Source organism: Mustela putorius, unplaced genomic scaffold, assembly GCF_011764305.1.
Source record: "Mustela putorius furo isolate JIRA1106 unplaced genomic scaffold, ASM1176430v1.1 tig00003927_pilon_pilon_pilon, whole genome shotgun sequence".
NCBI classification, from domain to species: domain Eukaryota; kingdom Metazoa; phylum Chordata; class Mammalia; order Carnivora; family Mustelidae; genus Mustela; species Mustela putorius.
This window is the reverse complement of record NW_025422072.1, coordinates 2,471,312-3,624,744: the sequence shown is the minus strand read 5'-3', so window position 1 is coordinate 3,624,744 and position 1,153,433 is coordinate 2,471,312. Positions and strand designations below refer to the sequence as shown.

The window sequence follows — 1,153,433 nt, the reverse complement described above, 5'->3', positions numbered from 1 at the left end:
ACAAACAAACTAAAGAGTTCATGACCACTAAATCAGCACTGCAAGTAATATTAAAGGGGACTCTTTGAGTGGGAAAGAAAGACAAAAATCAACAAAGACTAGGAGGAACAGAGAAAATCTCCAGAAACAGTGACTTTATTGGGAATACAATGGCACAAAATTCATATATCTCAGTAATCACTCTGAGTGTAAATGGACTAAAATCTCCAAAGTCGTATCAGAATGGATTTTTGTTTTTAGGTTTATTTATTTATTTATTTGTTTGTTTGTTTATTTATTTATTTATTTGACAGAGAGAGATCACAAGTAGGCAGAGAGGCAGTCAGAGAGAGAGGAAGAGGAAGCAGGGTCCCTGCCAAGCAGAGAGCCTGATGCGGGACTCCATCCCAGGACCCTGAGATCATGACCTGAGCCAAAGGCAGAGGCCTAACCCACTGAGCCACCCAGGTACCCCTGGATTTTTTTTTTTTAAAGATTTTTATTTATGTATTTGATAGACAGAGATCACAAGTAGGCAGAGAGGCAGGCAGAGAAGGGGAAGCAGGCTCCCCACTGAGCAGAGAACCCGATGTGGGGCTTGATCCCAGGACCCTGAGATCATGACCCAAGCCAAAGGCAGAGGCTTAAACCACTGAGCCACCCAGGTACCCCTGGATTTTTTTTTTTTTTTTTTAAAGATCGATCACTATGCTGCTTACAAGAGACTGATTTTACATGTAGGCTACCTACTGATTGAAAGTGAGGGGATGGAAAACCATCTGTCATGTTAAAGGATGTTAAAATTAGGGTAGGGGCGCCTGGGTGGCTCAGTGGGTTAAGCCACTGCCTTCGGCTCAGGTCATGATCTCAGGGTCCTGGGATCGAGTCCCACATCAGGCTCTCTGCTCAGCAGGGAGCCTGCTTCCCTTCCTCTCTCTCTGCCTGCCTCTCTGCCTACTTGTGATCTCTCTCTCTCTCTGTCAAATAAATAAATAAATAAATCTTAAAAAAAAAAAAAAAGAAAGTTAGGGTAGCCATACTTATCAGACAAACTAGATTTTAAACCAAAAACTGTAATAAGAGACAAAGAAAGCCACTAAATCAGAGTAAAGTCTCTATCCAACAAAAAGCTCTAACAAGTGTAAATATTTATGTCCCTAACTTGAAAGCACCCAAGTATATAAATCAATTAATAACAAACATAAAGAATCTCATGGATAATAATACAACAATAGTAGGGGACTTTAATACTTCACTTACAGCAATGTACAGATCATCAAAACAGAAAATCAAGAAGGAAACAATGGGTTTGAATGACACTCTGGGCCAGATGAATTTAACAGATGCATTCAGAACAGAATAGGAAACACAGAAAGAGACCCATGACTATATGGCCAACTAATCTTTGACAAAGAAGGAAAGAATATCCAATGAAAAAAAGACTCTTTCATCAAATGATGTTGGGGAACCTGGAAAGTAGCATGTAAATGAACGAAACTGGACTACTTTCTTACATCATACACAAAAATAAATTCAAAATTAATGAAACACCTGAATATGAAGCAGGAAACCATCAAAATCCTAGAGGAGAACATAGGCAGTAACTTCTTTGACCTTGGCCATAGCAACATCTTACTAAATATGTCTCCTTTGGCAAGGGAAACAAGAGGAAAATGAACTATTGAGACTTCAGGAAGATAAAACTTTCTGCATAGCAAAGGAAACAACAAAAGTAAAAGGCAGTCTACAGAATAGAAGAAGATATTGGCAGATGACATATCTAAGGGTTAGTATCCAAAAATCTATGAAAAAAAAAAAAAACAAGAACAACAACAACTTTCCAAATTCAACACCCCAAATCCTAATAATTCATGTAAAAAATGGGCAGAAGGCAAGAATAGGCATTTTTCCAAAGAAGACCTCCAGATGCCCATGAGACACATGAAAATACGCTCAACACCATCCATGATCAGGGAATACAAATCAAAACCACAATAAGATACTACCTCACACTGGTCAGAATAGCTAGAATTAACTCTGAGAAACAGTAGATGTTGGCAAGGATATGGAGAAAGAGGAACTCTCTTATACTGTTGGTAAGAATGCAAACTGGTGCAGCCACTCTGGAAAACAGTTTGGAGGTTCTTCAAAAAACTAAAAGCAGAATTACCCCACAACCCAGCAATTGTACTAGTAGATATTTACCCAAAGGATACAAAAATACTGATTTGAAGGGGCATGTGCACCCCAATGTTTATAGTAACGTTATCAGCAGTAGTCAAATTAGAAAGAGCCCAAATGTCCAACTGATGAATGGAAAAAAGGATATGGCATATGTATACAATGGAATATTACTCAGCCGTAAAAAGAATGAAATCTTGCCATTCATAATGATGTGGATGGAGCTAGAGTGTATTAAACTAAGTAAAGGAAGTCCATCAGAGAAAGCAAAATACAATATGATTTCACTCATATGTGGAATTTAGGAAACAAAACAGATGAACATAGGGGAAGGAGAAAAAGAGAGGGAAGCAAACCTCTATAAGACCCTCTTTTTTGTTGTTGTTTACAATTTTATTTATTTATTCTAGAGAGAAAGAGAGAGCCAGAGAAAGAGCAGGGGTAGGAGCAGAGGGAGAGGGACAAGCCCCAATGTGGGGCTCCATCTCATGGAGCTGAGCTGAAAATGAGTTGGATACTCAACAGACTGAGTCAACCAAGTGCCCCAACTGTAAGACTCTTAACTATAGTGAACAAATGAGGGTTTCTGGAAGGGAACTGGGTAGGGGATTGTCTAAATGGCTGTTAAGGAGGGGACTTGTGTCGACCACTGAGTGTTATATGTGAATGATGAATCACTAAATTCTACTCCTGAAACCAATTTTAAAAATGTTAAAAAAAAAAGTACCCTACTGAGATGCTCAATTTTTTAAACCCTTAAGCTGAGATAGGGCTAGAGACAGAGATAGATTAAAATGAATGGAAATAGAAATACACAGACATATTTTTTTTCTAGGCTTTATGAGTAGGGACTTTACTTATCACAAAGCCACTTGCCTAGATATAAGCCTGCTTATAGTCCTAAAGCCCTCTTTAACTAAGTATGTGGTAAAAGTAAGGATTTGGAAGAAAAATTATGTGCAATGGAAATGAAATCAATTATCAGAAAGGTGTTAATATACCTACTTTATATTTGAGCGAACTGTATCAGAAAATATGGCCTGCACCTGAAATTACATTGTACTTCCCTATCCTTCTATATCCTGTATTTAATTTGCAAATCCAGCTGTAGGCTGAGTAGCTAGAGAATAATACACTTCCTAATACAGACACGAGGCCTACTTTTAGTATCTGCTCCAGCTTGATGACAGTAGAACACATTCAATTTATTCTGGGTAATACAGAACCCAAAAGGAACCAAAGTCAGCTGAACTATATTTTCTTGTTTCCCCAGTGTCACCAATATCACCAATGAAAATTAAAACACTTATTCTTCTATTAGAATAAGAGGTGGAAACACAAGTGCCAATTTTTCAGGGTTGCAGAAAGTACAATGACCTTTATTATAGGATTAAATAAGAACAATGGGAAAGGATTACAATCATTATCCCCATAGTTATGTCTTCTTTTATACTTAAGATGCAATTATGTATTTTTCTTTCTCCTTGACCATATTTTAAAGTTTGTCTCTTTTATTTTTAATCTTTTTTTTTTCATTTCTGATACTGATATTGACCATATGGTATTATATTTAAGAGCTTGAAAACTACTTGTTTGGACTACCACATGTTCAACTTTTGTAAATGTTCCATGTTTGTTTGGAAAGAATGTGTATTCTGTTTTCAGTTATGTGACTAAGCTTGTAAATAATCTAGACAGTTATTATTTTTATTCAGATTTTCTGTATCTCTAGTTACATTCTGTTACTGAATATGGTTCCAACAGTTAACTTAAATTCTTACATTGAGATTAGGAATGTATCAATTTTTCCTTTTTCTACCACTTTTGCTGCATGTGATTTAGAATGATATTCTAAGAGCATAAAGGATTTTAATGTCATAGCTTCATGAGATTTTGTTTTATTTTGTTTTAAATTATTATTACATTTTATCCATTTGGGTGTTTTTTGCATGGTTAAATATATTTTAAAAATCTGTTCAAGTGAGTCTAAGGTATTTTTTTAATCTTAGTAATTGCTTTATTTTGTTATGATAGTATATTACTTGAATAAATTTTTAAATATAAAAACATTCTTGTATTCCTAGAATAAACCCCACTGAAGCTTCATGAAATTTTTTAAGCTAGGTTTTGTTGCTAATATTTACTTTAGAATATCTATAGTTATGCTTGATATTTACTATCAAATGGCCTATAATTCCTCTATCTCATAGTAGCCTTTTTAAGTTAGAATTATAAAATGAGATGAAAAGACCTCTTCTATTTTCTAAAATAGTCCTTTTTTAGAAATACTTAGTTTTACTGATTTCTAGGACTTGGTTCAAAAAATATGTGGATTTAGTGGCTTTCTGGTTGACAGATATTTGAGAAACAGCTTCATTATTAAAGTGTATAAACCTATTCACATTTCCTTTTTCTTCTTGATTCTCACTAGGTAAATTCCAGCAAATTGGACAATAGTTTCTGTCTAAGTTCTTGTTTAGTGGCACAAACCCTTTTATTTATCATTGTGTTTTAAGGTCCTTTATATTTCTTTGTAGCTATGTCCACATTTTTGTTCATTTTTCTAGCTTTGTCTTTTATCATTTTGGGGTTTTTTTTGTTTTGTTTTTGTTTTGGGTTTTGGGTTTTTTTTTTAACCTAAGGTTTGTTTATTTTTGTTAGAATTTTTAGGGAACAATTTTTGACTCGTAGTCCTCTCAACTCTTTGATTTCTACTCCTTAGTTTTGACTCCTAATTATTTCCTTCTTTCTACTTTGTTTATCCTGTAGCTCTTTTCCTAGACCATGATCTTATTTTTATTAGTATTTTTTCTAATATAACTATGTATGACTCTAACATGTGTAAGTCCTGTTGTAACTATCATCTGTGTGTGTGCATGTATATATATTTCTAAATTTCTATTTTCATTGTATTGCATCAAAAGATTGAAATGTTCATGACATAAATTCTCTAAAAGTTCTTGAGGTTTTGTATGGAAACTGTCCAATTCATGGGCAAATTCTGTAACTTTTTCCTCTATGTTTATCAAAGTTATGTATTATCCATTCTGTCCATTAAGTCAAACACATTAATTTTAGAGCAAATGTTCTCTGCCCTTGTTCTTCCATTTCAATGTCTAAAAAACTGTGCTAAAAAATCCATTTGTGATCAAAATTTATCAAATAGTCCCTGTAATTCTATTTATGAGATTATATTATTTTATATATTTTAATTAATCATTCTCATGTTTTATGTATATCAAAGAGAAACGAAAATTCACAAGTTGCCTCATAAACATAAAAGAAGACCTCACTATAGGGACAGTTATCCCATCCCTTTTTCATTGTTCATGTTTAATTCTGTGCATCTGTACATGTGTTTTTGTTCTTTACTGAATCATCATGTACGGGCTACTTTTATCCCTAATACTGCCTTTTACCTTAATTATAATTATGTTTCATAGCTGTATTGTTCTACATTGCTTTTGGGTATAGTTAACTCATTTTCTTTCAATTTCAGTATTTCTTTGTACTTGTACTTTAGTTAAGATCCTTATAAATGTGTTGATTTTGTTTCTAGATGAAACATGACAAACATATTCTATTAGTGATTTATTGCCTTTGTATACATATTATATACTGTCATATTCATATTTGTTCCTATAATCTTTGGAATTTCTGCTTCCCAACTTTTTACTCTGCTTTTGTGTTTTCTATTTTATCTGCCTTCTTTGTAGATACTTAAGACTTTTAAAATTCAATTATTTCCCAACGATTACTCTGAAAACTGTGTATTCTTTTAGTAGCAATCTTTTAGTAGCAATCGTAAATTTTAAATATACAATTGTTACAACAGAGAATAAAGTGAAATAATATCTCCACTTTTCACTTAAATAATACAAGAATCTTTGAACTAATTCTATTAACTATACTGTACTTAGTGAATGTTACATTCTGTTGTGGTCCTTGTGTGCTATATCCTCAAATGAGTAATTTTATTGTTTTAATTTTTTATATTTATATAGAATGTGTTTTTTTATTTGCTTTTACTTTTTTGTTTATATTTACTCTTTTTGTCTTAATTTATGTCCTTCTTCTTGAATGACATGCATTAGTACTATTTATTTATTTGGTTTTTTGTTTGTTTTTAAATATTTATTTATTTTAGAAAGAGAGCACATGCAATGGGGGAAGGGCAGAGGGACAAAGAGAGATAGAATCTCAAGCAGACTCCGTGATGAGCATGGAGTCTGAGGCAGGGCCCTGAGATCATGACTTGAGTCAAAATCAATAGGCAGTTGCTTAACTGACTGAGCCACTGGGTTAGTAATTTAGTAGAACACTCATCAGGGATCTGTGAATAGTAAACTCTTCCAGTTTTTGCTAAGATAAAGAAGAAAAGTCTTTTTTTTTTTTTTTTGGATGATAATTAAATTGAGTATCATATTCAGTGTTGACAATTCTTTTAGCACCATGAAGACTGTAATCCTTGAGTTCTAGATATATTGTTGCTTACACTATAAATACAAGTATTACTTCTTTGGAGGTGATCTCTCATTCTTTTTTTTAAGAACTTCACTTTGATTTTGGAGCTCTATGGTCGCATCATATCTCTACTTAAGGATTTCCTGGCTGAACACCTTCTTTCCCTCCTTCTTTCCCTCATTTTTACTTGGTTTGATACTTCTTATTTCTAGATATGATGACTAATGTCTTTTGAAAATCCCAGAAATTTCTGAGGTGCCTGGGTGGCTCTATAAAGCATCGGACTCTTAGTTTAGGCCCGAATCATTATCTCAGGGTCCTGAAATGAAGCCCAGAGTCAGACTCTGAGCTCAGTGGGAAGGCTGCTTGAGATTCTCTCATGCCTTCTCCTTCTGCTCCTCCTCCACATGCATACACACATGTACTAGACTCTCTCTGTAAAATAAATAAATCTTTTAAATAAATAAATAAATAAATAAACAAAAAAAAATCCTGGAAATTTCTAAGTATTTGTTCTTTTCTATTATTGCTAATCTTACCTTCTGGAATTCTTGTTAGACATATGATGGATATTTCATTCTACTTTCAGTTATTATTAACACATCATTCATAATTTCTATCTCTGTCTTCTTTTAGTGTTTTCTCACTCTTTCAACATACTGTTTAATTTGTGGCTTTACTTGCCTTAGAAAATTTTAATTTGTGGAATTTCTATTTCATACTATTGAATTTTAGGATAATTTCATTTTTCCTCCTGGATGATTTAATTCTTTTTTTTAATGTCTAAACATCTTCAACAAATGTATTCAATAATCTCTAAGAGTTTTGTTATATAAAGTTCTTAGAGTCAGATAATATCATGGCTGGCTGTCATTCATGATAACTTATTTTCTAGTGTATTTTGTAATTTTTAAATATAAAGATCATTTTAGTAATACTTAGTCTGTGGTAAACCTTTTGTAGCTTGGAGATATATATTACACATACATACATATCAGGTCTTCTTTATTTTATTTTATTTTATTTATTTCCTATCAGGTCTTCTTTATCCATTCACCTGCTGATGGATACTTATGCTGGGTCCATATATTCACTATAATAAATAATACTGTAATGAACATGAGGGTGGATATATATTTTTTCAGGTTAGTGTTTTTATTTTCTTTGAATAAATTCCCAGAAATTGATTAATGGATCATATAATAGTTCTATTTTGAATTTTTTAAGGAAACCATACTGTTTTCCATAGTGATAGCACCAATTACATTCCTTCCAGCTATACATATTAGTTCCTTTTTCTCTGCATTTTCACCACAACTTAGTAATTCTTACTTTTTGGATATTGGCCATTCTGACTGGTGTGACATAATATCTCACGGTGGTTTCAACTTGCATTTCCCTGATGATTAGTGACATTGAGCATCTTTTCTTGTGTCTCTTGGGCCTCTGTAGGTCTTCCTTGGAAAAAATGTCTATTCATGTTCTCTGCTCAATTGTTTTTTTCCTCTATCCAATTTTAATTGGATTATTATTCTGTTGTTTGTGTGTGTTGGACTATAGAAGTTATTTATACATTTAGGGTATTAACCCCTTAATAGATATATGGCTTAAAAGATTTTCTGTCATTCAATAGGTTGCCTTTCATTTTGTTGATGACTTCCTTTGCTGTGCAGAAACTTTCAGTTTGACATAGTCCCACTTGTTTATTTTTGCTTTTGATGTCAGATTCAAAAATCTTGCCAAGATTGATGTCAAGGAGCTGACCACCTATGTTTTCTTCTATGAGTTTTATGGATTAGATTTCACATTCATGACTTTAATCCATTTTGCTTTAATTTTTATGTATTTGTAAGATAGTAGCCCAGTTTTTCCAGCACCACTTAATTAAGAGTCTGTCCTATCTCCATTTTACATATTTTGGCCCCTTTATCATAAATAAATTAACCATAAATGAGTGGAAGTATTTCTGGGTTATCTATTTTATTCTATTAACCTATATATCTGTTTTTATGTTAATACCATACTGTTTTGAATACTTTGTAATATAGTTTGAAATCAGGGAGGTTGAAACCTCCACTTTTGTTTTCTTTCTCAAAGTTGGTTTCACTATCCTGAGTCTTCTGTGACAAATTTTAGAATTGTTTACTTCTGTGAAAAATGACATTGAAATTTTAATGGGGATTGCCTTGAATCTGTAGACTGGACAATTAAATACTATCAATTCTTCCAATCCAGGAGCATGGAATATCTTTCCATTTATTTTTGTTGTCTTCAATTCCCTTCATTAATGTCTCATAGCTTTCAGCATATAGATCTTTCACCTTCTTGGTTAAATGTGTTGTTTGATATTTTATTTCTTTTGATGCAATTATAAATGGATTTTTTTCTTTCTGATACATTGTCATTACTTCATAGAAACAACCAATTTTTGTATGTTGATTTTGTATCCTGCAACTCTATTAAATTTATTACTTCTAACAGGTTTCTTTTGGTGGACTGTTTGTTTTCTATATAAAATAGGTCTTCTGCAAATACTAAGTTAATTTTTCCTTTCTAGTTGTGATCTCTTTTTTTTTCTTATCTAATTGCTATGGCAAGGATCTCCAGTACTTTATTGAATAAAAGTGGTAAGAGTTGACAGCCTTGTCTTCTTCCTGATCTTACTGGAAAAACTCTCAGATTTTCACCATTGAGTATGTCAGCCTTTCCTATATGACCTATTAGGTTGAAGTACACTCCCTCTATAACAATTTTGTTGAAAGTTTTTATCATAAGTGAATGTTCAATATTATCAAATGCTTTTGCTGCATCTACTGAGATAATAAAAAATTTTATCCATTATTTTGTTAATGTCTTCTATCACTTTGATTTATTTGTGGATGTTGAACCAGACTTAATTCCCTAGTTCTTTTAATAGCTGTTGAATTTCATTTGCTAATATTTTTTGAGGATTCTTACATTTATATTTTCAGAGATATTGCCCTGTAATTTTCTTTTCTAATGGGTCTTTGGTTTTGATAACAGGGTAGTGGTAGGCTTGTAAAATGAGTTTGGAATTGTTTCTCCCTCATCTATTTTTAGAAGGTTTTGTAAAAGATTGGTGTTAATTCTTTTTTGAATATTTGATAGAATTAACCAGTGAAGCTGTCTTGTTCTATATTTTGTTTGCTGGGAGGTATTTGATTACTGATCAATCTCCTTACTAGAAACAAACTAATTCATATTTTCTATTTATCCATTATTCACTCTTAAAATATTATATATTTCTAGGAATTTATCTATTTCTAAGTTTTCTAATCTGTTGGCATATAATTTTTCATGGTAGTCTATTATCATATCTATATTACTATGATATTATTTGTAAATGTTCTCTTTCCTTTTGATTCTAATTCAGTACTCTTTTTTTTTAATATAATTTTTTATTTTTTATAAACATATATTTTTATCCCCAGGGGTACAGGTCTGTGAATCACCAGGTTTACACACTTCACAGCACTCACCAAAACACATACCCTCCCCAATGTCCATAATACCACCCCCTTCTCCCAAACCCCCTCCCCCCAGCAACCCTCAGTTTGTTTTGTGAGATTAAGAGTCACTTATGGTTTGTCTCCCTCCCAATCCCATCTTCTTTCATTTATTCTTCTCGTACCCACTTAAGCCCTTATGTTGCATCACCACTTCCTCATATCAGGGAGATCATATAATAGTTGTCTTTCTCCGCTTGACTTATTTCACTAAGCATGATACGCTCTAGTTCCATCCATGTTGTCGCAAATGGCAAGATTTCATTTCTTTTGATGGCTGCATAGTATTCCATTGTGTATATATACCACATCTTCTTGATCCATTCATCTGTTGATGGACATCTCGATTCTTTCCATAGTTTGGCTATTGTGGACATTGCTGCTATAAACATTCGAGTACACGTGCCCCTTTGGATCACTACGTTTGTATCTTTAGGGTAAATACCCAATAGTGCAATTGCTGGGTCATAGCGCAGTTCTATTTTCAACATTTTGAGGAACCTCCATGCTGTTTTCCAGAGTGGCTGCACCAGCTTACATTCCCACCAACAGTGGAGGAGGGTTCCCCTTTCTCCGCATCCTCGCCAGCATCTGTCATTTCCTGACTTGTTGATTGTAGCCATTCTGACTGGTGTGAGGTGATATCTCATTGTGGTTTTGATTTGTATTTCCCTGATGCCGAGTGATATGGAGCACTTTTTCATGTGTCTGTTGGCCATCTGGATGTCTTCTTTGCAGAAATGTCTGTTCATGTCCTCTGCCCATTTCTTGACTAGATTATTTGTTCTTTGGGTGTTGAGTTTGCTAAGTTCTTTATAGATTCTGGACACTAGTCCTTTATCTGATATGTCGTTTGCAAATATCTTCTCCCATTCTGTCAGTTGTCTTTTGATTTTGTTAACTGTTTCCTTTGCTGTGCAAAAGCTTTTGATCTTGATGAAATCCCAATAGTTCATTTTTGCCCTTGCTTCCCTTGCCTTTGGCGTTGTTCCTAGGAAGATGTTGCTGTGGCAGAGGTCGAAGAGGTTGCTGCCTGTGTTCTCCTCAAGGATATTGATGGATTCCTTTCGCACATTGAGGTCCTTCATCCATTTTGAGTCTATTTTCGTGTGTGGTGTAAGGAAATGGTCCAATTTCATTTTTCTGCATGTGGCTGTCCAATTTTCCCAGCACCATTTATTGAAGAGGCTGTCTTTTTTCCATTGGACATTCTTTCCTGCTTTGTCGAAGATTAGTTGACCATAGAGTTGAGAGTCTATTTCTGGGCTCTCTATTCTGTTCCATTGATCTATGTGTCTGTTTTTGTGCCAGTACCATGCTGTCTTGATGATGACAGCTTTGTAATAGAGCTTGAAGTCTGGGATTGTGATGCCACCAACATTGGCTTTCTGTTTCAATATCCCTTTAGCTATTCGAGGTCTTTTCTGGTTCCATATAAATTTTAGAATTATTTGTTCCATTTCTTTGAAAAAGATGGATGGTACTTTGATAGGAATTGCATTAAAGGTGTAGATTGCTTTAGGTAGCATAGACATTTTCACAATATTTATTCTTCCAATCCAGGAGCATGGAACATTTTCCATTTCTTTGTGTCTTCCTCGATTTCTTTCATGAGTACTTTATAGTTTTCTGAGTATAGATTCTGTGCCTCTTTGGTTAGGTTTATTCCTAGGTATCTTATGGTTTTGGGTGCAATTGTAAATGGGATTGACTCCTTAATTTCCCTTTCTTCTGTCTTGCTGTTGGTGTAGAGAAATGCAACTGATTTCTGTGCATTGATTTTATATCCTGACACTTTACTGAATTCCTGTATAAGTTCTAGCAGTTTGGGAGTGATTTTTACTATTGAAGTATAGTTGACATACAATGTTATATTAATATAAAGTGAACAACATATTTATTTGACAATTCTATACATTATTGAATGCTCGCCACAATTACTGCAGTTGTCATCTGTCCCCATACAACATTATTAAAGTTTTGACTATATTCCCTGTACTGTACTTTTCTTTCCTATAACTTGGATATTTTATAACTAGAAGTTTGTTCATTTTATTCGCTTTTACCCATTTTCAAACATCTCCCCACTCCCTCCATTCTGGCAACCATTATTCATTTCTCTGTATTTATGTCTGTTTCTAGTTTTTGTTCATTCATTTTTAAGTTCATTTGTATGTTTTTTACATTCCACATATAGCTGAAGTAATATGGTATTTGCCTGTGTCTGACTTACTTCACTTACCATAATACCCGCTAGGTCTCTCCATGTTGTCATAAATAGATAATTACTTTTTATGGCTAAGTAATATTCCAGTGTGTGTATGCAGGTGTGTGTACAAACAGTAATACAATATACCACATATTCTTTATCTATTCATCTATTGATGGACACTTAGCTTGCTTTCATATTTTGGCTAATAATACTTCAATAAACATGGACATGCATATGTCCTCTCAAATTAGTGTTTTGATTTGCATTCCTTTGGCTAAGTACCTAGTAGTGGGACTATTGGGCTATATGGCAGTTCCATTTTTAGTTTTTTGAGAAACCTCCATACTCTTTTGCCCTGTGGATACACCAATTTGTATTCTCACCAACAGTTCACAAATGTTCTTTTTCCTCCATATCCTTAGCAACACTTAATTGTTTCTTGTGTTTTAAATTTTAGCCATTCTCACTGGCTAAAGGAGATTTATTACCTTTGTTTGGACTTGCATTTCTCTGATGATAATTGATATTAAGCATCTTTGTATGTGCCTGTTGTCCATCTTTATGTTTTCCTTGGAAAAATGTCTTTTCACATCTTCTGCCCCCTTTTTAATTGGATTATTCATCTTTATGGTGTTGAGTTTTATTAGATCTTTCTCTATGTATTGGAGACTAACCTTTAATCAAATTTGTAATTTGCAAATATCTTCTCCTATTGCATATATTGCCTTTTAGTTTTGTTGATTGTATATTTCACTGTATAGAAGCTTTTTATTTTGATGTGGTCCCAATGTTTTATTTTTGCTTTTGTTTCCCTTCCTAAGCAGGCATATCTAGAAAAAAGTTGCTACAGCCAACGTCAAAGAAGTTATTGTGTTCTCTTCTATGATTTTAATGTTTTCAGGTCTCATATTTAGATCTTTAATCCATTTTGAATTTGTTTTTGTGTATCATGTAAGAAAGTGGTCCAGTTTCTTTCTTTTACATGTAGGTGCCCATTTGTCCCAACACCATTTGTTAAAGAGACTGTCTTTTTTCCCCATTTTATATTAATTCCTCATTTTTTGAAGATTAATTGGCCATATAATTGGGTTTATTTCTGGGTTTTCTATTCTGTCTCATTGATCTGTGTGTCTATTTTGGTGCCAGTACCATACCGTTGTGATTACTATAGCTTTAAAATCTAACTTGAAATCCAGAATTGTGATGTTTGCACCTTTGCTTTTCTTTTTCAAGATTGCTATGGCTATTTGATGTCTTTTATGGTCCCATATATATTTTAGGATTGTTTATATTGTAGTTCTGTAAAAAGTGTTGTTGATATTTTGATAGGGATTGGATTAAATGTGCAGATTGCTTTGGGTAGCATAGACATTTTAATAATATTTGTTCTTCCAATCCACGAACATGGAATATCCTTCCATTTCTTTGTGTCATCTTCAATTTCTTTCTTCAGTGTTTTTTTTTTTTTAATCTTAAAAAGATTTATCTTATTTGAGAAAGAGAGAGAGAGTATGAGCAGGAGAAGGAGCAGAGACAGGGGGCAGAATCTCAAGCAGACTCCCCACATTTCATGGTTAAATCCCACAACCCTGAGATCATGATGTGAGCCAAAATCAAGAGTCAAATGTTCAACCAACTGAGCCAATGAGGCACCCCCTTTTCATCAGTGTTTTATATTTGTCAGAGTACAAATCATTTACCTCTTTGCTTAGGTTTAATTCCTGATATTTTATTATTTTTGGTGCAGTTGTAAATGGGATTGCTTTCTTAACTTCTCTCTCTGCTGCTTCATTATTGATGAATAGAAATGCAACAGATTTCTGCACATTGATTTGTATTCTCTGACTTCACTGAATTTGTAATCACTTCTAGCAGTTTTTGGGTAGAGCCTTTAGGGTTTTCTATGCATAATATAATGTCATCTGCCAATAGTGAAAGATTGACTTCTTCCTTACCAGGTTTTTTGTTTATTTGTTTGTTCGTTTTAATAACTGTGGCTAAGACTACCAGTACTATGTTCAATAAAAATGGTGAGAGTGGACAACCTTGTCTTGTTCCTTACCTTAATGGAAAAGCTCCAAGATTTCCTCATTAAGGATGTTGTTAACTGTGAGATTTTCTTTTATGACCTTTATAATGTTAAGGTATGTTTCCTCTAAGCCTAGTTTTTTGAGGTTTTTTTTGTTTGTTTGTTTGTTTTTGTTTGTTTTTTTTTTAATCACGAATGGATGGTGTACTTAGTCAAATCCTCTTTCTGTGTCTATTGAAATTATCCATATAATTTATGAAAATGAAATATATAATAATTATGAAAATTTATGATAGAAACCATATAAGGTTTCTATGCTTTTTCTTACTAATGTGAAGCATTACATTGATTTGCAAATATTGAACTACCTCTGCAAACCAGGAATAAATCCCTCTTTATCATGATGAATTATTTTTTAATGTATTGTTTGATTCAGTTTGCTAGTACTTTTTTGAGGATTTTTGCATCTGTGTTCATCATGGATATTGACCTGTGGTTATTTTTATTGTGGTGTTTTTATCTGGTTTGGTTATAAGGGTAATTCTGGCCTCATAGAAGAGATCTGAAAGTTTTCTTTCCTTTTCTATTTTTTGTAATAGTTTGAGAAGTATAGGTATTAACTCTTCTTTAAATGTTTGCTATAATTTGCTTGCAAAGCTTTTGTTTGGAGTTTCCTGATTACTAAGTCATTTTTTAAATTTTTTTATTTTTCCTTTTGCTGACAATCTGTGTGATCAAATGTTCTATTTCTTCCTGTTTCAGTTTTGGTAGGTTATATGTTTCTAGGAATTTTTCCACTTCTAAGTTGTCCAATCTTTTCATATATAGTTTTTCATAATATTCGCCCGTAATTATATGTATTTCTGTGGTGTTGATTGTTATTTCTCCTCTCTCATTTGGTTTATTAAATTTTTTCTCTTTTTTTTAATTAGTCTGTCTGAGTTTATGATTTTTATTGATTTTTTTAAGGAACCAGTTCCTGTTTCATTGATCTGTCCTATTATTTTAGTTTCTACATCATTTATTTCTGTTCTAATCTTTATTTTCTTCCATCTGCTGGTTTTAGGTTTCCCAGCTCCATTTGGTATAAAGTTAGGTTGTTTATATGAAATTTTTCTTTCTTCTTGAAGTAGGCCTGTATTGCTATAAACTTCCATCTTTGAACCACTGTCACAGAACCACAAATATTTTTGACATGTGTTTTTATTTTTATTTGTTTCCATGTATTTTTTTAAAATTTCTTGTCTTAATTACTGGTGACTCATTCATTGTTTAGTAGCATGTCATTTAACCTTCTTGCATTTGTGGTCTTCCAGATTTTTCTTGTGGTTGACTTCTAGCATTATGATCAGAAAAGATGCATGGTGTGATTTTTAACTTTTTGAATTTGTTGAGGCTTGTTTTGTGGCCTAATATGTGATTGATTCTGGAGAATGTTCCCTTTGCACTTGAAAATAACATGTATTCTGCTGTTTTAGGATGGAATGCTCTGAATATATCTGTTAGATCCATTTGGTCCAGTGTATCATTCAAAGCCATTGTTTCCTTTTTGATTTTCCATTTATATGATCTCTCCGTTGATTTAAGTAAAGTATTAAAGTCCTTTACTATTATTGTATTGCTATCAACTTGTTCCTTTACGTTTGTTACTAACTGTTTTATATATTTGGGTGCTCCCATATTGGATGCATAAATATTTATGGTTGTTAGATTTTCTTGATGGATTGTCCCCTTTCTTATTATATAGTGTCCTTCTTGGTTTCTTGTTACAAGATTAATTTTAAAATCCATTTTCTGTAATATAAATATTGTTACTCAGGCTTCCTTTCACATTTGCATGATATTTGTTTCTCTGTCCCCTCATTATCATTCTGCAGGTGTCTTTGGTCTAAAATCAGTCTCTCGTAAGCAGGATATAGATGACTCTTGTTTTTGGTCTGTTCATTTGTTTTGTTTTTAATCCATTCTGTCATCATATGTCTTTTATTTGGAATGTTTCATCCATTTACATTTATAGCAGTTATTGAGAGATATTTATTAGTTGTCATTTATTGTCATTTTATTATTTGCTTTGGGATTGTTTGTGAAGATTTTCTCTGATCCCTTCTTATCTCTTTCTCCTACATGCTTTGATATATTTTTTTGATATATCTTTGATATATCTTTAATGATATATTTGGATTTCTTTCTCTTTATTTACATATTTATTAGTGGGGTTTTTTTTAAAGATTTTATTTAGTTAGAGAGAGATTGGAGGAGAGGCGAGAGCAGGAGGGAGAGGGAGAGAATTTCAAGAAGGCTCTGTGCTCAGTGTGTAGCCTGATGTGGAGTTCTATCTCAGAACCCTGAGATCAACCTGAGCCAAAACCATGAGTTAGACGCTTAACTGACTGAGTCACCCAGGCACCCCTTATTAGTGGATTTTGATTTGTGGTTACCATTAGGTTTTATATTACCTCTTCTGCATATAGCAGTCTATGTTAAGCTCATGGTGTTTAAGTTTGAGAGACCATTCTTCACTCCTCTTCTTCCTACATTTTGTATATATATAGTCATATTTTACATCCTGGGTTTTGTTTTTTGTTTGTTGTTTGTTTGTTTGTTTTTAGAGTCTTGATTGATATTTTGCCAAAATATTTATTTTCACTGCTTTTGTGTTTCCTATGCTCATATTATCACTTTTGATCTTTCCTTCCAATCAAAGAGTCCCTTTTAATATTTCTTGGAGACCTGGTTTAGTGGTCATGGACTTCTTTGCTTTTTGTTTGACTAAGAAATATTTTATATCTCCTTCTATTCTGAATAATAGCCCTATTAGACAGAACATTGTAGGCTACAGATTTTTCCGATGCAGGATTTTGAATATATCATGCCATTCTCTTTTGGCATCGAAACTTTCTGCTGAAAAGTCCCCTGATAATTTTATAGGGGTTCCCTTGTATGTCACTATCTTCTTTTGTCTTACTGCTTTTACATTTTTTTCTTTATCATTATGTTTTGCCATTTTTAATTATGTCTTGGTGTGGATCTGCTTTTGTTGATTTTATGGGGGGTTCTTTGTGCCTCCTGGATATGGATATCTATTTCCTTCCCAAGATTAGAGTAGTTTTTAGCCACTGTATGTTCAAATTAATTTTCTTCCCTCTTTTTACTCTCTTCCTTGAAGTAAGGTGGAGTGTTTAAGTTCCCTACTATTATTGCATTACTGTCTGTTTTTTTCTTTTGAGTCTGTTAAAGGATGTTCCCATCTTAGGTACACCGATATTTACACTAGTTATGCCCTCTTGTTGGATCATTCCTTTTGTCCTTATAAATGATCCTTCTTTGTTATATTCTTTGTTCTAATGCCTAATTTTTCTGATATAGATGTTGTACCACAGCTTTACTTTCTCTTCCATTTGTATGATAAAAGAATTTCAGCCCTTCAGTTTCAATGCACATATGTATTTAAGTCTGAAAGTAGTCTCTTGTAGGAGAATATACATGGATGTTGCTTTTTAATCCATTCATTCACCCTATATCGTCGCCCTCGGCCTGCAAGAACGACAATCAGTCTGGTATGGTGTTAATGCTTCATCCGTTTATTTCGTCAACTTCCTTAGCTTATACGCGGCAGGGTGACCAATAAGGGGCCAAGCAATGGGGAGAGCCAATGAGAGGCCTGTTACTATGCTGATTAAATTTGAAATAGCCAATGACTATGTCCTCCTTTACGCAGGCTTCACCAGAACATTCGTTGTTTACTTGCAGCGTATTTTGCTGGCAGTGAGCAAAGCGCCATCTTGTAATGGCGGGGACTTTCCCAGCTGGAGGCGGTCCCCGACATCTCCCCCTTTTTTATTTTATGGCAGAGATTGTGCCTGTCTTAGGTCGTCAGTAGAAGAAAACATCCTTACCCGTCATCTGACACAAGATATTGATGATCTCTGTCCTGTCTTAGGTTGGTATGTTTCTCTACTGATCTTACCCGTCTTTGACTACCGATCTAGCATGCTTAGCCATATCTGGGGAGATGTCCCAGCCTCTATTGACATAAGGGCTTGTACTATAGCTTGGCTCTGCTCTCGCTGCTGTGTTCTCCATTGGCGAACCTTTCTGAATAGAAGCAGAATGCCAATAAGAAGGAGGACAAGAAGACCAATTGTGTCAGCCCATTGTTTGGTGAACTGGAACATATTGCTGAATGTTTGAAATAGCTCTGTGAGGGAAGCTGGTTGCACATGCATACTATTTACTCGAGTTATCTCAGCCTGAAAGATTCGTGTGAAATTTTGAAAATCGTCAGACCAAGCACCCTGCAAATACTGGGAGAGCTGTTGGGAGGAATTCCTGGCCTTATTAAATTGAATTTTACAGGGGTAACACGCATGACAACCACATATATCCCTATCCGTACAAGTGTTATACGGTGGTGGGGCACTAGGGGTTGCTGTGGGCAAAGACTGTAAAGGCTCAGGTTTCTGCCCCATCTTTCACTTTAACTCCTCCCCTGACATTTCCTCTTCCTCTTCGCTAGAACTGTTTCTTTCTGAAGCATGAGATGACCATTCCTCTTTAACTTCCTCAAGGGCCTCAGCTCCCTCCTGAATAGCTGACTCACATCTCGGCTTATGTCCCCCAAGGCATCCTCTGACCAGAGTCCATATAGCTAATGTTCCTGGCGGCAATGGTTTGCTTTTATCTCTTTTCTTAAGATCCTCTCCTAAATGGTCCCATTGCGGAATATTTAACAAACCCTCATCCAAAAACCAAAGGTGCAATGGTTTCCACTGTAATTAGAAATGCTCTGGCGGTTTTTGATTTCAGAGGTGCACCGTTGGCTTTGAGAAGGTCCTTTAAAGAACCCTCCAATCTAGATTTTGATAATTCAGAACCCATCTGGCCGCTTAGGTTAATTTCACAAGCGATAAGTAAATCCCGGCTCTATGGCCGCCCCGCTCCTTGTTGCGGTCTTGTAAAATCCTGGCTCTATGGCCGCCCCGCTCCTTGTTGCGGTCTTGTAAAATCCCGGCTCTATGGCCGCCCCACTTCTTGTTGCGGTCTTGTACAAGATTCCCACCACTTTGATCGTGGTCCCTTCCCCGCTTACCTGCGGTTTTTCTCCTTGCAAGGTTTACTACTCGTTAACAATTCCTGGGTTTCGGCACCATTTGCTGCCTTCAGCCTGCAAGAACGACAATCAGCCTGGTATGGTGTAAATGCTTCATCCGCTTCTTTCGTCAACTTCCTTAGCTTATATGCGGTAGGGTGACCAATAAGGGGCCAAGCAATGGGGAGAGCCAATGAGAGGCCTGTTACTATGCTGATTAAATTTGAAACAGCCAGAGACTATGTCCTCCTTTAGGCGGGCTTCACCAGAACGTTCGTTGTTTACTTGCAGCGTATTTTGCTGGCAGTGAGCCAAGCGCCATCTTGTAATGGGGGGGACTTTCCCGGCCAGAGGCGGTCCCCGACACTATATATTTTGGTTGGTGTATTTAGTTTAGCTATACTTAGTTAGTTAGGGCACCTGGGTGGGACAGTCAGTTAAGCTTCTGCCTTCAGCTTAGGTCATCATAATCCTGGAGGCCCAGGATTGATCTCTCCATCAGGCTTCCTGCTTACTGGGGAGTCTGTTTCTCCCTATCACTCTGCCTCTCCCCCTGCTCATGCTCTCTCTCTCACTTACTTACTCTCTCTTCTCAAATAAATAAATAAAACCTTCAAGAAAATAATTAGTGATAGGTATAATACTTATTGCCATTTTCTTTCTTGTTCTATGGTTATTTTTGTAGTTCTCTGCTCCTTTCTTTTTTCTCATGCTCTCTTTCCTTGTGGTTTGATGGCTTTTTTCGTATTATGTTTGCATTCCTTTCACTTCATTTCTGTGTATCTGTTACTGATGGTTTGTGTATGGTTAACATTAGGCTCATGTATAACATCTTATGCATATAGAAGTCTATATTAAGTTGGTAGTTGCTTAAGTTTTCACCCATTCTAAAAGCACTACATTTTTACACCCTCCCCCAAATTTTATGTATGTGATGGAATGCTTCATATCCTTTTATTTTGTGAATCCTTTTATTTGTATAGACATAATTGATTTTTACTACTTTTGTGCTTTAAGCTCTGTACTGGTTTTATAAGTGATTAATCTACGGATTTTATTATGTTTTCATTTACCTGTGAAATTATCTTCCTTTCATTATTTTCTTACTCCTGATTATGGCCCTTTCTTTCTACTCAAAAAAAAAAAAAAATTCCCCTCAAACTTTATTGTAAGGCTAGTTTAATTATGATGAACTTTGTCTGGGAAATTCTTTATCTCTCTATAATGAATGACAACCTTGCTGGGTAAGGTGTTCTTGGTCCAGGCTTTTTATTCCTTTCAGTACTTTAAATATACCATGTCGCTCTCTTCTGGCCTGTACAATTTCTGCTGAAAAAAAATCAGCTGATAGCCTTATGGTGTGTCCCTTGATTGTAACCATTTTCTTTTCTCTTGCTGCTAAAATACTCTCTTTATTCTGACTTTTGACATTTTATCATTATGCATCTTGGTTTAGACCTCTTTGGGTTAGTTCAGCGTGGGACTCATTGTGGTTTTCAAAGCCAAATGTTGTGGAGATTTAGCTTCCCAGTACAGGTTCCCTATGCCTTTGGTGACTGAGATGTTGTCTGTTCCTCTCTCTCTCTATGCATCTAGTGTTCTTCTGGTTTGTGGTTAGTCTTGTCAGGGGTTTGGTTTCCAACCATGTTTTTGTCCCTTCTACACTTTTGGATGTGGTCCCCTTTTCATGAGTCACTGTGGAAAGTGTTCTGTTAGTCTTCAGGTCATTTTCTGAGTTACTGCCCTGATGTGTCTCTTATCTCATTGTTTCCATGGGATAATGATCTTCTATTCCACCATCTTCCCAGAACTCTAAGAAACTAGATCTTAATTGTTCCCAACAGAAAAAATAAGTGATATTTATGGGACCGAATGTAGGTGGCAGCAAATGTTATAATGGTAACCATATTGTGATATATAAATGTATCAAATCAACAATTGTACATCTTAAATTTATGCAGTGTTTTATATCAATTTTATCTCAATAAAAATAAATTAAAAAATTAAACTATAGGGTGCCTTAAATAAAATTTAAGATGCTAGAAATATTTATAATGTTTTTTAATTCTCCATTTTTTAAAAATAAATGTACTAGTTTTCCCTTTCCTTTTTTCCCTGGATTTGTAATATACTGATAACCTCTATATAGAAATATAGTTTAAAGGGGTGCCTGGGTGGCTCAGTGGGTTAAAGCCTCTGCCTTCGGCTCAGGTTGTGATCCCAGTGTCCTGGGATCGAGCCCTGCATCGGGCTCTCTGCCCAGTAGGGAACCTACTTCCTTTCCTCTCTCTCTGCCTGCCTCTCTGCCTACTTGTGATCTCTGTCAAATAAATAAATAAAATCTTTAAAAAAAAATAAAACTATAATAACTTAGATAATAACATTTATTTTTGTATTTGACCTTAAGAGCTTTTAAAGAAATATTTCATAATACTTAATTGATGAGCTAAAAATTCCTGTTTTATTAAAATTGTCTTTTAGTAGTTATGCTATGGATTTTATGCTGGAAGTCAAATCAGAGAAACTGAAAAGTACACATGTTTGAAAGCAATGTAGCACACATTTAGTTTTGATAGTATGAACAAAAACTAACCTTTTCTAAGGTAAAGAAGAGGTAAATGTGTGTTTTAGAATTATTTAAAGTGCTCAAGTTTTCTATTATTTTAACCTATGGCCTATAATTTTAGAACTAAAATGTTAATATGCTAAGAACAAAGGTTCTCTCAGTACAGTTAACTAGGTCACATTGTACCTACTAAAGCATATATTTTATGGTTGACATTTTAACAACATCATAATATCTATCTATCAGGAGATTTGACTATAGTACCTAGACTCCAAGAGAGGAAGAAAATTAATTTCCACTGGCATTGTATTCAACCCAGGTAAGCTTATATGACAGAAAACAGGGAGTAGTTGAAGAAAACTTAGAAATTGGGGGCATTAGGTATATGTGTCCTAGTTTTGTTAAGCACTTTATCATTTTTTTCTATATTGAGGTTATCAGTATATTACAAATCCAGGGAAAAAAGGAAAGGGAAAACTAGTACATTTATTTTTTAAAAATAGAAAATTAAAAAACATTATAAATATTTCTAGCATATTAAATTTTTAATGAGTTACTACATCATAAATGTTTCCTAATTTTTTTAAAGATTTTATTTATTTATTTGACAGAGAGAGATCACAAGTAGACAGAGATGCAGGCAGAGAGAAAGAGGGAAGCAGGCTCCCTGCTGAGCAGAGAGCCCAATGTGGGACTTGATCCTAGGACCCTGAGATCATGACCTGAGCCGAAGGCAGCGGCTTAACTCACTGAGCCACCCAGGCGCCCACCTAAATATTTTTCTTATTTGTTATTTGCATGAGAGTTTCATGTCCTAATATGTGAATTTCTACATACAGACACATCAGTTTTCTTTGTTCTATTTAGGTTAAAATACATTAATTTGAAACAGCATAACTTTTTAAGAGATATTTATATTAACGGAGAGTGCTCTTTTAATTACTTGCCATTTATTTAAATCATCCCTCTATGTGTTTCTGTGTCTTAAATTGTGCATCCATTTGTCATTGGGAAAACATATATTAAGAACCAACAATATCTCACACACCATATTAGATAATAGGGACACAAACACAAATATGATCACTTATGTCATCAAGACTTTTACAAACTGATGAAGAGAAATTTTTTAGAGTGGTTATATTTACCACACCATATTACGTTTTTTAGGTTTTCTCAAATATTACCTTAGGAGTAACAATGTAATAAATATTCAAAGTTCCTGTAAATAGTGTCCGTTTCCTTAACTGTCATATCATAAATTGGGTATTGTATAATTAAACATTACTAGCTTATGCAGAAAATCTATATAATATAAACATGAAAGCAGTGGGTCTGGAATGTGACTCCCCCAAAATGAGTAACACATAATAAGTTAGACCACTTGTAGTTAGATGCAGCACAAAGGGAAATGTGCTATGATCTGACTTGAAAGTAATAGTAAGTAAAAATTGAGGACAACTAAAAAGATGGCTACTATTTTAGTGAGGAACTATGGTGTTGTGTTGAATATTCTAAAACAGTGTCAAATTTTTATTTTTACTGGAGAATTTCAAACATTTTTTATTTAGAAGTGTGATAAATTGACTATTGATAGATGGATTTAGATATTGTTATTTCATAAAATTATTTTTTTCACAAATAACAAGTATAAATATACTTCTTTTTTCTTTAAAGATTTTATTTATTTATTTGACAGACAGAGATCACAAGCAGGCAGAGGCAGGCAGAGAGAGAGGAGGAAGCAGACTCCCTGCTGAGCAGAGAGCCCGATGTGGGGCTCGATCCCAGGACTCTGGGATCATGACCGGAGCCAAAGGCAGAGGCTTTAACCTACTGAGCCACCCAGGTGCCCCAATATACTTCTGTTTTGTAACCCTGGAGATTCTGTATTTCAATAATTTGTTAATCACATATGGTTTTAAAAATGAAATGTTAAACATTGTATCTTTGTGAATGAAGAAGTGATGATTTCTGATGTCAAGGAAAATTATGATAAACCTTAATATTCACAGTAGTTCTTAGGATTTCTAATAGTTTATATAGTGTATTTAAAAAACATAAATATATATTAGGTAAAGTTATATAATCTTAAATTCCCCATTGTAAATAAAAATCAGTATTTGAAGAACTAATTACAATTTTTTTTAATTTTAGAGGAATAAAGCTTTGGAATAAATATGCATATGGTTATATGTGTAAAACAGAAAATAAAACAGAATTATAAAAAATTTTAAAGGTGTTTGTATATGTTTGTATATACAAATAAAATATACACTTAGTTTATAAATTAAAATTAAAGCAGAGGAAACAAAAATAGTTTATCATTTAGAAGCTATCTTGATTAAGTCTTTCACTTCATTGGTGAGAATCACACTGAATTCTCACCATTTAAGTAAAAGGTTGTAGGTTGATTTTCAGTTGTTTAGAACATTGTTAATTGCACAAGGTTATGGATCTAATTGTATGAAGCAATTAGCTTTGCATGAAAAAAAATCAACATCAACAACAACAAAGCTGTTCTACCAACACAAATCGCTCCATTAAGTGCGGTCAGCCATCCCAGGAAAGCAAGGCAATGGTCCCAATGGGATGGGTGCAACATATTTTCTCTCCTGGAAGAACAATTAAATACACATTTCCAGCTGTTGGCAGTTCAGCAGTGGCATCTTAATTTAAGAAGACATCTTTGAAAGAGCAGTAGCTAAGGGGGAATAATCTGTGATGAAACAGCAGGCATGAAAGCCAAATTGAACATGATAAAAATGTATAGAGTCATAACTATCCACTACTTAGAAACCTCAAGCCATGTGAAAATTTTGGACTTCCCATCAATCCCAGAGCCTTGTTGAATCTCAGCCGTGTTTTGGAATTCAGAAAGCACTGGATCAGTTCAGTCCTGCTGTCTATAGAAAACAAACCAAGGAAGCACACCAAGAAATGCCACTGTATTTATTTGTAACTGTAGGTTTACTAATAGTTTTAGTATCAGGACATTTCATTAGTTGTCCAATTCCCCTCTATGACTATTTTTATTCCATCCAGCTCTACTCTTTGTTTTAACCTAAAAGGTTGGCCCCTTTGAACTATATTACTCAAGTTGCTTTGCAACTGTCTTCCTATTGAGTATGGCAAATGGGTAACACAGGAGATCAGAGGGCAGAGGAGAATCAGGTTTTAGTATTTTTGCTTTTCTTTCTGTGCTCTGAGCCACAAAATACATGTAAATAACAGATAAGTTGCCACACTCTGGAGGCTCTGCCTTGCTTGTCCAGGTGGACCTCAGAGATCTGACCAAAGAAGATGAATAAAGTTGCTCAATTTCCTTTCTTCCATAATGCATTGATCTAATGTCATTTTCATTCTTCTCCTGCTCTTGCCTCATGTTCTTTTTTCTTTCTGGCATACTTACATAATTATGAATTTTAAAGTATATTTCATTAAAATTTTCATTCAAGAAATTTACATATAGAAAATTGCAAAAATTTTAAGTATCAGTCAGATGAATTTTCACAAAATAAACACATTCATGTAAGCATTTTACAGAATAGGAACTAGAACATCCCCTAGAATCACAGAGGCCTCCTTGTATCCCCACATCACTACTCCTAAAGATAAAGAATATCCTGGTTTTAATGTCAGATATTGGTTTATTCTTTTTGAATTTATATAACAGGATCATATAACATATATCATTTTGCATCTGGCTTCTTGCACTCAATCTTGTATTTCTGACATTCATCACCTTCCCTCATTCTATTTCATTGTCTTCCTCTCTCTTGTAAAAAGAAAGAGAAATCATTTAAAAATCTAGACTTTTTTTTTTTTTCATTCTCTTTTTGCTGAATAGTCATAGCATAGAATTCTTTTCTTGTTGGGTTTTATTAAAGTAACTTCCAAAATTTTCAGCCAGTTACTTGCAGACACAGATACCCATTTTTCTTGCACTTTAAGCCCTTTCTCCAAGCTGTGAGTATTATCTGATGATTTCATTATTATGGACTTTCCACACAGTGTTCAAACCCGAGTTCAAAGTTTTCCTTCCTGGCACAAGTTTTGTAGCTTCATGCTTCACTCAACTCCAGTAAAAAACATGGCAATCTTTTTTAGCTTAACTATAGTTAACATAACATATTATACTAGTTTTAGCTATGCAACATAATGATTTGACATTAATAAACATTATGAAATGATGACCGCAATAAGTTTAGTCACTGCCTGTCTCCATATAAAGTTATCACAGTATTATTGACTCTATTCCCTAGGTTGTACTTCACATCCATGTGACATTTATTTTCCAACTAGAAGTTTACACATATTAATCCTTTTCAACTATTCTACCTATTTTTAACCCCACCTTCCTCTAGCAACCACCAGTTTTATGTACTTATGACTTTGTTTCTATTTTCTTTGTTCATTTTTTTCTTTGTTTCATTTTTTTTAGCTTCTACATGTAACTAAAATCATGGTATTTGTCTCTTTGCTTTATTTTTTTCACTTAGTGTAATACCCTGTACATCTACCCATCTTTTGACAAATGGCTAGGTTTCATTCTTTTTTATGGCTGGGTAATGTGTGTGTGTGTGTGTACACACACCAATTATATGGGAGATGCCAGGAATGGCCCCCAATTCCTGTACCGATGGATGAAAGATTACTTCAAACTTTGCTGTGAAAGAGAGAAGAAGGCAAGGAGGTCAATGCTCAGAGATGAAGACCCTTTGCTTTTCTTTGCTCTTGCTTTTATTGTTCCTTCAGGATAATCACAAATCTTTAACACTGTTTCTCAAGCATTGGTGTGTGACAAAGGGAACTGGAACTAGGAGGATCTGTTTATGGGAAAGATACCAAAAGCTAGTCTACCTGTTCTAGGAGTTCTGCTAAACATAGCCTAAGGGACAGTGGGTACATCTCTTTAGATCACAGGGCTGCTTTTTGGGCTAAGAAAGCTTCTTGGAAGGCAACTCCCCACAGCATTCCTACAGCAGAATATAACACGTGCCTTGGCATTCGAAAGGCCTATGCCCTACTCCAAAGCCTTCCCTTACCCTCAGTGGCCTCAGTGTTACATTTTAGCAAGCCAGGTATTGTGGATGATTTCATGATCATCGTTAACCCCAACAGGGATGCAAATATTGTATAGAATACAGTATCGCTCTGTGTGTGTGTTATCTTCTTGATATATTCATGTAACAATGAACATTTAGGTTGCTTCCATATCTTGGCTGTTGTAAAATATTCTATAATAAACTTAGGGATGTGTATACCTTTTCAAATTAATGTTTATATTTTCTTTAGATAGATAAGATGTTTTCTTTAGATAGTTATTCCAGAGGTGGAATTACTGGATCATATGGTATTTCTATTTTAATTCTTTGAAGAACTTCCGTACTATTTTCCATAGTGGCTAAAAATGTATATTCTCACCAACAGTACGTAGGGGTTTCCTGTTTTCCACATCTTTGCTAATATGTTATTTCTTCTCTTTTTGGTGCTAACCATTCTGACAGATGTGACATGAAATCTCTTGTGGTTTTTATTTGTACTTCCTTGATTATTAGTGATACTAACTTTCTATTTGTCTATTAGTCATGTATAAGTCTTTCTTTAGGAAAATAGCTATGGGTCTCTAAGTACATTTTTAAATATTATTGGGTTTTTGGTGTTGAGTTGTATGAATTATTTATATATTTTGAATATTAACCCTGTATCAGATACATCATGTACAAATATCTTCTCATATATAGTAAGGTGCCCTTTCATTGTGTTGATGGTTTCCTTCACTGTGAAAAAGTTTTTTAGTTTGATGTAGTCCCATTTGCCTATGTATTTTTTGTTGTCCTTCCTTAAGAAACAGATCAAAAACTATTATTGCTACGACAAACATCAGAAAGTTTACTGCCTATGTTTTCTCTTAGGAGTTTTATGGCTTCAGGTGTTACATTTAGATCTTTTATTCATTTTCATATATGGTTTAAGAAAGTGGTCCAGTTTAAGTCTTTTGAATGTGGCTTTCCAATTTTCCTAACACCACTTATTGAGGCAACTGTCTTTTTCCTACTGTATATTTTTACCTCATTTGTTACAGATTTACCATATAAGTGTAGATTGTTTCTGGGCACTTTATTCCATTCCATTGATTTGTGTCTTTTTCTGTGTGAATACCATACTATTTTGATGACTATAGCTTTGTAGTATAGTTAGAAATCAGGGAACCTGTTACCTCTAGCTTTGTTCATCTTTCTCTGGATTGCTTTGGCAACTTGGGATATTTTGTAGATTTTTTGTTGTTGTTTGTTGTTTGTTTCTTTTTTGTTTTGTTTTGTTTTTAGGATTATTTGTTTTTTAGGATTATTTGTTCTAGTTCTGTGAACAATAACATCGGTATTTGATAGGGATTGCATTGAATCTGTAGTTTCCTTAGTATGGACTTCTACCAATATTAATTCTTCCATTCCATAAGCATGGTATATCCTTCCATTTATTTGTGTCATCTTAAATTTCTTTCATTAATGTCTTACAGTTTTCAGAAAATGGGTTTTTCACCTCCTTAATTAAATTTATTCCTACGTATTTTATTCTTTTGGTTGCAATTGTAAATTATTTTAATTTCTCTTTCTGATAGTTTGTTAACAGTATTTCTATATACTATTTTCTGTATATATAGCAACAGTTTTCTGTATATTGATTTTGTATCCTGTAACTATACTGAATCTAGTATAATATCTTGTGCAGGGAGTGACAGTTTTACTTCTCCCTTAAAATGTGGATGCATTTCTTTCTTTTTCTTGTCAAATTGCTGCAGCTTGGACTTCCAGTACTATGTTGAATTGTTGAATAAAAAGAGAGCTAATGGTCAACCTTGTCCTTTTTTTTTTTTTTTTTTTTTAAATCTTAAAGTAAAAGCTTTCAGGTTTTCACCAGTGGGTAAATGTAAACTGTGTGTTTATCATATGTGTATTATAATGTTGAGCTCTTTCTTCCACACTCAATTTTTGGGAAGTTAGTTTTTTTTCATAAATGAATATTGAATTTTGTCAAATGCTTTTTCTACATGTGCTGAGATCATATAATTGATATCTTTCATTTGGTTCATGCAGTGTGTCATGCTAATTGATGTGCAGATACTGAATTATCTTTTAAATCCCTGGAGTAAGTTCCACTTTATCATGGTGTATAGATGTTTGTGTTTGTTGTTGTTGTTTGTTTGTTTTTTATGTATTGTTGAATTTGTTTTGCTAATATTTTATTGAGGATTTTGTATATATTTTCATCAGGGATATTGCCTGTAATTCTTTTGTTATTGTTTTGTGTCTTTGCCTGGTTTTGGTATTAGGTAATGCCGGCCTTGTAGAATTAATTTGGAAGTGTTTATCCTGTTCAGTTTTTTGGAATAGTTTTTCAAGGAAAGGAGGAATTAATTCTCCTTTACATGTTTGTTAGATTTCACCTGTGAAGCCACATGACCCTGGACTATTCTTTACTTGCAGTTTTTTCATTACTGATTTAATTTTATTGAGACATGTTTTTTGGCCTAATGTGTTATGTCTTGGAGAATGTTCCATGAACATTGATAAGCATGCATATTCCTTTCTGGATGGAATGCTTCTGAATATATCTATTGACTTCATCTGGTCTAATGTGTCATTTAAGGCCCCAGTTTTCTTTATTTTCTGTCTGGGTGAAATATTCATTGGTGGAAGTAAGGTGTTAAAGTCCCCTCATATTGTATTCCTGTCAATTTCTCCTTTTATGTGTGTTAATATTCAGTATAATAGTTTAGATCCCCCTATATTGGGTGTAGAGATATTTACAATTGTTATATCCTCTTATTGGGTTGATCATTTTATCATTATTGTTTCTTCCTCTCTTGTTATGAACTTTGTTTTTAAAGTTTATTTGTCTAAGTATTGCTGCTCCAGTTTTCCTTCATTTCCAGTTGCATAGACTATCTTTTTCCATGTTTATTTTCAGTCTGTATTTGTCTTTGGTCTTAAGTGAGTCATTTATAGGCAACTTACTGGTGGATCTTCTTTTTTTTTTTTTTTTTTCCTTGATCTTTCCAGCTACCTTATATCTTTTTTTTTTTTTAAAGATTTTATTTATTTATTTGACAGAGAGAAATCACAAGTAGACGGAAATGCAGGCAGAGAGAGAGAGAGGGAAGCAGGCTCCCTGCTGAGCAGAGAGCCCGATGCGGGCCTCGATCCCAGGACCCTGAGATCATGACCTGAGCCGAAGGCAGCAGCTTAACCCACTGAGGCACCCAGGCGCCCAACCTTATATCTTTTATTGGATAATTTAGTCCATTTGCACTTAAAATAATGATAGACATGTACTTATTGCCACTTAATTGTTTTTTGGTTGTTTTGTAGTTCTTCTCTTGCTCTCTTCCTTTGTGAATTGATTAGTTTCTTGGTGTTATGTTTGGTTCTTGCCCTTTATGTTTTGCATATCTATTACAGGTTTTTGGTTTGTGGTTACCATGAGGTTTACATACAAAACTCTACGTTTGTAACAGTCTATTTTAAGTTGATGATTATTTAAATTGAAACATATTCTGAAAGTGCTAGATTTTTACTTTCCCTCCCCATATATTATGGTTTTGATGTTATATTTTACATCTTTTTAATTTTGTGTAATCCTTAATAATCCTTGCAGAAATAGTTTTACTACTTTTGTCTTTTAAACTCCATACTAGTTTTATGAGTACTTTATCTACTACCTTTACTATATGTTTGCTTTTGCCAGGGAGACCTTTTTCTTTCATAATTTTCTTCTAACTATAACCTCTTTTTCATCCACTTATGTCTCTTTAACATGTTTTGTAAGGTAGGTTTTGTGGTGATGAACTCATTTGTCTGGGATATTATCTGTATTTCAATTCTGGGAAATAAACTTGCTAGTAAAATAGTCTTGGTTGTATTGTTTTGTTTTGTTCTGTTTTTCCAACTCTTTGAACATATCATGCCATTCTCTTCTGGCATGGAGTTTCTGTTGGAAAATCATCTTCTAACATTAGGGGTTTATGTCATTTGTATCTAGGTGCTCTTCTCTTACTGCTTTTGGATATCTATCTTTAATTTTGACTTTTTAATTATTTTGTGTCTTGGTGTAGACCTCATTGGGTGCATCTTGGTTGTGACTGTGCTTCCTGGACACACATGTCTGTTTCCTTCTACAGGTTAAGGAATTTTTTAGCCTTTATTTCTTTAGATAAGTGTTTTTGCCCCTTTCTCTTTTTTCCCTCCTTCTAGAAAACCCTTAATGCAAATATTAGTATATTTGATATCATCAAGTGGTATCTTAAAATATCCTCATGTTTTAATTTTTTTATTTTTGCTGTTCATTTGAAAATTTTTCTTACCCTGATTTCCAAATTGTTGATTTATTCTTGTGTGTAATTTAATATGTCATCAATTCCCCCAGGGTATTATTCATTTCAGTTATTGTATTCATCAGTTCTGACTCATTCTCTTTGTTTGTTTGATTCTTCAATGTCTTAAATTCTTTTTTCATCAGTTCTTCTTTGAACATTTTTCTGAACATTACTTTAAATTCTTTGCTGGATTGTTTATCTCAATTTCATTCAATTGTTTTTGTTTTGTTTTATTTTTCGTGAAGTTTTATGTTGTTTTTCATTTGGAACATACTCCTCTGTCTCTTCATTTTGTCTGACTCTCTCTGTTTTTATGTAATGGGAAGCTGAGCTATGTCTCCTGGTCTTTATGTAGAGTTTCCTGTGCGACCCAGAAACTCAAACCTCTCTGATTAGGTGCTGGCTAGACCCAGGTGCTCAAGTGATATCCCGTGTGTGGGCTGCATATACCCTTCTTTTGTAGCTAAACCACAACTACTGTGGATGTGCTGGTAGAAGGGATGGCCTCCAGTGCAGCTGGCTGTAAGGTCAAGCCACAGCTGTTGGGAAAATGCTGGGAGGATGGGTCTGGCCCTCATGGGCAGGATCCACTTTGGTGTAGTGTTAGCCCAAGTTGGGGCCAACCCCTTGGGGTGGCAGAGTGGGAGGCACTTTAAGGTGTACTGGTACTGAGAGGGCTTCCCACTGGATGCAGAGATACAGCTTTGGGGTGTATCTTTCTCAGCTGGGGCTGCCTACCAGGAACAGGAACTGCTTTGGAGGCTTACCTGCCTGGGCAGGTGGGTTAGGCATGACAGGTCCACCGGGGAATAGTGGGGAGGGTGAACAATGCTAAAAAGGTAGATGGAAAGTATCAGAAAGAGTGCCTGGTAGTGCCAAGTCAGCTAGGTAGGAAAGTGAAAAACTGATGTCTAGGAGCATGTCTATTCCTGGAGAAATTTCCTATAGATCCTTGTTTGTCCAGCACATGCCATGAAATTAGTAAGTCTCCTTTATGTATGGTACAGAACCTTTTCAAACTGCTGCCTCTTTGCTGGATCTTGGAGTGAGTGATTTTGGGTGCAGGTACTTTAAAAGTTGAGTCTTGGTTTCCTATTGCCTTCCAGCTCTCCAGGATTTAAGTCCCACTGATTTTAAAAGCCAAACATTATGGGAGCTTTTATTCTTTATTCAGTCAGGGATGTCTTATGTAAGTAAGGCTTGAACCTCTCATTTATCAAGGAATATGCTTGAGTTTGTGATATCCCTCCCACTAGTGAGGTTTTTGTGCCAAGAATGTTTGCTCTGAATAGACCTTATCTTTGCCCTTCCTAAATGCTTTAATATGTTTATAAATACATACATACATTTATTTACTTATTATTAATTTATCTATATTTAAAACATTTTTAGTTGTGAATGAGCTGTTCTATTAGACTTCGTTCTCAGAAAAAGTCTGAGAAATACAAAAATACAACTATATGTAGTTGTATTTTTGGTGAATCTGTGGGAGGAGGTAAGCTCAGGTGATTGTGATCTCTCAAAATTACAGTGATGTTTTAAAACCTTTTTGCATCCCAAAGAAGTTGAACTACCTTTTATATTACTTGTTACATTCTCATTCCAGAGTCTCAATGTCATCATATGCCCAAGTCTTTCTACCATTTCAGTCATAGTGAACATCTTTACTCCCTTTAAGGAAACAATGCAACCTTCTGTAAAAATCAATGGATTTTGTTCAGTGAGTGTATCAGTCACTCTCTGTTGATTCCTGTCTGGGTAACAAAGACAAAAAAATTTTTGTGGTTATCAACATAAAAACAAAGAAAGAAAGAAAGAAAGAAAAAGAAAGAAAGAAAGAAAGCGAGCACTAGAATACAACTTTGGCTTCCTTATTGAACTATCCACTCTTGAGCTTTACATTACCTAGAGGCTCTGATACTATCACAGTATTAGCCATAACCTCATCTCTCTCCACTATTACTACTCACGTAAGGTTAAGGCCCATTAATCTCTACCAGCTTAAATATACAGTTGTGCTTTCCTGATTAAAGCTAGTGATTTATAGTAAGATAAGCAGACATGGTATTACAGCAAATTTTTCACACTGAATTCTCTATTCTTAAGTTTTTATTTTAAACTTGGGGAAGCTTAAGAATATAGTTCCTTATAAGAAAGTGAGATCATCCATTATCAGATCAGTAATACATATAGAGTATTATGATGGTCAAAAACATTAATTAAAATGTCTATTATAAGGTAATTCAAAACCCTATCATACTAGCAATTGGATTTTCCTTTATTTTTCCAGTATTCCCTCTTTTTTCTCTATTCCCATATAACCCCTCTATCTGTTCTTACATTATCCCTACCATAGTCCTAAAGTTACATTCCTTTCAGGTTCCATTTTCTTTAGAAGTTACATCCATGAAAAGAATGATCAATTTTCTAATTTAAATGTTGAATAAAGAAACTTAAAATCTTCGAAGAGATATAAAACAAACAAACAAAAAATCTTTGCAAACTTGAGCTGCTTCCCATGTCTTACAATTGTTGATTTATCATAACAGTTTGTTTCTTTACTCCTTTTAAACATGAATAAAGAGAAGAAATGTGTGACGACCTAAAGTAACATCCTGCTATATCTGTAAACATAAGGAATTTGAACTGGTTTAAAAATGTGACTTAATTAACAATCACAATGTCTTACAATATAAGTTTTCAAAATGTAAATTTTTTAAGATCAATTTTTCCCCAATACTTTCTCTATGCCAATTTGGAGGGCTAATTTTGAAATAATAGATAGTAAATTAGATGAATCACTTAAAGCTGATATGAGGAAGATAAGTATACTTGGGTGAGCTACTAAAAATCATCAACAATGAAAAGGAGATACAAACAACACATTCTTTCTCAGTAGTAGTATCAATCACATATTTATTCTGCTTCCATATAGACAAAATAAGTAACAAATAAAAAACAGCACCATACAGGCTAAGTAAAAAGTTTATGTGATGTATTAGGTAATTCATGAAGGACTTCATGGACAAAATATGAGTTGTAAAGAGCATTTTTCAATTGAGTAGTGGGAGGAATAAGGACTGACATATAGAGTATAAAAGTGTAGAGACAATAATGAAATCAACAACAACAACAGAACAGTCAACTACATGGTTATATTTGAAAATGTGTTTGTTTACCTCAATGCTTCATCCCTAAATATATGTAAAGATAAATGAGCAATTTCCTAATGATAACATGAAAATAGATCTGATACATTTTGGAAGACATTTGCCTCAAACACATTTATTATGATTTTTCAAGATAAAATAACTTTGTATATCATGAAAACATTCTTATGTGACTTGTAAATCCACCTGATAAATGTTAGAAAATACCTTAACATATTCCATTTTCTCTCAAGTAGTATTCTTTGATTCTCTTAAAATCTATTTCCAAAATATACATTTTAGAACATCAAAAGGTTATGCAAATACAGGTAGAAAATTAATCTTGAAAACTCAAGGAGAAACTGTGGCCTTCTATTTGAATTTGAGATTTCTAATAGAAACACAGTAGAGTAAATTCAAAGAACATTTTTTTTTTTTTGTCTACTTCAGTAAGCTAGTTGGAAGACCTTCAGACAGTGAAATAAAGGAATACACACAGGATAGTTTCCATATTCACATACATAAAATTAGGATATGACAACAGAGAATATACAGAATTTTAAATTGTATGAAATTTTATTAGCCAATATAATATTTCAGTTGGCCAGAAACCTTCATTTGAATTCCATTATTATCTTCAAAAGCATTCTCATTATGGAACAGTGATATAAATATGTACATTTCCCAAAATACTTTGGGGAAAAAAAATGGCAAAAGTCTATCTCTTTTAAGATAAAGTTACTAAACACTAAGAAACAACTCTTTTCAAATTCCAGTAAAACAGGGATAAACTACAGGGCTGTTGAAGGGCAGAGGGTCCATATACACTAGGGAGTATTATGTCTCCATCAGAAAGGATGAATATCCAACTTTTGTAGCAACATGTGTGGGACTGGAAAAGATTATGCTGAGTGAAATAAGTCAAGCAGAGAGAGTCAATTATCATATGGTTTCACTTACTTGTGGAGCATAACAAATATCATGGAGGACATGGGGAATTGGAGAGGAGAAGGGAGTTGGGGGAAATTGGAAGGGGAGGTGAACCATGAGAGACTATGGACTCTGAAAAACAATCTGAGGGGAATGAAGTGGTGGGGGGGTGGGAGGTTGGGGTACCAGGTGGTGGGTATTATAGAGGGCACAGATTGCATGGAGCACTGGGTGTGGTGCAAAAATAATGAATACTGTTATGCTGAAAATAAATAAATTTAATTTAAAAAAATACCAAAAAAAAAAAAAACTACAGGGCAAGTTAGCCATTGACAAGACTACAAAATCAGTTGCGTATGTGGCCAGAAAAGGAAGCAGCATCTTAGGCAGGCAGTAGGAACATTAGCCATATTATTGTCATTTAGAAAATGGGAGTTAGAGTAGCTATCCCTTCAGACACCAAATATCAAATGTCTAAGGACATGCCCAAAATAAAATGCACATGTATGTATCAGTCAGAGGCAGATATTACTTCACACTGATAACTAGTGAATTTCAGTGTAGATTTATGACAGGCTTTAAGATATCTTAAGACATTGCTTGGATTCTGTCAGTGATCAACAAAGAAAGTGACCACATGTTAACTCAATTTTCAAGCTAGTGCCTATAATTTTTTCTAAGGACAAGGGACAAATAAACAATTCTCTTAAGAAATGAATGTTTTTATTATAATTAAGTAATCCTTTAAATTTTATAATTCTCTTAATTCTGTTATGTTTAATTCCTTTATTTTATACTTCTACAAGAATAATTTCTCCAACCTTAATAAGTATAGCAATACTTATTATATATACTGTATATACTGTATATAGCTATACTTATTATATATACTGTATATAGCTATACAAAAAATATTTGCATGCTTTGTCAGTCCAGTGAAAAATCTACAGTGAGCTCCATTATATTATGATTAAAAGTTCACTCTACATAAACATATTCTGTGGCTATACAATGTTTCCAAATGCTATATTCTGTGTCCCCATATTTTTACTCCAACTAAAATAAATATTTTTTTAAAAATACTACTAATGTAATATCACTATCAACCATATAAAAATAAAGTCTTATAAGGAAATGACATAAACAAATGTATGACAACAAACTAGATAACAGATGAAATGGATAAATTCCTTGCAAGACCCAGATATACCAAAACTAAGTCAAGTAGAAATAGAAAACCTGAATAGACCTATAACAAGTAAAGAAATTGTATTCATAGTTTTAAAAACTTACAACGAAGAAAAGTTCAGGTAGATGGCTTTACTTATGAATTATACCAAAAATTTAAGGAATTGGTGTCAATTTTTCATAGAGAGTCCCCCCCCCAAAAGAACACATTTTTACTCATTCTATAAGGGCAGTATTATAATAATACTAAGGTCACACAAAACATCATAAGAAAACTAAAGGCTGATCTTTCTTTAGCATATAGACACAAAAATCATCAATAGTACTACAGTAGCAAACTGAAAATAACAACATATAAAAAAGGATTGCACAACATAACCAAGTGAGGTTTATCCCAGAAGTGTAAAGTTGGCTTAACATACCAAAATCATATAATGTAATAAGCCATATTAAGTAGAATAAAAGCCAAAAGCCACATGATCATCTGAATATATATATAAAAATAAGTAGACAAAACCTGACACCATTCCACGATAAAAGCACTCAATAAACTAAAAATAAAATTTTCTCAATGTGAAAAAGGACACCTATTAAAAACCCCCAATTAATATTATACTTACACGTAAAAGATTGAATACTTTCTCCTCTAGATCAGGAAAAAAGACAAAGATAACTATTTTATCAATGTATTCACATCACACTGGAGTTTCTAAACATAGTAATTAGACAATAAAATGAAAGAAAATAAGAAAATCATCCAGACTGGAGGGAAGAAAATATTATCTCTATTCACAGGTGACATGAGTTTGTACATACACACATACACACATACACACACTCTCTCTCTCTCAGGAATCCTCCAAAACCTCTTGGAATTAAAAAGGTAACTTAGATTATAGAGCCAAGATCAATATATGAAATCAATTATTTTCTATATAGTATGAATGAGTCATTCTGAAAATGAAATTTAATAGGAATTCTGCTTACAATAGTATTGTAATGAATAAAACATTTAAAAATCAATTTAACAAAATAGAGATTTGTTTTGAGAACTACAAAATATTGAGAGAAATTAAATGACAAATAAAATGTACCCCATGAATCAAAACATTTAATATTGTCAGTGATGGCAGTGTTTCTGACATTGACATGAAAATTAAAATTCCTATAAAAATCTCAGTTTTCTTTCATAAACTAACAAGATGATTCCAGAATTCATATGGAAATACAAAGGACCCCAAAGGGTCAAAACTATCTTGAAAAGGAAAAATAGAGTTGGAGGACATACACTTCTTGATATTGAAATTTATTATGAAATTATAATAATATATACAATGTAATATATTTATAAACCAATGGAATATAGTTGACATTCCAGACATAAATACTTACATTTATGGTCAGTTTTTAACACTAAGCACTTTTTAAACTTTTTTTTAACTTTTTTAAATTTTTTTAACACTAAGCACTAAGTGAAATTGAAAGTGAAATTTTAAGTACTAAGAAAATTGAATGGAAACTAGGCTTTTTAAAAAATGGACAACAGGATATGCACATGGAAAAGCATGAAACTGAAACCATTTCTTACACCATACATAAAAATTAACACAAAATGGACCATAGATCTAAATGTAGGTGCTAAAACTATAGAACTCTTAGAAGAAAACTGAAATCTACCTATTTGATTGGTAAAGCCTTTTTATAATATAACACCCAAAGCACAAGATGAATTGAACATGAAAATTAAAAGATATTGTGCTTTGAAGTAATCTTTAAGATACTTCCAAGTGAAAAGACAACTCATATAATGGCAAAAATCTTTTCAAATCATGTCTCATGAGGAATTAGCATCTGTAATATATAAAGAGCTCTTACAACTCAATAATTTTTAAAAAATCCTTGTTTCCTTGTTTTTTATTAGAAGTACAAAATAAGTGAAAAAAGAAAGGGAGTAAAATGTTTAAATTTGGATTTTAAGAGACACTTTGTTGGTGCTGTCAGTTACGCAACTGCCTCCTGGTTTTGACTCAGGTCATGATCTCAAGGGCATAGGATCAGACCCAGCATGAGGCTACATGCTCAGTAGAGAGTGTGCTGGAGATTCTTTCTCCCTCTCTCTCTGCCTTTCCTGTTCATGCTCTCTATAATCTTTCTCTCTCAAATGAATAAATCTTTACAAATAAATAAATTTGGATTTTAAACTTATTACAGCCAATGGCAAGATACATGGTATATCTTGAAAAAGGGGGTGACATATGTAGGACGGAGGGAAAGCCTATTAATGCTCAGAAGGTAAAGAAGTAAGACTAAGGTAGTCATCTATGTGGGTGGTCAAGACACAGGGATATGAGTAGAGAGGAAGGCAGTGAACCAGAAACCAAGTTGTTCAATGAATAAGTGGGAGTGACTGGGATGTTACATGGTGGAAGAAACAATCAGAATTTTAGGAGAATTCCAGGAAGGATCAGATAGTAGCCACTCTATACATAAGTGAAATCATATTTGTCTTTCTCTGACTGACATATTTCACTTAATATTATACTCTATAGATCATCCATGGGGTTGCAAAGGCAAGATTTCATTCTGTTTTGTGGTTGAATAATAGTTCATTGTATATAAATACCATATCTTCTTTATCCACTCATCTATAGATAGATACTTGGGTTACTTCAATAATTTGGCTATGGTAAATAATGCAGCAATAAATACAAGGTTCATACACTTTTTTTCAAATTAGTGTTTTCATATTCTGTGAGTAAATAGGGAAATTATTGGATCTATGGTAGTTCTACTATTTATTTTTTTATGAAACTCCATATTTTTTCCCCACAGGGTTGCACCAGTTTACATTCCCACCAGTAATATACAATAGTTCCTTTTTTCTCCATATTTTTGCCAACACTTGTTGTATCTTGTATTGTTGACTAGCCATTCTAACAGATGTGTGGTGATATCTCATTGTGTTTTTGACTTGTTTTTCCTGATGATTAGTAATGTTGAACTCTTTTCATGTGTCTGTTGGCCATCTGAATACCTTCATTGGAGAAATACCTCTTTATGTCTTCTGCCCATTTTTAAGTTGAATTATTTGGGAGTGTTGTTTTTTGTTTTTGGTTTTGGTATTGACATATAAGTTCTTATATATTTTTAATACTAACACTTTTTTATATATACCATTTGCAAATCGTCTCTCATCTAGTAGGTTGTCTTTTACTTTATTGGTTGTTTCCTTTGCTATGCAGAAGCTTTGGGTTTTTTTAAATGTTGTCCCAAACGTTTATTTTTGCTTTTGTTTCTCTTGCCTCAGAAGAAATAACCACAAAAAATATTGTTATGACCAAAATCAGAGAAATTACTATCTGTGCTCTCTTCTAAGATTTTTTTTGTTTGTTTGTTTCAAGTCTCACATTTAGGTACCTAACCATTTTGAGTTTATTTTGTGGGGTGTAAGGAAGGGGTCCATGAGGAGAGAAGATAGCAGAGAGTAGGGGACCCTATTTCAAGCAGTCCCCTGAATTGAGCTGGTATCTTCTGAACAATTTTGGACAACCAAGAAATCAGCATGAGATGTAAAGAGCTATATCCGGATCTCTCCAAAAAGAATATCTCTGGTAGTTGGTCTCAAGGTATGAAGCGAGGAGCCATGATTCTACAGGCTGATATCAGAAGATAAACTGAAGATGGAAGGAGAGTCTGGGATCCTGTGCCATTGGAGCACGGAAGTCTCCCATGCTGAAAACCAACACAGACTTGCAAACTGGTAGCAGTGGGCAAAGGACGTTAGGGCAGTCTCTCAGAATAGAACCTGGAGCTTCAGGGTCATATGTGTGAGCCAGGGGTGCTTGCACTTTTAGAAGCACAAAGGGATGTTCCCATACCTGGAAACAACAGCTGGGAGTGCTGCTGTGGGGCACACAACCCAGGATGCTGCAGTTTTTAACAGTACAGACAGAAACAGAGACAGTGTAACCTAGAGAGCTCATTGAGAGAAGACTGTGATCTTTCTATTCTGAGACAGAGGTCTGGATACAGTCACTTCTGTTCTGACTCTGGGAAGAGATGTGGAAAGCTGCCAGAGAACAAAAGCTCCCCCCAAAACAGTTTTCACTGAGCCCACACTGCCCCCCAAGGAGGCAGGGCAACTCTGCCCAAACAGGGTTGCCTGAATAACAGCACAGCAGGACCCTCCCCCAGAAGACAGGTTGCAAGAACAAAAAGTTGACAACTCTAATATTCCTATAAAACAGGTGCCTCTTGCTTGGGTTGTGGTCAGTAATTTGGACTCTGTACTTTCCCTTAACCATCCCTCAACAGAATGACTAAGAGGAGAAACCCCCAACAAAGCAAGGATTTAGAGACTGGTTTCTGCCACAGAACTAATGGATATGGTTATAACTAAGATGTCGGAAATTGACTTCAGAGTAACAATTATCAAGGCAATATCTAAGCTTGAGAAAAATAGTAATGACAATATAGAATCTCTAAGAACAGAAATGAAATCTAATCATGCCAAACTTAAAAATGCTATGAATGAAATGCAGTCTAAATGGATAATTTGACAGCTAAGGTAAATGAAGCAGAAGAATAAATTAGTGAGATAGAGGATAAAATGATAGAAAATAAGGAAATTGAGATGGCATGGGAAAAATGAATTAAAACCCAAGGAATCAAACTGAGAGAGTTCAGTGACTCAATGAAATGTTCCAATATCAGAATTATTGGAATCCCTGAGGGGGTGGAGAGAGAGAGAGATGTCTAGAAGATATACTCAAGCAAACTGTAGCTAAGAACTTCCCTAATCTGGGGAAGGAAACAAGCATTCATGTCCAAGAGGCAGAGATGACTGCTCCCAAGATCAATGAGAAAAGAGCAATGTCACAACATATAACAGTAAAATTTACAAATCTTAGATCCAAGGAAACAATCTTGAAAGCAGTGAGGGGGAAGAGATTCCTTACCTATATAGAGAGGAACATCAAAATAACATCAGACCTGTCCACAGATACCTGGAAAACCAAAAAGGGCTGGCAAGACATATTCAGGGTACTAAATGAGAAGAACATGCATGCAAGGATACTTTATCTAGCAAGGCTGTCATTTGGAATGGATGGAGACATAAGGAGCTTCCAGGACTGGCAGTAACTGAAAGAATATGTGACTACCAAGCTGCTCCTGCAAGAAATATTAAGGGGAGTTCTATATAAGAATTATAGTTAGAGATACAGTATTAATATTAATACAGAATTAATTAATTAGTCAGCTAATTAATTAATTAGTATTAATACAGAATTAAGTTAGAGATACAGAAGGACACTGCATCATGCTAAATGGGTCCATCCAACAAGATGATCTAACAACTGTAAATATCTATGCCTCCAACATGGGAGCAGCCAACTACATAAGCCAACTGTTAACCAAAATAGAGAGACATATTGATAATAATACACTTATAGTAGAAGATCTCAATTCTCCACTCTCAGCAATAGACAGATCATCTAAGCAGAAAATCAACAAAGAAACAAGAACTTTAAATGATGCACTGGTCCAGATGGACCTCATAGATACATACAGAACATTCCACTTTAAAACAACAGAATACTCATTCTCCTCAAGTGCAGATAGAACTTTCTCCAGAATAGACCACATACCACATCATAATAATGTCTCAACCAATACCAAAAGATTGACATTATTCCCTGTATTTTCTCAAAGCATAATGTTCTGAAACTGGAACTCAATTACAAGAAAAAGTTTGGAAGAAACTGAAATATTTGGAAGCTGAAGTCCATCCTGCTCAAGAATGCTTGGGTCAGCCAGGAAATCAAAGAAGAAATTGAACAATTCATGGAAACCAATGATAATGAAAACACATTGGTCCAAAACCTATCAGATATTGCAAAAGTGGCCCTAAAGGAGAAATATATAACCATCCAAGCCTCACTCAAAAAAAAGAAAAAAAAAAGAAAGAAAGAAAGAAAAAAGAAAAATCCCAAATACACAAATTAACTTTTATGCCTGAAAGAACTGGAGAAAGAACAACAAATAGAACCTAAGCCATGAATAAGAAGAGAAATAATTAATATGAGAGCAGAGATCAATGAATGAGAAACCAGAAATATGATAGAACACATCAACAAAGCTAGAAGCTTGTTCTTTGAAACAATTAATAAGATTGATAAACCACTGGCCAGATTTATTCAAAAGAAAAGAAAAAAAAAAACCAAATTAATAAAATTATTAATGAAAGAGGAGATATCATGACTAACACCAAGGAAATTGAAACAATTATTATAAATTATTAACAATAACTATATGCCAACAAATTAAGCAACATTGAAGAAATGGTTGACCTCCTGGAAACCTATAAACTACTAAGACTGAAACAGGAAGAAATTGACAGCCTGAATAGATGAATACCCAATAAGGAGGTTGAAGCAGTGATCAAAAACCTCCCAGAAAACAAGAGTCCGGGACCTGATGGATTCTCTGGGGGAATTCCACCAAATATTCAAAGAATAAATAGTACCTATAATCCTAAAGCTATTTCAAAAACTAGAAACAGAAGCAAAACTTCCAAACTCATTCTATGAGGCCAGAATTATCATGGTCCCCAAAGCAGGCAAAGACCACATCAAAAAGGAAAATTTCAGACCAATATCCCTGATGAATATGGATACCAAAATTCTCAACAAGATCATAGCTAATAGGATTCAAAAATACGTTAAGAGGATTATCCATCACAACTAGATGGATTTATTCCTGGAATGTAAGGGAATTGAACCTTCAACATTTACAGATCAACCAGTGTGATAGAACACATAAATAAGAGAAGAGAGAAGAACCATTTCATCCTCTCAATTGATGCAGAAAAAGCATTTGACAAAATATAGCATCCTTACACCCAATTAAAACTCTTTAGAAGGTAGGGACAGAGGGAACAATCCTCAATTTTATAAAAAACATCTATGAAAAGTCCACACCGAATATCATTCTCAATGGGGAAAAGCTGAGAGCCCTTCCCTTAAGATCAGGAACATGACAAGGATGCTCACTCTCACCACCATTGTTCAACCTAGTACTGGTAGTTCTAACAACAGCAATCAGACAACACAAAGAAATAAAATGTATTCAACTGGGAAAGAATAAACAAATTCTCTCTCTCTTCATAGATGACATGAAACTTTATGTGGAAAACCCAAAAGATTCCATCCTCAAACTACTAGAACTCATAGAACAATTCAGTAATGTGGCAGGATACAAAATCAGAAGTCTGTTGCTTTTCTATACACTAACAATTTAACTGTAGAAAGAGAAGTTAAGGAATCTATTCCACGTAGAATAGAACCAAAAACTTAAGTGTAATAAACCTAACAAAAGAAATAAAGGACCTATACTCTAGAAACTACAGAACACTTGTGAAAGAATTTGAAGAAGACCCCAAAAGATGAAAATACTTTCCATGTACATGGATCAGAAGAATAAACTTTGTTAAAATGTCTGTGCTGCCCAGAACAATCTATACTTTCAGCACCATCCTAATCCAAATACCAATGGCATTTCTCAAAATGCTAGAACAAACAATGCTAAAATTCTTATGTAACCAGAAAAGACCCCGAATCACCAAGGAAATGTTCAAACAGAAGAACAAAGCTGGGGGCATCCCATTGCCTGACTTCAAGCTATACTACAAAGCTGTGATCACCAAGACAACATGGTATTAACACAAAAACAGACACATAGATGATGGGACAGAATAGAGAGCCCAGATATGGACCCTCAACTCTATGGTCAACAAATCTTTGATGAATCAGGAAAAAAAAATCCAATGGAAAAAAGACAGTGTTTTCAATAAATGGTGTTGGGAAAATTGGAAAGTAATATACAGAAAAATGAACCATTTTCTTACACCATACACAAAGATAAACTCTAAGTGAATGAAAGACATTAGTGTGAGACAGTAATCCATCAAAGTCCTAGTGGAGGACATAGGCAGAAGCCTTTTAAACATCAGCCACAGCAACTTCTTTTAAGACATGTCTCCAAAGGCAAGGGAAACAAGAGCAAAAATGAACTTTTGAGACTTCATCAAGATAAAAATCTTCTGTACAACAAAGGAAACAGTAAACAAAACAAAGAGGTAACCCATGGAATAGGAGAGCATATTTACACCAATGACACTATAGATAAAGGGCTGATATCCAAGATCTATAAAGAACTCTCAAACTCAACACCCCCAAAAAACTAATAATCAAGTCAAAAATGGCAAGATACATGAATAGAAACTTCTCCAAAGAAAGGCATACAAATGGACAATAGACACATGAAGAAATGCTCAACTTTATTAGCCATCAGGGAAATTCAAATCAAAACCACACTGAGATACTATCTTACACCAGTGAGAATGTCAAAAATCGACAAGCAAGAAACAGTAAGCGTTGGGGAAGTTGTGGAGGAAGGAGAACCCTTATAGTGTTGATGGGAATGCAAGTTGGTACAACCACTTTGGAAAACAGTATGGACTTTACTGAAAAAAGTTTAAAATAGAGCTACCCTATGATGCAGCAATTGCACTACTGGGTATTTAGCCCAAAGATACAGATATAGTGAAAAGAAAGGCCACATGCATCCCAGTGTTCACAACAGCAATGTCCACAATTGCCAACAACTCCTGCCACAACTGTGGAAGGAGCCAAGATGCCCTTCAATAGATAAATGGATAAAGAAGATATGATCCATATATACAATGGACTATTACTAAGCCATCAGAAAGGATGTATACCCAACATTTGCCTCAACATGGACGGAACTGGCAGAGATTATGCTAAGTGAAATAAGTCAAACAGAGAAAGTCAATTTATCATACAGTGTCACTTATTTGTGGAACATAAGGAATAGCATGGAGAATATTAGGAGAAGGAAGTGAAAAATGAAGGGGAAGAAATCAGAAGAAGAGGAGGTGAACCATGAGAGACTATGGACTCTGGGAATCAAAATGCAGGTTTTAGAGGGGATGAGAGGGAAGTAGGGGTGATACCTGGTGGTGGGTATTGAGGGCACATATTGCATGGAGCACTGGGTGTTATACACAAACAATGAATCATGGAACACTACATGAAAACTAATGATGTACTGTAGGGTGACTAACATAACATAATAAAAAATTATTTTAAAAAGGGAGTCCATTTTCATTTTTTTGCATGTACCTGTACAGAAGCCCTAGCACCATTTGCTGAAGAGACTATTTTTTCTGTTGCATATTCTTGCCTCTTGAGCATATAATCACAGGTTTTTCCCTGGCTTCTCTATTCTTTTATTGATCTATGTATCTATTTTTGTGCCAGTATCACACTTTTTTTTTTAATTTATTTATTTGACAGACATAGATCAGAGAGCGAGGAGGAAGCAGGCTCCCCACTGAGCACAGAGCCTGATGCGGGACTCGATCCCAGGACCCTGGGATCATGACCCGAGCCGAAGGCAGAGGTTTAACCCACTGAGCCACCCAGGCGCCCCTGTATCATACTGTTTTGATCACTATAGCTTTGTAGGATATCTTGAAATCTAGGATTGTGACACCTCCTGTTTTGTTCTTTTTCAATATTACTTTCTATTTGGGGTCTTCTGTGGTTCCACACAAATTTTAGTATTTCTTCTAATTCTGTGAAAAGTGTTGTTTGTATTTTGATAGGGATTGCTAAATCTGTAGATTACCCTTTAATATGGACATTTTAACAACATTAATTCTTCTAATCCTGAAACATGAAACACCTTTTATTTTGTGCTGTCTTCAATTTCTTTCATTAATAGTTTATAGTTTTCAGAGTACCAAGTCCTTAAATGTCCTGTAACATTCCCTTAATTGTCATTTTCTCTACTTCCTACATGCCCAGTTAACTATCAGATTTACATGTACCAACATGCCATTGTTCTGTAATCAGTATCTTTGCACAATAATGATCAATATGGCAATGTGAGTAATGTAATTATTCCTCATTTTATTGATGTAGCATTTGCTTTGCTTCATGGAAACAGGCATAAGAAATCAGTATTTCAGCCTAGTCAATGGGTATCTAGGCAATTGCCCAATACATTTTTATTTTCTTGGGTGACATTTAATTGCTGAGAAATTACAGTGTCAGTTTATATCTAATGGTTCCACATATATAAAAGATTGTTTACACTGCTAAATAAATTCTGCTATTAAATTTTTGCATACAATGTTTTATTAAAATAATCCTTTTGTTGATAGTACAATACAATTATCCATTCCTGTTTGGTTTGGAAATGCATTTTATTGCTTAGAAGTTTTTTTAAGTTATCTCTAATAGATTACTGATAGGAAATGTAGATAATTATTAAACCATTAAACTATTGAAAGCTCCAAATCTATTTCTACAAGGAGTTTCTTTTTTCATCTCAGATATATTCCAGAATAAGCATAGTTTTCTCTGATTTTACTTTATTATTTTCTTAAGGGGATAAAAGTAGCTTACAAGTTTGTATTCTTACACTTAACCTATTAATTCCATTTATTGACTATGTATTTTTTATTAGAGTATTTGTTTTGTGCTTCAGATTTCTTTTCTTTAAAATTCCCTTTATCTTCATGATTGTTGTATATGCATAGAGAAAATGCTTACCTACAAATTGGAATACATTTATCAAGTTTCTATATAGATATTGCTTTTCAATTTAAATCTCAAAGAATTCTAAGGAAAATGTGAAAATATTTATGTAAAATATAGGTTAGAATTATCTGGCCTCAACCAGTACAAAAAGACTGCTTTTTTGCCTGATTTGTGACACAGCATGTGATAGATTCTGGGGAATGATCCATGTGCGCTCAAAAAGAACGTATAGTCTGTTGCTTTAGGATGAAGTGCTCTGAATGTACCTGTCAACTCCATCTGCTCCAGTTTCATTCAAAGCCATTATTTCCTTGTTGATTTTCTGTTTTGATGATCTATCCGTTGCTTGGAGTAGGATGTTAAAGTCCCCTACTATTATTGTATTGTTATCCATGAGTTTCTTCATGCTTGTTATCAATTGATTTATATATTCAGGAGCCCCCAAATTAGGGGCATAAATATTTATATTTGTTATAACTTGTTGGATAGGCTCCTTTATTATTATATAGTGCTCTTCTTCATCTCTTGTTGCAGTCTTTGGTTTAAAGTCTAGTTTGTCTGATATAAGTGTGCTACTCTGGCTTCCTTTTGATGTCCATTAGCATGATAGATTGTTCTCAATCCCCCTTACTTTCAATCTGGAACTGTCTTTAGGTGTAAAAGACCCGTAGGCAGCATATAAATGGGTCTTTTTTTTTTTTAATCCATTCTGGTATGTCTTTTGATTAGAGCATTTAGTCCATTTATATTCAGAGTAATTATTGATATTTATTTAGTACCATTGTATTCCCTGTAAAGCCATTGTTTCTAGAGATTTTTTCTGTTTTTTTCTAGCCTTTGTTGCTTTTGGTCTTTAATATTCTTGCAGGGTTGATTTAGTGGTCGAAAACTTCTTTACTTTCTGTTTATCTGAGAAACTTTTCACATTTTCTTCTATTCTGAATGGCAGCCTCGCTGGATAAAGTACTCTTGGCTGCATATCTTTCTCATTTAACACTTTGAATATATATCATGCCACCCTTTTCTGGCCAGCCACATTTCTGTGGAGAGATCTCCTGTTAACCTGATTTGTCTTCCCTTAAAGTTTAGGGATTTGTTTTCCCTTGCTGCTTTCAGGATTCTTTCCTTATCTTTGTTTTTCACAAATAGTACTGTGATATGTCTTGATGTTGCCCAGCTTTTGTTGATTTTGATGGGAATTCTTTGTGCCTCCTGGATTTAGATGTCTGTTTCTTTCCCCAGATTAGGGAAGTTTTCAGCTCTTATTTGTTCAAATAAAATTGCTACCACATTTCCCCTGTTTTCTTCCTCTGGGACTCCTATGATATGAATATTATTGTGCTTTATGAGTCTCTGAGTTCCTTAAGTCTACATTAATGATATAATACCTTTCCTTCCCTCTTCTCTTCAGCTGCATTATTTTCCATAATTTTTATCTTCCATATCATGTATTTGTTCCTCTGCTTCCTCCATAGTTGTTTTAAATTCTGGTTCAGGAATATTACTTATATCCATTTTGATTAGTTCCCTGACTGTGACCTCTTCTTGTTTTTTCTTTTGAGATGAAATCCTCCATCTTAGAATTTTATCTAGGACTTTGTCTTTTGTATGTTAGGAAAGCTGTGCCTCGTCTTATTTCCACTGGAGCTGAAGGTTTACAGCACTCTATGGTCAGTAGACCTGGTGCATGTGAGAAGTTTGTGCTGGTCTTCTGGGGGTGGTGGCCACTGCTGCTGCCAAGAGATACCACTCTCAGTCACCCTTGTGAGAAAGGCACCTACAGAATACAGTGGGGCAGAGCTTGGTGTAAGCAGTTCAAGCCTCCACTGTGTGTACTCTGCTGTTCCTTGAATTCTGTCTGTGCTAATGGGAGGGTTTAAAAATGGCCTGGGTCAGCTCTTTTCCCTAGAGAGGGGAGTTTGCTTCAGCCACTATTCAGGAAGCCCTCAGAGAAGACCAAACAATCTTTCCTCCTTCTCCCAGGCTTCTTTATATCCCAGCATTCATCTGTCTGTATCTGAGTCATCTTCCTGCCCAGTGGTACAATGCTTCTGTGTTTTATCTCAAATATGTGACTGAGTTTCAAAACTCCAAATTTTAGGGATGCAGTTTCATGTGGACCAGCACTGTCTTCTGGGGAGGGTCTTGCTGGGCTGTGGCTAGTACCAGTTAGTCCCAGAAAAGCACTCACATGACAGTGCAAGGGCTTGGATTTTATGGTAAAGCATCTCAAAAAGCTGTTATCCAGGTTAATTTACCTCAGCAGCCATCTCTGCCTGTATGCTAATGAGTGGGACAGCTCAATGGCATCTGCTGACTCTTCTGTTACAAGAGAGGCAGTGCTACCTCTCCCAAATGCACTCTAAGAAGGGGGAACTGTCTCTCTCAGTGTGACTCAGGGGATTGTCAGAGCATGCAGTGTTCTACTGCACCCCTGCCCTACTCCAGGAACACATTTATACCTGCCACACTTCTACCTGTTGATGGCAAGGACTTCTAAAACTTTAGTCTTTGAGCTCCAACTACTTGTAAAAACTTATGGTAATCAGACCCTCTCATTTTCTCCATCAGTGGTTTTGAGAAAGTGTTTTTTCTTGTATAGTCCCCCACATGCTGCTTTATCTCTCTCTTTCTCCATGATCAGTGCTCCCTCCCTTCCTTAACAGCTGTGATTCTTTTCTCCCCCAAATTACACCACTGCACCTCCTATTTCCCTGGATGTGGCCTCCTTTCTCCCTCTAGCTTTGCAGTTAGTTCTTTCAGCCCTCATGTCAATTTCCTGGGTGTTCAGAACGATTTGATAATGATCTAGTTGTGTTTCAAGGACAAGGCAAGTATAAGATCCTCCAACTACTCCACCATCTTAACTCATCCTCCACAGATTCTTAAATACAGAAAAAAAAAACTAGTGGTTTCAGGGAAGGAGGTATATGGGAACCAGTGAAATAGATAAATAAGATTAACTATACACTTATCATAATGAGCACTGTGTGATATATAAAATTATTGAATCTTTATATTGTTCCCCTGAAACTAATATAACACTTTATGTTAATTTACAAAAAACATTGCTCCAAACAGTAAAAACAATATAGTAAAGGTGAAGAAATTCATTTCAGACTCATCCCAGTGGGTCTAATTAACAAGGGTGACCTGCATTGCAAAATAATCTGTCAATACATAATAAATAAGATATTTATGATAGAAATAAGCAAGTTTAAACTAACCTGATTTTTTTTAATTAATTAATCTATTTATTTATTTATTTATTTATAGAGATTTATTTATTTATTTGACAGAGACCACAAGTGGGCAGAGAGGCAGGCAGAGAGAGAGGAGGAAGCAAGCTCCCCACCGAGCAGAGAGCCCAATGCAGGGCTCAATCCCAGGATCCTGGGACCATTACCAGAGCCAAAGGCAGAGGCCTTAACCCACTGAGCCACCCAGATGCCCCTAAACTAACCTGATTTTTTTTTAATTTATTTACCTTGTGTAATAAATTAAACAAACTTTATTATAAATATGTAAATCACTAAATTATCAATTTCTCTTTTTACCAAATGATCAATTTAAGTATATTTTTATTTTATTATAAAAGCATAATTATGTATATGCTTTAGTTGTTACTTTCATAAATATAGCCAATTTATTTCCAGGAACTAATCAGACAGAAAATGATATAGGACTTCGGGAATAAAGTGGATAGCCATTTTGTTAAAAAGCCTGCATTTTCTGATTTTTCTTCCCATAATTTTACTAAAACAAAATATATACTAAGAAAACAATAACTTTATATGTCGGACTCCAGTAGGTTTTGCGGGCTGACAGGCACGAGGAGAGCGTCCGGGCCAGCCGGTAGCTCCCCTTGGGGCTGAGGGGGATGGCGAGTGTCGCGAGTCCAGGTGCATTAACGAACCACACCAGACTCGGGAGATCTGTCGAAGCAGGATCTCACTTTATTGAGTGGGGTTGCAGCTTATATTGGGTAGGGGATGGGAAATGAGGTCAGCGGGGAGAGAGCCTATGGGGTTTGGTTACGTAGTCAGTAACTGAGTAGGGTGTGTTGGGCAGGAGGAGGAAATATCAGAGATATGCGGAACCGAAACCACCACGTTGGCGCCAATACTGCCACGGTGGCCTTTTCTAGCCAGAAGAGAAGGCAGGCCAGCGCCATCTTTGCTGTGCCCAACATTTATAGCCATTCCATTCCCACAATTATGAATCTTAAAATAGTGAAGAATTTTAGAATGTATAATATACATGGGATCATAGTGTCAGTGAATTGAACTAGAATTTAAAAATTTATAACCCCATTTATCAAAGAAGAGAAATTTCAAAATGTATTTGTTGAAAAACTATATCATAATGTTACAGGTTTACTGGATAGTAAGAGGAGAAGATATAAAGCAAGTAGGTCAGTAATTAGAATATTATTTAAAGGGTTGGAGAAACTCATATTTGCATCCAGGAAAAAAATAACAAATAAAGCTCACAAACCGTAGTTAAAGAATATTACACTATACAGAGCTAAATGCATAGTGAACTGATAAACTTGGGCATTTACACATTTACCTGTTGTTTTCTCCCCACATCAAATTACTGGTCCAAGGTGCCTGAAATTAGAAGAGCTGCCATCAGAAGATATGTCAACAGTGACTGCAGGAAGATAAATTTAACCCCTAAAGGTCAGGCAAAATGAAGAACAAATTAGCATTGCAGTCATAATATAGAAAATTATATGGAGGGAGAAACCCTGAAATATAAGCTATGATAGAATAAACTAAATTTACCTGGGATTTAAAAACAAGCCGCCACCACCACCAATAACAACAAGTGATTTGGAACCAGAGAGACTGAATTTCATCAACCCCATCACCCCGTATCTCTCCGCAAGAGAAAATGGAGCAGTGCTCTGTGAAGAGGTAATACCTGCTTTTCGTCCATTCATGTTGTCACTAATAGCTCCCCACCAAGCTATTAGTGATTTCATTTTGTATGGCTGAGTAATATTCCATAGAGTATGTGTATTCACTTTCTTTATCCATTCATCTATTTCTTAAAAGATTATATTTATCCAACAGAGAATGCAAAGGTTTCTACAAGCAGGCAGAGCAGCAGGCAGGGGAGAGGGAGAAGCAGGCTCCCCACTGAGTAAAGAGTCTGACTCCCCGCTTAAACCTAAAACCCTTTGATCATGACCTGAGTTGAAAGCAGACATTTAACTGACTGAACCACCCAGGCATCCCTATCCATTCATCTACTGATAGACACCTCAATTGTTTCTATGTCTTGGGTATTGTAACTACTACAATGAATGTAGTTACATCTCTTCATTTTGGTGTTTTTGTTTACTTCAGATAAACCAAGTACAATTGCTGGATTTTATGGTGTTTCTGTTTTTCATTTCCTGGAGAACCTCTATAATGTTTGGTAGTGGCTGTGCCAGATTATATTCCCAATATTTTCTTCACATCCTAGCCAATCCTTGTTATTTTTTTTTTATAATAGCCAGTATGACAGATGTGAGGTGATATCTCATTGCAATTTTGATTTCCCTGATGATTAGTGACATTGAACATCTTTTCATGTGTCTGTTGGCCATTTGTATGTTTTCTCTGAAAGAAAAAATCTATTCAAGTCCTTTGCCCAATTTTAAAAAGATTATTTGGCTTTTGATATCAAGCTACTTGTGTTTTTTAGGTATTAATTCCTTACTGTATGTATGAAATACAAATACAAATCTCTTCTCCCATTCAGTAGATAGACTTCATTTTCTTGATTGTTTCCTTCTCTGTGCCCAGATTTTTTGTTTATTTTTGTTTTGTTTTATTTATATTTTGTTTTTGTTTGTTATGTTGTTTCTGTTGCCTAAAGAGGCCAATCCAAGAACATAGTGCTAAGACCAATGTCAAAACTCACTGCCTATGGTTTCCTTTAGTAGTTTTATGATTTCAGGTCCTACAATTCAAGTCTTTACTTCATTTGAAATTATTTTTGTATATGATATAGAAGTATAACAGTATAATTCTTTCACATGTGGCTGTCTAGTTTTCCCAAAACCATTTATTGTAGAAAGTACTTTTCCACATCACATATTCTTTCGTCTTTGTCAAGGACTATTGACCATATTTGTGTAGACTTTTTCTAGATTCTCTATTCTATTTCATTGATTTATATGCCAGTACCATATGAATTTGATCACTACAGCTTTATAGTACAGTTTGAAATCAGAGAGCATAATATTGCCACCTTTATTCTTCCTTCTCTATTCTTCTCTCTTTATTCTTCTTTTCTCAAGACTCTTCAGCTATTTGGGGGTCTTCTGTGCTTCCACACAAATTTTAAGATTATTTGTTTTAGTTTAAGATTATTTGTTTAGTTTTGGTATTTTGATAGGGATTACATGGAATTTGTAGATTGCTTTGGGTAGTATAGACATTTTAACAATATTTGTTTTTCCAATGCATGAGCTTGGTATATTTTTCCACTTATTTGTGTCTTCTTCAGTTACTTTTACCAGTGGTTATAGTTTTCAGAGTACAGGGCTTTCACCTCATTGGTTAAATGTATTCCTAGGTATTTTTATGCAATTGTAAATTGGATTATTTTAATTTGTCTTTCTGATAGCTCATTATTAGTGTAAAGAAACAACCAATTTCTGTATGCTAATTTTGTATCTGGTTATTTTAATAATTTATTAATTCTAATAGTTTTTAGTGGATTCTATATATAATATATTTTATAGAGTATAGAATAGAGATTTGAAAGAATAGAATATAGAGTCTAGAAAACATTTATATGTATGTATGTATATAGTATATATATAATCATGTCATCTGCAAATAGTGACAGTTTTATTTCTTTCCAATTTGGATGACTTTTATTTTTTTCTTAATTGCTATCAATAGAATTTCCAATGCAATGTTGAATGAAAGTGATAAGAATATATATCTCTATTTTGTGCCTGATCTTACAGGAAAAATTTTCAGCTTTTCACCATTAAGTAAACTATTAGCTACGGGTTTGTCATATATAGCCTTTTTATGTTGAGGCACATTGCTTCCAGACCCACTTAGTTGAGAGTTTGTATTAAAAATGGGTATTAAAAATATTTTAAAAAATTAATGTTGAATTTTGTCAAAGGATTTTCTGCATCTATTGCATCTATTAAGAAAATCATGATTTATATCTTCCATTTTGTTAATGTGGTTTATCATGTTGACTGACTTTCTGTTGAACTATCCTTGAATCCCTAGAACAAATCCCATTTCCTCATGGTATATGATTCTTTTAATGTATTGTTGAATTTGGTTTGCCAATATTTTATTGAAGAGTTTTGAATCTATGTTTATCAGGATTAGCAGCCTGTAAATTTCCTTTTTTATGGTGTCTTTTTTTTTTTTGTTTCAGTATCAGAGTTTTGCTGTCTTGGTAAAAATGGGTTTAGAAGCCTTCCTTCCCCTTGAATTTTTAAAGTAATTTGAGAAGGAAAGGTAATAACTTTTCCCTAAATGTTTAATATAATTCATGTATGAACTCCTCTGGTCCTGTATTTTGTTTTGGGAGAGTTTTTAAGTTACTATTTCTACTTTATTACTTATAATGGTCTATTGAGATTTTTCTATTTCTTCATGATTCAGGCAAAAAAGATTGTGTGTTTATATGAATTTATCTTCTTTTTTTCTTGTCCATTTTGTTGATGTGTAATTCTTTGTAGTGATTTCTTAAGATTCTTTGTATTTCTGTGATGTCAACTAGAACTTCTCTTTCATTTTGCCTTGTATTTATTTGGGCATTCTCATGGGCATACTCTCTTGATGAGTCTGGCTAGGGGTTTATTGATTTTGTTTACCTTTAAAAAAAAAAAACAGCTTTGTTTACATTGATTTGTTCCATTGTGCTTTAAATCTTTATTTCACTTATTTCTTCTCTGGTCTTTATTTGTTCTTTTCCTCTACTGCCTTTGAACTTTGTTTATTCATTTTTATTTGCTATTTATTGTTTATTATTTTAAATTTATTTAAGGTATAATGTTAGATCATTTATTTGGGATCTGTTTGTTTCTTGTGGTAGGCTGGTATTGTTAAGTACTTCCCTCTTAGAACTGCTTTTTCTGTATCACATAGATTTTGACCCATTGTGTTTCCATTTTTTTTTCATTGTATTTTATTTTGTTTCTTTTCAGTGTTTTAAAATTCATTGTTTATGCACCAGACCCAGTGCTCCATGCAATACATGCCCTCTATACTACACACCACTAGGCTAACCCAACCCCCACCTAACCTCCCCTCCAAAACCCTCAGTTTATTTCTCAGGGTCCACAGTCTCTCATAGTTTATCCCTCCTCTGATTTCTCCCAACTCACTTCTCTCCATCTCCCAATGTCCTCTGTGCTATTTCTTATGCTCCAGAAGTAAGTGAAACCATATGATAATTGAGTCTCTCTGCTTAATTTATTTCACTCAGCATAATCTCTTATAGTCCTGTCCATGTTGATACAAAAGTTGGGTATCCATTCTTTCTAATGGAGACATAATGCTCCATTTTATGTATAGACCATACCTTCTTTATCCATTCATCTGTTGAAGGGCATCTTGGTCCTTTCCACAGTTTGGCGACCATGGCCATTGCTGCTATAAACATTGGGGTACAGATGGCCCTTCTTTTCACTACATCTGTATCTTTGGGGTAAATACCCAGTAGTTCAATTGCAGGGTAATAGGGTAGTTCTGTATTTAATTCTTAAGGAATCTCCTCACTGTTTTCCAAAGTGGCTGCGCCAACTTGCATTCCCACCAACAGTGTAAGAGGGTTCCCCTTTCTTCACGTCCTCTCCAACACATGTTGTTTACTGTCATGTTAATTTTGGCCATTCTAACTGGTGTAAGATGGTATCCCAATGTGGTTTTGATTTGAATCTCCCTGATGTCTAATGATGATGAACATTTTTTCATGTGTCTGTTAGCCATTTGTATGTCTTCTCCAGAGAAGTGTCTGTTCATGTTTTCTGCTATTTTTTTTTCCGACATGATTATCTGTTTTGTGTGTGCAGAGTTTGAGGAGTCCTTTATAGATCAGCCCTTTTTCTGTAGTGTCATTTGCAAATATCTTCTCCCATTCTGTGGGCTGCCTACTTGTTTTATTGATTGTTTCTTTGGCTGCACAGAAGCTTTTGATCTTGATGAAGTCTCCAAAGTTCATTTTCACTTTTGTTTCATTTGCCTTTGGAGATCTATCTTGAAAGAAGTTGCTGTGGCTGATATCGAAGAGGTTACTGCCTCTGTTCTCCTCTAGAATTTTGATAGATTCCTGCCTCACATTGAGGTCTTTTGTCCATTTTGAGTTTATCTTTGTGTATGGTGTAAGAGAATGGTTGAGTTTAATTCTTCACATAGATGCCCAATTTTCCTAGCACTATTTATTGAAGAGACTGTCTTTTTCCACTGGGTATTTTTTTTTCCTGTTTTGTCAAAGATAATTTGACCATAGAGTTAGGGTCCATATCTTGGCTCTCTCCTCTGTTCCACTGGTCTATGTGTCTGTTTTTGTGCCAGTACCATGCTGTCTTGATGATCACAGCTTTGTAGTGAAGCTTGAAATAAGGCAACATGATGCTCCCAGTTTTGTTTTTCTTCTTCAAATTTCCTTAACAATTTGGGGTCTCTTCTGGTTCCATACAAATTTTAAGATTGTTTGCTCTAGCTCTTTGAAAAAATGCTAGTGGAATTTTGATCGATGGCATTGAAAGTATAGATGGCCCTGGGCAGTATAGACATTTTAACAATGTTTATTCTTCTGATCCATGAGCATGGAATGCTCCGCTCTGTAGTTCTGTAGTTCCTCGAGAACAGATCCTTTACCTCTTTGGTAGGTTTATTCCCAGGCATCTTATGGTTCTTGATGCTATAGTAAATGGAATGGATTCTCTAATTTCCCCATCTATATTTTCATTGTTAGTGTATAAGAAAGCAACTGATTTCTGTACATTGATTTTGTGTCCTGCCACATTACTGAATTGCTGTATGAGTTTTAGTAGTTTGAGGGTAGAGTCTTTTAGGTTTTCCATATAAAGTATTATGTCATCTGTGAAGACAGAGAGTTTGACTTCTTCATTGCTAATCTAAATAAATTTTATTTCTTTTTGTTGTTTGATTGCTGTTGCTAGGACTTCTAATACTATGTTGAACAACAGTGGCAAGAGTGGGCATCCTTGTCATGTTCCTGATCTCAAAGGGAAGGCTGTCAGCTTTTCCCAATAGAGAATGATATTCACTGTGGGTTTTTCATAGATAGATTTTATGAATTGAGAAATGTTCCCTCCATCCCTATACTTTTAATTGTTTTAATCAGGAACAGATGTTGTTATCTTACCAAATGAGAACCATGTGGTTCATCTCTCTTCTCTTATTGATTTGTTCTATCACATTGATTGATTTGTGAGTGTTGAGTCAGCCTCGCATCCCATGGATAAATCCCACCTAGTCATGGTGAATAATCTTTTTAATGTACTGTTGGATCTTGTTGAGAATCTTGGCATCCATATTCATTGGGGATATTGGTCTGAAATTCTTTTTGTTGGTGTCTTTGTCTGATTTGGGGATCAGAGCAATACTGGCTCCATAAAAAGAGTCCAGAAGTTTTTCTTCTGCTTCTATTTTTTGAGAAAGCTTCAGGAGAATAGGTATTATTTCTTCTTTGAATGTTTGGTAGATTTCTCCAGGGAATCCATCAGGTCCTGGGCTCTTGTGTTTTGATCACTGTTTCAATCTCATTACTAGATATTAGTTTATTCAGGTTGTCAATTTTTTAAAAAGATATCATTTATTTACTTGACAGAGATCATAAGTAGGCAGAGAGGCAGGCAGAGAGGGAGGAAGGGAAGCAGTCTCCCTGCCAAGCAGAGAGCCCAACATGGGGCTTGATCCCAGTATCCCGGAACCACCTGAGCCAAAGGCAGAGGCTTTAACTCACTGAGCCACACAGGGGCTTCCAGTTTGTCAATTTCTTCCTGATTCAGTTTTGGAAGTTTATAGGTTTCCAGGAATGCATCCACATCTTCTAGGTTGCTTAACTTATTGGCATGTAACTGTTGATAATAATTTCTGATGATTGTTTTTATTTCCTTAGTGTTAGTGTGATCTCTCCTTTTTCATTCATAATGTTATTAATTTGGGTCCTCTCTCTTTTCTTTTGGATTGGTTTGGCCAATGGTTTATCAATCTTATTGATTCTTTCAAAAAATCAGCTTCTAGTTTCGTTGATATGTTGTACTGTACCTCTTGTTTCTATCTCATTGATCTCTGCTCTAACTTGATTATTTCCCTTCTTGTGTGTGAGGTTGGCTTAATTTGTTGTTGATTCTCCATTTCTTTATGGCGTAAAGAGAGCTGGCATATTCTGGATTTTTATGTTTTTTTTTGTTGTTTTTTTGTTTGTTTGTTTGTTTTTATGGAGGCTTGTATAGCTATGTATTTCCCCCTTAGGACTGCCTTTGCTGTATCCCATAGGGTTTGGACCAAAGTGTGTTTATTCTCATTGGTTTCCATGAATTTTTTAATTTCTTCTTTGATTTCCTGGCTGATCCAAACATTCTTAAACAGGTTGATCTTTAGCTCTTTTATTTGTCTGAAGGTATGATTTGGTTTGCTTTATTTCTTTTTTTGACCCATTTGTTTTTTAGTAATACGTTTAGTTTCCATATTTGTGAGGGTTTTTTTTAAATATTTTTATTTTTGATTAGTTTTCTGGTTTCATACAACTGTGATTGGAAAAGGTACACGTTATGATTTCAATTTTCTTGAATTTATTGAGACATTTTTTATTCCCTAGCATGTGATCCATCCTCGAGGATGTTTTATGTACAGTTGAAAAGGATGTGTATTCTGTTGCTTTTTGATAGAATATTCTGTATATATTTGTCCACCTAGTCTAATATGTCATATAAGGCCAATGTTTCCTTATTGATTTGTTGGGCGACCCCTTTATCACTATATAATGTCCTTTTCTTTTACAGTCTTTGTTCTAAAGACTAATTTGTGTGATATAAATATTGCTACTCCACCTTTCTTTTTGTTCCCATATGCATGCAATATTTACTTTCAATCTGTGTGTGTCTGGATCTGAAACATCTCTTGTAGGCTGCATATAGATGAATCTTTTTTTTTTTTTTTTTAATTTTAATCCATCCAACCTCCTTACATCTTTTGGTTGGGGCATTTAGTTCATTTGGATTTAAAGTAATTTTTAAAAGATTGTAATTATTTATTTGAGAGACAGAGAGAGAGGATGTGTGCATGAACAGGGAGAGATGGAGAAGCAGACTCCCCACTGAGCAAGAAGCCTGATGTGGGGCTTGAGCCCAGGACCGAGATCATGACCTGAGCTGAAGACAGCCACATAAGCAACTGAGCCATCCAAGAACCCCAAATTAATTATTAATAGTATGAACCTATTGCTATTTTATTCATTATTTTCTGGTTGTTTTGTAGATCTCTATTCTTTTCTTCTTCTCGGTTTCTTTCCTTGTAGTTTGATGATTTCCTTTAGTTTTACATTTGGATTGTTTTATTTATTTTTTTGTCTATCTATTATATGTTTTTGCTATTTGGTTCCTATGTAGTTTATATGCATTGATGTCTATATATACCAGTCTATTGTAGTATATACCGGTAATATTGTAGTTGATATTACTATTTTTGTCTTTTAATCTCATTCTAAATTTTTAAATGACTAATCTGCTGCCTTCCAATATATTTTCATTTAATGCTGATATTTTTTTCTTTTATATATTTTTTAAAGATTTTATGTATTTATTTGTCAGAGAGATAGAGAAAGTACAGGCTGGGAGAGTGGCAGGCAGAGGCAGAGGGAGAAGCAGGCTTCCTGTGGAGAAAGGAGCCCGATGTGAGACTCGATCCCAGGATGCTGGGATCATGACCTAAGCTGAAGGCAGCCACTTTACCGACTAAGCCACCCAGGCATCCCCATATTTTTTCTTACTTCTAGTTATGGTATTTCTTCTCCACTTAAAGAAGACTCTGACATTTCTTGTAAGCCTTCTTCATTGGTAATAAACTCTTAGTTTTTACTTACCTGAGAAACTATCTCACTTTTAATTCTAAATTAAACCTGGCTGGCTAGAGTATTCTTGGTTGTAAGGTTTTGCTTTTTAGCATTTTAAATGCTATATATAAATATATATAAATATATATATATATATATTTATATATATATTTTTTTTTCCCTATGCTCTTCTGTCATGAAAAGTTTCTGCTGAAAAATCAGCTGAGGATCTTATGGGGTTTCCCTAGTATGTGACTCTGTTTCTCTTACTAATTTAAGATTTTCTCTTTGTCTTTAACTCTTGCCATTTAAATTATATAATATGTCTTTGAGTGGCTCTCATTGAGTACTACATGTTTGGGTCTGTCTGTGCCTCTGAGACCTGAATGTCATTTCCTTCCCCAGATTAATAAAATTTTCAGATTTTTTTTTTCCAAATAGGTTTTCTGTCCCTTTATATCTCTCTTCTCATTCTGGGATCCCTATAATGCAAATTTTTGTATGCTTGGTGTTGTCCCAGAGGTTCCTTAACCTATCCTCATTTTTAAAATCCTTTTTTTTTTGACATTTATCTTGGGTGCTTTCCAGTATCCTTTCATACTGATTACTCATCTGCATTGTCTAAGGTGCTGGTAATTTCCTCTTGTGCATTTTCATTTCAGTTACTATATTCTTTAGCCCTGATTGGTTCTTTTTTTGTATTTTCTATGTCTTTATCCTTTCTGAGTTCATCCATCCTTCTTTCAAGACCAATGAGTATCTATGATCATTACTTTGTACTCTTAATCAGGTAGGTTGCTTATCTCTGTTTCATTTAGTTTTTTTTTTTTTTCTTTCTTTCTGAGATTTTGTCTTATTCTTTTGTTTAAAACACTTTTTTTCTGTTGGGGCACCTGGGTGACTCAATGGCTTAAAGCCTTTGCCTTTGGCTCAGGTTATGATCCTGGGATCCTGGGATCAAGCCCTGCATCAGGCTCCCTGCTCAGTGGGGAGCCTGCTTCCCCCTCTCTCTCTGCCTGCTTCTCTGCCTACTTGTGATTTCTCTCTCTCTCTCTCTCTCTGTCAAATAAGTGTTTAAAAAATAAAATAAAACACTTTTTTCTGTCTCCTCATTTTGTTTGACTTTCTGCATTTGTTTCTATGAATTAGGTGAAACAGCTAATTCTCCCACTGTTGAAGGAGTGGCTTAGTATAGGAAAATCACCATGTTTATGGGGCGGGCTTGTTGTCTTTGGCTGTCTGGAGCTGAAGTCAGTTTGGACAAGGTTGTCCCAGGGCCTCTGCACAGGGGGCATCCATATGGGGTAGGAGGAGCTGGAGTGAGCATGAGCCAGGGTTTCCCATTGTGCTTTGTGCTGGAGTTACCCTGGTGTGATGGCTGGAGCTGGAGTAGACATGGGGGTCTACTGGGGTACTCTGCATTGATACCACCTTGCAGGACAGTCAGAGCTCAGGCAGGCATTGTCCAGGCCCCATTGGGGACATTGTCCTGGCAGAACTGCTAAAAAATGGGATGGGATCAGGCTATATATTCCCAGGCACTCTATGCCTAGGAAAATAGGCATACCTATACCTATGCCCTGGCTGGATGAGCTGGATCTGGAGCAAGAGCCAGTTCATGTCAGGGCTCCTGGACACTCTACATTGTAGCTACCCTGATGGAATGGCTGGAGCTGTAGTGGGTGCCAAAAACCTAGAGATAGCTGTAACTTCATGGTTTACAGATCACACTGTGCTGGGACTACTTTGGTAGGACAGCTAGAAGTGGGGCAATCATGGAGAGTAAGCTGCCTTGGGAGATGTCTGGAGCTAGTAGAGGCTAGGGACCTAAACTTGCTGAATTGATCCTCATAAGCTACTTAGGAAACCTGGACTCTGCTACTATCTGTACAATCAAGGCAGAGAGGGAATATAAACCTTTGCTTGCCAATGCCCATGACTCTAGAGAGGTTTCAGCAGCTCTCCCATAATTTGGAAGATGCTCTGGGATTGGTAAGTAAATTTCCTTTAATCTAGTTTTGCCTTTTAAACTGCTAGCAGTTTGGTTTTCTTGCTGTGCCCCAGGGCTGTACAACCCTCATTGATAACCCTCCCTGCTGTGGGTCCTAGCATCAGAGGGTAAAGTTTAATCTTTGCCATTATATCTCCATCTCTCCTACAGTTTGGCTCTTCTATTTTTTTGTGTTGAATCTATTTAATTAGCCCTTCTTTCTTCTTCATAAAGAAGTGATCTATATGCAACTATAAATTCCGTGTGCCCATAGGAGGAGGTGAGTTAGATTCTTCTTATATCACTGTCTTGGACCACCTCCTCTGTCAAAACAGAAGATTTCCTGTTAGCATAAGAAAATCTATATGTAATTTTGAGGTCTTGCCATAAGTTTACCACAAAAATTATATTTTGCATAAACTTTGTATTTATGTTTTTAATTTTGTAGACATTTAAAGTGTCCAGAAATATGGGTCACAAGAGAACTTAAGAATTAAAATCTATTGTCCTAGAAAGACCATATGCGTGTCTGTGTGGTCTGCATACCACTGAGGAAAAGTACTATTGAAACTTCCTTAATCACCTACAATTTTTAACAGTTATTCTTTTTCTAATTTGAGATTTCCAATAAATGTAAGAATAGACAGTCACTGTATAGATCCTAAACATGCATCTGTAAACAGGAATTATGTGTGGCTTAAAATAATTGAACATTAAAACCTGGATAACAGTATCTAATAGGACAAATAATGTGACAGATTATCTTTGTACTCTTGCTCTCATCACTGAAGTCTCCACCATTGAATACTTCTTTTCACCTTCTCTTTAAATTTCCAAGGAAGACGGAAGAAAGAAAAAAAAAAGAAAGAAAGAAAGAAAAGTTTACTGGAGAAGAACACTGATCCTTCATAAAAACTTAAACATCGACTTAATGTTTGAAATTTTGCAGCCTGTAATTTCCAATCAGATTGTTCATTACAGACTTGAAATAGCTTATTGCTTTTACTTACAGCAAAACACTTATTGACTACTTAACTGGATCCAAACATTGATAGACATTCAAACAACTGGGATGAAGACAAAATATCTACTGTTACAGAATCTGATAGTCTAGTTGGAAGGAGTAGATTTTAACAAATAAATCATCATTTATTTAGAGAGTAATAAGTAGTGAAGAAAATGTTTAAATCAGTTAAATGGAGAGAAGTATATTAGAAGCTAATTTCAATTGGCTGGTGGATAGTCTTTTTTTTTTGAAGAGATGTCTTCTAAAGCAAAGCCTGGAGAAACTAGTCATATGAAGCAACATGGCACTGCAGCCCATGAGAGGATCAGGGGCAAAGACCCAAATGCAAGAATGAAGTCAATGTGTTCTTGCAATGGAAATAAGCCAGAATGTTTGCAGTATGGTGAGCTGACGGCACGGGTACCAAATAGAGAAGATCCAAGATGAGAACATGGTTTCTATTTACTCAAAATCATCTTTAAATGCCTCCTAGGTGAAGTAGATCCTGTATAAGAATTATTTTATCAGAGTATACCTTATAATCTAGATCTCTGTGAGTGTTGTAATAGCTTAAATTTTGGGCCAACTAAGAAATTTTTAGAGTTGTTGCCTCCATTCTTATTTTCATAAAACAAAAACTTCATGTTTTGTCGAGATTTTCAGTACTCTAGAAGCTCCATGAGGCCTAAAATATGACACCAAAGTGCATGATGAAATTATTAAGGTAAATAATGTTTATGATCCTGATTATTTTTATCTTAATAAGGTCCTAATATTTCATTTTTGTTTTTGTTTCCCTTGTCTCCAGTAATATTGAGAGTAAGAAGTGGCAATGGCTGAGGTCAAAGAGGTTGCTGCCTGTGTTCTCTATGATTTTGATAGTTTCCTGCCTCATAGGTCTTTCATTCATCATTCATTTTCAATTTATTTTTGCGTATGGTGTAATAAAATGGTCCAACTTCTTTCTGCATGTTTCTGTCCAGTGTTCCCAACACCATTTGTTGAAGAAACTATTATTTCCCCATTGAATATTCTTTCCTGCTATGTCAAGATTAGTTGACCATATAGTTGAGGGTCCATTTCTGGGTTTTCTATTCTTTTCCATACAATCCTTATCATTTTTGAAAACAGCTTTCAAATTTGTATTAGTCTGTCTCACTTAGGATATGTAGAGTATTTTGTTTTCAGTGTAAACAGTTTATACAAATTTAATAGGCAAAAATAGCCACATTAAAATTATAGTGAATATTCACATATATTTCCCACTTATATCATAAGTTGATAACATTTTTATCCACCGAGGAGATATATTAAAATCCATAAATTTAAGTAGAAATATATGTATCAAACTATAAATTACAGAAGCCTGTATATGCCTTTAAATTTTTTAATACATTGAATAGTTGTAATGATTGTAAACTATTATGAATCCTATATTTAATGTTTTAAATTTAATTTTGTTTATGCAAATGAAATAATATAAATTAACAAATACTATAAAAGCAGAATTCACATTAAGAGCTATATTCTTAATATAGGCACAGTCTTTGACATTGTGGGATTTCTAGTAGATTCTTTTTTTCTTTTTTTTAAAGATTTTATTTTTATTTATTTGACAGACAAAGTTCACAAGTAGGCAGAGAAGCAGGCAGTGAGAGAGGAGGAAGCAGGCTCCCTGCTGAGCAGACAGCCAGATGTGGGGCTTGATCCCAGGACCCTGGGATCATGACCTGAGCCAAAGGCAGAAGCTTCAACCCACTGAGCTCCCCAAGCACCCCTTTCTAGTAGATTCTTACTAAATTATTCAGTTGAGAAAAAAATTAAGAAAAAGAGTAATCACAAGTACAATGTCCACATGATATTGAGGCAAATCCTGGTGTCTTGTTGTTGGTTTTTAGTGTTTTACATTTCTGGGAGAAAAGAATAAGAAGTAGTTTAAAATCATTGGAAATCCTGCCTAGTGACCTAACATCCTGGGGATTTAATGGAATTATTTTCCAGAGCTAGATAAACCCTATAAAGAAATTCAAAATGCAAACCTAGATCCAAGAGTTCGCCACAAAACTACTAAATATGGCCTATTAGAACACACAGCCAGGGCACCTGGGTGGCTCAGTCAGTTAAACGGCGCCTTTGGCTCAGATCATGATCCCAGAGTCCTGGGATCCAGCCCAGCATTGGGCTCTCTGTTCAGTGGGAAGTCTGCTTCTCCCTCTCCCTCGGCCCCTCCCCTGTGCGTGCTCTCCCTCTCTCTCTCTCTCTCTCTCTCAATCTCTTTCTTTCTCTCTCTCTCTCAAATAAATAAATAAAATAAAATAAAAACTATAAAACAAACAACAACACACAGCCTACAGAATCAAGTGTGCTTAGATAGGCCACTCTAACCATAGCATTTATATATAAGTGAACAAATTTAATTTTCAAATTATTTTTTAAATTTTCAAGTGGATAATAGATGGAATTTACAAATACATATATTTAGTATGAATAGACACATTAACTGAAAAGAATTATTAGGAAACAGCATTTTATAAGCAGCTGAGTGCAAATGCTAGTCATTAGATGATTTCAATTAATCACACAGAATTCTTTGTTGCAGTTCTAGAGGGACCATTAAAAATGCTAATTGGGAAGCATCAGTATGAAATGAAAAAATAGATGAGGAGAACAAAACATCCCAGAAATATATTTTAGAACATGCATTAATGATTGCACTAATTTAATTTAGAACAAAAGCTATGGGGAACTTACACACATAGGAAAGAGTAATTTGTTGCACAAACAGGTTAGGGCAAACACTGAGTATAAGTGAGTATTCTTCTATGAGATGCCATATCTTCCAGAAAAGGTAAAAATTATATTTATTTAATAACTTCTATAGCAATCCCATCTTATTTTCATAAAATGTTTTTTCAAAATATTTTATATACTACTGTTCTTTCAAAATGAATAGAAAAACACTTTTATTTTTAACTATACACAAGTGGATTGAAATGGAACTCAAGAAAAATATAAAGGTTTGCTTGGATTTTTTTTTATAGGTATATAATTTCATAAAGCCACTCCACCTTTGAATATAACTTATATCCTGGTCTAAAATGCATATCAAATTGCCAAGGGTATTTTATCTTAACATCATTAAAGTATGAAAAATGAATATTATAATAGAAGAACCAGTCTATTTTTTAGTATAATTCTGTGGAATAATACTATTATGTTAAGATGAAAATTCTGTAGGTTCTAGGCTTTTATGCATAAGGTCCAAGAATAAGGTAATATAATAAAACACAGTCTTTTAGCATCTTTTTATGATTAAGTTCAAAGTCTTGGGTACTAAAGGGTTTAAAATTATTTTAAGTTCATTATAATAAAAGCTCACCCATGGATAATTTTCTCAAACACCTTAGGGAAGAAGTAAGAAAACAGGGGGTTTTATCCAATCTTGAAAATTATTCTTTTTGAATAAAAATATGTAACAACTAATGCTTAACATCTGCACATATAATTTCTCTTCCAAAAAATTTATTATTTTGTGCATAACCATTATGAAAAAAGAAGGGTCTTTTTACCTTTAAAAAAATTTTTATAGAATCACTAGGCATGGCTTTTAGTGACTTTTTTATTTCCAGAAGTCCTAGTGGAATATTTTTCTTTCCCATTTATTACTATAATTAATAATATTTGAAGTCTTTATAAAGTATTTCTTCAGGGAAATATAAAATGTGTTAGTATTTTTCAAATCTACTCCTTGAAGCAGAAATATTTCCTTAATAATTTAAAAAATTAATCATATACAACTTACCCTTTATTCAAGGTCAGTAGGATGATTTGGTGTTAAAAAAACAGGATTAGAATCAAGATTTTCCCATGAAGTGTCTCTTCATAATGTGTACAACTGCATTACTTTTTCCTCTCATTGAACCCTATAAAGGAGTGTAGGAAATCTTGTGAAACAAAGAACTGGCATTATAATATTGTGATCTTGAAAGCATTATTTTATCCTCTTGGTAAAGGAAAATAAAATCAAACTCTTGTCACATCTTATAGGGTCATTACAAATACAGAAGTAAAATGAACTGAAAACCCTAAGTATATTTATTAAAAATGTTGTAGTATCTATCCCTACTGTCAATGAGCAGTCAGGCTTTGAATTGGAAACAGAATCTAGCAAGAAGGACTGGAGGCAGACACAAAGAACCACTTTCCTTTCCTATGTCCTATTTCCACTAAATCAGGCATTTCTGGTAACACCAAGAGAACAAGGACAATCACTGCAGAGATCATTCTTTGTTACCTCTGTTACCTTTATTACTGCATGAACACTGGAGCTGAATTTGTGGGAAGGCAAAGGAAATATTGGTTCTTAAACTTAATCATGCCCAGATAAAAAGCAACTAGAGGCTAGATCTAACCTTTAGGTTGATAAATCTAGGCTGAGAAGCATGAGCAATTGTTCATAATTGCCAACCATAATTCACAAATGATATATTCAAATAATTCTATGTCTATTTTGCCTTTAGCAAATTATAAATGGCCCCATAGAAATTTTTTCATTGAAATTTCTCAAGTTACTTGATTATGCAACCTAAATTGACAAAAAAAAAAAATTCAGGCAAGTATGTTTAATTTATTATAGCAGCATTTAAGAATTTAAAGTGCTAGTGAAAGCTGAAACAGTTTTAATTAAAATGACTTTATATTAACTTACATGGAAACAACATATAAGTAATAGAATAAGTTAAAAATACAGAATTCTTATTGCATCAAAGCTGCTGCTCCTATCACAAGTTCTGGCAAATGTATAGTTCTCAGAAGTAAATTTTACGATTGAAAATCAAGAGGAGGGATTCTTCAGTCAGTTAAGAGACCAACTCCTAATTTGGGCTCAGGTCTTGATCTCAGGGTTGTGAGATCAGCCTCCTTTTGGGCTCTGAGCTGAGTGTGGAGCCTGCTTGAAATTCTCTCTTTTCTCCTTCTAGCTGTCCCCACAACCTTCTATTTCACTCTCTCTCAATAAATAAATAAATAAATAAAAACCTCAAGGGAATAATTATATTTTTATATTCACCATAATCAACAGGAGTTTAAACAAATAAATGTAATAAGAGAATGGCTTGTGAAATTTTAAGTGCAATGAAACAGTGAAATACATTGCCCCAAACAAGACAACGAAAAGTAAATTAGAGTGCTCCTCTGGTGATCACAAAGTTTCAAAGTACCATTATTTTCAAAGTGTTCTTGTCAGCTAAATAATATACTTGTCTTGTCATTGTTGAATGAAAAATCCATGTTCCCCCTTTCTCTCTTATCCAATTATTATGTTTTCAGAGATTAGAATCATGTGGATTTCATATTATAATATCAGAATGAAATAGCATTTGCATTTCTAAATTTGCCCTCTCAAAGTTTGAGCAGCTGATCACCATTTAACAAAGCATGCATCGTCCCTGATTATTTCACTATAAATCTAATGCCAGGCAAACAGATGTATGGGGCTGCTTTGTCACATAATCAGACTTTTTTTTTTTTTTTTACAGAAAAGTGTACATACATTTTATAACAGATGTCCTACATACATAGTTTGGTTTGTACATAGGACTTGCCTTAACAGCAGCATTTGCAATTTTTTCTATATACTTAAATCAACAAAAGTAATAACTGAAAACAAGTTTTACTCATGCATGGAAGTAGAGAAAGAGCTATTGACCTTATAGAATTGCAGTGTCTAGACAATGTCATATCTTTGAAAATGAATTTACTATATTACAAATTATACTTAATATTTAAAGCATATTATCTGATATGCTGATTCAGTAGGCAAAAATATGTTGCTTGAAATTTCTTCCTATAGCTCTTAAAATAATTGAGACAATGTACACACACACACATACAAACACACATACATACATAGAATTGAGTATATTTTATAATCCCAAAGAACTAGGAACAATTTATTTACCTTCTATGGGTTTATTACCTTCTATGGGTTTTTTTGCATGTGTGTGTGTGGTTAGCATTTTTTAGCAACAAAATATATAAACATTGCCCATATATGGCTATTCCTCAATCAAGAATAAATGAGTGATTTTGACTTATACATCTTCTATAACTTCTATAACAAGTCAAACAGAGAAGTCATTACAACTTTGTGCTAATGATTCTAACACATTTTTGAAGTTTCAGAACAAAAAAAAATCTGAACCCATGTCCTCCAAGAAATTTAACATTAAAGTTTAGGACTTTATATTGTACAGGTTATTTACATCTCCACATTTTAATATGTTTAATTCAGATGTTTAGCGTTAGTGGGCCTTTTTAAGTCTTTATTCTTGTATCTATTTTATTTCAATATTCTTTGACATGATTTATTTTTTACTTGTCTTTTTGCTTGGTTTAGTTTTTTTTTTTTAATTAGTTTTAAATAAAATGGAGAAAAATATACTCATACTCTGATTATCCATGCTGGGCAATTTTCCTCCATTTTTAGCCCCTCAAAAGACCTTCAAACATATCTGAAAGCCTGACACCTAAATGCAAAGCACATAATTTTCTGCCCAATTTCAGGTTTAAATTATTTCCTGTAAATATAATCAACCTCCTCTAAGGTTAATTCAGAACAGCGAAAGAATTTTTTTTTTCATATTCAGAGCTACCATTTTAGTATTAAAAATAAAAAATATTACCAATTTACACAATTACTTTATACCAATCTATACCTAACTACACTTTCACTTATAACCCCTATGACTTGAGTAGATAACTATATCCAGGGAAATAGAGGTAAATCCATGCATTCCGTCCAACTTAAGGTGTCCTTAAACTGCTTTCCAGTGACTAAACAAACTTGGAAATGTGGAAATTCAAACACTTGGGTGCTAAAGACCACCCTGCTCAAGAATGTTTGCGTCAACCAGGAAATCAGAGAAGAAATTAAACAATTAATGGAAACCAATGAGAATGAAGACACAAGGAACCAAAACTACGAGATACAGCAAAGATGGTCTTAAGGGGGAAATATATAATCATTCAAGCCTCACTCAAAAAAATAGAAAAATCCCAAATACACAAACTGTCTTTACACCTCAAAGAACTGCAGAATCCACAACAAATTAAACTTAACCCATGCACAAGAAGGGAAATAATTAAGATTAGAGCAGAGATCAATGAATTAGAAACCAGAAATACAGTAGAACACATCAACAAAACTAGAATCTGGTTCTTTGAAAGAATTAATATTGATAAACCACTGGCCAGAATTATCCAAAAGAAAAGAGAAAGGACCCAAATTAATAAAATGAGGGTGCCTGGGTGGCTCAATTGTTAAACATCTGCCTTTGGCTCAGGTCATGATCCCAGAGTCCTGGGATTGAGTCCCGTGTCAGGCTCCCTGCTGCCTTTCTCTTTCTGCCTTTCTCTCTGTCAAATAAGTAAATAAAATCTTTAAAAAATAAAAATAAAAATGAAATTATGAAAGGGGAAATACCACAACTAACACCAAAGAAATAGAAACAATAATTATAAATTATTATCAGTAACTATATGCCAATAAATTAAGTGACCTGGAAGAAATGGATGCCTTTTTGGAAACCCATAAATTACCAAGACTGAAACAGGAAGAAATTGACAGCCTGAATAGACCAAAAACCAGTAACAAGATTGAAGAAGTGATCAAAAAGTACCAAAAAACAAGATTCCAGCACTTGATGGAGTCCCTCGGGAATTCTACCAAACATTCAAAGAAATAATACCTATAATCCTAAAGCTATTTCAAAAAATAGAAACAGAAGAGAAGTTTCCATTCTTAATCTATGAGGTCAGCATTACCATGATCCCCAAACCAGGCAAAGACTATCAAAAAGGAGAATTTCAGACCAATATCCCTGATGAATATGTATGCCAAAATTCTCAAAAAAGATCCTAGCTAATAGGATCCAACAGTAGGTTAAGAGAATTATCCACCATGACCAGTTGGGATTTACCCCCGGGATGCAAAAGAAGTTTAACATTCATAAATTAATCAATGTGATAGAATACATTAATAAGAGAAGCGAGAAGAACCATTTGGTCCTCTCAACTGATGCAGAAAAAGCATTTGACAAAATACAGCATCCTTTCCTGATTAAACTTTTTAGAGTATAGAGATAGAGGGAAGATGCCTCAATTTCATAGAAACCATCTATGAGAAGCCCATAGCAAACATTTCTGATTTAGTTTGGAACATCATAATTTCTAGATATTTCTTCATTCCTTCTAGGTTGTCTAATTTGTTGGCATGTAATTATAATTCTCTATTTCTGTGGTGTCATTTGTTATTTTTTCTGTTTTTATTTATTTATTTTGACCCTGAGATCATGACCTGAGCCAAAGGCAGAGGCTTTAACCCACTGAGCCACCCAGGTGCCCTACATCTTTTTATTCTTAACTTTGTTACTTATATTTATGGCCTTTTCTTTTCCATTTAAAAAAGTCCTTTTAAGATTTCTTATAAGGCTAGTTTAGTGGTGATACATTCTTTTAAATTTAGCTTTCTCTGGGAAACTATCCCTCCTTCAATGTTGAATGATAACCTTGCTAGGTAGAATATAACTGGTTGTAGATTTTTTTGGTTATTTTTGGGGGGATGGTTTTGTTTGTTTGTTTTGTTTCATTTTTCCTTTCAGCTCTTTGACTATATCATGCCAATCTCCTCTAGCCTGCAAAGTTTCTTCTGAAAATCAACTGAATGCCTTATGGGGTTTCCTCTATATATTTATATATTTTATATATAAATATATTTATATATTTTGCTTCTTGCTGTTTTTAAAGTTTTGTCTTTTTTTTTCTCCAAGTTTTTATTTAAATTTCACTTTGTTAGTATATGGCATAATATTACTTTCAGTTGTAGAATTTTGTGATTCAATATTTACATACAACACCCAATGCTCATCACAACAAATACACTCCTTAATCCCCATATCTATTTAACCCATCCCCTCTACCCACCCCCCTTCTGGAGGTAACTATCAGTTTGTTCTCTATAGTTAAGAGTCTGTTTCTTGGTTTGCCTCCCTCTCTCTTATATTTTAATCTTTTCATTAAAGTTCTTACTTAGTTCTTCACTCTTCTTTCCAGGCCAGTGAGCATTTTTAGGATCATCACTTTAAAATATTTATCAAGGATATTGCTCATCTCTATTTCATTTTGTTCTTTTTCTAGATTTCTGTGTTGTCTTCAATCTTGTTCTTTCATTTGGAACATATATTTTTGTCTCCTCATTTTCTTCCTGTGATTGTTTCTATGAATTATGAGGAATAGCTACTTCTCCTAAACTTCAATAAATAATCTTATGTATGGTTGTTCCCTGTGTAGTCTATATGGGTCTGGGGACCTAGCCAACTGAAGCTGTGGCTGGGGTCCTGGGATACTTTGTGCTGGGGCGCTACTGGTGGGATAGCCAGAACTGAAGTACTCACGGCCTGGGGTAGTCCTGGGATTCTTCACACAGAGTACCCTAGCAAAATAGCTAAAGTTGAAATGGGTCCAATCCAGAGGGTGCCAGGGCTCTTTGCACCGAAGGTACACTGGCAGAAGAGCTAAAGATGAAGTAGGCATGGGCTGGGGCAGTCCCTGGGCTCTCTGCATAGCAAGCATCATAGCAAGCATCTCTGCATAGCAGCTAAAGCTGAAGCAGGCTTTCAAGCAAGGGTGTCCTTGGGCTCTCTATACAGAAGGTGCTCTGGGAGGACTTCTAAAGTTGAAGTGGAGGCAAGCTGATATGTCCTACAGTGCTTAGCACAGACGGTGCCATGGTGGTGTGGCTGGAGTCTAAGGCTGGGTGAGTGACAGGGTGTCAAGGGTTGTTCCATACATGGGTTCTCAGGCAGGGCAGCTGAAAGTAAAGCAGACATGGGTTGGGGTTCTTGGGGTTCTCTGTGCAGGGGACACCGTAGTGAGGTGGTTGGAGCTGAAGCAAGAATGAAACACAATGTCCCAAAGTGATCTCAGGTGGTAGTGCCCTAGAAAGCCAACTAGAGCTAAAGTGGTATAGGCCTAAATTGTCCCCGGGTGCTTTCAGTCTGTTGAGATTTTTGGAGCTGCTAAGAGTGTCCCAATTGCAAATGCTGGGACCACCTTGATGGAAAGGCTGGGGCAGGTTTGGGCTAGAGCCTTGGCGTTCACTGAGACAGTAAGGCAACTAGGGTACCCTGACCCTGCTCTCATTTGTGCTGTCAAGGTAGAAGGAGAATGTACCATGGCACTTACCAGACCCTCAAGCCTGGAAAGAATTCTAGCAGCCTCCTCACCATTTGTCAGGATTATACAACTGTTTCTTTTTTTATGTTCCAATGGCTTTTTAAAACCATGTTTTGTTGTTTTGTTTTTCTGCGCTCCAAGGCAGATGCATCTGCTCATGTTTCCTTAGTACAATTAGTTAGTACTAATTAGTTAGTACTATTGTTAGTTCCTTAGTACTATTCCACTACAGTTCATAGCCTCAGGAGTGGGGATTCCCTTCATTATCATGTCTCTATTTTTCTTGCTTTTCTGTATGCGGTCCATCTTTTGTTGTGTAAAATCTTTTCAGTCAGTCCTCCGTTCTTTTTCTGGATGAATTGCTCTAAAAATAAGTGTAGATTTGGTGTGTCTGTGAAGATGAGTTCAGGGTCTTCCTATATCACTACCTTGGACTGGAACACTGCATCACACATTTTTTAGTTTTTACATGAGGAAGAATTCTCTAATTCCTGTCATTTAAGAAATACAGGGTTTTTTTGTGGGGTGTGGGGTTGCCTGGGTGGCTCAGTTAAATGGCTGCCTTTGGCTCAGGTCATGATCCCAGGGTCCTGGGATTAAGTCCACATTGGGCTCCTTTTTCAGCGGGGAGCCTGCTTCTCTCTCTGCCTCTGCCTGGCCTCTCTGCCTTCTTGTGATCTCTCTCTCTCTGACAAATAAATAAATAAATCAAAAAAAAAAAAAAAAAAAAAAAAAAAGAAAAGAAAGAAAGAAAGAAATACAGGATTTTTTTTTATCAGATTTTCTTTTGTAAAATTTTGTTATTTCCATATCTCAAGTAGGGAATAAGTTTTAATTTGGATATTCTACTTTTCTTTGCCTTCATTTAACTTTTATTTTGTTGCCTTCTACCCTGTTAATCTCATGTTATTCTCTTAATTTTTAAAACTTTTTTGCTTATAGTTTTTGAAGTGAAATACACAGCAAAATGGACTCATTATAAGGCCTCAATTCTATGTGTATTGATGCATAAATAAACCAGTGTAACCACTACTCATCTAAGATATTAAATAGTAACATTACTCTTGAAAGTTTCCTATTCTAGTCAATCATCACCCAACAAAGGCAACTAGCTACTGTTCTGAATTCTATCTCTATGGATTAATTTTGCTTGTTCCAAAGCTTCATATGAATGGAATCATACAATGTTTATGGTGTCTAACTTTTTTCTCCCAATATACTGTATTTGAAGTCTATCTATATTGTGGAATACATCACTAGTTCATTCCTTTATATTGTTTTATAGAAGTCCATTGTATGAATATACTTTAGTTTGCTTATCTATTCTCCTTTTCATAGATATGAGTTGTTTCCAATTTGGGCTAGTGACAATAAAATTTTTGTAAATATTTCCATAGAAGTAATTTTGAGGATATTCATATTTCTCTCTCTTGAAATTCCTTTTGAGTAAATAACAAAGATTGAAATTGGGTTAATGATACCTAACAGTAGATAAAAGATGGCATATTATCACTTTATTAGAAACTACAACTTGCTCCAAAGTGGTTGTACCATTTTATCTTTCCATAAACAATGTATGAAAGCTCTAGGTGCTGCATATCTTTACCCATATTTGGTATAGTTTATCTTAATTTTAGCCATTCTAATGAATCTGTAGTTTTCTCTCACTGAAGTTTTAATTTTAATTTCCTTGATGACTAACAGTGTCAAGCATATTTTCACATGCTTATGGTCCATTTCAATATTTTTCTCTTGAGAAGTGTCTAATTGTTGTGCCTATTATAGATATGTAAGATTGTAAGATTTATTTATAAAATTAATAATAATTTAAGATAGAAGTTATTTGTCAGATACATATACTGAAAACATATGCAGCCTTTTAATTTTTTTAACAATGTCTTTCAAAAATCTAAAGATATGTAACATGAGTATTGAAATTTACTTTATTTTTATTCTTTACTCTCTTAATGTGATAAATTTGTTTTCAAGTGTTAAATAAACTATGCATTCTTGGGGTAAACCCCACTTGATCAATATATAGTTTGTGATAACTTTATTGAAATGTTAATTTGGCTACTTCACAGTCTAAATTTTTAGTCAAACAATAATCTAGGTGTTGCTATGAATGTATTTTATAAGTAAAATTCTGATAATCAGTTGACATTAAAAGTGAGGGGGATTTTGTTGAATACAATTTTCCCTTGCTGGTACTGACTGAACCCATTAGGAGACCTTAAAATCTGAGTTGACATTTCCTATGAAGAAAAAAGAAATTCTGTAGATGCTACTTTAGCCTATGCCCAGGATATTGCATCCTGCTCATTATCTTCCCTGCCTTCCTGACTGCTGCTGAATTTTTTATTTACTTAGCTGGCTCTAACAAATCATGTAAACTAATTACTTTTAATACCAATATCTATTATCTTCCTATCCAGCAATCTTTCATTTATCATCTATCTAATATCCTATTGGTTCTTTTCCTCTGGTTGAACTCTGGTTGATACAAATGTGTACTTTATATGCCACTAAACTGAATATGCTATTATCTTGTATAGGATTTTTGCATTTATTTTCATGAGTTACTAGTCTTTAATTTTCTTGTGCTAACTTTGTCAAAGTTTAGTATACAGTTTATGCTGCCACCTTATAATTCTAAAAGAGGTTTTGAAAAATTGCTTTTATTTCTCACTTGAACATTCTATAGTATTCTTGAGTAAAAAAAAAAAAAAAAAATTGTTCCGGAATTTTCTATGTAAAAAAAAAGGTTATGACAAATTTAAGTGCTTTTTAAGATACAGATAGAGCTTTACAGATATTCTATTATCCCTTGTATAACTTATGATAAGTTAAATGTTGCAATAAATTTGTCCATTTTATCAAAGTTGTCACATGTATTAACATACACTTTTTCACATATCTTTATTATTACTGTAATGCCTGTAGAAACTGAAGTGATGTGTCTTTTTTTTCCCTTGATCAAACTCAGTAGGTGTTTGTCAAATTATTTTTTAAGATTTTATTTATTTATTTATTTACACACATAGAATGTGAGCACAAGTAGGGGGGAGTGGCAGAGAGAGAGGGAGAGTTAGGCTGCCCCCTGAGCAGGGAACCAGATATGTGTCTCAATCCCGGATGCTGGGATCATGACCTGAACTGAAAGCAGATGCTTAACTGACTAAGCCACAAAGAGATCCCTGTCAAATTTTAATATTTTAATTTAATTTAATTTAAAAATTTTATTTATTTGTCAGAGAGGGAGTGCACAGCAAGGGGAATGGCAGGCAGAGAGAGAAGCAAGCTCCCTACTGAGCAGGACCCCAAAGTTGGACTCCATTCCAGGGCCCTAGGATCATGTTCTGAGCCAAAGACAGGCACTTAACTGACTGAGCCAACCACGTGTCTATTAATAATTTTTTTAAAGTATCAAGATTGGGCTTTTTTTTTTATTATTTTTATTTTTTTTAAAGATTTTATTTATTTATTTGACAGAGAGAAACCACAAGTAGTCGGAGAGACAGGCAGAGAGAGAGAGGGAAGCAGGCTCCCTGCTGAGCAGAGAGCCCGATGCGGGACTCAATCCCAGGACCCTGAGATCATGACCTGAGCCGAAGGCAGCGGCTTAACCCACTGAGCCACCCAGGTGCCCAAGTTTGGGCTTTTAAATTTTCTTTATTGTTTTTCTTTTTGGTTGTTTTTTTCTTATTTATAGTCCTTTAGTTTATTTTTTTTCCTTTTTTAAAATTTTTTTGGATCAATGACTGTAAGACTTAACTAATATAAATATTTAAAACTATAAATTATATAGTAAGTGCTACTTTATTACTTCCCATAAATTCTGGTATATCATTTTCAATATAATTCAATTCAAAATATTTTGCAATTTCCACTCCGATTTCTTCTTTAATGTATCAATTATGTAAAAGTATATTTGAAAAGAGTATCCACAATTGTTGGATGGAGTAGTCTATAAATCTTAAGTAAAGTTGTTTGAGAATACCATCCAAATGTGTTTTATTTTTACTGACTTATCTCTTTTATTTTTGTTTTCTTCATTTCTCAGGGAGATATTTGAAAATTTCCTACTACAAGTGTACATTTCTAAATGTCTTACTTTATTTCTACCTATGTTTGCATTTTTAGTTAGTAAATTCTGTTATAAGTTTTGTAGAGCTTTATAATTTTATATCTTCATGATAAAATGCCTCCTTTGTCATCATAAAGATCTTTTTATATCTGATAGTACTCCTTGTCTTAAAGGCTTTAAGGCTTTACTCCTTGTCTTTAAGGTTTTTTTTTTAATCAGCTTTAATTGATCTTAATAGAGTTATTCAGCTTTCTTATGTTTACTTATGTTTGTATAGGATATCTTGTTTATATTCTTTTGTTTTCAACCAATATCTGCCTTTATATTTAATGTCAACTTCTTATAGATAGAACATAGTTAGGTGTTGCTTTTCTAGACTATCTGATAAAACACCTTCTAATTAAAGACTTTAGTTAATTTATTGATGTGATTGGTATAAAGAAGGTATTTTATGATACATTTACTTTCCTCAATTTTCCTTTTAATTATATTTCTTTATATTCTTTTTTCAGCTTAGCTCTTCAAACACAGGTCTGTATTCTCCCTTTTAATACTGGGCATTAAATAACCTGATATTTTTGTTAGGCTTATAAATATCATTCAAAAAATTAAACTATTACAGAGAATCTTTTTAATTACTATTTCCCTTCAATTACTTTATATCTGAAGATACAAGAACAAAGGGAAAAAAGAAAATATAAAACATAGATGATAAAAGGACATTTCATATACAGTTTAATATGAATGGCATCCAAGAGAAGACAAATACTATTGCCAATTTATAATAATTAAACAATAGTTAGATTAATCAGATATTCATGTTGCCCTTATTCAGAATAAAATAACATTTCCCCATGTGTTCCAGTTGGTTATTTGTGTGCTGTCTCTGCTGCCGTTATCCTTTCTTCATTTTATAGTTGGTCAAGACTGGTGCTAATTATGCATTTTCCCATAGGCAAATGCTGGATAGTTTCATTCTTAGCTTTTATAGAACTCCATGGCCTATGAGTAGTTGTTCTCCAGAAATTATTAGGACACACTGATTTAATTGATCTTTATGGGCCCCTTTTTTATTTTTGTATTTAAGACCTCTTCTGTGTTTTTTCTTTGTGATCAACCCAAGGAAGCAAATTGAAAGTGAGCATGATGATATCAAAGAATACATTTTCAAGAATAATTAAAAATAGTTATTATACAAACAAACAATATATGTCAGAGATTTTTTTAACTCATTAATTTAGGAAACAAGGTGATAAACTGATTCAGAGGACATTTGAAAAACTGAGAACTGTTGTGCACTGAACAAAAAATGTTGGATTTTCAGGCTATGTACAATCCTGGGTAACACCCTAAAGGGCCATAAACCATATCCTTTGATTATAGTTTCAACCCCACAGGAATTGTTTGCTTCTGTAAGGTAACATGTAACATTAGAAAATGTGGACTCTGATAATAATAAAGAACATGTCAAAAAAAAGATTCATTACACTAAATATTTCAATAATTCTTGGATATGATCATTAACAAATGCTCTAATATAATATTGAAAACATGTATAATCACATTTCTATCTTATTTCTAAGTTTTTCATATTTTTTCTTAGTAGCCATGATGCCACAATCTATGTTATGAAGACTAAATAATATGTGAAATGTTTTTGTATCATAAGGCTCAAAATTGCAAAATGCTGTTTTTAGTAGGTTATTACTATAAATACACAATATGCCAAAAGCAAGCTGGACATAAAAGAGTCAAGTTAGAGTTAATCTGTCAATATATTTTTTTCTGAGATCCTAAAACAGAGGGATTGATATCCTTGATAACAGGATGGTAACTGGGACATCATATGCACAAAACATTACAGGAACCATAAATCTTTTTACTACTCTTTAGAGAGATGGTGCAAAGTAAAATTGTTTTATCTTCATTGTGAAAATGATGCTCAGGAAAAACTGAATTTCCTACTTTATTAGTTCAAAAAATAATATGTTGAGCCTTAACAACAGACCCTGTGTGTCCTATTGTGGGGACAAAGGGAAATAAGATGCCCCATCTCTCTGTAATCTTTGGTAAAACGTCTATAGAGATCCTCTGCTCAGTTTTTAGTTGGATGTTTTTTTTTTTTTTTACTATTGAGTTATATGGGTTTTTCACATATTTTGGATGTCAACTTTTTATCAGATATATCAATTGCAAGTATTTTCTCCTATTCAATATTTTTTTCTTTTTATTTTATTGTTTTATTTGTTTTTTTTAAGAGATGTTATTTATTTATTTGACAGAGATCACAAGTAGGCAGAGAGGCAGACTGAGAGTGGGGAGGAAGCAGGCTCCCCGCTGAGCAGAGAGCCTGATGTGGGGCTCGATCCCAGGACCCTGAGATCATGAACTGAGCTGAAGGCAGAGGCTTAACCCACTGAGCCACCCAGGTGCCCCTATTGTTTTATTTGTTGTTCAGATTTTTTTCTTTGTTAATTTTTTTGAAGTTCCACTGGTTTATTTTTGCTCTTGTTGCCTTTGATTTTGGTGTCAAATCCAAAAAATCACTGCGAAGACCAATGTCAAGGAGTTTATCACCAATGTTTTCTTCTAGGAGTTTTAGAGTTCAGGTTTTACATTCAAGCCATGAATCCATTTGAGGTTAACTTTTGTATATGGTGTTCAATAATGATCCAGTTTTATTCTTTTGCATGTGACTGTTCAGCTTTCCCAACATTATTTATTGAAGAGACTGTCTTATTCCCAGTATATATTCTTGCCTACTTTGTTATACAATTAATCAATAAGATATGCATAGTTGGTTTTTTTTGGGGGGGGGGGCGGATAAGGCTATTTTATTCCACTGAACTGTGTGTCTGCTTTCCTACAAGTACTGCTTAAGAAACTGTACCTTTGAGGTATAGTTTGAAATCAGGGAGCATGATACCTTTAGCTTTGTTCTTCTTTCCCAAGATTTTTTTTTTTATTATTCCAGGTCTTTTATGCTCCCATATACATTTTAAGATTGTTCTACTTCTGTGAAAAATGCCATTGGAATTTTGAAAGGGAGTGCATTAAATATGTAGATTTTTTGGGGGTAGTATGGATATTTTGACAATGTTCTTAAAATTTATGAGAATAGACAATCTTTTTACTTGTTTGAGTGTTTTTCAATTTCTTTCATCAGTGTTTTTCAAGGTACAGGTCTTTAACATCATTGGTTAATTTTTCCTAGGTTTTGGGTGTCTCAGCCTACTAAGCATCTGCCTTCAGCTCAGGTCATGATCCCAAAATCCTGGGATTGAGCCCCACATTGGACACCCTACTCAGTGTGGAGTCTGCTTCTCCCTCTCCCTCCCCTGCCATCATGTGCTCTCTCTCTCCCTCTCTTTCTCTCTAGCTTTGCACTCTCTCAAATAAATAAATTTGAAAATTTTTTCCTAGGTTTCTTTTATTCATTTTGATGGAATTGAAATGGGATTATTTTCTTAATTTCTCTTCTTGCTACTTTGTTATTAGTGCATAAAATATAACAGATTTTTTAAAGATTTTATTTATTGACAGAGAACACAAGTAGGGGGAGCAGTAAGCAGAGGAAGAGGGAGAAGTAGGCTCCCTGCTGAGCAGGGAGCCCAATGTGGGGCTCGATCCCAGGATCCTGGGATCATGACCTGAGCCAAAGGCAACTGCCTAACTGACTGAGCCACCCAGGTGTCCCTATAACAGACTTTTATATGTTGATTTATATTCTCCAATATTATGAATTTGTTCATTTATTCTAAATTTATGGTGGAGACTTTAGTGTTTTCTGTATTTAATAACATGTTATCTGTGAATACTGACAATTTTACTAATTTCTTTCCAAATAAGGTGACCTTTATTTATTTTTCTTTTCTTTTTTTTTAAGATTTTATTTATTTATTTGACAGACTGAGATCACAAGCAGGCAGAGAGGCAGGCAGAGCCAGAGAGAGAGAGAAGCAGGAGAAGCAGGCTCCCTGCTAAGCAGAAAGCCCAATGCAGGGCTCAATCCCAGAACCCTGAGATCATGACCTGAGCTGAAGGCAGAGGCTTAACCCACTGAGCCACCCAGGAGTCCCCTTTATTTATTTTTCTTGTCTTATTGCTCTGGCTAATACAGCCAATGTATTGTTGAATAAAAGTGAAAAGAGTTGGCTGCCTTGTCTTGTTTCTGCTGAGTATTATATTAGCTTTGTGCTTGTTATATATGCTCTTTCTTATGTTGAGGTACTTTCCTGCTATACTAACTTTTTGTGAGTTTATAACATAAATGAATGTTAAATTTAATTCAATGCTTTACTGTATCTACTTTGATAATAGTGATTTTTATTCTTCATTTTATTTACACATTGTGTATTACATTAACTTATTCACAGATGTTTAACCACACTTACATCCCTGAAATAGATCCAACTTGATCATGTCATATGATCCTTTTAATATAATGTTAAATTCAGCTTGCTAATGTTTTGCTGAGAATTTTGTATCTATCTTAACCAGGGATATCAGCCTGTAATTTTCTTTTATTTTGCATTCTTGTCTAGCTTTGGTATCAGTGTATGCTGACCATACAAGAGGAATTAAGAAGTGATCCTTCCTCTTCTATTTTTTGAAAGAGATTGAAAAAGATTGGCGGCATTAGTTCTTCTTTAACTGTTCATTAGAATTCATTAGTGAAGTTGTGGGGTGGTGGATTTTTATTGTGGAGAGGTTTATGATTACTGATTCAATAATTTTACTGGTAATTTATCTATTTGAATTTTCTATTTCTTCATGATTCAGTCTTGGTTGTATGTGTCTAGGATTTATTCATTCATTCTAGGTTTTGCAATTTTTGGTGTATACTTTATCACAGTATTTTCTTTTGATTTTTGCATTTATGTTCTATCAGTTGGAGCATCACCTCTTTCTTTTCTAATTTTGAGTCCTATTTTTTTCTTACTGAGTATAGTTAAAGGTATCATTTTTAAAATCTTTTCAAAAAATTAGTTTTTAGATTTTTTATCTTTGCTAGTATCTTTTAGTCTCTATTTCACTTATTTCCACTATTATTATTATATTTCCTTCCTTCCACTAAGTTTGAGTTTCACATTTTTTTTTTTGTAGTTCCTTCAAACTACTTTCATCTGTCTGGTAATTATTTTTAATTAGATATTGGACATTGTGTATTATACACTGTACAGACCTTGACTTTGAAATGTATTGATTTATATTTTAATAGGGCACTAAATTTCTCTTTGGTCAGCTTTAAGGTTTTCATGTTATTTTTTTATTTTTTAAAGAATTTATTTATTTTAATTAACATATAACATATCATTTCATGTGTACAGGTTTGCAATTGATCAGTCTTACATAATATCCAGTGCTAATTACAATATATAACCTCCCCAAAGTCCCTCACCCAACCACCCCACCCCTCCCCCTTCCTCCGCTCCAGCAACCCTCAGTATGTTTTCTGTGATTAAGAGTCTCTTATGGTTTGTCTCCCTCTCTGGTTTCATCTTGTTTCATTTTTTTTTTCCTTTCTTCTCCTATGATCCTCTGCCTTGTTTCTTAAATTCCCTGTATCAGTGAGATCATGTGATACTTGTGATGTTATATTTTAAAATATTTTATTTCTTTATTTGGCAGAAAAAGAGCACAAGCAGGGGGGATGGCAAGCAAGGGAGAGGGAGGAAAAGACCCCACCGAACAGGGTTCCCAGTGTGGGGTTTGATCCCAGGACCCTGGAATTATGACCTGAACTGAAAGCAGGCACTTAACTGACTGAGCCACTCAAGCACCCCATAATGTTATTATTTTTTAAAGATAGTTCTGTAGAAATACCAAAACGTTAATCAATCTCTTTTACTTGGCAGGATGTTAACACTAAATTCTGTTTTCATTATAATAGACAGTGGCAAAGTATCTCTTCTCAGTATTTGACTCCTCCAGAGAGCATTTTTCACAGGCTACCTTGGAATTTCTCCCCTTTTTTTCTTAGGGGGGAAAGGGTGAAAGAAGAAGGAGAGAGAGAAGCTTAAACAGGTTCCCTACCCAGCACAGAGCCTTGCACAGGGCTTGATCTCACAAACCTGAGATCATAACTTGAGCTAAAACCAAGAGGTGGACGCTTATGTGAAGCTCAGTGATCTGCAAAGAATTTGATTTGCAGCTTATATGCAGATATTGGAACTATCCAAGCTTTATATCTCTCCTTTCACTTCCTCCTCCTCTCTTAAAGTGTAGATACTCTGACAACCTTATGCTCCATCTCTGACCTTGGTCTAAAAATAATTTTGATTTATATTTGTGTTCTATTATTCTCCAGTCATTCCAATAGGCTGAAGAATGTCCTCTGATAAAAGCCAATTAAAATAAGACGTCATATAGTGCTCATTCCTTCTTTCAAGAATTGCATCTGTTCAAGTTTCTACCTACTTTTGTATACTCATCAGTGCTTTCAAACAAAAATTTGTACATTCTCCAGTGTTTATAGTTGTTATCTAATACAAGCAGCTCTGATATTACTATAACTGGAAACTTTATTGATTTATTCATTTTACCTTTCTGTTTGCTTTGATTTATTTTAAATTTATTTTATTTCATTTTTTTTCAGTGTTCCAAAATTCATTGTTTATACACCACACACAGTGTTCCATGCAATATGTGCCCTCCTAAATACCTACCACCTGGCATACCCAACCCCCCCAGCCTCTCTCCCCTCCAAAACCCTCATTTGTTTCTTAAGAGTCCACAGCCTCTCATGGTTTGTCTCCCCCTCTGATTTCCCCCATCTCTTCATCTCCAAATGTCCTCCATGTTATTCCCTATGCTCCACAAGTAGGTGAAACCATGTGATAATTGACTCTCTCTGCTTGACTTATTTCACTTAACATAATCTCCTCCAATCCTCCATGTTGATACAAAAGTTGGGTATTCATCCTTTCTGATAGAGGCATTATATCCCATTGTATATATGGACCATATCTTCTTTATCCATTCATCCATTGAAGGGCTTCTTGGCTCTTTCCACAGTTTGGCAACTGTGGCCATTGCTGCTTTGAACATTGGGGTACAGATGGCCCCTTTTTTTACTACATATGTATCTTTGGGGTAAATACCCAGTATTAAAATTGCAGGGTCATAGTGTAGCTCTATTTTTAATTCCTTAAGGAATTTCCACAGTTTTTCAAAGTGGCTGCACCAACTTGCATTCCCATCAACAATGTAAAAGTGATCCCCTTTCTCCACAACCTCTACAACACTTTTTGCTTACTGTCTTGTTGATTTTGGCCATTCTGACTGGTATATGGTGGTATCTCAATGTGGTTTTGATTTGAATCTCCCTGATGGCTAATGATGATGAACATTTTTCATGTGTCTATTATCCATGGTTTATTTTAAATTAAATACATGTAACAATGGGGAAAGTAAGGGAATGGGTAGAGTAACAAAAAAATTGCAGAACAAAATACTTAATATGTTTTTGGCTGAGGCATGGAGGATATGATGACCCTTCAGTCACAATTTCTTTAGGACAGTCTATTTTACTTTAAAGAATTTACATATGTATTAAATAAAACCCTCGTTTATTTTGAAATTGCATAACTTTGTGCCTGGATAAATGCAGTGTAGAATTAAGTCCAGGATGATAAAGTATCCCAGTGATGCATTGTAGAAATAACTCTGGTATTCATCGATAACACAATAAAACAATTGTGCAATCATTATGGACAAAAAAAAACTCATCCTAATATTAAAGAGTTATGGTAGTTAACCTTTCATTATTATTTGCTAAAGAATTATAGAATCTTACCCAAGTACTTTTGAATTGCTTGATAAGATATAAAGGTTATATATAATAGTGAATATTATCTCCATTTAAAAATATTTCTACTAAAGTGGACTGACTTTTTTCCCTATGTAAGAAAATAAGTAGGGCTTCTGAAAATTTAAAACAAACTATCCAACTACTTCATGTCTAATAGCCTAAACATATGACTTTCTATTATAGCAGTACAGTATGCAGCACAGGATAGTGATTAAAATTATGAACTTCAGAGCCAAAATCTATTGGCTTGAATCCTGATTCCACCACTTCCATAGAAGTGTGAGACTAAGCATATAAATTATCCTCCTTGTGTGTTGGTTTCCCATATATAAACTGGTGAGTACAATAATATCTACATCATAAGGTTGATGTGATACATAAATAATCATTTAGAATAATCAGTGGTACACAAAAAGTACTATACAAATATTGCAATCATAATTTTGTGAGATATTCCAAATGGTAACTAATTTCACTTCTCTTTTCCAGAGACTTAGAATGTCATGAGACATGTTATGGCCACTTACAGTCTCCAAGCTCTATTTGATAGTAAATTAGTAGTAAATATTTTCATAGCTCCTCAAAAAGTTTATCTTTGCTGAAGAAAATAATGGTTTATACATTTATTCTTTCAGTCAATATTTGTTGATTACTTATTCATAGAGAGCAAAAAAAAAAAACTGGACCCCAAATATCTACCTCATGGATTTTGTATTATAATAGGAATCCAGAAAATAAATAAGATAAGCAAGTCATACAGCAATGTGTGCTAAAAAGTAAAAAAGAAGGGAAAGGTCAGAGGGAGTATTAGGAATGATAGTAATTACAATTTTAAAACAACAAAATTGATTAATCCATTTTACTAGAGATTTTATGTCATTTACATCCATTCTACTTTGTTATACATGGATTCATAAAGTAAGTTATTTTGTGAGTACCAGCACACTCCTTAAATCAATTCTGGGTGGTAATTAGTTACAAAGTCTGCAAATTGTTAGGTATATGATTTCTCTAGTTACTTAATTTCTCGAGGTTCAGTTTCTCTGTCTTCTAAATTAGGAACAAACCTACCATATACAGCTGTAACAACCAAATCAAAAAGAGAAAAATTGTTTGGAGACCTCTAGCAACATGGATAGCAATGCGTTTTGGAGAACCCCAACATTTACTCTTGAGAATGGCCTCCTTATTTATTTACCAAGCCCCTTATTTTTCATGAACTCTTTGACAGGAAATATTCTAAGTGCTCTAAAAATACTAACACGTTCAATCTTTATAATCTCTCAATTAAGCATTTGTTATTCATCCTCATTTTAGGGATGAGGAAACTAAGACACAGTAAAGTTAACTATCTTGTCCAAAGTGACAAGACTAGTAAGTGGGACAGAAACTATTCCATAGTAAATTTTCCTGAACTTTCTATTATTCTGAACAATTGGAGAGGGAAAAAAAAAAAAAAAACCTCCCTAGTTTTGGCAGACCAATTAGGAAAAGGCAACATGCCCTTCCTGCTGACAGTCCTGTGCGTGGGATGGAATCTATTGAATGGAGCTTAAATAGGATTTCAGTCCTCATCAATTTCTTCTTGATTTATGTATTCTGCTGGTCCTTAAGAAAATTTTACACAGTCCTGAGCCACCAGCGCACATCACCTGTATGTAATGATTTTTTTCTTGTGAGAGACCTGAATAGTATTATACTTGATCCCAAACAAAGTATACCAACTGTCAATACATCCCTATCATTTGTCACTTCTTACTTGGAACAAAAGATAAATTTGGACTTGAGGAAGAATGAATAATATTTGTGAGTTCTAAGCTTAAAGTTCCTTGTGTACAAGCATTTTTTGGCTTACCCTTTAGAATGTATCCCCCCTATTTAGTAAGAGGCATCCTCTTGTATTTAAGATCAAATAAAGTCAAGAGGGAGAGAAATTATATGTCTTTGTCTAAACAATGTCTACCAGGAATAGGCTTGGGGGAGAGTTGAACACCACGTAATCTCTTTTCCTATTCTGTTGAGGAGAATTTTTAATTTTTTTAAAGAGCTTATTTCTCCCCCTTCTAAACCAGAGGTCCTGGACCCTGTTTTTTTCTTTCTTTTTTTTTTTTTTTTTAAATTACTCTACTTGTAGGATACTTTTCTTTGCTATGGTAAACACCAGAATATTTAAATGGAAATGCTGAAGATGTGGCCTAAGTATGATTTTTTTTTTAAAGTTTCTGTATAATCCAGTAATTCCACTACTGGATATTTACCCAAACAAATAAAAACACTAATTCAAAAAGATATATGCACCCCTATGTTTATTGCAGCATTATTTACAATAGTAAAGATATGGAAGCAACTTGGGTATCCATCCACAGATGAATGCATAAAGAAGATGTGGAATGTATATACAATGAAATATTACTCAGCCATAAAAAATAATAAGATCTTGCCATTTGTGACAAATGTCCTGAAATCCTAGCTCATAGTTATTAAAAGGATCAAAGTATCATCTGGTGCATTTAGCGGAGATACCTCTAATTTCTTTGAACAAAGAGTTCTTAGTGCAATGCTTGTCACATAGGATGCCTGCAATGAACAGCAGTAGTTATTAACAGTTCTGCATAAATCATTCTCAAAAGTATTTATTTTCTATTAAATAGTGATGACCATAAAACATTTGTAACTCCTTTAGAGATGCCTGGATGACACATTCCACTGAGTGGTCAATTCTTGGCTTAGTCTCAGGCTGTAATCTCAGAATTTTAAGATCAAGACCCATCCAGGTCTGCAGTCAGTGTGGAGTCTGCTTTGGATTGTCACTCCTTCTCCCCCTCCCACTCATGCTCTCTTTGCCTCTCACTCTCTCTCAAATGAATAAATAAATTTTTAAAAAATTAAAAAATTTTAAATTTAAAAAAAATTTTAAAAATTGTGTAACTCCTTTATGTCTTCTTTGAAAAACTAAGAAAATTTTCAAGAAACCAGTTAGGTCTATTCTTTATGTCCATTGTAAGATGTCCTGTTTCTTGACATGATTTATTTGCTTATTTACATGATCGTTGGTTTTGAAATCAGAACTATACAGGCTGAAATATGAGTATATACATAATACAAATATCATGCTGTCAAATATTTATTAAATTTAAAACAATGTAGGAACAATGGTTATATAGGGATGAAATTTATTAAGTGGTTACATATGGGTATATTTTTGTGAAGGGGCAGTTTAATAGCCACAGAAAGAGATTTCGCTGTTTTCTACTTCTTCAAAAATTTTACGAACAAAAGCTTCATTATCCAACTCATAACAATTAATATTATATCTGGTAGTTTGGAAGATAGAATTAATAGAATGTCAAAAAAGAATTAAATCAGAACATATCACACCTGATTTCACATTTCATATGATGGCCTAACATTATAAAAAAGTTTTTATGAATATTGTCGCCACTGTAACATTTTATTACTGGAATTCAATTTAAAAACATGGAGGCACATGGATGGCATCTGACTCTTGATTTTGGCACAAGTCATGAGATAGAGCTCTGTGGCAAAGAATCCACTTGAAATTCTCTCTCTCCATCTCCCTTTGCCCCTTTCCTCTCTCTCTCTCTCAAATAAATCTTAAAAAAATAAAAATAGAATATTGAAAACATGGGTTTTCCTCTAAATCAGAGTAATGATGAAAATAAACCTCAGCATACTAAAAATTATAAAAAGTAAATAATTTATATGTGTATTAGGATTCTCCAGGGAAACAAAACCAAAATGTCTGTGTGTGTATATATATGTGTGTATATATATACACACATACATATATATATGTGTGTGCATGTGTGTGTGTGTATATATATATATAGTTGTGTGTGTGTATATGTGTATACATGTATACATGTGGATATATGTATACATATATGTGTATATATCTATGTGGCAAAATCTGCTGTTTTGAGGCAATAGGATGGGAACCCAGGAGAGTCTGGTGTAGCTCCAGTCTGAGTCTGAATGAGAATCAGGAGGGAAAATGATATACTTCCATTCAGAAGATCAGAAGGCTAAAGGCCCAGGAAGAGCTGGTCCTTGAACCCAAAAGCAAGAAAAAGTCATTGTCTAGGATCAAATAAAAGTCGGGTAAAAAGAATTCTCTCTTATTTAGGAAGTGGTCAGTCTTTTTTTTTTTCCTTTTATTTTTAATTAAGTATAGCTCACATACAATGTTATATTAGTTTCAGGCATACAACACAGTGAAAAATATGTTAAGCAACACTTACCAAGATAAGTATACTCACCATACAAAATTACTACAATATTATTGACTATTTTCCTATGTTGTACTTTTCATCCCTGTGACTTATTTATTTTATAACTGGAAGTTCATGCCTGCCAGTCCCCTTCACCTATTTCACCCATCTCACTACCCCTTTCCCTCTGGCAACCACCAGTTTGTTTTCGGTATTTATTAGTCTGTGTTTTTGGTTTCTTTGTTCATTCTTTTGTTTTTCAGATTATACATAAAGATGAAATCATACAGAATTTCCTACTTCTGACTGATATTTCACTTATCGTATACCCACTAAGTTAAACCATTTTGTCATAAAAGGTAAGATTTAATGCTTTTTATGGCTGAGTAATATTCTATTGTGTTTTACACCCCAACTTCTTTATCCCTTCATCTATCAATGGACACATAGGTTGCTACCATATATGTGTTATTATAAATAGTGATACAATGAACATGTGCATTTTTCTTTTCAAGTTTTCTTTGGGTAAATACCCAGTAGCGGAATTATTGGGATACATGGCATTTCCATTTTTAGTTTTTAAAGGAATTTATGTATTGTTTTCAATAGTGGCTGCACCAATTTATATTTGTACCAACAGTACACAAGTAATCTATTTTCTCCACATCCACATCCTCACCAACAATTTTTACTTTATTTTTTTGTACTATCACTTTGACTGTTATAAGGTGATATCTCACTGTGGTTGTGATTTGCATTTTGTTGATAATTAGTGGTGTTGGATATCTTTTCATATATCTTTTGGCCACATATATGCCTCCTTTGGGGGAAAAAATATCTATTAGGCCCTCTACTCATATTTTGATCAGATTGTATAGGCTTTTGTTTGTTTTATTTTTTGATGTTGAGTTTTAGGAATTTATATATTTTGGGTTGCCTAAAATATTATTTGTAAATATCTTCTCCCATTCAATAAGTTGTCTTTTCATTTTGTTGATGATTTCCGTCACTGTGCAAAAGTTTTTTAAATTGATGTAGTCCCAGTTGGTTACTTTTTTGATTTTGTTTCCATTGCATGAGAAGACATATCCTGAAATACTGTGCTAATTCTGATGTCTGAGAGTTTACTGCCTATATTCTTTTAGGAGTTTTATGGTTTCAGGTTTCACATATAGGTTTAATGAATTTTTGTTAATTTTTGTACGTGGTGTAAGAAAGCAGTTCAGTTTTTCCAATACCATTTATTGAAGACATTGTGTTTTCCCCATTATATATTCTTGTCTCCTTTGTCATGGTTAATTACCATATAAGTATGGGTTTATTTCTGGGCTTTTTCTTCTGTTCTATTGATCTATGTCTATTTTTGTGCCAGTACCATACTATTTTTATTACAACAGACCTGTAGTATATCTTGAAAACTAGGATTTTAATACCTCCAGCTTTGTTTTTCTCTATCAGATTGCTTAGATATTCAGGATATTTTTTCATTTCATAGAGATTTTAGGATATTTTTTTTCTTGTTCTCTTGATGTTTGGATAGAGATTGTGTTGAATGTATAGATTACTTAGGGTAATATGGACACTTTCGACAATATTCATCAAATCCATGAGCATGCTATATCTTTCCATTTGTTTATATCATCTTCAGTTTCTTTCATCAGTGTCATATATTTCAGGGTACTGTACTTTTACTTCCTTGGTGAATCTTATTTGTAGTTGTTTTATCACTTTGGGTGCAAGTGTAAATGGAATTATTTTCTTAATTTTTCCTCCAGTCAATTCATTATTACTGTATAGAAATGCAATGGATTTCTGTATATCAAATTTTTATCCTGCAACTTTACTGAATTCATTATCAGTTCTAGTAGTTTTTTGATGGAGTTTTTAGGATTTTCTATGTATAGCATCATGTTTTCTGCAATAAGTGACAGTTTTATTTCTCCCTTACCTTTTTGGATACATTTTATTACTTCCTCTTGTCTGATGGCTGTACCTAGGACTTACAGTATTATGTTAAAAAATAGTGTGTAAAGGGACATTCATGTCTTGTCCTAACCTCAGGGTAAATGTTCTCTGATTTTTCCCATTGAGTATAATGATAGCTGTGGGTTTTCATAAATGGCCTTTATTATGTTGAGGTATATTCTCTCTAATCTTTGTTGAGGGTTTTTATCACGAATTGATATTGTATTTTGCCAAATGCTTTATCTGCATTTATTTGAATGGTCATATGGCTTTTATCACTTTTATTGATGAAATGTATCATATTGATTTTTTGGCAAATACTGAACCACGCTTGCATCCTAGGAATAAAGCCCAATTGATTGTGGGAATTTTTTTAAATGTATTATTAGGTTTAATTTGCTAATACTTCATTGGGGATTTTTGCATATGTTAAAAGAGACATTGACCTGTAGTTCTCATCTCTTGTGGTGTCATTATCTGATTTGGTATCAGGATGCTGCTAACTTCATAGAAGGAATTGCGAAATCTTCCTTCCTCTTCTATTTTTGGAATAGTTTGAGAAGGATAGGTATTAACACTTTTTAAAATACAGCTTCACTGTCTACCCTGGACTTTTGTTTGTTGGGAATTGATTACTAGTTCAATTTCATTGCTAGTAATCAATCTGTTTAAATTTTCTATTTGTTCCTGATTCAATTTGGAGAGGTGATATATTTCTAGGAATTGATTCATTTCTTTTATATTGTCTTAATTTGTTAGCATATCATTTTCCATATATTTCCTTAAAATCTTTTAATATATTTTTTTAAGATTTTGTTTATTTATTTGACAGGCAGAGATCACAAGTAAGTAGAGAGACAGGCACAGAGGAAAGAAAGCAGGCTCCCTGCTGAGCAGAAAGCCAGATGTGGGGCTCAATCCCAGGACCCTGATACCATGACCTGAGCTGAAGGCAGAAGCTTTAAACCACTGAGCCACTGAGATGCCCCAGTATTCCCTTAAAATCTTTTGTATTTCTGTGGTTTCCTTGGCTGTTTTTTCCTCCCATTTCCAATTTTTTTTTTTTTTAGTCCCTTCTCTCTCTTTCTCTCTTTTAATGAATCTCACTAGAAGTTTATCAATTTTGTTGATTTTTTCAAAGAACCAGCTCCTGGTTTGATTTTTTTTTAAGTTTCTATTTTGTTTATTTCTGCTTTAATTTTTATTATTTCCTTCATTCTACTAGTTTTGGGTTTTGTTATTATTTTCCTAGTTCCATTCTACTTAAAAGCATGTTGTTTATTTGAGATTTTATTCTTTAGGTAGGTCTATATTGCTATACACTTCCCTCTTAAGATACATTTTGCTGAATCCACAAATTTTGGTCCACTTTGTTTTCATTTTCATTTGTCTTCATGAGAGGTTTTTTGTTTTGTTTTGTTTTTGTTGTTGTTGTTTTGTCTTTGATCTCTTGGTTGACTCATTCATTGTTTAATAGCATGTTATTTACCCTTCCATGTCATTGTGTGCTTAGAGATTTTTTTCCTGTGGTTAATTTCTAGTTTTATAGTACTGTGGTTAGAAAAGATGTATGGTATTACTTCAGTCTTTTTGTTTAATTTGTTGGGACTTGTGACCTAATATGTGATCTATCCTAGAGAAAGCTTCATGCCACTTGAAAAGAATATGTATTCTGCTGTTTTAGGATGGAATGTTCTGTTAGATCCATCTGGTCTTATGTATCATTCAAAGCCACTATTTCCTTGTTTCCTTGTTTTAAAGTTTTTTTGTCAAATATAAGTATTGTTATTCCAGTATTCTTTTCAATTCTATTTTTATAATAAATGTTTCTCTATCTCTTCAATCTGTATGTGCCTTAGGTATGAAATGAGTCTCTTGTAGGCAGCATTTAGATGGGTTTTTATTTATTTATATGCTTACTTACTTATTTATTTACCATCTGTCTCTGTGTATCTTGATTGGAGCATGTAGTCTATTTACATCAAAGTAATAATCATATGGTTCCCCTCACATGTGGAATTTAAGAAACAAAACAGAGGATCATAGGGGAAGGGATGGAAAAATAATTTAAGATAAAATCAAAGAGGAAGACACACTATAGGAGACTCTTAATCATAGGAAATAAATTGAGGGTTGCTTGAGGGGAGGGAAGTGTGGAGATGGGGTAACTGGCAATGGACATTAAGGAGGGCACGTGATATAATGAGCACTTGGTATTATATAAGACTGAGGAATTCTACCTCTGAAACTAATAATATATTATATGTTAATTGAATTTAAATTTAAAAAATCAACTGAATTTAACTCTACCTCTGAAACTAGTAATACATTACTTGTTAATTAATTGAACTCTACCTCTGAAACTAATAATATGTTATATGTTAATTAATTGAATTTATATTAAAAAATCAAATAAAAAATTAAAAACAGTTTAAAAAACAACTAACAATTCAATCGTTCATTAAGCACTTTAGGAACCCAGGATTGCTATGTAAATAGATATATTTTCAAAGCTACCAATAAAACCATTCTGAATAGTCAAATGCATAAATCATTACAGTAATTATACTTCTAAATATTACAATTAATTGAAATTGAATTTTTCTGCCCATATATTTATAATGTCCTTTCAGCAACACTTTGAGATTTCAATAGGGTAAACACCCATGAAATATATTTTAGAAAGAACTATGTTTTAGAAAATAGTCACCAACGGTTATTAGTTGCTAAGGAAAGAGAAATCAATAAGTGGAAGAATGTTCTATCATTCAACAGTATTATTATGAGTGCAGAAGTTGTGCGGTTTTATAGGGGAGAATGAAATGAGTTTATTTTTAAATTTTTTTAGATGTTATCTTTTTTATTTATTTGTCAGAGAGAGACCACATGCACATAAGTAGGGAGTGTGACAGGCAAAGAGGGAGAAGCATGCTCCCTGCTAGCCAAAAGCCTGATGCAGCACTCAATCCCAGGACCCCATGACGTGAGCCAAAGATAGACACTTAACCAACAGAGGCACCCAGATGTTGCTAAAATGAGTACCTTTAAAAAAATTTTTTTTAAATAAATTGAATTATCTATACAAAAAAATTACTGAGGATAAAGGTAATAATTGATATGTGTATAATTATTGCCATTTTGTTACTTGTTTTATGGTTGTTTTTGTAGTTCTCATCTGTTCCTTTCTCTTCTTGCTCTCTTTTCTCATGATTACTTAGCTTTCTTTAGTGAAATACTTGGATTCTCACTATTTATTTTTTATGTATCTATTATTGTTTTTGATATCTTGTTACCATTCAGTTTGTACATAACATCTTCTGCATTCAGCCATCTATATTAAGCTAACGTTTGCTTAATTTTGAACTAATTCTTATTCCCCTCCCTCCGGATTTCAGACATTTGGTATCATATTTTACAGCCTTTTTTAAAAATTTATTTTCAGTGTTCCAGAACTCATTGTTTATGCACCACACCCAGTGCTCCATGCAATACGTGACCTCCATAATACCCACCACCAGTCTCACCCAACTTCTCACCCCTTTCCTCTCCAAAACCCCCAGTTTGTTTCTTAAGAGTCTACAGTCCTCCATGGTTTGTCTCCACCTCCAATTTCCCCCAACTTATTTCTCCTCTCCATCTCCCAATGTCCTCCATGTTACTCCTTATGCTCCACAAATAAGAGAAACCATATGATAATTGGCTCTTTCTGCTTGACTTGTTTCACTCAGCAAAATCTCTTCCAGTTCTGTCCATGTTGATACAAAAGTTGGGTATGCATCCTTTCTGATGGAGGCATAATACGCCACAGGCAAAGAGGGAGAAGCATGCTCCCTGCTAGCCAAAAGCCTGATGCAGCACTCAATCCCAGGACCATGTCTTCTTTATCCATTCATCCACTGAAGGACATCTTGGTTCTTTCCATAGTTTGGCAACTGTAGTCATTGCTGCTATAAACATTGGGGTGCAGATGGGCCTTCTTTTCACTACATCTGTATCTTTGGGGTAAATACCCAGTATTGCAATTGCAGGGTCATAAGGTAGCTCTATTTTTAATTTCTTAAGGAATCTCCACACTGTTTTCCAAAGTGGCTACACCAATTTGCATTCCCACCAACACTGTAAGATTCTCCACATCCTCTCCAACACATGTTGTTTACTGTTGTTGATTTTGGCCATTCTAACTGGTGTAAGGTGGTATCTCAATATGGTTTTGATTTAAATCTCCCTGATGGCTAGTGATGATGCACATTTTTTCATGTGTCTCTTAGCCATTCATATGTCTTCTTCAGAGAAGTATCTGTTCATGTCTTCTGCCCATTTTTTTTTAAGATTTTATTTATTTGACACAGAGAGAGAGAGAGATCACAATTAGGCATAGAGGCAGGCAGAGGAGGAAGCAGGCTCTCTGCTCAGCAGAGAGCCCGATGCGGGGCTTGATCCCAGGACCCTGAGATCATGACCTGAGCCAAAGGCAGAGGCTTAACCCACTGAGCCACCCAGGCGCACCTTTTCTGCCCATTTTTGGACATGATTATCTGTTTTGTGTGTGTTGAGTTCGAGGACTTCTTTATAGATCTTGGATATCAGCCCTTTTTACTGTCATTTGCAAGTATCTTCTCCGATTCTGTGGGTTGTTTCTTTGTTTTGTTGACTGTTGGCTGCGCAGAAGATTTTGATCTTGAAGAAGTCCCCAAAGTTCATTTTCACTTTTGTTTCATTTGCCTTTGGAGACATATCTTGAAAGAAGTTGCTGTGGCCAATGTCGAAGAGGTACTGCCTATGTTCTCCTCTAGGATCTTGATAGATTCCTGCCTCACATTTAGGTTTTCTATCCATTTTGAGTTTATCTTTGTGTATGGTGTAAGAGAATAGTTGAGGTTTATTCTTCTATGCATAGCTGTCCAATTTCCCCCAACACCATTTATTGAAGAGACTGTCTTTTTTCCACTGGAGTTTTTTTTTTTTTTCCTGCTTTGTCAAAGATTATTTGGCCATAGAGTTGAGGGTCCACATCTGTGCTCTCTCCTCTGTTCCACTGGTCTATGTGTCTGTTTTTGTGCCAGTACCATGCTGTCTTGGTGATTACAGCTTTGTAGTCAAGCTTGAAATCAGGAAACGTGATGCCGCAGTTTTGTTTTTCTTTTTCAAATTTCCTTAGCAATTTGGGGTCTTTCTGGTTCTATACAAATTTTAGGATTGCTTGCTCCAGCTCTTTGAAAAATGCTGGTGGAATTTTGATCAGAATGGCATTGAAAGTATAGATTGCTTTTACAGCCTTTTATCTTATATTTTTCTTGACTGATTTTTTTACAGATATATCTCTTTTTTAATTTGTTTTTGTGCTTTCCCCCTCTTACTTGTGGTTTCATTTTCTTTTTTTAAGATTTGTTTATTTATTTTAAGTGGGAGGGACAGAAGGAGAGTGAGAGAGATAATCTTAAGCAGGCTTCATACCTAGCACTCAGCCCAACACGGGGCTCCTTCTCACATCCTTGATATCATGACCTGAGCTGAAATCAAGAGTCAGACATTTAACTGACTGAGCCACCCAGGTGCCCAGTTGTTTTTTGTTTGTTTGTTTGTTTTCTTTTTTCCCCACTCAGAGCTCCCCTTAACATTTATTGTGGCACTGGTTTTGTGGTAATGAATTCTTTTAACTTTTTAATTTTGTTTGAGAAAACTCTTCATTTCTCCTCCTATTCTGAATGATAACCTTGCTCAATAGAGTATTCTTGGCTTCAGATTTTTTCCCTTTCAGCACTTTGAATATGCCATGGCACTCCCTTCTAGCCTGCTAGTATCTGCTGAAAAACTAGCTGATAGCCTTATGGGGTATCTTTTGTGTATAACTGTGTTATTTTCTCTTGCAATCTTTAAAAATTATCACTACTTCTTACTATTTTATTTACTGTGTATGTTGATGTGGATTTCCTTGGGTTGAATTTGTTAGGGGATCCCTGTGCCTCCTGAATATGGATCTCTGTTTCCCTCCCCAGAGTTAGGAATTTTTCAACTAGTATTTCTTCGAATACATTTTCTGCCCCCTTTCTTTTTTCCTGTGGGATCCCTATAAATGTAAATATTATGTTCGACGGTATTACTGAGTTCTCTAAGCCTATTCTCATTATGTGGTATTTGTTTGTCTCACCTGGTCAGCTTGCTTTCCACTGTTCTATCCTCTAGATCACTGATATATTACTTTGCTTCCTGTATTCTACTATTTATTCCATTTATTGTATTTTTAATATCCTTTATTGAGTTTTCACTGATTTCCTCGACACTTTTCTGAAGTCTAGTAGTATCTCTTTGATCATTACTATCATTACTTTAAATTCTCTATCAGGCATATTACTTATTTCTTTTTTGCTTAAGTCTTCTGCTGTGATTTTTTATCTTGTTCCTTCCTTTGGGACATTTTTTCCTCTGTCTCCTCAATTTGTCTTCCACTCTTTATCTCTTTCTTTGTGTAAGGAAATTCAGCTATAATTTCTGCTCTTAATGTAGTGGCTTTATCAAAAAGAAGTGCTATAGTGCTGCAGTCCTGGGCCAGATGCCCTGAAGTGTGGTGGCTACCAGGCACAGTGATGCTGGCTGCAGGAGCAACATCTGTGTGTGTAGCAGCTAGGCATGGTACCTGATGTCTGTGCATGCAGTGGCTGTATAGGACATGTGACATATTAACAAAATTTACACTGAGCCCAGGGCAATGAGGTTATGTGGCTTGGAATGGGTATTTCCTCAGGAGAACTTATGGGTGGGGCACATTTATCTGTGCAGCAGTGGCTCTCATAGTTGGCAATGTGTTTATGCTAGAGGGTGGAGAGGAAATTGGCACCTGTCAGGTCCTTTTTTTTCTATGAGAAATCACCCAACATGCTCTGAAATTCCTATAAACAGATCTCTTTTCCATTTGTCCCAGATACTAAGTAAACTATTGCTTATGTGTTGCCTCTCAGAAGGCTATTGTCTCTACACATGTAGGAACCCAGCTATCACTGGCTCTACTGGCCCACACAGTGCTTAGTCAGCTGACTTTCAAAACTCCAGGCTCCACATCCTGCTGGTTATACAACCTCATAGATCTCATCCCCTCTGGTTTTCAAACCTAGAGATTATGGGAATTTGTCTTCCTTGTGTGGGTTCCCTGGTGCTAGGGGCTGTCTTTCCCCTCACCACACCTGCAGTTCCCTCCCTCCTGTGGGCAACTCCAGACCACAATTTCTCCCCTTCCTAAACTCACAAATGTAGCTTCTTTTTTGTTTTGTTGTAGAGTTTGTTCTCCCAGTTGTCAGATCACTTTTCAGGTTATTTACTTGATGTAAATGATATCTAGTTGTAAACATTGGAAGGAGTAAGCTTAGGGTCTTACTCTGCCATCTTTCTAAGCTCCCTTTATTGATTTTGTTTCCTATTGCTTATAATCTCTATTTCATTTAATTTTCCTCTGGTGTTCACTCCTTTCTTCTTTCTACTAATCTTAAAATTTGGTCTTTTTAAAGTCCCTTTAGATTGTTTCAGAGTTTTCTTGTCTCTTGATGTAGGTCTGTATCTCCATAAACACCCTTCTTAGAACTATTTGCTGCATCACAAAGATTTTGAACCATTCCATTTCCATTTTCACTGGTACGATGGGTTTTGGTTTTTTGTTTTGTTTTGTTTTTGCTCTTGCTCTGATTTCTTAATGTCCCATTAATTGTTTTATACCAAGTTGTTGAGTCTCCATATGTTTTTTCTCCATTTTTTTGATATTAATTTTTAGTTTTATACCATTGTGTTCAGAAAAGGTGCTTGTTATGATTTCAACCTTTGTAAATTTATTGAGACTTTTTTTGTATCCTAATATGTGATCTAGCCTGGAGAATGTTTCATGTGTACTTGAGAAGATTATATATTTGTTCCTTTTGTGTGTATTATTCTGGATATATCTGTTAAGTCGATCTGGTCAATGTGTAATTCAAAGCCATTGTTTCCTTATTGATTTTCTATCTGGATGATCTATCCACTTGATGTAAATGCCATGTTAAATTTTCCTATTAATATATCACTGTGAATTTATCTTTTTGTCTGTTAATGCTTGCTTTATATATTTATATGCTTCTATATTAAGTGCATATATATTTACAATTTTTATGTCCTCTTGCTGTGTTGGTCCTTTTATCACTAGGCAGTACTCTTTGTCTCTACAATTTCTGTTTTAATATCTTTTTCTGATAGGAGTATTATTACCCCAGCTTTTTTCCACTTGCATTTGCATGGAATATATTTTTCTATCTCTTCACACTTAGTATGTGTCTTTAGTACTGAAGTGAGTCTTCTGTAAGGATCACAGAATCCCTACACAGTTGTTTTTTTTTTATTTAGTCACCCAATTTTTTTTTAATTAGAGTGTTTAGACCATTTACATTTAAAGCAATTATTGATAGGTATGTACTTATTGCCAGTTTCCTAATTGTTTTCTGGTTATTTTTGTGGTTGTCCTCTATTTCTTTCTTCTCTCGTTCTTTCCTTCTGATTGATGACTTTTTAACATTATAATTGAACTCCTTTCATTTTGTGTCTTTATTATAGTTGCTTGGTTTCTGGTAACCTTGATTCCATCCATATCTTATGTGCTCATAGTGTATATTAAGTTTATGATCACTTATGTAAAACACATTCTAAAAGCACATTTTTACTCTTTTCACTCCACATTTTATGTATATGATGTCACATTTTACATCTTTTTATTTTGTGTATCCTTAAATAATTTTCATAGACATTAACTTTACTACTTTTTTTCTCTTAAACTTCATACTAGCTTTAAATTTGATTGACCTACTACCTGTACTGTATGTTTGCTTTTACTAGCAAATTTTTCCTTTAATAATTTTCTTCTAATTATAGTCTTTAGTTTTTGACTTAAAGTTTCTTCAACATTTCTTGTAAGGGATGTTTAGTGCATCTAGGAAACTGTTTATCTCTTCTTCAATTCTGAATAATAAACTGGCTATGCTGAATATTATTTATTATATGTTTTTTGTCCATTTAACACTTAAAATACATAATGTCAGTCCCTTTTATCTGCAAAGTTTCTGTTGAAAAATCAGCTGATAACCTTATGTGGTTTCCCTCATAAGTAACTGTTTTTACCTTGCTGCTTTTAATCATTTTTCTTTGATTTTTTTCATTTTAATTATGTTTCTTGATGTAGATCACCTTGGGTTCATTTTGTTGGGGTTCTCTGAGTATCCTGAACCTAGATGTCTATTTTCTTTCCCAGTTTAGGAGAGTTTTTAATGAATATTTTTTCAATTAAGAATTTTTTAATTCAAATAAGAATTCTAATTTAAATCTTATTACAGTTAATATTGTAGATTTCCCTTAACCTAATTTTTTTTTAAACTTTTCATCTTGGTTGCTTTCCACTACCATGTCTTACAGCTTGCTGATCCATTCTACATCCTCTAACCTGCTGTTGATTTTCTCTAGTCTGTTTTTTATTTCATTCTTTTAATTTATTTGAAGTAATTTATTTGAAGTAATTTATTTCATTACTTTGAAGTAATTATCAGGTAGGTTGTTTCTCTCCATTTCAGTTAGCATTTTCTGGAGGTTTAATTACTGCTTTTTAAAGAAAAAATATATATATAATTTTAAATATTCTATAATTATATAAATTCTATATAAAAATATATAATTTATATAAATTATAAAAAATTCTATAGAAATTCCTCTGTCTTGTCTTTTACCTAAGTGTCTTTATCAGTTTCTATATATTAGGTAGGTGAGCTGTGTCTCATTGTATAGAAAGTAGTGTCCTTATAAAGTATGTATTCTGTGATGCCCAGTAGTACAGACTCCCCCATCTCACCAATGGCCACCAACTATAATGGATAGAAAAAACACACTAAAAGGATAATGAATTTTTGCTCTACACTTACTAGTTTATTGTTCATGAGGATATTACTTGGACAAGTTACTTAATATTTATAATCTTCTATTTTCCCTTGGGCAAAAAGTGGAATAAAACAACCTACTTTACGAAGTTAGTATTGAGATTATTAAAAATATATACATAACTTCCTCTGAAGTTAAGTATCACTGATTTTCAAAGCCAGTTGTTATAGGGGCTTATCCATATGGCAGGCTCTCAGGGCTAGGGGGTGACTGGAACATAATTTGTTCCCTCTTGCTCTTCCATTCCTGTGCTGTCCCTCCATTTGTGTGTCATTGCGCAGGACTTTGGTGCCTGAGTACATTTCTGCCTTTCCTCACCCCCCCCCTTTTTTTTTCTTTTTGAGAGAAAGGGAGAAAGCAAGCATAAGCAGGAGGAATGGCAGGCAGGAAAGCAAAGTGTTTCTCCAGAGCAAGAAGTCTGATGTGGGGCTTGATTCCAGGATCAAGGATCATGACCTAAACAGAAGGCAGCCACTTAACTGACTGAGCTACCCAGGTACCCCCTTTCCTACCCTTCTTGATGTTGGTTTCACTTTATACTACTATTAGCTGTGGAAGATTAATCTTTAGGTTGTTTTTAGAAGGAGTTGAAATACTTGTAGTCATTACCTCTGTCTGAGAGAAGGTGAGCTCAAGATTCTCTTATTTGGCCAGCTTTCTCTCACTCCCCAGTTTTTGTTTTTTTTGTTTTTTGTTTGTTTGTTTGTTTGTTTGTTTCTTCTATTGAAGCTTTCTCTTCTTTACTCACTCTACCAATTTAAATGTTAATCTCATCGAGAAACACCTTCACTTCAGAATAAGTTTGACCAAATATCTGTGCCTGTAATGCCCCAGCCACATTCACACATAAAATTAACAATTACAGGGGTGCCTGGGTGGCTCAGTGGGTTAAGCCGCTGCCTTCGGCTCAGGTCATGGTCTCAGGGTCCTGGGATCAAGTCCCACATCGGGCTCTCTGCTCGGCGGGGTCCTGCTTCCTTCCTCTCTCTCTGCCTGCCTCTCTGCCTACTTGTGATCTCTCTCTGTCAAATAAATAAATAAATAATATCTTTTAAAAAATTAACCATTACAATATGTTTACATAACATGCTAAAAAATATTGAAAATCTGAGACAATTGTTTATATTTATAGACAAGAATGTAATGGTTAATAGTGTGATTATAAACTGAGTTGACTTTTTGACTCTGGGTCTACTTCCTCTCCTGTCAATCCTTCTTGGTATTGAGAATACCACTAATTCTGTAATGATTTTGTTTGGTCAGCATCCATATGATGTACTAATCCTTCAGTTACCTCTATGTTTATGGAAATGATGCCCATATTTTCTGGTCTGAATAGCTTCATTTGTAGGGAGATAACTAAATTTGATAACCCCCCTAAATCCTGTGTTCCTTATAATCTCTAAAGGAAGATGTATATGTCACCTTCTATTACTATGAGAGGTATTATGTATAGAAAAACCACACTAAACGCCAAAGGCAAGGGAAGCAAGGGCAAAAATGAACTATTGGGATTTCATCAAGATCAAAAGCTTTTGCACAGCAAAGGAAACAGTTAACAAAATCAAAAGACAACTGACAGAATGGGAGAAGATATTTGCAAACGACATATCAGATAAAGGACTAGTGTCCAGAATCTATAAAGAACTTAGCAAACTCAACACCCAAAGAACAAATAATCCAATCAAGAAATGGGCAGAGGACATGAACAGACATTTCTGCAAAGAAGACATCCAGATGGCCAACAGACATATGAAAAAGTGCTCCATATCACTCGGCATCAGGGAAATACAAATCAAAACCACAATGCGATATCACCTCACACCAGTCAGAATGGCTAAAATCAACAAGTCAGGAAATGACAGATGCTGGCGAGGATGCGGAGCAAGGGGAACCCTCCTACACTGTTGGTGGGAATGCAAGCTGGTGCAGCCACTCTGGAAAACAGCATGGAGGTTCCTCAAAATGTTGAAAATAGAACTGCCCTATGACCCAGCAATTGCACTATTGGGTATTTACCCTAAAGATACAAACGTAGTGATCCAAAGGGGCACGTGCACCCGAATGTTTATAGCAGCAATGTCCACAATAGCCAAACTATGGAAAGAATCGAGATGTCCATCAACAGATGAATGGATCAATACGATGTGGTATATATACACAATGGAATACTATGCAGCCATCAAAAGAAATGAAATCTTGCCATTTGCGACAACATGGATGGAACTAGAGTGTATCATGCTTAGCGAAATAAGTCAAGCGGAGAAAGACAACTATCATATGATCTCCCTGATATGAGGAAGTGGTGATGCAACATGGGGGCTTAAGTGGGTACGAGAAGAATCAATGAAAGAAGATGGGATTGGGAGGGAGACAAACCATAAGTGACTCTTAATCTCACAAAACAAACTGAGGGTTGCTGGGGGGAGGGGTTTTGGGAGAAGGGGGTGGGATTATGGACATTGGGGAGGGTATGTGCTTTGGTGAGTGCTGTGAAATGTGTAAACCTGGTGGTTCACAGACCTGTACCCCTGGGGATAAAAATAAATGTTTATAAAAAATAAAAAAAATTAAAAAAAAAAGATCATGAAATTTTGCTCTACACTTACTAGCTTATTATTCATGAGTGTATTACTTGGACAGATTACTTAATATTTAAAATCTTCTATCTTTCCTTGTACAAAAAGTGGAATAAAACTACCTACCTTACAAAGTTAGCATGGAGACTAGTTAAAATAATATATATAACATTCCTAGCACAGGGCCTGACATGTAGTCAGAGTATTGACTGTGTAAATATATTTTAATAGAAGATTCTAAGAGGGCTATCTTTTTAACTATAGGTTCTTATCTATAGATTTTTTTTCATTTTAACATATATCTGAAAATATCAAACCCACAATAATATTAAATTACAATTTTTGTGACTCTTCAAATAATTGTATCATAATGAAGCCAAATGAGTAAAAAAAAAAATGTTTTACTTTGTTTTTGTATTTTTAGATGCATGTAAGCTCTCACATAATCTTCTCATTCAATACCATCAATTGTTGTCAAACTCAGAAGATAGTGACTAAGATTTCAGGTTATAATAATATCACAGGGAATAGTACAGGCTTTGTACGTGTTTCAATTCTCTTGGTTTCTTAAACAAACAGATACTAAATTTGCCACTAGACTCAAAAACAAGTCATCAGTTATTGGCCCTATTCCAGCATATAATGAAACAAATTCCAGACCTCTCTCAGAGTAATTTTTATTTGCAATCCAAAGACATAAGGCTGCTGTAGTTAGATGTTAATAAAAGATCTCAATGCAGTCAAGCAAAGTACAGTAGGAGCAAGTCTTTAATAAGGCAAATGGGCCAGTGATCTGTCATCTGGCAACTGAAAGGAGAAATAACACAGAATAGAATTATAAAGCATGGTTATACTTACAAATTACAGATAATATTTTTTCTGAGAATTTTAGGAAAACTAGTTAGAAAAATAAGTCATATAAAAATGAAAAAATTGAATTCAAGAATATGGTGAAAACTCTGTTATCTCAATCCAATTAATTCATATTTTTTCTTTAATGAACTTGCAACTTCCATCATTTATTATTTCCATTAAAAGAGGAGTCTGAGTGATAAGCCCAACATATAATTTAGAATTTATGCCTCTAAATTGAATCCTTATATTACATGGTTACTCAAGCCAGATGTATGTTGAAGTAAGGAATAGCATGTAGAAGATAATAGGCATCATTATTTGAACTAATTCTCCTAAGGTAATTGTATTGGTGACCACATGGTTGAGGTAATGTTTATGGTTGGCAGTGGCCAATTAAATTAACTAAATGCAATTCTTTTCTAATTTGGACAATTTCATTGAGGAATAAAGTTAATTTTTTTTTCTGGATTAAACTGTTGTACCAGTAAAATATGGATAAAATATCTACTTTTATCAAATTAAAAAATACTAATAAGAAAACCCAAATCTATGTGTATTACTTTTGAGAATGTTTATATATTCCATTTTCATAATCAGTTATGTAGGAATGCATAGCCCAAATTTTATATCTACAAAGGCAGACATTTTTTTTTAACTTTAAAGGTAAATAAGAAAATTTTCTTGAACTCATACTAATGGGCACAAGATTGTATCACTGTCATTTTTGACAATGCTTAAATATTTATAAATGACTAAAACTTGTATTTATCCATTGCAAAAGTATAAACCATTGTGGAAGTGGCTCACATCTTAGGGGCTCTACATGAGGATATTAAACCTACTATCAACTAAAAGAAATAAAATAAACAGTTAATTATGGAAAGCATGAACAATATGAAGAAATTTTATGTCAAAGATTAAATGGTATTTCATAAATAGAAAACAAACATTTATGCAAAAATAAATAGAATCACAATTCAATTTCTATTTAAGATCTAGAACTCAACATATATTGGTAAACATTAACATATAAAAAATAAAATGTGTAAATAAGAATATTTTCTACAGAAGTTACATCATAGAATATGGCAGAGTAGGTTATTCTAGGAACCAACCCCCCCACTGGAACAATTATGAAGTGACAAAGACTGACAGATTTAATTTTGGGGAATACTAGAATATTTTCCAAAACTTTAATCAACCAAATGACTACTTAATAAAGAAAAGGGCTGCTCATTTTTAGTAAGAGAGTGTTGCAGTGTTCTTGCTCAACAGCTCAACTGTCTCCCATTCACCAGCATGGTGGTACATGAGATGGTAGCCAGGGTTCCTTCCTGGTATCAATTGCTTGTTCTAGAGGGCTAACATGGACATTGTTAAAATACTGTAATTGTTCATTTTGATATGTCTGTATTTCCTTCAGGAACTAGCACAGAGGCTGGCTTTTATTTTGCCTCCTCCCACTCTTCTCAGATTGGAGTGGCTTTTTAAGGAGCCACATATGTTGAAATATTTAAAGATATATACTATCCATGTCCATATGAGGTAGGAGACAGCAAACAATAAAAGTGGTAGAAAGTGCCAAAAGCCCCAGAAAAAGAAGGTAGGGGAAGAAGTCACTTGAGGAAATAAGACCTCACAGGGCTGACACAGATATTGAGGTAAGAGAGAGTACAAAGTACACACATGTTCAAAAAAGACATGCAAGGACCCTGTGCTTGCACCTTTGGTGGAGTGTGGGATCCAAGAAAGGATGAGGAAAGACAGAGCTACAGACTAATCATTAAGGAGTGCCCAGCTCATAAACAATTTGTAAAGACCAGGTAAGTTGTATCTTTCTCTTTCTTGGCTCAAGACATCTAAGGAAATTCCTGTCAGGTCACTGGCTGCTGCAGAGGTAATAAATAACAGACTTTAGTGGCCATACATGACAGGGAATATAGGCTTTGTAAAAAGCTTTAAAAAATGGACAGAAAACTAAAGGAAAATATAAAAACAATTTATGAACAAAAAGAGATTATCAATAAAAATAGAAATTATAGAAAGGAACCAACTAGATACTCTGGAGCTGAAAAGTACAGTAACTGAGATTTTTTTTAAAAGCGTAAATTTAAGCACAAGTATATAATCAAACTTGAAGGTCAGACCACTGAGCAGAAAAAAAAAAAATGAAAGAAAGAAAGAAAGAAAGAAAGGAAGAAAGAAAAGAAAAGAAAGAAAAGAAAAGAAAAGAAAAGAAAAGAAAAGAAAAGAAAAGAAAAGAAAAGAAAAAAGAAACAACCAAAAGACATGCGGGAAACATTTAAGTGTATCAGCATATGTATTATGGGAGCCCCAGAAGAAGTAAGTGGCATACAGATATATTTCACTTTATATAATTTTGTTATATGAGTATCTCAGTTAAAAAGAATATTTTGCACAGATGCTATTTTCCAGAATAACTAGCCAATGGAATCTAATTTGGGGGAAAATGCAAATCAAAATTGAGGAATTTTCTATAAAATAATTGATATGTAATCTTCAAAAATGCCAAGGTTGTGAAAGTCAAGGAAATATGAAGGAATTCTTCCAAACTTAAGAGACTAAAGAGACATGACAAATAATAAATTTATTGTATCATTCTGAATTGGAATCTTTGTTATAAATGACATTATTTAAATAATTGGGTATTTTCTAATACAGTCTGTGGATTAGATGAGTTTCCTTGATTTTGATTGTGGTACTTCGGTTATGTAGCTGTGTTCTTTTAAACACATATGAAATTTTCCAGGGATAATGGCAGAAAATGTCAGTGTGTAAGATACAGAGAGAAACAGTGTTCTAAAATGGTTAAAAAAAAAATAAGTCTAGATGAAGTGAATAATAGGTGTCATTAGTTGACACCAATAAGTTGGAGGTGCTGTCGTCCCCCTACAACATAATGCATGTATTCCTGTGTTGCATCAGTCTAAATCTTGATTTTGCCAATATGCTTGCTTTTGCAACTTAGTTCAGTTTCTTGGTTATAACAACTATCTTGATTTTAAAAATTAAAATTTATATATTAACTCCAGGATTTGTCTCTTAGCACCAACTTATCTAATTCCTTGCAGTCATAATCACTTCAAATTTAACATTACTCAATCAATGAATGAATAGACTAGTACTTACTGAATTTCTATATGGCAGGTGTAATGCCAGGTACTAGGAATATATTACTGAACTAGATACTACATACCTAGTGAGCTGAACTTTCATGAAGCTAACTGCTTTGTTACTTTACTTTCAAGGATTTCCATACTAATATCCATACCCCATAATTTCATCCAGAAATCTAGGAGTTATCTTACTTTTTAAACTTTATCATTCTATACATGCATTTTATCAAAAAAATTTTCTAGAGGTGTATTTTAATGTGCTTTGATCCTGCCTTTTTCCAATTCCTGTGATTTCTGCCATAATTTGCCACTAATTAGAATTCTCCTTCTAGACTTTCTCAACAACATATAAATTCTGTGTCCTATAATTTTGCCTAGCTTACATGCTTTTTTTTTACACTTAATCCAGACTGATTAATTTTAACTAAAGCTTTAGTCATTTTCATTTACTAAAATGATCTATTATGTCTGTGTTGCATAAGAAAAATGTTATATAATTAGTTGAAACAATTCTCTATGCTAATCTCCTTTATATATTCCTCCAGATGTTATATTCTCCAGATGTCACTTTTTAAATATGCCTTTTCTAGCAACCCTTTCTAAATTTTCATACCTCACACACATTCACTATCTCTTGTATCACTTTATGCTCATTGTAGATTTAATCATCTAACAAAATATGTTTTACTTATTTCTCTTGACTAGTGACAGCCTTCCTCTTCTCATGGTATAAGATGATGAAGACAGAAATTTTTGTCTGTTTGGGTCATTGTTGAAACTTCAGTTCTTAGAACAATGTCTGATATATGAGAGTTAATAATTGTTAACTGAATGAATTTCATGAAAACTTTATAAAGCATTTAAAGAAAGATTGTTTTGCATGAAGGAGGAGAAATAAAGGCCATAAATATTCTCTCTCCAACCCAAAGCCAATCATGACTCTTGGACTTAAGGTTCCTTAGAGGAAACACTTGTCTAAGAGTTTATTAAGTTAAGACCCAAGTCCCTTGTCTACATTTCAAAGTATCGCTACCGCCGCTATCTTTGTAGTTCATAACCCAGTGACTAAGAATGTAGGATGTCTTATGGTTCCTGCACAAGCCAGGATACTCTACGCCCCATGCTCAGTCTATACTCCATTTGCAAATATATTTGTATTTATTAATTTTTCCAAGTTTTAGGCCTGATATCATCCCAGAATTATTTGTACTTCATAGTATGCTGTAATATCTATTTCTATGATGTCACTCAAATTTCTTTCTATTCTGGTATCATAGCACTTAAATATTATATTGAAATATTTTTTGCTTTGATTAGAGTCATAGTATTATATTCAAAATGAGGACTTAAATAATTAACATCTAATAGATGTTAAATAAACATTTTTCAACATCTTAAACAATTGGCTTTTATAATATACAAAATACTATATTGGTTATAAATGAAGCATTAATATAGATTGTAGTTTTTCAAAAGTTCAAAGGTTTGGTTTAGAAGTAATATTAAGCATCATTGTTTTCTCCATCCAAATACTTTACCAACACAGCATGCATGTATATCCTTAGAAACATTGAACAAAAATATCCTACACAATTTATTACATGAATTACAGAATTAGTATGACTCTTCTTCACAATAACACTTTTATTTCAATAAGTGAAAGGGTGCCCATTCTATAATGCCTTAAGTGTAGGTGTAAGAACATTAGTAATATAGATATTTCTAAGTAAACTATCTGCAAGCACTATAAAGCATATTTTGATATAAGGATCTATTATTTAAAATTAGCAATATCATCCACTCTCAAACTGGGGAAGATTAAGGAAAAACTGAAAAAAATTGAGCTAAGCCACTTTATATAAAGTATCTTAGTCAATACTCTTAAAAAGTTAATGTTTTTGTATATTTTCTAAACATAGAAAAAGTAAAATTCAAAAATTGTAGTATTTTATACTTTTCCCAAGACTATGCAACTCATAAAGGTCAGAGCTGTGATTCTCATCCAGATTTATCACATTCCAAAGCTGTTAGCATTTCTAATCTTTAAAAGTATTCCTTTAATAATAATAATAACTGGTGCCTTAAGATAATGAACATATATTTCCCATGCGTTATTTTATTCACATAAACATCCATGAGGTAGGGACTGTCTTATATCAGAATCATCTTCATTTACAGGATGAGGAAATCAAGATAAAGAGATTAAATAATTTGCCCTATATAAATGGAAATTGACATCATTCACTTAGACCCCTAAAACATGTGTCCTTATAAATATATACATAAACAGTATACTTCAGTCTTTTTTTGAGGGAAAAAAAAAACTTGTAGGCCCAGAAATAAATGTTGAACAGGTTGATTCAGGTAATGACTAAAACCAAATTTAAATAAAAGGTATCTCAAGAAAAAAAAAAAAAGGAATCTCAAGGTATTTTATAATTACAAAAACAACAAAATAACCAGTATTCTCATGGTAGAAGCAAAATTTCAGCAATATTCAAATAAGAAATTAAGGAAATATTTTAATAGCACTTATTTTCTAATATTTTCTAATTATAATTTATAAATGTGTTCTTCTTATTGAATATAAACATCAGGAGGACAGGGGCAATCCTGTTTGGTTCCCTGATACTTCCAACCATAGAGAATGCTGATGCCTGACACATAGTCAAACTCAAGTATTTTCTGATTCTATAATTGTGGGAATAGACATTATAGTATAGTTGAGATTGAGTTAAAATGTCTTTCTACTTGCACAACATATTGAATGGAGCACTGGGTATTATACATAAACAACAAATCTTGGAACACTACATCAAAAACTAATGATGTCTTATATGGTGACTAACATAACACGATTAAAAAAAAAAAGAGTAACCTAAAAGGTAAAATTATAACCAGGGAAAAAGTGTTTCATATAATAAATATAAGAAATTTCAAAGTCACTTATGATCTGAAAGTAAAGGCACTATTAGCTTTTTTTAAATAATTTTTTTAAAAAATTTTTATAAACATATAATGTATTATTAGCCCAAGGGGTACATTTCTATGAATCGCCAGGTTTACACACTTCACAGCACTTACCCTCCCCAATGCCCATAACCCCACCACCCTCTCCTTACCCACCTCCCCCCAGCAACCCTCAGTTTGTTTTGTGAGATTAAGAGTCTCCTATGGTCTATCTCCCTCACAATCCCATCTTGTTTCATTTTTTCTTTTCCTAACCCTCAAACCCCCCATGTTGCATCTTTACTTCCTAATATCAGGGAGATCTTATGATAGTTGTCTTTTTCTTATTGACTTATTCTGCTAAACATAATACCCTCTAGTTCCATCCACATTGTTGCAAATGGCAAGATTTCATTTCTTTTGATGGCTGCATAGTATCCCATTGTGTGTGTGTGTAACGCACACACACTACTTCTTTATCCATTCATCTGTTGAAGCACATCTAGGTTCTTTCCCTAGTTTGGCTATTGTGGACATTGCTGCTATAAACATTCGGGTACATGTGCCCCTTCGGATCACTATGTTTATATCTTTAGGGTAAATACCCAGTAGTGCAATTGCTGGGTCGTAAGGTAGCTCTATTTTCAACTATTTGAGGAAACTCCATGCTGTTTTCCAGAGTGGTTGCACCAGCTTGCATTCCCACCAACAGTGTAGGAGGGTTCCCCTTTCTCTGCATCCTCCCCAGCATCCGTCATTTCCTGACTTGTTAATTTTAGCCATTTGACTGGCGTGAGGTGATATCTCATTGTGGTTTTGATTTGTATTTCCCTGATGCCAAGTGATGTAGAGCACTTTTTCATGTGTCTGTTGGCCATCTGGATGTCTTCTTTGCAGAAATGTCTGTTCCTGTCCTCTGACCATTTCTTGATTGGATTATTTGTTCTTTGGGTGTTGAGTTTGATAAGCTCTTTATAGATTTTGAATACTAGCCCTTTATCTGATATGTCATTTGCAAATATATTCTCCCATTCTGTAAGTTGTCTTTTGGTTTTGTTAACTGATTCCTTTGCTGTGCAAAAGCTTTTGATCTTGATGAAATCCCAATAGTTCATTTTTGCCCTTGCTTCCCTTGCCTTTGGTGACATTCCTAGGAAGAAGTTGCTGCGGCTGAGGTCAAAGAGATTGCTGCCTGTGTTTTCCTCAAGGATTTTGATGGATTCCTTTCTCACATTGAGGTCCTTCATCCATTTGGAGTCTATTGTTGTGAGTGGTGTAAGTAAATGGTCCAGTTTCATTTTTCTGCATATGGCTGTCCAATTTTCCCAACACCATTTGTTGAAGAGGCTTTTTCCATTGGACATTCTTTCCTGCTTTGTCAAAGATTAGTTGACCATACAGTTGAGGGTCTATTTCTGGGCTGTCTGTTCTGTTCCATTGATCTGTGTGTCTGTTTTTGTGTCAGTACCATATGGTTTTGATGATGACAGCTGTTTAATAGAACTTGAAGTCTGGAATTGTGATGCCACCAACTTTGGCTTTCTTTTTCACTATTCCTCTGACTATTTGAGGTTTTTTCTGGTTCCATATACATTTTCACAATATTTGTTCTTCCAATCCAGGAGCATGGAACATTTTTCTATTTCTTTGTGTCTTCCTCAATTTTTTTTCATGAATACTTTATAGTTTCTGAGTAAAGATTCTTTGCCTCTTTGGCAAGGTTTATTCCTAGGTATCTTATGGATTTGGGTGCAATTGTAAATGGGATTGACTCCTTAATTTCTGTTTCTTCTGTCTTGTTGTTGCTGTATAGAAATGCAACTGATTTCTGTGCATTGATTTTATATCCTGACACTTTACCAAATTCCTGTACAAGTTCTAGCAGATTTGGAGTGGAGTCTTTTGGGTTTTCCACATATAGTATCATATCATCTGCAAAGAGTGAGAGTTTGACTTCTTCTTTACTGGTTCAGAGACATTTTATTTCTTTTTATTTTCTGATTTCTGAGGCTAGGAATTCTGGTACTATGTTGAATAACAGTGGTGATAGTGGACAGCTTTGCTGGGTTCTTGACCTTAGCAGAAAAGCTCTCAGTTTTTCCCCATTAAGAATAATATTGGCTGCGAGTTTTGCACCAATGATTTTGATGATATTGAGGTATGTACCCTGTATCCCTATACTTTGAAGAGTTTTTATCAAGAAAGGATGTGTACTTTGACAAATGCTTTTTCAACATCTGTTGAGAGTATCATATGGTTCTTGTTCTTCCTTTCATTAATGTATTATATCACGTTGATTTTCAGATGTTGAACCAACCTTGCAGCCCTGGAATAAATCCGTGGTCATGGTGGATAATACTTTTAATGTACTGTTGGGTCCTCTTGGCTAGTATTTTGGTGAGAATTTTCACGTTTGTGTTCATCAAGGATATTGGTCTGTAATTCTCTTTTTTGATGGGGTCTCTGGTTTTGGGATCAAGGTAATGTTGGCCTCATAAAATGAGTTTGGCACTTTTCCTTCCATTTCTATGTTTTGAAATAGTTTCAGTAGAATAGGTATTATTTCTTATTTTAATTTTGATAGAATTTCCCTGGAAAGCCATTTGGCTCTGGGCTCTTGTTTGTTTGGAGATTTTTAATAACTGCTTCAATCTCCTTACTGGTTATGGGTCTGTTCAGGTTTTCTATTTCTTCCTGGTTCAGTTGTGGCAGTTTATATGTCTCTAGGAATACATCCATTTCTTCTAGATTGTCAAATTTGCTGGCATTGAGTTGCTCATAATATGCTCTTATAATTGTTTGTGTTTCTTTGGTGTTGATTGTGATCTCTCCTCTTTCATTCATGATTTTATTTATTTGGGTCCTTTCCCTTTTCTTCTTGATAAGTCTGGCCAGGGGTTTATCAATCTTATTAACTCTTTGAAAGAACAAGCTCCTAATTTTGTTGATTTGTTCTATTGCTTTTGGTTTTCTATTTCATTGATTTCCACTCTGATCTTTATTATTTCTCTTCTCTTGCTAGGTTTAGGCTTTTTTTGTTGTTCTTTCTCCAGCTGCTTTAGGTGTAGGGTTATGTTGTGTATTTGAGACCTTTTTTGTTTCTTGAGAAAGGCTTGTATCGCTGTGTATTTTCCTCTCAGGACTGTCTTTGCTGTGTCCCACAGATAGTGAACTGTTGTGTTTTCATTATCATTTGTTTCCATGATTTTTTTAATTATTATTCAATTTCCTGGTTGACCCATTTATTCTCTAGAAGGATGCTCTTTAATCTCCATGTATTTGGGTTCTTTCTAAATTTCCTCTTGTGATTGAGTTCTAGCTTCAGAGAGCATTGTGGTCTGAAAGTATACAGGGAATGATCCTAATCATTTGGTACTGGGTGAGACCTGATTTGTGACCTAAGATGTGATCTATTCTGGAGAATGTTGCATGTGCACTAGAGAAGAATGTGTATTCTGTTGCTTTGGGATGGAATGCTCTGAATATATCTGTGATGTCCATCTGGTCCAGTATGTCATTTAAGGTCTTTATTTCCTTGTTTATCTTTTGTTTGATCTGTCCATTTCAGTGAGGGGAGTGTTAAAGTCCCCTACTATTATTGTATTATTGTTGATGTGTTTCTTTGATTTTGTTATTAATTGGTTTATATAGTTGGCTGCTCCCATTTTAGGAGCATAGATATTTAAAATTGTTAGATCTTCTTGTTGGACAGACCCTTTGAGTGTGATATAGTGTCCTTCCTCATCTCTTATTATAGTCTTTGGCTTAAAATCTAATTGATCTGATATAAGGATTGCCACCCCAGCTTTCTTTTGTCCAGCAGCATGGTAATTTTTTTCCACCCACTCACTTTAAATCTAGAGTTGTCTTTGGGTCTAAAATGAGTTTCTTGTAGACAGCATATTGATTTTTTTTTAATCCATTCTATACACTGTGTCTTTTGATTGGGGCATTTAGCCCATTTACATTCAGGGTAACTATTGAGATATATGAATTTAGCGCCATTGTGTTGCCTGTCAGGTGACTATTAATATATATTGTCTCTGTTCCTTTCTGGTCTACTACACTTAGGCTCTCTCTTTGCTTAGAGGACCCCTTTCAATATTTCCTGTAGAGCTGGTTTGGTGTTTACAAATTCTTTTAGTTTTTATTTGTCCTGGAAGCTTTTTATCTCTCCTTCTATTTTCAATGATAGCCTAGCTGGATATAGTATTCTTGGCTGCATGTTTTTCTCATTTAGTGCTCTGAATATATCATGCCAGTTCTTTCTGGCCTGCCAGGTCTCTGTGGATAAGTCTGCTATCAATCTAATATTTTTACCATTGTATGTTACAGACTTCTTTTCCTGGGCCTCTTTCAGAATTTTCTCATTGTCACTAAGACTTGTAAATTTTACTATTAGATAATGGAATATGGACCTATTCTAATTGATTTTGAGGGAGGTTCTCTAAGCCTCCTGAATTTTGATGCTTGTTCCCTTTGCCATATTAGGAAAATTCTCTACAATAATTCTCTCCAATATACCTTCTGCTCCCCTCTTTCTTTCTTCTTCTTCTGGAATCCTAATTATTCTAATGTTGTTTCATCTTACGGTATCACTTATCTCTCAAATTCTCTCCTTGTGGTCCAGTAGTTGTTTGTCTCTCTTTTGCTCAGCTTCTTTATTCTCTGTCATTTGGTCTTCTATATCACTAATTCTCTCTTCTGCCTCATTTATTTTAGCAGTAAGAGCCTCCATTTTTTATGGTACCTCGTTAATAGCTTTTTTAATGTCAACTTGGTTAGATTTTAGTTCTTTTATTTCTCCATGCCTTTTTCAAACCTGGCTAGCACCTTGAAAATCATCATTCTGAAACATGGATCTGACATATTACCAATGTATGTATTGATTAGGTCCCTAGCCTTCAGTACTACCTCTTGTTCTTTTTTTTTTTTTTTTTTTTGTGGTGAGTTTTTCTGCCTTGTCATTTTATCCAGGTAAGGATATATGAAGGAGCAAGTAAAATACTCAAAGGGTGGCAAATACCCCAGAAAAATGTGCTTTAACCAAATCAGAAGAACGCCAAATTGTGGGGGGGGGGGAGAAAGGGGATAAAAAGAAGTTCAGAAAACAATATTAAAAAAAATAAAACAAATAAAAATATAAAAAAGAAATATATATATATATTAGACTGGTGATTAGAACAGGGTCACCCACTTAATTGTGGGAGTATTTTGATCTCTTAGAAGAAAGCACCTCCCAAAATTTTAAAGAATGAAAAACATATATATAAGGGTAAATGCAATGAAGGGATGGAATATGATTATAAACATGAAAAGTTTTTTAATTAAAAAACTTTTCTCAAAGAATAGTTGATAAATAAGTTGGTTGGGAGAATAAAGAAAAAGAAAATGGAGAGAATTTTCTCCAGCTGGAGACTAAAACAAATCCCTGTGATAGATTTAGGGTATATTTTGATCTATTAGAAGAAGTTGTACCCCAAATTTTTTAGAAGAAAAAACCCTATGTGTATACAAAAAAATAAAGTTAGATACAATGAAGGATAAAATATGACTATAATAATGATGGTTCAAAAATATATATTTTTTTAATGAAAGGTATGTTAAGATAAACTAGTTTAAAAAAAAGTTAAAAGAGGAAAGGATAAAAGTTAAAAAAATTTTAGCAGAAGAAAAAAAAAATTTTTAAATTTAACTTTGCAGGACTAAAGAATCATGGGGAGAAAATCATGAATTCCATGCTTTGTTTTCCCCTTCTCTGAAATTCCCCTGTTCTCCTTGGAAAGTGAACTTGGTCTTGGCTGGATTTCTTACTGATCTTCTCAGCTAGGGGCCTGTTGTAGTGATTCTCAAGTGTCTTTGCCCAAGGCAGAAGACCTTGTCAGGGGCCAGGCTAAGTAATTTGCTTGGGTTAGCTTTTGGGAGCTATTATTCCCTGAACGCACTTTCCGTAGATTTCTGGAGGACGGGAATGAAAATGGTGGCCTCCTGATCTCCGGCCAGTGGAGCCAAGAGTTCAGGGCCCCAGTCCTCAGTGCGCCCTCAAAGAAAAGTGCTCAATCACTCCCGTCTCCCTGGCCTCTGGCAGCACTCCGAGCTCACCCAGCCTGTGACCAGGCTTCTCTGTCTCTGGCACACAGCCCCATCTGGAGTCTCTGAACCCTGAAAATCCCTGAGCTCTTCCAGAGGCATCTCCCCTTTTTTGTGGGGTCCTTCCCTACTCACAGCACAGTGGCCTGTGCCATGGATCACGATAAGGTTACCCTGAGCTGAGATTTCACTCCTCAGCTCCATCTCTGTAGCCAGCTTCCCTGCTCTAATACCTGTGTGCTCTGTGACACTCAGAAAATCCCAATCTTTCTGTGTCCCTGTAGGACCTGAGGCCACACTGTCTTCACATGGGCTTCACCCCAGCTTAGCCTCTGGAGTGAAGTCCCTCAGAACTTTTAAAAGTTCTGATTTTGTGCTCCATTGCTCCATCACTTGCCAGGAGCCAGCCCCGCCCCCCACGGTCTATCTGCCCGTCACTTTGGATTCACTTCTCCACATGTCCTACTGTTGGGTCTGTTATCAAAGGAATGAGACTGAGACAAGGTTACACAAAGCCTTATTCTATGCCAAGCATTAGAAGTCAGACTGACCGGCCAGGGCTGCCTCCAAAGAGAGCGACGCCCCTTGGTCTTACAGGCTAGTTTTTATAGGGCACAATCACAGACATCTACATATATATGTGGCTTTGGCTGATTGGATGTCTCCTACCTGTGTGTTTTAGTAACGGTTACCTGGAACCGATACTATTAACTGTTGAGACGTTTATTAAACAACAAAATGGCCTTGTTTTAGGTATGTGTTTTAGTAATAGTTACCTGGAACTGGCCTTGTTTTAGGTGTGTGTTTTAGTAACAGTTACCTGGAACCGAGAACAGTAACTGCTGAGGCTTTTATTAAACAACAAAATGTCTACCTAGGCAACATGGAGTCACTATGGCTAAGTAGGCCCAGGCAGGCCCTAGGGGGTTAACATGTTCTAATGTGGAATTGAGCCCAACACTACCTTTCAGAAAGTGTTCAATTTTCTGTTCCTATAATTGGTTCTCTTCTTCTCTTCAATCTCCTGTTGGATTTGTAGGTGGTCAGAATGGTTTGATAAGTTATCTAGCTGATCCCCTGCTACCTGATATCACCTCAACCTGCTACTTCTCTGCCATCTTGACTCCTCCTCCCCAGTTTTTACCCTGTACTGTAAGCCTGAGAAATTGTGAAAATTATATTCGATAAAGTAACAAGGTTTAAAGGTTGAGCTTACCTTACAATAGCTAGTATTTATATGGATCTGAACATCCACTATTATACAAATATGGGCAATATAGATCAAATATAGAACATCATTTATCAGATAAATAATATCTGATATCTGTTAAATAAAATTTATCTGTAAATAAAATAATACCTGTTAAATAAAATTATCAATAAAAATAAAAATATGTCAGCCTAGCAAATTATATAGGATAAATATATAGGAAATGTATTAAATATCTCTGAATATATAGGATAAAAAATAACTATTAATGAACAAGTATATTAAACAAATAGGCTAACCTAGAGGAAATGGATATGCTCCTAGAAACATAGAATCTTCCCAGACTGAATTAAAAAGAAATAGAAAATCTGAACAGACCCATTACTAGAAAGATTACATTAGTAATCAAAAACCTCCCAAAAAACAAAAGTTCAAGACTAGATGATTTCACTGGTAGAAATACCAAACATTCAAAGAATATCAATATTATTTAAACTCTTCCAAAAAATAGATGAGAGAACACCTCCAAACTCACCTTGCAAGTCTGACATTACCCTAATACCTAAACCAAACAGTATACAAAAAAAAAAAAAAAAAAGAGAGAGAGAGAGAGAGAGAGAAAGAAAAGAAAAGAAATTACAGGCCAATATCCATGAGAAACATAAATCCAAAAAAATCATCCATAAAATAATAGCAAACTAAATTCAATATATTAAAAATATCATACATTATCAAGTAAACTCCATTCCAGTATAACAAGGATGATTCAACATCTATATATCAATCAATGGAATCTACCACATTAATAAAATAAAGAATGAAAATGATATGATCATCTCAATAGATGCAGAAAAAGCATAGACAAAATTTAACATCCATTTATAATGTTTTTAAAAACCTCCACAGTTGGTATAAAATAAGTACCTCAACATAAAAAGGCTACATATGATGAACCCACAGCTAATGTCGGACTCAACAGTACAAAACTGAAAGCTTTTAATCTAAGATTAAGAACAAGACAATACTTACTCTCACTACTTTTATTCAATATAATATTGGAAGTCCTTGCTGGATAATTAGGCAAGAAAAAGAAAGAAAAGTCATAAAAAATCAGAAAAGAAGATGTAAAGCTGTCACTATTTGCATATGATGTATTATGTATGAAAACCTCTTTAAAAATTTAACTTGCAGGATACAATATCAATATACAAAAAAATGCATATACAATATATGCATTTCTATATACCAGCAATGAATTAACAGAGAAATTAAGAAAACAATTACATTGATGATTTTATCAAAAATAAAAGAATAAATTTAACTAAAGAAGTGAAAAGCCTGTTCACTGAAAAATAAGATACTAATGAAAGAAATCAAAGAAGACACAAATATTCCATATTAGATTGGAAGAATATTGTTAAAATATCCATATGACCCAAAGTAATCTACTGATACAATGTAATCTCTGCCCAAATTCTAATGACATTTTTCATAGAAACAGAACAAATCATTCCAAATTTTGGTGGAACTATAGCAGATCTCAAAAAGCCAAATGATTCTGAGAAGGGAGAACAAAGCTAGAGACAGTATGCTCCCTCATTTCAAAATATCTTATAAGAAACATTAATCCAAACAGTATGGTATTGGCCTAAAAATAAATAAATAGGATAATGGAACACAAAAGAGAACCCAGAAATAAACCCATGCATATTTGTTCAACTAATTTATGATGAAGAAACAAAGAATATATAATGCATAAAAGACATAAGTAAATGATGATGAGAAAACTGGACCACACACTTATATCATACACAAAAATTAATTAAAAATGGATTAAAAACTTGGACATACCTGGAACCCTAAAACTTCTAGAAAAAACAGAGTTGGTAATCTCCTTGACATTGAGTTTAGCAATGATTTTTTTTTTGAGTTTGATACTAAAAGGCAACAAAAGTAAGAAAAAACAAGTGAGATTATATCACACTAAAAAGCACTTTAAAATATTTTATTTATTTATTTATTTATTTATTTATATGGGGGGAGCAGAGTAAGAGATTCTCAAGTAGAGCCCACATGAGTGTGGAACCCAATGTAGGACTCTGTCCCATGACCCTGAGATCATGACTTGAGCCAAAAATCAAGGGTTAGATGCTTAACTGACTGAGCCTCCCATACACCCCAAAAACTTCTTTACAAAAACAAAAACAAAAACACCTTACAGCAAAGGAAGCCATCATCAAAATGAAAAGGAAAGATACTAAATGACAGAAAACATTTGTAAATCATATATCTGGTAAGGGCTTAATAACAAAACAAAACAAAAGAAAAAAACAAAACAATTTGATTATAAAATGGGCAGAAGATCTGAAGAGACATTTTTCAAAGAAGACAAGATCGCCAACAAGTAAAAGATGTGCAATATCTCTAGTCATCACAGAAATGCAAATAAAAACCATATGAGATATTATCCACACCTGTTAGTTTGGTTATTACAAGAAATAAGTGCAAAGAGACAAGAAATAAGTGCAAAGACGTGGAGAAAAAGACACTTTGTGCACTGTTTGTTGGAATGCAGATAGCTTCAGCCATAATGGGAAAAAATATGGAGTTCCTCAGAGTATTGAAAATATTACCACCATATGATTCAGCAATTCCACTTTTGGATGTTTAAATAAAGAAAACAAAAACATTGGGACGCCTGGGTGGCTCAGTTGGTTAAGCAGCTGCCTTTGGCTGGGGTCATGATCCCGGCGTCCTGGGATAGAGTCCCTCATCCGGCTCCTTGCTCAGCAGGGAGCCTGCTTCTCCCTCTGCCTGCCATTCTGTCTGCCTGTGCTCGCTCTCTCCCCCTCTCTCTCTCTGATAAATAAATAAAATCTTTAAAAAAAAAAAAAAGAAAACAAAAACATTAATTCAAAAGATATATGCACCCACCCTATGTTCATCTAACCATTGTTTACAGTAGCCAAGACACGAAAAGAACCTAAGTGTCTACTGATGCTCAAATGATAAAAAAAATTAGGGGGTGTGTGAGTAGAATATTGTTCAGTCATGTAAAAGAAAGTAATTGCCATTTGTCATGATATGAATAAAGCTTGAGGGTATTATGCTAAATGAAATATGTTAGAGAAAAGAAATATCATATGATCTCACTTGTATGTGGAACCTTAAAAAGAAAATTGAGTTCCTAGATACAGAGAACAGATTGATGATTCCCACAGATGGAGGTAGAGGGAGACAAAATGTGTGAAAGCAGTTAAAACTCTAGTTATGAAATGAATAAATCATGGTGATGCAACATACAACATGGTGACTATAGTTAATACTACTGTATTATATATTTGAAAGGTGTGAGAGTTGCTGAGAGTAAATCTAAAAATTTCTTATCACAGAAAAAAAATGCTTTTTATATATGTGGTAATGGTTGTTAACTGGAGTTACTGTGGTCATTTTACAGTATATATAAATATTGAGACATCATGTTATATATTAATCATACCTCAATTTTTAAAAATCCCCTAACCCAAAGTTTATATATATATATATATATATATATATATATACACACACACACACACACACATATTCATTTCTGAATGAGTTATTAGGAAATCCAATAAAGAATTATAATTAGAAAAATAACACTATTTTTGGAGAGGTAGATAATAGGAATTATAACCTAAAAAAGTATACTTTTCTTCATGGAGCAATAAAAATAGAACTTCGAACAGAGAGAACAATGGATTGATGCCAACCAGATGTGACAATGCATGGTAATTTCAATGAAGGAAAAGTTTTATTATCTAAGTTAGCAATATTTAATTCATCCATTCTCCAAGTATTTATAGAATCCTATGTATAACAGACCATATTGTAGTTACACAACAATTGTGACAGTACTTCTCCCCTCGTATCTACTTTTGATGGCTATATATTACTATGAATAGAAATGAATTTGTCTTCCTAAAATGTAGGTTGATAATCTGTTTCCACTATATAAAAAAATGCAATTAATAGCTATATATTTTCATAAATTCCACTCTGGAAAAATAATAGTCTGCATAGTCATTCATATAAGTATTCCACTAAGTTGAAAGCACTAAACATTTAGATATACAGTATGATCTAAATACAAGCAATCTAGCCCCCCCCCAAAAAAAGTATATGACTCTTCCACTCAGACTAAGTTCTTATTAGTCTCCATGTTAATATGAAGCATTTTTCCAACTGTAAAAGGTAAGGAACATTCATGTTCTACACCATTTGGCTCTTTCTAATTCATCAGGAACAAAATGGTGCCATTACATAATATTGCTTTTATTTATATCTATACTCTCAAATGGATCTTTCAAATATAATTTAAAATGTGCTCAAAACCTAAAGGCTTAATTTTTGTAAAAAACTGGATATAGTTAGAAATTTTAGCTGAATTAATTTGATAATAAGACTGAGGTCCATTGCTCCAATATTGATTAGTTGTGTTAATTTAGGCAATTTATTAAGCCTCTCTAAGCTCAATTTAGCCATTTTAAACAAGGGAAATATTTCCTAACTCATGGGACTGTGGTAAGATTCAGTATGATGATCCATGTACAATCCTTAGACTGAGGCATAATAATTAGCCTCAACAAATGCCAACTATTATTTTAAGTGTCTTCTTAAAGACATATCTTTCTAATAGTCGAGGTAAGACCCCAATAATTGGCATGGTAATTATGTATCATAATTACAAAACATATTTGCTTTCAAAAAATTCATCTATTGAAAGCAAAACAAAGACTCCAGGTATTTAAAACCAAGAACACATGGAGGATTGAGGAAAATTTTTAAAAATTATTTTAAGGGCCGGTGTTACCAAGGTGGTGAAGTAAGAGACCTATCTCCCATTTCCCCACAAAGATCAAAAGTTAGCAAACCATAAATCAAAATAGCTCTAGGAGACATTAGAAGTTTACTTTAAAATCTTCAACACTGTGGAATAAAAGATGGAAGGGAGAATGGGGTTTCCCAGCCTTTTAGGACACCATATAAAAGACTCACTTTTTTTGTTTTGTTTTGTTTTCCTATTCAGAGATCAGTAAAGTTGAGATGCAGAGAGAGAGTGAAACAAGGAAAAAGAACATGGGGTTTCCAGTATCAGCAATGCAGTAGAATTAACTGCAGTCCCCAATGACTTATTATGAAGAGAACCCCAAAGTTTTAAACACAGAAAGGCACCAATGGCTACCACAGCTGCCTCAGAGCCCCATACAGTTTTCATGGATTTTCACCCCACAGGTATTCACATTCCAGACATCAGCCACCTGCATCCCTCCTCCCCACCCTCAACCCCTGCCAGTGATCTACAGCTATAGCCAGCCAAGGCCTCTGTAGCTGTATAAGTGCAAAACTCCAGCCAACACCCTCATAGAGGGTGCTGTGCCCCCTATCACTGTGGATGCATGCTTGGAGCTATTGCTTCCAGCTGTTTACTTGTATGCCACTGACCTCGTTCTCATCATCAGTTACATCCACTGGGTACATGCTAGTGACAAGATGTTGTAGCCATGGAATTGTATGCTGATAGCCAAAGTCCCCACAGCTGCATGTCACCTTGCATTTGACCCTATATTTAGTCTGCACCTCTGAGCACACAAACAAGTAGCACCCCCAGCTACTCACCTACCCAACCTGGCCCAAACCCCACCAGTAGCTTTCATCTCTGTGTGCCCATGGTCAGATCCTGCAGTCACAGTAGTAGATGCCAACAACAAAAACACGCATAGCTCATTGTAAACCCACCCTGATCCTCTCTCTTATCCTAGGAGTATTCCACTGTGCTTACCTGAAGCTAGCCCCTTTAGCTGTGTGCATGCATACCTTTGTGGTCCTTCCTCTGGCTCAGTCATCTGTCCTTTGTCTGTACTGCTGAGCTATCTTACAAATAGCCCTTCTCAGCTATGCATGTGCACCCCATTGACCTTACACCCATCATTGGCTTCCATTTATGTGTGAACATGGGGTAAGATGTGCAGCCACAAGAATGCATACAGCATCCTGGGCTCCTGCATCTGACAGTGCATTCTACATTGACTCTAACTCTTGTTGCTGGCCCCAGCCCACAGCACTATGTGTACATCTGCAACCAGCCCCTGCCACTATAGAGAAATCTTCAGCTGACCCCTGCAGTTTACTGTGTGCACCCATTCCAGCACTACAACTGCCTGCTCTGCTCTCTAGCAACTAGACCTAAAAGTGCCAGCCACTGAAGATCCCTCACAGTGCTCATCAAATGCCATGCAGTTGTGATGTGGATTTCAGTGGTTGGAACTAATGAGATATTAAGTTCCTCTGGAATCAGAGCTAACACACACACCAGCACTTGTTATCCCACACCACTAGGCCTGGTTTCAAAGTGTTCTCCAATGTGCCCCTGTTAGAGGTGAAGGTATTTCCCACCAAACTCCATCAATAATGTCTGGAAGAGCTGACCCCTTCATATGTGTAGAAATTTATTCAAGGCTACAGCGATCACAAAGAATCAAAAACATGACACCATCAAAACAATACACTATACTTCCAGTAAATGACCCCAAGGAAATGGAGATACAAGAATTATCTGACAAAGAATTCAAAGTAATTATTCTAAAGATACTCAGGAAGCTATAAGAGAACAGAGATAAAGAGTTTGATGAAATCAGGAATATAAAAGAAGAAGAGAAGAAGAAGAAGGAAGAAAGAGAAGGAGAAGAAGAGAAGGAGGAGGAGGATGAAGGAGGAAGAGGAAGCAGTGGCAAAGGGGCGGGGGAGGAGGAGGAGGAGTGGTGGGAGGGGGAGGAGAAGGAGAAGAGGAAAAATAAGTTGTTCAACAGAGAGATAGTAAACATAAAAGAAACCAAACAATGTTTGGAGCTGAAGAATACAGTGACTGAACTAAAGAATGCAATAGAAACTGTCAACATCGAAATGAAACAAAACAAAAACCTTCAATATCAGACTGGACCAGATAGAAGTATATATCAGTGGACTCAAACACAAATCATTTGAAATTACCCAGCAGTAGAGCAAAAAGAAAAATGAAACAAATGAAGAAAGTGTATGGCACAGCATTAAAAGAAGCAATCTTTGTATGTTTGAAGTCCTAGAAAGAGAAGAGAGAAAGAAAGCAGAAAGCCTTTTTAAAGAAATAATGGGTGAGGACTTCTCAAACTTCTGGAGAAATTTGGATATCCAAGTTCATGAAGCTAATGTGTCACCCCATAATCTCAATCTAAAATGATCTTCTCCATAAACATCATAATAATAATAAAGCCCAAAAGAGAATTTTAAGAGCAACAAGAGAAAAAACTATTTCACTCAAGGGAACCACCACAAGACTATCAGCAGATTTCTCAGCACTAGTTTTGCTGGCCAAGAGAGAATGGGATGATATATTCAAAGTGTTAAATGAGGGGTCCTTAGGTGACTCAGTCAGTTAAGTGTCTAACTCTTGATTTTGGCTGAGGTCATGATCTCGGGGTCATGAGACTGAACCCTCTGTGCTGGGTATGGAGACTACTTAAGATTCACTCTCTCCCTCTGCCTCTGCCCCTGCTCACTCTCAAAAAAACAAAACAAACAAACAAAAAAAAAACAAAACGAAGTACTGAAAGAAAAAATATTGCCAACCAAGGAAACTTTAGCAAGGATGTCCTTCAGATGAAGGGAAGATAAAGACTTTTAAAACAGAAGCTGAAAGAGTTCATCACTAGATATGCTTTACAAGAAATGCTGAAAGAAGTCCTTCAAGCTGAGACAGTAAGACACTAAAGAGCAACATGAAAACATATGAAAATATACCCAAATAGGTAAAGATAATTATGTATGTAGTCAGATGTTGAATACTCTAATACTGTAACTGTGGTGTGTTACTACTTACATATGGTATAAAGTTTAAAAGCAAGGATATTTTAATAGATTTAGCTACAAGAACTTGTTAATAGATACACAATATAAAAATATTTAAATTGTGATATAAAAAAGGTTTTGTGTGCAAAGTTAAGTAGATATGCACTTAATATAGACTATTAAATCAAGAGATTTCAAGTAAACTTTAGGTTAACTTCAAAACAAAAACCTATAACAAATACAAACATGATAAAAAACAAAATACAACTACAGAAAATCATTAGATTATAAAGGAAGATTGTAACAAAGGAACTTCAAAATGGCCAACAATTAACAACATGGCACTAGTAAGTCCTTACTTGTCAATAATTACTTTAAATGTAAATTGTTTAATTCTCTTATCAAAAGAGATAAACATAAAAAGGGGGGCACTTTACGCCATCTAAGAGACTCATTTCACATTTAATGACATACACAGGCTCCAAGTAAAAAAATAGCAAAGTATATTCCATGCAAATTAATATCAAAAGAGAGCAGGGGATACTATATAACAGACAAGATAGACTGTAGTCTAAAGTTTGTAATGAGATAAGGAAGGTCATTAAATAATGACAAATGGATCAATTCATCAGGAAGATATAACAATTATATATGTACTTTATACTGGAATACCTAAATATATTAATCAAATACCAGTCTGAAGGGAGTAATAGATAACAAAATGTAATAGTAGGATACTTCAATATCCCACTTTCAACAATGGATAGATTTGACAGAAAATCAAAAAGGAAATATTGAACTTGAACTATAATTCAGACCAAATGGACCTAACAGAAATATACAACACATTCCATCCAATAGCAGTAGAATATATGTTCAAATCTTCAAAGATTGAATCATATAGCAGAAATTTTTCTGATCACAATAATACAAAAGCAAATATCAAAAACAGGAAAGCTGGAAAAATCACAAATATATAATACCAAACAACACATTTCTGAACAACCAAAGGGTCAAGGATGCTATCAAAAGAGAATTTTTTTTTAATCTAGAAAGAAAATTAATGTACACCCCACTGAAATTCACCAAGGAGGACTCAGAGGGAAGTATATAAAGGCCTCCATCAACTAAGAAACATCTCAAATAACAACCAGATTTTATAACTCAAAGAACTAGAGTAACAAGACCAAACTGAGCCCAAAGTTAGCAGAACAGGACACTTAAAGAGATGCTTCTCTAAAAAAGACATACAAATGGCCAACAAGCACACAAAAAATATTCAACTTTGCTAATCACTTCACAACTGTTAGACTAGCCATTATCAAAAAGACAAGAGATAACAAATGTTAACATGGAGAAAAAGGAATTCTGGTGTACTGTTGGCAGGAACATAAACTGCTATAGTCACTCTGAAATACAGTATAGAGATTCTTTCAAAAAATTAAAAATACAACCACCATAAAATAAAACAATCTTACTTTTACTTATATATGTGAGTGAGATTAAATCATATCTTGAAGTGATCTGTGTATTTCCATACTCATTGCCGCATTATTCACAAATGCCAAGATATGGAAAAACACATACACAATGGAATATTTTTCAATGATAAAAAGGAAGGAAATCCTGCTATTTATAATAGCCATGAATGGAACTTGAGGGCATTATTAAGTGAAATAAAAAAACTTGAGAACATTCATTAAAAAAAAAACAAATTTGAGGGCATTCATTAAGTGAAATAAGTCAATACTTATTATAAGTGATCAATACTGTATGAGCTCATTTATACATGGAATCTAAAAACATTGACTCAGAAACAGAGTAGAATGGCAATTGTGAAGGACAGAGAGGTGAGTAAAATGCTGAGCTGTTGGTCAAAGGGTAGAAACTTTCAGTTAAAAAAATGAATAGATTCTGGGAGCCAAATATTAAAGCATGGAAACTACAGTCAACAATACTGTATATATACTTGACTGTTGTTATAAGAGCAGAGTTTTAATGTTCTCAGAATAGCAAATAAATAATAATTATGTGAAGTGAAGGATATTTTCATTAACCTTATTGTGGTAAACACTTCATAACATATATGTGTATCAAATTAGCGCATTGTATACCTTAAATTACATAATGTTATATTTCAATTATATCTCAATAGAAAAAAGAAATAGAAAAATTAATTTAGATTAACTGGATTTTTGTCTTATTTTACCCTTTCCTTCAGAAATCTATTAGTCCAGCAATCATCTACTGTTTATTTGACATCTGTTTACTTTTTTCTTCTAGAAGAATATTTTCCCTGTATATAACTGACAATGCCATTCTCTTCTCCCTATATAGGGATATCCTTCAACAATTAAAATTTAGAAGTTAAATCATATGCCCAATGAATATTTGGAAAAATTTAACTTCCAATAATATATGGTTTATTCAGCAAAAGACCGAAGCATGAATAGTAAAATGGAAATTTCTACTTGAACAATATGGTGGGGTGCCTGGGGGCTCAGTGGTTTAAGCCTCTGCCTTTGGTTTAGGTCATGATCTCAGGGTCCTGGGATTGAGCCCCACATGGGACTCTCTACTCAGCAAGGAGCCTGCTTCCCCCTCTCTCTGTCTGCCTGCCTCTCTGACTACTTGCGATTTCTGTCTATCAAATAAATAATAAAATCTTTAAAAAAAAAAACAAAAAACATGGCAATGACACTATTAAATTGCACATATATATTCTGTAATCTTATGGACACTAGATGATGTAATGTTAATGTAGAATAACTCTAACAGGTTAAAAAGGGAAGAGTGAGCAAAATGAACTTTGAAAGCTTTTTTTTTTCTTTTCAGCATAACAGTATTCATTGTTTTTGCACTACACCCAGTGCTCCATGCAATCTGTGCCCTCTCTAATACCCACGACCTGGTTCCCCCAACCTCCCACCCCCCACCCCCTTCAAAACCCTCATATTGTTTTTCAGGTCCATAGTCCCTCATGGTTCACCTCCCCTTCCAATTTCCCTCAACTCCCTTCTCCTCTCCATCTCCCTATGTCCTCCATGCTATTTGTTATGCTCTACAAATAAGTGAAACCATATGATAATTGACTCTCTCTGCTTGACTTATTTCACTCAGCATAATCTCTTCCAGTCCTGTCCATGATGATATAAAAGTTGGGTATTCATCCTTTCTGATGGAGGCATAATACTCCATAGTGTATATGGACCATATCTTCCTTATCCATTCATCCTTTGAAGGGCATCTTGGTTCTTTCCACAGTTTGGTGACCGTGGACATTGCTGCTATAAACATTGGGGTACAGATGGCCCTTCTTTTCACTACATCTGTATCTTTGGGGTAAATACCCAGTAGTGCAATTGAAGGGTCATAGGGAAACTCTATTTTTAATTTCTTGAGGAATCTCCACATTGTTCTCCAAACAGGCTGCACCAATTTGCATTCCCACCAACAGTGTAAGAAGGTTCCCCTTTCTCCACATCCTCTCCAACACACGTTGTTTCCTGTCTTGCTAATTTTGGCCATTCTAACTGGTATAAGGTGGTGTCTCAATGTGGTTTTAATTTGAATCTCCCTGATAGTTAGTAATGATGAACATTTTTTCACGTGTCTGATAGCCATTTGTATGTCTTCACTGGAGAAGTGCCTGTTCATATCTTCTGCCCATTTTTTAATATGATTGTCTGTTTTGTGTGTATTGAGTTTGAGGTGTTCTTTATATATCCTGGATATCACCCTTTTGTCTATACTGTCATTTGCAAATATCTTCTCCCATTCCATGGGGTTGCCTCTTTGTTTTGTTTACTGTTTCCTTTGCTGTGCAGAAGCTTTTGATCTTGATGAAGTCCCAAAAGTTCATCTTCACTTTTGTTTCCTTTGCCTTTGGAGACATATCTTGAAAGAAGTTGCTGTGGCTGATATCGAAGAGGTTACTGCCTATGTTCTCCTCTATGATTCTGATGGATTTCTCTCTCATGTTGAGGTCTTTTATCCATTTTGAGTTTATCTTTCTGTATGGTTTAAGAGAATGGTCGAGTTTCATTTTTCTACATATAGCTGTCCAGTTTTCCCAGCACCATATATTGAAGAGGCTGGGTTTTTTTCCAATGTATATTTTTTCCTGATTTGTCGAAGATTATTTGACCATAGAGTTGAGGATCCATATCTGGACTCTCTACTCTTGTCCACTGGTCTATGTGTCTGCTTTTATGCCAGTACCATGCTGTCTTGGTGATCACAGCTTTGTAGTAAAGCTTGAAATCAGGTAACATGATTCCCCCAGTTTTATTTTTGTTTTTCAACATTTCCTTAGTGATTCGGGGTCTCTTCTGATTCCATACAAATTTTTGGATTATTTGCTCCAGCTCTTTGAAGAATACCGGTGGAATTTTGATCGGAATGGCATTAAAAGTATAGATTGCTCTAGCAGTATAGACATTTTAACAGTGTTTATTCTTCTGATCCAAGAGCATGGAATGGTCTTCCATCTTTTTGTGTCTTCTTCAATTTCTTTCATGAGTGTTCTGTAGTTCCTCAAGTACAGACCCTTCACCTCTTTGGTTAGGTTTATTCCCAGGTATCTTATGGTTCTTGGTGCTATAGTAAATGGAATTGATTCTCTAATTTCCCTTTCTGTATTTCCATTGTTAGTGTATAAGAAAGCCACTGATTTCTGTACGTTGACTTTGTATCCTGCCACGTTGCTGAATTGCTGTATGAGTTCTAGTAGTTTGGGGGTGGAGTCTTTTGGGTTTTCCATATAAAGAATCATGTCATCTGCGAAGAGAGAGAGTTTGACTTCTTCATTGCCAATTTGGATACTTTTTATTTCTCTTTGTTATCTGATTGCTGTTGCTAGGACTTCTAATACTATGTTGAACAAGAGTGGTGAGAGTGGGCATCCTTGTCATGTTCCTGATCTCAAAAGGAAAGCTGTAAGCTTTTTCCCATTGAGGATGATATTTGCTGTGGGTCTTTCATAGATTGATTTTATGAAGTTCAGGAATGTTCCCTCTATCCCTATACTTTGAAGAGTTTTAATCAGGAACGGATTCTAGATTTTGTCAAATGCTTTTTCTGCATCAATTGAGAGGACCATGTGGTTCTTCTCTTATTAATTTGTTCTATCACATTGATTCATTTGCAAATGTTGAACCATCCTTGTTGCCCAGGGATGAATCCCACCTGGTCATGGTGCATAATCTTTTTAATGTGCAGTTGGATCCTGTTTGCTAGGATCTTGTTGTGAATCTTAGAATCCATATTCATCAGTGATATTGGTCTGAAATTCTCCTTTTTGTTAGGGTCTTTGCCTGGTTTGGGGATCAGGGTAATGCTAGCTTCATCAAAAAAGTCTGGAGGGGCGCCTGGGTGGCTCAGTGAGTTAAGCCGCTGCCTTCGGCTCAGGTCATGATCTCAGGGTCCTGGGATCGAGTCCTGCATCGGGCTCTCTGCTCAGCAGGGAGCCTGCTTCCTCCTCTCTCTCTCTCTGCCTGCCTCTCTCTCTTCCTACTTGTGATCTCTCTCTGTCAAATAAATAAATAAAATCTTTAAAAAAAAAAGAATTAAAAAAAAAAGTCTGGAAATTTTCCTTCTGCTTCAATTTCTTGAAACAGCTTCGGGAAAATAGGTGTTATTTCTTCTTTGAAAGATTGGTAGAATTCCGCAGGGAATCCATCAGGTTCTGGGCTCTTATTTTTTGATCACTAATTCAATCTCGTTTCTAGGTATTGGTCTATTCAGGTTGTTCATTTCTTCTTGGTTCCATTTTGGGAGTTTATAGTTTTCCAGGAATGCATCCATTTCATCTAGGTTGCTAAGCTTATTGGCATATAACTGTTGATAATAACTTCTGATGATTGTTTCTACTTCCTTGGTGTTCGTTGTGATCTCTCCCTTTTCATTCATAATTTTATGAATTGGGGCTTTCTCTCTTTTCTTTCAGATTAGTGTGGCCAATGGTTTATTGATCTTATTGATTCTTTAAAAAAACCAGCTTCTAGTTTCATTGATGTGTTCTACTGTATTTCTGGTTTCTACCTCATTGATCTCAGTTCCAATCTTGATGATTTCCCTTCTTATGTGTGGAGTTGGTTTGATTTGTTATTGATTCTCCAGTTCTTTAAGGTATAGAGACAGCTGCTGTGTTCTGGATTTTTCAGTTTTTTGAGGGAGGCTTGGATGGCTATGTATTTTCCCCTTAGGACCGCCTTTGCTGTATCCCATAGTTTTGGACTCAAGTGTCTTCATTATCATTGGTTTCCATGAATTGTTTCAGTTCTTCTTTGATCTCCTGGTTGACCCAAGCATTCTTAAGCAAGGTGGCCTTTAGCTTCCAGGTGTTTAAATTCCTTCAGAACTTTTCCTTGTGATTGAGCTCCAGTTTCAAAGCATTGTGATCTGAGAATGTGCAGGGAATAATCTCAGTCTTTTGGTATCAGTTGAGTCCTGATTTGTGACCCAGTATGTGGTCTATTCTTGAGAAGGTTCCATGTGCACTTGAGAAGAATGTGTATTCTGTTGTTTTAGGGTGGAATGTTCTATATATATCTAGGAGGTCCATCTGGTCCAATGTGTCATTCAATGCTCTTGTTTCTTTATTGATTTTCTGCTTCGACGATCTATTTCTCAAAGAGGTGTGTTAAGATCTCCTACTATTAATGTATTCAGATCAATATGACCCTTTATCTTGATTAACAGTTTTCATATGTAATTGGCTGCTCCCATATTGGGAGCATAGATATTTACACTTGTTAGATCATCTTGGTGGATAGTCCCTTTAAGAATTATGTAGTGTCCTTCTGTATCTCTGACTACAGTCTTTAGTTTAAAATCTAATTTATCTAATATGAGAATCGTTACCCTGGCCTTCTTTTGAGGCACATTGGCATGAAAGATTCTTCTCCATCTTTTCACTTTCAGTTTGGGTGTATCATTAGGTTCAAAATGGGTCAACATATGGATGGTTCCTGTCATTTTATCCAATCTGCAACCCTGTGTCATTTTATGGGCACATTTAGGCCATTCACATTGAGAGTGATTATTGACAGATACTTTTTTATTGACATTGTGTTACCTTTGAAGTCTTTCTTTCTGTAGATTGTCTCTATATTTCTGTTCAATGCTATTCTTAGGATTTTTCCTCTTTTATAGAACCCCCCTTAATATTTCCTGCAGTGTCGGCTTGGTGGTTGCATAGTCTTTTAAGCTTTGCTGGTCTTGGAAACTCTTTATCTCTCCATCCATTTTGAATGTCAGTCTTGCTGGATAAAGTATTCTTGGCTGCATGTTCTTCTTATTTAGTACCCTGAATATATCTTGCCAGCCCTTTCTGACTTGCCTGGTCTCTGTGGACAGGTCTGACGTTATTCTGATGGGCTTTCCTCTGTAAGTAAGGAGCCTCTTTGCCCTAGCAGTTTTCAAGAGATAATACCTACAATTATGATTCCTCAATTTGACTATCAGGTGTCGTGATGTTTTTTTGGAACCTATAATCTTGGGTGGAGACTGTTCAGCCTCTAGTACATGAACGCTGGTTCCATTCATAAAACTGGGAAATTTTTCATGAAGAATTTGTTCCACTATATCTTCTAGACTTCTTTCTTTCTCCTCCCCTTCAGGAATTCCAATAATTCTGACGTTGGAACATTTCATGGCACCATTTATTTCCCTGATTCTGTTTTTGTGGCTTCTAAGCTGTTTTTTCCAGGCTTCTTCCTGATCCTTTCTCTCTATCTGTTTGTCCTCCAGATTACTAATTCTATCTTCTAAGTTACCCTAGCTTTTAGAGAATTTGATTAGATTGAAACTCATTGAGAGCATTGTGAACCTCATCCCTGGTAGCTTTCAGCTCTGCCCTAACATTGTGGTCACTTTCAATTCTGCCCTAATCAGTTCTGTTTGGTCATCCATGGCTTTCTCCAGCCTAGCTATTGCCTGGATAATTGTTAGCCTGAATTCTCTTTATGACATATTGTCTATGTTGATAGCCGTTAGCTCTGTTGCAGAAAGCCCATCCTCTGTATTTTTCTTCTGTTGGGCATTCCTCCTCCTAGTCATTTTGGTGAGAGATGACTGAACAGATGTAGCTGGATGTATTGACCATGGTGCACTCAAGGTGCACCCTGGAACGCTTCTGAGCAATCAGGGTTCTCCACCCAAATGAGAGAAAAAAGAAAAGAAAACGAAAAAGAGAGAGAGAGAGGAAAAAAAGGGAAGATAAAAGAGAAGGTTCAGCCCAAATGGGCCCCAAGATAAGGTTGATGAAGTATACAAACAAAAACAAACAAAAAGACTGATAAAAGTATATGACAAGAGAAAAAAATACATATATATGCAAATAAAGGTAGAACCTCATCAAAAAGAACCCCAAGTATAAGATTTATATACTATCAGGACAAACACAAAAACACAGAAACACTGGTGGAAGAAAAATATGGGAGAGTGGTTATAAATTCTCAGTGTGGGTGAGGAAGGTTGTTTTGATTCTTCCTGGATATATCTTGATATCTTTGTTAAAGGACCCAACTTTCCTAAGATAAAGGGAGATCAAAAATTCGCTTACCTATAGGGGTAGCATTGATTGGGGAAAGGAGATTACCTTGAAGTTTAACTCTACATGAATATTAGAAAGTAAAAATAAAAAAGGAATAATATAGACTAAACTAAACTAAAATTTAGAAAAAAAAAATTAAAAAATAGAAATGCAAAATAAAAACACAGATGTATGTATCAAAAAGTTATTATGGAATTTGATGTACTGGACATCTCACTGTGATAGTAAATAGGTTAAAAAATTATATATATATATATATATATATGAACCAGTATAGTGGGAATGAGTTAAAAATAAAAGTTGTATCCATGAATTAGTGGTGGTTGTTCTCTTGTAGTTGTTTTTTCTTTTTCTTTTTCTTTACTGGTTGGTTGTCTGGGGGAGGGGCCTGCCACATGGGTTTTCAGTCAATGATGTTCCCTGAGTTAAGTCCTCCCACCCCCCTCAAGGGGGTGGGCTCTGAGGAAACTGGTTTTTTTCAGGCTTTTGTTCTCTGGAGGTTTTTATGTTTGTTCACTTTCCCCCCCCCTCTTGCCTTGACTACTCTTGATGGTTTTTGTAGGTTTAGAGGAAAGCAAACTGCACCCTGACCTCCCTCTCAGAGAGAAGCCTCAGCCTGGTCCCCTGTGGGGCCTGCAGAGCCCGTAAAATTTCCCCCTTGGCCACTGGCAGAGCAGGTTCTGAGTCGCCGTCCCTGGGGATCTTCTGCTTGTACCCAAAACCATGGCAGTGGCGGCTGTCTGGGCAGCTCCAGACTGCCAGAGAGGTTCCAAGCAGCGATCACACACTGAGATTTTCCTGCTGGCCCAGGATGGGAGTGCCTGGGCTTTCTGGGTCTAAGAGCGCTGGGCCTGTGTGCACCTCTCTCACCGGGAGGCTGTGGGTCCTGCGCGCATGCCCAGCTCAGCCTCCGTGCACATCTCTCAGGGGAGGGAGAGGGGTGCGCGTTTCTCAGGCTCTGTAGCACAGCTCCATATTCTGCTGTCTGGCGAGGCTTCCAGCCCCTCACAGGAGCCGGACCCCACGCTTCTTGGGTGCTCTGCCAGCTCAGGGACCAAGACCTGGTTTCTCTGCCACACTCTCTCTGGCTTAGCACCAGGGGAGGCTGTCCTGGGTCCGGGGACTTAAGCCCCTGTCCCTAGCCACCCTGATTCCCACAATTTCCTCCCCCCGCAATCCTTTGCTCTTTTGGAGTGCTTTCAACCAGTCTCCAAGTTAATGCTTGTCCCCAGACACAGGGCACTCTTGATTGTATTAGGGGGTATTACTTTCCAACTGCTCGCCTCTGGTGGCTCCCTCCCCCTTTTGTTTATCTTCTGATATCTGTCCCACATTCCCACTCTGCTTTACCTGCCCACTGGCATCTTCTGTCCCTGTAGAGATCCAGACGTGTATAATTCTGATCTCAGGCTGATTTCATAGGTGGTCGGAGTTCTTTGGTAGGTAATCAGCTCACTTTAAGGTGCAGGTTGAAATGGCGCCTCCTCCTACTTCCCCGCCATCTTGTCTCCTCCCACTTTGAAAGCTTTTTAATAAAAAATCCACAGTTGACATGAATTGTCCTTTACTCCATTTCCAACAAAAATATCAACTACAAGAGAAGAGCAATAAGTTATTTGAAAAGTTCTGCATTTGAGATTACACATGACAAGAACCAATTTTTAAATACTTATTTTTTATAATTCCTAATCACTACCATGCAAAACTAAATTATGATGTCAGTAAGTGTCATGTATTTATAAACTGATTCTCAATCATGGTCATCCTTTATAAATATCTCTAATTTGAGTTTAAACAAGTCTACAAGATTCTTTCTGATGAAAATTAAAATAAGCTAAGCTCCTAAAATAAAATAAAAAATCAAGAACAATCTGGTTTAATTGACTCAGTTCAAACAACTTTAAAAACTTTAAAAAATAATTAGAGCTTGAATTCCCCCACTAAAACATATCATGTAATTTTAGAATAAAATATGCAAGAACTGTCAACACTATTATGTAAAATGCCACTTATAATTCTCATAATATTCCTACTCTACTATTATGCATGCCTTTATTTTAAGAGGGAAAACTGAAATCTATCATTGACACTGGTCATCAACTCCAAACTATTCTTTTACAGTTGTTGCAACAGAGGTTACAAAAATTATATGAATGAAGAAACTAAATGTTTTTCTACTGCTGGACTGTGGAAGAAAAAATTTTGCTGTTTGTATTTTTATCTCATCCTTTTTGACTTCTGCTTTTATTTGTTTCATGTTATGCAACTTTTAGTAATATAGTGCATTGATATAACACATAAAAATACATACATTTAAAGAGGTTCACTAAAATAAATAACTGATAGAAATGCATGCTTTAAAAATTTAGGAGGGCCCTGGACTAAATAATTATCCATTTATTTCCAGAAGTTTTATTTAAAAAAAAAAAGGTGAAGGTTATGTTTTGTTCCATCTTTACCTCAATTTTATTGCCACTTTCTGCTAGCTCCTAGCTCCTAATATTCTATAACACAGAAGAAAGAGCAATCTCTTTAGTAGAGAAACCAAGCTTTACTTTATTGAACTATAGTCTACAGTTCAAACTGACTTGTCAAACTTTCAACATCCCAATCTATATTTTTAATACACTTTTTGTTTAGAGACTTCATCCATTTTAGATTAGTGACTAACCTGCATAGCTATGTTTTAGTTCATTGACTTACTCTTTGTGGAAAGCAAAGGTGTTTTGAACAAGAGGAGATTTTGGAGAATCAATGCCTTCATCTTTGTTTTTCAAATTTATAAGCAGATATTCAGCAAGTACATTTAGGGAGAGGGAGGGACAGTGACAGAGAGGCACCTCTATTTCCTAACACTTTTAACCAAGCTAAGCCACTCTTATTTAGTATTGGGAACCTCAAATAAGATTTTAATTTTAAAAATCTTGTCACAGAAAAAAAACACATCATAGTTATCCTAGTTTTATAAAATAGAGCTTTACTCAGATAGGCCACTCTATTTTGGCTCTATATTTATTATTTTTCTCTTTCTTTCTATTTCATATAAGAAATATATTTTCTAAAATTATAACAAATATTATTATTTCACTTTAACAATTTTTATTATACATGCTAGAAAGTATATTTCCTGAGTTCAAAAAATATGTTATTAATATGTATAAATATAGCACACATTTTGGATGGTTTATGTGGATCCAATATAGTCAAATGTTTTACTAGTCTACAGTTAACCTTTCTTATATCCGTAGCTGATAACCTCAGAAGTAGTAAAATGCACATGATATATTTTTTCATGCAGAAAAATAATTTTAGTATATAATTACTTAACAAAATTGGAGATGTGCACATCAACCTTGAAATTTTGGGGTGCCATAAATAAGCTATTTTCAAAATTCCCTAGAAAATGTCCATTTATTTTTTTCTTATAACATGATGTGTTTAAAACTTAAGGCCAAAAAGTAGGGTAATTTCTAGAAACAAAAACTTCTTTTTCAGTGTGATATATATCACAAAAATATTAAAATAAAATTATTGTAATTATCATAGAAATTTGTATCTTTCTTCAGAAACCATGTTTTTAATATTTATATGTATTTTCTCTGCCCCTTCTTGCTGTTACTGAAACTTAGCTACCTTTTCTAAAAGGGGAAAACTACAAAACCTTGTAAGACAGATCTTATTATCCCCATTTTATAGATTAGCAAACTCAGGAAACATGAATGAAAGGAAGTTCCCTAAGAATATCACAACCAAAATCTCTAAGAACTGATATTCAAATCCAGATTATCCAGTTCAATAACAGAAATAATTTTCTATGATAGCAAGCTGACTCATATATTGCTAGTTCCAAGAAAATGTTTACTCTTAAATATTTAGTAGTATTTTCCTACCATATACCTACAACTAAATGGTGTTTTCAGACAGATACAAATATTCAGGAAAGGGGCGCCTAGGTGGCTCAGTTGGTTAAGCGACTGCCTTCTGCTCAGGTCATGATCCCTGAGTCCTGGGATAGAGTCCTACATCAGGCACCCAGCTCCATGGGGAGTCCACTTCACCCTCTGACGTTCTCCACTCTCATGTTCTCTCTCACTCTCTCTCAAATAAATAAAATCTTTTTAAAAAGTAAAGTAAAATATCCAGTAAAAATATCATCACTATATTTGAAAAATATTAGTGAGGGATATGTGTAACTCATTTGAGTCACTAGAAAATATGATAATATTTTATACAGTAAAGGTGTCAGATTTCTGAGACTACACTGGAAATTAATAGTCTACATTTCTCTATTCATCGTCTTAAAAAATTTATTCTATAAAATATATATACCTACACAGAGTATATAGAAAATAAATATATAATTAAAAGAATATCAAGTAAAGAAGACCCAAGCATCTATCACAGAAATTAAGAATTAGAATTCTGTCAATACCTTTGAGAAACTTCTTATCTTCCATCCTATGAAATAGTTGTTTCTTTCCACAAAGTTGATTGTTTTTCTTGTTTCTTATTTCTTTGAATTTCTTTTGCACTTACCAACTTTGTATGTATTCCTAAATAATGCTTTTATCTATATATGACTTGGTATTTACATAAATAGAATGTTACTATATATTTTTCCTAATTCCTTTATTCATTCAACATGATTTTTCTGAGAATAAAACCTATTGGTGTGTATTGCTGTACTTCACATTATATTCTTTTTTATTTTAATTTATTTAATGTTCCCTCCTAGTAGACATTTAAGTTGCTTTCATTATTTTTGTAATTTAAAACAATGAATTATGAATATTTCTTAATATCTTCTGTTGTATTTTTGGGAAAGGGTCTCAATTATATATCTTGTAATAGAATTGCTAGGTTATTGGTATGCACATCTCCAATTTTATTAGGTTATGTCAAACTCTGTCTAAATTGTGCCAGTTTATCCTTACATTAGTAGTGATTGAGCATTCATGTGGTTTCAATATTCAATTAAAATTGGTAATGTCCATATACACTATGGAGTATTATGCCTCCATCAGAAAGGATGAATATCCAACTTTTGTAGCAACATGGGTGGGACTGGAAAAGATTATGCTGAGTGAAATAAGTCAAGCAGAGAGAGTCAATTATCATATGGTTTCACTTACTTGTGGAGCATAACAAATATCATAGAGGACATGGCGAATTGGAGAGGAGAAGGGAGTTGGGGGAAATTGGAAGGGGAGGTGAACCATGAGAGACTATGGACTCTGAAAAACAATCTGAGGGGAATGAAGTGGTGGGGGGGTGGGAGTTTGGGGTACCAGGTGGTGGGTATTATAGAGGGCACAGATTGCAATGGAGCACTGGGTGTGGTGCAAAAATAATGAATACTGTTGTGCTGAAAATAAATAAATTTAATTAAAAAATTGGCAATGTCAGACTTTTTATCTTTTACTAATCTTGTAGGTTAATATATTATTATGAATTTAATTTACATTTTCCTGACTATTAGAGGTGCTCAACAACTTTTCATATATTCACTAGCCATTAGCATTTTGTCTACTATGAAATACATACAAATTCATCATTTTCTATTGGCTTCTTTATTCAATTCTTAATGATTGATTTTTAAAGGAATTCTTCCAATATTTTAGGTAATAAACTGTTACCAGATATAGGAGTTGAAAATATCTTCTCACAGTTGTCTTACAGTATTCCTTGACAGAAATTCTTATTTCTTAAGAACTTTTTTTCTTGCATTAAAGACTGTCCAGCTTAAATACTTGGTATAATAGTGTATGATATATGTCTTCATATACCACCAAATGCTCCAGCTTTCTCTAAAAGTTTTTCACTTCTCTCTGAAGTTACATATTAATAAATGTATAAAGTAGATGCCATAGTAACATTCACATGGGTCATTCTTAATAAATGAATTTCCTACCCTCTTTCCACTAACCTCTTTTTCTCAAAACTACTATAACCTTTCTCCTTTCCTTCTTGCTTGATATCTTTATTTCCATAAAGATATGGAATAGTTTATTCTCAAATCCTTAGCTATCACATGTTTTCCTTAAGTCTCTGAAAGTTTGCTTCAGCTCTCAGCACTCTACTAGGCTTGTAAAGGTCACTAATTAACTACTACTATTTGGAAAAATGTATTAGCTTTTTCTTAGAACCCCAACTTTTCAGGCATCTATTACGACTGTATGGCATTTGATTCTATGGAAAAATCAGCCTAAAGTCTTCATAGTGGGAAGTCTTTCTTCACTGTTCCTTCCTGTTGTACCTCTATATCTCTAAAACTGTCCTGTATATATCTATGGGTTTTTTTCTTTAACTACATCTTAGATGTAGTTATTTTGCCTTTATCCCTTTTGTCATTGACCTTTTCCCCCCCATTCAAAATTTTAATTTCTTTGGAAATTTTCTCTACTTATATGACTTAATCTGTCAACTTGTAGAATTAGAGCATATGGAGAAGCTCTTGGGATATACTAAGACATAAACAAGTATTTCATAAATAAATGAATAAATATTGGATATCTCTACCTTCAGGCTTGACTGCACTCTTTCACTAAAAACATTTTTATCTCCCCAGTTGAATTTCTAAACAGATTTTATACAGAAATATCAAACTAGTCAATTAATAAACTCAGTAGTGTCATCCCCAACCTCCTCTTTCTCATATCTTAGCTGTTGAAAGCACAATTACCATTATCATATTTGGTCACATGAAATCAGAACTCAAAATTTGACAGATACACTGGTACTCAAGAGAGCCATATATTAGACTACTTTATATTAGAACTAAAATAAATTCATTTAATTCTCCAGAGTGCAGTACTTAATTTGCTGTACTTCAAAAAAAGGCAGCCAGCTTGAAAAATTCTTAACATTCTTTATCGAGGATTAAACACTGGCTTATATAATTCAGGCATATAAATAATTACACAAAATATTTACATGAAATTACAATTTAACCATTACATTATGTTAACACAGTACACTCTCTTGCACATTTTTTAGTAAAGATCAAAACAAGATATTATTTTCAACCTTGAGATATTGTAACACTTAACTAGTTTATATTTTAATAATATTAAAAATTTAAAAATAACCAATAAAATATTTCCTTAGGAACCATTTTATGAGTTTTGTTATAAATTCTCTTCTATTATAGATGTATTTTTCTAACACTCCAGAATCTAGAAGAGTATACTAAGGTAAAAGGTTAGTAAATATGAGTGTTTATTGAATTGTTTCCTTCAAGAAAGTATTCACACTTTCTTTTTTTCTCCTTTACCTGCTATCTAGGAAACAATATATACAAGCAAATTGCATAAATATATAAAATTAATCTATACATTTAATTAAGGTATTCTTCAATACAAACTTTTTTTTCAGAAATTAGTTTCCCAATAAAAGTATTTTTGAAGAACTTGTTATTCATCAGCATGTGCAACAACTTATTTAAGGAGAACCTTAATTAGAACTTTTTTAAATTTGGCCTAGACACCTTCTCAAACATCTTTTATATGATTGATTTTCAACTATCAATTCAGCACTCAGGCCATTGGATTATCCTTCAGATCACACATGTTCATAAATGAAAAGAAAATTGTTATAGGGAACTTTGCTCATCATTTCCAAATCATATGATAACATCTAAAATTTCTTATTTCTAGTCTCATCCTTGGATTTCTCAATTTTGAGCACACAAAACATCTGCTCAATAAAGCTGTATGATTTAAATTGAATCCACTTATGTTGCCTTCTCTCTTTGCTATTTGTCTATTTAATAATATTTCTGGCAAAACATTAACAAAATGAAGGACAAAAGCCACAAAATCATCTCATAGATGCAGAAAAAGAATTTGACAAAACTAAACTTCCTTCATGATAAATACTCAAAAAAGTGCATTTAGAAGAATATACCTAATATAATAAAGGTCATACATGAAAACCCACAGCAAACACCATACTCAACAGTGGAAAAACTGAAAATTTCAGCATGTCCAGGTTTTTTTTTTTTTCAACATAATACTAGAGGCCTTAGCCCCAGCAATCAGACCAAAAAAAAAAAAAAAAAAAAAAAAAAAAAAAAAAAAAATTAGCTGGGAGAAGAGCTAAGATAGCGAGCAGAAGGAGGACCATATGTTTGCTTTGCATCTTGATCACAGCTAGATAAATATCAAATCATTCTAAATACCCAAGAAATCAATCAATCTCAGGACTAACAGAACTGCATAATTAGAAGGAGGAAGGAGGCCACATCATGGAAGGTAAAGGGTGCAAGAGATGTAGTTTAGGGAGAAATGGATTGTGGGTACTGTGGAGGGGAGGGAGCCCTAGCCACAGAGAGAGGAAAGAAGAGAGGAGAGTACAGGGGATTCCATAAGGAAAACACTTCCTCAAAGCCATTGAAGCCACTTAATAGTGAAATACTAAATTCTTTCCCACTAAGATAAAAATCAGGTCTAGAATAACAATTATCATTTCCTGTTACTAGCTTAGTACTGAAGGTCCTAACCTGTGCAATAAGGTGAGAAGTGTGAGTAAAGAGACTGAAAAGAAGAAAAACCCATTTGACACGCACAAGACACGCACACAGAATACTGCAACACATTTCTGTAAAAGGCTAAAGATCTAAGTAAACAGAGAGATATACCATGTTTATGACTGAAAATTTTTATTACTCTTAAGATAGTAACTATTGTTTTTAAGATTTTAAAAATTTATTTTAGAGAGCACATGGGGGGAGAAGCAGAGAGAGTGTGAAAGAATCTCAAGCAGACGCCCCACTGGGTGCAGAGCCCAATGTAGGGCTCAATTTCCTGACCCTGAAATCATGATCTGACCTAAAATTAAGAGTCAACGCTTAACTAGCTAAACCACAAGGCATATCGTTCTAAGTTATCTATCCAAAACAATCACAATCAAACCTTTCAGGTATTTTGGTACAAACTTAGAAATATATTAGAAATTCAAGGAGTCCAGAATGGTCAAACCAAATTTGAAAAGGAATTAAAACTCACTATAAAGATAGACTTAACAAAACAGTGTGGTACAAGTTTTAGAATAGTGCACATATATGTTCAAACAAATTTCTACAAAAGTGGCCATGAAATTCAATGTGAAAAGATAGTCTTTTCAACAAATGATTGAAAATAACTAGATAAACAGAGTAAAAAAGAAACTTTGGCCCTTATAACATGCACAAATATTAATTGTGATGATATCATAAGCCTAAAAATGAAAAATATGAATATAAACATTTTGAAGACAACATAAGGGAAGGTCTTTATGACCTTGGGTTTAGCAAGTATTTCTTGGATAGGACACTAAAATCATTACCCAGAAAAGAACACTTTGATATATTTGATTTTATCAAAATAAAGAACTCAGCCTCTTGAAAAACACCATTGAGAAAAAACAAAATAAGTTATATGCTGGAAGAAATTATTTGCAAATTCATAATCTACTAAAGGACTCATAACCAGAATACATATAAAACTCAAAACTCAAAAAGGAAAAATTTCAATAAGAATGTTTAAATTATTTGAGCAATCTAAAAATAAAACTTTAAAAACTCAATTGCATTAGTCACCACAAAAAGTAATATAACTACACATATTTTTAGCAAACAAAAACTGTAGGATTGGGGCACCTGGGTGGCTCAGTGGGTTAAAGCTTTTGCCTTTGGCTCAGGTCATGATCCCAGGATCCTGGGATTGAGCCCCACATTAGGCTCTCTGCTCAGCAGGGAGCCTGCTTCCTCCTCTCTCTCTACCTGCTCTCTGCCTACCTGTGATCTTTGTCTGTCAAATAAATGAATAAAATAAAAAAAACTTAAAAAAAAAAACTATAGGATTTGTATATAGAAAACCTCAAATTATGATGAGAGACAACAAAAAGACCTAATTGAAAGATATATCATTCTCATGAGTTGGAACACTAAAATCTGAACAATTTAATTCTTCCCAAATTAATTTATATATTCAAAACAATCTCACCTATAATCACAGGAGTCTTTTTTCTTGTAGATAATGCAAATCTGATTCTAACATTCACATAGAAATGCAAAGAGGTCAAAATTAAGATATTTTGATGAAGAACAAATTTGGAAGACTTAATCAGAAAAAAAAAGATTTATCACCAAAAAATTTAAAGGATGGGCAATACCAAATGTTCAAAAGGAAATATAGTAATAATACTACCAAAATTGTAGGTAGTGAAAAGATACAACTATGGTGGGAAAATATCTGGCTTTTTTTTTTTAAATAGAGCTAAATGTGTACTTACTCTGTGGATCAGAAATTTTCATTCTAGATGATTGTCTAAGAGACATAAAACATATACCTACAAAATATGATCAAGAATATTATGCTGAGTGAATAACCCTTACATCCATTTTATCTGGTTCCTCACATTCAAATTTTACAAAATAGTACAATGAATCTATAATTTTAAAGAAGAGAAAAGTAATTGTTTCTTGATGCTAATGGCAGACATTGACTTGGGAGTAACATGAGAGAAAATTTTTGGTGATAGTAATGTTCTAAATCTTCATAGAGGTTTGGGTTACTAGATGAATTTGCCAAAACGTACCACATAGCATGCAATATTTGTGTATGTTACTTTATGTAAATTTTATCTTAAAAGAAAAATGAAAACTGAAGATATCATACTCAATGATATATATACATCCTAATATAATTATGGTAAAGTTTACTGATATTTGCAACATACTTTGATATTTATCAAAACAGTAACATGGATTGACACATGGGTAAAGGGATTCATAGTGAACAACAACAACAAAAAAGTGACAAATCAATTCTAGTAAAATGTAACAGTAGAATCCAGCCAGTGGTTATATGAGGAATCACTGTAAAAATTTTTCAACTCTATGTATTTGAAAAATCCTTAACAGCAAGTTGGAAAATTATGTTTAAAGATAGAAAATGATACTTGTAAAATATATGTATGATAACAAATCTGAACAGACCAATTACTATTAACAACATTAAATTAGTAATCAAAACACTCCTTACAAACAAAAATCCAGGACCAGATAGATTGAAAGGTGAATTCTACCAAACATTTAAACAAACACTTACAGAATACCTGTTCTCCTCAAACTACTCCAAAAAAAAGAGAGAGAGAGAGAGAACAGAAAGCTTCCAAATTCTTTCTCCACAGCCAGCATGAACCTGATACTAAAACCAAAGACACTGCAAAAAAGAGTAATCCTTGATGAATATAAAAATCCTCAACCAAATATTAACAAATTAATTCAGTAAGACATTGAAAGACTCACTCACTACAATCAAGTGGAATTTATTCTAGGGATTCAAGGATGGTTCTATAGGATGGTTCTATTTCCACAAATTAATCAATGTAATACATTACAGTAAGACAGGATAAAAACCATGTGATCATTTCAAAACATGCAGAAAATCATTTAACAAAATTCAACATCCACTCATGATGAAAACTTTCAACAAAGTGGGTTTAGAGGAAACATAATAAAGGCCATATATTATAAACCCATAGTTGGCATTATATTAATAAAGAAAAACTAAAAGTTTTTTCTCCTAAATCAGGAAAAAGACACGATGTCCACTCTTCCTGCTTTATTCAACATAGTACTGGAACTTCTAGCCATAGTAATCAGACAAGAAAAATAAATAGAGGGCATTGAAATTGGCAAGAAAGAAGTAAAACTTTCACTATTCACAGGCGACATGATAATATATATAGAAAACACTAATGATTTTGCCAAAAAGCTGTAAAATGAATTTAGTAAAGTTGCAGGATACAAAATCAATACACAGCTATCAGTTGCATTTCTATACATTAATGATAAAGTAGCAAAAAGATAAATTAAGAAAACAATCCTATATGTAATTACACCAAAAGAATAAAATGCCTAGGAATAAATTTAACCAAAGAGATGAGAAATCTGTACCCTGAAAACTATACATATTGATGAAAGAATTTGAAGATGATGGGCGCCTGGGTGGCTCAGTGGGTTAAAGCCTCTGCCTTCGGCTCAGGTCGTGATCTCAGGGTCTGGGATCGAGCTCCACATCGGGCTCTCTGCTCACCAGGGAACCTGTTTCCTCCTCTCTCTCTCTCTGCCTATCTCTCTGCCTACTTGTGATCTCTGTCTGTCAAATAAATAAATAAAATCTTTAAAAAAAAGAAAAGAAGAATTTGAAGATGACATAAACAATTGGTAAAATATTCCATGCTCATGGAATATCATTAAAATGTCCATACTACTTAAAGCTATCTATGGATTCAATGCAATCTCTATCAAAACAACAACATTTTTGAAGAATTAAAACAAATAATCCTAGAATTTAGGATTAAATTTAGAATTAAATCAACAAAAGACCCAAAGACCCAAAGTTATCTTGAGAAGGAAGAACAAAGCTGCACATATCACAACACCAGATTTCAAGATTTATGACAAATCAGTAATAATCAAAATTGTATGGTTCTAGTGCAAAAATAGGCATATAGATCAGTAGAACAGGATAGAAATAAACCCACACTTATAGAGTCAATCTATGACAAAGAAAGAATATCCAATGGAAGAAAAGTCCTTTCAATAAATGGTGCTGGAAAAACTGGTCAGCTACATGCAAAAGAATAAAACTGAACTAAAGACCTAAATGTGAGGTCTGAAAATATAAAAACTTAAAGAAAACATAAGTAATAATCTCTTAGACATCAGTAATAGAGACATTTTTTTTTTTAAATACATCACTCAGGGCAACAGAAACATAAGCCAAAGTATACCACTGGAATTATACCAAAATAAAAAGGTTTTTGCATAGTGAAGAAAACCATCAACAAAATGAAAAAAAAAAAAACTACTAAATAGGAGGAGATATTTTCAAATAGCATATCTGATAAGAGGTTAATATCTAAAATATGTGAATAACTCATACAACTCACACCCGAAAGACAAACTTCTGGTCAAAAAAATAAAAATAGGGGCGCCTGGGTGGCTCAGTGGGTTAAGCCGCTGCCTTCGGCTCAGGTCATGATCTCAGGGTCCTGGGATCGAGTCCCGCATCGAGCTCTCTGCTCAGCGGGGAGCCTGCTTCCCTCTATCTCTCTCTCTGCCTGCCTCTCCATCTACTTGTGATTTCTCTCTGTCAAATAAATAAATAAAATCTTTAAAAAAAATAAAAATAAAATAATAAAAATAAAAATGGGTGAAGGACATGAATGCACACATTTCTAAAGAGGACACATAGACAGCAAACAGATACATGAAAAGAAACTAAATATTACCAACCATGATGAAAAAGAAAATCAATTTCACAGTGAGATATCACCTTACATGAGTCAGAATGGACAGTATGAAGAAAAAAAAAAGAAATAATAAATATTGGCAAAGAAACCCTCATGCACGTTAGTGGGAATGTAAATTGATGTAGTCACTCTGGAAAACATTATGAAAGTTTCTCAAAAACTAAATCTAGAATATAAATAGAAATATAAATCTAGAATATAAATCTGTGATATAATTCCACTTCTGGGTATTTACCTGGAGAAAATGAAAATAGTAATCTGAAAATATATATACACCCCCACATTTATTGCAGCATTATTTACAATGGCCAGAATATGTAAACAACATAAGTGTCTATCCATAGATAAATGGATTAAAAAATATGTGGTGTATATACACAGAATGAAATATTACTCAGCCATAAAAAAGAATGAAATCTTGCCATTTATGACACCATAGATGGACATAGAAGGTATTATACTAAGTGAAATAAGTTAGAAAAAGACAAATATAATATGATTTCACTTAAAAAAGGAATCTAAGAAACAAAACAAACAAGCAGAATCAGGCATATAACTATAGAGAAAAACGTGTTTACCAGACAGGAGGGAAATGAAGGGATAGGAAGAGGGAGTGAAGGGGAGTCAGAGTTACTAGCTTTCAGTTTTGGAATAAGGAAGTCATGGAGATAAAATATACAGCATAAGGAATATAGTCAATGGTATCATAATAGCAATTTATGGTGACAGATTGTAGCTATGTTTGTGGTTAGAATCCCATAACATATAGAGTTACTGAATCACTATGTTGTATACCTGAAACTAATGTAACATTGTTTGTCAACTATACTTCAGTGAAAAAGAATATTTTATAGCAGCTTCAGAAAGAACACTACAGTCTATTAACATGTGAATAGATAAATAATTTGTGTTTTTTTTTCAAAAAGGATAGACCAATGTGATAAGCCACAACTTAGATGAATCTCAAAAACATTACCCTGTGCAAAGGAAGTTAGATTCAAAAAGCACACCACATTGTTCTACTTATAAAAAACTCCTAGGCAAAACAAAACTAGTTTACAACGACACAAAAGAGATCAGATTTGTTCAGGCTGGAGATGCATTGAACCACAAAAGAACTGGAAAGAATTTGGGGGAATAATGCAAATATCTTGTATCTTTATTGTAGTAAAGATGTCCATCCCTCAAAACTCATTGAAATACACACTTAAAATGGGTAGATTTATAAAATGAAAGTTACACCTCAGTAAATTTGATTTCAGAGAAAAATCTACATATTTGTGCCAATGTTCTGTATAACTTTTCAAGTGGTAATGTAATTGTTTCTATCTTTTAACCCTTTGCTGAAGACTAAAATTACTCCAATGTGTTGATATTTTCTCATGAAGTCTGAAGCCAGTAATTTCTTAGAGCTCAAGCCATGTTCTCAATAACTGATTTAACCAAGTACCTTTCTCTTTTCTCCTTTGTAATAAGAAGTGCTAAGTTTTCAGTCCAGCTAATGGGGTACTTCAATGTCTCCCCAAACCCTGCATCACTCAGATGCTTTCTCTCAGAAGCATGTGACATAGAGTTCCCTGGAACTAAAAGATAGAATATTTTGGCTTATGAGGCACTAAGATGTTTAAATAATGAAGCTGTGTGGAGGACAGGGACACAGTTGGCACTCAGGAATGTCTAGAAGTATAATTTCCAGAGCTCATTCATCACTTTTTTTGTTTGTTTGTTTGTTTGTTTGGGTTTTTTTGGTGAGTTGGAGTATTTGTGTTTTTAGTTGTTTTTTTTTCTCTTTTTTCCCCTGAATTTAGACACTGCAGACTGATTATTTCAACTGTTTAAGACACAAGGCTGTTGAATTTTCCATAACAAAATCTTGTGACTTCACCAACTGTTGACAGTATCAATGTTCTCTTTGTAACAGCACTCCAACTAGTCTGAAGGGTTAACTTGCTTCAAGTTAATTCATTCCTTACTTGCTGGACTAAGTCCCTACACCCATAGCAGACAGAGACTACTGGCCTTGAGGGGAAGGATCAGACCTTTCCCAGGCCACAGAGGCTAGTGCGTCTGTTTGAAGATGCCTTGGCTGTCTGATTACACCAGCAATTTTTTTTTCTAGCAAAATACTTTTCTTTTTTCAGGTCACACTAATGATTTTATTAATCTCCCACTGTGTATTATAAATCTTGTTCTCCTTTGCAGAAAGAACAAAGTACTCCTGCATATCACAAAATACAAACTGGACCCCCTTCACACAGTCCCCAAGCACTGAGTTCACATTTGTAGCTGTCACTATCAAATCTCATGAAATCAAGAGACATTGCAGGCCTCTGCACTCCCTTTGCTGAATAACTTCCATAAAACCTTCTTAAAACTCCTGGACCAGGCAGAAACTTCTGAGTTGGCTTTTCAAAAGGAGACCAGCAGCTTGCCGGTTGTGGTCTCTGAAATAAAGCTCAAATTTCTTTCCAGTCAAAACTCATCTCGTGAGTTTTGGCCTTCCTAGAAATAAGCAGCTGAAATTGAGTTTGATAACATCTTTAGTCCTAATTGCTGAAATCCCAAGGAAGGATCTCTTTGGCCTAGTTTACTTCACGTAAAAACTATGGTCTCATTTACTCTGTCAGGGTAGCATGAGGTCTTGACATATTTGGTATCCCCAGTGACAGCTTTAAGGATACCAGGGTTGAAAAATTAAAAAGCATTTATGCTTTAAGAGGGGTATCTGCTTGGCTCAGTTAAGTAACAAACTCTTGATTTCAGCTTAGGTCACAATCTCAAGGTCCTGAGATGGAGCCCCACCTCTGACTCCATGCTCAGTGGGGAGTTTGCTTCTCTCTTTCTCTCTCTCTCTCTCTCACTTTCCCTCTGCCCCTCCACTTTGCTGTAAAAAATACTGGGGGAACTATTTTATATAAGCTCATGGATATGGTATATTGCCATATATTAAATATCCATTTATTTATCCAAGTGTTTATTAAGACAGAAAGATTAATTTATCCAAGTATTAAGATAGAAAGTCTCTTTGTTCATTTTTTTGTCAAAATCATATGGAAAACACTTGTGAACCTATGCTGGGGAAATGACAAGCATAATAAAATATTTAAATTCATTTTAAATATTAACATAAATTAATATTTATAAGTAAAACCATATTTTAGGGGCAACTGGGTGGCTCAGTGGGTTAAAGCCTTGGCCTTTGGTTCGGGTCATGATCCCAGGGTCCTGGGATTGAGACCCACCTCAGGCTCTCTGCTCAGCAGGGAGCCTGCTTCTTCCTCTCTCTCTCTCTGCCTGCTTATAATCTCTGTCAAATGAATAAATAAAATCTTTAAAAATATATATATTAATCATATTAGCAATGGAAGAATGAGCAACTTAAAATAATATAAAACTAACAGTCTGGGAAAGGAAAAATCTTAGAGTAAGTAGAAGTAACTAAAGGAAATGTTCCAGTATGAACTTTGGATTGGGGAAAAATTAAGATCTAGTTTTAACTCAACAATTGGTTATTTATTCTTCTACAGTTTTAATCTCTGGAAATGTTTCATATTCCAAATACTAAGGAACTTGGAGTGGATGACCTTCAGAATTCCTATTACCGAGATGCTATTATTATTAGCCTTTCACCCTCTTCTCGTAATAATAGTAAATGGAATGTACTTGGGATTATTTCTGAAGACGCCTACTAATGTGCTGAAACATGTTAAGAACAGAATATTTTAACTAGGTATTCTCTGATAAACAGAAAGAGGCAAGATCAAATTTCCATAAGAAAATATTATTTAAAGCCCATATTATCACAACTTACTTTTCCTTAACTTTTCCATATTTCCCACATCACTTTTTGCTCTGAGTCATAGAGTTGGTCTATCACTTTCATAGAGTACTATTCTATAAGATGAAAACAATCAGAAAATCCCTCATCAATAAACCTTTATTATTTTTATTATTTCAGCAATATTTTTGCATTGCTTAAGTTAAATGACTGGTATTGTATCATAACTTGACTTACTGCTCCATTACTCTTTCAGTAGGTAGTAAATATGAGAAAAGTACTTTTACTGTAACTATAACAGCAATTTTAGATGTTGAAAATTTTTGTTAAAAATTTGGTAATGCTTGGGGCGCCTGGGTGGCTCAGTGGGTTAAGCCACTGCCTTTGGCTCAGGTCATGATCTCAGGGTCCTGGGATCAAGTCCCGCATCGGGCTCTCTGCTTGGCAGGGAGCCTGCTTCCCTCTCTCTCTCTCTCTGCCTGCCTCTCCATCTACTTGTGATTTCTCTCTGTCAAATAAATAAATAAAATCTTTAAAAAAAATTTGGTAATGCTTTATTTTAAGCTACGTCCCTTTGGGGGAAAAAATCCATTAGAGATATATTTCTGTAAGTTTTGGTTTTTATTTGTTCCTTGAAGTATCTCTATGAAAACATAATCCAAAGAAATTAAAACAAGTGTATTTTTTTTTTTTTAGCAGCAATGTGTTTCTTGTATATTGCATATTCATACCCTTTCTGGAATGTGAGAAGATACAGTAAATATATGCTAACTATATACAAATCATATATTTTGGTATTTATGGAGAAGTTACTTGTTTTCTAAATATATATGTAAATTCAAAATATTTTCTGGTTCTTATTTAAGAAATGGAAACCCCATAGTTTTAAATAAATGCTATGTGAGTCTTTATTTTCATCGTTCCTTTTAATCTTGATCTTACACCAGCTAAAATAAGGCTTTCAGTTGTATTTTTAAAACACATTAAAGTATAATGTTTCTATGACTTTAAAATTTTCATCAATTACATGAATACAATTCTGATTTCATATATTTAATTCTACATTAAATTTGGGTTAAGCATAGAGAAGATTATCAACTTTAATATCCATTAACTTATTCTCCATTACCTAGAATCAGTTTTTGTCATTCAATCAATCTTTGCCCAACTATGTCAAACAGAATTCCTCTGAGTTAAGCATTTTTACAAAAAATAATGTATTCCAATATTTCAATATTGAAAATACTATTTGGTGATCCTTAAATCATTATTGCTTCCCCAAAATGATTCCAGCATAACATATTATTTTGAAAAAGACTTCAGTGAAAAATTAATTGGTTAGCAACTTTTGGTCAGGAGCAACTACCCAGTAAGAAACTTATAATCAGGGGGAACCTGGGTAGCTCAGTCAGTTGAGCATCTGAATTTGGTTCATGTCCTGATCTCAGAGACCTGGGATTGAATCAGGTTCCCTGCTCAGCGGGGAGTCTGTTTGTCCCTCTCCCCTTATCCTTATCTGCATTCATGCTCTCTCTCAAATAAAATATATTTTTTTTAAGAAACTTGAATTTCACTTAGCATAATGCCATAAGAGACTCTTAATCTCAGGAAACAAACTGAGGGTTGCTGCGGGGTAGCGGGGAAGGAATAGGGTGACTGGGTGATGGACACTGGGGATAGTATGTGCTATAGTGAGTGCTGTGAATTATGTAAGCCCAATGATTCACAGACCTGTACCCCTGAAGCAAATAATACAGAATATGTTAATAAAAAAGAAGAAAGAAAGAAAGAAAGAAAGAAAGAAAGAAAGAAAGAAAGAAAGAAAGAAAGAAGAAAGGAAGAAAAAAGAAAGAAAGAAAGAAAGACAGACAGACATGTAATCAGGAAAACACAACAACCTTTAAATGAATTACAAAAAGCAGAAAGCAGTGTTTCTATCCTGTTACACTGCTATTTGAGGGGCATATTCTTCCTACTGCCCTAAATCAAATAGTTTGGGCTTAGCTAACAGGACTCATTCATTCCCTTATAGTTGGAAGGAAACCTTTTAAACTGCAGGACAAATTTCTTTGGAAGCATCTTCCACTGTTTATGGATGGTACTTTAGCATTTAATTTTAAGTGTTCTGATTACTCAGAAATTACTACCACCAAGAATAAACAAAGCACATAAAAATTCATGTAAAGAATTATATGTTTGGATCAGCATTCTATGAGACAGGGCTTCAGAGTATAGCACCCTAGTAATTAAACATCAGTGCTGTAATCAGTGAAAATCCAGACCTCTTTGATCTTCCAATAAGCAATAATTTGCATAGTAATTTACATAACTAAACTGTGAAAATCTTTCTTTGAAGTTGGTAACCATGTACCTGGAAAAAAGTTGGTTTCCTTATTTATTATACCCAGTTTAACCAGTTAGCAGATTTGTCTATAAATATAGTTTTTTAAAAGAAGTATAGTGAACTAAAGTTAATTTAATTCTCTCTTACATAAAGGAAAACTAGAAGAATGTAGTCCAAGGAAAACTCTTCTGAGTAATTATCTTTCTGCTCTATAGCCAAAGGCCTGACTTCAGTTCTAAAGATCACTATATAATCTAAGACGAATTCTAAAGATTCAGTCATCAAATGAAAAATTTGCAGGCCAGAAAAAAGAAAAGAAGTTACTAGTGGAAATCCTACAAGTTGCGCTGTCTCCCTAAAGCACCTTTCCTAGGAATTTCCATAATACTTCTTTTATCTCGCTTAAAATTACCTATTTTAGACTAAATTCTTCTTTTGTAGGACTTGGTTGAAACCAGCAAAACACTTCCTATTCGTGATGCTGTAATGACCTACAAAATCCACTAGTGCCACAGAATTGATGGTCATATAGCTGAAGCTTGTTGTCTTTGCAAGGATATAAAAATGATAATTTTTATGCATTAATAATACTTCACAACTTAATTCATTATCTTCTGATATTTTGTAATATAGACTAAACCCTAGTCTTTATTTCCTTCATAAGTAAATTGTCTAGCATTTCTGTCTGGTCATTTAATAAGATGTTATTGTTACCATCGGAAAACAAGTATCTGTGGCATGACTATCTTAGCTGGCAGGTCATGAGCCATTTTGTTCTGTAACTTCAAGATCTACTTCAAGTCACAAAAATTGTTGTCTTTTATGAATTATATGGTTTATATTGTGTTTCATGTGTTTATACATGATCTTGGTGAACTGAGATTATTAGTTTGGAACTTTCTTGGAACACTGAAATTCAGCTCAACTTCTGCACAGCAAATTCAGTTCAAATAAAGAGGTTTCCATTGTCTACCTGTTTTTATCACCTACAGTAATTTTATTGACTTCCTAAAATGAGTGAGGACTCGTAACTGAGTGAGACTCTAACTGTAGTTCTTCTATTTACCTAACATGACACCACCATTCTTAAAATAAGAGAATTTCTGAAATTGTCAACTTTATTATGCTTAATTTTGTTCTATTTGACCTCAATTTGTCAGAAATACCTAGAAATTTGTCCTTTAGAGTCTTTATCATTTATTCATTTACAGTGAAATTATAAGAATTCTATTTTTATATTTTTAAATAATCTTTTCAGGTAGGTTTTCAAAATGACATGGTTAAACACCTGTGCTTAAGTTTTTATCTTGTTGGAAAAACTAAATCTGTAATCAGTAATTCTTAATTTTAATTCTCTTAATTTTATTATTCTGGCACGTTTATTAACATAATCTCAGAATATGAAAAAGATGTACTACTTTATTTTTTTCATTATTTTCTTATGATATATGTGGTCTGTTTCTGAACCTAATATAGTTCAGCTGATCTATTTTTCTATCCTTATTCCAAAATCATACCTAAATTGGCTATTACAGTTTTATAGCAAGTTTTAACAAGTAGTATATAATTCAAGTTTGTTTTTATTTTTTCAAAATAGTTTTACTATTCTAGACCCTTTTTGTTGTCATAGAAATTTTAGAATTATCTTGTCAATTTCAGTTAAAAATATTTTTGGCACTTTTTAAAATTTTAAATCCTATAGAGTCAACATAGAGTGTTATATAAATTTTTGGTATATAATATAGTGATTCATAAATTCTAAATATCATTAAGTGATCATGATAAAAGTAGTCTTAATTTCCTTCATCTATTTCACCCATCTCCCCCATGCCTCTCCCCTGTGGAAACTAACAGTTTGTTCTCTACGCATTGAGTCTCTTTTTTTTTTTCTTTTTTTTTTCTTAAATTCCACACATGAGTGAAATAATATGGTACTTATCTTGCTCTGAGTGATTTATTTCCCTTAGCATTATACTCTGTAGATCCATCCATGTTGTTTCACATGATAAGATTTTATTCTTTTGATGACTGAGTAATATTCCATTATATTCCATTTTGTATATATTATATATGTTATATATAATATATATTATATAGCTGCTTATGTAGCTGCTTCTTTATTCATTCATCAGTTAATGGACTCCTATAATTTAGCTATTGTAAATAATACTGCAATAAACATAAGGGGGCATATATCTTTTTAAATTAGTGTTTTCATGTTCTTTAGATGAATATCCAATAGTGGAATTACTAAATCATATGGTAATTCTATTTTTAACTTTTTGAGGAAACTCCATACTCTTTTCCACAGTGGCTGTACCCGTATACATTCCCACTAATGATGCAGGAGGGTTCCTTCTTCTCCAAATCCTCACCAACACTTGTTGTTTCTTGTGTCTTTGAGTTGGGAATTATGGTACATGTGAAATGATGTCTTATTGTCATTTTGATTTGCATTTTCTTAATGATGAGTGATGTTGAGCATCTTTTCATATTCCTATTGTCCACCTGTATGTCTTCTCCAGAGAAATGTCTGCTGATGTCTTTTACTATTTTTAAATTGGATTATTTGGGGGTTTTATGTTGAATTGTATAGATTCTTTATATATTTTGGATACTGATCCTTCACTGGATATATCATTGCAAATTTATTCTCTCATTCAGTATGTTGTCTTTTAGTTTTGACTACTGTATCATTTTCTGTGCAGAAGCTTTTAATTTTGATCCCATTCCAATAATTTAATTTTTGCTTTTTTTTCCTAAACCTTAGGAGATATATGTAGAAAAATGTTGCTATTCACAATGTTTGAGAAATTACTGCCTGTGCTCTCTTCTAGATCTTTATGGTTTCAAGTCTCCCATTTAGGTCTTTAATCCATTTTGAGTTTGTATTTGTGTATGGTTTAAGGAAGTGGTCCTGCTTCATTCTTTTGCATGTAGCTTTCTAGTTTTCCCAACATCATTTGTTAAAGAGATGATCTTTTTCCCTTTGGTTATTCTTTCCTGCTTTGTTAAAGATTAATTAACCATATAATTGTGGGTTTATGTCTGGGTTTTCTATTATGTTCCATTGATCTATGTGTCCATTTTTGTTTCAGTACCATACTGTTTTGATTACTAAAGTTTTATAGTATATCTTGGTATATAGAATTATGATATCTCCAGTTTTGTTTTTCTTTTTCAAGATTATTTTTGTTATTAGGAGTCTTCTATGGGTTCCATACACATTTCCAGGTTACTTGTTCTAGTTCTATGAAAATGTTTGGTGTTTCATACCAAGTGCAATAAATCTATAGATGATTTGGGTAATAGACACTTTAACAATGTTTGTTCTTCCAACCCATAAGCATGGCATATCTTTCAGTATGTTTGTATCATCTTCAATTTCTTTCAACAATTTTTTATACTTTTCACAGTACACATTTTTCACCTTGTCAGTTGTTTATTCCTAATTATTTTATTATTTTTGATGCAATTGTATATGGGATTGTTTTCTTAATTTCTCTTTTTGCTGCTTAACAGTCAGTGTATAGAAATGTGATGGATTTTTGTACCTTGATTTGTATACTGTGACATTACTAAACTCATTTATCAGTCATTTTAGGATGGAGTCTTCTGGGATTTCAATATACATAACTTGTCATCTGCAAATAATGAAAGTTTAACTCTTTTGTTGTGAATTTGGAGGTGATTCATTTATTTTTCTTGCCTGATTGCAGTGGTTAACACTTACTCATAAATATGAATGGTGTGACTAGACATCCTTTTCTTCATCCTGATCTAGAAAAAGCTCTCTGTTTTTCCTCATTGAATGTTAGCTGTGGGTTTTTCACACATGGTCTTTATTATGATTAGCTATGTTTCCTCTAACCCTACTTTGCTGGGGATTGTCTCCTTTATTTATTTGACTAGATGTACTTTGTCAAATTTTTTTATCTGTATCCATTGAAATGATTATATGGTTTTTGTCCTTTCTTTTATTGATGTGATATATCATGAATGAATTCAAATATTTTACATCCCTTACAACCCAGGAATAAATCCCACTTGATCATGGTTAATGATTTTTTTTAATGTTGTTGGATTTGGTTTGCTAGTATTTATTTAAGGATTTCTGCATCTATATTCATCAGAGATATTGGCCTCTAATTTTCTTTTCTTTTGTTTTTAGTGTGTTTATCTATTTGGAGTATCAGGGTAATGTTGGCCTCATGGAAGGAACTTTGAATCTTTCCTTCTATTTTTTTTTCTTTTTGTAATTGTTTAAGAATAGGTATTAACTCTTCTTTAAATGTTATGTTTTCATTTTCATTTGTCTCCATGTTTTTTAATTTCTTCTTTATTTGTTGATTCATTTATTGTTTAGTAGAATGCTATTGAATGTCTATGTCTTTGTGGTCTTGCCAGATTTTTTCTTGTGATTGATCTTTGATTTCATAACACTGTGATCAGAAAAGATGTATGCTATAACTTTCATTTTCCTTGAAATTATTGAGACTTGTTTTCTGACCTAACATGTTATTATTCTGCAGAACATTCCATGTACACGTGAAAGTGTGTATTGCAGCTAAAGACCATCCTGCTCAACTGTGATTGGGTCAACCAGAAAATCAAAGAAGAACTTAAACAATTCATGGAAACCATGGGAATGAAAACACCTAAGTCCAAAACCTATGGGATACGGCAAAGGCAATCCTAAGGTGAAAATGCATAGCCACCCACGCCTCAGTCAATAAAAATAGAAGAATCCTAGGGGTGCCTGGGTGGCTCAGTTGGCTAAGTGGCTGCCTTTGACTCAGGTCATGATTCCAGGGTCCTAAGATTGAGCCCCGCATCGAACTCCCAGCTCAGCAGATAGCCTGCTTCTCTCTCTCCCTCTGCCTGCCGCTCTCCTTACTTGTGCTCTCTATTTTTCTATCAAATAAATAAATAAAATATTTTTTTAAAAAAATACAAGAATCCTGAATACTTAAACTATCTTTACAACTTAAAGAACCAGAGAATCAACAACAAATTAAGCCTAACCCATACATGAGAAGGGAAATCATTAAGATTAGAGCAGAGACTAATAAATTAGAAACCAAAAATACAATATAACACATCAACAAAACTAGAAGCTGGCTCCTTGAAAGAACGAATAATCTGATAAAACACTGGCCAGACTTACCCAAAAGAAAAAGAGAAAGGGCCCAAATTAATAAAATTATAAATGAAAGGGGAGAGATCAATGAAAAGAGAGAGACTAAAACCAAGGAAATAGAAACAATGATCAGAAATTATTATCAACAGCCATATGCCAATAAGTTAAGCAACCTAGAAGAAATAGATGCATTCCTGGAAACCTATAAACTTCCAAGGCTGAAACAGGAAGAAAATGACAACCTGAATAAACCAATAAACAATGAGATTGAACCAGTGATCAAAAATCACTGGTGGGTCTCCAGGGCCTGATGGATTCCCTGGGGAATTCTACAAAACATTTAAAGAAGAAATAATACCTGTTCTCTTGAAGATGTTTCAAAAATAGAACCAGAAGGAAAACTTCCAGACTCTTTCTATGGGGTCAAAATTGCCTTAATCCCCAAATCTGGGAGAGACCCCATCAAAAAGGAGAATTTCAAACCAATACCCCTGACTATGAACTCTGAGAAACAAACTAAGGGTTTTGGAGGGGAGAGTGGGAGAGTGGTGGGGCATGGGTGAGCCCAGTGTACCCCTAATAATGGATATTGAGGAGGGCACATATTGCATGGAGCACTGGCTATTATATGCAAACAATGAGTCATGGAACACTACATCGAAAACTAATGATGTACTGTATAGTGACTAATATAACATAATAAAAAATATGTATTCCATTGTTTTAGGATGAAATGTTCTAAATATATCTATTAGATCCATCTGGTCCAATGTGTCATTCAAAGCCTCCTACCATTATAATTTTCTGTTTTTATGATCTATCCCTTGATGTAAGTGGGAAGTTCCAATCCCCTACTATTATCATATTACTATTGATTACTTCCTTTATGTTTATTATATATTTGGGTGTTCCATAATGGGGGCATAAATATTTACAATTGTTATATCTTGTTGGATTGTCTCCTTTATGATTATATAGTGTCCTTCTTCATCTCTTATTACTTTTTTTGTTTTAAAATTGATTTTGTCTGATGTAAGCTTTCTTTTCACTTTCATTTGCATAAAAAATATTCTTCCATCTCTTCACTTTCAACCTGCATGTTTCTTTAGGTATAAAACAAGGCCCCTGTAGACAACATATAGTTGGGTCTTGCTTTTTTTATCCATTCCATCACCTGATATCTTGATTGGTGTGTTTAGTCTATTTACATTCAAAATAGTTATTGATAGGTATGTCCTTTTACCACTTTGTTACTTTTTTATGTTTTTTTTTTAATAGTTTGTTCCTTTCCTCTCTTGTTCTCTTTTCTCACAGTTTACTGGCTTTCTTAGTAATATTCTTGGATTCCTTGCTCTTTACTTTTGTGTATCTATCACTGGTTTTTGATTTATGGTTAGCATTAGGTTTGTATGTTATATCTCTTTATACAATAGTCCATATTAAGTTGATGGTCACTTAAGTTTGAACCCATTCTTTATTCCTCTCCCCACTATGTTTATGTTTTTGATATCATACTTTTTTTTTTTTAATGAATCCCTTGACTGGTTTCTTTAGATATACTTAATTGTACTGCTTTTGTGCTTCCTTCTTTTCTACTCTTTCTTATCATCTTTTGTCTCCATTCAGAGTCCCTTTTAACATTTTTTGTAGAGCTTGTTTAGTGGTCATGAGTACTTTTAGCTTGTATTTGTCTAACAAAATATTTTTCCTTCTATTTTGAATGATAGCTTTGTTGGATAAGATATTCATGATTTTTTTTTCTTTCATCACTTTGACTATATCATGCCATTCTTTTCTGACCTGCAAAGTTTCTGTTGAAAAATCAGCCAATAACCTTATGGGGTTTCCATTTTATATAAGTGTTTTCTCTTGCTGCTTTTAAAATTCTATCTTTAGAGTGCCTGGGTTGCACAGTCAGTTAAGCATCTGACTCTTGGTTTTAGCTCAGGTCATGATTTCCAGATCCTTGATCAAGCCCTCCATGGGGCTCCACAAATAGCACAGAGTCTGCTTAAGACTCTCTCTTCCTTTCCCTCTGTCCCTTTCCCCATCAAATAAATAAATCCTTAAAAACATAAAATAAATTATTTCTTTATTGTTACTTTTGTCACTTAATTACTATTTATTTTGGTGTGAGGCTCCTTGGATTGATTTTGTTGGCAGCTCTCTTGGCCTCCTGGATCTAGATTTCTGTTTACTTTTCTAGACTTGGGACACTTTTAGATATTATTTCTTCAAATAAATTTTCTGTTCCGTTCTCTCTCATCTCCTTCTGTTCCCTGAAATCTTTTGTTTGGAAAGCCAGCAGTCAGACCAGATATCTGTCCCCAACCCACTGCTGGGGCCATAGTCAGACTGGTATGTCTGGCTATCATTCCCTCTCCTCTGGGCAAGAGTCACTTTGGAGTGATGGTGGCCCCTGTGCTGTTTGCACACTCCCTGGCTTGTGACACCACTTTGCATGGGCTCCAACACAGGGCATATTGGAGGGGGAAGGGCTGTAGGAGAACATAGGAACAGAGGCATGGTGTTAGCAAGAATTGTATGGGTCTGCTTTGGGAGGGAACATGGAGTAGAGGCCTGGCTGGAGGGGGTGGATCTTCAGGAAAATGCAGGGGTAGGGTGTGCTGTCTAAAATTAGGTAAGGAATATGGGACGCCTGGGTGGCTCAGTGGGTTAAGCCTCTGCCTTCAGCTTGGGTGATGATCTCGGGGTCCTGGGATCAAGCCCCACGTTGGGCTCTCTGCTCAGCAGGGAGCCTGCTTCCCTTCCTCTCTCTGCCTACCTCTCTGCCTACTTGTGATCTCCGTCCGTCAAATAAATAAAATCTTAAAACACACACACACACGCACACACATTTAAAATTAGGTAAGGAATATTGGCACCATGCTGGATCCTGCAGATGTCCCTGAATCTAGGCTGGGGGGCAAAGGGTGGGAAATAGTGCCCACCAGCTCCTTTGTTCTTGGAGTGTCTCCCAAGGATCCCCACCCGTATAGCACAAGCTCTGAGATTAGTAAACAACTCTCCTTCCAGTGTACACTATGGTTTTTTCAAACTCGTATTTATATGCTGCATCTCAGTGAAGCTGCTTGTTGTGTTGTCTCTTTAAAGGCAAGAACTCCACCCTCCCAGCTCTTCCAGAGCTGAGCCCACCATTTTTTTTTTAATTCCAGTTGTTAAGTCCCATTGATTTTGGGGTCCATCTGGTTTCCAAACCCAAATGTTACAGGGATTCAACTTTTCTGTGTGGATTTCCTACACCTGGGATGCCTGGGATGAGGGACTGTTCTCCTTCATTCCTTCATAGTCCTTCCCTCCAGTGCATAGTCGAGAGGCCTGTTTAGCTTCAGACTACATCTCCATCTTTCTTATCCTCCATGATGTGGCCTCTTCTCCACATTTAGTTGTGGAGAGCCTGTTCTGCCAGCCTTTGGGTAATTTTCTCAGTTATTTACATAGATGTGGGTGTTATCTAGTTGTATCCATGGGATAAGGTGAGTTTAGAGTCCTCCTACTGTGCCATCTTCCCTGAAATTCAATTGCTGGTATTTTAAATTTGATAATTATGTTAAATCTATATCATTTTAGAGATAATACTGTAAACATTATTGACTATCCCAAACTATGAACATTGTGTTTCTCCCTATTTATTTGGGTCTTTAATTTAATTTCTATTAAAAAATATTTTCATATATTTTAATGTAGACATCTTGTATATCTATGGTTAAATTTATTCCCACATGCTTTATATGTAATTATTAAAATACTGTATTGCAATTGTATTCTCCATTTTTATTACTAATATAAGAATATAAATTTGATATTTATACTGAATATATATTTTAAATCATTATGTTAATTTATAAATCACATTTAAAATATCTTTATGTATCCTTATAGGTATAAATCATGCTTCTGTTAATAAAAATGGTGTTACAGGTTACCTTATCAAAATTTATTCATTTTATTTTATTACGTGTCTTTTTCTTGCTTTATTGCACTATTGCACTGACTAGGACCTGAAGTCTGATATTTAATAGAATATATAAAAGCAGACATCATTGCTTTAGTCCCAGTCTTGTGGGAAAGCAATCAATAGATCAGAATTAAGTATACTATTAGCTGTGGGATTTTAGTATCATTTATCAAATTATAAAAATTATTTTCTTTTTTTTAGAATACCTTTATCAATAATGGGTGCTAAATTTTGTCAAATATTTGCTTCTTTGTCTATTGAGGTGGCAATATAGATTTCCTCTTCATCATTTTAGTGAAATAAATTATATTGTTTGATTTTAGGATGTTAGACTAGCCACTCATCCTTGTGATTAATCACACATGATCATGGAGATATATATATATATATATGAATAACTTTATATATATCTATGTATCTATAGATATATATTATATATAATATATAACATATATAATTTCATATATATCATATATATGAAATTGATTTTCTTATTGCATAGATATATAGATATAATGAAAGTTATTAGTCTGCCATTATAATTCTTTTTTTTTAAGATTTTATTTATCTATGACAGACAGTGGGGTAGGGTGTGCTGTCTAAAATTAGGTAAGGAATATGGCAGGCCTGGGTGGCTAAAAAAAAAAAAAGAAGAAGAAGAAGAAGAGGAAACCCATATCAAGTATTGTTTTAAGAGGCCAGCATTACCTTGATACCAAAACCAGACAAGGACATCACAAGAAAAAGAAAAAAAAAAAAATACTGGCCAACATTCCTAATAAACCTAGATGCAAAATACTCAAAAAAAGTTAGCAAACTATAATATCCAAAACAATCTAAAAATTTAATGCAAAGGAATAATTTAAAAAATGAAAATAGGTTAAGAGAGTGTAGTGACATCATCAAGCATAGTTACATTCACATTATAGGACTCCAGAAGGAGGAGATAGAGAAAAGGGGGCAAAAAACTCATTTGAAGAAATAATAGATAAAAACCTCTTTAACCTAGGAGGAAATAAAATCCAGAAATTCAGATCCAGGAGGCAAAAAGTTCTCCCTACAAAATGAACACAAGGATCATGATCCCAGGATCTGGAATCAAGCATGTCAGGCTCCTTCCTCAGCAGGGAACGTGTTTCTCCCTCTCCCTCTGCCTGCCATTCCACCTGCTTGTTCTCTCTCTCTGTCAAATAACTAAAATAAATAAATAAAAATAAATCTTAAAAAAGTCAACAAATTCTAAAAGTTAAAATCACATCATAGTATTTTTCCAACCACAAGATTTCTAGTTATGAAACTAGAAATCAACCACAAGAAAATATCTGACATGACCACAAATACATAAAAGTTCAATAATATGCTACTAAACAATGAATAGGCCAACCAGGAAATCAAACAAGATATTTAAAAAAAAATGGAGACAAATGAAAATGAAAACAAAACAGTCCAAAATTGTATGGATGCAGGAAAAGCTGTTTTAAAAGAAAAAATATACCAATACAAGCCTACCTCAAGAAGAAAGAAAATCTCAAATAAACTACTTAACCTTACTATTAAAGGAGCTAGAAAAAGGAAGACTAACAAAACTCCAATATCAGTAGAAGGAAGGAAGGAAATAAATATTAGGGCAAAACTAATGATATAGAGAGGCTCCTTGGTGGCTCAGTGGGTTAAAGCCTCTGCCTTCGGCTCAGGTCATGATCCCGGGGTCCTGGGATCTCGCACCCTATAAGGCTCTCTGCTCAGCAGGGAGCCTGCTTCCTCCTCTCTGCTTGCCTCTCTGCCTACTTGTGATCTCTCTTTCTGATTCTGTCAATTAAATAAATAAAAATCTTTTCAAAAATGATATAGAAACTAAAAAGAATCAATTAACAGATCAATGACATCAGAATCTGGTTCTTTGAAAAGAAAAAAAAATTGATAAACAGCCAAACTCATAAAAAGACAGAGAGAACTCAAGTAAATAAAATTAAAAACAGAGAGGAGAGATGACAACTGACATCGCAGAAGTATAAGAAATTATTATGAAAAGGTATATGCCAACAAACTGGACAACCTAGAAGAAATATATAAATCTCTAGAAATATATAACTTCCCAAAATTGAATCAAGAAGAAATAGAAAATTTGAACAAACCAGGTAGTAGCAATGAAACTGAATCAATAATCAAAAAACTCCCAACAAATAAAAGTCCAGGACCAAATAGTTTCACATGTGAAGACTACCAAACATTTAATGAAAAGTTAACACCTATTCTTCTCAAACTATTCTAAAAAAAATAGAAGAGGAAGGAAATTCTTCCAAATTCATTCTATGAGACCAGCAATACCTTCATCTCAAACCAGATAAAGACACTACAAAAAAGAGAAGGAGGAGAATTATAGGATAATATCTGATTATGATAGATGCAAACCTCCCCAATGAAATATAAGCAAACAAAACATAAAAAATCAAGTGGTGTTTATTCCTGGGTCAAATGGTATTTATTCCTGGGATACAAGTGTGGTTCAATATTTGCAACTCAATCAATGTGATAAATCACATAAACTAGAGAAAGAATAAAAATCATCTGATAATTTCAATAGATGTAGAAAAAGCATTTGACAAAGTATAACATCTATTCATAATAAAAATTCTTAGCAAATTATCTTTACATGAGTTATACATTAACATAATAAAGGCCATATAGGAAAAGCCCACAACTAACATCATACTCAATGATGAGAAACTGAGTCTTTCTTCTAAGATCAGGATGAAGACAAGGATTTCACTCACAACACTTTTATTCAACACAGTACTGTAAGTCCTAACCACAGCAACCAGATGAAAAAAAATGAAATAAAAGGTATGCAAGTTGGTATGGGAGAAGCAAAACTTTCATTATTTGCAAATGACATGATAATGTATACAGAAAACCCTAAAGATGCCACCAAAAAACTACTAGAACTGATAAATAATTTCATGAAGTCATAGGATACAAAATCAATATATAGAAATTTGTTGCATTTCCATTCCTGAGTAATGAAACCTCTGAAAGAAGAATTAAGGAAAAAAAATCTTACTTATAATGCACAAAAAAAAATGAAATTATAATACCTAGGAAGATGAAAGATTTTTCCAAAATCTTAAAACATCAATGAAAGAAATTGACAACACCACAAAGAAATGAAAAGATATTCATGACTAGGAGGGCAAATATTGCTAAAATCTCCATAGTTATTCAAAGAAATCTACATATTTAATGGACTCCCTATCAAAATACAAATAACATTTTATACAGAATTAGAACAAATACTAAAATTTATATTGAACCACAAAAGACCCTGAATAACCAATCTTGTAAACAAATAAAAAAAAAAAAAAAAGAAGAAGAAGGGAGGAGGAGGAGGTAGAAGAGGAGGAGGAGATGGAGGAGGAGGAAGGGGAGGAGGAGTAGGAAAAGGAAGAAGATGAGGAGGGGGGAGGAAACTGGAGGTATCATAGATTTCAATAATCCCAGATTTCAAGCTACACAACCACGCTGTAGTAATGAAAACAGTATGGTACTGACACAAAACCAGACACATAGGTCAATGGAACAGAATGAAGAGACCAAAAATAAACCCAAGATTATATGGCCAAGTAATCCATGATAAAAGAGGCAAGAATATACAAGGAGGAAAAGACAGTCTCTTCAACAAATGGTATTGGGAAAACTAGCAATCACTTTCAGAAGAATGCAACCAGACCACATTATTATAACATACACAAAAATAAACTCAAAATGTATTAAGGATCTAAAGGGAAACGTGAAACCATAGAATTCCTAGAACACATAGGCAGTATTTTCTGACATCAGCCATAAAAATATTTTTTCTAAATATGTCTCCTTTGGCAAGGAAAACAAAACCAAAATTAAACTATTTGGACTGCAACAAAATAAAAAGCCTTTGTATTGTGAAGAAAACCATTAACAAAACAAAACAACAACAACAAAAAAACACAACCTAACAAATGGGAGAAGACAGTTGCAAATGATGTAACTGACAAGGGGTTAATATGGAAAATATATAAAGAACTTATGCAACTCACCACCCAAAAAACCAAATATTCCAATTAAAAAATGGACATGAGACACGAATAGACAATTTTCCAAAGACATACAGATGACCAAGACACATGAAATGATCCTAAACATTACTCTTCATCAGCAAATGCAAACTGAACCCCCAATGAGCTGTCATCTTACACCTGTCAGAATTGTTAAAATCAAAAAGACAGTAAGTAACAAGTGTTGGCAAGGATATGGAGAAAAGAACACTTGTGCACTGTTGATGGTTATATAAGCTTGTACAGCCATTGTGGAAAACAGTATGTAGGTTCCCAAAAAAATTAAAAATAGAATTACCATATGACTCCTCAATTCCACTATTGGCTATTTACACAAAGAAAAATATGCTAATTTAAAGAGATATATGCACCCTAAAGAGATATATGCACACTTTATTGAACCAGTTACAAAGAGCCAAATTATGGAAGTGTTTATTAACAGATGAGTAGATGAAGTGAGATCCACTCATCTGTCAATAGACACTTAGGTTACTTCCATAATTTGTTTCCATAAATATATATAATTTATATGTATTATACAATATTTACTCAGCCATAAAAAAGAATTAAATCTTGACATTTGTAATAGCATGGATGGACTTAAGGGATAAAATGCTGAATGAAACAAATCTGACAGAGAAAAATAAATACCACAATTTTACCCTTCTGCGGAATTTAAGAAATAAAACAAATGGACATAGAAAAAAAGACAAGGGAAATAAAAGACTTTTTTTGGTTGGGCTTTTTGTTAAAAACAAAACAAAACAAAACAAAAACAGAGTCTTAGTTATAGAGAACAAAATTGTGGTTAGTGGAGGGGAGGTTTTAGGAGATGAGTGAAATAGCTGAAGGGGATTAAAAGTATACTTATGATGAGCACTAAGTAATGTACAGAACTGCTGAATCATTTTATTGTATACCTGAAACTAATGTAACAGTGTATGTCAATTATACTTCAATAAGTTGATTAGCAAGTAAAATTGAATAATATATTAAAAAGATAATACACCATCATCAAGTGAATATTATTCCAGAGATTCAGGGATGGGTCAACTTCCCCAAATCAATCAATGTGACACATTACATTTAATAGAATGAAGGAAAATAATCATATGATCATGTCAATAGATACAGATAACTCATGGACAAAATTCAACATCCATTTATGATAAAATTTCTAAGCAAAGTGGACATAAAGGGAACATACCTCAACATAATAATAGCTATATATGACAATGTCACAGCTAACATTATACTCCCAAGATTAAAAAAAAACAAGGATGTGCACTTCTGCCACTTTATTCAACATAGTATTGGAAGTCCTAGCCAGAGCATTTAGGCAAGAAAAAAAGAAAGAAATTAAAGGCATCCTAATTGGAAATAAAGAAGTAAAAGTGTCACACTCTTTCCCAAACACATAATATTATATATCCAAAACCCACAAGATTTGACTTAAACATCTTAGAATAAATAAATTCCTTTAAATTCAGAGATGTGTGGGTGATGCAGTCAGTTAAACATAGGACTCCCGATTTCAGCTCAGGTCATGAACTCAGGGTGGTGGATTTGACCCCTAGAATGGGCTCTATCCCAGAGTGTGGAGCCTACTTAAGAGACTCTCTGCTTCTGCTCCTCCCTCTATCAAATAAACAAATATTTTTAAAAAGTAATATAAAATTACAAGACACAAAATCAATATTTACAAATGCATCAAAATTAATAAAATATCTTGAAATAAATTTAAGCAGATGAAAGATGTGTATTCTAGAAAACACAAGACATTAGTAAAAGAAATGGAGGAAGACAAAAATAAATAAAATAATTCCATGCTTATGATTGAAAGAATTAAAGAATAGTTAAAATGCCCATATAACCCAAAATAATCTATGGATTCAAGGCAATACCTATAAATACCATTAACATATTTCATAGAGGTAGAACAAACCACCTGAGAATTTTTATGGAACCACAAAACACTCCAAATAGCCAGACAATGTTGACAATGAAGACAAAGCAGGAGGATCATGCTCCCTGGTTTCAAACAATATTACAAAGCTACAATAACCAAAAGAGTATGGCATTGACATAAAAAATGACACATAGATCAAAAGAACAAAAAAGATCCCAGAAATAAACCCATTCAGACATGATTTATTGACAAAAAAGTTACCAAGATGATACACTGTTTTACACTATATATAAAAACTAACTCAAAATGGATGAATGTAAACATAAGACCTGAAACCATAAATCTCCAAGAAGAAAACAGGGGATAAGATCCTTGACATCACTCTTAGTGCCAAATGCCAAATGCTTGTGGATGATTTTCTGACACCAAAAGCAAAGAGAGCAAAGGCATAAAGAAGTGAAACTACAGCAAACTAAAAGGCTTCTGCATAGCAAAGAAAGCAATCTAATTAAAAGGCAATCTAATGAGGGGTGCCTGGGTTGCTCAGTGGGTTAAGCCGCTGCCTTTGGCTCAGGTCATGATCCCAGCATCCTGAGATCGAGCCCTGCATCGGGCTCTCTGCTCAGCAGGGAGCCTGCTTCCCTTCCTCTCTCTGCCTGCCTCTCTGCCTACTTGTGGTCTCTGTCTGTGAAATAAATAAATAAACTCTTAAAAAAAAAAAAGCAATCTAATGAATGGGAGAAAATATTTGCAAATCAGATATCTTATGAGGGTTAATATTCAAAAAATATAAAGAACTTATACATCTCAACAGAAAATAAATAATTCAATTACAAAAAAAAATAATCCAATTAAATGTTGCAGATTCAGAACATCTGAATAGACATTTTCCCAAAGAAAACATGCAGATGGCTAACAGACATGTGAAAAGATGTTTAAAATTTCTAATCATCAGGGAAATGCAAATCAAAACCACAACAGGATATCACATCACACCCACTAAAATGGCTTTTAAAAAGACAATAAGTAACAAGTGTTGGTAAAATTGTGGAGAAAAGAGAATACTTATGTACTTTTGGTGGGAATATAAATTGAAAAACAGACTGGTTTCCAAAAATTTTAAAAATGGAGCTATTAGGGGTGCCTGGGTGGCTCAGTGGGTTAAGGCCTCTGCTTTCAGCTCAGGTCATGGTCCCAGGGTCCTGAGATCAAGCCCCGCATTGGGCTCTTTGCTCAGCAGGGAGCCTGCTCCCTCCTCTCTCTCTCTGCCTGCCTCTCTGCCTACTTGTGATCTCTGTCTGTCAGATAAATAAATAAAATCTTTTTTAAAAAATGGAACTATCAGTTGGAGAAAGGTAATTATCACATGGTTTCACTCATGTGAAACCATGGTTTCACTCATTTTTACTTAAATTTGGAATTTAAGAAACAAAACAGAGGATCATAGGGGAAGGGAGTGAAAAATAAAAGAAGATGAAATCAGGGAGACAAACCATAGCAAACTCTTAACTATAGGAAACAAACTGAGGATTGATGGAGGGGAATGGGGTAACTGGGTGTCGGGCATAAGGAAGGCACTGAGTGTTATATGCAATTGATGAATAATGTTGGGTTGGCAGAAAGGGCTACTTAAGATGGCAAAAGTTCCCGCCACCAGACCTGAATAAGATGACAAAAGTTCCCGCCACCAGACCTGAATTCGGACAGGAGAACAAAGGCCCAAGCAGGAATCTGAGACCCCCACCCCGGGCTCCTGTGGACCAATGGGACCCCGATGAGCAGGCGAAATATCCAAATAAGGGAAACTTGCCAAAAGACCCCTGAGCTCCCCTTGAGACCCCTTAAAAGCCCCCTCCTCCCTTGGGCTCGACTGCCACCACTCTGTATCCAGAGTCGCGAAACCTCGCCCGAGGGTACCCACCTCCTCCCAGTGCAACTTTTCTGGATCCCCTTCTCCTGAGCCCTAAAACTTCACCGGAGAGTGTTTTTAATAAATCTTGCCTTGCACCCACTTTGCCTGGTGTTGTGTTTATCTCGTCAGAAAAAACTTTACAAAAAACTGAACTCTACACCTGAAACTAATGATACATTATATATTAATTAATTGAATTTAAATAAGATTAAAACATAAATTAAAAAAATAAAAAATTAAATTATCATGTGATCCAGCAATTCCACTTCTCTGTTTACCTGAAGAAAATGAAAACACTAACTCAAAAAGATACATGCACTCACATGTTAACTATAACATTACTTATAATAACCAAGATATGGAAACTATCTAAATGTCCACTGATGGACATTGGGGGCGCTTGGGCGGCTCAGTTGTTAAGCCTCTGCCTTCAGCTCAGGTCATGATCCCAGGGTCCTGGGATTGAGCTCCACTTCTCCCTCTCCTACTCCCCCTGCTTGTGTTCCCTCTCTTCTTGTGTCTCATTCTGTCAAATAAATAAATAAAATCTTAAAAAAAAAAAAGTGTGTGTGTCTGTGTGTGTGTGTAAAACACACATAATGGAATATGATTTAGCTTAAAAAAAGAAGGAAATCTTGCCATTTGTGACATGGTTGGACCTTAAGAGCATTATGTTTAGTGAAGTAAGCCAGAGACAGATAAATACTATGTGATTTCACAAAACCCAGCTCATAGATACAGAGGACAAATTGGTGGTTGCCAGAGACAAGAGATGGAAGTAAAACGGGTGAAGGAGTTCAAAAGATAAAAACTTCCAGCTATAGGGGCGCCTGGGTGGCTCAGTGGGTTAAAGCCTCTGCTTTCGGCTTGGGTCATGATCCTAGGGTCCTGGGATCGAGCCCCGCATCGGGCTCTCTGCTCGGTGGGGAGCCTGCTTCCTCCTCTCTCTCTGCCTGCCTCTCTGCCTACTTGTGATCTCTCTCTGTCGAATAAATAAAATCTTAAAAAAAAAAAAAAACTTCCAGCTATAAAATAAATATGTCATGGGGTTATTAAATATAGCATGGTAACTATAATAAATTATACTGTATTGTATATTTGAAAATTGCTGAGAGTAAATCTTAAAAGTTCCCACCACAAGAAAAAAAAATGTACCTATGTATAGTGACGGATATTAACCAAACTTATTGTAGTGATCCTATTGGAATATATGCAAATGTTAAATTATTACGTAGAACATCCCCAATTATGTTATATGTGAATTGTACCTCAATTAAAAAATTAACAATGTCTTGTATCCAATCAAAATAAAATAGGCATATAAAATATCAAGAAGATATAATTGATAACTATAGGAAAAACCATGGGAAACTGTGGACTCTGAAAAACAAACTGAGGGTTTTGGAGGGGAGGAGGGTGGGGGTTGGGTGAGCCTGGTGGCAGATATTAAGGGGGGCACATATTGCATGGAGCACTGGGTGTGTTGCATATAAACATGAATTTTGGAACACACACCAAAAAATTAAATCAGATTAAATTAAGAATAAATAAATAAAATTAACAGATAAGGACTACAAGACCACTATTAAAAATATTATAAATATGTTCATGGGTAAGTCAACATTAAAAATAACTTAAAATGATGAGAAATAGAAAATGTTTTTAAAGACCCAAATAAAACTTCTGTGCCTAAAAATACAATATCTAAAATTAAATATACCAACTTGGATTTACAGAACAGACGTCATAGAAGAAAAGACGAGACCTTGAAGACATAGCAAATGATTTACAAGGGGAAAAGGACAGACAAAATTGATAGAAGTGAAGTGACAAATGAAGCAATATTAAGTAGTGTATTAGACATGTAACAGAAATCTGAAAATGAGGAGTGAAAGAAAGAAAAATATTTACAAAAATAGTGGCCAATGTTTTTCCAAACTCAATAAAGATTATAAACTCACAGATCCAAGCAGAAGAGAAAGATAAATGCAGAACAAAAAAAAAAAAAAAAGAGGGGTGCATATTATTGAAATTGTTGCATATAGTTGAAAGAGTATATTGTTAAAAGATTCTTAGAGTGTACATCAAATGTGTCAATTTATTTAAAGACAGACACTGGTAAGGAAAAATACCTATTATAAACAAGAACAAATAAAAAAATAAAAACTTCACTTATATTTGGAGCCTTAAAAAACAACAGAAATGAAAAAACAGAAAAAGCAGAAACAGATCTATAAATACAGAAAACAAACTGGTGGTTGCCAGAGTAGAGGGAAATGTGTGATGGGCAAAATGAGTGATTAAGAGTAAGAGATACAGACTTCAAGTTACAGAATAAGTCAGGTGGATGAAAAGTACAGCATAGAGAATATAGTCAATGGTATTATAATAGTGTTGTATGATGACAGATGGTAGCCACACTTGTGGTGAGTTGTTAAATCACTACATTGTACACCTGAAAATAATGTAATATTCTGTGTCAGCTATATTTTAATGAAAAAAACAAATTAAAAGAAAACTAATTAATCAATAGAGATAAAATCTTAAACAAATTAAATTCATAGAAAAGACGAGGCAAAGAGAAAAGGGGAAACAAAGTGAAAGTAAATAGTAAAATATCGATTGAAATTGATCATAGTAGTAATATTAATGTAAGTGGACTAAAAACACAACTTACATACTTTAATTAAAAATTATTGTACTGCTAAAATATGCTAGCCATCATCTGAGCTTTTGGGGAGTCATAGTCTTTCTGTTGGTGGGCCTTGCCTTGGTGTTGATGGATGCTGACTGATCAGGGTAGGGTAATGTTTGCTCAATTTGGCATGGCTGTGGCAACTTCTTAAATAAGACAACAATGAATTTTGCTCCATTAACTAATTCTTCCTTTCAAGAATGACTCTCTGTAGCATGCAATGACATCTGATGGCATTTTACCCATAGAACTTCTTTAAATATTGAAGGCAAATCTCTTAAAGCCTGCCACTGCTTTATGAACTAAGTTTATGCAATACTCTAAATGCTTTGTTTCACTTCAACAATCTTTACAGCATCTTCACCAGGAATAGAGCCCTCTCAAGAAACCACTTTGCCCATCCATAAAAAGCAACTCCTTGGGGCACCTGGGTGACTCAAACAGTTCAATTCACGCCGTGATCTCAGGGTTGAAGATCAAGCCCAGGGTTGGACTCTGCTCTCAGCTTGGAGTTTGCTTGGGATTTTCTTCTTCTTCCTCTGCCCCTCCCCCAGGTCACACATGCACTCTCTCTCTAAAATAAATCAATCTTTAAAAAGCAGCTCCTCTTTCATTCAACTTTTATCATGACATTGCAACAACTCAGTCACATTTTTCAGTCTCCATGTCTAATTCTAGGCCTTTTCTATTTCCACTATATCCACAGTCCAAGTCTTGATTCCTCACAGTCATCCATAAGAGTGGGAATCAATGTTCTCCAAACCCTTGTTAATATTGATATTTGGACCTCTTGCCATGAATCACACATGTTTTTAATGGCATTAGAATGGTGAATCCACTCCAGAAGTTTTCTAATATACTCTGCCCAGATATGTCAGAGGAATCATTCATGGCAGCTATAGTCTTACAAAATGTGTTTCTTAAATACTGACTTAAGGGACGCTTGGGTGGCTCAGTTGGTTAAGTATCTGCCTTCAGCTCAGGTCATGATCCCAGAATCCTCAGATCAAGTCCTGCATTGGGCTCCTTACACAGCGGGGAGCCTACTTCTCCCTCTGCCTGTTCTGCCTGCAGCTCTCTACTTCTGCTCTCTCTCTCTGACAAATAAAAAAATAAAAAATCTTAAATACTGACTTAAAAGTTGAAATTATTTCTTGATCCATGGGCTACAGAATGAATGTAGTGCTAGCAGGCATGGAAACAAAAATAATCTCGTGCATATTTTTATCAGAGTTCTTGGGCGACCAGGTGCATTTTCAATGAACAATAGTATTTTGGAATAAATATTGTTTTCTGAGCAGTAGATCTCAACAGTGGGCTTAAAATATTCAGTAAACCATGCTGTAAATAGATGTGCTATAATCCAGACATTATGGTTCCATTTATAGAGCACAGGCAGAGTAGATTTAGCATAACTCTTAAAGGCCCTACAATTTTCAGAATGGTAAATGAATACTGTCTTCAACTTAAAATCACCAGCTGCATTAGCCTCTAACAAGAAAATCAACTTATCTGTTGAAGCTTTGAAGTCAGGCAGTGAATTTCTCTCTCTAGATATGAAAGTCCTAGATGGTCCCTCCATATGTATTTTATATGTATTTTATTTATTTATCTGAGAGAGAGAGAGCATGAGCAGAGGGGAGGGGCAGAGGGAGAGGGAAAAACAGACTCCCCACTGAGGAGGGAGCCTGATGCAGGACTTGATCCCAGGACCCTCGGATCATGACCTGAGCCAAAGGCAGAAGCTTAACTGACTGAGCCACCTAGGTACCCTGATGGCCTCTCCTTCCAATGAAAACTATTTCATCTACGTGGAAAATCTTGTTTTAGCCACTTTCATTAGTTATCTTAGCTAGATCTGGTTAACTTGCTGCAGCTTTTACTCATCATTGCTGCTTCACCTTGTACTTTTATGTTTGGAGATGGTTTCTTTCCTTAAACCTCATGAACCAACTTCAAGTATTTCTTCTTTGTCTACCGCACCTCTTTCAACTTTCACAGAATTGAAGAAAGTTAGGGCCTTGCTCTGGCTTATGGCTGCTTGGATCCTCTATCCAGACTTCTAAAATTTTCTTCATATCAGCAATAAGACTATTTCGTTTTCTTGTCATGTGTTCACTGAAATAGCACTTTTAGTTGACTTTAATAACTTTTCCTTTGCAAAAGCTAACTGGTCCAAGAGGCCTGGCTTTTGGCCTATCTTGGCTTTTGGCATGCCTTTTTCACTAGGCTTAATTATTTCTAGCTTTTGACTTTAAGTGAGAGATGTGAGACTCTTCTTTTCATTGAACACTTAGAAGCCATTGTAGAGTCATTAACTTGCCTAATTTCAATACAGATATATATCATGGAATAGGGAGGCCCGTGGAAATGGAGAGAAATGGGTGAAAGACTGGTCAGTGGATCATTTGGACTACATACAATATTTATCAATGAGGTTAACTGTCTTATATGTCCATAGTTTGTGGGGCCCCAAAACACAATAGTAACATTCAGGATCACTGATCATAGGACAGCATAGCAAATATAGTAATAATGAAAAAGTTTGAAATATTGTACTATTTACTAAAATGAGACACACAAAGTGAGCAACTGTTGTTGGCAGAATGATGCTGATAAACTTGCTTGACACACAGTTGCCACAAACTTCTATTTGGAAAAAAAAATACAATATCTGCAAAATGCAATAAATTAAAATGAGATAAATCTGCATTGTGTTCTCTGATTGCAATAAGATTAAAGTGAAAATTAATGTCAGAAATATATATGGAAGATATATAGGGAAAACAAATATTTGGAATTTAAATAATACCCTGCTCAATAAGTTCAATAAGTGCAATAAGTGCTCAATAATACCCTCCAAAAATATCAAGAGAAAATTAGAAAAGAATTTAAACTGAATTAACATAAAAATAGAATAAATCAAAAGGTGTGTGAATAAATAAAATCATGTTTAGAGGGAAATTTATAGCAATCAGTACTTGTATTAAAAAATAAGAAAGAGGGGCACCTGGGTGGCTCAGTGGGTTAAGCCGCTGCCTTCGGCTCAGGTCATGATCTCAGGGTCCTGGGATCGAGTCCCACATCGGGCTCTCTGCTGAGCAGGGAGCCTGCTTCCTTCTCTCACTCTCTATCTGCCTGCCTCTCTGCCTACTTGTGATCTCTGTCTGTCAAATAAATAAAATCTTTAAAAAAAAAAAAGAAGAAAGAGCTAAAAATCAATGATCTCAGCATCTACCTTGAGAAACAAGAAAAAGAAGAGCAATTATACAAAAAGTGAACAGATGGAAGGAAATAATAAAAACAGGAGCAGAAATTAGTGGAAAAGAGAAAATCAATGGAGAAAAATCAATAAAACCAAAACCTATTTGTTTGAAAAGATTAGTAAAGTTGATAAGCTTCTAAATAGCCTTATCAAACATACAAAACAGTTTTCCCAGTTGTGTGACCTGAATGTAGTTAATTGACTGAAGGTCATATATGTTATTTGATTTTATGTAAATTGAGAAGGTAACTTAACAAGCCTATCTTCTATCCAGTATATCAGACTTAGTGAAAATAGTGTAAGACCGGTTTGAGTAGACATAAAATCATGCAACAACGAAATAGTTGCAGATATTGGTGGTTTTGAGCATTCAAAACAATAGGTGTTGTGTGGAAATAGTAGCTTTCTCTGAATATATTCAAGTTGGCTGAGCTGCAGAAGTATTAGACCTGCTGCATGACTACAGAGAACATGAATAATACAAGTGCATGAAAGATAAAAAGAACAAATATGGGTCCCTAAAGAACAGAATTCTGTATTTTCTGAATTCTTACTGCACACTATTTGACATTCTTTTGTGGTGTTATCACACTTCTGTTACAACAACTTGTATAAATACCATCACCTTAAAGGGAGAATAATTATTTAATTTATATTTCCCACAGCATCCATATCGGACACAGAATTACAGTTTGTGGCTAAAGATTTTTTAAACAATGGATCAGTATTGCTATTAAAAGGGGAAAAAGGGGGGACAAAGGAAGAGAAAGAGGGGGTAAAGGAGGAAGGGAAGGAATCGAAAAGTAGGATAATTTGACAGTTACTCAGCTATCCTCAACAGAAAAGTTCAGGCAGAGCTGGATGACTTTTGGTTTATCACTAAGGTCACAGAAGGAGTGAATGGAATGTTATAAGGCTATGTTTCACAAATTCTATAGTGGAAACCATTGCTACTTAAAATCTGACCCCTGCATTGTTGCCAGTCAACACCTGTGTGTTTTTGAAACCTGATGAGATGAAGTACACAAAAGGAGAGTAAGTATGTAGGAATATTTATAGTAACTGGGTAGGTTAATTTTTATGTCTTTTAGATCTAATTATAAAAAATGGGAACTTGTATTTTGTATGTCTTTATTTTTATTGTACTGTCGGAGGCAGGCCCCTGGCCAGGGCAGCCTCCACCATTAAAAGATGGCGCCTGGCTAGTTGCCAGGTTAGGATTGCCTCTTGAGACTAAGCGGAACGCCCAAAGAGGAAGTAAACAGCATTGGTTGCTAGCGAAGTTGTTCGTTTAGATGCACAGCCTGATTCGCTCCCTCCTGTACCCTGCTCGCTGATTGGTCATGTAAGCGTATATAAGTGTGTAGACTTGCGGAAATAAAGAGGGAGAAGATGCATCCGAACCAGGGCATCTTATCGTCCTTGCGGGGCGAGGGTGATATTGTACTTTACAAAAGTATCAGCCCACACAAAATAGGTTTGTTGTTGTTTTTTTTTTTCTGTTGTAAAACAAAAACGTCTCCCCAAAATATTTTGTCCTGTGAGTATTCCATGACAAAATGAGTTCAGGGGCATCTGGGTGGTTCAGTGGTTTAAAGCCTCTGCCTTCAGCTCAGGTCATGATCTCAGCATCCTGGAATAGAGCCTCTCATTGGGCTCTCTGCTCAGCAGGGAGCCTGCTTCCTCTCTCTCTCTCTCTCTCTCTCTGCCTGCCTCTCTGCCTACTTGTGATCTCTGTCAAATGAATAAATAAAATCTTTTTTAAAAAATGAGTTCAAAAAAGGTTTTATTGTGTTTTTCTTATATTTTTACAGAGCACTTTGAAATGTTAAAGCCTGCATAATCTGGATCTGCCTCTTTAGTTTTGTTAACCCAGGATTTTTAAAGCCTTTTTGAACTCAGAATTATTTTCATAGTAGTACTATTGAGATCCTGGGGGAAAAGTACTCAGAACACACATTTAGAATTATGATATCATATTTATGAAGTTTCCAAATTTGTGACATTTTAAAGATCATGTCAAAATGTTAACTCTTTCCAAATTTTTAACCATATTGAAAAGCTTTTCAATTATTTATGAGAAATCAGTTGATGTGTAATTAACTGGAAATTTTTTGGTCAACTTTTCTATGCCCAGAAATCAACTGATTCTCCTTTCAAATAATAAAGTTATATATATACATATATAGTTAAATTGCATGCCATATGTTTTATATGGCAATAGGTTTAAATAATAATTATCTTAAAAATTACAAATAGAAAATACAGTTGATCCCTGAAGAACACCAGGGTTAGAAATGCTTAACACTTATTCAGTTTTGACTCCCCAAAAACTTAACTGCTAATAGCCTACTGTGGACTGGAATCCTTACCAATAATATAAATAATAATTTAACATATGTTTTATTTGTTATTTGTATTAAATACTAATTATAACAATAAAGTAACCTAGAGAAAAAGAATGGCATTAGGAAAATCATAAGGAAGAGAAAATAGATTTATAGTATTATACTCTATTTATTTAAAAAAAAATCTATGCATCAGTGGACCTGCATAGTTCAAACCCATGTTGTTCAAGGGCCAACTGTAGCTTATTGCTTCTTAAGTATATTTTTAACTAGATAATAAATTCAGAACACAAACTTCATAATAATAAGCTATATTTTATCATTTATAATTTTTAAATATATTTTATTTCCATCTAAGTATATTTTATATTTATATTTTAAAATAATTCTAAATTGTCAACACTCAGCTTTCATATGAAATCATTTTTCTAATTGCTTTTGATAAACTATTTTAATATCTTAATATCTCTCTCCGAGGATAGCACTTCTATTTATTTGGTGACTTCTTTTCTATATGTTTTAGAGAGTTTATCAATGTCCATTTTTCAATGTTCATTTTTTCCAACATCAACTATGTATACAATTAAAAAAGAAAGTCAAAGGTATAACATAGTCTTCCATAACTTCTAAAGTATCCAAAATGTAAAATTATTAGAGACATTCTCTACCCTCACAATTTTCTTTTCTTTCATGAGATAAACTTTGAGAGCTATAAAGACTGCTGGAAAATTGCCAAGTATAATTAATTAGTAATGGTAGATGTTACATAGTTGAAAAAAAAACTTTAATTTGACCCACTAATCAAAGTTAGTTTCTTTCTCTCACTTTTTATATTACACATAAAATTATTATCCTTTGTAGAAAGATTTTATTTCCTTTTCATATTTACTTGATCTAGTAAAGGAATTAGAAAACAGAAAATCTTAGCATAAAATATATTATGGTTATAAAATATTCTGTGGCCACTTATGAATTTTAAGATTGATTCATTAAAATTGGCTTGGCTACCTGTATATAATATTTCAAGTTCAGAAACAATGATTTATGCCAAATGGATCAAACAATCCTAGTCAAATTTTGAGATTTGTTCAAGGAAGGGGAATATTTCAGAAACTTGGGATTTAAAATAATTTTAACATTGTTAAATCAGTCTTTATTTTTTAGGAAGAAAAAACAAAAATAAGAATTTTTCTTGTTACCGTCTGTGAGACACCCTTGAAAGGAGATAGTGACAAATAGGTATATATCTATGTAATATCTGCATTCAAGAACAAGAGAAAAGAGACGGGATTGTTTTCAAATCAAGTGTTAGAAGTGTTAGATTTATTTTATATATACACTAAATTAATATACACTAAAGAATAGATTCTATGATTTGACTAAATATTGCCAAAGCTCTAGTAAGTTCTTGAGAATTGGAAGTTTTTTCACATTGTAATAGAAAATATAACCTCTAGGTAAATTTATACCTACAGTTCCACCTAGTAACAAATGACTCAGATGTGAATCTTATGTCTGTAACTTACTAAAAATAACATTTTCTTACTAAACTTAAAGTGAAAAAAATCAAGATAAAGACTTTGCAACTACTGCCAGTTCTTAAGGAACTATTTATTTCAATCCTCCTTTGGCCACTGGATTTGATAGAAGAGAAGGTTACACAGTTACTCTGAATTACTAATTGAGTATAATGTATCATTATTGCTTTATAATTGAAGAAAAGATTTTTTTTTCCCTTTTCTGGGATCCAAAATACCAAAAGGAGCATTTTCCCCCACCTCCACAATAAAAACATAGTTTGGCCTATGAGAAATACAAGATGTGGATACATTTTTTTTTTTCTTTTTCAAATCTCAGAAAATAAATCACATTTTGTATAATTATGTCACTGGCCCACAAATCTTCACTAATATGGTATGTTTAGAAACTCTAGGCCATAGTGGTTTCATGTGCAGAATTTGAACTCAAAGAGATACTGGGGTTAATGTAGAGCATGAAATCATCCATAATCCCTGGCCTGCTAAAATGTAGCACAGAGGCCACTGTGGAATGGGAGGGTTTCAGAGAAGGGTGTAGGCCTTTGGAATGCCTGAGGCCTGTGTGACCACTCTACTGTAGGAATACCTCCCACAGTTGCCTTTGGGAAGTTTTCTCAGCTCAAAGAGCCCACCCTGTGATTTAAGAGATGTATGCATTGTCCCTTAGTGTCTGTTTAGCTTAACTGGTAGAACAGAGTGATTAGCATATCTTTCCCATAAACACACTCTCCCAGTTCTTTCTAGTAAGACCCTTTGTCACGCATCACTGTGCTTGAGAAACAGTGATAGGGAGTTGCTATTATCCTGAAGAACCAATAAAAAGCAGGAGCAAAGAAGAGCAAAGGGTCTTGTCTCTTAGCTTGACCCCTTTGCTTTCTCCTCTCACAGCAAAGTTTGGAGTAATTTTTCATCCCTGGGTCCACGGTCCATTCCTGGCCAAGAGACTTAATCAAATTCTGGTTCTATGAGCCATTGTAAAAAGCATAAAAGTTATAATAATTCATGATCATACCAGTTATAGGTATTGGACATTTCTTACTGACAGTCTAAATATGAAGATCAAATTAGATAATGTATACAAAATACTGTACAAATCGTAGTGTATGATATGAAACTAATTTTACTGTAGTTCTTTTAATATTGTTAATATTCACCAATATTGTGCTAAGGCCTAATATGTGCTTATTTAAACACTCTATTATGCTACATAGAAAAATTTATTTCTGTATTAAGTATGTCATATATGTATAAAAAAATATTTTTTGTAAAGATTTTACTAATCTATTTGAGAGAGAGAGAAAGCATGAGGAGAGGAAAGGAGAGGCAGAGGGAGAAGCAGACTGCCCTCTGAGCAGGGAGCCCAACATAGGACTAGATCCCAGAACCCCAGGATCATAAGCTGAGCTGAAGGCAGATGCTTAAGTGAGTGAGGAGTGAGGGCCTGTTGCATTTTGATGTGAATTGTTTTTCATTTGTACTTCCCATACTTGTATAATGCTGAATTTGAAAGAGTTGATGCAATATTAGCTATTGTTTCAATAAAATATTACTTTATATAGGGGCGCCTGGGTGACTCAGTGGTTTAAAGCCTCTGCCTTTGGCCCACATCATGATCCCAGACTCCTGGGACTGAGCCTCCCATTGGGCCCCCTGCTCAGCAGGAATCCTGCTTCCCTCTCTCTCTCTTTCTGCCTGCCTCTCTGCCTGCTTGTGATCTCTCTCTCTCTCTCTGTCCATCAAATAAATAAATAAAATCTTTAAAAAAATATTACTTTATATGATTTTTAAAAGGTATACATGTGATGATCATCAAGTTAATTAATATTCCCATCACCTTGCATAGTTACCTGTGTGTCTGTGTGTGTGTGTGTGTAGTGAGAAACAAGCTTTATTTTTAGCAAGTTTCTGGTATATAATATTATTAACTATAATCACCATTCTGCTCCAATAGATCCCCAGAATCTATTCATCTTATAACTGAAAAATTGTACCGTTTCACCTTCATCTCCTCACTTCCCCTTATTACCAGCTCTAGGCAACTTCTATTCTGATTCTATGAGGTTTCTTTTTTTTTTTTTTTTTTTTTTTTTAGAGTCTATCTATAAATGAGAATTTAAAAATGAGTATTTGTCTTTCTATGTCTGGCATGTTTCATTTAATATAGTATCTTCTAGGTTCAATGGAAATGGCAGGATCTGCTTCCATGTTACCATTGAGTAATACTCCATCATACATGACATTGTCTCATCCATTCATCAGAGATTGTTTCCATATCTTGGCTATTGTGAATAATGCTATAATGAATATGGGACTACAGATATATTTTTTGAGACACTGATTTCATTTCCTTTGGATATGTACCCAGACGTGGGATTGTTGGAACACATGAAAGTTTTATTTTTAATTTTTTTTATTAATCTCCATTCATTTTCCATAATGGCTATACCAATTTAGATTCCCACCAATAGTGTACAAAGGTTTTCTTTTACAACAGAGAAGCTTTTTAGTTTGATGAAATCCCATGATTATTTTTGCTTTTCTTGCTTATACTTTTGGTGTCAAATCCAATCATTGCCCAGACTAAGGTTAAGGAGCTTTTCCCCTAGGTTTTCTTCAAGAAGTTTCACTGTTTCAGGTCTTACATTTAAGTCCTTATTCCATTTTGAGTTTGGTATAACCCATTTTCTGAATGATATAAGATAAGGTATTTAATTTCAGTCTTTGCATGTGGATATTCAATTTTTCTAACACCATTTTTTGAAAAGACCACTATTTCTTTATTGTTTATTATTAGCATCCTTGTCAAAGAGTAGCTAAATATGCATGGGTTAATTCTGTTCTCTAGGCCTTTGTGTGTCTGCTTTTATGCCACTACTATACTGTTTTAATTACTATAGCTTTGTAATACAGTTTGAAATCATGAAGTATGTTGCTTCCAGCTTTGTTCTTTCTCAAGTTTGCTTTAGTTATCAGAGACTTTTTTGTGTGTGTGTGGTTCCATATTAATTTAAGGATTGTTTTTTCTATTTATGTGAAAAATGCCATTGCAATTTTCATAGGGATTGCATTGAATGTGTTGATTGCTTTGAGTAGTGTGAATATTTTATCAATAATCGCTCTTCTAAACCATGAACACAGTGTATTTTTCCATTTGTATCTTTTCAATTTCTTTTATCAATATTTTATAATTTTCAGTGTACAGAACTTCACCTTCTTGGCTAAATTCTTCAGTATTTTATTCTTCTTAATGTTATAAAAGGGATTATTTTCTTAATTTCTTTTTGAATTGTTCATTGTCTATAGAAATGCAACTGATATTATATATTAATTTTTATATCCTGAAACTTAAACAAGTTTATTAGAGTTTTAACCATTCTTTGATTTTTTTTTTTAAGATCTTATTTATTGACACAGAGAGAAAGCACAAGCAGGGGAAGCAGCAGGCAGAGAGAGAAGCAGGCCTTTTACTGAGCATGGAACCTGACGTGGGGCTTGATCCCAGGACCATGGGATCAAGACCTGAGCTGAAGGCAGATGGTTAAACAACTGAGCCCCTCAAGTGACCCTTTTGATGGTTTTTGATAGTGTTTTCTATATGTAAGATCATATCAGATGCAAAAGGAGACAAATTTAGCTTCTTCCTTTCTGAATTATTTCTTTTCTCGCCAAATTTCTCTGGCTAGGTATTCCAATATTGTACTGAATAGAAATGGAGATAGCAGATACCCTTGTCTTATTCTGGATCTTACAGGAAAAGCTTTCAGCTTCTTACATTGATTAGCTGTTGGCTCATTATATTTGGACTTTACTATGATGAGGTCCATACTTTCTATACTAATTTGTTTAGTTTTTATCATGAATGCATGTTGACTTTTCTCAAGAATTTTTTTTCACATCTATTGAGATGATAATATGGTTTTTATCCTTTATACTGTTAATATGGTATATCGTGTTTATTGATTTGCATATATTTAACCATCCTTGCATCCCAGGGATAAATCCCACTTCATTATTTCTTGTAATGTGCTGTTGAATTTGATGTAATAATATTTTGTTGAGGATTTTTGCATGATATTAGCCTGGAATGCTATTTTTGTGAAATAACCTTGTCTAGCTTTGGTATGAGGCTAATGCTGGCCTCATAAAATTAATTTGCAAGTATTTATACCTCTTCAATTTTTTGGAAGAGTTTGAAAAGGGTAGACAAATTTTAAGTGATTAGTAAAACTCACTCATGAAAGTTTCTTGTTCTGGGTTTTTCTTTGTTGGGAGGTTTTTGATTACTCCTTCAATCTTCTTGCCCCTTATTGGTCTGTTAAGATTTTCTATTTATTTATGATTCAGTCTTGGAAGCTTGTAGGTTTCTGGGAATATATCAGTTTCATTTAGGTTTTGTAATTTGTTGGTTTATAATTATTTATAGCAGTCTCTTACACTCCTTTGTATTTCTGCAGTATCAGTTGTAATATCTCCTTTCTCATTTATAATCCAGTCCTTTCATTACTTGGCAGTCTTGCTAAAGATTTGTTAATATATTTATATTTTCAAGAAACCAGTTCTTAGTTTGTTTATCTTTTATATTGACTTTCTAGTCTCAATTTCATGTATTTATGCTTTAATCTTTATTATTTCCTTCCTTCTGCTAAATTTGGGCTTAGTATTTTGTCCTTTTTCTAGATCCTTGGAATAAGTTTGTTCTTTTGTTAATATAGGCATTTATCACTATAAATTTCCCTTATAAATCTGCTCTTTCTGCATCCCATATGATCTGACATTTATATTTTCATTTTTGTCTATCTTAAAACTTTTTCATTTCTTTCTTGACCCATTGTTGTTTAGGAGTGTGATGTTTAATTTACTCATTTGTGGATTTTTAAATTTTCCTATTATTTATTTATAGATTTATACATAGTGGACAGAAAAAATACTTGACATGATTTCAAACTTAATTTGTTAAGACTTGTTCTGTACCTCAACATATAGACGATCTTGCGGGATATTTTTTTATACTTGAGAATAATGTGTATTCTGCTGTGTTGGATGGACTGTTTTGTATACGTTTGATAAGTCCATTCGATCTATAATGTTATTGAAGTCCAATGTTTCTGTATTGATTATCTGTTGGGAAGATCCATTCATTTATGAAGTTGGATATTGAAGTTACCTATTATTGTGTTGCTGTCTATTTCTCTTTTCAGTTCTAATAATATAGATAGAATATTATTGTACACTTTTTTTCATTCATTAAGCCACTGTAAGGATTTTAATAGTATGCATGTAACCAGGTTTGCAGATATGTATGGCTCCCCTTAGGTCCCTAAAAGAGCTCCAAACAGGTCACTGGGGGAAACCTGGGTAGGCAGTAATGGCCCCAGACTACAGTTCAGAGGAGCTGGAACCAAATCATAGGGCTTTATTATCTGCACTCAGACCAAAGCCAGCAGTCCTATCTCCAGGTTCAGATGAGTGTGTCTTCTTGTGAATTTCTGAGCAAGCAGGATCACTTGTAGATTGTAGCTGGGGTGGGATGGAACTGAGTTACAAGGGCATTTCAGAATCTTCAATTGGATTAGACCAAACTAGGGGGTTTACCTTAGAGCTGGGACAGCTGTGTCTCCTGCCTGGTTTTGGACTGGCAGAGCTAGAAGTTAAGAGGGGCGAGAGCTGGGTCACAGGTGGCCCTATGGTCCACAGTGAAGAACCAGGTCTTGGTCTGTTACCCAGGGTATGGATGGACTCCTGCTGAATCCCTTGGCTAATGGTGCCAGTGGCAGAACCAAGGCCAAATGGGGTTGTAGCCTAGTCCACAGAGTGACAGAATTCTGTCTGTATCTAGGTGTACAGTCAGAGAGTTTGTCCCCTGGGCACAGATCTGCTTCCTCAAAATAGACTGTCTTGGTCTTGGCTTCCCCAGAATTTCACAATCTCCTACCTTGATCTTAAACTTCCCACAAAGACATTTTTTTTTCCCCCTGTGGATGGCTGCCAAATTATTGTTGCTGAGGGAAAATACAAGTAGGAAATATCAGTGCCATTTTGTCACTGTCTCAGATGTTTTGTAAGTATCTGTCTTCAATCTTATAATAGAAACTAGAAAAAATTACAGTATAATCCAAGCCAATACATAATAAGTTCCAAAATGTCTGTAGTTACAATTAATGAGGCTTTAAGTAAGTAGCATCTTCATGGACAAAATGGAACTTTCATTCTCTGAATGAAGTATTTAGTTCATATAATGAAATTCCTTTATTTCTTCTCTTCTTTTCTCTAACTAAAACTGTCAGCAACAGATATAAATTTTAGCTATAAAGTAAGATATTTTTTACAAAAAGGTAAGTAAATATTTCAACTTTGTAGCTTTAGCAGCCATGCAAAATTTCAAAAAAAATCTGTGTTCACTAGACATGAACAGATTTAAGTAAGTATATGCTTTCCTGAATAGCCCTGCCAGGGAATCTGGGCCTTCTACTAAAATGGGATTGCCATTTGAAGCAGGTGGATTCTGCTATTGTTTTAGACTCCTCCTTTCCTTCTCTAACATCTTTCAGTAATAAGACTTTAGGTAAGAACAACATAACCTCTTTATTCAAGTGTCTCAATTCCTCTTTGAAAGTCTTTGACCAAGTAAGACAAACCATCTTGAGATATGCTCATTTCTTAGAAAACAACTTCTTTAATCTGTGTATTTTTAATGAACTTAAAATATCTGTTAAAACAACTAGGCACATGGGGCACCTGGGTGGCTCAGTGGGTTAAAGCCTCTGCCTTCGGCTCGGGTCATGATCCCAGGGTCCTGGGATCGAGCCCCGCATCGGGCGTCTGCTTGGCAGGGAGCCTGCTTCCCCCTCTCTCTCTGCCTGCCTCTCTGCCTGCTTATGACCTCTCTCTCTCTCTCTGTCAAATAAATAAAAATATCTTAAAAAAAAAAAAAAAACTAGGCACAGAGGGAGGGTTATAACAAAGGTTAGAGAGACCACATAGAGAACAACAGGAGAGACAGAGATAGAGTAACAATGGAGACCACATTCCCAAAGCTGCAAACTTCAGTAGGGAGAGCTATCACTGAAGAACCAGTGCAGGTTTATCTGCCCTGAGGTACAGAAAAAAAAGCAACAGTTTAAAGGGAAACTAACTGATAAGTGAACTAACCCTAAAGAGTCCACCAAACAGTGGGGTTAATACCTGGAATTCTCTCCAGGGTCAAAAATACTCACCTTAGCTCTACCTGTCCCACCAAGCTGCCCAAATGTGGTACATACCAGGAAACTCCCAGTCTGCACCCACTACAAACCCAGCCATCTTGCCAAGGCAGCACAGGCAAAAAGCACCCAACTGCACCCACTTCGTTTTCAGCTGACTTGTCAGGTACCCCCTGCAACAGATAGCCCCAAGGAACAGCACCTCAGAATCCACTCCATCTTCTGCCACCCTGTCATGGTACCACCTGTGTGGAATGCCCCCAAAATCCCAAACCCATGCCAGTAAAACTCAGCTGGCTACCGAAAGCCACAAGGCATACATAGTCTACATAGTGTATGTTACTATAAAAGGCCACCCATTCAAGACTGGAAGAGTGTTCATGTAACCACATAGAAATTTAGACAAAACAAGGAGACAAGAATATGTTCCAAATAAAAGAACAAAATGAAACATAAAAAGGAACTAGTAACATGGAGATAGGCAACCTACCTGATAAAGAGCTCAAAGTAATGCTGATAAAGATGCTCACTGGACTTGAGAGTGTAATGGATGAACTCAGTGAGGACTTCAACAAAGAGACAGAGAACATACAAAAAGAGCCAATCAGATTTGAAGAATACTACAGTGGAGAAAAAAAAAATGCACTACCAGAAATCAACAGCAGATAAGAGGATTTAGAAGAAAATATTGCCAATCTGTAAGACAGAGTAATGGAAATCACCTAGCTGAAGAGCAGAAAGAAATTTTTAAAAATATGAAAACAGGTGAAGGAACCACTGGGACATCAAGCATACTGACATTTGCTTTACGGAGTTCCCAGAAGAAAAAGAGAAAGGGGCAGAAAACTTACTTGAGGAAATAACAACTGAAAACTTCCCTAACTAAGGAAGGAAGCAGATATCTGGGTCCATGAATCACAGAGAGGTTTGAACAAGATAAAGCCAAGGTCTACACAGAGATAATAATTAAAAAATCAAAATTAAAGGTAAAGGGAGACTCTTAAACATAGCAAGAGTAAAGCAACTCATTGCAAACAAGGGAAACACTCTAAGATCATTAGCTGAATTGTCAGCAAATTTTGCAGCCCAGAAAGGAGTAAAACGATATATTCAAAGTACTGGAAACAAAAATCTTGTGACCAAGAATACTCTATCCCGCAAGGTTATCATGTAGAATTGAAAGAGAGATAATTTCCAGACAAAATTAAAGGAGTTTATCACCACAAAACTGGCCATACAGAAAATGCAAAAGATTCCTTAAGATGGAAAGAGGAGAGGCATACTCAGAAATAAGAAAATTATTAAAGACAAACGTTTCACGGATAAAAGCAAACGTATAGTAAAGGTAATTAGTCAATCACTTATAAAGATAATACGAAGGTTAAAAGATAAAAGTAAAAACAATAACACTAAAAATTAGAGAACTCACACAAAAAAGATAAAAAATGATATCACATACATAAAACATGGGGGCGGGGGATAAAAATGTAGTGCCTTTTAGAATATTTCTGACCTTAGTGACCAGCAACTTAATATAGACTGCTATATGCTTAGGATAGTTTTTGTCTTTTGTTTTTTGGTTTGTTTGTTTGTTTTTTAAGAGAGAGAGAATGTATGTGTATGCATGAGCAGTAGAGTAGGAACAGAGGGAGAAAGAAAGAATTTTAAGCAAGCTTCATGCCCAGCATGGAGCCTCCTGCTGATCCAAAAATCAAGGGTCATACACTTAACCAACTGAGACATCTGAGGACCCCAGTGCTTAGGATGTTTTATGTGAACCTCATGGTAACCACAAACCAAAGAGCTTTAATAGATATCAAGCAATCAATCAATAGGAATACAAGCATAATATTAAAGAAAATTGTCAAATCACATGGGAAAGAACAAGAAAAGAAGGAAGAAATGACGACAAAAAAAAAAAAAACAGGAAACAAAAAAATGGCTCTAAGTGTGTACCTATCAATAATTACTTTAAATGTAAATGATCTAAGTGTTCCAATCAAAAGACATAGGATAACCAAATGTATAAAAAAGAGCCATCTATGGGTCAGTTAGAAAGTGAAGTGATTAAATGTGTGTGTGTGTGTGTGTGTGTGTGTGTGTGTATTCCAAGCAAATAGAAATCGAAAATAAAGATTGCCATAGAATATACAACATAGAAAAGATAATCTCTTTAACAACAAACAGTGTTGGGAAAATTGGGCAGTTACATGCATGAGAATAAAACTGTACCACTTTCTTACACCATATACAAAAATAAGCTTAAATTGGATTAAAGGCCTAAATTTAAAATCTGAGGCCATAAAATTCCTAGAAGAAACCATAGGCAATAATCTCTTGGACATTAACTTTAGCAATATTTTTCTGATATGTTTACTTGGAAAAGGGCAACAAAACAAAAAGAAACAATTGGAACCATATCAGACTGAAAAATTTTTACACAGTGAAGAAAAACATCAATAAAACAAAAAGGTAACCAACTAAGTGGGAGAAGATATTTGCAAATGATAGCAGATAAAGAATTAATATCCAAAGTATATAAAGAACTCATACAACTCAACATCAAAACAAACAAACAAAAAAACAAAAACAAATAATCAAATTTTAAAAATGGGCAGAGGACCTGAACAGATAGTTTTCCAAAGAAGATATCTGCCAACAGATACCAAAAAGATGTTCAACATCACTTATCAGCAAGGACATGTAAATTGACACCACAGTGAAATACCACCTCATATCAGTCATAATGGCTCATATTAAAAAAGACAAGAAATAACAAGAATTTTTTAAAAAGAACAAGAGGGGCGCCTGGGTGGCTCAACGGATTGAGCCTCTGCCTTCGGCTCAGGTCATGATCTCAGGGTCCTGGGATCGAGCTCCGCATTGGGCTCTCTGCTCATCAGGGAGCCTGCTTCTCCCTTTCTCTCTCTGCCTGACTCTCTGCCTGCTTGTGATCTCTCTGTCAAATAAATAAATAAAATCTTTAAAAAAAACTTTAAAAAGAATAAGAATTGGCAATGATGTAGAGAGAAGGGAAACCTCATATACTATTGGTAAAATGTAAATTGGTGCAGAGAATATATGGGAATATAATATGAAAGCTCCTCAAAAAACTAAAAATAAAAATACCATACTAATCAGTGATTTTATTGCTGGGTTTTTATCCAAATTTTTTTAAAAAACTAATTCTAAACTATGTATGCAACTATGTTGCAATGATTATTGCAACATTATTGACAATTGCCAAGAAACATTGGTGACTTAAGTATCTATCACTAGATGAATGGATAAATAAGTCAGGATATATATACACAATAAATTTTACTCAGCCACAAAAAAGAATGAACTTTTGCATTTGTGACAACATGGATGGATCTACAGATTAGTACACTTATTGAAATAAGTCAGAGAAAGAAACATTATGTGGCTTAACTTATTTTTGGATTAAAAAAAAAAAACACCAAACAAGAAACAGACTAATAAATACAGAAACCAAAACTGTTAGTGGCCAGAGAAGGAGCGGTGGGTAAGGATCAGTCATTGGGATGGATGAAACAGGTGAAGGGGGTATGAAGAGGTAAAAACTTTCAGTTATAAGTAAATCATGGTAATGAAAATACAGCATAGGGAATATAGTAAATATTATATTAATAACAGCATAGAGTGACAGAGAGTAACTAGCCTGAACATAATGAGCACACTTAATGTAGTAATTATCAAATTGCTATCTAGTACTCCTGAAATTAACATTGTTTATCAACTATACACCGATAAAATTAAATATACCAACAATATTTTTAAAATTTTTAAAAAGCTAAAAATTAAACCCAAAATAGAACTCTGTACAGACAGAACACATCTTAAACATCTATGTTTATTTTTAGAACAAAATTGCTCATTTTTTCTCAAGAGAAATGTAGTAATGTAGATAACTAGCAAGATAAGTTGTGGGTTTTGTATAGTATTTGTCAGTTGCCCCTTTAATGGTCACTGTAGATTAATTTAGTCACATGACTACAGACCACAACATTACCTTCAGATGTTTTATGCTGTACTGAGATCAGCCTCAGATAAAATTGTAACATTGGTAGTTTATCTTTAGCCCCTGTGCATGTAACTGCTTCTTTTTTCCCCTTCAGTTATCCCTCAAGATATCTCTATTGTGTTCCCTCATAGTCTTACTCATAATTTTCAGTAACTAGCAAAAATTAAACCAAGAAAATAATTTCTGCCAAATTATAGTTGATAGAGCTTATTTTCTAACCCTTTCAGAATGTATTTATTTATTACTTTGTAATGTGTAAGTAAAATACTTAAGACTAAGGTTTATTTCCTTCAAATCAATATATTAGTAACAACATTTTCATTATCACGTTCTGAGATTTGAGGTAATAATTTTGGGCCAAGAATATTCTCAGTAGGCACAAAACCAAGCCCCCTAATTCATCCATTCATAAGTCAAGGCCTAACCACAATTACTCTCAGGTTCTCCAAACAGGATATTTATAGTTTAAAAAAAATCCTATTCAGAGGATAGGATATCCACTAAATGGTAAGCATCAAGGAAATAGTTATCTTTGTGAACAAATTATTTTCCCTTATGATTTATATTTAGTAATATATACTTTATACAACTGGGCTAAGAGGAGATGAGGGTGACTTAGAGACTGAGCTAATTAAGTTCACGAATGAATGCTAGAAAAGTGATGCCAGAAAACTGACATTTGTTAGTGAAATCCAAGAGGCATATTGCTTTCAGAACTTTCTGGAAGTTGTTAGCAAAGATTTAGCATAGAACCACTGGTAAAACTAAAAGCAGTACTCCTACTCTGAAGTAGCTAGGATACCAATCAGGAAATTTGGCCTGAAAGAACATAACTGAAATTAGCTGAAGGATAGGGTATTGGCTTGGTCACAAGAACTAGGGTGAGAGCCAAATAGTAAGAACTTTGGTCAGAATCAATATGTTCTAAATCTCCACTCCTGTCCATGATGTAATTCTAGGGAACCAGATTTACATTTAAGTCTTAAATAATAATAAATGGGATAAATACATGAAACAAAACTTGTCAGATATTGGACAAGTAGCACACAAAAATTACCTTTGAAAGATGCTGCAGTGCTTGATGTCTCATGATTCACTAGTCTCTTCACTAGTTTGTGTCATTTTTTTATACTTGTGTTTTATTTTTAAAGCCTCTTGCTAGGTTTAGTAATCTCTTTTGTGGTATCTTAAGTACTCTTAACGCCATCCATTATATTTTGTATCTAATTTTAGTGTACTGAGCATCTCTAGAGGTTTGATTTGAATCTTATATCTTTCATATCTATTTGTCATGCTTAAGATTTTTGTGTTCCTCTTGACATAAGGATATTAACACAAATTTAACATCCTGTGTACTAATTCTATCAACTGTGTTAGTCTGGGTCTGTTTTTTGTTATTTATCTTTCTCTTCATCGTGTGTTATATTTCCCTCCTTTCTTGAAAGTCTACAAATTTTTTTTTAAAGATTTTATTTATTTATTTAACAGACAGAGATCACAAGTAGGCAGAGAGGCAGGCAGAGAGAGAGAGGAGGAAGCAGGCTCTCCGCAGAGCAGACAACCCGATGCAGGGCTCGATCCCAGGACCCTGGGATCATGACCTGAACCAAAGGCAGAGGCTTTAACCCACTGAGCCACCCAGGCGCTCTGAAAGTCTACAAATTTTTCTTGCATGTCAGACATTGAAAATATTATACTTCTGAGTGATGGAGTATTTAATTTTGGAAAAAGTAAGTTGGAGTATTAATAATAACTAATTTCAAGATAATATAAAATTATAATACTCAATAGAGTATTTGTTTAGAAATAGATATATAGAAAAATGGAACAAAATCAAGAGCCCTGGAATAGATTTATAAGGTTTGTACAATGATTTTCAAAGGTAGTGAAGACAAATTTTAATAAATGATGTTCAACAAAGACAGTATTATAAGCAAGAGAGGAAAATTGGAAGTCAAATGTTTAAAAAGAACCTCAAATCTTAATTTACATATTATGTAATAAGTAACTTATTATATATCACAGACTTGATATAGGTGCTAAATATATTAAACTTCTAAGAGAATATATAAAACATGTGATTTTAGGCAAACATTTCTGATACAATAACACACATATAAAGTATTAATTAAGCCCTAAATATAATCACATATACCCATCTACAAAGGAGGCAGAGAGAGATTTCACAGAGACAGAAGAGGATGGAGCAATATGAACATGGAGGCAGTCATCTAAGTTTTGGAACTTTAAGCCAAAGCATGAGAAGCTGAAAGAAACAAGGGAAAGGGGGCACCTGGGTGATTCAGTAGGTTAAGCCTCTGCCTTTGGCTCAGGTCGTAATTTCAGGGTCCTGGGATTGAGCCCCATGTCGGGCTATCTGCTCAGCAGAGAACCTGCTTCCCCCTCCTCTGCCTGCCTCTCTGCCTACTTGTGATCTCTCTCTCCATATCAAATAAATAAATAAAAATCTTAAAAAAAAAAAAAAGAAACAAGGAATAGAATCCACATTAACCTCCACAGAGAGAGAACATGCCTTGATATAGACTCAGACACTTATTTGGGGGAAAAAAAAGAAAAGAAGCTGATTTTGGAATTCTGGTACCCAGAACTGAGAGAGTAATTTTCTGTTATTTAAAGCCATCACGTTTGTAATAATTTGTTACAGCAGCCAAAAGAAACTCAAGAGTTTCCCACAAAGTTACCCACTTTCAAAGATTTAAGTACATTTTCTATTCAGATATGATTTTGTTTGTTTCTGTTACTTTTATTGTCGATTCTTTTTTATTTCAATTTTTAATTTAAATTCTTGTTAATTAACATATATGGTAAAATTGGTTTCATATATAGAGTTTAGTGATTCAGTGCACATACATACATACAATACTCAGTGCATCACAAGTACCCTCCTTAAAATCCATCACCCATTTAGCCCATCCCTACAACTTTTCTAGTCTTCTCTTCTAAAATTAAACTATGAAATTCAGTTGCCAATGTGACATTTTCCCTTGGAAAAGTTCAGTATTTCCAAAGCTAAACATCTTCTCCCAAAACCTTACCTATTCCCCTGCCCCCCCACAGCTTTTCTACTTAGTTGATACCAAAATCCATTGATTCTGTTACTTAGACCAAGATTTTTACCAGCATCCTAAAATCTTATCTCCTATTCACAACCAACATCCAATGTGTAGGGGAATCTAGCGATCCCTACCTTCAAATTATATCCAGAATGTGACCACATATCACTATATCTGCCACTACTACTAATTTTGGTTCAAGTCACCATTGTTTCTCACTAAGATTAATAAAATATCCCACAGCTTTTCCTGCTTCTAGCCTTATTCTTCTTTAGTCACCCAGAAAAAAATTAGTTATCTTTCAAAAACATGAATAAGATCAAATCATTCATCTGTTTAAAATGTTTCTCAGTTTCCCTAAAAGGAAAGGCAATGTCTTCACCGTGGCTTACCTGGCAGGTCCTACTTGATCTGGCTCTCCGTTCACTTTTCTAACCTCCTCACCACTGTTCTTCCATTCTTCCTTTATTAAATCCCAAACACACTGGCCTCCTGGCTGACCTCTAATACCCTGCCTGAGAGCCTTTGCTCTCACTATTTCATTTACTTGGAATGCTCTTCACATTCATAGCGTTCCAAGTCTGTGCTCAAATTTTAAATTCACAATACAGTCATTCTAGACCACTCTGTTTAATAAAATAAACACCACCACAGCTGCCATATTCAGTTCTCCTTACCTTATTCTTTTTTTGTCCCTTAACACTTAGAACCTTTTTATAAACTTGTTAATACACTTATTTGATACATTTTTTTGCTCATTGTCTCACTGATACTGGAAAGCAAGCTCCTTGAGTATAGAATTTTTTGGTCTCTTTCTCAATGAATCACAAGTGAACAGAACAATGGATGCATCAGAATAGGCACTCAAATACTTTTTGAATGAGTAACTTAATAAATGAGTTAACATTAAAGTTAGACCTAGTTCTCTGTAATTTATTCTTCTTTAAGTAAACTATTATGACAAATACAGGATCTGACAGTATTTCTTGACTGTAAATTTGTAAGAAATTAATTTTGCTATAGGTCTACTCAATTTATATATAAAAAGCACTATCTTATTACTCAACACAATTATTCTGTTGTTTGAACATTTGGATCCAAATTCTCTTCAAACTATTCGAAGATATTATAAAATTTTCATTTTTTCAAGTCAAAGGACTAAAGCAGGAACTTGCTAAACAATAGTGTGAAGATGTGAAATAACCAATAAACTCCCAGAAAGCTTCTATTCATTGAAAGAAGTACCGTAACATATTAGAGACTCTGCTGACTTTAGATTCTTACCCCACACAAAAACTCAAATCGGATTAAGAACCTAAATGTGAGACCTGAAACCATAAAAATTCTAAAGAACACATGTAGTAATTTCTCTGATATTGGCCATTGTATCATTTTTCTAGATATGTCTTATGGGGCAAGGAAAACAAAAGCAAAAATAAACCATCAGGACCACATCAAAATAAAAAATTTCTGTACCGAAAAGCAAGTAATCAACAAAATTAAAAGATGATCTACTGAATGGGAGATGTTTGCAAAAAACATCCATTAAAGGGTTAGTATCAAAAATATACAAGGAAGTTACACAATACAACACACCAAAAAACAAATTATCCAATTAAAAAATGGGTAGAAGACATCAACAGATATTTCTTTAATGACATATAGATAATCAACAGGACATGAAAAGATGCTCAACATCACTATTCATCAGGGAAATGCAAAACTATAACTAGATATCGCCTCATACCTGTCAGAGTGGCTAAAATCAAAAACACAAGAAACAAGTGTTGGTATGGATGTGGAGAAAAGGAACCCTCCTGCACTACTGATGGAACTGCAAACTGGTGCAACCATTATGGAAAACAATATGGAGGTTCCTCAAAAAATTAAAAATAGAATTACCATATGATGCAGTAATTGCACTACTATTTACACAAAGAATACAAAAACACTAATTCAAAAAGATATATGCACATGCCTATGTTTAAGAATCATTATTTATAATAGCGAATTTATGGAAGTAGCCCAAGTATCCATCAATAAATGGATGGCTAAAGAAGATGTGATAATATATACATACGGAATATTTCATGGCAATAAAAAATAATGAAATCTTGCCATTTCCAACAACATAGATGGATCTAGAGACTATAATGCTAAGGGAAATAAATTAGTCAGAGAGAGACAAATACCATATGATTTTACTCACATGTGGAAGTCATGAAACAAAACAAATGAGCAAAGAAAAGAGACAAACCAAAAACTGACTTTTAACTTAGAGAACAAACTAATGATTACAGGGTCGGGGGTGGGGGGTAATGAATGAAATAGGTGAAAGGGATTAAGAGTACACTTAGCATCATGAGTACTGTGTGATGTATAAAATTACTGAATCATTATATTGTACACCTGAAACTAATATAACAATATATGTTAACAACACTGGAGTTAAAATAAAAATTTTATTTTTTTTCTTTTTTTTTTTAAATTTTTTATTTTTTATAAACATATATTTTTATCCCCAGGGGTACAGGTCTGTGAATCACCAGGTTTACACACTTCACAGCACTGATCAAAGCACATACCCTCCCCAATGTCCATAATCCCACCCCCTTCGCCCTAACCCACTCCCCCCAGCAACCCTCAGTTTATTTTGTAAGATTAAGAGTCACTTATGTTTTGTCTCCCTCCCAATCCCATCTTGTTTCATTGATTCTTCTCGTACCCACTTAAGCCCCCATGTTGCATCACCACTTCCTCATATCAGGGAGATCATATGATAGTTGTCTTTCTCTGCTTGACTTATTTCGCTAAGCATGATACGCTCTAGTTCCATCCATGTTGTCGCAAATGGCAAGATTTCATTTCTTTTGATGGCTGCATAGTATTCCATTGTGTATATATACCACATCTTCTTGATCCATTCATCTGTTGATGGACATCTAGGTTCTTCCCATAGTTTGGCTATTGTGGACATTGCTGCTATAAAAATTCGGGTGCACGTGCCCCTTTGGATTACTACATTTGTATCTTTAGGGTAAATACCCAGTAGTGCAACTGCTGGGTCATAGGGCAGTTCTATTTTCAACATTTTGAGGAACCTCCATGCTGTTTTCCAGAGTGGCTGCACCAGCTTGCATTCCCACCAACAGTGTAGGAGGGATCCCCTTTCTCCGCATCCTCGCCAGCATCTGTCATTTCCTGACTTGTTGATTTTAGCCATTCTAACTGGTGTGAGGTGATATCTCATTGTGGTTTTGATTTGTATTTCCCTGATGCCTAGTGATATGGAGCACTTTTTCATATGTCTGTTGGCCATCTGGATGTCTTCTTTGCAGAAATGTCTGTTCATGTCCTCTGCCCATTTCTTGACTAGATTATTTGTTCTTTGGGTGTTGAGTTTGCTAAGTTCTTTATAGATTCTGTCCTTTATCTAATATGTCATTTGCAAATATCTTCTCCCATTCTGTCAGTTGTCTTTTGATTTTGTTAACTGTTTCCTTTGCTGTACAAAAGCTTTTGATCTTGATGAAATCACAATAGTTCATTTTTGCCCTTGCTTCCCTTGCCTTTGGTGTTGTTCCTAGGAAGATGTTGCTGCAGCTGAGGTCGAAGAGGTTGCTGCCTGTGTTCTCTTCAAGGATTTTGATGGATTCCTTTCTCACATTGAGGTCCTTCATCCATTTTGAGTCTATTTTGGTGTGTGGTGTAAGGAAATGGTCCAATTTCATTTTTCTGCATGTGGCTGTCCAATTTTCCCAGCACCATTTATTGAAGAGGCTGTCTTTTTTCCATTGGACATCCTTTCCTGCTTTGTCGAAGATTAGTTGACTGTAGAGTTGAGAGTCTATTTCTGGGCTCTCTATTCTGTTCCATTGATCTATGTGTCTGTTTTTGTGCCAGTACCATGCTGTCTTGATGATGACAGCTTTGTAATAGAGCTTGAAGTCCGGAATTGTGATGCCACCAACGTTGGCTTTCTTTTTCAATATCCCTTTGGCTATTTGAGGTCTTTTCTGGTTCCATATAAATTTTAGCATTATTTATTCCATTTCTTTGAAAAAGATGGATGGTACTTTGATAGGAATTGCATTAAAGGTGTAGATTGCTTTAGGTAGCATAGACATTTTCACAATATTTATTCTTCCAATCCAGGAGCATGGAACATTTTTCCATTTCTTTGTGTCTTCCTCAATTTCTTTCATGAGTACTTTATAGTTTTCTGAGTATAGATTCTGTGCCTCTTTGGTTAGGTTTATTCCTAGGTATCTTATGGTTTTGGGTGCAATTGTAAATGGGATTGACTCCTTAAGTTCTCTTTCTTCTGTCTTGCTGTTGGTGTAGAGAAATGCAACTGATTTCTGTGCATTGAATTTATATCCTGACACTTTACTGAATTCCTGTATAAGTTCTAGCAGTTTTGGAGTGGAGTCTTTTGGGTTTTCCACATATAATATCATATCATCTGCGAAGAGTGATAATTTGACTTCTTCTTTGCCAATTTGGAGGCCTTTAATTTCCTTTTGTTGTCTGATTGCTGAGGCTAGGACCTTTAGTACAATGTTGAATAGCAGTGGTGATAATGGACATCCCTGCCGTGTTCCTGACCTTAGCGGAAAAGCTTTCAGTTTTTCTCCATTGAGAATGATATTTGCGGTGGGTTTTTCATAGATGGCTTTGATGATATTGAGGTATGTGCCCTCTATCCCTACACTTTGAAGAGTTTTGATCAGGAAGGGATGCTGTACTTTGTCAAATGCTTTTTCAGCATCTATTGAGAGTATCATATGGTTCTTGTTCTTTCTTTTATTGATGTGTTGTATCACATTGACTGATTTGCGGATGTTGAACCAACCTTGCAGCCCTGGAATAAATCCCACTTGGTCGTGGTGAATAATCGTTTTAATGTACTGTTGAATCCTATTGGCTAGTATTTTGTTGAGTATTTTTGCATCTGTGTTCATCAAGGATATTGGTCTATAGCTCTCTTTTTTGGTGGGATCCTTGTCTAGTTTTGGGATCAAGGTGATGCTGGCCTCATAAAATGAGTTTGGAAGTTTTCCTTCCATTTCTATTTTTTGGAACAGTTTCAGGAGAATAGGAATTAGTTCTTCTTTAAATGTTTGGTAGAATTCCCCCGGGAAGTCATTTGGCCCTGGGCTTTTGTTTGTTTGGAGATTTTTAATGACTGTTTCAATCTCCTTACTGGTTATGGGTTTGTTCAGGCTTTCTACTTCTTCCTGGTTCAGTTGTGGTAGTTTATATGTTTCTAGGAATGCATCCATTTTTTCCAGATTGTCAAATTTGTTGGCGAAGAGTTGCTCATAGTATGTTCTTATAATAGTTTGTATTTCTTTGGTGTTAGTTGTGATCTCACCCCTTTCATTCATGATTTTATTTATTTGGGTCCTTTCTCTTTTCTTTTTGATAAGTCTGGCCAAGGGTTTATCAATTTTATTAATTCTTTCAAAGAACCAGCTCCTAGTTTCGTTGATTTGCTCTATTGTCTTTTTGGTTTCTATTTCATTGATTTCTGCTCTGATCTTTATGATTTCTCTTCTCCTGCTGGGCTTAGGGTTTCTTTCTTGTTCTTTCTCCAGCTCCTTTAGGTGTAGGGTTAGATTGTGTACCTGAGACCTTTCTTGTTTCTTGAGAAATGCTTGTACCGCTATATATTTTCCTCTCAGGACTGCCTTTGTTGTGTCCCACAGATTTTGAACCGTTGTATTTTCATTATCATTTGTTTCCATGATTTTTTTTCAATTCTTCTTTAATTTCCCATTCATTCTTTAGAAGGATGCTGTTTAGTCTCCATGCATTTGGGTTCTTTCCAAACTTCCTTTTGTGGTTGAGTTCTAGCTTTAGAGCATTGTGGTCTGAAAATATGCAGGGAATAATCCCAAACTTTTGATACCGATTGAGTCCTGATTTACGACCAAGGATGTGATCTATTCTGGAGAATGTTCCATGTGCACTAGAGAAGAATGTGTATTCTGTTGCTTTGGGATGAAATGTTCTGAATATATCTGTGATGTCCATCTGGTCCAGTGTGTCGTTTAAGGTCTTTATTTCCTTGCTGATCTTTTGCTTGGATGATCTGTCCATTTCAGTGAGGGGAGTGTTAAAGTCCCCTACTATTATTGTATTATTGTTGATGTGTTTCTTTGATTTTGTTATTAATTGGTTTATATAGTTGGCTGCTCCCACGTTGGGGGCATAGATATTTAAAATTGTTAAATCTTCTTGTTGGACAGACCCTTTGAGTATGATATAGTGTCCTTCCTCATCTCTTATTATAGTCTTTGGCTTAAAATCTAATTGATCTGATATAAGGATTGCCACTCCTGCTTTCCTCTGATGTCCATTAGCATGGTAAATTCTTTTCTACGCCCTCACTTTAAATCTGGAGGTGTCTTCAGGTTTAAAATGAGTTTCTTGGAGGCAACATATAGATGGGTTTTGTTTTTTTATCCATTCTGATACCCTGTGTCTTTTGACAGGGGCATTTAGCCCATTAACATTCAGGGTAACTATTGAGAGATATGAATTTAGTGCCATTGTATTGCCTGTAAGGTGACTGTTACTGTATATGTTCTCTGTTCCTTTCTGATCTACCACTTGTAGGCTCTTTCTTTGCTTTGAGGACCCCTTTCAATATTCCTGTAGAGCTGGTTTGGTGTTTGCAAATTCTTTCAGTTTTTGTTTGTCCTGGAAGCTTTTAATCTCTCCTTCTATTTTCAATGATAGCCTAGCAGGATATAGTATTCTTGGCTGCATGTTTTTCTTGTTTAGTGCTCTGAAAATATCATGCCAGCTCTTTCTGGCCTACCAGGTCTCTGTGGATAAGTCAGCTGCCAATCTAATATTTTCCCATTGTATGTTACAGACTTCTTTTCCCCAGCTGCTTTCAGGATTTTCTCTTTGTCACTGAGACTTGTAAATTTACTATTAGGTGACGGGGTGTGGGCCTATTCTTATTGATTTTGAGGGGTGTTCTCTGAACCTCCTGAATTTTGATGCTCGTTCCCTTTGCCATATTGGGGAAATTCTCCCCAATAATTCTCTCCAGTATACCTTTTGCTCCCCTCTCTCTTTCTTCTTCTTCTGGAATCCCAATTATTCTAATATTGTTTCATCTTATGGTGTCATTTATCTCTCAAATTCTCCCCTCGTAGTTCAGTAGCTGTTTGTCCCTCTTTTGCTCAGCTTCTTTATTCTCTGTCATTTGGTCTTCTATATCACTAATTCTTTATTCTGCCTCATTTATTCTAGCAGTGAGAGCCTCCATTTTTGATTGCACCTCATTAATAGCTTTTTTGATTTCAACTTGGTTAGATTTTAGTTCTTTTATTTCTCCAGTAAGGGCTTTTATATCTCTTGAGAGGGTTTCTCTAATATCTTCCATGCCTTTTTGAGCCTGGCTAGAACCTTGAGAATTGTCAATCTGAACTCTAGATCTGACATATTACCAATGTCTGTATTGATTAGGTCCCTAGCCTTCGGTACTGCCTCTTGTTCTTTTTTTTCTGTTGAATTTTTTCCATCTTGTCATTTTGTCCAGATAAGAGTATATGAAGGAGCAAGTAAAATACTAAAATTGTGGCAACAACCCCAGGAAAATATGCTCTAACCAAATTAGAAGAGATCCCAAATCATGAGGGGGGCGAAAGGGGATAAAAAGAGGTTCAAAAAGGAAGAAAAGAAAAAAAAGAAAAAAGAAAAAAAAAAGATAAGAAAAGAATTAAAAAAAAACAAATAAGAAAAATATAAAAAAGAAAATATATATATATTGGATAATCTAGTTTAAAAACGTTAAAAAAGAAAAAGGTAAAAGTTAAAAAAAAATTTACCAGAAGGCGAGAAAAAAAAAAAAAAAAACAAAAAATGAAAAAGAAAAAAATCAAATTAATTGCAAGACTAAAAAAAAAACCACAGGGAAAATCCATGAGTTCCGTGCTTTGCTTTCTCCTCCTCTGGAATTCTGCTGCTCTCCTTGGTATTGAAACCGCACTCCTTGGTAGGTGAACTTGGTCTCAGCTGGATTTCCTGTGGATCTTCTGGGGGAGGGGCCTGTTGTAGTGATTCTCAAGTGTCTTTGCCCCAGGCGGAATTGCACCACCCTTAATAGGGGCCAGGGTGAGTAATCTGCTCAGATTTGCTTTCAGGGGCTTTTGTTCCCTGAGTGCTTTCCATAGATTTCCGGAGGATGGGAATACAATGGCGGCCTCCTGGTCTCCGGCCCGGAGGAGCCGATAGCCCAGGGCCTCTCTCCTCAGTGCGCCCTCAGAGAACAGCGCCCAGTTACTCCCGTCTGCCTGACCTCTGGCCGTGCTCCGAGCTCACCGAGCCTGCAACTGTTTCAAGGTAAGACCGAGCTGTGAGCTTACTGTCGGCTCTGTCTCTGTAGCCGGCCTTCCCGTTCCAATACCCACAAGCTCTGCCACACTCAGACACCCCCGATCCTTCTGTGACCCTGCGGGACCTGAGGCCATGCTGACCCCGCGTGGGCTTCGCCCTGGTTTAGCCTCTGGAGCGATGTCCCTCAGCGGAACAGACTTTTAAAAGTCCTGATTTTGTGCTCCATTGCTCCGCCGCTTGCCGGGAGCCCGCCCCTCCCCCCGGGGTCTATCTTCCCGTTGCTTTGGATTCACTTCTCTGCCAGTCCTACCTTTCAGAAAGTGGTTGTTTTTCTGTTTCCAGAATTGCTGTTCTTCTTCTCTTCCATCTGCCAATGGATTTTCAGGTGTTTGCAATCTTTAGATAAGCTACCTAGCTGATCTCTGGCTAGCTGAAGTAGTCTCAGCCTGCTAATTCTCCGCCATCTTCAAAAATTTTAAATTTTTAAAAATTAAAATAATCTGCTGACCTTTTACACAATTATATGACCACTTAGTCAATACAAATACACTACTGAAATTTAAATTCACCCAGGGAGAACTATTGGAATTAAATAATAAATGTATTTTCATGACAGTACGAAATTGTTTTCAGTTTTCTGATAAGTACATTTGGAACAAAGAAAGCAGAACACAGTGACCACAGTGAATGCAGAAAGTGAGCACAGTACAGTTCACTTTAAAATTCTACAGTAACTCAGTATAAAATTATTAGAAATCTATAAATATTGTCCAGCTTGCGATCAAACAGACATAATTAAAAGTTGTGGGATAGAATGACATGCTACTTTCCATGGTCTTTTCATATTTTAAGTTTTTATATACAATTCTTTTTTTTTTTAAGATTTATTTATTTATTTATTTGACAGACAGAGATCACAAGCAGGCAGAGAGACAGGCAGAGAGAGAGGGGAAAGCAGGCTCCCCGCTGAGCAAAGAGCCCACTGCGGGCCTCGATCCCAGGACCCTGGGACCATGACCCAAGCCAAAGGCAGAGGCTTTAACCCACTGAGCCACTCAGGCGCCCAGTTTTATATATACAATTCTTAAAAAATGTTTTTTAAATGTTTAAAAAGGACTATGGAGGCATTATAATCCTTTATAATTCAGGTTACTAACACCGGAAATTCTAGGATACATTTTCTTAAGGTTTTGGACTAAGAATATAAACGGTATTTGTACTTCTTTCTGTATTGCATAGCACCTACATGGAGCCAAACACATAATTGATATTTAATGAATATTTATGAAATAATGAATGAGTAATGACAGTTACTTTGACATATACCTGAGTTTTTTAACCTTAGTAATACTCACATGAGTTCTTGAAACATGAGATTTTTTTTCAAATAGCTGCTTTTTAAGTACCTATTCCTTTAGGGCAGTTCTATTTTAACTACTATTCACCGCAGCACACTGATTAATCCCATTAACACTCCATCTATCCTTTTGCCCAAATTCTATTTCTCTTTTTTCAAACATAAAGGCAATTACAGTAAATTTCTCTATCCATTTATATCAATGATTTTACACATTGTTCTTAAATAAGGTACCATCTCAATATTTAAGATTTCAATAAATTTTAAGACAAAGAGACTTACCGTAACTGGAAAGTAGAAGTGAAATCTCTTGGTATGTAATTATATAGTCTTCAATTCAAGGTCTTTTTCCTAAGGATGAGCGTAAAAAAAAAAAGGTAAACATTACTTAATGTACTGGATTGAAGCATATTCACCAAAACTTCACTTTCTTCCTGGAATCTCAGAATGAAATCTTATTTGGAAATAAAGCCATCGCATATGTAGTTAATTCACTTAACATGAGGTTATGTTAGAGTAAAGTAGGCCCTTATCAACGTGACTGCTGTCTGCTGTCATTATAAGAAGGCAAAAAGAGACACAAAAATGGGCGCACAAGGAAGACAGTTATGTGAAGACAGAGGGAGTTGGGGATGATGTATCCACACATAAAAGAAGAGCAAGAATTACCTGAAAATACCAGAAGCTAGGATGAGACAAGAAAGCCTAGTGCCAATACCTTTGTTTTGGATTTTCAGACTCCAAAACCCAAGAGGATAAATTTATTTTTTTTTTTAAACAACCCAGTCTGTGGTACTCTGTTATGGCACCCTCAGGAGACTAATACATTTAGTTTTTGCTTAATTTATGTATAATATGATATTTTAAAATTTTTATAGTCACCTCATCCCCTCCTATAACCCTCAAGCTACTACACTATACACTAGGAAACTTGTCTTCTGTTTCAAGAAACATGGCATATATGCGGGACATGACTGACTATATTTCAGTGATTAGTCACTTCAAGTCTGAGACACTGAGGAAATTCATTATATTAGAAAACATTTATCTATAAATATTTACATAGAAATTCTTTCATATACATGTATTTACATATAAAACAATTCAAACAGATTATCAAAAACAAAAATACTTGAAAATTAAGTTTTTCCTCTTGAGGACCTTTGAGTCACAGGGATAGAGAGAGACTCTCGGAAGGTAATCCAATGACAATAAGTGGCTTGAAAATTGAAAACTCCAATTCTAGATCTAGGGTTGTAATGCAATAATTCATACAACAGATAGGTTCTCAAATTAAGAAATGAACATATATCAGTGCGCTATTTTCATATTTTTCAAAATTTATTTCATCCCTCCACCTCAAATGACATAGTACCCCCACATGTTAGTCACTTTCCTCCCCTCAAAACCTGTATTTTCAGCCTAGAAAAATAGCTTAAAAAAGAATGAGTAAAATATGTTGCCAGACATTATTTTTGCCATGAAAACATCTTCTTTATATATTCATTCCATAAAAAATAGAGAGAAAATGAATTGTACTCTAATAAGATAAACTGGTTGTATGGTTTTTTTAGAAACATTGAAGAAAAGAGTTTGTATTCTGCTCTAAACAGACCAGAAATGATTTTTCCATCACTCAATCCAGAAGATCCAACCCTGCTGAAGAATTTATAGACCATAGAGAGGAAACTGGATGATTATAGCTATACTACCATTTGCATTGTATTATCGATGTATAACTACTGATTTCTTACAAAGTTACCTCAAGTTATGCAGGAAAACATGTTTTTGTTGTCCTTCTTTATCCAATAACTAGGTATTTTTGAATTGCCCTGTTACTTGTACACTAAAAAAGCACTTATGCATCCTCGTGTTTATTTTTTCCTATCAGTACACATTTCTGCTACTTCTTTGAAGTCTGAACAAAAGTAGTGGTAGAATATGCTAAAAAGTATGATGAGACAGTGAATTAGTGGAGACTAGAACTAAAATCCCTGGTGGGCTTACAGAAGAAAGACATCCAGGTTCTTATCCTATAATCATCTTTCTTTGTTATATTTTACTCAAGGATAGTATTCATCTAATATTCCAAAAATTCTTTTAAAAAACTTTCAACACTATAATCCAGTATTTCTAGGCACAATCTTATATCCTGAAATTAATCCACTCTTAAGCAATTTTAAAGCAAGTTGAATATCGAGTTGTATTTGACTATGTCTTTTGTTGTCCATATTTGGCAAAATGGCCGTAGACATGTAATGAGGAACTCATGATCACATAATTCATGCTTTTCTGGGTTACTTCTGATTATGGCCTATTCTCTTTCATATCTTTTAAAATAATCTTGAAATTAAACTAATGCTGTGTACAATACCCTCCTTTAGAATACCTTCTACAGCAAGAAAAAAAAAAAGGTAAAACTGAATTAAGATTTTTTTTAGGTAAAAATATGAAACTACATATAAGTGAAATAATAGATGAGAAAGTGCTTTGTATACTATAACGTGCTATTTTAAAAGCTGGTTGTAATAATGATTGCAAACACAACGCATATTAAACCTATAGTTTAAAAAATGGTCTTTATGATATATTGGTTTATCAGTAATTTTTAATATCTGATATTCATAACCATTAATTAATGAGTTTAGGACATATAACTATAAAATTAATAAAAACTTTCTGTTAAATATGTACTTTTCTAAGCTTTATGTTAGTTGATGTGAAACATTTCATTGAATATTCTCTCTTTGTAAATCCTGCTAGAAATTCTGAAGCAATTCTTTCTATGGAAATGTTTGTTTTAAATTTGAACCACTGCCTCTCCTATACAACAGAACTTAAGTCTTTATGTTGTAAGAAAATTTTAGAGAAGAAATTTGGAAAATGTTGAATACAGTATTCTGAATTTTCAGATTCTATTATTATTAAACATAGATTTGCTTTATGGGTGCCTTTCTTTTATGCTGGAAACATAGAATAAATATCATAAGTTGAAGCTTTTACCTAGTGAAAAATTACTTCTCATAATACAATTGTCTCTATATGATATATGTGTACCTCAGTCTCGGTATTGTAAAATTCAATGATTTAATGGCAATAAATGTACATATGGCAAGTATGCAGCTAGCCATTTCCAGTTGTTCATAACGTTAAGACACAAAGGGATATATATTACTGAAGAAATATACAACCATGTTGTAGTTGGAGGTCCCAAACATAATATTTACTTACCTATGTGATTTTTTAAAGATGTTGTAAATATGCATTAAGTGACTGTAATCAGTCAGTACTTGAGTAGCCATGAGAAGCTTGCTTATTCCATTTTTAAGTAAGGCATTACCAATGGTTATTTTAGGAGATAAAGTTTATTTGTTAAAATTTTAGCCATTGAAGGAGATTTTCGCCTTAAAAGGATAACACAGAGTTTTGTAAAATGTGCAATAAAATCTCTCTCAATTTAACAGTTCTCTTTTTGCCTCAAACAGCCCATGAATGAATTCTTTTAGAATACTCATCATGTTTAGATAGGATCAAATTCAGTTTATTCTTTGGCAATGATAAACATAAAGCAAGCAATTAACATAAAATGAAAAATTCCAGGAGATGGGTTTTATAATTTTGTGAAAAAAATCTATTTATGTAAACTTGTATTTCTAAAGAACATGTTTTAAGTGTATATATATATATATATGTTTACTTCAAAACCATGCAATTTAGGACTTAATTAGTACATGATTAGATGCATTTTGCATTGCAGGTTTATTTGGTAGAAAACTCAGTGGTATAAACTTTTTAGATTTCACAGACTAAGAGATTTGACTGTTTTGTAAGAAGTTGGGATTCCTCCAAGGAAAAAGTAGTGTCTAGAACAAGCCCATTTTTATACATTAGGCTCTAGCCATTAATCTCCTACAAAGCTGAGTTTAGCAGTTCTCATTAGATTTGCTCCCTATCACATAGACATGATAATTTGCAAAGGTTAAATTGAATCACAAGCCCTAGCCCACAGTTTCATCAAATCTGCTCCTTTACTGTCATAACAGCATCTTTTCCAACTAATTAGGTCACTTTTTTGCTTCCCATTTTTAATTTGCAGATAATATCCAGCCTTTCCTCTGCAAGTTATACATCTTTCCCATTATCAATGCCTTCTCTCCCTATTCATAGTTATATTACCTCCACTGGCTGACCCAGACTCCTCCATAGACTTCTGACCTGATGTCAACTCTGTGTTTGACATGGGGTTACTACATACTTCTATACTTGCTCTTCCTCTACATTTTAAATATTTGTGCTTATACATTTGAGCTCTAAATTTGATTTCCACTGAGCCAATAAAATTTCCCTTCAAATCTGCTCTACCTCCAGAAATTCTTATCTGTGCAAATGCAGTAACATCTACACATCGTACAAGCCAGGAACTGATGTTTATTCTTGTGGCATCTCTCTCTCTCTCACTCTTCTCTATATTCAACCAGGCTCTGTTTAGCTTATCTATTATTTCTTTAAAAAAATGCTCTTTTCTTGATCCCCATTAAGGATAACTTTAAGTCCTATAAAAGTTTCTCTGGAGATCGGTCAAGATGGCGGAAAAGTAGCAGGCTGAGACTACTTCAGCTAGCAGGAGATCAGCTAGATAGATTATCTAAAGATTGCAAACACTTGCAAATCCATCGGCAGATCAAAGAGAAGAAGAACAGCAACTCTAGAAACAGAAAAACAACCACTTTCTGAAAGGTAGGACTGGCAGAGAAGTGAATCCAAAGCGACGGGAAGATAGACCCCGGGGGGAGGGGCCGGCTCCCGGCAAGTGGCGGAGCAATGGAGCACAAAATCAGGACTTTTAAAAGTCTGTTCCGCTGAGGGACATCGCTCCAGAGGCTAAACAGGGGCGAAGCCCACATCGGGTCAGCGTGGCCTCATATTCCACAGGGTCACAGAAGGATCGGGGTTGTCTGAGTGTCGCAGAGCTTGTGGGTATTGGAACGGGGAAGATGGCTACAGAGACAGAGCTGAGGAGTGAGCTCCCAGCTCGGGGTTACTTTGAACCAGTCACAGGCTCCGTGAGCTCGGAGTGTAGCCGGAGGCCAGGGAGACGGGAATAATTGGAAAGAACCTAGATGTCCATCAACAGATGAATGGATCAAGAAGATGTGGTATACATACACAATGGAATACTATGCAGCCATCAAAAGAAATGAAATCTTGCCATTTGCGACAACATGGATGGAACTAGAGCGTATCATGCTTAGCGAAATAAGCGGAGAAAGACAACTATCATATGATCTCCCTGATATGAAGAAGTGGTGATGCAACATGGGGGTTTAAGGGGTAGGAGAAGAATAAATAGAACAAGATGGGATTGGGAGGGAGACACACCATAAGTGACTCTAAATCTCACAAAAGAAACTGAGGGTTTGTGGGGGGAGGGGGGTTGGGAGAAGGGGGGTGGGGTTATGGACACTGGGGAGGGTATGTGCTTTGATCAGTGCTGTGAAGTGTGTAAACCTGGCGATTCACAGACATGTACCCCTGGGGATAAAAATATATTATATGTTTATAAAAAATTAAAAATAAAAAATTAAAAAAATAAATAAATCTTTTTAAAAAAAAGTTTCTCTGAATTACTCATAGTAGTCTGTAAGTTATATTTTGTCTTCCAGACGAGTCCATACTATATCTAGATTTTGAAAAGTAAAATATTTGTGGTACTTTTGCATTTTTATAAATCTTAAAGAGTTCCATGTTACTAGTAGAATTTCTTTAAAAGGAGGATAATACCATTTGTGATCATATATAGATTTGCCTTTACTGGCACTTACACTTTGCCTTAAATTATTCTTCCATCCATGGCAGAATTTTAAAGACTTTAATGTCTCATTTAAAATGCTATTCCTTCCAATCTTCAAATATTGTTCCTTCCAGTTTAGGGTAAATGCAACTGTTCCTAAAAGACATTCTTGTTCCTTGTAGAGTAAGTGAAAGATAATTCTAAAAGTTGCCATACTGTACTTATTTCTACATAAAATTAAGTGTATAAAATTTTAATTTCTTGTTTACTTAGTCATCTCTTATTTAATACACAGGCTCATTGAGGGACGGGATAATTCTTGTCATCATTAAACTTCAGTACATGGCAATGAACTGCTGGCACCAAAAGAAGAAAACAGTTGCTAAAAGTTTGATGATTGAATGAATTAAAAAATATTCAAATTTAAGATACAGATAGCTACTGTGCTTAAGATACAGTGCCTACTTTTTCTTCCAACTTTGCATTAAAATACTCAAGACGGATTGATTCAGTGTGGGGTATAATTTAAATGCCACTTAGATGACCACTTACACAAAGGATGAAAAAACAAGTAAATATATATATACTAAGTATTGAAGAACATATACATTGGGTATGGAAATATAGTTATATAGCTATGCACACATGCATAATAAAATTAATCAATTTAGATAAGATACATTGCAAATGAAATTGCATTTAAAAAACTAAAACCAAAAACAAAACACCTGGGGTCAGTGCACAAAAGGTTGTGCACATTAAAAAACAAAACAAAACGGAATTTACTACAATCCTAGAAAATTACCTTGTCTGAGAGGACACATGTTGGAGGGTCGGTCAAGTGTTCACATTAAAGACACCATGTTCTCTCTTAATTTTGGTTGTTGTGGTTTTCAGTTATAGAATTTCTATTTGGTTTTTATAATACTCTCTAATTATCTGCTGAAAATCTCAATGTTGTTTGTATTTCATTTGTGCATATTAAGCACAATTAGTTTAATGTCTTTTTGTAAAAACTTCATTATCTGGATCCCCTGAGGTTCTTTTCAATTATCTATTGTTTGTTATGGTTTAGAATCACATTGTCTTATTTCTTGATGTGTCTGGTTAGTTTTGATTGAGTGGTGGATATTGTATATAAAAGTTACAGAAATAATTTCAGGCCCAGAATACTGTTATTTTATTTCAGAGAATTGGCTTTGCATTTTCCAGGTCCCTGAGGGAGAACTACTATCCAATTCAAGGACTGAGAGAATATAAAGCTAAACTATAATCTATGTTAGATTATTTCTAGTTCTGGTTCACCCTTATTCCTAGGATACAACCTCTGTCTCCACTCACAGAAAGTATATTCATTAACACATCACTTGGCAGTTCCTTCACTTTAACATCTAACTCCTAGCAATATGGGGTTGTCAGAATTGCTTCCAAAATTTTCAGATTATCAGTCCAGTCTCTTTCAAAATGGTCAAATGTCTCCAGGATAACAGCAGAACCAAAAGACGTGCTCATGTCCCTGGGTCTCTAGACTCTCTTGGATCTTGACCCAGTATTTCCTCACTATCTTGGTCTTCTCCCATGCCTTCATGAAGTTATGGCCATAGCAATACCTAGTTTATGTCTAGGTTTGATCTATATGTATTCCACTCTTCCATTTATCCTTACCAAAGCATTAGTATAAATAGCACAGTTCACCATTACTAGAATAGAAATTCTTAAATTAATCTTAAATAAAAATTTCCCTATGGATATTTTTTAAGAATTGAGTTGTCTTTACATTCCTATAGAACATCTCCACATTTTCTTTTACCAGATGCTTGCATATATTTCTCAGCTTGTTGCTTTCTGGCCTACACAAGTAGTGTAAATTCGCAATCCAAAGAATTTGAGACTTAGGCTATAATTATAATTTAGGTTATAATTTCATAGGTAAAATATTTTTTCTGATCTAGAGTTAAACAGAAATATAGAAAAGTCTTGCTGTGCTACCAGTGGTAAATCCCTAGTGTTTTAAGGTTTTATTTCCCTCCCATCACCTTCTATACAATCAAACAAAGTTTTGTTTTGTCTCTCAAAGAAGACTTGAAAACCAAACCCCTTAGTTATCAAACTGGAAATCCTCCAGAATGGCCTTAGGGTCAGTTTAGGCATTCAATCACTATTATTTTGGTTTATATGGGGTGTTGTTGTTGTTGTTTTGGGGTTTTTGTTTTTTGTTTTGTTTTGTTTTGTTTTTTTGACAGACAGAGATCACAAGTAGGTAGAGAGGCAGGCAGAGAGAGAAATGGGGAATCAGGCTCCCTGGCAAGCAGAGAGCTCAATGCGGGGCTCGATCCCAAGACCCGAGATCATGACCCAAGCTGAAGGCAGAGGCTTTAACCCACTGAGCCACCCAGGCGTCCCACTGTTGTTGTTTTTAAGACTCAGAGTTTTGCTTAGCTTCTGGGACACTCAAAAGGTCAATTAAAATATTTATGATGAATTTTATCTGGGGGTCTATTTATATTTTATAACAACAGCCTTTTCAGATTAATTTATCTGATTCATTGTTAGAACAGGCAGCCTATTAAAATGTTTGTGTATAATATAATTTTATTATAAAACAGCAATTAACTATTAATATGAAGAGCCACAAAGAGTCACAAATTTCAAAGAAATCAAAATGACACTGGAATATCAGAACATTACTTAACATACTTTCAACAAGAAATCATAGTGAAAAAGTTAATATTGGTCAATGGATGCATTGGCTGAACAACTAGATTTACAGGATCAAACTTGAATCCTGTTAGGATTGCTTGACCCCAACTCTCTTAAGATTCACCACTGCAGGGGCTAAGTTGGTTAAGCCTCTGCCCTCAGCCCATGTCATGATCTCAGGGTCCTGGGATCAAGCCCCACAGGGGGCTCTCTGCTCAGTGGGGAGCCTGCTTCCCCTTCTCCTTCTGCCTGCCTCTTTGCCTACCTGTAATCTCTCTGTCAAATAAAAAATTTTTAGAAAAATTATCCACCATTACAAAATCTCAGAGATTATCAATTCAGGAACTTCATATTCACTCCTTACTCAGTGGAAATTTCTGAGAGGAGTCCACTCTTCTGCTCCCTAATCACACAGTGATGCTGCCACTTATACTACCCAGTTATCATAGGTACCTTCATCCCCCCATTGATTTAGAGAGAAAACTCCTAGGGTTTTACTAATTCACCAATTAAGTAAGCCTATCAGACAAGGGGTTGTCTTCTTTTGGTATTAGATGATATTAGAAGTAAAGTCTGAGAGTGTCCTGGATACAGTTTACTTAAGTTGTGGTGTTTTAATGTATTCCTCTTGGACAAAGAAGAAGGGCCAATTACATTTTATTATGCAGAAATACATTTTTCTCCACAGAGATAACCAGTCAATGGGAGCAGGACAAATTTCCTTTTCAGTCACTAAAGATGTTTTATGCAAATGCTGCAAGGTCATGGATATTTGTTGAGTGGGTGTACAACTAGACAGTGTGGTTGAAAACTGAAAAGAAGGACCCTGCCCATTCCAGGCCAAACATTAATGTGCATGCAAAAGAATTCACATCTTCTCTGTTGGTAAACATCAATCTGATACAGAATTATTCTAGTTTAGGATGAATAAATCATTAGCAACAACCAAGAAAGGGAGAGAATATTTTGTAATGTAAGAGAAAGGGAGAATTTCTCTAAAGATTGACAGACAAATTATACATTCTTATGGTTTCTTTTTTTCTAGGAAACTAAACATTTAGAAAGCATCTACTTTGTACAGCTTTAATACAAATACAAGATGTAGCTACTGTGACACACGAGATTAAAGATTAGATTAAAAAACAATGGACTGAGTGACTCAGGGTATAGAAGTAAAAATGAGTTCCAATAAAGACAGAAAACAAATGAAAAGTATCTAAAATATCAAAATTACATTCCCAGTAAGAGTCCTTATAAAGGAGAATCAACACTGGAGAGAAATGAGTGACAAAATGAAAAAGCTTCCTAAGAATCCAGGGAAAATGAAATAGAGATGAAAGTTAAATAGATGATAAAAGAGGAGGGCAGGGAATGGAGACCCAAACCATGATTTACAGTGCTGCTGAGGAAGGAAGACAAACAAACAGAAGTAATAAGTGTAAGTATAATCCTAAAAAAAAAAAAAAAAAATCCTGTGAAAGAAAATCACTCTGCAGATCATTGTCTTCTGAATATTATAGGAAAGAAACAAATTTAACCCATGACTAGGTTTTCATAGAACTAGAGAGGCTTTAAAAATAAGCCATTGTTTTTTTTTTAAATAGAGAAAATATCTCTTTATCAGAGATAATATACTTAATTCATTGATAAGGAAAATTAAAATAAAAATATTAGCATATATATGTCTCACTATTTTCTAAGCATTTTGCATATCTCAATTCTTATTAAGATTACATATAAAGTTGACCCTTGAACAACACAGGTTTGAACTGCACAGGTCCATTTAAACAAATTTTTTTTTATTTTAATCCAGTATATAATGTTAGTTTCAGGTGTACAATATAGTGATTCAACAATTCTCTCCATTACTCAGTGCTCATCCTGTTAAGTGTACTCTTAAGCCCCCTCTCCTATTTCACCCATCCGCCTACCCACCTTTCTTCTGGTAACCCTCAGTTTGTTCTTATTATTAAGAGTGTTCTTTGGTTTATCTTTTTTGTTGCTGTTCATTTGTTTCTTATATTTCACATATGAGTGAAATTATATGGTATTTGTCTTCCACTGACCGACTTACTTCACTCAGCATTCTATCCTTTAGATCCATCCATCCATGTTGCTGTATATGCAAAGATTCCATTCTCTTTTATGGCTAATAGTCCAGTGTGTGTGTGTGTGTGTGTGTGTCTGTGTGTGTGTGTAATCATTACCTATCTATTCATACATCAATCAATATTTAGGCTACTTCTATAATTTGGCTATTGTAAATAATGGTGCAATAAACACAGGACAGTATATATCTTTTTGTATTAGCATCTTGTATTGTTTGTGTAAATATCCAGTAATGAAATTACTAGATAACATGGTAATTCTATTTTTAATTTTCTGAGGAACCCCAAACTGTTTTCCACAGAAGCTGCACCAGTTTCCATTGTCACCAACAGTGCACAAGGGTTCCTTTATCTCCAAATCCTCATCACACTTGTTTTTTTTTTTTTTTTATTTTAGCTATTCTCACAGGTATGAAGTGATATCTCTTTGTGATTTTAATTTCCACTTCCTTAAATGGTGAGTGATATTGAGCTTCTTTTCATGTATCTGTTGTACATCTCTGTTTTCTTTAGAGTAATTTCTGTTCATGTATTTTGCCCATTTTTAAATTGGATTATTTGTTTTGGGTAGTTTTTTATACATTTTAGATGCTAATCCTTAATCAGATATGTCATTTGCAAATATCTTCTCCTCGTAGGCTGCCTTTAGTTTTATTGATTCTTGCCCTCACTGCACAGAAGCTTTTTATTTTGATGTAGTCCCAATCATTTATTTTTGCTTTTATTGCCCTTGCCTCAGAACACATATCTAGAAAGACGTTGCTATGGTCAGTGTCGAAGAAATTACTGTCTGTTTTTCTTGTAGGATTTTTGTGGTTTCAGATCTTACATTTAGGTCCTTAATCCATTTTGAGTTTATTATAGTATAAGAAAGTGGTCTAATATGCTTCTTCAACATATAGCTGTCCAGTTTTCCCAACACCATTTGTTAAAAGGACTGTCTTCTTCCCATTGCATATTCATGCCTCCTTTGTCTGAGATTAATTGACCATATAATTGTGAGTTTATTTCTGGGTTTTCTATTCTGTACCATTCATCTATATGTCTATTTTTGTGCCAGTACCATACTGTTTTCATTACTACAGTTTCAGAGTGTATCTTGAAATCTGGGATTGTGATACTAGCAGTTTTGTTCTTTTTCAAGATTGCATTGGTTATTCAGCACCTTTTGTGGTTCCATACAAATTTTAGGATTATTTGCTCTAATTCTGTGAAAAGTGCTGTTGGTATTTTGGTAGGGATTGCATTTAAGCTGTAGACTGCTGTGGAGAGTATATTTATAATATACTCTATATTATATAATTATATTATATAATATACTCTATATTATAAATTATAAATTTATAATTTATAATATTTGTTTTTCTCATCTATGAGCCTGCGGTATCTTTCCATTTGTGTCATCTTCAATTTCTCTCAATATCTTATAGTTCTCAGAGTACAGATTTTTCACCTCTTTGGTTAGGTTTATTCCTAGGCATCTTATTATTTTTCATGCACATATAAATGGAATTGTTTAATTTCTCCTTACACTCCCTCATTATTAATGTATAGAAATGTAACCAATTTCCGTATTTGATTTTGTGTCCTGTAACCTTATTGAATTCATTTATCAGTTCTAGTAGCTTCTTAGTGGAGTCTTTAGGGTTTTCTATATATACTATCATGTCATTTGCAAATACTTCCTTACCAGTTTGGATGCCTTTTATTTTTTTCTTGTCAGATTGCCGTGGCTAAAACTGCCAGTACTATGTTGAATAAAAACGATGAATGCTGGAACACTGAAAAGAAATAAAATAAAATGGAAAAATGTGGTGAAAGTGGATATTCCAGTCTTGTTTTTGATCCTAGGGGAAAAGCTCCATTTCTCCCTTTTGAGAATGATCTAGTTGTGGGTTTTTCATTTATGGCCTTTACTGCCTTGAGATATGTATCTTGTAAAGCTACTTTATTGAGGGTTTTTATCATGAGTGAATGTGTCCTTTGTCAAATCTTTTTCTACATCTATTGAAATGATTACATTTTTTTTCTTTCTCTTGTTGATCTGATATGTCACACTGATTTGTCAGAATTTAACCACCTGTGTATTCCAGGAATAAATCCCACTTGATCATGGTGAATATTTTTTAAGGTAATCTCAGATTTAACTTGCTAATATTTTGTTGAGGATTTTTGCATCTATGTTCAGAGTAAAGTTCTCTTTTTTGTAGTCTTTTTCTGGTTTTGGAATCAGTATAACACCGGCCTGATGGAATGAATTTGGAAGCTTTCCTTTTTCTTTTTTTTTTTTTTAATAGTTTGAGAAGAATAAGTTTAAATGTTGGTTTTCAAAAATTAAAATACTGAAAAATATTTGAAGATTTGTAACAATTTGAAAAAACCAACAGATATACGAATAGAACAGAAATACTGAGAAAATTAAGAAAAAGGAAGGTATGTTATGAATATATATTGTGTGTAAATACTAGTCTATTTTATCATTTATTATCATGACATATACACAAATCCACTATAAAAGTTAAAATATATCCAAACTTAAGCAAACACAAACCATACATGGCACCATTTACAGTCAAGAGAAATGTAAAGAAAGATGCAATATTAAGGGGCACCTCGGTGGCTCAATAGATTAAACCTCTGCCTTCAGCTCAGGTAATGATCTCAGGGTCCTGGGATCAAGCCTTGCATCTGGCTCTCTGCTCAGTAGGGAGCCTACTTCCTGCCCCCCTCCCCCGCCTGCCTCTCTGCCCACTTGTGATCTCTGTCAAATTAAAAAAAAAAAAGATGCAATATTAAATAACCGCATACAATTAACTATAGTGTATACTGTATTACCATAATTTCATAGCTATCTCTTGTCACTTTTGCAGTGAGCTCAAGTGTTACAAGTTTTTGCCTAAAATACCGTGTGATGCTAATTATTTCCTTGTGAGCAGTTCATCTTCTCAGTAAATTGTGTATCACAGTAAAAAGCTCTTTCTCATGGCTCTTGTGTATTTTTTCATCATGTTTAGTGCAATTGCTTAAAACTTGAAAAACATCATGGGACCCATACAAAGTGTCACTAGTGATTCCCAGGAAGCAGAGAAAAGTCACATCGTTACACGAAAAGGCTGAATTGCTTGATGTGTACCATAGGTTGAGGTCTGTTGCTGTAGTTGCCCACCATTTCAAGAAAAATAAATCCAGCATAAGGACCATTGTATAAAACAAAAAGAAAATTTATGAAGCCATCATTGTTGCTATGACAGCAGGCCTGAAAACCTTGCACTATCTCACATTAAAAATCTAGCTTTTATGTAAGCACAGGATTGCTATAAGAAAGGCAGACCTTTAGATTCTCCTTTGATTCAAAAAGAAGCAAGAAGGTAAAAGATCTAAGCTGGAGAACTGAATGCCAGCAAAGGATGGTTTGATAATTTTGGAAAGTGGACTGGCTTAAAAAAAAAAAAATAGGAAAACATAAGAAATAACTTCTCCCACCAAAAAGCAGCAGATGTTATTTCCCAGACACCATTAAGAAAATCACTGAGAAGAAAGGATATCTCTGACTAAAATATTTTTTAATGCAGATAAAAGTACCCTATTGGAGGGGCGAGGAATGCCACAAAAAACATTTATTAGTAGGGAAATGCAGCAAGCACCAAGATTTAAGGCAGGAAGGAATAGGCTAACTCTACTGTTTTGTGCAAGTGAGATCAAGTTTATGCTCATCTACTAAGTTGCTAACCTCCCAGGCTTGAAGGAAAAGATAAACAGTGGCCAATTTTCCATTGTACAATAAGAAAGCCTGAACCAGTTTATCTGAACTGGTTCCATCAACGTTTTGTCCCTGAGGTCCATAAACACTTCACCATTAAGCAACGGCATTTTGAAGTTCTTTTGATATTGGACTGTACCCCTGGCCACCCAGAACCTTACGAGTTCAGTATCAAAGGTATCAAAGTGGCCTACCTGTCCCCAACCACAATATCTCTAATTTAGTCTATAAGCCAGGGATCAAAAAGGTGTTTAATGCTCATTACACACAGTATTCTATGGAAAGGATTATCAATGTTACGAAAGAGAACGGTGATGGAGAAAAACATTTTGAAAGTCAGGAAGGATTGAAGATGCCATCATTGTTATAGAAAAAAGCCACGAAAGCCATCAAACCTAAAACAAATTCCTGATGGAGAAATGATGTCCAGGATGTCATTAGTATGGTATAGAAACATTTTAGAGAAATTCAAATCAAAAAAGCCAAATTGAAGTTAACAAGTTTTCAGAAAATGACAGAATGTGCCTTCCTTTCCTGCCTCCCCTACCTGCTCTACCACTTCAGCCTCTGCTACTTCTGCTGCCCGACACAGCAAGACCAATTCCTCCCCTTCCTCCTCGACCTACTCAACGTGAAGAGGACACAGATGAAGACCTTATGATAATTCCTTTCCACTTAATGAAGAGTAATTTCCTAAGTATTCATCATGTAGAATCATGTGCAAGACTTGTGGCAAAGTGTAGGCTATTCTTATTTAGGGATAAAGTGAGTGATATTTAATGTAAAAATAATAATTTATTCATCTTCTTACTGTTTTATAACTTTGCTTTCAAAGAATTACCTTACCATACAGTTTGTCTCTCATATAACTAGAGAATCTGCCTATCAGACTATCAAGGCAAGTGATTTCTTTAGTATAATAATGTTTCCAATACTGGATAATAAATATGACTAATACTGCATATAAAAATTTTATAATAATTCATGCATTAGGCTAGGCTACCATTGATACAAGGAGATCAATTAGACTAGGCTTTAATAAAGCAACCATATTGCTATTTCTTCATTATCAATGCACAAGTCTCAGAATGCCTGTAAATATGCATTTCTTTTTCATATTACCTTTTCACTTTTGAGGTCTATTTTTAATTATTCATATAACATCTACAGTGTTTTGTACTTATAACACAATATTGATGTAGGTACTGACTGACAATTTATCCTATAAACAGATGATGTAAGTTTGTTGTATTAATAAATACAATGCAGCATTATAAATTCATTTTTTCCTCATTTTTTTAAAGATTTTATTTATTTATTTGACAGAGAGAGAGAGAGACAGATCACAAGTAGGTAGAGAGGTAGATAGAGAGAAGCAGAGAAAGCAGGTTCCCTGTTGAGCAGCGAGCCCGACGCAGGGCTCAATTCCAGGACCCTGAGACCATGACCTGAGCTGGAGGCAGAGGCTTAATCCACTGAGCTACGCAGGTGCCCCTCTCCTTGTGATTATCTTAAAACATTTTCTTTCCTCTAGATTGTCTTATAGTAAGAAAACAGTAGATAAGACATGTAATATAGTAAATATGTGTCAATTGACTATGTTACCGGTAAGACTTACAGTCAATAGTAAGATATTAATAGTTCAGTTTTAGGGGAGTCAAAAGTTGTATATGGATTTTCCACTGCCCAGGGTGTTTGTACCCCTATCTTCAGCATTGTTCAAGGGTCAACTGCAATTTTATTTCTCACAAGAACCCTAAAATATAGGCATTATCATTCCCCTTATTGTATAGAAATGGGTAACTGAAGGCCCATTTGCACACAGCCAAGAAGCCAAAATTGAAACTAAGCAAAATACTTCCAAAAACTGCACTTAACCACTACAGCATATCATCTGAATGTTTTAAATATCTTGAGAGATATTGAAAACAAATTATAATTACAAGATATTAAAACAAATGTTTGTTAATAAATATACATAAAGAGGATTTTAATTTCTAATAAGCAGACTCAGATTGAGATTATATAAAACTGCATATTTCAATTTTAGTCAGGACTCTTTTTCTTCTAGTAGCAGAAATCTAACATATAAAATTTATTGGCATATTAATAAAGTATTCATCTTCACATTGTTTTATGACTTTGCTTTCAAAAAATTATCTCACCATACGGAAGGTCTCTCATGTAATTGGAGAATCTGCATATCAGCCTATCATCACAGGTAAGTGATTTTTTTAATGTGACAGTGTTACATTTTTTTAAATGACAATTGGGAAGTACAGAGATGCAACTGGTTTGAGATAGAATGGAATCCAGTGTCTCAAAAGCAGCTTTGGGACACAAGGGCTCTTCGTCTTTCCCTTCCTTTGCCACTTCTGACTTCATTCACTGGAGAGCTCTCTCCATGTGGTGACCAAGATGTAAACAAGCCAAAACTAGAGACCTAAAAGGTAGTAGTAATGAGTGATTCACAGAGAAAGAAAGGACTCTCATTGGCCCAATTACAGCTACAAATCCTTCTCTGAACCAGTTGCTGTGTGGGAGTCACAGAGCCAGCCCTGTGGCAGAGAAGGTAGAGTAGGTAAGCCTCTGTGAGCAAAGCAGGAAGCTTTCTCACAAAGGGAAGGAAAGAACAGCAAACCAGAACAGTAACAGATGTCCACTACAACTGCTCATTAGAGTGCCAAAGTGATATAAAAAATTTTAAAGAAAAATGATGAGCAAAACTCATTAAAAGATAAAGCTAATTGGAATATTAACATTAGGAAAGGATTCAAATAAAAAGCACAGATGTGACAAACATTTACACTGATGAAGGTTAAATTTAAAATGAAAACGTAACATGTATAGGCCTCTGTTAAATAATATAGCAAGAAAATATAGATTGGAAGACCAGCATGGGAAAAAATGACAAATTGAGAGAAATGCATTTGGAATGGAAAAACTAAAAACACAGTAATCATTCTGTGACAGGTCAGGTAGAAATAAAGACCAAGTGGGCTATATAACATAAGCAGTAAGGAGACATGTTAATATTTATTTTGAGCTTTCTTACCCAACATAGAAACTATGTCATTAATTTTCCCGAAGACATTTTCAGAAATAGGTCATAAGCTGAACACATAAAAGCAATCTCCAACTGTCTAAAACATAAATCTTACAGACTAGAATTAGACATTCATGACAAGTATATTTGAATAGTTTCAAACATTTGAAAATTCAAAAATCCTCCTAAATGAATTATTGGGCAAAATAAAATTAAGTTTACCCCTAACTCCGAATTTCCAGGCTTTGATGATTTGAAAAGAAGTAATGTAAGTATATTAAGTCAATGAGGCCATTATTTTAAAATTAAGTGAAAGCATCGTTTATTTATTTACATTTCAAATTAATGACCAACTCAACAGATAAAAATGTTCAAGTATTTTGAATCAACTTAATCAATTAATCAACTTAATTGTATATTTTTAAAGCCCTAACACCTTTTATTCCATATCATGACTTCTAATATGTAAAATAACCTAAGTCTTCAAAATTAACTCTTTCCAAAGAATTGATGTTTATTAGAAGGTATCATTTGTGACGAAAAGGTCAATAAAGCTTGGTTAAGAAGGATGCATTAAGAAGGTAGTCTAATTGAATTTTGTGGTAACAATTAATACAAAGTTGGAAAAAATTTTATCTTACCTTTCCTCTAACTTTCACACATTTATCTTTACTTTTAGATATGATGGCATTTTTCTTCCAGATTGCTCTAAATTCCTAAACACAATTCATTTCCCAAATGAATTTGACAAACCCTGTAACTACTAGAGGGCAGTAAAGCCTTCTACATGCCCACGAGATTACCAAAACAATTAGTCCCTTGCAAAACCACATGGGGAAAGTGTATGATGCAACTTTCAGCTTTATTCATGCTTAGTAGTAAAATCTATCTGAGGAATCAATTTGGTTCTAATATTTACGCTTTAAACAAAACCCGATCACTTGATCCATCCAATCAATAAGTAATTAGCAAGCCAACCAATTGTAATTAGGTTACAAATTGTTTAAAGTGGTGTATTCCCTTTTAAGTAGCAGATATTAACATTCTCCCCATACAATTCTCTACTCAAATTATTTTAGGACTTTCTTTAAAATGGTCATTGGAAAGTAAACAATTGCCTCATTTAAGATGTCATGACAAATATTTACTATAAAATCGTGTATCTAGCAAACTTTTCAACATTTAATTACTCATAGGAGAGAAATACCAAAAACAGAATTTTCATGCTTTGAGGAATATATGTAAAAATGATTTAGTTGCCTAGCAACACCCAAAAAAATGAAGAGGAGAAACTTTGTATACTGTTTAGCCATTTTTTTTTTTTAAATGTTATTCCTGTCATGCAGAGTATTAGATCAGCGTGCCTTGTGAACAGGATTTTAACAGTCAGGAGATGTGACTGTGTTTAAGATTCCTTTTTCCAGTCACTAGTTCATTGTCAGCGGCAGCTACAGAGTAGCTTTATGTGCATTCAGAGACCGCCAGGAAATTAGTTCTGCATGACTAAGTCAGCACTGTAGCTAAGAGAACGAGGAGCACTCATTTCCTTAAGCAATTGTTTATTCCTTGTTGTGATAACAATATTAAATATTACAATTCCTGTGTAAAAAAATAATCATGCCGTTAGAATTCATGTAAAAACCAAGTCAAGCCTAAAAAAGTGACCCACACCATAGACTTAAGGTTTAAATGTAATTTGCTGGGCTTTTCTTGGCTTTTTTGTTGCATTCCAAAGTGCTTGATAGCTCATTTAGTGTCTTCAAGCCTTCTTCTAAACTACATGAAGCAGTGAAGTAAAATGTCAGTGAAATGAATTCAGGGAAAATGCACATTTAGAACTAGCAGTAGCTAAAATTAAACTGATCTTTAAAATTAAGACAAATGTTTTTGTTTCTATGGTTTTAAGGGGGATGGGGGGGGAGAAGCATGGCATTAAGATTATCCTCTCTGTACTAATTAGCCAGGAGGCTATACCCCAAAGTAAGTTTACTTCTCCCTTTGTGCTTCATTCCTGGCCCCTTCCTATCCACAGTCACCCTGCACATACCCTTACCCCAAATCATTCATGTTGTTCTTCCTGTAACAAGACATTATAAAACATTCTTATACTCAGTCCTGTAGATTAGATACTGTTTCCAAACTAAACACTGACTTGTTTACCTAAAGAATGCTTTTGCATATTCTTTAAGATTGAGAGGATTCTCCTCTCCATTACCACACACTATACATGCAAATACAAGCCTGAAAATAGTTTGAATTTTTAAAATACGTTTCCTAATCCTATATCAAAATATGACATATGTATTCCCAAAATATTATATACTCTTGCGTGTACGCACACATGACTTTGAGTTTGGACAACATACCCTTGCCTGAACCTAAAGGTGTATCTCATTTAGAATTTAAGACCTAAGAGTTTTCTGGGGGAATTTATAGGTATTGTAAGATAAGATTCCTATTTTAGGTTCCTCAGTGTACATCCACGTACACTCCCCTCCTTGGCTGCTGTGAGACCACCTTGCCCTTGCTGTGATCTCCTTGGCAGAAGCTCAGCAGGAGCTAGAGGTGCTGCAGAAACAGCTGGGAGAAAGTGAGCACTTCCTGGCACTTCCTGCTGCATTTGTGTACTTTGGCATGGCTGCTCCACCCCGTATGGCCCTGCATAGCTTTGACTTGGTGGCGGAGTTTTTTAAAAATGACATAGGGTGTGCACATTGCCAGCAGAAGATTGAAAGATGGTCCAGCTTGCTTTTTTGGGAAACACATTTATTGTTGTCTTTAAAAAAAAAAAAAAGTAAAACTCCCTTTTAAGAATTTCCACAAAAATTTTAGCTGTTACTTTTTAGACCTAAGAAACTGATCTGACTATAATCTAGAAAACAGCTAAGAAATCAATAACTTTTATTAAGCACTTATTCTACTGTTGGAACTTTGCAATCGTGAAAATAAAGAAGTCAATGACACAGTTCTTATCCTGAACCTTGTTCTTTTAACAAGATAGATACCACTTTACCCATCTGTCATAATCCTTAGTAGAAAAATATAAAAATATGTCAAGAAAAACCAACTTGTGAGATTTTGTAATAGCATGAAGAATAGAACAGAACTTCTGCATAACCATATTTTTCAAACTAATCAAATTCTATCTTTTTTTTTTAGTCAGATTCTATCTTATGATGGAATGACAGGCTTCTTAACTCGGGAGAATCAAGAGATGTAATATATTGTTTCTGTCTAGTCACAAATACTAGCGAAAAATAGAGAATATGGTTTACTATGAACTGTTTACTCTAATGTTAGAAATGGAGTAATCTCAGAAATAAATGTTAAGTAATATGTGAGCCCAAGGAAGACAGAAAATTCCTATTAAGATTAAGATCAGTTGCTTAATTTAAACTTGATAAATGGCAAAGTAGCAGGGAGCTATTGCATAGCAGTCACAATATGAGTTGCAGCCAACACCCAACTAAGGAACGAGGAGAGATTAGTAAGCCACAGTCCAAATCAGACAAGGAGATAAGGTCATAAAATAAAGGACTAAAAATCGAAGCCAATAGAATTTTGCAATTTGTGCCACTTTCTATAGAGCTGAATCCTAATTTTTAGTTCATGATCTGAGAGCATCTAAAAGATACTCTCCTGACTATATCAGAAATGAAGTTAAATTTTGAAGAACTAAAGGGGCATCACAATTCACTTGGTGAAAAAGAATAAGCTTGTTCAAAATATTAGGGCCAGTCCACAAAAGAATGCAATTTAAAACAATACCAGGTAAGTCAAATTCTCAAGCTTGTGATACTAGTGCTGGAATGGGTAAAAAGGAATGATACAATCAAGATTATCCCACATTTTACCTAGAATGTACACTTATAAATATAAAGCTAGAAAGTGAAGATAGGAATGGAATACTTCTGATATTCTTTAACTCCTAACACATGTGCAGTGATGATCTACAAATATCATCACGTATGTCCTTAGTAGGTATACAAGCTATATCCTGCACAAGGACACTTGTCTGAGAGGGTGATTGTGGACTGAAATCCACCTTTCATTCTGTCTTGAAGGTGTGGGACCTGACATGGGGCTCTATTGGCCTTTTTTTTTAGACATATTTTATCCAATTCTCTGGTCAGTCAGTGGAGGCGCAAGACTTTGTTCACTCATAAATCTGTTCACTTGTGTTTTCTCTGTCCTTCCTGCCATTATGTAATAAAGAGATCAGCATTTTGTACTGAGATACATTTTTACATATGTTGTCTTTTATTATGAGGAGACATTGACACATAACTTGTCCTTTCATAACTATTCAATTTATTCTTTTTAACACTTTTTTTAAATTTTTAAAGTAAAATCTGTTTAGTTCCAGCATAATTTATAAAGATTGTATCTAACAATAAAAAGTTGGTTCTACTTTATATGCATAGAAAAGTAAAAACTTTGATTTTTATCTTATTTGAAAATTAATATTTTTATCTTGTTAAAAAAAAAGCTAGTCAAATTATAAGAATGAAGATTTCCATGTTAGCTACAAAGTTTTATTTTCTGGGTAAGACTTACATAATTCTTGGAAAAGGGAAAGAAAAATATCAATTAATGCATGCAGTATAATGGAGTGTTATTTCATATCACCAGCCAGTTGATGTACTAAATAGAGGCATTATGCTAAGAACTGTTCACAATTTCAACTTTAAAATGGCTCTAAGCTCATTAGAAACTGACAATCTGTTGTCATAAGTAATCTCTACAAGGCAACTGTGTGACAAGACTTTCAAACATATTTACTTCCAAAAACATAATCCAAATTATAAGATTTTAGAGCTCTGCCTGAGAATGTAAAGATCCTAGTGATAAAAAGATAGGAATTTTATTGGGAGAAAGGTAAAACAAATGGTGCAAGGAGTCTGCAGCAAGTGGAGACTGATGATTGAGTTGGATTTTTAAAGAAGAGAAAATAAAAAGATGAAAAGATAAGGAGAAAGGCATCTTCACCTACACAAGTAGACCAAAAAAAAAAAAAAAAAAAAAAAGTCCCGTTTTCTCACTTGAGTGCTATTTTAACTTAATTGTGTTTCATCTCTACTTATTCCTCTCCAGCAACATCTGTTACAGGAAGGCTCAGCAGATAATAAGGACTTAAAATTCTACCCTGATCCTTTGTGATGCTTTGGTTGAGTCTCACACATAAAGGTGAGCCATACTTGGGAACTCATTCATGGACCTCTTGCCTTTCTAGGAGCAAGAACAGTTACTAGGGCAAGCCCTTGTTAGATGTTACTTCCTGATTTCTGCCACTGTCATTCTAGCCTGCTGATTACTTCTTTTAGAAGATGGGATCTGGAGGTTCACAAAAGATTGTTCACGAAAGCAATGAAAACTCAGCGACCAAACTCACATGTGGTAAGATCTCCAGGAAAGTTACTGTCTGTAGGAGGTTTGTGTTTTGGCCCAGAACTATTCCTGTGGCCATTTGAGTTTGTTACAATACTGTATAATGCAACAACTACTACACAGTAACATCATGTGTATTTCATTTACAATAAGGTGAACACATAATAATCTAGGAGAATATACACAAACACAGCAAGTAGAAAATGAGCCTGATACTGAGGTTATGAAAAAAGGAAAGACTCCTTGATCTCTAACTGCAAAAAAGAAAATCAATATACTCATGTTACCATGCTTATTCATAAAAGGAAAAACTAAATGGACAATTATCTTTTCAGGTATGTTGGAGGTATTTGGAAATGTATGAGTCTGGTCAAATAGAAATCAGTGAATTCAATTATAGAATTTGTGTAACTATAGGATTACGCTTTTGCTGGATTAGAGCTATGTAATGCTATATAATGGGATGTTTTGTGGATAGATATTTACTTGTTTGATTTATATTTATAAAGATCTACTGTTAGATCTTTATAAATTGGAGTTTTGGTTGTATAGATCTGTAACAGGGGAAGCCAAAAAAATGGTATTAAAAAAAGGAAGTAAAACCTGCAATAGACCTTCAAGTGTACAAGATTCTTCAAGTTTTTAGTAACCATCTCCATCTTGACCCACCATAGCTCATATACTTTGTTCACATATCTTAGAACTTGAGACACTAACAAAATCCTATATTACCAGTTACTTTGATGTCCTTTAGGTTTCTAAATGTTCAAAATCAAAACTCCCCCCCGCCCAGCAGAATCTTGATATTCCATCAGGAAATTCTTGTGAGTTTTCATCCATTATCTGAATGAACTGTGGAAATAATTCCTTGTTTTGTCTTTGGTAGGTGCACTAATGGGCATGTGATAGGCTCATAACCCTTGAAGGTAATGGTGTGAAACTACTCCACAGCTGACTAGAGAAATACAGACCCCATTTCAGCTCCAATCTCTTGATGGTTGCAAATCATACACTTTTTCCTATCAGAGTGAAACAGTCCTACAAAAAATATTCCTTAGCTTTCACTTTAAAGAAGAATTTTGAAGTATCATATTTTAAAAATAACTTTCTGGCCAAATAACTACTTTGTATACAAAATAGTTCATATCTAAATATCGAGTGATCATGAACAAACCAGAATTTTTATTCCAATCATAAAACTTCCAAATAATTATAATAGCAATGGCTTAACACACACACACACACACACACACACACACACTCTCTCTCTCTCTCTCTCTCACTAAGCACTACACAGTGTGTTTTACATATTTTTCAATGCCCTCTCGAACAAGCCAGAGTTGGTGTCCCAATTGGGTCCCCATTTTAGATACATATAAAATTATTATCTCGCTAAGTATCTTGTTCCAGATTCAGTCAGAGTATATGCTCCATCTTGTGGAAACACTACTGTTTGAATTGCATAGTGACTTCATATCATAATTTTACCTTCACTGTAGTTTTATTAAGTTTGAAGCAAGTCTGATTGTTAGCATAGACTAATTCTTATAAAGCAATAAATTGCCATTCTTTAATTACAAAGTTCTTTGATTTATCAGCATTTGAATCATTTCCTTTGAGAGAGGTTAATTGAAGAAAACTTATACAGCAGATTCCACAGTGTATGTTCTCTGCCTATCCAGGAAAAATCTGACTTATTTCTCACCCTAGCAATTACAATTTAATGTTTTATTTTCACGTTATTGTATCCAATAACTGCTATATTTCTTGTTTTCAATAAGCCACATTTTATTTTTAATTATCTATTTTTTAGGGCTTTACAGGGAATTATTATATCTGTGATCTAACTACTTTTTTACTCTCTCATGAGATGGATTGAAGAAACATGTATCCATCAAAAAACTGCTGACTAACAAAAGAACACAACAGGAAGTATATCTCTATGAGCCAGAAAGATTTCAAATGAGTGGAGAGAGTATAGTACATCTCTATTTTCTTAGAGCCACTCTCATTTATCCTCATAACGCTAACCTTTACAGAGTTAAAAATATGAAGGCATTGAAAAATGATCGGAATAAATGATAAAAAAAAAAAAAAACGATTCTTTAAAGCCCTGTGGTGAAACAAAATTTTATACAATGGCCTAAGAAACAGAAAAATATATTTAAAGTGGGAGGGGACAGTGAATACATCTACAGAGTAGATAAAGACTCTGGAAAGTGGATAAATTATTAGCAGGAGCTTTCATAGCACATCCCCAACTCTACATCAAAATAAAAAAAAAAATGTGGAAAAAAAGTCATGAGAGGTTTTTGAGGTAACTAAGGAATTTTTGTTTGAAGCCTATATTTTTCAGCTATTATTTCCCGCTTTGTCAGAGAGAATAAGCAACTCAAATATTTGAATCAGGAATATTTAGGGAGTCAACTATATAATTAATAAACTGTTTCTACCTATAACAGACCTGTTAAAGGGGTCTATTTTGAGGGAGACAAATAGGGGTTTGAATCTTGGTAACACTATTTTAAATTACTTAAGCCTTTTGAACCAAGTTTCCTTATCTTAAAATGGAGGCAATGATATTTACCTCATGAATGTTGTCATAGATTGAATAATTAAATAGAAAATGCCAAGAAAATTAAAGCACAAAGGAACAATGAAGAGCAAAGCCAGCATCCCTCACCATCTTGCTCCCTGGCCAGTCTATCCTTTTTTTCAATATTTTACTCCCTTGTGAACATCTCCTATGATAAGACATGAACTCTGATTCACACTGCCCTCCCAGGAGGACTTCCTGGGCAGAGAATATCTGTGAACCTACACAGACTGAATAAAAGAAAGGAGGGGTAAATATTGGAGAGAATAAGTAGGTCTGATAGACAGGTCATTTGTAGCTATTAGGCATCCAGGGGGATCTCCTGAAAAGCCAAGGAATGAGAGCAGAAGTGCAGGTAGAGCAGGAAGGATGGTCACAAGTAGTCTGAGATTTTGGAAATAAAGTCAGGAATGAATATATTATTTTTACTGTTAAATACGTAGCATCACTGCCATTAGAGAAACATATATAATACTACTCCCTCCAAAAATAGATACTGTTTGCTGTGGGGACTCATTAGCAAAGAATGTCATAGTGAACAAACATCTATCATTGCTCCCAGTCCAAAAAATGTAATATGTACGTAAATGAACTACTTCTACACTGAGCACAAGGTCATCCATATCTACAGTTACCAGACACTAGAGCATAAAGACAAGAAAAGGCAAAACTGGGAGAAGAGAAAAAAAAAAAAAAACAGGAAAATGCACTTTAAGTGATAATTTTAAAAGGAAGAGAAGTTAAAACATAGGAATTCTGCTTTAAAACTAAAATTATTATTTAGGAGGCTTGAGTGACCCATGATTTCTATATTAATATAAAGATGTATTTTCATCTCAGTAACACAACTTAGGCACTCTTTAGCCTGCTTTAGCCTCTGCAAAGTTGTATGAAGTAAAAACCAGACATTTCACTCAAATTTATACTGTCTGCCTTCACCTGAGTGATCTGTTTTACTTCCTACCAAAGTTTGGTCTTCTAATCCACATTGAAAACCACCTAAAATGTCACTTCATACGTTTTGAATTAAGCAACAGGGGTCAAAGCTTAGATCAATTTCCCTAGAAGAGTCTGAGACAGAAATTCTTACACCTGTGATGTCTAGAGGGCTTATTCTCAGGAACAGATAGTGAGGGTGTGAATGGAGCTGCAACAGGAAAGGGGTGAAGTGAGGGAAGGGTGTAGGTTCAGGGGAAGTCTAGCCTCAGCCTGATCCCAGTGGAGCTCTAGAACATAAATTGCATCACAGATTCTGTTTCCCATGAGGCAAGGGCCTCTGTAGTCCAGCATCAACCAGTCAGTCAGTCATTTCCCAGACTCGCAGGGAGTGAGGCCTGCTCCAAAAGCCAAAGGGAGTACTCTTTGGGTACAAGGAAGGCTGCAGAATGTTAAACTCTTAGCAAAACCTGCAGCTGCATGAAAAAAAAAAAAAATCCCCAGGACTCTGGGTGAAAATCAGATTAGTGTCAGCTAGAGCCATTATCAAAAGAATCTAAAAAAAAAAAAAAAAAAAATCAAAAGAGATTCCTATAGACACTTTAAAATTAAAATGAAATAATTTTTGTGTGGCTTAGAAAGGGGGAAGACACGGGGAGAAGAGAAAGAAGAAATTTTCCAGTATCTTTAAAGTCATTTTTCAAGGTTTTAACCTTGACTTCTCAATCATATGACTTGACAGTGTTTGGGCCAAACAAAGATAAGGGGTCTGGTCTTCAGACTTTCTGATTTTTCTGGCCCTTTTCTATGTGGATTATTTTTCAAGTGTCTGAAGATATAGACATTATATCTTATAATAATAGATATTATTCTTGAATCTCCTAATGATCTTGGGAAATAAGTAGTGCAAATTATTTTATAAGTACACAAACCAAGACTGGAGGAAATTAAGCTAAATGAAATAAGTCAAACACATAAAGTCAATTATCATATGGTTTCACTTATTTGTGGAACATAAGGAATAACATGGAGAACATTAGGAGAAGGAAAAAATAAAGAGGGAAGAGGAACCAGAGTGGGAGATGAACCATGAGAGGCTGTGGACTCCGGGAAACAAACTGAGGGTTTTGTTGGGGAGGGGGAGACAGTTAGGGGATGGGTGACCCTGGTGATGGGTATTAAGGAGGGCACAGACTGCAGAGCACTGGGGGTTTTCCATGAACAATGAATCATAGAGTACTATGTTAAAAACTAATGATGTATGGTATGGTGACTAACAACACAATTTAAAACAAACAAACAAACAAACTAGAAAAGCCATAGTCTAATGCTATTCACACCATCCCTAAGTGGAAATTCCAAAACCTGAACCCAGATTCTTCACATGTAATTAAAAAATATTCTTCCCACATTGCTACAACCTCCACTTCAAAGATGTTTTAACGTTCAATATCATGTATTTTTAAAAAAATATTCTGTTGGCCAAACATCTCAAAAAATGATCCACTCAAATAATGCTTTGAGATAACTCCAGTGAAACAAAGAGACAAAGTACCTAGAATCAAATGAACAACATTCAAAACTACATTTATTATTTACTATTTACATTACCATTAATTAATGCTCAACTTTAGTTTTTTTCCACTGAAAAATTACAGGTAGAAATAACATCTATGCCCCTGAGGTTGGTTGAGCTACATTTGTAAGAGATAAAATATTTGCATATTGTAAAATACTATAAGGTATTATTATCATCAACTTTATACAGAAAAGATCAGAGCATCTTGTCAGACACAGTTGTTTTAAGATGACCATTACACTAAGGCTTTAGATCTAGCATTATTCAGAAGACTTTAAGATTCAAGGACCAGACCTAGGTTTATGATCAGACAGTATCTTGTCCATCCTAATTACAGCAAAAGAGGACTCTTCTTTCATCACCTGGGGCTTAAGGCTACTTTGATACCAGTTAACACACTGAGACCCAAAGTATGTGCAGAACTTTCTTAATGAATTTCCCTGCCCAGCCCCCCCTTTTATTTTTTTAGGTAAATGCATGATTTGCTGCCTAAATAGCATAGTTTGGTGGTACCATTTAACTCCATTTTTCTGAAGAAAATGTTCACATTCTGCAGCTTCACTTTCCCTGTGACCTCAATTAAAACTGAAAATAGAACTTATAACCATATTTGCTGGTCATAAAATATGGATACCTATCAGAGTTTTTCTTCAAAGTAAAAAGAATGAATGTTGAGGTTTTAAAAATGCATGAAATGCCATATTTACAATGCATGCTTAGTATAAATTATTTTCCCCCATGACAGTGAGTTAGAGATTTCAAAAACTGGATTAGATAGTACAATACTTCCCCCCCTTAATCTCTCCATCAGTGGCTCTGGAGATTAATGAATAGTTATTCCAGCATTCTGAGCTGTTTCTAATCATTATCACAAGCCATCATTGGCTCTAAAAATTCTTAAGTGTGTTAATACATTTAAAATACAGAAATATATTTTGACAAGTTGTCACTTTCTTAAAGCATTTGAATTCAAACAGTATTCTATTTCAAAGTTATCTAAAGCAACCATATCTCATATTATTTTAATCAAAATAAAATGTATGTTTGGCTTAAATAAAGTAACAAAAATAGTGAAATATATGAAAACTATATAGTTGGTAGTAGAGGAAATATTTTACCCCCACATATAGAAATAGGTACTTGAAATACACATAATCTCTACTGTTTCCCTGTTTGTCTGAATTGGACCCAGCGGGGGGTGGCTGTGTAATAAAGTGAATGACTGAAGATGGCTTAAGCCTCTACCATCTTAAATTTTATGAATAGTAATTCAAACTGCAGCGTAACACATAACTCAGCTTTAATGAAAGAGGAAGGCAGAAACAGGCCGAGATGCACAAAAAGAGAGAGAGAAGGAGGGAAAGAAGGAGCGAGACAAACACAGAGACAGTCAGCACAGAGACCCAGACTCCTGCGCCCACATGCACAGAGAGCGAGCGAGAGAGACACACTCTCACACAGAGACAGACGTGCAGAGAGACAGACTTTGAACCAGATCAAATCGTCATTTTGTCACAACATTTTAGTACTTGAATTCCTGCTGGAATAATTCTAAATATTGCAGCAAGGACACTAATTCTGTGGAAAATAATTCTATAATGACTTTTAAATATTTAAAGGTTGATGCCACTCTCTGATGTTTTCAAAGAAAGGACTCTTCTAAATAAAGCATTTTAACATTGATAGCATCTTCAAAATAAACAAATTCATATATTTAAGTCAGAGTTGGTAAAACCAGTGCTTCTTAACTCTCAGAATTTAGCCTCTTTCTGCCCTCCTCATCCATACTTGAGGCGAGGATTTAAGAATACAATTATATTAGTTTTTTAAATCCTAAGGACAACACAAAGCTATCCTAGTGATCTTAGAATCTCCTTTTCTGCTACTAGTTTTTCAGACCTCCATGTTTATCCTAGCTTGAGGGGAGAGTGATACTGTCCATACAGCCTAAACCAAGTCCTTTGTTCTTTTGTTCTAGTTTGAAATCAGCAAGTACAAAACAATAAGAATTCTATAAGAGATCGGGCTTATATTGGCATAGTAGCATATTTTTTTCAAGTATCATGTCAAACCAGAAGAGAAAAATTGTGCATTAGGTCAAAAAGAGAATTTTCATATCTATCTATTTGCAGCACAGACACTTAACTCCCTGTAGTCACAGAATTGGGTAATTATTCTTTTTGTTTTTCTAACATATGATGATCACATAATCAGGTGTATTTTGGCCTTGATAAAGTCCAAATTGACGCTTTTTAAGGACAGTATACTAGAGCAACTATTTAATGATGTAGTTGTTTCCATCATCAAGACATCTTTTAAACCTAGAAATTCCCTAGTGGATATTGCTAATTGGTTTGTAGATCTCAAATGAATATCATTATATATTTTGATTATTTCCATAAATCAGTAGAAAGACAAATTTCAAATGAGGAGACAACTATTAATTCCTCCAGTTGGCGGGAATAACAATAAAAACATTAATTCTTCTAAATTAAAAGCTCATGAATTTAGTAGCATCATAGGTAGAATACCTAGACAGGATAAGACAAGCTGTTTGGTACTCAATTATTTTTTCTGTGACCAAGAAATTATTATTAACATTCTCCCATCATATTAGCCTTCTCATATCTATTAGTGGATATTGTATATTCATGGAAGTAGCATTCCTCCTCCCTTTCCTTAGGTAATAATACTATTCGTACAAATGGCACATGAAAGTTTAAGAACATACTTTAACTACAGTGTGTTCAACATAGAGGTATCACTCCACTTGGTTCAGATTTGTATTTGGGGAACTGCACTTTCATATCAATTATAAATCCATGCTGTATCTTCCTGCACATGATTAATTCAAATCCCACACTCAGAAACTGTATCTCAATTGGCTTTTGAGCAGCACATTTTACAATATAAATTTTTTGGAGATTTCTGTTACATATGTGATATTTTTCATGTTTTTTTAAACATAGATTATAAATATCTTGAACCATGGTTTGGTTTTCAATTCCACCAAGGAGAATAACTCTTAATCCCCCTTTTTAAAATTAATTCCCCATACTTAAGGTTCCATTCTGTTATATAGAAGCTATAAAATAATCCTCTATCCACAGTCATTTGATTTAGGGATTGTGCTTGTGCCACGTTTTGTTATTGAAACATCAAAGGAGTTCTCTCTCGGTTTGTAGCTCTTGATCATTGAAGTTCAGTGTAAATCACGGTTGGTATAGGGATTGGTTATTTGCCTTTTATAAAAATCATCATTTATTACCTTCTAACCTATACTCTTCAACTTCTCTGTATGGGCAAACATTTAATCTTATGTCTGCATGTAGTTTTTTCAAAACATAGATTATTGTTTTTTAGGTTTGTATTTTTAGTTTTTATAAAGACTAGTGTGTTACATAGCTAATTCTTCCTCAGCTTTTTCACTAAGCACTGTGTTTTTAAGATCTGCCTGTGTTGACATGTGGACTTCAAAATCAGTTGCTTCTAACTGCAGAGAAACATGACATGCATCAGGCACATTTTACTTCTTTACTCCCTTGTAATGGACATCCAAAGCGCTTCCAACTGCTCACTTCTACAAATAACTTGCTGCAAGTAACATACACATACATAATTCCCAAAGGATCTGTATAAAAATTACTCTGAGGCGTATTCAGGAAGGCAATTGATGAATAAACAGTAGCACACTTTTCTGCAGAATGGCTGCACCCATCTACAGTTCCACCAGACCATTCCCAACACCCATACAATCACAATTCTTTCCACTCTGGCTTAGGCTAAGAATGGTATAATGAAAGCACAAGGTTTGTTTGTTTGTTTCTTCTTCTCCCTAAGTTTTCATTTAAATTCCAGTTAGTTAATATATGCTGTACTATGAGATTAGTTGTACAATGTAGTGATTCAACACTTCCGTACAACACCCAGTGCTCATCACTACAGTGCACTCCTTAAATCCCCATCACTTATTTAACCCATCCCCCACCCAAGTTCATTTAAATTTGCATTTATATGAAATTACAATAACACTGAAATCTCTTCATAGACTAGTGAGATTTGGGGTTTAATTTTCTGTTCATTCTTTTTTCATAGTCATCTGCTCATTTTCTATTTTGGATGCTTTCTTCACTTTAGTAAAGGAATGACTAGCATATTCAAGATATATAACATCATGTTAGTTATAAACAATGTCTTCTCCCATTCAAGCATCTATAATCTCTTTCACTACATAAAATCCTCAATTTTTAAATAATCTCAATAGACTTTTCCTTTATGATGTGTGCTTTTGAAGACTGTTTAGTATTTCCTCCTACATTGGTCAGAAGGATACTGCACATATAGATATTTAAGTCATCTAGCGTCCTCTTTTCTTTAAGCAATTTTGTTTATTACATACAGTTCATGCAATTGCTCAGAGTTAATAGGTATAAAAGTGGGGAGGCAACATTGAAAAAGTATAAGAAATATTGAGTCATATAAGTTCTTTATATATTTTGGATGCTAACCCTTTCTAGATACACACACACACACACACACACACACACGCAAACACATACAATGAAATATTCAGTCATTAAAAAGAAAAAAAATCTTGTCATTTGTAACAACGTAGATGGATCTAGAGTATAATGCTAAGTGAAATAAATCAGAGAAAGACAAATACCATTTGATTTCTAAAACTCATATGTGGAATTTAAGACATGAAACAAATGAACAAAATTTTTCTAAAAAAGAGAAACAAACCAAGAAACAGACTCTTAACTATAGAGAACAAACTGATGGTACCAGAGGGGAGGTGGGTGGGGGCATAGGTGAAGGAGGTTAGAGGGTACACATCATGATGAGTACTAAGTAATGTACAGAATTGTTGAATCACTGTGTTATACACCTGAAACTGATTTAACAGTGTATGTTAACTATACTGGAATTGAAATAAAAGAAACAAGTATAAGAGAAAGTTATAATAACTGATAATATATAAATTTTATATAATTTTATAAATTTTATAAAAACAAGTTGGTGAGAGAATTATTTTTAACCATTGCATTTCCTAAAACAAGTTTATCTTCAGATTTTTGCAGATGTATTCTAAAACAATTATAAGGATAAAGACACTTTGTGGGCGCCTGGGTGGCTCAGTGGGTTAAGCCACTGCCTTCGGCTCAGGTCATGATCTCAGGGTCCTGGGATCGAGTCCCGCATCGGGCTCTCTGCTCAGCAGGGAGCCTGCTTCCTCCTCTCTCTTTCTCTGCCTGCCTCTCTGCCTACTTGTGATCTCTCTCTGTCAAAAAAAATCTTAAAAAAAAAAGACACTTTGCAAGACTATGCATGAATTCAAACAGATTTCAACCAGTATTGTGGTGACAATATTATATAGAAAGATAACTCATCATTAGAACAAAATATATACTTCTTGATATGAACAAGGAACTCAAAACAGTATGCTTCCCTCCTCCACTAAGCTTTTCCTCTATTCCTTTTCCCTGAAAAATATATTTAATATGGATAAGAAATTAATGTTATACATAATTCTTTTATGATAATTTTTTAAGCATTGCTCCTAATCTCCTAATAGTGAAATAAAAGAGATTTTTAAAAAACCTTAAGTATCAGGCTGCCTGGGTGGCTCAGTGGGTTAAAGCCTCTGCCTTCGGCTGTGTTGTGATCCCAGCGTCCTTGGATTGAGCCCCATGTCGGGCTCTCTGCTCGGTGGGGAGCCTGCTTCCCCTTCTCTGCCTGCCTATCTGCCTGCTTGTGATCTCTGTCTGTTAAATAAATAAATAAAATCTTTAAAAAAAAAAATCTTAAGTATCACAGCCAAGTCATTTATTTAAGCCTCGACATAATAAGTGAATGTCAATTTATCTTTGGAAAGTAATAAGCTACATATTTCATCAGATCAAACATTAAACATTGGCACATAATTAATGACACTTAAAATTCTATAGGAGCAATAAGGCAATGATAAAATCCTAAATTGGCTCAATATACAAAAGATAATTAAAGGAATAGTATTGAATATAAGAAACATCATAATTATTAAATATACTGAAATAATTTTAATAACATTTTATTAGGAGCTAACTTGCTTTTATAGCCTCAAATTTTCAGTTTATTTTATTTTTATTTGTGCATGTAGGAAGAGAACATTGAGGATAACCATGACTGTTGAAAGTTGAAAAATAGTTTTAATAATTTTAGAAGAAACTATTCCAAAGGTAGATTAAGTTTAAAAATTAAATTAAAATTCATAATTGTAAAAAGTATAAGGGCAAGTTATAATAACTGGGCATATAGTTTTATTTGTTTTGTCTTTAGTTTGGGAGGAAGGTTAAGGCAGCTTTATAGCCACAGGAAAGATAAGAGCTCTACTTGAGGAATGAAATATTTCTTTAGAATAGTTACACTATTTCTTTTCATTTTTAATTTCAAGCTAAACATGTTAATCTCCAGTCACAGTCTTACTCTTATACCAGATATTTTTAAATGCTTTGTGTGATTTTCTACTTCTTTTTCTATATTGGAAAGTTAGTTTTTATTAACCAAAGAAAAAGCTAAGTAAGCAAAATGATAATTTCTAAATTTTGCATTTTTATTTTCCAGGTTTCTGTAAGCCCAGTATTCCATAGCAGTGTGTGTGTGTGTGGTGCTTTTTGTTTGTTTTTGTAACCTTTGAATCATTCTTCCGGTTATATTTGAAATGAATGTAAAGGTGCACTTTATACTATCTCTGGCTAATTGCCAGTCCCAGACACAGCTACCACTGTGGAAGGAAAAGCTGTCATTTGAAGCTCAATGTGAATAAACATGGCTCCCACTGGTTACCGGGGTTAGTTGATTAAAGACACATGTGAGAAGTTACCTCCTTCTGCCATCACAGCTGCATGCATGTTTTGTTTTCTCTGACTCTTTCATCAAAGATTGTGGCCTTTATGGTAAAGGCAGACTTGTTTGTTGGTCAAGAGACAAACAGTAGTTGCAATTCTCTGACAGAATTTTTAAGTGAACTTAAGGAAAACATGCCTGCACCAGCAATCAGATAAAATCAATTGAACCAAATAACCTACTACAGTAATTTCGCATTGCTCCTTTAACAAATTACCACAAAGTTGGCAGATTGGATAGGACATTTTATTACCTTATCTTTTGGGAAGTCAGAAATCTGACAGATGTCTCACTGACCTAAAAATCAAGGCATCATCAAGACTGCATCAGAGCTGTATTCTTTTATAAAGGCTTTTGATAGATATGTTCCCTTACCTTTTCTAGCTTCTAGATGCTGCCGGCATTCCTTGGTTTGTGGGAGCCTTCCTCCATCTTCAGAGCCAGCAAAGGTAAATAGAGTCCTTCTCACATACAAACACTCCCGGCTCCTCCAGAGTCACATCCCCTCTGACTTGACTGTCTCCTTAAAAACTCTTAAAAACTCTTCTGCTTCATCGGGCCCACGTGAAAATTCAAGCTAATCTTCCCATCTCAATTTCAGCTGATGAGTATCCTTAATTTCACTGTAACCTTAATTCCATCTTGACATGTAACAACATTTCACAGTATCTGGGGACTAGGACATGGATATCTTTGGGTGTCATTATTCTGCTTCTCATGTCTGCTATATATTTGAAGCTGATATTTCACAAAGTTTATAGCACCTGCTGCAAAATATTGTTGTACTCATCAATATTCATTAATTCAGTAAATTTTATTTCAGACTATTAAGTGGTTAGTACTTGATATGCAGCAGAAAGCAAAATAAACATGCTCTTTTCCCACCCTCTTGAATCTATTGCCTACAACAATTCTCTGCCAAAACAAAACAAAACAAAAAGAAATTGTATGAATGATTAATTATGGGCTGATTATTCTCTCTGCTATAGATCTCTGTATATAACTTCAAAGAATTCCTGATATTAAATCTGTAATTGGTAAACAGTATTCAAATAGCAAAACTCTCTTAATAAACTGTGTTTCTTCATTCAAATGAGAATACAGACTACAAATAAAGGATTTTCTCTATATTTCAATCAAAAAGATCTAAAGACACCCTATAGATTTTAAATGGATATTACATTTTATTAGAAAAGTTGTATTTCCTTGAGCTTTGTGAAATCTGTTTTGGATTCTTAAGCTTTAGCACTTCTTTCAGTAAATTGGAAATAAACTATAAAACTTAGTACTTGGAAAAGACCTGTAGTCTTGTTCTGAAATTTAAATGTAGTACTTAATTTTTTCAACTGTGATTTTCCACAGGGATCCTTTCCTCATTACAATACAAATAAATGACAAATTCTTTCAGTGGAGCCTCTAAATTAAGAATTTGTTTTAATATGCATAGGCCATTGGACTAGGTAAGGAGGGGAAGAAGATAAATATAACAAAAATAATTTAAATTACTTCAAAATAAAAGAGTGTATCACCAAGTAGCTATTGCTATATATACAGTCACAAAATCTCAATGGCATACAAAAATAAGTATTTATTTCTCATACATCTTAATCCATTTTAAGTTATAATTCCAGATGTATTGGCTCCTCACAGCCTATCCATCTCTGGTCTACTTAATATGTTTTCCGGCAGAGTCGTAGGATGAAGGAGCAGTACTACTTAAGGGATGCTTTTTTCATAGGAATTACAGAAAAAACAAGCTATAAGCCCACTGTGTAGGCACATTCCAAATTTTGCTTACATCATAACTGCTACAATCCATTGGTCACAGCAAGTCACATGACCAAACCCAGAGTCAAGGGGCACATTTAACCTACCATGGAGCCAAAAGGACATCTGGCCAAATCCAACATATGTTGAGATAAGAGCACATTCCACTCAAAGGGGGAGTAGGAGGAGAGTAAATATTGTCCAAACAGTAACTTAAACTATTACAGCTTTTGAAACAAATACTCAGAAACAACATTCTTACATACTTTATTAGGCACAGGAAAATGAATGGATATATTTATCACTGGAAATATATAAGTTCTGTGATACAATTATTTAATATAAGTTGGGGATATTGATCATGAAGAAGTCCTTGTTTTAATTTGTTTTGTTGCATAACAAAATATCATAAGCAGGAATTACTGGATCATATGGTAATTCTATTTTTAATTCTTTGAGAACCTCCATATTGTCTTCCACAGTGCCTGCACCAATTTGAATTCCCACCAGCAGGGCACAAGTGTTCCTCCACATCGTCACCATTGCTTGTTATTTCTTGGCTTTTTTTTTTTATTACTTTACCAAAGAAAACAAAAACACTAATTTGAAAAGATATGTGTACCCTTATATTTACTGCAGCATAGTTTACAATAATTAAGATACAGAAACAACCCAAATATCCATTCATAGATGAGTGGATAAAGATGTGATATACAGGGATGCCTGGGTGGCTCAGTCAATAAAGCATGTGACTCTGGATCTCAAAGTTGTAAGTCCGAGTCCCACAATGGGCATAGAGATCACTTATAAATAAAAATCTTAAAAAAAGAAGATGTGATATACAAACATGGATATATAATGGAATGTTACTCAGCCATTAAAAAGAATGATATCTTGCCATTTGCAACAACATGGATGGGCCTAAATAGATGCCAAGTTCAATAAATCAGTCAGAGCAAGACAAACACTATATGATTTCATCCATACATGGAATTTAAGGAACTAACAAGTGGACAAAAAAGAAGAGTTAAAAAAAAAAAAGACAAATACAGAGAATTGATGCTTGCCAGAGTGGGGGTAATTTAGGGGATGGGTGAAATAGATAAGGGGTATTAAGTATAGACTGTCTTGATGATCACTGAGTAATGTATAGAATTGTTGAATCATTATACTGTATGTCTAAAACTTATATAGCACTGTGTGTTAATTATATTTCAATTTTAAAAGAATGAAAAATATATATATCAGAAGCTGGATGGCTTACACAACAGATATTTATTTTCTCACAGTTCTGGAAGCTGGAAGTATCAGAACAGGAGTAAGCATAGTCAGGTTCTGTTGAGGGCTTTCCACCTTGCTTTCAGATGGCTGTTTTCTTGCTGTGTCCTCACATGAAGGAGCACAAATCTGATCTCCTTCTCTTCTTACAAAGACAAAAGTTCCCTTATGAGGGCCCCATGTTCATGACCTCGCCTAAACCTAATTATTCTTAAAGGTCCCATTCCAAATACGATCACATTCAGGTTAGGGATTCAATATATGAGTCTGGTGGAAAGGATACATTCAGTCCATAGCAACCCCTAAAGAGAGGACTCTGAAAAACAAGTATCTCCTCCTTTCCAAAAGTTCACATTAAGCCATTTCACTTTTTAAAAAGATTTACATTAGTTTGTGTTAGCCAAAAGGAATCTGAAGAGGATTTTCACTTTTATGGAAAAAAAGTTATAGTGCTAATACAGGTCTTTTACAAAAGCAAAATGTCCTAATGGAGAAAACTGTACCTAAAAAAACTATATATGCATTTTTCCTTTGACCCAGATTGTAGTGGAGGCCACTTGTAAGTATTTATCCATGGAAATATACCTCCACCTTTGTTGTGAAAAGTCACAATACAAAATTATTTATTGTGGCATTATTTGTAATTTCAAACATTTCAAATATTGAAATTTTGGGGGGCCTGGGTGGCTCAATCGTTAAGCGTCCACCCTCAGCTCAGGTCATGATCCCATGGTTCTGGGATCGAGCCCCACATTGGGCGCCCTGTTCAGCAGGAAGCCTGCTTATCCCTCTCCCACTCCCACCCTTTGTCTCTCGCTGTCTCTCTCTGTCTAATAAATAAATTTTTTAAAAAATTTAAAAAAACAATCTCAATGCTAATACTTAGCTAATTGACTAAATATACTGTGATATTCATGCAACCAGGTACTATGTAGATGTTTTAAAAAAGAAAAAGTAATAATCCATTGGGGGGTGTGTGTGTGTGTATACCACATCTTTATCCATTCATAAAAAAAGAATGAAATCTTGCCATTTTCAATGATCTGGGTGGAACTAGAAAGAATTATGCTAAGCTAAATAAGTCAGTCAGAGAAAGAAATATACCACATGATTTCACTCATATGTGAAATTTAAGAAACAAAACAGGGGCGCCTGGGTGGCTCAGTGGGTTAAAGCCTCTGCCTTCAGCTCAGGTCATGATCCCAGGGTCCTGGAATCGAGCCCTGCATCCGGCTCTCTGCTCAGCAGGGAGCCTGCTTCCTCCTCTCTCTCTCTGTCTGCCTCTCTGCCTACTTGTGATCTCCGTCTGTCAAATAAATAAATAAAATCTTTAAAATAAAAAAAAGCCAAAATTTGAAAAAAAAAAGAAAAGAAAAGAAAAGAAACAAAACAGAGAAACTTAGGGGAAAGAAGAAAAAAAAAGAAGGGCAAACCAGAAAACACTCTTAACTATAGAGAACAAACCAGATGTTACAGCAGAGGAGGTAGGTGGGAAAGGGTTAAATAGGTGAGGGGTTAAATAGGAAAGGGTTAAATAGGTGAGGGGGGGTGGTCAAGGAGGGCACTTAATGTGTAACAACACCGGTTGTTATATGCAAGTGATGAATCACTAAATTCTACACCTAAGACTAATATTATGCTGTATTTTAACTAATTGAGATTTAAACAAAAACTTGAGGGGGTAAAAGAAAAGAATGAGGAAAAGCTCTATGAACTGATGTAGAATGATATCCAGGATCATTATATATTTTAAAGAGTCAAATTGGAAAGTGGTTATAAATATGTTCCATTTTGTGCAACGAAGAAAGAGAAATGAGGTTATATGTGAATATTTGCTTAATTTAAAAAAAGAAATACTGGAAGGATAAATTAGAAATTAGTGTAACTGGTTAGAGTGTAGGCAGTTTGTGAGAATGAAATGGAAAGGACAGGGAAAAGAATGAAACAACTTTGAACTTGCCTCATTATATAGTGACTTTTTAACAATGTCAAAATTTTACATATTAAAAGAAAAAAAATCAACAAAGATGGAGGTAAACATTTAAAATTCAATAGAAACAGAGCCAAATTAACCTAACTGCATATGAATTGACAACATACATAGAAGTAATTTTGTATACAAGTACAGATTTTCTTCAATTTTTAGTGGAGTTACATCCTGATAAATCCATCATAAATTGAACATACATTTAATATACTTAGCCTACTGCATATCATAGCTAAGCATAGTCTACCTTAAATGTGCACAGAACACTTATATTAGCCTACATTTGAAAAAAATAATCTAATACAAAACCTATTTGGTAATAAAGTGTTGAGTAGTTTATGTAATTACTGGATGCTATAATGGAAATGAAAAAATAAAAGTGTTGTATGGGCACAGAATGATTCTAATTGTAGTGGTTGCTTACAATTGTGGTTACATGACTGACTGAGAACTGTGGCTCACTGCCAATGATCAGTATAATGAAAAATATCTCACTATATGTAACTAGCCTGGGAAAAGATCAAAATTCAAATTTCAACATTAAGTTTCTATTGAATACATGCTTATGTGGCAGCACTAGTTTAAAATTTATAAATTTGAACCACAATAAGTCAGAGACCATCTGTAATGTATACAAATAATATTGGCCACAGTTCTCTTACTGCACAGCTTTAAGAAAACTAGTGTAAAGACAAAATGAACTACAGAAATTTCTGAACCATACTTGGGTGAATGGGCAGTTGTGTTTTAATTCTAAAACCACTTTGTAACAACACAAGAATGAATGAATAAATATATTAATAATGTTTAGGACAAATGTTCTCAATGTGAAAGAAGAACAATATAAATAAGAAATGTAGGAAGGAGAGAAAGAACCTAGTAAATGACTTTGGACATGGAAATATCAACATGAATAATCACTTTGCCAGCTCTGATCACTGAAAGGGTCTAGCAGCAATTATATCTCAATAGCAATACACATATTCAGTGTCCATATTTGGTTTACTAAATGCTTTTCACCAAAATAAAGTGGGAGAGGGGACAAGAATTACTGGAGAAATGGCAGATTCCAAGACTGTGTTTGTTGTGAAAAGGGCAGGTCCAGTAAGCCTGGACTCTCTTGTAGCTATATTGAGAGTAAGGAACTACTCAACACCTGAAGATGATGTATCACAAGGTAGAAGCTGGCTTGGAAGTATTTCTATTTAAAACACTTTGAGCATCAAAAATAATAATGACAGTAATGGAGTATCACACACCAAATATCTGCATGTGTGCACGTGTGTGTGTGTGTGTTAACAAAGTCATTTGAGATACTCAAAAAATACAATGGAGAGAATAAGGAGAAGCTGTTCGTTACAGAAAAATGATGAACAATAAAAATAGAAAGAATGACAGATTAAAAACTTCTATAAAAAACATTAAAATAATAAATGATATAGAAAGGAATCATCAGTTGATACTAAGACCATTAGGTAAATGATTGTTGGGAAATAGGATATTCACATCATCTCAAAGATTTCATATTAATATATTACTTATTAATTAAAAAGAGAAAAGAATACCTTAGAAATGAAAAACCTGTCAGACATCTCAATCAACCCTTGAAATTAAAACTTCCAATAATAGAACATACTGACATTGTGTGTCTCCTGCTTTGATATACTGAGAAGAACACATTCCCTATTTAATGTTATTTCCAATGAATATTTAATTTGAATATCATAAGGTACTCTTCAGACAAATTCATACTGAGGGACATTCTATAAAACAAGTGGTTTGATTTTGTTTTTAATGCCAACATCATGAAAGGTACAAAAGGAAGGGAGTGACTCTTCTAGATAAAAAGAGATTGTACAACTAAACTCAAATTACTCAAACAACTAAACTGCTTTGTATTTCATTGGATTCTGGATATATTTTTTAAAGCTGTAAAGATTATTATTAGAAAAATACAAGTTTTTAAAAAATGAAATTACATTAGATTTCTGTATCAATATAAATACTTTATTCTGATAAAGTAGTGATGTTACATGTATATTTCCCATCACGGCCAAATATCACGTATTACATATAATACAATGTTTATGAATTATTAAAGTCTTGGTAATGTCTGAATGTGATCAATAAATAACGTTTTTTAGGACCTATTATATACCAAGTCAATAATTACCACAAGGGAATTCAGGAGCATGTGAAAACCTCTATACTTGCTAGCTAAGAAATTAGCTAGTCAGGGAAACAATAGACAATAATATTGATAATATTTTAAAAAGTCAAAGTCCATGGTATAAACTAGTGTTTCTTCAAAAATTGTCTGTACCTATAAATCACCAAAAATCTTATTAAAAGGCAGTCCCTAATTAAGTAGTTCTAAAACTTGACCTGAGATCCTATATCTCTAATAAATTCTGTTCTTTGGATCACAATTTAAGTAGTAACTATATTCTCTAAAAGTTTTAGAAGACAAAGTATTTTGAATTAGGGAAAATAAGAGTCTTCTTGGAGGAAATAAATCTTGGTATTTTAACTTTTTCAAAAAATGAAGGGCAAAAGTAAAGATAAAAAGGTATTTTTAATAGCATTATTCATGTATTCACTCCTTACCTTTGGTATTTTCTCAGCATCTAGCATGTAAAAGGCACTGTGCACAGTCGTGAGGATCATTTTGGCATATCTCACAGTGTCTTATGTGGAGGAGGAACTCATGAATATATTGATTAAGCTCAATGTAATTTATGGCAAGAAAAGACCTTGAAATAAGAATTGGAGAGAGAAATTACAGTGATGAAATTGTGGGCTGGTAAAATAAGTAGTTCTGATTTAAGAAGCATAACTGTACCTATGTGGATAGGGTGAAAAAAGATTATGAATAATCTTAAAAGATTAGTAGAAGAGAGTACATTTGATTTGGTTAAAATTTTCTGAATTAGAGAATGACATTCTAAAAATCATGTTTTAGGACAATTAGTTTGACAATAAAAGTAATACATTTTTCTTCCAAGATTTTAATCAAATTCTAGTTAGTTAACATATAGTGTAATATTGGCTTAAGGAGTAGAATGTGACTTATCACTTACATATAACACCCAGAGCCCATATAAATGCCCTCCATAATGCCGATCACCCACCCACCTCCCTCCATCAACCTTCAGTTTGTTCTCTACAGTAAAGAGTCTCTTATGGTTTGCTGCCCTCTTTGTCTTTATCTTATTTTATTTTTCCTTCCCTCTGTCTATGTTCATATGTTTTGTTTTTTAAGTTCCACATGATGGAATCATATGGTATTTTTCTCTGACTGACGTATTTCGCTTAGCATAACACACTCTAGTTCCATCCACGTCATGGCAAATGGCAAAATTTCTTTCTTTTTGATGGTTGAATAATATTCCTGTGTGTGTGTGTGTGTGTGTGTGTGTGTGTGTGTGTGTGTGTATCTCCGCTGGAATATACATATATAAAATCACATTTTCTCTGTCCATTCATCAGTTGATGGATATCATTAGGGCTTTTTCCATTATTTGGTTATTGATATAGTACTGCTATAAACATTGGGATGTATATGACTCTTTTAGTCAGTATTTTTGTATCCTCTGGATACTAGTAGTGAAACTGCTGGGTCATAAGATAGTTCTAATTTTAACTTTTTGAGGAACCTCTATGGTGTTTTCCAGAGTGGCTGTACCAGTTTGCATTCCCATCCACAGTGTAAGAGGTTTCCCCTTTCTCCACATCCTTGTCAACATCTGTTTTTTCCTGAGTTGTTAATTTTAGCCATTCTGACAGGTGTGAGGTGGTATCTAATTGTGGTTTTGATTTGTATTTCCCTGATGATGAGTGATGTTGAGCATTTTTTTATATGTTAGTCAATTTTATATCTTCTCTGGAGAAATATCTGTTCATGACTTCTGCCCATTTCTTAAATGGATTATTTATTTTTTGGGTGCTGAGTTTGATAAGTTCTTTATAGACTTTGGATACTACCCTTTATCCTATATGTCATTTGCACATATCTTCTCCTATTCTGTAGGTTGTCTTTTGGTTTTGTCAACTGTTTCCTTCACTGTGCAAAAGCTTTCTATCTTTATCTAAAAATAGTTCATTTTTATTTTGTTTCCCTTGCCTTTGGAGATGTGTCTAGCAAGTAGTTGTGTGGCCTTTCCTCTCCTCTAGGATTTTAATGGATTCCTGTCTCATGTTTAGGTCTTTCATTCATTTTATATTTATTTTTGAGTATGGTGTTAAGAAAGTGGTCCAGTTTCATTCTTTTGCATGTGGCTTTCCAGTTTTCACAACACCATTTGGATTTTTTTTAAGATTTTATTTATTCATTTATTTATTTATTTGAAAGAGATCAGCTGAGGTCAAGTTGGGGGAAAGGGCATCAGGGAAGAGCAGGGAGAGAGGGAGAGAGAGAAGCAGACTCCCCTCTGAACAGGGAGATGGACACATGGGGCTCAATTCCAAGACCCTGACATCAATACCCTAGCCAAAGGCAGACACTTGACTGACTGAGCCGCCCAGGCTCCACCTACTACCACTGGCTAAGGAGACTGTCTTTTCTCCATTGGATATTTTTTCCTGCTTTGTCAATTAGTTGACTGTATAGTTCTATGTCCCTTTCTGGGTTTTCTATTCTGTTCCATAGATCTATGTGTTTGTTTTTGAGCCAGCACCATACTGGTTGATAGTTGCAGCTTTTTAGCCCAGCTTGAAGTCTGGAATTGTGATGCCTACCATTCTGATTTTCTTTTTCCACATTGTTTGGCTATTCAAGGTTTTCTGTGATTCCATACAAATTTTAGAATTGTTTCTTCCAGCTCTGTGAAAAATACTAGTGTTATTTTGATAGGGATTGCATTAAATCTATAGATTGCTTTGGGAGTATAGGTATTTTAACAATATTGTTCTTCAAATCTAGAAGCATGGAATGTTTTTCCATATCTTTGTTTCTTTTTTAATATCTTTCATAAAGTTCTACAGTTTTCTGAGTACAGGTCTTTTACCTCCTTCTTTAGGTTTGTTCCTAGGTATCTTGTGATTTTGGGTGCAGTTGTAAATAGGACTGACCCCTTGATTTCTCTTTTTTCTGCTTCATTATTGTTGTATAGAAATGCAACAGATTTATGTACATTGGTATTATGTCCTGCAACTTTGCTGTATTCAGGTTCTAGCAATTTTTTGGTGGAATCTTTGTGTTTGTACATAGAGTATCATGTCCTCTGTGAAGAGTGAATGTTTGTCTACTTCCTTGCTGATTTGGATGTCTTTCATTTCTTTTGTATGATTGCTGAGCAACAATGGTGAAAGTAGAAACCCCAGTATGTTCCTGACATTAGGGAAAAAGGTCTCCGTTTTTCCCCATTGAGAATGATAGTAACTGTGGGTCTTTCATGTACGACCTTTAAGATGTTGAGATATGTTCCTTCTCTCTACTTTTTTGAGGCTTTTTATCAAGAAAGGATGGTATATTTTGTCAAATACTTTTTTTGGATCTCTTGATCATGTATCACTTTGATTGATTTGTGGATATTGAACCACCCCTGCAGCCCAGTAGTAAATCCCACTTGATCATGATGAATAACTCTTTTTTAAAATTTTTATTTATTTATTTGAGAGAGAGAAAGAGAGCAAGCCCAAGTAGGGGGAGTGAAGAGGGAGAAGCAGTCTCCCCACTGAGCAGGGAACACCAATGCAGGACTTGATCCCAGGTCCCTGGGATCATGACCTGAGCCAAAGGCAGACACTTAAACAACTGAGTCACCCAGGCGTTCCTGAATAATTCTTTTAATGTGCTTAGGGTTCAATTTGTTAGTATCATGTTGAGAATTTTGGCACCCATTTTCAGCAGGAATAGTTGTCTGTGATTCTCATTTTTTATTAGGATCTCTGTCTGGTTTTGGAATCAAGGTAATGCTGACCTCATATAATGAATTTGGAAATTTTCCTTACATTTCAATGTTTTGGAACAGTTTCAGGAGAATTGGTATTAACTCATTAAATGTTTGTTCAAACTCCCCTGGAAAGCCATCCAGCTATGGACTCTTATTTGTTAGGAGATTTTGATTACTGATTCTATTTCTTTGCTGGTTACATGTCTAGTCAAATTTTCTATTTCTTACAGATTCAGTTTTGTTAATTTATATGTTTCCAGGAATTTATCCAGTTCTTCCAGATTGCCCAGTTTGTTGGCATATAATTGCTCATAATATTCTTTATAATTGTTTGTATTTCTGCAATGTTGGTTGTGATCGCTCCTCTTTCACTTGTGATACTATTTATTTGGGTCCTTTCTCTTTTCTTTTTGATAAGACTAGCAAGGGGGTTATCAATTTTGTTAATTCTTTCAAAGAACCAGCTCCTAGTTTCATTGTTCTAGGAGCTGTTCTACTATTTTTTATTTTATATATCATTAATTTCTGCTCTAATCTTAATAATTTTCCTTCTTTTGTTGGTTTTAGGCTTTACTTACTATTCTTTTTCCAGATCCTTTAGGCAAAATATAGGTTGTGTATTTGAGACTTTTCTTGCTTCTTATAGAAGGTCTGTATTGCTATATACTTCTCTCTTATGACTCCCTTTGCTATGATTGTGTTTTCATTTTCATTAGCTTCCACGTATTTTTTTCATTTCTTTTTTAATTTCCTGGTTACCCATTCATTTTTTTTTAGTAAGATGTTCTTTATTCCTCATGTATTTGTGGATGTTCCAATTTTTTTCTTGTGATTAACTTCAATTTCAAAGCATTGTAGTCTGAAAATATGCATGGTATTATCTCAGTCTTTTTGTGCTAGTTGAGGCCTGATTTTTGGCCCAGTATGTGATATTCTGGAGAATGATCCATGTGTACTCAAAAAGAATTTCTGGGTGCCTGGGTGGCTCATTTGGTTAAGCGACTGCCTTTGGCTCAGGTCATGAACCTGGGGTCCCTGGATGGAGTCCTGCATCAGGCTCCCTGCTCAATGGGGAGTCTATTTCTCCCTCTGACCACTGCCCAAATAAATAAATAAAAATCCATATATATATATATATATATATATATATATATATATATTCTGATGTATTCTAGCTGCTTTAGGTTGAAATGCTCTAAATATATCTGTTAAGTTCATCTGGTCCACTGAGTCTTTCAAAGTCATTATTTCCTTGATCTTCTGCTTAGATGAGTCCATTGTTATGAGTGGGATGTTAAATAAAGTCCCCTACTGTTATTGTATTATTATCAATGAGTTTCTTTAAATTTGTTATTAATTGATTTCTATATTTAGCTGCTCCCAATTTGGGGACATAAATATTTACAAATGTGTTTTATTTAAGATTTTATTTATTTATTTGACAGAGAGAGCACACATGAGCAAAGTGAACAACAGAAGGAGAAGGAAAAGCAGGTTGTCCACTGAGCAGGGATCCTGATGCAGTGCTCAATTGCAGGACCCTGGGACCATGACCTGATCAGAAGGCAGACAATCAACAGGCTGAGCCACCCAGGCATACAAATATTTAGAATTATTAGATTTTCTTGTTGGATAGACCCCTTTATTATGATGTAGTGCCCTTCTTTAACTCTTATTACAGTCTTTGGTTTAAAACCTAGTTGTCTGAGGAACACCTGGGGGCTCATTTGGTTAAGTGTCCAACTCCTGATTTTGACCTAGGTCATGATCTCGGCGATGTGAGATTGAGCCCCTCAATGGGCTCCATGCGGACTTGGAAGCCTGCTTAAGATTCTCTCTCTCCTTCCTTCACCTCTTACCCCTCCTCCATCTTTCTCTCTTCCTCTCTAAAAAAATTAAAAATTTAGTTTTTCTGATATAAGTATAGCTACCCCAGCTTTCTTTTGATGTTTATTAACATGATAGATGGTTCTCCACCCTCTTAATTTCAATCTGGAGGTGTCTTCGGGTCTAAAATGAGTCTCTTGTAAGTAACATATCTATAGAGTTTTTTTTAAATCTATTCTGATATCATATCTTTCGACTGGATCATTTTGCCCATTTACATTCAGAGTAATTATTGATAGATATAAATTTAATGTCATTATATTATCTGTAAAATCGCTGTTCCTATTGATATTCTTTGTTCCTTTGTTGCTTTTGGTCTCCTTCTACGTTCAAAGTGTCCCCTTTAATATTTCTCGCAGAGCTTATGAACTCCTTCAGTTTTTGCTTCTGTTGGAAACTCTTAACTCACCTCCTATTCTGAGTGAGAGTCTTGCCGGGTAAAGTATTCTTGGCTGCACATTTTTCTCACTCAGCATGTGGAATATATCATGCCACTTTCTTCTGGCCTGGCAGGTTTTTGTGGACAGATCTGCTGCTAACTTTATGTGTTTACCCTTTTAAGTTAAAGACCTTTTGTCTGTAGATGCTTTCAGAATTCTCTATCTCTGTATTTGTAAGTTTCACTATGATATGTCTTGGTTTTGACCTTTTTTTCATTATTTTGTTGGGAGTTCTCTGTACCTCTTAAACTTGAATGCCTGTTTTCTTCCCGAAATGAGAGAGGTTCTCAACTATAATTTATTCAAAAAAACCTTTACCCCATCTTCCTGTTCTTCTTCTTTGGGGACTCCTACGTTATGGATATTATTGTGCTTTATGGAACCACTGAGTTCCCTAAGTCTATATTCATGATCTGATACTTTTCTTTTCCTCTTGTTTTCAGCTTCATTATTTCCATAATTTTAGTTTCTATATCATGTATTCATTCTTCTGCTTCTTCCATCCTTATTGTGACTACATCCAATCCATTTTGCATCTCAGTTATAGCATTTTTTATTGGGGCCTGAAGAGTTTTGGGGCCTTTTATCTCTGTAGCAGGGGTTTCTCTGGTCTCTTCTGTTTTATTTCAAGCCCAGCCAGTTTTCTTATGATTGTTTTTCTAAATTCTTGTTCAGATATATTGCTTATATCTGTTTTGAGCAAATGCCTGGCTATGATTTCTTCTTGATCTTTCTTTTGGAGAGAATTCCTCCATCTTGCCATTTTGTCTAGGTTTCCATCTTTTACATCTTATGAAAGTTTGCTTTATTTCCTGTTCCAGAGGGTAATGATATATTAAGAAGGCATCATACACTGTCCAGGGCCTGGCACTTTGAAGAATTGTTTCTGGTGTATGCTGTGTGCACTCTGCTGTTGTGTTTTGGCAACTCTTTTCCACAGGTTAGCCCTTTGCAGAGTTCCTCCTTGCTTACAATAGGGAGCATTTGGACCTTTAACTAGGTGTGCTTTGTTAAAATAAGCCTGATTAAGGAAAACAAACAAACAAACAAACAAAACCGTGATCTAAGAAGAGAGGAGAAGGAACAAAAAAACTCAAATGAGCAAACAAAAAACTGTAAGTCTAATTTCAAAAAAAGAGAAAAGAAAAAAGAAAAAAAAGGAAGGCTGATCCAAAAGATGAGAAAAGGAAATTGAAAAACAACCAAACCAACAAACAAAACACTGTAAACATGATTCCGAAGAAAAAAGCCGGGGTAAAGGGTCTTCTTTCCCCTAGAACTGAAGCTCATGCTTCGGAACACTCTGATCAGTAGACTAGGTACATGCAGGGAGCCCGTATTGGTCCTGTGTTGGAGAGGCCCACTGCATTGGTTCAATCATACCTCAGTAGAGATGCCTCTGCAGGGCACAGCAGTATGGGTTTTGGTATAAGTAGCTCCAGCCTCCACTGTTGATGTTGTGTTGTTCATTGAAGTCTGACTGTCCTGGGGGCAGGGTAGGAGGTTGGAAATTGGCATCACCGTACCCTTTTGTCCCTTGGGAGAGGAATTCACACCAATCACTGTTTAGGAAGCTTTCACAGAAAAGAAAAAATCTCCCCTCCTGTGTCTCAGGTTTCCTTCAATCCCTGCCCTCAACCTGTCTATGCCCAGTACATCAGCACACTGCTGCCCTGTGTTATAGTTCTCAGACATGTGTTTAGGATTCAAAACTTCAAATCCTAAAGGAGCCAGCAAGGCACAGATCTTCTCCCCTCCCCCAGAGGAGAACCTCACAGTACTGTGCCTGGTCTGTTTTCTCTCTTTGCTGACTCCAAAGCAGTCACATGACTATGCAGGTGCTTGGAGTCTATGATGAAACACAGCAAACCTGTGACCAGGTTGTCTGTCCTCTGCATGTGCCTCTGTCCCCTGCTATTGAATGACCTCTCAATGACACCCACCAGTCCCTTGTCCTTGGAAAGGCAATATACTCACTTCCAAATGTACTCCAGGAAGGAGAATGTTCTCTCCCAGTGTAGCCCAGGAGATCTCCACACCACACTGTCCACCATCTGCTCCCAGGTCTCTACCCACCCTCTCCCCTGGAGCACCATTGCCCACCCTACTTGACTTAAGTTAGCACAGATTTCTAACACCTCAGAATTTGGGCTCCACTGTTTGAAAAAAACTTGCCATGGTCAGTTCCTCCCAATTCCTCAGTCAATGTGTTTGGGGGAGTGGGTTATTTTTTTTTTTTTTTGGCTTTTTGTTGTTGTTGTTTTTTCAGGTTTTTTTGCATGAACCCAAATGCACTACTCTCTCCTTTTTTCACCCTCTCTCCCTGTCTTCTCTCAACCAACAAAAAGTAGTCTTGATTGGAGAAAGGTAAAGGGGAGTCCAATTGGAAACTGTTGCATAATCCAAAGCAGTCATTCCTTCTTCTAATTTATCAATCTTTTCCTTGTTTCAGTAATTTTCTTTGACATTTTCTCTTTTGTCTATATCAAAGGTTGGGGGGCAGGGAGTTATTCTAACTCCAGGGCAGTAGGGCATTTGTAAAGGTGAGACCCTCATTATCTTTTCATTTTCCATGCCAAAATTCTTATATGTACAAGCAAGTTTTATTTAATTTTTAAAAAGAATTCTTTCTAAGTTGACTTAAAAAAAACTTAATGTCAAAGCTAAACCACCATGTTAATCATTTTAATCAGTTTCTTTCTTGAATCATTGATAAACTTTAATTAGCTACACAATTATTGATGTTAGCTTGTTAGGAACAAATATTTAAAGGCCTCTGTGCTACACCTAAGCCTGTTAGTAAATATTCACATGTATCTTGTGAATAATTTCTCTCTGCCCATGCCTTTCATTTTCATTTTCTTCCTGCTATCTTTTGATAAGTAAAATTTATAAATTTTTAAGAATAATGACCTGCTTTTCCATCTAAACCTAGTAAACTTGAAAATTGTCTAGGAAGTTCTGGAAAATAAATGAAAAATGTGAAATTTTAATTGCCACATAAAAACACATTATAAAGTTGAATGGTTTAAACATACTGATTCTTCCAAGAGACTCAATAACATATAAATATTTAGAAATGGAAATGTTGCATTTTAGGTATCTGGGATCCATGCATAGTCCTAGAAATAAGTAGCAAAGGATATTGGTTATCTGTTAGTATATAACAAGTTACCATAAATTTGGTGGCTTTAAAAAAGGGAAATAAATTTCACAGTTTCTGAGTGAGAAGTCTGGGCAAATGTTATTGGGTTCTGTGTTCAGGATCTCACAAAGGCAAACTAAAACTGCAGCCCAGGCTACTATCTTAATTAATGTTCATGGCCATCTTTCAAGCTCACTGGTTGTTGCAGAATTCAAAGGCTTGCAGGTATTGGACTGAAGTTGTTCAGTTACTGTCTCTGATAAATGACCCTCTCCACAAGATGACATAGTTGCTAACTCTATGACAACAGGATAACATGTTTCCTCTTTAGTCTCTCTGACTTTTTCCATTTCTGACTATTTTAAAGGCTTCACCTCAGTCAGACTCGTCTAAGATAATCTTTGATTACTTTAATTGATTAGGAATACTAATTACATCTGCAAAATAACTTTATCTTGCCTATGACCCAATGCAATTACTGGGGTGTTTCTCATCTTATTTATTGATGTCACGCACAATCAAGGGTTGGGATTGTATAGGATTTGTACATGAGGAAACTGTGGGGAGGTGGGGAAATCAAATAATTAAAGAGTTAGAAGAAAATATTTGTAAACATTTAGTCCATCCTATTGTGGAGTAAAACATTCTCTGAACATAAAAAAAGTGGGGGGATCATTAAATAAAGAAGATAATAAGGGCACCTGGGTGTTGTAGTCAGTCAGCTCAGATTTTGATCTCAGTGTCATGAGATGAAGCCCTGCCTAGGGATCCACAATCAACCTGGAGTCTGCTTGAGATTCTCTCTCCATTTTCCTCTTTCCTGCCCACTTGTGCTCTCTCCCTCTCTTGAAACTAAGTAAATAAATCTTTTTTAAAAAGGAGATAATAGATTTGTTAACAAAATTATTCTTAATTATGTAAATTAATTAAAAATATGGCAAAATTTGAAAAACTTAAAAAATATTTTTATATTTATACTCTAAATAGTTCATAAACAAATATCTCTTACAAATAAACAAGAAAAAATAATTTAAATAGGAAAATAGAGTAATTACATGAACAAGAATCTTAAAACATAAAACATCATACTAGCTCATATTCATATTGATTTAACTCTTCTATGTTCTGTGCTAAGTACATGCTTTCTGTTAATCTTCCCAGTGAATTTGTGATGATATAATATTATTATACCAGCTATAAGTTGAATTGGGTCCCCTCCAAAAAGATATGTTGGAGTTCGAACACCCAATACTTCAGAACATAAAATTATTTGGAGATATGATCTTTATAGACTCAATCAAGTTAAAATTAATTCATTAGGGAGGACCCCAATTCAATATGACCAGTGGACTTATAAAAAGAGAAAATCTGACACAAAGATAGACATACATAAAATAGAGAAAATGTGAATAGATACAGAGAAAACAGCCATCTATAAGTCAAAGTAAGAACCATCAAGTCTAAATGAGGCCTCAAACAGATCCGTTCCTTGTAGCCTCTCAAAAGAAACAAATTCTACTGACATCTTGACTTCAAATCTTTAGTTGTCAGAACTGTAAGAAGATATATTTCTGTAAACTAACCATTTGTGGTACTTTGTTACAACACCCTTAGCAAATAAATGCAACACCTTTTATGTATAAAGAAAAATGAGGAGACACAGAAATATGTCCCAAATGAAAGAATAAAACAATATCATAGCAAAGACATAAGTTAAATGGAGATAAGCAATATGTCTGATGGAGAATTTAAAGTAATGATTATAAGATGCTCACTGGATTTGAGAAAAAAATGGAGGGCATCAGTGATATCCTTAACAATGAGATTTAGAAGAATGAATCAGAGATGAAGAGCATAATACATGAAAATAAATAAAGTACATGGGATAAATAGTGGTCCAGATGAAGGAGAAGAAAAAATATCTGTGACCTGGAGGACAGAGTAATGGAAAGTAATCAAGCTGAGCAGGTGAGAGAGAAAAAAATTATGCAAAATGAGAATAGACTTGGAAAATCAGCAATACCATCAAAACTAATAGCATTCACATTGAAAGGATCCCAGGAGGAAAAGAAAGAGAAAAGGGGGCAGAAAATTATTTGGAGAAATATTAGATGAAAACTTCCTGAATCTGGGAAAGGAAATAGAAATCTAGATCAAAGATGCACAGAGTTCCCCAACAAAATCAGGCAGAGAAGATCCACACCAAGACATAATAATAAAGATGCAAATAATAATAATAATAATAATAATAATAAAGATGCAAAAAGTAGTAATGACAGAATTTTAAAAGCAGCAAGGAAAAAAAAGAAGTTACATGCAAGGGAAACTCATAAGGCTGTGAATAGAGTTTCCCACAGAAATTTTGCAGGCCAGTGAAAGTGTCAGAATACATTCAAAGTGTTGAAACTGGGATGCCTGGGTGACTCAGTCAGTTAAGCATCTGCCTTTGTTCAGGTTATGAGCTCAGGGTTTTGGCATGGAGTCCAGCATCAGGCTCCTAACTCAGTAGGGACCCTGCTTCTCCCTCTGCCTACTGCTTCCCCAGCTTGTGCTCCTGGTTGTTCTCTCTCTGACAAATAAATAAATAAAACCTTTATTTTAAAAAGTCCTGAAAGGAAAGAATTTGAAGCCAAGAATACTCTATTCAGCAAAGCTAGCATACAAAATAGGAGAGATAAAGAGTTTCCCAGATGAACAAAAGTTAAAGGAAGTCATGGCCATTAAACTAACCCTACAGAAATATTACAGGGGACCTTTTCAGTGGCAAGGAAATTCTTTAAGCAGGATTAGTGAAAGAAGGGGCACAGAAACAGTAGAAATAAGTATATCTGTAAAATCAGTCAAGGAACCCACAAAATAAAAGGCTGGAAGTAAAAGAATGTAAATACCTTAAATGTGGAAAGGGGAGGAGTAAAGAATGGGTTTAAACTTAAGCCACCATCAACTTAATATAGATGGCTATATACTGAGGATGTTGTATATAAACCTAGTAATAGCTACAAATCAATAACCAATAATAGATATGCAAATATAAAGAAAAAGAAGTTCAAGTATGTCACTTTAGAAAGCAAACTATTCATAAGAGAGAGGAGCAAGAGACAAAAAGATCAGAGAAAAACTACAGAGGCAACCATAAAATAAGGAACAAAATGCAATAACTATATACCTAAAGAATTGCTGTGCATGTAAATGAACTAAGCACCCATCCAAAGACATAGGGTGATGAAACGAATTTTCAAAAAATAAGTAAATAAGACCCGTCTATATGCTGCCTACAAGAAACTCACTTCAGACCTAAAGACACATGTAGACTGAAAGCAAAGGATGGAGAAGCATTTATAATGCAAATGGATGTAAAAAGAGAGCTGGATTAGCAATACATTGGAAATAGACTTTAAAACAAACAATGTAACAAGAGACAAGGAAAGACACTATGTAATCATAAAAGGGAAAAGCCAAGAAGATGACATAACACCTATATTTGTACACTCACCATGGAGATACCCAAATACTTAAAGTAGTTAATAATAAACATAAAGGAAGTAATAAATAATAATATAATAATAGTAGGGAATTTAACATCTCACATCAAGAGACAAATCATCCAAACAAAAAATCAGCAAGAAAATAATGATTTTGAATGACACATTGAACCGGGTGGATTTAACAAATACAGTCAGAATATTCCATCCTAAAACAGCAGATACACTTTCTTTTCAAGTGCACATGGAACATTGTCTATTAATAAATGACAATGTTAGGCCACAAAACAAGTGTCAACTTCAAAATATCAAAATCATTCCATGCATATTTTCTGACCACAGCACTATGAAACTAGAAATCAACCACAAGAAGAAATCTGGAAAGAGCACAAACTTACAGAGGTTAAATAACATATTACTAAACAATGAATGGGTTAACCAAAAAAATCAAAGAGAAAATTAAAAAATACATAGAGATCAATGAAAATGAAAGCAAACAGTCCAGTATCTGTGGAATTCTGCAAAAATGGTTCTAAGAGGAAAATTTACAGCAATACAAGGCCTACTTCAAGAAGCAAGAAATATCTCATATAATAGCCTAACATTACAGTAAAGGAACTAAGAAAAAAAAGAACAAACAAAACCCAAAACCAGTAAAAGAAAAGAAATACAAAAGATTCAGACAGAAGTAAATGAAATAGAAACTAAAAATCTAAACAAAACAAACAACAACAACAAACTAGTAAAACAGATCAATGAAACCAGGAGCTGGGTCTTTGGAAAAAATCAATAAAATTGATAAACCTTTTGCCAGACTAGTAAAAAAAAAAAAAAAAAAAAAGCAGAATTGAAAGAGGAGAAGTAGCAACCAATAACAAAGAAATACAAAAGATTATAAGAGAATATTATGAAAAAGTATATGCCAACAAATTAGACAACTTAAAAGAAATGGATAAATTACTAGAAACATATAAACTACCAAAACTGAACTAACAAAACTCACAACAAACAAAAGTCCAGGACCAGATGACTTCATAGGTAAATTCTAACAAACATTTAAAGAAGAATTAATACCTATTCTTCTCACATGGCTCCAAAAATAATAGAAGAGGAAGAAAAACCTCCATATTCATTATATGAGGCCTACTTTATTACTCTGATACCCATACCAGATAATGACACTACCAAAAAAAAAAAAAAAAAGAGAGAGAGAGAGAGAGAATTAGAGGGCAATATCTATGATGAAACATGGATGCAAAAATCCTCAACAAAATATTAGCAAAATAAATCCAACAACACATTAAAAACATCATTTACCATGATAAAATGAGATTTGTTTCTGGAATGCAAGGATGGTTCAGTATTTCAAATCAATCAATGTGATATCTCATATCAATAAGAAAAAGCATAAGAGCCATATGATCATTTAAATAGGTGTGGAAAAAACTTTTGCTCAAATACAACATGCACTCGTGATAAAAACCCTCAAAAGAGTAGGTATACAAGGAACACACCTCAATATAATAAAAGCCTTTTATGAAAAACCCACAAATAACATCATACTCAATGGGGAGGAAATGAGAGTTTCCTATTAAGGTCAAGAACAAGACAAGGATATCCACTGACACCACTTTTATTCACCATAGCACTGGAAGTCCTAGTCACAGTAATCAGACATGAAAAAGGAATAAAAGGCATCCAAATAGGTAAAGAAGTAAAATTTCCACTATTTGCAAATGATACCACATATAAAAAATCCTAAAGATTTCACCAGAAAAAAACTACCAGAACTGGTACATGAATTCAGTAAGATTGTAGGAGGCAAATCAGTCTACAAAAATCTGCTCCATTTCTATACACTATTAATGACACAGAAGCAGAATAAATTAAGAAAGCAAGTCCATGTATAACTACATTAGAAATAAAATATCTATGAAAAAACGACCAAGCAAGTGAAAGACCCATACTCTGAAAACTATAAAACATTGATGAGAAAAATTGAGGACAACACAAAAAATGGAAAGATAGTCCATGCTTGTTAATTGGAAGAACAATTATTATTAAAATGTCTATACTACTCAGAAAAATCCACAGATTTAATGCAATTTCTATAAAAATACCAACAACAATTTTCACAGAACTAGAACAAATTAAGTAAAATTTGTATGGAAACATAAAATCTCCTGGATAATCAAAACAATCTTGAGAAAGAAGAACAAAGCTGGAAGTATCACAATTCCATATTTTAAGATATACTACAAAGCTATAGAAATTAAAACAATATGGCATAGGCACAAAAATAGGGGACATTAAACAATACACTCTTAACCAATAGGTCAAAGATAAAATCAAAAGGAAATCAAAAAATCTCTTGAACAACCAAAATGAAAACACAGCATACCAACAATTATGGGTTACAGAAAGCAGTTTTAAGAGGGAAGTTTTTTTTTTTCTTTTTAAAGATTTTATCTATTTATTTGACAGACGGAGATCACAAGCAGGCAGAGAGGCAGGCAGAGAGAGAGGAGGAAGCAGGCTCCCCGCTGAGCAGAGAGCCCGATGCGGGACTCGATCCCAGGACCCTGAGATCATGATCTGAGCCGAAGGCAGCGGCTTAACCCACTGAGTCACCCAGGCGCCCCTTAAGAGGGAAGTTTATAGTGACAAATGTCCATATTAATTTAAAAAAAAAAGTCATATAGCCTAACTTTACACCTCAAGGAAGTATAAAAGGAACAATACATTAATCCCAAATGAAATGGAGACTAGAAAAACAATAAAACAATGAACAGAATTAAGAGCTATTTTTTTTTTGGAAAGGTAAATAAAATGGACAAAACTTTAGCTAGACTAAGAAAAAAAAAAGAGAAGACTCAAACAAAATCACAAATTAAACAGGAGACATTACAACTGGTAACAAAGAAATGCAAAGTTTCTTATATAAATATGAGAAACTACTGTGAACAATTACATGCCAACAAGGTTATCTATTCATAATTATACATCAACTAGGTTATCTAATAAATTTGAAACATATAAAATCCTAGAAGTATACAACATACCAATACTAAATCATGAAGAAGAGAAAATATGAATGGACAATAAGGACTAAAGAGATTGAATCTATAAACAAAAATTTCCCAGTAAAGGGAAATCCAGACCAAGTGCCTTCACTGGTGAATTCTACCAAACATTTAAAGAATTAACACCAATTCTTCTCAAACTAGTCCAAGAAATTTAAGAGTATATACTACATCCATACTCATTTTATGATGCCAATATTACCTTGATATCAAAGCCAGACTTATGCACTATAGAAAAGAAAATTACAGGCCAATGTCACTGATGAATATAAATTTATATTTTTAGTGTCAACCTGATTTTATACATTTTCTTAAGAGTAGTCTGTGCCTCCTGGATCTGGATGTCTATTTCCTTCCCCATATTAGAGGAATTTTCAGCTTCTATTTCATCAAATAAATGTTCTGCCCCCTTATCTCTCTTCTTCTTCTGGGGCTCCTTTAACAACAAATGTCATGACTTTTGATAGAGTCCCTACATCTTTTCTTATGTTGCATAATTCTTTATCTTTTGTTCAGCTTTATTATTCTCCCTTCATTATTTTGTCTTCTAGGCCACTAATTTGTTCCTCTGTTTCTTCTAGCCTGCTATTCATTGCACCAAGTTTGTTTCCAATCTCATTTATTACCTAATATCCAATATCCATAAATCAATGAATATATGTAAACTGAGGCACTTATCTATTAGTATTATGTAGCTGAGTGGCATCTAAAACTTTTAATCTCCTATAAAGTGTTATAATTTATAAACCAAAGTGATTTAAACATGTATACAATCTGTATTGACATATATCAAATCATAATTTATTTGAGGCAAAAAAAAAATAAAGCACATTAGTCTGATAGAGACATAAAGAGTTACAAAGAAAGAAATCATGTATAAATATAAAGAAGCAATGGGTGAACATAACATGTAATTTATTTTCAAGAAAAAAATGACATTAAAATACCTGACCTTTATTAATAAGGCGATAAAATTCTTTGAAATTGTCAAGCCATAAACACAGATTGGAAAAGGAAAGTAAAATGTGCTTAATTATCATGGTATTTGTTAAAATGACATAGTGAGTTCTATGATAAAAATTCAGATACCTATTATTAATATAGTAAAACCTGAAACAATTACCAAAGGACAGCTTCCAAGAGCTCAAGAAAAATAGAAAACCGCTCTTAGAGCAGAAGGCATAGTAGAGTCCTGGAACTACTGAATATTTTTATTTGTTTATATGGAACCTCAATGTTGGTTAGCACAGTTGTCTCTGACTTTATCTTTCATCAACAACACTTCTCACCTAAGCTTCCTTCTCCATTCCTGAGTTTTGTCTTCGAAAACTTTGCACATTCTTATGGCAAAAGTTGCTTAACCTTGTGCTCTTCAGGATTGATATACTGGCTGTGAATCATAATGCCTGGTATATAAATATGGAGTATTAGTCAAACCTTCTGTGTCTCAGTTTAGACATTTGTAACAAGGTTGGACAAACTTCTGTAAAGAATCAGAGAGTATTTTAGGTTTTATAGGTTATACTTTTCTTTCAGGGTACATTGCACTCCAAAGCAGCCATAAAAAATATATAAATGACTGGCACAGTTATGATCCAATAAAATTTTATTTACACAAGTGAGTAATAGGCCAGATTTAGCCCACAGACTATAGTTTGCCAAATCCTGATCTATGAAATGGGAATAATAATGCCAGTCCTAACTCTTTCACAGGGTTAATAAATACACAGGACTGGACTCCTTCATAAACCATAAATTGCTATATTCTTGCATGATGTTATTATTAGTGACCTTATAAATTTAGAATTCATTCTACGAGATACTTTTATGTTGAAACATCATATTATGATCCTTCAATACCATAGCAAATAACTTCACTCACATCCATGAGCAGCTTGATTATAAAATCTGCTCTATAATATTGAAATACAAAATCCTAGATTTTTAAATCTAATTTTAAGTGTAAAATATCAATGCTTCACCTATGAAGAATATATAGCATAAACACACCACTGTACTTAATTTGATTAATAAACATATGAAAATGGATTAAATTATAAAAAGCAATGAAATTAATGATACAAAATTAAGAATATATAATACAACACACTTTTTTACAGTGGTACCTTAGAGAAATACAATGTTCTGAAATGAATTTCTATCAAGAGTCCTAAGAGATGAGTCTATCCATTTAAATAGATTTTAATTCATTCTAAATTATAATTGAAATACAAAGCACATGAGATGACCACATTAAAGAGTCATTGTTGAGCAAGATGGAGCTTGATGGCAGTTTTGCTGTCTGCTTGGGAATGCTGAGCAGAGACAATGGCACTTTTGCTAGGAAATCTGGAAGAGCATATTTTATGGACATCTCTGAGGAGCAATTAAATTAACTGAATTCAATTAAAAATTGGCTTAACATCAAGAGGATATGAACTTAGCCAGGAGAATAGAGCGATGTATTAAAATTTTTTCTTAAACCATAGACTTTGAGGTAAGAGGTGGAACATCACTCTGACTCTTTCAGATGCTATGTCGAATAAGGTTGTGTTGTTGCAATAATTACAAATCACTTTAATAAGCAAAGACATTCAGGAATTATTTCCAAGTCACTACTTCAAAGGATTAACTAAGAAACTAAGTAAGGACCTAGCCAATGTATTTGGTTAGAAATCTTTTATACTCCACTGAATTCATTCTGATTACAATTTGTTTGACAGAAGCTAAATGTGCCTTAATCTACCGATGTGATACATATACTTTTCTAAGTTAATCATTTTGGTCTAGTTTATTATCATGATTTATGTATTTTTTCTACTTTACTGTTTCTTGTGTTAGCTGTATCAAAGCATACACAGACACCCCACACACACACATACACATGCAAACACACATATGTAAGAAATCGGGATTTATGGAGACTATGCCAAGATGATTGTTATTCTGTTATAAACATGTAGGTGAGTAGATAACAAGAATTACATATGGCCTTCTGTTTTTTTGTGGGTTTTTCTGGTTTTTTTTAAAAATTTTATTTATTTATCAGAGAGAGAGAGGGAGAGAGCGAGCACAGGCAGACAGAGTGGCAGGCAGAGGCAGAGGGAGAAGCAGGCTCCCTGCCAAGCAAGGAGCCTGATGTGGGACTCGATCCCAGGATGCTGGGATCATGACCTGAGCCAAAGGCAGCTGCTTAACCAACTGAGCCACCCAGGCGTCCCTGCCTTCTGTTCTTAATGTGAAATTTACTATTAAGTAATTGGACACCAAGGATGATGAAATGGATGAATGTTTCTCTTCCTAGGTATTTTTATATTTACTTATTAAATATATGCTATTAATGTTTAAGTTTGATTTGTGGACCCAGTAGAAATGCTTGCTTTTAGTGTAGACAATAATAAACTATCTTATTTAATATTATTTATAAAACATTATTAAAATAATATAAATGAAGAAATATAAATGAATAATTATTATAATTATTGGATATATTAAATATATAGAAAAATGTTACATTATTGGTAATAGTGTAGCAATAAAAATATATTGCTCAATATTGTGTGCCATGGGCTATTTACTGTGCTAAGCATTTTAGTTTCATTTTTTTCATTTATACCTCACAATAACTTTACAAAACAAGTATTTTTACTATCTCCAACTTATACTGGAGGAACTGGGTATAATAATCAGTACTTAACACTCCTTACTATTAGTCCTACAACGACTCTATTAGGTGAACATTATCCTCCCCATTTTACTGATAAAGAAACATGTTCAGAAGTTAAGAAACTCAAATAAATGGTAGTACTACAAATTAAACCCAGTACTCTGATTTCAGAATTCACCTTCTTAGCCAATACAATATGCAAAATAAGATCAGTCATATCAATATCAATGTTGATCCTGATTTTGTTATATAAGATTGAAATGATCCTTATAGCTGGTACTAGAACATTGCTTGGGGAGGAAGTATCTTATTTTGGAAAACTACATTGGTGAGCTGCCTGGGGGTAAGATCTCAATACAGGGGTACAGAGATATGATTGAAAACAAGATAATTTTTCAGTCATGTTTCTGGAGAGGAGGAGAGAAAATATGCAAGAGGAAGATGGCTATATGATTAAAAGGAATTTTAATATAAGTTTCTAATGTGGAATGTCAAATTATGTGTTGTGGGATTTCTGGTGTAATTACTCCACAGATGGGAAATTGAATTTTAAGCATTTTTTTTTAATGTTAGTCACCATACAGTACAACATTAGTTTTTGATGTAGTGTTCCATGATTCATTATTTGTGTAATACCTAGTGCTCCATGCAATATGTTTCCTCCTTAATACCCATCACCGGACTAAGCCAACCTCCCAGCCCCCCCTCTAAAACCCTTAGATTGTTTCCTGGAGTGCATAGTCTTTCATGGTTTGTCTCTCCCTCTGATTCCCCACCTTCAGTTTCCCCTTCCTTTCCCTAATGTCCTCCATGCTATTCCTTACATTCCACATATGAATGAAAGCATATGATAATTGTCTTTCTCAGCTTGACTTATTTCACTTAGCATAATCCCCTCCAGTTCCATCCATGTCGATGTAAGTCATGGGTACTCATCCTTTCTGATGGCTGAGTAATATTCCATTGCATATATGAACCACAACCTCTTTAAACATTCGTCTGTTGAAGGACATCTTGGCTCCTTCCACAGTTTGGCTATTGTGGACATTACTGCTATGATCATTGGGGTGCAAGTGGCCCTTCTCTTCATTACATCTGTATCTTTGGGGTGAATACCTAGTTGTGCAATTGCTGGGTCATAAGGCAGCACTATTCTTAACTTTTTGAGGAAATTCTACACTGTTTTCCAAAGTGGCTGTACCAACTTGCATTCCTATAAACAGTGTAACAGCACTCCCTTTCTCCACATCCTCTCCAACATTTTTTGTTTCCTCTCTTGTAGATTTTTACCATTCTAACTGGTTAAAGGTGATATTTCATTGTTTTGCTTTGAATTTCCCTGATGGCTAATGACATTGAACATTTTTTTTCATCTGTCTGCTAGCCATTTGTATGTCTTCTTTGAATAAATGTCTGTTCATGTCTTCTGCCCATTTCTTAACATGATTATTCATTTTTTGTGTGAGAATTTTTTAATTTTTAAGTGTGAGAATTTTTTTAAAGACCTCAGATACCAGTCCTTTGTCATTTGCAAATATCTTCTCCCATTCTATGGGTTGCCTTTTAGTTTTGTTGATTATTTTCCTTTGCTGTGCAGAAGCTTTTTATCTTGATAAAGTCCCAAAAGTTCATTTTTGCTTTTGTTTCCCTTGCCTTTGGATACATGTCGTGAAAGAAGTTGCTGTGGCCAGTGTCAAAGAGATTATTCCTTGTGTTCTCCTGTAGGATTTTGATGCATTCCTCTCTCACACTGAGGTCTTTCATCCACCTCGAGTCTATCTCTGTGTATGGTCTAAGAGAATGGTAGAGTTTCATTCTTCTGTAAATAGCTGTCCAATTTTCCCAGCACCATTTGTTGAAGAGACTGTTTTTTCCACTGGATTTTTTTTTCCTGCTTTGTTGAAGATTAGTTGGCCATAGAGTTGAGGGTCCATTTCTGGGCTCTCTGTTTTGTTCCATTGACCTATGTGTCTTTTTTTGTGCCAATACCATGCTGTCTTGGTGATCAAAGCTTTGTAATAAAATGTAAAATCAGGCAACATGATGCTACCAACTTTATCTTTTTCAACATTTCCTTGGAAATTCAGGGTCTTTTCTGGTTCCATACAAATCTTAAGATTGTTTGTTCCAGCTCTTTGAAAAAATGCCAACAGTATTTTTATAGGGATGGCATTGAAATTATAAATTGCTCTGGGCAGCACAGACATTTTAACAGTGTTTATTCTTCTAATCCATGAACATGGAATGTTTTTCCATCTTTTTGCGTCTTCTTCAATTTCTTTCATAAGTATCCTGTAGTTCCTAGAGTACAGATCTTTTACCTCTTTGGTTATATTTATTTCCAAGTATCTTGTGGCTTTGGTGCTATTGTAAATGGAACTGGTTCCCTAATTTCTCTTTCTACAGTTACATTATTAGTTTATAAAAAAGCAACTGACTTCCGTGCTTTTTTTTTTTTTTTTTTTTTTTTTTTTTTACCATGCCACTTTACTGAATTGTTCTGAATTCTAATAATTTGGGGTTGGGTTCTTTTGGGTTTTCCACATAAAGTATCATGTCATCTGCAAAGGGGAGAGGGTGACTTCTTCTTTGCCAATTTTGATGCTTTTCATTTCTTTTTGTTGTCTGATTGCTGACCTTAGGACTTCTAGTATTATGTTGAACAGTAGTGATGAGAGTGGGCATCCTTGTTGTATTCCTAATCTTAAGAGAAACTGTCTCAGCTTTTCCCCATAGAGAATGATACTCACTGTGGGTTTTTCATTGATGGTTTTTATGAAATTGAGGAATATTCCCACTATTCCTGCCCTGAAGAGTTTTAATCAGGAAAGGATGGTATATTTTGTCAAATGCTTTTTCTGAATCAATTGAGTGGATCATAAGGTTCTTGTCTTTTCTTTTATTAATGTGTTCTATCCCATTGATTGATTTGCAAATGTTGAAGCACACTTGGAAGCCCAGGAATAAATCCCACCTGGTTGTGATGGATAATACTTTTAAGGTAATGTTGGATCCTCTTGGTTAGGATCTTGTTGAGAATTTTAGTATCCATATTCATCAGGAATATTTTCTGAAATTCTTCTTTTTGATGGGGTCTTTGCCTGGTTTTGGGATCAGCTAATTCTGGCCTCATAGAACAAGTTTGGAAGTTTTCCTTCTGTTTGTATTTTTTAAAACAGCTTCAGGAGAATAGGTATTATTTAGAATTTAATACTAAATGTAAACTCTTTTTCAATGATTATTAACAATCTGCTGTCTACTGTAAACACATGGCAGAAATTTAATTTTCTAATTACTTGGGTTTTATTATGGAACCATTCCATTATACTGTCAAAGTCATATACTTTGACTGTTTTTCAGAAGGTTATAAGTAATTTGACATTAGCTAGAAATATTCATCTCAGGATAAAACTTTATATTCAAAGTCTCATCTAGCAAACTTTTTACTCACACAGATTAAAAAAATGAAAATTGTTAACATGTGTCTTGCATCCATTCTTATGTAAACCTTAAAAATAAAATAATCATTAAATAATCAAAATTGGAAAATAAGTTTAAGATTACAGCACCAGTTTACGGGGGGGAGAGGAAGTAGGGAGAGGGTGGTGGTGTTATGGACATTGAGGAAGGTATGTGCTATGGTGAGTGCTGTGAAGTGAGTAAAAACCTGGCAATTCACAGACCTGTACTCTTGGGGCTAATAATACATTATATGTTAATAAAAATTTAAAAAATTATAGTACCATTGTCTTACATGTAGTAAAATTTAAAGAGATATTTTGATAGTTTGCTATTTCTTCCATTGTCACTGAAATAAATTTGAGTAATATTTTTCTGAAGTTTTTATTCATTTACCCAAGTTTGACTATATAAAATCATTCAGCATAATTAGGAATATATCTGAATGGTGGTATTATACATCACTAATAAATATATGCTATAGTCACATATGGGAACAAATTTATGTATATTTACTGCTTTAAAAAATTCATGGCCTGTCATACAAGAAATATTCTTTAAAATAATTTAAATATTTTCAGAATTTACTAATACCCAGTCAGACTCCAAGGTTTACTGCCTAAATGTTACTATCTCTAGAAAACTGTTTACTCAAATATTTTTCTTTTGTTTTTCTTTTTTCAAATATTTTTCTATGGTGGAATGTTTTTCCTTTTCTTTCTTTTTTTTCTTTTCTTTTGCTTTCATGGAAGAAAAAAATATATAGGTAAATAAGCTTAAATAATAATATTTTAATAATTAAACCATATACACAAAGTGTATATATATATATATATATATTATATACAGTAATATAATATGTATATTAGCTATTTTTAACTTCTCCCTGCGGTGTGTAAGGAATGTTTGATACAGCAAGTAGTGTCAAATCTAAATTAAATACAAGTAAATGACAATTACATTGTGCAATGTGAAGTCTTTCTTCATTCTCTCTGCTCAGTACTGTGTTCAATGATCCAGGTCAAACTTTTTCTTTGCCTTGAGGTCAGGAAACTTTTATATTTGTAATTATATCTTCAGTCATATAAATATGCTTGTAAACTGTGCCAAAAGTCACCAGCCATTGAGGTTCTTCTCATTTTCTCCATCATATTTGACACCTCTCATGTGATCCTTATTCATGACAATCAAATGAAGTAAGTAGTGTTGTCTTAATGACTAATTTTTTTTAATAATTTTTTATTTTTTATAAACATATATTTTTATCCCCAGGGGTACAGGTCTGTGAATCACCAGGTTTACACACTTCACAGCACTCACCAAAGCATATACCCTCCCCAATGACCATAATCCCACCCCCTTCTTCCAAACCCCCTCCCCGCAGCAACCCTCAGTTTATTTTGTGAGATTAAGAGTCACTTATGGTTTGTCTCCCTCCCAATCCCATCTTGTTTCATTGATTCTTCTCGTACCCACTTAAGCCCCCATGTTGCATCACCACTTCCTCATATCAGGGAGATCATATGATAGTTGTCTTTCTCTGCTTGACTTATTTCGCTAAGCATGATACACTCTAGTTCCATCCATGTTGTCGCAAATGGCAAGATTTCATTAATTTTGATGGCTGCATAGCATTCCATTGTGTATATATACCACATCTTCTTGATCCATTCATCTGTTGATGGACATCTAGGTTCTTTCCAAAGTTTGGCTATTGTGGACATTGCTGCTATAAACATTCGGGTGCATGTGCCCCTTTGGATCACTACGTTTGTATCTTTAGGGTAAATACCCAAAGGTGCAATTGCTGGGTCATAGGGCAGTTCTATTTTCAACATTTTGAGGAACCTCCATGCTGTTTTCCAGAGTGGCTGCACCAGCTTGCATTCCCACCAACAGTGTAGGAGGGTTCCCCTTTCTCCACATCCTCGCCAGCATCTGTCATTTCCTGACTTGTTGATTTTAGCCATTCTGACTGGTTTGAGGTGATACCTCATTGTGGTTTTGATTTGTATTTCCCTGATGCCGAGTGATATGGAGCACTTTTTCATGTGTCTGTTGGCCATCTGGATGTCTTCTTTGCAGAAATGTCTGTTCATGTCCTCTGCCCATTTCTTGATTGGATTATTTGTTCTTTGGGTGTTGAGTTTGCTAAGTTCTTTATAGATTCTGGACACTAGTCCTTTATCTGATATGTCATTTGCAAATATCTTCTCCCATTCTGTCAGTTGTCTTTTGATTTTGTTAACTGTTTCCTTTGCTGTGCAAAAGCTTTTGATCTTGATGAAATCCCAATAGTTCATTTTTGCCCTTGCTTCCCTTGCCTTTGGCGTTGTTCCTAGGAAGATGTTGCTCTAGCTGAGGTCGAAGAGGTTGCTGCCTGTGTTCTCCTCAAGGATTTTGATGGATTCCTTTCGCACATTGAGGTCCTTAATCCATTTTGAGTCTATTTTTGTGTGTGGGGTAAGGAAATGGTCCAATTTCATTTTTCTGCATGTGGCTGTCCAATTTTCCCAGCACCATTTATTGAAGAGGATGTCTTTTTTCCATTGGACATCCTTTCCTGCTGTGTCGAAGATTAGTTGACTGTAGAGTTGAGGGTCTATTTCTGGGCTCTCTATTCTGTTCCATTGATCTATGTGTCTGTTTTTGTGCCAGTACCATGCTGTCTTGATGATGACAGCTTTGTAATAGAGCTTGAAGTCCGGAATTGTGATACCACCAACGTTGGCTTTCTTTTTCAATATCCCTTTGGCTATTCGAGGTCTTTTCTGGTTCCATATAAATTTTAGAATTATTTGTTCCATTTCTTAGAAAAAGATGGATGGTACTTTGATAGGAATTGCATTAAAGGTGTAGATTGCTTTAGGTAGCATAGACATTTTCACAATATTTATTCTTCCAATCCAGGAGCATGGAACATTTTTCCATTTCTTTGTGTCTTCCTCAATTTCTTTCATGAGTACTTTATAGTTTTCTGAGTATAGATTCTGTGCCTCTTTGGTTAGGTTTATTCCTAGGTATCTTATGGTTTTGGGTGCAATTGTAAATGGGATGGACTCCTTAATTTCTCTTTCTTCTGTCTTGCTGTTGGTGTAGAGAAATGCAACTGATTTCTGTGCATTGATTTTATATCCTGACACTTTACTGAATTCCTGTATAAGTTCTAGCAGTTTTGGAGTGGAGTCTTTTGGGTTTTCCACATATAGTATCATATCATCTGCGAAGAGTGATAATTTGACTTCTTCTTTGCCAATTTGGATGCCTTTAATTTTCTTTTGTTGTCTGATTGCTGAGGCTAGGACCTCTAGTACTATGTTGAACAGCAGTGGTGATAATGGACATCCCTGCCGTGTTCCTGACCTTAGCGGAAAAGCTTTCAGTTTTTCTCCATTGAGAATGATATTTGCGGTGGGTTTTTCATAGATGGCTTTGATGATATTGAGGTATGTGCCCTCTATCCCTACACTTTGTAGAGTTTTGATCAGGAAGGGATTCTGTACTTTGTCAAATGCTTTTTCAGCATCTACTGAGAGTATCATATGGTTCTTGTTCTTTCTTTTATTGATGTGTTGTATCACATTGACTGATTTGCGGATGTTGAACCAACCTTGCAGCCCTGGAATAAATCCCACTTGGTCGTGGTGAATAATCCTTCTAATGTACTGTTGAATCCTATTGGCTAGTATTTTGTTGAGTATTTTCGCATCTGTGTTCATCAAGGATATTGGTCTATAGCTCTCTTTTTTGGTGGGATCCTTGTCTGGTTTTGGGATCAAGGTGATGCTGGCCTCATAAAATGAGTTTGGAAGTTTTCCTTCCATTTCTATTTTTTGGAACAGTTTCAGGAGAATAGGAATTAGTTCTTCTTTAAATGTTTGGTAGAATTCCCCCGGGAAGCCGTCTGGCCCTGGGCTTTTGTTCGTTTGGAGATTTTTTAATGACTGTTTCAATCTCCTTACTGGTTATGGGTCTGTTCAGGCTTTCTATTTCTTCCTGGTTCAGTTGTGGTAGTTTATATGTTTCTAGGAATGCATCCATTTCTTCCAGATTGTCAAATTTATTGGCGTAGAGTTGCTCATAGTATGTTCTTATAATAGTTTGTATTTCTTTGGTGTTAGTTGTGATCTCTCCTCTTTCATTCATGATTTTATTTATTTGGGTCCTTTCTCTTTTCTTTTTGATAAGTCGGGCCAGGGGGTTCTCAATTTTATTAATTCTTTCAAAGAACCAGCTCCTAGTTTCGTTGATTTGTTCTATTGTTTTTTTGGTTTCTATTTCATTGATTTCTGCTCTGATCTTTATGATTTCTCTTCTCCTGCTGGGCTTAGGGTTTCTTTCTTGTTCTTTCTCCAGCTCCTTTAGGTGTAGGGTTAGGTTGTGTACCTGAGACCATTCTTGTTTCTTGAGAAAGGCTTGTACTGCTATATATTTTCCTCTCAGGACTGCCTTTGTTGTGTCCCACAGATTTTGAACCGTTGTATTTTCATTATCATTTGTTTCCATGATTTTTTTTTCAATTCTTCTTTAATTTCCCGGTTGACCCATTCATTCTTTAGAAGGAATGCTGTTTAGCCTCCATGCATTTGGGTTCTTTCCAAACTTCCTCTTGTGGTTGAGTTCTAGTTTCAGAGCATTGTGGTCTAAAAATATGCAGGGAATGATCCCAATCTTTTGATACTGGTTGAGTCCTGATTTTGCACCGAGGATGTGATCTATTCTGGAGAATGTTCCATGTGCACTAGAGAAGAATGTATATTCTGTTGCTTTGGGATGAAATGTTCTGAATATATCTGTGATGTCCATCTGGTCCAGTGTGTCGTTTAAGGCCTTTATTTCCTTGCTGATCTTTCGCTTGGATGATCTGTCCATTTCAGTGAGGGGAGTTTAAAGTCCCCTAGTATTATTGTATTATTGTTTATGTGTTTCTTTGATTTTGTTATTAATTGGTATAAACCAATTTGGCTGCTCCCATGTTGGGGGCATAGATATTTAAAATTGTTAAATCTTCTTGTTGGACAGACCCTTTGAGTATGATATAGTGTCCTTCCTCATCTCTTATTATAGTCTTTGGCTTAAAATCTAATTGATCTGATATAAGGATTGCCACTCCTGCTTTCTTCTGATGTCCATTAGCATGGTAAATTCTTTTCCACCCCCTCACTTTAAATCTGGAGGTGTCTTCAGGCTTAAAATGAGTTTCTTGGAGGCAACATATAGATGGGTTTTGTTTTTTATCCATTCTGATACCCTGTGTCTTTAGACAGGGGCATTTAGCCCATTAACATTCAGGGTAACTATTGAGAGATATGAATTTAGTGCCATTGTATTGCCTGTAAGGTGACTGTTACTGTATATGGTCTCTGTTCCTTTCTGATCTACCACTTGTAGGCTCTCTCTTTGCTTAGAGGACCCCTTTCAATATTCCTGTAGAGCTGGTTTGGTGTTTGCAAATTCTTTCAGTTTTTGTTTGTCCTGGAAGCTTTTAATCTCTCCTTCTATTTTCAATGATAGCCTAGCTGGATATAGTATTCTTGGCTTCATGTTTTTCTCATTTAGTTCTCTGAAAATATCATGCCCGCTCTTTCTGGCCTGCCAGGTCTCTGTGGATAAGTCAGCTGCCAATCTAATATTTTTACCATTGTATGTTACAGACTTCTTTTCCCGGGCTGCTTTCAGGATTTTCTCTTTGTCACTGAAACTTGTAAATTTTTACTATTAGGTGGCGGGGTGTGGGCCTATTCTTATTGATTTTGAGGGGCGTTCTCTGAACCTCCTGAATTTTGATGCTCGTTCCCTTTGCCATATTGGGGAAATTCTCCCCAATAATTCTCTCCAGTATACCTTCTGCTCCCCTCTCTCTTTCTTCTTCTTCTGGAATCCCAATTATTCTAATATTGTTTCGTCTTATGGTGTCACTTATCTTTGAATTCTTCCCTCGTGGTCCAGTAGCTGTTTGTCCCTCTTTTGCTCAGCTTCTTTGTTCTCTGTCATTTGGTCTTCTATATCACTAATTCTTTCTTCTGCCTCATTGATCCTAGCAGTCAGAGCCTCCATTTTTTATTGCACCTCATTAATAGCTTTTTTGATTTCAACTTGGTTAGATTGTAGTTCTTTTATTTCTCCAGAAAGGGCTTTTATATCTCTCGAGAGGGTTTCTCTAATATCTTCCATGTCTTTTTCGAGCCCGGCTAGAACCTTGAGAATTGTCATTCTGAACTCTAGATCTGACATATTACCAATGTCTGTATTGATTAGGTCCCTAGCCTTCGGTACTGCCTCTTGTTATTTTTTTTCTGTTGAATTTTTTCCGTCTTGTCATTTTGTCCAGATAAGAGTATATGAAGGAGCAAGTAAAATACTAAAAGTGTGGCAACAACCCCAGGAAAATATGCTCTAACCAAATTAGAAGAGATCCCAAATCGTGAGGGGGGCGAAAGGGGATAAAAAGAGGTTCAAAAAGGAAGAAAGAAAGAAAAAAAAAAGAAAAAGGAAAAAAAAGAAAAGAAAAGAATTAAAAAAAGAAAACAAATAAGAAAAATATAAAAAAGAAAAAATATATATATTAGATAAACTAGTTAAAAAACGTTAAAAAAGAAAAAGGTAAAAGTTAAAAAAAAATTTAACCAGAAGGCGAGAGAAAAAACAAAAAATGAAAAAGAAAAAAATTAAATTAACTGCAAGACTAAAAAAAATCACAGGGAAAAAGCCATGAGTTCCGTGCTTTGCTTTCTCCTCCTCTGGTATTCTGCTGCTCTCCTTGGTATTGAAACCGCACTCCTTGGTAGGTGAACTTGGTCTCGGCTGGATTTCTTGTTGATCTTCTGGGGGAGGGCCCTGTTGTAGTGATTCTCAAGTGTCTTTGCCCCAGGCGGAATTGCACCACCCTTATCAGGGACCGGGGTTAGTAATCCTCTCGGGTTTGCTTTCAGGAGCTTTTGTTCCCTGAGCGCTTTCCATAGATTTCCGGAGGACGGGAATACAATGGCGGCCTCCTGGTCTCCAGCCCGGAGGAGCCGAGAGCCCAGGGCCTCACTCCTCAGTGCGCCCTCAGAGAACAGCGCCCAGTTACTCCCGACTGCCTGACCTCCGGCCGCGCTCCGAGCTCACTTAGCCTGCGACCAGTTCAAGGTATCACCGAGCTGTGAGCTTATTGTCAGCTCTGTCTCTGTAGCCAGTTTTCCTGTTCTGATACCCACAAGCTCTGCGACACTCAGACACCCCCGAACCTTCTGTAACCCTGCGGGACCTGAGGCCACGCTGACCCCGCGTGGGCTTCGCCCCGGTTTAGCCTCTGGAGTGATGTCCCTCAGTGGAACAGACTTTTAAAAGTCCTGATTTTGTGCGCGGTTGCTCCGCCGCTTGCCGGGAGCCGGCCCCTTCCCCCGGGGTCTATCTTCCCCTCGCTTTGGATTCACTTCTCCGCCGGTCCTACCTTTCAGAAAGTGGTTGTTTTTCTGTTTCCAGAATTGCTGTTCTTCTTCTCTTCGATCTGCTGATGGATTTTCAGGTGTTTGCAATCTTTAGATAAGCTATCTAGCTGATCTCTGGCTAGCTGAAGCAGTCTCAACCTGCTACTTCTCCGCCATCTTGACTCCTCCCCCCGACTATTTTTTTTTAAATACTGGAACTCAGATGTGAAGTGACTTATCCATGTTTACACAGTCATTAGGAGGCTGACTCAGAATTCAAACTTTAGTCTGTCTTAAAGTTTATCCTGCTCACTAAGACATTTTAGTTATCTTTGAACTGTAGGCCTTGACAATAGTCTTTGAATTATTTAAAATATTGTACACATGTTTCTGGAACAAAGGCACAACAAACATTCTTCTTAAATGGTTGCATTAATAAAATCCTATTAGTTCTTTGACTAGCCCTCTTTTACGTCAATGAATTTCATCCACAATTTTTCATTAATTACTTTCAAAGTATACCCATCAAAACAAAACAAAACAAAAATTAATCTCTCTAGGCCCAGACAAAATGGTTTACCAGGATAGCTCCACATTGTGTGAAAGTTCCCACTCTTAGCAGCTATAATGCAGGTCCCAGTGCAGAAAGATAAACAATGCCTAGATTTTATCATCAAGTATCAGACAATAATGCCATGTAGTTTTGTTGGTATACTCTAATATAACAATAAAAATATGTACTTTGGAGAATTAGATGAATAATTATCTCATTCAAAAATTAAGATAAAAATATCAAAATAGACATTGTTTTGGAAATGGTAAGACTAGACCATAAAATACCTAGCATTCCTTCTCAGCTCTGGCTAGATAACTGTGGACAATTCACTATTGATGCCCACGTCTCAGTTTTCTTATCTATAAAATGAGAATCTTGAACTAAACCATTCTTTTCCAAACTTGTCTGATCATAAGAACCACTTGGGGTCATGGTTACATAAATAGCCTGGAATACCAATAGAATAAAAATCTTTGAGGAATGGGTTTAGGATTGTGTACCTAAATGAATATCCCTGTTGCCACTGATGATGGGACAAGTTTCAGAAACACAAAATTGAAATGTTTCTAGTGTTGGTTATAGTTACGAAGATCTATCATTCAATATTTCTGTGACAAGCTTTTATGTGGAAAAATTGAGAGTAAATAAACCAAATGATTGATCATTGCCAATATGTGCTTTATTTAGACTTTTTTCCAGTTTATAAATTATTCTCTTGAGGAAAATAAAATATAGCTTCATACATATTCTGTTGTTACTGGGGCACTAAATGAGAACAGCATGAAGAATGAAATCTTGAGTAAAATAAAGTTGCATGTGTGAAACATGAAATCCTTTCTATGTTTAATGTCTTCAGTTATTCTGAAGGTAACGTTTGTTCAATAAGGATGCTTCACTTTTAGCCTATGAGGAAACTGAATAAGCTGAGATGGACCTGCATTTTTATATCTTAATAATAGATTAAAGTGAATTTTTTACTAGTTCTCATTCAGTTTGATTCAAGGGAAGCACAGAGGGAAAAGATTAATAAAATCCATGCTGAATCTCCTTCTCTTTCCTATAAAGAAAATATCTTCTATTTCTTATAAGGAAAATATGAAGATGCATTTAAATAACTGATATCAAATTAGCAGTTTGTTTTTCCTTTTAACTCACTGAATAATTTCTTAATAATTAATGTTTTAAGGATTAAAAATGTTACCTCAATATTGTGCCTACAATCTGGACAGCATCAACTTCAGAGCAATACTGAGTGGACTCTGAGATACAGAAAAATTATTTCAGATGTTAACACTGAAAGTCAAATAAGGTGGTTTAAGTGGCTTTTGAAAAAAAGAACAGTCTGGGAATTGTTTGCCAATTTTTCCCTTAGTAGAGCAACTAAAATCATAGAAAGAGAGTGTTGATATGGAAATGAAAAATTTGCATGAGATTTAACCTCCATAGTAAAATCAAAAGAGAACTTATTTTTAAAAATTCCTTCTCTATAAATTGGACCTGTCCAATTCTTCATGGTATTAAAAATATATAGTATTTATATAAATAAATACTATATATATATAAAAGTATATATATATATAAGTATATATGTATATATATACACACACACACACAAGAGATTTAGTAAACAAATTGCCTTCCAAAAAACTGAAAATTTTTATACATCACTTTATCTTTAAGGCAAAATATTTTTTAAATATTAAAAAAATATATCACCCCAGATGGATTAATTTAAGCCAAAATTCTGAGAGACAGTCAGTTGCATCACTAGGAACTCTGAGACTTAGATAAAATTTTGTAAGGATATTTTTTTTTCTGTCTCTCTCTCTCTTTTTAAGATTGTATTTATTTATTTGAGAGACAGAGTGAGCAAGAGAGAGAGCACAAGCAGGGACAGAGAGAGAAAGAAGTAGGCTCCCCTGTTGAGCAGCAAGCCCTATAGGACACAGCTGAATCCCAGGACCCTGGAATCATGACCTGAGCCAAAGGCAGATGCTTTGATGAACTGAGCCACCCAGGTTTCCCAAAATTTTGTAAGGATGTTAAAAAGAGAGAAAAATGTCCACATAAAGAAAGATAAAACAAAAAAGTTTATATATGTAATAATAACAGCAAGTCTGAAGAAAACTTTGTTTATGGCACAGTAGGTTTAAGTATAAAAAAGACAGAGGGAAAGTAACTTTATTCTACTCCTATTTCTATTTTCTTGTCTACCAGAAAATGAATGATCTTTCACTTTGAAAGTATGGTCTTGCAATGTTTAACAGAGATGATACTCCAGAAATTAAGAAAATAGTAAAAGAACCCTTAGATATTTTATATTGATTCAAATGTCCTCATCTAGAAAAATCACATCACAGTATATGTAAAGAAAGTATAAAAGTTCTTTTGAAAGCTTTTCAATGATTTTTGAAAAATCTTGGCAAAGAAGTGAGCGCAGAAAAATAAGACAGTTTCAGACAGTAGACACTGACTTTACTTTAAAAGGGGGAAAGAACTTATTTCTAGAAATCATAGTTTGATGAATTAAATACTGATCCCTGGAAAAATTATTGAATAAATTACTTAATAGATTGTTTGTGAATATATAAAAAACAAAATGGTAAGAAGTAGGAATCAGTCTGGATATACTAAGCTATGCTGGGATGTTATAAGAGAAGAATGTTGTAGACATAATGCGAATGTTTCTTATTCCAAAATATTTAACATCATCTGGCATATTCCTGGAAAGGGAAGATTAGCATGGGTTTTTCGGCTAAACAGCAAACTGTAACAATTAAAAGAATATCAATTAGCCAACAAATTTTTATGGGATGCTGTCCCAAAGGCTAATACTGTGGCATAAGACAACATTCTGGCCCTCTAAATATGTATATTCTAATAGAAAAGATTCTAGTTGTATGTTACTGGACACTGTATGTAAATGGGCTTATTTAACACTGTCCACTAACTTGGAAAAACCCACAAGATATGGAGGTATCATTGATTATGAAATAATAATTAAAGTTTTGAATGATGTAATCCACTAAAATGTCCATAAACAGAGTGTGCACCTTGTATCATACATTCTTTATATTCCTCCCATTGACAGAGGTGATTGCATCATGAACTAGAGACATTATTGTTAAATGCCCCTTTTCTTCTTCCACAGGCACCTTGAATCTGAACAAGCTTAGTGAAAGCTTTGACTAATAGAATAATGTCAGATATGATACTGTGCCAACTTCCAGACATAGGCCTTGATATACTGGCAGCTGTCTTTTTCTGAATACTGACTCATGGAAGGCGGCTGCAATGCCATGTGTAAGATCAAGTAAGCCTATGGAGAGGCCCATGTGAAGAGGGACAACAGCTCCTGCTGGGCTCCCAGCCAATAGCCAGCACGAAATGTCAGTCATGTGAGTAAGCCTTCTTGGAGGTGGATTTTTCAGATACAGTTGAACTGTCTATCCCAGACAATTGCAAGGCACAGAAACAAGGTTTCCCACCGGAAGAAGTATGCATATTTATGACAAAAGCAAAGGGCTGGTATTATTTTATCATGTTCTTAGAGTCCCTTGTGACTCTCTCTTTTTAAATATTTTATTTATTTATTTGGCAGAGAGAGAGAGAGAGACCATGAGCAAAGGGGAAGAGGTAGGGAAAAGGGAGAAGGGGGCTCCTTGCTGAGCTGAAGTCAGATGCTTAACCAACTGAGCCACCCAGTTGTCCCACCCCCTCACACACACACACACACACACAGGATAAAAAAATCCAATTGTTTGTATGTCCATATATATATATATATATATATATATATATATATATACACATACACACACATACACAAATATATGAATAAATAAATAAAAACAAATAAATAACTCCATCAAGTATTATAATTGACTGTCACTTCTATATGAGCCAGCACTATACAGATTCACTAATAGATGCCTTTATTCAAATACAGTCATCCTTACTATATCAAACCATTGACAAATTCTATTGATTTTACCTCTAAATGTCTTTTGGATACTGTTTCTTCATCTCCATTAATGCCACCAATGTCACTAATATATTTTCCTCCTCACTTGTTTCTTCACATCCATTCTTACCTTCCTCAAATCACTCCTCATACTGAAGTGAGAATGAACTGTCAAAAATGTAAATCTGAGTAATTTATTTCTCTGTTTGCCATCCTTTAATCAATATTGCTATTGAAATAAAGACCCACTGGTTTTTATCCTAATCTTTATCAACAAATTCAATTCCCACTGACCCCTTCATTCTTTTTCATTCTTTTTATTCCCCTCAACCTTTCTTTCCTTTTCTAGAATGTGTTCTGTTCCTTCCTACCTCCATACCTATGTTTCCCTAGCCTGGAATGACTGGTAGTCTCTTACTGTCTTTCAGATCTCTGATCAAATGCCACTCCTCGCATAAATGTTCTCTGCTCTCTCATCCCAGGTCTCATATTTCCCTTCTCCCACCATACACACTCCACACCTCTCATAGCATTATACCTTTATCCTCTGAAACATATGACTCATTTACAAGTTATAATTAGGTAATAGCTAACTTTTAATTAGCTATCTCTACCAATAGAAGCAATCATCACAGGGGCAGGGATTATTCCTGTTGCCTCTTAAACATCTTACAATGTGTCTTATGTGGAACATGTGCTTAGTAAATATGTGTTAAATACATCAACAATTAATTTATTTTTGGGAGTTGAAAGCTTTTTTGTCCTCATATGGAAAAGCATCAGATATTCATCCTTGTAACTACAGAGTTTGGCCAACTAGATACCTAGTGAATGTTTGTTCATTTGAACTAAACAAATAGATATTTTTTTGTTTCTATACTGGAAAGTTAAAATATGAAGTTCTTTTAACAATTATGACATCAAAGAGGTGTGACAAACTGAGACAAATCCAATGGAAAACAGTCATAAAGATTAGAGGCTCTGGAGACCAAGTCACATGAGAAAGGTCTGAAGGAAATAAAATGTTTGGTCCAGAAAAGAGACAACCCTAGTTGTGACAAATATATATTACATAGTTGCTAAAATTATACAGTTACATAAAATGACTCCAATGGAAAAAGCTAATGCCAGTATGTGGAATTTACCATGTTGCAAATTTCGACCAATTCCTTCACTAACTATTTATTAAACAGTTACAATGTGCTTTGCATTATGTTAGGCAAGAGTATATTGTGATGGGCCAATGAGGAGAACAAATAAAAAGCAATAAAAAATTAAAAATGAGCAAATATTATAAAACAGACAAATAATTATCTTGAAAGAGAATATAAGAGAAGAGACCACACATCAGGTGGTTTAATAAAAAAGAAAGCTTCTTTAAAGAGAGAATTTTTGTTAGTAAGAATGCAAACTGGTGGGGCCACTCTGGAAAGCAATATAGAGATTCCTCAAGAAGTTAAAAATAGTACTATAATCAACAATAACCAAATTATGGAAAGAGCCCAAATGTCCATTGTTTGATGAATGGATAAAGAAGGTGTTGTGTATATATACAATGGAATGTTACTCAACCATCAAAAAGAATGAAATCTTGCCATTTGCAACAATGTGGGTGGAACTAGAGTGTATTATGCTAAGTGAAATACAGTCAGAGGAAGACAAATACTATATGTTTTCACTCATTTGTGGAATTTAAGAAACAAAACAGATGAATATAGGAGAAGTGAAAAACAAGAGAGAGGGAACTCTTAAGAGAATCTTAACTATAGAGAACAAACTGAGGGTTGACGGAGGGGAGGTGGGCAGGAAATGGGCCAAATGTGTGATGGATATGAAGGAAGGTACTTGTGTTGATTACCGAGTATTATATGTAAGTGATGAATCACTAAATTCTACTACTGAAACCAATATTACACTTTATGTTAACAAACTAGAATTTAAATAAAAAATTGGAAAAGAAAAAGAATTTTCAAAAAGAAATCTGAAGGATGAGACAAGTATAGCCAATGAATGTCATCCCAACAGCAAGAGAAAGAAAGATCATTCCTTATATAGGAAAGCTATATATAGGGGGGGGGAATGGTGTCTTTTAGGCACAGAAAAAGGTTAATACAACTTGAGCATCATAAGTAAGCAGTAGGGTGGCTCAGGATGAAAGCGAAACAAGCATCAGATGATGCAAGGCACTGTGGGCCATGATTAAGGGGTTGGATTTATTATATGTGCCACTAGTAATAGTGTTAAAAAAATGAAACAAAAAGATTTTCAACATTTTTTTGAAAGGACCTAATTTTTTTTCCCTTTGACCAAAATTGATTGAGAGTAAATTAAAAAAGAATATTTAACACCAGGTGGGAGGTTATTACATGAGGCTAGGGAAAAGCTACATGCTTTGGAGAGAAAGATGGCAGTGAAAAGGAAAGGAATGTTAGAATTGAAATGTATATGTTTGAAGTGGGTTAAAGGTTTAGTTTCTTTCCTCCCCAAATTCATATGTTGACTCTCTACCTTTAGTATAATAGAATGTGATTGTCTTTGGAGATAAAATCTTTAAAAAGGTAATTGAATTAAAATGAGGTGTGGGCCCCCATTCAATCGGACTGGTGTCCTTATAAAAAAAAAAAAAGAGAGAGAGAGAGATTGGGAAATGCAGAGACACCAGAGGTATAGCGACATAGTGGGACCACCATGAGAAGAAACAGCAAGAGCATGGCCATTTGCAAGCCATGAAGAGATCTCAGAGAAAATCCACTATGCTGTCACATTGACCTTGGATTGTAGTCTCCACAACTGTGAGAAAATAAATGGCTGTTGTTTAAGCCATCCAGGTTGTGATATTTTGTTATGGCAGTCCTAGCAAACTAATAAAACATGGAACAGGTAGCATTCATCAAGGGATTGAATGTGAGAGTGATAGAAAAGAGGCAGAAAGCAAAATTCCCATGTTTATAGGATGAATAATTGGGTGGGATAGTGGTATTATTTCCTGTGATGGGAAGATGGAGGGAGAACACATCTTTTTGGAGTAATCAGTTTTGTTTTGATTACCTTAAATCTGAAATGACTGTGAGACTGAGAGATATGAGACTGTAAGATATCAATCAGATAACTGACTACCTAAAAATCTAGCGCTCAGAAGAGTTTTTCTAGCTAAAGAAATACATGTGTGTGACTATGTGTTTGTATGTAACAGTGTATGTGCATATACATTATTTTTTTATTTTATTTATTTATATATTTATATTTTAATTCCAGGATACTAAACATAGATTATTATATTAATTTCAGGTGTACAATGTAGTGATTCAGTAATTCTCTACATTACTCAGTGTTCATCATGATAAGTGTACTCTTTAATCCCCATCACCTATTTCACCTTCTCCTCACCTATCTCAGCTCTGGTAACCACCAATTTGTTCTCTAGAGTTGAGTCTGGTTTTTTTTTTTTTTTTTTGGTTTGTTTCTTTTTTTCTTTGTTCATTTGTTTTGTTTCTTAAATTTCACATGTGAATGAGATTATATGGTATTTGTCTTTCTCTGACTGACTCATTTCACTTAGCCCACTCTCTAGATCCATTCATGTTGTTGCAAATGACAAGATTTCATCCTTTTTATGGCTGAGTAATATTCCATCTCCAGAGAAGACATATAGATGGCCAACAGACACATGAAAAGATGCTCAATATCACTCATCATTAGGGATATGCAAATCAAAACTATAATGAGATACATCACCTCACACCTGTCAGACTGGCTGAAATAAAAAACAAGAAACAATGGGTGTTGGCAAGGATATGGAGAAAAAGAAACCTTTATGCATTGTTGTTAACAAAGCTAACTGGTACATCTATTGTGGAAAAGATGATGGAGGATCTTCAGAAAATGAAAACTAGAATTAGTGTATGATCCACTAATTCTACTACTGGGTATTTACCCAAAGAATATGAAAACACTAATTCCAAGAAGATATATTCACCCCTATGTTTAGTTTATTGCATCATTATTTACAATAGCTGCTTTATGGAAGCAACCCAAGTGTCCATGGATAAGTGAATGGATAAAAAAGAAAAGGTGTATGTATACAATGAAATATTACTCAGCTGTATATACTTTCTTATAGTACCATTTGGTATTAAAGGATGTATTAGATCACTAAGGGAGAGATGGTAGAGAAATGAGGGAATTAGATTTAACAGTTATCCCTAAGGAACTGGCATTTTATGGTCAAAAACAAAAAGTGACTGCAAAGTCAGTGAGGTCTAGAAGGGTATGGTAAAACTGGAATCAAGATGGAAAGAAGTGGTATAGGAAGAAAAATAGTGTTAAAAGTCAGAGTAAATGAAAAAAGAAATTTACCTATGAACTTGGCAACATGAAGGCCTTTAGTCACCTTGGCCAGAACTTTTTCAGTGGAACAGTGAGGCTGGAAGCCAATTAGAAGGAATTGAGAAATGAGAAAGAAGTGAGGAAATGAAGTAGTTATGATAGACTTTTTTAAAAGATTAGTTATGAAGGGGAAATAAGAAATAAGGATTGTTAATTAAAAATTGTTACAGAATGGCCATATTGCTTTAAAATATCTGCATACTGATATAAATGATCCAAGAGAGAGGGAAAGATTTTTGGTTGTGTGAGAAACAATAGAAATCTAAGATACCTATGGAGGGCATAGCTTTTGAGATAAGAGCAATATCTCTGTAGAGACTATAAGAAAGGAGAAAACAGGCAAAGACATAGGTTTAATGATTTTATTATGTAAGATGAGGGAGTTCCCATATGATTACATCTGTTTTATAAGTGAAGAATAAAGAAAGTTATCAGAATTGAAGAGTCGAAGGGAAGATTTAATATTTAATAATCAAGGAAAAGTTACAAAATATTCATTGGGTATAATAGGAGAGTGAGCTCATAAGTGAAAGTTACAAGTGACAGCCTTTGTGGTGAGGCCATATGAACCTGGTGATTATGAATACATTGAGACATCAGGTTGCCTAAGGGTGTGAATTTCTTCACCAGTGTTGTTCTTCATGGGTGTGGCTCAGAGTCAGTGGTTGAGTACAGTACAGTATGCACAGTGATTCAGCCATGGAAATGTAACAGAAAGTTGAAAGTCATAAGTAAATTATTATAATAATTGGCTGAAATCCACAGAATATGCATTAGTTACCTATGGTTATATAAAACGTTATCCCCAAACTTAGCAATTGGAAACAATAAACATTTGATATCATATAGTGTCTGCAGATCAGGAAACCAGGAGCTGCTTAGCTGAGTGGTTCTCATTCAAAGGCTTTCATGAGGCTACTACCAAGATATTGTCCAGGACATCTCACAATCTCACTTCCAAGTTCACGCACATAGCTATTGACAGGCTTGGAAGATAAGCTTCTAATCTAAGTCACTTGTGGTTCTCCATAGGGCTGTCTCACAACAGGGCAAGGGGCTTAACCTCAGATGAGTGCTATAAGGAAGAGTGAAAGAGCTCCCAAGATGGAAGACAGTCATTTTATATCCTAAACATGGAAGCGACATCCTATCACTGCTGCCTGCTCAGTAGAAGCTAGTATCTAAAGCTAGCTTACTCTCAAGTGGAGATGATTGCACAAAGGCATGAATAACAAGAAGTAGGGATTATTGAGGGACATGTTAAGAGGCTGCCTATCACAGTGGATAAGGAGGAAAGAAAAGACAGGAGAAGAAAATAGTGGGAATGGATTAAAGATCTGAATTTTCTGGAAAACTTGACTCCATGTGGTCATTGACCAGGTGAGTTTACAAAAGTAGGAGACAATAGGTATAGAATTGGAAAATTAAATTTGAAATATTGGAGGTGGTGCAGTCATTGGTTATGACCTCTTTAGTTTAAGACCACAGGAAAATGTGGTTGAGTTGGTATGAAGGAAATACAGAAATTGATCTGAAAAGATAGACATATGCCATATAAGCCGTCTACATGGATGCTGAAAACATGAGAAGACTGGAAGCTGGATGGAGAGAAAAACTGAGTGGCTAAAAGATTGCATGAATAAAAAGCAAAATTTGTAAGTCAGTAAGAAGAGAGCAAAAAGGAAGAGGTGAGGCTACCAAAGGAAAATTATATAACCTCCAAGAAAAAGGGATATAAAAGTGAGATAAGAAGTAAATATTCAAAACCAGTAATAAGCAACAAAGAAACCCCATCTACCCATAAACCCAGTTAATCAGAATATGGGAGAAACATGCATGTTCCACTTGACATGGTTGCAAGAGAATGCCATGTCCTCACAAAATAACAGGCTTTAGTCAGCAGAAGATATAGAGAGAACATTCTGCATAAAGGTGTGTTGGGATAAAAGAGAAAAGAGATCTAAAAGTCCAAGTGAGGGAATCTGGTGGGAAGAGAAATGGTACGAAGAATGAGTCAGGACTGGTAAGGTACAGAGCTGGAGAGACCCAAGAGTTCAGAAATAATAGGTGATCAATAGACCTCAATCTCTGGTGTTGATTCAGGTCAACAGATATGCAGGTCCTTACAACTTAAGTTCTTATCATCATTGTTCATAGGGTTGGGACTCAATCCAAGAGGGGAAAAAAAAATTGATCACAGTGAGGGAAGGCTAAGAATGTAATGAGTTGTCTGCATTAGCAGGTGGCAGCCCGGAAGGAAGGGTAAAGCTGGTAAAGCTATGCAGGTCTTAAAAATTAAGACAGAGTATAGCATTTCCAATGTTTGAGTGAAAGAAACTGTTTTGATTCTTCCCAGCCTAGAATTTTGTTGCATTTTTCTCTCATTGCTTCCCTGCCTTGTGAGATGCCTTGTTTTATTTAGAAGATATGAAGAGGAACCATAGTCAAGCCCTTTCCTGTAAGAAACCAAAGTCCAGAGAGTACACAGTTTCTTGTCCATAACTAGATATATAACTAGTATCAGATTCAGGGTAAAAATGAAGAACCTTCATTTCTAGTTTATTTGAAATCCTAGGAATTAAAGGAAGAGGTATAAATATAGCAACTTTTATATAAATAAGTAGATAAAAACTACTGACAAGGGAACAATTGGGGAGTGAATTTCTATTTAACCGCAAACATATTCTGAGCTTCTGAAGTCATATTTTCCAAGACACTTGTACAACACACAAAAGTGACATTATGTGTTACCTTACCCATGGCATTTCCTGAATCCCAAGTGAAGTCTTGGTAATTGATGGCTAAAACCTTTTACCAATTTAAGTGTTTTACATGTGTCATTGTAGAGGGAAAGAATGGTAAAAATGGAAATTTGATGCAAACGGCCTCTGGTTAAAAACTGCTCTGGCAGGGCACCTGGGTGGCTCAGTGGGTTAAGCCTCTGCCTTCGGCTCAGGTCACGGTCTCAGGATCCTGGGATCGAGCCCCGCATCAGGCTCTCTGCTCCGTGGGGAGCCTGCTTCTCCCTCTCTCTCTCTCTGCCTCTCTGCCTCTTTGTGGTCTTTCTCTCTGTCAAATAAATGAATACAATTAAAAAAAAAAAAAAAAAAAAACAACTCCTCTGGCTATGAGTGGATGGGGCAAGGTTGGACTAACTAGCCCAGGATAACCATCATTTCACATATCCCTTTGTTCTAGTCTACCCTTCTTCTTCCTTTTTTTTTTTTTTTTTTTTTTTTTTTTTTTTTAAGGACTTCTGTCACGTAGTTTCTATTCTGGGATGTCCGATTAGAAAATGGTCAATTTGTTTTTAGATAGGGAACTGAGAAGAATCAGCTTTTTTCCTGAGAAATTTCATTATTTCATAATAAGAAGAAAGAAGAAGGGGAAGAAGAAGAGTAAGGGGAGGAGGAGAAAGAAGAATATGGAGAAGTTCTTTCAGTTCATAGTAAATATGCTAACTTTAGGCATAAGGTACGCACTCACCCATTTAATCATGTAGTATTTTGATCATTTATTTTATTTTATTTTTTTAAGATTTTATTTATTTGTTTGACAGACAGAGATCACAAGTAGGCATAGAGGCAGGCAAAGAGAGAGAGGGGGAAGCAGGCTCTCTGCTGAGCAGGGAGCCTGATGTGGGGCTCCGACCCCAGGACCCTGAGATCATGACCTGAGCTGAAGGAAGAGGCCTTAACCCACTGAGTCACCCAGGTGCCCCTATTTTGATCATTTATTAACACAAAATATTAATATATTAGTTGACCATAGTAAATAATAGTTAAGGTTCATATCTCTGAAGTTGTTACATTAATTTCCTTTCATTTTGGAATTAGTGGTTTTTCAAAGTCTGTGGGTGTGTACTGGAGACATTAAGTATTGAAAAATTAAAGCGTATTGAAAAGGAATAATCTACAAACTTATTTGTGCTTTTCTTTACATTTTTAAATTTTATTTATTTCTTTTTTATTTATCTTACAACCCTGAGCTCAAGACCTGAGCTGAGATCAAGAGTCGGACATTTAACCAACTAAGCCACCCAGCTGTCCGTTTGTACTTTTCAAAGCCTTACTGAAGAAAAGTTCTAAAATTTGAAAGTGGTAATATATTAATATTGCAAGACTATGAGAGAAAAGGGTGAGGGGGAAGAAAACACTTTCTAGAACTAAGTAAGCATATTCAAAACATATTCTTGTCATTTGAGTCCAAGAATTGTGCAGGTGATACTGAATTTAGCAATGATCCTGGAAGATGGGGCTCTTTTTTTCCCCCCCAAAGATAGAAGGAGAAAACTGCAAAAAATAAAAAGCAACGAAAGAGTAAGATTATACTTGGAAATCTCATTCCTCTGAAGTAATCTTTAAAAATGTATAAATAGTAGGAGAGATACATTTAAAAGACTTCAACTTTACATGCTTGGGCCAATTTTAAATACAAGTTTATATTCTGATGTGTTAACACTGGTTTCTTAATAGTCCTTTTGAAAGTTGGCAAGGAAACTTAAGTGAAAATTAGTTTATACAATTAATCTGGAAGTTTGGGGGTGAGACTACTTTATTACTAAAGAAAATTAAAAAGGAACCTAGTGAAACCATGCTTCCAAATACATGTGTAATAACTGAAATATAAATGAACACATCATATATACATGTATGTGAATGCACTTAATATAAAATGTATGCATATATACACACATGTATACATAGTGTGTGTATGTGTAAATTATGGGTCTGTGTTTGTATACATACCAACGTATGTACACAGATACAGCCAGGCACGTGTGAGAGGCAAATGAAGGCTCATAATTGTAATCTGAAATGGTGACTTTTAAAATGTATTAAAGCATAAAAACAGACCAATCTCAATAGGGAGGAAAGGACACAGAGAGGCTACAGTGTGTAAACTGCTGCTCTTTTTATTGTTGGGTCAGTATGTCAGCGGTGCTTTCACATGGAACATAGTGCAGACATGAATCAGGGTGGTTCTTCCTTGCTTTGCCTTTGGATTGTGCTGTTGTCAGGGTCCAGAGACCAGATTCTCCATATATGATTCTTTTCGTGATTCTTGATTATGACCCCCTGAGGAAGTCAGACCAGCCTGGGGTTACTGGAGATGGTGTCTTGCTTGGCGTATTTATCATCCACAAATCATCTGCTATAAATATACCTCAGCAGGATCATCATTAGGCTGGCTCAGTAGCCTGCAATTTATGAAGGTTATGGGAAACAGTGTGAAGGGTGAAGTGCTTTATTAAGGGTGGCTTTCTCCCTGACCCAGCCCTGTGTTCTACTTGAATATAAATGAACCTGGGAATGAGTACTCCTTTCCATTTAGGATTAAGTCTTTTTAAATTGTCCCTTTCAGCTGTTATTCTTATGTTACTGTGTCATGACTTTAAGATTTTTCTAAGAAACATCAAAAGCACAGTGTTTGAAGATAATGTGAGAAATTACTAGATGCAAGATAGATATATATCTAAACCTCACATTGTTTCCTCTCCTTTTTCCCATTTTGGAGCATTTGTCATTAATCTCTATATTCGCTTGTGGCAAAATAACAGAACTGACCAAAATGTCTTGCAAATACCATAATTATAATCTCTACGGAAGTTGAAATAGAAGAAAGGTGATTCTCCTTTGTATTGCTGAATGTTGTTTGTTTTTAAAAGAAAATGTTTTTGCTTCAGACACAATGTTTTGGATTATGCCCTAGATATAAATCTTATTTTCCTTTCACATTCCCCTAAATGAATAAAAAATATTGTAATGAACCAAAAATGACACAACACCAACGCCACACAGGCTGCTCTCTCAGACAGTGAATGTTCCTGGAACATGGTTAAAGCTTGTTGGTTGGGGAATGATTAACTGTTTCCCTTACAGAATGTTATTCTGAACACTTGTCCTAGAAGAGAAAGCCTTGAAGAGGGTCACTCCATTAATATGTATTAAGAAGTAAAGGGCCAATTTTAATATTTCAAACAACTTCAGTGAATAAAAGATCATTGGCACCTTTCTGTTTTCCCTGTGGTCCTCTTTTAAAATGATGTTCTTCACTCTCCATTTGCCCCAAGGGAGAGGAACAACAAGAGGAAGAAAAATGCCGAAAGAGTACAGAGAAAAAATGATGGAAATCTGTTTTATTCCACTTCACCTGCTGCTTAAGCCACTCACCCTTAGAAAGACTGAGACACTTTATATATGAATTACCCCTTGCGGTCTGCCTCACCATATTACCACACTATTTTGCCACTTGTTTTGCAAACCACCAACTGCGTTTACAAGTAGAGACATAATCAGTAGGCGAATGACCTTTTGCAGCATTGTATCTGAAGCTCGCTCATCAAATGCTTGTCAGCCAACGGTCCAGGGGGCTAAATAAAGATGGGGAAATTTATCTTTTTTTTTTTTTTTTTTTTTTTTTTTTGGCTGCTAAATTGAGACTCTGGTAGCCTTTCCTCCCCATTTCCCTCGTTTTCTTTTTCTTTTTTTTTCTACCCCTGTCCACAAACCTGTTACTAGGGAAACTTGAAAAGGAATCAGATACATTAAGAAAACAAAAGTTTAGACCCCACAACCACGATCCCATTGCCATGCAGAAAGCAATGCAAGATGCCCAACCTCAGTCGCCGCACCGCGGTCCTGACAAAGTCTGTATCTAGCCAGAACAAATAAGATGTTAATTGCAGCCTCGCTGAGAAAAACTAGTATTGTTCCAGCCAGAGGGACACGCAGCGTTTCAGGAGCCGAGATATGCCCCCTCCGCTGAGGACCGGATCAATTCATCTGAATCCCGGTGCTGAAATGACAGCTCTTCAGCTGCGACAAGTTCAGGCTGAAAGAAAGAAAGACGATCAAGTCCAGTATTTACTTCCCACCGGGCAGAGTCTCCTTCCAGTCCTCCGCACCCCCCCTAGTGAGTTTCTCTTACAGTCGGTCGCCGCCAGCCCCAGCGGTGGGAACTGAGGATGCAAAAACCTCCCAGACGCAGAAAATACTGCTTTCGGGACGTGCTTGGTTTTGAGTAGCCGTGACGTGCAGGCTCACCGCGGCCCTGGCTGGAGCACCGAGGAGCCCCCCCACCTCCCGCCCGCCTCTCTCCCGCCCTCCCGCCGGGCCTCCCTCCTTTCTCACCCCGCCGCTTTCCCTCCTCTTCTCTCACACACACCCGCCCGCGCCCTCGGGAGGCACCACTCCGGGAAGGCACAGCCGGCGCGCCGCGCTCCTCGAGCCTCGGGCCGGCCGCCGGGCGCACGGCACGGGCGCCAGCACGGGGCGCGCGGCGCCCGGGGACGCGCGCGCGCACGAGCACGCGGGAGACCGGCGCGCGCCGCGCGCGCGCACCCCCGGGGACGCGCACCCCCTCCCTCGCGCGCGCCCCAGGGAGAGCGAGCGCCGCGCGCCGGCGCGCACACCCGAGACAGAGCTTTACTATCTCGCTCCCTCTCGCGCCCCTCCTCGCTGGGCATTCAAACAGCTTTCCGACATCACCAGCCAAGGATTTTTTCCCCCCTCTCTTTAGTCGCGGTCCGTCCATCAGTACCTGCGGGGGGGAGGAGGAGGAGGAGGAGGGAGGAAAGCGGAAAGAGGAAAAAGCATAAGCTTGAGCCTTCCGATCCGACCACGAATACTCCTGTAATAAACCCACCGCCCCAACAAATCTGCCTTAGCAGCCGCTGCTGTCGCCGGTCACTTCTCGTCTCAGCGCTTTCTTTGCTTCTTGGCTATTCGGTTTGTTGGGGGTGGATTTGATCAAACAGATCCTCGCCTTTAAGCCACTTGCATTTTTTTGTTTGTTTGTTTCCTCAGAGTCTCTCTACGGGGGGCTTCTCCCCCGCCCGCGCCCCCCCCCACCTCCGTTGGAGGTTGGATTCAGTTGGATACGGCGTCAGGCTCCGGGGTCCTGGGGGCTTTTTTCTCCTACCGCTCCCCTCTTTGGATCCCCCGCCCCCATCTTTTGCTTCTCTTAAGTGTGCATTTTAAAAAATAAATCCTGATTTTTGAAGCTGAGCCGGGGAAAATGGGCAACGGTGATTGGGACCGAAGGGGAGTCTCTCCGTCACTGTTGCTGGGACGCGTGCCGGTGCTGGTGTCTTAGAGCAAGAGCCTCCCTGAGCTTTCGGAGTGGAAGGTAAGGAAGGGGGTCCGGGGTCACCTTCCCTCTGCCAGGGGTCGCCGGCGAGGAGCTCTCCGTCTAGGTGTGTGCGGAGGGAGGACACGGAGAGGAAAGGCTGTTGCTGGCAGATGGAGGGGCTGCGAGGAAACCCGACTGTCTGCATTTACTTAAACGCCGCAGTTGAAAAGTTAGAGAAGTCTGTTTTTCCAGAGATGTGCTGGGTCGGAAGGAATAGACAGGGAGACCTAGAAAATCTGAGGGTTGTGTGTGATCGGGGTGATTTTATGGGGAGAAATTTTTAGGTTAGAAGGAAGTTAAGAGAAGGGGAGGCAGTGGGTCTTCTATTGGGGGAAAAAAAAATAGTGGAGTGATGGCGCCGTCTATGTTCGACTAAACTAAAGTGTCACCCAGAAAAGCAGTTTTTGAGAATAGCTAAACTAAATGCCGGTTTGCTTCTCAGCAGGCGACAAATAAATAAATAAATAAATAAATACAACATCCTTGAGACCTTGGTAGCCGTCCCTTAGACACCCCCCACCCCATTCTTTCTTTCTTAAAAAAGGGAAATACAATTGTTTGAACTGGCCCTGCAGTCGAGGGCGGGGGTTGGGGGAACGGCAGAGTTCAATGATTCATTTTTGATTCTTTAGCATAAAACAAGGCTCCGTATACCAAGGCTTAAGGATTAAAATAAAGAGCATTATGTTGAGGGGGCTCTCTTGAGCAAGCTTGAAAGTGAAATCAGAGCTATTTCCTCACTCTTTCTAATCCTTGATGAGCACAGCAATGCAGACATGCGCTGTCAAATAAATGGAAGCAAAAGTACCGGATTTCATTAGGAAAAGAAATACGACCTCTTTTTGAGTTACCTCTTATAAAATGAAGCCCCCTTTCATGGATGGAATTCCTAATTTAGACACTTATTGTCACATTGGCTCTCAACGCCTACACTCTATCCTGAAGAACACTGCGCAGACCTGCATTGCCTGCAAAGTGCTACAGCAAAAAAAGAGGAAATTATTTCCAAAATTTCCTGCAACTTTACCAATTTTTTAACCTTTAAATGCTCATTGCTTTATTTTATCAAGAAGAAAATGCATTATTCATTGAGCTGTATGCTTGAAAGAGAGAACGCTGTTTTGATAGTCCCAGCAGTTCTGATGTTATTTTAAACTGCTGCTATATAGAGATTTAGAGTTGGGGCTGTTTTCTCCTATATCAAGACATAGAATTTGAATTATGATCTGGAAAATGCAGATCTATCTTCAGGGACTTCGGTCACTGGTATTTGTGTGCATGCGTTGGTGTGTGTTATGCAATGGGAAGGAAGAGGGTTTTATCCTTTGGTTCAGAGAGGACCCAGGCAAAGACATGAAAACTCTTAACTGTCTATATGTCTGTATGTCTGTCTCTGTTTACAGAACAGTGGAAGAGACTGCAGCCTAAAGACTTTTATAATTAACTTGGCATCACTTTTCTCAGCTCAAAGGCTAAACAAAAAAGCAGTGTCATTTATTCTAAGAAATAACTTCTTAAAGGTTAAAGCTGAAAAAATTCGAGTTATTTTTGGATAACAACTTACAGAGGTAAATATAACCAAGGATTACTTTATTATGCAAGGCCAGGTTAAAAAATATAAAGAAAAGGAGCTTTGGAGCTCTTGTTGGAAAGAGAGCAATTCAGTAATTGAAATCTGCTAGGAAAGAAAATGCTCATGTCTTTTATCTACCATGTGTAAATCTTAAATTACAGTAGATAACTCTAGATAAAATAGCCCTAATTAAAAAAAAAAAAATTAAAAGGCTGAAGCCGGCTCAATTACTGTGGTTCTGGGATTTTTTCATTGACATCGCCTTTGGATACAGATACTAATACAGTGATCCACTTTATGTATCCCAAGAGGGCATGTCACATTGAAATGACTGCCTTAAATCCTGGTTCTCACTGGTGATGTTGAACAACAAGTCTTTCCCCTGTATCTACCCATCTATGCCCTTTCTCAGATGATGGTTTTAAAATTCTATTAATCCACATGAATGCCAGTGTTTTTGCACAGGAATTCCCATCAGTTCACATGGTGGTCCCTGCAAAGACAAGTATGGACATTTGGGAGATGATGTTTCATCCTCAACAAATTATCTTTCATGTTTTTTAAAATTGTGGTTATCCTTTATAGAAATTGCTTTCCATATTTAAGATAAAAGAAATAATGTGATGACAGCTGTTCCTAGATTATCAGATTAGATTTTGTGTGATGATGTTTACTGTAGGCCGAATGAGAGAAAATGTTGTATATGTTGCTTAAAAATATTTCAAAAATTAAAATTTAGGTTATGATATTTTAAAAATATATGTTTTCCTCTTCTTTCAATAGAATCATAATTCACTTGGAGGACATCCTGGTAGATAAATTAGAGCATTCCTGTTAATCATCTATTAAATATTATTTTTAAATTGAATGTGGGGAATTTGGCCATTGTGAATGACCACGTGAGGGCGCTGTTCACACAGCAACAGATAATTTCCTAGCGTTATAAAATAAAAAAAAAAAATTACCTGCCCTTCTTTTAACAAGGATTTTTTACTGAAATCTTGAAAACAGCTGGCTGTAATATTGGAAGGAGTTTCTTTTTTAAATGTGCGTAGACTCCTACTTGCATTTTACTTTCATTGCCATTTTTACAGGCCAAATGACATAGGATGAAGGCTGTTCGTAACCTGCTGATTTATATATTTTCCACCTATCTCCTGGTTATGTTTGGATTTAATGCTGCCCAAGACTTCTGGTGTTCAACTTTGGTGAAGGGAGTCATTTATGGATCGTATTCTGTAAGTGAAATGTTTCCCAAAAACTTTACAAACTGCACTTGGACGCTGGAAAATCCAGATCCAACCAAATATAGCATTTACCTGAAATTTTCCAAAAAGGACCTTAGCTGCTCTAACTTTTCCCTCTTGGCTTATCAGTTTGATCATTTTTCCCATGAAAAAATAAAGGATCTTTTAAGAAAGAATCATTCTATAATGCAACTCTGCGATTCCAAGAATGCTTTCGTTTTTCTACAGTATGATAAAAATTTTATTCAAATACGTCGGGTGTTTCCAACCAATTTCCCAGGATTACAGAAAAAAGGGGAAGAAGATCAGAAATCTTTTTTTGAGTTTTTGGTATTGAACAAGGTGAGCCCGAGCCAGTTTGGTTGCCATGTATTATGCACTTGGCTGGAGAGCTGCTTAAAATCAGAAAATGGGAGAACGGAATCATGTGGGATCATGTATACAAAATGCACCTGTCCTCAGCATTTGGGAGAGTGGGGGATCGACGACCAGTCGCTGGTTTTGTTAAATAACGTGGTGTTACCCCTGAATGAGCAGACCGAGGGCTGCCTGACCCAGGAGCTGCAAACTACCCAGGTCTGCAATCTTACCAGGGAGGCCAAGCGACCGCCCAAAGAAGGTAAGTGCCCAGCAGAAAGGGGGAGATGGGAGGGAGGGGTGTTGGGAAATGGCATTAAGATGTGCTACTTCAACACAAGGGCTTAATCTTTGGTCTTTAACTCTCTCATCTTGTGCTATTTCAACACAAGGGCTTAATCTTTGGTCTTTAACTCTGTCATCTTTGAAGTCTTTTGATTTGTGATCTTCACTAGTGAAGGTCTCTTAGGCTAGTTTTGGGTTCCAGGATTTTAGAATGGGGCGGCGAGGGTAGGAAAGCCCTCATCAAGATGCCCTGGTCGTGTGTCAAAAACGTGGAGCCAGTTTGCAGTGGAGGTTGCTGAGGTGGGGGCGGGGGTCTTTATTGGCTGCAGCCCCTCGGGGAGAATCTACCTCTTCACCATCACGCTCTCAGACACATTCCTTGAAAGGGATTTGTAGGATATCTACTTGATGCTACAGCCCTGTAAAAAGTACACTTCCCTTCCTCTCCCCTTTGCCCTCTCTGTCTCACTGTGTCAACCAAAACCCCTTTAGCTGTACTGCCCCACGTGGGGGAAGCAGGACTAAAAGATGACACAAACTCAGTAAAGTGCCTGTGTGGACTAAATGACTTTCAGACACCTGAAGACAAGCGTGTCCCCCTCCCCGACGGCCCTATAATTGAAAAAAAAAAAAAAAAAAAGTGCTTCACACAATAAATCCCGTGTGCTTGCTCTTTCAAGCGCAAACTCTGGGGTCTCCTTGCTGTGAAGCCACTTGGAGGCAGGTAGAATTAAAGCACAGGCTGATCTTGTAAAACCTCATTGCCCTCTTGCGTGATTTTTGCTCTCCTTGGTCCCTTGTTGATATACACGAGGAGCGTGTCAGAGATGAACTGGATGGAACAAATAGTGCAACGGAAATGCAGAGGAAAAAGAAAAAAGTACAGGAGTGATTTATAGCTTTCTCCCAGTCCCCAGTGGGGGAGCTACTAGAGTATTTCAGATTGTGGATTACGTTTAATAATGCAAGAAAGCTGACATATTTTTGAGAAAAATGACTTTCCTGTTTGGAAGGTTAACGGATGTGTTCCATTCCTTTGAGGACAGGGCTGATGCGTATTCCTTCTCCATCCCCCACCCTGCAACTAGAGAGTGTGTTGATTTTTTATGCAGGAAATGTTTTCTGATTGCCACAAAGATCCCTGTCTGTGGAAAGGGACAGCCAAGCTCCAGTCCCTCTTTCCTCCCCCTCCCCCAACAGAAGTTGTCTTTGTGGCCAATATAAAATTGACACGTTGTTGGAGAATTTTCTTTAAGAGTAGCCAAGGCTTTGTAAGGGGTGGGGGTGGGAGGGAGAGAGAAGGGCTTAACTAGCTAGATGCGGTTTCTCTGCTGAAAGCAATTTGGGGGATGGGGATTATGGAAGAGCAATAGTACACGGGGAGAAGATGTGTTAGAAGATAAATGCAGACTAATGGCAATGAGAGAGGGTTGAAAACCTTTAAGATTTCTACAGGTCAGTGTTTCACTAACAGCTGTGGCTGAAGAAAACAAAGTGGTTTTAAATTACAGGAGTTCTTTTCTCTAGTAAAAATCCCAGAGAAGCACTTCCAACTGCAGGGATGGTATTTAACACCATTTAAAACTAATTAGTGTCCCCTAGAATAAGAAGCTACAGTACACACAGAAAATGTGATGCTACAGGCTGGCTAATAAGACAATTAACACCAGAAACTAGTATTTGTCTGTTTGTTTTATTGCTGTTTTAATAAAATCTAGAATCTCTTTTATCGGTGGTTAGAATTCTGTCATGAAATTGCCCGTGAGGAGTGGGAAAGTGAATCTAGTTTTGGAATTTTTTTTTTATGAATGGTAGCAAGTCACGAAAACAAAGTTGTGTGCGCATTAAGCATGATTTTCAAAGATTTTGCAGTTCATGATCGTGAGATGTAGGTTGAAACAGTGCTAGGATTTACAGAAGTTGGACTCGATTGTCATTTGTTTTGTAAATGAGTAAGAATATGAGTGATTTTAGACATTCGATGTATAACATGTGGGACCATGTCTATGTCTTTTGGCTAATTAGCTGGCAAAATGAGAAAGGAATAGCTCCAAAATAAATAAGTGATTATGTTAAAATTGTTATCGTGTTAATAGAACTGAACTAGGAAAACTTTATATAATAGGAGAAGAATATATGCTGTATCAGTAAAATGGAACAGTCTGTATTCTCTTTATTCTAAATGTGTGTCCTTTAATTGTTTGGGTATTCTGAGTCAGAAAGGTAAGGATAAGTAATTCCTGATGACATAATTGTAGCTGATGCGTTTATAAGTAGTTCTTATATATTCAGCATTCCTTACCTCATTCAAAGAAGACCTTTTTGACTATGCCATGTTGTAGGAAAAGAACGTGAAAATTTTGCAGACTCTTAATTTAGTAAGATTTATGCAAAATATATTAAATCTTAAATGTTTTATATAAATGCTATGTAAAATCTTATGAAAGAATTATTTAATACCATTTCAAATAAACTACCACATAAGGATATTAACAAGGTTAGAGGTTAATAATTAGATACAGTTATGCTACTCATACTTAATTTTATTCCAAAATGTCTTTACTTTATATGGTAACGTGTAATCCCAGGTTTTAAAATAAGTCTTTAAAAATTCTACTTACATTTTACATTAATAAATGATTTCCATTTTCTATAGAAAAATAGACTATCCTATAAGTCATTAAGGGAATAAATACACAATTATTCTCCATAGTTTTTCTTTTTCTTTTTCTTTTTTTTTTTTTGCCATAGTTTTTCTTCACTTCTTTTTTATTCACTGTAATAAGTACTGAAAACCTTGAGTGGAAATATTTTCCACATCCATTACATCACAGAAGTGGCACAAATTGGACAGAAGACTCTTTACATGCAATAGATGCAATTCTAGGTTGTTTTGTGCGGTGCTGGTGGTGATGGGAGTGGTGTACCAAATGCTGAATATTTTGAATGTGTCCATTGAAATCACAAAATCATATTTAGTTAGTATTTGAGGAAATTATAGGCTCCCAGGACTGAGCTGTTAATTTTGTTGACGTAGGATTTCTACTAAAATGTCTGTTAATAATACATTCATGTACTGAAGAATTTCATAGCCAGAAAACAGCAAGAAGAAAACTACCACTGTTTGTAGTGATGACACCAGCGATTACAAATGTGATCTTGAATATATTCTAAACGTAAATAATTGGACTGATGTTTTATTAAAGTATTAATTAGTTAAGTACTAATACATTTAAGTATCTTGTTTTTTAAGATCATTTTTGACATATTTGAGGATGATATATGATTGTAAAAACTTAGTTGCCATTCCCCAATTTTTATGTGAAAATTTGAAAAACAAGTAAACCGACAAAATGAAGCCTTTTAAAATAATGATGTCTTATTTCAGGCAATATAAAAAAAACTGTCTAAATTTAATGTATATAACTTTTTTTTTTTTTTTTCTTAAAGAAAGCTCAAATGATATTGCTGTTACCTGGTTTTCAGATGTAAGTCTGGGAGGTACTGGCTTGTATTCTTGAGGCCTTTACTAGATTTTATAGGACTTTTTTTTTTTTCCTACCATAGATGATTCTGGATTAGTTAAAATATATTATATATAGAAATACTAGTTGAAATATAAGACGTGCTATAAGATCTTACTTCTTACCACTTCACCTAAAATAAGCTACTAAAACAGTTTTGGCAGAAAAATTCTCTACCAGGGTATCTAAGTCACATAATAAACCTTAATGGAACCTTTGTTTCCTGCTTACATCAATGGTGCTACTTATGTGGAGGGAAATTGGGATCGCTGTATAGATTCCAGGAAATCTGAACACACATACTCATTTGTCTTTTCACTTTGCCTGTACTAATCCTTGATATTCTGTCACCCAACAGGAAGACTCACTATGTGCCTGTGTAAAATCTAGCCCCGGGTTGTGTGTGCATCTAGAGCAATTTGTGTCTCAGTGTGTTTTCATTTCTTTCGACTCTTGCTTTTTTTTACCCTCAGAACGGCTCAGCACCTTTCACCTTCCTCTTTACTGTCCTTGAATCTTACTTCCTTTGTAAATGCCATGATCCCACACACTCTACTGGAATGTAGAAGGGCATATTGAGTCTGTTGTTCCTTGAAGATGCAGAGCCTGAGAGTTTCTCTGCCCCTTGGCTGCATCCCATAGTGCTCTGCACGAACTGTACTTCTGTTCTAGCATTTATCATGCTGCGGTTTGCGGTGTATTTTCTGTTTATATTTCCGTCTCCCTCCATTAGACCTGGGAATTCTTCAAGCATAAAGAATGGGTCTTCAGTTGTCTATGACATTCTTAATAGAGCTTCAATAAATATTGAATGTCAAATGATCAAAACAAAAAAAGATCTCAATAGGAAAGATAGCAATACTTGGGCTACAATCAAAAGAATAAAACTACCTCATTTGGGGAAAGAGGCCACTTTTTACTTTCTGTCTTTTAGGGGAAGATGGCTACCATTTATTTATTTATTTATTCCTATTCCATTAATGTGTTATTTATGCCAGTTTCTGATCTCAACGTATTATTTAACATCACTTTTTAAACAAGAGGATGGAACCATTAGAAAATATTCTTAATTTATATATAATATATATATTACAAGACTTGTGGTTCATATAACTTTCTACATATGACTATCTACAAAAACAATGGTAAGAAAATGTGCCAGTTTCTGTTTAACTCTTTTCATTTCTCTTTATGTATCTCTTTTCTGACTCTAGCATTACTTCTACAGTAATGACATTTCCCAGTCCTCTCTAGCCGTTTGAAGACAAACATGCAAACTCTTTCCAAGAAAGAGGGAAGGAGGATTTGCATGTCAAGTTCAGTGCTTCTGTTATTCACTCCTATTTAATAATCTGTAACATGTAATAAGAGTAGAATATCATTAAAATTATAGTCCTGATCAAGTAAAATGCCATAATTTTCATTTTTGCCATTTTTGAATTTTGACAAACAATTTAGGATATCTTATCTATCTATCTGTTAATAAAACAAAATTCCATTATATGGCAACCTATTTTTTGTGGGTGATAAATTAAAATAGTAACATGAAAATTTGTGTGTGGGGATGCCTGGGTGGCTCAGTCAGTTAAGACTGACTTAACTGAGTCAGTTAAGACTATCCCACCTTTGGGATAGCCTTTGGCTAGGTCATGATCCCGGGGTCCTGGAACTGAGTTCCTCATCAAGCTCCCTGCTCAGTGGGGAACCTGCTTCTCCCTCTCTCTTTGCCTCTCCACTTGTGCTCTCTCCCTCTCTGACAAATAAATAAATAATATCTTACAAAAAAGAAAATTTGTGTGTGTGCACATATGTTCCATGCTTGTACACATCTGTCAAGATATGTCAGTGGGTTTTATGATAGTTGTAGATATATGTACTGTAGGTTGGGTTTTTTCCTAAAATTGACAAGGAAATTAAATTTATTTAGAGTTCAGCTTCATGCTTTACCTTCTGGACTTCATTTCCTAATAGAAGCAATTTTATTGTTAAACTGAAGGCTTTTTATAAAATATAATATTCTTTAGAATAACTGGCATACATTACCTAAAGTCATGTGGCTGTTGGATCTCAAATCAATGTTCATTAAAAAAATAAACTTTTCTTATTTTTCAAAATATCTTTGCTGGGTTTTAAAATCTACTGTTTCGAGTTTGAATCTACTCTTCCACATCGTAATTGTTACTCCGTATTACTACTTTCCCCTTCTCAGATTGTTAGTGATGCTTATTTCTCAGGGTGTAGGAGAACAGGAAATGACATCATGTATTGAATTTGAAGAACCTAATAAAATTAATGGCTTGGAATATTTTAGTTCCTGTCAGCTCTGTGGAAATTTCCTCCCAAATCAATTAACTAATAAAAATCAGAGAGGTATGCAATTTTTCTAAGTATATCACTTCATTGAAATGCAAGGTATTTGGGTGTACACTTGAGTCCTCTGAATGACTCAGCCTCCTAGTAGCATCCATCTTCAGTAGTAGAGTGTTGAATTAAACGAGATTGAACATGTCAAACACTTGGTCCATTGCTCAAGTTATAGTAGGCCCTCAATTCAGTTTTTGAATGTCTTTTTTATTCCTTTGGCTATAAACGATAGAGGATTAATAATAAATAATGAAGCAGACTGTCATTTAATTATTTGAACTTGTTTAGGAATTTAAGGCATTTAACAAAGGGTCATTAAGCATCTTGAATGTTTGTCTGTTTTGTATTAGATACAGAAAAGGTAACATCTCAGTACCTGCGTGTTGATGGAGGCATGACTAATATGTCAAATAGATCAAGCTAGTGGTGTGTGAGTCATCCTAGGTCTGGGAAGATGTCCTTTGGATATCATTGCTGATAGCCTGCAAATCCATTTAAATTAAACAGTTTCATGAGTTTTTTACTCTTTGCTGCATTATGCAAAATGAAGTTCATGTTTTGAAATGTATTTTAAAAAAGAATTATTGTGAAATATTATCCCATATTAAAATATTTGGAAAAAAGGTAGGATCACTGAATTGTGGTCACATTCCAGTAAGCCACAGGGTTCCCCCAAATGCTGATATATTCAGATACTGAAAAGAAAACAAAATTTTTTAATACTCATTTAAAGATTCTGACCTTTTCTTGAAGGAAAACTACAAAATGTGATCCATAAGACTCCATGAAGTGCTAAATGCTCTATGTTCAATTATCTTTCAACTACCATTCAGAAATTTTGCTCACTTGCAAAGAATGACCTAGCTATCTGTTAAAGGTTAATAAATAACACATTTCTGCTATAGACAGAAAGTATAATAAGTAACAAGTTCATAATGAATACATTAGTAGGGAGCTGTTTCTTTCAAAATTAAGTAAATAGGAATCTTTTCTGAAATCTTCCATGTTTGCTGATATCCATTTTCACTATAACCACGCCCATCCCCATCACATAATCATTAACGTTTGGAACACCTAGAACATGAAGGTAAAATAGCTACTGTTCAGTTTCTACTATGTTAAATGAAATAATTTGCCTGCCAACCTAATCCTGGATATTATATTCTCTGAATATTTCTTCTGGATAATAAGTTTCTTTGGGAGTATTCTGTTGTTTAGGAAGACAGAATAACTATATGAATGGAAAAGACACTAGAATACTGATGGGACCAGACGATAATACAGTCGACCCTCAAACACCAGGGAAGCTATAGACACAGTTGAAAATCTGCATCTAATTTTCGACTCCCCCAAAATTTAACTTCTAATAGGCTGCTGTTGACGGGAAGCCCTACCAATGATATAAATAGTCAATTAACGTATTTTGTGCGTATACACACACAGACACATATGTTGTATTCTTTTAGCAAGCTAGAGAAAAGAAAATATTATTAAGACAATCATAAGAGAAAATACATTTATGATGCAGTACTGTATGTATATAAAGAAATCTGAGCGTAAGTGGACTCCTGCAAATTCAAGCCCATGTTGTTCAAGGGTCAACTGATTAAGAATACAACTTAGATACACTTCAACAGAGTAAAAAGCATTAAAACATTTGGGGAGTCAACCAGAGAAGGCTACCTTGATGAAATTACTTTTTAGCAATAAATATGTTTAGGTGATAGAAACGTCACAGAAATATTCTCTCTCCTGGATAATTCATGTTGGGTGGGTGTTACACGGTATTTCTTTCATGACATTTCTACTGGTATTCCTCACTTTTAAGGTAATTTTTTAAAATTTTGATAATTTAAAAAAATTAATTTCTATGCTTGTGTATCTAAACAATCTGATTTTCAGTAAATGTTTTAAAGAGAAGCCTCCTCTAATACCACTCCTGAGAAAAACAAGGATGTAAAGCATTATAATAAGCATCTTATAAATTTAAAGAATATATTAAAATCTAACATTGAGAAAATGCTTTTCCAGGCTCTGTTTTCCAGGCTCTGTTGCATATATTATTTCAAGAATAATTGTGTGAAACACATATTATTTGTTCCATTGAACATATAGAATACCCTAAAGACTATGGTTTTCCTTTCTCTAAAAATTTAATACAAATTGGTTCAAATGAAAAACTAGAGAAGTTCTCACCGTCTCTGGAGTGCTTGAATCTGAATCACAAATTCTCAGATATATGAGGGACTTTAGGTGTTAGGTTGTCCAAATCTTACCTGATTAATGGATTCCCAATCTGCAAATATATGATGGGAACATTATTTCAGCTGAATTTGTCTTTTTGGAATTTATATTTAATACCATTTCTCTAACATGAAAGAGGCACAGTCATTTAGGACTGTGTGACAGTTCTACTATTTGATTAAAAATATATATATATATATATCTTGTATCTAGCCAGATAATAATTAGAGTATACTTCACTATACTACTTAATACAGAGTAGTCTTTACAAATTAAAGCTTTGATCCATTAGACTTTTGTTCTTGTGGTATATATTATTTAAATAATCTGATGTCAATCTCACAGAATAATTTTCAGTCTAAGCTCCTTAAATTTAAAGAGCGGTGTACTTCAAGTTCAGAGGCTGTGTGGATTTACTAAGACGGTTTAGTAACATCTATCTTGGATTTTCATTTCAGTTTCATTTTCTAGGGAAATCTGTGTTTTGGGGGGGAAAGCATGTCTTACATTTTTTAGTTATTCTATGTTACACTGAGAAACAGTTTGTTGAGGGTGCTAGAAGAGAGAGGTGCAGACTCCCTTCTTCTGTTGAAGGTCAGCGCTTCAGTGAGGCGGGCTTACCCTTGGACCTCTGGCAAACCCCTCTCCTCTCATCCCTTTTGCCTATGGGGAGTATGGCTCTCTGCTGTTTCTAACCCTGAGTGCTGTGCTCTCTCTCCTTGGTTTCGCCAAGCACTATCCATGCCTTAATATTTTCTCAAATTATCTTAATTGAGGACACCATTTTACCTTACTGGGACCCTGACTAGTATGGGGGTATATAATTTTGGTGGTGAAGTGGTTTCTGATTACTTTAGAGCATGGTCGGAAAACAGCATTTTAAGTTTCGAGCCTTTCTTTTAAGGGGCTAAAGGTCTTACATAATTATTAGCCCTTTCGCAGATTAGCATATAAACCAGCTCAAGTAAAGGGGGAAATAATAAGAATTTAAAGAATTGAGTTAATGAAAATTAACATCAGTTGGCCATGTTTTTGGCTCAGTTGAAATAGTATTTTTTTTACACTTAATCCTCTCTCAGAATCAACGTGTTTATAACTACTTGAATTTAGGCCCTACAAGTATTTTTGTATATATACTTGTTGGTTTGTGGATTACTTAGCTAATTCTTAAATTACATAATACATATACATTCATATTCATATACAACATTTTCAGCATTGATATGACCCCAGAACATTTAAACTGGCCTGAATATTTAAAAAAAAAAAAAGTAATTGTGACTTGGTCATCAAAAACAAATGACTTCAAGGGCGCCTGTGTGGCTCAGTGGGTTAAAGCCTCTGCCTTCAGCTCAGGTCATGGTCCCAGGGTCCTGGGATAGAGGCCCCCCTCCTCTGCTCTGCTCTGCAGGGAGCCTGCTTCCTCCTCTCTTTCTGTCTGCTGCTCTGCCTACTTGTGATCTCTCTCTGTTTAATAAATAAATACAATCCTTAAATAAATAAATAAAAATAAAAACAAATGACTTCAAGACTTAAAACATACTGAGAGATTAAGATTTTGTTCTAATTTTATATCATTATGATGTAAGTAGAAGTGGAAATGATGGAAAATGTAAAATGAAAATAGAATTTCAGTTTCATTTTGCCTATTGATTTCACTATCCCCCTCAAAGCAAAATAAGAAGGCACACAGAAAGCATGTTTTTTCTTTGTTTCATTACAAAAACCGTATCGAGGCATCTAAGTTTGCCCTTGTAGTTTCATAATAAAAATTACAGTTTTTTTACTTTTTTCTCCATGTTAGTCTGTTTGTTGCCTTTCACATCAAGGAAGGATCCAAGAGAAAAAAAAAAAGAAGTACTTTCCAAAAATTATGTGGAAACAAATTATGTTGAAACAGAGCTTTATGATTTTTCTAAATAAGTAATACATAACAAATATTTTTTATATACTGGATGCTTTTGGAAATATTTCTTCTTATGTAGCTAGTCAAAATAATTGTAATGTGGAAAAGAGGGCACCTTGGGAAGACAAAAATCTGTTTATGTAATCTTTCTACATAAATCTGGCAAACTTTCAAAGATCTGCTTCTGCACTGTAGACTGAGAAATTTGAGTTTACTTTGGCTTCTCAGAGAGGTCAGCTTTCTTTATAGATATGTCAGGCTGTGGTCAGCTCTCTTTGGCTGGCCTTGGTTTTTGAAACTTGTAGGGCAAACAGTGTGTATTTTTTAATACATGTGCCGGAGCACAACTGCTTAAAAAAAATTCAGTAGGTTTTACTTTCAAATATGATGAAGTAAATAGCTGTGAAGCATCATGGTTCCATTTGCACAGCAGAGAACATTTTAATCCCATTCTTTGTAATATATTACAATCTGCTCTCTTAAAAACCTATGGCTTGGGGTGCCTGGGTGGCTCAGTGGGTTAAGCCTCTGCCTTAGGACTCAGGTCATGATCTCAGGGTCCTGGGATCAAGCCGTGCATCACATCTGGCTCTCTGCTCAGCAGGGAGCCTGCTCCCCCCTCTCTCTCTGCCTGCCTCTCTGCCTACTTGTGATTTCTCTGTCAAATAAATAAAAATAAAATCTTTGAAAAAAAAGAAAAAACTATGGCTTTTTTCTGTCTTAGTGATTTCTCTGGACTTTTCTGATGACCATATTTTGGTGTTCAATTGGTGATAAGGGCATAAATGAGTTCCAGGCATAATAAATATGATGTGTACTTGTGCCTGGCCTCTGGATCCAGAGACAACAGAAACCACAGAAATGGAGCAGAGGAGAGAGTTTGGAGGCAGAATAGAAGTTGATCCGCTAAGTTGTAAGAACTGATTAAGGTGAAAGAAATAAGTACATGTAGAATGTGAATTAATACAACATTTCCTTTTTCCTTAACAGTGGAATATTTTTTCTAAATAAAAGCCAATATTATTTTTAAAAGGATGTATTTATTTATTTGTAAAGATGATTTATTTATTTATTTGACAGAAAGAGACAGCAAAGAGAGGGAACACAATCGGTGGGGGGGGGGGGAGAAGGAGAAGCAGGCTTCCCGTAGAGCACGGAGCTCAATGCAGGGCTCCATCCCAGGACCCTGGGATCATGACCTGAGCTGAAGGCAACTGCTTAATGACTGAGCCACCAGGCACCCCAAGATTTTTTAAAATGGAGCTGATTTGGTAGAGGTGGGAAGGAGGCCCAGAGCCTGGCCTCATCAGTCTCCTTTCTTCCTATGTTGGTCCCAGAGGCAACTCTGCTTGAAAAACCATTGCCGAACTCTAAATCTTAGAAGACTCCATGTGAAGCTACATAAAAGAAACTTTCTTCCTCTGAGGAACTAAAATATTTAGTGTTTTGATCACCAAGAATGTGTAAGAACTGTCATTTTGTTTTTATTGCATTTTGCTTAGAACAAAATTCTTTATTTGTTTGGAATCCATACGTCTGTGGCCCATTTATCCGTGCTTAATTTCTCTCCAACCCCTGCTCCTTCCCATTCAACACTCTAAAGTTTGCCTGGGTCTAACTCTCCAACCTCAGGAAAGCCTCAGTCCATTCCGTCCTGCTTTTCAGGCATCTCTAATGCCTTGTGGGGATATTCATAAGCTGACTGTTACTTTTCTGCCATGTCTCATCCAGTTTGCTGGTCATTTGCTACCTTCTGCCAGCCAGTAGTGTTTCTGCCTATGCTTTACAGAGACCTCATGTGATGAACGCATTCCGTGTTTAGACCAAAGGTGAGATCCCCATCCTTTCTGTTTTTTCTGTCACACTCCTTGTATGAGACATGCTTATGACCCATTTTAGTGCCTGTCATATAAACATTTCTTACAGAGTTTCTCTGGGATCAGTTAGTCCTGATCCCTGATTTCTCTGGGATCAGTTTGTTCCGCCCCATGAGGAACTCAGGATGAATGCCACTGTTCATTTTTTCCTTCTAGTCATCCAGGTTCCAAACATCTTCTACTGTAGGTTCCCAACCCTCCTACAGTTTTGCTCATTCCTATTATGCCTCTTGCTCACATTCTAGCTTGCCCAGATAAAAATGAATATTATTTGAACTCTTTTGACTCTTTAACTTTAGTTGATAACTACTCTTTAACTTTAGTTGATAACTACAATTTTAAATCTTTATAAATGTAATATATTTGGTGCTATGCATTCTGACACTCTTCCATGTTGTTTGGTTATCCCCAAGTAGTTCAGTTGCAAACTGTCAAACATCTTGGAATGAATAAGGATAATAGGGTAGTGCAAATTATTTTGAGTTCCATTGATTGTTCACATATAAGGGATATCCATAACTGAAAACAGCTTATTAAAACAACAGTGAAAAGTTTATTAGCATTGGTGTTCTATCGATATGAATGGATAATTGAGGTGTTCTTGAGGTTCTTCATAGTGCTAGACTTCTCCCATTCTGGGCACATGGAGGAATTGTGTTTCTGGTTGGGTGGACAAGAACATGAAAATCTCTTTCTCTCTTGCATGGAAACCTGTCCTTGAAGAGAAGGTGCACCTCTGTCATCCAGAGTCCTTGAATGTCTAAAATGAGAGGAGGCCTCTACCTTATGCTCTTACTGATCCTAATATTTGTGAAGCATGAGCAAGAAAGAACTTTTTCTGTTTTGAGACACTGGGAATTTGGGGTTTGTCTTTGTTACTACAGCCTAACCTAACTTGTATAACTGAAACAATATCTGGTTGTGGAGGGTAGGGGAGTAGTTGTGTTGACTGGTGTTGCTAAAAGTTGATTAGGCACATTGGTAACATATATTGTAATTCAAATGTAATGATATGACGGCCATGTCAGTCAATGATATTTTGGGAGGAGAAACTCACCCAAATATTCCATAATGTACTCTGGGCAGCTGTATTTGAATTTATTGCTGGCAACACTGTGGAACTCATTTTAGATAATATTTATCAATGTGTTACTATTTTATGTTTTAGCCCAATTAAAATTAATACTAAAATAACTGGAGTAATCTTATGTTTATATTACAAGAGACCATTCTTTTGTCATTTATTTAAAAAGTTGTTAGGTTTTTCTACATTTTCAGACCTACCCAGATCGGAGAGGGTATTGTGGTAGTCTTTTGCTGAGTCATAATTATCCCAGAGAATGTGAAGTAAAAAAAAATTCGTTTTAGCATAGCAGTTCTTGCTGAAAGGTAAAACTTATCTAGCTCTCTCTCCCTTACCCCTTCCTCTCTTTTCCATCCCTCCCTGTTTTTCTGTTACTTCTTCTTCTTCTTCTTCTTTTTTTTTTTAGATACATAGGCTATGATTTAAATATGTTGATCTAGATTCCTCATTGCAATGATTTGTAAAGAATCCGTTATCAATATATGTGTAGGTGTTTTTGGTAAACAAATATTTCTATGGTAGTTCACGGGGAGCTTGTAATCACTTAGTAAGCATTGCTTCATTAATCTTAACAGTTTTCTTGCGAGTTTAATTATAGAGCAATAATTAACCTTCCCTTTGAGTACGTGGGTTTTTGTCACATTGAGAAGTATTCTTAACCTCCTGTGAGAGACAAGAGGGGAAAAGTAGGTGGCTGTGAACTATAAACAAGGCTGTGTGAGTTCCTTAGTGGAGAGTGAAGAGTTCTTCCCAATGTTAGTATGCACTGGCAAGTTTTGCTCTACTGGGCTGTGCCTTCCATTATTTTTCAGGCTTTCCCCTTCTCAAGAAGCTTGGATTATGGTATGCTCATTAATTATAAGAGACACACTTCAGGATTCAAAGAGGGTTATAGAAGCCATTGAGCAACTGAGAAATTAAAACAGAAGCAAAAACAAAAGCTTTCTTGTTGGTTTGTTTGTTGTTGTTTTCAATCTTGTGTTCTGAAGAAAATCCAGGGATGGAGGGAATGATCAATTCCCTTCCCACGTGTTCATGTTGGTAGGCAGCATGCACAGGTACACGTACTCAATGTGCATTTATGACATTAAATAATCACAAGTATTTTATATATATAATTATTTACTAAAAATAAATCTAACTAGAGTGACTTATAAGGAGATCATAGGAATGATAAAAATAAAAATACTTTTTGCAATGGAAGCTTTAAACTTGAAGTTAATCTTGAATTCAGTTGTAGTGTTTTTAGTAAGTAACATTCAGAGCAATATTCCATGGATCTCGGGTAGCAGAAACTAAAGTTTTACTTAGGATTTAAGAGCAAATCACTTGCCAAGCAGGTTTCTAAAAGTTAAAAACAAATGTCAATTTCAAAAGTAGGGGCTTCTGGGTGACTCAGTCCATTAAGCGGCTGACTCTTGATCTCGGCTCAGGTTTTGAACAGAGGATCTTGAGTTCAAGCTCCACATTGGTGTGGAGACTACTTAATTAAAAGGAAAAACAAAGTAAACTATTTACTTTTACATTTCTGAAAAATTCACGAATACCATAACAAATTAATACCCTTTTACATTCTCTTTACTCATTGATTATTTTCTTCCTTTGGAACTTAGTTACCCACTAGGTCCTACCCATCCCAGAGCTGTATATTTAATTTCAGATTTTAAATATTTCCCCATAGAAAGTAATTGCATAGTGGTTGAATCAGACCTCCTGAGTTCAGATCCCATTTTCTCTGCTTTAGACTGTGTGGCCCGGAGAATTATTACACACTTTTCTCACCCTTGGCTCCCTTTGTCTGTGAAGAGGTGATTATTACAGTGAGGTGACTAAGACATTGAATAAAGTAATTAATGTAAAATACTTAGCATGATTTTTGGACTGTATAGAAGAGACTCAGTAATTGTTAACTTGCACTAATTGGACAATTCTGGAACTCTTTACTGCATTAGATTTCTTTAACACAATAAATAAAATTGTGATTCATGATAAAATAGTCAATTTGTTTCATTGACCCCAGAGAAATGAAAATGCCTCTGGATCATTCAGTCTATAGAAGTGTACTGTATTCTATCTTTAATTTTTTTACTCCCTCTGAATATCCATGTTCCTGAGAAAAAAATCCAAGCTAAGTAAGCTACCATGTCTATTCTCCTTTATACCTCATTTCAGAAATGAACCCCCTTGTTCATTGTTCACAACATCAACACTTTTCCTTTTAAAATGGACTGGTCAGTGATATTTACAGATTGTTTAACAAAGCGTAATTGCCTCAACTGACTTTTTCCTGAAGACCCAGATCCACATTAATCAAGAAGCAGTGTTGATTTTGTCCTCCTAAGCAACTCCATCCTCTGAATATTTTCCTGAAAATACATATGTCCCTTTGGTCTAGTCCTTTCTTCATAATATTGCGGTTTAAATAAATAAACCAATATGAATTTATTGGTTAAGTCAAGTGTAAGTCTATATCCTGATTTCTTTCTAAGGACTGATACACATATTAAAATGAAATAAACTATAGTTTATGTCTTGATCTTCAGTGAATCCCTTTTTCCTTCTGAGCAGAGTCAGATCTCCTGGGAAAATGTCTTGCCTGCTGTCTGCTTTTTAAAAATCTGTTTTAAGGCCCAATGTAAGAAAATATCAACACAATATACATCCATATTATATTTTCTAAAAGATCATACTTTTTTACTTTCAATTTTTTAAAAAGATTTATTTATTTAAGTGACAGAGCTTGTGAATGGGGGAGGGGCAGATGGGGGGAGAGAGAGAGCATCTCAAGCTGACTCTGGACTGAGCGTGGAGCATGACCGGCTTTATCCCACCACCCTGAGATCATGATCTGAGCCAACATCAAGAGTCAGGTGCTAAACCAACTGTGCCACTCAGATTCTCCTTTGCTTTCAATTTTATCCAACTTTTACTTTTGTCATTACAAACAAGAAAACTAGCGATGTGACATTTGAATTTCAACTGGCTATAGTCTTTTGTATTAAAAGGGCACTTGGATTGGAAGATTGAACGACTGCCTTCTGGGTGAGATTTGCCACTGCTGTCTGGGTAACTTTAGACAAGCCATGTCACCTCTGAGGGAGCTTCACTTTACTCAGATGTAAAAATAAAAATGACTGTCTGAAATGCCTAGAGCTGCATGGAGAGTCCAACTGTACTATACATGCAGGCCCCTTAGAAAAGGAGAAGCAGTGGGGCACCTGAATGGCTTAGTCGGTTAAGCATCTGCCATCAGCTCAGATCATGATCCTGGAGTTGTGGCATGGAGCCCCAGAATCCCACATCCGGCTCCCTGCTCAGCCGGGGATCTGCTTCTCCCTCTGCCCCTCACCCCATTTGTGCTCTCTCTCTTTCAAATAAATAAATAAAATCCTAAAAAAAAAAGAAAAGAAAAGAAAGAAAGAAAGACAGAAAAGGGGAAGTGGCATCCAAAAATGTTCTTATTATTGTCAATATTAACTTGTAAATGTGATTAGGTTTATTAGTTTAGTTCATAGTATGCATATGAAATAATGGTCTTGTCCTCTGATGATCAGTATCACAAATTGTTGGATGGATTGTTAGACTTGATATTTTTAGGTAAGACTCTGATCATCCGTCATTGGGAAAACACTCTACTCCCTTGGTTTTCCTTTTTCTTTTCTGAGGAGGCAATAACAGTTTGAGCTTCACATTCAAGCATTTCAGTTTGATTCCCAGCCCTGCTTTCTACTAGCTTTGTAACCTTTGGCCATTTACTTCATGTTTGTGAACCACATTTTCTGTGTCTGTAAAAGAGACATCATCTCTCTGCCATTTTTTAAAAATGTAGTCCATACAAAAAAACAATAGTAAGACTAATAATGTGATGGAAGTGGTCAGTTCTCTTAATTCAGTTTACATGATTGAAAACCTTGAATTTTAGGCTGCCGAGAGTAAATTCAAGTATGACTTCAGTTGTGTTCAGCTCTAGCTTTCCTCACCAGCAGATGAAGATCAGAAATACAGTGAATCACTTCATTGTGAGATTCTACTCTTATGTTTGTCAGAAAACATTAGAAAACAAACACATCTTTTCTTGCCTTTTGTTTCTTTGGAAAGTCAAGTGTTAGCATTAGAGGAGAATGAGGCCAGATGAGTGCTGGCCAAAAAGAAACTACAAGTTGTAATCTTACAGAACTACTTATTTTCTTCTAGGACACAAAGGCTACATATAAATAAGCAAAGGTTTCTGTGCCATGTCAAGTAATGAAAAGTTAAATGTATAAATCTTTAAGGAATATAAATTAGGTAAATTTTGCATCATGTCAATTTTGAAACTGACTGAAATATAGAAACATGTTCATAGACCTCCATAATTTCATGGAGTGTTTTTGTATCTGTTCTAAAAAGACCACAGATTGGAATCCATACTTTACAGGTCACAAGTAGGAATGTTTCGGAGGACAAACGTGTTCTAGCAGCCAGCCAGTTTTGATGGGATTACTCATCGGATTTAGTAGATAAAATGCCTACAGGTTACTTTTTTAAAAAGATTTTATTTATTTATTTATCAGAGAGCCCGAGCAGGTTGCAGGGGAGAGGTAGAGGCAGAGGGAGAAGTAGGCTCTCAGTTTTGTGCTTTTCACCAAGCATAGCAAACTTAAGAGGTGACACTATATTCAGATTTTTTTTTCTTCCATAACTTATTTTATTGTAAATTTTTCTTTTTTTTTTATTAATTTTTTATTTTTTATAAACATATATTTTTATCCCCAGGGGTACAGGTCTGTGAATCACCAGGTTTACACACTTCACAGCACTCACGAATAAATGAAACAAGATGGGATTGGGAGGGAGACAAACCATATATTCAGATTTTTAAACAAACCTTGCTTAATTTAGGTTCTGTCTCCCTAAATATTTGACTTGTAACTTTCTACAACTGGCATTGAACAGTTTAACCCCTAATGTCGTAAACTTAGTTCTGTTAACCTTCCATTGGCGGGGAAAGGCTACTTTAGAAATCCATTAATAGAAGTTTACCACAGAGCGTGGAGATTAGTAAGGAAGTCACTTAAGCAAGGAAGGCTGAGGTGAGGCCCAGAATCACGTTGAGAAGGGAAGGAGCCGAATTTGACTCCCTTCTCTTAATCCTTATAATGTATTGCCACTCTGTAAAGATAAATATTTTTATCTTTAAAAATAAATACAGATAATATTTTTATACAGATAAAAATACTATCTGTAAAGATAATATTTTTCAGTAGTTCCAATGGTGCTTACCTCATGCAATCCTTTGTAACTACAAGATGTTTTAAAATAGCGTAAAGTTTTATCTTAAGCTCTCCAAAATACATTTCCTCACATGTATTTAGTAGCCTCACATCTCGATGCTCCTTCCAACTCTCAGTCTTTTCCAAACTGTAGACTGTGTGTAGATCCTCACCATTAAAGAAGCTTCTTCTTTAACCAAGTCCATTATTCAAGACCTCTTCAATCTAATCTCTCCCAGGGAATTGCCAAGTGATTAAAATGGGAGTGTTGATTTGACCTGCTCTGAGACGTACGATGCTTATAAAACACTTTTTACTCATAAATATACATATTTTTGAATTTTTACATTTGCAATTGATGTAAATATTCATTTAGGTGTAAGTGTAGCTGTTTTTAATATTTTCTGCTATTAAAAATATGAATTTCTTAGGCTTCAAAAGTATAGATGGCGAAGACTTTGATTTAATTACCTTGAACTTCACTTAGCACCACATTAACACAATAAGGTGCTTAATCTTTCCTATAATTACCATCATAGGAGATCAAAATAAAATTAGAATTACAATGATCTTTTCTTGTTTAAATTAATGATTTTAAGTTTGTAAGATGCCATTTACATTAGATAAAAATAGTTTAGAGTTAGATTAAGCATCTCTAATACTAGAAAATACAGCATACTTATAAAAAGAAACAGAGGTGAAAAGTTCATTCTCTACTTAGGGAATATATTATTTAATCTTTGTCTTTAAATTAATTTTGTTAAGTTCTTTTTAAATTCTCAACTTTATTTGCTTAGGCATTGAAAATGAGTGCTATCCACTTGGGAAAAAGAATAGATCCTGATCCATTCTGATTAAAATCATTCTTTGAATTTTCTTACTTGTGATACTCAAAATACTGAAAATCAAGCTGATGCCAACTTTTCTTTTTGAATGGTAGAGATTCAATGTTTTGGAAATGTAAGGGTTTCTTGGGAGGAAGTAATCAAAACAAAATTACTTTTCTTCATAAAAAGAACAGCCATTCCATTTATTCTAAGAAGGGGAATTCAGAGACTTTATGTAGGTCAATGTCAGTCATAAAACAAAAAAAGGAAAAGATAACTGAAAAATAATTATCTGAAAAGTGCAGGTATATTAGAGGATTTAGGATTTATTTCCATTTTTTCTTCATTTATTTTGTGTTTTCTCAAATTTCTTTCGCATTAAATGTGCTAGGAAAACATTCTTCAATAGGTAGAATTTTTGTCTGTGTTTCTTATTGATTTTTATACATATTACATTTTTATTACAACACAAGTATACCTCATATTCTGTCAGCTGCATAATTATTTTTATACTTTATATATATATATATATGTATTTTTTTAATAAACATATAATGTATTTTTATCCCCAGGGGTACAGGTTTGTGAATCGCCAGGTTTACACACTTCACAGCACTCACCATAGCACATACCCTACCCCAATTCCTTATATCAGGAGATCATATGGAAGTGGAGATATAATTTTAAAAAGTATTATCTTTTAATTCCAGAATTCTTATGTGAACTTTGTAGGAGAACTTTAGGTACATGATTAAAATATTCTAGAATTTGCTTAATTTAACAGATTAAGAAGAATTTAAGAAAAACATTCCCAGGCAATTCACTCATCTTGAACATTTGGTTAACAGCTGGAGTAATGAAAGTTAACCCAGCAGTAACCATCTTTTACACTGATCCCCCATGCACACACAAACACCAGGATGGATTAACTACTATTAATTCTTGCTTTCTTTTGCTATAAGGATTTGCTTAAAAAAAGAAAAGAAGATTTGAGACTCCTTAATTGGACAGTATCAGCTGAAATGTATATGTAAAATGTACATAGCTGATTAATATGAGATTCCGATTTCATTAATAGAAATTGAAAAGAGAAAGCTAACTCTTGATAGTTGACACAGATAGTTATGATTAAATTTCTTTGCAATTTATATAAACACATTTTAGACAATAAACAGTATTATAGTAATAACCACTTTCATATTTCATACAACCCTAATGTTGACTTGATTACTAGATAAGGGCTGAGCACACACCTTTTAAGATGTTTAATATATTTGTTAGATCACAAAGTTTGTATGTATAATATATAATAAGTATCTATAGAATTTTTTTAAAGATTTTATTTATTTATTTGACAGGCAGAGATCACAAGTAGGCAGAGAGGCAGGCAGAGAGAGAGAGAGGTGGAAGCAGGCTCCCTGCTGAGCAGAGAGCCCGAGCGGGGCTCGATCCCCGGACCCTGGGATCATACCTGAGCTGAAAGCAGAGGCCCCAACCCATTGAGCCACCCAGGTGCCCCTATAGCATTTTTTAATACTGCAAGTTTTTACCTTCTCAAATGAACCTATTTGTATGTATTAATCTTATTAATCTTTTTTTTTTTTTTTTTTTTAGATTTTTAAAATCTATTTGAGAGAGAGAGTGGGAATGAAAGAGTAAGAGGGAGAGCAAGAGCAGGGTCAAGGGTCAGAGGGAGAGGGTGAAGAAGTCTCTCCACTGAGCAGGGAGCCCTAGAGAGCTGGATCCCAGGACTCTGGGATCATGACCTGAGAGCAAGGCAGATGTTTAACGGAGGGAGCCACCCAGGCGCCCTATGTATTAATTATTCTGTTTCCACTTAGTATGTTTATAACTTTGGGGTGCTTTCATTAAAAATGTTAACTGAGCTTGTATGCTCAGATCCCAGTGGAAAAGTAAATTTTGAAATTTAACCTAAAAGATAATAATAATACTCCATTATCAGAAAACATCAGAGTTGGTGAATTATCCTTTCAAATTCCTCAAAATGATTCAAACTGATACCAGTCCCTTTAAAAATTTTACTCCTGTGTAAATCTCTAGCTGTATGTAAGGCTTAGTTAATAGAGTGAAAACAAAGATAAAGTTGAAATTTGTGTAAAATAAACTATAATGAACTTCTTTTAATTGGTGCCTGAGTGGCTCAGTCGGTGAAGTGTCTCCCTTCGGCTCAGGTCATAATCCCGGAGTCCCTTGGCTCAGGTCATGATCCCAGAGTCCTGTGGATGGAGTCCCATGTTGGGCTCCCTGCTCAGCGGGGAGTCTGTTTCTCCCTTTCCCTCTGTCCTTCTCTGCACCCATGCTCCCTTTCTTTTTCTCTCTCACTCTCTCTCTCTCAAATAAATAAAATCTTTTAAAAAATAAATAAATAAAATGTTTCATCTCTAACTACATGCTTTGATAGCATAGCAAGATTAGCAAGATATATTATTTCATAGTTACTTTCATAGTAATTCTAGCTTTTAAGCTCTTGTCAAGGAATAGGAATGAGTTTTGCCAGGTGCTTCTTCTATTTAGCAAAAAGTGAATTTAGTTCATCCCATACAATGGTTGTAAAGGCATATAAATAATTTATATGAGATAAGTTGAATAATTGACTGAAGAAAAATCACAGTTCCTGGTGTTGTCCTTTTTCTTTGTCTAAGATCCTTTTGTAAAAGTAAGATCATATGAAGATGAACGTTTATATAATAGTTCATAAGTATGTAACCACTAGCATACACATAGTGTCTCAGGGTTCTATAGTCTACTGAGTTCAATTATTTTATATACAAAAATGTTTGTTTTATAACTTTATTTTCTAAGAAGTATCTCTAGGTATGCCATAAGCTAGAAATGGCAAGCAGGTTGCATATGCTATGTATTTTTTTTTAAAGATTTTATTTATTTTTTTGGCAAAGAGAGATCACAAGTAGGCAGAGAGGGAGGCAGAAAGAGAGAGAGAAGCAAGCTCCCAGCTGAGCAAAGAGCCCATTGAGGGCTCGATCCCAGGACCCTGAGATCATGACCCGAGCCGAAGGCAGCGGCTTAACACTGAGCCACCCAGGCGCCCTGCATATGTTATGTCTTCACCTTGAAATTAGACTCCTATAATACAAATTAAGAATATATTCAACATATGTCAAAATGAGAGGAATATTTAAGAATTTTGCAATTAGGGGTACCTCGGTGGCTCAGTGGTCAAGCATCTGCCTTTGACTCAGGTCATTGTCCCAGTGTCCTAGGATCTAGCCCCACATCAGGCTCCCTGCTCAGAGGGGAGCCTGCTTCTCCCTCTCCAACTTCCCCTTCTTGTGTTCCCCCTCTCACTGTGTCTCTCTCTGTCAAATAAATAAATAAAATCTTAAAAAAAAAAAAGGGAAAAAGATTTTTGCAATTACTGGGAAGAAGAAAACACTGTAAGTAGTTAAAAATAGAAGACCCATGTGGCCCATGGCCATTAGGATTAGACTGGGGTTTTAAGGATGGGCAAGAATATAATTTAGAAGAAGGAAATAGCTTTAAAAGCGGTTACACAGGAAATGTTTATGGACTATTTTGAAAAGTGTAGAAATTGGATTATAAGAGGTCTGAGCGCACACAGACTTAGGTGGGACAGATCAGAGGGTACTTTATTTAGGCTAGGCACCTTGGATTATGATCTGAACGCAGTGGGAAGCTTTGGAAGGAATTTGATAATGGTGTGAAGCACCCGAGTAATCAGGAAGAAGGTAGAGGTTAAGTGTAAGCTAGTGGAGTTAGACTATCCGGGAAGGGATCTATGTACCAGACATCTTGAGGGGACTAGTGATGGCACTTATGCAGTAATCTAAAGATAGTATGACTCAAACAGTAGTAATAGGAACATAACGATGAACAACACTGGGATCACTTTGAGATATTTAAAATAGCACGGGGTGATAAATTTTCAAATGAAACACCAGAAGGGAAAAGTAAAAGGCCTGAGTTAGGATGATTATGGTTTGGGTTCAAGATAGGAATTTGCAAAGAGGACAGTTCAAGTTGAGTAAAGTGGGGTTCAGAAGTGATGAGTCGGAGGTTTTGGCAGATAATTAAATTGGCAATGTCCTGTGAAAAAGCAAATAGATGTTCATATTATAGCTATGGGGCTTGCCACATAAATGATTAAATAAGTGTAAGGGGCTTAGATGAGTTCTTTTCATATAATGCATGTTTAATAATTTTGGAGAAAAAATATTAAATAATTACAGAAAATAGCCCAAGTTAATTTTCAGAAGAATAATTTGTTTCATATGATCAAAAATGAAAATTACCTGAGAGAGAGAATTGAGGTCCACAGGATAGAGCAAGATCATTGGGACCCCTCCAGAGTAGTCGGGGAATGAGAGGTTAAAAACAGGATCCTGAGGATTTAGAATTTTTGGTAAGGACTTTAAAGCTGTCATCATAGGACATACATTTTAGAAGTTGTATTTTTTTCTCAAAGCATTGTAAAATCTAATGTTGAAAGTCATGGTAGTACTATGTAAGGCAAAAGGAAAGCCAAGAATAGAATAGGAAGCTTTTATATATATTATAGATGTTTCATATAATGTTAAAATATAAAATCTCATAGAAAGTATATACCACAATGTATCATATATAAGAATACCATTTTATTCTTGTTAAAAATCTATTATGTGTGGGGCTGGGTGGCTCAGTGTGTTGAGCGTCCAACATTTGTTTTTTGGCTCAGGTCATGATCTCAGGGTCGTGGAATTGAATCCCACATACATCTCTGCACTCCACAGGGAATTTCCTTGAGATTCTCCCTCTCCCTCTCCCTCTGAAGCTCTTCCTCTCTCTAAAATAAGTAAATGAATTTTTCACAAAATCTGTTATGTATCACAAAGGAATCATGAAAATAGTGCTTTTTGTCTTTCTTTCTTGACTATTTCACAAATTAACAATAAGACCACTAGTCTAGAACTAGTCACTTAAAGGAGAAAATGAAAAGACAAAAAAATTAACACCTGAGATTTTAAGAATTGATTTTATTTATATTGTGAAGTAAAGTTGCATTTCTTTTCAGATATGATATGATCTTGTTGGTCAGAGACAATATTCATTACATCTAGTTCATCCGCTTTTAACATGTTACACAAAATCTAAAATGGTTAAGAAAAAATTTAAACAACTTATAATTTCTTTAGCTTACCTCTGTTATTCTAATTCATTTTTCTAAAGTTTCGAAAATAAGAAAACCATTTAGATTTTTAATAGAATTTTGATATTTTGATGGCTTTATTGTAAATACGTTATAGTTTTTGAATATCTATGTAGAACTATAACTGCCATTTCCCTATCAGTTTTATTTTGGAAAGATGTTGGAAATAGTGCTTAATTTTGGAATCAATTTTTTTCTTTTTAGAATTTTAAAAACGTATGCTTTATAAAAAATTTGCATAATGAATTATGTAGAAACACAAATCACACTTCAGTATTAAAAAAAAAAACAACTTTGTATTTATGAGTCATTTTAGGGATTTTTTTTAACTTGAAATTGATAGGATTAAATTATCATCCAAGCCCATACAACCAGTTTTTTGCCTTTTAAATTGCCTGTTTGTTGAGATTTACCATTAATATCCATATGTTCTTCCCATAGAAGGAAGTGCATTATAGGAATTCAGAGTTATGAAGGAAACATTTTGTCTTTAAAGAAGATAGGATTCAGAAATTCTTGCTTAAAATTTTTGCTTTCATTCTTTGGAAGTCATTAATGGCTTTGAATAGCAATAATTTTAAAATAGAAATTCTGCAGCTATCAATGAGCAAATTGCCTTGATTTTAACATGAATTAAAAATGAAGAGCTGAACAGAGTATCTGGCCTTCCACTATTTCTTCTTCATCTAGAAACTTCATTATTAAATACGTGAAAGACAAAGATAATTCAAATATTTTAGTATACTACAGATGTGATCTTTAGAGTTAACATTATCTATAAATTACAAGTAGCTTAACTAAAACATCTGCAGTGTGGCAGTTTCTGTGCAATTTAATTTTCACTAAAAGCATTAGAGTCAGTGAGAAAATCACCCAGTCAGCAGAATGAACATAGAAATTCCATTCGTGGAATAAAAGGGTAATTTTAAAATGGAGCAAAATAGTCTGAATGATATTTGTCATTTTGTTAATGATCATTGTTCTTATTTGTCCCAATTTATTTTATTTCCCCTATGGTATACATTTATAAATTAGAATAAGCACATTTTTTAATATTTTATAATGTCATTACTACATAAAGCTGTGTCATTCTCAAAATCTGTGTCTTTTTAGTCATATGAAAATGTTTGAGGTATGTTTGATAATAAGGATAAAATATCTTCTCCCATTGGTGTCATGCTGTTCTGGCCCACATGAGGAAACTGAGGGCAAGAGGTTTTCTGTATTGCTCAAGACACCCTGTAGCATAATGGTGTTGATCTTCCCAGAGGCAGTCTATGTCCAGGGCATGGGCCATTCACAAGCATTTGCCTGCCTCAAAATATTTGTTGAAAAATTACATAGGGAGAGGGCCTGTGAGTCAGTATTTTGGGGCTGGAGTGTGGTTGCTAGTGAATAAGTTGGAGCAGCTTCCATCAGAATTTATAGTCTTCTGTACACTCTTACTGTGTCTTTTTAAAAATTCCTTTCTGCTGGTTGCCTGAGATCATGTCTCTTGGTTTTTGTTGTTGATATGCCTAATCTGTGGATCAGATTGGATCTTTAAGTCAAGGGATTGCCCTTCTCCACCTTCACCAGATAGGTGTCCCCTCTGCCCTCTCAGCTGGCCAGGTTGCTTTAAGGAACTCTGATTCTTGCATGTTGGGAGAGAAGTGAAATACCCCTCCATACCAACACTTTACATTTCACAATACTTAGAAGTTGTCTGTAGTTGGTGTTGAAAATGGAGAGTTAGTATTTCCCTTTAGATGGGTTTCATTGTGTCCATTGGGTTTCAAGGATTGAGAGGGCTTAAAAAAGATGCCGATCCTCTGTAGTCTTTAACTGTGGTCCGAAATATTTTTCTTAAAAGCATTTTATCTAGGCTAATATTATAACATCTTAGTATAATTTATATACTTCCTAGGATAAAAACAAAGTAATATCTATTGCACACACCTGTGTTGAAGTTTAATGAAGCAGGCAAACATGTGCAAAGTGTTTCACCAAGTACCACATACCTGATAATGTTTAGCTGCCATGAATAACGTTATCATCACATAGTTGGGGCTTTTGTGGGGAGGAGAGGGCTGATAGTAAATCTGTCTTTGTTTGGATTTTCCTTTAAATTTTGAATGATTTCAAATTAAGAACTCCGTTAATACTTTATTCTGAATGTAATACTTGGTGAAATAATTCTAGTAATTTTATTTATTTATTTATTTATTATCTCTCTCAGAGAGAGAGACAGTGAGAGAGGGAACACGAGCAGGGTGAGGGGCAAAGAGAGAACCAGGCCTTCTGCTGAGCAGCGAGCCCAATGTGGGCTCCATCCCAGGATCCTGGGATCATGACCTGAGCCGAAGGCAGATGTTCAACCATTGAGACACCCAGGTGCCCCCAATAATTTATATTTAATCATCAAAGTGGAATTTGCTATCAGTATAGTCACATAGTGAGCTTTGACATTATTATAAGCTGCAGTTATATGGATATAAATTTATATCACAAAAGCATCAATATATTAGTATCTAATTTCTGTATTCTTAAATTGAGCAATGCAGCACAATTTCTTAAAAGCTTACTTAACACCAACTGATAGAGGTATTCTTAGGTTCAGTCTAGTGTCATTTAATTATTTATGGATGTATCTCAGCCCAGCTGGAACATACTTATAGGTTTTAATTACGCCAACCTCAGATGAGATACTAACTTTCTGTGAGTCTTATGTTCTGCATTATTAAATATCTCACAGATAACTTCTAGAACCATAAATGAGCAGACCTGAATTTGTCTGGAGAAATGTTTTAATGTATCAGCATTGTGTTTAAGGCTTTTTAAAATTTAAATGTTTTCAGTCAGCGCATGGGGTAACAAGTTCTCTTCATACTGTGCCACTCATTAATAGTTTATGTGCAGCTACTTCATACGTTTATGTGAGGTGTGTGACCACTGAAGGAATTTGGGGTTTTGACTCCTAGACCTTATATATCTTCGTCTCTTCCAGCTTTAAGTATTTGTGTGTCCATGAGACACACATGGACAGTGTTCCTCTTTAGTAGAGAGTTGAAGAACCACCTTCCCCATCCATTGTACTCTTTCATGGGTACCTGCAACTGTCATATTCCTTTTGAGGGGAATGGTTTTTCCTGTTTTGATCATGGTCTCAGAGAATAACATATTACTGTTTTTTTTAACATGCTTGATACTTTAACGTCTGTAAAGATATCTCAAGAAAAAAAATGTGTATTATTAATTCACTGTTAAGAAAGTAGCAAATGTTGATTTTATCTTCTCAATGTTGTCATTTGCTGTTTTCATTATATTGTATAGAATAAGGTATTTTCATTTTTATTAAACTAGTTTTTGAACACTTGTGAATGTCAAAACTGTAACTTATTTTGAACTTCAGAAGCATATTTGGATGACTACTCCTTAAAAAAGTAATGAATAAAAGATCTTGACATAAAAGTTATAGAATTTTGGTAGGCTAATGATCAAGATAATGAGGTGATTTAAAGGGAAGTGGCCTATACTCTTCAAAAAAAAGACCCAACTTAATATTAATATTTTTACTATTTTATAAATATGAAGTCGACCAGCTACCGTCAGTAGATCTGTTCGGAGTAATTAGAGTTGTGGTTCATAATCGATGACAGGACTTTATATACAGTTAGTCCTTTTTTTGTTGTTTTTCAGTTAGGGAGAAAAAGGAATATAACTGATACATGAGGACCAAACATGGTCTCATTAGCTGAGATCACTTTTCAGTCCTAGAATGACTAAGAATATAGTCATTACTTAAAAGGGGGACTTTGATAAGATTTAACATGATCATCTGCTCATAGTACAATAATATTAAAAATTCATTATTACAAATTTAAGCAAAACACATCACACTACTTGGTGGTTTTCATGTCTACTAAAACTTGATTTGAATGTGAAAACATGAATTTATAGGTAGTTCTGTGCTTAAAGTCAGCAGTTCTGTGTCCTCTGCATTATTAAATATCTCACAGATGAGTTCTAGAACCATAAACGAGCAGACCTGAATTTGTCTGAAGAAATGTTTTAATGTATCAGCATTGTGTTTAAAGCATTAAACAGCATTGTGTTTGAAGCATTAAAACAAGGCAAGAGGCTCATAACATAAACTTTAGGAAATATGTCAATATAAATTTACATCATAGAACTTTAGAGAGTCAGACAAACAATTATTAGAATTAATATGTGTTCCAGATAAATATTTAAATCAATATGATAAAAATTATTTTCACAATGAAAAAATAGCAAAATTTTACAACTGTGGCTACAGAAAACCTTAATAAAAGTGTATTAAGAATATTTGAGGAGCATCTGGGTGGATCAGTCAGTTAAGTGTCGGCCTTTGGCTCGGGTCATGATCCCAGGGTCCTGGGATCAAGCCCTGTGTCAGACTCCCTGCTCAGAGGGGAGCCTGCTTTTTCCTCTCCCACTCCCCCTGCTTGTGCTTTCTCTCTCTCTGTCAAATAAATAAAACCCTTTAAAAAATTGAAAAAAATGCAATATTTTGGTAAAGAATACATTTTTTAATGGAGAAATATATTTTCTTAGAGGACATATCTAAGAATTATAAAAAATGTTAATTTTTTTCAAAGTTATATTATCATTTCAGTGGATTCTTTTTTAGAGGGGGAGAGAGAGAGAGAGGAAGAGGGGGAGGGGCACAGAGAGAGAGAGATAGAATCTTAAGTAGGCTCTGTGCTCAGCATGGAGCTTGACATGGGGCTCCATCCCTCAACCCAGAGATCATGACCTGAGCCAAAATCAGTGGTTGGATGCTTAACTGACTGAGCCACCCAGGCGCCCCATCATTTCATTTTTTTAATAGAAAGTCTTGAAAATTTTATTATGATAATTTTTTTTCAGTAAGAGCTCTGAGGGAAACTCAATTATTAAGTGATTATAAACCTATAAGAAAAAAATTATAATTACCCAAGAAATGACATATCAGCGAAATTTAATACAAAGCCTTAGGGACCCTAGTATAAATTGGAACTTAATATTTGATAAGGCAAGTATCACAAACAAATACAGATGGAGTTAGCTATTCAACACATGGAATTAGAGAGCTATTTGGAAAACTACAACCTTAATTTTAAATTCTCCTGCCAAAGGAAAGGGAAAATAAAAAGTCTGGATGGGTAAAATGGGTCATTGGGTTAAATGCAAATGTATAATTATAAAATCTGGAAGAAATTGACATTTAAATAACTTCAGGATATTTAACCTCAGGGGGAAAAACAGATGCAAATACAAAATAAATGCTTAATAAAACTGACTAGCAAAAAAGAAAAAGGGAAAAAGCATATTAAAAATTTTATAATCAAACATAAAAGCCAATCTAGTAAGTGAAGTGTTTCTGGGTTCTGTCAGCCGCTGTAGCAAATTATCAAACCTGAGAAGGGAGTCTTAGGAACTCTGATTTTTAGCCAGTTAGTTATAAATGCAGATAACAACATGGGCTTGTGATTGGCATCTCAAATTTGTATATGGGGAACAGTCTTGTGGGACAGAACCCTTTAACCTGTGAGGTCTGATGCTGTCTCTGGGCAAATTGTAGGACACTTAGCTGGTGTTCCAAGAATTGCTTGTTGGTGTGTGGAACCCTCCTCTCACTCCACCACCACTGCCCGCTCCACTGAAATTGGTACCAGAACCTATTAAAGAGGTATAATAAAGGTTGCACTATAATCTGCCATATCTACCTCAGTAAGAATAGGCTCTTTTTTCCTTTTGGTAATTGTTTTCACTTTTGTGAATTTTAAGACTATAATTTTCTATACAGTTTGATAAAGGAATCTATCATTTATTATACTTTTGAAAATAAGATGTAATCTGTCTTTAAATTCATAATTGATTAACTCAAATACCAAGCAACATAGCACTTATTCTCTAGGACCAAAGTTTCCTGCAATTTTCTTTTTGAAGAAATTTGAAATTGTAAGAAAGCCTTATTTTTACTCAGTCTTTATCTCCATTGTCTGCCTAGCTATTGCTAAATTCCTTTATATATGTCAGGGCACACATGCAAGCTATTCCTTCTGCTAAGGTCTCTAGTTTCCCTTCTCCCCACCTCCAAAGTATAACTAACATATACTCATCCTTGAGTCCCAATCTAAATACCACTTTTTAAAAAGATTGTATTTATTTAACACACAGAGAGAGAGAGAGAGAGAGAGAGAGAGAGAGAGCACACACAAGCAGGAGGAGTGTCAGAGGGGGAAGGAGGAAGAGAAGCAGGCTTCCCACTGAGTAGGGAGCCTGATGTGGAGTTTGATCCCAGGACCCTGAGATCAGGACCTATGCTGAAGGCAGACACTTAACCAACTGAGCCACCCAGACACTTCCAAATATCACATTCTGAGGAAGACTTTCCTTTATTCCCTGAACTTTGGCAAGGTCTCCTCTTGTAGGATTGCATATTACTTCGTTATGATCTGAGGGGGAAAATGTTAAGTCCATTCATTTTAAGAAAGAAATACCTGCCAAAGGGACTAGCACTATGAAAATACTTAATAAAATATAGCTGAATGAATGTATAAGGCCTGGTCATACTCTGAAGAGTTGTCATCTTCCTATCCTCTGTCAGTGAAGAATTCATCTGCCTGGTCTAAAGGGACATGGGGTTTCTGAGTTGAGCTTGTCTTGGAATGGGGTTACTGCCTGTGCATTAGAGACTGTGATGGTTAATAGTATGCGTCAACTTGGCCAGGGAGTGGTACCCAGTTTTTGTCAAACACCTAGCTCAATGTTGCTTTGAAGGTATTTTTTAGATATGATAAATATCTAAATCACTGATTACTATTGCCATAATGTGGCTGGCCCTCATCCAATCAGTTAAGGCTCCAAGAGAGAAGATTGAGAGGTCTCTTGAGGAAGAAGGAATTCTCACTCCTGATGGTCCTCAGAAAGGAACTGCTACAGCAACTCTTCCTGGTCCTCCCGCCACAGACATGCCCTGAAGATTTCATACTTGTCAACTCCATAGTCCCATGAACTAATTCCTTAAACTGAACCTCTCAATCTCCCTTCCTCTCCTGTACACACACACACACACACACACACACACACACACACCCCTACTGGTTCTGCTTCTCTGGAGAGCCCTGACTAATACAGAGAGAGCAAATGGAGGGAAGCAAAGGAACTTTTGCTTGGATTTCTACTTACTATTAGCTATTTTAATTCCCATAGAAACCCTGGGAAGTGAGTTTAACTATTATTGCCATTTAGCAGAAGAAAAACTCAGTCCCAGAGAAGAGAAGATGTACTGCCGTATACAGCATAAAGCCATCCTGAGAACCTCACTGTGTCAGTCTTCAGGCACTGCTATTCATAGATTATCTTGCTGCCTGTTCTCCCTGAGAGGAAGGGACCGTGAATCCTTGAGTAGCCAGAGAGGGCAGTTGTCTTAAAGTAAGAGAGCTCTGGGAATAGAAGAGGGCAAAGAATAAACTCTTAAACGTTATTGGGAACCTAACATGATTGTCACTTGGGTTTTACTAGCAGTTTTTTCCTCTTACTTCCCTGGGTTTCAGAGATGACAAAACAAATTCCCTGAGGGAAAAAAAAGTAGTATTTTTCTAGACCTTTATTTATTATTATTATTATTATCATCATCATCATCATCATTATTATTTACCTATTAGTGGATTGGAAAAGGTTTTGTTTCTTTTTTTTCCCTTGTTTTCAAAATTATTGTTTCATTCCCTTGAAGCAGGTCCCACACTCTGATATTTCGTGTAGGTTGGCCTACAACAAAGCTTTACACTACATGGAGGGTGTTTAGGAACTTTCTACTTATTAGGCATTAGTAACCATTAGGAGACCCAATTGCTTGAAGAGTGGCCAAAGTCAGAGTAGCCTTAGGAAGGAAATGTAAAATTACTGCACTTCTTTTTTTTTTTTAATTTAATTTAATTTTTAAAAAATTTTTTATAAACATATAATATATTTTTATCCCCAGGGGTAAATTACTGCACTTCTTATACTCTAAAATATATACATGTAAAAGGAAGAGTTTTCTGATATTAATGTGCCTTCTTTCATTTTTGTTTGGCATTCTGTCAAATATCTTAGATGAAAATATGCATCAGGTGCAGTATAACATGATTATAAAAGCAAATCATTTTAGAAGATGTGAGACATAGAAGATTTGGCAGAAAAGACTATTTTTTTCCCTGAAATAGTTATAAATAAATAGTTATAAATAAAAACAGTTATAAAGAAAAAAAGTTACAATTTAAAAACTACCAATATACAAATAGGTACAAATAAATACTTGGGGTCACAGAAGGAATTCAAGTAAAAATCTTATTTTTGTATTTTTGAAAAGTTTATCATCTATTAGGGATGGAAAAGAAAATATGAAGGGCTAGCATTTTAATGCATCTTGAGAGATGCAGCTCTTGGTTAATCATGCAAGGGGAAAAATGATTTCGAGTTTAGGTGATGTGTGAGGAAGAACTTGAAGGATACCTGTGATTTCAGTGTATTTCTTTAGGAGAGACCCTTCTAGGCAGTGGTATAGCCCGGTGCAAGGATGGAAGCACAAAGAGCAGAAGGGAGAAGAGAACTACGTTCACTGGCACCAGACATGAAAATAGTAGCTCAGGAAGGACCTTCTCTGAAATACTAGAACCAATTAAGCAAAATAGGCAACATAGGTATTTTTAGTTTCAGAAAACAGGCATTTTTCCAAAACTGTATTGGTAAAGCAGAGGAACATTCTCAGGGTTCATAGGATTAGTGAGGTTTTGTCTGGGACAGAGAGTATGGATCAAGAGTAAGAGATAAAAAAATTTAGTTTGGATTTAGTCTGACTTTAAGCTGTGTCGGAAGATGTCCTCATTCTGGTTAATTTCGCAAATTTTGAAATTTAATATAGACCAGTCCTAACTTGAATGCTGTTTAGTTGCAAGCAATTGATTGTCAGGTACTCATTTCCAAACCCATGGTTAGAAGATGCTACGGTAGCTAGGAATAAGATAATCCCCATCCTCCTTAGTCTGATACATTGACATTCCCTCTTCCCAGCTAACATCATAAAGCTGGTAGTCACTTCAAAACAGAAGAGAAAATAATGGATGTGAATAATTGGTAAATTATTGCTATGAAATTCGAGTTTAGGCTTAAGACCAGTAACCAAAATAAAATGTAAAGAAGGAAAGAGGTACACAAAAGATTTAAGGTGAGAGATATAAAAGATTAAGAGTAGAGAGGAAAAAGAAACATTTTAACAGGGCTTAGAATCCAAAATACAGTATTTGGGAGCACCTGGCTGGCTCAGGCAGTAGAGCATGCAGATCTTGTCTCAGGGTTGTGAGTTTAAGCCCACTGTTGGACCTAGAGCTTATGTTTTAAAAAATGCAGTAGAACTAAGAAATAAAGATAAAAGTTAAAAGTAAGAGAAAAATCAAAGTGAATTTAGAGGCTTAAACATGGATTTAAGGTGGAGGGCATAGAACAACTCACGGGAAAAGCTGAAAACCTAGCAGAAGTGAGATTAGAAACAGAAACAGCAGGAGCAAAGGGATGGAGACCAAAGATCTGCTGAGATATCGGTGCTGTGGTCTTCACTCCGGCTGGTGGTGACTTCTCCAATTCATCTTCCCCTATGGGTGCACCTGGAGTCCACCTTTGTGGAACAGCCCTTAGGGACCTACCCCCTTACCTTGTACCCATTTCCTCCTAGAAGGGGGAGCATTAGGTGAGGTCTTCAGTGGCTTTGTAATTTGGAACCTTTCCTAATCACCCAAACCCAATTAGCAGTAATTGAAGAACCTGTTTTATGAAAGTCAGTGCTCCACTCTGATGACTTTCTTTTTTTCTAATTAGATTCATCCTAATTTAAAAATTTTATAGAATTATGCAAAGGCCCGTTCTCTTTGCCAACTCATCCTTTTGTTTTCCACTGACCAAAACATGTTTATTTTTCTTTCGCCCATTTTAGCGTTTGTATTAAAATACTTTGTACATATTTATTCAGAATGTTTTGACCTAAATAGTACCCTCCTTTAAAATCATTTTCCAACATTTTGTTGTTTGTTCCCTACATGAAAGTGTGTCATTTTTACTGACAGTGTTATCTCCCTACAATGCTAATGCTATAATGAAAGTGTAATAAAACTAACTCATAGCCAAAGAACTGCTGTTTAAGCACCTACCTACGTTGTGAATCTCTTTCAAGCTACATTATTATGCACTTGCTTTTGTTTTCTATTTCTGTAGTCTTCCATTCCCAACTAGATTGTAAAGTCCCCCAGGACAGGGACAGTATCTTACCGTTTTTATGTCCTCCATAGCTCTTGGTATAGTGCTGAGTACAACGTGCTTTTTAATGTATGTGCCTTGAATTAATGACACAGTGCTTAGGAGCATATAACTTGAGTCATATGACATCTCTAGGTTACCAAGGACTTTAAGCTTACTAAACCTGCACTTAAATGCAAAGAGCTTCCTCAAAAGGACAAGTTTTTTCTGAATTCCAGTAGTTCCTAATTCAACGTGCCAAAGTGATGCTGTTCATTACTCAGGAGCCAAGCACTTCAGAATATTGTTTATTCTAATTGCATTTTGCTGTTTGATTCTAGAAATCTTAAATAAATCCTATTGAGTGCTTTTTTTTTTTTTTTTTTTTTTGGCCAGGAGTACACAGAAAGAGTAAGTACTCCATACATTAAATTTTGGCAAGAATGCTTACTTTATATTGGCAAGGCTTTGTTGTTTCTTTTATGTAGATATTTGTGTTTCTTTAAGAGCCTCACAACAAACCAAAACAGTATGTGTATTATGTGAAACTGAAAGTTTATTTTTTTATGCTGCATATAGATTTCTTAAATAATAAAAGATATGCTGTCTTCAGTACATTTCTACTGGCTTTGGTTCAGTATAAATCTTTGATAACTCTCAGTTTTCTGAAGAATTACTTTTCTTTAAGTTATTTTCATCTTGTTCAGGGTCTAGCACAGAATCTTTTTCATGGGCCATCACTACTCTTTACCTTTTATGTCTTTTTCCTCACCAGAATGTTTCAAGGGAGCATTCAGAATTTATTGATATAAATGGGCTACATAAAAAGAAGCATCCAAAGTTTTTTTTCCTTTTACTTATTTACTACATAAAAATTAAAAGAAAATTTGATGGCATGAGGTATAATATTAAAAAACTAATATTGATAATCTATCCATTAATAAATCCATCATAGAAAAAGCCATCTTGTCTCTTTAGGGCATGTTAAATCAAAGGAAGGGCCAAAGTCTCCTTACTCCTGAATGATCTTTGCTTTTTATTTTATTCACCAATTTAAAATATATTCTCAGTTATTTTCATATAGATAGAATCCTTAGAAAACACACAGGGCAGTGTCCACAGTGTATTTTGTTTGCCTCCCAGTGTTTCAAAAATTAAGTTCATTTCACGTATAGCTCTGGATTATTATTTTTCCTGAAAAAAAAAAATCAAAAGCTTCAGAAACACTAGACTAGCATTTCCACAAAGCTTTGTCTGGAGACTGGAACCTGTGCTCCCTTTAGAGGGGCCATACCCTCCTCCATTGCCTAACACGCCCACCACCCTCAGGAAGTAGAACCCAAAGGCACGGCTACTCTAGCCCCCATGGCTCCCTGCTGTAGAACATGTAAAAGTTAGTATAGAGAATAAAAAACTGCGATTTAAGAAAAGAAAGTCTGAATTGGAGTGAGGATGTCCTCAGAGGAAGGTTAAGTGGAGTAAAAGATAGGAGATTGGGAAATATACCCAGGGTCAGATCGTTAGTTTCAGGATTCTTGCCTGTTGGATCTAACACATTTTGACTCTATCTTTTTTATGAATTTCTCATTTCATTAATTTTATTATGATTTTTAATATGCAAGATTGTTAGTATCATAACAATTTTAACACTCCACTAATTCCAGGATTCAGTTAAAATCTAGAATTAGCAAATTAAAATAGTAATGCTACTAATTCTAAGAACAAAATCAAAGGAACATTATAATAATAAAAAACAATTTTGAAAGGATATTATTTCAAGTTGTCCAGCAACTTACCTGACAGATGTTTTGGTATTAGGCACACAAAGGCAAATAATAGCTTTTCTTAACTTGGTTTCTTTTAAATTTATAACCGAGTTTAATTCCATGTTAGGAGTTTTACATTTTCCATGAAACTTCTTTAAATATTTATCCTGGGATTCTCTAACTTTCAGATTGCATGGGAGGCACTTGTATAAAATGAAATATTTGTTAAATAACTATGAAAATATTCAAGTCTACATGAAGAAATTCCCGAGATTGAAAGTAGAGTAGTTTGTGTAACATTTGTGTTGAAACAAACTCCAAAGTTCTAGTGGCTGAACATACAGAATTTCACTTTTTGCTTATGTAACAGTTTCGTGAAGGGGTTCCTTGTTTTGGGGTGTCTTTCCTTCAGAAGGTGATACTAGGATTCATGTTCCTTCCTTTAAGGCTCTGCATCCCTTTGGGAAAGGGTGCCTTTTGCATCCAACCAGAGCAAGGGGAAAGCTTGCAGAGAAAGCACACCTGCTTCTTATGGGCTAGAATTGCTACTTCTGCTCACATATGTATTGGCAAAAATTAGTCTGAAACCTAAGTCTGTACTGATCACAGTGGCTCTGATAAGCAAGGAGTCAACATTATTTTCAATAGAGAAACTAGTAAAAACAACTTGAGGATACATTAAAAAACAAGACATCATCAAAACACTTAAGGAATGCTATAACAAAGAATGAAAAATATTCGTGATAGGTATTTTGTTGTCAGATAATTATAGGAAGAGGAAAAAAGAGTGCAACAAAAAGAAAAGAAAAATCTTTTTACGTACCTGCTAATATTGGTAAGTTTTCTTTGTATAAGTATCTATTCAGGTTGTTAGCCTGTTTTTTTAACTTGGTGATTGATTGATTGGTTGATATTGAGTTGTTTGAGTTCCTTATGTATTTCGGAGATTGAGTCCTTATCAGATATAGAATTTACAGATATTTTCTCCCATTTTGTTAGTTACCCTTTCACTCTGTTGATTGTTTCCATTGGTGTGCTTAACAGTTTGATGAAGTCTCACTTGTCTATTTGCTTTGGATGTCATATCTGAAAGAGTTATTGTCCAGACCAATGTCAAGAGCCTTTCCCCTGTTTTCTTCGATTGGTTTACAGTTTCAGATCTTACGTCTAAGTCTTTACTCCATTTTGAGTTTATATTTATGTATGATTTGAGTTAAGGGTCCAGTTTCATTCTTTTGCATGTATCTATCATTTTTCCCAACACTATTTATTGAAGTGTCTATCTTTTCCCCATTGTGGGTATCCATTGACTGCAGATGGGTATTTTTTCTGGACTTTTTATTATGGCCCGTTGGTCAGTATATCTGCCCTTAATGCCAGTACAATATTGGTTTGATTACTGTGACTTTGTAATATATTTTGAAACCTGGAAGTGTAATGCTTCCAGCTCTGTTCATGTTCAAGATTACTTTGACTATTCTGGGTCTTTTGTGGCTCCAGGTGAATTTTAAAGGTGTTTTTTCTGTTTCTGTAAAGGATGCCATTGAGATTTTGATAGGGATTATATTGAATCTGTAGAGCACCATATGTAGTACAGACATTTTAAACAATATTCTTTCAATTCATGAACAAGAGCTATCTTTACATTTATATATGTCTCCTTTAATTTCCTTCATTGATGTTTTATAATTTTCAGTATATAAGTCATTCAACTCTTTGGCTAAGTTTATTTCTAAGTATTTTCTCCTTTTTATTTGTTATTGCAAATGGAATTTTTTTTTCTTAATTTCCATTTCAGATAGTTTGTTGGCAAGGATGTAGAGAAAAGGGAACCCTTGTACACTGTTGGTTGGAATGTAAATTGGTACAGCCACTATGGAAAACTACTTGGGAGCTCTTAAAATAAATAAATAAATAAATAAAGCCACCATATTATCCAATAATCCCACTTCTGGAACTGTTGAAATTAGTATCTTGGAGAGATCCACACTCATGTTCATTGCAGCATTATTTATAAGAGCCATGATATGGAAACAACCTAAATGTCTGTTGGCAGATGAATGAAAAAGAAAATGTGGAAAATATACACAAAGAATATTATTAGGATTATCTTATATTCTTCTTAAAGAAAAAGGAAATCTTTCCATGTGACAACATGGGTGAACCTTAAGGGCATTATACTAAATGAAATAAGCTAGACACAGAAAGACAAATATTATATGATCTTACTTCTGTGTGGGATCTGAAAAAGTGGAACTCATAAAAGCAGAGAGTATAATGGTGGTTACCAGATGCTGTGAGTTAGGGGAAATGATGGGAGTCGTTGGTTAAACAAATTTCAGTTGCGTAGGATGAATAATTTCCATAATTCTGAAGGGAAAACTGGGTCATTCCAGAAGCAAGTGAGTTCCCAAATTACACAGGTTGATTTGTACTTAGAACCAAGGATTGTCTGCATCCAGAACCTAAACTCTTCCAGTGACACCACTCTGATTACTCATCTCAGAACAAGTCACATTGCAAATCAGTTCATTATTGTGTGGACAAAATGGTGACAGTAAGTTAGAAGGAAGTATCTATGATATATTTTGTATGTAAAGTTCTAAAAACAAACGTGTTTCCAAAGAACTTTTTGGAGAACATATTTTAAGTTAAGTACAATCTATTGACACTTAAGTGAGAAAATTCCAATTTCTTGGAACATTTATATAGATGGAAAAACACATTTCATGACTGCTACATTTATAACCACAGAATCAAGGACTCTGTCAGAAAATAACTATGCATTTTTTCTTGCTTATTATTTTTTAATAAACTTTCATGTTGAGTTATTAGTTGCTCTATTAGTCTGGGTTCTCCAGAGAAACAGAAACAATATAATATAATATAATATAATATAATATAATATAATATATAAATTTTGTGTATATATGGAACCAATAGAATAGATATAATAAGGAATTGGCTCATGTAGTTCTGAAAGTTGAGAAGTCCCAGCATCTGCAGTCAGCAAGCAGGAGAGCAGGTGGTTTAAGTTCCAGTTGGAGTCTGAGTCCAAGAGCAGGAGGGGGAAAATGTCCTACTTTGGAGACAGTAAAGCAGAGAGAACAAATTCTGGTTTTTTCTATTTAGGCTTTCCATGGATCAGATGAATTCCTCTACTATTGGAGAGAACAATCTGTTTCACTTATTCTACTGATTCAAATGTGATTCTCATCCAAAAACACCTTCACAGACATACCCAGAAGAATGTTTAATTAAATATCTGGACATTATGTGGCCCAGTCTAGTTGACACATAAAATTAACCATCAAAATTTCTAGGAAAATTTGCATCGGTAGAACTGTACTAAACCTTTAACATATATCATAAATATAATTAACCAACTCATTTTCAAAGCAAATAAAGGATGGAGTGCTCTATTTCTTTAACCACTTTTACCTAAAAATGCTTTTCTTTTTCAAGATTTATTTTTTTCTTTGTTTTTTTTCTTCTTAAATTACAAATCCAAGATCAGAAAGTTCATTATAGAAGTAAACTAGACTCAGATACCTTATGGCCAGGTATGTAATAGTAATGATAACAACCAAAGCAACAATAATCAGGGCATGATCAAACTAGACACAGGATTAGTGCACTTTAGAACTTACTTTAATGTTAATTTAATCAAGGAGAGAGTCTATAGCTATACATGTCAAATGAAGCTATTGACAAGTACCATATTCTTCCCCCCCAATAGGCTTTTGTCCCCTCAAGTTTTTATTTAAATTCCAGTTAGTTAACCTACAGTATGGTATTAGTTTCAGGTAATTTAGTGATTCATCACTTACATACAACACCCAGTGCTCATCACGAGTGCTCTCCTTAATCCTCGTTACCTATTTAACCCATCCTCCACCCACCTGCCCTCCCCCAACCCTTAGCCTGTTCTCTATATATAGGAGCCTGTTTTCTGATTAACCCCCACCCCCCACCCCATATATTCATCTGACAAGTAACATATTCTTAAACTGGTCCTAGGAATCTATGCCTTTACCTTGTCTGGTGTGATAGCTGGATTGACGAGTTGGTTCAAAGTGAGAAAATAGGCACTGATAATATAAAGAAGAGCTAGAGAAGGCAGGGAGATCAAATAGTAGGAAGTTACTGCGAGATTTTTTTCAGTCAAGTGAGGGAAGTTCCTCTGTCAAGGCTGACACCAAGGATTTAAGGAAAAAATCACTGGGCTGTGTATTTGGGGAACCTAGTGGCATATGGGTATCTTTCTATTCAACACTTAACAAGTGAAGCTCTGTTCCCTGAACCCATTATGGGTCACTTATATCTTTACTGACCTTCGGCCACCTTTCACAAGAATCACTTGAAAGTGATATTTCAAACACTTTGATGATAAGGAAGTACCTAAAGTGTGCCATTAATGCAGTCTGTTTTACTTGAAGTAATTTTATCTTACTTTGTTTTTTCCCCCAACTCAGTAACATTCCTGAAGACAAAGCTATTACATAGATGCTGATAATAACCAGAGTGGCCCAAAGATTGAAATTAAACCTAAGAAAATAAATTCAGAACATTAAATTATGTTAATGTTGCTATTTACATTGATAACTTTCAGTTGTGCAATGTACTACAAAATTTAATTGGCAGGAAAAAAAGTTTAGAAACTCATGGCCTACCACGAACCAGATGAAGTTTCAGAAGCATTAATGAGTTATTAATAATGAACATTTATAATAAATAATACATAATTATAAATAATAACACAATATAGTATTAATAAATAATTATAACTTCTCAAGAAATTTATGTGACTATCTGGTCTTATATGGCTTATCTGGCAGTGCTACTTTTTAATCATAAAGAGCAAAGGAAGAAGTCATGAGAAAATAGTTAGGTATTTAATTTATATTTGACTCTACAAATTAAAATTTTTTGATATATACCAATCACCTTAAATGAAATAAATGACAGATGACACATAAGTAGTTGACTCAGTGGTTTCTAGAAACCAAATAATTAAATATTTTTAAATAACAATATCCAATGCTGATTAGATTAAGGCTTAAGATACACATTGCTAGAATATGTAAGTTGCTTTACCTGTCCACATTGTTAAATGAATTGGTTCACAGTTCTTTTTTATGTAATTTCTCTTACAAAAATAGCCTGAGATATTAATATTTTATGTTGGTAGTATTTAGAATCTACTGCTTTGGAAACTGAGTACCCAAACATTGGACAGTAATTAAATTATGATATATCATAAGGCAATATATGACAACTACAAAAAGAAGATGATATCAAAAACTTTTTTGTTTTTTTTTTAAATATATTTATTTATTTATTTGACAGATCACAAGTAGACAGAGAGGCAGGCAGAGAGAGACAGAGAGAGGGGAGGAAGCAGGCTCCCCGCCGATGCAGGGCTTGATCCCAGGACCCTGAGATAATGACCCAAGCCAAAGGCAGAGGCTTTAATCCACTGAGCCACCAGGCTCCCCCAAAAACTTTTATTAACATGGTAGATTTGTTTACATCATAATTATTAAGTTTTAAAAAGCAGAATAACAAAGATATATGCATTAAAAACCATCATGGTGACTATTTTAGACCGTGGAATTATGAATTTTTTTTTCTTTTACATGTTTTCTATTTTTAAAGTTTTCCACAGTGACTTTGCATCATATCAAATACATATTTATATTAAGACTATTGGGTGAGTCACTGGACTCAAAAGACTAATTTTGTAGCCTGGAGGCTGGGGTTGTATTGATATGACAGGGCCTTTGGTTTCCACTCAGAGTGAGATTTGGCATCGATGGAGGGTTGTGAGCAGAGGAGTGATACTGTCTGGCTTACATTTCTAAATACTTGCTAACACTTCCTTGTTCTTGACCTTTAAGGTGATTTCTCCTGTCTGTGAAAATCTCTTATACAAGGCACAGCAAATGCAATGACCTATACGTATTATGTATTATGCAGGCACAACACTGCGTGAAGGGGGCCAGGTGTAAGTGTAAGGGAATGCCTACACTGTATGAGTAATGGGGGCCCCAAGAATGTGTCTAGAGGGGACATCTGCTTCCTAGGTCCGAGTGATTGCTGTCATTTGGAAATGTAGCAAGCATTACCTGATCTCACAGATTATGAAGAAAAGCTAAAAATCTAGACTTTCTTGTTAAAAATTTTGACTTTCAAATTAAAATCTAGACTTTCAAATTAAAAATTTTGCAACATGTGGCAATCCTGACATGGAGTAAGTGCAGCCCTGCAATGTCGCTTTCAGACTTTGTCTTGTTCTCGTTCACAGTGCCTTAGAAATTTATAATGTTCCACTATTGTTTCTTCATAGCTCTCCTGTAGGCCCTCCAGTTTTCTCTGGCTTTATTCTACTTTGTTTATCTACCTATCTTATTTATTGATATGCTTTGTTCCTGAGCCCTTACCCAGTGCCTTTCCTGGCTATTTGCTTCTTAATTTTAATTCCACTGCATTGCTTGTTATAGTTCATATTAAATCAGTTTTAAAAAGGAAAAGAAAGCTCAACCAGTATTTTCAAAATCTTGTTAGTTCAGAGGCAAAAAAAGATAAAAAGAAGGTATATTTTTTTAGACCCTCAACAGCCTGATGCAGAATATGGACATTTCTTAAGATTTGATCTTACATTTCATAATGGGGTCATTGAAATCTGAATTGAGATGTTTGGCCTACTTTTAATTAGGCCCTCTCTTTTAATATAACCTTTATTAAAAGGGACTTGATTTCCATTGGGAGAAAAATGAGAGCAATGCGATATAAATTGCAAGAATAAAAATGTGAATATAGGGTAATTTTCCCGAAAAAAATTGAGAATGTGTTTATAGTAGATAAAGACTAGTTATACATAAATAGATTATTTTTAGTAGTAGAGCTGATTCCATATACCATATAAATATATAGTTCAATTTAAGTTAATATTTATCATTAAAATCACCATAAAATTCTTTTTTAATAATCAGTATTTTTATTTTTATTTTAAAGATTTTATTTATTTATTTGACAGAGATCACAAGGAGGCAGACAGGCAGGCAGAGGGAGAGGAAGGGAAGCAGGCTCACTGCTGAGCAGAGAGCCCGATGTGAGGCTCGATCCCAGGACCCTGGGATCATGACCTAAGCCAAAGGCAGAGGCCTTAACCCACTGAGCCACCCAGGTGCCCCAATAATCAGTATTTTTAAATAGAAGCCTATAGTCTTAAAAAATAGAGTATACTTTAAAATATAGAAATGTGGGACCAAGGAATGTTTGGAATTGTCTCCCACAGTCATAGGATGCTGGGATGACATGTTGGACAAACATGGGATGAAACTACGTGAAGAAAGAGATCACGCGTCACTCTTTTACTCCACTTTGAACACAAATATTGGTACCACTTACATGCTTCACTGGAAGACTGAACAGAAAAAACTCAGATGAAAGAGCTTCACATACCTGAATGTTGAATGTCTCTAGTCTGAAAGTTGAATTTGTATTTCTGTGAATCCCATTAACTGGACAGTTCCCACAAAGACAGGCAGTGTTGAGTCAACTTATTCAGTGCTTTACTTCTGCATAAGTTAAGGAAAACCTCCAGTATTAAGAACCCAAATGAAAGGGAGCTCAGAGGAAATGAAGAATTTCAGAGACAAAAGAACATATCAAGAAAGCTACCAATTATTATTCTGAAAGAAATAAAAGAATATATTGCATCTCTGAAACAAAATGAGAAATATGAAAAATTTAAACAAGAAGAACTCTTAGGAATTAAAAACATGAGAAGCAAAATAAAATTTCAATATATGAACTTAAAATATAAAATTGAAGATGATAGAAAGTTGAAAAAGTACAGATATGGACAGTGAGGAAAAAAATTAAAAATATGTAGAATCAGTCTATAAGATGCAATGTTGGATAGCCACTTTAAAAATAGAAAAATATCATGGGCAAAAAAAAAAGCAATTTTTTTTTTTTAATTTTAGAAATGAAGAGTAAAGGACATGGTATCCAGATTTGGTCCCATTTCCCAGCATAGTAAATTGTGGGGTGGGGGGGGTATATGAATTACAGGTACATCATTATTAATTTCTAACCTTTATGAGTAAAAGAAAGATCTTAAAATTTTCCAGAAAAACAAAACAGAAAAACAGGTAACACATACACAGTAAGGATACTGGGGACTTATAATGTCATTTAATAGAAACATTACAGACTAGATATAAAATAAATTCCTTCAAATTTTCATGTGTAATGATTTTTCTTGGAGAATTCTATTCAGGGACTCCTGGGTAGCTCACTCAGCTAGTCAGGTCAGGTCATACCTTCAGTTCAGGTCATGATCTTGGCGTCCTGGGATCGAGTCCTGCATTGGGCTCCCTGCTCAGTGGGGAGCCTGCTTCTCCCTATCCCTCTGCATGCTGGACCCTGCTGCTTGTTCTCTCTCTGTCAAATAAATAAAATCTTTAAAAAAAAAATTTTTATACTAGCCAAATAATATTCCAATATAAATGTTGACTGTTGACATGTTAAGTCCAAAACACTGCAAAAAGTTGCCTCCTGAGGCATCTGCATGGCTCAGTTGGTTGTGTCAGACTCTTGATTTTGGCTCAAGTAATTATCTCAGGGTTATGGGATCAAGCCCCACGTCAGGCTTTCTGCTGCCATGGAAACTTCTTGGGGATTCTCTCTCTGCTCTTCCCCATTTCTCTCTCAAAAAAATGTAAAAATATCACCACCCAGTATTCTTTCTTATGAAGCATCTAGGTGGCATAGAGTAGAATGTAATGTAAACCAAGAAAGGGGAAGATATGGGATCCACAAACAGAATTCAGGGAGTGGTAAAGAGACTTTGCGAACTAAAAATAATGAGAAGTGCTATATGGTAATCTGTATCACAAGCAGTCAGCTCTGAAGAAATTCCTAGAAAAGATTGCTCTAAGAGAAGAATACCTTAGATATTGGAACCTAAAACTACAGAATTCCAACTTAAAATTCTAAGACCTAGCTCAAATGTGATTTCCCTCTAATTTTACTCAATCCAGAAACAAATTAGTAACCCCTCATCCCTTCCATGTATTTACTAATTCATCATAGTTGGTCATGTAACACTGGATGGTTTTAAGATGCTTCTTCTTCTTTTTTTTTTTTTTTTAAAGATTTTATTTATTTATTTGACAGACAGAGATGACAAGTAGGCAGAGAGGCAGGCAGAGAGAGAGGAGGAAGCAGATTCCCTGCTTAGCAGAGAGCCCGATGCGGGGCTCGATCCCAAGACCCTGAGATCATGACCTGAGCTGAAGGCAGAGGCTTTAACCCACTGAGCCACCCAGGTGCCCCTTAAGATGCTTCTTTGTGTCCATTCCTAATCCACAGAATTCTAAGTCACTAGAAATAGAGGTTTCATTTTATTTATCCTGACAACATTAGGGCTTCTGGGAGAGATCATGGTATGGTAGGTCTTTAAAATTTGGCTACATGCTGGAGAGCATGTATTTGGAAAGTGTTTGGCTGTTATTTCAAATTCAGAAAATATTTCACTGTGGAATATTTAAACAGAGCTCATTTTATAGTCATTAACCTAACCACAATAGCTAAATCTTGAATAAAAGGTAGATTCTATCTTATGGTGTTAACTCAAAATAAAAAATGTTAATTGTTTCCATGTACCAGTGTATATATAATATAGGTATGTGTATATGGATAAAACTTTCAAAAGAAAAATATGTGAGGGCGCCTGGGTGGCTCAGTGGGTTAAGCCGCTGCCTTCGGCTCAGGTCATGATCTCAGAGTCCTGGGATCGAGTCCCGCATCGGGCTCTCTGCTCAGCGGAGAGCCTGCTTCCCTCTCTCTCTCTCTGCCTGCCTCTCCATCTACTTGTGATTTCTCTCTGTCAAATAAATAAATAAATAATCTTTAAAAAATAAATAAATAAAAATATGTGATGTAAAATTTAAGTATCTTTCTCCGTAACTACTTCTGCTAATAGAATCTTATTTTTCTCTGACTCTGAGTTGATATTTAGGCCTTTTCTCATTTATTTAGAACATTAGAAATTTTGCCAAATGCATATGAATACTTTCCTATTACAATATTTTCCTAATGCACATTATTGTGTGTAAGTATATATGTGACTCCAGTCTACTAAAAGTCATTGATTGCATTTTATGTTTCAGAAAGCATATATTTTTTAAAAATCACTTCTTAATTTTTAGAGATAGTTTCTTAGATTGTTATATTTTCCTGAGAAGTAGAATCTTTTTAATGAGAGGATATATTATCTGCAGTTCTTCTCCCAGCTATAAATAATTCAAGAAAATTGGAACCGAATAAATAAACTTAGTGCATGCTAAGTACAATTTTGTTGGTTACTTGGAGAAAATAAGAATTCAGATGTAATTAAATATTACATTAGGAATAGATGACAATAAAATTTAAAGTTGTTATACAAGAATTGCTATGTTTGAGGGCGCCTGGGTGGCTCAGTGGGTTAAACCGCTGCCTTCAGCTCAGGTCATGATCTCAGGGTCCTGGGATTGAGTCCCTCATCGGGCTCTCTGTTCAGCAGGGATCCTGCTTCCTCCTCTCTCTCTCTCTCTCTGCCTGCCTCTCTGCCTACTTGTGATCTCTCTCTGTCAAATAAATAAAAATAAAATCTTTAAAAAAAAAAAAAGAATTGCTATGTTAGAGGTGGAAATTTAACATTTCTGTACCCCTAATTTTAAGAATAAAAAAGTTTTTGAAAACATTTTTTGGCTAACTGGATTGTGGAAAACTGTGGGATTTCTCTTTCTGTAGGTCTTTAAATATAAGATACGTTTTCAGCCATGGATGTTTGTGAAAAGTTGTGCCCATGCAATGGAAGTGAGCTAGCTAACTAAGTCTTGTCAAAGAAAAAAATTATGCAGCCATACTGGTTTTATATTTTTGGTGAAATCCTGCACATTATTAACCAGCATTATTTACTGATTCATGAATAATCAACAAACACATATTGTATAGTGTAATTATTGTATACCACTCCCCATGAATCTTACCTTTTAGAGAAGATGTCGAGTATGTAACTTACACAAATCGATATAAAAGTACAAATTTTGATACATTCTTTGAGGGAGAAAGAGAGTCTTACGAGAATGCAGATGTACTTTAATTTGCCTGATTTTCATGTGTAGAATATCTGGAGTTCCCAAGCTCATTTTCCCACTGCACTAGCATTTATAAAATGCCTTTTTTGAGGTACATTGTTCACTAAGGTACACTTACCTTTTAGGGTAAGAACAATGTAACTTTTCACCCTTCCTGCCAAATACATGTAGAAAGAGAAATATATTGTTATCTCTATTTGTCCCTTGGGAAGATTGAGTCAAAGGCAGATTGAGTAACTTGTCAAAAGAAAACTAAATTGTGAAAGCTGGAGCTCTTAACATCTGGACCAAGTTGTCAGGGTTAGTTTATGGATAGAGAAAGAACCCAAGAAATTCTACTCCAACCTCATCATTTTGTCGATGATAGAATTTAGATCAGTGAACCTGCCCACACTCAGAAAAGTACAGGAGTTTAACTAATACTCAGGGGACTCAGTTTTAAGCCTGGTGTTGTTTGTGACCTTATTTTCTGATCCATAAGGGTGACTTCATTTTTAATTTTTTAAATATTTTATTTATTTTTATTTTTTTTAAAGATTAAAAAAAAATTTAGGGGGAGAGAGAGAGAGAATCTCAAGCAGGCTCCCCACTGAGCACAGAACCTGTCACAGCGGTTCCCTCTCAGGGCCCTGAAACCATGACCTGAGCCAAAATCCAGTCAAATGCTTAATTGACTGAGCTACCCAGGTGCCCCTAAAGATTTTATTTTTAAGCAATCTCTACACCCAGTGGGGGGCTTGAACTTGCAAGCCTGAGATCAAAAGGTTCTACTGACTGAGCCAGCCAGGTGTTCCAATAAGGTTAGATTGGATTAAGTCTGTTTTTTAAAGTTTTAGCTTTTCTTTACATTTAAAAATTCCATACTCTAAGAGATGATTTTCTCTTCACTTACCTATGTTTAACTGGGTTAAATACTTGCTATTCACCCAAACATGTAAGATCTCAAAAGGCTAAATCCCTAAGATTATTTAGAGACATGACTTTATCTTTCTCCTCATGCTAGGATTTCTACTAGAGAGAAAGAGAATACATACAATTCCACCTACTCCAATGTGCTCTTTCCAAAACGCCAAGATATTTCATACTCACTTAAGTTTATAGCTTATATTATCCATTCCACTGATTTTTATGCAGTCACATGCTTCACAGTGTGATTATGGCAATACATCTTTTGTTGCGATCTTGATTTTCTATGAAGAGCCTGTTCTAAATTTATATCCCAAATAATCCCAGTAAAGTAAACTATGCAGTGGATGTTTACATAGTTGGGATACACTAAACATAAGCACTCAATGTTTAAGTTTTTGAAAATAAAACCTTTCTTTTCCATGTATTGTTTTCATTCTTTAAAATTTTAGAAACAATTGTTTTATTCATCTGAATTTTATTAACATACTATTGTTAATTGTGGGTTAGACATGAGTGCGAGGAAATATAGACTACTTCCTCTTAACAGAAATATATATTTTGTTAATATTAGGGCTAATGTTAACCGAGCTTCAACATTAGCAGGGAAACACCAGGAAAACAAGACAGATTTCGTGGGATCTGGAACCTTAACCAATTTTAAAGTCCTTTTTAAAAAGAAAGAATACTGAAATACCACATTTAAGTCAAGGAAACGAATTCATAAGAAAATGCAAATTGCATGCCACAATCATTATGAAACACAAAACAATACTTTAAAAATTTTAGTAAAGTGAAGACAATTTTTTCCCTCAAGTTTTGACTGCGTACTTTTTAATCACTTCTTCATAAGACATCAACTTTATATTTTTTCTCCTAAGGAAAATTGAAACTTAATTCAGTCTTCCATCTAGCATGTATTTTATTACTTATAGTTGAGATTAAGAAAACATACACCTTTGCACAAAAACACATTTGCCATTTGTGGTACTTCTATAGTTTTTTTTTTTTTTCCTTTAAAAATTCATGTGTCCTGATAAATTCTATTTCATACAATTCTCAACGATAAGAGTGAGAGTATGGTATGTTTTTAAATAACTATATTGCCAATAGCTGAGAACTTCTGTTTTAACTAAGCATTGATGAGAACCAGATCTCTACTTGGAGTTTTATATGGGCCTGAAGATTGGGATAATTTCGCACAGAACTCAAGTCATAGTCTATACCTTTCCCAGTCTTTTTTTTTCCCTACTACCACATGGTTCTACTGCTAGGCATGGTAGGAGATGTTCTTAATTGTGATAAAACCCTGTCACAAAGTTGGAAATTAACCAGTAGGGGGGTTCCAGGAATCCATCCTTACTTTGGGGAGAATAGCAATAATGGATTGATTACATATGGAAATGAGTATGACTACTTAAATAGATCCCACAAAACCCAAACTAAATGGATAGCTGGATCTCAAACTGCCTGTGGCCATTGTATTGACACACAGCAATACTCTTAAAACTGCTTGCAATTAAAATATCTAACGTCTGCAAATTTTACTAAAATAAATTACCATACAAACTTGTTGCTAAGTTCCCTCACAGGGCCTTACTAGATCCTTGCAGATGCAGGGCCCAGATGCTACAGATTCTGAGTTTGCTGCACTGAGTCTCTGGCTTCTGAAAGCTTAAAATCAAATTTACAATCCACCTTTATCACGTAGAAGGACCTGATTTGAATATAATTCTGAAATCTGATCTTTTCTTTGGCATTATTTACTTCTTCCATTAATGATTTTCCATTGTTATGCTTATTGCTTATTTTATTTTGTCGCAATGTATATTTTTTCCCAAAGAACTTTGTATTGAAGTCCCAGCAAAAAACAAACACCTTCCAAGTGTTTCCCTGAGGAAAGTTTAAGGAAGGGCATATTTACAGAAGTGTGGTCAGAGTTCATCTACGCATGAGGGATTAGCAGGAGTAGGAGGTTGTCAACTACAGGACACCTGACAGGGAAAACGGAGGAAGCTGTGAAGCCTGAAAAAGTTCAGGCCCAAGCAAGCCCCTAGCCTCTCCACCCCCAGCTTAGATCTCCTGGAGGTGCCTCCCAGCTGACTGCTGTAAACAGGAAGCTAATAGAGAAGGGACTCTGCACGTTGCAGTTCATAGGGTACAAAGCAGAGCAGACAATGAATATAGTAGGGAAACAAACCAAGATTAACCAGTGTAGGTCTCGTATGCCCTTATAGTAAGATCTGGAATTACGTAGATTACTGTTTGATTATCGGGATACATGTTTATATGCGTTTCTAACATTATGAGAAATCTCTACTGCTAATTAAAACTCCATGGAAAAGAAGGGAAAACTGCTAGAGGGTTTTTTTGGTTCGTTGGTTTTGTTGCTTGTTCCGTTGTTTGTTAATGGAGGTTAAAGAAGCAGAACCATCAAAAAAAAAAAAATCTATAAGGTGCCTGAAATCATACAGTCATGTGGTACTTGGGCAATTATTGTTAAACATGTTTGTGAAAAGTATGTGTTCTCAAAGTGGGGTGAATTCTAATTTAAGCACAACATAAATCATTCTGCAAACAAAAGTTCAGAACAGTTTCCTCGCCTGTAGAGTGCACAAACCTCGTCTTCACCATGTATTCATCTGCCATTCCTGATCCTTACCATTACAATCCCTGTATCAGTGACTTCCTAGAATCACTCCTTCCACTTCTTGGCATAGTCCCCGTCCAGCATGTCCGAGGTGGCAGTTTAAGAGGGTGTGACAGTGAAGCCCTTCTCAGTTAGGGAGAGGCAGCCTCGCCTTTCCTCCTCTGAGTTTGTGAACCTGCAAACTGAAATGAAGAGAGCAATTAATGAGCTTATAAATCATAGCCTTTAGTTGCTACTTAACCGACAAGAGCAATGGGTGGGACCTACCCAGCTCGGGTGGGTGTGGGAGAGGTCTGTACCTGAAACTGTGGGGACATAGTACCATGTGCCTCTGTTGGTTTGTATATTTTGAGGCATGAAAGCACAGCTTTACGGGCTACAAGTTTCTCTTCTCAAAATTGAAATTGTGAGAGGAATAACTCCTCTTTGAGTGACATGATACCAGGTTTGTAGCTGGCAGGATGAACGTTTCTGCCTACTGGTATGCTCTCCATAAACACGATCAAGTTCCTTTATATTTTAAATATACAGAAAAACTGAGAAAAGTTTGCATTCCTGAATAATTCTAACATCAGTTTTCATGGAGTTATGGATAGAGGGTAGATTCTTGATTTAGGAAAGCTTAGTTTAGATTCATTTTACCAGTTTTGTAAAGTTAAGGTTAACCTGGAAATCTGACTTTCTTCATTTATAATATGAGGTTGAATAACAGTTACCTGATATAAAGGATAAAAAATTTACAGGAGTTAAACTAATTCTGACTTGGTATCTAGCATATAGTTAACACCACATATAACAGTTTCCTTCTTTCATCTTTTCTCCTGCTTTATTATTTTATTTTTATTTTCTTGTTTACTTCATAGAGAACGCATAGTGGGTTACATTTTTCTCAAGGAAAGGAAGAAATTATTCAAATACATAAAAAAATACTAATAATCGTCTCATAAAATGAGTAGGATCTTTCTTCCAGACAACTAGTTACTTTACCCAACAATGCCACATGGTTTTACACATTTTAGGGAACTTCATAAATGTGTGCCAAAATTTTTTTCACTGATTTTGTTTCATGTGTTACTCCTGCAGACTTTAGGATAAAATAGATTAAAATACATACAGGTTTAGATATAATCACATGCCCATCTTAGTACTTGGGGCATCCATCCAGCATGTATTTGATTGGCTTGTAACGAAACTAAAGGTGTTTACAGAGTACATGGCTTTTTTTTCCTTGATTAACTGCCTGAATTGTGGTAGACATGGCTGTAGGTTTCGCATTATGTTTTCTTTCTTCTTTCTGAAAATAGCCATCGGCTTTGGAAGAGTGCTGAGTTACAGCTGCATGAAAATACCAGGGCCTTGCAACATGGATGTGGCATTTGATCGATTGATAAATGAATGTGCAGTGTCTGAGTTTTATCCCTCTCAGGGAAATTTTAAAATTGATGTGACTTTGGCTAGCAGCAACTTACACACACTGTTGGAAGCTTCTTTATTACCAAGTATTTGAATTAGTGGACTCCCCAGATTGAAGACTTTAAATTTATTTAAATTTATAATTTATTATATACCCACCTAAGTGTAAATGATTTTAAATGTGTTGATTCTTTAATTGCCACTCCCTTATCCAACAATTTTAGCTACTATGGCAGTCATTGGAAAGACATTAATTTAGTCTGATTTAATTCATATTTCTCATATTTAAAATAAATGTGTAGGTATACATTTCAGATCACAGATTATTTCAGTACAAAGCTAGTTACAGGTGTCAATGTTGACAACTCAATAATATTAGTAGGCATTTAAAGTGCCAACTTCTCTTTCTACTCTGCTTGACAGTACTATACTAAGCCTTAATTAAAATAACCATGATTTATAAATATGTAAATAAATTTAGCTTCCATTATAGAAAAATACACATCTGGATTGTTTATACATTTCAAATGCATTATCTTTTCCTAACAGATACTAATGAATTCAATAAAAGAAGCTAGGTCCTAATTCACAAACATATTATTAGTGTCTAGAGGATTGACAAAAGAATGACCATATTTACACAATTATACAACTGTGTACATACATATTCATATACACAAAATCTATGATGAATTAATTTTAATATTTCAGACCATACTGTATGTATGAAAGAAGGAAGATTTAATATCTATTCCTAAAAATAATTTCAGATATATCCCTAAGAAATTTAAAGCAGTGTAAACATTTTCTAACATTTTCAGTAACTGCAAAATCTCTTGAAATCAGTTTTTAGAGTCCATTAACTTTCATGTCATTTAAAATGCTGTTTACATATGGAATAACTACTTTGATTATTCTCTAGAAAGGCAATTTGGCGTTTAAAGCAATAAAATCTGCTTTCTTCCACATTTAAATTTACAGATGGAAAAAAAATACTAGTACAGCAAGCTAGGATACTGAAAAAAGTATAAGTGGCTCAAAATATATGCTCCTTCCTTCCTACTTACCTACCTTTAAGAAGTGAGGCAATACTTTTAAATACTACCTATGTTACACTGTTTCTGGACCTTGGTTTTTTAAAAAAAAAAAAAAAGAAAGAAAAAGCAAAATATACCATGGGTTACTTAAACCTGTACTCTAGGTACCCAAAAGCCCATGAAATACTCATTCACCAGCAGTGGTCCTTAACTAATGCTAAAATTAAATCAGCAAGGGAAGCCTTAGGGATATTTTGAAGTGGTTGTTTGAGACTAATATTGTCTGCTGGAGGTCATTGAACATTTCATTGCTGTGTTGTGTTAGTACAATTTTGAAATTGATAGAATTTTGAAATTCGATATCACTGTTTAAAAGTCTACCTTTTGACTCTACTACTTTGAACTGTGGGAAAATGATTTTTCCTACTGCATAGGGGGTTGTAAAGAGAAATGAAAGTGGTAGCTATTAGTGTAGAGACAGTTGGCCCCTTAAAAATTTTAGTAATGAAATAATGTTTTTAAAAGAGCTCTTAAAATCACACACTTAAAAACATATACTAAAAAAAAGTTATTGGGATTTCTGTGACTCTCAGCTCTATACAATCAATTTAAGGAAACATAGAAGCTGAAAACAGACAGAATGTTCAATTTTAACTGTGAGCTTAAGGAAGGAAATAATAGTGGGAAAATGCTCGAAGTCAAATTTTTCCTAATAGAAATCTCTACTCTGGTGACTTCAATGAATAATACAGTACGTTGACCACACTTTTCTCAATTTGTCCCTATAATTCTAAATGCATTTTTTAGGCTTATGAAAATTGATTTCACAACAAAAAGAATGAAAAAAAAAATTGTCAGGCTTGGGCTATGGCCATCTTTTGAAACATACCCAAGTGTATCATGATCTAGTGAAGTGAACATTGCCCTTCTGTATATTTTAGACATGGTCTTCCATATTTAAGATATTTCAAATTATTGAAAAGATATTGCTAGAAACTTCCATGTTAAATAACAGAAACCAGTTAACTGGAACATGACATATTATTTTTCCCTGATATTCCCTAGTAAGAATTTTAGAATTGCCTAGAAGTAAGTAATGCATGATATCTTATATTCTCAGTGTTTCTTTTCTCTAATGTGAACTGCTCTTTGATTTTCATGCATATTTATTCCTATGAATTACCAAAACATTTTTTTCATCCTGAACTTATGATATCAGCAGGACTGGATGTTCTATACTAATTGACAAATTAGATGGATATTAATCACCAGGAACACATGGCATCTACCCCCAAATTTGGAAAGTACTCAAAAGTATCATTTGCGAATTTTGGAATGTTAACAAAATGGACTCTTTTTTTGCACAAGGCATGATGCCAAGGACCTGGTGAATTGACATATTGAACCCTATTTATAAGAAAGTATAAAGGATATGAATATCATTTTTTGACTTGGGTGGTAAGACATATATATCCATTTGGAATCACCATCCACAAGAATGACAGAAACCCAATTTCAGTGAAGTTCTGATACAACATTTCTCCCTCAATTGCTTAGGATTCATCCAAATTCAGGGACAACCAGGGGAAGTGGGGAAGGGGAAAATGTGTGTGGGAAAACTACCATCTTGGTTTCAAGTTCTCTGTCTAGGCACATAGAAGTCTGCTAGAATGTTAATCATACCCTATGGCCCTCAATTATTTTTCCTGTAGGTAACCCAAGAGACAGTTTGTGTTCTCTTCAGAATGTCCTCTTAAGTTCTGATCCTCTCTCCTTTTTCATGGTTGGCAATAATTTAGAAGATTCCTCTAAATTTCTGGATTCCTCTCTACGTCTCTAAGAGTTTAAGCTTTTAGAAACCAAAGTCAGGAGTACTCTTTGCTTTCCTGCATTGGGCTATTTTATAACTCTTGTTATGAGACATTAGACACAGAATAGCCTATTGTCAGTGCTATCCAATAAAACTTGTTGTGATGATGGAAATATTCTCTATCTCTATTATTCAGTGTGGTAGCTACTAGCCACATATGGCTATCGAGCTCTTGAAATACAGTTAATGTGATGGAGAAACATAATTTTTAATTTTATTCAGTTTTAATTAATTTAAATTTAAATTGCCCCATGTGGCTAATGTCTACTATATTGGATAGGACAAGTAGCTGCTTAAAAGTAGAAAAATGACTAAGGGGAGAAATATGAAGCTTCTAAAAAGTGGCTGTAGTTGCAAAATATCACAAATTCCTAAAATCGTATCTGGGAAGTATTGAATGGCATGTTGAATTTGAATTTTACTCATTATAACTCAGATTGCCTGTAAGGGGAAAAAAACAAACTAAACTAAACTAAACTTTCAGGGAGAGAGTTTTTCTGAGTAAATTTTCAGTCTTTCATAAGAACTCTCACCTTTTCTTTCTAAGATGCCATCAGGCTATAAAAGAAGGCCCATGGATATGCTTTCTGGTGATGGGGAAGGGGCTGCTTGATTGCATACCATTCTTAGGGTCTCTTGGTCTGCTAAAGTCTCAGTTTGGGCAGTGTTGGGTCCATGGTCAAAGGAACGAGACTGATACAAAGCGAAAGTCAAGCAAAGCTTTATTTCACGCCAAGCACTGAGAATCAAAACGACCATTCGGGGCCGCCTCTTACAGAGAGGGAGACAACCGCTCCCATCCTCACAGACTAACTTTTATAGAGCAAAGGCCATGTAGTTGAGCCTGGCCACACACAGGTGGCCAACGAGATTGCAATACACAGAGAAAGCTGCATAGTCATGCTAAGTCACACACGGGTGGCCAATTGAATTACAATTCACCCCCTAGTAGCTATTTGAACTAGCCTATCACCTTGGTCAGAATTGGCGCCCAAAAGGCGCCCAGAGGTTGGGGCCCACACTCCTTGGTAGCTAGGGAGACAGTATGCGCACTTTACTGATTGGATGTCACCACCTGGCCTGACTCATCCCTGCATTCGGTCTCTGTTACCTCCATCTGACTTGACCCACCCTTGTATCTGGGCTCTGTTATCAGGGACTGGTCGACCATATTTTACTGGTTTCTCGGACTTTCTTTTAAGTAAGTTCCGGTGGGGGGGGGCAAGGTCAATTTAAGTTTTACTGCATAAACAAAATCACTGTTTAGCCAGATGGAATCGCTCTGGCTAAATAGGCCCTTACAGTGAGGTGTGATGATTGGACAGTGGCTTCACCCCTGCTATTAACAGTCCATGATAAATAGGACTCCTGGTCGGTTTTGTTGTTAATTTTATATATTTATTTGACACAGAGAGAGAGAGATCACAAGTAGCCAGAGAGGCAGGCAGAGGTGGGGGTGGGGGGAAGCAGGCTCCCTGCTGAGCAGAGAGCCCCATGCGGGGCTTGATCCCGAGACCCTGAGACCATGATCTGAGCCAAAGGCAGAGGCTTAACCCACTGAGCCATCCAGGCGCCCCCTTGGTCTGATTTTAAGTGTTCTTGCTGTGGGTGTCCTGTCCGGGTTTGACCATAATGTTGACAGGATCAAATTGCTGGCTCTGATAAAGATTTCTGACAGTCCAGATAGTTTCTGCTTAATTTCTCAGTGGTTTGGATTCTACAGAATCCAAAATAGCTGCCTATGCCACATTAAATGTGGTGGCAAAAAGGAGCCAAATGCTCTTGGATTCTCCATTTGCACATCTGGAATTTCTGTTGTAGATTTTCTCAGCCCCTTGCTGTATTTGGCTGAGCCCCAAAGTGGTATTTTTTTTCAGGTTCTGTTTGTTTATCTGAATCTTCCCTACCTCTCCTCTGAAGGCTTTCCATTCCTGCCTGGGCAGAACTTCTCTTAAATCCTGTTATCAATGGTTCACAGTAAGCTTTTATGATCCAAATTAGTCAAGCTTGAATCTCAATATTTAAAAGGGAACTTTCAGAATCTCTCATTTTCTCTTTAAGCAAAGCCTGTCTTTCATGATTATTGTGTCACTTTGGAATCAACTGCCTATTTTTTAAATTAAAAAGTTAATATTGATTTTTTTCCTACATTAAAAATACAAAGAATATATACAATAATGTTAATAATGCCATCTATGAATTTTAGATTTTAAATTTTCTATACTTTTATGTATTTTTGAAAATTGACATTTGCTACTTTTGTATCCTAACAAAACAACATCTAAAAGGGAAAATTATGAAACATCACAAAACTGCGCTTTAAAGTAGAAGTACAAATCACAACTGAATTAATGTATTAAACTCTTGGGTATGATATATTATTGTTCTGACAGAACAAAAACTCCCTATGAACTTCTTTTAAAGACATTTAAATTTATAACAAGAGTATAATATTTCACATATATGAAAAATTCTGATTATAAACACTTACATAATCTTTGTTCTAATGGTGATAAGTAATTAAGGAGCATTTTTTAATCTGACTCCAAATAGTTGAACATTAAATTGTTTTAGAGATTGTAGTGTGTATAGGTCCCTTAATCTAGAAAATTAGCCATTTTTTGTATATTATAGGAGATCAACATGAAGCAAATTTAGTCAAATTTTAGTTAACATTGCTTGTGCCTTTGCTTTAAGGAAGCCTGGAAAGCCCCAGGACCTTTTGATTAATCAAAGGGATCTTTCTTTCTCCTGTAAATTTGATTCTATTATGTAAATCTCTTGTAGTGCAGTTCTTTTTACTCTTAAAGAATTATCACCTGTTCTCTTTAGTCAGATTAGTTAGTGGGAAAAAAATGAAAAAACCTCTGGTGACCAGAATCATATGAAGTTACTCTCTGAAGAACTGAGTGAGGTTTGCATCATACCTTGAGATCAAAATGTTCAACCATGATTTTTATGTTTAAACAAATACAGCTTTTAATATTTCTATCTCAAAATTAACACCATTCTTTTTTTGTGGGACATCATTCTTGAGTTTATATTGACAAAGATAAATTTCATGAAATCACTATTCCATTTTATTTAACCATTTGCTTCCTGGTTCATTTTAGAATGGACCTCTTAAAAAAAAGATTTTAGATATTTTTGGCAGTTAAAATTTTTGATATGGTCTGTTTTTGATCATCTTTTATTTGCTATCCTGATCTAAGTGGCAGCTGACTGACTTTTTCTTCTTAGAGCATATAAACTTCCATTCACTCACATTATTCTTTTAAAAACACATGAAATATGTTTCCATGCTGATTTGCTTTTTTCTGTCATTTATTTTTGTTTTAGGAGGTTAAGTCCTTCATAATAGCATTCTTTGGTGCTGATTATACTGTTTATTTACATCTTTTTTTTTTTTTTAAAGATTTTATTTATTTATTTGACAGACAGAGACCACAAGTAGGCAGAGGCAGGTAGAGAGAAGAGGAAGCAGGCTCCCTGCTGAGCAGAGAGCCCAGATGCAGGGCTCAATGCAGGCAGGGCTCTATCCCAGGACCCTGGGACCATGACCTGAGCTGAAGGCAGAGGCTTTAACCCACTGAGCCACCCAGGCACCCCTATTTAAATCATTTTTTGACTTTATTTTTTGTAGAGCAGTTTTAGGTTTGCAACAAAATTTAGAGGGAGAAACGGATTTCTTATTAACCCACTGCCTCCACACACGCATAACCTCCCCCAGTGTCAACATCCCTAACAAGATTGATGTATTTGTTTTAACTGATGAACTTATATTGGTACATCATAAACACCCAAAGTCCATTCCCTCTTAGTGTTGTATATTCTATGTGTGTAGATAACTATTGTAGAGAATATATTCACTAGCTTGTGTTCTCTCTATTCATTCTTCCACCGCCAACCTTGGCAAACACTGATCTTTCTACTGTCTCCATAGTTTTTCCTTTTCTAGAATGTCATATAGTTGAAGTCATACAGTATGTAGCTTTGTTAGATTAGCTTCTTTCGCTTAATGCTTTTATGTTTTATCCATGTCTTTTCGTAGCATGATAGCTCATTTCTTTTCAGTGTTGGATAATATTACATTATCTGGATCTACTCACCCCCTGAAGGATATCTTAGTTGCTTCTAAGTTTTGGCAGTTATGACTAAAGCTGCTATAAACATCTGTGTAAAGGCTTTTGTGGGACTTAAGTTTTCAGCTTCTTTGGGTAAATACCAAGGAGTACAATTTTTGGATCATATGGTAAAAGTATGTTTCGTTTTGTAAGAAACTGCCAAGCAGTGTTCTAAAGTTGCTGAGCCATTTTACATCCCCACTGGCAGTGAATGAGAGTTCCTGTTGCTGTATGTCCTCATTAGTATTTGGAGTTGTGAGTGTTCCAGATTTTGGCCCTTCTAATAGGTCCATAGGGATTATTTTATTAATAATTTAAATCATCCTAATGGAATGACTTAGGGATTTGTTTCATAGTGGTGATCACTGTTTAGAAAGGATTCATCCTTCTTCTCTTGTCCTTGTCTTCTATTCAGTGAAAAATACCATGTAGCGTGGTTGTTCATTCTTCTAGTGCACAGTGCCATTGCTTGCCACCTGTCATTTAATCTTTAACATTTGGTAAGACAGATACCTTTCATCGTTTTCCATATTGCCCTGATTCCTAGACACATGACTGCTTCTTTCCTATTGAATATTTTCAAAGGCCAGAGAATTTGCAGGCAGAGGAACTTGGGATTGAATTCTGGCTCCACCAATTAATATTCAAATATTCTGAAGATTAGTTATAATATAAACTTGAATTTCTTTTTCTTTGTCTGTAAAATTGGATTAGTAATGTAATACCAACTATTTAGGGTTGTCACAAAGATCAAATGGATATATAGGATCATAGATAAATATGGATATAGATATAGATATAGATAGACTATATATAAGTTACTGAGTATAAAATATTGTTAACTATTATAAAATATTATGATGCTTGTCATTTGCATTGACTTTATAACAAATGGATTAATAATTATATTTTAATTTTTCTGAATTGTCTTTCAGTTTAGAACAGTTTTAAATTGAAGGCTTTTTATTTGATTGATAGTGAGCAAAACTGGGAAAGGTCAGCAAATCAAAGAAAAGCAAGTCTTAGAGAAAGTTTAAGTGAGGCAGTAATCATTTAAGAATGTGAAAGATTGGGTGCCTGGGTGGCTCAGTGGGTTAAACCTCTGCCTTTGGCTCAGGTCACAAACTCAGGATCCTGGGATCAAACCCTGCATCAGGCTCTCTGCTTGGCAGGGAGTGTGCTTCCTCCTCTCTCTCTGCCTGCCTCTCTGCCTACTTGTGATCTCTCTCTGTCAAATAAATAAATAAAATCTTAAAAAAAAAAAAAAGAATGTGAAAGATTATAGCACAAAGAATAGAAACCAATGAGAAAAGACCAAAAAGAGCTTCAATTACACCACGAAGAATTGAAATAAGTTTTTCACAATAAATATAAAACTTTCATTCATAGATAAAATTGCCTATTAATTGCTCTATTTTGTTTATTTAATCATCTTATCTCATTTGCTTCATTTATTCTATTCATTTTTTAAATTTTCTTGTTTATTTTAACTAACATCATTGTCTTACCGCATGACAAACATAAAGCATCATCTTTACCTTTCTGAAGGTTAGTGATGGGCACAGGGGCATTAAAAAACTTGGGAATAAAGAGAAATGGGATGAAAATATGTTCGGGAGAGGATGCTAGGAAAACAATAAAACAATAAAAATAAATAAAAATAAAAAAAAAATAAAATAAAAAATATAGAGGTATTTTGGGTTTGGGTAAGGTTCATTGAGGAGATAATGTAATTTGCCTTTGTGATGACCACGTAATACGAAGCAAGAAGGACTGAGAACTGAGATAGGATCAAAGATGTTGCTTCAGACTTGTTGAGTCGGAATCTTTCATAGGTAGGTCTGGACACATATATTATTTGTGCAAAGCTTCCCAGGATATTCTGATGGCTGTCAAGTGCTCTTTTTACTTCAACAAAAAAGTCTCTAACTTTTCTGTGGTTTTGTTCTCCAGAAAAAAATTTACAAAATGAATACAAAAGTATATTTTTACAAAAAGAAGTATTTATTTGTAATAAAATATTTCCTTACCCACAATGTATTTTGGACTATAAATCCTGAAAAGTTGAGTCCCATAATATGAAGAAACATAAGTTTTTCCCTATTTAACAGTAACTGGGAAAACCTATTCTTTGAATGAAGAGTTTCCAATTTGCAGATGCTTCAGGCTAATAAATCTTATCAGATTGGTATATCTACTTGTATAAATTACTGCAATAGAGAGAAAAAAAAAATCCCAGTCATGTTAATGAGATAATTTTAAGGGTAAACCTAACCAATTTGTTCCTAGAAATTTTCAGAGATCAGTATTTCAAAAATTTTTATAAAGTCAAATAGATATTCTTGGTATGTAATGATTTATTTTGAATACTGGCATACGGGAATGAAACTATATAGTTTGGCTGATGAGAGTTTTAATATGTGGAATAATTTTAGAAGAAGCTGAACATTTATTGTCTGCAGTAGCTGGTGATATTGGATCACATTTGCTTCTAATCAGAGAATCCCTTCTCTTACTATTCCATAAGTTCCTTTGAATGGGCATCTCTCATTTGGATACCCAAATCAGACCTGTTGGCATGGACACAATCACAGAAAGAATACAAAACCCCCTAACTGTGTGTTAGAGTGAAAAAAGAAGAAAGGTAAAGAAAATGATCGCACATCACTACCCAGAGCCATCAAGCAAGACAGCAGAGCTTCCTACCCTGTACCCGGCTTTGAGCTGTCTTCCCAGCTGTGGGGACATGGACAAGTGAGACACACCGGAGTTCCCCTCTGCCAAGGAAGGTAGAGTTAGTGTTTCCAGCAGAGGGCAGTCTTCCACACTTGCTTATGTGAGGTGCCTCTGGTTTTCAAAGCCATGGGCACTCTTGACCTGTTACTCCAATTTTTCCTTTATCAACTAATGGTGAAGATATCCACTGCCATTTTTAGGAAATCAGTAAAATGCACAAATTCACATATACACAAACAAACCAGGAGTTAAAGCAGACGGAGAGGTCAAAGAAAAAGTATACGAACAGGGTATGATCACCGTAATGCAGAGTCGGATGTTTGTATGAATAACGCAAAAGCCCATAGAGGTGTGTGGATCAGAGAGCAAGGACAGAGTGTGGTCCTGAAGGTGGGCTTTAGTGTGGAGGCACAGCAGGAGTTCCACGTTCAAAATATTCGTGCTCATAGCAAATTTTCAAGTAGGCATTTCATAGATATACCACCAAATTATTTATATTTCTTAAAGGCAAATGATACATTCTTTTTTTTCCTCAAGTAGGTCTTTTTTCAAAACAGAAAATTTCTGGTTTTTACTTACTGCAATTAGTATGAGAAGAGATTAAAAAGAAAATCTCTGCTGAGTTGGATTCAATTAATGTTTCCCAGTCATGGAGAAGTATAAAAGAGATCTGCTATATTTTTTCTCTTCTAACTTCTGCCATTAAAACAAATATGTAACTATAATCAATGTTACTTTGTTTTGTTTTCAACCTGTTTGTTTTTTTTTCTCACCCACCAACATCTAAACAGTTCAGTTAGTATAAGAAAAACAAGTAGAAAACCCTTCTATAAACCAATTATTAGTTATGAAATTGAGCAACATTTGGATCTTTTCCTCCTTTGTAACTAAGATAAATAATTTTAACATTTTTTAGATTTAGTCCAGGAATTCTATAAATCAGATCACATGAAGGAAGTAGGTATCCTAATTGATACTTTTATTATGCTGAAGAAGCATGAAAAACATTTTGAAATAATTTGAATAAGCAGTGGAACTTCCCAGTATGATGCTGTCATTTATTTATTTATTTATTTATTTATTAAAGATTTTATTTATTTATTTGACAGAGATCACAAGTAGGCAGAGCAGCAGGCAGAGAGAGAGGGGGAGCAGGCTCCCCGCTGAGCAGGGAGCCCAGTATGGGCTGTGAGATCATGACCTGAGCCGAAGGCAGAGGCTTTAACCTACTGAGTCACCCAGGTGCCCCTATTTATTAATTTATTTTTTTATCAGCCAAAGAATGGCCTCTGAAATAAATCTTACAGTGTTGAAAAGGGTACTATATTAAAACGAAGAAATCAGTTCTATTAGTTGGATATTTCACAGCCAATGACTACAGTAATAGTCATTGTAATTTCAGATTAATTCATTGGTCAGGATTGACAAATAAACCCAAATCTTTGCTAGTTCCTTCTGGCCTTTTTAGCCACAGCCATGAGTCTCCACTCAAGGTTTCTTCTCCACCTGGCCCAAATGAGATCCTACCGTCATACTCCAAAGAGGGCACCAGGCTGAACAAGCACAGCATATGAAACCTATTCACCTTTCTCATATTTTTTGTGTATATATAATACTCTCTCTGTATCTACCTTTACATATATAAAATACTATGCAGATATCTATGTATATAGTAAAATAATCAGAAGGAAAAACGCCTCTCTATGCAAGATGTTTGTTACTATGATTATAGCTCTGTAACCTCTCAAATTAACAGAGTATTTCCTTGAAACTTGTTTATTTTATTTAATGATCTCATTTTTACTGCATCTTGGTTCAGGGCCCTTGATGGACTGCTTGCAAAACACAGGTTTATTTTTCTCCTGTGCTTTGAAAGCCATTTAAATTGGCTGTTCATTATTGTTGTTCTGCCTCAAAAAAGGAAATCACAAGTTTCCCAGCTTAAGTGCCGCAGACAATGGCAACAGGACAATCCTCCTTTTTCACATTTGTTCATTGATCCAATCTCTCTATAAAGATAGAAATAGTGTTCATAAACACTTGAGGTCTTTGGTTTGTGTTAAATTTTTCCTGAACTACAGGAAGAAAAAGAGATGAGGGAAAATTGATTCTAGCTTGACAAGATTGATAAATAATCTTAGAGTCTGTGAAATTTAATTTTAGATATAGTCTTTCAGTGAACTTGCTCAATTCATCAAATTATACTTAAACTTCTTAATGATCTGAGTAGAGGTAAAGTAGTCTGCAGTCCCTCTGCCCGACGGAATAGAGCAAGAGCAGCCTAGGATGGGATCTGACACTTAAAAAGCAAACCAATGCACTGCTTTTTGTCAAATGTTGCAACGTCTTAGTATTTTAATTTCATTAATAAGAATGCATATAAAGCTGAGATAATCCACAATCAACCAAAATAAAAGAACCTATCTATGGTAATAAATAAATATCTATGGTAATATTTTAGTCTTTTGGAACCACTCAGAGTGGTTTCTGTTTTCCTAATTGGACTCTGACTGATGCATTTGACTGAATTATAAAATAAGTAGGATTTACTTTTATTTTCTGGATACACATATATGTAATTAGAACATGCATGCCATTTGTATCACTTCTGGCCATTACTTCACACAGTATTTAATTCACATAGATCTATGATTTTTGAAATATTTTAAACGTGGGCTTTTAGCAATATTATTGAAAATGTTTTGAAGTGGCTGTAAGGTTTTTAAAAATAACTTCAAGATGTGAATAAATGCAGGAAGCAGATGTACAATTCATTATCGTCAATGTATTTATTTATTTATAGATTTATTTATTTATTTTAGAGAGAGAGAGAAAGAGAGACCATGAGGGTGGGGAGGTGCAGAGGTGAAGGAGGGATAGTCTTAAGCAGATTCCATGCCGAGAGCTCAGAGCCCTATGCAGGGCTCGATTTCATGATCCTGAGATCATGACCTAAGCAGAAACCGAGAGGTGGATGCTTACCTGACAGAGTCACCCTGGTGCCCTGTATTTTTACTTTTTTAATATTTTATTTTTTCAGTGTTCCAAGATTCATTGTTTATGCACCATACCCAGTGCTCCATGCTACATGTCCCCTCCTTAATACCCTCCAGCAGGGCCACCCATCCCCCCCACCCCGCTCCCCTCCAAAACCCTCAGTTTGTTTCTCAGAGTCCACAGTCTCTCATGCTTCATCCTCCCCCTCCAATTTACCCCAATTTACTTTTCTTTTCCTTCTCCTATTGTCCTCTGTGTTATTCCTTATGCTCCACAAGTAAGTGAAACCATATACTTGACTCTCTCCATTTAACTTATTCCACTCAGCATAATCTCTTCCCGTCCCGTCCATGCTGATACAAAAGTTGGTTATTTGTCCCTTCTGATGGAGGCGTAATACTCCATTGTATATATGGACTATATCTTTTTTATCTATTCGTCTGTTGAAGGGCACCTTAGCTCTTTCCACAGTTTGGTGATTGTGGCCATTGCTCCTATGAACAGCCCCAGTGTATTTTTAAATGTATCAGAAATAATATGGATTGATGATTGGTTAGAAAGATTAGTAATGGATAGATACTTAGAAAACAAGTATAGTAAACGATTAATAGTGGAATGTAAGATTCTTTGAACTTTGCTATAGGTTTAAAAATGTTCCAGATAAAATAATAGAAAAATGTAAAATTTTGTGGATTCCAAAACGTTTTTTTTTTGACATCAGAATCAATGATGCAGTGTTCTTAATACTTTCGCTCTTACTAATTTGGTAAAAATTAACAAGAAGCTTAAATAAAATTTAAATAGTCTGTCCCATAAAATATCATTATTTATGGGTCATCCAAGGACTATAACTGAAATTTTAGGAGCATCATCTTATTGTCATAAGGTTCAGATTCAGACATGAAATGTAAAAAATTATCATTATTATTCACTTCACTAATTTTGTAAAATAAATTATGACTATAATTGGGAACCTTTCCTATTATAAAGATTTAACTGATATTTTTATAAATTCCTAAAATATTAAATACAAGAAGCCTATTCATTAAGATTAGTATATTGCTCTTAAAATACTCCATTTAAAGAAAGCCTTTCGGGGCGCCTGGGTGGCTCAGTGGGTTAAAGCCTCTGGCTTCGGCTCAGGTTGTGATCCCAGGGTCCTGGGATCGAGCTCCTTGTCAAGCTCTCTGCTCGGTGGGGAGCCTGCTTCCTCCTCTCTCTCTGCCTGCCTCTCTGCTTACTTGTGATCTCTGTCAAATAAATAAATAAAATCTTTAAAAAAAAATAAAATAAAGGAAGCCTTTCCATGAAGCTTATAAGTGTTGTCAATATATAAGTCAGTCACTAATAACTGTTTGATCATTTATATTTTACCATTGAACAGTGTTTCACTATTTTAAGGGTAAGTTGTTATAAAACCCTGTTTGCATTTATTTTTTTAAATTGGTGTAAATTGACGTACTGTGTAATTTTAAGGTGCACAGCGTATTGATTTGATGCATTTATGTTGCAATATGGTTGCCTTTGTAGGGTTAGCTAATACCTCTGTGGTGTCACATGATTATTAATTCTTCTCATTGTGGGAACGCTTAAGATCTAGTCACTTAGTAAGTTTAATGTTTATAATACAATTTTCTTGCTTATAATCCTTGTGTTGTGTATTAGATCTCCAGGACTTATCTATCACATTTTTATCCATTCATCCACTTATTTACACTTAGGTTGTTTCTACGTGTTGACTATTGTGAATAGTGCTGCAATGAACATGAAAGTGCTGATATCTCTTTGATACCCTGTTTTTATTTCCTTTGGATATACACCCAGAAGCGGGATTGCTGGATCATGTGGTAGTTCTGTTGTAATTTTTAAGAAACCTCCATACTCTTGCCTATATGTCTGTTTTTGTTTTTGTTTTAAGTTTTTATTTATTTGACAGACAGAGATCACAAGTAGGCAGAGACCCAGCGAGGGGTGGGGGTGGGGAGCAGGCTCCCTGCTGAGCAGAGAGCCCCACCCAGGGGCTCAATCCCAGGACCCTGAGACCATGACCTGAGCCAAAGGCAGAGGCTTTACCCCACTGAGCCACCCACATGCCCCTGTATGTCTGCTTTTAATTTTTTTTTTTTTAAAGATTTTATTTATTTATTTGACAGAGAGAGATGACAAGCAGGCAGAGAGGCAGGCATAGAGAGAGGAGGAAGCAGGCTCCCTGCTGAGCAGAGAGCCTGATTTGGGGCTCGATCCCAGGACCCTGGGATCATGACCTGAGCCGAAGACAGTGGCTTAACTCATTGAGCCACCCAGGCGTCCCTGTCTGCTTTTAATTTAAAGGTATCCCAAGTTGTTTCTTTCTTTCTTTTTTTTTTTCTTTTTACAAAATATATGAAAAATACTCCCTGGAATATTGAGGTAAGCATAGTATTATTAAAACATCAAGGCTATTAAACTCATATGTATCTTTGCTGTTGTAGAAGTTTTGCTCTGTTTTTAGATTTGGGGCATTTAGAGAATAATGCCAACCTGATTATCATTCTCAAGTGAGCTTTCAAGAGTTCATTAAAAGTTAAGAAGAGAACAGCATGCTCTAGGAAGCAGCTATTTTTAACAGCTCCAAATTTGAATTCACCTACTTTGAAGCTTTTCACTGTTTTTAGAAAATATTTCTATCAATAATTTTTAGATTACAAGTCTATTGAGGTCATAATTTGTAGCCTTTTATTGCAATGATCTCACATTTTTGCATCCTGCAGAATTCATGAAGAACAAATTATTTCACTTCAAGAGCAGTCTAAATAGAGAAGCAGAGTATACAGGTTTGCTCTGAATAAACAAGCAAAAAAAAACCCCGAAATGTTCAGTTTAATTGGGAGTCTACAAGTATGTATACTTATGCATTGATTTGATAAATGGCTGCTAAGTATTTTTGCCATATGAAAGCATCACATTATTAAAAATGAAAGTTTAGGGACATCTGGGTGGCTCAGTTGGTTAAACATCTGACTCTCGATCTCAGCTCAGGTTTTCATCTTAAGGTTGTGAGTTTAAGCCCTGCATTGGGTTCCACGCTGGGTGTGGGATCTACTTTAAAGTAAAGTAAAGTAAAGTAAAACATAAAATTCCATTAAAAAATAAAATCCTATAACAAGCTATAATCTAAATTAAAGTGAAAAAAAGTCTTGAAAGATATCACATCTTTTTAGTAATTTAGCTATGTCATACACAGTATATTTTTAAATGTATATACAACTCTAATCACATCAATACAAATTATAGAAACACTACAAAAATATTTTTATGATTACAAATACATTTAAGAATACTTATGAGAAAAAATGATGCATTTTTGACATATTATCTGGAGCAAATCACAAATCTCTCAGCTATTGTTTGCCTTATCTAGTATGTTCTTGCCTCTCTTACTTGCCCCCCTACTCTTCACTCTTGGTACCAGCTTAGTTGTACTACTTCCCTGTGCCTGAAGATTGGCTTAGCTATGTTTTCCCCCCACCCCAATATAGCACTCTATACTACTTTCTACAGTGTTTACTTGTGTATTTTCTCCACTAGAATTGATGCTCAAATCAGGGATGAATTTGTTTAATGGTCATTCATTGCTATTTATGGCCCCCCATGCTAATGAATTGGCATAATTGATTTATTCTCTGAAGCTTCCCTCTCTAAGTGTCATTCTAATATAAATTGGCATTTCAATGGTCTTGAAAGGGAGCAGACTAATTTCAAGAACTCCCTATCTTTATTTTTTCATAATATATGTGTTTATTTGAGAAATCACAATGCAGCCAGTCTAGGTTAATTATTCTAGGTCTGTGTCAGCCAGATGGAAATGGGAAAGTTTCCATCAGAGAATATTTAATAAATGGGGTTATTTAGAGGAGTGGGCAAGATTACGTTTACCAGCCCGAGCTTCGAAGCACTTGAGAACTAGTATTAAAGAAAAACAGAACTGGCAAAAACAGATGTTACTGAGGAACTATTGCAAGAGAGAAAGTGGGACCTCAGTATGGAACTGGGCTCAATTCCAAATACAACATGGAATTGGTAGCTAATATGCAAGGTGGGTGTCAGTGGATGGAAAATTACTGAGAGTGAGAAAGAGGGTGTCTAGCTAGTCTGACTCCATGGATTTCTTGCTGAAGGTAGGCTAGGGTGATCAGATACCACCTGGGGCATGGTGAGGCTAAGGAATTTGACCAGATGTCAAGGTGATCAGATGTGGGTGGATTTCCTGTAAACTGAGATTACAGAAAAAATGATAGAGAAGTCTAGAGGTTGAGAACTAGTTGAAGAGAGCGTTCCAGGAGGCTGACTACTGGATCATATGGTCGTTCCTTGATAAAGGAGAGAGCCTGCCACCAGCAATAGAGAAAATGTTGCTATCTCTAAGCCAGAGGCAAAAGGAAAGGACGTTGTAGGAGCGAGAGCTTACAAAATGTAGTCATTGCTAAAATTGTGACCCAGTAAGGAGGGAGCTGGACATGGGGAGGATTGGGCAGTGAAGAATAAATACCCAATGGGTCAACCCCAATTGGGGACCATTAAGCAAGGGAGCCCAAGTGTAGAGGTCAATCTCTCAGGCATAGAGCAAGACAGAGGAGGGTAAATGGAGGCTGCAGGGATCAATGGGGAATAATCAGCACATGTTTTAACTGGCAGATACCTACTTTTAGATACGTTACTCATTTTCTCTTAGCTTCTTTTCTCATCAATGAAATGTGAACAATAAAACCTAATCCCTAAGTACAAGATTAAAGGAAAGAAAAGATATGAGCCATGGTATATTACATTAATATATCCATCCCTAGGATTTCCTTGTTCATGGTGTTCTGGGTGTGGACCAACAAAAACTACATCGCTCAGGTTCCTAAACTTTGAACTTTCTTCTGGTTTGAGAGTTAATACATACATTGAAAATATCAAGAATGAGCTAAAGAAGTAAAAGATATGGCAATGTAGTTAAAGCAAAAAAAAATTTACTTTGGTGAACATAAAATTTTGCTATACCTAGCCTACAAGGAAGAGAAATTCGTTGCGAATAATGGAGGTGACTGTATGTGTTCAGCATGTCTCATCTCTGTTTGTGTGGCCGCAGTGTGTTTGAACATAGGCTGCGAGTGAGGCTGGACCTGATCATATTTTGGCTCTGCTACTTACTGTCTTTTTGACCTCGGGCAAGTTACTTAATATCTCTGTGCATTAATTTCCACATCTATGTAATAGGGATAATAATATTATTTGTTATAGGCTAATATGAGATACATAAATTAAGTTCTGAGAACAAGTCCTGGGACGTAATAAGCACTTAGTACATGTTAATATCACAACAGGGATATGTAATTTTTTAATGCATATATAACGTTATATCCACCCATAATTTCAATTATAATTACGATTGTGTTGAACAAAGAATTTGCTGACAGTGACTATACTAGTGACTAAAAGCTCATCTGTTTGCTTTTGTATAGCCCATTTGACCTGATCATCTGTTAGATTTTACTATAATTGGTCTTAAAACAAAGCCAAAATAGAGTTTAAATCACATCTTCTTGAACTGATTGTGTTCCATAGATAATTTCTTTCCTAGTACCTTGTCTGCATTATATATCCATATAATTTAAGAAACTCCTGTAGTTAAATATTTTCCGTTAGAGTGAGGTAAAACTTTTTGTAATGTCTATATGTATATGTGTATGTATTTGGAATGAAAATTATTTCAAATATACATAATTTATAATTACAAAAATCATACTCAGTGAAGAAACAAATGAGTTTGCTTTTACCCTTGTATCAATTGCTTCCAGTTTGAGTGTTCAGTTAATATAACCAATCAAATGGGTTGAAGATTAAACTATAATTTCTTGTAAGTATGAGATAAATTGAGTAATTATACTTATAAATTACTGAGAAATCTTTGTTCTCATTCAAAACAAATTCATCGAGTTATTATAATCACATTAACTAGTACAGTAAGTGGAAGGATAAAATGGGGTGAATTATTTCTAGGAAGAACCCCAGCAATGTAAAACTGTAAGAGATTAGTTTGACCTTCCCTCTCCCAACCCCACCTTGCCCTGATTAGAGAGTGGGCCTGCCCAGGGCCTCAAGAGGGATGGCCAAAAGGATGGGGCAGGAAGGTAGGACAACCAGATTAAGTTAGTTCTCTCTGGAGATCTGAACAGGAAGGTTAGAGAGCCTCAGGGGCAAAGAATTTGTGCAAGTGGAAGTCTGTGTCGAGATGCAGTAAAGTCAAGGCACAGAAAGAAGCAGAGACAAGGAGCCAAGGTAGCCTTGGAGATTGAGCAAGGGCCAAAGAGACAGACTATCTGGAGATGGTCTAGTAAGTTTGAGGCCAGTGGTACCTTGTATACTTGAGATCCATGAGATTTTTATGTAAATCTCCAGAGCTGAGTCATATTTTTCTTGTCCCCGAGGCACATTTGACTACCTGGCTCCCTCACTTTTTAACCCCATGAAATAGGGTGAAACCCCCGAGCTGTCACTCTGTCTTTCTTTCTCTGAGAGAGAGAGAGAGAGTGAGAGGGAGAGAGAGAGAGAGAGAAACCCAAGGTAGACTATATTTTTCTCCTTCTGATTATACAAAATATTAAAACATTTTCTTGGACCCCAAAGCCATTTACCCCCATGCCCAGTGGCCAAGGCCACCCTAACCTGAGCTACTTCTGTGTATTCTGTCCCCTATTCACATATCTCTACCAAAGAAGATAATTTACTTCAGTGAGATTTCTGAAGGGCTCAGTTCATGGATGCGTACAGTTTGTAAAGTTAATAGAAGTTTAGATCATCCTACATTGTTAGGTCTTTAAAACACACAAACTAAAGATACTTCTAATTAAAAAGGTCTTGAATTTAAAAGATCCTAACCGATGACATCTGTGCCGAATATTTAAAAATATATATATTTTGAATTATTTCAAGAATGGCTAATTAAGAACAAGATAATGGCTTGTTGTTGATATATATCGGATTTGAAGCTTCATTTGATTTCATTTTTTAAACAGTTTTGTCCTACAGAAAATTAAGTGAATATTTCATACTTGCAAAATGTATCTTATGAACTTCTGAAACTGAGCTTTTTTTAGAGCTTGATTAATGTCAATGCCTATTATCAATCTGTACCTAATGTCATTTTCCTGCTTAATAGCATTGAAATCAGAAAAAAAAAAAATCCTTATACCTCACTCGTTGGCACATACACTGGGGTTTTGATGAAAGGAAATGCATTTCACATGCACTGTTTGAGTAAGGATTTGTTTAAAATGTAGGTTGTTCTACTTTAAAGCTCAATGCTCTGGACATTTTGAACCTTTTGCTTCATTAACTGCATTCATTCTAAAATACCTTTCAATTTAAAACAGGAGATAATTGTAATACCTTGAAGCAAATGAGATGTTATTGCAATAATTAAATCCAAAATGAGATGCAGATACTTTAGACCTGCCGCTGTTTCAGCTAGTTAATAGCAAATAACATTTCCATTGGTCACACTGATTTCTTTCTTTTCCAGTTGAGATGGAGTACTGCATACTAATCGTATTCTAATGTGTTTTACAAGAGGTAAAATGTGTATTAAGCTCTATCACACTATTTCAAATTAATTTAACTTGACAAAAATTATAATAATTATATGACATGATGCTTTCATCCCACACAAATATGCATCCTATTTAAGAAAATAATTTTACATAACAATAAGATTACTTGAATACTGAGTGCATGTTTTTCCATTAATGAATCTGTTGGTCAAATCAGAGAGCTTTTTCTTAGTTCTCTCAAGCTTCAGAGACTTTTAGTGCTTAAGATGTGCCTCGGCATTTCAGCTGGACGTGCAGGGCCGGTTGACGTGGTGGGATGTGGGATGGCTGTGTGGAGAGGAGAGAGCAGCTCTTCTCTTTGAATAGCGTGAGTTGGGGAGGGGAGAAGAATATCATTTCCAACAAGGACACAACTATATTAAAATATTAAACTGGGATGCTTTATTTGTGTCAAACTGCATACGCAAAGGGAAGTTTCTGTTTATAGAAATGACCTAAATTTACCCTTTCTCTTAAAAAACTACTTAAGGTAGATGGATTTTTCTTTCAGTGAAGATTAGTATGCTCTTTGGTTTCTGAGAAACTGAAAATCACTATGTTCTTCCTTCCCTTCATTTTAGTTCTTACTTATGGTGTTCCTTATTGCTTTTCCCTTTCTTTTATCTTAAGTGTTACTTTTAAATCATAATAATGGTAATAATAGTAATAACTGACATGTATTAACACCTACTGAACACTCACTGGGTGCTCGCTTAATGCTTTGAAAGATTGCTTAATCCTCACAATAAACATATAAAATAGATGATCTTATCTGTCTTTCATAAGCAAAAAAAAATACACAAGTAGTATCTTTTAAAAGTATTTTGAATACCCCAACTCTTATCAGAAAAACCAGGGAAACCTCATTTCCTGGAAGTCCCTTTCTTCCCCTGATTCTGTTCGGATATTATGAATTGCTTCTGCCCCAAAGCTGGTGCAGTGGGTTTCCGTTTTCTTGCCTCGGGCTCTCCATGCTTGTACCTGTACTGCCACATCTTTTATTTTGGGTGATTCTTGGTATTTTGCTCTTGCCTTTATTACTAAATTTTGTATTGAGTTTGGCATTTTTCAATGACTAGTGCCATCTGTTATTTGGTTTTATCTGACCCCTTTCTTCGTTGCTGATTTGCTTTTGCTGAGTATTTAAAGAAGAACCAGATTCCATTTCCTACATCTACACTCTTTTTATAATATTTCTGCCTTAAGACAGAACCTTCTCTCCTCCTGCCAAAAGGAACTTGAGGGCATACATGGGTAACGGTCCCCGTGCACCACCCTGGACCCTTCAGCATGCATCTCCACTGACCTTCCTTAAGGTGATTCTTTTGCAGAAACCACTCACGATTAAAGGGTCGCCCTGGCTCCTACCCTAGTTTCAGAGCCTGAGACTTGGAGATAACTATTTGTCCACTGTTTCTCCTGGTTTTCTTAGGATAGATTCAGCGGGGTGTTCTGTAGGGAAATTGAACTCTGAAGGTGTGCATGGGTAGTTTTGTATCCTTCTGAGGGCTTGCCTCCCACAATAATTCTTTTGGGGGGGCAGGGAGAGATTCCTTTTTTTTTCCTTCTCCCCTTTTATTTCTTGAACTAAATACAAGATTTTGGTTGGGGGAGGGAAAACTATCCTAGTTCCCATTATTCCCTTTCACCCTTAAACTGCTATGAATTGAACCCCAGTAATTCTGCATATGTGTCTTTCTACTCTTTGTTTTTCTACCCAGATCAGTGTCTTCATCCTCATGCAATGAGGGCAAGTGATGCTATCTTTATCTTTCCAGATCCCAGATCCACAACTCAAGACCTTATTTCTTTCTCTTGCCAAGGATGTGACCTGCTTATCTCTCTCTCTCTCTCTCTTTTTCACCTTTTATGACACTTTCTTTATCTTGAACTCCTTTCCCCTTCAGAACACTGATAAGCTGTAATTTCTAATCCATCTTTTACAATGCAGTTTTCAAAAACAGCACATAAAGTAATGTCTAATTTGTATGAGTTTTTATGTTTAGCTCATAGAAAGTAAACAGAAATTACAAAGTTGGCAGATAATGACAGTTATGGAAATGCCAGTCCTCTGAAGGCTTAATTCAAAATGAAATGGGAGCTAAGTGTGCTTTCTCATCCTGAGACTAGAAATCCCTCATTCCTGAGATTGCCTCTTGACTTTCTGCATGGGTGTTCCCCTGCCAGCCTCTGGTTTTTATCTGGGGTCTCAGCCAACCCAGCAAAACAATGAGATTTTTAGCTCCAGGAAAACTGAGGTTGACTTGGCTGCTGCATCAGCTGTTAGCCCACCTGGTCCAGAGAGTGCTTGTTGGCCCGCTTTTCACTCTCTTTAGTTACTCTAATTCATTATTCACACTCATGGCTTCAGTTACCACAACTACTATCTACATAGTTACTCCTCACATGACCCAAAGAAGCAACTTGCTTGGCCCTAAGTAGGTAAGCCTAATTAACATGGAAGTTTTTTGTGAGCTGAGCACCATGAAAATGCCTTACCTACCTAAGGTGAAGTTGTGTTGGAAGGAGTGGCTTCTGGGGGAACCTAATTTGTTGGGAAGCCATCGTTTTAATGTGACTATGTCTGAAAGGTTCTGTCTGTTCTTGGCTTGATATATGCTATGGAATTAAATACAACTTGGGGGTGAATATTCATAAAAAGTAAGAGCCAAAACTCAAAAAATAATGACCGAGACCAAAAATATCATGAATAAATTTATTGACTTCCAAAGTACACTAAAATTTTTATGAAACAGAAGTTGAGCAGAGGCTTAATTTATGTGGGAAACATCATTATTTTGCAACTTATCTGAGTTCAGCTGAGATAAAACCTTTTAATAAATAAAGAGGCAGCAATTTTTGGTGACTATGAATAAGAAGGCAAAGGGCAGAGCTATATTAGCAATTTTGGTCTTGATCTACACCACAGGCATTTCAATAGCTACTATTTCAAATTCATTTTAAACTCTTTTTTTTTTAATTTTTGCATTTTAATAGCTTTGCTTCTAACACTAGAATGCAAATGTGAATTTTTGCCTGTGGCATATTTTATTCCTACCTTGTCAAAATCACTGGGAATCTACATTCTGATAATAGTACTCTCCTGCTCTTTTCAGAGCTCAGGGGAAGAAGGAATGTAGGGTAAAAGTGAGAGGTAAGGAAAGGACTCTTGGGAAAATGAGGCCAGAGATAGAGACAAAGAAATCGAAATACAAGAGGAAGGATTAGGAAGAAAGGAGACCCCAGAGAGAGGCAAGGAAAAACAAATTGAAAAGCATGAAAGAGAAGTTCAGTAAATTATGACTTTGGATAGTTAGACTAGCTGATTGGATTTTGCTTTCTCCCATTTACTTGGATAATAAACATTCTCAACTTCTGTTAGTACTGTTTGGAATGCTCACTGTGTTACAGTTAAGGACACTCCTTTCTTCCATGGAAGGAGCTTGCCACCTTGAATTTTCAGAGTTCAAAATTTTGATGTTTTTTTAAATAAATCTTAATGAATATTGATGGTTTTGCTAACGGATGAAAGACTTTTTATATAACTTTATTGTGGAATTTTACAGATTTTGGTCAATTTATTACATGTACTTAAATACCTCTTTGACATTCAAACACTGACAGAAGATCTCTCTCTCTTACTTTGTTTTGGTTTAGCTTTTGGATTATTAAGGTTTCCTTATACTAAAATAGTTGAAGGTTATACTTTGAATCAGCAGATATTTTGTACTTCTCAGCCTTTCCTTTCAATTCAAACTCAGGTTTATGTCTAATTAGGGATGACGTATGGTATGAACAGCAAAAACAAAATGACACCTTGATGGCCCAGAAAGGTAAATGGATTAGGCACTTCCTCACAATTTTCGATTTTTGTGAGCATATCATTCAAAGAATGTTGTTCTGAATCAAATAGTCAGAGTGTCACCGTTTGTCTACCTGCTCCCACTGCAGACACTGTCAACCTCATATCTGAAAGATTCCAATTTCCTTTTCACTGATATCCTAGAGTTCAAGCTTTTCAATTCTTATGCATATTTTATATAACAAAATCATTCTAGAGCAGTTTTGTCTCGTAGGTCTTGACCTCTGTTCTGTTTCTCCCTTTCAGGTTCTCTGTCCATTGTTTTCTGAATCAAATAGAAGTTTTCAATTCTGCCGTAACATGTTCATTTGCTTTGCCAGCTTCACTTCTGCTGTCATTTCCCACTGTGATTCCTTCATGTCTGTGATTCTTGTTAACAGATTGCCTTTTTTTACCCCCATGTTATAACTGCCTATCTAGTATCTTTTCTTCAGGGTACTCCAAGGGTAACAAAAGGTAGCTCCTCTTTTAGTTACTCACATAGCTTTCTACCCCCCCACCTTTTTTTTTTTTTCCTAATGTGAAAGAGATTTGGGAAAAGTAAAGTGCAGGCATGAAGTCCTTGAGACAAGAGAGAATGGCATCCAGTTCAGCAGAGAAAGAGTATCTCTCTATCTTTATCCAAGTTAAAATTTTATTTTTACTCCTAGAAAGTTGAAAGAAATATCTCTTTACTTGGAACATTTTATGTCTGCACTTTATATATATAAATAATAAATACTATGTAATCATTACATAGGCATTATTAATAGGTATTATAAAAATTGCATTATAATGATTACTTAATTTAATATTTATGATTAATTATATTTATTCTACATTTAAAATAGAAATAGTATATTTTATATAAAAGGATCATTATGGAACAATTTTTATTAATTAAAAGGGCGGTAAAAACTTGGTAGCTGATGTTTTAAAATAGTGGTTTTTTTTTTTTTTGGCAAAATACAATCTAAACATTATATACCTTTGTTCTTATCTATAAAACATAAACAGTTGTTTGGGAATTTCCATGAGATATTTGTATGCCTTGGTGGGCTGAAGTTGTACTTCAGACTCTAATTGCTGATAAAATCTTTTGAATTAAAATATCTTTAATTATATATTATTCACAGTAGTGTGTGGGTAACCTAAGCAATATTTTTTTTTCATTTCAAAAGACAAGAACATGTAAGAGAAAACATATCCAAACAATTAAGAAGTTATTCAACTATGCTAAGAGGTTTTTTGTCAGAACATTATAGCACATACTCTATTTTTCAGACTCTTCAAGTCATGTGGTGCTATTGACAGTGTTTACAAAAGTTTCGTCACCAAATGTGGTAGTGGGATGGCTGATGCACAGGGTGTGTTAACCACACCGAGGCTCATTTGTTTATCTTACCTCATGAATAATATGGAAAAAAATGACAAATATTGGCAAGGTAGGAAAACACAGCTAGATTGAATGTTCTATGTACCACAATACGATTGGCATGCTGAAAAGTTGTTTTGAAAGTGTTTTAATGTGAAATGTACATGTCATCATGATCAAGAGGAAAATACTGAAAACTCTAGCTCAGCAGGAACACTGCTTCTCCTACTTCTCCCTTGTATTACCTTTCTCACTGTCTCTCTCTCTCTCTCTCTGTCAAATAAATAAATAAAATCTTAAAACAAAACAAAACAAACTAAAAAAAAAACCCTCTGTGGAGCTACCAACTAGAGGTTTATAGAAACTACTACACTTCCTGGTAATCCATTCAAGTCTAAAATGGCAGGCTGTGAAGCTATCAGCTTTATAGTTTCCGATATGGCTTGTTTAGGAATAACAATGAGTCATATCAAAGAGATGAGGAAATATGAAAACATTGGTTTTTTTTGGAGTCCTAAATATCTCCTATTATGATGCAGTGAAGGTTTGAAAATATATAGACTTTGGAATTAGATTTGAATATCCTTTTTCCTGAAACTCCCAGCTTTGTAATTCTTGATAAGTAAATTTTCAGAGACTGAGTATTCATAATAAAGTTAATATGATCCATGTCTCATTTGAGGATATACGGAAAATCAAATTAACCAATGCATATAAAGTGTATTAAAAAGTGCAGAAAGTAGTAGTTAACTTTGTTGTCATTATAGTTTTGCATTAAATAATTCACTTTTTGTGGCACTTGTGTGGCTCAGTCAGTTAAGCATCTGACTCTTGACTTCAGTTCAGGTCATGGTCTAACGAGTCCTGGGATCAAGCCCCTTGTTGGGCTCTGCACCCAGTGGGGAGTCTGCTTGAAGATTCTCTCCCTCTGTCCCTCCCCACACTTGTGCATTTCTCTCTTTCTCTCTCAAATACATAAATAAATCTTAAAAAAATCAATTCCCTTTTATTTATTATAAAATATTAAAGACTTTGAGCTATTTATTTCATGAAAGACCACAAGCACTATGATGAAACTATAAGTCTGTTAAGAAAATAATTGGAAAGTATTTTAATATTAATACCGATTATACCACTGTACATTGAAATTGCATGAGAGACTTGAATGGATTACCAGGAAGTGTAGTAGTTTCTATAAACCTCTAGTTGGTAGCTCCACAGAGGTTTTTTTTTTTTTTTTAGCTTGTTTTGATTTGTTTTAAGATTTTATTTATTTATTTGACAGAGAGAGAGAGAGAGAGACAGTGAGAGAGGGAATACAAGGGAGAAGTAGGAGAAGCAGTGTTCCTGCTGAGCAGGGAGCCCAATGCTGGGCTTGATCCCAGGACTCTGGGATCAGGACCTGAGCCAAAGGCAGATGCTTAACGACCCAGCCACCCAGGCTCTGCATCTCTGCAGAGTCTTTAGGACACATCTGCTATTTATTTTATCCTGCTTCTAGACCCCTTCTATGTAGGGACTTGTGAAGAAACAGGTTTCCTGATGTTTATCAAGCCCCAGTTGTCTGTGAAATCTTTTCACTTACTTTTCCTTGGTTATTTTTCACAATAATAACTTTCATTTGGCAAATTAGGGCCTTTAAAATAAATGGACAACTGAGGGATTGAAGAGGTTTGGAATTTTATGACTGGAGTTTCCCCCAGTCATCGGACTAATAAATGATGTACCTGTTCTGGAGCTCATTCTCATTGCATAGCTCATTTTTCCATTAATCTTGTATGCTATTTCAAAGATTATGATTTATCCATGCTTCTAAAATTGTAAAAGAAAGAGACGAAATGACTTAGTAGCTGTGGGGGCAGCTAGTGTACTTGGTTTCAAGCATTCCACTTGGTGCTTTACATATATCATGTTAAATCTCACCTGGACTCTCTCAGTATTTTTACTCCTTTTAGTATCCATTAGTATACTATTGGCTACAATTAGCAGAAAATACCTGAACTAAAAGTTGTATAGTAAAAATGCAAGTTATTTTACAAAATAGTATGTTCAAAAGTAAGAAGAGGAATGGTTATTGGGTTGATAACACGAAGGATCAATGATTCCTCTTTTATGGAATGTTTTGTTGTGGGGGATGTTGACAGAATTTGGGATTTAAAACATTATGAGCTCCAACTAGGTGCCAAGCATTATCCCATCAGGATTGGTATTATAGATTAAATAAATAAACTAACGTTCAGCTAGGTCAAAAGAGTTAAGGTTACACAAATCTAGGCATCTGAATCCAGGTTTTTCTGATTTTAAAATCTGTGTTTTTTCTGGTGGATGCACAACTATTCCTCCATTTGCTTTGGGAATCCCTGGAATTAATCTATTTATCTGTTTCCATTAATCTAGAGGGTAGATTTTGACTTGCTCATTTTGTGTATGTAGATATGTATACATATATCTACATATATACAGTATGTATATAGTATAGTATAATATACATACCGTATATGTATACTATATGCATATATACATGTGTACTATATACTATATACAGTATATAGATAGTATATAGTATAGTATACTATACTATACAGCATAATATATATACACATTGTATAGATATGTAGTATACATATATACACACAGATATCATTTTATATGAAGATATGTGTTATATGATATAGATATAATGCGGGGAAATAGTATAGTCTATTTGAGTAGATTCGAAATCTCATTATCCTTCCTGATCCACTGCAACTTCTTAGTATGTCCATGCTCATTATGAAAGAACCATGAAAATAATAAAAATCTAAAGTTGTGGACCCAGTTATACTGGTCCTGTAATGCAAACTGTTTTTTTCATATTTATTTGTACATGGTAAAATCTGTATCACAGTTAGTTTTCCTTTCTTTTTTAAAGGTGTGGTGGAACCAACTCATACCAGCTCACAGAGCTAGCATTTTTTTCCAAATACTCATTCAAAGACATCACACTGACAGCTTGAAGTCACACATAGGAGTGTCTATACCACAGAAGTTGGCAAACACCACATATTAGAGCTTCCTCTTTTCTTCCTTACCCATCTCCCATCTTCTGCCCGGGAGAACCAGCTGTTACACTTTTTCAAACTCCTCACTGCTTTTAACTCTTAAACTAGGAAGTCTGCTGAAGTATTTGAAAGATTTGTGACAGTATGCATCTAAGCAAAATATTTTACCCTCCTGTTCCCTAGAGATAAGCTCTGACTTTTGCAAGTTATTTACTGCCTCTGAGCCTGTAAACTTAAGATTTAAATATTTTTCTTTATTGTAGGACTTATTAATTTTCTCATGTTCTTTATTTCCATGAAGAGACCTTGTGATAGAGCCAGCTTTCTTCATTTCTCACTTAGGTGCTTATCTTTCTCCATGGGATATTCAGCAGTCTTCAAGTTCTACCCAAGAATGTTCTCTTTTTCAAAAACTGCCACTATATTTTATAACATATTTATAAATAAATTGCTTCAGTTTGCCTTGAACAACCTTTCAATAAAGGACAATCTTAAAGGGAAATTTTTATTTCTGCCGTATCAACAGTTTTAAATGTTAAGTATGCTCAGCTCTTAAGAAGGTTCTTATAGCAACAGACTTTACATAATTCACAGCATTTTATAATAAATCCAAATTTAGAGCCCCTATAATACATGCTATTATCACCAATTCAAATCATACTCAATAAAAAGCCTTCACATTAAAAAATGATAAGAATTTAGAATGCTGCATCATAACAAATTCTGGTACAAGTATCTTAGATTTTCAAGATAATGAAAATAAACGTTATTTTATAGGAAGTCTGAATAGGTAAGAGAAATAATGAGTTTTAGTTAATGCAGATTGAAATGAGTGTTCCTACTGACCACTCACTTGGGTCTAAGAAAGCTCTTGGACTGGAAAAGGACTTGAAACATCCAGGTTTTTTTTTGTTTTGTTTTGGTTTTGTATTTTTGCTAACTTTAGTTTTTATTTATTTGTTTATTTTTAAGTAGGCTCTTTGACCAGTGTAGATCCCAATGAAGGTCTTGAACTCACAGCCCTGAGACCAAGATCTGAGCTGAGATCAAGAGTCAGTTGCTTAACACTGAGCCACTCAGGTCCCTAGGTTTTGTCTATTTAAAGTAATTGCCACATTTCTATTGACAAGAGAGATCTTCATTCAAAGATGTTAAAAGTGACCTAAATTTTTTCTTATGATTTTATAAGTTGATAAAGCCAAAGTGTCTATCTGCCATGTTATGTAAACTTTATTGATATGTCTCAAAAAGAAATACGGAGCAATTCCATTGGACAGATGATTTGGCCAAGAAAACGTGAAGTGAGGCATGGATGTGAGTGAGAATAATGGTAAGGGGTTATATATTTCATTGCATTTCATTCCAGAGACCCAGAAAAGGGACTAATTGAAGTATAAAAATTCATCTATGGGATGATGTGATGATCACAGTCTTATTCTGTGAATTGAAATAAATTAGAAGGGAAAGGAACTTCTTGCAACCACTTGAAACAGTGAATAGTGAAGTTTTGGAAACCTGTTTCAAGAGAGGATGAATGCAGAAGACAGGCTCAATAAAAATTGTAAGACAATTCAGCCTGTCTTAAATGTTTAGCTTGTTTTAATGTTAAAACTCTTCAGCAAGTCTAAAATGATTAAGGAAATGTATTTAGAGATAGTTTAACGAACCATATATGTCAATGGTTCTCAGGTGTCCATGTGCTTCAGAATCACGGCGGCGCTTGCTCAGACTGGAGATGTCTAAGCAGTATCACAAATCTGAAGTGCAATTTTTGGTGATTGGGGCCCAGGAATCTAAATTTTAAGAAACATAGATGATGGAGCTATGTATGGGCCAATAGGAGAAATCTTGCTTTCTGCTGACGTTTGGAAAGGACAACCTCGTATAGTTTTCAAAAGAATGGTTGCCTCCTACTGATATGTGTTCTGCTGCCTCTGTCAGCCCCAGTTACAATGATCTACCATGGACTCATTAAACAAGTCCTGTGCTGTTAAGCCTTTTGTCTTTTCTCACGTTGTTTCCTCTTGCAGAAATTCTCTTCTCTCTGTACTTACTTATTGAGGTCCTTTTCATCTTTTTAAGACCCACTTCAAATTTTCCCTCTTCTGGGAAATTTTCCCCACTTCACTCAGTCAGAATCTATCACTCAAACCTGTGTTTTCATAAGACGTTGGACATACCGCATTTATCCCAGTGAATCTTGCATCTATATAGAGTTCTTCGCCTGTTATGGAAGTGCTTATCTATCAGGTAGAGCAGAGGTGGGCAAATTGTGGTCTGCGGGCAAATTCCAGCCCACGGCCCATTTTGTAAATAATGTCTTATGGGAACACAGCCATGTCCATTTGATTACACATTGCTAAGACTGCCTTTGTGCTATAACAGCAGAACTGAGTAGGGATGAATGGTTTTCAAAACCCAAGATATTTACCATCTTTAGAGTTTGCCAACCCCATGCTGTATTAATATACTAATTATGTATTAACACTTAATGGAATATTTTGTGGAGATTTGGTACCCTATAAATAATATAAAATAATTGGTGGAAGAATGAAGAAATAGTTGGGAAATATATGCCTATTATACTAATAAAGGAAATAGAAACTCTTCCCCCATTCTTGCCTTAGTTTTGAGGTCCTTGTTCTTGATTTGATTCAGTGCTCCAATAGAGCTTCCTGAGAGGAAGGGAAGTCTTCTCAGTCTGTGCTGCCTAGTTCAGGAGCTCTGCCGCATGACTGTTGAGCACTTGACATGTCACTTATGTGATCAGATAACTGAATTTTAATTTAATGTTAATTAATATAAAATTAATTAAGATATACTAGCTAGTGGATGCCTTATTAGACAATTTAGAGGAAGCAATAGACAGATTTATACATTATTCCACCTAAAGACAAATGGCATGAAATGAGAGGGAGAGGAAGAGAAGAGAATTGTTTAATAAAATCCATAAGAGAGCTCTGATGCCTCTGTTTTGTTAATTGTTTCCATTTTTTCTCATGGTCTTTCTGTACTTGCGTTGATTAATTGGCATTAATGGAAAGAATAAATGGTCGGGCACCTGGGTAGCTCAGCTGGTGGAGTGACCGACTTGGTTTTGACTCAGGTTATGATCTCAGGGTGGGGAGATCAAGCCCTGTGTTGGGCTCTGGCGCTGGCAAAGAGTCTGGTTGGTATTCTCCCCTGTCCATCTGCCCCCTCCCTCTACTTGCTCTCTCACTCTCTATCTCTGAAATAAATCAATCTTAAAAAAATAAATAAATAAAGGTAAATGGTGCCAAGATACAAGTGAATGAAGAATGAATAATTTATCAGTTCTACATGCGGGCTTGTTTGCTTATGCTGAGGTTGAGCATGAAGTAGCTGTAAGGCACAGAGAGAAGGGAGGGAGAGGCTGGCCAAGGGCTTCGGAGGCATTATCACTGGCAGTGAGGCAATGGAGGGCTTTTTTGTTTCTCCGACTTATTTGTGCAGTTGTCATCAATCCACCTGTGTTTATTAACTTTAATTAAAACTTCTTGTGCATATGCACATATTTGATAAGAATCCCACAGCTGTGGAAAAGTGCAAATTCAAGGAATTGGTTCTGAATTGATGTGTTTAAACCCATACACCTGCTTTGGGGCAGAGGCACAAGACCTATCTAGCATACGATGAAATGGAGTAGGGTGGAAGGGAAGTTGTTTCTGATGTTGCCTTGCAGAATCTAGGAGCAGTAACACACACACTGTTTTGTTTCACTGAGTTCTTAGAATTATCTTATCGAGCAGTGTAGACAAAGCCCAGTTTATCCAGATTTTTTTTCTTTTAGTAGTCATATTAATGTTTTAAGTAGTTAATTTAATATGGTGCTCAAGCTCTCTGAGAGTTTCCCATCTCCGTATATCTTTATACCTATATCTCTATTTGTACCTATATAAATTTAGATATTGTATATATCATAAACACATATAGAGATATCTGTATCATTTGATGTGTGTACACACACATATATATTTAAAATATATTTATGTATACTTTTAAAATAAAGTACTCTGCTCTCCTCTAAATTGCCTAAGCAGAGCAAAGGAAGGGAAGACCATATTTTACTTCATTATTAAAAAAAAAAAAATGTTAAGTCTATTTTAAGTGAATCTATGTACTGGAAGAGGTACAATCCCCAATATTAGGTGAACTCTCCTTTTCCAATGTGAAGATCTTTAAATTGGGGAGGGGAGAAAAGGACAACTGAATAAATGTAGAAATGTAGAGTAAGCATTTTTTTAACTTATGATATTTAATTTATTAATATAATCAAACGATCACATATTTTTCTTTATTCCCATTTATGAAACGACTTTCTTCATTCTTTTCATATGCATTTCTACAGCTGTGACTACAGCATTACCAGGGTTATTTATATAATGCAGATTTACAGTATTATCACTTCCAACCTAATGATTTGAAATATAGGCCTTTTAAAATCATGTGTGATTTTATTCCAAGCCACAAGTATTCATTTTCATAAAGTAAGAATTTACAAAATTGATCCTGAAGTTCGTAAGTGCCACGAAATATTACTGCTATTTAAAAGGTGAGGTTATACTGCTTGGAATAATGAATGAATTTGTGTCAATTTTTTTCCCCTTTTTAAACCAAATCTATCAGATTACCTCTGTATTCCACACCATCATTGCTTGAGTCATTTCAGGCTGATGTATGTTTCCAAATAACACTTTATTTTGAAAAATAAAGTGACTAGTGATTACCCCATAATATAAAGCAGTGTGTGAAGGCTCAAATGTCACTCAACTCTCTCTTTCCTAGGGGATAATTTTAGGGAGTGGCCCCCCATCTTGTCTATATTTAATTCTTACTTATGGTGAGGTTCATTTAGAAATGAGGCCAAGGGGCGCCTGGGTGGCTCAGTGTGTTAAGCCACTGCCTTCGGCTCAGGTCATGATCTCAGGGTCCTGGGATCGAGGTCCATATCGGGCTCTCTGCTCCGCAGGGAGCCTGCTTCTCTCTCTCTCTCTCTCTGCCTTTCCATCTACTTGTGATCTCTCTCTGTCAAATAATTAAATAAAATCTTTAAAAAAAAAAAAAAAATGAGGCCAAGAAAACAAACAAAAATGGCAAGGAAAAAATATAGACATTCCAAGGAGAAAAATGTGTGCAGCAAAATGTTTCTGAAGGCATGGTGTTTTCTAGAGGGTTACTCTGAGGTCTTTCGAGCTCTCATATGGCAGCATTCTTTTAGTGAATTTTTTTTTTAAGATTTTATTTATTTATTTGACAGAGAGAAATCACAAGTACACTGAGAGGCAGGCAGAGAGAGAGAGAAGGAAGCAGGCTCCCTGCTGAGCAGAGAGCCCGATGCGGGACTCGATCCCAGGACCCTGAGATCATGACCTGAGCCGAAGGCAGTGGCTTAACCCACTGAGCCACCCAGGCGCCCCTAGTGAATTTTTGCTGTAATCAAATAACAATGCTTGTAGATACTAAACATTCTGTCATATAACCAAATTATGTTGTTCTGATTTTATGCTCAGCTAGCAAACTTCTGATAATTTGGCTTCCCACATAGTTTGCTTATGAAAAGATAATATGAAGATTTGACTTGTGGAAAGATAACATGTTACATGGAGTCAGTCTTTGGATGGTTAGATTAGACCCCACGTTTGCCTCTATGACTTTGCCTTTTGCCTATTTTTCCCAGGTTGAGCAGCTCTCTGTTAACTGGTGTTTTCTAACTTCAGAGGTTAATACGTTCATTGAAGTTACAACCAAGCTCTTCCAATCTGGGAAACATTTGGCCCCTTCAGGATGACTTTTTATAGCTTCTGTCTTATCTGTTAGATGATGGGCTTGACAGTTTGTCTCAGAAAGTAGTCTTATTTTCTACTTAGATGAAGCCTCTGTAATCCCTGGAGAGAAATGATTGTAAATTGTGTTGTCTTTCACATAAAAAATTATATGTATATAATTATATATATGTGTGGGTGTGTGTGTGTATATATATATATATATAGGCAAGTGGAACTTACCTATAAGGAAGTGAAATGATGCTGGTCTTATAAGTTTACTCAGGAGCAAGGATAGGGATCATCTTTCATCAGTACTTATGAACTAGATATACCTCAGAACTAAGACATGTAATTGTAAGATTGCTAAGATAGACTACAACATGAACTCTTCAATACTAACACTCATTTTTTTTTCAAGAAACATGTTGAATACTTACTGGGTACCAGATGAGGTGCTATGTGGTAAATATATTTAAAAAAATAAAAACCAAGTAGCTCACCATCTGTAACAGTGGTTCTCAACTGGAGGTTATTTGGGAATGTTTGGAGAAATGTTCGGATATCACATCTCAGGGGAAGTGGGGATGTTGCTAAACATTCCACAATGCACAGGACAGCCCTCTATATCAAAGAAATATCCAGTCCAATAGTTCCAAGGTTGAGAAAATTTGACCTAGATGTTAAAACAAATGTAAGTAATTTTTTTTGCATGACATATTAGTGTCTCTAACAGAAGTACATGTGACATGTTAAGGGAGCAGCCTGGGCAGAAATGTTGTTGTTTTTGTCCAATTGATATTTATTTTATATTTTGCTTATTACAAACTGCTCCAGGAAAAAGTGAAGTCTCCGCAAGTATTTTCAAGATTCATAGAGATGTCATGTTATCACGTTAGGAAGCTCAGCCTCCATACTTTGATTCCTTTTAGCTTTTATTGCACAGATTCCAAATCCTGACTAGAAACAGATTTTAACTGTAGCACAGAGAATATGAAATTAATTTAGAAGTTCAGTAGACTTCTACTGACTTTTGGGAATTGGCAAATATAGGTCAACTACGTGTCAGTTCTCTAAGCCTCAATAGTTTATTGTTGTAGGAAGTATCTAATTTAATAACATCTTGCTTATGGTGAAAATAAGCTTTTCTACCTTGTGGGTGCTACCAACATCTTTTAAAATAGTGATAAAGGGGCGCCTGGGTGGCTCAGTCACTTAAGTGGCTGCCTTCAACTCAGGTCATAATGCTGGGGTCCTGGGATCAAGCCCCACATGGGGTGGGCTCTCTGCTCAACGGGCAGTCTGCTTTTCCCTCTCTATCTGTGCTTTCTCTCTCTCTGTTGTTCTCTTTCAAATAAGTAAGTAAAATCTTAAATAAATAAATTAATTAATAATAAAATGCTTCATACCCAAAATAACCCACAAAGCTGTATTAGAAGTAAGCAAAAATAAATAACATTAAAATTTTAATCTGATACTTAATTTTAATTTATTTTTAATCTGCCAAAATAAGAGAATTGATTACTGACTTTGCACATACTTTTGTTTTTTAGATTTATAATCTTGGCATATCCAGCCTAATGCAAATAACAAATAAGCACAAATAAACATGAGTAAATTGTCTGTAAAAACTCGTATCTCTTGATAAGTTATTACGAAGAGCCTTTCTCATTCTTCTCTGTTTCTTTAACTTTTGCCATTAGGGGAAAAAAATCCCAGAATCATTACTTAATTTATCAAGAAAATGCTTAAGTAGTTTATCAGACATGAGGAATACAAACAAGAGCAAGACATGATCTGTGCACGTGCACTTTACAGAAATGCAATTATAATCAGTATAACAAAGGCACCAATACCGTTACCATACATACCAGAATTTCTAATGCTGTCTTAATGCTTAATGATCTGACCTATAGTCTCCACAAATATATTTATATTTGTCAGACCTCATGGCTGTGCTATTGGGAGCCAGAGAATTTAGAAACCAAAGAGATATTCACAGATTAGGAAGTGGTTGGAATATTCTAGGCAGAAGGGATGGGATGTTCAAGGCACTGTGGTATGAACATACATCACAAATTCTACCAAGAGTAAGGCTGTGCCCTGAGGCAAAAATGGAATTTTAATCTCGGTTTTGAAATATGCTGCAGGATATATTGAGAATTTTAGGGTGTATCTCATATGCAATTTAAGGTCTTGAGTTTTTAAAGAAATGGGAATTATGTGATCAGATTTTTTGGTTTAGAAAGATAATTCAGACAGTAGTTCATTTGATGAATTAGATAGAAGAAAATAGAATGATGGTAGCCTATGTGCTGAAGATCCAAACTAAGCCAAAAGGTGATACTACCCAGAAGGGTGTGTTTCTCAATAGTGTTCACATCACACATTGAATGGACTTGATGGCCAATTGCATGTCAGAAGTAAGAAAAAACAAGAACTCAGGAATGGTGCCCTGGTTCTAGCCGGAGTGACAAGGAGAATTGAGACTGCAGAACTCTTTTGAGAGTAAGGATGGTTTTTCGTTGCCTGTCTCACATTTAGGGAGCAGCCTGATCTGATCCTAGGAGAAAATACAGAGTGGGAGATGAGGATTTACGATTCATTAACAACTACCGATGGTGGTTCTGATGCTGAGGGGATGAGGCTGCAGGAGTACAGGGCACAGTGAAAAGGGGGATATTTGACAGAGTTAAGGAAAGGACTGAGGAAAGGAGCCAAGAGTCTGAAATTAATTAAATTAATTGAAGAAATACAGAGTCTGGGAAAGTGCTGTCATAGTAGTCAGAAAGGAAACAGAGGAAGGCTGGAGGATTAACAACAGTATTAAATTTTGCAGAAAGTCTAAGAAAGATAGACTGTGAAAGAGACCATCAGTTTGGCAACTAGGAAACTATTAATAATATTGACTATAAATTTTTCCACAAAATATTTGGAAAAGAGCCAGAGTGTGAGGTTAGGGTAAATGTTGGAGGGTTGCTGTTTAATTAGTCTCGGTGAAGATTATTTATCAAATACTGTATGCTATCAAACATTATCTTTTATTCCATGACTGGTTTTTTTAATCATCTTAAGAGAAATATTTCATCCAAAGGTATATACAGCCACATAAAAGAAAGAAGAGGGATACTGGAAAGGGAGTTTGTAGATTATTATCTACCTACTCAATTTAGAGAGAAGGAAATTAGAATAAAAAAGGTTAAGTGTCGTATCCAATACATGCACATAGTCATCTGCAAAACGGAGTCTGGGATTGGTCTCCTGATTCATGGTCTGGTATATTATCCATTACTCGGTGAACAGAAAGATAGAGGTCATTTCTATGCGGAGAAAAACAAATGAGCTGTGTCATTGAAGAAATGTTCTGCATGGTTTCCTGCCATCTGTCTTAATGCTCAGTCTGGGCTCCCAGGAATTGAAACTGCTGAACTGCATTTAGATGGACCATGTGACAGGGCATGGAAAATATTTTATTTGGAGGGCTTGGTTATTCCCATATGTGGAATATGGAAGATACAAAATACTCAGGGCAAGATTAAGACCCTAGAGCTACGGAATTTTTGAGGACTGACTTTGATTCTGGACCTTTATGTCTTCTTGTTAGATCTGCTGTATCTATGCATGTTAAAATGCTATTGGAGTAAAATAATAAACATTGCCTTTAGACAGAAAAATGATAAAGCATACAGAGCACTAGGGTGGAAGTCAGGTTACTTTTATTTTACGCCAAGTGTGATACTTTGTGCCTGATTACTTCACAGTTTCTGAATCTCAGCTTCCTTATTGGACTAGGTCAAGGTTTGGAACTGAAGGTCTTTTGAAGTCACTTGAAGACTTGTTTGGTCAATCCCAGACAACTTTTGGAGTTTTGGTGTCCTTAACCAGAAATGCTTTCTCTAGGATACCTGAAATCCTCTCATAGTATGTCATGACCTCAGTAAGCATTTGGCTTTCTGAATCCTGATGTCTACTTCTTTTTCAGTTCAGCCATTCAATGATTCTACAATAAAAGGATTCAGAGTTGGCAGCTTTGTGGAGCCAAATCTTCAAAGTATTAAATTACTATGTTGAAACTGTCAAAACAAATGCCTTGAAACTATATCTGTGCGACAACAACAAAAAACAAATATAAACCTAGAACCGTTTGCCTGGCTTCTTATTTGTTGCCCATAACTTGCAAACTCCTGGGAAAAAAACTAACCTTTAGGTTAAAGAAATATATATATAATTAAATGTAATTAAGGTAATTCAAAGGTTATCAGAGGAATTGCACCAAGGTGTGATCAGTAGGATGTTCTTCGTTGATTGTGTTTAAACAGCCTTTCCAAATTACTTTCAGTCCTATTCTGTAAACTAGGGAGAAAAAACCAAAGTGATATACATGGGAAATCTGTGGTGGTACATTCTAATTTAACTCACTCTTTCCAAAAGTCCCTTTTAAGCTAAGGCACAATTTTCCTCATAAGGAATCACTGCAATTCTATATTTTCTTTCATGGGGACTTTCTCAATTTAATTTTAAAGGGCTCATAAGAGTTGTTTTATATATGGAACATTGGGCTTTAAATTCTAGAGAGGCATATGTTGAAAATCCAAATGTCACATGAAAAACTAGAAAATTGGTGCTAAGAATTATTTGTGTGAATTTACTTAAGTGTATTACATCCAGCCTGTTGACAAGGGGTCTTTCTGGGCAATAAGATGGTTGTCATCTCAGTCAGACGACAAAAAAACAATTCTCCAGAGTCCAACTGAACACCTTCAGCAAGGAAGACTGTTGAGCTTTTAATAGTTTTTGAAAATGAAATAATCAGGCATTTATTTGTCAGAAGCTTAATACAAATATATTTCATTTGATTTTATCTGGGCATTTTTATTGAATCTTACTCAATTTGATTTTTCTGACTCTTCTGTGAGAATGGCTTTTTGCTTGTAAGTTTCACTGAAATTGACATTTTGATGGTTTAACACATTAATGAAATTCCTAGAAGATAGACTATGTTCTTTGAAAAATAAAATATTGACAGAGAACACTAAAGGGACATTTTAAAGTACATTTTTCTTTCCCTTGCAGCTTGATGACATATTTGCTGCTGTTTGGTAGTTCCCTAAGCCATACTTGCCGCTACAGGTCCAGATGATACTTGACTTTGTTGCACTACATCTAGATTTATGTATGCAGATTAAGTTCTTGGCAATCTGTGAATACCACCAAACCTTCATCTCCCCGTCTAGCAATATGGAACCAAAAAAAGTACTTTCTGAAACTATGAAGGGATCTTTTCTACAGCCACTGAATCTTCCAGACCACACACGGAGTCTAATTAGCTACACAAAATTCTTTATTTTATTAAAAAAAAATCCCACAAATACATACATATAAACACTTTCAGGGCACAGTGTCAGGCACTCTCCTAAATTATATGTATATTTTATTTCATTTGTTCTAGATAGTGTCCTTAGGGTATAGGGTCTATTATTAGACCTCTTTTCAGATGAAGAAATGAGGCACAGAGTCACATAGCCAGCAAGAAGAGGCAGAACCAGGGTTCAACAAAATATCTGGCCCTCGGGATTGCTGAACCTAACGAATAAACAGTGCTATAGCTCCGACTTAAATGGCAGAATACTATTTAGGACTGTAGTTCTCAGCCAGACAGTATAATTATCAGAAATTCGTATTCAAGTCAGAATTTTGCAATGTACTATTTTTTTCCATTAAGAAGACATATATAAGCTCTTTCCCTTTTCATTAGTGAGTAACAAATTAAGCTATACCACTCCGACATAGGCAAGAAATTTAGAGAATGTAAGGATAGAATAATCCAAACTTAAACTAGTAAGTAAACTGAGAATTTTTTTTTTTTTTTGCATTGTAATCAGGTGAAAACAAACAAAACAAAACAGCATTAACAGTATAATATTAGTCTGCCCACAGGAGTTCTTGTTCTTCTGCCTGGTTGCCCTTCTCTGAGCCATGCGCTTGGATGGCAGAGCTGCTGTGAAAACTCTTCTTGTTAGCTTTGATGCTAAATCTAGGAGTCAGTACCCAGGGAAGAACCTTTGAGTGAATAATCAGGAAAATACGGAGTCACTTTGGAAAGTGTAATCCTGAATTTAAAATCCTTTCAACATGCTCAAGTTGTCCTAAAAAGTACTAAGTACCAAAAAGCTTCTGTTCTTAATTGTAAAATACTTTTTATTCTTATATATTTTTAATAACCTTGATTATACTAAGGAGACGATTCACCATGTGATCTAGATAACCAGTTTGGGAGTGTTCTATCTAGTGTTGGAGAGCACGATGTAAACTGGATAAAAGTCCAAATGACCAGTATGCAGCAGACTCTGGAGGGATTTCTCTGGCTCTTATAGATCTATAGCCTGAATTTTCTATGGGGTTTTTGTGCTCTAGGGCAGGCAGTTAAGGGCACTGAGCCAGGCTGGGGTCATGAAGCATCCCTGAGAATCTCTTTCCCATGCTAACTACTTACAGAATCAGAGCCAAAGTTTCAATGATTGTTGTGTGGTTGTTGCAATTACTGTTGCTATTATGGTGGCACTTTTCAGAACAGTTAACATCAGTGCTGTGCTGAGGGAAGCATAGTCAGATAATGGCTTTTCTCCTTGCTTTATTGATTCTCCATTTACAAATACACATTTTTCCCACTATATTCTTACAGTATGGATCCATTTCTAGAAGCCAAAAGTCTGTTGTGCCAAGTTATAAACTGGCAAAGCACTGTTCTCAGCCCTGGGAATACAAAGATGAATAAGAAACTGCCTTTGCCTTAGAGTTTACAATCTAGTAGCAAAAGAATGTTTGAAATATAAGGCAATTGGTATTTGAAAATAAGGCTGTATTTTATTCCATTTTTTAAAAAATTTATTTTACCAGAGTTTTCGTATACAGAAATACTAAAAATTGAAAGTACTACTACAAGGCTTGCAGTGAAAAATAGCAATTTCCTGAGACCCTCCCCAGAAACAGCTATATTCAGCTCATTTGGCTCATTATTCTGATGTTCACCTCGAGATTTCTATTTTTTATAAACATATAATATATTATTAGCCCCAGGGGTACAGGTCTGTGAATCGCCAGGTTTACACTTCACAGCACTCACCATAGCACATACCTTGCCAATGTCCATAACCCAGCCACCTTTCCCTACCCCACTCCCCCTGGCAACCCTTAGTTTGTTTTGTAAGATTAAGAGTCTTTTATGGCTTATTCCATTTTTTTACTTGTCTGTCTATATGATTAAATAATGAAATATTGGAAAATGGGGCCACTGTTCTGTTCCCCTTTATATGTACAGGGCCTAACCCATTTACAAGCTTTTACAAAACAGAATCAGGTGAACATCTAAGTTCTTATGTTCAATTAAATGTACAGTAAATTAGGATTTAAAATTTTAGTTAATTTTTAGCCAAATACTATCACGTGACCTCACACAAGTCTTTTGGCTCTCTATACTTTTTGAAACATCCATAATAAGACAGAGAATGAAATTAATCCCCTAAAAGAAGTAAACTTTTATTTGTATATAATATCTGCAGTGCTACACAGAACCTACATATTATCATGTCTCTTTCCTCTAGAAATTTGTATTTTAAGAAGGAATTATGACACATATCCAGCAAACATCCAGTATGGATGATGACTCAGGCACTGTGGAACCTAGAAGAAAGAATTAGAAAATATGGACATATAAATATTGCAATGTTCCACCTGGAGGAAATATACATGCAATTAACTCTTAGTTATTACAGGACTGTGAGTTATAGAGTTACCTTTCATTTTTTCCCACTTGTTGTTTTTGGCCATTGTTTGGCTTATCCTTGTAGCAGGTGAACAGGAAAGGAGGAAGTGAAACTTGAAAGACAATTCCATAATTTTTAACCACTCAGTTATAAGGAGAAGTAGTAGCAGAAGTTGCTAGAACTGATGGTTTAAATGAAACTTTTTAATTATATGTAGCTTTCCATGGTGCATAAGTATTCTTGTGTTCAGTTAATCATAAATCCATAGTAACTGTTATTCTAAATGTTTGTCTGCAGATTGAGACAATACATTGTTCTCTAGAACAGCTACTTGCTTTGAGATCATTCATAGGCCTCAGGGTTTTGGTAGAATGAAGAAAAAATCTTGATTATCCAGAAAAGCAAGGAAAAACTTCTTTATGGAGAAAACAAGAAGGAGTTAATGATTTTTCTGAACTGTGGCCAAACAAGTAAGTCAAGTTACTACAGGTCTATTATATTTTCAGCAAGTTACTACAGGTATATTATATGTTGTATTATTCTTATCAAAAAGAAATTTAACTTCATTAGGGCTTGATTTAAGTCATTTCTATTTGAGTTATAAATAGGAATATGAAAGATACTTTGATGCAGTAACATAAACCATAACATAATTATAATTCAATGCATACCTTAAGCTCCATTTCAAGATGTCAAGATGAGTCCAACCCAAATTATACAAAAAGAGCCACTGCGGAAAAAAACACTTAAAATTTTAATCTATAACATTAGATATATGATTTACAAGGCTGACATTTATATTAAAAAGCTTAAAGTTTAGAACATAAATGTTTTAAAAGTTTGTATCCTTCAAATAAATATATTTTGTACTTTCTAATATGTGTCATTAATGTTCAAACTTATAATTTTTATACACATTTTGGATTACTGAGGTTTTAGTTACACACATAGTTTAAAACATACACTGACGCAGTTTAAAACATACACTGACATATGCTTAAACCAAGTTATTTTTATTTGCAGTAAATCAATGAATCATATTATCTTAATTACCTTACAATATAAAATATTTAATTTCAAGGATGAGAAAGAAATGAGATCTCTACATTTGGATATTACTCATTTATAGACAGGTGGATTATATTATCATAATATACCAAAATTGATCATTGTTGATAAACAGAATAATGGGCTTGATTAAATTAAACAGTATTCCTTAACAACTTAAATACACACATATACACATATGTATGTGTATATAGATATATACATACATACATACATACATATATTCAGTGCTTTCAGGTTGTTTTTCTACAATTTTATTGTTGATGAAGTAAAAAAGTATCAGAAGTACCTATATGGGTATATTTAGGTTATCTACTCATGAATGTACTATATTTTTGTAAATCAATTTAGTTTTATTATTACTCCTTATAATGAAATAATTACTTATGAAATAATTGGTCTTTTGAAAATAATTTTCTTTTTTTTTTTTTTTTTTCACATTGAAAATAATTTTCTAATCTTAAAATTTTGCTCAATTACTGGCTTAAGTGGGTAATATTAACTATTTTTAAAAGAAATTTGTTTCTAGTTATAAAACTATAACTAGATTTTAACAACTATATTCAACTATAACAACTTGAAATTCAGCAGTGACTACAGAAGATTAAAGACCATGTTCTCATATCATATGCCCAGTGATAAAACTGCAGTGTGGTACTAAAGAGATGATGAGTAAGATGAGGAGAAGGCCTGAGGAATTGGAAAGCAAGAGGTTCAGGATAACTTTGCAGAGTATTCCACTGAGGAGAAGCAGATTGAAGTGTAGGAGGTCTATGTGGGAGATGAAGGAGACTGTGAGGTTCCACTCTCATTGTGTATCAGATTTTTTGTGAAACCTAGGGCTCTCGCCTAAAGATTATATTCCTATGGTCTGTGGTGAGTCCTAGGTGGCATTACTTAAAAGCCAGATATTTTTATATGTGCATCAAGGTGAAAGAAAATTATTCATGTTTTCAAACTTTGGAGAGCATCAAAACTACCTGGAAAGCTGGTTAACAGCAGCTAAAGCCAAAAACACGTTACTGGACCCCACCCCAGAGTTTCTGACTCAGTCAGTCTGGGCCTGGACCCAGATTTTGAGTTTCTGGTATTATCTCAGGCTATCATGATGCTGTTGGTCTGCAGACCCCACTCTGAGAACCACTACTCACTATCCCATGAGAAACTTGGTTTTAAGGTGTAAGAGAGTGCTGTTCAGTAATTAGAAAGGGTACTTTCTCAAATCCTCCATGAAAGAAGTTGGTATCATAAATAGATATATAAACATACACACTTGAAAATAATAAACTTATAGAAATATTTTTGTGCTAGAATATAGTTAAGAAAGAGTAGGATATAAAAAATGTCACATGGGACTTGAGAAGGAGGGACCTGTTAATGGTGCTGTATATCAGAGAAATATAAATCACAGGTGGAAATGAGCATAGAGTGGTTTTGAGCATTTCCTTTTTGAGCATTCATTTTCTATTTTCCCTTTTTTGAGCACTGCAAGCCTACCACCGATTATCTTCTATCAGGTTCTTACTCCCTATTCATAGCTAGGCATTCACATTTTAAAAAAATTACATTTTGTCCTTTTATCTTGTCTGGACTACCCTTTGGCAAAGGTAGCATTTGGTGGTATTTTAACTTACCAAGAAGACCAAGGAAGTCAAGAATGTGGAGTTCTATGGTTTTAGGAAATTCAGGGGGCTAAGGTTCGAAACACTGCTGAGAGTGAAAGGAAATTACTTTTCTTCACATAACAAGATGGGTTAAGCCTTGGACATGTGTGGAATGAGAAAAATACAAGAAAACATTGAATTTGAGGTTATGAAGCTTTGAAAGGGCCATCCATATTGGATATCAAAAATATACCCAAAGTGACGCTAATTAGAAGAAAAACAGGTTCAGTAAGAACATTGAGAAGTGCCCTAAATACTGGTTGGAGGTGGATATAACCAGATGACAAGAACATTCAAGGCTTTAAAAGGGGGCTACTAGGCAATATGGATAGATAGTTTTTCCATCTTACAGAGAAAACAGGAAGAGAGAAGAGACTGCTGGACTACCATTTTAACAAGACATTCGTAACAATGGTTAACTCCTGCAGTTAGGAAGGAATATAGGAATCTGGTATGGGAAAATCTGGGTTTGGGATCAGAGTAGGTCTATTTATGGAAAGTTTGGAGGTCAGTTTATCAGGCCACCTGCAATATCTCCTATTTCTAGCATACTGATGGAACCTAACCTGTGCTTCTGCTAGGGTGTTCAGTACTTGAATGAGGAGAATGAGGTGATAAAAATGTAGAGATCACACAAGGTCGGTATTACTTATGAAAATGACAAATACTGATACAGAGATTCAAGAGAAATTTCAAATGTTGTGATAGATTGTATAATTGACCATGTCACTCCTAATTCAGTATCTTTAGTTACTCATTGCAAGTAAAAAATAAAGATTAAAGAAGTAAATCTTCATATCTCCATCCCAACCTTGTTCGGCTCCTTCCTCATTTGCCATTCTGTATCAAGCCATCTGGGGCTCATTTTGAATACTGAAAGTTCACCTTGACTTTCCTACCTAATGGTCTTTGTTCTCTCTGTCTTTAATACTCTCCACTTCAGCTCTCTCTGGGACTCTCTTTAGGGTCCCTAGTTCTGAGCTCCATGAACATCTCCTTTATATACTTATCATGCCTGAGATTATTTGCTCAGCAGCTGAGTCTGTCTTACTGTTCTTTATGACATGTCTAGAATATACATTGCATATGATAAAAAAAAAATGCTAGTTTAATGAATGAATGATCAAGGTCTAGAATTTAGGTTGTTGAATAAGATATAGAATGTAGATAGTCAAATCTCAGACACTTCTCACATGAAAAATAGGTTTACCCAGTTTCTGAAAGCCTATTCAGTGCTCAGAATTTATAACTTTTCTGTGATGGAGGATAAAATGATGATATGATAGCAATCGAAAGGAAATAAACTACATTACATTTATAAGCTTGTACCCAAGCTTATAAAAAGTTTGGAGGTCAGGATAACTTCTATCAATACGATAGAGCAGAAAAGAGGAAAACATAGTGTTACAAATTATTGATAGAAAATACATCTATTGGGGCACCTGGCTCGCTCAGTCAGTTAGGTGTCCAACTCTTGGTTTGGTTCGGGTATTGAAACTGTGACAAAATGAGGAGGGATGAATTTTACCTTCAAGCTGATTCTCTGGATAGGTTCTAACCTAGCTGGTAGAGGTTACCCTGTCACCATGCCTTTCACGCAACTGTTATTCAGTGGAGGCTTAAGACGTTAGACTGATTTAATTTATAGAGAAAAAGAACTAGAGATTGCATAAGGCCATCTTAGGTGTAAATTCTTAAAGCCTATTTTTTTTTTTTTTTAAATTTCTGTCTTACCACAGATGAATGCTTCAGATTTGGTGAAAGATTTTGAGTGAAAGATTTATAAATCTGCATTACACAACACCACTGAATTCTTCTCTCCCCCTAAAAAGGATTTTATGAAACTGTTTTCTCTGAATTTTGCATTTTGGGTAGAGATTGATGTGACTTTAAGTAGCTTATCAAAATTTTATAGTGAAATAGACCTATTTAAATTTGAAATCATTATTATGATAATGACAAGGATTATTGGAATCATTATTACCCTTATCAGAGTAACAGGAGGTTGAAATATAATTTCTCAAAATTTAAAACATAAATAGATGTGAATATCTCCATGAAAATAAAAATATATTAAGCTGCATTAATTCAAACCCCACATCTCTACAACTGCTGATATCCATTGACAGCAAAGTTTGCTTCCCTACAATTTGAGTGGCTCTACTAATTTAGCCTTATTAATTGCAGATCTGTTACTGTTCTGTGTAAATACTGGCAAAATTAATTTAATACTGACCCTAAGGTAAAGACCTCTGGATGGATAAGTAACAAGAGGATGAGGTGAGGGGGAGGGGGGATCAGAACAGGAAGACTTGAGAAGACCCCAAAAGAAAATTAGGATCCTTTGTAGAGGGATTGGGCACTTATATGACTAAGGGAGAATAAAGATTGAGTTATATGAAAATAAAAGACTGGATATCAAATAAAACATTTTATTGTTTTTTATAAAAAATATAACAATATATTTGTATATATTTATATATTATATATAAAATATAAATATATAATGTACATTAAAATATATAAATATATATTTATATATAATTTATAGAACAATATAAAATTTATTATTTAATTAATATTAGCATCTTTGAATGTATCTACATTCCTTAGGGGAATAGGCAAATTTTTAAAATTTACTATGAAAGTAATAATTTCTCTTAGTATTTTAATAGTAATAGTAATTGTAATTTTCATAGTATTGCTATTAAAGTAGTCCCAACATCCAGAGGCACTCATAGCTAATAGCTGTTATATTTTTCTGCCAGTCTAGCTCCTCCATCTTAAGCATTCTTGAGTTATTCATGTTTAGCAAGTTAATACCCCATACATTTTTTTTTTAAGATTGTATTTATTTATTTGTCAAAGAGAGAAAAGCAAGAGCAAGCACAGGCAGACAGAGTGGCAGGCAGAGGCAGAGGGAGAAGCAGGCTCCCTGCCAAGCAAGGAGCCCGATGTGGGACTCGATCCCAGGATGCTGGGATCATGATCTGAGCTGAAGGCAGCTGCTAACCAACTGAGCCACCCAGGCGTCCCAATACCCCATACATTTCAAAAAGAATATTTTTCCTTAGGGGCTCCTGGGTGGTGCAGTTGGTTAAGCATCTGACTCAATTCTGGCTCAGGTCATGATCTCAGGGTCATGAAATCAAGTTCCACCTCAGGCTCCATGCTCAGCGGGGAGGCTGCTTGAGATTCTCTCTCTCCTCTTCCTTTGCTCTCATTCCCTGCTCATGCATTCTCTCTTTCTCTCAAATAAATAAATATTTTTTAAAAGAAGAATTTTTTTCCTTAATACAACATAATAAGCACTTTCCTATATAATAGGAAATATTACAAATGATTATGATTCATTCTGTGAACAAACCATAATTTGCTTAGTATTTTAAAAGATGTTGGTCATTTTTTAACATTTTGGTATAACAGGTGACAATGAGTATCTTCGTGTTTTAATCTTTACATTCATCTTAGATTGTTATTGCTCATAACTTGAATTACTAGTATAAAGAGTGATTAATACTCTTACAGGAGTTGTATCAAATAATTTTCCCTTCATGAGGAGCCAGTTCCCTACCACCTTCCCAGCATGGAGTATTTTCCAATATGTTATTTAGTAAGTGAGAAAATTTTATAAATATTGTTTTGCATTTATTTCATGAAGTGATATAGCACATTTTTCACATGTTTAAAAGTTGTTTCTTTTTTTTCTCAATGGGATTTTTGTTGTTATTTGTTTCTAAATCCCATTTGAAATGTCACTGCACTGTTTCTTAATAGTTAGTCTTTAGCTCTATAAGGCTGGCATCAGGGTTTGAATTCAGGTATCAAGGCTTGTAAAATACAAGTTCTTGCTACTTTCCCCATATGCAATATGGATGATACTGTCAGGGACTAGACAGAAGGCAGGAGTGGGAAGGGGGACCGTGGAGATCCATGCTGGGAAACTGAGGGCCCTGAAATATAAGGATTCAAACAGAGATTATTTCTCCTCCCTTGATGATCTAGTAGTAATCTCAGAGGTCAGAAACCAGCCCAGCTTCCTATAAAAGACTCTTTCAAGCTAATGCTAAGAAATGCCAAACTGGAAGTCTCTAACAATAAATAATTTATTCATTAACAATGAATGCATTCATATTAGTAATATATCATATTAATATTAATTTATTTAAATATTTATGTTAATTATCATTAGTGTCAATAAAATTAATATATTAATTTATGCTTCCTATGGGCCAAGCACTGCTTTAGGGGTTAATGATACCATCGTACAGAAGTTACACAAGAGATAATGGGAGTCTATATTTTGGTGGGTGAGAGTCTACAATAATCACATTCATCAACTATTTATAGAATTTGCCTGGTGGATGGAGAAGAATAAAAAAGAAACAGAGTTGCTGGGGAGAATGAAATAAAGTTTGAAGAGAGTGTTCAGTGGGCCTCAGTAAGAAAGTGATATGTGAGCAAGAATCAGAAGGAAAAAGGAGTGGGCCAGGCTGCTATTTTGAGGTAAATAGTTTCCATCAGAAGAAATAGTAAATGGAAGATATAAAACAAGAGCATTGCTGGCAAGTTAGAGGAAGCATGGCAGGCCACTTTGGCTTGTACAAACTGAGTGAGGGAGGCAGTAGTAGCAGGTGAAGTCAGAGTCGTAAGAGAGAGTGAGAACTCATATCATTTCATAGACCATTGTGTGAACTTTGGCTGTTTCTCTGAAGGGAGATGAAGTAGCACCAGAGGATTTTGTGTAGAGGAGTGGCATTTTCTGACAGCTATTTTAAGTGGATCACCATGGCTCCTAGGCTGAGAAACAGTTAGGAGGACAACCCTGGAAGCTGAGAGACCACTTCAGAGAGAGACAGGAGGGTGGGTATTTCTATAACCCAGGAGAGAAAACGACTGTGCCTGCGCCCGAATGAGGGTGGTTGTTATGGTAGTAGGAGGTGGTGGAGATGGTGACAGATTACTAGAGTCTGGCTATGTTTCCAGGAAAGAACCAACGGGATTTCATAACTGACTAGGCATGGAATTTGAAGGTAAGTAGGTAATCAAGAAGAAGGTAAAAACCTCACTGACCTTAAGGTTTTTGTCCTGAGCAGCTTATAGTTGCTCAGGTATTTACTAAGATGAGGAAGACCATGGGAGAAGCAGGTTTTGCAAGATGAGCACTAGTTTGATTTGGTTCATAATAAACCTGAAATATGTATTTCACATTCAAATAAAGGCATCATATATGCAACTCTGGAGTTCAGGAGAGGTCTAAGTTGTGATAAAAATATGGAGGTTTCCAGTGGATACTTAAAATTAATAAAATTGTATTCTCTTACCAAGAAAGTGGTTGTAAGTAGAGAAGAGAGCTGAGGACTGTGACCTGAAGAGGTCTGCCTACTCCAATATTAACCTTTGGACACACAGAAAGGATATAACAGAGACTGAAATGAACTGATCATTAAGACAGAAAACTAAGAGTGTAGGGTCCTGTACTCCACATCAAGAAAAGGGAATGACATCAGCAAATGTTTCAAGTAATGCTGATGGGCAAATAAATGAGGACAGATCACTGACTGATGACTTAGCAACATGGTGGTTGTTGATGAACTTCCTGAGAGTCCTTCACTTCTGTGCATTTTTAAAGGGCAGAAATCTGCTTGACATAAATGGATTCGATTTAGGGATGAATAGGAAGAGAATAACTGGAAGTAGTCAGTAAAGACACCTCTTCCTGGGAACTTTATTGGAAAGTGGAGCAAAGGAATTGGATATTGGCAAGGTATGTATGGTCAGGTAGGGGCATTGTTTTGATTTGTTTTTAAGGTAGTAACATGCTTTAATATGCTGATGATAATTATACTGAAGAGAGGAGAAATTTGATGACATAAGGTACCAAGAGGATAAAAGCTTGCCTTTGAGTAGGTGAGAGACGGATGGTTTCTGGTACACAACTGGAGAACCTTTCTTTATTTAGGAGCTTGGAAGGAGAGGAAGGAAACCAGAGTACAGTTTCAGATGCGGGTAGATGGCACATATGCAGATGAAAACCCTTGGAGACTCAAGCAGATTTTATTTTGTAGCTATATACTCAGTTGTGAGTGGGGATGGGTTGTGTTGAAGGTGAAGAAAGAAAGGGGCTATGGTTTAGTTGGCCAGGGAAGTGAATTTTCTTTTCTTATCTCTGAATTTTAAAAAAATCCATAATACTAAATATAATTTATATAATGTTTACATATCAAATTGTGGGTTAATGAATAACAGATATTAAGCCATCCCTGTAGTTCACTATACTTTAAGGTATCAGCAGTCATTCAGTTTCATTATCTCACCTACTTGGTTATAACTAACTCTCTCTGCTTTTGTTCAACTCTCTGCATTCCTGCTTGTAAAAGATTGTAGCATGTAAAGGAAGATGTTCAGTTAGCATTTTCAAGTGAATGACAATATTCATCAACACAGGCAAAACCATAGGAGACTTATCCTTATTATAGGCATGCATTTTATTATTGTCCTTCATTTGATTGTGCTTTTCAAATACTGTGAGTTTTACTGATTGAAAGTTTGTGGCAATCCTGCATTGAGCAAATCTATCAGTGTCATTTTTCTAACAAGATTTACTCACTTTGAATGTTTATGTCGCATTTTGGTAATTCAGTATTTCAAAAGTTTTCGTTAGTGTGATATTTGTTGTGGTGACCTATGATTGGTGATCTTTGATGTTACCATTGCAATGTTTTGGGGCATGAACTGTACCCATATGAGATGATGAGCTTACTTAATAAGGGTCCTGTGTGTTCAGACTGCTTCACTGTCTTGCAGTTCTGGTCTTTCCCTTTCTCTTCTGGCCTCCCTATTCCCTGACAAAAACCAGTATTGCAATGAGGCCAGTAACCTACAATGGCCTCTAAGTGTTCCAGTCAAAGGAAGACTACATGTTTCTCACTTTAAATAAAAAAAACTGGAAATGACTAAGCTTAGTGAGGAAGGTATGTCAAAGGCTGAGATAGGCTGAAAGCTAAGCCTCTTGTACCAAACACCAGCCAAGTTGAGAAAGCAATGGAAAAATTCTTGAAGGAAACAAAAAATGTTAATTTCAGTGAACATGAGAATAATGAAATTGTCTTGTTGCTGATATGGAGAAAGTTTGAGTCATCTATACAGAAGATCAAAGCAGCTATAACGTTCCCTTAACCCAAAGCCTAATCCAGAGCAAAGTCCTAACTCTCTTCAGTTCTATGACCTCTGCAAGAGGTGAGGAAGATTTAGAAGAAAAATGTGAAGAAGGCAGAGGTTAGATCATGAGGTTTAAGGAAAGACACTGTCTCCGTAACATCAGAGCAGCAAGTACTGATGAGGAAGTAGTGTAGACAAAACAGCCTTCTGTTGAAAGAAAATGCCATCTAGGAGTTCCATAGCTAGAGAGAAGTCAGTGTTAGGCTTCAAAGCATCAAAGGACAAGCTATTTCCCTTGTTAGGGTAATAGCTGGTGAACTTAAGTGAAGCCTGTGTTCTTTTGCCATTCTGAAAATTATGGGGCCAATATGAGTTATGCTAAATCTATTCTGCCTGTGCTCTATAAATAAAATAACAGCACCTGAACAGCACATCTGTTCACAACATGGTTTACTGAATATTTTAAACCCACAGTTGAGAACTATTGCTCAAGAAAAAGAAAAAGCTTCCTTTGAAAATATGACTGCACATTGATAATGCACCTGGTTTCCCAAGAGCATGGGTGGAAAGGTTCAAGGAAATTAATATTTTCATGCCTGTTAACATAATATGGCTCAAGGAGTGATTTTTCTTTTAAGTCTTATTATTTAAGGTATATATTTTGTAAGGTTATAGCTGCCACCAACAGTGATTCCTCTGATGGATCTGAGCAAAATGAATTGAAAATCTTTTGGAACAGATTTACCATTCTAGATTCCATTAAGAACATGTGTAGGGTGCCTGGGTGGCTCAGTCGGTTAAGCAACTGCCTTCAGCTCAGACCATGATCCCAGGATCCTGGGATTGAGCCCTGCATTGGGCTTTTCTTCTGCTGCTCACCCTACTTGTGCTCTCTCATTCTCTCTCTCAAATAGACTTTAAAAAAATCAAAACTTTAAAAAATGTGTGATTCATGGAAAGAGCTTCAAGCATCAATATGAACAGGAGTTTGAAAGAACCCTCGTGGTTGATGTTGAGAAGTTCAAGACTTCCGTGCAGGAAGTAGCTACAGATGTGGTGGAAATAGCAAGAGAAGTAGAAATAGAAATGAATCCTGAAGATGGGACTGAATTGCTGCAATCTCTTGATCAAACTTGAACAGATCAACATTTGCTTCTTATGGATGAGCAAAGAGAGTAGTTTCTTGAGATGTAAACTACTGCTGGTGAAGATGTGGGGAAGATTGCTGAGATGACAATGAAGGATTTAGAATATTGCATAAACTTAGCTGATAAAGCTGTGGCTGGTTCAGATGATTGACTCCAATTTTGAAAGAAGTTCTGTGAGTAAAATGCTGTCAAATAGCACTGTATGCTTTGGAGAAGTATTTGTGAAAGGAAGAGGCAATTGACGTGGCTAACTTCAATGTTGTCTTATTTTAAGAAGTTGTCATAGCCACATCAGCCTTCAGCAACCACTACACTAATCAGGCAGCAATTCTCAACATCGAGGCAAGACCCTCCACCAGCAAAAAGATTATGATTTGCTGAAACTCATATTGATGGTTAGAATTTTTTTTTAAGCAATGAAGAGTTGTTCAATGAAGAACATTGAAAAAAAATAAAAATTAAATTAAGAACATTTTTTTCAATGCTATTGCATACCTAATAGACAACAGCTTAGTATAAACCTAACTTTTCATTTGACTTACTTTATTGCAGTATCTGCTTTATTGCAGTGGTCTGGAACCTAACCCATAATATCTGTGAGGTATGCCTGCATTAAAATGTAGTAGATTTACACAAAGCTTTCTGGCACCTGTCTTTTGTCAGTTACTGTACATTTGATTAGGCCAATATTATGTTTTCTGGATGATTTTTTTTCTGTTAATCAATAAAGAATTCCTTTCAAAACAAATCTTAGTGTATGTCTAAGTAAGTGAAAGTCTGTGCTGCTTATAATCATACACGATATTACGTGTTTGGGCAAGCTTTTAAAAGGGTTCTGGTTATACTGATCCTTAAAGTGATAAATAGAAAACAGGGACACCAAAGTATCTGCTTTTGGCTCCGGTCATGATCCCAGGATCCTAGGACCTAGTCCCACATCAGGTTCCTTGCTCAGCGGGGAGCCTGCTTCCCCCTCTGCCTACTGCTACTCCTGCTGTGCTCTCTCTCTCTGACCAATAAATAAGTAAAATCTTAAAAAATAAAGTGATAAATAGAAAACAAATAACAAAAAATAAAATAGATAAGTACAACACATTTTAGGAAATCTTAACTTGTAGCTTTAACTTCAGAAGGGGGTACCAGAAGAGTGGGTTTAGAATTTGATTACAGTGTTTTAAAAACATTCCAGTTGGCTAGTGAGAGTGAATCATAAATTTCTAGGGAACCATGGCATATATTGGCCACAATGTCAGTTTTCATTTTAAATGTACTTTCATTTTAAAAATGTGTCCAATAGTTGCAGTTATTTTTTCACATATTATATTTTTAGTAAGACATAATATTTACTTGTATTAGTATGTTTTGAAAAACTAGCTTCAGTCCTTCAGAGGGACATCAGTAATTTCTTATAGAATTTAGATTAGGACACAACCTATTCTTTCATTTCTCTTCTCATAAGAAGATTGACTTTGTGGGAACTGAGACATGGAGGCCAAGTAAAACCTTCACATGACTTCACCTCTGCTCCTACTTGTGCAGACGATGATCTGCGTTTTAGCTGAGGGAATTAGGAAATTGATATGGATTATTACCAAAAAAAGAATTATTTTGGTTTTTTAGGAAATACTGTTTTCATTCACACAATACAGATTATGAAACTGAGGCAGAAGAGACCAAGCAACCTCCCCAAGTTTACACAGCTAGTGGGTGATGATGCTGATATTTGAACACAGTCTGGGTTTCTTTACCACTAGGTCACAGTGGCTTTTCCATCCAGGTATGTGGAAAGGTAATCTAGTATCAAGCTGGTTTATTGAAGGAGCATGTTGAATTCACATTGTTAACTCCTGAGAGCCTAAAAATATTTGCTTCTGATGAAACGTTCTTTTACATGTTCTTTTCTATCTTCCTGTTTTACATTCTTTTCCTTATAATATTTTAGCTAAGTGTGGAAGTTCTCTCATCATCATTCAAAAGTGATTATGTTCCATTAGTAAGAAGGGGAACATGAGAAACTTCATAAAAATTTTGAACCCAATTCTTTTGTTAAGAGTTCAGTTAAAAAACTGAACACACATGTATCTTATATGAAGAATTTAGCCTAAAAGTGAAGAAAGGTACACCGCGACACTTTCTCTAAAGTAAGAGTTGTAAGGGTTAATGATATCTTCACAGAGTGTACTGTTGCCTTGCAACTGACTTTTATAATAATCCTGGAAAATAAATTGCTTGTGTGTTATTTTTTCAGTCTTGTCATAAATCATTGCTAATGAAAAGCTTCTTCATGATGTAAAATAGTTTAAATTCAACATACATTGTAGATTTTCCAACTCCTAATTAAACTTACTTTATACAGTATATTACAACATAAATTCCTGAATGAAGAGTCAAACCTTTCCAATAACAGGTGATATACATTTAAAAATAAATCTGGGGGCACCTGGGTGGCTCAGTGGGTTAAAGTCTCTGCCTGAGTCTTTAACCTCAGCCTCAGCTCTGGTCATGGTCCCGGGGTCCTGGGATGGAGCCCCACATCAGGCTCTCTGCTCAGCGGGGAGCCTGCTTCCTCCTCTCTCTCGGCCTGCCTCTCTGCCTACTTGTGATCCCTGTCTGTCAAATAAAGAATTTAAAAATCTTAAAAAAAAATAAAAATAAAAATAAATCTGACAGTTTTCCTACTTTCTCTGGAATTTCTTTCTGACAGAGGAGAAAAGAAAAATAAAAACAGTATATATGCCCTTCATTCCCAGAAATAAGGTTTTCTTTGAAAAATGAGTTGGCGGGGCACGTGGGTGGCTCAGTGGGTTAAGCCTCTGCATTCAGCTCAGGTCAAGGTCTCAGGGTCCTGGGTCCTGGGATCAAGCCCTGCATCGGGCTCTCTGTTCAGCGGGGAGCCTGCTTCCCCCTCTCTCTCTGCCTGCCTCTCTGCCTACTTGTGAAATAAATAAAATCTTAAAAAAAAAAAAAGAAAAATTAGTTCGTACAGTTGAAAGACAACAGAGAAAAAGGTTAGTTATTGTTTAATGGGTATAGACTTTTCAGAATTCAGAAATGAAATGTTCCAGAGATGTTTCACAACAGTGTGAATATATTCCATACTACTCAGTATACTTGGAAACAGTTAAGAAGGTAAAGGTTATGTGTGTCTTCACTAAAATAAAAAAGTATTTTTAAAAATCCATATGTAGGGCTGCCTGGGTGGCTCAGTGGGTTAAGCCTCTGCCTTTGTTTCAGGTCATGATCTCAGGGTCCTGGGATCAAGCCCCGCATTGAGCTCTCTGTTCAGCAGGGAGTCTCTCTCTCTCTCTCTCTCTCTCTCTCTCTGCTTGCCTCTCTGCCTACTTGTGATCTCTCTCTGTCAAATAAATAAAATCTTAAAAAATAAATCCATATGTATCCTTCCATTCTTCCACAGGATTTTTGTGCATCACATCTGTATATGTCACATATATATTTATCTTAAATCATATATCTGTGTATCTGTATATCTGTCTATATGTGTTTAGAAATGAATTTAGAACATACCTATTAATATAATAATATAATATAATAAATATAATATAATATAAACATATCTAGTTCCTGTTTTTTCCCCAGTGAGGTCTTATTATTTATTTTGTGCTACAGCTGGCCTTTTGCACTTCACAATATAACACAACTCTCTTTCTGTTGCTTTTTTTTATAGTTTGTGATAGAGGTATGTTGATAATAATGTTACAGTTATTGACAGCACAGCATTTGTCAGTCACTGCCATTCTTCTGTTGTTGGCCATTTTTATTGTAAAAAGTGCTATAGTCAATTACTCTGTATAAATTTTCTCACGGATGCATTCCTGTAATTGGAATTCTCAATCACAGATATGTATATTTATGTTTTTCCATTTTTTAAAGATTACTTATTTATTTATTTGAGAGACAGCAAGGGAGAACATGAGTGGAGGTGGAGGGACAGAGGGAAAGATAGAAACAGATTCCCCACTGAGCAGGGAGCCTGATGTGGGACTTGACCCCAGAACCCTTGACCTGAGCCAAAGGCAGATACTTAACTGACTGAGCCACCCAGCCACCCCAGTTTTTGTTTTTGTTTTTTTACTTTTAATTTGTCCCACAAATTAACTTTCATAAAAGCATACCTTTCTGGTATTGCCTTGCCAACACGGTATTATCAATTTAAACAATTTATCTAAAAAAATTAACAATATTTGCTAAGAAATTTTAATGATCATATTATTATTTCAACTTACCTTTCCTTGATTACTAGTAAGATGAGAAGTTTTTCCTATGTTTGTTAGTGATTTGTATTTTTTCTGGATACCTCTTGTTCGTATCCCTAGGTGACTTCTCCCTCTTTATTATGATTATTTATGTTTTCTTATTGATTTACAAGAACTTTTTGTAGTTTGTTAAGGAAGAATCTCACAATAGACATTGTTATAATATTTTATATAATCAGATAAATTAACAGTGCACAAGCCATAGTGCCTTGTGACATCAGTGTTGTCTCAGTGGCCCTCAGGCATTTTCTTTCTTTGGTTGTGAAACTGTTCTCCTTTCTCACTCTTCCTTTCTCATAGAGCAGTTTATAATTCACCCTTGGGCTTTCTATCTTTTATTTATTTTTCTTTTCTTCTGTAGGTTTTCCAGGTTCTCCAAAAACATTCGTTTGATTTCTTTTGTAATCTTTTGAATCTCTAATCCTCTTTTTTTTTTTTAAGATTTTTTTTTTTTTTTAATCTGACAGAGATCACAAATAGGCAGAGAGGCAAGCAGAGAGAGAGGAGGAAGCAGGCGCCCTGCTGAGCAGAGAGCCCGATGTGGGGCCCGATCCCAGGACCCTGGGATCATGACCTGAGCCGAAGGCAGAGGCTTAACCCACTGAGCCACCCAGGTGCCCCACTCTAATCCTCTTAAACTAACATTTAAATTTTATTTAATACTCTTTGAAGATAATTTGATTTTCGTATACTCTAATGTTTCACTCTGTGTTCTTAGTCTTAGAGTCCACTTGTTTTCCCTAGTGGATTGTTGAATTTGCCATTATTGGGTTGTTGTGTCTTTTGGGCAGATTATATCTGTCAAAAAACAGCAGGCTCAGAGTCATCTTATAGCTTCCGTAAGTTACTACCTTATTAAGGCTGCATGTGCTAGTGATGGTTCATCCAAATTTGGGTAGGCCTGACAAGAGGCTGTGAGACCCTCAGGAAATAGGAAACAAAATAGTTTTCTGTGAATTAAATTATATAACCACATGTAATATGTAAATTAGTTTATATATAAGTATATATTTATATATGTTGACATTTATATATATGGTATATATTTATATACATGTATGTGTATTCTATATATATATCACATATATTATATATATATGAGAAAATGCTTTAGATATGGAAATAGCCTATCTGAATGAAGACTCTTGTGTGGACAGAAAAATAGGCTCATGTAGATGTTCTGCACTGCACTGCTTCTCAAAGAGCAATGAATCATCTGTACATGCATGGTACACAGCAAAAATGCTGAAATCACTCAAAGGCAAACATTTATATAACATTCATATTCATGACAGACTTTGTGGTAATGGACCAATCAATTAAGAACTCCTTGTTGTGGGAGATAAAATTTTTAAAACGGAGAGTTAATAAAACTGCCAGATTCTAATGCAAAATAAACGAGAATGTTGTCAACAGACCCATGGAAGCTGAAACAGCACTTGAAACCTAGGCTTTGCTGGTATCATGTTCTGGATCTCTACCCTGATGGGCTACTGAAATAACAAGGGAATAGCACAGGTACTTTTGAATCCAAAGCAAGGCTTAGGCCCTAGAGATTTTGGACTTGGGGCCTAAAACCACAGCTCCAGGACCTGGCACAGGAACCCCAAAGACCTCATTTTCCTGAACCATGTATAATGGAATCAGGTTTTCTTGAGAGAAACTGTTTTCAGCAGGCACGGAGCACAAGAAAAAGCTTCAAACTGATTGATAATGAGCAGAGTAATTGCTAGAAAACACCTCCTTTCCCTCAGCATTGAGTACGTGCCAGATAAAAAGTATTTTTAAAACAGAACTTTTAAATATAATCTAGAGTGAAGTATAAATATTAAATAAAATAAATGTCTGCCACACAATCATCATTTATTCTCCATGTTTGTGAATTCATTCCTGCCCTTTATTTCTCTTCCAAATACTCATTTTACTTTTTTTTTTTTTAAGTGACTATCACTGGATTAAATTTAAGTCTTTAGATAGAGTAGAAGCTTGTGCCACCTACCTTTCTTAACATATAGCCTCAGTGAACTCAATTTTGTTTACCTTATTTGGCTTTCCAACCCAATAAGAAGTAACTTTATTTTAAATAAAGGAGGAAGTTGCTTATCCTAAAAAAAAAAAAAAAAAAAAAAAAAAGAAGAAGAAGAAAAAGAAAAAGAGACATCTCTTGTGGTTTACAGTCAAGTGGCATGCTTTTTGATCAATTATTCTTTTTATCCATTTGAACCTATAGAATCCTTTCTCAGGCAACAGAAGGTATCTTATAGAATTGACTCAGAATCTGAATATGCCATTCCCATATACTTTAGCATATCTCAGAACTGTACATAAAATCATTTCAACAAGTTGCATTTGCAAATTTGGTGTTAATCATGGAGTACGAAAGAAGGTTGATATGAAAGTATGAAATGGAAGAACCTTTGAATAGTTTAGGGGAGATTATGAAACCTAGAAATAGAATTATCTAGTTGAGAGTTTTTTTGGCAACAAAATGCCTGCAGCCTTCATATTACCATTTGGCAAAAATTGTCATTAGCAGTATTACTATTTCATGGGCAATACTGCATGTAAATTAGTCCCATATTATAATGTGGACTAGAAGTGGTTTCAAATTACTACATCACGATTAAGTTTTATCTCAGTGTGAATCTGTCCAAGGACACTGGTTGTCAGGAATAGAGTGCTGTTACATTTCCTAAATCCCCCTGGTTTAATCACTGTGGTTACGGATTCTACATCCTATTCATTTTTGCAGCAGCCGCCGTGCAGTAGTTGCAAGGTACACAAAAAAGGGACTATGCCGAGTCAAGGATTATGACCACTGAGGAATAAGTCAGAATAGTCAAACATAGAGTAAAGCCTTTGGTACCTGGTGTAGCAGTCAGCATTTCTACACAGCTGTCAGGGTATTGGTAGACATACATGACCCTATAATAACACGAACTCCAGAGGCATAATCAGAATCAATAAAAATTTAGAATGTTTATAACAAATGAGGAATTCACTATTTTAGTTCCCTCAAATTCCTGGATAATTGGTGACCCATGTACAACATCTCTATGCAAACCAGGATATTTGATTAATGAGATCTATGTTGTGACCATACTGGATCGTTGAAGACAAATTATACCAAAATTTCAGCAGCTGTATTATAAAACTGGATTTATGAAAAGTCAGCAATTAACAATGCTGCCATCAACATCAGTATTGACATATTTTGTGGCAAGAATAAAAAGTATTGCTCTAGAGAGAAGCAGCAATTTGTAGGTTTTTTTTTATATTTAAGTTACTATTAAAACAAGGACCTTTTATTAAACACTGGGACTTCTTGGAATCACTGAGTTGTTATAAAAGCTTTTGTATGTTTCTGGACTACACAGTTCCAATCTACGTGACTAGGGGGTAGGGTGGATTTGTGGGAGAGAGTAAGTCAAAATAGGACATATGCATTATTGACTACACAAGAACAGTGTTTTTGTATTCCTATTCTTTAGAGCGTGTGAATAAATTAATCCATAAATTAGAATACATTAGTCCTTATTTTTCCATATTATCAAGTGTAGTTCTAATGTGTATTTGCACTGAAGCAAAATATTAACAAGAAACTGGTCAATTAATTTTTAATTTTATCTTGCTTACAACTTTGTTCATACCATTTTTTTTTTCTGGCATTTAACAACAGTTTATTTATTCTGCAAGATTTCCCTTCATTTCTGCCTTATTTCTAACAACCTCTTTTGCTGTGTGTTTTAAAACCTACCATTGACCAGCAGATGGAGTGGAGGTAGAGGTAGGGGCTGAGGAAGGGGTGGTATTGGTTGATGGGAGATGTGTAGAATAGAGGTCAGAAAAACAGCACGTTTTTAAAGCATTTAACTGAAATGTTGCAGACATCAGATATCAGTCTTTAATGCCCAAGCAGCCATTTGCCTAGATTGCAGCCTTCCTAACTGCAAGAAGTGTGTCCTTTCCCAGGCTCCTTTTTTCCATGTATTTTTGGGAGTCCCAAGCAACTTGTACTTTTCCACCCATCTGCCCTGGGTTGCTCAGACTGTTGTCCTGCTTTTCTGGGGTTGTTTCTTGCACCTCAAGTGCAGCTTCCCTCTCGCAAGATGGTTTTCCTCCACCTCAACGAGCTGCTCTTCTAAGCTGGTCACTCAGAGTACTGCTTGACTATCACAACAGTACTTACTGAAAATGTCAGACACAGGCAAGAATGACCACAACTCAATTCTAGATATGACTGCTTTCAGGATCTGTAAGACTAGGTCCCTTGTTGAGCAAGAGTCCCTTGCTTTGCCTTCAACCACATTTGGTAGGCCAGTTTACCTCCCCTAACTAGGTCACTCCCAGTTTATGACCACTTATCTTCCACCCCATCCCACAGCCCTTAATGTGCCAAAGCTTAGCAGAGGAAAGCAAGTTTCTACCTCATCTCCCTTTTGCGTAGTCACAAACCGGCCTTCATATTCAAATAAAATAAAACAAAGCAGCAGAATTGTAAGTTCATAGAGACAGGAAGAAACCTATTTAAAAATATATCATTATGCAAAATGGTTGTCTCCTAGGTATTATAACACATTTACATAACCAAAAGCTTATTAAATTTTCTCCCATATCAAGGAAGCATTTTGCATGCAATTAATTCAAAACGCAACCTGTTAGAGGAATAAGAAAGGCTGATGGTTTAAAAAGAAAACACAAATGTATCCTATCCTCACTCCTGCCTCTGTTTGTAGTCATTGTCAAAACTGGGGTCCATTCACTGCTAGAAAATTCTGTTTCATACATAGAGAGAACACAAGTGAAAGAAGACGTGCCTCAGTTACTTTAAGTATTAAGTATATATGATTATTTATAGAACACAGACTTTGTGTGTGACACCACTGTAAATCTGGTGTCTACAATAACATAAAGTTCCCTGAGGATGTAATGTAGAAATATGAATGACTGGGAACTAATTATATATTTCCTGTAATTGTGTGTTAATTTGATTCAGTTATCATTAGCAGATTATCCCACATCAGCCCATACCAGAAACAAACTGAGGGTTGCCGGGGGGAGGGGGTTTGGGAGAAGGGGGTGGGATTATGGACATTGGGGAGGGTATGTGATTTGGTGAGTGCTGTGAAGTGTGTAAACCTGGTGATTCACAGACCTGTACCCCTGGGGATAAAAATATATGTTTATAAAAATAAAAAATTATAAAAAAAAAAAAAAAAAAAAAAAAAAATAAAATAGCATATTCTGTGAATATGCTATAAATGGAAAAAAAAAAAAAAAAAAAAAAATACAGACATTTATAACAAAGATTCTAAATTTTCAGGAATCTATGATCTAATTGGGTAAAAATTTGTGCATGAAAATTAGAAGTGATAAAATAAGTAATATATAAATAAATTACAAGGTAAAGCATTGTAAGTATAACAAGAAACTAAAATTGGGATATGGAATCAAGTTGTTAAGAGATTATAGGAATTAGCTTAGCCCCAAAAAAGGTAACGGCTTTTTAGTTACGGTAGAATATTCCTGAAATATAGAGGCATGAATTAGCAAGTCTCAGAAATATAAAGACTAAATAAGGGAAATACGCGAAATGAGATGATGGATCCAGTCGATAGACAATTTTTAAAAGTCAGACTGAGCTGTCGGGGTTGAGTTCAAGAGGCAACATTAAAATTCTCACTCCAGAGGGTACACACACATACATTCCATGTTTGATTAATTGTTTTTGGTTGATAAAATCTTATTTTAGTGAGTAAAGCTGGTGTACGCCTGTGAAATATTTTAGTGATGGAAGAAACTAGAAGCAAATTAACCTCAAAGATTCAAGTAGGTCTTCAGCCATAAAAGAATGGAGTCGGCTTTGGAAGTATTTAAATAGCTGCTGATGGAAAGTAAAGGAGTTGTGTTTACTTTTAAGAGAGATATCGCTTGAGGTAGGATACAAGAAACAGAGGTACGTGTGGAAAATGCTGATGGGGATAGGCCTGAATACATGACAACTTATTATCAACATTTTCATCAAAACTAGGAAGAGTGGTTATGGAAAAGTCACCCCCATAGGTGACAGGATGGAGTACTTGATTTATACTTGATTTATAAGAAGACCAAATTTGTACATAAAATATCAGTAACAATGTGAGGGTAGGGCAGTGAAAGTAAAGAAAAATCATTTTCCTAACCTGGGGCGTTTTTAAGATGGTATGTCATTGACAGAAGTAAAGTAGCCTGGTGCTGACTGGAGGGGCTGCTGAATCCCTAAGACAACATGACAAATTTGGTTTGAAGTCTTGGAAGGGTACCAACTTGGAAATTTTTGCTAGACTTAGAGATGCAATTATTTAAAAGCACAAGGTCATTTTAAAGTGGGATTTAGAAATTAAATCACCTGAAATAGAAGGACTTTGGGAATCAGAGAGGCTATATTCTTCATCTGAGGTAACAGCTAAAAATATGAAGTGAATATAAATCTAGAGGAAATGTGAGTTCTATAAAAGAGCAAGTCCCTGGGGAAGAATCTTAGTGTCACGTTGGGGTTTGGGTCACTCATTCAGCTAGGAAGGAAGTTCAACTTTTCTCTAGAAATCAAAGATTAAAACTAAGGATAAAAAATATATAAACTGCTTTCAAGTACAATGTGTATTTGATCTTCATGTTAACCATGGGGTATGCAGGATAGACCATGTTATCCCCATGTTGGGTTAGGAAAACCAGACTTTCATTGCTCTCTGAACTCCTTCTCTGTCAGCCCTCTGGTTAGAGGAGGAGGATGTTGAAGACCAGGAAATGAGAGAGGCAGGAATTTGGATGAAAGTGATCATGAGGTGTGACAGAGAGCCCTGGAAGCGGAAGCGAGGCCCTCCTCTCTCCTGTTCACTCCCATCCCGTGCTGCGTGCATGCTACTGTACCCGTCACAGTTTTGTGCCTATGCAGGTGGTATCCAAAAACAAGACCTGTGTTTTATTGTATCCTTTACTTCTCAGAATTTAACATGGCGCTGATGAGAGATCAGTTAAGATTTCCTTGTATGCTCACTATCTGCAAAGTGTCTTTCCAAGGGAATTGAGAGGTAAGAAGTGTATAAAATAGAAAACATGATTCCTAAACTCAGGTGCCTTATAATCCAAATCTAGATGAGACTCCCTTCATTTGAAATTAGAATGCTTTCCTGTGGGATGTTACTTCTTGTGAGCGGAGAATAAGGAAGCAGAGGGACTTTTGCAAAACTGTCATTTGAGAAAATGTAGATATGAACATGGGTACTCTCACTGAGCTGCAGAGCAGAAGATTGCAGACTGTGGCCTGAGCAGTATTTTTGACTGGAAGGGTCTTGGGGTTGGGGAAGGAGACATAGGGTGTCATTGTGAGCAAGAAAAGCCAGGCAAACAGACAAAGTAGTGAAGGTGTGGAGAAATACTAGACAAGTTGAGTATAATAGTGTCAAGCAGAAAGAAAATCCAGACAGGGTGTGATGTGTGCATGTCTGCCCATATGAGTTTTTGTGTGTGAGCGTGGCTGCACATGTGTGTGCGGTTGAATGGATCTTTAAACATGTCTGCATTCAACACAAATGAGTGAGAGTAGAGGACCGTTTGAAGGCACTAAAGAGAGAAGAACAGAGTCTCAGGGTGGCTCCATGAATGAGCAGTAAGGTCAAGTGCATTTTGATGGTAGAGGGTGATCCTTCATCATACGTAGATCTGATTATGTGTAATGACATAAAGGAAGGAGACAGATGAAAGAGACAGAATATAGGCTGCCATTGATGAGGATAGGTGACAGGCCACCTCAGGAGGAGGAGATGTTGGTCCGGGGTCTGGGAAGTTTTGGCCTGACGGAGAAGGATGGGCTGTCTCCGTTTTTTGACACTGCAAAGAAGGAGAAGAAATAGAGGAGGAGAATGGGGTAAAGAAAGTAGTGGGTGAAGTAGAGGGCAGCTCTGGTAATGAGCTCATGATCGATTCGATGGTCTGTCTGGATTTTTCTTGGACAACTCGATGGCGAGGCCGCCTGCCTAGGGGGAGGTTGATGCAGACCGAAAAGAAAGGAGGGTCAGTTGAGAACAGCCGCACTGTGGGAGGTGATCAGTGAAAGACAAAGATAATGGGAGTTTGAAGGCAGCACAGATCAGCCCAGGGAAAATTGAATGTTCAGTATTTGAAGGAAGGAGGGAAGAAACCACAAGGGGAGAGAGAGATTCAAGATATTTATGATGGAGGAGAGAAGAGCAGAAACTGAATGCTTTGTTTGTCAGACAGTGGAAAGGTCGCCGGCAGGGGAAATATGTTTCGGAAGAATTTACTCGGGGCATCTGCTTTGTAATGTTGCACCTAAGACTTTCCATTTTCTGATAAACAATATTTTGTTGTTTTGTGCCAACCATCTTATATAGACATGTTCCATTTCTTTAGCTTCCCACTAAAAGAAAATTCTTTCCAAAACTAAGTGCTTTAAAGGAAGATAATTCTCAGGTAGAGGAAAAATCCTTCTGCCTTTTTCCAGGCCGTTTTAGAAAGAGCTTTTAGAAAACATTGATATATGTGTTCTTGAAGTCTCGAGTTCCGATTAATGGGCATGTTGGCATGTTTCCGCTTCCTTCACCTGCTCGCTAACTCAGCTCTGGGAAATCTCTTCAGGTCAAATTAAGGGTAGAGGACAGAGTACTAATGCCCCAGGAGATGGCTGTATATAACTTCCATTTAAATGCCACCAATGAAAAAATTGCTTTGGTATAATTTAAAACATTTGGTTAAGGAGAGAGTTACTTTATAATTAAATAACACTGCTTCCTTCCGATCTACCCCATGGGTATGAGAGTTAAGAACTAAAACAATTTAATAAGATAATATTTCAAGTGCATACAGTACTTCCCTTTCCATATGCAGAGCACTTGAAATCCAAGGGGAATGGTGTGTGCAGAGCAATATAGAAAGCTAGGCTTGTGGAAGAAAGCCATTGCCTAAATAAACACACAAAGTAGCAAATAAAAGCACTGTCTCCTTGTTTTCAAAATCTGTTTCCTAGAATGGCCATGGCTTATTTTCCTGAGTGCAGGTGCTTACTTTACTGCAGGCCATGTTCAATACCAAAAAAAAAAAAAAAAAGAGAGAGAGAGAGAGAAAAGAAAAAAAATTCTGAGGGTTTACACAGTCTGCCCATGCTACACAGAGACCAGATGGGAGCTTGGGGTTGTTTTGTTTATCATATGGCTTCTAATGTTGGAGGAAGTTGCCTCAAGGAAGAGAGGCTGTTTAATTCCAAAACCCTTGGTATTCTAATAGTTGCAGATATACTGCTTCTGCACAGAACACATTTTTACATTTATGGAGTGATTAAAATTTTGGGAGTATGGTTTTTCTCATAGTGTGGTAATGGACATTTAATCACTTAACATGTGCCTTCCATTTGTGGCATATCATGTAGCATTCAGCCAAGTTCATGGGGTTGTCACCAGCTCCATATCTCATGCTGTAGCATGCCTTAACTTCCCCACAATGGCTTTTACATATCTTCTGGTTCTTCTTCCACCTTTGTACTCTCTTCTCCACAGGGCCAGATTCCTGTCTGGGAAATGAGAAACCATTTGTTGAGGATTACTTAAACTTCTTTCCAGTTTGGTCATCTGTATAGTTTTTATAGTCATCCCTCCCTTTCTTTATTCTTTATCAAAGAGGTATGCAGCCCCTTTCAGAGCATAATCTCTTTTGGCCAGGACCCTATCTTGGTCTTAAGGTCCTATTTCTCCACCTGCCTAGATGTGTATTATCTCTCCTGATTTCCCCATTGCTGTGTTTTGTTCACCTCTTTCAACTTCATATGATCTCTTCATCTGCCTGCACTTTGAAAAATGATTTCATTCTTAGAAACTACCTTTTTTGAAGCAGATCCTCTAAATTTAGTGCCTGAATCTTGGCATTTCCCTTATCTCTACCCCATTGCTGTAACTAATTCTTAGTCTAAGATTCATTCTCTACCTGACCATTTTTTGAAAATAAAATGGCTTTAGTTTCTAAATCTGTGGATTTGGCCAGCTTAATTACCAGTGTTTTAATCACACACAGTTTCATTTCCCCAGTGCTATGCCCTTTCATTTTCCCTTATACTCCAGAAATTTTCTTCTCACTTCTTATAGTTTTTTTCCTGCAAGCCCTAAAGATGCTTGAGACTTTCCTGTTTTAATAAGCAAAAGAGGGAAAAAAATCTGTTAGTTTTGCTTTCTTCCTTCAAAATAACATCCTGTCTCTTCTTATCTCCCTAAAAACTCCTGGAGGCTTACCACCAATGTTTCAGTCCCTTATAGTCTGGCTTCCATGGTTACTACTTAGGGAAACTGTTCTCTAACATCACTGAACTCTAAAATGGCTGATTTTAGTATTTGCTTATCATATTTATACACTTGTTACTTGATTCTATTTGAAACTTTAAAAGAACCTCCTCATTATATCCTCAGGCTTTTAGAGTGTGTGCCCCTTTTCTATCACAAATAGGAATCATCATGGTGAAAGTCTAAATATATGGGCTGCTGATTTGAAGGGCACATGCACATGATGTTTATAGCAGCATTATCAATGATAGCCAAATTATAGAAAGAGTCCAAATGTCTGTCAATCGATGAATAAAGAAGATGTGTGTGTGTGTGTGTGTGTGTGTGTGTTAGAATATTACTGGGCCATCAAAAAGAGTGAAATCTTGCCATTTGCAATGCCATAATGCTAGAGTATATTATATTAAGCAAAGTAAGTCAGTCAGAGAAAGATAAATACCACATGATTTCACTCTATGTGGAATTTAGGAAACAAAACAGATGAACATAGGGGAAGAGAATAAAAAGAGAGAGAGAGAGCGAGAAAGAGAGGCAAACCATAAGAGACTCTTAACTGTAAAGAACAAATTGAGGGTTGATGGAGGGAGGTGGGTGAAGGAAAGGCTAAATGGGTGATGGGCATTGAGGAGGGCACCTGTTGTGATGAGCACTGGGTGTTGTATAAAAGTGATTAATCACTAAATTCTATTCCGAAAACCGATTTAACACTATAAGTTCATTAACTAGAATTTAAATAAAATCTTGAACATGGGAAAAATATATATGGACTGTAGAGCCTTTACAGACCTATCTTTCCATTCTGGCCTCTGATACTATGTGACCTTAACAGAGCTATTTAATTCTTCCAAGGCTCATTTATTCATCTGCGATAGTTAAATTGTCTCCAGAGATTTGCTATTAACATTGGGGGTAAAAGGGAAAAAAAGATTAGTGATAATGGATATTAACTTTTAGCAAGTTCATGATCCATGTGAAGAACTCACTAAGCAGTCAGTGCTGCACTCGTTCCTGACATCACTAACTCCACTATCACCCCACTATCACTGCGGTCACCAGCACCGTATAACCATGATCATCACCTTTGTTTTCAGACAGCAAGGTCCTCTGTAGGCATGTTTTCACTCAATTATTCCTTTCCTGACACATCTGCCTCCATCAACAGTAGCAGAACAACTGTAACAAACAGTGTTACAAATAGCTTCATTGTATCACTTTCTTTGTAAAACAAAAAAAAAACTTCCAGTTATGACCCATTGCTTTATAATATCTCATTTATGTCATCTGTAAGATATTAGTCCATACACGTCATGTTTCAGTCACAAGATTTCACATACTTTTAGTTTTCTGCACCTTAGTTTTTATTGTCCTATCAGTCATTAATAACATATTGTCCTATGTTATTTGCTGATGTTTCCTGCTCATTCAGTCCAGCTGAATTACTATCTCCTTCTTAAAGCAATTTTTATAGCTCCCCATATGGGAGTAAATGATTAAATAGTCCTTCTGTTATGTTTATGGAGGACTTTTTACAGTTTTATGATATACATGTTATTCTGCTTTGTAATATAATGAGTTATTTATATGTCTATTTGACCACCCTTCTCCCTTTTCTGAAAGCTGCTAAGAAATAACTATACTGTTTCAGTCATTTTTAATTACAACCAGCTTACCCCTCAAATGGGTGGTTTCTGAGACTGACAGCTTTACATATACCTGCCTGCATATAATTTATACACATAATTTCAAGGGTATTTAAGTATATACACACAATTTCAAGGGTATTTAAACATTGTAATTGTCCAGAATATGAAATTCTGGGCCATGAACTCTTGTGGGCATGAAGAACATGAGAGACGATCCCATTGGAAGAGGAACCCATGATAAAATATCATAAAACAAGCAACCTGCATTGACATTTTCCTTACCACCTAATAAAATGGTAGATACCTGCATTATATAAGATCTAGATAGTTTCAATATATGTTACTTAGTGGTTTGTGGCCTGCTTATTGTTATATAGAGTACATAGCTATTCATATAGAGTACATCACTATTCATACCCAATGAAAAGCCTTTATTTTTCTACGTATCTGAGGCAAAATGAAAAGAAAATATAATGGATATAGTCTAAAATATTTAAATTAATTTACTACTCTTTTGTGAGTAAAAAATGATTTATACATTACTGTGAATTTTGTTTTACTTTATTCAGTTCTTGAAAGATAATTCACATATCCTTCTGAGTAATCCTTATCCTTACCTTACATGGCCCAATTTTATATCAAATAGTGCTCATGATATCTTTATATCAAATTGGTTTATTTCCTCCCAAGATGTTTCAAAAAAAAAGTATTTCCTTAATTTGTATATATTTTTTTAAGATTTTATTTATTTATTTGATAGAGATCACAAGTAGGCATAGAGGCAGGCAGACAGAGAGCAGAGGAAGCAGGCTCCCTGCTGAGCAGAGAGTCCACATATGGGCTCTGGGCTGTGAGATCATGACCTGAGCAGAGAGGCTGATGTGGGGTTCGATCCTATGACCCTGGGATCATGACCTGAGATGAAGGCAGAGGCTTTAACCCACTGAGCCACCCAGGCACCCCAATTTGTATATTCTTTAAAAAAATACAATTTAAATATAGAATTTTTTTTATGAAAATCCTCTCAATATGTAAAAATAACTTTTCTTTCCAGAAAAGTCAAGGAAACTAGGTCAACTAAGAGATGAAAAAACGAGGGCTATAGTTGAAGAAAATGAATGTTAATAACATAAGTTATTTCATTACATTATCATGTATTATAAAATTTAACCTAAGAAAAATTTAGTTAAATTCATTAACTAAAGGAATATCTTAATTGTTTGAAATTATTTCTTTCGCTTCAGTTTGGTTACTATACTTTTGGTTTCATCTTAAAGTGTTTCTACCTTGGAAAATTATACTTAATGACATAAGTGAATTAGGGTATTATTTTTTATTAAAACGTGATTAAAAGCATAGGAGATAAGCAGAAACAAGCAATTGAGTACATTTGAGCATCATATAATGTATATATGTACAGCATTTCATAATAAAAGTCATTTATTGGTTGAAGATCATGCCAGCTCCTTATTTGGTCAAAGTTGAAGAAAAAAATTTGGTATTCGAGTTATTTCTGTGAATGGCAATTAGACGCGCACACACACACACACACACACACACACACATCTCAAGGACATTTCTCTCCTAGGGGTGAATGGCATATCCTTCAGTAATGGAGACTAAATTCATTGTAGTTAGTTGGATAGGGCTTTTCCTAACAGAGAAGCTAAAAGGTATTAAAAGCTAATTAGGAATGTATAGCAGGTTAGTTTTCCATATTAATAAATCTTATTAAAGTAAGTAACCCATAAAGTATCAAAAGATTGTTTTGGACAGAACTAAATATAATGACTCTACCAAATTATTGTTTCCTAAAAATAAACTAGGAGCTAGAAAAAGCAAATGAAGGCAAAAGCTCAAGTCCAGCTCATCTTGCTTTTTGTCAGAAGGAAAACAACAAACATAATGTCCACACAACTCTATTAAATAGTGGCTGCTGGCAAAGAATCTGTGAAGTAGCAGCTGTCCGTGCAGGTGGACCGCATCCCTTTTAGAATTCTAGCTAGAAAAAATCATGCCATTTGCCAGGATAAATTTTCCCTCAGCAAAACCTAACTGGGTATGAATTCTAGCTAGATTCAATGTCCAATTACTGAGCCTACCACAGGACACTATAATAGCAGTATGTCCAGTTCTCTGAATAAATTTGTCAGCTGCATTCAACGTGCAATTTAGATATATGGCATATAGTAGAAACCAAGAGGAAATATTCAAATACTATAATTTTTCTTTTTGTTAAACTTATAATTTCTAAAATATATTAGCATCATTTTTAATCTTGCCTTCTAGCTAAATGACGTGGGTTATTTCCCTGCTGGAAAAATAAAGTTGATTCCATTGACACCCTTTCTTATTACCTCCTCCAGTGGGTGTTCTCACTCCTTCTTGGTGGTCCTAGGGGACAGACAGAGCAGCTGCATGCAGCAGCAGACAGCGGTGTAACTCCTGCAGTCCCAGTTCAGCTCACAGGTCCCCGGAAGGCAGTGAATTCCACACCTCCTGGTCTCCATATAAGAGGAGAAACAAGAGGCATGCAGTGCCCTAAATATTCTCAAACAGAATGCTTTATTTACATATTTACACAAATGCCCTAAATCCCCCACCTCCTCTTTTGACCTGCCCAGGTTCTCAGTTAGTAACTTCTAGAGGGTAGTCTCTGGCATGCCCAGTTAGTCCTGCAGTGCTAGCTCCTTTGCATCTGAATCAGACTTGGCCATCAACTGGTATTTCTCACACATGCCAGTGTAGCAAGGTTGCACTTTAGCATCCTTGGCAGTTAGGTTCAGTACTTGTGTGGTCTTTGCTTAGTTTTCTTCAATGTCCACATTATACAGGAGCTACTTTTTCTTTTTTTTCTGTCCTGTCATGTAGACTATAGTTGGTGTTATATTGGCCTATTTTTTCATCACCCTTTTCTTTAGGTTCTGCTATTTTTTAGGGAAGTGCAAACTTGTTTTTCCTTTGATTACGTTTTTAAAATATGAAAATGCAAATATATTTTACTGCCAGATTTTCTCCTCATCGTTATACTTTCCTGTCTTCCAAGATGATAGTTGAAAATGGAAAATGTTCTTATGGTGCCAATCAGATAATACTCGTGTCAAGTTTGCATTTATCTGGAAGATACTGTACATGACCATTATGTTGCATAATATTTTTATGTAACAGTGACATATTCTCATTATTATTCATATAGTGCTTAAGCCATGTCACGGCAGTTAAAGTCTACTTTAATGTAAAATGTCCACCTAGTAAATATAGAAAAACATGTAAATGTTGTGGAGACTTCCTATGGATGTAAAGATTATAATGTATGATTCATAGAGAATTAACTGTGATATTATAAACAAACCACTTATCAGAGTTCATTACAAACTGAGTAATGTACAAATATCACTGTTTTCCAAAATTCTTTAAGATTGACCTCTCCCCCTTTTTCCTCCTGTCTGCTTTAATCCCTTCTCCTCTCCTCTCTCTCCTCCTTGACCTTCTCTTCGCTCTTTCCTCCTTCTTTTCCTCTTCCCTTTCCTACCCACTTTTTTTTTTTTAAAAAGATTTTATTTACTTATTTGAAGAGAGAGAAAGCACAAGTGGGGAAAGGGGCAGAGAGAGAAGCAGACTTCCCACTGAGCAGGGAGCCTCATGCTGGGCTCCATCCCAGGAGCCTGGGATCATGACTTGAGTTTAACTGACTGACCCACCCAGGTGCTCCCCCCTTGCTTTTTAAAGATCTTTGAAAGATAATACAGGAATTTATATGGAAGGGCAAATAGGTGAGGAATAGCATATGTTTTGTTTTTTAAAAAGTGAGTAATAATGAGCAACTTGATCTACTAATTGCTAAACTTTACTGTGAACTCATAATAATTAGCATTGTGCAGTTAAAGCATCAAGATAAGGGAAAATTAATTACCCCATCATTAGCCCAAGTATGAGTAAAACTATAGAGTGATAAATGTGACCAGAGAAATTGATAAATCAAAGAATTATTCAGTAAGTAGAACTGGCGAATTAATTATTTGAAAAGAAAAAAAAAGCAACAAAAGAAAGATTGCTTTCATATCGTTCACCTAAACACAAAGCAATGAAATAAATCATAAACATATTTGCATAAATTTTAAGTGCTATAGAATATACTTAGTGTTAAATAATATTTTCATATGGTAACTGATAATTGGAACCCAAATAAAATTTTCAAAGAGTTACTTATAAATAATAAAATGAGAATTCTAGTGATAATGATAACATTATAGTACTAATATAATATAGATTAATATTATACACAATTATAATGATATAGTAACAAAATAATATATAAATAGACCATCATTTGCTGAAACCTTACATTCTGAGAAGAACTCTGATAAGTGGTTTGTTTATAATATCACAGTTAATTCTCTATGAATCATACATTATAATCTTTATAATCTTCAGGAGAAGGGCATTGGGTTTAGTAAACTCTGAGTCATAATTTAAACCTTAGCCTGACTCCTTACATTTTGTTGAAAACACTTAGTATGTAGTCACTTAGGTTGGTTTCATTTGAGTGTTATACTGCTGAGATGAGCTTTGTGATACATACACACCCATGCTTAAGAGAGAATTATCACTTTAACTGTTGTGTTTTTAACCATTGAAAAGAACAAAATACTCTCATTTTATTCATTTAATGTCATATTGATAGACATTCATATTGCTTGTTGATTTTTCCCCTCAACAAATAAATTGGCTTGATAATTTTCTTCTACCTCTCGAAACACATATTGAAGGACTTCTTTCTTCTAAAATTACTGGATAAAATGGAATGTACATTTTGAATGTTAACTAGATATTATTAGAAATGATGCCAGGTACTCCTATATTGTTTTTGATATTCATATGTTGTTTTTGACTTTAATGGAAATATATCTGAACATTGATCATTAATCTTGCTTTAGATTTGTTTGTTTTAGAGGAGGAGTTATTTCTTTTTTTTTAGTTGAAGAGATTGTTTCTATTCTTTTTTAAGAAAACTGACATTTTGGAGCACCTGAGTGGCTCTGTGGGTAAAAGCCTCTGCTTTCGGCTCAGGTTGTGGTCCCAGGATTCTAGGATCGAGTCCCACATCAGGCTCTTTGCTTGGCAGGGAGCCTGCTTCCCCCTCTCTCTGCCTGCCTCTCTGCCTACTTGTGATCTCTCTCTCTCTGTCAAATAAATTAAAAAAAAAAAAAAAGAAAGAAAACTGACATTTTTAGGGGCATCTGCGTGGCCCATTTGGTTAAGCCTCGAAACGCTTGGTTTCAACTCAGGTTGTGATCTCATGTTCCTGAGATAGAGCCTTGTGTCAGGCTCTGAGTCTCAGCATGGAGTCTGCTTGAGATTCTCTCTCTCCCTCTCCCTCTGCACCACGCCCACTCTCTCTCTCTCAAATAAATAAATAAATAAATATTTTGAAAAGCTAATATTTTTTAGAAACAAACAGGCATGGCTTTATAAAATTTTATTCCCAATTGTTTTCTCATATGATTCTTATAATCAATATTTAATGCTAATAGAAAACCTTATTGACCAATGTTCTTCTAGTTCTGTTGAATGAAGTCCTGGAGTGAGTAAAAGCTAGAACGTGTCAGAATTTTGGAGCAAATCAAGATTTAGTTAGAAAAGAAATGAAAAATATGGTAACTGAGCTGTAACATCTCAGGATGCCAAACATATTATGAGTATTATTCAAAATGAGAGTGAAAAGAATAAAAAGAAGTCTATATAACTCCTGTCAGGGGTATAAAAGCAACTTGAGGATCAAGCAAAAGATTAACAGAAGACAAAGAAGAATGATTAATTCAACTAAGGTCGACAGGATATCAGATTGCTGTGGCTGATTCTGAAAGTGATTATGAAATTCCAGGGTCAGAATCAACTGAAGATGAGGTCACCAGGAAGAACCAAGACAGCAGGACTAGAAAAATATTAATGAATTTGGCACACGTTTTCAATGAAGATGTAAAAGCTAGGGTGATGGAGATGAAGTCCTTCTAAAAATGCCCTCTAGTATACGGAAATCTGTTTCATCTGTACACTAATAAAGAGGCAGTAAAAGAAATTAAGAAAAAAAAAGGAGAAAAAAGAAATTAAGAGAACAGCCCCATTTACAAAGGCAGCATAAAGAATAAAATGTATAGGAATAAATTTAGCCAAGGAATTAAAAGACCTATAATCTAAAACTATAAGACACTAATGAAAAAAATAGAAGATGATGCAAATGGAAAGATATATCATGTTCATGGTATCAATGAGAATTAATATTGTTAAAATATCCATTCTACCCAAAGCAATCTACAGAGTAAAAAATTCAACAAAGTTTTATAGGTAGAAGTAACAATAGTATTCTTCACAGAAGTAGAACTAAATAATCCTAACGTTTGTATGGAATCACAAAAACCCCAAATAGCCAAAGCAATCTTGAGAAAGAAGAACAAAGCAGGTGGTCATATCACAATTCCAGATACACTACAAAGCTATAGTAATCAGTATGGCTCTGGCACAAGAGAAGAAAAAAACCCATACTTATATGGTCAATTAATCTGTGACAAAAGAGAGCAATAATCTATATTAATGAAAATACAATTTCTTCAATAAGTGGTGCTAGGAATATTGGACAGCTACATGTAAAAGAAGGAAACTGGGGGTGTCTGGGTGGTTCAGTTGGTTAAGGATCTGCCTTCAGTTTAGGTGATGATCTTAGGGTCCTGGAATGAGCCCCACATTTCCCTGGAATTGAGCTCTCCCCTAAGCAGGGAGTCTGCTTCTCCCTCTCCCTCTGCGTCTACCCCCCAACCCCCACCCCACCAGCCACTTGTCTCTCTTGCTCCCTCTCTCAAACAAACAAACAAATAAATAAATAAATAAATCTTTTAAAAAAGAATGAAACTGGGCCACTTTCTTATACCATAAACAAACATAAAATGAAAATGAATTAAAAACCTAAATGTGAGATCTGAAATCATAAAGCTCCTTAAAATAATTGTGTTTCCTCAGGTAAGGGAAACTAAACAGAAAATAAATTATTGGAACTACACCAAAATAAAAACTTGCACATTGAAGGAAGCCCTTAACAAAATTAAAAGGTAACCTACAAAATGGGAGAAGATATTTGTAAATGGCATATCTGATAAAGGGTTAATACCCAAAATATATAAAGAACTTACACAACTCAACACCAAAAAAACCAACCAAACAAACAAACAAACAAAAAATGCAAATAATTTAACTAAAAAAATGGGCAGAAGACTTGTATAGACATTTTTTCCTGAAGAAGACACGCAGTTGGCTGACACATGAAAAAATATGCAATATCATTAATCATCAGGGAAATCCAAGTCAGCACCACAATGAGGTATCACCACACACCAGTCCAAATGGTATATCAAAAAGATAAGAAATAACAAGTGGTGGTGAGGATGTGGAGAAAAGGGAACTCTCACGCACTGTTGGTGAGAATGTAAATAGAAAACCGAATGAAGGTTTCTCAAAAACTTAAAAATAGAAATACCATTGACCTAGCAATTCTGGGTATTTACCTATAGAAAACAAAACACTAATTCAAAATGATACATGCGCCCTATGTTTATTTTAACATTATTTGCTATAGGAAGATATAGAAGCAACCTGTGTCCATCGATAGATTAATAGATAAAGATGTGGTACATGTTTACAGTTGGATAATTCCCAGCCATAATAAAAAGAATGAGTTTCACCATTTGTGACCACAGGGATGGACTCAGAGGGTATAAATGCTCAGTGAAATAAGTCAGACAGAGAAAGACAGATTTCCCTCATTCATGCAATCCAAAGAACAAAACAAATGAACAAACAAAACAGACTCATAAAACAGGGAACAAACTGGTGGTTCTGGGGGATAGAGGGGGTTGGGTAGTGGGGATGGGGATAGGTGAAATAGTGAAGGGAATTAAGAGGAACAGACTCCTGATTATAAAATAAATAAGTCATGGAATGACAAGTACATGTTCAAAAAAAAAAAAAAAAAAAAAAAGAAAGGAAGAAAGAAAAGTGCATGTTGCATGGTGACAGATGGTAGCTACCCTTCACGTGGTGAGCATTGTGCCATGTATAGAACTGTCTAATAACCATGTTATACACCTGAGACTAATACAGCATTCCATGTCAACTATGTTTCAGTAATACAAATTTTTTAAAAAACTGTCCTTTAAAATTATGTTCTATTCTTTGTTTTAATAACATTAACCTTATATCACACAAATGTTCTTCTAATAATTCCTGAGGAGATTTTGATTAGAATTGAATTCATTGATTAATTTAGGTCAATTAGCATCTTCAAATATTTCAACATGTTACATTACCTCATTTATTCATGTCTTTTTTATGTCTTTCAATAAAAATGTATAACTTCACTTGCAAAATGTTTCATATTTTGGTAAGCTTTATTCCAGTATATTTTATAAAATTTTATTCCTCAACTTTTCTGTACTAAAATTTATATTCAATTACTGCTGGTTTAATAGAATGTTATTAAATTGAACATGCTGACCTTTTATCCAGCAACTTTTTGAACTCTCTCATTATTCTAATAGTTTCAACATAGATTCTCTGGGTTCACATCATGGTCATAAATAGCTGTTTTCTTCAAAATGTGCTAATTTTGACTCTGCTTTATGATTCTGTACCCTTTCTTTACTTTAAAAAAAATTTTTCTTTTCCCCCAGACTACGCTTCTGGTATAATGTTAAAAAGCAGAGGTTAATAGCTGGTATTAATGCATTGATTATTGTGGAATGCTTATAAAGTTATACCATTAAAAGATCATATTTATTTTAGATTTATCTGTTTTGGGAAGAGGGAAGACTATTTTTAACAGATTAAAGAAGTTACTTTCTATTCTGTTTTTTTATAATGCTTTTAGTCATGAATAGGCATTGAAGTTTATCAAATATGTTTTTGCATCTATTAACATTGATCATATTTTCTGTCCTTTATGTGATGAAATTACATTGGTAGATTTTCTAAATCTGAACTGTCATTGAAAAAAAACCCTTCTTGTGTACAATACATAAATATTTTAAATATACAACTGGAGCAGAAGGTTGGTTAATTATGCTCCATAGTTCACAGTGTGTTATCATTATTGATCCCTGCAAGGTTCTTGTCTTGTTTAATTCATCTTTATTTATAAATTTGACAAGCTTATAATTTCATTTACATGTGATGCCTTGTAGTCCTAAAATCAAGGTTATACTAGTTTCATGAAATTGAATACCTTTGGATTGTTTTCTATAGAATGTATATAAGGATTATCTATTTGTTGAAATCATGGGAAAAAAAATCTCTGCCAAGCTTTCTGGACTAGGCACCTGTTTTTATTCATAAATCAGTTTCTTATGATTTGTATATTTCTTATATGCCTACAGATTTCTTGAAAAGTACTATTTCTGTTGGGTTTTCAAATCTAGGGATATAATTTAATCAAAAAATCCTATTTTAGAATCACAAATTTATGTGTGGTTATATCCATTGATATTTTTTGTATTATGTAAGTTTTATTGTATGTTTTTTCAGTCTTGAGAGATATTTTGGGTGTTCTTTTTAAGAAAAAAACAAAACAGGAAATTATTTTTATTGACCATGCCAATCGTATTTTAGTTAGTTTGTTTCATTTATTTACTTTTTTCTCTTGTTTCTTTCCCAGTACATTTCTTATGTTTATTGTGTTTTTCCTTTTTAGCTTATTCCATTGAGTGCTCAGATTATTTATTTTCAATTTTTTGTGTTTTCTGTTAAATTATTTTTTTGGCTAAATATTTTTCAGAAGTATTGTACTAGCTGCTTCATACATATTACGAGCTTTTTAAAGGACCATAAACATATTCACCATTATTTTATAAAGACTATGCCAGTTTATACATATATCAGCTCCATGTATGAAAGCACATGGTTGGGTGCCCGGGTGGCTCAGTGGGTTAAAGTCTCTGCCTTCAGCTCAGGTCATGATCCCAGGGTTCTGGGATCAAGCCTGGCATTGGGCTCTCTGCTCAGCAGGGAGCCTGCTTTCTCCTCTCTCTCTCTCTCTGCCTGCCTCTCTGCCTACTTTTGATCTCTGTCTGTCAAATAAGTAAAATCTTTAAAAAAAAAAAATCACATGGTTTTTGGTACCACATCATTTCTAGATCTGGAATTATACATCTGAGAAACAATTTTCTGTTAAACGAATAAAAATAATATGTTATTATTACTTTAATGTGATGCCAAGTTTTCTTAGGTAAGGCTATTTGGAACATAATTTTATATTTACTTGATTAATGTTTTCTTGATTGTTTTAATAAACTGTTTCTCTTACAGACTATTGTTAACAAGTACATTAAACGTTTCCAATCAGAAGTTATTACATCTTTTTAAATTTCTTGTCCCATTCCTCTTTAGATACTTCATAGTCACTAGTCCCTCTTGAACAATCTTCAAAAGATATACATCCGTAGGTGTATCTTTATAGTAAAAAAAGTTATAGCTTATTCATGATGCAAATATATCCTGCCTGCTAACGATAAACTTACAAAACAACTAACTAATAATACAGAAATCAACTCAATGATGTCTGACTAAGGAACCCATGTGTAACGCACTGGTTTGTAACACGTCCTTCCAAGATAAATTGTATCAGCACACTCTTCTTCAGGTTCTCATATACATTCTGACTACACCTAGTTATATTTCCTATTGCCAGGTGAAGTAAATTCTCTCTATAGTACCTATTTTCTCCATAACTTTAGACTTTCTTTAAAACCTTTTTAAAGGCTCATTTTTTTAACTTTTTAATTGTGTGTTTTTAGAGGCATCAATTGTTTTGTTTTAGTATCTACACATCACTAATATACAAATAATCAGAGTATGTTGGCCCATTTTTCACATTTTATGAATTAGAATAAATAACAGTACAATACTGACTTAGCTGCAGTTAAATCAGGAAGTTGCCGCTTACAAGATTTCATGAGTAAAGTTATATGTCATTGCTCCCTTTAAAAGAATAGTGTAATAGAACTTTTTGCTGAAAAACAAGTGGGTTGTAAGTTTAAATTAGAAAATTTAAACTTAGGTATTTGGGCTGTTAACATTTATACTAAAAATAAATGGCTATCATATTTTATATATCAATATATTCTAGTTATTGACAATAAAGGGAAAATAGAATTGGAAAATATTAGTGAATACAGCAGTTCCAGCACGAAGCATATAACATTGAATAAAAGAATAGGTTAAAAAAAAGAAGAAGAAGAAAATGCACATCTCTTCCTAGCAAAGTAAGTGGCATTAAAAATACTGACATTTTTAAAAAAAGAATAGTTATTAAAATATTGTGCTTGTTATATTTTATGATTTCTACCTCACACTAAATTATTTTTCTAAAGATAATAGCTGAATTTATTCTAGACTATTTCAAATTATTTTTACATTACATAAATCTCCTTTAGGTTAAAGAAGGTAAAGAAGAAAGATGTGTATTCATTGTCAACGCTTAAAAAGCTTCATCTAGAGGCACTTGAGTGGCTCAGTTAAGTGTCTGACTTCTGCTCAAGTCATGATCTCAGGGTACTGGGATTGAGCTGGTTGGGCTCTGTGTTCAGTAGGAAGTCTGCTTGTCCCTCTCTCTCTGTCCCTCCCCATTCTCATGGTCTCTCTCTTTCTTTCAAACAGATAAAATCTTTAAAAAAAAAAAAAAAAGCTTCATCTGATTATAAAAACGAATATGTAAAACACACATGCCAGGTTTTTGTCCTCATTCTTATTTATATGTAAATAAGGTTAATTAACTTAATATGCTGCATCAATAAGCTTACAGAAGATATTTTAGCCTGTATTAAGAACTCTAGAATAAAGGTTCATAAATCATTTCTATTATATTATAAGAATTTTGATCTAATATAATCATAGCATTATTATTTTTGAGAATATTAAATATTCAGAATTAAGTTTCTTTAAATTTCTTTTGCTGTATTTAGGAAATGAAGCTCTGATAAAAAAATTTGAAATTGTATTTATTAAAATAAGTTAAGAGAAGCATAGCTATCAGTGAGGTAAGGACTTATTTCTAGACTTTCACTCCTCTTACTCAATATAGAGGAAACTGAGAACTCATTGAGAGAATTCCCTAAATTTTTAATGATTTCCTATTGCAATTAACTGAAGCTGAATCATTAAAAACATGGCATGGTTTATCTTTATGCTTTCAGTATTTTGAATTACTCTGGCTGTTGTTCATTTTCAAATGACAATCACCGTCTTTATCATCCTAATAGAATGAGAAAAAGAAATCTGCATACTTTGTTTTCTGCTGTTTAAACACAAAATTCGGTAATTGGATTCTGAGACTCCATGCTCATTTTTATCCCAGGGCTCTTATTGATTATTTGGCCAGTAAAACAGGCACTCTGGAAGGAATACATTAAGGGAACAACAACACTGTCTGAAAAGTCGTTGCCAAAATCACTGATGTCGTAATTTTGGTAATGAACATCTCTGTCTTGAGTTATAAGGTGGAGAATATGGAGTCCCTTTTCTCTTCACGTTATGCGTTATCTATTGTCTTTTTACATCTTATTAGCATCTGTAATGGATTGTGAGCCCCCCTACCAAAATTAAAAATAACCAAAAGGAACTAAAACTTTTTGATAGAACAGTTGGTAGACTTTTATGTTTTTTTACTTGACCCATAACTGCTAACATCATACCCACAAGCAATCTAGATGAAATAATTAATTTTCTCTCCATGTGGGAACTTGTTACTAAACTGGGCTGATGCAAGTAGGACTTATATTCTGTTCTTCCTGTCGTGCAGGCATACCTTCGTTGTGTTTCTAAAAGAACACATGAAGGTTTGTTCTCAGTCTTAAGAATATAATGTTGTGTTATTCTTTAGGTCTCATTTTATTTTAATTAGAAGAGTATTTATCAAATGTTACCCACCTGTGAATTATAAATAAAAGGAAACCAAAGTTCCAAGAAGTTGAGGTTAGAGAGAGAGCTGGTGCTGGAACCCATATGTTGTAATCCCTGAGAATGGGCATGCGGTAGTGGCTTCATGGAGAGAGCTGAGTCCTTCCTGCAGTCAGACACACCTGGCTTCATATCCTTGATTCATTGCTTTGTGACATTGGGGAATTCATTCCTTCAGCAAATATTTGTGTAAGAGTTCCTTATTACACACTAAAAAGTTACTGCTTCTGAGCTCCTTATTAGCATTCATATAAATTTAGAGAGAGTTATGTGCAGTATGACTAGCCTAGCATGGGTGGTCAGGAAATGCAATTTCTTTCTCTTAGTCCACAAAACACTAAGTAAACGTTCTTTAATATTGATCTAGTGAAGAGTGCATCCATTAATGAAACATAGTGAACGATCTTAATATTTCATTTACACTTTTGTTGTATAAACTTTTACTTTGATTATGGAAACCTTTCAGTTTTCATGGATCAGATTTTGGTGACTTCAGAAACAAAGTAATTGAGCACAGAAAGGTTTTTGGTTTTGTTTTCTGTTTTTTTGTTTTGTTTTGTTTTGTTTTGTTTTGTTTTTCCAAAAGGAACTGTAAAATGAGCAGTAACAAAAATCAAATACTCAATATATGCACAAAATTTGATTTGATTCACCATTTTCTGAACACCTCTAATGTGTCAGAGACTATGCTGGGTTCTCAAGGGGAATATAAAAAATGATGCGTGTCTGTGCTCATATATAGATTACAGTCTAATTGGAGAGATTTAAATGTGTGTATCTGATTGTATTTTAAAGGCTAATATGATAACAGTCCTATTCATCCAATTCTCCAATAAATATTATTTTGGTCCTTAATTGGAGTCTAGGTCCTGAGAATACAAGAATAAATGGAACAAAGTCAGTGTGCTCAGTGAGTTTATTTTCTAACAAAGAAAGACAGACAATTAACAAGTAAGCAAGTTAATAACATCACACAGTTTCAAGTGCCATGTAGAAAAACATGGCAGCATAAAGAGATTGGGAATGGCATGCTAGATAGGATGGGTGAGGAAGGAGTTCTGTGATTGCCTTGACATCTGATCAGTAAGGTGAGGGAGAGACAGTAGCACTGAAAAATATAAGTAGAACTTCAGGGAGAAGAGGTTATCTCCCAGGCACGGTTGATCAGAATATACGGGGTTTTGAGTTCTTGATAAAAGAGTATGGCCTTCAAAGGCAGTGGGAAGCCCTTAACGGCTGTGTTTATTGCTTGCTCCTGTGTATAAGCAGAGGCTCACTGGGAGGAGAGTGGTACTTAGGCATGGAATATTGCTCCAAGGGTCCTCTGTGGGAGGATTTGGAAGAGCAAAGCCCAGCTCAAGTACATCTGTTAAGAAGCTTCAGCAACTCCCCAGGAAAGGGAGTAGTGAGATTGTAATGGAGAAGACTGATGTGAATCATTGCCGAAACAAAACTGAAAGTGTTCACAAACTGATGTCCGTGCAAGGGGAGGTAGGTGACAGGAATAAAAGGTTGGTGGACTGGAGGTTCTTCTGAAGTTTTGAGCCAGGGTAAGTGAAGGGTTGGTGAAGCCATTAAGGGAGATATGGAGGAGCACGTCTCAGGAGTCAGGACAGGCGATTTCAGATTTGTGCTTTTGAGGTAATGATAGGGCTTTTTATTTGAGATAGCCAGGAATCTCATTCAACGATAGGCCAAATTTTGGAAGAAAGTGTGAAATTCAAAATGCAGATTTGGGAATGGAGATGTTCAGCGTAAAAAAGTCCTATCTGGAACATGTGACTTGAAAACATGCCAGTAACTGATTATCATACTAGTAATTAGTTCTGAGAGATCTGGGCAAGAAGATCTGGATGTGAGACAGAGGGGCAAAGAAAGGTTTTCAGCCTGAGGAGAGATAGAATGTTTTGGAACATAAATGTTAAGTTGGGGGGGTTGACAGGTAAACTCGAAGAGCTAAGGTGGGGAAGGCGATTGGAAGGCCCTGATGTCTAAACTATACATAAAACCATAGAATGATGTGCAATGAATTATCTTTGAAGAAGACAGAGTGATGTCAAATACAGTTCAGATTTCTGTAATTTTCTTAAGTGTGTAAAGCTCTTTATTATTATTTTCTCAGACTATTACCTTGTGTGAACTGAGGATTCCCTTGAATAAGTGAGGTAGCCTGTGCTTCTTCCTGTGATGATCTGTTAAGTCATGGGTTCCAAGAAAGGGGCGCAAATAGTGGAGAGAGCAGTTAAGAGTTGAATTCAATAATTCTGATAATCTATTTCTGTGCACACTGAAGGCTTTTTAGGTAGTTAATGCTGAATTTCTGCTTGGCCTCTTTTTATTTTTGGGGAGGGATACAAAATCACTGCAGTTTTGAGTGAACTCCTTTACTTTCCTTTAAAAGATTTTATTTTTAAGTAATCTCTGCACCCAATGTTGGGCCTTGAACTCACAACCCTGAGATCAAGAGTGTCATGTTCTACCAGCTGAGTCAGTCAGGCCCCCCCTTAAGCAGACTTAGTTTAATATGGGTCTCCTCAGGGTTGCTTCCAGAAATATATGAATGGAGCTCTAAAAACCTCCAAATTAAAGTAGATTAATCCCCACCTGGTTTTGGTTTTGTGTGTGTGTGTGTGTGTGTGTGTGTGTGTGTTTAAAGATTTTATTTATTTATTTGACAGAGAAAGATCACAAGAAGGCAGAGAGGCAGACAGAGAGAGAGAAGCGGGGAAGCAGGCTCCCTGCCGAGCAGAGAGCCGGATGTGGGACTCGATCCCAGGACCCTGAGATCATGACCTGAGCTGAAGGCAGAGGCTTAACCCACTGAGCCACCCAGGCACCCTGGTTTTGTTTTTTATACTTCTGTGCATTTCCAGACATTTTAATTGCAGGAGCAGGATCATGGGCACTGGGCATGCAGTGGCATGCGGCCTTTTTATGTTTATTGCTGTTAACTTTTTCACTGATATTCTGTTCAGGAAAAGGTAGTGGTTAAGTAACATTTGTTTCTGAGAAACATTTCTCAAGATTGGAAGTACAATAGGAGGCCAAGAAATTCATCCCAGTTGGTCCCCCAAAGATGTTATTTTGAAACAAATAGAAATTATAGGAGTAACATTTTATCAACAAGTCTGTTTATCCCAGGAGCAAACACATTTCTAGCAAAAACCTGTTCAGGATTCAACAAATGTATTCCAGACACTAAGCAAAATCCTGATCTATAAATATGTCCTCATCCTGTAAGGTTTTAAGAGGAGGAGTTCTGGAAGAGAACATTTCTTTATAGGCAAGAGGCATTTCAGTTATTTAAGAGAGTAATTGAACAAAAGATGTGGAGATCTAGGAGATGGGGAGAGGTTCAGCTGTAACGTGGGAATAACAAACTTTCATCGTGAGGGTTAATCAAGTCCCATAAATCCTTACTTACATATCTCTCACAGCCAATTGCTGGGGGTTGGGGAGCGAGCAGTGTTTGTTTCCTTCCCGGAACCCACTTCAACTCCAGTCTGCACTTTTCAGTGGCTCCTGACGTGAGCCGGAGCTGGGGGTGATCAGCAGAAGTCAAAACAACTGCGGAAGTAGGCAGGGGAAGTTAGTGTCATCTTGCATTTCTTCAACTTGAGAGAACACGACCTGCTGGCCCAGGAGCGTAGAATGTGGCCGCCTCTGTGCGTTGGGCACCATTTATGGGCCCCAGGCTTCTGCAGGTCACTGGACATGGCCATGGGGTGCGGGGGGTGAAAGCCAGACAGTGCCTTCTTTTATGGGGGAAAAAAAGCAAGATTAAGGTAGGAACTTCAACTCCTTTGTGCAAATAGCCACCAGACAGGATCTGGCTAGGAAAAACTTGATGCCATACTCTTTAACAGTGATCCCCCGCCAAGTCTTACACTTACCCTTGATGTCCAAAGTTGAATGAATTAATATTTATAAAACACTCAGAATAATGTCTGACATGGAGTAGAAACCAAGTAACTGTTTCAAATAGAATAAAAATAAGGAAGCAAGTCTCCTCCAAGATTTCAATAACAACACAGCAATACTCTTTTTGTGCCTTAACATCTTCTTTTATATGCCCTAGCCACAAACTTCTTTACTTCAGCCACTACCAATGATGACCTAACCATGAGAAACTTCCTCTCTTTTGATCCTCAGTTCATTTTGAATCCAGGAGCCTAGCTGCCAAAGGAGTTTTTCACTTACCTTTCTTTCTTTCTTTTCTTTCTTTCTTTCTTCTTTCTTTCTTTCTTTCTTTCTTTCTTTCTTTCTTTCTTTCTTTCTTTCTTTCTTTCTTTCCTTCTTTCTTTCTTTCTTTCTTTCCTTCCTTCTTTCTTTTAAAGAATACCTAGATGATTTATTGCAAAAACAGTTTATCCATATAGGATTTATTAAATCATATATTGTTATTTTGTTGTGTTGAGTGGTATTATAAGTAAGAATTTGGAATTCACTGTAGAATTGTGCTGTGTTACGCCAGCATACAATTAATGTGGCCAAGTATTTTTCTTACATGCATTATTAGTGCATAGAGAGTGCATATTCAGTGATGACCCAGAGGTTGAGACAAACACAGACTTTCTGTGACTGCGAGAGCCTCTGTTTATCTCACTCTCCCATTTATTGGCCATTTCACTGCTTAATCATACCTCAGTTTTAGTTGGATACAAAAAATAAGGGATAAGGGACTGAGACTTGTTATTTTTTCCTGGTCAGAAACTCTATTAAAAGCCTTAGTGGAAAAACTCAGGCTAAGAAAAAATTCACTTGCAAAATTAAGTCAGTGATGCTCTTTTTAACCCTCAGCAATAGACAACTGAAGAGGGATTACATATAATGATTTTTAAAAGTAGGATATAGTTTCACCTGCCTGGAGCAGCTGAAAAATAGACTAGGAACTTGAAGACTGGGCATGGATGGAGTAGTTGACCTCTCTGGCTTCCTTTCAAGTCCCTTGATGCCATAATTTGAATGCATAATTTCACATGCATTTATTCAGAAATATGTGCACCCAGACTACTTTCTGCTAACTGCAGACTCCCACTCTTAAACATTGGAGAGAGACGCCAGTTAACTGACATTTGCAATTTCAGAATGGCACCGTGTGGGAGAGAGAACTGCCAATCATTTCTGCCAACATCATTCTCAAGGGGAGTCTAAACGAAGCTAGCTTAGTCCAATTAAAAGAAGCAATTATGAATAATGGAAAGTAAACAAATCTAAGAAAAATGATAGTGCCGATTATAGCGGGTACTCACAATGAAAGGCTATAGTCTTAAGTGTCACCTTTGTTTCTAAAGCTATTAATCTGCTTTGATTTTCTTGAAGATTTTTATATGAAATAATTAAAAAGAAACCGTTAATCTTCATTTCATAACTAAGTAAAATTCACGGTAGTGGAAAAATTAAAAACCTCTTTACAGAGCTTTAGTTAGATCAAATTTCTACATGGCCTTTGGGTTAGGAAAAATATATAAAGTGTTATGTCGTGACGCATTTAGGTGCTTGATTTTAGAAAATACTGCAAAACAGCCTAGCAGACCTGCGTACCTTTTTTTTTTTTTTTTTTGCTAAGGTTAAATATAATATGTGAATCTGCTTTGTGCTGTAATGTAATCGAACTATCATAAAATGTAGACTTTGATAAGCTGTTCTTTATGCCTTCCCTTTATGCAGGGAAAATTGAACCTTGCATTGTAATGGCTTCTAAGTGTGTGTTCTTATCTCTGAAAGCATGGTGGTTGGGTATTTTTACCATTGTCAACAAACTTTGTGTTAAATTCATTGACCTTAGTTCACTTGCACAATGATGCAATTAACAGATGTCTGCAGACATCAACATTTTAATTGTATTTCCTAAATAGAAAAATATGCCTGTCCCCAGATTTTGGCAGGAATGTAAAAATAATGTTTTCCAAATTATTTTTCTTCTCTAAATATCTCTATAGTTGGGTCATGCAAGATAAATTTCTATTAGGGAGCCTAATACAAACTCATAGTACCTACCAGTGATAATGGGAACGACCAGTGATAAAAAGCACAGGAGCAAGGGGAAATGTCTTTGGATGCATGAAACATGGGGACAAGTGGCTAAAAAAAGAAACTCAAGACTTTTTAATACTGGAAAATTGCTGATGGAACCAAAAGGAATAGGGAGCAGAATTGGGAATAGAGGTCAAGTAATTGATCTCTCTGGGAACAACAACAACAACAACAAAAAACTAATGATAAGAATGGTTTGCTAACATGTATCTATGGAAAAGATTTTGAACTATCTCTTAAAGATGTTTACAGCTGATTCCTAGCGGAGGGAAGGTGAAGTCCAGAAGACTTGTGTGCAGAAATGTACACTCTCTGCTTCAAAAATTCTAAATTGAAAGCTGAAGCTAAATTTTGATTTAGCTGATGTCAGGAGCATGCTGAAAAATGCTATCTTGGGAAGCAAGGTAAAGCAAAATCATCTGATCTAATAATCTAGCATATCCTTACATCAATGAAGCAACAAACCCTGTTGATGCTAGTTTCGGTAGTTAAAAGACTACAAGTGTGAGTCTACCCATCTTGTCTATGGAACTGGCCATTTAGCCCATCATAGCCATCACATCAGGCATCCTGAAGTAGATGCTATTTCATTAGCCTCACTTACTGCCAGCAAATGACATGGTCTTGGAGCAGAGCCAAGCTACTGGCAGGAGAGTTGTGTTAGTGATTCTGGACTGACTGGATTTCCCCAGGGAATGGATGAGAGCTACCTAGTCTGGTATTTGGTGAGAGATGTTGTGAGAGACAGAGGAAAAACTTTACACAGCCCATGTTGTTGGGCAAACCTAGGTGTTTATAAATCCCCTTGTTACCACAGAAAGACAATTCCTTGAAGCTTGTTCATACATGTGCACACATTCCAACTTAATTCTACCGGCAGTGCATCATCATTGTGCATTGTGCCCCCTTTCCAAATGAAAAAGTTGAGGCAATTTGTAGCTATGAAGCTGAGGTATATTTAGGATACAAACCACATGCAGATAGTGACTATAATCAGAGATTTGCACACGTTCTGTATTTTGTGGGCTTGTTTTCAACTCTTGCAGTGTCATGGAGCAGAGCTTAGGTTAGTCATCAAAATATTTTTAATTCAGGCAGTTTCAATTGTTTGCTTTCTTATTTTTGCAGAACAGTTGTGATGAGTGTGTACAAAACACCTACATTTTATTTCTTACTAAACCAACCTGCGTATTTGTCAGTTTTTCCCATAGCAGAAAATACCAGAATTACATACGTCTATATCCAAAACACTACCAACCCCCACCCCTTTTTTTTTCCCGTCCTGATGCGGGACTGCCATCTGGTGGAACCGGGAAGGCACTTCTGGTTTGGACCTAACCCAAATCGTGGTTTCTATGTGAGGATTCCGAAGAAGCAGTATAGCAAATGGGAACCGTTTCTGGTCTCAAAAGAAGAAAAGCTTACAGTGAAGAGAGGAGGCAATGATGATGATTATAGCAGCTGACAGTCTGGAAGCTGCACCACTAATAGTGGACAATGAATTGGCAAGAAGAGATCACTCAGTTTTATTAGTCAGGTTTGTTTGTTTTTTAAATCATATATGTGTATGTATGTATTTATTCACACACAGTGTACACATGTACATGCATTATGAATATCTACATACATTATGGGCACATATATATGTGTGTGTCTGTGTGTGTGTAAAGGTAAAAAGCAACCAAAACAGAAAGAAAGTGGCCCTGAAAGTTGGAGCAGATGTGGTAGAGCTAGCTTTCTCCCCGACCCTTCCCTAAATGCCTCATGCCCACTCCCTAAGTCCCTCACAGGGTCACACACTGCCCACATGATGCTGCCTGAGCAATGCTGGGTCTCTGGATAGAAGGTTCAATTCTCTCTGTGCTGCAGCCCTATTACTCTTAGGGAGAATGTCTCTACTGCAGATGACTTAAAATGGCAAAACATGAAGTACTACTGGAGGTACTATTTAACAATATTTGGCATACCTACTCTTTTTTTTTTTAAGATTTTATTTATTTATTTGACAGAGAGAGACATAGCAAGAGAGGGAACAGAAGAGGGGGGAGTGGGAGAGGGAGAAGCAAGCTTCCAGCTAATCAGGGAGCCCAATGCAGGGCTCTATCCCAGGACTCTAGGATCATGACCTGAACTGATGGCAGACACTTAACGACTGAGCCATCCAGGTGCCCCTGGCATGCCTACTCTTGAAATAAAGTTAGTGTGACCCATCAGTGGGAAGAAAGCAGAGTCAGTGCCCAGGTATTTTTCTGAATAATATGCCTACCTCTGACTCCCTAGTTTTCAGGAAAAGGGCTTCTCGTGTGCCAAAAAACCATGCCAAATTCATCTAAGCTAATCACAGACACTAGACATAACGTACTTTATTATTTTTTTTTTTATAGAAGGAATAGAGGGGCTAAGAACTTTTTCAGTTAGACAGCATTCATTTATGTCACAGATGGTGTACTCAGGGCAACTTTCTACATGTGAAGGAGGAAATAAGAGGGAAAGTATATTGACTTTTTACTTTCCCCATTTCTTATTCAGACTATGCCTGTGGGACAGAAGTAACCTTTTAGGAAGAGAGAAAGTCCCAGGACAGTCTCTTTCCTAGCCTATAGAGCAGTTTTCTTATGAGTATCCTTGCTTCCTTGAAAGGAAGTTAACAAATTTCATTCTCTCAAAGAAAAGAATGCATATACCATTTTCATCAGGAGGAAAGTCAAAATGATGGTGTCAAATTACATAATTGCTCTCCCTGGTAGAGCTGGGGTTGAGGTATCATCCTGTGTAACTGTAGGAATCCCTGCACTCTGGCTGGAATCATCCCTCAGATAGCTACAAGTCCAGTCACGGACAAGCGCAGAATGAAGAACGGGACTATTCTCTTTGTCCAGGTGTTTCTTATCCTTCTACTGCTCAGACAAACCGTACATATAAACCAAGAGGTAAGTATTATGAGGAACCGATTAGAGCCTCATGTTTGGCTGATAGTTATATGACCTGTTTGTCATTTTGAAAAGTGAGCTGTGGAGGATTTGGTGACTTGTTGTCCTTGGATGTTCGTGGGGGATGACTAAAGCTCAAGCAGAGGAGTTGAAATTACTTCAAACCCTTGGCCAAATGAAGGATAGATCAGAAAAGAAGACAGAACATCACCTAAATGATAAAAGACATCAGGAGGCAAATGTGACAGCATATCCAGTGCATCATGGCTTGACGGTACATATTTGTGGAGTGATTTTAAAAATGCATAAGGATATTAGTTATGTGGCAGAGGAAGAGCTGCATTTCTAATTTCATGTGAAAAGTCCTTTTAAGGCTTCAAAATTTGCACTTCAACTTTTTAATGGATTTTTTTCTGGAATATTATACATCCTCTTGACATACTAAGCACAGTATTTTTTAAAATTATTTTGAAATAGTTTTGGATTCACACGAAGTTGCAAAAATAGTACAGAAGAGTTCCTAGCTTCCCCCAATGATAAAATCTTATATAACCAGAATACATTATCAAAACAAGAAAATTGACATTGGTTCACTACTAACTTATAGACCTTATTTGTATTTCATCGTTATGCAGTTTTTAAAAAACAATATTCAACATGTCTTAGGTCTTAATTGTTGTCTTAATTATTTTATTGTAAATAATAATTTTGTCTGGATTATTTTATTAATTTATTTCAGGTATCTGCTCTGTAATACGTCTTTATTCAGAACTCAAAAATTTACATGAAAGTTGGAATTTCTTACACAAAGCAAAGTCTTCCTATCTGCATTTGTGCTTTGCTTTTGTTTTTATATGTGTTGTTCTCAAGGAAATGGGTAATATAACCTGCCATTGCATGAATTCTTGTGGAGTTTAATGTGGTTGCTCTGCAAAATTAAGACTTGGAGGAAAATCTGAGGTGGCTGTCATCCAAGTGGTTTTTCATCTTCAGTAAAATCATAATTTTCATTCTTTCTATCAATGGCTTCTGACTTATGAGCTCATAAATTCCTGCTATGCCAAACTTCGTTATCTTTGGACTTTGTCCTCCCCTTTATTCAACTGTGCAAGTTACAGGCAGGGTGTCATTGGAAGACATCAGGATCCCTTAGAACATCACTGCTATAGGTCAGTGAAGCTAAGTTGTTTCTTTGCAATCGAAAATATTAAGAGCAAATATTGTATTTGTGTAACAATTTATACTTTCAAAATACTTACATGTCCAGAATTTTCTTTGATCCCATGCAACAACCCTTTGCAATAGGCAGAGCAAATATTTTATCTGCACTTAAACTTTGTGGATCACTAAGACTAAAGGTCAGATCAAAAAAAAAAAAAAATCCTGGGTTCAGCCTGAAAGACATATCTCTGCCAGATAAATCAATAGAGGGAATTTAATGTGAAAAATTTAATATGGTAGTTAGAATGAGATAGAAGAGGCAAACTGGCAAGTAGAGGAAAGTGAAGCAATCCTAGGGTTAATAATGACCTCATGCTGCCTCCATGCCTGTTGCTGGAGTGACAGAGAAGAGGTGTGGTTTCGGACTGCCTGTGAACAGAGGCACCTTGTTAGACCAGCGCCACCCATTGGCCAAACCTACCTGGAAGCCTAGGGGCAAGAAAGCCAGGAAACCGTTTCCTACCCATAGGTGCCCCAAGCAGGGGAAGAGAAGTGTTGGGAACTCACCTGAAAGCAAATGTACCGAATCATGTTGTGCTGGGCGAACTCATTTTTAATAGAAATGCTACATGATGGCGTGTTGCAGAGCACGGAGGATAAAGATGAAACGGATATTATCTTTGCTGTGAAGAAATTTTCAGTTTTATAAGGGGAGACGATCGTGTAAAAAACAATGTTTGTCAGTATTACTGCTGCTAACTCTTACTGAGTACTACTTTTACAGAGGATAAAACTGAGACTTTAAGAGGTCAAGGGTCACAAGGCTGTAGAGCCAAGATTCCGAGGTAGACTCTGACTCTAAGATCTATGCTCCTTACCCTGCTCTATATTGATTGCTACCCTAAGTATAATAAGTGTTCAAAGTTCTAGGATCACTTCTACATCTAGAACGCAGCATAGGTACAAAAGAAGAAGCAACCAATTTGCCCAGGTGGCAGACTTCAAAGGAGACCGTGTGCCCAAGCTGAACTTGAGTGAGGAGTGAGGGTTTCTCCAGGTGGACCGAAAGTCAAGCACGGGCAGAGCAGAGCAGAGCAACAGTATCAACATTGCATAACGTTTTCTAAGAGCCTGGTAAGCATGGCAACTGGCAGCTGATACAGAACTGTTGAGGCGCAGTCTGGGAGGAGGAATTTTGAAAAGAGAAAAGACAAGGGAGACACAAGTCATACAGGAGCCCTGTCAGACTCTGGAGACACTTGACACACAAGACAGTGGGAAATTGTTGACTGTGTGCTGGGAGAGAGTCGTAACCAGTTTGGTTTTAGGAATGTGACCCTGCCTACAGAGTCAGGTGGCTATTATAAACTGTTTGTGGAATACATTGTCACTGTTTAGGACACCGAATGAGGACTAGAAGAATGCCCTGAAAAGTGGACTTGAGTTTAAATGGTCCCCTAGTAAAATGAAGGGCCACCAGCTCCATCCTGTCCTTTACCATTCTTTTTCTACTTCTCAATGATTGAAAAATCGATGTTCTAGATTAGAACTCGGTGATATTTAGGCAGGCTTCAGCTCCATATGCCTGATTGGGCCCTTTATTAATTTAATGTAAAATTACAACAATGGTATCTGAATAAATGTAGCTGTAGAGTTTTATACTTTACCACAAAACTTTCACATATATTTTCACATAGAGTCCTCAAATAATTGAGTTTAGTGGCATAGCTGTATTGGCTCCAATTTGAAGATGAAGAAAGTGAAAAGGAGCAAGGTGAAATTTTTGTCACAGACCTACTAAATAACAGAGCCAAGACCATCAACTGGCCTATTTGTTCAACCCGGTGTTACTTTGCATATTTTCACAGTTTTCTTGGTAAACCAAATTATCTCTCATTATTCTCTCATAATTGTGCTCTGTATGTGGTTAAAGGAATTAAATTACTATATAACTCCCCCAATTTTTCTGTGTATTGTGTTTTCCTTTCATATCCACATACCATTTATTACTTCTCGGTAATAGACTTTATGATAGATTTAATTTTTTCCACTGGCAGTCGTCTACCTCTCAGAAATGTCACCTGTCAAGTATATCAATTTCTTCAGTAAATAGAAAGCTATTTAATACTTTTATACGAGCCTTAAACTTAGCTTCACCTGGTTTCCATTATGTTGCAAGGTGCTTTAGAGGTAGAAACGCGTTTTTAGTCTGCTCACTAACAGGTGAAAAATTATTTTCCTGCCTTCGATTTTACTTTCTTGTCGGCACTCATTTGAGTTATACATCATCTGTATGAAATGCAGCTAGCTTTGTATCAGCAGAGCAGGAGGAATTCTTTTATTTTTTTTTTTTAAGGTTTTTATTTATTTGACATAGAGGGAACGGGAGAGAAAGAAACAGGCCCCCTGCTGAGCAGAGAGCCCTATGCAGGGCTAGATCCTAGGACCTTGAGATTATGACCTGAGCAGAGTGCAGAGGCTTAAGGACTGAGCCTCCCAGGTGGCTCAGGAGGAATTCTTGATACTGGAATAGCCCATGTCCCTTTCTTGTTTTCTTTTCCTTCACAGAGTTTAAGAGTGTGCATTGTATTTACCTGAATCTCAAAATTCTCTAGATTACTGCCTTTTTTTGTGATTTAAGCGGTTTGGATGAATGGAAAAGAGTAGAGAAGTGGCTGAATTTAATTATGGTTAATAAGCACATAATGAAGGGATGGAAAACTCTCTGATTCTCATAGAGCTTCATCACAACTATTTATTTCACAAAATAACTTAGCATTGATGAGCATGTATTGGAATTGACTTATGCCTGATGAAAGAAAAAAAACTTAGATCCTTAAATGACAATGTAGTTTCTTAGTAATATTTCTAACTTGTCAATAGGCTTCATTCAGAGGAAATAGTTCAAATTGTCAGTATCATGATTCTAAAATGAATATTCATTTATGTCTTTCCACACTGTAGTTACATGTATCTATTCCCAGAGTGATTCATGACTGTGCAGATAAGGACTAGACTATTGTTCTTAAAAAGAGTAAAAAGATTGTGCATTTAGATATTTATATGTGAAATGTAAATCTTTGCAATATTATTATGATGAAGATATACAATATAAAATGTTAAATTAGTTGATGATTTTTACTCTTTTTTTTTTTTAATTTTTTTTACTCTTTTGGCTGATGTTGTTTCTCTGGAAATTGACTACTTAAGAAAATTCAGTTTCCTACTGGGAAAAATTGAATGCTGGGCAGTGTACAGACACTGCAGATTCTCGAGTTAGAAGACTTGAGCTTCACTTCTAGCTGTGCCATTAGCGAGCCCCTGGCTCTGAATGATGAAACTATGCCTTATTTTCCACATATGTAAGTGTGAGCATGTCTTCCCAATCTGAAATGGTTTCTTGAAGATAAAATAAGATAAAGCCCACAAGAGATTGTGATCAACAAGGTAAAAGTATTATTCAAATTATATGTTGCAAATGATTTTTTTTTAATGTTTAAATCAGGTAAATTAGAAATCAGTTAAATGTGACAGTATACCTTTTAGCCAAGCCAAGGATATTAAAACACTGTTTGTGAACAAATCTAAGTGATGGTTTGGAAGGGCCAGAAAAGCAAGTTTCTGAGTTGGAAGTCCGAAATCTCACTGTAGGACTGGACAAGAGGTCAACCAGAGCAGTGTTGATATAACCTGTAGCTTAGCCAGAGAAATAATCTTTATTAAGAAAAAATTTGGTGGGGCGCCTGGGTGGCTCAGTGGGTAAAAGCCTCTGCCTTCGGCTCAGGTCATGATCTCAGGGTCCTGGAATTGAGCCCTGCATCGGGCTCTCTGCTCAGTGAGGAGCCTGCTTCCTCCTCTCTCTCTGCCTGCCTCTCTGCCTACTTGTGATCTCTGTCTGTCAAATAAATAAATAAAACCTTAAAAAAATTTTTTTTTTGGTAAAAAGATAAATGTTGCTTTCCTTCTTTTACCATCTGTAGGCCCTAGAATCTTGGCTACAGGAGTTATGTATGGTGTTCCTGAGTCAGGGATCTCTAAACATTATTTTACAAAAAAGTATTTTAAAGGTCTGTGTGTTGGTGAGAATGATTGACTGAATTCCACACTCAGTAATGATGCGGGAGTCCAGCTTACTGGCTGTTGAATCTGTGTGCGCCTTCCTCCCTGAGGAGCTAGCACACACCATAACCTACCAGCAGGAGACCTGGCTTCCGGTTCCTTGAGGATCCTCACCAGTGACCGGCATGGCTCCTGTCCCGAGAACTAGAACGCTCGGTTTTATTTCACCTCCGTTATTGCTAAGTCACAGGAGGTGCTTAGCTGCTTTTTAAGTGGTCTTTATTTTTTTTTTAATATTTTATTTATTTATTTGACAGAAAGAGATCACAAGTAGGCAGAGAGGCAGGCAGAGAGAGAGGAGGAAGCAGGCTCCCTGCTGAGCAGAGAGCCCGATGCGGGACTCAATCCCAGGACCCTGAGATCATGACCTGAGCTGAAGGCAGAGGTTTAACCCACTGAGCCACCCAGGCGCCCCTTAAGTGGTCTTTAAATTCTGAATAAGGTCTTGCTTTTCGTTCCCTGTGGTCTGAAGTGAGGTTGCTCCGTGGTTCTGCAGTCCTCCATCGCTCTGACCTGAATTCTTTCACGTCTGTGTCTAGGCTGCCCTGGCAGCTTTATTGGTGCTGCACAATCAACGTTTCCTCTCACTGTCAAGAGCCCTGGCATTTTAAACCCCTTTTGGCAGAAGCAGTTTAAGCCTGGAGTCTGCACTGTAAATACATCTCTTGGTGGGCAGAAACAAGGGTACTTTTAATTTTCCCTCAACAGTCAATAACCTCCCACCTGTGCTCCCACGCTCACCCTTGCCTGAGCGCTTGTTGCTCTCTGCTCTCCTTTTAGGCCTCTTTGTCATTTAGGAGGACAGGTCAGATTTTCAAGTGGTCTACCCGAAGCTCCACGACCACTAGCATGGGGAGGAGTGAAACGTGAAAATACCTCACTGTGTAGCCCATCCTAAGGGTCTGTACATGCTCTCACCTGGGGTTGTCCCCCTTTTCTGTTCTAGCATTCTTCTCCTCTTGCCCTCTCCTTCTGTTTAGACCCAGGACCTCTAAAAAAAAAAAAAAACCCTTTTCTGATCTTAAAATGTTAATACAGAAGTTCTGCATAGGATACTCTTTAATATTAATAACTAGAATACCTAGCTCCCCAGCTGGAAGTGTTTGGATTCAGATACATGAGAAAATGCCTAGGCTTACCCCGCGGACAGTATGTTATACCTCCATCACTGTAAAGACCCAGCAAGGTAATCCTTGTGCAAATATCATTCCTCACCTCCAGGAAGAACAGTTCTGGCCATTCTAGATAGCTGCTGCTTCTCCTTTGTTTGTTTTTGTTCCCTTGTTTCTTGTTATTAAGCATCCAGAATTATTTCTGGTAAGTTTTTTTTCTGTTCTCTTTTAAAATATTTGCTTTATGATTCAGTTGGGGTTCCTTAATAAGCCTAACACAAGCCATCATGGGCACTTACTTGTAACTAAGTGGAGGGAGTCAGCATATTCCAGTGCTCTGCTGCTGAGGCATTCCACTCTTGTGGGTGATAGCTGGATTTTGATGTTTAGAATTTACTGTATCTTTGGAATTCTTTGTGTGTGTGCATTATATACACTATTTATAGCCATAGATTATCCCTTTATCTACAGTACAGTGTGAATTATGTTCTTAGCTCTGTGCATTTGTTCTTAGGACATCCATAATTTTCTTCAAGGTTATACCCTGTCTTTTAAATTTTTAATTGGATAAAATTATCACCCTATTTACAAATTAGTTTATATGAGTTACCATCTCATTCATCATTGAAATAATCCTTCCTATTTTAAATCTGCAAACTCTGTACAGTTAGTGTTATTTACCGCCCTTCCATTCACGACGGAGTGAACCATTCCACTACTGCTTTCTCAAGATGCATGTAAAGCTGTCTCATTAGAACCCTAAGTGTTAAAAATCGCCTGTGCAGTTTGGGACTTGTATGTGAGAAGCAGTATTTCAGCTTAAATATCTTGTTTCTTACTTTCTACAGTATAACCAAACCAACAGTGGGACTCCTAGATGGTAAAATTGCTTATGTATATTAGCAAATTTTATGGATCCTTTAAATTTGGAAATGATTCAAAGCTAGAGCCAAAGCAAATGTGGCATCAAAGTCTAATCCCTTAAGGGAGAACCGTATGACGTTAACCCATCTTTATATTTTAAGAGTGTGTATGTGTGTGTGTGCACGTGTGTGTGTTATTTCATACTAATCCATAAATACAGATTAATAAAATGTAAGAATTATTAAAGCTGTGGATTCAGTTTGAAATGCAAGCCGACTCATTTTATTCTTCTATAAAATGAGATGCCGTGTGGGGAAGAAATTTATGCTGTGGTAATAGCTGCAGCATATTGAGCTCATATCATGTATCACTTTATATGCTCATCTACTTAATATTCACAATAACCCTATAAAGCAAGCAGTATTATTATTCCCACTTTACATATAAGGTGAGGCCTAAAGAAATTAAGTAGTTTACCCAAGATGTGGCAATTAGCACATCTACAACATGGTGGTCTTTATTTCCTTTGTAGTTTTGAAGGAAATGAGAGCTACAGTGATGCACCATATGCCTGATAGGAATACAGTTCAGTAAGAGGCTGAATCAAGGATTGGGAACTCTTCTCCAGCCATTAATCCTCTCTGAGAGGTCTGTGTGCAGAAAGGATCACAAAGGCATTGGAGTTCTGTCGCTTAAATCCAGCTTGATTTTTCCTCTATATGATTGTTAACTGTGCCTAGATAATTCTAAAAGTTTTAATGCCAGGCGTTGTTGGAGTCCTAAGATGACAGAGTATTGTATTTCCTCTTTCAATTCATGTAGCTTAAACAGACTGTTCTTGATTTCCTGGGGAAGTTCTATGAAGATTTTCATAAACTCTATTATTCTTAGCCATAATGATTTTTCTTAATTTTGAGATTATATAAAATGCTGACTAAAGCCATAGGTACCTAAGTGGAGCCAAGTTAGGGTGATTTTTGGGAACATGTTCATGAAAGTGAAAGTGAAGGCATGTAGAGCCATTAGAATTCCAGGGCCCCTGAACTGGCAGGTGTGTCCAGTGATACTGTTAACTGTTCTTTCATGCATATGCCATTGGAAATTCATGACTTTTAACAATCATACATCCTAAATCCTGTAATTAGCCAATGGCATTTCAAAAGATGGCAGGTAAAAATACAAAGTTAAAGTTATCTTTTATAAGCTTTGGGTAAATGAAATTATCCTGGAGGGAAAAAAAAAATATGTCTTGAAATAACATCTATAGTATAGAAAGACACAGAGGTCCAAAATAAAGGAGATTTTTTTCTTTCCAAACAAAGGTTGGTAAGACATTCAAGAAGCTAAAGGTTACTATGAAAAACAGGAGCAATTATATACTTCTTCTTAAAATAATCAGATGCAAGGATACAGTGATAAAAATGCAAATCGTAAGGTGCTCTTAGCTAGCTAGAGGTCAAATCAATGTTTTTCCTCAAATCAAAACATCAGAATTTTTCTTCAGTCAAGTTTTAATTTTTAAAGGTTGAATATTTATGGGGAATCTAAAAGCTAAAATTGTCATAAGTCCTTGGATAAAGGTTAAGATTTAAGTATTAAGTAAACATGAAATGTTCATGAACGAACTTGAAGGTGTCCATGAACACCTTGAATTAACTGCAAAGCATTCTGAAGAGAAAGTTTGTACCCTTCGTCAAATTACCAACGGAGTCCAAAAATTCTTAATAATTATTTTCCTAGACAGTATTTTTCTTTTTCTTTTCTTATCCATCTTCCTTTCTTTTCTTATCCATCCATAAACTAGACAGGCTTGCAGACTTTATACTTTGTGTGTGTTAATGGCTTTTTATAACGTAGAATCTTAGATTTGTAGAATTTCAGGCTCCATCCTTGTGAATCTCTTCTGGTGTGGGTGCCAAGTAAATAATAAGCCTGTGCTTGAGAATCGCTGGTGTGCAAAGTGTAAAGAGGAGCTTTGGAGCCAGGAAGATTTGAATTCAACATTTCCTCTGCTGCTTGGTCAGGTTTCATAAGCTTCTTGAAGCCTATTGTTTCTCACTTGTACTAGTGATAATTACATATCATGGGCTGGTAAGGAATTAAATGGATAAGTATATTTACTTCATATATATACCACTTGACATTGAGGTAGGCCTCCTTATCAGTCCAAGATATTTCATTCTGTGTTTTACCTCTTGTTAGCATATTCTGTATACTGCATTATTGACTGGAATCTGCCCAGATGTAATTTTCCTTCAGTTTTTTTGAAGGCTTGTATTCATACAAATCTAAATCCTATTCAGCCTGACAACTCCTCCATTCTTTGTATTCTCATTGTCTTTGCCATTCTTTTGAGCACGATGCATATGCTTTAGACCAGAGTGTCTGTTCTCATTCTGCTCCCAGACTTTCCAAGTGATTTCTGAGGATTTCCTATTTTGTCTGAAAGCTTCAGTTAAGCACTTGATGAATACAGATCTTCTGGGACTATGTTTGGCCCATCTTTGAGGTTCACTGCATAGGTCTCAGGTTGTCTTGGTGACAGTTCTACTATTATGACCCAAATTCAGAAAACTGTGAAATGAAATGTTTGCTTCTATAACTTCTGATACAATCAGTCCAGGGAATACCTTTGCCCATTCATAACAATGTAGACACAATTTTCCTTCTGTAAATGAAATAAAATAGAATGAATTGCCAGACACTAGGGTGAGCTTTCTTAGGTATCTATTTGTAGATAGCCTTTGTGGGGAAAATATAGTGTAGAAGAAAAAGGAGAAAAACAAAAACACATAACCTTTATGTATATTTGTATTTGTGCTATATATCCTCCTTTGTAAAATTAAGAGAAAAGAATCTCACAGGTAATGATAGACGCTATTTGAAAAATATTTCCAGAGGCATGAAGTATATCTTATTTCCTTAAGTTCCTAAGGTGTGTGTTTGTTTGTTTGTTTGTTTGTTTGTTTTTGGAGAAAATATTCTATGACTAAAATGTCTACTTCTCTATACCAAGGCCCATCTAGCAGCTGAAGTAAGCCAGTACATGGAAATGAATGAGCCATGGTGGTAATCCCTTATACCTGTCATCTCTGTATTTATTCCACACATATGCATTAAGTGTCTAACATCAGTCAAACATCACGACAGAAGTGTCTGGTCCACAGAGGTGGAGAACAACATGACTCCCGCTCTCTCACTGTCTAGTAAGAGGAGACAGACATATGAACAACTAAGTTATGGAAAACGGACGATGTGCAGAAATAGTCAGTGCTTCCTGGGGCAGTAATGGAAAGCTTTCTGGGAATAATTTTCATCTGAATCTCAGCAATGAGGAGCAGGGACAAAGGAGGGCGTTTCCAGCAGAAAAAGCTGCACTTGCCGATCTGCAGAGAGATGCCTACACACACGGAGACCTGTCAGTGCTCCGGCCTCACTGGAGTGCAGGGCCCTTGGTCCTTAGGAATCATTTCCCCGTGTTACAGAAGTGAGAATGGAGCTTCAGCGTGGTTAAGGGCTTGGCACGGAGGCTCCACTTTATTAAATTTCCTCACTGACTTGAACTGAAGGCTTCTACCTCCTTGTCTACCAAATTCTTCTGCTCACTTTGGCTATCTGGAGACAAAGCAACCTTCCTTTCCTCAAGTCCTGCTCCTCAGATCTGGATTTTTTTTTTTTCCCAGATGTGTATGCTTGAACAGTATGTGTATGCTGTTGAACAGTAGACATTAAGCAGGGAAGCTGAAATCATGTAATATAGTTGCTTTATTAGTAAACCATATAGAAGCATTTCAGTTTGGCAGGTTCTAACCAGTCACCAATGAATGTACCTATGTGTCTTGCCTGTTCTTATCTTGCTTTCCTTTTTCCTGTGATGTTCCCATTGTTCTGATTTCTAGTATGAAGCAGTTCTCTACAAGATGTGCTTGAAAATTAAAGAACCTCTTCCTGCTACCCCCTCCTTAGTGACAGACTTATTTTGCAAGTTGAGGGATGAGACGTTTAAATAAAATTTAAAATAAACTCATTAAAATGGATGGTTTACTGAAAAACAACTAACCTATGCATAAGTTTATGGGAGTATATTTTCATTGAGTTCAGCAAATATTCATGTATTCACAAGCCTTCTGTGCTTCAAGTCTGTTCTAGGTCTTCATCTAGAGGATCAGAAGATGAATAAAACATTGTTCTCAGGTTAGTAGGAGAGGCAAACATTTGAAGTGATGAATGGGAACACTGAATACAGCGTAAAACAGTAAAAGCATGGTTAAAATACAGAAATGATCCTGAAGAAAGAGAGACTCAATCCAGAGACTAAGTGAAAGTTTCCTGGAGAAAGGAAACTCAAAATTGCATTTTAAAAACAGCAAGTTTTTTAGGAAGAGGAAGATAATAGGAGCAGATATTCAAAGTAGAAAGAATATTCTGTGCAAAGATGTTGATGGGCGAAATGTCATGTGTGGCTCCAGAATGCTAAGTCCATCGGCTTCAAATTTCCAGCATGAAAGCACAAGAGGAAGTAAGGTCCTGCCCAGGATAGGGGTGAAAATCTTTAGACATCCATCTGATTCCTCAGACAAATCCCTCTGGGCTCTTGGGGGACAGTGGAGGGTTTAGAGCAAGAAATATAACTGAACAGACTCACAGCATAGAAAACATTGAATACTTTTGGGAAAAGGGAGGGGGAAGGAATCCAGATTTAGATAAGGGAGACCAGTGAGGAAACTGCTCCAAAATCCAAACACAGGTAATAAAATGTTAAAACAGAAACACACAAACTCACAAGCATAGACACCATTACAGCAAGGCAGTGCCATAGAGAAGGGAAGAGAAGATTATTTTGGAAGGAGAATCTTACTACAAACCACTGGCTCATTGGATTTCAGTAGTGAGGAAAACAGGCCACACATTACTTCTAGATTTCATGCTGCGGGGGAAGAATAAGAAATGGTACCACCCACCAAGACAGGGAATTCACAATAAAGAGGTTTGGGGGAAAATAGTCAATCATTAATTTAACAAATGCCATTGAATATTTGCTCTATGTCATTATTGCTCTAGGTGCTGTATATACGAAACATAAAGCAGACTGATTTTCTGTTTACACTTACAGAGAAAACAGATAATGTGCAAAAAAACACCATGTAATTCCAGGTAGTCCTAAGTTCTACTAAGAAAACTGAAGCAGGTAGGCAAGTAGAAGGAGGGTGTGCACTGGAGATGCTATTTTAGTTAGGACAGTTAGAAACAGGTCTCTCTGAGAAGGTGCTGTTTCATTGGAGCAAAGACCGACGCAGTCACCTGTGTGAAGATCTGAAAGAACATTCTAAGCAGAGTGAGCAGTGGCAAACAACACCGCGAAACAGAAGTGGTTTGGGCGTGGCATGGAGAGTGTCAAAGTGGAGGGTAGGGTAAGAAGTGAATTTCAGAGAGATAGGAAGTGACCTTGTAGTAGAGAAGAGTTTGGATTTTATGCCATTTGAAAAGGAAATCCTGAAGGGTTTGACCGTCAGAGTGACATGCTCTGATTTGTGTCTTTTAAGTAAAAGATAACGCTGGCTGCTGGGCATAGAGAGTGGATGCAAGAGGCAAGAGTAGAGGCAGAAAGACTAGTGAGAAAGCTCTCTCAGCATTTTAGGAGGGATAGCATGGTGTCTGGGACTAGAGAGAGGGTGAAGAGTTGAGGAATGTTTAGATTCAGTGTGTCTATTGATAGATGGGTATGTGGACAGATTCAGTTCAATGTGTGGAAAAAGATCCAGGAGGAATACTAGATTTTTGGCCTGAGCGGCTACAGTATGGGGAGAGCATAATTTGGGGAGGTACTAGAGAGGAGGGAAAAGGAAGAGTTCGTTTTGGGGTATGTTTAGCTTGTGATACTTTCTGGACATTTATATAGAGAGGTTGGGTGTGTGGTTGGTTATCTTCCTCCGGAGTTAGGAGAGAGTTCCAGCTGGAGGCAATATGGGAATCATGAGCATATCTTACTGAGATCACCTAGATTAGAGGAGGACAGATGATGGAAACAGGCAGAGAAACACGGAGCCTGGAGGAATGCTACAAAAATCAGAATCAGGAGAGCACTAGGAAGGAGAGGAAGAAGAAAGAGGGAGAAATTTGGAGAATCTTAGCTGTGAATTTCAGTAATAAAACATTTTACTAGAAAGAGGGTATGGGCAACTATGCCATTTACTACTGACATGTCAGAGAAGTTGAACATTGTTAGGACAGAGTTTTAAAAATTAACAGGCTTCTGATTTTGCACTAGCTCAAACATGAATCAAGACTAGTTTATAGGAAATTATTGTACAAAAGGAAGAATATCATTATGGGTGAAAATAGCTGTCGTGGGACCAAAGACAGATGTGTGTCTAAACGGAGAGAGGAGAGGGAAGAACAAGCAGCTGACTTCAGAGCCAGAAATGCCTTTAGCCAAGTAGGCTTGCTTACTTACTTACCCACAAACTGTGTAATATAAATACTTCATTCTGCGACAGAAGCAGAAAGAAGTCTGTGCTGCTGATGAGATCATGACCAAATTTAATTTCAGTTTTCTCCAGCTCCATTGGCCCGTGTGTATAGGCTTAATTAATATGTATAACATTAATTTAATTATTTTGATTGCTTGTTGCCCATGTGTATAATGGAAAAGTCCGCTCCTTTGCCCTGGTGTTCCCAGGGCATAGGTTCATCAAACATTCTGTTCCTAACAAAAATGTTTCTCTCCCCTGCTTGGTGTCATGCTTTTTTCTTAGAGACTATCAGCATCACTCTCCTTCAGTTTGGGACTTCAAACAGATTCCAAACTCAGCAAAAAGATAGTCTCTATCCTATCCTTTCCATTTTTGATCTCCCCAATAATTATTAACCCAGCACACAGTGCTCACCCTTTCTTTGTTAAGCCAAAGAAGAATACTCACATGGAATGCATAAATCTACTTCTCTCCAGTCTGTCCCATTAGCTTGACAAATGTGTTCAGACATGTCTGAACCACAGCAGAGGACACAGCCTACGATTAAGCTGAACCTTTTGCCACATAGATTATAGGATTTGCAAGACACTGAAAGCCCACAATAATGAAGCAGATTTTTAAAAATGAATGATATTTTAGAGCCTCAGGCAAGGAAAGCAAATAATCCAGCTCCTTTATTTTTTGCTTGAAGAAATCGAAATACAATAAATTTAACTGATTACATCGAAGGACACAAAACTCAATTGTGTAGAACTTAGACATGTACCCAAATCTCCAAATCTCAGAGAATTTCTCTTTCCAATTAAGTAAACAGACACGCAGGCGTGCGTCCACGCCCACACACATGCACAAACACAAATGCCACAGTAACTGAATATTAAATACAGTCTAAATACATTGAGTAGGTGGATTAATTTTACTGTACTCTTGGAAACAAGAACACTACTTGATATGGGAAGAAACATGGCAATATGTACTTGCGTCACATTATGTAAGCAGAAAGAAAAGTAGGAGGATGTTTGGTTAATTTCTTTGTGTTTCAAGTTTCAAATTGTATTCGCTTGTAATGTGGAAGCAACGGTTTTGACCACATCTGATTAGAGGACGGGGAACTCAAAAAATGATCACAGGGAATGTAAAATCTTAATATTTAATTTCTGAATGTTCATGAGTCTTGTGAAGAATTGCCTAGTGTAACAAAAAATTCATAGTGATGTGTATTTACTGAAACAACTGTCAGCTGAAACACAAACCTAATTGAACTAATTATTTGATTAATGAATCAACTCAATTGGTTAAACCAATGGCTTTTGTAAAGCATGTTAGAGTTTTTAGAATTTATTGGTATAAATGTCTGGAAATAAGATTTTCCAGGTAGATGGTTACATAAATACAGTCTCCATCAATCAAGTCTGGCTTCCACATTCCTACCAGAGTTCCCCTGTTAAAAATCCTCTGCTAATTCAATCACCTTATTAAAACCTTTCCCCCTATTAGCCACAGAATGAATTTCATGTTTCTTTATGTGGTACTCAGAGTCCTCTCCATCTTTCTCAATCTATCTTTCCGCTGGTGTCTCTTGTGCCCTTCTAGACATAATATTTTTTTCTCTTCTTTTTAATATTCTACCATATACCTTTTATTGGACAACTGCCCCCATATTAGTTTGCCTATAAACCTCACGTTCTTAGTCTTCTCTAGGCCTTTATGTTTATTTCTTTTATTGAAATGCCCTTATCATCTTTCTTTACTTATTGAAATCCTATGACTTTTTTAATGACCCATATCAAATGTCAGCTCATCTGAGAATCCGGTAACTACTTATTGACTCCAATACAACTCATAATCCCTGTCTTCATAGGGTCTTCCAGGCTACTTAGCTGTCCCTTTTCCTATCCAAAATGGCATATATTTTCATTGCCCAAAGCAGCCAATTAAAATCTCACTACATTTTTTGACCCTTCAATCCTACTACTGTTACCAGTCTTTCAACTTACTTACTGAAAAACCAGTTATTGGGTATGAACTCTACCAAATTATATCCCTCAACCTCCAAATATCCCCATGTCCCCTCTCCAGCTTCTCTCTCCCACAAAGTAGTGTCACCTTCCAAATTTTACACCTGTGTTCTCAGTTGCTTTCCTTTCCTCACCTGGGATTTTGCCATATTTCTGTCTCATACCTTCGATAGCTTCTTTTCCAGTCTCCTTCCTATCATCCTACAGAACCCTTGTTTTTTTTCTCTTGTTTATTTTAAACAACAGTGTCTTTCAGGATTTCTCCCTCTTTCTCAAACAACTGCCACATTACTCATTGCATGTTTTTTATTTGATGAGCAAATTTTTGGAAATGGGAGTTGATACACACGACTTCACCTTGCTTCTGTTTCTTCTTCAGTTCCGTGTACTCAGGTTTTTACTTCCATGACCCCACTGAGAAGGTGCTGAAGTCCACACCAGCGCTCCTCATTTTTGTTCTCATTTTCACTGTTCTCCATCATTCAGTACTGTCAAGCACTGTTCTTTCATGAAATATTGACAACTATTGGTTTTAAGGGAATGGATCTTCCAGTACCCTCTCCTATTTCTGATATTTTTTCCATGTGTTTTAGGAGCTAAGGTTCTAGTTGGCAGTGTCTGATAATTCATGCCCTTCATGAAATCTCATCAGGGGCTCCTCATTACCTACATGATAAACTTCATGGTCTTTCCCAATCTTAATACAATCTAACTTTCATACAAACTTTTTAAAAATTTATTTTATTTTCAGTGTTCTCAGATTCATTGTTTATGCAGATGCCCTCCTTAATACCCACCACCAGGCTCACCTAACCCCCGACCCCCTTCCCTCCAAAACCCTCAGTTTGTTTCTCAGAGGCCACAGTTTCTCATACTTCATCTCACCCTGCAATTTACTCCACTTCACTTTCCCTTTCCTTCTCCTAATGTCCTCCATGTTATTCCTTATGCTTCAAAAGTGAAACCATATGAGAACTGACTCTCTCTACTTGACTTATTTCACTCAGCATAATCTCTTCTAGTTCCACCCATGCTGATACAAAAGTTGGGTATTCATCCTTTCTAATGGAGGCATAATATTCCGTTGTGTATATGGACCACATCTTCTTTATCCCTTCATCTGCTGAAGGGCATCTTGGCTCTTTCCATGGGTTAGCGACTGTAGCCATAGCTGCTATGAACATTGGGGTACATGTGCCCCTTCTTTTCACTACATCTACATCTTTGGGGTAAATACCCAGTAGTGCAATTGCAAGGTCATAGGGTAGCTCTATTTTTTTATTTCTTAAGAAATCTCCAACCTGTTTTTCAAAGTGGCTGCACCAACTTGCATTCCCACCAACGGTGTCAGTAGGTTCCCCTTTCTCCACATCCTGTCCAACACTTGTTGTTTCCTGTCCTGTTAATTTTGGCCATTCTAACTCGTGTAAGGTAGTATCTCAGTGTGGTTTTGATTTAAATTTCCCTGATGGCTAATGATGATGAACATTTTTTCATGTGTCTGTTAGCCATTTTTCATACAAACTTTTTGGTAGCCACACCAGAAGGCCTCCAAAATATCACATACATACATACCTTCAGGCTTTGGACTATGGTGTTACTTTCTGTCTAGAAGTTTGTTCACACTCTTCAACTTGATAAAGTCATGCCTATCTTGCAAATTATCTCCCAAATGTCATTCCCACTGTGTCACTTGCTTCCTCTGATTATTACATGGAAAATTAGTAACTGTCTCCATGTTGTCTTAGCACAATATATGTGAACTACAATTTGTAGTAATAGTATACCATACATTGGAAGTATTTTGAAAACGTTTTCTGTTTCCCATTATAAAATTCCCTCATTTATATACAATTCCCTCAGTTAGTTTAGGGTCTATATTAATCTTTGCATTCACTGTGCTTAGTACAGTGTAAATGACCACTAAGTATTGATTTATTTGATGATAGTCTTTCCTCCATCAAAGCTTTTGGTGAGGGGAATTTTATAATATTCCTTCATTTGACCTGCCTCCATAAAAGGAATTAATGACAGAAATTGAATTAAAAATAGTTTCTCTGCAATTTAAATGGTAAATTTGCAGTAATTAGGGGAAATTATTTATCTTCATAATTACTATAACAAAATTTAAATCAATATTTTAAAGCATATTCTCAATGTTTATTTTGCATGTTAAATCATTCCAATTCAATTAATACTAGCTGTAGTACTTGTTTTTTTTTTTTTTTTTTTTTTTTTTTTTACCTTAAATGACTTGTCTTTTCTGACTTTTCTGATTTCTCATTCTATTTTAGTATGTAGACCACGGTTCTGAAAAACTGTCAACTTAAAATAAGTCAATACTCTGAATGCACACTCAACAAGATAGAGTATGAACATTTTACAAATTATTAATCTCTGGGGTGCCTGGATGACTCAGTTAGTTAAGCGACTGCCTTCGGCTCAGGTCATGATCCTGGAGTCCCAGGATCAAGTCCTACATCAGTCTCCCTGATTAGCAGGGAGTCTGCTTCTCCCTCTGACCCTCCACTTCTTGTGCTCTCTCTCTCTTTCTCTCAAATACATAAAATCTTAAAAAAAAAAAAAAAAAAAAGAAAGGAAAGAAAAAAAAAACAAAAACAAATTGTTAATCCCCCAAACTATTGATCACTCATCTGATAGCTTGCTTCTTTCCTCAGTCTGATTTTACTTTATTTACTTTCTTGAACTCCTTCCCACTAATGAGTACAATTAAATGTTTAAGAAAGACTTGTATGGGAAAAATTCCATCTTATTTTATATTAATCCATGAACTAAACTTCCATCCCACAAGGAACAGTCTGCAATTTTTGTCCACTGAAGGCCTTGAGGCCAGAAATAAAAGTTATGGTCATTGAACTGTGGGAGAACCAGATCATACTATTCAGTCGGCAGGGACTGTGTCTTAATGTGACTGAATAAGGAACTTACGTGCCAGAGTCTAGCACAATGGTTATGTATCATGGATGTTTGTAAATGAAATAATGATGCCATGGTAGTTATTTTCTACACTTAAACTCATTATTTGATATTTCTTGTGTAGTTTTAGGATTCTCAGAGTGTTTGCATATTCAGTGTTATGACTGATATAATTAAGGTATTAAGTGTTGATGGATTACTTTTCAACTCCCGAGATTTGCCTTTGTCCTTTTAAAAATATATAGACATCATGCCATTGCCTATACACAAATATAAATAAAATATCCATATGATTACACTTGTTAACTTTCAATCTAAATACTTAGGCTCATGTAGTCACTGCCCACATTCTAGTTTTATAGTCAGTAATGACCCATATACCAGACGTTCAGAAATAAAGAACTACTGAATGTGTAAACATTAGGACAGGCCTTTCATATTTATAACTATGATTTTGGATATACATAATCCATGAACTAAATGGTCATTGAACTCAGACTTTTTTTTTTTTTTCAAACAGTTTTATAATGGTATTAAGAAAATGTTAAAAAAAAAAAACAACTCAATTCCAGAACCTAGTACTAAATCATTAATATCAATGTCCTATGTTCCATTCTAGATAACTTTTATATCTAAATTTGGACTCTTAGCAGGTATACAATTTTGTGTATTCACATTTTTCCAAACAGAATTGTTTATGTTGCTAAAATCTTTTAAAATCTTTATTTTAATTGTGATATTATACTCTAGAGATTTGGTATTTTAAAATTTACACAATACTCTCAATATTGTTTATTTACAAAATACTCATGTTTATAGCAGAGCTATAAATCAGCAAACAGCCTGAATTAAAAAGAAAAGTACTTATAATTCCATTTCCCAGACATAATAACTGTTAATATATTAGAATGTATTTTGAATATTTTAAATATCTATCTTCCTTTCTATTTATACAAACATGCGTATAAATCCGTTATTTGTATATTTTTAAAAATGTGACCACATAATGCATAATAAGAGTACACAAATTATAATCAGACATTTTATAATAGTGCATTTTGACCAGTCTTCACTTCCATGAGTCAGAATTATCTGTATAGTATTTACTTTTTGGAATATATCATAGTGTTTTTTTTTAAGATTTTATTCATTTATTTGAGAGAGAGAGAGAGAGTGGGGGAAAGAGCAGAAGGAGACAGACAGGCAGACTCTGTGCTGAGTGCAGAGCCTGATGCAGGGCTGGATCCCATCGTGCTGAGATCATGACCTGAGCTGAAATCCAGAGTCAGACACTTAACCAACCGAACCACTGAGCATTCCTGGAATATACCATAGTTTTAAAGTAGACCCCTACTTTTGCACTTTTACAATGTATTTAATTCATTGTAGCGCTATGGTGAGCACCTCTGTCACTACGGGTGTTGCCTTTTTAGTTACCCAGAATAAATTTCTAAAATGATGTCGAAGGTGTGCATATTTTTAAGTCTGATATTTGTTGACTGAACATTAAAAAAAATTATGCAGATTATATTCCTAACAGCAGTGATGTAACACAACTTAGCCTATTTGAACATTTTTTTAAACTTTTTTTTTCTTTTTTTAAGTTTTTTTTTTTTAAATTCCACTTAACATACAGTGTAATATTAGTTTCAGGTGATCAGTTTTTGTGATTATTGATTCAACGCACACACAACAAGATCATCGTAAAAAGTGCCCTCCTTTATCCTATTGAGCCCATTTCCTTACCCGGCTCCCTTCTGGTAACCCTAAGTTTGTTCTCTATCGTTAAGAGTCTGTTTCTTGATTTGTCTCTTTTCTTTGCCTATGATCATTTTTTTTCTCTTAAATTCCACATACAAGTGAAATCGTATGTGTTTTCTTTGACCTATACCACTTAGCATAAAACTCTCTAGTTCCCATCCACATCATTGCAGAGGGCAAGATTCCATTCTTTTTTATGGATGATTAATATTCCATGGTGTGTGTGTGTGTGTGTGTGTGTGTGTGCATGTGTATCTCATCTTCCTTATCCACTCATCAGTCAATGGACATTTGGGCTCTTTCCATAATTTGGCTATGGTTGATAATCCTACTATAAACTTTGGGGTGCATGTACCCCTTCAAATTAGTGTTTTTGTATTCTTTGGGTGAATATCTAGTAGTGCAGTTGCTGGATGGTAGGGCAAGTCTGTTCTGAACTTTTTGAGGAACATCTACACTGCTCCAATTTGCATTCCCACTAAAAGTACAGGATGGTTCCCCTTTCTCCATATTCTTGCCAATACCTGTTGTTTCCTGTGTTTTTGATTTTCGCCATTCTGACAGGTATGAGGTGGTATCTCAGTAAAACAAATAAACAACAACAAAACAAAGAAAAACAAAACAAAAAATCCAGCTCTTTAGCATAAGTCACGAATTTGCTTAAACCCATTATAAAATATCTCAAATAAAACAGTTTTAGTTATAAACAATTTGAGACAATGGTTATTTTGAAAATGTACCTTTCATAGCATATTGAAATGGTCATTAATTTATCTTAATATGGCAGTGACTAGTGGTGTATTCTGTCACTTTATCATAAATTTCAAAATAAAAGTAGAGACAATGTGATAATGATACACAGGCAGCAGCATCCGTATTGTAAGTAGTTTGTAGACAGAATTCTTTCAGATTACAGCATTTAAAAAAGGTTTATGTGGAGTTCACTTAAGTGAAGGTTCAGAAATCTGTGAAACATTAAGAAAATCAACTAGAGTTTTTTTTCAAAGAATAATGTGCCACTTTATAAGTGCAACCACTGAGAACAACTCAGTAGTTAAATTTATCATTAGTTAATAGTTGAGATTTGTGGATGGAGAGTTATGAAAACATTTATTAAGTATGCTACTTCCCATTTGCTTTTCCTGACTTTAATATCTAGTCACAACAACTTAGTTGTGCTTTTAAGAAAGCTCTAAAATATTTGTAAAATTAGTTCAATAAGAATATTTCAAGGCCAGATGAATCTAATTTCCTTTTTATCCTTGGAAAAATAAAGCCAAATAAAATTAAATCAGGCTCTGTGGTTTCTAGTATGGTAGTTTCTGACCTGACATTTAGTGGTGTCAGAAGTACAATCAAAGGGAGAAGTGCTTGTTTTGTTGATGTCATTTATCACCTTGTCAGCTGGATACAATGTAGAGTTTTGGCTTTTAGTCCAGATAATGTTACTGGAATGGTTCTCAGTCTGACAGGCTTATTACCAATATGCTCTGGTCAGAGAAAAATGCCTCACATTTCAAGACCTTCCATTTGCTAGTTCTAACTAGCAGGTACATTTAAGGGTTTTTGTTTTGTTTTTCAATCTAGTTCATTTTCAATAATATCCAGATTGTATCTTTTTTATCCTCCAAGCAGTCTTTATTTTGCACCTAAGTAATTTATGCAATGAATGGATGAAATGGAATATCAAAGGTAGTTTTCAGATTTCATAATTATGTACACATTATGGTATCTCTCAGCATACATTAACATCCAAGAGATACTATACAAGATAACTCATATAAAGTACACTTTGTCTCTATTCAATGGAGACTATCTTTGGGAAGGAGGGGGAGAAAGGGAAAGATGAAAAAGAAGAGATGGAAGGAGACAAAGGGAAGAAAGAAATACAATGAATGCTTAGCGAATAACAGAAGGTCCTTGCATAGGTAGTTGCTATCAGAGAATTAATTAAAACAGGATTTTTCCAAGTGTGTTCTGAAGACAACCTGGAAGGAGTTAACACTATGGGTTTGTTAAAAGTCGAGCTTCTCCTATGCTACTCCATATCTGCTAACACAGATTCCTTTGGTTGAGGCTCAAGGATCTGTATTTTTCATGAGCACCCGAGAAATGATCTTCTTGCCACTGAAGTTTGCAATCTATTGAATTAAAATGTAAAGTTAATTGAAAATTCAGACCTATGGCCTGATTGAAAAAAAAATTATATTGGCTTAGAAATTTTATTAATATATAATGGCTTGTCCTTAAGCATTAAGAAGAGTGTAGAACACTGAACACTCTTAAGAAAATAAACTTTTTATGGGGAATCCACTGGAAAGCAGAAACACTACAGACTTACGTACCCTGTTCTGTTCACTACTTTCTGAAGGTGCATTCTTAAAACGCCAGCTGGAGAATTTTAGGATAAGGTGACTTTTTACTTACAGAGTGATTTTATTTTAAGAGAATCTATCTACATGATGAGTTTAGTAGCTAATGTTTAAGTAACACAAAAATTAAGCTGTGTAGGTATAGTGTCTCTCTGAATTTCTGAAGCATAAAATTATTTTACGAATTTGAATACCAACACTGTTTGCATGCCAACATATTTGCTATAAATCTATTGATGTTGAAACAAATTTTGTTCAGGCAAATACCTATATGCAATCTGAATAATAGATAATGGTTGGTGCTTGATCATTGTTAGTAGTGATTTTCCTTAAATTAAAAAAAATACATTTGGGGGCATATTTTAATTATGACTTCTGAGAGTATAACCCTATTTCTCTATTTATATAATTTAAATACATTTTCTCATTTAAGAAAAAAATTAGCATAAAAAAGCAAGAGATGAATTCACAGTCCCAAAGGTCAAATACTAATTTTGGATTTCTTTCATTTAAAAAAAATTACCAATATCAGTGTTGAAAATATTGATTAATGAAAAAATACATTTCCTATGGAGCTCTTTTTGACAGGTACATTTTAATCTGTGTTAAAAACATATTAATCTCTGCCTCTTTTCCCTCTAATGTTTGAAGTTGAATTGCAACACAAGGATATTATGCAAATCAAGACAATTCTTTTCAAAGCTTTGAAAATTTAATGTCAAAAAATACATATTTTAGCATATATTATTTAGTGAAAAGTTCATTTTTATTTTTTCTGCAAAAGTGCTCTAAGCTTTGGAGTAAGAGAATTTTGTGGGTGCCTGGTTATACCATATGTGTTAGAAGTTTTAGCTTCCTCATAGGTACCCAAAGATGTTAATATTTAAATATTTTCTGGTACTGCACCAATTTCATGTTCATTCTGTTATTATTGTTATTATGAGAAGCATAAATGGAAAATCACTTAAGAGATTAGTGACCAACAGCCATCTTACTCCTAGTCAGTAATTTAGGCTGTGTTGGGAGACTGTGATACCTCTGAGGAGTAATCACCAACCCCAGCCCATTGACGATCATTGCCATGAACACTACAATAATGATAAGACCTTTAGTTACTTACCATGGACATGGCCTCACGTGAAGTAGGTGCTTATCCAAAAACGACTGAGTTGTAGATTTTTGAGGCTGAGTGGCCACATGATGAAGTTTAGTGGAAATCAGGAGACTTCCTGTGCAGTTACCACTGTCACTAACACTTTGACTCAGAAGAAGTCCACCCATCTTTCCGGGCTTCACTTTTCTCCTTTGAGAAGTGGTTTGAGATAGATGATTTTGAATGTTTTCTCTGGTTGTACAATACACGCAAGGGGATAAGAAAAACAATGCAGGGCGCCTGGGTGGCTCAGACAGTTAAGCTGCTTTCCTCAGCTTGGGTCATGATCCCAGTGTCCTGGAATCGAGCCCCACATCGGGCTCCCTGCTCCGCAGAGAGCCTGCTTCTCCCTCTCCCTCTGCCTGCTGCCCTGCCTACTTGTGCTCTCTATCTCAGTGTCAAATAAATAAAAACCTTTAGAAAAATACAATGCATAGTGATGAGATAGACAATGATAAGATCACAATGAAGTTAAGTGAAAGAATATTAGGAAAGAATAATTAGAAAAATATTATGAGAAGAGTCTAAATATGGAACATGTTTGGGACAGAAATAAAATAGGTAGAGTAAGAACAATAAAAGAAGGGATTATGAAAGTATCTTTAAAAGTAGAAAGGAAACAGACACTGGTAAAAGGGTCAGGTCAAAAAGAAAGAATAGCAGTATTTTTCTCTAAACTGGTAGTGAGTAGTTAGAAAACAAATTAATAAAATGATTTTTTTTTAAGATTTTATTTATTTATTTGACAGACAGAGATCACAGTTAGGCAGAGAGAGGTGGGGAAGCGGGCTCCCCACTGAGCAGAGAGCCCGATGAGGGGCTCCATTCTAGGACCCTGAGATCATGACCTAAGCTGAAGGCAGAGGCTTAACCTACTGAGCTACCCAGGTGCCCCTAAAATGATATTTTAAAAGATGCTTTTCAACACATCTGCTTTAGGAATTTTAACTATGTTTTTAAAATTATTTGATAAAAATAACAATGTGGATTCATTCTATAGTTCCTCGCCCTTTGCTTTTTTATGAGGACTATTTTAAATATAAAGATATCTTCCAAATTGAAAAAAAAAAACTCCATTTAACCTCACATGGTCAATAGTTAGTTAATGCCTGAATATACTACTGTGCTCTACCTTGATATCAACTTAACATATATCTGTTTCCATTCATTTGAACTATGTTTTTTAATTTAATAATAATCTGGGATAATTTTAATTCCTAGACTCTTGCATTTTATATGTACTGGAATCCTGTTGAGTTTTCTACATCTATATATGAACAAAGAAAATTACCTAAGTTCATATATGGCATAAACCTCTATGATATGGATCTAACTAGAATTTGTGTTTCATGATTATTATTATTTTTGGTATTGGCCTTATCATTATGACAAATCAATCCATTTTTTTTTTTAAACAGTTGCTTAACATCAGAATGAACAAGGCACTTTTATCAGAGCATCAGAATGGACAAGGCGCTTTTCTATATGCTATGGCATAAATGTGATATAATATAGCTATAGACATAGATAGGTGATGGTAGATAGACAGGCAAATAACAGATGTATTATTAAATACATAAATATTCCTTGAGTGATCGAGTCAGTGAATATGAGTGTAGTTAGGAAGAGATAATTTTTAGTTGTAGTAGATAAAGATTATAATGGGAAAGTTAGAAAGATTCCGCCAGTACTTTTACGGCTTGTGGGGTTTGAGGAGATGCAAGAGCTGCAGAGGGAAAGACATGAGCAAAAGTGAGCTTGCAATGTGTAAAGTGGTTTTTGGAGACGCTGAGTAAATTAGGAGACTAATCTTGCTTTTGCTGAAACCTCACATGGGTAGTTGTATATACTACCATCTAGCTGGTTGGGACCCAGTTAAAAAGACTCTTAAATACCACACTAGCAAAGCTTGACATTTATCCTGTGGGTGGCAGAAAGCTTATAGATAATAGAAGTATTTACATTATTAAATATGCTTGAGGGTAGCATAATTGTATCTTAATTCTTATTTCTGATTTCACTTTTAAAAAAGAATATCTACTTTGTAAATATGTGTGTTTCAGAGAGTTTAAATACTTTTGTATATTGGATGATTTTACTAATTGCCAATGGTAGTAGAAGAATTTTAAGAACTTTAATGGTACTTATAAATAATAGTAGCACTGTCATAGTTATTTATCCTTTGTTCCTTGCCTAATGTGAACAGTTCCTTTGGGAATGATTGTACAAGACAGTGGCCTGTATAATACAATGAGGCTTATTCTCATCACAGTCATTTATTAGGTGCTTAATTGTGAATGTTGCTCCCACAAGGCAATGGACAAAGATTGCTGCATAGGGGTTCTTTTAGAATTGAGTCCAGGGAATCTAAATGTTCTTAGCATGCTCAATATAACACACTACTTCTCTAATCACTAGGCTAAATTGTGCTTGGTATAGCATCAGCTAAATATGTCAGATAGTCACAGGTACAAACAGGCTTCCAAACGTATCAGATACTGGACCTGATAATACCATAGAGCAGGTATGTACGCTCAAATTAACTTAGAGCATGCAGGAGCCAGACAGTGAAAAGAATTGGACTTGCCATGAATAACAGAGTGTTTTGTTCACATCTGTTAGCCTATCCTTAGGCCTCTTTGTTCAGATGCTCTGAGTATTCAATACAATTTGAGTCAGAACTTAAATTTCAGTTCTTAATCTTTTCCTTTGTTTATGGTAGTCACATGCTAAACACTGAATCTCAACACATGGGCCTTACTTAGTTGTAAATCTTTGTATCAGGTCATTAGAGCATTGGTTTAATTAGCCAACAGGCTACATTTGTCAAAGTAAACTGAACTTGTCTAATTTTCAGAAAGAAGTAAAACAGCATTCTCTGCAATTTTATTGATTTAGGAGACCCTTATCAGTTTCCTAAAGAGAATATTTAGTTTCTTAGGTATTGCATTTACTAACCCAGAAATACTTTTAGTACTAAACATTCATCTTTCAGAATACCCACATATGACTGATTTAATTACCATGAATACCTATATATGTGTGTGTGTGTGTGTATGGTCCCTGTTTGATATAGTAGGTCCATGAAAACTCTTCCTGAATTATGAAATTCAGCCAAAGGAAAAAGCTCACATGTCTTACACATTTTGCACATATAATTGCAAAAAAATAGATGTGTTAAAGATATACAACCAGAAATCTTCCACAAAATTTTAATATTTGAACTGTTTTACATATTTTATAAAACAGTGTTTTAGAAAATAATTTGATTATGTTAGTGCTATATTCTGACACAATATGTAATAATACATATATCTGTCATACTGAACTTGATAGATTTATTCACCAGACTCTTAAAATCATTTTATATACTGTCTTTAGAGCAATATTAAGCTTTTCAACTACAAAATGTTATCCTCCTCAAAATAAAGAACTTCCAGAATATCTTGTAGTTTCTCTAAAATTATAGTGGTCCACCATGTCATAATTTTAGACTATAAAAATACTATAGAACAAAATATTTTTGAAAAAGAATATGATAACAGGAGAAAATTGCCTTTTGATGTTATAGTTTATCTAATAAAATTAAGAAGCCTTTAAAAATCAGATCCATTCATGTTTTTCAACTTTCTTTTCTATTTGTTGGAGCTTATGTGCTTCAGTTTTAATCTGATTATTATAAGACTGTATATCTTGAAAGAAAATCTTTGATAATGCGGGCAGATATGGGGAAGAAGCCTTCCAGCATCCTTTCTTCTGTTATTAGTTTTGAAAGGTCCCAGAGAAATCAATCAACCATCCATCCCTGGAAGAAGAATAGAATAAAATAAAAGATCAAATAAAATTAAATACAGTGAACAAAAGCTTCCATTTAAAAGTATAAAACATTAGTTGATATTATATGTGAGGAAAATAATGTTATTTCATTGATTTTAAATTTGAAAACTAAATTGACTCTGCATAACCAATTTAGGTACTCATTAATATACTGAGATGTATTAAATCTGAAATAAACCTAGAAATATTTAGTTTAGAACAAATAGCCAATGCTTATTGGAATAAAAGTTATGATTATTAGCATGATAATGATTAAGAATCTGTACTGAGTTATGACACTGTTAAATGGAGAGTTATTAGAAAACATAACAGAGTATTAATATCTAATTATAGAAAATTGATTTGTAATTAGCTCTACAGGAGTTCAAAAATAATTCCTACAGTATTAATGACAACCAGATTAAAGAGGAAAGCTTTTTTCTCCTTTCTCTAATTAGTTTGGTTTTCAAATTCTTATTTATGAAATAAATGTGTTATTTATTTTCCTCTCAATGTTTATGGCTCTCAAGCCAACTTTTCTACTGCATGAAAGGTTCAGTTGTGTTCTACTTACTTTGCCTTAAAGTTACTAATATAATCACACAAAGGGTACAGCTAGTGAGAAGAGAGGGCAAAAAAACAGACCCAAACAGAAACCAATGTGTGAATTATTTCTGAATGTTCTGGTACTCCCTTTGGTCCCTTTAATTATGTATCTCAGTCACCTTCCAGTGTTGGGAGCCTCGCTCCCTGGCTTGCACGCCACCCCGCTTGCCCTCCTTAGCCCATACCTGGGTTTCGCTTCTCATGACTCCCTGGCCTCACCAAAACTCGGCTCTGTCGGATACCGTTCCATTATGTCTTTCTAAATTTCCTGTTGGCAGCTCGCTACTCTGCTATGAAACTGCTAAATGCTATTCTCTCAAATATTATTTGGGAAATATGTAGAGAAAATTTCCTAGCCCAAAGAGACTTGTGAAGATAAGCCTTGGTTTTCATCTCCATGATACCCTAGATCTTGTACCTGTCGGGATTGCATGCCTTTCTTCCCTGCTCGACTACAATTTCTGAATGTAGAACATCTGTTTTACTTACCTCTGTATTCCTTAGAAGCTAACCCAATAGCAGTGCCATGTGCTTGGCCATGGCTGGCATTTTCTATTTGTTGAATGAATGAGTAGAAGAAAAACTTAGTATCTAGTGTCAGTATCTCAGTATTTCAGTAACTGAGATAAATGCCAACAGTCAAGGGATTATTCAGTGGAGAGGTAATTAATGATGAAAAGGTACTTATTCTATTTGTTTTTGTATGTGTAAAATTTGTGACTCTATTTCACATCCCTTCCCTTTAAGGCATTGGTTTTATTCCTCTAGCTAGCTACCCACCACTGCCCCCCCACGTCTGAACACTCTTTTCCAGCTGGTGCCCCTGTACAGTATAAAAAGCCCCTTTAATGTAGAAATGCTACTAGAATGCTAGGAGAGTACTTATCAGTTAAAGCATTACAAACACTGCATGTAAGCAATGCCTAGTGCAATGCCCAGCAACATCCCAAATGATTCTATAAAATGGGCCTTCTCATAATCCTTAAGGTGGTTATAAGTTTTGGCAAAAATGTTTGTATAGTATCTGGGATAATGCCTGGCTTCCATGGGAAGTCCTAAATAAATTGTAGCTGGGATTGTATTTCATGCTGATTTTCAAGCCAAATGCGTTTGAGCAGCAGAGAGGCAACTAAAAAGAGTGGTTATGATCCATGCAGGAAAGTTGTAGGAGAGAACTTTGAGGAATAAACATGATCTGGTTTCACGGTTTTTGTTGTCATGTGCCTGCTCATTACTGTAAAATAACAGTTGTGCTGGTCGTTTAAATGTGTCGTGTCGTGATTGGTGTCTTTGGCTGGAGTTGAAAGGGGATAGAAATTGAGTAACCGAATTCTTCTCTCTCTTCCTCATTTTCCTTTCTAAAGCAGCCAATCTGAGGGAATAGAATAGCTTTTTGTAACCAGGACCAGTTCCTCCTCCTTTGTTATGTTAGGTGAGAGGCTCACAGACCAGAGGGTCTAGAGGAGGCAAAAATGCAAACCAAAAGCATGGCGCTCAGCCTCTCCCTCCGCCCACTCTCTTAGCAGTCTGGATGGCAAACGAGCACAGACTTGGGAATTAGATACAGTTTGTTGGCTCAGATCCTTTGGTGTTACGACACCTTCATGCAGAACTGGAAGCTGCGTGCCCACCTCCTTTAATGAGGATTGAAGGAGCCCGAGACTGATAAACATCCAGCAGCGTGCCTGACCCGCAGCAGATCCTCAAGTCCCTTCTCCCTCCTCTTTCCCTTCCCAGGGTCCCATCCAAGGTGTTGCGATGTGTGAAAGCGCTGTTGGAGAAATGAACCCACAGTACAAGGGGGAGATTTTAACTTAGAGTCAGTGGCATAACTAATGTGGAAGCTTTACTGGAAAGGAGGAAAAGACTCCAGTGTTGGCTCTGTCCCACCAGCTATGTAATCTTGGCTCTCAAAACTTTTTTGGACCTCATTTTTCTCCCATAAAGATACAGGTTTAATTATTTATCACTTGCAGCTCTAATTATCCGCCGTTCCAGAATGAACTATTAAGTCTTCTTAGCCTCAGGCAGATGGACCCAAGAAATGTTATGATACTTCACTAATACAAAAATTTGAAATTCAGAAAATTTAAGGACAAGAAAGCCTCTCCATTCTTTATTTAATCTTCCAGACTTTCTTTCTTTCAAATTCTTAAAGAAAGCCAACTCTCTGAGGAGAGAGAAATTTCAAGGAAATCTACGGTGTTTCTATAAAAGATTGATAAGTACATGTTTCAGTATATAAAACATTTGACTTAAAAGGAACAGTGCACATGGCAGATGCTTCTTTATCTAGAAATTTCACAGCTGTCATCTGTTGTAGCAATGATGATGGAAGGAGTGGAATATTGTTTATTCTGCTAAGGAAATTAGCCAGCCTGGAGCAGAAAAAGACTTCTTTCATATTTCTCACCTTTATATCTGAAAGCAGGGGAAAACACCTACCTTCACTGGTAACCGGCTGCGCGTTGCCGGTTGGATATGCTCCCCATGGCGCTCGCGCACCCCTTTAAAAATCTGGCTTCCAACCATTTCACTCCGTTAAAACTGCTAGTTCCCATTGCAATGACCATCTAACTGCCTGACCATTTCACCTCTCCCCTCCTCAATTCCTGCACTCTGGTGCTTTCTCCACTATACATGCTCCTTGGAACTCCTCTGCACATCCTGTGTGCACTCTCCCCTCCTTGTCTGCCTTATTAGGCCCACTTTCTTCTGTCTGGAACTACACTGCACCCTTAGAAGAGTGCTCCTTCCATAACTCTCTTTGGCATATTCATTCACTCTCATAAATTGAGTTTATGCCAGCAACCTCTAGGGCCTTGACTCTCAAAGCTCTATAGGTAGTAGCTGACATCTTGCATATATATGCAGCTCCTCTTGGGTATTTCCGCCTGGAGGTACCACTGGTCCCAAGGCAAAACTCATTGCCCATGTAAATTTATTTCTTCTTTCTTTTTCTTTTAATAAATATTAGCTCTGAAATTATAAAGCAAAACTTCACTTTCTCCTTCCCTTTTGCTTCTTGTTTGTTTTGGGCTATGGGATTTTCCTTCATGACTTCTTTTCAAAGTCACTATGTACTTTTTCCCTCCACTATCACTATCCAACTTTTATTACCTTTATGTTAACCTGAGCTATTGTAAGCTCATATCATCTCTTTTCTTACCCCAATCCATCTATAACTCTTCTAGGATAGAGTTATGAAATATTCACATTGATCGCATAATTTTTCTGCCAACGTTTCCATTGCCTTATGCAGTCACCTGGAATGTACTGCCTTCCATGGAAGGGCTGGTCTACCTTACATCCAGTACTCTCCATCTTGTTAATTTAATATAACCCACTTAGTTCTATTGCAATTGTACACATCTCTGTATCTTGCTCATGTTTTTCTTTCTTTCTTTTTAAGATTTTATTTATTTGACAGACAGAGATCACAAGTAGGCAGGGAGGCAGGCAGAGAGAGAGAGGAAGAGAAGCAGACTTCCCACTGAGCAGAGAGCCCGATGCTGGGCTCGATCCCAGGACCCTGGAATCATGACAGGCTTTAACCCACTGAGCCACCCAGGTGCCCCATGTTTTTCTTTCTTTATAAAACTCTTCTTCCTTCCCATTACAATAGTTCATTAAAATAATCCTCTCCCTCTTTTCCTTCATTCCTCCCGCATGCCTTTGCTTCCTGTTTTCTTCCTCCTTTCTTTTTTAGTTCGGTTGCCTATCCTTTTATTTATTTCAATGTCCACCTATTTGACAGAAATTTTTTGAGCATTTATTGTGTGCCTGGCACAGTTTTGGATGTTGGGAATAGAATGCTAGAACAAAACAAAGACCACAGTGCATTGTCTCTTAGAGTTGAGACAAAGACACGGATGATGCCCAAATAGTCACATATATTGTGAGCAGTACTGAGAATAGGAAAGACAGTAAAGAGTGAGGAGCTGTCCTTTAGAGGCCTGATGTATTGTTCTAAACTCCCTTCCCAGGATTCCCTTTCTAATTACTTGGCTGGGATATAAATTTTATATCCCCATAAAAATATGTACTTCATTAAGGTGAGGATTTTTTTCCATTTTTAATTTAATTTTTATATTCTAAGTACCTGAAGACGAAGTCATAGTGAATGCTCTATAAATATTAACCAAATGGATAAATGATTGTTAGGATAAAAGATCTTAGTTCTTTGTTTTTAACTTGTCCTGGGGCATTTATAGTACCATGTTTTATGCCATGTTTATTTGCACATTAATTTTATCCTCCGTTCGTCTGTAAGCACCAAGAAGTCAGGGACTACACTTTACTTATTTTTCTAACCCTGCGATGGTTGACCCAATGTACGATACTCTGAAGTATTTATTGAATTGAATAAACACTATTCATTCGAAACTATCTTAATTGATGTATTTATTATTTAAATACAAATGTTAGTCAAATACTTTTGTACTCATGTATTGACAGTCTCATTTTGCCATTTGATAATATATTTTACAAAGGCATGACTTAATGGCCTCAACTATTTATTTGTTTTTATAAAAATTTTAAGTGTTGAATGAGACTGACCATATATATAACCTGCACTTTGTTTTTCTAAAATATTTACAAAAACCAGCATAGCATCATAGGGCTGGGAAAAGAATTGCTAATACTAATAAGCTCAAATGACAACAGAATTGCATCATTTTATTTAAACTTTTGTTGCATGAGTGAAGTTATGTATAAATAACAAAAAACAAAAGAATGTTGTTCCATGATGCAATTGGATATTTGAGAATCTGCAGATAATACTAATACTATGTATGTGTCTGACACTGTACTTAAGACAGATATTTATACACTTAATATTTTACAACAACTGTGGGAAACGGCACTGTTATTATTTGCATTTATGCATAGAGAACCTGAAACACCCAAGAGTTTATGTAAATTGTCCCACATCAGAGAGCTAGTGAATTCAGTAAGTATGTGCCCTGCAGACCGTTGCTGCACTGGCTGTCTTAGGTATGTACGTGTCTGTGAGATGAGAAAAAGGAATGCTGAAGGCATTTAGAAAATAAAAAGAGAGACTAATCTCAAGTATCTTCCTAAATATGTTAAATGCAACTTAACAGACAGCTTCTTAAGTTACCAATTCCATCCCCAAAATGATTAAAACTAAAATTGAGGAGAAAATATAAAAAGAAGAAATTAAGGGAGAAATGAAATAATTATTTATAATGTGATGCATACAATTATAGAATTTATCAGAAAACCATGATCAAAAGCAGCCTGGTGAAATCATTTTTTTTTTTTACATTTTATTTATTTATTTGGGAGAGAGACAAAGAGAGCATGAGTAGGGAGAGGGACAAACAGACTTCCTGTTGAGCTCAGAGCCCTAAGTAGGGCTTTATCTCAGGACCCGGAGATCATGACCTGAGCTGAAGTTAGAATCTTAACCGACTGAGCCACCAGGTGTCCCAAGATCTTTTTGATATTAGAGAATATGGTTCCTCTTTGACTATTTCCTCCTTTTCTCATATTTTGTTCCATTTATAATACCCATTATTTAGTATATTTAAAATGGATTGTCTTAAGAGAGTAGTTTAAAAGCTTTCTTCAAATAGAGCTATTTTGTCCTCTGAAGGCTGAATTCCTATTGTTTTTCTTATAAAAATTCAAAAGCTGCCATTCAAGATCTGTCTGCTGTCTATTTGTATGTCAGATCTCATCATGAAGGAATAGCTGTTCATGTAGAATATATGAATATATATTTTATATATTATTATATATTATATATATTTATATATGAAAGAAATATATATGTATTTCATTTATAAGGTTGATAAATATATATATATAGAGAGAGAGTTGTGTGTGTGTATATATATATATATATATATATATATATATATTTCTTTTATAAGATTGCAGTTTTGGATCCTTGGACTCTACCTTAAGAAAATCTATAGTGGGGTGCCTGGGTGGCTCAGTGGGTTAAGCCTCTGCCTTCGGCTCAGGTCATGATCTCAGGGTCCTGGGACCGAGCCCTGCTTTGGGCTCTCTGCTCAGCAGGGAACCTGCTCCCCTGCCTTGCCTGCCTCTCTGCCTACTTGTGATCTCTGTCTGTCAAATTAATTAATTAATTAATTAATTAAGTACATCTTTAAAAGAAACTCTATAGTGATCTTCAGAAGTAGGAATTGTCATCCAGTCATTTTACGAGGCACTTCATTTTAGACTCTGGATTGAATGGCTCTCTGGTGACTCAAGTTAGTGGCAATTTGAAGAGTCTATGCTGCCACTAAGTTAAGAGTCTTTGGAAGCATCGTTTCCTTTTATATCCTACAAGAAAGCCGTATGGCTTTCCAAGCTAAAGAATATGTCATTCCACTTGTAGGAATCTAACTGGAAGATAGAAACATAAAACACAGACAGTTTTAGACACAAAGATGAGGGCCACGGTCCATAATTTGTAGCCACTGAAGAGGTCCTCTGCCGGAGTAAAGGCAGGCAGGTGTTGTTCAGCTCGTGTGGAGAATTATGGAGCCAGAGAAAGGTGCTTTGTAAAGGTGCTATTCATCTCAGCTGGGAGGCTTAGAACACAAAATCCTAGAGTCAGTATGATCATAATTCTGAAAAGTTGTGCATAGGAACAAAACAAAGTCAAGTATGGATACTTTTTATATTTAAAAATTGTTTACATTTTGAGTGAGGAAGTAGAGCTTTTGCAATGAAAAAAATGAAGTTCCTTCCAAATGTTGCAGCAAGTTCTCCCATCTTACCGCTGGGGAGCTTACAGGCTAGACAACGATCGAGAGGAAGATCAATGGGTACTAATATTCTGTGATTTCTTTAATAGTAGAAATGCCTGTCACAGTTATGCAGAAGGAAGTGTGCTTTCTTTTGTATGCTCTTGTCCTCATTTTTTGAGACCTTTATAATAAAGAATGATGAGCATTTTTTTTTCCTGTCATGGTTATTATTCCTAGTTGTACATGGGGAGATTTTTCTTAGAGCTCTTCACGTTTTGGTTAATCTTGATGCAGAACCATTCATGCTTGGTGTGCTCTGTAAAATGATGCAAGTAAGTTTGAAAAGATTTTTGGATTATGAGAGTCATGTTATGAAATAGGAAATAGAATTTAGTTGTTTTATGAAACTAATCATTCCTTCTTACATAACCGTCTTTCCAGCACTTACAAGTTCCCTCCGTGAGTTTCTTAGTGGTAAACTTGGTTAGATTTTGTATAAAAATGTCATAATAATTCCTCATTTCTGTATGATCATTTATTTAGGTATTCAGTTCTATGTTATTTTCTCTGGAAACTAAACATTTTACTCCATGACCTTCTGATTTCTGTTTTTCCTGTCTTGTCTAATAGTTATTCCTTTCGAGTATTTTTCTTTTCTGCCAGCTTTTAGTACTCTTCTCATTTCCCTGGTGTGAAGTTTTACAGCTCTATGTCGAGCTGTGGAATTTTTGTATTTGTCTGACTGCCGTAGATTATGCCTCCTCCATCTGAGGTGGTTCATCAGTGATATGAAATTTGTATCCATTTTCACTTTGAGCATGTCCCATCCTGCATTGTATCAGGTTTATCATTGTGAATCTCATGCTCTCATGTTAAAGATAGGTGGGACTTAACCATTCTCCTTGTCCCTTACCCTCGCTTTCCTATTTCCATTTCTTTATATTTCAGTGAAGAATTTTGTGTTGTTCTTCGGCTTTATCTTCTGAGTCACTGTTTCTCACAGCACCATTAACCTACTGTTTACACCATCCTTTGCTCTTTATTTTCAAAATTTTTCCTTTCTATGACTTCCTTTAAGATCACCTTTACTGAGTATAATTTACGTAAAATAAACTTGACTAATATCAAGTGTACAAGTCATTACGTTTTAATAAGTATGTATAGCCATGCAACTGCTACCATCATGGAAAACATTTCTATTAGTTCTTTTTGTTTTACTTCCCAATATTTCTTAACTTTTTTGATAGTATATTATTGCTTTCACATATTTTTGTTCAGTCACTTAAATGTGTTTATTTTGTGATATACATCCAGTTAGTTTTATAACCTGAACCTCTTGTGGTCTAATTACAGTTTAATTTTTGGTTAGTTTTGTTTTTGATAAACTATGCCTATGGTAGCTTTGCTTCTTGTATGTTTAATAAATGTGCACTGTGAGTGGATATTTTTGCACAATTTCATCTGATGATGAAATGACCATTATGGTATAGTCTTCAAGGAGAAATTTGCGTTTGCTTTTTCTAGAAGCTCCACAGGTATCCAACAATACTTAAAAGTATTTTTATTTATAAAATATTTAATAAAATTGAATTAATTAATTAAATTAATCATAATATATTAATTAATTAAAATAAATATGAAATATGGATATATTATATATTTATATATAATATAAAAATAAAAATAAAATAAAATAATAGAAGTATTTAAGCAGAATTTTCATGTATATATATATACATACATATAAACATGTTTATGTCATTTATAAATGAAATAATGAAATTAACACATTTTTTCACTCCCCATAGATTAAGAAAGATAACTTCATATTACCACTTCTTACAATAACTTCTCGGCACCTAACTATATACTCTGGTCAGTTTTCTCCCTATTTTTGCACCAGAAAGTTTTTCTAATGAGGAACTCATTCATTTATGTTTTCAGCAAAGAGTTAGTGAATGTGTGCTATGTGCCAGAGACAGTCCTCAGCGCTGGGAATGCATGAGTTGGCAAAACAAAATCCTCTACCTTTAGAAAGTTCACATTTTAGTAGAAATAAGACAATAAAGATAATAAGTTACATACATCATATTTCTGATGGCAATAAATGCTATAGAGGAAAAAATTAGGAAAAGAGTTTTGAGAATGTTAGTGGGGCAGGAATTAGATTTTCAAAAAGGAGGTCAGGGAAGGTCTTTCTAAGGAGAAAGACCTAAAGAAGCTGAGGAAATGAATAGTGAAGTCATGTGGAAGAGAAGTCGAGGTAGAGGGAACAGTAAACGCAAAAGCCCTCATGGAAGGACCTGCAATGGGAAAAGCCAGGGAGTCAGTTTAGCTGGAGCAGAGTGATTATGGAGCTGCAGACCAATTTGGAGCTGTAACAAGGGCCAGACGGCATAGACATTAAATGAAAATTGGCTTCAGTTCCAAGTGGAACTGGGAGCTTTTGAAGGGTTTTGAGAAGAGAAATGATGTCATCTGATTTGTTTTAATGGGATCTGCTCGGTTGCTTATTGAGCTATACCAGAATTGTTCAAAGATAAAGCGAGAAGATCTTCCAGGAGGCTCTTGTAACCCAGATAACCAGGGGTGGTGGTTTTGATCAGAGAGATGTAAGTGGAGGTGGTGATTTGTGGTCAGATTCTAGAGCTATGTTTAAGGTACAGTCTACAAGATTTGTTGATGGACTGGTTGTGGGCTCTGAACGAGAAGAGTCAAGAATGTTCCTGGTCTGAACAATTGCAAGGATGGATTTTCTGCTAGCTGCAATGCGGAAGATAACAGCACGACCTGAATTTGGAGAGGAAGCCCAGTTTCGGTGATGTTAGGTTGGAGATGCCTATTGGACATCTTAGTAGAGATTTCAAATAACTCAGAAGAGTGGTCGGAACTGGAGCTATACATTTGGATGGCATCACTTTATCGCTTCTATTTAAAGCCCTGACATGGGATGAGCTCCTTGATGTAGTAAGGCTAGAAAAAAAGCTAAATTCTAGCGATTGAGTCTTGGGGAGCATCATGTTGTGATTCTGGGAGATGAAGAGAAACAAGAAAAAATGGATTGAAATTGAGCAGGCCATTTACTAGACGGGAAACCAGATGAGTGTAGTATCTGAGAAGTGAGTGCCCTGAAGGAGTCATCATGTGTACCAAGTGGTGTTGACAGTGTCACAGTGAAGACTGTAGATTTAACCACAGGACTTGTCACTTGGAGGGCAAGTTTAAGACTGATTGCAGTGAGTTCAAGAGAGAGTGAGAAGAAAGAGAAAAAGAGAAGTGATTCTTTTTTTTTTTTTTTTTAGCAAAGCAAGAAAATGGGGCCATAGCTACAAAGAAAAGTTGGATAAAACAGATGATGAAAAGAATATCATGTTTGGGGGAGGATTTGATAATGCAGGAGAAAAAAGGGAAACTTCTGGGGCTTTGCTCTGTATGCATGAGAAAACACGAATCTAACACAACAAAATTAGAGGAGTTGGCCTTTGCTAAGTGCCCAGACAGCCTTGTGTTTAAAAAGTTGTGTTTTGTTTTGTTGTCGTTGTTGTTGTTGTTTTAAAGATTTTATTTATTTATTTGAGAGAGAGAGAGGGAGGGAGAGAGAGCAAGAAAGAGAACAAGCCGCAAGGAGCAGCAGAGAAAAAAGCAGACTCCCAACACCAGATCATGACCCACTGAGTGGCTTAACCCACTCAGCCACCCAGGTACCCCAAGGATGTTTGTTTTAAGGTGTTTCATGGATTTTTTTTTCTTATATAGTCTACAAGATTATCAGAAATGTTCATATATTTTTACAAATACAATGTATCATCTTTTTCAGTGTAGCATAGAACGCGGCACATGCTCTAGTCCCTTTCTTCATGGTCCAGCCACAATGTCCCATCAGTTTCTGAAAGTGTCATGCTTCCCTTTACCACAGAGACTTTGCACATGTTGTTACACCTGCCTCTAAGGCCTCTCCCTGGTTTCATTCAGACCTTCAGAGCACTTTTCACAGCTATAACTTTAATGCCAGCCTTTATTATTAGGATTTATCCAGTCTTTACCATTAGGCTTTAAGTATAGGAGGCTGAGACCAGATCTCTTAAAATGTATAAAGAGCATGTAGAATATTGAGTAGCAAACAATGACATTCATTATTTGTGGATTGACAAGCATGTTATAAAATATATGAATATATAACACATATTAATATATAAAATATGTTTTTATTCAAAAATATACTTAATTTGTATTTATGTGATACAAAGTAAGTAATGCAGGTGTTTTTGTTATTCAGTTTGTCTGCCTAGGTGGTATACAGACTAAGCAGTTACTTGCCATAATTGTGATTAGCTCTCTGCTGTCTGGATAACATAGTTTAATGAAAATGTCTTCTCAAGAAAGCAGCAAGTAGTTTACATTGGAAGGGGATATTTTAGCACTTTGTTCAAAAGAACGGAATGATTCATTCAGAAAATGGTATTTAGCCTCCCAAACTAAGCTTACATATAAAAACCTTTAATTGTGCTTCTGCAACTAAGAGAGGGCCCTGCATCCAATGTGTTTAATATTTGTTCACTAAAATAGAAAGTTCATGGTCTCTAAAAGCATGTTTTTAGTGGAATGTGTTGATGTTGAATTTGAAGTTTGGGCAGGACTCTGGAAGCAGAGGGTCACAAATCAAAATTTAAACAAAATTAAATTAAATCATTGGTTCCATGTAGATTCAAATTGTATCATGTAGATACAATCAAGAAAACGAGGAGTAAAACTGTGTGGCTAAAATGTTTTATCAACACACAAAAATCACTTGATCTTAGCCAAAAGGCCGAGAAGCGATCAACACACAAAAATCAAAAGACTTTCAACAATAATTAAAACCTAATACCATAAACTATTGCATCAAATGAGGAATCAGATAAAGTGAGTGTTTGGTCCTGACTCTTACTACTTCTGTGATTAGCAATAGAGTTTAGGGAATACAGTTCTGTAAGAAATCTGTAACCGAGTGAGGGAGGCGATGGTATCCCTCTACATGTGAGCACTGGATGGCAAGTTCACAAGATTAGCAGCGGAAATTGCAAGTATGGAGTTCCACAGAAGGACATTACGTACTATTATGCTATAATTTTAAAAAAAGTTTCCATCAATAAATGTACAGCCTCAAGGTCCATATTATCCCTTTTGTGGTTGTTCCAAATATCTCATACTTCAGGTAGAACAGACAAGGTTTTATGTACCTTTCAAATAACTGTTACAAGGTCATATCTGCAGTACTGAAACGAAATTTAGCCCTAACAGTTTCTGGCTAAAATGAGTGGAGAATTTTATGATGCAAAGTCAAGGGAATGAAGGAATTAAGGTGGAATGAAGTATCGTATAAAATTACTTGGATCTTTAATGTAATATTTTGCATTAGTTTAGCATTAACAGAGGGAAGGAAAGAAAAGATGGTATTTCTCCTACTTAGAGCAATGTGGAATTAACTCAGCATTTTATAAATAATTTATTCTTTTTCAAGGATGTGTTAATTTTAGCAAGTTGAATGTTGTGGTGGGTTATGGGCCAGGTTTAATTCTTTGACTTGAATTGACTCATAGTGAAGACCATCAAAATTCCCAAATCATCTTGCTTAGTTGTGACTTCTTGTTGGAAAAGAAGTTAATAAGCCAAGAGGATGAGAAAATATAAATTATTTAACATGCATTTGTTAGAGCTGTTTTAATGCCCAGTATCCTACTTTTAGTGAATACAAAACAGGAAAAAATTTTATTGACACACACATTTAGTAACTTCAGGTACTTCTTTCTTAGGATCTGCTTTTAAATTAATGGGTACTCAGAAGAGCTCACTTCAAAGTCAGATGATTCAGGTTAATTTTTATTAATTTTTCCACATTCATATTTAAATGACTATCATGTAACAGAAGTCCTATTTTGCACATTGATTAAAATAGAAAATAATGTTCTGAATGGAATTTACTATTTTTAGAAGATGAAATGAGATCATCTCATATGAGACAGAACATAATGAGAAGAGTTAGTGTTTGAAATAGAGAGCTACATCTGCTTTTCAGACACACTGGGTTTATAAAATTATCAGTGAATAGAATTATTATACATTGTTCAAGAGAAACAAGAAACTGCTAAGATCTTACTATCACAGCAGAAGTAATAAGAGCTGTCTAAATTTCCACCTTCAAACAGAATATTGGTAAAAAAAATTTCATCTTAAGGAAAAACTTGATTTCTTGTGAATCACAAGTATTTCCATAATCAGAGCCATTTAACAGTCTCTATTAATAAGTATTGTTTTTAATATTTGCATTTCTATGATGGTATAGGAAGTGAAAATACCTTACCTTTATTGTCACATGGACCAAAGAAATGCTAGATAAAAAAGAAAAAAAAGGAGAAAAATTACAATTAACCAAAGTTTCATATTTAAAATTGAAATTGATAATGTGAACCAACTTTTCGTATAATCTAATGTTTCAGTTCCATCTACAAATTCATTTTCTAAAGGAGCCCCCTTCCTATCTCTCGGGTACATGTTATTTGCTTTAAGAGATGTCTTGAAGTAATAATGTCTTTCAGTTTAATGTAAAACAACTAGTGTATTAACATTAACACACTGATTCTCTTGCTGGACTTAATTTCATTGAAAATTTTTTTTGCCCATGTGGCCAGAAATTATATAGGTAAAAATACCACAGAACTGAAAATGTCAGGAATTGACAGGAAGGGAATATTAGAGAAGGACACCTTTACAAATATTGTAGAGGCACAGTTGGAACAATGGTAATGAACTAAATAGGAGTATAAGAAACAAAGATGCCAAAAATGGACACGAGGCTTCTTTCTCATTTACTAATTGGGCAAATGATGAATGCTCGAGAAGACAGAAGGAAAGACTGGATTTAAAGATGTTGAGTATGTTGAATTTGAAGTATTCCAGATTTTTATGGAGTCTTGAGATACAAGATCATTCAGCAGTTGAAAAAATAAAATGAGTATAGAACTCAAGAGGAAAATCTAGAGTATATTACTGAAAATGGTGATTTTCTATCTATGGGATATCAGGTCTATCTTCTAAAGGTTTCAGTCATTGAATGTAAATAGTATTGAATAGAGCAGTGGATAAGATCTCCTAGAGAGAGCCCGTGGGCTGAGGCAAGAAGATAATCAAGTGTGGAACACTGAGAAACTAACTTTTAGTTAGGAAAGTCATCAGAGAGCTAAGAAGAGAACAAGGAGAAAAGAGAGACTTGGAAATCAAGGGGGAATTAAGTTTTGTTTTTGTTTTGTTGTTTTTGTTTTGTTTTGTTTTGTTGTAAGATTTTATGTATCTATTTATTTGACAGAGAGTGTGAGAGAGAGCACAAGCAGGGGGAGCAGCAGGATCCCTGCTGAGCAAGGAGACTCCATCCCAGGATTCTGGGGTCGTGATCTGAACCAAAGCAAATGGTTAACTGACTGAGCCACCCAGGTGTCCCATATGTTTTAAGAAGAAATAGTCAAAAAGATCAGATTCTTCAGGAAGCCAAATAAACTGAATAAGTTGTACACTAAAGATTGGGAAATATACTTATCCTAATTATATCCTAAATTACATCCTCTTGCCTCAAGCGGAATGTCCATCCATCCGTCATTAGAGGGCCAAACTCTCTTTCAGAGCACACGTAAATTTTAACTACCGTATTTAACACTTTGACTAGGCCCACAGTGATCTGAGCCCAACGGATGGACTTAATGGACTTAGAGAGCCAGTGATGATACTGCTAAGAGGATCATGGGCAATGATTAAGTATGAACTTAACAGTTGCCTTTTTTTTTTTTTAAGTTCCAATACTGAGGAATTCAAATCAGGATATTTCATGTTAATTGCCTATATGAACTTTGTATCCAAAGTATACAGAAATCAACTAGGGTTGAACAAAATTAATATAAAATCCTTAAGTTTATTTGACATAAACATATTTGTTTTTAAAAACCCCTAAACATCCTGAAAGTTTTTTTTATTTTTTCATTCACATATACTTAATATACAGTGCTATATTAGTTTCAGGTATATAATATAATGACTCAACAATTGTGTACATCTCTCAGTGCTCAACAGGATAAGTGTGCTCTTAATACCATTTATCTATGTTGCTCATCCTCCCCACCACCCCTCTGAAAACCATTCATTCTCTATATTTAAGAGTATGTTTATCTCTTTTTCTTATTGTTTGTTCATTTGTTTTGCTAACTAAGTTTCACAAATAGTGAAATGATACGATATTTGTCTTTCTCTATTTCACTTGTCATATCCGTTAGGTCCATCCATATTCTTGAAAGTGGAAAGATTTCTTTCTTTTTCGTGACTAAGTAATATTCCATTGTATAAATATCCACTGATCTTCTGATGATCCGTATTTTGGTTATTGTAAAAGATGCTGCAATAAACGTAGAGGTGCATATGTCTTTTCAAATTAGTATTTTCATTTTCTTTGGTGAAATACCCAGTAATGAATTTACTGGTTTGTATGGTAATTTCATTTGTAATTTTTTTGAGAAACTTCCATTATATTCTCCACAGTGGCTGTACCATTTTGCATTCCCACCTACAGTGAAAAAGGATTCCTTTTTCTCCACATCCTCCCCAACACTTATTCATGTGTATTTTATTTTACTCATTCTGACAGTTGGAAAACGATAGCTCATTGTGTACTTATTTGCATTTCCTTGATTATTAATGGTGATGATTTCATGTGTCTGTTGACCATCAGTATGTCTTCTTTGGAGAAATGTTTATTCATTTTTAATCAGATTATTTATGTTTTTTTGCTGTTGTTGTTTGTTTGTTTGTTTTTTGATGTTGAGTTGTATAAGTTCTTTATTTTGGATATTAAACCCTAATTGGATATATCATTTGCAGATAACTTCTCGCATTTAGTAAGTTGTCTCTTTATTCTGTTGATGGTTTCTTTTCTGTGCAAAAGCTTTTTATTTGGTATAGTCCCAGTAGGTTAATTTTGATTTTGTTTCCCTTGCCTGAGAAGATATATCTTTAAAAAATAATAATAATAAATAAATAAAAAATAAAAAGTTTTTAAGGCTATTGTCAAAGAAATTACTGTCTGTGTTTTCTTCTAGGAATGTATGGTTTCAAGACTCACATTTAGGACTTTAATCCATTTTGAGTTTATTTTTATGAATGATGTAAGATAGTGGTCCACCTTCATTTTTTTTTAATTTTTTATTTTTTATAAACACATATTTTTATCCCCAGGGGTACAGGTCGGTGAATCACCAGGTTTACACACTTCACAGCACTCACTCACATACCCTCCCCAATGTCCATAACCCCACCCCCCTTCTCTCAACCCCCCTCCCTACTTTCATTCTTTTGCACACAGCTGTCCAGCTTCCCTACAACAGTTATTGAAGAGACTGTGTTTTTTTCCATCATGTATTCTTGCCTCCTTTGTCATAGATCAATTGGCCATATAAGTGTAGAGTTATTTCTGGACTCTCTGTTCTATTCTATTGATCTGTATGTCTGTTTTTATGTCAGTGCCATACTGTTTTGATGACTACAGCTTTTTAGTATATCTTGAAATGTGCGATTGTGATACATTGGTTTTTGTTCTTTTTTAAGACAGCTTTGGCTATTTGGGGGATTTTGTAGTTCCATTAAAATTTTAGAATTATTTTTTCTAGTTCTGTGCAAAATGATGTTTATTTTTTTTAATATTTTATTTATTTATTTGACAGAGAGAGAGAGAGATCACAAGTAGGCATAGAGGCGGGGGGGGGGGTGGGGAGCAGGCTCCCTGCCGAGCAGAGAGTCCTATGCGGGGCTCGATCCCAGGACCCTGAGATCATGACCTGAGCCGAAGGCAGAGGCTTAACCCACTGAACCACCCAGGCGCCCCGATGTTTATATTTTGATAGGGATTGCATCAAATCTGTAGATTGCTTTGGGTGGCATGGACAGTTCAAGAACATTTGTTCTTCCACGCCATGAGGATGAAATATATTTCCATTTGTTTCTGTCATCTTCAATTTCTTTCATCAATACTTTATAGTTTTCAAAATACAGATATTTTACCTCCTTGGTTAAGTTTATTCATAGACATTTTATTCTTTTTGGTGCAACTGTAAATGGGAGTTTTCTTGCTTTTTCGGCTACTTCATTATTAGTATATAAAAATACAAGTATTTCTATAAATTAACTTTCTATCCTGTGACCTTACTGAATTTGTTTGTCAGTTCTAGTAGTTTTGGGTGAAGTCTTTAGAGTTTTCTGTATGTGATACTAGGTCATCTGCAAATAATGAACATTTTAATTCTTCCTTTCCAATTTAGTTGCCTTTTTTTTCTTTTTCTTGTCTGATTACTGCATCTAGGACTTGGATCTCATACTGTGACGAATAAAGATGATGAGAGAGTGGACATCTTTGTCTTATTCCTGATCTTAGAAGAAAAGCTTTGAGGTTTTTATTTTGGTTTGGTTTGGTTTGGCTTTGGGTTTTCTGGTTTGGTTTGGTTTGGTTTGGTTTGGTTTTTACCATTGAGTATGATGTTATCTCTGGTTTTTTCATATAAGGCCTTTAGTATATTGAGGTATGTTCTCTCTAAACCTACTTTGAGAGTTCTTATGAATGGGTATTGTACTTTATCCAGTGCTTCCGCCCCTGCTGATATGATCATGTGGTTTTAGCCTTTCTCTTATTAATGTGATGTATCACATTGCTTGATCTGTGACTATTGAAGCACCCTTACGTCCCTGGTACAATTCAACTTGATTGTGGTGAAAGATTTTTTAAATTTAATTTTAATTTTAAGTTTTGTTTTTTCTTTTCTTTTTTTTTAAGAGGAAGAGAGAGGGGTGGAGAGGGACAGAGGAAGAAGAAGAGGGAGAATCTTAAGTAGGTTCCAAACCCAGCATTGAGCCTGACACAGGGCTCAGTCTCACAACCCTGAGATCATGACCTGAGCCAAAATTAAGAGTAGCACAATGCCTGATGTTCACCAGAACCTGTTATTTCATCGGTGTCTCCTAATGTGGACTGCGTGTGCCCTACTATTGTAGCTGAGCCTCATTTGCCTTCAGTTCTGTTGGCTGCAATGGGCCACTCTGCCTGTTGAGGACTGGGTTTGGTCCTTGAGCTCTAAGGGGGCCAGTCTGGGGCTGCATGGGTTTGTATTTGAGTAGTGTTAACAGTCAGACCAGATGCCTACTCACTGGGCTGCTGGGGCTGCAGTTAATTGGTGGTTATTTTCCCCCCTTCCCAGTGCAGGCATCACTTTGGTGTGATCCTTGCAGGATAAGACTGGGCAGGAGCAACTATAGAAGAACTCTGGCCAAGTGGGGGGTATTGAGTGGGGTGGATCCGCAGAAGAACACAGGGGTGAGGTGCACCATGTTAGCAAGGTAGCTGCAGAGTGTTTGTGCTGGTTTCTACAAGTGTCTAGCTATCTAGGCAGCATTGGGTGTGGGGAGGTGAGAATGGCACCTGTCAGCTCTTTTGTTCTTGGAGAACTCTCCTAAAGACCTGACTGCTTCAGCACATGCTCTGAGATTAGTAAATTAATCTCCTTCATGTATATCCTAGGAACTTTTCAAACTGCTGCTTCCATGCTGTATCTAAGAGAGGTTGCTTGTTATGCTTTCCCTTTGAGGGCCAGGACTTAGTTTCCTAGGACTCTCTCAGCTCCCCAAGAGCTAGGCTGGCTGATTTTTTAAAGTACTTGGAGTTAAGTCCCTTTGGTTATGAAAACGAACAAAGCAAAACTCCACTAATTTTCAAAGCCAAAGGTTATGGGGACTTGTCTCCCTAGTGCAGGTCCCCCATATCTGTGGTGCCTGGTATGATGTCTGCTGCTCTTCTTTCTCTGCCTGTGGTACCCTCCTATTTATACTTAGTTTTGCTGGGAGCTTGGTGTATGACTGCATCTTTGCCCTTCCTACCCTTACAGATGTGGCCTCCTCTCTGTGATTATTTGTGGAAAGTCTGTTCTGCCAGTCTTTGGGTCATTTTCTTGATTGGTTGCTCTGGTGTGGCTCTTATCTAAGTGTGTCCATGGACAAGGTGAGCTTAGGATCCTCCTACTCTGTCATCTTCTCCAGCAATCCTAGGTAGGATTTTAATGTAATAATGGTGCATTTAAATCCAGCTCATTAGTTAAAAACTATTTATGCTTCTATAAACATGAATAAAGTATCATGCTGATTTTGTTTGCTTTTATTTTAAAGCCTTTATCATTATAGTCTCAGTGAAGACATTTACCTTTTTTCCTTTTGTTTTATAATTATTTTACTAGACATTTCACCTTTTCAACTAAACTCTTAATTTATTTAGTGAGAAGACTCATATCTGACTCATTGTTGAATTTCTCATATTGCTTGGCTTCCAGACCCAGAGAATAAAATTAGAGATATAGTAAAATATCTTCTCAACGTATCCGATTGGCAAAAATGACATACCATATATCTGGTTTGCTAAGATTAAATTGGGTTCTACAACAATGATAACAGCTCACGCTGTGTTTTATAGTTCTTCAAATTATCTGGTTTAATGTAATTTTCTCATTATGTCATTAACTGATTATTAGATTGGGTATAGTATGATACTAATACGATTTACCGAAGGTCTGAATTTTATGTGGGACTTTTCGCTGTCTTTCTCAGAGCCACAAATTCACTCTTAACTTTGGACGCATTTGCAACTATGCAATACTGGTTAAAAATAAAGGGGCAGTAGGTGGACAAAAGTGGGAAAATCATTACAAATCCATTTCTACGCCTGGAAAATGAGTTCAAAGAACATTATCTATTCTCTCTGGATCCGTAATATGTTTGTTCTTAAGGGACAGCACATTTTCTTTGCCCTGCCCTAGGATCTGAATCTCCTGTATTGATGATCCTTGATATTGACCTGCTGGGTTCCACCCACACTGTACTTTGCTGCGTGCTATTACCAGCAGAATGCTCAGAAATACAATCAGCCCACACTTAAGGAATATAAGCCTCTCTGAGGAGGATTTATAAAAGACATGTTTATTTCTAAGGCTTATGATTTTAAACCAAAATATCCATCTCCATTCTCTATAGGAAAGAACATATGTAGGCAATTTAAAATCCAAGATACCCTCCTGTTTCTTGATTCAGTTTTATATTTCTAACTGTTTAAGCTGAATTATTTCAAGAAAATTATTTTAGAAATGAAAGAAATTACTAGATAGGAAGCAAAATTTTTTTCATTAAAAATAAATTTTTGGACGCCTGGGTGGCTCAGTTGGTTGGACGACTGCCTTCGGCTCAGGTCATGATCCTGGAGTCCCGGGATCGAGTCCCGCATCGGGCTCCCAGCTCCATGGGGAGTCTGCTTCTCTCTCTGACCTTCTCCTCGTTCATGCTCTCTCTCACTGTCTCTCTCTCAAGTAAATAAATAAAATCTTTAAAAAAAAAAAAATAAAAAAAAAATAAATTTTTATGTAGCATGTTTAAAAGAAACTACGAAAAATAGTGGGTGTGGAAGAGAAGCTTGAAAATATTATAGTTATTCACTTTATACTATTACTTAGATACTCTAAAGTCCTTTCAGTGTCAAAGGAGCACAGTATATCAAGTCATTCAGTTTGTGGCTTTGGTCAAGTCTAAAAGTTTGAAATCTAATTGTTGAAATCAAGTATTATTACATTGTTTGTATTTTTAACTAGTTAAAATAAAACAAATCTATATTTTAACTAGATAAATATTCTGATCTTTTAGGATGAAAATTACTTATTTAAAAACATTTTTTAGAGAGGGTGGAGGAGAGAGAGAAACTTAAGCAGTCTCCATGCCCAGCGCGTGAGACTGTCGATTTTTAAATTGACGTGGGGCTCAGTCTAACCTTGAGATCCTGACATCTGCCAAAAGCAAGAGTCAGATGCTTAACCAACTGAGCCACCCAGACTCCTCAGGATAAAAATAGTATTTTTAAGCTTGAATCCTCATCATCTTTCTATTTTCCTGAAATCAATATATAAATTAGCTAAATATTGTTTAACTTACTAAAGCAATAGAAATTCATTAATATTGTGAATTTATTTAAAATAGATAACTTTATCAACATTTAATCTTCTAAAAGCAATTTAGAAATTACAAATGATTATGATTTAACTCCAGTATTACTGGAAAAAAAAGCATGTATTTTTCTGGAATTAGAAAAGATAAAAAAAGAAAAAAGAAAATGTCAGTTTGTTTGATAGGATAACCAAGTCAAGAGGAGAATCTTTTTCTTTCTATAAGAAGGTAAGCTCTATGCAGACAAGGCCTTCTTTCCGCTTTGATCCTTGCAATATTCTTAGCACCAATAATAGTGCTTTTATATACAAATATTTGATATGAATTCTTAAATGAATGAAAAATGAATGTGATTGTCTAGAAATCAACTTATATTTATAAATCAACATAATTGTGCTGTACAAAGAAAAGAAGAACATGTAAAGTCAAACTACAGAATAAATTCTTTGATATCATTTTGCACAACTTTGGTCATTATTCTAGTCTATACAATACCCAAAGCCATATGCTGTTACAACAGTATCTTGAGGTCCTCAGTGTTCTGCTCTCTTTAATTCTTAATATGTAGATGTCAAAAGTTGGTCCAAAGTATTTGTGGATGAGCACAAAGTTAATAGCAAAGTCATATATATAGATATATCTCTATCTAGTGATAGAATGGGGGTGACACGTGCTGTTTCATCCACAAATAGGAAAGGTCAGCTGAATTCAGAGTTATAGAACAAAGCAACTTGAAAAAACAACTACTTAGTGTGAAAAACCAGGAATCTGGGTGATTGCAGCCAAGCTGAAATTCTTCAGGAGAACACTTCAACCTGATATTTCTGTAGTCTTTTATAACCCCAGTTAGGTTTGCTGAATTTATTCATGGATGTTCCATCTGTTCAGTGCAGGGAGAGTCTAGAGGAATATGTTTATGGGTGGCCTCTAACTCCAGTCTGATGAGTCACTAAAGCAAGAAAGTACTAAGATCATGCCCAAATTGAGCAGGGTATGTGAAATACTGTTTATAAAATAAAGTTCAAGTCTTTATTTTGAAGAATCTGTGTCAGACCTTGAGCCTTTAAGTTTTGAACAATCGGACATAAGTATCTTTTCTCAAACTAAAAATTACTACTTAGTTAAATTGAAGATATATGAGTTGAGAAAACCAAAATCTAGGTCATTTAAAAACTATCAGACTTATTTATTTATGTAATCTCAACCCTTAAAATATTTGACATACCCTATTAGAGAAGAATAGTAAAAGAAAGTTTAAAAAATATTGTCATCTCCTGGACACCTAGGTGGCTCAGTTGGTTAAGCAGCTGCCTTCAGCTCAGGTCATGATCCCAGTGTCCTGGGATCGAGTCCCACATCGGGCTCCTTGCTCTGCAGGGAGCCTGCTTCTCCCTCTGCCTCTGCCTGCCACTCTGCCTGTGCTCGCTCTTGCTCTCTCTCTCTCTCTGACAAATAAATAAATAAAAATCTTTAAAAAAAAAATATTGTCATCTCCTAAACAAAAATATGGGCAGTAATTTCCTGGATATGTCTCCTCAGACAAGGAAATAAACTACTGGCATCACACCAAAATAAAATACTTTTGTGTAGCAAAGGAAACCATCAACAAAATGAAAAGGGCACCTACTGAATGGAAGAAGATACTTGCAAATGATAAACCTGATAGGACTTAATATCCAAAATATATAAAAACCTCTACATCTCAACACCAAAAACACAAATAATCTGATTTAAAAATGGGCAGAGGACCTGAACAGACATTTTCCCAAAGAAGACATACAAATGGCAGATACATGAAAATATACTCAATATCACTAATCACCAGGGAAATGCAAATCAAAACCACAATGAGATACCACCTCATGCCAGTCAGAATGACTACTATCATAAAGACAAGAAGTGGGGCACAAGGGTGGCTCAGTGAGTTGGGTATTTGACTTAAGTCAGAACTTGGGGTCCTGAGATTGAGCCCTGCATAGGGCTCCATGCTCAGCAGGGAATCCGTTTCCCCTCTCCTTCTGCCCCTCCCCCTTTCATGTTGTCTCTCAAATAAATAGATAAAATCTTTAAAAAAAAAAAAAGACAAAAAATAACAAGCGTTGTCAAGGGAAAAAGGAACCCTTGTACATAGTTGTTGGGTATGCAAATTGATGCAACCATTATGGAAAATAGTATTTAAGTTCCTGAAAAATTTAAAATAGAAATATTGTATGATCCAGCAATTTCACTGGTGTATATTTACCTAAAGAAAACAAAACATTAATTTGAAAAGACTGTGCACTACTATGCTTATTGCAGCATTATTTATTGTAGCCAAGATATGGAAACAATCAAAGTATTCAGGGATAGATATATTCATATATATATATGCCATATCTTCTTTATATATATATATATATATAAAGAATATATATAGATATATTCTATATATCTAAAGAATTCTATAAATTCTATATATAAAAATTCTATATATATAAAGAGTATATATAGATATATATATAGAATATAAAGAATATATATATATATATATATATATTCTCCAATGGAATTTTAATGAGCTATAAAAGCAGAATGAGATTTTGCCATTTGTGACAACATGAATAGACATTAAGTGAAATAAACCAGAAAAACACCATATCATTTCATTTGTATGTAGAATCCAAAAACAAAGTAAGCAAACAAACAAAAGTAGAAACAAACTCACAAATACAGAGAACAGACTGGTAGTTGCCTCGGGGGAGAGTGGTAGAAGGTGGATGAAAGAGTTGAAGGAATTAAGAAGTACTCGGGTCTAGTTATAAAATAAATAAGTTATGGGGATGAAAAGTATAGCACATAAAGCCCACAACATTGTAATAACGTGGTGACAGATGGTAACTATACTTATCTTGGTGAGCATTGCATAATGTATAGCATTGTCTAATCGTTCTGTTCTACACCTGAAATTAATATAACATTGTATGTCAACTGCAGTTCAATAATAATATTTTTTTTAGTCTGTTAACATCTAAACACTAGACTCTGACCTTACACAGTGGGACTTCAAGATGTTTGGTGTTAGTCTGCTAAAATAAGGAGATATTATTTGGAACACCTTTTGTGTATTCACGTACTGCTTTCTGATGCATAGACCTTGCCAAGCTGCACAGAAGGGCCAGCAACTTGGTCATCATGCACCAACACGATTTTCCTAATTCAGTTTGATTTTATATTATTGGCACATTGAAGAAGTTGATCTTCTGTGATTTAAAATGACCAATCTTTCTATAGAGTTTATATTTAAACAAAATATGTACAAATGATATGTGGTGCTTCCTTACTCTTATTTTTTAAGAAGTGGTTCTTTTTCAGTTATCTTAGAAAAATAACTATCCTAAATCTAAGTGAAAATAGTCTAGATGAATTATTAAGGAACCAAACTGCATCCAAAACCCATATAAATATGAGGAATGATCCTATTATTTTTTTTTTATTTTTACTCTGGCTTTTCCAGCTCAAATTTCATCTCTTGTTCATGTATTAAAGAAGTTACAACTTCTGCAATTTCTTAGATTTCAGGGACTGTTTATAGTTTCTTGTCTGTTTACAACACAATTTTTTTCTATTGATTTTTTTTATCTGCCTTTATTTTTCATGGCATTTTCTCTTTGTGTGTGTGTCTTTTTCTTTTTTCTTTAATCTTTGTTTTGTTTTGTTTTGGTTTTAGTTAAAATCTGTTTTCTTCCTGAATACTGCTCATCATTCAGTGGAGGTTATCTTTTTCTAGCCCAGCAATTTTGTACATGTAATGTAGGGAGATAAGCTGGTGGGGTATTAGTTGATCAGTTCCGGGACTGGACCTTCTTAGCCCTCTACCCTCTAAGGAGACCACCTCTGCTCTTGGCTAGTGAGTTCACTGGGCTAACAGTGACTTATGCATTGCATTTTACTGTTCCTGGGCATTCCCTGTTACTTTTCTCTAATACTCCAAAAACACAGCTGCCTAGGTGATGAATCAAAACTCAAGTTGTATTGGAGAGTCCATGAACATGTATTTTCTCATCTGTCTCTATGTTCCCTGTGGCCCTTTAATGAGAGCCTCACCTCTCCAAACACCTCAATTTTGTCTTTCTAGACAAGGGACACTGGCTTGGCCCTGAGCAGTTATGTGCTGCCTAAGAGCTGGAGTGGGGTGAGTTCACTTTTTTTTTTTTTTTCCTTCTCTGGACCAGGTCCAATTTTCACTAGTTTTGGTAGGCTGTCTTCCTAGATCATAGTTCAAGATTGTGGCCATTTTCTAGTTTCACCCAAGATGTGTGTTTCCTTCCTGTTTTTGTATTCTTGTTGGTTAGTTTCAGAAAAAAGAATCAGGTTGGGACAGCTTCAGTATCAGCTTAAGATACTTCAGTATCTTAAACTAGAAATTTCAACATTTAAATATGGTCAGTGTCCTTTGAAATTCTGATGAACTTCTTGCTGCAGATACTGATAGTTGCTTAATCTACCATGGAAAAATGATTTTTCCCAGTTTGTTGTGAACAGCAATGCAAATTTCTTACCTTAGCTTCATGTACCTTAAGAGTCCAATGTCTGTGAAGTATATGTGTGAAGTGAAGGTAAAAGAAGCCATACATGGAAATATGGTGCACATGGGTTCAAACTTCATTTTTGTTGTATCGTGAATTCAGGGTATTAGAAGTCCTTAGGTCTTCAAAAAGGTCACCTCCTTTTTGGGATCCTAATTTAGAGAAATTGAATGACTATTTAGCTTTCCCCTTCTGTAACTCTCCACTCATCAATCTAGCTACTGACCTTCCCACCAGCTCTTTCCTAGTCAAACCTTTTGATGGGAAGAAATGCATTACTTCATAGTATCATATACCTTATAGACCAAAACCCAGGAACTGGATGAAAAATACTTTTCTCTGTAACTTGCTGGCTATTTTCCTGGGGCACAAGAATGAAGTACGCATTTTGATTCATAAGGCTCATCTTTTTGACACTTGTTATACCATGAGATGGGTATGTATATGAGAATAAATAAAGATGTTGGTAATTCAAACTATAACAATAAGCACAAAAATAAGTAAAAGTAATAGTGGATACATTTTTACATTACATTTACATTATTGAATAATAAATTTGTTTTATAATTGGCATTAGCTAAAATATGTTATTTTCCCAACTATTCAAATATTCTTATAAAAACATGGTAAAATTAATGTGTAATTTGTATGGCGTGAGGTAGGTGAATGCAATAATTTCTGTAAAGTGTGTATCCTGTAAGTAAAAATGGGTTATTGGTAAAAAGCATTGTTCGCTCTTTTTGAAGACTTCAAGTATGATGGAAACGTATTATGGAGGGATATCTTATAGCCCTAGCCTGAGAAATAGATATGGGCTTAAAGGTCGCCTTTCCAAGATGGGATTATAGTCTTCTTATTTGAAAAATCAGTTTGGTGACCTGGGGGTCTATTTCATGGCTTGTAAAGGCCAAGTTTACCTCGTGTGGATTTATCATTTAGAAAGCTACCTATGTGTTCAGACTCCCACTCACTCTCTCCAAAGAGAATACTGCTGTCTGAGGATTTAACCAGGTTTAAAATCTATTTGTAGTAGCAACTACAGAACAGTAGCTCAAACTGAGCTGTAGGAGAGCAAATCAAAATTAACTTCCACGGCCATTCTGATAATCATTGCCTTGATTCTGGATCTTAAATTTTCAATATCTAAGCTTCATTTTCACATAAAAAATACAGTCCTAGGGGAAAAGCAGTGTTCAGAAAGAAAAAAATAAAATGTATAGGGAAATACCAGACTGGAAAATGATAGGTAAGGGATGCCAGGAACTCTACAGTTGTTACTAAGATACCAAAATCTGGCTTTAGAAACCAGTCAGTAGATGCTTGCTGTAAAAAGCGATCTATAGAACCATCATGTATTATCAGGGCTCATTTCCCAAAGTCTCCTTAAAACCAAAGAATTAGCATTGGCTCTGTCCATGACAGTTTCCTTTCAGAACAGATCAGAAGGACATCCTAACTGATTAGATGTGCCTGCTCTAACCCTGGACTCCTCTTCCTTTGTGGCTCATCCATTAACCACAACATTTGCAAAAATAGAACTCTTCGGGGCATATCAGTAATTCGCCTCACTTTCGTCCCTCTTAACACTGGGTTAGAGGAAACAAGCAATAACTAAAACAAGCTTCTGTTCCTGAGCTGAACTGGCTTTGCTCCATTTCCCCTTTTCTCTCTCCTTATTCCACAATTACCTTCTTTTCCAAAGAGTACCAATTTAGAGTGGATGTAACAGTAAATAATAATATATTTATTTGGTTAACTGTTTTGTTAGTAAAATTAAAATTACTACAGAAATGAGATAATGGAAAGAACATTGGTTTAAGTAGGACTCAGGATCCTAAGTTTAAAGTTCTAGATGTGTTACTTACATACCCATCTGGTTTATGTGAGTGACTTCACTTCTCCATGATTAGTATGTTGATTTGCAAAATGAATATGCTATTTTAACTAATTCAAACAGTTATTTTGCCAATTATCTCATGTCTGTGTGTGTTTATTTTTTCATGCTTCTTTATTCCAAAATCTGATTGAAGTGGCATACAGAGGCATATAAAATATAAACGGATAATTAAAACAAAATTAAGTTAAAGCAAAAACTGGGCAAAACATGAGGCTAACTTGGCTTTCAGTTCCTAGAAGTCAACACAAGAAGAAAATCTGAAATGGGTACATGATCTGAAATTCTCCCTGTCCCCTTTGCTCTGAGTAGTCATGAACAGAATGGTTCAAATTTGAAACATGGTTTTCATTTGCTTGCTACTATAGGAATCCAAGTATTACTTCTGTCATTTTCTTTTAGGAATTTCAACACCATCTAGCTTCTCTTGAAGTTAGGTAAAGTTGTTTTATCTTGCTGTCCTGCTCTAGTGTCACAGCACATTTTAGTTGAAGTTTATCTGAAACCATGAACTTCAGAATGTATAGCTTCTTATATGATGACTTGATTATGTAGAATGTCAAAAGGCAGCGCCACACTAAAAGGTCAATTTTACCATTCCAGTGTGAACATCCCTTATTGTCCTGGGGAATGTTTGTGCTGTCATTCTTTCAAGTATTCAAGAATAAGAATTTCTGTTGAACTAACTTTAGATAGACACTACCTTTTAGGGAGAAAGTTCCAATCTCCTCTTGGTGGTTTGGACATGCTCTATTCATAGCCTTACAATCCTTCTCCCCACTGACCACTGTTAAAGAATATGAATTCAAAAGGTGTAACTAAAGTTAGGAACTTGAATTATACATCTGAGAAACTAAGTCCAAAGAAGTTATCATCATAAAATATTTTTTAACAATGTGAGAGATTTGTTAAAATTTATTAACCGTATTGCAAAATTAAGTAACATAACATTAAATAAAAATGAGAAAAAAGGTTTATAAATTGAAGGGATTAGAACATTTAAAAAAATATATAAAGAACGATGGAGTGATAACTATTAAAAACAACATTTAAAAGAGAAGTGTTAAAATTCAACTGAATCAACTTGAAAGATCGTACTGGTTTTATTCAGTGATTCAGTGAACTAGGTAGCATCCCATCCAGCAGATAGAAAGTTGCTCCACAGTAAACTATACAAATGGGAGATTTAATTGGCAAAAGAGGACAGGGACTAGGAAAGAGCAGATGATCACATCTTTATTTGGTGGCAGCAGGGGTCTGTATCTGCAGGATAGATTACCCCACCAGTGCTAAACAGGAAATTCCAGATTTACAGTTTAAGATTACAGTTCTGTGAAAGGTTGAAACTGCATTCAGGTTGGGTATTAAGTCTGGGTTTGCAGATAATAGAGGTTAGTACAAATGACTCAATTTGGGGCCTGCTGCCTCTTGCTTTTTTTTTTTTTTTTTTTTTAAACAGAAGAGTAAAAGCATAAATCTTCTGTTAGATATTCTGCGCAAAGGTCTCTTCACTTTTACCTTGCACTTTGGTAAATACTATATAAAGAAAAGACATTTTATTATTCCAATTAACAATAGCAACAATAAAAACTTTCTTCTAAAAAGCAGAGGGAAAAATGCTGATCTTCACCCCTAAGAAATACTAACTAGGAAAACAGGTGGAAATTCAAGTTTTAAATGTGTTCATTTAAAATTAGCTTTACCTATGCATATGTTGACTTTTGGGAGTAAAGCTTTATTTTTATAAATATGAACAGTATAGTGGTTATTGTTTTGAACTGATCTAAGAAACTAGCTGCCAAATACTTTTATTTTTAAAAGGGTCTTTTCTTTCTCAGGTTCATGAGATTTTTCCACCATGTTTTTGTAATTTTACTAAAATCTGTTTAGAGTTTTTTGCATGTTTTGCTAAATCTCAATTTCAAAATCAAAAGGAAAAAGAAATATTCTGAATGAGGAACAAAATAATGTAAGCCATGTTTTTGTTTGTTTTACTAAAACTGGTTTCACCTGAAAAGTTATTATTCTCTCGGGGCACCTGGGTGGCTCAGTGGGTTAAGCCTTTGCCTTCAGCTCAGGTCATGATCTCAGGGTCCTGGAACCGAGCCCAGCATCAGGCTCTCTGCTTGGCAGGGAGCCTGCTTCCTCCTCTCTCTCTGTCTCTCTCTCTCTCTGCTTGCCTCTCTGCCTACTTGTGATTTCTCTCTGTCAAAAAAATAAATAAAATCTTTAAAAAAAAAAGTTGTTATTCTCTCAATGATCAGTCCTCTCAACATTTAATAATATTATCCATTTCATATATACTAACATTAAAACCTTCTCCTGAGATGGTATTAGAATCTTGTGAGCTGTCCATTGACTTTTGAAATCTGACAATTCAAAGACTACCCCAATTTTTGTTGTACCTTCTTAGCAATGAAAAAGACCACACATGCATTTTGCTAGAGGAAGACAGATTGATCTCCAAGGTTGATTAATTTTCTTAAAAAAAAAAAAAAGTTAATGTACACTCAGGCTTGTGGTGAGTGAAACGTTTGAGCTGTTTTTCAGGAAGGTTTGGAAAAGAATTAATATTTGCTTTGATCTTGAATCAGGGTTCTTGAATCATGAGAAAGGGCTATGGGTAAACATCAATGTACTTAAATTAAATCTTTCCCAGTGGGAGTACTTCATGATATATTTTTATTAACATCATTTTAAAATCTGTACCTGGGGATTTTGCGGGAAAGTCCAAAGAATGACCAGAATGCAGAGACTGACATCTACATTAAAAAGACTGAATGAAAATTAAAATGATCTCTTACTTAGGAAAGGAAATATCAAGGGATGAACAGCTAAACTGTATACACATAAGTGTTAAGCATACAAATTATCCAAATCAAACCTGTGAATAATCTTCATTTAGCATTCAGCTTTTAAAAATTGGAATATTAAGCTTTTTATACACATTTGTTTCCAGTTTTTTCTAAGATTTTATTTATTTATTTGACACAGAGAGGGAGAGATCACAAGTAAGCAGAGAAGCAGCGGGGGGAGGGGAGATGCAGACTCCCTGCTGAGTGGAGAGCCCAATGTGGGGGATTGATCCCAGGAACCTGAGATCATAACCTGAGCTGAAGGCAGAGGCTTAACCTACTAAGCCACCCAGGCACTCTGATTCCAGTTTTAAAGAAGAAATATTTCATTATTTTTAGCAAAATCTTATGTTTAAAGAATACAAGCAATACTGAGAATTAAAGATGAAAGATGAAATTTTGCCAGTCTAAAATGATCATCTTTAACATTAGCTGAACACCAGCCCATAAAACTCTCAATTCCCTTCTGTCTGCACAGAAACACAACTAGGAATTTGAATGCATGGGTGGGTAGATGAATGGATACATACATGGAAACAATTTATAATATGGGAAACATAGTATAGCTGTATTAATTAAAAACCAACTTAGGTAGTATTTATTTGAATTTCATAGAAGAAAAATAAATGACATGAAATGAAGAAAATTGATGTCAAGTAAATGATTCTTCAATATAATATAGTACTTCTTAAAGTTTGCTGCTTGGGTCAAAGGGTGGCGGGGACCGGAGAGAGGGGAGGTAAGGAGAGAAAAGGTAAAGGAGAAGAGGACAGATAAGGATTGAGAAAAAATTTTAAACTTTTTTTTTTTTTTTTTAAAGATAGGGTCATTTCTCAACACTGCCCATTTCAGTTTTAATTCCATTGACTCCCTGTTTGGAAGAAGGCTACATTAGCACTCTCACATCTTTTCATTTTATTTTATTTTATTTATTTTTTAAAGATTTTATTTATTCATTTACAAAGAGAGAGATCCCAAGTAGGCAGGCAGAGAAAGAAGCAGGCTCCCTGCTGAGCAGAGAGCCCGATGTGGGGTTCAATCGATCCCAAGACCCTGAGATCATGACCTGAGCCAAAGGCAGAGGCTTAATAACCCACTGAGCCACCCAGCTGACCCACGTCTTTTCATTTTAGTAAGGTATATTATTATTCTTACATGACATATAAGAATATGATAACATCCACCGTATTCTGTTCTGTAACCTCAGATCCCATGCTATTTCATTGACAGTTCCATATGTAACTAGTTTCAGCATGCCTCACCGGTTCTTTTCCCCATGGGTTCTCAATTTCTCTGTATGTATTTTCATTTATCTCTTAATTGGGGGAATTAATCGTTCACTTGTTTCTGTTTGTTTGTTTCTGTTTTATTTTCTCAAGAAGGGCTTCTGGGCATTGCAATATCTTAATTTGTTCCTGTTTGAGAATACCTACTTAGTGCCTTTACACATAAGTAACATCATGACAGGTTATGGAGCTCTTGGGTTACACTGTTGTTATCCTAGAACATTAGAGACATTGGTGTATTAATTACAAAGCACTGAATGCTGGAAATATCTGATGGTAGCCTCATGTTTTCCATCCTATTAAGTGATTTTTTTGTTTGTTTGTTTGTTTGGTTTGGTTTTTTTGAGAGGAAGGATAAGGGAGTCCAAAGAGTCAGTAGGTTGACTAGACTATGTCCTTATTAAATTTTTAGTCAAATCAATTTTATTTCTGCTGTTTCTTAATTATGTATGGTTAAGTAATGGTGGAATTTTTATCCTCCATGTGTTCCTCTTTTCCTCTTCCTTCCTCCTTCCGCTCCTTTCTTTCCTTCTTTTATCTCCTTCCTTCCTTCCTTCTTTTTTTTCCCTTTCTTTTTTTTTTTTAAAGATTTTATTTATTTATTTGACAGACAGAGATCACAAGTAGGCAGAGAAGCAGGCAGAGAGAGGAAGGGAAGCAGACTCCCTGCTGTGCAGAGAGCCCGAGGTGGGTCTCCATCCCAGGACCCTGGGATCATGACCTGAGCCGAAGGCGGAGCCTTTAACCCACTGAGCCACCCAGGCGCCCCTCTTTTTTCTTTCTTTCCAGTGTAGATGACACAAGATCTTTGACGACACCATACATTACGTTGTGCTCACCACAAGCGTAGTTTCCACTGTTCGGTCACTATACAGCCCTGTTAGAACCTCATTGATTGTATTACCTGTGCTGCACCTTTTATTCCTGGGACTTATTCATTCTGTAACTGGAAGCCTCTATATCCTACTCTCCTTCACCCATTTTGCCCATCCCTTCCCCTCTGGCAACCATCTGTTTGTTCTCTGATTGTGCTTTCAGATAATGTTTTATTGCGTGTTTCTTTAGATTCTTCATATGAGTGAAATCGCATGGTATTTGTCTTTTTCAGTCTGACATTTCACTTAGCATAATACTTCCTAGGACAATCAAGAATACCTAACAAGGCTATCATTCAGATTTGAAGAAGAGCTAAAGAATTTCACAGAGAGGGGCACCTGGGTGGCTCAGTGGGTTAAGTTTCTGCCTTCAGCTCGGGTCATGATCTCAGGATCCTGGGATCGAGCCCCACATCAGGCTCTTTGCTCCGCAAGGAGCCTGCTTCCCTCTCTCTCTCTGCCTGCCTCTCTGCCTACTTGTGATCTCTCTCTGTCAAATAAATAAATAAAATCTTAAAAAAAAAAATTTTGCAGGCAAAGATTAAAGGAATTTATCACCATTTAACCAGCCTTGGAAGAAAAATTAAAGGAACCTCTTTAAGTGGAAAAAAGTGGCCATAATTAGAAAATTACAAATAAAGAGATGTAAAACATGACAGTATTAGGGCGCCTGGGTGGTGCAGTCTGCTGAGTATTCAGCTCTTGGTTTCTGCTCAGGTCATGATCTCAGGGTTGTGAGATTGAGTTCCGTAGTCAGTGAGAAGTCTACTTGGAAGACTCTCTCTCTCTCTTTGCCTCTCCCCCATGCTTCTCTCTCTCCTTCCTCTCTCTAAAATAAATAAACCTTTAAAAAAAAATGAAAACATATACATAAAACATGGAGGGTGGGAGCAAAAAAAAAGAAGTTTTTTAGAATTTGTTTGAACTTAAATGACCATCAACTTAATCTACACTGCTATACACTCAGTTTGTGTTCTTAAGTTTGTGATAGCCATTTTAATTTCGTGTATTTGTTTCTTCTACACCTTTGAGCTCATTTCTGCAGAATGCACATTCTCAGTGTTATTTTATATCACGAAATAAATAATTTGTGAGGAATTCCATTCTGTTCCATGTGTTACTTTTCTTCTACCTTAAATACTTAGTCTTTTTCTTTCTGTGCTTATATTGGCAATTCCAAAGAGACGAAGAGACGTTCTATTTGCTCTGATAAAATATAGTTGACATGTTTACTCTCTTCCCACTGCTTCTGAGACCAGTTAGTTTTTTTTTTTCAAAGCTGCAGACTGAGGGCTGCACACTTGGTTTTCTATCCATTCTATCTATAGCATGAGGTAATGGCAGAGCTCGTAGAAAGGGAAGGCTAAATTGACTACACAGTCATTGCTGGATTTTTTTATTCATCTGAAATTTTGTCAAATGTCCAGTTCTGGATTCACTTCTGACATTGGGGGTGGAGAGGTATATGATTCCTGAAGAGCTAATAACCCTTGGACTTGGAGTTCAGTCTCCAATTTGTTGCCTATCTCCAGAGTCTTCACTTCTGCTCTATTTTATTAATATGGATGCTTGTTCATTTTACCTCTACACAGAAGAAGCACTATTAGTGAAGACTCTCAATATTTGTGCTTTTGCTGTGGAGGTGTGATTTAGACGGTGGAGGCAGAATTACGTGCCAGCGTGCCAGCAATGCCACATCAGGGAGCATGTGTCTTGTCAATGATTTGTCTCCCCCCCCCTTACTTTCTCTTCTTTTCCCAAGTCTTCCTCTGAGTCATTTCTTTCTCCCTGTCTCAATTGTTAGTTTTTGAAGATTATCATATTATGTTAGCCTATTTTGCTTGTCTGGGTACCATTGGTGATTTTTTATATGACTATTTGTTCATTTTATTAAGTATCAGTGGAGAAAATTCTTATAAAGATATTTTAGCCATCTTAACTCAGAAGTCCCTATTTAATCTCTAAAGTTCTGCAAATACATGGTGAAATGATTTTTCAAAGACCATATATAATCTTTGATGATCATTATATTTCCAAGACAATTATGCTACATGAACTATGGCATTTTTCAATATCTTGCATTAAAAAAGTATTCCTTAATGACAAAGTTTATCACAATATATTGGAATGGTCCTTAAGTATATCCCTGGTTTTATTCCCCTGATGATTTCAGGTGGGTAAAATGACTTGAAGAGTTTCAGCATGGGAAATAGAAATTGCCTTAAACATACAATTTTCATGGAGACGGTTTAGTCCCTTTTTTGGTATCATCTACTGATTCATAAACACATTAGCTATTAATTTACATTGGGCAATGAATCAAGGTTTCCTTTCTTACATGAACAAGATAAAGCACATGTTCAAAATCTCTATGAATTATTTATTTCAACATTGATTTTTACAACCTATTGTTGTAGATTCTTAAGTCTTTGCAATTTAATCTAGTGGTTACTATGCCACTTCCCTAATAAATAAATAACTTCTATTTCTTCTTTAAAAAAACAAACAAATAAGAGCTTAAAAATCATGTATCAAATGCCAGGTACTTACTAATATGTTCTAATCATGAGTGTCCAGATTTACCTACTTATTTTGTTGTAGCATTGAACTCTCTATTAAAAAATTATATTTGTATTTATGTCTTTTATTTCTAATTAGTATGGGCTCTGCAGATAAACGCATTTTTGTAAAGAGGTTCAAGAGTCTTTAAATAGCTAAATTAGTCTATATTGAGCATATTAAGTGAACCTGATATAGGAAAATAAAAGAAATATTGTAATAGATCTATGATTAAAATGCTCAAATTATCCATATAATTAGTAGAAAACTGAAATAGTATGTACCTAATAACTTGTGTATCTTTAAATACTCTAGTAAACACTTTAGTTATTGCCAAAAAGTTAATAAAGGCCATGGATTTCTTCCAGAGGTAAATAAACACATTTTGGCTTCATTAAACATTTTGATAAAAGAAGAGTTCTATCTTTTGGACCTATACCAATACCATCAGTGGCATCTTTTTTAATAGTGTCCCCCCGGGGGGAGGGTAGGAAATTCTACATAAGCAAGATCCATTGTGTTTTGTTTGTTTGTTTTTTTCTTTAGTTTTAAACATTATTTTTCTTTGTATAAAACAGTGTAGCTTTAAATGTTGTACATGGTAACAGTGCAGACTGTCAAAGTCTGGAGAACAAATTTAGCTGGAAATGAATTAATGCCATCCTCATCTTGTATTAATTTTGTTAGAATTGTGTCTCAAGTAGAAAATGTTGGCTCTGAGTATGGAATAATGAGTTACTTCTTTAGGCTCAATGAACTAAAATGCCACGGATGGAAACCATGTCACCTTTGTGACTAGAAAACTAACAGATGACCTGTGTGTTGCTCAGCATCTGAATTCTCAATTGGTCAGTTTGGCCAATTGCAATACTTAAATTTATCCCTGAAATAATGTATAGTTTGCATAGTATACATTCTGTAGCCCAGGTTTTTTTTCAGAGAAAACTCTGATTCATTAGTGTATATAATTTATTTTTACCCATGGGTAAACTTTTAATCTTTTATGCAATCATGACAAGCCAAAGCAGAACAAATTATGATATATTGTGTACAATAGTATCTGACAGAAATTGCCCAGAGTAAGTATAAAGAAAAAATTTCATTTGAGGAAAAAAGCAATTAAATTATGTCATAATTGAGTGGAGATTTCATAATCTGTATTGTTTTCAAAAGATTTTAAAGCCTGATATTTAATGATCATATGTTTGAGATAAATGAACGTTCATGAACGTTCATGTTTTTGGCAAAACATTTAGTAGTGTTTTCCATTCTGTAGTGATTCTTATCTTTCTAAGTTAAGAAAAAAATAGTTTATTATGAGAGAAAATCTGAAATCTGAAATGTTATTAGACAGAGAAAAGACATGCGGACAATGGGGAAAACAACTAAAATCTTACATACCTATTAATATTTTGAGTAAAAAATGTAATTATAAAGGACTTGTTTTGTTAAACATAGCACTTCTTATCTGCTCAGCCTGGGAATATTCTCAGCATTTGTCAGCTTGTGATCTATCTCTTTCAAATATCTTTATTTAACAATAACTGAAGAGGTTTTTCTAACGTGGACTTAACAAAATACAGCCTAAATGATGTGAGAATGACTAAAATCACACGTGGAATATGATGTTTATGATTTATTAGACAGTTCACTGAAACATGAATAAGAATCAGATAGATTACAAATATTATGGCTCTGATGTTTACTTCCAATCTCTCAGAACTACAGAACTACTGGATTCTTCAGCTACACATGTGCAAAGGGAGTTTTCTTCAACCATGTATTCTGCAGATCTCTTATTAATCATCTTAGCTCTTAATTCTGCACCACCAGCTCATTTCTGGCTGTGTTTGTTTCGTAGTGATCTGTATAAGAATGGCGACTTCCTCCTATCAAGATGCATTCTAAAGGTTTTCTGTCTTTGCTTAATCAGAGGTTCTGTGTGCACAGATTCTGTCTACTGTCCCACGACAGCACTGATTGTTTCCTTTTCTTGTGCAATCTCTGCAGATCTCTGGCTGTGGCTGCTAGTTTTCTGGAAATAGTTTTTCCCTATTTAGTTTACATCTTTGCAAATTCAAGGGCTCAGCTTTTCGAGTTCTGCTGGGTGGTGCAGAGAGGTGATCAGCCTGTGTGATGCTATCCTCATCCCTGCAAAACGTTTGACTGTGGAGAGAAGAAATGACCGGCCCCAGCATTTTCAAGATTTAGAGACTGAACTGCCAAATCTGATCCACAGCTTATTAAACTTTCATTCTCTTCAACTATGAAGCCCAAGCACACTCCTCTCACTGTTTTTGTTGCTTTGCCTTTCTGATTTGAACTTGACCCGGTTTCTGCCCTCCTCTGAGCCCCACCTCTCCCTCCCTCCCTCAGGCTTTAGGTCTCTGTCAGCTTCCTTTTCATCTCTTCTCAGGGCAGGAATATTCATGGAGAATATCCTAGCTCTTGCTGGAACCTGTTTCTCCATGGAGCTTCTCTTCTCTCCCTGTCTCTGCCTAAGGAGCTAGACCCAGGCTGGACAGATTTGGTCAAGAAGGAAATTGCTTCCAAACTTATTCTGACATAAAAGAGCATCCCCTGTGCCTCAGGTCGTTTGCTGTCTATTGTATTATTAAATATAAACTTAATGAAGGTTTAAGTGTTCGGTTTTCATACTTTTATGACTGCCTCTTACTATATAGAAATGTTGACTATTTCTGAATGTCTGCTGCCAAGTTGATGGTGGACTAAACTTTTTAAAGACAACAAGTAGTAAGTTTAGCTCTAATTTATAGTGTCTCCAAATATTTTATGTCCACTGCTGGTAAAATAATCTACCACAATAGGAACTTTGTGATCCATACAATTGATTTCAATACTTAATGTAAAACAAAACAAAAATAGCAGCATTTGTAATTACTAGCTAAACATCTTGATATTATTAGTGATTTCTTAAATGTATCTTGCTCAAAGTATGCCCTTTTCCCCTCACGTATCATAGATTGCTTTTCCACTTGAGATGATCAGATATATCTTTTTATTTCCCAGTGTGTGCCATAATTAAATAAAATGGTTTTATAAGAGTGTGTGAGATGATTACAAGTTCTACTCTTGTAAAATATAATAGAAAATAACATTGTAGCCGTGCCTAGGTGGCTCAGTGGGTTAAGCCTCAGCCTTCAGCTCAGGTCATGATCTCAGGGTCCTTGGATGGAGACCCACATCAGGCTCTCTGCTCAGCAGGGAGCCTGCTTCCCCCTGCCTCTCTGCCTACTTGTGATCTCTCTCTCTGTCGAATAAATAAATAAAATCTTAAAAAGGAAAAAAGAAAATAATGTAACTCATAGACTTCATTGTATTGCCAAACTTTAAGAGTCTACTGGATTAGTAACAGTTCCACAGTGTTTCTGCGACTAATATAGCCATTTAGAGCCCTTACACAGTGGAATGACATATTTTTAATTGCAGTGTGAAATAAAACTTTTAAAGATTAAGAAACAAAACAAAACCCTGTACCTGTTCCTAACAAAACGAAGGGCGAAAGTGTTGATATTTATTGAGAAGATAATATGGGCCTGTTATTCCCTAAGCTTTTTGGACTTAGAACTACTTTGCATCTTTAAAAATTACTAAGGATTCCCCCCCTCGATTTTTTGTTTATGTTGGCTATATCCATCAGTTGAAATAAAACTGAGAGCAATTAAAAATATACATTAATCCATTTAAAAGCAAAGATGCTAAATTTGTAACTTTTTTATAAGCAATAAAATATTTTGTGAACAATAACTGTATTTTCCAAAACAAAACAAAAAAATAGTGGGAAGAGTGGCATTGCTTTGTTTTGTTTTGTTTTGCAAATATCTTTAATGTCTAGGTGTATGGAAAGTAGTTGGATTTCCATATCTGTGTCTGCATTCAGTATGTATAGTTTTGACTATATATATGCTGTATGACTATGATGATATAGCTATATATAATATATAATCTACATATATTCACATATATATTAGACATATTCTATATATATTAGACTATGTCTGTGTAGATATGATGTTTTGACTAGATATAAGAAGAAAGTCAATCCTCACACAGGTAATTGAAAAGAAAGGAGACTTTTAATATCCTTTTAAATAACTATAGGGAGTTTTTGGCAATACCCTAAAACAACATTGCACATCCCTTACCGCATGGAATTCCTGGCCCCACTTTGAGAACCACTGTGTTAGTCCTTGCTTTTGCAAAGGAAAAGCACAATAGTAAATAAATCCTGTTATCCTTTGTTTGCAGATAATGAGTTTGACTTGAGTACAGTGGATACCTACACTTTATATTTCAGTTGTCCTGGGTTTGCAGCCCAATTCCACCACTTTCCAACTGTTCAGGTCCTTACTCCTCAGTATACCACAGCCATGCAAATATACAAATACTTAGTATTTCATTTTCAAAGAGATCATATCAAAATTAACCCCCCTCAATTTCCTTATTAGCCAGTTACTTGATTTTGATTGAACCCCATCTTAGGTGATAATGAACCCAGTATAATTCTTAGATCCACGGACTCTTGGAGACAAATTTTCTCAGTTTAAACCCAGATTAGATTATGTCATTTTCTATCTGTGTTATTTTTAGATTCCTCATGTACTTTATGAAGTTGTGAGAGGTAATATATATTAAGTGCTTAGAACAGAGTCTGCCATATTATAAAGGCTAGATTAATGAATGCTAATTTTTTAAACTGTTATTCCCATTCCCATTACCATACTATCCTGCAGCCCTTGACCATTCTTGCTTTCTCAGAAGTGAGTCAGGCACTGTCCTGCACTGGCTCCCAAACATAAGGAATTTATTTTAAGCTCTCTAATTGATCCTGTGGACCACTCTGTACCCCCACCATTGGGTTTGAGAGAAGGAGAAGGGACTCTGACTCCAGCAGTACTTTTGGGGGGTGGGAGGAGGGAGTGGGGACCTATTATGACACTTTCCAGAGAAATGTCTAAGCAAATCCCTCTCCTTCATATTCTAATTATCTTTGATATCCTTGATCTACCCAGAAGTTAGGACATTGGTTTTCAGCCATTTCTCCATAAAATCTGTCTTGGGGATATGCCTCTCACTCACTTCAGTTTCTGCTATTTTTCCTATAGATACCATGGGTCAAATAGAAACATAAGGTCTCCCATCCTAATATTCCGTTACACAAATAGTGATAGTGCAGGAGAAAGCCTGAAGGGACTTAGATATTTGTGATTATTGTAGCAGTGTTAACTCTTTACAAACATCTTCAGAGGGACTCTGTGAAAAAAAATATCCTATTTTACAGAGGTGCAGTTTGGGCACCAAAGCTCAGAGAGATTGAGGAACTTGTTGCAAATCACAAAAAGTATCAGAATGTGACCCCATCTGCTTAGCTAAGTTTGCCCAGCTTTGTCTATTAAATTTCCCTTCCTCCACTTTCTTTACTTTTGCTGTTCCTGTTGGTTTTCTAGGTCAATAAATACAAAACACTGTTCATGAAACAACAATCCCTGTCCTTCTCCCCTTTCCATTAAGGCTATCTATCGCTTCTGGGGATTTTTGTTTGTTTGTTTGTTTGTTTGATGACTCATTTACCATTTCCTTTCATGTCTTAACATGACAGGTTTATATCACTGCTTCTTGAAATGAAACAATGTTCAGAAATGATTTGTTAACTTTCTACCTACAAAAGCTCAGGACTGGTGCTTCTTCTCTCCTGACACTGATGCACACATGCACCCTTTCAATCTTCTTTAATAGGATTGGGCCATTCTTTTGGTATAGATGAGTATCAAGGATTTATATTATTAGTAGTTTACATAGTCTGGTAAACATTATTCAAATTTATGATTTTTTTTTTTTACTTTTACACACTACTTTTTGGTTTCCCTGAAGTAAATAATTATTATATTTTTCATTTCCTTCATTTTGTACATCCTTACCACCATGTCAATCCCCAAATGTTTGCCAGTTATCAAATTTTCCTATAAGGCATTCTATAAGAGTTGTGCAAATAAAGGAATGTTTTCCTTTCATTAATTTTCACATTCTGTTTCCCACCTATTTGGATTTTCAGAGATATTTAAGTGATTAGAAATCCAATTTTATCAGTATAGATGAAAGAAATGATCTTATCTGTTCATTTAAGAAAAAAATTTAACACAAATTCTCATTCTAAATATCAGAAGTTAGTTGTTATTAAAGTTGCCTTATGTTTATAAAGTAATGCAGTCTTCAGTGTTTCTTGTTGCATATTGACTACAAGTTTGAGGTAATTTGGAATACGTTAGCAATTAAGACAAGTCATGATGTTATTTCAAGGTAAAATGAATATATCTATTAAAATGACTATAATCCTAGTTATTAATATTCAGTAAAATTTGTAGTCCATTTAAGTGAAATACAATTAATTTCCAGTCTCACACATTTAAAAATCTGTATATCCAAGTATATAGAAGTTGTTTATTGATGAACACACTTAAGAATATGAAATTAAACTCTTAACTATGTAGCTTATCTACAGAATGAATTGTCTGGATAGCTGAGTTTTCCAAAGGCCTGATGATTATTGCCTGTAAGCACAGAAATTAGCTTAACTTACCCATGCCAAAACTGCATTACATTTAACCATGCCTTCCTTAAAAGATCATAACCTTTTTGAAAGCTCGTAAGGAACTTTAGTTATTATTCCAGTGGTCCCTGTAGGACAAAATGATGAGTGAATGGCATGTGCCTTATACTAAATATTTCTAGATCTCTGTGCTATTTGAGCTGTCTCTTTTCCTTAATTAGATTTCCTTTCAAGATACCATAATTTGGTATAATTTCCATGTATCATTTCTTCTCCTCTTTCTTGTATTGGTTACTTCTTTTTAACTGTGGGCGTTATAGCCTATAATCAAAATTGTTTAATCAGGGTAAAAACTGCTGTGCAGATATGGAGGGCTCTTATGTAAATCAAGTACACCAAGCTTAGTGCATAGAGCTGTAATATTATTGGGACTGCTCAGAATATATTTATTACTTAATTCCTAGCTATGACTGTATCCATGTGGGGCTAAGCTTGCCATAAAAGTGATGTGTTAGTAACTGCTGGTTACTGATTGTCCCCTTATATATTTTCTCCTACAATAGTAGAACTTTCAGTCTCATCTGGGGTCATGGGGGCCAAGAAGAGCAGAGCAGCTATGTGCCTGATTTCTAGGCACTGAGATGGAGGGGAAGTGTGCCATTTTCAGGACGCAGCCTTAAAGGAAGCAGTGAGGCTTTTATTCCCCTCTTTCCAACTTGCTTCTTGGAACTCAGAACTCCCTCTTGGGCTGGGAGAGGGTAAGAGTCACACTCCAGAGATGGTGGAGCAGAGAGCTGATAATGAAGCCACTGAACTAAGAGCAAAATAAACGACTTCTCTTTTGTTTAAGCCACTGTTATTTGGAGTCTATGTTATGTTTCTGCTCATTAATCCTAATTAGTATTAGTGAACAGTTAATTGTGTGAAGACAGCTTCTTCTCTGCTCAGGGTACTGGCCAGTTCATCTGTTTTGGGAGCCCTTGGGTTCAGGAAAAACCTTGGTACATTATATCTAAATCCAACCTACTCAGGCCCTGTGGTTTGAAACATTAGTTTTTCTGAAGATAGTCGGTTGTCTTGAGATTATTAATTTGTAAGGCAATGAAAAAGCAAGTAGTGCCTGAATGAGGTGCTGATTAGAACAGGACTCTTACTCCCAGTCTTCGTAGGCTCTAACTTCAAATGAAAAATGAAACAATATATCCTAAATTTTCTTTATTTTAAGCTATTGAAGGATTTGAAGGAATGATGAACTTGCTTGTCTTCTGGTGGCTAAATCTTGGTCTGCAGATTTAATTGTATTTCTGGTTTCAGCTACAGTTTCTTCAAATATACACTCAAAAAATAAACAGACCAACAGAAACCTGAGTCTAGCTGTAAACCCTGCCCCTTCATTGAGGAGTTTAACTCAGCAAGATGTTTAAATATAAAAGCTTTTTTTTTTTTCCTTTAATCTTTGTCTTCAGACCCTTTCCCATCCCTTCACAGTATTTTGAATATGTTACTCAGTTTTCCTGTGAATTTGGTTATTAAAACCCAGTTCAGGTAAAAATTTTATTCTGAACCTAATTAGAGTGTTATTTTTTTCTTCTTTCCCAAGCACAAACTTGACCATAAGTGAGAGGCCTGAAGTGGTAAGGGAAGGGAAAGATCTGTCTCTTCAGGCCTCATCTTGTTCTTTGGGGTTCACCTTCTTTATGATGAGAAGATGGAATTCTGGTGCTCTTGCGAGACACTTAAGGACACACTCTGGGGGTCCTGCAGGGCATTCCTGCTACTCCGTTCCCTGGTGTGAGAGCAGGAGTCCTTCTGGAACACGACCCTTTAGCTCACTTGCCCTCACCATGGATGGAACACTTAAACCCTCTAAATGCAGGAGTCCTTTCATCTGGTGGGCTGCTTTTTTTTTAGATTTTATTTATTTGGCAAACAGAGATCACAAGTAGGCAGAGAGGCAGGCAGAGAGTGAGGAGGAAGCAGGCTCCCTGCCGAGCAGAGAGCCGGATGTGGGGCTCGATCCCAGGACCCTGAGATCATGACCCCAGCCAAAGGCAGAAGCCTCAACCCACGGAGCCGCCCAGGCGCCCCTGGTGGGCTGCTATTTTGGGTGGACTACCAGCAGACTAAGAAGTCCTCTGCCCTCCTCAGTATCCTTGTGGCCCATGGAAACTCACACATCTTTTTATACCAAATTCTGGGCATGAAGGTCGTCCAGTCCGCCCCTCTGTGTACCCTCCTTGCTGTCTCCCTCTAATTCGCTTTTGCTCAGAGGCCCGAGTCAGATGAGTTCGATCTATTATGTGAGCAGATACTCAGTCAGGCAACACCATGGTCAGTCTTCCTCCTTCTTCCCCCTACAACAAAGAGAGGCATTTGCCTCTTATGCGTAACATAAAAATGTTCACAAGACATAATGACTCTTCCTCTAGCTCTGTTCTTTTTTCATCTGCTCATGAGACAGTGATGGAGTGTGTGGCGGTGTGAAGGAACCTGTAATTTCTTGATTCTTAGAGATCAATGGTAGAGAGGTCTGGTACCAGTTACAGGTACTTTTCTTCAGGAGGTGGCTTCCTTAAAAAAATTTTTTGTCCAAGTTTGGCACTAATCCCAGTCAATATGTCGTTACTTCTAGGAGGACATTCATAGTGGGGACCACAGATCATTTTATACAGACTAATACAATTTTAAACCGAAACACAAAATGGCTTAAGCAATAAAATAGTGGTTTCACAGCACACATTCAAAACAAACATTTATTTTCCCTTGATCCCAAAATACGTTTTTTAAGAGAGCATAAAATGCTGCTATTTTTAGGTTTTATCTTGGAAAATCTAGTTAAGGGAATTGTCATAACCTTGATAACTATTATAATCTTTCTCTGAGATGTTTTGAATAAATATTATGATTCACATTTGTACAATATTTCTGTGTAGGCGTATGCCAGATGTGTAATGACATGTAGCCTTGGAACACAATAATACAAACTCCTGGAAGAATACTGAGAAGTATTTTATATACTAAATATAGAACTCTGGAGACAAGACTTGCAGATAGAGGTGTGTTTGTGTATGTGTTTATCTCCATGTGTGTGTGTTTGTATGTGTGTGTTAACTTCATTTCTGTATCCCAGCCAGCTCTAAAATTCTGTGCTTTGGTTTTGCTGATGCCCTCTCAACGCACAATGAATCCTTTCCAGAAGATCCCAATGAAACTAATGAGTTTAACCTCAAAGATTTTATCCTTCTCAGCAGTCAACTGGAAGCTGAAGTACATCAGAGAGAAACTAATTACAAGATGCTTGCATTTCAATTATTCTGCATTTATCATTGCAATTACTAATTCCATCTATCTTTCACTTGCTAAATATGGGAAAATTAAAAAAAAGACCCCTAATTTCATAATCCTTTCAGAAACATAAATAGTCGATATTCACACTTCTTTATATATTTATCATTTTAACTATACCTAAAATGGTCTTTAAAATTCCTTAGAGATATTTTCTGCAGAAAGACATTAGGGGTATCTTTACTGGTTTTAAGTGTGCTGGATGCATGGTTCAAATTTAGAGTGATAATTACATCTGTAAAAGTTTAAATCTTCTAGACTGGAAAATCAGGGAGTGGAATCATGCAAAAAAGTCAAAGATCATTTTGTGCATTTTTGATGAAAAGAATAAAAGCTGACAGTAAAATCTAGTAAACAGTATTTGTATAGTCAAATCAGATCTTTCAATTCACAAATATGATGTAAAAGCCAAAATAATATTAAAAAAAACTTAGAAAACAATTTAGGTTTCAATTCATTTAGAGTTCTGAAATGACTCCCATATGGAAAATCATAAATTCTTTTTTTTTTTTAAAGATTTTATTTATTTATTTGACAGAGAGAGACCACAAGTAGGCAGAGAGGCAGGCAGAGAGAGAGAGGAGGAAGCAGGCTCCCTGCTGAGCAGAGAGCCCGATGCGGGACTCGATCCCAGGACCCTGAGATCATGACCTGAGCCGAAGGCAGCGGCGTAACCCACTGAGCCACCCAGGCGCCCAGGAAAATCATAAATTCTATTTCATGTAAGAGACACACACATGCAGTTTTGAATAAAAGGAAAAATTGTGCTGTGGAAAGCAAACTCATCCATTTAATATGGTTAGCCACGTGGTTTTTCACTGGATGACCTAGGTTGAAAACCAGTGGCATCATTTTCTTATGTTTCCCTGAGAAATGGCGTTAAATGTATCACCACATGGGTATTATAGATGAGTTTTAGGGCATTGATTCTGAAAGAAATAGAACTCTTCTTGTTGAGAAATTACCAACTGGTGGCTCATAGGAAGCATTCAACCACAGCTGTACTTGGCCTATTTAGTGTTTTAAACATTTTAAAATTTCACATGGAGAGAGATCTTGATTCTCAGCTTGTTCTGAAAATACACTGGGCTTGTCTAGCCATCAAGTAAAGCTGAGTTAACAACTAGTCTTTTTAGAAAGAGCACATTTCCGCCAGGTTTCTGCAGTTCTCACCATCCCTCGTGTCTTACAAACAGTATACTCCATTATTTAGTGCCTGGATAACCTCCAAAGACATTTGAGTTTTTGACCCCCTGATCTAGCCCGTCCTTCACAGGTGAAAACATTGACATTTCATTAACCTCCTGAGTTTTCTAAACAATAAAATACAATGGGTATGTAAGATTAGCATCTCTGGAATTAGTCTACAGGGGTTTAAATACCAGCTCAGCAATTCATCAACTCTGTGACCTTGAGCAAGTTATTGCACATTTTTGGGCCTTAGTTTCCCTTATCTCTAAAGTGAGAGGGAAAATTGTACCTGCCTCATTGTGTTTTGTGAGGCTAGATCAGAAAATGTATGTGTTTTGCTTACAATAGGGGCCTGGCAAATTTTATACTCTAAGTGTTTGATGTTGCTATTAAATCACTCTATCAACAAGGCCCAAATAGCATGCTCAAAGATAAATCTATCTGTGGCCAGGTGTCAAATTCAAGTACTGCTCATTTAGCCCTACCCATTGGATTCTTGCTTTTGGTCCATTCTATTTCAGCTCTGAGTATTTGAGGAAGATGTAGGCAGCATTGGTGTTTGTGATCGTCCACTATTCTTGGACAAAGTGATCTTGCATATGAGGAAAGTGCTAAGGTTGGTGGAAAAGTGAGTCCCAGCATATAAAAGATAAGGGGCAAAAGTGATCAAGAAGAATTAAGAATTAATTAAGACATTTATAAGTTCTACCTTCTGTTGTTAATTTCAAGGAAGAGGAAGAATTTCCTTTTTTTCCATTTTTATTTAATAAATGCATTATTTATATTAATGTTTTGAAAAGCTAGAAGCAGACCACTCACTGAGGAGGGAAAGGGGGTGTGGCAGGATGATTTACATTCCTTCCCTTGTAAATTGATCTTTAACTTGGTTAGATGAATTTAAATGGTGTTTTTTAGAATTGCATTGATTGCATTGGAGGGAAAAGGTCTTTTTTTTCCTGACTATGCATATAATCAATTTCATATTCAATAAAGAATAATTCCATGTGATTTTGAACAGATACTTAGAGTACATCATAAGTGGTTCTCTTGTTGAAAGAGCTGTTTGTGGCAGAGTTTTAAAATACGTGCTCCTGAATGTCCTTTCCTATATTGTGTTTTGAGATTGACTTCTGAACATCAATGTGGAGGTTGTGTTCCTCTAAAATGTTCTTCTTTTCTAAGTAAATAATAAAGGATTAAAAAGTTTTTCACATGCACTAGTGTATGCTCTGACAAAAAGGCTGGACAGTCCTTCATATAGAGGAAAATTTTTGCTTATTGGCTTTTGGGTTTTTAAAAAATTTTTATATAAATTTTATAGTGCAAATATAGTGTAAATGTTGGTTTTAAGTAGAATTTAGTGATTCATCGCTTACTTATAATACCCACTACTCACCACAAGCGCCCTCCTTATTGTACATTACCCTTTTGGCCCACCCCCCTTCTACCTCCCTCCATCCCATCGACCCGCAGTTTGTTCTCTGTGGTGAAGAGTCTCTTATGGTTTGCTTCCCTCTCTCTTTTTTTTTCTAAAGGGAAATTATTTGTATTCAACAGATATTTATTGGACATATGTCATACTCATCAGCATATGGGACTTCCATTACCTCCAGTCAAATTATTTTTTTTAATTGCTCTAGAATCAAGAGAAAAACTTTTTATGGAGTGAGTAATATTTCACTAGAGTCTGTTTCTTCTCTTTAATTTTAAAGTCTTTCTTCTTTCCATTAGTTGTTTCTTAATAAGATCGTTTCTGCTGCCTAAGCTTGTGCTAAGGTCTTCTATAACAGATTATTTTCCACTGATTATAAATGGTTTTTATGATTATTTAAATTACAAATGGTTTTTAGGATTTTAATTAAATTTTATAAATTAACTTTCTCCTGTTCTACCTTTCTTATAAATAAAATGTGTAAATACCTATATGCATAAGGCCCTGGCATTTGGAGAGTGACTGGAAAGCATACTATATAATTCAGTTAAGGCAGTATTTACAATATTTGTAAGTTAATGATTTTCACCAAGTTGCAGGAAATGAGAACCTCTTTGAAGATAAGTCTGTGCCAGTCTTAGGTAGCATTTGTTGGCCTGTGGAAGTACTATGTAATGACCTAGCCACCTGTATTTCTTTTATACCATACAATAGCTAGGTTGTTACTGATAGGAGAAAAAGAAAGAAAATATGGGGAAAGTAAAGATAACAATTGTTAGAAACATATTATTTGAACAGAAGGAACACCTATGAAAATTATTTTTAATGGGAAATATATGAGAAGAGAAAGTGAATAGTAGAAGAGCAGTAAATTTGTTGGATAGAAAGTCTGGTGTTTTTTTTTAAGCTTCATTCCTTTAATTGCCTCAATAACATTATTATACTCTCTCCAGAGTCCCAGATTATGTGTTGCTATTGTTTAGTGTATGGTATGTAATATCCCAGAAAGATTGGTCAAATGCCTTTTGGGAACGAGTACTTGAGTAATCCTGTACTTTATTTTACCTTATCATTTGAATTAAGGATATAATTCTTAAAATAGCATACCCATAAAACCTACAGTACAAGCTGCATTTATGGTTTATGTGGCTACATTTGCTCTTAAGTATAACCCAAAAGATGACTTCAAATGGACTTTTTAGTGCTTAACTGCTTTCTGTTGGTTACACATTTGGAGACAACTTGGCAAGTTCTAGGCTATCATAGAATTTTAACATATTTTATTGTTGTTTGAGCAAGCTCAAACATTCTAGGATCGTTTATATATGTGTATCTCTGTGTATTGCATATGTATGTATATATGTATATGTATGCATATGTATGTGTATACACACACACACACACACACGCACACACACACACACACAGTTTCCCCTTCTATTTGAAAGCAGATTAGCAAATTGTTCCTATGAAACTTTTCAGAAGCCAAAATAAGATGAAGAAGAAATTAAAATTAACTTATATGGAAATATATTTGAGCATTCCCAGACTTCCAAATATCCTCTCTTAGGCTTTTCTGATACCGTACGACTCATGTTGCTAATGGATACACACAATAAGTGGAGATCAAGCACAGAGCAGCTTGATGCTGAGATGCTGAGTGTAGTTCCTGAGGAGGGAGCTTGGCGGGGCCACCTTTGCTGCTCCGGGTGCTTGCTGCCTCTGTAATGGTTCATGGCAAAACAAGCACAGAACACTATTTTTAAATTTTGTCTTCTTTGGAAAAGTGAAAATGTTTTTTGGATTTCTTTTGGTTAGTGAAAACAGGTACTAATGTAGGTTTTTCGTAAAAGCAAAATGATGCAATGTGATCTAATGAGCAACATTGAATCATTGAACAACAAACAAATCATTGAACCTACATCAGTAAAACCAATGATTCATTATATGTTGGCTAATTGAACTTAATAAAATTAAAAAAAAAGATTCAATGTGAACTTTCAAAAAGCAGGAGATACCTGTATGCATATGTATGTATATACACACACACACACACACACACACACACATCTCTCAAAGAAGGGGGTTTGAAAAGACATGTATTGAATATTTGGGTGTTTGGACTCATAAATTGACTTACCAAATGGCTACAGACTCATCCTTCCTCAGTTTCCAGGAACTCAAGACCACATGTGTTTCTCTCTGTCCTTAGCTACTGGAAGACCTGCTGACTTTTGGAAAACATCACTACTGAAAATCAAAAGAACTGAGATAGCCATTTATAAATTAAAAGTTTGCAATTACTAAAATAGTGACAAATCCTTCAAGATGTACTAAAATATATAGTATTAATATGTGGTATGATTATATAATTGTGTGTATGATTGTATAATTCTGAACTAATGTCAGAAAAAACAATGATGAAAATCATTTCTAAATAGTAGGTGAGCATATTCTGATTTTAGCTCTGGCTACTTTCTGTAAGATTATAGTTTGGATTACAGCCATTTTTCATGTATTTTTTTTCTCTGAGAGCTAATGAAAATCCCCTAGATGTAATGCCATTAATCCGTGGAGCAGAAATAACTGGGACAACATTTAGTCTAACAGAAGTGATTGCTAAGTACCAGTGATAAGATGGCAGTCAGTTTATTCACAATCAGGATTAAATAAGAAAAGTTGAGAAACAGCGGGTAAAGGTTCTGCTTGCCTGAGGGAAATTTTGTGATAAAGAAATGCCTTCAATTGTTATTTTCAATAATGTAAAAGTAATAATGCACAAGATTCAACCTTGAATTATTGACTATGAATTCCAACAGTGAAAAGTATAAGATACCATTACAAGACCTAAGGTTCTTCGCCAAAGAAGAAGCAATATTAATAAAATATTCACTCTTGGGGAGGGCAATGAAAGGAAAGTAAAATTATGATAACTTCATTATACATAGAATTTATATTAAATATTCAAGAAGCTGATATTACATTTCTCTAAAGGTAATTCTGTATGTTTCAAAGGACATTTTTATTTTATAAAAAATTAGCATATATTCTTTCCTTATGCCACATTAGTTAACATAACTCAGAAAATTCTAAATATTAAATGAAAACTCTAAAATTATATTGGTTGTTAAATAGTATAATTATAATGATTCAATACTGAACGTATCTGGATGTTAAATTCCACACATCACAGTATGTGCCGACTCTGAAATTTGACTTAGAGCTTTGGTGCCTGCATATATTTCTTGTGCTGTGTGACACTGTTGATATTGTTAAGATTTTCTAATATGATGGGATAATATTCTCTGTAATAAATGCTATCATTTATAAGTGTGATTTTGGCAAGCGTAAAAATGTATGATTTCACATAAACACTACTGTCACTGTTTTCTTAAAACATGACCTTCTGGGAAATAACATGTTATGCTCTCATGATTTATTATTATATTTCCAGGTAACACCTCAAGTTTCTAGGCCTAAGTCTTCTGATGATAAATTCTATAAAAGCATAAATTATGAATTATGGACTATAGACTTACTTTTTAATATTGCTACCTCAAGGAGCATTTAGTCTGGGGAACACCCTGCCTGGCCTCTTAGAAAGTTAGTAATAAATAAAATTTTCTGTTTCGTGAATGAGCTTTATAGGAACCGATACATTAAATTTCATATTCAGGCAAACCTGAAAACACTATTTGCATACCTTATACAAAAACCAAATAATTTTAAGAAGATTAAGAAGGTAAATATTAATATTTAGTAATTCAAATGATAGACCCAGTCCTAGAAGAATACCATATATGAAATTAAAATAAAGCCTGTTAATTAATTATTAGCATTGATGACTGTGTATTAAATAACTATTAGGGGGGCGCCTGGGTGGCTCAGTATGTTAAAGGCTCTACCTTCAGCTCACGTCATGATCTCAGAGTCGTGGGATCGAGCCCCGCATCGGACTCTCTGCTCAGCAAAGAGTCTGCTTCCCCTGCTTCTCTCTCCGCCTGCCTCTCTGCCTGCTTGTGATCTCTGTCTGTCAAATAAATAAATATTTAAAAATAAATAAATAAATATTAGGGACTTACATGGAATTTGCAACTAAATTGTTAAATTAATCAATCCATGCATGAATGTGTCTCATAACTTTGTGATCATGATTCACCACATAATACATTTGTTGGTGTTTGATCTTCAAAAATTTCTCCTTTTACTGGAGGGGAGGGGCTTGGGGGATTGGGTGAGCCTGATGATGGGTATTAAGGAGGGCACGTATTGCGTGGAGCACTAGGTGTGGTGCATAAACAATGAATCTTGAAACACTGAAAAAAATAATAAAGTAAAAAAAATTGATATATTAGGTAATTCAAAAAAATTTTATTTCTCATTTTGCAATGAGGAGCACATGTATAAGTTAAAAGCAAGCTTGATCCCACAATGCTTAATGTTGTTAGGGAAAAAACCCATGTGTTAGGATAAGTCCTCCTGATGCAGATAGAAGGTACCTCCTTTTCCTTCCAAGCGCTATGCCAGCTCACCTCAAGAATCAGTGTGGGCAGATAGGAAATATTTTATTTTATTCCTACTTTTTTTCTCCAAAGCAAAACTGTAAAGTGGACATTGAGTCTAAGCTCTCTCTCATTGATACTTGCTTGAATCAGCCGATAGATTTGCTGGAGATAAACGGGAAACTGCTATTGCAGAGAAAGCAGGTGGTTTCCCCAAGATAATGACGTGGTCATAGGATCACATCTAGCAAAAAATGTACCTAGAATTGTAAGAAATAGCTCGATTCAGTTAACAGACCTTCTTCCTCTTCCTGACATATGCTTGTCATTTACTGAGATTTTACTTTGTTTCAATCATTGTTGTGCTAACATGAACTTCCTATGAGGATGCGGATGTTATTATTGCTATTTTAAAGATTAAGAAAACTGTCTGACTTAAGGCATACAGAAACGTGGGATCTGGGGTGTGTGCTTGGCTCAGTCTTTACTAGTTTGCCTTTGGCTCAAGTTATGATCCCAGGGTCCTGGCATCCAGTCGTGCTGCCTGGTTCCCTGCTGGATGGGGCCTCTGCTTCTCCCTTTACCTCTCCCCCTGCTCATCATTTCTCTCTCCTCTCTCTCTCTCTCTCGTGCTCACGCTCTTTTTCTCTCAAGTAAATAAATACAGTCTTTAAAAAAAAAAATCAAGGGGCACCTGGGTAGCTCAGTGGGTTAAAGCCTCTGCCTTCGGCTCAGGTCATGATGCCAGGGTCCTGGAATTGAGCCCTGTATAGGGCTCTCTGCTCAGCGGGGAGCCTGCTCTTCCCCCTCTCTCTCTGCCTGCCTCTCTGCCTACTTGTGATTTCTCTCTCTGTGTCAAATAAGTAAATAAAATCTTAAAAAAAAAAAAAAGAAGTGAACGTTTTCTTCAGAATATTTTATTAGACAAGCAGTTTTGAGGTTTTTCTTTTAATGGGAAGAATGAGAAAACGTGACCTTATTAATGTGTACGAATTTACCCAGTAAAATTATAAGTTCTATAGACTATAAGTTGAAATTAAGTTGTTAATGTTTCTTAATCCATGCTGAAGCATAAACTAGAATGAAGTTTAGCACAAGTTATTTTGGATACAAATTTTAAAAATTTAACATTTGAAACTTCCATTCATATCTGATTTCATAAACAACTAAATAATCTTAATTTTTAAGTATAAAAATTCATTTATTCGTTAAATAAATAAATATATTGAGTATAGTAGGCATTGAGCTTTGAAGTTCAATGAACCAAGGCACTTCCTATGTAGTGATTGCTACAGACATTTACAAGATGAATTGCAACTAAAAAGATATCAAACCAAAAGGTGACCTGCTATTTTGTGAAGGACTCCCTACATAAAACTGTGTCTTGGTAGGCTCCGCAGAACCTTCCTGGTGGTTCTGAAACTGAACTGTATCCATCTACCTAGTGATGGTCAGACTTTGATAAACACACCCATCTTAACTAAATGCGTAAGAAAAGGATATAAAAATCAAAGCAATATTTTATTCATTTCTGGAAGGTAATAACTTCATAGGAAGTGCATAGGACTTGAAATTATTACTAGAGAATTTGGTAAATATACAATCACAGTTAAGGGATTGAGATAATGTCAACAGATGGATAACTACATTTTCTTCTAGGTAATTAGCTCCAGTCTCTTCCTAGAATCCTTTTTTAGGATTTTGGACGTAATACTCATATTTTCTAGATATTGTTAGTTTTTATAGGCAGTGATGAATAGATACTGAAAATACTTACTGTACACTTTTTTTTGCTTTGTGTTCCTTATAATTTATTTAATTGGAAGTTTCTATAATGTATTTGTTTATTGAGATATAAGTGACATATAACATTGTGTAACTTTAAGAATATTGAATTGTATTGTGCATTCTTTTTATGGGTTACAAAAACCACCATTACAAAAATATCAAATAGGCTAATCATACATTTAAATATGGTCTTTCTCTGGATATACCCTAACCATCTGAATTAGACCTGGACATTTGCCTCTAGCAGAGTATTTGCAGACTGAGTATATTCAATATTTTTGCATATAGATAAGTTTGCTTTTTATCAATGGTTTTAAGCAGCTTACATGAATGGCTTCTACTGATCTTATCTCAAGATTGGAAATCTCAGTTTGTAAATGGCCCATAATGCATTGACAAAAATGGGTCTCATAACTATTTCTTAATCTGAAATGTTTAATCAGCAAATAAGTACTTAAATCCTTTTAATTTGTAAATTCATCTATATGACATCTTTTTAATTTTTATTAGTCATAGTACTATTAGTGCTGGTATTATTTGGATACACATTTAAGTTATTTTTTATTTATATACCATCTTTTGCTATAGTCATTGATAAAAACTTTATTAATGATTTACCTTTCTCCTGAAAAATTCATATAGATAAAACACAGAAAAATTCAAATAGATAAACATATATGTAAATTAATGTTTGGATATAATGAGATAATTGGATTTTTTAGATTTAATTTAATTTTTTTTCAGTGTTCCAAGATTCATTGTTTATGCACCACACCCAGTGCTTCATGCAATATGTGCCCTCCTTAATACCCACCACCAGGCTCACCCAACCCCCCACCTGCTCCCCTCCAAAACCCTCAGTTTGTTTCTCAGAGTCCACAGTCTCTCATGATTTGTCTCCCCCTCTGATAGTTGGATTTTTGTGTATCTCCAGGGTACCATACTTTTTTTGTTTCTAGACATTATTTGTCTGTACCCAACTCTAACCTTTAGGTGGCAGCATTTGAGAACAGTTACATATAGAAAGTTCCCACCATTTAGAGAAACATGATGAGCAATAATAATACGTAGGTTCAAAAGAAATAGTTTAGGTTTTATCATACTTTTTATTAGATTCAAGACAATCCCCTATCAAACCATACATAGTACAGTGTCATAATTTGGAGCATTAAAAAGTACTTCCTAATCCACATAAAAATATTTTATTCCCATAAAAAGGCCATCATGTTTTTCACTGATGTTTGTTCACTGCTTATGTTTTATTGAAGGCAAGGGTACTTGCAACTGGATACTCCCAAGCTGCCTCAGAATATGCCCAGGTTTAATGAGTCTTGGCTAATTAAGCATATCTGAAAATCCTTCCTCTGAAGTTTGTGAAGATAAAAAGAAATCTTCCTGTTTGCAATTCATTGGTTTAGAAATATTTCACATGGATGTAGCAAGAGATAAAAGGGGAAAATAGAGTTGAAAACTAATTTATAGCAAGGATTTGGGTAAATAATACATCTTAGTTATTAACTAGAATAATCATCTCAAAGGTAAATTTTGTTGCATAAATGACAATTCCATTGATCTGATTTATAACTCAAATCCTTGTTTTCTTTTTCAACAATTTGGGTTAAGTAATTTTATTTCACTATTCAAGCATGTAATCAGGATTAGGCCATACATGACTAACTTTATTAAGAAACAAAATAGGGGCGCCTGTGTAGCTCAGTTGTTAAGCATCCAGACCTTGATTTTGGCTCAGGTCATGATCTCAGGATCCTGGGATCCAGCGCTGAGTCTGGCTCCACACTCAGCATGGAGTCTGCTTGAGTTTCTCTCTTCCTCTCCCTCAGCCCCCTACCCCCGCTTGTGCACTCTCTCTCTCTCCCTCTGTCTCTAAATTAAATAAATTAAAATCTTTTTTTAAAAAAGATTAAAAAATGGCTAGAATCTATAATATTTAATTGGATTTTTGTTTTTAATATTTATAGAGGATCATGTTAGCTTTCCCACAGTGACTATAATTCTTGCTGCTGTATAAATTTTCATTTTATTAAAACCCAGAATTTAGGGCACCTGGGTGGCTCAGTCAATTAAGCGTCTGACTTGGGCTCAAGTCATGACCTTGGAGTCCTGGGACTGAGCCCCGCATCGGGCCCCCCCACTCAGCGAGAGTCTGCTTGTCCTTCTGTCCCTCCTCCCACTCATGCTCTCTCTCTTTCAAATAAGTAAATAAAAAATCAAAATAAAATAAGACCCAAACTTATTTGGTTTTCCTCTATTTAGATTTCGATATATTCAAGAAAACCTTTGAGGGTAACTTTTTATATAATAATTATTTTTTCTTTGATCCTAGGCTTTCTTGAAAAATTTTCTAATATTTTTATTCTGGTTTGTTCAAAAGATTTTATTTAAAAATTATTTCACTATTATACAGAGACATAAAATTTCAAGTAACTTCATTAAAAGCCCAATTTATGTATTGCTGCTCCAGAAGATTAAATAATCTATATCTGTTTGTTTGTCTAAAAAATTAAATAATTTTACAGAGTATAGCATTTTCAGTGATGCCCATTGATTTTTAGAAAATTATTTTTTCAAAGATTTTATTTATTTATTTGACAGGTAGAGATCACAAGTAGGCAGAGAGGCAGGCAGAGAGAGAGGAGGAAGCAGGCTCCCTGCTGAGCAGAGAGCCCGATGTGGGGCTGGATCCCAGGACCCTGGGATTATGCCCTGAGCCAAAGGCAGAGGCTTTAACCCACTCAGCCACCCAGGCGCCCTGATTTTTAGAAAATTATAAAAAAAAATTCTCCATCACCCAGTAATTATCTTAAAAATTATAGACATAATCTGAACTGTAAATATGCTTCATGTTTTAGATGTTCATTTCTATGTGACTTACACTGGTGAAAATTTAGAAAGGACCTAAAAATCCAAATGTGGGAGAATGGATAATCTGTTGATTTAAATTATGAGATGTATACAGTCTTGATGAATATAAGATATAAAGTGTAGACAGTCTTTTAGTACTTCATCTTTTATGGGGGTTCGTTCTTTCATTTGCTTGAGTTACTCAGAATGGCTCAAACAAGAAAAAAGAATTTATTAACTATATTAGCTGAAATTTCGTGGGACTTGAATGACAGGATCTAGATGCTCCAACAATAATATCAGAAATCTGACTCTCCATCTCTCTTCTTTGTTTTCCTCCTGGTTGGCTTCATTCTCAGTAAATCTGTTCCAGCGGAGAAGTTTCCCACCACGCCAGACTGGCATTTTTGGCAGAAAAAGCTTCAGTGTATGTCTTTCTAATGTGCTTAGTGGAAGTTCCAGGGAGGGCTTTCACTGTCTCAGCCTGAGTTACATGTTCATCTGTGAGATTATCATCAAGAGGAAATAGACTTTGATTGGATGGGCCAGGTCCCAGGTCTCCTGAAGAGGAGGTTACCATTAGCCTCATCCAAACTACAACCTCTAAAGCAGGAGTAAATGTGGTTCTCCAGAGGAAAAAATGAGAATCTTTATTAGAAGAGAGTGTGTGTGTATGTGTGCATATATATGTATATGCCAGAGAACTAATGTAATAGACATCCACCATAGTACCTAAAAAAAAAAAAATTAAATGAGACTATTTTACTAAAAATTCTAAGGTTGTTATACTACCGTCTTTAAAACAGTTTTATCATAAAACCTTTGTAACAATTGCCAACTGTATGTATTGGTATAGTAAAAGGTGTATCCCAGATTATTTCTTAAAAGATACATCACATAAGAATTCTATGCAAATGCACTTGCTGTAAAGGGACATGATGACAGAATCAACCCCTAAATTGGGGTAATTTAAGATAGAATATTTACATTTGCTCTGGATCTACTTTAATTGTAATTGCTATAAAGGTACAATGTTTGTTATAAAAACTGTTTCCTATTCAGCAAGATGAAGATATAATAATACATTGCTGTTATGAATGATATAGGATTTAAGCACAAAAACTCACACATTGAGAATGTTCACCTAATAGTCATGATATAAATAACACTTCTGTGATAAAGATCATTAAAATTATAAGATCTGTCCTCTTTTTTTATTGTTATGTTAGCCACCATACAGTACATCATTAGTTTCTGATGTAGGGTTCTGTGATTCATTGTTTGCGAATAATACCCAGTGCTCCATGCAATAAGCACCGCCCTTAATACCCACCACCAGGCTCACGCACCCCTCCCCCCTCCTCCCCTCTAAAACCCTGTTTTTTCCCCAGAGTCCATAGTCTCTCATAGTTCGTCTCCTCTTCTGATATGCCCTCCTTCATTTTTTCTTTCCTTCTCCTAATGTCTATCTTCTAAGACTCAGTGACAGAAAAATTAAATGTCATATATTTAGGAATGGAGGAAGATTAGCATTCAGTATATTCTTTTTGTTTTGTTTTGTTTTCCCTTCTCTCTCAATCTCTCTCTCTCTCTTTTTTTTTAATTTTACATCCCAAGACTTACTCATTTTATAACTGGAAGTTTGTATCTCTTAATCCCCTTCACCTATCTCACCTACTCAACCACCCTCCTCCCCTCTGGTAACCTCCTGTTTGTTCTTTGTATTCATAGTCTGTTTTGTCCGTTCATTTGTTTAGTTTTTTTAGATTTTACACGTAAGTGAAATCACATGGTATTTGTCTTTGTCTGACTTACTTCACTTAGCACAACACACTCTAGGTGCAACCATGTTGCTGCAGATTGCAAGATCTCTTCCTTTTTATAACTGAGTAATATTCCAAGGTATGTATATCACATCTTCTTTATCCATTCATCTATCAATGTAAAAAGGCTGTAGTGAACACAGGGATCCATATATCTTTTTGAATGAGTGGTTTTCACTTTCTTTGGAAAAATATCCGGAAGTGGAATTGCTAGGTCCTATGGTAGTTCTGTATTTTTTTAATTTTTTGAGAAACCTATACACTGTTTTCCACAGTGGCTACGCCAATTTACATTCCCACCAACAGTGTGCAACAGGGTTCTCTTTTCTCTATATCCTCACCAATACTTGTTATTTCTTATCTTTTTAATACTAGTCATTGTGACTGGTATGAGGTGACACCTCACTGTGGTTTTGATTTGCCGTTTCCTGATGCTGAGGGATGTTGAGCATCTTTTTTTGTGTCTGTTGGCCGTCTGGATGTCTTTTTTGGAAGAGTATTTTGTTCAGGTATTCAGCCCATATTTTAATCAGATTGTCTTTTTGGTTATGAGTTATATAAGTTCTTTATATATTTTGGATATTAAACCTTTATTGGGTATGTCATTTGCAAATATCTTCTCCCATTTCGTAGTTTGCTCTTTGGTTTGTTGATTATTTCCTTTGTTGTCCAAAAGCCTTTTAGTTCAATGTAGTACCATTTTTTTTTTTTGTAGTCCCATTTTAAAATTTTTGCTTTTGTTGCCCTTACCTGCGGAGACAAAGCCAAAACATATCACCAAGGCATATGTCCAAAAGTTTACTGCCTATGCTTTTTTAGAAGTTTTATGGCTTTAGGTCTTACATTTAGCCCTTTAATCCATTTTGAAGTGGTCCCATTTCATTCTTTGACATGAAGCTATCCAGTTTTTTAACACCATTTATTGAAAGTACTGTCTTTTTCCCATAGTATATGCTTGCCGCCTTTGTCATTGATTAATTAATCATTTAAGCAATGAATTGATTTCTGAGCTCTCTATTTTGTCCCATTGATTTATGTGTCTCTTTTTATGCTAGTACAACACCATTTTGATTACTGTAGCTTTGTGGTGTAGTTTGAGATCAGGGCATGTGATACCTTCAGCTTTGTTCTTTCTCAAGATTGCTTTGGCTATTTTTTTTTATTATTATTTTTTTATTTGACAGAGATCACAGGTAGGCAGAGAGGCAGGCAGAGAGAGAGAGGGAAGCAGGCTCCCCACCGAACAGAGAGCCTGATGTGGGGCTCGATCCCAGGACTCTGGGATCACAACCCCTATGAGCATGGTGTATCTTTCCATTTTTTGCATTGTCTTCAATTTCTTTCATCAGTGTCATAGTTTTCATGGTATAGGTCTTTCACTTCCTTGGTTAAGTTTAATCCTAGGTATTTTATTCTTTTTGGTACAATTGTAAATGGGATTGTTTTCTAAATTTCTTTTTGTGATGGTTTATTATTGCTGTATAGAAACGCAGCAGATTTCTGTATATTAATTTTGTATCCTGCAAACTTAATGAATTCACTTGCTAGTTTTAGGTTTTGTTTTGTTTTTTTGGGGTTTTTTTTTTAGTGGAATTGGTAATGTTTTTTGTTTTTGTTTTTGTTTTTTAGCATCATGTCATCTGCATATAGTGACAATTTTACTTCTTCCTTACCAATTTGGATGTCTTTTATTTTTTCTTTCCTGATTGCTGTAGCTATAACCTTCTTTTATTGCCGTTGAATAAAAGTAATGAGGGTAGACATCCTTCTCTTGTTTCTGTTCTTAGAAGCAAAGCTTTCAGCTTTTCACCTTAGAGTATGATGTGAGCTGTGGGTTTGTCATATATGCTCTTTAATATGTTGAAGTATATTCCCTTTATACCCACTCTGTTGAGAGTTTTTGTCATGAATGGGTGTTGAATTTTGTCAAATGCTTTTTCTGTATCTTTCAAGATGATTTTTATCCTTCATTTTGTTAATGTAATGTATCACATTGATTGATTTGAAATATTCTTTAAAATATAAACCTGTAAGGACTTTTTCAGACACATCTAAATCAAACCCCTTAGTTTTCATCTTATAACTGGCTTGTTTCGAATAAAGTCAGTAACTACAGGGTGGCAGGCAGGATGGAATAGTTGGAAGGAAGAGAGGGAAGGAGGGAGAATGTGCAGGGCGACTCAACTAGATGTATGTTCCTTTCTCAATGACCTTGTCATTCAGTTACTTGCTTCCTCGTGATTGTATTTCTTTTTCTGTATTTAAGAGCCTACGATTTCCAAATTTAAAATAGCCTTGTATGAAAACATTTAGTTTTCTGTAGTATGTTACATATATAGGTACTGAAAAATATCAGAAGAATGAGATCATTGATCAACATGTTTTCTGAGTTCAGTCTGGGATTCAGCCTTTATACAAATTTCAGCTCATGTACTGCCCAGGTCATTTTGGGGCATCGGTTGATCTTTATGCTCAGTAAAATTTGGGACAAATGAACCAAAGCAGATATTGAGGCTTTTCACATTCTTTCCATTGGCATTTTATATTCAAAGCATGTCTACATGACAACCTAACAAATTGTTGATTACAAACTATTTTCAGTAAAATGAAGTTGTGTGTGTTGTAACACCTTTATAATAGTAGCTAGGTATGATCAGACTGCTTGAATTTCTATAAAGTAGGGAGATTTCTAAATCAGGGGACATTGTTAAATTATCAGAAGATTTGGTATGCCAAAGATTTCTGACTCTGGACTTCCAAATAGTGCAGCTACTGCCTAGGGATAAGGGAAGAGTGTGGTAGGGTGCTGGCTAATAGCTCAACATCATGTGCTGTTAAGTATAGCCTGCCCCATCTGATAATAACTTCTACAGTGAACGTGGAGCATGGCAATAAGTTGTAGTGTCAGAGATGCCTTGCGTCATCTGTTCCACCTGAATAGTGTCCTGTTTTCCTATACAATTACATAATGTTATCACTTTAACAAAGGACATGTAAGTCAAAATGTTTCCTAAAGTGTAAAAATTCTTACACAGCCAAAGCTTCTGTTGCATTAAATTATCTTTTTTGCTGCCTCACCATCCTAAGCATCTTTTCCCACTCCATCTAACAACACTTTTATTTCAGACTTGCTAGGTATGCTGTGAATACTGAGGAAACGACAAAGTTCTCCTAATTTATAGTACAGTATAAATAACTACCAAGTCGATTCTCCTCCAAAGGGTTTGTACTGCCTAGGGAAGACTTTTAAAGGAGCTACCAGAGGGGACTTTGCAATTAAAATTCAGTGAGACATTTTTTAGTAGAGCACCTACAGTAAGAAGAAAATCAAGAGAGCCATCATCCCCCCAAACAAATTAATATAGTTCATTCATGTATTTTTGCTACAAATATTTGGCTGCATATAATATTGTAGGTATGTCAGATCTTTTTTTTTTTCTTTTTCTAAATTGGACTTTTATTGTTTGGAAACTATGAGCAGAATTTTTTCCTTTTTTTTCCACCAGGAAGTATCATATACTAAGAGGGATAATAGGATGGCACTCTATGGCAAGGTGAATGAATCTAGGACAAGAGTTTAATAATATGATAGCCCAGTTTTTAACCTAGTGTTCTTCATAGATTTATTTAGAAGAAATAGTAAAAAAGTACATGTTGAATATTTTTACAGATTTAAGGTTGAATCCACAATTTGGGACTGATAAATCATAAATCTTACTTCCTTGCATCTTTCTGTATGTTGCAGGGTAATCTCTCTTAAAAACCAACTTATTTATTATGTGCCTCTTCTACTTTTCAACCCTCAATATCTGCCTCTTGTTCTTAGGACAGACGTATTAGTGTGTTCTACAAGTGTCTTTACGATTTCATCTGGGTCCATCTCTCCAGCCTCATCAGAGATAGTTTCCTCTCTATTCTTATAGCCTGTTATGGTGCATACTTTTTAATTCAACTAATATAAAATGGTATCATTTTTATTAGACACCCCACCTTTACCTGCCTACATCCATCTCATTCTTCAGGGCTCACTTTGTCTTAATGCCTTCCTTCAAAAGGCTTCCCTGATTATGTAATAATTTACCCCCCAAGATCCCTTAGCACACTCTTTTCATGTATCAGAGCATCTAACACATTATTGCAGTTGCTTTATTACTCATTGTCAAGTGGGTAATATTTAATTCCATGCAAAGACTGTATTTACTTTGTTTAGTGCTCCGTACAATGCTGGCCCCATAGTAGATGCCCAATTATTATATGTTTAATGGGTCAACGATGTTCAGTTTACTATATGCAATTGACCCTTGAACATATGGATTTTGAACTGTGCAGGTCCACTTAACACATGGATATTTAAAAAATAAATACAGTGCAATACTATAAACGTATTTGCTCTTCCTTGTGATTTTCTAAATAACATTTTGTTTTCTTTATCTTATTATAAGAATACAGTGTTTCATACATAGCATACAAAATTTGTGTTAATCAACTGCTTATGGTATTAGTAAGGCTTCTGGTCAACAGTAGTCTTCTAGTAGTTAACTTTTTTGGCAGTCAGATTTATACATGGATTTTCAACTGTGTAGGTAGTAGGGTGGTAAAGTGTTCCTAGCCTCTTGCATTAGGGTCAGCTGTATTTCTGGAGTGAACATCTGTGTATAAGGCACTGTTCTGTGCAACATAAAGATGACTAAGACATGGGGTGCCTAAGTGGCTCAATGGGTTAAGGGTCTGCCTTCGGCTTAGGTCATGATCTCAGGGTCCTGGGTTGAGCCCGCCCCCAATGGCACTGGCATCAGCACTGGGTTAAAAGCCTCTGCCTTTGGCTCACGTCATGATGTAGCCCTGCATTGGGCTCTCTGCTCAGCGGAGAGCCTGCTTCCCCCTCTCTCTCTGCCTGCTTGTGATCTCTGTCTAATAAGTAAATAAAATCTCTTTAAAAAAAAAAAAAAAGATGACTAAGACACATTCTTTCTCTTCATGTAGCATTCTGTTTAGTATCTGTGGGCATTTGAGCATAAGTCATGACACAAATCCTGATATAAGGGAATATCACTGGGACCAAAGTGAGTCATTCATAAACAAATGGTTACGGGGATTTAGTCTCAGAGATCAGAGGTCAAGGAATCTCTTGGAGATTAGAGTTCATTGTGGAACATTTTGGTTAGTGTTTTGGAAGGTAGCTCTTTGAATAGCTAGCTTTTAATTAGCTTTTTTGATAAATGAATAGAACATGGCTTTGTTTCCTTTAGGCTTGTGCTTCAGTTTAAAAAAGTAAAAATGATTATCATATTCATCTGTTTCAAACCGAGGTCAATAAAATATTTGATGTATACTTAAGTATTACTATAATTATAGTTTTTATTTTGTTAGGCAGGTTGCAATCCAGATTTTGTGTGCGCAGGCCTGTGATTATAATAATCCATTTCTAATTGCTTCTGTGAAATCTATGAATCCTTTTCTTATACACTGTTGTATCCTCCTAGGTGTTGATAAACTAGATCCATTAGCAATCACTAATGTTCTCTTAAGGTTATTTGACTTTGACTTAGAAGTGTTACATTCCCATTCATTTCATGAATATTCCTCTAATGCTTTTTCTAAACTTGGGACATAATATGGATCTCATTTCCACAGAAAATTATAGATATTATCAGTAATTGCTCTATTACCAAAAGGAAAAAAAATATATTTAGATTGTAGAGTCTCAAGGTATTTCAAAAGATCTTTTGAAGCAGTGATTCAATATTGGTAATATATATAGTTTGCATACAAATAATAGTTATTATGCTTTCATGTATAACATTTAAGTTACAGGATACTGAAGCTCTCATTTCCTGTTGGGAGTTTTCCATGTAAATGTGATACTGTTCTTTTATCTGAAGAGCTACAAATTTCCATTTGTTGTATTAAGCATACAGAAGAATGATAATGTTTTGATGTGATTTTTAAAAAAAATTACTATTTCAAAGGTCTTAAAGAAGGCTCTGCTTCTTTCACATTGCATCCTCTTGTTCTGTTCTGTGTTAATACCCTATATAATTGTCTCCCTAAATTGAAGTTTACTCTGCAGATGGGCTCTGCTCTTCCTTTTTAGTGGCCCATAGACTTCTCCCTTATCCTATTACCTGCCATTTCTGTTGGGGTTTTGTAAGTCAGATGTGAGGAACCAGCTTGCAGGCCAAGAAAATGTTTATGATGTCAAATTTGTCTTTCTAAGGTGCTCTGTGAGACGGCTCATATAGAAAGGTACATAAGAAGAATTAGTTTTCTTATGTATTTCATTATCGTTACTTCTTAAGTGACCATATTATAATTTTTATCTTTCTTATATTTCATATTATTCTTATATTTCTTATAGTTTATAATGTGTCCTTCTGATATACTCAATAAGCTGCTTTGGTGAACAATCATACTATACATATGGAAATACTAATACTGGGGCAAGATAGCTTTAAAACAACAGACATCTTATTTACTTAATTAAAAAGTGATTTAGTGAGGCGTGAACTCAAACAAGAAGTTAGGCATATGTCTAGATTGGTGTTATGTCAATGGGTATTTCTTTAATCATATATTATGAATAAGAATGGAAGCATTAAAAAATAATTTAACGGGAATGCAAAGTGCTTGATTTTAGTCCCTGCTTTGTCCCTCATTAAATGTGGGACCCAAGCTCTCCCTCCATCTCTAAAATGAGATCAATGCTTTGGCTTCCAACATTTCCAAAATTCATCTAAGTTTAAAATAGATTTCATTTTTGGAATCAACATGGACCTTTCTATATTCTCTCAGTTATTCGGCAGATACTTTCTAAGTACTGTCTTTATGCTAGACACCTTGCTAGGCACAAGGAGGGAGCAGTCCCTGTGCTATGGGGCTCAGGGTCTAGGAGGAGACAAACATTACATAATCACAGAAATAAATAGCCAAGTAGAAATTGTGATAAATGCTGCAAAGACATCAGGGAGGGTGTCCCAGAAGGTGGTAAGAGAGTGAACCTAAATTGGATTGAGTTGGGACTTGTTTCTCTAAGAGAGCAAGAGCTTGAAGTTGAAGCCTGAAGAAGGAGGATGCCGTAGCCTGAAGAATGTAGCCAGTATTCCAGGTGGAAGAAAGAGTTCATAGAAAAGCCCTGAGGTGTGCAGTTTCTCACGGGTCTAGCACATGGTCTGAGATGAAGCTGGAGAGAGGGCAGCACATATATCATGGGAAGCCTGAGGCAAGATTAGAGCTTTCATCTTAAATACAATAAAAATCTGAGAGTGACAGAAATTGGAAGGGGGGGTAAGGTGTGGAAGAAAGATGTGTACAATGTACTGAAGACAAGATTTGGGATGGGTGAGAGGTTTGGCTTTTCCCCCTTTGTTTTATAAAGATTTGCCTTTTTTGAAAAGGCTGGGGTGCTATGGAATGGAATATGGAATATGGCTAATATGGAATTTAGGAATCTTGAAATGTTACTTAAAAGGCTTCATGTACCTCCCCAGCTTGAAGATTACTGACATAAAAGACAATGCCTGCTCTCAGAGAGTTTGTAATCCAGTTGGATAGAAAAGACATGAATGTATGAAAAGTTAATTAATCATGAAAGATTTAAATAACAATGCAAGATAATAATAGAGGAACTATTATAAGCAAGTCATGTACAATTCCTTAATCAATTGAGTAGACAGTGACTTGTCAGAAGCCCATGATATTCAGGGAATTCTTTTGGGATCTTGAAAAACTGACAGAATATGAATGATTTGAAAGGAGGATTTATGACATCTCAGGACTAACAGTATTGGAGATTATAGAAAGGAAAAAGTGGAAGATATTTTAAGGTGATTGGGATTTGGTGGAATAATGAGAAGTCAGGCAATCTGACTGCAAGGAATATGGAATGCCAGCCTTCAGAATCTGTACTTTAGTACATAGGTCATAGGATCACTGTAGGCTGTGGAGTGGGGGATGCTGGAATCAAAAGGACATATCAAAAGTATCTAAAAAGAGCCTTCACAAAGAGGTTGGAAAGAAGAAATGGTCATTTAGAAATTTAGAAGCCTTGAGTCAGAATCCTGGCCTGAGTCAATAAAGGGCTGGAGTTATAGAGTGAAGAATATGAAAATAGGAAGGAAGAAGTATTTTTGAGAGTTCAAATGAAAGTTAAAAGAAAAGACAAGACAGGATTGGGTCATTGTTTGTATATGGAACTCTAGAAAAAATTGAGGAGTCCTACAAAGCAGAAATTTACATGTTATAAATTTGAGGGATAGTTTCTATGATCATTTAATCAACTGAGATGTTTGATGAACTGTAATTCATTAAGTTAATAACAACATTTTCTAATAAGATATATAGCTTAAACACAACTGGAAATATTGTCTATTCCTAGCCTACGTTTCACTTCCTTGTTATAATGGTAGATGAGAGTATCTGTATTTCCACTGTTGACAAATCCCGATATTTTGACCTGCTATTTAAAGGAGGCTGGTGTTTACCTTATTGGCCATTATTTACTCACCCCCTCACTAACTTAATATTTCTCATAAACTGGGAAATACAATACTCATTACTTACTGGCCATACTTCCATAATGTGATTTCCCATGTGGCTGTCTTCCAATGAGGTGCAATTTGGGCCGTGATGACCATATGTAATTGTTTCTGTAACTTTTCTCTGCCCAGAAAGTAAAAACGTAACACTAGTCAGAAGTGACACTCTCACATATATTCCCTCTTTGTCTTTATTCAGTAAGAGCCTTTCAAAAATCATAGTTTTCCAAACAAAGACTTATGATTTAATATAATGTCTACAAGCAAAATATCTTATTTATTATTAGAAAATTTTTCAAAGTGGTTTTTAAAATAAATATTTTAATACAATTATTCCAAATTAAGAAAATTTTAAAAAGAAAATTAGAACTAAAATTAACCATACTCATGCCATCTAGACATAACTACTGTTAATGTTAGCATATATTCGCTCCAGCTTTTTTTCCTGCAATATACCTAAAATATTACTTCTGTTAAAGAAGTATGATTCGTATTTTATGTACTGAAGATGTGATCATTCTATATATACTGTTGTGTGACCTGCTTTTCTGAAATCATATTTAGCTTGAATGTCTTTTCAATGACTAACTGTAATCAGCATCATCCTTATAAACTCTATGAAATTTTATTTCAGTAACTTTCTACTTTCGTATGTTTAGATGGTTCTCAGTATTTTCTACTATAAACTGAGTTATAAAAATTTGCAGTCATACATGTAGAGATACAGAAATATTTTATTACAGCACTGTTTAAACATATATACATAAATACACATAGGTGTGTGTGTATTCACACACTTGTCTGATTATTTTTTAGAGTGACATTATTTCTAAAAGTGACATTTTTGGGGTCAGAGTTTTACAACTTTAAGACTTCTCATACATAATTTCAGACTGTCTTATATCCCAAAGAGAGTATGTAAATAGCCATTTCCACAACAATAAATCAATGACCAGTTTACTAGCAAGAACATATATCTTAGTTTGCATTTAGGAGGCATGACCTGTAGGTGCACATCATATTCTTGTTACTGCTCATTTGTGTTTTTCTTATTTGAACTGCCTGTTCATATTCTTTGCCCATTTTCCATGAGTGTTCAAATCAATTTCTTAAATATTCTTTATGATAATCAACCAACACAACCAGTTTTTTAAAATATTTTATTTATTTATTTGAGAGAGAGTAAGCAAGAGAGAGAGCATGAGCAGAGGCAGAGGAAGAGATAGAGAGAGAAGCAGATCCCCCACAGAGCAGGGAAGCAGATGTGGGGCTCCATCTCAGGACCCTGAGATCATGACCTGAGCCAAAGGCAGATACTTAACTGACTGAGCCACCCTGGCACCCCCAATGCAGCCAGTTTTAAAAGATTATTAAAATAATTAGATTTGTATGTCGGTCCTTACATTACAAAATAATTTTCTGTGCCATTGCAAAAAATCAAGATACTAAACAGCTGGTATTGTTTAACATTAATAATTTAATGCTAATCTTATTAATCTTATTAATTTAGTGCTAATTTTACTAAACTCTTTATTTACCATCTTAATTAAAATTAATAAAAGTAGTGACATTTACCAACATTATCTTATATAAGTTATTTTTATTCTTTCATGAGGACTGTCTTCATAAAAACACCTAAATGTATCAAAAGAGATATATCTTATATAAGTTATAAAATTAAGTAGTAGCCCTACACCACCACTAAAGGTGAACCCTATTTTCTCCAATATAGGAGCAGGTGGCATTATGCAGAAATTTTCAAAGTTAGTTAGTGTGAATTGTCATAAAAATTGAAATTTCCACTCACACACCTGATAGGCAAAAGGGACTGAGTTTTTTACTCTTCTCATATTGGACCTTCTTCTCAAGTGTTGTGTTTACTGCTTGCCAAAACAATGCCTTTCAGTTTGACACAAAATCTTAGTTAATTAAAGAGTAAGAGAATTTAGTCTTCACTTAACTGGAGTTATAGGTGGAAATTAAGGGATACAAGAGCAAATTGAGGTTGACCATTGAGGATCAGATTATGATGGTGTTCATGGATCGATCAGGTGAGAGCAGAGCAGAGCAGACAAGGGAGGGTCAGAAGAAAATACTGCAAAGCATGTGTAACCACATTTCCCAAGTGTTTACAGGAGCTCAGTGGCAAAAGTGGCTTATTAATGCAGCTTAATAATCTTTTATGTATTAATAAGAGATGTGGTAATAGCATGAAATGATTTATTCCATAATTAACAGTTTGATTTATTTATGAACATAAATTTTCTATATGACTATAGAAGTGGTATACATGAGTCTCTATGCATTTGATCATGCATATTTGAATGTCAAATATGATCAATTATTTTTGTCTCATTATTTATTCAATTGATGCTTATTTATCAGATGTCAGACACATTTTGAGTATCGGTTACATGACAAAGAACAAAGCTCCCACCTTCCCCTTACATTTTAATTGAGAAATCGATAACACTTATAAAATACATTGAGGGTAATGATATTTCTCTCTGAAGAAAAATAAACCACAGTGAGGAGATAGAAAGAAAAGGAGGCTTTTATTATTATATGGATGGTCAGTGTTGATTGCTTTTGAGAGAATGATGTTTGAGCACTGTCCTGGGAGAATTTTACAGGTATCTGAAGTAAAGACCATTTAAGGCTGAGAGAACAGCAAATAAGGAGTCCCCAAGACAGGCATATGCTTGGTTCTTAGCACCTTCAAGGATTATTAGGAAACTGTACTTATTAGGAAAGTTACTTCCTCATTTTCTTACTGAATTAATGTTTCTAGAATTGTATTCTGTAATTATAACTGTAAATAAATTATTAGTTAACATCAAATACATTTATTGGTCCAAATGGATATAAAATAGGTAACATAACATTTATGTTCATTAAGGAACTTGCTTTCAGACACACTGATTTTCCAATTTTATTTATTTATTTATTTTTTAAAGATTTTATTTATTTATTTGACAGAGAGAAATCACAAGTAGATGGAGAGGCAGGCAGAGAGAGAGAGAGAGGGAAGCAGGCTCCCCGCTGAGCAGAGAGCCCGATGCGGGACTCTATCTCAGGACCCCGAGATCATGACCTGAGCCGAAGGCAGCGGCTTAACCCACTGAGCCACCCAGGCGCCCCTCCAATTTTATTTTTAATGTGAGAAATGACTCACAGATAAAGGACTGTCCTCAATGAACCTTTATCTGTGGCTCATTGAGGTAGATGTCAGAGGTAAGATGGGATAAATAAGAATATGTAGGACAGTGGGACAAACATATAATTTGTTAGAGTATAATTTTAGAAGAAATGTTTTAGTGGTGTGCCTAATGACCTATAATCTCTAAATGAATTAACATCGTCCAGTTTATCCAACTATTGAAACTAAGATCTGATTTTAGCTCAGCATCTTGATCTCCATAATTTAACTTATAACAAGAAGAAGAAAAAGTATCATCTTAGAGCAGTAACTCTTCCAAAAATTATATCCACATTTGGTTCTGGGATTTTTACCGATAACTAATGAGCCTGAGATTATAAGCATATACAGTGGGTACCTAATGAAACCAGTTACGTATGATATCTTTATTCTAGACTCTGCTGTTTGCTGCTCCAGACTGACACCAAATAAGTAACTACTCCTGAGATCTAAATGAAGAGCAGTGGTCATGGAGCATGGGGCTTGGCAATAGCACTTGCAGATTAATCCAAGATTTTTGAATACAATTTCCATATTTCTTTGTATTTACATGTATGTGTTGGATATATAGCTACATAGAAACTGTATTGAATTTATAGATAAATATAAATAAGAAGTACTGTTGTGAAACTCTATCCATGACCATCAACTAACTGTGAATTTCAAAATATTTCAAATGATTTCTACAAAAGTGTATGCAAATAGTAACACTTCAATGTTATTTTCTGTATAATTTATGATTTAAATAAAGGCATTTTTTTCTTGAAATCCCTCCATTCAATAAAGTCCTAAGGAAATAATAAGGTTATTAGTTAATCAAGATGTCATCCTATCTGTTCTTCATTGCGTGTGCCACCCATCAAGAGAACTGTGCTAAGAATCCAAGAGCAAATCATAACTTTTACATTCACAGGCATTCAACTTGGGCTAAAGAATTTGAGAATTGAAATCTTGGCAAAGGTTGTTTTACAGGTAAGTACAATCACTTGAGAATTTCACATATGATGTTCAGTTTATCCTTAGCAAAGAACTTTTGCCCTTACAAAACAGAACATTTTATGCTTCTTTTCACAGGTAAAAATAATCCATCTGAGTGGCTCCAATGTGATTGCCGACTTCAGTTCTCACTCCCAAACTTTTTTTAAAGGAACATTGTTACATTAGAAAAATCATTTTAAAGACACTTGACTTATTTTGATACTTAGATTAAGTCAGGCAGGATATTTCTTTACAGCCACAATAAAATCTGTAATGAATTTGAGATGTTTGTATATTCTATTTAATTCAATGCAATAACTATAGTAGGTGCTGCCTGGGAGATAAATATGTTTATGCAGTTCTTACTGTCAGAGGTTTTAAGGTATATTATATTATTCTGTGATGTTGGATGCGGAATGGTAGAGTCAAGAAAAAAAAAAGGAATTTAAAAAATTGTACTGGAAATGAATCTGAGAAAGTACCAAGTTTTGTTTTTTTTTTTTTTAAAGTTTTTTTTTTTTTTAAAGATTTTATTTATTTATTTGACAGAGAGAGATTACAAGTAGGCAGAGAGGCAGGCAGAGAGAGAGAGGAGGAAGCAGGATCCCCGCTGAGCAGAGAGCCCGATGCGGGACTCGATCCCAGGACCCTGAGATCATGACCTGAGCCGAAGGCAGTGGCTTAACCCACTGAGCCACCCAGGCGCCCAGAGAAAGTACCAAGTTTTAAATCTAACAGAGCAGATAGCATTTATGATGAGTCTTAAATAAAGGAAAGTTTGGACAATCATAAATGGAGGTTAAGTTCTCTAATGCATAGGGCTGCTTTCTGGAACAGCAAACCAGCTATGAAAAAAAGTAGAAGACTAAAATTAGAAATCCAACATTATTTTTTATAGCAGTACTGGGAAAACATTATGTTTCTTTGAGGAAAACATATCTTTGAAGACCTTGGTTAAAACTTTAGTTTGAGAAGATTTATCTACCAATGCTGATTGGAAATGAATTTTATCAGGAAAATTGTAACTATAGCCTAGGCAAGAATTAATTGGGCAATATTGGAATAAAAATCATTACAAATAATGCTTTTTATAAATAATAAGAGGCATTATGAAGGTAGATTATTTGTGATCTGGCAACTTATCGAACACCTGCCTGAATGGAAAGGAAGGAGGACAGGTGATCTCAAGCTGGTGGTTAAGAGATTGGTGACACCACAGTGAAAAATACAGGAGGCAGGACAAGTTAATGGTCTCAGGGAAAGACAATACATTTATGAAAATGGTGAAACACTATGCAGTTGCCAACTTAAGAGCTCTAGGAAGTTGTACTACAGGCTGCCAGAAAGCTATGTCTGGAACAGAGAAAGAGAAAAGGGAAGAGCTAATGAGGAAAGAGGCATAGAAGTGATCCTAGAAAGAGAAGAGTCAGGAATATGAGGAATAAGGATGAAGAAGCTTAAAGCTAACAGATTATTTAGAAATGTGGAGGAACTGAAGAACAGAGACCATGAAGATATGGGTGATGTTCCTCAGCAGAAATGCCTGGGAAGATGTCCCTGATGGAAATGTCTCTATCTGTGCTGTCCAGTATGAGGGCCAGCATGACTATTGAGAAGCTGAATCTTGCTTAACTTTAATTAATTTAAATTCATATAGCCATATGTGACTAATGACTATTGAATTGATAAGTCTCTACCATTGTAGATACTTAAAACACTTGTCTTACCACAGTCACTTTTCCACTCAACCACCAAATGACATCCCTGAAATATAAATTGGATCATGTCCTTCCCCTGCTTAAAATTCTCCAGTGGTTCTTCAGTGTCTGGGAATAACATCCAAACTACTGAATCATGGCTAAAGGAGGTGTCTCCAACTTCTCTCTCCCCCACCAAAGCTCTCGCTACAATGGCCAAGTTCTCCAAATTCACTGATCCTTTTCCAGGTCAATGCCTTCGTCGTTGTTTGTCCCAGGCTTCCTGCTATTTCCTTCTGCTCCTTGTGTACCCACTTCCATTTGGTCATTCATGTCTCTGTCATTCCTCAGAGAGGTCTTCCTTGAATCCCTCATCTCTAAATTAGTCAGATCGCCTCTCTTATTCTCCAGCTCAGCACTCAACTTATTTCCTTATGCCACTGATGATAATTTGTACTCATGCATTTGTTCCCTCAGCCTTCCTGCTGGATCGGAAAGTTCCTAAGGGCAGAGATCATGTGTGTCTTACAGTTCTCATCCCTATCAGAGGGTCTGGCATATGGTATGTGTGCAATAATTATTGGTTGAGCGTCGACCAAATACCAAAAAAAGACTGCCTGATGATGAAAGAATATGTGACTAATAAACAGAAGTTTCCATAAATAATTTTCTGTTATTGCTAAAGGAGCGCATTTCAGTAAACGAATACTCGGATAAACTTACACAGATGGTAAAATAGATATCTAGAAAATGCCATTTAAACAGAAGAAACTTGGGACGCCTGGGTGGCTCAGTTGGCTAAGCGGCTGCCTTCAGCTCAGGTCATGATCCCAGGGTCCTGGAATCGAGTCCCACATTGGGCTCCTTGCTGGGCAGGGAGCCTGCTTCTCCCTCTACCTCTGGCCTGCCACTCTGTCTGCCTGTGCTTGCGCTCTGTATCTCTCTCTCTCTAACAAATTTAAAAAATAAATAAATAAATAAAAGTAAACAGAAGAAACTAAAATAATATCAGTTGAAAGACACAATGTGGATAGTACTAATGGAGAAGGAATTTGCATAACTTTTATACTTTACAAAGCCTCAAGTCTAGAATTCTCAGCTTCTCTGGTTCTACACAGTTTCTTCCAACCCTAGAGGAAAATTGTTTTTCTTAGCTACACCTCTAATGCCTGCTTCTGATTTATTCTTTGAATTTCTATGACCCTTGAAAGCACTGAAAATTTTTTGCTCGGGGTATTTTCTGGAATTGTTAATAATAATGGAAGGTAGACACTACTGTTATTACTATGAAGAAAACAAAATAAAATAAAACCTGTGGTTCTCAGATTGGCAGTTTATTAGAGAAAGAGAAAGGATCTACTATGGCTTGGAAATGTATGGGAAATAAGGACCAGTTTATAATCCAGAGAAACAGTTGTTTACTTTCATTGTACGAGTGAAATAAAGCAGCTGGCCTGTTGAGTTTCTTCCATTACTTAAGTAACCAGGGAATAATACTTTCAATAAAATTTTATTTCACTAGGAATGAAATTGATAGTGCAACATTTTTAAGTTTTTAAAATAAAAGATCTTTGTCTAAGATATATCTTTTAAAAGGTAAACATAAAAAGAATTACATATGCAAAAATCAGTTTTTTCCCCTTACCATTGAAATAAATTTTTTCCTCACCATTGAAAATGAAAACATAAAATAATAATAATGATAAAAAAATAAGTAAATAAAATGAGGGTTCCTGTCTACTAATAATGAAAAAAAGAAACCCTGTCTCCAGGACAGCCAGCTGATTTTTTTTTTTCAGTGTTATGCTTCCTGTTCCACTGCTATCATTGTTTTAAAAATAAAATGAAAGAAAAGAAAAAGGAAATAAAGAGGAAGAAAGAAAGAACATAGTATAACCCAATAGTTTGTATGAAGTGGGCAAGTTTTTACCCCCAGAGTACGAGTTGAATAAATGCTTAATTTATTTTCAAGTCTAAGTTAAACATTAAATTCCATGTACTTAATTTTTTATACCAATATATAGTCTTTATAAATATTAAGGGTCTAGGAAATAAAGTTGGATTCTAAGAATATATTCTAACTTTAACTTTATTCAAATTCTTATAGATTACCCTTATAGAGTCAGCAGGAAAAACATTATTTCCCATACATACCCAAATGGGTGACTACAGGAGTCAGTAGGAAAAACATAATTTCTTAAATGGGCATAGATAACTTAAGTATAGATAACATATGTGATTTCTTTTTAAATGATATTTTAATAATATAAAGTTAAAGCTTCAATTATAAAAAAAATAAACTACAGTTGTCCCCAAATTATAAGTTTAATCTTATGAATAATATTATGAAATAGCTTTTCTTTTGAAATATTTTTCTAATTCCTTCATCTTCTTATCAAATTAAATATAGTCACCCCATAACCCCTACTTATTAGCAGGCTGTGTCTATTAAATTAGGTAATCATAAAATTCCCCACATGGAAATGCACTTTCTGGTTAATGTCCTACATTAAAGAATGAAAGGAAAATGGGCCTTTGTTTTAGCAATCTGAATGATAACTTGGGACATAAAAATGGGACATATTGTTTGAGCTATGAAAGGTTTTTCTGATAGAATTGCTGAACTTTCAAAATGCCTATTCTGGGAAAGGATTCTTTCTTATGTGAGTTGCAAAGTTTATGTCATTAATTTGTTGCTCAAGTATGCTTTCTTAGGTAGAGAATTTGAGAAAATAAAAAACAGATGACTCTCAAGTGGTGAAAATTACAGCATGAATCCTCAGAAGACTATGTGTCCCTTTATTTGCCTCCCTTGCCCAAAGGGACATGTTAGAAAGTAGATAATTACCTTGTGAACTCATGTTGTATACACAGATGGTTTGGTTAGTATGGAAGAAAAAATGCATTAATGGCCTGTGAAATGCAGATGAAGTAATTATTTAGATAGCTCCGTCAAAACACTAACTCATTCTGATCTCAGAAATTTAAATGAGTCTAAGGAACATGTGGTGTGCCCCAGTAATTTTGACATAAACATTTCACTTCAAATCATAAGAGTTAAGATACAAGCTTAATTTGTTACTTGAAATAACTATTAATCTACTTGCTGTGTGAATTAACATATTTTTATGTCAGTTTTCAGTGTGTATAATCAGACAAAATTCCATTTATCATTTGGTAATCCCTAACCAACTGCATGCTTTAGGTTATCGAAAGCATTACTTTTGGAGGAAAAAAGAAAACTCACTGTTGTCAAAATCATGAAATCATAGATAGAAGGAGTTAGTGGAAAGATAATTGCTGTGGTATTATATATACATATATATTTTAAACACGGGAAACAAAAATTCTAGAAGGCATTCTCTTGTGCTACAGACCCTATTTATTAGCATAATCCTTCCCAGATGTTACTCTACTTTGACATCCCCTTTTTCCGTAGTTCAGAAAATATTCCATTGGCTTCACAAGCTACTGAATCTGAAAAGTTTGATTTTTTTTTCCCTAAGTTCAATGTTGTGCGGACTAAACTTTCAGAAGTTTCAAATCATTTGAAACTATTCATACTGACTCGAAATGTCTTTTACACTTGCATTTGTCTTTGTTTTAATTTTGCAAGTCTTCTGGAATGGGTGTGTACTGTCTAGGATTTTGCAAAATTTTTGCAGTGCTAAAGAAGACATCATTCTGAGTTTGAGGTTCTAGAAAGCATCAAGCGTATAGAATTGAACAAACTGGTCTGTGCAATACTCTGTAGCTGCGTAATACATTCTGTGGGAGGGGAGGTGTACATGATGAATGTTCTTGCTTAAGAAGAATAAGTTGACTATCCCACACATGAAAATATTTCATATCTTAAATATGAGTATATAGATATAAATCCTTGCTGTCTTGAAATTTTATATTGGTGAAGGATTAACACATTGCACGGCATGACAATTATTCAGATTAATTCTTCAAGTGTTTCCTCAGGATTAAAGTCACCAAGAAATTTGTTAAAATTAAAAAAGAATATATGTATATTTATACACACAGACACACACATACATATATATTTATATCAAGACCCACAGCTGATCAATGAAATCTAAATGCCTAGGGGTGGGGACCTGGGAATTTAAGTGATCATCTGTTGGATGATCATCAATTTGTATATCCTTGAAGAAACAGTTTATGTTATTAGCAAATCAGATCTGTACTAGTAGATAGAAAAAAAAACATATAAAGAGTCAAAGTAATAATTTTTACAAACAAAATACATGATTATTTGTTATTAAAAGAAGTTACAGAGCTGCGGGCAAGAGGCAAAACAACAATGTTATAGCTTTGTGTGGGCAACAATTTCATATGGAGAAGATAAAGTTATAATATAAGGACCAGAGTCAAAGACAAGATTAGTACAGCCTTTTTGTGAAGTTAAGAGATTGCTGGAACTAGAAGCTTCCTTTAAGAGGAACATATACACTTAATGATGAACAAGAGAAGGATAGGGATTCAAGTACAAGTAATCCTTGAAAGCTATACTTCTCTTAGAACTTTCTGACCTGACACCTAATAATGACTTAGTTTTGAAAAAAAAAGTATAAAAGAATTGGAGAACTTATAATAGTTTCTGAATGTCCTCTATGTCCTGATACATACTATATAGAGGGAAGACCGGATAAAAAAATCCAGACTACCTTGGGATCCCGGTCAGAGATTGCCATGAAAGGATGCAGTAGTTTCTTTCGTGCTCATCCTATAATTGCTCTCAGATAGTTAAAAAGAGAGAGACAGAGACAGAGATACAAATAATTTACCCATATTTTCCAAAAATGACAATTTTAAAGTTATATAGCAAGCAGAAAATGCTGAGAAGTTTTTTGCTTTAGTCAAGAGTCTGTTTTCTCTCTTTAATTGGCTACAATTTATCCAAACTATTACCTTCCTGCCTTAATTAATCACACTTGCAAAGGTAAAATCTCATAGGTGTGTGAGTTTCACGGACACAAATCTGTTCCTTTGAAAACAAACACAAAATAAGGTAAGGAGAGAATCATTTGAGAGGAATGAGAAAGAGATGGGGATTTGAACATCTGATGTTTTACCGAGAATTTTTTTTTTAAGTCTGTTTCTCATAGACTTTTTTTTTTTAAAGAGAAGTAACATTCTAAATTGTCACCTGATACAATGTAATTATCAAAGATAAAAATCGCTGTCCAAATTCTGTTGCCGCCTGCACTAATACTCTGGCTGAGGAAACATGGTTTCTAACACTTACTTTGTGGAATCAGAACTATGGCTTTTTTTTTTTTTTTAAGATTTTATTTATTTATTTGACAGGGAGAGATAACAAGTAGGCAGAGAGGCAGGCAGAGAGAGAGGTGGAAGCAGGTTCTCCGCTGAGCAGAGAGCCCGATATGGGGCTCCATTCCAGGACCCTGGGATCATGACCTGAGCCGAAGGCAGATGCTTTAACCCACTGATGCTTTAACCCAGGCGCCCCAGAACTATGGTATGGCTTTAAACAAACAAAGCAGAAAAACTAATTCTCTTATCTGAAAACCCCTGGCCATGCCCAGCAGCCACTCCAGGTAGCTCTTCTACGTTACAAGATCAACCTTAGGCTTTTTTTTTCCCCTCGCTTTTTTGAAGTGTGTGACTTTGATCTCAGCGCTGCTTTACCCTTGCTAGGACACACTTAGCCATAAGCCAACCGACGAATCTAAATTTGTGTGGGTGGCTAGTGGGACAATGGTTAGATATTGGAAGGAGGATTGCATAAAAAAAAGAGATGCAGATAAGTTTATTAAGGAACATCAACACTTCCAGTTGATATATCTACTACAAGAAATGTAAAGGAACACGTTATATCAAAACTTCAGAGTACTTGCTTTGAGACAAAAGTCATTTCTGGCACTATTTTAAAAGTAGTGGAAATAGAACATGACTCCCCACCTATTAGATGTGGAGTGCACATAGTGATTTCCTGCCAAAAGAGTACACGATGGAAAGAGGGGGAAAAAATAACTTTACTGTGGAGAAACCAGTGAAATACTACCTCAGACCGGTGATCAAGGTCAACAACAACAGTGATAAGTCAAGTTGACAGCATCTACCCTTGATATGATGTGATGAAAATGGCACTTTAGTTCTGTGACCTTCCTCTCCAAATCCCGTAACTCCAATCCAATCATGAGGGAAATAGCAGGCAAACTCCAACTGAGGGACATTCTACAAAAGACCTGACTAGTACTCTTCACAACCTTTAATTGACATTAAAACCAAAGAAATTCTTTGAAACTATCACAGCCAAAAGGAACCTTAGGAAACATGATGACTGAATCTAATGCGGTGTCCTGGCTGGGATCTTGGAATGGAAGAAGACCATTAAATCTAAGGAAATCTGAAAGATATGGACTGTGTTAATAAATTGAAGATTTTTAAAAGTTTCTTATTTTAATTCTAGTACAGTTTAACATACAATATTATATTAGTTTCAGATGTACAATATTACTCAGTGCTTATCATGATAAGCGTAATCTTTAATCCCCATCACCTATTTCACCCATTCCCCTACCCACCTCCCCTCTGGTAAGGTTCTCTGTAGTTAACATTCTGTTTCTGGTTTGTCTTTTCCTGTCTCTCTCTCTTTTTTTTTCTTCCTCTGTTTATTTTGTCTCTTTAATTCCACATATGAGTGAAATCATATAGTATTTGTCTTTCTTTGACTGGCTTATTTTCTTAGCATTGTGCTGTCTAGCTCCATCCATGTTGTTGCAAATGGCAAGATTTCCTTCATTTTATGGCTGATTAGTATCCCAGTATATAAATATATCAATATAAATAAATAAATATATATATATACACACAAACATATATATACATATAATGGTGCAGAAAGAATGAGAGGTATTCCATATATCTTTATAGTATAGATAGTATTTATATGTATATATATGTACACATATAATGGGATAATATATATAGTGATTAATGGCATAATTAATACTAATTATAGTATATGGTATATAATGGAATTATATATATATTTTATATACCACTTGCTCTTTATGCATTCATCTGTTGAATGGCATAAGGACTCCCTCCGTAATTTGGCTATTGTAAATGATGCTGAAATAAACATAGGGGTGCACAAATCCTTTCAAATTAATGTTTTTGTATTCCTTGGGAAAATACCCAATAACATGATTACTGGATCATAGGGTAGTTCTATTTTTAATTTCTTGAAGAACCTCCATACTCTTTTCGATAGTGGGTGCACAAGTTTGCATTCCTACCAACAGTGCATGAAGATTCCTTGTTCTCCATATCTTTGCCAAAACTTGTTGTTTCTTGTGTTTTTTATTTTAGCCATTCTGACAGGTAGGAGATGATAGCTCATTGTAGTTTTGATTTGCATTTTTTTGATGATGAGTGTTGTTGAGCATCTTTTCATGTGTCTGCACATGGCCATCTGTATGTCTTTGGAAAAATATCTGTTCGTATCTTCTGCCCATTTTAAATTGGATTATTTGTTTTGGGGGTGTTGAGTTGTGTAAGTTCTTTATATAATTTGGATACTAACCCTTCACCAGATCTGTCATTTGCAAATATCTTCTCCCATTCAATAGGTTGTCTTTTAGTTTTGCTGGTTGTCTCCTTTGCTGTGCAGAAACTTTTTATTTCGGTGTAGTCCCAATAATTTATTTTTGCTTTTGTTTCCCTTGCCTTAGGGGACATATCTAGAAAGCTGTTGTTACAGCTGATATCTGAGAAATTACTGCCTTTGCGCTTTTCTATGATTTTTTTATGGTTTCAATTCTCACATTTAGGTCTTTAATCCATTCAGAGTTTATCTTTATGTGTGATGTAAGAAAGTGATCCAGTTTAGGAAAACAGTGTAGGGTAAGTAGGAACTCTATATGCGCTCTGTCCAACATTTCTATAAATCTAAGACTAAAATAAGTTTATTTTTAAAACACAAGTTGACAGGGGCACCTGGGTGGCTCAGTGGGTTAAAGCTTCTGCCTTTGGCTCAGATCATGATCCCAGAGTCCTGGGATCGAGCCCCACAGTGGGCTCTCTGCTCTGCAGGGAGCCCGCTTTCTCCTCTCTCTCACTCTGCCTGCCTCTCTGCCTACTTATGATCTCTGTGTGTCAAATAAATAAATAAATAAATAAAACTAGTAGACAGTTACATAAAACTTAATGTTAGAACCTTTTTGAAAAATACTGTGAGAGATAAAACTACTCCTTAGATAAATGCTTCTGCCATTCTTATATAATTATGATGATAAATATATACCAAACTGTAGGGTAAATGGACTACAACATTAAATATAAAAAATTAAATATAACAATAATAAGACTAAATTTGTCTCAGCAAAGTATTGTTCTAAGGTTTAATGTGTTAGAAAGAAAAGAATTAAATATTAATATATAAATGTTTTTAAAACCTTTGCCCAAATAATGGGAAGCATTACATAGCACAATGAAAAGTTTAAAAAATATGTAAAGAAGTCCAATGAATTAGTATTTAAAAATCAAGAGTTCAACAGATGCATAAGAAAAATACATGAGGGATGCCTGGGTGGCTCAGTCGGTCAGTCGGTTGGGCTGCTGTCTTGGGCTCAAGTCATGATCCTGGCGTCCTGAGATCGAGTCCCACATTGGGCTCTCTGCTCAGTGGGGAGCCTGCTTCCTCCTCTCTCTGCCTGCCTCTCTGCCTATTTGTGATCTCTCTCTGTCAAATAAATAAATAAAATCTTTAAAAAAGAAGAAAGAAAAATACATGAACATAAACATATACCAAGTTTATAATATATATGTAATTAATAAGATGGCAGTGAAATGAATGTATTCACATATTGTTGGTGGCAGTGGAAAAATGAACAGTGCAAAAATAATAACTAAAAGTCAAAAAACAACATTAACTTTGACCTTGTAATCTAATTTTTGAGAATGATCTTAACCAGAAATGCATAACCAGAAGTGCAGTTCTACAGAGGTTCATAGATTGTGACTAATGCTTAGCTAGATTATTGGGGACTTGGGAGGAACATAATTGGAAAATTGGTCTTAAGGAGGTCTGGGTAAGAGGTATTTGGATAGACCCTTCCAGACAGGTAACAAGTTTGGAGATATTTATATCTCATTTGAATACTGACTAAAGGGTGACTTCAACAGAGGATTTTAATAAACAAGTCATTGGATGACCCATTCTAAGGACTTCGGTCAGTTTCCATTCCCAGCCACTCATGTCATTGTCTAATGGGCTCATGGGCAAAGTGGCCAAGGTGACAAGGATAGAGGATATGCATGGGCTCAGTAAATGGGCTTCTGCTCCTGGAGAGAAATCTGTTTACTTCCAATGATGAATGTCCAATCTACTAGCAATAGAGCCTAACACTGAATCTATGATGTGTCATGATTTTCTAAGAGGCTGAACCAGTTGGACTTCTTCCATTACGGAAGTAGCAGTACTTATTCTTACTAAAATAAGCACTTACTCTGGATATGGATTTGTCTTCCTTTCTTACAGTGTCTCTGCCAAAACTATCATCTGTGGGCTTGCATATAGAATGCCTTATCCACTCTAAAGAGCATCACTTCTAACATAGGAATTTGTTTCCCAGTAAATGAAATATATAGATTTTCCCATGTTCATGGAACTATTATTCTATGTATCCTACATCTGTTCCCCAAGTCTGTATTAGTTATCCATTTCTGGGTAACAAACTACCCTAAAACATAGCAGCTTAAAATGACAAACATCTATTATGTCAGTTTCTGGGGGTCAGTAATATGGCTTCCAGCTTAGCTGGGTGCCTCTCTCATGAGGTTGCAGTTGGCTAAAATGCAGTCTCATCTGAAGAATCAACTGGTGATGGTAGTGGGGAGGGTGGTTCTACTTTCAGGCTTACTCACATGGTTATTTGCAGATCTGAGTTTATTACTACATGGGCCTCTCCACAGACCCTCACAACACAGTGACAGGCTTTCTCCAGGACAAGTAATCCAAGAGAATGTGAGTTCACACTCAGTAGAGGATTCCACAGCCTTAAACTATCCCAGTCTTGAAACTAACACCCCACGATATCTGCTCTTTCTTTCTTGCCTTGCTTGTGTCCAATGCTGAATGTCCAATCTACTACCAAAAGAGCCTAACATTGAGTCTATGATGTGCCATGATTCTCTAAGAGGCTCAACCTATTAGACTATTTCCATTATGCAAGGGGTAGAACTTATTTCTACTAAAATAGACACTTATTCTGGACATCTGTTATACTCTATTTGGTGAAAGTGACGTGCTAAATCCAGGAGACTATGCAAGGGTGTAAAGACCATGAGGTAGAGGTTATTAGGAGGCATCTTAGACACACCAAGTAAATAAAAATTTGTTTAAAATGTAGATCTCATGTCAAATGTACTTGTTAATAATAAAGATTTTAAAAAGAGAAAAATATATTTTAAAAAACGTGCTTTTTATCATGACTTATAATACTGCTGTGAAATTCAACAACTTAAATGCCAAGCAATAGGACAACAAATTCATACATTAAAATACAAGTTTAAAAAATAAAAACTTAAAATAATCATGTACACTACATAGTATAATGAAAAATTCTTATAAAATGATCTTAAGCAGAAAGGCAGAAAACAAAATTATCCAAATATATGTAAGGACAAAGCTTGGAAAGAAAATCACATAAAGCACACGAAAGGGCATCTGGCTGGCTCAGTAGGTAGAACATGTGGTTCTTGATCTGAGGATTGTGAGTTCAAGCCCCCACATTGGGCATGGAGCCTACTTAAAATAAAAAATAAAATAAATAAAATAAAAATAAAACAAACTTAAAAAGCAAAACAATGTGCTGAGTTAGATTGGTATTATTATTATGGTTAAGGTTTATTATTTCCCCAAAATGTTTAATATTGTTAAAAATATTTCTTACATATTTGGAAATGAGAGAAATGGTACTATGTTGGTAACATTTATGTTAATTTTTTACTTCTTATCTGTAAGAAACATATTATTCATAATATATAAATTCATGTTAGGAACTATTATAAAATGGGCATGACTAAGAGTATGGATGACTCACTCAAACCTTTTATCACTATGGCATGAGGATTTTAGTAACATCATTCCAGTGTATATAGAATCCACAATTTTGTACCATGTGTTTTCTTATCTATTTTCTGAAACTGGTCTAAATGTAATTTAGGCATTATTCATGCTTCTACCTCTCATTCAAAATGGCAGGTATAGCCATACATATTTTATTATTTTATCCACTAAGACTATGTCTATTATCCCACCAAAAAACATACTAACAAAAAGTGGGTTTGTTCCCTGCAACCTTCTTAGGACACTAAATCAAACCATCTGTAGTAACGTGTGTTTTTTTGTTTTTGTTTTTTTCTGCTTGAGAAAAGATCGTTAACATATGGCAGTGTCAAATGACTTTAATTTATCTTTCATTAAGCCAGAAACAGCATGTCATCTCTTCAATAGCCTGGAGATTGTTTGCCTTTTTCATTATGAATCACTAATCAAAGAATATTGCCCACTACTTTTCCCCAAATGATATCAGTAAAATTCAGAAATTCAGACTTGAGAGAAATGTCTCCATCATTCCCAAAGCCAGGGCTGTGGTGTGGAGGTGAACAGTGAATTTTCACTGTTATCTCCTATTGGGAGAACCCCTTTCTTGGTCGTAGTTCCCCTTATGCTCATCTTTTAATCAGTTCCCTATAGGTGCTAGCAAATCGAAACCACCTCCTTTATAGGGGCTGGTAAGGTATACAATCTCCTATTACATTTACTTAGACTTACAAGGATTAGGACCTTTCTAAGTTTTCCTGTATTTTATTGTGTTTTTTTTTTAATAATCCATAGACTTTTATGAAAACTTGTAAAAAAAAAAAAAGAGTTCAGTGCCAATTCTTAAGATTTTATTACCCTAGCTGATGGACGGATACACCCATGCTTATTGTAAAAACCCCAAAGAGTAGAAGAACTTTTCAGTGCCAATTCTTAAAATTTTATTACCCTAGCTGATAGACAAATACACCCATGCTCATTGTAAAAACCCCGAAGAGTACAAGAATACATACTTTTTAACTTCTCCCATCTGACTGCTACAAATAGCTGATACACAGTTGATGTGATTCTTATGCGACATTTCTATATGTGTGCACACATGCATGCACACGCACGCACACACACACACACACACTCACATACATTTTGGTGAAGATCTGAATAAATGGAATCAGGTGTAAGTTATCTGACACATGACTGGGCCTTGGGGTTCCCTCCAAGACAATCACATATATCTGTGATTTATGTTTACTTAATTGTTTACAAAATATTCTGTATTTTGACTGCAACTTAATTTATTTAATTCTTGCTTATTGACAGACATTTAAGATGTTTCCATGGACACACTTTCAGCCATGGACATCCAGGAGCTCTCTGTTTTGAATTTCTGTTTTTTAGATTTCTCCTGTGATCCTGTTTAAAATACTGAAACTAATCCCCCATGTCATTCCTTCCCCAAGCACCTAACCTAATGAAGTTTTATTGTGATTTCTATCACTTCAGCATTGTTAGGACTATTAAGAATGTCAGTCTTTCTTCCTTCTTAATTTAAAATGAGGCATGTTTATAAAATTGATGATGTTATCTGGGAATTGAATTTTACCCTATTTATAAAGATGGACATGACCACTGTTTAGAGACCACAGATATGAGGCACCGCAAATTGGGTGACATCATAATGAAGAAAATGAATGTTTAGGTTGTTGAGACTGTCTTCCATATTTTATATTATCTGGTCAATGTAAAGTATCATTATGCAAGAAATATATCTGTACTAATAGTCTCAAATGGGTGCCAAACCAGGTTGTGGTTTTTAGAGCTCTATTCCTAAAGATGAAAAGCACATAATTTAGGATACCTGTGTAAGGGTTCTGTAATTCATCATCAGGTTTATTTTGTTACTGCTCCTCTTATTCTTCCTCCAGCTGGTGTGAACTCCACCATACCTCTTCCTCAGCCTCTAGCTTCAAGAATAATTAATAATAAGTTAACCCTATTCCTCACTATATGACATCTCTTAATTTCCTGTCCATACGAATTGAGCAAAGAAGTTCTCTTTATTGTGGATTTAAACTACAAGGCTAGGGAATAGATAGATGTACTTTGCAACAAAATATGTTGTGGTCTCTTTTAATCACAATAGCAGTGACAACACTAGCAGGCTTCCCTTTCTGCTTGGTTGGCCAAGCAGACAATTACAGGTGTCCCACTTGAGAGACTACCTGCTGCAGGCTGGTCCATGACCTCCATCTTCAACCTCATCATTCCACAGCACGGAGCGGAAATGGTGATCAGCCCCATGTCTCCTTGCTTCACAGCAGTTCTTTGTCTTCAAACTGTAAATGAGTTTTGCAAATTAGGTTAAAAAGTTTCCCAAATATTCAAACTCCAGTCTTCCCTCTAGCTATTGCCCCAATTCCCTCCTTTCTTTTCAGTTACAGAATCAACGAAATTGACCACTATGTTCATTTTCTCACCACCTACTCTCCTTAAATACACAAATTGAGTTTCTGTCCCCATAGTTTAGAGAAACTGCTAAACACCAATTTTTAAAAATTCTCCTTCCCTGATTTTGAGAAATATTATGTAATCATTGTGGATAACTGGAAAAGACAATGAATTATAAAGATGCAAATACAAACACACAAAAATTATTTATGATCTTATAATTTATAATGTAGGCCTCTGTTTTTTTCTGGTTTTGGGGTTTTGGGTTTTTTTAAGATTTTATTTGAGAGAGAGGAAGAGAGAGAGTACAAGCAGGGTGAGAGGCTGAGGAAAAAGACTCTCTGTTGAGCAGGGAGCCTGATATGCGGCTCAATGTGGGGCTCAATGTAGGGTTCCATCTCAAGGCTCCAAGGTCATGACCTGAGCTGAAGGCAGACCCTTAACCAACTGAGCCACCCAGGTGCCCTGTTTTGTTTTGTTTTTCCTTTTAGGGTTTTTTTGTTTGATTTTGTTTTTGCTTTTGTTTTTACTGTGCTTGTAAACGTAACAAAACAATTTACTTTGCCATTAAAATTTCTTAGAAAATGATTTTCAAGTACTGCATTAATTTTGTTACTTACTAGTTCTTCCTTAGTTTTTAAGAGTTTGATATTACAGGTGTCTCTGTAATAAACATTTGATCATACATGTTTGACCACATCTCTACTATTTTCAATTAGATCCTTTTAGGAAAGTAGAATTGCTGAATCAAAGGATACTGACAATTTTAGAGTTCCTAGTAAAAACTGCCAAAACGCTAAAGACAAAGTTTTGGAATTGTTTAGATTCCAGTAGCATTCTTTGAGCACTTATTTCATGATTCTCTTAAAAGTATTGTCTAACTTTTAACTTTTGCTAATCTCACAGATTAAAATAATTATTCTTGGGGCACCTGGGTGGCTCAATCAGTTGAGCATCTGACTCTTGATTTTGGTGGTGAGTTCGAACCCCTTGTTGGGCCTGCTTTGGAATCTCTCTCTCCGTCTGTGTCAACGCCAACCCCACCCCACCCCACCCCCACCCCACCCTGCTCTCACACTCTCTCTCTCAAAAAAAAAAAAAAAAAAATTATCATTCTTATGGTAGTTCATCTTATTTGGGTTGCTAGTAGAGTGAGCACGTTTATTTCTTATCTATATGTTTTGGGTTTGTTAATGATGTACGCAGGTGACATCACCACAAGTGTCTTCTCTGTTTTGTTATTCGAACTTAAATTCTATTTATGATGTTTCTGATAAATGAAATCTCTTATTATGTATAGTACGTCTCTCACAGTAGAGTCTGTCACATCCTGGGTGTTTGCCTTGCCAGCAGCACTTTCTCTTCCTCTCTTTCCGTTACTCCATTCGTCCTCTCCCTGCCAACTCACTGTGAGACATTGGGCAAGTTGTTCATCTTTCCAAGCTTCAAAGGAACATAAAATGTAAACAAAGGATAATTGTAAAGAATAAAGAAGATAATATTGTAAAGCAGTAGCCACACTGTCTGACACACTAATAGTTCTGATTAAGATTTATAGTTGTGCTTCATATGGCTTCTGAATATTTAGTGTTAAATTAATTGTTTGTTTCACACTTTGTTTTTAGTGTGTTTTTAGAAATTATTTGTAATTTACTGTTGATGTAACAAAGCTATTGAGTAATTTTTTATCACATATTCAGGCATAATGAACTCTTATTAATTCCACCAGTTTTAAAATTGGCTTTTCTAGCTAAGTAATTCTGTTGTCTGCAAATACAATTTGTTTCTTTTCCCATTATTGTCTTTTGTATAAATGCTTTGAGTCTAATTGTGTTGAATTGACTTCCAAACCAGTATGAAATAATTATTGTTATTATGAATATCCTTGTTTTGTATTTATTACTTATGAAGATGTCTCCAGAGTTTCATTACTAAGTATGATAGGACTATTGATTTGAGACTTGTTATTTTTCCTAATCAGATTAAGGATTCATAGTTTTAAAATAATTTTAATTAGGAAAAGTTAGCAAATTTCAGGCTTCTCCAGATCTATTTAAATGTATTTTTTTCTAAAAGATTTCTTGATATTAATATTTAATTCCTTGAATAAACCCTACTTAATGTGAGAGGTTTGTTTTCTTTTCTTTCATGAACTATTGATTTCATCCTAGTATTTTATTTAAGATTTTTCACATAAATTATTTTGCTTTATGGTTTTTAATTTAACACCGTTTGTCATATTTTGCTATCCATGTTTTCCTAATTATATAAAACAAATTAGGTAGCTTTTTATTATTTTCAAATTCTATAACTTTTTGTATATATATCAGAAAATAACTTTGTTATACGTTTAAGAGTAAACCCCACCCCAATAGTCCTTATTTGCATATAATTCTTTAATAACATTTTTTGTCTTCTTGGTTTATTGAACAAAATATTTCTCACTTCTTAAATTATTGCTAATCTGTCTGAAAATTATTAATTTCAAAAAATCCTAATAATATATAAAAATATCATCTTTAATATTAAAATCAATAAATTATGTAGCTATTTATTGTCCCTTTAATTTTACTTATATTTTTATTTCCTCATTGGATTTGTTAGAGTCTCAAAGAGACACATATATTGGGTTTATCAATCAATGATCAATTCTAAGGCTTTTCTGTTTCTAATCAACTTATTTCATTTTTATCATTTTGGAAATCATTTGATTCTTGTGGGTCAGCGATTTCCAAATCTCCTAACCTTCTGAATCCCCAAGAGCATTCCTTCTATTCACTGGATGTGTCTCAGCTGGATTTCCCCTGATGAAACTCGTCTAGTTTATCTGTCTACTTTCAGTATTTATTTGCATCTTACTTTAAAGTTCTGCTTTCCCCTTCCAACCCCAAATGTGGGCTTTCTCCTAAAGCAGTTCATGGTCCTAATTTGCCTTGTAGACTTCACCCAACCTCCATCCCAGTAAGAAGTCAGTAAGACTTCATATTGACATTCTTAGTTCATCTGCTAACATTTTCATTAAGAAGTTTCACTCTCGCCTTCACCTCAAAGCAAAGTCATAAATTTCTCATAAGAAATTCCATTTGTGATTTGTTGATTGCTGACAGAATATAACATTTCTACTACTCCTAAATCTTTTTGTCGTAAATCCTGAAGTTTTCCAAACATCATCCCCTTTCCTCTCCTGTACTTGTAGTATAGTCTCATAAAAGCATCTCCCCCTGGTACTCTCTCTTCTTTATCTGACAGCACTTGAGCTAGCAAGCAAGCCTGATGATTTAAGTGTATGTCCAATCACGAAATGTTTTATTTTCCCCTAAATTTACCAGTGATTCCCCAAGGAACTCCTCTTTTTCTTCTTTTCTTCTTTTTGGGAAAAAGATTTTTCAGTACTCTTATCCTTGGCAGGAGTTTCAATGGTAAAACCTGCCCTTGTGTCCCTGGGAGTCATTAAAGATTTTAATCCAGTAAATGTTCTCAACTGTGAAATCTTTGCACTATTAGTTAACTGCTGACCTAAGTTCTCAAGAAAATATCATAGCATCTTATTCCATATAGCACCCCCCAAAATGAGTCTACAGCTTAGAAAATAATGGTAGTAAGAAATTTTTGGTAGTAAAATAGGGATACACATAATATATATTTTTTATGGTGTCTTTATTTTCTGTACTGAATTTGAATTACTCTTGTATAGGGAAAGGATACCCTGCCTTTCTGTATTTGAACTTAGTATTATAGAGCAAAGAACATTGGCCTTTAACACAGACATAACTAATTTTGAAATTCAGCTCTTTTATTTATACTCTAATGATATTATTACATTTTCCTTCATTTCCTAAGTTTTAGGAAGTTGGGTGACAAAGAATTCTTGTTTCACAGAAATATTAATGAAATGAAAAATCTGTTCTACCAGCAGGTACTGACACAGGTGCTAAAGAAGTATTCGTATCGGGAAAAAAAAAAAGAAATGTTGTTCTCCTCACTTAAGTACAAAAGAAGGAAAATATTGACACACATTTATGTAGACTCTGAGCTTAATCTCATATAACCACAATGGGGTGTCTGGGTGGCTCAGTGGGTTAAGCCTCTGCCTTTGGCTTAGGTCATGATCTCAGGGTCCTGGGATCGAGTCCCACATGGCGCTCTCTGCTCAGCAGGGAGCCTGCTTCCCTTTCTCTCTCTCTCTCTGCCTGCCTCTCTGCCTACTTGTGATCTCTGTCTGTCAAATAAATAAATAAAATCTTTAAAAAAATTTTCATACGACCACTTACCACTTTATGTTAACTTCATTAATGTATTTGTTGATATCACTTACTGGTTGTTTCCAGGGTGGGATCTGAATGGTTGTAATTACCCATTTTCAAATAATCTGCTGTTAAAGTCTGTAGATTGTTTTTTATGGAATCAGTATGAGATTTGGAGCATAAAAACTTGAAGTCAAAAGAAGGCAAACCATGTCTTTAGATGTCTAAGTCACTCAATTTAGTGAGACACTCTGGATCCAGCAAAGATCTCTCCATCTTTAGAGGAGCCTGCAAGAGAAGGAGGTTTAGAAATTAAAAAGAAAATGTTCACTAGAGTTATCAAAACTGATTCAGCAATACTGAAAAAGTGATGTGAGAACTGATGGAGCATTTTTACTTTATCTGGACATTTAGCTTCACTAATATCAATGGTGTTTGTAGAAAAAAAAAAGGTTTATGGTTAGCAATTTCTTCTTTAGCTGGTGATGTCTTTTCATCTGAAAATTGTTTCTGGGAAAGTTTGAATGTTGGCTTTTTGGAAAATGACTTTATTTGCTACACAAAGGTCATTCTTAAATGTCAAACATCATTTGGTAGTTGTTCGTGTTTCGTTTTTTAATGTCTGGAAGGATATTTTTTCCAGACTTGTTTTTGAGGTCAACCTAGTGTTTTGAGGTAGTGGGAAATTCTGGTTCTCTGAAACCATAGGCTCTGAGAAAAACATAGAGTACTGTTACACAGAAAAATTAAATTCTTGTGTGATTCAGTTGTGACCTTTACAAGTAATTAACAGATTGCTTGTCTGGTAAAGGAGTTCAGTTCTTTCTCAGCCATTTGCTAAGAAGAATTGAGTACTGTTGTGAGAATTTTATTCTTTTATTAGAATTAGAATCAGAAAACCTTTATAATCTGTAGAGGACATGAAAATTAATGACTTTTCAGTTTCAGGAACTTAAGGACTGAATATATAAATTTCTCTGACTTTTCTATGTGTGTCCTCCAGAGTGAATCTAATATGGTCTGGTACTCACTTCTAAATCCTTCATTAAAAATATAAATGCATCTTCTTATTTATGCTCAATAAAGTAAATTTTAGTGAAGGCAAAATTAAAACGACATCTGTTGTCAAGGATGAAAACATTAAGGAAGAAGCAATATGATACATTATTCACCATTAACATATTTCCATCATATCCAACCTCATGTTAATGACCCTGTAAGATTTTTCTTTTTTAGGGGCATCTTAATATCAACTCATATTGTGAAGCTATTAATTTAGCATATTTCTCTTCCCATGGAATATCAAGGAAAACCTACAAAGCAGTCGGAAGGAACCTGCAGCTGAGATTATAAAACCTCTGAACATGTATTAGCCTGATTCTAAATTCCACCATGATTAACAACATAAAGCTGCATATCCCAATTTAGGGAGGTAAACCATGCAATGTGCAAGGAAATAAAATTAATTTTAACGTTGTAAAGGGTACTAGTGGGCCTATGAACTATATGGCCTTACACGAAAGAACATGACTTGGGCAACAATTTGATGTGATTTTTTGAGTCCCAGACCAAAAAAATCTTAGTCATAGTGATTTATAAGTACCATAACCTCTTAAAGTCTCATATTTTCTTTATCTAAAATGGGTTTAATAACAAAACCTAACTCATGAGGAAAATAGCACCTAATTATAGGCCTAACTCTTTGCAAAGAATTTTAGAGCAACATGGCAGAATGAGCTAATGTGGATGGATCCCAGATCTACTAAAAACTCATGGGAAGGCTGGGTAAAATGTCAAGACAGAAAAATGAGCCAAGCTGAAAAGAAAGGGAAATGTATACCTGCTCATAAAACACAATAGCAACAATAAGAGATAAAAGACAATATTAGGGGTAAGCTAGGGGATTTTAACTGTTATTGTAAGTTCTAAATTATAAGTTCTAACTGGCTAAGAATTAGGATTTCAGTGCTTCTTCATAGAGTGGAGAGTGTCCTTGACTTATGTAGGTTTGGGGAACTAAATCAATCAAACTACATAAAGCCTGAAGCCTCACAGACTACCCTTTGTTTCAAAGGAGTTCTATGGAGACTTCACTCAATGGCCCTGGGAAGCAGTGAAAAGGAAGCTTGCCTTCATTCAGGAGTCATGGTTGAGAAATAAAAATTCACCCCCCACCAAAACCAGAAACAAATACTAGCACATATCATGTGTGGGTACCATGTGAATTTATACTTTTTGATGTAGCAACCTAAAACCAAGAAATTTACTGCTGTGAAAGGACACTTTTACACTGAGGCCATATTGCAGTTTCACAGGGGGAAAATGTAAGATGTAAGATCTATGTAAGATGAGCCCTGAATCGAAATAAGATAAAATAAAACAAAATGAACTATAGGAAAAAACAAAAACCATGAAGGAGAATCTGCAGATGCAAAACTGGGAGGGAAAAAAAGGCTTTAAACCATAAAAGGTACATTTAAAATGATTTTTTTTAAGTAGAAACAATAAAGAGACAATAATAAAGAGTAAAGACTAGTAAAAAAAGAATAAATATAGAATAACGTGGAAGAAAATACATTTGGAAAAACTAGAATTACCAAAAGTAAAACATAGTCACTGAAATTAAAAATTCATTAGATGGCTTAAGCACTAACTTGGACATGATCGAAGGAAATGCTTATGATTTTGAAAGATAAATCTGAGGAATGCAGTAAGATTAAAAAATGATGTCACTCAATAAAATAATAATAATAATAATAATAGTGTCTCCTTTTCTTTCTTGTCTCCCCCCCACTTTCTGTTTTCCAAAGCCCTTTTTTCAACCACTTAACAAGGTACAAGATACAGTGATGGACAAGATAGATAAGACTTCATTCTTATGAAGGTCACATTTTAGTGGGTTAATGGATACTATTATTAAAGAAATAACGACACAAACAAAAAATCCCAAAACAGCTATTGATACATCTTGTGCAGACAATTAAAATCATCTCTTAGAAAATAACTGTATAGGTACTTTGTATCTGGTGGTCAGTGAGAGTCTCTTGAAGAAAGTAAAATTTTAGCTTAGGTAAAAATGACAAGAATGAGTCAACCTGCAAATACCAGAAGAGTGTCCCAGTTAAAGAAATCTATTAGTGTAAAGAAATGAACTATGTGTGTTTAAGAAACAAAAAGAAGGCCAGTGTGTCTAGAACATGGTGAGATGGTGAGTATCTATACTCTCACCATCTCTATGGTATAGTATCTATAGTATCAAACAGTAGCATCTGTAGTATCATCATCTCACCATGGGGAGAAGAATGAGATGATGTTGGAGTAGACTATGGCCAATCATACAGGGCTTTCCAAAAGAGCCAGAATAAGGAGTATGAATTTTATTCTAAGAATTGGGAAGACATAAAAGGACAATAAGAGGATTTACATTGTCTATTTTACCTTTTAAAAGACCTATCTGTGTGCTGTGTGGAAAATGCATTGTAAGCAAGAGAAATGATGGTAGCGGTGGGTAATGGGACACTTAGGAGATGACTGCAATGGTCCAAGTCGTGGGGGGTAGCTGGAGAGTGATAGTGGTGGGGATGAAGAGATTTGACATATTTAGAATATGCTCTGGGTGGAGATATGGCAGGAGTTGAAAATTGAGAGGATATGGGGTTCAGAGAAAGAGAATTGTCACAAATTCAAGAAATCAGGGATAGATCCACATAGGAATTATCTCTACAATATTCGTTAGTCACACAGTCATTGCTTAAGCATTCCCCATGATCCAAACCCTGGTGCTTCATATGACCACCCATTCTTTTTATGCACCCCAAATTGTTACAAAGTCCTTCCTGTGCATTTGAGTTCTTAAACAATATAGCTACTTTATTTACAGTCTTTCTGCTCCATGATAGATTTCCAAATAATCAAAGAAAATTATCATTTCTTCTTTTATGCAAACTAAATATTCTCAGTTTTTTATTCTAATAAGAATCTATTTGTATGGCACTTATAGCATTATAAGTCTATACTAAAGTTTAATTATTTAAGTTTTCCTTAGCTGTCCTACTAGATTTGATTCTCTGAAGTGCCTTATCATTGGGTTCTCAAAAATTTATTTCTGACATTAAACTATAATTTTTGAGACAGTCCTCACCAATCCTTATGCTTTCACCCTTCTTATCACTCTTCTTTCTACATATTTTACTTTATCAATACTCCTCTTTTTAGAATAATGACAATGACAGCTAAGTGCTAAGCAACCCAAAAGTTCTGAATTCCATACTTTAAAAAATGCAGCCAAACCTTAAATTGATAATTTGGAAAAACTATTCACCCATGTTGACTCATCAAACTTTAGTCATCAAAAACCAGTATATCCATTTTAAAATAACTTGTAAGTCAGGTGTGTCCCAGCTGGGAACACATATTCTGACACAGAATTCTGGTGAAGGAATAAAATATAAAGAATTCATAGATTTGAAGAGAGATTATAATTAACTAGAAAACAGAAGCTAAAGTATTAAAAGAAAATAAACGTTGCAGCACAAAAGAGACATTATTTTCCTCCAGAGAAGCAAAATCTTAATTGTTTCTCCCACTTAAGTCTTGGTGGGAAAGTTCGCTACAACTGGGTAATCAGAGCTAGAGTTGCCTGTGAAAGCAGGGGTGTGGGAGGAAGAAAACCCCAAAACTGAAATAGGGAAGGATTTAGCATATAAGAGATGCTATTTTTAACCTCTTTTGCCTGTCCTTGGCCACTTGGCCACTAGCCCCATTGAAACCTCTACCGACGATAATGGGTAAACAACTTTAGACTCCTTGCTAAATTATGCTAAGATTAACACATGGTGCTGAAAGTACGAAATCAGCAGAAGGACTTTGTTTGATCTACATTACCAATATGAACTACCTAGAGACCAGTTTAAGAATGTCAGCTCATAATCCTGGAGTTGATATCAATGTGCTCCCAAATTCTTCAGCCTTCTGTGGACGATCTTTATTATAATTTTTAAACAAACAGTTGGCTTGATCTGCCACGTAATTTAGAACTTGAAATTTAATATCTCCCTAATATTTCTAAGGATTCTTTGAGAGATGGGTTACATGTATTTCTTACATATTTTCCTATTCACATGTGTTTCTTATATATTTTCCTATTCACATATTTTAGCTATATTATCAACCATTGCTTTGTAGTTTCCTTGTGGGGCCATTCTTTCTATTCTGCTCCTTGCAAATCTCAACATGAAATTAACTTTCTTTTTCTTTTAGCATCTTCTTTTAACTGTCGCTAACACGTTAAGTAAGCTTTTAATAAAAGTTGGCTCTAATGGAGAGGTAATTCACCCCCAGCATAGTATACATAAAACCTTAATATCACTGCTATTAAAATTGCTTCTGATAGTCCTTCCTCAAGGAATTTCTAATTTCTCCTTTGATCTTATCCTTTTACCACTTTTATGGATAACTCTCTCTTTATTCCTCTCCCAAGATCTATTAACCTCCCCTCCCCTCCTTTTTCTATGGTCCCCTAGAAGACTCACCTTTTGTCCTTGACAGCCTCAGTAAATTTCCAACTATTACTTTGTTATGTTACTCACCTTTCCAAGGTCTGGCCCTAGGGTCTATCTTTGCATAACCAAACTGGGCCCATCAAGATATTTTGATAAACCTAAAATTTTCTCCAGTATCTGGTCAGCTTTTAGTTTTGTTTTTGCTTACTCATTTGAGAACTATTAATTTTGAGTACTATATGTTTATTAAAGATAAATGTGAAATGCATAGCTAGGAGCAGCTCTCAAAAGGAAAATAATTAACTTGTTTCCATAAATGCTAAGTTTGCCAGCAAAATATCTAGGTGACACTGTTGCACAGGTGGTCTAGAAGATGTAGATTGGCCCATAGGAGTGAAGGACTGATCGTTGTTTTCCTGAAAGTGATACTTTAGTCTAGGAATGGTTGGAACTTTTGAGGGAAAGAACATTAAGCCAGGAGCTGTGGGAAAACTCACATTAAGGAATGAAGAGTCACTAAGGCAATTAAGGAGGCAGAAAAGCAGGCAGGAGAAGGAAGAAATTCAAGTTGTCAGTTTTGAAAGCCAAGGGAGGTGAGCATTTTAAGAAAAGTTGTGGGATAGGGGAGAGTGGGAGGGTGTCAAAAACTGAAGGAATCAAGATGAGTGTGACAGTTGTTGAGAGGCAGCTGACTTTCAAGAGAGCAGTTTCATTCAAGGAAGGAGGTTGGAGTCAGATTGCCTGACATAGTTGGGTGAGTGGGAAGTGAGGAATTCGAGGGCACTCTTTGGAAGGGTTTCTGTAAGTAGGAAAGAGAAGTGTTCAGAGAGCGAAATGGAGAGCAGTATGTTGTGCACTTAAGTCTTTAAAAATAAGAAATTGGAGGTTCGATTTTCCCAGAGAAGTTCTTAGTGAGTATGTAGGGGATTGAGATGGAAGCAGAATGTAGCTTGCAGTAACTCCCAAACGCCACAGTGAACATGGAATAAAACCAAGAAGAGGGGAAGCTGGCATAGGAGAGAACAAATTCAGTGTGCTCAGCCAAAGTACTGATCCTTGCAGTTAAAGGGAAGAGTGAGTACCAAGCAAACTTAATGGAAAAGCCCAATGTCTAGACACATACTGGCAAAATTTCAGAACTCCAAGGATAAAAAGAAAAATGCTAGAAAAGCTTCCAGAAAGAAAAGCAGATTCTCTTACCAAAAGACATCTCAAAGGCCATACCACATCCCAGGATTCAGTGTAAAATGTATCTTCAAAGTACAATGAGAAAAAAAAAACTTCTTGACCTTAAATTTCTAGGCCTAGCCAAAAGAAAATTCAAGTGTGAGGGTAAGATAAATCAATTTTAGACCCTCTCTGTTACAGGATATACTGAAGAAAAATTAAAAACAGTCAAAGAAAGAAGATCTACAAAGAAATTAACACAACTAATGGTTAAGTTTAAATTATTGAAGCAGTGTCTAAATAAAGCAGTTGGGAAATAAATGATGTGAGTGTCAAAGCAGAGAACAAGTGACCACATACCCAAATTCTTGTGTTGGTTTGGGAAAGAGTACAGATACTGATTCACTTAAGATATTGATATATTTAGAAATACATTTCAGTACATGTGACAAAATTAGTATATAATGCTTGAATAATTGAAGTAAGAGATCTAGAGCACTAGAGACCTCACATGCAAAGTAAACCTTGGGGGGTTTAGTGCTCAGACATGGATTAACTGTTCAACACTGCTTGACTTAAGAAAATGTTTAGAAGCAACGACCACTCTGTTATACTTAGACTGTAGTACATGTGAGTCTGTGTACAGACCCATTCATCAAGCTTGGTCAGGTCCTCTAGGCCTGTTCTTCTGCTGAGAGATAGTCCATATGTTCATGGGCCAATTTCTGACCTAAGGAAAAAAAATGTAATTTTAGAGCTTAAAAAGACTTTAGGAATCATGTTCCCAGAGTTCCCTTTTGCAAGAAGAGCAAACAGGCCAAGAGAACTTAAGGCTTGATGCTCTGAAATAAGAGCTGCACCTGCCAGTTGCCCACTGATTTGTCCATTCTCTATATTCAGCATTAGCCTATATTCTCTACATTCAGTTAAAATTGTCTTTAGGTATATGAAGTACTGCTTTGAATTAAACATTTTTAGTTCTCTATCAAATGCCACGTGGGCTTCAATACTAATAATGATAACTTATGGAAGCAAGTTTGAATGTATGTTCACTGATTTTAAGGATAATTAAATTCAAAACTAGAGAGCAATAATTTTCTTAAAATGTCTAAGTAAATACATGATTATATATATATATACATAAATAAAATATGATATACATAATATAATATATACAAAGGTAACATCTATCAAAAATATCATACTAAAAAGTTTCATTTTTTTAAGCATAGATTTCCTTATAAAAGACTTTTCCTATAAACTTTTTGGGGCACTGAAAATTGCTCTCGTTGCCAACAATTTGAACCCAGTGGTCCAAAGATGTACTCAGCCTGCAGTAAGCTATGACTGGCCAGTGTTTTGTGGGTGGTTCTATTTCTTTATCTAGTGGGGGTACCCCCATCCACCTACCCACCCAAGCTAGGTGCTTCCAGTAAGCTATTCATCAAACCTTCCTCTCAACCTGGTCACAGTCTTGTATGGACAATTGCAATAGCTTCCTCATAGTTTATACTGCCCTAATTTTGTTCCCCATAGTCGCTCTGAATTCCTCAATTAACTTATCTAAAATTCAAATCAAACCATGATTCTTTGCTTATTGCTTAAACCCCTACAAATATTTCACATTCAGGGTTCTTAGTAAGGCATAAGGGAGGTTTCTGATTCCCTCCCCACCAATCCCTTCAGAAGTATCTCTTGTCTCTCTCCTTCACACTTTATCTTCCATTAATAATAATAACTTACAGTACTAAACCCTGAACACCCAACTGCCTCAGTTCTCCCTATCCCCTACGACACATTTCTTAAGTTCTTAAATCCTTGTTGGGGCCAGTTTCCCTTCAGAAAAATTTGGCTTCATATCACTAGGTGACTCATTCATTTTTGTCCTTCCAGGGAAGCCTGAAAGACAAGTCTTTTGTCATTTCCAAAGCAGCCTTCCCCACTATTTGGAAATCCCTACAGAGTCTACTCTGCCCCCAGAGAATCACTGTACATGTCAGAGAGCTTGGCAGGAAAGCAACCGAGCTCTGTTCTTGTTAAGAAAATATATTTATGCAGGGACAATTTAGTTCACTTTCTTATATGTTAGATTTCCTAGGATCTTTGGGGGCCACTCTAGCAATAGGATAATTCAAATCTTATACTGTAAGAGGTTTAGTCCTCTGCCAGAGGTGTGAAAGCTCACAATAAAGCATCTTATTTTGCCACCGATATGCTAGTGTGTTAAATTAAATTCTAACACAGGTCAATAAGAAACACATTCGGCTACTAGTTTACTATTAGAAGTAGAATTGCATTTATCATTTATGTGTTTCTGCATTTATTTTCCTTATTACCAACAAATAGATGTTTTTTAAGCAAATCATTACTGGTAGTTTATAAAAATTCGTGACCTCAAAAAGAGATGAGGTCATAAAATACAATTGGCTAATATTAACAAATAATTCCTACATGATTACACACATTGATGATTTCTTACATGAAACGGTGCATCCAATTTACTAACATTTCCCAGAAGGGTGACAAAATCAGAATATAAATGATGATTTAAGGGTTTATACCCTAAATTTCTTAGAATTATTCTAAATAAATTGTTTTGTTATATAGTTTTCACGTACATATTTGAGGAGATCTAAAAATAAATTCATCATTATATGTAATTATTTCAAAGTTCCTATTTTGAATAAAGGTAAATTAAAATATAACATCATTGTCAAAGAAAATATGCACTAAGTATACTTGAAAATTGCTTCTACTATATATTATGTTTTGTAACTTAACAACCTAATTGAAAACTGAAAACTCCTAAACATTTTAAATTTTCTATAAACATACTAGCAGTATGCCCTTTGATGATTCCCTGTTTTGTCCACTTTTAGAAGTGGCATAAAATTACCCATCTACTTAACAGAGTCATGCCAACTACCTAATGAAATTATTTCTGTGGGAGTATTTTGAAAAACAAGATTCTACTTTGTTATTGTAAGAAAGAGCCTCTTGGTTCCTGTAACCAGGTATCTAACTATGGCAATGAAACTAAGAAATAATTTGAAGGAAAGAATATTAGTTATCCCCTTAAATATTAATGATGGATTTCTCTGATTTCTAATGTTTCTTAATATGTCTTAATTTATTTTATTATAAATACTTCTTATTTAGTTTTCTCAAAAATTATTTTAAATATTTCCTGATATTTCCTTTTTTATTATTTAAATTTAATTAGCCAACATATTTCCTGATATTTCTTAATTTCTTATCTATCTATCATTCTTGAATTCTTTGGAAATTGTCTTTTATCCACATATTCTATCCTTGTTTGGTTCTTGGGGAAAATGAAATTAGTATATTTATAATCAATAATATTTTTAACCAGTGTCCTTCAGGATTTCAACTAATGATGTCTAATTTTAATATTCTTTGTTTCTAACATCCTTTCCAGTCTAGAAATGTTTTTGATATTACAGATTGTAGTCTTTCCCCCAACATTTCTATCTTTCCATAAAGCACCTGACTCTGTAGGCACTCAAATAGCTTTTGAATGAGAGAATATAATTTTGAAGTCTGATCAAAGGTCACAAAACATTTTTTAAAAACTCAGAAAACAGAAAGATATCATAGTGACTGATAATCTGGACTGCTCTTCACTATCTAAATACCTCCCAGCTATGATAGGCACCAAAAATGTGGATACAAAACAATTGTGACAACTCCATTTGCAAAAAGTGTAAAAATGAATGAACACATTTAGTAAGTCATGCTTCTGACAAAATACAAACTTAGAGTGCTTTAAATATAATAATCTTATTTTATAAAAATGTCTGGTTGCTTCTTAACAGACTTTATTTGTCTATACCACCATAATCCAGCCAGATGATAGAATATTTCTTGTGCCAACCAGTTATACATTCAATATCCTTACTTGTCATACTATGACGAATGAATGTCACTTCAAATGTCCAGATGCATGGCTGAAAAGTTTTATTTTCTCTTTGAGACACATTAGCAAGCCATTCTAGTTAAGGGTGATATTTAGAAAATTGACATGAAAACTGGGTTTTGAGTAGAGCTTCATATTTTGATTAAAATAAATAATATTATATATACCAAATGTTTGGATTTCCATGGACTATGAACTTCAGAATAGCGGAGACTATTTTTCATTTATTTTTGTAACTTTAGTGCCTAACATGTAAGTAATTACTAAATGTTTACTGACAAAAATTAAGCTTTGTTGTTAAGGCATTAAACTTTTTTTAGGTTAGTGAGATTTAAGTTTCTTTTTTAAAAAAGGTAATATTGCAATTATTTAGATAATAATCTAAATATATTTAATGGATAAAGAAATGTCGAGCATCGTGATCATACTTGACTACCTTTCAAGTACTTAACTAAAAATTTTATTATTTTTCCCCATCAAACTGTTCACCAAGCAAGTTTAAGAAAGGGTTCTGGGAATCTAGAAAGTTGCATTTTGGAGAAGCAACTCTTAACATGAACAATATTTATAAAATACATAAATAATGAATCTCAGCTAGGTACAAAGCAGGAAGTGATTTTAAAACTCATAAGGCATATTTCTTTCTCAAAGAAGTTTATAATCTAGTACAAGTAATAAAACAATCTGAAAATTAAAATGAAAGTCCATTATTATGAAATAGAAATTTAGAAAGACAGCCTGATTATGACTGGTTGATAATTCAGGGAGTGGGACATGAGGAGGTGTTTTACTGCAGGCATGGATAGAAAAATGGGTATTTCATACAGAGAAAGATAACAGAAACGGTGCAGTGGTTTAACCATTTCCAAGACAAAGAGTAGTGCGAGTTGATGATAGAATGTAAGTAAGTCATAACTTTGAGAAATTGTTGAGAAGCAGTCATGGCCAGGCTAGGGTGGTTTCTATGGAAATTCCAAGGAAAGTCAGTTAACAAGTAAAATTAGTATTTATATCGCAAAACAGATTGCAGTAATAACTTATCAGATAATCTGATGCACCACTTGCCTGCACATTGAAAAGTAAACACTTGGTAAAATAGCAAATGGATGTGTGTATGCTTTCATTTATTGATGACTGTGATTTCATGTTATTATAACCCTTGATTTCCAGACAAAAACTTCACAACTAACTACTGACTGTCAAGAGTCAGTTTTCAAGTCTATTTGTTTCTTAATGATCCTCTTATATATTTCTGGCTGGGGGAAGAGAAGATATAAAACTATTCTTAAGAAAGCAAGTTTTCGAAACCTTTCTTTCATGTAGCTTTGAGTAAGTCTTACTTCCAGAGACTACTGGTTTTTTATTAAGACGCACATTGAAAGATTGTATGAGAAAAATGTGCCTAAATATGAAAGTCATCGGCAGTCATTTGAGTTTTATACATGCATACAGTTATTTACCCACCACTTCATTGATACCATCAACATAAATATATAGGAAATAACCCTGTATTTTCATAAGCCATGTACTGTATTTACATACACAATATTATGCTGCACATTCCTTCATTTGATCTCATAACTTGCTTTTCATTGCTTACACAAAACAGATCATCTTTTTATTTGGTTATGCTATTTTCCTTGTGTAACTAATGTAGTATATTATCTTTGCCAACTCAGAATCATATGAGTATAAATCAACAACCCATGAAAGACTTATTATCCAGAGAGCATGATATGCTTAAGGTTTACCTCAACCCACATTCACCACATAAGAAAATGATAGCAAAACTAATACCTTGTTTTTTTCTAAGTTTGGATGATCCAGCTGGCCTTTATTTTCACTAGAAGAAAAGAAAATCAAATCATCATGAAAGGAGCACTCATGTTTTGAAAATATCTCATTGTGACATATGGATGGAACCAAAACATTTGTTATTAAATCTTACCATTGACAACAACCCTAAAACAAAGATGTATTTTTTTTTTCAAACACTTGGCACATAAACATTAGCAAAAGAAATTCACTTGGTTAGATAATCGTTTACATGATTCACTTACAAATTGAGATTGTTTTAGGTCAGAAACAATAGGTCTGGAACTTTAAAAAAATACCACCATAGTGTTGTTTTTCCACCTGAGAAAAAGAAATAAATGCATGTCTTCTGCCTTACAGGGAATTTAGTTATATCAAGCCATCCTATTAGTTCTCATGTTTTAAAAGTAGTTTTCCAGATGAATTATATTGACAGAAATAATCAAAATTTTCATTTGAAACGTTCAGTTATACAAAAATACATAATCAAGGTAATAGATGATTAAAGAATTTCTTCTTAAATACTGTAACCGAGTGTTAAGTATCCCAGTATTAAGTAGCAGCTACTAATGTTCACATAACATTGATTTTTGATGATGAGTAGAATTGAGTAGAAGTGACTCCAGTGAAGAATACTGAAATTTAATTTGTATCATACCTGTTTGAGAGATTTAAACCACATTCCAGCTAATAATATGAAATAGTTCACAGAGATGCTAATATCTGCTTTTAAGAGAAGTACTTTACTTGTGTTTAAACTTCAGAAATCATTAAAAATTTAATATGACACTCTTAAAATTATTTCAGCAGTGCCTACCAACATACTTGGACCTGTAAATTTCAAGATTATAGTCCTCATACGAATAAATAACCTATTCTTAGAAAACAGATTATAGGCCATTTTCACACTGTCATTGACTTGAAGAATTGTCTTCTTTAGAACAGGTAATAAAGTTACTTACTAAAAGAAGTTGTAAGGAAAAAAAAAAAAGCAGCAGCAGCAGAAAAAAAATGTTGTAGGCATAGAAAAAATATTTTTTTGAATATTCTTTTCCCTCCCAGTGCCAAAGCTTTGTTAATGTGACCATTAAAACCTGCAACTTATTTATGCATACATGTACTCTGACTTAAATGTTCTAAGGGGTAGACATGCACACAAACACAATTTAAATGATAAATTCAAGAGGACTGAAGGAAAAACATAATGTTAATAAAAATTACTACTGAATTTCTTTTGCTGTTTCAGATTCCCAAAATTTTCAGTTATATATAATATTTTAAAATACTGAGTAGTATATAAGAGTCTAGATATAAACTTTCTAAGCAGTCAATTTCCAAAATTGTTTAATGATATGTGATTATCGGATGCTTCTTATTAGCATAATGAAACATAGTTTAGGCAGCATACATAAATGAATGGAATGACAGGATGTTGGTGGCAATGGAAAATAATGATGGATTTTACAAGATTAAGCCAACTGACATTTTATGAAAATTTCCATTTCCTGCCTTGGATTTTATCTAAACTGACAAAAACAAACACACATTTGGTCTTCTCAGATGTCTCTTGGGATGTTCTCTTGGGTAGAATATCTGGAAAGAATTTCTGACAAATCAATCTGTCAGGTGCCACACTTTAATTTTTATGTGAGAACTCACCAGGATGGACAAAAATGTGTGCTATCGTCTTTCCTCCTTACGTAAAATAAAAATGTGGGTAGACTTAGTGCCTACAAAACACACTGCTCAATTGCACAAAGTACGTTGTATTGTTTTAGAAGAAGCTTAAAGATTAATTGGAAAAGGTAGAATTATACATTCCCAAATATTGAGTTGGTTCTGGCGATATATCTGTACTATCATTAGAACATGTTTGACTCAATCATCTTTGTCTTGTATCCAAGTCCTGGTCTTAAGGGCCCAGCAATTGCCTTGATGTAAGAGAAACAGTGTGATAGCCTGCCCCTCATGAATCCCCTTCCTCACACCCTATCCCATAAATTTGGCTTTTGTCTTATTAAAACAGCACTGCTTTATAGCAACAGTGTCAGAAGCATGGAACTCTTGCAGAATTCCAAGCATATGAATTTTTCAAAAATCTATTACATGGAGTCTGTTTTTCGTTCAGCTTATTTTTTCCCCTTCCCCATTGTCACTGAGTTAGGCCCAGATATTTTTGTCTTTCATAGGAGGTAGAACATTAAAGGATGAAATAACAGAAACCCGGAGCCATTCCTTTTTTAAACAGAACTTTTAAAAGAGAAAACACTCTCTTACATGTGGTTAGAAAAGGGATGAGCAACTGTTTGGACATAGGGCAGGAGAGAATTAGAATCACTTCAGTATCTATGAGCTTTCAAAGGACAGTAAGATCAACTCCATCTTTGGACAAATACTCCATTAAGTGAATGTTTGTTTACCTTTGGAAAGCCAGGTTACAGGATTATTCATTCATTCCTCAAGATTAAGTGTTGAAAACCTCAGGGTGGGGGTGGGCGGTGGTTACTACTCAGAGAGCAAGGGGGTATTATGCAGTCAGGATTCTCTCTCTGAAAAACAACAGTTAACACTGTGGTTGTATTTTTTCTGATGAATTGCTTGGAAACATTCAGAAAAGCGTACACTATTTGTTAATTAAGCTGATTTAAAACCTGATGTTATTCTATCAACTGTTACTGTTTCTTGAAACCTTGCTCTTGTTTATAGATTTTTTTTTTACTTGAGTTTAGAAATATTCCAAGTAGATCAACCTCGAAAATTTAAAACTGTAAATTTAATCAGTAATTTCTAGGTATATGTAGGAACATTGCATGAGACAGTAATGTAATTTGTGAGAAATGTCTACACACAAGCTTTCATATACCTTTATTCTGTCTTTAGAATTTGGAATGATGGGAGATCATACAATTAAAAGTCAGCGACCTCGATCTGTTCATGAAAAAAGGGTCCCTCAGGAACAAGCTGATGCTGCTAAATTTATGGCACAAACTGGTAATACGTTAGTTACATTTTTCTATTTATTGTTGTTAATTTAATGAAACCACTGCATGTTTTCATAATCTTTTGCTGCACATTTGTCAGTTTTTGGAGCTGATATTTTTTTGAACCATTTTTTTTTTCGTCACCAGTTAAAGTCCATAAATGAAGTAGCTTTGAGTTGAAAAGCGCACCAAAAAAATGTGTAAGATTTACGCTGTTTTCAGTATGGGACATTTAGGATTTACATATTATTATTTACTCATGTCAATTAACTTCTTAACATGTATCCTTAAACTTTTAAAGAAAGTCAACAGTTATTTCATCAATAATTGGTTATTATAGGACTTTTCAGAACTAGAATTTTAAATAGGACTTTAAATGATGAAATTTAACTTAGCAATAGATGTCGAGTGACATTTTTTCAAATGTCATGCATCATATAAATATTAAATGTTAAAAGGTATGGAAATTAGAAACTTTTTTCAGAATTTATTTTTTTATTTGAAAAGAGAGTTTTGCTGTATAAGCTTAATAATAAAAAATTGATAGTCTTTATTAGTAAGCCATAAATACATTCTAAACAATTAAATATCAACAAAAATCACTTTCTGGTTTGTAAAATTTTTAATCCTAAACTAATCAGATTAGTTTCAAATACCTCCCTTGGGGGGAAAAATATATATATATAGCACAATTAAATGCATTCATATGTTGGTTCATCATAATAAATGGGCTGTGATTCCATCTGTTTACATTGCATGTAGTACATTCTTAGATGAAAATGTATTTAAACTGTGTTGTGAACATTTTTAGCTGTCATTTTATTTCAGGAAATTGCAAACTAACAGTTTTATCTATGTCTTTATAAAGTTTTATACATTCTAATCTGGATGATCTGTTTTACCATTAATACTGAAGTTTCCAATACTTGACCAGCTTTTGACATGATGATGACTGATTTGATGAAATTCTCTTGAAGAATATTTCCTTTAGTTATATGTTCTTATGCTATTTATTATGAACATTAAATTTGAATCTACAACTTAAAAATGCAAATATTCTTAATGGATTGTGCTCTTGGTAATGGGTGAGTAGTAGAATTTAACACATTAGTTGTAAGTAGGTCAAAGAATTCTTCAGAACAGAAAGAACATTTACAATAAGTTCTACCTTAAGGACATATTTTTAGCATATATATATGTTGCAGCTAGACCCAGAAATGAAGAAAACTTGCTTATCTGGATTGCTTTTGCTGCAGCTTCTTACTTAACGAAAGGTGACATATTTTTAGTATTTGCTCGAACAAGCCCAAAAGTGCATTGCGAGGGTCAGGTAAATTTTAAAATTATTAAATGTATTTTTCTCCCTTTCACGGAGCAAGAAGTCTCAAGCACTGACCAGAGATTGGGGAGTATTAGACTCCAACTAAAGGCATAGGGCATGGGCTGATGACTCAGCCTCTTCCTGGTGCCATCTCACAGGGGCATTTCTGCAAGATTATAGATGTTCTTCCTTTTTGCACAAGAGGTGGGAGTCACTGGCTTGCTGAAATTTATTAAAAATAGGGTCATTTCGGAGTGAAATGGTGAGCCACATTTTTAAATTCCCAATAATATGGTAAAATTAGTTGATGCATAAATATTGTGCAGTTTGGCCAGGAGCTTTTATATAAATTCAGTTTTTGCCTGTGACATAAACCAAGAGAATTCAGTTCTCAGCCAAAACCTTTTTTGCAGTTTCAAATCACAAGGAATATGATGTTTTCTTAATGAGAAATTACTATCTTATCTTTTCATTTACTTGTTTTTTCAAACATTGTTTTGTATCTAAAATATAATAACACATGATTTGGTAGAGTAGATGAAATATTTATTAAATATATCCATGAGGAGCATTAAAACCATTTCCTTATATTGTTAATAATACTTTAGAAAAGGCAATGAAAAATTAAAGTTCTGAAAAATCCAGTCTTGGATTGATTCATAATAAATACTTATTTTATTTTAAAGCAAATATAGTTTAGGTAAATATAAAAACACATATAATATTATTTTAAATTTAAATTACTACAATACTGATAGAAGACTGGGAAACTGAATGATTTTAAATAATTTTTAAAATATGTAATGTGACACTAAGCAACTAAACAGAGAGAGGCTGTTTTTTTCCCTTCAATACTTTCTAAAAGTATACTTTCTTTAGGTGTTAAGGTAGTTAGTCTGAATAAGTGCAGTAAGTAATAAAATCTTATAAAAGTCAAGGTTTACTTATAAAATTTTCCTGTTGGTCTTTCAAACCAGGAAACTGGTGTTCCAAATAAACAATGATAATATTTGTTAACATTAATGTGAGAATGACGAAAAATGCAATAGAGGTAAAATTAAATGAGGAAGACATTAGAATATATATTTTATATTAGTCATGAGGGAAAATGATGCAAAATCTATAAACTTTTATAATTAAGAATTACTTCTCAAAATGAATAACCTGGCCTCTTCAACCAATATGATTAGTAAATCCTGTGTCTTAAAAGCAAATTTTCTATAAAAAATAACATGTGTGGAAATTGTTTTTAAAAGAGTAACATTTGGTAAAATAATGTTACTTTACCAAAATAACTTAATCATTTTGGTTAGTCCAATAATTGAGGTAAGCTAGTTTAAATATAACTGAATAGGCTATCTCCAATAGCCTAGAACACAGTTTATATTTATGGTAAAAAATGAAATGAAGTGATAAAATGCAGGTATTTGATATAGACATCCAAATTAAATAACAAAAGATGGGTTAAGATAATTTAATTGCACTTGTGCTTTTTAACATCATAGTCATCAAATGATCTTATAAACATGTTTAGGAAAGTGCTCCTGTATTCCAGTGGGGAAAATAGCCTATATTAGTAAAGGATAGCATGTTATCTAAAACAGAAATATAAAATTAAAATATGTTTTCTAATTTAATGATTTTAACATACTAGCATAAATTTATATCAATTTTTTGTAATTTAAAATGCAGTCATATATTGTCTCATTTAATCCTCACATGTGCATTTTGAGGTAGATGTATTACCCAATTTGTTGAGAGGTTCAGAGAAATAAAGTGACTTCCTCCAGGTCACAGAACTAATATTCAGTAGCTTCGCATCCGACACAGGTCCTCTGACTTCATTTACAGTGCTTTTCCAGTCCTCTTTCCTGTTTCATGTCAGGATAAAGAGCCTTAATAGTGCCTTAGATTCTTCAGTGTTCCATACCGTGTTTCATGTGCCTTCTCTGTTACAAGCTAAGGAACCAGAGTAGTTTGTGCTATCACCAAAGACATACATATTAAAAACAGTACACTTTGTATTATACTTAGCTATTTTAATGTTAGTGAGTTTTTAAAAATATACATATCTTTCTTATAAAGTATATGAGGTATTTCTCATAGTTACCCAAACTGCTGGACCAGAACAGTCTTCACACTTTTTGGAATGAAGAAGTGTCAGCGTGGAAATCACAACTAGTTAGTGGGAATGTTACACTTGAAACTATACCATCTGAAATCTAATGAGGTCATTTTGGTAGGTAGGCTGGTATTTGAATGACAAATTTTGATTCACAGTGTGAAAGCCAATATGTATTTTATTCATTTATTTATTTTGTTTTTGATCAAGAAAATGAACCATCAATTTGAGCGAGTGAAGAAGGCTAATTTATAATATATGCGCAGAAGCAACCCAGATTTTCAAATATTTGTACAGAAATACATTTAAAAATGGATCTTCATCCTGATTCATTGATCCATTTAATAAAAACATTTTAATGCCATCATAACAAGGCAGGGTAAGAGAAAGACTGCTTTTGTGAAAAAATACAACAATTTTATGCATAACCTTTATCATTTTACTTATAGAGTTCACATTGTTCAAGGTTTTCTAGCTCTTAATTAATAACATACAACATAATATTTCTACTTCACTTACTCTCATCACAACACAGGTTGAAATATCAAAAGAAAAAGATTTGCATTATATTTTTCTTAACTTTACTCTTAAATTCTTCATCCCTAAATATTTTTGTTCATATATACATATATGTGTGGATATTTTTTAACCATTTCCATATTATTGGGTTCCAGAATAATGATTTTTAATTTTTAGAGTATTCTTTAATGTAAAAGAACAAATTATGAGGCCTGCCTTTAAATATTATTCAAATGATCATCCATTATTATGAAGTAGTTAAGTATAAATTGGTGAAGACAAAAAAGACTAAAATAATCAGGGTCATCTATAGAGGACTTTCAGGACAAACACTGATCCAACACTAAAAAAAGTCCTATTTGATGTAATTCATCATCCCAGTTGCCACTGTCTGTGCCCTTATGATATGTATCTAATCATAAATGCCTTATTATCTATGCCTCTAGGTGCATAACACCGATCAATATAAGAGCGAATCTTTATAATGGTACTACCCAAATTGTAGTTGGTGAACCTATGCTTATAGGTGAACTCGTTTTCCCGGAACCCTGAGGAGATAAGAGGCTTAGACCGGAATGTAAATTCAACTACTTAATCAAGCACATGTTTTATTTCAGCTAACTTTTTTGTTTGTCTGTTTGGAAAAAAATTCTCAGTGAAGAAATCAGCAAGTTGAGTTTACATTCTGGTCCAGCCTCCTTCTGTCCTGGAGTACCAGTCTATGGACCAGCTGTCCTGAGCAGCACTGCAAGTAATTTCTATGTCATCCACTAACCTTTCCAAAGAAAAAAAGACATGGACAAATAAATTATCATATTCTATTTTTTGAATGATAACTCGAAGGCAAATTCTAAGCAGAACTTATAAAATATAAACTGTTCCTTGGTTTTATAGTCAGTGATACAAAGTATTCAGAAACACTTCACCTGCATACCTTTCCCACAACGAAATAACTAACGTTAAGTCCTTCCCTGCCAGCAGGTAAATGCCCCAATTTTGTATTTGGGAAAAAACAACTGCAAGTTTTCAAATCAGTGTTAAAAATCTATCCCGAATCTGATGTCAACAGAATCAGAAATCTATTGCGATGGTCTTAGGAATTCTTGACTTTAAGTCTTTTTTGGACATGACTTGGCTAATAATAGAAACTAGATGTAATTTTAGTGTGATGCTTACTCCAAGAAAATTAATCAATTCAGAAATTCAATTGGCTTTCTAGGGCCCTATTTTGATTACATTAATAGAAACCATAGAGAAATTTTTCTTCCTTTTGAGTAAAACTCACTCCTCTACATCATCAGGAAAATTGTGAGCAGCAGGTTTCTAAACAAATGATCACAAAATAAATAGCTGTCATAGGATGAAAAAGTAAGAATTTCATTAGAAATAAATTATAAATGTCTGTGTTTAACACAATAAAAATTAGATATGCCCAAACTCCCACCTCATCCAGCATTAGAAAGGAGGCTGCTTGCAGTGAAGGATTAGGGAAGAATACGTCAATATGTTCCCGCTCCCTGAAGCCAGAGTACATTTAGCAATACATTTTGCTTCCTCTCCCACCCAAAGGACAAAGCCTTAGATTGGCTTGAAGATGATCCCTTCAGCAATCGTTGTTGAAAAATGCTGACTGGTCCCCTAGTGTGTGTAGCACAGTGGTTTTGTGAAGAGCAGTTTTGCTAACAAGGTTATAACAAACTTGGACCTTGCATCAGTGTCATATGTATCTCCCTTTATAATATTTTTCTCTGAGATGTGTTCTTGTACCTTTTGATGTGATGTCATATTTTTACATTTAAACTATTCATGCATGTCATAATGTCAGTTTGGTATGATGTTTAGTAGATGAATATTCAAAGCGGTATTTCATGTTTATTTGTTGTCTTGCACACAGGTGAATCTGGTGTGGAAGAGTGGTCCCAGTGGAGCACATGCTCAGTTACTTGTGGTCAAGGGTCGCAGGTGCGAACCAGAACTTGTGTATCACCTTACGGGACACACTGCAGCGGCCCATTAAGAGAATCAAGGGTTTGCAATAACACTGCCCTCTGTCCAGGTAGTGTTAGCAGCAACTACAACTGTGGATGTTATTGAATTGTGTCATGCTACGCATTTGGAAAGATTTGTTATGTTCATATAAACCGGGTATAGATATTTTAATTAAAGTGCATAAGTTTAACTCGTATTCAGCGGTGAAATTTTATCATACATGTGATGATTTCTGCTTTCAGAGCAGTCAGGAAATTATGTAAGTGACTCTCCTACCCATGGCAACTATATGCTTGAAATTTCTGTATCTGCATCTAATAAGATTCTAAGAGCTTTCCTTGTTTCAGGTGGCAAAAATGTCCAATTGAATATTTAAGGAAATGTAACCTGCAGGAATACTGGAAATGTGATCTGTATCCATTGTTTAAGGCAGTAGCTGATACAGTCTTTAAAGCAGTTAGCTGTTTTTCAATTACTTACTTGGTTCTATCAGAGAAAAATAGTTCCCCTGACCAAAGGACATTCTGTTAATTTATTTTATTCAGGTGACTGTCCTTATCCAAGCTACCCACTGCATTGTAAACTTTGAAGTCATTAATGGGGGAAAAAAAATCTTCAATGTTAAAAAGAGCATAGCCCTGGAGCTTGCCCAGGTGGGGTGAGCTTTTCCAGATGAAATTAACATTTTGTTCTCATTTGAGGCCCACATGCATGTTATAGGCATCTCCCCTTGAATTACTGACTTTCATGTAAAAATGAGTACAAAAAGGAATTTGGGCTTTCTTTCACGAAGTCCAAAGCACATGATATTGTGAATCTCCTGGTTTATATTTTTGTTTAACTATTTGGTGAATGGGCCATGGTCAAAACATATTGACCATTGCAATTGACACTGAACTTGCATCCACTAGAGGCCTCCAAAACGGGGTGGGCAACAAGAGAAGGATAGACACTGCAGCAGGGTTTCATCTGCTACACTGTAGGTAAAAGTTTTCTGATGACTTCCATTTCCAGAGATGGCTGATTTTGCAGTTGCTAAAAGTAAGATTTGAGAGTGGGTGGCATGGGGGAAGGGCAGGGATAGTCCCAATTTCGCAGCAGAACGAGCAAGGGCAACCCATTAAAAGACAGTCTGGAGGAGTTGTTAAATGGGTACAGGGTTTTGATTTGCAAAATGAGTAAGTTCTGGAGACCTGTTTTACAACAATGGGAATGTATTTAGCACTACTGAAGTGTATACCTAAAATAGTTTAGATGATAAGTTTTCTGTTATGTACTTTTTTGTCACAATAAAAGAAAAGACAATCTGGAAGAAACAAAAGGGAAAGGAAATGGTGGGCAGAATGAGGAGAGCTGATGCATGAGATGGGAAATCCCTTTATAATGGCATTGGGAGATGCAGAGCAGCAGATTCAGGTAGAATTAAAAGCTAAACAGGGCAGAAAACTATGGGGAAGAGAAGACAGAATTAGCAGGAAGCAGCAAAATTTCCAGTGAACACAAGAAAAATCCATGATAGTCAGTGGGAATTAAACTAGGTGAGAAGGAGCATCAAGTGGGAAAAAAAAAAAAATCGGGTAATAAGTGCTTACAGAGGTAATGGAAGGGGAGGATAATAAAAAAAGATGACAAAACCAGTCGTGGGAGAGCAAACAGACTCTAGGTCTGTTAGGCAAGAAAAAAAATGAGATGAAGTTTTTCAAAATTATCAAATTTCTCAGTTTTGTACCTAAAATGACCTCATGAGTAAACTCTTGTGGATTTTCAGCTAGGTGCGGGTATAGTACATTGTCTCATATTTAAAGCTGGCCCCTAGTTACAGTATCAAAGTTCCTGTTCTGGGCAATGAGAAAAATGTCAATAGAGAATTAAGCTGTGCCTGATATATACTTTTATCTTCTCAGTATCCCTCTGAAAAATCAAGTTCCCTTCAACATACAAGGGTAGAGTCTAATGGTAAATGGATTCCCAACTGGAAGTCTGAGAGAGGGTGCTAAAGTTTTCTCTGCAATTCTCTATTCAGTGCTTACTTTCCAGCCACTCGTTATCCACAGTCGTAGGGCTGACATATGGAAACTTCCATCTTTCTGCCAGGGACTGCTGATTAATCCCTTCACTGGGCAAGGAGAGCATCTGTAGTGGGACCAGAGTGCTCTCTCTTTCGCTCTGTGTCTGACGTTTAGAAAACTGAATAATATTCTGATTGTAAAACTTTCCTCAATTTCTTAAACCTCCTACCATTATAGCTACTGAAGAAATACATACTAATCATTAGTTGCTCTTCACCTTCATGTACTATAGGTTTGAGTTTCTAAATTTAGTTACATAATACCATAAGAAAAATGTGTCTTTTAATCATTGTTATAGCTCAGATGTTGAAGAAAATGGAGAGTTTTTTTTATTTCTTTTTAATTTTCTAAAATTAAACGCTAATTTGGCAACTTTGCTATTTTAAAAATATAGAATAAGTATTTCACTATAAGAAGTAGGATATCTTTTAGATCGTTATTGTACTCATTATGAAATATTTTGTATTCAGTATTTTGTTTAGGTACTTGCCCTGCCGGTAAATATGTACTTTTAAAAAATAGAGTATGTCATGAAAACTGTAACTGAAAGTAATTTTAAAAACTTAAATAGTACCTAAACAGTGTAAATATCTTTCTAAAATAATACTTTAAATTCCCAAGTAGAAAATTAGCTCAGAAATCAATAGCCTAGTTGTCACACTATGACAACAAGTGTGTGTATGGCATTTAATTAATGGAAATGACACAAGGACAAAATGAATGTCAAAGCCAATTTCCATAAAATATATGGAATGATAGAATTTGAGCTTGTATTTATTTGACCTACTAAAGCCTAATCTATAGTGTTATAAATTAGCTGCTTTTCACTTATATTATTCTAATTTCAAAAGAAGGGTTTTCTTAATTAAATTGCATAATAATGTGTTACTTCTAACATGGATCCTAGGACATCTAGCTTGTTGCAGATTGTTGCTTGGACATTATAGCCTCTTCAAAAATTTCTATTACTCAGAGCAGAAGATGATAGAGTTAAATAACAAGTAAATTGAGAAAGTAAAGAGCTACATTAAATTATGTATTAACTGTCCTGGTTTCTGACTTACAGTTTTATGATCTCTTCCAGGGTTTCTCAACCTCGGTTCTATTGACATTTTGACATGGATAAATCTTTGTTGTGGGAGGCTGGCCTGAGCATTCTTGGATGCTAGTAGCGTCCCTCCTTCCCCTGAGCTGTGACAATCAAAAATTACTCTGGACATTGCTAAATGTCCCCTGGAGGGCAAAATTGCCTCTGGTTGAGAACCACTGGTCTACTCTATATGTGTCCTAATCCCTTAGAAGTTTATTTGGGCTAAGGAATGGTTTGATATATTTTTGGGGGGGGGGGTACATGTCACAGTATCCATATCTAAATATTTATTAAGAAAAAAAAACTTTCCACTTAAAGGAGTTGTTTTATACATCCCAATGTAAATTATAAGCTAATTTGTATTCTTATTTCAAAATCTAGTAATAATATAATTTGTATATTGTATAATCCTCATTTCATCTTTAGATTGCACAGAGTAAGGATGTGATAATATAGCTAGTGTCTAAGCAAAGAAGAAAACTATAAAGATGGATTTATTTGATTAAAGTTTCTTGGTTTTATTAAACACATTTTCCAAATGAACTAGATTCTTTAAAGATTTTCATAATTTACTGAAAAGTAAAAGAATTTATATAATAATTTGTTGCTAAAATAAAAATATCTTTATTCTTTAAAATAAATCTTATGAATAGCATCTATAAAATTATAAGATATGTGTTATAATTTCCAACTAATTCAATAATATCTACAATAAACTATTATTAATAATTCTTTAAGTATTTAAAAAATTTTTTTTATAAATGATGTGGAAGATTCATGAAATTTCTGAAATTTCACCATAGAACAATAGAGTGTTAAAAAGTAGGGAGTAACATACTTTTCAGAGGACTCCAGCTTCATGATTTAACTAAACCACTAAGATTAATCAACATTTCTTTGAGATTAATAGAGAAAAATCTGCCAATTTAGCAGCTTTTTTTCTTTTAGGCTTTGTTCAACGAACACAGAACAGTGTGATTTGATTGAGGAGAAAATTAACAGAACGAGCAATATGATGTATAGACTCTAGGGGAAGAAAAGTTTGTTTTTAAATGGAGAAATCTTGGTAATTTGCAAAAATTGATTAAAGATATATGTTTTATATGACAAAATACATTCGTATATAATATTTTTAAAATATTTTGCTATCATTGATCATATACACCTATATGTAAATAAAAGTATATGCATATTTTTTTCCTTAGAGTTGAATATAGATTAATTATTTAATCTTATGCCAGTAGATACCAAGTGGTTTCGGTTTTTCAACCTTAGAAAAATGTGAACATATTAATTTCTTTCACTCTCTGACTTTTTTTCTATATAATATTTTAAAAATATATTTTCTAGCAACTTTCTCAGAAACTTGAAGAATTTTTCACTGAGCATTACACAAACGAGGCTAAATTTTTAATATTTCAGTGTATTTTCACAACCAGCTGGGGCAACTCAATAGCATAAATAGAATAGAATGGGGTGCCTCATAATTAAGGTATAATATATGTGTTTTTAAAGTAACAACTTGGTTCACACATACACATAAAACAGTCTAGGTAGACTATATTTACGCATAACTCCTCTGACACTTTGTATGGAATCTGCTTACCCCTACCAAAGTTGAGGAGAAAGTGAAATCTTTTTCATCATTTATTCTGTATTTCTACTCTCCCTTCTCATTCTAGTGGGTGTCCCATCAGACTTCTGCTCATGAACTTCTAAGAGCATATGAAGACCAGAGGTTCAACATTAAGTCAGGAGCTTTTGAGCCAAAGAGCACATTTTTCCCAGCTTCTTTTTATGTGTATTATCCACAGAGTGTTATTCCTTACTATCCCAAATATTAAAAGTTGGGATGAGCTTGGTGAATTGCCTGTGACAAAGATGGGATCTAAACTCTGAACTCTAGTGGACTTTATGCAAAACATATCAATATGTATGCATACTGGTTCTTAGGGAGAGAGCACAAATTTTGTTGATATTTCTGATTAGTTTGAATCCATCCTAACGGCATAATTGAAGTATTGGTGTATGTATACTTATGTTAGGAGTAATCCTAATTAGATCATTTACTTTCTCTAGAAACTTTTGTTTATTATTGCCACGCATTTTAAAAGAGGACAAAGAGGAGAATCTTATGCGAGTAGATAAGAGTTTTTGAAAAGATAGAGTAGATAGAGTTTACTCAAAGACAGTGACTTTAAACACCCACATTTTTAAAAGGGCAGAAATACATTTATTTTCTAAAATGTGAAGCTTATACGCTATGTAAAATACATACCACTAACTTTCAGATTTTTTTTTTTATTTTTTGATAGCATCGAAGTCGTTAGTCCTGAAATGTTAAGAATTAGGTTGGCCCTTATATATTTAAATACAAACTTAACTCCAGAAGATCATATCTGTTATAAGAAATTTAGTTTTCTATACTACCTTATAAGTTTATATTACTTGTATTTAAAAAATAACTCATGCAATTTTACTATGAGGGAGAGAGCTGTGTTTCCATTAAAAAAAGAACACATTTAAAGTTTATGACAAATAACTGTTCAAATACAGAAAAAGTGCACGTCATATTGCATTATGTTAATGAATTTTCAAATTAACCTTTGTATTCTTCTGGCAAATAGGAGTGTTAACTGAGCTTTTTAAATATCTTCATACTGTCTATTTGATGATTTTTTTCATTATAGTTAAGAAAAAAAATATTTGACTTTACCTCTCTGCTTTTGTTGTTGAAGCTTCTTTGCTTTATTACAGTACATGGAGTTTGGGAGGAGTGGTCACCATGGAGTTTATGTTCATTTACATGTGGTCGAGGCCAAAGAACAAGAACAAGGTCGTGCACACCTCCTCAGTATGGAGGAAGGCCGTGTGAAGGACCTGAGACACATCATAAGCCTTGTAATATTGCTCTGTGCCCAGGTGAGTATATTCTGCATTTGGCGAACTTTGTATTTGTGTCCTTTGTATGTGGCCCCTGGTATACATAGGAAATATCATGAACACAACCTTTTTTCAGTCACAATGGAATATGTGTCCTTTGCTTACTATTTCTTGCTTAAAACTGGGCACGTACTTGATCTTATCATATGCAGTGGTTTATAATATTTCCTAGACTGAGTATCAAAGCTCACCTTTCTTCAGTTTCTATAATTTATATTAAGTCTTTCCACTAAGATTTTGTCCATACTCAGTTTTCCCTCCTAGAAAAATTATAAGGGGCCCCAAAGACATAAGATTGACTATTGCCTTGACACTATAACTAGAGAGACTGATTTAGAGGCAGTCCTTCTCATTGTGAGTCATTGTCTCACACACATTCAGTTAAGGAGTGGGGCTTCACCGCGGATCATGTATGGAAAAGACAGATATTTGTTAGGAAAACAGACCTTATAGATTCACTGTTATATTCATAAGATGGTTAGCTCAGAAATGACATGTAACTTCATGTATTATGAAAACTACAGAGTTCATAGACTATATTTGTTTCAATGCTGTTTTACCTGAACTTGATAACTTCACCCATTATTATTACATTATAACTTCACCCATTATTTTAAAAACTTAAAAAGACTGATCTTCAATTCAAGAGGCTTCTAACTTATGAGAGGAAAAACACATAGAAATGACAGAATCTCCTGGAAACTAGCCAAGGCATATTTTAGAGGAAGAGATTGGCAAAGGCTAGAATGGCAAAGACCAATGTAAATAGCCATTGATCTACTCCTTGGGAGACTTTTTCATTATCCCATTCTGCATGCAAGCAACATAGCTGAGATCATGGTATTATTCTCCAAACATATTATCCAACTTATATTCAGTCCCATTTGTACTCTCAATTCCCCAAAGTAATATCCTATGACATGAAGCAATGATTTAGTTTCTCTGGAAATTTTAAGTATCTAAAACATCTTGAGATTGAAAGTCCTCCAAAATGTAGATAACCAACAGTCATCTCACAAGCTTGTTCCCTCTTACTTTGGAGAAAGACTACTTAGGTTCCTATATGAGAAATACACATTTAAAGATGTGGTAGTTATATTTACTCCTACAATTTTATGAATTCTATGAATTATGACTATAACTTGTACAATTCAATATTCGTGTAATTGTGAATATTTGGGAGTTAAAATTATGATCCCTTATTTGCAAATCACTCCCAGAAAATCTATTTATGAAGTCAGTTATGTTCTGTTATTTCTGTCTCTCTATAAGTATACAGACAAGCACATAGACACAGACACACACACACACACACACACACATATATATATATATATATATATAATGCCCTGCCCTTTCTCTAAAGATTTGGGCAAGCTTATACAAATTTTAGAGTTTTTTTAAATGTTGAGCTGTAACATTTACAAAGTCAAATATAATTCATTTTTATTTGTCCACGGAATGTGAAAAAATAGAAAATATGGGGAAATGAAAAATAATAGCTAACTATAGAATCTCTTTTAATATACTAGTTTTTACTATTTCTTTTACCTTGGCAAATCCCCATTGGTATAAAGATAAAAATGGCACTGATCAGTTAAAATGTTATCAACCATGTTTTGCGTAGTCTATTTTCCACGAACTTTCTAAAAGTAAAATGCTTGGGGGTCAGGAGATAAGGATGCTGAGTTGTTAGAATTCAGATAAGAAAACTCATTTTTCTAAGTTGATATAATTGTTTTATCACTGAAGTAGTAATCACTGTCGTTGAAATCACTCAGACCATTAAAATTAGGTCTTTCTTTTGTGTAGGTCTTTCTTTAATTTTGGAATTTTATGTCTTTATTATTTGTAAAACTGGTTTAGCTCATATTCTCTTATAGGCAGTCATTCTGGATATATATCAGGTACTTAATTAATTTACTTTTTTTTTTTTACTATTATTTCCAGTCTTGAATTTAGTTGTATCATAAAAGATAAAAAACTCTTACCATGTTGTATCCCAATTTCCTTACTATTCTAAAGCGAATTCTAATGGCTATAATTAAAAAAAAAAAAAAAAAAGGTTTTATACTTTACCAAACATTTTGACATTATGCTTTTGAAATATGTAAGATTTATTTGGTGCAAACATTTGGAATTCTCTTTAAAAATAACTGTCTTATAGCTAGATTCAGGTGCCTTCACTATATATAAAAGTGTCATCATGTGTCGACAAGTTTTAAGACACTACTGAGAAGAATATATAGGTCCGGATCTCAAGAAATTTGTAATCTCTTTGGAGGATACAGACATAAACATGTGAAAAGTTGAATGCAGTTCTGATAAACACATATAAATACTCCACTTCAGTGAGTGGGGATAATTTGAGAATTCAGTGATTTTAGCCTACATTTCTTGTAGCCATCCAACCTGAGATCCCAGAGACATCTTTTTAAGGTGTAAAGCTGTGATAGGCAGTATGTCGGTAATGAAGAAAACATGCCAAGACCTATACACTTGGTTCCCCTTGGCTAGGCCAGTTGTCAAGTGAAGACCAGGGGAGAACAGAAGAAACAATAGAAACAACAAATAGGGTCTCAACTCACCAATTTTACAAGCTCTGACCATGTGCCTTGTGGTGATGGTCAGTGATATTTCAGGGTGGAATCACGTTGGAACAGCAAAGCAGCATCTAGCATCATACTTTTAAGAAATACATATAACCACCCTAATGAAGTGGACGCTACATAGGGCTGATAAAAAAAATAATGAAATATATTTTATTTATGCAAATTTTGACATCAACAAAGTAGATGGCATCCTACTTTCATCAGGTGCTTTCCTTAGTCGATGTCCAACTTTCTCCCGCTTCTTTTGAGGTAAGGGAAAACTGTCTGCCTGGGATCCATATAAGGAGAGAGGAACGAAAAGAAAGGGTATTTCCTAGGAAATGTGGTATTTCCTAGATGAGTTATCAGTTCCTAATGTGTATCATATCTAAGAACAGGGACCACTGTTGATGGAGGGAGATTGGCAAGAGATACAGAGCAACGAGAGGGATCCACTACAATTCATTCACTAACTATAAACATGTTATCCCATTTTCCTCCTTTCTTATCTATACCAATAATTAAATGTGATATTCTGGAAGGGTATGTGTCTGTATGTGTATGTCCAGTGGTCCTCGTGGTCTGTTTTTCTTATTGCATAAAACTTAGAATTTGTAGCAGTCCATATTTTCTCTTTTCTCTGAATTTTCATTGCAATCCCTAATCAAACATCAAATTCATCATGGTATTAATTAGTATATTAAGGAAATTCTCTTTCATTGCCTTTTTATCTCTCTGTGCAACTTTGTACTAATAGTATCCAATACATTACTGTTGAATGGATTTTCTTGATGGACATGTATAAATTTTTAGTTCTCCTCTGCCCAAAAAAATTACAGGACATTTTCTGGGTATATTTAATAATAGATTGATGTGGTATAGTGGAAGCTGGCCTTACACAAGAGAACACTTATTTAAATTTAGGTATCACCATTTAATACTTGTATTCCCCCTCTATAAATGGGGACAATAGCATACCCATTTCACAGGACAGTAGGAGGACCATGTGAGATGCTTTAAGGGAGATAACCTGGTAAACTGCAAACAGTGTATAAGTATCAGTATTATTATTATTATTATTATTATTATTATTATGTCAGCAGCCTAAAGTCAAAGTCCATTGGGATGACACGTATAGTTGAACAAGCTATATTCCTTACTCTTTGCATTGAGGGAAAATTAATATAAGAAACTCTGGGACAGGGCGCCTGGGTGGCTCAGAGGGTTAAGCCTCTGCCTTCGGCTCAGGTCATGATCTCAGGGTCCTGGGATCGAGTCCAGCATCGGGCTCTCTGCTCAGCGGGGAGACTGCTTCTTCCTCTCTCTCTCTCTGCCTGCCTCTCTGCCTACTTGTGATCTCTGTCTGTCAAATAAATAAATAAAATCTTTAAAAAAAAAAAAAAAAAGAAACTCTGGGACATCTTGGTAAGAGGGTGTTAGAAAGACTTATTAAGGGTTTAGACTTCTTTTGGGTGACTTCAAGGAGAGTTTTAGGAAGTGGGGCTTTGCTCTGGATTTAAATGTCTGGATGTGGTGGTGGGGATCTATGATTGGTATTTTAATGAATTATCCAGGAGGAGGGAAACTTGCTGTAATTGGTGAACAAGTGACAGTCACTCTTACTAGCTGAGAGAAGAGAATGTTTGGAACTTTGTGGGTTGTCCTGTGACCGTGTTTCATTTTATCTCACTTTATCACAGTTTCAAAGTGACCTTGTCTGTTGTTAATGTTCTCTGTGATGGTTTTAGATCCAACAGGAGATAACATATACTTGCTGTGGGTACCAAGCTAACAGCGCCGAATTTAGTTGTGTCAGACCATTTCCTTGGATGTCACCTTGATGGTGATTCCCCGTCTGGGGTGATTTAATCATTTTCCCTGCTTCTGTTTTTTTTTTTTTTTTTTTTGGTTTTGTTTTGTTTTATTAATTAATTTATTTTCAGAAAAACAGTATTATTTTTTCACCACACCTGCTTCTGTTTTTAATGTTTTTGATTTTTTTTTAAATATTCACATGGAGAAAGAAAAGTGTTAGACATAATGGACTGTTTACATTTTCTAGGTAGGCCCTTTCTTAAAATTATATAGATGCATATCCCCAAAATAAAATTGATACTGCATTTTCCAAAATTAAGTGCTTTAGGGAAATAAAATGTTAAATTCTTACTTCAAAGCCTCAAGGTTTATAGTGATTTTCTTTGTAGTATGTTACTTCAGAGTAATATAGATATATAAAATATACATTACATATATATTATATATATAAAGTATATAAAATTGGGTTTTTTTTTCTGCTAGCTGAAAGATGGAAGGAACCAATACTTCAAGTTCAGTCCTCTTTTTTTCAGCTTTGTCAGTTCTTATTCTTATATAATCTGTGTAGTAAAGTACAAATAATGTAGCATATAGGGGTAAGTAGTAATTGAGTGACAGGCTGAAGACTAAAAGAAAGGAAAGAATTATTGACAAATTAGTTTTCATTTATAAGCTGAAACAAATATAAATGAGTTTAATTTAATGATCCAGTGGCAAACACAGCAGTCTGGAATTCGGAAGACACAGATTAATGTTCAGTCCTAATCTTTAATTATCAATATTTACTTAAGCCACATATTCATCTTCTCTGTGCCTCAGTTTTCTCATTTGTAAAACGGAGCCAGCATCCATTTCCCTACTATCTCAGGGGAGTGTTACCTGATTAAAATAAGGTGAAGGAATCCTGAAAAGTAAAAAAAACAACATAAAGTGGAGGATGCTTATCAGGTTTTTATGACAGTATTACTTTAAAAAGTAAAGGATTTGGCTGAGACACTTCGGGGGGTCAGCTGATTAAGCACCTTCCTTCAGCTCAGGTCACCATGATCTCCTGATCCTGGAATAGAGTCCCCTGCTCAGCAAGGAGCCTGCTTCTCTCTCTGCCTACCATTTCCCCTGCTCATGCGCGCACGCGCGCTCTCTCTCTCTCTCTCTGACAAATAAATAAATAACATCTTAAAAAAAAAAAAAAGGAAAGGATTTGGAAGAAATAGGTAAAATAAATTCAGGATCTGATGATAGTTTTTGAGCTCTGTTTCTTACAGACAGTCTTAATCATAGACTCCAAGACTTCCAGCTCGTTTAAGAATCAAAAGCTCAAAGTTTTATTACGTGGGTGCAGAGGCCAAGTAATGAAATTGAGACCTAAAGAAATGACCGAGACAGGCAGTTTTTGTACTTTTTAGACAAAAACAATAAATCTGTGAGGAAGTAACAGAACAAAAAAAAACTTAATTTGGGGAGCTTCAATTAATAAGAAATTCTGAACAGAATTTGGGCCAGTAATGAGAGTTATTTTATAGAACCTTCCAGGCTCTAAATTTCCTATCTCTGGTGATAAGGATGTCTCTTTACCACCTAATACTGGGAGGGTACCTTTCTCCCAGGAGATCTGCTTCTTGCTTTCTGGACACAAGGGACAGGGACATAATATTCTTCTTGCCTTGGTTGTTTCTTAAGTAACTTTTATTTAAAATAATCGACATGGGGTGCCTGGGTGGCTCATATGGTTAAGCCTCTGCCTTCGACTCAGGTCATGATCCCAAGGTCCTGAGAAGGAGCCCAACATCAGACTTCCTGCCTGGCAGGAAGCCTGCTTTCCCTTCCCACTTCCCCTGCTTGTGTTCCTGCTCTCGCTGTGTCTCTCTCTGTCAAATAAATAAATAAATAAAATCATAAATAAATAAATAAATAAATAATCGACATATCAAAGTGGCACATTTGGGGTGGCCTGACCTTGGCCCATACAGATTACTTCTGCCTCGTTTGAACTGGGGACAAGTACACATATAAGGGCTCATACCAGTCTGTGGGGCTGGGCTGTGTCTCGCCGGTAGTCCTGCATTTGAGAAATGAATCCCTGTGAATCCAGAACCTCAATAGAGAGATCCTGTCAGGTTGTATTTTTCAGATATATTCATAGTCTCTTACAAAGCCTAAGAAGAAGGAACATCACCCAAGGATAGGTCCTCAGGAATACAGCTGGACCCAAATATCTCTGTTACTTAGAGCAAAAGGCTTCAGTCTCCTGTGGACCTAAAGTTTGATTCCTCAGTAAGTCTGAGAGGGTGATGTGCCCACAATCCCTCTGCAGGGAACCCTTTCAGTGAGGCCAGTAAGCAGGAAGATGCTAAACATTTGCCTGACCTTGGTTCAAAAGTCTCTGTTTGTCTCTGCATAAGAATGTTATAATTTGAAACTCAAATGTTACCTCATTAACCTGTTCTTAAATTAATTTGCAATTTGTCTTCTTAACCTTCTGGCTTATTATGTGGCGTTGTATTCACTTTGTGTCATTTCATACTTTTACCATTGTTCTGGTGATCTTTCAGTGTTTATGAATTTTTAAAAACTGTATCTTTATTAATTTTGGCTTGCTTTCTTTTATTATTTAACTTCTTTCATGCAAACTTTGTCTTAACTTCCCAACTGTTTTATTTTTATTCTTCTTAACCTTACCTTAATAACTTGCTTCTATTTTTAATTGTAATTTTTAAATGATATTTCATTTTGATTTTTCCCCTTTTATGATATATTTTAAAATGGTGAATGGGAACCAGGTTTATGCTCTCCAACATATGCCCAAAGCAAGAGGTTGGCTTTTGATTTTTCAGTTATACCATCAAGAGGTCTTTCCAGTTCCCTGAGTAACTTCCAACTCAAAAAAAAAAAAAAAAAAAAAAATCTGAGCTTTCCAAATTTGCCATCACTAAATCAGATAACTTCCTACCACAGGACAGAATTCTTCTCCCCAAGCTCCTCCCTATTGTTAGCGTCATCAATCAGCAATAATCAACCCAAAAGAGTTGCCAAAATGATAGGTTTATTATCCAAAATATTCATGGCTTTATCTTGCAGTGGTTGTTCTCCAACCTATTCTATATTGTCACCAGTTATTGGCAAAGATGTGAAAATTGACTGAAACATGATATTTTCATTAAAATGTATCAGAATTTAATTTGGCCTCTGTACATGGCAGACAGGTAAACACAATTGTAACTCTATATGTATGGCAGGAGGAAGTTCAGATAAAGTAAACCCCAGGAATCTAGCAATTTAACCTTTGCAATTTTAATTATTTTGGGTCCAGAAAATCTAGTAATGTGTCACATTGCTGAAGCGAAACTTTAACTGTCCCCAGGGTGACATTGTGGTATAAGGAAGCACACTGCACTATGGGAAGACAGGCTGATCTCTCCGCATTCTCCTGGCTTCAAGACACAGCCTTATTATTCTCTATTCTTAGTCACCTTTGCAGGATGGCTCATAAAGTAATAGGCATTAGCAGTTTCTAAATTGAAAAAATGAGACTATTTAAAAAATCCAACTGCATATGTTTATGATGGAAATGAAGAGAAGTTGAAAAAGTCTAAGAAGGTGTTAAATCTTAACCTAGCTGCATATTATAGAAGAAATTATGTACTTTAATGCAGTATTTACTAAACAGTGCTCCAAAAAAGGGGGGGAAGAAAGGAGGGATGAGTACCTTTCAAATGTATCTGGGAGGCATAGTTTCAAGTAAAGTTAATTTAATGTAGGACTCCTGCATCATGATTATAATGCCATCACAAATTCAATGTGTCCAAAATAGGCATTTTGATTTCAGGGCTATATACCCCCTAGCCTGTTTGAATCCTAGTCCAACCCAGTTCAGTAAAAGGGTCCACCATTTACCCTTCTCATAAGCCAAAAATCTACAAGTCAACCTTGATTCTCTGGTTTTTTATATCCCACTACCAACCTATCAGCTCTACTTCTAGAAAATATCACAAATTCAAACACTTCTATCTTGACTGATGATACCATAATCTAAGCCACTATCACCTCTGTCTAGAATACCATATAGTCCCCTAACGTCTTACAATACTGATTCATGCCCCCTGTACAATGCATTCTAATCACAACTGCAAACTTAAGTGTTAAAGTATAAATTCTGTCTCATCGCTTCCCTACTTTGAAATCCTCTCATGGCTCCTGATCTTACTTGGTCACACAGACGACAGGGCCCTATGGAATTGGCTTCTGCACGCTACTGAGCCCATCTCCTGTCACTCTCCCCTTTTGGTGATCCACAAGCCCCAGCCTTTTCCCTTTACTGGAATACACAAAACTTTCTTGACCTCAGGACTTGGCTCTTGTGTAGGGATTTTCACCAATCTTCACATCTCTGCCTCTGTTGGTGACTCAGGACTCTGCTCTGGTGTGTTTTTTTTTTTCTGAGAGGCATGGCTGAGCATACCCTATCACATTGCTCTCATTCATCTTGTCGCCCTTATAAAACTCCTGGCTGAAACTCTTGCTCATTCATTTATTTGTTTATCAGCTGTCCCACCACTCTCTGAGAGTATATGTTCCTTGACAATAGAGCTCAGTGGGTCTTTATCACCACAGTTTTCCCAGACTCTAGTAGAGTCACGGTGTAGCTTCTTCGTAAATCTTTACCTAGGAGTGCATTAGAAAGCTCCAAGAAGAGGTCTGGAATGTTTCCATTTTCCCAAATTATTGGTAACACTTTTCTGACCAAATGACAAGATGTTAGTCATCTTTCAATAGGAACACAGATTTAGACAGAAAGCTTTGAAGTATTTTCAGATTTGGGGGTTTGCAGTGATTCTGGGGTGTATCTCTGACAAATGCTGGAAGTCTGTGGTACACAGGGGTGGGGGTGGGTGGTAAGGAGAAGCCTTGATTTTCTCTGTTGTCTCCATGCTCAACCAAGTGGAAAGCAAATCTGAATACAAGGGCTGAAGGATTAAGATAAGCATCAGATAAAAACAAACAAAAAACCAGGCCCTTCATTTCTTGCAGTACTTAGATAAATGGTCATAAAAAATATATTAAATAGATCACATGATGAATGGTTTTTATTTTTAAACATCTCAACACTTATGCCATATAATGTGTATGTCCTTCTTGGAAATGCTTAAATGTCTAAGACAGAACTCTAAATTTCCACTTCTCAAAAATCCTCCACTTTTTCCCAATTCAGTAAAATAACACTCCCATTTCCTGAAAGGCCTTTGGGCTGATTTCCCTAAAACTAACACAATTACTGATGTTTTTTTTTTTTTTTTAATTCTAGGATATTAGACTGGAAAAAAAGAGAAATAAAACAATGCCCCACATTTGGCACTAAAAGACATACATTCATGTGTACATGTCCATTGTCTAATGCTTTAAATTAAATTGAAATATCTCTCTGTTTCTAACTTCTCAATTTTTCATTGAGAAAAATTCCCAGTCTCTTTGACTAATCACTCTGCAGGAATATTGAGTTTTTCTCTTTTTCCTCAGTTACTTTGTCAAACCGAGTTTTTCATAATGGTGCAGTTAATGTTTAAGAAAAGGAACTTCTAGTTCTGAATGTAAAATAGAACACCAGAAATGTCCACTTGATATGTCTTCAATTTCATTGCCATATCTTTTCTGTAACTAACTTTATAAGCAAAACCTTATGTACCTAATAGACATGTTTTGTTGATGTTTATGGTAATGAGGATCATAAAAGGGACCTCAAAATGTCGCTCAAATGTCTAATGTTAACTCAATCTTGAACTTTAATCAAAATACATAAAATGTATATATTGGTAGAAAGGACTGAACAACTAATGCTACAAATGTATGAATTTAAATATATGTATATATATATGTATATAGTGGTGATGCAAAGTCTTCTTTCAGGAAAAGCCTATTGAGCAAAACACTTTGCAAATATTCTCATTTTTCCTAATCTCTTTTCAGCAAGATCTTTTCTTATTCCTCACCAATAATACAGCACCCTGCCAAATTATCTTCTCTTTGATTTCCACATTTGACTTACTCATACCTGACTCTACATCTTAGCCAGAAAGACTTATCCTGTCTTCTTTGCCAGTGAGTCTGTAACTGTTACATTTATTTAAAAAATTAAAAAGAGGGACTCCTGGGTGGCTCAGTCGTTAAGTGTCTGCCTTTGGCTCAGGTCATGATCTCAGGGTCCTGGGATAGAGCCCCACATCAGGCTCCCTGCTCCGAGGGAAGCCTGCTTCTCCCTCTCCCTCTCCCCCTGCTTGCATTCCCTCTCTTGCTGTGTCTCTCTGTGTCAAATAAATCAATAAAAATTTTTTTAAATTAAAAAGAAAAATTTTTAAAAACTACAAGTTTACCTCAAACCAGAATTCTCAAGGATATCACATATTCCTTTATTCTAGTCACTTAACATTGAATCAGGTTGAAATCTCCTAATTCATCTTTGTTTATGTGCTGCTTTCTGAATGTTTTCAAAAATTGAATACCTGTACATTCTTTTGCCAATAGAGGGTAAGGTGCATGTATGAATCTTATTTTTTACACTCTTCTAATAATGTCTAGAATAGTAAGGTTTTATAATGCAAGCTCAATAAGTATTTTCTTTGAGAGACAAAGTTCTGAAATGAAAAATGCACTCATCTCCAAAGCCAAGCTAGAGAAGAAATGGACAACTTATAAAATTCCATCGATTCGCTAGCCTTTTCTTGTTTGTCTGGTGAATGGAATACATGGCCAGTAAGAGTCTATCACGTACTTTTATAAAGTAAAATGCTATAATTATATCAATGGGATGATTAAGTTGGCATTTTGTGATTTTTAATTTCACAAAAGGTTTATTAAGTACAGCTAGATACTATTAAACAATCTTCCTTGTTAATAGCTACCTGCAAGGCCTGAAATTAGGTTGACAGCACTTACATATGTTCTGCCAAGCTTTTTCGTTTGTTTGGATGGGTGGATAGGTTTTCACAGCAGTATTATCTTATGTTGGAACTTTGGATTTATAGTGAATTGTCTTTCACTGTAAGGAAACTAAGAACCATGGAATAATATAGGAAAAAGCAGACAGTCATATATGAGTGCATTTATAACACTTACATTCTAGTTTATGCTTTCTAAATTGAGTAAATATTTTTGCCCAATTCCTTTGTGTACTTGCATTTTGTGGTCTGTGGAATTATGCCTTTGTGAATGCTGCCTCCTTTGTAAATTGTCCAAATCTCACCATATTAAGCTAGCATAGTCACTCTAAGTCATTGTGATACATCCTCTGAAAGCTTTCCTGTGCCATGTTGTTACTCCTTTTAACCTTTTATTTACTTATTTGTGTGCATAATGTAATTCTTCTCCTAAATGACAAGATTTTTGAGGGTGGAATTCATACTCTTTAAAATTCTGTATTTCTCGTAACATCTATACATTATTCCTCAATATTCTGCAAGGCTTATCTGAAACTTCACTTGGTCAAGGAAGACTCCCCAGGCCATCTAATCTCTTACTGTCTTGAAATTATCCTTTGAAGTAATGTTACATAATTTATTTAACATTTAATTAATTGCTTAATTCATCAGAGAGGTTCCTTCTTTAAACCACGAGCTTTATAAGTTCTTGATCAGTATTTACTGTGTTCACTGCTGTGTACTCCTCTCCTAGTCCAAGGTCTTGCATTGTTGAGTAATCAGTAAATATTTTGAAGCAATAAGTGGCTCAAAAGACTGGTGGGCACCTGGGTAGCTCAGTTGGTTAAGCAATGGCCTTTGGCTAGGGTCATGATCCTGGAGTCCCGGGATCATGTCCCACATCAGGCTCCCTACTCAGCCGGGAGTCTGCTACTTCTGTTTACTTCTCTCCTCTCATCTCTCTCTCTCTCTCTCATATAAATAAATAAAATCTTAAAAGAGAGAGAGAGAGATACTGGATACATAAAAGGAAGTAGAAGTGAGAAAATAAGTTAATAGTAGTTTGGGGGGATAGTAAAAAATTAATGCCTATGACTTTCCATTGTATTCACTTAGTGTCTCTTGGTTGGGACTCACCTCTGGGGTTAATTTTACTTTGTAGTTTCTGTACAGTCTTCTCTATTGGAACATCTCCTTACACTGTTTCTCTTTCTGCTTTGGCAGTTGATGGACAGTGGCAAGAGTGGAGTTCATGGAGTCAGTGCTCAGTGACATGCTCGAATGGGACCCAGCAGAGAAGCCGGCAGTGTACTGCAGCAGCTCACGGGGGCTCTGAATGCCGAGGGCCGTGGGCGGAAAGCCGAGAGTGCTATAACCCCGAGTGTACAGGTGAGGCCCGATTACTACATTTAAAGAATGCCTGCCCTTTATAAAATGTGATAGAACCATGCCAGACAGTCATGGAATACTTAGATAATTATGTATTTCTGGTAAATGAAGCCAGTGGTACCAGAGTTCATTCTATTCTATGTTACACTAATAAAGCAACAAAATTCTGGAGATGCTTAGATTAAAAATAGATGGAGTTGATAAGGTTGAGCACTGAACTGGTACTTTTTACAAGTAAGTTTCAGTGTCTCTTTGAAGATTCTGACAAACTTATATAAATATGAGTTAATCATAGTGCTCTGTATTTGACTAGCAAGTTGAATGTTTGAGTAGGGTTTATTCATAGTGGTAGATTAATAAACGTTGAACAAACAGTAACGGTCCTCAGATTTTAAAATTCTCCAAACAGTTGCAGTAGGCTACTGCCATTCACCACGACACATTTCTTTCAGCCAATGGTCAGTGGAATCAGTGGGGTCATTGGAGCGGATGTTCCAAGTCCTGTGATGGAGGCTGGGAAAGGCGAATGAGGACTTGTCAGGGTGCAGCAGTCACAGGGCAGCAGTGTGAAGGCGCCGGAGAAGAAGTGAGAAGATGCAGTGAGCAACGATGTCCTGGTAAGAACGAACTGACATGATCTCCAGGGAAGCGTTTTGTTACTGGAAAAAACAACAAAAAAAAAAGGTTTAAAATTCCCATCATTAAGGGCAGTGGACCACTAACGATGAGTAGCAATTTACTTTCTCCATAATATTTGGGGTTTCCTCTGTGTATGTGTCCTAGACTATTTCTTCCATGGGTTTTTAAGTTATTTGCTGCAAAATCCCATTGAAAAATGTAATAATACAAAAGAAGCCACACTGAACAGTAACATGGCTAGATAGGATTGAAATTGGTTTGGGGTACTATTTTTTTCCCTACGTTCATGAAATATTTGTTTACTGAGAACACAAAACCAGTCGCCTTCTATAATTTATAGTAGAAATAGAAAGACCTAAGTGTTAGCTAAGTGAGAAAATAAAGAGATGATGTTGGAATTCAGAACCTTTTAAATTCTGCTGTTAATTTGTCTCCATGTAGGACTTAGGACATGCCCATTTCCTTTCCTTGCCCTTGTGCCATTTTCTCCTATGAGGAACACATTTTGAAATGAAAACATGAGGTCTCAATTAGTAGAGAAAGAATGGAAATGCTGTTACAATAAAGGATCTTACATATAAACACAGAAAAAAAAGAAAAGTCAAAAATTGCCCAGATTATTGATCATATATTTTTAAGAAATCATTTATGACAAAGATTCCTTCCAAATTATGCATACATTTCGTAAAATAGTATTGACACACTGAAGATTCAATAAATAAATTAAAATTAGGATTTTAGAATGATATCATAGGCAAAGTTGCTATAAACATGCTAGAAAAATGATAAGATGAAATTTCTAAGTGTCACAGCTGTGTATAAAGGAATGCAGAACTTACAGAATTCGAAGACCCTATTACAGTCCTTTTGCTGCTACTAATGCTTTGTGGGCAAGCTAGCTTATCTCTCTGTTTCCGGTTCCGGAAGGTATGGAGAGAAGAGCTGTTGAGTTTCCTTTTCGGTTCAAAAAGCAATAGATTTCTGCTCTACCAAACATGACTACATCAATTTAGAAAACAACAACAACAAAACAACACTAACAATGGGGCGCCTGGGTGGCTTGGTGGGTTAAAGCCGCTGTTTTGGCTCGGGTCATGATCTCAGGGTCCTGGGATCAAGCCCCGCATCGGGCTCTCTGCTCAGCGGGGAGCTTGCTTCCTCCTCTCTCTCTGCCTACTTGTGATCTTTGTCTGTCAAATAAATAAAAATAAAAAATCTTTAAAAACAAACAAACAAACAAAAAAAAAAAAAAAAAAAAATAAAGGCATTCTGAGAGAGAACCCTGAGTCAAAACTTTGTATTTCTCCATAGTCTGAATTCTAGACTTCTTACAGTCCAACACTAATGTCAGTAGAAACTGGACTAAGAGTAACAATATGTCAGTAGGATTTTTTTTAGAGCTTAGAAAAGATCTAGAATTAGCTTTGTCAATTCTTAAGGCCACATCATTCAGAATGATATGTGTGAAGGAACCAGCAAGTAGGATTTTGTTGAGGAGACCTACACAACATAAGTACTGTGAAATTCCTCATGAGGTGCATAAGCCTTAAGAATCATTTAAATAAGAACACGTATATAACCAGAAAGAAATTTTATTAGGGCAGTAGTCATAACTAAATAAGACCCTTTTAATATTTGAAGCTACGTAAACTAGTGTGAACATACCAAGGTTCGTAACTGGTCTTTTAAAAATGTCTTTCATCTGCATATATAGAGTTAAAATGGTGTTGCTGCAATCAAATTTACAAAGATTGCCACCTGCTGTTTAGAAAACATTTTACATTTTTATTTATTAAAAGGATGTTACACCTTATACCCTAGTTTTGTTTGCTGGCTTTCATGATTTAAGGCAGTGTGAAAAATCATCATATAAACCCATATATTTTTATATATATGATATTATATATTGATGATATATTTTGTGGTATATATATATATATATATATAAAATATTTGGTATTAACCTTAACATTTTCATTTTACCGTTTTCAGTAATATGATTTGAAATCCCCTGAAATCACCAAGTATATAAATAACATTTTCTAATTAAAATGAATTACTGAATCAGCTAAATAATTCTTAAATGAGTGCTTATACAGGGGTAAAATGAGTTACTATATTACCAAGGTAATGTCCTAAACTGAATCAGCATTTTCCATTAAAAATTATACGTGACTATTAATTTCAAATGTGCCTCTGCCTCTGTATAGAGTGTTTTTACCAAGATAAAGAAAGATTTCCTTTCTATTTATTCTTTATCTTTTCTGTGTGCAGTCATCTCATTCCCACATTATTTTGTCAAGAGGGTGGAATTTATAAATAACTCAGTTTTCCATAGTGGATTTGATTTATATATTGGCATTTCAACCTCTTACACAATTGCTTCTCTGTGGTCAATATATATTATTTTTGTGTCCAGCATACTGGACTCTGAGAGTAATGACATGTCAATAAGGTTTACAGCTTAAAAAAGATCTAAAATTAATTTTGTTAATTCATTAGGCCATGTGAATTCAAAATGATAAGAAGCAATCCTAATTTCCATCTTTACATTGCTCCAAATTTACATTTTGACAATGTAAGTTGAGAAAACTTTGAAATTTTCTCAACAGTTACTAAGGCATTTTTCTATTTTTGTCACTGACAAAACCTCAAAAAATGTTTCTTTTAAGACAATGTATTTTTTTCCTAATATTATTTTTCAAACTGTTTATCCTTAATTTTTCTTCAGATTGTTGGAAACTACTAGTATTTATTTCTATGCTTCACTTAATTTGGATGCAAAACAAATTAATCAAGTTTGCCAAGAGACCCTGTGTTGTCAGGAAGGAGAAGTATAATATACACACATCTTTGTCTGGATAATTAATGAAAATAATGATTAATCATCTGGATTTAATCAAAAGCTGTTACGATGTCTACTGAAAGTGGAAAATGAAAAATATTTTCCCAAAGAGAATAAGATTTTTTTTATTGGAAAATAGAGTAAATATATGAAGAAGAGCATCATTACCAAAAGTATGATGTTATTTTTGTCTTCATAAGAAAAGAGAATTAGAGGGATGAAAAAACTATAGATATATATTTTAAATACTGTTAGTTGAGGAATAGAGTAGCTATGGGGAGGCAATTAAGTTGCCTAACTTCTAAATTGGTCAAATTCACCAAATAATGATTTCATTGATCTCCATCTCATCATACATCCCCAGACTTTTAGGGTTAAAATAGTAGGAAGGTAATAGTTTCTCTGATTTTGTGTTGCTACAATGTGAAAACATACTATTTTTAGGCTCTGTGTCATTCCCCCCCCCCCCAATATTTCCCTGGTTAATATCCTTCAGAAGACAGATGTTGCTGATAAATTAAGCCTGTGTAAACTTGTAGGCTTCCTGGGAACCTCCTTCCTCTGTTCCCAGGGGAGGAGCTGGATATTCCTGGAGCTCCAGTTCTTGGATCTATTATTCTTTGGTCATTAAGAGTAATGCTAGTTGGGTCATACCATTCACAGGTAGAAGTTAAACTTAATTTATACATAAAATGTCCTTTTGGAGTTACACTTGCTTTATCTGCAAATGGTGAGTAAGGCCTACAGGAAGAATGTGCTGAGAAAAACTTGGGAAATAAGAGCCATATCATGAATGTACCCAGTAATAGCAACTTACACCAGAAACGTAGCAATGATTGTGATATTTAAATCATAAGTATTCATTCGTACCAAAGGCAGTCAGCAGTAATGTTTGTAATCCCAAACTTGTCTTGAACATTGTACTGCATTCATATTTGAATTTGTGCTCTGTAATAAGGTGACTATAAACTCCTCTCCTACCCCCGCTGCCACCTATTTAAGAGAAAATGCCATTCTGGGATTGATATTTCTTATCTCTATAAGATTGTTGTCCAATGGGATATGCTTTCTTTGGAGACCAAGGAAGATTTTATTTGGTTTCTGAGTGATTTTGTTTTATTTAGCTTTGGTAGGAAGAATCACAAAGCTTGCTTATTTTGAGATCTTGTACTCATTGTCCAGACACGTGCTTTCAAATTTTAGCAGACCTAAAAATCACCCAGAGAGCTTGTTAAAACAGTTTGGTTAAAACCAAACCCCCATAGGTTCTGATTCAGTAGGTCCCGTATGGGCCTTCAAATTTGCATTTCTAACAAACACTTAGGTGTTGTTGATGATACTGCAGATCACCCTTTGGGTTGTTGCACTGGTCTATAGTAAAAATAAGTAAGTTAGTAAATAAATAAATAGGCAAATGAATAAAAGCTAGGTGATAAAATTAACAGAAGAGTGGAAACCTGACTTCTGCCTCACCTACAGTGGTCAAAATTGAGATATCTCCTGAACAAGATTGCAGAATTTTATTTTGTTTATACCACTTCATAAATACTGAAGGATTGTTCCTGTGATCAATTAATACAGACAAACCATGTCAAGTCTCCCTAGCCAACTCATTGTTCAGCCAAAATAAGATCTCTTTATACTTGCCACTTAAAAAAAAATACGACTGTTAACTAGTCGTTGTGGACAAAATGAGATGATTGACTCATTTTCGGATTTTCAGTTCTTCAATTCTGTTGTTCCTGTTCCATGGAGAGCAGAGGAAGCAACTTGAGTATCACTGGACCACGTTTGCTATAAAGTAATGTGCTGCCAGGACAGAGCCCTTATGTGGTCCTGCCATCCCATCCCCAGCCACTCTCTCCCTCCTCAGGAGGACATTTTCACTGCCTCTTAATCTCCAAGGTTGTTTGCTACTTTCTACTTACCCAGGTATATAGTATTCGGAGTTGGGGGGGACAAGTGTCAGAGAGCAGGATGAGGTCCTAGCTCACACAGACTTATTCTTCCCTCAGTTCCCATTTGGAGGAGTGGTGAATTAATCACCATCGCTACATCTGTCTTTGATAGAGACAAGTTTAACAAGTTAATTAGTCAGTCTTCTAAATTGTATGGACCACTGTATTTTTAAGCCAAACATAATCCTTATTAGAAACCCAAATATGGGGGCGCCTGGGGGGCTCAGTGGGCTAAAGCCTCTGCCTCCGGCTCGGGTCATGATCCCAGGGTCCTGGGATCGAGCCCCACATCGGGCTCTCTGCTCAGTGGGGAGCCTGCTTCTTCCTCCCTCTCTGCCTGCTTCTTTGCCTATTTGTGATCTCTCTCTCTGTCAAATAAATAAATAAAATCTTAAAAAAAAAAAAAAAGAAACCCAAATATGTGAGTGTAAAATTTACATTTCTAAAGAGAAAAAAAAGTACACTACTCTGTACTGAAATACTCATATACAAATCACATACATTTTTCATTCCAAACCACAAGGGTAATCACTAATAGTGGTTTTAAAAAGCCCCGACTCTGTTAGGATTTTTATTTTTCTATCAGATGTCCTATGCTTATCCTGTAATTATATTCTTACTTGTTCAGTTTCTAAAGGTTTAGGCAAATGTTTTCACTAGAGATTTTGGGACATTGCAAACATTGTTGCACCCAAGCGTTCACGCCCGTCACTCACCTAAAACCAACCTCCGAGTTCTTTGTTGACAGCAGGTGGCACTAGGTATTTGTTCTTGCCAGGTCACCTCAGATACATTCTAAAAAGTAGGGAAATAAATCAGAACTTGAAGATACCCCATAGGCAAGAGAGATCACCTATTGCTTAATAAATATCTAAGAAAGCATCTGATCCTCCTGAAAAACATGGGTTTTATTACCTACTCCAGTCCACAGTTCTGCAACAAATCAGCTAAATTTTATAGGCAGAATTAAGGAAGACCTACTGGGGTCTAAAATAATCAATGTGTATACGAGAAAGTATCACATGTTCATTATTCAAACCTGTTACTATGGAGTTAATAATTGTCGTAATTTGTCTTATCGGGTTGCTCGTCAGATAAGACTTTGGGAAAACTTTCACAGCTTCTGTCATGGCAGAAACCTAAAAAAGCAATTTATTGTAATCTTCTATTACCCTACCTGGTCCAATTTAGAAATATTTGGCAACATGCTGATCATTCTCAAATTGAAAGAGAAAAATTAAGCAGCACTTTTTACTATTTTTTTATTTCTTCATTTCATCTGACATTGTTTTAAAATAAAAATAAATGTGTGTTCGGAACCACTTAATACAATTAAAATTAAGGCAATTAGTAAAACTGCTTTTTAGGTTTAAAGTTTACCAAGACACTATTATTATTTTTACTATATATATTATATATAATATATATAATTATTATTAGTCCTTGACATTTCTCATCCTCACTTATTTCCCACTCCTTGCATGTTCTGACTTACAAATGACCCTAAGATCCTGCCCCTGGTGTTCTTGGTTGTTCTCTCTCTCTCTCTCTTTCTCCCCCCCCCTTATTCTTGACTTCAAATCCATTGCTGGGTAATAATTCTACCTACATTATTCATCACTGTTCTGTCCCGTCCCCTCATTTCCCCACCCTGGGGAAGTCCTGGCAAAGTCCTCTCTCTCTCTCCCTCTCTTCAGCTATCACTTGTGAGAAGCACCCACAAATCTGCATCATTAGGTCTCCTCTCCTGCAAACACCTGACAGAGCTTTCCAGCTGGGTTAGCCAGTCATCCTCAGTGTCACCAGAAGAGTTTTTCTGTCTGACCGCCAAATCCGTCTTGTCATCTGAAGTAATTTCTACTTCTTACCTTTCTTAGTGACAGATTCCACCGCCATCAAGTCTTCCTTCAGTGACCCTGCTTTTTTCTTCCCCTGAACACCACCTGCTAGCGGGGAGGGTCAGTGAGACATTAAGAGCCTGGGATGTGGAGTCAAAGTTTGGCTTTGGGTCTCAGTGTCCTCATATACAAACTGGGGATAATAAGATGTGCTCAGGGGATCATTTCATGTATAAAATTATAAAATGCTATAGGTAATTGAAATTACTAAATAATTCTAGTCCAGGTCATCTTTGTCCATTAACCATTTTATTGCAGCATCCACCTTTTCTAATCTCTTCCACACAAGTTTATCTGATTCTTCTCTGCTTTTGGACCTTAGTCATGGACTCACTTGCTTAAAAAGAAAAATAAAATGCTATGACTCCTCATTACTTGCCCAATTCAGTGCATATTGGAATCCTTGGGATTCTAGTATCCCCGTCTATCAGTTGATTATCTTTCAAGGGTCATCACCCTCTACTCATTTATAAAACATGTACAGAACATAACGGATCCCATCCCTGATTCCTGGATATGGAAGCACACATTCTGTCCCTACTCTGCTGCTTGCACTTATTCACCTGGGCTCCCATCCAGTCCCGGTCCTGTCTCCACCTTCACCCGCTAACATGGGAGCATCTTGGGAGCTTAACCCATTAAAAGCTGTCTCCTCCTTTAATCATTCTTATTTCTCCCACAATTGCATGAGTGCTTTCTTCTTTGAACCTCTATAGACTTGCTTTGTGCTTCCCTTATTAGGTATTGTTATTACATTTTACTGTTACCTATTATTATATCTCTTAGCTAGAATTCCAGCTCATTACAGATGAGTTATCTACTTTCAGACTCCTAAATCCCTTTCTCTGCATTGAGCCTAGTTGAATGTAGACCACTAGACACATGCTCTTTTGAAAATTTTTATTCTATATCATAAACATTGTAATGGGACCATTTGTATGAGGTACAATATACAATACAAAATACAACAATTTGTGTAAAAGATTGTGAATGAAAACTTCAAAATGACTATGATAGTAATTCCTTACCTTTTATAATCATTTTATTCTCTCAAAATGCTGTTAGTTTACCTAGGTAGAATTTGAATAGACATTTTTAACACACATACTATTTTTGTTTTGTAGTTACAATTTGTGGCAGGAGCTTTCCTTCTTTAGAAATAAATCATTGCAATGTTGGAGGTAAGAAAAATAAGTATTTTCATATCGAGTTCCTCGATTTCCCCAAATCTCAGCCCTGCACATACCTTTAGACCAGAGCTCCTCAAGGCTGTCTCCTAGCCACCTGTCAGGCTAGGACTGGTCCCAGGTATAAACAAATAGAGATTCTGAAGGCCTCAGGGCAGCTGGCAAGACAGGAGGATGTGGCCGGCAGCCTCCAGCCTCCAGTAGTCTTGCCCGTTACCCTAGTGTGCCTCCACATGTTATCATTTTCTACATGTGCCATGACCTGGAAAAGCTGATGAAGCACGGTTATCCTCGACAGTTCCTAAGATAATATAGAAAGGCAAATAAATGCAATGCTCTAGCAGCGTACCCAATATAAAACTTGTCTTACTTGAGGTTAGTAAATAGCCACTTAGAACTATTCCTCACAATTAAAGTTAGCTATAATAATAATTATTATTATTAATCTTTTTAACAGGTTGGAATTAGAGTGACCTTGTCTGCTAAATTGAAGTACAGGATTAAAACTAAGTTTTCAGATTTTTTTCTAGGGTATATATGTATAAACACCATCCAGTCCTCAAACAGGCAATGCAACACACATTGTCTGCTAATGAATTTAAAGTTTGTGGTTTGCTACCTCCAAGACTTAAAGATAAACTTTTGCAAGATATATAAATACCTTGTTTACCACAACAACAAATGCTTGGTGATACTGTAAGATTCTCAGAGAATGGATCGAGAGTCTTGTTTGATTGACACAGGTCTACGGACCACCTCCTCGAGCAGTGATTTTTCTAATTCCTTGGTTTCCTCGTGTTTAAAAAGAGAATAACAATTGTATCTACTTCATTCTTATTATGAGAATAAGATGAATTTAAAAATGTAATGCACTAGGAAGAGTGCCTAAGTCACAGTGATACATGATGCGTACATATTGCTGTTACAATTTTACATTGTTTCAACTTGACACTGATAAAAACCATTTCTATGTGAGGAATGCTATTACAAAACGTGTTCCATAAGCGCCCCTCTTTTCCCCTCAGACCTTAGCAGCACCGTGAATTCTTCCCATGGGTGTGTTCCCCTGCTGAAATTAGAGCTGTAAGCTATGTGAGCACAGAGACCAGATCTATCTCATTCACCTCCGCATCCCCCAGCACAAGGAATTCTCCCAACATAAGAATTAATAAATTGCCAACAAGTGAAATTTGAAATTGGGGTCATGCGTAGTGTATGGGTTTTTCCTCCCCCCTCTCCTCTACTTCCTTCCTTCCTTCTTTTTTTGTTTTTTTTTTTTCCTGCATGCCAACTCTACAGTGTAGAATCAATTTCTCTTTAATGCTGAAATTCTAGCATAAGGGTGAAAACTAATTTTCCACATCAAATTGAGTTAAGTCTGTATAATTTTTGCTATTTTTAAGAGACAGAAAATTAGTTTGAATAGACAGATTAACAGCTAATCACTAGGTAATTGTTACCTTGTTTTAAGATAGCATGCTAACTACGTACTTGTGACTTCAAGTACAGTTGTATCTTACAAATGGGTTTTTATATCTTTGCACTAGCGATAGCAAACAGTGGGATCTTTCAGCTGATGAACAGAGTTGCTGTTGGCACAAAAAACAAGAGTCCTTCATATTGCCCTACAATAATATGTTTTTATTTTGAGCATACAGAGTGATGTGAGCTAATTGTGTATTTTCTAATTTATAAAATATACATTGAACCGGGAAAAAAACCAAAAAACAAAAACTTAACCCAAGTCTCTCTCTTTAACTTATCTTTTTGTCTTGAGCTTTAGTTCCATACACCAACTACCTTTTTGATAATACCAAGAGGGGCTCAGATACTTCAAATTCAAAAACTATTTTCAGCATCTATCCTCCTAACCAATATCTTCCTCAACTGCTCTAACTGAAGCTGTGGCACAGCAGTCACTCTTCCTGGGCACCTGACCTTCATCTTTTATTTCTCTTTCTTCCTCACTTCCTGCATCCATCCATGGAGCTGAGCCCATTCTCTGTCCTAGATAGATTTTTGAACCACTTGCTTCCCTCCCCCTTGGCACTTCCCGTCATGTCATGCCCTTTCCCTAATTACCCCATTAAGATTGTCACAGTCCCCGCCTTCAGTCTCACTTTCCTTCAATCCATTCCCCAAACTGTATGTATAGCATCCAACACATTATAATAAACTTCCCCTGCCCTTAAATTCAAACTCCTAGTTTCTTACCATCGTCACCCCTGCCCCTTCAGTAATACCCACCTCTACTCATCCCCAACTTTGTACCATTTGTAGCCATTCTGACTGATTCCCAATTTCTCGGATATACCAGGTTCTCTTTGCTGCCTGTGGTTCCCAAGGCACACTTTCCCCTTCCTCACTGGCCAACTCCTAATTATCCTTGGACATCCCTTCTGGAAATCTGCCGCTGCTATACTCTCCCCCAAAGTACTCCTAGAGCAACCAGGACTTCTCAGATCATAGTGGGCATCCCAGTGTATTACAATTTCTCCTCTTATCGTCTCCCTCACCATCTTGGTAGCTAAGAGACCCTGATTATTTTTGTTCATTTTCTTTATGTGCTATATTTTACAAGGTATAGGGACATTATGAGTGCTCAATAAATATCTGGAGAATGAATGAATTCCGTAAGATGCACTGAGAAGAGAAGAAAGTTTCCTACTACTGGGGACTTCATAAACCTGATGTGGAAGAAAATAAATTCTGATTTAATATCTAGGCTGTTTTTCTTTTGGTATGAGCATAAATACACCTGTTTTCTGAACTAAACTCTTCAAAGATATAATCTTCAATGAGTGCCAAATGACCTTTGTTGAATTATTTAAAGCAGATGGGATTTGACATTACTACTAAAACACTGAAAATCCTACAGATTTGCAAATCTGAGTATATGATTCCCTTATCATCTTCCTTTCTTATTACTTGTGTACTGTGTTTCCATCTATAAGAAGCACAATGAATCCAAAGCGCTATGAATTGATGGTGGAGGAATACAAATTTCTTGACCTCTTTAAGTTTGAAAAATTACTGTGATATTGTTTGTTTGTTTTGTTTTTGGTCTGGTTGAGGTAGGCCATACTGATTTTCATTAGGGAAATAGAAATTAATAATTGATCGCTGTGGTTGGATATATACAGATCACACTGGATAATTCTGGACAGGGTTCCATGGACTCTTACCAAGTCGAACACAGCCCTACAAAACTCAACCTTTGTCAATACCTTGTACCTTGGAAACCCATTTTTGTTAATTTTTAAGTAAACTATAGTAATTTAACCTATAATAGGTTAACCTCCCTCTCTTACTTTTCCTAACTGAATATTGTTAACTTACTGCTCACTTAAACACATACATGCACACACTTAAACACTGTCCTCAGTACTTTGCAGAATCATCCTCATTTTCTGTCATCTTCAGTACTGAGGTAATGGAAAAATAGATCTTTTTAAAATATATATATATTTTTTATTTATTTGAGAGCGAGAGCGCGAGCACAAGCAGAGGGTAGGAGCAGAGGAGGAGGGAGGTGCCGGCTCCACGCTGAACAGGGAGCCCTATGCAGAGCTGGATCCCAGTACCTCAAGGTCATGATCTCAGTGGAAGGGGGATGCTTAACTGATTAAGCCACCCAGGTGCCCCCAAAATAGAACTTTTAAAAGTATTTGGTAATTTTTGGCTTAAAAGATATGAGTATATCCATAGGCATCCACCTATCATTTGCTAGACTCCTAAGTACAAAGTGCTCTAGGAGTGAAACAAAACAGAAGAATTATTGTCTTCATGATGCTCACATCCTAGTAGGAGAAGGCAATCAATAAACTAACAATAAAGTTAATAATAATAATAGTACTGCAAAATAAGAAGGCTAGGAAAAAAGACACAGAAGTTACAAGTACAGCAATCGTTTTGGAGAAGACTAAAACAGAGGAAGGTGTAGGAGTGTTTGAGAGAAGTCAGGAAATCCCTGAAAAGGCAAGATTTCAGCAAAGATGAAAGGCGGTGAAGCCAAAAACCATGCAGACATTTGGGCAAGAGAGGGAGGGCTATCCTAAAAAGAAAGAGCAAGTGCATGGGCTGGGCTCTGAGGTGGAAGCCCCCCTGGAAGATTGGAGAACCACCAAAGGGGTCAGTGTGGGAGTGGGGGACGGCAGAATGTGGAAAGAGTGGAGGCTGGGTAAGGCTGAAAGGCCTTGTAACTGAGGCTGGTTTTATCACTAAACGTCGTACTTACTGAAAAAGAAGAAATTTTATTTTTCTTCAAGTATTGTACCTTTAAAAAAAAAAAAAAAAAAAAAAAAAAAAAAAGCCTTGACCCATATTCCCTAGCTGACAGTTACTACTTCAACCCACCTTAATTTTGAACCTCATCAGTTTCAGCTGCGACCCGAGAGAACATTTCACCCTATTGGCCCATCCGTGCCATCTAGTGGTTAATGCTTGCAATTACTAGAGTTTCTGACCACAGCCGACGGTGGGGGAAGGGCGCAGTTTTAAAAAGGCGAATTTTTGGCAGAATTACAATAGGTGTGAAAAGCTTTCTGAAACCACAGAGGGGAATAAGGAAGTCCAGGGTGCAAATTGCTTCTTCATTGCTTTGTGTCAAGATTAAATCAGAAACAAAATTGAACGCTCTGGCAACCCGTTTTATGAAATGTATTTCAAATTTCATCAGTGGAACTAAGTTTAAAAACACTGAAAAACAGAAAAAAAAACAAGTGAAAGGGATTAAAAATGAAGAGTTAATGAGGGAGATTTTGAACAGAAGTTGGATGTGTAAAATGAACCCAAAGAAAGATAATTAGGTGTAACGGTACTAATAGGTTAATTGCTGGTGTATCTTCATTAAAAATGGACTAGTTGTTTTACACGGAATTCAATTATGTAATAAAATGTGCATGATGTAGTTTGTGCGTTTAACATTTATTATGATTTTCCTATTCTAAAGTAGTTTTGGTTGACATTTACAGAAACACAGGCGAATGTGACCTCGTGTGGAATATTTGGAGGATGACGATTAATTCTGTGTGGCTGATGCATAGGAGAATAAATAAGAGCCATAACTGGAATGCGCGAGCTTTGAGCTTGCTAGAAGGGCCTTTATTTATCACAGAGAACAGAGTTATCTTTATCCTGTCAATACTGGAGAAGCATGGAAAGGTTTTAAGCAGCAAGTTATGGGATTAAGCTTCATTTTGGAGATTACTTTGTTAATATGGCATGAAAATTGGATTAAAGGTAGAAGATACTAGAGAGTAAATAGTTCCACTTTATACCCAGTTCTTCAGCTCAGAAGAAAGCAGGCATCATCCTTAACCCCTCAGTCCTTCATTCGCCACGTTATTTAGTCTACTACTTTCTAAATTTATCTTGTTCCCACCGTTTCTTCATCTTTAAACATCCTGCATAAAGCCACCATCATTTCATCACTGAAGCACTATGCTCACCTCTTCGATTGTCTTGCCTTACCTACTGCTTCCAATTGCTGTTACCCACAGAAAGCAAACCGATCTTCTTAAAGTTAAAAATTGAATTATGTTGATCTTTTGTTTAACCCTTCAGTAGCTGTGAAGCCCTGTAGGCACTAATGTTAGCCTGTCTCCCAGCCCATCATTACTCCACACTTCTCTTAAAATTGTTCCCTCCAGCTCCACTGGTCACAGGCCCCAACCTCTTCTCCGCTTCCAGGCCTTTGCAAATACCGTTCGCTCTACCCAGATTGCTTGCTGCCCCTGGTACAGTCAGTCACAATCAAGTGTCGCTTTCCTCCAGGAAGACTTCTGTTCTTCAGTTTAGATTGAAGTAGCATTCTGTACTTCCTATTTGCAGAGGTTATCATAGTTATACTCAAGTAATGGTACATGTAATTGTTTGACCTCTGCCTCCTCCCTTTGACTGAAAGCTCCATGAGACAGAGAGTGCTGCTCTCTTGCACCACTGATTCTCCCTAGAACAGAGCCTGGCATGTGTCAGGTCAATGCCGAATGAACCAATGAGGTTGTTCCCCTCATTCAACTGGAATAGGATGGTTGCTTGGGTAAACAATGAAATTAGAATCATGGTAAGTTTAACGAGAAGAGAACAATCCGTAGAAGGTGAATCTGATGGTTTCAGTTATGGTCACAAGATTAGAGACACCATTAACAGAGTTAGGGAATACAAGGAGAGGAAACAAGCAGCATTATGGAGAAAATGGTAGGAGTTGAAATGTAGGCAGACTGACTCCGAGATTTCTTTGGAACAGAAAGAACAAGCAGTAAGTGTCACTCAGCATTTGGATATGCCAGTCTAATGTTCAAGAAAGACATCTGAACCAAGGAAAACACCTATGTGTTGCCAATACACAACTGGAAGCAGAGGATGTACATCAGGGCTTGACTGCAACATAGCAAGTAAGAGCTGAGATCAGAAGCCAAACTGATCACATTCTTACTGTGGCTCCAACATTTGCTAACTTTTCCTTCTTCCTACTATTTCCCCTTCACTGTCATTAATCTGGGCACCACCTAGCTGTGTAGCAATGACTGACCTCCCCCCACAACAGTCTTAACTCTGGACTTTGTCTTTTCTTTCTGACACTGTCACCCCTCCTCTCAGGAGACACTTCCCTGGCCTCGTTGGCCATATAGCAGGAGGTTGGATGGGATAACAGGGCTGGAAGCATCTGCTCTTCGTGGGGTGGGGATCAGACAAAATGGGCAAAGTGGTTCCCGCTTTGCTAATCTCTGTGGTCAGTGTGGAAGTGGGTGGTTGCATGTTCTTGGCTGGTGGTAACTGCTGCCTCCCTTAATTTAGTTTTCTGTGTTTCTATTCTTGCGCTATTGGAGGAGGGAGCCCTGTGGAGGGGCTGTCCCCACCTTCGCTTGAGTCAAACCATTTTTCGGTGATTTTTAAAAAATTTTATTATTTTATATTTTTGATTTATGGTGACTCCACCTCTATTCATCAGCACCACTCCCAGGCCAGACTCAGTGGCAAATCCTGGTCTTGGGTCCTAGGAAAGGGCCAGGCTAGCCTGAGCCCCCTGCCCCCTGTGACAGCCTGGACAGATAACACAAGATAATGGTTTAAACATGTGGACATTTTAGAACTGAAAAGGACATTGCAGATGAACTATGCCACCTCCTACCTCTTTACAGATGATGGCACCAAGGCCCTCAAATACGAGGATTATCTGAAGTGATGGAGGTATCAGCAGGACTAGATTCTAGAATCCTGACTCAGTAGCCTTTGCTTTGACTTCCTGCATATCTTCTTGGCTACTTCCAATTATTCAAGATGATTGCCCTCATGCTGAGTTAATAGTCTAGGTTCTCATTAAAATACTTAGGCAGCAATTTAGGGAATCTTTGCTTGGTGATGGTTTAGCAGTCCTTTCAACCTTTACCAAACCCATTTCCATAAAACGTCTCCACCTTACCCCACCAGAGATCTCCTGAAGGCTAAACCTAATGTTCTCATCTTGGCATTACTCACTGGACTATCTCCATAGTGCTTTATACTCTAACTTCTCCCTCCTCCTTGAGAATACTTTCTTTGGGGTCCTAGAAAGCTATTCTCTGTCAGGCCTCCATAAGGCACTTGGACCTCTTCCTTGGTCCTATCCTTGGTCCCTGTGTCTTTTGCAGAATCATCTTATGCCCTGCTTTTTCCTTTATTAAATAGTTTCCCTAGATGATTTCAATGTGTTAATAATAGTAGTAACATTGAACCCTTATTAAAAGTCTTATATGCATGGGCTCATTTAATCTTCCCCAATAATCTGGGGCGCCTGGGTGGCTCAGTGGGTTAAGCCGCTGCCTTCGGCTCAGGTCATGATCTCAGAGTCCTGGGATCGAGTCCCACATCGGGCTCTCTGCTCAGCAGGGAGCCTGCTTCCCTTTCTCTCTCTCTGCCAGCCTCTCTACCTACCTGTGATCTCTCTCTGTCAAATAAATAAATAAAATCTTAAAAAAAAAAAAAATCTTCCCCAATAATCTTATGAGGTAGAGATTAGTAGTCTCTTTTACCATATGGGAAACAGGCAAGAGAGAGGTCAATAATAATAATTATTGTTATTATTATAATTATTATTATTATTTTCAGATTCTAAACATTTTTTTTATTACAGGAGCCAAGTGTGCCCTTTAGGCCTCTTTAACTCATGCAGGCTGTTGTAGGGGGCAGAACGGCTCAGGCTAGCTTGGCCCTTTCCTAGGACCCAAGACCAGGATTTGCCACTGAGTCTGGCCTGGGAGTGGTGCTGATGAATAGAGGTGGAGTCACCATAAATCAAAAATATAAAATAATAAAATTTTTAAAAAATCACCGAAAAATGGTTTGACTCAAGCGAAGGTGGGGACAGCCCCTCCACAGGGCTCCCTCCTCCAATAGCGCAAGAATAGAAACAGCAGAAAACTAAATTAAGGGAGGCAGCAGTTACCACCAGCCAAGAACATGCAACCACCCACTTCCACACTGACCACAGAGATTAGCAAAGCGGGAGCCACTTTGCCCATTTTGTCTGATCCTCACCCCACGAAAAGCAGATTCTTCCAGTCCTGCTACCCCAGATAAAGAAAATATTGTTTCAAGACTGTAATTTCTGAAATTGTATTCTTCTCCACTAACAGTTATAATGTACCCTAATGAGCTCATAAATTCTGAAATAAAATCAGTATCTGTAGATTATGATTATCATAGATTAAATAGTATATTCTCAAAGGAAGGAATCTCTCCCTGGGAGTCACACTCATATATATACATATATATGTATATGTGTATGTATATGTAGATACACACATATATATTAGGTACATATATATATACACATATATGTCTACACACATATACATACATATATATTAGGTACTTTTTGGGGGGTCTATTTACTTATTAATGGTATTTATATATTGAAATATTGCTTCATTTATTTATTTAACTTTGAACAACTTCTGTGTGTCAGACAAACCATTAGGTGCAAGATACTGAGATGAGAACAACAAGATGTCAGGCAGCTGAGGAACACAAATATATGAGCATATGCGTGGCAGTGCTGTATTAAAAAGTACAAGAGTAGGGGCACCTGGGTGGCTCAGTGGGTTAAAGCCTCTGCCTTCCACTCGGGTCATGATCCCGGGGTCCTGGGATGGATCCCGGCATCAGGCTCTCTGCTTAGCAGAAAGCCTGTTTCCTCCTCCCTCTCTCTGCCTGCCTCTCTGCCTGCTTGTGATCTCTGTCAAATAAATAAATAAATAAATAAAATCTTATTTTTTAAAAAAAGTACAAGAGTAGGTGTGTCCAGAACAAAGACTGGTATGTTCTTTCTAGGAGCAAGGTGTGAGGTTTAATGCGGAGCAGAGGATAGACAGACTTTACAAGTCTTTGGCTTCCTATTAAAATATTTCTGATATACCTCTGTTATTCTTGGGTTCCCTTTAACTTTCTCATCTCAGTAATTAAATTGAGTTTTTGAAAATATGAAGGCCAAAAGATCAAATCAGTTCATTTTCATATGATGTAGTGTGATTGACATCATTGCTCTTGTATGAAGAATAAGAAGTTACATATTCTTGCCTTTTATGTTTATTTCCTCTTAACACTTAGAGCTAATAATTCTAATATGGCTTTCAGTTTATTGGAAATAATTTTATTGCACAATATTTCAAAACTTTATAAATATTGGAAAGATTTTTTTAAATATGCTTGAATGTAATGTTCAATTTATAAGCAAATTCAAAGGACTTTTTAAAAAAAAAGTCTCCAGAGTAAGCATTTTCCAAAGAAAGAACATTTCTGTGGAGATTTCATAGATAATGAAATGAAACCTGGTGGGTTTTTTGGTTATGAAGACATTGCTAACATCTCAGTAAAGAATATACTTTAAAGAAAATGAAAGAGTTCCACAGATAGATACATTTGAGGACTGTTTATTGCCAATATTTAGAAAAACAAACACTGCTGGCATTCAACTCCCTCTGTTTCAAACTGCAGCACCTTATGAAATATGCCCAGAGGATTATCTGATGTCGATGGTGTGGAAAAGGACCCCCGCGGGTGACTTTGCATTCAACCAGTGCCCACTGAATGCCACAGGTAAAGTATCATGACCCACCGAAACCAAATTAGGATCGCCATCCACAAACAGCATGCTATGTTGGCTTATGAAGTCATCCTTTTGTCCTATATCCATCAATAAATCTGTCCAATAAGCAATCAATAATAAAGCAATTTTAGGAAAGTGCTTCATAGATGGAGCCAATGAAGAGACCTAGAAATTCTTGCAAATGCAATGGTTTCTCAGTGTGATTCACATGCACTATAAAAATAATCAATGTAATATTTTCATATGCAAGCCTTCTAAGGCAGGAAAATGTACAAACCCTTTAGTTCTTTAGCCTGCCTCCCAATTCTGTGATGCCTTCTAGCATCTCCGTTATAAAGCTTCTCTCTGTTCTTTGTGACACACAGGCACCACTAGCAGACGCTGCTCTCTCAGTCTTCATGGAGTGGCCTTCTGGGAACAGCCGAGCTTTGCAAGATGCATATCAAATGAGTACAGACACTTGCAGCATTCAGTAGGTGCAAAGCCAGCTTTAGTACTTGCTCTGTTTATTTTTTCCTAATGATCACTGTGTGAGAATTTAATCTTCTGCTTTATAATCAAATCAGCCAAAATCTCTGAAAAAATGCCTGAAGGAAAAAGTGATATGACAGAAAGCTAATTTTTATAAGTCAGTGCTAAACTGCTTCATTCCTAGGGTTTGGGTTTTTATGGTTTCTGCTATTTAAATGAAAGAATTCCTTGTCTAATGGGGACAAGTCGTGAGCAAAATTTGTTATTCAGTTTTTATCTATAGGAGTTACATTATGTATCATGATTAGCACAGATCCGTGTTGAATAGTATATAAGACTTACTTCAAAATACCATACATTTTAAAATTATATTCTTTTACATTTTATACTTAAGATATGATAAGCTGTGTCACTTAGGTATCAAATTTCTCACTGCATTTTGACGTTAAGATACTGAAAAAATGACAATGTTATTGCACCAGAGAAAATTAATTACTTGGAAAAGATGAAGTGGGCCAAATTTAAAAAAAAAAAAAAAGCCCCTCTGTTACCACACATCATTGAATTATTCACAAAATACGATGTGTGAATATTCTGAGCACAGATGAATTTCACTTGGTATTTTACAAGTGCAAGCCATTGTCATTATTGGAGACTGTTGTTATCTCATCCTGACAATTGGGAGGAACTCCATCAAGAAATAAACATTGAATAAACATTGTGGAGTTTATAATAATATGATCATGAGCCAGCTGGAAAGTTGAACATTGACAGGGTTGATGTTTAGTTAAAAAAACTTTAACTTTTGTTGTGCTTACGTTTTCCTTTAATTTTTTACTGGCACTCAAAAATACGCATAATTCTTAAAAAATAAAAAAAAACCCAAAGAGGATTCTTGCTTGGGGATGGAGATTTAGCTCATACAATAATAATCCATATTGATGAAGCAAATATATTCGATTATCCAAACAAACAAACAAAAAAAAGTATTAAGGAAATCTGAAAACCAAATGTTAATATGTTTACTTATCAAATCAGTAATAGTAATTGATTAGATGAGTGTTTGACTACTTGGAGCCTTGTTCTTGTTATTAATATATATATATATATATATATATGCACAGATACATACACATATGTGTGTTACACAGAAATACTGACATGTATGTCAGTTTATGCTGGCTACCCACAAATACCTCTGTTTAATAACATATATTTATGTGTATATTGGTAATTGATAATATTTCATTTCACTGAGCCTTATTTCTGTCAAAATTAAAATATATATACAGAATATAATATATAGCTTTGTTTCATAAAAGAAAATATAAGAATATGAAGTTATTTTATTAATAAGTGTAAATACTTAGACCAGTATATTTCAGAATAAAGATTAACCCAAAACTTCCTAATGAATTTAATTTTAATGAGTTTTAGATCCCCCTAATTGTAGACATTCGACTTTGTTTACTTGATCTTAATAATATCCATATTCAATTCCTGTTAATCCAGAGTAATGAATAGGAGTAATTGCATGTATTAAGTAAAACATAAGTCAATCCTTATGAATTTATTAATATGTAATGTCACATTTTTGCAGAAATTTTTTACTTTCTAAATTCAGTGTTTTATATAGTAATATTTAAATGAGTTTGTATTCTGTGAGTGCAGATCATCTGATAATGGACAGAAACAGAAACAACTGTGAAATAGAAGAATTGATCTCTAATTGTGAATTCCATAGAAATCATTCAATCAATAATTTGACAGCCAATATGTATCTGCCTTTTTTGTTTTTTAAAGATTTTATTTATTCATTTGACAGAGGGATATCACAAGTAGGCAGAGAGGCAGGCAGAGAGAGAGAGATAGGGAAAAGCAGGCTTTTTGCTGAGCAGAGAGCTCGAGCCCAGGACCCTGAGATCATGACCTGGGCTGAAAGCAGAGGCTTAACCCAGTGAGCCACCCAGACGGCCCTGTATCTGCCTTTTTGACTGGCATACATTAATCAGATGCATGATACTGTAGATAAAAAGCAGTCTTAGTATATTCAGCTCCTACCAAGTACTAGGCACTCACCTGGGCACTTTGATAAACCAGCTTCAGTGCTCACAAGAAGCAAGGTGGGTATCCCTGCATTGGTTTGCATATAGAGAATCTGAAAATCTACAGGGGAACAATCCAGTTTTGTCAGGCAAAGAATGGAAGTTGTGTCCAGGTACAATTGCTACAAAGCTTCATGTATTTTTTTTTTAAAGATTTTATTTATTTATTCGGCAGGTAGAGATCACAAGTAGGCAGAGAGGCAGGCAGAAAGAGAGAGAGGAGGAAGCAGGCTCCCTGCTGAACAGAGAGCCCGATGCGGGGCTCCATCCCAGGACCCTGGGATCATGACCGGAGCTGAAGGCAGAGGCTTTAACCCACTGAGCCACCCAGGCGCCCCCAAAGCTTCATGTATTTTCTAGAGGCCATGCTACCTCCTGAACTTTCGATTTAAAACAATGTGCCCTAGATTCTGGTAGTGAGGGCAGGTTCAAGCTTTGTGTTTTACAGAAAAGTCATATGATCTCAATTCTTAGTTTATTTGAAGTTACTAGCATCATCTTAACATCTCTGGAGATTTTATGGAAGAACAGATGACATACTATATACTGTTGAAATGTTTACAAATTCTAAAGAATTTTGTAACCATGAGGTATTAATACCTACGTGTACAGAAAATACATTTAGTTAAAATATTATCTCAAAAAGAGTAAAATTTTAGAACTCAACATTTTATTAATGTGAACTGTACATGTGGAAAAATGTAAATAAAGACAGATGAAGTAGATAGGTAGAAAGATGAGTGGATAGATAGGTGTATATATAAGATTGATGTCACATGTATTTTCACACACAAATTATGTTTAAACAGACATACAGAAATATACACACGATTGCCTACGGATCATGTCCCTATTTGGGAAAGTATAGGACCAATCTGTGCCTTAAATAATGGTTACCTAATACTTTGACTTAATCATGTGTATTCTAAGTAAAGTCCATTGGAGATGGAAGTGAACCCAGCTTTCCTTACTCCTGTTGCTTCTCATGCTTTGTCTGAGTAGCAAAGCTAGGTAGTGCTTGTGCTAAAGAACAGTTCTGATACCCACAAGTTCTAAAATTACTTTGCAGACTCTGTATCTTCTTCTTTAGTAGAATTTACTATTTCACAATTTAATTGTTCTATTTTCTTTGAAAGGTTTCATTTTGTGCCCCCCTCTCTAATCGTAAAGCTCATTAAATATTAATTGTTACCTACTATGAAATTATAGTCATAAACTAAGTTTGAAATGACATTTCATCATCAGTTAAAACATTAGTTGAGTATGTTCTATGAATTCTCTTAATTATAACCCAATTGAAGTAGACAGAATGGGGTGGTTAATCAGTATAATATATAAAATCATTAATCCATTACACTGAACATTTAGTTTGAATTCTTTGAGGACAGAAACCATGTTGTTGTTTTTTTTTCTTTTAATCTTTATTTATCTAGTGACTAACACAGTGCTAAGCATATACTAAATATTCCATAGATGCTTTTAAAGAATGACTCTGCCACTTTTCTAATCAGTAGAAGCACCCTGGCAGCTGGAGGGTTCTCAGGTGATACACCAGACTTAATGTTCATGAATTTTAACCACGTGAAATTAGTAAGTATTATCCCTCATGTGCAATTTTCCTAGCCCAAAAATATCTAGAAATGTGGAGTGATTGATGACATTATTTTATGAAATTATTTGGCCATTGCAGAGGAATTTCAATAAGGTAATAATCATGAAGTTGTTTGAAACTTTATAAGGTACAAAATTTAACATGATCCAACTGTTATTCAAAAAAGACAAGTCACAAATGAATGCACACAATTTTAGAACATTGAGGGTAGAAGAATAATAAAGTGTAGTAGGATTCTTGAAATTTTCATATTTTCTCATATGTTAATATTTCCTTTAATTTCTGGGATATTTTCTGAATCTTAGACCAAATAAAGTACAAATAATTTTAAAGCCTATTGAGAAACAGGCACAGGAGTCAGACGAATTTTCTTGTTACTCATAAAGTTCTTTGAAGAAGAAGGATGAATATTGTGGCCAAAGTGAGGCTAGATCTCCCTGGATTAAATAAACAGATCCCCCTGTGTCTGGTATACCTGGACAGTCACAGACAGCCTCTTCTTACCCCCATCCCTCCTCTCTGTCTCTCTGTCTGTCTGTCTCTGGTTCTCTCCCCCCTCTATTTTACACATATGCAGATACATGCTTACACATATATACATGCATACACATGCGCACACACACACACGCACCTACTCCTGAAGTGATAAATTGCGTAGAACAAACGGGATACATACTCTGTGTGTAGAGCGTTCGAAAGCAAAATTTGAACAAAGCATACCAATACCTTTTCCTAAATCCATCAGGCGTATGTCATTCCTCCTTCCCTGGAGATGAGTGAGTGAGTGAGTGGGACTGAGAAAGGTCAAAGACATTGCTCTAGTAAAAGTCCTTCCTTATGAAGTCATTGTCCCTTAAAACCTCTTTTCTATTTTTCAAACCTTCATTTAACAAACAAGTAAATATGGAATTAGGAGCAGTAGCCTGGTCATCAAAAGGTTGATTTTGTGGTCAGGGATGTCAAAAAGCGTGAATCCTACTTTGAGGACTTTGTTTCTCTTATTTTCCTCTACTTCTATCGTTGGATTATTAGGTTAGAGAGACAAAGTTAGAGCTATCTTCCTTTAGGGGAAGCTTGAGGGAAGAGAGAGGGAAAGAGACCCAGAGGGACAAAGGCAAAGAGAGACAGAGAATAGATGTGTTTTTTTTTTTTTTCTACATATTCCCTACCTTCCAGGTGAATTTTGCTCCGTTGCAACAAAACTCTTCACATGTTACAGTTTTTGGCCAATACCTCCTTGCATAAGTACCCAGCACACTGCATAAAGAGTAGAATATTTTTAATTTTTTTATTTACTTAATTTTAATTTCAATATAATTAATATACAGTGTTATTTTAGCTTTAAGAGTAGTACTATATAGTGATTCAGGGAGGATAATACATTTTATTACTGCAGCTAATTTAGAGGAAAGGAAGACAATAGCCACCATAGTTTTTGCTTACAACAGATATTTATTGAGCCAAAAAATATGAAAGTCTTGTTTTTTTCATAAGTAGTTAAGAAACAAAGAGCCCAATACTATGGTCCAGCCAGCCAGGAGAACTAGCGGATGATTTTTGTTTTCAATTAGTCATTAATTAAGTGGAGCTAAGTGAGTCTGAGATAGGGGAGTTACTTGTTCTGCTAGCTTTTTGTAATACAGTATGGTTGGAACACAGCAGATGATAGTGAAAGCAGGGAGAAGAAGCTAAATCAGAAGTTTCTTAATCCTGGGTGAACATTATAATTGCATGGGAATTCTTAAAAACACCAGTGATGAGGTCACCTTAGGCCAATAAAATGGAATTGTTACCATAGTACACATTTAGTAAATGTAAGCTATTATCATTACTAATTACAACATTAATTCAGTATTCATAAACATATATATATAATTACATCGTCCTCTCTTGGAAGAACGTGGACACCCTCATTTTAAGTACTAATGGACTTCTTTTTTGTTCTTGTTGCCAATTTTCAAAGTTGTCAGCATACTCACTGCCAGAGCTCAGATAGTCTTTGCAAAACTCAACAATGCCAAGGAGAAGCTCAAGAACATTATTTCCTTTTAAATGGACTGAAGCCTTTTACTTTTTATTCAGGATCAAATGTTGAAGTTTTAGGATCTGAGTTCAACCTCACAATTCCAGAGAATTTAGCATGTGGTCCTGAATAAAATTATGAGTTCACTAAGTGTTCAGCAAATGACAATAACTCACATTTATTGAATCCTGTCTACCATGAAGGAGCTGATGGGGGAGAAAAGGAAGTAAAATGTTAACTAAATTTTAATGTTCTAAGCAATTCATATGCCAAAGTTCACAGTTTAATATATTTCAAGAAGATAGTGAATATTTAGGCTTTACATCCCATATGGTCGCTCTTCTAACTATTCAATTCTGTTGTAGCACAAGAACAGCCATAAACAATGAGTAAACATGATGGTGTTCCAGTAAAACTTTACACAAAAACAAGCAATGGGCTGGATTTGGCCCACAGGCTATATAGTTCACTAACTCTTGATCTAGATTACACATTTGTTAATGGTTTTTGTTTGTTTATTTTATCTTATTTTTTAAGATTTCAACTCTTTTAGAATTCTCCATCGAAGAATGGACCACAGTCATTTTAAATTACTTATCAAAGTGAAATCTAATATCTGGATAATTTGTGAATGGGATTATTTTATCAGTCACATCATCTGGCATATCTTCTAATTTTTATTAAATGCCAGACATTGTGTAAAACACATGTAGGGTTTTTAGACAATGTCAATGTCCACCAAAAGCATTTCTCCTTTTTTTTTTTTAAATCCAGATACAGTGAGGAGCTGATACTTCAATGCAGTTGAGAGTTGATCTGGGTTGAGGTGATTTGCATTTTAGTAAGACTACCTCTGCTTAGTCCTTCTTCTTCCACTGTGTGTCTTTTTTCTTTTTTTTAAAGATTTTCTTTCTATCTTTCTTTCTTTCTTTCTCTTAAAGACTTATTTATTTGACAGAGATCACAAGTAGGCAGAGAGGCAGGCAGAGAGAGAAGAGGAAGCAGGCTCCCCGCTGAGCAGAGAACCCGATGCCGGGGCTTGATCTCAGGACCCTGGGATCATGACCTGAGCCGAAGGCAGAGGCTTTAAACCACTGAGCCACACAGGCGCCCCCACTGTGTGTCTTAAAGGCTTTGGATGGAAAGCCTATGTTTGCCTATTCCATCAGCACTGAGAAACTGTAGAAGATCCAGTTCTCTCCTTCAAGAGGTACCAACCAGCTCAATACTTGAGCTTTCTTTCCAAGCAACTTCAAAATTTTTTCCAAATGCATACTTACAAAGATGGAGAAAATTATACTCTGCATTTTAGAAGTTTTCATCCTAGCTTCTCAACTTTTTATGCATTTCAAAAACTTAGTAAAATATCTCATGGAGAAAAAATTCCAGTAAGATTTTTAGGGACTCTCAAATTTCCAATACATTTTTCTAGTGCTAGGCAAATAAAGACATTAGTTTCTCTTTCTTCATTAGAGGTCCTCTTCCAGGGTTACACCTGCCCCTCACTTCTTGCCCAGATTTAGCAACACCTCTGCCATCACTAAAATTGTTGGTTACCTTAGAAAGGCTCCCCTTTTTCTGGAAATTTAGTTTATCTCATCCATAGCTATGTGATACTCTAGGGAGTATGGTTTTTGTAATTTATATGGATTTTTCTAGTTTTAGTGGCAAAATCATCAGCCTTAAAGGAATTACTGTACTAAACCAGTAAATTTTAATTGTATTATAAAAAAAAGAAAAAATCTCTTAAATACATAGAATAGTATTTCCTAGGGAATTTTAAGGTAGTCCACTATAAGGATACATAATGAAATACTTCTCAAGTTATACTTTACTTCATTTTTTTTTTAAACTGACAATATATTACTGATTATGTCTATAAGAACCCAAAAGAATTTAGGATTATCCCAGGTTACAGATTTAGTGTGACTTAGAGATGAAATGTTAGGGTTAGTTTTAGCAGCTGAAATTCACTGACTTGAAATTTATTCATCAGATGATTTAATAAAATATACTTTATAGTGAATTAGGCTAATGTCAAAAGAAAAAGAAACAAAGGGAAAGTGTATCTTATTATTCAATCTTTCACCTATCCATTCAATTACCCATTAACTTATTCTACAAATCCTACTGACCTTTATGTGCAACAGAATGCAGGGACCTAAAGATAGAACTTGAATGTGACACTCACAAATGCAAATAGAGTAGACAAGAAATGATATATAATTACACATTGTGGTATGCCGGAGGAAATTAACCAAATACCAACATAGGAAATAAAGTTTGGGGACTGCTTTAGATAAGAAAGTCAGAGAGGTCTCTGTGGAGAAATGACATTTAAAGCTGTGGCCTGAAAAATGAGATGGATCTGGGCATTCAAAGAGTGAAAAGAATGAGTGTGTCAGAGAATAAGAATGCCTTCCATTTGAGGGAATAGCATTTGGAAAATCTTCGAAGTCTTTATGTAAGTGAAAGATGATCTAGTTGCCAGAGGTATTGAGCAAGAAGAGAATGTCATGAGATGAAGTTGGAGAGCTATGTAGGAAAAAATAATTCTATGCCTTAAAGACCTTTGCTAAGAGTTCGAATTTTATTCTAAATGCAATGGGAATCCATTAATAGTAAAGAGCGATGTGACTCATTATAATTAAAGAGGGTCATATGGTGTTCTATGGAGAATAGGCTATAGGGTAGCAGAACTGGAACCTGTCAAGCCTGCTGCAGTAATCCAGACGAGAGATCATGTTATCCTTCATTAAGGTTGAGTGAACACATTTGGCTGATGGGAATGTCATTTTCTGAAATGAGGAAGGCAGGACAATAAAGAACAGTGTGAAGCAGGTGTACTTAGGGGTTGCCAAAAGTTCTATTATACTGAGGCTTTAAATAAAGAACTTAGAGTGCAGCTAGTCAGTTTAGTTGTGATTTTTCTCCAGCACAGTTGAGCTGCTTGGATGCAGGTGCAGAGAAGGCATTTGGTGGAGCTAAAACGTTTTCCGAAGACCAGAAGTATCAACAAGCAGCACCTGGGAACTTGTTAGAAATGCAGAATCTGAAACTATGTCCCAGACCACCTTAATCAGAATCTGCATTTTGAAAAGCTCCCTCTGTGACTCATTGACTCATGTGTACATTAACGTTTGAGAAGCACAGGGATAGATTTTATCTAAGGTTGAATTTCTGGCAGAGGAATGCAAAGAAGTAAAATGGTAACCAATGTAAAAAAAATTAAAACATAAAGAAGGAAAAGTTTTGGTGGATGAATGCAAAAAATTTAAATGATTGCTAGCCAGTTTACATACCACAGGATATACATCTGTTAGGTGATACCTAGTTTTCCTCTTCTGGGCACATGGGAGGATTGTGTTACTTCACTCCTTGAAGTTAGGTATACACGTGTGATTAGAACTGTCCAACTGGTTCTGTAAGGAAGTGGTCTTTGTCATGTTTGGGCTGAGAATGCTGTTGCCAATGCAAAATCTTTCAACCTCCATCACCCCAAACCCCTGAATGACTATGATGAACAGAGACTTCCTGATGACCTGAGTTACATATATATAGTGTGAGTGAGAAATGGATTTTTATTGTTTTTAGGCACTTATATTTTAAAATTGTTTATTATTACGGCATAATCTATCCCATTCTGACTCATACAGTATCACAAGAACTAGGAAGTTTAAGTAATGGAAATATAATTGAAAAAGCCATAGAGAAATACTGGGTTACTTAATGCTCTGTCTCCCATTTAGGTGGTTCCTGAAAATTTGGGTCCCAGTCTGTGACTATTTTATACAGCTTTGAACTCAAGGAACAGGCTCTAATTCTATCTCCTAGGTCAGAATATTAATAAGAGCTTCAGTCTGATTTGATGTTAAGAAAGGAAATCTTAGCTAACTATGTCCCTTGCTCAAGAATTGTACTTTTGACTAATTCTAGCCTCTCTGAAATTAAAGCTAATTCCGGTGTGTGTGTGTGTGTGTGTGTGTGTGTGTGTGTGTGTTTCCTTTTAGGTAAATTTACTATATTCTCATAAATTTATAGGTTTTACAGGGAGATAGTGTATAGTGCATAGTGTATAGCTAACTGACTTTTCTTCATCAGTTTTCTTCATGACTCAGTTTATTCTTTTAACAATAAACTGGAATCCTCAAGTTTATGGCATCCTGCCTCTCACTTCAGGAATTCCTGGGGCAAGAACCAGGGTACCAAATACCCATGGCCAAGGGTTCTTTTTCCTGGGTTCTGTGCAAAACATACATAATTCCTGCAGGAGGTTTCTGGACTAAATCTTTCCATCAATTTGTCTCCAGACAAGAATTGTCTTTTCAAATTTGAACCTCGAGCCCTCGAACAGCTCTAACATGAATGCAAGGTTTTTTTATATCAGATATAGGGAAAATTAAGAACCATTAATAGAGTAGAACAAAGGGTATGCTTTCTTTTCTATATGGGATGATCTCTTTCCTAGAGACACCAGATAGATCTGTAAATAATTTAATACCATCATCTAATGAATGACTTTGGTCTTAGATAACTGATAGTTATAACCTGAAGCAAAAATATGTACTTAGATTATTATTTTATGAAAAGAAGTTTCTTGTATAATTATCTTTTAATTGAAGTCACTTAGAGCTGTGAGAACCTTTAAAATACCTTACAGATGGACTGTAGGAGTTGATGCTGAAAATAATATATAAATATATGATGTTTAAAGTGTGTCATTTGCACAAAATGACTACGATAAACCTTTTTTTAGGATTCACACAATAGAGACAACTGTGGCTGGCAGTAGGAGGCATAGAGTGAAAAGAATAAGGTTATTTCAGAAACACACCTACTCTTTAAACCATGACCCTCACCATATCTGTCTATATAAAGAACAAGAAGGCTTAATCCAGAACTATAAAAAGCAACTATTTTTAGAATTCAGTTTTTTTTTTCTTTTCACTGTCGATCTTGTCAACAGTATTAAATGTGAATGACACAGAAACTTTTAAGACTTGCCCTTTGGAACAAAGATGGTTACAGAGTGCTGCCATTGAGCAGACTAAATTACTGATAATTATAATTTTTAAAGGAAATACCAAAATTATAAACCTGAAGTACTTCAGTGACTAAATTTAAAAAATTAGAAAATACAGCCCCGGGAAATAGAATCCTTGATATATCCATGGGAATTTTTCCCTCCACTTGAATAAACTACTTACAAAGTCTTTTATAGAGCCACCTGGGTGGCTCAGTCGGCTAAGCATCTGCCTTCAGCTCAGGTCATGATCTCACGGTCCTGGGATCGAGCCCACTTTGGGCTCCTTGCTCAGTAGGGAGCCTGCCTCTCCCTTTCCCTACTGCTCGTGCTCTCTCTTGTTCACTCTCTCTCAAATAAATAAAATCTTAAAAAAAAAAAAAGAAAGAAAGAAAGAAAAAGTCTTCTACAGATATTGGTAAATGGCTTTAGGAACATTTACACACTCAATTCCAAATAATGACTATTACTCAAATAATTGGCAGTACCTCAACAACTTGGGAAGTTGCTTCCAGTCTCTTCTTTCTTGTATTCTTTTTTCATATGAAAAAAGATTTAGTATCTCTTTAAAACAAACATGATTAAGAATGATTTTTAAATATCTAAGCATTTTGACAGTTTCTAGCAGTTAAGCATGTAGTGGTTAAGAGCAGGAACTCCGAAATCTACTACTTGAACTTAAATCTTAGTGCAATTCCAGAGGTAAACAATCCTGGGGAATGCAGTTCAACACACTAAGTTGATACTCTCACCTGTAAAATATGAATAATTATGGCACCTCCAACAGTTGTTTTAAAAATCAAATGAGATCATTCATGTAAAAATTTTATCCCATACTTGCCAGTTAATAAGTTCTCAATAACTCCTTTATCATAGTTTCAATTTTTGTTTTTGTTCTAAAAGGTAGCAGTTATAGAACTATAACTATAGTTGTTTAAAATTTCTGAAATCATTTTCCTTTTTATATAATTTCATATCTTTTAAAAGGCAGTTGTGTCAGGGGATGTACAATTTCCCCATTTTTATATATTTCATTGTTTTGAATCATCATGGACTGTTATATTTTTACCTTGTCAGCTAGTGAGGTTGATAGCTAGAGAAGGGAAAAATCCTTCTGTAGCTTCAGTTTAATTTAGCAAACCCTTTGAGCAGGTACCTTTGTGTGCAGACAGTAAGATATAAATTACAGGGGACACATAGTTGAATAAGAAAGTGCAAGCCCTTTAGGAGTTTATGATCTAGTACAATAGATAAGATAAGAACACAAACACTATAATAATGTAAGATAGAGCAAGATTACTTCTTTGAGGCTTGAATCCAGAGATCATATCATGATTGTAGTTATCTGAGAAGAATTCAGGAAAGAGGAAGAAAAGATAACAATTTAACAAGTATATTTGGAGGGAACACTTAAAGTTTCAGAAGAGCCTAAGTCAGGGAGCAAAGGCAGGATCCATGGACTTTCTTTGGGAGATGGTGAGTAGTTCAGTATGGTTGGTATTAGGATCCTATAACAATAGTGGAACAGTGGGACAGACCAAGCTAACACTTCACAGATCATACTGACTTTTGTATAAACTACAACAAGATATATTTGCAAATATTGCATTGCAGTGTGGCTCAAAAGAAAGATAGGGAGATTTTTAGATACAAGAAATTTGGAAGAAAAAGAAAGCCTAACTCGAGCTATAGGTGAGAGTTGATGATTCAGCAACCTATGAGAGTTTCAGATTATGTGTGAGTTCTAGGTGCTGGAGCCTAAGATTCTAAAGCCCTTTTGGAGATACTGACCAGAGCCCCCACCCAACGAGCAGTGAGGGGGGTCTTAGCCCCCTAGCCCCTATTCCCCTGCAGTGAGCTGGCACTCTTTTTTTTTTTTTTTCAGTGTTCCAAGATTCGTTATTTATGCACTACACCCAGTGCTCCATGCAATATGTGCCTTCTTTAATACCTACCAGTAGGCTCACCTAACTCCCCACCAACTCTCCTCCAAAACCCTCAGTTTGTTTCTCAGAGTCCACAGTCTCTCGTGGTTCATTTCCCCTTCCAATATCCCCCAATTCATTTTTCCTTTCCTTCTCCTAATGTCCTCCATGTTATTCCTTATGCTCCACAAGTATGTGAAGCCGTATGATAATTGAATCTCTCTGCTTGACTTATTTCATTCAGCATAATCTCCTCCAGTCCCATCCATGTTGATACAAAAGTTGAGTATTAATCCTTTCTGATAAAGGCATAATTCTCCATAGTATATATAGACCACATCTTCTTTATCCATTCGTCTTTTGAAGGGCATCTTGGCTCTTTCCACAGTTTGGTGACTGTGGCCATTGCTGCTATGAACATTGGAGTCCAGATGGCTCTTCTTTTCACTACACCTGTATCTTTGGAGTAAAGACCCAGTAGTACAATTGTAGGGTCATAGGGAAGCTCTATTTTTAATTCCTTAAGGAATCTCTGCACTGTTTTCCAAAGTGGCTGCACTGACTTGCATTCCTACCAATAGTTTAAGAGGGTTCCCCTTTCTCCATATCCTCTCCAACACTTGTTGTTTACTGTCTTGTTGATTTTGGCCATTCTGACTAATATAAGGTGGTATCTCAATGTGGTTTTTGATTTGAATCTCCCTGATGGCTAATGATGATGAACATTTTTTCATGTGTCTGTTGGCCATTTGTATGTCTTCTTTGGAGAAGTGTCTGTTCATGTCTTCTGCCCATTTTTTTGACATGATTATCTGCTTTTTGAGTGTTGAGTTTGAGGAGTTCTTTACAGATCTTGGATATCAGCCCTTTGTCTGTAGTGTCATTTGCAAATATCTTCTCCCATTCTGGGGGTTGTCTCTTTGTTTTGATGACTATTTCCTTTGCTGTGCAGAAGCTTTTGATCTTGATGAAGTCCCCAAAGTTCATTTTCTCTTTTGTTTCCTTTGCCTTTGGAGACATATCTTGAAAGAAGTTGCTGTGGCTGATGTTGAAGAGGTTACTGCCTATGTTCTCCTCTAGGAGTCTGATGGATTCCTGTCTCACATTGAGGTCTTTTATCCATTTCAAGTTTATCTATGTGTATGGTGTAAGAGAATGGTCAAGTTTCATTCTTCCACACATAGTTGTCCAATTTTCCCAGCACCATTATTGGAGAGACTGTCATTTTTCCACTGTATATCTTTTCCTGTTTGTTGAAGATTATTTGATCAAAGAGTTGTGGGTCCATATCTGGGTTCTCTACTCAGTTCCACTGGTCTATTTGTCCGTTTTTGTGCCAGTACTGCTGTCTTGGTGATCACACCTTTGTAATAAAGCTTGAAGTCAGGCAACATGATGCCCCCAGTTTTGTTTTGTTTCATTTTGTTTTGTTTTGTTTTGTTTTCCAACATATCCATAATAATGCGGGGTCTCTTCTGGTTCCATACAAATTTTAGGATTGTTTGTTCCAGCACTTTGAGAAATGCCGGTGGAATTTTGATTGGGATGGCATTGGAAGTATATATTGCTCTAGGCAGTATAGACATTTAACAATGTTTATCCTTCCAATCCATGAGCATGGAATGCTTCTCATCTTTTTGTGTCTTCTTCAATTTCTTTCATGAGTGTTGTGTAGTTCCTCGAGTACAGATCCTTTACCTCTTTGGTTAGGTTTATTCCTGGGTACCTGTTGTGGTGAGGTACTGAAGACCTAGACCAGCATGCATCTCTTTCCTATAGGTAAGAAGGACAGATGTGAGAAACAATACATAGCTAAGATTCAGAGGGCTTAGAAATTGAATATGGGAAAATAAGGGCTAACTGTCACTGAATATCTTTTATCTAAATATCCTCAGCTTTGTATTAATCCTTCACAACAAACATATAATGACATTTGTTTCTTTTCACAGACAAATCAGAAAATCCTAGGGGAATGACAATTTGTCCAGTGGCCTATGTGGTAAATAGTAGAACCACAATTTAAATCCAGGTTTTGTGACTCCGTGGTTTCTTAAAATTAATATACTAATAAGATTTCCAGAGACAATGCTTAGTAGGTAATTGTTGAGTTTAATTTGCAATTTAAAGAATTGTGGGTTTTAGATCAGATTTCATACTTCTGATTTTGATTTTGAAGAGAAACAGAAAGAAGACAGTAGTTGAAGGGAAAGTAGCAGTATTTAAATAAGATACACTGTGTCAGGCTGTATTTTTATGAGAGGGAAAGATTGAGGAGGATTGGGTGGGATTCAAAATCATAGACCTAACCATAGACTTCAATCATAAAATCACAGAGATAAAAACAAGACAGGTGAAGTGGAAGTAAAGGACAATTTGAAATGGAGAACAGGTAAGGTGAGAAAACCCAATCTGAATTCTATTTCTTCATCCAGAAAAGAGAAAAAACAGTCCATCAGATAAACAGGGATTGGTCATTCTAGAAATAGCAAAAGTGTAGGCTTAAGGTAAGGAGAGAAACTCCCACAGTCTACTTGTGTTGTAGAAGGAAGATCAAGAACCTGGAATTGTTTTTCAACTAAACATGTTCTGGATGGCTATCTGTCTCAACCGAACACTCTTTATACCCTTTATAAATGCCACCAACAGTCTATACTCATGTGTACAAATACTACAAGATATTTGTTCTGGGTGCTTTTCAATGACAGTGCCGGGAAGGATACTAATTAGTGCCAATTGTGAAAGCTGGTGGTGTGATGGGGCACCTGTCTGCAAAGGGCTGGGCTGAGAACAACTCATTTCACAGAAGCCTGCTAAGCAGCTGTCAGATGGCAATGACGTTAATTTACTACCGACTCGGGCTGCATTTGATGCTGACCCAGGCATGAAAGACTGCTTTTTTCTAGCTCTGATTAGTTGAGCCATCCACTGCCTTCTGTACAATTTTTATTGCAAATAGAATACGTGACTGTTTTATTCCGCAAGATTTAAGTCAGTGTTATGTTTTTGTTTGAGGGGAAGGATACGTTAGATCTGTGCAGGTAAAATCCCTCATGTTCTAGATGGAGGTAGGGGTTGCCAAAATAATGGAGCTGTTCTGAAGTAGTTTGATGATGTTTACCTTGGCAGCTGTTACTTACATTCTATTTCTAATGGAGAACATTCAAGTCCTCTGAAGCTCTGAGTATCACAGCTGTGATCTGTACGGCCAGCACAAAACTGAAGACTGAGTTTTATGACTTTTTTTTTTAGGTTGACCCTATCAGTCTCATTTCTCTTTGCGACTTTCCTCACACTGTATCTACTGGACAGGACACTTTTCAGGCCAGAAGCTACACTGTCTCTTTAAGTCAGAAAGTTTCTTTATTTCATGCAGTTTGATACCAATGTTTTCTATGTTTTCTAAGTTGATAAACATGCTAGCACAGCTTTCAAGTGTGCCTTACTTAATCCTATGACCTAATATAAACATAGAAGGACATTGTCATATTCATTCATTTATTTATTCAACATACTAGAAAGTTCTCTAGGTGCAGGGAATGTAACAGAAAAAAAAAAAAAAGTCTTTCTCACAAGGCTTATATTCTAATGGAAGAGGCCAGAAAACATATAAGCCAAGAGACAGATACACAATTGTTAGTAAGGCTGAGCACAATGAAGAAGGGTAAATTGATTGAGAATGACAAGGAGACCATTTTGTGTAGGGAGTCAGGTAAGACCTCTCTGAGGAAATGACAAAAAACAAACAAACAAACAAACAAAAACTTGTGGATTTCTGTGGGAAGACTCTTCCAGAACAAAGGAAATGCTAGTTCAAGGGCCCTGAAGTGGACATGCACTTAATGTACAATGAATGAAGAGATAGGTGTTGAAAGTCTCCAAGAAATAAATCATCTCTGTCTGTGATGACGCAAGCTTTCCGGTATGCAGTAGCTGTACTCACTCTGTTATGCTTGCATGAGCTCATCTGAAGTTAAAAAGAAAAGAAAAGAAAAAGATTAAAAAGAAATTTTAACTCTATAGGCATATTTTTTCTAATCTTACAAGAGACATGGTAAACTGAGTCTCTGATGGGTCCAATGACATAAATAATAATTTGAAACATTTAAATAAAAATCTAGACAGCTATGGCTCCAAAGCCCTTTCCACTGTATTACATTACAAAGGTATAATTAGGACATCATAACTGAAATGCACTCTAACAAACTTTTACTCTACTGCATTCTAAGGCTGTGGCATGGAACCTACCCTCAAGATTCAGAAAGACTATTGGCACAGAAAGACATATAGGCAAACATACTTCAGTGTGATAGCATGATGTGTGTAAGATAAGAGAGCACAAGGAATGAACCCATTAACTCTGTTTAAATATTTAGGAGAACCAAGAATAAATATGAGTGGTATATAAACATGGGCTAATGTGAGGGAGGAGGGTGAACGATTCAGTGCACAAACATGAAGTTATGGAACACATGACCTGAACAGAAAATTGCAAATAGTTATCAATAGCAGAACTGGAGTTCAACTTGGTAGTACATATCTTCTTTGCAAACCAGCTGCCTTTTACTCTGAGGGTCAGTCCTTTCCGATCGCCCAGTATCATGATTAAATATGTTAATGATATTCCACAGCAAGGTCCATTGAAATTTTAGATATGCAAAGGCTAGATCATTATGCCGTCCAATCCTTGGGGCTTTAGTCAGTGGTCAGTCACTGCCACTGAGGACAGAGGAGGAGAATAATGAAAGAATAAAATAAGAAGAAATAAAATGTCTAAATCTGTTATTTTTTTTCAGCAGAACATAATGGAAATACAGTTTATCTCTGAAGAAGTTTATTTTATCAAAATATTTTTAGAGAGAGTTTTAGAGGCTAAAGAAAAGTAACATCTGAAGTGCCAAGATAATTTGTAACATTTTTTTCAACTAATTCATAACTTTTGGATTAGTTCAGATTGATTGCATACTTTAAAGGATTTGTTGTCATATTTCTTAATGAGAAATTGATAATTACAGTTATTATACATTAACCTTTCTATTTCAATAATTTCTGGTGTGTTAGTTCTTTCTTATTTCATACCCTTTTGAAAATTTAATCTTATCACAACTTTACTAGTGGAATGATATTGACCTTTTAGTAAACAAATAAAAATATAATGGATCATTGCTATCTCCTTACCTTTTCTTACTTTGCTGTTATACCGCATTGTTAAGTGTTGTTCTTCCCTTGAAATGTGAGATAAGCAAATATGACAATTGGTGGCAGATTTCTCTGGCCATCAAACTAATTTAAGCTTTGCATCTTAATTGTTCATTCTGCTGCTGAAGATATCACTAAAATTTTTTTGGTTATTTTGTTTTATTGTTATTGTTTATTTATTTTTTAAGTAAAGCTAATGTAACCTAGCTTTTATTTAGAGATGTCATAGTACCTCTCTAAAACTTAGAGCATTTTCTTAAGCTAAAATTTTCATAACTTTTTTTTGCTGTTATATAAAGATGTGTTTATTTTAAAAGGTAAGACAAAAATTACTAAGCTCACTTTATTAAATAAAAATGGATCTGTTTTTTGTTTTAATTCCAGTATAGTTAATGTACAGTGTTATGTTAGTTTCAGGTGCACCATATAGTGATTCGATAATTCTATGATTGCTTAGTGCTCCTCAGGATAAGTGTACTCTCAATAGCCTTCACCTATTTCACCTATCCCTTACCTACCTCCCATCTGATAACCATCAATTTTTTTCTGTATAGCTAAGAGTCTATTTTTCAGTTTGTCTCTTTTTTATTAGTTTTGCTTCTTAAATTCCATGTATGAGTAAAATCATACAGTATTTGTCTATTTCTGACTGCTTTATTTCATTTAGCATTTTACTCCCTAGATCTATCCATGTTGTTGCTAATGGCAAGTAATATTGCATTATATAAATATACCACATCTTTATCCATTCATCTATCAACAGATACTTGGGATGCATCCGTAATTTGGTTATTGAAAATCATGTTGCAATAAGCATAAAGTTGCATATACCCTTTTGAATTAGTGTCTTCATAGTCTTTGGGCAGATACCCAGTAGTGCAATTACTGAACCATGGGGTATTTCTATTTTATTTTATTGTTTTTTCAGGGTTTTGTTTGTTTGTTTGTTTTTATTTTTGTTTTTTTGAGAGAGAGAGAGAAAGGGAGAGCACGAGTGGGAGAGGCACTGAGAAAGGGAGATAAAATCTCAAACAGACTTCTTACTGAGTGTGGAACCCAATACAGGGCTCAATCTCAGGACCCTGAGATCAGGACCTGAGCTGAAGCTGAGTTGGATGATTAACCAACTGAACCAGCCAGGTGCCCATGGTATTTCTATTTTAAATTTTTTCAGGAAACTCCGTACTGTTTGCCACAGTGGCTACGCCAGTTTGCATCTGTGTTCCTTTTTCTCCACATCCTCATCAATACTTACTGTTTCTTGTGTTTTTTATTTTAGCCATTCTGACAGGTGTGAAGTGATATCTCAGTATGGTTTTAATTTACATTTCCCTGATGATGAGTGATGTCAGCATCTTTTCTATTACCCATCTCAATGTCTTCAATATCTGTTCATGTCTTCAGCCCATTTTTAATTGGATTATTTGTATTTTTTTTTGCTGTTGAGTTGTATATATTTTTTATATAACTGGATACTTGGATACTAACCCTTTATCAGACATGTCATTTGCAAATATCTTCTCCCATTCACTTGGTTGCATTTAAGTTTTGTTGATTGTTTCTTATGGTGTGTAGAAGCTTTTTATTTTGGTATCATCCCAATAATTTATTTTTACTTTTGTTTCCCTTATTTCAAGAGCTGTATCTAGAAAAAGTTTGCTACATTCAATGTCAGAGAAATTACTGCCTTTGTCTCTTCTAGGATATTTATGGTTTCAGGTCTTACATTTAGGCCTTCCATCCATTTTGAGTTTATATTTGTGTGTGATGAAAGATAGTATCCCATTTTCATTCTTTTGCATGTAGCTGTCCAGTTTTCCCAACACCCTTTGTTGAAGAGGCTGTCTTTTCCTCAGTGCATATTCTTGCCTCCTTTGTCAAAGAATAATTGACCATATAATCATGGGTTTATTTCTGGGCTCTCTATTCAGTTCCATTGATCTATGTGCCTATTTTTTTGTTGGTACCAAACTGTTTTGATTACTATAGTTTTGTAGTATATCTTGAAATCTGCGATTGTGGTTTTGTTCCTCTTTTTCAAGATTGCTTTGGATATCTTATGTGGTTCCATACAAATTTTAGGATTATTAATTCTAGTCTCTGAAAAAATGCTGTTGGTATGTTGATAGGGGGTGCATTAAAGCTATAGATTGCTTGGGGCACCTGGATGGCTTAGTCGGTTAAGTGTCTGTCTTCAGCTCAGGTCATGGTTCCAGGGTCCTGGAATAGAGTTCCCACATCAGGCTCCCTGCTCAGCCAGGAGCTTGCTTCTCCCTCTGCCTGCTACTCCCCATGCTTGTGCTCTCTCTCATGCTCTCTCTGTGTCAAATAAATAAAAATCCTAAAAAAAAAAAAAAAGCTATAGATTGCTTTAGATAGTACAGTATTTTAACAATATTTGCCCTTCCAATCCATGAGGATGAAATATCTTTCCATTTGTGTCATGTTTAATTTATTTCATCAGAGTTTTATGGTTTTCAAAGTACAGGTCTTTCACCTCCATGGTTCAGTTTATTTCTAGATATATTATTATTTGAGGTGTAATTATAAATGAGGCTGTTTTCTTAATTTCTCTTTCTGCTACTTCATTACTAGTATATAGAAATTCAATGAATTTCTGTACATTGATTATGTATCCCATGACCTCACTGAATTAATGTCAGTTTTAGTCATTTTTTGATGGAGTCTTTAGGGTTTTCTATATACAATGTCATGTCATCTGCAAATAGGGAAAGTTTTACTTCTTTCTTACCAATCTGGCCTTTTATTTCTATTGTGTTGCTTGATTGCTATGGCAAAGATTTCTAGTATTATGTTCAATAAAAGTGGTGAGGATGGACAGTTTTGTCTTGTTCTTTACCTTAGAGAAAAAGCTCTCAGCTTTTCACTATTGAGTATGATGTTAGCTGTGAATTTTTCAAATATGGCCTTTATTATGTTGAGGTATGTTCACTTCAACCTTTTTTGTTGAGGGTTTTTTGTCATGATTGAATGTTATACTTTTGTCAGATGCTTTTTCTGTATCCATTGAAATGAGCATGTGGTTTATATACTTTCTCTTATTGATGTGATGTATCATGTTGGTTGATTTGTGAATATTGAGGCATGAACACATCCCTGAAATAAATCCCACTTGATCATGGTGAATGACTCTTTTTAATGTATTGTCAGATTTGGTTAGCTAATGTTTTGTTGAAGATTTTTGTGTCTATCCTCATCAGAGATATTGGCCTTTAGTTCTCTTTTTTATGCAGTGTCTTTTTTGTGTGGCTTTGGTATGGGAATAATCCTGGCCTGATAGAATGAATTTGAAAGTTTTCCTTCCTTTTTCATTTTTTGGAATAGTTTGAGAAGAATAGGTGTTAACTCCTCTTTAAATGCTTGGTAACATCACCTGAGAAGTCATCTGGTCTTGGACTTTTGTTGGTTGGGAGTTCTTTTTTTTTAAATTACTGATTCAATTTCATTGCTGGCAATTGGTCTGTTCAAGTTTTCTATTTCTTTCTGATTCAGTTTTGGGAGTTTATATATTTCTATTTCTTTCTTTGTTTTGTTTTGTTTTTAAAGATTTTATTTATTTATTGGACAGACAGAGATCACAAGTAGGCAGAGAGGCAGGCAGAAAGAGAGGAGGAAGCAGGATCCCCACTGAGCAGAGAGCTCAATGCCGGGCTACATTATGACCTGAGCCAAAGGCAGAAGCTTTTAACCCATTGAGCCACCCTGGCACCCCTCTATTTCTTTCTGATTCAGTTTTGAGAGTTTATATATTTCTATTAATTTATCTATTTCTGTTACATTGTCTGTTTTTTGATATATGGTTTTATAATATTCTCTTATAATTCTTTGCATTTCCGTGGAGTCATTTTTTTATTTCTCCTCTTTCATTTCTGTTTTTGTTCATTTCAGTCCTCTCCTCCCCTCCCCTTTTTTTGTGAGTCTAGTTAAAGTTATAAGTTCTGGGGCACCTGGGTGGCTCAGTGGGTTAAAGCCTCTGCCTTCTGCTCAGGTCATGATCCCACGGTCCTGGGATCAAGCCCCACATCAGGCTCTCTGCTCGGCAGGGGGCCTGCTTCTCTTCCTCTCTCTCTGCCTGCCTCTCTGCCTACTTGTGATCTCTCTGTCAAATAAATAAATAAAATATTTAAAAAAAAAAACAACTTTAAAGTTATAAGTTCTGCTGATCTTTTCAAGAACTGGCTCCTGGTTTCATTGATCTGTTCAATTGGTTTTTGTTTGTTTGTTTGTTTAATTTCTATTTCATTTATTTCTGCTTTGATATTTATTATTTCCTCTCTTTGAGTTTTGTTTTTCTTTTTCTAGTTCTCTTCGGTGTAAGATTAGGGTGTGTATTTGAGATTTTTCTTTCTTCCTTGAGGTATACATGTATTGCTATACACATCCCTTTTAGAACAGATTTTGCTGCATCCCAAAGATTTTAGACAATTGTGTTTTCATTTTCATTTGTCTCCATCTGTTTTTCATTTCCTCTTTGCTTTCTTGGTTGACCCATTCATTCTTGAGTAACATATTATTTAACCTCCATGCATTTGTATTCTTTGCAGATGTTTCTTATGGTTTATTTCTGGTATCATAGCATTATGGTCAGAAAAGATGCATGGTATGACTTCAACTTCACAGTTTTTGAATTTGTTGAACTTTGTTTTGTGGCCTAATATGTGTCTTTTGGAGAATGTTTCATGTGTATTTGAAAAGAATGTGTATTCTGCTGTTTTAGGATGGAATATTCTGAATATTAGAATGATCAGATGTCACTGTTTACTTGTTGATTTTCCGTGTGGAACATCTGCCCCCTGATGTAAGAGGGTGTTAAAGTCCCCTACTTTTATTATATTACTATCAATTACTTCCTTTATATGTTTTTAGCTTCTTTATGTATTTGGGTGCTCCCATGGTGAGTGCACAATATTTGCAATTTGTTATATCTTCTTGTTGGATTGTTTCCTTTATAATTATACAGTGTTCCTTTTTTTTTTCCTCTTGTTACAGTCTTTGTTTTAAAGTCTATTTTGTCTGATACAAGTATTGCTATCTAGCTTTCTTTTCACTGCCATTTGCATGAAAAATGTTTTTTCATTCCTTCACATTCAATCTGCATGTGTCTTTAGGTCTGAAATGAATCTCTTATTGGCAACATATACATGGATTTTTTTTTTAATCCATTCCATCACCCCTTGTCTTTTGATTTGAGTGTTAAGTCCATTTGCATTCAAAGTGATTATTAATGGTTATGTTCTTAGTGCCATTTTCTTACCTGTCTATGGTTGTTATTTTAGTTCTCTGTTCTTTTATTCTCTTGCTCTCTTCTTTTACAGTTTGATGGCTTTTTTTAATGATATCCTTGGGTTCCTTTCTCTTTTTCATTTTTACATATCTATTACTGGTTTTTAATTTGTGGTTACCATGATGTTTGTATATAACATGTTCTCCATATAACAGTCTCTGTTAAGTTTCTGTTAACTTAAGTGAACCCATTCTTTACCTCTCTCCCTCCCACATTTTAGGTATATGATGTCATACTTTACATCCTTTTATTTTGTGACTCCTTTGACTGATTTTTATAGATATATTTATTTTTACTGCTTTTCTGTTTCTTACTTTTCTTATTCTTGCTTATGATTTTTCCTTTCTACTCAGAGTCCCAGTTAACATTTCTTATAGGGTTAGTTTCATGGTCATGAATTTCTTTAGCTTTTGTTTGTCTTTGAAATTCTTGATCTCTTCTATCCTGAATCATAGTCTTACTGGATAGTGTATTCTTGGCTGCTGTTTTTTGTTTGTTTGGTTTTGTTGGTCTTGTTTTTTTCCTTTCAGCACTGATTATATCATTCCATTCCCTTCTGACCGGCTGAAAAGTCAATTTACAGCCTTATGATATTTCCCTTGTATGTAACTTTTCTTTTCTCTTGTATGTAACTTTTCTTTTCTCTTGCTACTTTTAAAATTCTCTCTTTATCATTAATGTTTGCCCTTTTAATTATTATGTGTCTTGGCATTGACTTTCTTGAGTTGATTTTGTGGGGGCTCTCTGTGCTTTCTGGATCTAGATTTCTGTTTCCTTCCCCAGATTTGGTAAGTTTTCGCTATTATTTCTTCAAATAAATTTTTCTGCTCCCTTTTTCTCTCTCTTTTTTCCTCCTAGAACTCCTGTAATGTGAAAATTATTATGCTTCATTGTGTTGCTGAATTCCCTAAGTCCTTTTTCACTTTTTAGTATTTTTTTTTCTCTTTCCTGAGTCTGATTGCTTTCCATTGCTCTCTCCTATAAGTCATTGATCTGTTCTTCTGCTTCCTCTGGTCTACTATTTATTCCACTTTGTCATTTTTTTATTTCATTTATAAAGTTCTTCATCAAAAACTGGTTCTTTTTTATGTTTTCTATTTGCTTGTTGAGTATCACTAAGATTCTCTACTCTTTTATCAAACCTCATGAGTATCTTTATGACCATTACTTTAAATTCTCTATAAACATATTACTTATCTCCATTTCATTTAAGTCTCTTGCTTTGCTTTTGTCCTGTTGCTTTATGGGGAACATATACCTCTGTCTCCTCATTTTGCCTAACTCTCTGTGTCTGTTTCTATGTGTTAGGAAAGTTAACTATTACTTCTCTTAAATGTAATGGCCTTATGTAGAAGAAGTCCTATAGTGCCCTGCATTGCAATGTATCCTGTTCACTAGAACCTGGAGCTTCAGGGATATTTCCTATGTGTATGCGCCCTGCTGTTGTGGCTGAGCCACTTTTGCTTCAGTCCCATCATCTGCAATGGTTCTGTTGCCTGTTGGTTCTTGTATTGTTAGTGAGCCAGTCTGGGGCTGCCTTGGGGTTAAGTGACTCAGACCAGGCACTTGCCAGAGAAGCAGTAGCACTGAACTGCAAGAGAATGTGGGTGTGGGGCATGTGGTGCCAGAAATATCCATGCTAGTGGGAAGGAACCTGCAGCTTATAGTGACCAAGGGAGGCTCATTGGATGGGTGCATCTACAAATGTTCAGCTAGAATGCCTGTGTCAGCAAGGTTTGTGTGGTTCTACTATGGGAGAGACCTTGGAGGGAAGGCCTGGCAAGACGAGAATGCATGTCTATGGTGCACTGTTAGCAAGCTGGGTAATGAGCATTGGCCTGGAGCTCTTTCCTAGAGGAGGGTGTATGTTTAGATGGGGCAAGGGAGGGAGATGGAGCCTGTCTTTTGTTCCTAGAGAAATCTATCCCTCCAGCATAAGATCTGGGATTAGTATACAAATTTTTCTTTCTCGCATATATCCCAGGCATTTTTCAAACTGCTGCTTCTATGCTGAATCTCCATGGCACTTTTTGTTGACTCATCATCTGTTTAAGGATAGGAACTCAATTTCTTCTCACCCTCTTGGCTCTTCTGCTTATTTAAAGTTCCAGGTTTTAATGCTGATTGTAAGAACTCAAAAAATGTGACTCCTCTAGTTTTCAAAGCCAGATGTTGTGGGGATTCCTCATCCCTGTGTGTACTCCCTGGTGTGACTATCTTATTTCTCCCTTCTTTGACTGAAGCTCTCCCCCTCCCTCTCACCAATAGTCCCACATCTCTACCCTTCTTTTCCTCTTTGATGTGGCCTCTTCTCTACATTTAACTGTGGATAGTTTGTTTTGGGAGTCTCTGGGTCATTTTCTCAGTTATTTACACTGATGTGGGTGTTAGCTAGTTGTATTCAAGTGACAAGGTGAGCTTAGGGTACTCCTACTCCACCATCTTTCCTGGAAGTTAGAAAAATAGGTATTTTGAAATGTTTATAATCTCCTGTCTCTGATCACATCTTGCTGAATTATCTCACTTGTTTATCACCTGTAAAAGTATTTTTAAAAATTTTTATTTCAATTAAAAACCCGAAGTTTTGCCAATATGTTCAACTGTGTGTTCTGAGTACTAGAAAGGACAAGTCTGTCATGCTTGCCAAAGTGTATATACTCATTAGTGTTTGTGTGCTGGATGTTAATCCATCTGAGTGTGAAATACACAAAATTTACAGTTTTGCAATGCTATTTTAAAGTTGACTCTGCAATTTTTAATAATTTTTTGATAAAAATATGTAGATTAATAGTAATGAAGATTCTGATGTTTGTTCTGTTCTTTTGACCATGGCAGATCAAAGAACACCTTGCTAAGGGGCAACGGACGTTGGCAGGTGATGGAATGTCCCAGGTGACCAAGACACTGTTGGATTTAACTCAGAGGAAAAATTTCTATGCAGGTGATCTTCTGATGTCTGTGGAAATTCTCAGAAATGTGACAGACACATTTAAAAGGGCAAGTTACATCCCTGCATCTGATGGTGTCCAGGTAAGAGACAGTCCCCTGAATGAAAAGATTAGTGAACATGCATTCAGGTTTTGGCCCTGAGAGGCCAGTGCTGCAGCCCTTTGGAGACGTTCTGGCCTGGAGGGAAAGAGCACTTACTCCTACAGGGGACATATTCGGGTTGTGCTTAGTGTGAGCTCTGGAAATGACCTCAATTCTCTTAGTCATTGTACACCTCAGTGTTCTCAACCATAAAATGCTCATAATACACCTCAAGGAGCTACTGAATGAGAATGTGTGTAAAGTGTTTTGAGCCCTCAGATAAAAGGCTCTATAGCAAACTCAAGGTTGTATCATGGATATTTTATTCCCACATTTAATATCACCATCTTGCCATAAGAGACTATTAAAGGCACATTAAGCATAATGAAAGTACATTAACTATAACATGCAAAGAAGATATAGTTTAAGTTTTGTTGGGGTTTTGCTTTTAGAAAGGGGAAGGCCATTTTTAATTTTGTGGAACCCTTGCCTGAAAATATTGGACAAATAGAGAATTGTTCTGGATAGGAAAATAAGAAATTCAATAACTCCTCACACTGAGTTTTTCTTGTCATGGAAGACTTCTAGAGCAACATCGTTTATTTCCATAATAAAGTTTAAGTACTCACCCAATTTCAGTATTGCCTTTGCCATTAAAGCAAAGCATGTTGAATGGCAAACAAAGCAAATTTAATGCAACTCCTGTTTGCATTTCAGATTAACTCCTTTTGTGCTGTAGGCTAAAATGTACTCCTGCCAAGAATGCTGACTTGATTTCTGCATTTCCAGTATAATGCTCTTTCTGTATCTCCCCATAAAGTTCATTAAAATAAGGTTTTGGCAAAACTCCCAGATCAGGTAGTTTTCTTTCTGCCTACTATTCATTTGGGAGTTTTATTTGTATTTCACTTGGAGAATGCAGAGGGGGTTTTTTGTTATGTTTTGTTTTGTTTGTTTTGTTTTGTTTTGTTTTAATCAGCTATTGAAAGAGGAAAAGAAGACTTTTTGAAATCATGGAATTGTTCATAAATAATATCGATGCCCTGATTTTTATAGAGGTACATATGTTACTTAAATTATATGCAAATATTGCTGAAAGTAACTGAAATGGGAATTATTGATGCTGCATTTTATATTATATCACCAGTGCCCAAGAATACAGTTTTAATTGTAAAAATATGGGGCATGGATCGTTACTGTCATTTGAGCATTTCAAGAATTCTTTTTTACAAAGAACGAAATGGTTTTCTGATTTTAAAAACATGATAAAGTAAGCCAAGCTGATATTTTCCCCGTAGTTCTGAAATACTTCTATCCATTAGAATTTACATTAAAAAAATAACATCTGAATTGCCTGATGCAAAATACAAGTTATAATTTCAAAAAACCTCAGATACTGATGTTCACAGTTGAAACATCAGGTAGAATGATTAAATAATCTCTAGGCCCTCCTTTAACCCTCAAGAGTGTAGGACTTTAAGATTTTTAGATGCTGAAACTGAAAAAATTAAGATGACCAGGTTTTTGATTGAGTTACATATTTTGATTTAGTTACTTATTAGAGTGCATTGGCTCAAGGAGCAATTAGTTTAACCAAAGGTTTAGTCATGGGCACATTAGCTGGTATGACTTAAATTTTAAGCAGTTTTGCTGATTATTTTGTTGTTATTTTGGCATAGTCAGAAATTTCCGTCCCACTCTCTTATTAATCCTCCACACTACACAAAATTCTCAGCATGCTGGTGTCCTAGTCATCCCTTCACAAACAGGAGCTGAATTTTTCTACTTCATTTTCTTTACTGGTGTCTTTTCAGGCCCCTGGAATGTCCTTGTCTTTTGGAATTCCTTCCTCTTCCATCTCTGTCAAAATCATTAACCTGGATCTAGCAAGATTTCTGAATGCCAGACCAGCAAGCCCCAAACTCCATCTGAAAATGATCTTTCTCTTTTCTGAAATCCCAGACAACTTTGCACTTCTTTTATTCTACTTTCCACCAGTTTATAGAAACATTTTATATACATTTTATCATCTTTGCTTGCTTATAAACTCTAATTTATAACCTTACTCAACATCACCTGTACCTTACTTAAACTTCAGTCCTCTATTTCCAAAGGCTCCAGGCATTTTTGTTTGGCTGGCACCTCAGGATTAATATGGCATAAACGAAGCTTATTTTGAATTGCAAGTTTTCTTGCATATCATACTTCTCTTTGTAGAACTAGTAGTCCTTAGGCTGGAATTATAATGTTATCTTGACTTTTCCTTCTTTTCCTTTATGGCTACAATTGTATCTTTTCTATCCATTATTTCCTCTCTTTTCCCATTGCTGTTATCCTAATTAAGCCTTTAATTGCCTCAGCCTACATTATTTCCAAGGCTTCTTTCCTTTAATCCTCCCTCAGAGCTTTACCTACATCTCTATTCATCTTGTACATCATAGTCCTAGTGGTTATCCTAGAACAGCTCTGATTATGTCACTTCTTAGATCAGAAACCTTCACTGGAACTCCAAGTCTCCTTGAATGACAACTCAAAGTCTTCATGTTGTTTTCTAGTACACTCCACAGTATGTAGGTTACCTATCTTTACAGCTAAAAATGAGTTACTCCTCCTCTTCACAGATTTATGTCAAATGAATTACTTCCCCCTTAAAAAAATTATTTTAGAGGGAGAGGAGGGGCAGAGGGAGAGAATATTTCAAGCAGATTCTCTGCTAAACACAGAGTCTGACATGGAGCTAACTCTAACCACCCATGAGATCATGGCCTGAGCCAAAACCAAGATTCAGGTGCTTAACTCACTGAGCCATCCAGCTGCCCCACCAGGTTCTGCTTCTTGAGTGCACTCTATAGTCTTAGCTCTTGGTTTCTGCCTCCTCTGTGCTCTTAGACTGGCTTGATTTCTCCCAGTCTCCTGAGGTAATTTCTTGGTACTCTGGGCCTCCGAATTCTAATGGTACTTTCTCTCCTGTATCTCTTTATATATCATATTATTAACACTAATCAGAATCCTTGAAAAAGAAGACATTTTCCTGATCCATCTTTGGATCCCAACCAAGCTCTAGGATATCCTCCTCCTCAAATAAGATTTAGTGTAGAACCTTAACCCAAAATTGGTAATTACATAGGTACCACTAAGTTATTTTCATTCTTTCTTAAACTGGGAAGTGAAAAAAGAAAGATTAACTGAAATTATTTAAGAAGAATGAATTCTTTTCAATGTAGTTATGAGCAGTGCATTTTAGTTAAAATGCTTTCTAATGCCGGATTCACTAAAAGATTGATTTGAGGGGCGCCTGGGTGGCTCAGTGGGTTAAGCCTCTGCCTTCGGCTTGGGTCATGATCTCAGGGTCCTGGGATCGAGCCCCGCATTGGGCTCTCTGCTCAGCAGGGAGCCTGTTTCCCTTCCTCTCTCTCTCTGCCTGCCTCTCTGCCTATTTGTGATCTCTGTCTGTCAAATAAATAAATAAAACCTTTAAAAGATTGATTTGATGCATTGATGAAAGTGGGCTGCAATAGCTACAACCTATTAAACTTGGGGGAAAATAAAGTGTGGCTTTATGTCTTAAAATGATAAAGCAAATAATAGTTTTGTTTTTGGAAACTGTAGAAAAGATATTCCAAAAGTCTTTTCCCTTCTGATACACTGTTTTCCAGACTCTGGGGCTTTGTCATATCTCTGAGTCTCTCCCTGTTAGTTCTCTAGTTAGTTTATCTTTCTTGTTTCAATCTGATGCAAGTTCGTTCCAGATCCAGTTAAAAAATCCCTTCTACTCAAGTCTTCTCATAAAATCCCAGGCAGATTTCAAGTTTTTCCTAATTTTCTGGCCTTTTGAAACCTTATAAATATCTCTGCTTCTAGCATATTCCTTACATAACATCGTAATATCTCTCATAATATTCTAATTATTTGTTTCTAGGTCTGTTTTCAGCAAAAAATTTTAAACTTCTTGAGAGATGATTATATCTTGAAGCATAGTAGACACTCCAGTATTTATTGAAGTAATTAATAAATGAATATAAATAACATAGTAATTTGGAGGAAATTTACATTATTCAAACACACACACACACACACACAAATAAAATTCTGAACATCCAATTTAGAGAAAGAAAGGGAAAAAGAGGAAAAACACAACAATTTACTTAGTTTTTTGCCACTGGAAAAATTTGTAGTGAGACTCATTCTATCAACAGAAAATTGAATTTGCAACCCGCTGAAACTTTAAGACTTGACAGAATTAAATCAGATATATGCAAGTTGAAATCCCAGCTTGTATAGTAACTATCTTGGTGTCTTCAAACATGTTACTTAATATTTCTCTATGTTATTTCTTCCTATCTAAATAAGAAATAAAGGAGACGTAGAAGTATGGTCTATTTTTGTAATTCATGGTAGTTATATTGTGTAGATTTGTGGCAAACAATAAATTAATGAATACTGAACCATTTACTCCTAGGGAAAATACAGGATGAGGTTCCATTGAGAATTTGTTCATATCATTTTCATTAACCAATTAATACATGATCCTGTTTTATGTGTGTTACTGTTAAAAGACATTGTTTTTAAGGTATATGGTTAATCATTAACTCTGAACTCACAGCCAAGACATTTAATTCAAGCCAGAAAAAGTTTTCCTAATACATGTTTTCTCTGTAAGGCACATGACAGTCTTTCTGAGTTTAAGAATACTAGATAGTCCTTTAGACTGTACAATGGGACATTTTAAAATGTTAAATCACCAATAAAAAGTACACACACACAAAAGAAAACAAACAAAACCCAATGGGGGGGCATTAAATTGGCTATGAAAAGGAACATGTTTACAAGTGTTGGGTCCCCCAATAATGGGTCCGTGATTAAAGGAGCGAGACTGATACAAAGCGAAGGTCAAGCAAAGCTTTATTTCATGCCAAGCATCAAGAATCAAAACCGACAGTCAAACAGACTGGTCAGGGCTGCCCCTGTCACAAAGAGGGTGACCCCTCCCTGCTTTCCAGACTAACTTTTATAGAGCAAAGGCCATGTGGTTGGGCCTGGCCACACACAGGTGGCCAATGACGTTGTAACACACAGAGAAAGCTGCACAGTCATGCTAGGTGACCAATTGAATTACAATTGACCCTAGTAGACATTTGAACCAGCCTATCACCTTGGTCAGAATTGGCGCCCAAAAGGTGCCCAAAAGGCGGGGCCCATACTCCTTGGTAGCTAGGAGACAGTATGCGTCCCCACTGATTGACTACCTCCACCTGGCCTGACCCACCCGTGTACTTGGACTTTGTTATCTGGGACTGGTTTCCTCGACTTGTTTTTAAGTAAGCTCCCCTGGTGGGGTAAGGGTGGGGGGCAAGGTCAATTTAAGTTTTACTGCATAAATAACAAATGGCAGTTCAAACCGGGGTGGGGCCGCTCTGGCGGAATATGTGAGCTAAAACAAAGTACACAAGTATGTGAGCTAAAACAAAAAGTCAGAGCATTGTCATGTTTGGCATCAGCTGAGTACATGTACGGTGGGTGACTCAGATGTTTGCCACTCTGCACACAGTCCATGTGATGAAGTTCTAGAATCTAAGTAAGGTTCGTGCGTTGAGGTCCGGAGCCGATGACCAAGAAAGAATTCTTGAGACATCTTTGGTGCAAAATAGTGGTTTATTAAAGCACAGGGACAGGACCCATGGGCAGGAAAAGCTGCTACTCCAGGGTTCTGAGGGATGGCAGGTGTTGTACCATGGAGTTGGGGGAAGGTAAGGGAAAGGGAGGTTTCAACTGAACTTTCATATGCTAAAGAGGATGACATACAAGAAGCCAGATACCAGAGGGCTTGCCCTTGTGGAGGTCATTTTGCCCTCTGGCAAGGTATTAACATTAAGATGGGTGGGAGATTCCTAAAGAATGTCACATATATCCCACCCAGGAGTGGGGGTGGGGGAAAGTTGGAGGGTGTCAGCTTTTGCTATTGTCCTCAGCCAACCTTCTGTTCCCTCATCACATGAATGACCATAAAAGCACTGAGTTTTGATTTGAGGGTCACAGATAAATTTTAGCAAGTAATTAATTTGTAAATATGGAATCCATGAAAAATGAAGTTTGACAATAACTCTTTCTCAGGGTTGTCATGAAGCTTAGAAAAAAATACAGGTTAAATACATAATAACCCATGCATAATGATATTTGTGAATTTCTGGCACATAGTAGGTACTCCTTAATCCCATTATTGCTAGTGTTGTAACTCTTAACATAACAGTACAAGATAAGCCTTGTTCTCAGGCCACTTACCATATAATGGAAGGGGGAAAAAACACCTTATGGATGAGGGTAGACTGTGGTAATGAGGAAGAGAGAGAAAGTACAGTATGTCTCACTTCTAGGAATTCTAAAAGCATAGAGAGCTGAACGAGAGCTGAAGTGTAGTGGTAACAGAAGAATTCATGGGAGAGTTAGGACCTGAGACAGAATCTGGAGAAAAAAGCTGAGTACAAAGACAGTAGTCCAACTGTGCAACCAAAGGCATGAATGTGGTATGAACATGGCACATTTTGGAGACCAAGGTTTGTAGAAAATGGGATACATGGGGGGCGTGGGTGGCTCAGATGGTTAAGCCTCTGCCTTCAGCTCAGGTCATGATCTCAGGGTCCTGGGATCGAGCCCCACATCGCATCGCGCTCTCCGCTCAGCAGGGAGCCTGCTTCCTCCTCTCTCTCTCTCTCTCTTTCTCTCTCTGCCTGCATCTCTGCCTACCTGTGATCTCTCTCTGTCAAATAAATAAATAAAATCTTTTAAAAAAAAAAGAAAATGGGATACATGTTGGATAGTGCAGATCATAAAGATAGGAGAGTCAAGGGCAGAGAAGTGTTTAGACTTCATTCTCTATAAATGGAGTAACTAAATGTGTTATTTTTGGAAATGGTCTGGCAGAGGAAGATAATGTGAATTAGTGAGTAGAGGAAGACTGGGGGAAAGAACCCCATGGAGAGACTACAGCAGTGTTCTGAAGGTAAGGAAAGAAGAAAGCATGCTTTAATGATACTGGATCAGAGAAGGAGGAGTAATCTCTTAACGGAATGAAAGGGAGGCCCTTGAGATAACATATATTTGGAAAATAAAGAAAGAAAACATTGGAAAGAATACACACTTGGAGTACACACAATACGCTCATCATTGTGTATTGTGCCCCTTAAACTCTCTGAAAGCAGAGCCGGATCTCTATTCAGGCACCTTTCTGTTTCCTGATAAAACTGTTGATCTAACTCAGTGTTTTGCAAATGCTTTTGACTGTGAGCCACTGCAGGATACACAATTTACATCCGTGTAGTGGTGAAAACCAGAGTTTCACAAAATAATAGTTACCTTGAGTGTGGGAAATACACTCAGGTATTTGCTATTCTTTTCTATTTTGTTATGAGAAGTTGATCATGACCCTCCATCAGGTCAACACTTAATGTTGGAAAATAACTTACTTTTCTAATACATTCCGTAGGCTTGAAAATTTATTTCCCAACCATTGAGATTAAGCAGAAAACTCAAACCTTGGCTTCCAGTCTCTTTTTTAAATGCAAGCCATAAAATAAATAAAAAATTTCAGGGGCACCTGGTGGGGCTCAGGCTGAGCATCTACCTTTGGCTCAGATCATGATCTCAAAGTCCTGGGATCAAGCTCTGCACTGGGCTCCCTGCTCAGCAGGGAGGCTTCTCTCTCTCCCTTTGAGGCTCCCCCCTGCCCCGCTTCCCCCATGTTGTCTCTCTTTCTCTCTCTCAAATAAATAAATAAAATCTTCAAAAATTATTCAGCATTAACTGACCAAGGAATTAAATAAAAAGCAGAGTTAGTGATTTCAGGTAAGCCCAGCATCTTCTCCCTTCTCGCCTAAAACTCTGGATGAGCAAATTGTTTTCAAATTTTTCAGGTTATTTTCAGACATTAAGTGTTGACCTGATAGAGGGTCGTGATCAACTTTTCATAACAAATTAGAAAATACCTGAGTGTGTTACATACACTCAGACATATGTGCTTCACTGTGGACCTGCTTCATGCTGCCCCTCCATGGTGGCAGGTCACCCAGAGAGAATCTTGGGCATTGTTTCTCCTATGGTCTCAGTGTGAGACACTTTTACCTTTTGCATACAAAGGACTAGATTGATCAATGTGGAAGCAACTGTTGTATGATAATATAATGCTATTATGCACTGATAGCCTCATCTGTGCAAATAATCTAATACTTTTGACTAAATAAGATCTAGTAAAGGCTCTTTAAGTTTGGAATTATAAAACATCATTAGCATTCAAGACACAGCCTGGTGCCTTGAAATCCTTTGCTTAAAGAACACTGTGCAACTAGGAACATTAATAATTTCCTTGGACATAAGTACGAGAGTTAAGAAAGGCAGTAGAGTGTGATGACTAAGAGTTCCTGCCTTGTAGGCTGAATCCCTGGCCTCAGGTCACAGCTCACAAGCTATAGGATGCTAGCAGATTACTTGACCTCTCTATGACTCAGTTTCCTCTTCCATCACATGGGGGTAATAGCCCCTACTTCATAGTTACATGGTACCTGCAGTATAGTAAAAGCTCAAGAAACGTAGCTACATTTATTATCTGAGAAGGGGAAATTCTGTTGAAGCAAAAGCCTGAAACATCTCTGAATCAATAGGTCCCGACTGCCAGCGCCCATAAGTACTTTGGTATCTCTCCTGCAAAGAGAGGAAGGTCAGATGTGCTTCATGGCACCACCTAGGAAAGTATAGGCACTTTTAAAAAATCACTTATTACAGAGGATAAGGGTAGAAAATGTGTCCAGGAAAATAGCAGTCAGAAAAGAAGCACTAGTTCTTTTTTTTTTTTTTTAATTTTCAGCATAACAGTATTCATTGTTTTTGCACCACACTCAGTGCTCCATGCAATCGGTGCCCTCTCTAATACCCACCACCTGGTTCCCCCAACCTCCCACCCCCCCGCCCCTTCAAACCCCTCAGGTTGTTTTTCAGAGTCCATAGTCTCTCATGGTTCACCTCCCCTTCCAATTTCCCTCAACTCCCTTCTCCTCTCCATCTCCCTATGTCCTCCATGTTATTTGTTATGCTCCACAAATAAGTGAAACCATATGATAATTGACTCTCTCTGCTTGACTTATTTCACTCAGCATAATCTCTTCCAGTTCCGTCCATGTTGCTACAAAAGTTGGGTATTCATCCTTTCTGATGGAGGCGTAATACTCCATAGTGTATATGGACCACATCTTCCTTATCTATTCGTCGGTTGAAGGGCATCTTGGTCCTTTCCACAGTTTGGCAACCGTGGCCATTGCTGCTATAAACATTGGGGAACAGATGGCCCTTCTTTTCACGACATCTGTATCTTTGGGGTAAATACCCAATAGTGCAATTTCAGGGTCAAAGGGAAGCTCTATTTTTAATTTCTTGAGGAATCTCCACACTGTTCTCCAAAGAGATTGCACCAACTTGCATTCCCATCAACAGTGGAAGAGGGTTCCCCTTTCTCCACATCCCCTCCAACACATGTTGTTTCCTGTCTTGCTAATTTTGGCCATTCTAACTGGTGTAAGGTGGTATCTCAATGTGGTTTTAATTTGAATCTCCCTGATGGCTAGTGATGATGGACATTTTTTCATGTGTCTGATAGCTGTTTGTATGTGTTCATTGGAGAAGTGTCTGTTCATATCTTCTGCCCATTTTTTTTAAGATTTTTATTTATTTATTTGACAGAGAGAGAGCACTAGTAGGCAAAGAGGCAGGGAGAGAGAGAGAGAGAAGGAGGAAGAAGGCTCCCTGCCAAGCAGAGAACAGGATGCGGGGCTGGATCCCAGCACCTGGGATCATGACCTGAGCCGAAGGCAGAGGCTTAATCCACTGAGCCACCCAGGTGCCCCAAGAAGCATTAGTCCTTAAGGTCAACATTGCAAGGCCATTTTAATGATAGAGAGCAAGGGGACATAGAGAATGGCTTATCAAGAACTAGGATTTCTAGCTCAGTGGGAACCAAGTTGTGGACAGGACCACATCTCCCAGCAGGCAGTCACTCCAAATCATAAACAGCTACTATTTTCAATGCTCAACAGCTTGAGAGGATTTCCTATGGTTTCTCTGTGGCAGAGAGAGTCCTGTACGACAACAGCTCTTTCTAGGTATTATTTAAACCTTGCCCTTATTATAAAGGTGAAAATAACAAATTCGGCAACAAATGATTTCCTTAAATGGATGAGCTATTAAGCAACAAACCTTGCTTCCCAAATCAACATGATTAAATCCTACAAGAGCAAACTTGAGAAGTTGGCTGCTGGCTGAGGGAAACTCACAGTCTGCAGGAGAGAGTGCAAAGGATGTGCAACGATCAGGTGGGAAGAGGAAGGGAGGCTCAGAAGTTTTAAGAATATGTATCGACTATTGTCGACTGGTAAATGCCATGTAATGTAAATTTTTTTATTGGGTTTTAAAAATATAATAAAACATGTTAGCTTTGACTCTTTTAGAATTATTATTTCTTTTGGAGTCAAGAAAGTACTGAGACTTGCATTAGCAAAATATACAAGTAGTTTTCTATTGTGATTCCACTTACTATCAAAGGTTTTCTTTTCTTTATGTATATTTAAAGATTTATTTACTTATTTTAGAGAAAGAATGAGAGAGCAGGGGGAGGGACCGAAGGAAAGGGAGAGAGAGAGTCTCAAGCAGACTCCCCAGTGAGTGCAGAGCCCAACTCAGGGCTGGATCCCATGACCCTGAGATCATGACCTGAGCTGAAATCAAGAGTGGGATGCTTAACAGACTAAGCTGGCCGGGTGTCCCTCGAAGATTTTTCTTCTAAAAAATTATTGGAGAATGCATTAGTTTGCTAGAGCTGTCACAATAAATACCACAGAGTGGGTGGCTTAAGCAGTAGAACTCTATTTTCTCATTGTTCTGGAGGTAGAAGTCTAGGATTAAGGGGTCAGCATGTTTGGTTTCTCCCAAGGCCTGTCTCCTTAGCTTGCATCTGGCTGCCTTCTCGCTGTGTCCTCACAGAGCCTTTTTATCTATGTGCGCAGGCTCCTGGTATCTCTGTGTGTCCTGATTTCCTACTCTTTTTTTTTTTTCTTAAGATTTTATTTACTTATTTGACACAGAGATCACAAGTAGGCAGTGAGGCAGGCAGAGAGGGGGGGGAAGCAGACTCCCTGCTGAGCAGAGAGCCCAATGTGGGCTTGATCCAAGGACATCGAGATTATGACCTGGGCCGAAGGCAGAGGCTAAACTACTGAGCCACCCAGGTGCCCTCTGATCTCCTACTCTTATAAGGATTCTCATCAGATTGGATTGGGCTCTGGCCTAATAGCCTCATTATAACTTAATTACCTCTTGAAATGTTCTTTCTCTAGGTATAGACACATTCTGAGGTACTTTGGGATGGGGTGGGTGGTGGCTGCAGTCAGGGCTCCAACATTCAGATCTGGGATGGACACAATCAGCTCATGATGGTGAATCTTGAAGGACTGTGAGAATTTCTTTTTCACAAAGAGGTATGTGCCAGGCATCTTACACCAGGACAGGACCTACTATGGCTACTGCCTGTCGTGTTGTCAGGGGTAAACTTGTGAAGTGTGCATGCTATTGGCACCTGCTGGCTCTTCAGTTTATAAGCCAGGCCTACCCAGACTTTGGTAATAGATCATTATGTCATTCCTTGCTTAAGCAGCAGCCCCTGTCTGGATTGGAGGATGATTTTGCCACACTGAGTTCTGTTTGTGTAATGTTGGCTGCTCTACCAGGCTACCTCTGGTTCATAATCCTTAGCATATTTAATCATATTAGTATCACTAACTTTTTCACCTTCCTTTTTCAAATAAGGACCCTAAGGAGTAGTGCTGATCTCATGCCTGAAGACACTGAATGAAGGTAGAATAGCTTTCTTTTTTCACTTAGCCCCCCCCCCCCCATTCACAGTACCTCAAAGTATACCCTCTCTGCTGCCTCTTGCTGGAGCTGTGGGTCCTGAACTTAGCCTGAAAGGACTGGTAGCATTGAGTGAAAAATCGCCCGTCCAAGCTATTCAGAAACTCCACAAGTTAAACTGTCTTACATCATGGCAGAGCAATGAGATAGTGTGAAAGACAGCCAGTGTTCCCGGAATGATGTTCTGATGTCGTTCTCAAAATGAGTCAGAGTTTCTGTGAGATTTGTGATTAAAAGAAGAAGAAGAAGAAGAAAAAAAGATATCTTTTAAGAATCTGGCTTTTTTTTTTTTTCTCTCTAACCCAGTGAACAGGAGGGGTATTTGCTTCAGTAATCTGCTCTTCTATTCCTCTAGATCTGGCAGATTACAGTGGTCAAGCTGGGACAGTACAGCTCTGCTGGCAGGAGGAGTCTTCTGACCACTACTGACCTATTGACCTTGACACCCTAATCCTTTTGGCCCCAGTGCATCCCCTGGCTTTCCAGTGGCTCAGTTTCTTGTCTCCTATTCCCTATATATCTTGGTCCCAGAACCTGCCAAGGGCCAACCTGGATTACAGTCTCCTACTTTCCTGAACCTTGACAGTTTCTCATTGTCAGTGGCTGCTTGATGTGCTGCTTTGGGTAGATATTCTAGTTAAAAGATTTAAGCCACAGTATCATGACTCTTCACCCTAATTAGGTATGAAGTATTTTTTTCTATTCACCTGTTTAAAAAAAAATAAGTTCAAATACTCGTTAGGGGTGGTTAGTTTTTTAAAAAGTATGTTAGGACAAATCCAGGATTATTTGTATAATGATGTTTCTCAATCTCCCTTCCGTATGTTTTTTTGAATGGAAGATTAAGAAGTAGTCATAGCCAGGTCAGAGGAAGTTGGGCATACGTTATCCATGTCTTCATCTATAATCTGGCTGCATTCATGGTTTTGTATATTCTACATGCATATATCAGTGGCCAAGTGCATAGAGGCTGAAAAAATACACGAGATACACAGAACCGTGCCTTGAACCCTCTTTGGATTTTTACTCTTGTTAAATGCTTAGTCTGTCTCCTCCAGATTAATCTCCCCAGTCCAGTGTCTTCTTTCTGAATTTATTTTATTCTGTTACCTTTAAGTCCTGCTTCTCTTCCTACCTTCTTATCTCCCATCTCTCTTCCTTATTCTTCCTATCTAGTCTGTCAGCAATGCTCCAACCTTGACTACATCCCATTCAGCTCTATTCCTGGTCATCCTCCCCTCCCCACCCCACAAAGTCTCCAGTTCTCAACTAGAACTAATGATTCAGAAATGTTTACCTTATAAGCTTCCAGCTTTTAGTTAAAAGAGCCCGCTGGGCCTCTTCTCTTAGATATATTATAGACCCTCCATACTCAAACTGAACAAAATGAAACTGACTGTCTTCTTTTGCAACACCGCTATTTCGTCTTTGGTATTTAGCGGGGCTAACTGTGTCCTCATTCTAAACTGCATGAGCTGGGAGCCAAAGACTGATCTTTGATGCTCTACTTTCCCTCCTGTGCAATCTCTCGCCATGTCATATTGTTTCCCTAAACCAAGCTATCATCATCTCCGGCCTCAATAAGCAAGACAGACTACTTTCGGACCTTCTTATTTTTCCTCTCACTCTTCTGCACTTTGTTTTCCACTCAGCTGCCAACGTCAGATCTTTAATTCTCATGAAACTCACATCACAGAACGATAGCCTGGGATCAAGACATCACTTCCCTTGACCTCCATCTTCTCCATCCTGTGTTCACTTCTCCCTTCTCCACCACATCCAACCCCTGTTTTAAGACCACGCCAGCTATACCGGCTTTCTCTCTGTTTTCTAAAACTTGTCCATATTGTCGCCTCTGCCCTGGGAAGTTGTTCTTGCTCTTCCCATTTTTCCTAGAACTCTTTTCCTCAGGTCTTCCCAAGGCTGCGTCCTTCGTACCACTCTGTTTTCACCTTAAATGTCACCTTCCTGCTGAATATTCAACCCAAAGTAGTCTTGCATAAACATACACACACCTCTCCGAGCCCAGTCACTCTCTACTCCCATAAACTCTGTTATTTTTGTATTTCCCCTGAAAGCATTATTTATTTGCTTATTTATTGCTTTCCAGTACCCATTATAGTGTAAGCCCCATGAGAGTAGGAACCTTCATGTGCCTTGCTCACTGTGGTATTTGCAGCACTTACAAAACTGCCAGGTATTTACTAGATGTTCAATAAATAAGTGAGTAGATACATTTGTGCTTCTTAGGTATTTTCCATGTCTTCCCTCACCTTTCTGTTCTCACACCTGCTGCTGCCCTTTAGGTCTTCGTAATTTCTCTTTTGCGCTATTGAAAAACTTACCTACTGAGGTTCCTTTCCCCAGTTTTCTTCCTTGTCAAAGCCCACGATGCTTTGCTGCCTGGGTTATATTTTTATAACTTTCTTTATTCCATTCTTTTGCTGAACAAAGCGGCTCTTCTGTGACCTTTGCATTCTGCCAGGGTTGGGATGGTGGTAGTTGTAGGGCTGGGAAGGTTTGCTGTGTTTGCCAAAGAGTGAGCTGTATTTTTGGTTTTTTGTTTTTTAAAGATTTTTTATTTGTTTATTTGACAGACAGAGATCACAAGTAGGCAGAGGGCAGGCAGAGAGAATGGAAGGGAAGCAGGCTCCCTGCCAAAAAGAGAGCCCGATGTGGGGCTCGATTTCGGGACCCTGGGATCATGACCCGAGCCCAAGGCAGAGGCTTTAACCCACTGAGCCACCGAGGTGCCCTGACCTGTATTTTTGAAAGAGGAGGTCTCTTCATCAGTGGATTTAAACCTGAGGACCAGGGTCAGCCATGCACAGCTCCTTCCCAGTCATTAATTAGGCCCTACATTGTCTCGGAAGTATGTCTGTGCTTAGAATGGTCCCAAGACTTCAGGATGCCATTTTAAATAGGAAGAGTTTGAGTCCATATTCATTCAAGATAACCAGTCTTCTTATCTGTAAAAGTAAGTGTTATATCTCCTTCTCTGGACGTAGTGAGGAACTTGCTGGCATTGATAAATGGCAGAGGAAGGTGTTGATTTGCAAGGAGGTAGAAAATTAGGTGGGGGCCATTTGTTAATTTTTTTTAATTCTTTCAATGTCTAGCCCATTGTTTTATACACATTTTAAAATATTTGAGTATTTACACTTTCCTTGTATTATGCTGTACACTAGGGCATAAGAGTGAAATAATCCCAACGAGGTGTAAGCTGGTGAAGGGAAAAGCCCCGAACTGATCATTATACAAGTACATCATAATTAAAAACGATGATACAATTGAAGAGAAGACCACACAATGCAACTACAAGTCAGCATGTTTATCACCTTTTAAGTGGGTGCTATACAGTTGGATGGCTGCCTGCATTACTGTCCTCTCTTTTATGTTAAGGTGAAATGCGGTTGTTCTCCCTGGGTCAGTGCATGGTAGTTCTGATGAGTCGGTCAGGCAGGGAAGTAGAGATGGAGTAGAGCCAGCGATGAATACTTATTCACTGTGTATTGGGGAAAACCGACTCTCAGGACAGCGAACGGGGGCCCTTTATACAACCATGCCCTTTACATCCTATTTTTATGGTTGATTACTTCTATGAACTGACAGTTCCTTTGTCCGTGGATTTTTTGTTGTTGTTGTTAATTTTGAATGAAGAACAGGAGATAGAGCAGTCAAGGAAAGAGAACAGCATTGTATAGGTCCAGAGGCTAAGCAGGGAAGAGTTTGGGATGTATAAAGAAGTCTAATGAACCTGTAATATAGAGACTGTAGGACAGGATAGCTTAAGGCAGACCCAGAGCTATAAGAATGGACTACATCATGCATGGCCTTACACTATCAATATCTCTCCTGATTGGGGAGTCAATGGCCTGTCCTGCTCTGCGCATCCTTATCCTAACGGCTCATCTCTGACTCCTTGTTTAGCCTTTACGACTTTTTATGTTCCTCCTATGTTTCTAGTCAGGACCATCACAATTCTTAAAGACCATCATGAATCCTTAAAAGTTTCAGATCTACATTATTAAACCTGTTCCTTAGGGCTCATCTTCATCTCTCAGTGCTCAAGCATTTTGTTGATGGGTTAAGAGAAGAAGAACACGTTTCCCAGAGCTCAGCTATCTCAAATCACTGACTTCATCTATGGCTCTGTTCCCACAAGGACTTCAGCAAGATCTAAATACTCATATAGATTTTATAGAATCTATATAGAAAATTTTATAGAATACATGAGAAATTTGTCAAGCAGAAGCCAATCAGATGTAAAACAAATCATTAGTTACCACATTCCAGAAAATAGAGTGGTTTTTAGTCTCATGTGACCAAACCTAGGACTTGCACTTTGAATGTGGCAGAAACATTTATCGCTTCTCTTATAACAGACATTTACTGCACCGATTTTCATAATACTCGCCGCAAAGAATAAGTGAGGAGTTGTGCCCTCGACCTTTGTGTCCAGCAAACGATTGTGCAATGCCTCTCACATAGTAGTTGTCTGATAATAACCACACTGAAAACCCTCCCAGCTGCGTGCATTTCTTAGGAAGGAGAGCTTTCTCTGGACAAATGATAGGCCCTGAAGTTAGTGGTGAATAAGTTCTGTGCTCCACATAACTGTCTGGAAAGAAAGAGGCTATAAAAGAGAGAAGGAGAGAGCACCCTGGGTTGTGAAATTCTGTAACAACCTTATGGGGCATATTTGCCGTCGTGTGGCCATAAATACAAATCATGCCACCAGTCATAAAAAAGATAACATGGAAGGAATAAAATCATAAAGCTTCCATATATCGAGCACTTACCGTGTGTCAGATTGTGTGCTAGGAATTAACTCCAAGCTTCACTATAGCTCTGGCAGGCAGCCATTATCTCTGGTTTCTATTGTACGGGTTAGAGAAGGAGTACAGAGGTGGGCAACATGCGCCTAGAACCACACAGTTAATGAATGTGGGGGACATTGGAGCCAGGTCTGCCCTGTTGAAGCTCCAAATAGCTTTGGCCAACGACACTTAATTTTTCAGAACAGTCTAGGTCATAGAGATTGGGGCTGATAAAAGAAAAGGAAACAAAAACCTCTTGTCAGTTGCAGCTCAGGGCCTAACAGAAGTGACCTGACCCATAAGTCAGCAAGAGAGAGATCCTGCCAGAACGAGCAGAGTTCCTGGAGAACTCCAGCGAGCCGTACGTCTGCTCTCAGAGAAGTTGCCTCGGACTTTCCTCAAAAATTCAGTCAGGTGGCCTAAAGTGTTATATGTCCCTTCTCAAAAAATACTGTTCAGCTTGATTCTACTCTTTTCTCGGTCTTATCTTTAAGCAAATGTCGAAGTGATTTGATAGAGAGATGAGAGCAGGGTCTGCTCAAGGGAATGATGCTTGAGTTTTGTTCGAGAGCCTGAGGTGTAGTGGCCACGTGACTTCATTATTTCCTTTAAGTTAAAGCTCCATTAAATACTGGCCCAGGACAAGGCATTGTGTGTACTGAGGGTACACTGAGGAATAAGAAAATCTTCCCGTAAGTGCCCCCAGCCCCCTCCTTGGATTTTCAGGCTTAGCTCACTGTGCCCCACATGGTCTCATGGCAGATCATTCCCTGCCCAGTCAACAGGGAGAAAGGAGAACTTTATCTGTATTTCTTTTCCACCCTGATTAATGAAGCCTGACATATTGCTTTGGAAGGTGATACAAAGACATGTCTTATACTGTTTGCCTAGTTGAAGGTATATTTTAGTAATTTGTATTTTTCATATATGCCCTTTGGCAATTTAAGAAAAAAAAATTGAAATCTGAATATATCACTTTGGTCAAGGAATTGTGTCTATTCCCTGACCTTCATATACAGTGCAGAGCCACTGACCCACTATCAGTAAAACCTGCTTTGTGAAATGTTTTCTCAGAAATGGATACATGTCTGCACAAATTGCTTCCCATTTTCTTGGTGTCTCTTGTTAGCGGTGGCATGCCTGTGTATGAAAGCTAGCGGGGGTGAGGGTGCAGACCGCGGCCGTGGACCTCACCACCACTAACTGGCATGGACAGGATGAAATCTGCAACTTTTGCCTCATTAGCAGCATGTCCCCTACTGAGTTAAGCAGACATAGGCAATTGGAGAACGCCGAAGGTTAATTCTTTCTGCCCATAGGTAGAGTTACAGCTCAACGGACTAAGCCCTTCAAATGTTATCACTCCAACCAGGAAATTTTAAGTGGAAAAAAAATGGCTGGTAGCACAAAAAGGTTAAACGAATTGAAAACAGACTTGCAATTTTTTCAAGAGCCGCGTAAAATATTCTGTAGCTTTTACAGGGGTTATGACTTGAAACCTGTTTCAACCATGTGATTACCGGGAGAAATAAATAGCACAAATAGGGCAATTAAATATAGATACTCACAGCTTCAAAGCACAAGAGAAGAGGAAGTGAAGCAGCTTTGTTTTTCTTCTAAAACAGGTGACTTTATTTGGCATTTGAATAAAGACCTTCTTTGAAAAGCTGGATAGGGAGGGAGGCTGATGAGGCTAAAAAATTGCGATTATTTCCCCCTCACGCGGGTCTTCTCCTGAGCTGATGTATCAGTATGAGTCCGTGCTCCTGCAAAATTACATACAAGCCAAGAAGAAGAGATGGGCCCTGAGGACACAACCTTGGGACCGGGGTCCATGTCGCTTAAGATAAATGTCACAGCTTCACTTTGCACTTCCTAGGTCGCCCGTGACCCCAAGTCACTATTCATTTTCAACAGACACTCTGATCTTCTCCTGGCCTCTGAGTTTTGAAGACACAGTGTAGTGTGGGAGAGCAGGAAGGTCTCTCTCTGGTCAAGATCCCTTGTGTGTCAAATGGGCACTAATGCAGATGATCTCAGCTGAGCCTCTGCTTGTGTATGAGAGCCCAAACACACCTGTCTGCATGGAAAGGGAAAACCAGAAATTCATCAGGGATACTGCTAGACGAAAGTCAAACCAATAGATCTTCAGCAGTTAGCCCACGAGGATGATGACTAGGATTTGGCCCTTGAATAGGAACTTGCAACTGAGCCTCTTCCTTCTTCCATTTTGGCTTGCTGGCCAAAGGCAGAATAAAGAATAATAAATTGAAATAGCTAGGATTTATTGAGCACTTAACCAGGTGCTATATGCCAGGTACTTGGAAAATTCCATGTCATCTTTGCAAGAGGTAGTGGTAAAAGTTTAAGTAAAATAGCCAGGAAGTGCAGACCCAGGATCCATGTGAGGAAGCCTGTCACGTGCCTCAGCCTTGCCCAAGGCCTGTGTCTTCGCTAGGGTTCTTCAGAACAGCAGTAGAACTAGCCATCATGGTTCACAATTAACTGGATAGCTTGTAATTATACCTACACAAGGGATTTTCACTACCAAAGGAAGAAAACTCATTTGCAAGGAATAATTTTATGATAGCACAACAGAATACAATACAGAGACTATAATGGAAGATATCACTTCCATATATTCCATGTTCCATATTCCATATAATGGAAGATTCCATATCACTAAGTAAACCCAAGTATTTTACCTGTTCTGGTGTCTTCTGAGGTGCATATGTGAAGTTATAGAGAAATCCCAGAAGTATGGTACTGAGGCAGGGCCTTCGGAGATCTTCTAGAATGGTATGTTAGGGTTATAAAGCAATATGACAGAGTGTTTATACCCTTATCACGCAGTCAATTCAAATGGATGTTTTTGAAAAGTGGATTCCTCATGTAACATTAAATCTTTTATCCAATTTAATTTGCAGAACTTCTTCCAAATAGTTAGCAACCTTCTAGATGAAGAAAACAAGGAAAAATGGGAGGATGCACAACAGGTAAGCCTGGAGCCGTTTCAAAACTTAAAACAAAATTGGTTAAGGAAAGCTTAAAAAGTATGTGGAAAATATTTTAATATTTTCTCAAAAATAAGGAAATGTTAAAAAATATTAATAGTTTGCTGTCCCAAGAACATAAAAGGAGGCATCTAAAAGTCATCTTAGGGACACCTGGGTGGCTCAGTCCTTAAGGCTTTGCCTTTGGCTCAGGTCATGATCCCAGGGTCTTGGGATCGAGCCCCACATCGGGCTCGCTGCTCAGTGGGAAGCCTGCTTCTCCCTCTCCTACTCCTCCTGCTGTGTTCCCTCTCTCGCTGTCTCTCTCTGTCAAATAAATAAATAAAATCTTAAAAAAAAAATAAAAGTCATCCTAGATTACATTATACTAATTTGAGAGGAAATAAGTGATCTGTTTTATCCTAACAATCAATGGACTGAGTGATGCTATAAATGTGGGAAAAACTGAACAGGATGAAGTAATTCCTCACTTTGAGGTAGCAATACCTAATAACTATATGCCTTAGCAACCAGTTTCTTTCCTGCCTACAGACTATGGGAGAAACAGCAAATCCAAAAGCATACATTATAAACCAAACTGTGGGGTAATAACAAGTAAAATCCCTTGCATTTACTACAACATTATGTATAATCTGGATAAGATATGCAGATGTGCATTTGGATTCAAAGCCAAGAGCTGTAAAAATGAGTTCTCGTAAGAAAATTTGAATTCTGCTTTTCTTCTCTTTCTGCTATGCATGATCAATGTAGCACGTGGCCTTATTGGTTTGATTATTCTTTTAAAATACCTTTCACTGACATTTGTGCTATACTAACTATGTATGGTTAATAACACTTCCCCCCCAAATTATAGAAAAAGTGGGTTAGAGGTTAAGAGAGGGAGAATAAGCGCGTTTTAAAAACTCTTGTGGAAATTTAATATAACTGTGTATTGAAATACTTTAAGTTTTCTACTTGACCTTTGCTAATTCTGAGAGAACAGTGCAATCTTGGAAATAATAATATTTTCTGCGGTTCAAGTGAACCATCTATCCCTTTCTCCCCTTATAATCATGTTCTTGGCCTTCAGGAGCAAATCATGCCCTTTATTCCTGTTATGATAGAGGCTCTAAAAATAGTCCAGCATGGGTCTACCTCATTATCAGGTACAAATTCTGTGCTTCTGGCCATAGGAAGAAAAAAGAGCACTCCTCAGTGTAAGACCCTGAATCTATCTTTTTCTGCTAGCTTGAATTATATATTTGTCCTTGGCTTTCTTCTAGAGGAGAGCCTCATTCACTCACTGGAAGGAAATGGTGTCTTTCCCTAGAATACAGCTGCAGAGGCTAAGCACATCTTTCCAGAATGCAGGAGACTATTAATTATGGATATGTTTAGAGTAAATGTATAATACCCTTTTTTAAACAAGACTACACTTCATCGGATGGCATTATTTACTGTGAGGTCCCAACTTGAACCAACAGCGAGTAGTATACAACTCCTCATCAATGAAAAACCCTGAATCCCTAATCTATCCCTTTACTTGTGATTTTGAGTTACCTATATTCTTACCTTTTAAATATTTTTTTTCAGTTGTGATAATCCTTAATGCCTTTTTAAAGACAACTGCTTGAATAGAAGTAAATAAAGGTAACTACTTGAAGTCAAACAACGACAACTCTTTTATAGCTTTTACTGAAAGGTATTATTACAATGGCAGCCACATGGTAAATGAGTCTCCAGGTTTGTGGCACAAATGGTGAACCCCATTTGCCACACATAGTTCATCTTAAATTCACCCGGTAATGGGGTGACCACTTGTTAGTTAACTGGCTTTATCCGAGGAGGGGGAAATAAGCTTTTTCTATCTTCATGCAGGTAGTTTGCAACTTAGAGCAAGGTACCTGCTGAAGGTTAACACTCCTCCCCTCCCACAGAAACTGAGAGATAGAGACCCTGTCTTCCTTGTTATCACCTCTGTCTCTCTCTGAAAGATATCCCTACGTCTTCCCTGTAGCAGTCTATTTAGCTTTTTAAAAGATTTACATACATTTCAAAGAGAAAGAGAACTTAGCAATTATTATTTTTCAAAAGTAAATGCTTTTAAAAAAAGGATGAAGGATATGGAGCTGGGAGAGGGAGTCTCTCATTTTCAGCAGGCAGAATTAAGACTCCTATTTTTAATTTGTATTTACCCTTACACAACACATACTCATATACACCTCACAGAAACAGCAGAAAAAATACAGTAGTAGCCGAAAGCTTGGAGCTGATGGGAATTTCATGTAGATTTTTGAAATGATAATGACAATGAATTCTCAGAATTCATATTTAATAATTGGAAATAGATAAGAAATAACATTTCTCCCCAGATTTTCTCCAAATTAAAAAAAAAGTACAAGTATCCATGCTACACATTTCTAAGTGTAATAGCCACTGTTCATGTCTTCAAATATCTGTACCTATATGATGCATTCTCAGTGTCTGAATTTTAGTGGGGCGCAGCCACAGCCTCCTGTAAATATTGCACACTCCACCTGCAGTTCGCCCTGCCCAGCGTATCTCCCTTTTACTCCAGTCCCCTTCCACCTCTGACTGTATACTTCTCTGCTAATCAGACTGTCTCTTTCCCTCCTTCACCAGCCTTTGTAAAGACAAAGCCACTACAATTCTAATCCACTTCATTTTTTCATGGCTCCAAGGGGCAGTCGTGCTGAATGGCTAAAAGAAACGACCCTATCTTCAAAAGACTTTCTGCTCTAATGTCATTCTCTAATACAGGCTGACTGTATAAGCATTATGGATGATACAGAGTAACATTCATATGACCTTCTAAATGACCTTCACTTCTCACACCCTGCGCCAGAATCAGGGTGTCTTTAAGCAAAGACTCCTCCCTTGGCAGCGTGTAAGGCGGCGTGGTGTTGGGTTTGCGATGTGCACCTACCTGTGAAGCACCCACACTACAGCTATGGTCATGATCCTGAAATTATTACCAACATTGTTATTCATTCAATAGCTCTTACGGTTGTAGAAGTAAATGTTTCTCCCAAGGTATAAAAGTTAGTTTGCAGCGAACTTACTAGTTTGTCAATATTCTCGTGATGACGATAATTGCTTTTTTCTTTCAGTGACCATCATATAGATGCTAAGTAAAAAATGTGAAAAGCCCCCAAATGTCAGTGTTTGTTCTATGCAATATTTAAGTGGGGAAAGGATCCCGTCAAAAGTAAAGATGGGCTGTTTCTAAGGATACAATCTGTTAGATATTTTCAGTTTCCTTAGATTTATGGAGAATTAATCACTACATCATATCACCTTCAAAGTTCTTGCCATGTGACACCTGGTATCATTCTCAATTAGTGATTCAAAAATACAACTGCTGCTAGTTGCAGAAATTCCTTCCAATAAATCAGAGCTCATTTGTGACCTCGTTATGTAGTTTTGTTATTCCAGTTATATATTCCATTATGTAGACTTTTTATTCCTTCCAATCTTTGCTTCTTTTTTAGATTTATCCTGGCTCAATAGAGTTAATGCAGGTGATTGAAGATTTTATACACATTGTTGGAATGGGGATGATGGCCTTTCAGAATTCATACTTAATGACTGGAAATGTAGGTAAGAAATAGGATTTTTTTCCCCAAATCTTACTGAAATTAAAAAAATTGCAGGTATCTGTGCCAGATATTTCTGAGTGTCATATCCATTGCGCATATCTTCAGGTATATGTAAGTAATATATTGTGGATACTTACTGTCTCATTTTTAGATAGGCCCAACCACATATAATTATACACACACCCGCACACACACAAAGACACACACATTTGTATGGATTCCTAGAGTGTTTATCTTGTCTATCTTGTCTTTTTCCATTCGCCAAATGTTCATTGGTGTCTGAGCTAATGTTGAAAATATATAATGTATATTCTTGAGTGTTTGTTTGTTTGTTTGTTTTAATGAGTCTTCATAATCTTCCATACATTGCTCATTTAATAATTATCTCTAATGGAGGAGGAATTACACAGAGGAGCAAAACCTACACAACTTTTCAGAACCACAATTACACTGAACCAACAACAGTAATGTTAACCAAATGGCAGATTTTTACTCTTTGTAGTAAAAAACATGGTGAGAGTACAGAAATAGTCTTTCAAATATTAGATGCATTGAGCTGATACAGGTTTACAGTTTTTTCATTTTTTCATTTCTTTAGAAGTTTCCTATCATAATGTTGCTGTGATTCAGATTTTCTGTCATTTTTTACTGCTTTAGTAGTCTTCACCTCAAGACCACTGAGCTATAGATAATGTTTTTAAATACATATAGCTTTCCTCAGATTCTTATTCATGACATGTTTAAGCTTTAATTTCTGGATCAGGAAGATACCTAACTTTTTGGAGTGGTTAACTGGGGGAGTTCAACTAGTACAGAACATATAAACATATAATATATTTTATATACACACACACACACACATATATTATAGCTTTTAATCATTCACTTCACACTTGATTTCTTCTGAAGGTATTTTAGTCCTATAAGGACTCATGAGATCATAAGATATCTTCCCTCAGGATGACCTCAAATAATAAAGGATAATAACTAATTGCTGGTAATATTTTTCAGTTGAGGAGGGCCTACGCAATGCAGTCCTTAAATGGGGGACATCTCCATGCCAATATACCATCATCATGCAGCATGAGACCTTTCAGTTAGATTTATGTTTTTATCCACTTTCTGAGTCAGTTTGAGGGCCCAGACTTTCCCTCTGAGTGGGTGTTTAGCAGCTTGTGCTGGTTCAGGAATGGAGTGAACTGTCCCTTACTCTAAACACTGAGTGATGAGAAGGAAAGGGAATCAAAAATAGTATCTTTCTTGAAGACTAAATTCAGAAATCAGAGAAAATCCAAATTAAATGTGCATTCCAAAAGTGGTTGGGCTAAGAGAGGAAAGATCAACTCTGTAGAAAAAGGGATAGTATGTTGGGCTATGAGTTATCTGGTAGAGGGAAGGAAAAACCTAGAGAGATTCTGGGGCTGTTGGTCATTGAAGCTGGAACCACTCTCTAAAGGGCTTTGTGACTTCTATGGCGAGGAGGACCCACGAAGGCTGCTGTGCCAGATGAGTCCGTTCACAAATTTCCAAGAAAAATTAAGGGGGAAACACACAGAGGTATTGCTTCTTTAATTCTTTTTTGTAAATGTTAACATCTAATTCTAAAAGTCATTGCCAATTAAAAGTATCAGATTGGGGAGGGGCACCAGGGTGGTGCAATCGGTTGAGCGTCCAAATCATGGCTTCTGTTCAGGTCGTGATCTTGGGATCATGAGACTGAGCCCCACATCTGGCTCCATGTTCAGTGCAGAGTCTGCTTAAGGCTCTTCTCCATCTCCCTCTTCCCCTCTCTCCTCCTTTGTGTGTGCTTTCTCTCTCTCTCTCAAATAAATAAATAATGAAAAAATCTTTAAAAGAAAGTATCAAATTGATACATGGCCTTTATTCAGTTTGGCAAAAAAGCTGTAAAAAAAAAAGGAATGCCAATCTCAGAGTCCAGTAAACTTCAATTTGGACTTAAGCGCACTGTTTGAATAATAATATATGAAATCCTCTACAGTCTAGTATAATTTACTACAAAAATTCTGTATATTATGAACATTTATTACTCTTTACCTTCCTTTTGACTTGCCAAAATTATGTATTTGAAAACTTTGTGTATTTTTTGCATGAAGATTCTGTTTTCTAGGTTTGCCAACTTCCTTTATCATTGCTAAACTTTAAGACATGTATTAAATATAGTAACTCAAAGCATTTTAGTACTGCAGATAAAGCCAATATTGTCTTATACTGTCTTCAGTCTTGCATAAGGACAGTGTGATTTGGTCTTCTGATCACTTATGTATAACTAATTATGTTTTTTTAAAAGGTTATATTCTGTGAATAAATATCCAAATATTATTATACAATGCTATTATACAAAGAGGTCTTATTTATTGTTGATTTCCTTCCAATACTTACCTAGAGACTGACTTATCATTTCATGACTAGACGAAGGTTATTCTCAATAACATGTTGGACTTTTCCAAAGTGTATCCATATATTAGTTAGGCTCTCCAGAGATACAGAACCAGTAAGACTTAAGTCGATATATAGGAAGAGATTTATTTGAGGGATATTGGCTTATGCAATTATGGGGACTGAGAAGACCCGTCATCCGTTGTCTGCAAGCTGGAAGCCAGGAAAGCTGATAATATAGTTCCATTCCAAACCTGAAGGACCCTAGAACCAGGAGCACCAATGTCTGTAGGAAGGAGATAGATACCCCAGCTCAAGGAGAGAGCAAATCCACCCTCTGCCATTTGTTCTTTTCAGCTCTCAGGTGATGCCCACCCACATCATTGTTGGCAATCTTTACTTGGTCTATGATTAAATATTGATCTCCAGTAACATGCTTATAGACACACCCTGAAATAACGTTTTACCAGTTATCTGGGCATTCCTTAGCCCAGTCAAGTTGATACATATAATTAACCATCACAATCCACTAGTATCAAATTGGATAATATAAATAATAATTACTAACTATTCATATTCTTCATGTTATTCAATTTGGGACTAGCATATGTAAAACATCATTATATAGTTTTGTCTGATATTTCCCAAGTTTTGGACAAGGACACACACAGAGGATAATTTACAGTAGCAAATTATGAAATGTGAGAGTTGTCACTTATTTGTCTTACATCCTAAGTACAAATTTTGATTACCCAACATTAAGCTTATTATCCTGAAGACACACTCACACACATACTGATTTGTGCACACATTTAAACACACTCCCTGCTGATGAGAGCCCGATGCGGGACTCGATCCCAGGACCCCGAGATCATGACCTGAGCCGAAGGCAGCGGCTTAACCCACTAACCCAAATTTTTTTTTTTTTTTTTTTTTTTTAGATTTATGTGCACACATTTAAACACACATGTACGGACAGCTAATGAATAATAAATAGATGCTAGGTAACTAAGAAAGGATGCTTATTCTTTATGGTCATTTTCTACAGTGTGTATTGGATTAAGACTAAAGAACCACAGGAGATCATCATGTCTCTTAAAATGATTATTTTTTTTTTTTTCCCATAAAAGCCTAGATGTATTGCCACCTTACTTTTCTGGGATATAGGTAAGCTTCTGAAGAAAGACAGAGTTGAATAGCCAAAAATAAATATCATAAAGACCATAGACTGAAGTAAGAAAGTCTTAGAACCTTGCTGATAGTCTGTTTTATTTCAACTTCAAATATTGCTTCAGCATTTCTGTTTTCTGGTTCCTGATTTAGATAGATTGAGTTGGAAGCAGAGATAGTGTTGTTAGATACACGTGTATAACAAATGTAATAGTGAAATGCTGAAACAATAAGGACAAAGCTATCCTGAAAGAATGTAGCAGATTATGGAGCCCCTGCTGTAGGAACAACCAGTTCTAAGACTTAGAATGACACTTAATATCTAAAATCATGGCCTCTATTCATCAAGAAAGAAGTGTCTATAATCTAATTAAGATGGCAAGAAAATGAAAGACATATCTTAGAAAGATTTTCTTCAGAATTAGTTGAAATGAAGTTTTAAAGTTTATTTTTTTCTGAAAAATGTCTCTACTTGCATCAGCTTCTAATAAATGAAATGCTATTTTATGCTAAAAACCTATGAACATTTTGATATAAATGCATTCATGTTCATTTTTGGAGGGGGCAGGTCCGTAGCTTTGATCAGTTTCTCAAAAGACTTATGGTTTTAAGAAAGTTAATACAAAGCTTGAAAAATTATTCTATGAACAAAGATATTAAACAAGCTAAAAATTATAAAATACATTGGGCATTCATAAAATAATTGGGCTTAAAACAGAATACTTATTTTTCATATTCATGTATGAATTTGACATTCAAAATAGAGATATGATAATTATAATAAATGAAAATTAATGAGCACTTACTAAAGACTAAGCACATAAAGAGCTTATATGTTGCTGAATAGATGAATGAACATGAAGAATTTATACAGTACAGAGAAATCCCAATTTGTAATATGTCTCAGTTTATTGCAAAATTGTATACTAAATGTTATAAATATGCTGCATAAGTAAGTGGTTTTTGTTTTAGTAAAAGATATGAATTTGTTGATTTTTTAAAATATATTAGTGTTATCAATTAGGTCAGGGGGACTATATCTTAGTATTATTTAATATAAGTTAAAGTTGTTTTTCTTCAACAAAACATTCTTTGAAGAGTTGTTTAAACTTACTTTCTGTTCTTTCTCTGTAAGCATTTTACTCTGCAGTCCCTTGCAGCCCTGTGTTTCCCACAACACGTCCCTGAAATTCCTCTCAGGAAAACTTTCTGGAAACTCCTCCCATATTTTAGCCTTCATGTTCCCTGTGTTTTGCTAACCACTATCTCTTTCTTGAAACTGCTCATTCTTTTACAATTTTTATATTTATTACAGTATAAACTGGAATCAAAGAATAGCAATTAGACTTATGATTCAAAAATGATAAGATTTTTGGAGGCAGTAACATAAAGCAAAGAAGGTGAAGCACTGAAAGCGAAAAAAAAGTACATTATTTCTGGCCCAGCATTTTGTGTTCCAAGGCAGACTAGAATGTGTGAGATCTTCCATGATTAGAGCCATGTGCCTCTAATGGATTTCCATTATTCTAAAAGTTTGTCTAACCCCTTAGCAAAGTGTTTGATAATTTTTATTAGGCTTTTAGCCATCAATTTTCCACAACAACTTCAAGTAGCCTTTATATTTACTTTATTTGTTGGTAAGAATAGATTGTTCTTTAGAAGTTAATTGTTTTGGGCTTAGAACTTGAATTGTATTCATCAAACTGAATTCAAGGAAGATAGTAATGTGTTACATGTTGCTAGCCCACTAACTCTGTTCAATTAAAATCAAAAGAAAATTATCTTACTATAAGCAAAACCTTTAATTAGTCATTAAAATAAATGACTCATCTTCTGGCTTACAAGGGGATTGCAGCCTCATTTAGGACATAAAAGAATTACATTAATAAATAAAATACAGTTTGGTATGTGTCATATGAACCAAATGTAGAGATTCCTTACAAGAGATGTTGTTCTGTATTAAGGACCTTGAGAACTTATTGAAGAAGGAAGCATTTAGTGTAGATTTTGAAGGATGACTGGATTGTTGACAGTTCAACATGAGAATGAATGGCAAGGAGATGGTTACATTCTAGAACAGTCTTTTAACAGAAACAGTATAGAGCTTCAAAGTTGAGATTGTGCTTAGCAGATAAGTGGTTTATGTTGATAAAAATACGTATGTATGGAAGTAAAGAAAAATGAAATAAAATTAGAGAAGCGTGGTGAGACATGGTGTGAGATGGTTCTGAATTCTGAAGACAATAGAGAGCAACCAAAGCTTGACCTGATGAGAGCTGTGCTTGGTAAGAGATTATGTTAGAGCAGAAATAGAATTTTCTTTGTGGCTCAGTTGGTTGAGCAGCTGCCTTCGGCTCAGGTCATGATCCCAGACTTCCAGGATCGAGTCCCGCATCGGGCTCCCAGCTCCTTGGGGAGTCTGTTTCTCCTTCTGACCTTCTCCTCTCTCATGCTCTCTCTCACTCATTCTCCCTCAAATAAATAAATAAAATCTTAAAAAAAAAAAAAAGACTTTAAATGTGGAAACTGGAAGACCTTTTACAATCCATGAGGGAATTAGGAAGACTTGAGTTAGTGGTAATAGGAATAGAAACCAAATCATAGTTATGAATTTGAGGTCTGAGGCAGAAATGACAATATTTCATAACTTAAGGTGTCAGAAAAAAATGTGATTATATTTATTCAACAAACATCTGAGAGGGTCTTTCACATATTAATGTTAAGATGTAAGTGTAACACTCAAGTGAAAGAATGAAATGTGGTCTTGGGCTTTAGTAGAGAAGTCAAATTTATTATATATATGTGATAATCAACTGCATATAAATGACAGTTGAAGCCACAAAAGATTTTTTTTCAACTATCAGAATAGTAATAAGAAAGAAATGGTGTAAGATGTTGCCCTTATTAAAAACAAAGAACTTATAAATACATGTCGTGATAGAGGTTAACTAGATTTATTGCCATGGTCATCTCACAATATATAAATACCAAATTATTTTGTTATGTACCTGAAAATAATATAATGTTTTGTGTCGATTAAATATCATTATATTTTCTGTTATATATGGTTATGGAGAGATCTCCAGGTACAGTAATAAACCAGATTAAGAACTATATTTTGTGTTTAAATAAAACTTAGATGTTATTCTAGATGAAGGTTTATATAAGTTATAGAATAAAAATTAATGTTGAGGGGGGAAAAAAACCCATAAAGATATAGCAGATGTCAGAGTAAGAATAGTCAGAGGTAGTAGGCATAAAGAATCCCAAAACAAGGCAGAATAAAATCAATGACATGTAATTACTAGGAGCGAAAGAATATTTCAAAATGAATACTATAGCTAATATCTATTGCTAATGAAGATCAGAGTTATTAAGACTTATGTGAAATCCTTGGTGATTGCTGATGTTATAATTTAAAAGTTCTCCGGGAAAAGTTCAGACACGATGAACAGGATCTAAATTTCTGAACTCTTTATCTGCTTTCCACAAGGTGGTAATCCAATGATTACCCCCTTGTCATTTTGATACAATTATCTCTAAGGATTTAGTTGGCATAGATGAATGTTGATACACCCACTAACTACTGTGTCACAACTGTTCTTTAGGAAATATTCTAAGTTGACAGTATCATATAAAAAGGGAATATTTTTTAGACTAATACTATCTCAAAATACAGAATGTTGTAATTATAAGTTGTAAAAGTTGTCCCTCTGTGGGGCATCTGGGTGGCTCTGTGGGTTAAAGCCTCTGCCTTCAGCTAAGGTCATGATCCCCAGGGTCCTGGGATTGAACCCTACATCAGGCTCTCTGCTCAGCAGGAATCCTGCTTCCCCCTCGCTCTCTGCCTGCCTCTCTGCCTACTTGTGATCTCTGTCTGTCAAATATATCAATAAAATAAAAAAGAAAAAAAAGTTGTCCCTGTGTATAAACCTTAAGAGATATGATTCTGGAAAGTATAGTTTCAGTTCTTCCCCAGTAATCCAATAAAGCTAGTGTCTTGAAAACATTAAAGTTAAGACATTTTTCTTTGCCAAGCTAAATATCACCATCTATTCTTGGTTTAGAAATACAAAATACTGGGCTCTTCAGAATGAACATTCATACTTGATATTTTCTGAAATTGAATCCAAATTCAATCTGAAGAATGGCATAATACAATTCTGACATCTCTTCTCTCCACAATGCTGTCTCGTCAACATCACATCTATATTATTTCTTTGACTCACTAATAAATGTAATCATTTCTGTCACAGAATATCCTGTTCTTCAATTGAGAAACCAACCTTCAATCTGATGATATAATTATAAAATAAAGTGGCTTCTCTTTTCTAGGTTTATTTTCCTTTTGGTCACTGCTTTGTTTTGTGGTTCATACGTCTCTGTCACTTGTTTAACTTTTCTTAAAAATCAAATACTTGTAGTCAGATGACACCAAGCTTGAGGAATACACAATTTACTGTCTTTTTTTTTTTTTTTTTTTTTTTTTTTTTTTTGCTTATCTGTAGCTACTGACGTTGGTTGAGTCTGCTAGACTTGAGTCTGAAAGTGTCAGATTCTACCTCCTCTTTCTGGCTCTCTACTGCTCTTTCTTGCTAGACACGTGAAACAACTGCGGTGTCTTTATGTAGATCACAGAGGAAAACTAAAAATACGTGTTTTTGGGTTTTTTTTAATTCTTTTCTTTTTCTTTTTCTTTTTTTTAGTGGTACTCCCTTGAGAAGATAAATAGTTCAAACATAGTTTTAAACTATGATTTGGAATGGAATGCAGCACTATGAATTCTTTGATTTTTCTCATTTAATAGATATTATCTCATAATATTTCCTATGATCTTCTTATTCCAGAACACTGGAAGGGGGTGGAAGTGCTGGGGAGATTACTGACAAAAGCTGTATCCAAACCCTCTAGTGATGAGCAAGACATACGACTCAGGGGTCCTCTTCCGTCCAACTGAGAACTCTATTTTAGGTGCTTCCAAGTATCATTATAATATATTGATAATGCTCTATGGCTTTAAGAGCCCTTAGACATTTATTCAATAAACATGTGCCATGTTCTGTTCTAAGTTCTAAGAATTTCTCAGGGAACAAATTAGACAACATTCTTGCTCTCATGGAACTTTTGTTTTGTTTTGTTTTAAAGATTTTTATTTATTTATTTGACAGACAGAGATCAAAAGTAGGCAGAGAGGCAGGTGGGGCAGGTGTGGTGGTGGTGTGGGAAGCAGCTCCCCGCTGAGCAGAGAGCCCGATGCGGGGCTTGATCCCAGAACCCTGAGATCAAGACATGAGCTAGAGGCAGAGACTTTAACCCACTGAGCCACACAAGTGCCCTGGAACTTATGTTTTATAGCAGAGATAGATGTCAAACAAGTACCATCTAACATGTCCAGTGGTTATAAGTGATATGAAAAGAAATAAAGCAATCCACCATGGTAAGGGGATAGAGAATGAAAATAAAAAGAGTCATTTTAGACTAGATAGCCATGGAAGACCTCTAATCAAAGTAGTGATATTTCAATATAGACCTGAGTGCCTTGAGAGTATGAGGCACAATTATATGTGGGAACAGAACATTTCAAGCAGAAGAAACAATAAGTAAAAGGTCTTGAGGCATCCATTGCCTGATATTGTAGAGGCACTAAAGGAGAGGGTGATGAAGAGGCTGAAGTTGGTTCTGGGGAAGAAACGAAACCAGAAAGGGAGAGGGGAGCCAGCCTGTGGACGGCATATGACGGTAGATCTAAATGAGATGCAAAACCATTGAAAAATGTGGGCAGAAACATGACCTAATCTTATTTATGTCCTAAAAGAACCATTCTGAATGTGGAGTGAAAACAGGCTGTAGTGGGGTAGAACTGGCTATACAGAGATAGCCAAACAGCCCAGCTTGGGTGTTTACTGCATTGTATTATTGTATCCAGATGAGACAGCTCATTGGTTTAGACCATATGCCAGTGGAAAGAGTGAGAAGACGTCAGATCCTGGAGACATTTTAAAGCTTGATCTTACAGAACTTACTAATGGTTAGAAACAAGATGTGAAAAAAAGAGAGGGCTCAAGAAAATGTCTCCAGTACACTTGCAAGAACTCAACTACAAAAATAAGACAGATTTATGTCTAAATCTGTATCCTATAAAGTCAAAAACTTATTTTGGCAAACATTTAAATGTCTCTAAAGCTTAGAATCCAAAGCAAGCTTGTCTTAGTTTATTTATTTTTTCTTTTCTTATTCTTTTAAAAATTTTTATTAAGATGTAGTTGACATATAAATTGTATTAGTTTTAGGTGTACAACATAATGACTTGGTATTTGTATATATTGGGAAATCATAACATGATAAGTTGAGTTAACATTCATCATTACACTTAGTTACAATTTTTTTTTTTCCTACAATGAGAACTTTTAAGATCTTCTCCATTATGGTGCGCCTGGGTGGCTCAGTCAGTTGAGAGTCTAACTCCTGAATTCAGCTCAGTTCATGATCTCAGGTTCATGGGATGGAGCCAGGCTCTGTGCTGAATGTGGAGCCTGCTTGAGATTCTCTCTCTCTCTCTTCCTCTGTTTCTCCCATTCCTCTCCCCGACTTGCAATCTTGTTCTCTCATAAATAAATTAATTAATTATTAATTACGTTTTAAAAGATCTCTCTTAGCAACTTTTATCTTTTTAAGGATTTACTTATTTATTTGAAAGAGAAAGAAAGAGAGAGAGCAAGAGGGAGGAGCAGAGGGAGAGAAGCAGACTCCCCACTGAGCAAAGAGCCCAACATGGAGCTTAATCCCAAGACCCTGGGATCATGACTTGAGCCGAAGGCAACTGCTTAATGACTGTACCACCTAGGTGCCCCTCTTAGCAATTTTTAAATATATAATACAGTAATGTTAACTATAGTCGCCATGCTGTTTATGTTTTATATATTCTTGTTTCTAAGTCCAGCAGACATTCTTGCTCCTGCAGTATAAGAAATTTTATACTGTGAAGGCATCAGCCTCTGTTATCATTCTACCATCTGAATCCCTGGAAAAAAGCTAGAATGAAATTTTTCTTTAAAATGACTTCTTAAAGTTATAACTCAGATTGAGCTGCTGGTTACCAAGTGAAATAAATTCTACTTTCTCCATTATTTTAGTGTGTCTTCTATTTATAAAGTCATGGTAGCTCAAGAATGGAAAAATATTTAGGGGTCAACTAAGTCCAGCCATAACCGGTCAGCTCTAAACCATTTTGTGGTGTTTGGTGTTTTGTTTTGTTTTTTTTTTTTTAATAAAAATATATCTTTAATTAAAAAAAATACATTAAAGTATCTAAATTGGAAATGTCTCTGCAAAAACACCTTTATCTCTCTAGCTTAAAAAAAGTGTTATTTGTAATAGTGCTAGTATCATGATTACAACCTGTACCTTAAGCAGAAAATATAGATCATATTATGGTGCTTCAAATAATCAGAGGCCTGTGATCTTCTAGAAGGTAACGGGAGTGAAAATAGTTACATAATATTTTTAGGCTTATCTAATCTGTTTTATACAGTCTATTCAAGGACATAATTATTCATGTAGTCATTAAATAATGATTCTTGTCCCTAAAAAACTCAAACTAGAACACATTGTTAATAGCCATTATTTCTCATTTCAAATAACCCAGATGCCCTAAACTTTTTCTCCACTATACCTGTATTACGCCAATTCCTAGCTCTCATTCTGTTTCTCTCCTATAAATTTCTCATTTGGTCTCCAGATTTTTAAAAGCTTTGGCTTCTTATCCTATCTTAAATACAGTTAAGAGAGAGTAGAGTCTACATTTTGCTACTTTAGAAGGCCTTTTTCCCTACTTCTTTACAGATACAATATTTGAGTGTATATTTTAGTAAAAATTTCCTAGTGTCACAAAGGGGCTATTATTCCAAGGAACTCTTTTCAGAGGTACCATTTCCTATACAATGTATAGGAAAATGTCTTTGCTTTTTCTTTTGTCATTTAGGCTTTCAAAAAAAAATATTTGGTAAGGTATTCCTTATATTAATTATACAGCATTTCCCAAATTAACACTTTCACAGATATTCATGATCTTATTTACTCCTAACAACCTTGCTGCCACGGTGTTAAGGGCACTCACACAATTTGCCCTACATCAATGCTTCCCATTCAGAATCAATGTATCTTTATCCCTTTGCATCTTAGTAATTGAAAGTTAAAGATTTGTTTCATTATCTTGTTCAGCCAACCACACTCTAACCTACTTCTGTTATATAAAGAACTTCACTGTGGTTTTATTATGACTCTGGGGAAATCTTACTCATGTAGTCTGTATTTTTTAGGTCAAGGTAAAATGACTTCTGACCTTTATTTCTTTTGTAGTGATATTTTTCATATATATCTACTTTATTAGGAATCTCAAAATTGTTTTCTGGCAAATTACACATTTTTTAAAGAATACCTGATTACCTTTAATAAACCTTTTATAACATTTCCTAGCCAGTGAAAATTTTGTGAACTTGTTACTCATTCAGTCTTCATTCTTTCAGCTAACTGTCTAGTGGAGAATGTCTAGATAAGGTCCACATCTTGGGCTCTAAAACCCATTATTTCTTTTGGATTTTATATTTGCTGGGAAAATGCTCATGGTCTGAGGAAAACTAATGAGGTCACACAAATTTCAGTTGGGAATGTACACCATTGAGCACATAGTAATTCTCAGCAAAACTGGGACATGAGTAGGAAAAGCAAAAGAGACATTGACTCCTCCCCTCGCTATCAATGCCTGTGAGAAAGAGTTCGCAGCCTAAAGAATGAAATGCATGTATCACAGATGGTGGAAATACATGCTTTAGTGGTACATCTTGAACACAGTTTGTGAAAGTTGTCCTGAATGGAAAAACACAATTTCAAAACTTCAGGTGAGAATATAGATAGAATTCATGGGTTCTCACCTGCTGATGCATAATTCAAAAGCCACTTTAGGCTTGAGTTTTTTTAATTAATCTCTATAAAGAACATAGATTTGTGTTTTTTTAAGATTTTATTTATTTATTTTGAGAGAGCGAGAGAACGCAGGAAGGAAAGGGAGAGAGAATCCTAAGCAAAGTCGACACTTCGGAGGGCTCAGTCTCACAGTTCTGAGGTCAGGACCTGGGCCAAAATCAAGAGTGGGACACTTAACTTACACTTAACTGACTGAGTCACCCAGGACCCAGAGCGAAAGAACATGAGATTTTGCAAAGAAGTTGCTCATGGCTTCTGTGCCCTATGGAAGCTCTGCAGAGGAATTTTGCACAAAGGGACAGTGCTTTCCCTCTGTTCAAGAGATCCAGAAGGGTGGGGCACCTGGGTGGCTCAGTGGGTTAAGCCTCTGCCTTTGGCTCAGGTCATGATCTCAGGGTCCTGGGATTGAGCCCCAATTGGGCTCTCGGCTCAACAGGGAGCCTGCTTCCCCCTTCTATCTGCCTGCCTCTCTGCCTACTTGTGATCTCTCTCTCTGTCTGTCAAATAAATAAAATAAAATCTTAAAAAAAAAAAAAGGAGAAGGGGAAGAGGACTTCAACTAGGGGAAGACTTTTAGAGATGGGATTAGCATTAAGAGCTAGTGACTCCCTAGTTCCCTAAAAACATTGTATCTAAAGCATGTTGGAATGATAGCTCTTCCCAGTGTGCCTATATTCTCCTGTTAGAGGTTAATTCCCTCAGGATCTGGTAGACACTTACAGACCAGAATAGAAACAAAATCTAAAGCCAACTGAAAACAAAATTTGACTGTTATAATACCTCTGATCTCTATTGGTTTATATAAGCTTTTGAAATTACTAAAATTAGCATTCTGCAAGCCTTCTTTTCAGTGAAATAGAAGGAAGTTGCTGTGAGTTTGTATGAATACGAAAACAATTCCATTCTGTCTCTATGGCAATAATTGCTTTTCTCTATGGCTATAGTGGTCAGCCTCTGTAACAATAACCAGTGAAGAGAAAAGAGACTCTGATTTTAATTTTTTTTCTATTTTTATGGCTTCAGCTTTTCAAAAGTCTTATTTTATTTGGATATACCAAGAATTCTATGCTAAATTATTTCTCCATTGCTTCTTTTGCTAAATTCCAAATAAATTTGAATTTGACAACTGAATTTGACAACTGAAAAATATGACTCAGATTAAAGACTGGTGCTCTTTATGTCAGTGCTAACAGGGATGCCATTTAGTATCTAGGAAAACATGCTGACTTTGGAGCTAGATTTGGCTGCAAAACTTGATTATACCACAACAAGTTGACCTTCTGCAAGTTATTTCATTTCTAAATCCCTCAGTTGGCTCCTTTCTAAAGTATAGATAATAATATCTTCCCTAAAGTGTTATTATAAAGATTAAATATAATATCTATTTAGCATCTGGCGTGTACTAGGCTCTTGGTAATTGGTAGTGGATAAATATAGGGTCAAATATGGGTTCTGCTCCTGATTGAATGTGTGGTCATGCAACTCAGTCACCAGTAGCCACAGTCCCTTCCTCCAGGGAACTGCTAAAGTTCTTACCTAAATTTAATACCCTGCGTTTCTGTTTGTTTTTTCTAATCACAATGGTATGCTTACTGTTTATTTCACAAAGCAGACCAGGATCTCAGACTCCTAGACAGATAATATAATTAAATCTAAAAAACTATTTGTGCTTTGTCTATTTTAAAATGAGTTTGTTACCAGTTGTCGTTTGTAGCATAATGACTCTGTAGGCCCCCAAACATTCCAATGGTATTTACATTTTTCTGTCTTCGGGAGCTCCTCTTCTCTTTCTTGTTTTTATTAGTCAGTAGTCAGATCCTTCTTCCCTGAATGATTAACACAGAGGATCTTTTCTGATTTAATTTCATAATTTTCTCTCCTTAACATGTAATGCATCCCCTGTAGTCTACCCAGCTGTATCAATTATCCCTATGGATGCATCAAATAATTCTATAGCATAACTGTAACCTCTGAATTCATAAGTGAATTAGTCTCTTTTGTCTTTAAATAATGTCTTCTAAACAGTCAAAAATATTTTTCTGCTTTATGCTGCCTACTTACATTTTCATAAGAAGGATTTTAACGTTAGGAATATAATTACTCTTATGTGGCTAGTTTAATCTATTTTCTTTAATCCAATCTTCTGTTTTAGTTTTTGACATATGAATATGAGAGAGTGGGTGTGAGTGAGTATGGTTGTGTATGTTCTACAATATTTATTAGTGCAGTTGTTTCCGATACCATGAAATGCAGTTGTTTCCGATACTATGAAAATTTATACTCTGGAGTCTTCTGGGTGACTGAGTCATTAAACATCTGCCCTGGGCTCAGGTTGTGATACCGGGGTCCTGGGATTAAGCCCTGCATCGGACTCCCTGCTCATCAAGAAACCTGTTTCTCCAGCTCCCACTCCCCCCGCTTGTGCTTTCTCTCTCTCGCTGTGTCTCTCTCTGTCAAATAAGTAAATAAAATCTTAAAAAAAAAAAATATGGACATCTTCCTTATCCATTCATCAGTTGAAGGGCATCTTGGTTCTTTCCACAGTTTGGCGACCGTGGCCATTGCTGCTATAAACATTGGCATACAGATGGCCCTTCTTTTCACGACATCTGTATCTTTGGGGTAAATACCCAGGAGTGCAATTGCAGGGTCATAGGGAAGTTCTATTTTTAATTTCTTGAGGAATCTCCACACTGTTCTCCAAAGAGGTTGCACCAACTTGCATTCCCACCAAAAGTAAGAGGGTTCCCCTTTCTCCACATCCTCTCCAACACATGTTGTTTCCTGTCTTGCTAATTTTGGCCATTCCAACTGGTGTAAGGTGATATCTCAATGGGGTTTTAATTTGAATCTCTCTGAGGGCTAGTGATGATGAACATTTTTTCATGTGTCTGATAGCCATTTGTATGTCTTTATTGGAGAAGTGTCTGTTCATGTCTTCTGCCCATTTTTTGATATCATTGTCTGTTTTGTGTGTGTTGAGTTTGAGGAGTTCATTATAGATCCTGGGCATCAACCTTTTGTCTGTACTGTCATTTGCAAATATCTTCTCCCATTCCGTGGGTTGCCTCTTTGTTTTCTTCAATGGATGAATGGATAAGGAAGATGTGGTCCATATATTCTATGGAGTATTATGCCTCCATTAGAAAGGACGAATACCCAACTTTTGTAGCAACATGGACAGGACTCGAAGAGATTATGCTGAGTGAAATAAGTCAAGCAGAGAGAGTCAATTATCATATGGTTTCACTTATTTGTGGAGCATAACAAAAAGCATGGAGGACATGGGGAGTTAGAGAGAAGGGGGTTAGGGTAAATTGGAAAGGGAGGTGAATCATGAGAGACTATGGACTCTGAAAAACAATCTGAAGGGTTTGAAGTGGCGGTGGGGGGTGGGAGGTCGGGGTACCAGGTGGTGGGTATTATAGAGGGCACGGATTGCATGGAGCACTGGGTGTGGTGAAAAAAATAATGATATTGTTATGCTGAAAATAAATAAATGAAAAAATAAAATAAAAATAAAAATAAAAAATAAAATTTATATTCTGGGCTTAGGGGAAAAATAGTGTTTTTTGTTTTTGTTTTGTCTTATTTTTAAGTTATGTCAAAATGCAAAGATGCTTTTTAAGAAAAGTTAAGCTGAATTAAATATCCAATAATAAGCTTTAAAGCCTATATAACTTTATATACTGGAAAATATTTTATTCAGGTCTTAGCTGATAACTACAAAATAGAATGTTGTAGTTGTAGGAACTAAATAGTTCATAAAGGAATGATTTATATTGGATAATAGGTTATATATCCATCTATATTCTGAAATAAGGTTCTAAAATGCAATAGGAATATAGAGGGATATAATTGAGACTAAGACACTGAAACATTTTCTTTGCCACTAAAAATGTTTTAATAATGATCTTCAATACCCATTTGGGCTACTTTATTACATTTTGAAATATGAACCTTCCTCTTTTCAAAGAATCTGTCTTGTTATTTAGGAACATTAATCCCTGCTTCCCTTTTATCTAAGTAGTCTCCTTTTACTTCGCCCAAACTCATTACCCAATTATCTTTAACTTTCCCTCTTTCCTTTTTAAAAATTTTTTTTCCTAAAATATAATAATATTCTTACTAAAGAGGGTAACCTACCATCTTTAAAATTTATTCTAAAAGTCTTTTATTTATTCTAAAAAATTAATTCTAAAAATATTTTAAAAATATCCTGGCACATTAGAAATATGGAATATTTACATTTTAAATATTAATTTCTTAACAGAAAAGTAAATATGTTAATATAACTTATACAATATAGGTCAAAGAAAACTGTAATTTATTGGTATGCCTTTTTAAACTACATATAAATTCTAATGAAATAGAGCATTCAATTTAATCGCAGAGTGTGTGTTTTTATGTGTTTGTGCATGCGTGTGTGTGGGGAGGAAGAGTAAATTATTGTTTGCATGGGGATTTTTTGTTTTTTGTTTGTTTGTTTTTTTGGTTTGAAGACATTTTCTGGCCTTGATGAGAAAGGAGTGAGGTTCACAGATACAGAGCTCATGTTACCTTTTTCCACCAGTCATTCTTTAGTTTGTTTATATTCTGACTGTGAATTCATGAATCATTTCTATAACTCCATGAGGACTAGAGTGTTTTTGCAACATAAGGATCCAAAACTAGTCTGCAAAATGGGATTAATTGTATTTGGTTCAGAGTGTTGTGGAGCCAAGTGAGGTAACACACTATTGCTGGTATCTAACTGCTCAGTAGATGGTCTCTTGTTACTGCTATTTTTTCCTGCTTTTTCTTCAAAAAATTACACCAGGTTAGGCACACATGTCTAGCTTCTGTTCTCCCTATTTTGCAAAATGCATAAGGTCAATAGTTTCTTTTTGGTAAGGTGAAGTGGCTAAATTTCTCTCTCTGTCTCTCTCTTTTTTTGAAGGGGGGATTATTTATTTACTTGAGAAAGAGAGAGAGTACACTTGTGAACATGCACAAGTTGGGGGAGGGACAGAGGGAGAAGGAGAGAATCTCAAGAAGATTCCTTTCTGACCACAGAGCCCCACAGGGGGCTCAGTCTCATGACCCTGAGATCATGACCTGAACTGAAACCAAGGGTCGGACAGTCAACTGACTGAGCTACCGAGGTGCCCAGAAGTAGCTGAATATTTATGAACAACTTGAAATCACCTCTTTGTTCTTATTTACATTTCTTAGAGTCATGTGCTTAACCTTGTCCAGTCCCCTTTTCCCAGTTAAAATTGGTCTTTTGCTCTTCATTTCTTCTTTTGTTATACTAAATCAATATTTATTAAGTGACTGCCAAGTACCAATCATCTTCTGGACACAAAAAGATGATCCCAATATGCCTGGTCTTTGTCCTTATGGAGGTTACATTCCAGTGAGGAAGATAGTAAGTTTTTAAATATGAAACTTATTAGATGAATGAATAAATAAATAATTGTATTATTGTATAAGGGAAAATAAAAGAAAAAACAACTTTTAAAACCAAAATGCATGTAGATAAATAAATAAATTCATAGACATATTTAAATTGTGGTAAATGACATAAGAGAGACTAACCAAGATTTCTCAGTTAGGTATGGGGTCAGTGGTTGCTCAGTGCTAGAAAGTTCTTCTTGGCATTCAAGTTAAAACCTGAAAAAGAATTCAAGCTAACACTTGAATAATAATTAACCAATGGAGGGGTTGATATGAAATGAAAGAACATGTATGACTGGACAGCAGTTGTAAATGGAAAAAGTCATGAGCTAACACTGAGAGGACATCAGGTCATGGAGACCCCCAGAAGAATTTTGTATCTTATACAAGTGTAACAGGAACTCATTGGGAAGTAACATGATTCAACTCTGCTTCAAAAGTCTTCTCACTGTAGTGTGGAAAGTGTGTAGGAAAGGCACAAGAGTGGAAGCAATAAATATAGTGAGTTTTTATTTAAACATTTGGTGGAAGATTGTGTAGCAGTCAAAACAGAGATTAAAAAAAACAACTTTAAGGTGTGTTTTGGAAGAGAAATAGCAAGCACAGTGATGAATGAGATTCTGGGGATAAGGATATGGACATGTCAAGGATAACTTCCTGTTTTCTGTCTTGGGGGAAGGTTGGATGAAAGTACACTTGATAGATATGGGGAAGACTATATACGGAAACCATACTTAGATGAAGGGTGAGTAGAAATCAAGAACTAAGCTTCAGATATGCTACATTTAAGATTCCTAAAGACATTCATTTGAACAGTTCAGTAGACAGGTTTGGAGTTCAGAAGAAACATTCTTATGACTCATTCTGCTCATACTTAAGATATTTGCCTGAAACAGATGTCTTACTAGATTGTAATCTTTTTCTATGTAAGGACTTTTTCTTTTTTAATTTTCCACTATCTTTTACACAAGGCAGAGGATGGTTGAGATAAAAGATAAAAGGGAATTGACATAGATTGTGTCTAACTATGTGTAGGGAATAAACTTCAGCAGAATCCTCATGAAAGACTATGTATTTTTGCATATATATATATATATGTATGTATATAATACACACACACACACACACACGCACACATAACGAGCAATTAAATAACTTGCCAAAGATCATGAAATAGTTGGAAAACTAAGTCTTTTATTTTCAAGGGCCCAAAGTTGCCACATTAAGCCCCAGTTTCCTCTTTTGAGTCTTTGGTAAACTTCATTCCTTAAAAAAAAAAAAAAAAAAAGAAAAGAAAAGAAATATGGGGGGAATTGTGTTAGACCTACTGTATGTTAGGATACTATCATATGGTGGTAAATATGGAAAATACTTTTCCTTTGAGAGTTTATGGTCTAGTATAGGAAACAAATGATAAACACATGGAGTACATAAGCTAGACAATGTTCAACTATGAATAGGGTCATAAAGAAAATAAACAGGGTGATATCATAGAGAGGAATGATGGGGGGCTGGGTGGATTTCTTTAGATAGGGCAGTTAAAACAGATCCAAGTTAGCAGAGACTCAAAGATAAGAATAGAAAATACTCTTTTAGTTAGAAAGGAAAAGTCCTGTGGTGGAAAAGAAAAGACCTGTACAACTTGATCTGGGTCAGTAAACAAGCAACTAGTATAATGTGACCACAGAGAGAGGCAGAAGCCAAGCCATGCAAAGCCTTGTAAGCCATTGTGTAAGATTTGGATTTTATTCTAAGAGCACCGGCAAGCTATTGAATTATTTCAAGTAAGGGAACAACATGATCTGATTTTTTTTTTTTTTTTAAAGATAACTCTAGTTTCTGAGAGAAGAAGCAATTCAGAAAAAAAGAGTGGAATCAAGGAAGCCAGTTATACAACTCTTGAGTTAACTCAGTTTGTAGATTCTGGTAGAGGGTAATGGAATGGAGATAGAAATATGGGGATTTATGACACGTTCTGCAAATAAAACTGAGAGGACGTGTTGATGGATGGGTCATAGGAGGCAAAGGAAAACCAGAAGTAAAGATGGCCTTCAGGTTTTTGGTGTGAACATTTGAATAGACAGTGGCACCTTCTTTTTTTTTTTTTTTTTTAATATTTTTTTTTTTTTTTTAATTTTTTTATTTTTATAAACATATATTTTTATCCCCAGGGGTACAGGGACAGTGGCACCTTCTATTAAGGTAGGTGACACTGGGCAAGAAAGTGCTTTAGTGTTGGGAAATCAAGAGTTCTGCCCAATAAACATTTGCGGAATTAAAAAAAATTACACAATACTGGTCACACAAGACATTTTTTTTTAAATTTTATTTTATTTATTTATTTGATAGAGAGAGATCACAAGTAGGGAGAGAGGCAGGCAGAGAGAGAGGAGGAAGCAGGCTCCCTGCCAAGCAGAGAGCCTGATGCGGGGCTCAATCCCAGGACCCTGTGATCATGACCCGAGCCGAAGGCAGAGGCTTTAACCCACTGAGCCACCCAGGTGCCCCAAGACATTTTTATTACATGATTAAACACCACATTTCCTTGCATGATCATTCATTTATGAGTTGTCTGTAGTTGCTCTCATATCACACCAGCAAAACTGGGTAATCGCTTAGCCCAAAAAGCTGAAACTTTTACTTTTGGGCCTTTTGTATAAAAAGTTTGCCAACCTGTGCAAGAGAGCATGGTCTGAAACTAATCTTACAGTATGGTTTCAAACCAAACCAATGGCTCGTCTCCATAATCTTTATAAAACTTTGACTCCCCTTAAAGATACTTTCTTCTTATTAACATGCAGCTCTCCATTCCTAAGTTAGTTCACTATTGCAGTCTTCTTCTTCTCTCTCTCCATTTATTTCTGGTGTCTTTCTCTTTACCCCCTTAAAGTGAGGCTTTCCCAAACTACATTTCTTAGCCTTTTTTTCCTGTCATCTCCTTAATATCTGCACAGCCCACCATCTCACTTCTTAGATTATTGCACAAATGCCCACTAACCAAAGAAGCTTTCCTTTGTAAAAATTCCCAACCCCACTTATTATTTCCTAATCACATCCATTATATTCTATCTAGTTGTATTTGTTCCTTGTCTGTCTCCCCCGGAGATATCACGCCAGTCCCATGAGATCAAGAAATTTAACTTTTTTGTTCACTGGTGTATTTTCAGTGCCCATAACTGTGCCTGGCATGTAATAGGCGCTCAATTAATATTTGTTGAATAAATTAATCTGCTCTTTTTTTTTTAAATATTTTATTTATTTATTTGACAGAGAGAGATCACGAGTAGGCAGAGAGGCAGGCAGAGAGAGAGGAAGCAGGCTCCTGCTGAGCAGAGAGCCCGATGCGGGACTTGATCCCAGGACCCCGAGATCATGAGCTGAAGGCAGCGGCTTAACCCACTGAGCCACCCAGGCGCCCATTAATCTGCTCTTTCTATTCTCTCTTCAGGAGGACTTATCCATGCCAACATCATCAATTATTACTTATAATTAGGAGGCATCTAACTTATATCTTCAAATTCTAAATTTGATCATGCTTCAGCTCTCTTAGCCTACAATATCATATTTAGCTTTTTGTCTTACTATTTTTGTCTAAACTTTTTTGCCCCAATAGAAATATTACTATTTCTCTAGAGCATATTAAGTTTCCTCACCTTATGCCTTTAAAGATTCATGTCATTCCTCCTGCCCAGAAGCTACTATTCTGATAGTTCTGGAACATTACAGGCCTTTTCCAGGCTTTAGGTTTACACAGGCAGTGTCCTCCTCCCTGTCAAACAACAGCCAGACAGCACCTCTTCAAAGAGGCCTCTTTCACCAACCAATCATATTCCATGTCATCCTTTACTTCTTTCATACTCTCACAGTCTAGCCTCATCTGGAGATCTGCTCCCTTATTAACCGTGTGTATTCCCTACTAGACAATGAGCTCTTTCAAGGCCAAGACTTCATGTCTCTTGGTCACTTGCTAAATCATCAGTAGTAAGATGGATCTTGGAACACTCTCAGGGCTCAATAGAGATTTGTTGGATGAATGAATTTCCAAAATGAACTTGTGAGTCTGTAGTGATCTCTTTCCCCTTCTTATCCCTTCATATTGATCTTTGCTTCACTTTTCTGGGAATAGATGAATCACTACCTTGGAAAGCTCTTGGATGGTTGGTTTCAGTTGCTTTTTGCTGCCTATATTGGTGCCCAATTCCTAATAGATCCTTACCTTAATTCTTTGCTAGTAAGATTGAAAACTCCTTACATTATCGAAACAACATATTATAAACACATATGCATACATGGGTATGTAAAGAGAAAGAAGTCAGTAATGTTGCATGTACAAAAGAAAATTCTCTCTCCTCTTTCTTATTCAATACTTAGTTAATTATCATCTGATGCTCCTTCCTCTGGAGGAATTCTATTCTTAATTTCTCTATTTGAAGAAGAGGGGAGACTTTTTTCCCTAAAGCATTTTCTTCTTTTTAAAAATATTTTATTTATTTATTTTATTGGACAGAGAGAGAGCACATGCACCAGTAAGGGAAGGGGCCAAGGGGGGAAGAGAATCTCAGGCAGAGTCCACACTGAGGGCAGAGCCCAACATGGGGCTGGATCTCCTCCATGCCTTGAGATCATGACCTGAGCCAAAACCAAGAGTCTAATGCTCAACTAACTGAGCCACCCAGGAGCCCCATTAAGACATTTCTATATCATTTTTCTTTTTACTATTCAGGTATTCATGCAAAAATGACTTCCCATATCACATTTTATTTTGCCTTTATATTAGTAGTAAAATCATGAACTATTTGGGTAGAGAAGATGAACATTTATAAAAAGTATCTGTCTCTAAAAGACCGCAAAACATACTCTGAAAACTGAAAGAAAAATGGTGTAATCAGCTTAAATTTCCCCCACAATACTCAGCATAGCCTTGAAAGAAAAAGTAGGAAGAACATACAATAGGTAACAGAATTAAGTACAGAAATGCATGTATTTTTTGAATGTGTCTCTCTTTAAAGAAAAATTGTACTATTTTAAAATAACTTCTCCATCACATGTCTAGAACAGAGGTAGGCATACTTTTTTCTGCAAAGGGCCAAACAGTAGATATTTTAGGGTTTGTGGACCATCCAGTCTTCAGTGCAGCTACTGAACTCTGCCATCATCGCATGAAAGTGGCCCTAGACTCTAAGTGAATGAATGGATGTGGCTGTGTTCCCATAGACTTCATTTGTAGACACTGAAATTTGAAATTCATATAATTTTCACATGCCCAGAAATATTATTCTTCTTTTGATTTTTTCCAATCATCTAAAAATGTGAAAAACCATTTTTAGCTTGCAGACCGTACAAAAATAGCAGATAGGAAAGATTTGGCCTGTGGAATGTAGTTTGCCAGTTCCTGGTTGAGACAGTTCAGCCTCAGCGAGAGTCGTGTGTAGGCTGTGGACGTATCCTGTGCATAGGTATGACTACATGTTAGGGAAGTAGGAGTGACCTGAGAAGAGCCAAGGGAGTCCTCCATGGAAAGCACTAAATTCTGGCAGAAATACCATGAGCAGCTATAAGAATGTGCCTTTCTGTGCTGAGACTGCCAGCCTTGGATTAAAAAAAGCCACCAATGGATAAAAACAGAATTTGAAGTTAATGATTCACAAGTAATTTACATGGATGCTGGAAAGGATTATGTAAAATGGTTAATTATTTTAAGTTTCAATATACGTAATATCTTATTAAAAACTAACAAGTTGAAAAAAATATCCTCGATAGACCACATAGTTACTTTTTTGCCTAGTTGGTCCACTTTTAAAAATCAGGATCCTAGGGGCGCCTGGGTGGCTGGGTCTGTTAAGCAGCCGACTCTCAGTTTCCGCTCAGGTCATGATCTCAGGGTCATGGGATCCAGCCCCGTGTGTCAGGCTCTTTGCTTCATGGGGAGTCTGCTTCAGGATTCTCTCTCCTTCTGCCCCTGCCCCAATATGTGTGCCTTCTCTTTCTAAGAAATAAGTAAGTCTTTAAGTAAAAATTAAAAAAAAAATTAAAATCAGAGGATCCACATTTTTTCTGAAAAAGAAACACATGTAATTCCTAATGGGAATAATTTTTCTCTTCTAAATCTCTGTGTCCTGGTCCTGGGACTTGGGGGTAATTCCCTCTGCAGTGATGACGGTGGGATGCGACTGCTAGGGTGCTCTTAGAGCACTGTGGTCCTTGTGGATGCCCCGACCTAGTGGCTCTGCTTCCTAGGAAGTGATAGTTGGACACTATTTTCTAGCAAGCCTTTTCTTTCTCTTTGGCCCTCCGTGTTCAAATCTTAGCCTTTTGGGAAAGGAGACATAGTAAATGGAAAAAATAGGGAGATGAGAGAAGAACAGCCAAAATCTGTCCAGCTGACTGTCTGAATATTTCCTGTAAACCCCACTCACTGTTGCAGAATCCTAAAACATGGCTTTTTGTGGAGATGTTAGAACATAGAGATTATGCTAGATAAATTAAAATATTTGTCTATATCCCTTTTTGATAATCACCATTCTTCAGTGGTATCCAGTTTTGATCTCCTGTTGGACAAGTGAGAATAGTTTATTTCCCGTCACTGAATCATTACACCTGTCTTTTATATTTAGTGCAAAGTAAATTTTCTGTTAATTTGTTGGGGTAAAATCAAACTGCGCCACACAGTTCAAAATCATATACTTCTAAGTTGGCAAACTGAGATCTGAGTCACAATGTTACCAATTTAAGAGTCTACTTCCTCATAAAATGAATGTAGGGATAATAACAATGAGGATACTGATAATAATTACGTCTCCTAGGGTTGTTTTAAATATTGAATAAAATAATATTTGAATATTATTTAAATATTAAATATTTTAAATATTAAATATTAAATAAGATATTGTTAAATAAGAGCAATATCTTGTTCTATATATTAAACAAGATAACACGTGTAAAGGAACTGCCTAAGTGCTGTGCTAAGAAGAGTGTCTAACTCAGAGGATACATTTGATAAATACTTGTTGAATAAATTAAGGAATAGCTAACAAATGTTGAGGTCATGTCAAGTGTTCAATAAACGTCCCTGTCCTTCCCTTCCCTTCCAGATGTCTCAGTGTTTTATAAGGCACCCAGCATTGCTATACAAATATAAAAACCTGGCTTTTTAAGCTGATAAATGCCAAGGGATCACTACAATGCAGGATTTTCTCAGCCCCTCTGAGCTTGCTATTGGTACACAAACAAAACTAATAGTTGCTTTCTAACACACTGACACAATGCAGCGTTCCTTTCCTGCCTCATTTTTCTTACAGAATTTCAAAACTGTGGAAGTGACCATCTAGTAATATTGAGTGATGTTTTCCACAAGCAAATCCATTTTGATAACTAACCAGTTTTCTAATATTGAGTCAAGACCCAATTTGTACGTTGTTCTCTCTGAATCAACATGAAAAATGATGCAAACTTTAAATATTTTGGAAACATCAATATCCCTCTTAAGGCATCTCTTAAACTTCTATTTCTGTATCCACCTCTACTTTTGTTTGTGATTCTAAGGTGCCCTTGCTTGGGAATTTCCTCTACTCATTTATATAGACTGTGAGTTGCTGCGCTAAGCGCTTAGGTCATTGCATAAAAGTAGTGCTTTTGAAGTTCTCTTTGCAAACTGTGGCCTTGGTTGCAGTGGTAATACTGAATTGTCATTGAGGATACAGTGATTTTCCCTTTCAGTAGAGAATTTTAGCCTGGCTGACTTTGGGTTCTCAAATAACCAGAGAAGCCAACCTCTTCCGTTTGGCAGATTCCATTGGAAAAAGGAAAGGGAGAGAGAGAGCTGAAGAGAAAGACACACAGAAAGACGGGGTGGAGGGGGAGGAAGGAGGAGAGAGAGAAAAAAAGAAAAAGAAGATGGAGGAGGAGGAGAAGAGGGAATGGGAAGAAAAGAGGGAGGAAGGAAGGAAAGAGAGAGTAAAAAGGAACCCTCAGCTCCCTGGGTGGCACATTGAAGTACTAAAGGATCAGCTCTATTTTAAGTGCAAGTCTTGCCTTTGGTTATGTGTATGTATTCAATATAAAGTTTTAAATGCATAACCTCAATTACCCAAAACAGCGGAGGTAAACTGGAACTGCCCCTCCCAAAAAAAACCCACACGCCATTATGGTTACCCTAAAATACCAAGATTTAAATCCCAGGCCCAGATCCAGAGTCACTTGAGCCATTCTGGTAGCTGTGATTTTCCTCTGTTGGCCTTCATCTGCCCATTGTGCTGATTTCTCTAGCATTCATGCAAGCCCCTTGGCTCTCTCGTCTTTTCCTTCTACGTGCATTCCATTCTGGTCCATGAAGCAACTGATGCATCAAATGAACTAACTCCAACTTTTGTATGTGGACCATTCACACATTACTCGACATGACATTACATGACAGAGCTGCCATTCTCCAGGACCTCAATTAGGTTAAGTGCTAAAACCTCAATGATTTTCTCCAGGAACAAGGGTAGAAGCTCCACATTGGCTGCTTTGATGAATGGAAAGCAAAACAAAAATAAACAAAACCCAGCCCATATGCCTTTAGATCTAACTCCAGGAATTCCTTATCCTTTCTGATGAGAAGGAATTTTATGCCGCATATCCAAATTCAAAATGAAAGATTTAAAATTGCAAAATGAAAGTGCAGCTGGTTTTGCTCCAAGGTTTATCAGTGATGAGTCACCTATTTTTATTGCATAAGAAATCAAATCTAGTGTTGTTGTAATGAAAACACGATACAGTGAATTTAGGATAATTCTTGGAGCATTCAAGATGTGCCTATTTGTTCAGGCACATTGTGTTCTCCAAGGTTTCTTCTGAGCACTTTAATCTTCTGTAAGAAAGGCATTTTCTCAGTTTTTGAGGAAAGATGCTCTATTGTCTAACCACCCACAATGACTGGTTTTAATGCAGCAATTACTGCAGAAGCAGAGGATGGAGATTGTGCACTTATGCTTTGCATTTGTGTTCCTTTGTCAGCACTGGACACATATTTGTATAAACTTGGCATACTTTAAAGCATTCATTTTTAATCTTACCTCTTTGGTATTCACTTAACACCCAAGCTTCCCAGTTCCCTACAGACTGCGTCTACGTTTTACTTAAGAGTTTTGGATTGTTAAACCTGGTGAACGAGGGGAGGGATTGAGGTTGGAACTGGCCCAAGTGTCTGGTAGAGGGACTGAAAAGAGAAAATAAAGGTCATCTTTAAACTGTTTTTGCTAAATGGAAATGGGTTTTCTTGTTAATCATCTCAGGGTCACGAAGAACCACAGTGTCATCTAAGCTATCTTCTTAGATAGCTTTAAGGTTAAGATGTACAATTTTAAATACTTCATATTTTAAAACCATGTATACTTAATTTGAAGGCTAGCATTGGAGTCTCATCAGTCTATGAAGCCATATCCCTTTTGATAATGCATTTATTGAGAATATCATCTTACTTTAAGAACTACATTTCTCGGGGCACCTGGGTGGCTCAGTGGATTAAAGCCTGGGCTCGGGTCATGATCCCAGGGTCCTGAGATCCAGCCCCGCATCGGGCTCTCTGCTCAGCAGGGAGCCTGTTTCCTCCTTTATCTCTCTGCCTGCTTCTCTGCCTACTTGTCATCTCTGTCTGTCAATTAAACAAGTAAAATCTTAAAAAAAAAAAGAACTACATTTCTACTAAAATCAAGGAATAGGTGTTTGTTTTTATGTCCTCCTTATGCTCAAGTCTGCAATTCAAAGGACTTTTTGCACAAAATAGTTATCCCAATTGACTTTTATATTTCTTTCATCTAGACTATGTTCAAAATTATAATCTAATCTATATAGTCATAACTTAATAACTAATGTGCCTTTAATTGAAGAATGAATGCATTCCATCATGGGAGATACAAGCATGTATAATTATATCATTATTGTTTATTTAAGGGTATAATATTACACTAGAATTTATCCAGGATAAAGTGATAGAGTTGGTACAGAATGTGCTTCCTCCACTTGTTATTTCTTCTTTTTGTTCATTTGATTTTTTGCTTTCTATCCAAGGTATATAGAAACAGATGAATTATTAGACTTCAGGGTCCAACAATTTATCTCTTGTTTATTTTCCTTTACAACAGAAACCAGTTGTGTGGCAGTCAGAAAAATCATTTCTTTTCATCAGTTGTTGGAGCAAAGGGTGAAATAAATTTCATCCAAAAAAGCCAAAGTTAGAATCAAGGGATTTGGAAGCAGATGAACTTAGTTTTGCAGCTTGAATAAAGCTTATATGACCCTTAAGATAACCTGTCCATCTTTCTGCAGTGGAGGATTGGGACCCTTCAAGGACACATGTGAACTGAGTTATTTATGTACAACAAAGACTATATTGTTTGGAAAATTAAAGAAACTAAAATAATTATAGCTGTTATCCAAAAACAGCATTTAACATCCATAATGAATGTATGTGTTACTCAGCACCCTCTTTCCTTCAACATTTAGAAACAAAATCCTTTCTAAAGCTTATTATGTCAAATTACAGGCCATATGAAATTCCATCTTATGCTGATAATGGATGTCTATAATAGTCTGAAAGAGCTTTAGTAAAGTACAATAATACATAACCATTTCAATTTGGAACTAAGCCAGTGATGCAATATATTTATACAACTAATATTGTTAAATTCTTAATTTTCATTCTCTGGATTTAAATTACAAGTTTCTTCAGAGTGAAATTCATTTATGAGGAGCTGAATGGTTTCTTACTTTAGCTTACTTTTATAGTAGTTTTTATAGTTTTATTCATTATCTTTCTGTTTAAATCCTCCGTGGGACACCTGAAGATTTAATGTAGAACAAGTATGGACCTATGTAAAAGTTATACAAATTACACTTCTTAATTGGAAATGTATATAATCAATAAGCACTTAAGTATTTATCATTGTAGTTTTATGACATATCTGTGTGTGTGTAATTGTTACATGTAACAAAAAATACATTTAGGCATTACCAAACATCATTCATGATTTTTTTCAATATATATTTAAAATACTTATTGCAAGTAAAGATAAGATTCTCCAAAGTATACATTTATTACGTTCAATTGTGGTGGATGTTTTCAAAGTTTTGTGTTATTGCTCTATTTGATAACTCTTTTGGCATATTATATGGGCTCTGTGGTTATGGCATTACTGGTGCTCTTATTATTAGGATTATGGCAGTTTTCTTTCCAAGACCAATCAATACAGCTTTGCTTTCCATGCCTTCATGGTAACCCCTTTAACCCATGAAAAATTTGCTCCAAAGATAACATTCCGATGTAAATGCAGAATATGTGTTCAGAAGACAAAGTTCAGATTTAAATGCAAATTTCTGCCTCTAGACCAAGTGTGTTAATCAAAATATTTAGCAAAAAATACAGTATGGACTTCTGACAATTGGAATGGGAGTCAGCCATGAACAACCCGTGGCAGCACATGCTGGTCCTCTCAGAATATACTCCATTGACCGTCAGTTCCTGATTCTTCATGGAAAGCAACAGAAACCTAGATTGTAGGTAAAAAAAATTGGCAACCCTCATGAATGTTGTCCAATAATAGGAAATAAGTCTGTTTTGTGGTTCTGATAAATATAATTTTGGCTCAGATTTTTATTTTGAATATACTTCAAGGTTTAATTTGGTCAATTTTGATTACACTGAAAGATCTTAGTTAACATTATTACTTCTTTCCTACTAGTGGCTAGCATTCAGAAGCTTCCGGCAGCCTCTGTTCTAACAGACATCAACTTCCCAATGAAAGGACGAAAGGGAATGGTTGACTGGGCAAGAAACTCAGAAGATAGAGTCGTCATTCCAAAAAGCATTTTTACTCCTGTGTCATCAAAAGGTAAGTATGTGAAGTAATTTGAGCTTTGAACAAAATATTTCTAATAAGTTGGTTTAAGAGTACACTAGATATAAATCTGCTGGCATCAAGCGACTTGGTAACAGTCTACGATCATGATTGTAAACTAATTTTATAAATATAGAAAACGGATACTTGATTTTTAAATCTGAATTTATTGGAGGAATGGATCTATTAAAATGGGGAAAAAAATACAAGTGCAAATTCTAGACCTGAGCTTCGCATGGTTAAGTTTCAGGATTGACAGTTTTATCTCAGTGTAAAATATGTGGCCTAATATTTTAATTTTAGGTATGGAAATGTGTTGCATTTTCCACAGCGTTTTTTACTTCTTCCTCACTTTTGCTTTGGTTTGTAGATATTATTGTGGTATATAAAAACATATTTGAGAAAAAATTCAGTTTTGAGAACATCTTCAGCAGCCTCTCAAATGAATGGCTACTTTTGACAGCTACATCATAGTCTTCCTTTTTACCTTGGCGACTTTGACCTTCCTGCTTAGAGCTCCAAAAGAAAATAATCTCTCTTTCCCCATATCGTTGGGAATTGAAACTCCTTAACTGCAACGACAGTAGCCTCCTGTCTCAGCCTGGGGAAGGAAGGTTACCTCACATGACCCATATTAGTGAGCTACCGTTAATATGTACAGTGTGTGGGCTAATCTGCCCCATGCATGGTTAGGAAGGCATTTCTTCTACTCAGCTTTGCATCAGCAAGTACTGGAATCCCCTCATAACGAGCAGATTAAAGTTTTAGAGACAGTATTTTTCTTGTAGTTTCACTAATATTTTTAATTTCATTTTTTCTAGAATCAGATGAATCATCAGTATTTGTTCTTGGAGCAGTCCTGTACAAAAACTTAGATCTAATTTTGCCCACTTTGAGGTAAGCTACGAAGTAATAAGCTGTTATAATCTTTGTAAATTACTCCAAAAATGTGACTCTAGCTCATTCTATGAAAATAGTCAAACAAGCTTTGTTAATACAAAGGGCTTTTTCTTAAATTAGAGAATACTCATTTAATGAACAGCTTATTAGCATATTATGCACTTCAAAACAACTAGAAAAGACAATTTTGGTCTCTGATTATACCCCTGCAATTCTTTTGTAATTAATCATGACTTGCCTTAAGACTAAGGAAAAAAAAAAATTCAGGAAAAGAAAAAATTCAAGTCTCTGTAGTAGAATGGGTTGTTGTAAAATTAATCTATCTTCTCTCTTTATTTGCACTTAATGGTACTGTTCATCAACTTTACATGAAATTAAAGGAATGCCACGATGACTGGGAATGCATGCTTTGTTCTTCACTTGCACAGGATCTCAATTTGCCTCTAAATAAATATTCAATTATAGCTACATTAAGAAAAATGCTGTTGTTGAATTAGAGGACTATTTCTGGAAGAAATCCATTGATTTCTTCCCTCCCAGACATAAAAAGAAACAAGTACACATAGTAATTCTATAAACGTTAATGTATTTGCTCTATTGTCTTAACTACTTTCCCGGATCTCACCGAAAACATCATTCACACCTACTTGGATAGCAATGCTATATCACTCATGAAGACCTGTTTCCTCCACCCCAACTCCTGGATGACGGAGACCCAGTTTTTTTGCTTTTTGTTTTAGTTAAACATAGGCACATTTGCAGTGAGCTCTTACTCACACCCTTATGAATAAAGCTTCAAGTTTTTAGGGAGGAAAGTCTGTGAATGATGTGTACAGTTATACCAGGAGCATAACAAATAGTCTCAAGAATAAACACAATTAGAGTTCAGTCCAGCAGAAAAAATGCCTTGCAATGAAGCAACCAAGTTTTCTGCAGCGGCAGTGACTAGTCATGATTCTTTGGAGAAAATCTCTCCATGTGCAGCAAATTATTAATACAGTCGGTAAATCTCTAGCAGCAACGCAGGCTCTCCTTCAAGCAAAGAGACATCTCTGGAAAGTTGAGTTTTCTTTAATTCCCTTCTTCTCTGGATGGAATCTGGGCTTTCTGAATTTGAATTGGTCTGTGTTTGCTTTTGTTCTACCAATAACAGATTTTCAAAACTAATGAGTTTACTCTGAACTTTTCCACTGGTTTTGTTAAAACACATTGGTGTGCACAATTACAGATAAAATAGATTTATACTTACACATCCTCTAACGTTGTGTATGCTGTTCCTTTGAAAAGAAATGTGTTGAAGTCCAATATACACAGATACTCCAAGTTAGACCCATATTTTCATAGGGGGTTCATTTGTAAGAAGCTAATCTTTCAAGAACTCTAGATTAGACACTAACTTAAAATCAGAGGACTTGGATTTTAATTCTAAGCTCACATAACAAAGAATTTATAAACTTATCCAGTCACTCAGAAATTGTCTGCCTTCAGGTCAGCCTTGAAATATAAGCACTAAATAAATAAATAAACACCTCAGTGTGCAGTATTCACCCTATTTGCTGCTGAGGGATATAGTGAATGCAAACAAAATATTCAACATAAAATACTTCAGATTATGAATTAGTTTTTCTCCCACATGCCTAACAAAGTTGCATTATGATTAATCTTGTTTTGCATAATATCATAGGATTCACTCGCACCTAGCCAGGTTATCCCATGTTCCATAAATTTAAGTCAAGGGTGTTGAAAATTTATTTAGGGCAGACTAATAGGTATATTGGGAATGATTTAATGGATAAAGCAGGGAATAGTCCAGAGCAGTGGCTCCCCTAGTACCACCTGTGACACAAATAGATTCAAATTTGGGGGCAAGTCATTGACTTTTTTGTGTGTGTATTGTACAGTTAAACTCAAAGGTTCTTTCCAACTTCAAAAATTCCTTGTCTTTATTGTAGTAAAGTAGAATTGTGCAGTTCTGATGTATTATTTTGCTTAAAGCCCTTAACAATCTTCATATAAAGTTTATGAATATGGGTATCCACTCATACATTCTATGCATAAAGTAATTAGGTAAATGACTACATGGAAACAATATTCACATTTAGACCAGAAATAATAACAATGGAACACTCAGAATAAAATGTTTAAGTACTATTCCAAAGGAGAAAAATAAGCATTTACTTCTCACTTCCTTTTATTTTATATAGTAAAATAATGTAACTAAGCATTCTCAGGCTTGTTTTTTAACTTCTTCTTCTTATCAAAAAACTACTCCATAAAGTTGAATTAGTAACTGTACCAATGATAGATCTGTTAAATAAGAATAAGTCTCTTAAAGGATAAAGGTGATGTCTTTGTTTTAGTCACTGAACAAATATTTACTAAACAGCAACCTGGCTAACTTTACTGTCTGAATTCTTTTAAATCTTCCCTTCTGTTGAAACTCCAGAACAGTGCTTAGTAAGTAATAAGGGTTCAAGAAATGTACTGGAATAATTAATTGTCTTATCTGATAGAATAGTCTACTCAAGCCATTTTTATAAGATAATAAGGTACATAGAAATTTAGTGTACATGCCATATAAGTACAGAGGAATAAAATACATATATCTTATTGTTTTACTTATTAATTAGACTATGTGAATGGAACCAGTAGAAAAAGGTATATCTTTCAATTCAACATGCAAAAATACACAGATTTGCTCTTTATGTTTAGTTATTTACCAGATTTTCATGACACATTTTTCTGAGTGATCATTTTACTCATTGTCTGTTGAAACAATTAGAGCCAAGTTTCCCATACACTGAATAATGTTAGGCTTGCTAGTAAGTTTCCAGAAATTTTATATTTTGATATAATCATTTTCAAAACAATACTTCGCATAATTTCTCTCATGGGGACTAGGAAGGAGAACTTAATATAATGTTTGGATAGATATAATTTAGAAATTTCCCTTCATACATAGGCAGAAATAACTTCGCATGTTGACTCTTTCCTGTAGAGATTTCTTTTCTTCTCTTGCCCTAATATGCATGCAAGTATTGTTTGAGCTCCAATTTTTATTTTGCTGTTTTATTGTCTTCCCTTTTACAATTAGGTATATTCAGATTGTCACTTCAACTGAAGTGCTCTACATAAGTCCAAACTAAATATGTGCTGTTCTCAGCCTTCCACTTTTATCCCTCTTAGAATAGTTTTCAATAGTCAAAAAGCATAGAACCAGGATATTAGTGCTGCAAGGTCCTTTAAAGGTTAGAATTAGAATTCTAATTTTTCACATGAGAGACTGACCACCTTCTTAGTTCAGTGACCTACCCAAGATTATGTATCCAGTAGATGACGGAGTTCTAATCCAACTCAAGTCTTCTCTGCCAAACCTAGGAGAGTTCTGCTGTCTTGCTTCCTCTGTCGTGCTAGTATCCATTCCTTCGAGCAGTACAAACAATGCACTTCAGTGTTAGTGTGAATACATATTGCTCTTAAGCCTAAAATCTCCTAAGGCCAAGGAGAAGGTGACCAGGTATGAACAAACTCAAGGATACTTGGGGTTCAAATTGGTGGCCCCAACCCAAGCTACTGACATCAGGGCAGGATGCTATCACTCTTCCCAGCCCCTCATGACCATTTTAGGGATGAAGGCTGGCCAGCAGGGGCCAGAGGATCTTTTGGGAGAGGCAAAGCCTTCAGCACACATCCCCAACAAGTCAAGAAACTAGCAACCTCTCACTGGCTGAGATGCTCCCAAACCACTCGGAAGGATTTTTAACTGTAATAACCTTTTAGAAGGACACTTTGGCAATATCAAGAGGCTTTAAAAATGCATTGTCATTGATGCAGCCACTTCTAGGAATTTATGGTACAGAAATTATCTCTAAGGGGGATAAAAGTGTATCCATAAGAAGCAGTTGTCAGCAGTCCATTTTCTGATTCATTTAATAGATTCCAGTTTTATATGAAATCACAATACTTTTGAGTATAGGAGTACTGTATAGTTTTCCTGTAGGACATGTGGAAGATATAGTCATGTTTTTAAAAAAAAAGGAAAAAAAGAGCATTTTAATGTAGCTATTAACATTCATGACATTGTAAAAGATCTAATGAAAATTATATGCAAATTCCACTATAATATTAAATGCAAGGAAAAATACAGATGAACCAAAAAGGAGCTATGTTCTCACAAGATAGTCGTGGTTTGAAAATTATCTTTTGAAAAGGAAAAAAAAAATTCCAATAATGCAAAAGCCCCATAAATTTGCTGTCAGGTGCACCAACCTAATAAAGATAAATGACATGGAATTTTTTTCATATTTAGAAAATGGTACTCATTTGAGTTCATATGTTATAGGAATTACAGCAAATGGGAAAAGCAATTGAACTAAATCATATTAGAAATAATCAAAAAATGAAAACATAATTACTTTTAAACCTATACATTCTGAAGGCAATCAACCTGAAATTGTTGAGTCCTTTAAAGAGCACCTGTTCTTCAGTTTCAGGACCTAACCCTTGGATCTTGCCTCTTCATTTCGAGTTTCCAGTGACATTTTGTAGTTTTGTGATATCCTGTATCTTTTTATAATGTCCTATTATGAGGACACTAGAAATTACAATTATCTATGGGCATAACAAATTTGCATAACTAATATTATGAAATATTATTATTCATTCAGTATATTACTTATAAAAATCTGAGTTTAATTTGGCCATACCTTTGGAAAGTGAATTTAAGTCTCTTATCACTTAGCTTCTTCGTAGTTCTAGGTGTTACATCCCTTAGTAAACCTACCTAAAATTCTAATTCATCTTAAAGTTCTAAATTAGCCCCATTCTACTTTTAGAAGCCATCAGCTGATTTTAGTTTTAAAAATAAATATATTTAACTTAATATTTTGATGAAATCCCAGTTCCTAGTATATATGAAGTCATCTATTTTGTTTTGGTTTTATTTAAATTGAGGAGCTGGTTTTAAACAGTTATGAAAACTCTCAATTTAGAAGCTACATGAACTTTAATTCTAAAAATGGAAAGAGGCTATAATAATTTTAATAATTTTTATTAAACCATTAACACCTCTTTACTGTACCTTATCTGATTATACTTTATTTGCACAATAAGTTCCGCAGTCCTCTCCACTGATGTTTATTTGTAACACTGCAGTGCATTTCCTTTAATGTGGGTAAAAAACACATATCATGAAATTTACCCATCTTAAGATGCACAGAAGAGTAGTGTGCCTTATTGTGCAGCAAATTTCTAGAACTTTTTCATCTTGCAAAATTGAAACTGTATACTCATGAACAACAATACCCTTTTTTTTTTTTTGCACCTCCTCCTAGCCTCTGGAGATTTTTCTATTTCTAAAATTTGACTACTTTAGGTACCTCATATTAGTGGAATCCTGCATTACTTGTGTGTGTGTGTGTGTGTGTGTGTGTGTGTGTGAGAGAGAGAGAGAGAGAGAGAGAGAGACTGGTTTCATTTAGCATAATGTTTTCAATGTTCATCTTTGTTAGAGCATAGGACAGAATTTTCTTCTTTTTTGGCTGCATAGTATTCCACAATCTGTATATACCATATTTTCTTTATGATCTATTAATAGATATTTAGGGTGCTTCCACTTTTTGGCTATCATGAATAGTGCTGTAATAAACAAGGGTGTGCAAATGTCTTTTTGAAATTCTGTTTTCACTTCTTTTGGATATACATCCAGAAGTAGATTTCTGCATCATATGCTAATTCTATTTTTCATTTTTTGAAGAATCTTCATACTGTTTTCCATAGCATTTTACATTCCCACCAATAGTGCCCAAGGCTTCCAATTTCTCCACAACAATGTCAACACTTATTATTTTCTGGGTTTTTTTTAAGTTGTTTTGGTATGTTTGTTTGGATAGTAGCCATCCTAACAGGTATGAAATATCTTAATGTGGTTTTGAGTTGCATTTCCCTGATGATTAGTGATGTTGAGCATCTTTTCATATATGCGTTGGCCATCTCTATGTCATATTTAGAGAGATGTCTAAGTCTTTTGCCCATTTTTTAAATCCTATTGTTTGTTTGTTTAAAGATTTTATTTATTTATTTGACAGACAGAGATCACAAGTAGGCAGAGAGGCAGGCAGAGAGAGAGAGAGGAGGAAGCAGGCTCCCTGCTGAGCAGAGAGCCCAATGCCGGGCTCGATTCCAGAACCCTGAGACCATGACCCGAGCGGAAAGCCCAGGCTTTAACCCACTGAGCCACCCAGGCGCCCTCTATTGTTTGTTTTTGTTGTTAAGTTTTAGGATTTCTTTATATATTCTCAATATTAACCTTCTTACCGATATATGGCTTATAAATATTCTGTCTTATCCCATAGATTGCCTTTTCACTCTGTTGATTGTTTACTGCACATAAGTTTTTAAGTTTGATGAGGTACGCTTTGTTTAGTTGAGCTTTTGTTGCCTATACTTTTGGTATCATAGCAAAGCAATCATTGCCAGATTCAATGTCATAAAGCTTTTTCTATGTTTTCTCCTAAGAGTTTTATAGTTTCAAGTCTTATGTTTGGATCTTTAATCTATTTGAGTTAATTTTCTTATATAGCATGATGTAAGGGTCCAGTTCCATTCTTTGCATGTGGATGTCCAGTTTTCCAGCATCAATTGTTCAACAGATTATCTTTTCCCCATTGTGTGTAGCCTTGGCACCATTGTCAAAGATAATTTGAGCCCATATGAGAGGGTTTATTTCTGGGCTTTCTGTTCTGTTCAGTTGGTTTATCTATCACTTGTCTTTATTCCAGTACCATATTGTTTTGGCTTATTGTAGCTTTGTATTTGAAATAAGGAAACATGAGACCTCTAGCTTTGTCATACTTTGCAAAGATTGTTTTGACTATTCAGAGTGTTTTGATAATCCATATGAATTTCAGTATTTTTTTCTATTTTTGCAAAAAAAGTGTCATTTTGACTTTTGTTAGGAATTGCATTGATCTTTAGATTGCTTTGGATAGTTCAAACATTTTAACAATATTAAGTCTTCAAATTCTTTTTTTTTTAATTTAACCAAGTTTTATTTAGATGAACACAGATTTAGGATTATTTTACTTTTCTGATGAATTGATCATTTTACCATTATGCAACATCTTTCTGTCTATTGAGCAAAGTTGTTCCCTTGAAGTTTAGCATTAGTATAGATACAATAATTTTGGAGGGTAGTTTTAAAAAAAAAAAGTCTTCAAATTCTTGAACATGAGACATCATTCCATTGATTTGTGTCTTCTTTGATTTTCTGTCAGCAGAAAATCTGTTTGTTTGATTTCAGCTTAAAATTCTTTCACTTCCTTATGTTCATTCTTAAATATTTTATTCTTTTTGATTCTGTTATAAATTGATTTTTACTCTTAATTTACTTTTTTGATTATTTGTTAGTGTATAGAAATGCAACTGATTTTTAAGTGTAAATGTTGTATCCTGTAACTTTGCTAAATTTGTTTATTAGTTCTGACAAGGTTTTTTGTGGAATATTTAAGGTTTTCTACCTATAAGATCGTTTCACCTTGAATAGAGATAATTTTGCTTCCCCTTTGCCATTTGGTTGCCCTCTATTTCTCTTTCTTGCCTGATTGCTTTGGTTAAGAATGCAATACTGTGTTGAATAAAAGTGTCAATAGATGGCATCCTTTCCTCATTCCTGATCTAATAGTGAACACTTTCAGTTTTTCACTATTGAGTATAAATGTTAGCTGTGGGTTTTTCGTATATGGTTCTTACTATGTTGAGATACATTCCCTCTATGCCTAATTTGTTAAGAGTTTTTATCCCAAAAAGATGAATTTTTTTCAAATGTTGTTTCTGCATCAATTGAAATGATTGTGTTGTTTTGTCCTGTGTTCAGTTAATGTGGTATGTTAATTTGATTTTCGTATGTTGAACCATCCTTGCATCTCAGAAATAATTCCCACTTGATCATGTTGTATGATATTTTTAATGTGTTGGTGAATTTGATTTGCTAGTATTTTGTTAAGTTTTTTGTTCGTTTGTTTGTTTTTTGCATCTCTTTTCATCAGAAATATTGCTCTGTAGTTTGTAGTTTTCACCTCTTGTATCTTTTTCTGATTTTGGTAGGACAGTCTCATAAAGTGAGTTTGGAAGTATGTCCTCCTCTTCAATGTTTTGGAAAAGTTTGAGAAGAATTGGTGTTAATTCTTCTTTACATGTTTGATGGAATTGTTCCAGCAAAACCATCTATTCTTGGGCTTTTCTTTGTTGGAAGGTTTTTTTGTTTTTTTATTTAATTTATTTTTTATTTATTTTCAGCATAACAGTATTCATTATTTTTTCACCACACCCAGTGCTCTATGCAATCTGTGCCCTCTATAATACCCACCACCTGGTACCCCAACCTCCCACCCCCCCGCCACTTCATTCCCCTCAGATTGCTTTTTAGAGTCCATAGTCTCTCATGGTTCACCTCCCATTCCAATTTCCCCCAACTCCCTTCTCCTCTCTAACTCCCCATCTCCTCCATGCTATTTGTTATGCTCCACAAATAAGTGAAACCATGAGATAATTGACTCTCTCTGCTTGACTTATTTCACTCAGCATAATCTCTTCCAGTCCCGTCCATGTTGCTACCAAAGTTGGGTATTCATCCTTTCTGATGGAGGCATAATACTCCATACTGTATATGGACCACATCTTCCTTATCCATTTGTCTGTTGAAAGGCATCTTGGTTCTTTCCCCAGTTTGGCGACCGTGGCCATTGCTGCTATAAACATTGGGGTCCAGATGGCCCTTCTTTTCACGACATCTGTATCTTTGGGGTAAATACCCAGGAGTGCAATTGCAGGGTCATAGGGAAGTTCTATTTTTAATTTCTTGAGGAATCTCCACACTGTTCTCCAAAGAGGCAGCACCAACTTGCATTCCCACCAACAGTGTAAGAGGGTTCTCCTTTCTCCACATCCCCTCCAACACATGTTGTTTCCTGTCTTGTTAATTTTGGCCATTCTAACTGGTGTAAAGTGATATCTCATTGTGGTTTTAATTTGAATCTCCCTGATGGCTAGTGATGATGAACATTTTTTCATGTGTCTGATAGCCATTTGTATGTCTTCATTGGAGAAGTCTCTGTTCATATCTTCTGCCCATTTTTTGATATGATTGTCTGTTTTGTGTGTGTTGAGTTTGAGGAGTTCATTATAGATCCTGGATATCAACCTTTTGTCTGTACTGTCATTTGCAAATATCTTCTCCCATTCCGTGGGTTGCCTCTTTGTTTTTTTTTTTTTTTTTTTTTTTAAGATTTTATTTATTTATTTGTCAGAGAGAGAGCGAGCGAGAGCGAGCACAGGCAGACAGAGTGGAAGGCAGAGTCAGAGGGAGAAGCAGGCTCCCTGCGGAGCAAGGAGCCCGATGTGGGACTCGATCCCAGGACGCTGGGATCATGACCTGAGCCGAAGGCAGCTGCTTAACCAACTGAGCCACCCAGGCGTCCCACCTCTTTGTTTTTTTGACTGTTTCCTTTGCTGTGCAGAAGCTTTTGATTTTGATGAAGTCCCAAAAGTTTATTTTCGCTTTTGTTTCCTTTGTCTTTGGAGACATATCTTGAAAGAAGTTGCTGTGGCTGATATCGAAGAGATTACTGCCTATGTTCTCCTCTAGGATTCTGATGGATTCCTGTCTCAAGTTGAGGTCTTTTATCCATTTTGAGTTTATCTTTGTGTACGGTGTAAGAGAATGGTTGAGTTTCATTATTCTACATACAGCTGCCCAGTTTTCCCAGCACCATTTATTGAAGAGACTGTCTTTTTTCCATTGTATATTTTTTCCTGCTTTGTCGAAGGTTTTGATCACAGATTCGATCTCTACCAGTTATAGGTCTGTTCCATTTTTTAATTTCTTCTTGAATCTTAGTCTTGGTAGCTTTTATGTTAACAGGAATTTCAATTAAGTTATCTAGTTCATTGGAACTAGATAGTAGTTGTTTTATAACAGTCTATTGTAATCATTTTTATTTCTGTGGCATAAGTTGTAAGGTCTCCTCTCTTCATTTCTGGTTTTGTTATTTTCGTTTTCTCTTTTTTATTAGTTCGTCGAGTTAAGAGTTGGCCAATTTTGTTGATTTCTTTTTTCAAACAACTAATTCTTATTTTGGTTGATATTTTCTATTATTTTTGTATTCCCTATTTCATTTGTTTCTGCTTTAATCTTTATTGTTCTCTTCTTTTTACTAACTTTGGTTTTAGTTTTTTTTTTTCCTAGTTCTGTGAGATATAAAAAATAGGTTGTTGACTTGAGATCTTTCTTCTTTTTAAATGGAACCATTTACCACTATATATTTCTGTCTTAGTTCTTTTGCTGTATCCCATTAGTTTTGATACGTTGTGTTTTCATTTTCATTTGTCTCAAGATATTTCTAGTTTCTCTTGTGATCTGTCCTTTGGTCCATTGATTGTTCAAGAGTATTTTAGTTAATTTCCACGTATTTGTGAATTTTCCAGGTTTTCTTCTTTTTTGTCTTTGATTTCTAGCTTCATTCCACTGTGGTCAGAACAGATAGTTAGAATGATTTCAATCTTCTTAAATTTGTTAAGACTCTTTTTGTGGCATCACCTGTGATTTATCCTGGAGAATACTCTATATGCACTTGAGAAGAATGTATATGCTGCTGTTGTTGGGCAGGGTGTTCTTTGTATATCTGTTAGATCCAGCTGCTCCTTAGTGTTGTTCATGTTCTTTATTTCTTATTGCTGTATTATGTGGTTGATTTATCCATTTTGAAAGTGGGCTATTGAATTGAAATCTACTATATTTGTGTTACTGTCAATTCTTCTCTTTCATTCTGTCAACATTTGCTTCATATATTTCAGTGCTCTGCTGTTAGATGTGTATATGTTTATAACTGTTATATCTCCCTGGTGAATTGGTCCATTTAACAGTATTTAATGGTCTTCTTTGTCTCTTATTATGTTTTTTTTATTTAAAGTCCAGTTGTCTATAACAAATATGGCCAACTTTGTTTTCCTTTGGTTACCATTTGAATGGCCATCATTTTCCATCTTTCACTTTCAGCCTGTGTATGTTCTTATACCTAAAGTGAGTCTCTTGTAAACAGCTACATTCCATTTTATAGTCACTTTTTTACTCTCTTTAAGATATGGTTTATATACATGAAGTGCCTTAAGCCTTTGTAATAATTGACTAACAATTGTGTTATAATAATATTATATATTATAACAATATATTCTATATTATAAAGTATATAATATATAATATAGTATTATAATAGCAATTTTGATAACCCAATAATTTGGGTCTCCTTTGAATGAATAACTCTACACATTCTTAAATGTTTTAGCCAAACCAACTAGCACAAATCTCAAGAACAGAAAAGAACTTTATTATTTTAGTCATGAAATCCATTTGGCTATAAGAGTTGCCTTCCTAGCAGTGAATATACATGTGTACCCAGCCAGGAAGCATTAGTAGATCACAAAGCCTGACATGGCACATAAGGAGCCAGCTACTCACTTATGCAGATTAGAATAAATTGATGGAATAAATTAAAGATAATTTCACACGCTGTACACTTTTTATTTTTTTATTATTTTTTTAAGATTTTATTTATTTATTTGACAGGAAGAGAGAGATCACAAGTAGGCAGAGAGGTAGGCAGAGAGAGAAGGCGAGGCAGGCTCCCTGCTGAGCAGAGAGCCCGATATGGGGCTCGATCCCAGGACCCTGAGATCATGACCTGAGCTGAAGGCAGAGGCTTAACCCATTGAGCCACCCAGGCGCCCCCGCTGTACACTTTTTAAAAAGGGACCCACTGCACAGTGTAAATTTGCTTATTTTTCCTTCATTAAGCATTTTAATGCCATGATAATGGCATTACATTTTAATCCAACTTGATCCAAAGTTTGATATTTTTGTTTATTATATGTTTATTTAATATGATATTTAAACAAGTGTTAGCACTAAAATGTGTGAAGCATAATGCAAATGAGGATATATAAATGCTAGATACAAATCTTGCCCTCATTGGACTTATAATCGTGTAGAAGGAGACATACATATCATTAATAGATGTTGTGCTAGAGACCGTTACATAGTAGTAGGACAAGGTGGGGGAGAGTACTCACATGAATGTGATGAGAACATCCATCTGCATAATTATATTGGCATGCATCCTTTCCCAGTTGAATTCTAAATAAGTTCACACACACAGCAGAAGTCATAAGGTGGGCTTTGTCTTCTAGGGGTCATCTCCACAAGGCCAGATGAAAAGCTGGCAAAACTGATCCAGAATAACATACCTTACAGAAGGCTGCTCGTCTTAGCCCCTTTGCTTTCTATACCCCAGTTTCCCAGGATCAGAATTCCCACATGCCCAAACACACAAACAGAACTTCATAAATGTCTTGACAGAATAATAAATTCCTGTTTGGAATACTCACATCTGTATTTTCCAGTAAATGAACCACTTAGACAACTTTAAAACAATATAAAATGTTTGTATACCATCAAATTTAACTAACATTTATGAAATTAAACTTAGCAATTGAGCTAAATTAACCTGGGTTTTATTTATAGCAAAGAAATGAGATTATAAATAGAACCAGAATAAAGAGGCAAAAGGAATTAAAATGACATGTAAGTATTTTTATTTCGAGGTAACCAAACCAGAAATCAAACCTATTTAGGCTAATTTGGGAAAGAAACTTGCATCTATATGCTCAGGACTGTTCCCTGGGGGGAACCTCCATAATTTTTTTTGGTGGCAACAGACAAACATTCTCAACCCAGAGTTATATACACCTTGTCATTCTCTGAGAATCCTGCTAATCTGCTAATATATCTGTTAATATAATTAATTGCCCAGCATCACCTCACAGCTTTGTTAATTCTATCTATTCTCTCCTGATCCCCTGAACACTTTTACTCAGAGAAATAGGGAACAATAAATTTGCAAAGGGAACTTCGCATTTAGAGCTTATCTCATATCATTCTCAATGCAACTGACCTTCAATTAGTATTAAATGAAATAAAGTACAGTTAACCAGCCCTCTCTGTTTGCAGATATCTTCCCCTAAAAAATATAAAGTCCAATTTATAAAGTCTAATTACTTAGTTGTTCTTTACTTTTTACTGTTAGGCCAGATACCATGAAGCCTCGTGAGTGTTTAAGTACCTGTTACTTGACATTACTGAATACACAGAGAGAGAGAACATAAAAAACGTTATCCAACACAAAATATGTTTATAGTTCCTGTATTACTAAATATAGTAAATTCTTCGTGGTGGCAGAGTCAGCATTTTTTTTTTTTCTGGTAAAATATCAGGCAAAGACCATCCCATTAGAGAAAATATTTTCACAAAGAATGTGAAGTTCAACATTGTTCTACAATATTCAAATTATATAATTTTGATGGGATGGCCATTTCTGGAAACAGTGTGACATTTATGCAGAAAATTAAACATGAAACCACATGATCAAGCAGTTCTACTCCTAGGTATTTACCAAATACCTAACATACCATACCAAAACATATGAAAACACATGTCTATGTAGAAAGTGTGTATACCAATTATTCATAATAGCCAAATATGAATAGTACTAGTCATAAAAGTTAAAAATCAGAAGTAACCCACAGGTTACTTACTTAATTGATGAGTGGGTCATAAACTGTGTTATAGCCATATCATGGAATAGTACTCACCTATAAAGAGAAACAAAATGGATGCATCTTAGAAACATTATGCTAAGTGAATTAAGTCAAACACAAAGGTCTTTGTACTGTTTGATTCTATTTAAATGAAATTCTAGGAAAGGCATGATTATAGTGGCAACATGTTCGTTGTTGCCTGGAACCTTGGGAACAGGAGGGGAACAGATGCAATGAGCTCAAGAAAAGTGTTTCAGGGTAAGGGATCAGTTGTCTGTCTTGATTTGAGGTGCTTGTATGGTAGTATACAATTACTAAAAGCATTAAACTGCCCACTTAAAATTGGTGAATTTTATTATCTATAAATAACACTTTAAGTAACAAAAAAAGTGGGAAAAATTAAATTACTTCATCTCTGATACCTGTTACAAATGCCCCAGTACATTCATTACTCGTTCTGTGGAAGGACATGCTCTTTTGTTTGTTTCAAGTCAAAAAGAAGGGATGGAAGAAATATATATAGCTAAAAGCATAATCAAACTTTAAATCTCTAAATAAGAGGTGATGTGTGGCATTTTATACATGTTAAGTAAAAACCAATATGTACAAGAAAGAGTTGGTTCCGTTTTATGTTTATGTTTATGGATAATTTTTGTATCTTGTAAATATATTTAAAACTTCTTTGTGAGTGAACTGTAATTGGTAAGATATTTCAAAAGGCAAATGAATTCCTTACATGAAGCATATTGAGATAAAGAAGTGGCCTGTAAGTCTCTATTGCTGAAATGAATGATGGTCAATGATTAGCAACAGCAGTTATTTATATTTCAACTCTGCTTGTTTTCATGCTGAACCACATCCCAATCATTCATCTTAATGAATTTTGAGATAGTCTAAAAAACGCCAAGATAGCACTTTACAAGAAGAATACTGGATCTCCTGGAGAATAAAACCGTTAAGCCCACCTTGAGATACATGGATTATATTCATTTAAAGATTGCCTGAACGTTTGAATTCCCAATCCATCTCTCTTGGAGGTGAATCAGAGCTAAGGAATCAAAAGCTCGTCAGTGCCGCTGCTCTTTCATCCTCCCTGCCTGTAAAAGGGTACAGTCAGCACTAGCTTCCCCTCCCCCCAAACTTCTCCAGTTCTAGATAGGATTTGTTTATAAGAAGAAATGAACCATAGCTTTCCATGAGAAGTTCGTTAGTATCATGCTTTAAATCTGTTGGCCCAGTTTCTCTGTTTTCCTTAAGATAAATTAGGATATCTTTATTTATTTAACATGCATCCCAACATGTACCGAGCAGTAGGAGTTCATACTTGTCATCCATCCTTTCTCCTTTTAATCAAAATTATTCTGTTTCAGAAATTACACTGTCGTCAATTCCAAAATCATCGTGGTCACCATAAGGCCTGAACCCAAAACAACGGATTCATTCCTGGAGATAGAACTGGCTCATTTGGCTAATGTAAGTATAACCTGTGTGGCATTGAGTTGCTTATAGTATTTACCTTTTAAAAAAAGGTTAACGGTCACTCACTTGTTCAGAGCACGTTTTTCTAGACTTTATTTAGGGTTGTAAATGAAGTGATTTCCATGAATATATATATATATTATATGGAAACAAAGGCCAGGAAATACCAAGTGATGTGCATGCATTTTTGATAACCCTTTTTCTGGTGACTATGTAGTTTGAAATACAAGTTTTATAAAAATGTAGAATTTTGTTTAAAAAAATGCCAGATTACCCTATGTTTTTGCCTGTAATAAAATTCCCTTCAGTTTATCTAGGATAATAATTATTAAATTGTTTATCTATGTTCACATCTTTATTGGGCTCTGAGTCAAGCAGTAGAGGAGACCAAGATGAATAAAAACGTGTCTCACCACATGATGGGGGAGACTGCCGCATAAATACGTAGGTGTAAAATGCATGCAGCAATAGAAGTTCTAAACATAATACAAAGGTAGGTAATTAACTTCTGAGTACCCCAGAGTAGGAGAATGGGTGGGATGGCATTTGATAGTGCTGGGTCCAGGATCAGGGAAGACTTCTTAAAACTACCTGGGTACACCAGTAATCCAAACCTAAACCTCTCATTCCAGAATGACAAGAACCCTTTCTTGAATCCATCCAACCACAATTGGAATTCTTTAAATCTTGCTCCTTCCTTCTGTAGAAATTTAAAATTTCTTATACTTTACACATTCACTTGAAATGCTTCAATCACAGATGAGGAGGGACAGGGAAAGTGATTCCTATTAAGACTCTGCTGATGATGCTTTGATTCTCCCTATATTAAAGTGAGCCACTCTCGTGTGTTGCATTACACAGGTGATTTTTTTTTTTAATTCCTTGCAAAATTTCTGTGAAGCTGATATTTACATACAAATAACAGAAGCAGAGAATGTCATCTTCCCAAATTGATAAATTTAATGAATGGCAAAACAGAATCTATACTCAAATCCTTTGGTTTACAAAACCCATGCTTTCTCTCCTATTTTATAATTTCTGGTTTCCAAAAAGAAAACCAATTTTGGTTTTATAAAAAAGTGACAATTATCTTCCCTGCAAACCACTTTTTTCTAAGATGCTTCAGGCTTCCTAGATTGTTTAATGAAAATCTCAAACCTCTTAGTAATGACTTTTAAACATTACAACTAATACTTAACCTATTGGATCTTTTTCTGCTTTGCCAAATGTGACCATACCAGTTCTATTTAATTTTAAGAATGTGTTTTATTTCTATAAAATCTACCTCCTTTATACTAAGAATAATCTCATCTCTACCTAATCTCATCACTGCACTGAACACTGAGAATTCCTTTAACATTGCTTTTGAGAAAGAACTTATGTTTTTGTACATTCAAAATTTGTTTAAAAATATTTATTTACTTATGTTTTTGTTTTTTATTATTATGATAATGTCTACCAGTTGTAAGCATCAGTGAAACATAGTAATCTCTATTACTAGTTCCCAGAATTCTTTGCTAAAAAGAAAAAGCAATACGATGTCAGAGTGAATATCATATTTCTTATGGAGAAAACACTTATGTAAGTGGACATCAACAAAACTTTCCTAAATAAAGTCACTATTGAGAATTTAGAGAACATATTAATTAAAGGACATTTTTTTCAGAAGTTGAAGAAAGAGTAACCGAGTAACCTCAACAGTAGTGTTGATGAAACCGTCTCACTAATGTTAATTCAAACTATTTGAAATTAACAGATTTAAACTTTGAGTCAAACTTCTCTTCTGGGGATTCTGCCAGTCAATTTACAAAGGAGATAAACCATGTACAGAATATTACTTTTTATCTATGAAAACTGGAGTTTATCATCAACACATTTTATTAAGCACCAGCTAGACAGTTGGAATGACAGGAAAAGTCAGAACATAAGAATGAGATGATTATCACAGGTCACTTAGAACAAAATGCTGTCTTTCAATATTTTGAGCATATGAGTTGAGCAGATTTTCGAAACAATATAATCTCCCCTCTAAAAGACATCCATTCAAAAGAAAATAGACAAATCTGTTGAAAGGGATTCTGAGGGAGAAGGAGAGGAAGAAGAAAAGCTTACGCTGGAGAAGAAAATATTGCCAAGTCTTCTCACACGCTTCTACTGTCCCCTTGCTTGCAGTGCCCAGCTGCCCTCAGAGGCTAGCCCAATGAACAGCTACAAAACAGAGCTTCTCTGGGTGGTGGGATCCCTCATTTCTCCCCTTTATTTTATAAACACCTTTCACACTTCTTCCATACAATACATACAGCCCTTGGTCTCCTGTTTTGAATTTCTAATGCTTATCGCCCAAATTAGAGTTTGTAAAATACTTTACTACTCACTGAGGGAAGGGATTTGTAACTGATTTGTTGAGTATCCTAGTATTTATTACCAATCTTAGAAAAATATGCTACATACAAATTAATTTTAGCTTATTTCCATTGAAGAGATCATCAAAGAGTCTATAGTGGAATATATTGACCTTCGTTAAATGTGAGAAAAGATGCATCTTAAACATGAAAATAGGAATTGATGAGAACAAGCTGAAATTTTATTATAACTGTATATAATCACTGTTTCTGCCTTTAAAATTGAACTATTTTAGATATATTTCTAATATCAAGTCTACTTTCACCTATTTTCTTATATTAAAAATACGCACCACACTTTCCTGAGCTCAGAAAACAGTAATGACGTGCAAATTTTATCTGTTTCATATACCATGTAGAAAAAAATGAAGAATGAGAATTAATAGTTATAGTGAGTCTAGGGAAAAGCCTGTTAACATTTCCTAAATGAAATGTGTCCTTTTAAAAAGCTTTTTAACAAATAGCATTTAAAGTATGTTAAATATAATAGGGCCCTTGGGAACTAGTAGAAATAGTTGGTAGAATATGGAATCCTGAAATTACAAATTGTATTTAGCAAAGCCAATTGCAGTTTTACCCAGCTCATATATCATTAATGACTCAGATGCTATTCTTAGTTCGGGTTTGGGGGGCTTTACAGCTTTATTGTGATGACCTCTAGAGTTAGGGTCTGTAGTGCTTAGGCATAGCAATTACTTACTTTTAAAAAATATCAAATTTGCTTTTCCAGGAAAAGAATTTCATTTTTCATGTTACTTAAGATTTCTTCAGTTGTGAGATTGATGGTTATCAATATTGTTAGATTATCTAATGCATAAGGAAAGGTACTAATTTTATTGAAAAAAATTGTTGAGTCCTAAATAAATATAGTAGAATCACCATATATACACGCATGCACACACACACACACACACACACACACACACACACACACACCCAGCATTAAGATGTCTCGGATCTGACAGATCTGAACCTGCTATGGCTTTCCAAGGTGGATAACATCTCCATCTTTAAAGAGGAGTTAGAAGAATAAGAAATTAAATGCATTTTAGTTAGTTCATGCTCTATCAACTTTGTTAGCCTGAAGATAAATTCTTTTGCCAAATGTAAGCATATTTTTATGCAGTTCCATTTCTAGTAGAAAGACAGATTGGACTACGCTGGCCTGCCGTCTGCAGTCTTGCCTTTCTTTTTATTTCTTCCTCTGAGTAGTGACGTGTGCTGTAGGTAACATGATACTGCTGTCTTTCAACATTGAAAAAAAATCTACAAAATTTATTCGTAGTTCTCAAATCGGTCATATTCACAAAAAAAGAGAGAAAGAAAGAAAGAGAGAGAGAGAGAAAGAAAGAAAGAAAGAAAGAAAGAAAGAAAGAAAGAAAGAAAGAAAGAAAAGGAAAAAGAAAAAATCTCATGGGAATTTGGGCTGGTAGGTTTTGTTTTCTTTGCCATATTTGCTTGCATACGAACAGGATCAAGCTAACAAATGGAGTTTGTGTTATGTGTATACACTAAAATTAATCATGAGCCACAACCTTTGTAAATCATAGCTGAAAACACAGTGGAAGACTCTAATGAATATGCTTGTTAACCCTTAGATAAGCATGAAAGACAATGAAGAGATTTCAACACTCATCAGTGAGTATTTTCCTGAATATTAACGGCTGATAACAACACTAGGAATTAAAAATCACTTGGCAAAGCTTAAGAAAGTTGAGTTTGTGCATATATAATTTCTACGAAGGGGTGTTTGTATTGCTTTACTTTTTGAATTACTTTTCTACCGAGTTTTTGTCCATTTGAAAGAGATTTCTGATTTCTTTTCCCCCTGCTTAAAGCTCTTGGTAACTTTTAAGGAAAAGTCTCGAAATACTAACTAAATAAGCAGATTGATGCCTCTGCTATTGGCAGAAATTGAGTTGGAAGTTGTTTTCTAGCTACAGTTTTGTGGTTTTTTTGTTTGTTTGTGTTTGTTTTGGTTATATCTAAATTCCTCAGTTTGAGTAAGCGACCTTCCCACTTACATTCCAAATTCAGTTTATTTTGATTCATAATATATAGTTAATATTTTTCAAAAAGATTTCGAATAAGTACACTATTTTTGGAGCAGCAATTAGCAAACTTTTTCTTAGGAGTCATAGAGCAAATATTTTTAGATAGGTGAGCCATAACGGTTTCTGTCCCTTCTACTCAGTTCTGCTGTTGGAGCATGAAAACAGCCAGACAGTATATAAGCAAATGGGTGTGGCTCTGCAATGAAATTTTATTTACAGAGATAAGTGTATTTGGATTCTACAGTATAAAGTTAATCAGCCTCTATATAGTACATAGACGCATGCTCCCCCCTTCTCGCAAAATGCCCATGTCCTAATCTCCAGAACCTGTTGTGTTACATGTCAAAAGGGACTTTGCAAATGTGATTAAGGGTAAGCACATTGAGATGGGGAAATTATCTTGGATTATCTGGGTAGATCCAATTTAATCGCCTGAGCCATAAAAAGTGGGTAACTTTTCCCTATGGCTGTGGTCAGAAATACAACATAATACTCAACTACCATTGCTAACTTTGATGATGAAGAAGAAAAGGGCCTCAAGCAAGGTGTGTAGGCAGCCTTTAAAGGCTGAACACAACCCATGGTTGCCAGCCAGGAAGGAAATGTGGACCTCAGTCCTACAACTGCAAGGAATTGAATTTTGCTGAAACCTGAATGAGCCTAAATATGGGTTTATCCTTGGATCCTCCAGAAAGTATTGTGATCCTGCCGATTCTGTCTTTGATTTCAGCCTTGTGCATCTCTTGAGCAAGAGATCCAGCTGATCTCACCAGACTTCTGACCTACAGAAACTGTGAGATAATAAATTCATGTTATTCAATGCTGCTGTTTATGGCAAACTGTACAGCAGCAGTAGAAAACTAATAACGCTGCATTGGAACATTGCAAAATTAATTTTAGATTATGAAGATAATATATATGTAAGCATTAATAGTGCCATTTTGAATCAGACATAATGCAATACTGATGATATATTATTCAATAAGAATTAATTAGCAACCTGAGATTAAATTCTGTCCTGCTGATTATCATACCAGCGCTTTAGGAACCTGATTAAAGGAATCACCAGACAATGAGATGGCAGCTGTGAAGTGGCTGTGAGATGTTAAAGAAAGTCAGAGGATGTCACAAGACAGCACAACCTAGGCAGCCACGGGAAGGGCCTTGTGGAACCAGGTGCTGGACATCAGGGGCAACTCTGGCATGTGTAGATATGTTGTGCTTTTGAAGGAATTTAGTAGAACTTCTTTGCTGGTAGCTGATAGACAGACTAGTGCAAAACACCGCTGTTGCCCTTGCCTCTGCTACAATCCTATAAAAGTGTTATTAAGATACATTGTAACATCGTTTGGGCTATAAAAGGAAAAGACTTAAGCTGTCTGTTTCATATATATGAAATCTAGTTATTTAACTATTTTTTTTAAAGTTCCTGGCCACTCCAACTCATACTTGGAGAGTTTCTGCCCCTAGGAAACCCATGTATGTGTTTGTTGGGAGGTACACCAGACTCCTGTGCAGACATTGGTGGAAATGATGTAATCATGTAGTAAGGCACTCTAAGATACCTACATAGAGGCAATGATTTTCTTTGAAGAACACACATACAAATAATCCCTGATAGTGGTTCGACTTTTTACTGTTTTCCATATGTCCAACAGGCAGTATTCATCGGGAAATAATGTATATTCAGGTTAATGATCTATCTCAGAAATTAGAGAAGCAAGTTGTTATCACATTCACAAACATAGTGTCATCTGGTTAATGTGGGCCAGTGAGTAACCATAGCAGAAGCTGAACTGAATATACGTTCTTTCTTTATGCCCCAACTGAGTAGCTGAGAACTCCTCAAGAAAAGCTATGCAATGCGGATGGGACTCATCCTGATAAAACAATATTCTGCATTTCTCACTTCAGTGGTCTTTATACCAGTCTGCCTTAGTGAAAGGCAGCTCCTTCTTTTCCATATTGACTGGTTCTCAATGCGAAGTTCTCTACGGAACACTCATAAATCTATCCAAAAATCCTTTTATAGTCATTCTCCTGTTAAGTAGAAACACAGTATTATAGTTTCAGTGATGTTCTTTAGACTTCAGGTGTCTGTCAGCTACCCTTTCAGAAGGGAAAGAAAGAAAGAAAGAAAGAAAGAGAGGGAAAAAGAAAGGAAGGAAGGAAGAGAGGGAAAAAGAAAGGAAGGAAGGAAGAGGGAAGGAGGAAAGAAAGAAGAAAAGAAAAAGAAAAGAGAAGAGAGAGTGTGTTAAAACCAGATTTAGTTGTTTTTAAATATCACTTAAAAATATGAAAATACAGAACTGTACTTACCATAACCTTGAAAAAGGATATGGAGAACATTCAACAGATCATTTTCTGTTGTTGAGTTTCACACAACCTTTTTCAACTGTGTCGTACTCCTGGGTGGTATATTACACCTTCAGGAACTATGAAGTCATTTATTTGTTTAAAGAAATATTCTCACTAATCAGCTTTTAGGGGCAGGACCGGTCTTAGATTTGACGATGAAAAAATTTACATCCACAAGGTCTTACCTCCTCCAGCATGCATTCTTTAGGCTTTTTTTTTTTTTAATGTGTCTTTTCTCAAGCATTAAAAATACCCAGGTATTTTTAATGCAATACCTTTATGTCTAAAATTTTGAAAATTGAAGAGAGACTATGAAATGTCCATTGAACAATCTTCCTCCCATCTACATTCAAGAAGTCAATGTACAGCGCACTAGAAGATGTGACAGGGAGAATCAACCTGGAACATCTGAGTCAGAAAATTGGAAATATTGATATAGTTATGATGAAGTCAGTGCCCTTCTTCATGCCCTTAGATGCGTCGTCTGCTTGTTTGCTTTACCTCTATAGACAAGAGGATGTATTGTTTTAAAAGGACTATGAAAGGTACGGGAAAGTTAGACATTTCCAGACTTGGAAGTTGTGATGGCATATGAGCACTAAGCATTTGGAAGCTTGAAGAAAAACGGGAGAAAGAAACCATATAATTTCTCTTGTGTGTGTCTTGAGCAGTGTTCTTCAGATTTGATGTGGATAAAAACTATGTAGAGGCAGTAATAATTAAAATGCACATTCCTAGGGATAGCCCCAATCTCAAAATATGTGGTGCCAAGGACTCTACATTTTTGATAAGCACCCCAGTTGATTCTAGAGTAGGTCCAGAAAAAAACCATTGGAAAACACTAAGATAGCAGGAGTGTAGTAAGCATAGTATGTGGATTGAATTTACTCAGAATGGAATAACACCAAAGAAAAATTAGAGAAACTTGGTCTTCACTCATTTTTATTGTGACTTTACTCTTATCTTTTCTGCGATCAGCTTCAGATCTCTGCTCAAATATTGTCTTATGGGTGAAGGCTTCCCAGTATATAATATTGCAACTAATTCACTTCCCATTCTTTCCTCTCATTGTGATTTACTTCTTGTCATAGCACAGATTACCATCCAGCATGTTATATATTTATGTTTTTATTTTGTCTCTCTCCCTGCCCCCTTCACTATAGTTAAATCTATGAAGCAAGAATTTTGTTTTGTTCACTGCTATAACCTCAGTGCTTCAAAGGGTACCTGGAATATAATACGTATTTACTAAGTGATTTTTTTTTTGTATGAATGACTAAATGAAATTTATCATAGTGAGAGTAATTTACCATAGGGAGATGTATTTAGGGTATTCTATAGGGAAAAAAAAAAAACTGACTTGGAAGAGAGTTTTGAAAGAGGAGGAATGCGCTTATGAAGTCATTTAGGAATCACTGAGAGCTAGAACTAGAAAGGATGTCCAAATTCCCTCTTCTATTCAAAAGAAAAAAGAAAGAAAAGAAAGGAAAAAAGAAAAGTTATGCAGATCAAAGGAAAAGAGAACCACCTATAGAAATACATTGACAAAGCCAGTGATATATTATATTGTTAAATAGGTATATTGGTTTGTTGATGTGGAAACAGAAAAGAAGTAAAAGTAAAAAAACAGCAAAGACTATTAAAGACACTTGAAAGTTATATATTGAACAACTATGGTAATGAGGAAATTTGGGTCATGGTACATTTTTTAAATGCCTTAAAATAGGGTGAGTAGAAATATTTATTTAACTTGAGTTCGACTATTCTATTTTGAATGGGGTCAAGAAAGTTCTTTGTTGTTTGTTTCTTTGTTTACTTGTTTTAGAAAAAATGTGTTTTTCAAGAATAAAGTATCCTGGGGCGCCTGGGTGGCTCAGTGGGTTAGGGCCTCTGCCTTCGGCTCAGGCCATGATCCCAGGGTCCTGGGATCGAGCCCCGCATCGGGCTCTCTGCTCCGCAGAGAGCCTGCTTCCTCCCCTCTCTCTCTGCCTGCCTCTCTGCCTGCTTGTGATCTCTGTCTGTCAAATAAATAAATAAAATCTTTAAAAAAAAAAAAAAAAAAAAGAATAAAGTATCCTTTCCAAAAGTTTTCAATACATGCAGTTTTTATATTTTAAGTGTCAATGAGATTGACAGCTACGTAAATGAATTTTTTTAAGCACGATTGTCTCATTTGGTTGAGAATTGTTTGCTTCCTTAGTTTAATGCTTTTTGTTTGTTTGTTTGCTTGTTTATTCAACAGACAGAGATCACAAGTAGGCAGAGAGGCAGGCAGAGGGAGAGGAGGAAGGAGGCTCCCTGCTGAGCAGAGAGCCCAATGCTGGGCTTGATCCCAGGACCCTGGGATCATGGTCTGGGTTGAAGGCAGAAGCTTAACCCACTGAGGCACCCAGGCACCCCAATGCATTTCTTTAATCAACTTCTATAGACTTGTCCACGCTCACCCATTATCCTCTTGCTCCTGTCATTACATTTTGTTACTCTCTGTTTGGCTCACCATTTCCTGTTATCAATTTCCTGTAAATTCCTCATAACAGATCTTATAGCAGAGTACCTTTGAGAAAAATGTTTAGAAATTATAACAAATACTTAACAAGTGGTTTCCCAGCAGAACCTTTTAGACAGTGTTTTGTTTTGTTTTGTTTTTATGTTTAGGATTCACTCATCATTGATGTTTGCTTTATGCTTTCCATTGCACATTCTTTTTCTTTAAGCTACTGGTCTATCCAGATACTAAGATTTCTTTAATTTGTTTGTTCTGCTTATTTTTCTAAACTTCAAGTATTTAAATAACTGACCTCAGCTCACAGACCTACGTATTGGTAACTACACAAGAATGAACCCTTACAGATGGTGTCTGTCATGTGTAAGTTCCAGAATGTAGAGTGAAACACAAAATTGAGTGGTGCCTTTTGGAACCTATAATAATTTTCAAGTAGATACTTTTGAAATTTTCACAAGGACAAGAAGAGAGAGAAGCATGAGATAAAATCGAAGAGATGAGGGGTGAAGAAGGTAGAAGATAAAACTAAGGTTTACGATGGCGTGGATTAAGAGTAGAATAAGCATTTTTCACCTTTATACTTTTATCTGAAAATGGAAATCAGTTTCATTAGGGGATTTAAAAAGGAAAGATATCCAAACAATTAAGGTTGTTTTATATTTCTTTTTGAGTATTATTTTTTGTTATAACTTGTTATGAATTCTAAATATGAAATAGTAATCCTATAATCAGTATCCTATATTGGTTTACATAGAAATTTAAGTTTACCTAACTCATACTTTACTAAAAGAAGTAAACTAGATTCAGAAGTATTATTATCTCAGGTTCTTCACCCATAATTAGTTTCTATATTCATGAAAAATATACTCCCATACCCCTCATTGTGATATTTCAAGGATAATTTATTTTCTATAAAGTGTTCTGAGATCTTTTGAACAAATTCCCTGATAAAATGTAGTATAGCTTTATGATGCAACATTGTAGCTATAGTAAAGATTTCTTAGAAAGTCACAGACTGAACGAAAATTTTAACTAAAACCAGATAGGACCTCATGGGACAGGGGAAGAAAGCTATTTAGAAAAAAAAAGAAATGGAAAGAATAGAAAAGAAAACAGTTTGAAGCACCTTTCCCTTCTGTGACCCTCCCTAGATCTATACCACATGTAGAACCACATTAAGACTCACTTACTTGATGAAACTTGATCTAACACAAGCCATGATGTCCCTCATTTCTCCCTTACACAGTATATTATGACAAGTGACACTTATAAAACCATGTCTCTTTGTTGTTATATGAATATTAACATATATAAACATAAACACACATATGTGTGTTCCTCATCAACCTCCTTGAGGCTATAACCTTCTTAGGGAAGGAGCATTTTTATGCCAAGAGCATTGTTTATAGGTATTAGCATTTGACAAGAAGAAAGATACCTTGGATATGCGGTCTTTGAGGGATTTTGGTAATGATGTTAAAATATTGGAATTAGTCAAATGTCCTAATTATAATGAAAAATAAAATTGGGATGGATTTCACAAATTTTAGAATCACTATTTTTAATGTTTATTTCTAGTGAAATTTTTGAACAGATACAGTAAACAGCACTTAGGCAACACTTTACAAAGAGCCTGCCTAGACTTTTAAAGAGGTTGTTTTGCTGGATATACCTTGGTGATTATCTACTAAAACAAGACTGAGGTGTAGGGGTCGCAGCCAGGGAAGGAGCATGTCCACCTATGGAACAGAGCCAAAAGCTGGTTTTATCTGCCTTGACCTAGTCATCATTTTTATTAATGATTTGGTTCAATGAGGGGATAGACACCATGCTTGTTTCTTAATCCTGTACCAATTAAAAAGTTTTGAATCAATAGTGAATGTGTGGGATGTCAAAATCAGGATTCAAAAAGTCTCTCCTAGGAGACTTTAATGTATAAGTAGTCAAGGTGAGGAAGAGACTCCCAAAATATCTGATACAGTCATAGCTTGCATTATTAGGAATATGGCATCTTACAGGGGAGAGACAATAACACCACTTTTTTCTGCACTGGTGGGACACATATTGATGGTTTCCCTAAACACACCTCAAAACTATGTGCTCTAAGAAATGAGTGATGTGGAGAATGAGAGAACTTGAAACAAACAGCGTATGTTTAATAAAGAAGAGGGCTCTTCATGGGTAGAATAGCATCATATAAAGGAAGAATTTTTAGGCTAGTTTCAAAAGGGCAAAATAAGGCCCAATGAACGTGACAGACAGAAAGAAAACACTTAGACGATTAGTACTCTTTAAAACAGAAAGATAATGAAAACCTCATGGCGTCATCCTGAGGGCCAGGGGGGCTACTCATACATATACAATTATTGAACTGAATAAATATTTGATACTTTTTTTTTAACATATTTTCATTAGAAATGATTCGATACAAAATAATCTATTGATTGAGAAGATATTGCAAGCCATGATGTATAAACTTGTGTAACCGCTATGTTAGACACCTAAAACTAATGTAACATTGTGAGCTATTTAAGAAACAACAACAACAACAATAACACTTTGCCGTGGACTAGATGTGGCCACATCTGCATTTTCTCTCAATTGATTTCAAACGAATGAGATGGTCTTTAAACGATAATAATAGCTCTACTGGGACTTGAGCGTTTCTACACTTTAGATTACTCTTATAGGAAGGAAATGATAAAACTTTATGTTTATTTCCAAATTCAAAAGAACATCCCATTTTATGCTTCCTTCTCTATCTTCACTCTATAGGTATGACTATTATAATTAAGAAGACATACAAAGGGGTTATTAAATAGTGGATCTGGTTTAGTTCATACTAATTGTGAAATACACCCCAAAAGGGCAGCCGTGACTTGCTAGGAGGAGGTGGCACATTGGGCCAGAGGAGCTTGCACATCATGTACAAATTTATACTTAAAATCCCTTTAATGACACTTCATTCTTCATACTTTAAGGGAAAGCTAACTCAGAGAATGCTATGAGGTGCATCGATTTTTATTTCACTCATCATCATTATTGAATAAAATGGTTTTTTAAAAAAATGCAGCTATTAATAACCCATTTTTAGAAAAAAAAAAAAAGGGAGGAAAGAAGAAGAAGCTATCACTATCCAACACGTTTTCTGGAAATGGACAGTTAATATAACCATCTCTTGCCCCTAGGAAGGCGACAACCAGAGACTAATAAGGGTGGCAGTGGTTGTGTTTGTAACGTGTGCGTAATACAGAATGTTTCCCTGTGATTTACACTGTGTAGGTACTTTGGTCTTCAGAAAGGAAATAATCCAACAATTAATATTTTACAGGTTAAAATAAATGAAATCTTTTACAAATTAGGTAATTTGTAAATTATCAAAATATGGACCTTGTGCCAAATGAGAGCTTCACTTTCAATTTTCAAAAGAAAAACTAAATATAGGTTATGACATTTGTAATAAACGTATTGTTTTCATGATTAGAATTTAATGAAATGCATCACTAAGGCTGAGGAAGGACAAATTTTTTATGCAAAATAAATAGAGATGGAGTCTTTAAAGTATCATAGTACAAGATAAGAAAGCTGCCATTCTGTTTGCATTTCACATAAAACTTCCATTTTTGTTGTATGTATTCAAGAGACATTTCTTCTTTCTCTGCTTATTTTTAGGGTACTTTGAATCCCTATTGTGTGTTATGGGATGACTCAAAAACGTAAGTGACAGATGTTTTCTTATATTACTCTGGGTTAAATATTCAAAGCACATTAAGTTATTTCAGCTGCCTGCTAGTCAACAGGAATATGATAAGTTAGTGGGATGTGAGTTACACTCAGAAGACATTCTCCTTTGTGCATCTGCAGGACAGGATGATGAATGTGTCTGTGTGTGATGATGCCATCAGATTACGTCCCAAGATAGAATTGTGTTACCTAATATGTAAGGCACATTGCAATGCAAATTCCATGAAGATTTTTTAAAAGCTCTAATATTTTAAAATCATAGGAGCTCAAATGCTGTTTCAACACTTTGCTCTAGTCATTCAGCTTAGCATTGCAGAATAAAATGCAATCTCTATGGTCATTTAGCCAATACATTTCTTGCATGACCTTGAATCTATTATCAGAGTAATGTGATATTTATATGGCTCTTCCAAATTGTTTTGTTATAAAAACATTGAGTGACATTTAATTTTCTTATTCATATATTTTATGAATTCATGAAGACAAAGGAAAACCATTGCAATAAATAAGGATTAATAATTCTTCGATGCATTCCTTTGTACAAGAAATTGCAATATATCTTGTCAAAATCATCTTAGTCTTATTAGTAATTCTATGGGATTTTAAGGATAGTCTCACAGAACAGAAAACTCCTGATTAAGTGTTAATTAGACCCTTACACTTTAAATACTTAGGTACATTTATTTCCAGATTATACAGCTGTTTTGTTTTGTTTTGTTTTGCATGGAGGGGAGATAAATATCAATCAATCCCAAAGGCTAATACTGCCCTGTGGATGCTGTCAGATAGGGTACCATGATGTTGAGTTCGAGGTTTTCTAAGATTTTCTCCAGTGTTCTTCACCCTAAATCTAGTCTACAGCTGAGGTTTTACTATGCTACTTGCATCTCACCAGTAGCTGTACTGGAGAGTCTAGAAAAAGGACATAATTAGAATTCTAGGTAAAGAAAATATCTACTGGATGTGATTATTTCTAGGATACTGGTATAGTTTACATTACAGTATTTATGTGGTTCATGAATCAGTAATGTTGGGCATATTATTTGCTGTAGATTCTGATATTCTAGGGATCCTCTTCTTCAAGGAATTTTAGTGCCATAAGGAGAATCCACATTGCCATGATGATGACATGCACTGGATGTCCTCATAGATGTCATTATTTTTTTCTTTTGAAACACAATACAGAAATCCATGGTAGTAAAAGCTTTGCAAGCTTTGCTCTCTACCATTAGCCAGAGAAGACTCGAGTAGTATATTCTGACACACTGTTTAGTATGTTGTATAGTCAAGGGAAGAATGAAATGCTACAAACATCTAATTGAATATTTTCTACTTAGGAAAAATATGCCATCTTAAACTCATGATTATAGCTACTTGCATATCTTTGTGAATAATAATCAACTTTGATGTAGTTTTATTATCTTTTTAGTGGTTAATGTGCTTCATGTTAATACAAACAGGGGAAGTGTTAGTTTTTCCTAAAGACCCTTGGAACTGTTAAAGGAATACTATGAAGAAAGAGCATTCCTCTATTTTGTGACTCTCTTGGTTTCCTTTCACAGAAGGTCTAAGCTTTTAAGTTTAATGGAGAGAGAGATATTGGTGTTTGAGGTTAGTGCTAATCTTGGGAATCAATCATACTCTTTCTCCAACATCTGCTAAAACATCACTCTTATCCATGACAAAACAAACAAACAAAACCGCAATGTCTTAGCTTTACAAAAATCAACTTTTAAGTTGTCCTTGAAGAAAACTATTCAGTCAGAAGTGTGGTAATCCGCCTTTCAAAGTAGATTATCTGAAGAGATCAGTGTAGTTCATGTTTCCTGGATGTACCTGAAAAGTAATCAAAACTGACAGAACTTCTGTCCCATCACACTTTTTATCAGAGTGTTTTTATCATTAAGTTGTTTTTCTGGGTGAGTTTTAAATAGTGAAGGTTAAGACAACTTTATTTATTTTTTTCACATTTGTTTTATTTTGATCATGGTCATATATAGACATAATAACTTTACCGATGCAGTGATTTCAACTTTGAGTATAAGTGCTCTAAGTATAGTTAGTCGTGAAGAGATATGGCTACTAATTTTTATACAGAAAAGAGTTTACTTAAACAATGCTCTCAAGACTGCATTAATAAAGTTGAAATGTAATTTTGTTTTATGTTATCAGAATGTCTTACCTTTTTCATTGAGTTACAATTGATATATAACATTATATTGTCTCAGGTGTACAACACAATGATTCGATATTTGTATGTATTGCAAAATGATCCCCACAGTATGTCTCCTTAACATCCATCACCATACACATAGTTATATATCTTTTTCTTGTGATGAGAACTTTTTTTACTCTGTTAGCGACATTCAACTATGAGACACGGTATTAACTATAGTCACCATGCTCTAAATTATATCCCCATGACGTTTACTGTATAATTTTGTGTAACTGAAAGTTTCTACCTTTTGACCTCCTTCGCTCTTCGCTCATTTTGTCCACCTCTTACCCCCCTCCCCTCTGGCAACATCAAATTGCCCTACTTTTAATTTTTAATTAATTTTTATTATAAAATTATTATCTGAGTATCATTTACTTATAAAATTTTAAAAAATAACTGCTAAGGCAAAAGTCCCCATTAATCATCACCAACTGGGGTGTCTACATCCACTCATCTCCCCAAGGTCACTTCTACTTATATTTTTTTATGTGTAATTTCAGGTATCCACGCATGCATTGACATATGTATGCAACCATAAAAATTAATACTATTTTTACATAAATATTATCATACAGTATGTAACATTGGCATCATCAATTTTTAATTTCACAATATAGTGTGGAAATTTTAAAACTGTACTACATATGTTACACTTTCTTGTATGTACTACATTATATAAATCTATCATAATCAATCTAGTATTCCTAATATTGATGGCATTGAGGTGATTTTAAATTTTTTTAATGGAATGTATTGTGCTTCTGTGTACCTCCTTGTACATCCCTTTTTGAGGTTGTCTCTGACCATCCGGTTGAAAGTGTTATTCTCTTATTCTCTGTATATCACCCAATTTTATATTCTTCACAGCATGCATTCCTGCTTATTTATTTTTGTTTGCTTATTGTCTGTCTCCTCCACCAGGAAGTAAATGCCATGAGAGAGACACTTTATCTTTCTTATTCATCACTGCACTCTTAATGCCTAAGACATCCGCACACAGTATATATTCAACAAGTACTTCAACCCAATTCTTGTGTTAGTTTTGCCCAAGAATCAATATTTGCATTTTTCTCAGGTACTGTTTCTCTTTAAGAATTATTTCTATTTATGTTTCATCTTATTAGTACCATAACAATTAGATCTAACATTAGAAGTTTTAAAGGGAGAATACTTCATCTTGGTATAATACTCAGGTCCATTATAAATGGTCAATTTTATTTCTAATTATAATTAACCTGATAATCCCAAGCAAGGATATTGGGTACAATAGTCTCAGACAATTTCAAAACATATTTTCATCTTGCATTGGCTAACTAATTGGCGGGATGCAGAAAATTTCATTATGAGTGACCCATGCAATTAATTGAAAGTACTTCCTCACCTCAGAAATGCTTTTTTGGTTAGGAGAAGCGTTTCTTTTTAAATGTTTAAATTTTTTCTTTTTAATATAGCTTACAAAGTTATCATTAAGATAATAATTTTCACATTCTTTGGGACACTCTAAAGTTCGATTTTGTGTATTAGATCATTTTCTGGAAAACCCATAAATTATCTATGGTCTTTTAATTAACTTGTGGTCGTTCTCCATGGGTCTGAGTAACACCATCTGATGCTGTCAGGTTTGTGAAGGATCATGTTTGTTTTCAGAAAATGTTTCAGAGTGTCAATCATGTGAATTTCAATTATAATTTTGTAACTATTGCTAAACAGTTTTATCAATCCATTTATGACTTATGTGCCTCCCTTGTGGTCCAAAACAAGAATTTTCAATGGGCTTCCTATTTTTCTACAATTAGAATTGATTTATCAATAGTCACATTTTGATTGAGACTGATACCGGCTTGTTTGATCTCAAGTAACTGAATTGCAGTGATTCCTCTCCTTTGCTTCTGTTGCCCTTGTTTCTTCATCGCCGGGACTTTTCCCTCTCTTTAGTCATTTATATTGGTAGTCACCATTTCATATACCTGACAATATGATTCCTAAAAATATAAAACTAACACTCTGGCCTCATGCCGTCACTCCAGAGGTATCAGCATCATTTTCTTTGCTTTTCGGGCGACTGACATATTCATGCCATTATGGAGAAATGATGTCATAACTTCAGGGACATACACTTAAAAAAAAGCTCTGTTAGCTTTTAGGAGTTCACCACAATTACTCAAAGCATTACTGTCACTGGGTAACCAACCTTTCCTGTCCATGTGATAACCAAAGGATAAAACTCTTTCATAAGGCCCTATTCACACTGTCAGACTCAGCAAATTGATATGGACAAAACTCAATATCCTTACAATTATTAGAAAGGAGCAAAAAGAACAAGGGAGAGATCTTGTTGGGGACTTAATTTATACAAGAGTTAAAAAAGAAAGTAGGCAAAGAACATCTATGCAAAACAATAATATGATGGTCCTATTGTTTGGGGTTTTTTTATTTATTTAATTTTTAAAGTTTATTTTCAGTGTAACAGTATTCATTGTTTTTTCCCCACACCCAGTGCTCCATGCAATCCGTGCCCTCTCCAATACCCACCACCTGGTTCCCCCAACCTCCCACCCCCTACCCCTTCAAAACTCTCAGATTGTTTTTCAGGGTCCACAGTCTCTCATGGTTCACCTCCTCTTCCAATTTCCCTCAACTCCCTTCTTCTCTCTAACTCCCCTTGTCCCCCATGCTATTTGTTATGCTCCTCAAATAAGTGAAACCATATGATAATTGACTCTCTCTGCTTGACTTATTTCACTCAGCATAATCTCTTCCAGTCCCGTCCATGTTGCTACAAAAGTTGGGTATTCATCCTTTCTGATGGAGGCATAATACTCCATAGTGTATATGGACCACATCTTCCTTATCCATTCGTTGGTTGAAGGGCATCTTGGTTCTTTCCACAGTTTGGCAACCGTGGCCATTGCTGCTATAAACATTGGAGTACAGATGGCCCTTTTTTCACTACATCTGTCCTATTGTTTTAGATGATATACAGAATCATCCTTTACAGACCTGCAATTACCTAACTGAAATCTTTTCTTGATTAGCAATGAAAAAAATGAAGTCTGTGTTCAAAATATTCAGCATACATCTAGCCATGATTCCAGTAGAACACTATTTCTGGAATTTCTTAGTGAGTTAAGTAACCAGACATAGGATTTTAAAACTATTTAACTTCAAAAAGTGTTATTACTTTTATTGCATAGATTGCTCTGTTCAAAATACTTTAAGGGGGGTGACTGGGTGATTCAGTCAGTTACATGTCGGACTCTTGATCTAGGCTGAGGTCATGATCTCAGGGTCATGAGATCTAGCCTGGTGTGGGGCTCCTCACTCAGTGGAGTCTGCTTGAGAGCCTCTCCCTCTGCCCTTCTCCCAACATGTGCATGTACACACACTCTATCTCTCAAATAAATAAAATAAATCTTTAAAATATGTTAAACTCTAATTGAGTACATCATGGTAGTCAGTACTTTGGGAATAAATTACATGATTATATTACGTATAAGCTGTTCAGTCTTCCAAATTAACCTTCTTATGTGCAATTTCCAATATGCCCAGTGTATGTCCTCAGTAGCAACATGGTCATTTTTACTGGACAGTCTAAGGTCATGTTTGCCCTTCTGTCGTGAGAGTGGTAAGAAATAAAAAAACTATTTCTGACCTGCATTTATTATAATTTTGTCTTAATTGGCATAGTCTGAGCCCATATGGCTCCAACTGCAGAACCAATTAAGATGTCAGGGTTCCGTGGGATTTCCCACTATCCGTTCAGTGATCAATTCTTAGATAATATAAAACTATGTTAATACGTTATATTTCCGTTCATTATATTCACACTGACAGAAACAAGAATATTAGACTTTTATGTTATCAAAATACAAGTCATTGTAAATTAAAATTGGCCAATTTCCAATAATTTAGATATTGTATCATGGATCAAAAATAATCACACACAAATTCGTAACAGTTATTTGTTTTCAGATATATCACTGATAAAATGTTGCTTTTGTTTGCAAGATAACTGTGCTTTTGAAAAAGTACTAAAATTAATAGAAAAATCATAATACTTTGAGAAAGTAGCAAGACAATTAAAAATTCATTGATAGGAAACTAAATGGAACTTTCTTTATTTTTCTGTCTTACACTGTACATTACTTTTTGAAGTTTTCTGGTATCCACAGTTGTACATTGCCTCATAAGCCCTTTATAATTCAAAATGACTTTGCTTTAGCTTTCTTCAGAAAAATATTTCTTTTTCCTCCCATGAAAATGTTTTAAATCTTCTTGGGGGACCTGGATAGCTCTTTTGGTTAGTGTCTGACTCTTGTTTTGGATTCAGGTTAGGATCTCATGGTCCTGGGATCAAGCCCTGTGTCGGGCTCCATGTTCAGCTGGGAGTCTGCTTGGGATTCTCTCTGTCCCTCTCCCTCTGTCTGCCCATCCCCCCCCCGCCCTTGCGTAATTTGTCTCTCTTTCTGTATTTCTTTCTCTCAAATAAATAAATCCTAAAAAAATAATAAAGTAAAATGTTTTAAAGTTTCTTCAGAATGTTTTGAATTTCATAATAGGTCTTATGGTATTGAATTAAGTTTCCTGAGGTATTTTTTGCTTTTGTTAGTATATAAGTAGTCCCTTTTTAACTGATATAGTCTAGGTATGTACCTCTAATATTATTACCAACTCAGTATGTCCAATAGTGTGAGCAATAAAGTTCAAGAAACATTGCATTATGCCTTCAACAATGTATTCTGAGAACTGATATTGGGAGGAAAATGGAACCACATGTTTTTTATTGTAATCCATGCCTTGATCCTCTAAAGTAAGGGTTAGGAAACTGTAGCCTACAGACTGTGGAACAAATGCAGACTGATATCTGTTTTTGTAAATAAAGTTTTATTGGAAAACAGTAACATCTATCTGTTTACATACTGTTTGTGACTGCTTTTGTCCTACAACTATGGTGTTGAGTCATTGCAACAGAAACCATATGGCCCACAAATTTTTCAATATTTGCTATCTGGTTCTCAGTGGAAGAAGATTGTTAACACCTATCCAAAACATTGTTTTCCAGCATTTTCCATGTCCTGGTATACATAGAAAATAATTTTAAAGCACATTGGGGTAAATGAATAAAAATGTTTGAAGCAGAAACAAGGTAGGTTGTCCCAAGGGTAGAGAGGATCAATATCTCCATTAGTTATGAAAAATTCTCAATCATTATTTTTCCAAATATAGACTCACCTATAATTTGTCTCATCTTCATCCAGAACTCTAAAGAACATTGTTTTGTATTCTTCTGGTATCATAAACCCTCTTTCAGATCTTCTGCTTTTTTTCCCCTCTTAGTTACAAAATTATTTTTTAACCTTCAGTTCAGTATTTCTCTCTTTATTTTTTCTAACCTGTTATTTAATTATTTGTAAAGTTTTGATTTTAAGTTGTCAATTTTTCATCTCTAGAGTTTCTTTTATATAGTTTTTAAATCTATTAGATCACTTCTTGGAGTTTCCTAATTTTTGCAGGCATTTTCTTTTTTCTTTTTTTTTTTAAGATTTTATTTATTTGTCAGAGAGAGAGAGAGAGGGAGAGCGAGCGAGCACAGGCAGACAGAATGGCAGGCAGAGGCAGAGGGAGAAGCAGGCTCCCTGCTGAGCAAGGAGCCCGATGTGGGACTCGATCCCAGGATGCTGGGATCATGACCCGAGCCGAAGGCAGCTGCTTAACCAACTGAGCCACCCAGGCGTCCCTGCAGGCATTTTCAAGCTTATGTTTTATTTATTTCAACTTAGTAAGCACAATTGTTTTATAATTTGTGGCTGATAATTCCTATATTTGAAATTTTTACAAGTCTGTTTTTGCTCCTTTTGTTTCTCTTAATTCTCACTTATAGTACCTTGTATCCTAGTTTACTAAGTTAGGTCATGCTTATTTTCCTTAATGTATTATTTGTGAGGATTCTTTGATGCCTGATATGAAGGTATGTTCTTCCAAAGATAATTTGTTATTTGCTCTTCTGACCACTCGGTGATATTACCACCCCCACATCCCTTAAAATAAATTCAGTCTAGAGGTGACCTGGAACTCTAGACCATGTATTTCAGCAATTCTACCAGTATTCAAATGCGAGGACTAACCTGAAAAAAAAAATAACTTATTGCTAAAAACAGGAAATCTAAATCAGTATCTTCTCACAACTGTAATTCCTGAACAGCTCACAATACCCATAGCATATCTGTTGAGAAGCACTGCCATACCATATTTTATGTCTATAACTTTGATAACCCTTATGTTTTCAGCCTTATGTTTTAGTAATTTGATATTCCTTTCTAGATTTAAATACCTTGGTAACTGAGAGTGTGTCACATTTATCTTTGTAAATTCTGCTGTGCTTGCCAATAAGATTTGCAAATAGATCTCTGTAAATTCATTAATTCAATCATTCTCAAGAATTCATTAATTCTTAAGAACCTATTGTTCTTCTATTCAAGATACCTGGCACATATAGTAGTGAACAGACAAAAATACCTGACTTACGGAGCATACGTGGAGGAGGAGTGCAGGGAGAGTCATAAGAACATAAACATCAAAGATAAATAAATTATATAGGGTGTTGAAAGGTAAAAGTTTCATGGGAAGGCAGTTGATCAAGATAGAAAATAGGGAATGCCATTTAATTCAACTGATTTATTTGTACTCCTTTGATTGACTTATCCCAGGTGCCATCATTCATTTATTCAACATTTACTTATCCGGTGCCCAAAATGTGCATGGTGTCACTTCAGTATCCATTTCTGTTTTTTTTTTTTTTTTTCATGTTTGATCAAGTGCTTTCCTATGCTACCTACATTTGGTAATAGAGTTCTCTTCCCATTCCAGTTAGCTTTCCTTAAGTGTTTGGCAATCCATATTCATCTATATTCTGTCTAATATCTAAAATGGCTATCAGACACATGAAAAAATGTTCATCATCACTAGCCCTCAGGGAGATTCAAATTAAAACCACATTGAGATATCACCTTACACCAGTTAGAATGGCCAAAATTAACAAAACAGGAATCAACATGTGTTGGAGAGGATGTGGAGAAAGGGGAACCCTCTTACACTGTTGGTGGGAATGCAACTTGGTGCAGCCTCTTTGGAGAACAATGTGGAGATTCCGCAAGAAATTAAAAATAGAACTTCCCTATGACCCTGCAATTGCACTCCTGGGTATTTACCCCAAGGATACAGATGTAGTGAAAAGAAGGGCCATCTGTACCTCAATGTTTATAGCAGCAATGGCCACGGTCGCCAAACTATGGAAAGAACCAAGATGCCCTTCAACGGACGAATGGATAAGGAAGATGTGGTCCATATACACTATGGAGTATTACACCTCCATCAGAAAGGATGAATACCCAACTGAAACTGAGACAACTAAAAATTCTAACCTAAAGATATTCATACTATATAAAAGGAAAATGTTTATTAAAAAATGAAGAGGCAGTCTGTTCTTTAACATTAATTTTCTACATGCTCTTAGAATTCAGAAATTAAAATTCATTCACCTTATTCGTAGATATTTCTAAATCCAAAATTTTACCAATGATATTTAGGTTTATAATTTTCTAGAGATAATTACTTACCAGATAAATAATAATCTGGAAAGTCCACAGATTTTGGAGGAATAATATGGTACAATATTCTTCCTTATATTTCAATGAAAATACTGTAAGAAGTAAGAGCTTTCAATTTGTCATCAGGGTTGTCTGCTTATGTGAGGATATGAAACTGAAAATTAGCTTCAACTTTTTAATCAGTAAGACAGAAAAAATGTGATAATAAAAGTAACTCCAATGTATCTAATCACTCTAAGATCTAGATTTCTTAAAAGTCAAAATGGTCATAATATTACCTATTGCACGTGATGGTCATAAAGATCAACAGAAGAACAGCTCCAATAAACTTGGCAGTGACTAAAACATGGCAGATGTTTTTAAAAACATCAGTTAGGGGTGCCTGGGTGGCTCTGTCAGTTAAGCAACCGACTCTTGATTTTGGCTCAGGTTATGATCTCAGGGTGGTGAGATCGAGCCCCGAATTGGGCTCCATGCTCAGCAGGGAGTCTGCTAGAGATTCTCCCTCTCTCCCTCTCCTCTGCCCATCCCCCCCAATAAATAAATCTTTAAAAAAATAAAAAACACCAATCAATGCTGTGGAGCATGGGTGGGTTTTCCGGTTGGTTGGTTGATTAGTGGGAGATTCTTTTTTTTTTAGGATTTATTTGAGCAAGTGTGTGCACGTGCATGCTCATGTGTGAGCTGTGGTAGGGACAAAGGGAGAGCATGAGAGAGAATCCTCAAGCGAACTTCTGGCTGACCAGAGAGCCAAACATGGTGCTGAATCCTAGGCCCCCAAGATCGTGACTTAAGCCAAAATCAAAAGCCAGACTCTTAACCAACTGAGCCACACAAGCACCCCTAGTAGTGGGATATTCTAACAGGGAAAGATGGCTATTCATATTCCCTTACCTGAATAATGGCCTCATGTATCTGGAAAAATAATTTCTTTTGTATCAAAAGGAGATTTTTTTTTTAAAAGATTTTATTTGTTTATTTGACAGACAGAGACCACAAGTAGACAGAGAGGCAGGCAGAGAGAGAGAGAGGGAAGCAGGCTCCCTGCTGAGCAGAGAGCCCGATGCGGGACTCGATCCCAGGACCCTGGGATCATGACCCGAGCCGAAGGCAGCGGCTTAACCCACTGAGCCACCCAGGTGCCCCCAAAAGGAGATTTTTAATACATATAAATAATAATTCTTCGTGGCAGTAAAGCATCATCATAGATTAGTTAGCAATGATTTTTTCCATTTAAACTCATTAAACAGTGGTTCTTCGTATAGTCAGTGGTATCTTAAGATTTATTGGTGTTCCAGTAGTATTATCCTGAATATCTGACAGTCTTTTAACTTATTCTTATTGAAAATTTGGTGGAAAAGTAATTTTTTAAAGTGTCAAGTACCTTGAGTATGAAAAGGAAAAAAAAGGCCAAAAGCTGCTGACCAAGTGTCTCCTAAGTGCCATAGGAAGCCCTCATTGGGATTTATGCATGATAGAAACCTTGTCCCATGTAGCCCCCTTTTTCCTCCTCATCCTCATAAAGGCATTGAGGTTAGCTTTCACAGTATTTACTTAAACTAAATGGTTTTAAAATAAATAAAAGCAAAACTGGGAATTCATCCAACATAATTTATACTGTTCTTAGGGGCCTTGGGATGATTCCAAGAGATCTTTTTGATGAGATTTTTAAAATTATGTTGTTAAAATATTAATGGGTATAAGTATTAATAGGAGCAACCTGGAAGGGGCTGGTGAGGATAGGCCCTTGCTGAACCTTTCTTAATTTGCTAATGTCTGTGGTTCTATTTCAGCAAAGATCCAGGTTTGAATTACTGAGGATATGTATTAGATAATTTTAGAACTATAATTTTTCAATTCTTTCAGTGACTCAGGTTAAAAGCTCCCCCTACTTATGTATACCATAAACAACAATCTGGAAGTTTTCCTTAATATTTATTTTTCTATTTCCTCCTCTTTTTTTAATGCCTCAAAAATGCTCACTTGTACCATAGTTAATAACTACACATAGCTTTGGTGTTAGAGATATTCAACCATTAAGGAAAAGTAGTTAATGTTGTCTTTCCTTAAGCACGGTTAACCAAGCAATTCACTAGGCATTTGTAAATATCTATTAAACCCTACTAATATTCCCTTGCAAATTATTTAAAATATAGATTTGAATGAGCATTAGTAAGCTTGAGGTCAATGGGAAGAAAATTACTTCAAGTTTAGTAATAAAGATGTAAGTTATAGATTTAACTATAGGGTCCACTGAGGAAAAGCAATGGAATAAAAATGGTTGTAGTATTAGAAATGATTCTGACTTAAAAAATTAAGCCTACTCTTTAATAGTTTTATTTGCTTGATATAATGGACATAAGTAAGTATACTTGGGAGGTATAAATCAACTAATAACTATAACCACTATATCTTACAAATTATATTTAGAGTCAAATTGAGTTCTCATTGCAGATGACATTATTTTGTGAAGATTGAAAACAATAGAAGTCATTTTAAAATATGTATAAATATTGTCTATAAAAAAGAAGTAAAGTTGGAAATCTTCACTAAAATAGATTAATATCCTCAATATAAAACTAAAACACTATATTTGCCAATACCTAAGTTACAAAAGATTGTCTAGCTGTTCTTTCTACTTCCTACCAGCAGCTCTTTTAGTGTGTACTGGTATTATGTGACTTCTTTTTAATGCTATTTGTAGAACTGGGTTTTGGCAAGAATTGGGCAAGTTTCATTGCCCTGAATTTTCACCAGCATTAGTAGCTGATGGAAAGGAGGAGGAAGGAAGTGAGAGTAGCACTGAAGAAAATCTTCCAATAGGATGTATTTGAAATTCTCCTGAGCATCCCAGTGGCAGCTGTCCGGAATGCTGTGTGGATGCCTGTGTTCTTGAAATGTACATCCAACTAAGTAGATTCTGAAATTTTATTCACCCAGCAAGACCCCTCCCCTGGTTCACTGTTCTGGTCTGCAAGGAATACTTTGCACACAGTCTGAGCTATTTTGTTAGAAACATAGTTGTATAATGTGCTGGTTCACTTCAGAATTCAGTCCAACAAAAGTACTACGTACCCAAGTTTACAACTACTCAGCTTCTTTGGGAATTGGGCACATATATGGATCCTTTACATCTTATGGCTTGAGCCTAGACTAAAATTAAAGCCAGAGAAGTCAGGGGTGCCTGGGTGGCTGAGTGAGTTAAGCCTCTGCCTTCAGCTCAGGTCATGATTTTAGGGTTCTGGAATCGAGCCCCACATCGGGCTCTCTATTCAAGAGGGAGCCTGCTTCCCCCCTTTTTCCGCCTGCCTTTCTGCCTGCGTATGATCTCTCTCTCCCTCTTTTTGTCAAGTAAATAAATAAAATATTAAAAAAAAAAAAAGCCAGAGAAGAAGCCTAAACCACATCCATATCTTCTACCTAAAAGGGGAATCTCATTTATTTTCTTTAATTTTGGTCAACTTCAAGTCTCAGGACAAGATAGCTGAGATTTAGAGGGTAGAAAGTTTACCATCCCTGTCCTAAATTCATTGTCATCTACCTCTCCTATGTTAGAAGCGTGTGGAAGCATGATTATCCAAACAGCATTGCATACTAAACCAATGCTGGAAATCAAAAGAAATTATGCAAAAGATATAGATAGAGAAAACTGGAAAATAACTTGAGACATAACTAGCCCATGCTGCAGGTAAAAGAAATATAAACCCCTTTGTTTGGAATGACCTCAGACCATCCACGAGTCTATGTCACAGATAAACAGCTATCCTTTGAATAATAAAAGACATTTATACCTCAGCTCAGTGTAGGCCCTGTGTTGATAGGTTTTTTCAGCCTGATCTGAGTATAGATCCCAAGAAGCCAACATGTAAGATCCCCTTCAAAAAGTAATTATAAGGAGATATATATTCTCCAGTTTCAGGCAAAATAGATTGTACTGGATGCCGTTGGTTTCTTCAGGGAGGCTCTCCTCCTCCCTGTATCTCTGTGAATTCCCTTGTTGTCTGAGTCCCTATTTTTTCCAGCACCTAACACAGTTCCTGGAGCAGTGTAGGTATTTAGTAAGTATTTACTGAATTAAAATTGAAAGAAGTGTTCCATTTTATAGTTAATTTATATGGGTTATTTCCTTGTCTATATAGATATGTTGCACAAAATTGTAAGTTTTATATATGTATTTATATATGTATATATATACACATTGTATACACACATATGTATATACATATATACACATACATAATTAATTAATATTAAATAATAAATAAATAATAAATTGCTATTTTAGTGTTGATAGGTTATTTAGTGCAATGCATACCATACAGCAAACTTATATGTTCCTGGAAGTTAAAATGTTCTTGTTCCTTTTTATTTTTTCCCTTGAAGAGAGAAGTAAGTTCTTTTTGCCACAGAAAATATAAAATGATTCAGCGTTCATGGGAGGAATTCATAATTCAAGCTCTTATTTTCACACTGCCTTTCAAAACACCTACGCCACCCAGAATAATAATGTGCTAAGCTGCAGGGACTGCAAAGTATTTTAATAAAAGAAGGAAATTATTTTCATAATTACTGATAAGTTCTTAATTTGTTCTACCAAAGGGTAAATCAACCACAGTTGGTGAAAGAAGTGATTTTTATATGTTGATATTAGAGGTTCAGAAAAGGAGGCTTATAATTGTCTTGAAATGGTAGGGAGTGATAATTTCATTTTAAGGAGATAAAGGGTTAATTAGTAGAAATTCTTTGAAGCACTAAAGAGCAAGTATTATATTGTTTTCAGATACTGAAAATGCTCATTAAATTCGTTTACAAAGTTCTATTATTGAAAGTAGACAATAGTATTTTTTTATTTAATAGTGTTGTAGGATGTCAGCAGGACAGGAATCATTTCAAACTGTAATTAAACTTGTCAAAAACTGTTAACACAAGATATTTATTGAGACTTATTCTGAACATAGGCATAATCATTAACCTCATAAAGGTATACTATTTCAATTTTTTCCCTGATATATGTCAAGTAGTCAATGATTACATATTAAAAGGAATATTTGTTAAATGAGTGAACATTTACATTGTTTCTTTTCCGGAGCTAGTCTCCCCCCTTGCAGTACACCCAGGAACATCAGGAACTCTTCTGAGCCGCTATTGTTAGGGCTAACTAAATCAGCGATTCCCTGACACCTCATTTATCCAGCGTTCTTGCAGAGTGAGTGCTCCTGGTAAAGGAATTTGCCGTTAAGGGAAGAACCATTTTCCAGTCCTGCTCACTTAATCTAAATCTTTCCTGGCTGTACTTCACCTCCTCACATCTGTCTCATGGGTGTGGTCCAGGCTGAGATCGTCTGGCTGCCCTAGAGCATTCTCTCCCCACCAACGGACTGCGTCTTTCAACCTGGGCACCACAGAATATTTAGCAGCATCACTAGCCTCTGCCCACTGGATATCGGCGGCACTACATTCCTTCTTTGCTGGAGCAAGCAGAAGTATCTCCAGATATCAGCGAGTGTCCCCAAGGATGGGCAAGGGCAAAATTCTTCCTGGGTTAGAACTACTAATATAGGGCAGCTTACCAAAAATGCAGATTTTTTTTCTCCAACTCCAATCTACTCGATCTGGGGGCTGTGTAAGAACCGCATCTTTTAGCAGATTAAACTTCTTTGGTGCGTTTCACACACAGTAAGTTTGAGAACCACTATTCAGGTACCCTTAAAACTTTTCATTTTCTAGGGGCAGCTGGGTGGCTCAGTGGGTTAAAGCCTCTGCCTTCAGCTCAGGTCATGATCCCAGGGTCCTGTGATCCTGGGATTGAGCCCTGCATCGGGGTCTCTGCTCAGTGGGAAGCCTGCTTCCCTTCATCTCTCTCTGCCTGCCTCTCTGCCTACTTGTGATCTCTGTCTGTCAAATAAATAAATAAAAATCTTTGAAGAAAAAAAAAAACAACTTTCCATTTTCTAGATTTCTGTTATCTAGGTGCAAAATCAAATAGCCAAACTGAGTCTATCAAGTTAGTTTTACATATACTTTTTTTTTTTTTTTTTTTAGCAGTTTGTAAACATATATTTTTATCCCCAGGGGTACAGGTCTGTGAATCACCAGGTTTACACACTTCACAGCACTCACCAAATCACATACCCTCCCCAATGTCCATAATCCCACCCCCTTCTCCCAAACCCCCTCCCCCCAGCAACCCTCAGATTGTTGTGAACTTTTAAACACTTGTTAGATCACTCCTCCAGTTAAGTCCATGGACTACGAAATCATGAACATCTTCAGTACCTCTGGGTCCAAAGCTTTTTGGGGCCTATTAGGAACCCTGATCAGAGTGACAGTGGACTGTCATGTGAGGTTTTATACATACCAAAGTGATGAGTGATGTCTCTGGACAGACCTTTCTTTGGATAGAAGTACACTATGGCCATGTCTTCCATTACTTGTGAATTTCCTTAGACTAATCAGGTAAATAGCAACCTTGGTGGATGGGGCATAACACCCATTCATTCATTCACTGATTTGCTAAATTATTCAGTTATTTCTCTAAGACATTCATGCATCCATTTATTCAAGAACTATTCATTGGGCACCTACCATGTGTCGAGCACTTGTCAAATACTGGAGGACACAACTAGTGAGCAAGATAGGGAACTTGCCTGCCGTCTCTAGGGGAAATGTGAGAGATGTAACCACAAAGTCAAATAAAGCCTGCTCAACCACTTGAAGATTAAGCCTGTGCTCTTTGTCAGCAAAGGGCTCTAACTGAGCTAGCTGGAGAGGGCAGATTAATTAGCAACTTATCTATGCAGCGAAAGACATAGTACCCTAATTGTCTGGAAAAGGTAATTTAGTACTCAATGTTTGCTCCGCTCACAACAAATATCATAGAGGAAATTAGCTCAACAGTATTATAAAACGTATTTCCTGTTTTCTTACTACCAGGGAGAGGAAAATTTCCTGAAATTTAATTAAGTTAACGTAATAGTTTAATTCTAGACATAAAAGGATGTGAAAAAATAAGCCTTCCATATCTCCCATTAATTTTAAATAAAAGAATCATCAAGTTAGGTTTAGAGTATTTTTGGACAAGATTAGAAAACTGTGAAAAAGGTACCTTTTACATATGATTAAGTTTCTGTCTGGAGCCAATTTCTCTTTAAGCAGCCTGTGGGCATGGCCTCCTCTCCTGAGCCCTGGATTCCTTTTGTCTAGCGTCTCCCAGGACTTCAGAGGTCTAGCAGTTATACCCTCTCTTCCCATATCTTCATTTTTGCCCTCCCCACAGGCTTTTCTCCTTTGCTAACAAAGATCCTCAAGTCCCATTCGCCTTAAAAAAGAACTCCTATTTAAATTCTGAAGCCATCTTTATAGGCTGGAGTTTCAAGTCCTAGTCTATCTTTTTTCAAGATCATTGACTTACCTTAATGAACTTCAGGAACATCCAGCCCTTTATATTGGCTCCAGTGTTCATTCTGGAAAGAGATAGAATCATTAAAGTTGATCCCATATCTTACATGCTTATTGAATTGTTTATTTGAAGTACTCTTTCTAAGGAACTTTTCATGAATTTACTTTTTTAGCCAAATAGATGATGAACTCCTTAGGGATAGAGTCTCAATTTTATTTACTTCTCCACCCATCTCTAACTCCATCCCAAACTCATATCTCTCTTTGCATAGTAAATGATCAAGAAAAGTCTTTGGAGTTTGATCTGTTGCTGATGCTTGCAACCAACATATATGAAATATGTTTGGTGTACGAGTCACTATTCCAGGCACCGGAGAACCTATGAATTAATAAACACAGACCCTACTGTCAAGAAGTTACAATTAGGGATACCTGGGTGGCTTAGTGGGTTGAGCGTCTGCCTTTGGTTTAGGTCATGATCTCAGGACTGAGTCCTGCACTGGGCTCCCTGCTCAGCAGGGAGCATCCTTCTCCCTCTGCCTGCAGCAGCCTTTCCTTGTGCTCTCTCTCTCCCTCCCTCTTTCTCTGACAAATAAATAAGTGAAATCTTAAAAAAAAAAAAAAAGAAGTTACAATTAGTGGTGAAAACAGAGAAGTGACTATGTGAGTGTAGCTGCTAAGTGAAAGAATGCATATAAAGCAGAACCTGTCAGAGTAGGGGCTCCAGAGAAGGTCCCTCAGAAGAGATGGTGTCTGCATTGATTCCTGAAGGTTTTTGGCTGTTAGACAAACAGGGGAGTGTTGGTGGGTGGTTGGGGAGCAGAGGGAGGAAGTTCCCTAAACAGAATTAGCAGCAAGTATGACAGTATGGAAGGGGTTAAAGTAACTACCTTGCTGAGAATGCTTGCAGCCTAAGCTTGGAGGAGGGACCTCCAAGAATGAAAGGGAGTCAGGGCCAGAGAGAGAAGAGCTGGTTTGCCTTGCTATAGCGCTGAGGCTTCTTCTTAAAAGTTATGGTAGAGCACAGAAATTGTGTAAACCAGAGACGTGTACAAAGAAACGCATTTTTTTTTTTAAATGTCGATAGTAATGGAGACAGAAACAGAACCAGTGGGGTCATGACTGTGGGCCAGAGGCCTCTTCAGAGGCTCCTACAGGAATCCAGACCAGACAGTAAGGAATGTAGACAGTGGAAGTGGGATGAAGAGGTATAGACAGATCAGAGAGCTGTCTGTGAGCAAAAACCAACAGAGTTTGGTGACCCACTGGCTGTAGAGCAGAGAGAGAGGGAGAAGAGTCGAGAATGACTCAGGTGGGCCAGGTGTGGGTCTATGCAACACCCTGTCTATGTGGCCTTTTCCTCTATTTTGGAAGGTAATTTTGATGACTCTCTCATGCTCCGACTTACTAATTGTTGAAATGATTAAAGATGGTATTCTTTTCAAAACTATTCATTTATTAGTGGTTACTGTTTATTAACAAAGTTGCTGGTAGTGATATTTATTCAGTCAAACTACTTTCTGATTGAGCACTAACAGTAGACTAATTAATATTTAGCCTTTGGATACATACATGCAAATTAAATGGGCACCCAGAAGAGGAAGATTGATTTATTCAGCCGATACCAAAATCTGTATTTCATTCTGTGTAACTGTGGTTATCAGGTGTTTGCTTTCATTACTCCATCAAAATATACTTCCTTTCTTATGTTTCATTCAAATACTCGTGGTTGACTATCTGCATAGAATATAACATTAAAATTTTTTAAATGGATTAGTTTATATAAGATAAAAAGTCTAAATCTCAGATTTTGTGAGATTGTGGCTATATTGGGATGCCTTCCCATTTGCTGAGAAACCACCAATACCTAGTTCAATCCTATCTAAGGTGGAAAACTTATTTAGAATATTTTAAGATTCAAATGCTGTTCTCAAGCTATCTCTGACTTACGCAACGTGAAGAAAACCAATGCTATGGACTTTTTAGATGACATCAGGGTGATCTTTATGCTTTAGGACTTTTTAAGGCTCTGGAAGGCTTCATTAATTCCCTCCCTCCTGCGCGTGGTTCCTTTGTTCTAAATAGTTCAAGTCAGAATTAATAAACCCAGTGTTTTTGAATGGCCTTATGATTTTCTGTAGGTTCCTTTTCACATGTGACACCTACTATGTCAGCAGGCTCTTCTAACATTCAAGAAGAATCTGGATTAAAAGACAAGAATAAATAGAAGGGCCGTAGAGTTACTGAATCAGTTTTGCAAGTCCTGATTGTAATAATTGATCATGGAAGGCTTTCAGCAGAGAAGAGTTAAGGATTTTGTGAAAGATCATCTACAAGTAGACAGGACCTCAGAGGCATGGTTGACAGCAGCTTTTCCACGGAGGAGAGAGAGTCAGTTACCTCAAAGGCATAACCAACATAGTGAAAATAATGATAAGTAGGCTAGTCAGGCAAGGAACACTGGTTTGTGAAAAATCTTAAAGTCCAGGCTAAGAAAATTGGGTTTAGCAGTAAGATTTTTCAGTTTGCCTAGATGTTTTAATAATTTGTCTGTCTAGAACAAAGTGCAGTATTGGGGGATTTTTCTTCCTTCTTCTCCTTCCTTCCCTCCCTCCTTTCTTCCTTCCATTCTCTCTCTTTCTTTCTTTCTTTCTTTCTTTCTTTCTTTCTTCCTTTCTTTTTACTTTTTAGTCCATGAGTTCTGGTCATATGAAAGATTTAGCTTACACAGCAATCACAAAGTGGTTTCCGGAACTGGGCAAATAGAGATGCTTATTGCAATTTATTGCTTCAATATCATAGGATGGTATCACACACACACACACACACACACACACACACACACACACATGCACGCACACGTGCTTGTTTGTACCATTATACTGCATATTGTTTTTTTCTTTATACATGTTCTATATCACATTAGTTTTTATTATTTCTTTGTTAAGATGGCATACACACAGGGCAGATATAAATAATGAACAGTGATCTCATATAAAGATCAGGGCATCTAGAACACCTTTAAAGACAATTAAAATCAGCACCGTATTCATTCTTCTGTCGCAGATTTCTCTGTGACTCACACTGCATTTTTTAGTAGAGCTTTCCATTTCTTTCTGGAAAATTTTAAAGACTCCAGTTGAAGTGTTTCCAATATGAGAAAGTCCAGAAGCCCCTTTAGGTTATAATTGAATATTTTAGGTTTCCTAATTTTTCACTACAAACTGTTAATATTCAAAAGTTTAAAATTTAATTTACCATTTTTATGTGATTGTGCCTTGAATCAGGATGTAAAACCAACCCAAGTCTCAAAGTTATGAGAGCTTGCTTTAATTAGAAACAACTGTATTCTGTTCAAGAAAGAGGATTTCTTACCTTTCCTTGTTTATTACCTATTAAATTCACCAGTTATTATATGTGTCTATTATGCACATTCAGATTTTCCTTGAAAGTAAGAGAAGCATTAGCAATTATGTTAACTATTTGATGCCACTAGACTACTTACAATTTTTTAAAACTCTGACTATTAGCTCTCCTGTTGCCTTATTTTTAAAAAGTCCTTGGGTTCTTAGCTTTTTAAACTTAAAATGTGATATTTTCCTAAGCCCAAGCCATGTAATTTTGCTTATACTTTGTGTTTACCTTTCTTCTTTATAAAAATCTTAGCTCAGATCATTTCTACTCATGACCCTGCTCTCAACCTGTTATCCAGTTTTAAAAATCATTGGTGCATCCTGCTCGAATACATTAAATCTCAACTTCAACTTTCTGACCTCCATAAGTGCCTCATTTAATCTCAGGGACCAGTTCAGGCACCCAAATGTTTTGCTCTCCTGTGTTTTAACCACACTACATAGTACATTTCAAATGAAATGTTTAGTGAACCTCAAGGTCTCTCAGGAGTCCAAGTGGAATTTGCATGGAGTCTGAAAGAAAGTGAAATCACATTCTCTCTGTGAGTTAGCTATTTGAACTCTTGCTGTATACAAATACTAGAAGCTGACCCAGGTGTCCTATGGTGTTAGAATAAAAGAGGACACTAAGAAAGTGATTTCACCTTAAAAGCTATAACTGGCAATGAGAGTTAAATATCACATTCTGTTTCATTTTATCTTTGGGGATGTTTAATAATTTTTAAAGATAGGTCATGTTGATGCCACTTACTACATTATTAGATTAGAATATCTGGAATTCAGCTTAAACTATACACGATGATCAGCTTAATAAGAATAATACAAATCAATCTATGGATTAAACATTCCAAATGAATGTTTTAAACCAAATGACTCACTTAAAGAAAGTACTTTTCAAAAATAATTACTAGATCATAGGATGAATTAATCTTTTGCTGAAAGCACATTGTATTTTTTGAGATCTCTGAAATTATTAAATGAGAAACATTTCCTGCGTAGTTAAATGTATACCTAACCAATCATGTCTGTAGGCTTAAGACAACTTGCCTCAATAGATACAACTTTTCTCTACACTAGCAAAAGTAATTCCAAGTTCCAAAGCCATCTCTAATATCACCACATGCTTTAGTTAAGGCTGCATGTTGGAACCATTTCATTACAAAATAATGATTTTGTGTGTGTATGTATGTATGTATGTGTGTGTGTGTGTATACACACACATACTGTAGGCTGCTGCAGATGTTAGAAAGATCTGTATATACCAAGCACTTTGGAAGTGTTTCCTAAAATTATTTTAATATACAAGTATATTCACCATAGTTAAAAAATTATAGTCTTTCCTCAAAAGACCCTAGAAAACAGATGAAAAACTTTAATTTAAGCATTTATGGGATTTTTAAAAAGATTTTATTAATTTTTTTAAGAGAGAGAGAGTGCGTGAGAGAAAACACAAGCAGGGGAGGGGCAGAGGGAAGATGGAATTGGAGAAGCAGACTCCCCGCTAGCAGGAAGCCCAACTCAGGGCTCCATCCTAGAACCCTGGGATCATGACCTGAGCCTAAGGCAGATGCCAGGGACCACCCAGGTGCCCCAAGAGAGAAAATCTTCAGCAGGCTCCACACTCAGTGTGGAGCTCCATCTCATAACCCTGAGATCATGACCTGAGCCAAATTCAAAAGTCAGTTGCTTGGACTGAGCCACCCCGTTATGAGTTATTTTAAATATGACAGTTGTAGGAATCCATATAAAAAGAAAAAGTAAAAATATAATTATGTTAGCATTAAAACCAGATATTCAATGGCTTCATTTACATATTTGAATTTAGATCATTTGTGTAAAATAGGTTATTTTCTTAAACTACCCATTGAATGACTTCTGACTTGAATAAACTACCCCAACTTTATCAGTTGTTTTCCAGTCCTTTATCTTACTTCACACACACACACACACACACACACACTCACGTAAAACTTTCAAGTAAGAGTTCAGCCTCCTGAGTTTTACTACTTTGAGTACAAGCATAACAGCTGAAACCAACCACCTAGTGCAAGTATTATTAACTTGGGACTCTATGAGGCAAGCAAAAGAATTTTTTGAGATTGAATGAATCTACAGTAGAAAATATACACTCACAATTACTCTGTATTAACTTGGGATGTTATGGGCTACCAACAAATGGCGTTCAACTTCTTACTTTACTAGAAAAAAAAAGTCCAAATAAGATGGCACATTATTACCGTAAGGACATAATAGAAAGGACACTTTTCACATAAAATGGTGACTTTTAAAAATGTAATTAAAAATTATAAAGAACATTTTCAAATGATGAAAGTCACTATGTTGTCTTTATTTTTTCTTATTTTATCTCATTTCAGTGAAAACATCATCAGTGCCAATGGTCTCTCTGAGAACTGTGGTTTGGGAATCTTTTAAGTAATTGAAATGTCTACATAAAAATAGGGTGTGTGAAATTTTGATAACATCAGGTTCCTTCCAGTGGTTCACAAGTGGGGGTAACTTTGCATCTCAGAGGACATGGGCAATTTCTGGAGACATTTTTGGTTGTCGTGACAGGGCTGTGTGTACCTCTGGCATCTGGTAGGTAGAAGACAGGAATACTACTACAATCTACGATTCACAGACAGTCTCCCACAGCAAGAACTATCCAGTCTAAAGTGTTAATAGTGACGAGGTTGTGAACCTCTTTTAAAATATAACTTCAGGAACGAGTGAAACCATACGGTTAAATTGCCTAAGAGGGTAACAGCTTGTATTCCGATTGAGCCTAACTATCTCTGCTTTCAGAGTCTACTAAGACTTACTTCTAGTGTTGATTTCCTTCTGTATGGCAGATGTGTTATAAGGACTCCTACCATGTTATTTATTATTAGCAGAATTAGTGCAGAGTTCCTTTTAAGTAAACCTTTCATTTCTAGTATCCTAGGGAGGCTTTGCTTCTTTTCAATATGTTTCAAAAAAGGATGACCTTTCTATGCTGTACTTGCTACTTCTAAGTCTTTATTCATTAACACTCCCCAAAACAATTAACTTCCACATGCATTTGTGTTTACCATAGGGGTGTTTGAGGTAAAAATGCATTGCCTTCATTCCCAAGAAGTGGAAATGTGGTCTGTGTCACCAGTACAATGTCATTCCAGACATGGGTGAGATGGTCCCAAGGCTGATTCTGCTTAGCCTTTCCTGGCCCAGTAGCACATAAGCTGAACTAAGCAAATCAGGCTTAATCACATCATTCATAAGGATTTACATGTGAAAAATGTAATATTTTTTAGTCTTTTGTTTCCTTATATAAATGTTTGTGGCTTTTGAATAAATATCCATAAGGTAGGAAACAGTGGAGTAATTCCAAATGTAGAAAATACTCTTAAAGCCAAATCTGTAAACCTTATTGTTAAGATTTAGACATAGAGGTCATTTACATATGAACAAGTTAAATAATCATGTTTCCCATGAGAAACAACTCCTACTGGTATCCCTCCAGATATTATTTTAACTTTTTTTAGAGATACCCACTTGCATAGGAGTATGTGTAAATGTGTTTGCCTCTGTTGGGACGCAGTGTCCCCTCTAAATCATTCTGCGTACATCAATAATTTTTAAATGTATCTCATATATTAACTTTTTCTTTTAATCTTCCTTACTTTTTGGTTTTGATGGTTTTCATCCTTCCCATTCTCTGAAACACACATATTATTCATTATTCACCTGGAGGGTTGTAGTTGGGTGCAAAATAACCAAAAAAATAAAAACCAAAACAAACAAACAAGAACAAAAAACAAACATTTGTTCCAATCTATAAATGTTCACTGAGACTATAGTGCCTTCAAAATAACACTCCAAAAGTTATTGATGCACAGAAGCACGGGTAACCTTCAACAAACACTGGGTATTTTATGCTTCTGTTTATTGTTGTACAACTGAGAGGTACATCCAATTTAGTGCAGCGTATATCAGGTTTTTTACACTCAGAGCAATAACCAGGGAGACAGCAGTATTCACAGCTATGAATATCCACATCTAGCATAAAAGATGAAAAATGCATGCTTCTCTAGACTAATTTTTTTTCTGTGACTCTGATGCCTAAGAAAAGTTGCTTTTGTTTTAAGAGGGATAGAAAGAAAGAAAGACAAAATCTAAATTCTCCCATTTTTAAATTAGTAACCAGAAAGTGTTACTCGAAACAGTTGACTTTCTCCTGTATTAAATGCGTTGAACCTGTATGGGCAAAAGAACCTGTATGAGCCAATGGGACTATAAGCAGACCTATCATGGATCACACACTGGCTTCTAATTTCAAATAAGATCAGGCGCTGATACTATTCTAGTTGCTAAAACTTCTTTAAAAGATACCTTAAGGGGCGCCTGGATGGCTCAGTGGGTTAAAGCTTCTGCCTTCGGCCCTGGTCATGATCCCAGGGTCCTGGGATTGAGCCCCGTATCGGGCTCTTTGCTCAGTAAGAAGCCTGTTTCCCCCTCTCTCTCTGCCTGGCTCTCTGCCTACTTGTGCTCTCTGTCTGTCAAATAAATAAACAAAATCTTAAAAAAAAAAAACTGCATTTTTAAAATACTGAGTACAAAATTTGCATAGTCAGTCAGTTTGAAGCCTTCACATTGGAATAATTTGGATTTGCCGTAGTGAACTACCTAAAGTGGTACCAAATAACAAAGTAACACTTTTCCTGAAATTTTTATTGGGGGTTAAATAAGTCAGTATGGTGAGTGTCTTAGGATAAGGCTGCAACGATATTTCAAATATGTGTATTTTTGTACACTTTAAATGTACATATGAAACTCCTTTCAAGAAACACCAACTTGTTTCTACAATGTGTTTTAGCTTTCAAGAAGCAGCCATCCTAATGCCTGGTGTTAGAGAGGTGTTTGGCCTTGTGATTGAGGCCATGGTCCCTGGGCTAACAGGAAGCCGAAGCATTCATGTCACCATGCTTATTAGGTGATGTTAAAGTGTGGATGAGTGAACAGCGGGGCCACAAAGGCACACTAGGGAAACCCAAATGGAAAATTGAGCTTCAGTGATTTTGTACAATTACTTGATAGGAGAGAGTCTACCTGGTGCCACATCTGATTTATGGAACAAATTGGACCCGTAATGAGAATTCAGATAGAAGTGACCTCTTTCAAAGGAAGTCATAACCTTTTTTTGATACACTTCCTGGGTGGGCTCATGAATAAATTATCACCGAAGTTTTTCCTTTTATGCTGGAGCTCATTCTTATGTTGAGATTGATTCGAATATGTCCATGAGAATAGACAACCAGACTCCAAAGTAGAATTCATTTCATTCTTTTGCTGTTCTTTTCCGACTGAATTTTGTTGTTAAAGAGGGAAAAAAAAGCATTGTGTTATACTGTGTATTTTGTTCTCATGACAACAGTACCAACAGGAAAAATATGCTTTGAATGAACTCATTTCCATGGTAATTCTCAAAATGAAAATTTCGCGGTGCTCAGATGTTGTCCTCAAAAAGCTAACAAAGAAGCTGCTGACCTCTGTGGGGAAGATGGCATAACCCATGTTGGGCCACGTACAGATGAAATTCAGCTATAGTGAACTTTAGAGAGTCCGAATGTTTCTGGTATACTGACATTCTGTTTCATTCAGCTGAAAGAAATGGGTTGTAACTATGAAATTGTTCTAGTATTTGCTGAAATGAAATGTAGACCATGCCAGTGTATCAAGAGAAGCTAGTTTTTGTTAAGCAGAGTAGCTGAAAAACTATTTTATGTAGCTCCACTTAGATGACTACATTAAACAAGTTATTTTTTCTAGATTTAATTATACACATTATAAGTAGTGTGCCAATTGTCCTAACCTTCTGTCCCCCTAACTATATTTTCTTAATCTGTTGGTTAAGGGGGGTGGAGGGGAAAATCTCATTTGTTGATGAGCTTTTGGATATTTATTAATTATGACAAATTAATGGCTTTTATCCAATTTTTAAAAATTTTTGATCATGGGGTGCTTGGGTGGCTCAGTGGGTTAAGCCTCTGCTTTCAGCTCAGGTCATGATCTCAGGGTCCTGGGATCAAGCCCTGCATTGGGCTCTCTGCTCAGCAGGGAGCTTGCTTCCTCTCTTCTCTCTGCCTGCCTCTCTGCCTCCTTGTGATCTCTCCCTCTTTCTAATAAATAAATAAAATCTTTTAAAAAAAATCTTTAATCCTCTCTTAAAATGGCCTGAAGGTTTTAAACCATCTTTCCTATATGTGCCATCCTTAGTTTCATCCTGTAGCAAAACCGCTAAGTTCTGAGGAAGGGTGATTGCATGGCTCCTTTTTCATCTGCACTCAGAAAAGCTCTCTTTGTCATCTAGATATCAAGCGAGTTTGTGCAGAATATTTTTATAATTATAAAGTGGCATACATTAAGGCAGAAGCATTTGTGTTAAGAATTATCAGGTGGTGACAGTGGGGGAATTTATAAGCCAACTAATTAACAATCTCAAGGCTTTCATGGACACTGGCATTAATATTTAAATTATACATGAATATGCCAGGCACTGAATAATAATATGTTATGAAGTTGGAATTTTTTGTTTGTATCCTAGATTCCCTGAAACATCATATTTTAATTTATTAAAGATCTAGGACAGAGCATAAATTCTGCTAGTAGTTAAATTTTAGTTTGGGGTTTTTTTGTTTGTTTTATTAGATTTCTTGAAGCCTTTTGATAAAAAATGTATAAACATAATAAAATTATTATGTGAAGAATGTTCTGCCCTTTTCTTTAATATGATAAAGAAAGCATAGGGAAAACCCTAACCAGCCACATTTGTGGTAAAGAACCAAAGAATAACACTGAAAACATAGTATTTGTTTCAGTAAAAGACCTAGTTGCTTGATAATCTAATATTTCATTGTTTTATTTTCCACTTTTCTGGTAATTCACTTTTGTGGAAATTTCCAGGAATAATTCATATTTAAACAAGTCATTTGTGGCCTGCCTCAAAGAAATTTGAACAAATATGTACATTCTCTTTTACTACTTCATTACCTATTAATTTCTTCTAAAAGATATTTTTTCTTTTGGAATACCTTCTTATTGGGAGACTCCAAATCATAATCAGTATATAATTCTTTTATGGTTCTCATAACACTTGGAAAATGAATTTGTTCTAGCGTTGTGGTTCATGTCAGATGACTTTTGAGAATGGAGCCATAGATAAGTGAAGTAGGAAGTTAATCAATATGAATAGGTATAATAAGTGATATAGGAATTGTTACATGGTGGATGTAGTCTGTGTACCGCCAACTCTGGATTGCAAGAAATGTCTCGTCATTTATTTTTTTCAAAATTAAGTGTAACCTGACTCCAGCCCCCTAGCCTACTGAGTCCCCTGGAAATTCAGTCAACTGTTATTATACTACTCTTTTCTTTTTCCCAGACTGTCCTTCTGTTTATCCCAGTCCCTAAGGGTCTCAGGGATCTACTGAGGACATCTGGGGACTTCTGCTGATCCTGACTTCACTCTGGCTACCATAAATGAGTAGCAGTTTCTCTACTACTTCTTTTGCCCTCTGGGCATGGACATCCTTCCCAGTGGTTGATCTGGGCACTGAAGTACCAAGCAGCTCTTCCCTTAACTTCCTGCTCCCTTCTAGCAGTGCTGTGAGTGAGCTCTCCTCATAACTATGAAGCCCTCTACCTCCTTATTCTTGAGTAATCTTTCTTACTCTTTGGTCTAGGCTCAGAGTTCATCACTTTTTCTTAACCCTACTCTCATTCCTGGCCGCATTCTATTAGGCCTTCTATTCCTTCTCTATGAGTTTAGACTTTTATAAAAGAAAAATGATTTAATATTCAAAATAACCTTTATAGTGGAGATCTCTTATGGATGAGAAGACTGAGAACAGGAGGACAAGACAAGTTGAGTAAGGTGCCCAAGGTCACCCCGCTAGTTAGTGGCAGAACCGAGATTTGGACACAGTCTAGCACTAGGGAGATCTGGTGAGACCTCATTGAATGGAGAAAGAAGAAACATAAGAACAAGAAACAAATCAACATCTCAGCAAATTGTTTTATCAGGATTTCTCAAGCTCAACACCACTAACATTTTAGGTTAGATAATTCTTTTTTGTGCAAGGCTTTTCTGTGGCACTGTAGGAATGTTTATTAGCATCTCTGGGCTATACTCACTAAAAGCCAGTAACATCTTAATTATGACAATAAAAAGTATCTCAAGTCATTGCCAAATATTCCCTGGGAGGCAAAATCACCTCCAATTGAGAACCACTGCTCTCTCTATATGTGCACATACAATTAACTGTGAAATCGATATGTACTTTTATTTGTTGTGTAGGGGTCAGTTTAGTATAATGTTCTTTTAATCTCTTATTGCAAGCCTATCATGGTAAGGTATTGTTAGGGTAAAACAGGTCAACTGGGATACTGAATTGTCATCTTCTAACAGATCTGCGTGTCCCATAGCACAGCTGCTAAATAATCTAAGGTTGGCTTCAGCATTCATCAGCTTCCTAACATGCACTTGTTTTCCTGGCAACATTGCAGATTAGTTTGCAGAAAATTATGTACCGCATTTCCTTTTTTCTTTTCTTGACTACACAGTTGATTTTTCCCTAGTTGCCGAATATACTATGAAATCATTTAATAAATACAGAATGATCTTCATCTAGAAAGCATGGAAATAGTCATATTTTAAAAAAGAAACACAGATTACCATGATCACAATAAGAATTAGACTTTCCCAAAAGCTTTCTCCCTCCCTCAATCAACTACCTGAACCAAAGGCATCTGAAAAAGTTAAATATTGTGTCAAAAAATAATAATGACCTAAGGATATTATTTTTAATTAATGATCAAACTTGGTAATTTGTTATTTTTTGAACAAATTTAAACATTTTTTACATTTCATATTTTTACACTTTTTACATTATTTTGCCACTGTTACTTGACTGAGGTATGCCTGTCTAGCCATGCACTTCCAAGCATGTGCTTGTAAAGAGGTGTAAATTGCATTTAATGGATAGTGGTGTGCATAGCCTGACAGGCGTAGGTTCAAGTCGTACTTCTGCCACATACTACTTCTATTGGGCCTTATTTTTTTTGTCCCAACTAGCACTAAAAACGTGAGAAAATATGTTTGCATTTCCTCCCCCTTCCCAAGAAGAAGTATATCACCTTCTCAAGAGTATCTAAGTAAGTTTTGGTTCTTCAACCAGCTTATTTCAGTGATCATCTTTGGTTGGAAACATTGGAAACATGTGTTTGCCAGGAGAATTCAATAGATTCAGCAGTTTTCCAAGGTTTTAATTATATTCTGTATTGTGAAGTTAGAAAGACATTTTCCTCAAGGTACTTGTGTTGTAAAGGCCTGTGCTTCTGAGAGAACAACCATTGTGAGTTGTTTGTTCATGCCTGTGCTATTTGGTAATGGAGAGATAACTAGTGTGCTAGTGGCCATGTAAAAGACAAACCGAATTGGTAAATAACTGAAGGCAGATCATCACCTCAGCATTTAAATGTGCTTTGAGTCGTCCACTCAGGGATCATCATAGTGTAACTGGATTCTGCACATATTCAGCATGAAAAAATTTCCTGTCATGAAAAACCAAAATGGAAGCAATTTTTATGTAGTCAGCTTAGCACACTTGAACATAAATCTGGCCCAAAACTCTGGTCTCTAAAACGTTTATTACTTCAGCAAGGATCTTCATGCTACTCTTCTACATAAATCTGTTCAATAATTATCTTCATCAAAGAATTTCTAAATAAATCTCTGATGTTCTTTCTAAATAAAACAATAGACTCTATGACTAATCTTTGTTAACCTTCTGTAAGAAAATTACATGGTGTGTGTAAGTGTGCTTTTCTTATTGATTAGACTTTTTTTAATAGCAAAAACCTTAAGTACATTTCTGCCTTATGAGCCAGAGTCTCTAAAATCCAGGTTTCCTAAAACTGATGTTTATTTCTTAGTAGACTAAATATATACATATATAAAGATCAGTTTCAACATATATTATTTTGATATATCACATTAACCATACATTATAATGTAAGAAAAACATTTATTTAACAACAACTAATTGTTTTTACCATGAGCCAGGTATTATATAGGGTTCTAGGAATAAACAGTTTTTCCTTCTCATATCCCTTCTTAGATTGTAGCTTTGTTGTTGTGAGAAATCAACCAAGAGTGTATGAATTATTAGCAGTCACAAAATATATTGATACTTATTTATTATTATTATTATTATTTTAAATATCACTGAGCTAAAAAGCGGCAGCCAAGGAAGAAGCCAAGGAGGAACTGAAGGAAGAGACTGAGCTGTCTCAGTTACATGGATCATGGAGTAAGTTGGATAAAGAATGTGAATTCTAGCTTCAGGCCACATTTTTTTCTCCACCCCTTCTCTGGTAGAATTTTAGTTGAATTAAATCATAAGAGAAACAATGATTATTGCACACACTGTACTTGTCACACTACATCTGTTAGAATTCCCATTCCAAGAGTTGTTTTCATCTTCACCATCATCTTGAGTCCCCATTCTAGATTTTCCCCTCCTGTTTAAAATCTTCTCCCCACCCCCTTTCTGCAACACTCTTTTCCTGACTGGGTCCCTTTTTCCTGCGTTGCTAGATGATGAAAGGTTTGAGGGTTCTGATGGTGCTGCTCTCACAGAGGTGTGGGTAGGAGGGTTACTAAATAAGTAGTTGTTACGGTGTCTGAGTGGCTTAGTCAGTTAAGCATCTGACTTTGGTTCAGGTCATGACTCCAGGGTCCTGAGACTGAGTCTCATATCAGACTTTGCTCAGCGGGGAGTCTGCTACTCCCTCTCCTTCTGCTTGCCCCTCCCTCTGCTTGTACTCTCTTTCTCTCTCACAAATAAATAAATAAAATCTTTTTTAAAAAAAAGTTGCTAATCAATCTCCTGATGTCAAGGAATGGGCAAAGGACTGTCCCTAATAGTGTCTGAAAGTCTCCTTGGAAAGAATGTACCATGGAGGTAGTTGGTCTTGCTGGCAAGAGTAGCACTGAAGAACTTGGGGCAAATTCCAAGTCCAATAATTTCTTTTTATAATCTTTGGTAAGTTCCCCCTGGGGAAACATTGTGGCTAAAAAATTTCCTCCTTTTAGGGGGGCCTGAAACTGCTAACCTTGGCCAAGAGACCTCTTTTTAACATTATAATTTCTCTACCCCCTGTGGTTGAGTAGAGCAAAATGGCTGAGTATTTAAATAAGCGATCAGATCAACATGGTCTAGGCAAATTTATGGTACATAAAGTCGAATGAACTTGTAACTAACTGGTAAGCTTCTTGTTTTCTTGAATTTCGTCCTGAAATTAGGATAAGAATGCTTATACAATGGTTTTGGAGGAGATAGAATTCAAAAACCATATGCAAAACAGCTAACCTCTTCAAACTTATCATGTTGAGATGAGATGAGAAAGATGTGTGTGTGTGTGTGTGTGTGTGTGTGTGTGTAGTGTCAAATTGTGGTAAGGGCTAGCTGGTAAATAATGAGATGTTAAAAGAGAGAAGAGTGGAGTAGAGGTCAAAATTTGGTTTGGGGAAATCCAAAAAGGATTTTTTGAGTAAATAAAAATCAAAGGTCTGAATGACTGGTAAGAATCATCCTGAGAAAGATTTGGAGGTTTCTAAGAGGGTTCTGGGTGGATGACCTTCAGACAGGAAAGACTTTGGTGCCCTCAGGGGTTTGAAATGCTTATGATGTGGTATGGATGGGAGTGGGATGGGAAATAAATTGCTTCTCACTTGAAAAGTGATTAAATAACTTATATTCTGACCTGGAAAACCCACTAAAGAGTAAAGGTCGTAGGGAAGGGACCCTGATCATTATGGAGGAACAGGAATCTGAACTCAAAAGACTATCCTGGGCACACATGGCTGCTCAGGTACCCTACTGTTTGGCCATGTCAGAAAGCTTCGATTTTGTTCAGAGTGCATTGGGAAGCCACTGGAGGGCAGTCAGTTAGAGGGTGACATTATCTGATTTTTATTTTAACAAAAACTACTAGTGTAGTGGTCCCAAGATTATAAGCTTGAAATGTTTCTCTTCGTATGAACAAACAAACAAAAATCAGTTTGATGACATATTTTAGACAAGACTGGATTTCTTTTGAAATTATTTATCATTAGTGAAATAAATGGTGAAGAGGAAGTGTCTCTTGTATCTTCAAGAAGGATGCAGAAGTTCTTTTAATGTTGCTTAGTATTTGAATATGCTTCTAAAATCAGTGGTAACGAGAGTTATAAAGTCAATACTCTCTTTCCTTGTTCCCTTATACCTTAATATATTGTTCTATTAGGCCCCATATAATTCAATAAGAGTAAATAATAAAAATAGTAATAATGGTGGGTGGGAAGGATAGGGTGGCTTGGTGATGGACATTGAAGAGGGTACGTGCTATGGTGAGTGCCATGAATTGTGTAAGACTGATGAATCACAGACCTGTACCCCTGAAACAAATATTATATGTTAATTTTTAAAATGGTAACAATAACAATAGGTAATATTGATTACAAGAAAGCATGGCTATGGGCTTTACATTCAATATCTTATTTAAATCTCAAATTGTGAGATAGGTATTATTAGCCCTATTTTATAGATGAGAAAACAGTGCTTTATAGAGGTCAACTTTACATAAGTAGCAAGTGAAGAGTTGAAATTCATCCCAGGTTGTCTGATAGCAGAGCACCTGTTCCCACTCTATACTGGGGATGGCAGGCCAGTGACTATTCAGAACTCTGTTTCCATCATTCAGTGGGGGTCAGAGGGATAAGATTAACTTCCATTTGCTGGACTTAGTGTAGCAAGTCTAATTTCTAAGGCCAATTGATGTGTAGACAGTTACGAGAGATTTTCGCTGCCTTAAGTTGTCATTATCACTATTGTTAATAACCAATAGCCATGATGTTTTCAAAATAGAAGTGACTCAGTGACACCTGATTGCCTTCTTTATTTTTTTTTCTTTAATCTGATGAACTATTGCTACATTTTCAAGTCTGTAGTACTAAGTCCAGAAGGTCCCCCATGCCTACTATAAAATTAAAACATGCCATGTATTGAGTTAAAGATGGAAGAAGGACATATTTTGGACTTAATATCCCTAACAATAGTGGGGAATTATGATTGCCTAATCACCCTCACTTTGTTGAAAAAGAATTTTAAAAAGGTATCATCATTGAGATAGGAAATTGCTGTAGAAAAAAACAGAACTTGTTATAAAGTTTAAAAGTCTCTTGTGTAGATGAAATCTCATTGATTGTTATAAAATTTATTTTGGTAATGAGTATGTGATCAAGTCCTTAACATTCCTCCCAAAAGCTATTTCATCCTTATCTTGTCCCTTTTCCTGATTAAAATGATAGAAGATAAGAAATTATTTTTTAAATTAACAATAATTTTAAGAACCCATTTATTTTGTGTAATAACACAAAGCCTATCAAAAGTGATAAAGTATAAACAATTGGTACATAATTTCCAGGCTGTTGATAGCACCAACAGTATATAGAGGAAGCAGGAAAATTAACAACCTTTTGAATATTGATATTTGTTATCTTCAGCTTACATATGGTGAACATTGTGAATCTTGGTCTTCAGATTCCCAGTGGAATATGCATGATTAGGCTTTCCATTTGTGGAAATGTTCAACTTCACAGAAGTAGAACACATTTAGGAATCTTAAAAAAAATACACATATTTATCATTACTCAGAATATCAAGTGGATTTTTTTTCCTGATGACTTAGTTTTTAGTAGAATACTGTTGCGTTATAAAGATGTTTTCCTTTATCAACATATAAGATGGTCCTCACATAGAAACATTATTACAATCGTATCTCATTTAAGCGTATCAGAATCACTTAGGGATCTTCCAAATAAACTGAGGTTAAAATATATTATGTGGTGTTTTCCTGCCCAGCATGTATTTTCATTCCTCCTGGGTAGAATCACTCAGCTTTTTGGGGGAAATTTCATTCTTCCATATAAATCTGTGTGTTTTGTGTTAAGTTTGATCTCATTCCTTACCAAAGCAATGGGATATGTTGACTGGCCTAAATCATGGCAACCTAATAGGTTTTGGGGTAGACATATGATCCGAGGCTGTCCAATAAAACCATACTACATGGCTTTTTCTAGAACAACAGATCCCGTTTGTGTGTGTGTGTGTGTGTGTGTGTGTTTTTGATAAGATAGTACATAGCCCTGGTCTCTACCTGTAGCTATCTTTTGACCTCGGGGAGCCAGCATTAATATAAAAGTATCAACATGGGAAAGCAATGTGGAAAAACAGGAAAAATAAAAACATACCCTTGGTGTTGTAGATCCTCTTACTCAAGTCACATTTTAGCACCTACACTGTGTTCTTCAACATGTTTGTCTAATTGTCTCATTTGAGTATATGTGACGTGAAACCAATATAATTGTAATTGATGCAAACAACTCTTTTTTAATGAAAATGTCATTTTAGTTCAGACTTGTGAAAAGCAGAAGAAACAGGACAGTTGAGCACGTATGAGCCCATCATGTTCAAAAACCTTTCTACAATAGTATTAATAGAAATTATGAAAGAATTATTGTCCAGATGGGTTGCATACTGGGTATGTTGAGGTATGGGTCATTTTCAGTTGACATGAAGTAATCAGATCATTATAATTCCAATGATTTGGAATACTTTCATGGGCAGAAATTATTCAGCCATTTGGGACAAGGAATCTCTTGATTGCTAATGGGATATGTGATAGAGAGTAGAGTAACCCGCTGTAACAACAGACCTAAAAATCCAGGGGTGCAAACAAGGAAGAGGTTTCTTTTTCTCTTAACAGTCCGTGAATACGCAGGCAGATCAAGAAGGGTAGGTGGTTCTAGCCTACACGGTCACCTGAGGACCTCCTCTTCGCCCTTGGTACTACTGTGTGATCCTTTGTTTGGCTTTCATCTCGGGATCAAAGGCAAATGCTCTGCTAGTAACTCTTTCCCAGCCAGTAGAAATAGGAAAATAAGTGGAGAGTAAACAGTATAAAATGTGATTTGGTAGTTGTTCATATTGCTTCCACCCAAATTCCTTTTGGCCAAAACTTAGTCAAAACCAGGTATTCTAGGTTGCCTGGGTGGCTCAGTCAGATGGGGCACGATTGATTTTTGGCTCAGGTCATGATCTCATAGTATTGGGATGGAGCCCTACCTGGGGCTCCATGATCCCCAGAATCATGGAGAAAGAATCTGTTTGAGGATTCTTTCTTCCTCTCCTTCTGCCTCTATCCCTACTCATGCTTTCTATCTCTGTCTCTCTCAAATAGATAAATCTTTAAACAAACAAACAAACATGTGTCCTACCAGTTTTCAATAAAAGCTGGGGAAATGTAGTCTCTAAAATTCTCTAGGACCCTAGAAATAAGAGCAGTAGAGAAAAAGTATGCACCACAAGTATATTTCTTCATATATGAAGAAAATAAGTGCTCTTCTTATACATATCTATATATTATAGATATCTAGATATTATACATATCTATATACCCATATCTACATGTGCATTACACTATGTATATTTTGCACATAATATACACATGTACACATTCACATATGCATTCCCCTCCAATTACTCCCCAGAGAAATACTTTTTTCTAATTATTATGTGACTTGACCAATTAATGGAGATTCAAGTTCTAAAAAAATAAACCCCCAAAACCAAAATTAAGTTATAATTAGTAACCAGAATAGAATGCCTAATTCCAGTTCCTTTATAACTCTAAGTAAATTGAGAAAGCAAATTTTCATTTCAGTAGATTATAAATATTTATATAAAATGACTAAATATAGCAACATATTACCTAAGTTCAGAAATCTATATTATTTGTTATACTTCCTGGCATGAAAATGTGAGAAAAATAAACATGATTGAGGCTATTAGTCAATTATTTTGCTTCTGGGAAGTGATTTATTCAAAGCCTTTTTGTGAGCAGCAGTAGGCATAATTTTTATCTTTATGACTTTCCCTAATAATGTTTTGCAGTATCAAATAATTGAATAACAATTACTTTAGGTCTGATTTAGACATTAATCACATCACCTGAATCAGCCTCTGTGGTCAAATTTATACAGCCTGAGGGCTCTCTTTCAAGTGCAAGATAAAACAGAGATTTTGGTTACTTGATCTCTTATGCTCCCGGTGTATAGCCCTGCAGTATTTCTGGTTCTTACAACAGGAAAGGGCCCAAACAATGACATTTTAGGAGGAAAGTTGGAAATTGGAGTGTTCCAGTAGCATCCCAACATGAATCTCGTCTTTTTTTTTTTTTTTTTTTTTAAAGCCACTTCTTCCTGAGTGCTCCCAGGCACTGTCCTAAATGCTTCACTTTTAAATCCTTCCAACAGTGGTTAGGCAAGTGCTATTATTACCAGTTTAGCGATAGGAAACCTGCAGGAAAGAAAGAGAAAGAGAGAGAGAGAAAGAGAGGGAGGTGTTTTGTTTTGTTTTGTTTGGGGGGGGTTGTTTGTTTTTGTGGGGTTTTGGAGGTGTTTTTTTGTTTGTTCGTTTGGTTTGGTTTGCTTTGCTTTTTTGCTATATGGGCGGAGTGAGTGCAGTTCCTGAAGGAGGGCGGAGAGGAATGGCTGGAAGGAGTTGTCAGGGGCAGCTCAGAAACCGGCAGAATTGGGCCCTGGGCTCTGCCACTGACAAGACTCCTCCCAGTCCCAGAGGAAGCCTGATCTCGGGAATTCTATGGGAGTGGCAGGTGAGTCCTGGGACCGGAAACAGCTGCGTGCTCCACAATCAGAAGTCGCTCTGCCTACATTCTCGTCCTTCAGAAGGAGTCAGCCTCATTCCACGTGGCTGGCAAGCCCCAGTCCTCGTGGATGAAGTTTGGGAGTTCAGGGTGAGTTGATGTTCCAGTCTTTTTTTTTTTTCTTTAGCAACTTTCAAATGTGCAATACAATATTATTAATTGTGGTCACCATGTTTTACAACCCCGTAATTTATTTTACAGCTGGAAGTTTGTACATTTTGACCACTTTCACCCATTTATCCCACCCCCACCAATCTTCTAACAACTACCAATCTGTTTTTTGTAGTTATGAGTTCGTTTTTGTTTGTTTGTTTTAGATTCCTAAGTGAGATCATTGGGTGTTTGTCTTTCCCTGACTGATTTCACTTAAAATATTGCCCTCAAGGTCCATTCGTATTTTTCCAAATGACAAGATTTTTTTATGGCTGAAAAAAAATACCATTATGTGGAATATACCACATCTTCGTTATCCCTTTATCTGTTGAGGGACTCTTATGTTGTTTTCATATCTTAGCTATTATAAATAATACTGCAGTGAATGTGGGGGCTCACATATCTTTTCAAGGTAGTTCTGTCATTTTTTTCAGATACATACCCAGAAGTGGAATTGCTGGATCATATGATAGTTTTATTTTTGATTTTGAGGGACTCTCTACTTTTTTCTGTAGTGGTTGTACCAGTTTACATTTCTACCAACAGTGCACAGAGTGCACAGGGGTTCCCTTTTCTCTACATTCTTATCAATGCTCTTTATTTCTTCTGTGTGTGTGTGTGTGTGTGTGTGTGTGTGTGTGTGTGTAACTACTCATTCTCATAGGTGTGAGGGGATATCTCATGGTGGTTTTGACTTGCATTTCCCTGATGACTGGTCGTTATGAGCATCTTTTCATGGATCCATTGGCTGTCTGTGTATCTTCTTTGCAAAGATGCCCAATCAGATCCTCTGTGCATTTTTTTAAATAACAGTTTGTGTGTGTGTGTGTGTGTGTTATTTAGTTATGTGATTTCTTTATATATTTTTCACAATAACTTAGCAGATATTTGATTCGCAAATATTTTTCACCCATTCCATATATTACCTATTCATTTTGTTTACGGTTTTTTTTTACTGTACTGAAACTTTTTAGTTTGATGTAGTCCCATTGTTTAGTTCCCTTTGGTTATCTTTGCTTTTAGTGTCAGATCCAAATATCATTGCCAAGACCTATGTCAAGGAGCTTAATACCTGCTTTCTTCTAGAAGTTATGGCTTCCCTTGGTCTTACATTCAACTCTTTAATCCATTTTGAGTTTATCTTTATGTATATTAAGGTCATGGTCCAGTTTCATTCTTTCATGATTTGTCCAGTTTTCCCAGCGTCATTTATCGAACAGACTGTCTTTTCCCCATAATGTAACCTTAGCTCCTTTGTTGTAATTTAATTGACCATATGTGTGTGGATTTATTTATGGCCTTTCTGTTCTATTCCATTATCTATGTATCTGTTTTTATGACCATACTGCTGTTTTGATTTTGGGTAAGGGGGTAGTTCTCGGAATTCAAATAAGAGTTGATTTGCAGTTTTGAGTCCAAAATCCCATAGGCCAGGCCATCAGATTGGACTCCCAGCCAGGATTTCTATGTTGAAGCAGAATTCCTTGTTACTAGGAAACCCAAGTTTTCTTTCTTAAGGCCCTTAACCTATTAAATGAGGACCACCCACATTATGAAGGATGGTCTGATTGAAGAAAACTGGTGATAATTTTAATCCTATTCACAAAACACCTTCACAGAAACATCTAGACTAGTGTTTGACCAAACAACTGATACCATAGCCTAGCCAAGCTGACACATAATATTAAGCATCGTGGAGGGTTTTCAGATAACACCTCACACACACTTACTTTTACCCCTGAATCTCCTTTTATGCATTAAAGACACAAAATTAAAATTAAAGAAACTGCCCTTAGGCTTCCTGCAGCTTTGATAGGTCTATGGGCCTGAAAGTTATTGGGCACAAAAGTTATGAAAAAGACACAGACGAGGCCCAAAGTTGCAAGAAATAAAATTTTCTTGGATGATCCCCATGTAAGCTGAAGGAGGAATCAGGAAAATAAGGGACTGTGGTTGATTATTTCCACTGATTACAGTGAAAACTGAAGGCAATTTCTCACGCTAGGAGGTATTAAGAAGGAAGATGGAGCTTCTGAAAGCTGTAGTATTAAGCAGCAGTTGTGACTTCTTTAAGATTAACACTGCTAGAGTTAAGATGGTGTAGGGTTTTCAGGAGAAAACTTTCATTAACAAAAGGACTGTCCTTGGGCAGGTGGCTTATTGCCTGGGGCAGAGTTTTGTGAAAGCACTTTACAACAGTAAGCATGCTGTGCTTACTAATGTTCCTCCCTCATATGCATGCTTCATTAGTGCCTGTCCAGGGGGACTTAGCTAGGAGAGTGGCCCTTGGCTGGTGGGCCCGGTACAGCCTCTTCCCTAGCTATCCCTCGCCTCCAGCTGGGCCAGGCTGACTTCAAAAGTCAAAACCCAGCGGATACTTCCAACTCTGTTCCCCCCACCCCACCAACTATATTTTTCTTATTACAGAAATAATATGTCGTTCCTGAATGAAATTTTTAAAAAAATGTATGGAGAAAAATTATTTTTTAATCCTGCCATTTATGTTTGTGCATATTCTTAAACCTTTCAATTTAGCATGGATATTCATGTGGGACTGGCTTTGGATATAGGGAGAATATAGTTACAAAAATGGGTTTATGCTTTACATACTGTTTTATGCCCTGCTTTTTAAAATTTATTGTATCATTAATATAGTTCTGTGTTAGTAGACATATTTCTACAAGGGTTGGTAGGGCTGCACAGAATTCCATTATATTTATATTTTCTACTAATGTTGAAGTATATAATCCATTGCTAAAGTATAAAGTATGTTATTTCACTGGAACACACATTCCTGAGAGTTTTGTAATTCTCAGGCTAGCGGGCATAATTTTTTTCTGTCTTTAAGCAGGACGAAATAGAAAAAGATATAGTAGTATGCTCTAAATTGTCACCCTCTAGTAAGTAATGGCACAGCCATATTACAGGAAGCCAAATTCTTGTAGGCAATCGGTAATATTTTTTCAGGAGTAAACATTAGTTTAAAATTTAATTATCTCAACAAGTTCAGAACTAAGAGTGGTGAATCAAGGACAGTTTATTTTAAAATTTTTCATTATCTTGAGCTTTAAGGCAGCAGGCTTATACCCAAGACAGATTTTCTGGGCCCTCTAACTATTGTCTTACCTTGAGTTTGAGTATGATGCGTTTTATTGAATTAGATTAAAAATTAAGTTTGGGGGCTTATTATAAATAGCAGTGGTCTCTAAGGAGCCTAGTTTCTCTTCACTGCTGCTTATTGTAGGTATTGCTGGTATGCACAGTGCAAAGTTGTACCATTCATTTCTAGAATGACTGGCTTAAAGTGTGTAGATATGTGCAGCATTGTTATCTGATTACCACATTTTCCCTCTCTCTCTCTCTCTCTGAGTCTTCTACCAATAAATGCATTTCACAAAGTTACCAAAGGAACAGTGTAATAAGATTAACACGTTTAGGCCCAGATCTACGTGAGTTAGCGAGAATTACTTTGCACAAGCAGGCAGGGGCCCCTGGAGTCTAGATACGGTTCTATCATCAGTTGAATTGAGAAAACAGCTGGCTCCCACTTTCATTACCTATTAAATGAGAAGGTTGAATGAAATAAGCGTTGAGATCCTTCCCAACATGGTGTAATTCTGGTATAGTATACCCCTGTGGAGATCAAAAACCTTCTTTTAACTTGTGCATTGGTGACTAAGTATCAGACTTGGGATTCTGTACTGGCCAGACTCAAAATGGCTAAGACAGAATTCATTCTACCAAGGTTAATATATGGTATTAAGTGGCTTTACTGAATTGACAGAGCTGAGTTTCTAGAAGAGACCCCCAAAGCCTTAACCCAGAATGTGGCCGGCACCTGGTTAAGTGCTGCTATTGCCATCATCCAGAAGTTGCATGTGAAAGAGAAAGTTTTAGACTCCCCATCTTGGTCCCCTGCTGCTTTTCTTATTCACCTCAGTTCTAAAATTAGCCCTCAATCGAGGGCATGTAATCGGTGAAACTGAAGTCACATTCAGAACCCTAGCTGCAAGGGGCTCTGGGACATGTCATATTTTAGATTACCAGCCTCTGCAATAGAGGGCATCAGGAGTCTGATGACAGCCTCAGATGTTCAGTATCTGAGTGCTACCAGAACCTCATAAATAAGCCACTGTTTTTTATCAAAAGAGTGTGTGCTTATGTCTCAGTAAGGAATATGCTTATTTTAAGTGAGAATGTGTTACTGTATAAAGTGTTGAAAGTGATTATTTAATAATCAATTTCACAATTGGTCTATAATTAAAAAAATTTTTTTTGGTAACAGTATTCTAAATACTGTTTTTTTTTCCCTTTGAAATGAAGAGTATATGGTAAATATGCCCTAAGAGAATATAATATGAGTTAAGCTATACTTTTGTTCATATTTTATTCTATTCAGAAAGAATTAGAGCTGCTATTGTAATGGACACACACTGGTACTTTGCATTGCAGATTTCTCAAAGCTGACATTTGTTATTAATAGTAGTTTGGGTCCACATGCCTTTCTGCTAGTTAATCACTGTCATAGAAAATTTCTGATTTACATAGAAGTCAGCAATTATTGATAATTGTGTTTTCTTTATCTAGCTGAGCTAAAAAGTTCAGAAAGAATATTGATGAATGGCTGAGTCTAAGATCTGATCGTTAGCATGGATTTATCAGACTGGGATGAAATGCTAGGTGAAAAGGAATTCACTCGCTCATTCAGTCAGTAAATATTTATCTGTGCCTACTGTGTGTGAAGTATTAGTAGGGATTTGGAATACATCAGTGAACAAAATATGCGTCCACTTGGAGCATGTAATTCTCAAGTGGGTAGACAGACAATAAATAAAAAACATAAGCAAATTCCATTACAGAAGTTAATACATGCTGTGAAGAAAACAGAAAGAGCGAGGTGATATGGTTGGGGTTTGTGGTGAGATGTGGTCAGCATAGCTGTCATTGAGATGGAAGATTTGAACAAAGAGGAGGAAAGTGAGAAAGTTTCTTCATGTGACCATATGGAGAAAGAAGATTTCAGCCAGCGGGGGAGAGCTGGGGGAAAAGGCATGAAGTAGGAGAGTGCCAGGCTTGCCCAAGGGAAAGTGCAGGCACTGGAGCACAGTGAGGGAGAAGGCATCACAGGAGCTAAGCTCAGAAAGCTCTAAGGCCCACATTATATAGGGCCTCATACCATTATAAAGACTTAGGATGTGGCTTTGAGGAAATGAATCCTGTGAGCGTTTTGAGCAGAAGAGTGATCTATAAGCTCACAGTTTAAAATGTGGTAGAAGCCCCTGGGTGGCTCAGTCATTGAGCAACTGCCTTCCGCTGGGTCATGATGCCCTGGGACCTGGGATCGAGCCCTGCATCAGGTTCTCTGCCAGCAGAAAGCCTGCTTCTCCCTCTCCCACTTTTCCTGCTTGTGTTCCCTCTCTCACTGTGTCTCTCTGTCAAATAAATAAATAAATCTTAAAAATAAATAATAAAATGTGGTAGCTACTGTGTGGACAGTAGGCTGTGGATCGGGAAGGCTATCAGCAGGGAGGTCCAATACGAGTCCATCGCAGTGATCTGGATGAGAGATGACGGTGTCTCTATGAGGTTGGTGTTGGTAGAGGTTGTAAGAGGTGGTCGGACTCTGGATATGGTTAGAAAGATTAGATTTAGAGTATGCAGACAAACGGGATTCAACAGTGACTTCAAAGACTTTGGTTTGAGCTATTGGTAGAAGGGAGTTGCCATTAACAAAATGGAGAAAACTACACATGGATTAGATCTGCTAAATAGGAGCAGGAACTCTGAATCATTTTGTTAATGGCCAGAACATTTGTATTTGTATACTGCAGTGAATATTGTATATTCCCAGAGTATGGTTCCTGGATTAGCAGCATCAGCATCACCTGGGAATACGTTAGAGATGCACACCTTGAGCCCCATCTTCGACCTTCTCCATCAGCAGACAGTCTGTCCTTTAGCCAGTTTGCCAGGAGATTCTAATGCAAGCCCAAGTTTGAGAAATATTGTATATCGTCTCCAAGAGTCAAGCACCAGAGACCACTTTTTGAGAATGAGAATATTGTGGGTTTTGACATTAGAAGACCTGGATTCAAATCCTAACTGACTTGGGCAAGATGCTCTTCTACCTGAGCCTTAACTTCTATACCTTTTCAAGTGTGGCTGATGATATGTGTGTCACCGGATTGGTATGAGCAACTAGATAAAACAATGCAGGTTAACAAATTGGGCAAATAAAACACCTCACAGATACTGAGGATAGCAGACAAGAAGCTGGAGATGGGGAGGGGAAGGTCCTAGAATTTGCCCTATTTTTCTCTAATAACCCCCTGCTTTTAAGAAGAAATAATAGTGATTATAATTGGAAGATACTCTGATGGAAGATCAGAGTTTTTCTTGAAGTTTTGCTAGACCTTTAAAACACAGGTAATAAAGATGAGTGCTTGGCAGATAGATTGCTGATGCTACTTGTGTGGTTCAGTAGAATGAATGGCTGTTTAGTTTAATAATTTATTTACTTCACTTGGGTATAGAAATAAAAGAAAACTTTTTCAATATGCATTTTCTTCTCTAAGTGTATCATTTATCTTTTTACATCTGTTTATATTTGGTTTGCAATCTTTAGGTTTCATTCTTCTACTTTTCCGCAAAGTAGGGTATGAGGTTTATGAATTTTACAGAAGTCTGCAGATAATTTAAAAATTAAAGATGTGGTCTTGGAACCACTTGTCCAGGAAAATTCATTATTCTTTCATTTTGTTACAAGTAAAGGTATTCATGCTATTTGCTAACACCAGGTCTCTGTGGTGGCAAAGCACTTTTAAGGATTAAAGGACTTGTTACATGGCATGAGTTTTTGCATTTGAGGTCACTAACATTTTGTTTTATCTTGTTTGTTAGGTTTTTGTTAAAACGTTTCAAACATGTTTGATACCAGCTTGGTTCCGCTATAGTGATTTTCAGAGAAATGTGTCGCTTAATATTTAAGCTTATCATTTTTCTAGGTTTCTGATTAAAGAGCTATTATGATCTACATAGAAATGATTAAATTTTCAGAGTATGGACTACCTTTACTGGTCTGAGAAATTACAAGATAACTACCATTATATATTTTTATACATTGAATACAGAATGAAGGTGATATATATGGGATTAAACAATAAAGTAAAGTTTAAAAGTCTTGTTTTATATAAGTACAACTTAAGTCGATTGCCACGTGCCCGTTTTGGAAGGTTGTACTTTCTGTCTCTGAAATTCTCTAGTAATATTCTTGCAGATTGTTCAACATTCATTCAGCAAATATATGTTGAGCATATATCTGGATGCTTTGTGTGATATAACGGTAAACTAAACAGACAAAGATTTATAGCCTCCTGTAAATAATATTCCAGTGGATAGAGGTAGATAATAAATAAGATAAATTATTTATAATATGCTACATAAGCTGTGGAGAAAGATAAAATTGGAAAAATATATTAATAGCACAGAGGTGAGGGAAAGATAATTTTACATAGAGTGCCTAGGGAAGGAATCACTGAGAAGGTAACATTTAAGTCTAGACCTCAACGGTTGTGAGAGAATAAGCCATGTAGATATTTGGGGAAGAGAGTTGTTGGAAAAGGGTCTGCAGAGGACTGGTGGTGGAGTGCTATAGGTGCTGGCAACAAGGTAGCCAGTATGACCAGAGAGGTGTGACAGTGAGACTTAAGAGATGAGAACAAGATACAAAATATAGAGAACCTTGTGGACTTTTCTAAGAACTGAATTACTTGGAGTGAAAGAGAAATCCCTGGAGAGTTCTGGCACAGGGCATACATGATTTGGCTTCTATCCAAAGATCTCTTCTTTTTGCATTTTAATTTGATTGAGAAATTACCTAGAAATAAACTTCTAGGATTAAATTCTCTCTCCTATAAACTTTGGAGTCGCCAACCATGCAGCATTGCATGTGACTGATTTTTGTTCTTTAGTAGATGATAATTTCAATCCTCTGTAATGTTTAGAATTTCTCATTGACTTTATGTTTGATGTAGAGTTTGCATCCAGTAGTTGTTTCTATCTTCTTTTTCAAAAAGTTGTTCTCATGTAGCTAAAAAACTGATCTGTCTGCAACCCAGTGAAAATTTCTTCTTTTTTTCTTCTTCTTCATTATCTCATCTTTTGTAACATGCCTATAAGATAGATGATGGGATTTCTGGATCTCCCCATCTCTCTTTTCTTTCGCTACTTTCTACATATTTATCTTTTTCCATACCAAAGGCTCCAGAGTTAGAATTCCATTTGCCACTTACCTATTCTGTGACCTTGGGCTAATTACTCAATCTCCATATAGTCTGTGATTCTTCATCTGTGAAATGAGCATGATTGTAATAATAATACCTACACTATCGGAACATTGTGTGGTGGTAATGACTTATTAGGGGATGATAAATCAATGTTAGCTATTTATCTTCCAGATCACTAATTAAGTGTTCAGTATCTTCATTCTGTTATTGAACAGTTCCTCTGATTTTTTTTTAAGGCAATTGTAACTTCGGTTTCCAAGGATGTTTTCTTTTTGACTCATTTTTTCTGCATAGCAGCCTATTCTTTTTCTCGTGTATACAATATGTTATCAAATTTTCCAAAGGAAAACAATTAGAAAAAATGTGAAGTTATTTTCTTACCCTAATTATTTCCATTTACCCAAATTCTGTCATTCTACTTCTATTTACTAGTATTTTTCTTTTTGCCATTGGTTTTCTTCAAATGTCTTGAGAAGCTCAGTTGTCAGTTTATATTAATGGATGAAAAATGTGGGATTTTTATTTTGTTTTTGTAGATAGAGAGCTGACATAGAGGAATCCTCTATATATTGCAAATTTTCTCTCCTCCAACTCTGTTTTGGGTGGAAAGGCTCACTGCAGGGTCTGCAATACCAGATAGAGGTGGAGATAGTCAGGCTTCTTAAGATTCATAAGCACTGAACAAGCAGGTAGACCAGATGGTTGACAACTCTCCCAGTTGGAAGGTACTATCTCTCCTGTGTGTAAGCTTCTCCCATATCATATATGGAAGTCCAGACCTCACCTTTAACCTGCACTCTGATTCTTTCTTTAACTCTAAATCCCATACTAGGCACTCTCCCCACACAGATCAGTTACATTCTTTGGGGACTTCTCTCTTCTCAGTTACAGAGGAGGAGAGGATGTTATTGACCAAGAATTGTCTGCTTCATTTCCTTCATGACTCTGAAAGTTTTTTAGTACTTCTTAAAAAAGAACAATGCTCACCTCTCTTTGAAGGCACTTTTATAGACTTTGGTTTTTCTTTCAGTCAATCTAATTCTATCTGTATCTGTATTCTCACTATTTCTACTTGGCCTTTGGGTCTTGTCATAAGAGTACATTTTATGTAGGGGCATCTTGGTGGTTCAGTTGGTTAAGCTCCTGACTCTTGATTTTGGCTCAGGTCATGATCTCAGAGTTGTGAGATTGAGAACCTCATTGGGCTCCATGTAGAGCATTGAACCTACTTAAGATTCTCTCACTCTCTCTGCCCACCTCCCCCCCACCGACTTTGTGCTCCCTGTCTAAAAATTTATTAAAAAAATTTTTTTTTAAAGGAAAGGAAAAGAATACATTTATGTCATTTCAGTGAATTGGGGAAGCAGCAGAGATGAAGAAGCTTGTGCTCTGTCCCACATTTTGGCCCAGGTCAGGTCCATATCTTTTTAATTTGTACTCCCTGTGCTTTTTGCCTCAGCAACTGCTTCTAAATATGGAGTAGAAGACTAAAGCCTAACATAATAGATTGCCGTAGGAGGAGGTGTGTATCAAGATTCCCTTCCTCCTTTTCCTTTAGAGTTTTACTCTTTCAACTGTAAGATGAGTGGGCTGGATTGCTAGAGAGGCATCTCTGAGATAGAACAATGGAGGCTAAACTCTTCAGCTCCTAAATTAAACCACCTCATTCTCCTAGTCCAGGTTTTCTTCTTCCCCAGCTGAACATGAGGCAGAACAGATATGCTGGAATTTGCTGCTAGGAAGATAAGAGAGTTTAGGAAACTGAGATTGGGTTGGAGTCTGGAGAGAAGAAGAGCAAAAGTAAGACACATTCGTCTCTCCTATTCCTACCCATAGGGATGTGTATACTGGATATTTCAGGATTTCAAGTAGTAAGGGGAAATAGGACCCAATTCCTTGGCTAGAACTTACCTGGTTGTAGGACCTCTTCATCTACTCCCATAACATCATGAAAGGACTGTAGAGAGATTAGGAACTGTTAAAATAAATTAGAAAACATAAAAAATTCTCCTTCCCCAGTTTTTTGCAAAGTCAAAATGAACATGATGGGAATTCAGTTTTGGTTTTTTCTTTCTTTACTGTTTCCTCCTGTGTGGTAGGAATTCTGTATGTATGTATGTGTGCATGCTTGTATTTATTGTGGGCCTAGAGATGACCAGGGAAAGTAGCTTGGACTTCCATGTTCTCCCCAGTGAAGTAAAGGACCCTATAAAGGTGAGGGAATATGCCAACCATTGGAAGTGTCATCTTTTAGGAGGATGCATGAAGTCTAGAAACTATACATGGGCACTTAGCTGAATGCCCCCCAAACCATTGAATAAGCCATCTAGTAGGCAGAAGCTGGATATGCTCACTGGACAGATGGAGTAAGGATTGGCCAGTAGAGACCTGGCCAAAACCAGACTCACAGTCTGTCACTAATTTGTTCAGGTAACTGATCTCCCTTTGTACAAATATTCTTTGGTCTGTTCTGGGACAGATTTTAATCAGGCTCTAGAATCTGAGAAAGGGGAATTTGGAAAGAATGGAAATGAGATCTTGGAAATGTTTGAATATGACTATATTCACCTAAAAGACACTATGTTTGAGTCTAGACATGGTTAAGAAAACTCTAGGACTAGAGTACTATTTATAAGGTTGTAGTGAATTTAGTTTTCCTATTGAAAAATCACAACAGATTGAGATTGAGACCATGTCAAAGAAAACGAACAATTCTAAAATAAATACATGAAGGATTGCATGTTCATTTATAGCTGACTGCTAACCATGTTACAGTAAGGTGCTTTACCAATGTTGTCTAATGAAAATACTCAACTTATCCTTAATAGTAATTGTGTTTCAGTTCTAAATGGTAAAAGACTCAACTGTGTATTCTGAGATAGGGTTTAGGCACTGTCATGGCAGTTTGTTAATGTTCTAGCAATCTCTAAGGGCCAAGGATAGTTATCACATGGATTGATCAGGTCACCTATGGTATGCCCAAAACCATCTGCCCAATACTGTTAAAAACTGAATGGAAAGTTAGAAACTGAAATTCCTCTTCCATTCTTAATCTTAAAAATTGAAGCCCAGAAGTGACATTAAAACATTCACCACAAGCCCACTAAGACACATCTTACTACTTTTGCTTAGACTTCTATAGCAGGTTCTGTCTTAATATATTTTAGGAAATCAGTTAATATTGATTCATCACTAGAGGAAAAAGGATAATGCAGTATTTATGGGATCATTTACTGCTTGACATCCTCATATTAATTACTATTTGCAAATGGGTTGACTGATATAAATTTGAAATGAATCACATTTTGTGTGTTTGTTTTGTTTTGTCTTTGTACTTGAATATTTATCATTGAAGATGATATTCCTAATTTCCAAACTGGGTTTTTTGCCATCTGTTGTATGAAAAAAAAAAAGATATAACGCCCCATGTAAATCCCTTTTTGGTTCAAAATTACATGGTTCCTCTCTTTCATGACAGTTCCTGAGCTGTGTTCTCTCTCTTTATAAGTCTATTTCTGATCTCTGACTTCTGTTAAAATTGATCCTGTACAGGTCAGTCTGACCCATAAACCACACAAAATTGTTTTTGAGGTTTGAAGCCTTAATATGAGATAATGTCTAAATTTGCCATAAAAATTTGCCTTGTGCTTTTTGTTCCACACATAGTAATTACTGCCTTCATAATCATATTCAAGTCTTGATAGGCTATGTTGCTTTAAAAATACCAAGAGAAAAAAAAATTAACTACATAGTGTTTTTTTTTTCTTTTGGAAATTAAATACTGGCATCTACTCCTAAATGAAGACTTCCATAATTTTATTTTCTTTTTTTGTCCTAAAAGAAATGACTACTCTTGTAAATTTATGTTGCTAATATGGTTCCTTGGTTTCTCATAATTGAACATAAGTATGAGAAGAGTCAGCCATAATTGGAAAAATCTCCCCAATATCTTAAAACACATGCAGTCAGTCAATGTGACCCTTTCTTTAACCGTCAAGTGAGGGTTATTTCTAGGTTTGAAACTACAGACTTTGCCTCTAATCCAGTTTCTATTCTATCATTGAGTAACTTTTTGTGTCTGTCTTTCTTCTGTTATAAAAATGAGGTTATAATATCAACTACTCAAAATATATTGAGTGCAACATACAAAAAACAGCTGCATCATGGTCAGTATTAAAAGCACTTAAACAAAAGAAGGAGGGGGGGCACTCCTCGGTGGCTCAGTGGGTTAAAGCCTCTGCCTTCGGCTCAAGTCATGATCTCAGGTCATGATCTCAGGTCATGATCTCAGGGTCCTGGGATGGAGCCCAGCATTGGGCTCTCTGCTCAGCAGGAAGCCTGCTTCCCCCTCTCTCTCTGCCTGCCTCTCTGCCTGTCAAAAAATTAAATAAAATCTTAAAAAAAAAAAAAAAAACCCTTAATGATTCTGCCTTTGTACTGCAGAAATTGTTTTATTCCAGAATAGATCAACTTCTTATTTAGATCTTTTTCTAAACCTCTTATTCAGACCTTCTGTCCAAAAACTCTTAACACTCAGAACACCTAAGAATCAGCTACCTCACAGCTCCAAAGCCCAGGAATTTGTGTGAGGCAAGAGCCCACAGAGCAAAGCTGCAGCCAAGATTATAGGGTTCTTCTGGCATGTCAGTTGGACACAGAGGCCTTTGAATACCTCTTTCATACCCACCCCCTAAAGAGATACCAGAGCTGTCTCCCTATAGAGAAAGGAAATCACATTCTAAGAGTCAGCATAATGTGTTCACATAGGGACAGACTCTCCATCCAAAAAAAAAAAAAAAAAAAAATCCAGTTAACTCTCTTTCAAGTGAGAAACTGTACCCAGTCTGTGAAGGGTGTAAGCTGATTGTGAACTCTATGCTTATAATCAGTATTTAAGACACCTCTACTTAATGTTCACTATAACCTGTCTTTTTAGAGAAAGTATCCAAGAGCTGTCCCTTTATTTGAAAGTCAAATGTATTTCTCTATCTTTGCCACATCAATTTTACTTGAAGACTTAATTCCCCAAAGCAAAAACAACAAAATCCACAGCTTAGGGTCATTTTTAAAAATCTGAATCCTCCGTTTTAAAGAAGAGAGCTGTTAGAGGATCCTGTGGTCTGTGATTTGAAGATAATTATTGATTCTGCTGTAATGCTGATCATTTTAAAGTTTCTTCTTTGCCTTTAATATATAGTAACTGTAACCGTAGAATTTCTTAAGTCTTTTTCTGCCATTTGGTGAATCACATAGTAATTATAAACCCACCCCAATCCCAAAGGAAAAGGAGGGAAGGAAGCTCCAAGAATCATTGATCTAGGCTTGAAGCCAAGCAATCTATTTTTAGTACTTTCTCAACAAGCTACACAATAAAAATATAAATGGAATGGTGCTACTTTCTTCTCACACCATTTTTCAACGTGTAAGTTTGAAACTTTAAACTGTTGATAATCAGATTGTCTACAAGGAACTTAGTTACTCCAGTTTTGGAGCCTTCCTGTATCCATTTAAAGTTAATCATAATTTTGGGGGCACCTGGGTGGCTCAGTGGGTTAAGCCTCTGCCTTTGGCTCAGGTCATGATCTCAGGGTCCTGGGATCAAGCCCCGCATCAGGCTCTCTGCTCAGTGAGGAGCCTGCTTCCCCCTCTCTCTGCCTGCTTCTCTGCATACTTGTGATCTCTGTCAGATAAATAAATAAAATCTTTAAAAATTAATCATAATTTTTGTTTCTTATAGCCTTACGATATCTGACCTTTATAAAAATCTAAGGATCAGTTTGAGATGTCTTCCTTTTCCATGTTGCTAAATTTGCACTCAATCAACTGTGTCTCACCTAAATCTTTTATCATTGGGATATAATTGACCTAGGACATTTTGCAAGTTTAAGTTGCATAGCCAGTACTTAAATACTGCAATACCATTACACCTTAGCTTTCCTTAACACCTTCCTTGTGTCCCGTAATTAGCATTTCTTTTTTGTGGTGACAACATTTAAGATCTAGTCCCTTAGCAACTTTCAAGTATGTAGTATTGTTATCTATTATTGACAGTTTTTTGCGTAGGGCCCCCAGGCTTATTCATCATATAATTGGAAGTACTCTTTGGCCTACATCGTCCCATTTCCCCCACCTTCAGCTTCTGGTAACGACAATTCTACCTCTGCTTTTATGAATTTGGCTTTTTTCAGATTCCACATATAAATGATAATGTATTTGTTTTTCATTTCCTGACTTATTCACTTAGCATTATGTACTCAGGGACCACCTATGTTGTCAAAAATGGTATGATTTTGTTGTTTCTCATGACTGAATCATATTCCAATATACAGATATGTCTCAGTTTATTGCACTTCATAGATACTCTATTTTTTACAGATTTAACATTTGTGGCAACTCTGCATGGACCAAGCCTCTCAATGTCATGCTTCCAGTAATATTTGCTCACTTCATGTTTCTGTGTCACATTTCTGGTAACCCTTGTGATATTTCAAGCTTTATCATTATTATATTTGTTATGGTGATCTGTGATCAGTGATTATAATTTGCAGAAAGTTCAAGTGACAGGTAGCAGGTTTTAGCAATAAAACATTTTTTACTTAACAGCATTGGGGGTTTTCAAACATTGTTGTATGTTGTTTTTTTAGGCATAATGTTTTTGCACAGTTAATAGATTATAGTATAAACAGAACTTTTATATGTACTGGGAAACCTAAAAATTAATTGAACTTGCTTTATTATTATATTTGCTTTATTATGATGGTCGGGTACATTATCTCTGAAGCATGCCTATATAGCATATCTTCTTGCTATGGATTCTTCCATTCATCATCTAGCCATTCTTCTTGATGGACATTTAGGTTGTTTCTGTGTCTTGGCTATTATGAATAATGCTGCAATACTTATGGAGACCAGTTCTTTTCAGGTTATGAATTGTTTTTCCATGTGGCAATCGTTTTAGTCAACCTCTTCTTAAGTTGCTGATTTACCATTAGATGATGAATTCCCTATGAACATGTAACCATATTGGAACTCTCTGTGTACTAAATCAGTGCCTTGAGCATATAATAATCATAAAATGCTGACTGTATGTAAGGCCCTGCTCTATGCTCTTTACATATATTAATTTATTTAATCTTAACAACTTAATGGGTATTACTGTTATCTTCATTTTGTAGTTGATTTAATCTGAAGTTAATCTGAAATTCAGAGGTTCTGTGGCCAAACCCACACAAATAGTATGTGAGGTAGCAAAAATCTGAGCCCAGGAAATGCAAATCCTAATTTAAAGTGTCTATTAGTGGAGGATAGGAATTAAGTGCATATGTGTAAGATTTAATTAGCTCCTATGGAACCTAACAGAACCTTAAAAAATTATAGATGATGCAGATGGGGTGAGAACAAAAAAGCAAAAGAGAAGGAGGTGCCTGGGGGGCTCAGGCATTAAGCATCTGACTTGGTTTCAGCTTGGGTTCATAATCTCAGGGTCATGGGATGGAGCCCCATGTTGGGTTCTATGCTCAGTGGGGAATCTGCTTGGGATTCTTTCCATCTCTCTCTGCCCTACACTGCTCTCTTTCTCTCTCTCTTTCTGAAATAAAGACATAAGTCTTTATTAAAAAGAAAGAAAGAAGAAAAGAAAAGTGAAAGAGAAAACAGTAGAAAAAGGAAGTTGGAGAGTAGCACTAAGGAAATAGGGAATAAGAAACCATGGAGAAAAAAAAAATGAAGAATTAGCCTCAATGGAGGAATTCATGGTGAAAATAGGAGAAAAGAATTACAAACCTGCTTGGAAGAAAAAAGGAAAAGAAAAAAGAAACAGGAACGTTAGATGAAGAGGGTATAATATAGTAAAAGTCTGAGAAAACATTATTGGTGAGCTGAAGGGAGAGTATCACAGAATGGAAATGTAGATTTTTTTTTTAAAGATTTATTTATTTATTTATTTGACAGAGAGAGAGATCACAAGTAGGCAGAGAGGCAGGCAGAGAGAGAGAGAGAGAGGGAAGCAGGCTCCCTGCTGAGCAGAGAGCCCGATGCGGGACTCGATCCCAGGACTCTGAGATCATGACCTGAGCCGAAGGCAGCGGCTTAACCCACTGAGCCACCCAGGCGCCCTGGAAATGTAAAATTTAAAAAAAGTTTCATTCTTAAATAGTTACACACTCACTGTTAGATTATTACTTCCCAGGTTACACTCTCTGTGATCTCTTGGCCTCCCAGTCTCGGTCCCATGTGAATCTAGAGCAGACACCAGTTCAGGTCAGATAGGAGGAGAGTCCTTTCAGTGAACTGCAACTGTTGATGGCCTTCTACTATTCACTGAATCATTATATTCTACAGAATCAGAAAAAGAGAAATTTATAGTAAGAATCCTTGCTGGTACAAAAATATATGATCGATCCTCATCTTGAATAGTTTCCCCATGCTCTGTCTCATTGTTTTCCCTTCCAGTAAATCTACTCTAATTATTTTGTAGAGATTGGTTAGTCAGAAAGATGCTGGGAAAGCCTTAGTTATCATTCTTGTGGTGCATTATCTTGACCAACTAACATGCTCAATTCACAACTCCTTTTTACCCAAAATCTATTTGTTCTCTTAAAGGCCCCATATCACTTGTTGGCACTAATATCCGTCCAACAGAGTAAAAGGTGCTATTAAGAATTAAGTAGACTTGCAAGTGTCCCACCACCCCAGGCTTCTCTTTCTCCCTCTGTGTATTCTTTTGGATTATTTGAGGCTTTTTGATTCTCTTTCCCACCCCCCACCTTCTCTGGTTTCAGAAAATCTTTTAATAGTTACCCATTATTTTAAATATTAAACTGGATTTAACAAAGTCTAATGTGGATCTGTATCTCATCCCTTTTTTTGAACAATTTAAGGAGTTGAGGCTCTTTTTAACTCCTGTCCTTGTGCACGCCTCCCTCATTCATTACTGTTTTCCAGACTTTTATATCTACCTTGTGTTTATACTTCCCAAACTTAATCATAGTTATCTTTGTTTCAGATGTTTGTGCTTGTTAAATTTTACCTGCGTATCATTATAAATTCTTTGTCCATCATTCCTTCTTATATTTCACTCCTTCCTACTGTATCAGTTTTCTTCTGCTTGAGATTTTAATAGTTCTTTGACCTAGCACATCTTTAAAAGAAACTTTTTCTCAATCTGTTTCTGAGCATGTTTTCTTCTTTGTGCAATATTAAATGATATGGGACATAGGTTTGGTTTTTTTTTCTCTTATTTCCTCTCAATTTTTAATCATTTTTTTTTGTGTGTGTGAAAATAAAGTGCCTAGATGAGAATTAGGAATCATTAAACGGGATGGTGTTCTGAAAAGAAGCCATGAATTTCAAGTGTTGAAAGATAGCCATTAATTATTTCAAGATTAAAACCCAATATAAATTAGCTGAAAATTAGAAAAAAAAAAAAAGAATGTTTAACTCAAAAGCTTTTCAGCATAAGACATTTAATTAGAAATCATGGACTTGTCATGGAGGTCAAATAGTAGAGTACTAAAAGCTAATATTGGAAATTATCTTTAACTAAAACGGTAGAGAGATGACACTGAAAATTCTCATTATGTCTAGCACTGAACGGTGTTGAGGAAAGAATATTTAAATTTGAGTACAAGTTCATGGTGTGTAATTACAACATGCAACAGTTTCCATGCGTGTCTTCACTGTTGAAGCACAGGGATTTACAATGGGGCTATTTTAAATTGTCACTCGTGCATGTGTTCTAAACAAACATTCTTCCCATAACTACCCCTCCAGCGTCCTTTCTTTTTGCTATCACGGTTCATGTTATCCACTCTTCTCTACCAGTTCAACTCTTATCTTTGCTGAATGCTCAGGTCAAGTCCCATTGTCTCCTAAAAGCTTTTCCTCTTCAGCCTAACTTCCTGTAACTTTTAGAGCACTGGTTATTTACTGTAGCCAGTGATGCGCTACATTGTTGTCAGGTAACTTCCTGTCCCCTATTTCATCTGTTGAACTGTGAGAACATACTTGAGACTAGGAATCATGCCTTTTTGCTTCTTTGTAACCACACAGTACTTTGTGTGTCATGTTGCACATAGATGGTTCTTCTTACATTGTTTTAGTATAGTAGTAAAATTATCCCGTTCAGAAAAAGGAAGACAGGAGGATACTAGTAAATCAGAATGACCATTTCTGTCCCCATGAGCCTAGCAAAACGAGTCCTCTAATTGAGGGGACTTATATACATACATACCTAAAATAACTGGAGAGCAGTTTGAAGATCATACCTGAATCTCTGGACAATAAAGAAATACAAGCTAGGTTTGCAAATTTGAAGAGTAACATCTCTATAGAATACTTTTAGTCAGAGAAGGTGGACTACATAGGTTTTAATGTGTATGTTTTCTTAATGTAAATTTCATCATTGCAAACAAGCAGTCCCTGATGAGAGTGTTATTTTTTCTTTTGTGGAAAGATCCTCTTTTCACAGTATTTTCTGAGGAGTGTAAATTTCAATACATTGAGAAATTCATTTAAGAGGAGCCCTGAGATACTCCCTAGAGACGTGAAGGACCATTTACCACATAGATGTTGAAATAAGAAGCTTTTTGAATTCCAAAATATAACAGAGCTGCTTGTGCTAAGTGGTGACCTTTGTTGTCCATGATAGACTTCTTATCTTGTTGTCTTCCAGAAGTAGCCAAACAGATGCAAATACTATTCAACAAAAATCACAAGTATATTTTATTTGTTAAGGATTTTAATGCATTACATCAGGCCTATTTATGTAGAGTGTTTTCAGATTTTCACCTGATGATATCTATTTCAATAGGGCCCATAAAAATGTCTTCTATAAGCTAATTCAGTGCCAACAAAAATATAGTTCTCTTTTTTTAAAAAAGTTCTCTTAATTCAACGGAACAAATGTACTATCATATTAAACAAGGAGAAAGGCTATACGTGAATTCATTTTTACATATAAATTTTGAGAGTACAGACAACATGGCATTTATACTTTCTTTGTCATTATTTTTAAAATATTCTTGGCTCAAAAAATCCAGCAAGTTAAAGTACATAATTGCTAGAAATTTGCAGTCTCTCGTGTCTCAGTGATACCAAAGGACCAATTTCGACTCTGACTTGGAAAATTCAGCAACTCGTGTTTTTGACTTATGATTATCAAGAATCTGCCGGAGGATAAAAAGGTTCATAATAAACAGGAAAAGAGACTACAGGGACAATTAAGAGAAGAAGAAAAAATGCCAAATGTTGAATTTGGAAAAGCCATAACAGGTTTGTCTGTAGCAATAAACAGAACGTAAAACAGAAAATGTTCTCCCTATAAAAGATTCCCTGTGTAATTGAAATGAAATACAAGGAAAAATACCAACTTTGATTTAATCTTACTGAGAAAAGGGGAAAAGTACAGGGACCAAAATTAAATAATAACTTGTGATTTCTTTTTTAGCATATTCTTTAATGAAAGGAAGTAGTTTCAGAAATATGTTCTTAGTATGAATATACACATACATGTATACATACATATGTGTAGATACATACACATATGCATACAAACACATGTATACATACATATGTATGTATACAAATATACATATATAATTATAAATGAAGTGCAATCTTAGGCTATTAAAATATATTAGAACATAAGAAATGTTATCTTTTTTTTTTATAAACATATATTTTTATCCCCAGGGGTACAGGTCTATGAATCACCAGGTTTACACACTTCACAGCACTCACCAAAGCACATACCCTCCCCAATGTCCATAATCCCACCCCTTCTCCCAAACCCCCTCCCCCCAGCAACCCTCAGTTTGTTTTCTGAGATTAAGAGTCACTTATGGTTTGTCTCCCTCCCAATCCCATCTTGTTTCATTGATTCTTCTCGTTCCCACTTAAGCCTCCATGTTGCATCACCACTTCCTCATATCAGGGAGATCATATGATAGTTGTCTTTCTCTGCTTGACTTATTTCGCTAAGCATGATACGCTCTGGGAGAAGATATTTGCAAACGACATATCAGATAAAGGACTAGTGTCCAAAATCTATAAAGAACTTAGCAAACTCAATATCCAAAGAACAAATAATCCAAACAAGAAATGGGCAGAGGACATGAACAGACATTTCTGCAAAGAAATGTTATCTTGAGTAAAACATTTTTTTTTCTTATATTCTAGAAGTAACACAGGTGTCATAAAATAATGGCCTAGGGAAAAAGTTACAAGCTATGATAACCTCAAAAAATTTTGGAATATGTAACTAACATCTATTTTTCTTTGTGAATATATCACTTATAAATGCAAATAAATCCTTCTTTATGTGTTGTTTAGCCCATACTAAATGCTTCCAATGATTTTTGCTACAGAAATACACATCTTACTATATTGAAAAGTAATTACTATGATTTATTTAATATTAAATTTCTTGTCTACTTCTGTAGGCCTATAAATTTGGAATTCCACAATCAAATGTGTTTGCTTCTAAAAATTCCTTTCATGATTGTATTCCTTTTGGTTATTCTCTACCATGTTTTATTTTTCCCATCTTCAAAATGAAGAATTCTTAAAGACAGAAGAAAAAAAGTTTTCTTTGATCATTTTATTTCCTCTTTGAACTGTCTTCATTTCCCTTAGCCAGACTATATTTAGAACCCAGAACTTCACATAACAGCCAAATTTGTTTTTATGCATAGATGAGCATTCATCTACTTTGAATAATGCTCTTTGTGGCACTTTCTGGTTGTATAAATACATTAATTACTATGAATAGATAATATTTTCTACAGGGCCACTGATTTCATAGAGTAAAAAACAGATTTAAATCTCTCATTGCTAGTGTTTTAAAAAACACTATTTAAAAAATATTTTTTTCCAATAAAAAATGTTTCCTCTCCCTACACCACCAATGTAGTAGTGTTTCTTTCTCGTGAGGTCGCTTTGAGCCTCAAATGTGAACTATAAATAGCCAAGGTGCTCCCTTACACGCCTGCATTCCATGAATGTCAGGTGTGGAATCTTAATACAAAAGTTCACAAATGTCTGTACTCTCCTCTCGTCTCTCTACAGACTTGTTTATTCTCTCAAACAACTGTTAATCAGTTGGTCATATTCAGTCATTATATTCAATTGTTTTTAATCCTTTTCCAAATAGCTCACCAATTCATAAAATGTTAAGATTAACCCATGAAAATACATTTCCTGTGATTAATGGGATTCTAGATGGACTAGCTTATGCTATAGCAAATTAAAAACAAATACAAATCTCAGTGGCTTAAAAGAGCAGATTCTCAAATTGCAGTATTCATGGTATTATAGTATACTAGTTTCTGTAAGAAATTGTTCCTTAATTTGCAAGTAATTCAAACACAATAGAGGATTTTCCTAGGTACATTAATGTACATTCCTAGGTACATTAATGAATTATAATGAAGAATGAGAATATTCCATTGTAAAGCTGCCATACAGACTAAGAGGGTGAACTGTACAATGAAATTCACATCATAACTTAAATGACTAAGGAAAGCAAAGGTTATAAGAAGGATGTTCATGTGAGAAAAATTGCATTATGCCCACCAAAAGATGTTTCCTAGTGAAGTAGGTAGTGAGGTTGGCAGAATGGCCTCCAAGCTGTCATTCAGCAGCCCACGTGATGGACACATTTCCATCTTCAGCATGTCTTCATATGTGGCTTTGGGGCCAGGTCCATTCCATACAACAGAAAGTAGAGAAGAACATGGAAAAGCAATTATGGGAAGTTGTAATGACCCAGCCTAGAAATGGTCTCTATTACTTCTGTGTACATTCGGTTGGCTAAAAGTATATCCTACCTAATTAAAGACAAGCAAATACGTAATTACTACACCTAACTATAAGGAAGAAGCCCAAAATGGCTGTTATACTGTGTTTCCAGGAAGAAGAAGAGAAAAGCTTTTTGGAGAATGGTTGGCAAACTCTGTCACATCTACTTTACTCAGCAGTATTGTCCCAGAATCAGGACAGCTGTTGTAGAAGACAGTAGCTACAGGTGGTGTGTAGTTAACTATTTGAGGATCTTTGTGTGTTCCTGAAGTTATGTTCAGCTGCCAATTTCCAGTGTCGTTTTGAGGCTCAAGCGTAACTATGTAATGGTTCTACATGATACCATCATCCTATCCTCACAGGTTACTGTTAAGCTTATTTGTGGCAGACACAAGTGTTCACAGTGTAAATGTGCCCAAATTGGAGTGAGATTTAAAACAAAACATAATGATCCGAAACCTCCACATACACCTTGACTAGTTATTTGATTCTGTCATAAGTTGTTCTTTTGGAGAAAGGAGACTGGCCCAGGGACATTATTTGGTGAGGTTGTTTTGTTTTGTTTTTAATTTATTTATTTGACAGAGATCACAAGTAGGTGGGGAGGGAGGCAGAGAGAGAGAGAGGGGCAAGCAGGCTCCCCACTGAGCAGAGAGCCTGTTGCGGGACTCGATCCCAGGACCCTGAGATCATGACCTGAGCCGAAGGCAGAAGCATTAATCCACTGAGCCACCCAGGTGCCCTATTATCTGGTGTTTAAAATGAGTTATCAGGTGCAATGAATTATTTTTTTGTTGGAGGTTACTATTTTTTATTCCTGGCATTCCAAATTAATGATATTTATAATATTTATAAGGTGTCAGGTTAATGAATTATAATGAAGAATGAGAATATTCCATTGTAAAGCTGCCATACATAAGAGGGGGAACTGTACAATGAAATTCATATCATAACTAAGGAAATGTAAGGTTTTAAGAAGAAGGATGTTCATGTGAGAAAAATTGCATTATGCCCACCAAAAGATGCTGGAGGAAAATATTATTTTCCTTTAAAATTAACTAGTACATGGTCCTATTCAGAATAAACCTCTTGATTTGTGAGCTTACCTTAAGCCAAAGAATTTCTGTTAAAACTGACCAATACTGAGAAAAATGACTCAGTATGAAATCAGTAGTTCCTGTGTCTGTGGTGGTTGGGAGGTGGGGGGAGAAAGCAGAGCCTAACAAAGTCCTCTCACTCAATATATAATGACCCAGGGATTTTGGAGCTGTTTAACCCTCTTTTCATCTTTTTCACCTCCCCCTTGCCTTATACCAGATACCTGGTGGTAACTGACAGTCCTGGGCTTTCTTAAGGTAGGGCTTTACAGGACATGACTTTCTAGCCTGGGCCCATGTGGCTCACCACTACTCAGCTGTTTATTCCCACCATCCCCCACCCCAACCCCTCTGGCAGTACTCATCTCCCCTGGCAGAAGCCTTATGAGAACTCATTAAACTGGCAAGCAAACACCAACAAGCACCCATGCAACTCGGTACTATTAGGATGGATTCTTTAGTGCCCTATTAGTATAAAAAGTAACTGCTGATACAGGAATTTCAGGTATTTTGCACTCAGATTTTATTGTGGGCATATCTTCATTTTCCCTCAAGTTATGTTGGATAAGGTTGCACTTAGTATGACAAACTGTTTTTATTTGTGCATTACTAATATAATGAAATGATTTATATACATTAAATATGTAGGAGTATGCAGAGAAAGAGATAACAATAGCTAACATTTCTTACTATTCTGTGCCATTCGCTTATGTTACCTTAATTAATCCTCCCCAAAATTGTTTCTGGATTTTTATTCTTGTTTTACAAATGAGGAGCTAAGTTTTTAAAGCTATATTCATTGTACAAGCTCATCAGAGACAACACGGGTCTGTCCAGGGTCGGTGCTAATGGGGTTAATAACAACTAATTTATCTTGACTTCACATAGATATTTTTCCACTTTGTCTCTCAATATGAAATGAACCTACTAGAAACTAGAAGGAAGCTTAGAGATCATTTTATCTAAAGCAGTTACTATACTGAGATCCATAGAAACAAAAGGCCCCTATTGCAAGGTGTCTCAGTTGTGGAGCCCCACAACAAAGACTAGAACTGGAGTCCGCATCCGCGCCTCTATCACATGTTGCCTCCTGCACTCTCACCTAGATGACTCATTGAATGTGCCATTTCAGAAACTGATCTTTGTCAAAACTTGTCAAAAGCTTTTAGCAACTTAGCATCTTAGATGCAAGCACAGCATCTTGGAAAATGTGTAAAGACTCTAAACTTAATAGCAACATACTAATTGGCAATATTATATCATTAAGTTTATGCTCTGGACTGAAAAGCCTCTACTGCTTGATACGTACGATTAGAGTAGAACAATTAATGAGAACTGAAGTTGGACCCAGCCTTTCAGGAAGAGCACCAAGGAAAAACAAACAAAATGCACCCTTATTTGATCACATCCCAGATTAGAACATGTACATACTCCCACGCAAAGGGACCCACTGAGAGAGAGATGCTCAGCAGAGGCCCCCGCAGACATGAGGAGATATTCACACCGAGAAACAAAATTGCTGCTCATCTGCCTTTGTTGTTATGAGCCAGGGAAGTAACCAGCTTTACTCCAACTCAAGACGAATCAGTGGGTTGCCTGTGAGTATTAAAAGGATGCTGCTGACCCACTATCGGTATGGCATGTTCTCTGAGTAATCTCTTTTCCATCCACAGGGATGGACTTGGATGGCTCTGTCCCTCTGACCAAAGGCATGCATTTTCAAGACAGCTGGTCAGGGTTTGGTATGCATTCTGCAGCTGTGATGAGGCCAAGGTACAAGTCTGCATAGGGAAGAACTCCTGCTCTGATTTCATTACCTTGAAGCCTTAACTAACTGAGCTAAACGGCCATAGAGCACTTTCCTGTGAAGCCTCGTTTATCTGTGTACGTCCTCACATCTCCAGATACATTTTACAGATGCAAATGACAGAGGACCATCATATGTCCCCTAAACTAATTTTTGAGACCACTTTAAGTTAACTCCCAAAGTAAAATAAAATGGCACAGATCGGTTTAACCACTTGACATCTCTATGAAGCATGCTCCGTTCAAAGATATTCAATAAATGACATACTTGCTAAAAGTGAGATCAAAGCATAATGTTAGTGAATTCCATTTTCCCCCAATGCTTTATTAATTCAATTGTTCAGCTTAGGGTCACTGGTTTTAAACTCATCAATACCAATCTCTAGTCTCCTTAAAGCTAACACGTATTTCTTCCTGAACCTGTGAAAGTTGTGAGACTGCGTGAGTGATCTAGTTAGAATTATGCTTCAAGTTCCAACCCTGCTTCTTACTAGCTACCTATGTGCTTTGATTTCCTCATTTTGAAATGGAGTACATAAGCCTGTTCATAACTCAGATACACTAGTTTCTCAACCTGAAAAATTTTACAACACACTTTTCCCTTCCCAACAAAGTTTCCTACCCCCAGACTAGTCACCCACCTCTGTACTGTTACCTTCAAGGTTCTAGATGAACACCTTCTTCCCTGACCACCTCTCCTACGGCTCTATCCTTTGTTCTCTCCATTTCACTCTGCCCCTTGCTTTTCTTCACACCAGCCACCAGCTCACAATGGTCTTTGCATGGCCTAGAATGCTTGCTCCCTAGAGACCTGTGAGATTTGCTTTCTTATTTCTGTTAGCTGCTTTCTCAAGTATCACCTTCTTGAGGAGACATTTCTTGTCCACTCTTCTGAAATATCAACCCCCCTCCTGCCCCCACACTGACTCTTCCTGTCTCCCATACCCCCAAGTCATTTACTCTTCTCAGCACTTACTGGCCAAACACTGTATTATTTTACCTAGTTATCCTGCTTATTACTTGTTCCTCTCCTGCAAGCACCATTAAGGGAAAGATTTCTGTCTTTTATATTCACTACTACATCTAAGATAGTGCCTGGCATAGAGAAGATCCTCACTAACTGTTTGACTAAATGAATGAATGAATGAATGAATGAGTCAAATTAATCTTTTTCTTAAAATCCTATTTAGGGTCTCCTGTCCATGTAGTTTTAATGCTTTGAGTGGTTTGGCTTGTTGGTTATATTATTTGTCAGGGCCCAACCAAATAATCACTAATTCATTTTAATTTGTTTTTTAAAGCTGATATTTTGGGGTGGGAAGAGAACAATCTTATTTCTTTTCAAGCTCTAAATCTGATTTTGATGTGTCAAAAATACATGCATTTTTCTATACTTACCCCTCAAAATGGATTTATCTCAAGTAGCCATTGTTTCTTGTAGCTTCCACAGCATCCAAAGAGAAATCTTGAAAAGATGGTGCTTAAATTCAGGTCCCAAATGTGACTCTCCTTAATGCAAATTGGGTGTAAATTTATTAGAAACCATTAGTGAGATAAATGTTCTCCTGTTATGTAAATCTGTATCTTTAATCTGAAATGTGGAACTCGAATTGCTTTCCAGAATATCTAATCTGTGATTCTGAAATTAGACAAGCAGGTGGTTAATTACAGGTGCTGTTAGTGACTTGCCCCTCATCACAGGAACACAGATAGCTAATTCTATGTGTCCCAAGTCACTCATAGGGGCAGTTATTTTGGCTTCACAGTCTTTAAATCCACAAGTGTGTTAAGTGCCTGAATCCATAAGCAGAACTGGGCATGTGTTTTTGTTTTATAAATACCAAAGTTGACCCTTCACAACTGACACACATTTAAGAATTTTTTAGTGACATATTTATATTGATTTTCTGTAGTATTTTACAACACCATTTGGTTGTCTAAGAAGCTAGGGGAGCAGGTAGAGAAAAGACTTTTTTTTTTAATTTTTTTATACTATAATAGTATTTGCAAAGTCTAAATAAATTATGAAAGAGGTCACTTTTATCGATGGCTAAATTGAGGGTCATGGAGCTTCATGGAGGCACTCGATTTATGGTCTTATTTTCTAATAAACAAGTCAGGGTTTAGGAAAAGATTATAAAACATTTTCAGATGCTGAGCTTGGAGTCCTAACCAACAACATATATCCATAGTAGTGAATTCTGCATAGAATATCCTCCCAGATGTTAGAAAGACTGTTTCTAAAATGTCGGAAACCCAAGAAACCCACATAAAGAGTTGGATTTTCAGTTTTGTTTAAAGGCAGAAAATGTTCACATAAGACAGAGGAAGCCTGGCATAGAGACAGATTGACTCATGGCAGGCAGGACATAGAGGAGACCATTTCTAAAGTTGTCCTGAAAGAGTCACCCTTCCCCCATTTCTGAACACATAACTTTGAGAGCCAGGGAATTGTACTGCAGTCTTTTTTCAAACTTGATAACTCTAAAGGAAGATGGAATAATAAGCCAGAGCAGAGAAGAGTGGGAAAGCCCAGGAAGCCCTGTCAAAGAATAGGTTGAAAAAGTAAATGGAGAGAACAACAAAGATGACAGGAGTTGATACTTTGACTCCCAAAATGCTGTACTTGGCTTTCACAGAAGCGTGAGGCTCTTTTTCAACAAAGTATGACACTATAGCCTGTCCTAAAGAAGAATAAGTCAAGTTTAATGTCATGGCTATATAAAAATGTGGGAATTTTCACATAAAATCCATCAGATAAAGATCATTAAGGTATCTCAGACTCCCCCCAAAAAGGTTAATGTTAGGATTTTTTTAAGGAATAACTTAAGTTATATTAGAGATGCAATAGTGAAAGTAGGTCTTGCCTAATTTTAGTAAAACAGCATGAGCTGTAATGATGTAATAATGAACCTAATTCCTGCAGCCATACATCCAAACTGATCTCTGGTGATTGTATCGTCCCCTTTTATACATGCACTTTCTTTGCCCACAGTTCTTTGCTTTTTCGTTGTCTCCATAATAGATCAATGTCAGGGTTTAAGGACAGCCCCTACTTTTCAGGTGATGATGAGAGACCTGTATTTATAATACAAAAATTGCAGTAAGAGACGTGATTTGACCCTTGGTCTTTGGATCTGGAATCTATCTTCCATTTTTCCACCAGAATATTTTCTCTCTTGATGGCTTCCCAACACCTCATTAGATAAAGTGCAGACTCTCCAGAATGATGGATGAGGCCCTCTATGATCCAGCCCCATCTCCCATTGTTCTGTCTTCTCCAGTACCTCTGCCTTGTCATGCCAAGTAGTTATCCATTTGTACCCACCCCCGCTACTCACCACACTGTCCACACCTTGTTTTGTGCTTGTCCATCTGCCTAGAGATCCCTCATATATTTCATCTCTGCCTGGCCCGTTCAGGTCACAACTTCAGCCCCACCTTCTGTTTTCCCAAGGCACCCTTCACTTAACCACTTTCTTACCACATGGCATGTGGTCATGAGCTTCTGTTAGTGTCAGTCTTCACCCCGGAGGGCAGGTCTAAAGATTTTGAAGACTTGCCACTTCAGTTGCATTTCCTCGGCACCTAGCACAGGCTCTCGTTCCCATTATATGCTCATTACATGTTGACCTTAACTGAACAGTATTTGTGTCTGCTGCAGTATAGTCATCTGTCCCTCTATCCGTTTATTCAAACCACAGGTATTGGATTTCCCTGTTTTTCCCAAGGCCCTCGCTACCTACTGAGATCACATATATTCTTTATATGTAAAATGATCAGCTTTTAAAAGTCTTAAAATTGCAGTAGCTTTGACAAGCTAAAAGTAATAAAAGGAACAGAGAACACTGAAAATACATTTTTCCTGCATCTGGTTACTGAAGTAGCACTAAAACTCTTAATAGTCTTTACAAGTACAGGTTCCCCCTCTATCTGAAAGTTTGCTTTACGCCACTTAGTTTTGACAAAAGACCTACACTAGTAATTGTTTTCACTGACTGAAAGAAATCAGAAGATGATTTTTGCTTTTACGATATGATAATTACTTCTCTCTACACTCTTCAGCTTACAAAAGTTTCATAAGAATGCTCTGCTTGGGGCGCCTGGGTGGCTCAGTGGGTTAAGCCGCTGCCTTCGGCTCAGGTCATGATCTCAGGGTCCTGGGATCGAGTCCCGCATCAGGCTCTCTGCTCAGCAGGGAGCCTGCTTCCCTCTCTCTTTCTCTCTCTGCCTGCCTCACCATCTACTTGTGATTTCTCTCTGTCAAATGAATAAATAAAATCTTTAAAAAAAAAAAAAAAGAATGCTCTGCTTTTGGATAGTGGTGGTGAGTAGGGGACCCTATATTCTAAAATTTAAGACCTGACTTATTAAGTTGGATATGAGACCTAATTTTCTTAAGGCTAATAACCTAAAGTGACAAATTGCCTCTTGTGGAAGAATATGTACAACACAGTTTAGAAAAGGAGAGAAAAGAATAAAATGAATACTTCACACCTTGGCATGATTGTCCTTCCTACCCATATCTCCTAAAATAGCACCTCTATTAACTTTTTTTTTCCACGTCCATTAACTTCAAATATCTACATTTTGGTATAGACCACCAGGCAGCTTGTTTCTATCCACCAAAATAGAAATGACAATTCACAATGTTCTGTTTGCTTCTGAGAAAATAAAATACAAGAAATACAAAATTTGATATTGTGCCATGAATATCTTTTTGTTTTATAATGTACCTTTAATAAAGTACATTATAAATTCTACATTATTGCAAAATTTAAGCCAATAGTGATTTTTAAAGGATTATTAGATGCAGGAAGTTGAATCATCACAGGGTAGGGAGTTAAGAACAGCCAGCTCCCGTCATCAGTCCCAATCAGTTAATCGGCTGTCATTTAATATGGGAGCTGTTTCTAAAGCAGGTGTTAAGTACAATAATTTCTATCATTTGAAAATTTTTCAAAGGCCGACTTGTTTCTAAAAAAAGACGTAAATTCTCACTGCTTCTTAGAAGAGGAGGATATACTTAAGTAAAATGGAGAAAGGTTTTTTTCTTCATTTGGAAGCTGAAAATGAGGGAAATCACATGACTATAACTATTTGACTACTGATATTTAGATAATAGTAGGTAATTAGTCCTTTTCACTGATCTGGTGATCTGACAGTGTCATTATATGTCCTTATGTTTATAACAAATATTTAATAAAAACACAAAATAGAAGACTACTTATTCATTTAGTTTTATATATGCCCATTCATATAATTTAAAAATGTTTGCTTATGAACCTATTCTCAGTTAAGCCCCAAAGTACTTGAGAAGCTCCTTTTCACCCGACGTTATCATTATTTTAGGTGTTGGTTAAAAAAAAAAATGGGCATGGTTTCTTCCTTCCAATTAATGAACAAAATGATTTCAGAAAGTAGAAAAATGCTGTGAAGGGAAGAAAGCAGGGCAGTGTATGAAGAACAATTGGGTTAGTCAACGGGCTGAGGGGGCCCACGGTGGATGGCAGGTCAGCAAAAGCCACTGTGAGGAGGTGATGTTTGAGTTGAAATCTGAGTTAGAGGAGCCTGTAAATTGCTGGAACAAGAGGATTTGTTGCTGAGAACAGGACAGTGGCCCTGCAGCAGGAGAAACTACATATGGCAAAGCATAGGAAGAAGGTGCAGGTGGTGGGCGCGTAGTTGGTGAGAAAACAGAGATCGTCTGGGGATGGATCCTTGGGGTCTGGAGGACATTATAAGGAGTTTGGATATTTAAAAAAAGAGAGGGAGAGAGAAGTCATAGGGGGCCCTTTAAGGGAACACCAGGATTGGCTTAATTTTTAAAAGATTTCTCAGGTTGCTGTGTGGAATGTGGACTATAAAAAGACAGAAATGCAAAGAGGAAGAATAGTGTTGTTAAGAAAATAAGAGTCTGGGGGCAGCTGGGTGGCTCAGTGGGTTAAAGCCTCTGCCTTCGGCTCAGGTCATGGTCCCAGGGTCCTGGGATGGAGCCTCGCATTGGGCTCTCTGCTCAGCAGGGAGCTTGCTTCCTCCTCTCTCTCTGCCTCCTCTCTGCCTGCTTGTGATCTCTCTGTGTCAAATAAATAAATAAAATCTTTAAAAAAAAATAAAAAGAAAGAAAAGAAGAGTCTGACTTTGAACTTTAGTCAATGCTACTTCAGTATTGTCAATTCTGTCCCTGAATGTTTAAGAGGAAAATTACTTCGGAGGTCATGCTTTTTTTTGGGTTTGGGGGTTTTTTGCTTGTTTTTGTTTTTTTTCTCTTACAGATGAAGAAACTAAAGCCCAGGGTTGTTAGGTAATTCAATCAAGCTGTGTCATAACTGTGGCTATTAATACTCAAGATAACCAGCTTCCTTCCAAGATGTCTGAGTTTGCAAGTGAGAACAGGTACCAGGTTTCCTTAAGCCACTGGGGAATTAGCACAGCCAACTGGTAAAGATGCCCAATCTGGATCCATTTGGCCTGTTTTTCATATCCCACCTCGCACTTTACAGATTGTGTAACTACAGACTAGTTATTTAACTTCGCTGAGCCTCTGTTTCTTCATCTATATGCAGAGATAATAATCCCACCCACTAGGGTTGGTATGAGAATTGCATGAGTTCAAATACATGAAGTGCTAAGAACAACACTTGATAAGTACTGTCAAATGGTACAAAACATATAAAAGAATAGGTCACTGAAGCATGGAGATGTCGAATATTGCAAGCACCAAATACCAAAGACCAGGAGTGGGGGCAAGGACATAGAGTGTGGGGAGATTTGTATTCTAGTGGAGAATTTGGGAGGGCATTGCAGTAGGAGGATGATAAGGATGATGGATATTATACATTGCTCAATGAAATTAATTGAAGGGGTGATATTTCTGAGAGCATCCAATATTGTTTTCCTACTTAGCAGCGATTTCATTTTTTCTTTTCTTTTTTTCTTTCTTTCTTTCTTTCTTTCTTTCTTTCTTTCTTTTTTTTTCATAGCACTCATGGCTCCCAACAAAAGCTCAGATGTCACACACATTCTTTCCCAGACTACATTTCTGGGCATGGCCATCTGATTCTAGCTAAGGAATATAGGGGAACATGTGTGTGCATAGTGGAGGATGAGGAAGGGCAAGTTTCTGATAACCTATTAACAAATTACCTCTTCAATTAAAAAAAAAAAATCCTTCTAGAAAGATTCCAGTCCCCTCTCCATGATTTTGAGTATTTCTGAATAAGGAACTGTTGTTTGTAATGGTAGCAGTCAACCTGTGATGATGAGGAAAATCCAAGTGTGTTACAGAATGACTAGAGTCCTCCTGTAATTATCGAGCTACTAAATTCTTGAACTATAAAATGACCTATATCTGAGGTTCTTTTTTAGTGAAGTTTATTAATAAATTCTTAATCTAGGCTTCTTTGGGCTGGTGTTTTGTTACTTGGAGTAGAATCATTCTGTCTGATACACTTTCCCATATCATTCGTTTTTCTCAACAAACAGTAACTAGATCTGTTTCATGCCATAACTTGCTTCATCTCCACCTTCAAATCTGAATCCCGATAGGATTTATGATGCTTTTTCTATTTATTTCCTTCTATGATTCTTCCCTACTGTATTGTAAATAATTTGAAGTCGGGGATTTTGTGTTATTGCTGTTGTTGTTACTGTTTTTGTTTGTCTACTCACCCCTTCACAATAGTTGATGAAGTTCTTTGGGGACCAAATGAATCTGATTAATATTTATTGAGTTGTACTGAATAGCTTTGGATATTTGAATCTTCTTCCCCCCCATCTCTTATAGCTCTAATTTCATAGACTCTAAGGTGACTAAACTTAGATTGAAAAATACATATTACATTATTAATTTTCTCACTCTCAGCTAAAATTCTAAGAAAGCAATACCAAGAAAAGAAAAAGAAAAAAAAAAGCATGAGCAGTCTCAGAATTAATATGAGTAGATGAGAATTGCTCTAATTGAAAGATAATCTGGCTAAGGACTATGCTTCATTCAAATTAAAGATAAATTCATAGAAATAGGAAAATGAAAAATAAAATTTATTTTGAATATGCATTATTAATAAAATTTTTTTAAATGACACTGCTCATTGGAGGATATTATGGGGGAAGAAATGTCCCTTTCTGATAAGTCTCTCAGCATGCTAAAGTGTTGTGACAGCTTTCTCTGAAAACTGCTTGAAGACATTATTTTATTCATTTGCTTCCATTCAGCTTTTTCTCATCTACTTCAAAGTGAACATAAGAGCACTTTCCAGAGTGAGCTAGTCTTCTCCCAGTTCCGAAGTACACAGTAATGTGGACTGTAATTTCATTTGATTATCACAATTTTTCAATCTTTTTGATCTGAATAAGGCAGTATCGAACTTCCAATTCTAGTTTTCTTAGAGCATTATTACATTTTCTCTTACTTCTCTCAGGTTTCAAACCCCCTCCTCTCTACTATGTTATGAAATTATTCTCAGGTTTACTCACGAGCAGAACATGGAGAAAGTATGGCTTTAGTCTAATGTCTGAAGTTTCAAGATGTCCTTTGGATTCCTGTGTAGAATCTGAAATGCAGACACTTAGTAAAGTGGACCTCAACTCCCTCTAATGCATCTCCTTTCATTATTTCTGACATTCCTTCCATATTCTGGCCTTAAGTTTTATGTCCTAGTACATCTCTGATGATTAAATAGAATTTAAAGATTCCAGACCAAACTGAATGGCCTTTCTTTATATTCCATATTTTTTTTCCATATATTCATATTTTTTATATTCCATATATTTGTATTCTGTATGGACTATAATTGATTTTTGTCTTACTTTCCTACCTCAGGTATTCATTGAGTTGATTATAGTTAATGGACTAGTCAAAAAACATGGCTTAAAAACCTATTATATGCCAGGTACCTCGAATGGAAAGATAAATATACGGGTACTGGGTGCTGGCTCTATGCGTCTTGTTATAGTTGTGGAGAGAAATGAACAAGCAGACAAACCAGGTCTAAGGTTTACCTGGTTGCCAAGCATATAATATATATTTGCCAAATGTTTAAGAAGGTAAGGGAATGAGAAGGGGCTGTATTTGAATATGCACATTTATTCAAGGAGTCGATTTTAACTATTCATTCTCTCATAATCTCCTCTAGGGCCATGTTTTTAAATATTGCATCTTAACGGATACTCTCAGATTTCCATCTCTGTCACCAGTTGCTCCTTTGATTGTCTGTGTATATCTGATTTCTACTTGGACATCTCCATTTAGCTAACCTACCATAAAAATTTAACATTCCAAACCCAAATGCTTGAACTTTCCTCCTAATCCTACAAATTATACATCCTTCCCTATCTCAGTAAAGGAGGACTCCATCCTTTCAGTTCAAACCAAAAAACGTGAATCCTTTCTTCCACACTCTATGTCAAATCCTTTAATAAATACTGTCAGCTCTGTCTTTGAATTATATCCAGGATTTAATCACTTCTTCGCACTTCCACTGTTACGATCATGGCCCAAGCATCTATGATCACTGATCTAGACCTTAGATTATTGAAATAGGTTTCTAACTACTCTCACTGGTCTATGTACTTCCACCGCTTCCTATATTGTCTCTTCTCAACGCATCAGCCAAAGTTGTCTGCTAAACTACAAATTAAGTTGTGCCCTTCCTTCTATTCAACATCCTTCAGTGATTTCCCATCCCGTGAGGACAAAACTCCAAATTCTTTATGATGGGTTGTAAGGCTCTTTTTGAGATCTCTCTTCCTTTCTCTGGCCTCATCTCCTGCTACCTGCTCTTTAACTCAATCCACTTCAGCCGCACTGGTCTCCTTGATGCTTCCCCAGTATGGCTGATACTCTCCTACCTCAGGACCCCTGCACTTACTTTTATCCAGTCATGACAGTCTCCTACCACAAACTGCCTTCTTGGTCTGCATCAGGAATTTAGTCATATGTTATCCTTTAGCATGGGATTCTCTTAACTATTATATTTAATAGCAAAAGATACTTCCTCCACCACTACCAGATTTTCTATATATGTTCTCTATGTTATTATAGGCTACTTTCTCATTATCATCTAGAATAATTATTAGTTTTCAAGTACATCTTTTTAAGTGGTCTCCCCAACACCCAAATAGATTATAAGCTCCAATGCAATAATTTTTGTTTGTTGGTTTATTGTTTTCTGCTAGTGTAAATTTATAATATCTGGAATGTTTTCAGGCATATAATAAGCTTTCAGTAAGCATGAAGAATGGGCATGTATATTTGCCAGAGAGAGTCGGACAGTTTCATAAAGGCAGTTACTTCTGAACTCAGTTTGATGGAAGAGGCCTTGAGACCTAAGAGGATACAGGGAGCTGAAGGAGCTGCAGTCTATGTATTCTGGGAAGCAAACTTGTGCAATCAGATTCATTCCAAATCTTGACTCTAACAGTTCTCCATGTGATCTCAGGCAAGTCACTTTATTTTTCTGAAACTTGTTTTCCTTAGTTTTAAAATGGATGGTAATACTATAGTTTTCATAGAATTTGACTAGCAAATTTTTATGCGACATTATTCAGAGAGTGACCTATTATGGAGTCTGTACTCAAGTGGTATCTATCATTACTCTCCTAATTATTAATAGATGAGGTAATATATATAGTTAGCATAGCCAGTCGGTGACTGCTAAAATGTTTTCAGCTGCAACTGCTGCTGCTGAAATGAGTTGGAATGGAAAATTCTTAAGGATGAATGACACAAGCTGAGGGAACAAAAGTTTAAAAAAGAAAAAAAATGAGGGCCATAGACTGCGCTTGTAGGTTCAGCTAAGTGTGTTAGCCTATCTTATGTAAGTTAGTATTTCTCAAATTTGAACATGCACCAGCATCACCTGGAAGCTTTGGTAAAACATTGATTGCTGGGCCCTACCCCCAAAGTTTCTGGTTCACTAGGATTGGAGTAGATCCTCATAATTTGCATTTTTGTCAGGTTCCCAAGGATACTCATTATCTATGGCTACATAACAAAACATCACAAAACTAGTTGGCTTAAAACAACCAACATTTATTGCCTCAGTTTTTGGGTCAGGAATCCAGCTGAAGATTATAGTCAGGTAGGTATCAGTTAGGGCTTTGGTCTCATTTGAGAGCTTGACTGAAGGAGAAACTGCTTCTAAAATCACTCATGAGGTTATTGGAAAGATTCCCTTATCCAGACTGTTGGACTGAGGGCCTCAGGTCCTTGCTGGCTGTTAGCCAAATACCTCTGTCAGTCCTGTGCTATGTAGATTCTCCACAAGTCAATTCACAATATGGCAGCCAGGTTTCCTCAGAGACGGCAAGCAAGAGAGAGGCCCCAAGAGAAAAGCCACAGTCTTTTTTGTAACCTAATTTTGGAAGTGGCATCCCATTATATCTGCCACATTCTGTCGGGTAGAAGTGAGTCACTAAATCCAGCCCATGTTCACTGGGAAGGAACTACGTGAAGGTATCAATACGAAGAGACAGGAGTCAGTGGCAGCCAAGGTGATGGTGGTGGTGCTGATTTGGGGACCATAATCGAAGAGCCATCGCTGTAAAGAATTTTAAGCAAGTGAGTGCCATGAATGGATCCAGCTTGGAGAGGTGCTGAAAATGGACGTGAGACTACTCAGGAAGCTGTTTCAGTAATCTCTGTGACCTTTACGTTTAGATAATTAATATTCTTGTATGTTTTGAGAATTGATATTTTTATTTAATGAACACACTTAATAATCATACCTCCAAATTTTGCTCTAAACTTCCTCTGTTAATGAAATATTTAAAAAAACGTTTTCAAGGTTTATAAAAAGATCTGTGAGGAGTTACATTACAGTAAGGGCTTCAATATCATCTTGTCTTTTTATTTGTCTTTGAGCATATATTTAAATCAGGAGCAGCTTCAGCCTGGACTATTAAAATAGATGCTTTGGGCTTGACCACTACCAGTCTTCTGAGATGAAGGCAATGGATCCTTCTAAATACAGAAGTACAGACATTCAAACACAGATCTCTCTCTGTCTCTCTCTCTCTCTCAATCTCTCTCTCTCACTCTTTCTCTGAAAGCTTAGACTAGACTGAAAATTAAAAATATAATCAAAAACACAACTGTTAAAATTGCTAGAAAAATCAACATAAAAAATGGAGCAGGGTTTCATAAAATGAAGAGAAAATTAGCTTAAATAGAAGTAAATGGTTTTAAAAGTGTGGGAGATTGTGTAGTATGAGTAGACTAACATGTTATTTTAAGAATTATTTTTGAATAGGAATACATGATGTTGTAATTATTTTCTTCTATTTTTTTCTGAAGCTGGACAGTTAGGTTGAAACTGTACACCAAGAAGCCATCCTATTAGCTGGGGCAGGTGACCTGCTTGACCCCATCAGCCATTCCCCCGCTCCAACTCTGGTGTGGGTGACATCCAGTTTCAATAGCTGGTTTCATGTTCTTTTGCCAGGGCAGTAGGGGGCAGGTTAACATCTCTGGCTGGGGATTCTGTTCCCTTGGCCTGCTTTTCTGTCTGCAGTCAATTCACTTGCTTCAACCTGCTTTCACCTCCTGGTTATTGATTTTGGCTGACATTTAGTTCAACGTGTTATCAGTTCTCTTAATCGTTTCAAAAAGAGAGAAGGGAGCAAAGATGTCCCAACCATTACCCATCACATCAGCCCAGGACAGCTTTAGGTCATTCATTCCACAGACAGGGGCCCATGACATCACTTTAGCCATAGCAAAAGTCATAGAAAAGCTAGCTCATGTCTCTGTAAGTATATCAAAGACTGGATTCTTTATTTTACTTTATTTTTTTTAAAGGTCTTATTTATTTATTTCACAGACAGTGATCAAAAGTAGTCCGAGAGGCAGGCAGAGAGGGGAAAGCAGGCTCCCTGCTGAGCAGAGAGCCCCATGTGGGGCTCAATCCCAGAACCCTGAGATCATGACCTGAGCCGAAGGCAGAGGCTTAACCCACTGAGCCACCCAGGCACCCCTGGATTCTTTATTTTAATCAAGCAGTTTTGTCTGCTTCTACTGCAGCCAGGTGTTTCCCCACCCAACCCACATTACCGTGAAATAATTAATGTTCAGAAAAGTAAAATGGACATACTTTTGAAAAAGCTAAATATTACTCAGAAAATTAGCAAGCGAAAGCCTTTAAAAGAGACAGAGGCAAGTTGCATTTTTAGTTTGGCCTTAAAAATGCTAATTAGTTCAGTTAGGGAGTCCTAACGGACTGCTCTGAAGTGACCCAAAGCCCAGGTGAAATAGGATGGATAGGCAGATGTCTGTCACCAAGACCACCTGGGGGTAGCTGAAGGAACTGGTTGAATTGTAAATATTCTGTAACCTTTTCACTAAGTTAGTAAGGGTATCACATTATTTGAGTAAGGAAAGAAGTACATAAGATGAAAAGTATTACATTATTTGAACCATTGCTAGTTTCAACAGTGACTTTCTCCTAATTTCTTCTAAATTCTAGATCAGTATTTCTAATTGCCTCTTGGGACAACTTCCAGGTATGAGCCTGTTCTCCCTCCATTATTTCCTGCCTCTTACAGGTAGAATTGTCCATGTTGTTGTGGGATCTTTGAAGGTAGAGGTAACGTCTACGTAAACATTGCATCTCCAGTATTTTTCCCCAAAGTAGAAAGGAAGCAAGCAGATATAATCACATATCCAGCAACTGGAATGTTTCCTTAAAGAAATGAATTTATTATTTTGTGACTTGTAAACTTTAGGTTAGCATAAGGTTTGTGTCACTAAACAGGATCCCATCATTAAAGATAAGATAGACAATGGTACCACCCTGGAGACCTGTTTATATATCTTTATTGTCAGGGCAGGTAATCACTCAGAACAAGTCACCAGACTAGGATAAATTGAGATCTTTATTCTATTAGATAGACATTAATCGAGTACTTCTTGTGGGCAAGTTACCGTTAAAAGATAGATGAGTAAAACATAGCTCCTGAACCCTGAAAATTTCTTTTTAAAGGGATGCCCAACACTAATCATAGCTATAATTAGATAATTTTCCATTGTCTGTTTCTTCTGTTCTTTCAAAGCTCTGTAAAGGGAGAGGATTTTTTATTCCTGGCAGATAGCACAGTGCTTGGCACACATTAGACATCCCACAAATCCTTGTAGAAAGAACTAGTCATTTTGTTTTGTTTCATTTTATTTTATTTTTTTAGAATATTTTATTAATTTATTTGACAGAGAGAGAGAGAGAGAGCGAGAACAAGCAGGCAGTGTGACAGGCAGAAACAGGCTTCCAGCTGATCAGTGAGCCCAATGTAGGACTCGATCCTAGGACCCTGGGATCATGACCCGAACTGAAGACGGACACTTAACTGACTGAGCCACCCAGGTGCCCCAGAACTAGTTGATTAAATGCAAAATGAAGAGTGGTCACCCTTACCTCTCCACCCACTTTTTCCCTTCCCTCAGTCCTCTCTGCCACACCTTTAACAGGGTCCTCAGACCTTACTCCAGATCTCTCCCAGCTAGCCTCCTTCCACACTGCCACCAGAGGGACCTTTCTAAAACCAAGCCTGATCAGGCTTAAAATCCTTACTATCCTCTCCAACTGCTAACAGTGGTTCTTGGCTTTAGGGATAGGATCCTTTTAAAACTCTGATTAAAAAATCCATGGGACATTTTCCCACTTAAAATGCATCTACAAGATCTTGTACTTAATTTCTAGGTGTTTGTGGTCTTTCTGAAAGCCCATTTCGTAAGCCCAAAGAAGTCTAAGAACTCTTACTGAAGAATTCCAAGATAAAATACAAACTGTTTAGTAGGACCTAAGACCTGTGTCATCTTTGTGTCCTTTTCTGGAACTACTCTCTCCCCAGCAGCCATACCCCCAGCCTCTCTTTACACACCAGCTCTACCAGTTTAGTTTACCCCCCAAAATATGTCATATTCTTGCGGACTCCATGTAACTTCCTGGAGTCCATGTTCTCCTCTTTCAAACCCATCCCTTATTGGCTTAGTGAATCTTATCCTTCAAATCCAAGCTTCCAGCCTACTTCTTACAGAAAGCCTCCTCCAACGATAATAAGTCATCTCTTATTTCCTTGGACTACTTCTGGTCTTTCATATACATATGGGGTTGCTCATCTAACTATAATCATCTTTATTCACATATGTCTTCTCTAACCTCTAGAAATACTACTACCAATAACAATAATGGCTAGTATTCTGAGCTTACAATTGCAGCAGGCACTGTTGTAACCATTTATACATGTAACATACTTTAAATCTCTTAAGAATTCTGTGAGGTGTTATTTTTTTTCAAAGATCTTTTTTATTTATTTGAGAGAGAGAGAGAGAGAGAGAAGCAGACTTACTACTGAGCAGGGAGCTTGGCACAGGGTTCGATCTCAGGACCCTGGGATTGTGACCTGAGCTGAAGGTAGACGCTTAACAACGGAGACACCCAGGAGCCCCAGGTGTTATTTTTATCTATATTTTACAGTTGAAAAGCCAAGGTGCAAAGAAGCTAAGTTTAATGCCTTGAGTCAAGCGATTTATCTGAAAACATGCTTATTAAAATGTATTGAATCGAGTTACAGTATTAGAAATATCAACAAATTGCCGAAACAAGGCTTACAATAGCTTCTATTTGCTGAGAGCTGAGTACTGTCGCAGTGCACTTGGATTTCTACCTTACATTATCGCTAATACTCCCCACACTTCAGCAAGGCAGGTATTAGTTTCCACCCTTAATAATGGAGGAAGAACACTCTCTGTTTAATCCCTTGACAGATTGCTTTGTATGCAATCTGAATACAGAAGAGGGAAGCCATGGGAAGACTCGGAGAGGCTGGTCCGTGGATGAAGATGATGAAAACCCAAGTTTTGGTAGTTCTATAGTCTGGAGAATGTGTGCACTGCATTACGGGCATGTCCAAAGAGGAGATCACTCAGTCTCTCAGAACAATCCCCCAAATTAGGAGAATTGTGCTATGGTCATGTAGTCTCCGCCTGTAGATCACATGGTCTCACTCTGAGCTCTGTTGATTTACAAACTTGAATATTCATGCTTCTGGGGGTCATCAATTTCTAGAAGATGGACTCAATTTAAACATAATGACTAGAAACCAATGTATAAAAATTGAAATGCTTTATGAGGTCCTCATCTGTTCATGCGTAAGTACATCCACTCCTTGTTGCCCTGTCTGTATGAGAAGTTACATCACAATTAAAAAGATTGCCAGGAACACAGAGATCAGAACGTGGGAGTTGATGCAACTTAATTTTCCAACAAATGCCGAGTCTATCTATTTGCCACTCATGCACTGAGGGATATAACAGTGGTCAAAAAAGATAAAGATTCTGTGCTCACAGGTATTAAATACTAGTGTTACCTCATTAGGTCCTGTAATCCTGTCCTTCTGCCTGCATTGTAGGCACAACCCTGCTTACCGTGATTACAAGGAACTCTCCTTTGAGCGGTACAGTCAACTCCTAGTACGTGCTCCCTGACTGCCCCTTCCCTATTGATAGTTTATATTGATAATAAATCTATTTTAGATTTCAGAAATTCTTTCTTGAGTGATGTTTGTTCTAACAATTAGATTATTTTCGAGTCTTGGTCTGATAACCTTCCATCCCTGGAAGAAGACTCTATTTTCTGTTCTGATACATGTTGACTTAGTTTAACTTTCAGAGAGCAGGAGGCCTGTTTCTTTCATCCTGTTCCTGGCACTTCATTGCTGGTTTTATGCTTCCACTATGGAGATGAGTTTGAGTTGAAGTATGCTTCTGTGTTTGCCTGCAAATTGGCAAAGAGATCATTGTGTCTGTAGCTTGTAGTATTGAGAGAAAATGGGTTGAAAATGTAACTTGAAGCCAAATTAGGAAGATTTGGGGGAGTGAGAACTTTATTCTTTTTTCAACAGAAATTCATCTCAGGTTTTATTAAATTAAGAAGTGACATAATCAGGTATGTGTTTTTAGAAGGTACAAACTTCGGGACAAACATTCACATAGACAAGATAAGTGCTTTCTTTTTCTAAAAGTTGATCCTAATTTCAACATTGTGCATCCCTTATTCTAGTTCATACAGTTTAATCCGAGTCCGTGTAGGGGTCTTCCTCCGCTTCTTCCTATACTTCCTTGCCACACATAAAAACAGTGGTTTGGCTTTTTCTGGTTGGTTGATTGGTTTCCATGCCAATTCTAAATAATGTTTTCCTGGCTAGGGGGGTAATACGTTTTCCCTGATTTATTTGTGAATATAACAACAGAAGGGACGTGTGCCACATTTCTGAAGAGGGCCCAAAACACAAACCAGCCCCCAGAGTTTTCTGCTCTCAGCAGGGTGCAGAAGCCGCACTATGGAAATGGCCAGCCTCTCCTGGAGCTTTGCAGGGCTCTCAGTTGCAGGGGCAGGGGTCCTGGCATTGAGATAGTTAATGTTCTTATGAAACCTGTGAGTTCCCCCACAGCAATGGAATTTTTCCCCTGTGCCCAAGAGGAAGGGGGAAGTAGTCGAGACGGACTTAGAAAAATCTTAAGAGTGACCTCGCAGTCCAGAGGTGGGAGACAAGGCATGATCTGCTCATACTGAGAGATGATTTAAGTCCCGGGATCCTAGATGAAGAATTAAGCCTCATATGAGAAATTAAGTTTTAGAAAGTTAAATAATTTTACACATCTTTTATCCCTAACTACTTGGCCTGGAATTCTGACCTCTGCATAGTTTCAAATCCAAAATCCATGACTATCAAGGAAAGTTGCCTAATAAAGAGAAGGTTAGAGAATGCTACCAGGTAGGTGAGAACAGGGAAAATGCTGAGTTCAGTTTCATCAGTTAAAAAGCAGTTTCAGGCTAACACGACTGTAGCTCTCTGAATAACTCAACATGGAATAAAAAGCAGAGTTGTAGCACGGGAAAACAATCTATTCGAGAAGCAACAAATAAAGCTAGTTGACTAGTTGATGTAGGGATATACTAATTACCCAAATATTCCCTGAGTACCCAAGTTATGATGTTGATGGGGAACCAAATGTTAAAATAAGGAAAATATTCTATTAAGTAATGTTCTAGAAAACTAGTCACCTACCCAATTAAAACACCCTATGCAATTCACAGTAACATCTTCTCACACCAGTGCAGTGAAAGCCTTTTAATAGGCCCTCACTGACAGTGACTCATAGAAAATACCCAACTTAGAATTCAATTGCAAATTGAAATTTCGAATTTGACAAGATCTGATTTCCTGAAGTTTTTGTAAGCCATACGAGATTATTCGTATCCTACCAGAATTACTGACAGAATGCCAATTTGTCCTATCTTAATGTTTTGTTGGAAAAGTCAGAATTTAATTCAGTCTACAGTTGCTATAAGAATTGATGCACAGTTGAATTATAAACTAAATTTATTAAACACCAAACATATTATAAACTTTTTTTTTTTACTTTAAACTTAACTTTTTTTTAACATCCCTGTTTAACATGGTTTGTTTTAGAGATGTGGTGTGTTTTAAAGGGAGAGAGCAGGGAAGGGCAGAAGGAGAGGGGAAGATGGAGAATCCCAAGCACAGATGCAGAGCTTGATATCATGACCCTGAGATCGTGACCTGAACAAAAGTCAAGAGCTGGACGCCCAACCAACTGAGCCAGCCAGGCGCCCCTTTCAGTGACTTTTTCTAATAATGAGTATCTCCTGTACTAAATAAAGCAGCTGGAAGTGCACACAGGCAAAAAGATAGTTCCTCTGGAGCCAGCCTGTCTAGAGGACAAATATACCTTAAATGGGAAATACATAGTGATGGTGGGGATCACTAGATCAGATTGATACGTGATAGACTGGCAACCAAATGCCCACTGATCTTAAGCCTTATTTCTAATTTTACAACTGAGTCCTGAAAATGCACTTATTTAAAAATCTGTAGCCCACATTTAGCAAGGATGAACATGCATGCTAGGCTCGATATAAAGTCTTACTGGAGTTTACTTATCTAGCCTTATTTCCTTTGTCTATTTCTCTTACATATTTATGTTGTACAATGCTGTAGGCTCTCTCAAACAGTGTAGTTACAAAGTGTGGTCTCCGTTAAATACAGCAGGTACGAAGGATCTTGCAAGAAGTTTGCTGAAGATGATAGTTTTGACTGTAAATGTAAACAAGATCTTCTGGAGAAAAAAGCACTAAAGAAGATTAATATTCTGTAACTACTGGTTTCCAATTTAAGAACTTGGGAAGAGTCAAGCTTGTTGAATGCAGTGGCTCATGAACTTTTTCCTGGGATCTGTGGCCTGCTTAGATGATAGCTTAAAGCTGACCTTGAATTAGATTATCATGCATAGCCTTTGCTCTGTTTTGCAGCCTTGGGGTCCTTGACTCTCTCAGTGCAGAAAAATTTAGAATTGGCTAGAAGGCTCTCTGGTGTGCTCTTGAAACCTAATAATTCTACCAGGAAGTCAACTGAAGAAGATCATTCAGGCTTCAGGAAACATTGCAATTTCTGAGTACCATTAATGAGGGAAGTTGACCCTCAGGAGAAACTTTGGATGGATTTTTCTTTACCTCTGTTCTCAAGGGACCCCAGAATGCTGAAATGTCATGAACATTTTACTACTGTTTTAGACTGAATTGCTTTGAGACACTCAAAAGTAATTTTCCAAATTTTTAGAGTACGGCCAAATCTAAGATGATTTCCCTCGAACCATTTTCAGTGCAATTGTATGTGGGTGGGGAAATTTTTGTTTGTTTGTTTGTTTGTTTGTTTGTTTGTTTAAAAAGCCCCTAGATATAGACTCTTTGAATGATGTGGATTCTAAACTGCATACTTTTTGCTTTCCTTGGAAGAGTTCCTTTTCTTTATGTCACACAACTGGTATTTCATCACTTTCAAAAGCCCTCTGGGCCCTTGCTTTTTCTCTAGCACACTAATTCCTCAGCCTTTCTTCCAGAATAGGCCTGTCTGTCCTTTTTGCTTCTCAGAGCAGCACTGTTTATCCTCTCATGCACAGATATTTTGTTTAACTCCTATCACAGCCAAGGGGTTAAGGGAAGACATAAAGATTCAGAAGCAAAACCTCTGCCCAGAAAAGAAAGCATGAAGTCTAGAGACGTGCTAAAACACACAAACAGCTCACTGTAATATAAAGTGTTCTCTGCCATAAATCTGCACAGGAAGACTTGTAAGGTAGTCCGAGAAGGGGAGGATGTGACTTCCAATCTGGAAGGGACCATGCTGAGGCCTTATGAAGATACAGCATTGTGAAGTAGGGAGTGGGATGTGGAGATGCAGGTAGTGCATGAGTTTAGGTTTGTTTAAAGGTAGAAGAAATCAAGGTAGATCTCATGTAATGTAGTCTCTTAGAAGACAATAATTTTTTTTTCTTTAAGATTTTGTTTGTTTATTTGACAGGGAGAGAGGGAACACAACTAGGAGTGGGAAAGGGAGAAGCAGGCCTCCCGCCAAGCAGGGAGTCCAATGAGGGGCTTGATCCCAGGACCCTGGTTTTATGACCTAAGCTGAAGGCAGATGCTTAAGGACTGAGCCACCCAGGCGCCCCTGGCAATACTTTTTTTTTTTTTTTTTTTTTAGTTTTGTCCAGCTGACATATTGTAGGACCCACATATGTAGTTTGTAATTTTTCATAGCCACATTCAAAGGTAAAAACAAGTAAAATTCTAATAATACCTTTCATCTAACCCAGTAAATCTAATATATTAACTTCTAACATGTAATCAATATAAAACTTATTAAAGAGGTATTTCTAATCTTTTTTTCATACCATGTCTTTGAAATCCGGTGTTGCATTTTATACCTACAGAACATATCAGTTTATATTAGCCATCTATGAAATGCTGAATAGTCATATGTGGCTACTGATCCCATATTGGACAGTGGGAGTTCTGGACCTGGTTTTAGTAATGAGAAAAGGAAATGAAAACATAAGTAGATTAAAGAAAACTAGGAGATAACAGTCTTGTTCTTGTGATATGTTGTTTGATTTGAGTTGAAAAACATGAGTAACCCCCAAAATGACCCATTCGTCTCTTCCTGCTCTTGGCAATTATTCTGATTGTTAATCAGGTATCCCCCAGTGTCTACCCACAGTCCTTTTGCTTAGGGGTTAGGTAACTCAATTTCTGTTGCTATAAATGTACAGGTGACTTAGTCCAAAGCTAATTAGTTTAATATACAGCTGTTGATTTAGTTTTGACCAGTGAGATTGAAGGAAACATATTCTTGGGTATATAGGAAAGATGCTTCCTCTCTCTATTGAGAAAACAACCTGAGGTGTGTCTGTCTGTCTCTTTGTCTGGATGTGAACAAAGAAATTTTAGGTGGAGATCACAAGCAAGACTGATGGAAGAGTGGAGAGACAAAAAACAGACAAAAAGCTTTTGGGTACATCAGTAAACCTCAGAACCTGTCTAACCTGATATCTTGTGGGAGAGATTGCTACCCAGTACCCATCTTCTCCTTTTGCTTTGGTAATTGGTCTCAATGTGTGATTCTGGCTCATTGCCACACAGAATAAATACCATATCTCCTGGCCTCCTTTGAAGGGAAGGATGACCATATGATTCATTCTGGCCAGTGAGATGCACACTGAAGTGTTATGTATGACTTCCAGGAAGTCTTATACTTCATGGTTTCCACTATAGCAGCTTTCTTGACTATGGTATGATCTTGGAGTTTGAAGGTTGTATGCTGAGGGTAGTGGAGCAGAAAAATTGGAGCTTAAGTTTCTAGGAAGATCATGAGGCCTCCATATCACTTTTTTTTTTCTTTTAAAGATTTCATTTAGTTATTTGACAGACAGAGATCACAAGTAGGCAGAGAGGGAGACAGAGAGAGAGGAGGAAGCAGGCTCCCTGCTGAGCAGAGAGCCCGATGAGGGGGCTCAATCCCAGGACTCTGGGATCATGACTTGAGCCGAAGGCAGAGGCTTTAACCCACTGAGCCACCCAGGCACCCCCTCCATATCACTTTTAACCACCTACACCTACATTTATTTTATGTGAATGAGGGATAAATATCTGTTTTTCTACAACTGCTGATTCTTTGATTCTTTTCTGGAATGGCTAAAACTCGTTTGAAGGAGGTCCTTCTTTTGGTGGTGCATTAATGACCTAACATACACAAGGCCCTGCTAGCTGGAAATTGATCTCTTATTGGAGGAAAAGAAATAAAGAAAACAGGTAAACAGTGAAAGAGAGCCTTCCCAGTAGAGAGAGGAACAATGAGAGGAGCTATCTTGTGCATTCAGGGAGGCCTCCTTGAGGAGCAGGCATTGGAGCTGTGGCCTGTGGGGCAATAAGGAGCCTCTCACAGAAGATCTGATCCAACTGCCCCAGACCAAAAGAGAAGGCAGACCAAGTAGCCTAAGATGAAAATGGAAGGGATACCAGTGTGCCTGGAATGGATGGACTGAGGGCAGGGGATAAAAAAAATAGGAGTCTCAGTCAGGGTCCAGATTAGATAGGACCTTCTAGACCAGGAGAACTATTTGAACCAGGAAGCACGGGATAATTTTTTAAACAGAAGAATAAATGGTCTGAGTCCTTAACTTTTTATTTTCATACTAATTTATATTTTTATGATCACTTAGTGGATAAGATAATTATTCATGGTATAAAGTGAGGAATAATAGTAGCTGGGACTAAGAAGGTAGCAGTGGACATAAAAATAGACACATGTATTTTTATTTGCTTAAAGCACTAGGGAAGTAGAAGGGATATTCCAATAGTTAATTAACCTTGTAGCATTGATCTCTTGCCTTCTGTCTGATTGTAGGTCATTGCTATTCTTTGTCCTTACCTAGGAGAGAGGAGGACCTAGGAGTGAGAGAAATGCTGAAAAATAATGGCAGGTGGATAAAAAAAAAAGGTCAGGAAATGGAAAAGTGTGCAAATCAGGAGAAAGCCAAAGGAGGCAGAGCAAAGGAAACAATGTTGGGAGCACCCCAGACATTTTCACAACCTCCTAGATAAAAGATGATAAAGCAGAAGAAAGGAGGGGGCGACTTGGAGGACTGGGAATGTGCTCATTCCAAAGCTTCATCTAAGCCCTTTTGGCAGAAAATACTTTAGTCTATAGAATGTTTTCAGAGAACTGGGAAAGGGATTTTTTTTTTAATCACTTACTAGTAAATAATACAACTCTCATCATTTTATTTTATTTTAAAGATTTTATTTGTTTATTTGACACAGAGAGAGAGATATTACAAGTAGGCAGAGAGAAAGGGGGAAGCAGGCTCCCCGCTGAATGGAGAGCCCAATGTGGGGCTCTATCCCAGGACCCTGGGACCATGACCTGAACTGAAGGCAAAGGCTTTAACCCACTGAGCCACCCAGGCGCCCCAACTCACAGTATTTTAAATGAAATGGCTCATTTAGTTTTGATGTTTTATTCATAATATATATCCTTCATATTTACTCTTCCTTCATAATATTGCTATTTTTTTAAAAATAATGTTACATTTTCATAGTCCTATAGAGTTCCTAAACTCATTTTTTTTTTAGTTTAAATGATTTTTTAAAAACTTTTAAAGGTCCTATGTATGCATTACAAAAAATACCTAAGATGTAAAGATGTGCAGAATTGAAAATATTCTTAATTCTGTTAGCTAATAAGTGAATTTTTTTGAAGATGTTTATACAGTTAAGATTGTACCATTTTTAACTTTGTTTTCCTTTATTTCCTAGACATTATCACATGAATATAGTCCAATGTTTTAAAAATACTTTTATTAATGTATTTTTAAGGAAACGTATTTCATCAAATATTTTTAAGTTTGAATATTAAACAAATACTTTAATTGCATGTTCACCGCATAGTTTTCTTATCACTTCCTAAATCTTGAAATTTAAATTATTCTCAATTTTTCACTATAATAAATTATATTGAGATAACCGTCTTTGTCCATAAATCTGTATCTTCATTTTAATACTATCTCCTTAGATTTGATTCCCCAAAGAGCTATTAGACATGTAGGGTTTTTTTAAGCCTTTGTTGGAACTATTCTTAACTCTTGTGTTTTTCATCCCTTTTTAAATTTGGCTAATAGCTAATTCCTATAAATTCTGTGTCTGTCCTGGGCCTCAAAGCAAGCCTACCTCCCTGTTCCCACTGCCAAACTGTAGACAAGGTCTGAATTACATGTAGATCACAATTCCTGCAGTGCTCTCCTCTCTGGACTGCCTAATTCTTCCTCTTCTCACTCAAATCAGTCCTATATATACACTGCTGTTAGAGGAGCCTTTCTCAAGTATGTCCCTGATACCACTTCTCTGCTCAAAAAGCTTCACCACGGCTCAGCACTGACTGCTTAACTAAATGAAAACACCTCATTCTGACAAAAAGGCCAACTGGCCACCTGGTAGACACCCCCGTATTCTTGCCCAGTCTCCTATATGCAGCCTCTATATGACTGCATATACGCGTGGTATATGTAACAGACCACAGACATGCGTGGTCTGTTACATCTGTTTCGGTCAAGAACTCTGAAGAATGTGAGATTTTTTTCCCTGTTGGCAGTCTACTAGCCTCGTGGTTTCACGGATGCTGGTAGATCCCATGAGACTCCTGGAGCAGAGTCAAAGGACAGTTTGTTATGCAAAAACAGGAGCCAGCGTGTCAGTGTTTTTTGTGCCAGTTCCTCAAGCTCCGCTTCACACAGGTTGACAGAAAGGGAGTGGCACGATACTGGTACTCACAGTGGGTTGTGAATGAACACTGGGCCTGGGATACTGGAATCTTTTATAAAATGGAAAGGGATTTTTTTTTAATCACTCACTAGTAAATAATACAACTCTCATCATTTTGTTTCATTTTATTTTATTTTAAAGATTTTATTTGTTTATTTGACACACACAGAGAGAGATCACAAGTAGGCAGAGAGAGAGGGGGAAGCAGGCTCCCTGTATAGTTTGGAGGATACATGTTATTGGAGAATTCCTGGCCCTTGCTCCAAAGGAGTATAATACTATACCTTGTTCCTTTTTTTAACTGTAGTACTTTAGTAAACTAGATTTTCTATAGTTAAAAACATTCATAATTTCTTGTGTTTAGGGATAATCTTACTTGGCATTGTGTTTATGTTAATATCTGGAGAAGATATACAATAAACAGTTAAATTCTACAATATCCAGTGATTTCAGTAGGAGGACTTTCATAGAAGGTGTCTATCACAGAAATTGGCTCATGAGATTTCCTAATCACCATAATTTTGGCTTGGAAATATGGAAAGAATCAAGTATTTGTCAGCAAGCAAGGACTAAAAATGAAAAGATAGAGAAGTGCACATGGGGCAGGAGGGATCTTAATGCAACATGCATAAAACAGACTTGTAACTAATTCAAAATCATGAGTAAACATAAGCTCTGACAGAGAAAAGCTGCAGAGTAGAGTTTGAAGAAGCAGCTAATAGTGGGAAGATAAGCATAGAGTTGCATATAGAAGCAGAAGTCTGCCCAAGGTGTCCCAAGCTAAGATATTACTGCTGAGGAACCCAGTTGCCTTGGATTCTGAACCACTGACCTTTAAGTTCCTCACTATTTGCTTCTTGACTTGGGACTCCTCTTGACTGAGAGTCATTGCCCCCTTAGTCTTTCAAAACCACCATTATCCTCCCCATTATTTCAGGCAACCAGAGTGAGTCACTACTTCTTAGAACTGGAAGATCCTAGCAAAGAAATTGATAGAATAAACCAGTAAGAAGTAGTATGCTAGGAAATGTTTAACAACTGACTCTTAGGAAGCAAAGGGTCTAATTGGTAGTATTTTTCAATTTTGATGGCATAAATACTCCTACCATGACTTATTTCAAGCTACCAACATGTTTCAGAACAGTACAGATTCAGGAAAAGGTATACATGACTGGTTCTCTTCAGACCCCAGTATAACACTAGATTAAAAAATTAAACTTAAGTATAGAGATCTTATTCTTTTTTTTCATCTTTCCTTATAAAAGTCAGTAAGTGTATTCTGTTATGACTTATAAAATCTGATACTGGGTTGGGGGGAAACTGGCTGGTTCAGTTGGCAGAGCATGCACTTTTTTTTTTTTTTTTTTAACAAAGGGAGGGGGAGGGGTAGAGGGAGAGAGAGACACACACACACACTCTTAAGCAGGCTCCATCCCCAGCACTCGGGGCTCCATCTCACAATCCTGAGATCTTGACTTGAGCAGAAATCAAGAGTCAGAGACTTAACCAGCTAAACCACCCAGGTGTGCCCTGAGTGTGTGAGTTCAAGTCCTACGTTTGTCATAGGGCTTACTTAAAAAGAAATGTGGTATTACTGTTACATGAATGTTTACCCCTCCCATCCCATTATTTTATGCCACTTAATTTATAGGACATTTTAACTCCCCTGTATAGTTTGGAGGATACATGTTATTTTGTTTATATTTTTCTCTAACCATATGCACCCTATTTTTGCCATAGTTTTGGTTAAATTTGAGATCACTTAGTGCATTTTGAGTTGTTACATTATAAAAACTGCTTGGCTTACTTTCAAATTTAAAAACTTCAAATGAAACAAGAAAACCCATAAGTACTGCAGAGCCTTAAAACTGTCCTACACTATATGTGGTGATTTGAAATTATTGTGGTACTTTCCTTTTGGTTATAAGTACTTCTCTTTCTAAGTAGTAGGGACTCTGAACTTACAAAGTAGAAAATAATTTAAAATTATTGGAGTGCTTCAGGTTTTTAGGAGAACTTCATTCTTTCAAATTGGAATTCCAATTTGTGAAGTGCTTTAGTAAGTTTAAATTGCTGAATGCAGTAGACTCAAGATTCTGGTACAGAGTGAGCTCCTTACCAAAGTATTTATTATACATTAAAAATCATTCAGCAGATTCTAAGAGGACATGGCCAGATTATTAATTTATTATTTCCTTCCATCAGCAATTAAGAACTTAAATGGTATATGTGAAGAATAAAATTAGATCCATATTTTAATCATAAATGTTAACTCATATCTTTACATTTTGATCCATCTATGATAAAGAGGTCTGTATTAGACTCTCTGAAACACTGTGGACTTGAAAAGATGTAAATGAAGATAAATTTCATAGGTCCGAATAAACTCATTTTTATGGAAAACACTCTATTACTGTTTCTTGTGCCTTATGGCACAAGATGGACAACAGAAATAAATTGTGACCTTAGATTTCAGTGTATTATGATAATAGTTATTATGAAATTAATTAGTGCAGCAATTTTATTCTGGTTGAAATTAAAATAAATTTTACAAAAGCTAATATAGTAATTCTAGAAAATGTTAATTTATGTAAGCAAAAGAGTAAAGCTTTTTTTTTTTTTAAATCTTCATAAATCAAGTAACAACTGAGGCTGGTGGACATGACAGTTTGTCCATAAAGAAATGGATTCAACAATTTCAAAGCACTTCCACCTCCTTATAGCCTTAGCAAATCATGACTGAAGTCAGTGACTCTTTGTAGGTCCATCCATTACAAAGAAATGAGACCCCTTCCTATGGCTTCTAATGCCATTTTAATCACTTGGTACATATGTTTCCTAAATGCTATAAGAAGCAAACAAATGAATGCAATAGTTCGCCTTTTCTCCTATGATTTGGGAAAAACATAGATGTAAATTTCCTTCCCTCGATCCTAAAACAAAACAAAACAAAAAAACAGCTGTCATCATGGTAGCTACTACCACCACCCATAAAAATTGTAGCAAAATGAAAACAAAAAAAACAAGACAGAATACATCACTAATCTGTATGTACATTAGTTGTATATGGAGTTTAGTAATTTTCTAGCACAGAATTTGTCATCCTAAAACGTGTATAAAATCCAAAAGCAGGATTGTTTTTATTTTTAAAGCTATAAACTGATTTGATATTACTTCCATCCTGAAAGAATTTGACCTTTTAAAATATTTTATCTTGGGGCTCAGTTAAGCCTCTGCCTTCAGCTCAGGTCATGATCTCAGGGTCCTGGGATTGAGCACTGTGTCAACCTCCCTACTCAGCTGGGAGCCTGTTTCACCTTCTTCTCTCCTAACCTATACTCTCTCTTTCTCTCTCTCTCTCTCTCTCTCTTTCTAACACCTAAATAAAATCTTTAAAAAATATATTTTATTTGTTTCTTAAAAAAAATTACATTCATATCTGTGAAAAGAATAGAAGATATTTTCATATAAACCCAGAAGAACAATTCCTAATGGAAGGGAAAGTGTTCTGAAAAATTTCCTTGTTATCCTAAATACAGTTTTTATGGAGCATATTTGTTAGGGTGGAAAATAATGTGCTTTAAAACTTACTTGGCAATTACTTGAGAATTCATTTTTTAAAATGTCTCATTTTAAATTATTATTATTAATTTTTTTTAAGTAGGTTCCATGCATGGTGCCCAACATGGGGCTTGAACTCATGACCCTGAGAACAATGCCTGAGCTGAGATCAAGAGTCCGCCCCTTAACCAGCTGAGTCACACAGGCACCTCTTAAAGTTTTAAATTATTAAAATCCAATCGATGGAAAAGAATGTTCTCTGTATGATTTTTTTTATGTTTTGTTTGGGGTTTTTTGTTTGTTCTTTAAAGATTGTACCCATCCGTTTGACAGATCACAAGTAGGCAGAGCAGCAGGCAGAGAGAGAGGAGGAAGCAGGCTTACCACAGAGCAGCGAGCCCAATGTGGGGTTCAAACCTAGGACCCCGGGGTCATGACTTGAGCCACCCAGGCATCCCTGTTTGTTTGTTTTTAAATTAAGCACAAGAAGCCACCCATGCATATACACGAATGGAATTAGACTTTTTAAACAGTTCACATCCTTAATTTTTTTTAATGTTACATAAATTATTTTATAATCTAAAATAGGATTAGATGGTTTACAGGAAATCCCCCCTTAACATATGGAAAGCAACATATACAGAGGAACATAGGCAATAAGTGTGCCTTCACTTACAATGCTGTTTTGGAAGCTGGATTTAATGAAAATTCAAAAACGTGTGGTTGTACCATCCATACAGCCTCCCTCATCAAACTCTAATATTGATAAAATGCAGGTGAGCTATCCAGAATAGAGAATATAACCTGAAAACTCAACTTATAGATTTACAGACTTTTAGTCACTGATATATTAAGAGTTTGACTGTAGCTCCTTTCACCGTAGGACTGGTAAAAAAGTGCATAAGCCCTTTCACATTTTTCATGAACAGAAAACTACTATGTAACCAAAGCACCAGATTAGACCAGATCCAGGAACATTTCCAGCACAGAACAGAACATGGCATATTGGTACAAGGAGCAGGGTATTCTTTCTTAGAATTTCTGCTTTCATTTTATCTGCCACTATTCACACTGTATGCTCTCTGAATAGTAAAATGCTTTCTGAACTTTTAAAGGACCTCACTCATTTTTATCACTTCTTTTACAAGGAGCATATGTTGATCTTATTTCAGGAGGCACTATTTAGGTTTCTATTCATGTAATTGAAGGAAATAAAATATGTGTATGTGCCTTATCTCTCAAAGGCAGAACCTACTTATCATTGACTTTTAAGTTGCAAAGAATACAAGATGACTCCTGGATGCTCTAAGAAGCAATTAGCATATTGTGAATTCCCAAATGTTAAATGACAGCCTTATACAAGAATCTGGCATCTGATGCATTTTGAATTTATATTTCCAATAAAATATCTGCATGTTAAGAAATCTCTTTTTTAGTACATCAAGTCAGAGTACAAAAGGACAAAAGTGATGAACCTGAGTAAAGGAAGGGAAATCAGAATTCTAGGTTTTGAAATACACCTGGTAAGGGTGTGTGTGTGTGTGTGTGTGTGTGTGTGTGTGTGTATGCATGTGTCCTTTTTTTTTTTTTTCAACTAAATCATGCTATTACCAGTTGCTTTGGCCTGTAATCCCATGTATACTCCTAGCACAATGTTTTTAAGAAGGTACGTAGCTGAATTGATTTGTCAATGTCCAGGTTTGGCTGTGAGATAACAATAATTAGGATAATAAAAGTAACATTTGAAATGAAATTTTTTCCCTGAAATTATAAGGGAGGACTCAAAAACAATACTTCTTTCTTCTTAGTATTTATACTGTTTTGTGTTTTGCAGTGTGCGTGCCTATATGAAGAGCAGGGGCTGGGACAAGGGCGTAAGATTGAGAGAAAAGGAAATCATTTTTGCTTTTAAGATTTTTCTAGGTAATTTACTTAACAATTTTAAAACTAAAAAAAAAAAAAGTGTATTTTAATGTTAGATCTTGAAGCCTTATGGACCAGAGAAGATGTTTACCAGATATGAGGCTTAGGACAATAACAGATGCTATCATTTCTCTGAGACTGGCGATCCACTAAAATTACAGGAGAATATCTGTATAACGATGGTTTCTGATGGAACTAATGAACTATAATCTATATTAGATCAGGTCTTTATTGAATGATATTCTTACCTTTAAAGGGAAATTATGTGACTCCTGTAATATTCAAATTCAGGCAGTAATGTACCATCAATAATAATTCCTTGTAGCACTGTTCATGTCATGACTTATCCCCTTTGAAGTTGTTATCTGATGGGTATTGTTTCCTGGAATTTAGCCAATTTAAAAGCTGGATGGAAATTAGTTACTTCATTTTCAGCACAAATCAAAGACAGACATTGTCTAGGTAGATGTTCTACATACAGGAACTTTCAAACGCCCACCTTTCTTTGAAGCTTCCATAGCTTCCGACAAAGCGGACTCTTGAAAGGAGACTGGAGACACTGGGGATGTGAAAGGGAGTAGCGGCTAGAGAAACTGAATGAGCCAGCATTGGCTGGTCACCAAGTTCTGCTTGCCCAAAGAGTCCTGAAATCAGCAAAAGTAAAAGGACCCAGAGGCTGTCAAGCCCCTTTAATTTGGGGTCATTTGGGAGATGAATGATTTTATGGCTTGTCCAAGTAATGACTAAATTGCTGGTAAACTAAAGATACTGGTTTTTTGCAGAAATCATGTTGAGATGTGATTTCTTTTGTAAGAGGACTCTTTCTTAAGTTTCTGTTCTCAGCTAGCTGATAATGTGATCGATAGCACCTTGCTCTAGATGTGGAGAATGGAGTGAGATTATCATTTTAATAAAACTATGAGTTTGTTCCTAGGGTTTCATTTCAGTTTTTGGCATTTTTTGGTTTTTGTTTACTTTTTACCATCATAGAAAAAGGAATATCCATAAAATGCCTTTTGCTCTGGGAATTATTACCCAAGAAATATTTGAAGAGCGTTTTTATTACATCTCCTCCTGGAGTCTCTTTTTGCTAGGTTTATGATTCAAGACTTTTTACAACAGATACATTATTTTGGTCATTGTGTGTCCAAGAATTTAATATTTAAAAACATAAACTCGGGGCACCTGGGTGGCTCAGTGGGTTAAGCCTCTGCCTTCAGCTCAGGTCATGATCCCAGAGTCCTAGGATCAAGCCCTGCGTCAGGCCCTCTGCTTAGCAGAAACCTGTGTGTCCTGCCCCCCAACCCCACGCCAACTGCCTCTCTGCCTACTTGTGATCTCTGTCAAATAAATAAATAAAATCCTAATAAAAATTTAAAAATGAAAACATAAACTCATTTTAAAATATCTTTGTGCATTAAGTTAATCATTTTTAAAATTTTTGAATTACAACAGACAGACTTTTTGGGATGTGCAAGTCTGGATAAATCATTTGTCTCCATTTATCTTTATTGGACTGCACAATTAACTGAAGTTGAATTACAAATGCCACTTCATATGTAGTAAAAGTAAGTGTATGTAGTAAGATAAAATAAAAATAATATCACAGATGCTCTCTGGTGTTTTAAAGTAAAAGATAGATTTTAAACTGAATAAAACAGGAACCATTTTCATGTTCTTCCTGCCCATAGTCACTCTGTGAAATGATATCCATTGAAACTAGCATCATTTCTTCTGGAACACTATGTGTCCTGTAACAACACTGGGAAGTAGAGGCAAAACGATAGTTCCACAGTTTGGGAATAACACATGTCAAATTTCTCCGTAACCTATTTTCTCTAGTGCAATCAGAATTGTGACATGAATGATTCATCAGTACTTGACCCAGTACTTCATGGTCAATTCCTTTGGAAACCAGCCCCCTAAAAATGATGACCAGTTCAAGTATATTCCATGCTTAGAGTTCTTACTACTGCTTGTCCACGGTGGTGCTGTTTCATAGTAAAGATTTTGTATCAACAGTGAAAGATTTCAGAATTTGCTATTGACTCAGCACAAGAAGAGGCATAAACATCCTTTATTGCTTTATTAGGAATATTATTAATGTGACTGCAACCAGAGTTAACACATATTAATATTCACATTCATTTTGTGGAGAAGAATTCTGTCTGGTAAAAATACCATTTACTTCAATATGATTCTCCTCAGGGAATCTCTCAGAATTATAAATAGGCACATCTATTATAATTTAGGCCAATTTCTGCTAAAGTGAGTCAGCAGTTGACCTTAGATTGCTCATCAATAAAATTCTCATCTCTTTACTTTGTAAGACACATACAGCCTATTCAATCTTATTTACTAATAGCTTCTAATCTTATTTTAGGATAGAGAGGTCCTTTGCAGAATATAACCATAATAATGTCTTATATTTTTATGATGCTATTGAGTTTACAAAAACGCTTTCAAATACTTAATTCCTTCTGATTCTCTCAACAAATATTACCTCCCCCTTGGAAATGAAATAGTAGCCTCCAAATATTAAGAAGCCTCTTTGAGGAGCGCCTGGGTTGCTCAGTGGGTTAAGCCTCTGCCTTCGGCCCAGGTCATGATCTCAGGGTCCTGGGATCGAGCTCCCCATCAGGCTCTCTGCTTGGCAGGGAGCCAGCTTCCTCCTCTCTCTCTCTCTCTCTCTCTCTCTCTCTGCTTACCTCTCTGCCTACTTGTGATCTCTCTCTGTCAAATAAATAAAATCTTTAAGGAAAAAAGAAAAAAAAAAAAAGAATCCACTTTGAGGGGCACCTGGGTGGCTCAGTGGGTTAAAGCCTCTGGACCAGGTCATGATCTCAGGGTCCTGAGATCGAGCCCCGCATCGGGCTCTCTGCACAGCAGGGAGCCTGCTTCTCTCTCTCTGCCCACCTCTCTGCCTATTTGTGATCTCTGCCTGTCAAATAAATAAATTAAATCTGAAGAATCTTCTTTGAGGTTACACAGTTAGTGGTGGTGGTGAATCTGAGACTGGACCTCACAGCTCCTCACTCCTAGGTCAATGTCTATTCTGCTCCATCTCAGTGAGTCAAAGAAGCTGGATGCACTGTGGGGCTGCTGTGAGTGACTGTCTTTAAGTTTAGAGAAGAGAATTAAAAATGAAGTTTGGTGGGGGGGGGGGCGTTGTTGAGGGAAGGACAACTTGGCAGGCAAGACCCTGGTGATCTAACTGTCCTTAGCTTTAATCTGAGTCTTGTGGATTTGGGCCTATCAGTTCTCTATTATTCACAGTAGAAAATGGTGAAGTCTAAAACTTGGAGTCAGTCTTTCAGTGATTTTATCAATTTCTTTGTGTGTGGGTGTAGTGCCGACCTCTTCTTATGAGATCTTGCTTGTATTTTGAAGCACTTAACCTATATTTTACTTCATAGTCTTTTATTTAGTAAACCGAAATTTTGGAGGGCCTATTATGCTCCACATCAACGTAGGTAGGAGGGATACAACAGTGAATAAGACAGGCATTCCCAGCCCACTTAGAGCTTTTATCTGCATCTCTTTATCATAGTTTTTCGCGGCTGACCACAACGCTTTGCTACAAATTCAGTTAGTTTGTGGAGGAATCATATACTTGAATAAGTCATTCTTTTCTTAAAATTTATATGGGGAAATCGACATTGATGATGATTCTTTTTCTTATGTTTCGATATCGTGAGTTCAAACCTCAAGTTGCCTTAAACTAGATTTCTTTTTGCTTTTAAATCAAGGCTTAAATTTACTCTCTTGAGATTGTCGTGTGAGGTACTCTGCCAGTTTTTCATCAAGCTGCCTGCTCCTATCTTCCACATTCATCCCACCCCATCCACAGCCAATTTCACCCTCCAGATCTTGTCATGTCTTCCTCTGACTCAGCATTCCATCTTCTGCTGGCTCCCCTCTTCTCAGAGAAGAGACAGGCGGTCTGTGAGGTAACCTGATCACTAGATAGGAGAAAAAAAAAGTCCCTGAAAAAAAACTATGTTCTGTGATTTTTTTTGTCTTTTTGTCTTTGTTGTCTCAATGAGAGAGAATTTTATGAAGGGGAATAACATCTATTAGTGAGTACAGATGTGCTTCACTCAGTGTCTGTACTTTTTCCTTAGGCCTCTGTTCTTAGTTCAGTCTTACACAAAATCAGGAAAGGAAGAGAGAGAGGGAGAGAGGGAATGTGTACGTGTGTGTAGATATCACGATGCTGAGGACTAAAAGAAGTAGATTTAGTTCACCTTTCCTGACACTGTGACCCCACAGAAGAGCACACCGCAGAGGCAGTATCAAACTGTAAAAAGAACACCGAGTTCGTAGTTACAGCACCTGAGCACTGCCATTGACTAGCTGTGTGACCTTTGCAAAACTATTTAATCCTCCGAATATTAATTTTCTCACCTCCAGAGCAAAATAATAACCTGCTCTGAATATGTCATAGGGCTGTTCTATGAATTAGGGGACAAGAAGTGCCACGTGAACTCTGAAGTATGGCATAAATTAAGATGGCATTATTTCAGGACTTGAATCATGGGAAACCCAAGACAAGTCTCATAGAGGGGAAAAAATCGAGCCAGGAAAAGAGAGAGAAAGCTCTAGTTCAGTCCAGTACCTGGTACTTGGTACTCATTTTCTTTTCTCCCATTACTATTTTCTCCCTCATCTGTCTTCCCCATCCACTGTATTTGTCTTCATTTCCATAGTGTTCCTTTCCCCTGTCTTTCTCATCCTTATCACTTCTCTCTGTAAATCTGTAAACTAGTAAGTTCCATGTTGAAATTTCTGTTTCTTATTTTTCCATTTACCTCAGGAGTTGCCATAAACTTCTAAAACAAAATAAACTTGGATTCGTTTTAATTTTTTTAAATGTAAGTTGTATGACAGATGGTGAAGGAAATGGGAAGGAAGCTTACTGAAAATCAAAGAGCCGTGGGATACAGCATCTCCAGATAGCCTGGGCGGAGGATGCATGGGGTTTTACTTAGCTATGCCTTACACAGCTGTTAGTACAGTGCTCTGTGGTCCTTGGGGGGGCTTACCTGTGTCGGGTAATGCTGATAAGGGCTGGGCTATGCCACTGCTGAGAAGGCTTTTATCTTTGAGGCTGGATGCTATAACTTGATCCTCTTCAGGTTTTCCAGAAGCTTGGCAGAATTTTTTAGTGCCTTTCTGGTTCCTTCTTGATAAGGGCATACTTTGACAGCTGAAGGTAAATGGGTGAATTAGTGCTGAGTTCCGTTCTCTGTTGCCAAATACAGTTTTTTATTGTATGCAGGTGAACCTGGATGTGAGGTGCATTGGCTTCTAGACCCAGTCCTGCTATCTATGAATCATGTGATTGTGATCGAATCACTTAAGCTCAAAACCTTGCTATAGAGATTTTAGTGCTCAAAAATAGAGTTTTATATTATTAGAACCTATAGTGTGTGCTGTTTGAGTGGAGCTTCTGGGTCTGCATGGGCTGGCTTTGAGATCAAATCTATGTTTATTGGCTGTGTGGCTCTGGGCTCTTAGTACCTCTCTCCTCAGTTCAGCAAAGTAGAGTAATAGTACAAGATTATGAGACTTTAATGTGCTGATACATGTAAAGTGCTGAGAGCAGAGCCTGGCACTTGGCATGTACTCAGTAAATATTAGTTGCTAATGTTTTTCATTTATTATGTGGACCAGTGGCTGAATTTCAGAGATGGGGGTGTGTCCACGGGAGAAGTTAGAGTTGGCAGACGCGTTGTTCAAGTGGTAATGAAACTGGAGAGAAAAATACCCCATATATCTTAGGAATTAAGCCTTCGCCTGCATACCTACTTTTCACTGGGTCCTTGTTGGAGAGATTGGACTGGACTCCTTTCAGTTTTCTGAGTTTCATTAACGGAAATATCTCAAAGCTGTACAAACTGCAGAAACTACTCTCTGAGACTGGCTGAACCTTCACAGTGCACGAAGCAATCGAAAGCCCTGATGCTACCCATTATTCTCCTATACTTCTTCCCACATCTTTCCTAGCCTTCTGTCAGGGTTGTTAGATTTTCACTTATTGGCTTTATATTTGAAGACACCAAAACACAAAGAGGTTTCTTACATACAAGGCCAGACAAGACCCGACGGAACAGAGTACGAGCTGTATTTTACAATCCTTTTCTCTCTCCCGGGACTACACCGTGTTTCTAAACATCAATTTAAATAAGATTTTTTTTTCTTTATGCTTCACCAAAGCATAAATATGTCACAAGGTCTTATTTATCTCTTGAAATCTGGAGTTCAGGAAACAACTATTGATTTCAAAGGAAAAATGAATATTCTATTAGTAAAAGTTGTACTACCCAGAGAATCTCAATTTACTTTTAAACAAAAGTTTCCATTCATCGTATGATGTGTATGATATAATACACAAGTGAATAACCTCATAAACTTTTGCATAACAAGAATCTTCCCTTACCAATTTTATGTGAATTAAAGCCCTAACTAGAGTTCCATGTGAGAATAGAGACATCATGTTGGTCTCCATAAAATGTCAGACGGGTCAGCCTTATTGCATTAGTTTATTAGGACCGTGGTACCATAATACCACAGGCTGCTTGACTTAGACAACAGACAGTTATTTTTTCAAAGTCTGGAGACGAGAAGTCCATGAAGGTGTAACCAGATGTGGTTTCTCCTGCGGCCTCTCTCCCTGGCTAGTAGAGAGTGCCTTCCCACCAGGTCCTTCCATGGTCCTCCCCCTGTGCATGCAGCAGCCAGTCGGTATCTCTTCCTCTTAATAGGATGCCAGTCCTATTAACAATAAGGACACCCACTGAAGGGCCTCGTTTTAACCTAATCACCTCTTTAAAGCCTTTGTCTTCAAACAGGATCATATTCTTAGATACTGGGGTTTGTAACTTCAACATATGAATTTGAAGGTCAAGAACAGACCCTAATACATAATGGCAGAGCACAGCAAATAAGGTGTCTGATGTTAATTGTTTTTATTTAAAAAGAGACTTCATTGGGGGCACCTTGGTGGCTTGGTTGGTTGAGCCTTTGACTCTTGGTTTCAGCTTCCATTGTGATCTCGGGGTCCTGAGATGAAGCCCTGTCTCTGGGTAGCTGTTAGCGGGGCATCTGCTGGAGATTCTTTTTTCTCCCTCTCTCTCTCCCCCTGTGCTCCTCTCCCCCCACCCCCACTCATGCACGCTCATGCTCTCTCTCCCCCTCACTCTCAAATAAATAAGTAAAATCTTTAAAAAAAGATTTAACTTTAAAATAAAACCTCAAAAAATTAATGTAAAAAATAAAATAAAAACAGACTCAACTAGACATGTTGTGCTGATTGTTTCACAATATATCCATATAAATATCGAATCATTATGTACATCTGAAATGAAGATGTTATATGTCAATTATACCTCAATAAAAAATTAATTAGTTAACTAAGGTGCATTTATAGAAGGTCGGCAAACTATTTTATATATCTGAATATATATCCCTAGAGGGAAAGGAAAGTAAATGCATAAAAATAAGTTCTTTAGTGGATAGTTAAAATATAAAGGGTTTAATTGTTTAATTCTTACACAACTCATTATTCCCCAAATTCTGTTCTTAAGTAACTCATAAATAGGAGCACACAGAATCCCCAGGATAGCCATATCAGGGGCTGTTACTGATTGGTCTCTTGCCTTCAGATTCAACTTACTCTAATCCAGTCTCTGATCTTATCACTTTCTGACTCAACACGGTTCAATAACAACTTTCTATACACAATAAAATCCAATCCTTTTACTTTGGCATAGAAGAAAGAATCTACACACCAGTCATGGAGAATTCTTTGCCACAAGCAAAATTCTCTCCTACAGATTTGCGCTTACACAAGATACCCCTTCTGCCTTTTATTATTTAAAGAGAAAGAGAGACAATTCTTTGGTTTGTCACAAAGGGTGGTTTCTCATCTAACAAAAGTCCGTGAGTCAGAGTGGATGAGGCCCAGATTCAGACAGATCTGAATTGGGGTGCATGCTTGCAGGCAAGTTACTGTACCTCTCAGAACTCCGCATCTCCTCTGCAACGTGGAAGTGATACTATCACCCTGCCAGGTTGTCATGAGAAGTAGAAATAATTGCATTTTGCACCCTGCTAACTGTATCTATGCATATATATGCATGTGTCTAACAGTGCTTGTCATTATATTATTAATAGTAATACTGTCTATGCTGGTATTCCTTGAGTGCAAGACAGAGGTTAAAGATAAAAAGTCCGCTAGTCTGCATTGAACTTTCACTGTTCAATTTCACAGTCTGTTTTCTCATTTAGTAGTGTTCATGTTTAGGTAGTTTGTCGCTTCCTCAAATCAAAAATATTTTAGAATTTTTATTTTTTTAAATGTATGTATTTTACATACATTAATTGTTTATAAGGTTACATGTATGTATGTTAAGTAAATATTGAGTAAATAGGTTTATGTTTGGTCTCAATTTTGAAAGCAAGGGGCTTTTTTTTTAGCCACTTTTGAGGTATTATAGAACTTGATGCATTTGGAGGTTAGTATAAACCTATCATCACCATCATCTATGCCATAAACATAACTGTCACCTGCAAAATATTCCTCACACCCTTATTTATTATATTTTTGTGTATGGTAAGAATACATAACCTAGCTCTACCTTCTTATGATCATTATTTTAATGACTATTTTTTTACACTCTTGGATTCTTCAGTTACCCACTTATATACTTAAGTGAAAAACTGTAATAAAATATTGACTCATGTCAGGGCTTCAGAATAAGATAACGTACACAACACATATACATCCTTCTGCATGCTAATTCATGGGAAATGAATAAATATGGCATGTCAGATGCTCAAGTTAAATTTCCACTGACTATTAAAACTTTACCTCTCCCCTCAACTCTTCTAAATGTGGGACTCCTGGTTCCCTCTGTCATCTAATTAGTTTTTCACAACTAAGGCATGGAAAAAGTTTGGTGTCAGGTGTAAATTAAACCTTCATATTACAAATTGTATCAAGCGTAGGTGTTTTTTTGATGTGGGTAAAATGTCAACCAAAGGTAAGAGGTTAGACAATTTAAAGGCTGGAAGAAAATAAGACCATCTAAAATAAAGAATGGTTCCTAAAGTACTTTGGCAAAGATTGAATCTCAAGTGCATGAAGCTTCCCTCCTTTCGTACACATCACCCCATCTTCCCTTATTTAATTCAAAACTTACCTCCTTTGATTCCCTAGTACCCTTACCCCTCTCTAATCATGGCGTTGTTTTTTCAGACCATTTGACTCTTTCGTGTTTATATGAATAATTATAAGTTCATCGGTAGGATAGTATTTTCTACGTCTGTTCTTCTGAACCTCTTAACAGTGGTATGTACTATAGGTACTCAGTTTATTAACTCATTACCATATGACATAATCAATGATCATTATTTTTATATCAGTCTTTACCTCCAGAATATTAACTCTGTGAGAACAAGACTTTGTCAGTCTTATTTATAATTATATCCCAGAATCTAGATCCCCTGGAAAAAACTAGGCACTCAAGCACATGCCATTCAGTGCACTGGAAATAGAGGTGTATGAGTGTGACAAAGCCTGTGCTCTCATGAGTTTATATTGTAGAGTAGAAAAATGGGAATGAACACACACACACACACACACACACACACAATGGCAGCAGTTAGGGTAAGTGTTATAAAGGAAAAGCAGAATGAAAGGGTGCAGAGTAGAGTGGAGGTAGAACGGGGTTTTAGATAAGGTGATGAGCAAGAATTCTGGACTCTTGGAAGAAGTGACTTTTGAGCAGAGAGCTGAATGAACTGAGCATCTGAGGTTGCAGAGATCAAGTCATTCTGCAAAGGTAGCAGCAGCTACAAAGGCTGCTCTGAATCCATGGAATTAATGAGTATGAAGTAAGTGAGTCAGTGATCTCCAAATATGTGATTCAAGTACATTTACTTAGGATCAATTAACTACTTAAGTGCTAGGATAGCATTTTATACATATTCATTATGTATAAAATGAATATGTATAACAAAATCCAAAAGAAGTTTGATCATTTAATATGAATCCAGCTCAAAGGCTGAGGCGAATGATGAGAAGGATAGAGCAACTGAATGTGTGACCAAATGCGGACCTGTTCCAGGCCCAGTGTACCAGTGGAGGTCAAACCAAAGTGTACTGACAGACGATGCCTTTCCTGACAGCTATGGATGTGGAAGTAAATATCTCTAGAGTGGATAGACATATTCAGTCTGATAACTTTATTTCCCTCACTTTTCTTTTTCATTGCTTAGCACATCTCTGCCAACACTTCTGTAGGTGCAACAAGACTATTCTAGGCGAAAAGCTTTCTCAGAAGACCAGTTGCATTCCAGATATTTTAGCTGACAGGTAATATGCACAGAGGTTAACCACACAGGCTCTGGAATGGGGCTGTTTTTTAAGCCAACTTAAAGCCAAGGGGCTCTTGGGCAAGTTAAATTGCCATGGCCATGGTTTCTACATTGATAAGATGGGGATAATCCTAATAATCTTCATAATATTATTCTGATAACTAAATGAGATAATTCACTTAAAGTACTTAATAGAGTTCCCGGTGTGTGATAATTGTTCAAGAAACTTTTACTTCTCTTATTATAACCAGGAAAAGATAGAATTTTCCCTGACATTCAGCCTTACCAAGATTACTTCTACAAGTTTTTAAAAGCTAAGTTTGGATTAGCCTCTTTTTAAGAGACAAAAGGCACATCCTGTTCTAACTTTCAGTGGTTCAGTACAAAACATTACTGTGATAGAAGCCATGAACATTCTCAGAAACAGTACACATGGCTTGGCGGTAATATGAAATTTTAGAGAGATCTTGAGGTCTGAACCCAAAATGCCTGGGCTTGCTCCTTTAGCTGCGCTACCTGCTTAATGGATGACCTTATGGAGGTTATTTGAGTTCTGTATTATTCATAGTCTTGGCTGCAAAATGAGGGTAATAATAGTATCTTTCTTGCATTGCAAGATTTTTATATGAATTCAGAGTGATCATGTATACACATGTCCTTTGAAATTGTTACAATCCTAATCAAATGTTAGTTTCTTTGGTATTCAAGTTTTTGAGCCTTCAATGTTGATCAAAACAGGATTTCTTGAGATGAAGAGGTGCATAATTCTAGCATTTGTTTTCTGAAGTAAAATGTTGTTTTTATATTGAGATTGTTACACTTCGGTGTCATCAGTTCTCTGGCTTATGTACACTTTTTAAAGCAGAAATGAATTTTTAATTAGAAAGATAGAAAAAACTCTTTGGGGTCTGATATTTTCATGTTCAAGGTGTTGGTTTACAATATTAAGTTTAAAGAAACCAAGAGGGCGAAACCAAAGGTTAAGAGTGGTACTTGGATTTTATAAAGATAGCAATTTTGGTAATGATAACTGAAGAAAATCTTGAGATACCCTATCCTTGACATTAGTTTGGCAAGCATATAGCACAGATGTGGTGGAGAGAACATTATGGCTAATTTTATAACATCAATCTGTTGTCATCAGTATACAAATGAAATTAAACCCACATTGACAGATCAGATTACTAAAGAGAGACACATGTGAGTTCGAAGGGAGCAAAGGGCTGAGAACGTAAACCCTGATGACACCTGAGACTAAATGTTGAGAATCAGGGTCTAGGCCACCAACAGGGTGTTGTCTATATTTAACATGCAATATTTATTTCACTGAAGAGTCTAAGCAAAGTTAGGAACTTTTTGCTCAAATCCAAAATCTAAGCATCTGTAGAAAAGCGAGTGGCCTTTATGACCTGAGGAAAGAAGCTGGGAGATCCGTGAGGCCTCTGCAAGTTTCTGTGGCTGCATTTCCTTGTAGACCCACACGGCTTTTGTGAGTAACATAACTGCCGCTGTGCTACAGACTGAAAGAGAAATCTGGAAGCAGGTGGGTTTTGGAAAACTGGAAGAAACCAACTCCTAGATCCATGAAGTAGAACTTTAAAAGCAGTCGGAAATAAAGAAGAAATGGAAGACAAGTTTATCTAAGCCAAACCTGGGACCCATTATGCAGTTTCGAAAGGAAACTTAGAGCATGTTTTGCTATGGTTATTGGTTCACTAAAGAAATGCCAAAAAGATACATTTATTTAAATAACATGAGATGACAGAATGCTTTACAGAACATATGACTTCATAACTTTAACATAGAAATCATCACTCTTGTTCCATTCTGTCTCTGTCCTCCTAGGACCCTGTTCCATAATACTTTGTTTCTCTTTCTTTAAACACGTCCATTCAGATTCCTTCCCTCTGAAGAAGTAAAGAGCAAATAATCACCATCATTAGTTCTTCTTTACCTTACAGTATTTTTCTGGTTCTCTTGAAGTCACACTTCATTTCTTGATGTTCTTTACTAAAATATCTTCACAGGATGGTTTACACTTGCTGCCTCCTCACGCTTCCCACCCTGGCCGGATCTAGCTTCTTCCTCTGGTTCCTTAGTCTCCAGGACTCGCCTCAGATGGTTGTTTCTGCACCACCTCTCTCTGTAACATTGGCACTGTGGACTCCCTACTAGATTTTTAAATTATCTACCTTTCTTTTTTCCAACTTCCTCCTATTGTGTGTATTGTTCTTGCCTCCATTCTTCTTATTTTCTCTGACTCCTCCATCCTTCTCATTTTATCTTACTCCTCAATTTCATTTGTTTCGTAACGTCTAAAAGTGACCAACTCCTGAAATCCTGTTTTTGGCTCCATTCTCTCCTATATAGTTATCCTTTATGGATTTAAAATATCAGGAGTAGGGATGTCTGGGTGGCCCAGTCAGTTAAGCATCTGACTCTTGATTTCAGCATGGGTGTTCATCTTGGGGTTGTAGGTTTGAGCCCCATGTTGGGCTCCATGCTGAGTGTGGAGCCTACCTTAAAAGAAAAAGTCAGAAGCAGACCCTTTCATCTATCTTACGTGCTTGTGTTCTTAACTTTATCATTCTCAGCATCACTGCTCTCTTGTCCATTTCAGAATTATAACTACACAGTCCCATTGACTTTTGGTCCATCCTACCTTATGGCTCTCCCTCCACAAGACTTTTTGTGTATTAGTGTTCCTACTTGGACCCTACTCTTTCCCTGAATAGACTACTTCAATCACCTTCAGAATATTCCCATCAATCTCCAGTCCCACCTGTCATTTCATCAGACACCCATGTCTTTTAGTATCTATCCTTTGTGATTTAAAATTACACAAATAAAGTGTCTAGTGATATAGCATCACTGTCAGTACTCAAAGATCTTTCCCAGTCAAAAGCTGAGTTCTGCTATACAGCTCTTTGTCTTTGAATTCTGTTCAAACTATGCCAGTGGCACAGGATTCCTACTTGTCAACTTGGTCTCCCAGTGTGGTTTGTAGTCCTTGATGAGTATTCTGTGTATCAGAAGTTGAACTTGGGTTTGTTTTGAGGAGACATGGCTTGTTAGTTCACAAAAGTTTAATCTAGTGAGACTGTGTTTTAATTACCAATATTCTTTTTTTTAAGATTATTTATTTCAGTGGGCACCTGGGTGGCTCAGTCAGTTAAGTGTCTGCCTCGGCTCAGGTCATGATCCTAGGGTCCTGGGATTGAGCCCCACATCGGGCTCCCTGCTTGGCAGGGATTCTGCTTCTCCCTCTCCCTCTATTGATCCCCCTGCTTATGCTCTCTCTCTCTCAAATAAATAAATAAAATCTTTTAAAAAAATTACTTATTTTGGGACACCTGGGTGGCTCAGTTGGTTAAGCAGCTGCCTTCGGCTCAGGTCATGATCCCAGTGTCCTGGGATCGAGTCCCACATCGGGCTCCTTGCTCAGCAGGGAGCCTGCTTCTCCCTCTGCCTCTGCCTGCCATTCTGTCTGCCTGTGCTCGCTCTCTCCCCCTCTCTCTCTCTGATAAATAAATAAAATCTTTAAAAAAAAAATTACTTATTTTGGAGAGAGAGAGATTGCACCAGCAGGGGTATGGGCTGGGGGAGAGGGGAAGCAGACTCCCTGCCTGGTGAGGAGCCCCATGTGGGACATGGGGCTCGATCTCATGATTCTGAAATCATGACCTGAGCCCTAACCAAGAGTAGAGTGCTTAACTGACTGAGCCACCCAGCTATAAATATTCTTGTTATAAATATTCTAATGTTGATAGGTAGGCAAGTTGTCTCATGAAATTGGTTTTAGGTTTCCATCTTGCTCTTTAAAATATTAAAAATAATTCTGAGATCAAACTAAAGTCTAATTGAAGTTTTCTGTGATGTTTGTGACAGATTCCAAACACCACTATCCTTTTCCATATGCTGAAGTGGATCCTGACTTTTCTCTTGCTTCTAAGGGATGGACACTTAACCAGTTGCATTATCCTACTTATCATAAATTCTGTAACGTTCCAATCTATACTTTCCATTCCATTTATTGTTCAGATAGGTAGATAGACTTTTCCACTGCTTGTCTCCAAATCATCCTATAAGCCACAATTTATACCTGTAGTATTAATAGAAATTTTCATAGGCATAATTGAAAGTATTCTTCTGTATACCTGATACAATACAGTAAAGTTTCCTGCTTTGGATTTCAAGTAATATTTAGAACTAAGTTAGTCTCCAACTAATATTTGATGTTTGAGTATATAGGTAACTGAATTTTTATAAACACCATTTCTTTCAACTGCTGAATTCAGAAAAGCTGAGTATGAGAACAGAGGGCATTTGAGCAATCAGATTCTTTATTGGCAGCTACCAGAAATAAGCACCTACTTGCTTCAGCTTCACTGGTTAAAAAAGTGATAAAGTCCACAGAAGTCTGAGGAGTTGCCGGAAGAAAGCCTCTCTCGGTCAGAACAGGCAAAATGTGATCAAATGCTTTAACAGTATGTTGGAGTTACATGACCTTCAACGATAATAGCCAAGTAATAAATTAGTCTTCCCAGCTGCTAGTGCATAATTATAACAGCAAATATTATGTGAGAATCAACACCATGACAGATAGCAATCACGTAACAAAACATATAGATCACAGCCACTAAAGGGTATAGTACAGATGCCTGAAAAGAGCTCAGGTGGTAATATAGATATTTAATAAAAAGCTACTTGTGAAATCAGGACAGCATTATTCAAGGAGATTGTGAAAACAATTTTAGATCACACCTTAATCCTGGAAAGTACAAAGTCATTGTCTACTGCATAGTTTTATAGTCATTATCATTTGAGCAGCAGACCCTTTGTTATCTACATCATTCATTTGCAGAAGAGGCATTATCAGGACATTGGCTTTAGGGTCCAAAAATGGCAGAGGCCTTTCTCTTGTCTTTTTTTTTTCCTTCCCTTTACTTTTCTCACTTCTTCCCTTTCTTTTACTCATAGTTAATTACACTAAGATAGCACACCTGTTAGGAATCATTGGCATTGGTAGATGTCAGGTCCTTGTCCTTTAACATTTCTCTCATTATTGTCCCCTCATCTACAATATAAAGACGGGTGTTGAAAATGTGGCCCTTATATGCCCTCCGGAACTGGCCCCCGGCCAACCCTCCAGCCACCTCATCTGTTACTCTTTGCCACACCTATCTACCCTCATCTCTCCTTTCATTTTTCTTCAGACATAACGGATTGGTATTGGCATGCTTAACTCACACCAACTGAATGTCATACACCATTCCGAAGACTGAGAATCCCTTTTAATGGGATGCATCATTTGCAATCTCATGATTTAATTTTCTTCCATTCTTTACCAGAATTTTGCCTATGAATAATTCCAGTGATCTTTGTTCTTAGGGACAGGGGCCACGAGGGTTGCTACCGGTTTTGTGTATATTTCACCTCCGATTTTTTATGTGAAAATGTTCTCAGTTGTCCTTACAATAGTTAACTTTTCTGATAAGAGAAGTAAAGCCGCCATTAATTTAACTTTCCCCAAACTGTACCTTAACACATTCAGCTCTCAATAAATGGTAGTGACCAACTGGCTGGCCAGCGGGTGGTGTACTAAGGATAAGCACTAATCTTTATCCAGACTCATCAACCTAAACTTTCTAAGCCTCTCTGAAACTTTCAAGCCTAAATAAAAAATAAAAAAGCAAAATAAAAAAGCCCAGAGCCCTCAAAGTAATTTTCTCTTCTCCATGAGATGAAAGAGTTTTCATTAGACATTACATTTTTTAGTTGACACTTAAAATTCTTGTTTTCCTGAAATGATAATGAAAATGATTAAATGTTTACCAAAAATATCCAAAGTATTTAAAGACCTGAAAAAACCTTTTGTATAAAATTGAGGCACATCTATGTACCCATAAGATGACTCAATATCTTGAGTGTTCCTTGTTCTTATATTCAGTTTTCTGAGGATGATAATAAGATCTGGGTTAATAAAATTCATCTACTTGGCTGTTTTTTCCCTAGTCCTAGTCATTTTTTTTTTTAAAGCAATGCACTTAGTAATTAGAAGAGTCAATTTCCAGTTATTTCTCCTTGAGCAACTCTTTTAACCTTCCTGATCCCTAGTTTCCTGGACTGTAAAATTGTGGAATTTTATAAATTATCACTAATTTCTTTTATAGCTCTGATACTAATGAACAAAGAACACCCAAAATTAGATAGTAGGTTTTGTGTACTTTATAGAATTTTCAATTTCTAAAAATTATGGTATGCTTATTAACATATTCCTAATGTAATATTCAGCAAAATCTAGTACAGTACAACTGGGTTCATTTAATACTAGGGTAAACATCTTTTTCATTATATGCTGTTATATATATTCTCTTCATTTAAAACATAACCCAAGTAAATGCTAAATAATTTGTAAAATTCTTAACATATACCTAACCCAGCTAGAAATAAAGCCTCGTTAAAACACAGCTGTGTAGGCGGCATGGAATATTGCTTAGCACTCTTACCATCAAAATATTGACTCAAACAAGCAGCTAATGTCCACTCAATACAAGAAAGCTTTATTTAATTCCTATCATCTGGGGTCCTCATTGTTGCCACATTTCTCTACCCTCAAGGATGTTAGGAGAATTTCAAAGCTTCCTCAGAAAGAGACTCTTCCCGTCTGAGTTCTTATGTAAAACAAATCTTTTCAGATAATACTGGCCTCATATATTTGAGACAGCGACTGTCACCTTTATTCTTCCCTTCTTTCTTAAAAAAGAACTCTTTGCATTTTTAGCTGAAACATAATCTTATGGTTAAAAAACAAACTAAAAACTCTACATGTCTCAGCCCTCCATTCACCTAAGTCTGGCCAAGTTTCAGTCATTGACCTCCAAGCTCAAATACTGTCTATGACTTTCAGGAAGTACCCTTACGGAAAGGGAGGGCGTTCTCTTTCCATTTATTCCTTCGTACTGACTGGAATGGAATAGTCTGCCAGAAGTGGGATCAGTCATATCGGTGCTTGAACTGGAGGTCACTCGTGATAAAGCAATAAAGTAATAAAAGAGAAGAAACCTGGGTCTCTGACACAGTAGAGGATAACACCAGGCCACTCTCTTTCAGATTCTATAGGTGAGAGAGAATATCGTCTGCAGTCTTCTGACAAACCTAATCTTGTAAATCCATTATATTTTCTTTGAGTGCATCTAAGTGTCCCCCACTGCCTAAGCATTGTGCCTGCATTATATAATTTGCAACAACTCTATCAAGTAAGAGATAATAAAAGAGAAACTGAACTTGAAGAGGCCACCTCGCCCACATAGCAGCCCCTGGCCCTCCCTGTCACTGACTGTGCCCTCACCCTCCTCTGCTTTATATTATATTAGATATTTATTGGGGTTTTTAAAACCTGCTTCTCAGTCCAATGTATGAGCAGGAGTGTTGTTTTGTTCACAAATCCTCAGCCAGTCCTGGAACAATATTTGTTCACATGAGTAAATGGCTCAAAAGCCTTACCTTAAGCGCCAAGTTCTGTTGCTCCCCACTCTCATGACCAATTCCATATATGTTACAACTAGGCTACATGTTTTTTGCATGTATTAGAAAGTACATGTATTTTATGTACTAGAAAGTACATAATCTGGAGAAATGTATCAAGAGAAGGAGAAAGAAACTCAAGCACATGTTTTATTTAGTGGAACTATTTTTATTCTTAAATGTAAAAGGAAGTTTAGTATTTTTCTGGCCTCTGTAAATCCTAACATAGGATACAGTTTATTTCCAGTATTGACATAGAGAATTTGCGAGAAATCAAATAAAATTGTAGTAATCACACTTACAACAATAAAGTGTCTGAAAAAGCAACAAAACTCATTCTACTTATTGCTTACTTGCCTGGGAAATGGGGGTAGTGATGGCCTTTTCCAATATTGCCCTCTAATTAACTTCGCTGAATTGGTAAAAACATAAATCACATGCAGCTACGTTTAAAAAATTAAAGTGGGAGCAAGAGTTTATTTAGCCTGAAGTGGGAGAAGCCTGAGACTTTACATTTAGGAATAATTCAGACCACACTATTTTGAGTTCCCATTTTATGTGGAATACTGACTTTTTCAAAAGGTGACCTAACGAGAGCTGATTTATAACATATCAAAATTAACTTAAGGTTAAAGGTGTCTCTATCTGTTGTATTTTTTTTCCATAAAAGTTCTATTTTAAAAAAGAAAAAAAAAACACTCTCCAATAGAAACTGAAATATGCCCTTTTCTTTTATTCCTCCAGACTAATGAACATTCATAAAATTGTACTCCTTGACTATACTCCTTCCTTGATTGGGTGGGCAGAATGTTTGAAATATTTAACTGACTAGTTATTCCTATTTCAAATCCCATTGTATACTATGAAACTACTAATTTGATAAGAAAATTTAATGTGTTAGAAAAAAAGAATGGGTAATGTTTGATTAACGGTCTTTGAGTATAACCTTTATCAGCAAGTCTGAACCAGTTTTTCGTCTTGCTGATTTTAGAACTTTCTTGTTGATCTGTGGGCCTGAGCTGCCTCTTTGCAGCCATAGGCAGGTGGTGGGAGGTAGCAGACATTATTTTAGTTTTAAATTTATAAAGAAGTAAGAGGAAAATGATATAGTCTTGTATGACAAAGCTAATAACTTGACAAAAGTATTTCTGTAATATGATCAGATAATGTTTCTGTTTAACCCATAATCTTATGGGGTACCCAAGTGGGTAAGAGCAATAGATAAGGTCTTCATTTTACAGAAAGTTCCCTTTTTTTTTTTTTTTTTTTGAGGAATGAATCTGCACAGATACTTAGCACAAAATTAAAGTGCATGCACATGAACAAATTCAGGTGTTTGTTCAGGTCTCACTCTCCCATTGTCCTTCAAAAAGCTTTCAAGTGGACATAATTTTCTTCCCTGTATATTTATTCTAAGAATGAGAAAAATCTAACACATAGAGTTAATTTGCTGTTAACTTTAATACTGCATTTACCTTAAAAGTAACATGCCCCAGTTCCCAAGGAGCTTTGTTCCAAAATCGTAAATGGGAGTGAGAGGTAGGTGTGCATTGCTTGAACAAACCTTGCCTGGCAATCACTTAATACTTTCACATGATTTCAGATCATTGCTGCGTTCTGTTTTTAGAAAATAATTTTTATCATATATTGGCTTTTGGGTAAATAAATCGTCACACAGAACATTTTGTCGCTGCACAGCATGGTCCCTTAGTTTTAATGACATTTTTGGAATTTTTTTTTTATATTTATCATAAGGCTTAATTTAGATTCCATCCCTAACAAAAATGCAGGGCATTAAAATGTGTACTTTGCTTGATAGACTTCTGACTCTTCCTTCCCAACTCACCTTTTCATATCTATCTTTGTTTAATATTGTTTTATCTCTCATTATGTATATTTAAATGTCACCTTAAATCTTTCAGTAACCATAAAGTTAAAACAAGATTGGCTAGACAATGGATCAATAAATAGATCAGTAGAGAAGAGAACATGATACAGCCTTTACGAGTTTAATATTTTTGAAGTTTTTAGTTCATTTGCTCAGTATTTACCATTGTATATGTTCCAAGTAGAACAATGTAGTCTGTGATGTTGAGGACCTGAAAATTGAGTAGGGGTAATCAACCACTGTACAGTATGCTATTTGCTCTAAACAAGTGTAAAGAATGCTGCCAGAACAGAAAAAGCCAGAACACCCAGCAGCCCTGAGATGTGATATGTCAAGGAAGAGTTCATAGAGGACAGGGCAGATGACCCGAGCTAGTAAAGGAGGAGTGTTCCATGCAGCAGGGCAAAATACGGAAAAGCAATATTAACAAAGGCATAGAGACATGCATATGCATGATGAATTTAAAAATCTTTAATTCTCTTTTTGTTCCAATTGTCAGAGGGAGTGGTATTTCACTGGCACATCAACTTAATAACAAATGAGTAGATATGGGACCTGACAGGGGTTCTCAGGAGCCCTTGAAGACTACAGTCAGTGCTGCTTGCCTAGGTACTAAGTTAAAGCATCCTCTATCCTTGATGATTCAGATCCATTTTATTTTTCTGCTAAGCAAAAGAGACTGCCTTTATATTGCTGGGCCAGGCAGTATGTTGAAGAGCTCAACTGAAATTGTGGGAAGAAATTCTGGCAAAGATCAACCTAAAAAGTAACTAAACAGCAGCCAGACTGGTGACATTGGCTGTACAGACTTGACTCCTAAAGTCTGCTAAGGTTTAAAATTAAGAGAGCCCTCTCCAGTGGAGTCATCAGGAGGTGACTTTAAGGCATACTAATGTCTAGAAGGAAATGAGACATTTTCTATCCCTATAAGAAGTCGCCCAAAATATCACCCATATCTTAATTTCTAAAAGACTGCATATCCTCAGAAGAAAATGCATTTCCTCAAAAGATACTATTTTTTTTTTTTAAGATTTTATTTATTTGACAGGAGAGAGATCACAAGTAGGCAGAGAGGCAGGCAGTGGGGGGTGGGGAGGTGGGGGTGGGAAGAGGCTCCCTGCTGAGCAGAGAGCCCGATGCAGGGGCTCCATCCCAGGACCCTGAGATCATGACCTGAGTCCAAGGCAGAGGCTTAACCAACTGAGCCACCCAGGTGCCCTAAAATAATACTCCTTAATTATAAATGGAAGAAGTGGGGAAATAGAGCAAGTACAGTCTAACCAAATGATCAGAGTCCTCATCACCAGGAGTAAACCCTAAGCATATCCTGTATCTCCTGATGTGTGATGTACCAATAAAGGCAAAACATCATTTCTGTTACATTCTTGTCAAAAATACATAGCCTCAGTCTACACTTATGAAAATGCACACACATTTAAATTGAGGGCCATTTTACAAAATAAGTGGTCAGCACTCTTCACAGTTGTCAAGATTATGAAAAACAAGAACTGTCCTAGACTGAAGACTGAGGGGACATGATAACTTAAATGCACTGAGGGATTCTGGATTGGATGCTGGATCACAAAAGGGACATTAAAGGTACAATAGGTGAATTTCAAATATGGTTTATAGATTAGTTAATAGTATATGCTAATGTTAATTTCATCACTTAGATTGATTATACTGTGGATATTTCAGATTAACATATTGAAGACAGCTGGTTAAGGATATACAGGAATTCTTTACTATTTTTGCAACATTTTTATGTCTAAAATTATTTCAAAATGTTGAAGAGAGAACATATAAATTATGATTCTTCCCATTTCCCTTTTTTCTTAGTGCTAGCTTCAAAAAGAGGGTAACAAAATGAACATAAACATAAATATAAACATATTTCATTCAAACTTTTCATCTTATGAAATGTTCATTGCTTTCAAAAGTCAGGTATTTTCTTTTCAGGAATATATTAACTGAACTTAAGCTTTTTTGCTTAAATAGTTGTAAGACCTACAAGACAACTAATGTAATCTATCCCTATGATTCTCATTAGAGACATTTTAAAGGCTTCAGTGTGGGGTGCCTGGGTAGCTTAGTCATTAAACTCTGCCTTTGGCTCAGGTCACAATCCCAGGGTCCTGGGATCGAGCCCTGCCTTGTGCTCCCTGCTCAGCAGGAAGCCTGCTTCTCCCTCTCCCACTCCCCCTGCTTGTGTTCCTTCTCTTGCTGTGTCTCTCTCTGTCAAATAAATATCATATTTAAAAAAAAAAAAAAAAGACTTCAGTGGGTGGAAAATTGTTAGAACTTCTTAGTAGTGGTCTTGTCTAGTCTCTCGTTGTAATATTCTTAGAGATGATTTAAAGACCTCCTCCCACCATTAAAATTTCTCTCATTTTTATTCAAGGGAGGGGAGTGTGAGTATCTGTCTTTTACACAATGAAATGCATTTCTCAGTCCTGGTAATCCTCAAGCAGAATGTTGTTAACCCTGTAATTCTATACAGTTCACCTAGATTGTTACAATGAATTCAAAGCTGAACTGATTTAGCTGCCTTGACTACTTTCTAGAATGCAAAGATTATTTTCTCAAAATTTCTACTGGCATAGCAGACTATAATCAAAATAAACATGTGTTCTTCCCTTCATACATTTAGGCTGCTTCTAAATACTGACCTTATTTCAAATAGTATAATGGTTTCAGCATCAGAGTTTTTTTTTTGTTTTTTGTTTTTTGTTTTAAGATTTATTAGATTTTTGGCAGGGGTGGGGGGAGATGGGGAGAAGAAGAGGGAGAGAGAGACTCTCCAGCAGACTCCCTGCTGAGTGTGAAGCCCTGAATCTGGGCTCAGTCTCACAACACTGAGATCCTGATGTGACCCAAGCTGAAATGAAAAATTGGGCGCTTAACCGACTGAGCCACACAGGCACCCCCTAAGTAATTTTTCATCTTCCCAAGGTTCAGTAAATGTCTGACAATAGTAGGCACTTAAATAAGAGGATGTGTGGAAGTCCCTAAGCTAAAGAATTTGCTTGATTGAGAGGCTGTAATGGGTCTAAACAGAAATGCTTTCCATCTCCAAAGACTGCTGCCCGGGGTCATTTGCATTTGAATACCTAGGGTTGGTGAGAAAATTTGCTTAAGACTGATTCAAGATCAGGTTCCTATTGAGAAGCTAAGTAATTCAAAGGGCTTTTAACACCTTGTTAAAGGGAGAGACACCCACAGGGCCTTCTTGGGATTATCAGTGGGAGTTGCTAATGCTGTCCACCTAGACAAAAGAGATTACAAATGTAAGTAAGGCTCAGCCAACATTCAATGCAATTAATGTGGTAAGACTAGGACAAGGCAACAGTCCATAATCAAGGAATCTACTGTAAGAGACCAGAAGAAAGAGAGGACACTGGGATTTAGAGTGCCCTGAACAAGGCCATTCCAAGTACACATGAAATGAAACCACAGGGTGTTGGTTCTATAGAAACAGAAATGTAGCCTAGATAGACCTAGAAAAGTCCTATCGAGTCCCAAGACAAAGTATCTGTATGAACCAAATAAGTAGAAAGAGCCCACACGTTGCTTGTGGAGCAACAGTTATCAGAATTAAAGGACACGTGGGGTGCCTGGGTGGCTCAGTTGGTTAAGCGTCCGACTCTTGATTTAGGCTCAGTCGTGGTCTCAGGATTATGAGATCAAGCCCTGCATCAGGCAGGCTTCATGGTGAGAAGGGAATCTACTTGAGATTCTCTCTCTCCCTCTTCCCCTCCCATGTGTGTTCTCTCTCTCTCTCTCTCCCTCTCTCTCAAATAATAAATAATTTTTTTAAAGGATTAAGGGACAGAAGATCCCACTGGCTTTGATGCTTAAATGATGCTCTTAGGTGGATTAATATCAGCTCTCAATCAGCAGAGGAACTGAATGCCTTTGGGTTTAGAGAGCACAGAGAGCACGGAGAGAACACGGAGCTGCCAACCTTACTGCCACTTGTAGACTCTCTTGTCCTGAAACCATGAAGGTGCTGTTAAAAAACAAAATTCAACTGACTAAATTTAAAAATCAAGTTAGCTTTATTCAGTGATTCATGAGTCAGGCAGCATTCTATTTAGCAAATAGAAAGGAGCTCTGAGAAGTGGAGCTATCTGGAAGACTTCTATAGACAGAAAGCACAAAGGTACAAGGGAAGCGTCAATTGCATCAGGCAAACTCACTCTTCTTTAGGGAACAAAATGGGTCAAGTGTATTACATCACTAGTGCCAACAGGGAAATTCCAGACCTATGGGTTAAGATTATATTCCTAGGGGAGATTAAATTTGCAATTAGGTTAGGTATTAAGCCCCCTGTTGGAGATGTGGACCTAGAACCAGTTAATCTGTTACAGGCCTATTCTCTCTTTTTTAGCAGGGATTATTGAGGAAAAAAGGAAAAGACATTCAAGAGGTGTGAATCTAATTCCTGGAACAATAGAGGTACTTGAATCGATGGTGCCCCATTTCAGCTGCTGTTTCCAGTCCCACTTAACGACTATGAGAAGAGCGTACCTCAGCTTCTCTGAGTCTTGAGTGGGTGAGATAGATGCCTCATAAAGAAGGGGTCTCACTAAAGGCTTCTCTGGAGACAGCAGAAATATGGTCCTCATTAGTGTGGATGAGCCCTCTGGGGAGGCCTAGCGGCAGTCACTGAGAAGAGAGGGGGCTTATCAGTACTGCCCTGAAGGCCTAAGATAAGGTCTAAGATAAGAACCAGCCTCTTTATCTCAAAGCTCTGAAACCCACCTATACAATGATTGCAATTAAACCTGTATAGGGGAGAAGTGATTTTTATGAAGTAATAGGCAGCACTTAGAAAACTGGCAAAACCCAGCCTGGAGCATCTGTTTTTCCTGTCCGTTATTCCTGAGTGTTATAGTCATAAATTATCTATAGTTCAGTAACATGGCTGAGAAGGAAAGCTGTGCGATACAGAAGGAATGTAGTGTTTTGTTCAAGGTGGCCCGGCTACCAGGGAAAGAAGCAGTCTGTCACCCATCATCCCATGGGCTGCAGCACTTCTCAGCTCTGGTCCCACAGGGCCTTCGATTTGGCTGAAAGATGCAGTGAGAGATGGATGATTTGGTGCTAGCATATTTTCTCCTTTGTGCTGCTAAGATGATTAAAGACCCTGATTTGCTTCTCTTCACAGCCCCCTCGGCTGCCAGGTGGAAGATTTCTCTTGTCCTTGAATCCTTCCTGAGGTGTATCTGAGAGTAAGATTTGAATCTGGCAGAGTAGTGTGGTTATAGCCTCTCCCCACCCTCATCTCTTTGGAGCTAGATAGGTATTTAATTTAAAAAAAAAAAAAAAAAGTGTGTGGCACATAGGTGGTTTAGTTACTTAAGTGATTTTGGCTCAGGTCATGAAGTCAAGTCATGATCTTAAGGTTGTAAGAACGAACCCCACGTCAAGCTCTGCACTGGGCATGGAGCCTACTTAAGATTCTCTCTCTCCCTCTCCCTCTCCCTCTATCCCTCCCCCACCTCTAAAAACAAATAAACAAATAAATAAAAATAAAAGAATGTGATGCAGGTGATGGGGAATTTGGTTCAGAGTATCTGACTCTTACACAGGGACAGATAGACCCTTTAATATCCAGGAGATGGTCTTGAGTTACTTCTTTTTATACTTAACATTAATATATTTGGGTGGGCACATAAAAACCTTATCTCCATGTGATAAAAAGATTAAGGTCTTTTAAGCCTTACATTGTAAAACAAAACAGTCATTGTTCTATTGATATGAAAGCTTTTGTCCAAAGTGGTTAATAAGTACTTGTTGTTGAATATTTGAATATTTAATGCCATGACTGAGTCTGGTACCCAAAGAAGCAACTCATATTTTAATAACCATCCAATCTTAGAATCCACTGATAATATTTTCCCCATTCATGTCAGAATTCTATATACACTGCAGCCCTAGACAGTTTATGTCCCAGTATATAGATGTATAAGCAGGAATCACTTCAATCTGTACTTTGGCTCTCTGGGAAGAAGGAGGAAAAGAAAAGAGCAGCTGAGTAACAGTGAATAATAGTCTTTTCTGTCCTGTCATATAAGATTTGAAAGAAAATCTAATTCATAAGGATATGACTAAATGAATTAGTTTAAGGATATCTGTACTCAGAACCTAAAAGAAATCACACAGAACTACTGGAATATAGGCAGGGGACTCCAAAAGCAAGTTCTTTCTCTTTTTCCTATTCTTTTGTGCTTGACTTTCCATAAAGAATCTATTGCCTTTATAGGAGGCTTTGTTCAGCAAGCCTGGTAGCAATAGGAGCCTAATTAGGTGAAGAGAGCTCAGAAGCCAGGAAGAAGTAGCACTTACTAGGAGAAGTTGGAGACAGTGAGAATTTGTGGGGTCACCCACAATGGATTTTCTGAGCCGTCTATTGAGTTACTCAATATTTTCCCCAAGCATCACTTAGTTCGTGAAATATCCTTACTCTCACTTGGAGGTGCCGTGGATTTCTATCAGCATTTGTTTCTCGTATTAAAAGGTCCTGAAGCCACCTTAATGATATAAAACTGCTACTCTAGAATGTACTTATTATACTTCCCAGGACTGTTGTTGAACCTGTGTTTGTCCCTGGAAATGGCTACAGTTAAACTCTAAACCACTGAAGATACATTTACTGGCCTGAATTAGAGAAGTATTAACATAAGTAATTTGTTTCTCTGTGTTAAAATTGCAAAGTTGGAAATTGCGCAGAAAATTTTACACCGCACTCTGAGAATAACCAGTCTTTATACCAGTCTTCCCAAATGTATCAATAGGAAAATTTTTCTTATTTCCTGGGGTTTTCTATGTATTCTAGACAGTTGGCTACAAAACTAGGTTATTTATATTGTGGAACATTATGTTGATGTCTGATTCTCTTTAGAGAACTTGAAGTCCTCTTCACTTGAAATTTACTTCAGTGGTAGATAATGTGTAACAACTATTCTTCATAAATTAATCAACTAAATATGGAAGACGTATCTATGTTTTAACTTTTTTTATATGCTTGACTATGGTTAAGAGAAAAAACAATAACTGAAGGATACAATGAACACAACTGCAGTCTTCAACTTTGCTAAAAGATTATGTAACTCATAGGTAAATGGCATGATGTCCTTGGTTTTTATGACTGAATCAGTAAGCAAAATTTAACGAAGTGGTTGAACGACTTCACTATCTATGTGGATTATTAATGTTCACATCTTAAGAGATAACTTGAGCTATGCTTTCTTGTCACCAAGAAATAAATGTCAGAATTCCCTGAGATTCTGCAGCCTTTACCTAATAAGAATAATACTGTAACATATATTGTGCTATATGTATAATGTATATTATAGTAATGGGTCTGCGGCAGTCAGAAATGAGATATGACGATGGGAGAGGAAGCCAGAGTTTTATATTAGTGAAGCTATATTAATTATGACAGAGAAGGCTCTTCTATTATAAGCTTCATTTTTAAGATGCTTGAAACTTTCCCACAGGAATTTTCTCATGACAGGTTTTTTTTTTTTCTCCTAGTCATGAAAATAAGGAGATTGGTTTTTAATGTTTTGAAAGATTTTATCTGGGAATAAAAGTGTTTTTCTAGCCATTAGAACATTTTTTGGGGTATTTTACTTTCTGAAACCTCAAAACAAATAGCTTTTTAATGACCTTCAAACTTGTCTCCAATGAAGAAGTTTAGTGCCTTTGGTGTGTTAGGCAGTTTGATTTGCAAATAATTAAATTACAAGCATTACCCAATGCTTCCTCTGCAAATTTTTGTGTCCCCAAATAGCAGTTAGCCCACTGCACCTTACAAATGAGGGGAATTTGCAATTAGTCGGTCAGTTACTGAAAATTAGCCATTCCTAGAATGTAAGTGATGTGGGTACAGTTTTTATATATGCTAAAAAGGAAACGAGAGCTGAAAATTAGTTGTTGAATACTGACATGGCACATTCCAATATAAGTGAGTTCTGCTAACAAAGGAGAGCAGTATCAAGCTGAAACAGTGGCCTATGTGGTCTACTTTTGTTTAAAATCTCACTAAGACAGAGTCACCTCATTCTCTGAGATCAACAGATTGAGATCCACTCAGGAGACACAAGGTTGAGATCCAAAACAGGAAAGGCCTTGACTGCTCATTAAAATGTTAATTATGCCATGGAGGGTTCAATGCTGTCCTTCAACCATGAATTTTCACTGCTTGCCTTATTAATGTAGGAAGTAACCATAGTTCCACAGGAGCAGCAGCATGATAGGAAGATAGAATGCACATTTCTTTAAATATATGGCAACATGTATTTTTCTAAGTGCCAGACTTTTGAGAAATGGACTCATGTCGTTCTTTCCTTTGTCACCACAGCACTAGCTACACACCTACAGTTTCTAACTGTGTTCTAGGTTTTGGAATTTTCTTAATTAGGGTGGGGATGGACAAGTTGTATATTTGTCTCCACTGTACCCGAGGGCAGAGACTATGTTTGTCTTTCAATCTTTGAAATCTGTATGCCTCGTACCAAAAAGGCAGGAAAACATTTTATATAAATTTACCAATGTAGGAGGTTAAAGCAGAATTTCATCTTCTCCAAATTGTGCAAGTCAGTATTTTAGGGTGTCTACATCAATACCTATAAAACCCTAATTTCACCTACCCATAAACTCCTAGAATACTGTCCTTTCAAATTTATTCATGAGACCTTAAAAATCCACTTAAGGGGGTGCCTGGGTAGCTCAGTTGGTTACGGGTCAGACTCTTGGTTTTCGGCTCAGGTATTTATCTCATGTGTCATCAGACCAAGCCCTTGTCTGTCCTTTGATCAGCAGGGAGTCTGCTTGAGCTTCTCTCCCTCCGCTCCTCCCCCAACTCATGTGGGACCATGCTCATGCTCTTTCTCTCTAAAATAAATAAGTAAATCCTTAAAAAAAAAAAAAAATCAACTTAGGCACTATCGTCACTAAGCACTGAACTTTAAAAAGTTGTGTTACATAATTCACTTAGAGACACTCCTGCCTCTTTGTTAGCCTTTCTTCATGAGCTCCCATTGAGGAATTAAAACACAGGCTTCCCTTTTCCATTGCTACTCTCAGCTTAAGTTGCCATGTAGTCAAGAGCATATAGCTCGGCAAATAAATAGTATGAGATGTTCTTCTTAGAACAGTGCTTCTCCGCGAATATTTGTCAGCCGTAGCAGCCACTGGACCCTCATTTACCTCACATCTTTTTGTTTTGTGGGAGGTGGGGAATTTATGGCATCCCACAAAAGACCTCCATCTTCAAGATTCTTCAAAGCTAGAGGTTTACAGAAATCACTACATTTTTGTAATTTCATATATTATTACTTTCCACTATGCTTATCAGAGCATTTATTTTAAATATTCCTAATATCCATAGAAAGTATTTTAATGAAAGGTTTTCATTGATAATTTCATGGTAATGGCAGTACTTTGGGAGATAGGAAATATTACATCATTTGCATTTCATGTCAGAATATGACATGTATTACTTCCCTGGTAATTTTACTTATCTTCATATTTTATTAGCCCACCCATCATATAAAATGTGATGTAGCTGTTGGCCATGTGGTTATATGATCCCAAAGGTTTTGTAATCTCGGGTTCTCTTTCCAGTTCTTACAATCTTTATAGTAATAGCAACAACAAAAAATTCATGGTGAACATCAATTCATACCATCTCTTTCATCTTCATAGAGGACATTAATTACTTCATTTCTTTTAACTTTGGGTCTTCCAAACACAGACTTTGGCATTGCCTCTTAAACCTAGAAACATTATGGTGCCATGATAAGAGATAATCTTTAATAGGTAATCTTCTTCATGTCTCTTGAATCCTCTGACATCATTTCTTGTCAGTAAAATGGTATATGTGATTATCACAATATATTTCATTTATTTAGGAATCTTAACTTTTAGAAATATGATTTTTATCTTCATTAATAATGCCTACATCATATATCCACTGAACAAATAATTGATGAAAATATTCATTATCCTTAGTTTTATCAACACAGTATCTCTATAAAATTGGTAGAACATGCAACTCTCTAATTTTATAAATGAGAACACTGAGTCCCAGAGTAGGCTAGGGATTTCCTCCAGATAATAGCACTTTGGTGTGGCCCAGCTGAGACAAGAAACCAACTTTCCCTTTGCCATATCTATGACTTAAACAAACAAAAATCCCCACACATGCAATAAAAACTATATGTAGGATAAAAATCATTGTTTTTCCATAGATTCTATAGAGGATGTAAAAGGGGAGGAAAATTAGCAAGCTCTTTTGAAACTTGTCACAAGCAAATTCAAAGTGTAATTTTAATTAGAAAAAACCTGATGAAAGTTATTGTAATACTTACTGAAGCCATTATAAAGCATCTATTTATCTCTGTCATCGTGTAGATACAAAATGTTTACAGCATGTCTTTTATTGAATGAGCTTTTTTACTTTAAACACTGCAATGCTGGGATATTGATTAGTTTTTAAAGAATTCAATAGTTGCAAATGAGTGATACTGGATCTGGTACAAAGTTACTTGAATAATTATATGACTATGAACCACTTGGTTGTTAACAGATTATTTTCTTAGTTTATATTTTAACTTAGTCCAGTTTTTCATATGCAGACCACTTTATTTCATTTCTATGTGTTTGTATATGGTAATACTTTGTTCTGTCATTCCAATCATTTCCATTTCCTTTCTACTAATACCCAGGTTCCCAAATTGCACAGAATACATGGAGGAAGTAAGCAGAGAAACATTACTGTAATATTCTAGGTTACCTGTATCAGAGTTCTAAGAATATCGTGTCATCCAAGTAGTCATTTAAACTATATATATGTCCAAGGATTTTTGCATAGCTAGTGATGAATCATATTTTTAAAGTATGATTAACTCTTCAAGAACTAAAATTTCTATTTTTGAAACTAATAACTCTGATATCAAAATCACATATTCCCAGCTTTATCCCAGAAACAAAGCATTGGGATCTTGAGTGACAAACGTCAACCTCTAATAGGTGTTTTAGTTTCACATCTCAACAGTAAGTTGTTAAGATCTATCCTCATTTGGGTTAACATTACAGACATATGCTCAAATTTTTAACTTAAAAAACAGCTAACCTGTGACCCAGTGCCAGAAGTATAGCTAGGTCAGTTTACAGCCAGGCCACATCATAATTATAATTTCAAATGGAATGGGAGGAAAAAGCTTACTCAGTGATTCTGCTGTTGAATGTTTTATGCCAGAGTTTTAGCCTATAGAAACCCGCTGTGAATCATAGGTATACCCCTACAGAGTTTTAGGAAATACATTTGGCAAATAATGTTTATAGTATAGTGATTTGATTTAGAAGTGTTAAGATCTATGGAGGAATTCTCAACTCTTCTCATTTCTTCCCAAGGTATTATTGTGGAGGAAGACTTTCCTCTGCCCTTCATGGTCTTCTTAGCTGGACTAAGAATCAAAGAGACATGAGACCAATTAGCAGGAGAAAGTAAAATGTAATTTCCTCTGTATGGGGGTCCACACAGACATGGAATTCCAAAGACAGTCAGGCAGAATGAGGTATCTGTATAATCCTGAACTACAGAGAAACGGGTAGGGATCTGGGGCTTCAAAGGGAAGGAACACACTTCACAGGAAGACAAAAAAGAGTTAATGTAAACAATTGTTTGCTGGGAAACTCGGAAACAATGAGCCATAAAAGACTTTGAGATTTTAATTCTCAAAATGTGCTCACCATTTCTGAGCACTCTCCCTGCATGTTCTTAACTCTGGTTTTATGCTTTCATTGTATCTACCCCTCACTGAGAGCAGAGAAAGGAGAATCTGCTTTGAAGTCTTGTAGACTTGGGTTCAATTCCTGGCACAGCCCTTTACCAGCTGGGCAGCCTTAGCATAGCCACAATCTCTTGGCTCCATTTATTTCTATTAAACATTTAACAATAAAGCCAAAGTAGGCAGTACAGAGCTTGCATGATTGAGATATCCAGGCAGCTTCTAACCCCAGCTCTTATAGTTCTAGGATCCTTATGATTCTGGAGGGAGGCATTAGGTCCATTTGTCTCTATATTCCTACCTGGGAAAATCACAGCAATATCTACCTTGATACTTTTGATTTAGGATTTAGGATTTATATACATATATATATATATATATATATATATATATATATATATTTATAATATCTACTATAGCACCTAACATTGAGTTAGATACTCCATAAATGTTAGCTGTTATTTTCATTAGTGTAATTATTATTTGCTTATTTACTAATTAATGATGGCAGCTAGCATGTTGTAACCTTTAATTATTAATAAATCATGGTGAAGATATTTATACATATTTATAACCCAGTAGATTGGCCTCCTTAATATTATTTCTTCCCATACTTTTTTTCTACTGTTATTATTTCCAATTTTAAAACAATAGCAAAAAAAGATTAGTTTGCCTACTTTATCAGTTTTGTTTTTATTTTGCTATTGAGGTTTTATTTGCTTATGAAGTTAGGATATTTTTTTTAAATATTTTATTTATTGATTTGAGAGAAAGAAAGAGAGAATACAAGCAGGGAAAGTGGGAGAGGGAGAAACTGGCTTTCCACCGAATAGGAAGCCCAATGTGGGACTCAATCCCAAGACCCTGGGATCATGACCTGCATTCACGGCAGCCACTTAACTGACTGAGCCACCCAGGTGCCCTGTATTTTGGATTCTAACCTCTTACCAGGTCTTTGGTTAGCAAGTATTTTCTCCCATTCTTTAGGCTGACTTCTCACTCTGGTATTTTCCTTTGTTGTGCAGAAGGTTTTTAGTTTGATAAATCCACTTGTCTAGTTTGGGTTTTGTTGCCTGTACTTCAGGGCCTGTGGAGAGGAGGAGGTGGAGAGTTTCTATTTGACAGGTATTAAATTTCAGTTATGCAAGATGAATATGTTCTAGAAATCTGATGTACAACATTGTGCCTAGAGTCGATACTGTACTGTGCATTTAAAAAGTTAAGAAGATAGATCTGATTTTAAGTGTTTTTACCACAATATAAGAAGTAAATAAATAAATATAAGCTTTTACTGGCAATAAAACTGGTGCTACCATTCTTGTAAATGATGTTCAGTGACCCTTAAGAGCAACATGTTCTTGGTTTTAATGTGTATTTTATGACAAAAAGGCAGTGACACTACACCTGCAAGATAATTTCCACTGAAGCTCTCAAGCTCCAAATGACAAAGTACAAATCTAGTATGTCCACAGAATAACCTAGTTTGGTGTCTGCATCATATTAGATGCTGAATAAATATTTGTTAAATTTAAAAAATGAATTAATAGTGTAGAAAAGTTTGACTTTTCTAGTCCAAAATCTATACTGGGTATTTATTCAATAAATATTTATTCAGCAGCTACTATGTATCAGACACTCTTTTAGGATCTGGGAATACCGAGGTAAAAAAAAAATTATAATAAGCAAAGACATACATAATGTATTAGACAGGATAAGTGTTATGGCAGCAACAGAACAGGGTAAAAACACAGGGTATATGAGAAATTATTAGATGATGAATCAGTTATTATACAGCAAACCACCTCAAATCCTAGTGGCTTAAAACAACAACTATTTTATTTGTTCACAGTTGTATGGCCCAGCTGTTTGGTTGAGTTCAGTTGGTTGGTTCTTCTGCTGGTTTCATCTGGTGCCATTCATGAAAATACAGTTCTCTCTGGCAGTTCATCCTGGGGCGGAAAGATCTAGTATGGTCTCCCTCACATGTCTGGTAGTTAGTGCTCTCTCTTGTATTTAGTGAAGCTCACCTGAGTCTACTCCACATGATAGCAGAAAAGATGATGAGTGATGAGTATAGAAACTGTAATTCTCTTGGAATCAAGGCTCAGACGTCACAAATCATTTCCATTGCATTCTTTTGATCAAATCAAGTCACAAGGCTTATGAAGATTCAAAAGAAAAAGAAATAAACTGTATCTTTTAGTGGGAAGAGTTATATAGAATTCATGGCCATTTTTAACCTACTACTGATGGGGAATTACTATCTTATATTGGATAATTGGTGAGAACCTTTCTGGTAGAATAACAGTGCAGCGACCTACATGATGTGAGGGAGTAAGCAATATAATTATCTTTGAGGACTGCATTCTGGGCCAAGGCAATTCCCAGCAAAAAATGCTAAGGTGAGAGAACAAAAAGCTCACTGCCTTTGGAAATGATGGGCAAAGGCAAGTAGGAGATGAAAGTAGTGACAGACCAGATATTACAGATCCTTATAGGTCATTGTAAGATTTGTGTCTTTTACTCCAAGTGAGATCAGGAGAACCACTGACAGATTTTTGAACAGAGTGACATGAATTGATATATGTTTCAACAGGTGCTCTCTGGCTACTGTGGTTAGGTGGCAAGAATGGAAACAAGAAGCCTAGTGATGGGATTTACACAGACAATAAATAATGGTTCTTAGAATAGAAGGGTAGACCTGATAACATTTTCTGGAATAATTTGTAATAAAGCAGGAAATATACTCTTGGATTTTATATAGTCTTCCCAACCAGACTGTCCCCATGTCAAAAAAGGAAACTTATTATTATTATTATTTTTAAAGAATCTTCTACTTTAGCATTTGAAAAGCACTCTCTAAAAATACTTATTGACTGGTTGACTAGTGAAGATTCAGGTCTTGCTGCTAAACATAATCACTATAGCATGCTGAATCTTTCAGAATTTGTCATCAAATGGTGTTTGAAGACCAAAAACTAATAGATTAGCCTGTTGATACACTTCAGATTATATTTCTACTATATGCTGAAGAACAACAAATGAATTAGAGCTAAGACGATTGTTTGGATCCATCAGTATCAACAGTCATTGCATTGCTTGCAGTGTAAATAATCATTAAATTAACTAAACAAACATCATTTAATACCTATTAAGTGAAAAGCCGCATGGCAGAGATTCAAAGGCAAATAACATACAGTTCTCAAAAAACACTGGTATTCTAGTATGGCACAGAGAGTGTTAATTTTATAACTAAAGAAAGTGAGGTGAATTTATCAACCAATATTCCTGTGTTGGATGGGAATCATTAATAGACACAAAGGATTGTTTTGGGGAGATCTAACTATAGAGTATTCCTGGAACTACTTCATTTCTCTGTAACAAATTGGAAATCTAGTGTTTTGGTATAGTAGGGTCACTATTAATTCCAGGCCCAGCACAGTGGATGATAAGTGCTCTTTCTGGTAGTAGCAAAGTACCTGCTTCTAAATTTCATCTCAGTGAATGAAGTGTATATGTTTTATGTGGGTATTACTCTTCATTTATTATTATATTTTTACACATACATACTAGTATATAATGATATCTGTATATAGCATATATATCTGCATATATATATATATAGCATAGATATCCAATGATATCTGTATATAGCAGATATATCTGCTATATACAGATATCATTATAATTGATGGAAAAATAATTTTGAATAACAGTCTTCCATTGAATCACAATACAGAGAATATCATTTTTAGAAGGAAAAAAGAACTTAGAATGTTTACCCATTATTATGTTTTCAGAATTTGGAATTTAAGCTTTTATATCACCCAAAAGAGTAAATGATCTCACTATAGAGACAGGAGATGTTTTATGTCATAAAAAATTGGTATAAAATCAATGTTTTTCTTTAATGCATCATAGGATATATTACTTAAATATAAGATATAAATGATACAGTGTAACAGTCTACCTACCCTTTGCTAACTTTATCCATTGGTAACTCAATTTGCTAAAACTGTGACACTAGTACCACAATGGTTGCAAGTGTAAAAGTGCATGACATTCAGATATTCTTACAACTTCATAGGACATGTTACATTCTGTTTTAAAAGAGATTGCAATTAAAACTTAGCATTAAACACTTCTGGTATGGAAGTGAGAAGCCCAACTTTGCTTCTCACTCTGACTTAAAACAAGTCTCCTACATTAACTATACCTCACTTTTCTTATCTATAAAACTAAGTGGTTGAGATAGATCAGTGATTCTCAACTCTGGCTGCACACAGAATCATCTGGGGAGCATTAGGAGAGTAATAATGCCCAAGGCCCACCCCAGGGCTTAATTTTTAGAGGTCTCCAGGTAACTTTAAAGTAATCAAGTGTAGAAAACCAATGGACTAGAAGCTCACTAAGGTTACTTCTGGCAAAACTTTCCAATTATTTATCCCCTGTGTTTTGACATAGTAACAGTTGCTAAAGATAACAATAGTTGCAATATTTGCAATGTTCTAAAAAGTAGGAATTACCCTCAAATACTACTTGAACTCAAAATTGAGAATATTAGCTCATTTGTACTCCAAAATTTTCTGTACTATGGGAATAACTTATACCAAGAACCATATACACATCATTTACTTGGGTGTAATCTATACATTAAAAATAGTACAGATTCACCTAATTTTTAGAAATTAGTAACTATTATCATGGGAAAAACTTCCTTTCAGTGTACATACATGGTAAGAAGAATGTACTCAGAAATTGTGTGTAAATTTTTTTGAATTGCCATTGTAGCTATTTTGATTTTGAATAAGTGGGATGTTAATATCCTAAAAGTTAATAAACATCCTTAAGTATATGGCTTATTCACAATAAATACTTTACACATTGATTTATTATGAAGCAGAATAGACAGTTTTATAAAAGAATGATTCAAGTGAAATGTCTGGTTGTATCGGTATTTCAAAGATAAAAGTTTGGTTTCTTGGAACAGTTTTGAAATGTGTCACTATAAGTTTTTGCTACCAGGTTTTACTAAATAACTTTTTGTCAAAGAGAACAGACAATTTTTTCCTGTAATTGTAAATATTATAGAATTTCGTCACATACTATATTATTTAAAGTTCCCATGAAATCATGAACCCAATGATATACTCATATCCAAAAAGAAACCAGGTTAGGAAAGAAACCCAATTAGGAAATTGGGGAAAGCCTCAAATAAATATAAAGCTAGAAAGTAATAGATTTTGTATCTCACATTTCTATGCTTGTGGTTATGTACTTTTGAATACTTGGGATAGGCAGACTCTTCTTTTAGCCAACCTAATAATAGGAAGAAGGAGAAGAGGTACAGATGACAGCTAACAGCTAGCATGGGTGAATGTAGGTGTAACCAACAAAGACTGTTCTGGCTGTATAGAATTTCTGCAGGCCTAGTTATTTTTGAAAACTATTTGAAATAAATTTTAATGCCCAGAAAAGATATTGTGAAAAAGAAATATGTTATTTTCAGCATAATATGTATATCTGTATCATCATTCTGTGTTCTCTTCTGACATTGTCCGTCTGTTATTCTTATTATATCTTTAATATTCCTATATATATTGTTGTATTTGTTTGCCTTATTGATGACAACCTAGACTTAATAAATACAAATAATTCACAGATACACCATTAATCATAGCCTGCAAAAAAACCCTCTGATATTGGAAGAATAATATGACTGCTGTAATAGTCCACATGTTTGAAAATCTTGTTCTTTACAGATTGGAGAAGCTTTTTTGCTTCACATTAGCTGTACCAAATATCAGTTTGCTTTACAAGATCTCCCTGAAATCAATCAGACATGTGTACCATGCTTTCAAAGAATTTTGTGCAGTAAGAATAGGCTATTGAGTGTTTAAAAATATAGATGACACATACTATAGGTTTTGTAATAATAGTGACATGTATGCTTGTGATTTGGAAACTAATTTTAAGAGTTTATATGGTTTTAAAATATTGAGGTTTTTTGAAACAATATAAAATATGGTTTGAGAATGGTATCATGTTTATTGCTCAGCTCTTGGGATTAGCCAACTATAGAAGTTGGTAGTTAATCTCTTATTTTTCAAAATCTTCTCTGCTACTCATCTGCTCCAATTTCTGATGTTCTATCATATGCATTATTTTGTGTTTTATACCTTATTTTAAACTGAGAAGAGTACATCACACTATGTTCACTTATGTTATTATATTAGTTTAAACAGGTAAAGTCAACAAAGCAAGAATAATTCCAAAGAAAGGTAGGGATACAGACTTTGTAGCCTCAGGAAGGTACACGTGGAAAGGGGCCCAGAAAGATTTGAAGCATTTCATGCTTGGGGGCAGTGAGACCCATGTCACTTTCCAGTTCAGCCCGAGGCTGGGTCAGGTCAGCAATGCAATCATTGTACAAACAAAGTAAAGTAAATTGACCTACTTTTCTAAAGATGTCATGTAAAATTTACAAGATCTTCAGAGTCCAACATCATTATATTGAACACAGACTTAATATCTGATAGCCAATGTTTAGTAATGCTAACATTTTCTTAATTAATTACCTGGGTATAAATACATAATTTTGTCTCATATGAGGTCTTAACTACAGTAAAGTTTTTAATTCCTTATTAAGATTTCCCATTGGTTTATTGATCATAGCTACATAATGTGAAAAGTTTAAGTACTAGACTCCATCTTGAAAGCACAGATACTGCATTAAAGTAGAGCTGCCATCCAGGATGAATAATGCAGATATTAGGTTTTAAAACATGTCAGGTTCTCTTAACTATATCTTTCTTCTTTAAACTTTAATCAACTAAGCTAAATGTTTTTCATTTGGCCTTCACTGTTGGTCTCAAGAAGATAATACACAGCTTATGAGATAAACTGAAGTGTTGCTATGGTTAGGTAGAAGTGGGATTTAATTCTATTGCAGTTGGTTGAAGGTATTACTGATACATATTTTAAATTTGACATGACTGCATGACGTCATGAGAAAGATAAGAGACCTCCTAATTTTGAACTGGTGATACTTAAAAGTATTTGGGTGAACTTAGTTAATTTTTTTATGTGGCCTTCCTCAAATTCCTCACTCAAGTATTCCTTCTTAAAAGAACTTGTAATTAAGAGTATTTTGAGTCATAAATATTAATGATACAAAATCACATATATTAAAAACATTGTTTTTACATACCAAAAAGGATAGTGTGAATTATATTCTGTAGCTCAACTTGGAAGTCCAACTGTCACAGAGAAGCTTCTCTCATTGAAATCTCTCAGAAATAGACTGCATGCATATTTAACCCAATAGCTTTAGGCATTCAAGGATGGAGTAGGTGAAATCAAAAGTACAACATTCAAAATTAGGTGTTATTCGCTTCGAATTTTAGAGTAATTTTTAACACAGAAAATAATGTGGTTTGAAATTAAAACACACACATAAACACACACATAACCAGGTTTCGCTAGCTGGAGAGTTTCCATACCTGGGGGAGGGGAGGGGAGAATTGGTGCATTCAGTATATAACACGTGTAATGCTAATAAAGTTGATTGGTTGAACTCTCTAGCTTTTTTTTTTCTTTTTCTCCTTTTCTTCCTCTTCCTGTAGAGTAGTTCAGCTGGGGGTGGAAGGGTTCTCCCCCATCTTACTCCCCCCTACTAAGAAAGCGTAGGTTGATAACATTTTTTTATTCTGCTGGGGTGGGAAATAAACCATATGCTTTAGAATTTTGAATGGCTATACCAAAGAGAAACTGAAGCAGGCCCTCTTTCCCCTTCCTACCGGACTTTGGGGTAGGATTATTCTTCCAAATGTTCTAGCAGACTTGGTGTTAGCTTAATGTTTCTACTTCAGGGCAGAGACGCAGGTCAGGGGGAGAAATGTCAAGGGCTTCAGAGGCGTGTTGGGCTGAATGAAGTGTGGAGTGGGAAGCTTATGTCTGAAACCTACCCCTCCCCTGGATACCAGGCAAGGCAATAAGAGTCGTAACCAGCTGATGCCGCTGCTGCTGCTTCCCGTTTCCAGGGTGAAATTTTCACAGCAGCTAATTCTAAAGGGAGGAAAAATCCCTAACCAGCAGCGGAAAAGATCCTATCACCCATCCCAAGCTATATAACCTTTTAGGCAGGCTTTTCAGAGAAATCCGCATTTTAAAAGCCAGCATTCACGATCCAAAAATACAGGACGAGAATCAGAGCTGGTATGAAAATCTGAAAAGCCTCTTTACACTCTGAGTGTTTGAAACGATCCGATGAGCATAGGAAGTGGCTGCCAACGCTCTGGCGGCTGCTGGTGCTGCCACTGCCTCTGCCGTTCCTCGCAGAGGGCTGGACAGAGCTAGTCCCGGTTTCAGCACCTCCGGCGCTGGACAGCTCTTTGCACGCTGCACCCGCCCGCTTGCTTTTTCCAAACACTCTCGCTTTGCATTACTGGAGATGCATCTAAATTACGTTCTGTTCAACAACAAGTAGATTTTTTTTTTCCTGAACGGGAATTACAGTAGACGATTCTCTGAATTAAACTGCATTTTCTTCTTTACGGAATTGGCCGTCAGGCGTATTTATCCCGATCTCCCCCCACCCCCCTTTGCAGGAACGAGTCTTTGGGAACGTGGTCCACCCAGGGATGTAAAACTGTGCTTACCGATGCATCCCATACGAAATGCTTATGTGATCGTCTCTCTACCTTCGCCATTTTGGCTCAGCAACCTAGAGAAATAGTAAGTAACAAAGGGAAAACAAGGCTTTAATGCAAAGGCAGGGACATTGTGGAGAGTGTTTCTCCAGGGAACTGCATTTTAAAAGGGGAAATGGAAAATGTTGCAGGGTGGCAAAATTGGGTTCGTCTCCTCCTTAGCTACAGTAGCTTGGTAAAATGAATTCTAGTTGATGTGCTGTAACTAAATTCTACTAAATTTTATGTCTTCTAACTTGAAATTTCTGCAGCATAGTTTTGAGGATGTACTCCATCATATTACTAATATGCTGCAAACTTTCAAATAAAAATAATTGCCAACTTAACCTTTATTTTAGAACTGTAAAGCTGGTCTGGGGAATTTGTGAGAATACTGTTGGTAGTAGAATGAAGACCCCAGACACTATAAGCCAAACATATTGCATATCTGCATTGGATATTTTCAGTACAGGTTTTCTGGGGGTGTCCTTGGATATTTATTTTTTAAAAAAACAAAAAGCAAATGAAGTTTTCATGAAAGCACGGACTGCCTGAAACTGTAAAATCATTCCTTAAAAGTGTAGGCTTGTTAAAAAAAAAAAAAGTAGTTTCTGAAATAGCTGCATAAACTGTCTAAGAGAAAAATAATATCCTCAACTGTATTTTGAAAAATTATTTACAAAATATTGAAATATAGAAACATAATTATTAAGATGAATGTGACTTTTTGTCTAAATTTGGCCTAAATATGCCTCACTCTTCTTACTTATTTTGATGACAAAAATACATAATGTAATTTAATGTGCATACCTAAGGTTTGGAACACACTTGATCTTAAAGTGTATTTCTTCAAACTTTCAATATTAAAAATAAGAAAAACAACAGATTTTATTAGTTAGTATCATGTTAGTGTCTAAGGAAAGAAACCTCTCAAGTCAGTAACTGCTTATAATCTTTATATATGTTTTAAAATATTTAAGGCTTATTTGTCAAGGTCATGTATTTAGGGACTGATACTGGTATTGTGAAAATTATTTCTGTATATTTTGTTAATAGAAAAGAAAAACCCACAAAATATGTTGTAAATTCTTGCATTCAAAATTTGGTTTTCTTTTATAGCCTTAGAGGCCAAGCAAGTGAAATTAAATAAGAGAACACTTGACTTGGAACAAAGTTGTCAAAAGTCAGAAAGTTTGAAAATTTTTCAATTTTAGGTACCAGGTTAGGGTTACAATGAGTTATAAATGGGAAGATCAAAGTAAATTTTACCAAAAAGCATGCTATGAAATAATTGAAATACAGTTGTTGAAAAAAAAATGCTCCTTGAAATTTCAGCTAGAGAAAATTTAACATGTGAATACTCACCAAGTTTTAGTTATAGGTATTTATTGTAAGCCATGGTGAGTAATATGCCATAATCAAGCATTTAAAACTCTAAGGCCTTTATTACTTCACAGTGGGGGGGGGAGCTAGAATTAGTCACTTTAGAGGTTGAGAATATATGAACAAAGTGATCACTGGGTAATTATCTGGTAACTATAACAACTCTGTTGGCTGTTTTTGAGTATTAGGATAGTTTTGCTGAGTTTAGAAGTTATTTTCATTTATAATAAAAATTATCTCTCCTTTTTGTGTTTCTTTTGTTTAATTTACAGATCATGGAATCCTCTGGTACACCTTCAGTTACCCTAATAGTAGGCAGTGGCCTTTCTTGCTTGGCCTTGATCACCCTCGCAATTGTCTATGCAGCATTATGGAGGTATGTAATCAATTAATGCACTTGAAATAGAATGCTCTCTTAGCAGATTAAAGCTGGCAATATGATAACCATTATGTCTCCTTTCTTTTTAACTTACTGAAAGAAGTATTTTTAGAACAGTTATAATTGTTGTGATTGACATATAATAAATGAGCTCAATAATAGTAATAAAATTCTTGCTTAATTTTCTTGTATATGCCTATGATGACAAAATAAACAAAGCCACATACTTTTCTTCCCAAATCAAGTGGTGATAACTTTCAACAAGTTGCTTACCCTCAAACATGGTATTCTTATCTCCATAGTTCAGTCAATGTTTGTTTCTATTTATCCCAATAGTTACTGAGCTTAGAGTTTAATTGGTACAAAGTAATTTCTCTGCTATGGAAATTCCAAATCTTAAGTTTTCCAAATTCTTAGGTCTCCAAATTCTTAAGTTTTAAGTTTTAAACTTAAGAATTTAAGTGCATGTTTTCAGTATATCCCAGACAATGAGTAAGTCTTCTATATTATTATTGCATTAACATAATACCAAAATGCTATAGGAAAGACCTCTTGGTTGAATGTTTCCAAAAAGTTAGATTTTGACAAATTAGCTAAAAGAAGTAAAAAATACATAAATAAGGAGATGTGATTGAAAAACTTTGTTTTATATATTTGAAATGCATCTGCTTGATAGTACATGAAAATTCAGTATATCCCTAAGATTTCTTCTATTAATAAAAATTATACCTGTATATTTTAGATATTTTATTATGTCTACTCACATATTGATAAACAGTACATAACCAAATGGCCAAAATTCCTAACAGATTTAAAAAATATTAAGTGTAAAACATTGTATATTCATCTTGATTATTAAAAACATTCCAAAAATAGACAGTTGTATATTATTTCCTGAATATGTTCAATATCAAAATTGCAAAAGTAGCTAGTCCTTGTGTTTTACTGTTACTTAAGTTAAAAAACAATTCAGTTGAAGAGTAATTATGATTTACTAAAGAAAGGTCATTTGATTTAACATCCTTTCCAAAAAAAAAAAATGTTGTCCATTATATTTTTTAACTCTCTTGAGATAAGAATTAATTGTCCAGGATATTAATGTGTCAACAATATTAAAATTTTCATACTTCAAAAAATTATGTAGACATTCTTATCCTGTTGACACAGGTACATAATAGGTGTTCTACCTTCCTGGGAAGGAGTTATCTGGTTGTAAGATACTGACAGAATGAGAAAACCTGATAAAATATGGCCAATCCCACGAAATTAAAGAAATGTTTGGTCTAAGCATGGCATTAGAAACAATAAAATCCAAGCTTCAGGGGTTAGTCAAGCAGACATTGCCCTGGGAATGGAAGAGCAAGATGAACAAAGACTGGGAATAAGACTACTTTGTCTCCCATAATTGCCTAAATGGCATTTTTGGAAAATGAGGCAGTGTCGAAGGGCCAGAACTTCAGGCAATCTCAACAGTGTCATCATTCATATTCACTGAAGTAATTAGAACTAAGTTCCATTTCTCAGTCCTTAGAGTTCAGGCACCAATTCCACCTTCTCTTAACCCCTCAACACCTATAGCTAACATTAGCACCAACATTGCCAATGTAAATGGTATGTAAAGAAGCACAAGATTAATTAGTCCATAATAAATCTTCTTTAATCCAGAAGATCCAGGGAGATCACCTAGTAGTTTTCTAAGAATTGCCCAAACACCTGGAAGGATCTGTATTAGTACCTGGTATGAAACACAAGTGTAGAAGAGAGTACCAAGAAACAACACAATTTTGATTCCTAACATTTAGTGGCTAATCAACTCATCGTGTACAAATAGAAGAATTGAAGTAGCATTAATAATTTTATAGGAATTCCAAGATTCCTAAATTAATAGTGAATCTTATGGCTTGACAAATTTAATGAATGTTATAAACATGAAATTTATCTTATAGTATTACCGTGTGGTATTACCATACGGTAATACTCATGTTAGGCCTCTGCTGCCTTTTTTTCTAATTAAAAGTCTAAGTTTTAAAGTTTTTAATGATTTATAGAATATATGAACATCAGAATTATTTTATATATAGTGTAGTATTTTGAAAATTGTTGGTGTCCTTTATAGTTCATTAGAAATGTTCATCGAAATATTACTATGTATGTTCTCTTCATCTATAAATATGTTCCGTAAAGGTATTACATCAAAGAGCAACTGAGCATATCTTTTTAATCTATGTATTGAAATGATGTATTTACGAGTTTTGTTTAAAACCTCAAGTATGTTTATAAAAAGTTTTGGAAGTTGAGATGTTTTATAGAAAATTTTAATGCAATAATGTAACTCAGTATTAATGAATAATAGAAATATCTAGAGTCTTCAAGGTGGTCCATCTGGGTCTTTTATCAACAGGATTTTCCTACATACAGAGCAAATGATATCACTGAAACCCTTTTAGTAATGTCATCTGTGTGCTTGTGCTGTCACGAAGCCATTAACATCGTATAAAGGATCAATTTTGTGCAGCCCTTAAACTTTTTATGTTATATCTCCCACTCACAAAAGAAGAAATGACTTAATATTTGATGTTGTCTTTAGCTTCCCAGTGTGTGGTTTATTATATTTTTAGATACTGATGATGGAGGGACAAGGTTAAGCAATACTTGAGGGCGTTTTATATTGAGAATTGACCTAGGTTATTCCTATTTGGGTTTGTTTTGTGAAGAAAGGAATTTTTTTTATTTGAAAAAATTGCTTTTTGTATTTTATTATTACTCCTGTTTTTATTTTGTGTTCTCTTCTGAAATATGTGATGGAATGTGGGCCTAAATATTCCTCAAAGACAGAGATAGAAAAAGAACTTTGATAGATTTTATTTTCCAAAGAGTGCCTCCAGATCTCTGGCACCCCACCTAACCCTGCACAGTAAACCCACGCCTGCTGTGGAAAGTGATTCCATGTACTAATACAAATTGAACAGCCTCAAATACACAGCAAGTACAAGTATGTCTTTTTTGTTACTGTCACTCAGTGATTTACCACAGGGTACAGTAAAGCAAAATAACCGTTACCCTTTCAGGGTAAACAGCTGGTGGAACATTTGATTCTGAGCAGCTTTCTCTATGACTTACATTCTTGATGCACTTAAAAGTTATATAGCAGATTGTATATAATCACTTCTTCATAAGGGGGAAATATGGCAGATACCAAGTATTTTTCCAGCCTAATGGCAAATTATCATTTGTGGATTGGACTAGTTTTTAGAAATGAAGTTTCATTTTTTTAATCTTTCCTTTTTTTTCTTTCTTTTACTTTTTCTTTTTTTTTGCAGCAGTTAGGAAAAGAAAAATAAAAAGAATAGCAAACTATATAAAAGTATTTGAGTGTGTGAAATGGTGGATGAGGGCTCATGGTTTCATGAAAGTAATGGCTGCTTTCTAGTATACAAGGATATTGAGAATCTGTGTGGGATTTTTCCTTTTGGTTTATATAGATTTTATATGATAATAAATGTATTATATATTATATATAAAAATATATATATACATAATGGTAATTATAGTAATTGTTATATTTCCAAGAAATTTAATGTTTTAGTAAAAAAAATTATATTGATAGCAGTTACAACTTCAATTCTGTCAGAAATGACATGTTGTCCATACTAATGTCTAAAGAAAATAAAATTACTCTGAAGGACTCTAGGACATACCATGTCACTATAAAATTGGGTCTCTAAGGATAATCTTTATTAAAAAAACATTTTTCATATATTTTCTTCTATAAAGGATATATTTTAATGTTTCCTTTTCTGGATGAATTTCACCATTTGCATAATATGGATTTCTTTCTGCTGAATTTTAAAGTTGGACACATTCTTTCTTTCTGGCTAGGTACATACGCTCTGAGAGGTCTATAATTCTAATTAACTTCTGCCTGTCTATCATCTCATCCAACATCCTCATCCTGGTTGGACAGACTCAGACACATAATAAGGTATGACTGGTAATTATTCTATTTGTGTGTTTATGTTTTGACATAAAGCTGATTATTGATAATCTAAACTTCTACATAAAGTGGAGAACTTCTGACAATTTTTTTTAATAAAATTAGTTTCTAAATAAAAGTATTGCCTAATCTAGACCAGAAATATAGTCCTGGCTTAACTTCCTGGGGATTGAGAGGCTGTTTATAATAGTAAAGATATGTTTATTAAACATTATATCAAAGCTCTAGGAGTTCAAAGCCTTGGAACATCAAAAGAGCAAATTTTGATTCATTATCCTAATTGTAAATAGAATTGCCTGTGTTTGGGTCTACTTTAGTAACACACTGATTCCTAAAAGTCAACTATAAATTGCTTACAAGTGTAACATAGATCATGAAAATCTACCCCCAAATTGTCTGTCACCAATGACTGAAGAGAGTATTAGGTAAAATCAGCAATAGATTTTATGCTTTTCAAAAACTTGTACTTCACATTTCAATACTGAACCAGCATTGTGGTTCTTGAACTGCACAGTCACTTTGAGCAGAGTGTAGAAGCCTGAACCCTATTCATACAAAATAAATTGAGTTGGATGACCATGTTTTTTCCACCAATGACTATCAGTTTTCTTTACTAAACTACTCTGAATGCATTGTACGAAATCCATACTAGCAATGTTAAATTAAATTATCCCAGTCTCAAAGGAATTCTGATAAACGTTGCTTTGATGACTTTTGTTGATTAATCTGGGCCTGTTGTCTTCTCAACTTTTTTACTGTCAAATACTAAAGTCAATAGTTGAAATTTTTTTTCTCCCAGAAGCTTTCATTAAAAAAAAATAATAGTAATAATGTGCTTTTCAGTAGGTCCTTCTGATAGACTAGTAGGACATGTATCAACATTAAGGTAGTCTAATTTTGCTAACCCATGCTCTGATTACCAAGGAATCTGATTTTGGATCTGGGTAGTTAGGGTCTAGGAATCCACTTAGGTGATTCTAGTGAAGATTTCTTCTTGACCCATATTGGTTTTTGCCAGGGGGAGAGTCCAAGGGAAAGTTCATTAATCCTGAAGGGCCAAACAAAAACAATTAAAATTCAGTATAGAGCCCTGTGGAAGTAAAAAGAACTTTGATGTATTTGAATGTTTTGTTTTTCCTATTTATGACTATGTAACATAAATTTTATATATTATATGTATATAATATACATATAAATATATATGAAAAGGGAAAACAGGAAGAAAGAAGAAAGACCAAAGGTTGAGGAAGATGCCAGTTGGAATTAGGAGAGGAGGAAGAAATGTACAAATAGCCAACAGCAGAGAAAGTAGGGGCCAACGTTGGCACAAGCTGGGAAGAAAAAGGAAAGAGACGCAAAGTTAAGTAGAGATGAGAGACGATGGGACTGTAAACCCTAAGGAAGTACTAAATCATACATCTCACCCTAACCTTTTTGGCTTTTACCTGGGCAGGGTTTCAGATACCTTAGAAAGGCTCATTTACTTGTTAGTACCTATTCACAATTCTCGAACTGTTTGTCCTTGAAACTCTAGGCAGAAGAGAAGAGCTTTTCCTCTGAAATAGGAATTATTTATTGGGTCTGGCAATGAGAAAAAAATCAAGCTAGAGTTAGCTTAAACCCATAGTTTGAGTTTTTGGTTTTTGGTTTTTGTTTTTTTCATCAAAGCCCCCTTTCCTGTCTTTGTTTAGCCTCCAAATGCTCATTAAAATATGGAAAACTATGTGACCTTCAGTAGGAAATGTGCTTTTAAGGCTGTTTCATGCTGTATGGCAAAGTTTGTAAAAGTTCTAAGCCAGATGGTCAAATGGTAGAATTTTTCACAAGGTTTACTACATATTAGAGTGATTATTGTCTAAATCATCCCCATCCAATAGAAATATAATGTAAGCCAAAAGGCAAGTTACATATGCAATTATAATATTTTATTAGCTACAGTAAAAGTGAAGGGAGATGGGTGAAATTAATTTTAGTACTATATGTAACTCAGTATATCCAAGAGATGACCATTTCAACATATAAGTAATATTTTAAATGCTAATACAATATTTTATAATATTTTTATTAAGTCTTCAGAATTGATGTGTATTTTATACTTCCAGTACATCTCAATTCAGACTAGCTACATTTCAAGTGCTCAGCAGCTACGTCCAGCCAGTGACTACCATATTATATAGGTCTACATAGTAATAATATTCAGAAACTAGTCTTAAGAAATTACATTCTTGGCCATTTTGCCTTTCCCAGCTTTTCAGCTTCCTTGTTTTTTTATGGAGATGTCTTTTTGATATCTGCAAATATTAGGAACATCAAAGGCAAGATAAGACAAGCCTGGTTTTACTTTTCATGTCTGATTTAACAGAATGGCTGGTATGGGTTTAGAAAAAATATATTAGTAATTATCTATGGGGTAGATTCCATATGGTTTGGGGACCATAGTAGTTCTGTTCCAGATAGCCTATGCTAATTTTTGTTGCTACAGTTACTGATGCTTGTGGGGAGGAACATTTGGTAGGTAGTAGTAATGGTGAGAAAATGAGAAATTATTGGTTTCTCTTATGCTATGTTAATTTTGCTTTACTGGCTCTGAGTAGATGATTCTGCAAGCCTAGGAAAATTGACTATAGCATTGTGACTAGGAGGGAAAATATGAACACTGGGATTTTATTTTTAGTCATTCTTGACAATATCAAGTTTCTGGGGAAAATAATCATATATTTTATCATGATGTGCTGAATTGAATTAAATTGCCTGTACTCATTTTATATGTGAAATAGCAGTATGTGAAAGCTATACCTTTCTGACTATATTTGGGATTCATGATTTTTTTAAAAAAAGAAAGAAATGAAAAATACAAAATGTATCATTTGTATAAACTTATCTGTATAACTGCCAGGAAAGTATTTTAAAAAGGTAAAATATTGATCACTGGCTATAGTATTTTATTTAGGTAGTGTGTAGGACCCCATTGCTGCTGTGGGCATTTTTTTTTCCCTTTGGGCATTTTATAATTGACCAGATTCCATCTTTGACTTCCCTGGTAAGTTTTGATTGATTTTTTAGTATTCCACATTTGGAAAAATAGAAACATGTGAAAGCTTCTCTATGAACAAGCTTATTTGGTACTGCCTCTGAGTAGTCATGACTAGTCTGTGCAAAAACAGGTATTTAGTGCTGAACAGGTATTTAGTATTGAGTCCAGAATAGTTTGGAAGTGTCATATTCGGGTCTTTCTCAGAACTGCTTGTTGAAATATAATTGACTCAGTTATCTCACTACTGAGTATTTCTTTTGAGTAGGATAGAAACAAGTTGAAATTCATTGTTTAAGTATGAGGTATTCATTTCTTATATCTCTTAAGATACATTTATAAAATCTACTGATAATCCATGTCATTATATTTCAAACATTCTCATAAAGGGAAACTGCCCTTTGATATCTTTGTGAATGGAACCAGGATGTTCTTGTATCACTGAAATGTTGTTTGTTTGTGAAGAAGTACTCTGTTTTTTTGGTTTTGTTTTTGTTTTTTTTTTTAAGTATGTAGGCTATTTTTGGCCCAACTGTTTTGCAGAAAACAAAGATTATTTTGGAAACATAAGTTCAAAATATGGTTTTCTTAATCACAAAATATGTATCTGCTTCTTCCCAAAAGACATTGAAATGATTTTTCATATTAAAGACTTCATAATACGCTTTTTAAATGATAAAAGCCAAATTTGGCAAAACTATTTATTTATTTATTTAGACAATAGTAGTCATCCAAAACGTTTGAAGTGCTAAGTGATAGCTTCTCTCCCACAACCTCACTACCAGTTATAATGAAAGCAGTCAAGTCCAGATTCTTTATCACACAGTTAGATATTTTTTAGATAAATACTTATCAGCATATCAGGAACAAAACTGTTTTATAAGCTCAGTGAAAATCCTAGATCTTTGTCATTTTAGATACTTTGACCACATGTTGTGTGCAACATTCACTTGAGGTAGACATAGCAACACTTCAGAAGCATCTTCTGGGCCCTTCAGTCACCATGATGCAATCAGAAATCCTTCCTACTCTAATGTCTGGACACAGAATGACTGGGGATAACATTGTGGGCCCCATCTCTAAGACATGCTGGATATAGGCTTCAATGAAATCTCTCATATAGTCATATCAAGATTGGGAAGTATTTAACTATATATATCAGCTAATCCACATATCCTTAAGCCTTTATTTTCATCAAAGGGAACCCATTAATACACCTACTATAGTGATTAACCAGACACTAGTTCATAAATAAAGACCAACCTTTTATATTCAGCTTGATGAGCAAAGTATTACGTGTGGACAAATCTGCCTAGATCAAAAGGACCTGGGAGTTGCCCCCTCTGGCGTATGACCATTTGGAATATGGTGCCAGCTGACCATCCTGTTGTGTGCATTCCTGGACAGGTCCTAGAATTAAAGATTACACTGACTGACACAGACAGAGTATATTCTGAGAATACCAAAGTGTTATGGAAGAAATTATAGGCATGCTAAAAAGACATCCTAAAAGTTATTTGAAAAATAATAGTCAGCTGTGAGAAAGCAAAGTTAGACACTAACTTCAGTCTTAAAGGACCCAGCAAAAGCTCCCATTGACATATCAAGGGGGGCTTCCCAAATTATCTCAGAGGGGCAAACATTTCCTTAGGACTATTTAGAAGGAATTTATTTCATGTTTCTTTATGTATATAATGAGCTATGTCTTTTAATTCGGTCTTACAAAAAACAAAATTCTCTATGTTGGAGCACGTTTTAAGAGTCTATCCTCTACAAAGTTTGCTCTTCCTACATCTCTTGTTTATTCACCTTTTATAAAATGTTATTTTTGTCCTGTAGTTTGTGTCGAGGTGGGGTGGAGAAGAGTAACAGTGTAATCTTTACTTTACAGAGTAATCTTTAAAATTAGGAAATATACCGTCAAGCTAAAAGGCAGCGGTCATTCTCATGGAGGATGTTTTTGTGTTGTCAGGATGATGTTTTTTTAGAAATAAAATCTTGAATTTGAACATCTTCAGTTGGGTGAAGCTCCTTCTGATGCACCTGTTTCTTCTATCTATGGTTTTCTTTTGCTGGAGACCCAGATTCTTCACCCATTAACTACATGTGTGGCCTCTGAATGTGTATGTGTTCAGTTTCCGAGGAGGAATATTGACTATGTGTTTCAGCTACCTGTTCTGCCCCTCCTGGTGCCCTCTGTTCTGCCCCTCCTCTTGAGATTCAGTGCTCTGCATGCTGCCCTGGAGAGAACCATCTCTTGGGTGGTGATGGTTGAAAGGCATTTTAATCCAGAGAGACCTGAGCACCCTAAGCCTGCCACTTCCTGCTTATATGATCTTGAGGATGATATTTAGTTTCTCTGGACCTTAACTTCTTGTTAAGGCCTCTCTTAGAGTGGTGTTGTCAATGTCACATGAGATGGTACCTATGAAGCATTTTAAAGCACCCCTTAAACAGTGGCTGTAATTATGGTGATAATGATATTGATGACTCCCAGGTGTGCATCTGATTTATGTTTCTCTTCTGAGCTTTGTATTTCCTCTTGTCTGATCTTCTGCTCACCACCAAATTTATCACTTGTGTCTCTGATCCACAATCCAACACATTATATATGAATTGAACGTATTTCCTGTGGGCTCCAACCCAGTTGCATAAGCTGGGACTCTGAGAGTCAGGCTTAATGTCTCCTCATCCCTCATGTAGTAGATCCAATAAGTCACTTCCTCCCACCCCCATGCTTGTTGCACCCTCATATGCCTCTCAAAGCCACATTTTCCTCTGTCATGTATTAATCATCTTCAGTGGTCTACCACTGGCAGCATCATTAAACACACTCTCGGGGCGCCTGGGTGGCTCAGTGGGTTAAAGCCTCTGGTTTCAGCTCAGGTCATGATCCCAGGGTCCTGGGATCAAGTCCCACATCAGGCTCTCTGCTCAGCAGGGAGCCTGCTTCCTCCTCTCTCTGCCTGCCTCTCTGCCTACTTATGATCTCTGTCCGTCAAATAAACAAATAAAATCTTTAAAAAACAAAATAAAACAAAACAAACAAACAAAAAAAACACGCTCTCTACTTTGTAGCCCAAGTCATGGAGTGAAAATTCAAATCTGATCACTTCACTTCCCTGTGCCTTTGTTGCTATTGTCTCACTTCCTCACAGAAGTGATTTTCAAACTGCTCAGACACAAGCAGTGAAAAATGTTTTATTTATCTATGAAGGTTTCTATTCACTGATTTTCTTGCAGTAATATATTGGGGCTCAGAAATAAATTTTATTGAGAAAGAGTTCTGTAGCTTATGAAACTTGAGAAACCTTGAACATGACCTTTGTGGACCTCTCCATTCTCGTTCTGTTTTGCTGACTTTGATCACACCAGCAAGAGCAAACTGCTTATAGCTTGTCAAAATTATTTTATGGATTCTTGTTCTTTGTTACCCTTGAACCTGGAGCACTGTTACTCTTCTCCACCCCACCTGACTTTCCAAATGTCTTCATCTAGCTCCTGCTCATTCTCGGACACTGCTCAATTTTTTCCTGTGTAGGAAACCCTACTCAATCTTCTACTCTTAGGTACACTTGGCTCTGGGGCTCCATGATTTCCAGTGCATTCTTAAAGTCTTTGATTAGATTACCTGTTTCTAACCAGACTATTCTTGGGGCAGGACTAGGTTACATTTATTCTTAAATTTACTGCCAACATATAGTCTGAGTGCATAAAGTGTATAGTGTTTATTGGTTGAATGAGTACATGCATTTATCTGAGTCCATCATTTGGGCCTATATCTCTGAAGCTAAGAGTTGTAGTTAGTTTTATAAGGATTAGGGTTTCCCACTGTAGACAGAATCTAAGCAAATACAGTGATAAAGACTATTTTCCTGGGGCCTGTTTGAAGGTCTAAGTGATTGATGGCATATTTAAAGGTGATCTGATTTCTGGGTTTTAGTTAAGGAGGCTCTGAAACCTAGCAAATGTGAAACTTCTCACTTGATAAGTCATGTAAAATAAGGTTCATAATCTTCAAAAGAAATGTGCTTATTTGTAATTCCTCTCATAAAATTCGCTTCCTGCCAATAATATCCCAAATGTATGTTTATTATGTCTCAAATATGTGTGTGATCCTAATGACTGAAGCTAAAGCTTCCTATTTAGATTTATTAAAATCTAATTTATCAACTTGCTATGATGTTTGTAAAAGGATCTGAATGCAATAAGCTTATGTGTGATTCATTTAAGTCCATTTTGAGGCATCTTCCTAATTCTGCCAAGGCTCTTCTGGATTCCCGAAAACCTTTATCTAACCAGGGAACAGAATGGTTGGTTAGTTTCCTGATTTTCCCAGGATCCCAGCAATGAAGGACTATTTTATTCACAAAATGACAGTGTGGTTTAACCTTCTTATTTCCTGATTATACATTTCTAGTTTTGTGTGGTAGGAATCAAATCACATTATCAAAGCCAATTCAAAATAGGGCAAAAGATCAATATGAAGGATCAGTTTGAAACAAGCAAAGAAAATGAAAGTGGAATTATTTAACAATACAGAGTTACTAAAATGGTTTGAGATATCAGGTGCCAGATAACCATGAGTACCAGTTTACACACTCAGTGTGTGTTCTGAGGTCAAACTACAAAGCTGGGCAAAAGTCCCAGAGTGAGCATTCATTCAGCAGGAGAGAAGTAGATTATAAGTCTGGGCTTCAGTTCTGTCTGGTAGTTGCTTTGGAGATGCCAGGCCTACTCTTTTCTCTCTCCTTTAAGCTTTTATTTATTTATCTGAGAGAAAGAGCAGGTGAAGGGGCAGAAGGAGGGGAGAAGCAGGATAAGCAGGGAGCCTGACTTGGGACGCAATCCCAGGACTCTGGGATCATGACCTGAGCTGAAGGCAGGTGTTTAACCCACTGAGCCACCCCAGGCACCCCATGCCAGGCCTACTCTGATTCTTTGTTCATTCACCTCCAAGCAGCCGGACTGTTCTCCAGGCAATCTAAAGAGACTCCTTGATGTGGCCCATTTCTAGTCTCCATCTTCCTTCCCCCACTTTGGAACTGGCTTTCATGATTTCTCAGTGGGACTACCATAACTACCATAACATTCTTCTAACTTTGGTCTGCTCATTTAGCTTTTGTTTGTGTAATCTCATCTTTCATAGGACTGTGAAAAATACCTTAAATTTAAATAAAAAATAAATACCTGATTATGCCATTCCCCAGCTTCAAACTCTACAGTGGGTCGGTAAGACTCATGAGATTAACTGCTTTTACTGATCATCACCTACATTCAGAGCTATCGCTCGTACACAAACTGACTTCATGGGAAAAAAAGAGCATTCCTTCTGGGTAGATGAGTTATAAAAATACCCTTCTCTCTCCAGGACGAGACAGCCTCTCGAAGGGCTTTTGGTCTTCCATTTGTGCTCTCTTCTGTGGGAGAGGGCGGTCTCTGTGCTTTCAAGGGTATCCCCTGTCCACTGGAGTCACTCTCACCCTGTGCCTCTGTACTTATTCTTACTTTGCCTAATACACTCCTTTTAGGAGTTGGCTTATGTAAATCATCTTAGTGAAGTCTTCCAGTACTCCTTTCTGCTTCCATAGTCCATGGTATATCTCCCTGTTGCCAGCACCAAACACATTATTCCATAACTATTCATTTTCTGAGAAGGCTTGCCCATTGTATTGCAATTCTCTAAGGTGGTATTTTCCCTCTTGTTTCTAGGCTTTGAAGCCACTAATATTAGTATTTGTTTTATATGTGGTATAAAGTTAATAAATGTTGAATGCACGAATGATGCAAGCTGTGGCTCTGTTAAGTGAAGGATAGTACAGCCACTTGGATGATTAGGACCCTGTTTGATATAATTGCAGCCTAGGTCAATCTTTTTGTGTTGATATTGTTGTTTTATGATGAGAGAAAGGAGGAAAGCACTAAAGACTTACAGAACACTTTGAGACCTTCTTTTGATGAGAGAGGATTGAATTGAATTGGATTTTATCTCAATTCAGGATATTTTATCTTGATTCAGAATGTCTGAAAGAATTTGAGAACTTAAATGACTCTCAAGGAGTCTTATAAAAAATGTTGAAGATTAGCTGTTTTTCTCCCCTAGAATCAAGCCAATACAGAAATTAAAAGTTTCACTGTATGTGTATCTTCTTACCCTCCCTCTTCTCAGTACTTAATGGGAACTGGTCAGAAGTTTGACTAATGTCAGCAAGAGAGCCATGTTGTATGATTAGAGCTGATAATGTTTATGATAGTTCCGAATACATGGTAAAGTACCAAAGTGCTAAAACAAAACAAAACAAAACAAAACCTCACATGAAGTGAATTATTTTAAATCACATATTGCCACAAAAGTCAAAAGCCCTTGAGATAAGATTATAATAGAGTTTCCAATGGCCCGTCAGACTAATTTGAGGCTATACCCCTCTAGGGTGAATATGGGATGAAGAGAGGAGGATTGAGGCTATTACCAAAGATCATTGACCAAGGCAAAATTTGCCTCATTGGTGGTGGAGAGTAGAGGAGAGAACTCCTTTCACAAATACTTCAGGGTCTAATCCAAGAGTTGGCAAGCTTTGGGGGTAAAGAGTTGTATAGCGAAGATTTTAGGTTTTGTGGGCCATACCGTCTCTGTCACAGTGACTCAATTTTGCTGTGGAAGCTCAAAAGTAGCCCTAGACATAAAGACTTGGATGTGGTTGGATTTAGAGAGAACTATAATGTAAGGTGAGGACAGGCCATTTTTTAGGCTGATGTTTTTATATAAAGATGACCTTCATTTTGAAGTTGTCTACCCAAGGTTTATTTCTGTGTAGCCTACAGAACTAGAACAGGGACCTTTGCAAGTTTCTGAAAGGGCTTCTGCAGAGATAAAAAGGAAGCGAAAAACGCTTTGAATTCCTTCCTTGGGAGCAAGAACTAAACAGAACTTCTTCACATAAGGTGACTATTAGTTACCAGTGTATAAAAATTAAAATATAATATGAATCAAATCACTCTCAGCCATGCGGGACATTTTATGAATTGAAGAAGCTAAAAGCGGTTAACAAATGCCCAGTACATGAGACAACAAAGCTGGTTCTCTTGTAGAAGAAAACTACTTAAAGTTTGATGAAGAGAGTAGTCATACTCTCTTGTCGTAAATGTTAAAATCCCTATTTAAAAAAAGTCTCTCACCTGGGCAGAAAAGTAACATTTGACACAAAAAATAGGGATGGCGGAGTTCAGCTAATTCTTCACTAATGTCACCCACAGAACAGAATTGGGGTGGTTGTTTTGTTTTGTTTTGTTTTTAGCCTCTCAGCCTCTGGCCCTCACTCTTCCTAAAAGCTGGATTATTGTTATTATTATGCATATTCTATCATAGGCATTGCTGTGGTAAACTTTAAGAACCAAATCACAAACACTAATGCCTATTATCAGAAAAAAATAAGCATGTTTGAAGATTACATTCTGGTTTTCACTCCTTTTGTGATGCTAGCCTGTTAATTTTAAACTTTAAGCCTTAAAGAAAGAAGTAGCATACGACTGAGTTGAATGTAGTTCTTAACTACAAAATTTAAGATGTATGAAATGCAAAGTGAGTAAATTAAAATATTTATATTTATAGTCATCCTAGGTTACGAGTGTACTGAGTTAAAGATTAAGGTTTCAATTGTAATGTAAGGAGGAAATGATTAACAGGAGAAATACAATGATAAATTCTAATCATGAGTATTCATTATGAGGGCCTATGTATGTGTTCTGTGTTAAACTATAATATGCATAGTTTTTATGTATCTCCGTACATGGATGTGTACATCAGATATACACACGGGACTAGAGAGAATTTTAAATGAATTTTTATGTATTTTACATTCTCATTGTTAATGACATTTTACTTATATTTCAAAGTGATTTTTCCTAATGTATAGGGATGCTACATAATGGCTTTTACAAAATATGAATTAATTCTATTTTTCTGGCTTCTTTCTCATTTACTTATAATTTCTTACTGTTCAGAAACTTTTGTTACTTATTCTCCTAACTTGAAAAATAAAGTTACAAAGTGAATCCTCTATACCTAAGAAAGACCACCCTTTATAGAAATGGGATAGAAAATCTGTATTATCGATTACTGCATAACAAAGCACCTCAAATTTAGTGCCATAAAAATAAATATAAGCCTCACGGTTCCTCTAAGTCAGGACTTTGGAGCCGTCGACCCAGGCCGTTGTCTCTTTGCATCTCTCCCAAGGCTGCAGTCCAAATGTGAGAGTAACCGTCATCTGAAGGCTTGACTGGGGCTGGAGGATCCGCTGTAAGGTGGCTCAGCATTCCGGGTGTAATGCGATTGTGGCTTATTCTAAATGAGGAGGTTTTAAGCTTTATCATTTACTGGCCATGTACCATTTGTCAAGTTATTTAACCATTCTCCACACACCAGCCTAGTGATCTTCTTAAATTATAAATCAGATCATGACACTTCTCTGCTTAAAACCCTTCAATTAGGGGCGCCTGGGTGGCTCAGTGGGTTAAGCCGCTGCCTTCGGCTCAGGTCATGATCTCAGGGTCCTGGGATCGGGTCCCGCATCGGGCTCTCTGCTCTGCAGGGAGCCTGCTTCCTCCTCTCTCTCTCTCTGCCTGTCTGCCTGCTTATGATCTCTGTCTGTCAAATAAATAAATAAAATCTTAAAAAAAAAAAAAACCCTTCAATTAAAATAAGTGAAGTTTCTCTTACACCTGGAATGAAATCCAAAACCCCTAAGATGGCCCACAAGTTCCTAAATGACCTGCCCTCTAAGTACTTCTCCCACCTCACCACCTCATAGTCATTACTTTTCCTTTCACTGTATTCCTGCCATGCTCACCTTCCACTAGAATCTCTGTAGAAGTAGCTAATAAGCCATCCGTCAGGTGACCATATGGCTGGTTTGTGCTTCTTGTCCTCATGCAATTATTAGCAAGGTCACTTACAAAAGTGTCCCATCAGTTATATGCTTTGCCTAGCATACACCTGTTTCCCTTGCCTCAGGGTTTCCTCACATATTTCTCTCCCTGCCACAGTTTGTCTTTTTTTATTCTTAGGCTAGCCTAGTTAACTTATATGTGTCCTTTTCAGAGAAGACACCCCTGAAATCCCATTCCCCCAAGTCAAAACACGACAATAGTTTTCTCATTATTATTTCTCAAGGAATCCATTATTTTCTTTATAATCACTGCTTTAATTTGTCATCTTTTTTTATTTAAATTCAGAAGGGAAGGGACATTCTCTACTTGATTCATACTACCTAGTGCCTTGCTCAGAGCCTGGCACATAGCAGCAAGCACCCATTAAATATTTTTCATTGAATGGAGGAACTCTGCTATTATTCTTTTCTAATCTAGCACTGGGGAGGAGGATGTTATGAGGATCAAGTAAAATTATACCTAGGACATAACAAACCGACATACAATAAACTTTTTTTTTTTAAAGATTTTATTTATTTATTTGACAGAGAGAAATCACAAGTAGGCAGAGAGGCAGGCAGAGAGAGAGAGAGAGGAGGAAGCAGGCTCCCTGCTGAGCAGAGAGCCCGATGTGGGACTCGATCCCAGGACCCTGAGATCATGACCTGAGCCGAAGGCAGCGGCTTAACCCACTGAGCCACCCAGGCGCCCCTACAATAAACTTTTAATTGAGGTAAAATTTACATACAGTGAAATGCACAGCGAATAATGTGATGAGTTTTGACCAACATGTACCTATGTAATCAATACTGCAATCAAGATACGCAATATTACCATCACCCTAGAAAGTTATCTCTGCTCTCTCCCAGGCAACTCCTTTCCCCCATGGCCTTCATTGCTCTGATTACTGTCCTACATCAGTTTTGTCTGCTTAGGAACTTCATTTAAATGAAGTTATATGAGTACATTTTTGGTCTGTTTTTTTTTTTTTCATTCGCTATATTTTTGAGGTGTAACTATGTTGTTTTGTGTATTCTCAGTCAATTCTGTTACATTGCTGTGTATTATTCTCTTGTGTGAATGTAACACACTTTGTTGATCCAAACTCCAAATGGTAGGGCTTCAGACTCTTCTCAATATTTTTGTTACTGTGAATAAAACTGCTTTAAATTATATGTACAAATTTTCCTATGCTCATATATTCTTATTTCTCTCGGATAACTACCTAGGAGTAGGATTACTGGGTTAAAGGCAAGTTAGAGTATTTAAAAAAATTTTTTTTTTAAAGATTTTATTTTTTATTTGACAGAGATCACAAGTAGGCAGAGAGGCAGGCAGAGAGAGAGAGGAGGAAGCAGGCTCCCTGCTGAGCAGAGAGCCCGATGCGGGACTCGATCCCAGGACCCTGAGATCATGACCTGAGCCGAAGGCAGCGGCTTAACCCACTGAGCCACCCAGGCGCCCCTTAAAAATATTTTTATTTTGGTTTTTCAGTGTTCCAGGTTTCATTGTTTATGTACCACACCCAGTGCTCCATGCAGTATGTCCCCTCCTTAATAGCCACCACCTGGCTCACCTAACCCCCCATCCCCCTTCCCTCCAAAACCCTCAGTTTATTTCTCAGAGTCCACAGTCTCTCATGGTTAGTTGGAGTATTTTTAACTTAAAAAAAAAAAAAACTGAACAGATTTCAAAATTATTGTACTGTCTTCTACAATAACCAGCAGTCTGTGATAGTTCAGTGTTCCATATCCTTGCCAACATTTTAATTTACATTTTCTTAATAGTTAATAGGGTTTAGCATATTTTCATGTGCTTATAGGCCCTTTTATGTTCTTTACAGGGAAGTCTTTGTTCAAGTCTTTCCTTCCTTAATAACTAGGATTGTTTGTCTTTTTATTACTGTTTTGTAAGGGGTTTTTGAAATGTGTTTGGGATAAAGATTTTATATATATATATACATATACATGTATGTATATATATATAGTGTGTATATATGTATGTATATATGTATGTATATATATATAGTGACATTATACCTACACATTTTCTGACAGTCTGTAGCTTACCTTTGTATTTTATTAATGGCACCTTTTGCTGAGTAGAAGTTTTTTTTAATCTTGTGAAGTGTACTTTTTTAATTTCTCTTTGTGTTTTGTGAGTTCTCTATAAGAAAGAGATATTTGTTTACTCTTTAAGGTCAGGGAGATATTCTTCCATATCATTTTCTGTAAACCTTACAGTTTCACCTTTTTATATAGGTCTGTGACATGTCAAAGTATTTTTGTGTGTATGACACAATGTATGGGTTGGGGTTCATTTCATTCCATATGGATATCCAAGTGTTATGGCATCATTTGTTGAAAAGACCTTTTTTCCCCATTGAATTGTTTGAAAAAATATTAAGTCTAGATATCAGAAAATTTGAATTCTCTAACTTCATTCTTCTTTTTCAAGATTATTTTGTCTACTCTAGATCCCTTGTTTAGAACCTTTTGTCTAAAACTGATACCTGCTTTCAATAACTGTTAAGTTAGTGGCAGTGGGTATGGCTCTGCTTCATGAGATAGAATCATAAAGGTTTTATGACCAATTAGATAAGGTTTCTGAGAAAGAAGGGAGCATCGCCTAATTGTAGTGTTCCTTTGGGCTATGACATAATGCTCCTGTTTCAAACTGAAGAAAAAGTGGAAGAGAATCAGGAGTCCATAAAGCAATCCATATCCTTCTCTAGGGAACATAGTCTGTTGCAAGCAATTTCCCCTTTCCTTTTTGTTGTCTTATAATCCTTCACTCTTTTGGGGCTTTTTACCTGATTAGTTCCTAAATATGTTTTCTTTAGAAAGTGGAACTTTTTAAAAATACTATATATTTCTATCAGAACATACACAATGACAGACTTAATTTATTTTCTTTAAATTTCTTGAGCTTGTTAATTACCAGCTGAGAGCAAAATTCTGTCTAAGATCAAAAGTTCAAGGACCACATTCTCTTCAGGCATGTAGCCATATCTCTTTATATTCTTTATGACTAGGTATATACAAGAGAAGTATTTGTAGAGAGTTAGGAAGTAAGCAGCTGTGCTCCTCTCCAGGAAATCAGAGGCTGGTAGCACACTTCTTATATGGGAGCAAAAAGTATTTCTCAAATGAAGAGGAAAAAGCACAAGGAACAGAATTTATGCCAAGCAAACCATCTCTGACTTCATGTCCAATGAATGAGAGCAAGTTTTAAAACCCATCAGTGAATATTCTGTCTAAAAACCATTTATGTCTTAAATTTCACTGACAAGGTTTTTCGTTTTGGTTTTGCTGTTTTTGTTTTGTTTTGTTTTGATATATAGGCAGTATTCTGTGTCTCACTTCCATTAAATTGGTCAACACCCAATTATCTGAAAATAGCCTCTCTTTTGCCTGTTAATGCAAACATAATGAAAATTTCCATTCAGTAACTAAAATAAGACATTTATCAATGTGCAATTAATAGACCCTGGTCCTTTTTAATAATAAAGTAATAGCATGGTGGTTTGGTTTTTTTGTTTGTTTGTTTGTTTGTTTCAAATACCGAGAACAATCCTGTTATATTTATATTGTGTTTTACTCTTAGAAAGCTTCCCTAAACAGCCTTGGGAGGCTGTATCAATGACATGGAAACATGAATATATGTAACATAATTATTTCTGTTATCTTTTTTCTTTTAGTTTCTATCTTGTCAGTAAAAAGTGGTGCATTTTTGATCATTAAATCCTACAGTTATAAATCTTTTAATCATTTCCCAGATTTTCTTTGATGAGCATCTTATTCAATAACGACTAATCCCCCCCCCCTGAAATGTGTTTATATTCTATCCTGTATCCATTTGCATCTCTACAAATCCTGCATCCGGCAGTCCTCTCATTTGGCTTCATTAACTATTGGTTGTCAATAAAAAGTGCCCTCTGAAGTAAACAAAATACTGTTTACCTATTTCCACTGCTAGTAAATGGGGATAAAGTCAATTGAAAACAAATGGCAAAAACGCAATACACAGATGGGGGGAAAGTTCATTATTTTGCATTTTGTCTGCTGATCATGTTCAAGATTTAGTTGACTGGTCTGCACTAGGGCCTCAAAGGGAGATGGTGTGAATTTTGCGAGAGAAGTACATTTTCGGTGACATTCTCCCCTGGATACCCACTTGTAATTTCTTTTAGTGATAATAGAGCTTAGCTATGCACATCACGGGAAAACTAGATTCTTCGGGGTATCATGCAGGGTAGCTCATCACAGTATTTTTTAATGCTTGTTGGCAGACCTATCTATTTGTAGAGATGTGGTTGTAATTCTATAGTGGAGATGCTGGAATATATTTGTGCAGCTTCCCCAATCTCATGGCCAGCTATGAAGAGGATCCTTGTTAAGCTTCCAGGGCCCATTTGCTGGAAAAGAGAGGAATTTGAATGAAATCTCTGAAGCTAGCAATATAAAGAATATGCTTAAGCTTCATCTTCAGAAATGGAATTGTATTGACAGAGAAATGCTAAAAAAAAAAAAGTCAATATTTCTACTAGTAGGGAGAATTCTAAGATCAGTAAAAGAATTCCTCGGGATCAGAGGAAAACTAGCAATTTTCAGAGTTAAGAATAATGTTGACGGAAAGGAGCTAATTTTTCTACTTTTAAAAATCCCACCCTGCCATGATTCTTTCTTTCCCTTGGAACTTGAAGGAAGACATGAATAATATGTAATACCAGCGTCCTTTTCATAGATTATTGCTAAAAGGGAAAACTCAGCAATGTAAGAAATATCTGCATATTGAATCTGCAAGTATATAGAAGTGAAAAACAGTTGGAAGTTGTGCTGAGTATGAAAATACTAGATAAAGTTAATGCATTTTAATAAAGGGAAAATTACAAAGTCATTAAAGAAATGAACTGCCTTTAACGTGTCAACAATGTTAGCTCTCACAACCGTTTTTCTAAAGACTAAATGATATAGAGTCCAGGGTCCCAGATTGGGAATTATTAAATTGTTATAATGGGATAAACATTTTTAAAAAGATGACTTATAGAGGGAAATATATTTAAGAACAAAAATGCATATATTGGGAAACCATACTAAGGCAGTAATGGTTCTCAAGCAGGATGAAGGAGACAGGCATTTAGAACCACATGGCGAGTTTTCAATCTACTTTCCCCACACCCACCTCCAGATTCTGCTATGCCCTCAGGAATTGGATGACTTGATTGAAAATACTCCTCAGGTGATTCTGATAGGTGTCCTGGTTCTTGCAACGGAGAATGGAAGGGTGGGTAGAGTAAGAAATAGAAGGCTGAAGTTTGCCTGTCAGTACTTGTCCTTGTTAGTCTATTTTCATGTAATCTTCTACTTACCTTAGCTTTACTGTATGTCAAATAAGGATAAGAATATGCCACAGCAATGTTATGAAGATTAATATGAAACTCTTTGACCTTCCTGGAGAAAAGCACAAGATATTAAGAGAAAGAAATCCTGCAAAGCCAAAAATACCATATCATTTCAAATTGCTTAATAAGAAAACGAGTCAGTACCGTGTAAATTAATGCAAGTTCTTAGCTCCAAGCAGATGAGATTCAAAAGAGCTGGGCCTACATGGGGAATAATTTCAAGTAAGAGATAGCTTACAAGTTTCAATAACTAGCCTTGTTGCAGCCAACTTGTCAGCTCTCCAACTGCACATCTTTAAGGGTTTCTCTTGCGCCTGTGTTCAAGAACATATGGTTAGTTTTAACCTTGTAAAGTTTAAACAAGAGCACGTTGACTGTTTTTTCCCCTACCCCTCTATTTGCAATAGTACCATAGAGTATAATCTAGCAGACATTATATATGCACATTATATTAATAGAATCAGATGTGAAGAAGGCATTGAATATATCTCGGAATAAAAATAAATAACAGAATTCTTTCAGCTGGGTTACTGTTTTCCTGTTAGGTTATAACAAGCCATACCACAAAATGACCATGAGAGACTGGAAAAACGTTAGCCAGAAGTTAGAAAAAAAAAAATTGTTTCTTTCAACTTCACATGGCCAAACATCATCTCTTCTATAGGGCTTCCTTGCATAAAGTATTTTTTAATACACGAAATTATATATGTGTCTTTGTTTATGTGTGTGATATGGCTTGTGCTCAGTTAGAGATTTTTTTGTTTTTATAATTCTTTTATGGTGGGATAGAAGGTGTGAGAGAGGGACATATTGAAAGTCGAACTGAATTTATTTTAAAGATTTTATTTATTTATTTGAGAGCGAGAGAGACAGTGAGAGAGAGCATGAGCGAGGAGAAGGTCAGAGGGAGAAGCAGACTCCCCGTGGAGCTGGGAGCCCGATGTGGGACTTGATCCCGAGACTCCAGGATCATGACCTGAGCCGAAGGCAGTAGTCGTCCAACCAACTGAACCACCCAGGCGTTCCCCAAACTGAATTTTTTAATGTATCCTGTCTTGTTAGTGCATGGTAGGCCAGACTGGATGAGTATAGCTTCTGGGAAAAATATTTTGTATTTGTTTTTACATAGTGAAGCTATGTAATCCCATATGTCTCACCAGGTTTTTGTGTCCCCTCTTCCCGAAATCAGGAACTCGTACACAGATGAGTAATGGGCCCCATGCTACATGTACATTTACCTTTCTTTGAGGAGTGTAGCGGGGAGGAGAGCAGCAGTCCTCAGAACAGAAATACACCCATTTGCTCTGTCTCAGTATTAAGACATCTTTCTGGACCCTATTTCAAGTCAATTTGGCATAGCACAAAGGTCCTGGTCTCAAATACTAAACCTGTCACTAAACTGTGGATGGTCATAGGTAAACCATTAGCCCCTCTGAGCACCAATTTTTCTTAGCAGCAAAATGCAAATATATGTCTATATATTTGGTGGAAGTTGGATGGCTGAGGTAAAGCAAGGGGACTGTTGGACTCCACTTGGAGAGATTAAAGAGAAACTGTCTTTAATTTCCTTATAGCTTTGAGTTTAGGATTCTGATCAAGAACCAAAAAAAAAGGATTTTTCTTTCCTTGTCCAGTATTATTTTGCAACTTCCATAAACTCCATCTTAGACCAGAATTTTTTATTCATATATTCTAATTTCCCTGGGCCCTGTATTAAACTGTGGACATTAACAGTAGCTATTGTATTTTCTCCCAATAATTTAGTGATGATACATCAGCATACCAAAGATGTGAATTATTTTGTTTATTATACATCTGAAACAATCTAAACTGTATTTAGGAACATTATCTTTCTGCAAATGGACCAAATCTGCCCTGGTCTCTCACACAAAAACCCTTCCTAATGGTAATTGTCAGTAAATACAGTGAATAACAAAATTGTGTCTAAAGTCATAGCAGTTCACCCACTTTTTGGTAATTTTGCCATCATCTCCACATTCTTTTACAACAGGCTTTTGTATTTGAATAATTACATGCAGTTGCACTACTGAACAGAAAATTGTCACCAAAAAAACACTTTACAAGGAAAATGGTAGCAGCAAGGCTAATCTATAGCTGTGGCCTCTCTTAATGAGTGTTGCTGGGAAACTTTTCAGAACCCTGCAGGGAAATGCATGTTTTTGTAAGAAAAAGATTTCAAGCTGTTAAAACTGATAGACTTTCAGAAATGCCTTAAATTCAGCTTGCAGTAGATTTGTAGGTTTTATGTGCACAATGAAAAAACTTCTTTAAGGTGTTCATTTAGAATCAAAGTTCATCTAGAATGAAGTACTATCAACGTAGAGAACTGAAAATAGGTTTGACCCTAAATACACATTCAGTGGTTGCTGAATATAATAGAAGTTATTGTATAAATGGGCTAATTTCTGTATGTTTATTATATCTATTAGAAAATTGTAGAGCTGAGAGAAATCATTCAAGTGTTTTATTCAAGAGCCCTTTTTATTCTTTGATTCAAGTGCCACCTAAAACGTGAGGGCCTAAATGAATAAACATATATGTACATATGAATTCATGTTTCGTGGGATGGAATTATCTTTCAAGCTGTTATTACAACAAGAGCTAATATTTTAGTAATTCACAGTAAATCCTTGGTTTAGGTTAGGTAACATTTCTTTCAATCAACCAAACTGAAAATCACCAACAAAGACCAAAGCATTTTACCCTTTTTTTTAAAGACTGATTTATTTTTTAGAGAGAGAGGGTCCAACCAAACTCTGTGCTGAGTGTGGAACTGAATGTGGGACTTGATCTTACAACCCTGAGATCATGACTTGAGCTGAAACCAAGAGTCGGACACTTAATTGACCGTGCTACCTAGGAGCCCCAGGATTTTTACCTTCTAAGTAAAGAAAAATTCTATAGCTTATACTGAAATCTGGCCAGAATAGGAAAACTCTAATGTTAGTTGAGAATTTCAAATGCACATCAGGATTTATTTTTCTTTTTAATGCTGGAATAAATATAGTATTATACTCTGTTTTCTGAAACAATGTAGGTCAAATTAGGTGAAATTAGAGGGTCCATCTTTATTAACAGGTTAGAAGCATTTACAGTCAATGTCAGCATGCCTTGCCTATAATGCATTCTCTATCTCCTATGAGTACATGTGTAAGGCGAGAGTAACTTTTTTAGGGGGAAAAAAGTAGCATAATATGCCACGAAAGACCAAGAATAGCCAACTCATTCTTGTCATTAAGTCGTACTTTGGATGGGATCCAGGACACAATGGCCGTGTATCAAATTCTGGCTTCTGCTATAGAAAATAGTATTTATTTAGAGTTATCACTGTGGTCCATGGAGATCCTACCTTAAAGAAACAAGGATCATTTTATTTGCCTGCTTACTCCTGCTCTTTATTTTATTTCATTTTTAAAATGGAAATAAATAAATTTTTGGCACTTTAGAAGTAAGAAGTCTTTCAGTAGAAAATACAGGCAGACTTGGAAGGTATGTGAAAGACAAGTACTTTTAAGGAGGAGTTTTACTTTTTCTTTATCCTTGTTCCCCTTGGTCTTATGAATATCAGTTCTTTACTTACACAAATGGTTTTGTCAGTGGGTGGTTAGAACCATGGACAAGGTATGTTATTTTCAATTTCTTCTGTGTTTCAAAAAAAAAAAATCTACCGTTTATTGGCAGTTCCTCAGTTTTTATCAACCCCCTATGAAAATTCCAACAGTAGTTTTAAATATATAATAGTGTATCTGAGAATTTTCACATAGCATTTTTCTAAATACAGATGTCAGATTTCTCCAAAAGGGAGTCATTTTGGATTTGGTAAACTGGAAAAGTTTTGGGAAATATTATGAACCTATTTATTGAAAGATAAAGGCTAAAGTTAGGGTTAATTTTAGATACCATTTATCTTTAGTAAACAATAGCTCTTGGGAGGTATTAAAGGAAGCCACAGTCATTAGTCTGCTAACGTTTCTTCAGTTCACTGCCTGTAAGGCAAGGGGAGGAAGCAACTCTTTTTACATACTAACATGTGCAGAACCATGGCTACATCAGTGAATGTTCTTTATGCAAGTGCCCATAGGGGACACGAATCCTCATTCTCATTCATCTGCTGTATTTAAGACATATAATTGGCTGTGCTTCAGAAAAATCTCAACTGTTGCTTTGAAAGATCATGATGGTGAGAAGGAAGATTTTTTGCATGTGATAGCACCTAAATGACTATTGCATTTGACACAAGGAAGTTGAATGACTTCTGAGTGGAGTCACTGTTTCTCTCAAGCAGTATTCACATTTTCTAACAGCACAATGTGAAGCAGTAACGTTCTAGCAGAGAAACTCATTTCAGACTTGCTTCATGTGTAAGCCTGTATGTTCACTCTGTGCTTAGAAATTGAAGCTAAACTTTAAAATTTTCAAGTCTGTTTTAAAATACTGGTGGATTAGTTGTCTCCTTTTCGATTAATTTGGGGAGGCTTCTAAGTAAGTGAAATTTCAGGCAGATTAAAGGCTAAGGGAAATGGATGTGATGTCTTATTGAGATTCATATAACGTCTTAATTAACTTCAGTCAAGACCTTCACTTTACAAATGGAAAATGCAGGAAACTAAGACATAGTTGATCCGAGGAAATAATGGGCAACAGAAACAGAACGGATACTCTGCTTTGGCCAATTATTTGATGCCCAGGTGGAGCTCAGTTAGGTCTCTTCTGTGTAAACAAAATATTACTCCCACTCCATTTATATACTAACCTCTCATGGCAGGCAGTCCAGCTTCAGAGTCAGAACTGTAAAAGCTGGCAAGAGCAGTATCCTTCGACACGGAAATAGGGACATATATTATGGAGATAGGGACATATATTATAATCCGTATTCACTGCTTTTCTCCATTTTTTTTTACTAAATCAAAGACAAACACTGTGTGAAAACTATATCCAATTAAGATTTCTTGAAAAAGCCAATTTACAAAGTGAGGAGGAATCTCTCTAGGGAAATTTATTTTACTCCAAGTACAAAAGTTAAATACAAATAGGGTATCTGTGATCTATAGACTAAGGAGATTTACACCTAGAAACCAACCATAGCTATTTCAAGCCCAGCAGGGCTTTCCTTTCATGTACTAAAAACTCTTGAGTGTGATTAGTCTTAACTGGAACTGTCAGTCTTAAAAATCTATTCTTTCTTCTGGCTTTATTACTGTATCTTCTTAGCTATTTCTTTCATCCTTTTTGGTTTCTATGTATCTTTGTTCTAAGATCATCTTTCTCCCTAGACAGGCATGCCTTTTTTCTCTCCCTTTTTCTTTTGGATTGATGTAATAAATTGAGTATTTTGTTCCAAAAGTCACGTGAGTGCTCCTGTACTGTCTCACTTTCCTGCTTGAACTCCTATTTGCCTGGTCACTCTGGGTCTTCTCAAAACCTTTCCTGTCCGTAGCACTCATCTGAACTCTCTGCACACACTCACCAAGCTATCCTGTAGGATACAAAGTAACAGCAGTGACTTGTAATAAGAGTTGTTTTCAAGATTAAAAGACATATTTTTACACAGCTCCCAGGAAAATATCAACTTATTTCTAAACTAGCTGTCCTACAGCATTCTCAGGGTCTTGATTTTTTTTTTTTTTTTTTTTTTTTTTGGTATTTAACAGTTCCGGAAAGTCTGGATCATTGCTCGAAAAACACAGTCCCATAGGTTTCTCTCCTAGTAAGATCACTATCCAAAATATAATTAGTCGTCTTACTCTCTTTCTCCCTCTGTCTCTTGTTGAAGTCCAGATAATAGCCTTTCAGCAGAAACAAATAAACTGGAACAATGATTGCCTGATACGGTAGTTCTCAACCTTGGTTCCTCATCACAGTCACCCAAAAAGATTTGTAAATTTGGGAGTCCGAGGACTTACACTGTGAAACTGATTGAATTAGATCCTCTGAGGGTTGAGCCCAGGAAACTAAAGTTGTAAAAAAGCATCACAAGCAGTGCTGATATGCAACCAGGATTGAGTTACATAGTTTATAATAGACCAAGTAAGATGACAAGGGTGATTGACATGGGCGGGACAGTCAGTTGTCCATAGAGCAAAATAGAAATATCTTTACAGAGTATCACCAGCTTTGCATGGAGTTTTTTTTTACTTTCCACAAGAAATCTCTTCATTCATGTGGCTAAAATTTCTTACGCAGTTGATTCTTACAACAAGCTTGTGGATCTTGTTATTATCCCCCATTTTCCAGGTGGAGAAACTGCCTAACATTATATGTTTTTCTTAAAAAGCACATTTTCACATTTGATTAAAATTTAACTTTCTTATGAAAACATCTCTAAATTAAAAGCAATTTAGATAAAAAAATTACCAAATTACATGTTCCAAAAATGAAATAATTTTGTTCCAACTTTTTAAAAAAATCCCAAATACTACTTCTCTACTCAAATACCTCAAAAACCTGAGGTTATTGGTTAATTTTAAAAACAGAAATTGCTTCTGGCCACATTCTTTCTATTTTCTCCAAATGCTGGCTCCTTCTGTGTCCTAAAGCACATTTCAGTTAGCTTAACCCAAATCTATGAAAGACTGAGGTAAGTGAATTGCCCTCTTTTTTGGAAAAACCAGCTCATCTACAAAAGAAAAATGACTCCTTCAAGGCATATGTAGTTTGCTTACCTCTGTCTTTGTTCCTTTCCATGGTCCATTATTTACAGTCCTTTTTTTTGGGGGTGGGGGGAGAGGGGGGAAGGCTCTGTCAGAAGGACTTGGGCCCCCATTATTTACAGTCTTAATAACTGAAAAAAAATTATAGAAATATTTCAAATTATTTGAATCCTGTCAGAAAATACATTAAGAAAAGGAGAGTTTTCAAAAGCTTTCTTACTGCCTTTTGGGAAAAGGGCAGTGTTTTTGTCAATAGAATTTTTACAAAATTTTTCTGCTGGATTATTTCAAATAAAAAAGAGAGCAAAAAATAGAGAAATACGGTTCAGAGCTACTGACACAAAATGTTTATTGAATAGTTAAAGGTGTAATAGATATTTGTGTGTGTATTTTCAAAGGACTATGGAGGGTCAACAGTAGTGGGTAAAAAACAAAATCTGAATGTATTTGTAGGTTTCCTTGGTTTTTAATTCAAGGATATCTGCTTTAGTTTTTTAGTATTTATATGCACTTTGCAACACCGAAGGGAGCAGCCCAAGTCTCTGGAAGCATTAGTTCGATATAGATAGAAAGTTTTCCCTTGAGGCCCAATGCACATTACTTTCCCCAGAGATCTTGGCACAAAAGGCTAATCTCAGTCTACAAAAGATTTATTATGACAGATAGAACATAAGAGTCATTTGTACTTGTCAGGATACTAATCTGTTCACCAGTTTCAATGTTACATTTTAGTAACATACCCAAAAATCTTTTCCTATTAGACTGTTTTCAAAAGCCACACTATATACATGCAATTTGATATATCAAAATACTTTTATATAGAAGCTACTTGAAGCTTAAAAATTACTACTATAATAAAATAAATATTATTTAAAATTGAAATGAAATTGATTTTGCTTCCATTTACTTTTCAGTGAGATTTAAATTCAGCAATTTGCAGCTAGGTTCGGGAGTCCTGTCATCCTGGAGTAAGTGTGTGATGCTGACTGGCCACTGGGCAATAAATCCATTGTCAGTGTTCCCATCATTCACTTTGATGACTACAAAATCTTAAGTCCAGCCCCGAAAGTCATGGCATGAGGGCAATAATGTTACTTTTGTGTAATGGCTCATTCATCAGTAAATGAATTTGGATTTGTCATAGCTGTGTTTCTGATTTATATTAAAATATTCATGAATGTAGAATATATGTATTTGCCAGCCAGAAAGCACACTCAACTCAAAAATATTTTTATTCCCAATTTGTAAAATATGAAGATTTGAAGATTCCTTTTATTTTTAACTAACCTAAAAAGCACTTAGAATGTTTTTTACAGTTATACATGGCTGTATTACTTTTTACAACATCACGGTTTAATTAAAAATAATAATCAAGACAATGAAGGTAATAATCAGACAATAAGGATTTGGACACTATTGTGGTAGTATTTGGATACATAAGTACAGAGATATGTCATACAATTTTTCAATGTGTTTTACAAGATGCCATTATAATTTTAATAAATCTTTATATATGTGCAACTACAGATTTAAAGTCCAAGTTCATAATATAAGGATTTAAAAGCTAAGGGGTGATTATATCTTATTTTCTTGAGCAATTTTATTGAACTGAGTACTCCAAAGAGGCTACTGCTTTTTGTCTAGGTGAGAAGTCCGTTCCAACATATTACATTAAACAGTTATGACATTATATCCGATTGAATTTATTGCTATTCCTATTAGATTCCTCTCTAAGTAATCACCGTTTTGACAAGAATGACCCCACTAACATTTTAAGGTAGCCGGAGGCTTGATTTGCTTTCAGCTTTCCAAGGCATTGTGGGTTTCCACACAGAAGTAGCGACACATCCTTTCTTACAGGCCTGTGCCCTTTATTCCTCGGGCTTCCAGACCCCTTGTTCTCAGCTTGGAAGCATTTCTGTGGATGGAAACTTCATATTGATTTTCTGAGCAATCAATACAGTGATTTAACTTTGCTCTTCTGTCATATGAGATTTCTCTGCTCATGAGAGAAAAGCCCCATTTCACCTCACCTGTAGCACTACTTGCTCTGCGTTACCCACTCCTAAAATGAGCCGGCAAGGACTCGAGGCAAACCACTTAACAGGATAGCTTACAGGAAGCAGTAAGACTGAGTTGATGGGGTTGTCACTGAAGCACTCTGGGCCTCTCCGAAATAAGACGAACAGGTGATCATGGGAATTCTTTTTCGCTCAACTATTTCACATATACATACAGTTCAGACTGTTAGTCCCGTTATTTGAAATCATCACCATGAGTAGTAGTATGATACCCAATATTTACTGAGCATTTACTTTCTGAAAAACATTATATCACGCATGTTCTATAAATCCTCTTTACTCCTCAAACAATTCATTAAAATAGGGTCATTTATTTCCCCCACTTTAGAAATGAAGAAGCTAAAACCTACATATAGGCGTTAAATATTGTGTCCAAGGTCACACAGTTAGTACAAGGCAGAACCAAGTATTAAACTCAGGTTTGTCTAATTTCAGATATAATAGTCTTAGCCACAACAGAATAAAGAATAGAGAGGTGTTTATTAGAATGTAAAGAAAAATTATGTATTAAAATTGTCTTTCTTGAATAAAGGTATTCCTGGGGATTTCATTTGAAGAGGATAAAAATATTAAAAATCTCCATCATTTAAAAATGTTCTAAATGTAGGGATGCCTGGGTGCCTCAGCCAATTAAACATTTGCCTTTGGCTGAGGTTATGATTCCAGGGTCCTGGGATTGAGTCCCGCATGGGACTCCTTGCTCAGAAGGAGCCTGCTTCTCCCTCTGCCTGCCACTCTCCCTGCCTGTGTCTGTGTGTGTGTGTGTGTGTGCGCGCGCGCTCTGTCTCTCTCTAACAAATAAATAAATAAAATCCTTAAAAAATGTTCTACATATTAAAAAAATCATTTTGAAGTAATACATTCTCCTGTAATTTAAACTAAGCTGATATGTACATTTTGATAAAGTAGTTCATGCTTATAATTGTGCATTCAAAATAATTTCAAGTGGTTCTCTTAATCAGAATTTGAATTGCATCAATGTGTTTCTATCAAATTACTGTATTTCCTTAGCACTAGCTTTATATTTCTAAAGGAGTCAGTACTAGCCCTAAGTTATTTACATTTCAAATCCAAGTCAGACAATATCATTGACTGATGCCCCCACAGACATAATCATTTTGTAGTATCATATGCGTTTAGAGATAAGGACTCAGAAGTGATCCAAGAAGTAAAATTTATAATGTTTCCGTTTTTAGCATACCATATTCTTGGTACTTTAGGTTCACCCAATAGGATTGCCTATATTTTAACTTCCTCTTGAAATTTAAAAAACAAAAAGTTATGGAAGCTACATTATCCTTCACTGTCCCACAGACTTTTTTTTTTTTACCAAACATGAGACATATTTGTAGTACTAACAGACTAGTGAAGACGATAAAGATTTGAGAGCAATTGGTTAATTAAGGAACATTTTCTATAACAGAGGTATAACGTGGAGTGTCTCTCCTCTTTATACCTTGGCTCGTTAGAGTTCCATGCATGGTTATGGCAGTTTCGGAGGTTTGCCATGGGTTTGTTATACTTAATGAGCATGAGTCTTCCACTATGGCTGACATTTTGATGTTAGACTTCCAGCAGTGCATTCCTGTCAGAGATGGATTTTAGATCACTAGGCTTTCCGTGATTAGAGCTTTTAGTACATAATGTCAAGTACATTCATCAGTTAAATGAATTAATTGTAAATGAGCATACTGTTGGTAACACACCGAAGAGAAGAAAGGCCGTTACAGAGATAAGCCTTGGAATCAGGAATACTTCCTCTGCTCTTTGTGAACACCAGTTCTTATTTGACCAAGGTTTCTTGAGTGAACTTTAGAGAGTTTGGTTTCAAAAGTAGGCTTATGGGCTTGATGAAAATGAAATGAGGGGCACTTGGCTCAGTTGGTTAAGCATCCAACTCTTGATTTTGGCTCAGGTCATGATCTCAGGGTCCTAGGATGGAGCTCCTTATGGGATTCCATGCCCAGCACACAGTCTGCTTCAGATTCTCTCTCTGGGGTGCTTGCTTGGGTGGCCCAGTCAGTTAGGCATCTGCCTTCGGCTCAGGTCATGGTATTGGGGTCAAGCCCCTCCTCGGGCTCTGTGCTCATCAGGGAGCCTGCTGCTTCTTCTCTCTCTGCCACTCCCCCTGCTTGTGAACTAACTCTCGCTCCCTCTCTCTCCCGGCTTCTCCCTCTCTCTCTCTCCCCTTCTCCCGCTCCCATGCGCGCTCTCTGTAAAGAAAGAAATAAAATCTTTAAAAAAAAAAATAGAAAACAAAATAAAATGAAAAATATTTTTAACAATAAAATGTGTCAATCTGTAAGACTTCAATATTGAGAAAAGAAAGTAAGGTTGTGTACTATTTTGAAAGAATCTTTAAGAGCAATCAAATTATTCTTTTAAGAATAGATCATATATATATATTACTGAGAAGGAAATTAAAGCATGTAGAGACTGAGTTGATGCAACTTAGTCCATTAGTTGACTTAATTGATTCAATCAAATTTCAGTAACAAATTAAATTATAAGCCATAATCATATTGCAAATCACAGGAAGAAAAGGGATTGGGATCTCGAATTCTCCTCACTGCCTCGCCGTTTAAGAATGGCACCTTCCCCACATTACACAGGTTAAGTCAGTGATGTAAATAAATTTGAGTGATTTTCTCTATGCTTTTAGTTTTGTTTTTATGCTGCTTTTACAGAACATGTACTAATAATATTTTAACATAGAAAAATGTACAAGAAATAGGCATTTTTCAGGCAATTCAGTAAATTGATAGTATGACAATTTTTTCTTCATTGGCCTTAGATCAATTGACAATATTCTTCAAATGATCATTTGTCATAAAGGGGTGTGTGTATACACACACACACATATATATACATACATATATGTGTACACAAATTATATATATGTATATATATATAATTTGCATTTGATCAGGGAAGCTACACATTGTGTCATTAATGGATGAATTTTCAAGTGTTGTTCTAGTAAAAACTAGAATGGTACCCTTTCCCATAGGAGGGATTAAAAGCGAGAACATATAAATATGAAAATAAACTGATAAGGAAAACGGATTACAGTTAAGACAAGTGTTTAGATTGGGTTACTGTAAGTTGAGAGAGTCCAGAAGATTGAGAGGACCAGATGGCTGTATATAAAGTATTTTCAAGGTTCTATCTTTTGTGTTGGGTGGTTGAGTCATGGTATATTACATTATTAATATATCAATGAATGAGTGGATGAATAAATAAAAATAGAGAGCCATGTATAGGTAGATCAGTCTGTGCAAATTTATACACCAGAGATTAAGATTAATCTAATATTTGTACCCCTGAGGTCCAAAACTAAATTTTCTTTTAAATGCACTCATCCTGATTCATTTGTATAAGTAATAGTTTGAGTTCTTGTAGATCAACAAGAAAGCATCAAACTTCCCTTAATTATGTAGCATTTCATCCTGAATTTTAGTTTTCTCTTTAAAGCCAACATATCACGTAAAACATATACAGCTTGTTTCAGCTTAGAAATATAAACACCTCTCTCTCTTCTTCTTCTTCTCCCTTGTCCCTTGCTCTCTCACTTGCTCTTGAAAGCTCGTGCGAACACAAACACCCATCCTTCCAATAACAGGATGAAATATTATAATTAAGATTTCAGACTGATAATCAGAAAGACTTTTTGTTTCAGCTTTGTTGTTTGATTTTTGCTTTCTGAAATATGAATTCATTCATAACTTAGGAAGCATGGAGTATTAAGAACATCTGAATCTTTCCTAGCTTATTCACAAAAATCACAAAGGCATCGTTCTTATTGCTGTGTATACCATAGGTCTGTACTTACCTGAAAGTAAAAAGTAGTTCACATATAAAACAAATCCCAAGCAGATTAAGAATAAAAACAATTAAGAATAGAAATTTTTTATAACTATTTTTTTTTATTTCTTTTCAGTGTTCCAGAATTCATTGTTTATGCACCACACCCAGTGCTCCATGCAATCCGTGCCCTCCATAATACCCACCATCAGGCTCACCCAACCCCCCACTGCCCGCTCCTCCAAAACCCTCAGTTTGTTTCGCAGAGCCTATAGTCTCTCATGGTTCTTTTCTCCCTCCAATTTCCCCTGACTTGCTTCTCCTCTCCATCTGAAAAGAAAATTTTTAAATGATGTCAAACAGGAAAGGCAACCATGTACACACACGCATATGCACACACATATATCCTGGCTGATGGGTACATATAGGAAAATTGGTTCCAAAAAAAAATTTGTTCAAAATAGTTCTAGAAATTCCCATCTGGATTTGAAATATGTTCTGAGATATACTGTTGTAGCTTTCCTTTCTTTCAGGTGCTAGGGACGCAGAGACAAATGGGTTTCAGTCCCTGCCCTGGAGGCAATAGGCAGGTCAGCAGATAATTAGGACACAGTGTGGTTATTGTCTAGCTCAAGAGAGAAGTCAGGCAATAATTCTGCACAGCAAATGTAAGAAGGGAAAGGAGAAATTAGGGAAAGCTCCATGGAGGACATGGAATTGGAAAGAGTTGACATATAAATAGGAAATCTATTTATAACTTTGCCAAGAAGAAAAACAGAATAAGTGGACAGTGCGGCAGTGCAATTATGACACAGAGCATATCTGGATAGAAAGGAGGGGAGCTGGAGAGCTGGATTGAGACGGGCCTCAAATGGCATGGGCATGATGTTGGAAAAGAATGGTACTTACATAAAGTTGGCTGCAGTGTGCAGGATGAAGTAGAATGAGGAGAGCCTAGAAACAGGGAAGTAAAATGAAACTCTTGTTACAGGCAGGTGAGAGATGAGCCCATAGGTAGAGTAGCTATAAAGGCATTGGTGACTTTTGAGGCCAGAGGAAGAGAAAAGATCTGACATCAGACCAGCACTCTCACCTGTTTCCCTGCATCTAATAAGATCTGGAACCAGGTGTGTGTGGGGGGGGGGAGGGGTGCGGTTTGCACAGGGAGAAGAAGATCTGGGCCCACAATAAATAGTTTTAAATCTTTCCATATGTTTGGTGTTTCCCTTTCCCCTCTATTCTAGAATCTTGATAACTATTTGCTTTATTACCATTTTTAAAATAACTATTTTCTGTAAAAATTTACTTCTGTGAGTATTGATTTAGTTGGGCTCGGCTATTTGAAGTTCATGCTTGCATATGGGAATGTATGAAAATCCATTTATCATACTCAGTTTTCTTGAAAAAAAAAAACAACTACCAAGAAGAGCATGATTTAAAAAAAATAAATGCATGCAATCTAGAAAAATGGAAAACTTAGTTCCCTTTTTTTTATTATAAACGTGGAAATCCTTTGTGTTGGTTGTCTGTAGTACTCAAGATTTTGAAAATAGGACAGGTGTGTAGAAGATAGTGGATGGGGGTTAAGAACTGAAACAATTTTTAAAAAATCCTCTCCTCGGTTTTGATCATTTTCTTTGTCGATGTGTTTTAGGAATGTTTACATGTTAAGCACTTAAAAATAATGTGGCAGCTTTCAGCTTTCTTTGTGTGACTCTATAAAACCACTAATGCTGAGGAAAACACCAAGACAACCTTGAGTAGTTGTGGAATGCTCGCAAAGATTTCAGATGCAGTGTGTTTCTGCTGGTGATGGAGGGGAGGGCTTGTGGCCTCCTGGATTTTTCCCTTTATCAGACAAACTACAACTATGGAAAACACGGTGATACTGGGGATAAATTCTCATCAGTCACCAGCTACCTAAAATATAGGTAGTGCATCGAATTGAAATAGAAAAGACGGCTCTGGAAATTAAGCTGTGCATTTTGAAATTGGTGCTGGGGTGTGGTTGTGGCAGATATCTTCAAGAGGTGGGGTAAAACTGAATAGAGACATCCTGGGTCAACAAATCTCTGTTTAACCCGGAAGGACCTGAAATGGGCATGTTGAGCAAAACAAGTTCGAGGAGATGAAAAGGTTACCCATACACTGAAGTAGTTGTAGTTCCAAGTTGCATTTTAAAATGTCTGAGAAGGAAAAAACAAAAATCAATGTTTGCTATGCTGGTACACAAACCTTTCACCTCTGGGTAAACGCTTAGGTTCTAAGCCAAACCAATTTTGTGCGTTTTCCTCTTCAATTCCCAGGTCACACACAACTAAACATTTTTACCTGACTTGCAGTGTTCATGCCAAGAAACAAAGAACTGTAGAGTTCATTATGGAAGCAGCGTGCAGCAGTGTGGGAAATAACATGTTTGAGAAAGAGATGGTCTCTCATGTTGGTAGTTGTGTTTCTTTTTTCTGTCTGTCTTTCTTTTTTTTTTTTAATTCTAGCCAAAATAGAAAGTTAAATCCAGTTGGACAGATGAGGCTGAGCTCTTAAAGAAGTCAATCAGGAAGCAGAAGGGTGCTTAAAATCCTCCTTATATCCTCTCTCGGCATCTTCTTCTGACTGGAGAAGGCTCTGGACAGAGCATGACTAAAACACCAATGAGATCCACAGTCCGGGAAAGAAACTAATGGACCAATGCTACTGCTCATGCTCCGCAGCCCATCTTATCCCCAATTTTAGCTTTCTTCATTTGGTGGACTCTATGATTAATTCTTACCTAGTCCTCACTAGTTTAGAGAAGATTTGTTTTTCTTGACTGGGAAAGATAGAGAGAAAAGACTTAGAGTGAACAGTTTGGGATATCTTGGATTTATGAGGAGGAGCTCCCCAGTTCTACAGTGTGGGCTTGGGAGGCCAAGCATGTGGTGATCTTCTGTTGCCTCCTCCCAGAATCCCACACGGCGCGGTCGGATAGGGTGAACTTCTTTTGTGAAACTCCAAAGGTGCTTTCAGAGCTTGAGTGGTCATTACCGTATAGTTTCTTCATCCACTGAAATTCTTGAGGAAAAAGTGCCCGTGAGTCTACACTTAGGTTTTTTAGAAAATGAAAAATAGGAAGGGAGCAAGGGTGGAAGAAATATTACTGTTTAGGAATTATAATAACTTGTTGGCCTAGAAACCCCAACTCTAGCTTCTATGCAAGGTTTTTTTTTTTAACTTCATTTTTTGGGGGAGGGCAGGAAGAGGGTGGGCAATAACTGTGATTATGTTACGTATGGTCCACATGCTACTGTTGAACATATTAAGAAGAACTTTTCCTATAAAATACATGAAATGATCCATTCCTGCATTGCTTTTTGATATATTTTGGCTAAAGAAGACTCTTAAAATAAAAATGATTATAAATTAAATAATGCTCAGGACTAGGTATAATTCTACAAAATTCAATAGACCTGTAGATAGTTTCTCAGCACATGTGATTATAAGAGAATATTTATGATGATGTCTAAGTATTTTGAGGTTGATGGAAAAATTTCTCCTGAGTTTAAAGGCCAGTACTATCTGGGTAAAGAGACTCCTTCAAAAAATAAGAAAATAATATATTAAAATACATATGCATATGCTGTAAAGTTGCTTTTTTTTTCTGTGTCATTTCACCAAATCCAAGTAAGCCCTAGCCATTTTTTCTTTCCACTTTAATTGCGGCATCCTCATGGTAATTAAATATTAGTTGTGGTTCTTTGCATGGTATTAAATGATATTAGTAATAAAATCTTAATTCATTAAAATTTGGCATAGACGCTGGGCTTCCCCAAAAGGTAAAAAATATGGACAAGGTTGTAGAAAACAATAATGATAAGTTGCAGGACTCTCCTGGATTTCTATAGCATCTGGTATATTTACCCTATTTCTGTGAAGTATCTTCATTTATGGTTAGGGAGAGGAACTGGATGTCAACTGGAAGAGAAAAGTGAGAACCATTTTAATTACAGTCACAAATGACACTAACTATCGAGATATTAACAAAGGGGCAAATGGAAGAGGAGGAATTAAAATCAACAATCTTACGAATTCAGACTGCAGTCAGGGGACATGGAAATGAGTTTTGAAAAGGAAGCAAATAAACAATCTCTCAAGCATAAGTCATTCTAAATCAGAATCAAGCTAAAATGAAAAATACCCCAAGGCAGGTAGGGAAAAAGGAGTCCCTGTATGAGAAAGATGGCCAAATACATTCCTGTCAAAGATCTGTTTTGTCAATAAACATAGGTAATATTATGCATAGGGCTTCTAGTTTTAACCCCTCTTCTTCTGGGGCCCAGAAGGGGCATCCCAAGATCTTTTCATCAGCCACCAGAGGAGGATCTAGGGGAGAAGAATTGTCTTCTGAGAAGGAGTAAACTGACAAGATGCAGATGGTGCGATTCAGCTTCTTCCACTCCCTTTTCCTTCGGATGCTCAGCTCAAAGACCTTCCAGACCCATGGAGACTACTTATCTATAGGGTGCTTTAGGAACACAGAATTGTTATTACAATCTCAAACCCCCGTTCCATCCATTCACCTAAAAATAGATTTTTATAACACTGTCCTACCAGTCACTGTCATTCCTGAGCAGAGTAGCCCGTTGTCTTGCATTTTATAAGATCCAGCATAAACACATTTGGTACACTGGTAAAGACAAGACATCGGATTGTGTCTAGCAGTCACAGGACTGGCACAGCTCAAGCAGGACCTGTGGGTTTGTAAGTGTAAGCCTTGGTGAAGCGCTTCAGCGGGGTTTACAGCTGTCCTTGCGTAAGTTGCCATGTTAGTATGTTCAGGTAGCATCATTAGTAGCATTTTAGATTTGTGATCTTCTACTAATAATGTCTAGAGAACTAAAGCACCTCTCACTCCCTGTTATTATCATCATCATCATCACCAGCATCAGGAAACAGAAGAAATCATGGCTGAGATCACAAGACCAGGAGAATGGCTTCCTGGCGACACCACTTGCTCTGAGATCTTGGGAGTTATTTTATCACTCTGGCTTTAGCTTCAGAATCTGTAAAATGGAGGTGGTGATAAGAGTGCTCCCCTCATCGTGTTGATGTAAGGGATAGAGAAAACATAAGTGAAGTGCTCAGAACTGTATTGCACGTGGCAAGGATTTGATGGATGTTACTATTTCTATTATTGCTCCTTAACGATTGCATGGTATACTAAGAATGGCCTGTCCTTGGAAAGAATTGTGCTACATTACGCATACAAAGTGTCTATTTTCTAATTTTTTAAATTCGAGTGTGGTTGACACCAAGGTGTCTTTTTTTCTCAATGATGCTTTATGAACATGTCTTTCAGGAAAAGATGATTTTATTTATTTCTCTCTTCAAAGAATAGGGTCTTGAAATACAAAATTCATAACCACTTTCACAGAATTCTAACGTCGATGTGACATAGAGACACAGTGTGGGGAAAAAAAGTGGCTGGTTCTTCTATACAGTGTAGTCCTGGAAAAAGGGTTTTAATCTATTAATACAGTAAGAATATTTATGCTTCATGATCAGTTGCTTTTATGAGAAAGCAAGAAACACTTTGCTGTAATTTTGCCCTCATTTCATCAAGGCATTTTAACCCACTGAGCCACCCAGGCACCTTACATCAAGGCATTTTAAAAAGAGGTTAATCCTCACAGGTTTTAATTTAGTGAATTGTGATAAATTCTTGATGTTGCCCAGCAGTAGTATATTAGTGATGAATAAATTTGGTATAACAACTGAGATATTAGAATTCTCCTATTAGCTCATGACTATATTCTCCTCCCATTGTGTGATACCTTGTATCTCTTCACTTTGCCCAATTTGTTTTTTGCTAAATAACGGTGATGACTAATTAATTAAAGTCAACAAATTCTCTCTTAAACTTCCAGCATGTGTAGCACTTAAGATATGGCAACCAGGTTTACAAAAAATTGGTAAACACTTCTTTATTGTGTGCTGCAGAAACAAATCAGCGTCCTGCTGAAAGTATCGGGCTCCCAGTTCAACTTCTATGTCTCTTGCTTTTCTACTCTGATTTGACCTCAGTTTCCTCATCTATAAAATGAGGGTAATGATACTGTCTGTCTTAGAGGGCTATTTGAGGATTAAAGATACTATGAAATATATATAAAATACATAGCAGGCCCTGGCATAGAGAAAACTGCCCACAGTATTTAAGCTATCAATAATATCACATTTAAATCACATTCAGAACTAAGGAATTCTTAGAAAAGAAAAAGAAGGTTGTAATGTCCTGATTTCACAATCCTGTACTAAGAATTCTGTTCTAAGAACTCACTTATTACTTCCCTTCCTGTTTTCCTTGATGTCTCACTTGGCAGTTCAAAAACAAATTATACATGCACACGCACTTTTATATATATGTGTGTATATGTATGTAAAAATACATCTTATATTTATAGGATGTATTTATTTTTCTAGCTCTGTGTCTGTGTGTATATATATATATACATAATGTATTTATTTTTCTAGCTGTTTCTTAAGTGTTTTCTCACCTATGTTTAAAAATTGTCTCTGATTCTGATCTATCATGTACTAATTCTATAAACATTTTTTCATATCCCAGAAAGACTAATTTTGAAATTTTTGAGAAATATGCTTCATCCTGACATGACCAATTTCAAGGTTAATAATACGATAAACAATTCAATTAAAATGTGGACCTCTTTTAGCCAAAGATTAAAATCTTGATGTCTGTTTATAGAACCCAGCCTTCTTAAGAAGAGATGTGAAGTTTTTCCCATTGGTTCACAAACTGGACCCATAAACAAAGGGCAGGGAGAGACCAGAGAGAGAGAAAGACACACCACTCCATAATGGCACATGGCAGGGGTTTTTTCTTCTTTAACGATTTTATTTATTTACTTTAGAGAGAGAGTGCACAGAGGATGAGAGAGAAGCAGATCCCTGCTGAGCAGGGAGCCTGATTAGGGCCTCGATTCCAGGGCCCTGAGATCATAACTTGAGCCACAGGTGGGTGCTTAACTGACTGAGCCACCCAGGTCCCCTCACATGACAAGTTTAATAAGTAAGGGAAGTTACGTACAAGGCTTGTTTTGTGGCCACAAGTCAAGTAGATCTCTGCACCCACCTGCCAGAATCTTAAAAGTTTATAGAGCAACCTTAACCAGGTTCAATCATGTATACCTTCTAGATGGTCTTGATGCCACATTTTTTTTTTTAATTTTTAAAAAATTTTTATTAACATTTAATGTATTATTAGCCCCAGGAGTACAGGTCTGTGAATCGCCAGGTTTACACTTCACAGCACTCACCATATCACATACCTTCCCCAATGTCCCAGCCACCCTGCCCTCCCCCAGCAACCCTCAGTTTGTTTTGTGAGATTAAGAGTCTCTTGTGGTTTGTCTCCCGCCCGATCCCATCTTGTTTCGTTTATTCCTTTCATACCCCCCAAACTCCCCATGTTGCCTCTCAATTTCCTCATATCAGTGAGATCATATGATAATTGACCTTCTCTGATTGACTTCTTTCGCTAAGCATAATACCCTCTAGTTCCATCCATGTCCTCGCAAATTCAATGCCACATTTCTATTTCAAGGCTGTGGCCTACGGGCATCTTCTGGGGGCAGGGAAGGCAAACAGAACCCACATTCCAGGGACAGGGGCAGGAGAGAAGAGCTTCTGATTTCTGGAGTCCAGCTCACTGGTCAACAGGTGGTCATGTCCTCTTGATGGCCTACCCCAACATTTTATTTCTCATAACCTGCTATTATAATCTTTTACATCCCCTTTTTTGCAGTGTACATTGGGTGGTCAGCAAAAGATTCCACTAGCATAGTGGTGGCTCCTTTGGTGGCTCTCTGGATGCACTGAAGGCAGAGGCCAGAGCAACAGTACAGGTGCATGCAAGAGAAAACACAGATTAAAGAAATGATTTCCCAAATCAGTAATAATTTTTTTTTTCACTAAGAGCCCCATGATCCAAACCACTCACTGAGTTATTAAGATTCCTAAGCTTAGTTAGATCACATGGGGCATTTACTTGTGTCCTCGTGTGATTTACTAAAGATGGCACATTAATAGATTCATGAGGTATGAACATACAGCATTCTGTTTGGATAATGACACAAGTGACTCCTTGAGAGATGGTGATACTATCTGAGACCATTTATTTTGGAAGGCAGCTTTACTCATTAGAGATACTTCAGTGTTCATTAAAGGCAGGCTTTGCTGGCTAATATTTAAACTTGTTTGGTGGATTTAGTAGGGCTTATGTGTGTGTTATAACATCCTCCAAGCCTTGGAGGGATAGTGATGTAATGATCTCCCTAAGGATTGTACCAGTGGAATACGGAATGGTCCCCCTGGCCTCCAGGAGAGGGAATTTGGCCGCTTCCGGAATTTGGCCTGGGTGGCATACTGTACGTGTTGACCGGGTGGGACAGCACTGTCAGGCGTAAGAACATGGACTCCTAGAAAGACATAAAGACCAGAATTCCTACCTTTCCCCTCTTCCAATGGGGTGTGTTCCATGCCAGGTAGAGTTTTAGTAGGTGCGGCTTGTAGCCAGACAATAGGATCCCAGTGGAGACTGAGTAGGTGCCCTTCTCCCATGGGTACAAAGTACTCCTCCATCCCGCTGGGACATCTCATTGCAGATTCCAGTAGGTCATGCCTTTCACGGGCGTGATGTGGCTTGCTGCTTTCAACAGCACCCACAGTGATCCATGGTGAGGGTCAAGGCAATGTTTCCCTCGACTTCCATACCTTTATGGCCCTGCGTGCCTTGGCCGTGGTCTCCAATATAGCTGGCACAGCAACAGCAGAGCAGGACTTGCTGGTTGATCATTCAAATAAATGTATGAAATCTTGGACCAGTACTTTAGTCCACCCAGCCAAGGTCATTTTACCTATTAGTAATTTAATCTGTTTTAATATTCCAGTTTTCTTTTTTTACCAACCCTGTTTGTGGGTTATAGGGGAGATTGAAACCTCTAATTGATGTCCTGTGTGATTTTTTTTTTTTTTTTTTTTGGCCCAGTCTTGCATACTATGACTTTTGAAACATGACCTTTGATCGTTGTCTAGTCGATGAGGGTATTTTTACATGGTAATCAGCTTCTTTAATTTCCTGATTTGTGTGGTGACTGGAAATCCTGGGTTGGACTAGACAGGGTTCACACACACCAGGGTGTATTTAGAACCCTCACTCAGTGGGAAGGAGCCAAAATAATCCATTTACCAATCCTTCACCAGTTGAAAACTCTGGTGAATGGCCCCAGACTCCTTTGGCAGTTGCCTGGGCATTGTTAAGAACACACAGGACATGCTGGCACTGCATTAACCACGTCACTAGATTTCAAGGATAATCTGACATCTTTGGCAATATGCCATCTCGTCCAGGTGCACCAATGGCCGCTCTTCGCCTGCACCCGACCTATTCTACAGGCACACCTCAGAGATACTGCAGGTCTGGCTCCAGGCCACTGCAGTAAAGTGAATATTGCAATAAAGCTAGTCAAATCAGAGTTTTTGGCTTTTCAGTGCATATAGAAATTATGTTTACACTCTTTTGTAGTCTATTAAATGTGCAGTAGCATTATATCTAAAAATATATATATATATATACCTTCATTAAAAAATACCTTATTGCTAAAAAAAAATGCTAACCATCTTCTGAGCTTTCAGTGGGTTGGAAACTTTTTGCTGGTAGAAGCTTTTTTGTCTGCGTTGATGGTTGTGGATGGATTGGGGTGGTGGCTGCTGAGGGCTGGGGTGACTGTGGCAATTTCTTAAGATAAGACAATGATGAAGTTTTCTGCATCGATTGACCCGTCTTTCATGAAGGATTTCTCTGTAGTGTGTGATGCTGTTTGATGGCATTTCATCCATAACAGAACTTCTTTCAAACTTGGAGTCAGTCCTCTCAAACTCTGTTGCTGCTTTATCAAGGAAGTTTATGCAATATTCTAAATCCCTTGTCGTCATTTCAACAGTCTTCCCAGCATCTTCACCGGGAGTAGATTGCATCTACAGAAACCACTCTCTTTGCTCATCCATAAGAAGCAAGTGATCATCTGTTCGAGTTTGATCAAGAGATAGTAGCAATTCAGTCCCATCTTCAGGCTCCACTTCTAATTCGAGTTCTCTTGCTGTTTCCACCACATCTGTAGCTATTACCTCCATGCCTGAAGTCTTGAACCTTCCCTTTGTAAAAACAAAAACAAAAACAAAAAACAACAACAACAAAAAACCCCAGTGTCTGTGAAGTGCAATAAAATGAGCCATGACTGCATCTCCTGAAGGGCTGGCCAGTGGCTCGGGCTTGTACCCAGGATAGTGCAGCCACTTCCAGATTGCCAAGGGGTTGTCAGTACCCCATGAGGAGGGATGTGGAAAACCAGGAGGACTGTCTCAGGCTCTTGCAAGCAAGCCCAAATATCCCCTGTAGATCTTGACCCCACCAGGACCCACTCGGGATCATCCATCCCTTGACTTTATAACGTCCATGCCATAAATTAACCTCTGTAGAACAGCCCGACTGTCACTGCAGAGGATTAACAAGGGCTGGGGCTCTGAGCCATCACCAGCCCAGCTGCTCTGAGCTCAGCCCACTGGCTGCTGCAGTTTGCTCCTTCCCGACAGCACTGTGTACATGGCTAGGAACTGTTGCTCTATGAGGGGATATAAGTTTCTCTAGGAGGGCTATGAGGTTTCTTCCCCCTTCCAGAGCTGGGACCCAAATCCTAGTGGTAACTCTCTCCTTCTGTTGTTTTTATCAGAGCACTGAACCCATATTTTCAGGAGTCACAGACACAACTCCTTTTTAAACGGTAATCTTGCTTGAGAGATGCGCAGAGCTTTAATATGCATCACCAGTACTTTTGCTTTTTCAAAGGTGGCTTGCTACTGTAATACCCTGACCCACGTGTGCCTTTTCCTTACCAGGCAGAGAAGGGGATGGAGACCCTGTGCCAGGTGGGGATTCAAAGTCCTCCCAAACCCCCAAATACCAGCAAAGGCTGTTTCTCTTTCGTGTTCTTAAGGGTTGGTTAGGCTTGTATCTTATCAGTCGTGGTATTGGGATAACACATGCCTTACCTGACCTCATGACTGCCGGAACTTTATGGTGGTGCCCTAAAACCTTCAGTGTTCTGTGGGTTCACTGTCTGTATTTTCCCTCGCAGATATTCCAGCAAAGCCTGCAAAGTGTCCTGCAGTATAGGCAAGTCTTCACCTGTTAACCTTAAATCACCAATGTGATGAGCCTGTTTCACGGAGCAGGGAAACAGGGACAAGTCTTGTTGTCATCTCATGGAATTCATTCTTACTCGGTTCGGGGATTTTAGTTAGCAAACACCTGTATTCGTCAGTAGTTTCCAGGAATCTCCTTGAAGATGAAGCCTTTCTCTAGGAGCAGTTTTGCAAAAGCATCAGAGTAAAACAGTAATTGTCTGATAAAAGGTCATTACAGTGCAGTCGACAAGGGAGTTTGGTGATTTCTGTTTAAAATTACAATGTTATATCAGGACAGATCAGATTTTTAGGAATTTCCTATAAATAGCCTCTAAAAAAGTTGAGCATCGCTCCCTATTTGATAGTGTTTCCCATGAAATTGAACATTTACACAAAGTTGCAGAGGTGTAAAAAAAAACTAGTGCTTTTAATAGAGAAGACTCGGTTTTTGTAAGTAATCAAAGACTTGATAAAGATAAAACAGAATTGTTTTCTAGGCAGATTACATTAAAGGTAAAGAAATTTTGTTTGCTGTTTTTTAAGAGCAGACCAATAATCTAAGAAAACTTTGTCCTTTTAACTGAAAGAAAACCAAATTCTAATTTTGTACCACTGTACCTTCGATATTAAAATTCTTCTTTTTTTCTTTTTAACTTAAATCCATTTTAATCTTAGCTTGGCTACATATAAATGACTTTCTCATTATTTCTTTTTCACAAACCTGTAATTTTCTATATCCATTTAGCTTTTGTTCTGTCTATTTTTTTTTTTTAAATCCAAGAACAATCATTTTATTTTAGAACAAAATTACTTTCTTTTTTTCTCTGTAAAACAAAACATGTCCCTCATGTCTTTCCTTATCCCCCCACCAAAGAAAACATTCTGTTCTCCTTACCCACTCTTGGTAGACAGTCATTTTCTTTCATCCTTATTTCTAGCAGTTTTGTGGTGGGCGGGACGGGGTGGGGGTTGTTGGGGGGGACCTTAACTCCTTTAGGAATCAATTTTCACAATACTCTCTGGCAGTGGCTGAATACTACAAACATAAGCACATTGACATGCAAACAGACCCATAGCTTTCATTCCCAAACTGTAGCCCTTAATGAGTAACCTGATGGAGACTCGGGACTAGATTTGGAGCAAGGGAGTTTGTCCAGCAGTCTGTATTTAAAAAAACCTCTTTCCTCCTCCTCTTGTTTACTTCAGTCCCTCTGGGCAGTATTTTGGTTATCTCCTAGAGTGCTACCATTTTCAAGACATGATAAGATTTATAATTTCAAGGGATGGAGAAAGAATGCAAGGTTTCTCTTAGGGGTTTCAGGGTATAGTTCTGTCTTATCAGAAGTTTGGTGTGTGTGTGTGAGTGGGGGGGGGTTGCCTGTGAGGCTCAGGTCATGATCCCAGGGTTCTGGGATCGAGCCCTGCATGGGGCACCCTGCTCAGTGGGGAGCCTGCTTCTCCCTCTCCTTCTGCCTGCTGCTCCCCATTTCTGTTCTCTCTTACTCGCTCGCTCACTCTCCGTCAAATAAATAAGATCTTTAAAAAAGAAAAAGAAGTCTTGGGTGATTGCTATTTCAAGCTTTCCTTTGTATTCCCTATACAAAGGAAAATGGGTCATGGGGCACTCTATTTCCTGTCCATTTCCTCTCTGTCCACTCTGTCCATTTCTTCATCAAATCACCACAACACCCTTCTCTTCACTTTCATCGTTGTTTTTCAGGGATTTCACCTCTTTTCATCCCAATCAGGTCGTCACAACCATTTGGGGCATAGTCCAAGACAATCTGTTCTTTCCCAGGTTTGCCAAATGACACACTAACGCCTTCAATTATCCTGCTCTCCCACCTTGTCTGCTAGCCCCAAAGCCAGCAGAGTAGTGGACTTCTACACGTCCTTCTTTAGTCTTAGCACTTCTCACTATCTAACTTGCACCTCTAGTTGAGACTCTGGGTCCGGCTGAGCTGTCCACAGACGCCAGCCCCCTGCGGCAGCCGTGCATTTCTCTCTTCTTTGCCACAGTGCTTGATGCACAGTTCCTCAAACAAGTTCTTCACAGGTCAGCTGGTGCATTTTCATATTTATGTGGCCATCCACAAGCATCTGACATATGCCTACCCCCTCCTCATAGAGGGCCATGGCCAGTGTGGGATTTCCCTCTCAGATGCCTCTTTCCTAAGATCCATGTCTTCCCTCCCTTGGCTGACTAGACAATGGTTGGTTTCCATACTGGCCCTGTACACAGAGGGCAAAGGAGAGAATTAGGAAAGAGGCAAACTAATCCAGATTGTTAGGTGGCAAGTTAGGGAACTGACTTACGAGGCTTGTTTTGGGCAGCTGCAAGACAAGTAGATCTCTGCATCTGCCCGCCACATTTTAAATGTTTATACAGAGACCTTAACCAGGCTCAGTCGTGTATACTATCCAAATAGTTCAAGACCACATTTCTATCTCAAGGCTGTAACCTTGGGGCATCCTCTGAGGGTGGGGTAGGGAAGTGGATCACAGGGTCCAAGGACAGGGGAGGGAGTAAGAACATCCTGATTGCCAGGGTCCAGCTCACAGGTCAGCTGGTGGTCATGTCCTCTTGATGACCTCTCCTCCAATATTCCCTTTGCCCAGAAACTAAGGAGGAGCTAATAGGAGGATGGGAAGGTCCTGTTCCTGTGCATTAAACTGAAACCATCTTTCCCTTTCATCTTTTTATACTAGGCAGCCACTACTGTCTCTTTGTATCTTGTCTCTCCAACAAAACCTCCAAGGAGGAAAAAACTATATTAGAGAAAAGCCTCTTACTGCTGTCCGCTGCTGTAGTTATCGGCTTCCCACAGTTGTGGGGCATCTGTGCTCCTGGTTCCTGGACAGGCTCCCCAGTAATCGTCAGGAGATGCATTCTGCAGAGGAGAGCTGACAGCCAGAGCCGGGAGGAAGGGCAAAATAGTTTTAAAAATACATGTTCCTGGTTTTCACTTTTGCTCTCTATTCTGCTGAAGCAGAAAAATATTCTTGGTTACAACAGAAGAACAAGGCAAGATGGCCTGTGGATCTCACTGGACAAAGCCACAGAACATTTCACCTTAACAGATCTCGATGCTTTCCCTGAACTCACCAGGTAGCATTGCCCCACCTCCCATTTGCAGCTCGACCCCTGCCTGCAACCATGACGCTCGACCCCTGCGACCCCTGCCATGTAACCAATGGTGGTGTCATGTGTTTATCTCTGGTCTGTGTCTTCCTCTGAGGTGGTATCATGATGAAAGCCAAGGACCTGGGCCTCAGCCTGCCAGCTTTCTTGCCCATCTCTATCACTGCTTAGCTGTGGGACCTTGAGCAAGTGTTTAAACCTCTCTGCATCCCAATTACCTTTTATATATATTGAGAAGAATAACACCTACTTTACGTGAATGTTGTGGAGATCAAATGAGTAGGGGCATTTGGGTTGCTCTGTTGGTTTAAGCATCTGCCTTCCACTTGGGTCGTGATCCTGGGGTCCTGGGGTCCTGTGTCAGCCTCCCTGCTCAGCGGGGGGCCTGCTTCTCACTCTGCCTGCCATTCTCCCGCTTGTGCTTGCTCTCACTGTCAAATAAATAAAATCTTTAAGAAAAAAAAAAAAAAAGAAAGAAAGAGTTAATATGTGTGAAGCATGTAGAAGAGTGCCTGGTACACATGAAGTGCCACCCTAGGCTTTGTTTCACATTCTTGGGGATAGAGAGCAGGTTTTAACCAGTGCCTCTAATCTCCAGAACCAAGTGTAATGACTGGCATACAGTAAGTATCTGATGTAGTCCTCAAAGACAAAGGTATCCAGTGTCTCTAAATGGCAAAGACCCCAGGTAGGCTTCGATGGCAAAAGAAAATTGTATATTCGTGTAACTTCAGAAAAACAAAATGTATAAGAAACATAATGGGAAAAAGAGAAAAGGAAAAAAAAGCCCACCAAGTTTTCTGTAACAGGAAACAGAGTCTCAGTGGGATCTCCTTTCTATCAAACTAAAATGTCCTAGTAACCGGTCTTTCAGAATCCCCTCCTGAAAATACAGCAGCAGGCCAATTAATTAGTAGGAAAGCTTAGTCAAAAGGACAATGCTACCTGGAGAACTAAGCAATTCAGTCAGCCTCGCAGCATTTAATTAAGCCACAGACCAAGGAACAACTTGGTTTGGTAATTTAGAGCATACATTTCCACTGGAGCGTGTTTTCTGATTCAGGCCTTCTCTATGGCTGCTTTTCTACTGCTCGGATGTGCTCTGAAACAGAGGCGAAAACAGCATGCTCTGCCCACACAGTGGGTCCAACAGGGATATACGGCCAGACTCTTACACGTATTTATTAGGGAAATTGGAGCCTATTTTCAGACACAGATACTGATTCATGGAACATTAGCACTTGTACTCACTTTTCAGGAACAGTCCATACAATAAATGGGAAGCTAGAAGAAGGACCCCTTTGGTAGTGTGGGATTGCCTTACACAGTTTGGCAGCCAGTAGAACAGTTTCTGCTGTTTCTGGAAACGTACCCGAGATGAGCTGCACCCCAGGGTAAAGCAGCTGCTTCTCTCTTTGCCACCCCTAGAGGCCTGGCTCCGGTGTGTGGGGAGGCTCCACACCACTGCAGAGGGCCTGCTGCCCATCTGCGCCTGTGCACCTCAGCCCACGGCGCTCCAGGTGCACCCAGACACGAACTCCCACGGTACCCCCAGAACCACTCTGGATCAGAGCACAGCCTGTCCTGCCAAGGTCCAGAGGGATTAGATAAAAGTGAGGCCATTGAGAAAGGTTCATTTTGAAAGAATCCGCTCCAAGGCAAATAGAAAGCCATACTCTGTGTTGGGTGCCAATTGAAAGTCCACAATGGCTAGCTCTGACAAAGAATGAAGTTTATTAAATTTGGTGCAGCATATCCAATCCCTGGAGGAAAAGGTAAATTCCCTGGTGACAGGCGAAACTAGCTTCCTTAAGAAGTCACGGGCATCCTAATTCAGCTGTAGTCGTGGGAGGGGAAAAGAGGAAAGCCTCAGGAGGGGGATCTCCCATAGTTCACTGACTAGTGTGCAAGGCTCACAAAGATAAGAGTGTGGCTCACGTTGTGCTTCTGCCAAAAGGCCCTCCCTGTGTACCCAGAGCTTAGCTGGGAAATCGGTCCTTTCTCAATCCCCCGAAGAGTCTCGCTTCTACCTCCCACCCAGTTTTCTCAGGAGAAAGAGTGCCAAATGAGAATCACTTGGCAAAGGGGATGAATATCAGGATGGGAACATCTGATTTAAGAAGAGGCTTATGTGGAAACCCACCCACTGTTTTGAGAAGCCATAAGACACTAGATATTTATTCCCAGAACCAAATGATGAGATGGGCTTTGTGAGTCTAAAAGGATCATAGATGCCAAGATAAAAGAGCAATAAAAAAAAAAAAAAAAAAAAAAAAAACAGTCCCATCTGGGACACCTGGGTGGCCTAGTAGGTTAAGCATTTGCCTTAAGCTCAGGTCATGGTCCCCAGGTCCTGGGATCGAGTTCCACATCAGGCTCCTTGCTCAACAGGGATCCTGCTTCTCCTTCTCCCTCTACATGCTGCTCCCCCTGCTTGTGCTCTCTTTCTCTGACAAATAAATAAAATATAGACTTTTTAAACAATGCCCCAACCTATAAATTAAGAAAGAGAGAGAGAGAGAGACTTAAAGAAGGCATTGGAAAGTCTAAATTACTTTTGTAAAAAAGTGAATTGAAAGGCACTTAGGCCTCCATATAAGTAATAAAATTTTTCAGAATTTGATTTTTTTTAAAATCTCAATTTCAAAATGTATTTAAGGGACTTCAGTCAGAGTTATGATAGTTTGTTGTCTTGCGTTCTTTTTTTTTTTTTTCTCATAGAGGACAGATGGGAGGGTGGAAAATATATAAAAGCATTAATAATGGGATTGTTGAGGTTTAAACGGACTGATATTTATTGGGTGATGGTAAGCTGTGTAAAACTAAATCTGATTCTGTAGGATGGGAGTTCATGGTATTAATGGTTTTTAGGCACTACTAGATAGTAGGTAGTAGAAAAACAAGCATAGCACAACACTTGTCCCAACAAAAGTGAAGTCATCTTAGCATTCAAAGTGCCATAAGATATGTAAAGGCGAGGGGCACCTGGGTAGCTCATTCCATTAAGTGTCTGCCTTCAGCTCAGGTCATGATCCCAGGGTCCCAGGACACAGTCCCACACTGGGCTCCCTGCTCAGCGGAGAGCCGGCTTCTCCCTCTGCCTCTGCTCACCCTGCCTGTGCTCTCTCTCTCTCACTTGCTCTCTCATGTAAATAAGTAAAATCTTAAAAAAAAAAGATGTGTAAAGGCTAAGAGGTTCAGGTAGAATTCTGTGAGAGCACAGGGAAGGACGTCAATGTAGATTAAGTGCATTTGAGCTGCTTAGCAAGGGACGTGCAGATAGAAAAATAGATAAAAGGGCGCCTGGGTGGTTCAGTGAATTAAAAGCCTACTTTTGGCTCAGGCCAACATCCCAGGGCCTGCTTCTCCCTCTCCCTCTGCTCCTCCCCATTCTCATGCAAACTCTCGTGTGCATGCTCCAGGTCTCTCTCTCTCTCTCTGAATAAATGAATAAAATCTAAAAAATAAATAAATAAAAGGAAAAGACATAGAGATAGACTAATGAGGAAGCAACCATGCAAAGGAGAAAATCAAGACAAGAGCAGAGAGACTGTTAGCAGTCTGGTGGCATCCTCCAAAGACAGGATGTCAGAAGTAGAACGAAAGGAGAAGAGCCTGGGAAAATAATCAGAACTTTATTCTCCAGGAAGATACCAGGGGTACAGAGAGATATATTAGAATATATTTGTTATATTAGAAGATATTTGTCTTTGCTTTTGTTTTGTAACAGGGTAGGGACACAATTAGAAAATGCTTTGAGCAAGAGCTTCGATTGTTAATGGGAATTATATACCAATGATACCCCAGAGAGCAGCCAAGCCCAGGAGCCTACAGACAGTTCCATGCTTCACCCTTTTGATCTGGGGCTGGAGAGGGAACACCCTTCCACCCCGCTGACTGGATAATAGTTGCCATGTTTTCTGGAGAGGTCATCGTGTTCTTGATCAAGTGGGGGGCTGGGCTTCTTCATCCCGCTGCAGAAGACCTCCCGAAGAAGTTGGACATTGTTTTGAACTTCTATTCAAATTCGAACTTGCGCAAGTTACTGGACTTCTGAATATTGCAGTTTTCTTCTCTTGTGAAGAAAGTTCAGCACATTGGTTGCATATGGTAAAAAGACAATAGGTAGTAGCTATGATTACGAATCGGAATTATAACACAGTAAATTCACTTGGAGCCCATGATTTTTTTTTTCAGTAAACCAATGTGTAATTTGATATACAAACAGAGCTATTCACATGTATTCTAAGGAAGTCTCACCACAAGTAGGTAAAGCATTCACATTTTAAACATTGGCTTAGACCAGCTAAGTGTGTTCGGGCAGGGTGACATTACCTACAAGACTGAGCTTTGCTGTATTCACATGCAGCACCATGTGATACTATAGTCTGTAAGCCCTTCCCTGAAAAGATAAAAAACAGAACAAAACAAAAACAAAAACAAAAATCAGCAATGACTCATGGGCTGCTGGTTGTTTATTCCACAAAAGGGGACCTGAAAAGATGCCTTTTTCTTTTACCCTAAATTACTCTTGCTACTGTTCCATGTAAGTAATGAAGAAGCTCTGATCCGCATTGTTCTTAAGATTTATATTTGGAGGCTTGTCAGAAGCAAAGTAGAACGGAGCATCTACAACCATGCATCTTCCCTGGCTTTGCTGGCCTGCGGCAGAATCCCAAGATTTTCTTCATTGTCCCTCATTCTCCCACCTACCCTTCCTCTCTTCTTTCTGGCACGCTGCCTCTAAGCGTATACTTTACATGTAGTCATCCTGTTTTTTCCACTACTTTTGCAATCCAGCTCTCCTCTGGACTTTACCAGGCAATGAAAATAATTGATCCCTGTTGTATTCTTGGTAAAGGTCAGAGAATGGAATCCTATCAGCTGACTCGATCTGCTTGACTGTGAGCGTCGCGATTCCCCACACTGGCACCTTGAGAGGGGTGTACACTGTCAGAATTCAGACAGTAAGCTGGTCCGGGCATTCAACAGAGACCCGATAGGCATCACATAAAATTGGGCATGGAGCCCTAGTGACTGCTTTTCAACATCTGGCCCCTTCTCTGAGTCTTTCCAAAAGGAATATAAATGCAAACCGAAGCAGGACTTCTTTCTCCTGACACTGTGTAGATGGCTCTAAATGATAACTTGGGTTTATTTAGATTTATATGAACATTGCCATTTAACCCGGTAGTTGCCTAAAGGAGCTTCCTGAAATGTCTGGTCACTGGTGTATAACCAGTTATTTATGTGTTCTGACTTAATCTTCTTCATTTAAAACGTGGAGAGGGGATGCCTGGGTGGCTCAGTGGGTTAAGCCTCTGCGTTCGGCTCAGGTCATGATCCCAGGGTCCCGGGATCGAGCCTCGCATCGGGCTCTCAGCTCAGCGGCGAGCCTGCTTCCCCTCTCTCTCTGCCTGCCTCTCTGCTTGCTTGTGATCTCTCTGTCGAATAAATAAATAAATAAAAATCTTAAAAAAAAAAAATGTGGAGAGAAGAAGAAGAAGAAGAAAAAAAAGATCATTATACTACTTTATGGTAGCTGCAGAAAACCAGCAGGGAGGGTTGCGAACTGTAAGAAAAACACTGAAGAAATAAAATAAGGCTTGGATTTAACAAATGGAATTGGCAGGAAATTGTAGAAAAACAGCATTAAGAGTACAGTTATTCATTGAAAATGAAAAAAAAATGATTAAAGTTGACAATTAAAAAAAAACACATAACACCTTTGGGGAGTAGTAAGATGCTCAAAGAAAGCTTTAGAATTTATGAGTTCTTACTTTGGGTTTGTTTGCCCAAGAGGCATACATGTTTAAATAATCCATAGGGATTGAGATCTACTAGTTCCCAGTATGAAGAAGTCTGGAGAAGAAATTCTGCCAGAGGAAAAAGAAACGACTTTGCTCCTGCAGAGAGTGTTAGGAGAGAGAACATAAACTAGCCTCTGAGCCTGACTGTTGCGAAGTTCATTTGTGGTCCAGTCCCGTTACTGGCTCTATGAGCTTGCCTTCCTGCAGCAGCCTCACAGTCGGCCCCTCCTTCCAAACCATCCTCCACCCCATTCACATATCTTCTTAAAATAGTACTCTCTTGTGACACTGCCCTCCTCAAGAATGACTTTCATGTGTACTCCGAGATTCTGTGTGATGTCTCCACACCTTACCCCTGTCCGGCCTTAGCTCAGACTCTTTCCCACTCTGACCTATTGGAGTCTGGCCTCTCTTTCTTCTTTTCTGTTACCTCCAGGCAACCCAGCATAGGTCTATCTAGGTTTTGGTAAAAACAAGATATTTAATTAAATGCTTCCGCAACTAAAGGAAGGAAGCAAAGGAATCCTGCCCCTGCTGCCCGATATGGCTTCGGCCTAACATGGTATCTCAGTTCTGAAATTTGGGCCTCCTTGGTACCTTGGCTCATTCTTGTTCCATCCTGCTTCTAAAAAACAGGCTGCTGAAAAAACAACAGAAACAAATAAGGATGAATAAACAAGAAACGATTAGCCTAGGGAAAGGCTAGCATTAGATAACTTTTCTTGACAGTTCCTTCTTAATCATTCTTTTCCTTTTGTGGTTCTAGAAATCATGATTTGCCCTTTCCTTCCCTTCTCTCTCTCTCTTTTTAAAAAGATTTTATTTATTTATTTATCTGAGAGAGTGAGTGAGAGAGAGAGAGAGAACACAGGAGCAGGGGCAGGGGGATAGGGAAAAGCAGACTCCATGCTGAGCAGGGAGCCAATGCGGGGCTCCATCCCAGGACCCTGAGATCATGACCTGAGCCGAAGGCAGTGGCTCAACCGACTGAGCCACCCAGGCACCCCTCTTCCTTTCTCATAATCCTTTTTTGTTTTATTATTATTTTTTTAAAATCTTCCTCTATTACGTATCTATCCTACTTCCTCCCACATTAATTCTGGAGCCTCTTGCTTCCTACTTTCAAGTACTCATTCTGACAGCATTGTAGGAGCTCCAAGTTACAAAGGAGATGCTATTTACCTGTCCCTTTTTAATTGTCTTATCACCAAAAGCTGTGTGTGCCAGACATCCCAGGTGCAGTGAGACCAGACTGTCAAATGAGGCTAGAATGAGCAGCACTTCCACAGATCCAGAGGAAGTCCTGCCAAGAAAATAACTTGGGATCCAAGTAGAGAATGTTGCCATCACAAATATTAGACCAGAAAGAAACTGAAGAGTTTTAAAAAACTGGAAACCTGTATAAATACTATGTGTAAAAATCTCCCATGTTTAAATCCACAGTAAAAACCCATCCAACTCTTGATTTGGGAGCAGCTTATCATAAGGAAAGAGAATCACAATTCTACTCTTTAAAAAAAGAAAAAAGGAGGTAGAATCAAGTTCTGTAAAATCATCACATCTCTTCAGGAATTAAATGACTATATAATATCTATTGCTATTAAATGCATAACATGTTTATGACCAAGCATGTTAGCACCTCTGATGAGACTAATATTAGCATGACAACATGCTGATGATTTTAACTTAATATTTACCAGTCCCATCTAAGGCACAGCGTTCTATAGAGCGTGTTGAACCATTTCACACTGAGCATCCATGTCAGGGTTGCAGCTCTAGATATCCTGTACTCACAAGATACAATATTTTGTCCCCGTATTTTGTTCAAAACATAAAGGTATAAGTAGATCTAAGGAAAAAGTGAAGATAGCTAGAACGCTCTAGTTGTTTGAGGACGTGTGTGCAGTACATATGATAGACGTGCGTGCCTGTCTTACCTCTTCCCTTCAAGGTTATGCTGCTTGTTTTTCAGTTTCTGAGAGGACTTTGTGCCTAGATTTTTAACCTGCAGAGTGGAGAATGGCAGTTAAGTGAAAAGGGTTGGCAACACCCCTTCAGTCCCCAAATGAATTCAAGTTTCCTCTGGGTTGAGGAAATAATGGGAAAACTTCTAAAATATGGATTCTGTTTTAAAAATAAAATAAATTATGTCAGCATTCAACACCATTTCTCATGGAAGAAACTATTGCAGTAGGGGGGGAAAACCCCCCAAAAATGAAAACAGAGCCTATTATGTAGCAGGGATCAAGCCGGGTTCCTTCACAAATGTTGATTTACTGAAATTTGGCAACAGCCCAGGGACAGTGTAATTGCCCATCACACACCCCCCCCCCTTTTTTTTGCTTTTGAGAAAACTGAGGCTCACAAAGGTCTAGGTCACAGAGATGTATGATAGAGTCAAGATTTAAGCCCAGCTGCCCCAGACTCCAGAGCCCATACTCTTTTTCATGATTAATGAAATACAAACTTGTGTCAATACAAACTTGTGTCAATTTCTTCTCTAATAAACCAAACTGCTCTTGTGGATGAAAGTGATTTATATGATTTTCAATGCAGTGATTCTTTTTTTTTTTTTATTGTTGAGGGAAGGTAAGTTTAAAGCACAGAGGAACTCTCAGAAACTTGCTTGAAGAAAAATAAGAGGTGGAGATTTGAAGTCTCAGTGTGTTCTGTTGCTTGGGTGGCTAAAACTTACAGTAGCCGTAAAACTTAGTTTCTGACAGGACTTTTTACATTGCAACTGAAATCTTCTTCTTTCCTCCAAGTCCTTTGCTTAACCCTGCTCCAGCACATGAATCTTCATTCAGATCTTTTTACACTGTTCCATCTTGATAGATTGGTTTCAGGTTCGACAATCCAATGGCAATTCTTACAGATACGTCTCCCCCAAGGGAGTCATTGGCTTTAAACACTAGTATACTTTCTGGACAAGTGTTTGGTCTTAACTCTCACGGTGTAGTTGTTTATTTACTTGTTTTTAATTAAAGACTTTACCTTCAGGACGGGTACACGATTTCTGCTGATAATAATGACACCGCTGTATGAGAAATAGTTTTAAAAAATCATTCTGTCACATTTTCTTTATATGTCAAAGTAGCATTATTTTTACAAGCATAGTCCCTCTTTCTACTCCACACTACCTTCTCCACAACATTCCGTATACAAACACATCCCCTACCCCTCTAAGTGAAATGTTTCCATCTTATGTTCATTCCCTTTTTTGTGGTCTATTTGTATCCCCCTCCTCCTTCATAAGAAGAAAGAAAAAGGGAGCTAGCTAATGAAATACTAAAATAACGGGAGAGGGGCGCCTGGTTCAGTCTGTAGAGCAATGGATTCTTGATCTCACGGGTTGTGAGTTCGAAGCCCATGCTGGGTACAGAGTTTACTTAACAAAACAAACAAAACTGGAGAGGAGGGCCCTGTCTGGGGAATCACTGAGTAACACAAGGACATTTCAGAGGTGACCTCCCAAAAGAGTGTCCGGCTTTCCACCCAAGAGAGTGTCACTAATGATATGCATTGAAACAAATCACAAAGGAGGTAGGCAGCCTCGCATGGAATAAAGAGATCATTTTGGAGTTATAGAACCTGGAACTGCCTTACACATCACATCTTTGAGAAAACCACTGAAGTGATACCTGCACACACCAGGGGCCCTAACACAGCTTTCATTCCCTGGAAAAGGTGTGGGCCTTGGTAAAGGCCCATTTTATCAAAATAACCAAAATCTCAGTGTAGCCCTTTTAGTGGATCTCTGACAAAAATCAAAAACAAAACCCCCAAAACTTTACAACAACATAGAAAAAAAAAAATGAAGGGCGGGTGTTGTTCATTGCCCCTCCCCCTTTGTAATCCCATAGGAACTGATTTCCTTTCAAGCCTTAGAGTTCAGCCCAGACTTTTCCTCTGCAGCCACAGCTTTCACACCCAGCCCATTCAGTTCTCTGGCCCTGTTCTTTGCTTTTGTGACGCGAGCTCTGGCTAGGTTTTGCAGCTAGGACATGCCAGGCCCTGGGGTGTTTGGATGGCGGCGTAGGGAGGTGTCCCCGTAAACCTCCTCTCCGCCTTGCACTCTCACCCTGGCTACAAACTGGGGGCCTGAGCAGCCTGAGGCCGGAGAGCAGTCTCTCTGGCTGGTGGCTATGCCTTCCCAGGGTGTCGGCCGCTGGCTAGCAGACCTGCATCTTGCTGCATCTCCCTTGCTGCCATGTCACACGGTGGGCAGCCGGGGTGGTGTGCGACTGCAGGGCACAGCCATTCTGAGAATCCCTTTGTCATCTTGCCAGTGCATGCAGCCACACTGGATTTTCTTAGTTTACTTCTGCCGGTTACTGATATTTACACACCTCGGGACCACAGTGGGTCTGTGGGGTGGGTCTGGCCCAGAGTAAACGATTTCAGTGGCACTGGCTAAACTCGGAGGATTAATTTGCTGGATATGATCAGAATGAAAGGGGGGTGGTGGGGAAGGGTTGAGTCATCCTCATCATTAATGTGAGTGAGTGATTATAGACCCTTTTCCCAGGAGAAAAAATCAGTTAGTAACCGGCCACTGAAATATAAAATAGAATCCCAAAGAAGCCTGGCACGAGATCTGTGCTTTGTAGCTAAAAATAGCAAGGTTAATTACAGAAGGGAGTGACAGCAACAGGAAGCAGCAGTCGCGCAGAGCAGAAGTTGCTAGAGCAGAGTTCTGAAGTCATTAGTAACAAGGGCTGATGGTGGAGTCATCAGACATTAACCCCTGTTGGCTTGACTGGAGGTAGGGGATAGATGAGAGGAGAGAGACAGCCATACAGCTTTCTGCCCCAGCTCCACCCGCCCCTCCCCCAGCCCAGCCAAGGTCACTTGTGGCTTCAGTTCAGGTTCTCCTGATAGGGCAGTAATGAAGTCTAACTGCTTATTTACCTGAGTCAGATTTGAAGTCTTTAATTATATTTGTCGACATATGACTAAAGCTCCTTAAATTCAAAATGTGTGATATTCAAACATACTTATGCAGTTCAATCTCATTGTTATTCTCTAGCAAGCCTTAAATGCTATAATAAAAGCAGAGTCTTTATTTCAAACGAATAAGTAAATGAATGTCATAGTAAAAGTCTAAAACCCTCCATAATGAATTTTCTAGCCCTAAGAGTCTACCATATACAACAATGCCCCAGGCAGAATCTTATAAAACTACTTAAGAAATTAAGAATTTTTTAAAGCTACGTTAAAGTTTAAGTTAATACAAAAATACCTACAACAAGAACATAAGATTGACCTTTACTCAAAAGAAGGTTCCTGAACCTCAAGCATTCTTTTGTCTTATGAAAATTCTAAGCCAAAGTTTATTATCTTTACCAGAAGAATATCTGATATTCGTTTGTGTTCAGCTTTCACTTTGAGTCATATCTGATTATTTAGACAGAAAAATATTGGCAAAAGCATGAAGGTTAGCAGTGAGAAATAAAATATTTAACACTGGAAATGGGTTTCTAAAGGCAGCTTTGTCATCCTCTTCTTAATGTTTCATGCATTTAATTTTTTTGAGAATGTCTTCATTTGGCTTTCTGGAAAATAGAAATGAGGGCTACGTTAGCCTAACTGTGGTTTTGTGTCCTCCCTCGGATAAGCCTCCCCTTTTCCATCAACGCTTACTCGCTATACCTGTGATTATCATCATCATGGTTATTATTAAGCACTACCGAAAGCATCTGCTGGATGACAGACATCCGCTAGGGTATTCACACCTATGAGTTAAAACTCATTACTAAAAAGGCTGATACTATCATCCCTCTTTGAAAGAAGTGAGAACCAGGCAACAGAGCTCGAGAATTTCACTGAAAGAAATACAATAACCACTCATTAACAGCCAAACTGAGATTCCGATGTAGAAATTTTGTTTTCTCCAAATACTTTGCTGCTGCTTAACCAAGGTTTTCGTAATTATGATTATGAGTCCCAACTTCCTTAATGCCGTTAACATTAAGTAATCGCGTTGTTTTTAAGATTCGGAATGGAGTTACGCATAACAGTATTTCCTGTATTTCTTAACCTGAAGCTCAGTTTACAGAAGCTGTCAAACTTAGCGTAGATTGTGGCTTCTTCAGTGAGTAAGCCTGTAGTAGCCCTTGACCTCTTGGCAAACATTTTCTAGAGATAGTGGGATGAGTAATTATTATCAAAAAACATCATAGAGGTTGCAACTTGTCCCCCAGGTCACCCCAATTCTTTGTCCCTTATTTAGAATGCAATTGATCTATAAGACAAAGGCAGGTACAGTATGCATTTTTTTCTCTCAGAGTTTCTAAACCAGATAAGTGGAGAAGTCTCCCCTTAGCCACAGGGGACACATTCCAAGACCCCCAGTGGATGCCTGAAACTGAATAGTAAAACCCCAGAGAGGGGAGGACAGTGGTATGCAACCTTTGAGAATGCCCTCATTCTGCAACAGAATGCCTTCTTTATTTATTTGTTTTGTGTGACATCCTTCTTCTGTCTGCTCTTATTTCTATTCCCGGCCCCTTTCGCTGCTCTGCTCTGCTCCAAATCTCAGGGAATTATATTTGTCACACTCCACTGCCTTCGGGCTTCTGGGCCAGCTCTGCCAGTGGGATGCTGTGGAGGAGGTCTGGAGAGAGGAGGTGGTGAGAAGTCATGGTATTTCTCTACCTACCGAGACTGCACCTCTCTGAGACTCTGGTTCTTGTCGGACTGTCCCATGACCCACTCAGCGGCTCCCCACCAGGAGTCCAGCCCGCGCTGGGAGGTTCTAATAGCTGGGCTCTGTCCAACCTGTCCTATTTGTAGAACCCAGGGTGAAGGGACAAAAGAAGTCCCACATATTCGTGTCCAATATTTAAAAGTTACCCGTCAAATACAGACAGTTAAAGTATTTTCCATTTTTCTATTTAGACAAAAATACCTTCGTGATGACAAATTAAAAGGAAAAAAAATCACTTGTTTGGGAATCCACAGCGTATTTATCTACCCATATTTTCTTACTCAGTAGCTCTCATTTTCCACACCCGAGGCGAATCTGCTCATCTACCTATCAATCTTTTCTCTTCCCACTGTCTAGAACTGTGCGAATCATATGACTCCAGCCAGTCTAAGCCAAGGATTCTCTGCCCACTGTTTCCCTTACCTCGCCACCTACTTGGTGTTGACCCTTTAAGTTCCTTAAAGGAAACTAAGGCTGGAAGGCCATGCACAAATTAAGGATTCTCAGACCCTCAGGACTCAGACTTGCGGCACACCCTTCCTCTCTTTTTTTCTTATCTCCTTTCCATACTCTAAGGAGCTGGGCGCACTCATTTGGAGACTCTAGGCCACACCTAAGCTCTATCTGCTACTAGTACCCAACCCTTTTTGCAAATGACTTTAGTCTCCTCTGGATTCTAGGGATCTGTGTTGCCCACGGGTGGATAGATCCAAGGGAAAGGTCCTGTCAGGCCCTGGGAGATAGACTTCTTCCACCTGGGTAGGGCAAGCCAGGGATTTGTATACCCTGAGTGTCTTCTGAAAGGGGGCAGGGCATGGAGCCTGAGTATATATGTCCTCTTGATTCAGAGGTTTCTTTGCCCTGGAAGGAAAGTTCTTCCCAGCTAGGAAGGAACAGAGCTGGGGAGCAACACAGCAGGACTTTGAAGTGGAGAGCCCAGAGCAGGGTTTTGTCTTGTCCAGATCTAAGGTTACCTCCCCACACACGGTGGCGGTGCCATCTTGCTACGTCGCCCATCTCCAGGTTACATCCCCATCCCCCCCAGCAGTTCCTTCTTTAACCCATTCTCTGTGTTAAATTTACTCTTCTTGAAACACCTAGAGTGCTTTCCGTTTCCCTGACTGCACCGTGATTGATGTAGCTTGTTTAAAACCTTTTTTAAAAGCAGAAAGATGGCAGGGCCCGATTGGACATTCAGTGTATTCATCTGAACTAAAGAGAACAGGCCCCGTTTCCAAGATAGATTTGGAGGTATCAAATGTTTTCTGAAAAGCTAAATCTTTTTCTAACACATGCACATTTCATAAGTCATATTTCAAAAGGCATTGTATATTTAGCTGTACCTAAATTTGCATGTGGAGTTACAAGGTAAATAGGACAGATGGAGAAAAATAGAAGTGGAATATTTCAACATGCCAAGCCGAGGGACAGGAAAGTGATAGTGATTTGACTAAATGCTGTCTCTTACCTAATATAGAGCCTTTGATGGCAAGCTGCAGCCTTTGGGTTCTCTACAATCCGCTTCGACACTTCCCACATTGAATCTTTTTCACGTGTCATTCTACTAGGGACAGTGCAGTGCTCGCTCTTAAAATAAGACTTACACATATGGTACTTATATAATGAAGATAAAACCTGTGCAGTGGGGCTGGAAATGTTCACATTTGGGCTCTTGATAACGCTTCAGGAGAGATACTGCCTGGATTATGTAATGATTCAGTTCCTAGGTTAGCCGTTTTTCTCGTTCCTGGAAGGCACAGCAATTTGATGTACATTTGACTTCTGATCCCCACCCCCCCACACACACCACACACACTCCTTTTTGTTTACTAACAAATAAGATTTTTTTTTCTAACAATTAAAAAAATTTTTTTTTTATTTTGGTGCTAATACTTCCATTATACATTCTGTATATCACCTTGTCCAGTTTAACACTGAAAACGTAATTACTGAGAAAAATCAAGGATCTGTTCGGTGACGTTTTGTCACTCCTGGCTTCTCTACCTTTGCTTGTATGCTCTCTCACTGCAGCAAACCTGCTCTGACTGACCTGGCAGGCAGTGCCAAGATTTGGCAGTAGAGGGGGAAAAGGAGAGTAATCAACTTTACTGCCTGATGTTACAAAGAACTGCAGCCAATTTTCAATTATCTATGTTAGTAGATGCAAAGATCTTTGAAATGAAGATCTAATCTATAAATAAAGCAACAACAGAAACACACCAGCGGAGCTTCATTTGATCAACAGTGGCAGCCTCTCCCTGGGTTTTTTGGTCAGGATCTCTGCCTGTCATTGTACTACCTTCCCGTTGAGAAGCAGACCAAGCCTTAGGTCAAGATTGCAGCTAGTGGGGCTGGACTAAGGAACTTCCTCTTCAGGTAAACGCGCCTCCAGCTCCCTTTCTCCCCCCCCTCCCCCAACTCCACGCTGAACTTCCTTCCCCAGAACAATGCAGGAAGAGCAGCTGGAGAACTGAGGCTTCTCACCAAAGGACCACAATCTAGTGCATTCAGGGAGAGTGGCAGGTGCTCCAAAGGCTGAGAAAAAGGCCATACTACCTGGAACAATAGTGTTTCACACTTTGAACCACCCAACAGAAACAGACAGGAGTGAGGGTGACCGCAAGTGTCCCTGTGGGAATTCCTCCATCCCAGGGAAAGATGCACTCTCATGCAAACACCCACGCAGGGAACACAGTAGCCCCTAACACTTGCTCCTGACCGGTCAAAGAGGTGCAGCATTCCAGGTTTATTTTTGACTGTAGCTACTATTCTTAATGGAGTCAAAGAAAGAAAGTCCATCATCTGCACACTGTATAATCAACCATAGTGCCATGAAGGGTCGGCTGTTAATGGTCACTGCCTTCAGTTGTTTGTTCTGTTCCAAATGTTGGCATAGTCTCCTCAGTCACGTGTCCAGGCCACACTAGAATACGTCTGTGAATCAGAAAATTTCATTGACTTGGGGGACAATTCGAGAAAATATTTCCTACTTCTTAGATTAGTAGCATCGTGTTTACATATGTAAAATGGCTTATAATATTGTACAGCTAGCCTGAGGAGTTGTGTTATCCTCGCTGCTTCTGTTGACATTTAAGCCAAACATAAAATTGCACTTTGTTGGTGACTCCCACCAAACATGGAACACTTTGTTCTAATTTCCATATGAACTCAAATGATGGACGTCCAAAGTGAGACAGGATTATTATTGTTAATAAAGGTAGTAAGTACAATTGACAGAATTTCACTAAAAATTTAAGGAATTAAATAGATGCACGAAGGTTAATCATGGTAAATAGCCAGTATGGATGGTTATTTCCTGAAAACAATTTACAAATGAGAGACTCCATAGTGTTTCCGGTCTCTTCATTATTTATTCACTTATGTTATCCTTGCTTGCTTATCTTACTTTTCCCATCTCCCAAGTGCACATTTTGGGACATGTCTGTATTTATCAGCAGTTAATATGAATTGATGTCTTCCTTAAAAATAATTAGAGTGCTACACATGTCAGAGAATTATGAGACAGAGTATCTTTCAGCTCAAGTAATGTTCCAAGTGCAGGAGGCAGTGAAAACGTATTATCTGAAAATTACTCCATATAAAGCAAAGAGTCATGTTCTCACTTGAGTTCTTCAGAAACAGATGGCCACTCTCTTAGTAATAAAAATAATTCTCCTAACTTACCAAGCTTTTATTTCAAAATACATTCACTTGAATTATGTCATATTATCTTCAGACCATTCCTATGAGGGACATAGAGACCGAGCCATGATGCTTTATGGAACCCTGAGCAGAGAAGTCTGCACCCAGACTCTGAACTTATCATCGCCTTCCAGGGATCGCATGACTCATTGGGCTCCGTGCTAGGAATATGATTGATCCATTTGTAGACATTGTTCTTTCTGAGAAATCTGCTACTGCCTGTTTAAAAGATTGAGGATACCAGGGCACCTGGGTGGCTCAGTGGTTTAAGCCTCTGCCTTTGGCTCAGGTCATGATCTCAGGGTCCTGGGATCAAGCCCTGCATCGGGCTCTCTTTTCAGCAGGGAGCCTACTTCCTCTTCTCTCTCTGACTGCCTCTCTGCCTGTTTGTGATCTCTCTCTCTCTCTCTCTCTCTCTCTGTTAAATAAAGTCTTTAAAAAAAAAAAAAAAAGATTGAGGATACCAATAGGGTAAAAGCAGAGTTTGGCTGTATCGTAGGCTTCTGTTGTCATCTTGCCACAGTAAAGCAGCTTGTAGCCTGGCTCCTGTCTTTCTCAGATTTTCACTCAGTAATCAGTGCAGCTTAACTGATGCAAAACCGCATCTGTGCATCAATGGCAGAAACTTCAGGAGTTTGGTCAACAAGCCTTGGTCCTCTGAATTTTGTTGTGGTGTTGATAGTGGAGGTCATGGTTTTTTTTTTTTTTTTTCCAGTGGAGCTTGTTGATGTATTGAACTCCAAAGAACCAATACATGCCAATCCAACAAAGGCTGGGGAGATCCCACTCTGTCATCTTTCTGCTTTTCATTAATTCCAGTACAGATTAAGGAAACCTCTACTTCAAGAAAAGCCACCTCTAAAGTACTCTCATTTCCTATCATTAAGATACAAAGGAGGCAAAGGAGGTAACTCTGAACTTTCTCCCCCCGCAGTCTGCTTACTAAAGCTGGTAAGAAAGGAGGGGGAATGTCAGTTTTCAGAGGCCTTGAATGAAAGGAGAACAAAACATCTCCAGAGGATGGTTCACAAATTGTACAAGATGAACTCAGGAAGAAGGGTCTCATTTGGTGATTTAAGGAACACCTTAAAATGGGAGAAGCAGCCAAGCAAATGAACACTAAAAAGGTACTATTTTGAGTTGCACTCAAAATAGACATTTTAGTTTTGTTTTGATGTATGATTTTAGTATGAAAAATAGATTCAAAATCAAATTCTGTCAAATTTCTTTTTTTACATGTATCATTTGTGTTTTTAGCTTTTTCATTTACATAAAAAGTAAGAAGAGCTTGGCCTTACTGAGAAGGAGCTCATAGCTTGAATTCCTATTCTTCTACTTACTAAGTATTTACTTTGGTTGCTTGACCTCTTGGAACTTGTGTTCTCACACCATTATTATGAGAGGGATGTAGGATTACTCACGTAGGCACTCAGTGGCTCTAAGCTTATTCCTCTTGTAAAAGAAAAGTTGCACTGGACACTTGGGTGGCTCAGTTGGTTAAGCAGCTGCCTTCGGCTCGGGTCATGATCCCGGCATCCTGGCATCGAGTCCCGTGTCAGGCTCCTTGCCCCGCAGGGAGCCTGCCTCTCCCTCTGACTCTGCCTGCCACTCTGCCTGTGCTCTCTCTCTCTCTCTCTGACAAATAAATAAATAAAATATTTTAAAAAAATGGTTTAGAAAAATGACAAGACTTTTTATTGCAACAGAGAAGAAAGACAATTACAATAGGGCAAAGAGATTGAACTCAACTCTGCCATAACAAAAAGAGGGAGGATCATTAAACTCTGGTGCTGATGAATGGGAAGTACCAGTCGGTGATGGGGGAAGGCTGGTCAATGTGATTAGGCCACCCATGTTGGCACATGATTGCTTATCCAAATTTGGCCCTTACCCTTCTGCAGGGATGGAGAGACAGAGACACCATCTTTTTGATGAGTACACTTCAAAGAGAGTTTTTAGATTCTTAAGAAAGATGTTCCTAGGGGCACCTGGGTGGCCCATTCATTTAAGCATTTGCTTTGTTTGCTTTCAGCTCAGGACATGATCTCAGAGTTCTGGGATTGGGCTCCCTGCTGAGCAGGGAGTCTGCTTCTCCCTCGCCTTCTGCCCCTCCCCCTGCTTGTGCTCACCCACATACTCTCTCTCTCTCTCTCTCACACACACTCCTCTCTCAAATAAATAAATAAAATTGTTAAAAAAAAAAAAAAGATGATTTTGGGCTGTAAAAGATTTACATCTCAAAGTGGCCCAGAAAAAGTTTATAATTCCAAGGTTTTTCAAGTCAATACTCTAAGGAAAAGGAGGTGGCCTTGCTTCAGGAAGAAGCCTCTCTGAAGTTGGGCAGTTTGCCCTTCTCACCCGTTATGTCCTGCAGTTCCTCGCTCAACACATCCCTTCTTAGGAAGTTCTGTCCTATATTCACTTCTTATATCATCTGATCCTTTTTGGAGGCCATCTCATCTCAAGCTCTGCTTGCTGTTTATGTTCATTTTCACCCTAAATCTTCTCGCCTACACAATAAGAGACACTGGTGGTGGTTGTTTTTTTTTTTGTTTTGTTTTGTTTTGTGTTTTTTTTTTTTTAAATTTCACACAAAACTAATCTATCTCTGAAGGGCTTTTTTGTGTAATGAGAGGCCTGGAAAAAGTAGCTTTTACATTTCTAGAGTTTAGGGTTTGGTTTAGTCGCAAAATAGAACCCCATCATCCGCTCAGTAATAACGGTCTCCTATAAATTATGACTCTCCTATCAAAGCTGCTGTCCTTGACCTCAGAGTGCTCTCCCCACTCTGCAAATGCTCTCACAGCTCTGCTTCTGTTTGTGACCCACCTTATACTTTTATCTCCTTTTGACTTTTCTTTCTGTTTTGTTCTTCTTTCAATAATTTTTGAAGCAAAAATTTCCACCAAATCATATTTTTTTAAAAAAAATAAAGGTTGTATGTTTATTTTCTCATAGTTGAACCAAAATTGTAACAGTCTTGGCTTAATACTGAAGAGCAAAGCAAGTTGACCATTTTAAAACTTGGGTTGTAGAGGTTGTAGGTTTTCTCCTTAAAAATTATATTTCATGAATAATTAAATCATCATGGAAAATCCCTTATCTCCAGACTTTGAATCAAAACAGATATATAACATGCACAGAACGTGAATATATTAAAGAAGTTTAAACTCCTGATTCTGGGACTTCAAAGACTTTTTCAAAAAGAAAAAGATTTTAAAAGCAAAAGTTAAAATGTTCTTTCCTCTCCTGGATAATATGTTTCTTAGATTCTTTTCCTACTAGCAGTGGGAGTATGATAAAAATAGCTACTGGATGTTAATAAAAATGAAACTAGGTATCTTAGATGCTGCAACTCTTTGTCATCTTTATGTTTTTAGCTATATTGATTTGGACTTTTAGGTACCTTATACTCAAGTAAAAGTTAACGTTTTTGCTTCTTTGGTAGTTCTATTTTGTCAGTCTTTGTATGTAAAAGCTATATGTCCAATTGTGTCTTGTACTGTTTCGCTTTGATCAGACGGAATGCAGCATTTAACTCTACAGAAGTCATTTTTCCTAAGTTTATCTCCTCTAGGCAGGCTAGTTAGGTCTATCGATATTTTCAACTTTGAAGGTATGTGCTAGTCTTTCTATTTAAAAAAAAAATGGTTTGCAGGGCGCTTGGGTGGCTCAGTGGGTTAAGCCTCTGCCCTCAGATCAGGTCATAATTTGAGGGTCCTGAAATCGAGCCCCGCATCAGGCTCTTGGCTCAGCAGGGAGCCTGCTTCCGAGCCCCCTCTCTGCCTGCCTCTCTGCCTACTTGTGATCTCTGTCTGTCAAATAAATAAATAAAATCTTTTTAAAAAAATGGTTTGCAAATGGCAGATTGTAGCTAATAGCATGTGTAAGTCACCAAGTCTGTTGTGGATCAGGTGTGAATCTATAGTTTTCAAATACTTAAGAGGAAATATGGAGTCACGTAAGAGCATGGGCTGAAGGAGTTCAGGGTGTTTAGATATGAATCCCAGCATAGCTCATTATATTTTAGGGGACTTTGATCTTCTTGCTTAATCTGTTGGAGCCTCATTTTCCTTATTTGTATATGGTTATAATAATCAATGGTAATACTTTCTGGAAGGACTGTTGTAAAGGTTAAGAGTAATGCAACTAACCACTTAGTTCAGTACTTGGCACCTAGTAGCCATTCAAATTGAAACAAAACAAACAAACAAAAAAAAAGGAATTTTATTTATTTTTTATTTATTTATCTAAGAGAGAGAGAGACTATGAGAGTGCACTCAAGCAAGGAGAGAGGCAGAGGAAGAGGTAGAAGCAGACTCCCTGCTGAGCAGGTAGCCCGGTGTGCGGCTCGATCCCAGGACCGTGAGATCATGACCTGAGCTGAAGGTGGATGCTCAACCAACTGAGCCATCCAGGTGTCCCCCGAAAAGGAATTTTAATGGTCATTAAAAATACAATTTCCTAAATTATACTTACCCTAAATATATTTGTTCCTAAAACAAAGGAACATTATTTAATCCCTCTCGGATTATTGATCACAAAATGTTCAAGTTGTGACAGTGCCACAAGCCATTATTACAGCGATTATTACTGTTTTCATAAAGTTCACTTTTTCTGGTCAGTAGAGATTGGTAGAACATGAGTTACTTCCTGACTAGAACTGTGAGATTATCTTTCACTTATAATAAGTTGCTGCCTTCCTGCTATGAACGAGATGCTCCTCACTCACTTTAATCCTTTGCTTAGTATTAAGGGTCACATTTATGTCTTTCTGCATATAAGCGCCTTCAGGGTTACTCTGGGGCCAAGGAAGATGAGTGTGTCAGAATTTGTGGGGGGCGGGATGGGAGGAGAGAAAAACGGGTGAAACCAACTAGCTCAATAGGCACCAGCCCTAGGGCGTGGTCACATTTATCAAGATCTGGCTTAAGGAGGCCATCCCATCTTAAGCTCACATAAATAATCATTGGGCTGTTTCTTTGACCACAGAGCTTTCTCTTACTCTTCAAACCCCTATATAGTCTTTTATCACTGACTCTAAATATACATTCATGTTATTGTGCGGATTAGTAAATTAATGTGAACTTTCTTTCACATCATAGAATTCAGAATATGTCATGATCATCTAGAACCATCCTAATACTATCTACCTAAGCCCAGTGATGCCTTGGTGTATTATCATCCAACACATAATTTCTCTATAAAGCAGGATCACGAAGATTTATCTTTTGTTTTGATTTTATCTGAAGTCTCTCGCCTCCATGTCAAAATATAGCATGTTGCCTCTTTTTACTCACGGGAAAAACAAGAACATCTTTTCATTTGTGAATCATCGATAACCCATGTGCTGGGCAAAGTAACATATAGAGAGGTGAACTGAAAATAGAACTGTTTTAGGAAGCTTACATTCAGGGAGATAACCAGACACGTTAATACAGCCGTGCAAAGACAGAAGCTGCTCCTTCATTCAGGGTAATTCACTCATCACTCATTCATTCAGCGCCTGAGGGTTTTTATTTCTTAACACAGGTCAGGCTCAGTACTCAGTTTTGGGGGTATACAATGACAGAAACAAAATTAAAGCAAATGGAAGCTCCCTCCTTGATACTTCAATTCTATTGTGTAAGCGTGTGTCAGGGCGGGGGTGGGGGGGAAGGGGAGGAGTGAGAGACAAACAAGGAAACTATAATAATAATGCAATGTGAAATCGAGCTTATGGGGCTGATCCAGTAGGACAGGGACCAGTGGAACGTATGAGGGCATATCAAAGACTTTAGAGGTCAAGCAAGATCTCCCAGAGTGTCCCATCAGATTTTTCACACTCACCTGGAGATCAAAGCTTCTTACAATAGACCCTATCACACTGCACTGCAGTTTGTGGTTTATGTGAGTGAAACCTCATTCTCCTCTTCTCTTTGTTTCTTTCTCAAGACACTGTATTAGTTATGTTTGTAAAAATAACCTCTTTTGTCACCAACAACATTCTTGCTTTCCTAATTAGGCTCCTACCCTAGTTTCAAAGTAGAGGATGAAGCCGAGCTGCATTGCATTCTCAGTAATGACTGCTTTTTATCGACATGTATTTGATTCCAACAATTTATCTTAATGTCATTATTCTTTATAAAGTTAGGATACTAAAGAATCCATCATTACAAAATACAGCTGCATTTCTCAGGGATTTCAGAATCACACTTGTGCCAAGTGCTGCATTTTAAGCAAGGCTAAAAGTTGTCTTCATTCTTGAGTGATCCACATTAAAAATAAGTCAGGTTAAAAAAAAAAGTGAGGGTGTTTTGTTTTGTTTTGTTTTAATATTGGTGTATTTTGAGTTCCTGCAACATCCTATTTAAAATAGTTAAGTGGACATTACATTATTGCCATATCTCCTAGATTCTTCTAAACCTTTCTCAGACACTTTTCAAGTGCTGTGCTTGACCTACTTCTGCCTTTATTTACTGAAACAGGTGGAATATTTTTTCTCCTAAGCCCTATCAGTTTCTGGGTTCAAGATCTATAGTAAACGATACCAGAAGGATCACATACCTAGTAGTCCTCATTCATCATGGGCCAACTGGACATCCTAGTGGAAGAACTAGGGGAAGTTGTCCTGCTGACGGAGGAAAATTTGGGATGTATGGCTGGCACACATGTTAAATCTTTCTCTGCCACAGAGCGCCCAATCCCAAATAAGGGTCTGAGGTGGTTCATTCCATGTTATGTATTAAATTTTAAACTCGAGTGTAAATTCTGGTGGCAATATCACATTTAGGACAATATGAAACATAGGAATCTTGACATGCATGTACTAGAAAATCAGGGAGGAAAAAGGTAAGAATTTTATTTAGTGAGAAGTTTTACATGTTTTGTGAGAAGATCTGCTCTAGTATAATAATTTTAGATGATAAAGGTCATTTCTAATTCAAACAAATCCACTAAGGTCATTTGGTGCGGAGGAAAGTAAATGAGATATGAAATAAATCAAAAGACATGACTTTGGATCTTTACTGTGTGACTTTAGGAAAATCTCTCAGCTTCACTGGGCATGTTTTATTCATCCATAAACTTAAAATTACAGTGATTATATCTACTTTTCCTGTTAGATATAAGGTTCATACAAGATAGAATTTTATTTAAAGATTTTATTTATTTATTTGTCAGAGAGAGGGAGAGAGAGCACAAGCATGGGGAGAGCAGAGGCAGAGGGAAAAGCAGACTCCCGGCTGGGCAGGGAGCCCATGCTGGGCTCAATCCCAAAACCTTAAGGTCATGACCTGAGCTGAAGGCAGGCTTAACCCACTGAGCCATCCAGGCATTCTGAGTTAGGGAGTGTTAAAGTTTTTTTTAAAACTTATTGCACTTCACAGATATTATTCCTAAGTGAAGGGGATTCAGTGGAGTTGAGGAATAAATGGTTCAGAGCCTATTAAAGGAAGTGTGAATAATTGGATTGATTTTAGAGCTTAGAAAATAAGTATAAATTTATTCCAGTTGGTTCATAGGTCACATTTATTTAAGCATAGTATATAATATTTTATCAAGAGAGAGCATGATGAAACATGTCTGTCTTTTATGTATTGATACCAAATGTAACAAATAGGCTTAACTGAATTATGGGAAAAACCCAAAACAAGAGTGATATAGAAAAGATAAAAGTTTATTTCATGCTCACATAAATGTGGGCAGCTCCCTGGTCACAAGGGGCCCATTTCTTCCTGACCTTATTCTGACTTGAAATTTCCACTTCAGTGTCCAAGATTACTGTAACTAGCTGCAGCCGTCATGTAAACATTCCATCTGATAACAAAGGAAAACAGGGAAAGAAGAAAAAGATAACTTTCCAATATTATTCCAATATTTCCTATACTATTGTCAGTCTTCTATGGGCAAGGATCTATTTATAGATTACCTTAAAAGAAAGGCTGGGAAGTTCAGTTTTTATTCTGGATCCCCATGTGCTCAAAGATTACTTTTTTTTTTTTTTTTAAAGATTTTATTTACTTATTTGAGGGAGAATGAGTGAGAGAGAGCATGAGAGAGGAGAAGGTCAGAGGGAGAAGCAGACTCCCCAAGGAGCTGGGAGCCCGATGCGGGACTTGATCCTGGAAGTCTGGCATCATGACCTGAGCCAAAGGCAGGTGCTCAACCAACTGAGCCGCCCAGGCACCCATTTTTTTTTTTTTTTTTTTAAATATTCTGCCATGTGAGAAGGACTGAGCAAGGATTGAGGAAGCTGGTCTTTTCTACAACAGTGGTGAAGAATTCCTCACACATAGTTATCACTAAGCAAGAACATATATATTCAGACCAAAATCTCCTTTGAAAGTATTAATAACAGAGTTATTTTCTTAAATTTTTTCATACGGTAAATATTTACTGGATAAAACTTATGTGCTAGGTATTCCACTGGATTTAATACAAGGAAAACAAACCTGACCTTAGGAAGCTATAATCAATGAAATAAGCATAAGAATAGAAGTTTCTAACAAATAATAGAATAATATAAGAGAAAGTGATTTTGAATTCAGGGAGCGAAAAAAGGTGTTGTATTATTCAAAGGTACAATCATTATATGCTATAGTCCTGCATTAAACAGGATCCTAGAAACCTGAAAGAATGTGTATTCTTCTCAAAGTGCTTCATTTACTACAAGAGAATATTTCATGCATTGAGAGGCTGTAATTGAGAACTGAATATGAATCATAATCTGATTCCCTTTAGAAATATACGCTTAGCATATTCATATTGAACTGAATAAGATAAATAAGTAGGTACTTAGAAAAGACAGGTATTATTTATATAATATTAGCTTTATTTGAAATGATTCAGTTATTTATAAAGTACTGTATTTGGTTCATTTGAATCAAGTCGATTCTGCACAAAGCTCTCTTCCTTGTGGAATCCTGGCATTAAGACATTGTGGTCAAAGTAGGAGGACAAGTTGTTAGATGTAATTGGATTCTCTTTCTTCTCTCTTTCCTGCTCCAATACTAACTTTGACTGCTGCCACGCCTCTCCTCAGAAGGCAAAAATGTATGGAGAAGAATAGAAGGAGGCAAGGTTGGAGGTGGGGTGAGAGGAGCGGTTTTCACCCTCTTAAAATGAGGAGAATGAAATTATAGCTCTTTAGAGAAGACTGGGAACACATTTCAACTCCTTCTCCTCCCCTCCTCACCCTCTCCCCATCAACCTTGGGCCCAGATCTCTTTTTCTCTCCCTACACTACTGTTCTCCTTGTGAGTAAAAATGGAGGGAGTTTCTCCGCTCATCTACATTACTTTAAACTGTATAATTTAAAGTCGTGATATAAGAATAGAAGACTATACTTAAAATATTTGGTAAAATCTATTTTTGACATAATGGTCTTTGGGATTTTGCTTCTATTTTCCTCTTGACACTTTTTACTTGGTTGTAATAAATATCTTAAATATGATAAGAGGAAATGGTATAAAGCAAAACATGTCGTACTGAAACCAAAGGAGCTTCGTAACAAAGCTTGGGCTCAACCAAGAAACATTGTGATCCAGCTGTCACCATTTCTAAACAAAGTTTGAGGGTATTGCATAATACATTACTAATTTTTTAATGTTGTAAAAATAAAGTAAAATAATGCTGTACTTCCTGGGGCGCCTGGGTAGTTTAGTCGGTTGAGCATCTGACTCTTGATTTCAACCAGTTCATTGATCTCGGGGTTCTGAGATCGAGCCCCATGTCAGGGGCTCCTCATTCAGCAGAGAGCCTGCTTAAAGACTCTCTCTCCCTCCACCTCCCACACCCCCCCCAGATAAAATTTTTTTAAAAAATGTACTTCCTTCCTCCTTTCAACCAACTTTTTGCTAGTCTTGATTAGACTCTGGATTTGAAAGTGAACTGTACTAATAAAATTCAGTTCTATTTTATAGTGATAAAAGAAATCAAATAATTTTAGGAATCTGTTTTATCAAAAAAGTCAATTCAGTATATGAAGTATCCTTATCTTCTTGACTTTACTCATTACAGTAATCCAACTTAAACACATGCATATGTCGTAAATGCTTACAAATGTGTTTTTACACATATGTAATTTTTATGGTTTTGTGTAAAATGTTTAAAACTTGTCTCATGCTGGATTTTTCGTGCACTCGGTACTCAGTAACTATTTTGATGCTAAATCCTTCAATGATAAAATCTTTTAAGACACGGTAAAGGAAAAGATCACTTGGGGTTTGTGTGGACTAAACTGTTCTTTTCCAATAAATGAATGTCTTCCAAAAAGGTATTTATAGCCGTTGCTTGTAAAAGTAATGGTACTAGAAATAGTGTGTTTTGCCATCTGTTATTTTTGTCCAATCTGGATTATAGTACTCTGAATGTAGTCATCTGTTCCACCTGCTGAGAAACTGAGAATCTAGCCTAGTAGGTTTCTAAACTTTCAAAGGTAATTGTTTATCAAAAGATAAGAAGCTTGAGACACTTCTTCGATTTTGCTTCCAGTGTATGAGATTTGTTACATTGTGATTTCAGCATTTCCCAACCAATGGACTAAAATCTTGATTTGTTCTTGGTAGTAGCTAGCTTCCATCGTTTCCATAGAGCTGGTTTGTATCTTCTTGGACATAATAGTAAGGTGTGCATCATGTGTAGTCAAAGGGGGAAGAAAATGGAACCATATACCAGATGCTCCATTAAAACAGGAACCCAGAGAAAACCCCTCTAGAAAAATAGCAAAACTAGTATTTCTTTACTTTTGCAGGGGACTAGAATTCTTGATTTCAGAGGTGGGCGGAGGGACGTCTATGCTGCATAGTCTTTGGTTTTGGAGCTGACAAGTGTGCGATTACTCAGCTCAAGGTAGCTTCAATGCTGCCTGGCAATTCCATGTTACCTGGTTTTCCAGTTCTCAAGAGAATTTCTGATTTGTTCAAACATATTCAAACCACTGATTTCCTTTCTACATCTTTAGCTTTAACAATAGACCCAACTTCTACTTCAAAAAGAATTTGGTAGCCATGATGGCTACCAAAGATAATGTAGCTAAGATATGCTATCTTATCTACGTTTTCACCTCATCTTTGTTCCTTCCTTAAAATAAATTAAGACAGGACTTTCTTCTTATCAAAGGCTAGTTCTTCTCTTGTGCTTGAAATTTCATTTTTATCAGATTTCTCCTGTCCGTGGAGACAGGACAGTTTCTTTATTTGATTCTTCACTTAACATTTAAACATACTTTAGTATTTCTCATTGTAGAAATAAACCTTATATTCAGTTCCCCTTGGAGTAATTATTAAAATACTGGTAACTACGGTCATATTTATTTAGGACTTAGTATATGGCAGATATAGTCTAAGACCTTTCTTTCTTTCTTTCTTTCTTTCTTTCTTTCTTTCTTTCTTTCTTTTTTCTTTAACTTGTAGAGGGGAAAGAATAGGAACATCTTGTCATACTTAGGTCTGGAGCTTCACTTCATTCTTGCCGAAGGAAGAAGGACCAACAGAAGGGTGCTCTCCTCACAGAAATCTCCCTCTGTCACTAATACTTCAGCAGAGAGTGAGTGATGGCCCCATCTAAGGTCACAGAAATAGAGAGGTCAGTGAAGTCCATACACAAAAGGAGAATCTAGCTTAACAGGGAGGGTGAAATGTTAATTTTTAGACATATGGGTTTGAAATATCTGGGGTTGGGTGGCTCAGAGATAAGCAATTAGGGATTTGTATCCAAACTCAGGATTGACAATTGGTACTTTGGAGTAGAAGTTCTTTGAGATCTCCCTAAATCAACATGCCCAGAGTCCTAAAACTGGCCCAATGATCACATTTAGCATAATTTAAGACTAGCCTTACTCTGTTGTGCTCTTCCCCGCCCCCCCACACCCTTCATTGTTAGCTATTGAACTCTATTTTCATAGCAGAAACTATAAAGAAGTCTATTCATTCTTAAGGTCATTCTAAGTTCAAATATAATTACATAGCAAAGGACTCCATTTTCATTACTCTTTCCAGAACTTTAGGAACTACCTAAGATGAGGTAAGTTACTCTAAGGGGTTGAGAATTTGCATGAATGGTCATTACTGTTTAATACTTTTTAGAACCCCTTGAGAACTAAACACTTTACATTTATTACGTGTAATCTTAAAATAACCCAATGTAGTAAATACTTTAACTCTCATCCAACAGCTCCAAGACTTTGAGGCTGTGAGAAGTGAATAGTTTGTGCAAGGTCACACATTTGGTAGCTTCCATGGCTAGGAGTCAGTCTGTGATTGTTCTAGATGCTGATTGTGAGCAATGGCTACCCATTAGAATCACCTGGGGAGCCCTAGCAATGCTGATGCTGAAGCTCCACCCTAGGCTGACTAGATCAGAATCTTAGGGGATAGCATTAATAGTTTTTCATTTTTAGAGCTCCCCAGGTGATCCTATGGCACAACCAAGGCTGAGAAATACTAGCCTGACTCTGCAGAGTAGGACGTTTTCATCCTATACCACCTCTGAATCAAAAACTATTTTAAAAATTTTTTAAAGGATTTTATTTATTTATTTGACAGAGATCACAAGTAGGCAGAGAGGCAGAGAGAGAGAGGATGGGGAGCAGGCTTCCTGCCAGCAGAGAGCCCTAAACGGGACTCGAACCCAGGACCCTGAGATCATGACCTGAGCCAAAGGCAGAGGCTTAACCCACTGAGCCACCCAGCACCCCTGAATCAAAAACTGTTTTCATTCCATATTGAAATAGTTTTGTGACACCAAGTCAGACTGGTGATTAAACTTGATAAATGGAATAAACAAATGTCTTTTTGATATAAAAGAGTTACTTTACTTTGCCTTCCCAATCCTCAGAGAAACGTTTTGTCTAGAAACCTCAACAACAGAGCTGCAAAGTTTTGCTTTCTTTGCTCGATACAAGCTGAAGGCAACTTTGTACTTCCATTTCTATCATCCTTTTTTGAGTGACCCGATATGGTGCTTCATTACATTGGAGGGTATAATTCCACTCACAATTGATTTTTCTCTTCTGTTATAGAACGCAGCATAAATCAATTCTCAGAGACATCTTAGCGCTTATAACACATTTTATAAAATTTCTAAATTATTAGTAAAGCTTTAGCTGAACTCTTGGCCTTATTTAGCAAGTGACTTAATTATATTTCATTTTGAATAAAATTGTCATTTTCTAAGCCTGGAGATAACAGTGTATAATGAAGCATCTGCTTGGTACAATGTACAAATGTTTAGTCTCCCAAAGGACACATTTCAAAGACTCAGATTTTCCTGTTATGTGTGACAAACTTTCCGAGGTCTTCAAAATATGAACATGTTTTCTGCAAGATACATATTTTTGACATCTGTGAGACAGATTTTTATCTCTATTGACATCTATCTAGCATTTCTTTCCTTTTTAATAGTACTGCTTCGTTTTAATATGAAATTATAAAAGCCTAGCAAATAAGAATTGTTATTGTTTGAGATTCTCATATTTAGCAACTGCCTGTGTTTCTTCATTCATTTGTTATTTCATATCGTACATGACTTTATATTAGCAATTTCTTCTGTTTTCCAAAGTGTTTTTTTCCCCAAAAAGATGGATCAGAGAGATGATAATGTTTCTTTATCATAGCTTCGTGCCATAGTTTTTAAAGAGGTATTGCAACTTTTTAGTAGTGAAACAAGAGTTTTCAAGAGAAAACTAAATCCTATAAAATCTCTTCTATTGATATTGTCCACTATATCCAAGAGGAGGAATGCACCAGCTAAGTATTTGGATCTATGAGAGACATTTGTCTGTTATCTACAAATGACATAGCTTTTGATATAGCATGTCACAGCAGCTATGGAATGAAGGAGGTTGAGTGAAGTGACATTAACAGAAAGTTTTGATGGAATTAATATCATAAAACCTTTAATTACAACTTGATGAATCTTGTAGTCACAGTTCCCACTGTCTCATTGGGATTTGCTCTGTCCAGATAACCTCAAACTATGTTTGCACATGTGCTGATGGGCTCTTCATAACCAAAACTATATTTTTAAATGATGCATCTTTTTCTTCTTATCATCATCATCATCATCATCATCATCATCATGTTCAGTTAGCATTCTTCTTTTGGTTGTGATTTGGAAAAAAAAGACTAATCACTTAATGTGATTTTTGTTGTATATCTTAACATCTATTTATTTACCATCTCCATCCTGCTATTGCACAACAATTTGCACTGGCTTGATATAATGTAGTATAACCATAGAGATAAAAATATGTCAGCAAAGAGCAACATGTGGTAAAGAAAGGAACATTTGCTCCTTCATTTGCTACATGTGTAACTTCAGACAAGTTACTTAACCTCTCTGACCTTAATCTCCTCATATAGAAATAGTTACCTTATGGCATTGTCACAAAGTTGATGTTTAAGACAGAGTAGGTGCTTGATAAGTTAGTTTTTTTTATCATCTTTTAAAATGTAGTCTCAAAAAAAAATGTAGTCTCAAACATTTTCAGTTACATTTATTATGCCAAATGAAAATTAATCCATGTATTTTAATTATGGATTAATTAATTATGCTTTTAACTATAACCTTATATTAACAGCTATTATTTACTGAGCACTTACTATACATGGAGTTTTGTGTTATCTTTGTGCAAGCGCTTTTTATCCATTAATGTATTTCACACAGTAATTTATTTTTAGTCTGTAAAAACCTCTTTTTTGAACAATGTAAATAGTTTTAGTGCAACCTTTTAAGGGCTGTCTTTGAAATCACTATAGTGATGAACCAGAATTTCTTCCCATAACATCATTCACTTGTAAGGAGTTACAGGTGCATCTCAGAATTAAAAGGTTATATGTCTTGAACATGTTTTATTCCACGTGAATATCAAGATATACATATCCATAATTTTTCCAGTTTTATTAATAAATAACTGATATAAATCACTGTATAAGTATACAGCATTCAGCATAATGGCTTGATTTACACATATTGTGAAGTGATCACAATGGGTTCAGCCAACATCATCCATCTTTTCATATAGGTCACAGTGAAAAGAAAAGAAAGAAAACAAGAAAAAAATTCTCCTTGTGATGAGAACTCTTAGGACTTACCCTCAACTTTCCTATATGTCAAACAGAAGTGTTAACTATAGTCATCATGTTGTCTATTTACTTATTATAGACAAACTAGTGTGAGAGTGGAGGAAATTATCTAAATAATTCAAATAAGAATTGCTTCATATGTAGGAATGATTCCAGCTCATCTGAAATTGTTAAATTTTGCAGTAACTTCAGTAATTCTTGATTTCCCCATAAATACTGCAATTAAAGTATGCAGATATTGATACTGTTTGAGAGTTTCTAAATATTCTACTGAAGTGTTTCATCTCAAAATTCTGTTTTTCATATTTCTAGCAAAAACAAGCTTCTCTGCATTCTCTATTGCTTGGAGTTTTTTTTTTTTTTTAAATATCCTATATCTCTCCTCAAAAGCATTTTCTCTTTTGCTTTTTGAAATAGTTACATAATTGGTGTCAATGATTGCTTATTTTTAAATGCTAGAACTCTTTGATTTATTTGAATGCTGGGAATAAGGTAAACATAGTTCATTTTTTCCCTTAGAATCCTTGAAAGTCTGCCAAATGAAAAGAATAAATAATTATATTTTACACTTTAAGAAATTCATCTTGGTATTAATGTAATAATATTTTTCTAGAAAGTTGGACTTACGGAATCATTAAGATTTGAAATAAATTAGTAAAGCAGGCATCTTTGACCAAGAAATAGGAAACATAGATAAGCAAATTTAGAGGCAAAAAAAAAATAGTATTTCTTAAAATTTATGAGGACATTATCTACAATCACATAGTAAGACATTGGAAAATATAAATGAAATGGATAATTAGTGGTAAAATATAAATTGCCGAAATTAATTCAAGAAATGAATAGCTCCGTTAGACTTTTAATTAGACAGTATTCATGCTGTTGTAGAATTTTAGAGCTACGGAAAACTTGAAAGACTCTATGAGAATGTTAAGGTCCAAAGTCTTTGTAGGAGACTTAAAAATAGTTCCATATGTTAGATTTGGAAATTAGAAAGTCATAGGTGATTCCTGTAAGAGGGACACTGAGGGGAAATGCTAGAGGGAAAGAAAATGTGTAAACATGTAGTAAAGAAGCTGATGGATAGCTTAACCTTTCAAGAAATTTGACTACAATTGGAAAGAGAGAGAACCACCCAATGAGAACCACTGTGAATAAACCAATAAAAAGAAGGTGGATTGGTTGGTTATTTGAAGATAGAGATTTCAATAGATTTGTCGGCTAAGAAATTATGTATATAGGTATACAGTAACTAACTAAAGGAGACAAGTATATAGTTGACCAAATATAGGATCAAGCATGGTTACTATGCATCAAACCTATATGCACCATGCTCTTTAATCTTTACAAAAGTCTTATGAGGTAAAAGCTGTAATTATCCTCATTTTTTTAATGAGAAAAGAGAGGCACACAGATTTTAAGTAACAACCAGTAAATGCAGCAGTCAGTGTGTGAACCCAAAATGCCATTCTAGGGTCTATCTCTTAACTCTATTATACCACCTCCTGGAAGGGGAAGGGCCTGATTTGGAAAGGAGGAAGGGGGTAAAGAGTATGGGGAATATGAAGATAGCAATAATATGGATAGTCTGTTTCTCATCTGTAATGTTGAAGGCAAGGTTATCTGATTTAGGAATAAGAAGGAACATTGAGAGCATATAAAAGGTTGTGAGGATTAGACTATGGATGTGCAAAAAAAAAAAAAAATTATCAGAAAGCAGTGTGACAGAGTTAGGGAAATGCACAAGCCCTGGAGTCAGAGACCATGGTTTTTTTGTTTTGTTTTGTTTTTAAAGATTTTATTTTTTATTTATTTATTTGACAGAGATAGATCACAAGTAGGCAGAGAAGCAGGCAGAGAGAGAGAGAGGGAAGCAGGCTCCCTGCTGAGCAGAGAGCCCGATGCGGGACTCGATCCCAGGACCCTGAGATCATGACCCAAGCCGAAGGCAGTGGCTTAACCCACTGAGCCACCCAGGTGCCCGAGAGACCATGTTTTAACTCCTCCTCCTAACTCATTAACCATGAGACATTGGCTAAGTAACTTAGTCTCTTCAAACCATCATTGGCAAAATAGGGATGGTGATCATCTGTCTACATATTATTCTGTTTTATGTCATTGGGAAAACCCTGTATGCTTCTTTCTTTTCTTTCTTCTTTTTAAAAAAAAATTTTTTTAAAACTTTCTGGGCTATTCTTTGTATTTGATTTTCTCTATGACTTAGAATTGGTTTGCCAAACTAAAAGAAGAAAATTAAAATTTGATGGGAATTATATTGAATATATTTATCAGTTGGGGAAAGATTGACGTTTATATGACCCTGATTCTCCAATTCCCATTTATATTTTCCCATTTAATCATGTCTTGTTTTGTGCCCCTTAATTAAATGTTGTAATTTTCTACATGAAGCTCCTGTTAAATGTATTTGAGTTGTTTTATGGTTTCTATCGTCATTATGAATAGGACCTTTTCTTTCCATCTGATAATCTTTCCCTAGTGGTTTTGTTTTGTAGGTACAATTCATTTTCTCAGTTTCTGAAGGACTTAGACTGATTTTGAAGGTTTTTTTTGTTTTGTTTTGTTTTTTAAAGATTTTATTTATTTATTTGACAGATAGAGATGACAAGTAGGCAGAGAGGCAGGCAGAGAAAGAGGAGGAAGCAGGCTCCCTGCTGAGCAGAGAGCCCAATGCTGGGCTCAATCCCAGAACCCTGAGATCATGACCTGAGCCGAAGGCAGAGGCCCAACCCACTGAGCCATTCTGGTGCCCCCTGCTTTTGAAGTTTTTATTTTTCTGTTACCACCATAGTCTCTCCTCACTCCCCCACTTTTTCTGTTCTTGACCTTTTTTCTTTTTTCCATGTTGGAAGATTTTTTCAATTATCTGAATATCACTGGTTGTGTATTCATGTATAAAAGCAAGGCCCTAAAAAATGACTTAAAGTTCTATATGGGTAGATGGACTTAATGAAAGATTTCACAGTATCTTAGTGAAGGATGAGCCAGCATCTGAAGATTTCTTCCCCCTTGGGGGTGATTTTCATTTCTGACCTGCTAGCATTCTGGGAGCAGAAGTAAGGAGAAAATGAGACGAGGATGCTTAAGAGTTAATATTTACACTTGTATCTGCCTTGTACACCTACCCATTAATGAGACTGATACTTGAGTTCAGAACACAACCCATTCAATTTTGCAGAGACTAGACCTCTCTCTGACAGTACAGGACTTCACTGAGTTGGAGAGGAAACACAGAGTTTCAGCTATTCTGTATATAGATTTTCAACCAGCCTCTCTCTCTCTCTTTCAGCCCCAGGCAAAGTCTTTTTTATGTTTCTGGTCCCTACTGTCTCTAGGTATTAAAACCTTTTGAAGGTCTGCAGAGTCAGTTGGGTCCATTACCATCAATATTTCCATTACCACCTCCCACACTCTATAAGCACTTAGGTGGTAACATTCTTTGTCACTCTAAGTCAGTTATGCCTTCCTTTCTCAACATCTGAACTGACGCATCTTGAGTTCACTGTTGTCTACTGTCTGTTCTTTTTCCTGTGGCTTAATAATTTGGTAATGTTAACATGGTTTAGAAGGGAAAAGAGAGATAAAGTTGTCATCATTAATTATAAATCTTCTATTACATTTTCAAATGGATATTGATGGTGTATTAAAAAAACTTTATATATTGATCTCAGTGTACAGGAAATATAATTTTTATGTATTTATCTTGTATCTAGCCGCTTTGTTGATTCTCATTATTATTTCTAACAATTTAAAAATAGATACTCTTGGGTTTTCTAATGAGATATATTTCATTTTTTTCTAAGTTTTTATTTAAATTTCAGTTAACATACAGGGTAGTATTAGTTTCGGGTACAAAATTTACATATAACACCCAATACTCATCGTAAAATGTGCACGCCTTAATCCCCATCACCTATTTAACCCCCCACCCACTTCTCTGGTAACCATCACTTTGTTCTCTATAGTTTAGTGTTTGTTTCTTGGTTTGCCTGTCTCTCTTTTTTCCCCCATGATCATTTGTTTTGTTTCTAAAAGCCCACATGTAAGTGAAATCATATATTTGTCTTTCTCTGACTGACTTGTTTCACTTAGTGTGGTACTCTTCAGCTCCATCCATGTCCTTGCAAATGGCAAGATTTTATTCTTTTTCATGGCTGAGTAATATTCCACTATTTACTATTTCTTCTTTATCCATTCATCTGTCAGTGGACATTTGGGATCAATCAATTTCCCTACTAGGAATTTACCTAAAGGATACAAAAGTACTAATTTAGAGGGGTATATGCTCCCAGAAAGCTATAGTAGCATTATCAACAACAACCAAACTATGGAAAGAGCCCAAATTTACTATGAATTTCTGAGAGCTGCAAATTGTTTTTCATTATAAACTTAGTTTTGACAGTTTATTCTTGTAGTTTTCTCAGTTTTTGTTTCACATATTTGAAAAATTCTTAGTTTCATAGAGACATGTTCCTTTGGAAATGTCTTTATGACCTGCTTCTGTATCAGTATGAAAAGTCCTTCATCTCTTTTAATGCTTTTTTTTCAATATTAGCATTGTGACACCTGATTTTTGCATGTTAGCATTTGCTTAAAATGTACCTCTTTTCATCTCTTTATTCCTAATTTTCCTCTGTCATTGGGTTTGAGGTATATCTCATAAAAACATTACTAGATTTGGTTTTTTTTTAATTCAATATAAAAGTTCTTAACTTTTAACTAATGAATTTAAAAAATTCTCATTTCTATAATTTCTGATATGTTTGGAATTATTTTAGGTTTTTTTTCACTTATATTTTCTAGTTTATTTTGTCCCTTTGCCTGCCTTTAGTTAGGCTGATGAATTTTTTTTTTAGTTCTATTTTTCCTCTACTATTTTATAAATACATTATTTGTTTCTACCTTTTGTGGTTACCTTAACATCATTAATGCACATATTCAAACATATTCTTCTAACATCTAAAGCTAATTAGTATCTCTAATATTCCTGAGAACAACAACAACCAAAAGGCTTAGCACACTTTTATTTTCTCCTAATCCTTTGTAACTTTCATTTCCCTTACTTATTAAGCTTCACTTACATTATTTTAAAATTTTATATTTAAGTGGTTGTATTTTAAAAATTAAAATGTGTACATTTAAGCTTTTAAATAAACATTTGTGTAAACTTGGTGTATTTTATTACCCTCTTTGCTGTCCATTATGTCTTTTATCTCATTCCTTCCTCCTGGATTTCTTCTTATTATTGGTTTATATTGTCTAACAGTTCTTTCAGAGAGAATCCTGAGGTAGTAAACTTCAAAGTTCCTTTAATTCTAAAAATATCTTTATTTCTGCCTCTCACTTGAATAATAGCTTTGGTGGGTGTAGAATTTGATCTTCAAAGTTATTTTCCCTTAGACTGCTCAAGATACTATTCTCTGTCTTCTTGTATCCTGGGTTGCTCATAAGGAATCTGATGTCAATTTGATGCTTCTTCCTTTGTAAGTAATCTTTCTTTTGACTCTGACAGCTTTTAAGATTTTTCTCTTTATTCTTGATGTTCACAAATTTCATCACAACATATCGAGGTGTGTGTGTGTGTGTGTGTGTGCGCACACGTGTGTTATCTTTAATTTATTCTTCAGCCCAGAGGATCTTTGAAGTTCTGAGAAGCTTTTACATAATCTTTCTTTAATGCTGCCTTCCTTGAAAATTTCTCTGTTTTTTCCTTCCAAAAGTAGTTTCCAACAGATGTAAGAACTGTGTGTCATCTGTGCATCTTAATCCGCTATTTCCGTGTCTTCATCTCTGCTTCTAATATCTTGCTTTGAGTTGGGGATTCCTTCAGTCTGCACTCATCTGTTTTGTTTTTTAGGCATTTCTCACAGACTTTAATCAACCACAGTTTATACTTCTTTTCTCCCCAGTTATTTCATGAAATCTTTTTCTTTTATCCCTAAGGACTTGGGGTGAATGGTACACATGAGGGTGACAATGTGAACAGTGCTCAGTTTGCCAATTTAATGCCCTCTCAAGTTTTGTGATATTTTTCAACAGCAACACTCATCAGTTGTAAAGGACCCAATTGAGATTCAGTAGGGCAGGTGTAGGAGAATCGAGTGATTTGCTTGAGGTACTGGTGAGTCTCGGGTTTGAAATGACAAGCTATCAAGACTCAGCTGTTGTTTTGGGATGCCTGGGTGGCTCAGTCAGTGAAGCATCTGCCTTCTACTCAGGTCATGAACCCAGAGTTCTAGGATCAAGTCTTGCATCAGGGTCCTTCCTCAGCGGGGAGCCTACTTGTGCGCTCACGCTCTCTCTCTCTCTCTCACACAAAAACAAAACAAACAAACAAAAACTCAGCTATTGTGGGAGTCAAAAATAGACACACACATGAATAAGGAGAAGCTATAGATCTGAACAGTGACAGTGGATCCAGTAGTTGGCAGATTGAACGTATGACAAAGTGTAAACCTGTCTATATAGGTTTAAGACAAAGTGACTTGGGAGTTTGAGATTTGTAAGTCTAAAAATCTCTAGTACTGAGGGGATCCAAGAAATGGTTGATCTTCATGGGCTACTGACATGGGATTTAGATTATGTGGGAGAAAAAATCAAAGAATCTTGAGCCCTGAAAATTAGAATGGCCACCCTATGGAAACTGAGATGACAAATGTGGTAAATAAAAGCATTTATTTGAAATTTGCTATTATAAAAGTTGTATTTTTAAAAGACGGCTTAGCAAATGTATCAGTAGAAAAATTTTGTGTTTCTCTATGTAGAGTATCTGATTTTATACAGATTCTTCATATGATAATGAGGCAAAGTGTATTCCTCTTTCTTTATTTCTCAGGAACATATATTTTGTTATACTTTTCATGTATGACTAGTTTTGTGTCTTTAGACATTTTAGTCCATATATATATACATTCTTTAAGTTGAGACAACTTTCCTTCATAGTTAGAGAACTTGCTAGATATATATGAATATGCATCTGATCATATTAGAACGCTATTGGTCATAGAAATGGTTCTTACTTCTCTAGAGTCTTTTTTTCCTACACATTGTGGCCCATATTCTAATCCAGAGACATGAATTATTGCAATAAATGTCAGTAGCCCCAAATTACATGTATTTCAATTTGTATTAGAATCGAAGTACATATCAGAAAGTCCCAAGGCCCACAAACATAATAAAGAAAGAGCCAATTATAAGTCTCTGTATTGACATATTGAGCGTTTTCTTATTTCTTACAAAATCACAGTGCATCCAGTACTTAGCATTTAACATTTAACATTTTTACATTGTTTTATATAATCTTATACTGATAGTTTAAAAATGGAGAAGGAATAATTTTGCTAGCACAAACAATTGAGATGAAACAAACTGGTGGAAGGAAGTGACAGGTGAATTAGAAAGTGTAGCTAGTCTTCAGGTATTAAAGGGAAGAATTATCTTGGAAATTCAAATTAGGATCAGGAACTGCAGATCAGGAGTGAGCAAAGTAGTCAGCTGTAGATATTCAAACCTTAGCTTGGAAGAAAAGTCTCAATGTCTCAAGTATGGGAGGGAGCACAGTTGGTTACAGTTACTGCGTTATACCTGAAGCAGGAATAAAGGTCTGAGGAAGAGGGTTTGGGAAATCCATGATTTTGTCATACAGCAAATTGACATCTTTATGAAAATAAGTCTAAGTAATTAAGTATATTTAAGTGCCACATGAAACAAGGAATCACATGCCAAAAACTAGTAATGCTTGCTTTAGTACCATTTGCAAAATGATGATGATTGTGGTCATAATCAGTTCAACCACAGGCTATATGCCTAGCACAGTGCTACTCAGCTTCTGGACATTATCTCTGAACATTTAAAAAAAAAAAAATCCTGGTGAGATAAACATGGTAAAGTTCTTTTTATAGGATGGAAAGAACTAAAAAGCTGAATTAACATCTGGTGAATTTTAATAGAATAAATAATAGGATTAGTTTGGGCCAAAAGTCTAAAAAGCTGTTCTGCTTTAGCAGTATACTGGAGTGGAGGCGGGAAGATGAGGGTTGTACTTTTATTTCTCTGTTAACGAGTTTATTATTATTTTTTTCTAGTTCTATGTTTGCTCTTTTCAGTTTCTGGGAATAGCAAGATGGAAACTGACAGAAGAAGAGAGTAGTTTAGTTACTGGTTCTGCTTGATGAAGACTTGGATTTGAGTAAGATTTACACAAAGATATTGTGCCAGTAGTGAAACAAGTAGCAGCCCTTACCAAAATGAACCTGCTCACCTTTGCAGATGAGTCACAAGTAACTATTGCTAGGCAGTAGCAAAATAAAATATCTGTGAAATCATGGCTGTGTACTGCCACTGACTCAATTAACTTTTCAAAATGATTTGATTAGGACACACATTGGAATGTAACAGTACAGAACAATGTATTAAGGACTTTAAAATACATATGTTATTTTTGTACTAGGCTATTAGCCAAATCTCATTTTATACTTTGCTCTTACACCAGGAATATCACATTTGTATAAAAGCAATTTTTCCTTTTGGATAGCTGTTGAAATGTAATCTTAACATCAATACAGATAAAAAAACAAAACAAAGAATTATCAGCTAGAATGGAAGGATAAAGAATGTAGCCAAAAGAATGATGCAAGATGTCTGTAACTTAAATTAAACCAAAGATAGGTTTCTTTACATAATAATTACATTTCAAGGAAAAAAACTTCAAGTAAAGTAGTAATGGTAATCTCCCTTGGGTTTTAATTTACATTCTGCCTCCTCCTCATAAAAAAATTGAACATGCAAACGGAATTAGGACATATTTTTTTCTATCATAGATATTGTATACAGCATAAAGACTGCAGGGTTTCTAATTTCTGTAAATAATTACACTGTCACACAGGAGAGGTAGATATTTGAGATAAAAGCAATGAGTCGAAGATTAATGATCCCTTGGAGGACACATGATTCTCCCCCACCATATTCAGTGTGAGTCTTTTTTGTTTCCACAGAGCATCTGTACAACTACCACTGCATTTTTGCACTTTTTCTTCCTGGCTTCATTCTGTTGGGTCTTGACTGAGGCGTGGCAGTCATATATGGCTGTAACTGGAAAAATTAGGACACGGCTTATAAGGAAACGTTTTTTGTGCCTTGGATGGGGTAAGCATATTAATATACTCTTTCATGCTCTTATTAAAATGACTTTGAAGACATATTGAAGCTGTAGAGTGTGATTATCCCCAGGCTACTTTTCTTTATGTCCAATTTGATACGTGGAAGTGGAAATATATGAAACTGGTCAGTTTTGAACATTGGGCATTTGGAGCTTTAAAAAGGAGTAAATATTGGATGACCACGTAGCCAGTCAGTGAAGCAGTGGTGTAACCGGAGTCCTGGGATAGCTCTAAGCAGAAAAGCAAAGTGTTCACCGCTCATATGTCCTGAAAACACAAAATGCGCTAAAACGTTCGGGGCTCAAGACAGGTACATGTTATAGTCACTAGTCATGTACTCCTCTTAAGAAAACTTTAGGAAGTCCGTTCCAAGAGAGCTCAAAGCAAGTAAGGACTAAGCTATTCATGTCACAGGAAGGAAGTGATGTAGAGTGAAGTAGTAATGGAATGAATGAAGCCTCACAGCTAGTCAGGGGAGTCCTCGGAGGAGAAAAAGAATTGTTGACAGACTGAGAATTAATTTTTTTTTTTTTTTTTTTGCTTATCTTTATCAGGAAAAGTTTCCCTCAAATTGCCTTATGAAATGGACATCTTGAAGATTTGTGTTTTTCATAAGGCCAGTTCTAATGCTTGATTGGAATTAATTAATTAGCTTCATTTACTTAGAATTAAATTAAGGACCTAGTTTCAGAAAACCTCAGGATTTTGTCATTTGTCTTTGTGTTTCAAAAACTTGAACTAAAAAAATGGGGAATTTGGGGCCAAATATACAGCAAATACCTACTATACAGGTAGACTAGAGAATAGGGTGCTTGATGGAGTCTGAAAAATTACAAGTAAGCAGACTTATTACAATAGCAGAATAATTCATACTGGAAAAATTAGGATTCAGATTATTTAAAGATTATCCATCAGGTTTCAGCAAGGTGCTGTCATATGCGATTAACATATGAGGGTTCTTTGCGCAAACAAATGGGAAAGCCATTAAGAAGAAATTGGAGGATGTATTCTACTTATAATTTTCATAAAACTTTTGTCTGGATTTTATGTCAAAGACCTTCTAAAGTTAGATTGGTATTGAATCAGGGAGCACTTTTTATCATGAATTAGTGTCATAGATCCAAGAAATATAGAATCCAGGTAAGTGACTTCCCTTAAATATAAAGAGTGGCAATTTTCTGGATTGGTAACTAGCTTATTTAATAATATCTTTACCAAAGATCTTGAGGAGAGAGCTCACAGCTGGTCTCCAAGTTTACAGATAATATTGCTACTACTCTGAGTAGCAAAAAAGCTAAGCGGATGGTGCTAAACTATCAAGAAGTCTGAGTTGGCAGATTAGTGGCATACCAATTTCATTATAGCAAAGTGCAACATAATAAATTTAGAAAAAAATAAATTGTACAAAATGAAGATTATTAATGCTCTAGCTATGACCCAGGAGAAAATATTTTCTACTGAACTTGGTCTAGTCAATCAAAATGTCATATATATGTGTATACACACACACACACATGCATGTGTGTATACAGGGTGGAGGGAGAGGCATATCTGTTTTAAACTATGACATATCCCTCTGAGACGTTCCTCATAGTTTTTGGTCATTAAACCTCATGAAGGAAAGTGATGTCACTTAAAAAGACTCATAGAAGAGAATAGCAGGAAGGGGAGGAAATGATAGGAAGAAAGAAGATGGGCAGAAGGTGATTAGATGATGGATTTTTCTACCTGAAAAGTCAAACATCATCTTCCTGAAAAGAAGTCATGATCAAAATGAAAAGAAAAAAAAAAAGGAAGAAGAAGAAAGAAAGAAAAGGTAAATAGCATAGATTAGACTGAACTCTGTTTACCGAAACACAGGGACATGCCACTGAACTTGGGTAATGAGAGTGTGATTCATATAAATGTAAACTAAAAGATGTTAGGTCAGTATTGGCACAGCTATGCAGGCAATTGAACTCCAAGAGGGACTGAGTGATGTGTGGAGAGATACCTACCAAGAAGTCCATGAAGAGAAACCGTTATATATGTTCTGAACTTTGTTCAGGATTGTTAAAAGGAGGATAATCAGGAGGCCCCAAAATTAATTCCTTAGAGCCCTTAACCTTGATCCTACATTCTCGTTGTAATAAGTAAATTGTAAAGAATTATGTGCTAGGATTTATTTTTTCTCTTATTGTAAGTACAACCTGATGTGGATCAATACGAGGCCAACTGAATGTTCCACTTCTGTGATATTCCATCACAGCACAATATCCGTTTTTTGCCTTTCTGATTTTATAACTATAAATTTCCTTTATAACAGCGTAGACCCCTAGGGAAAAAAATAACTTAAAAGATAGACTAAATCTCTGTTATTAATTTCCTTTAAACCCATGTCAAATGTGGTGGTAACCTAGCAACATTACAGAAGTGCACTGAGTTAAAAGACCAGCTGTCGCTCTCATATTTTTGTACTTGAAAGAAATTTTGTGATGGAAACATACTTCACGAAAGAATTAAAGCAATGGTAGTTCTCCAGTGTAAGCATTTTGAGTCTGTCCTAGCTTTCTTGAGCCAGAATGCACAGTGGTTACAGCTGAATGTGATGTGTGACAATGCTTCTCTTGCAGGTTTACCAGCATTAGTAGTGGCCACATCAGTAGGCTTCACAAGGACGAAAGGATATGGCACTGATCACTAGTAAGTCCATCCACAGTGATACATCATGTTTATAATTAAGTAAATCATCATCTATGCTTCATTACTCTTGGTTGGCACTGCTGATGGCTTGCATTTTGTCACCGAGTCATTAACTAGGGTAGAAATCGCATTAGTGTGGAATGATGTAAGGTAGCTTAAATGCACAGAGCTTGGGGAGTATATGCTGAAGCCCTGTGCAGAATCCTTGTTTCAGTTTCCCACTATCTCATAAGACCAGTGCATTTCAAAATGCTTCAGTATTTATTTTGTGTGTTTAATCTCAAATACAATCTTGGGAACTGAATAAACCCTGGTGGTTTAACTTTTAGCATAAGATTCTGATCTGAGCTTCTGATTTCACTGATGATAGTATATATTGGTATCAACCAAGTTGTGTCATGTTACTTCAAGTTTTGTTGCTATGTTTTTTTGGTTGTTTTTGTTGTTGCTATGTTAAGGTAATACTAAAACGTACAGATCAGGGGAACCAGTACAATACAGGTTAGAAAATGCCTAGGCTATGGGAGAAATTAGAGGGAAGAAATACGGCATGGTATCAGCCCATCCTAATCACAGCTATAATACTGATAAATTCTATGAGAGAATGTATAAGTAATGTTTATGTTTAACACTTAAAATGTAAAACAATACACTTTCGTATTTTCCTTCATCTGCTCTTTCAAGCTGAGGCGGCAGTTGAGAAATGGAGAAAGAGATGGGCACATCTTATTAGAAGCATAAATTTTTAAAGTGAGATTTTCTGTTCATCTTCAGGTTTGAGGTAGGAATTACTGCTAATTAGACCTTCTGGTAGATTCATCCAAATGGAGATTGTGCCAAAAGACATCATGTCACCTGCCCATCCAAAAGAAATTTCCAAAGAATTTAAAGAACTTGTGTCATTAGAACACTTGTTTTCTTCTGCAGTCTGTATTATAAACACACAAATAGGCAAAGCTCCTGGTTGTTTGTCGTAGAGTACTGCTTACTACAGCGCAATTACCTTTAAGACATTACTTTTTACAACAGTAGGACTCTTTTGGAATAAACCCAGTATTTGAAAGGCACTGTATTGGGGATATAGAAAGAGATAGGATTATAGATTATATGGTTCCAACTTTCAAGGAGTTTGTGATTTAGACAGAATACAATATAATGAATAATGTATCAGTTTGAAGATTACCTTGCACAAAAATATAGTAGTAATGTAGTGGCAGTCTGAGAGACACTGACTACAGTGCTGCATCAAACTAAAGGCTTTTTCTCCAGTTATTTTATTAAAAAAAAAAAAAAAAAGGATATTCAGTTATCACTCCCAAAATGGGAAGTAGAATTTTATGTGTCCACTCCTGTGGTGAGGAGAAATAAGTACATTTGAATACATATAGACAGACACATTTGTGTTATGTATACATTGATACATGTATTGGCATGTATGCATGGGTAAATATTTAAATATAAATAAATATATATGTGTGTATATATATAAACACACACATCTGTATTTTTATTTATAGAATTACTAGGTTAAAATTTTTAATTAAAATATAATTTATGCACAGTAACATTCACCCTGTTCAATTATAGTTCTGTGAGCTTTAATAAATGCTTAAGTCAGATACCCACTACAACTAATATAGAAAAGTTTATTCTTAGAACAGATATAGGACTGTGATTGTTAATGGTTCTTACTTTTGGAGGCAGCATGTTCATTCTGCAGAGCTAGAAGTAATATTGACAGGGTCGCATGTCAAAAACGGGTGCATGAAATACTGGGCATGACCCATTGCATCAGCAGAGATAAAACATTTCCTGGTGCTTTTCTTATATTGACTCTCTTGGACTCTGCACATGCACATGGGCCATCTTGCAAGCCCAAGTTGCACCCCGTGTTTTCTTCATGGTCCTCTGCTCTGAGAAAACAAACGTTCTCACTCAGATGGGTTACCGTGTCTCCACCATGTCTCTAGCAATGTAAACCTGCATCTCTTGGTGAATTGAGTAATCGAAATAAACACAGCTGCACTTATTTTTATTCAAAAGCTTATCTTTAGTGAATTTGCTTAGTAGACTGGGGTAAAAGTAAAATCAGAGGTAAAAAAAAAAAAAAAAAAAGCATAGAAAATATAGATTATCCATTCCCTGCAATGATGGCTTTTAAACCAATTTCTCCCAATATCCCAATGGCCTCAAGAAAGAACTTGTAAATGACATATGCAAGACTCTGAAAGCATGCTGTTCTTAGTATTTGAAAATTTTCATAATGGTTATAAAGCAGCATTTTACGAAACTTATGTAATAGTCACCTTTGTACTGAAAGTCAATATAAAAATCTCACTGCAAGAGTAATTTGTCTAAAATATTTTAACTGCCTGAAAGTAAGGTCTTATAGTAAAAGTTTCTTTTCTGTGAAAGGTACATAATATTTCTCACACATGAAATGCTGTAATTTTAGCTTTTTGCCGTATCTCCTAAAGCATTTTGTTTAATTACAAGCCTTTGAAAGGCTTGTGCCAAAATTTGAATGCTAAGTACATAATTCAAGTAATTTTATCATACTTCATGGTTTAACACTTATCACTAATTTCTGTTAGTTTCTATCTGATGTTATTTTTAGCTGCTGGCTGTCTCTTGAAGGAGGACTTCTCTACGCTTTTGTTGGACCTGCAGCCGCTGTTGTCCTGGTAAACATCAAAGTCAACTTCTTCTGTTTTCTTAGCCAAGAAAGCCTGCTTTGCTTCAATTAGAGTGATGGTTTTGTATTTGTTTTGTAGAAATTTCAAAGTTCAATGTATTATTTCTTCATTATCAATTGTTACTTAAATTTGAATATCAACTGCTATTTAGTCCCTTATTACTCTAAAATATTCTTATTTTGAAGACTGAAGACTATTAAACATGGGAGTGTGGGATTTCTCTTACAGTAATTTCACATTTGTGAAGAAGTTTGAGTAAGTTTCAATAAATTCTTCCTCGTTCCTGTACCGAATTTCATCATTTATTATCATACCACCTTATACTATTCTGTATGATCTACATCATTGTTAAGATCTCTTAATTTTGGTAACTGCTGCCTTCTGTCAAATATCAACAAGAAAATACCCTATGCAGATGTTAGACTTTCAGCATCAGTGCTACAGACATTTTGGACAAGGTATTTCTTGGTCGTGAGGCTGTCCTCTATATTTTAAGATGTTTAGTGGCATCCCTGGGCTCTACCTACTAGATACCAGTAGGAATGTCAAGTCAGTAAAAATCAAAAATGTTTCCAGATGTTTCCCAAAATTCCCTGTGGATAAAAATCACCCCCAGTTGAGAGCCCCTGCCATATTTTATGCATAAGGATTTAAATTGTTTCTTTTGGGAATCTTGCAAACATGAGAATTTTCTACCAATTTGCCTTTCTTTCCCTCACTCTGATATTATTGATTACAAGTTCTTCTTGTCTAATAAATCTTTAAATGAAAATGTAAGGGGGGAAATGGTCTGAATTAAATACAAAGATCCGCATTGCTGTGAAATTAGAGTTCTAATTGAAAATTACCCTTTGGTTTCTTGAACGATTCATTCAGTATATTAGAAGCTAGCCATATCTTTCTTAATAACTCTGTATGACTTTTCCTTTCTTTAAAGTGTGCTCTCCTTTCTCTAAACTACAACAGGGAACAGAAACTGTGCATGATTCACAAGAAAAAAATCTAGACATGAGTGTTAGAGAAGAGCATAGGGAAATTGAAACTATTAGACACAATTTTGTCTGCTGCATTGAATTATTATTTAATCAATTATCTCCCTAAGCTACTAAGTTAATATACCTATAACCCTAACATGGAGAAACAAAGAGTAGGCGTATAATTGAAAAACCAAAGTTTGGTCTTTGGAGTAGTGATGGATTCCCTCATGATTAAATTGTAGATTAATAGAATCCATGGAATACACTTTTTTCTCTTAGTTCATGTAATGAGAAATGTGAAGATGAGTAAGTCTTTCTTTTGATTCAAGGGTTGTCTTGCCAGAGAAGGTATGAGAAGTGACAACTCCTAAGACCTTACCTAAGAGTTGCTTTGGATCCTTATACCAGCAGTTAAACAGATTTCAGCTTTATGTTTCGTCAGGCCAATGTGCTAGGGAAATGGAATCAATCTATCTTTCTTTCGTTCTTTCTATTTCTTTCTTTCTTTTTTTCAAATTAGTCATCCTGTTTAATTTAAAACAGATTTTTGTGAACTGCTAGTTTTAATGTTAAAGACTTCACCATTTGCATTGGGGGATGCACCAAGATTCTGTTGATCATGGAGGGTAAGGGGCAGCAAGGCAAAATGAAGAAAATATTTTTCTTTGACTATCTTGGTTTCAGCGTTGGACTGGATTCCTTTTATCAGGAGGTGCTGATAAAAGGTTAGAGAATTGTGGGTGCTCGTCATAACAAGCTGCTACAAATAGACCACAGCGATCTCTACAGCTTTTTGCAATTTTACTTGAGAAAGAAAAATATGTGTGGTTTCATTTCAGATGTATTATGCAAAAGACCTTTTAAGTGAGAGTAAGAGAGTCTTAGAAAATGCTGAGAAGTGTTCAGTAGAGCACATTATAAGAATTGGTCTTAGTGTCCATCTCTTAAAGGATTCTGGTGAGTTGAATAGGCTTCCCCCCTTTTTCTAGAAAAAGCATGGAACATGAAAATGTGCTCCACCCACAGGAGGAATGGCCACACCTCCTGGGGAATGCAGGCCTTCTGTTCTCCTTGCTGGGGACAATGATGAATCCTTAACACATTTGGCTGCCAGGGCTCAACCTAGTCTCACACTGTGAGACCAAAAATCTTTTGACTCACAGGGTAAAACTCAGTTTGGCCAATTGATTTTAATCAGGGGTGACTTAGAATGCCAGATCGGTGTAGTATGGCACCTTTTACGTTAGACAATTAAATGGTAATTTCCTTAGTGTGAACTGCAAAGCGTGGAAATGAAATGTACTTAACGTACTTTAAAACTTTAAAGTGACACACCACTGTTACATTGTTCTGTTCCGATATGCATTATGAAATATTTGATAGGTGATTTATATCACCGCTATTGTGAGTTCTGAATTTGGAAGTGGTTATAAGTTAATAGAAGAGGGTTTTCAGGAGAAAGGGGGACCTGATTCCCTTCAATATCATTGAGAGGTCAACCTTTGTTTCTGTTTGACAGGTCAACATGGTGATTGGCATTTTGGTATTTAATAAACTTGTTTCCAGAGATGGGATCCTAGATAAAAAGCTCAAACACAGAGCCGGGTAAGCTGCAATTGGTGGATTTTGAAGGTTCTTGACCAGTGAATCCCATACTCCAATTCCAGATCATCATTGACTGCATTTTGACTGTGCCTTGAATTTTGTTCCTGATGAACCGGTGTGTTTGGTAGATTCTGCCATTCAAGTTCAATGTGCTATTCTGAAGTAATGTGCCAAATATCTAAAAATAATTTGAAAGAGCATTAAGAAAGTCTGGATTTCTTTGTGCATATTGCCTGTTTGTAAGATAAGAAGATTAAATGTTAAGGCTGGACTTTACACACTTGTTATTTTTTTTCAAGTTTTCATTTAAATTCTAGTTGGTTAATATACAGTGTAATATTGGTTTCAGGAGTAGAATTTAGTAATTTATCACTTAACATATAACACCCAGTGCTCATCACAACAAGTGCCTTCCTTAATGCCCATCACCCACCTAGCGCATCCCCCCACCCCCTGCCTCTCTAGCAACCCTCAGTTTGTTCTCAATACTTAAGAGTCTCTCAGGGTTTGCCTCTCTCTCTCTCTCTCACTTTTTTTTTTTCACCTTTCCCTGTGTCCATTTGTTTTGTTTCTTAAATTCCACATATGAGTGAATTGATATTTGTCTTTCTCTGATTTAGTTCACTTAGCATAATACTCTAGCTCCATCCAAGCCGTTGCAAATATCAAGAGTGCATTCTTTTTTATGGCTGAGTAGTATTCCACTGTGTGTATATGTGTGTTTCTTCTTTATCCATTCATTGGTTGATGGATATTTGGGCTCTTTGCACAATTTGGCTGTTGTTGATAATGCTGCTTTTAACATTGGGTGCATGTGCCCTTTGAATCAGAATGATAATACTTATTCTTAGGTGAACAAGGCCATCTAGTTTGGGTCACAAAGGACAGGAGGGTACTGAACATAATGTCAGGGTGTGACACAGCTCGAGACAAATCTTACTACGGCAAAAATAGTACATTTTCTTTGATTGTATATTTCACAATTTCTTCACATGAAATAATCACTTATGAAACACTATTTTTGTCATTTTTTTTTCATTCCTTATGATGTTTTGACTATAAATTGCTAGGAAGATTTATTCATAATTTTCACTTGCACATTTTAACCACTTACAAAATTTAGAAAAGCATCTCCTTTGATTTTACTGTCACTATGATATCACCACATTTAATGACTCATAACATTTCATAAGTGGGTTGATAGTGCCTTGTAAGGTTACATGATTACCTCATCATATACATTTGTAAAAATCTGAATGAAATATTAATGCTTTGAATTTCCCTTTATCTCTTCTTGAAAATTTTTATATCTATTGAACTGTACTTTGATTCAAAACTTACCCTACAGTTGTTATTTCTTTAATAACTTATGTTATTATTTAAGAGTCACAAAACTTGATCACTGATCAGTGAGAATTTTGAGTGCTTTAGGTTTCTATAATCTACGTAATGATTTATGTGATATGGTAATCTAGGTATTGTTCCCCCTAGTAAAAGACTAGTAAAATGCTTTGAATACAAAAACTATATCCTTCATATCAAGCTTTAGAACTGCAATGGTATAATAAAAACATCATTGGAGGTTCCTTAAAAGGAGGGCATCACTTACCACTTAGAAACTTTTTTCACTTCAGATGAGTCTTCACAGCATCCTTAAATAGGTAAACTTGAACTTGCACACTGAACTTTCTATACCATTTGAACTTGAGGCTTTCACACTATTGCTCTTGTTGGTCTGCCATGTATGATTGGAATTGGAACAAGAGCTTCAGTATTTCTGCCCAGATTAATCATGTAAGTATAAATTGATTATACTGAATATGGGGTATAGAAACTGGGTTCTGCCTCTAGTGGCATATACATGTGTGTCTGCGTATACACACACACACACACACACACACACACATTATTTTTTAATTAGGGGCTGGGGATTTAGTGGTTAGGATAAAGGCTTGAAGTAAATATTTTTGAACAAAGCCATATTCAATATCTAGCTCTGCACTTACTGGCTATGTGTGTCTTTGGGCATGTTACTTAGTTATTCTGGAGTTCAGCCTTCTAACCTATAAAATGGGGATAATAATTTTACCTCATAGTAGAGTATATGAAATATAATGTATACAGAGGATTCATTAGAATAACAAATAGCAAACACTCATTCAACAAATGGTGACTATTGTTATGACGCATTAAAAGAAGAAAATAGATTGTTTTCAAGTGACCCTGACTTCTATCAGTCAAGCATCTGTGATTCTGCCATTCATGACATTGAGGTCAAAAAAAAAAAAAAAAAAAAGAGAGAGAGAGAGAGAGAGAGATGAGGTCATCAGAATGAGTATAATGCTAAGGATTTATTAAATTTACAATCAGTATTTTTTTCTCATTTAATCATTTTATATCTTGTATCCAGTTTGTCATTTCTCTTAAGAGAAATGACAAAATTGTCACATTATGAATTTAGAAATTTCCACTTCAATCTACACATTAATTTTAAAACATCTATTTATGAAAAAATTATTAGAAGTTACTTCTGCATTTTACTAGCAAAACAGAATCTGTATTTTTCCAGTTCAAAGGCATCCATCAGAGAAATAGAAATGTTGTTAATATGTGTTATAAAAGCAGAATGATGGTTACAATTCAAAGCAGAAAAGAATTATCAACAAGTTAATGACTCTAGGCTTTAAGAATTTTTTCTATAATATAAAATACAACTTTTGCCTAGATATGTGTAGATTGAAATTTACTATTTCTAAGTATGATTGAAGGAGATTTGTAGGAGATTTTAGTTCACAGAGAATCCATGAGAACAGTCATAAAGATTTCAGTGAACAATAAATAATCAGAATTAACTAAAGAAACAGTGAGCAAGAAACTAATTAATTTATTAATAATAAATATTTCAGGTTGAAAATATCTAGATATCAAGTGTTTTTGGAACATTGTTTATTATTTAGAATCAACATGTTCCTCTTACCAGTTTTTTGTTCCTGTTTCCTCCTTTTTATAATTATTAGAAACTGCCAAGCAATAGTTTATTCAATCAATATTTATAACAGAATGAATGAATGTTTAAGAAATAACATAGTAACTTGACAAGTACATAATATCCAAATTATATTTTTTCTAATACACAAAATATATTTACAAAGGAGGTATTGATTGCAATTAATACATTTTATACAAAATAATTGAAAAGATGAAATGGCATATGTATTCAAATATGAATATTTTCCTCGTTAACAAATATCTCAAGCAGAATATTTCATTTTTTCCTCTCTTTTTTGCAATGGAACTTTCTTATCTACTATTTTAAATTGCTTTATCTCATCTACCTGAATGAAGTTAAGGAAACTACCAGGGTCTTGTACAAATATCATGAGATTTTTTCCAAAGGGAAAGGGAGTATTTTTTTTCCCCAAGAAGTTTTATGTAGTATCCATAATGAACCAATCAGACAGGCTTTTGTTGTTGTTGTTTTGTTTTTGTTCTTGTTTTTTTCCTAAGCAAAAGAAAAAGAAAATCGAGAAGGGAAGCTTGTAGACTCAAGACCCTGCAGGAACCACCTGATTCCCTGGTAGACATGGTAACATTTGAACTTATGGGAAATTCAATTTTTTTTTTTTTTTTTTTTACTGTTAGCACTTTTTATTTTATAGATATTATCATTTCCCCTGTAACAAAGAAATAAAATTTTCTTGAAGCAAACCTGTTTAGCATTTAGACTATGTAGTCTTCATACTATATTAATTTCTGTAGCGGTCATACAAACTAGGGAGAAATATCCTATCTCCCTGGGTAACCTATCTCTCCTCTGCCCCATATACATCTAATAATAGAATTCCAGAAGTGTCCAACCAGTTAACATCAAGCTTAGTTTTCAACAGTTGTTAGCTCTAAGGGCATAGGCCTTTTGGTTAATTACAAATCAATCTCAAAGAGAAATAAGCATTTCAAAAACTGGCTTAATACTTACTTTCAGGAAAGCCCATACCTAGATCAATTAGTTTTTCTTAGGGCTAAAATACTTGTTTATATTGTGTACTAAACTAAAATTACTTTTTAGTCATCTTTGGCTTTTCAGTCTTGCTTTGGAGCCTAGAGACAGTGCCCTTAAATTGAGGAAGATAGCTACATTTGTGTTCAAAGCACAAATACCAAATAGCATATCTTCACTGATAAAGGAAACTGTAGATCAGTCATGCCTTTTTAATATTGATCTGATGGAGCTTAATAAAACTAAAGATAACTCAGATATATAGTTAGGACAGTTGTATGCATTCCTGCTTTTCATCAGAATAATCTCTGGGGCTTCAAGAAACACAGGTGCCCAGGGTACCTGGGTGACTCAGTCAGTGAAGCATCCAGCTCTTGGTTTCAGCTCAGGTCATGATCCCAGGGTGGGTAGAGTGAGCCCCACGGTGGGCTCTAATGGAGTCTGCTTGAGATTCTCTTGCCCTCTCCCCCTTTCCCCTTCCCCCCCAATTCTCCCTCTCTTTCTCTTTAAAAAAAATATATTTTTTTAAAAAAATTATATATATATATATATATATATATATATATATATATATATTTTTAAAAGGAAGGAAAAAACACAGATGCCTAAGCCACACTGAACTGGAGTCTTTGGTGTTGGGTACATATATCTGAGGTGGCACCACTGTGGGGAACACCGCTGTAGATAGGCACTCCTTTGGCAGTCGTTTCAAACACACTCGCATGCCCATTGAGGCACTAGTGATCCAACTGGATAGACCATTGTTTACTTGTTATTGTGAAAAGTTTGTTCTCATGTGCCAGGACATAGGCCCAGGGTGGAATCTGTAAGATGAATGATGTAGTCCCCTATTTCCCACCCTCACATCTAACTCTAAAAGCTTTGATTTTTCTCCTGGGGTCTACTGGTCACTCAGTCTACTTATTTAATAGCTTTCAGATTTATTATCTCATCCAAGCACTATCCAAAAATGAGTTCACTTCTTTAAAAAAAATGAGATAGTCTGAAGTATGATGATCTTAGGATTTTTCTCTATCCTGCCACTTTTATTACATACCTGTCCACTAAATATTATTTTGAAAAAACCTACTGAGAAAACATATATTTTAGACATCAGCACCACAAGAGAATAGACGAGAGAAGTATACCGCAGAAAATCATTTCAAGACGTTTTGAACTTCAAATAATTTCTTTTGGTTTTTCATGAGCACGTTATGTTCTAATAAACCAGTCATTTTCAAGGCACTGTTTTCTAATGTAAAATGTGTACAAAGTTTTTCTGGATAGCATGACTTTGCTTCTATGACATAAGACATTAAATCTGAATTATCTGAATCTGAATTTGCCTGCGAAATCCTCCAGGATTAGAATAGACCGTTTAAATGCTGTTGGATTGGAGTTTGTGAAAAAATGTTCGAAAGACTATTTTGAACTTAATGTTAAATGTGTTTTATTAAAGCATTAAACTATCACCCTTTTTATTATAAACTGATATTTCATCAAATTTCATCAGCCCCTATATTCAGATCATCCTAAAATGTGGATAATACATTGATGCTGTGAGAAATTTAAAAATATGAATCTGCTGAGATAAAGGCTACATCGCCCACAAATGATTAAAATATATATCTTCTTATACTGGACTTCTGATATACATGTTTACATTTCAGAAGGTTTTAACTGGTATCATGTGCCTTCTGCAAATGACAATGAAAATCTTTGAAGCTGGGAGTCCTGATGTGTTTGATAATCAGGGGTCTGAATAAAGGGTTTTCACTGTATGTCTACACAAACACATGCTTATGTTTAACTCAGTGTATTGAACAATTTTGAACTGTAGACACCGGGCCATTTATGATGTAACTGATGGGAATACGCTTTGCATGCAACAAAGGCCCATCTTATTAAAAGGTAAATGTTACAAAAATAATGTGTAGTGTAAATGCATCTTTAAAACAACCCAGAGCATTCATCTTTGATAAATAAACTTATCTGCATGAAATCGTATTTAAAAGCTAACTTGCAGCAGCAACGTCTTTTTTTTTTGGTGACAATTCAATATTTTGTTCTTTTTGTGGGTGTTCTGTTTGTTTGCAGTCAGATGAGTGAGCCTCATAGCGGTTTGACGCTCAAATGTGCCAAGTGTGGAGTAGTTTCAACAACAGCTTTGTCAGCCACCACCGCCAGTAACGCCATGTTAGTCCCAATCATTTACATCTTCTTGTTACAAATCTTTTACAGTGCATGTGAGAAAATGCTATTGTGGAAAAATAAAAAATGTCGTGTTTGCTAATATCGGAGCTAAGAGCATACTTAAATATTTATAATTGGCAACTGCCTTTATAACTATTGTGGGATTGGCTATAAAACATAAATAAAACTATGCAATGTTATCTGCTTTATGGTTTCCAAGTTAATGGTCTTGGTACCACATCCAAGAATGCTTTGTTGAACGGGGGTTGGTTATTGCCTGGGGCGTGACACGCAGCTACGTAATGTTGCTCTCTCTGTCTCTCAACAGGGCGTCCCTTTGGAGTTCCTGCGTGGTGCTGCCCCTTCTGGCTCTGACGTGGATGTCTGCAGTTCTGGCCATGACAGACAAACGCTCCATATTGTTTCAAATACTTTTTGCCGTGTTTGATTCTTTGCAAGGTTTTGTGATAGTCATGGTCCACTGCATTCTTCGGAGAGAGGTACGAAAGAGAATCCCTCTGGTAGAGGGGGATGTTGGTTAGATGAGTATTTTCCTTGTTAACAAATAGGATCATTCATTTTAATACCTTGGGATTAAAATCATCTCTTCTAAAGGCAATCATTTGGAAAGTCAAAGCTAAAGGAGAAGCTATAAGACAAAGTTCAAGAGGGTTCTTTGGACCCTGAAAGTGACAGTTAAAACAGATGGGACTGTGCAACAGAAGATGCTTCCAGGGGTCCCAGACACCAGGGAGAGTAGAGTCAAGAGAGGTGATAAGTGGAGACAAGTCCGTAAGAGACACTAGTAGATGAGGGAGTGGGGTGGCATATATATATATATATATATATATATATATATATATATATATATATATAAAATTTATTTATTTATTTTACAGAGAGAGAGAGATCACAAGTAGGCAGAGAGAGAAGGGAAAGCAGACTCCCTGCTGAGCAGAGAGTCCTATGCGGGGCTCGATCCCAGGACCCTGAGATCATGACCTGAGCCAAAGGCAGCGGCTTAACCCGCTGAGCCACCCAGGCACCCCTGGGGTGGCATATTTTTAAGAGGTGTAGTTCATAAATGTAATACAAAGATATCTCTTAAACCCATTCCCAGCTGCTTCGGCACACAGCATATCCCCATTCCTTCATACTTATTACATTTTAAATAGAAAATGTTGAGGATTACCAAATGGTTTTTGTGTCTCTATACTAAATTAAGGTTGCTAAAGGTGTGTGATTTTGAGATGGATGTTTATACTTAAAAAAAAAAAAATGTACACAATGCAACACAAAAGCGGTAATTGTCCCCAGGAACTACAGATCTAAAATCACAGCATTTTTCCAGGTCATGGTTGAGGTTTATTGTCAGCAGTGAGGAAAACAAGTCCTCCTTCATGAGTTGAGACACTAACCTGCACCGAATCCACTGAGCAGTGATAGATGTCGGACGTGATTTGTTTTGTGAGAAAATATTGTTTTCCAACCAGTGCAAAAATTATGCCGAGTGCTTGCAAGCACTGACACAGTGTTTACAAGGTTTATGAGTCATTTTTGTGTTTACTCTGGGGACAGTGGCAACTAAAACACAATGACACAGTGCCATGCCAGTAATTTTGAGGAAATGGCCTACACTGTCATTTCTCATTATCCAGCTTGTTTGAAAACTTTATTATGATGTGCACATTGCAGAAAGACTCATGTGTGTATGACTGCACACCACACAGTTTTTACAGTGATATGTGAAGGTAACCGAAGGTTTACCAGATGGGGAGAACAATATTTCTGAGCTGCTTCAGTAAGGTACAGATGTCAGCAATAAACCTACATGTGTATTCCAAGAACATTATATGATGAAAAGAAGAGTGACTTCACATTACAAAGGAGGCAATATTTCATCATTTAAAAATATGATTTAGCTTATAGTTGCCAAGCCCTTTAATTCCCTCATCACAAATTTCTACCTAGAATATCGGTATTAAAAATATTGCAAGTATTCAATCCTTTGTAGACCCAAATTAAGTAAAAGTTAAGGGGAAATTGAACAATTTAGGGCTGTGTAATTCTCCAACGATAGCTGCCTTGTGGGTCTTCTGCATTATCTGTAATGTGTTTATGTAACAAAACTGTTCTAAGCAAATAGACACAGGATGCATTTTTGATTGACAATTAAGGATGAACAGTTGTGGGTTTTAAGCAAGATACATAATACATTTATGCAGTTTTCAGACAATAATAACACTGTAGGTGTTAAAGAGGAGAAAAGTATCCTATCTCTAAATAAGCCTCTCTTTTTCTTCAGAAATATGCTTTGGACATAGCCCTAGGCTATGTTAAAAATATTCAGGTTTTAAAATGACAGATATTTTGATGGTTTATCATCAAATTTTTGCTCCTTACATGAAGAAAAATATTTGGCATACAAATTTATTTCCATCAGAACTTTTCCATAGTTGCTAATTGGACTAATAACCATCAAAAACATGATTTAAGGGGCACCTGGGTGGCTCAGTGGGTTAAGCCACTGCCTTCGGGTCGGGTCATGGTCTCAGGGTCTTGGGATCGAGTCCCGCATCAGGCTCTCTGCTCAGCGGGGAGCCTGCTTCCCTTCCTCTCTCTCTGCCTGCCTCTCCATCTACTTGTGATTTCTCTCTGTCAAATAAATAAATAAAATCTTTAAAAAAAAAAAAACATGATTTAAGGGTAATTAAATCAAATCCTATAATAAAAGCTTCTGCTAAGTAGATATCTGTAAATATATGTTTCCTCTTTTAATAGGGAGTCAAAGTATGAATATTGGCCCTGTTATGATTGCATTTTCAATGATTAGTTCAAATTGAATAGTTTTATAGCTGATAAATGAATGGCAGAGTGTCATCACTCTCATTTCCAAAACCTGAAATGAAGAATCACATATCCATTATTTTCGCATTGACTTTAAAAATACCCTGTAACACTGCTGTAAGTACACAGAGCAGATGTCAGTTATAGGGCAAATCTCTCAGAATTTCTCAAAGGATGTTTTTACTGAAAAAAAAAAAAAAAAAAAAAAGAACCTTGTTTAAAAAGGTTTTGCAAATCCCAAGGACCACATCCAAAGAAGGCCTCATTGGGTTCAGAGAAACTCATCTTGACCTTCTAACTGTGTATGGCCTAACACACCAGTAATAAGTCTGTCTCATATTAGCTGTGATCACACTGTGCTAACTTTAAGCATAGTCCAGGAGAAGAGGAGCATCTTCCCATATCCTCAGTGTCTCCTCTGAACAGAAGTTCCATAAAAATACACCAAAGCAAATGGTCTAGATAGCTACCTATAAAATACTGGGTAATGACGACTGTCAAACTACCTGATAATCCCATAGGAGATTTTAGGAATACAATTTTACCTCTACTGCCTTTTTCACTTTAAAATATTTTTTACAATAACTCAGGATGATTTGTATGGAATTTTCTTCATTAAAAATGTATAAGCAGTGTAAGAAATATTTCCTTCAATTTAGAGAAAGACTGGATACAGATACACTTTTTTTTTTCCTGTGTATTTCTGACTTGCAGTAACATAATTTGGTCATTTATAGTCTTTAATGATTCTTCCAATATGAATCCAAAAGCCTTTTCCTATATTTACCTTTGTAATCTTCCTGTGAAGGAGGTGGGTATGCACAAGGGAGGAATATGGCCTCTCAGTTGAAGAAAGAGAAAAGAAACAAAATAGTATAACAGGCATTTTAAATGTGATGTGTATGAGGCTTGATTTATTCTAAATGTGCCTTTGCTTTTAGTGGATCCAGTTTTAAAACCAAATCATTTCACATCAGAAGGGAAGAGAAAAATGATCACTTTGGTTCTGGCAACTCAATTATATTCCACATTAAAAAAAAAAAAAGCAAATTGATTATTTGCATAACAATTTGTTGCAACCTCCAGATTGACATCTCAATATATAAATTTCATAAAATTTGTATTCTTGAAAATACAATTTTGTCTTCTGGAGCAACTCTGTCTATTGAATTGCTTTGGTAGATGCTTCTGACAAAAGAGAAAACAAAAAGAGGGAATAAGAAAAAAAATGATTTATCACACATCACTTGCAGCAACAAAACATAAATCTTAGAAGCTAATATGTGTAATGCCTAATAAGACAGAATCTAATAGAATAAATATAGATGCTTTCTTCATTTATTCATCATTCCTTGATTAGAATTCATTTGCATTAAACACATAACGACATCTACTATTTACTATTCTCCACATTGCTATGGAAATTCAAACTACACAAGTTATGAAACCTTTGAAATAGTTACTGTTGCTAGGAAACCACTTTCTTGGTGCCTGCACATTCTTCTCATTTCTCCTGTCTCTGGCTGTGCCTGGCTCTAAGACAATCTTACAGCTTAATGTCAGAGGGGGAAAATAACAAGATTGTGATACAAAATAAGCTACAATAAAACCCTTTCACTAAATGGAAGGAAAGAGGCAAGTGCTTAAATAGATGACTTTGTTGTATCAGTGTGTGAGGGTCCATGGCGCTCTGTAGTGGCAGTAGAAGGGCCAAGTTCCTCTTTTCCCCAGCACAGGCAGGAGGTCTAGGCTGCACCAGATGAGGTCCCAGAAACTTCATCCAAACCCAGGAAGCAATTTTGTAACAAAGTGCTTGAAATAAACATGAACAGCTTTCTCTTTCTTTCTTTCCCTCTTCCTCTCTTCCTCTCATTTCCCTCTGCCTTTTTTTTTTTCCTTCCAATTTCCAATTTGGAAAGTCACAAGTCACAAGTACATGACTGTGAATATATAAAACAGACGAGCATCCTTACTGATCTCATCTAAAACAAATGTTCTCCCCCAAATCATTAAAAAAAATAAATGAAGACAATAGACAATAGCAGTGAAATAACTAGAGAGCAGTTGGAAAAGAGGTCATACTGCATATAATATAGTTCAGATTGAGAGTTGCATGAGTCTCCAAGCCTGACTATTTACAGGGAAATTAGGTATGACTCATCATTACGGAAGTGCTTACGGAAGCGCCAATCTGTGCACGCCCTTAATGAGGGAGGGCAGGAGTTTCAATTGGCCTCTGGAGTGTGTGATAGAAGACTTCAGAATGCAGTGGGTCCTAAGCAGAAAAATAGGGTCAGAGGATTAAGAAGTGAAAGTTTCATGTAAGGGAAGATGGAGAGAGATTATTAGGCATGAGATTTCCATGGAATGGAGCCTGCGGTGAATATAGAATAGTCCTCTCTGAGACCATCTGGGATACATGGAGGCATGAAGCAAGTGATGTGATCCTACATACTAGAGTGATTTAAAAAAAAAAAAAAGTTTATAACTGCAACCCCAAGAGAAAGACAGTACTGACAACATTTGAGTGCATAGCATTGATTAAGTGATGTTTTTAGAGCTCTGTCATTGGGCTGTTCAGTGGCCATGCTAAGAGGCCACTGTGTGTCATGTCATGAAGAAGTTCAGTAGATTTCGTAGAGTTAGTGAGTGGTCCAGGTTGGGAGGCTCAGGGTGCCACTGATTCTAAGATTCTCAGTTGCTCAGAAGGATAAAGATTTAAGGGAAAAGGGAGTGGGTTGCTAAGAGCCTTTTCTTTGTCAGGCTGAATTGAAAGTTCAAGAAGAAATACATTTAAAGATCATTTTGTTTCTTGTGTTTCTTTTCTGGGAATGGGAGAATGGCTCACGGTACTGCAATGAAGCTGAATTTTATCAGAACAGAGAATGGAAAGCATGAAGAGTGCCTTTAACTAGGAACATGGATGTGACATACATGAACAAGGATCATATGCTTCTATTCCTATGTACTTATTCCCAGAAATCACCAGCCTCCCTTATTCCATTTCTTATAAATCCTACCTCTCCCTTCAGATTAGGTTTTCCTGACCTGAGCATAATCACAATTATATTATGAATATTTTCATCAGTCTTAATATGCACCTGTGGTCCTCCAAACCCAGGCAGAGATCTAGGAGCTTTAACCACAGCATGAAATCAGATGTGGGTTTTTTTGGTTTGTTTTTTTGTGTGTTGTTTTTTGTTTTTTGTTTTTGTTTTTGTTTTTACAGACAGAGATCACAAGTAGTAGGCAGAGAGGCAGGCAGAGAGAGAGAGGAGGAAGCAGGCTCCCTGCTGAGCAGAGAGCCAATGCGGGACTCTATCCCAGGACCCTGAGATCATGACCTGAGCCTAAGGCAGAGGCTTTAACCCACTGAGCCACCCAGGCGCCCGCATGAAATCAGATGAATCAAGTGGCATCAGTGAACAAATTGAGACACAGAGTACATGGCAGAGATTGGCAAACTCAGGCATGTCTGCCAGGTGGCATCCAACCTGGGCTTGCTTTACTTAAAATTCTTCTGAGTATATCTGGCCACAAGGATAGGCAAATCCTACTTCCCACTCCTCCGGGTTCCCTGGGATCCCACCTTGCAACATTGTTAAACTGGTGGCAGAAAGTTGAATGTGTCTGGAATAGAGGTCAGAATTAAGTTTTCATTTTCTGCCTTGAAATGGGTGGCATGATACTAAAATTAAGTATCTTCTGTGAAGACCTTAGCTGGGGTGTCTGACATAGAACTTCCCTTCCTCCTTTTCTCATTTGCATGCTAAAGAAGTGGTGCTCCGTTTTTTCAGTTCATATATGTGACATGTCCTCTAGGGGAGCTTACTGTAACCCCCCAAACTGGTACAAAACAAGGTAAAAAGCTGCAACAGTTTTGAAAGTGATAGATCCTTTAGGTGTTCAAAAATGCCAGTAACGGGCACCTGGGTGGCTCAGTGGGTTAAGCTGCTGCCTTCGGCTTGGGTCATGATCTCAGGGTCCTGGGATCCAGTCCCAGGTCGGGCTCTCTGCTCAGCGGGGAGCCTGCTTCCCTTCCTCTCTCTCTCTGCCTGCCTCTCTGCCTACTTGTAGTCTCTCTCAGTCAAATAAATAAATAAATAAATCTTTAAAAAAAAATTCCAGTAGACGAAAGTCGTTAGGACTGAAATTTAGGAGTAAAGTCCCTATTTTCCCTTCCATGTAAAGCAAGGGACAAACCATTTTTATTTCCTTTGCTATCAGAGAAGTCATGTAATGCTTTCATAATGTGAAGTCATTTGTGTTATTTATGTCAGTTGGCATAATATACATGAAATTGAGAATAATCTTCCTGGTTCATTTAATGATTAAATTATATGGAATTTAATATGATTAAAAAGACCTGAGTCATTTATTTCATATGAATCAATAGAAACAATAGTAGACCTTAGATCCAGGAAAAAAATAGAATGCATAAGAAATCCCCCCCCACCAACAAGCTAACAATCGCAAATAATTATAAGGATGAAACTTAATTTTTTTGCTTGTCTTAAAATGACCCTCACGAATAGAAAATCAAGAATAACGGGAGGTAAAACTGCCTTCTTAAAAGATAAAGATTTGGGGTCTGAGCTGCTTGGTAGCTAAATCCAGAGCCCGTTTCAAACAGTGCAGCTCTTGCCGTGAGGTTTCTCTCAATTGCAACGCTGCCAAGCATTGCTCGGTGCTCTTCCCCAGCAATCTCTAAATCTGGCACCAACTTTCACAGTGACACTCTGCCAGCTGCCTTCAGAGCGAGGACCAACCGAGAAGCTCTGGTCTTGCTGCTCCTGAGAGGATGCAGACCGCTGTTCTGTGGGGGGTGGGGGACACTGAGGGGAGACACACCCTGGCAAACATCTTTGAATTCATGCCTCACTCAGGAAACCATCCACAATAAAAGGGTGTGTGGCTTTGCAGGTTTTTAGAGCAGCCCCCGGCAGGACCTAGATGGGATGACTTTGGTGGTGCCGCTGATGGATACTTGCAGAAGACAGCCTTGGTTCCTTATTCTTTCCCCTCACCTTGTTTTTGACATTCTTTTTTTTTTTTTTTAAACTTCACAACATGATATCAGATTTCCTTAAAGTGCCCCAAATACCTGTTCTTTGCTACTCCCCCAATACTTTTTAACCCTTGTCTGGCTGCCAGTTAAGGTTAAAGACCTACTGGAAGAGTATTGTAAAAAGAGGACATTTTGGAGGCTAGATTTTAATTGTGCAATCATATGTCAGACATTTAATTGTTCAAGACGAGTTTATTAAAAACTGCATTTACTGGGATGCCTGGGTGGCTCTGCCAGTTCGGTGTCTGCCTTTGGCTCAGGTTATGATGATCCCAGAGTCCTGGGATCGAGTCCCACATCGGGCTCCTTGCTCAGCAGGGAGCCAACTTCTCCCTCTGCTCTGCCTGCCGCTCCCCCAGCTTGTGCTTTTTCTGACGCATAAACAAAAATCTTAAAAATAAATAAATAAAAATTGTATTTCCTGGTCTTGTGTAAGTTTTTAAAAAAATTACAAGAGTTATATAAAAATTTTTAAATTAAATTGTTAACTAAAATAAGTGCTTTGTTCCCCACAAACAGTAAATCAGGTAAATGAGTTTAAATGATAAATATGTGAATCTTCTAACAATTGTTTTTCTTCAATCTTAACCACAAGGCTAGAAACACCAAAACTATTATTGTCCTGCAGTGTAAATATGAAAATTGGCACAGAAGATTTTAATATCAGGATGGGATAGCCAAATATAGATTCTGTCTTTGGTTTTTTGCTTTCTTCTTGTCTAGAATTAAGGTCCTTGCAGACTTGCTTTTTAAAAAATTCCAGTTGTTCTCTACTAGTACAATTCCCATCGATTCACCAAAGATATATAAGTCTTTTTGTTTACTTGATAGAAAATTCAATTAATTATCAAAATGTTTCCAAATAGCTACAGATAAATTTTCCAGGTACTGCCTCTCCTGAAACCCTTTTTTCTGTGATGAGGAATATGCCTTGTGAAATCTAGCCTAATCATTCCTCCCTGACTGTGTTGGACAAATATTTAAGGCTAATTCATCTAGATTGCCTGAATGCATTTTTAAGATTTTGTAAAAATCAAATGGAGCATTCGGAATCAAGTAGAATTTCTCCTGCAAAGCTTTCTGCATTAGAGGTAACAGAAGCACTGAAAGTGTCAGAGAATCTAGCACTTAAATTATGGCATTTATGTGACTATTAAAGTGACTTTGAATTTATTGGAGATTTTTTATGCTTTTCTGTTTTATGTTTCTTCTGAATAGCATTGACTGATTCACAAAGCTGACATCATTCTCCAGGGTAGAAATGCCCTTAATCCATTGTCGTATTTGGGAATTTAGTAATTTTGAAGTATTGATTTTGTATGTGTATGTTATGAAAAAGAGATTTCTTTTATGTCTCCTTTAAGCGATAGGGTAGTAGATTTTGAAGAGAAACTTAGCAGAAGTTGCTTTTCCATATTTCATTGTCAGACAAAAATATCTGACAGCTAGACTCTGAAGGTCTGAAAATGGAGTGGTTAGCGTGGACCAGTTAAATTAATGTTTAGTATTACCAAGTGCCACTTTCATATGTTATATATGCTAGTATTTAGAAAGAGATTTGAAAAAATCTTTCATGTGACAAACTCCTGGAAGGCAATATTTCTAACATATGGTTTAGCTACCTTTATAAATTGTGTTTCTTATCAGTCACCTTGGGGCACAAACAGAAAATTAGCACATACCTATTTTTTTGAGGTTAGTTCTTTGGACTTTTTCTTTTTTCTTTCTTAGTGTTTTTCCCCAATGCAAATTTCTGTGTAGCAAACAGTGATCATCTGACAAACACTAGACTCATTACCAATTTTTGATTATTAATGTGTCACTACTCATGACTTATACCTATTACTTCTTAACCTAAAAAGGAGGATCCTGAAAGTATTTGCATCTAAAGAGTCTAACTTTTCTCATGTCATGAGTCCTTCAAGGGAGATGCTGGAAGGTTTAGTTCTAAATATTTATCTAGTTCTTCAGGAAAAGATGATGAGACTAGATTTCCCTGAACCTATACTTGGATTGATGTTTTTAAAGGAGGAAAGAAGACATTATCTTGCCTATTAATAGCAGGCAACTCCTCACTCTTTTTTGCTAGTAAATCTCAGGTTTAGAAATATTAGCAGCCGAGGACAGAAAAGAGGTGAGAGAGTGTCGAGTCCATCCCCCACTCCCTAAATTCACAGCCTTAGTGGCCACATCACCAGAATTAGAACCTGAGGTGGAGAGTGTCGAGTCCATCCCCCACTCCCTAAATTCACAGCCTTAGTGGCCACATCACCAGAATTAGAACCTGAGGTAGAGAAAAAGAAGTAGACAGAGGTCTCCTTCCTGGACTGGCTGGCCAGGGCTCCGTGGTGGTGACTAACCCCCACGTCACTTTCCAAATCTTGCAATGATAACTTCGGGCATGGGCGGGAGGGGCTCGGTTTTCTTCTGGCCAGTACATCCACTGTACACATCTCACAGCTGAACAGTGACAGGATATTTTATGTCCCTGCTTTTCAGAAGTAAAGATCGTTTGTTATGTGTTTACTTTGGTTGTCTGTGGGACGACGCTTTGGTAAAACCGCATATGCAACATCATGTCTGCTTTGTTTTTTAATCCAATAAAACAGATCATAATAAACTAGACAGGGAATATCAGTCTTGTGACATCAAAACAACACAATAGGAAAATGACCTTGTCATTGACTGGGATAAGAAGCTACTTGTGATGATGCCTATCGATAGCTTGTTAGGAGACTCATGAGCCACAGGAAGTGGGAAGGACACGTTACTGCGACGGCATCATGTGATCAGAATAACTATCCATTGATTTATGTGTTTGCTATTCGTCGATTCATGTTCACTCACTTCATAAAGGATTTAATGTTCTTCAAGTTTCCTTATGCTATGTGTTTCTTTACTCAGAATCCAATTGTGAATGCTTATGAAGGAAATTTGTCTTTGCAAAGTGATCTTCTTCCTTTTATTTTTAAGATGACCAGGAAAAGAGTCTTTCGTTAACTTTTTGTTTCGTTGTGTTTTGCTTTTACACCAGGGCACATGGTACTTGAAGGGAGACTAGAAATAGTTGCCCCAATATGATCCTTTCCATGAGACATAAAGGGAAAACCCCAAATCAGTTCCAGTCAAAAGATCATGGATTAATCTCAATTCTGTGGTGTTTAAAGCTATTACAAAGATTGTGCCGTAGCAAATAGGAAATCCCCCTTGAAAGACATACACATTGTTTGTAACACTGAAAATAAATCTGCCTTCTGGCAAGAATTACTGATTTTTCAGCCAGACACAGCCCTGGTGAGAACTGAGGAGTTCCCAGCACCTCCCCCTATAGATTATGGCGAGTGATAGATGTGGTGGCATCAAGTCCAGGGATACTAGCATATGTATTAAGAAGTAAGCAAAATGGGTATTAGATATAAAACAATGACAGTTAACATTTCTCATTTGATTACCAATATAGACAATATCGGGTCATTACCAAGAGAGAAGAAAATTAATGGGTTTCTGCTCCCCCCCTACAGGTTCAGGATGCATTTAGATGCCGATTGAGAAACTGCCAGGACCCGATCAATGCTGATTCTTCAAGTTCTTTCCCTAATGGGCATGCTCAAATAATGGTGAGCTTTCATTTTCCTTCTGACTGTTGATTAATTCATGATTTGTGACAGGAATAAACAAAATATTCTTAGTACTAAAATAGTATCCAAGTCCCATTTCGAGTGACTTTGGCTTTAGTTCATGAACGTATTTAGAGCTATCAGATAAGTGTTCTGTCCGGAATGCTCAGCAGTCCTGGATCTGTTATGGGCCTCCTGGTATGTTGAGTGTGGGGTTTCTGTGCAACACCAGAGAGTATTTTCATCCCTGCACAGAATAAGGGATATGTTTGTCCACAGGAACATGTTTGTTTACAGACCAGAACACTATGGACCTGCACTTCTGGCCATAAAGCAGTGGTGCTTAGCCTTTTCTGTGCCTTAGAATCTACACTCCAGACCAGTGAAATAAAAATGTCTGGGGTGGGAACCCCAGTATTGGCGGTTCCAACATGCAGCCTCAGATTAGAACTACTGCCCTAAGGCAGAAGGATGTGGCCACAATTCCAATTAAAGGTCAGTCATTGTACAAGAGCTGGACTGCTGAGATTAAGGGGTCCTATAGGCAAAAGCACTTTGATGTCTTTTAGAAATGAGATAAGATGTAAACTATGACTCATTAAAAACAGGGTTTAAATAGAGACTTCTTTTTTCATATATTCAATTTATTATGAGTGTTTTTGGATTAGACAACATAAAATAGTCAAAAGGATATACTAATAACTAAGGCTTGGGAAGGAATTACCAATTCTGTATTAAAATAAATAGATAAATACTGAAATTTCTAATTTAAAATATTAAAATAAATTTTAAAAATTCTAAATAATATCTTCCAGTATATGACTAGAAGAATTTAATTAAGACAGGCTAATTTAATTTTGTCATTTAAAGAAATTAACTGATCTGTTTGGGGGTAATATAGGGATGAAAGTGAACTCCAGCAAGTTGTAGACCAGATGAGTGTTGTTTAATATTCAATTTTAATTCCTAAATCTCAAAGGCTTTTGTCAATTTGAATGAAAATGGATCATTAGAAGAGCCTAGTTTGACTATTAAAGGTTTGACAAAGCTATATTATATGATACTACATTATAAACAATGTACTCAAAGTGAATACTTTATAAAAAACAAAGACATTTATTTAACTATGTTCAACAAAGACATTTATTAACTATGTTCATAATAATACACATTTTTTTGTGGTTTAAGAAATTATCTTGAAGGTCTATCCTTTTATAGATGATATCAGTCTCCTGACTGAAGAGGACAGTGAGTAGTGTATTGCTTTATTAAAATTTTATGCCAGTTTTCTACTGCTTTAATTCTACATTTGGTCTCTGACAAACAGGCTTGAAAACAATTTGATTATTCCTCAAGAAAATTCTTTTGCACAAAACAATAATCTAGTACTGCCTAGTCAGGTATCTGTAAACTTTAATCTAGTTAGTAAAAGTCACATTAAAGGTTTTCATTAAAGGTTGATTCTATGCCTTGTGATTTGTTGTTACAGACAGACTTTGAAAAGGATGTAGACATTGCTTGTCGATCAGGTAAGAATATTTGGATTTTGAAAGTATCATGAGGGACGTGAAATCACTTTTATGATTTTGATTTTAATGAAAATGCCACAGTTTACACATCACCTATTCATGTGGATGAATAAATAGAATCTCTCAAAAGGAAAGCATTGTAGCAGCAGAACGTGGTAGAGGGGGCGGGATGAGGGCTGAAGGGGGAATGAGGATTGACAGAGAAACGAAGAATGGCTCGTAGGAAGCACAGTGACAATGGGAAAGCACGGACTTGGAGACATAAGACTTCCATTCCACTGCTCTCTGGTTGTCAGGGGTAAGGCCAGTCAGTTTGGCCTCTGTGTGCCTCACTTCATCATCTGTGGACTATGGGTTGTTGCCAGGATGAAATACATTGTGTGTGTGTGTGTGTGTGTGCATCCTAGCTGCTGCCATTGCTACCTGCTTAGCAGAGCCCAGAAGAAACTGTTCAGTGCTCTCTGCTTTAGAGAGCTAGGGTCCCATGGATGGTGTCCCTTATGGTTATCCTCAGCCTGGGGCTAAATTTTCACCAGGAGTCGATGACTCAAGAGTTTCAAAGGAAACTACGTGTTCCATTTGTTGGATAATTCCAGTTGTTGCAAATGTTTCTGCATATTGAGATATAATAATATACCTTATTTTATGTTGTATTCATTGACTTGAGCACTGCCTTCTAAAATCAGAGTGGCTGTCTACTTTATCCAAATATCCAGATGTTTGGAAGCAAATCCCATTTAGTCTAGTCCAAGCCCTTTTTCTCCAGACTCAACAAACCATGGTTCCTCATTCATTGCTCATAGTATCCTCCCGGGCAGGCACGGTGCCCGTGGAGCCTCCAGTCTGTCAGTAGATTTTAAATTATGGTGCCCAAATGTACACACTTATTCAGCATTCCTCACACTTGGCTCTTTACTTATATTAATGTTATCTACATTTGCATTTCATAACAACTGGTGCTGTTACTACTGTCAACTTGTCAAGACTTCTTGTAGTTGTCAGGACGTTACCAGTAGAGGATGGAGTAAAAGTTCTGGGTTTTTTCCTGGAAGAAAAATCTGGCCTTGCATTTATCTCTGTTTGCTCTTTTGCTAGTTTCAGGCTAGCATTCTATCCATTGGAAATTTTGGGGCCATTGAAAATTTGATGAAAATACCTTCTAAATATCTATTCACACTGTTAGTGGGGGAATTGGATGGGAAGAGAAAGGGTGTAGAACCCTGCTGAGCTCAGTAGGGCACCTCCCACCACCCTTTAAGAATACTTTTCAGATTCACCTCATAAACATGAAACATCTTGGCAGGTTGTAAGATCATAGAGTTGTCATAATCACAAAAACATGAGAGACCAAGTTCATAGTCTCATTTCTGAATTCAGTGAAAATTCTCTGTGTAGAGTACAGTCATAGCCGAGCGGTAGAATAACTATCATAACTTGGCAACCCACATTGGGTCTGGGGGTAGGGGGCTAGGAATCACTCTTTCTTATTGAATAGCTAACAAAATATTGCTAAGAAACAGCCTCATTAGTGTTTGGTTTCCAAAGTCTGCCATTTCGGTTTTTGGACAACTGATAAAACATTTTCCATTGCTCCGTCTGCCCTCAATAATTTCTCAAAGATCACTGGCTACGGTGCCAGGTTCTACATCTGCGTTCTAAGATGGATGTGATCTGTCTGGGTTCCAGAAGCCTGAGTTTCTTTAAAATAATTAGTGATTCATTTAATTCCTATTTTCCCACATGTAGTTTAGCTTCCTTTCAGCCTTTTCTGGTGTACTCTTTATAGTTGTCCTTGATAGAGAACCAGGAGAGGAACAAAGTAGTTTTATCCAGACCAACCTTGTTAGCAGCACCTGGGAACCTGTTCAGAGTGTGCACTTTCAGGCCCCAGATCTCCTGTGGGGCGGGTGTAGTTACCCATGTCCTTGCCAGTTGTCCCGGTACTCGAGTGCATGCTGATGTCGGAAAGCCGCTGTCCTAGACCATCCTCCCCAAGCCATGGTCTCATCCGCCAGTATTCATCCTGCTCTCTTGCTAAGTTACCCTTTTTCTCCAGACTTTGTGGCATTCTGGAATTTAGTGTTCCTGAGCCGTTATTTTGTTCAAAAATAGTCTTGTAATTTTCTTTTTTCTTTTTGTCGGTGCCCCTTTTAACTGAGCTCATCAGGAATTTGCCTCAAATTTTCCCTAGAGGTTTCTGTTCAGTTCAGTTTTAAAGTTTCAATTCATGGACTCCAAGTAATCTTCCTCTAAATTTTGTTGAAATTCACTATCCCAAAGGGTGGAATACATACCTGATTATGCAAAATACTTAGGTGCATTTTCTTTTACTGTGCTAGTATGTATGTTTTGCCTTTTAAACTTAATTAATTTCTCGTAAAAGTCCCATCACTTTAACATCATGTTTGTAATGTGTAGGTGGTATGCATTTGTTTAGTTTTCCATTTGAAATTTGGATATCCATTTTAAGCAAGTCTAAGAGGCAGAAATACCTCTCATATGGAGTAGACACTACATAATAACTGTCTTTCCTCAAATATTTAAAATATTCAATTTTTCAGTAAAGATGGCTGTGTCATGTCATAAAAATATGGGAACTATGACTACAAATCATATTAATTGATACAAAGCTAAATGAATTTTGCACAAATACAGATTATAAAATCAATATTCAGTACAAAAATTTCCTTTATAGTTTCTAATACATTCATAAAAGTGTAAAGCTATATATGCCAACCAGTTCCCATAACTTGCCTTTAAATTGTACTGCTACAAATTTTGGATTAGTTTTTACATGCAGTTAAAGATTAAAAATATTCTTCCCTGAATTTGGAGATTTTTTAAAGTATTTTATTTAAAGTGTCATTAAGTCTATTAATTTAACATACTTTTCTCTTAATGATTTTATGTAAATTTTTCCTGGCAACCACAGTTCATTACTGATCTGAGGTTGGGAAGTAACTTTTTTTTAAACTGAATTATTCTACTTTTTTGTATAATAAATACAAAAGCTTACAACCAAATGTGGATTAATAAAAATTTATATGTAGATATAGATTTAATGTGATTTTTAGTGTCTGAAATAAGAAGACCTAGTACAATAATTAAATACAGTATCTCTAAAGATAAAAGATAATTACATGAATGGTGTGGTTTTTTTTGAATGATGCATGTTTTGAAATAATTTTGAAGGCTTCTCTTCTTTGTAGTCAGGAAAGACGTAATCTTCTGGTTTTTAACCTCTGCTTTAATGAATAATCATTATGGTGCTATTTGAAAATTGGATAAAAATGGGTAAGTTTCAATATATCTGCAACTTTTCATGAGGAAACAATGAACCAAATACTTTACAGTCGTCTCTGCCTAATGAAATTTTCAATGACAATTGCTCTGCCTTGTAGGTAGAACAACATTAAGTGCAGACATTGAGCCAACCTACAGTGCTCTTCTATATGTTTTCAATACCATAATGTGTGACTTTCTTCTTAGCTAGAGACAGGAGAAAAATGATAAAATCCATTTTAATTAAAAATTCTGAATTCTTTCATTGGTTTGTTTTTGTTTGATTTGGTTTATGTTTTCATTTCTTCCCCTTCCCTTACTACAAGTCATCATGCATTTTCAATTTTTCTAAGTCATTATTTTGCAGGCTTAAAATTAAACTGAGTTTTCAGAGGCTCATACGGTTAAAGTCAGTGGCAATTTCAAACCCTCCCCCTCCTGCCCAAAGGCATTCGAGCATATGGATTGATCTTGTGAAGAAATTCTTTTTTTTCTCCACATGGAACTGAAGATGATAAAAACTTTTGAACCCTGTATCTACCTTGACCATATGGACTTCATAGATGAATGCTCATTAATTTTCAACGTGCATAATTTTGGAGGAATTTCTAATGTAGTATGATGAAATTCTCATTGATTACCTCTTTCAAGAAGTATTTTAATGAATAGAACTTGTAGAATTCCTTAGGGGAAGAGCCTTTGAGAAAAAGTGAAATTTATGTGACTATATCCATGATTTCATAAAACTCTTTACAAAAGACTGGTGGAGAAACTTCTCTGGTGTCTGCCTTTCCCCTGAAAAGCTATGCAGAGTTGTTTAAGAATAGGGTATGGAGATTTTTGAAAGTCCATTAGACAACTTCCGGATGTGTTTAGCTATGGACTGCTGGAGATCTATAAAAGCATATCAGAATCAATAAAGAGTGATTGAGTAATCTGGACCATCCGCAAGCAATAGATATGTAATTATTTTAATATTATTTTTTAATTTGATTAAAGATATTGTTTCATAGAGCGATGGCAGACTGCAGTAATGAAAAGCTAAAAACTCACTAATTCTCTTCTGTGAATTTTTGTTTCCTAATTTACAGTTCTTCATAAGGATATCGGTCCTTGCCGAGCGGCAACAATAACAGGAACGCTCTCTAGGATTTCTCTTAACGATGACGAAGAAGAAAAGGGAACAAACCCTGAAGGGCTAAGCTATTCCACACTGCCTGGAAACGTCATTTCCAAAGTCATTATCCAGCAACCCACGGGTATGCACATGCCCATGAGTATGAATGAGCTGGGCAATCAGTGTTTGAAAAAAGAGAACAGTGAATTGCGAAGAACTGTGTACTTATGTACAGATGACAATTTGAGAGGAGCAGATATGGACATGGTCCATCCTCAAGAAAGAATGATGGAAAGTGACTATATCGTGATGCCCAGAAGTTCTGTAAATACTCAGCCATCAATGAAAGAGGAAAGCAAAATGAATATTGGCATGGAAACCTTGCCACATGAAAGGTTATTGCACTACAAAGTGAATCCCGAATTCAACATGAATCCCCCTGTAATGGACCAGTTCAATATGAACTTAGATCAACACCTTGCACCCCAGGAACACATGCAGAATTTGCCCTTTGAGCCTCGCACAGCTGTGAAGAATTTCATGGCCTCTGAGTTGGATGATAATGCAGGACTATCAAGAAGTGAAACTGGGTCAACGATATCAATGAGCTCATTAGAGGTAAGCAATAGAATAAGCCTTTCCTTGATACTTGAAATATTTGATATTTGAGAAATTGATTCATAGGACACTGGATTGAGGGAGAAGTGTCACATTACCTTTTCCAGTTATGTACCATACAAAAATTTTTGGCATGTTGGGGTTAAGATTCTAGACATATTTTTTTTCCCCAGTAGTACATCAGAATGCTTTTTCTCAAGATCATGTTTTGAAAGGGGAGCCCTCTATATTTAAAAGGATGTGAATCAAAATTCTTTCATAATGGGAATCAAGTAGAGCACTCATAAAGGAAAAAAATAGAAGATCCTCCTGATGTTTCTCAGGTACCAGAGATCCTTTTGGTGGTGAAAGTAGTTCATGGATGGCATTACAAACTTAAACTAAAGTCTGGATTTTCTGTGTGAGGGCATCCATTAAAAATAAAAAAATTGGAATGTTTCTGTGGAGTCTTCCATTACACTGATTATAAATGCTATTTTTATGTTAGATCGATATCTTTCAGAGTAAGTGTTTTGCTCTCCACTCTTGTAGAATGATGACCACTAAAATTTTTTATCTTAAATTGTGAGCTCTCGGGAGGGATGTACATTAATCAGATTAAGAATCAGGGCTCTGAGGTCCAACCACATGGCTTTTCTATAAAAGCAAATTCTCCTCAGCTTCTTTTCAACTCATAAAATGAAATACAGAGTAATCAACTGTTATCAATATCATTCATCTTATATTACAATTAATCTAGTAAGACCTAAGGAACGTGTCTTTTTTGTTGTTCATATGCACCATGTTAGTTTTATCTGTGACTTTTATATCTTGTACCTTGAAATTTTGCTATAAACCTACTGCTGATATATAACATATTTTAGTATACAATGCAATACATGTACTCTCTTGCACGTATTGCCAATTGTTTTTAATATGATGGGTCATTTCATAAGATACTACTAAGAGAAAGACACTATAACTTGTCACTTACCCTTTTCATCAGAAATATGCTGATCATCGTATGTTCTTGTGTTCAGAAGTGCACAGAGATAATTTTCCCTCCCTTCTCCCCCCAAAGCCATTCCTTCTGCTAGGTCAACAGGAAAAGAGATCATGTGAAACTAGAGTAACTTGATGAGTGGAGTGATTTTGAGATTTTTTTCCCAACTGGATCAAGGAACTTCTAGATGGGGAAAATGGAAAAGTGGATGGGATCGAACCCCTAGATTCTAGATCAATCTTAAACGAACTAGGGTTTCTGAAAAGGATCATCCCTTACAACCAAAAGCATAGGGGTGGTGAGGCCAAGTTAACTGTAGACGGGTAGGAGCTCCCACGACCATGGGACAAAAGTGTTCTGTCCTTCTGAATTAGCAGACTTGCTACTATTTCTCTTTTTCTAACTTGTGTATCCCGGAGACTAGCAGGTCACCTCCAGTGCACTCACATAAGCACAAACTACCAAATATGTATGCAAAATCACAAACATTTCAAAAGGATTTTCAGTCAGTGTGCATGTAATAATATAACATAAGTAATCATAATTCTGATGTACTACTTGAAAATTGTAATGACCATATGAGTCCTTTCTATAAAGGGGCTCTTTAAAATGTGCTCAAGGGGTTAGAATGGAATTGCATTAAAATATCTTATTATAAAAATGCTTTACATCTAAAAGCCTAAAAACGTCTCTGGGTTTAATGTTGTACAGGTCATGTGTGCTTGAACAATAGACTAAATTTCCAAGTGTTGCTCTGTTCAGTTTGTAATTTTTCCAAATCTCCATATCCTTATTATTAAGTATAAGCATCATATGTAACTGTGATTCAGCCAAAAGATCTGCATTTAAATGACTTAGAGATCATAAGGCTTACATCTTAAAAAGGAAGGAAATTCAGGATTCAAAATGAAAATTCACTTCCTCATTTTCATTCTTTGAAAGAGTTTAATAGTAATTGCTTATGGTGACCATTTTAGGAGACAGCTGAAAGAGAATATATAGATGTGGGAATGAATAATAAAAATTAGCATTTATATAGCATCTTTCATTAGCAGATCCTCAAATCACCTTAAAAACATGAATTAATTAATCTTCACAACACCTCTGTGCAATGGATAAGTTGTTATAATCCATGAAGTAAAGTCATTTATTCAAGGTTACAGAGCAAGTGCATAGCACATCTAGGAAAAGAATCTTTCTGTCCTGATCAGTTTTGTGCTGTCTAAAAGTGACAGTAATGTGTCTGGACATTAGCAGGAGAGCAATTTAAAGATTGTTTTTACCCTTGACAGACACGTGGTCTTATGGTGAATAAAGACATGACAGGAGTAAAGTTTAGGTATACATAGCTAACAGATTTTGGAGATAGGACCTTGGCCCGTGAAGATAAAACTGGCCGTGCAGCTTTCCTGATGAGCAGAGCGGTGCATTGTCAGGTTGAGTTATCAGCTCTGCTAGACTGTATCTGCAGGGCCAACCAGTGAGGAAGATGATATCCTGACATTAGAGAAAGAACCAGAAGATGACTATCTCCATAAAGAGGGGATCAACAGTAACCAGGAGGTGCCTGGAGTCTTTTAGAAGACAAATGTGAATTGGGGAAACCAGGTGGTGGGTATTAGAGAGGGCACAGATTGCATGGAGCACTGGGTGTGGCGCAAAAACAAGGAATACTGTTGTGCTGAAAATTAAAAACTAAAAAAAAAAAAAAAAAAAGACGACAATGTGAAGATGCAAGTGGGTGAATATGTAGATGACATGAGGCCCAAACCATGGATCCGTTTGAGTTGACTCCAGCTCTGAGTGAGAAGGACGATCACAGCCATGGGGGCTCCCAGCCTGAAAAGCTGCAGCAGCAGAGGATGGCCAGGTGCCTTAGGATCCTTTCAAGAGTATTATAAAAACGATGTTCATGTGATTTCAGGAAGTTTCCTCCAGAGGAATGGAGATTCACAAACTGCCACGGTGGGAAGAGGGGTTGGGGGAAGAAGGAGGGGGAGATGAAAGCTACCAGTTGTAGCACAGAATGTGGTGTACGTAAGGAGAAGAGAAGGCAAGGAGAAACACGATTTAAGGGGGAGAAAATGAAAGCCAGAGTGGGTCAGTGTGTAGAAGTGTTTATTCAAATAAGCAGGAGGCAACAGAAAAGGACAGAGGCCCCCCCAGGCCTGAAGGCAGTGCCAGCAGAAAAGGCTCTAGCCTCCAGGGGAGTTTGTTTAACGAACTCCCAATTCCTGAGTATAAAATAGTTTGATGAATGCATGAAGTTTCTTGTGTAAGAGCTTATCCAGATTGTCTCCCTGCCTCATAGTACCTTCTTTTTTCTTACAGTGTGTTATCTTCCATCTTCCAAACTGTATACATTCTCAGAAGGGGCTTGATGAGCAATTCTGAAAATTTTAGTGTCTGAAAGATTTAGTTTCCACAACTATGGGATAATTGCGATTTGAATATAGTAGAAATCCTATATCACCTTGGCTCCAGTCCTCAATGTCCTCTAAGCAGTTTAAGGTCAAGAAGAATTAAGCTGTCAGGGCTGTCTGGGTGGCTCAGTCAGTTAAGGATCTGACTCTTGATTTTGGCCCAGGTCCCGATCTTGGGGTCATGAGATCGAACCTCACATTGGGCTCCGTGCTCAGCAGAGTGTCTGCTTGGGATTCCCTCTCCCTTTCCTTCTGCCCCCCTCTAAAATAAACAAATAAATGTGTTTAAAACAATTTAAAAAAAAAGAAAAATGAAACTGTCTCCAGTACTCAAGTCATTCACCTTCAATTAATGAAAAGAATGTGTTGATATTCGGTGTTTATATAAAGCAAGTAACCACTACGTGCTATGGAGCACGTGGGAAAAAGATTAAGGTATCATATAGTTCTTAAGCCATTTTGAGGCCTATGAAATGTAGTTTACATTTTGGGCTGTGGTTCTATTTATTTTTTTAAAGATTCTAGGTAATGTCATTGTAAGGTCAGAATTTACTTTGAATCTTTGGAGCAGTGGTATTTATTCCACAGCCTGTAGCTGTTAGATTTAAATAATAAACACTTCCTTACTCAGAAATCTTCCCAGTTTGTACGAATGTCCTGGGCCTGTTTGGCACACAGTCCATTCTGCACCCTTTTCACCAGTGTCACTGAGGGCCAGGGCAGGTTCCGGGGCTTCTGGCTGGGAGAGATTGGCCACTAGGGGGCGCCGGGGAGAGATTGGAGGCAGGCAGAAGAGAGAATCCCAGGATATTTCTCCCTTTCTCATCCATTCTGCTTTGGACACCATCTTGTGCCTCAGCTACAGTTTCTTAACGTTTCTGGCTTTGGCCAGGGGCCTCAGCCCCTCAGCCTAGTTGAGAGTGCCATCTCCTTTTGTCCAGCCTGGAGGCATATTCACTTTGGCTAATCTCTGGGTTACCTGTGATCTTGTATGTGTAGCTTCTCAGCTCCACTATCACTAGAATTCTTATGAAACACTTTGCTCAGATGAAATACATGAATGGTTCCTCTTACTCTCCTGACAAATTGTGTCTTAATTTTTCTTATTCCTGAGGAAACCCTTAATGAGTAATCAGAGTTAGATTACATGATTTTATCAAGACCAGAAAGTTCTGCTACTCCAGCTTTTCAGACCATTTCAGTATAAACTTAACAATATATCTGAAAACGTTGTCGGGTAAGTCTCCCTCAATTTATATATGGGTAGAAAGGGATGCCATTCTAGGCTCCCTTTTTATACTCCAGTTTATCTGGACATGGATTACAGAGCTCTCACCATAATGGGTTTTAAAGGTAAAACATGTTAGCTATAATGTCATATTACAGTTGCCTCCCATAAAGCTCTTGTGAGGATCAAATTAGATAATGATGTGCAAACCCTTTGAAACTTGTAAGAAGCATTTCAGATGTAAGGTTGTGTTATTATTTCATTACCATTATATCTTGAATTTCTGTGAAGAAGCTTGAATGCTATATTAAATCAATATTTACGGCTTTAGACAAAATATTACGGCCTCACTTGGGAGCTGGGAGACTGTCACTAACAGATACCATTATAAAACTGACCTTTGAACAGAAGATACTTTTTCTAACATTTTTTTTTCTCACATAGCTGTGCTGAAAGGAAGGCTTGCCCTTCTTTACTGTGTGTGTGTGTGTTTTTTTTTTTTTTTTTAAGATTTTATTTACTTATTTGACAGAGAGAGACAAAGGGAGAGGGAACACAAGCTGGGGAAGCGGGAGAGGGAGAAGCAGGCTTCCTGGGGAGCAGGGACCCTGATGTGGGGCTCAATCCCAGGACACTGGAATCATGACCCGAGTTGAGGATTAACGACTGAGCCACCCAGACGCCCCCTTCTTAACTGTTTTGTTTTTGCTCCTAGGTTAGGGAATTTTGTCTTTTATGAAGGCATGCAAACAAAATTAGCTGAAATAAAAGTCATTTTTCAAAATTAATTATCCTTAGGTTTTATTTTCACAGATATTTTGAATGGATTTGGTATCAAAGATTTCTCCTTGAGTATGTTCATGGCTCACTCCATAATAAAACTTGTAACGGCAGTCATATTGCCATTTATTAATCACTGCAATTTATTCCTTGCAGTGAATTTTCTAGTGTCTGGTCCAGTTTAATTTGAAGTGACACAAACAATGAATTATTCCCTCTGAGAAACTATTCATTATTCTAGAGGATTTAGATATGGAGAGATGCCTCAGTGCCTATACTTGCTAAGTATTCCTCTGTGTGGCCTCATACTCTTGTGCTTTTTTACTCTTAAATCATCCTGGACTTTTTTCCCTTCCATTAGTGATAAGCCTGCATTCCCCTCAATTGTCTTTTAATTGGCTGTCAGTTAATCCATTCATAATGGTTTTCTTTGTGTATTTAGTCTGCCTGCTTATCCATATTCTCCCAAAGAATGAGAAAAACAGCAACAAAACAAAAGCAAGAAATGAGTCACATTTTGGACTTGTTTAGCTGCTGTCGTGTACCTCCTCCAATGATTCATCAATAATTTTGTGAATTATTGGGCCAGGCCCTGTGGTAGATGCTAGGGATATAAATGTGATCAAGAGATGTGGATCCTATCCCTGTGGTGAATAAGCCGTATGGAAGAGAGAAATAATTAACTGGTAACAAATAAACAATCTGTAAGAGTGTACTGGGCTGGGTCGGGACCATGGAATGTGAGGGAGAGACTTGATAAGGGGGTCGACGACTCCCAAAGTGCTGTATGAAGTGAAGTTAAGAAGGAATATGGCTTAGGAGGCTCTGTCTGGAGGTTGCGGGGATGTTTTAGGGAAAAGAAACTGTAATACAGAGATAGGAAGGAGTTTGGAATACTTTGCAGAGGATCAGAAGTCCTGTATAACAGCGGGTGAGCTCCTTAAGATGTCATTGGCATAGGAAGAAAAAGCCAGATTTTGGAGAGCCTTGTAAAACAATTGAAGCAAAAAAGGACTGTTAAGTGAAAGATGGGCATGATTTCTCTATCCATCCATCCATCCATCCATCCATCCATCCATCCATCCATCTATCCATGGTTTTGGAGGGAAAGACTAGGATTCAGTGGTATTAGCAGAGGGGATAGAGCAGAAATCTGGAGGACAGTTAGGGAGCTACTGAAGTTATCCAGACAGGACAGGAGAATGCCTTTGACCACAGACATGATAGTGAAGATGGAGAAGAGTGGACGGATCAAGAGAGATTTCAGAGGTGGAACAGATACCACTTGCTGGTGAATTTGATATGCAGCGTGAGAGATGGGGAAAATGAAAGGTGACTTGAGAATGAGTCACAGCAAATAGGAAGAGGAAAAGGAAAAGCTAAGATCATGTGTTTTATTGGGGAAGTGATTAAATTTCAAAAGCTTCTGAGAGTCCAGCAAGCTAAGGACAGAAAATTGACCTTGGAAATTGACCAGGTGGAGCTCATCTGAGACTTTTAACTAGAAGAATTTGAATGAAGTGTTAGGGATAGAATACAAGTTACAAGGAGTTCTAAGTGGAAAATTAGGAAAAGGAAACCACATAGAAGACCTGAAAAGATTTTTGTATCCCCTACTATGACGAAAAAGATTCTTTGTATTAAGTTATTTGAGAAGTTGAGGAAACTGAGACAGAGGGAATCTGTGTCTTCATAAAAGTATTTTAACACCACCCTGGCTTATTTTAAATTTATATGCAGCAGTCCTTCAGCTGTCAACTTTATCAGAAAAAATTGTTATGACTTGATCACTTTTCATAATAGATTTTCATTTTTTTAAAGATTTTATTTATTTGAGAGAGATCACAAGTAGGCAGAGAGGCAGGTAGAGAGAGAGGAAGAAGCAGGCTCCCCACTGAGCAGAGAGCCTGACGCAGGGCTTGATCCCAGGACCCCGAGATCATGACCTGAGCTGAAGGCAGAGGTTTAACCCACTGGGCCACCCAGGCCCCTAGATTTTCATTTTTTAAATGTATAACCACCTTTTCTAACCACTTTTGTACCTTACAATAACTTCCCAGCAAACTCAGAGGGACATTTGAATAAACGTCAGTCAGTCACAGTTGCCATGAACTTGAGTACTTTTTGAAAGACTTTCCAGCTTATTGCATGTATACCAAGGATAACAGAACTGAACACTCTGGTTCTTGTGACAACATGGTTTCCCAGTGCCAGAATCCTCTTTAAGATAAACTTGATTTTGCAATGGGAGGCACATCATGGAAGTGGAGGTCAGCTATTATGTGTTATTGTATGATTGCTTATATAGTATCCCATGTTCAAATGGTTTTTAAGTTATTGTAGTTAACACAATTCTTTTATATTGCCATTAGATTTTCTCTCAAGAAGTAACATGTTGAATGCTTTTTTTTTTTCTCTCTTTTAAATATAATTGACAAGTGAAAGTTAATCTACTTGAACTTACTTTATGGCTAAAAAACATCTCGGTCCCACTGCTGTCAGCCTTGGATTGATTGGGTCCTCCATTGTTACTCTTGCTGAGCTCTAGTAACAATCAACAAATTATCACAGGCACCTTAGCTACAAAATATTACCTCTTTTACCCCTGAGCAAGTAGTTGAGAGATAGTGGATAAAACCCAGGAGTTAGAGTCAGAAGACCTGAGTGTGAATCCCAGCTCATTTGCTTACTACCCAGTTTTTAAGTGGACAAGTTATTTTAACTCCACTGGTCCTCAGTGTCCCTAATTCATAGAATAGATACTAAAAAATTATACTTTCCTGACCATCCCACAGGGCAGGTAGCAAATGTGAAAGCACTTTATAAACTATGAAAGGTTGGTATACTTGGTCAGTATTGTGGGCATATGAATAATAGGACACAAATTTCAACCTCCCAGGGGCTCTGAAAATCTGCCACATTTTTCACATTCTCTAATTTTTAAGTCTTCACTGCTTATCCCCACTACCACCATCTTTAAGCTCTTTTGATTGAAATCTGTGTGCTTCATTTGTTTATTTCTTGTTCTAATCCTTCAAGGCAGCTGGTTATGATATACCTTTATGTTAGAATTTAATTTTCACAAAATTAGATAGAAAAGAGAGAAATGGGGGGTGCCTGGGTGGCTCAGTGAGTTAAAGCCTCCGCCTTTGGCTCAGATCATGATCTCAGGGTCCTGGGATTGAGCCCCGCATTGGGCTCTCTGCTCGGTGGGGAGCCTGCTTCCTTTCCTCTCCCTCTGCCTGCCTCTCTGCCTACTTGGGATCTCTGTCTGTCAAATAAATAAATAAAATATTTTTTTTAAAAATAGAAATGTATTTATAAAAATATATCCATTTTCTTTTTCATATTTTATATCAACATAGGTGCATAGGTGACATCAGCTGTCAGAAGCAGAACCTCTTTCCAGTGTTCTTCTAGATTCCCATCTCCTGTTCTTGTTCCTAAAATATGGGGCCTGTGGTAACATGTGTCTATCAGCATTTCCAGTTCTTAGGCTACACAGCTTTGCATTCAGAAACAGAGCAAGGTACAGTTGTTATGACCGTTGGCAACAGAGAACCCCTCAATGAGTGCAGCAGAAGGGCCTCTTACTTGCTGGCTAGCGGACCCTTTTCCATAGGATCTCACCATTTAATTTTCAAGTGGAACGCAGAGCTCATGATTAATGTTCTATAATAACGGCTTAAAATGTTCCCATGTTTGCATTTTGCTGTATTAAGGAAAGAATTTTGCTTAATGTATAGTTACAAAAACGTCCTGCTGAGTCACAGTGCCAAGAAGGCAAAGCATTCAAGACCAGAATGGAAACACTGACATTCAGTCTAGCATACAGCAGCAAAGTGTGATGTGCTACATTGCAGCCTGCTTTTTTTTTTTTTTTTCTATAAAACACTGTTAGTGAACAATAGTGGCAGGAGATGGCAAAGGAGGCCTGGGTTAAACACTTTGCTACACACTTTTCTCCTTCTGGGATGTCACCACAGCTAGGCTACAGTGATTCTGGAGACAAGGACCTAAGTGACATCAATGTGCCATTTGCACTTAATAAAGCCATCTCCTTCCTAGTGCTCTCCATCATCATACTTGAAACCTGGATTCTATAATCCAGCTCCACCAAAATCAAATAAATTTAAAAACTTTTAGGCTTTTTTTTTTTTTAAACCTTTCTTTTAGAATATCCCCTTCTATCTAGTAAAGCATGCTTTGGGGAGTTGGTTACATAGGGAGGCTCTGGTTCTACAGTGATGTTGTAACTCTAGCTGCAAAAATGTAGACAGGTTTTTCAATAAACTATGTTAGTGCCTGTCTGTCTCTGCTATTTAGCAGTTACAAGAATCAACTATCATGGGTAGGATTTCCTGATAGGTTTTTGAACTTAAGGTAAGTTTTGGGATAAAAGTGAAAGAAAAATTTTAAAAAGTTTGTCTAAAGGTTTACATGATATTCAACTGCCTAAATATTACTTGTTTTTAATATTTATTTTTTGTTTCACCCCCACTTCCTCCCCAAAAATCCAAATTTAAAAAAAAAAAAGCCTCATATTGGAAACTTGTTTTGCTCTCTAAAAATTTGGGAGACGCTTTCTACATTTACCAGATATCTCCTTCAATATCAAATCCCTCTGAGTATATGCTAACTGTACCTTTCCTACACTAATATTCAGTCACTTTAATTTTATTCAAGTAATATTTCCTGATTTATCAGGCTTATTGACTAATTATTTTATTAATACCTGTTGATCTGTAACTAGCATTAAGAGCTGCTTAACAGAGTCAGAGGCATAGAGGAACACTGAGATATTGACATGTACATTTATGTTTCTCTAGGGTTGGACAATCATCATTATTTTTTTTATTAAATTAGAATACTTCTGCTTCTAAGAACTAGCAGTTAGGAATTTCCTATCATGGAGAATTGTCAAAAACTAAAAAATCTGTGGTTGAGACATATAGAACTTTAGGACTCAGAGGGCCAGAGAGATTTTGGTAGAAATGAAACCTGGAGATAGGCTACCAGAAGTCTTGAGAGGACTAGATGATTTTTTTTGTACATAGCTTTTAAACCTTTGTGTCTCGAAAGTAAAAAACATAGCTTTGCTATGACAGACGTAAAGTCTCCTTCAAGATTGAATGTTTTGTGTGAATTTATATTAAAAAATTCCTACTGAAAAATTAGAGTTAAGAGGTCAAGATGAGAAGTACTCTGTATTTTTATATTCTTCCATTTTAAAGGAAGTTCAAAATAAGAATGAAATCATTTGGATGAAAGAGATGAAATCATAAAAATTTCAACATACTCTTCTGTGAAGGAAAACTTGTAATATAAAGATGTGCAGGACATTTTATTGAAAATAATTTTCATTTTATTTGAATGACTAAACATAACTTTATATTGATTTTTCTTCTTTTTAAAAAAATCTTACAGAGAAGAAAATCACGATATTCAGACCTTGACTTTGAGGTAAGTTTCTATGGATTTTTAAAATAATTTTAATTGCTTGAATTCAAGATTGACATATAATTACTTAAACATATTACTCTGCCGTATGTAGGAGCTCTACTTTTTTAAAAATTAAATGAGAAGTCAAACATTTTTTATTAGAGTTCATTCTGTAAAACTACTTGTATAAAAACATTTTAACTTCTAATTGACTTAGATGTATGCTAAACTGAGATATTCCAAACAAGGAATCCATTTTATAAATACTAAGACAAATGGGCAATTTGTGGTAAGGACTGAATTTGATCAATCCAGTTTGTTGTGAGGTAAGAATGTTGTTTTGTTCATTTCTCACATTTACAGCAATTATATTGGTTTTACTTCAGTAACTACCTGAAAAGAGAGCCTCTGAGAATGCTTTGGCTGGTTAGCTAGGCTTTCTCCGGAATTGCCTTGTGTACTGATTCCTATTATTTAGGTTCTCTGTGATACATTCCAGATTCTTTTTTTCAATAGCAAGTGTTGGTTCAGCGTGCTCCTGTGTTTTTAAATACCTTTTCACAGATATAAACAAGATGAAGATGTTCATTTTCCAATTTGCATTGAATTTATATTGATGTTGTAATATCGATGCTAGAAATTACTGAAATCATACCATTTGAGCAGCTTATGCTAAGCACAAAATTAATGATGTTTGAGTGTCACATAAAAGGCACTTATGCATCTTGATAATTGGATATGATTCACAGCCCGCCGACATAATTGGATATAATACATTATAAATGTCTCTAGCATATTTGTACTGTTTGACGCTTACATAGAACTTGTTAATTTTAGTTGATATTCCTAAAATTATGGAAACCTTTTAGTATACAGAAGCTCCTAAATCAATCATTTTGTGTATGAATGTTGTAGATGAATGTTGTAGCTCAGCAATGTACATCAGGTATCAAAAGTGAGACTTAACTTTTTATTTACTGCATTGGTGAACACACTTTGATTTTATCCTAAGGAGAACTGGCCTTTTTTAGTAAAGCTTCAGAGTACAAGAAACAAAGTAACAATAAAGAATCTGACCTCCATGATTATGTGGCAAAATTTCCTACTGATGCATCTCAGTTGTAGCAACCTGACATGGGATAAAAACTTCATTCTATTCTAAGTTTTAGGGTACAAAGAAAAATCATTCGTCAATATATTTTTTTCACTTTTTACTGCATTGTAAGGGACAAATAATTTGTTTTGTATTCTTTAGGTTACCCAAAAATAGAGGATCATTGTGTATTTATTTTTATGTCCTAAAAACAGTAAGTTGTATTAGTACAAAGAAAAGGAGGTGGTAATTAATCCACGAGGTATTAGGGACAAAATATAGTAAAAACCTAGATCTAAAATTAGGTCTCAATGCAACCAACCAAAGATATGTGATCATAAGCTCTGAAAAGAAATCTAATTATATTGGGTCACTTGGAGCATTAGAAAAACTATTCCTTTTTCATGTGTTCTTTATATAGACTGGTAGCAGATTCCTTAATCAGATGCTTTTCCCCCACTGCTTAGTATCCCAACATATAACCATGGTGTTGCCAAAATATTGACTGATAATGGAAAGATGTTGCAACACAACAAGCCTGGGTAGTTAGCTCTTTACTCTAGTTATCTCATGATTGCTAGAAGTATAGAATTGGGAGCAGGGGACACTTTGAGATATTACATTTTCTTTACAAACTTTTTAGTAGCACTCCCCTGAGTCTGTGTGCAGCTGTAGGTATGTGGCAGATACCTTAGAGATGGTGCTCAGAAAAATTACTGCCAGTTTTACATGATAAATTTTAATATGATATATTTGTACTTTGTGGATGGTCCTTGGAGAAGAGTCAGAGTTGCCTCCCTCTCCTTTAAATCAGGCTGGATAAATTTTGTTTATATCAAACCATCCCCCAGTTCCCATCCCATAAGCTTTACCACACAGTAGCCAAAGTAGGCATTTTGCCACTGACAAGCAGATTCATCTCCTAGGTTCCTGAAGATATCTTCCCTTTGGGCCAAAGACATTCCCCAAAGTCTATACACAATAACAATATTCTCTCGACTCGTACATCCATAAAACATTGGCCAGTAAATGTTATACCTGGGGAGAAGTCCTTTCATGTTGCCAATCTCCAAGAAAATACTGCGTTTTTAGGAATAAATAGAGCAAAGTGTTGTCTAGTCAAAATGATGTAATATCAGTTCTTTTGGGAAAGTATACAGAAAATACTATAGTGATATCCTTCTATTCCCCTTCTGTCTCCTTACTGGATTTGCATTCTCCGCTCCAAGCAGAGATCGAGTATTTAGTGTCAACCTCAAAAATTGAACAAATTAGAAACAAAGGTTATCATGCAGCAAATGAGTTAATTTGGGAATTGCAATTCAGGACATGCAAGCCTGGAAAAGAAAAAAGGAAGTTGGGAGGTACTGTTTTAAACATTCCTTGAAAGCATTGCCCATCAAGAGTCAGGTTTCCTGTATTTAGTGATTTTTGTCCCTTGGTGCCGGGAAGGACCTTTCCTGGTTGTCATGTCCCACTGTGCAAGGAAAGAACATGGTTATTGGAAACCATTTAAGGCCACATTTGAGTAACAAGGGATAGAAAGGAGAACTCTCAGGCATTTCCCACTTAAAGACTATATCTTAAAGAGGGTGTAAGCATTAGAGATCATCTTGAAAGGTTGAGACAGCATCACCCTATTGGATAGGTTATTTCTGCAGATGTTTGACAGACAATAGGCACAGAATTTTTTTTTTTTTTTTTTATTTATTTGACACAGAGAGAGAGAGACCACAAGTAGGCAGAGAGGCAGGCAGAGAGAGGAAGGGAAGCAGGCTCCCTGCTGAGCAGAGAGCCTGATGTGGGACTCAATCCCAGAACCCTGGGATCATGACCTGAGCCGAAGGCAGAGGCTTTAACCCACTGAACCACCCAGGTGCCCCCAGGCACAGAATTTTTAAATGATTATACAACACGAGAGAGGCAGAATAATAAATCTAGTTTATGGGGGCATCTGGGTGGCTCAGTTGGTTAAGCATCCCACTCTTGTTTTTTCTTGGCTCAGGTCATGATCTCAGGTTTATGAGAACGAGCCCATATCCGGCTCCATGCTCATTGTGGAGTCGGCTTGTTCCTCTCCCTCCTCCTGCGTTTGTCCTCTCTCTCTCTAATAAATCTAGTTTGTATATATAGTCCTACATGCAAAGCCCAAACCTGAAAGTAATGAGCTATAAATAGATGAGATATCAGGAATCAGTTAGGTTTTTTGCCTGAAAAAAGACAAAACAATAAAAAACATTTTAAATTCCAGAGTTTATCCCCCTTAGCCACAGCCTGGGAGGTGATGGATTTATTTTTCTAGGCCAATGCCAAGGTAAAGGAAAGAAGGAGGGAAAGACCTTTATGTTTAAAGTATGAAGTCTTGATGTGGTGTCTTGAGTGGAAGTAGTCTGCCTTGATGTCTGCTACTTCTTTACCATTGATTGAAAAATCTCCAGGGTTTATACAAGACAGGATGTCAGGTGCAGCCATCTTTAGCTATGGGACGTATGTCCAAAATTCAAACCCCTGAAGTCTGGCTGTCATTTGGGTGACAAGGAGGAGCTGGTATAGTTCCTTTGAAAGAGGTTCAGGGGCAGTCTTTGTTCCAAATCAAAAGCATGGGAAAAAATTGGAAACATTAGTTTGGAGAGTGGTAGACAGATATTTGAGAAAAACAGAAGAATTCAGGATCTACTACAGTTTAATATAGGATTAGAATCTAATATAGAGAGAAGTTCAAACATAATTTTTCTCTCTATACTTACCCTGATATTTATCAAAGATAATCACAGTAAAACTAATTTGTGTGCCTTAAACTTGGCCTGAGTACTTACACAAGTATAGCGAGAATAGTGATTGGCCATATAAGCTCTTTTTAAGACTGCTTTACTAGAGGGATGCCTGGGTGGCTCAGTTGGTTAAGCCACTGCCTTTGGCTCAGGTCATGATCCCAGAGTCCTGGGATCGAGTCCCACATTGGGCTCCTTGCTCAATGAGAAGCCTGTTTCTCTCTCTGCCTCTGCCAGCCACCCAGCCTTCTTGTGCTATCCCTCTGATAAATAAATAAATAAGATCTTTAAAAATTAAAAAAAAAAAAAAAGAACTGCAGTCATTCAGTAAATCCAAAAAGCAGAAGAAAAAAAAAAAAAAAAAAAAAAGACTAGAACCTTTAAGCAAGGTGCCAAGTTGATTTTTCTGAGGAGCTTTATTGGCTCCATAAAGTAGCCTTAATTTCTTAAAACCTGTCCTGTCAAATCTGAGTCTATGCACATCTCTCTCAAAATAATCCAGAACCTTGGTAAAGTAGCCAATATTTCCAATTGTTATTACAAGGAGAACAGATTCTCACTGAATTTATGTAAATAACTATATTGCCACGTGAAAAATCCTCAAGAGTTTTGAAATTCTGGAGGGATCAGGTAGGGAGAAAAAGTAAATTTTTCATCCTTGTTTACAAAGATATATTTTACCAAACTGCTGTATTTCACAGATAGCTTGAAAGAAAGGAGTAAAAGGGCTCCTTTTAATGTAGCAAGCAAAATATTAAAGGACCAGTAATGTTTGAAAACTAGATGTCATAAAAATTATAATCATCTTCCTCCATTCATTCAATACCATGTTATTCTTACTACGCCTGAATTTAGTTTTTACATTCGTTTGAGAAATTCTTACCCAGTTCAGTTTATTATCCTTTTTTTTTAAGAATTTTATTTATTTGTCAGACAGAGATCACAAGTAGGCATTAGACAACTAGCCATCAGCCCAAGCTATTTTCTTGCTCACAAATTTTGTAAAAGAAATAACATGAATTTATTGTACTTTAATAAACCTCACTAGAACAAAAGTTTTATATTTAATGCTGAGAACTCTATAATGTTGGCTCATTTTCATTGACCCAACAATCTTAAACTAACTTTTAGATCAAATATTTTCCCAAATCATGTGAACCTGAAAAATATTTGAGTGAGTATCTATTAATATTTCTGAGAACTTAATTTATAAATGCTTCATTTTCAAGCCAATTACATAGAACTCCTTTCATAAATTAACTTTGGCAAGTTACCCAGAAGTAGAAAAATACCATATCTATAGTAGACATACATAGACATTCATAGACACACACACAGATGCAAAAAAGGACCCCAGAAGACACCAGCAGGGTTTTTTTTGTTTGTTTGTTGTTGTTGTTGTTTTAATTTACTAATCTCAGTAGGTAATCCATTTATAAAAACTTGAGGATCTTCTCTGGGTTTAATAAGTTCTTTAATTATGGTCCATAGTTTGGTAGATGAGGAAGTCCCGGGGGTATACAAGAGGTGGGGGTGGTGCAGAAGGGAAAGAAGAAGTTGGTCATGAAGGCAAAGAGGACAGGGAAGGGGAAAAGTGGCCCCAGAGCCCCTTTTGTCGACTTTGAATTGTTTGTGTGTTGGGTAATTAAAAACCTGATTTTGCAAAGAGGTGATTTTAGAGTCTTAGATACATTTGGAAGACTCCAGGTACCAACTAAAACAGGCTTCCTATTCAGTCTGTTTAATTTTAGAACTGTGGTCTTCCAATTTGGTTCTGAGAAAAACAAGTTTGGGAGGTCAAAAGTTTTCCACAGTGACCATCGGAATTCTATATTATCTTCAGTTGAGTTGGTCCATTTGGTTAAGAAAGTGCATGAAGGGCCATAGTTTTGAAAACAAAACTGGTCAGGGTCCCAGAAGGAGGGTCCTTTGTAAAGAATTTAGAGGATTGTGAATCCCATACTTTAAAACCAGAGGCACAGCAAACAAAATGAGCAGTCACCAAAAGGCTGATGCCTTCAAGAATAAAGTCAGAGAGCTCAACCAAACGGAAGAAGCTTAACTCTGAAAAGAGGCTTACCTTGCCAAAAGGAAAAAAGATAACTCACAGAGGGTGCACAAGGCTGAAGTGACTACCCTACACAATGCCTGGGGTTGTTAGTTCATCTAGGTTCATCACCTTCAGGTCCCACTTCTGACACCATATAATGTCAACCTTAAAAATCAAATAACAAGTATTACTGAGCAGTAAATGAGTTTATTTGGGAATAACGGGGGAACTGCAATTTGGCACATGCAAACTATGGCAAACAGTAAGCAAGTCCAGATAACAAAGAGGGACAGCATCCTTTTGTAGAGGAAAGGAGGAAGTTGCAAGGGGTTGTTTTGAACAAAATTTCATTGGAGGCAAAAAGGAGTTCAAAGTGGTGGCAGCTTCTCATTGCCTGCAGGCAGCTTGCTGCTGCCAGGCTGAGAGAAAATCTTTCTTTTTCCTACTGGTTATGCAGACTGTGATGAGTGGAAGTGCATGAGAGCTCTCCCTTCATGGATTCCTCCATTTTGAATGAGGATTCTTTATATTCATTTTCACAATAGTAGGCATTTGATAAATTATTTTGTAAAGGATGGTTTAACATTGAAATTAGTCCAGTTTGCTTTAATAAAAAGTTATCAAACAGTATGTCTGCGTTGGGGCAGAGACCAGTATAGAAAATGGAATAGGGAGTTAACACCTCCAAAAGAGCCATACTGGACATCAAAGATATTTACATGCTATGCAACATAAGGAGATGAATAGCAGGCTGAGATTCCAGGAAGAGGAAATGTATGGAGGTTGGCTAAGGTATGGCATGTTTGAGAAACCAGAAGCAAATTAAAATTCACTGAAACATGAGGTCTATAGATAAAAAGAGGAAGGAATTTAGAAACTATATAGTGAACAGTTTGCCCCCCAAGGAAGGAGTTTTACCTAATTTGTTACTAAAAGCTGCTAAAACATTCTGTTCTATTATATTCTGTTTGTTTTTTAATGAGAAATGATTTTCTCTGACCTGGAATTTAGAAAGAGGACTGTGGCAGTAATAGAAAGGAAAGATTGGAATAGAGTGAATGAGGAAGTTGAAATACAAATTTGAAAGTGACTAGTCCAGAAAAGAAAAAAAGAAGTGGTAGGGAAGGATAGGAATGAAGGGACATGGCAAAGTCAAGATCTATGGCGTTTGGTCCTTAACTAAACATAGGAGAGGATCCTACAGGTCTGAGCCTGGTTTCTAGTAGTATCATTGACAGATCTAGGAAAATCAAGCAGACATCTAGTTAAGCAAAGTTGCATTTTAGTACTTTGGGTATTAAGGTGCCTAATAGGATGCTAAATCAGAAATATCAGGCAGGTAGTTTAAATTATCTTTCTTGAATTGAGGACAAATCTCAAGGAATTCTTAGGAATGCAGGAATACAAACCTCTCAAACTGCAATAGACAATATCATCCATTCCGTGTTAAAAAAAAAAAAAGTATGTCTAGAGAGGTATTTTTATCTTCTCTTGAAAAAACATGGAGATAACCTTATCACATTCTTCTGTGGAATGATGTAAGCTCTTAAAAATACCTTAGAACATTCCTTTGAAGGCCCTAATGAACCCCACACATCCAGTAAACCCATGCTTTTCAAACTGAGGAGAGGTGATGGTGAGCAGAGAGCACAAGAAGTCATCAATCCAGGATAATTATGCCCATCTTTATGGGGACATGAATTTTTGGTAGATTTGGGGTAATATAAATAAGATAAAATATTTTAATTTTATATTGTTATGGATACAGCTAAGCTATGGCAAAGAAGATAACATTTCTATTACTTCCTAAATATAAAGCATATCTGTCCCCATCCCCCACAGTAAGTGAGCTCTGTTAGGCAATCAGTACACTTTGAGAGGAAACATTTGAGCAATCCAGTCCTATGCTACATCTGTATTTTCCATAATACTAAATTAAACTATTGCAAATATTTGCAGCCAAATATATCCTGGGATGACAGTGACAAAAAATAATACATACCTTATTCAGTTTTTTTTTTTTTTAGATCCTTTGTCTAAGTCCTGGATATATATTTATTCAAATAGAAACATACCTGAAACATATCTAGACACTAGTAATGTCAGGCAGGCCATGGGGCTCCAGATTCTTTTTTTTTTTTTTTTAAGATTTTATTTATTTATTTGACAGAGAGATCACAAGTAGGCAGAGAGGCAGGCAGAGAGAGAGAGAGGGAAGCAGGCTCCCTGCTGAGCAGAGAGCTGGATGCAGGACTTGATCCCAGGACCCTGAGATCATGACCTGAGCTGAAGGCAGCGGCTTAACCCACTGAGCCACCCAGGCGTCCTCCAGGTTCTCTCTTAGGGATACTCTGGGACTCTGACCAAGGAAAGTACATAAATCATTCCCTTTTCACAATACAGCTTCAGGAATCAAGATTAATTCCTACAATGTGTGTTGCTTCCTTAACATTAGTTTTCGTTCACTTCAAACTAGTATTCAACAACACACTCTGGATTGAGGACTCCTATGCAATGCAAAAAAGAAGAAAAGTAAGCATAGGTTTATACTGGTAAATACGAACAAGGAGAGCATAGGTGTCTATATTCCTAAAGCTAGAAAAGGTAATTAAGGCAGAGTGCTTTCTAAAGTCTATCAACATGATTTCCAGGCCCCCATAATCTAAAATTTATAGCTGGGAAATTCTCCAACTTTTTCTAAGAGGTTTCTCTGTTTCTAAAAATCTGCATATAGTAAGGCCTACCTTATCTGTAGTTCCAACTTAAATCCTAACTCTATCATTCGCACTTAATGAGTTTAGAAAAGAAAACTTTCAAGCAGTTTGTTTCAAACCCACCTGCAGGCCTTTTATGAACCACTTGTATGGAAAATGAGAGCACAATAGGATCAGAATAGGAGATAGGGATCCTGTCTGGGGCCAGTTAAGTCTCGTCTTCAGCTGGGAGACCCCTTAAATAGGAGAGAAGACACGATTTATGAGAGCCTCTTCGACATTGTAGGCACCTTCCATGGCCTATATACATATGTCATTTCATTTATCCCATGCATGTTTATTGAGCATCTGCTAAATATCAATCATTGTGCCAGGTGTCAGGGATACAAAGATAAGTCACTATCTACAAGGTGTCCAGAGACAAGACCTGGAGACCAGCCCTTCAAAACATAACGGCAGTCCTATGGGATGGTTGCAGGGCGAGCAATATCCAGGTTATGGGCTTACTACAGAAGGCAACTAACCCACCCTTGTTTCTCTCACCAGCTTTTCCATCTGAATAGGGCATAATCACAAGCTTGAGTAACAGAAAGGAGGGTGCTCCCTGAATATGGGATGTATCCAAGATAGCAGCAGGCAAAGAAAATTGGCTTTGGATTCAGAATGCTTTCCAGCTCTCTCACCACTGATGGGAGCCTAGGAGATTTATTCAGCCTCCTGAGTTTCCGTCTTCTAATCAGCAAAATGAGATAATGACTCCTACCTCCCTGGGTAGGGGAGGACTGAGAAAGATAATAATGCCCACCATTTCTTAAGTGGCTCTTACATGTGTCCTCCGGTGATAAGTGCCTTGTATCCCTTTTATAATCTTCAGAACAACCCTGTAAGGTTACTCTGAATGCTGAAACTGGAGCTACGGGGGAATTACATTTTGTGCCTCTGACCACTTAATTTGAAAGTGATGGAACTGAGATCTGAATCCAAGTTTGTCCAGACCCAGAGCTGTTAGATTTGACATGTCTCAAGCATTTAATCTAGAAGAGTGCCTGAGATAGAGGACATGCTCAAAAAAATCACATCCTGATTTTCTCTCAAATACCTGACATGTCATGAAAATACTATAAAACCTATCACTTTTTCTCTCGTATCAACAATTAAAAGCCTCCCTTGAGTTATAAATATATAAAATGACAGATAAGAGTATGAAATAAGCTATTTCAGGAGATATTTTTGTGCAGTTAGGTTGCTGGTCTCTCCAAATGGGGGTTCCTATGCAGCTTCAAAGAATGATGTCATTATGGGGCACTTGGGTGGCTCAGTGGGTTAAGCCGCTGCCTTCGGCTCAGGTCATGATCTCAGAGTCCTGGGATCGAGTCCCACATCGGGCTCTCTGCTCAGCGGGGGGCCTGCTTCCCTTCCTCTCTCTCTGCCTACTTGTCCTACTAGTGATTTCTCTCTGTCAAATAAATAAATAAAATCTTAAAAAAATTTAAAAAAAAAAGATGTCATTATAACCCGAGTGGAAGGGAATATTGCTAAGCATTTCTCTTTATTGCAAAAGATGCCGATGTTATTTGACAGGAGTTATAACTCAGGCAACCTGAATTCTATATATAGTGTCAATTAGAATATATTTGTTTATTTAAAAAGAAAATCTACATGAGTTATAGCTTTATCATCTTCCCAAGGTTCTAGAAAATTGAGTTTTTCACAGAAGTCAATTTCTTTGGGACACAGGATGTTTCAGTGACAAAAGAAAGAAAAAGATAAACAGATAAAACCCTAAGGTGAGTAAAATCCAAAAAGAGGATTAAAATGGGCCAGTATGCACAAAAACTTCTAATTAGATAGTTAAGACCATCAAAGGCATGAGTGCTGCAAATAAATACTTAGACAAGTAAATAGATAAAGGGAAACCATACTTATTTGTGAGATCTAAAACCACAGCTACTTTTTTTTTTTTTAATCCCAAAACATTGCCAGATTGGAAACTCTCCAGTTTATTTACCATAATGCTGGCTTCCATGTCAATGGAAGCTTCCCCGACTGAAAAAACTGAAAGGTGTACTTAAGTTTGTGAACATGCATGGAAAACCAGACTGAGCCCTAACAGATAGGTGTGCTCTTGATTGGCAGCTCTGATGTGGTACTTCTGTCGGAACCATCAGGCCATCATTGCTATGGTGATTTCTGGCTGTGCCAAGGTGACAATTTCAAATTAGAATGACTATCTGGCATGCAGATGGATTTGCAAGTAATGTTTCTGGTTAGGAAGAGATTTCAGCACCCAAATTTTTAATTTCTTTCCATCTTCTTTGTGGCGTCCGTGAGCTATTAGAGTAGCTTTTATAAACCTATGTAGAACACTACAGAAGGTTCTTTGGTTATAGAACATATGCATTCACCATATATATTTTTCTTAGTATGTTCTAACAATGTAGGTCCTCAAAATAAAATCCACTCAGTTCAGAATCAGCTGCTACGTATTCAATCAGAATATGATGATAAAAACTTCAGTCAATGTACTCTCATTGCCATGGGATACATTTAACACTTTGCTTCCTTAAACATGCTTTATCCAACAGAGATATTTGGTTGCACGAGACAGAGAGTGACTTTGACTACCAACCAAAAAAGAACGTTTGGGAAGGATATGGAAAAGCTGACCTTTTGGCCAGTAGACAGTAGGGACCTCCATTGACATTTTCGCCACCATTGGCAGGCATAAATCCCCAAGGCAAAGTCAGGACCTTGTCATAAGATAAAAGACAAATGGAGACTGCACAGACAAAAATCATCACACGCCCACCTTAAAATGAGGAAGCTGTGCCAGTAACATCAACTATCTTACAAGAAAATGAGCTCCTTGTCTTTGGAAAGGAATGATCTCATTGAGAAAGGGCACAAAAATAAGAATTATACCAGAAATTCTCTGAAGTTTAGAGAATGGAAGAAAGAGAACAAACAAAATGATGAATAACCGATTTGGGAATTTTCAGCTTCAAAATGACTATGAAAATTTGGAAATCTGCCTCACTTGCATTTATCTTAGTGACTTCCCCTACCACTTACTCACATAGACATACCATTTATTTATCTCAGTTCTAACATAATGTGTATTTGAGTTCTTATGTGACTAATGCCTATGTCCTCTATTCTGCCTTGAGCTGTAAGAGGGGAGAAGCTCTACTGGCTTTTGCACACCATTGTCACTTCAGCATCTAGCACAATATATGGTGCTCATGAATATGTATTAACTGATAGAGTGAAGTATCTTTAAAGAAATGACAGTAGTGTGACTTTAGTCCTACTGCAGTCCAGCAAAAAATAACTACCTGGTAAGATTCATTACTATGAAAAACAAAACAAAAATTCAAAAGTTAGAGCAAGTCAAGCAGAGTTCATATTCTGATGACCATAGTTGTTGTCGTTGTTGTTTTTAAGGTATTTCTTGTAACAAAAATCAGTATTTTAATCATTGTCTTAGGCTCTGGTACTGCCTGGGAATATTTGAGTGCCCAGAGATAGAATGTATTTCATTATGTTTTCCAGCTATGTGGTCCTCAAAATCCCTCCACTGAGTTGCTTATGCAAATCCTCCCTCTCATAAATCTCCATCAGCCATTGCTAGTCAAATTATGTTTGCCTGGTGTTTCTCTGTAAATCCTGCAAATCTGTTTCCTGTACTCTCCCCAAAACTGATGGGAACTTAATCGCTCTGTAATTGCTTGCTATGTTTCACGTCCTCATCATGAGTAATGTTGCCATGTTCTCATCCTCAACCACCTGATTTGTTAACAGCCAACTCCTAGAACTAAAGGAGCACAGATGAAAATAATTTGGTTAGAGCAAGACTTAAAATGTCAGAATTCTCATAAAAGTAGGCTAATGAAAATAGAAGAAACTAGCTAAACAAAGTATTACCTAGACACAGATTCATTAAGTACAGGAAATTAAATTGGCATAATAGAATAAGGCTTTTTAAAAATATGTTAAAGATTTAATTTGCATTTCTCTTTTGCTTTTTCTTCCCCCCTCAAGGAGATCATGTTCTCTTCAAGTGTCTTTTTAGAAGAAAATTAGGCATTGTATATATTTCTTCCCCAAAGATGTATTTCTATTCCAAAACAAGTCTGTACTTTTGAAAATAATTGTTAATTCAAACAATAGGCCAAATGTTGAAATCCAAGCTTAGTCATGAATTAGAATACACCTATGAAGCCCACATGAGCAAATCATGATTTATGAGGCACATGCTTTAAAATACTATAAAATCTTGCACAAATATGGAGGCGCAATCTTGGAACAATCACTGAAATACTGATTTTTAATATTTAAAAAAAATCAAAATTGAAGAAGGTGTTTTCTCCCTTAAAATAATACTTGTAAATACAGGGGATTTATTATCTTCTCTGTTAAATGTTCTGTAAATAGAAAAAGATTCAGCCTATGATACTTACCCTGGGGTCATTTTTATTTAGGACTCTATTTGTTGAGTTATGATAAAGTTGGGAGAAAAGGATTTAACCAAGGATAAAGAGTATTAATATATTTGGGGGGAAAAAAGATTAATATATTTGTACTGGTGATTTGAGAAGCTCATCAACCACACAATTTTTGCTCTGAGCTCTAATTGTTAAGATTCTGTACCATCTCGTAAATAAATATATGAAGCCTATGGGTCAGATTTTCCTTTTGAAAAGTTTAGTCATTATTCATGGAAATTGTAAGATTTTAGATCTCACCTATATTTCAGACACTTCAGTGCTTTAAGTCAGCCTTAAATGGCAGTGCCTGGGATTTTGCTACCCTTTTAGGAGAGCAGCTAGGATTTTAGTGTTTATGGAAATAATACATAAAAAAGTAGCATTTCCCATGACAAACATTGAGAGTCTTGGGTGCTTTACAAGTCCACATTTTTAAACATTTTCTTATATTATAACAATTTTTGTAAAACAGCTTTAACTTTGAATGATGAAAATCTTACACAGGAATGACTGCTACATTTTTAATGCACTCACAAGAGAAAGCTATTTTTTGGTTATCTCGTAAGTGGAAATAAAGCCAATTCTTCATGTTCAAGAAGTGCTGACTATGAAACAAGGATTAGCAGCTTATTTGCATTTTTGGTGTCTTTTGGGACTTCCTGATTCCTGCCAAACTTGATTTTCTTTATTAGCTAAAGTGAAAATAGTAAATATCTTTTTAAAAATGTACACATCAAATTAGAAACGAGGGCCATTCTGTTCTGTTTTGCAGAAGGTCATGCATACAAGGAAGAGGCATATGGAACTGTTTCAGGAGCTGAATCAGAAATTTCAAACTTTGGACAGATTTCGGGATATACCAAATACAAGCAGTATGGTGAGTATGTGTTGTTGCATCAGTGCCGGGTACCACACTAATGACGTGTCCTGTCAGCCATTATCCTTGCCCTCCAGGAGCTTTTCATCGTCTTGTGAACAAAGAAGTGGCATACGTAGAAAAAAATAAATAATGCTGCACAATGTATTTGGAATGTACTAAGAAACAAATTAGGAATGATAGACTTTTTAAGTATTTTTATTCATGTTTTAAATGTTCTCAATTATAAGCTTTAAGTGTAATTAGTTATATATCAAAAATGTATTAGGTTCACCTGGCCCTTTTATCATCATTAAAAGTCCGTTAATTCAAATACCTAAATAGATGACTAAATTTTTCCACTTGCATTTGCAAGTCTGACATTTTAAGGCCATAAAATGTAATTATATATTTCTTTATATTATGAATATTTATAAACATATATGTACATACATATATACATTTGAATGTACACTCTGTTACCTGAAACCGAAGTGATAGGGTTTTGTCTCCCAGAGACTCATATTTTATGAGAAGAGGTTTGGGAAACTTCAAAGGCTTTGATTATTCATTGGACCATTTTCTTCTCATTTGTTCACACTACTACAATCCTAGCATAGGAATTCATCAAATGATAGTGGGCACTTACCATGTCCATGGCCTAATCATGGCTCCAGAGAAGGCTACAAAATTATTTATGAGGGCCCTGGATCAAGAGAACAAAACTCAACCCAGATCTATCTGGTCTTGAGGAAGTCACTCAGTGTGGGTTTCTAAATCTCAATTTTTCCTAAACTGAACAAAGAAAACGGTAATTAATAAATAATGCTTTCTTTGATTCTTATAATACCTTCCAAAGAGGTAGGGCACGTGAGATGTTAAGAAGCTGAGACTTGGCAATGAGAGACAGAGTTGGGACTACCATCTGACTCCATTGTTCCTCACTCCAGATAGGGTGCTGTGGCTTTGCCTTACACCTTTGCAGCCCTGGCCCTCCTCCCAACATCTGGGGTTCTGGGGGTGTGTGTGTGTATACATATATAAGTATATGTTTGTATCACTGTAAGAGATAAGGTGTTTGGTCACTTTCGAACTCCTGTGAATCTTGGATATGTGTGTTGTGAGTCTAAGTCTTAGTTTCCTGATTAGTAACATGGGTTTATTGAGAACAAGAATTTATATACCTTTGTTTTCCCGGATTCCTTTCAGTACTAGTACAATGCTGGTCATGGTAATGGTCTGTGTTTGTTAAATCAAGATTATAAGAAATATAATAGACCTTAACTCTTAATTGGTCTGTAAATAATTCATGTGTGTATCAACATATTTTCCTCCTTACAGCAAGAATCATGCATTATTTGTTATCATCACCACAATGCTGGGCAAATAGAAGACACTTATATGTAGGGAGTGGGTCTTTCTTATCTACTCCTCCTAATATTGGGCTGTCAATTTTTAGTTCACCAGGCAAAGGAGAACTGCACCATTGAGATTAGACCTAAACACATTAGCTACTCATTCTGGAATACTGAGAGCTAACATTGAAATAAATTGAAGAAACTTCATTTATTTAAAAAAAAAAAGGGGGAAAGGGTTATGTTTATAAATCTGAAAGTCTTATGCAACAGATACAGCTGATGACTATAATATGATTGTAATTTCCCCTTGTTGTATGGTCTGGGTATTAAATCATTAATGACACAAATATCTGTATCTCAGCTTCCTGACAACCAAAATAGCCTACTAATTACACCACATCTCTGCAGCAACACGCCTTTTCTAGAAAAGATTTATAAATATTTATCATTTGGGAGGTTAAGAGTGGGAAGGATAGAGTTGTCATTGCTGCTTGACTATTGTCCTAAATATCTGAGAACAGGGGGGAAAAAAAAGAGTTCCTTATTCAGTTTTGATTAATAATGAACATGTGAGTGAGTTCATTATCCTTAATTCAGTCATAATTCGTGTGGCACAATGCTAATGAAAAATCGCATAATTGGATAGAGAAAGACATTTTCAAAACAAAAATCTCAAAGTCTTTTCCTTTTTTTCTGGCTACTAACTCACAACACCTGCCTAGCACTGCAAATGATGATAATTATGTAGAATTTTGGGTATCAAAGGGAACCCAAAAGACCATTTAGTCCATTTCCCTGCTTCCAGGCAGGACAACATCTAAATCACACTACAAAGAAAAGGCAGCGTTGAAAGAATTCTCTTTCTCTGAGTGTGTCTCACAAACGATTCTCCATCAAGCTCCCTTTTCCTCAAGGAGCTTCTCCAAATTCTTGCTCGTTTGGAATATAGAATAAACAAATTCTCATTCCCTGGTCCTCATTACTGCTCGGTTGGAAGAAGGAAAGAGAAGAGAGGGAAGGAGAAAAAGGATGGATGGGTGTGGGGAGGGAGGGACTCGTCTGGAGGTAACAGCTAGCCCTCTCCTAGGACCCATGAACTATGCGAAATGCTCAGGGAGCCCTATGGTAGTCCCAGTGGCCCTGAATTCTAATATTCAGCTAATATTCCACTTCAGTGTATACAGCCTAAGACCAAATTAGCATCTTTGTAAACTTCATGCATGTTGGCTTATATTGAATTTGTAATTTTTATTGTGATACAATTAACATAGTAGTATTAATTATGGTTTGATATTTGTATATACCACAAAATGATAACCCAGTTAATCTAGTTTCCTCCTGTCAGCATATAAAGTTATGTAGTATACAATATTATTGGCTATAGTCACCATTCTGTATATAACATCCCCTTGACTGACTTGTCTCAGAAATGTGTATCTTTCCATCTCCTCCCATATCACCTTCCCCCCAAACCCCCTCCCTGCTGGCAACCACTGATCTATTCTTTTCATTTCTGAGTTTTGTATTGTTTCTTCATTTGTTTTGTTTTTTTTTTAGATTCTATATATAAGTGATATCATATGGTGTTTGTCTGACTTAATTTACAATAAGCATAATCACCTCTAGTCTACACATGTGGTCACAAAAATGCCAAAATTTCATTCTTTTTTACGACTGAGTAGTATTCCATTGTGTATCTATATACCACATCTTCTTTATTTGTCCATCAGTCATACACTTTGGTTGTTTCAATACCTTGATGTAAATAGTGCCACAGTAAACATAGGGGTGCATAGGTCTTCTCAAATCAGTATTTTAATTTTCTGTAGATTAATACCCAGAATAGAATAGATAGTTCTATTTTTAGTTTAGGAACTTCCATACTGTTTACCACAGTGGCTGCACCAGTTTACATTTCCACCAACTGTGCACAAGGGTTCCTTTTCTTCCACATGCTTGCCAACACTTTTTATTTCTTGTCTTTTTGATAATAGCCATTTTCACAGGTGTGAGATATTTTACTGTGATTTTGATTTGCCTCCTTTGTTTTAAATTTATTGACCATATATGCATGAGTTAATTTCTGGGCTTTTTTTTTTAAAATTAGCCAAGGTATATTACATCATTGGTTTTTGATATAATGTTCAATGATTCATCAGTATAATTACCCAGTTTTCATCACATCACATGCCCTTGGAAAGGGAGAGGGGGGTGGTAATTGGGTGATGGGCTCTTTGTTCTGTTAGTCTGTTTTTATGCCAATACTGTGCTGTTTTGATTACTGTAGCTTTGTGATATAGTTTGAAATAAGAGAGCATAATGTCTCCAGCTTTGTTTTTCTTACTCCAGATTGCTTTGACTATTTGGGATCTTTCCAGGTCCCATGTAAATTTTAGAATTGTTCTATTTCCGTGAAAATTGCCATTGCTATTTTGATAGGGATTGTATCAATCTATAGATTGCTTTGGGTAATATATTTGGACAATATTAATTCTTCCAGCCCATGAACATGATATATCTTTCCATTTACTTGTATCTTCTTCATTATCTCTCACCAATTTCTTATAGTTTTCAGTGTATAAGTCTTTTACTTCGTTGCTTAAATTTACTCCTGGATACTATATTCCTTTTGGTATAATTGGAAATGGAATTGTTTTCTTGATTTTTCTGATAGTTTGTTGTTAATGCATAAAAACACAAAAGAGTTTTGCATATTGATTTTGTATCCTGCAACTTAACTGAATTTATATGTTTCAGCAATTTTTTAAAGAAGTCTTTAGGGCTTTTTACACATAAAATTATGTCCTTTACAAATAGGACAGTTTTACTTTTTTAATTTTTTTCATTTATTTCCTTTTCTTGCCTAATTGCTTCAATAGTGTATTGAATAAAAGTGGCAAGAGTGGGCATCATTGTCTTGTTTTTTATCTGAAAAGCTGAAAGCTTTTCCCCACTCAGTATAACATTAGCTGTGATCTTGACATATATATCTATTATATCCATCTGGTTTAATATATCATTTTAGGCTTATGTTCGAATTTCTGTCTGTGTGACCTATCATTGATTTAAGTGAGGTGTTAGAGTCCTCTAGTGTAATTGTATCTTTATATCTGCTAATATATGCTTTATTAATTTATATGCTTCTAGGTTGGGTGCATAAATACAAATTTATATCTTCTTGCTGGATTGATCCCTTTATCATTATGTAATGCTCATTGTCTTTTATTAGTCTTTGTTTTAAAGTCTGTTTTGTCTGACTTAAGTATAGCCACCCAGCTTTCTCTTGGTTTACATTTTTTTTTAATTTTTTATTTTTGATAAACATATATTTTTATCCCCAGGGGTACAGGTCTGTGAATCACCAGGTTTACACACTTCACAGCACTCACCAAATCACATACCCTCCCCAATGTCCATAATCCCACCCCCTTCTCCCAAACCCCCTCCCCCCGGCAACCCTCAGTTTGTTTTGTGAGATTAAGAGTCACTTATGGTTTGTCTCCCTCCCAATCCCATCTTGTTTCATTTATTCTTCTTCTACCCACTTAAGCCTCCATGTTGTATCACCACTTCCTCATATCAGGGAGATCATATGATAGTTGTCTTTCTCTTGGTTTACATTTTTATGGAACGCCTTTTCTCATCCCTTCAATTTTAGTCTGTGTGTGTGTTTACAACTGAGGTGAGTCTCTTATAGGCAGCATATATATGTGTCTTGTTTTTTTATCCATCCAGCCACTCTATGTCTTTTGATGGAAGACTTTAGTGCATTTACATTTAAAGTAATTCTAGATGGGTGTGTACTTAGTGCCATTTTGTAATTTGTTTTCTGGTTATTTTATAGTTTTTTTTTTTCTTTTCCTTTTGTCATGTACTCTTCCCTCATGGTTTGATGTTTTGCTTGTTTTTTTAATTTTAATTTTTTTTAGTGTTCCAAAATTCATTGTTTATGCACCACACCCAGTGCTCCATGCAATACATGCCCTCCTTAATACCCACCACCAGGCTCACCCAACCCCCCACCTGCTCCCCTCCAAAACCCCCAGATTGTGTCTCAGAGTCCACAATCTCTCATGGTTTGTATCCCCCTCATTTTCCCCCAACTCCCTTCTCCTCTCCTTCACACAATGTCCTCTGTGTTATTTCTTATGCTCCACAAGTAAGTGAAGACTTACCTGACTCTGTCTGCTTGACTTATTTCACTCAGCATAATCTCCTCCAGTCTTGTCCAGTTGGTACAAAAGTTAGGTATTCATCCTTTCTCATGGGGGCATAATACTCCATTATATATATGGACCACATCTTCTTTATCCATTCGTCTTTTGAAAGGCATCTTGGCTCTTTCCACAATTTTGAGACTGTGGCCATTGCTGCTATGAACACTGCGGTTACAGATGGCCTTTCTGTTCACTACATCTGTATCTTTGGGGTAAATACCCAGTAGGGCAATTGCAGAGTCATAGGGAAGCTCTATTTTTAATTTCCTTTTTTTTTAATTTTTAATTTTTTATTTTTTATAAACATATATTTTTATCCCCAGGGGTACAGGTCTGTGAATCACCAGTGCTTCACAGCACTCACCAAAGCACATACCCTCCCCAATGTCCATAATCCCACCCTCTATTTTTAATTTCTCAAGGAATCTCCACACTGTTCTCCAAAGTGGCTGCACCAACTTGCATTCCCACCAACAGTGTCAGTAGGTTCCCCTTTCTCCATATCCTCTCCAACACTTGTTTACTGTGGTGTTAATTTTGGCCATTCTAACCGGTGTAAGGTGATATCTCAATGTTGTTTTGATTTGAATCTCCCTGATGGCTAAAGATGATGAACATGCTTTGCTTTAATTTTATGTATTTACTATAGCTTTTAGCACTGTTGTTACCATGAAGCTTATATATCTCAGCCTATATATATGTCAATCTATATTAAGTTGATAGCAAATTAACTTTGCACACATTCCAAAATGCTACATCTTAATTCCCCCCCACATTTGATGGTTTTGATATCACATTTCACATATTTTATTTTGTGTACCCATAACTAATTGTTGCAGTCATTATTTTTTACTACTTTTATATTCTTTTTTTTTTTTTTGTCTTTTAATTTTTTTATTTTTTATAAACATATATTTTTATATTCTTGATTGGGATTTTTGCTTTTAGCACTTTGAATACATTGTGCCACTCCCTTCTAATATGCAGTTTCTGCTAAAAATCTGCTGATGTACTTATAGAGGTTCCCTTATTCATAACAAGCTTTGTTTTTTGTTGTTTGTTTTTTTGTTTTCTTGTTTTTTTTTTTAACCTGCTGCTTTTAAGTTTTTCTCTTTAACTTTTGACATTCTGATTATAATGTGTCTTGGTATGGCTTTCTCTGGGTATATCTTATTTATAAACATATATTTTTATCCCCAGGGGTACAGGTCTGTGAATCACCAGGTTTACACACTTCACAGCACTCACCAAAGCACATACCCTCCCCAATGTCCACAATCCCACCCCCTTCTCCCAAACCCCCTCCCCCCAGCAACCCTCAGTTTGTTTTGTGAGATTAAGAGTCACTTATGGTTTGTCTCCCTCCCAATCCCATCTTGTTTCATTTATTCTGGGTATATCTTATTTAGAAAGCTCTAGACTCCCTCGACCCATAGACCTGTTTCCTTCTACAGGTTTGGGAATTTTCAGCCATTGTTTTTTCAAGTAAGTTTTCTGTCCCTTTCTCTCTTTTTCTGGGACCCCTAAATATTGCTTTACTCAGTGTTGTCCGATAGGTCCCTTAAGTTATTTTCACTTTGTGTGTGTGTGTGTGTGTGTGTGTGACTCTGTTTGGCGGACTTCTACAGCTGGGTGCAGTAGTTCTTTATCACTAAAGATGCCTGGGCCTCAGACCTAATGGGTATCCAGACATTTATGAACAATGGCAAGAACCACAATACTACTGGGAAGTAGTATGGGAGGCCAGAGGAGATGAACAAGAAAGCCAACCTTATTAATTATATAACCTCTCAGAAATTCAGTCATATCCTGGCAGTAATACTGTGAAATTAGAATCTAGACATTCTGATTTTTAAAAGTTTAAAATTGGCCATTTTAGTTCATGGATCCATGATGCTTGATCTTCAAAATATAAATGGAAAATCACATCTGTTCCAAACATAATGAAACCCCTATTTTCAAAGCAAATGTACAAATAATTTACATATCCTGAATCCTTTTAGGATTGAACTAATTCAACTTTTTCAGACCAAGGATTTCCAGAAAGCTCCTTTAAGACATTGCCTTTGTCTAAAATGGATAAGTCCTATCCATGGCTTGAGGCAGCAGAATTCACACCAGTGAACCTTTCAATCAGTGATTGATGACTCAGGTCACTGTAGTGCCCTGAAATCTTCCACTATTCCCCACTGCCTACAAAATAAATTCCAAATTGAGTGTCCTGGCATACAAAGTCCCTTATGATCTGGCTTTCAATTCACCTTCTGCCTATTTAGTCTATTCTTTTTCACTCCAACTAAAATAAATTGGTCACTTTTCTCAGAGCTGTCCCAACCCATCTGCATTCTCTCAGGAGTTTTACTTCTCATATGCTTGCCTGTTCAGTCACCCAGCCTCCAATCATACGTCTTTATGACCACGCTCATTCTTCTATGACAATTCTAGTATCACTTTTCTCAGAAAGGTTTAGATGCTTTCCGTAAAAGGAAGCCTTATCTTCACCCTTGTCTGTATCCCCGTCAGCACTTCGCCTAGGTTACAGACACAAATATAACTATATATTTATACTTTTATTTAACTATAAGCATCTTCACAACAAGTTGTGACCATTTATTAAATACTAAGTGTTATGCTAGGTCCCTTAACTTTTTTATTTTTGTAACCCCATAATGTAGGTAATCTGCAAATGTTGCCAATTCCTTTGGCCCCCGGTACAAAAAATGTCTCCGTTTTGCAAATATTAGGTTTGCAAATATGAGGTTCATAGAAGCCAGGTAAATTGCTCAGAGTTATATTCATATAAGATGAAGCAACTGGAATTTGGACCTGCATGTATCAGGCTTTAAATCTTATGCTTCCTAGTGAACCATGTGGCTTTCCATCTTTGATTCATCACTTTATCCTTCCTAGTGCCTAATATAATGCCCAGCACAGAGCAGCTGATAAATATTAGTTGAAGAGACCAAGGGAGGAAGTGGGGGGGAAGAGTTTTAAGACTTTATAGTTCATAAGAGTTTAGGATATTAGACTAAATCAGACTAATCTCCTGCATGTATCCTAAAAGTTAAATTTTATCACATCTTAACTGTTAGCTATTGTTTTCTTGTATGTCCTCATGATTAAGGCTAGTAAGTGTTAAAAACATCTAATGCATTGAGGATTTTAACAATTTTTAGTTATGGTACATATTTCTATCGGTTGTCTCTTTTGTTTATCTACACTTGAGTGATTTTTATTACTATCATTGGAACCCAGATAATAACTGCAGTACCTGTTTTACATTCCCCCTACTAATTAATTATAAGCAGTTGAAGGCTAGAATTTAGGGTGAAGGGGAAGAGATAAAGGGCATATTCAACAATTATAGTTGTTTAAGTGCTTTAGCTTAATTTGTTCTAAAGAGAATTCAGTCATGATTTCCTTCTTGTTCTTTGATGTCACTCAGCACAGTCTATTCCATTCAAATTCCCTCATTACAGAAATCTTTAAGCAGTTTAAAATAAATCAAGTTCACTGCTAAATCTTAGCAAAATATCAGGCTATAGAAACTTTGAATAATGTCTATGCATATTTATTGAGACCCTACAATATGGAAGGTCTGATCGGTGGAGTCATAATGAGGCAGATCTTAAATCTTAAGTAGAAAGAGGGTATATACTATGGAATATAAGGAATGCTGGCTGATAGGCATTCTTTAAAACCCCTTATATTGCTGGATATATTTTTCCAAAAAGTTGTGCTTTTTGAAGGGAAGAATGATTTTTGCTGAATTAGTGTGCTGCCCAAATACATAGAAAATTGTGGGGAATAGACAGCAGGGAAAAAAAGACTATCCAAGGGACATAGTAGCATGTTAATGTTCTAAAAAGGATAATTTCCTAAAAACTAAGCAAAGTTAATGAAATCCAGCTTTATGAAATATGGCCAGTTTGGAGACTGTTTTTATTATTACCTAACATGCCCCCTTACATATCTTCAAATTTTATTTCACCAAAGATTCTGCCCAAATACTTAAATTTTCTACATTTAGTCTTAGCAGGAACACTCCTTTCTACCTGAGAGAGCTATACTGGCATTCTTACCAAAACAAAGCATCATCTACTTTGTCTTCCATAAATTATTCAATGCCTTTGATCACTGGAAAATTTTAGGATAACATAAAGAAGGTGTTCATCAGTTTGTTCAATGAAAGAAAACTAAAATCAAAACCATTTTCTGCAGCTGCCCACAATTTCAAATCATCTCTGAATCATGTAAACTGGATTAAGGTCACAAACATGCTTGCTTCCTGGGAACTTCAACAAGCAGTAAGCCTCGTCATCCAATAATGACTCTCTTCTCCTCTCTTCTCAACAGGAAAATCCAGCACCAAACAAGAATCCATGGGACACTTTCAAAAACCCCAGTGAATACCAACATTACACCACAATCAATGTCTTAGATACAGAGGCAAAGGACGCTTTGGAACTGAGGCCAGCAGAGTGGGAGAAGTGTCTGAATTTGCCTCTGGATGTGCAAGAGGGTGACTTTCAAACGGAAGTTTAACAGAATCAAAATGGACTGAGGTGGATATAAAACAATTTATTGCACTGACACTTAAGACTTGGGAAGCCTGACATTTCTATCTGGACAGTGTGACTATCCTATGTCAGGACCTTCTTGTGCCAAATGTCAGTGGTGTTTGCATATGGTAACTTCTCACTAGTCAGGCTAGTGGAGAGAGGACCAGGTGTACAGTTCTGACCATCCTGTGTTGTAAGTACCCGTGGAATGGATTTGTAAGGTAATCTTTATAGATAAACCTCAAGCAACGATTCATGTTGTAACCGCTTCATATGGTTTAGTTTTCAAAAAACTTCACCATGAAGCACAATGTATATATTTATGCAGTTTTTAAAGTTTATAACAGTCTGTTTGGCCATTACTACACTTTTTACTTTATAATATAAAAGCAAAGTTTTTGTCATTAAATGAATGTTTGTTGAGCTACATTCTTCATTGCTTTAAATGCAATAAAGTAATAATCTCACTTTTATATGAATAATATATTTCACATCTTTATTATTGCAGTTTTCTCCAGAAAGCTCTGAGTAGCTTTCTCTGCTGCAACTGTGTATAAAATATTTAAAATGTTGTATGGTGTAAATAAACTTTTGTCTACATATCAGTTTTTTAGTGCATTTTATTTTGGATTTGTTGAACAGGAATTTACATATTTATAAAGTTTTTTTTTTTTTTGAATACAGATACTGAAAATGTATTCACAGTTTTAATAGCAGCATACCGTTATTACTCCTTTGAGGCTAATGATTTCTCAAATGTAATAGTAGGTTTGTATAGTGCTTCTGTATTTTCTACTCAAGCATCCTTTGGAACAATGTAACATGTAAATGGGGCTTGTCAGAAATCGCCATCATAGTCTTACATAAATATTTTTTTTTTCCTATCTTGTGGCAAAAAGACATCTACTGGTAGAAAACACTAAGTTGCCATACAAAAAGTAATACAGGGAAAATGTTTATTATAAGTAATGAAGTCCATTGCATGTTTCACAAAAGAAACTACTTGTACTATAGTTCTTCATAGCATACAAAACAATGAACTTATTCAGGATTTTTAAAAAATCTTCTCTGTATATTCTCTAGCAGAAGGAAAAGGGGAGTGGATATATTGGGTAGATGCTTTCTCTCTGGTTTGAGAAGTGGGAAATCTGAGGTGAGCTGGTCCCTAGTGTCCTCTGTAGTGGAAAGCCACACCAGTGAAGTCTCCTGCTTTCTCAAAGCTCCATTAATGAAGCACGGTGCGAAGGGTTTTGGCTATTTTGTCGTCCTTTCATTGGATGATGAGATTGTCTTTCAACCTAAGGGGAGTATAAAGAGTGGAAAGGAGAGGAGAGTCTTCAAAACTCCTAAATGTTTGTTGAGTTTGTTGTTAGACCTCAGCTGCATGGTCTTGTGTGGTCTGTCAGAAACTCAAGTGAGCTGGCTCCGGCTACCCATGACCTGGGGGACCCGGCCCCGCAGGCCATGAGTCCAGGCAGAGACAAAGGTGCTTCAACACTCAAGTGCACCCTGAAGCTAGAGCCTTAAAAACCGCCCAGCTCAGGCTGAACTGTCAGATACTTATACTGTTCTCAATGTAAAGATGTTAAAAAATATATTTTTAACCAGATTTTAAAAATAAAAGCAAAATCAAAATATAACTAAGGAGTGATTTTTCTATAGAATAAACTTCATGCTAATTATAATGTAATTGTAATATTAAATGTTTATTAAATTTATAAGAAGACTTCCTGGTGATAGGAATCTTTAGTAAATTTCTCTCATTCTCTTTCTATATCCATGTATCTATAAATACATACATATGCATATATGTATGTATGTGTGTGTATATATATACATACATACGTATGTGTGTGTATTTATATACACCTACATATATATACACATGCTTAGCTCCATCACAGTAACCTATAGAGTGAATGAAAACCATTTAGGGAGTTTCCCATTTCAAACAGTAAAATCTTGACTGGAAAAAAAAAACAACCCTCAATAAGTGTATATTTAAAAACACAAGTTCTATGTTTAAAAACCAAATTCAATATATTAGACTAATATTTCTTGTAAAACTACAGTAGTCACTGCCATAAAATGAAATCTATTTTTTTCAGTTCTATTTTTCTCTAGTTCTAGTAACTCAATATCAGATTAATATATGAAAGCTAACCAGAAATTGCATACTTGAAAATGTTAGGGCCATTTTTTGTTGTTGTTGTTGTTGTTATTTTACAAGGGATGCCAAGTTGTAGTGGTGCTTTTCATTTGTTTTTTAATCTATAAGAGAAACAGTGCAGGCAGGTCAATAAGTACCAAGGAAGCATAATTTTAAGGAAGCTCTCATTTTAGCCCATTTTTTACAAGTTACCACTGCATGGGCACACATGTGTACTCTGCCAAAGCTGACTTGCAGTTGTCCCCTCTGACAGTCGTGGGCAATTCTCTGAGCCCACTGCACTCACGACCTGCCAAGAATTCTGTGCCCTCAGACTGGTAGTCCTTCCCCTCCCACCACATCTAATTTTATCTATGCTTCAAGGTCCACCTCATATTTCATCTTCACAAAGTTTTTCATGATTTTCCAAGCTAGAACTAATTTCTCCTGTGAACTCTTATGGCAATGCTTCTGTACCTCTCTTAGGACTTTTTAAAAAAACTTCTACCTTGTTATTGATACACATTTCTGATATCCTCTGGTGGACTGTAAGTGCCTGGAGGTCAGGATTCATGTCTGATCCATTTTTGTATCTCTTAAGGGACCTAGCACAATAATGTTCACACAATAAATGTTTGTTGAATTATTTGTGGAATTTATTTTAGTATTGCTTACAGTCCTGCATTCACGTCAAGTTACACATTCAAAAGTGCTTTTTGAATAACTATTATGTATTTACTTGTTTATTAGGAGGATATAGGACCTGTGTTTTAGGGAGCTCACAATCCACTAAAGATGGAAAATACAAATGCAAAAGTGATATTATTGAAATATTATAAGCTCTTACTACCCTATATTGTCTTTTTTGCCCTTATAATTACATGAGGCAGGAATTAATTATCCTTCAAAAATGGAGACTCAGAGACGTTAAGCAATCTAAGGTCACCATAAGTAAATGACAGACCCAATATTAGGGCCCCCATCCTCTCATTTGTACTTGGATCGTTCCCATGATACCATAATGTTTCTACTGTTCCTTCTATATGATTAAGTTCCCAAAGCAAATAACCAAAAATTCATGGAGATGTTTTTCAGGCTAGTAGTAGAGGTACAAAACAGTACATGCATCATCAGCTGCCATGGGGGTGGTGAGGGCAGTAGCTAATTGTAGCAGAAAAGCATGGCTGATCAAAATAGCAAGTGATCTTAAATAGACTTGGTCTATTGTGCACTGGGTGGTTCTATTTGCGCCACTCTACTTTTCAAATCCTCTTAGAATGTAACTGCTGTTTCACAATTTTTGTGATTACTTGCACCTATACACCGGGAGACAGAAGAGAGAAGCCAACCTGAATTTTCAGACTAGCTTCAGACACTCTCTAAAAACAAACAGCCACAAATTTTAAAAGCTGCAGTCAGTAAATCACTGCTTGAGAAAATTTAGATTGAAGATTTCACATCATTCTCAGCTTCTTAGAGACTGTTTACTAGTTTTCGTTTTCTCGAGGTATCTATGTTAAAATCAATTAATTAAAGTCTACAGATTTTTATTACTTTTTTGAAGGATACGAAAGCAAATATGTCTCCAGCATCTCAATCTGCACAGTTTTCTATGATGACAAAACCATCTTCCCCTGACACACTTCCACAGTTCAATTTGGAACTGAGGTAGTAACAGCAGAACTGAGACTCCTAAAATGTCTGAGATAGAAGACATGTTGTCAGTCAATGAAAAGGGCAATTACATTCAGGGGTCAAACAACAAATCCAGACTTAGGTAAGGAGAGACTTCATTTGAAAAGACGATTGTACTAAAGGCAGAGGGACTCTTGCAGTAGAGAGGACACTCACCTGCAAACTCTGTAAGCATCCCAGATGCCAGGGGAGAGTCAACAAGACTAGAAAGAGTCAAATGTGGGAGAGTGAGGTGAGCAGATGTGATTGAGTAGTTGAACAGCAAGTGTCTTTGTTTGTGGCCAGCCAACCCTGGGAGAGATGGTTTAGGGGAGATTATTCAACCTTCCAGGGCTTAGCTAATTTCCCATACTTGTTTAAACTAAAGGATGGGCCAGAATTCGGAGGCCTGGGGAAAGCAAAACAGCTAACTGAAGTTGGTGAAGTTAAGCTAGAAGTATTTTGTTCAGATTTGTGAGGGAGGACAAGCCATTCACTTACAAATTTCTGAGACGAAGGATAGGAATTGGACTTTGTCATAAGTATACAGGAGGTTCACCTGAGAGTCTCAGCCAATGTCAGAAGGGTGGTTCCTTTGCAATAAGTTGTTTCCTAGAACAAGGAAGGGTGTGGGGGTTTCCTGACTAGTGCTGTTTTCCAAGCACCTAGGGCTCATTCAACACTGTCATAGGGGAAGAAACAAAGCCCACTGGAAATAGATTTTTTCAATAATGTTCAGCCAACAGTGTTTAGTAGAAAGGATTTTCTAATACTAGACAATAGCTATGTTTTTTTTGTTTGTTTGTTTTTGTGGTTTTTTAAATTTCTTTTCAATGTAACAGTATTCCTTGTTTTTGCAGCACACCCAGTGCTCCATGCAATACGTGCCCTCCCCAATACCCACCATCTGGTTCCCCCAACCTCCCACCACCCACCCCTTCAAAACCCTCAGATTGTTTTTCAGAGTCCACAGTCTCTAATGGTTCAAATCCCCTTCCAATTTCCCTCAACTCCCTTCTCCTCTCCATCTCCCCTTGTCCTCTATGCTATTTGTTATGCTCCAAATAAGTGAAACCATATGATAATTGACTCTCTCTGCTTGACTTATTTCACTCAGCATAATCTCTTCCAGTCCCGTCCATGTTGCTACAAAAGTTGGGTATTCGTCCTTTCTGATGGAGGCATAATACTCCCTAGTGTTTTTTAAGATTTATCTATTCATTTGAGAGAGAGCATGTGATCAAGGAGAGAAGGAGAGGGAGACAGAGAGAAAAAACCTCAAGCAGATTCCTGCTAAGCACAAAATCTCATGCAGGGCTTAATCACAGGACCCTGAGGTCATGCCCTGAGCCAAAATGAAGTCCGATGTTCAGTCAATTGAGCATGAAGGTGCCCCAACAGTACCTATAGCTTTTTAAACAAAAATAATTCCAAAGTGAAAATGGTAAATATTACGAGGTAGAAGAGAATGCTTAATTTTCTTTAATCTGAGTTTACCAGTCCTCCCTTAGTTTGGATTCCTGCTTATACATTTATACCATACAACTTGCTAGTCAGAGTCCAGGGGCCAAGTGAAGAAGCCACCTATCTAACGTTAGGCTGAGGGGAATATTTTGACCTTCTCGGTGATAGAATAGATTGACACCTGAACACCAACAACATTGATAAGATGCATCTGTGTGTTTAACCCAATAGAGTCACCTCAAAACACATGCCACCATTTCTTACATAAAGACAAACAACTCATGGTGAAAATGATTCTTCTGAAAGCAACCACCTATAAAAAGGCGTAAAAACCTTGTGAGAGTTGTCTCTGAGTACAACCATCCTTACCAAAACCACAGAACTCCAGTAAGAAGGCCAGCTTACTTTTAATAAGTAATTCTCAACCAAGAAAAGAATCACAAAGATTGGACTTGAAGGTCAGCATTTCAATTCCCATTCTTTTAACCACTTCAGAGTTTTGTCAACTTTCCAGATGAATGCCTAGCATTATCTAGTATCACTTTTTCTCCTAAATCTAGAATTTCATTTCTAAAACTCGAGTATTTTATATAGACACTAGAAGATAATCTTTGGGAGTAAGAATGTTGTGCTTTTCTAAGGTAGAACCAAGATGTTTATAAAAATATATACAGAATTTTGCAAATACTTATTTAGAACCAATAACCATCTAGATCCTGTATTAGGAGGTGGTGAGTCAACAGCAAACAAAATTCAATTCCTATTTTCAAGGGACTTTGCATCTTTGGGGACACACAGACCAGCAAACAGAATTACAATAACTTGATGGATTTATAAGGAAAAGAAAGGAATGCATGTAATGGGAATATCTGGAAAAGGCACTGATTATATAAATTAATAAATAAATTCCTCAAAATGAGCAAAGACAATCATGGTGACACAGAAACTAATGTAGTACCTGAAATGTGTGCCTCAAGATTCCTAGACTCCTGTCTGGAGTGTAGGAAATGATGACTCTGAGCTTCCCAATGACTAATGTACACATAGAAACTGCAACTAGTTATATAGTTTGTAGTGTGCCAAGATAAAAGCCAGCATTTCCTCTACAGAAGCTGAAGACCAACCAAGAAGTGCCTCTCACAAAACCTCATGCTGAATTACATATTGAATTCTTTACCAACAACCTCCTTAGAAAACCTCTGAGCTCTACAAAGGTCTTTTGTTGAAGGGTAATGTGAGAGTTAATTTATATTTCAACTTGACTAGATCACAGTATTTAGATACTGGTCAAACACCAATCTAGGTGTCACTGTGAAGATTTTTTTTTTTTTTAGGTGGGATTAACATTTAACTCCGTAGACTTTGAGTAAAGCAGATTACACTCCATAATCTGGGTGGGTGGTGAGCCTCACAAAACCAATTGATGGCCTTAGGAGAAAAAGGCTGACATTTAGAGCAGCAATATCAAATTTTCCATGGGTCTCCAGCTGTTAACCTGCCCTCCAGATTTCAGACTTGCCAGGCCCACAATCACATGACTTAATTCCTTAAAATAAATCTATGTGTGTACACACACACACACACACACACACACCCCCTATTGGTTCTGCTTCTTTGGAGAACCCTCATACAAGTAAGTATTTAACACCCAAATACAATGGCCAAAAGCATTTTTTTCAAGAGTCAAAGCACTGTACTTCAAGTACAAAGCTACCCCATGAACTGGCTGAGTAAAAAAAAAAAAAAGAAAGAGAAGAAAAAGAGAACATTGTACTTCAAGAAATTGCCATGAATATGATTTCCCAAAACAAAAGTTTTGGAAATAGTTTTAAGCTCTGAGTGTTATAAAACCTTGTAAATATTTATAAATATTCATTTAATTCTCAAAATTAGCCTGTAATCAAGTGCTATCAATATATTTTACAAATAAAGAAATTGAGGATAGGTCCCAACTTTGTCAATATCACACAAGACAGTAAATGGCAGAGCCAAGATTCATCCTCACAGTTTAGCCCCAGTGTCTAAGCTCTGAATAATTCTGCTAAAAACTGAATAGTTTTTTGGCAGCATAAAGTTCAAGGTTAAGCTCACAGGCAAGTATTTGGGATGAAATAAGGGCAGATCTGTAGGATGAAGGAGAGAAGGATGGGTATCCAGAGGACCACTCCCCCTCACACAGAATAGTACTGAGGAAGAACCACCAAGGACTTGCTCAAAACACAGAGTTAGGTTTGGTTCAACACAAGGGCATAAGAGAGACAGAGATCCCAAAGATTTACATCATAGAACATCAAAATGATGACTTTTGTTTAGAGAAATATTATCAACAGGTTATTGAACCATATTATGTTCAATGTTCAATTATGTTACATACCAAAAAGTTTGGTATGTAAGAAAAATCTAACTTTGAAGTGATTTAATTTTCCAGTGATTCTTATAGGATAAACTGCCTTCAAAATCTAATCCAAAGTAACAAATTAGTATTGATGAGTCAATCAGATACTTACTAAAAATTCCAATTAGGACTTTGAAATCGGGCACTTAAAGTCATGCTTGCAGATAATGATCACATCAGAGGTTGACATATCACTTAGGGTCATATTGTTTCATGATCATAAAGTCTTATTAGGGGATACTATGAAGATTAATTATCTTTCTGTTCTATACGTTGGGAAGGAGAGATGGTAAGATACCCAATTCATTGAGAAGTGCTATCAAGTCATTAATGTGAAGAAGGAGCTAGGATACAGCCTAGTTTTATTCCACTGTAAACTCTCTGACCTTTGGAGAGACAATGACCACAAATTTTGACTCTCAAGGGAAAAATTAAGACACAGGTTATATATAAACATCATTAGCCAAAGAGTCATAAAGGTAAATAAAAGCTACAGATAATCTTATGATTTGCGTTTTTACCCCCTCAGAGAATTCCCGTCAAAATGAAAAAGAGCATAACAACCATCAAAGGAAGATTAGCTGTGTGTCCAAAACTTAGTAAAGTTCTCTTGATTAGTGGCCCAAGAAGACCAGACTTGTGACATTTTTCCCTGTAGCAAAATGTCATGAATTTTGGGAAAATGTCTAGCAACTAACAGTTTTAATTATGGGAGGAGTAACATGTTGTTCTTAAAATAATTATGCCAATAACCTTTTTAACATTAACCGATAGCAGGATTAATAATTGTGGTGATACAAATGTCAAAATGGCCAGGTGTATTTACAGATACAGTTTCCTATCTTTACAGATTTATAATGCATAGTTGTCATTTGAATTTTGTAGCCAAACTAATTTGAATAGTTCTAGATACATTTCAGTACAAACTCTGACCATCTAATGTCTCTAAATAAGAAGTGCTAAGTACATGCCCAGTGATTCTCATGTCTGAGCCTGAGTGGTGGTGGCTGGGGATGGTCCCAGGCTTCTACATGGTGGCTCTTTGCTAATCTTCCTTTTCATGGGAGCAGAAGAAGTGACCTTTTGGTGCCTAACCTTGCCAGTGATCCAAGAATCAGGAAAGCAGAATTGAGAACGGAGCCAATTCATGACCAGGCCTCCTCCTCCCTCAGAGTCTGGCCATCTCCTCACTTCAGAAGACAGATTCAGCTGCCACACTTCCCAAAACTCACTCTGAACAGCTAACCTCCAGCACGAAGCTATTTTACTGAGAACTTTTCTTTGCACTGGTTTAGGATTTTAGAGTGTAGCCAGCTTTCCGGCAACTATTCATTTCCTTTTCACTTCCAGAGATCCTTGGACCCAACCTCCAGACAGACAAGCCATATCAAATGGCCCATTGGATGGGAGACTTGGGATGGAGCACTTAATTTGCACAATCTCATTGTTGGTCTTTCATCAGACAGGTGACAGCTGGACCCACTTTCTCTCATGGGGAGGTGCAGAGCTAAAGCATGTCACTTAACCAGGCTTTGTATTAAAGCTCCCCAGTTACTATAATGGTTCTGCAATGTTTTACTGCTCTGGGTCCTCATTTGCTGGGAAGCTCATTTGTCCAACTACCTTAAAGAAGGAAACATAAAGATGCATGTGAAACTGTGCTGAGGCTGATTGTCATAGAATGGTGCTTGGGATGGAACACCAGCCCCAGTGTGAGCTGAGTGCTTTTCTTTTGCCACCGAAAGGCACAGAGGAACAGTCCAAAACAACCCCTATCCCTGCCAAGTTTGGCAACAAATAGAGAGCCCTTCATAGAAATCCATTCTATGACCTCCTGGACAGGGACCAGGCATTTGTCCTCAGCACAGTTCTTTTGACTGAGCACATCATTTATCTAGTGAAAAACTTTATTAGGCTTTAAAAAATACTTGAATTGTAATTAGGGTTGTGGTCTTTTCCTGAATCATTTTTTTTTTAAAAAGATTTTATTTATTTATTTGACAGACAGAGATCACAAGTAGGCAGAGAGGCAGGCAGAGAGAGGGAGAAGCAGGCTCCCTGCTGAGCAGAGAGCCCGATGTGGGGCTCGATCCCAGGACCCTGAGATCATGACCCAAGCCGAAGGCAGAGGCTTAACCCACTGAGCCACCCAGGCACCCCTCCTAAATCATTTTTATGAAGGTATCAGAAGAGAATCATATCCTAGAGATGGTTTTGTATATAAAATGATAATTCTTCAAGTGCTTTTGTGGAATAGCCAAGAAATTATTAATAACCACATTGTATTCAGATTTCTGAGGAACCCAAGCAGAGACCCTCTGCCTGTGTTTACCCGACGTATTTTCTGGGACATCTCAGAGCTGAGGTTGCACATCTTTTCTGTTGACATCGACATTACGACAACCATGTGTTTATATAGCCGGATGCTATCCCTTGTCCACAATTTCAAATGCTTCACTTCACCACAGCTGTGCAGAGACCTTCCTGACCCTCTTTTAATTAGTATAATTAACTTCCAATGTTATAATTCTAGCATGGTAGATATATTTTCAGGATTTATCATTTGACACTCAGAAAGAAAAATCGTTGAAAATTATTTTATTGCTGGAAGAAATCTTATTTCCTTTATGCATTTAAGAAAAGCTAGTAGGCATATACAGGCATCTGCCTAGTTCTACATCATATTCTGGCAAAACTGTATATATTCACATACCCTCTAGTCAAGCAGGGCTGTCCTAGAAATACTTGCTATATTGAGGGTGAAGGAGGCTGAGCAATCCATTCTTCTTCTTTCTCACAACAACATATGCAGAAATCGAAGTCATTTAAAAATGACTCCCTTTTTCTAAGTTTCAATTTATACTTACATAAACCTAGGTGTTTCAAATTTCTGCATATCAAAGTTTTTCTGCTGATAAAAGAATTTATAAAAAGTGGAAAAGAAGTGTTCAAAAATATAAATAAGAGAATGAATATCAATTTACTACTCTCTATGGTGATCACTGTTTTTCAGCAATAAATAGATTTAAAACACAATCATTATTTTTAGCTGTGGTAGATGGGGGAGCAGAGAAAGAGGAGCAGGGAGAAGGTAAAAAGGAGGGAGAATGAGAATGTGAATTGATAGCTACATTGAGAGACACACAAAAGGCATATATGCAGACCAGGAAAGCAATCTGCAGACCAGGAAACAAATGTGTGCTTCTCTGTTCGCCAAAAGCATGTAAGACTCATGGGGATTATAAAGCATCTAGTCCTTGGAGAAAAACACTGTGCAAAAAAGAAGGACCAAGAAACATTTTAAGCGGAGTGAATGGCAAGGCATGGCAAACACTGAGAGGGAAAGAAAAGTACGTAAGTGGTGGAGATGCAGATGCTACATGGATAGAACAACAGGATTATTCAGCTACAGGATAGTTTGTAAAGACTGGTTTCCCCCAGTTTTCCAGCTGCATTCAGTTGTTGCTATGAACAATGAAGCTTATTTTTTTTTTTTCCAATACAGGCTTTTTACCTATGTGTCTAGGGAAAGTTGGATCTCCAGTAAGTGACATAAAATCATGGGGGAAATATATTTATCATACCACAGAAATATTGTAACTAGAGACACTAATGCTGCTTTTTAATCTGCTTAAAGCCCATTTTTAATATTTTACCAAAGTACTGATAAAGATTAAGAGTAAGACTCTTTCTGTTCAGAAGTTCTTTCACCTTCGGCTATTAATTGGCAGGAAAAACAAATGCTAGCTATTCCCAGAGGTCCAAAGGAACAGCTGTTCTGATTACTTACGGTGAAGAGATGAAAATCTATGGGATAAGACAATATGGCAGAGGAGAAGAAAATAAGGAGGAAAGCAGGAGGAGGCATTTGTTCATGGACATAATTATTTTTCTAGTTGTATAGGAAGGAGGACAGCAAAGGAGGACTGTTAATAACAGTCTGAAGGAGAGGCTGTTAAATCTGATGTCTTGAGGTCTACTCTATATTAAAGAGCCCATGATTCCAATGAAAGATTTTGACCTAGAAAATGTAGAATACTGGGTTTAGTCATATTGGCAAAATACATGAAGTAATATTGGGGATATATATGGCAGTAAGGAAGCCATGTGATTCTGTGTTTCACTGCAGAAGTTTCTGGAACATGAACCCCTTTTTCTGGATGCCACCTTATTATTAGCCCATGGCTAGTAAGTGATATTAAAGTGTTCCATGCTTCTGTCTGAGGGGAGAAGTTCATGCCTCATTTTACTATTTGATAAGGAGGACTGAAAATTTACATTTTTTTGCTCTCACAACGTTTTTAGCAAATTAGTTTTGTTTTAAATTTGAGTATAGTTGACATAAAATATTTCATGAGCTTCAGGTGTATGACTTAGTGATTTGAAAATTTTATACATTATGCTATGTTCGCCATTAAGTACAGTTACCATCTGTCCCATTATATATACCACATCAATAAAACAAAGGACAAAATTGCATGATAATCTCAGTAGACTCAGAAAAAGTGTTTGACAAGATTCAACATCCATTCATGACAACAATTCTTAAAGTGGGATCAGAAGAAATTTACCTCAACCTAATAAAGGCCATATGTGAAAAACCAACAGCTAACATTAAACACAGTGTTGAAAAATTGAGAGCTTTTCTTCCAAAATGAGGAACAAGACAAGGATGTCCACTCTCACCATGTTTATCCAAGATAGTACTGGAAGTCCTAGCTACAGGAATCAGTCAAGAAAAAGAAATAACAAAAAAAAAAAAATAAAAAAGAAAAAGAAAAAGAAATAGCAGGCATCCATATTGGTAAAAAGAGGTTGAACTGTCACTATTTGCAAACAGCATGATACTATACATAGAAAAATCCTAAAGACTCCACCAAAAAACTACTAAAAATAATAAATGAATTAAGAAAATTTGTAGGATACAAAATTAATACCCAGGATAATGATTCTACAAAGTAATAATGAAGTAGCAGAAACAAAAATTAGGAAAACAATCTCATTCACAATTGTGCCACAAGGAATAAAATACCTGGAGGGGGGGTGATGCCTGGGTGGCTCAGTTGGTAAAATGCCTGCCTTTGGCTCAAGTCATGATCCCAGGACCCTGGGATTGAGCCCCCTATCAGGCTCTCTCTACCTGCTGCTCCCCCTGCTTGTGCTCTTTCTATCAAATAAATAAATAAAAATCTTAAAAAAAAAAAAATAAACTAAACCAAAGAGGTGAAAGACCTATATTCAGAAAACTATGAAACACTGATGAAAGAAACTGAAGATGACAAAAATGGAAAGATATTCCATGCTCATGGACTGGAAGAACTAATATTGCTAAGATGTCCCTATTGCCCAAAGCAATCTACAGATTCAATGCAATCTCTATCAAAATACTAATAGTATTTTTCGCAAAACTAGAACAAATAATGCGAAAATTTGTACGGAAACACAGAAAACTCTGAATAGCCAAGCAACCCTGAGAAAGAACAAGAAGGCTGGAGGTATCACAAGATTTCCAGATACACTGCAGAGCTGTAATATCATAACAGTATGTTACTGGCACAAAAGTAGACACATAGACCAATGGAACAGAATAGAGATCCCAGAAATAAACCCGCAATTATATAGTCAATTAATCTATGACAAAGAAGGCAAATTTTTGTTTTTAATGAAAGTGAAATCATGAATGCTCCCAATCCTATTGAAAGAAAAGAGAAGAAAGAATTTTCGGTCCATCATTGCATACCACATCACAGAACATAGGATGGAGTCCATTGTTGTTTTGGTAACAAAACTTAGTTACATAATATGATAGGAAATGTCCTATGAAAATACTTTCTTTCTCCAGGGAGTGTAAGAGGTATTGAAATATATAGATTGACCTGGCCAGGCATAAAAGCCCACCAGCCACAATAATTTATTCCTTTTACTAAGAATAAAGAAATTTTTTTCTTTTCTCACTAGGATAATAAAAGCAATTAAGAACTAAGTTATTAAAAAGTAGATTATCAACTTGGAGACTTGTTTCCTGATATAATCAGTAAAACTAAGAGGGTATTTTGGGATATCAATAAAGGAGAATTTGAAGTGAAATACATCACTAATATTGGTTGGTGAGAGCATACAAAAACCCTTGTGAGGTGTAGCCACTTATTTATTTTGCCTTATCTATAAAAGGTCTTTTCTCCCTTTGATTCCAAATTGAATCTGGCTTCTCAAATAAATTTTTCCTAACATAAAGTAATAGTGTTCAGTAAATAATTATTTTTTACCTAAAATCAGCTCCTGCTGAATTGAGCCTTGCCTAAACTTTCTCCTCTGCAGAACTCTGACACTCAGCAGGGTCATAACAGCAATCTCCAAACCTTTCCTAACCCTGAACCTGAGCCTCACCTTGCCTACCATACCACGCCTGGGAACATTCTAGAAAAGCTTCTCCAATGCAGTGGTTAATGCTAGGTTATCAACACACAGTGGAACATTTGCAAAGTATGAAGCAATATCTTGTTTTATTGACCTCAGAGTTCATTCTGTTATTTCTAAAAGAAATACAAGGATATTATTCCTTAGAAAAAGAACATTATACAAAAAGAAAAAATTGCCAATGTTTACTTGAAAATACATCTATATATAGACTTACTGGATCCTGAACTGCTAAAGTAATATAAAAAATTCCCTTTAGTTCTTTACTGTCCCACAATGAAAGACGGTGAGGACATTTAAAAATGTTATCTAACCATCTAACAATAATTATTGAGATAGCTTTTATCTCACTCCTTCCATGTAAAAAACACAGCACTTTCCCTGCAGTCTAGACTTTTCCAGAACACTTCAAAAGATCTTCAGATAATAGATTTTTTTAAACCACAACTTAATGTTTTAAGTTCACAAAGACAGATATTTGAATTAAATTATTAAGAAAGAAGAGGGATTGTATTCAGACACTGTGCCTATAATGTCACTGTCAACAGCACTGAGTATGTGAGAATAGATAACTATCACAAAGTAATTTAGTTCTCTGGCAAAACATTAAGAAATATTTGCCCTTTACAAAATGTGGTCTTCATTTAGCAAGTTTCTTTTCATCAAATGGTTGAACTTAGAGCTTCATAGATATTGTTTGACCACAATTTTATGATCAGTGTAAGCCCAAATATAATTCTCCAATTTCCAGAGGAAAACAAATACATTAATTAAAAACTCAAAATGCTAGCTTCACAACGTTTCTAGAACAAAAATTTTCCATGGCATATACTCAAATTCCCCTTATCATCAATCATGTATTTGAAAAAATAAGAAGGAAAACATGCTGACAAGAAAATTGCTTCTGAATTATCATGTACTACAGAAAAGATATTTTTAAAAATTAAAGGATAATTAAAGGTTAAAAAAATTCTGACAAATTGGTTTAGATTCCTGCTTTGCTTCAGCCTTGGAGTCAACACACACCTGTGTCCCAGGTGTTTGATCCATATGAAGCCATATAGGATACCTGAAGCTGTGGTTGCCAAGAGTGATGGGGACTTGTGTCATGATTTGCTCAATTCACAAATCATTTTCAGGTTTCTTAACAATCAAAAAGTTCCTCTCATACCTAAAGAACATTGAAGTAGCCCTTCCTTTGTGCATCATCAAAAGAGAGTCAACATTTCTTGCAAGGAATTCTCAGCAGATGTAAAGAAAGGACTGTGGGGCTATGAAGAGGGGAAAATCATCCCTAGGTATCCTGCAGCACAGGATACCTAAGGTCCCCAATTTTTCTTGTGCTCAAGACATCTGCACATTCTTAAAAATTACTGACTACCCAAAAAAGTTTTCTTTATAAAAATATTTAAAATACACAAATATGGAAATGCGGATTGCGAATTTTAAGTTTTATTCATTTATTTTAAAATGTCAATGTTAGGGGCACCTGGGTGGCTCAGTGGGCTAACCCTCTGCCTTCTGCTCAGGTCATAATCTCAGAGTCCTGGGACAGAGCCCCATATCGAGCTCTCTACTCAGCAGAGAGCCTGCTTCTGCCTCTCTGCCTGCTGCTCTGCCTACTTGTGATCTCTCTTTCTTTCTCTCTCTCTGTCAAATAAATAAATAAATAAATCTTAAAAAATAATGAAATAAAATGTCAATGTTATACCCATAACCCATGAACATAAATAACATATTTTAAGAAAAAAATCATTTTCTAAAATTAAATAAAATTTAGTGAGGAGAAGAGCAGTGTTTTATATTTTTAACAGATTTCTTGAATGCATAGATGAATAGGAGCTGGATTCTCATGTCTGTTTCTGTATTTAATGTACTATGGTACGTTGTTTTGGTTGAAATATATGAAAGAAATCAGGTCACACACACATGTATTTGGGAAGGGGAGAAGTCTTTTGATAATCCCTTTAGAAAATTCTGGATTTTCTTCTTTGATACTACAAAAATGTAGCAGCAGGATTATCTTGGAAGTTAGGTGCAATGCCAAATTTGAAACCATATTAATAAATTTTTCATATTCTTTTACATTAAAATACATTGGTCTATCTTGTACTTTGAGTGGATCTTGTACTCTGCACAATTCTGCAATATCACACTTTGATCATCTGGAAAATGTCAGTTGAGTTATATAGATCTTCCAAATGTTAAAACATTTTATTTTTAAATATCAAAAAATTACATTCATGCCTATCAATATCCTCCAATCTCATCAAAAAAGTCTTTAAGTATTGGGAAGTATATGGTGGCAAACAAAAGTTTTCCAAAATTCTAATTTTCATTTAAAAACTCAAATTTGGGGGATTAAAGTAATGCTGGCCTCATAAAATGTGTTTGGAAGTTTTCCTTCCACTTCTGTTTTTTGGAACAGTTTCAGGAGAATAGGTATTAATTCTTCTTTAAATGTTTGGTAGATTTCCCCTGGGAAGCTGTGTAGCCCTGGGCTCTTGTTTGTTGGGAGATTTTCGATGACTGCTTCAATCTCCTTACTGGTTATGGGTCTGTTCAGGTTTTCTATTTCTTCCTGTTTCAGTTTTGGTAGTTTATATGTCTCTAGGAATGCATCCATTTCTTGCAGATTGTCTAATTTGCTGGCGTATAGTTGCTCATGTTTGTATAATTATATTTCTTTGGTGTTGGTTGTGATTTCTCCTCTTTCATTCATGATTTCATTAATTTGGGTCCTTTCTCTTTTCTTTTTGATAAGCTGGCCAGGGGGTTATTCATCAAAAAGGAAAATAACAAACCAATATCCCTGATGAACACAGATGCAAAAAATTCTCACCAAAATACTAGCCAATAGGATTCAACAGTATATTAAAAGGATTATTCACCATGACCAAGTGGGATTTATTCCTGGGCTGCAAGGCTGGTCAATCAATCCATGTGATACAATACATTAATAAAAGAAAGAACAAGAACTTGTTGATACAATACTCTCAATAAATGCTGAAAAAGTGTTTGACAAAGTACAGCATTCTTTCTTAACCAAAACTCTTCACACTGTAGGTATAGAGGGTACATACCTCAATATCATCAAAGCCATCTATGATAAACCCATAGTGAATATCATTCTCAATGGGAAAAAACAGAGCTTTTCCCTCAAGGTCAAGAACATGGCAGGGATGTCTACTCTCACCACTGCTATTCAACATACTACTAGAAGTCCTAGCCTCAGCAATCAGACAATGAAAAAAAGGCAACTGAATAAGCAAAGAAGTCGTCAAACTATCACTCTTTACAGATGACATGATACTTTATGTGGGAAACCCAGAAGATAGCACTCCAAAACTGCTAGAACTCATACAGAAATTCAGTAGTGTCAGGATATAAAATCAAAGCACAGAAACCAGTTGCTTTTCTGTATACCAACAGCAAGACAGAAGAAAGAGAAATTAAGGAGTTGATCCCATTTACAATTACACCCCAAATCACAAGATACCTAGGAATAAACCTAACCAAAGAGACAAAGAATCTGTACTCAGAAAATTACAGAATACTCATGAAAGAAACAGAGGAAGACATTAAGAAATGGGAAAACTTTCCATGTTCATGGATTGGAAGAACAAATATTGTCAGAATGTCTATGCTACCTAGAGCAATCAACACATTTAATGCAATCCCTATCAAAATTCCATCAACTTTATTCAAAGAAATGGAACAAATAATCCCCAAAATTACGTGGAACTAGAAAAGACCCTGAATAGCCAGAGGACTGTTGAAAAAGAAAACCAAAGTTGGAAGCATCACAATTCCAGATTTCAAGGTCCATCACAAAGCTGGAATCATCAAGACAGTTGGTACTGAAACAAAAGTAGAGACATAGATTGATGGAACAGAATAGAGAGCCCAGAAATGGACTCCCAACTTTATGGTCAACTAACCTTTGACAAAGCAAGAAAGAAAGTCCAAAAGAAAAAAGACAGTCTCTTCAACAAATGGTATTGGGAAATTGAATAGCCACATGCAGAGGAATGAAACTGGACCATTTTCTTATACCACACACCAAAATAGACTCCAAATGGATGAAAGACCTCAATGTGAGATAGGAATCCATCAAAATCCTTGAGGAGAACAGAGGGAGCAACCTCTTTGACCTCAGCCACAGAAACTTCTTCCTAGGAACATCACCAAAGGCAAGGGAAGCAAGGGTAAAAATGAACTATTGGGACTTCATCAAGATCAAAAGCTTTTGCACAGCAAAGGAAACAGTCAACAAAACCAAAAGACAACTGACAGAATGGGAGAAGATATTTGCAAATGACATATCAGATAAAGGGCTAGTATCCAAAATCTATAAAGAGCTTATCCAACTTAATACCCAAAAAACAAATAATCAATCAAGAAATGGGCAGAAGATATGAACAGACATTTATGCCAAGAAGACATCCAAATGGCCAACAGACACATGAAAAAGTCAACATCACTCAGCATCAGGGAAATACAAATCAAAACCACAGTGAGATACTACCTCACACAAGTCAGAATGGCTAAAATTAACAAGTCAGGAAATAATAGATGTTGGTGAGGATGTAGGCAAAGGGGAACCCTCCCACACTATTGGTGGGAATACAACCTGGTACAGTCACTTTGGAAACAGTATGGAAGTTCCTCAAAAAGTTGAAAATAGAGCTACCCCACAACCCAGCAATCACACTACTGGGTATTTACCCTAAAGATACAAATGTAATGATCTGATGGAGCACATGCACCCTAATGTTTATAGCAGCAATGTCCACAACAGCCAAACTATGGAAAGAACCTAGATGTCCATCAACAGATGGATGGATAAAGAAGATGTGATATATACACAATGGAATACTATGCAGCCATAAAAATGAAATCTTGCCATTTACCAACAACGTGGATGGAACTAGAGGGTATTATGCTAAGTGAAATAAGTCAGAGAAAGACAATTATGTGATCACTGATATGAGGAATTTGAGAAACAAGACAGAGGATCATAGGGGAAGGGAGGGAAAAATGAGACAAGATGAAGCCAAAGAGCAAGACAGAGCATAGGAGACTCTTAATCTCAGGAAACAAACAAAGGGAGGTGGGTGGGAGGGATGGGGTGGCTGGGTGATGAACATTGGGGAGGGTATGTGCTATGATGAGAGCTGTGAATTGTTTAAGATCTGTACCCTGAAACAAATAATACATTATATGTTAATAATAGTAATAAATATCAGTTCCATGAAAAAATAAAAATAAATAAAATAAAACAATAAGTTTAAAAAAAAAAAAACCTTGAATTTTATCATTGGCAACAAATACTGTCAGTTGGTTTCTTTGAAGTGACCAAGTCACTTTGTTCAGTTTCAAGAAATTGTCTCCCTACCCAAGGGAGGTGCATATGCACTCTGTTGCGTAAATATATTGCTCCATGAAATAATAGCTCATTCAGCTTATAACCCTACTGCCAGTGGTTTTTCCTGAGACAACTATAGTACTTCAGTAGATAGCACAGGTATTTTATCTGTATTTCCTATTTTATCACACACAATACTAAAAGACTTGAACTCAAGGGTTGAGATTTAGCACAATTAACAATTTTTAGAGATTCATTAATGCCATTCTTAGATGAAACTGTCTTTGTGCTGTGCTTTGTTTTTGTTATTTTGTACTGAGAATGCTTTGCATTTAAGAATAATACAGTGACTTTTAGTAAAGTACATTGCCACACTGCTTTTATTTTTTGAAGATTTTATTTATTTATTTAACACACACAAACACACACACATAGAGCATCCACAAGTAGGGAGAGTGGCAGGCAGAGGGAGAAACAGACTCCCTGCTGAGCAGGGATCCTGATGTGGGACTTGGTCCCAGCACCCTGAGATCATGACCTGAACCGAAGGCAGATGTTTAACCAGCTGAGTCACCCAGGTGCCCTGCCACACTGTTTTTGTTTGAAGTAAAGGAGCACCTGTGTGGCTCAGTTTGGCATCTAACTCTTGATCTACCCTGTGATCTCAGGGTCCTGGGATCCACACTCAGCACAGAGTCTGTTTGGGATTCTCTCCCTCTGCCCCTCCTCCCACTCACGTGTGCTCTCACTCACTCTCTCAAATAAATGAATAAATCTTAGAAAAGAAAGAAAAGAGTAAAGAAAATTAAAAAAGAAAAGAAAAGTGGAGAAAAGAAAAGAAAAAAAAGGAAAAGAAATTGAAAAGGCAAATAGTGTCTTGGTATTCTTGTGAAAGCAGTTTTGAATTTGTGGACCCCCTAAAAGGATCCTGGGGACCCTTAGAACTCAGGCACCACACATCGAGAACTACTAGGGTAGCAGAACCGCCATAGAAATCAAGGATAAAGAGAAAGTATACTACACAGATCAACTGTGAATAGCATTTACATGGTTATAATAATGGAATCATTGATGTTGATATAAATAAAATTATAATACAACTATATTGGGAAACGGAGAGGGGTGAAATGTGTGTTAATGGTGGGTAAATTGAGGTGAAAGAGTTAAACCACGTCATTAAAAATGGGAAGAAATAAATAAAAAATTAAAAATCAAAATTAACAATATTCCTATTCGATCAAATATGCTTAATAACAATAGAAACTGCTACAAAAGGTGTGAACTATTGTCCTGACTTACGGTGTTCTACATAGTTCACTCCTGCCTTACCCACCTATTCTCATCTCTTCCTCTACCTTTTTCTGAGCTTCCATAGCAGCTTCCTATGCTTCCTTGGATACACCAGTCATTGTTGCCTGCTTCTTTGTTCTGTGCTGTCTGGTCTTCCTGGACCACAGTCTGTCCAGATATTTGCATACCTTTTAAAAATTATTATTGTTAATTTCTTTCTTTTAAATTCAATCAATTAACATATATTATTAGTTTCAGAGGTAGAGTTCAGTGAGTCATCAGCCTTATATAACACCCAGTGCTCATTACATCACGTGGCCTCCTTAATGTCTATTACCCAGTTATCCCATCCCCCCAACCCCTCCCCTCCAGCAACCCTCAGTTTGTTTCACATGATTAAGAGTCTCTTATGGTTTGTTTCCCTTTCTGGTTTTGTCTAGTTTTATTTTTTCTTCCCTTCCCCTCCACTCTTCTGTTTTGTTTTTGAGAAACAAATTTGAGTTTCCTCATTTGAGAGATACACCTGCACACCTTAACCACTCACTCATTACTTCAGCGTCTTTCTTGACAAGGCCCATCTTAGAATTCTGTCTGCAATTCCTTCCCATGTTCAGGATTCCCCTTTCCTTACTCTTTTTTCTCCCCCGCAGCTCCTACTACAAACAAACATACTATATAATTTACTTGTTTGGTATATGTATTGCTTTTTGTCTGTGCCTCCCTGGTCTGATAGAAGTCTATGTGGACAGGGATTTTTGTCTATTTATTCACTTATGTATCCCAAGCACCTAGAGCAATGCGTGGCATATAGAAGTCGCTTAATGCATATGTGTTGAATATGTGCTTGAATGAAGAACGGGAAATGGTGAGGCATAACAGGTTAAGTCTGCTATTTCTCATAAGAAGACTTACAGAACCATTTGAATTTTCAACTTGTGTATATGTTACCTTAATAAACATAAAAGACAGACCCTGAATAAGTAAAGCAATCTTAAGAAAGTACAAAGCTGGAGGCACCACACATCCAGATTTTAAACTATACTACAAAGCTATAGTAATCAAAACAGTATAGGTACTGGGACACCTGCGTGGCTCAGTGAGTTAAGCCTCTGTCTTCGGCCCAAGTCATGATCTCAGGGTCCTGGGATTGAGCCTCATGTCAGGCTCTTTGCTCAGCAGTGAGCCTGCTTCCCCCTTTCTCTCTCTGCCTACCTCTCTGCTTACTTGTGATCTCTGTCAAATAAATAAATTAAATATTAAAAACAAAACAAAACAGGATGGTACTGGCACAAAAACAGACACATAGATCAATGGAACCAGATAGAGAGCCCAGAAATAAACCTGTATTTATATGGTCACCTAATCTACAACAGAGGAGGCAAGATATACAATGGAGAAAATATAGTCTCTTCAATAAATGGTGTTGGGAAAACTGGACAGCCACATGCAAAAAAATGAAACCTGACTATTTTCTCATGCCATAAACAAACTCAAAATGGATTAAAGACCTAAATGTGAGACCTAAAGCTATCAAACTCCTAAAAGAAAACATAGGCAATAAACTCTTGGACATTGGTCACAGCAGTGGTTTGCTTTGTTTTGTTTTTGTTTTTGTTTTGGATCTTTCTCCTCAGATAAGGAAAATGAAAACAAAAATAAGCAATTGGGACTACATCAAACTGAAAATCTTTGGCACAGCAAACAAAAGCATCAACAAAACAAAAAGGCAATCCACTGAATGGGAGAAGATAATTTAAAATGATGTCCAATAAAGGGCTAATATCAAAATGTATAAAGAACTCCTGTTAACTCAATTCCAATAAAAAAAAAATCTGACATAAAAATGGACAGGGCACTTGAAACAACATTTTCCCAAAGACATATGGATGTCTAAAAGACATATAAAAGGATCTTCAACATCACTGATCATAAGGAAAATGCAAACCAAAGCAACAATGAGATATCACCTCAAGTCTATCAGACTAGTATCAAAAAGACAAGAAATAATGAGTGTTGGTGAAGATATGGAGAAAAAAGAACTTCAATGCCCTGTTGGTGGGAATATAAATTGGTACAGCCTCCATGGAAAACAGTATAGAAATTCCTTGAAGAGTTCACAGTAGAATATTGTACAAGCCAGCAGTTCTACTTCCGTCTATATATCTAAAGAAAATGAAAACACTAATTTGTAAAGATAGACGCACCCCTATATTCATTGAAGAATTATTTACAATAGCCAAGATATGGAAGCAACCTAAATGTCTATTGGTATATGAATGGATAAAGAAGATGTGAGAATGGATGAAGAAACTAGATATATATTATTCAGCCATAAGAAATGATTAAATCTTGTCATTTGTGACAACATGGATGGGTGGTCCAAGAGGATAGTATGCTAAGCAAAATAAATCAGGGAGAAAGACAAATACTGTAAGATTTCACTTATGTGTGGAATCTAGAAAGGAGAACAAAGAGGACAGAAACAGACTCGTAAACACAGAAAACAACCATGTTCTGGTGGTTTCCAGAAGGAACGGGTAGAAGGGGTTGGGCAATGAAGGTACAAAATCAAGAGGTACAAACTTGCAGTTATAAATAAAGTCACCAGAGATAAACCATAGCAGAGGAAATATATTCAATAATACAGAAATAATTTTATATGGTAACATATGGTAACTATATTTATCATGGTGTGAATTCTGTAATGCATATAAATGTCAAATAAGTATGTGGTATACCTGAAACTAACATAATATTGTATGTCAACTTTATTTCAATTAAAAAAGAAAAGAAATTTATAGAAAGAAATATATAATAATGTCAGAATTAGTAGAAAATTAAAATTTGAATTTGGGAGAAAGAAAAGACAGAACAGAAGCTAAGAGGAAGAATCAGGAGTTTTAAGAAAGGCAGAGAGCACATGACAGGAGCAGCTGGAAGTCATGGTGGGAGAAAATTTGACTGAAAGCCCCATGGGAAAGCAGGACTGCCTACAGCATTGCCTCTGACCCTTAAGGCAACTTTGCACAACTCAGAAGAAAAAACACCCTTTCCTGGGTGGAGGCATTACCTACACAGGACACATGGATTGGAAAGCAAGGCATGAACTAGATTTCAGTCACATAACACCTACTTGACCAATTGTTTTTTTGCAGGAAAGGTCCTGCATAAATGATCTTAAACAGCCCTGAGAGCTGAGTCCTAGAGGAAATCCATGACAATAAGATCCATTCTTCTCACTCTCCTTGGGCCCTGAGAATGTGTTAACAGCAGCTCTAGCCCAGTAAGATTACAGTTCCCTCCTAGAACAAAGCTCAAAAAAAAATGGAGGGCAAGGAAAGGCAAAATGACCAGTATCAAACCCATATGTTTTTTAATAGAAGGGGGCAGATATTAAAAGTGAGAATCAAACATTCTCATTTTAGTATCTTTTAGATAAAGGATATAAAAGTACCTTTTACCTTAGTACCTTTTAGATAAAGGATCAATGCGAAGGGGAGAAAAGGACACAGAAAGTGGAGATTGTGGTGAAAATAAGTATAAATATCTGGTGGCAGCTGCTTCCCTGTTTTAATAGAAGCGAAAAAGTTTGAGGGTAGGGAGCAGAAGGGGACAGAAACAGAGAGAGTCAAAGGACACAGAGAGGGCACAAAAAAAGCTTCACAGTTTGGATTAGAGTCAGCTCTGTTTACCAACAACTGTATGTGGCCAAGAAAAAGCTGCAATAGACATGCTATTGCCTGCAGGTACACACAAAGACCAGTCCAAACACACTGGACACATTGCTGCCACATCAGCTTTAGATTTGCTTTAACCTCACCCATCTCATCACAAAAAAGCTTCAGTCCTAAAGGAATCATATAGCCATCCACTCAGTCAACAAATATTATTGTCTCCTATGTGCCAGGAACTGCTCTGAGAGCTGGGGACACAATGATGAAAACAAATATGATCTCAGAACTTGTGGAACTTGTAGTCTATAATAGAGACCACTGTAAGCCAGTAATTCCTAAAAAAAAAAAGTGTTCCGAGGAAGAGAAGTGCTAGTACACAGTACCATGAGAGCACATAAAGGGAGGATCTGACCTAGTTGCAAACCTCATGAGCCCATCCATAAATAATAATAATTGAGCATCAATGTGATGAGGAGGTATTACATGTTACATGGGTGAAAAGCAGTAGATTAGGAGATCAGCATATGCAAAGTCATTGTGGTGAAAGGGTAAGATAGAGAATGAAGTCCCAAATACCCATGTGCTGAAGAACACACAAAAGGTTGAGGCTTACCAATGGCAACACCAAATGGAGCACTGCGGGTTATCTTATGGAATTCTTTAGTCAAAGAAAAAAAATGAGGAACTTTGAAGTATTTTAAACAAGAGAGTGATGCATTCTGATCTGCTTTTTGAAAAAATTATTCTGGACAGAACTAGAGATGGGCTTGGTGGGGGTAGTTGAGAAAGACAAATCAGGATGTGGCAAAGTAGGTATAGGGTGACAGTCATCTGAGATAAGATGGCGGCTCAAAAGAGGAAGAGAAGCAATTGGATTTAAGTGTTAGGTGGTAAAGTCAGCAGAATATAGATTGTGTTGAGTAAGTGGAAGGAGGAAAAGAAAGGAATCAAAAATGGCTACTGGTGTCCAGATGCTGCAACCAGATGGATGTTAGTGACAATCTCCGAATAGATAATACGTGAAGAAAGTCTCAGGGTGGAGAGAGGAAAGAGGAACATGAATTTAATTTGTGGCTTATTAAATTTGAGATGGTTTGGGGAAATTCAACAGAAGTTGGGTAAGGGGATGAGCAATCAGTCTACAGCTGAGAGGAAATATGTGCACTGGAGAAGTACATGTGTGGGCAATCTGCCATTAGGTGTCAACTGAACTTACAGAGTAGATGTCACCTCTGAGAGAGTAGAGTCGGGAGATACAACCTAGTAACTGTGACAGTGAACATCATAATAAAGGGGTAGAGGAAGGAGAGCCCTAGTACTGTCAGAGGAAAAATAGCCAAGGAAGGAAGAAGTAGTAGGATCCTGGGCGGGGACATCCTATATAGCAATTTTTTAAAATAATCTTTTTTATTGTATTATGTTAGTCACCAGAAAGTACATCATTAGTTTGTGATGTAGTGTTCCATGATTCATTATTTGCATATAACACCCAATGCTCCACCCAATAGGTACCCTCCTTAGTACCAATCACCAGGCTCACCCATCCCCCCCACTCCCCTCCCCTCTAAAACCCCCAGTTTGATATCTGGAGTCCATAGTCTCACATGGTTTATCTCTGATTCCCACCCACCCCCTTCATTTTTCCCATGGAGCAATGTTATTTGAAGAATATTTTTCCATGAAAAAATGGGAGTGCACACGAGACACAGTAGAACCTACGGGTGTGATTTTTAAAGTTACTTTTCTCTCATGACTTGTTCTCCAGGGTTTGCCAGTCCAAACAGGAATTACTTCATCTCAGAGATCATAAATCTCAACAAGTTAATATAAAGATCAGGAGACTATCCCTCACCTCCAATGTCCTGACTCCTATAAAAGACTGAATGAACCGTGCTGAGGAGAGCAGAGACTGACCTATCTAAGAGCATCTTATGGTGAGATAAGAAGCAATTATGAAGTTGGGCAGCTAATGGAAATAAGTGTAAGAATAGAAAAAAAAATTACATTCAAGTTCAGAGAACAAGGCTGTTTCCAATCAATCCTAAACAAATTGTATCTCTGATTAAGTAGAATATTAATTCAGGAAAGACAATATGGCAAAGATAGCTGGTTGCCTTCCAGGAAACCATTCTTCTCTTAGCTTAGATTCTTAACCAGTCACAATGTTATCCTGTTATAGGACTACATTTCCCAGCCTCTCTCTCCTATCTGTGTGTGGTCATGGGCTGTGTTGCATTGGACTTCTAAAAAATCCCTCTAAAAGGGAGGATCGCACTTCTTACTCCATCTTGTTGGCTGTAATGCCAATGTGAAGGCTGGTACTGACAGGCATCCTGGGTGGTGAAAGCTCAAATGGGCAGCAAGACAGAAGGTCGATGGGTCCCTGCTGACTCTTGACCAAAACTGGAATCCTGGGCTGCCATGAGACATCCTTTCACTTGTGAGAAATAGGAATGTCTCAACAGGGTGAGCATTGTTTTCATGGGTATCTGGTATATGCAACTGGACCTGGTCCTAAACAGCTTTAAGTGATTTTCCGAGAAAGGTAAAAAATCCATGTGAGACTTTACGGGTGAGGATAGGTAACAGAAATTAGGAGTTTAACAGAACAATGTTCTTTCAGAACATTAAATAGATTCAAAGAAAGATTCCATTCTCTGTAAAATTAATCAGCTTTGGAGTGTGAAATTTAATATAGGCAGATCAAAGAACTTTTGTTTTCTAGGTTTTGAACTTATTTTCCTGTAATATTTCCTATTTCATAAAGTAGAGCTGAGATCACTTCTAAGATTAGTAAAAAATCAGAATTTAAATTTCAGAAGAGGCACAAGGAGATGGTGACAGAGCACCCAGCCCTTTGAATGGACATGAGCCTCAGGGAACAGATGAATGGTATGTAGAAATGCTGAAGAATAAGCAGAAGTGAACTCAGAGCCTCGTGGTGTATTCACTGAGGGATAACAGAGCCTGGGAAATGTGCCAGGGGTGAGATGGGCAAACATCCCAGGAATTCCAAAAACTATAGATCAGTGAGCTTAATATCCATCTCAGGCAGAGGTTTAGAATAGATTATTAAATGAATGGCCTATGAGCATCTTAGGGAAAAAGGGAGTAGAATTGATGATCCCCAACTACCAGAGTAAAATTTCCTTCTTATTCTCATCTGCCAGTTCTCTTCTTCCTTATGTATTGTTGTTTACCAGGAGACCATCATCAGGTCTGCTGACTCCACATCTGTCTCACTGGGATAGCTCGTATATATTCATGGCTTTCAGTACCACTATTCAGGGGGAGCCAACCAGACAGTGAAACCCCCAAAGTAGAAGAGATTGTGAAGCATGCTAATACAATTATACAGGAAGCATCACAGTGTGTAAATATCAGGCCAGTGGGGGGAACAGTTTCTAATTTGGACACAGGAAGTTAATCTGCCTGTGAAAAAAAGGAGGGAATGCTTTCTTAATTCTTTACATAATATTCCTCAGCTCCTCTTCTTCTTCCCCTTGGAATGGAATACAGGGCACGTGAGGGCAAAATAAAGAAAAGATAGTCAAGTTGAAGGTCGGGGAAACAGACCAGTCATATGGGAAAAGAAGAAATTCCAGGATTAATAACTGAGAGCACCTAATTTAGGATAAAGCATGAAACAAGGAAACTCTGAATTTCATAGTATTGGTTGTATTCTAAAAGTGAGATGTGAGGATTACAGATAAATTTATGAGCAGCACTTTCTGGTCATCATGGATATAGAGTAAGACCGGGAGAACCTGGAAGAAAATAATCTTCACCACTTCTGACTAAATATTTTCACCAGTTTCATGCTGTAAAAGGTCCAGACTTGAATGTGACTGAGTGCCACTTCTTATTGGAGATTTCCCATCATTCGTTTGAACTTAACTGTATTTACTTCTAATTCTTTAGGTAGATTCTCTTATTTTCAACTCATTCTTCTATCATCTTCCTAAAATCCTGAAGAAAGACCTCCTGCCCCCATGGGTGTTGTTATGGGTGAAGACAGTTGGTAAGGTAGTCCCCAACTGATAACTGCCATTAAGATTCTGCTGTCAAGAGTGAGTAACCCAGGTAAACAGCACAGAACACTGCCTTTACAAGATTCATTCAGGTCCACGCTGGTAACGATGAAATCCATTGACAAATTATACCTTCCCCATTCCCTACTATGCTTCAGTTGAACAAACTCCTACGGGAACAGGATTGAAGATTTTGTCCTCCCCAGCACTGTCCTCTACCTTAGTCGAGAGTCCCCCACTCTCATCCATCCCGTCTAATCGAGCTACATGCCTCCGAGTCACCAGCATCCTTCTCTGTCCGTGTACCCTTCCTCCTTCCCATCAAGTCCTATTGACACCACCTCCAAAATTCTCTTGTATCAGTCAATTCCATTATCTCCTTCCCCTCTGCTGCTGCCCTCGTTCCGTCTCCTATCCATTCCTGTCTGCAGTTATCTTTCTAAAACAAAAATCTAATTATTTCACAGCCATACTTTAGAAAACCTTCTATGGTTCCAATCTGTAGACCGGATGAAGGCCAGCTCTTTAATAAAGCTTTCAGAGTCCTTAAGAATTGAGTTCTACTTTTCCAGCTGCCTTATCTCCTACCCCCTACTTCCTCCTTCTCTTCTCCCTCCCTCTTTTCACAAAGACACACACACACACACACACACACACACTCCTATACTGGAATCACCAAGGGCTAAGTTTTCTAAATATAAACAACAAACATTTACCTTCTCAGAGCTATATCACAAGGCTTTTCCTCTGGGTCTGGAATTACCGTATTATTGTTTTCATAAACACCATTAACACCAATTATAATGCTACTGATTCTCAAACCCAGCTCAAATACGACCACTCTGATAAATCTGTCCTGATTCCTGAAGGCCAAATTGGTAGTTGTCTCCTTTGAGTTTCCATAACAATTTGATTGCAATGCTGGCTTTGTTCTTTTTTGAGTGCCTGCAATGCACCAGGACTATTCAGAGCCCAGTAGAGTCAAGAATGGAAGAAATAAGACAGGTCTGAGGTCAGGTCATGTGGTGAGAGTATTAGCAATTGGGCGGAACATTCCAGGATTATCACTCAGAAGGTGAGAAGTAGTGTGGGGGCAGGGAGTATGGAAGTATGGAACCCTAGAGAAAGGGTTTCCATTGGCTTGGTTCTTTGGATTTTGTTCTTCATATTCAATATTTTATCAGCGGCTTTGATTAAGACAAAAAAGGCACACCAAACAACTCAGCAGATGATGTAATAGAGGGGAAATGCCTAAGATAGTAAAACGCAGAATGTGAATAAAATATATAGAAGCAGGTGATTTCCAAGGTAAGCCAATGAAATATACAGGGATAATCCAAAGGTATGCACTTCATGTTCAAAACACAGCATAAGAACCAGTGTAATAGGAAGAAAGGGGGCTGATTTAATAGTGATTCATGTAAATTGGGTCTACTTGAAAAAAAAGTTAATATTTACTGACTATAGATTTTGTTCCAAGTACAGTAATATTTTATTTACAGTGTCCTTTTTAAAAAATATTTTATTTATTTGCCAGAGAGAGAGAGAGAGTACACACAAGCAGGCAGAGAGCCAGGCAGAGGCAGTCAGAGAAGCACGCTCCCCACCGAGCAAGGAGACCGATGCGGGACTCGATCCCAGGAACCCAGGATCATGACCTGAGCCGAAGGCAGTGGCTTAACCAACTGAGCCACCCAGGCGTCCCTACAGTGTCCTTTTTTTATGCTCATGACAATACCCATTCTCATTTCACAGATGAGGAAACTGAGAAACAGTGTTTAGTTTAAGGCATATAGGTAGAAATGATGGACCAAGATTTGAAACCAAGACATCTGACTCTGAGCCTTCACAGTTAATCACCAGGCAAGGCTGTTTAGCCTGAGCAATGCTATGACTGTTTCAGGATATGACTAATTTATATAGCCAATACAATATTGGGTTATATTAACAGGAATATAATGTCCAGATCAAAGGAGGTAATTTTTAGCTGTAGCTTATTACTCACTAACCAACTTAAGTATGGAATACTGAATTTACCTTTTGAACTACATTTTTTTAAGATTTTTAATTTTTTTATTTGACAGAGAGAGACAGTGAGAGAGGGAACACAGCAGGCAGAGTGAGAGAGGGAGAAGCAAGATTCCCACTAAGTAGGGAGCCCGACGTGGGACTTGATCCCAGGACTCTGGGATCATGACCTGAGCTGAAGGTAGACGCTTATTGACTGAGCTGCCCCAGCATCCTAGACTATATTTTAAAAAGAGCATAGACAAACCTGAAAGGACTCAGAGAATGATAGAACCTTTATGTCCTGACATTTAGGTATTTGACTTCAAGTTTGAAGATAGTTAGCCTAGAAAGAAGAAAAATTATGACAGATGTTAGCCTTCTTCAGCTGTTTAAAGGGAACCAGTCACACAAAAAAGGATTATATTTATTTTGCATTGCCATAATAAGAAAAATTAGGACCACAGAAGAAGCATCTTTTGACTCAGTATAATGAAAAACAATAATAGTATTTAAAGTTGTGAGCAAATAGCTCTCCTCATGGACAAGTAATCTCCCTATGGTGGAAGTACCAAAGGGGAATCTAGTGGAACACGGGCAAGGTAGATTTTCTCTATATTACGTGGGAAGTTAAATCAAATAGCCTCTGAATTCCAATCTACTCTACCTGCTCTAAGGTTTGCTTTTCACAAGACTAATTTGAAAATACTATAGTTAAGTAGAATGTTGCATAACGGGTTTTTATAGAGAGGTGGAGAAGGCAGATGCTCAACAGTTATGCCTTTATGGTCTAGTTATGGGTATTTGTATTCAGAGAATTTCCAAGGTCAACATGATATATTGATATATTTCTATAAATAATAATGTCATTTTAAAAGAGTCTCAAAATTACTTGATTTTCCTCTGATTGAGAGATTGAGTCTATGTCCCTACCCCTGTACTCTTTGAAGACTTGTGCCTGCTTCAACCAATAGTATATACAGTGTGGGTGATACAATGCGACATCTGAGACAGGGCCATAAGAAGTAATGAAAGTTTTGGCCTGTTTGCTAGGATACTTGCACTGAGAGCCCTGAGCCATCATGGGTCGGACCATTCTGAGGCTGCCATTCTGTGAGGAAGTCATGCCAGCACACTGGTTGCTAGTTTTAGCCTTGGAGTCACCCAGCCTGGACGTATAAATGCAGCAGCCTCCAGATGAGTCATCAGCCAGCCATGAAGTAATCTCCAACCTCGGAGTCCTCCCAGCTGAAGCTACAGACTTCATGCAGCAGACATATGCCATCATTGCTATGCCCTATCCAATTTCCCGACCTGCAGAATCTCTGACCATAATTAAATGATGGTAGTTTCATCTGACAGAGTTTTGGTTTCTTTGTTACAATAATAACCAAGGCAGAGAAACATTTCACATGCAAATAAGATTTCTAATCTATGTGGGAGAAAAATCCATTACTATGGTAGACTATGTGTGAAAGAAAGGTCATAACTACTTGTAGTCAGGAGGTGCTGTTAGTGTGGGAACAAGCACTCTGCAATGACATTTGGGTTACTACAGACCTTTTCATGCTCAAGAAAATCTACTTTAAGGTAGTGCCCAGTGGCAGGACTGTCCTAGGATACTGAAACTACATTAATCACTCATTCATTTGACATCAATTGACCTTGTGATTTCACACAAGGCAACTTGGACATTGCAAAGATATGAATATGAGTGAGTTTGTTGCAGTAAGCCCCTGCCCTATATAAAAACTGCCCAAAGCTATTCCTAAGACTGGGAACAGATGTTAGGTTATTCTTCTATTCTCTCTCACAGAGTTTCAAATAGATAATAACTTTGACTGCTTTTGGAAAATTATACATTATACGCAATTGTTAAAAAGACATGTTAAAAAGACATGGTTTGCAATTTCTAATTAGCTTTTACCTTTTTATATTTTTTTAAAGATTTTATTTACTTACTTAGAGAGAGAGAGTGAGCAAGAGGGAGAGAGAGAGAGAAAGTACATGAGCTAGGGAAGGGACAGGGACACAGACTCCCTGCCGATCAGGGAGCCCGATGTGGGACTTGATCCCAGGACTCCAGGACCATGACCTGAGCTGAAGGCAGATGCCCAACCACTTGAGCCACCCAGGTGGTTTATCTTTTTATATTTAGGTGTATTATTTTTATCCTCTTTTTAAATAAATATATAGAGCCACAGTCCAGGACTTGCTTTCTTTACATCACCAAGTAAAAATGTGATTGCAGTGAAACAAAAAGTGAGGCCCCTTAATGCTGCTGGCTCTTGTGGACCAAGGTATAAGAGATAGTATAAGCTCTTGAAAAGTTGAAAAGTGCCCTCTGGTCTCTCATCCTGTGGAGACGAACCAGTTACCATCAATCACCATCTATGCATATCCAGTGGTGGATGGTAGGAACTGATAGCGTACCAAAAACAAGTGTACTGAACACCTACTGTGTGCCATTATGTAGGAGGAGGAGAAAATACAGATGCCTAATATCTACCAATCACTATGCTGAGACATATTAGGAGGTATTATCCCATTTAATTCTCAAAGTATTCCAACACTGTTGTTGTTAGAATCCTCGTATTAACAATATGCAACCTAAGGAAACTCAGGGGTTAACCAGTCAGTCATAAACTCATGGTTGTAACCCAGATCTGCCCAGCTGCAAAACATCCTTTCTCAGGTGAGACGAAGGCTGAGAAGAACAGGGAAGACCAGAACCTAGCCTCTACAGTTTAGTCAAGTCTTAGGCCAATGTGCCTTACATTATTGCTATTTTATTTTTATTTTAAGATTTTATTTATCTGAGACAGAAAGAGAGAGAGAGCATGAGCAAGGTGAAAGGGAGATGCGGGGCTCAATCCCAGGTCCCTGGAATTATGGCCTGAGCCAGAGGCGGAGACTTAACTGCCTGAGCCACCCAGGTGCCCCATAGATCACTACTACTTTAAACACAGAAATGAAACAAACCATGCACAAACGTTATATCTTCTTCCATCTCCTGATGCTGTCATTAACATGAGCTGTATTGTTCAGCCATATGGTGAGGAAAGCCAGGAAAGGACAAACCCAAGATGGGTAAGGGCTCGTCTGACTTCAACTCTGAGCTCAATAAGCTTCCTGGCTTGCGATACTCGGTGTCATTTTGTGTAGGCACCGTGTCAAGAGGGTTTGCCTTAGGGTGAGGATATCTAAAAATATCAAATCTGAGAGAGCTGAGGCAAAAAATCTAAACCAGAACAAAACAGAGCATTTGAATAGGAGACCAGATGGCTGAATGGAGTCCTTCTCAAGGGCGACAGGCTTATTCAGCGCTGTTATTATACAAGTTCATAAATAACTCACACATTCCTCCTTTAACCCCTCTGCAGGGTGTATACCATATTTACTTAGGGCCCCTAGAGTTTAACCTTCCTTTCAGAAACGTTCAGTAACCAAAAGCCAGGTCCACTTACTATAAATAAAAACCCAAATTGATTATTTTTGAACAATCCCCTTTTCGTCCAAGTTTAGGAAACCATTGTAAAATCTGTCTATCCCCTTAAACCATCAACTTCCTGGCAACTAAGTTAGTCCTCACTTTTCTTTAATAAACGTGTAAGTTGTTTCCATGGGAGTGGGGTACATGGCAGACATCATCATCCAAGGCAGAGATACACTCTCCTCCCAAATAAAATATTTATTTTATTGAGTCTTGCATAAATACTCTGCATAAGAGATGATACAAGGCCGTAGCTCCACTTCATTAATATTTGTTTCATTATTTTACTAGAGGATGAAATAGACTTAATAGGAGATAATTATATTATTGGCTTTGGGGCTCCAAAGAGAGAAGGAAAGAACAGTATTACATTTGCTACTTCCTAATCCCCTAACTCTTCTCATGAATTCAAAAGATAATTGCCTGTAATTCAGAAAGTTCATGAGTTAATTTAGTTAAGACCCTAGAAACACACATAAGACCCAAGGAAGACCTAGGGACACCATCTATAATCTTTTCCCTAACAGGATTATTAAAGACAAGATGATTCTGAAGATGCTGGGCTAAAATGATAGGATTTTTTTTTTTTTTTTTAGTTTGCATGTCTGCGCAAAGCAGAAATGAAATAATATATTTAATAGTGTTGGTACTAAGAAATATATGTTATAGCATTTTTTTATTATGAGAGAAATATATGTTTGTGATTCTTTTTTAAAGACAAAGGGGTTTATGGTAAACAACAAAATATCCCTCTTTACCCTACCTTCCAGCATAATCTAAACATCTTCTCAAAAAGTAATTGTTATAAAAGCTTATATCCATGTATAACATTTATCCATTTGGGTTTTTCTTGATATTATCTTCTTTAAATTTTTTCTATATAACAATATGGCTTGGATATATTTCCTACAAAAATGTATCTATAATAGTTCCCCAGTATTCCATTTTATAGCTATACAATAATTTTATCACTAGTATCCTATTAATGGACGTTGAGGTTACCAGGTTTTTGCTCTTATAAGCAACATTGCACTGAGAGTTCTTAACCCTACATGTTTCCATATATTGGAAGCCTAGTCTAAAATTAACTCCTACTAGTGGAATTGCTGGGTCAGGAGGTATATGTATTTTTTAATTATGCTCAATCAGTTATGTGCTTTATATTCATGAGGATAAAAATACTAATTTCTAAATGAAATGTATAGCAAAATATGAAATTGATTTTATGTGAAATGAGCTAAAGGCTTATAATTAATGATTTGCCTCCAAAATATGAGGGATCTTAAAATGAACTCTTTTCCTTTATAACAAAAGAGGTTTCAATTCCTGGGCTTCAACATTCCACAAAAGGACTTCCACACACAATAGGACCTGGAATTTATCTTAAAGAGATATATTTCGAATGGTGTTTCATTTTCAGGTATTTCACAAACTCCAAGAAATAAATACAATTGGTGAACCAGTGTAGAAAAGGAATACTTCATAGGAGTTCATTATTTGCACCGTAACAAAAATAAAATCTCGTCCTCAGCGGATGAAAACTCTCCCTGCTAATTCAGACGACTGGTACTGCTTGGCAATGTGAGCACAACATGTAACAAGTATGACAGCATGTAACACAGTGCACAGAAACATGTAGTTCCACCTGTTCAAATATTCAAAATTCATTTCATGGTTGTTATCTTCTAAGACAAATCTCCTTGGACATGCCTAGTCATGCATGCGTTGCACATGCCTCTCAGCCAAAATAAACCCCATTCCATCTGAAATGGAAAGCCAAAGCCCGCGGTAGGTCCATTTCCGATCTTGTTCTTTTTCAAATACTCCTTTTTGTACTTCCTTCTCTAGATTCTCTCTCTCAATTAATACAGGGATTTTTCTAAGGAAAGTTCCTAACTATATTATATATAGTAATATGATATATATATATATATATGTGTATACATATATTATATATCTATATAATATATATATTCATTCTTCAAATGTTAATATGTAACTCCCCAACACCCTGCCTCCACCCGGGATAGGCTTTGGTCTCACTGTCAGAATTGCTAAATAGGAAGGCTCAGGCAGCCAGTGATGGCTCCCTTGTCAATCTCAGTGGGCATGAGCAGTCGCTGGAGCTTGCAGTATCAGTTGCTAGGCAACCTGTTCATCCGCTGAACCTGATATTTCAATTCGGCAGCGGTAAACGTCTGCATGTTACAGCCTTTCAGAACTACCTTCATTACATAATATCTACCATTATAATAAAGGGGCTCCAAATGTTGAGGGGTGTGAGGGTAGCAAGGAAAACCAGTGCAGCTGTGGCACTGAGATAATGTCAAACGAGACTTCTGCATATAAAAAGTATAAAATGATGACATATTTAATTCTCAGTCCTTCCTGGCAAAGCACTGACAAAGCATCATGCTGGGGCTATTTACTTGATGGTATCAAATCATATCTTGTCACCATTCTAGAGAAGTTTGGAACCGCCATTATAATGAAGGTAAAGCAGCAATGACTTAGAGAACGAAGAATATTAATGTTCTGGGTATGATAAATCAGGCTAGAATACACAGCCAAGTATTTGTCCAAAAGACAATTCTTGGGAACAGACTTTCATGGAACTTCACTGAAGTCTGAAAAGCAGCAGCTATGTAAATATTTCAGGTTGCCAATCGTGCTAAAACATTTTCTTAAATAAATGTCTGAGTTTGTAGTATACTCATTGGAAAGGACTTCAAAGAGTCCATCTTCCCCTCGAGTTTATTTTAGAAGAAACAAATAATTATTGTAATAAGATGGCACAAGGCACAGTTTTGTTCTCTTATCCACTCTGAGTCGAAGTTCTCCCTAATTCTAAACAGAAGTATACTAATTACAATATGGGTTTGGTAACCAAAACCCCCCAAGCAGTGCTGTCTTAAAGACAGAAAGTTCTTCTTCTCTCACATAACAATTTGGTCTAAAAGTGCAAAGCTGATAGCATTCCTTCTGCCCTTGAGGTTACCATGGTCAACTTGGAGTTTGGATCTCACCAGGTGAGACTCATTCTAGCCAATCAAAGGCTAAAAGGAAAGCACACATAAACTCCTTCCCTTCAAGAGAACAACCAACAATTAAACCTATTGCTTCTGCTTACATCCCAGGGGACAGAACCTGGTCACACCTAACAGCAAAGGAAACTGGAGAATGTGGTTTTTTATTGAGAGACCTGTGTCTGTCCAGCGAAAACTCAGTGTAGCTATTAGAAAGGAAAAGCAGAGGTGTGGCTATTGGGGACAGCTCGCTGTCCCTGCCCTAAGAAAAAACATGAACAAACCCTCAGCAGTGCTGTACAGAAGAAGTAATACAATTATCTTAAACCATTAAAAAAATCATTTTTATAAGTTACAATAATACCCCAGGAATGGAAGGAGATAGGGAGAATAACTAAAACAACAACAACAACAACAACAAACGACAGAGTTCACTCCTTAACTCACTTCTTTAAGGGCCTGAAAAGAATGGGCTTGGAGATCAAAATGCAATTCCAGGGTGACAAAGAGGTCCATTTCCTTGATTTTAGTGATGGTTTCACCTGTGACTACTGAGGGGCTTCAGAATAAGCCTACCTAAAATGTGTCCCTTGGGCATGCAGGTTATTTTGAGCTGAAGACAAGTGAAGTCCCGAAACACTCAGGAAGAGCTTTTTACTTCCCCCTGAACTGCCTCAAAGAATTCAGATAGAGGTCCTGGTCCAGGAAAAGAGCTACACCAGAGAGAACCACATAAGAGTGGAGGCTAAGTGCAACAAGCTGAAGCAGCTTACGGGGCCCGTTTGTTCAGATTCCCCTCTGTGTCTCACTGTCTCTCCTCGGCACCACAAACATTCCTTTACCAAACATCTGCTCTTCTCATCTTCCTGTGAATTGTTTTCCTTTCTTCAAAGCCCCCATCTCAACTCCTTCTCCTTAGCTCAGGATGGCATGTAAGCCTCAACTGCCCATTTCATGTCTTCATTTACATACAATATTAAATCTGATTTTTTCCTACTAATCTTATGTCAATTTAACTAATACATCAGCCCAAAACAAAACAAAACAAAAAACCAAAAACAAACCAAACGAGTAAAGAAAAAATGTTCCTCTCCTGAAATACATACTTCAAAATTTAACAATTCTATACTTTAAGTATGTGTAGTTTATTGCATGTCAATCTTCCCACAATAAAGTTTTTTTTAAGAGCATTAAATATGAATAAAAACACATTTTAAAAAATGTCACACCTTTCCTTAGGAAAACAGTTGTCAAGAGGTGAGGTTTTAAACTTGAGGAATGCTTTCATCAATAAACTCCCCAGAAGAAGCAGAAAAACCCAATATGTGACCCTTTGCTAATATGGAAAATATGGAAAAAATAAGAGGATTTTAGCTGGAAATGGAGTACTGAGAACAGTTGAGCAAAACTAGATTTGTTCAGATATTTTATTTATATGTATATGTGTATATATATAAAATTATTATAATTTTTATATATTTAATTATATATAATTAAAATTATATGTTTGTGTGTGTGTGTGTATATATATATATATATATATATATATATATATATATTTTTTTTTTTTTTTTCCCCCTATGAGATCTCCTGGGTCATCAGCGAGAGAAACTTCTAGGTCCAGGTTACGGTCAAGATAATTGTGATGAAGTAAAGGAAGAACAGTCTTTCTGGGGGAAGAATAAATAAATAAATAAATAATAAAAAACCAGGAGAATATGCTTTCTTTTGGAACAGGAGTCTGGACCTCCAAGCAGCAGATAATGGGGAAAAAAACAAAAGTGAAGCAAATGTGCTTTATTTTTCTGTCAATATAAATAGTAGATGGAGGAAGGACAAGAGGGACTAACACCTTCCTGTTTATAGCATCTCACATTGAGAAGGCACATGTGTAAAGAGTCACAAACTTACCGATCCCTCTGCCCGGTCACTGACACTGGTTCTAGTCTCAGTCATTCTTATTCTGATCTTTACATACTTCATATTCATTCTTTCATTCAAAAATGTGAGTACTGACTCTATAGGTTCTAAACACTTTGCTAAGTGGTGGGGATGGGTGGATGGATAAATTCAACCCTAACAAAGAACTCCAATATGGAAAGAGGCAGAAACCGTAATCTCTCCAGCACAACTTCTCCCTTTATTTCAAAGTTTTGCTATGCCATTGTAAAAATATAAATACTGCATATATCAAGCAAGCCCAGAAGAAATGAGTGCTAGAAAAGTGGCAGAAGACTGCTTTGTGTCCTAGAACCAGAATTCCTTTCTTCTGTACATCATCAGGAATTATTTTTTATCTGTATTTCAGAATATCAAACTGGGTGGGCTTGGCCTCTGCATACCCTTGGCATCTCCTCTTTCCATGGTACGATAATATATAAATAGAAGAAGACAGATTGAAGAGTAGAGAGGCATGCATAAATTTCACAAGTGAAATAAAAACTAAAACCTTTGTATTAGAGCCCGAAGAATAGTGAGATTTAATGTGAAGCAATGAATTGTAACGAGTGTTTTATTGTCTATTTCACGTGATTGTTTTACATGTTACTTTAGCTTTCATCTTAGATGGATAATCAGATCTGAAATGTTACTTACTATATTAGATTATTTGTCCATAATAGCTCTACACCTTTCCAAATATAACCCTATCTTTTTTTTTTTTTTTTTTCCCAGAAGGGCTAAGAAATTTGTTCTCAGAAAGAGATGAGCTCAGGGTTGACATTCTCTGCTTCCTAGTAGAGTGACACATTTTGGATCCATTATATTTGGATGGGAGATGAACATGTGGTCTTATAAAATGTGGTAGGGTCAAGCTCTACCACAAGGGGAGTACAAGGAGAATATCTAAATGGCACTGGTAACAATGATGTAGGTGAGAATACTCTTCTGTCATTACAGTCAATCTATAACAAGCCCAAGATTTCATAATGTTAATTAAATTATTTTATGTAGAAAGGGTGATTCATAATTTTAGTTTTGTATATCTCCTTACCCACGGTACATTTTCCACGTCATCAAAAATTTTTCTAAACTCTTTCTAAACCATGATCTACTTAGTGCTTTCGACATCTTTGTAACCTGTTGGTTGAACATTTCATTTTCATTTTAATACTTTCATTGAATCAACAGAACATATGCAGAACAGTTTGGCTTTGCAGAGCATTCACCATAAGCTGGGGAAGAATTTTAAACCCTAACGGCATTTTTCTGATTAAATAAGGCAACTGAATTATAAAGTAGTAACTGTGCTTCTGTAAGCAGACAGGAAAATCTGATGTTCAGAGGGGCTATACATTCTGTCCTTCATAGCCGAAAATGTAACTGGAGCGCTCCCAGCCTTTTCCAAATTACCAACGTTGCCGTGAAAAATTTGAGTGCTCGAGGAGTAAACACATTTTTCAAAGGCAAAACAAGTCTTCATCCCATCTATCAAAGCCTCATCTTCACTACTGATACCAAGTTTTCAAAGTTAAATATAACGAAAAACTCATAACACAAAACTCCAAAGCAGTACTGATACCTTCACTTACAGGTTTTCTAAAAACTGATGATTATCTTAATTTGAAGTAAGAGGTAAATCTTTTCCCTCCTCTTTTTTTTTTTTTTAAGATTTTATTTATTTAACAGACAGAGATCACAAGTAGGCAGAGAGGCAGGAGGAAGCAGGCTCCCTGCTGAGCAGAGAGCCAGATGTGGGGCTCCATCCCAGGGATTAGGACCTGAGCCAAAGGCAGAGGCTTTAACCCACTGAGCCACCCAGGCACCCCTTTTCCTCCTCTTGATCCATGGTTGTTATCGCTCAATTAACAGCTGTGGATTCATTAAAAAAAAAAAAAAAAAAAAAAAAAATCATGCTAGGGTTGCTATTTTGCAAATTCTATAATCTTGAATATATTACATATTGGTTACTGTGGAGTCTTTTTCCACAAAGCTGTGGGTTAAGTGTTGTGGAACCTATGTTCATTACCGTGGGCCCATGAGTGGCACACTGGAGAAAAACACTGGGGGGACACCTTGACCCTCTAGCTCAGATTCTATCCCTTGGGAGCTAATCACAGCCTTGGAGATTATTAACAGTCAAGAGTTCATTCGCATTTTAATAGGGGACTCTTGAAGGAAGTCTTTCAAGTCAATAGAAGTAAACTCAAATGATAGATTAGGGTTTATGTTTTAGGAATGTTTGTTAGACATACCTCAATTAAATCACAGAGATGTTTGCTTAATCTCTAAAATATAGAAGAAAATACTTTAACTGAAATTACATATGCCTGAAAGAAAAGAGTGTGGCCAGATGATTTCCAAGGGGATAGACCACATTTTGGCAAATTCTGTGTTTCAATGTTGCTAACCTCCTGCACATATCAACCCACATACATTACTAAAATATTTTTATTGCTTTATTCAATTTATAACCTTCATGTCATGAGCCCTTCAAGGTATAGGGACTTCAGTAGAGAGTGAGACTGATATGGTCTTCCAGACCACTCTAGAAATGGTCCAAAGACTAGTGGCGAGGAGCACAGAATTTCGATGAAAAGGGCCAAAAAGAGGCCTGAACAAATGAGGCCAGAAGGAACTGTAAGTTAATTCATCAAATGAAACACTGTTGGTAATTACTAAAAAATTACTCCCAGATACAACAAAATTCTCCCTAAATCTCTCCCACCCTGTTTCCAACCCCAAATTTCACATATGTATGAGACTTAAATCACACAGCAGATGTTTCTAAAAGCACACATAATGTGTCTTATTCAACAGCAATACTACTGGAGTACAATCAGGTGAAATAATAAGAAATAACAACAACACACCCAAAGCCATTAATCTACTACACCAACATTTGTCAAGCACCATGATTACGTTTTACTACCTGGTCTAGTAAAAGTGTCACTTTCATGATTCATTACATATTATATCATAAAGATTAGAAATTGAAAAGCCTTTATAAATCATGTCATCTTGCCCCACTCATGTGGGGTGGCAGCCCTAGGAATTTCTCAGTGTGCCAAATTACCAAGCAGGTGTGCGGTAGAAAGTGCTCACACAATTCAATCTCAGTTTATAGGCCCCCAAGAACCAAAAATTCAAACATGTCCTTTTGCCTTATTGTGAGCTGATAAAGACTGGTATTTTGGAGACAGAGTATCTCCCCTTTTGTGGAACTGGGGATGAAGTCACCAAAATATCAAGGGTTCCTGTTGATGGTTTTGTGTACCTCTACAAACTGGGGAAGTAAAACTTGGAGGCTCCTTTGTATCTCCAGAATCAACTAGCTTTTTCCAAAGCTCAAGTCTTGCTTGCCAGGTGACAAAGGATGGCTGTTTAAAGACTCAGACCACGCCAGCTGAATGGCTGTGATCAGCAGATCGAGCACACAGGAGAAGGCTGGTAAATCAGTTAGGAACAAGAGCTGACTTTATGCTTGTTGTCCTAGCACAATTATTACTAGCACCTTCCCTCGATTTCCAAGGATTCCTACTCTAGAAAACAAATTACATAGTTCCCTTATAAACAGAAGAAAAAAGGCTGGTGACTTCACCCATTTGACCAGGGCTCAATACATCTGCAAAGCTGGTATTCAGGTACAAGAGCATACCCGAAGGGTCTTTCTTCCACTGTTAACATTCGGGATGTGAAGTCTGCTTTTGTACCTCTATTGTGGGCAATACAAATTGCTTGTGCATGAAAGATACCACAGATACAGTATCTAAAATAGTCCCCTGGTATAGGACAGATGCTCCATAAATACTTCCTGAATGAATAATTCAAGAAATCAACAGCAGCAGGTGCCTGGGTGGCTCAGTGGGTTAAAGCCTCTGTCTTGGGCTCAGGTCATGATCTCAGGATCCTGGGATCATGCCCCCCCATTGGGCTCTCTGCTTGGCAGGAAACCTGCATCCCCACCCCCACCCCCGACTACCGCCTGCCTTTCTGCCTACTTGTGATCTCTGTCTGTCAAATAAATAAATAAAATCTTAAAAAAAAAAAAAAAGAAATCAACAGCACCCTTTCAGAACTCCTCGGCAGACCACATTACATGGGAATATCAAAAGACACTACGTTTCTTTTATATAGTTATTGCTCTGTCCTTCTAACACCCAACTGACCATGTCACCATTTTAATTTCAAGAAATCAAACATCCTATCTTCTGGTCCTTTTTTTTTTTTTTTTTTTTTCTTTTTTTTTTAACCCTGAGTCTCTGATAGGGCTTTGTCTAGAAACCATGAGACTTCCAAAGAACTAATTTACTCCAACGATAACATTATTTTTCATTACAGAGAGAACCTGCCTAGAACTACATATGAAAACTATAGCTGTCCCTTCCCCTATGTTTAGTCCCTTGTGAGAACCAACAAGGATCTTTTTCCAGATGGGGGAGAAATATGGAAACAAAATAAAACATGTTAGTGATGTTCATTTATTTATTTTTTTAATTTTTTTTTAAAGATTTTATTTATTTATTTGTCAGAGAGAGAGCGAGTGAGAGCGAGCACAGGCAGACAGAGTGGAAGGCAGAGTCAGAGGGAGAAGCAGGCTCCCCACGGAGCAAGGAGCCCGATGTGGGACTCGATCCCAGGACGCTGGGACCATGACCTGAGCCGAAGGCAGCTGCTTAACCAACTGAGCCACCCAGGCGTCCCGATGTTCATTTATTTTTACTTACTAAGATTCAGGTTTATTATCTCTGAAAACAGCAGAGCTGACACCTTCAATACCAAATGTTTTTTTTTTTTTAGAAAAAATGAAAATTCAAATCAGAACATAATTTATTTAACTAGATGTTGGTGTTCTCTTTTCCTTCCCAAAGTTTATATACCATTCACTTTCCCACTGTGTTCATCCCATAAAATCCTTCTAAGGATGGTGCTTCTCAACAAAAGGCATTTTTCACTTAGAATGTTTTTTCAGAATTTAAAAAAAAAAATCTGGAGGACTGTAAAAAGATCTAGCACAGGTCTTAACTACATATAACAATGGGTATTCACCAAAACTATGGATCATGGTCAAGGTCAGCAGGGTCTGTCTTTTAAATATACCCCTCCTCTATAACTCCCCTGCCAGAAACACGATTTATTTTCTTTTTATCATTTTGTCCCCAAAAGACTGGGACGGGCACCCGCAGAGGAAAGTGAATGTGTCTCTCAGTTTAGAATATTTAGTTTCTCTGTGACAAAAACCAGCTGGAACTAAGATAAACTAATGAATTCTCGGAATCTAAGGAACAGCTGAAGGTCCAAACTCTGGCAAAGGCAGAGATAAATGAGGCCTCAGGAACACTGAGATGAGAATCTCAACGGAGACCTCATGACACGGATTCCATTTCTAACCCTCTTTTATAAAACTTGTTGGCTTAATTCTCCTTTCAGGCTACCGAGGGGATTTCTCCACCTGGAATGGAAACAGAACATCGTTGTCAGGGACATGGAGTACTCTGACTGGATGCAGGTCATTCAAATACACACATAGCCAGCCCTATGATTAGGATTTGATTTCAACAAATCTTTTCTCCAAGGATGGCAGACTGGAGTGGGAATACAGCTATTGTGGGTAAAGAAGTAACAGTCACTCCTACGAGAAAGGGTAGGACGAGAGGGTGGGACGTTTGGTATTTTGTAGGCTTGCACAGTGACCTTTTGTTCCCCTTATCATGGTCTTAGAGTAACTTTGTCTGATGTTGATGTTCTTTGAGACGGTTTATGCCCAGAAAGAGAACACCACGGTCTAGTTGTGAGAGTCAGACCAGTGTGCAGTAAGCAAGGCCTAGCTGTGATTGCTTCTGGATACCAGAAACTACTCTTTTTTTTCTTTCTTTCTTTCTTTCTTTCTTTCATTCTTTCATTCTTTCCCAAGGTTTTGATAACAAGGAAATTAGTAGAGATGTTGAGAGTCACTAATGGTTGGGAAATAGCCAGAGCTCAAAGGACAGAGCTTGGCATAACTAGTAAGTAAATGGGTATATATAAACTTAAGAAAAACTGGCCTTGAAGGGCAAGATTGTCTTGGACGGAAGAAGAGAGAACTAATGGCTCGAAAACACCCAGAGGCAGGTGGACAGAAGCCAGTGGAGTAGGATTTAATAAACACACAAGGTGCCCGAGGAAGTGAGAGGGAATGAAATAAAGAATTAACCCCTTATTCTGCATCAGAAGTAAAGAATATGATGAATAAAAGCAGAAATTTTGAAATGAAAAAGAGAAAATTTTAAAATAACTTATTTGGTGGATCTCACCATCATAAGATACTCTGCCTGGTAATGGTCATTTATCCATAGGTTTAAGATTAAAACATAATATTGGTATTATAATAATTTAATTTTTAGACAAGGTTGATGCCTTTTACTGTTTCTTCTAAAACTGTACCTGAAGTATTACATTTTGGGAAAAAATTCTATTTATTTTTTGTCCCAGGGTACGAAAAATCCTACTATGCTACTATTTCTATATTTTAATCTATAAATTTTTATCTGATTTGATAGGTTTAATGAGTTTCAGAGAATTGTAGGAATATACCCAAATTCCAAATAATTTTGTATTACTCCCCTGGATCAGCTTATAAGTAAGTGTTGTTCAGTTTCCTCAAATATGAGCTATGAGCTAGAAAAGAAATAGATGAAGATTATAATAACATGACTCGACATGAATCCACTTAATTGCCAATAAGTCAGATTTCCTATATTCTTTATCAAATTACCACCACAGTTCTGCTCACATGCGATAGGAGACATATTAAATCAGGAAGATTTTCTGCTTTGCTAGTGGCTGCAGATATAGATCAGGTTTTACATAACATACACTCGAAGTTAATTTGACGAGATTATGGATGTTGTATAGTAATGGACATTATTTAAATCTAAAAATCTAGTGCTTATTACTGAGCCCAATAGAGATTTTAAAACTTGCTTGACTCCATTAATTCTAAGCTCTGAGTCCTGTCTTGCTTTTGAAATCTCTAAACCTGGTAAGTGAACTCTCCTGGGTAGAGATGGGGCTTTTATGATTTGCACAGAATGTTGAGACTTTGAAAGGCAAGTTCTAAATTCCCTCAATCCAAAGAGTTTTATTAATTCAAGTTTTGAAAACCTTGAGCCTACCTAATATCAAAGAACAAATTAGTCCTCTTATGATTTTAACCATGGCATCTTCTTCTGTGTCTGATAATAGAGCTGATCATTAAATAAAGTAATAACAGCCAATTACCATGAGGAAAAGAAAAAAAAATTTGATTCCTGAAAATGAATTAAAAATCAGTTATAATTTCATACTGTTCTCATCAGAAACCTAAAAAATCCCAAATGAAAATGTAATATGACTAATATTTCCTAGAGTAGATTATAAGACCTCATTTGAAGACCATGGATTTGATAAGGTTTGATTTATTTCATCTAGGTCCAGGGCACGACCAAATCAAAGGATTAGGACATCTCTTATTCTGACTTAGCCTCTACATAAAACTAGTTTTACCACACTGCCAACATCTGAGGCAAGCTCATAAATTTAAAACTGTTGTGACCTTTCCTTACAGTTTTCTTCCTTAAAATTCTTACTTTAATTTTAGTCCAATGTTAATTTAGGCTAACCAGATTAAATTCACTGGAGTCTGAGAGGGACAATTTTAATTAACTGTTCCAAGGAAGGGAACTAAAGCCACATGGAGATTTCTGTATGGCTCACTTGGGTCATTGTCTCAGTGCATAACAGCCTCAGATGTAGGAATAATTGTCCTGTTTTGGAAGCAATGGCTTAAAAAAATCATTCACATTAGTTGAACAGAATATTGCCTTAAAGGGCACTGATGTATCAGAAAACAAAACAAAACAGAACAAAAACCCCAGGAACAAAAAACAAAGATAAAAGTCAGAACAAAAACAAACCCACAAACTGAGACTTAAGTAAGGAAAGACTTCTATTCAAAAGGATTATTTCAAGAGGGGAAAAGAGACTGTTGCAATAGGGAGTCCACTCTAACTGTTAACCTGAAGCCTCTCCAAGTTCCATAGAAGGGGACTTCTCTTTTAAAAGATGGGATTGGGAGGGAAACAAACCATAAGTGACTCTTAATCTCACAAAACAAACTGAGGGTTGCTGGGGGGAGGGGGTTTGGGAGAAGGGGGTGGGATTATGGACATTGGGGAGGGTATGTGCTTTGGTGAGTGCTGTGAAGTGTGTAAACCTGGTGATTCACAGACCTGTACCCCTGGGGATAAAAATATATGTTTATAAAAAAAAATAAAAAATTAAAATACAAAAAAAAAATAAAGGAGGAATAAACAGGACTAGACATAAGGAAGAGGGGAAAGGCCTGGGGGCGGGGGGGCAGGGGGCACCGACAGGGAGTGCAGTGACAGGACAGTAGATGAGAGAATGTGACAGGGAGTGCAGTGACAGGACAGTAGATCAGAGAATGTTTTCGCTGAGGTGAGCCTATTAGGAGAAGCTGTATGCTGATTCAGGTTGAGGGTGGGCCAAAGTTCAGGGGTCTCAGGGAAGGAGAGAAGTTTAACTGAACTTCAACCAAATCAGATTTATGGGCATTTTGTTTCCATTGGTTAGTGGAGACAGAAGAGTTTTGCTAATTTTATGAGCCAAAGATTGGGAATTTAGAGGGTCTTTATCTGGCCTTTCACAGGTCATCTATTTTTTAGCATCTTAGGGTTTGAGTAAAGTTCAAAATAGTTGGTAGATAGAGAAAATTTAAAAAATAAACAAACAACAAAAAACACCCCGATTAGTCTATTATATGCAAGGAAACAAAAATTTCACAAAAGCTTCTTACTCGGTGATGGGCAGAATTCCAACCTGACTCCCAAGATTCCTGCCTCTTGCTGTACATGCTTTATATAATTCATAACCCGCCCCCCCAGAGAATAAGCAGGACTACTAATAGGATGGAATATCATACCCATGATGTTGTTATATTGTATGCAAAAGGGATCTTGCAGATGTGATTAGGTTTATAATCAGATATCCTTTTCCTTTCAGCAGAAAGGATGCAGAAAGCCTTTCCATCAGTCATATTTTTGTGTAAATCTGTCTGCTAAGCAGACCTGTATCTATTTGCCTACTCTGCAGGGGCCTAGGCCACATAACATCAATACTCACTTAGTGCTGTAGGATATTAAATCACAATTAGAAAATTGAAAACCGAATAAACTCCTTGCTTCACCCAGCATTGAAGAGTCCCACCCTGAATGGCCACTGAGCCACCTGTACTGTAGAATTTCATTGACAAAATGAGTGATAGAGGGTTTTTAAATTCTTGAGCATGGAGTTACCAAAAATGGGACACAAAGGGAGCTAGCTGGATAGGGCAGAGCTGGTTGAGCTCACCCACACATCAAAATTTTCTTCTCAGGCTGCGTGTCTCTAGGCAAGTTCTGAATTTCTCTGTGCCTCCCATTCCCCATGTGCCAAGCAGAACAATGATACTATACTCTCAAGAGGTTATAAGAATAAATGAGATACCACATTTCAAGATATACTACAAAGCTCTCATAGTCAAAACAGTATAGTCCTGATACAAAAATAGACACGTAGATCAACAGAATAGGATAGAGAGTCCAGAAATAAACCCATGCTTCTATGGCCAATTTATTTATGACAAAAAGATAAGGAAATACAATGAAGGAAAAACAATTCCTTAATAAATGGTGCTGGGAATACAGGATAGTTACATGCAAAAGAATAAACTCACCACTTTCTCACACAGGCAAAAATATAAACTCCAAGTGGATTAAAGATCTAGATATGAGACCTGAAAACATAAATTCCTAGAAGAAGAAGAAGAAGAGGAAAAGGAAGAAGAGGAAGAAGAAGAAGAAGAAGAAGAAGAAGAAGAAGAAGAAAAGGAAGAAGAAGAAGAAGAAGAAGAAGAAAGAAGAAGAAGAAGAAGAAGAAGAAAAAGAGAAGAAGAAGAAGAAGAAGAAGAAGAAGAAGAAGAAGAAGAAGAAGAAGAAGAAGATCCTGCCCATGTCTTCTTCTAGAAATTTGTGTTTTCAGGTCTTGGACCTAAAATCTTGGACCCTAGGTTTAGCAGTATTTTTTTGGATCTGTCTCCCCCGACAAGGGAAACTAAAACAAAATAAAACAATTGGGCATACACCAAAATAAAAAGCTTATGCACTGCAAAGAAAACCAGCAACAAAACAAAAAGACAACCTACTAAGTGGGTGAAAATATCTATAAATGATCTATCCATTAAGGGGTTAATATCCAAAATACATTAAAAAAAAAAAAAACTTATACAACCCAACACCAAAAACCAAACATTTCAATTGAAAAGTGGATAGAGGACAGGGGTAGGCATTTTTGCAAAGTCATCCAGATGGCCGAATGACACATGAAAAGATGCTCAGCAACACTCATCATCAGGGAAATGCAATTCAGAACCACAATGAGATATCCTCTCGTGTCTGACAGCATGCTAATATCAAAAAGATAAGAAATAACAAGTGTTGGCAAACATGAGGAGAAAATAGAACCCTTGTACAATGTTGGTCGAAATGTAAACTGGTGCAGCCACTAAGTAAAACGGTATGGAGATTCCTCAGAAAGTTAAAAATAGAACTACCATACAATTCAGTAATTCTACTACTGTGTACTTACCCAATGAAAACAAAAACACTAATTTGAAAAGACATATGCACCCCTATGTTCACTACAGCATCATTTACAATAGACAAGATATGGAAGCAACCTATGCATCTATCACTAAGTGAATGGATAAAGAAGATTTTATTTAGCCTTGAAAAGAATGAGATCTTTCCACTTGCACCAACATAGAGAGACCAGAGGCTTTATTCTAAGTGAAGTAATTAGATAGAGAAGACAAATGCCATATTATTTCATTTATATGTGGAATCTAATAAAATACAAAAACAAAAACAAAAAACACCAAAAACTACCACAATCTCTACCAACAAATGGACAAACAAAACCAGAAACAGACTCATAAATACAGAGACCTAGTGGCTGCCAAAGTGAGGGGTACCAGGAGATGGATGAAATAGATGAAGGGGATAAAGAGGTATCAACTTCCAGTTATAAAATAAATAAGTCACAGAGAAGAAAAATATGGCATATGGAATACAGCCAATAATACTGTACTGACATTATATGGTGACATATGGTAACTACATTTATCGTGGTTAGCAGTGCGCAATGGATAGCACTGTCTAATCACTATGCTGTACACCTGCAACTCATATAATATTTTATGTCAACTATACTTTAATAAAAATTTTTTAAAAAATTAAAAAAAGAATAAGTGACAAATTCTGTTTCCACGTGTAATAAATACATTGCTTAACTGGCAGAATAACTGCTAGTTATATTTACACAAAAAGCATTATAAGGAAGTGACAAATGATTTTACTTTTGTTTTTGTAGTTTCTATTAAATTTTCTGCCTTGACAAGAATGTGCCCCTAGTTTAAAAAATCTCTGAAGCTTTGTTACTGTTTCTGCTGGTGGTGGTCTTGGTTATTTCAACCAGTTGTTTTTGGATTTTTGTTTTTTAATTCCAGTAGAAGTATAAAGAAAAAGATTTTAGAGTTAGAGGTTTACTTGTCAAACCATTTCACTTGTAAAATGCTGCTTTGTACAGAAAAAAAACGAGGGTGCTCTTTGTTTAGAGGCAGTAACAAGACAACCAAAGAATCTGTCAAGTTGCTGAGGGGACTTATATTCTGAGAAAAAAAATACAAGTCTTAATGCTAAAAGAGACTGGATTTGAATACCTTGGCTACTAAGGCAAAGAAGACACAATTGCTCTTATAACTGCAATTTTGATTGACTTAAGAGAACAAAAACTTGAAGAAAAATTTACTTTAGAGACCAGAAAAATATTTACCCTTAACGTTATTCTAGTTTACTAATCATGCTGTTCTTTTTCCCTAAAGTGGGAGAGAGGGGGTAGAGATTAACTGAGGAAGGTCTTTTCAAGTGAATTTGTGGGTTCTGATTTGTTTTTCATTGGCTATATTAGCTTTGCTGTTCAGTTAAAAAAAAAGTTATTCATCTATTCAATTTTCCAAATGAACATAGGAGCAATTATGGTTTTTTTTTTTTTTTAATTTTGTTCTTGTTTTTAAGTAGGCTCCATGGAATTCAGGAGCCTGAGATCAAGACCTGAGTTGAGATTAGGAACCAGACACTCAACTGACTGAGCTACCCAGGCACCCAGAACATAGGAGTAATTGTATAGATGTTAAATAATGGAAACATTTTTGGATTTTGACCTTGGTATTAAATTATAGCTACCACCAGCTGGTTCTTGCTTGGCCATCAAAAGCCCAGGAAACACTGCTCATTGAAGGTTAGATCTATGGTCTTAAAATAGGCACAGAAATCCATTTGTCATTGATGAGTTCTCAGTTAATCAGAGAATAGCAAAATTTAATGCATAAGAGTTTGGAGATTAAAAATAGCTAGCATCATATATGTTCTTTGGATATCCAGATGTGTGTGGGGGCGGGGGGGACAACAGAGGGAAAAAGGAGGAGGAAGGAAAGAAGAAAGGACCTATTCCTTGGGAAATTTTCAGTTTTAGCATATAGCGTACAGCACCCTTGCTCCTCCTGAGAGAACACATCTCAGGGCTTAACCAGACAGAGTATTCCTAACATCACACTCTCCATTTGTACTCAGGATGAATTTATGCTTATGTACTCTATCTGTGATTAGAAAAAGGGAATCCAATGTTATTTCAAAAGGAATGGAAATATTTACGGGCCTTGTTGTCAAAGCCCATTTGCATGTGTGTGTGACAATATCTATGATATTCTGGCCACAGAAGCTCCGATCCCAGACATTTCATTCCAGTGTTTTCTTGCCACAGATGAGATATGGGTATAGGGAGGCAGAATAATTTATTGGGGATGACAAAACCCTGATCACAACTTATAATGCCCAGGTTTATTGTCTATGCAGGCTACTTTATTGTTATGCAGTTTTAGAGTACTTTATAATTGAATTTCAGATTAAAATCCTTGTGGAAATGATTCATCATCTTACTGAACAAAATTTCTCTTTTGTTTTTCTTTTCTTTCTTACAGTTCTTCAGTTTCTACCTACCTATATTTTATTATATTACCCACTGCTATAAACTAATGCTCCCAGTTCATTTTTCGGCTGTTTCATTAACTTGATATTTATTCCTTATTCAGATTCCCTAATAAAAATGCTAATTATGATTATATCTAATGGTGACTGCTGAGGCACCCCACCAGTTCCTTCCTACCTCCAACTGGACCTACTCACATTTATCATCAGGCTTTGGTTTGTCAGCCAGATTGCAATATTCCCAACTGCTCTTCTTCAAGCCTGCTAAACCCAGTTTGGGAAATCAATCCAATTCACAAGATACTCTATCAATTATTCTAGCACACCTCAGAAGCAGAGCCACATTCTGTTTATTTACTAATGAAATAGCATTGGGAAAGAATAAAAACTGAAGATGAAATAGAATTTATTCTTACCTGTTCTCATAATCACTTTACTTATCGCTCCTATATGTACAGGTTTTTCTATGATCATCTCTCCTAATATTGACGTTTTCAAGTTTACCTACCTTTCATGAAGCTGCAAATATCAATTCTATGCTACACAGAATTCTTGCCTCTCACAATCTCCAATCCTGATTCACAAAATGTATTAAAACATGAATCTGATCTCTTGACACTATTTTAATAGTCTTGAGCATTCTTATTATTTTTTCTAAAAGCTATTGTGACAGATTCTTTCATACTCTAAAATAGAAAAATGTTTTTGTTAATTGATTTAAGGAGCACAACTCACTTACTTTTAAAAAGTCTTCATGTTCACTACACAATCTTTGCCTTTTTAGAAATACTTCTTTCAAATTTTACTTTTGTCATTCAGATATTAAGTTACCTATTTCATTCTCTAAAAATATGCTCTATTTTGCCTGATATTTAGACACTGGAAAAAGAATTCACTGTGCCACAAAGGAAAGAAAACCATAGAAATGTTTTAATGTAATTAGCTTAAACAATGAGGGGCCCTTGTGGAAACCCCTTGTCTAGTTGAAACTGGAATGTCTCTACTTTTCTTACAATGTTCAGAACCATTCCACCACTTTTTTCCAACTTGCCTTATTTCCCTCTGATATCCAGAGACAAACAGTTCTATCTATCCCTACAATTCCACCAACAGACTCACTCTGAATGTCAGTTTTGGTCTATATCAGCTGTACGCCACACACGTATCAGCTCTATTAATGCAACCAAGTCCTTTGGTTTGTGCTGCCATCACAATGATTTATTTTTCAGCTCAAAGCTACATATAAATAGTTCAGAAGAATTTTGCTGCCAGAAGTTGAGAAGCATCTCTGGTTTTCCCCACAGGACTCAGTCTCCTCTTATCTAGGTTTTGAGCACATAATTCTAATTCAGTACCATACTCGCTTTACAAGACTTCTAGTTACCACAGCTCAGTTAAATAACAGCAGTTCCCCAACAGCACAGTTCAAATTTCAGTTACCATGTTATAACAACTGTGAGTACAAACAAAGGTAAATAACAGATGTGTTTCATCATCAGTGACCAATCACATCACTTGTTTCAAAGTCTGTCAGTGATTAGTTACTGCATTTCCCCCTCTGGTTCATTCATAAAAACGTTCCCACTTGTGGTGCCTCCTTGTTTCCCAGCTGTAAATCCATGCGACTTTTTATAAAAATGGATAATCAAAGAGAGAATTGGCCGACAAAAATGAAAGTGCCACAAAGAAACCAAAAGTGGTAACACCAGAAGACAGATTTGAATGGGACCCAAATGGAGTCTCGGCTGACTGGGGGTGTGGAGTGTGGTGGTGTTGACACTTCTGCCTTTGAGGATGATGTAAGTAGCCAGAGGACACAGTGCAGGTGAAGCTGAAGCTGCGGGCATACACGAGGAAAGTGGTTTTGAGGAAAAGGACAATCATGTCCCAGAAGAAGTGACACTGGCAAAAACTCCTTACTAAAGGAATTCTTGGAGATTCTTCAGAACACTCAAAGGGCAAAGGATAAAATGTTGAAAGCTGATCCAAACTTAGAAAAGAGTAGGACAATTGGCCAAGCCATGGATGTATGCTCAGGCTGTATTATAATCTATATGACAACAATAAGGCAAAAGCTGTCCCCCATAATTTTTTATTTTTTTAAGATTTTATTTATTTATTGGGCAGAAAGAGAGACAGAGAGATAGGAAACACAAGCAGGGGAAGCAGGAGAGGAAGAAGCAGGCTTCCCACTAAGCAGGGAGCCTGATGCAGGCCTCGATTGCAGGACCCTGGGATCATGACCTGAGCCAAAGGCTAATCCTTAACTGACTGAGCCACTAGGCACCCCAACCTCCATAATTTTTAAAATGAACCCTTTAATTATTATTTCTAATATTTTAAATAGCACCAATAAATAAGAGTTTCAGTATTTAAAGACATTTCCCCGCATAGTTAAAACCAACAAATGAGAGAGTTTTTAATGTCTGGGCAACTATTTCTAATGGCCACAGATTATACATTTTTTTCATTTATTAGTAAGCTCATGATACGTGGTTTCTGGTTCCACAGCCATTTATTGCTCCTGCCTACTGTGCAAAGCAAAGGCTGCCTGTAGTAACAGCCACGACAATAAACTTTGCTAAGAGGGGCCTGTGGCTTCCCATTAAAATCTTATTTCTAAGCTGGGGAGACAGGTAAGAACTTTACTTCTTCACTGGGATTTCATTATACTATAAACAGTCAATTTTAATACTTCTGTATAATTTAGCATATTCCCAGTTTAATTCTGTACATTTTCCCCCCATAAGCTTAATCTAAATGTTGTGCAGGTTTTGATTTTCTTCCTTCCTGTAACAACTCAAGTAGCTTACACTTCTGATAACAGAGTTGTGTATTGTTCTCACATGAGTGCAGATGTCTACATCACCCAGGAAACCAAAGATGTGATTCTAAAAGGAGCTCTCAAGGGCTTACAATTGACTGAGTTGCATTGGCTGCTGGTGCTAAATTGCACGGAGAGCTTTGTGTACACATGTTTGATCCCAACCATGGCTGTGGAAAGACTGGAAGAGCTTTAGCCAACTCGAGGGGAAAAAGAGCTCACAGGGAGTTGACGGAATATTTTTCTCAAATTTGCAGATTGTCTAAATTAAACTTGCCACTCAAAGTATGAACACAGATTGTCTCTTGTTTATTCAGACTCATAATGGCCCCAAAGAGCAAGTGATTGCCAAAGGGACAGAGTGACTAGAACAGAACATGAAGTTCCTATCCTACAATACTTTTTATTCCAAAGGATGTTATTTGAAACCTCAAATACACTTGCTACTACTGTCAACATTATACGTGGTGGACATGCCAGCCTACAGAAACCTATTTCACCCAAAGTGCAACCCAACTGCAGTGCTAATTGTTATATGGCAGTAACCCTTCATTTCTCTAAAGATTATTTTATTCAACATGCTTAGGGTAGGGAATATAGCCAGAACATAGGAAGGATATAAAAAGTCTACAGAAACTATCTTTAACTTGTATCATTTTGATTAGGAAACCCAGATAAACAATTTAAAAATATCATTTATAATTCCATCACCCATAGATAACTGTTTTTAGTATTTTGATGCATATTATCTGAGATTTGTTTCTGTACAAACACATATGTATATGAATGTGTGTGATGCTAATTTTTAGCAAAAGTATAATTATACTATGCATTTTAAAACCTGTTTCTTTTTCTCTACTTAACATATTACAGATATTGTAGCAAGAAATCTATAGCTAAAATATAATTGTAAATGGCTTTACTCATTAAATAAATGAAGTATAACTTGACAAATGCCTTTATTTGGGGCAATGAGTTTGTTTCTTTTTGTATTATAAATATACACATATGTGTATCATTGAATATCTGTCTTCACATACTTGTTTCCTTTGGATAAATTTTGACAATTAAAATGTTAAGTCAAAGAGAATGCCATACTTAATTTTTATATATTGTTCCACAAAATGCCTTCTATAAAAGTTGTATTATCTTGCATTCCACCACACAACATACATGCCCAGTTCCCCACATTGCTGTCCACATATTTTGTAAACTATATAAGCCGGCTAATCTGATAAAAAATGTCATCTCCTTTATTTTCAGCTACGTTGCTTATGGCAGCCGAGATGGAATATTTTCCACATTTCCCAGCAATCTGCATTTCTTCGTTTATAAGGGTTTTTTTTTACCTGATTGTGCAATTTTTCTATCAGAAATTTGACTCTATTAATGGATATCTTCATATTAAAAATGGTAACACCTATGGTTAGAGATGCTTTTCATGCTTGTATTTTGATGGGGGGGTATTCATTTTACAATAAAATTATTTTGAGGTGGAGGTCATTCTCAAATTGGTACCAAATTTACAAACTATTTTTTTTTAAAGATTTTATTTACTTATTTGATAGAGATCAAAGGTAGGCAGAGAGGCAGGCAGAGAGAGAGGAAGGGAAGCAGGCTCCCCGCTGAGCAGAGAGCCCGATGTGGGGCTCGATCCCAGGATTGCGAGCAGTGCCGAAGGCAGAGGCTTTAACCCACTGAACCACCCAGACACCCCAAACTATTTTTTAAAAAGAGAAAAATTTCCCAATCCATAAGTGACTCTTAATCTCACAAAACAAACTGAGGGTTGCCGGGGGGAGGGGGTTTGGGAGAAGGGGGTGGGATTATGGACATTGGGGAGGGTATGTGATCTGGTGAGTGCTGTGAAGTGTGTAAACCTGGTGATTCACAGACCTGTACCCCTGGGGATAAAAATATATGTTTATAAAAAATAAAAAATTAAAAAAAAAAAAAGAGAAAAATTTATAAACCATTATGAATACATCAAAATAAAAAGCTTCTGCACAGTAAAGAAAACCATCAATAAAACTAAAACTCTGTGAAATGGGAGAAGATATTTGCAAATGGCATATCCCAATAAAGAATTAGTATCCAAAATATATAAAGAACTTACAAAACTCAATACCCCCCAAAATGAATAATCCAATTTAAAAAATGGGCAGAAGACATGACGTTTTCCCAAAGAAGACATACAAATGGCCAACAGATACATGAAAAGATATTCAACATCACTTGCCATCAGGAAAATGCAAATCAAAACTACAATGAGAAAGCACCTCACAACTGTCAGAATGGCTGAAATTAAAAAAAAAAAAAACTCACAATAAACAACAGGTGTTGGTGAGGATGTGGGAAAAAAAAGAACCCTCTTGCACTGTTGGTGGGAATGCAAACTGGTGCAGGCAAAGTGGAAAACAGTATGGAGTTTCCTCAAAAGTTATTAAAAAGAATTACCCTACAATCCAGCAATCACACTACTGGGCATTTACCCAAAGAATGTAAAAACACTAATTCAAATGGATACATTCAGTCCTATGTTTATAGCAACATTATTTACAATAGCCAAATTACGCAAGCAGACCAAGTGTCCATTGATTGATAAATGGATAAAGATGTGACATCTATATGTGTGTGTGTGTGTGTCTGTGTGTGTGTGTGTGTGTAGTGAGGTATTATTCAGCTATAAAAAAAGAATGAAATATTGCCATTTGCAAAGACATGGATGGAGCTAGAGAGTATAATGCTAATCAAAATAAGTCAGTCAGAGAAAGACAACCGTACGATTTCACGCATATGTGGAATTTAAGAAACAAAGCAAATGAGCAAAAGGGAAAAGAGAGAGAGAGAAACCAAGAAACAGACTCTTAATTACAGAGAACTGATGGTAATGAGAGCAGAGGGAACTGGGGGAAATGGGTTAAATAGGTGACAGGGATTAATAAGTCCACTTGTGATGAACACGGAGTAATGTATGGTACTGATTGATTCACTACATAGTACACCTGAAACTAATGATACTGTATGTTAACTAGAACTAAAATAAAAACTTCCAAATTGTAGAGAAAATTTTATGAAATAAAAAATAATGTAAATATAAGTTGTATTTTTGAATATTTTATGGCTTTACTTTAAATACTTTACATTTTTATATAAATACTACATATTTTTAAACTTAAGTCATATTGTCTGCTGCAGAGTATCAGATGGAAGTCTAATTTTTTTCCCCCTCTCAAACAGTTGTTCCTATACCATTTATTAAAAACATACAGTTAATTTTTATTTCAGATTTTTTTTAGATCTGGGATTTTCATTTAGTTTCTTTTTAAACTTTCTATACCTTTCTTGAAATTTATTTTTTCCCATTATTTTTCTCTTTTTCTGTAGATTCCTTAGTATATTAACTGTAGCTATTTTAAAGTCCATGTCTGCTAATTTCATGGTCAGAAAAGATCTGTTCTGTTTCTATTAATTGTATTTTTCTCTTGACTATAAATTATATTTTTGTTTCTCCAGATCTCTGGATTTTTTTCCTATTGTATACTAAACATTGCAAATGATTTGCTGTAGAACTTTTTTTTTAAGCCACTGCTATCTGGAGGGTACCCTCCTGCCCAGTTGAACGCAACTGAACATAATACAGTACGTTTGTTTGGGCTTGTTGATGAGCTATTCCATTCTATTGATCTATTTGCCACCCCTCCCCTGCTTGGACTCCAATACAGAAGTCTGTTATTTTTCTTTGAAGAGTATTGAGTTTTGTTCCAACAAACAATTACGTAAGTGGAAGAGCACTTTGAAGGTGTTTTGGGCTTTGTTAAAGCAGGTCCACTTCCGTGTGCCCCTTACACTTGAGACATGGTTTATACTCCTAAGCTATGACCCTCCAGGTTCTATGGACGGTTTGAAGTATTTTCCAAATACCACTAAACTGGTAGGAATTAAACTGCAAATTCTATCTTCCCAGCATTCAGACAGCTGCTAAAAATCTCTGTGCAGCTCTGCAGTTCTCTCTGGGGTGGAGAGGGAGAGGCCGGGTGGGGGAGTAGGGAGTCGGCAGGTGGGAGATGGGTAGAGGCTTGCTCCAAACACATGCAGTTCAAGATCAGCCAAGGATTTAAGACTTCATAGAAAGATTTCGGGGCTCCCCCTTGTGTCTCTCTCCTTTCTAGGATTTTCTCTAATTTTTAATTAGAATTCTTCTTTGTATAATAATTGCAGGAGAGATAAGCAGATAAAAGACTTTGAGCTGGGGGGCAACTGGATGACTCAGTGTGTTAAAGCCTCTGCCTTTGGCTCAGGTCATGATCCCAGGGTCCTGGGATCGAGCCCTGCATCAGGCTCTCTGCTCTGTAGGGGAGCCTGCTTTCTCCTCTCTCTGCCTGCTTCTCTACCTACTGGTGATCTCTGTCAAGTAAATAAATAAAATCTTAAAAAAAAAATACTTTGAGCTGCTCATCTGCAAATGTCTTTCTTACTCCTCTAAGGAACAAAAGCTTCTCAGGGAATATATTCTTCCTACTGTAACTGTTTGACATTTCTTCCTCATCTTCTAGCATTTAGCTTTGCTGAAAAGAAGTATGACAAGTGATTTCTGGCTTTTAGAAGTTTTTCTGATTGGACACTTAAAGGAGTTCCCTTTTATTTTTGAAATTCAATTTGTTAGAATATGTCACTTTTTATTAAGTTTGCTTGGTATTTTATGGACCCTTTTATTATGAAGATAAGTCTATTTTCAACTCTCAGAAATAATATATGTGTATGTATGTATTTTTACATTTTCTTTTGAAGTTAGCTTGAATTTTTTTCTCTTTGTTTGTGGCAGTGTTTCCTAAAATTTCCATATCATTATAGTCACTTAATGTTCTTATTTCGAAAAATAGATATGCCTAAGTACAAACTCGAGGATACCAGACTAGTGATTTTGAGGAGGGGGCACAGGAAGCAGAAATTTTACATCAGTGTTCAGGAAGCTATTATATTCAAGCACATTTGGGAAAACAGTTTTATGTATTTTTATAATGCCTATATATGATTTTCTGGATTTATCGTCTATGTTGTTTACACCCTATTCCTTTACTTTCTTCCTCTATGTTCTCTGATAGAAGAACAGCTCAAGAAACTAATTCACTGACCTACTTCACTGTGGTATCTAATGTGGCTCCAATGCCTCAAATGTTTTTTTCAAATTCCATAATCATGAGTTACCAGAAATAAAGCTTTCCTAATTTCCAATTCTGTTTATATAAAGGCAAGATCACCTTGAATCTTGTTTTGTTTTGTTTTAAATTTGTCATTTTTCTTAAAGAAGTCAGTTCAACAGGGACCATCTTGTCTGATTCATCTTCTCCCTTTGGACTACTGAGTCATTTCATGTATACACTGATTTCGTTATACTTACAAATCCAGACACATGGATCCCTCTGCTTATTAGAGAGGATATGTTTGTGTCCTTATGCAGACCAAAAGGGAAAAGAAAAACATTGATACTTTCTATAATTTTACCTGCCTACTATGGTAATTATTCAATGAAATGACTAGTAAGGATCCTTAACATGTTATTTGATTTGTAATCAATCTTCCTTTGAGGAGGAGGGCTGTATCCCCCCAGAGCTTCGAGATACCCTACAAATATTATCAAGAAAACATCCCTTATGGGGATGGAAGGAAGCTGAGGAAAGAACAAAATTTCTCAGTATATACCCCTTTTACTATTTTAATTTTTGAAGCATATGAAAGTACTGTTCATTCAAAAAAATAAACAAAATAAATGTAAAATAATATACAAAGTCTAAAGGCACAAGGTAGGAGCAGTGGAGGCAGCCCCGACCAAAAGTATTTGGTATTTTTAAATAATAAAAATTATTTTCTTTAGCAATGGAACTGAGTGAGCAACTCGATTTTAGTTTGTTGAGGTCTTTTAACCCCAAATCATCTTTTAAACAAGTATATCTGAAAAGTCCTTTTGGATTTTCTCTAATTTGTTTGTTCTTTATTTAAGTAACTATGCCCATTGGTACTTGTACTGCTTTTTTAGGAACCCATTTAGGTTTCAGAGAAGTGACAAGGTTAGGCAAAGGAAAATCAGACACCTTGATCAATACATTTAGAACAAGCACACCAATTTCTAGTCCCATGTTTCCTAAAGAAAGAACTTCAATATATATGTTTTAGTATTACCCAGCCAAGTTTCACACATCGTGATGAAATTTTCAAATAGTCATACATATTCTTAAAAAACAACCTTCCCCAGATGGTAGAGTGAAATACTGCTACATAAAGTCCTATCTTGCTTCCAAACTGTATAAATTAAAGGAATATTGATCCTAAAATCCTGGTACAGTAAATAATTGAAGATTTAGCCTGCAATGCCACTGGCATTGGTAGGAGTTTTGTCTTCATAATGCCCTTCCAAGCAAGCACTTAGATAATCAAGCCCATTAGCTCTTTATAGAGATCAACTCTGTCAACTTATCGACAGATTTCTTTAAGCAAAGATCTCCTTCTTGAGTCTGATCACTCGCTGTGGCATAGTGATGACAAAATGTCCCATATTACCTGAACACTCATTTAAAGTAGCTATAAACACCTGCCCACGAGAGGAAAGCAGGTGCAAAAGGGGAGCACTTCTTACCTTCTCTTAGTTTTCTGTTACACACTAGTCTGAAGTAAAAAAATATTGAGCATTCTTTGGAAAAATGGCAGGACATGAATTCACTGACTTTAATTGCCATAATACCAATACTACCAATACTTTTCCTCTTTGAAAAATTGAAAATAGTCTTCATTTTATAATAGACTGTTGAAGAAGATGATTTTGTAAACCCAAAAGTTTCAACATGGGCATTAGAGTTCTGCAGGAGAAAAACTGATAGCTGCTTCTTATGAAAATATTTGCGGATTTAAGTTGAAATCACTTATTAGTAAAAATAACAAGAGTATATTGGTGAATATAAGGTGTGAGCATTATTTCACATTATCCAGCATGAAGGAAAAAATAGTTCTTTTGGTGACAGAAGCTTTCTCAGGTTTTTTTGGTTTGTTTGTTTTGGGGTGTTTTTGTTTTTGTGTTTTTTTTTTTTTTTTTTTTTTCCTCTTAGAAAAAGCACAGGACTGGAAATCAGGAGGCCAAAGCAAACTGTCCAGCAGGGTCTGGCGCATAGCAACTTAGTAAGTGTTCATTAAGTCAAAATCAGAATTGGGTTCTGAATCTGTCACTTACCACTTTGTGATTTTTTGATATTTTGCTTCTCTATCACATAGCTATCTCATTTAATATAACAGAATATTTCTCACAGAATAAAATGTTACCGCATACATAAACATTTGAATTGTTTAAAAGGAGCATATTATCACAACATTTTACTATTTGCTTCACTTAGAAATTATTGTCTTATTTTGAGACATCAGAACCACGTTGGAACAAGCCTAATATTCAGCTATTTGCTCAAATTTACATGCTTGTGTGGACAAAACATTAACATAATTGATAAGATTCCATCATTTGGCATTATGTAGATAGGCTAAAAACAAGCTGAATTCTGCAATTTTCTTTTTATTCAATGATCTCAAGCTCCAGCAACAGTTTCCACATGCCCATTCAGCCTTCCTTGTACTTGAGCTGAATATTAGAAGTAGGATGGGGGGCTAGTGTTTCCGCTAGGATCTAACCCTGGGGAGGGTTCTCTGCATCCTGTACACACAAAGCTGAATCTCCCTCCTTTATTCAATGCTCCCTCCAAGTTTTTCTTGATTTTCTAAGTATTTTCCCAATCCCATCCACTGCTGCAATCAGTATTTCCCCTGAGCCCCAGTCTTCCTGACTGGGGTCCTGATGTCCTGAGTAGTTCTTACTGGCATCCTCCTAGCAAAATTCAGACTCAATTCTCTTTACTCACCTTCCTCTATTCTCTATCCAGTCATGCAGAGGCATTGGCTGGAGACTTGATTCAGCCTGAACTAAACTTCTGAAAGCTATCTCATTACCACCTGACTATTAATTGATCCAATAATTACTCCAAACTCACTTTCAGCTTTTGGCCTTGAGTCCTATCTCATGGATAAAACTGAAGCAATTAGACGAGGACTTGCAGACCTCTACTTGTATCTATACCTATATGCTCTGTCTACCTCCTTGCCTGTTACTAGAGATGAATGATCTCTACTTCTTTCTAAAACTGAGCCATCCACACGAATAATGGATTCTATCTCTTCTTTACTACTCGAGGATGTCTTTCCAGAAATGCTCTTCTGTCTGTATTACATTAAGAAATGTTCTCTGCTATTAACATATAATTCTCATACTTTAAAAAATATATAGACAGAACATATAGTTCTCATACTGTAAAAAAAAAAAAAAAAAATTCCTTTCTCTATTTACTGCCCGGTAACACTATCTGGCTTTGCTAGACCAAAATTCCTTGAAAGCATTGTCTATACTGTCTCAATTGCCCTCTTCCCATTCTTTCTTAAACTATTAAATGTGTCGGGGCGCCTGGGTGGCTCAGTGGGTTAAGCCGCTGCCTTCGGCTCAGGTCATGATCTCAGGGTCCTGGGATCGAGTCCCGCATGGGGCTCTCTGCTCAGCGGGGAGCCTGCTTCCTCCTCTCTCTCTCTGCCTGCCTCTCTACCTACTTGTCATCTCTCTCTGTCAAATAAATAAATAAAATCTTAAAAAAAAAAAACTATTAAATGTGTCTTTTATGCTCAACTATTCTTGCCTAGGTCACCTGTAGCGTCCACCTTTCAATTATTTTTAATCCTTATTCTCCTTTGCCTATGGACAGTATTTGATAGGCAAGAGCCCTTCTCCTTTTTTTTTTTTTTTTAATTTATTCATTTGACAGAGAGAGATCACAAGTAGGCAGAGAGGCAGGCAGAGAGAGAGAGAGGAGGAAGCAGGCTCCCCACTGAGCAGAGAGCCCCATGCGGGGCTCCATCCCAGGACCCTGGGATCATGACTTGAGCCCCGAAGGCAGAAGCTTTAACCCACTCAGCCACCCAGACACCCCGCCCTTCTCCTTCTTAATACACCCGGCAACTCTACTTTTCTGCTGTAAGAGTCATTCTTCATCTGGAATGAGAAAAATCCAGGAAATCCCTTGGCACTGCCCTCCAAATATACCCAAGGTCTGAGAACACACATCACAATGCATTACTAACCCAACTACAGCCATCATCCTCTCCCTTTTGATTATTTATTTTAAAGATTTTATTATTTGAGAGAGAGCACAAGCCAGGGGAGGGAGAGGAGACTCACTGCTGAGCAGGGAGCTTGACTCTGCTGACTCCAGGACCCCAAGATCTTGATCCCAGGATCCCAGGACATTGACCTGAGCTGAAGGCAGATGCTTAACCAATTGAGCCACACAGCCACCCCTACCTTTTGGATTCTTGCAATGATCTTCTAACTGGTCTTCCTGTTTCTATCCTTGCCACATTACAATCTCTTTTCAACATTTCAAGTGAAGGCAATCTCTTTAAAATGTAAATCATTTACATTTATATGTCCCCCCCTCCTCAAAATCTTCCAATGGCTTCCAGTTTCATTCAGAATAAAACCAGTCTTTAAATCGCTCACAGAGACCTATAGGATAGGATCCTCAATCCTCTCCCCTGAGACATTCCCCTCATTTGTTCTGCTCCAGGATACAGTCCTTTTTGTTTTCTCAAAAGTACTGCCAGAAGAACCCTTCTCCCTTTATGGTACTGCTCCCCCATCACTGCTCTTTTATGCCTCCAAGTTTGCTGTGGGTGTATCTGCTTGGCGGAACCTAAAGATGCACAGAACCCCAGCTTCAAGGGAGTCTCAAAGTGTAATGTGTAGAAAGCTTTTTCTGTAATATAAGAAAGCCATATAGAAGATGGATGAAAAGATGCTGAGTAGGACAATCTAGTTTCTATGTTACAGCAATGAATAACCAGAGTTTAGTGGGGAGAATAGGTAGTGGAAATCGTAATTTACTTTGCAACAATGCATGAAAATAAAGAGGCTGCCTTTGGGTACGAAATCAACAAAATAGCATACTTACATAGAAAACAGTAACATTAATTATACATGATAATTTGAATAGTATAACAGATATATCTTATGTAAACTACACAGCAGAATGCCAGATTTAATAGGTCCTTTATAAATATATACTCTGTCTCACTGTCACAATTTACAGAGATGAAATATAAAATTTCCATTTCAAAATCTAACAGAATTTTAAGAGCCTTCTCTGGTGAAATGTTTAAATAAATGTGTTTACTTCTGGTATAAAATAAAGAGACGCATAATGACTGGTTCAGTACCACAGGCACAATCATAGATAAATCCCAGTAACTTGGTATCTCTGTTTATAATACCATTTTGATTCTGCTTTAAATTAAAAGATGTGGTTATTTGAAATAAAGTACAAGAAGAGCTTGTTAAATGAAAAGTGGGCAACAGACATTAGTCATCTCTTCATGGCAAGTTTTATAGTTCAATAATTCTGAAATGTAACAGGAATATCAAAGTACTGACTTGTTCCTACTTTCTGCTATTGCTGCATTTCTCCCACACTATCACACGAGTCCTTTCAGATTCTCTTCAGTCACTGCTGAAACTGCCAACCCAGCTCAAAAATGCTTTACTATTGGATTTTTTCCAGGATTTTTGTGGCACTTTTCTTGGAAACAGGTTTGCTACTCTATCCAGTTTCTCCTACACATTCCATCATTATCCACAATGCTCGACTTTGGATTTATTTCCAATATTCATTTTCCTGGAAAATAATATAAAATAACACCAAAAATTTCTCCATTGTTTTCTATGGGCTAGAATGGCAGTTCCTTTTGCTGTACATTCTTACTAGATGCTATTTTATACATTTCATGGTTTCCTAAACATAGTTAATTGAATGAATACATATTGGTGTTGATAATGGGGTAATGAAGAAGACTGCTTTGATGGCTTCACTGAAGAAGATAACACCCAAATAAAAGTGACAAATTCTTCATGTCAAGATTAGCATCCCTCTAAAAGTAATGCTCCAACAAGCTTTCTCCCTTTTTACCTGGTGACAGTAGTAACTGCTGGTTGTTAAAGGAAGCAGTTGACAAATATTCTGCATTTACTAAATGAAAAGAATAGTTTGGATAATAAGAGATTCAAATAGTGATAATTATTTTTTTTAAGTTATAAATATATAAAACATACCATTATACTTTAATATCGCAGCACAGTACTTATCTAGGAGATGGAGCAACCCCAGCTGGGGCATTCGTTTTTGCCTGAGTGTAGCTTATAATTTATTCTGGGAGACATACTATGATCAGATAATAACATAAATAAATACAGAATATTTCAAAGTATTTCAAAGGGTAGAGCATGCTTATAACTGGGGGCTTTGACAGAGTAAGATTAGTGATGGAAATTTCAGGTAACACTTGAGCTTAGATATGAAAGACCAGTTGGAATTAATCAGGTACAAAGGGAAGTAAGAGGGGTCTAGGCAGAAGATACAGCTAATGAAAAACCCTTGGGGTGAGTAGAGCACAACAAATAGTACACTTTGAGAGAAGGTCAGTATGAATGTAGAGAAAAGGGGCCAGACTATGCAATGGCTTCTTAAAGAGACTGGTTTTTATCCTAAGAAAAACTAGATTATTTGAAGCTTTGTACGTAGTTGGGTAAGAGCCGCATTAAAGAACAAACACACTGGCTATAGCAAGGGGGAAATCAACTGCAGGAAGGCATGGAGAAAGGTTCAAATATAAACACTGCTAATAATACTACACTTTATAGAGAGAGAATATGTGGGTGAAATAAGATAGTTAACACTTCCTAAAGTATGTTTCATGAAACACCAATGCAAAATACCCACAAGGCCAAGTGTTCCATGATCCAATAACTTTTGGAAAGGCTGCTTATTATTGCGCCTTCTTGGAGATCTGCAGCAAATGTAGATTAAAGGCTTATGTTGTGAAAGAATACAGCTAGAAAACAAAGCACGTTTAACTTGGTGAAACCTGTAATAGCATGACTGAATTTAATCTTAAAATCTACTGCACACAAAACACAGATATGAATATAGACTATCTTCTATAGATACAGGCTATCTCCTCAAAAGACACAGAACTAGATTCAGTAGATGACTCTAACTTTTCATATTGCTATTATAGAGGAATATTTTCCCCATAAGTTTTTAGGAATAATATTGGGGAGAAACAAGAATATAATTTAAACCATTAGACTACTGCAAGTATATAAACATGAAATAATTTTAGAAGTATTTTTAAAAAACTGAATAACAGAGATAGGTTTGCTTCTGTTGAGAACCGTTGTGTGGACAAAAAGTAATTTAAAATGCACATATTTTAATATGACAAAAATTTTTACTTACCTCTAAAAATATGAAATAGGTGTTTGAGTAGTGAGCTTCCAAGCTAGTCATGATGATCCATGATTCCTTTAAAAAGAACCAGAGCAAGATATTTCTCCAATCCTGATAATCAGCATTAAAAACAAATAGGAGTTTACACACTTCACAGCACTCACAGACCTGTACCCCTGGGGATAAAAATATATGTTTATAAAAAATAAAAAATTAAAAAAAAAAACAAATAGGAGTTTATGTTTAAATGTGAGTACCTAGACCCACCACAAAGAGTAATCAGTAATATTTTTAAATTCTTTTGTTTATAGTATTCTTTTTGTCTCAATTATTTATTTAAATTCTAATTCATTAACATATAGTAATATTCATTTCAGGAGTAGAATTTAGTGATTCATCACTTACATATAACCAGTGCTCATCACAAGTGCCCTCCTGAATACTATCACCCATTTAGCCCCACTCCCCTTCCCCTCCATCGACCCTCAGTTTATTCTTTATAGTTGAGTCTCTTATGGTTTGTTTCCCTCTCTTTTTTTCCCCTTCCCCTATGTTGACCTGTTTTGTTTCTTCAGTTCCACATATGAATGAAATCATATGGTTATTTGTCTTTCTCTGACTGACTTATTTTCCTTAGCATAATATACTCTAGCTTTATCCATGTGGTTACAAGTGGCAAGATTTCATTCTTTTTGATGGCTAATATTCGTGTGGGTGTGGGTGTGTGTGGGTGTGTACACATATATATACATACATACACACCACATCTCCTTTATCCATTCATTGGTCGATGGACACTTGGGATGTTTCCATAATTTAGTTATTGTTAATCATCATACTTCTTGCTATTTATGCCCTTGTTTTATACTCTTCTATGTTAAATCATGCTACTGTTGACCAAGAGAATGTAGTGGGAATGAATTTCAAGGTGAGGTAATAAAGAACACTATAACTTCCAGTTTGGATGTTCGGGTTCTTGGATTGCTTACTCTGGGTGAACTCAGCTACTATACCATTAGGACGCTCAAGCTACCCATTGGAGAGATCCAGGTGAAAGAAGCTGAGGTCACTGACACCAATAGTCAGCATCAAATTGCCCGCCAACTGAGTGAGACACGCTACAGCAGATCCTCCAGCCCAAAGCATGCTTTGAGATGACCACAGCTACCTGAGAGACCCCCCAGGGAGAACTGCCTGGTTGAGTCCTTTCCAAATCTCTGGCCTAGAGAAACTTGAAAGACAATACAAGATTGTGATTTTAAACCACTAAATTTAGGAGAATTTTTAAAAGCAGCAGTAGCTAACTAGCATACAGAGTTCTTTTAGAAAACAAGATTGTTCTAAGTGGTGTTTTGTCAAGAGCTGTACATTGCCCATTAAGCATTAATGTTTGTGAAAGCATTTTACCTGCCTTCCTACTAATTAGGTTACACTATGTTTTTTCAGAATGAAAGCTCCAAGAATATCGCCTGCTAATAGGCAAACAGGGGGTGGTTGGGGTGGAGAGACTCAAAATTTCATGATATAGGGGTGCCTGGGTGGCTCAGTTAAAGGTCTGCCTCTGGCTCTCGTCATAGGGTGTTGTAGGGCTCCCTGATCAGTGGGGAGTCTGCTTCTCCCTCTCCCTCTGAGCAAGCCCTCCACCCCTGCCAATGCACACACATGCAAGCTGTCTCTCTCAAATAAATAAATAAAACCTTAAACAAAAAATTCACAGTACAGCATCTCAGATGCTAATGTATAACCCTTCCTCTTTAGTGGAGGCAAATTGTCACAGAAGTAGGTCTTTAAAAGACTGTCAAATCTTGAATAGGATAAGCCTTCTCTGATGATGAATATGACAAAAAGGCTTTGAAAACTGTGTTAGCCACTGCGAATGAAGTGAAATTTTTCACAAGGTGAACAGAATGAATCTCACACTTTTCAAGGTCTTTCCCTTAATAACACCCACCAAACTCTTTCCAGTCCTATTTTCTATATAGCCTACTCAATTAGGGATAATAGTGGCCTGAGAAAGAATATAATTCATTTTCACAATCCCAACTCTGCATTTTATCTCAGCTTCGTTCCTCGCTGCTTACCTTATGCTTCCAACGGAGAAAAACACGTCTTAGGCTGGATTTTTTTCCCCCCCGGCTTCTTTCTTCCCCACTCCCAACTACTCAAGTAAGTCTTATTTGACCAAGAGCATTGCTCCAAATCAGAAACACTTGGAGGAAAATGTGACAAGGCACAGCTACAGACAATCTATAAGTAAAATAAGCCTTCGGATAAGTAAGGTTTGGCTACTTCACTTTTCAATATATTCATTTATATTTGTTTTTAAATCATCTTGACTAAGAAATTCTGTGAAAATTCCATATTCATTGAAATTGTTAAATACAAAGTCTTCCGCTTTTATTTACAAGAAAGATATTCAACTTCTAGTTCCCGCTAGACATGTAAAAAGCTTGGAAGTAGTGACACTGATTCTTACACAAAGAAAAAAGCTGAACAAACTGGAAACCAGAGACTTTTCTTGGATCGATTAGAAAGCTGAAGTCACAGGGCAGACAACTACAAATCTGGAGAGAGAAGTTGAATACAGAGAATCACATACGAGATCTGTTGGAGTCGAAGCTGCTGGATCCATCCATAAACTGGTAGAAACACGGAAATGGTAATTTTAGTAAATTGCTAGAGACTGAGTCTGGACTAATTTGAGAGCGAGAACACCTGAGGGTACCGTCTTGAGGGAGGGCGGGGCACACCTTTAAATATCTTACTCTCAGCAAGTCCACCAGGTTCTCAGGTGAAGAGCCAAAAAAAGCCCCCTCAGGGTTCTCCCAGTGGGAGAAGGAAAGTAACGCTTTTGAAATGTGCCCTGAGTTTTTCTCCATAACAAAGGGAAAGGACTTTATAAAATCCTTATCTTACTTGGGAAAAGTGTAATTATCGAACTCTACTCCCTTCCAGCCTCACCTAAGAGGGGGGGGGGGGGCGAAGAGTTACTTGTGAAGGTCGCAATCCAGCGATAGGGGTCTGCGGAAAGACTGAGTCTTAATTGCAACCTTGTGGACACTTTCCCCTCTCCCACAGCACACCACCACCGCAACAGAGCTCCTGGATATCAGCTGAAGGAGCTAGTGTAGGAAAGCTACTGTTTAAGAGAAGTTATTGGGGAAACAGGAGACAAAAGTGGGAGGGGGAGTAGCCAACAATAATACTAGAGGAGTTCTTGACACCTGTGGCTCCAACAAACATGAAACAAAACCCTGCTCCTAACCACATTAGCATAAAGCCTCACAGTTAAAGCTTATACATCTCAGTTTCTATTATCTATACATCATACTTGACTTTAAGTAAAACTTTATATGCATGTTAGGGTGGCTGGGTGGCTCAGTTGTTTAAGCCTCAGACTCTTATTTTTGGCTCAGGTCTTGGTCTCTTGCAAAATGAGATCAAGCTCCCCTTCAGGCTCTGTGCTCAGCAGAGAGTCTGTCTGAAGATTCTCCTCCTAGGCCCCTCTACCCACTCACATTGCATACATCCTTGCTCTCTCCCTCAAATAAATAAATAAATCTTAAAAAAAAAATTTTTTTTTACAATGCATGCTAAAAGGCAAGGAAAAACCATTCGAAGAGACAAAGCATCAGAACCAGACTCAGGACACAGATTTTGGAATTATCAGATAAGGAATTTAAAATCATGATGATTAATATATATGTTCAGGACTCTTCTAGAAAAAGTAGACAACACAGGCAAGAGCAGATAGATAATGTAAGTAGAGAAATTGGAACTCTAAGAAAGAATCAAAAGGAACCACTACAAATCAGTAATACAGTAGAAAGAAATGCAGAATGCTTTGATGGGCTCATCAGTACACTGGACATGGAAAAGGAAAGAAACTGTGAGCTTGAAAATATGTCAATAGAAACTTCGAAAACTGAAATGCAAAGATAAAATAGAATCAAGGGGAAAAGAAAGAACAGAACATTCAAGAACTGTGGAACAATTTCAAAGGTATAAAATATACTTAGTTGAAATTTCAATAGGAAAAGCAGGGGTGCCAGGTGGCTCAGTGGGTAGCACCTGCCTTGGACTCAGGTCATGATACCCAGGTCCTTGGATGGAGCCCCACATCCAGCTCCCTGCTCAGCTGTGAGCCTGCTGCTGCTTCTTCCCCACTGGTGCTCTCTCTCTCTTTCTGTCAAATAAACAAAGTCTTGGGGGAAAAAAATGACAGAGATATGGGACGAAAGAAAGAATAAAGAATTAATAACTAAGAATTTTCCAAAATTAATGATAAATACCAAACCACAGGCCCAAGAAGCTCTGATAAAACAAATATAAAATAAATAAGCAATATAATAAACAAAGTAAACGAACCTAAGTAGATTATATTCAAACTGTAGAAAACCAAAGACAAAAAGAAAATCTTGAAAGAAATCCGCAGTGGTGGGAGAACATCTTACCTACAGAGAAACAAGTATATGAGTTACCTTGCACTTCTTTCTTAAAAATATGCAAGCAAGAGGAGGGTAGAATAAAATATTATATTGTTGAAAGAAAAAAAACACTATCCTCAAATTCTATACTAGTGAATTTAACCCTTCAAAAATGAAAGAAAAATAAAGCCTTTCTCAGACAAACAAAACTATCTACAAGAAATGTTAAAAGTCCTTTCTGGAGGAAAGAAAAAAAAATTATATATATATGTCAGAAATGTGGATCAGTGTAAAAAAAAGAAGAGCATCAAAGAAGATAAAAACAAAATTCAGATTTTAATTTTTATTAATAGTTGATCCAATAGATAACTTTGCTTGAAGGTATATGTGCCAATTTGAAGTGATATATTTTTATTTGAAAGTTGACTGAACAGAACTTTGAAATCTATAGATCTAATTGACAATTAGAGAATACTCCATCTGGGGGAACCCCTTCGGGTCCCCTCCCTCCTCAGGAGTTTTTTGCTATCACTTTGCTGTCACTCAATAAACCTTGCTTTGCTTCCCACCCTGTCTGTCTATTTCCTCATTCTTCCAAGTGGTGTGACCAGGAACCATGGGCCCCCTCAGGGAAAAAAAAAAAATCCTGCAACATTTATGGGGGCTTGTCCAGGATATCCTCCATCATTAAGGACAACTAACTGTGAGTAGTGGGTAGCAAGTCTCTCTCTCTCTCTCTCTCTCTCTCTCCATTTTGTATGTTGAAACAACAGGCACCCATCGGCCATGTAAGAGCAATTAGCATGGCTGCCATTCTCAAGTCTCAGACGGCATGCTCTGTGGGCTCCTTTCTGACTGATCCCTCAACAGAAGTTGGGAATGTCAGTTTGGTGAGAACTCAGAACTCCTTTCAGGGAAGATCACTGGATGGGAAGGACCTAGGGAGAACTGAACAGCAATTGAGGGGCCTGACCAAAGCTATTCTTTGCACACCTGGATGCTCTTGGAGGGACCTGGCTCCTTACTTGCCCATCTGGGCACCTAGAGAGAACCCCTCTACGATTCTTTTCCTTGCTGATTCCTCCCCTAAGAGAATGAGTGGGGGAGCCCAGGATGGTCCCCCAGACATTCTCTTATGAGTGGTTTGGGTAACCTCCGATGGATCCCACTCACAGTTCCCTGTTATGGTAAGGAACAATCTGACTCTTTCTGACACCCCTCCAACTGGCTATACCACCTATATGAAGAAATGGTCAAACAGGGCAAAAGAACTGAGATCTAAGGGATCTCCCAACTTTTTGGTTCCACTGGGGCTAATATCCCAGGTAGATTTCCCCTCCCTGGGTGCCCTGTCTTGTCCCTCCCTGTGGCTATGCCAGACAGAACAATTTTACTAAAAGATAATTGGGTGTTATATCAGACAGAATAACTCCACTAAAAGAAGTCTGGTGTATCCATTGACTTCTAAGGGAGTCTTAAGAGTGGGGAAACCAGGGTCACTCTCTGGAAGAAGAGGCAAGCCTGGGTAAGTGTAACTACTCCCAGCACCTTTGACAGGGGGTCTGGCTGTCAGTCACCTGAGTAGCTAAGGCCACACATCAGGAAAACATGAGGAGGAACTGAGGTTGGGGATGCCTTTTGCTCTCTTCCCAAGTCTCCTTGATCATCACAAGGAACTGATGTAAGGGATATCTTTTCCTCTCTTCTTGTAGGCACCACCCTGCTGGTGCCCAGATATTTGGGAAAATACTGCAAGAGTTGGCCGTTGGTCCCAAGGGGACCCTAGAAGAGCTCTAATGAGCTGCCAACTGGGTCTTTTACAGTCAGGAGGAAGAGTGAGGAACAGAAGCTAAAGCAATGTCTTGAGGCTTTGGTTGTGGCCTTGCATGCTATTGTCAGCTTGGCCTCCCAAAGCCCTGGCACCAAATGACATCTCTGTAGACAACCAGGACATTGGAAGTGAGAATGCTCCCAATGGCAGAAACCAAGGCCCTGTAACCCTTGTCCCACTTGTGGAAGGGGACACTGGAAATCTGAATGTCCTCAAGGACCTCAATCTGTGAGGGCTCAGGTGGCCAGCGCCCCAGATCAGGACTGAGGTAGCCTGGGGCTCTATGTGATGGCTCCTCTGAAACTCTCACCATAGGGAACCCAGAGCTTCAGGTAACTTTGGCTATAGAAGGAAAACCGGTCTATTTACTTCTTGATACTGGAGCCACCTTTTTTGTTCTACTCTCTGCCTTAGGGCCAACTGTTTAATGGCAGTGTTGTCATTAAGGGCATCACAGGGTGACCCATAAGCCAAATTTTTTCCTTTCCTTCTGGGATGGAAATAGCCAAATTTTTTCCTTCCCTTGCTGGAAAGATTTTTTAGGCATAACAGGACACTGTTGCTCTTGGATACCAGGATACAGGGAAATAGCATGCCCCCTCTATTGGCTGGTCAAGGATACCCAGATCGCCAGTACCCATCCTTAATATGGGATTCAGAGTCAGAAAAAAATCTTTTAAAAATCTCAAGAGGGCCTTGCTCAGTGCCCCAACTTTAAGTATTCCTACTGGGAAGGCTTACAACTTATATGTGAGAGAAAGAAAGGGAATGGCTTTGGGTGTATCCTAACCCACACCCAAGGACCAGATCAACAACCAGTAGGAAGCTACAGAACTAACTCTGGGACAGGATCTTAACTGTCTATACCCCTCATGATACCCAAAGTCTCCTATCAAGGGATAGCATCATTGGCTCATGGACAGCTGCCTTCTGAGAGATCAGGCACTCTTCCCGGAAGGCCCAGTCATGCAAAGGAAAACTTGCTCAACTTTAAATCCCACCACCTTCCTTTGAGAAGAAGGCACAGGGTCAGAGCATGACCGTCAACAAATCATAGCCCAAATCTATGCTGGAAATCTGAATGGACTTAAAAGAAACCCCAATAGAAAATCCAGAATGGACTTTATTTTCTATTTCATTTGTTGAACAGGGCACCAAAAAGGTTGGATTTGTTAGTTAGTTAGTTAGTTAGTTAGTTAATTTTTTTGGATGTGATTTTATTTTATTTTATTTTTGCTATAAACATACTATTTTATTTTATTTTTACTTTTCACTATAACTTTATTTTATTTTTTAGTGTTCCAAGATTCATTGTATATGCACAACACCCAGTGCTCCATGCAATACGTGCCCTCCTTAATAACCACCACCAGGCTCACATATCCCCCCACCCCCCCTCCCCTCCGAAATCAGAGGGAGAGATAAAGCATGAGAGACTGTGGACTCTGAGAAACAACTGAGGGTTTTGGAGGCTGGATCTTTATATTAAACAATATACAGTAACCCTCTCCTACCTGGGTCAAATGTAAAACTGGCTGAACTGAGGGCACTCACCTGAGCTTTTAGTAAGGACAAGAGTCAACATATATACTGACTCCAAATGTGCTTCCCTGGTTTTACACACCCATGGTACAATATGGAGAGAGACATTTTTCTAACTGTGTCAGGTACTCCTATCAAGGAAATCACACGGCTTCTGCAAGCCATAAATCAACACCCAGACATAGCAGTTGTACATTGCAAGGGACACCAAAAAGGAGCAGATGAAGTATCAGAATGAAATAGATTGGCCAATGCGGCCTCAAATTCATCTGCCAGCTCAACTACCCCTGTGGTTGTCCACTTAGTCTGGGATGGTTCCAAAGACCCTGATATTCAGTTGAGGAAAACAATTAATCCCCAACAGAACAGGGATATACTCCTCAGTTGAGGAAAGACAATGGGCAACAGAACAGGGATATACTTCCCAGTCTATAGGCTGGCTCCAGGCAGAGGATGTTAGGCTTCACCTGCCAGCCACTAACCAATGGAAGGTCCTAAAAACCACCAAACCTTCCATTTAGGTCAAGATAAGACCCTACAAATGACCCACAAACTCTTTACAGCGAGAAATTTAGATAGGACTATTAAAACATTTTAAAAACATATGAAGCCTGCCAGAACAACAACCCATTCTCCCATTCACAAATCCCCAGAGGCATATAGCAAGTAAGAAGTTACCTAGGGAAGATCAGCAAGTGCATGTCACACGTGTCTAAAATGCATGGGTATAGGTACCTCCTGGTTTGGGTAGATACCAAAAATCATGCACTGAATTGAGGCCTTCCCCTATAAAACCAAAAAGCCTCAGAAGTGATAAAGGCACTGGTAAATCCCTTGGTTTTGAATCCCCTAGGCCCTTCAGAGTGATAACAGAGGGAGTAGCCAAGGTTTGGGACTTTAATCATTTCATTCCTCTTATAAGGAGCTTCCTAATTCCCAGCCCCCAAATAACCAACCTGTCCCATTTTCACCCTGGGAAGCAAGTGCTTATTAGAGCTGGTCTGGGAAGGCTTATATATACAGTGATTTTTAGCAACTCCCAATAGCAGTCAAAATGAAGCCTGGATCTATCCCTTCAGAGTCAAACCTTGGTCCCACATTGGGGGGACAAACAACAAGGAATCAAAATCCCTCTGTGAACCCAGAGAGTACCTCAAACTAATCTTGAAGTGCCTTTTGCCTGCCCTCTCCTCACAGTATTTGGGGTGTTTACTAAAACATCCTCTATCTCTTGCCAGACTGGCTGTATTCAGTCTTGCATTGTGCTTTGGGTCTTGCCTTCTAAATGCCCTAACTCACTTTATATCTTCCAGAATAAATGTCATCAAACTCCCAATGGTTGTGGTTCAGATGGGGCCTCATATGGCAGTCAAACCAGACATCTACATGGGGCCACTTGATAGATCTGGATGAAAGAAACACTCACTGTTGTCCCATCCAACACCCTTGACCAGCAAGAAGTAGCTATGATTGGTCATCGCCCTTCTTCCCTAACAGCAGTTAGGGTTACTTCTTCAGAGGGGGGAATGATAAAAGATAATTAGAACGCAGGCAAGGATAAGGGGCCTCCACCCTAAGAGGAAACCACACTTTAAAGGATTTTACACAGCCCTCGAAGAGCTCCCTGCACTTTTCCATCTGATAGGTAAGAAAAATCGGATTGCATGACAGGTGCAGGGAGGGTTGATCAGATTAAAACAGTAGGCCAACAAACCCATAAAGACCCCTAGACTTGGAAACCCCTTTGGGTCCCCTCCCTTCTCAGGATCTTTGTATTATCATCTTGCTATTGTTCAATAAACCTTATTTTGCTACTCCCCCTCCCCAAAACGTTTATTCCATCAAATAACAGAAAACATACATATTATTCTCAAGCTGGTATGGAGTATGGCCCAAGATAGACAACATTCTGGGGTATAAACATACCATAAAAATTTTTAAAAATAGGAATCATACAAATTATGTTCTTAGATATCAATGGAATTAAACTGGAAATCCATAACAGCAAGATGGCTTGAAATCCAAAAATATTTATAGACTAAATATCATATAAATAATTCATGGACTAAAAAATAGTCTTAAGAGAAATGTTTAAATATTTGAACTGCATGACAAGGAAAATAAAACATTAAAATTTGTGAAATGATGCAAAAGCAGTGCTTAGAGGGAAATTTGTAAAACAAAATTGTCTATATTAGAAAAGAAGAAAGACCTGAAAACTGATAATCTAAGTTTCCTTCTTAGATGATTGAGTGAGAGAGAGAATACGTGTGTGTGTGAGAGAGAGAGAGAGAGAAGAGTATTATAAGTCAAAAACAGGCAGCAGAAAAAAATAATTAAAATAAGAGCAGAAATTAGTAAAATTAAAATCAAGAAATCAATACAAAAAGCCAACAAAATTAAAAGCTGGTTCTTGGGGCGCCTGGGTGGCTCAGTGGGTTAAGCCGCTGCCTTCGGCTCAGGTCATGATCTCAGAGTCCTGGGATCGAGTCCCGCATCGGGCTCTCTGCTCGGCAGAGAGCCTGCTTCCCTCTCTCTCTCTCTGCCTGCCTCTCCATCTACTTGTGATTTCTCTCTGTCAAATAAATAAATAAAATCTTTAAAAATAAATAAAAAATAAAAGCTGGTTCTTTCAAAAGCTCAATAAAATTTATAAACCTATAGGCTAACCAAGGGAAAAAAGAGAGAGAGAAGGCCTAGCTTATTAAGATAAGCAAAAGAAGGCTCATCACTACTGATCCTATGGATATTAAAAGGATAATAAAAAAAATTATGAACAACTCTATGTCCCCAAATTTGATAATTTGGATGAAATGGACCAATTCCTTGAAAAGATACAAACTACTAAACATGATACAAAGAGAAAGAGATAACTTTAATAGTAGTATATCTATGAAAGAAATCAAATAAAAATACCAGGTCCATATGGTTTTATTGATGTATTTTACCAAATATTTAAGGATGAAATGATACTGGTCCTCCACAGTCTTTTCCACAAGATAGAAACAGAGGGAACACTTTCTAACTCATTCCATAAGGCCATTCTACTACCAAAACCATATAAAGTCATTGGAAGAAAGGAAAACTGCAAACCAATATCTTTCATGAACATAGATGCAAAAATCTTCAAAAAACGAATCAAATTCAACAATGTATAAAAATCATCATACAACATGGGCCAAGTGATATTTATAGCCAGCAGTCATGACTGATTTAACATTTGAAAATCAATCAATATAATCCACCACATCAAAGGCTAAAGAAGAAAAAAATACGACATCAACAACTGATGCAAAAAAGTGCATTTCACAATGTCCAACATCCATTCACAATTAAAACAAACAAACAAACCTCTCAACAAACTAAGAATAGAGGAAAATGTCTTGAGCAAATCATTATCCCAGCTAGCCATTTTATGGATATGAGCAAACTGATTCTAAAGTTTATATGGAAAGATAAAAGACCTGAAGTAGCCAACAAACCAATAAAAAAGTAGAAAGTTTCAGGACTGAAACTAACTTCAAAACTTACTAATCTACAGTAATCAGAACAATGTGGTATTGGCAGAAGAATAGACATATAGATCAATTGAAAAGAACAGAAAGCCCAGAAACAGACCTGCACAGATACAGTAAAACAATCTTTGACAGAAAAGTAAAGGCCATTCAATGGAGAAGGCAGTCTTTTTAACAAACAGTGCTGGAACAACTAGACATCCAAACTGAAAAAAGAAGAATCTAGTCAGTCTTTATACCTTTCACAAAAATCAAATCAAAAGGGATCATAGACCTAAATGTAAAGTATATTAGACATTAGACATTTAGAAGAAAACACAGGAGAAATTTTAGGTGTTCTTGGGCCTGGCAAGGTATTTTTAGATGCAATACAAAAGCACATCCATGAAAAAAAAAAATGTTGAACTGTATTAGAATTAAAAACTTCTGCTCTGTGGAAGACAGTACTAAGAGAATGAGGACAGGCCCCAGACTTGGTGATAATACAGGCAAAATATGTATCTGATAAAACACGTATATTAAAAATACACAAATAACTCAAAACTCAACAATAAAAATACAAGCGACCCAAGCAAAAAATGGAACACTATAGGGAACATAAGGATGACAAACAAGTATATGCAAATATGCTTAACATCACTTGTAATTAGAGAATTGCAAATTAAAACAACAACAATGTATCACTACATACTTATTAGAATGGCTAAAATCCAAAACCTGACAATACCAAATACACAGTTACATATTTAGAATAAAGAACCATAGACAAATTTCTTACAATTTTTCTGTTCAAACAAGTGAACATTAAGAAGGGGCTGAAGAAGCAGCTTAGTGAGGAACTCCATTTTTCTCAGAAAATTAAAAGAAAAAATTATATCTAGGGAACAAAAGCAGGTATGGAATGTACTTGGTTATAGTACTGGGTAAAGAATACACACCCAATTTCTGTTTATCTGATATGGGAGGTATGGGTTAAGCAATATATTTTGATCCAAAAGTAGCAAATAGATATTGCTAAGCCACAAAAAGCCACAAATTCTCAAATCTTCTAATGCCAAAACTGTCAGAAGGCAATAAGGCCAACCATTCAGAACATAAGATATGACAAATAAATTACGTGGTTGTGTGAAATGACCAAAGGGGCATTAAATCATTCATGGTTCTTCTCTTCCCTCCTTCTAAGGCATCATTTTCATTCAGGCTTCCTGAGGTCCTTTAATTCCCAAACTAGGACTAATGGATGAAGAAATTTGGAAGGTCATTATTAGCTCACTTTAGATTTTAAAAACACATGGAAAACTGGATAATAAAAGTAAGAACTTGTATTCATCAAAAAAATCACTAATAAGAGTATAAAGGTAGTTTTTAGATGCAATACAAAAGCACATCCATGAAAAAAAAAATGTTGAACTGTATTAGAATTAAAAACTTCTGCTCTGTGGAAGAGCTGGGAAAATATATGAACTGGGAAAGTATATTCATAATAGAATATTTTTAAAAAATCTATTCTCATGCTCATTTTGGCTGCACATACACTAAAATCAGAAAGATGCAGAGGAGATTAGCATGACCCCTGGGCAAGGATGACACACAACTTTATAAAGCATCCCATATTTTTGAAGGTTGCTAAAAGAGTAAATCTTAAAAGGTCTCATTACAAAGAAAAATTCTTAAGTTCTATAACTGAGTATGGTGATGAATGTTTAAAAAAAATAACTACCTTGAATATATAAAGAGCTCCTATAGATCAACAGGAAAAGAGCACACAAATCCAGTACAAAATAGGGAAAAATTGCTGAACACTTTACAAAAGAGGATATCCAAAAAGCCAATGAAGACCTTCACTGTCATTACAGAAATGCAAGTGAAAACCACAAAGAGGTTTCACTACACACCTACCATGATCATGGAAAGGAAAACAAACCAACAACAATGGAAAATAAGTGTTAGTGAGGATGTAGAGCAATCAATATGTTCATATATTACTTCTGGAAGACTAATTAGTACAACCATTTCGTTAAACTGGCAGTATCTGTTAAAGCTGTCTATGTTGAGAGGAAGGAGTTAAGACAACTGGGTTTTGATTCAGGCACTACACCAAGGAAAAGTCCTTGAGAGAAAAGCTCTTGGGGTCATCCAGTCTAATCTTCTTCATAAATGGACTTGTGGATAAATAGACTAATGATATTTACTAGGAAGAAGTGACCTTATCTCTGAAATTCCCTGCTCAGGATGTCCTAGTCAAGAATTATCTATAGAAAAAGAACCCAGGGTTTATAAGAAATGGCCCTCTGGAGGATTTCGCCCAAGCTACATAGCTCTCTGGCTTCACAATTTAAATGCTCCTGTTGTGTGAAGTGACTTTGCAGATGTAACATAGAGATCTTATCCATTACTCTGAGCCATATGTTAGACAGAAAAAGAAGGTCCTGGGAAACAACTTTTGATGCCCTAAACCTCTCTCTGCTCTTCCTGAAATTTTCAATTACTTTCAAATAGAAATTATTTAATAAAGATTGCTAAAGGATAAGATTCCTTTGATTTATGTGGGTCTGACTGGATAATTCCATCCTGTATGTTAGCTTATACAATTAGACCCAATAATCCTACTCATAGAAAATTGCCAAGCAGTAATCATTCACATGTTTAGCTAAGACCCAGAACATTATTATTATTATTATTATTATTATTATTATTAATGCCCACAAACTGGAAAATATCTGAATGCCCGTAAAGAAAACTGTAGTATGTTCACACAATGGAATGTTATTCAGCAACTAATAACTTCAACTTCATGAATTAGTATAGATGCAACTGTGAAACATATTATTGATTGAACTAATCCAGACTAAGAGGTGTGGTACATTTCTAAAAGCATAAAAACAGGCAAAACTAATCTAAGCTGTTAAGTCAAGCAATATTACTCTTGTTAGGGGCCAGTCTCTCAAGAGACTTCTGAATAAATTTGTATAATTTTCAGTGTTTTTTTTTTTTAAGGTACATTATTTATTTATTCAATGTAACAAAAGGTGGAGATTACTGATGAGATGGGAACAAGAACATACTAGGATTATTATTACCAGGATTAGAAAAAAACCCTGAAAAACAGATATAAGTGAAAACACTTTAGATATGGCAGGTCATCTAATTGTTGATATTTGTAAACTTTGGTATTTTGGCTTCTAATAAAATAAGATAAAAACAGAGAGGTAGGCAAACCATAAGAAACTCTGCAGTTAAGAGAACAAACTGAGGGTTGCTGGAGGGAAAGTGGGTGGGGGATGGGCTAAATGAGTGATTGGTATTAAGGAAGGCACTTGTTGGGATGAGTACTGGGTATTATATGTAAGGGATGAATCACTAAATTATACTCTTGATACCAATACTGTACTATATGTTAACTAACTTGAATTTAAATTTTTAAAAAAGTTGATTCTGCCATATTTTATCCCATATTGTTAGCAAATACTCAACTTTAATTTTTAGTATCTTAAATTGAAATATTATTAAATAAAGTTTTATATTGTAACACTATTATATTTACATTATAACATTATTATTATAACATCATCACATAACATTTGTAACATTATTATTATATTATAACATTATTGCTAAATTAAGAATTCCAAATATATATTCCTCCTTATATAATGACAGTGGTGATAATTATGGTAATAATTGTAAGAACAAGTATGTCTTAAACTCTCAATCTATAAGATACTGTGGCTAAACCTTCTAATACTAGGGTTCTCAATTTGGAGTCCAGTAAAACTCAGGAGCTCATAAATTTAAATGAAAAAATTATGTATTGTCAATAACCGTTAACTGAAAGTTAGCACCTCTTTCAACAGAAGTACAGCATTTTCTTCAAAAGAAATCACAATATTTCCATCACACATTGCACTTTATAACATATACCTTGAAATCATTGTTTAAGCTCATTACTACATTGAAATTATGAATTATTAGACTCAGCATCAGATCTTGTTATTTAATGTGTAAAGAATCATATATATACTACTATATCACATGACCTTTAATAATTTGATGACTCTATTTCAAAATTATTGGTTGGCTTCTTTATGATTCTATATGTTTTATTTTATAGGTTGAAAAAAAAAAAAGTTGTTTTCAATTGCACCAAAGGGGTCCATGACAATAAACAGTTAAGAACCCCGACAATAACCCATTTAATTCTTACAACCTTATGATACTGATATTAAAATTCTCATTTTAGAGCTAAAGGAAATGAAGCAGGGAAAGTCGAATGACATTCCCAAGTTCACAAGACTAGTAAATCCCAGAGTTAGAATTAGAATGTCGATCATTTGGCTTTAGAACCTGTCCTTTTCACCTTGGTCTGTGTCGCCTGTTAGAAATTTCTAGCACAGTGACTTTCAAACTGTTGTCTATAAAGATCTGAGGCTGTTTTTATATGCCCCAGGATATGTCATGAGAAGCAGGATTGGCCAAACATCAGGGACTGTGGCCCTTGGTTGGTAGTTTAGGGTTCAACTTAAAATTTTGCATTTAAGCGGGGCGCCTGGGTGGCTCAGTGGGTTAAGCTGCTGCCTTCGGCTCAGGTCATGATCTCAGGGTCCTGGAATCGAGTCCCACATTGGGCTCTCTGCTTAGCAGGGAGCCTGCTTCCCTTTGTCTCTCTCTCTCTCTGCCTGTCTCTCTGCCTACTTGTGATCTCTCTGTCTGTCGAATAAATAAATAAAATCTTTAATAAATTGCATTTAAGCCACTATTAACAAACATAAAGGAAGAAATAAATAGCAAAGCAATAATAGGAGGGGACTTTAATACCCATTTATATTAATAGATAGATCATTCAGACCGAAAATTAAAAAGGAAACAGTGTTTTTGAGTAACACATTGGACCAGATGGATCTAACAGATATATTCAGAACATTCCACTCCAAAACTTTGGAATACACATTCTTTTCAAGGGCACATGGAACATTCTCCAGAAGAGAGCACATGTTTGGCCACAAAACAAATCTTAATAATTTGAAAAAGAATGAAATCATATAATGCAGCTTTTCCAATTACAATGGTATGAAACTATCAATCCATCACAAGAAAAATATCTGGAAAGAATATAAATACATGGAAGTTAAATAACATGCTACTAAACAATGAATGGGTCAGCCAAGAAATCATAGAGGAAATAAAAACATACATGAAGAAAAATAAAAATGAAAATACAATAGTCCAAAATCTTTGGGATGCATAAAAACTGCTCTAAGAGAAAATAGAAGTACAGGTGTACCTCAAGAATCAAGAAAAATCTCAAATAAACAACCTAATCTTACATTAACATGAGCTAGGGAAAGAAGAAAGAACAAAATCCAAAATCAGTAGAAGAAAGGAAATAAAAAAGATTATACCACAAATAAATGAAATAATAGCTAAAAAGCCAATAGTATATTTCAATTAAAACATTTAGCCAGACTCATCTAAAAAAAAGAGAAAGAGAGAGTGAAAAATGACTCAAATAAATAAAATGAGAAATGAAAAAAGAGAAATAATAACAGACAGCACAGAAATACAAAGGGTAGTAAAAGATGTATAAGTAATAAAAAATTACTTATCAACAAATTGGACAACCTAGAAGAAATGGCTAAATTCCTAGAAACATATAATAGCCTTCCAAAACTTAGTCAAGAAGAAATAGGGGAGATGGAGAGGAGAAGGGAGTTGAGAGAAATTGGAAGGGACGGTGAACCATGAGAGACTATGGACTCTGAAAAACAATCTGAGGGTTTTGAAAGGGCGGGGGGGTGGGAGGTTGGGGGAACCACGTGGTGGGTATTACAGAGGGCACGGATTGCATGGAGCACTGGGTGTGGTGCAAAAACAATGCACCACATTTTTATGCTGAAAAAAATAAATTAATTAAAAGAAAAGAAATAGGAAATTTATTTTTTAATTTTTTATTTATGTATTTGACAGAAAATGCACATGTGTGCAAGCAGGCAGAGCAGCAGGCAGAGGGAGAGGGAGAAGCAGTCTCCCAACTGAGCAGGGAGCCAAACATGGGGTTCGATCCCAGGACCCTGTGATCAGGACTTGAGCCAAAGGCAGACACTTAACCAACTGAGCCACCCAGGTGCCCCTGAAATAGGAAATTTAAACATACCAATTACTGACAATAAAACTGAATCAGTAATAAAAAAAAACTCCCCCCAAAACAAAAGTCCAAGACTAGATAGTTTCATAAGTGAATGTTACAAAACATTTAAAGAAGAGTTACAAACCATAAGAGACTCGTAATTTTAAGAAACAAACTGAGTTTTGCTGGAGGCATAGGGAGTGGGGGCATGGGGTGGCTGGGTGAGGGACACTAGGGAGGGTATGTGTTGTGATGAGTGCTGAGTGTTAAGACTGATGAATCACAAAACTGTACCCCTGAAACAATATTATATGTTAATTAAAAAGAAAAATAAATAAATATAGAGTTAATACCTATTCTTCTCAAACTATTCCAAAAAATAGAAGAGGAAGGAAAACTTCCAAATTCATTCTATGAGACCAGCAATTCTCTGATACCAAAACAAGATAAAGACATTACCAAAAAAATGAAAACTACAGGCCAAGATCTCTCATGCAAAAATCCTCAACAAAATATTAGCAAACCAAATCCAAAAATATATTTTAAAAAATCGTCCAACACAATCAAGTGGGACTGTAAAGGGGTTCAAAATTTGTAAATCATCAACATTATATATCACATTAACAAGAAAAAGGATAAAATCAGTGCTTATCTACTGGTTATTTACCTTAAAAATACAAATGTAGTGATCTAAAGGGGCATGTGCACCTGAATAGCAGCAATGTCCACAATAGCCAAACTATGGAAAGAACCTAGGTGTCCATCAACAGATGAATGAATAAAAAGATGTGATACAATGGAATACTATGCAGCCATCAAAATAAATGAAATCTTGCCATTTGCAATGATGTGGATAGAACTAGAAGGTATTATGCTAAGCAAAATAAGTCAATCAGAGAAAGATAATTATCATATGATCTCTCTAATATGAGGAATTTGAGAGGCAGGGCAGGGGGTCATGGAGGGTAGGGAGAGAAAAAATGAAACAAGATGGGACCAGCAAGGGAGACAAACTGTAAGAGACTCTTCTTAATCTCAGGAAACAAACTGAGGGCTGCAGGGAGGAGGGGTAAAGCATAGGGTGACTGGGTTATAGACATTGGGGTGGGTACGTGCTATGGTGAGTGCTGTGAATTATGTAAGACTGATGATTCACAGAACTTTAACCCTGAAGCAAATAATAAATTGTGTGTTAATGAAACAAACAAACAAACAAACAAACAAAAGAGCTTATCTCAGTAGATTCAGAAAAAGCTTTAGATAAAGCACAAAATCTATTCATAATAAAAAAAAAAAAAACTCAACAGATTAGGTTTAGAGGGAACATACCTCAACATAAGATCAACTAAAGATCATATATGAAAAAAACCACAGCTTACATCATATTCAATGGTCAAAAGCTGACAGCTTTCCCCATAAAATCATGAAAAAGACAAGGATATCCGTTCTCACTATTTTTATTCAACAAAGCACTGGAAGTCCTAGCCCCAGCAGTCAGACAAAAAGAAATAAAAGGCATCCAAACTGATAAGAAAGAAGTAATACTTTCAGTATTCGTAGATGACATGATACTATATATAGAAAACCCTAAAGACTCCACCAAAAAACTATTAGAACTGATAAATAAAATCATTAAGGTCACAGGATATAAAATCAACACACAGAATACAAATGTTGCATTTTTATACAATAATAATGAAGTAAACAGAAAGAGAAATTAAGAAAACAATCCTAATTACAACTGTATCAAAGAGTATAAAATACCTGGGGATAAACTGAACCAAGGAAGTAAAAGACCTATACTCTGAAAGCTTTAAAACATTAATGAAAGAAATGGGAGATGAAACAAACAAATGGAAAAATATCCCATACTCATGGATTGAAAGAAAAAGTGTTGTTAAAATATCTGTATGACCCAAGACAATCTTCAGATTTGATGCAATCTCTATCAAATTACCAATAGCATTTTTCACAGACTCAGAAAAAATGATCTTAACATTTGTATGGGACCACAAAAGACCCTGAATACCCAAAGCAATCTGAAAAAGAACAGAACTGGAGGTAACGCAATCCCAGATTTCAAGATATATTACAAAGCTGTGGTAACCAAAACAGTATGGTACTGGAACAGAAACAGATCAGTGGAACAGAATAGAGAGCCCAGAAATAAACCCACAACTGTATGCTTAGTCTGTCTTCAAAATGGAGACAATACTATGCAATGGGGGAAAAAACAGTCTCTTTAACATTTAAATGATGCTGGGAAAATTGGATAGCTACATGCAAAAGAATGAAACTGGACCACTTTCTTACACCCCACCCCAAAATAAACTCAAAATGGCTGAGAGTCCTAAATGTGAGATCTGAAACCATAAAAATCCTAGAAGAGAGCTCAGGCAGTCATTTCTCAGACGTTGGATGCAGCAACATTGTTCTAGTTGCGTCTCCTTTGGCCAGGGAAACAAAAGCAAAAATAAACTACTGGGACTACATCAGCATGAACAGCTTCTGCACAGCAAAGGAAACCATCAACAAAACTAAAAGACAACCTTTTGAATGGGAGAAGATATTTGTAAATGACATGTCTGATAAAGGATTAGTATCCCAAATATATAAATAACTGGAAGACTCAACACCCTAAAAATGAATAATTAATTAAAAATGGGCAGAAATCATGAACAGACATTTTTGCACAGGAGATATACAGATGGCCAAAGACACGTAAACGGTGTTCAATATCACTCATAATCAGGGAAATGCAAATCAAAACTCTAATGAGATATCACCTCATACCTGTCAGAATGGCTAAAATCAAAAACACAAGAAACAAGTGTTGGTGAGGATATGGAGAAAAAGGAACGCTTGTATACTGTTGGTAGGAATGAAACTGGTGTAGCCATTGTGGAAAATAAATGGGGTTACTAAAAAAATTTAAAATAAAATTACCATATGACCCAGTAATTCCATTACTGAATATTTACCAAAAGAAAGTAAAAATACTAATTTGAAAAGATATATGCCTCCTTATATTTATTGAAGTATTATTTAGAATAGCCGAGTTATAGAATCAGCTGAAATGTCTGTTAACAGATGAATGGATAAAGAGATGTGGTATATACACACAATGGAATACTACTCAGCCATAAAAAAGAATGGAATCTTGCCATTTGCAACAACATGGATGGATCTAGAGGGTATGATGTGAAATCAGTGAAATAAGTTAGCCAAAGAAACGCAAACACCATACGATTTCATTCATATGTGGAATTTAAGAAACAAAACAAATGAACAAAGAAAAAAGGAGACAAACCAAAAGCAGACTCTTAATTATAGAAGACAAACTGATGGTACTTAGGGTGGAGCTGTGTGGGGGAATGCATGAAACTGGGGAATGGGATTGAGAGTAATTTATCATGATGAGCACTGAGTAATGTATAGTATTGTTGAAGCACTATACTATACACTTGAAACTAAATACTGCATATTTGAATTTAAAAAATAAGTAAAGTACGAGTTTTTAGAGTGTTGAAAATACTCTGTGTGGTATTATAATTAGGGAGAGATTAATTACAAATTTGTCCCAACGCATAGAACATATAACACCAACAGAAAAACTTAACATATACTATGGACTTCGCATGGTAATGATGTGGCTGTGCAGGGTACATCAGCTGTAATAAACATACCACTGGGTTGGAAAACATTGTAAAAAGAGGTGGGTACACAAGAGTAGCAGCAGATGATGTATGGGCAAAGTCTTCCTCGCAATTCTGCTTTCAACCAAAACCATTCTAAGAAAAACAAAATCTTAAATGAGAGAAAAAACACAAAATATAATTTTACTTTTAAAATTTATATCTTCTAGTGCTAAAATGGTTCTAAATTGTTGTCCTAAAATAACACAAAAATATGCAAATCTTAGTCACAAATCAAACTTTTAAAAATCATTTATTGGGTAGATACTTTTGTTACCAGCCAATTGAGTCAGCATCTTCTTAATCTGAGAACCCAAGTAGGTTTTTCCAGACCTGATGGAACATCTTCAGCCTTGACTCTAGAAATTCAACTACAGAACAGAAAGAATCCCAGTACTTCCCAAGATGATACCCACCCCATCCCAAAACTCAACATTCTAAATTAACCCACGATCTATGCAAGATTTTCCATGAGCTGGTTGAACTGGCTATGCTGAAAATATCTGATAACTGGCCACATGCTAGACTTAAATGTAGAATCTTTTTAATACACAATCACTCCAGCCTTATTTTTATTTTATTTTTGTTGTTAAATTAAGCTGCCTGGCTTGATAACTTTACCTAAGATTTCTGTGCATTCCATGGAACAATTTCAAGATTATAGATTAGGCAGAGTTTTAGCTTTGAGTAAGAGACACCAAAAAGGCAATGGATTTTTCTTTTCAGGGATATCATTTAGGTTCTGAGAAGTAAAAGTGAGTTAGGAAAGAAGTCTTTTTTAAGATTCATCCCTTTTGTAATGGGTCAGAAGGAAATATAGAGACTGACTAGGTCAGAACCAAGAAAAAGAAGCTGATCCAGTCTTGTTTCTGCCATTAAATGTATCAGAGTGACCAAAAAAGACATCACTCAACACTATTAGCTTCCCCAGCAAGTCTTCAATGGATCTTTGAATGTCGTATCCGAGTGCATCAGAATATAAGGAAGTGAACAAGAAATTACTTAGGAAACAAATGCTGATAGATGAGTGAGACAATATGATAAAATCAGAGAAAGGTAGAATCATAGTTGTGGGACACGCTTGCCCAAAAATCTCATGAGTAAAACAGAGCATCTCTGATCCTGGCTTTCTTATAACTGCAACAAGCAGAGAAGGTTTTTTTGTTTTGTTTTGTTTTGTTTTTGTTTTTGTTTTTTTAATCTCTGCCTCTCCAGAATCCTACAGTTCAGAATCCTACAGCTCATTACCTTGTAATCTATCCCCTCCAGCCCTGTCCCCTACAATACAACACCAAGAGAATATAAATGATCTACATGTAGTACTGTGTACTTTATTTGACACTTTAAGCACAGATTAATCTTCATAAACTAAAAAGATGGTTATTACAGAAACAGTATATGCAGTAGATTTGATTACCCAAGCCACCACTTTCTTTTATAGATTACCTCTGATCAATTATTATCAGCCTTAAATGGATAAACTGTTCTTGCTCTCTCTCTGTGCCACATAAACATATCAGATAAATATCAAAGGAGAGACACAATTTAAGCAAACATCCAAGTAACAGTGAAAAGTCCAATAAGTGCTACAGGCATGAGTGATGGACACAGGGGACCGGCAGGGCCAGGGGCAAAATTGCAGTAATGAGATGGGGAAGCAAAAACCAAGCTGCTAAAGGCAACATAGTACAGCGGTTCATGACTTGAAAGAAAAGTACCTCAGGCTTCCCTGTAACATAATCAACATTGTGACCTCCTTATGATCTATCTCGCCCTCTCAACATCAAAAATTTTCCAGCCGTATCTTTCCACTTTCATATTTCACCAGCATGTTCTCAACCCTGAATTGCCACAGAATGACATACACAAAACCTCCTTCTTTGAAATGGAAACTCTTTATTTGCTGGGATAGACCCAGAGCCTAAAATAGTGCCAGGCACACAGTGGGTTCTCAATGTCCATGTTGGATGATGATTTATAACTCACTCAGTATAACTTGTTTATTTCTCTGAGTAACTTGATACTATATGAATCCTGTAATCAATCATTTGTAAATGTACATTAAATGGAGATATGTACAGATAGCTCTTGTAGGTGGTGCTGTTAACATGAACCCTTTCATGCCAGGACTTACAATCTAGATGGAGGGAAAGATATTGCTAATAAAATAAACCATGCGACTCAGCATGTGATATTGTTGAAAAAAAATTGTATGCCCTTTATGTATTTATAGGAGAAAACCGCCACAGATAAATGGATGCAGGAAGGAAATATTTATGATAAGAATAATAATAACAGGGGCGCCTGGGCGGCTCAGTGGGTTAAAGCCTCTGCCTTCTGCTCAGGTCATGGTCTCAGGGTCCTGGGATCGAGCCCCACATAGGGTTCTGCTCAGCAGAGAGCCTGCTACCTCCTCTCTCTCTCTCTCTGCTTGCCTTTCTGCCAGCTTGTGTCAAATAAATAAGTAAAATCTTAAAATAATAATAATAATAACAATAGTTATTCCATTTTTAAGCAAGTACTTTATGTATATTACCTACTTCAAAGCGTTTCCTACCTCCTTATGGAGTATGTACTCTTTTAAAAATTTTATTTATTTTTTTGTCAGAGAGAGAGAGCACAAGCAGTGGGACCATCAGGCAGAGGGAGAAGGAGGCTCCCTGATCAGCAGGGAGTTCAATGTGGGGCTTGATCCCAGGACCCTGGGATGATAACCTGAGCCAAAGGCAGACAGTTAACTGACTGAGCCACTCAGGGGTCCCACGGAGTATACACTCTTAATATCTCCATCACACAGATGAGAAAGCTAGGGGTAGGCAAATGAAGGAGCTTTCCTCATGTTGCAGCTGGCAAATGGTGACCCAGCTCTGGAGCCCATATTTTTAATGACTATGCTGTACATAAAGGAGTATAGGCACATATTTATTAGTAGTAATAATGGTGATCGGTTCCAATATATATTGAGTGCTTTCCCATGTATAAGATACTACACTTAATGCTTTACATATACTCTTTATTTAATGTACACAATTTCATTTATTTATTTTTAAAGATTTATTTATTTGTGAAAGAAAGAAAGCGAGCAGTGGGGAGGGGCAGAGAATGAGAGAGAGAGAGTCCCAAGTGTAGTCTTTGCTAAGCACAGAACCAGATGCAGGGCTCCATCTCATGACCCTGACATTATGACCTGCGCTGAAACCAAGTCAGTCACTTAATTGGGTGAGCCACCCAGGCACCCCAATCCACACAATTTTATAAGGTAGGCTCAGTTGTGGTTCCCACTTTTCAGAGGAAGCAACTGGTACTTAGAAAGATTCAGTAATCTGCCCAGATTTTACAGGCAGTGATGAAACCAGGTACTAGATGAGCCAGACTAGCTGGAGAGCCTGTACATCTAACCACGAGGCAACAGAGACCAGTCTTCTGTAGCAGGCAGCTTTAGAGACTAAACCCTTCAGTGGCAAAAAGTACAGTACTATGTGAGCATTTAAACCAACAGTATTTTCTGCCCCTTTTAGAGCAATGTAAACTTTCTGAAACTTCTGCCTGAATGGATACTGCTCTCTGCAACTAAAAGAAAGTGATTTTTGGCTGTTAAACAGAGATCTATTTGATATGGAATTCATTGTTGTAAAGAGATTCTCATTGTGTAGGTCTGAAATCTGGGCCAGGGGAGTAAGCAGAAGTCTCTTCTGAGAGCAAGTGACCTACCTCGAAGCAGGTACCTGTCAGCTAAAGAAATAAATACTCCTCTCATGACACGTACTAGAGCAGTCAGATCAAAACTAAGAAACCACAATGAAGAGACCAAATGACACTATTTGAGGAGCATAGAAAGCAATGCATAAAAAGGTTCCACTCTCGTGTAGCATGTCTTACCATTGTTGAAATCACTAACAAAACATCTCTGCCTCATCTGTCAATGAAGATAATAATACCTACTCCTTAGAGTTGATATGAGGATTAAATGAAATCATATTTCTTAGATTCTTCATACAGCGCCTGGCACAGAGCAAACACCCTGTAAATACTGTGTACAAACATGTATAATTGATATTACTATAATCCAGCACAATCATTAGTAATAATAATCACATCATCAATTATCATGCATACCACAAAAAAAAAAAGGTCCTACTATTTGAGGGAAGGAAAGGCAAAAGAAAATGATTCTGGGGAACAGAGTGAATCATGGCCAGTATAAGTCAGAGTGAGGGAGTGTAATTCAGAAGAAAAGAATCAAAAGTTAAAAACAAGTATGGGTTTGGCCCATGGAAGGTACATATTCACCTTCTGAAAAATTACTAGGATATAATATTTAATGAAATACTTAGACACTAGCTGTGGATTCTTACTGCTCCTCACAAAAGAAAGAACTAAATCATGATGATGGGGAATGCTGTGTAAGTATTGGGACAAGAGGTAAATGTAATTTGTGTTCAATATGGCTGGGAACTTAAAACTGCTCTACAAAATACAAAGGGTCCAAGTATTCAGATGTTATGTAAAGCTTATTGGAGTATACATGGATTTTTTTTTTTAACGAATATGGTCAGGATTTTATAAAAAATTTCAAGGTAGAGAACAAAACACCAGTTAAACTCTTACTGTTGTTCTTCTTCCTGCCTATTATATAGTCTGAAAAATAATTTATGACTAATTTGTTGATCTTTATCTGTGTATTTTATGGAATCTTATGTCTTTCAGATTTTGCAAGTATTCTTTTGAAGTTTATCCTTATAGGCCTCCCATTCATGTTGGAAATTTTCACACACAGATGCTGCAATATCTTTTTTTTTTTAAGATTCTATTTATTCATTTGACAGACAGAGATCACAAGTAGGCAGAGAAGCAGGCAGAGAGAGAGAGGAAGGGAAGCAGGCTCCCTGCTGAGCAGAGAGCCTGATGCGGGGCTCCATCCCAGGACCCTGGGACCATGACCTGAGCTGAAGGCAGAAGCCTAACCCACTGAGCCACCCAGGCTCCCCAGATGCTGCAATATCTTAACAATCAACAAAGCATTATATATTATACCAAAGTAGCTCAACTCTCAGAGTCTTTCCCATTAATTACTTGGTTTTACATGTATAGTGATCTGAGCTTTTAGAAAAATTTCTCCCAGATGCCTCTTCTCATGTTATGAGAATGAACCTAAACTGGCCCAGAGACTTTGACAAGACTCATAAAACCCATATTTTGATTCTTCAGCTGCATCTCCTTTCAAGATTTATGCTACAGCAAAGAATTCTTGGTTCCTTGAGGTAATAAAATTGTACATCCTTTGTGAATCGATAGAAATTTTTCAAGATAAGAGTTTCTTGAGTCTTATTTTGACTTTAAGACAGTTTGGGTTCATTTCAATAATGAAGGAATGGGATAATCCTGGAAGGAATGTGGAACATAACTCCCAAGGCTTGAAAGTCCTGACTAACAAGGAACAGTTGGGAGCACAAATATGGTTTTTCAAGTGTACTTGATGCAGAACAAACACTTGACAAAGTAAACTTCAATTCATGGCAAAACCCCTCAACCAAGTAGGTTTAGAGGGAACAGACCTCATGTATGGTGTCCATACATGAAAAATCAAACTAACATCCTCCTCAAACTGAGAGTTTTTACAAACTAGGGTCAGAAGTAGGTCAAGGATGTCCACTTTCACCACTTTTACTTAACATGGTACTGAAAGTCCTAGACACAGCAATCAGAAAGCAAAAAGAAAAGGCATCTGGGGTGCCTGGGTGACTCAGTCGGTTGAGTGTCTGATTTTGGCTTGGGCCATGATTCCAGGATCCTGGGATCTGGCCCTGTGGGCTCCCTGCTCAGTAGGAAGTCTGCTTTTCCCATCTCTCTGTATCCTCCCTTGTGTTCCCTCTAGCACATAAAAATAAAATCCTTTAAAAAATGTATTTAAAAATAAATAGGGGTGCTTGGATTGCTCAGTTGGTTAAGCACCTGCTTTTGGCTCAGGTCATAATCCTGGGGTCCTGGGATTGAGCACTACATCAGGTTCTCTGCTCAGTGGGAACTGTTCACTGTTGTTCCCCCTACTTATATTCCCTCTCTCTCTCTCTATCTCTGTCAAATAAATAAATAAATATAATCTTAAAAAAAAAACTTTAAAAATAAAATGAAACAAAAGCATCCAAACTGGTAAGGAAGAAGTAACACTTTCAGTATTCGCAGATGACATGATACTATACATAGAAAACCCTAAAGACTCCACCATAAAACTACTAGAACTGATAAATGAAGTCATTAAGGTCACAGGATATAAAATCAACACACAGAATACAAATGTTGCATTTTTATACAATAATAATGAAGTAAACAGAAAGAGAAATTAAGAAAACAATCCCAATTATAACTGCACCAAAGAGTATAAAATACCCGGGGATAAACTGAACCAAGGAGGTAAAAGACCTATACTCTGAAAGCTTTAAAACATTAATGAAAGAAATGGGAGATGAAACAAACAAATGGAAAAATATCCCATACTCATGGATTGAAAGAAAAAGTGTTGTTAAAATATCTGTATGACCCAAGACAATCTTCAGATTTGATGCAATCTCTATCAAATTACCAATAGCATTTTTCACAGACTCAGAAAAAATGATCTTAACATTTGTATGGGACCACAAAAGACCCTGAATACCCAAAGCAATCTGAAAAAGAACAAAACTGGAGGTAACGCAATCCCAGATTTCAAGATATATTACAAAGCTGTGGTAACCAAAACAGTATGGTACTGGAACAGAAACAGATCAGTGGAACAGAATAGAGAGCCCAGAAATAAACCCACAACTATATGCTTAGTCTGTCTTCAAAACGGAGACAATACTATGCAATGGGGGAAAAAACAGTCTCTTTAACATTTAAATGATGCTGGGAAAATTGGATAGCTACATGCAAAAGAATGAAACTGGACCACTTTCTTACACCCCACCCCAAAATAAACTCAAAATGGCTGAGAGTCCTAAATGTGAGATCTGAAACCATAAAAATCCTAGAAGAGAGCTCAGGCAGTCATTTCTCAGACGTTGGATGCAGCAACATTGTTCTAGTTGCGTCTCCTTTGGCCAGGGAAACAAAAGCAAAAATAAACTACTGGGACTACATCAGCATGAACAGCTTCTGCACAGCAAAGGAAACCATCAACAAAACTAAAAGACAACCTTTTGAATGGGAGAAGATATTTGTAAATGACATGTCTGATAAAGGATTAGTATCCCAAATATATAAATAACTGGAAGACTCAACACCCTAAAAATGAATAATTAATTAAAAATGGGCAGAAATCATGAACAGACATTTTTGCACAGGAGATATACAGATGGCCAAAGACACGTAAACGGTGTTCAATATCACTCATAATCAGGGAAATGCAAATCAAAACTCTAATGAGATATCACCTCATACCTGTCAGAATGGCTAAAATCAAAAACACAAGAAACAAGTGTTGGTGAGGATATGGAGAAAAAGGAACCCTTGTACACTGTTGGTAGGAATGCAATTGGTGAAGACTCTGGAAAACACTATAGAGTTCCTTAAAAACTCAAAATAGAATTGCCATATGATGTATTAATTCCACTACTGGGTGTTCACTAAAAGGATATGAAAACACTAATTTGAGAAGATATATGCACCCCTATGCTATTGCAGCATTATGTACAATAACCAAATTATAGAAGCAACACAACCATCCATTAATAGATGAATGGAGAAAGAAGATGTGGTGTATGTACACACATATACACACAATGGAATACTACTTGGGAAAGAAAAATGAAATTTGCAACATAATGAATGGATCTAGGTAGTATAATGCTAAGTGAAATAAGTCAGTCAGAGAAAGGCAAATACCATATGATTTCACTCATATGTGGAATTTAAGAAACAAATGAACAAAATAATAAGAGACAACCCCCCCAAAAAATCCCAGACCCTTAACTATAGGAAAATGAATGGGAGATGGATAAAATCAATGATGGGGATTAATGAATGCATTTATCATGATAAGAACTGACTAATGCACAGAATTGTTGAATCATTATACTGTATACCTGAAACTAATATAACACTATCTTAGTTATACTAGAATTTTTAAAAAATTCAAGTGAAAATTCATCAGATTAAGAAAAAAATTAAGGTAAAGTCCTAATAATAACTTTAAATAATCAGTTTCTTAGATGCAGAATGCAAAGGAATGTTTGACAGCAGCCAGTATGAAAAAGCTCTATGATATTGGTACAAATACAAATCCCACAAGAATAGAACAACTACTACAAATCTGATAAAAACATATTATAGAAGTATTATATTCTAATAAGGGAAGACCAAACTCCCTCATTATGTTTTTTTGCTGGACAGATACCAAAGAGTCAGATTCAGTACGAGTTTATCCAACCTGAATAGCCTTGTTATGAAGTAAATGTACCAGAATAGTGAGCTGGACAATCCAAGAAAAATGCTGAAGAAAGGAGGTCTGCTTAACTTGAATAATAGGTGAGTAAGAAACACAGGAAATGAACTTTACTAGCTGAATAAAAGTTATGTGAAATGTGTAGATTTCTTTAGGAAAGAGATAGAATCAATGGATGAAAATTAGATTAGTGATTAATATTCTACAATTGAAATTAGGTACCTCAAGAGATGGTCTCATTGGGTATTATATGCAGCAGCATTAGGGGCTTTCCCCAATTTTTTTTTTTTTTTTGCTGTTTTCCTGAAAGGTTATTCTTTGCTATGGAACTTGTGGTGTTTCCTTGTGTGCTTCCCTGACTCGTGTTGAGTTTCAGCACATTGAAGAGCTTTGGTCAATGATCATGAGGACCATCAGACCAAACTCTGAGCAGCAAGGTTTTATGCAGCATCTAAACTTTAAGAATCATTCTGAATTTCCTTCACCTCTCTTGCTTTTTCCCTTTGCCACAAAACCAGCATGTCCTAAATTTGGGTTACATCTTCATCTTCAGTCCTGGAATGGCATATGCAACCACCAGTATTAAAATAAATATGAAATATATACTCTGGGATTATTTGTTACTACAGTAAGTCTAAGATTCATCTGTGAGGGATCTCACAGAGGGCATTCTCAGGAAGAGAATAAATCTGGACCTAATTATTTCCATTTGTCTTTATAAATATAGACTTTAACTCTTATTTGTGCCAACCTTCCCAAGACTAAAGTTTATTATTATTACACTAATAATAAGCTAATCAGTAAAATCTTGGGGTTGGTTGTCACATCTACTATTCTCTACAATCTCATATCCAGATGGATCTGCACATGTGAAGAGCTTTTAGCCTTCTGGTCAAAAGTGAGAGATTACCCATCCTGTGGCAAAAACATTAAACATTCATTGTCACAGGAGTCTAGGTTTTATATAAACAACACAGGTATGAGGTTGAGATGGTGACTATGGGACTTTACTTGTGTCAAGAGGCTTAAAAGTAACTGTGTTGAGTAAACAAGAAAATTGCCTGAACCAGAGGAAAGTACACTTTCCTCAAGGAGCCTGAAAGGAAAACTCCCCTCATTCAGCTCTTCAAACCAGCTGACAGACACACTTGTGAGATTATAACTCTGGCAGCATAAAGAAAGAAGTGCTGCCAACTTCATTGTCAAACCACTGAATTAATGTTTTTTTTACCTTAATTAAACTGATTATTACAACCCTACACTAAGTGTAGCTGTCCTGTCTCTCCAATATTTCCAGGAGTGCTAGAAAAGGAAATATGCTAGCCCAGCAACATTCTATGACATCAATTATGCAGGGAAATTTGCTAGATTGGGCTCTAATATAGATGCTTTGCTTGTATGTACTCTTTAGATTTTGTGGTTAATTCTTATGTTGGTTAGAGCAGGGGTGCCTGGGTGGCTCAGTGGGCTAAGCCTCTGCCTTTGGCTCAGGTCATGGTCTCAGGGTCCTGGGATCGAGCCCTGCATCAAGCTCTCTGCTCAGCAGGGAGCCTGCTTTCCTCTCTCTCTCTCTCTCTCTCTCTGCCTGCCTCTCTGTCTACTTGTGATCTCTCTCTCTGTCAAACAAATAAAAATCCTAAAAAAAAAAATTTAAATTGGAGTAGTAATAACACCTTTTTAAGAAAACAAATTCAATAGCATGGAGGACAAGGGGAGATGGAGAGGAGAAGGGAGTTGAGGGAAATTGGAAGGGGAGGTGAACCATGCGAGACTATGGACTCTGAAAAACAATCTGAGGGTTTTGAAGGGGCGGGGGGGTGGGAGGTTGGGGGAACCAGGTGGCAGGTATTAGAGAGGGCACGGATTGCATGGAGCACTGGGTGTGGTGCAAAAACAATAAATACTGTTACACTGAAAAGAAATTAAAAAGAAAGAAAGAAAGAAAGAAAGAAAGAAAGAAAGAAAGAAAGAAAACAAATTCCTGAAGGAAGCCTCCAACTAGATTCTACTGATTTAATGTTTAATATATTAATAATCATATCATCTGATTCATAAACTTTGGTAGGTAATCACCATTTACTAGAGCCTTGTGAAACATCTATCTTATTGCCAATCAAATATATACTGTTAATATTTCTCTTGTTCTTTATTACCAACCTTAGAGTTTTGCAACATATTAATTACGTATCAGGCTAAGTAGCAAAACCATGTATCATAGAACCTAAGAAAAATCACCTTTCATCCTGAAATGTAATAATATACATTCTTAACTGCTCTAAAAGATCACATCGAACAGGTGTTTGTGTCAATTGTTGTATCTCTTCATTGAGAATGGTTTTCACTTTACTGTGTACCTGATTGTACGCATGCTGCTAATGAGTAATTCATTTATATTCATAGTTATAGTACCTGCTTCATCATCCAAAATGAATTTCATATTTCTAGAAGAAGCTTCTCCCACAAAGCTAAAGATGTTTCCCACATAAACTGAGAATGACCTTGAGGTGCTTAGCAGTAATCATCATCATCAAACTATACTCAGGGAAACCAAACGTAGAGGTATGGGTGCTTCAACTAAATGAACACACTCATAACTAAGTAAGTGCTTTTTTATAAAATTAATGTTGTCATTAGTTTTTTTTTTTTTTAAGATTATTTGTTTATTTGACACAGAGAGAGAGAGTGAGAGAGCACAGGCTGAGGGAGCTGCAGGCAGGGGGAAAGGGAGAAGCACGCTCCCTGCTAAGCAGGGAGCCCAATGCAGGGCTCAATCCCAGGACCCTGAGATCATGACCTGAGCCGAAGGCAGACACTTAACTGACTGAGCCACCCAGGCGCCCCAATGTTATTATCAGTTCTAAGCTTCATTTGTCTTTTTATTTCTTTCTGGGTTTTTTATTTGATTTTTGTTGGTGTTTCCTTAATTAGCCGTTAGAGTCTTAACTGTGTTAATAGTTTCTCAAGGGAATATGAAGGAGAATGCTAAATTTTCTGTACATCCTAGATAATGACTTACTATTTGACTTTGAGCTAAGGTTCATGACAACACAATTCTCTTCTTGGTCAAGATTATGGCTCCATAGGAAAATAGTATTTATTTACTTCTCCAGAGTGCTACAAAATGTAGTTAATGCTTCTAAAAGAGCTTTTGACCTCCCAGCCCTCATATAATGACCTCTATTTTGGGTTCGGTCATATTTTTAAAATTACTTTCTTGGCAGTATTACAATAAGATGTTAGGTAAGTTAAAATTAAAAGCCTACTCAATTTAATGTTAGACCACATTATATTACACATAAGAAAAAGTTGCCCTGTGACCTTCAACAGGGATTTAACAGAAACCTAAGAACTCCAACATCTTGAAAAAGTACTCTATCTGCTTGGCATTCTATAAAACATTGCTCTCTGTGACCTGAATTTTATCATTACCAAAACAACTGCATTCTAAGGTATTTTTAAATGCAGATGGTATGACTGTTAAATAAAATCTGTCATGATTTTTATTCTTTAACTCAAATATTACTGCATTCCCATAAGAATTAAAGAATAGGAAAGAATTTCTTAAACCCCCCCCCCATCCATAATATGGGCATGTTTATGAAGCTAATGCCTCAACATTTAAAACCATCATTTTAAAATGTTGGTTTGGTTTCTCTGATTTTATGCCCACCTTAGTTTTTTTTTTTTATCACAAAGTCAATATCTGCCTCAAATAATTTTCTTTTATATCTAGACTCCTATCTCTATCTTTTTAACGTTTTGCTTTCTTAAACAGTTTTCCCCTTATCTCTTTCCAAATATTATGGAGAACAACTACAAATTAATATTACAAACAAGACAGTCAGCTTTAATTCTAAATATAGATATTTATATAAATGATACAAAAATCAATAGAAAACAATTATGTTGCTTATTTCAACTAGTTCAGACCCGCTGTTTACTTGTCCCAATCTTCAAGTTATATATGCCCAGGGTTTACATTATGTTCTCTTTCAAATTATGTAGTTATGAAGTACAGAGAATACAGAAGACCATAAGAGAGATAGGATGCAGTCAATTCCTGAAGCCAGCAAATATTAATATTCTACCACAATTAACCCATTTGATTTTATTACTCCCTCTAGAAGCAGCCTCCATTTTGTCACAGACTTTCCATCTATGCTCTCATATACATACATTTCCATACACAATATAAAGCAGAAGTCAGCAAACTATAGTCTGTGTACACAATTCAGACTTGGTCTGTTCTATATGGCCCATGGGTTCTGATAATTTTTGTATTCTTAAACCACTGAAAAAAATACATATATATGTCACAGAGACTGTATGAGGCCCACAAAACCTAAAATATTTATTATTTGGTCTTTATAGATAAGTTTACTAATCTCTCATATGGAGTGTGTTTTTCTGTGGTTTAAAATTTTACATAAATAATATATTAAAGAGGTCTTTTGCAACTTTTTTTTTTAACTCACCATTGTGTGGCTATACATAGATATAATGCATCCTTTTACATTGCCACATAGTTAAAATATCACTAATGATCCCACAATTTATTGTATAATACCCCTACTAGTAGACATTTATGTTGTATCCAATTTGGAGTCATTAAATATAAATCTGAAATAGATGTCCTCATACACATCTCCTCGTCCATGTGTGCAATATCCCCTCCAGCATATACACCTAGAAGTAGAATTGCATGCTATAAAATATGCCCACCTTCAGCTTTGCCCAATAACCAACTCTTCTTCAATAGTTTTGTTGATCACATTCTCACCAACACTGCACGACTGTTCTCATTTCCACATGTCCTTAACAATATCTGGTATTATCCTATCTCTTTGTTTTGTCAGTGATATCTCTTTGTTATTTCACATGCATTTTCCTGATGACCAGTGTGCCAGCATCAATTCCCCAACTCTTAACTCCAAATGCACCCTTTTGGTCCAGTTCTGTGATACTGAAGCTGTTCCCTGTAAATAACTGTCCTTTTATGTTAGGTTCTGTCAGTAGAGGTCACTAGAGGGAGTGCAAAGCCATACTGAGAGGAAGGGGCAGCTCTTCCTCAATCCAGGGACCTTCAGCACCGCAGCCAGTGAATTAATATGCAAGAGACCTGGTAACATACACTCACCTCAGGGGCCTGCACAGTCTGACTCCAAACTATCCACGTGCTCTGGGAAGCTTCTCAGCCACCTGGCTCGTTGCTTCTACGGATCTATTCCAGCCCACGTCTTCTTCCCATTGACAGCTTTAGGAGAGAAGACAGAGTATTCTGAGTTCTTTATTCTTTTCTGATTCATTCTCCCTCAGCTTAGAAAAAATAATTGTTTTCTGTGGAAGCAACTGCAGTACACTTAGAGGGTTATTTTTAGCCTTTTTTTTTTTTTTTAGCAGTTTACCCCTTTTTATTAGTTAATTTTTTATATTAAAATCTCCCTGTTCAAAACTGGTATGATTTGTTTCCTGAGTGGATCCTGACTGGAACGAGTGAGGTTGAACATATTTTTATATGTTCATTAGCCATCCAACATTCTTCTGTGAATCATAGGTAGGTAGGTAAGTAGGTAGAGGGAAGGAGACACACCCCTACACACACGAAGAGGAAGAGAGAAAGGGAGAGAGAGAGAGACACATGCTTCTTTTCTTGGGAGGGGTAGCTATTCTTTATGTGTTTGGGATATCAATCCTCTGTCAGATCTGTGGTTTGCAAATGTCTTTTCCAAATCCACAACTTACCTCCAAAACCAATGGTATTTTTTAACATAGAGAAATTGGTCAATATTTTCATTCATGGTTTGTGCATTTTATTTCTTATTGAAGAAACTCTTCATTATCCTGATGTCATGAATATGGTCTCCTAATTTTCTCATAGGACTTTTAGAATTTTGTTTTTTTCTATATGTCTTTAATATGCCTGGAACTTTTGTGTAAAGTACCAGTTGAGAGTATTATTTTAGTGATTTTTGTCTCAGCACCGTATCTTGAATAGATAGCCTGTCTCCACTAATATATAATACAGACTCATCCTTTGACAAGTTATTATAAACATGGGTCTCTTCTTAGATTTTTAAATTCTGTCCAATTTGGCCTGTTTATCTAATCTAGTACCAATATCACTCTTTTGATTCTGATGGCTTTATAGGTTGAACTCTGGTAGGATAAGTAAACATTCTTCTATCTCCTCTTCTTCTCCTTTAAAATTATCTTCTATCCTTTGCCTTTCACTCCCCCATCCAAATTTAGAGTAACTTTATCAAGTTCCAAGAAGAGTACTTCTGAGATTTATTAAGAACATATTGAACTTACTAATTAATTTGGGAAAAATAAAAACAGTATCTTTCCACACATGGTATTCCTCTCTGTTTATTTAGATTTATTCAGTAAAGATTTAAAAGTCTCTTCAAAATAGAACTGAATGACTTTTGTTATATTTATTCCTAGATATTATGAAAGTAATTAAACAAGGAGGCCATGAGACTGGGGTGGCTCTACACCCCATAATACTACATAATAACCCAAACCTAAGGTAGAGAAAACAAAACGTAAGAACTAATTACAAACAGCCAAATAAGGCTTTCCTAAATAAGGAACTGCTTAAGTCACAGCCAATCAAATAATTTCCCTGCTTGGCTTCCATATTTTCTCTATAAAATACAAACTCTCCCCTCATTCCTGTTGGTTGAGCTCTTCTAATCACTTCTGGTTAAGTGGTGCCTGATTCCACCTGATGTATGCTCAAAAAAATTTCTAAAAAATTTAGCATCCTTCAGTTTATCTTTTAAAAATGCCATACAGGTTTGGCATTCTTTTTGGTTTTGCTTTGTTTTTGTTTTTGTTTTCGCTATATTGAATATGCTTTAAAATCCACATACTTTAATTAGGTCTTAGTGGACTATAGAAATGTTATTAATTTTTGTGTAATGATTTTTGCATCCAGCAAACTTGATCTCATTTCTTGGTTCTACTAGTTTGTAAATTTCGTGGATTTTCTATGCAGTTAATCACATCATGTGTGACATTTTGCTTTACATTTTGCTTTACATGGAAGAGTGGAACATTCACTACTAAGAAAATATTCATCTTAACATCTTTAAAAAGAAAAGTCTCCTCCAAAAGAAAGGTTTTCTCCAAAAATGAAGTTTAGCAGCATTGAGAGCCCTCATGTGAAGCAAGTCCAGAAAAACCTCACTTATATTTTGTTTCTAAAGCCAGATCAGTCCAAAATTTAACTGATTTATTGACCCTTGTCAGCTTTTAGTTAAGCTGAAATTTTCTGAAGCTTAATTTAATTGTGTTTTAACAGAACAGCAAGCTATTAGGCATGGGCTATGTGTCCATAAAGATATAGAAAGAGACTTTTCAGCCTCTCTAAATTTATACCTACTGGCGACTGTATAAAATTTCAAATATTCAGACCAAAAAGCAAAAACAAAAAACAAAGGAATGGAAAGGATCAATAAGCACATAAAAATCAGCTTCACTATTAATAAAAAATGGAAATTGTAGTATTTTCTTTAGCCACGTAAAATAGTTGCAAGCTTTGAAATTGGTGTTCATTTGTTTTTTTAAGGAGTAAGGAGAGTAAAGGGCATTTTTTATATTGTTTGGGTTTGGAGGAAAAGGAACTGTCCCAGATTTCCCATGGGTGGTGTCAGTTGGTAAGCAAGTGGGCAATTTTTTTTTTTTAAAGATTTTATTTATTTATTCGACAGAGAGGCAGGCAGAGAGAGAGGAGGAAGCAGGCTCTCCGCTGAGCAGGAGCCCGATGCGGGACTCGATCCCAGGACCCTGAGATCATGACCTGAGCCAAAGGCAGCGGCTCAACCCACGGAGCCACCCAGGCGCCCAGCAAGTGGGCAATATTTACCAGAAGTCTTTAAATTATAAATGTCATTTGATTCAAGAATTTCCTCTCTATATCTTTATTTTAAAGAAAGAGCCATATCTACGGCAAACATGTAAATGAAAGGATGTTGGCTGTGGTATTATATTCATAGTGACAAAACAATACATCTAATAAGAAGGAATTCGTTGAATTGTGATACATTCATATGATAAAATACTATCTAGCCATTTAAAATCATATCATAAAAGACTATTTTATGGACTAGAAATTATTTTCCTAAAAAGTTGCTAAAGTTTAAAAAATCATTTGTATAGCATAATTTCAATTTGAATCAGCCATATGTACATAAGAATAATAGTTTCATTTGCCACATGCCAGGCATATACATGTATAAATTTATTTAATTCTCACCAACAATCCTATGAAAAATGCTATTATTATCATCAATATAGAGATGGAAAAGCCAAAACACAAAGAGATTAGTAATTTGCTCAAGATTAGGAAGTAAATGGCAAAGCTGGGCACACGCACACAATTTATGCCAGAAAAAATAACACAGATCTCTATGTAGTGGGAGTATGGGTCACTTATGTTTTCATATTTTGCATGTTTTATATTCTTTAAATTCTTTAGCAACAAAAGCACTTGTTACTAAACCCAATAAATTCTATAACTATAAAGATGAATATGAATGTCTATTGTGAGAGCTGAAGAAAAAATGCCTACTTAATCACATGCAATATGAAGTCATACTAATCCTCTTCATATATGCTTTTTGTACCAAGTTCTGCAAACTGAGCCCAGCCTCTGTGTTGATTTATATTTTGCTGTGCATATAGTTTCTATGAAAACAAACAAACAAAAATAGTAAACAATTTAAATGCAGTAGCTTTAGTCCCACTGTCAGTTACATTTAATGTTGGAAGGGGGAGGGAATGTCTGAGCCCTCACACCCTGAAAATAACTGATGTCAGGCCACAGCTCTTCCTGTGTTCTCATTACCCTTAGCCAGAAAGCAATAGGTTCTGTAAGGAAAAATATTGCCCCATTAAACAAAGTGTCATCATTGAAGAGCAATCATTCTTTTTTATTTTTCCCGTGAGGTTATCTTAATAACTCACTCATAACAGTTATCTCCCAGGAAACATCTAGTTCATAGAGTAAGACTGTTAAACAATATGAATCTGGTCCAAATAGCACAGGATGAATGTTTCCAATCATGAAGGATCTGTATTTATTAAACATCTGTATGAGGCAAAGACCACTGTAAGCTACTGCCTCTCTTTGGTGGAAAACTAATTTAGTCTTCCTTTCTTGGAGCTTTTCATTCCTCCATATGCACATTAGAAGCTATCTTTGATCACAAAAAAAAGAAACAAAGTAAAACCTAATTGGTAAACCCAAATTTGATTTGTAAGACTGAAGATTTGCAAGAAAAAATGAGTGATTGGCATTTTAGACAATCATTATTTTAGTATCGCTGGACTATATATAATTCTTTATGAGGTGAGGCAATCAATTTTATTGCCTTTCCTCCAACATGGGATTGGCAGGAGAATTTCCAAAGAGAATTACAGTGAAATCTTGGCAAAATAAGCTTCTTGTTATTATGGGGACTCCACACTCATACACATGCATAGAGATTTATGGGATGGAGCACTAACTCAAGTGACATAGGGCCAAGGCTATATATAGTCTTGTTGTTACATTTATTGCTTTCTGCTTAATTACCATTTGTTTATAATACAGACTATTTGTTTATAATACAAATGGTATAATACATATCATTTGTTTATAATACATATAATACAGACAGAATTATTATTGAGGTCAAACACTAATTTTTATCATCATTATAGAGCAGCAAAAAGAAAATGCTATTAGAAACATTTATCAAAAGTTGGTACTTCACAAACCCTGAGCATGGGGCTCAGGGCACAAAGCTTGAAATAATTCATATTGGAGACCAGCACTTCTAAACTTACTGTATTTTATTTTTCCAGTCCAGTTCTAGTTTTTCACTGATGAACACTTAAAGGAATAAAGGCTATACAAAGGAAAATAAATATCTAATTGTTTATCAATCACCTGATTTAGGGTGGTTATTTATATTTTCCAAAGTAGGGTTTCATTCCACTTTCTTGCAGATGTTAGGACTAAGATTTGCTTTAGTTATCACAGTATATTAGTCATCTATTGTTGTGTGACTAATCACCCCAAAATACAGTGACTTAAAACAACAAAATGTATTATCTCACAGTTTCTGTAGGTCAGGAAAGCAGATGTACTTTAGCTGTGGCTCCTTCTTCAGGGTCTCTTATAGGCTGCAATCAGGGTATTGGCTGGCTGAGGTCAATGTCCACCTAGGGAAAAATCCACTTCCAAGCCCGTTTTTGAGATTGATAATAGGAGTTAACTCTTGTGAGTTGCTGGACTGTGAACCTTCCTTGCTACCTGTTGGCCAGTGGCCATTCTTGGTTTCTTTCCATATGAGTCTCTTCCACATGGTAGCTTACGTCACCATAATGAGAAAGCCAAGAATGTGAGAGAGAATCTTCTAGGAAGAGAAAGTACCCTGCCAAGGTGAGTGTCAGAGTCTTCGCTAACTTAATCATGGAAGTGACATTCCATCACATTTGATGTACTCTCTTAGAAACAAGTTCCTAGGTCTAGCACATACTCAAGAAGAGGGGATTACAGGGGTGCCTGGGTGACTCAGTTGGTTAAGCAACCGACTCTTGGTTTTGGTTCAGGCCATGGTCATGTGGATTGTGAGATCAAGCCTTACATCAGGCTTGAATATTCTCTCTCCCTCTGCCCCTTCCTCCACTCAAGCTCTTTCTCTCTCTCAAATAAATAAATATTTTTTAAAAAAAGAAGAAGAAGGGATTACACAAAGGCATGAATACTATCTTAGAAGTCAGACCACCAGGTACAATTATAAACTGGAAATTAAAACATGCTCAGGGGGCACCTGGATGGCTCAGTCAGTTGGGCATCTACGTTTGGCTCAGGTCATGATACAAGGTTCTGGAATAGAACTTCACATCAGGCTCCCTCTCAGCCAGATGTCTACTTCTCCCTCTCCCTCTACTCCTCCTCCTGCTGTTTTTTCTCTCTCTCTCTCTGTTGCAAAAAAATAAATATTTTTTTTAAAAAGCATGCTCAGATTAAGAAGTAATATAAACCAAATCCTTATTTCTTTTAAGTCTATTTTTAAAGTACTTTTCATCAGAATTATATAATGATTTCAAGTTATTAAACACACACACACACACACAGAGTGAGAAGAGAGGGGAGAGAGAGACAAAGAGATTAACTTGGAATTTAGAGTTCTAAGAGAAGAATAAAGCATAGCATGTCTTGAAAATATTTTTTAAGTGATGCTTAGGACAGAGATAAAAGCCACCTGACTTTCATAACTGCCTCCCTCTGCCCGGTTAGGCAGTTTCACCAACTGGCTCAGGGGGCATCCTCACCCTGGGATGGATCTCCATGGTTGCTGCATCATTACTGCTTCGCCGATCCTAGGCTTTACATTCCCGAGGACAGGAGCTAGCTCCATGAAAAGGCTGAGGTGAGAGTAAGTATGTGGGTCAGAGTCTCTTTGCAGCCAGGCCTGGAGGGCTTTTACCTTTTCTCCCAGTGGGAGGAACATGCTCCTTGTCTATTCTTTTTTCAGTCTATTGCTCAAAGTTGAATCCAGTAACCTTTCTTTTACAGATATGGATCCCAACATTCCCCATTAAGAGTGTGGGGTTGGGGGCACCTGGGTGGCTCAGTCGTTAAGCGTGTGCCTTCAGCTCAGGTTTGATTCCAGGGTCCTGGGATCAAGCCCTGCATGGGGCTGCCTGCTTTGTGGGAAGCCTGCTTCTCTCTCTCCCACTCTCCCTGCTTGTGTTCTGTCTCTTGCTGTGTCTCTCTCTCTCAAATAAATAAATAAAATAAAGTAAAATAAAATAAAAGAGTGTGGATTTGGTTTGGTTTGGTTTGGTTTGATTTTGGAAATCCGAAACACATTAAAATGTTATGTTTTTTCTGATTACTGTGTCTGCTTTGAATTAAAGAAAAGAATCCACTTAAGGCCTTAAATTACTTTTTTTGTTCTGGTATCTGTGGGCCCTCACCTGTAGCAAGGGCCACTCAATAGGCCAGGACATAAGAAAATAAATGGGGTCAGAGAATTCTTTAGTTATTAGTTCAGAATATTAATCTAATAGATAAGTCTGGTTTTGAGATGTAAGACTATTTTTAAACTCCCCAGATAATTCTGACTCACATTCATGTTTGAGAAGCCCTGATTTTCAAAAGCATCTATTTTATGGCTAGTGTAGTAGTAGCCCTTTGGGTTTAAATCAGTGCCACTAGTGAGTAACGCTGGGCAAGTTATTGCTTTAAATCTTAATTTCCTCACCTATAAAATGATAATAGTTTATGTAATTTATATGTTTATTATTGGAGTGGATAAAATAATATATATGAAGCTCTTACCTCCGTCCCTGGAACATTATGAACACAAAACAAAGATGGAGCTGTGCTAATCATTGTAAACGTATTGCAACACAATATACATTAAGTATTTGTCATTTATGACTCTATTTAAGGTACATAATCTATCCCTGACAATCTCCTAGGATTATTTTGAGGATATCTGTTATAGTACTACTGAAATCATTTAAGTACAGGTGACCTTTGAACGATGTAGGGGTAAGGAGCACCAACACGCCTGCACAGATGAAAACCTGCATCTAAGTTTGGATGCTCTAAAATCGTAACTGCTAATAGTCCACTGTGGACTAGAAGCCTTGCTGATAACATAAATGGTAATTAATACATATATTGTATGTTCTATGCATTATATACTCTATTCTTACCATAAGGTAAGCTAGAGAAAAGAAAAAAAATAAGAAAATGTTATTAAGAAAGCCATAAAGAAAATATATTTACAGTACCACACTGTATTTATTGAGAAAATATTGGGGAGAAATAGCCCCAAGAATCACTGTGAACATATTCAAGGAGCAGCACAGAGGCAAGGAAGGCTACAGCACCGCCAAGCAAAAGCAGAAGATGGTGAAATTCGGGCCAGAGGGTGAGCAGGGGCCCGGAATCTCACGTTCTGTGTCCTTTGGGTCTCACTTCTTTCACTTAGCATAATGTTTTCAAAGTTCGTCCATGCTGTAACATAAATCAGAGTTCTGATTTACATTTTTAAAGAGCCTATTCTGGTTCTTATAGTATAAACTCATAGTAAGGGTACAAAAGTGGAAACAGAGAACAGAGACAAAGAGAATGCTGAACCCTGGTCAGAGATGACAGAGGTTTCGTTCTGGATGACAGCAGGGGAAATGCAGAGAAGGGACTAGATTCATGATCCTTCTGTTCACCTAGCCAGGATGTTAGCAAAATGGTGATTGACTTTCAGTGATTTTCCACTTGTGCTGCTGTCCCAGGATCCAGTCCCCAAATCTCACACATCTTCCGGCATCTGATAGAGCCCAGGAAGTATAGTGAGAATTTTTAAATGTTATCAGTGAGAGCGTTTACCTTGGAAAAAGTGTGGAACCTCCCAAGATGACTGACAATATTCATTTGGATATTTAATTCGGGTTTTGCTTAAAACATCAGTCTCATTTCTTTATTTAGACAGACTTTACAGCATGAACCCTTCTCTGCTCACCTCCCAATGAGTATTTCTTACCTTGGTTGTAAATAAGACATGGCATGGTCCTTGTCTTCTAATCTAGTTTGGGGTAGAAAGCATACACACATAAGACAATGAAAAAATAATTTTAAGATAAATTTAAAATTAATCTGGAACATTGGATTATAAATCAGCAGATTTTCTATAAAATTTTAAAATACTAGTGTGTTACAATCAGTTGTTAATATCATTTACAGCTATCTCCATTGTGACGTACTGTCTTTTCCAAAGATGTCTGTAACAATACCTTTTATCCTACATCCTGTTCTAGAATGCTGCCACACTCTAACAAGAAGTAGCATTTATATTCCTTCCCCTTAAACCTGGGTAAGTTTTTGAGACTGCTTTAACCAGCGGAGTAGGGAAGATTGATATTAAGCGACTTCTGAGGCAAGGTCATAAAAGTGTCATGTATTTTTGCCTTGTTTTCTTGGGATGTTTGCTTTTGGAAACCAGTTATCACCTGTGCAAAAACCCAGGCAGCTGACCAGGAGCCTCACGTGGAAAGGAACTGACACTTCTGTCTCCCAGCTCTGGCTGAGCTTAGAGCCACCAGCCAGCGCTAATGCGCCAGCTATGTGATTAAGTCATTTTGGAAGCAGACCCTTCAGCTCCCCCACCGAACCACCCCTACTGACACCAAATAGATCCATTCCACAAAGCCATGGCCAAATCACAGAGATGCAAGCAAAATTAATATTACTTTGATAAGCCACTAAATTTCGGCTGGTTTGTTTCTCAGTAATAGATAAATGAAATACCTTAAAATACCAAACTTCACTTTCACTTGTATTGCTCTTAAATAGGAACAAAAAGGATAGAGTTATGTTAAAACTCTGGAAAATGAATATGCCCCACAATCCGTTTTAATTAAGCCCAATTGCATACAGTAACTGTTACCAGTGTGTCATTTATAACTACTCAATACATTTTAAAATTATTTTATAAATACTATGCAACAAAATGAGCTTGCAGACCCCAAAATATTTCTCTATAGTTCTGTCAAGATCTGTGTATACACAGAGGGCATAGGTCTTGAATGTTTACAACATCCATCTTGCTGCATAAAGGGAATAGATTTTTCAAGCAGCAAATTTAGAGAAGGGGGAAATGAATGAGAGTCAGGGTACTCAAGGAAGAAATGCTAAAGGATGTAGAACTTGGGCTGCATGTTGAAGGAGGGGTTTCATTGGAACAGCCAAGGTGAAACATACCAAGTAAGGGAAATACTATGCACAGGTTACAGGCTCAGGTCTTTTCTGGACCAACTAGTCTAGAAGAGGAGAAACCTTAAGAAGAAGCAAATGAAAAGAAAGAAAAGACCAGATTGCTTACAAAGCTAAAATGTAAAATCCTTTAGCCCTGGTTTTAAATCTGGATGGCAGTTTTAGTAATTGCTGTCAATTTGCCTGTTGTATTTATATGCATTAATTAGGAGTCCAAATAAATCTCCTTTTCATAGATTTTCTTTCTTTGCCTCTGAGATGTACAACAGCACACTTTTTATTAAAAAGAAGTTAACTATTTTTTCTCAAACATTTCAAAATTTGGGGCGCCTGGGTGGCTCAGTGGATTAAGCCGCTGCCTTCAGCTCAGGTCATGATCTCAGGGTCCTGGGATCGAGCCCCGCATCAGGCTCTCTGCTCGTCAGGGAGCCTGCTTCCTCCTCTCTCTCTGCCTGCCTCTCTTCCTACTTGTGATCTCTCTCTGTCAAGTAAATAAATAAAATCTTAAAAAAAATCTCAAAATTTGAAAAGCACATATTAGTTATGTTTATATCTCTAAAGTAAATTCAATATTTCTATAACAGAAAGAGTCTATTGGTTTAAATTGAGTTCTCAGTCTTTTGAGTCTTTCCTATTAATTCTAATAGCTTGAGTAAAAGGTACAAACAACCACATGCATCAGCTCGTAGGTAGTTTCAAAATTGTGTGAGGATAACCCCAAGTTTTTGCTATAGTCAACCAACCTCCATCCCCCATCCCAATTCAGAATCCTATTCCAAGTATCAAGTTAGACCTTCTCATGCTTTAGCATTTACACATTTATTCATTTATGCACTAATTAATATGTTCTAAGCCCTCTTCTAGTCACTAACATTTGTGACCAAGTCTCTGAAACAATAATTTGTTAGTTCATGGGAACAGATATCAATTTTCAAGGTCTTTGAAGTAACCTGATAAATAGTTCTCCTCTTACTGTTCACATTCTGAACCCAATAAGATCAATATGTTTCAGGTCAAAATATTACCCAGATAAATCTCAACTGAAAGATGTAGTTTATGTTCGTGGACAAGTGACTTTCCCAATACTGACATCAAGAAATCAACAGATTTACTTTGTATGGGACCAGAGAAGTTTTCTTTGATACATAGTGTATCACATCCCCAGTCTGGCAGAGCCTTTCTGGAGGAACAGTGTACTGTGTACTGAGTGTACTCCTAGCTCCTAAAAGCAAAGGAACAGGAGGGGTACAGATACACATGCCCAGTTTCTCCCTCCAGACTCTCGAACAGAGTGACAATGTTAAGAGGTCTGAAACCTAATTGCTAGAGAACTGCTTGCACATAGCACAGGAGTAGGCAAGTTATGGCTGATGGGACCAAATTTGGTCCATCACATGGTTTTGTATCTATAACCTGTAAGCTAAAATCGTTTTTACATTTTTAATTGTTAAAAAAATCAAAAAAGAATAATAATTTGTGATAAACAAACATATGAAGTTTAAGTTTCAGTGTCCATAAATACAATTTTATTGGAACATAGCCAAGCTCATTTGTTTACCTTTTGTCTATGGCTCCTGTCATACTCCAGGGACAGAGCTAAGTCATTGTAACAGGGACCATCTGGCATGTAAGACCTAAAATATTTTGTTCTTTGGCTTTTTGTAGAAAAAGTTTGTTGACCCCTGACAAAACAAAAACAAAAACAAAAACACCTGGGCTGGGGAAGAAGAATGTTCTTGGGATTTATACTAGTGATGGAATCTTCTTCTACATTTCTGTCTTTGATGTGGGACCAACATCCCTTCAGCCACCCTGCTTAAAACCTGCCAGGCACTTGATGATGATCTTTAAGCTCCTTACCCAATGAATTATCATTTGTTTTCTGTTTTTCTTTTAAAATGTCTTCTAAATTCTCTTTCTATTTTTCCTGTTATTGCCGCAGAATCACCATTTCACACCAGAATCCCTGCAAAACTTTTCCAATTAGATATCTTAATTCCACTATCTCCATAGTCTTCTAGAATTGAAAATAACTTTAGAAAGTTTCTTTTCAGTACTCTCATTACCAAAATGAGGACACTTGTTACTCTGTGAGGCAAAATGACATTCTTAAATTTGCAAATCTAATTTGTGACAGGCTGGGATTGGACCCAAGATCTTCCAAACAATAGCTCAATGGTCCTTCTGCCCTGGCATGATCTCTCCTCACACTGCCCTTCACATGAAATTTTCAGAGACTCTTATTGATCAAATCAAGTTTATAATCTAGACCAGAAATCAGAAAACTATAATACATGGCCAAATTTTGCTTTAAATCTGCTTTTCACAAATCAGGTCTTATCAGGACACAGCCAGGATCCTTTATTTATAGTCTATGGCTACTCTTATACCACTGCCTATGTAAGAGTTAAATAGTTACACCAAAGATGATCTGCCACACAAAGCCCCAAATATTGACTATCTAGCCCTTCACAGAAAAAAAGTTTACAGAACCCTGATCTAGATTCATTCAAAGTATTCTACCCTTTTCCTCATCACCTTCTATGGCACTGATGACTAGTTGTTCCCTTTATCCATCCTTACCTTCTGTAGTAATAAAACCTCTAATTATTTTTTCAGCTAAACACATGACAGTCTGAAATGAAGACGACATTTCTTGGCTTTCCTTGCATCTTGGTGTAGCCAATGGAATCCATAAGAATCCCATGAACTTGTATACAACTTCCAGGAAGTATCCTTACAGGAAAGCAGTATGTTGAAGGAATATGCCCTTCTCTTCCCTGTGCCTCCTCCTTTCTAGATAGAATGATGCCAAGATAACTAGAAAAGCCAACATGTGATATAAGATGGTTTGGGACATGAGTTATATGTAGTCAACCAATGAAATGGAACAATACTGGGTTCCTGACATCAAAGTGTTTCTATTATCCTCAGACCACATACCTCAGGGTTTTTACATGAGTAAGAAACAATTTTATGTTAAACAAGATCCTCCATTAATTAGGATTTTTCTGTCACTTACAATTCATCGCAAGTGGTATGCTTCCTAGTAGGAAACTTCTTTTGTGGAGAAACTAGTTTCTTTATAACTTGCTGAACTGGCTATGATTATTTCCACACCTTCATTCTTTTGCTCACGCTGCTAGCTCAAGCTGGACCACCCACTTTCTCCTCCTCCATTTGACCACCTTTTATAAAGTATTCAAAGCGATTAATGTTCAGTCCATATCCTGAAGCATGTTTCTTTTTTTCACTACCTAAAATTAAGTGCACCATATTAAAAAAAAAAAAAACAAAACACAAACTTAGATTGCCTATTGTATTACATTCTTTGAGTCATGTGTTTTTGAACCTTTATGTTCAAAGAGAGTGTAGATGTTTAAAAGACTGGGATCATTGATTTTTTTTTATTTTATTTTATTTTATTTTTATTTCCAGGTTCCTCATAGTAAACACAACCACAAAATGCCTGATGGATATCTGTGAATAAATTTGGGCAAAAGCGAGCCACACTTACTTATGAGAGCATAGATTCTCATTTTTAAAACACAATGTCTTCCAGTGCCTGAATCATAATGTATAAACTGAGGCAAAGAAGATCTATCCTAGAATAGGTCAAACAAAAGTTCATATGATGGACATTTAGGCAAAGAGTTATGTGCTGCCTAGGAAAACCCTGATGAGACATTGCACATTACTTTTATGTATGATAAATTGGACAAATGTGCCATGCTCTCACCGAAGTAAGTGGGTCTAATTCTACTTTGAGATTTTTCCTCTATTATTTATGAGATGCTCTGAGACTCTGGAACTTACACAACCATACCCTCTGCCTAAGTCCTACCACCTTAGACAGATATATTTAAACTAAGAAAGGAAAAGTTTATCAGATAATGTTTATACTTGTTCCAGTTCATGAAACAAACAGAATACTGGCTTATCAGGACTCAAATGTCAGAACTCAAATGTTTCCTGAACCAACATTCAGCCGGGTTGCTCTCTGTGGAACTGCAGGCATGGACTAAATCTTTATCTACAGAGTGTGGGGCAATTTATGTAAACCCAACCTGCAGTTTTTCAACGGTGATGTGTAGTCTGTCTGTTCACATTAACTTACAGAAGAGCGCTTAGAACATTCTTACAAATGAACGGATGCCAGTGGCAGCCGGAAGTCTATCTGTACAGATAAGTATTAGGAGCAGCCGAAGGGAAAACTGAATGAGAAGCAGATGAGAACAGATTTTTGGAGCCCGTGAAAGTTGCAGGCTCCCAATTCTTTGCACTTACTGTTTGAGGTAGCTCTATGACCAGCCGCCCCTGGGGTGGCAGACCGTTGCCTGTCAACAGAGGGAAGTGAGATTACACGGAAGAGGCAGAAAACTGTCAGATGGCATGGGAACAGAGTGGCTCTCAAATCTTCTGTTTGTTTTAGTTAAACTCTTCCTGCCCATATCTCCAAAGCCTGATTCTTCTAATTTCGCTGAATATTATGTTTTGATTTCTTTGTCAGTTGTTGTTACTTTTTTGAAGTACTGGTCTGAAATCTTCTTTTTCTTAGAGATAGGATGTAATTAAGTTATAACTTTTTGCATAGCGTCCATCAGCCTCTGTTCGAGACAGAATTCTTACTCTTTCACCCAGCTCCACGCTGTCAGTCCAGCCCTGCCTGCTTTAGGGAAGCCACAGACTTTAGAAGCCTCATTCTTAGACCTCAATCCCAAAGGTAATTATGAAAATAGGGACAAAAGCCACTGACTTTCATTTTAACATAACTGTTCTTCTTAGATGTCTTAGGTCGCCTGTACGCTTCTTCTGCCCCACGTACTCTTAGATACTCTACTACAGTCTTGCTTTCAGTTATTTCGCCTCCCTGTCTTCTTCAGAACCCACTTCAGTCAGTGAAATTTATCTTATTCACTATAAACACTCTTCTCTCCTTCATGAGCCCTATTTTGTTGGGAAAATACAATTAAAAACAAAATCTTGCAACATAGAAATGCTCTCCACAAAGGTAGTAAAGAAAGAGAACTTTGACTATTGAATAAACCTTAAACTAGAATGTGACATGCATCAAACGGTCTGCTTGGGGATCGCAAAGACAGAAGGAAATCTCACCGTTTTATGTAGCTGAGCAGATTCAATCCATTGTATTTTCAAGATAAATAAACTTGTCCTTAAGTAAGAGGTCTTTGACAGCAACATTTGTCCCATCCAGTTCCTCCTAACTTTACCTGGTAATTGGAATGACCATCTGTGTTAACTAATTGGCTTTATCTGGAGGAAAAACAAACTTGTCATATTTTTATAACAGGAAGCAGTTTTGCAACTTGGAACAAGGCACCCATGAAAGTTAGACTTCTACCTCCCACAGCAGCTGGGAGATAGGGGTGCTTTCTCCCTTGATGTTTACATGTCAAAGAATGGACTCCAGGTCCTTGAAAAGACATCCATAGGTCATAAGGATGACAAATGGCCTATGTGGTCTCCAAAAGGATTTATAAAATTTTAAAGAGAGGAGAACATACAGTTATGAGTTTTCTTAAGTAAATGTTCTAAAGAGAGGAGAACATACAGTTATGAGTTTTCTTAAGTAAATGTTCTAAAGAAAGGAATGGGAATAAAGTTCCTCCCTTATTTTCCACGGGTAGAACTGGGCCTCTTATTTTTAATTTGTCTTTGTCCTTACAATTATACTTTTCGCTTCAATCTCCTGTTCCACCTATTGTAATCATGCATAATGAGGAGGAGAGGTTTAGATACCACTTATAGAAAAACCTCAAAAAAAGGAGGTTGTGGAGAGAAATCAAGGAGAAAAGGAGTACAGACCTTGCTGTGAGGTCGGAGAAAAATATGATTCTTGAATGTAGTTCAAAAACACTCATTGGTTATCACTCAGAGTTGATAGGTTTGGTGGGATTCCTGAACCCCAACCCAGACATTCACATTCAGCAACTTTTAGGAACTTGAGTTTATGTCCAGACATATAATTAAAAGGAAACTTTCCCAAATGATTTTGATCTGCAGCCAGGTTAAGGTACCACTGACCTAAAGCCTGACAATGTGAGTATTGCTCTCATTTCCCTAGTCAGTCCCGGAGAGTTTGTCCTAAGATCTTGGAAAAGAAGAGAGAGAAATAAATGAAATACATACTACAAGTAGTTTAGTAACAAATAGATGAATAACAAAAGGCCATTCCACTCTAAAGTTTTTTTTAAAAAATGGAATTAAGAACTCTTGTCCTGCTGTAGAAAAGAGAGCTACTTTTTTTTTTAGATTCCACATGTGATATCATACAGTATTTGTAGAAGCAGAGAGTGGAATGGCAGTTACCAGGGAATTGGGGGGTGACAGAATTTGGGAGATGTTCAAAAGATACAAACTGGTAGTTAGAAGATGAATAAGTTCCGGGGATCTGATGCACAGCACTGTGATTATTGTTAACAGTAGTGTGTTATATACCTCAAAGTTGCTAAGAAATTGGATCTTAAATGTTCTCACCACAGAAAAGAAGTGAAAATTGTAGGACTTGAAGGAGGTTTTCGCTAACTGCTATGGTGGCAATCATATTGCAATATATAAACACATTAAATCAACACATTATAACCTTAAATATACACAGTTATATGTCAGCTATAACTCAATAATAATAATAATAATAAATAAAGAAGAAGAAGAGGAAGAAGAAGAAAAGGAAAAAGAAAAAGAAAAGAAAGATGCTGCACATGGTGCCCACTTCCCTCCTACCTATGTTATGGGGTTTGAGAGCTGCACACCAGGCAAGGCCCTAGAGCTTCAGGGAAGGCAAACAGGGATAAGAACCATGGGAGTCTGTAAGAGTCACAGGGAGAGATGGGAAGGATTTGAGCGGGAAGGGGACATCCAGGGATGTCTAGGAAAAGACTCAAGTTAGCGCACCATTATCTTTATCCTTATCCTCTTAGGTTTTAGATGAAAAGCCACAGATGAGCACACCATTTCTGCTGATAGATGACTGACAGCAATAATTAAGAGCAAAGCTTGCTTGATGGCTGGACTTTCTGAATAGCGTTTGGACCCTTGGGGATGATAAAATATGAATTTCTCAGCACCTGCCAATAAACTGGAAAGTCTACAAAAGAGGTTTTCAAGATTTCCTGGTAGGGACGAAGTACTGTTCAGCAGCAGTGTTCTGTCTAAAGAACAGATGGTCTAAAAGTAGTGTCTTGAGCACAATGGGGATGGGTGGAGAGAGGGGAGGGCAAGATAAAAGTGCATGGGGATATTTTTATAAAGCAATATGATTGAAGAAACAGAAAAGGGGGAAATCAAAGAGATGGGATGCCTTGTCTAATAAAAGGATTTAAGATGCAAGATGGCCTGGAATCAGAGAAAAAATTAAACGTAAATGCTTTTGGAGAATACAGCAGGTAATAAGAATCTTCTATAGCCCTATACACTAAGTAGAAATAGATCCAAAACTGTAAAATTGCACTAAATACCAGCTTATATCACTTCAGTAATGAAAATAAGAGAAACAGTAGTGACTCCTGTTCCCAAGTGAAATTCAGCCTGCCCTGAGAATTACGAGGGTATTCAGTTTCCCAAATGATGACATCACATCAAGCAAACCGACCACTGAACATTTGCATGTGAACAACGTCCTAAGAAACCGGTCACTTGTGGAGTGCCTATTCTGTGCCAGGCAGAATGCTAAGGACCCCCACACATTTTCTCAGAAATTGTAGTCCCAAGAATTAGGTATTGCTCACATTTTATGTACATCTGAGTTTCTGAGAAATAAATTGCCCAAATTCACATAGGGAATGGTGGAAACAATTGAAACTGGGGACTGCTGGACACAAAGCCCTTCACATTTTCACTCTGGTTTCCAGTATAGGTTCTGGATTGCTCCCCATAGGCTTCTGCCTATAATTCATCTCAAAAGGGTCTTGAGACAGAGAAGCTCTCTGGTTAGTCTTTTTCTCATTCAACATGCAATCACTGGATGACTTTAATCACCCAATTATCTGCAAAAGGGCAATCTCTCATTCTAATTTCCAAATCAGCAGTCTCCAAGCTTCTTCCATAATGTTTTCCTAGCCGTACAAAGTTTTTGATTATACGGTACCAATATATGCATATTTATTTATAATTTTTACTAATATATTAACATGTTGTATGCATAACACTTATTCAAAGACAGAAAAATTGTAAGTGGAAGTTAATAAACATTTCTGATATATTTTCAGTACTTTTAAGCTTTATTTATCAACATTGTCCAAACATATTGAGTGCAATGTGATTGAATTCTCTGCCTGATTTTTGAAAATCTTAGTTTAATATTTTATTATATATTAATTAGATCCTAGGTCAGTTTCTAAGTTAATTTTATTTTAAAATTTATGGCAGTCATTTTCATTTGACTATAGCAGTCATTAAAAGCAAATCCTTGACTAGTAAATATGCATTTTTCCTGATTTCAATCAAATGTCTTTTAAAACTCTTTGGACAGTGTTACTTGTTTATGTTTTTAACAAGTGGGTCCAAATAACTGATAAAATATGAAACATTTTAAAAGCATCTAGAGAATTCTGTTTCAAGTTTCTTAAACAGGGTGTGTATATGTATGTGTGTGTGTAGGTACCTGCACACACACACATATGTGACTGTGTATATGTATATATAAATATAAAAAGCCCTCTATCACTGGCTCACTTATTGCTGAAATGATGAAAAGATTTCCAAATATGAATTTTCAATAAATTCTTTCCATAATATGAAAGATGGTCATTTTCTCACTCACTGTTAATATAAAATTTTTTGTGGATAATTGTGAATGTATTTGGTGGACCCTGTCAGATCTGAGCAGATATCATTGCCTTGAAGATGGAACATTGCTGACATAGAGCACCTGGGAGAAGGGTCAGCTGTAACATTTTTTTCTGTGGTGCACATGTGCTTATAATATTGATATACATTTTAAATGACAATTCCCATATTAGCATTTAAGGCTGTTTCCCATTTCCTGAAGTATATTTCATTAAGACTGAATAACAAATTCTGTGATTCCACTTATCCAATAATGTCCCTGTGGGGCAGGGCCGTGATGAGACACGTGAGGGTGCCACTGTGAGCCCACCCTAAGTGCAGAACTAAACTCTTTGTGGAGGAAACCTCACCATACATAATAAATCCTGATACAGAACCCAGAGACCACATGCCAAAGCCAGTTTATATTCACAGGGTCACTTAGCAAAGCTTAATTCCTTGCTTTAAAAATTAAAAATAAGCCTCCATGTTGCATCACCACTTCCTCATATCAGGGAGATCATATGATAGTTGTCTTTCTCTGCTTGACTTATTTCGCTAAGCATGATACGCTCTAGTTCCATCCATGTTGTTGCAAATGGCAAGATTTCATTTCTTTTGATGGCTGCATAGTATTCCATTGTGTATATATACCACATCTTCTTGATCCAATGGAAGTTCTAATATTTTCTTCATACACCACAATGAGTGCCCACACCCCTCTCTAGAAGACTGCTATGGAACAACTCGTGAAAGATACCCTGGGCCAACTTATCCAAAACAGAACACCTGTCCTTTATTTTCTCCTAAAACCCAAAATGAATCCCTTTCTTGTGTTCCAATCATTAAATGTTAAAAGAGAAGTATAAAGAATCAAGGAACATTTGTTAAGTATTTACTAGGTACCAGGCAAGACAATGTAAATTAATACTAAAATGTTAATATCCCTTTTTTAAAAAGTTATTTATTTATTTTAGAAAGAGAGAATACATATGTATGCAGGGGGAGGGGCAGAGGACTAGAAAGAATCCTCATGCAGATGCCCCACAGAGTGTGGAGCCTAGTGTGGGGCTAATTTCTACAATTCTGAGATTATAACAGAAATCAAGGGTCAGCCACTTAAATGACTGAACTACCTAGGTGCCCCTAAAATGTCAATATCCTTACTCTCTAGTGCACTTTTATAAACTGTTAAGAAAAAGGTGATGGTTTCCTATAAATGTGTTAAAAAGAGTAGATACCATTAGTAATCAAATTAACACAATTTATAAAAAAAAAAAAAAAAGAGAGAGAGAGAGACCACTCCTTATCAATCAACTTACACAGTATACTTTAAATGGCCATACTTTATATTAGTGACAAAGGGAATGTCCTTTTTGGAAGACCATTTGACCAAATATACCAAGAAGTTTTAAAAAGTTTGTATCACTTTAAACCATGATTAACAATGTAATTTCCATACATTTATTATAAAGAAATAATCATAGATGTATAAAAAGATTGATTTAAATATTAGTGAGAAGTTAGAGACAATTTAAATATCCAATAATTGGGGATTATATAATAAATTATAGTGACTCCAAAGAAGAGACCACTATGTGATTATTAAAATCAGATTCTGGAAGAATATTTAATGATATGGGAAAATGTTCATGATGTAATTGTAAATGAAAAAAGACAGGTATAAAATAGTATAAATATGATCTCAATTTTTTTAAAAAAATACATTCTTAAAAATAAGAAATGGGGAGGAGTCAAGATGGCGGAGAAGTACCAGGCTGAGACTACTTCAGCTAGCAGGAGATCAGCTAGATAGCTTATCTAAAGATTGCAAATACCTACAAATCCATCAGCAGATCGAAGAAAAGAAGAACAGCAATTCTAGAAACAGAAAAAATACCACTTTCTGAAAGGTAGGCAGAGAAGTGAATCCAAAGCAACGGGAAGATAGACCTGGGGGGGAGGGACCGGCTCCCAGCAAGCGGCAGAGCAACGGAGCACAAAATCAGGACTTTTAAAAGTCTGTTCCGCTGAGGGACATCGCTCCAGAGGCTAAACCACGGGGTCAGCGAGGCCCTCAGGTCGCGCAGGGTCACAGAAGGATCGGGGGTGTCTGAGTGTCGCAGAGCTTACAGGTATTAGACCGGGGAAGCCAGCTACATGGACAGAGCCGACAGTAAGATCACAGCTCTGTGTTACCTTGAACCAGTCGCAGGCTCGGTGAGCTCGGAGCGTGGCCGGAGGTCAGGCAGACGGGAGTAACTGGGCACTGTTCTCAGAGAGCGCACTGAGGAGTGGGGCCCCGGGCTCTCGGCTTCTCCAGGCAGGAGACCAGGAGGCCACCATTTGTATTCCCGTCCTCTGGAACTCTACGGAAAGCGCTCAGGGAACAAAAGCTCCTGAAAGCAAACCTGAGGGGATTACTCAGCCTGGCCCCTAGTAAGGGCGGTGCAATTCCGCCTGGGGCAAAGACACTTGAGAATCACTACACCAGGCCCCTCCCCCAGAAGACCAACAAGAAATCCAGTTAGGATCAAGTTCACCTACCAAGAAGTGCAGTTTTCAATACCAAGGAGAGCAGCAGAATTCCAGAGGGAGGAGAAAGTAGAGCACTGAACTCATGGCTTTCTCCCTATATTTATTTAGTTTTACAGTTAATTTAATTTTTTCTCTTTTTTTCATTTTTTTTTTCTCTTCTTCTGCTAAAATTTTTTTTTAACTTTTACCCTTTTCTTTTTTAACGTTTTTAACTAGTTTATCTAATATATATATATTTTTCTTTTTTATATTTTTTCTTTTATTAGTTTTTCTTTCTTATTAATTGCTTCTTTTCTTTTTAATTTTTTTCTGAATCTCTTCTTATCCCCTTTCTTCCCCCCCCCCCCCACGATTTGGGGTCTCTTCTGATTTGGTTAAAAGATATTTTCCTGGGGTTGTTGCCACCCGCTTGGTATTTTACTTTCTCCTTCATATACTCTTATCTGGACAAAATGACAAGGTGGAAAAATTCACCACAAAAAAAAGAACAAGAGGCAGTACAGAAGGCTATGGACCTAATCAATACAGACATCGGTAATATGTCAGATCGAGAGTTCAGAATGACGATTCTCAAGGTTTTAGCTGGGCTTGAAAAAGGCATGGAATATATTAGAGAAACCCTCTCGGGAGATATAAAAAGCCCTTTCTGGAGAAAAGAAAGGACTAAAATCTAACCAAGTTGAAATAAAAAAGCTATTAATGAGTTGCAATAAAAAATGGAGGCTCTCACTCCACTGCTCGGATAAATGAGGCAGAAGAAAGAATTAGTGATATAAAAGACCAAATGACAGAGAATAAAGAAGCTGAGCAAAGGAGGGACAAACAGCTACTGGACCACGAGGGGAGAATTCGAGAGATAAGTGATATCATAAGACGAAACATTAGAATAATTGGGATTCCAGAAGAAGAAGAAAGAGAGGGGGGGAGCAGAAGGTATACTGGAGAAAATTATTGGGGAGAATTTCCCCCAATATGGCAAAGGGAACAAGCATCAAAATTCAGGAGGTTCAGAGAATGCCTCTCAAAATCAATAAAGAATAGGGCCACACCCTGTCCCCTAATAGTAAAATTTACAAGTCTTAGTGACAAAGAGAAAATCCTGAAAGCAGCCCGGGAAAAGAAAGTCTGTAACATACAATGGTAAAAATATTAGATTGGCAGCAGACTTATCCACAGAGACCTGGCAGGTCAGAAATAGCTGGCATGATATTTTCAGAGCACTAAATGAGAAAAACATGCAGCCAAGAATATTATATCCAGCTAGGCTATCATTGAAAATAGAAGGAGAGATTAAAAGCTTCCAGGACAAACAAAAAAACTGAAAGAATTTGCAAACACCAAAAACCAGCTCTACAGGAAATATTGAAAGGGGTCCTCTAAGCAAAGAGAGAGCCTACAAGTGGTAGATCAGAAACAGTAACAGTCACCTTACAGGCAATACAATATACAGTAACAGTCACCTTACAGGCAATACAATGGCACTAAATTCATATCTCTCAATAGTTACCCTGAATGATAATGGGCTAAATGCCCCTGTCAAAAGACACAGGGTATCAGAATGGATAAAAAAACAAAACCCATCTATATGTTGCCTCCAAGAAACTCATTTTAAGCCCGAAGACACCTCCAGATTTAAATTGAGGGGGTGGAAAAGAATTTACCATGCTAATGGACATCAGAAGAAAGCAGGAGTGGCAATCCTTATATCAGATCAATTAGATTTTAAGCCAAAGACTATAATAAGAGATGAGGAAGGACACTATATCATACTCAAAGGGTCTGTCCAACAAGAAGATCTAACAATTTCAAATGTCTATGCCCCCAAAGTGGGAGCACCCAACTATATAAACCAATTAACAACAAAATCAAAGAAACACATCAACAATAATACAATAACAGTAGGGGACTTTAACACTCCCCTCACTGAAATGGACAGATTATCCAAGCAAAAGATAAACAAGGAAATAAAGTCCTTAAATGACACACTGGACCAGATGGACATCACAGATATATTCAGAACATTTCATCCCAAAGCAACAGAATACATATTCTTCTCTAGTGCACATGGAACATCCTCCAGAATAGATCACATCTTCGGTCCTAAATCAGGACTCAACCAGTATCAAAAGATTGGGATCATTCCCTGCATATTTTCAGACCACAATGCTCTGAAGCTAGAACTCAACCACAAAGAGAAGTTTGGAAAGAACCCAAATACATGGAGACTAAACAGCATCCTTCTAAAGAATGAATGGGTCAACCGGGAAATTAAAGAAGAATTGAAAAAAATCATGGAAACAAATAATAATGAAAATACAACGGTTCAAAATCTGTGGGACACAACAAAGGCAGTCCTGAGAGGAAAATATATAGCGGTACAAGCCTTTCTCAAGAAACAAGAAAGGTCTCAGGTACACAACCTAACCCTACATCTAAAGGAGCTAGAGAAAGAACAACAAAGAAACCCTATACCCAGCAGGCGAAATCATAAAGATCAGAGCAGAAATCAATGAAATAGAAACCAAAAAAACAATAGAACAAATCAATGAAACTAGGAGCTGGTTCTTTGAGAGAATTAATAAGATTGATAACCCCTGGACAGACTTATCAAAAAGAAAAGAGAAAGGACCCAAATAAATAAAATCATGAATGAAAGAGGAGAGATCACAACTAACACCAAAGAAATACAAACTATTATAAGAACTTACTATGAGCAACTCTACACCAACAAATTTGACAATCTGGAAGAAATGGATGCATTCCGAGAGACATATAAACTACCACAACTGAACCAGGAAGGAATAGAAAGCCTGAACAGACCCATAACTAATAAGGAGTTTGAAATAGTCATTAAAAATCTCCAAACAAACAAAAGTCCAAGGCCAGATGGCTTCCGGGGGGAATTCTACCAAACATTTAAAGAAGAACTAATTCCTATTCTCCTGAATCTGTTCCAAAAAATAGAAATGGAAGGAAAACTTCCAAACTCATTTTATGAGGCCAGCATCACCTTGATCCCAAAACCGGACAAGGATCCCATCAAAAAAGAGAGCTATAGACCAATATCCTTGTTGAACACAGATATGAAAATTCTCACCAAAATACTAGCCAATAGGATTCAACAGTACATTAAAAGGATTATTCACCACGACCAAGTGGGATTTATTCCAGGGCTGCAAGGTTGGTTCAACAACTGCAAATCAATCAATGTGATACAACACATCAATAAAAGAAAGAACAAGAACCATATGATAATCTCAATAGATGCTGAAAAAGCATTTGACAAAGGACAGCATCCCTTCCTAATCAAAACTCTTCAAAGTGTAGGGATAGAGGGCACATACCTCAATATCATCAAAGCCATTTATGAAAAACCCACCGCAAATATCATTCTCAATGGAGAAAAACTGAAAGCTTTTCCGTTAGGTCAGGAACACGGCAGGGATGTCCATTATCACCACTGCTATTCAACATAGTACTAGAAGTCCTAGCCTCAGCAATCAGACAACAAAAAGAAATTAAAAGCATCCAAATAAGCAAAGAAGAAGTCAAACTATCACTCTTCGCAGATGATATGATACTATATGTGGAAAACCCAAAAGACTCCACTCCAAAACTGCTAGAACTTGTACAGGAATTCAGTAAAGTGTCAGGATATAAAATCAATGCACAGAAAATCAGTTGCATTTCTCTACACCGACAACAAGACAGAAGAAAGAGAAATTAAGGAGTCAATCCCATTTACAATTGCACCCAAAACAATATAGATACCTAGGAATAAACCTAACCAAAGAGGCACAGAATCTATACTCAGAAAACTATATAAATTACTCATGAAAGAAATTGAGGAAGACACAAAGAAATGGAAAAATGTTCCATGCTTCTGGATTGGAAGGATAAATATTGTGAAAATGTCTATTCTACCTAAAAGCAATCTACACATTTAATGCAATTCCTATCAAAGTACCATCCATCTTTTCCAAAGAAATGGAACAAATAATCCTAAAATCTATATGGAACCAGAAAAGACCTCGAATAGCCAAAGAAATATTGAAAAAGAAAACCAAAGTTGGTGGCCTGGCATCACAATTCTGGACTTCAAGCTCTATTACAAAGCTGTCATCATCAAGACAGTATGGTACTGGCACAAAAAAAACAGACACATAGATCAATGGAACAGAATAGAGAGCCCAGAAATAGACCCTCAACTCTATGGTCAACTAATCTTCGAAAAAGCAGGAAAGAATGTCCAATGGAAAAAGACAGCCTCTTCAATAAATGGTGTTTGGGAAAATTGGACAGACACATGCAGAAAAATGAAATTGGACCATTTCCTTACACCACACATTAAAATAGACTCAAAATGGATGAAGGACCTCAATGTGAGAAAGGAATCCATCAAAATCCTTGAGGAGAACACAGGCAGCAACCTCTTTGACCTCAGCCGCAGCAACATCTTCCTAGGAACATCGCCAAAACCAAGGGAAGCAATGGCAAAAATGAACTATTGGGATTTTATCAAGATCAAAAGCTTTTGCACAGCAAAGGAAACAGTTAACAAAACCAAAAGACAACTGACAGAATGGGAGAAGATATTTGCAAACGACATATCAGATAAAGGGCTAGTGTGCAAAATCTATAAAGAACTAGCAAACTCAACACTCAAAGAACAAATAATCCAATCAAGAAATGGGCAGAGGACATGAACAGACATTTCTGCAAAGAAGACATCCAGATGGCCAACAGACACATGAAAAAGTGCTCCATATCACTCGGCATCAGGCAAATACAAATCAAAACCACAATGAGATATCACCTCACACCAGTCAGAATGGCTAAAATTAACAAGTCAGGAAATGACAGATGCTGGCGAGGATGCGGAGAAAGGGGAACCCTCCTACACTGTTGGTGGGAATGCAAGCTGGTGCAACCTCTCTGGAAAACAACATGGAGGTTCCTCAAAATGTTGAAAATAGAACTACTCTATGACCCAGCAATAGCACTACTGGCTATTTACCCTAAAGATACAAACGTGGTGATCCAAAGGGGCACGTGCACCCGAATGTTTATGGCAGCAATGTCCACAATAGCCAAACTATGAAAAGAACCTAGATGTCCATCAACAGATGAATGGATAAAGAAGAAGTGGTATATATACACAATGGAATACTATGCAGCCATCAAAAGAAACGAAACCTTGCCATTTGTGACAACATGGATGGAACTAGAGGGTGTCATGCTTAGCGAAATAAGTCAAACAGAGAAAGACAACTATCATATTATCTCCCTGATATGAGGAAGTGGTGATGCAACATGGGGCTTAAGGGGGTAGGAGAAGAATAAATGAAACAAGATGGGATTGGGAGGGAGACAAACCATAAGTGACTTTTAATCTCACAAAACAAACTGAGGGTTGCTGGGGGGAGGGGGGTTGGGAGAAGGGGGTGGAATTATGGACATTGGGGAGGGTATGTGCTTTGATGAGTGCTGTGAAGTGTGTAAACCTGGCGATTCACAGACCTGTACCCCTGGGGATAAAAATATATTATATGTTTATAAAAAATTAAAAATTAAAAAAATGGAAGGAAACATCTTAACAATGGATGTATCTAGGTAATAGGATTATAAGTGATTATTACTTACTTTTTTATACTCCTTCATACCTAAAAAATGTCCATAGAGAATAGAATGTGTGTGTGTGTATATATATATATATATATATATATTATATATATATGGTATGTCGGGAGGGGTGCGTGTGTGTGTGTGCCTATATGTACACATCTATTCACTATAGACATTTTTAAAAATATGAAATGTATTTAGATTTTCTATGATATGCAGCCCTCCATAATCCTGTATATATGTATTATGGTATCAGATTTGGCTGTGCATCATAGAAAATCCAAATACATGGCCTAAGCCCTATAAAGGTTTATTTCTCTCACTTAACAAAAAAGTCTAGAAGCTGCAGAGTTATCAATGACCTAGGTTCCTCGTAACTTTCTGCTCCACCAGTAGAACGTAGCTTCCTTCTTAAGGTCACTTTAAGGTCCATTTTATCTGCATTCTAGGCAGGAAGAAGAATGAAAAAGGTAGACAAAAGCATATGTCCTACCAAGTCAGGCCCTTTGAGAAGCCTTCCTAGAAACCCTATCCAACAACATATGATTGCCACCACACTCTGCAACCTGGGAACTGGAGATTCTACTTGCTGCTTGGAGTAAATGTCGGGTTTCTTTCTAAGAAAGTAAGAAAGAATGATATGGGGTAGGCAAGTAGTAGGCTCTCCTACATTTACAGTAATAAAACAGCTTTAATTTTTTAAAAAAAAATGATAGTGGGAGAACAACAAAAAGGAATCTCTTTTTGTTGAAAAAGAATGGAAGAGAAAATAGGAAGTGCAGTTAAGAAATTATGCATTATGAAATCAAAGAAGATTATTCTGATACCCATAAGAAGGGAAAAGAGCTCAACAATCAATTCAACTATCAGCAGTTTAAAATGTTAAATATGCCTTATATCACTTTCCAAAAAAATTTTTTTCAAGGAAAACTTGAATTACAAAAAGAGAATGAAAAATATGATGGACTATAATCCTGATATTCCATTCTATTCACTCTTCTTACTTCTTTTCAGGATTCCCAGAAGTTAAAGTAAATCTTTGGAATACAGTAGATATTGGCAATTGGAGTCTGGTTCCTCTGCTTCTCCCTGTGTAAGACAGAAGTTTAGAATTCCCATAACGTATAATTTGTATCTCAAATAGATCAGTTTTATCTGTTCTCCTACTCCACGGGGTAAATATTTCTATATAATATTTGCCATTACATAAATGTCTTGTTCTTCATGTGAATTTGCTACATAAATATGAATATCAACAATACTTAAACATATATGCAACTTTAAAAGGTACATGTTTTTAAATATATATTAGTATATATAATGATTTTTAGATGTTATAAGCCACTTTTCACAATAAATCTCAATGGCAAATGATGTAATTATTAAGGCAAGAGAATTTAAATTCATTTTGAAGTTAAAACTCTACACCCAGGCACATGATTCAAGAAAAGTTGGAGCACAGGAACAACAAAAGTATTAAAACCAAGTAAATGTGAAGGATTTTGTATTTATTCAGTTATATAGCTAAAGAAGTCACAAGAAAATACAAGACTTCTATGAAAGTTATAGATTAGCTAATTTTAAGAATTTAGCACTTCTGAGTAAACAGGATGGTCAAAAAATTCAAAGAATATTAGATACCTAGGTTTAAATGGAAATACAATAATTAGAAGATGCTCAAATTAAAGCATAGAGATCTTCTTTCTTCAGAGCTGAAGCTAAAATTTGTTATCACGACATTACTTTCCCTGCCATCCCAAGATTTGAGATTTTTTTCTCTTTTTATTTGAGAAGTATAAGAATATGTATATATTTGCAGAGAGCTTATTTTGCAAAAGAAACAGTAATAAAAATATCTATAAATGCTTGTGATATATTCCATGATTAAGAGGATCTTTATGCTGTTCCCTTAAAAGTGACAGCCCCCTCCTATTCTAAGCTGTCAGATCTATTGACAGAAACCCACCCCTATGGAACACAGAACTGTCTTTATTTAATTTCCCCACTTAATGTCAGTAGTAAATTTGGTTAAGACAAGACAATACCATTTTCAAACAACAGTTAGCAGATCATTGAAAGGCTACTAAATTATGTCATGGAATCTTTAATTTATTACTGCTTTATATTCTACTGATTCATTTATCTGTGGCACCAGAAAGCTCCTAAATTCTGAATCCTTCTCATTTGATTGTTCAAAATCATGCAATTGAACAGCATTTAGGCATATTGTGCAAGAGTGGGATTTTTACCAAGAAGCTTATGTATAAAATACAGTTCCTGACCTCTGGAAACTTTCTTTGTGAAAATAAGAGTTTGCTAAAAATTTTAAAAGAGCTTTAAGAGTTGCCTATTGTGTATTATTCCTTGTCTTGGTGTTGTACTAAGTGTGTCACAATAACCCAGCAAAGTAGGCACAATTATTATCCTCATTCTGGAAAGAAAGAAACTGAGGCTCAGAGAGGTAAAGTGATGGACCCCAGACTACAAAACTAATAATTAATGACAACAGTTTCAAACATGACAAAAAACCAACACTACCCTGAGCCTACATTGGAGCATAAAAGACCAACTTACCTAAACTGTACATTAACATAGCATGACTGCTGTACATTTAAGAAAGGGTGTTTATATGGATTTGCAACATAAATATGTTTTATAGACATATGCAGAAAGCAAATAAAAACAAAACAAAACAAACAACAACATAAAAAACCAAACCCAAAACAACCCTTTAAACTGAAACAAGTCAATCCCGAATGAGCACTCCCCCACAACCAAAAAAAAAAACAACTTGAAGCAAGTCTGCATTGTTTAACTTCATTTAATCAACAAGGTTGAGGCAAGGTTTTTCAATATTCAATAAATAGGAACAACAACAATAATAATAAAAGCGATGTGTTCTTAGGGGCAATTGAATAATATGAGGAGTGATGATAGAAGGGGTTTCCTGATGATCACTCTCGTGCTTTGAAACCCAAGTCTCAGATTTAAAATACATGATGTTTCCCTTCCCACAGATGTCACTTGGCATCTAGAGTTATCCAACTTTATTTTCCACCAAAAAACATGTAAAATTTAAAAGTAATCTTCTTTCTTTACTATGAAACAGCCAGATATGACAATATCAGCTGTTAATGCAAAAAGGCCTCTGCCCACTTCATCACCTAATACTGGACTAAGTTTCCTCAACTTAGGAAAGAAATTCCTTGGGAATATATCCCCCACCCCAATCTTGTCTCCTGGGTATCCCTCAGTGAATCCTGGCTGTCTCTACCGCATGTACCACAGTCTGCTTTGCTGAGTACGTAGCACGTACTTATGATTAATAGAATAAATGTCAATGAGGGACTGTAAGAGCACAATTGTTAGCCATCATGGGATTGACTATATTCTTCTGAATCTGAGAGTAGCTTTACCCAACATAACAATGTTCAGGATACAAAATATAGCAACTAAACTACATTCCATATTTTCAAACCATGAAATTCATCACTAATGTAAAAAAAATTCATCTAACTTAAATAGTCTCCATAAATCGCCCTCCATAACAATTTCCAAAATAAAAACAAAAAGGCCAAATACAGCCTCTAGTCTGAATTTATGGCTTGTTCATGCCATAAGATAAGAAATGTATCCTGACAAGTTCTTTGAAATGTCCGTTTATTGTACTGCTGAGCCTTTCAAGTGATATATCTTCTGGCTGTAAGGCCAATATTTGCATCTTGACTCATTTTTATAGCCATGTTACTGGGTTGTCATGACCCAGAATCCAGTATACTGGTATAAAAACAATAAACTCTTAACCTTGTAAACATTTTATTTCCATTCCTTCAGAACAACTAAAAGGTGCTAACTCTACAAGCTTTCTTTATACAGTACAGGTCACATATACTGCATTAGACTACCGAAGTAAATGAAATATTTTGGAGTTTAAGTATCAAAGATGTCAAAATACTGTACTGACCATGTTCATATGTTTTATCCAGTGTTTTATTTTCCTGGAAAAGGATTAATATTTATGTTTAAGCAAACACAATTAAAAATCAACTTGTAGGGGCGCCTGGGTGGCTCAGCGGTTTAAGCCTCTGCCTTCGGCTCAGGTCATGATCTCGGGATCCTGGGATCGAGCCCCGCCTCGGGCTCTCTGCTCAGCGGGGAGCCTGCTTCCCCCCTCTCTCTGCCTGCCTCTCTGCCTACTTGTGATCTCTCTCTGTCTATCAAATAAATAAATAAAAATCTTAAAAAAAAATCAACTTGTAATTGTCAGCATATACCAAAATATTATGATTTAAGATGAAAAGAAGCTAATTTCATAGACTTTGATTCAATTATTTCTACTTCAAAATATTTAATGGCCAGTGAAATATTGTTTCACTAGTTGACTTACAGGCAATATGTAGATGTCTTTAGAGATAATGTATGCAAGAATACTTGTACTTTATAGCTTCTTTTGATTTGATAAGCATTGTATTTTTTTTTTTTTTTTTTTTTTTTTAATTTTTTTATTTTTATAAACATATATTTTTATCCCCAGGGGTACAGGTCTGTGAATCACCAGGTTTACACACTTCACAGCACTCACCAAATCACATACCCTCCCCAATGTCCATAATCCCACCCCCTTCTCCCAAACCCCCTCCCCCCGGCAACCCTCAGTTTGTTTTGTGAGATTAAGAGTCACTTATGGTTTGTCTCCCTCCCAATCCCATCTTGTTTCATTTATTCTTCTACACCACTTAAGCCTCCATGTTGCATCACCACTTCCTCATATCAGGGAGATCATATGATAGTTGTCTTTCTCTGCTTGACTTATTTCGCTAAGCATGATACGCTCTAGTTCCATCCATGTTGTTGCAAATGGCAAGATTTCATTTCTTTTGATGGCTGCATAGTATTCCATTGTGTATATATACCACATCTTCTTGATCCATTCATCTGTTGATGGACATCTAGGTTCTTTCCATAGTTTGGCTATTGTGGACATTGCTGCTATAAACATTCGGGTGCATGTGTCCCTTTGGATCACTACATTTGTATCTTTAGGGTAAATACCCAATAGTGCAATTGCTGGGTCATAGGGCAGTTCTATTTTCAACATTTTGAGGAACCTCCATGCTGTTTTCCAGAGTGGCTGGACCAGCTTGCATTCCCACCAACAGTGGAGGAGGGTTCCCCTTTCTCCGCATCCTCGCCAGCATCTGTCATTTCCTGACTTGTTGATTTTAGCCATTCTGACTGGTGTGAGGTGATATCTCATTGTGGTTTTGATTTGTATTTCCCTGATGCCGAGTGATATGGAGCACTTTTTCATGTGTCTGTTGGCCATCTGGATGTCTTCTTTGCAGAAATGTCTGTTCATGTCTTCTGCCCATTTCTTGATTGGATTATTTGTTCTTTGGGTTTGAGTTTGCTAAGTTCTTTATAGATTCTGGACACTAGTCCTTTATCTGATATGTCGTTTGCAAATATCTTCTCCCATTCTGTCAGTTGTCTTTTGATTTTGTTAACTGTTTCCTTTGCTGTGCAAAAGCTTTTGATCTTGATGAAATCCCAGTAGTTCATTTTTTCCCTTGCTTCCCTTGCCTTTTGCGTTGTTCCTAGGAGGATGTTGCTGCGGCAGAGGTCGAAGAGGTTGCTGCCCGTGTT

General features: G+C 36.0%; 1 protein-coding gene, 2 long non-coding RNA genes and 1 other non-coding gene across 7 annotated transcripts; 2 read left to right on the top strand and 2 right to left on the bottom strand.

Annotated features, from left to right (window-relative positions):
- Window positions 1-291,193: 291,193 nt before the first annotated feature.
- Window positions 291,194-293,710, bottom strand: LOC123388940. Its single transcript, XR_006603455.1, has 3 exons — window positions 293,552-293,710; window positions 293,039-293,252; window positions 291,194-291,618 (listed from the first exon to the last, which is right to left on the bottom strand). It is a non-coding gene; the product is annotated as an uncharacterized LOC123388940 (long non-coding RNA).
- A 97-nt stretch (window positions 293,711-293,807) lies between these two features.
- On the top strand, window positions 293,808-1,019,871 carry ADGRB3 (adhesion G protein-coupled receptor B3). 4 transcript variants are annotated; one of them, XM_004769290.3, is made up of 32 exons: window positions 293,808-294,548; window positions 295,955-296,119; window positions 297,219-297,990; window positions 576,053-576,163; window positions 582,010-582,171; window positions 588,021-588,185; window positions 600,745-600,909; window positions 601,362-601,526; window positions 619,412-619,513; window positions 619,889-619,995; window positions 646,019-646,213; window positions 665,907-665,975; window positions 669,485-669,593; window positions 699,298-699,447; window positions 700,275-700,350; window positions 715,371-715,473; window positions 728,469-728,512; window positions 861,484-861,610; window positions 863,220-863,323; window positions 867,206-867,308; window positions 951,914-952,064; window positions 954,691-954,760; window positions 957,378-957,444; window positions 959,953-960,038; window positions 966,133-966,231; window positions 966,557-966,728; window positions 977,665-977,760; window positions 979,250-979,289; window positions 983,663-984,306; window positions 995,147-995,182; window positions 1,009,049-1,009,153; window positions 1,019,064-1,019,871. In XM_004769290.3, exons 3-32 carry the CDS (start codon window positions 297,234-297,236, stop codon window positions 1,019,250-1,019,252), a joined length of 4,569 nt encoding a protein of 1,522 aa, XP_004769347.1. In that variant the 5' UTR covers window positions 293,808-294,548; window positions 295,955-296,119; window positions 297,219-297,233; the 3' UTR covers window positions 1,019,253-1,019,871. The 4 variants fall into 4 exon arrangements, with proteins under 4 accessions (XP_004769347.1, XP_044925316.1, XP_044925317.1 ...); XM_045069381.1 differs by lacking the exon at window positions 295,955-296,119; XM_045069382.1 differs by lacking the exon at window positions 966,133-966,231.
- LOC123388943 lies at window positions 853,773-861,603 on the bottom strand. The gene is made up of 3 exons (XR_006603456.1): window positions 861,535-861,603; window positions 854,902-855,033; window positions 853,773-853,961 (listed from the first exon to the last, which is right to left on the bottom strand). It is a non-coding gene; the product is annotated as an uncharacterized LOC123388943 (long non-coding RNA).
- A 79,459-nt stretch (window positions 1,019,872-1,099,330) lies between the features above and the next one.
- On the top strand, window positions 1,099,331-1,099,435 carry LOC123388945. The gene has a single exon (XR_006603457.1). It is a non-coding gene; the product is annotated as a U6 spliceosomal RNA (small nuclear RNA).
- Window positions 1,099,436-1,153,433: the final 53,998 nt, after the last annotated feature.

Excerpts from the sequence above, each read along its gene's own strand:
- ADGRB3 (XM_045069381.1), top strand. The coding sequence starts at position 297,234 with ATGAAGGCTGTTCGTAACCTGCTGATTTATATATTTTCCACCTATCTC. Across the intron at positions 728,513-861,483 it reads TTATGGGATGACTCAAAAAC|GAACGAGTCTTTGGGAACGT; the intron begins GTAAGTGACAGA and ends CCCCCTTTGCAG. Across the intron at positions 960,039-966,132 it reads AAGCTCAAACACAGAGCCGG|TCAGATGAGTGAGCCTCATA; the intron begins GTAAGCTGCAAT and ends GTTTGTTTGCAG.